General features: G+C 40.5%; 5 protein-coding genes, 1 long non-coding RNA gene and 5 other non-coding genes across 66 annotated transcripts in view; 7 read left to right on the top strand and 4 right to left on the bottom strand.

Annotated features, from left to right (window-relative positions):
* The first annotated feature begins 249,557 nt into the window (after window positions 1-249,557).
* On the top strand, window positions 249,558-249,661 carry LOC129492489 (U6 spliceosomal RNA). Its single transcript, XR_008660916.1, has one exon. It is a non-coding gene; the product is annotated as a U6 spliceosomal RNA (small nuclear RNA).
* A 12,953-nt stretch (window positions 249,662-262,614) lies between these two features.
* LOC129492438 (small nucleolar RNA U13) lies at window positions 262,615-262,718 on the top strand. The gene has a single exon (XR_008660885.1). It is a non-coding gene; the product is annotated as a small nucleolar RNA U13 (small nucleolar RNA).
* Window positions 262,719-346,527: 83,809 nt separating this feature from the next.
* On the bottom strand, window positions 346,528-415,905 carry USP46 (ubiquitin specific peptidase 46). 3 transcript variants are annotated; one of them, XM_055294741.2, is made up of 9 exons: window positions 415,555-415,905; window positions 388,556-388,636; window positions 385,458-385,671; window positions 383,551-383,780; window positions 368,123-368,199; window positions 356,855-356,938; window positions 354,197-354,394; window positions 350,983-351,061; window positions 346,528-350,096 (listed from the first exon to the last, which is right to left on the bottom strand). In XM_055294741.2, the coding sequence occupies exons 1-9, from the start codon at window positions 415,588-415,590 to the stop codon at window positions 349,995-349,997; spliced, it is 1,101 nt and encodes a 366-aa protein (XP_055150716.1). In that variant the 5' UTR covers window positions 415,591-415,905; the 3' UTR covers window positions 346,528-349,994. The 3 variants fall into 3 exon arrangements, with proteins under 3 accessions (XP_055150716.1, XP_055150718.1, XP_055150717.1); XM_055294743.2 differs by having other exon boundaries at window positions 385,458-385,635; window positions 415,555-415,764; XM_055294742.2 differs by lacking the exon at window positions 415,555-415,905 and adding an exon at window positions 412,785-413,101.
* A 53,721-nt stretch (window positions 415,906-469,626) lies between these two features.
* Window positions 469,627-474,383, top strand: LOC129491035 (uncharacterized). Its single transcript, XR_008660441.2, has 4 exons — window positions 469,627-469,771; window positions 470,049-470,188; window positions 470,731-471,485; window positions 474,015-474,383. It is a non-coding gene; the product is annotated as an uncharacterized lncRNA (long non-coding RNA).
* Window positions 470,486-470,607, top strand: LOC129492428 (small nucleolar RNA SNORA26). The gene has a single exon (XR_008660876.1). It is a non-coding gene; the product is annotated as a small nucleolar RNA SNORA26 (small nucleolar RNA).
* A 27,203-nt stretch (window positions 474,384-501,586) lies between the features above and the next one.
* On the bottom strand, window positions 501,587-508,936 carry ERVMER34-1 (endogenous retrovirus group MER34 member 1, envelope). Its single transcript, XM_063611238.1, has 2 exons — window positions 508,798-508,936; window positions 501,587-504,024 (listed from the first exon to the last, which is right to left on the bottom strand). The coding sequence occupies exon 2, from the start codon at window positions 503,588-503,590 to the stop codon at window positions 501,899-501,901; it is 1,692 nt and encodes a 563-aa protein (XP_063467308.1). The 5' UTR covers window positions 503,591-504,024; window positions 508,798-508,936; the 3' UTR covers window positions 501,587-501,898.
* On the top strand, window positions 505,992-506,114 carry LOC129492429 (small nucleolar RNA SNORA26). Its single transcript, XR_008660877.1, has one exon. It is a non-coding gene; the product is annotated as a small nucleolar RNA SNORA26 (small nucleolar RNA).
* Window positions 508,937-614,669: 105,733 nt separating the features above from the next.
* RASL11B (RAS like family 11 member B) lies at window positions 614,670-619,262 on the top strand. The gene is made up of 4 exons (XM_055294739.2): window positions 614,670-615,068; window positions 615,689-615,745; window positions 616,901-616,977; window positions 617,760-619,262. The coding sequence occupies exons 1-4, from the start codon at window positions 614,927-614,929 to the stop codon at window positions 618,228-618,230; spliced, it is 747 nt and encodes a 248-aa protein (XP_055150714.1). The 5' UTR covers window positions 614,670-614,926; the 3' UTR covers window positions 618,231-619,262.
* Window positions 619,263-623,939: 4,677 nt separating this feature from the next.
* SCFD2 (sec1 family domain containing 2) lies at window positions 623,940-1,113,256 on the bottom strand. 5 transcript variants are annotated; one of them, XM_055294679.2, is made up of 9 exons: window positions 1,112,253-1,113,256; window positions 1,092,584-1,092,752; window positions 1,051,990-1,052,117; window positions 1,019,330-1,019,505; window positions 896,770-897,019; window positions 660,570-660,715; window positions 647,536-647,670; window positions 635,998-636,117; window positions 623,940-624,377 (listed from the first exon to the last, which is right to left on the bottom strand). In XM_055294679.2, the coding sequence occupies exons 1-9, from the start codon at window positions 1,113,088-1,113,090 to the stop codon at window positions 624,285-624,287; spliced, it is 2,055 nt and encodes a 684-aa protein (XP_055150654.2). In that variant the 5' UTR covers window positions 1,113,091-1,113,256; the 3' UTR covers window positions 623,940-624,284. The 5 variants fall into 5 exon arrangements, with proteins under 5 accessions (XP_055150654.2, XP_055150655.2, XP_055150657.2 ...); XM_055294680.2 differs by lacking the exon at window positions 647,536-647,670 and having other exon boundaries at window positions 1,112,253-1,113,240; XM_055294682.2 differs by lacking the exons at window positions 623,940-624,377; window positions 635,998-636,117; window positions 647,536-647,670; window positions 660,570-660,715 and adding an exon at window positions 684,194-684,311 and having other exon boundaries at window positions 1,112,253-1,113,242.
* Window positions 1,004,853-1,004,959, bottom strand: LOC129492490 (U6 spliceosomal RNA). Its single transcript, XR_008660917.1, has one exon. It is a non-coding gene; the product is annotated as a U6 spliceosomal RNA (small nuclear RNA).
* Window positions 1,113,257-1,125,402: 12,146 nt separating the features above from the next.
* FIP1L1 (factor interacting with PAPOLA and CPSF1) overlaps window positions 1,125,403-1,153,433 on the top strand; it is a 79,280-nt gene continuing 51,249 nt past the window's right edge. For 5 of the 50 annotated variants that reach the window (XM_063611228.1, XM_063611226.1, XM_063611234.1 and 2 more), the window contains exons 1-9: window positions 1,125,477-1,125,779; window positions 1,127,061-1,127,100; window positions 1,130,784-1,130,841; window positions 1,132,283-1,132,386; window positions 1,138,281-1,138,345; window positions 1,138,989-1,139,096; window positions 1,139,476-1,139,606; window positions 1,139,897-1,139,965; window positions 1,148,223-1,148,326. In XM_063611228.1, coding sequence (XP_063467298.1) covers window positions 1,125,695-1,125,779; window positions 1,127,061-1,127,100; window positions 1,130,784-1,130,841; window positions 1,132,283-1,132,386; window positions 1,138,281-1,138,345; window positions 1,138,989-1,139,096; window positions 1,139,476-1,139,606; window positions 1,139,897-1,139,965; window positions 1,148,223-1,148,326 — 764 coding nt within the window. In that variant the 5' untranslated portion in view covers window positions 1,125,477-1,125,694. Of the gene's footprint in view, window positions 1,125,780-1,126,908; window positions 1,126,954-1,127,060; window positions 1,127,101-1,130,783; window positions 1,130,842-1,132,282; window positions 1,132,387-1,138,280; window positions 1,138,346-1,138,988; window positions 1,139,097-1,139,475; window positions 1,139,607-1,139,896; window positions 1,139,966-1,148,216; window positions 1,148,327-1,153,433 lie in introns of all 50 variants that reach the window. The other 45 variants (XM_063611232.1, XM_063611230.1, XM_055294707.2 and 42 more) reach the window with 24 other exon arrangements.

Genomic DNA, 1,153,433 nt, shown 5'->3' with positions numbered 1-1,153,433 from the left:
AAATCAAGGTTGTAGCTAAAGCAGTTCAAGAGGCCTGTTTTCCTTCCCATAGTATAGCTTGTTGGCCTGAGGGAAGAGGAAGCTGTTGTTTCCATTGGCAGGTTGTAACTCCCAAAGAATGAAGCAGACCAATTGTGTGATAGGGAGACATCCAGGAAAACAAGCACAGGAGAGTGCTCTCTGGCCACATGGGTACTTTCAAAGCTAAAGCAAGCTCTTTAATATCCAGCAAATGTTTGTAGTCTATGAGAGAACAGGTTGAAAGTCTGATTGGTTGCACTTTATCTTATAAGGAAAACTTCCCTGATTATTTGTATATGGCACATACACAACTTTGATAATCAACAGTGTTTTCTAGTACCTCCCATGTGTTAGCACTTATAGTAGTGTAATAGTATAGTTACAATAGTAACAGAATAAGAAATAATAGGAGCTCCCATGTGTTGGACAACTACAACTCTTGTATTATTCTCTCCATTGTACAGATTAGACAGCAAAGCTTAAGGAAGGTTAGTCACTTGGCCAAGGTCATATAGCTTAAGAAGCAAGGTCATCCAAATCTAGAGCTCAACAGTTAATCTTCACATTCTATTATCACTTTGCTATCAACAAGACGTCTAGACAAGCAAAGGGCCTTCAATAACAACTCCTCCCTTTCAGATTCAGCCCAAGACTAAGCTCTCTCTCTTATGTCCATGGCTCTGGGAATTTCTTTAAATTCTGCTTTCTGATGTCCCTAACTCTGTCTTGCCCTTTCACCATTGAGGATCTTCTCTTTAGGTTCTAATCTTGCTTTCTGCTCACTCCCATGGGTTTCATTATTTATATCTTCCCTTGCTATTTGCTTCTTCTCCATGAAAGATAGGGACACCAGTTTCTTCGATTCTCCTAATCTTTCTTTCTTTTCCCCATAATTTGATGGTTTCCCCACAAACATAGAGATACCCTCAAAGGCCAGGCTCCATTGCCTGTAAATCCGGGCAGGCAAAGCTGCAGTCTAGGGAGTGGAGAGACTGGGCATTAAGTTACCAAGCACAAAATCTCTGCCCTCAGTAGGTTTTGAGTCATTATGCAGCCTCTGATCATAAGATTTCATATTTTTTACATCCTGAGAAGGAGATCCAGTAGAGGAAGGAAGGGAAAGATAGTATATATGTTGGAGGAGAGAAAAGAGAAGGTAGAGAAGGAAGATAGGAAGGAGGAAGAAAAAAAGATGAGGAGGAGAGAAACTGAGCCTGGTGCAGTGACCTCACAGGCATGTTAAAATAATTTGGTGGTGTTTGTGAGTAATTAGCAATTTGTTATAGTAGGAGCAAGAGAACAAGTCTGCAGGTGCTGCCTGGTGCTGCAGAGGGAATATTGAAATATCATTTACCGTGAATAGAAGAAAAACAGCATACTAAGATAAATTCTCAGTTTGTAACAAAGCACAGGCCTTTCCAGCTCTCCAGTTTAAATTTCTCTCCAGGGGAACTCCAATCTCCCCCAAAACTTGTAATAAAGATAAAGTGCTTGGAAGATGTATTTGAATTTCCTGTCAATTAAAACATTTGTTAGTTCAAAGTACTGAGAGTTGAGGGTAAAGGGAGCTATATTTTCTTGCTCAGCATTTTTGATGGTGGTAGCGTTAAACTGTATTCTCTTCTCGTTCAGCGGCAGTTTGCTGAACTGAGGGTTTATGGAGTACTACAACATCCCTGACATCGTTGAGACAGGATGGCGATGCTGAAGGAGGAGATATAACCTATACCTGCAGGAGCTCAGCATCCATGGGGAAATTTGGAAAACAAGATCAGATTCCCTCCCCATTAAAAAATAGAAAAAGATACAGCACAGTGCAGTGTTAAATATACTTCTATTTAGAGATGGTACTTATTCCTCCTTTCATTCCAAGTGCGAACTTCATTTCCTTAGGAAGGCCTTCTCTGACCTTCCAGTGTAGATCAAGTCACTTGTTTTTAGATGCCTTGTAGTTTCCTTTTCAGCATTAGCCACAGTTTTTAATTATACGTACTCATATATTGTATTATAGAAACATGCATATAAATGTGTGTGTACATATTTTATATATATATATATATATATAGCAATTGTATATATTTATTTATGTGATTTAAGAAGAAATTCAACTCTCTCCATAATGGCAAGATTGGGCCTGTTCTGCCTACTATTGTATTCCCCAGCATCTCATACAAATTCCAGGTACATAGTAGGTATTCAATAAATATTTTTGAAATGAAAAACCGAAGGAACATGTTGAAAGTCTGAAGAAAGGGAAGAGCATTGTTATTGGGCTGGTGAGCTAGTTTTAAAACCATAAAAACCCTAGAAGAAAACCTGGCAATACCATTCAGGACATACGCATGGGCAAGGACTTCATGTCTAAAACACCAAAAGCAATGGCAACAAAAACCAACATTGATGAATGGGATCTAATTAAACTAAAGAGCTTCTGCACAGGAAAACAAACTACCATCAGAGTGAACAGGCAACCTACAAAATGGGAGAAAATTTTCGCAACCTACTCATCTGACAAAGGGCTAATATCCAGAATCTACAATGAACTCAAACAAATTTACAAGAAAAAAACAAACAACCCCATCAAAAAGTGGGCAAAGGACATGAACAGACACTTCTCAAAAGAAGACATTTATGCAGCCAAAAAACACATGCAAAAATGCTCATCATCACTGGCCATCAGAGAAATGCAAATCAAAACCACAATGAGATACCATCTCACAACAGTTAGAATGGCCATCATTAAAAAGTCAGGAAACAACAGGTGCTGGAGAGGATGTGGAGAAATAGGAACACTTTTACATTGTTGGTGGGACTGTAAACTAGTTCAACCATTGTGGAAGTCAGCGTGGCGATTCCTCAGGGATCTAGAACTAGAAATACCATTTGACCCAGCCATCCCATTACTGGGTATATACCAAAAGGACTATAAATCATGCTGCTATAAAGACACATGCACACCTATGTTTACTGTGGCACTATTCACAATAGCAAAGACTTGGAACCAACCTAAATGTCCAACAATGATAGACTGGATTAAGAAAATATGGCACATATACACCATGGAATACTATGCAGCCATAAAAAATGATGAGTTCATGTCCTTTGTAGGGACATGGATGAAACTGGAAACCATCATTCTCAGTAAACTATCGCAAGGACAAAAACCCAAACACCACATGTTCTCACTCATAGGTGGGAATTGAACAATGAGAACACATGGACACAGGAAGAGGAACATCACACTCTGGGGACTGTTGTGGGGTGGGGGGAGGGGAGAGGGACAGCATTAGGAGATATACCTAATGCTAAATGACGAGTTAATGGGTGCAGCACACCAACATGGCACATGGATACATATGTAACAAACCTGCACATTGTGCACATGTACCCTAAAACTTAAAGTATAATAATAATAAAAAATAAATAAAATTACCAATTCAATCTTAAAAAAAACAAAAACAAAAACAAAAGACAAAGCCGAATTTGACCTAGCTTCCTCTTATAAGGAATTACAGGAGAAATTTCTTTCAGGTCTTAAGAGCAAGAAAAACTGAATTTCCACTGAAAAATAGGTCTATTTTTAGGCTTATGGATTCTGAGTGATATATATCAAGGTATTTTTGTTTGCTTTGGCTGCTAGGAAGCTTAGAGCCAATTTTGTTACCTATTTCCAGCAACTGAATTATATTTTAATGTACTAACCTTGCACCGGATTTCAAATATTTTCCTAACCTTAATTTCCTTTTAGTACTTTTTCTACATTTATTTACATGGTAATAATGTTGTATTATATCCCTTTAAAATGAGATTTGGTGTAAAAATTAATGCTTAAATGAATAATGAGTACTGATGCCGAAATTAATGTATGGCAGACTTTGTATAGTGTTGATGCTTTAAAATGGATGTGGGCATTCTTAACTTACCTTCTGTTGAAGATCCTCTCCAGAAATTATTTAATATAAATACCTGGGGCAAGGTGGATCATATCTGCCTGTTAGAGTTAAGATTCCAGCCAGAAACAGAACCATACATAAGATGACCAAAATCTCTATCACCATACTTTGAATTTTGAGACATTATCATAAAAAATATTTAAACCTCGTAAAAATTTTGGCCAAAATAAATTGATTTTAAGTAACTTCTTTATCCTTCATGCTTTAGTCTCATGTCACCAACTCATCTGCTGCCAATGAATCTGTTACACATCGGTTGATCTAATTGAGAAAGCCATATTGATATTAAATTTGAGTTACGATGGAACAAAAGTTGTTATATTATCTCAAGGGAAAAGTTTTTTAAAAGTTAATGTCCAACTACTCTCTGTCACCCCCCTTTGGGCCCAAAATAAAAAGAATAATTTAAAACCTTATGTTCACCCTAACCAAATAATCACAATGTGCTCTGACTATGTGATTCTATAATTGAGTTACTTTGAAGAAATACAATAAAATATATTATATGGTGTTGTTTTTGTATTTTACCATACTAAGCCATTCCAGATGGTGACTGAACAACACATTTTTGGAGACTCTTTCATTTATTTTCTCCAGCTTAATAGTTACGTAGCAAAGCTTTCAGAACATTTTATATTATTGTCTGCTTTTGGCACTTTACCCAGTAATTGTTTACTAAAACCACGCCTAGTAATTCTATTTTGGTTAAAATATCCAGCAAATATTAATGTGCTCCAAAAGAAGATGTTAACGCTCATTTAAGCTATTGTGGCAAGGAGTGGCAAATTACTAGAGATCTATAATCATGGTCAAATTTACAGTTTGTTTGAAGGTCAATAAGAATTTGGACAGACCTTCTGAATATGAAATACACATCACCGTGGTGATAATTGAAAAATTACTTGTAATTATAAAAGTATTTAAAATTAAAAAATAGATATTCAAGTACAGTGGGTTCATAAGTGTATCCTAGTGCACACATTTGACTCTTGGGGTCTCTGGGACATTAGGCAGGCCATCAGAGTCCTATGTGCATAAAGTCCCTATAGGCATCCTGGGAAAATACTGAAGAAATGGCTTTAGAAATATGCACTCAAACTTATTCTCAAACAAAGAGAACCGGCCTCTGCCCCCACCAATGATGAAGAATCTTGGAGGTTTAAGGAACTCACAAGTGTATAGGAGAGTTACACATGTACTCTTTTCTGAGATTGGTTTTTGGTCTATGGGGAAAGAACTTAATGCAACCATGAAACAGGGACTGACCAGTTCTTTTAGAACATATCTCAAAGTGGAAGGCTGTGAAAACTGAGATTATTAACATTTTGAGAGCAACTATAGATATGTTCACCGGTTTGAGTGTCATGAGCAGGTCAGCCTGTTATTGTAGCCTGATTCCTCACAAACAGGTTACTTATCTCCCCGCTAGTGTTATCTCTCATGATTTCCTGGTTTAAAATTTTCAAGCAAGCCATTGTCTTACCATTCACAGAATGTTTCTTGCCCTACTCTGCCTACAGAATTACTCCCAGAAACTCAGGAATGGGAGAACTTGGAGGTGAGGGTTTGGGATGAGAGCAGTGACAAAGATTGATGATGGTGACAGCAAACATTGAGAGGCAATGGTAGTGTTGCTTTGTTGTCACTATGTGCACAGACCCGGGAGCCAGACTGCTGTGGCTTTGAGTCCTGGCCCTGACACTTATAACTTTGGGCAAATTATTTACCTCTGTTTCCTCATTTATAAAACTGGGGCAATAATACTGCATGACTCCAAGGGTTGTTAATATTTGTAAAGCACCTAGAACAATACCTGGAACATAGTCAGTACTCTGTACTTGCTTGTTAAATAATTGGAGTAGGTAACACATGCTCTTTGGCTATAGAAAGGTGGAAAGCATTAAAGAATATTCTACCAGCTACAGCAACAGTGATTTAAAGACAGAAGAGACAAGAAGGTACAAGAACAAATTAGCAGTGGGAGTCCTCAAGCATGAAGTATTAGGGCTTATATTACAGTGGCAGCTTTAGAAAGGAAGACATTTGCTGGGCCTTGTGAGAAAAACAATAGGCAAAAACATGATGATAGATTGGTTTGGGGGGAGAAGCTGGAAAGAAACTTCTAAATTTATAATCTTGAGGGATTAGAAAGATGATGGTACTGTTGACAACAATGGAGAAATTTGGAAAGAGATGCCTGTTTCTGCAGGAAAGACAGGAAACGTAGGCTGTGTCAATATGGAAGCAACAAATTGGCCATGAGAGCTGGGCTCACTATGGCCTGTGCATTTGACAGATGGGTGGCAGCTGAATCGATCGTGATGCTTCGTGAGGATGTCAGAGGTGTCTGAGATGTCCCATGCCATGGTCTAATGGTTTTGCCACCAATGAACACACCAGCATTTAGTTTGGGTTTGTTATTGGGATTCTTCTTCATCCTACAGGCATGTCATGTGTGAATAATCTTGGAGAACAAAATGATACATTGAGCTCTCATACATATACATCTCCAAAGTTTAAATCAACATGTACTTTCATAAGAAAATAGAACTCAGCTGAAAAACATGATGATTTTATTTTGATTTGTATCAACTAATATCATGAGATAATAACTTTAGCCAACATTTATGTAGTGATTGTCAGGGATTATTATAAGCCCTTTATGCAGGCTAACTCACTTAATCATCACAACAACCTGTGTGGTAGGTTATATTATCATCTTCATATTAAGGTAGAGAAAATTGAGACACTGAGGAGACTAGTGGTCTCAGGTTGGATTCAACAGGCTTCTGAGACAAAGAATTGTGTGCAAATGATTTATTAAGGAAATCCTCCTTAATAAAGGTGCCTTTTAATAAAGGGGTGAAGATGGGACCAGTATAGGAGAGGGGAGCCCAGAAGAGAAAAGAGGAAGAAGCCAAGTAAGGAAGCAATGGTGACAAAGTCTCGCAGAAGGGAGTGTCAGCCTAATCCTGCAGGGGAGCTACGATGTGTAAGTTATACCTCAAAGTCACCCCATTCCAAAGTAGGAGAGCTAAGCTTTCATACTTTCATGCCTGCAAGTCATTAGTTAAGACTTGTCTGCCCCCAGGAAGATGTACCTTTGGCTTTTTGCACCTGTCAGCAAATTGGCTCCAGTTGGTCTAAAGCAATTCTCCAAAGAGGGGCTGCAGATACTGCCTTTTGGATGCAAAAGCACAGTGAAGGTGGAGAATGGCTGGGGGAGACATTGCTCAAGAAGGGTAAGGAGGAGACAGAATCTGGCAGAAGATGACACTGTTGGCCTCACCAAAGCTTCAGGGTCCCAGCAATATCTGTCACATAGTTCTAGGGGATCAATCAAGCAGACTGATTTTTGTTGTTGTTGTTTTAATTTTTCAGTTTGACTCATCTTCATATATGCAGATGGATCTAAGATGTGTAAATCCATGTGTGTACACACCCATAGACATAAGCACATACATGCGATACATATGCACTGAGAAAATGCAGAGCTGATGCAGCCCAGATGTTATCTGTCAGATATCACAAACTGGTGTGAGTCGAATGCAGCCTACAGCCATTCTTGATTTGGCCCTTTCGGAGTTCTTAGAAAGTCGAATTAATAGCTAATATTTTAAATGTTGGGAGATGTCAATCAAAACTCCAGATTCCTGACTTCTCCCCACATTCTTGCCTCACATAATTTGCTGGAAGTGAGTAGTAGATGATGCCTCTTGGAACAGGGCATGTGCTGCCCAGTTTGCCACATTCTTTATGGCCCCTGCTTATCATTCAGACATCATCACTCTTCCTTGTCATCTACTTGGCTTCTGTGAACATTTAAACTCACAACTCTTATTATATGCAATTTCTTGCACATTTCCATTCTCATTTGTTTCTCGAGACCAACAACTCATGCCAGATAGTCATAACTTCTTTCTCGTTTCTATTTCTAGGTTTTGTGCTAGGTTTTGATACACTTTGAGGGAAAGTATATTAGTAGGTTAATTCTGTCAATGTAGACAGCAACCAAACCAGGTGGCTGTTTAAGCTAGAATGACCTGAGTTGGCTTCTACATTGATGAGACTAATGCAGCAATTGCCAAACTATTCCTTTGCTTATTATGCTAGGACTTCTATTGGCACAAAACACAAATGTTAAGCATAGACAACATTTGTAGATGACAGATTCCAGTTGTTTACTACTCAGATAAGGATGCCCTAATCAATCTCTCAGCAACTTCTAATATGTTCATTTTCCACGTCAAAGGCTACGAAATAGATATGAAAATGAAATCCTGAACTGGATGGGAGTTTAAGTAAATTATAATTTTCTGGGATTTTAAGTAAATTATAATATTCTGGTTGAGCAAATAATTATACTGTTTCAGCAAATCATCACTTTCCCTGCATTAAAGCCCTTTTTTTTTGCTTTTAGCATTCCAATGAAACCATGTCTTTACGGGTCAAATATTAAAAGTGAATGCCTGGAAATATCATAAGTTCTAAACACCTTCCATCGCAATCTCATTTTAAATTTTCTGGAGTGTTCTTTTGAACATTTTTTCTAACCAACTCAACATGAAATGATCAGATTTTTTAATGAGCTATTAAAAAATTTATTTTTCTTCAGAATGCTGAAGGCTGACTACTGGTCAAGGAAGAGCAAATGTCTGTTCTCTTTGCTTGCTTTTTTTCTGAGACAGAGTCTAGCTCTGTTCCCCAGGCTGGAGTGTAGTGGCGTAATCTTGGCTCACTGCAACCTCTGTCTCCCGGGTTCAAGAGATTCTCCTGCCTCAGCCTCCCAGGTAACTGGGAGCCAACCACCATGCCCAGCTATTTTTTGTATTTTTAGTAGAGAGGGGGTTTCACTGTGTTGGCCAGGCTGGTCTAGAACTCCTGACCCTGTGACCCTCCCGCCTCAGCATCCCAAAGTGCTGGGATTACAGGCGTGAGCTACCGCACCTGGCCTGCTTGCTTTTTAAGCTTTAGTTAAAGGAGCTGAGATTATATTTTTTAAAATATATGAAAGTAGACTAGGTGTGGCGACTCACACCTATAATCACAACATTTGGGAGGCCAAGGTGGGAGCATCATTTGAGCCCAGGAGTTCAAGACCAGCCTGAGCAACATGAGAAGACCCTGTCTCTACAAAAGGAAATTAGAAATTAGCCAGGCGTGGTGGCAGGCACCTGTAGTCCTAGCTACTTAGGAGTCTGAAGTGGGAGGATCCCTTGAGTCATTTGGTCTGGTCAGAAATCTGAATTGGAACTGCAGTTATCCCTAAATAAATCCTTTGAAACCCAAATGAAAACAAACATCCTCTCCCATAAAGTTATCTTCACTCCTTAAATGCAAAAATTGCTTTTTCGCTGGGCGTGGTGGCATGGCCCAGCTAGTCAAGAGGCTGAGGTGGGAGAATTGCTTGAACCCAGGAGTTTGACGCCAGCCTGGGCAATATAGCAAGCCTCATCTCTAAAACACAAACAAACAAATCCCCCAAGACGCTGTCTCCCTGCAGTTATTCTTCTTGTAATTTATTCACTATTTGTTTAGATTTATTTGAACTCCTGCTTTTTGTTTGTTTTCAGTTTTTGCTGTTAAATGGAAAAACTTAAAATCAGATGCTTGTTATCTGCTACCAGCATAAAATAAACTAAGGAGAAAATCCTAAGACACCCTTTTGGATGTTTGTTTTCTAAAATCAATCAATCTATCTATCTATCTAATCTATCATCTATCATCTATCTATCTTTCCATCCATCTATCTCCCTGTATGTAGACTTGTGTGTGTGTGTGTGTGTGGGGGGGGGGCGGGGTTTGTGGGTGTTTTTTTATTTGTTCAAAAAAGAAGGAAAAGGACATCAGGGACTCTGCAATGCTTTCCTAGTTGAAGCTCTTCCCTTTTGTATTACTTCCAACTACCATTTTTGCTAGGGAACTTGATATTCCTAATTCGTGGTTTCATAGGCCAGTGTAGCATAAATCCAGAGAGACATTCAACTCTAATTTCTATGGGGTTCAGCTAAGACCATGCCCCTTTCTCCTTCCCTTCTCCCAAATGAGGAGGATGTCCACGTTTACCTTTGGAGAAGTCTTTCAGTGTCCTCTGAAGCTGGGAAGGCAGAACTGTGGCTGGAGAGGAGAGATTTGCAGGGAATCAAGGTCTGAGATCAAAGAAGACTTGTTTTTGTCCTGATTCTGCCCTCAGTGGGCATGTCATCTTGGGAAAGTCACTAAACCCCTTTCTCCAAGCCTCTGTTCTTCCCTCTGTGAAATGAGATTGATAACAATGTTTCTGCTTTGCTTGCAGGGTTACTGTAGAGAGAATGAAGGATGTTACATAAGAAAGCCCTTTGTCTGGGCGACAGAGCGAGACTCTGTCTCAAAAAAAAAAGAAAGCCCTTTGTTAAAGGACTTAGTTGCTATGGTTTCCCTTGACCGATAACGATACATTCATAGTTGACTTTTTAGGACATGTATTAAAAGACAGTAGGCTATTTCACTTCGTAGATGATCATTATGCCTTTCTACACTAGATGTCAGTAGAGCTCTATGATTCAACCAGGCCCCACTACCTGGCCAGGAATGATCTGTTCTTGGAAAATTTTCCAAAGCAAACTCATTGTGTTTTTGCTTATTTTGCATTTCTTACCTAATGGCCATGAATTTGTGTGTCCTCGCCCTGCACCCACCCTCATCCACCCAACTAGAATTCCTCTTTCAGCACAATTTTCTGCTGTGTTGGAGCTTCTCTTTCTTCATTTTCTAGGGAAATTTGTACAAAAATCATTCTTTTTCAAGAGTTTGTTTAGACAATGTGAAAGCCAAAACAGAAAGTCCGAAGGCTATAGGGCAAACTCACAAAACAATTTAGAAGAGTTACTGCAGATGGATTTAGTGCTTTTAAAATTAAAGGTCGCTTAAAAAAAAAAAACTGTCTGCATTCATGTTTTTTTCCACCATCCTGTTGTCATTATCATATTTTAGTTTTTCAGCTGTCATTTATAATTAAAAAATAGAGCAGAAATGCCAGAGTGGCACTTTCCTTTACCCAGAAATGCTTAGCAGAAGAACCCTCTGTCTTCAAAATGCTGACTTGTCTCTATAGAGAAGAAAAATAAATATCTGAGAACCATAGCACTTTTTGCTTCTTGGAAATAGCTAAAAAGTTCAAGCTAAAGCATGGCTTTGGACCCATGTCCATCCTTTGGGGGCAGTTACGTTCTTTCCAAAAGTGCAAACTTACTTATGAAGCAGGTCCATGTTTTAACTGGCTTATTCGATCACAGCAGAATTCACTAATTTAATTGCTTCTTTGACTTTCAATGTGAAAATCATTTACCAGCATAAAAATTTTTTAAAGTGCAAAATGTTGTTAGGATTTTTATCTAAGAATGAAAGGAACTCAAAGTGTTCAGTGTCTGAGATTTTCCAAGACGATCTCTGTTTTACATTAAAACATAGGGATTTAAAAGTTAAATTGCTTTGAAGTGAGACTGAACACCTGATTTATTTTCAAATACCACTTTAAAAAAGTCATTGACATCTATTTATAAAAGGCTATTGCCAATTTAAAGAAAGACACAGAGGCAAAATTAATATAGAGTTGATTTGGACCAAGGTTGATGACTCACCGTGGGAAACACTGGGAATTGCTTCAAAGAACAAAGGAGAGACTCAAGTTTTCAAAGAAAAAAGGACAAATCAGGAGAAGGGTTGATTACAAAACTTGTTTTTTAGGAATTCTCATTGGCTTACAGAAATAACATTGACTCCTGATTGGCTATACATTGTTGAACTACAGGGTGTGAATTATGATGTCCAGCATATAACATTGTTAGGTTAATTTATGGCTACTCGGTGGCGACGCTCAGTCTAGAGCCCATATAGCAGGCAGATTACTTAGCTCCAGGGTGACGAGTGAGATGTGACTGCTGTCACATTTCATTGCCCCTCTGGGCCTGATCATTTAAAGGGGCCCACATTCCTTAAATAAAAACTTTCTTTTCTTTCTCACTTTTCAATAGTTTTATGTTCCATTCTGTGCAAATTATTGTTTTTTGAATGAAAATGAGTTAATCATTTTTATTGAGCATCTATTATGAGATAGGTACTGTGCTAGAAGTTGAAGATAAATAATGAGCAAACCTAGCTGTCTTGGAGCCTACAGTCTAGTGGGGAACAAAAATATAATCCACTAACCACAGAAACAAATGAAAAATTGCAAATCTAAACTCCCTCATCTTTGTTCCTGCTTATTTACTTTTAAGTACTTATCATCCTCTGACAGTTATATTTATTTGTTTATTGCCTGTTTCCCATTGTAGAATGCCACCTTCTTAAGAGGAGAGACTTTGTTCTGTTCAACAATGTTTCCTGAGTACCTAGAACAGCATCTGACACAGGTGCTCCGTAAATATTAGTTGAACGAAGGCATTAATAAGAAGTACTCAGTGTTATGAGATCCTAGACTAGAAGAAGTTGATCACATCAGCGAGGTTAAGAAAGGCTTCACTGCAGAAGGGTTGCTTGAGTTGAGAAGTCAGCATTGACCAGGCCAAGAAGGGAGAGAAGACCGTTCAAGGCAATATGGGCAAAGATCTCATGGCAAGGGGGAGCATGAAAAAGATAAGAAACAGAAAGAACGCTTGAGAGGCAGAAGACAAGAGACTGAGCAAAACAGGATTGCAAAGTGAAATAGGAAAGGAAGGGAGGGGCTAGACCTTGCAGATTCTCATAGGCAGAATTAAGAAGTTATCTTTATTCTAAAAACAATGAAAAGTCATTTGAGTTTTTTAAGTGGGGTTGAGGGGTGGAAGGCGATGACTTAATTAGATTTGAAAAGGTTACTCTGACTTCAGTGTGGTGAATGGACTGGAGAGTGGTCCAGAGTGGAGGCTGCAAGCCTGGCTAAAAGGCAGTGGTTGAATTGAGTGATGGGAGTAGTTTGAACTTGAGTGCTGATGGTGAGGATTGGAATAGGTGGATGCAGAAGTCGATGAGTCCATAGCAATTTAAGAGGTAAAACCAATTAGACTAGGTGAAGTGCTGGATAAAGAGTGAGAGAGAAGGAGGTATTAAGGTTGAACTGAAGTTTAGGGCTTGGACAATGTGGGATGGTGGTGCCATTCAATGAAATAGCAAACCCTGGAAGAATACGAGGTTTGGCAGGAAAGATGATGAGCTCAGTCTTAGTTCAGTTTAGATAGGTTTCTTTGGGGCATCCGAAAGGACATATTAAGTTGAAGATGGTCTGAAGCTTGGAAAGCCTGGGCTGGGGCTATAAATACATGATCATTCCACAGATAGTAATTGAAATCATGGGTTAGAGACTAGACTGGGAAGAGGAGAGGACTGTTTGATATAAAGATATCTGGTTTTAAAGAAAAGGATGAAAACGCAGAATGCAGACAGATAAAGCTTTGATGTAAGTGAGTAGGCCTGGGCTATCCATGCCCACAGCTGAAAAGCATTCAATGAGATTTGATGCTAACTTGGTAGAGCATTCAATGAGCCACAGAGAGCAACCTACTAGACCTACCAGACCTTTCTAGTTCAAGCATCCCTGAGAATCAACTTCCTCTTCCTCATGAGACAGAAGAGAAAATCTCATGGTATTTTCACCTTGATAAAGTACTTTTACCAAGCCCATATTTTAAAACATTGTTTCTTTATAGTATGTCTATATATATTAAAAAATAGACCCACTGTTGTATTTAATCATCTATTAATTTTTCAATTAAAAAGATGCATAAAGTGATATTATTTCTTGAGCATTTAAATATAAATCTTAAATAGGCAGTTGACCAGACACTTTAAAATTAACATTTATAATCGTAGCATGCATTAATTGAGGGGTTACTATGAGCCAAGTACAGTTCTAAGGGCTTTACAACAATTACTTCTTTACTCCTGTGTAACCCTGGCAGGTAGTTAATATCATTCCCATTTGACAGATGAAGAAACCAGCACAGCAACGTCAGGTAACTTGACCAAGGTCACACAGATAATAAGTGGTAGAGCCAGGATCTGAACCCAAGAAGTCTCCTTTGGAAGCAATGTTATAGCTACTGTGCCAGGTTTTATTAAAAATTTATCATGTACATGTTTTGTTTTGCATTTTGGATAAAACACAAAACCTTTAGTAAGTCTCTTATGAACCACTTGGTGGTTTGCAGATGCTGGTAAGCATTAAAAATCTGTTTAGGCCTGCAACCTGGTAACTGACTCAAATTCCCCTTGGATTGTCTGGGATGAAAAAGCCCAGAAAGGCCCTGGATCCATTATGTCTTGTGGAATAATATGTGATACCTTGACTGAGTTTTAATATAATGTTTTGGGGCCTGTTATTCATAGTCGAGAGATCATTTTCTTGACTCAAAACAGAGGTGTGTCCAGACATGAGGGCACAGGAAAAACATTTAGTAAAATTCCCCATAAAAAATGAAGGTGTAAGATTTGATGGTTTACGTCATTTGGCCAAACTTTGGAGTAGATGTTACAGCCAATGTTTAAATAATACCTCTAATCCTAATAACCAAAAGGGCAGCGACCCTTTTTCTGATACCACTACTCTCAGGTGTTGATCTGCAGCCCTCCTCTGGGCACGATGGTGACATCATGCACTCTTCGGAGGCACAGGAAACCTGCTGATCCTGCTCCTTTTCTCTGTGATTTTTCCTTTGGTTCCTATTTCCTGCCACACTCCCTCCCCTTCATCACAGCTCTCAAATCCTGCCATGTCTGCTCACCCCTCCAGCCGCAGTATTTGGCAAGGAAACGAAAATGGAAATTAATTTGAATTTTGATTCAGCATAAGGACTTCATTTCTAATTTCTGGTCACTAGTCATCTGATGAATGGTAGGAAGAGAAGATAGAAGAGTTTCTGAACAGTAAGCTAAATTTTGAGAGCAACCAGGATGGCCTAAAGATTCTGTAATTCATTCCTAAATTTGTTCTAGAGCCTTCCCAATTCAGTAAAAATAAAAACTTTTAAAATGATAATAAAGGTTAATATTGATCAAGTGCTTACTGAATGCTAGGAACACCTGAATTTTTAATGAGTATTATGTCTTTTAGTCTTCACAACATCCCTAGGAGGTAGGTAATATGGTCTACCCTCCACCTCCTTTTTCAGATGAGGAAACGAGTGCAGGGACAGGTTCAATAATTTGTCCAAGTTCATGAGGCTAGTTAATGTTGTCAAAAGACAAAATTACAACAAATGTAGTGTAAATATCTCAATTGGCTTTACTTGCAATTCTAGAATCAGGCAACACTTCATTCCACCACATAGAATAAGTGTTCCTTCCAATGAACTGGGCTAATGGGGTTGACATCAGGGCTAAAGAAAATGGAAGTAAAAAACAAAGAGTGTATCAGTTCTTTCAAAGCTACTTTGCTTGCCAGCGGGGAAGAGGAAGACAGAACAATAGAAAAATAACTGATTAGTTAATACCAGGTTACTTTAGGCCACCTAAAATGTGTAAGGATTAAAGCAGAGAGAATATCACTGTCATGCAGACTGAAGATTTTAAACTGGCCTGTTTGAGAAACTGGCTGTTATTTCTCCTCATAGCATTAGACAACAACTTACTTTCTGTTTGATGATGTGGAATTTCATCGTGGGTGACTCCATTTTTATTTTTATTCTTGTCTATTGGGGCCTCTTGCAGGAGTTTAGTCCAAAACAATGGCATTCTATAATTTTTATGTGACAATATCAAAGCCACAATTTGCACACGTGAATTTACACAATTCACACTTCAGAGTCTGGCCTCCTGACCACTATGAGTGTTCACTTACAAACATGTGGACCTGAAAAGACACAATTCACCCTCTTCTCACAAACCCTAGGGAGGAAGGAGTTGGTCAGAACACATGGCGCACCCAATGGGCCTTGTCTTAGTCCACTTGGGCTGCTGTAACAAAGTAGCATAGACTGGGTGGCTTATAAGCAACAGACATTTATTTCTCAGACATTTGGAGACTGGAAGTTCAACATGAGGGTCCCAGCATGGTCTGGTTGGGTGAGGACCCTCTTCCAGGTTGCAGACTGCCAACTCTTTGTTGTATCCTTACCTGGGAAAGAGAGAGCTCCCTGGGGCCTCTTAAATGAGGGCACTAATCCCATTCATGAGGGCTGCACCCTCATGACCTAATCACCTCCTAAAGGCCTTACCTCCTACTACCACGACATTGAGGGTTAGGATTTCAACATAGGAGTCTTGAGGGAACACAAACATTTGGTTCATTGCAGGTCTGAAGTGCACAATGGGAAATAACTAAAAGTGGGAGGCAGGATAGAGGGAACAAAGGAACCAACACTTCTGGGAAGAAATAGTGGGCAGTGCTGACTCTACTGCAGGTGAGGTAGAATGGTCACATTCTGGGATAGTTTGTGTTAAAGGACAAATTAAATTTCACAAAGTTTAACTGAGCAAAGAATGATTCATGGGCAGCTCCCAGAACCAGAATAGGCTCAGAGAGACTCCAGCACTGTCTTTTGGTGGGAGAGGATTTATGGACAGAGAAAGGAAAGTGACTTACAGAAATCAGAAGTGATGGGCAGAAACAGCTGGATTGTTTACAGTTCAGCCTTTGCTTTATTTGAACACAGTTTGAACAGTTGGCTACCTGTGATTGGCCAAAACTCTAGGATTGACACAAGAGTAGGTTACAGTCTGTTTATATATCCAGTTAGGTTACGTATCCAGTCTGTTTACATATCCACTAAAAATATGTAAGGAAGCAGCCCTAGGTTATAAACTTGATTGAACAATTCCCCCCTTTTGGTCAACCTCTCAATTTTGAGGTTGACCAAAACTTTAGGCATCATCTCCATCATAAGTGGACTCGTTTGGTCTCAAATCTCATTGGGAAATAAAACAGTGGGTTTTGTAAAGCAGGAATAAGGAAACAGAACAAGAGAAAAAAAGTGATTACTTCTGGTTACTTTTTTGTAAGGGTTAGAGTAGAGGAAACTTTATTATGATTATCTGTTTTCAGGAGAAAAATAAACAACTTGCCTGTGTTGGGATCTATCTGCTTCCTTAAAGTTTCAGTTTGACTACGTTGCATTTAGCATGAGTGGCTGCATTTTGCTTTGGTCTGTTAGGGCCCAGTACAGGAGCTCAGTCCAGAACAATGGCCTCCCATAATTTTGTTTAACATTTGTACATCATTTCCCTTCTTCTATATATGGGTTAGAAGATCATACGATACCATCTTTGAGGGAGGGAGGGGGAAAAAGAAGTTACCCACTTGACAATAGGAGTAATCTTATCCCCTACTAAGAGAGATCCTGAAGTACCCTACCCACTCTGAACTGTTCTGTGGTGTCTGGAGGTGCTGAAAGCTACACTTATCATTTCCAGATACAAGATACCCAGTTAGATTTGAATTTTGGATAAGCAACAAATAATTTTTAAGTACAAGTGCATCCCAAATATTGCATGGGACATACTTATGCTAAGAATTATTCATTGTTTGTCTGAAATTCAAGTTTAACTGGGTGTCCTGTATTTTTATTTACTAAATCTGGCAAATCTACCCCCACTCACTGTCCTGCTAGAGCCCCAAAGTATGTAATTATGAACTGAGTAACACAGGCCTGTATGGCTGAGTGGGAGGACCCATCTCCTGGATGAAGCAAACGCTGTGGGAAAGGGCTGGAGCCTCCCAAGGCATGGTTAGATGATATCCAGCAGTGGTTAGAACCTGGAGTTGTTCTTTCAAGAGGTGATTAGAGGCAGAGGACAATGAAGTAAGGTCAGAAACCACATTATCCTGTGAAATGTTGCTTTCTTGAACCGGAATAGAGTCCATATTTATGTCGAGTTCTAGCTTTTTTCTCCTATCACACCGTTTTCTCTAGCTTGCCTGTAACACAGTCCTAAGGCCTTATGTTGGTAGAGCGTGTAGAAGAAAGAACAGGGCAGTGAAGGAAAACGGTCCTGCCTTGTACCCAACATGGTGTTTCTGTGAAGGGAGGGGTTTTCTCCCCAGGGGACTAGGTTTAGGGCTCCCAGGCACACAGGTTCAGGTGGTGACTGGAGGCAGTGGGGCAGAGAATGCGATGCACAAGGAATTCACTGGAGCATCTGCTTGGTGAACTCCATGTGAGGGACATAAGATAAACCATTCTCTCTCTTAATTGCCATAAAAGAATACAGCATGTGGCTGTGGCTTAGATTATCTATGCCTTTGAAATCTGTACTGTATAAATCAAAGGGATCTTATCAAGGCCACTTTCATTGTGGTAACATCCAATCCTGGCATTATAAGCTCTCAGAACAGGGTCACGCCAAATCTCTTCTATGAACACACCACCTGCCCTGTTTGGTTCAGTCCATCTCTCTTGACCCTTTGTGCAATGTTCTTCCTGTAGCTGGGGTAGGCTTGGCTTAGTGCTGCATCCTCCTGGCTTTCTCTCATGAATGAGGCAGATTTTTTTTTAAATTTTGTTTTTAATTTTTGTGGGCATGTAATAGGTGTATATACTTATAGGGTATATGAAATATTTTGATACAGGCATATAATATATAATAATCACATCAGGGTACAAAGGGTATCCATCATCTCAAGCATTTATCCCTTGTGTTACAAATAATCCAATTATATTCTTTTAATTATTTTAAAACGTTCCACTAAATTGTTATTGACTACAGTCACACTGTGGTGCTGGAAAAATACTAAGTCTTACTCATTCTTCTAACTATTTTTTGTACCCATTAACCATGCCCACTTCCTCTCTCCCTCCACACTACCCTTTCCAGACTCTAGTAACCATCCTAGTTACTCTAGTAACTCTCTGTCTCCATGAGTTCAACTGTTTTCATTTTTAGCTCCCACAAATGAGTGACAACGTGAGAAGTTTGTCTTTCTGTGCCCTTCGTGGTAATCTGGCTTTGAATAAGGCAGATTGGAATGGGCCTGATATTTGTCTCAAGTGGAATTTTGCTTTGTCTCTGGCATATAATAATAAACTCTTAATAAATCCTTCTCTCTGTCTCTCTCTCTCTCTCTCTCACTCTCTCTCTCTCCCTGTTTCTCTCTCTCTCTCTCTCTCTCTCTGTGTGTGTGTGTGTGTGTGTGTGTGTGTATGTGTGTAAGTAGATGAATGATAGAATCAAGGGTAGAGCTCATGGCATATCTCAAACCAAACCAGAGGACATTTACTTTCAAGATGCTAATAGCCTCCATTAGGCATAAGTAGATCCAAAAATCATGGGAACATTATTATGAACTTTAGTCCACCAGTATTTCTCCCCTGAGTACTGTCATGATGGCAAATACTAACTCCTTGTTTTAAAGGTCAGACATCCTGAATTGCCCTTCACAATCATGAAATAGGACATAAACGTTAGGCATTTGAAAAAATATTCTGTTTTAGAGAAAAACAACCAGATTGTGCACCTTTGCCCTTCGTTGGTGCATTTTCAAGTGGAATATTAAGCTGCCCACTGGACTGCACCCTGAGCACACCCACTTAGATTATAAACATTCAGAAAATTGCAGGCTTTTGCCATCTAATTGGCAGTGCTTTTCCGAATAAAACTACATCAGGCCGCATGCCACGTTCGCTCCAGTTGGCAAGGAATCAAAAGGCAGAAACACTCCCAGCAGTGACCACAGCTCTCTCCATTAGGTGGAGAAATGGGATTTCTTGATGACCTTTTGTTTCCCTAAGCATCTCAGTTGCACTCGGGCTGATTTCATACACCAGGTTATTCATCAGAATGGAAAGATTTCATGCTTTGGTGTGTTCCTGAAGTGTAGCCAGCATCATCTGATGCCAAGAAGACAAATTACCAAGTTGGGATTGTGCACTCAGCAGGAACAAGCCTCACTGAGTGTGGGTCTCCTGTCACTGCCAATAGTTTCTCCAGGTCCTTTGTTCTCGCAAATCCTACAGCTTAGGTTCAGGCATTTTTTTCCCTTCGCGATCGTCACCTAGTAAAAATATATCATGCGTCAACTGACAAGCAGATATGGGGAGACGTTCGTGGTAAACTGTTAAATGAGAAAAGCAGGTTATAAACATTATGCAGTGTATGATGCCAAATTTGCAAAACAACCACATCAATATACACAGAAGAAAAGCTGTCACTGGAGATTATCTCTGTGTGGTGATATTTATTAGGTTTTTCTTTGCTCCTTTTCTCTTATTGGTATTGACTACATATATTTGTTTCTTTATAACAAGTAAAATAAATTAATTAGCAAAAGTGGAAAAATCCACATCCTTAGAGCCAGTTTCAAATCTTACCTTTTCCCAGAATCTTTCAAGATATTCCTAACTGGAAGAAATAATTCCTTTGTCTAAACTTAGAGAGAAAACATGTAGGATGCATGGAATGGCATCTATGCCTCTGTAACAACACTTGCTACTTTCTCCCTTGAACTACAGTGTGTAAGTATTGTCTCTGATAGTAGATTGTAAGTACTTGGAAAACAGGAACTGTGCCAGAGACTTTTTCTACCTCTTACAACATCTAATGTCCAACTCCACACTATGCCTGTTATAGGCAACGATTAAATATATTTTGACTAATGATTACGCATATTTTGGAGCACAATCTGTATTTCTGAAAGGTTCCATCAACATCTATTCTCTCAATATAGTTATATTCATTTTAATTTCATGAGTTTATGAGACTATAGACTTCCCTGAATATAACTATATATTCCATAGCTAGTCCTCAAAACCCTCTAGGAGGACACTATAGATAACCACTACTAGAAGTCATGTTTTTAAGTTAAGTCAGTGGTGTTGAGCTCCAATTATGTGGAATGCCCTCTGTGATATTAAAAAAATATATGTGATCATTGTCCTCAAGGGGCTCTGACAGTAAATGGGATCTGTTTGAGACAGAAGCCATAAATGCCAGGAACTGAATCTGGGTGTCATGCCATAATTACCAAATGGAATTAGAGAGAGGAACTAGAAAAAGGAGGCCCAAACAAGCAGTTGAAAAGATGAGAAGAGAACCCGGTATTACCATCCAAACTGGGAGGACAGAGCTTGAAGATGCAGAGATGGCTACCAGAGCCTTAGGCTGAGCTGGCAAGGAAAGAAATGAACAAAGCCATTAGGAAGAATTTGGTGGCTTAAGACAGATTCATGACAAGAGAACAGAGAAGACAGAAGCCAGAGCAGTGAGCCCAGAGAGAGGAGAAGATGAGGAAATGAACACAATTGTTGACTACTCTTTGATTGATTGATTCATGTACATTTGCCTTGTTGCAGAAAGATTTCAGGAGGCTTCCAGGGATTCAAATATATGGAGGAAAATGTAAATTAGAAGAGGAATAAGAGGAGAAAGAAAAACAAGTGTAGTGTTCTAAAATGAAGCCAAGATTAGGAATTAGATCAAAGAAAATGAACTCAACAGCTGCAAAGGGCTACACAACCCCTTTATCTAGCCCTTACTCTCTTTACTCTATTGTAATCTTGGTTTCTTTCCATTTTAAAATTCAGATTGTGCTCCAAACTGAATCAATTAGTCCACACTTCATGTGTTTCTGCTATTTGAAAGGCATCCTTAGTTATAAGATGGGCAGAATTAGCATTTAGTCTTCAGGTAAACTCATCATCATTCCTTAAAAGGCAAACAAAGCTTATGCCCCTCAAACCCAGGTCACTACTGCCTCCTGTGAAAATAAAGGGTGGCACATTTTGGGGGTAATATGCAGTCCCTCGGTAACCAGAATAGGATGGGAAGTGAAGTTGTTCTATGTCTAAGTAACAATCTGAACTTAGATCAAAGAAAGCAAGCCATGGAGGAGGAAGAGCCACAGCAGCACAACACGGCAATCCTTGCCATGTGGCTCCTGCATGCTGCTCCAACAGACTGCAAAGTCTCTTAAAAGCTCACCTCTGTTCCCTTCCTGATGCCTGGTTTGTGGAAGGTTTGCAAAACAAATATGTATTGAACAGTAGAAAGAAAAGTGTGCCTTTTGGCTCCAATGAGCCTTTAAATAGTTGTGAATGTTGAAATGAATCATGTAACTTCTCTAGGATTCAGTTTTCTTGTCTGTGAAAATAGAGTGTATGTAACAGAAATTGCTAATTGTCAGGCAACATTCATGCTCATCTTGTAATGGATGAGATGAATGTTATTCTAAGGTTCATATGCCTCTCCTCCTAGCTGCTCTCCTGGGATTTTGTGGTCTGACTCATCAGAGAATTCTGCCTTAAACTCAAAAAAAGCCTCAAGTTCACATTGAATCCTACAGTTAGGAAGGGGTGACTGCTCACCAGTACTGAAGGTCAGCTGTGCAACAGCAGATTAACCACATATGAGTAACTAAGAGCTGTCCTGGCACAGGCAACCTAAATTTGTAATCCTTGCTTTAAGCAACTTGCTAACCAGAGCTACTTGGAGAAGAAATAGCTGGTATGGTCAGCTTGTAGTGCTCAGGACATAAAAGGGACTTCATAGCTTTATGAAGAGATGTTCAGGAGTAAATTTAAAAATATTGTCATTAATTATTATATCAATTCTTTAAAAACTGTCCTTTGATATTTTTGTTCTTTGAAAATGTCCTTTGAAAAACATGATGCAGATGAAAACCAGAGCACGAGAGCTACGTGACGAATGCCAAAGCTTCAGTAGCCGAAGCAATCAACTGGAAGACAGGGCATCAGTGATGGAAGACAAAATAAATGAATTGAAGTGAGAAGGGACGTTTAGAGAAAAAAGAATAAAAAGAAATGAACAAAGCCTCCAAGAAATATGGGACTATATGAAAAGACCAAATCTGCATCTGATCGGTGTACCTGAAAGTGACGCGGAGAATGGAACCAAGTTGGAAAACACTCTTCAGGATATTATCCAGGAGAACTTCCCCAATCTAGCAAGGCAGGACAACATTCAGATTCAGGAAATACAGAGAATGCCCCAAAGATACTCCTGGAGAAGAGCAACTCCAAGACACATAATTGTCAGATTCACCAAAGTTGAAATGAAGGAAAAAATGTTACGAGCAGCCAGAGAGAAAGGTCAGGTTACCCACAAAGGGAAGCCCATTAGACAAACAGCAGATCTCTCAGCAGAAACTCTACATGCCAGAAGAGAGTGGCAGCCAATATTCAACATTCTTAAAGGAAAGAATTTTCAACCCAGAATTTCATATCCAGCCAAACTAAGCTTCATAAGTGAAGGAGAAATAAAATACTTTACAGGCAAGCAAATGCTGAGAGATTTTGTCACCACCAGACCTGCCCTAAAAGAGCTCCTGAAGGAAGCACTAAACATGGAAAGGAACAACTGGCACCAGCCACTGCAAAATCATGCCAAATTGTAAAGACCATCTAGGCTAGAATGAAACTGCATCAGCTAACGAGCAAAATAACCAACTAACATCATAGTGACAGGATCAAATTCACACATAAAAATATTAACCTGAAATGTAAATGGACTAAATGCTCCCATTAAAAGATACAGACTGGCAGATTGGAAAAAGAGTCAGGACCCATCAGTGTGCTGTATTCAGGAAACCCATTTCACGTGCAGAGACACATATAGGCTCAAAATAAAAGGATGGAGGAAGATCTACCAAGCAAATGGAAAACAAAAAAAGGCAGGAGTTGCAATCCTAGTCTCTGATAAAACAGACTTCAAATCAACAAAGATCAGAAGAGACAAAAAAGGCCATTACGTAACGGTAAAGGGATCAATTCATCAAGAAGAGCTAACTATCCTAAATATATAAGCACCCAATACAGGAGCACCCAGATTCATAAAGCAAGTCCTGAGTGACCTACAAAGAGACTTAGACTCCCACACAATAATAATGGGAGATTTTAACACCCCACTGTCAACATTAGACAGATCAATGAGACAGAAAGTTCACAAGGATACCCAGAAATATGACTCGGCTCTGCACCAAGTGGACCTAATAGACATCTACAGAACTCTCCACCCCAAATCAACAGAATATACATTTTTTTCAGCACCACACCACATGTATTCCAAAATTGACCACATAGTTGGAAGTAAAGCACTCCTCAGCAAATGCAAAAGAATAGAAATGATAACAAACTGTCTCTCAGACCACAGTGCAATCAAACTAGAACTCAAGATTAAGAAACTCACTCAAAACCACTCAACTATATGGAATCTGAACAACCTGCTCCTGAATGACTACTGGTTACAAAATGAAATGAAGGCAGAAATAAAGATGTTCTTTGAAACCAACAAGAACAAAGACACAACATACCAGAATCTCTGGGACACATTCAAAGCAGTGTGTAGAGGGAAATTTATAGCACTAAATGCCCACAAGAGAAAGCAGGAAAGGTCCAAAATTGACACCCTAACATCACAATTAAAAGATCTAGAAAAGCAAGAGCAAACACATTCCAAAGCTAGCAGAAGGCAAGAAATAACTAAAATCAGAGCAGAACTGAAGGAAATAGAGACACAAAAACCCCTTCAAAAAATTAATGAATCCAGGAGCTGGTTTTTTGAAAAGATCAACAAAATTGATAGACCGCTAGCAAGACTAATAAAGAAGAAAAGAGAGAAGAATCAAATAGATGCAATAAAAAATGATAAAGGAGATATCATCACCAATCCTTCAGAAATACAAACTCCCATCAGAGAATACTACAAACACCTCTACGCAAATAAACTAGAAAATCTAGAAGAAATGGATAAATTCCTCGACATACACACCCTCCCAAGACTAAACCAGGAAGAAGTTGAATCTCCGAATAGACCAATAACAGGCTCTGAAATTGTGGCAATAATCAATAGCTTAGCAACCAAAAAAAGTCCAGGACCAGATGGATTCACAGCTGAATTCTACCAGAGGTACAAGGAGGAACTGGGACCATTCCTTCTGAAACTATTCCAATCAATAGAAAAAGAGGGAATCCTCCCTAACTCATTTTATGAGGCCAGCATCATCCTGATACCAAAGCCTGGCAGAGACACAACAAAAAAAGAGAATTTCAGACCAATATCCTTGATGAACATTGATGCAAAAATCCTCAATAAAATACTGGCAAACCAAATCCAGCAGCACATCAAAAAGCTTATACACCATGATCAAGTGGGCATCCCTGGGATGCAAGGCTGGTTCAACATATGCAAATCAATAAATGTAATCCAGCATATAAACAGAACAAAAGACAAAAACCACATGATTATCTCAATAGATACAGAAAAGGCCTTTGACAAAATTCAACAACCCTTCATGCTAAAAACTCTCAATAAATTAGGTATTGATGGGACGTATCTCAAAATAGTAAGAGCTATCTATGACAAACCCACAGCCAATATCATACTGAATGGGCAAAAACTGGAAGCATTCCCTTTGAAAACTGGCACAAGACAGGGATGCCCTCTTTCACGACTCCTATTCAACATAGTGTTGGAAGTTCTGGCCAGGGCAATTAGGCAGGAGAAGGAAATAAAGGGTATTCAATTAGGAAAAGAGGAAGTCAAATTGTCCCTGTTTACAGATGACATGATTGTATATCTAGAAAACCCCATTGTCTCAGCCCAAAATCTCCTTCAGCTGATAAGCAACTTCAGCAAAGTCTCAGGATACAAAATCAATGTGCAAAAATCACAAGCATTCTTATACAGCAATAACAGACAAACAGAGAGCCAAATCATGAGTGAACTCCCATTCACAATTGCTTCAAAGAGAATAAAATACCTAGGAATCCAACTTACAAGGGACACCAAGGACCTCTTCAAGGAGAACTACAAACCACTGCTCAATGAAATAAAAGAGGATACAAACAAATGGGAGAACATTCCATGCTCATGGGTAGGAAGAATCAGTATCGTGAAAATGGCCATACTGCCCAAGGTAATTTATAGATTCAATGCCATCCTCATCAAGCTACCAATCACTTTTTTCACAAAATTGGAAAAAACTACTTTAAAGTTCATATGGAACCAAAAAAGAGCCCGCATTGCCGAGTCAATCCTAAGCCAAAAGAACAAAACTGGAGGCATCACACTACCTGACTTCAAACTATACTACAAGGCTACAGTAACCAAAACAGCATGGTACTGGTATCAAAACAGAGATATAGATCAACGGAACAGAACAGAGCCCTCAGAAATAACACCGCATATCTACAACCATCTGATCTTTGACAAACCTGACAGAAACAAGCAATGGAGAAAGGATTCCCTATTTAATAAATGGTGCTGGGAAAACTGGCTAGCCATATGCAGAAAGCTGAAACTGGATCCCTTCCTTACAACTTACACAAAAATTAATTCAAGATGGATTAAAGACTTACATGTTAGACCTAAAACCATAAAAACCCTAGAAGAAAACCTAGGCATTACCATTCAGGACATAGGCATGGGCAAGGACTTCATGTCTAAAACACCAAAAGCAATGGCAACAAAAGCCAAAATTGACAAATGGGATCTAATTAAACTAAAGAGCTTCTGCACAGCAAAAGAAACTACCATCAGAGTGAACAGGCAACCTACAAAATGGGAGAAAATTTTCACAACCCACTAATTTGACAAAGGGCTAATATCCAGAATCTACAATGAACTCAAACAAATTTACAAGAGAAAATCAAACAACTCCATCAAAAAGTGGGCAAAGGACATGAACAGATACTTCTCAAAAGAAGACATTTATGCAGCCAAAAAACACATGAAAAAATGCTCATCATCCCTGGCCATCAGAGAAATGCAAATGAAAACCACAATGAGATACCATCTCACACCAGTTAGAATGGCCATCATTAAAAAGTCAGGAAACAACAGGTGCTGGAGAGGATGTGGAGAAATAGGAACACTTTTACACTGTTGGTGGGATTGTAAACAAGTTCAACCATTGTGGAAGTCAGTGTGGCGATTCCTCAGGGATCTAGAACTAGAAATACCATTTGACCCAGCCATCCCATTACTGGGTATATACCCAAAGGACCATAAACCATGCTGCTATAAAGACACATGCACACGTATGTTTATTGCAGCACTATTCACAATAGCAAAGAGTTGGAACCAACCCAAATGTCCAACAACGATAGACTCGATTAAGAAAATGTGGCACATATATACCATAGAATACTATGCAGCCATAAAAAATGAAGAGTTTACGTCCTCTGTAGGGACATGGATGAAACTGGAAATCATCATTCTCAGTAAACTATCGCAAGGACAAAAAGCAAACACCGCATGTTCTCACTCATAGATGGGAATTGAACAATGAGAACACGTGGACACAGGAAGGGGAACATTACACTCCGGGGACTGTTGTGGGGTTCGGGGAGGGGAGAGGGATAGCATTAGGAGATATTCCTAATGCTAAATGAGGAATTAGTGGGTGCAGCACACCCACATGGCACATGTATGCATATGTAACAAACCGACACATTGTGCACATGTACCCTAAAACTTAAAGTATAATAATAATATTAATAAAAGAAAAATATTACAATACAGAGTGTACCCTTAACAGGTGATAAGAAAAAATATTGTTATTTTGAAAAAAAGGGAAGGACTTTATAATAATAACATCGATGAATGTTGATTTCAATAAATAAGATTCTCCACTGTTATAGTGGAATATTTCTTTTGCCCAAGGAATGTAAATGTTTATTCTCCCAGACCCACCTAACAAAAGGATCCACAAAGTATCCTTTCAAAAACATATTGCCCTAATGTTTACAAAATACAATTCAAAGTACAGAAGTTAAAATTGAAATACATACTACCTATCACCATGTCCAAAAATGAATGAGTAACTCAACGTACTTTCCTAACTAACATGAGTAAGCTATTTACATGATTTATGAACAACTACATGCCATGTGAAAGAACTTGACCTTATATGGCTAGCTATTTGGTGTGAAAACCACCACCACCAACAGCATTTTCAGAACCAACCCTCACTGCAGATTATTACATGCCCTGTGTGAATCTCAAATTTCTCCTGCAAAAGCAAGAGAGTTTTCACAGTTCTGAAGGGGGATATCTCTCTAGTTACCTACTCCAATAGATAGCATTAAATACGTACATACCTTCCTTAAGATTAGGGAATGATCAAAAGCAACTTAACTAGAATGAACTCCCTGTTAAGTGGAGGTTCAGCCAGTCATTTAGGAGCCAGGTGAAGGATACTGGGCATCTGTTAAATGAAATCAGGGTCAGGTGTTTGTATACCTACCTCCATTATCAATGCTTATTCAAGATGTTGTGAACTCACAGCAAAATCATTCCATTCTTAGGAGGGTGCAGCTTTGAAAGCATGTAAACACACACCTTGGTCTTTTCCAGTTTTTCTTGTTCACCCTGAGTTAGCACTAGCTTTTGGCTTCTGCTCTGTGTAACATTTGGCTCCCAAGCCAGAGATGAAGTCATGCTACTGGCTTTATAAGCTATTGCAGCTGCACCATGTCCCTAGAGACCCTCGTTCCCTTTCAGAATGAGAACATGTGCCTCTGGAGCTGTGAGCTACGCTAGTCAGTTCTTAAGGTGCTAGAGAATGGCCTTCTTTCCCCGTGGCAGCCTTCATTATTCCCAAAATGTTGGTCTCCAGGCCTCCATGCCAGCAGGGTGCTCCAAAACCACCCCAGGGTTTTTCTTAAGGCCCCACTCTGTGTGGTTGCGGAGGCAAGGTTAGCACTTGTTCCATCTGTGTCCTGTTAATTGCTCTAAAGCTGGGGCCTCATGGGGCTAGGTTCCCAATGAATGAGACATGCACATAAGTGCTCACATAGAAAATGAGTTTGGGATTCCTCCTGGTCCATTCTGTACCCTCAGTTGGAAGGCAAAATAAATCTGTTTTTCTCCTGTCTTTGAAATTAGTCAATTAATTACTATAAAGCAGTGAACAAAGTGGTCCTCTGGAGGAATTCATGTAGAAAAGAAAAAGATGAAAGGACTGGGGTGAGATGAGGACAATGGAAGAGGATGACAAGAGTCATCTTCATAATAGGACAAAATGTTATAAAACTTTGACAGAGAGCTATTTCCTTAAGCAGCTATTAGTATCACACAACTATTAATATGGAATTAAGAATATACAGCTGTAAACATGTAACTTATTATAATATACTAATGTAATTTAAATTAAAACAGAAATGGAACTTTAAACATATTAATAGAATATTGGTTTTAAACATGTTTACTTATACACTTGTTATATTGTTCTATATATTTTAAAAGACTGTACACTTAGAGGAATCCTTAGATGATTTTTAAGTCAGTGTACTTCCTCTCTCCCACTTCTTTTTTTTTTTTTTCTTTTTCTGAGACAGAGACTCACTCTGTCACCCAGGATGGAGTACAATAGTGTGATCTCAGCTCACTGCAACCTCTGCCTCCCCGGTTCAAGTGATTCTCCTGCCTCAGCCTCCCAAGTAGCTGGGATTATAGGTGCCCACCACCACATTCGGCTAATTTTTTGTATTTTTAGTAGAGATGGGGTTTTGGCATCTTGGCCAGGTTGGTCTCAAACTCCTGACCTCAGGTGATCCACCCACCTTGGCCTCCCAAAGAGCTGGTATTACAGGTGTGATCCATCACGCCTGGCCTCTCCCACTTCTTTAGGGTCTAATTTTATGAAGTAAATCTCTTTCAGAGATAACCCTCCTAGGAAAATGAAAGAAGGAGGAAAGAGATCAGGAAGCAGTGGGTCTAAGAGGAACTGAAAGGTAAAGTTAACTCGCCATTGCCTTCCTCTTCTCTCAGGTATGGGGTACAGAGATCGTGGAAGAAGGAGACAAATGTGACTTATTTGAGAGCTTGTATGACTATTCCTTCTCACCCTTTAAATGATTAGTAGGGTATAAAGGAGTGTGCATTTTGGAGTAGGCTTTTTTTTTTTTTTCACTAAAAAAGAGCACAGAGAAGGAAGGATAAGGCTTAATGGATGTGTTACTGAAACACCAGGAGTTTGGTCTAGGTCCTACTGCTGGCTTCACAGAAAGACAATCACTGAGGCAATGAGTATTGTCAAGGAAGAAAGCTTTAATCAGGTTCTGTAGCCAAGGAGATGAAAGATCAATCTCAAATCCATCTCCCTGCCTGACTAAAATTGGGGGTTTAAATAGCAGGGAAGAAATTCAACCATGTGTGGGAAGACAGGAATAAGGGCAGGGTAAGGAAGAGGAGTTGGTCAACAGGAAGCAGATGGTCGGTTAGGCAATCATGACAGGTGAGGGGTCTGATGTCTCATTGTCCAAATGCAGTGATCTAATGAGTTTCAGCTCCTTGATACTTATCTAGGAGTCCTAATGGTTGGTTTTCTAAGAAAGGAACTCAGATAAGAAAAATTAAGCTTTCTTAAGTTTTAAGACTGGGAGGATCAATTTCTATGTTTATTCAAAGGAAGCATAAACATCAGTTCTATGGGACGTGAGTTGGTTTCAGATTTATTATCAAAGGAAGGGCAGACAGGCAGGAAGGTGGTTTGGTTGGACACATTTGGGCTCTGGGTGGAACTGGTCTTAGGATGTTTCCAGAAGAGATTAGCATTTGAGTCAGCAGGTTTGAGTAAAGAAGATCTGCCCTCACCAAGGTAGGTGAGCATCAACCAATCCATTGAGGACCTGATAGAGCTAAAGGCAGAGGAAGGGCACATTCTCTCTGTCTCTCTCCCCTTGAGGGGCCTCTTCCATCTTTTTCTGCCCTCAGACATCAGAACTCCAGGTCTTAGGCCTTTGGCACTGGGACTTACACCAGCAGGCACCCCAGTTCTCAGACCTCCTTATACCATCAGGTCCCCTGGTTCTCACGCCTCTGGACTCAGACTTAATGGTACCTTTAGCTTCCCTGGTTTTCCAGCTTGCAGATTGTGGGACTTCTCGGCCTTTGTAATTGCAGGAGCCAATTTCCATAATAAATTTCCTCTTATATCTATAGTCAGCTGAAGAATGACAAGGTTCATAAACAAAAGGAAAGCTTTATTTCTCATAAAGGATGGCAGCCTACAGGGTGGTCGTTCTGACAGGCTGGGAAGTATATCCTCCAGCTAGAAGCCAAAAACAGGTACTCCGAGGTTGAGAATAAGACAGAGATTAATTCTGAGCAGGCTGACAAAAATATGCATGTTCAATAAGCTACAGGAGGAGTCATGAATATTTGTGAAAGGAGAAATACATGCATGCGTAACTGAGCTTCCTGATCCTTCATGGGTCCCATGTTCAAACAATGGTGGCATTAGCATGATCCCAGGGTGCAGTTTTCAGCTGTCTGATGTCAAAAGGTGAAGCAGAGGACATGAAAACCCTCACTGCACATCCTCCGTAGACTGACTAGAACATCTCAGTGGTTGTTGGTCTCTTACCAGGAAGAAATGCTGGTCAGCTGTGTCCAAACCACAGAAGGGAGGGGAAGTGGCAGGAGGTTGGTTGATATCAGTTATGAAGTCTTTTGAAAGGACCGATTTCCGTTTAGCCTTTGGAGAAAAAGCTAAATGGAAGTGAGGGAGGGAGAGGTATGACGAGATGTGTCTGACCTCCCAAAATGGCCAATAACTCAGTTTTCAGGGTTACTCTGTGGTGCCCTTGTCTAAGATGGGATTCATTCAGTTGGTTGGGGGGCTTAGGATTTCATTTTCATTTTTCTCTATCTATCTATCTATCTATCTATCTATCTATCTATCTATCTATCTATCTATCATCTATCTATCCTACTGGTTCTGTTTCTCTGGAGAACCCTGAGTAATCCAAGGAAGTCTCTGGCACTGACTTCATGGGCTCAATTTGCCACCCCAAAAATGGTCACATCTTTAAGGTGTATTCCATATTCTACCTGTGTTCTTCCAAAGATACTTTGAGATCCTTCAGGAGCTCAGCCTCTTGCAAGAGGGGAACTGGCAACAGATACTATCAGCAGTGTTCATCTGAACTAAAACCAGGAATCACCAAAAGTTTGACTATGAGGATAACTGCAAATCTGCAAAGGCACACACATCCTCTATGACTGGGGGACTGGGAGTTTACTGTCCAATTGACAGGAAGATGCACTAGCAGCAAACATTCTCTTTATAAGAAAAATGCAAAGGCCAGGTGCAGTGGCTCACACTTGTAATCCCAGCACTTTGGGAGGCCAAGGCAGGGGGATCACCTGAGGTCAAGAGTTCGAGACCAGCCTGACCAACATGGGGAAACCTCATCTCTACTAAAAATACAAAATTAGCCAGACATGGTGGCTCATGCTTGTAATCCCAGCTACTCGAGAGGCCGAGGCAGGAGAATTGCTTGAACCCGGGAGGCAGAGGTTGCAGTGAGCCGAGATCGCACTATTGCACGCTGGCCTGGGCAAAAAGAGTGAAACTCCATCTCAAAAATAATTAAATAAATAAGTAAATGAAAAATGCAGCTACTTGGAGGTATTTATTTATGGTCAGGCTGAAGCATATGAAATAATGTGGTAAAAGCCATCTTGCTTCAATACCATTTTACACTGAAATAACGTAACCAATACTTCAAAAGCATTTGACTCCAGGCAAAAACGAAGACATCTACTATGCCTCATTACTGTGGAGTATAAATTGGACAGCCTTCTAGAGGACAAGTTGTCAATACATATCACAAACCTTAAATAACATATCTGTAGCCCTTGCCCCATTCTACAAGAATGGATGCTGTAGAAATAACCAGACATACCCACAAAGATTTATGGCAGTGATGCTCCTTGTAGTGTGATTTGTAATGCAAAAAAAGGCAAAAAATATCTAAATGTTCCAATAACGGAGGATTGCTTAAAAAATTATGATGTACCTATATATTAGAATGTTAGGCAGCCATATGTTAAAGAAATTAATATAATTATTATTTAAATAAAAATTGCTTTAAATTATTAAAAATAATTTTAGAGGAAAAGATGTTATCAGATGAAATAATGTTCTTGATATAGTGTTAAGATTTTAAAAAGTAGGTCACAAACAGTATATAAAGTATGAACCCACTTTGGGGAAAAAATCCAAACTATATATTCACTCATTTATGGAGCATCTAAATAGGGAGGATAAAGAATTAAACAAGATAGAGATAAGAAGTCTAACATGATTACGACAAGTTGGAGGAAATATTTAAAATATTAATAGTGATTATTCCTGTGCCATGATATTGTGAGTATCTTTAGTTTTTCATTGTCTTTCTTATATTTTCCAAAATCAAAGAAAAATGAACATGTACTATTTTAAAGTCAGAAAGCAAAGCTATATGTTGTTTTACATTGCACGTTCAAGAATTCAAAACTTGAGAAAAGCACTAATTTATGGGAAAAGGGTAATAGTGGTTTCTTAAAAAGCTTAATATGTCTTTAAACTCCTGGATTGTTTATCTATTGAGTTATTTAATGTGACAGAGTACTCACCATGTTGCCTAGGCTGGTCTCGACCTCCTGGGCTCAAGCAATCCTCCCACCTCAGCCTTCCAAAGTGCTGGGATTATACCACACCCGGCCTCAATACTTCCTAAACTTTCTTGGTTCAGTGGCACACATGGATTCATCTTCTTTTGGTTCCTCAGTATTTCCAGATACTTTTCCCTCTGCTGGAGTGCTCTTCCAGGAATAGAGAGAGATGGTGTCCGTGGGAGGAGAGAAGTGGAAGCAAAGGGCTGCTCTGTAGTCCTGATAGCCAGGTTGGAAGGACCCCCTCAGACCTAGGTTGGAAGAGAGAACTTGAAGTCCTAAGTACTCCTCTCACTCCCATTTCTGTAGTTCATTCCCTCCACCATTTCTTGGGCCCTGTTTCCTCACCTGTAATCAGGGGCTAATAGTCCCTCTCATCCAATAAACTGGTTGCTCTCTCTAAAATACTTTGGGATCTCTCAGTAAATAGTGATGAAAGAAAGCACCATGGGAAGTGATGATATAGATACCATTTAGCTTGGGCCTCTGGGAACTCTGAGAACAGATACCCATATAGATGAGTGAGTGAGTGAATGAATGAATGAATGAATGAATATGGAGTTATCTAAAGAATGTCAAGAGCAGTCACCACTAGAAGAAGAAAATAATGCTGAAAAATATTTTTAGATTCAAGAAAACATATTCTTCTTGGTAAGTGGCAGAAACGCATTAAAGCTAAAGCTAAAACAAAGTTTTCTGAAAGGGCAGTTACTAATAAAAAGATAAGCTCTGTGGGTTCTATAGTTCTTCTATTTTCCCCCTCGATTTATTCATCTATTCAACAAATATTCTGGAGTGCTTTTTCTGTACCCAGCACTGTGCTGGAGCACTGTTTCAAGAGTACAGGAGGCTGGAGTGGCCAGGTTGAGAAGGACTTAGCCATGCAAAGAACTAGAAAGGGAGCACTCCAGGCCAAGGGAACAGCAAGGGCAAAGGCACTGAGGTGGAGACAGGAAGGAGGCTGGTGTGCACGGAGCGTTGGTGGAAGGTGCGCTGGGCCTAGTCACTTGGGGCCTTGTGAACTAGGGTTCTGGTGGGCTGCTGAGGGACAAAAGAGTCCCTCAATGGGACGGGTCTGATTTATGCTACTCTTGGGAGAATGGAGGAGGTGTAGCGTGAGCAAGAACAGAAGCAGAGAGACCTGAGAGGAGGCTTCTGCCACAGCCTTGGCTAGATGATGGCGGCATGAGGTGAAAGTGAGTTAGCCAGAAGAATTGGGGTAAAAGCAGTGGGAAGGCTTCTGGATAGAGGGAATAATCTGTGCAAATAAGAAGAGTGCACAGACAGAAGGCAATTACAAGGGTTGTAATAAATCCTTGAGAACTCTGATGAGGATTATAATAAAAGATTACAATAAAAAGGACTACAGTAAAAGAATACAATAAAAAGGATTACAATTAAATGGTAAATGTACCAAGGATTACATTGAATGCTGTAGGAGGAAGTGGCTCCTGGCAGACACTCAGTCTTAACTTCCTATCCTTTTGTTCCTTCATGATCCCTATCCTGAGTACACACTTCCAAAGTACATTCCCTAAGTATTTAGTGTTAAAAATAACTAGCCACTGATCCTCTTTAAGATTACATCTCTACTTCATAACACTTTGAATAAGGATATAAAGGAATGTAGATAAATACTGAAGAAGAATTAATGGCATTGCCCACTTCCTTAGAAACTGGAAATAAAAAGTTGGCTGGATCACCCATAAAATCAGCATTTAAAAATTTGATAAAGAAAATAAATGTCAGTTAAATCGCTGTTAGATGAAATTCTACTGAATTTCAAGCTCCTTGAAAGTATTAGAGAAAATTGAATGCCAGGACTACAAAGAGAATTCCACCCAGTTAAGATTGTGCACTGCATGGGTGGCGAGGATGACTCTGAAATTCAGGTGATCAATCTCTTATCTAAAATCCTTGGCCAGGTGTGTTTCAAAATCAGAATTTTTCAGATATTAGAAAGGTAACACGGTGAATATGCTGTATATTATATACCACCTCTGGTCTTGGTGTTGTGTGTGGGGCAGCACTTAGAAATCAAACACATTATTATTTATTTAGAGAAATATAAGACTGTTCACACCAAGTGACACAAATAGAACCCATAAAGCATTTCAGTTCAGTTTAGGGGAAGTTTTCCTACCAGATGAGTTTATGTCCAAAATAGCTTTTCTTGTTCAGATGTTGAAGACGTTCAAGTTGTTTTTAAGCGGTTGGGGATCTAATGCGTTTTCTCTGGAATTTCTGCACCCCTGAGACCATCCCCACTCCTGTACAGGGCCCATAGGTGCTGCGGAGAGACTGGATTATGGTGGGCTCAGACTCAGTATCTTACTCAACCCAGAACCTCTGACCCCTGGACCCTGCTGCTGAACTCAGCCCAAGCACTGGAGTTTTCCTTAACTCATGGTGCCCTGGACTTGCTCCCTGAAATCAAGCCTTGACTCTGACCTGCCCCTAACCCTGTCTACCACTCATGTCTGAACTTCAGTTAGACATGATGCAAGTGTCCTTCCTTGGGACTCCCAACATCCAGGTAAGTCTTCTGTGACAGCTATGTGATTTTTTTCTTGTTTGCACAGAAAACCTCTGAGGTAGGGTAGAAAGTAGCTTACAGCATCAGCTTGCATTTTCTAATCACAGCTCCAGAGCTTCCAAGACATTTTTATATGTACATTTCAGGGTGAGAGAATTTTTTCAGCCTATACTCAGATGTGCAGAAAACAAAACAAAACGTGTAGCTTACTTATTAACTGATGACTTGATGTGAGTTTCCCCACAAGCTGCCTATCCTGCCGGGTGGAAATGGGGGTTAAATAAATTTAGCCCAATTTCAGCAACTCTTCTTATATTCTGGGCAGTTTGTTTAGATAACAGGGCCCCTTGTGGATCTATACCCAGTTTGTCAAATATTTGCCCCAGGGAGCTCTCATCCCTAAGACAGCAATCAGGGTGTGAGGGAAGGTTACTGTGAACTTCAGGCAGTGGAGTGAGAGCTGTGCTTGTGGTGCCCCTTGTCAGCCTTGCTGCTGCCCACCCAGCTGGGCTTCGTAGTAGACACTGGCAGCTGGTATAACCTGGGTTCTGGTGTCTCTGAGCTTGATCATGAACAGTGGTATACTTTGGCTGTGCTGGTCTCATTCCATCTCTCACTGACTCTATAGACCTTTCTGGATCTAGGTGATTCACATTTTGCCTCTGTTGTGAAAGTCACTTCACCCCTACTTATGGTGCCTGAGGGCAAATCCATGGCTCTCAAACCCATGGCTGCTTTCAAAGATGCTTTTATGTGCACACAGGGCCCTATCTATGACACTAGGTGTGGAGGAGATTGCTGGTGGGCAACCAAAACCTGTTCTCCCTTTGTTCTAGAATAGAATTGCTATTGTTGGGCAAATCTGGCTCCCCAGTGATATTGCATTTCCCCACATTCTTTGTGGTTAGGTATGGTCATATGACCAAGTTCTAGCCAATAAAATACGAGAAGAGTTCATGTCTGCCACTTTTGGGCCAGAGTCTCATGATATTGGGTGTACTTCCTCCAGCCTCTCTTTTCCCTTACTACCAAATGGAACCCAGATATAGCAGTCCCATATGGTTGATGACAAAGGCCCTTGGACTTGTAGCACAGCAACTACTAGGAAAAGAATCTGAGTCCCTGAATGAAGAAGAGCTGACCACCAGCCTGGAAAATCACCTCAGATTATTTTAGGAGAGAATTTCTTTGTTCTTCAAACTACTATGGTTACAGCAGTGGTTTTCTAATAGCAGCTACAAGGAACTAATTGTAATCAGGGAAATCCACACCTGCCTTAAGCTAAGTAACTCAGATGCATTGTTTGGGCAGAGGTCCTCCATCCTTGTGTTCTTTTCATCCTATCTGACATATGCCTCTGTCTTAGGGCAGGGAAGGTGAGCTCTGCCCATCCTTATCTTGCCTCTTTCTCTCTCCATAATTTATGTATACATGAATGTGAGAGTTTTGGACTTTTTCTCCCCTATCCTATATCTCCCTCCTTCTCTCAGTAGCAAGCCTGATAGTTATCATAGGAAAAAGGAATAGCTTCTCTATCTTTATGGAAAGAACTCTGTATGAGTTTTTTAGGCTTGTTCTTGACAGCTAAAAGAATTTAGAAAATCCTCCTTCTCTGGATAGAACCTAGGTTTCAGGCTTGCTGTCTGAAAAATCCTATTTTGATTCATGAACATGGAAATGCAAAAGAGAAATGCTCATTAATAGTTTTTGAAGAATTACCTCTCATTACATAGACCAAAAAAAAAAAAAAAGATTTACGCCAAGATGTTTGCAGTGGTTATAACTATATGATAAAATTATGTAATTTTTTTCAGCCTGGTGTAGTGGCTTATGCCTGTAATCCCAGCACTTTGGGAGGCAGAAGTGGGCAGATCACTTGAGGTCAGGAATTCGAGACCAGCCTGGCCAACATGGTGAAACTCTGTCTCTACTGAAAATACAAAAAAAATTAACTGGGCATCATGGCACACGCTTGTAATCCCAGCTACTCAGGAGGCTGAGGCAGGAGAATTGCTGGAACCCAGGAAGTGGAGGTTGTGATGACCCAAGATCATGCCACTGCACTCTGGCCTGGGTGACAGAGTAAGACTCTGTCACAAAAAAATAAATAAATAAATAAATTTTTTTTAAAAATGTGGTTTTTTAAAAATCTTCTTGTTTTGACTTTATTTTCTGACTTTTCTGCAATGAACATGTACCACTTGACTAAATTAAAAAAAATCAATAAAAGTTATTTTTAAAATATGCCTGTAGCGCTATCAGTTGGGAGTTACTGATCTGTAGTAGGTAAGAACTCGAGGCAAATTACGGTCTCTGTGGGAGCTAATTTAAACTTGTCAGAGCAGTTAAATTAATTGTCTTAACTGACATTTAACAGCAAGGGTGGCAGACCTGATATCACACAGCAAGGACTTAGAAAATTAGGGATAATGACATGCAGATTGTATTTCTGCAAAGCATACTCAATTCGAAGTGCATCAAGTAGTGTTCATAAAAAATGCCTCTGTATTTTAGGTTATTCTTTTCCACAAGAGTTGCATGGGTGGAAATACCTAAGATGAAACACAAGCCTATTTTTGTTGGCACTTCTCCTTTGTATATTTTGACAAGGGAAGTATTTCAGGCTTTGCTGAAACTCATTCACATATGGATCATTGTTAATAAATCCTGCAGAACTTTCCCCCTGTAACAAAGAGGGATAAAGAGCTCTCTTCTTTGGTAAGTAATTGTTCTTGAAAAAAAAAAATAATAAGTTATAAGAGTTAGATTTGTAATGTCCAGGAGAAAAGACGAACTTCAGAGTTTCCAGGGAAGTGTGAAACAAACTTCCAGGCTAGAAGGCAGAGAGAGGCTTAGTTGCCATCACAGCTGTTCACTTGGCCTGGCCTGGGACAAAGCTGGGTGAAGGAAGGAAGTGAGAGCAGACCAAGGAAAGGAACCACAGCACGCCTTGAAGAGTCAAGAACAGTGCAGCTGACTGTCCCAAGCAAGAAACTTAAACCCCAGCCTTCAGGAAAAGGAAAAGGTTAGCAGGAAATCCTAGACTCTATTTTTGCTTCAGGTAGGTCTGGAGGGAGCATATATCCCTTGCATATATGAGGCAAACAGAAAGAACCCCCATCTCCAGAGTCTAAAGAAACTAGCCAAGAAGTTTTCATTTTTCACGTGGAAACCTCCACAGCCATGTCAGACACTGAATCAAAATATAACAGAGTGGGTTTGCCAAACACTTCTAGGGCAAAGGTTTCTTTCTGCAGCTCTACCAATCCCAGACTATTACCTGTCTACGGCCTCCTAGGCTGGGCCTTAATCACTTCCAGCTGTGCTGGCTCCTATAGTCCCTTTAGCTCCTCCCCGTCTGGCCTCCCTGCACTCTGCCTCTCATGTAGGGAAAATTAAGTATTGCACTTAAATCCCCCCTTAGGACTTAGGGGTCCCGAGCAGGAGCCTCACCACAGTATCCATCTCCAGCCACAGACGACAGGGCTGGCCTGCCTCATGTAGGGGTGTCTCCTTTCTGCCCTGAAGCTGAGCTCTTCTCCTGGCTCCCCACTAATCGGTTACAGCTATGCACACAAAGTAAAGGAGGTAGAGCACAGCTCCACTGGAGAGAACCTCTCCCCTCAAAATCCCATCCTGGTGCCCACATACCCCAAATTCCTAGCCAGTGGTGTCCTGATGGCACCAGCTGCAGGGATTGGTTCCTTAGGACTAAATTTGTTCCCTAGGGCTAAACCCTCTCCAGGCAGTCATCTTCTGAAATATACATCTTTCTGCCTGGGTGGTATCTGCATTATATCAGTTTAAGCGTTGGTGATTTGCAGGGACTGAAAATCTGTGGCTAGAATTAGAATGGAAAGTGCCTGACACCGGGCAGCCATTACCCTGTCTCTTACATGTCATTAATCGATTATGGGGCAAATTATCCTGATAACAAAGACTGAGGCTTCATTATCTTCAGCACATCATGTCAGGTAGCCACTAAACTCTGAAAAGAATCGGGGAATTCGGTGAAATCTCTTTGCCATCTTTGGGCTAAGCCCCAGGCTGCATCTTGGGTTTAGTGGGCAATGAATCTGGGCCAGCAGGCAGGGATTGCCTATATCGGTGTTTCCTAAACTTCATCTTACATCAGATTCATCTAGGGGGCTTTTTAAAACACAGATTTCGGGACCCCACCCCCAGAGTTTCTGACTCAGTAAGTCTCAGATGAGGGCCTAGAATTTACATTTGTACCTTGTTGCCCAATAATGCTGCTCCAGGCCTGGGAACTACATTTGAGAACCATTGTTTTACATCACAGCAAGGAACTTGAACTTTATTCATCAGGCAATGTAGGATCCTTGGAGGGTTTTAATGTAGGTGGGAGGGGGTCATGGGATCAAGTTTACACTTCTGAAAGCTCAGGTGGCCACAATATGGAGTATTGACTTGCAGGGACTGCAGCTGGGAAAGGACGGCTAACCAGAGGCTATTGGTAGAATCCAGATAATTTTCACTATGAGGTGTTTCATATAACGTTACAGTGTGAGATCCTGGCAACAAAATTGCACTGATTAGCCTCCAGGAGGCTGAGAAAGGTAGAAAGTTGAGAGAGATGATTTAGAAGAAAGATGAAGGCAGGGCATGGAGGCTCACGCCTGTAATCCCAGCAATTTGGGAGGCTGAGGCAGGCAAATCACTTGAGGTCAGGAGTTCAAGAGCAGCCTGGCCAACGTGGTGAAACCCTGTCTCTACTAAAAATACAAAGATCAGCCAAGCGTGGTGGTACACACCTGTAATCCCAGTTACTCAGGAAGCTGAAGCAGGAGAATCGCTTGAACCCGGGAGGCAGAAGTTGCAGTGAGCCAAGATTGTGCCATTGCACTCAAGCCTAGGAGACAGAGCGAGACTCTTTCAAAAAAAAAAAAAAAAAAGAAAAGAAAAAGGAAAAACTCTCTAAAATATAGGAGGCCTGAAAGATAAATGTCGGTCATTTCACAATTTTGCCAAGGGCCAGTCTGGTTCCCAGCGGGCACGAGAGACTGGGACCTTGCAGAGAGGTCAGAAGTCACACTCACCAGGCGGACCTCCTAAATAGGTACTGGCTCTCTCCCTTCCTTCCTCCCTCTCTTTCCTGTGGGGTAATATTATTAGGGTGAATGGTGTGTAGAGAACAGGTCTGATAATTACTAGGAGACAAGCAGTTTCCCAGCTTCATTTTTCAAAGTCTCAAAAACACAGACTTGGAGTGCAGGCTTTCCTGGTTCAGTTCAATAATGTTTGGCTAAGCCTGGTTCTTCTGGCTGAGTGTCTAAGGTATAATTTTGGAAGGGCATTAAAAATAATCTACACTCTACCAATAGTGCTTTTCTAAGGAGGATAGGCCTATACACATGATAAAAGAGAATTCAGAATTTTACTATACATTCCAGATATGTAAGTGAAGCCACTGTAAGGTTTGGACAAATCATCATAATACCCACAAATGGCATCATGGAAGACCCTGCTTTTCAACTTTCAGTGGATCCATGTGACTTCCAACATCCCTTGACTCAGCTACAGGCTACAAAATTGGTTAGACTGGCCTACTCTGAGTCTGCTTTGCTTGTTTTCATCTTTGCTTCTGCCCAGAAAATTCTTCAGCTGTAAGATTCCTGTCTTTTTCCTCTCTAAGTTCTGACCTAACCTTAAGGTCTCTCCCAAATTTACCTTCCTTCATCACTTTTCTTCAAACACACCAACCCATTATCATCCCTCTCCACCCTGAAACCTTATGGCAGTTACAGGCTAAGCTTATCCTTTGGTCCTTGGATATTAGTTCCCTTTTTAGGAGTAAAAGTCTTGTCTTCCCAGACTGATAGTAAATTCTTTGGAGCCTGGAGTAATTGAGTCCCATCTGTCTAAAAATGAGCCATTATATTCACATTATACTTGCATGGGTGACATGGGGAATGTGTTGGCTCAGTTCCTAGATCCTTGGGCAATGAGGCCTGCAGTTGGGCCTCAGGCACAGCTAGAAGCAGGGACATAAACACTGCCAGCTCACGATCTCTTCCTCTCCAGCTCTTGTTTCTGAAACCTGTTCTGTTCTCTTAAACTGTATCCTCAGCAGTGGTGGGAATTTGGCCATTGCCAGCTCTCTGACTCACATTTGACAGTCAAGCCACCAGAGAGGGCATAGCTCCCTTCTCTGTTTACAAGTTCAAAAAAATCAGATTGGCCTGGCTTTGGGACATTCCTAGCCTTGGATCAATTAATGAATGATGGCCAGTGGGGAGGGGGAGAGCCCATTTCACGCCCCATTCTCCTTTCCAAAGAAGCTCAATTTTGTTACCCTCCCTTTGGTGTATGGTTTCAAGGGGACCAGCTCCCACTGTAGCCTTGAGGGTAGGTCTGAAAAGTGCAAGCCGAGGGTCAGCAAACTTTTTCTGGAAAGCACAAAATAGCCAATATTTAGGCTTTGCAGGCCATATCTCTATTGAAACTGCTCAACTCTGCCACTGTAGTCTGAAAGAAGCTATAGACAATATGTAAATAAATGACAGTGTGGTTGTGTTCCAATTATATGCTATTTACTTATGGACACTGAAATTTGAATTTCATATCATTTTCAAATACAGTGAAATATTCTTCTTTTGATTTTTTTTAACCATTTAAAAATGTGAAAACCATTCTGATCTCTGGTTTAAGCTCATCCCCTGCCAATGTCTTGGACTGGACCAGAACATGTGATACAACTTGGGTCAGTAGTGTTACTGGTGGTGAATCCTTATGGCTCTGCAGCAACCTCAATTCTTTCCTCTTCAGAAGAAAGAATTTGACCTAGAAGAGACCAAGGCGAGGTTTAAGGCAGGAGTAAAAGTTTATTGAAAAGTTTTAGGGCAGGAATGAAAGGAAATAAAGTACACTTGGAAGGGGACCAAGTGGGCATCTTGAGAGATCAAGTGCATGGTTTGATCTTTTGACTTGGGGTTTTATACGTTGGCCTGCTCCTAAGGTCTTGTTACTTCCCCCCGATTCTTCCCTTGAGGTGGGCTGTCTGCATGAGCAGTGGCCTGCCAGCACTTGGGAGGGGCCCCATGCACAATGTGTTTACCAAAATTGTGCACACGATCACTTGAGGCATTCACTTACCAGTCGAGTGTTCCCAAAGGAAGGTCATAGACCAGTTAAATGCTACCATTTTGCCTCTTAGTGTGCATGCTCAAGCCCACTTGCCCAACTCCTGAGATCTTATTGGGAAGCTGCTGATAACCAGTTTCAGGTTTTTCTATTGGGAGACTGCCTTTCCGTGGCGCTGGCTGTGGCCAAATACCATTTTAGAGAAACAGTTTAATACCACCTGACTATTACCTGATGGTTGCCTGACATTCCTGGTTGGGTAGAGTTCATCTCCTGCACTGCTCATGTCTGACTAGTTACCTACTGGAACAGCAGGATGTGAAGGGAAGTCTGCTGGGACAGTTTGGGGAAAGATTTTCTCACATGCAAAAGGAAGCATGGGCTGGGCACAGTGGCTCATTACTGTAATCCCAACACTTTGGGAGGCTGAGGTGGGAGGGAGAGATAATTCCTTTCTGCTTCTGGACCCTGCCTAGTCTAGATATGGCTGCTGGAAATCCTGGGCCCATCCTTTCACCAGCAGGGGAGCTGGGCTGAGAGCAAAGCCCTCACACTGATGCTGGGAGAGCTGAGAGACAGGAAGAACCTGGTCTGTCATGAAGTCTGAGCCACTGAATTAACCACCTTGACACAGCCCTCCCTGCAGTCTTCCTGTGTGAGTTTATAAATATCTCTGTTATTTCAACAGTCGAGTTGGAGTTTCCTGTTAATTGGCTGCAGAGTGAGTGAGGAGCAAAACACTCAAAGAATAATCTGGAAGCCCATTTTATATGTCCTCATACCTTTATACACTACATCTTCAATATACCACCTGACTGACTGATCTTCACTCTCTCCCTCAAACCCCATCTCTTCCACATTCTTCTTAGTACAGCACTTGTATTTCTAGTTCCTTCTAAGGACTAAAATATTCCCTGAAATTGCACGAAATGCACATCTGAAGAAACTTCAGGGAGAGGCTCAATGCGACCTTGGGTCTCTCCTCGGCTCACTCACCAAAGTACAGCCGAGAGTGTTTCCTCATGTGACCTGTGGCTTGAATCATCATTCCCTCTGCCCTTCCTGATTCCAGCCTCACACCCATGATGAACTCACCTCTTGAGTTAAACTTCTCTTCCCACAGTTCTGGCCACTCTCCCACCACATTCCTCCCCCCGGACCACCCTCTTGAGCATCTCTCTCACACCCACGTGCTTGAATGTCAAGACAGGGAAGCTGTTGTTACACAGCGTCTGACTGCGAGAAATGGCACAGGCTCACACCCCAAGAAAACACCCTGCTTTGCCCTCAGACACAGATTTGGCTAGCAGGTTACCTCCCTGTTTGCATTTCAGGCAACTATGCAGCCCAGTCGGCTGTCTGCATTTTTCCACCAGTAGCTGCAAACCCCTATTCCTTTCTCTGCTTGCTGCTTTTGTCTCTTTCTTCTCTGTATTTATTTTCTTTGCTTGCACACCTTGTTTTTCTTTCAGGGGACCTGCCATATGGTTCTCCTTTACACAAAGTGTGGAGTGTGCAGAGGCAGCTGGTGGGGTCCCTGAACATGCTGGTCTATGCAGGGGTCCCTTGGAGCTCGAGCTGCCACCCAGCAGTGATAGGCTAAGCCCCAAATGTGGAGAGGAGAGGAGGAGACCAGAAAAAGGCCAAGGCAGGCCACACAGCTCATTAGTTCATTTTGATTAGTTGCTTTTATCCAGTTGTGAGGAATGGTGAACAGTGATAGATGCAGACAGTCCTGAGATTTTTATCCTCTGAATTACTTACAACTTGGCAAGATGAGATAAACCATGGAGAGAGCAGATGGAAGTTGATGTGTGCATGACCGGATTGACTTGTGAGATTTATAGAAGATAGCCCGAAATCCTGATTCTACAGCCTAGAAAGCCTTCTAGGGGGCTTAGAGAGAGACTTTAATAGCTTTCTTTGTCTTTTGCCTCCTTGTTCGTTTGTGCTGTTTTTTTGCTCATCAATCTGGGCTGAGAGCCAGGACAGCTGTTCAACTGGACACAGAACCAGGTTAGACTCTGGGCAAGGTGACAGCTAAATCCAGCTCCAGATCAGCACTCCAAGGAGAGTTTAGAGAAAGGGGTGTTTTAGGTGATTCCTCCACCCAGAGGGTACACCAATTTGTAATTTATTTCACCTGAGGGGTTGCCTTTTCTAATTTGTACAAAGATGTCACATAGACTAGCTGAGGGTCAGACCTTAGTCCCTCTCTGACTCCTAGGAGGGAGTATCCGCTCACACCAGACACAAGTGGGTTTCTCATAAACTAAAGATTTGAGGGGTTTTGGGCAGAAGGTCACTTTGCACAATGTACAATCTCTCTCTCACTCTCTTGTTCTGTTCCTTTGTCCCCATCTCCTTCCCCAGAAGCTTAGTGTCATCCTTGTTGCTTAAATAGGCCATGGAAGTCTTGCTCTCCATCTCCAATGAGTTATCAAAGTATTTATTTCAAATAAATGCAAAGCTCTCCCTGCAGGGATGTCTAGTGAATAATATTAGCTCTACCTCAATATGTTGTTGATGACCAAAACAAGACAGTTTGTCTTTGAGAAGCACTAAATTATTAAACATTATTGGTTGCAGAAGTAGAGCTCATGAGGTCAAGAGCAGAAAGCAAGGAATCAGTTATTCTCCCTTTACTCCCTCTCCTGACTCACCATTCAAACTTCTTCTGTGGAATTATGCTTTCCTCAGGTCTCCCAATGTACCTGCTTATTTTTGTTATAGTCTTACTCCTGTAATTAAACTGTCTAGTCACATGAAATAGTAAAAACTTCAAATTTCCTTTAAAATGAAGGCTCCCCAACCCTACCAGCTTGGGTCTGCATGATGGTTTCACCTGCCCATGATTCCCTTTCCTCCCTGACTCTCTTTGGGTTGAAGCAGAAGAGGCCAGAGAACCAGGGACAGGAGACGTGTGTGTGCCTGGTACCCATGAAATCTGGTGTTGATTCTCTCAGGCCCTGGCAGAAGCTTAAAGCTGAGTTTCTTTGAGCTTAATGAGTGTTCAGAACTCTTCCTTTTTCTTGAAGTCTATTTGTGGGCTCTTTGGAGTTTCTCTTGCTGGACCCCTTTGACCATCACTTCAGCTGGCTGCTTTTTTTTTAGACCAAGTCTCGCTCTGTTGCCCAGGGACTACAGGCACATGCCACGACACATGGCTAATTTTCACCTGGCTAATTTTTGTATTTTTAGTGGAGATGGGTTGCCATGTTAGCCACGCTGGTCTCAAACTCCTGGCCTCATGTGATCCACCTGCCTCAGCATCCCAAAGTGCTGGGATTACAGGCTTGAACCACTGCACCCCACCAGCTGGCTGCTTTTGATCCCACCTCAGCTTTGCTTCATGTGAGACTTCTCCATCCTTTTTGTTGTGGTTTCCCTGCTTTGGGCAGGATCCATTTTAAGATGACTGCAGGTCTGCTGTCTCCTCCAGGCAGCCAAGACTGGTCCAAGGGAATGCCGTCTTTGGCTTCAATAGTAGCCTGGGCACAGTCCTCATCCCTGCTGTTTCTAGCTGCCTCAGCCAACTCTTCCTGGAGAGTCATTTCCCCCACGTGGATCCACTGTGTCTCCCAAACTCTCTTGATGCTATTCAATCAATCTTTGTCCAAATCATACTAACTTCAGCTGTTTTGTTTTTGACTTTTTCTTATGGAAAATTTCAAAATGCAGAAAAATTGAGAGATTATTATACTAAACTATAATAAACCCATGACCCAATCACCCAATTTAACAGTGATTAACTCAAGGCTAATCTTGCTTCATCTTTACACAGATGCACTCCCCATTCCACTTCTCTGCAAATACTGGATTATTCCCAAGCAAGTTTACTTTTCATGTGAAATTCTTCAATAAGTATATCTAAAATTTAAGAACCCTATTTATAAAAAAAAAACACATACACCTAATATACCAAACCAACAATAATTTCCTAAAACCATCAAATAAACAGTCTTCAAATTTCCTTTTCTCATCATTTTTTAGAACAGTTGGCTTATTCAAATCAGGACTTTGAAAGTCCATACATGCAGTTGGTTGACATATTTCTTTTAATCTGTAGATTTCCCTACCCTCTTTTTTCTCCCTTTGAGATCTATTTCTTGAAGGAACAGGGTCATTTGTTCTATAGAATTTTCTACAATCTGGATTGTTACTGACTGCATTCCTGTTTAATCAGTATTCTTATCAACATTTAATATGTTCTCTGTCTTCTATATTTCCTGTAAAATAGTATGGTACACAGAGTTAAAAGATTAATTAGAATCAGTTTCCATTTTTTGTAAGATTAGTTCTTGGAGATGTTGTGGACTTTCTATTGCATCATGTAATGTATGGTTGTCTTTCTTTTCATGAGGTCAAGATTGATCACTGGGTTCAGGTACTATCAGCTTGATCTAGACATTTGCCTTGGACTTAATAATGCTAGCAGTTATTAATGGTTACTTCCTAGATCCATTATTTCATTAGACTATTAGCCTTTTATACCCACTAATAAAAAAAAGTGCATTCTAAATCTAGCATCCTTATGCATTCACTGGCTCAATTTCTCCTATAGAGAGAACTTTTCCTCATTAATTATGGGATATAGTCCATACAGGAAAGGGAGGTTAGGTGTGAGGACTAAGCTCTGATTTTTTAATCCTGCCCCAATTCCCCCCAAGCTGTCTCTTGTGGGGAAAATCTACATTCTACAGAGAATCCCCTTCCCTTTGTAGGTTTTTCTTAATCCGGAAGATAATTAACAGAGTTTGGCATCTTTTAAGTCTGATAAGAAACATTTACACTCTATTCTGTCTGAAGTGTGCTATCTGAGACTTCATCCACATAATAATAACCTTGGCTTCCACAGCTCTTTATCTTGATCTAGACCCTCCCTTCTATTGATTCCAAGTCTTTGGATAAATTCTTTTAACCAACTGCCAATCTGAAAATATTTGAATCCACCTACAACCTGGAAGCCCACTGAGTCAAGTTGTCCTGACTTTTTGGATGAAACCAATGTACATCTTCCGTGTATCAATTGATGTCTTATGTCTTCCTAAAATGTATAAAACCAAGCTGTAGTCTGGGATCTTCTGGGGCTGTGTCACAAGACTTGGTCACTCATAATTGGCTCAGAATAAATCTCTTTTCACAGAGTTTGACTCTTTTCATCAACAGAATGAATATTTCAAATATTATTAAAAGATTAAGAGTATTAATGGCTCCCAGTCAGAGAGGGAAGAATAAATTGGGAAGTGGCAACTCAGTAGGTCAACACCGGCAATTTTGCTGTCCTGGTTATTTTACAGAGGACTAAGCTCTGATTTTTTTTAATCTCACCCTAATTCCTATCTAAGCGGTCTACGGAGTCATGCCCTACAATCCATAAATTCTCATCAGATGAATTTTATTTAACCCTATATATCGTGACTTACTTTCTAATCGGACTCTGGCATAACATCATGTGACAAAGAAGAAAGTCAAGGTATTTTACCCCAAAACATGCTTCTTTGCCATATTTTGAAATGGTCCTGCAAAGCTGTCCTTTGTGGGGGAAAATCTGCATCTGTAAGAATCTCTATTAACATAACTAACTTTTTTTCTTCCAGGCCCCCCAAGTCCTGAAAAGATTAAGTAAGAGTCTAGCACCTTTTAAAGGTCTGAATAGGAAACAAGTGTCATCTGTTGTCTCTAAGGGCAGCCACTATAAGACTTCAAAAGAAACTTGCTCTCTATAATCTTTTATCTTACCTGAACATTTCCTTTCTATTGATCCCAAGTCTTTAGACAAACTCAACCAATTGTCAACCAGAAAATGTTTAAATTTACCTATAGCCTGGAAGCTCCCCCCACCCCCCTACCCCCACTTTGAGTTTTCCCACCTTTCTGAGCTAAACCAATGTATTTCTTAAATGTATTTGATTGATGTCTCATGCCTCCCTAAAATGTATAAAACCAAGCTGCACCCTGACCACCTTGGGCACATGATCTCAGGACCTCCTGAGGGTTGTATCATGGTCCATGCTCTTGGCTCAGAATAAATCTCTTCAAATATTTTACAGAGTTTGACTCTTTTCATTGACATTACTATGCCTTGGTTTTCATATTTGAAAATAGTTTGCTCATTAACCACTTTGAGCTTCATTCAAGTTTTTAAAAAGGGAGTTATGCAAAGTCCTGTGAAAATTAGCATGCCCTCTACTGCTACTAAAGATAGAAGACAGAAATATGGGGTCAGCTTTAAATATGAAAGTAATTCAATCAGCGCCAGTACTCATTTGCCATAAATGTAGACATCAAGCAATGGAAACGGTGCTGTTTCCTCTTAGCTTTAATGTATATTGCAGGTGCACATATCAGAAGATAATGAAATTCTAAGAGCCCCATGAGAGCCTAAAACCACACTGGATTGGCTGCATAACAGAATTCAAAATTGGAGTAAGGGACAGAAGAACTATAAAACTGACAGGATTCATTTTCGGTATGAAGTTTAAAAGAGACATTCTTACAACTCAAAGTTTGCAAGCTCTGCAATTTTTATACATTTTAGAATCAGTGTGTGAAGTTACAGACATCTTCTTTCAATAAGGCACACCAGGAAAGGTGCAATAAAGCTAAAAATGCACAAATGCTTGCCCAGGGGCTCTGGACACTCCAGCTACTCACTCAATACCAGTGCTTTGAGCCACCTATACTTTAAGACATCCCTGAAAACCCTGTTCACCAGTAGAGTGGATTGTCTTACAAGGGAGGGATCTCTTTCTCTCGAAGTATTTCACATATATACCTATCACTTCTCTTTTCCAGTCCTGTGTGCTCCCTTGCTGTCCCTGGGTTCCCCCTGTACAGATATGGACAAAGAACTCAGTACCTCTTTGAGTTACCCCAAAAGAATCCACTCACCCAAAAGCTTTAAATAAGTAAGGCAGCCTTTGCTAAACACTTTGAAAGAGAGACAAAGGAAAGTGTTTAAATTACTATCCTACAGCAAGCAATTTTAAAATTTCTTTATGCTGTGTATGCTCTCTGGAGTCCTGTTTCAATGATACTCTCCACTCTGAATGACCTTTTCTCTCTCTCTCTGCTTCTCTTCCATGAACTGCCTGCCTATGCAAATGCCTGCCTATCCTATCTTTTTACTCTCTCACTCTCAGATTTCCTCAGGAACTTCAATTGTTTCTACCCTTTATTATTAGGCAGATCAACCTAGCTTTCTCTGTTCCTGCCCTCAAATTTGCCTATGAAAAGTCATTGCAAGGATTCAGCAAACTAACAGATTCTCCAGTTAATAGAAGCAATACTCCATAGTTCACACATTTAACAAATATTTCCTGTGTGTCTGCCATTTGTCAATGGTTATCTTAGGAGGTTAGGATATCACAGTCAGTGACCATCTTTTTCTGTTTGAGCATGCTTATGATGTCTCATCTCTACCCCAATTTTCTCATGAAAACATTTCTTCCAAACACACATAGTATTCTCTGAAGGGAATTCTGATGAATAAAGTTGTCTACACCTTGCTATATTTATTGATGTAATGCATATATAATGTTACATATATTCATGTTCCAAATATTATATATGAGTATTTATTAATGTTTTATATGTGAATCATGAAGAAATTAAAAATCTGAACAGACCTATAACTAATACAATTGAATCAGTGATCAAAAACCTCCCAACAGAGAAAAGCTCAGGATCAGACGGCCTCACTAGAGAATTCTACCAAACATTTAAGAATTAACACTAATCCTTCTCAAACTCTCAAAAAATAAAAATTAAAGAGTACAGCCGGGTGCAGAGGCTCATGGCTATAATCCCAGCACTTAGAGAGGCTGAAGCAGGAGGATTGCATGAGTCTAGGAATTCAAGGCTAGCCTAGGCAACATAGAGAGATCCTGTCTCTATGAAGGAAAAAAAAGAAAAGAAAAATTGAACTGGAGAAAACTCTTCCAAATTCATTCTATGAGGTCAGCCTTACCCTGTATTCAAAATCAAAGATACTATAACTAAACTACAGGCCAATATCCTTGATCAATGTAATATGCCACATTAACAGAATGAAGGACAAATACCACGTAAACCATCTCAACCGATAGAGAAAAAGCATTTGACAAAAATCAGCACCCTTTCATGACAAAAACACTCAACACTAGGAATAGAAGGAATTTACCTCAACATAATAAAGCCCATATGTGAAATGCCCACAATAAAATCATACTCAATGGTGAAAACTAAAAGCCTTTTCTGCAAGGTCAGGGATAAGGTAAGAATGCCCAGTCCTACTACTCAACATAGTTCTAGAAGTCTTAGCCAGAGCAATTGGGCAAGAAAAATAAATAAAAGGCATCTAGATATAAAAGGAAGAAGTAAAGCTTTATGATATTGAGTTTATTTCAATGGGGAAAAGCTTTATGACATTGGATTTGTCAGTGATTTATTGGATATGACACCAAAAGCACAGCAATAAAAGCAAAAATAGACTAATAGGTTTACATAAAACTTTACAACTTTGGTGCAGCAAAGGAATAATTTAAACCCTTTTCCCATTCGTCCTGAGAATACTCACTGGTGGTGCTTGCAGCAGCAGCATTTACCCTGAGATAACATTGCCATGAACTATCTTGCTTTTATTATTATTTTCTCATCACTCTAACTACTGACTTTGGAAACAAAAGACATCATTCAATTTATAGCATTTGTAGTTAGTAGTGGTATTTCTATTTATAAAACATAGTAATTCTCGATTGCAAAAAATGTCAAATCCTAGAAAATGTAGCATTCCTACAAATAAAGTTAATATTGTTGTCGAATAGTTATAGGCCAAAGATTCATTTGATGAATCTGATTTTCCTGAAATGTTTCTGATGATTCAGACAATTCTTATGTGAGTTCTGTTTATAAATAACTCTAAAAACAGTTTTTATATTTTATTTTCACATCGAAAATCAGATTTGTATCAGCTTCAAAGAGTGTGTTTATATAAAATTAAATAAGTGCTGGCAGTGAGCTACACTTTCTTTTCTAAACAGAAAAAAGGTTAACAAGTGAAAAGGCAACCTACAGAATGGGAGAAAATATCTGCCAATCATATATCTCATAAGGGTTTAATATCCAGAAAATAACCCCTATAAAGAACTCCTACAACTCAACAACAACAAAACAAATAATCCAACTAGGAAATGAACAAAATACCTGACAGACATTTCTTCAAAGAAGATATACAATTGGCCAAAAAGCCATGAAAAGCTGCTCAGCATCACTAATCATTAGGGAAATGCAAATCAAAATCCCAATTAGATAATCGCCTCACACCCACCAGATGGGCATTATCAAAAATACAGAAAATAATGTGTTAACAAGGATGTGGAGAAATTGGAACCATTGTGTATTATTAGTGGGGATGTAAAATGGTACAACCACTATAGAAAATAGTATGAAGTTTCCTCAAAATTTAAAAATGAAAATACAGTTACTGGGAGCAGGGTGTGTGTGGCCAAGATGATCAAATAGAAGCAGCTAGTATGCGCTGCTCTCACAGAGAGGAATGGAAAGGGTGAGTAAATACAGCACCTTCAACTGAAACATGCAGGTATACCCACTGGGACTAATCAAGGAAACAACTCGACCCACGGAGAATGGAGAAAAACAAGGCAAGACGACAGCCCACTCAGGAGCAACATGAAACCAGAGGAACCTCCCCTGCCCAGGGAAGTGGTACTGAAAAATCTGAGGTGACTAGGGACTGGAGCAGACCCCCAGCATACTGCAGTAGCCCTATGGAAAATTGGCCAGACTATTAGGTGGGTGCCCATTCCCATATCTCCTTGCGGGGCAGGTCCTCCAGGCTTGGGCCTCCAGCCACCCCTTGCTGGGGCTATCAAGCCATTAGAAGCTCTATAACTTCCTAGACAAAGCCCCCAGGCACAACTGAAAACCTCTTTTCCCAAGCCTTTTTAGTGGAACTGCCCTTGCTACCCTTGGACTAATGAAAGAGCAAAGTTCCTAAGTGCCTTATCCACACCTCCAACAAGCTGCAGTCAAAGCAAGGTCCATCTCCTATGGGTCCCACCCACCCCCTACTGCTCATCACCAAACAGACAACCCCCAGCTTGGGCCCATAGCATAGACCCTCCCTCCTGGGCTGATTGCACTGAATGACTGCTAACCTACGTCTCTCAAGCAAAAGACCCTTGGCCACAACCACTACTAATGTCCCTTCTTCTGCTCCAGGTTGGGGAAGGAACATAAACACTGATATCACCTCAGAGCTGCAGTGGGCAGCCCAGGAGTGCCAAGCTGTGAACTACAGCCAGCACTCAAGGGGGAGAAGAGCCAATGCCTTCAGAGTATTGAGAGGGAACATGGCTGCCAACTATGAGGAAACATAGGGGAGCCACACAATTGAGCAAGAATCTAGCAATTGACCAATAAGCCTAAGTGCCATCTACTTGATCACACCCCAAAATTTCAACACTAAAAATACCTTCCTAACATACTCCACTCTGAAATCAAAGACAAAAAGTCAGCTTCAAATACAGACCCTGCACAAAGCCTTGGCTTTGTGAAAACATCCAGAAAAGAAGTCTGTTGATTGCACTCAGTCTACCCTGCAGTTAAAGGAACACCCACATGTATAGATAAGAAAGAATCACCATTGCACTCCAGCCTGGGTGCCAAGAGTGAAACACCATCTCAAAAAAAAAAATACATGTATATATATATATATATATATATATGTATATATATATATATATATATATATATATATATATATATGTATATAAAAGAATCAGTGCAAGAATTCCACTAACTCGAATGGCCAGAATGTCGTGTGTCCTCCAAACAACTGCACCAGATCTCCAACAAGAGTTCTTAACCAAGCTGAGCTGGCTGAAATGATAGAAATAGAATTCACAATATGGATAGACGTGAAGACCATCAAGATTCAGAAAAATGGCAAAACCCTATCCAAGAAAACTAAGAATCATGATAAAATGATACAGGAGCTGGAGGACAAAATATCTGGTATATAAGAGAACCTAATGAGTCTGACAGAGCTGAAAAATGCAGTACAAGAATTTCACAATGCAATCACAAGTATTAACAGCAGAATAGACCAAGCTGAGGAAAGAATCTCAGAACTTGAAGACTGGCTCCCTTAAATAAAAGAGTCAGACAAAAATAAAGAAAAAAGAATAAAAAGGAATGAACAAAACTTCTGAGAAGTATGAGATTATATAAAGGGCCAAATCTATGAATCATTGGCATCCCTGAAAGGGAGGAGGAGAAATCAAGCAACTTGGAAAACATATTTCACGATATCATCCATGAAAACTTCCCCAACCTTGCTAGAGAGGCCAACAGTCAAATTCAGGAAATAGAGAGAACTCCTGCAAGATTCCACACAAGAAGATCATTCCCCAAGACACAATATTTTCAGATTGTCCAAGGTCAAAATGAAAGAAAGAATGTTGAAGTCAGCTAGAGAGAACAGGCAGGTTACCTACAAAGGGATGTCCATTAGGCTAAAAGAGGACCTTCCAGTTGAAACCCTGCAAGCCAGAAGAGACTGGGGGCCTGTATTCAACATTCTTAAAGAAAGAAGTCTGCAGCCAAGAATTTCACATCCAGCCAAGCTAAGCTTCTTAAGTGAAGGAGGAATAAGATCCATTTCAGGTAAGCAGATAACTGAGGGAGTTTTTTACCATCAGACCTGCCTTACAAGAGATCCTTGAAAGGAGCACTAAATGCAGAAAGACAACTACCAGCTAATAAAAAACTCACTTAAATACACAGACCAATGACACTATAAAGCAACCATACAAACAAGCCAGCAAAACAATCAGATAACAAGACAATGACAGAATCAAATCCACACATAGCAAGGCCAGGCGCGGTGGCTCATGCTTGTAATCCCAGCACTTTGGGAGGCCGAGGCGGGCGGATCATGAGGTCAGGAGATCGAGACCACGGTGAAACCCCGTCTCTACTAAAAATACAAAAAAATTAGCCGGGCGTGGTGGCGGGCGCCTGTAGTCCCAGCTACTCGGAGAGGCTGAGGCAGGAGAATGGCGTGAACCCGGGAGGCGGAGCTTGCAGTGAGCCGAGATCACGCCACTGCACTCCAGCCTGGGCGACAGAGCGAGACTCCGTCTCAAAAAAAAAAAAAAAAAAAAAAAAAAAAAATCCACACATAGCAATACTAACCTTGAATGTAAATGGGCTAAATGGTCCCACTTAAAACGCACAGACTGGAAAGCTGGATAAAAAAGCAAGACCCAATGGCATGCTGTCTTTAAGAGACCCATTTTACACATAATGACACCCATAGGCTCAAAATAAAGAGATGGAAGAAAATCTACCAAGCAAATGAAAACAGAAAGAAAAAAAAAAGGCTGGGGTTGCAATCCTAATTTCAGACAAAACAGACTTTAAACCAACAAAGATCAAAAAAGACAAAGAAGGGCATTACATAATGGTAATAATTTCAATTCAACAAGACCTAACTATCCTAAATATATATGCACCAAACACAGGAGCATCCAGATTCATAAAGCAAGTTTTTAGAGACTTACAAAGAGATTAAGACTCCCACACAATTATAATGAGAGATTTCAATAATCCACTGACAGTGTTAGATCATTAAAGCAGAAAATTAACAAAGATATTCAGGATCTGAACTCAACATTGGGCCAAATGGATCTGATAGACCTTTATAGAACTCTTCACCCCAAAACAACACAATATACATTCTTCTTATTGCCACATGACACATACTCTAAAATTGACCAAATAATTGGACGTAAAACAAACCTCAGCAAATGCAAAAGAACCGAAATCATACCAGACACATTTTCAGACCACAGTGCAATAAAAATAGAAGTCAAGACTGAGAAAATAGCTCAAAACCATGAAATTACATGGAGATTAAACAACCTGATCCTGAATGACTTTGGGTAAATAATGAAATTAAGGCAGAAATCAAAAGTTTTTTTAAATGGATGAGAACAAAGACACAACATACCAGAATCTCTGGGACACAGCTAAGACAGCATTAAGAGGGAAATTCACAGCACTAAATGCCCATGTCAAAAAGCAGGAAAAAGCTCTAATTAATAACCTAACATCACAACTGACAGAATTAAAGAAGCAAGAACAAATCAACTCCAAAACTAGCAGAAGACAAGAAATAACCAAAATCAGAATTGAACTGAAGGAAATTGAGACATGAAAAACTATTCAAAAAATCAACGAATCCAGGAGATTATTTTTTGAAAAAAAAATAAGATGCATGGGCTGCTAGCAAGACTAATAAAGAAGAAAAGAGAGAAGATCCAAATAAACACAATTAGAAATCATGAAGGAGATGTTACCACTGAAGGCACAGAGATAAAAATAAACATCAGAAACTGCTATGAAAACCTTTATGCAAACAAACTAGAAAACTAGAAGAGATTGATGAATTCCTGGACACATATACCCTCCCAAGACTGAACCAGGAAGAAATTGATTCCCTGAATAAACCAATAATGAATTCTGAATATGAATCAGTAATAAATAGCCTATCAACTAATAAAAGCACAGGACCTGATAGATTCACAGCCAAATTCTGCCAGATGTACAAAGAAGAGCTAGTACCATTCCTACTGAAACTATTTCAAAAAATTGAGGGAGAGTGACTCCTCCCTAAATCATTCTATGAGGCCAACATTATCCTGATACCAAAACCTGGCAGAGACACAACAAATAAAGAAAACTTCAGGTCAGTTATCCTTGATGAACACTGATGCCAAAATCCTTAACAAAATACTAGCAAACTGAATCCAGCAGCACATCACAAAGCTAATCCACCATGATCCCCAGCATGCAAGGTTGGTTCAATGTATGCAAGTCAATAAATGTAATTCATTACATAAACAGAACTAAGGACCAAAAATGCATAATCATCTCAATAGATGAGGCAGAATAGGCTTTTGATAAAATTCCACACCTCATCATGTTAAAACCTCTCAGTAAACTAGATATTGAAGGAACATAGCTCAAAATAACAAGATCCGTCTATGACAAACCCACAGCCAACATCATATTGAATGAGCAAAAGCTGGAAACATTCCCCTTGAAAGGCACAATAGAGGGAGTGCCCTCTCACACCACTCCTATTCAACATAGTGTTGAAAGTCCTAGCCAGAGCAATAAGATAAGAAAAAGAAAGGGCATCCAGCTAGGAAGAGAGGAAGCCAAAAGCTATCCCTGTTTACAGAAAACATAATTCTATATCTAGAAAACCCCATAATCTCAGGCTAGAATTTCCTTCAGCTGATAGCTTCAGCAATTTCAGGATGCAAAATCAATGTACAAAAATCACTAGCATTCCTATACACCAACAGCAGTCAAGCTGAAAGCCAAATCTGGAATGCAATCCCACTCACAATTGCCACAAAAAGAATAAAATACATAGGAATAAAGCAAACCAGAGAGGTGAAAGATCTCTACAATGAGGATTATAAAACACTGCTCAAGGAAATCAGAAAAGATACAAACAAATGGAAAAACATTTCATGTTCATGTATAGGAAGAATCAATATCATTAAAATTACCATAGTGCCCAAAGCAATGTGCAGATTCAATGCTATTTCTATCAAACTACCAATGACATTCTTCACAGAACTAGAAAAAAATGATTTTAAAATTCATGTGGAACCAAAAAAGAGCCTGAATAACCAAGGCAATCCTAAGCAAAAAGAATAAAGCTGGAGGCATCCATGACCTGACTTCCAACTATACTACAGGGCTACAGTAACCAAAGCAGCATGGTACTGATACAAAAACAGGTACATAGACCAATGAACTGGAAAAGAGAACCCAGGAATAACACTGAACACCTATGACCATCTGATCTTCAACAAAGCTGGCAAAAACAAGCAATGGGGAAAAGAAGCCCTATTCAATAAATGGTACTGGAATAACTGGCTAGCCATATGCTGAAGATTGAAGCTGTACCCGTTTCTTACATCATATACAAAAATTAACTCAAGATGGATTAAAGACTTATATGTAAAATCCAAAACTATAAAAACTCTGGAAGACAACATAGGCAATATCATCCTGGACATAAGAATGGGCAAAAATTTCATGACAGACACAAAAGCAATTGCAACAAAAGCAAAAATTGACAAATGGGATCTAACCCAACTTTAGAGCTTCTGCACAGCAAAAGAAACTATTAGCAGAGTAAACAGACAACCTACAGAATGGAAGAAAATATTTGCAAACCATACATCTGACAAACGTCTAATATCACACATCTATAAGGAATTTAAACAAATTTACAAAAAAACACCATGTTAAATAGTGGACAAGGGACATGAACAGACACTTCTCAAAAGAAGATGTACATGCAGCCAACAAGCATATGAAAAAAAGCTCGATATCATTGATCATTAGAGAAATGCAAGTCAAAACCACAATGAGATACCATCTCACACCAGTCAGAAAGGCTATTACTAAAAAGTCAAAAAATAACAGATACTGGTGAGGTTATGGAGAAAGGAACCACTTACATGCTGTTGGTGGAACTGTAAATTAGTTCAACCATTGTGGAAAGCAGTAAGGCGATTCATCAAAGAGGTAAAAACATAACTACCATTTGACCCAGCAATCCCATTACTGGTTATATACCCAGAGGAAAATAAGTCATTCTACCATAAAGACACATGCATGATAATGTTCATTGCGGTACTTCACAATAACAAAGACCTGGAATCAACCTAAATGCCCATCAGTGACAGACTGGATGAGGCAAATGTGGTACATATATACCACGGAATACTATGCAGCCATAAAAAAAGAGTGAGGTTATGTCTTTTGTGGGAACATGGATGGAGCTGAAGACTGTCGTCCTTAGCAAACTACCTCAGGAACAGAAAACCAAATACCACATGTTCTCACTTATAAGTGGGAGCTAAATTATGAGAACACATGGACACACAGCTGGAAACAATGGACACTGGGGCCTACTTGAGGGCGGAGGGTGGGACAAGGATCCCTCAATAGGATCAGAAAAAAATAACTATTGGGTACGAGGCTTAACACCTGAGTAATGAAATAACCTGTATAACAAACCCCCATGACACAAGTTTACCTATAGAACAAACTTTCACATGTACCCGCAAACCTAAAATAAAAGTTAAAAAATAAAATAAAATAATTATCACATGATCCAGCAATCACACTTCTGAGTAATTATCCAAAACAATTGAAAACAGGGACTCAAAGAGATATTTACACACCCATGTTCATTGTAGCTTTATTCACAATAGCCAAGAGGTAAAATAAACCTAAATGTCCATCACCAGATGATTGGATTAACTAGATATGCATAAAATGGAATATTATTCAGTCTTTAAATAGAGGAAACTCCTATCATATGCCACATCGAGGGGGAAACTTAATGTCATGTTAAGTGAAATAAGTCACAAAAACTGTTGACCTTTGAACAACACGAGTTTGAACTGCATAGGTCTACTTATACTTGAATTTTTTTCCAATAAAATTTACACTAAGTATGCCTGCCTCTCCTGTCTCTCCTTCCACTTCCTCTACCTCTTCTGCCTCTGTCTGAGAAAGGAAGATCAGCCCCTCCCGTTCCTCCTTCTCAGCTTTTTCAATGTGAAGACAACAAAGATAAAGACTTTTATGATGATCCTTTTCTACTTAATAAATTGTGAATATATTTTCTCTTCCTTATGATTTTTTTTTGTTTTTTAAAAATATTTATCTATTCTCTTTCCAACTTTTATTTTACATTCAAGAGGTACATGTGCAAATTTGTTACATGGGTAAATTATACGTCACAGGGGTTTGGTTTCATCACCTAGGTAATTGGCATAATACCCAATGGGCAATTTTCCAGTCCTCACTCTCTTCATACCCTCCGCCCTCAAATAGGGCCCAGTGTCTATTGTTCCCTATTGTGTCCATGTGTACTCAATGTTTAGCTCCCACTTACAAGTGAGAACATGTAGTATTTGGTTTTCTGTTCCTGTGTTACTTCACTTAGGAGTATGGCCTCCAGCTCCATCCACGTAGCTGCAAAGGCCATAATCTCTCTTTTTTTTTTAATAGCTGTGTTGTATTCCATGGTGTATACGTACCATATTTTCTTTATCCAGTCCACCAATGATGGACATCTAGTTTGATTCCAAGTCTTTGCTATCGTGAGCAGTGCTGAGATGAACATAACACACATGTGCATGTGTCTAGAATGATTTACACAGTAACGGGATTGCTAGGTCAAATGGCAGTTCTATTTTAAGTTCTCTGAGAAATCTCCAGACTGCTTTCCACAGTGGCTAAACTAATTAACATTCCCAACAGCAGTGTATAAGTGTTACCTTTTGTCCACAAGCCCTCCAGCATCTGTTAGTTTTTGACTTTTTAGTAATAGCGATTCTGACTGGTGTGAGGTGGTATCTCATTGTGGTTTTGATTTGCATTTCCCTAATAATTAGTGATATTGAGCATTTTTTAAATCTGCTGTTGGTTACGTGTGTGTCTTCTTTTGACAGGTGTCTGTTATTGCCCTTTTCCCATTTAAAAAAAATGTATTTTAATAGTTTTTCGGTTACGGGTTGTTTTTGATTACATGGATAAGTTCTTTAGTGGTGATTTCTGAGATTTTGGTGCACCTGTCATCCAAGCAGTGTACACTGTACCCAATATGTAGTCTTTTATCCTTCACCCTCCTCCCACCCTTCTTCCCAAGTCCGCAAAGTCCATTATATTATATCATCCTTATGCCTTTGCATCCTCATGGCTTGGCTCCCACTAATAAGTGAGAACATATGATGTTTTCCATTCCTGAGTTAACTTAGAATAATGGCCTCCAGCTCCATCCAAGTTGCTGCAAAAGTCATTATTTCATTTCATTTTATGGCTGAGTAGTATTCCATGGTGTATACATACCACAATTCCTTTATCCATTTGTTGCCTGATGGGTATTTAGGTTGGTTCCATATTTTTGCAATTGTGAATTTTGCTGCTATAAATATATGTGCATGTGTCTTTTTCTTATAATGACTTCTTTTCCTTTGGATAGATACGCAGTAGTGGGATTGCTGGATCAAATGGTAGTTCTATTTTTAGCTCTTTAAGGAATCTCCACACCATTTTCCATAGTGGTTTTACTAGTTTACATTCTCACCAGCAGTATAAAAGTGTTACGTATTCACCACATCCACGCCAACATCTATTTTTCTTTATTTTTAAATTATGGTCATTCTTGCAGGAGAAAGGTGGTATCTCACTGTGGTTTTAATTTGCATTTTCCTGATAATTAGTAATGTTGAGCATTTTTTTCATATGTTTGTTGGCCGTTTGTATATCTACTTTTGAGAATTGTCTGTTCATGTCCTTTGCCCACTTTTTGATGGGATTATTTACTTTTTGTCTTGCATATTTGTTTGAGTTCCTTGCAGATTCCAGAGATTAGTTCTTTGTCAGATGTACGGTTTGCAATATTTTCTCCCAGTCTGTGGGTTGTCTGTTTACTCTGCCGATTATTTCTTTTGCTGTGCAGATCTTTTCATTTAATTAGATCCCATTTATTTATTTTTTATTTTGTTGCATTTGCTTTTGGGTTCTTAGTCATGAATTCTTTGCCTAAGCCAATGTCTAGAACAGTTTTTCCGAGGTTATGTTCTAGAATTCTTGTGGTTTCAGGTATTAGAGTTAAGTCTTTGATCCATCTTGACTTGATTTTTGTATAAGGTGAGAGATGAGGATCCAGTTTCATCTACATGTGGCTTTCTAGTTTTCCCAGCACCATTTATTGAATAGGGTGTTCTTTCCCCACTTTACGTTTTTGTACACTTTGTTGAAGATAAGTTGGCTTTATGTATTTGGCTTCACTCCTGGGTTCTCTATTCTTTTCCACTGGTCTATGTTTCTATTTTTATACCAGTACCATGCTCTTTTGGTAACTGTAGCCTTGTAGTATAATTTGAAGTCAGATAATGTTATGCCTCCAGATTTGTTCTTTTTGCTTGATATTGCTTTGGCTATGTGGGCTCTTTTTTGGTTCCATATGAATTGATTTTCTTAATAACGTTTTCTTTTTTTTAGTCTACTTTATTGTAAGAATATTTCATATAAAATACATGTTAATCAACTGTTCATGTTATTGGTAAGGCTTCTGGTCAACAGTAGGCTATTAGTGGTTACATTTTTGGGGGACTAAAAGTTATACACAGACTTTTGTGCAGGGAATTGGCGCCCCTACATTGCTCAAGGGTCAGCTGTATTGTATGATTCCACTTTTATAAGTTATCTAACATAGCTAAACTCTTAGAAACGTGAAGTGGTGGTTGTCAGGGGCTAGGAGGAGATGGGAAAAGGAAAGTTGTTCAATTAATTTAGAATTTCAGTTTTGCAAGATGAAAAATTTGTAAAGCTCTGTTGCACAATAATGTGCATATAATTAACACTACTGTATTGTATACAAAAGTTTAAGATAGTAAACTGTATGTTGTGTTTTTTACCACAATAAAAAAAATACTGGTAGAAAACCCTCCCTCATGAAAAGAAAAAATATATACATACACATATATATACATATTATATATGTAGGTGTGTGTGTGAGTTTCTTTACTGTTCTTTTTTGGGTTTTTTTTCAAGTTTTCTTTGATGAGTATTCATTGTTTTCATAAAAAGTAATTTGGAATTTTCAATTCATGAAAGAAATTCTGTCCCAAAACCCTACTTCTTCCATGAAACTATTCTTGTTTAATATCATCCATCTCTTTTCAATTTTCTGCGGATTTCACATCTTTATTTATACTTTCACATTGGTTTTCAATATTTGTGGATATTCCCTATGTATGTTGCAGGATGGACTCCTTATTAGATTGAAAGCTCTTCAATAGGAAAAAATCAGTCTTCAAATTATTCGATATTTTGTTGCCTACCTATAAACTACCTTTTTGTTGTGTGAATGCTCAGATTAGATTTCAGTGGCACAGCATTTCTCAAATTATGTATCATGTGGCTCTAGTTTCCTGGAGATGCTCCACAAATGAAGAGTTTCCTAAAGAAATAACTTTAGGAACACTTCATGCTTTCTGTGCCTGTTTAGAATTCACAATGCATATAAGCATTTTAAAGGCTCTGAAAAATCCTGCTGTAAATAAACCTGCTTAACTTACTTTAACTCAGAACTTCCCAAACAAATTTGATATAGAGCACTCTTTAAAAATAAAAAAGAAAACCTATTGACATTGGCTGCCTTCTGGAATACTTTGTAGAAAATCAATTATTGACCAGACGTGGTGGCTCACGCCTGTAATCTCAGCGCTTCGGGAGGCTGAGGCTGGCAGATCACCTGAAGTCAGAAATTCAAGACTAGCCTGGCCAACATGGTGAAACCTCCTTTCTACTAAGAATACAAAAATTAGCTGGGCATGATGGCAGGTGCCTGTAATCCCAGCTACTTGGGAGGCTGAGCCAGGAGAATCGCTTGAACCCAGGAGGCAGATCTTGCAGTGAGCCAAGATCACGCCATTGCACCCCAGCCCAGGTGATAGAGTAAGACTCTGTCAAAAAATAAATAAATAAATAAAAATTTTTTTAAAAAAGAAAATCAATTATTATCTCCTAGAATACAGAGGCAGAGCTTATATCTTATTCCTCTTTGTACTTGCCATATCGTAATGTTGTCTGACACATAATAGTGTTAAACAAAGTAAGTGCTTGTGTGTGAATAAAGAAGTACCAGAAAGTGAGCTTCTATGAAGCCCACAGTGATATGTGGTTAGATAGCTGTAGGCTAAGGACAGATTGATCAGGTTTTAAAAATACACTTAGCAATTGTTTAAACTGAGTCCACAAGAAGCTGGTCAATAGAAAAATACATGAAAATGTCCCAATTTCAGGATGAAGGCAAAATTATAGGCCTAGAAGATTAGCTAAGGACAGCACAGCTTACATGCCATGAACCATGTATACACAGAACATTTAGACAACATGCAACATTTAAGGTCACCTGGTCCAATTCCTCTCAAACATTTGCATTGACATATCCCTATTGGCCAAAGATAGTGAACACATACTTTGAGAGAGGTCTATAGGAGAAGTCTATCTGGCCAAATACCAACAGGGGGTTTCATTGAAGTTTTATATTTTATTCCAAAAGAAAAAAATCAGTTATATAATTGTTCCATAATATTCCTGGGTTTATTTTAACATAAAAATAATATTTTACATGCATTAGTTGACTGGCACAGTACTTCTGTTTGAGATGCAAAGCCTATTCCAACTCCTCCATTTAACAGTGGGAAAACTAACATCCACAGAGAGAAAGTGACTTTTTCAGGATCACACAGCAAATCTCTGGCAAATCTCATCAGGCCTCCTGACTGCCAATTCTGTGCTCTTTCACGGCTAGATGCAGCTCTGCCACCTCACACAAGACTCACAAAATGGAAATCGACTCAGTAATTCTACTCCTAGGTACCAATCCTAAAGAAATCATTGCAGACACAAAGAAAAATCCAAAGATGTTGTTTACATTAGCATTAAACTGGAAAGGCTCTAGATTTCTAATAATGGGAACATGGCTAAATAAAATCCATGTGATAGAATATTTTGGAACCATTAAAATGATGCTTATAGGGAGTTATACAGTATTAAATTTAAAAATAAGAAAACAGGCTTTCCTACTCTGTAATATATGTAATAACTATCTACTATTTTTCTATCTCAAATACAACGATCAAAATATTATGAGTGACCATTGTTGAGCAGTGGAGAAATGGATGATTTAAATTTTCTTCTTTATACTTTTCTGTTTTCCACATTCTCAGCAATGAACATACAACTTTTATAATTAGAATTAAGTAGAGTATTATTTTAAATTTATTTGTAATTTAAAAAATATTTATGGGAAGATAAACACAATGCTTGGCTATTTTAGCTATCCGATGCTGAGTTTCTTTCCAGACCCTTCTTTCTCTGCCTGGAAGAGCTACCACAAGTTGCGTGTTGGTTGCGCTGTTTTCACCCAAAGGTTCTGAGCCCACTGGTAAACCCTGGGAAGAAGATAACACAGAATGCCCTCCACAAATGTCTGAGCTGCCAGGATGAACCTTGGACAGAAATTCCCTTGCGTGGCTGGCTTTGTCCTGATACTTCTTTTTTCCACCTTTCTTCCCTGTTCCCTTGTTGTTTTTACTCTAGAAAGAGCCAGCATGCAAGTCGTGCCCAACCTGTGAGCACCTGGGCAGTTCTTGCTCAATGTAGCATTTGTCAGTGAGAAAACATTATCCTTGGAGGCTGCAGACACTTGTGTAATGCCATCAAATGAAGCCGGACTCTTGTTTCCAAAGGGGAGGAACAGAGTATCCCGAAAGGAAAATGTCTTGAAATAAACCAGGATAACACATCATTCTAGCACAGTGGTTCTCAAACTCTTCAGTGTGGGTTAGAATAACATGGAGGGCCTGTGAAAACATCCAGCTGCGTCCCACCCTCAGAGATTCTGATGCTGTATATGGAAAATGTGGCTGGGGAGATGAAAATTTGCCTTTCTGCCAAGTTCCCAAATAATGCTGATGTTGCTGGTCTGGGGGCCACACTTTGAGAGCCACTGCTCAGGCAGAATCGGAGGCCTGTGTAAAACCAGGGAAAGGAGGTTCCCTGTGGCTGTGGGCCTAAGGCTCTTAGCAGAGGAAACATTTGATTCATGAACTTCTTTCCTTTCTTTAGCCTAATCATTCTCTCCTTCTGTGCCTATTTAGGAGTTGTTCGTTCGCTCATCCAGCAACTTAAAGAGCACCTAGAATACACTAGACAATAAAGGCGGAGCAATTACCAGGACAGATAAGGTCTAACTTGGGGGAGCCTCTAACCCAGTGGGAATGGTCAGAATTGATCCAATTCTGATGTGCGTTTCCAGTGTTATTTGAGAATGTTCTACTCTATTACAGTAGATGTGAAACTCATGCAATGTGTTAACTATAGATGACGAGTCAGCAAGCATCTTGTGAGACAGTCAGGATTCATAAGATAAGTACATATAAGTAAGTGGAGCACATCAAGAGAAATCTGATATTCCTGAGGCACCAAATATTTGTGAAACGCTAAATCTACATGAGGCATCTGAGGCATTTAATACAGTGTTAATTTAGCCACCCTTGGTGAGACTCTGGCCCCATGTGTCCTCTGCCCAAGGAACACAAGTAAAACCCAAAGGTGCTCATCATGCTAGTTGGCCAAAGGTACTTCTTCCTGCATCTTCCATACAGCAGGTATATGGTTGGGGTTCCAGGTATCTTCCACTTTGAGGGGCCCTTAGTCAAATCTCAACTCTGGTCTTGTAACCATACCATCCATGTGAAAGGCTCAGGTGGCAGAGAGAGAAACAGAGCATGTGCACTTGGCTTAACCCAGGACTCCGGTGGTATCCACCCTATTTGCACCCATCCTTTGTGTGTTATTCTGTCCCATCCCTTTCCCCTAACTTCTTACTGTATGTTTTAAATTGGTTCAAACATTTTAGTTTTATATGTGAGACCTTCTGTTCCATGACCTCTGGGATAGCTTGTCTTGTAATATACAGCATCGATGTAATTTCCTACAATACCCTAATAATCATGCAAACACATTACAAGCACATCTTACTACATTTTCTCTCGGCTTTTGGCATTCCCTCTACCCTTTACCGCAGCTTAACCCTTAAGCTTGTCTTAGGAAAGAGAATGGACACAAAACAGACCCGGGTAATAACTATCTGGCAGCCTTACTGCAAAAATCAGAATAAGTATGTATGAGTGTCTGGGGAAGGGTCTGGTTTGCAGTGTGTTCCCCACAAAAGTAGCTATTAGTATTATGCTTCTACCCTCTACAAGATAATACTGCCTTCTAAAAAAACAATACAAAATCTTAAAAGCCTTCTTCAATTCTTAAAGGATTTTTTTACAAAGCGGTACTAAATTATGCGGCAAAGTCACATCATCTAATGAGCTTGGTCACAGCTTTATTTCTGTTTCTTTCCCCAGAGCACAGGGTCTCCCTCACTCTCTGTTTTAAGGGACTGCTTCTCTCTCACATTGCTTGGGTATAATTACTCTGCAACTCACAAAACAAAGACCATGTCTGGGGTTCATCCATTGACACTATCACTTTGTCCCCTGCTTGCAACTCCTATCACTTAATGACAAACATCATATATTTCTTCTGTAAAATCAATGCTTTGTAATTCATCAACCCCCAACAAAGCAAGCCCTCTTCTCAATTACTGAGAAATCATGGGAACCCCCTTCCTATTTGAAACATTCTATAGCACTGGCTTCCATGAACTCCACAAAACAGTTGTCTGTATCAAGACAGGAAAAGCTGGGACACATTTAGTAAGGTTTTGTTTAGGATTTTTAAAATGCAGCCTGGAGGGATCTCCCTTCTGCTAGAGCTGAGAAATTAAGCTGCAGAACCCGGCTGAAAGCAGCCATTCAGAGGAGCAGCTGAAAGTTATTTCACCATGAAGCCGGCCTTGGCAGGCCTCCGACACTCCATATGGTTGCAACTCTGGCCTCCAGGAAGCCCCCAGATCATTCTCTCCCCTTGGTTTGCATTGTTTATAATCCCAGCATGTGTGTTTGAAAGGCAATTATATAGAAAAGATGCCTCACTCTGAGTTTTTTTCCCTATTAACTTTTACGTGAATAATCCACTGAGCTGTAATTTAATAGTTCTTCCACGTATGTATTCTCTGTTCATCTAAGTTGTAAGACAATTAAACATGAATTGAAGCAAGAAGGACTCAAGGAAGCAAATGAGGTTGTTACCCTCAAGGGGCTAAGGTGTGAAAAATATGTATACTGTCTTAGTCAGTTTGGGCTGCTATAACAAACTACTATAGACTAGGCAGCTTATTAACAATAGACATGTATTTCTCACGGTTCGAGAGGCTGGCAGACTGAGATTAAGGTGGAGCATGGTTGGGTTGTGGTGAGGGCTCTCTCTTCTGGGTTGCAGACAGCTAACTTGATCCTGTGTCCTCACATGGCAGAAAGAGGGCTAGTGAGCTCTCTGGAGTCTCTTGGATAAGGGCACTAACCCCATTCATGAGGGCTCCACTGCCATGATGCAATTTCCTCTCAAGGCCGCACTTCCTATATCATCACCTTGAGGGTTAGGATTTCAACATATGAATTTGGGGAGGACACCTTCAGTCCATAACATCTATCTCCCTGTGCACTCTAGAGGCCTTAGAAACACCAAGTCCTCCTTCATTCCCCAGCTCTCCACTCTGCTTCCCTAGAAAGCTTCACACAGACTCCTCCTTCGGCCCCAAATCCAAAGCTTTTATGCATAAAGAGGTCAGCTCTGTGACCATATCAGACCTCACAGAAACAAGGCAGTTTCTCTCCTGGCTCAGCCCGTGTGAAAGGCACCCTGCTAGCGAAATGCTGATACCATGAATTTGCTTAGAGTGAGAATCTGCTGTCATTTTTTATCACTTGATGGAAAAGCAGAGAAATTTTATTCCTCCTTCCCTCTTGAGCTCAAGAGTAAGGTTCCTGCTGTCCAACAGAAATATAATACGAGCCATAAATGCTTGCCATTTTCAGACATATGCAATTTAATATATGCTAGTAGCCACATTTTAAAAAAAGAATTAGAATAATAAATTTTATTTAACCCAATATATCCCAGTTCTATCATTTCAACATGTAATCAATATAAAAATTATTAATAAAAAATTAAGTTATCTTTTTATAGTAAATCTTCAAAGCCTACTGTGCATTTTGTATTTATAGCACATCTCAATTTGAACTGGTCCCATTTCAAGGGCTCAATTGCCACATGTGACCAGTGGCTACAATATGGGACTATGCAGGTTTAGAGGCTCAAAAACAAAGTGAGTGGCATAAAGAGAACCTCTGAGTGAGAAATTTCCATGGAAATCACATGCTGTTTCACATTTTTGGGAATTTCCTTCTGTCTGATAAGTGCTGCTGAAGAACACTTCCTCTGGGATGAGGCTTACCTGTATCTGTACCAAGAAAGCTTCCTTCTTTACCTGCTCCCTCTTCTCCAGAGCATTGCTATTCCCACTCTCTGTGCACACAGATCGTCTGGTGCTGATTCAATAGATCTAGAGTCTCCCCTCCTCATTCCTCTCCAATCATGCCCTTCTAATAAGCTCCCTAGTGACTCTGCTCCTGCTGGTCCTTGAACCCCACTTTGAATAGTGAGGTGCTGGATACTGATGCTCTCCAGAGCTGTGCACATTTGATCCAATGGAGGCAGTAGATGTAATGGTGGGAAGAATGTGAACTTGTACTCAGACCACCAGGGCATAAGCTTCAGTCCACCATGTGCTAGCTGTAAGCTGGGCAAGCTACTCAACCTCTCTAGGCCTCAGTCTCCTTTTCTATTAAAATGGGAGGCAATAGTAGGGCTACCACATTGGGTGGTGCTAGCACATAAGAAATGGTCAGCAAAGCTCAGACATTTTAGCTTTACGACATTCAATTCAGCCTAAATTCAGGCATTGAGAAAAGGAAGGAATTACATTTTCTTGATTTAAACAGAACTGTGTCTGGCTTAATCACTTCCTCAAGGAAGCCTTCCCTAACTGTCTAGTTTGAAGTCGATGTACAGCCATGCATTGTTTAATGGTGGGGATGTGTTCTGATAAATGTGTCATTAGGCAATTTTTTCGTTGTGCAAATATCATAGGATGTACTTACCAAACCTGGATGGTATAGCCTACTACACACCTAAGCTAATAGTATTGCTCCTAGGCAATAAACCTGCACAGCATGTGAGTGTACTAAATACTATAGGCAATTGTAACCCAATAAGTATTTGTGCATCTAAACATGTTTAAACATAGAAAAGGTAAAGTAAAAATATGATATAAAAGATAAAATATGATAGAACTGTGTAGGGCACTTACCATGAATGGAGCTTGCAACACTGGAAGTTGCTCTGGGTCAGGCAGTGAGTGAGTGGTGAGTGAATGTGAAGGCTAGGACAGTGCCGCACACTAGTGCAGACCTTATAAACACTGTACACTTAGGCTACACTAAATTTATAAGAAGATTTTTTTCTCTCTTCAATAAGAAATTAACCTTAGCTTACCATAAATTTTTTATTTCATAAATTTTCAACTTTTAAAAACTTTTTGACTGTTTTGTAATAACGCTTAGCATAAAACACAAACACATTGTATAGCTGTCCAAAAGTATTTTCTCTTTATATCCTTATTCTATAAGCTTTTTCCCATTTTTAAATCTTTTTTTAACTTTTAAAACTTTTTTGTTAAAGCTAAAACACATTAGTCTAGGCCTACATAGGGGCAGGATCATCAGTATCACTGTCTTCCCCTTCCGCATCAGGTCCCACTGGAAGGTCTTCAGGGACAGTAACATGCATGGAGCTGTCATCTCCTAGGACAACAATGCCTTCTTCTGAGGGACACCTGCCTAAGGCTGTTCTACAGTTAACTTTAAAAGAAATAAGTAAAAGGAGTATCATCTAAAATAATGATAAAAAGCATAGTCTAGTAAATATATAAGCCAGTAAGATAGCCATTTATCATTATGAAACATTATGTAACTGGTAAAGCGGTAGGCTTTTTTACACCAGCATCACCACGAACACATGAGTAATGTGTTGTGCTGTAATGTTGTGACAGCTATGATAGCACTGGTTGATAAGAATTTTTCAGGCTCGTTATAACCTTATGGGACCACTGTTGTATATGCAGTCCGTCATTCACTGAAACATAGTTACGCGCATGACTGTGGATGCATCCCCTGTTCTCAGATGTGTATATCTCCAGCATAGCCGTTATCACAAATTACCAGTCTTAGTCCATTTGGGCTGCTATAACAGATTACTATAGACTAAGTGACTTATAAACCACATATATTTGCTTCTTATAATTCTGGGGGCTGAGATGTCCAAGATCAAGATGCTGGCAGATGTGGTGTCTGGTGGCGGCCCATTTCCTGGCTCATAGGTGGAGCCTTCTCACTGTGTCCTCACAAGGTGGAAGGAGAGAGGTGGCTCTCTGGGGCCTCTTTTATAAGGTTGCTGATTCCATTCATGAGGGCTCTGCCCTTATGGTCTAATTACCTCTCCAAAGGCCTCACTACGTAATACCATTGTCTTGGGAGTTAGGATTTCAACATACACATTTTAGGGGGACACAACATTCAGACCATAGCAGTACTATAATTATTAACTTATTTCTCTGTCTCCCCCATAGGAATTTCAGTAGTTTGAAGGCAGCAAGGGCAGCATCTCACTCATTGCTTTCTTATGGCTGGAGAGCCAATGATGGCTTGGCTGCGTAACAATCACTTGGGGAATTTGTTAATGATATCGATTCACAGGCTCCACCTCCAGATAGTCTGGTTCAGTGGGTCTCATTTGGACCCAGAAATCCATATTTTTTTAAAAAGCACCTCAGAGATTCCGCTGCATAGTCAGGTTTGGAAACCAGTGGATTTTTCCTCTTTGTATCCGTGGTACCCACCAGTGCCTGGCATGTAGTCAGATCCAAATAAAATGTTTGCTGAATGAACACATCAGCCTTTCCATTGATACAGCAAGTCATAATCTCCAAGGGGCTTGCTTATATATAATCTTATCTGCAGGGGTGGATCAGGTTTTGTGGAACCCAACCCTTAGTCAATCTGAGGAGCCTCCTTAAAAAAGAAATACAAAATTAGAAGTGAACGTTAATATTTATTTAAAATGAAAAAAAATCACAACAAATTACAAACTGAAAAAATGACAAATGCTACATTACAAAAACCACTTACTACCTTTACTAATTAATTGCCTGATATGCCTCTGTAATACTTTTTACCTTTTTTTTTTTTGGAAAGGGAGGAAATACTATTTTATCACTTCTTTATGTGTTAATGATTTTATTATGTTATTGATAACAAAATTTTCAATAGAGAAATAATGACATTTAGTTATTTCTCTAACATAGTTCATCACATGTTGTTTCCCTTAAAATCTGTAGTTTTTTACACACTTACTATTTGTAGTATTTCTACTAGTGTGTGCTCTACAAACACAGAAATCTTAAAAATTATATTTCTTGTAACTGCCCTAAAAATATGTGTGGATAATGTGTATTTGTGTATTCTCCATTATCAAGTATAATCCTAGCAGAATCTTTCTTAACTAGGTGTTGATGAACTGAATTATGCAATCACAACATCATACAGCGGTGATTAGAATTTTCCACAAACCACCTTCTGGCTCTAAACAGTCCAAACCTTGTTTTTCCTCTTTTACCCACATATTTCCAGTGTTGGGGCTGAAGCAGGCCTCAGATCACTGTGTGGCTTCTGTCCCACACCTTTGGGTCACAACACCACATGAGTCAACACAGTGACTACTATGGGGTAGTAGGATGATCCCTGGAAGTCTTTTTTAAACTGGAACAACTAGCAATAACTTTACCGTATCTGAAAATGACTGACAAATCTAATGATTCCATTACACCCAAACTAAATGTATCTCCAACTCAGCTTTCTCTAAGCTGGATTCTCAAAATACCTTTGTCCAGTCCATTAACAACTAACACAAGGGGAAATGCAATAAACAGAAATACAAACTGGAAAGAAGCGCAGTCTTAAACAATAGCTGTTAAAATCCTACTTTTGCAATGTAATTTAAAGATATGACCATGCGAACACATTGCCTGAACTCCTCCCAGGGTCATGTAAGGGACTTATGCACGTAAAGGTCTCAATATCCAAGCTCAGAGAGCTTCACAGTCAATCTACCTCTGCCCATTTGATCCTTCACAATCCTCGCATTAGACAGAGTTCCCCAGTTGTGTGCAACAGAGACAACTCTGGGTCAGCAGGAAGGCATTTACTGGAAACATATCAGTCCCCAGAACAGAAGGAAAAGCTGAAAAACCATTTCTCTGAAAGCAGCTCTTGGATCCAGGAAGCAAAAACATATCAATAGGCTTTTCAGATTTTCCCCCTTAGGATGAGTGGGATTCAAATGTTTTTCAGCCATTGCTTCAATCGTTCAAAAATGTGATTCCAGGGACATAATGAGCATGGCTCATGGGCCCACCCCCTTGTCCAGGGAGGAGATGGGTGGCTTGATTGACATTTCCACCAAGACTGGGTCCAATGGGAAGAGGCCTGATTACCCAACACTGGATCAGGTGCTGCTATCAGAATAAGGGGAACATAGAGCCAGCCTCTCACTCAGATAGAGTGAAGCCCACAGTCTTCTCTGCTATGAGAAGCTCATCAGCCAAAAAGCCTAATCAAAACTGAGTGTGTGCCAGCCGGCAGCATTGCTCCCTCCAGGTGGTTCTCAGTAAGGAGTCTTGTAATAGGAGGTCTAAGTCATAATAACATTTGCTTTCTGCAGCTAGGAGTTGCCTAAGCTCCTTGAAGCACAGCAGAGCTAACAGGGAGAGCCCTGGGATAAAAATCTTGCCAGGAGTTCCCACAGCTGGACCCAGACTAATGCTTTTTCCAAGTGCAGAACAGCAAAATCTGAGTTGTGGCTATCATTGGCAATGGTTCTCAAACAACAGCATGCGCTCGAGTCCCTGGAAGGGCTTCTTATGATGCCGATTGCTGGGCCCCATGACTTCCACAGGTCTGGGGTGGGATTTCAGACTCTGCATGTTTAACATGCTCCCAGAGGATGCTGAAGATGCTGGTCTGAGGACCACATCTTGGAACCTACTGGTTTTAGAGGCTTCTCTTATCTTCTCCACATGATTACTGCAAGGGATTCCACACCCTCTACCTGGCTCAGCTATCAAGGAGAAGCTTTCAAGGTTAAAAGGATAAGGATCCTTTCAAGGAAAAGGATAAGCAGCGTATCAGGTCATCCAACAACTGATCACTGGCTTCAAGACACGGCGTATAAGCTTGTGTACACACCAGGGGTTCTCATTTTGGACCAGATAATTATTTGATGTGAGCAGTGTCCTGTGCACTGTAGAATGTTTAGAAGCATCTCTGGCCTCTACCCTCTAGATGCCAGTAGTATCCTGTCCCTCTACCCATGGCCAGCTGTGACAATCAGAACTGTCTCTAGACATTGCCAAATGTCACTTGGGGAGTGGGGGGAGCAAAATTGCCTCCAGTTGAGAACCACTAAGATATATGAGAACAACTAATATGTATGAGAACATGCTTCTGCAGCATGAGTGGGTTCTAGGGGAGAGCATTCAAGATTTCTCCAGCTGGGCTCTATGCAGTCCCCTAAAGCAAACTGTAAATTGACATAAATCATAATGATACCTTTCCTTTGGCGCACACATTTTTAGGGCTATTTCACTTACTCAAGTTCCTCTGATTCCTGACCTGTGTGATTGGTACAACAAATATTACCATCTTCCCCATTTTAAGAATCTCATGCTCTGCTGACTGAGTGAGCTAGCCAGGTGCTCTGTTGTCTCTCTAAAACTCAGAAAGTCTCAAAGAGGTTTCATATTTGCCCAAGTTTACACAGATAATAAATCTCAGAAAATGACCAGAATACATGCCTTCTAATTTCTAGGCTGAGGAGTTGTCCATCGCATGACGCAATATGCATTCGTTCTATAAACATTTCATAAATAGCACCGGGCAACAGATTTTCATAATTTTTCATGGTCAAAAAGCCAGAAAAGACATGAAAACATTTGTTTGTACAGATGGTGGGCTTTGAAAATCCCAACCAGGGCCAATGAAATCTATGCATTACGGGTTAGTTGTCGTTGTTGTTGTTTTGAGACAGAGTCTCACTCTGTCGTCCAGGCTGGAGCACAGCGGTGAGATCCTGGTTCACTGCAACCTCCGTCTCCCGGGTTCAAGTGATTCTCCTGCCTCAGCCTCCTGAGTAGCTGGGATTACAGGCGCCCACCACCACACCCTGCTAATTGTTGTATTTTTGGTAGAGACGGGGTTTCACCATGTTGGCCAGGCTGGTCTCGAACTCCTGACCTCAGGTGATCTGCCCACCTCGGCCTCCCAAAGTGCTGGGATTACAGGCGTGAGCCACCGTGCCCAGCCTATGGCTTAGTGCTAAAGCTCCTCCTGAGGACAAGTCGATAGCCATGGAGACTTCTTGGTATATAGGATCAGGTAAACCTAAAGTTCCCTCAGAAATGTACCTGATCAAGCCAATGAGATTCTTCTGATGGCTAGTCTAGGCACTGTAGCCATAAGCAGAGCAGGGACTCCTTGTCTCAGATTTCTCCAGGTTACCTCTACCTTTTCTAATATGTCAAATAATATTTTCAGTGGATAACATCCAGGCCTAAGTCACCACCTATGTAACAATCTCTCTCTGTCTCTGTCTCTCTCTCTCTCTCACTCTCACTCTTACCCTGAATTTATTCCAGAGAGGAGTTGAAGCCAAAGCTCATAGTGAAACATCAAGCCACATAGAGAGTTCAATAAATGCTGGAAATTCAGGGTTAAGGCATCTCCACATGTACACAGTATATTGCCACCTCCCATCATATCTACCTGCTTGCACTGCAGTGTGTGACTCTGATTTGTTGGAATGGGTGATTGGGCAAAGACAAACCCCCAGGGGCTACATGTATCTACAGGAAATATTTTTCCTATTACTTTAATTTAGCCTCCCTGCCTTTCTAATTTCCTTGTTTACTGTCCTAAAGAGAAAGCAATATCCACTTGAGTTTGAGCACACAACATGCCAAGAAACTACAGACAAGAACAAACCCAGGAAATTAGATGATAGCCCAGTAAAATGTAAGTATGGGAAACAACCCATAGCCTTTATGTTTTTATGCTAATTTGAAGCATCCCTAGTAAGGGTGTGTGTGTGTGTGTGTGTGACCATTATCAGGGTCTTACTAGTGAGAAGACTAATAAATGCAACACAATTTGTCCGGTTTTCAAAGCTGGTGGTCATTTATGTCTTCTGCCTCTTAGGCTCAAAAAAACCTTTCAATATGAAGTTAACATGGTTGAGGGTTGCTGAGTGAGCCAGCAGGGCTATCCCAGAGAGGGCAACGGACTTCACACCTAGTGAGATCAAAACAGAGCTCTTGGCTGGAAAGAAGCCCCTAAATAAGCCCTAAAGTAAACTAATAATGAAAGCTTGGATTCCACCAATCCCACCCTCTCTCTCAGTGTGAGATTGTCTCAACGTTCCAGCATGCTGTTGGAGGCTCTGGTGATGCCAGGCAGATGGAGTTACAAAAATAATCGCCCAGCCAGAATGCTCACTGCCATGTGGCAATGACTTCATGTCATGACTGCACATGCCCGAGTGATTTTGCCATCCAAACAAGATGAAGTTACTCTAATGGCTCCCACTGGCTCCATATGGCCTCTCGATGTTCTGTTCCCTGCGGTGGGATTTTCTTTGGTCTTATTTCTTGCTGTGAAATGTATTAAGAGGAAGAAAGGGAATAATAATGAAACACAAAACCCTTACTTACCCGAGTTTGTCTGAAGAAAAAGAAATTCTATGGAAAATATATGGAAAAAAAGACCAAATGAAACTGTAGCACCTTTTCAGTCTTTGACCACAGCTTCAATGAAATAAGAACTTCTTGAACTAAAATTTTATGACTCTATTTTGTTCTGGGTATATTGTGTGTTTCTGTTAATACTTTTGAAGATGGTTGTGTCAACATATATAGAGATTTGAGGTAATTAACAATATCAATTTCATAAAAAATATTCAAATAATTGAATAGAAAGCTAAAAGCATGGGTATTGGGTTATCGGTTTATTACTTTCTAGCTGTGGAAGCTTGGGCAAATTACTTAACAGCTCCAATTCATTTTTCTCATCTTTAAACTAGCCATAAAAATGATGGTCTTGTTGAGTTTTATGAAAATTCTATATGTAAAAGGAAAACTAAAGCATGTTATCAAAAGTTGGTGAAAAAAAGTAGGAATGTAGAGTTATAAAGGTAACTATTAGAAACTAAAATTGTTAGTATAAGTATCAAGCTTTAGGAGGGCAGGAGGAAGAGGTATAGTGTGTGAGAACTTAATCTTCATCTTTTTATTGAAAAATTAACAAAATGTCATTTGTAGGTGATAGATTTAAAAATGGGAAGTATATAAATATTAACTAAATTTAGTGCAAACTACCAGAAAAGCAAAGGACAGCGATGTTAAAGGTTGATTCTGGGGAGTGGGGCAGGGATGACTGAGTGTTGTATGCAAGACTATTACTTTTTATCACAGTCTCTTCTGTATTCTTTGATCTGCTTCCATATGCAAATATGTGCTTCTATTTAATAAAAAATAAGATTAATAAGATTTAAAAACATAAAAAGGTTTACATTAAAATAATACTGTGAAAAAATTAACAAATTGTTTCTTTCTTTTTTTACAAGTCTAATATTTTATTAATTGTACAATATAAGAAACCTTTTCAATTATTTTTGATGTGTTATAATTAACCATAGCACATAATTTAAAATATTAATCGAATATGAGGGAAAATACTTCCATCAGATATACATCCACTTATTACCTACCATTTGATGTCTAAGGAGACATATTTCTTCAGATCTATTTTGAAGCATATTTAATATACATTGATTCAGGGAAGTACAAATATAACTATTTCAGTAAACGTAATACACATAGTTATGCAACATTATCTTAAAAAAATTGTCTTTTTCTCTAGGCAAGAGAAACTTTTCCAATTATCCTTTAAATTTATAGTCTTAAAACAGACAAAGTATTATCTAATGTTGTAATAGTACAGGTATATTGTAGGTATATGAGTAGGAGGATGTGATCTGGAACCAGGCTGCATAGCTTCAAAACTTAGCCCCTTATGTGTTTCTGAACAAGCTATTTAGACTTTCTTAGAAACAGTTTTCTTTTCTGTAAAATGAAAATAATATTGACTACCTAATGGAGTTTTCATGAGAATTAAATATATTTAATACCTGAAAGCTCCTAGAACATTGCCTCTCCCTATGCCATTGGCAAGTATCAATAAATGTTAGCTGTTATTATTACTACCCACTATTTTTGGCAAAATGTATTTTTTTATTTTTTTAAATAATACTTAAAGTTCTAGGGTACATGTGCACAACTTGCATGTTTGTTACATATGTATACGTGTGCTGTGTTGGTTTGCTGCACCCATTAACTTGTCATTTACATTAGATATTTCTCCTAATGCTGTCCCTCCCCCATACCCTCACCCCACAACAGGCCCCGGTGTGTGATGTTCCCCACCCTGTGTCCAAGTGTTCTGATTGTTCAATTCCCACCTATGAGTGAGAACATGCGGTGTTTAGTTTTCTGTCATTGTGATAGTTTGCTCAGAATGATGGTTTCCAGCTTCATCCATGTCCCTACAAAGGACATGAACTCATCATTTTTTATGGCTGCGTAGTATTCCATGGTGTATATATGCCACATTTTCTTAATCCAGTCTATCACTGATTGACATTTGGGTTGGTTCCAAGTCTTTGCTATTGTGAATAGTGCCTCAATAAACATATGTGTGCATGTGTCTCTATAGTAGCATGATTTATAATCCTTTGGGTATATTCCCAGTAATGGGATGGCTGGGTCAAATGGTATTTCTAGCTCTAGATCCTTGAGGAAACTCCACACTGTCTTCCACAATGGTTGAACTAGTTTACACTTTCACCAACAGTGTAAAACCATTCCTATTTCTCCACATCCTCTCCAGCACCTGTTGTTTCCTGACTTTTTAATGATGGCCATTCTAACTGTTGTGAGATGGTATCTCATTGTGGTTTTCATTTACATTTCTCTGATGACCAGTAGTCCTAAGCTGAACCAGAGTATATGGGGACTCTAAACCCTCACCCGTCCAACACTCACCCTGTGTGCAGTTTCTGTGGGCACCTGGGGTGAGAAGCCAGCTTAGTATGTGTGCCCCAGGCCTGTACCCTGGGAACAGAGAAGACAAAAAATCTAGAAGATATTTCTCTGTAGTAATTTATGGGCCATTTTGGGATCCACATATCGTAGCTGAATGGGAAATGAGGGAAGGGGCATGCTGCCATTGCTTTGAGGAATTCCATAAGACCCCAGCTCAGGAAGCACCAGTGCCTGGAGGAGGATGGTGGGGGGTGGGGGCAGGATTTACTGTTTGGTGAGCACTGGGAGTCACACCCTAAAGTGGGAAAGTGATGTTCCCATGGCGGATAGAACCACAGTGGCACATTCTGGAGGGCTCACAGGCTACAGTGGGGTACATGGGACACAGCCCTGCATTACCTGAAATATTTGGGACAACTTTAAGGGTGGTGTTGAAGTTCTGAAGGTTTGTAGATAGGGCTCTGAAATAACAAAATTTAAGAAACCATTTTAACATGACCCCATTAGTGTCCACAGGCCTGATGAAAGGTGTATTTCATAAGTACTCCTGACTGAGATAATTATGGAAGCTGAAGCTTGTTCTTCATCCTTCCAATTACAGATGGATTCATATCATCTGGTTGATGGTTTAAGAGTGCACCTGCCTAGAGACATTGCTGGACAATAACTTCCCAAATTCACTAATAGTTCCTGTTTCTATGATTACGTGGCAACTTCTCCTTTTAAAATGTCTCACAGCCTCTCTTTAAAATGTTGTTGGCCAGGCATGGTGGCTCATGCTTGTAATCTTAGCACTTTGGGAAGCTGAGGCAGGTGGATCATGAGGTCAAGAGATCAAGATCATCCTGGCCAACATGGTGAAACCCCATATCTACTAAACATACAAAAATTAGCTGGGCATGGTGTAGTGTGCCTGTAGTCCCAGTTACTCGGGAAGCTGAGGCAGGAAAATCACTTGAACCCAGGAGACGGAGGTTGCAGTGAGCCGAGATCATGCCACTGTACTCCAGCCTGGCAACAGAGCGAGACTCTGTCTCAAAAAAAATAATAAAAATAAAATAAAACAAAATAAAATATTATTGTTCCTGTGTGTTAAGTATAAAATGATTGACAATTGTCTAGTCAATAATTGTAGTAAAACTATATATATATATATCTAACTAATAATTATAGTAAGGCTATACATATCAAGAATCCACAATGCATGCCTACATTTTAAATGTCTTAAAATATGACCTAAACTTTGATTTGCCCTATATATTTATCAAATTACTCATGGAATTCTAACAAAATATTTGTTAAGGCAGAAAAGCTATAGTTATGTCATTTCAGGAGATAACAAATCTGATCCCGTTGATAGAAAATATTATAAAATACATTTTAAATTTCTTAATACCTATTAAAAATAAGGAAGCTATGCTTATTTTATTATCATCATTTGGATATATGACAAATTCCCTCAGTGATACGCAGATCAAGGTTGAAGTATATATATTTCAGAAAAAATCAGATTATGTGGCCTTAAGTAAGTTATTTAACCTGTCTTAGCCCCAGTTACCTAAACTAGGCATTCATTTATTCATTTATTTGTTCATTCAACAGATATTGTTTGGGTTCCTACTGTGTGCTGTGCACTATTTTGAGTATCCTCAGTGAGTACTGAGTACTGAGGATATACTGGGTACTGATGATACAGTCTTTCAAGAAAGACAAGCTCCTTGCTCTCATGGAGTTGACATTTCTAATGGGAAAGAGAGAGAGACAATTAAAATATTGAAATTTCAAAAAATCAAAAATAATACCTGCTATTGAATAATACTAATAGCTCTTTCTGGCATCCAGATCACAGCTAAAATGTCACTCCCTTAGAAGAAGTCCCTGTCCATTCAATCCTTCCCTTTGTATTTAATCTAACTACATTTGACTCAATACAAATAGAAAGATTGAACGACAAGAAAAAGCAAGCCATGAAAATGTTAGGGGAAGAGGATTTGAAATGGAGAGAATGAAAACTACAAAGCTACTTCAATGGAGGAGAGCTTGGTGTGTTCAAGAATGAAAGAAAAATTCTGCCCGACTGGAGCCTGATAAGGAGGGAAGAGGGTGGTGCTGGAGTTGGCTGGCTGGATAGGTAGATAAAGGAGAATTTGAAAGGCTATGATAAAATAAATTAATTAATTTAAAAAATAAAAACATTAGAGGTTTTATTCTGAATGTGGTGGAAAGTTTATCTATTGCTGTGTAACAAAGATTGCTGCAAAAGATTTGATGTGTGTTGCAAAGCCATTTCTTAATCTTATCATCCTTTGCCATTAGAAGAAGCTGAGAATTTTCAGAACCTCCAAGTCCAGGTTCCTTTTGTTTAAAAGTCCTTCTTTAATCTTATCTCTTTCCTCTTGCTTTTTAATGTAAGCAGGAAGAAGAAATCAGGAGTCACCTTCAACACTCTGCTTGCAAATCTATCTTAGCTAGGAAACCTAGCCCATTAGGCACATTTTCTGCTTTCTACATTATCAGCCAGGCACGATGGCTCACACCTGTAGTCATAGTACTTTGGGAGGCCAAGGCGTGAAGGTCACTTGAGCTTAGGAGTTCGAGGTTACAGTGAGCTATGATTCCACCACTGTACTCCAGCCTGGGTGACAGATACATTAGCACAGTTCAGTGTTGCTAAACTTTCTGCCCTTACATGCAAAGATGATCCTCTGTCCTCTAATTTCCCATACCATTTTCTTTTTGGGTCTTCACCAGTACCTCTTTGAAAGCCATTGGGCTTCTGCTAACACTTAGTCAAAACACCTTATGCTTTCACTAACACACTTTCTTAAAAGTTCTTTCTACTTCCACCCACTGCTGGATTCCAAAGCTACTCCCACAGTTTAAGTTTTTGTTATGGTAGCACCAAGTGTTCAGGTACTAACACCTATATTAGTTACCAATTGCCATGTAACAAATTGCCCCAAAACTTAGTGGCATAAAGCAACAAATATTTTTAATTTCTGAGAGTCAGGATCCTGGGAGTAGTTTAGCTGGGTGGTGTTTCCCTGAGTAACTCATCAGGTTTTAATGGAGGTGTTAGCTAGTAGGGTGGTAGTCATCTGAAGGCTTGACTGAAACTAAAGTATCCATTTCCAAGATGTTTCATGTAAATAGCTGGCAAGTCTGTGTTGCTGGTTGGCCATGACTGGTTGTCATGCAGTCCTCTCCATAGGGCTGCTTGAGTGTCATGACATGACAGCTAGCTTCTTTCAGAGTGTGTGACATAGGAAGACCAAGATTAAAGCCACAATGTCTTTAATGTTTGAGCACTGAAATTTTCAAATAATCAGTTCTATGATATCCTAGTGTTTGTACACTTCCAACCCATTTAGGGCAGGATGGGAATACACAAGGGCATGAATACAAGGAGGCAGATATTGGGACCATCTTTTTTTTAAGATTCAGGGGGTTCGTGTGGAGGTGTGTTACATGAATATATTGCATAATGGTGAGGTGTGGGTTTCTAGTGTACCCATCACTCAAATAGTAAACATTGTTCGCAATACATAATTTTCCAACCATCCCCCCACTTCCATTCTGTTCCCTTTTGAAGTCCCCCGTGCCTATTATTTCCATCTTTATGCCCATGTGTACCCATTGTTTAACTCCTGCCTATTAAGTGAGGACATGCAGTATTTGATTTTCTGTTTCCAAGTTATTTCACTTAAGATAATGGGCTCCAACTCCATCCATGTTGCTACAAATGACATGATTTCATTCTTTTTATGGCTGCATAGCATTCCATGGTTTATATATCCCACATTTTCTTTATCCAATAAACGGTTGATAGACACCTTAGGTTGATTTCATCACTTTACTATTATGAATATTGCTGCGATAAACATACAAGTGCAGGTATCTTCTTTAAAAAATGATTTCTTTTCCTTTGGCATATACCCAGTAGTGGGATTTCTGGGTTGAATGATAGTTCTATTCTTAGTCCTTTGAGAAATCTTCGCATTGTTTTCCATAGACATTGTACTAATTTACACTCCCATCAACAGTGTATACACATTTTCTTTTCCTTGCATCCATGCGAACATCTGTTATTTTATTTTACTCTTCAATAATCCATTCTGCTTGATGTAAGATGATATCTCATTGTGATTTTAATTTGTATTTCTCTGATGATTAGTGATGTTGAGCATTGTTCTCATATGTTTGTTGGTCACTTACAGATTTTCTTTTGAGAAATGTTTATGTCCTTAGCCTACCTTTTAATGAAGCTATTTGTTTCTTTCTTGTTGAATTTTTGAGTTCCTTGTAGATTCTGGATATTAGTCTCTTGTCAGAGGCATAATTTATAAATATTTTCTCCCATTCTGCAGGTTGTTTGTTCACTCTGTTGATTATTTATTTTGCTGTGCAGAAGCTTTTTAGTTTAAGTCCCATTTGTCTATTTTTGTTTTTGTTGCATTTGCTTTGGGATATTAGTCACAAATGCTTTCCTGAACCAATGTCCAGAAGAGCTTTTTTCTAGTTTTTTTTTCTAGGACTTCTATAGTTTCAGGTCTTATTTAAATCTCTAATCCTTCTTGAGTTAATTTTTGTATATGTTGAGAAATATGAGTTCAGTTTCTGTATATGGCTAGCCAATTTTCCCAGCACCATGTATTGAAAACCATGGCTGCATGTTTTTGTTGACTTTGTTGAAGACCAGCTGGTTCTAGGTATGTGGCTTTATTATGAGGTTCTCTATTCTGTTCCATTGATCTATGTGTTTGTCTTTGTACCAGTACCATGCTGTTTTAGTTACTATAGCCTTGTAGTATAATTTGAAGTTAGAGAATGTGATGCCTCCAGCTTCATTCTTTTTGCTTAGGATTGCTTTGGCTATTCAGGTTCTTTTCTTGGTTCCATATGAACTTTGGGATTGTTTTTCTAACTCTGCAAAGAATGACATTGGCAATTGGATAGGAATTATATTGAATCTGTAGATTTCTTTGTGCAGTATGATCATTTTAACAGTATCGATTCTTCCAATCCATGAGCATGGAATGTTTTTCCATTCGTTTGTGTCATCCATAATTTCCTTCATCAGTATTTTGTAGTGCTCCTTGTAGAGATCTTTCATCTCCTTAGTTAAATGCATTCCTAGGGGTGGGTGTGTGTGTGTGTGTGTGTGTGTGTGTGTACTGTAAATGGGATTGAAGTTTTTTGTTTTTTGGGGGTTTTTTTTAAGCACAGTTTCACTCTGTGACCCAGGCTAGAGTGCAGTGGTGCAATAATGGCTCACTGTAACCTCAACCTCCCAGGCACAAGTGATCTTCCTACCTCAGCCCCCTGAGTAGCTGGGCCTACAGGCACTCACCACCACACCCAACTAATTTTCTTACTTTTCATAGAGATGGAAGTCTCACTATGTTGCCCAGGCTTGTCTCAAACTCCTGGGTTCAAGCAATCCTCCACCTTCGCCTCCCAAAATGTTGACATTACAGACAAGAGTCACTGTGCCCAGCATAACTGAGTTTTTGATTTGGTTCTCAGCTTGAATGTTACTAGTATATAGAAATGCTACTGATTTTTATACATTGATTTCTTATCTTGAAACTTGACTGAGGTTGTTTATCAAGTCTAGGAGTCTTTTGAAAGAGTCTTTAGGGTTTTCTAGGTATTAAATTGTATCATAAGCAAACAGAGATAATTTGACTTCTTCCTTTCCAATATGGAAGCCTTTTATTTCTTTCTCTTGCCTGATTGTTCTGGCTAGCACTTTCATTACTATGTTGAATAGAAGTGGTGAGAGTAGACGTCCTTGTATCATTCCAACTCGTAGGAGAAATGCTTTCAACTTTTCCTCCTTCAGTGTGGTGTTGGCTATAAGATTGTCATATATGGCTCTTATTATTTTGAGGTATATTCCTTGAATGCCTAGTTTGGTGAGGGTTTTTATCATAAAAGGATGTTCGATTTTATAGAATGCTTTTTCTGCATGTATTGAGATGAGCATATGGTTTTTGTCTTTATTCTATTTATATGGTGAAACACATTTATTGATTTGCATATGTTGAACCATCCTTGCACCCTTAGAATTAACCGCAGTTTATTGTAATGTATTATCTTTTTGATGTGCTGTTGGATTTTGTTTGCTAATATTTTGGTGTGAATTTTTGCATCTATGTTCATCAGGGATATTTGCCTGTATCTTTTTTTTTGGTCATGTCCTTTTTTTGCTTGTGTACTGGCTTATTGTCTAGTCTTCTGCCTTCTATTCTTGCCCCTTCACAATCATTTCTCCCCACAGCAGCAGGTGAACTTTTAAAGACACACGTCACTCGCTTGCTTATAAACCTAATGGCTTTTTGTAGTAGCCAGCCTTTAAGATGGCTCCAAGGAAGGCCTATGTTTAGCCTCCTTAAAGAAAAGAAATGGGCTGGGTGCAGTGGCTCACATAATCACAGCACTTTGCAAGGCTGAGACAGGAGTATGGCTTGAGCTCAGGAGTTCAAGACCAGCCTGGGCAACAAAGTAAGACCCCTGTGCCAACCAAAAAAAAAAAAAACAGAGAGAAAGAAAAAGCCAACTAGGCAAGAATTTTATGTTCTGCCGAACTAAGCTTTAGAAATGAAGGAGAAATAAAGTCTTTGCAAGGCCAGAAAATATTAAGAGAATTTATCATCATGAGACCAGCCCTACAAGAAATGCTCAAAGTTGTTCTAAACATGGAAACAAAAGGACAATACTCACCAACACAAAAGCACACGAGTAGAAAGCTCACAGATCCTATAAAGCAATTATACAGTTGAGACTCCAAGGCAACCAGCTAACAACACTATGACAGAAACAAAATCTCACATATTAATATTAACCTTGACTCTTACATTGATTTGGGTAATATTTTTATCATAACAATATTTAGTGGTCTAATCAATGAACATTAGATTAGATGTTTTCTAATTACTTAGGTCTTCTTTAGTTGATTTCCACAATATTTTGTAGTTTTCATGTTAAAAGTCTCAGATTTGTTTTATTAAGCTTATTTCTAATTATTTTTTAAATTTTTGACATCATTATAAATGGGATTGTTTTCTTAATTTTATTTTTGGACTTTTCATTGTTAGTGCATAGGAATAAAATTTATCTTTGTATGTCAGTCTTATATCCTGCAACCTTGCTGAGCTCATATGTTCTTTTGTGGGTTTATTAGAATTTTCTACATGTAAGATAATGCTGTCTGAGAATAGCTAGAACTTTCAACATTATGTTGAATTAGTGGTGAGAGCAGACATCCTTGCCTTGTTCCTGATCTCAGCAGAACATTATTCTTTTTTTTTACCATCAAGTGTGATGTTAGCTGTCAATTTTTTGTAAATGCCTTATCAGTTTGAGGAAGTCCCCTTCTATTTCTAGTTCGATACATGTGTTTATTATGAAAGGATGTTGGATTTCATCAGATACTTTTTCTTCATCTTTTGAGATGATCATGTGATTATTGTCCTTTATCCTATTAATATGGTATATTACATTAATTTATTTTTCTGATGTTAAAAAAACAAACTTGTGGGGTTTTTGTTTGTTTGTTAAATCCTATGTGGTCAAGTTGTGTAATCCTTGTTTAAATATGTTCTTGAATTCACTTGACTAGAGTTTTCTTGAGGATTGTTGCATGTATGTTTATAGGGAGATTTATCCACAGTTTTTTGTGATTTCTCTGTGTGGCTTTGGTCACAGGATAATATTGGCCTTATAGAATATGTTAGAGAGTATTTCCTTCTCTTCTACTTTTTGGAAGAACTTATGAAGTGTTGGAATTAATCTTTTTAAAATGGCTAGAATTTGATGGGACATCTCATCTGGGCCTGAGGTTTCTTTTTATGTAAGGTTTCAAAATTACTAAGTCAATCTTTTTTTCTTGTTATAAGTCTATGTATTAATACATGTTCTAATTGTTAGTCAGTTTAGGTAGTTTGTATTTTGTAGAAATTTCTCAAGTTTATATAGATAATCTATAGATAATCAGTTATTCACAATATTTCTTTGTAATCCTCTTTATTTCTGTAAGGTCACTATTAACGTTCTCTCTTTCATTCCTGACTTTAATAATTTGAGTCTTCAGCCTTTTGTTCTTGCCAATCTAGCTAAAGTTTTTCAATTTTGTAGACCTTTTCAAAAAGCTAACTTTTGGTTTGTTAGTTTTTTTCTATTGTTTTTGTATTCTCACTGGGAGAAGCTCAGAGACTCCAAACTTTGCCCTTCAAGAGAGACCCAAATATACAACATCACAATGTATATAGCACTAGAGAATTAGCAATCAATCTTTTATGGTTACTCCTCACAGCATGTATATGAGGTGAAATCTAAAGAATCTGTTTTGATCTGCTCAGAGGTCAAAAAAGATTTTTTAGAAGTCAATGGGAGGAATGGGTTTCCATTCCTAACTTCAGTCCATGCACCTTGAATGCTCCCAGTTTGTAACAGTTAAATATTTCCAGTGGGAATCCTTGTTCACTTCAAAGTAATAATTTCTCCAGAAAATGGCTATAAAGCTCCTCCTAATAAAAATGTAGTCCCATCCAACATTTAAGATAAATTTAACATGAGACAAAGTTTTAATTTAAGATGACCAGGTGCATATTTTAACAGTAGGAGCCAATACACAAAATCTGTGGTGCTGAGAAAATAACTGAAACTGTGATTACCCTTGAAAAAATATTAGCATGGTCACACTTTTTTGCATAGCAGGTGTTTTAATTATCTTACCCATTCACAGACTGTCTCTCTGCAGAGTTCATAAGAATTTTTATGACAAAATGCTACCATACTTGCACCTACAGCTTTTGGCTTGCTCTTCTACTCTAATTCCTGAATTGTTAATTAAAACTGAAATTTTGTCAGGAGACTGGAACATTTATTCAGCATTTACTGTATGCATATAGGATATTCGATTAGGCACAATAAGAAAGAAACCTTAAATAAATCAGACACTTCAACAATAAATGTAGTGTTTCGGGGAGATGGTGTACTGGAGGATGGATTCAAGATGTGCTTCTCTCCAACTACAGAAAAAGAAAAAGTTTGTAATCCATGGAAGCATCCTAGAACTGTCAAAAGCATGTTAAATCTATGAATGCTGTGAAACATAAGGACTTATTTTATTTGTTTCTCAGCAACATGAAAAATACAAATTGTTCTTGGAAATAGAATAAAAACGCAAGGAAACTAGTTGTACTTTGCTATGACAACTGACAATGAAACTTCTTTTGAAACACATCGTGAAAATAACTAGCATTACAACTTCTGACGAGGCTGTATCCCCTAGTCTTTATTGGTTCCTTCCCTAATCTCCAAATATTTTCTTCTCCTGTGCCCAGGATTGACCCTAGTGTCAACACACATCCCTGGAAGAACTTATTTACAATGCACATTCTTGCTTCAATGCTGTTAATATGGTATAGATCCCAGATTCTGCATTTTAAACAAGTATCCATATGTTTTCTTTATGCCGGTAGAACCAGGACCACACTTTCAGAAGCTTGGACCCGTTGTGTTTCTGCTCTGTGCAAGGCATAATCTATCCTGGAGAAGCTTAAACTTTAGTCAGAGTCAAAACACAGTAACAAAACCAAACAAACTTTGAAGAAAGAGATAGCAATATTCATTCATTCAACACAATTTATCAAGTGCCTAATATAAATCTAGGAGTTTACGAGAAAAATAATAGGGTCTTTAAACTTTTCTTGTTTCCAGTTTGAGGTTTCAAGATATGGATACCACATTTTAAAGTGAGACCTGAAACCATCAGGCAGGACTTGCAATAGAAGGTTGTGGGAAACTGGAATTTTCCCACAGCTGATTGCCAATCTTCAGCCTTTGAGGCTGAGGAAAGATTTGGAGGTATGAGAAAGAGTGTCTAAGAGAATAGATGGTGGGCTGTGTGTCCCACCCTCTTTTATGGGAATGGAAAGGGAATCTTCCTTTTTTACTGAAAATCAACACAGAGTGACACTAAGGTAGGTTAATATGGGTCCCCTACAGTTGGGAGACCAGATGGACTGGTTTCTGACTAAAGACTGAGGAATCCGCAGGGTGGGAGGGGAATATCTGGTTTGCCAGAGGACTTTTCCCATCATACTGCTCTGCCTTTTCTGCCAAGGGGGGTTCTTTGTCCTGACCGAGTTTCATGACATTTTTCAACGAAGGGCCACAAGGTGATTAATTGTTGAACTCCTCAGCACCCTGGTGAGGCAGTTAGGTATCATTATCCCTAATGTCCAGCTAGACAAACAGAGAAGGTTGGCTGCACTGAACTAGATCGCACAGGGGGCACGTTTAGGAAGAGAAATGGGCTGTAGCCTCCTGAAGCCAGAGTGAGAACTTGGTCTGATCTCCCTAGGAAGATTCCCAGTTGGCCGAAATGTTCAGCATGCCTCCTTGAAGCACAACAATGTGTAGGGCATTTTGCAATTGTCAGTGTCTATGAACTGAGAGCAGCTGTGTGATAAAATATGACTGTGTTCTGGTCAATCAGGCGTAGGAAAACAAGTATACAACTTCTGCATATAGGACCCACATCTCTAGTAATGAGGATGTGAGGTAAGAAAGAGATCTGAGAGAAGCAGGCAAGAGGTCAGAGGTATAGACAAATGGACTGCACTAAGGTTAGTCCCCAGGGAAAAATATTAGCTCCAGTGTAGGAAACTGGTGTACTATTAGCAAATCAAGGCAGAAGCCAGATCATAGGCAAGTTCTGGAATAGTAAGACCAATATAATCAGACTAATACAGTTCAGAATAATTGAATTTAGAAGGCACACAAAGCTAAAGACAGTAAGATTAATTTCAACACTATGTAGTAGTAGTTCTTGACGCTGGCTTTCATGGGGACTGCCAGACTCTGAAAGAGGATGAAATTGTAGTTCAAAGATGCTCAGGAGAATTGCGTGAGCAATGCTGGGGAGTTAGGGATTGAAAGCACAGGTGACACTAAAACACAAAGGGAAAAAGTCACCAAAGCCTTCAAACCACTTCTAATGCATTCTATAAGGTCTTATCACCATAAATGCCACTATTGTAAAAATAAGTAAATAAATAAAAACAAATGGTTTAAACTAGTATTTATTCTTTTTAAAAAGTAGATGGGGCCAGGTGCAGTGGCTCACACCTGTAATCCAAGCACTTTAGGAGGCTGAAGCAGGTGGATCACTTGAGGTCAGGAGTTCAAGACCAGCTTGGCCAATGGGGCAAAACCCCGTCTATACTAAAAATACAAAAATTAGCCAGGCATGGTGGTGCATGCTTGTAATCCCAGCTACTTGGAAGGCTGAGGCAGGAGAATCACTTGAACCTGGGATGCAGAGGCTGCAGTGAGCTGGGCTCATTCTATTGCACTCCAGCCTGGGTAACAGAGTGAGACTTCGTCTCAAAATAAAAACAAAAATAAATTTAAAAAAAGAAAAGTAAATGGAAGTGATTTTCCTGTGTTAAGTTAATATCTGATGGAACACTACCATTGCCTTTTCCCTCATCTCAGGTTTGCTGCCTCATCTGTTTTTCTTTGCGTGAGGCTCAAGTCCTATTACTGGCTCAGAGTGTGTGAAATTTTATCAGGTAAAGTGCAAAATCATTACACCCTCTGAAAGAATCTAAGCATTGGAGAAAATAATCTATGATCCATATTACAGATCAGCAGGTCCCAAATCAACTTTCCTCAGTCTCCCAGGGAAGGGAAACCTTGCTATGAGTCTTGTGTTTTGTAATTGAAAGTAACACATGCTTTCTGTTTCCAATGGTTTTAAATCTTAATGAATATTTTGTGTGTGTGTGTGTGTATACACTTTGTTTTAATCTGATGTTTTTCCCCAACTATATTATCATATGAATCAAGAACACATCTGTTTGAGAAATGGAGTCTTGCTCTGTCACCCAGGATGGAGTGCAGTGGCACGGCCTCGGCTCATTGCAACCTCCGCCTCCCGGGTTCGAGTGATTCTCCTGCCTCAACCTCCCAAGTAGCTGGGATTACAGGAGCCTGCCACCACAGCCAGCTAATTTTGTATTTTTAGTAGAGACAGGGTTTTGCCATGTTGGCCGGGCTGCTCTTGAACTCCTGACCTCAGGTGATCTGCCCGCCTCGGCCTTCCAAAGTGCTAGGATTACAGGCATGAGCCACCGCGCCTGGCCACTTCTCTACTTATATATAGAATTTTAATACTAAAATATGTATGCAGATTTTCCAGAATTAATTATTATGTTAATTTAGAAAACTAAAGCCAAAAATATCAACCTTAAGTAGTCTTTCTTCAATAGTGAATGGATTCAGCCCAAATATGAAATATTACAGTGTCACACAAAACCAGTAACTTTGCAAAAGAGTTTATAATAAAAAAATAGGCTGGACATAGTGGCTCACACCTGTGATCCCAGCACTTTGGAAGGCTGAGGCAGGCAGATCACCTGAGGTTGAGAGTTCAAGACCAGACTGACCAACATGGAGAAAACCCATCTCTACCAAAAATACAAAATTAGCCAGACATGGTGGCACATGCCTATAATCCCAGCTATGTGGGAGGCTGAGGCAGAAGAATCGCTTGAATCTGGTAGGTGGAGGTTGCAGTGAGCCAAGATCGTGCCATTGCACTCCAGCCTGGGCAACAAGAGTGAAACTCCATCTAAAAAAATAAAAATAAATAAATAAATAAAGTTCCTAAGCAACTAAATTAATCCAAATAAAAACAATAAGCCTATTAGAAAGTTTTTGAGAGAAAAATAAGCTTATAAATGTAGTAAATGGAATCAAAATAAACCAAACTGTTTTAGTCTCATGTTTGGAAAACATGTTTAATTGTAAAAGTAAGACAATACATCCTTAAAAGTCACCAGAACCAGATGGTTCTACAGGTGACATTTTTTAAAAAGTTCAAAGAATGTGTAAGTCCTCTGTTACAAAAACTTACTCAGAATATTAAAAAGAAATAAAACATATTAGCTCAGTGTTAAAACTAGCCTAACACTAATTTAAAAACTAGACTCAGTTGGTACAAAGAAAGAAAGTAGCTTGGGAGGCCAAGGCAGGTGGATCACGAAGTCAGGAGATCAAGACCATCCTGGCTAACATGGTGAAATCCTGTCTCTACTAAAAATACAAAAAATTAGCCGGGCGTGGTGGCGGGTGCCTGTAGTCCCAGCTACCCGGGAGGCTGAGGCAGGAGGATGACGTGAACCTAGGAGGTGGAGCTTGCAGTGAGCCCAGATCGTGCCACTGCACTCCAGCCTGGGTGACAAGGCAAGACTCAGTCTCAAAAAAAAGAAAATAGCAAGTTAATCTTACTTTAAATACAGATACAAAAGTTCTAAATAAAATGTCAGCAAATCCCTATCATAAATAAAGTGTTAGCAAATCAAATTCAGTAGTGTTCTGAAGGAATATTACATCATAATTACATAGAATTTAGTCTAAAACTGCGAAAATATGGTTCAAAATGTTAAAAAAAACTACCCATTGTGATAATAAAGGATAAAGACCATATGGTTATCTTAATCACTGCTAAAAGGTATTTACTAAAATTCAGCACTCATTCCTCATTTTAAACTAACACAGACACATACAACAAAGCACAAACTAAGAGCAGCAGCAACCACTGAAAAATGGCAGAAAGTCCCATGATGAAATATGAAATATACAAATCAATGATTTTCCTATGTAGCAGCAGTAACCAGTTAGAAGGAAAATGATCCCAATAATAACAGCAACAACAATACATGTGCAAGATGTACATGTAGGAAACCATTAACTTCACTTAACTTCAATAAAAATTCGATAAGTGAAGTAATATATCATGTTTCTAGAATGGAACGTGCAATATTATAAATATGTCAATACTCTGAATTAATTTACAAATGTAATGCATTTCCACTGAAAATATTAACAGGATTTTTTTAACGGAAGTTATAAGCTAATTCTCAATTTCATAATAGAGTTTTGGAAAACAGTAGTGTGAGAAAACCTAGACTACCAGATATCAAAATACACTATCAGCGCATCAAATTCAAGACAAAATTAAGACACAAATACACAAATAGATTATTGGCCAGACAGAAAGTAAGAAAAACAGATTTGCATATACATGAAAGTGATATACCTAATCAATGACCAGAAATTAGACTCCTCATCATATGGTGTTGCAACAATTGGCTATCTTCTTGGAGAAAAAGGAAAGTAGGTCCTTAGTCTATCCCACTTACAGAAGTAAATTACAGATAATTAAACAATCAAGGTATCAAAGTGTAGCCGCAGTCACCTCAAGGATCAATTGGAGAAAAACCCACATTCAAGATCACGCACATCGTTTGTAGCAGGATGTGGCTTCCTGTGGACTGCTGGGATGAGGTCCTCAGTTCCTTATTAGCTGTCTTTGCCACTTGGTCCTTTCCAAAAGGCAGTTCACAGCATGGCAGCAGGTCTTATCATAGTGAGCAAATGAGAGACAGCCAGAGAGAGCTCCAGCAAGATGTCACATTTTTGTAATCTAATCTCAGAAATGGAATCCCATCATTTTGTAAATATTCTGTTTGTTAGAGGTAAATCCTTAGGTTCATCCCAGATTCAAGGGGAGGTGATTAGACTAAGGTGTGGATACTGGGAGGAAAGGGTCACTAAGTTCTATTTTAGGAGGCAGCCTGCCATAATAAGCAATGGTTACAAATGGGAGATTCATAGAAGAGGGAAATGAAAGCCCAGCAAGCTTAAAACACGGTAGAGGAGCTCAGATTGTCCAGAGAATTCAAATAGAAACAACGTTTCATTTTTCTTCCATTTGACTGGCAGAATGTAAGCTCTGGGGTCATGTTGCCTGAGTTAGTATTCCAGCTTCACCATTTCCTGTGTTACTTTGAGCATTTGCTTAATTTCCCTGGCCTCTATTTCCTCACCTGTAAACAGAAGATAAAAATAGTACCTACCACACAGCAGTGTTTTGATGAATAAGTAAGCTGATATATGCAGAGCACTTAGTGCCTGAGACATAGTAAGTGCTCAATAAATACTTTAAAAATATCATTGTTATCCAAGGCATAGAAAAATCACATATATTGCTGGTTAAGAATATGAATTTGTGAAGTGTTTTTGGCTATGATTTGAGAGACTCTTCTTTATACGAGTTAATAGTATATAGTAAACCCTCACTTAACATCATGGACAGATTCCTGGAAATGGTTACATTATAACACTGATGAGAAAAAAATTGGTTTTGTTATATGTTGTTTCACTTGAAGTTTCCAAGAACCTGTCAATGACACTGAGGACTTACTGTATTCCCTTCCAACCAGCAATTCTACTTGTCTAGAGTTATAGTCACACAGTTGCTTGAAAATATATGTTTAAGAATTTTTGTTTGTAATAAAGAAAAATTTTTTATCAAAACCTTCATCAGTAGAGAAAGGGTAAATATAATCTGATACAATTTCATGCTCTGCAATTCTTTACAGCAGTTAAAACTTTTTTTAATGTAGCAATCAAAGGCCTAAAGTTACAAAATATACAGCAAACAATGAAACCTGTCATCAAAGTGCTTAACATTTGTTGAATGAATAAATGATTACATTAAAAAGTAATTCCATATATAGTGAAATGGAAAGGCTGCTAAGAAATATCATTACTGAAAAAAATGAAGTGCAGAATAGTGTTCAGTGTGGTACTATACATACAAATGACCACAATTAACCCATGTGTAGATAAATGGCTTAAACAAGGATCTGGAAAGATTCATGCCAAACTGATAAGGAATATTAGCTCTGAGGAAAAAACTAAGATCTCAGGTTTTGGTGAAGGGAGCCTGTCTATTCATTTATTGTTTGATATTTTACAAATGTTTATGTATTCTATGTTGTATAATTTTTAAGTAAATACATGCTTATTATTTAAAATGTAGAAAATTATCAAAAAAATTAAAATGTCCATAGACCACTGCACAGAGACTTAGCATTTAGTGATATAGTCTAGTTATCATTTACACATATAACTGTATGTGTGTTTGTAACTATATATGTATGTATGCATATAAGAATCATCTTATAATTTCAAGAAAAGACATAAAAGCTCCATTACCACTTTGCTACAGACTGAATGTGTTCCTCCAAAATTCATATGTGAAACCCTAATCCCCAATGTGATGGTATTTAGAGATGGGAACTTTGCGAGGTGCAATGGTTTGAATGTGTCCCCTCCAAAATTTAGGTAGTGCCAATGTGACAGTATTAAGTGAAAAGTCATTAGGCCATGAGGGCTTCTCCCTTGTAAGTGGGATTAGGTTCCCTTATAAAGGAGCTTGACAGAGGGAGTTGGCCCTCTCTTGCTCTTTTGTCATCGGCCATGTGAGGATGTTGGCATCTTGGTCTTGGACTTAGCCTCAAGAACTATAAGAAATAAATTTTTGTTAATTGTAAATCACCCGATCTGTGGTATCCTGTTATAGTAGCACAAAACAGATTAAGGCAGAAATTGGTGCATAGGATGTTGCTATAACACATACGTAAAACTGTGTTAGCAACTAGAAGCAGGAACAATTTTGAAGTGAACATGAGGAAAAGCTGTCTTGCTGTGAACAGAGCATTAAGGGTGATTCTGGTGAGAGCTCAGAAGAAGAAAGCTCTAAGGAAAGCCTCATTCTTTTTAGAGATTAGTTAAATTATTATAAACACAATGTTGGTAGAAATATGGACAGTAAAGGCCATTCTCATGAGGTCTCAGAAATGAGGAACAAGGTATTGGAAACTGCAAGAAAGCTCATTCTTGTTATAAGGTGGCTAAGAAATTGGCTGAATTTGTCTATGTCCTAGGACTTTATGGAAGGCAAAACTTAGCAATAAACTAGGATATTTGGCAAAAGAAAACGTTAAGCAATCAAGTGTTCAGGATGCTGTGTGGCTTCTCTTAACCACTTATAATGAAATGTGAGAAGAAAGAAACAATTTAAAGATAAAATGTATAATCAAAAGGGAAGCAGAATGTACATTTTTGGAAAATTATCCTGGCCATGTAAAGAATAAAAAATGTGTTTGGGCCAAGGATGTGGCCCAAGTGACCATTTTATAAAGAAGGCAGTATAGCTATAAGGAAGCCACGTGCTATTCATCAAGTCAATGGGAGAATGACCCTTAAGGCATTTTAGAGAGCTTCAAGACTGCTGCTCCCATCACAGGCCCAGGGTGCTAGGTCCTTGAGGGAAGAAAGCCTTAAAGGGAGGGGCCCAGGAAGAACTGGGGCCTCAGGGCTCACTGCCCAGGGCCATCTCAGTCTCTGTTCCCTGAATTCTTGTACAGTGCTCCTCAGCTGCACCACCTGTGGCTCAAGCAGACCTAGATGCTGCTCGGGTCACTTCTCTGGAGTGTGCAAGTGGTGAACCTTGGAAGCATCTGCATGGTGCAAATTCTGCAGCCCCAAAGGGCAAAACAGCTGTGGAGTCATGGCTTCCTCCACTTAGATTTCAAAGGATACCTTGGACAGTTTCGGGGCCTAGGCTGAGACATAGCACCGTGGCAGAGCTGCCACAGAAAGTCCCCACTAGGGTAATGCCTAGTAGAGTTGTAAGCAGGGTTGTCCCTGTACCCCAGACCTGTAGAGATACCAGCATGCAGCAACAACCTAGGAAAGCTGTAGGCATGCAATTTCAATGCATGAGATCTGAAGCATTAGCTGTACTCAGCAAAGCTATGAGGATGGGGTGGGGCTACCCTGGGGACGTGGGGCCCAACCCCTGCCCCAGAGTGTCTAGAAGGTAGGATATGAAGTCTAAGAAGATTATTCTAAGCTTTAAGATTTCATGTTGCCTGCTCTGTTGTGTTTTGGACTTACTTGGGATGTGTTACTCCTTTCTTCTTTTCTATTCTCAATTTTGGAATGGAAACATCTTTCCTATGCCTGTCCCATCATAGTATTTTGGAAACACATAACTTGTTTGATTGCACAGGCTCACAGTTGGAGAGAAATTTGCCTCCAATTTCCAAATTTTCCATCACCATATAAGGATGAATCATACCTTCAGTCTCACCCATATGATGTTTAGATGAAACTTTGAACTAGACTTTACAGTTGATGCCGGAATGAATTAAGAATTTTGGGAGCTATTGGGATGAAATGAATGTATTTTGTATATGAGAAGAACATGAATTTTGGGGGATCAGGGATAGAATGCTATGACTTAAATGAATCTTCTCCAAAATTCAGGTTTTGCCAGTGTGATAGTATTAAGAAGTGGGACTTTAAGAGGTGATTAGGCCATGAGGGCTCCTCTGTTGTGAATGGGATTAGGTTCCCTTATAAAGGAGCTTGATGGAGGGAGTTGGCTCTCTCTTGCTCTTTTGTCTTCTGCCATGTGAGAATGCTGCATCTTGATCTTGGACTTCTCAGCCTCAAAAACTATGAGAAATAAATTTTTATTATTTATAAATCACCCATTCTATGGTATTCTGTTATAGCAGCACAAAACGTGTTAAGACAGGAAAAATTAGAAGTATGGAGCCCTCTTGATGGGATTAGTGACCATATAAGAAAAGGCAGAGAGAGATTGTTTTTTCCCCCTCTCCTCTTCACCATGTGTGGCCACAATAAGAAAGTGACCATCTGCAAACCTGGAAGCGGGGCCCTTACTGGACATCTGATCTGATGGCAACTTGATCTTGGACTTCTTAAGCCTCCAAAACTGTGCAAAATATGTGTTTGTTGTTTAAGCCACTCAGTCTATGGTATTTTTTTATGGAAGGCTGAACAGACAAAGACATACTCTGAACCAATATGTCTTTCACCTTCTCACTGATGTTTCTTTTGCCTATAATCATGTTAATTTCCACAATTATTTAAAAATCCCTCCTTGTACATGATCCTAGCTATTCTCTCCTTCACTCCTTATCTTTGCTGTCACTTGTCATTCTGCTAATTAAATTATTTTAAACAAAACTTGCCACATTTCAGAAGTTACCCCTCTCAACAATATTTTGATAGAAACATGCCCCACTTTTTGTATCTGTCCATGCTTACATGACCCACATATCATCTGTTACACATTTATTTAAAATTTAAGTTTGGAGACTTCCTCATGGAGCCAGAAAGGCTTTCTTTACTTTGCTCCTGCTACATCCTCAATCTTGATGTCCTCTTCATCAAGATTCTTCATGGCTATCTTGTGATAGGGAAGGTGTCTGAATTAGTCCATTTTCACACTGCTATAAAGAACTACCTGAGACTGGGTAATTTATGAAGAAAAGAAGTTTAATTGGCTCACAGTTCTGCAGGTTTAACAGGAAGTATGACTGGGAGGCATCAGGAAACTTACAATCATGGTGGAAGAAGAAGGGGAAGCAAGCACATCTAACCATGGCACAAGCACATCTTACCATGGCAGAGCAGGAAGAAGAGAGAGATAGCACAAAGTGGGAAAGTTCCACACACTTTCCAACAACCAGATTTCATGAGAACTCACTATCTTGAGAAAAGCAAAGGGGAAGTCTGCCCCAATGATTCAATCCTTCTCACCAGGTCCCTGCCCTGACATGTGGGGATTACAATTTGAGATGAGACCTGAGTGGGGACACAAAGACAAACCATATCATTCTGCCCCAGCCCCTCCCAAATCTCATATCCTTCTCACATTTCAAAACACAACATGCCTTCCCAACAGTCCCCCCAAATCTTAACTCATTCCAGAGTTAACCCAAAATCTCAAGTCCAAAATTTCATCTGAGACAAGGCAAGTCTCTTCTTCCTATGAGCCTGTAAAATAAAATTAAAAAAAAAAACAAGTTAGTGACTTCCAAGATACAATGGGGGCACAGGCATTGAGTAAATGCTCCCATTCCAAATGGGAGAAATTAGCCAAAACAAAGAGGATACAGGCCCCATGCAGGTGTGAGAGCCAGCAGGGCAGTCATTAAATCTTAAAGCTCTGAAATAATATCCTTTGGCTCCATGTCTCACATCCAGGCCCCATTCATGTAAGGGGTGGGCTCCAAGGCCTTAGGCTGCTCTGCCCCTATGGCTCTGCAGCTGTTTGTATGGGCTGACACTGATTGCCTGCAGGCACATGGTGCAAGCTCTCAGTGGATCTATCATTCTGGGACTTGGAGGGCAGTGGCCCTCTTCCCACAGCTCCACTAGGCAGTGCTCCAGTGGGGACTCTGTGTGGGGGATCCAATCCCACATTTCCCCTCCACACTGCCCTAGTACAGGTTTCTCATGAGGGCTCTGCCCCTGCAGCAGACTTCTGCCTGGACATCCAGGTATTTCCATACATCCTCTGAAATCTAGGTGGAGATTCCCCAACCTCAACGCTAGCTTTCTGCATACACACACAGAGAGAGAGAGAGAGAGAGAGACCCAACAGCACATGGAAGCCACCAAGTCTTGGGGCTTGCATCCCCTGAGTCAATGAACTAAGTTGTACCTTGGCCCCTTTTAGCTACAGTGGGAGCTGGAGCAGCTGGGATACAGGGTGTCATATCCTGAGGCTTCACAGAGCAGCTGGGCTCTGGGACTGGACCGTGAAGGTAATTTTTTTCCCCAGGCCTCAGGGCTTGTGATGGGAGGAGCTCAGCAGAGGTCTCTGAAATATCCTGGAGACATTTTCCCTATTGTCTTGGCTATTAACATTCAGCTTCTCTTTAGTTATGCAAATTTCTGTAGCCACCTGAATTTCTCCTCGCAAATGGGTTTTTCTTTTCTACCACATGGTCAGGCTGCAAATTTTCCAAACTTATGCTCTGCTTTCCTTTTAAACATGAGTTCTAATTTCAGACCATCTCTTTGTAAATACGTATGACTATGTGAACCCTGAGTACCTGAGACAGGTCTCAGGTAATTTAGAAGGTTTATTTTGCAAAGTTGAGAGCACTCACCCATGACACAGCCTCAGGAAGTCCTGATGACATGTGCCCAAGGTGGTCGGGACACAGCTTGGCTTTATACATTTTATGGAGACATGAGACATCAATCAATATATGTAAAATGTACATTGGTTCAGTCCAGAAAGGCAGAACAACTCAAGTAGGGAGGGTGCTTCCAGGTCACAGGTAGATGAGAGACAAACAATTGTATTCTTTTGTTTCTGATTAGCCTTTCCAAAGGAGGCAATCAGATATGCGTTTATCTCAGTGAGCAGAGGGATGACTTTGAATAGAATGGGAGTCAGGTTTGCCCTAAGTAGTTCCCAGCTTGACTTTTCCCTTTAACTTAGTAATTTTGGGGCCCCAAGATTTACCTTTCTTTCACAACTTATACTGTTAGGAGCAGTCAGGCCACATCTTCAATGCCTTGCTGCCTAGAAATTTCTCTTGCCAGATGTCCTAAATCATCTCTCTCAAGTTCTAAGTTCCACAGATTTCTAGGGTAGGGAAAAAATGCCACCAGTCTCTTTGCTAAAGCAAAGCAAGAGTGACGTTTACTACAGTTCTCAGTAAGTTCCTTATCTCCATATGAGACCACCTCACCCTGGATTTCACTACCCACATGAGTGTTATCATTTTGGTCACAACCATTCAGCAAGTCTCTAGGAAGTTCCAAACTTTCCCACATCTTCCAGCTTCTTCTGACTGCTCCAGACTGTTCCAATCTCTGCCCATTACCCAGTTCTAAAGTCGTTTCCACATTTTCAGGTATCTTATAACAATGTCCCACTTTCCTGGTACCAATTTTTTGTATTAGTCTATTTTCACACTGCTATAAAGAACTACATGAGACTGGGTAATTTATGAAGAATAGAGGTTTAATTGACTCAAAATTCTGCAGGCTTAACAGGAAGCCTGTTAAGAGGCCTCAGGAAACTTACAATCATGGTGGAAGGAGAAAGGAAAGCAAGGTACATCTTCCCATGGTGGAGCAGGAGAGTACAAGTAAAGAGGAAGGTGCCACCCACTTTCAAACCACCAGATTTCATGAGAACTCACTCACTATCACAAGAACTGCAAGGGGGAAGTCTACCCCCATGATTCAATCACCTCCACCATACTCCTCTCCTGACATGTGGGGATTATAATTTGAGATGAGATTTGGATGGGAACACAGAGCCAAACCATATCAGCTCCCATCCTCCCTGAGCTGGATTTTTTTCTTTTCCTTTCTGTTTAGTATGTGACTGATATAGTTTGGATACTTGTCCAAGCCCAAATCTTGTGTTGAAATAGAATCCCCAATGTTGGAGGTGGGGCAGGCCTGGTGGCAGGTGTTTGGAACAGGGGGGTGGAACTGTCATGAATAGCTCTTGGTGATAATTGAGCTCTCTCTGAGTTCTCACAAGATCCAGCCATTTTAAATGTGTGGTGCCTACCCCTGCCCCACTCTCTCTTGCTCACTCCTGCCCCCCTTCACCTTCTACATGAGTAAAAGCTCCCTGAGGCCTCCCCAGAAGCTACATAGATGCCATTACCATGATTCCTGCAGAACATGTTCTGTATGCAGAACAGTGAGCCAATTAAACCTCTTTTCTTTATAATTTCCCAATCTGTGGTATTTCTTTATAACAATGCAAAGAATTGCCTAATACATTGGCTGTTTTATTATACTTATTAGTTCTTTGAGTTTCTAGAGTCTATATATACTTGTATATAATCAATATTCCCTTCATTATTATTATTATTCCAAGATACATGATCATTTTCTTTCCAGACTCACTTTTACTTCCATGGTCACTTTTAAATTTTTGATTGGCACCAAGTGCACAGTTACCATTTCCCTGATTATTCCTGACTTCTGAGAGAGTTCACATTTTCAACATGGTAATCAAGAATTTGCCTAATAAGCTTCTTTGAGCAGACCAAGACTTCCTGCAGGGATCTGAATAGCTGAGGGCCCCCATCACCACTCCTTCTTGCTAGTTGTGTTTGTGCATGTGTATGTGCTTAATTTGCATTATAATATCTCATTCATTCTACTATTTAGTTGGATATCAGCAGTAAACTTCCACAATTGAACCATTGGGTTTGCTCTCCCCTCATAGCCTCTTTCAAATAATGACCATTGAACTTACAATTTCATATTCCTGGATTTACATCCAGATGTACATCTTATTAGCATGCAATGCTGACCTCTGTTCTCCTACTATACATGTTTCTTTTGAAGAATGTACCCAGTCATTCTTCAAAATGGACAATGAAATGTCCTACCCATGGTAGGAAAATGAAATCCTAAGGCCCCCAACAAACTGAATGAACACCATGTTGGCCAAAGGGACCCCAGAGAAACCTTGAAAACTGAGTTCCCAGCCATGATGGGATGGGAGGTCAGACATACCTCATTATATTTTCTCCTTGGGTCTTCCCTAAGGGTTAAAACGAAAGAAACCAGCCCTTTGGAAAGACTTGCTGCATCTCTGATATCAACCAACTGTCTAATCCTACCTCTCCCTTTTGCAGTTTTAACAAAACAACTGACCAGCATTCCTTCCTGATAGGAGGCCAACGACCAGGAGTGGTTCTGGCTGGTTAATGGAGGATGTGCAGTGAGGGTTTTTGTGTCGTCTGCTTCACGCTTTGACATCAGAGGGCTGAAAATGCCTCCCTTGGATCATGCTACAACTGCCTTTTTTTTTTTTAACATGGGTCCCAAGGAGAGGCTTCAGCTCAGTTGTAAATGCACACATTTCTACTTTCATAAATATTCATGATTCGTCATGTAACTAATTGAATAGGTATATTTGCCCACCTGATTCAGCATAAATCTCTGTCTTATTCTTCTAACCCTTGAGGTGTCTGTTTCTGGTTTCTGGCCAGAGGCTACACCACCCAGCCTGTCAGAATGGCCAACCTGTAGGCTCAAACCCTTATTGAGAAATAAAGTTCTTTTTTCCAAATGTATAAACCTCATTCTTCAAGTAACAGTCAAATTATAGTTATTGTGTAGTGCTTAATACAGATCATACTTATTTCCTTCTGTTAAGATTTCAATGTCATTTTGTCATGTTATGCCACTTATTTCCAATTTGTTTTATATAATGATACACATAGCACATGATACTCATTTATAATACACACAAACAGGAGCATATTGAGATTCTGACTCAACACCTCACTTTTGTGGGAGAAGTAGAGGCCTGTAACAATCTATAATTGTTGTAACTCTTAAAAGAAAGGGGTCCCAATCCAGACCCCAAGAAAGAGTTCTTGGATCTTGCGCGAGAAAGAATTCAGGGCAAGTCCACAGTGCAAAGCAAAAGCAAGTTTGTGAAGAAAGTACAGTGGTGAAAGGACAGCTACTTCATAGATAGAGTAGGACGTACCTGAAAGTAAAAGGAAGAACAAATCCACCCTAGGTACAATGCTTGTATATATGGGGAGATGTGCTCTGCTACAAGGGTTTGTGATAAAAAATTAGTTTTCTTAATTACTATATTTTGCAAGAATTGATATTATTATCTTTAAAGCAAAATTAGGAATGCGTTCATTCTCAAGATATTGGGATGTTAGGACACTCCCAAGTCCCGGTCTGTTTAGTAAACATTATTAATCTGTTCCCTTAACCATAAACATCTAGAGGCTAGGAATACCTTTCTTTCTGAGAATGCAGCCCAGGAAGTCTCAGCTCATTTTCTTAGCCCTCACTCAAAATGTAATCACTCTGGTTTGAATGCCTCTGACATATCTCCCCCTCCCTTTACCAGAGGACCCTTAATCCTAAGGGTTGCAGATGGATGAAGATCCATCTTCTGTAACTTCTTCAGGCTGAATAGGTGCGATGATATTCCTGCCTAACTATTAGGGTCTCTTGCATTCAGGGTAGAGAGAAGCTCAGTCAGAGAGTGTTGGTATGGTGGAGGTCATTCATAACTCCAAGTTCCGACAAAAGGTGATATCTGAAAGATTAATAAGTGTCCAATTTAAGAAAGCGTTGAGTGAGTGTGTCTTGCATTCCTACACAAAGAATATAACTGCAATATATTCCACAACAGCAAAGCAAAATAAGTAAGATCATTCCAAGGAAACTAAACCGAAAGGCTTTCCAAGAACTGGGCAGTTGTTGGAACCAAGCATATATAGGGTCAACTGATAGTGCATCAGTGGCAGAGATATGAGTGTCTACAGCTTTCATAGCCTGGGTAATATTATGTGAATAGTTTGGAACATACACACAACATTCAGTTTTGATCAAAGCACAAGTTCCCCTTGGGCCGCTGTTAAAATGTCCACATACCCAACAGTTTGTCTGATTATGGAGAGAGGCTAAAATCTATGCCCATCAGTAAGTAAGTTACTGTCTGCATGATTCCAAGTTATATCCAAAGGTGGAATGCCAATCCATATCTTTATGTTACCCATCCCTTCCATTTTTTCTGAACGGGAGTCGGAGATCACTGATTGGCTCACAGGAATAAACGGAATCAGTCTCTTGTGTTCCGTCGGCCTGTGGGACTTCATAAGAGACAGGTTTAATTTGAGATAAGTGGACTCAGCTGTTTATTCCCAGAAGTTTAACTGCAGTTGGGATGCTAAGGAGAACTTGCTGGGGTCACTTACGTTTTGGGGAAAGCTGATCTGCTGGCATCCTTCCTTCCAAGTTTTTAATAGGATGCAGTGTCCCAGCTGGGTTGTAACCACCACCTTAGTTCTTCCTTAGTGGGGAAGGGAGTCTTTGACTTCCATATTCAAGTAGTGCGTTTTTCACTTGTCCTAAGCTGATCACATAATTCTGTAGCTTGAAATTATCTACGTCTATTAGGAGGTCTGTAGCTAAGAAAGGCCTTCCATACATTATTCGAAAGGGCTGAGCTGCCGATTTCTCTTACAGGCCACTTGAACCTATAATAAGGTAATAAATAAGGTAATAAGGTAATAAAGACAGCCTGGTTTCTGATGTCTCTTGGCATAGTTTAGCAAACGTCCTTTTTAGAGTTTGTTTAGCTCTTTCTACTCTTCCCAAAGACTGTGGCCTCCATGGTGAGTGAAGGCGGTACTGAATTCCTAGGGCTGAAGATATGTTTCGGGTAATTGTCACTGTGAAACATAGGCCATTATCACTCTGTAAGCTCCTAAGCAGCCCAAATCTAGGAATTATTTCCTTTAGTAGGAGTTTAGAAACCTCATTTGCCTTTTCAGGCTGGGTAGGAAAAGCTGTGTTCCAACCCATAAAGGTGTCAACAAATATTAATAAATATTTAAACCCTTTACATGGGGACATCTGAGTATAGTGTTTACCAATCTTCATCAGGGTATGTTCCCCTATGCAGAACAGGCCTTACTAGAGGAGGAGGTAAAGACTGATTATTTAGGTTATTCTGGGCACACAGCTCACAGGCATGAGTTACCCACTTTACTGTTTTAAGTAAGCCTTTTCTTATAAAAAGCTGGGACATTAATTGAAACAGGGAATCTCTTCCCAAATGAGTACAGTCATGCAAACGTTAACTATTTTTCACTGACGAGCACCTGGTATTAACCGTTTGTTGTCATTGATAAGCCAGCCAGAAGGATCTTGCATTAAACCCTGGCCTTTAGCCCATTCTCGTTCCTCTTTAGTATACCTAAGTTCTGTAATTATCCTGGCTTAGGGCATTAGCATGCGGACAAGTCCAACTAGCTCCTTTAAGGCTGCTGCCTTAGCAGCTGCATCTGCAAAAGAATTTCCCTTAGCCACCCTACAGTCTCCTTTTTGATGTCCTCTGCAACGGATTACAACTTCTTCCTTGGGCAGCAAAACAGCACCCAATAGATTTAGAATTTCTAAGTGATGTTTTATAGGAGAACCCTTAGCAGTTAGGAGTCCCTGTTCCTTCCAGATAGTAGCATGAGCATGAAGTACCAGAAAAGCATACTTAGAATCAGTGTAAATGTTAATTCTTAAGTCCTTTCCCAATTGCAGGGCTCTGATAACAGCTATTAATTCTGCCTTTTGAGCTGAGGTAGAAGCTGGTAAGGCCTGAGATTCAGTTACCTGTTATTGACTGACAACAGCATACCCAGCTTTCCTGTTTCCCTGGTGCACAAAGCTACTTCCATCTGTAAACTATTCTACCTCAGGATTATCTAGAGGCTCATCCTTTAAATCTGGATGGCTGGAGTAAACTTGCTCCATAACTTGTATACAAGAATGATCTAGGGTGCAGGTGGGTTCAGGCAAATAGGTAGCTGGATTCAAAGTTTGACACACTTTAAGTCTTATATCAGGAGCATCTAGCAATAAAGCCTGATATTTATTCACAGGAAAGGAGAAGGAGGAATTTCTTGTCTGCCTCATGATTTCCAAAAGGTACCACTGTTTGCAGTTGAGTCAACAAATCCCTTCCCAACCAGGGAATGGGGCATTCAGGAGAAAACCAAACTCCCTGAAGATCAGCTTAGAGGATAGGTAAAATGACATCTATGGGCTTGTCCATTTATCCCCTTGACCATACAGTTTTGGGGTGACAGAAGCCCATTATAATGGGTCAAAACAGAGTAAGCAGTACAGAAGGAAGTTAATGTTCTTACCTGCCATGTCAAGGGTTACCAAGCCTCCTCTGGAGATATGTTGTCCGACAGGAGCTGTGACGGAAGGTCTTGGGCCCTGTTACTCTTGGGCTTGCCTGGCTATTTCGGCCATCATTGGTTTGAGTGCTGATGGCTCCCTTCAGAATGCTGGGCAACTCCTCTTCCAGTGGCCAGTTTTTTTACAGTGTGTACACTGATTTATGCTCAAGGTGCAGTGACTCAGATGTCCAGCTTTGGGCTTCCCACCTTTCAGCTCCCCTTATTCAAGCCAAGAGCCAGGAGGGTAACCCCATGTGGGAAGTGAGCTTAAGGCTGCAGCCAAGAGCTGCACCTTGTGGGAAGTCCTTCTTTCTCTTCCGGCTTCCTCTGCTTTGTCTCTGTCATTAAAAACTAAAAATGCCATATCCAAAAGCTGTCCTATAGGAGTTTGGGGACCCATAGCTGCTTTTTGTAGTTTCCTATGAATATCAGGGGCAGACTAGGTTCTAAAATGTGCTCCCAAAAGAGTCTGTCCTTCCCTTGAGGCAAGATCAGTGTTAGTATATTTCCTGATGGCCTCAACTAAACGCCCTTGAAACAAAGCTGGATTCTCATCTTTGCCCTGAGAAACTTCCTTAACCTTTTAATAGTTAACAGGCTTTTTCATACATTTCTTCATCTCTTCCAGCAAACTAGTGACCCTATGATTTCTCCTCCCCAAGTCCTCACTGCTCCATTAACAGTTCCACTCTGGATCTTGATCTAGATCTCCTGTACCTCCTGCTTAATATATCCTATGGTTTGGGTTGCAAGCCAATACCTCATCTGTGTGGGTCCTAGCTGTCCCCAAAATGCATTGTTTCCCTTCCACTGTACAACACAGAGACAACAAAACATGCAGATCCTGCCAAATTAAACTATAGGTCAGAGTTAATTTTTCAAACTTATCTATGAATTTTCTTGGATCTTCAAATAAATGACCAAACTTCTCTTTACATAGAGCCAAATCAGACATAGAAAAGAGAACATGTACTCTCACAGTGCCTTCTTCCCCATTTGCCACCTCTAAGTGGACAAAGGTTTTGCTTTGGAGGTCGATAGGAGGCTCCACTATGAGTAGTACTCACTGGGCTAAGTTCCTTAGAGAGTGGTGGGTGTAGAGTGGGACTAGGTGGGTAAGAAGGAGGGGACGAATCATTCTCAATACAACTTCCAGGTGGACTAGAGGGAGAAAGGACCAACACATCTGAACCTTCAGAGTTGACAGAAGGAAGTGCTGCTCCACCCGAAACTGCCTGCCAATTCCGGGGCGGGGGGTGGGAGGGGGACAGGGGATGGCTTTGCATTAAAGGATCATCTAATATGTCTAGTTCTTTTTCTTCTTTTCCTCTCATCAGACATGATTCATATTATCCATATAATATTAGTGAGCTGAGACATGAATCTTAAATAAATCACAAGGTCTTTGAAAAAAATGTTGAATAAGGCAAAGGAAATGAAGAGGATTTAGATGGGAATGACCAGAGCAAACAGGTTCTGGCCAATAGTGGCAGTGTGGATTGGACAATTAAAGCTGGTTTGCCCGAATCCAGGAAAGGAAAGAAGTTTTTTCATGCGCAAAATGAGACAAAACAGCAAAGAGAAAAGTCCCCTGATTTCCATCCTAGCGCTTCTCGATCACATATAGTCTGCATAGCAGCAACAAAGCATAGCTACATCTATATAATCTTATTGCTCACAGCTGTTAAATATCGATCTCAATCAGCAATTTTAGAGATGGAGCCTTCAATGATTTTTGTTCCCAATGTTTCACAAGCGAGTGGACAGAAATCAGGAGGCACATAGGAAATGAGTAAGGTAAAATCCCTAAGACTAGTTAAATAAAGTCTCCTGAAAATGACAGTGAAACACAGGCAGCAACCAAGAAATTGATTTATGCAGCAAGGAGGACAAGGCAGATTAATATGAAGAGCATAGCCTGTGGTGCCAAACCCATTTTCAGCCAAGAAGGACTTTACTGAGAGGAGCCTGTAACCCCCTAAATCTTAGAAGGGACTCTAACCCTCCTAAATTGGGCCTCTAATCTGAGGTCAGTCAAGCGTCCTTGCCTTTTTATTACGAGGGGCCTCTAACCCATTCTGTCTTAGGAGAGACTCTACCTCCCCTAAGTTGGGCCTCTAACCCCATCCCATTCTTTACCCAGGTACCCCCGCACTTATCCAAAGTCGTCCAATAAGTGCTGCAGTCTATTTCCTTTGGGTTGGGGGGGTTTCTTCAGTATCGTCTCTTCTGTGGTCTCCAGAAATATGTTACAGAAAAGCGGTCCCAATCCAGACCCCAAGAGAGAGTTCTTAGATGTCATGCAAGAAAGAATTCAGGGAGAGTCCAGTGTGCAAAGCAAAAGCAAGTTTATTAAGAAAGTATGGTGTTGAAAGGACAGCTACTCCATAGACAGAGTAGGACATTCCTGAAAGTAAGAGGAGGAACGCATCCACCCTAGGTAAGATACTTGTATATATGAGGAGATGTGCTCTGCTACAAGGGTTTGTGATAAAAAAGTAATTTTCGTAATTACTATATTTTGCAAGAATTGATGTTATTATCTTCAAAGCAAAATTAGGAATGCCTGTGTTCTCCAGATATTGGGATATTAGGACACTCCCAAGTCTGGGTCTGTTTAGTAAACATTATTAATCTGTTCCCTTAACGGTAAACATCTAGAGGCTAGGAATACCTTTCTTTCTGAGAATGCAGCCCAGGAAGTCTCAGCCTCATTTTCCTAGCCCTCACTCAAAATGGAGTCGCTCTGGTTCGAACACCTCTGACATAACTATTAGCAATACATTTCAGACATAGAAGCTCATAACTGGCTCTAGTATAGATAATATAGCCCTAGGCTTTATAAAATAGCTTGAACTCTATCTCTATGTGCCTCACAGAAATGACTTAATTGACATGATATGGATAACTTGAAACTAATGTAACTTAAAAAAAACTCACAAAATTTATATTGTATTGAAACCACCTTTGCAAAATTATGACTGAGATAGTAAAAAAGATCTAAGTTAATCAACTCCATCTTGCTTGTAATCTCCAAGTTGTCCTTGTTCATTCCTGGGTGTATGCTGAACTAACTTTGGGAGAAACTTAGTTTATAGTTTAAACAAAGACGGTAACAGCCCTTTCTCAAAGCAGACCTCCTTCTTGCCTGGGGACTAGATTGCCTTTGTAGGACTAACACTGGCCACAAGATTAGAATTTATGGTTTAGGAGACAGGCAGTTGGAGGCTACAAGATTGTGACCCTCCCTAAACTGCTCCTAAGATCAGTGCTTAAGATATTTTGCAGACCCTGCACTTGACGGATCAGCTGGCACCACTCAGATTGGCTCATTCGATCTTGTGACCCCACCCAGGAACTGACTCAGTGCCAGAAGACAGCTTAAACTCCCTATGATTTCATCCCTGACCAATCAGCACTCCTGGCTCACAGGCTTGCCCCCATCGACCAAGTTGTCCTTAAAAACTGTGCTCCCTGAATACTCGTGGAGACTGATTTGAGTAATAATAAAACTCCAATCTCCCACACAAAACTGGCTCTGCATGAATTACTCTTTCTCTATTGCAATTCCCCTGTCTTGATAAATCAGCTCTGTCCAGGCAGTGGGCAAGGTGAACCCATTGGGCATTACAGTATTATTAGTACCAAATATAACTTACCTCATGATAAATTAAGATACACTGATGTATCACTGAAGAAATGCTCTGTGCCTTGGTATGCAAAACCATGAATATTATTCTTGACCTACTTCTTTATTAGTTTCACCTGAAAATTGTGAGAACGTCCTCCTTTTTCACTTGTTCTTCTTGTATGCCACTGATTACCCCTGCCTCCATTATCCATTACCCCCTTTTCAATGTTAGTAATATAATGTCCTCCAAGATTTCAGCTGGGCACATGGCTGCTCAGCTGGACTACATTTCCCAGCCTCCCATGCAGCTAGGTGTGGTCATGTGACTGGGTACTGGCCAATTACATGTGAGCAGAAGTTATGTTACCAAATTCTATGCCAAATTTCAAAAAAAGTAATTATTTGCATTTGGTACCACTTTTAGACCCAGGCCACAGGATTGCCTACCATGAGGCCTGTACTTTTCAAGGCCCTATCCTGGATGTGCCCCTCCCTACAGGGTGAGAATTCTGCAGGACCAAAGGGACTTGCTTACCTCCATATTGTTCTTCTAGACCAAGCTTTAAGTCCATGGAACCTTAGAATTCCTTGCCCAAATGTCTCTGAACCTGCTTCCAGAGCCTGCATGAGCTTCTTCTGTGGATCTATCCTCCTGAGTATAAACCATGCCACCAGTTCATTCATTCCTAGGATGAAGGCTCACTGAGGAACAGCTGTATAGCAGGGAGGTGTACAGACAAAAGAGTGTCTATATCTTGTACACAAGGATGCTGGCTGTGCAGGATGGAGCTGGAGTAGGGGAGAAAACGTGGTCAGCCATAGGCTTAGGGTCAGGTGTGAATTCTCCCTACGCTGTCCTGTCCAGCTCAGAATTCCAAGAGGTCCGAGAATCCTAAATTTGCCCCTGGATTTCCAGGCAGTTAAGAAGGTACATCTGTCAAAATAGTAGGTTCATTGGCAGTGTTTTTGTTTGTTTAATAATTTGCATGTGGGCCTATAATTGTATCTCTGTCCTGGTCTCCTGAGTGCAGAAAAAGGCCTGCTTACACCTTTCTTCCTTTTTTCCTTAGGCTGGAATACAGATGCATTGCTGACCAGCAAGGTCTGACCTTGTATGAACAAATACAGTATCTAAAGGGATGGCAGAGCAGCCCAGTCAAAGGAACCAACTTCCTGAATGAGCCTGCATTCTAGAGCCACTCCAGCTCTGGAATGCTCATACCTAACTGTTCCCTGGAGAAATGCCAACTTCTCTCTGGTTTGAAACACTGCCTTTTGGAATTTTTCTTTTTTAATCAGTATGATCTGTATTCTAACCAACACAATGAGTTTCCGTCTCTTCTTCCCACTCTGCACACCACTGGTTCTATTTGAAGACCTTCTTAATAAGATGAATAGATTCCTAGTGAAGCGCACTCTTTCTACTAAATGTAAGATTCACTTTGTCTCATACTGGGCGCTCTGCAGCCAGACTGCTTGTGTTTGTGTCTCAGCTGTCCTTTTACTTTCTATATGTGACCTTGACAACGTTAGTCAACCTCTCTGTGTCTCATGTTTCTCATTTGTAAAATGGAGATTAAAATAGTTTCTTCCTTCTCAGGTTGTTGGGAGATTAGATGAGAATCTTAGTCTGTTCAGGTGTAACACAATAGTATCAACTGGGTGGCTTATAAACAGTAGAAATTTATTTCTTGTAGATCTGGAGGCTGTTAAGTCCAAGATTAAGGCGCCAGGAGATTCAGTATCTGGTAAAGACTGGCTTTCTGGATCACAAACGGCAATCGTCTCACTGCATTTTCACATGGTGGAAGAGCTGAGTAAGCTCTCTGAGGTCTCTTTCCTAAGGGCACTAATCCCATTCATGAGGGCTTTACCACCATGACATAATCACCTCCCAAGGATCCACCTCCAAATGCTATCACATTAGACATTAAGAATTAGCATGAATTTTGGGGGAAACAAACATTCTGTCTATACATGCACAAGACCAAGAACAATATCTGGCAAAAGTAGGTTATCAATAAGTTTCAAATTTTTTATTATTATTTGTTTCAACTGGCTTTCATTTTCTATTAGATTGCACTCAGTAACAAACAGTTCCCAAATCTCAGTGACTTACTATAAAAAAGCTTATCTCCTTGCTCACCTTGCATGGGAGCTACAGCTCTGTTTCAAATATCTCCTTCTTCCCATGATTAGGCTGTTTGAGACACTGGTGTTCTTGTGGAAGAGGTAAAAAATATATAGATATAGCAGAACAACGCAATAGCTTCCAAGAGACCTGCAGAACTTCTGCTCACATTTCATTGGACAAAGCAAGTCACATGGCCAATCTTGATATCCCTAGGGTAGAGAAGCATAACCCACTCACATAGAGGGGCAGTGAAAAGTGGGAAATAATAATGCAGTCTACCACATCCTCAATCTAGTGCCAAAGCTGTGGTGCATAAAACCACATTCTTTGACAGCTGTGATTTTGCTGGCTCAACACCACACCTTCTTAACTTCCAAAGTGACAAATGGAGAGGGAGATGTTTGATCCATCTGTGCCCCTGATTTTCCACGTCCCTGATTTTTCTACTCCTGAGTTAAGTGACCACAACAGCATTTTATATTTTTCCTTTCTTAATCCTTCCTTCTCCTACAACTAGGGAGGCAAGAGAAATGGGTTTGATGGTTTTTAGGCTCCAAGGCCATAGAAAAACTTTGGGGGTAGATTGTGTTACTGCTCTCAACTCTTTACTCTCCCTTTGTACAAAAGAAGTATACGTCCTGCCTGTTGCCATGAACATTCAGTGTCTCTTATGAGAAAAAGAATATACAGCCCAGTCCTATTGACATAGGGCTTGGCCATGTAACTTGCTTTGGCCAATAAAGTGGAAATAGATATAACTTATGCCACATTTAAACAGAAGCCGTTTGCCATAAGAGTAGCACATTGTAAACAGGGGTTCCTTCAGCCTGTGTGCCAAGCAAAGTCACATCCAACAGAAGCAAAGCTTTGTTGCTGCAAACCACAGAGCACTGGGCATCATTTGTTATCATGGCAGAGAGAATCAATGTGTCTTTTGATTTAGCACCACCTGTTATCACACACCCACCTCAATACTTTTTGAAGATGGGAGGTGCAGAGCTCTGTTTCTTGTCCCTCCCTCCCTTAATGGGCATCAGGATTCTTCACAGGGAAAATGTCCCACAGAGCATGGGAGCTTAGTTCTTCTGAGTGGCCAGTTTTGCCTCCTGTGGAAAGAGGCTCTTGTGAGTAACACCAGCAGTAGTGTCTTCTTCTCTTCCCCTCCGGTGTCATACATTCATACTCAATCCTTGATATCAAATTTGATTATCCCTTGATTTCTTGATATACTAATTTTTTTTTCTGTTTCCTGCTTGGATAACTTATCTCATGCTCTCCAGAAATACTTCACGAACTAGAGCAAAGAAAGGCAGGTAAGAGGGTACCATAGTGACAAACAGGCAAGACCCTGCCCTCATAGAGCTTACATTCTCGTAGGAAAGACAGACAAGAAATGGTAAACAAAAACGCAATGTCAGATGGTGAGGAGTGCTATGTAAGAAAAATAAATCAAATAAGGGGAATAAGAATGACAGAGAGTTTTACCTTAGCCTGGATGGGCTGGAGCAACTGCATGTGTTAACACACTTTAGCATGGCACCACTCTGTCCACACACTGTAGACCATGTCTTTGGCTAAACCATAGGATGTCACTAGCAAAAATCCTGAGTGCTGACCATTTTCAGTATCTTTAGCACATACAGTATCAGTCATACCTGAGAATATCCCACTGTGTTCTACTTGCTGCTTTGAGAACCCCAATGCTGTCTTCTTTCTTAATTGTAGACCAATGTGTTGGTGACTCACCTCAGGTTTGCGTATTGCATTGTTTTAAAATATTTCTCTTTGTGCCTCAAATTTAGAAGGGAACTCCAGACAGCAGTGAGGAAACAAGAAATAGGAGAAAATATTTGTTTGCATTTGGCAAAAGAAAAGCCAAAAAAGAGCCTGGGCTGTTGAGCTTTACAACTTTGCTGCCTTCCTCTACCCCTCGAATCTGGGTTCATTTATAACAGGGAAGCAGCTTGACAAGAAGCAAATATGACTTATCTGTAATATTTTATTTATTTGAAAAAAGAAAGACTGGAACCAAATCTGACTAAACTTAAAACTTACTAATTTTGCACGGTAGAAAGATGAATGTTTGTCATGTGGGTCTTTATTCCCTTCTATGTTTAAAATATATGTTTAAAAAAAGGTTCTTAAGGAAAAAGAAGAACAGAAGATTCAAAACATTTGGTCAGAACATTTGGTACCAGCCCTCGAATTACCATGTCAGTCTATGTGTCCCTGAGCAAGTTATTGAAGTTCTCTAAGCCTTGTGATCATAAGGCCTGTCTTTTAGGATGTGGTTAATATTAAATCAGAACATATATGCAGAACACCCAGCATTGGACCTAGATTCATATGTTCTTAATTCATGGCGGCCACTATGGCTACTTCCTGATTTCCCAAAATGTGTCTGCTACAGTTTTAAATGTGTATTCTCTCCAAAATTCCTGTTGAAACCTACTCCCCACTGTGGTGGTGTATTAGTCTGTCCTTATACTGCTAATAAAGACATACCCAAGATTGCAAGATTGGATAATTTATAAAAGAAAGAGGTTTAATGGATTCACTGTTCCAGATGGCTGGGGAGGCCTCACAATCATGGCAGAAGATGAAGGAAGAGTAAAGGAACATCTTATGCGGTGTCAGGAAACAGAGAGCTTGTGTAGGGAAACTCTCCTTTATGAAACCATCAGATCTCATGAGACTTATTCACTATCGTGAGAACAGCACAAGAAAGACCCATCCACATGATTCACTTACCTCCCACTAGGTCCCTCCCATGACACGTGAGAATTATGGTAGTTACAGTTAAAGATGAGATTTGAGTGGAGACACAGTCAAACCATATCAGGTGGTATTAAGAGACAGGGCCTTTGGGGAGTGAATTAAAGCGCATATAAAAGAGGCTTCAGAGACAGTCTTCCCTCTCTTTTCCTTCCATCCCCTCTGCCATGTGAGGACACAGCATCCCTTCCCTCCTAAGGATCCCGACACAAGAGGCCATTTTGGAAGCAGAGAGACAGGGCCCTCACCAGCCAGCACCTTGATCTTGGACTTCTCAGACTCCAGGACAATGAAAAATAAGTTTCTTTTGTTTATAAATTACCCAGTCTGTGGTATTTTGTTATAGCAGCATGAACAGACTAAAGCAGTGTCTATGGACCAATAATACCATAAGAGGTTCCCAGGTATTCTGAGGTCAAGAAAGTTTAGGAAACGCTGTAAGTTACATTTCCTTCTTGAAGATTCAGAGTGACAACAGGATATTAGTAACACAGAGAATTTCGACAGTTAAGAAATCTGTTTTGTTTATCTTTGTTTTTTCATTTACATCAGTGTTTCCCAGGTTTTGAACATGAGACACAGGCCTACGGTACTTTTGCCTAAAAAGAAGAAACGAAGCTACACTTGGGGTTCCTAAACTTTGTGAGAAAGGCTTTTAATTTCTTTTCCTTGAAAAACATGATGCAGAAGTTGGAGGGGCAGCTACAAAGTGACCATATTCTTCTCACTACTGGGACATGTGGCAAGCTGTAGAGAGGGAGGGCTCAAAGCTGCACCTGACATGGGGCCAACCAATAAAGCCCTGAAGTCCACTGCTGGGTACTCATTAACTGGTTGGAAAGCTAACCCTGTTATCCTTTACAATTAGAAAATTATGGGCTGGGCCAGGTGGCTCACGTCTCTAATCCCAGCACTTTGGGAGGCTGAGGAGGGCAGATCACTTGAGGTCAGGATTTCAAGACCAGCCTGGCCAACATAGTGAAACCCCGTATCTACTAAAAATACGAAAATTAGCCAGGCGTAGTGGTGCGCACCTGTAATCCCGGCTATTCAGGAGGCTGAAGTGGGAGAACTGCTTGAACCTGGGAGGCAGAGGTTTTAGTGGGCCGAGATCGTGCCACTGCACTCCAGCCTGGGCGACAAAGCAAGACTCTGTCTCAAAGAAAAAAAAAGAAAAAATAAAAAGAAAAAAAAGAAAATTATGTAAAATTTTGATGATCTCACAAAACAAACAAGCAAATACATTTTCAACGACTAGGTATTGTTAGTTGCTAATAATTACCCAACAGGCAAAAATCTGCTTCACCCTAAAGTACATCGTGCCCTGTTTTGCAGGGAAGAGACTGTTAATAACAGCCCCATCACGAATCCTATTGTCAGATTGTCCCTCAGCATGAAAAGGCCAAATATAGACGAGTTTCATGCTTGAAACTAATGTTTAAGATCTGTTTGAGCACTTAAGCGTTTTACCATGAAGACGATATGTACCCCCTGCGCTAGGCTACATATTCAAGAAGAGCTCAGCCAGAGACGCTGGGAAGAGGCTGAGCAGGGGCTGGAGAAAGTCTGCATTATTACTGGCAGTGTGTCCTGGGGTCCGTCAGCTGGGTGTGACCACGGAAGATGCAGACAGACCTTTAAAATCGATGACAGCATGTCTCCAAAGAGGATGAGAGGCCAAGAAGAAAAGCAGCCAGCCCAGCAACCCAGGCAGGAGCCGAAGTGATGCAGGCGATAATATCTCCTTCCTAGAGAACGCGGCTTCTCTATCATTGTGCTTCTTTTCCATACATTCATGTTTTCTAAACAAGGCAGGATTGACAGTGAGAAGAGGTGGAGGGATCTTACTGAGTGAGCTGAGGGGGCCTTTTCAGGGTCACGAATTTATTAATTCAGCTCTCCAAGGCCAGATTTCCAACTATAAAATAGGGACCGTAATAGTATCTACCTAATGGCGCAGATCAGATGAGTCTTACCACAGTACATGGCCTGTAGGAGGAGCTCTGTTAATGTTGCCTTAATTTAGACAATGATAGTAGTGTTTATCTCCTTGAGCTCATGTCATATGCTGACCATATTTCGCTTCCTTCTCCTAAGAGGGCCTGTGTCCCAGCAGGTGCTTGGCTGAAGCATGCTCATGGTAATTGAATCTAAGGTCTGGTGGTGTTGTGTAAAGAATAACTGATATGCAGAGATCCTGAAGGGAGCTTTGGGAATGGAACATCTGGTTTGGAAGGAAGCCTTATAGGCCAACCCCCTGTAGGCCAGGGTAGGAGAGGAAAACAGGAAGTTTTATTCATCTTACTTTCTTGGTTTTTCAAGTTACAGTCTCCAGCTGTTTACATCAACTTTGCTTTTCCTAAAGAGCACAGAGAGTATAAAGCACTGTAAGTCTCAGCCTTTCCATGAAGTAGCCCTTTGTGGAAAATCGGAGTTATTCTTTGACTTAGCTAGTTCATCTTTTATTTTTCTTTTCTTCACCCAAAGCAAATATCTTTTCCCTGGCTTCTTTTCAGGCCCGAATAAGTTGTAGAGAAGGACGAAAGGAAAGAAGTTTGGGAAGAAGAAGGTGGGGAGGAGCAGGAAGGTGGAAGAAACAAGAGAAAAACCCAGGGGAAGAGGAAAGAAAGGAAAAGAGTTCATACTCCAGAAATTTAAGATACCAACATGTTTCCAGGGTTGGAGGGTCTGCACGTGGATCAGTATGAATTCAGTGGGGCACCACAGATGGGGGTTGTTGTCCTCAGAACTGAAGAAGAACAACAGGAAACGAACCCTCAAAATGAAGACTATGTGTTTCTCGAAAATAAATTATATTCAACTTATTGACAAGTATCACTGCAAACACTTAACATGACATTTTCTAATCTTCCTGTTGCCCTCGTATCTCTTCCCTCTAGGGTAGGGGTGAATGAATAGTCTCTGGTGCTAGACTACAAGGATTCAGACCCCAACAGGGCTACTCACCAGTCAGGTGACCTTGGGCAAACCACTTAACTCTCTGGGCCACAGTTGACTCATTTGTAAATGGGGATGATGATGATGATGGTGATACCTTACCTATAGCCTAGGCTATCCTGAGGATTAAATGAGTTAACATATGTAAAGTGCCTAGGCACAAGGTAAATGCTATATGAATGTTAACTATGATTATTCTGGCCACTCTGTTGAGATACTTGAATCCTACAACACAAAGTGGCATGCACTGTTTTTTCATAGCACTTACTGCATGCTTTCAACACTTCATATATAAGACACCATTTTATGCCCTAGGAGGCAGGTACATTATGAATATGACCCATATTATAGATGAGGAAACTGAGGCACAAAGAGATTAAGTAACATGCTTAATTTCCTGTGTCTCATAAATGACAGAATTGACTTAAACCTAGGTAGTTCAGCTCTAGAGAGAGGTAGGCAAACGAGGGCCTGCTACCTGGCTTTGTAAATAAAGCTTTATTGAACCAAGGCTATTCCCAATCATTTACGTATCATCTGGCTGCTTTTGCATTAAAATGGCAAATTTGAAAATATTTGTTATCTGGTCTTTTTACACTAAACGTTTGTTGACTCCTGATCTACAGTCTAACTACACTTATAACTATTAAGGTAGGGTTGCCAGATTTAGTAAATTAAAATATGAGATGATCAGCTAGATTTGAACTGCAGATAAACAATGAAGAGTTCTTTTTTTTCACTATAAGCGTATCCCATGTAATGTTTGGCAACTCTACATTAAGGTAACCTGCCTCTCTGATCTACCTTTGAATACATGGCCAACATTTTTCAGAAACCAAGTTCCCTTTGTCTCTTCTGAATCATGGTGAGCTAGAGCTGCAAGGGACCTAAGATGGTCAATAACTTGCCCAACATCCACTCAGGAGTTCGTGACAGAGCTGGCCTGGAGTTGTCTCTTTGTATAACAGGTGGCCTTGTTAAAGTTTTTAAGGTGTGGTGGTGGTGGGGAAGTATGGCATTTGTGGAAAAGACCTGGACCAGAAGCATGGCTGAGCCTAGGAAAAATCATGACACAGAAAGTCATCTCTGTTAGGCACAGACAGACAAAACCACATGATCTCACTTATATATGCAGTGTAAAAAAGTTGAACTCACTGAAACAGAGCAGAATGGTGGTTACCAGAGACTGGGGGTGGCAGTGGTTAGGAAGATGTAGATGTTGGTCAAGGGATACAAAATTTGAGTTAGACAAGCAGAATGAGTTCTAGAGATCCATTGCACAACGTGGTGACTACAGTTAATAACAATAAATCATATACTTGAAAATTGCTAAGAAAGTAGATTTTAATTGTTCTCGCCACAAATAAATAAGTGTATAATGTAACACATATGTCAATTAGTTTGATTTAACCATTCCACAATGTATCTGATATGGTTTCGCTATATGACCCTGCCAAATCTCATGTTGAATTGTAATCCCCAATGTTGGAGGTGGGGCCTGGTGAGAGACGTTTAGGTCATGGGGCCAGATCCCTCATGGCTTGGTGCTATCCTCATGATAGTGAGTGAGTTTTCCTGAGATCTCGTTTTTGTAAAGTGTGGCACCTCCCCATCCCCCAACTCTCTCTTGCTTCTCCTCTGCCATGTGAGACCCTGGCTCCCCCTTTGCCTTCTGCTGTGAGTAAAAGCTTCCTGAGGCCTACCCAGAAGCCAAGCACATGCCAAGCACCATGCTTCCTGTACAGCCTGTGGAACAGAGAGCAAATTAAACCTCTTTTCTTTATTAATTACTCGGTCTCAGCTATTTCTTTATAGCAATGCAAGAATGGCCTAACATAGCATCTCTGTTTCAAAACGTGATGTTTTATGCCATAAATATATACAATTTTTGTCAATTTAAAAATATATTTTAAAAGGAGGGAAAAAAGAGAAAGTCATCTCATGACTTCCTGTCCACTGGTCACCTCACCAGCCTCAGTTTTCCCCACAGCAGACTTGATGTACATCTTTACAGCTGACATTGCCTGAAACCGTATTAACTGCTTCCTTTCAGCTTCTATGAAGTATAATAAAACCAGCAGTGCTCTTCCCAGGTGAACTGAGACTTCTCTTCTCCCTCCTGTGACCTGGAAAAAGTCTTGGAAATTGGAAAGAAGCAATTCAGAGTCAGACCAATTTGTTGTCAGGGGTAATGACAGCTAATATGCAATCTGTCTTGGCTGGAAGAGGGAAACACCTCCTGTTGCCCAGGCCTTGCCCTCAGAAGGATGAATCTTGTCCTCTGTGCATTCAGGAGAATGAGGGGATCAGGATCCTATGCCTGATTCCTTGTCTTCCACTTCTAGCTCTGTATAACTTTGAAGCAATTATCAAAATCCATCCACATGCAGATAATCATGCCAGAGTTCAGTAGATATTCTATTCTTGTATTCAGGTGAGGTGGTACTTTAAAGGTTTATTCCCTTCGTGTTCCTCTCTTCAGAGGACAGTCAGAGACACACACCCTGGGCCTGAAAGGCAGGGGCCTACCTTGTATGTTAAATTACCAATGTGCCTCCTGTTTCTTGAGAATACATTGATTCATGCCTCTTAGGAGTTTCAAAATATCAAGACATGCATGCAAAATAAAAGTCAAGATCGATTGGTTTTAAAATACGGGCACAAATTCTTCAATGCTCTTCCCATCAAGAAGTGGGTGAGGGTCTATATTTACTCTTTAATCTGTGTAAGGTTATGTCTGCTTTGACCTATACACTGTGGTGGAAGTAATGCTATATAATTTTTCAAGGGTAAGTTACAGAAGGTCATGCAGCTTTTTAATCTCTAAGATTGTTTACTAGAATACCTACTCTCATAGCCATGCCACACCATGCGAGAAATCCAATGACCCTGAGAGGCCACGAAGGGAGGAAACCCAGCCACATGGAGAGACCACATGTAGATGCTCTGGTCAACAGTCAGCTGAGCTAGCCTTCAACTGAGAGATACAAGGTATTTGTGTGCAGAAGCTTCCATAGGTACCAACACCCAAACTTTCATGTCACTTCAGGCTGTCTGAGTCTTCAGAGCTGAGACCTCAGATGTCATAGAGCAAAACATCCCCTGTTGTGTCTTGCCTAAATTCCCTATCATCGAACCTGTAAATCTAACAAAATGGCTACCTCTTAGGCCACTAAGTTGGAGTGGTTTGTTATGCAGCAATAGATAAACTGAAACAATCATAAACTTAAGAGAGAGAGAGATAGCGTTGTATTATAAGCCTTTGGGGTCTATATTAAAATTTACATTTTAGGATCTTAAAACTGTGAGGAAGAGTAGATAAATAGATATATCAGTGATTAAAACATGAAAATAATTTTTACAACTCAAGATGGCTCATTTAATATTGGCCAATTATCTTCAAAGAGGTTTGCTCAAGTATGGCACCACAACTTGGAACAGTTCATTCGTGAAAAGGTAGCATCATGGGGTTTGCAATACCCAAGGTTTATTTTCCAGGGGGATGTTTACTTTTACTTTTACTTCCCCATAGGCCCCAACTCCCTATTATTCTTTTATTCTTCCCTCCTTGTATATAACCTTTCAGCAAAAGATCAAACTCTGGCCCTATTTCCCCTGACACTGATGGAGAAAAGAAAAAGGGAAAAATTTGGATTTAAGAAGTCCATGGAGACCCTATATAACTGGGAAATGTTCCATTTGCATTTATTTATTTTATATATGGTTTCAAATTCTTTGAGATCCTCGAGGACTTTGGTTTGCCTGACTCTGGGGCAAAAGTAAGTCTGTGTAGTCCAGCATTTAGTTGGCTGCCTCTCTTGATCTATGCTTTGCTCCAGTAGCATAGCAAAGACTTGCTTTGTATTGTAGACAAACAGAAGTAGACGTTTGGAAATTTGGCATCAGGGTGGAGCCCAGAAAGTAGGTAAAAGTTAAAACAGACAAAAAGTTGAAAAGATGAACTATTAATCTTGATAGCAGGCATATAAGCTCACTAAAGAAGAAAGTACTTTATATATGAAACCACTGCATAGCAAGGAAGACCCAATACCTGAAGATTAAATTAAATCAAAGCATAATTGCTTCTAAAAATAGTAATAATGAGAAAGCTATTGGAGTTGTACATTAAATTATAGATATTTGGCATAAACATTGTAACCAGATGAGTTTTCAGTGTCTCTGTAGGCTCTTTCTCCTCTCAAACCATTTTGCCCACTGTCATTATATTAATCTTCCAAAAAGTTTATTTCCATCAAAAAGTGCCAGAAAATATTTTCTCCTACTGTCCTATTTTGGATTTGAGAAATTGAAAGCCAGAAAGGTGATTTAGCCAAGGTACACAACTGCTTCATGAACTGGGGCCCAGATCATCTAATTCCCAACTAAAACTATATGCTTTCTTAAGGCACAGGCATTGAAAGGCAGTAGAGAAGATAGAAGAGAGGTGGCGAGGAAGCAGCAGCCAAGAGACTTGGGTTATCACCCAGGAAAACAGAAAGAAACTCACAAAAACTGTGATGCTGTTCATGGAAAGTGAGTATAGGTGATTAAAACAGAACTGCAATTACTCTTGTAACTTTCTGTTTCAACAATCATAATAAAAGAATTCATGATTGAAATAACCCACATTAAGCATCCTATATGTGCACTTACACCCCATGTACATCAGTTTTTATGACCAAATGGATTTGCTTCTTGCAGAATAATTTATGTCATCTATGTAAGGTTGATTAAAAAATCCTCACAGAGGGTAATATATAGTTTATATATTTTGACTTCACGGCACTCATATTAGAGAAACTAATCTCGCAGAGGTATGTTGATAGGAATAAAAGAAAATAGGCTGGGAGCGGTGGCTCATGCCTGTAATCCCAGCACTTTGGGAGGCCGAGGCAGGTGGATCACGAGGTCAGGAGATCGAGACCATCCTGGCTTAAAGGGTGAAACCCCGTCTCTACTAAAAATACAAAAAATTAGCCAGGTGTGGTGGCAGGTGCCTGTAGTCCCAGCTACTTGGGAGGCTGAGGCAGGAGAATGGCGTGAACCTGGGAGGCGGAGCTTGCAGTGAGCCAAGATTGCACCGCTGCACTCCAGTCTGGGCGACAGAGCAAGACTCCGTCTCACAAAAAAAAAAAAAAAAGAAAGAAAAAGATATATATATAATTTGACTTCACAGCACTCAGAAACACCAGGGCTGAGCATAGGCATGGGGGCTCATGCCTATAATCCCAACAGTTTAGGAGGCTGAGGTGGGCAGATCACCTGAGGTCAGGAGCTCAAGACCAGCCTGGCCAACATGGCAAAACTCTGTCTCTGCTAAAAATACAAAAAGTAGCCAGGCATGGTGATGGGCACCTGTAATCCCAGCTACTCGGGAGGCTGAGGCAAGAGAGTCGCTTGAACCCAAGAGGCAGAGGTTGCAGTGAGCTGAGATTGTGCCACTGTGTTCCAGCATGTGTGACAGAGCAAGACTCTATCTCAAAAAAAGTAACAAATAAATAAAAAACCAATCTCACAGAGGCATGTTGATAGGAATAGAAGAAAGGATTTTAAAGCAATTTTATTGAGCTCAAGATACCTATTTTTAGATTTTTGTCTGAAATGAAGAAAGAAGGTCTATAATTTCAAAACTTTCATCAATTGAAATGGCATCATATTTGTGCTGAAATTACCTTGAGTTTTTGCAATGGTTGTCCTTAAATTGTAACACTCAATACCAAAATCCATGCTTCAGATATGAGCTATTAAAACTAGAATATACAATCAGTATCTTGAAGTGATATCTGTACCCCATGTTCAGTTGCAGCATTACTACAATAACCAAAATATGGAAATAATCTGAGTGTCCATCGATGGGTGAATGAGTAAAGAAAATCTGATACACACACACACACACACACACACACACACACAATGGACTATCATTCAGCCTTAAAAAAGAAGGAAATCTTGCCATTTGCGACAACATGGTTGAATCTAGAGGACGTTATGTGCTAAGTGAAATAAGCCAGGCACAGAAAGACAAATACTATATGACCTCACTTATATCTGGAATCTAAAGAAGTTGAACTCATATAAGCAGAGAGTAGAATGGCAGTTGCCAAGGAATAGGGAGAGGGGTGAAAAATGGGAGATGGTGGCCAGAGAGTGCAAAGGTTCAGTTATGTGGGAAGAATGGGTTTTGGAGCTGTAATGTACAGCATGGTGATTTATAGTTAATAACAATGTATTGTATACTTGAAAATTCCTTTAAAAAGTTGATCTTGAGTCTTCTCCCCCCCACCCCCACACACACAAAATCATAACTTTGGAAAGTGATGGATATGTTAATTAGCTTAGTTGTGGTAATCATTTCACAATTTATATCATCACCTTGTACACTTTAAATATATACAATTTTTGTGTGTCAAGTCTACTTCAATGAAGCTGGAAAAAAAGAGTAAGAAAACATTCCCCACAAAAACCTTCCTCAGTAACCAGATCCCACCCTTCCTGACCTAAGTCCAACGGAATGAGAGCTCAGAATCCAAAATGAAGTTGAATCACAGAAAATGCACAACGTTTTCTTTCTTTTATGCTGGAGTTTGTGAAATGAGAATCATACCCATTAAGTATTTCATATACCAAAAAAGAGACTCTTAATGGTATCCTTAGAACCTTATAGACTCTCCCAAAGACAACTGTTTTATTTTACTTAATCGGTGAACACAACCTCTCTGAAATGTAGCGTCTTCAAAGACAATCAGTTTTAGTAAAATTTCTTCCTTTAATTGATTCTCTTTCTTGTATATTTAATATAAAGAAGAAACATATGTTCCTGGAAAGACCTATTTTACAAGGCGTTAGATTGGGTCCACAGCCAGATGGAACAAGTCAAGACGTAGAATGTGCAGCAGCCAGTGTGACAGGGCTTGCAGCTCAGACAGTCATTGAGCGCCTTCCTCAAGGTCTTATTAAAGCCTACATGAAGCCCCAGTGCCAAGCACTGCAAAAGTGAGAGAAATAACATACTGTTTTTCCATCACCTCTTTCAGTTACAACTGAATTCACCTAGCAAATAATGGAAAAGTAAATGGAATGGGTTTTACCTTCTTTAATAGCTGACATTGCTATATTGATCTTTTCCCATACAATAGTAGCGGCCCCAGCACCAACAATGGATTTTATTCTGGTCAGTGACATTTTCTTGAAGGAATCCCAAGTTTGATAAAATGGAGAAACATTTCTTACAATTGACATAAAGCTTTGTGTCTGTAAGTCATAAAATCTGGAAGAAAACACCTTAGTCCAATGTTGCTGTTTTTCCCCAAGGTAGTTATTAACAAACACACAAGGCTAGCAATAAAATTCAACGATGTTTCTAAAAACAGGAGAAAAATTATTGCTGAGTCTGCTGTAGTAAGTAATTAATATAAGGCAAATCATGACACTATGGGATTAGGAGCAGGAAAAATTCATTAAAATGCTCTTTGTGTACTTAAAGCAGTTTGCATATCCAAGTGAATTACTTGAATGCTGGAGGACATTTACCCTCAGCATCTGTTTTATTATCCACTAGGAACCTGTGCACATACCTTGGCAAACCTCATCCTTGCTCCACCAAGATAAACATGCCAGAAAGGGATTGGGTTTGGCCAAGAATGAAGCATTCACTACACCATCAGGCATTTTCTTCTTTGTCATAAGGGAGCACTCAACTGGTTTTCCAAAGGCACACGTGCAAAACAGAATTATCTCTGCCTAGTTGTGATGGCTCTTCCTCCTTCCTGTGGGGACAGCCCTGCCTCAGTGCACTTTCATAAGGGCAGCGTCTTTCCCCCATCAGACCTGTGTGATTTATAACTCTGGAGAAAAGCTTACACTCCATCTAATTGGGTGGTCAACATTTGGACTCAATTTTGAAATTCATTTTCTGTTACTCTTTGTAAACCTAACAATATAAACAAGTGTAGTTAATTTAGATGTCTCTAGGCAATTTTCATCCATATGTACCTTGCGGCTCAAATTAAAAAGCAATTAAACCAGAAGAGTCTATTTTGCTGTCAGAAAATTGCTGTCTTAACGAGGGTGTGTGTGTGTGTGTGTGCGCTCGTGCCTGTGCGTGTGTGTGTGTGTGTGTTTCCAATAAATAAACATAGTGAGTCATTGGATTGTAAGCTCGTTGAGGGCATAATCTTGTTTAAACAAAATATTTAATTCAGTTATTTTTATTTATCCTTTTAATCAACAAATATTTACTATGTGCCCGGCACTATCAGTCAGTGGATAAATGAATGAAGAAATAAATGAACAAATTAATTAATAAACCATCCACTTCATGGCCTTGTCATATCTCTCCAACATTATATCCTCCTGTTTTTCATGCCCTGAAAAAATACAGCAATTTACAAAAACCCCTTGCAACCCACAGATCTTATACTTGGGAGTGAACAAGCAGTACCATTGCTAGTATTATGGAAAAAAACATTTTTTTAATGTAAAGTATGTGTATCTCCATGGTAATGAATAATTCACCTGAGTACCTTCTGGATTTACATACACTATGGGTATTTTAATAATATCAGTTAACATGAAGCCTTTACTTTGGCTGGAAAAATATTCTAAGTTTTAATATATAGTAGTCCCTCCTTATCCACAGGGGATACATTCCAAGACCGACAGTGGACACCTGAAACTGTGAATGCTAGCAAACCCTATATATACTATGTTTTTTCCTATACATACATACCTATGATAAAGTTTAAGTTATAAATTAGGCACAGTAGGAGATTAACAACAAAAACTAAAAATAGAACAATTATAATAATATACTGTAATAAAAGTTATGTGAATGGGGTCTCTCTCTCAAAATATTTTGTTGAACTGTACCGGTGGGTAGCTGAAATCCTGGAGAGCAAAACTACAGATAAGGGGGACTACTGTATCTTCTTATTTAATCCTCACAACAACGCTATGAGGTAGGTATCACCCCTGCTTCATATCTGAGGAAACGGAGATACAGAGAGGTTGAGTAAGGCTGCACAGCTATTCAGTGAGAGTGCCGAGCTCTTGGCATCTGCAGTCTGACTCTAGTACCTCTGCTCTTAAACTCGACACACTCGCTCCCGTCTCCACAGTGCCACAGCCCAGTCCATTTATAGTAAAGAGGCTGGCAGGCCTCAAAGGACTCTATTTGCTTAGAGCAAATTTTCATCTTCACCCACTTAAACAAGGAAACAGAGGATTGTTTGAGCTACACTGACCAGCAAACAAGAGCTTCAGGGGCCATCATTCGTGTAAGAATTCCATTTCTGCAACATTGTGTGTGCACGTGTATGCACACATAAACCGAGGCAAAAAAGAACCGTTACCAAAATATGAGTGTTTGTTTTCTCAGACTGATGAGATTTCTGATGAACTGACTATTTCCCCTTGCATTTTCCTGTTGTTTGATGTTTATAAGAGCAATAAACAATTGATACAATCAGAATAAATATATTAAATCATTTTTATTGTGAAATAGTGATGGCTCTGGAGTCAGCTTGGGTTTAAAACACTTTGATCTGAGCTTGGGCATGTTTCTTATCCTCCCTACTTTGGGCTTCGTTATCTGCAAATTGAGGTTAATGAAAATACTGCTATCACCAGACCTGGAGAAGATGACAACAAAAGACACACCGTGCCTTCATAGAGTGTGGCAGGTCCAGAGCCACATACATGTGGCTTCCGGAGATGCAAATGAAATTTCCACCTCGAAGACCTGCCATCGGCTCTTATTTCTAACAAGAAAGGCCAGGCCACCACGTGGCCACAGCTCAAACAGTGAGATGTGCTCCAACTCCATTTGGATTGTCAAATACTCTTTTCTGTTTTATATCAGAAGTTCAGAACAGCCCCAGGCAGCAGCATTACAAGTGGCTTCACCCTTGGCATTCCTAGCATGCGAATCAGTGTCTAAACAACACACTGGAATGTTGAGTCTATTCATCTCCTTTGATCTGGCCAAAGAGGAAGCATTTTCACATAAGACAGGTACAGTAGTTCTTTCATGCTGTCTCTATGCATATTCACTTTTGAAAAGAACAGTGATTGACAGTGAAACCCATCCATGAAACAGAGAATGGAAATAGCTGGGAAGACTGGTTTCCCTGCTGCTTGTGGGGTAGAGAACACTGATAGAGGCCATGGCAGCTCAGAAGAGAAGAAAACAGGAGCCAATGGTCTGTGGAACAATAATAATGATGATTACACCTTGTCACCTTCCCTGGCTGTAGAAGACCTTTGCTATAATATATTTGGAGGAATTCCCAGCCATACATGGCCAGATTCAGTAAGAACCAGTATCCCTGGGTTTCCCAGCCAGGGAAAAAGCATGGAACAAGGACTCCTCTACTCAGAGCCACTCAGCTGAGACTTAGGTGACTATAACAGGTCCATTGCCCAATGCGCAGTAAGTCAATACACCGACACCTGGGGCTGCAGCAGAGAAGGTTTTAATCGTAAGGCTGCCAAATGAGGGGATGGGAAGAAACCTCAAATCTGCCTCCCTGGGGAGTTTGGGGATAGGGACTTTAAGGGGTTTGGAGTGGGTCAAGGTGTAGGGATCGTTGACTGGTCTGAGAATGCAGGGTGAAGTCATGGGATGGGGAGATGAAGAAACTGCATTCTCATGCTGATTTAGTTCCTCTGTGGGGGTCTTCAAATTGTGTGACAACGGCTGTTCCACTGGAATTCAGCATCTGAAAAACATCTTAAGCAATGTTTAAAGAAAAAGCCTTGTGATTCCAATGTGTGATCCTATCTATAGGAACAAGGGATGCAAATGGTCAGTGTCTACAGTTATGTGACTTTCTGTTATAAGAAGGTGGGCCAGAGTGTGGCCTGATGAATGCTTAATTATAACTGTACATCTGCCCAGAGCTCAGTATGTAATTCTTGTTAACCCTGTGGGGACAGTTTCACTTCCAGTAAGAAGCAGGCTCCCTGGAGCTCCTATTTTACCAGTAAGGGCAGCACTAGAGGTATCTGGCTTCCAGAAGTGCCACAGAGTCACAATGTAAAGTTCCCGGCGGGGCCGCAGTATTGGCAGGATAGTGGCTGCAGTGGTTTTTCCAGTGTTGGGCAGGGAAGCAGTGGCATTGTCCTTCTCAAGGCATTCTAGCATTGTTTTGTTCATCTCTCCTGGAAGCCTAGCCTCAAGTCTCCCAATATCCTTTACCAAAATCATTTCCTGCTCAGTTAGTGGCAAGTTTCTTATGTATAACTAAGAACCCTAAAAATTACAAATGCCTACTATAAAGGAATATTTTTAGCCTTCCAGGAGCCTGAGAACCACGACTGGGCAAAGTTATTGCTAGCTAGTCCCACACGTGGAGACCGAGCACAGGACTGCTCTGCCCATCTCTTTATCCCCATCCAGGAAACCCATCACGTGAAGGGGCCCTTCTACCACTCCCTGCGCTCTGGGTCTCCAAAGCCCTCATTGTTCTTAACATGATAGGTTTCCCCCCTCCCCCGTATCAGTGGCTTTCAAAGTCTGCTATATGACAATCAACTGGGGAGCTTTTAAAAAACACTAATGCCCAGGTCGTACTCCACACAAATTAAACCAGAGTCACCGGGGTGGACTCCAGGCATCATTAACTTTTAAGCTCCCCAGGTGATCCTGATATGCAGCCAAGTCTCAGAACCAGTGGTCTAACCAGTGGTATTCAAACTGTGCTCCCCAGACCAGCACTTCCAGGGAGCTTGTCAGAAATGCAAATCTTAGGCCCGGCGTGGTGGCTCAAGGTTATAATCCTAGCACTTTGGGAGGCTGAGGTGGGAGGATCACTTGAGCTCAGGAGTTCAAGACCAGCCTGGCCAGCATGGTGAAACCCTATCTCTACTAAAAATTCAAAAATTAGGCTGGCGTGGTGGCATGTGCCTGTAATTCCAGCTACTCAGGAGGCTGAGGTGAAAGAATCGCTTGAACCTGGGAGGCAGATGTTTCAGTGAGCTGAGATCATACCATTGAACTCTAGCTTGGGCAACAAGACGAAACTCTGTCTCAAACAAACAAACAAACCGAAAAAACAGAAATTCATATCTCAGGCCCCACCCCAGACCTACTGAATCAGAAACTCCAGGGAGAGTTCACTACCCCACAAGCAGCAATCTGGGTTTTCATAATTGCCCTCCATGTGACTCTGCTGCATGCTCAAGTCTGAGAACCACTGGACTAAATCACTCCCAGGCTGAAATTTAGGCAGTTATAGAAGGTACTCTTTCTGGCCATTGCTTAAGAACACTTTTATTCTTGCAATTAATATGTCATGATGCAAATTTCTACATAGAGAGAATTTTTCATGTGTTCCAGGGTGGATACAGACTGCAAACCAATTTTATCTGCGCCCCCACCCCCCGACTCAAGATCACAGTGAATCCATTTTTTAGAAAAGTCTAAAATATCTATTTCATGATGTTTGTCCAACCAGACTGTGTGGCTTCATTTTGAAAGGGTGAGCTGAAAAAAAAAGATGGGATGATTAGCACATAGAACCCTTAACCAGAGACTTGAATTATAGCAATAAAACACATAAACACACACTTGACTTGAATTATAGCAATGAAACACATAAACACACACTTGTGCCTGCATGCACATTCCCACACACATGCACATACTCTCTCTCACACACACACAATTCCATGAAGTGAGTATTGCCTCTCCCTAGCAGCACTTGTGGATCGCAGGGACAGGAAGAAATTGGTGGTTGACCAGGAGACACCTAATATGCAATAATGTATTGCTTGGCACAAAAATCATACAGTCCCAGGTGAGGAAGGATTATCCTGTGATCTTTTTTGTGTAAGAGAAGATTAGACAGATCTGTCTTCAAGGCCAGCTTCTGCCACCTACCAGCAGCAAAAGGAGAATAATCATTTCAATCCTGTAGTAACAAGTGCTATCAATAAATGGTTTTATGGTTGCTCACTTTATTATTGCTATTCTCATCATCATGGCAGTGGCCACCTGGAGTTCTTCTAAATACAATCGCCCTCTTGAGACTTGTAAGCACAGAGAAGGATGACCTCATCAAACTGATTTTTCTATCCAGTCCTGATAAAGGGAGGCTTCAAGAAAGCCTGAAAGAGAGGAGAGGTCTGATAAATTTTAAGCACAACTGTCTCCTCTCCAGGCTCCAAAATAAAGTAGAGCATCTGGGCTTCAGGAAATCGTAGAAGAGAGTAATTGCTTTAAGAATGTTATGTCTCTTTTCTTTCTGATATGCTCATTTTTTAAAGTAACATGATGAGTAGCAGCCAACACCCTAGTGGAAGCCTAAAGAGAGACAGGAGGTTGCAAGAGCTTATAAGTAGAGAAAGCAAAATGCAGGGGGCTCAGAAGTGATGGTTAATAATCACAACTAACAACATTCATTAACTAGGCACTTACAATTTGCCAGCCACCCAAAGGACTCCACCTAGCTTTATCCATATATAATCATGAGCCCCATGTTGCAGATGGAAACCGAACACAAGATGGCTAAATAAACAAAGTGAATGTGGAGATTTGAACCTGAGTTTGCCTGGCTGTGGAGTTACCACTCTTAAAGTGCCAAGGAGGGGTGACCCCTATAATTAGAACCGCTAGAGTCCTACTTGCCTCTGCTATAAAGACACCATCATGTCCATTGCCATGTTTGGGGGTGGATATGATGCTGTAGGCGCAGGCTCAACTTCAAATGGAAATACAGAAAAACAATTGCAGTATATTGCAATTAGTGTCACCCTGGGGATGTCTCAGTGGGAGTGACAGCTGAGCTGAGACCTGAAGGAGTTACCACTGTTCAAGAGGGGGCAGAAGGGAATTCCAGGCAGAGGGAACGGCCAGCATGGATGCCTGGAGGCTGCAAGTATGGCCCTTTAGTAAGACTTAAGTGTTCAGTGTGGCTACAATGCAGACCAAGGGTTTTGATGTTACCGTGGCAACTGAGGAGTCATTAAATAATTTTAAATAAGGAAGGGTCTTGATCAGATTTGAGTTTTAGAAAGATTGTTCTGGCTGCAGCCTGGAAAATGTGTTGGGTTTGGTAGTTGCTAATCAGAGGCAGAGAGACCATGAACAAATAAGTATTGAGAACTTACTAGATGCCTATCATTGTTCTAGCATTGCGCTCTGTGGTAAACTAGGCAGCTTGAAGCATGCTCTCCTGGAATCACATTCTAAGGGTGAAAGGAAAACAAGCAAGTTGCCGCAAACACAGAAGCTATGGAAATTGTTCAGGTGAGAGGTGGAGGTCCTCCCTCCTGTGCTTCTCAGGCTATCTAAAGTATAGGGAAGGATTAGATTTCCCTAGCTCATCCCAGACCCATTGGTGATCCTAATGGGCATGATTAGTGCACCCTCACACAACATGGTACCCACCACTCAAATCTGACAACACATGAATTGGACTTTCTTTATTCTGGGAGACACATTCATTGATTCTGTGTGTAGATGTTTGCAATAAAAGTTTCTAGAGCTCTACTCTCAATTACATTTTGTTTGTTTCTTTGTTTTGTTGTTTTGTTTGTTTGTTTTAAGACACAGTCTTGCTCTCTCACCAAGGCTGGAGTGCAGTGGCGCAATCCTGGCTCGCTGCAACCTCTGCATCCCAGGTTCAAGCGATTCTCCTGCCTCAGCCTCCCGAGTAGCTGGGACTACAGGCGTGCACAACCACACCTGACTAATTTTTTTGTATTTTTAGTAGAGATAGAGTTTTGCTATGTTGACCAGGCTGGTCTCAAACTCCTGAGCTCAAGTGATCCGCCCGCCTCAGCCTCCCAAAATGCTAGGCTTGCAGGCATGAGCCAACATGAAGGCACAGCATTGGAGATATTGACAAGATGGGCAGCTGGTGGAATACAAGAGATGTCTGAGCAGGTGAGTATGTGGGCTTGAATTTTAATCCATGAACAGGTGGGAAGTGCAACACACATTGTCATTTCAGTTCTTTCAACTTAAATATGATTCTGATTCACTGTCCTACATCTTAGATCAACTTGCGTACATTGGAAAGTCCATTGGAATTGACTCACAGTGAAAAGCAAATACAGTTGCTAACTGAATTATGTTGGAGCGCCTACTGAGAATGTGACGGGGAAGGGAGGAGGGAGGAGCAGATCTCAAAGTTGCATGGTTTCTGGGGTACACAGCATGATGAACCAACTCTTGCTGGTAAGGCCTCTTTTCCCAAGAGGCCTTGATTCTCCAGGATGAGGTCCTTGGTCTGAAACCCTGAGCAGAAATCCTTGTTCCAGTAGCTGCAGTAGCCCAGGAAGCAGCAGCAGGTCCTGGCTTTCTCGTGTTGGGCAGCCTGCTCCATGGAGGTGGTCTCAGTGGTCTTTCTTCTGCTCTTGCAGCCAAGTTCTTGGGTTCAGGGGTTGGCTTTTGATGGCCTTCTGCCCCGGAAAATGCACCACCCGGAGAAGCTCTGAACAGAGGCACTTCACAGGCCTGACTACCCCCAAAAGACGTTTTTTTTAACACAGATGGCTTCAAAGGGAAAAGGGCACACAGGCTTTCACCTTGAATTGGGTGTGGTTGTGAAGACTGTTCCCCAGAGACTTGGCCCTCCCCACCTCCCACCCCCTTCTATCTTCCCTCCCCTACCTCATCCCTGGAGGCACTCTGAGGGCCAGTCCAGTCCACACCCTACCTCTATGGTAGGAAACCCATCAGAGGGTTGCAAAGTGCCTCACTGTCATCCCAAATGCAGTGCTAAGTGCAGTGCTGGATGCAGTCGCAGACCCCGATGTGCTAAGGAGATTGAAGGAAGATTGTGACTCATCACTAGGCCATACCACCAGCAGTGCATGTTGAATTGATAATTTCGGAAATCAAATGATCTGGGGAAGCACCGTTATAGTATATTGTATTTGTGTGTGTTTAAAAAGACCAATTAACCTGGGCGTGGTGGTGCATGCCTGTGGTCTCAGGTACTCAGGAGGCTGAGTTGGGAGGATGGCTTGAGCCCAGTAGGTGGAGGCTGCAGTGAGCTATGATCACACAACTGCATTCTAGCCTGGGCAACAGGGCAAGACCCTGTCTCTTAAAAAATGTTAAAAATTTAAAAATAAAAAAAGATCAATAAGCTAAACTTGTTTTAAATATCACAATTGCCATTTCTTCATTAAAAAAAAACACCAAGAACCTCAAATAATGAAACCTGCCTGACATTCTCTCATCATCTAGGACACTTGCTTCTCCCTCACCCACCCATCCCTAGGAACTTGTCCATTGATCTCCTGAGTTAAACCGGAAAAAGAAAAAAGAAAAAGAAAGCAATAATTTGACCAGCAGGGGGCAGCAAGAGACAAAGAATAAAACAATCAATTTAGCTTCCCCAGCCCTCAACTTTGTCTGAAATCCTGGATTAGAATGGTTTAAATTGGGAAAAGGATGGTGGAGGAGTGGGGATGGAATCCAAACCACAGAATCCAAATTCATAAAGCTAAGTGGATGCAGAACTTGCTGGAACAAGATTTACAGAGGACAATAGCCAGACAGTCGTCATTTTTTTTTTTCTTGAATTCTATGGAAGAAGGTCGCCCAGCAGATATTTAAAGAGAACCTGGCTCTCTTTGACGATGTCCACGAACTCATTAACATACATGCTATTTGGGAAATATTCTAAAGATAAAGATGAAAGAAAGTGGTTCCCTTTGAATATTCACCCCACCGTGAATTGGAAATGTGGGTCTCACGATGGGCCAAGAGTACCTGGGCAGCTGGGGTGTCTGGCATCCAGCCCTGGGCATCTCGGGACCCACCTGACCAGGTGAGGAGAAGTGGAAGACGCTGGGAAGAAAGATGGGTGGGCCTTGTGGTCCTGGACGGAATCTCTTACTTCCTGGTGAATCCTTAATGTGTATTAAAATGTCAACCCTGATACAAAGAAACGTGGACCCTAAGGAAGAGAGTAAGGGGACACAGGGAAGGAAACTGTGGTCGTGGGAGGCTTCTTCATGGGAAATGTTTATCTGGGGTCCTTGGCTAAAATGGTGGAATTAAAAGTCCTGTAGCCTTCAGGACACGTGAGCTTGTGCCTATTACAGGGACTCTGTATTAGTTTCCTAGGGCTGCCATAACAAAAGTACTACCAACAGGGTGGCATGTGACAACAAAAAATGATTCTCTCAGAGTTCTGGAGGCGAGAAGTCCAAAACCAATGTGTTGGCAGACCACATTCCTCCAAAGCCCCTAAGGAAGAATTCTTCTGTATTAGTCTGTTTTCACACTGATATAAAGAACTACCTGAGGGGGTGGGGCCAGGATGGGTGGGTGACTAGAAACAGCCTTGATCGGAGGTTCCATCAAAAAGAACTATAATAAGCATGTAAGTGCTTCACTGGCAACCAGGGTACCCAGGTTCTCTCATCAGAACTGACTAGGCAGCTGGAGTGATCCACGGAGAGGAAGGAAGAGCAGTGTAGTGTGGCGGCCCACTTAAGAGCCTCCCGGGACGGGGGAGTGCCCACCCCCCAGCCAAGGGAGGCAGTGAGTGAGCTGCTACCTGGCTGGGGAAACAGTGTTTTTTCCCATGGAACTGCCCAACTCATGGATCGGAAGATCCCACTTGGGAACCCACACCGCCAAGACCTAGCATCCCCACCCCGGACCCTCGCAGATTCTCATCAGCCTCTCAGCTGGAATCTGCTTAAGCTTACGGAGCTTCGAGCTCCGGGGGGAGGAGTGACCAGCACCACAGCTGTGGCTACCTGCTGTCTAAGCCCTTTGAGCTCCTTGGAGGAGGGGCAGCCTAACATTCTAAGCTTCCTAGGCCGGGGAAGGACAGCATCTATCTCTATAGCTCCAGGCTGTGCTTTTCTCCTGCTGGAGCCAGGGAGGCTGGACGGCTTGGTCCCAAAATGTATCCCCCACAGCCCAACACACCAGCTGTGGCAGACTGTGGCCAGAGGTTTCTTCAGGCCTGACCCTGACTCATCCTTCCTCACTGGGTGGGGGTTCCCTGCAGGAACCCCAATAACTCCAGCCACAGACTCAGGGACAGAACCCAGATCTCCCTGGGCCTGAGCCCCTAGCGGGAGGGGTGGCTGCAGTCTCTGTGGACCAGCAGACTTAGCCTTTCCTCTTGGTAGTTCTGAAGGATCCAGGCAGCCCAGACGAGTGGGTTTCCCCCCAGCAAAGCACACCACTTCCACCAAGGAGTAGTCAAAGTGCTTCATTAAATGGGTCTTGTTCCCCATGCCACACAACTGGGTGACATTCTACAAAAGGGATGTCAGACACCCTATACAGGAGAGATCCTATTGGCATCAGGTCAGTGCCTTTCAAGATCAGAGGTGCCAGGAGAAGGAGCAGACACGCATCTTTGCTGTTCTCTAGCCTCTTGAGTGACATATCTAGGTGTGGAAGTGAACCAGATGAATAGGGCCTGAAGTGAAACCCCAGCAAACAGCAGCAGCCCTATAGAAGAGGGACCTGACCATGGAAAGAAAAAGAAACAAACAGAAAGCAACAACAGCAGCATCATCATCAACAACAACAACAACAGAAAACCATAAAAACCCCATCCAAGGATCAGCAGCCTCAAAGATCAAAACTAGACAAACTCATGAAGATGCAAAAGAATCAACAAAATAATGCTGAAAACCCAAAAGGCCAGAGTGCCTCTTCTGCTCCAAATGATTGCAACGTCCCTCCAGCAAGGGCATAGAACTGGACAGAGGATGAGATGGACAAATTGACAGAAGTAGGCTTCAGAAGATGGGTAATAACAAACTACGATGAGATAAAGGAGCATGTTCTAACCCAATGCAAAGAAACTAAGAACCTTGATAAAAAGAGGAATTGCTAACTAAAATAACCAGTTAAGAGAGGAATACGAATGACCTGATGGAGCTGAAAAACACAGCACAAGAACTTCATAAAGCATACACAAGTATCAACAGCCGAATCAACTGAGCAGAAGAAAGGATATCAGAGTTGGAACACCACCTTGCTGAAATAAGGCATGCAGACAAGACCAGAGAAAAGAGAATGAAAAGGAATGAAAAAAGCCTCCAAGAAATATAGGACTTTATAAAAAAACCAAATCTACAATTGATTGGAGTACCTGAAAGAGATGGGGAGAACAGAAACAAGCTGGAAAACACACTTCTGTATATTATCCAAGAGAACTTCCTAAACCTAGCAAGAGAGGCCAAAATTCAAATTCAGGAAATACAGAGAACACCACTAAGATACTCCATGAGAAGATCAACCCCAAGGCACATAATCATCAGGTTCTCCAAGGTCGAAATGAAGGAAAAAATGTTAAGGGCAGCAGAGAGAAAGGCCAGGTCACTAGGCTTTCCCTACAAGGGGAAGCCCATCAGACTAACAGAAGACTTCTCAGCAGAAGCTCTACAAGCCAGAGGACAATGGGGGCCAATATTCAACATTCTTAGATAAAAGAATTTTCAACTCAGAATTTCATATCTAGCCAAACTAAGCTTCATAAGTGAAAGATAAAGAAAATCCTCTCCAGACAAGCAAATACTGTGGAATTTTGTTACCACCAGGCCTGCCTTGTAAGAGCTCCTCAAAGAAGCACTAAATCTGGAAAGGAAAAACTGGTACCAGCCACTGCAAAAACACACCAAAATATGAAGACCAATGACACTATGAAGAAACTGCATCAACTAGTGTGCAAAATAACCAGATAGCATCATGATGACAGAATCAAATTCACACACAAAAATACTGACCTTAAATGTAAATGTGCTAAATGTCCCAATTAAAAGACACAGTCTGGCAAATTGGATAAGAGTCAGGACCCATTGGTGTGCTGCATTCAGGAGACCCAACTCATGTGCAAAGACACACATAGGCTCAAAATAAAGGGATGGAGGAAAAAAAGCAGGGATTGCAATCCTAGTCTCTGACAAAACAGACTTTAAAGCAACAAAGATCAAAAAAGACAAAGAAGAGCATTACATAATGGTAAAGGGAACAATTCAACAAGAAGAGCTAACTATTCTAAATATATATGCACCCAATACAGGACCACCCAGATTCATAAAACAAGTTATTAGACTCCCACACAATAATATTGGGAGACTTTAACACCCCACTGTCAATATTAGACATATCAACAAGACAGAATATTAAGAGGGATAGTCAGGACTTGAACTCAGCTCTGGCTCAAGTTGACCTAATAGACATCAACAGAACACTACACCCCAAATCAAAAGAATATACATTCTTTTAAGTGCCACATGGCGCTTATTGTAAAACTGACCACATAGTTGGAAGCAAAACACTCTTCAGCAAATGCAAAAGAACTGAAATCATAACAGTCTCTCAGACTACAGTGCAATTAAATTAGAACTCAGGATTAAGAAACTCACTCAGCCACACAATTACATGGAAATTGAATAACCTGTTCCTGAATGACTCTTGGGTAAATAATGAAAATAAGACAGAAATCAATAAGTTCTTTGAAACCAGTGACAATGAAGAGACAACATACCAGAATCTCTGGGACACAGCTAAAGCAGTGTTAAGAGGGAAATTTATATCACTAAATACCTACATCAGAAAGCTAGAAAGATTTCAAATCAACACACTAACATTACAATTAAAAGAGCTAGAAAAGCAAAAGCCAACTAATCCAAAAGCCAGCAGAAGACAGAAAATAGCTAAGATCAGAGAAGAATTGAAGGAGATAGAGACATAAACCCCCCTCCAAAAAATCAATGAATTCAGGAGTTGATTTTTTTAAAAAAATTAACAAAATACATAGACCGCTAGATAGACGAACGAAGAAGAAAAGAGAGAATAATCAAATAGACACAATAAAAATGATAAAGGGGATATCACCACCAACACCACAGAAATACAAACTACCATCACAGAAGACTATAAACACCTCCATGCAAATAAAGTAGGAAATCTAGAAGAAATTGATAAATTCCTGGACACATACACCCTCCAAAGACTAAACCAGGAAGAAGTCAAATCCCTGACTAGACCAATAACAAGTTCTGAAATTGAGGCAGTAATTAATACCCTACCAACCAAAGAAAGCCCAGGACTAAATGGATTCACAGCTGAATTCTACCAGAAGTACAAAGAGGAGCTGGTACCATTCCTTCTGAAACTATTCCAAACAATTGAAAAGGAGAGACTCCTCCCTAACAAATTCTATGAAGCCAGTATCATCCTGATACCAAAGCCTGGAACTGACACAACTAAAAAAGAAAACTTCGGGCCAATATCCCTGATGAACATTGATGCAAAAATCCTCAATAAAATGCTGGCAAACTGAATCCAGAAGCACCTCAAAAAACTTATCCACCACGAACAAGTGGGCTTCATCCCTTGATGCAAGGTTGGTTCAATGTACACAAATCAATAAACATAATCCATCACATAAACAGAACCAAAGACAAAAACCACATGATTATCTCAATAGATGCAGAATAGGCCTTTGATAAAATTCAACATCACTTCATGTTAAAAACTCTGAGTAGGCCAGGTGCGGTGACTCACACCTGTAATCCCAGCACTTTGGGAGGCCGAGGCAGGTGGATCACAAGGTCAGGAGATCGAGACCATCCTGGCTAACACAGTGAAACTCCATCTCTACTAAAAATACAAAAAATTAGCCGGGCGAGGTGGCAGGCACCTGTAGTCCCAGCTGCTCAGGAGGCTGAGGCAGGAGAATGGCGTGAACTCCGGGGGGCGGAGCCTGCAGTGAGCCAAGATCACACCACTGCACTCCAGCCTGGGCGACAGCGAGACTCTGTCTCAAAAAAAGAAAGAAAAAAACCTCTCAGTAAACTAGATATTGATGGAACTTATCTCAAAATAATAAGAGCCATTTATGACAAACCCAGAGTCAATATCATATTGAATGGGCAAAAGCTGGAAGCATTCCCTTTGAAAACCGGTGCAAGACAAGGATGCCCAATCTCACCTCTCCTATTCAACATAGTATTGGAAGATCTGGCCAGGGAAATCAGGCAAGAGAAAGAAATAAAGGATATTCAAATAGGAAGAGAGGAAGTCAAATTGTCTCTGCTTGCAGATGACATGATTGTATATTTAAAAAAAAAAAAAACCGTAATCTCAGCTCAAAAACTCCTTAAACTGATAAGCAACTTCAGCAAAGTTTCAGGATACAGAATCAGTGCGCAAAAATCACAAGCATTCCTTTACACCAACAATAGACAAGCAGAGAGCCAAATCATGAATGAATTCCCATTCACAATGACTACAAAGAGAATAAAATACCTAGGAATACAGCCAACAAGAGATGTGAAGGACCTTTTCAAGGAGAACTACAAACCACTGCTCCAGGAAATAAGAAGGACACAAACTAATGGAAAAAATTCCATCATCATGATAGGAAGAATCAATATCATGAAAATGGTCATACTGCCCAAAGTAATTTATAGATTCAATGCTATTCCCATCAACTACCACTGATATTCTTCAAAGAATTAGAAAAAACTACTTTAAACTTCATATGGAATCAAAGAAGACCCCATATAACCAAAGACAATCCTAAGCAAAAGAAACAAAACTGGAGGCATCATGCTACCTGACTTGAAACTATACTACAAGGCTACCATAACCAAGACAGCATGGTACTGGTACGAAAACAGACATATAGACCAATGGAACTGAACAGGGACCTCAGAAATAACATCACACGTGTACAACTATCTGACCTTTGACAAACCTGACAAAAACTAGAAATGGGGAAAGGATTTCCTATTCAATAAATGGTGCTGGGAAAACAGGCTAGCAATATGCCTAAAACTAAAACTGGACCCCTTCCTTACACCTTATACAAAAAAGAGGCACTTGTGAGCAAATACGGCAGATATTACTTTTAAACAGAAAACAGAAACTGGAACACTTCCTTCCACCTTATACAAAAATTAACTCAAGATGGATTAAAGACTTAAACATAACACCTGAAACCATAAAAACCCTAGAAGAAAACCCAGGCAACACCATTCAAAACATAGGTATGGGCAAAGACTTCATGACAAAAACACCAAAAGCAATTGCCACAAAAGCCAAAATTGACAAATGGGATCTAATTAAACTAAAGAACTTCTGCACAGCAAAAGAAACTATCATCAGCGTGAACATGGCAACCTACAGAATGGGAGAAAATTTTTGCAGTCTACCCATCTGACAAAGGTATAGTATCCAGAATTTACAGGGAATTTAAACAAATTTACAAGAAAAAAGCAACCAACCCCATCAAAAAGTGGGCAAAAGATATGAACAGAAACTTCTCAAAAGAAGACATTTGTGTTCCCAAAAAACCTATTAAAAAAGCTCAACCTCACTAATCATTAGAGAAATGCAAATCAAAACCACAATGAGATACCATCTCACGCCAGTCAGAATGACGATTATTAAAAAGTCAAGAAACAATAGACGCTGGCAAGGCTGTGGAGAAAGAGGAATGCTTTTACACTGTTGGTGGGAGTGTAAATTAGTTCAACCGTTGTGGAAGACAGTATGGCAATTCCTCAAGGATCTAGAACCAGAAATATCATTTGACCCAGCAATCTCATCACTGGGTATATACCCAGTGGATTATAAATTATTCTACTATAAAGACACATGCATACGTATTTTTATTGCAGCACTGTTTACAATATCAAAGTCATGGAACCAGCTCAAATGTCCATCAGCAATAGATTGGATAAAAAAAATGTGGCACATATACACCATGAAATACTGCACAGCCATAAAAAGGAATGAGATCATGTCCTTTGCAGGGACACGGATGAAGCTGGAAGCCATCATCCTCAGCAAACTAACACAGGAACAGACAACCAAACACCATGTGTTCTCACTCATAAGTTGGAGTTGAACAATGAGAACACATGGACACAGGGAGGGGGACAACACACACCAGGGCCTGTTGGAGGATGGGGAGTGAGTGGAGGGAACTTAGAGGGCAGGTCAGTAGGTGCAGCAAACCACCATGGCACACATATACCTATGTAACAAACCTGCACATGTTCTGCACATGTATTCTGGAACTTCTTAAAAAAAAAAAAAAAGAACTACCTGAGACTGGGTAATTTGTGAAGAAAAGAGGTTTAATTGACTCATAATTCCCCAGGCTGTAAAGGAAGCACGTCTAGGAGGTCTCAGGAAACTTACAACCATGGCAAAAGTGAAGGCGAAGCAAGCATGTCTTACCATGGTGGAGCAAGAGAGAAAGAGAGCAAAGGGGGAAGTGCCACACTTTTATACCATCAGATCTCATGAGAACTCACTCACTATCACAAGAACAGCATGGGGGAAGTCCTCCCCATGACCCAATCACCTCCCACCAGGTCCCTCCCCTGACACGTGGGGGTTACAATTCAACATGAGATTTGGGTGGGACACAGAACCAAAACATATCACCTTCCTTTTCTCTTCCAAGCACCTGGTGGCTCCCAGCAGTCCGTGGCCTTCTTGGGTAGCAGACTCATCACTCCAGTCACTGCTACCCTCTTGGCATGGCTTTTTCCCTGTGTATGCATCTGTGTCTGAATCTCCATCTCCTTTCTCTCATAAAGATATCAGTCCCTGGATTGAGGGCCCACCCTAAACCAGTATGCCCTCATTTTAACTGTTTACATCTGCAAATACCCTGTTTCCAATTCAAGTAACATTCTGAGGTTCCAGATGGATGTGAATTTGGGGGTGAGGGGTCACTATTCAACCCAGGACAGAACAGACCCTGAACAGGAATCATGTTGTGGCAATCAAGCTAGATGATGCTGCACTCAAATCCTGTTACTTGGTCTCCCTAAGCCTTGGCTTTCTCGTCTGTGAAACGGTAGCATCACCCCTACTTGGATTGGGAGATGAATCTGAGATTATATGCTTAATGCAGTTCATGTACAACAGTGGTCCAGTGGAAAAGCCGGCTGAACTGTGGTGGAGGAGGCTCTTTGCCCATTCACAGCCCCAAGGGACCTACCCAGCCCTCACGGGCATTCCACACATCTCCCCAACTCAAGACCAATGACAGAAAGGGGAAGCTTTTGAGCAAGACAGTGATTACTTGAAGGAGGAATGTAGCATTTTTATCTTTGTAGCTCTCTTATTTAGGACTAAAATGGGAGGTAGGTTTCCCTGATGCAGTTCTCAGCTTGACTTTTCCCTTTGGCTTAGTGAGTTTGGGGTCCCGAGATTTGTTTTCCTTTCACACACCTAACCTCACTACTGGTAGGGCCAGTGCTGGCTGTAGCAAGGATTGTTTTGGAAACTGGCATAATCAACAACCACAAATCCTGGGAGGAAGATGGGACATTGAGACAGCTGTGCTGAAGACTTTTTTAATTAAAAGACTTCTTTTAAAGTTTTTTTCACTTGATTTATATATATATATATATATATATATATATATATATATATATATATATATATAAAATTTCAACTTTTATTATAAAGGGTACATGTACAGGTTTTTTACATGGGTATATTGTGTGACACTGAGGTTTGGGTTCCAAATGATCCCATCACCAAGGTAGTGGGTATAGTACCCAATAGGTGGTTTTTCAGCTCACACTCCCCTCCCTCCCCTATCTAGTAGTCCCCAGTGTCTTTTGTTCCCATCTTTATGTCTATCTGTATTCAATGTTTAGCCCCTACTTATAAGTGACAACATGCAGCATTTGATTTTCTATTCTTGAGTTAATTTGCTTAGGATAATGGCCTCTGGCTGCATCCATGTTGCTGCAAAGGACATGATTTCATTCTTTTTTATGGCTACATAGTATTCCATAATGTATATGTACCACATTTTCTTTCTCCAATCCACCACTGATGGGCACTTAGGTTGATTCCATGTCTTTGCTGTTGTAAATAGTGACATAATGAAGACATGAATGCATGTGTTTTTTTGGTAGAATGATTTGTTTTCTTTTGGATATACACCCAATAATGAGATTTCTAGGTCAGATGGTAGTTCTATTTTCATTTCTTTGAAAGATCTCCAAACCATTTTCCACACAGGCTGAGTTAGTTTGGATTCCCCTCAATAGTGTACAACCATTCCCCTTTCTTCTCAACCTTGCCAGCATCTGTTATGTTTTACTTCTAAATAATCATCATTCTGACTGGTGTGAGATGGCTTCTCATTGTGGGTTTGATTTGCATTTATCTGGTGAGCATTTTCTCAATTTTTGTTCATCACTTGCATGGCTTCTTTTGAGAAGTGTCTCTTCATGTCCTTTGCCCATTTTTAAATTGGATTATTTGGTTTTTGCTTGTTGATTTAAGTTCCTTGTAGCTTCTGGATATTAGACCTTTGTCAGACACATAGTTTGCAAATATTTTCTCCCATTCTGTAGGCTGTCTGTTTACTCTGTTAGTAATTTGCTGTGCAGAAGCTCTTTAGTTTAATTAGGTCCTACTTGTTAATATTTGTTTTTGTTGCAATTGCTTTTGAGGACTTAGCAATAAATTATTTTCCAAAGCTGATATCAAGAAGTGCATTTCCTAGTGTTTTTTTCTAATATTTTTATCATTTGAAGTCTTACATTTAAACCTTTAATCCATCTTGAGTTAATTTTTGTAAGATAAGAGATAAGGGTCTAGTTTCATTCTGCATATAGCTACCCAGTTATCCCAGCACCATTCATTGAATAAGGAGTCCTTTTCCCATTGTTTATTTTTGTCAATTTTGTCTAAGATCAGATGGTTGTAGTTGTGCAGTTTTATTTCTGGGTTCTCTATTTTGTTCCATGAGTCTATGTGTTTGTTTTTGTGCCAGTACCATGCTGTTTTGGTTACTGTATCCCTGTAGTATAGTTTGAAGTCAGATAATGTGATGTCTCCAACTTTGTTCTTTTTGCTTAGGATTGCTTTTACTATTCAGGCTAGGGCTCTTTTTTGGTTCCAAATGAATTTTAGAACAGATTTTTTTCCAATTCTGTGAAAAATGATATTGGTATTTTCATAAGAATAGCATTGAATCTGCAATTGCTTTGGGCAGTATTGCCATTTTAACAGTATTGATTCTTCCAATCCATGAGCATGGAATAGTTTTCCATTTATTTGTGTTGTCTCTATTTCTTTCAGCAGTGTTCTGTGGCTCTCCTTGTACAGATCTTTCATCTTCCTGTTAGATGAATTCCCAGATATTTCATTTTTTTGTGGCTATTGTAAATGTCATTGTGTTCTTGATTTGGTTTTCAGCTAGAACATTATTAGTGTATAGAAATGCGACTTATTTTTGTACATTGATTTTGTATCCTGAAACTTTATTGAATTCGTATCAGTTCCAAGAGCCTTTTGGCAGAGTCCTTAGGTTTTTCTATATGTAGAATCTTCTTTTCCAATTTGGATGCCTTTTCTTTTGTTCTTGTGCCTAGTTGCCCTGGCTAGGACTTCCTGGTGCAGGCTTTTTGTAGGAATCTTTGTTTCAGTGACTCTCACTTTCAGGCTGGCTCAGGCATGATACTTAGCATGGTTTCACAGCATACTTTCTGAATGCAGTCTACACTGCGGTAGATAACTGCAAAAGTTATTTCATATTTGCCATTGGCATTCATTCATTTAGCAGCCAAAAGTCTTTATTTTATGTCTATTGGATAAATGTATTATTTCAAAAAGCACATTGGGAGGGCGCTAATAACCTTTTTTTGTTTAATCAAGGAAAGATTTTGTATATGACTAAGATTTTTGTAAGCCTGAATCTTCTTGAGCAAGTCAGTGACAGTTCACTGGTAATATTTGCCTTCCACATCTGGTTGGCAGAACCCAACCAGACACAAATAAACATTTTAAGGAAGTGCCCTTCTTGTCCCACTGACTCAACTAAGCTACAAAAATATCTAACTGTAGCACCCAGATCCTTTTGAAAATGGACCTCCACTGAAATGTACTTTCACCTGCAAGTATACAATGATACATATTGACTTTGTCAGGGATGCTATAGTTTGATCCTTCATTACAATTGGCATCAGACTATATAACTTCATTTATGCAATTATTCATTCATTCAACAAATATCCATGCATCAAGTGGCAGGACTGCCTCTAAAATGTCCCCCAACCATCTCTGCCTCCTGGTACTTATATATTCTCCTACACTTGAGTGTGGGCTGGGCCTACTGACTTGCTTTTGGCAACAAGAGTGCAGCTAAGGTGATGGCATGCCACTTACAAGATTGGTAGGTTATAAAAGACTAACTTCTGTACTGTTTGCATTCTCTCTCTCTCTCTCTCTCTCTGTCTTTCTCTGTCTCTTCTTGCTTGCTTTCTCTGATGCAGTAAGTAGTCACGTTGTGGGCTGCCCTATGGAAAGGCTCATGAGAAAAGAGACAGAATCCTGCTGATCCAGTCAGTGAGCTTGGAAACCTCTCCTACCCCAGTCTAGCCTTGAGTTCACTGCAGCCCAGGCTGATATCTTTTTTTCTTTTAATCCCTTTTCCTGTTTTGTTTTTGTTTTACTATACTTTAAGTTCTGGGATACATGTGCAGAATGTGCAGGTTTGTTACACAGGTATACATGTGCCATGGTGATTTGCTGGTCCCATGAACCTGTCACCTATATTAGGTATTTCTCCTAATGCTATCCCTCCCCTAGCCCCCCACCCCTTGACAGGCTCCAGTGTGTGATGTACCCTTCCCCTGTGTCCATGTGTTCTCATTGTTCAACTCCCACTTATAAGTGAGAACACGCAGTGTTTGGTTTTCTGTTCTTGTGTTAGTTTTCTGAGAATAATGGTTTCCAGCTTAATCCATGTCCCTGCAAAAGACATGAACTCATCCCTTTGTATGGCTGCATAGTATTCCATGGTGTATATGTGCCACATTTTCTTTATCCAGTCTGTCATTGATGGGCATTTGAGTTGGTTCCAAATCTTTGCTATTGTGAACAGTGCTGCAATAAACATGTGTATGCATGTGTCTTTATAGTACAATGATTTATAAACCTTTGGGTATATACCCAGTAATGGGATTGCTGGGTCAAATGGTATTTTTGGTTCTAGATCCTTGAGGAATCGCCACATTGTCTTCCACAGTGGTTGAACCAATTGACACTCCCACCAATAGCGTAAAGGCATTCCTATTTCTCCACATCCTCTCTGGCATCTGTTGTTTCCTGACCTTTTAATGATCGCCATTTTAACTGGCATGAGATGGTATCTCATTGTGGTTTTGATCTGCATTTCTCTAATGACCAGTAATGATGAGCTTTTTTTAGTATGTTTGTTGGCTGCATAAATGTCTTCTTTTGAAAAGTGTCTGTTCATATCCTTTGCCCACTTTTTGATGGAGTTGTTTTCTTTCTTGTAAATTTGTATAAGTTATTTATAGATTCTGGATATTAGCCCTTTGTCAGATGGATAGATTGCATAAATTTTCTCCCATTCTGTAGGTTGCCTGTTCACTCTAATGATTTTTTCTTTTACTGTGCAGAAGCTCTTTAGTTTAGTTAGATCCCATTAGTTAATTTTGGCTTTTGTTGCCATTGCTTTTGGTGTTTTTGTCATGAAGTCTTTCCCCATGCCTATGACCTGAATGGTATTGCCTAGGTTTTCTTCTAAGGTTTTTATGGTTTCAGGTGTTACATTTAAGTCTTTAATCCATCTTGAGTTAATTTTTGTATAAGGTGTAAGGAAGGGGTCCAGTTTCAGTTTTCTGCATATGGCTAGCCAGTTTTCCCAAGACCATTTATTAAATAGGGAATCGTTTCCCCATTGCTTGTTTTTGTCAGGTTTGTCAACAATCAGGTGGTTGTAGATGTGTGGCATTACTTCTGAGGCCTCTGTTCTGTTCCATTAGTCTATATACCTGTTTTGGTACTAGTACCATGCTGTTTTGGTTACTGTAGCTTTGTAGTATAGTTTCAAGTCAGGTAGCATGATGCCTCCAGCTTTGTTCTTTTTGCTTAGGATTGTCTTGGCTATATGGGCTCTTTTTTTGGTTTCATATGAATTTTAAAGTAGCTTTTTCTAATTCTGTGAAGAATGTCAATGATAATTTAATGGAAATAGCAGTGAATCTATAAATTACTTTGGACAGTATGGCCATTTTCACAATATTGATTCTTCCTATCCACGAGCATGGAGTATTTTTCCATTTGTTTGTGTCCTCTCTTATTTCTTTGAGCAGTGGTTTGGAGTTCTCCTTGAAGAGGTACTTCACACCCCTTATAAGTGATATTTCTAGTTATTTTAGTCTCTTTGTAGCAATTGTGAATGGGAGTTCACTCATGATTTGGCTCTCTGTTTGTCTATTTTAGTTGTACAGGGATGCTAGTGATTTTTGCACATTGATTTTGTATCCTGAGATGTTGTGGGAAGTCAGGGACCCCGAACGGAGGGATCAGCTGAAGCCATGGCAGAAGAACATAAATTGTGAATATTTCATGGACATTTATTAGTTCCCCAAATTAATACTTTTATAATTTCTTATGCCTGTCTTTACTGCAATCTCTGAACATAAATTGTGAAGATTTCATGGACACATCACTTCCCCAGTCATTACCCTTGTGATTTCCTATGCCTGTCTTTATTTCAGTCTCTTAATCCCATCATCTTCATAAGCTGAGGAGGATGTATTTTGCCTCAGGACCCTGTGATGATTGAGTTAACTGCACAAATTGTTTGTAGAGCATGTGTGTTTGAACAATATGAAATCTAGGCACCTTGAAAAAAGAACAGGATAACAGCAATGTGTTCAGGGAACAAGAGAGATAACCTTAAACTCTGACTGCTGGTGAGCTGGGTGGAACAGAGCCATATTTCTCTTCTTTCAAAAGCAAATGGGAGAAATATCCCTGAATTCTTTTTCTCAGCAAGGAACATCCCTGGGAAAGAGAATGCGTCCCTGATGGTCGGCCTCTGAAATGGCCGCTTTGAGAAAGTCTGTCTTCTATGGTTGCAGCTGTAGGGATGAAATAAGCTTCAGTCTCCTGGAGTGCTCCCAGACTTAGGATGAGGGAATTCCCGCCTAATAAATTTTGGTCAGAAAGGTTGTCTGCTCTCAAACTCTGTCTCCTGATAAGATGTTATCAGTGACAATGCATGCCCTAAACTTCATTAGCAATTTTAATTTCACCCTGGTCCTGTGGTCCTGTGATCTCGCCCTGCCTCCATTTACCTTGTGATATCTTATTACCTTGTGAAGCATGTGATCTCTGTGACTCACACCCTATTCCTACACTCCCTCCCCTTTTGAAAATGACTAATAAAAACTTGCTGGTTTTATGGCTCAGGGGGCATCACGGAACCTGCCAACATGTGATGTCTCCCCCGCACACCCAGCTTTAAAATTTCTCTCTTTCATACTCTGTCCCTTTATTTCTCAGACCAGCCGACACTTAGGGATAATAGAAAAAAACCTATGTGAAATATCGGGCGTGAATTTCACCCGTTATCTAGCTGAATTTCCCTTGATACTGAGAAATTGCTGAAGTTGCTTATCAGCTTAAGGAGATTTGGGGCTGAGACAATGGGGTTTCCTAATATACAATCATGTCACCTGCAAACAGAGGCAATTTTACATCCTCCTCTCTTCCTATTTGAATACTCTTTATTTCTTTCTCTTGCCTGATTGCCCTGGCCAGAACTTCCAATACTATGTTGAACAGGAGTAGTGAGAAAGGGCATCCTTGTCTTGTGCCAGTTTTCAAACGGAATGCCTCAGGGTAATATATTCATCCTGCTTGTGATAGCTCTTGAGTCAGAAGACCCAGCTAAGATTTCTGATCCATGGAAACAGAGATAATCCATTTTGTTGTTTTATGCCACCAAGTTGTGGGCTAATTTGTAACACAGAGATAGATAACTAATACATCTTTACTGGCACTGAAGTTATATTACATATTATAAATGTAATATGATATTTTTTATTATTATATTTTAAGTTTTAGGGTACAGGTGCACAATGTGCAGGTTTGTTACATATGTATCCATGTGCCATATTGGTGTGCTGCACTCATTAACTCGTTATTTAGCATTAGGTATATATCCTAATGCTGTCCCTCCCCCCTCCTCCCACCCCACAACAGTCCCTAGAGTGTGATGCTCCCCTTCCTGTGTCCATGTGTTCTCACTGTTCAATTCCCACCTATGAGTGAGAACATGCGGTGTTTGGTTTTTTGTCCTTATGATAGTTTACTGAGAATGATGGTTTACAGTTTCATCCATGTCCCTACAAAGGACATGAACTCATCCTTTTCTATGGCTGCATAGTATTCCATGGTGTATATGTGCCACATTTTCTTAATCCAGTCTATCGTTGTTGGACATTTGGGTTGGTTCCAACTCTTTGCTATTGTGAATAGTGCTGCAATAAACATACATGTTCATGTGTCTTTATAGCAGCATGATTTATAGTCCTTTGGGTATATAACCAGTAATGAGATGGTTGGGTCAAATGGTATTTCTAGTTCTAGATCCCTGAGGAATCACCACACTGACTCCCACAATGGTTGAATTAGTTTACACTCCCACCAACAGTGTAAAAGTGTTCCTATTTCTCCACATCCTCTCCAGAACCTGTTGTTTCCTGACTTTTTAATGATGGCCATTCTAACTGTTGTGAGATGGTATCTCATTGTGGTTTTGATTTGCATTTCTCTGATGGCCACTGATGATGAACATTTTTTCATGTGTTTTTTGCCTGCATAAATGTCTTCTTTTGAGAAGTGTCTGTTCATATCTTTCACCCACTTTTTGATGGGGTTGTTTGTTTTTTTCTTGTAAATTTGAGTTCATTGTAGATTGTTGATATTAGCCCTTTGTCAGATGAGTAGGTTGCGAAAATTTTCTCCCATTTGGTAGGTTGCCTGTTCACTCTGATGGTAGTTTCTTTTGCTGTGCAGAAGCTCTTTAGTTTAATTAGATCCCATTTGTCAATTTTGGCTTTTGTTGCCATTGCTTTTGGTGTTTTAGACATGAAGTCCTTGCCCATGCCTATGTCCTGAATGGTATTGCCTAGGTTCTCTTCTAGGGTTTTTACGGTTTTAGGTCTGACATGTAAGTCTTTAATCCATCTTGAATTAATTTTTGTATAAGGTGTAAGGAAGGGATCCAGTTTCAGCTTTCTATATATGGCTAGCCAGTTTTCCCAGCACCATTTATTAAATACAGAATCCTTTCCCCATTGTTTGTTTTTGTCAGGTTTGTCAAAGATCAGATGGTTGTAGATATGCAGCATTATTTCTGAGGGCTCTGTTCTGCTCCATTGATCTGTATCTCTGTTGTGGTACCAGTACCATGCTGTTTTGGTTACTGTAGCCTTGTAGTATAGTTTGAAGTCAGCTAGCGTGATGCCTCCAGCTTCGTTCTTTTGGCTTAGGATTGACTCAGCAATGCAGGCTCTTTTTTGGTTCCATATGAACTTTAAAGTAGTTCTTTCCAAATATGTGAAGAAAGTCATTGGTAGCTTGATGGGGATGGCATTGAATCTATAAATTACCTTTGGCAGTATGGCCATTTTCATGATATTGATTCTTCCAACCCATGAGCACGGAATGCTCTTCCAATTGTTTGTGTCCTCTTTTATTTCATTGAGGAGTGGTTTGTAGTTCTCCTTGAAGAGATCCTTCACATCCCTTGTAAGTTGGATTCTTAGGTATTTTATTCTCTTTGAAGCAATTGTGAATGGTAGTTCACTCATGATTTGGCTCTCTGTTTGTCTGTTATTGGTGTACAAGAATGCTTGTGATTTTTGCACATTGATGTTGTATCCTGAGAATTTGCTGAAGTTGCTTATCAGCTTAAGGAGATTTTGGGCTGAGACAATGGGGTTTTCTAGATATACAATCATGTCATCTGCAAACAGGGACAATTTGACTTCCTCTTTTCCTAATTGAATACACTTTATTTCCTTCTCCTGCCTTATTGCCCTGGACAGAACTTCAAACACTATGTTGAATAGGAGTGGTGAGAGAGGGCATCCCTGTCTTGTGCCAGTTTTCAAAGGGAATGCTTCCAGTTTTTGACCATTCAGTATGATGTTGGCTGTGGGTTTGTCGTAGATAGCTCTTATTATTTTGAGATACGTCCCATCAATATCTAATTTATTGAGAGTTTTTAGCATGAAGTGTTGTTGAATGTTGTCAAAGGCCTTTTCTGCATCTATTGAGATAATCATGTGGTTTTTGTCTTTGGTTCTGTTTATATTCTGGATTACATTTATTGATTTGCATATGTTGAACCAGCCTTGCATCCCAGGGATGAAGACCACTTGATCATGATGGATAAGCTTTTTGATGCGCTGCTGGATTTGGCTTGCCAGTATTTTATTGAGGATTTTTGCATCGATGTTCATCAAGGATGTTGGTCTGAAATTCTCTTTTTTGTTGTGTCTCTGCCAGGCTTTGGTATCAGGATGATGCTGGCCTCATAAAATGTGTTAGGGAGGATTCCCTCTTTTTGTATTGATTGGAATAATTTCAGAAGGAATGGTACCAGTTCCTCTTTGTACCTCTGGTAGAATTCAGCTGTGAATCCATCTGGTCCTGGACTTTTTTTGGTTGGTAAGCTACTGATTATTGCCACACTTTCAGAGCCTGTTATTGGTCTATTCAGAGATTCAACTTCTTCCTGGTTTAGTCTTGGGAGGGTGTATTTGTTAAGGAATTTATCCATTTCCTCTAGATTTTCTAGTTTATTTGCATAGAGGTGTTTGTAGTATTCTCTGATGGTAGTTTGTATTTCTGTGGGATCAGTGGTGATATCCCCTTTATCAGTTTTTATTGTATCTATTTGATTCTTCTCTCTTTTCTTCTTTATTAGTCTTGCTAGCAGTCTACCAATTTTGTTGATCTTTCCAAAAAACCAGCTCCTGGATTCATTAATTTTTTGAAGGTTTTTTTGTGTCTCTACTTCCTTCAATTCTGCTCTGATTTCAGTTATTTCTTGCCTTCTGCTAGCTTTTGAATTTGTTTGCTCTTGCTTTTCTAGTTCTTTTAATTGTGATGTTAGGATGTCAATTTTGGATATTTCCTGCTTTCTCTTGTGGGTATTTAGTACTATAAATTTCCCTCTACACACTGCTTTGAATGTGTCCCAGAGATTCTGGTATATTGTGTTTTTGTTCTCGTTGGTTCTCCTGCTTTCTCTTGTGGGCATTTAGTACTATAAATTTCCCTCTACACACTGCTTTGAATGTGTCCCAGAGATTCTGGTATGTTGTGTCTTTGTTCTCGTTGGTTTCAAAGAACATCTTTATTTCTGCCTTGATTTCATTATGTACCCAGTAGTCATTGAGTAGCAGATTGTTCCGTTTCCATGTAGTTGAGCGGTTTTGAGTAAGTTTCTTAATCCTGAGTTCTAGTTTGATTTCACTGTGGTCTGATAGACAGTTAGTTATAATTTCTGTTCTTTTACATTTGCTGAGGGGAGCTTTACTTCCAACTATGTGGTCAATTTTGGAATAGGTGTGGTGCTGAAAAAAATGTATATTCTGTTGATTTGTGGTGGAGAGTTCTGTAGATGTCTATTAGGTCTACTTGGTGCAGAGCTGAATTCAATTCCTGGGCATCCTTGTTAACTTTCTGTCTCGTTGATCTGTCTGATGTTGACAGTGGGGTGTTAAAGTCTCCCATTATTATTGTGTGGGAGTCTAAGTCTCTTTATAAGTCACTCAGGACTTGCTTCATGAATCTGGGTGCTCCTGTATTGGGTGCATATATATTTAGGATAGTTAGCTCCTCTGGTTGAATTGATCCCTTTACCATTATGTAATGGCTTTCTTTGTCTCTTTTGATCTTTATTGGTTTAAAGTCTGTTTTATCAGAGACTAGGATTGCAACCCCTGCCTTTTTTTGTTTTCCATTTGCTTGGTAGATCTTCCTCCATCCCTTTATTTTGATCCTATGTGTGTCTCTGCATGTGAGATGGGTTTCCTGAATACAGCACACTGATGGATCTTGACTCCTTATCCAATTTGCCAGTCTGTGTCTTTTAACTGGGGCATTTAGCCCATTTACATTTAAAGTTAATATTGTTATATGTTAATTTGGTCCTGTCATTATGATGTTAGCTGGTTATTTTGCTCATTAGTTGATGCAGTTTCTTCCTAGCCTCGATGGTCTTTACAATTTGGCATGCTTTTGAAGTGGCTGGTACCGGTTGTTCCTTTCCATGTTTAATGCTTCCCTCAGGAGGTCTTTTAGGGCAGGCCTGGTGGTGACAAAATCTCTCAGCATTTGCTTGTCTGCAAAGTATTTTATTTTTCCTTCACTTATGAAGCTTACTTTGGCTGGATATGAAATTCTGGGTTGAAAATTCTTTTCTTGAAGAATGTTGAATATTGGCCCCCCACTCTCTTCTGTCTTGTAGAGTTTCTGCCGAGAGATCAGCTGTTAGTCAGATGGGCTTCCCTTTGTGGGTAACCCGACCTTTCTCTCTGGCCACCCTTAACACTTTTTCCATCATTTCAACTTTGGTGAATCTGACAATTATGTGTCTTGTAGTTGCTCTTCTCGTGGAGTATCTTTGTGGCGTTCTGTGTATTTCCTGAATCTGAATGTTGGCCTGCCTTGCTAGATTGGGGAAGTTCTCCTGAATACTATCTTGCAGAGTGTTTTCCACCTTGGTTCCATTCTCCCCATCACTTTCAGTACACCAATCAGATGTAGGTTTGGTCTTTTCACATAGTCCCATATTTCTTGGAGGCTTTGTTCATTTCTTTTTATTCTTTTTTCTCTAAACTTCCCTTCTCACTTCATTTCATTCATTTCATCTTCCATCACTGATACCCTTTCTTCTAGTTGATCACATCAGCTGCTGAGGCTTCTGCATTCTTCACGTAGTTCTCGAAACTTGGCTTCCAGCTCCATCAGCTCCTTTAAGCACTTCTCTACATTGCTTATTTTAGTTAAACATTCATCTAATTTTTTTTCAAAGTTTTTATCTTCTTTGCCATTGGTTTGAATTTCCTCCTGTAGCTCAGAGTAGTTTAATCGTCTGAAGCCTACTTCTTTCAACTCGTCACAGTCATTCTCCGTCCAGCTTTGTTCCGTTGCTGGTGAGGAACTGCATTTCTTTGGAGGAGGAGAGGCGCTCTACTTTTTAGAGTTTCCAGTTTTTCTGCTCTGTTTTCTCCTCATCTTTGTAGTTTTTTCTACTTTTGGTCTTTGATGATCATGATGTACAGATGGGTTTTTGGTGTGGGTGCCCTTTCTGTTTGTTAGTTTGCCTTCTAACAGACCGGACCCTCAGCTGCAGGTCTGTTGAAGCTTGCTAGAGGTCCATTCCAGACGCTGTTTGGCTGGGTGTCAGCAGCAGTGGCTACAGAACAGCGGATTTTCATGAACCGCAAATTCAGCTGTCTGATCGTTCCTCTGGAAGTTTTGTCTCAGAGGAGTACCCGGCCGAGTGAGGTGTCAGTCTATCCCTACTGGGGGATGCCTCCCAGTTAGGCTGTTCAGGGGTCAGGGACCCACTTTAGGAGGCAGTCTGTCCATTCTCAGATCTCCAGCTGCGTGCTGGGAGAACCGCTACTCTCTTCAAAGCTGTCAGACAGGGACATTTAAGTCTGCAGAGGTTACTGCTGACTTTTTGTTGGTCTGTGCCCTGTCCCCAGAGGTGGAGTCTACAGAGGCAGGCAGACCTCCTTGAGCTGTAGGAACTGGAGCCAGTTGGAGCTTCCAGGATGCTTTGTTTACCTAAGCAAACCTGGGCAATGGCGGGCGCCCCTCCCCCAGCCTCGCTGCCACCTTGCAGTTTGATCTCAGACTGCTGTGCTAGCAATCAGCAAGACTCCATGGGCATAGGACCCTCCGAGCCAGGTGTCGGACACAATCTCCTGGTGTGCCGTTTTCTAAGCCCATTGGAAAAGCACAGTATTAGGGTGGGAGTGACTCGATTTTCCAGGTGCCGTCTGTCACCCCTTTCTTTGACTAGGAAAGGGAACTCCCTGACCCCTTGTGCTTCCCGAGTGAGGCAATGCCTCGCCCTGCTTCGGCTCGTGCATGGTGCCTTACACTGATTGTCCTGCACCCACTCTCTGGCACTCCTTAGTGAGATGAACCCGGTACCTCAGATGGAAATGCAGAAATTACCCATCTTCTGCCTTACTCACGCTGGGAGCTGGAGACTGGAGCTGTTCCTATTTGGCCATCTTGGCTCCACCCCCCAATATGACATTAATATATTACATATAATATTATATATGTAATATGATATTAATATATTATATATAATATTATATATTGAGAGCAGAGGCAGAACGTGATGTTGTCTCAAGACACACAAACAATTTCCACAGGAATTGGCAAATGGCCTCATTGCACCTCTGTTCTAAATGTGGTGATAACATAATTAAGGATATGTTTTCACTTTTTAGCTTAAATACATAGGATTTGTAAAACTGACCAAACTTTAAGGAATGACTTTTAATAACATGATATATTTCTGACTGTTTGGAAATGGTTCTCTGTGAACTAGAGAATATGCATACATCTCAGAATAAAATACGTTTGGAGCTCAAAATAGGAATTATTTCACAATATGATATCTCCCTCTGCAAAACTCATTTATATTGACGGAACCACCATTTTAAAAAATCAGAAAAGGAGATAATAAGGTCATTTCATCCATTCCATTTCTGCTTTCTTCATTTTCACCCAGTATTATGTTTTTTCCCCTTTAGTAGCTGCAAAACATGGACTATAAATAAAGTATACAAAAATATGTATGTCAATAAAATAGAAAGTATTTGAAGCAAACTTAAAAGAAAGGGCCTTGTTAAAATTTGGGGCCAAGATGCACCAACTCCTATGAAATCAAAATACATTCATAAATTTTAGGATCTGTTAGAAACTCCCTGCATTTCTAAGGCTGGGCACAGTGGTTTATGCCTGTAATTCCCAGCACTTTAGGAGGGCAAAGCAGATGGATCGCTTGAGCTCAGGAGCTCAAGACAAACCTGAGCAACATGGTGAGATCCCATCTCTCTCTCTCTCTCTGTATGTATATAAATACATATAATATATATCTTATATATAATATAAGATATTTATATAACTTATATGAAATATATATGATATTCATATATCTTATATAAAATATAAGACATATAAATATATTATATATAAGATATATATTATATATATCTTATATTATATATAAGATATATATTATATGTATATATAATATATGTAATATATAATATATATAATATAATATATATTATATATGTTATATAATATAATATATATTATATATATTATATAAATATATATTGTATATATAATATATATTATATAAATATATATTATATATATAATATATATTATATATATTATATAATATATATTATGTAATACATATTATATAATATATATTATGTAATATATATTATATAATATATATTATGTAATATATATTATATAATATATATTACGTAATATATATTATATATCATATATATTATATATTATAAAATATATATTATATATCATATATATTATATATTATAAAATATATATATTATATATTATAAAATATATATATTATAAAATATATATATTATATATTATATAATATATATATTATATATTATAAAATAATATGGCACATATACACCATGGAATACTATGCAGCCATAAAAAATGGTGAGTTCGTGTCCTTTGTAGGGACATGGATGAAACTGGAAAACATCATTCTCAGTAAACTATCGCAAGGACAAAAAACCAAACACCGCATGTTCTCACTCATAGGTGGGAATTGAACAATGAGAACTCATGGACACAGGAAGGGGAACATCACGCTCCGGGGACTGTTGTGGGGTGGGGGGAGGGGGGAGGGACAGCATTAGGAGATACACCTAATGCTAAATGACGAATTAATGGGTGCAGGAAATCAACATGGCACATGGATACATATGTAACAAACCTGCACATTGTGCACATGTACCCTAAAACCCTAAAGTATAATAAAAAAAAAAAAAAAAAAATGGAAAAAAAAAAAAAAATAAAATAAAATACATAAAAAGAAAAAAAAAAAAATAAATAAAATATATATCTTATATATTATATAATGTATTACATATTATATATTATATAATAGATAAAATATATATTATATATTATATACATTATATATTATTATATTATATATAATATTATGTATAATATATAAAATATATATAATATATATATTATATAATTTATATAATATATATATTATATATAATATATAATATAATATATAATATATAAATTATATAATATATTATATATAGTATATTATATAATATATAATATAAATATTATATTATATATTATATAATATAGATAACATAATATATAATATATAATTCAACATATATAATATATAATATATAATATAATATATAATATATAATATAATATATAATATCATATATATAATATGTAATATATAATATATTATATATATTATATAATATATTATATTATATACAATAAAATAATATATAATGTATATAATATATAATATATACTTTATCTATTATATAATATATATAATATGTAATATATTATATAATATATAATTATATAATATATAAAATACATATATATAAAAACTTCATTTCTACTCTATCAATACCTATATTCCCAAATTTAATTCAAGAAAATTAGGTAGATACTGAAATGGAGTGAAGATAGGCTGTTGGATATAAGAGTCTGGAGCTCAGGAGAAGGGTTCAGGCTGGGTAAGATCTCCAAGGGAGGGGTAGAGATAAAGAAGAAAAGAGCCTCAAGGCTACAGACTGATAAGCTCCAGTATTAGGATGGTGACAAGAAAAGGAGCTACTCACAAAGAAAACTAAGGAAGTCTGGCTCAGTCTCATTCAAAGCAGCCTTCACTTGGAGGCGTAGAACGTACCTACTGACTCCTAAAGATTGTGTCCTTGGTTTTTCCTATCCTGTCTGCATGCTCCCACTCTTACTTATCTCATTAGCCCTATGACCATTAAACATTCATCTTCATGAAAATTACTCCAAACTCCATCTCTATTCCTACCTCTGGGACAGCTTTACCTGGCTATCTATACCCAGGTAGTGTCTCAGTGAAACATGTCCCAAATCAAACTAATCATCTTAAATCTCCACAGAGATGCCATCTTCTCCTGAGACTTCCCTTGAGCAATTTTGATGTGATCGTCTCCTAAAAGGCTTCCCTTGAACAATTTATCTATGAAAGCCTTCTACCCTTTCCCCCAAACATTCTCTATCTCCTTGTTTTATTTTTGGTAATAGTATTTCCTAATACTCAACATTATATTATGAATTTTTGTCTTTGTTAATTCTCTCTATTGCTCTAAAATAGATGCCCTATGAGGACAGGGATTTAGATTGTTTGATTCCTTGATGTATCCTCAGCTCCTAAAATGGTCTCTGGCCAAAGTAAGGGCTCAACAAATACTTCCTGATTCCGATTTTTTTAAGCTTCTCATTACCAGATTTTAAAAATTAAACTTACAATTTTGGAGCCCAGGTAACAAAACCAAAAATACACAAATGGGATTGCATCAAACTGAAAAGCTTCTGCATAGTAAACAACCAACATAGTAGAGACAAATTATGGAATGACAGAAAATATCTGCAAATTATACACCTGATAAGGGGTTAATATCCAAAATATTTAGAGAACTCAAACAACTCAACAGCAAGAAGACAAATAACCCAGTTAACATTGTAAAAATGGGCAAAGGAGATGAATAGACATTTCTCAAAAGATGGCATACAAATGGCCAACAGGTATATGAAAAGGTGCTCAACATCACGAATTGGGGAAATGTAAATTAAAACCACAGTGAAATATCAACTCATGCCTGCTGCAATGGCTATTATCAAAAAGACATAAAATAAGTATTGGCAAAGATATGGAGAAAAGGAACTCTCGTGTAATATTGGCAGGAATATAAATTAGTATAGCCATTATGGAAAATAGTATGGAGGGTCCTCAAAATATTAAAAATAGAACTACCATATGATTCAGCAATCCCACTTCTGGATATATAACCAAAGGAAGTGAAATCAGTATGTCTAAGAGACACTCACACTCCCGTGTTCATTGCAGCACTATTTACAACAGTCATAAATGGAATGAACCTAATGTTCATGGATGGATGGATGAATAATTTTTTAAAGTACTATTCAGCCTTCCTTTGGCATTCAGATTTCCTTGTCATTTTTAACAACATGGATAAACCTGGAGGACACTAACTAAGTGAAATAACCCAGGCACAGAAAGACAAATATTGGGTCATCTCACTTATATGTGGAATCTTAAAAAGTCAAACTCATGGCCAGGCTCGGTGGCTCATGCCTGTAATCCCAGCACTTTGGGAGGCCAAGTCCGGCAAATCACGAGGTCAGGAGCTAACACGGCGGAACCCCGTCTCTACTAAAAATACAAAAAATTAGCTAGGCATGGTGGCGGGCGCCTGTAGTCCCAGCTACTCGGGAGGCTGAGGCAGGAGAATAGCTTGAACCCGGGAGGCGGAGCTTGCAGTGAGCCGAGATTGCGCTACTGCACTCCACCTTGAGCGAAACAGAGTGATACTCCGTCTCAATAAAGAAAAAAAATCAAACTCATAGAAACAGAGAGTAGAATAGTGGATGCCAGGGGCTGGGGAATGGCAGGAGGGGAGAAGATGGAGAGATAGTGGTCAAAGGGTACAAAGTTCAGTTAAGATCAATAGGTAGTTCTGGAAATCTAATACACAGCATAGTAACTAAAGTTAATAATGTACTTGAAAATTGCTAAAAGAGTAAATCTTAAATGTAACCACCACGTAGTATGACAAATACGTGAGGTGATAAGATATGTTAATTCGCCAACCATTTCACAATGTATACACATATCAAAACATCACATTGGACACCATAAATACATAGTTTTTTGTCAATTATACCTTATTAAAGCTGGAGAATAATGAATAGATTTATTATTTTGAGATAATTTTAGATTCACTTGCAGTTGTAAAAAAAAATAATAACACAGAGGAACCCAATGTGCCCATTACAGTTTCTCCCAATGATAACATCTTGTACAATATTACAACCATTGTGCTGACATTGATGCAGTCAAGATACAGAACATTTCCATCACCACGAGGATCCCTCATGTCGCCCTTTTATAACCATACCCACTTTCACCTGCCCCCACTCCCTTCTTTACCTCAACAACTAATCTGTTCTCTATTTCTATAATTTTATTACTTCAAGAATGTTATATATATGGAATCGTATAATATGTAATCTTTTGGCATTTGAACTCACTTAAATTCATCTAGGGTGTTTCATGTATCAACAATTTCTTCCTTTTAGCACTGAGTAGTAGTATAGGCGATGAATGCATCACTGTCTGTTTAACCATTCAGCCACTGAAGGACAGGTCCTCTAGGTTTATCCATGTAGTCGCAAATGGCAGGATTTCCTTTTTTAAGACTGAATAACATTTTGTAAAAAATGTATTCATCCATCCATCCATGAACATTAGGTTAATTCCATTTGCGACTATTGTAAATAGCGCTGCAGGGAACATGGGAGTGCAGATATCTCTTGGACATACTGATTTCATGTGTAAGCTGTCTTCCAGTTTGGGCTATTTTAAATAAAGGTGCTATAAATATTTGTGTACAGGTGTCTGTATAAATGTAAGTCTTCATTTCTCTTGGATAAAATGCCCAAAAGTACAATTACTTGATTGAATAGTAATTCTGCATTTAATTCTTTTTGGAAACTCAAATTGTTTTCCAGAGTGGCATACCACTTTACATTCCTACCAGCAATGTATAAATGCTTCATTTTCTCTGCATCCTGTCCAGCATGTTATATTTTCACTATTTTTAAATTTAGTTATTCTGATAAGTGTGTGGTGATAGCTCATTGCCGTTTTAACTTGCATTTCTCTAAAAGCTAATGTTGTTCAGCATCTTTTCATGTGTTTATTTTCCATCTGTGTATCCACTTAGATGAAATATTTATGTCTTTTTCTTATTTTCTAATTAAACTGTTTGGGTTTTTTTTTTTCACTGTTGAATTATCAGAGTTCCTTGTATATTTGAAATACTAGCTTTTTGTTGAATATGTGGTTTGCAAAGGTTTCTAGCTTATCTCCTCTTCTTGACAGGGTCTTCCACAGAGCAAAAGTTTTTATTGATAAAGTCCAATTTATCAATTCTCCTTTTATGAATTATGCTTTTAGTGTTACATCTAAGAACTCTTTGTAGCTCTAGATCCTGGAGGTTTTCTCCTATAATCATTTTTTCTATAATTTTTATAGTTTTACATTTAAGCCCATGATCCATTTTGACATAATTTTTTTATAAGGTGTGAGACTTAGGTCAAAATTCACTTTTTTTGCTTATGGATGTCCAATTGCTCTAGCACCATTTGCTGAGAAAGCTCTTTCCTGCATTGAATTTCTTTTAGACCTTTGTAGATATCAACTGAATATTTTTTTAGGGGGTCTATTTCTGGGTTCTCTATTCCGAGGTTCTCTGACCCACAGCCAATTAGGAACCCAGCCGCACAGCAGGAGGTGAGCAGCAGGCCAACGAGTGAAGCTTCATCTGTATTTACAGTCACTTCCCATCACTTGCATTACCACCTGAGCTCCACCTCCTATCAGATCAGCCAAGGCATTAGATTCTCAAAGGAGCACGAACCCTATTGTGAACTGTGCATGTGAGGGATCTAGGTTGCATGCTCCTTATGAGAATCTAACATCTGATAGTCTGTCATTGTCTCCCATCACCCTCAGATAGGACTGTCTGGCTGCAGGGAAACAAGCTTAGGTCTCCCGCCGATTCATTATGGTGAGTTGTATAATTACTTCATTATCTATTACTATGTAATAATAATAGAAATAAAGTGCACAATAATTGTAATGTGCCTGAATCACCCCAAAAACATCCCTCTACCTCACCCCCATGGTCCATAGAAAAACCGTCTTCCACAAAACCCATCCCTGGTACCAAAAAGGCTGGGGAACCACTGCTCTATTCTGTTCCCACCATCTGTGTGTCTATCCCTCCACAATACCACACAGTCTTGATTACTGTAGCTATATAATAAGTCTTGAAATCACGTATGGCTATTATACCTCCTCCCATTGTGCTCTTGTTTTTAAAAAGTGGTTTTAACTATTCTATTTCTTTTGCCTTTCCACATGAATTTTAGAATAATGTCGTCTATGTCTAGTAAAAATCTTGCTGATATTTTGATAGGAATTGCATTAAATGTGTATATCAATTTGGGGAGAATTGACATCTTTGCTATGTTGAGTCTTATAGTCCATAAACATGCCACAACTCTTGTTTATTTAGATCTTCTTAGATTTCTTTCAGAGTTCTGTAGTTTTCAGCATACAAGCCCTTTATACATTTTGGTATATTTACACCTAAAAGTTCCTCTGCCTTTCTCTTTGATTTTAAATAGTATTACCTTTTTGAATAGTACATTTTGAATATTTTTATGTTCTTTAATATGTTTTGCATATTATCTTAAATTTTGTGACATTGATGAATTCGCCTATTATTTTTGGGAGTTTTTTGGTAAATATCTTGGCATTTCTATGTAGACAGACATACCATTTGCAAATAAGAACAGTTTTATTCCTTCCTTATGGTCTATATGTCTTTTATTTCCTTTCCTTGTTTTATTGCACTGGCTACAACATCCAAAATTAAGTTTAATTAGAGTAGTGAGAGTGGACTTCCTTTATTAAATAAGTTTTGCAACTACATATCAATGAGGAATATTAGTCTGTAGTTTTCATGTATGATATTTTTCTGCTTTGGGTATCAAGATAACACTAGCTTCATAAAATGAACTGGGAAGTAGTCCTTCCTCTTCTATTGTGTGGAGAGATTGTATAGAATTGGTGTTAATTTTCCTTTAAAGTTTGGTGGAATTCTCCAGTGAAACAATCTGGGCCTAGAGATTTCTTTTTTTTTTCGAGACAGAATCTCGCTCTGTTGCAAGGCCAGAGTGCAGTGGCGTGATCTTGGCTCACTGCAACCTCCGCCTCCCAGGTTCAAGAAATTCTCCTGCCTCAGCCTCCCGAGTAGCTGGGACTACAGGTGCGTGCCACCACGCCCAGCTAATTTTTGTATTTTTAGTACAGATGGGGTTTCATCATGTTGGCCAGAATGGTCTCTATCTCTTGACCTCGTGATCCTCCCACCTCAGCCTCCCAAAGTGCTGAGATTACTGGCATGAGCCACTGAGCCCTGCCAGGCCTAGCGATTTCTCTGGGGAAAATTTTAAATTACAAATTCAATTTCCTTAATAGTTATAGAACTGTTCAAATTATCTATTTCATATTGGATGACTTATGGTAGTTGGTGTTTTTTGAGGAATTGGTCCATTTTATCTAAATTTACCAAGTTATATCAACATAATGTCAAATCTGCCACCAACAAACATCAAATTTATGTTTGTAGAGATATTCCGAGTATTCTCTTATTATTCTTTTCATGTCTGTAAGGTCTGTAGTGATATTTTGTTTCATTCCTGATATTAGTAATTTGTATCTTCTTTCTTTCGTTGTCAGTCTTGCTAGTGGTTTGTAAATATGATTGACCTTTGCTAAGACCCAGCAATTTCTTTCATTGGTTTTCTACATTTTTTTCTGTTTTCAATTTCATCAATTTCTGCTATTCTTCTTATTATTTCTTTTCCTCTCCTTGCTTTGGATTTAGTTTTCTCTTCTTTACCTAGGTTCTTGCGATGATAGCTTATGTTATTTATTTAACACTTTTGTTATTTTCTAATGTATGCATTTAGTGCTATAAGTTTCCCCCTCATCACTGCTTAACTGTGTCCTATAAATTCTGTTGTGTTGTGTTTCCATTTTCATTCAGTTCTATGTATTTTATTTCCCTTGAGACTTCTTTTTTGATCCAAAAATTATTTAGAAGTGTGTTGTTTCCAAGTGTTTGGAGTTTTTTTGTTATTTTTTCTAGTGTGATTCTTTTGTGGTCATAGAACACAATCTGTATAACTGCAATTTGTTTTAATTTTTTGAGGTTTGTTTTATGGCCCAGAATATGGTTGATCTTGGTATATATCCCATGAGCACTTTAAAACAAGAGGCATTCTGCTATAGATAGGTGGAATGTTTTATAAATATTCAATAGATGTTGTTAGTTGATGCTGGTGTTGAGTTCTTCAACATCCTTGCTAATTTTATGTCTAGTTGTTATATAAATTGTTGAGAGTGTTGAAGTCACCAACTATAACTGTGGACTTTTCTATTTCTCCTTTCTGTTCACACGTTTTATAACTCTGTTGCATACACATTTAGGCTATGAATTCTGTGTGGATTGGCCTTTTCGTCATTATATAATGTTCTTTTATGTCTCCAATAATTTTCTTTGCTCTGAAGTCCACTTTATATGATGTTAAAATAGCCACTTCTGCTTTCCTTAAATTAGTGTGTACATGATATAACTGTTTCCATCTTTTTGCTTTCCACTGGCCTACATCATTTTATTTAAAGTGAGTTTCTTTTAGCTTCTTGGCATATGTCGATGCTCCTCAACTTATTATGTTCAGATAAACCCATCATAAGTTGAAAATATTCTAGGTCAAAAATATTTTAATACATGTAACCTACTGAACATCATAGCTTATCCTAGCCTACCTTAAACATGCTCAGAACACTTACATTTGCCCACAGTTGGGCAAAATCATCTAACATGAAGTCTATTTATAATAAAGTTCTCAATAGGTCACGTAATCTGTACTGAAAGTGAAAAACAGAATGATTGTATAGGTACTCAAAGTATGTATTCCACTGAATTCCTACTGCTTCACACCATTGTAAAGTAAAAAAAATTATAAGTCGAACCATTATAAGTTGAGACCATCTGTAGCTGAGTCTTATTTAATCCACTCCAGCGATCTCTCGTTTATTTGGTCTATTAGGACCATTTACGTTTAACGTAATTAATGTTTATGCATAAGTGTGCCATTTAACTTTTGTTTTGTTTGATGTCTGTTTTTCTTTCTTTTTTATTTTACTTTAAGTTCTGGGATACATGTGCTAAACATGCAGGTTTGTTACATAGGTATACATGCACCATGGTTGTTTGCTGCACCCATTAACCTGTCATCTAGGTTTTAAGTCCCACGTGTATTAGGTAATTGCGATGTCTATTTTTCTTTTTCTTTTTTTTTTTTTTTTGAGACAGAGTCCCGCTCAGTCGCCCAAGCTGGAGTGCAGTGGTGCAATCTTGGCTCACTGCAGCCTCTGCCTCCTGGGCTCAAGCCATTCTCCTGCCTCAGCCTCCCAAGTAACTGGGATTACAGGCACCCGCCACCATCCCCCGCTAATTTTTGTATTTTTAGTAGAGACAGGGTTTCACCATGTTGCCCAGGCTGATCTTGACCTCAGACAATCTGCCCACCTCGGCCTCCCAAAGTGCTGGTATTACAGGCATGAGCCACTACACCCAGCCTGTGATGTCTATTTTTCATGTCTCTTTCTCTTTCCTGCTTTCGTGTGAGTTACTTGAACATACTTTATAATTCAATTTTGATGTGCCTATAGAATTTTTTACTGTTATCTAAATATTGCTTTTTTAGTGGTTGCTCTACATATTACCTTATATTAATAGGTAATAATAATAGGTAGTAAATATACATAACTTAAGACATTCTACAGGTGTTGTCATTTTACCAGTTCGAATGAAGTAAAGAAACTTAACTTCTCTTTATATTCCTTTATCCTTCCTCATTTATAGTATAATTATTGTAACAATTTCCTCTACATTTAAAACCACAGTAGAGAGTGTTATGCTTTTGCTTTCACCACCAAATATATTTTGGAAAACTCAAGAGAAGAAGAAGAAGAGAAGAAGCTCTATCTCCAGGCTGGAGTGCAGTGGCACGATCTCAAGTGATTCTCCTGCCTCAGCCTCCCGAGTAGCTGGGATTATGTGCCACCATGCCCAGCTAATTTTTGCATTTTTAATAGAGACGGGGTTTTACCATGTTGGCCAGGTTGGTCTCGATCTCTTGACCTCGTGATCCGCAGGCCTCAGCCTTCCAAAGTGCTGAGATTACAGGTGTGAGCCACCACGCCCAGCTAATATTTTTTATTTTTAGTAGACACAGGGTTTCACTGTGTTAGCCAGGATGGTCTCAATCTCCTGACCTCGTGATCCGCAGGCCTCAGCCTCACAAAGTGCTGAGATTACAGGCTGAGCCACCGCCCCCAACTGTCCTTTTGTACTTTCTTTCTTTTTTTTTTTGAAACAGAGTCTTGCTCTGTTGCCCAGGCTATAGTGCAGTGGCGCAATCTCTGCTCACTGCAACCTCCGCCTCTTGGGTTCAAGAGATTCTCCTGCCTCAGCCTCTCAAGTGGCTGGGACTACAGGTGCATGTCACCACGTCGGGCTAACTTTTTGTATTTTTAGTAGAGACAGGGTTTCACCATGTTATCCAGGATGGTATCGATCTCCTGACCTCATGATCCGCAGGACTCGGCCTCCCAAAGTGCTGGGATTACAGGCTGAGCCACTGCACTCAGCCTGTCCTTTTGTATGTACATGGAGACTTCATTACATAGATACGATTGATTACATCATTGGCCTTTGGTTGCCAAGTCAACCTTCAGCCCCTCCTCTCCCTTCCCTGGCGGTTGGGGGATGGGGCTAAAAGTTCCAACCCTCCAATCCCATGACTAGTTTTCCTAGCAGTAGGCCCCACATTTTCTATTTTCTGCGGGCTTTCCAAAAATCACCTTGTTAATATAAATTCAGGTGTGGTTGAAAAGAGCTTGTTATGTATAACAAAAAATACGTCTTTTACCTGCTTGGGAGCTGTTTCAAGAACAAGTGACAAAACGCCAAATACTTTAACAAAAACACTCCTATTGCTTCAGTTACTCAGGACATTACAAATGTTTTAGGAGCTCGGAGCCAGGAACTGTAGATAAAAACCAAAATATATACAGTAGTCCCCCTTATCTGCAGTTTCACTTTCCAAGGTTTCAGTTACCAGTGATCGACTGCAGTCTGAAAATGCTACATATGATAAGATATTTAGAGAGAGAGAGAGAGAGACCACATTCACATGACTTTTATACAGTATATTGTTATAATTGTTTTATTTTATTAGTTATTACAGTTGATCTCTTACTATGCCTAATTTATAACTTAAACTTTATCATACATATTTATTAAATGTTTTCTTTTTTAAATTTTTAAAAATTTGTTTAGTATTTTTTATAGAGAGGAGATCTCTGTATGTTGCCCAGGCTGGTCTCAAACTCCTGGGCTCATGTGATCCTCCTGCGTCGGCCTCCCTAAGTGCTAGGATTACAGGTGTGAGCCACTGCACCCAGCCTGTATGTTTGTATATGAAAAAAACACAGTATATATATATACAGGGTTCAGTACTGTCCACAGTTTTAGGCCTCCACCAGGGGTCTTAGAGAATATCATCCAAAGATAAGGGAGAACTACCGTATGCTTTATTGTATCACAATATCATGCTTACTGTGTTTTTTCTTCCTTCTTGATGATTCAGGGTTTCTTCCCTTATAGTTCCCTTTCTGCTCAGAGAAGGTCAGTTTGCTATCCTTTTAGGGCAGGTATGCTAATGACAAATTATCTTCGTTTTACTTTGAGAATGTTTTGATTTCTGCTTCATTCCTGAGGATATTTTTCCTGGGACTATGAGTCTCGGTCGACAGTTTTTTTTTTTTTTCAGCATTTGGAAAATGTTGTGCCACTTTCTTCTAGCCTCCGTGGCTTCTGATGAGAAATACATCGTCATTTAATTTGTTTTCCCCTCAGGTAAGGTTTTGTTTCCCTCTCACTACTTTCAAGGTATCCTTCTTTGTCTTTAATTTTTAGAAGTTTGATATGATGTGTCTTGGTGTGATTTTTTTTTTTTAACTTACCCTGTTTGGGGTTCACTGAGCTTCTTGCAACTGTTAAATTATATCTTTTGTCAAGTTTAGGAAGTTTTCAGCCATTATTTCTTCAAGTACTTTTTCAGCCCCATCTTTTTCATCTCTCTTCAGAACTCTGATGACGTGAATGTTAGGCCTTTTGTTATAGTTTAACCAGTTTTAATGTAAGAAACGTCATTCTAATAAAATGCAAGGATGGAGTTTACCATTTTTCTTATAGTTACAGCCAGGCACTGCCACCAGCATATATACAAAAAGAAATCTGTGCCCACTGTGAATCTATTTTTCTCACAATCCAGTGACCTTCTATTAGAACTCCCATATCCCTCCCATATTAAAGGGCAGGCGGGGACTTCACAGCATTTAATGGGTTATTTATCTCCTAAAGAAAAATTTACAAAAGAGATATAGCAAAGGCAAAATGAAATTTGGAATCATGGAAATAATTTTTAGAGAAAAAGGTCAAAAAAGTGGTAAAAAGATTAAATATAGTGCATTGTTAAAAGGCTGGCTCTGAACACAATACTCCCTCAAAGAGGCTTGAAGAGAAATCAAATGGTGTTCAAAATTCCTAAAACAGCCTTCACAACAGTGATTTCCACTTGATTAATAGCCAGAAAGCCCTCTTAAGCAAGCAGTTTGAACCTCCCTTATTGAAAACAGTGCTTACAGCTAAACAGTTTATTCATGTTTACAAAGATGACCACGTCCCTCACTTACATAAGCTCTGTTCCCTGCATTTGTGGGTTTGTGCCATTGCTGCTTCTTGATTGACAAGCGCAGAGGCTAGTGGACACTCCTGGACCATACCGTAGAGTGCCCTCCAACCCAAAGTGCTTCTAAAACCCCCTGAACTTCTTCTGTGTTAACAATTTTCACATTTTGCTGATACTCCGGCTTGAACATCTGTCTCCCCAAATTGACCCTGTGTTCTGTGAGGTCTGATGCAAATCCCATCTTTTTTACTGAGCCCCAGTGTCTGGCACATAGGGGACGCTCAATAAATGTTTTGTCTAATAAATTTGTGAATGAACAAGATCTCTCTGTACATATTGAAAAAGATCTATGCACTCCAAACTCTATACATCCATTCATTCAGTCATTTATTTCAAAAGGCTTTTACTGAATGTCTCCTATGTGCCAGGTGAGGTGCCAGACACTGAAAGTATAAAAAAAAAAAGAATGTGATTTATTTTCCAGTGAGGAACTCCCGTGTCAGACCTGTGCTCCCAAATATTGGCTTGAGCTCCTGCATGTGCCCCTAGATCAGGGACTGGAAAACCTGACCACTTCCTTCTTTTGTAAATAAAGTTATGTTCATGCTACAATGACCCGCAATGCTTAAAATACCTAATCTGCCTCTCTTTATAGGAAAATTTTACCAATCCCTGCCCTAAATCACAAATTGCAGAATATCTTGTGGATATACCCTCTGCTTGCCTGGAAATACCTACAATGTCAAACAGACAAGGTCATGGCTCAATCCTTTAGCCAACACTTGCAGTCAATTTTATTGGGGGATATTAAATTAATAGACAAAATATAAGCATTTGCCACCCCCCAAAATCTTCAGATCACGTATCACTCACTGCTAATCAAAGCCCGTAGTTGTATTGCAATGTGTTCTATCTGCATTTAAACTCACAGAATGGAGACAACCAAAGGTGGTCTGCAGTCAGCATTCAGGACAATTGTCTGGGCTCCATCACTTAGCAGTGGGGAATACTTTATGTCCAGGCACGTGCAATATACAGCTCACATTCCATCGACCTTGAAGTCAGAGCATGTTTGGAATGTTTGAGGAACAGCCAGGGGTTCAACATGGCTGGAAGAGAGTGATATGGTTTGGCTGTGTCCCCACCCAAATCTCACCTTGAAATATAACAATTCCCACATGTCAAGGGTGGGGCAAGGTGGAGATCATTGAAACAGGGTGGTTTCCCCATACTATTCTCACAGTAGTGAATAAGTCTCACAAGATCTGATGGTTTTATAAATGGGAGTTCCCCTGCCCATGTTCTCTCTTGCCTCATTCCATGTAAGAGATCCCTTTACTCTTTCTTTGTCTTCTGCCATGATTGTGAGGCCTCCCCAGCCATGTGGAACTGTGAGTCCCTTAAGCCTCTTTTCTTTATAAATTACCCAGTCTTGGGTATGTCTTTATTAGCAGCATGAGAACTGACTAATACAGGGAGTGAGGGGGTGCAGTGGGAGATAAGAAGGGATGAGGGGCAGGCTCCTGTGAAGACTTCGGTTTGCACTCCAAGTGAGATGGAAACCACTGAAGGATTTTGAGCAAAGGAGTGATCTATCTGACTTGTGTTCTGAGATGATCACTCTGGTTGATGTGTGGGGATTAGATAGTAGCGGTGAGAGTGAAAGCAGGGCCACAGGGAGGAGGCCAGTGGAATGATCCAGATGAGACTCAGCACTGAACCTGTCACACAGTGAGTGCTCCTGGGATGGCAACTATAATTATCATGAACTTGACAATATTCACTGCTTACTTTTCACTGCTTGCTCATCAAACTGGTGAGTATCTCTTGTGCAAATAAAAAGATAAATTGGGCTGGGTGCGGTGGCTCACGCCTGTAATCCCACCACTTTGGGAGGCCGAGGCATGTGCATCACCTGAGGTCAGGAGTTAGAGACCAACCTGACCAGCATGGAGGAACCCCATCTCTACTAAAAATACAAAATTATCCAGGCGTGGTGGTGCATGCCTGTCATCTTAGCTACTTGGGAGGCTGAGGCAGGAGAATCTCTTGAACCCGGGAGGCAGAGGTTGCAGTGAGCCAAGATCACACCATTGCACTCCAGCCTGGGCAACAAGAGCGAAGCTCCGTCTCAAAAAAACAAACAAACAAAAAATAACAATAAATAAATAAATAATAAAATGAGTCTAAGTTTCCTTTTGTAGTTTAAAAACTGGCCATGAATGCAATTCCCTAAGAAAGGTTTCATGTTTAAGCAATTATATAAGAGGTTCCTATGGAAAGATCTTTGAAACATGGGCTCCTGTTTGCAGGTAAGAATTCCAGTGTGCTTGTAAAAGCCAGTCTCTGGTTTTGTAGTCACACCTAGGCCTATGAGATGCAAAACTCAGAAGAGAGAAAAGGAAAACCCTCTAGTACCATTATAAGGGTTCACATATCCAGAGCAAAATGGTTTTGCTTCAGAAAAATTCTAATCAAGGCAGCCTTGGAGTTAATTTTTCCCACATGTGCAGCCCACATGGCTACCTCAGCAAATGCCTTTTAATTCTTTTTAAGGAGATGCTGCATCCATTGACTGTCTAGCCCTCCACCCTAAGGAGAAGTCTGTACAGGCTTCATAACAAGGCATCCTCCTCAAACCGCTGGCTTTCTAAATTAGCAGAAGTGCTTCTGCAAAGCAACATGATATTAATGTAGCAGAAGCCACAAAGATGTCAGAAACACTATTCCTTTGCATTCATTCTAAGGCAATAATCAGAATAAATAGTTATATGCAAGAAGATGCTTTTGGCAACATCCTAAAAAATGGTAAAAATGTGAGAAGTGAACTAATTACCTAACAATGTGGGAATAGTTTAGTAACATATGAAATATTAGGCAGAGGAACATTTTAAACATGAAGGCTTCAGAAACATAGAAAATATTTTTGGCATGATGTTACGCAAAAAAGCAGGACACAAAAAAGACATTGCTTTGTGGTCACAAGTATATAAAATGCTTATATGTGGTTAGACATGGGTGGAAAATGAGCAAAAAATGAACATTATTACTTGAAGGTGCTGGAAATAGAATTTTTCACTTCAAAATATTTGTTGGTGTTGTTGCTATTACAACTTTTCCATAAAAATGTTTAAAATAATTAAATAAATCAAAAGCACCAAAGATGCAGACTCCCTAAGGCTGGGCAAAATGATGCATTCTCCCATACACTGCTTACCAAGTGTTTTCTTCCCCCGTTGCTTAAGCACAGATTATAGATCACCTGCTGACATTTGTCTTCTCACTTGAGGCAGAAAGCTGCTGCTCCCTGGTAAGTCTTCAGAACGTGACCCACAGGCATCGAAGCCTCCAAACCAACACAGCCAGAGCTGGAAACACTTGACACCTCCACCTGGAATTTTATAACTCATCTCCTGTCGGTAGAAACGGGGTCTGGATGGACGAAAAAGTTTGAGTTAGATCCCTTTACCTATGGGAACCATACGGTCTATGCTTTTGAGTAATGAGTCATTTAAGCCAGACTAAGCTTGTAAACAAATTCATTTTTCCTGCCCCATGGTAACCCTTTCATTTATTTATTCATTCAGTCCCCAAGCCTGGATGAAACACCTTTCATTTGTCCAGAATTTGCTCTGCATTAAAGAAATAAGATGCATCAGAAATAATCTTAATTAGAAGCTCAAAAGGGAACTGGGAAAGAGAAATACATCTTCAGTTTTGTATAATGAGTTACAGTCTTGCTTTCACCATTTGGGAAATGGAGGAAGGAGTTCCTACTTCACAAAGTTAAGGGAGGATTTAGTGAAACATCACACGTAAAAAGCCTTCAGGAAATCGATAATGACTCAGGAAATGTGTCTTCCTTTCCTGTTGACATTTTATGCTGAGCTGCTGTCATCATTCTAACATGGAGAAATAAGGGAACTCCAGGGATTTTGCCGATGACAGGCAGGGAAGGGTCCTCAAAAGCAGAAATGTTCATGCTCAGCCTAGGAGGATGGGTAGGATTCCCCCAGGGGGAAGAGAGGGGACAAGACCATTCCAGACTGAAGAAACTCGGTGCACATGTATGGACAGGGTGGGACCGTGCTACATGCATGCCCCTCCATGGGTATTGCTCTAGCATGCTTTACTTGCTTGGAGTTCAAGATTAGGTTACATTACTTTCAACATTCTGTGAGAATAAACAGAAACCAATCAAATGAAAACAAGCAAAGACTACTTATTCAAAATTTGCAATTGCAAGACAGTCAGCCACCATGACTCGTATTTGGCAGAACATCAAAGGCAGGCAGAGGAGTGGGAAAATTTTATGGACCCAGCACGCTTCCGCTGCGCAGCTCTGAATGGAAAAACTTTATCATGGACAAAAGGGAAGCTTTCAGGTGTCCCCTGATCAGAGGCTGTTGGCATGGGGAAGCTGCAGTTGAGCTAATTAGAAGCAGGGCATGCTAGGAGGTTGGTTAGGAGTGTATATTTGGGTTTCTCTAGTTGGTCCTAAGTTGGGGTGAGGACAAAAATTAGGGAAGCTGTCAGTTTTAATCAACTCTACTTTGGGGTTACTGTTTGTTTTCCTGGATTATCGCTAGAGATGGTAGTCTGACTTCCTATAAGCCTGACATAGCAGGCTGGCTTCCTGGGGCTGGTTACTGTAGATAATCCATTGGTTTCCTGGGCTGGTTACTATCAGTTGGTTTCCTGGACTGGTTACTATAGATAACCAGTTGGCTTCCTGGGCTGGTTACTGTAGATAATCAGTTGGTTTCTTGGGCTGGTTACTATAGATAATCAGTTGCTTTTCTGGGCTGGTTAGTATAGATAATCGGCTGGTTTTCTGGGTTGGTTACTATGGATAATCAGTTGGCTTCCTGGGCTGGTTACTATAGATAATCATTTGGCTTCCTGTGCAGGTTGCTGCAGATTATGAAGGAGTCCTATTTTTATGTATGGTCTGGCCATTGTCCATTTATATATTCACTCTCTCAAGTTAAATTAAACGTCTTGCATCCTCCATCTCACTTGGAGGGAAAATGTCATTTTTCCTCCCTGGAGCTCACCATAGGGCCCACTTGTGTCTAAAGGGTTAATTTTGAAAGTCTCCAGGGAGCCAAAACATAGGCATAGCCCTCCTGAGTATGGCAGATGCCCCCATCCCCACCTCAGCCCCCAGGCATACTCTGTCAGCCCAGAACATGCTTCATTGCTTTGCCTCTAGTCCTCCCCAACATCCTGGCAGTCAGGTAAGACCTGAAACTTTTCCTCTGGCCTTTCCTGGTGCTGCATTTGGAACCAGTTTGTTTTCTGTCTGAAGGCACATGCTTGGTCTTCCTGCCTGGCTGCCAGAGCCAGAACTCGATTCATTCTTAGCAAATGGACTCGGATTATAATCAGCAGCAACTTTGACCATGATTTTGCAAAATACATATTTTTTTCCACAGATGGGTATTTCTTTTATTTCCCTCTACCAAGAAAAAAATGAAATAACAACTTTTTCCCAACCAATGCACTTCTGTGAAAAGTTTGATTAATAACAGAGTCTGGACCTACTGTTTTCTGATGAGCTGACTTTGTGCAGGGGCAGAGCTTAGAGAACTGAGAGAATCAGGAGTTGATGTGCCCTTTAGATGGTCTCTCTGAAAATCAGATGTCTCAACTGCAATTTTGGCAAATGCTGGGCTGCAGTCAATTCTGGGATGAATTCTCTGACAGGTGCCTAAAATGATAATATTCTGCACTGTTGATAAAGCATAATCCATATGTTTTAGATGCCAGATGTGTGAGCAAGCAAAGTCAACATGTAGTTGAGAAAATGTGGGAGCCTGACTGATATTTGCCCCAGAGAGACTGCTGGGGGATCTGCAAGTAAATGAAGTATTATTTTGGGAGGGTTAGGTCGTAAAGCACGAAAAGAGGTCATTTTGTCCTGAAAAGATAGAAAGAGCATTCAAAAATAATTTTTAATCTGCTTGGGTCTCAATCAGTTTATTTTTAAAAAGTGACTTGACCTTCAATTTGAGAAAATAATTGTCTACTAAATGTCTGCCTGGCTTTAATATTAAAAATAAAAGACAGACATGTTTAAAATAAGCAAAATAGAGGGTAACTATTGTATATTGGCTGCTCCTCAGAACACTATTCTGAAGCAGGGCAGAACTGTTGGCTGATGAAATAGACCCTCTGGCTCAAAGGAGATGTGTCCTCAGCTTACACATGGACCCACTGTCTGCAAAACACTTGTATCAGTCCGTTTTCATGCTGCTGATGAAGACATATTCGAGACTGGGAAGAAAAAGAAGTTTAATGCACTTACAGTTCCACATGGCTGGGGAAACCTCACAATTATGGCAGAAGGCAAGGAGGAGCAAGTCACATCTTACATGGATGGCAGTGGAAAAAGAGAGCTTGTGCAGGGAAACTCCTGTTTTTAAAACCATCAGATATCCTGAGACTTATTCACTATCACAAGAACAGCACAGGAAAAATCTGTCCCCATGATTCGATTACCTTCTACCCAGTCCCTCCCACAACATGTGGGAATTCAAGATGAGATTTGGATGGGGACACAGCCAAACCATATCAGCACTATGCTTTTTTCTATGGTAGATGAGAGAAAGGTGACACTTGTCTAAAACACTGGTTCTCAAGTAGGGCCATTCTGCTTCCCAGGGCACATTGGGCAATGTCTGGAGACATTTTTGGTTGTCACACCTTAAGAAGTGCTTCTGACATCTAATGAGTAGAGGCAGGGACTCTGTAACCCTTCTGTCATGCACAGCACAGCCCCCAACACAAGGCATTATCTGGTCCCAAATGTCAGTTGTGCTAAGGAGGTTGAGAAGCCCTGGTCTCAAGTAAGCTGTCCACTCCATTCTCTGAGGAAGCTAAAATTGCTGGTGAGGACAGCTGACTCTGGAATGTATTGGACAGAAGGCAGAGACAGCCAGAGACTGCAAGTTCTGGCAGGAAGTGGATTATGGGCTGTCGATTGCTACCATCCTCCTCCTCACCATCACATCACCACTCCTGCCTCACCTTCCTGGGATGCCCATGTATCAGGCACCACATTCCTTGCCTGGAAAATCCATGACTCTTGACCTCTGTATGTTGGTCCTTTTGCCTGAATATCCCACTGCCCGTTTCTCTTTGGAAAAATCCTAACTATCTCTTGAGACCCTACTCAAATGCTAGACATCTCCATTGTGACACCTTCTCTGAACCCCTCTTCCCATCCTCCTTGCCCTTCTAGGAAGAGAAGATTCTCCCTCTCATCTGTTTCCCACGATAGCACTTATCACATTTTATTGTGATGATTTGTTTGTATTTTAGAGAAATCTGAGCTCCTGGAAATTAGGCATGGAGTCTTTCCCATCTTTGTCTTCCTAAGACCTGGCATCATGTCTAGCACTTAGTAGGTGAAAGATAATTTTCTGCCAACTTACTTCTTTAAAAAGATCCCCACATACTATGCCTTTCCCACAGGGAGCACAAATTTCATAAACAGAGAGCAAAAACTGTTGTTGTGACTCAAAGAAAATGTGTGTTGTCGGGGTTGCATGTAAATCTCCTAGCACAATGCCTGACACGTGGGTTGATTAAATGAGCATTGTTTCCTTTCAGCTTCCCTTCAAAGTAGCTAGGGTAGCTCAATGAGAAGCATGGCACAGCCTTAGGGCACATGCAGGGATGAAGGTATCCTCACACACTGCTATGATTAAGACTGGCTATTGTCACTGAGCAAAGTATCTTCTGCCCAATTCTTACCACAGCCTGTCACCTCTATCCTTGACCCATACATGTGTGGCAAAGGAGACCAAAGAAATGCACAACCAGATCCATCCTCCCCTTCATCACACACTGGTGCAGCTGGCAAGTGGCTGCCCAGGCAGGGACTGTGTCTCCAGCCTCCTTGAGTCTAACCATGGGTACAGGACTGGTTCTCAGCAGTCCAGTGTGAGCGGATGTGATCTATATGCCACTGGCCCAAAGCTTTGAAAAAGCAGGCATGTCTCCTTCCTGCTCTGTCTCCTCTTCTGCTGGCCAGGTGCAGATAGCAGTGAGGCACTGGGAAATAGGAAAGTCACAGGAAAGGTAGAGTCCCGGTGCCTGAATCCCTGCATTGAGGGAGGCCACTGCCAGAAACTTTGGACCATTACACTAATATGAAAGAAGCTGCTACTATATCTTATATGTTTTAGGGTTAATTTGTTACAGTTATTTAGCCTACCTTAATTGATTCACCATATTTTTATAATTAAAACAAGTAGAGCCGTGTTCAAGGTGACAAATGGCATAATGCTTCTCTCCTCTCCCTCACTAAAATGATGCCAAGAAATAACAGCAAGGACAGCAGGGGCCAATCAGAGTAGGAGAGTGCTCAGCAGCTTCCCAGGAGGGAGGAAGCAGATGAAAGAGCACTGACCACTGAAGCAAGGTGGAGCATGCCACATCCAGACCCATTGCCCTGTGTGGAGAGAGACTGGAGTGTCTTTAGGGTTCTACCTGCTAGAGTCCCAGGGACACTCCAGACTTGGAAACTGCATGTGGTTCAACGGAGAGCAAGAGTGAGGAGTGAGGTATAAAATTGGAGTGTTATTTAATGGTCAGTCTGTGGAACAAAATTTCCCACAGCAACCCCTCCAGTCCAGTGCTCAGAATGGCCAGCAGCCAGGCATTTAGCATCCCCAACCCCGCTAACATAAAGAAGGTTATTCTCTAATGAGACCAAACATGCTGTCTAAGATTAACCAGGATAGTTAGTGTGAGTGTTAATGTCTCCAGTAAACTGCATTCAGATGTTAAGAGGGGCTACCAGCAGAAGGGACAGCTCCCTTCCCACTCATCCTAAAGTGAAGCCCGTTGGCCAATAAGCTCTACTCCCCTAGGCAGAGCTCTGAGCCCTGCTGTTTATTGATTTTGATATGAATATGAATAAGTAAGCAAGGGTCTCCAGAAATTTGAAAACAAACTGTAATGTCGGAGAAAGACTAAGAGAAGCAAACTGTCAAGGAAACAGAAATTTAGAGAACCAAACAGGCCCTTGCTGCCAAAATCCTACAATGATATTGTCAGAAAAATTAGAGAAGATACAGCATGTATGAATAGGATGCTATGAGAAAGAGGCAATCAAAGGACAAGAATGGAATTTTGGAAATTTAAAATGTGGTTACTGAGACAAATCTCCCATGGAGAAGAATTTCAGAAAAATTATGTAGATGCTTCACCCCCAAGTTGGGGAACATAAATTCCCATTCCTTGAGTGTGGACTGTGCATAGTGACTTCCTACCAAAAAGTACAGTGTGGAAAGGGTAAGAGTAGGAAGAGCGTTAACTCTGAAGTGGAGAAACTTAACAAACACAGTCTCAGCCAGGTGATCAAGGTCAACATCAAACATCATAAATCATGTCAATAGAATGTTCTCTTGACATGGCGTGATGCAAATGGCATTTTACCACTGTGATCCTCCTCCCAATAACTCACTGACCCAGTAATATCATGAGAAAAACATTAGATAAATACAAATAGTGGGCCAACCTACAAAATATCTGATCAGTATTCTTCAAAACTGTCAAGGTCATCAAAAGCAAGGAAAGTCTGAGAAACTGCTATAGTCAAGAGGAGCCTGAAGAGACAATGCAATTACATGTAATGTGGTAGCTTCCATAGGGTCCTGGTCAGGAAAAAGAATGGTAGATAAAAGCTAAGGACATCTAAATAAGCTATGAGCTTTGGTTAATAATAATGTATCAATATAGGTTTATCAACTGTGACCACTGTCACTTAGTAATGTAAGATGTTACTAATAGGAGAAATGGGGTACATGGTATATGGGAACTCTTTGTATGGTCTTTTCAATGTTTTGGTAAATCTAAAACTGTTCAAAAAAATAAAGTCTGTTTTAAAAATGTGGTTACAGAATTCAGAAAGTTGATAGACAAACTGAAAGAGAAAGCTGAGAAATTTTTCCAAACAGTGGTAAAAGAAGATGAGGAATAGGGAGATAGCAGTGAAAAGGTAAGCAATAGAAATGATTAATTTAGTTGATTGACCTTTCTACTAACATAGGTTCTAGAAAGCAAAAATAAGGAAAAATTGATGGGAAGAAATTGTCAGAGAAATAGTGCACGAACATTTATGAAATAAGACATGAGTATTCAAAGTGAAAGTCTATCCACTGAAATATATATGGTTATATATATATATATATGTGTATATCTCAGGATAAATGAAAAAAATTAATAACCAGAATGTCCAGTTGCATTGTTTGAAAAGATGCAATTCTGCTATAGGAGAAAAGAAAACAAACGGGATGGGAATGAAACACTTAAGATATCTTAAGTACAGATTATATAGTAAGTGGAATATGTCTGTGTTATACATAGAAGGGATGGAAGAACCAAAAGTTAATTAATATTCACGAGACATTAAATATACATAAGGCACCTGTATACAAAATAGTCATGATATATTGAATATTCACCATGCTCGGTGAATACTCAGAAATTGCTGAATATACATGAGATAAGATGTATTTAGTATTCAGAGGCCTAATCCAACCACCCATTAGCAACACCATTTTGGCTTCACACGTCCTCTGCTCAAGAAACAGTACTGAAACCCACAGCTACCAAGCAGGCTAATTGGCTAGCTATAGCTATGGCCAGACATACCTGCCCTGCATCTCTCCAACAGGGCAAGTCTGTGCCATGGCCCTGGGGCGCTTCCATCTCTGGGCTTCCTGGCCTAAACACTATCCAACTTTGGTCCTGCTAAGCTACCATCAGTGGGGAAGGCTGATGTGGCAGAGAGAGAGAGAGAGAGAGAAAAGAGAGAGACACCTACAGATTTGTGTAGCCAGGACCAGTAGTGTGGTTCTTCTACCCTGCTTGCAACCTTTCTTAAGGATTAACTTACATAATTGGTTTCCCTTAGCTTTTGTCTTTCTGCATTACGTTTTTAATTGATTTAATAAGCTGTGTGATCCCCACATTTTTATTTGGTCTGCGAGTCTGTCTCTTCTGTGAGCCGTGGAGGAAGTACACTGATGTTTTCTCTGCCAGGAAGTATGTTTGAAGGCTACATTGCATCTGAGCAGTTATTGACATGACAATCCCCAGGCACATCATTGTGGAATTTCAAAACATTAGAGATAAAGGAAAAATTGTAATGCTTTCAGAAAGATGAAAGAGTTCGCTTACAAATAAACAAGAATTACCCAAAAGGCTTCTCATTAACTGCAACTGAGGCTAAAAGACAAATAAGAAATGCCTCCAAAGAACTGAAAGAAAATTATTTGCAACCTAAAATTCTATATGTTACCAAAATATTAGTAAAGTGACATAATAAAATTATTGTCAGGTTTGCAAGGATCCTTAAAGTTTACCTCCTCCACATTCATTGTCAGAAGATACTTGAGGATGTGATCTGGCAAAATGAAGGAGTAAACGAAAAATCAGGATGACATGGGACATAGGAAACCGGAAAACGAGGGGCAAGGTTGTTTCCAGAGATATGATACTACGTGTGAGGCTTAAAAAGGCAATAAACACAAAAAGCAGGGGGAGAAAAGGCAATCAGAACAACAGAAAAAAAACAAACCTACATAAGGTAGAAAAATGTAATCAAAGCCAACTATTTGACCCTGTAATGAGCAATCTGTATGTACTCTTAACAATGTAACCGTGATTTACTAACTTTGTACAGATTGAACCCCTAAACAAATCTTCATTATGATGTTAGTGGAAAACTACAAATGGCAAAGTAGGGGATAAAGTGAGAGATAAACCCTGCAGTAAGGAGTAAGGAGACTAATATTTTCATCTTATAAAAAGCGAAGTTGAGAAACAATTCCTGTATTTGATAACTCAAGAAATAATGATGTAAATATTTAAAGTTTCAAAGGTAACCAGCATAGGAAAGAAAAAAGAATATTGTAACTATTTTGGAACGAATGGCAGAAGAACTGCTTCAAGTGAGCTAATCCCTCATCTGTCAGAACAGGAAATTAGTAGATAATTTCTAAAATTCATAAGGAATATAGTCATATACTTACTGACATGGAGGAACCATGAGAAGAATTCAAAACAGATACTATTAAATGAATTACAAATAATCATCTCCTCTTCCCAAGCCGAACTTGGGAAGATTTTTGGCCAAAGACTGATGCATTGTGTTCCAAATCCTTGCATATGATACTTTCTTTTTTTTTCTTTCTTTCTCTCTGTTTTTTTTTTTTTTTTTTTTTTTGAGACAGAGTTTTGCTCTGTCACCCAGGCTGGAGTGCAGTGGTGCTATCACAGCTGACTGCAACCTCAACCTCCCAGGCTTAAGCGATTCTCCCACCCTAGCCTCCTGAGTAGCTGGGACTACAGGCACATGCCACCAGGCCTGGCTAATTTTTGTATTTTTATAGACAGAATCTCACTATGTTGCCCAGGCTGGTCTTGAATTCCTGTGCTCAAGAAATCCACCCACCTAGGCCTCCCAAAGTGCTGAGAATACAGGTGTGAGTCACTGCACCCAGCCCCTTGTATATAATTTTTATAAAACAATGTGCTCATATTGTTTTGATAGATATTTGTATCCTCCTCACTCTAGGCTGGCACTAGGCACCTGGCTCAGCATCTTCCCACTGAGCCAGCCACAAGGACTGGAGCTGAGATATTGTGCAGGCCCTCACATATGCAAGCCTTGCTTAAGTTTAAATGCACAGCACAAAAATAACTTTCTAGCTGTCAGGATTTTACACTTATAACTTCAGTCCCACATTCTGTAAAATATTGGTTTCTACTGAGAGAAGACACCAAAAAATAAAATAGAAAAAATTAATCTTGTTCAAACTCTTCATCATGCATCACAAGTCCTTTCCTCTACTGAATGTCCTCTTCTATCCACACCCAACCCCACCACCTCCACTACCTCAGACACACACACACACACACACACACACGCTCAATCTGTTCACCCTTCCAAGCCTTTTCACAATGTTTTCCCTCTCTGAGGGCCTTCTCATGCCCATGCCCACCAGACACACACACACACACACACACACACTCCTACACACACACACTCACATACACACACACATTTGATCTGTTCACACTTCCAAGGCTTTTCACACTGTTTTCCCTCTCTGAGGGCCCTCTCACACCCATGCTTACCAGACTCACACACACATACTCACTCACACACACACTCACACACACACACACACTCTTGCAAACTCCTAGTCCTCTTACCATCATTCTTATGGCACTTGGCTCATGGTAGAGCCTCGAAAAAATATTTATTGTGTAAATGTGTCAGGCCATGCCCTGGTGTACATGTTTGTTTCCCCACCATGAGTGACCTCCTCAAAGCAGGGCGTGTGTCTTTTCAGCCGAGACTGCATGGCAGAGTGATTTAAGGCTTACTAGCAATGAATGAAAATCTGAAAATACATTTATGAAATTGAAAACTAGTGAATATTAAATGTAATTATGTAAATCAAAAAGATTTTGAGTTCAACAAAAATTACATAAATGCCGATGATTTAACCCACTATTAATTCATTCATTTTCACTGTCATTGTGTCTTAAGTCAAATTCAATACTTCTGAATGGAAAACAATTTTTTTTGCAAAATTACCTTTGCCATGTTTACGCTTTGAAAGAAGTTTGCTTCCTCCATAACTTAAGCAGGGTATATTTTTTTTGGTTTGATGGTATAGGCCCAAGCAAAGCTGGAGTTGCTAAGAACTTGGGTTCTTGACTGAGATTATCTGGGTTCAAATCCTTTTACCATTTAATAATTGGGTGTTTGGGGGTAGATGACTTGCCCTCCCTGTGCCTCCATTTTCTCAGTCTTTTAAACGGAAATAATAGTTATAACACCTGATGTGATTATATTAGGTGAGCAGATTAAATTAACTAGTGTATGTATTAGTCTTCTCAGGATACCATAAAAAATATCATAACAAAAAAAAGACTGGATGGCTTAAACAATAGAAATTTATTTTCTCACAGTTCTGGAGAGTGGAAGTCCAAACTTAAGGTGCCAGTAGAGTGGGTGCCTGGTGGGTATTCTGGCCTAGGTTTGCAGATATCCACCTGCTTGCTTTTCGTGGTGTGTGAGCGCTTTGCTGTCTCTTCTTATAAGGACACTAATCCTGTTGGATCAGAATCTTCCTCCTTATGGCCTCATTTAACCTTAATTACTTCCTCAGAAGCCCCACCTCCAAATATAGCCACACTAGGCACCAGAGCTTCAACATATGAATCCTGAGGAAACACAAACCCTCAGTGTATAATGGATGTAAGGCGGTCGGCAGAATACCTGGTGTACAGGGTCAATACCTGTTAACTGTTTTTGTAAGCTACTTTCTGTCATGTGAATATACATGCTTGGAGCTCTTAGGAACAGAATATGACAACAGAGCCAGTAGGGACTAGAGAAAGCAGAGACCAGGTGTGGCTTCTGCCTGGCCTGAGAAGGGTCAGGAAACCAAGTGGGGGACATGCTGCACCTGTGAGGGCCGGCAGCAAGATGAGGGCCAGTCTCCAGGTGAGGTCTAGGTTCCAGGTGAGGACCCTCCAGGTGAGGGCCAGCCTCTGGGTGAGGGTCAGCCTCCAGGTGAAAGTCAGCCTGCAGGTGAGGGCCAGCCTCCAGGTGAGGGCCAGCCTCTGGGTGAGGGCCAGCCTCCAGGTGAGTGCCAGCCTCCAGGTGAAAGTCAGCCTCCAGGTGAGTGCTGGCCTCCAAGTGAGGGCCAGCCAGTGGGTGAGGGCTAGCCTCCAGGTGAAAGTCAGCCTGCAGGTGAAGGTCAGCCTCCAGGTGAGAGCCAGCCTGCAGGTGAGCCCCAGCCTCCGGATAAGGGTCAGGCTCCAGGTGAGGGCCAGCCTGCAAGTGAGGGCCAGCCTCCAGGTGAGGGCCAGCCTGCAGATGAGGGCCATCCTCCAGGTGAGGGCCAGCTTCTGGGTGGTGGCCAGCCTTTGGGTGGTCTCGGGGAGTCCTCAGGCATGCTCTGGAGGATGATACCCACTGCTGGACCTCTCAGATTCTGTCCTGCAAATATTTACTGTGTGTCTCACCTTGTTGCTGCCTTAAGTTGGACTCATAGACTAGACAAAACCACTGGAAGTTGAAGCAAGGAGGTGATGCAAGGTGGTGATGGTGAGGCGAAAGCAGGAGCCAGGAGCCATGCAAAGCAGATCAGAGCAAAGCAGAGAACCTGAAAAGAGCCAAGAGAGGAAGGAAAAGAACCAGAAGACAGGGAAGGCAGTAGGCACGGACAGGTCAGTGGACAGTGAGGAGAACAGGCTCTCTGTTATCTCAGCAGGCCTTGTGTCTGTCTTGGTGTTTCCCATCAGAGAATGCTCTCAGCAAGCAAAACATCAGGTCAGAGAATGGTCTAGAATTGTGTTTCACAAGGAAGCATGGTGAGATTACAGAACAGTCCTCACTTGCTTCCAGCATACTCAGAGTGTTCCTATAGCATTTCTCCCTTACTTTTCTTGCTCACTGTCTCTCAGGCGGAAGAACTAAAGCTCTACATCTAAACCCGTGGAAAGTGTGCTTCAGTCTCCTGGAGCTAAGACCAGATAGCCATTTAGAAAAGTCAGACTCCTGTCTAGAGATTTTTACAGGAAAGGAAGGAATCAGCATATATTTACATATAGACTATGTTTTAAGCACTCTGCTGTGTGTTTAAAATATTTTATGATATTTAATTCTGACAATAACATTTATAATCCTCTAATTTTCAGATGAGGAAGTTAAGCTCATAGACATTGTTCGTGACCTTAGCAAGACCACACATTAGCATGGAATTTGAAAGCAGGTCTAACTATGAAACATAATAGTTGGAGACTTCCACACACAAAGATGTGCAAATATTAAAAGCCCACTGCCATGGTGGGAATTTTGTGTTTGCAGAATGTTTAGATAGAATTATCTGCATTTTAACAAATACTATTAATAATAATTGACTCCAATTTTAGTGCAGTCTCGATGTTTCTTATATTTGAACTCTGAGATGGAATGAAAACCTCAGCAATTTGCCACAAAGCAAAAGGCAGTTATGATTTAAAGATTATTAATAACGTAGGCTGTGTCTCTGTGACACAGTTAAGGAGTCCCAGCTGATTCAAAATAGATGTCTTCTAATTAAAAACAAATGCTACTCTGACAAACATAATTAGTACAAGTTACACTCAATAGAAGAAAAGATAGTCTGAGATTGTGTAATGGCAAACATCTGGATTTGGGGGAATTGATGACTGGCTGAACTGAGTTGTCCATGTTTGGACAGCTGGATTATATCATATTTAGGGCAGTGTCTTCTCACCAGCCTTGCCCCTGTTTCCTACCAAAGAAAAATAACTTATTTCTCCAAACCAGTCCCAGGACATGCTTCTAATCTCCACTGGTGTACAGATAGTTGGGGCTAGAGGCTGTCACTTCATCAGGCCATTGACCTGCAGCCTGAGGCTCCTGGGGTTATGCAGGAAGCTGAAAGGCTTCCAATCACAATTTCAGCATTTGTGAGACTTGGGTAATAAATATCTCTGTTGGCTTCTGAAAGGGCAAAGCCATGTCATCTTGCTGCTGTTCTACTTCTCTTTGCTCAGAAAATGAAACAAGGTCATCAGATCCACATACATTTTTTATTTTCAACAATTCAAGATTCTTGTTTAAAGGGACATTTCAGAATGTCCTTGTTTTCCCTTAAGCCTTACTTGATCAGTGATTATTTGTTTGGCTTCCTGCAAGATAAAGAAGTAAGAAAGAGATAAAAGGTGTGATCCTTGTTTACATACAAGAATTTTCATGGCAGCATTGTTCATTATAGTGAGAAAATGAAAATAACTAAAATATCCAATAATAAAGGGTTAAGTAGATTGGAGAACATTCATACTTTAGAGCTATTAAAAATTGTGCTTTAGAGAAACATTTAATGGCATAGAAAAACATTCACAAGAAAATTATGGTGACCTAAATGAGCAGGGGGGTCATTCTAGAGAGAAAACAGAAAAGAGGAGAGAAGGGGGAGTCGTGAAAGGTAGGTAGAAGAATTTAGATTTGATCAAGTAGTTCAGTGGGAAGTACTGTCAGTTCCACAGTAAGAAACTAGTGGAATGAAAGGGGGTTTGTATGTATGTATAGGTTAACTGGAAGTAAGAAAGACTGGAAGTATGGACCCCAGGCAGGAGGTTGCTGCAGTAACAGAGGTCTGTGGTGGTAAAGACCTGGGCTATAGCAGTGTGCACAGAGGGATGGTGATGAAGGTGGTAAGATGTTAACACAGTACATAGTTGTATGTAGATGATAGTGGTGGCACTTATGGAGGTGATGATCCAGGGACTGGTGATGGCCACGGTGATGATGATGACAGTGGTGGTAAGTATCGGTGGAAGAAGAAGAGGAATAAATGCTCCTATGTTTGCTTAGAGAAACCAGCCTGTTCTGAGTAGCACCTATCTGCCTCCCTGCTGCATTTTACGTCTCAATGGCTTTGAACTAATGGACAAACTTTAGCCATCTAAGTACCACCCTCACAGTTTTAACGTATTCATGTACTACCCATACTATTGTTTGCTTCTTCAAGTTACCTACTTTTTGAATTCAAGGAATATTATTTTTAAAAGATTTCCATTTATTATTACTAATGAGAAATTTATTTTTGAAAGGGAACACAATTGTTTATTATTGCAAATGGAAAATGATATATCAGCTGGCATACATTGAAAATGTTAGTAAAAATTTAAAACTGTAAAAACAAAACTTTGCTATGAAATTCTTATGTGCTGAAGACTCTGACCCTGAGATCTGCTCTTTCTTTGTTAAAAATGAAGATTGAGAGTCTTAGAGAAGCATTAAAAGCATAATAGTACTAAACCAAAACTTTCCCTTTCATGAAATCTAAAGGACTAGAAGAGAATTAAAAGGGAATGGCTTTTTCAGTATGTAGCAAAATGTCATTTAATGGCACATCTATGTGTCACCTAAAATCACCTAGAATCATGTCCCATGGTCTGGAAACACTGTTCTAGGGAAAGATTGTTTTTCTTCATCTGGAAGCCTGGGGACTCCTTTATCTTAGGAGCGATGAACTCATGAGGGAAGAGACCATGCGTAGAGAGAGGAGGAAAGAGGGAGACTGCGAAACAAAAGGGCAGGCTCTGTTGAAGCAGCAAAGGCCCTGAGAGCCGGAGCCAGGTGGTTGGTAAACATACCCGTTTAGAATTTTTACATCACAAAAAATTAGCAAGAAAGAAAACATAAATAATCACATAAGTATGTTACAGAACTGAAAGAGAAAAAGAACTTCGATACCACAACCTTTGTAAGATGCCCACATAGACAAACGAATTGGCACACGCCGACTCACAGAAGGCCATCTGGGAAGTGGTGGTGTGACTTAGATGTTGTCATTTGTGGAAATGGAAAAGTGCTGTATTTCTTTGCGATCTGGAAAAAAAAAAAAAACTAAAAAAACAAACCAAAATCTTGACATATGTCTCTCAATTTATGTGGCCGATTTCCTATACTTTTAAAAATGTTTTTCCTCTGGGAAGTTAGTAAAAGCACGATCAGGTCTCTTTGTGTCCTCTCCCACTCTCCACAGATGTTTACATAAATATTCTCACTTTTATCCTCACAACAGTTCTAAGACGTGAGTAATGCTACCCCACTCTTACAGAGATATGAGCATCTTAGAGATAAAGTTAACAGCCAGCGAGCACTTATCTGAGATTCATCTGTGACTCCCCATTTCTTTTTTTAAAAATTAGGCCAGGCGCAGTGGCTCACAGCTGTAATCCCAGCACTTTGGGAGGCCAAGGTGGGCGGATCATGAGGTCAGGAGATCGAGACCATCCTGGCTAACACAGTGAAACCCCGTCTCTACTAAAAATAAAAAAAATTAGCCGGGCGCGGTGGCGGGCGCCTGTAGTCCCAGCTACTCCGGAGGCTGAGGCAGGAGAATAGCGTGAACCCGGGAGGTGGAGCTTGCAGTGAGCCAAGATAGCGCCACTGCAGTCCAACCTGGGAGAAAGAGCGAGACTCCGTCTCAAAAAAAAAAAAAAAAATTTTTACTTTAAGTTCCAGGATACATGTGCAGAATGTGCAGGCTTGTTACATAAGTATACATATGGCATGGTGGTTTGCTACACCACCCTTCATCTGGGTTTTAAGTCCCGCATCCATTAGGTATCTGTCCTAATGCTCTCCCTCCCCTTGCCCCCCACTCCCCAGCAGGCCCCGGTGTGTGATATTCCCCTCCCTGTGTCCACGTTCAACTCCCAATTATGAGTGAGAACATGTGGTGTTTGGTTTCTGTTCCATGTTAGTTTGCTGAGAATTACGGCTTCCAGCCTCATTCATGTCCCTGCAAAGGACATGAACTCATTCTTTTTTATGGCTGCATAGTATTCCATGGTGTATATATGCCAGTTTCTTTATCCAGTCTCTCCCTGGTGGACATTTGGATTGGTTCCAAGTCTTTACTATTGTAAATAGTGCTGCAATGTGACACCCCATTTCATGCCTTCCCGATTATCCCTCTTGCTCCTAGGTAAAGTGGCTTGATCTTTGGTGATTAAAAAAAAACTTTTCTTCTTTGTACTCATAAAACTCCTATTCTTTGCTCAGCATTACCATTAAGTGAAAAGAAAAAAGCATCCCTCTTCAATGTGATGGTTATGCTGTACCCAGTTATGAAGCTGCACACAATCTTGGATAAGTGGGAAGAAAGCACATGCTCACCACCAGGTCCAAATAAGATCCAGAAAGCCCACTGAGCCATTGGCTTCTTAGTACTAGTTTCCACACTCCATATACACTTTTCTTTAAAAGAGGTTGTTATTCAGGAACTGGAAAATGTTTTTTGGTTTGATAAATAGATATCAGTGTCCTCAGATCACATTTATCAAGTGCCCACACAAGCCTGTGAAAACTGCAGTATTGTTTAATATGCATGAAAATTAATTAGTGGCTTAAATGTTAATAAATATCTTAGGAGTACCTCAAAAGAATATGCCAAATAAATGTCTGAGATTGATTCAAGAGGAAGTCCTGGGGTTATAATCAGCACAGAGGGATTGAGCCACTTCCTGTGTTGCAGGGTAATTTTCACTATCCCAGGGGCACTATTTAAAATACTCATGAAGCAAATGTAATGTCGTATGATGATTTGCCTTCTGTCCATCCACACAGCTCTACTAGAAGACTTTTCTTCTTACTCCTGAAGGTACCACACAACGTGAGAGTTCAGTCAATGAGCCAATATTTAGGGACTGGCCATGTGCCCAGATCTGTCTTCACAGAGGCTCCAGTTTTCCCAGTTTGGGTGAATGAGTAGATAATCACAGATGATTAGTCAAGGTGGTGTGTGAATGGGGACCAAGAGGACAGATTTCTATTTCCACTTTTGCTAACATGCTGGATCTTGTGAGATATATTACAGTTTTCCTCTATCAAATGAAAAAATTGGTTAAGGTCCCTCCTCTTAGAAAGCAAACTAACATAAAAAGAAAAGAACTTATGATTCTGTTCTCTGGAGCTTGAATGTTGATATAGAAAGATTTGTAAGGTGCATTGTTTATCTGTGTGAACTACCATAATGAAGCTGAAATGATACAGAGGTTTTGTGACTCATCTGATCTACAATAAGCTGGACAAACGTCATTGCCAAGCATTCAGGGCATGGTCATTGCCTGCTCCACTCTCGTGCTTATAGAAGTAGGAGGAAGTAAGTTGCAAGCTCCTGACTGGAATCTGGTTCCTCCAATTCCACCTTAGACTCAGCCTCATGTAGTCATCTTAGGTTTACTTCATGAGCTGATGTGTTGGTCAGTTTACAAATGAGCCTTGGGAATGCAGGTTATTTTATAAATTGATGCTCTCTGCTGAATTTGGAGTTATGAAAACATGTGTTCCTGAATCAGCACATCCTCACCAGACTGCAACGTCCACCTCCACTGTTAAGCTGGACACCAAGATTAAGTTCTACCTAGGTGTCAAATATATGAAGAAGGAAGGGTATTCATTAGAATCAGGTGGGGTCAAAAGACACCTACCCCCCCCCCCACACACACACACAAGTGTTGCCTTAAACAAGATTAAAATATATTTCTCTTTCAGGTAAATAGAGATAGTTCATGTGCAGAAGAGTTAACACAGCAGGCCTAAGGCTGTTTTCCCTAGAAAGGATTGCTTGCAAGGTCAGCCTTGACTGGCTTCTGGGAACATAGCTCTTGTGGTGACCCTAGTCAACAATTAGCTGATATTGGGAAACAACTAGCAGTCTGCCACAACATGCACTGTTTTCTAATAGATGAGGTGATTTTTTAAAAATTGAGATCAGACATTAAACACAGTGCCGAGACTGCTTTCCTTGTGGCAGTCTGGAATTTTGGTACATGGCTAGACAGAGGGTATCTAACATGACCCCAGCTCCTGCCTGGGTTTCCCTGCGCAGAAACATCACACACAAGTTGCTGCATTTTTGTTGATGGTGGAAGAGTGAGCTCCTCGCGGGAGTCAGACAGCATAAGGAATCCTGCACATGGATTTCTCCAGGCCCTGCTTATGTGTTTTCCCTGTGTGATCTAGCCATGTATCCTTACCACATTGCTGTATAAATCTTAGGCATGAGTGCAATGACATGCTGAGTCCTTCTAGCAAAACCTTGAATGTGGGGGTGGCCTTGGGGAGCCTGAAACAGTTTAGGACCAGTATGGCAGCTCCACAATTACAGGCACCCTGGCTCCTGCCACCTTTTGGTCTGCTATCTTCAAATGCATCTGGACCGTATAGTCCAGGATGGCTCTTTATTATACCCTACATTCTCACTAACAGAGACAAGGGAAGTAACAAGATAAGGGAAGCCTTCATTCCACATCACTGTTTAAGTACAGTTCCTAACTGTTACAGAACACAGTTGCATCCTATTGGTCAGGATTTAGTCAGATGGCCACACCCAGCTGCAAGGGAGGCTGGGAAATGTCTTTATTCTGGGCAATCCTGTGTCCAGCCAACATCCTGGAGTTTTCTACTGAGGAAGGAGAAAATGGGTACTGGAGGGCAACTAATAGTCTCTGCCACAGAAGGCAAGAAAATGGTGGGGAATTATTTCTTTAATTGAATCAAGTTAAGTATCTTTATGCCAGTAAGCAAAATTAATTAAACAACTCAAAGTATTACATCAGTTTTAGGCTGAATCTCCTAAATAGTGTAAAACAGGCAGGCTTTTTGCCTATAAAAAGATTTATTCTGGGACCAGTGATGAGCTGCTAAATCATTTGCAAGCTGTTAAATGATTTACATATGGAGGGAATTGAGAGTTCCCGGACATTGGGTTCCTACCACTTTCCTCACTCTCCCTCTCACCTCATTTTCTCAATATTTCTAAAAATAAAGCATTTGAATGGAAATATTTAGGCCAAATGGAAAAATCAAGGCTATGAGACTTGGTTTTCTATACATCTCCTAAAACACCTACTACACAGAACTGTACCAAGTCAACATATTATAATTCTTGTCCTCGAGGAATTTTCAATTTAGTCCATGATAATATTAAATATTGTGATATATTTTTATGTAAATGCAATAGTACCAACCACACACAGATGCATCAGTTATTAATCTGAAGATTCATGGATGGGCTTCATGAAGTTGTATGGACATTCCTGAAATGGTGTACAAAATTAATGTGTAAGCATATTTTTTTAATTTTATTAATATTATACATTAAGTTTTAGGGTAGAAGTGCACAATGTGCAGGTTTGTTACATACGTATACATGTGCCATGTTGGTGTGCTGCACCCATTAACTCGTCATTTAGCGTTAGGTATATCTCCTAATGCTGTCCCTCCCCCCTCCCCCACCCCACAACAGTCCCTGGAGTGTGATGTTCCCCTTCCTGCGTCCATGTGTTCTCATTGTTTAATTGCCACCTATGAGTGAGAACATGCAGTGTTTGGTTTTTTGTCCTTGTGATAGTTTGCTGAGAATGATGGTTTCCCGTTTCATTCATGACCCCACAAAGGACGTGAGCTCATCATTTTTTATGGCTGCATAGTATTCCATGGTGTATATGAGCCGCATTTTCTTAATCCAGTCTATCGTTGTTGAACATTTGGCTAGGTTCCAAGTCTTTGCTATTGTGAATAATGCCGCAATAAATATACGTGTGCATGTGTCTTTATAGCAGCATGATTTATAGTCCTTTGGGTATATACCCAGTAATGGGATGGTTGGGTCAAATGGTATTTCTAGTTCTAGATCCTGGAGGAATCACCACACTGACTTCCACAGTGGTTGAACTAGTTTACAGTCCCACCAACAGTGTAAAAGTGTTCCTATTTCTCCACATCCTCTCCAGCACCTGTTGTTTCCTGACTTTTTAATGATGGCCATTCTAACTGGTGTGAGATGGTATCTCACTGTGGTTTTGATTTGCATTTCTCTGATGGCCAGTGATGATGAACATTTTTGCATGTGTTTTTTGGCTGCATAAATGTCTTCTTTTGAGAAGTGTCTGTTCATATCCTTCACCCACTTTTTGATGGGGTTGTTTGTCTTTTTCTTGTAAATTTGTTTGAGTTCATTGTAGATTCTGGATATTAGCCCTTTGTCAGATGAGTAGATTGCAAAAATGTTCTCCCATTCTGTAGGTTGCCTGTTCACTCTGATGGTAGTTTCTTTTGCTGTGCAGAAGCTCTGGTTTAATTAGATCCCATTTGTCAATTTTGGCTTTTGTTGCCATTGCTTTTGGTATTGTAGAAATGAAGTCCTTGCCCATGCCTATGTCCTGAATGGTATTGCCTAGGTTTTCTTCTAAGGTTTTTATGGTTTTAGGTCTAACATGTAAGTCTTTAATCCACCTTGAATTAATTTTTGTAGAAGGTGTAAGGAAGGGATCCAGTTTCAGCTTTCTACATATGGCTAGCCTGTTTTCCCAGCACTATTTATTAAATACAGAATCCTTTCCCCATTGTTTGTTTTTGTCAGGTTTGTCAAAGATCAGATGGTTGTAGATATGCAGCGTTATTTCTGAGGGCTCTGTTCTGTTCCATTGATCTATAACTCTGTTTTGATACCAGTACCATGCTGTTTTGGTTACTGTAGCCTTGTAGTATAGTTTGAAGTCAGGTAGGGTGATGCCTCCAGCTTCGTTCTTTTCACTTAGGATTGACTTGGCAATGCAGGCTCTTTTTTGGTTCCGTATGAACTTTAAAGTAGTTTTTTCCAATTCTGTGAAGAAAGTCATTGGTAGCTTGATGGGGATGGCATTGAATCTATAAATTACCTTGGGCAGTATGGCCATTTTCATGATATTGATTCTTCCTATCCATGAGCATGGAATGTTCTTCCATTTGTTTGTATCCTCTTTTATTTCATTGAGCAGTGGTTTGCAGTTCTCCTTGAAGAGGTTCTTCATGTCCCTTGTAAGTTGGATTCCTAGGTATTTTATTCTCTTTGAAGCAATTGTGAATGGGAGTTCACTCATGATTTGGCTCTCTGTTTGTCTGTTATTGGTGTATAAGAATGCTTGTGATTTTTGTACATTGATTTTGTATCCTGAGACTTTGCTGAAGTTGCTTATCAGCTTAAGGAGATTTTGGGCTGAGACAATGGGGTTTTCTAGATATACAATCATGTCATCTGCATACAGGGACAATTTGACTTCCTCTTTTCCTAATTGAATACCCTTTATTTCCTTCTCTTGCCTGATTGCTCTGGCCAGAACTTCCAACATTATGTTGAATAGGAGTGGTGAGAGAGGGCATCCCTGTCTTGTGCCAGGTTTCAAAGGGAATGCTTCCAGTTTTTGCCCATTCAGTATGATATTGGCTGTGGGTTTGCCATAGATAGTTCTTATTATTTTGAGATATGTCCCATCAATACCTAATCTATTGAGAGTTTTTAGCATGAAGGTTCTTGAATTTTGTCAAAGGCCTTTTCTGCATCTATTGAGATAATCATGTGGTTTTTGTCTTTGGTTCTGTTTATATGCTGGATTACGTTTATTGATTTGCGTATGTTGAACCAGCCTTGCATCCCAGGGATGAAGCCCACTTGATCATGGTGTATAAGCTTTTTGATGTGCTGCTGGATTCGGTTTGCCAGTATTTTATTGAGGATTTTTGCCTCAATGTTCATCAAGGATATTTGTGTAAAATTCTCATTTTTTGTTGTGTCTCTGCCAGGCTTTGGTATCAGGATGATGCTGGTCTCATAAAATGAGTTAGGGAGGATTCCCTCTTTTTCTATTGATTGGAATAGTTTCAGAAGGAATGGTACCAGCTCCTCCTTGTACCTCTAATAGATTTCAGCTGTGAATCCATCTGGTCCTGGACTTTTTTTAGTTGGTAAGCTATTGATTATTGCCACAATTTCAGAGCCTGTTATTGGTCTATTCAGAGATTCAACTTCTTCTTCCTGGTTTAGTCTTGGGAGGGTGTATGTGTCCAGGAATTTATCCATTTCTTCTAGATTTTCTAGTTTATTTGTGTAGAGGTGTTTGTAGTGTTCCCTGATGGTAGTTTGTATTTCTGTGGGATCGGTGGTGATACCCCGTTTATCATTTTTTATTGCATCTATTTGATTCTTCTCCCTTTTCTTGTTTATTAGTCTTGCTAGTGGTCTATCAATTTTGTTGATCTTTTCAAAAAACCAGCTCCTGGATTCATTAATTTTTTGAAGGGCTTTTTGTGTCTCTGTTTCCTTCAGTTCTGCTCTGATTTTAGTTATTTCTTGCCTTCTGCTAGCTTTTGAATGTGTTTGCTCTTGCTTTTCTAGTTCTTTTAATTGTGATGTTAGGGTTTCAATTTTGGATCTTTCCTGCTTTCTCTTGTGGGCATTTAGTGCTATAAATTTCCCTCTACACACTGCTTTGAATGTGTCCCAGAGATTCTGGTATTTTGTGTCTTTGTTCTCATTGGTTTCAAAGAACATCGTTATTTCTGCCTTCATTTCGTTATGTACCCAGTAGTCATTCAGGAGCAGGTTGTTCAGTTTCCGTGTAGTTGAGTGGTTTTGAGTGAGTTTCTTAATCCTGAGTTCTAGTTTGATTGCACTGTGGTGTGAGAGACAGTTTGCTATAATTTCTGTTCTTTTACATTTGCTGAGGAGTGCTTTACTTCCAACTATGTGGTCAATTTTGGAATAGTTGTGGTTTGGTGCTGAAAAAAATGTATATTCTGTTGATTTGGGGTGGAGATTTCTGTAGATGTCTATTAGGTCCACTTGGTGCAGAGGTGAGTTCAATTCCTGGATATCCTTGTTAACTTTCTGTCTCGTTGATCTGTCTAATGTTGACAGTGGGGTCTTAAAATCTCCCATTATTATTGTGCGGGAGTCTTAGTCTCTTTGTAGGTCACTAAGGACTTGCTTTATAAATCTGGGTGCTCTTGTATTGGGTGCATATATATTTAGGATAGTTAGCTCTTCTTGTTGAATTGATCCCTTTACCATTATGTAATGGCCTTCTTTGTCTCTTTTGATCTTTGTTGGTTTAAAGTCTGTTTTATCAGAGACTGGGATTGCAACCCATGCCTTTTTTTGTTTTCCATTTGCTTGGTAGATCTTCCTCCATCCTTTTATTTTGAGCCTATGTGTGTCTCTGCATGTGAGATGGGTTTCCTGAATACAGCACACTGATGGGTCTTGACTCTTTATCCAATTTGCCAGTCTGTTTCTTTTAATTGGAGCATTTAGCCCATTTACATTTAAAGTTAATATTGTTATGTGTGAATTTGGTCCTGTCATTATGATGTTAGCTGGTTATTTTGCTTCTTAGTTGATGCAGTTTCTTCCTAGCCTTGATGGTCTTTACATTTTGGCATGTTTTTGCAGGGGCTGGTGCCGGTTGTTCCTTTCCATGTTTAGTGCTTCCTTCAGGAGCTCTTTTAGGGCAGGTCTGGTGGTGACAAAATCTCTCAGCATTTGCTTGTCTGTAAAGTATTTTATTTCTCCTTCACTTATGAAGCTTAGTTTGGCTGGATATGAAATTCTGGGTTGAAAATTCTTTTCTTTAATAATGTTGAATGTTGGCCCCCACTCTCTTCTGGCTTGTAGAGTTTCTGCTGAGAGATCCACTGTGAGTCTGATGGACTTCCCTTTGTGGGTAACCTGACCTTTCTCTCTGGCTGCCCTTAACATTTTTTCCTCCATTTCAACTTTGGTGAATCTGACAATTATGTGTCTTGGAGTTGCTCTTCTCCAGGAGTATCTTTGTGGCCTTCTCTGTATTTCCTGAATCTGAATGCTGGCCTGCCTTGCTAGATTGGTGAAGTTCTCCTGGATAATATCCTGCAGAGTGTTTTCCACCTTGGTTCCATTCTCCCTGTCACTTTCAGGTACACCAATCAGATGTAGATTTGGTCTTTTCACATAGTCCCATATTTCTTGGAGGCTTTGTTCATTTCTTTGTATTCTTTTTTCTCTAAACTTCCCTTCTCTCTTCATTTCATTCATTTCGTCTTCCATCACTGATACCCTTTCTTCCGGTTGATTGCATGGGCTCCTGAGGCTTCTGCATTCTTCATGTAGTTCTTGAGCCTTGGCTTTCAACTCCGTCAGCTCCTTTAAGGACTTCTCTGCATTGGTTATTCTAGTTATACATTTGTCTAATTTTTTTTCAAAGTTTCTAACTTCTTTGCCATTGGTTTGAATTTCTTCCTGTAGCTCAGAGTAGTTTGATTGTCTGAAGCCTTCTTCTCTCAATTCATCAAAGTCATTCTCCATCCAACTTTGTTCCGTTACTGGTGAGGAGCTGCATTCCTTTGGAGGAGGAGAGGTGCTCTGCATTTTAGAGTTTCCAGTTTTTCTGCTCTGTTTTTTCCCCATCTTTGTGGTTTTATCTGCTTTTGGTCTTTGATGATGGTGATGTACAGATGGGTTTTTAGTGTGGATGTCTTTTCTGTTTGTTAGTTTTCCTTCTATCAGTCAGGACCCTCAGCTGCAGGTCTGTTGGAGTTTGCTAGAGGTCCACTCCAGACCCTGTTTTCCTAAGTGTCAGCAGCGCTGGCTGCAGAACAGCAGTGGCTGTAGAGCAGCGGATTTTGGGGACCTGCAGATGCTGCTGCCTGATCGTTCTCTGGAAGTTTTGTCTCAGAGGAGTATCCGGCCGTGTGAGGTGTCAGTCTGCCCCTGCTAGGGGGTGCCTCCCAGTTAGGCTGCTCCGGGTTCAGGGACCCACTTTAGGAGGCAGTCTGCCCGTTCTCAGATCTCCAGCTGCATGCTGGGAGAACCACTACTCTCTTCAAAGCTGTCAGACAGGGACATTTAAGTCTGCAGAGGTTACTGCTGACTTGTTGTTTGTCTGTGCCCTGCCCCCAGAAGTGGAGCCTACAGAGGCAGGCAGGCCTCCTTGAGCTGTGGTGGGCTCCACCCAGTTCAAGCTTCCTGGCTGCTTTGTTTACTTAAGCAAGCCTGGGCAATGGCAGGTGCCCCTCCCCCAGCCTCACTGCCACCGTGCAGTTTGATCTCAGACTGCTGTGCTAGCAATCAGTGAGACTCCGTGGGTGTAGGACCCTCTGAGCCAGGTGTGGGATATAATCTCCTGGTGTGCCATTTTTTAAGCCTGTTGGAAAAGCACAGTATTAGGGTGGGAGTGACCTGATTTTCCAGGTGCCATCTGTCACTCCTTTCTTTGACCAGGAAAGGGAACTTCCTGACCCCTTGTGCTTCCCGAGTGAGGCAGTGCCTCGTCCTGCTTCAGCTCACACACAGTGTGCTGCACCCACTCTCTGGCACTCCCTAGTGAGATGAACCCAGTACCTCAAATGGAAATGCAGAAATCACCCGTCTTCTGCCTTGCTCATGCTGGGAGCTGTAGACCAGAGCTGTTCCTATCCAGCCATCTTGGCTCCACCCTCCTTAAAGATCATAAACATTTTTTTCTGTCAATTTTGTCAGTTGTTCAAAGGAGCCTGGGACTCTCCAACAATTATAAATGTTTTGCATTCATAGTTTACCTTCTGATTGTCTAGAGATAATACATATGCTGTGGAAGTCCCAGTGTCCTAGAAACTGGTGGTGAGGGGAAATTTGCCAGCCATCCAGAGCCAGAGGAATAAGCTGGACAAGAAGCAGAGCAAAATAGCAGGCCTTGGAGGGTTAGAATGAACTGGGTCTTAATTATAGAGTCGCTCTACCAAACAACACATTCTCTTAGAACAAGTCATACCTAAATAACAAGTCTGACTTTCATCTAGGATGGCTTGTAGTCACACAAATCAGCAGCCAGTGCCAATCCAGGGACATCCATTTTCCATATAAACCCAATGCATCTTGCATAGGCCTCCTGTAGCAGTCTCATATCCTAAGTGTGACTTCTGCTGTGTCCTGGTGAGGGCTACAATGAACCACAGGGGCAATTAGAGCAAAATTCAGAAGCCCAAGTTCAAACAGGTAGTACACCACATCTACTTAGGTATCTTTCAGTAGCCAAGGTCAATGAGCCCTGATAACGAACAATAAAATCCATGTGTTTGAGAATATGGGTGATGAGATTTCTCACACTTGTTTTGTGTATTTCCTTCACTTGATTGGAAGGTTGCAGGGCACATGTCATGGTGATAGGTCCCATTTTGCTCAGCCATGAGAAAGCAGATTTATTCTCATGAGATTAGCAGTTTGGAGTGATTAAAGTAAGAGCGATTAAAGACTCTAACCATGTGATTTTAGGTATATGCAGAATGCAGTCTGCATCTGACGGCTGCAGCAGACTTTTAAAGCAGCAGGGACAGCCAGATCACACTGTAGAGATTAAGCCTCATAATGCCGGAAGGCAAATTGGCTTTTTTCCAGAGTGCTTTAGGGGGCAACACATCACGATGTGCAGTTTTTATATATCTGGAATGGGGCAGCTCAGACACTCTAGGAAATGTTCACTAGTGCTCTTGAATTATGGAAGTTACATTAGTTAGTAAATAATTTAGGTTACCAAAAAGCTACAGTGACTCAAATGAGATAGTAGTCTCTTGCTAACTGCTCAGTGGTAGATGGGTGGTCCAAACAGCACTCCACCAAATTGTCCAGGGACCCAGGCTCTTTCTCCCTTGTTGCTCCATCATATCAGGGAAGACCACCAGCAGCAGCACCTCATTCCAGCTTCCAGGAAGGGGAAAAGAGAGAATGTAGAGAGCAGGCACTCTCTCTTTAAGGATGTGATACCCAGGCAGCTCATGGTGCTCTGGTCACATTCCATTCCGGAGAACAGCACAAGGTCACACCTAGCTGCAAAACAAGCTTAGATATGGAAGTCATAGCCATGTGCTCTGCTGAAACTGTCCAGGAGTAGGAAGGAGTCCACTCTATTATTAGAATTTTTAAAAGGAGGGTGGATTCTGGGGAAGAAGGATCATGGTTGATATGAAATAGTTAAATATCCAACATGCCAAAACTGCCCATGCCAAAACTGTTAATGCCAGGAAAAGAATCACCAACACACTACTAGTACTTCTTCGATCCTGTTGTATGCATTATCCTAGGAGAAGCCTTCATCGTCAGGGAATCACTGTACCACAGTGTGATTCTCTTTCATAGAATTAGCCCAAGGCAGTAGAGCATCCTAGAAAGAGCAGGGGCTTTTGAGTGAACCAGAAACCTCTCATTCCTGTGTCGCTCACTTAAATCTGTGTAATGTTGAACATATTACTCTACCTCAATAAACTTCAGTTTTCCTAACTGTAAAATAGGCCTATGGAGATTAAATCATTGTTATATATGTTCACAGTGCCTGATACACAGGGAAAAAAAGTGTATGTGTGTGTCTTTATATGACTTTTACCAGGTTATACTGAAAGGAAGGAGACAGAGAAAAGATTAATGATCAAGGTTGCATTGACCTTGAAAACTGAAATGAAAAATAACTTTCCCTTGTAAAAATTCCATTTGTTCTGTGTGCTTAACTAGAGGACACACTCATTTCGGAGAAGGAAAGACAAAATGCTTCCCTTCTATTAATAAGGCAGTGAACAGTAACCCCAGCACTGTGGGAGGCCAAGGTGGGCAAATCACTCGAGCTCAGGAGTTCGAGACCAGCCTGGGCAACATGGCAAACCCCATCTCTACAAAAAATACAAAAATTACCCAGGCATGGTGGTGTGTGCTTGTGGTGCCAGCTGCTCAGGAGGCTGAAGTAGGAGGATCACCTGAGCCTAGGAAGGCCAAGGCTGCAGTGAGCCATGATCACACCACCACACTCTAGCCTGGGCAACAGAATGAGACCGCCGCCTCATAAAGAGCAAAAAACTGGCAGCGGTTGTGCAGTCTAAGATGCTGTCTAATAAGGAATTGAGAGCACCTAAGTTGATGTTACACTGAAAACTTTGGGCAGAGCTTCATCAGGAATATTAAGAGTTTGAAGTGAATGTTTCTTTCTTCTCTATGACAAACTTCAGCTTTTCTGATTCTCCAAACCCTGCTCCTTCCAGGCCCAGTTTATATGCAGATTCCTCCTTGATGCAGACTTCCCCGTTCCCTCACAGGCAGAAGGAATTGCTCCTCTCACTGTAGTCCACAAACTGTCTTCTGCTCCTATCAAGCCCTGCTGCCTTATGTGACTATTGGTAGCTTACCTGTCTGTGTCCTCTAAAAGATTATAAGCAATTTGAGGGCAAAGACCACATTTTATATTCATCACCGTCTCCCCTCCCTTCAACCCCTAGTATAAAACTTCACACATAGCACATGCCAAATAATCAGGCTGCTTAATGAATAAATGAAAGAATTCTTACTTGGCCACTCCAGCTCAATGCTCTAGTGACTGTATATTCTGACTAGAAAGATTGACTCGTTATCTGACAAAGGAACATATTGAGGATAAAGAACAGATAGTTTTAAATCTTAATTGTTCTGGGGAAATCAGAAACATTTGGTTATATTCAAAAGTCATACATCTCTCAGTGAATTAATACAGCTCTAAGTTTTGTTTATCTTAAGCAAGTCACTTAACCTTTATAGCTTTGCATTCTTCCTTAGCCCAATGCGGGTATTAATACTTGACCTGCCTGCTATACAGGGTCACTGTGATGAGGAACAAATGATATCACAACGTGGGTAAAATCTCTTTGGGAAATTCTAAATCACTGTAAGATCTGAGGTCGTAGTTATAGAAGTTGCTTTCCATTTTATGGAACATAAAAGTGAAGCTCCAAATTTTGACCTTCTGGCACCACAACTACATAATCCTTCAAGGCCCAGGCTAGCATTGCTTATTTTGGAGGAGTAACCCCTCATCTCTCATTACTTAAAAGTTTCAAGACTTGGAGGTCACTTAATAAATAATTCCAAGTTAATCCAGCAACTCATAGAATTAGATGATCTGACTCAACCTCTCATTTTACCTCATAGAGATCAAATCTGCTGTGTTTCCTTTTCTATCATGGACAGACTCTCCTTTCTCACTTTCTGCCCCAGAATGTACAATAATCTACCATCTTGAAAGGAAATTCTAGAAAAATAAAGTTTAACTGGAATGACGAATGAGGGCCACCCTCATTGTTAAGATGTCATGTTTCCACAAACGCAGAGCCTACTGTAAATTTGAACTTTAACAGGGTTAACATCAATTTAAGATATGGTCTGGTTTCCTGAAGATACAGTCCACTAACATTACAAAGAGAGTTTGATTAAGGACTGGCTATATGACTTTAGAATTATGCCAAAGAGGAGGAAGTCCTGCAGGAAATAGGCAAAGGCCTGGAAGATCAAAGGTTCTTGTCCCTGAAGTAAGTTTTCATTATTCATATAGTCCTTTTTAAAAAACCAAAGGGTCCAGAGGAAGCACGGTAGATAAGTGACATCTGAGCAAGGGAGACCTCCTCTTGTGTCAAAGCAACACAGAATACAAAAGAGTAATTCAGCAGGAGGATGTAGGATTGCTGCTGGTAGGGGAAGGAGAGCTGGGGGCCCTCCAAAGCTATGAAAGTCTAGGGATGTGATGCATTTGTAGTATTTTCACTTTTTTGGTGCAGGGTTTTTCAGCCTCAGCACTCTTGGCATTTTGAGCTAGGTCGTTCTTTGTTGTGGGGAGCTGCCCTGTGCATTATAAGAACCCCTGGCTTCTGCCTGCTAGATGCGACATCTTCCAAGATGTGAAAATAAAAAATGTTTCCAGACACTGTCAAATGTCCTCTGGCAGCAAAATTTCCCTGCGTTTGAACCGCTGAGCTGAAATATGTATATACTTGGCACTTGTTGGGTATAGTCTCCTACACTTGCCAGTTAGGTATGGAGGATGATCGTTATTCAGATCTTTTGTCTTTGTTGACTTCCCCCCAACTTTTCTATCAGTTGCTGAGAAAGGGGTGTTAAAATCTGTAACTCTATGGAATTGTCTGACTTTTTCTTCCAATTCTGTCAATTTTTGCGTGACAAATTTTTTAACACTTTTTTTTTTTAGATGGAGTCTCACTCTGTTGCCCAGACTAGAGTGCAGTGGTGTGATCTTGGCTCATGACAACCTCCGCCTCCCAGGTTCAAGCGATTCTCGTGCCTTAGCCTCCCAAATAGCTGGGATTACAGGCTCCTGCCACCACACCCAGCTAATTTTTGTATTTTTAGTAGAGATGGGGTTCCACCATGTTGGCCAGGCTGGTCTTGAACTCCTGACCTCAGGTGACCCGCTTGCCTTGGCCTCCCAAAGTGCCCAACGATTTTGTTGAGGTATAATTTACTTTTTAGGGTGCTAAGCAGCCTCTCTTAGATTCTCCCTGTGAGATCAGTAGCATCCTCCAGTTGTGACAACCCAAAATGTCTCCAGACATTGCCAAATGTCCTCTTGGGAGCAAAAGGCCCCTTCCCTAAGAACCATTGTTCCAGAGTCTGTGACTACGGGGAAGTGTGCGGGTCAGTTTGTAGCTTCTCATACCCATGCTTAGTTTAGAGCAAATGTGGCTCAAGAATGTAATAGGTCCCCTTAGTTTTACTCAGACAAATAAGAGTAGGCAAAGCTGGTGCAGAGTGTACAGAATTGGGAGAAGGGCAGCACTGTTCTGGAAGCAACTATAGCAGATGAAGGATGAAATTCTGGGGCAGGGTAGGCTGGGGTTGGGAGAGGAGAGGTCCCACTGGTTATTCTGCAGAGAAGTTCCTGGGCAGGGAAGATTGCTTAGGTGAAGTCAGCTCAGGTAGGAAGGGATTCATCATTACCATAGGCCAAGGCAAGCAAGATTCAACAGGAGTCCCAAGGCTAATAGCTGGGCATTGTGGCATGCACCTATAGTCCCAGCTACTCGGGAGGCTGAGGCAGGAGCATCACTTGAGTCCAGGAGTCCAAGGCTGCAATGAGCCATAATGGCTCCAGGGCACTCCAGCCTGGGTGAAGAGTGAGACACCACCCCAAAAAGGAAGAGCCCTGAGGGTGAGAGAACCAATACCAATGGCAGTAATGAGCAACAGCCAATGAAACCAATTTCTGGCCCAGGAGCTGACACTAGAACTGTGTCTCCTGCCTCCACATATTATGCACTGTTTCCCAGCTCTGCTTTATAATTACATCTTTACTGTACGCTAACAGCTTTCTGTGGTGGTATTCCCAGAGGGATGCTTTGGGCTGCAAAATTGTAGAAAACCTGACTTAGAATGACCTAGACAACAAGAACATTTATTACCTCAGATTACAAAAAGTCCAGAGGTAAAAGTGGCTTCAGGTTTGGCTAATTCAGGGGATAAATGATGTCGCTGGGCGTGCAGGTTCTCCTCTTCTTTCTGCTCTTCTATGGTTGGCAGGTTGGCTTGCCTTTGCCCAATTCCCTTTATGGCTCTAGAATGTCTGCCACAGCTTTCAACATCACACATAGAGACAACAACTGGCAACAGCAGAAGGAATGAGTTCCTGTATATCTCTAGCAAAAGGAGGGACCTCTTGTGATTGACCTCCCTGGCCTGGAGCTAGAGCTCAGCGACCCTGAGCTTGGGTTCTGCAGATCTCCAAACAAAAATGGGTCCTTCAGCAAGGAAGAAATGGAGAACTACTACAGCGTAGGCATCCAAGGGTACAACTGAATTTAATTTAAACAGTACAGTTGTATGGGGAGGCACTATTTTTTTTTCCTTTTTTTTTCTTTTTTTTAAATTATTATACTTTAAGTTCTGGGATAGATGTGCAGAATGTGCAGGTTTGTTACATAGGTATGCACATGCCATGGGGGTTTTCTGCACCCATCAACCTGTCATCTACATTAGGTATTTCTCCTAATGCTATCCCTCCCCTAGCCCCCCACCCGCCAACAGGCGTGTATGATGTTTCCCTTCCTGTGTCCATGTGTTTTCATTGTTCAACTCCCACTTATGAGTGAGAATATGTGGTATTTGGTTTTCTCTTCCTGTGTTAGTTTGCTGAGAATTATGGTTTCCAGCTTCATTCATGTCATTGCAAAGGACATGAACTCATCCTGTTTTATGGCTGCATATTCCATGGGTATATGTGCCACATTTTCTTTATCCAGTCTATCATTGATGGGCATTTGGGTTGGTTCCAAGTCTTTGCTACTGTGAACAGCGCTGCAATAAACACACGTGTGCATGTGTCTTTATAGTAGAATGATTTATAATCCTTTGAATATATACCCAGTAGTGAGACTGCTGCGTCAAATGATATTTCTGGTTCTAGATCCTTGAGGAATCACCACACTGTCTTCCACAATGGTTGAACTAATTTATGCTCATGGGGCTGTGCTATTATTAACTTCATTTTATAGATAAGAAATGTTGGCTAAGTTAAATGTCTCATCCATGGTCAAGGTCAGCAGGGAAGTGGTAAGATGAAGATTCAGATAAGTGGTCTGACTTCAGACCCCATGTCTCTTAAGAGTCATTCTATGCTATAATAATTTACTCTCAACTGCACCACCACATTATGTGTTCTGGACTGGGCTGCTGCTAGCACCCTGTCCTATTAGTTTGGAAGTAAACCACACTTCAAGGTCCTATCTGAAGAAGCTTTCACAAGTTTTTAAAAAATATAAACACAAAAACTACTAGGAGACTTTTTCCTTTCTTCTTCCTTTCTTCTCTCTCTCCCTGCATGTCTCCTGACTTACCCTCTCTTGTACTCTTTTTAAGCACCTAAGTCAACAAAACAGATCCTTAAGAGGATATCGCTTCTCTTGTCTTAACACCCCACACAGAAATCTGTGGAAATAACTCCTAGGCCACCCAAGAAACTGATAGCATTTCTCCAAGATGCAAAGAGTTTGATCATGATGTGTTAAAAAGGAGTTTCATTGAGCAAAAAAGAAAACCCAATAAACATATATTCTGCAACAAACCACAGTAATGTAAAATCCTGCTGTCCTTGATTTTATTATTTATTTAAAAAGAGTTTTAGTTTCTGCATATGTTTAAAAAGGAAGCAGACCAATTCACCAAAGCCGATTCAACAGAAGCTAATTCATTGAGTTTACTTGCTTCTGTTAAGTACTTACAGAATGTGCAATGCCATTTCGTAATATAAGGCAGCTTTTGGGCAAATTAAGTGTTCGAGCCTTGTCTTTTCTGTCTGAACTTAGTGACAATGATGCCTACTTCTGTGGGCAAAGCTCATGTTCAATGCTGAAGGAGATTATGCAGATGGTATATGTACACATACTATAGGGCCAGACTATACTGCATACATTGCATATGTAGTATAGTCTACTGTCTACAGTGGCCCATTGCATACTACATATGCCATGTATGTAGTGCTGTCTGGCCCATGTAGAAACTCAGTTTACTTTAGTTCTTGTCATTCTCCAGCTTGGTAATAAGTTACCCATCAGGGATTCTCTTCTCTTGAGTTTCACCTCTACCGCTGCCCCTGATTTATGGTTCATATGTCTGGGAATACCAGATTTCAGTTCTGCCATACTTCTTCCTGAGTGTCTGTGATCATGCTACTCTGTGTGTGTGGACCCCCTTCCCACCACCCACTCCTGAGTCCCCTTCTCTTAAATAACTCTTGCTTATCCTCCATGTCTTGGCTTAAATCACTTCTTAAGAAAGACTTCTCTGACTCTACACCAAGTCAGGTCCTCCTGTTGAATGCCCTCTTGATACCTTGTGTTTCTCCTTCACAGCACTTACTGCATTTGCGATCAAAGTATTGGCATGCTTTTTGTCTGCCTGACATTGGGACCTAAAGCCACACAAGGGAAAGGACTATGTCTGTCTTGTTTGCAGCTGTATCGGCAGCATATACAACTGAATGACTGAGCCCCAGGGAGTGCCATGCCAACTTTGTCATTTCTGTAAGACGTGAGCTTCAGTTTGAAATACATGAGCATTCCTGTAAAACTGCCTTGGGCCAGGCACAAGGGCACCATGCTTAGAGTGCCCTGCTCTGGCCAACATCTGGTTGCATCCCTGCCCACTAGGCAAGGAATCTGTGTGTCAAAAGGATGTGCCCCCAGGAGTCTGTGCTCTCAGAAGGGACTAAGCTACAGTATGCATGCAGCCCTATACCTGGGGAAAAATCAAGGAGTAGCTGTTTGCAGTGCGGTGACAGGAGCTTGGACAGAAAGGCTGGGGGTGTGGAGTAAGACTGGGGCTGGAGGAAAAGTGAGATAGACTTCAGTTTATGCCTGGGAATTGATCTTCCTGTGCTGCATGTTCAGGCTCAACCCTCCGAGGAGTCCAGGAATTACAATTCACACCTGGCCTTCCAGACCTTAACACAAGTATATCTGGAAAGGTCGGAGGATATGATCTTTTATTCAATAGTTCGTTAAGTTGATTTATAACTTTTAAATGTTTAGACTGAAAGTATACAAACCTCCATTTGTACCTTGCCCTAGTCCGCAAATGTTGAGGAGTGCCTGTCTAGCAGGAGATGGGAGGTTTCTGGGCCCCATTCCTATGTCCCCACTGATCTGGATGCTCCTCCATTGGCCCCATGCTTAATTGGGCAGTGGTTGGCAATGTCCCCCAAGGTCTCCCTCTGTTTACAGTTGCTTCTGAGGTAAAGAGTCCCCTCTCAGAACCAGGATGTGGTGGCAAGCTTCTATCTTTCCTAAACCAGATTTTCATTAGTAGCTAAAGTCCTCATCATAGCAGTGGGATAGCAAAGTGGGAGGAGGTAGGAGGCCACTTCAGTGAACACCAGGAGACAGGAACCACTGCTCAGAATCCTCAGCTGCAAGAGAGCTCAGGGGTCTAAGAGAGCCCTTCTGTCTTGCCTTGAGAGAGACAGAAAAAGGCAAGACCTTATTTTTATAAGTTAAGACCAATCAGACAGGAAAAATTTTATGAGACCATCCTCAGTGGTAAACAGAGGTGGTCAGGGCTCACTACTGAGTGGAAATCTAGGGGAAAAAATCGGACTTCCATGAAATGTATTGGATGTTAAACCCACTGAGAAAATGCTATGCTTGTAGTTAGGTCAAACATGGAATTAGCAAAACAGACACCAAGATGATTTGCCTCTCAGCATTCTCAAAGCTTCTTAAATATTTTCTCCTAAAAGTAGGCTTATTCTGATGTGCTCAGAATGCCGAGGGACAAATCAACTAATTCCTCATCACATGGCCACTTCTTTATCATATTTTGGTAGTGGAAGTGTTAAGAGCTTTGTTTTCTCTGGCACTCGGGTTTCTATAAATTACTAGAAATAGCCTGTGGCAGCCAGCCTTTCACTTACTGGGGAGGTAATTGGCTTGTTAGTAAATTATCCAGAATGCTGAGACAACAGCCCGGCCAGATGAAGAACTTTTGTCTTTGTAGACTGAAACCTCTCTTCCATTTCTTCTGCCTTTGTCAAGATTAGCTATAGGGAGACACAGAAAGAGAGAGAGACACACACACACGCACACACAGACAGAGAGAGAGAGATGAAACCTCTACAGCCATATTAGAGATGGGTTTTGGAGATAAATGCCCTTCTTGGGGGATAAACAACTTTATAAGCCTTCTTCCTGTTGGCAAAAATTTCAGGGCTTAGATATTTGTTTTGTACCGTCATCATAAGCTGTGCCATCAATGTGTCTTTATTTTTCTGAGCTTTAGATATAAAACACTAAAATTTATCCAAGTGTTGAATTGCAGTTACATTATTTTTTTCTTCAGAAATCCAAGGACTTTATTTTCCTCTCCAAATAATGTGATTTTTAAGTTCTTTTGCTAATAAAAGATTTTCATCACTCTATTTCATGTTATACATGCTGAAGCCCTTGAGGGGAAGTACACTGATGTCTGCAACTTCCTTTGAAATACATCAAAAAATAAGATGGCTGAGAAGTGAGGAGCGCCTCTGCCATGCCACCCCATCTGGGAAGAAGTGAGGAGCGCCTTTGCCCGGCCGCGCCCTCTGGGAAGTGGGGAGCACCTCTGCCCGGCCACCCCATCTGGGATGTGAGGAGCGCATCTGCCCGGCCGCCCCATCTGGGTAGAAGTGAGGGGCACCTCTGCCCCGCCGCCCCATCTGGGAAGAAATGAGCGTCTCTGCCCGGCCGCTCCGTCTGGGAGTTGAGGAGCGTCTCTGCCTGGCCACCCTGTCTGGGAAGTGGGAAGCGCCTCTGCCTGGCCGCCCCATCTGGGAAGAAGTGAGGCATGCCTCTGCCCTGCCGCCCTGCCTGGGAAGTGAGGAGTGCCTCTGCCCAGCTGCCACCCCATCTAGGAAGTGAGGAGCACCTCTGCCTGGCCGCCCCATCTGGGATGTGGGGAATGCCCCTGCCCGGCCACCCTGCCTGGGAAGTCTACCACGGAGGCCAGATGCAATGTGGGGGCTGGACGTGGTGGCTCATGCCTGTGGTCCCAGCACTCTGGGAGGCCGAGGCGGGTTGATCACTTGAGGCTAGGAGTTCGACATCAGCCTTGCCAACATGGCGGAACATATGAAAAATACAACAGACAAACCAACCAACCAACCCAGTGACAACAAAACAGGTCTACCCTGGAGTCATACTCTAATTTTTTCTATTTTCCTCCCTTTCTGATCCTTTATCCCACTTTCTTTTTCTTCCTCTTCCTTCTCCTTCTTCTTTGTCAAATAGAGGATTGAGTTATTATCATTGATCCATACAGAGTCCTTCTCTCATTTATTTTCTTTAATTCCCACCCCCCATTTCTATTCCCCATCTTCCCATGTGCAACCTTCCTAATATGTTTGATATGCATCTTTTTGTTTGTATGTATTTTTAGAAAATGTTTATTGTTTTGTGTGCAAAAAAAATTAATAAAAAAATAAATAAAGAAGATGGATTGGTGAATGCATAGGGGACTGGTTAGCTGGAGAGAACAGTGATAAATCTGGAATAAGAAAATGCTAATTCTAGAATCTGGGTGTGGGATATGTGAGGGAATCACTGTAAAATTCTTTCATGTTTTTTATATTTTTTATTATTTTCTTAATAAAATGTTAAGTAAAATTTGAAAAGACTTTTACAAACTCTCTTATTGTGAATAGGCCAACTATTCCCTCAGTCAAAGCATTTGAAATGTTATTAACCTCAAGCTCCATTACACAAATAACAAGAAACAAACCAAAAATATTTGAATATTTTTGTCTGGTTTAAGATAATTAAAAATGACATTGTGATTTGTCTTTTAATAAAGAAACATTTAAAATTTTTATAAGGTCAAAATGTGTAGTGATTTCACACCCTTGAATGATATTCTCAAAGTTATAGTATTGTATAATATCTTAAAAGCAAGAGTTGCTGTAGCAGTAAGGGTTCATCTTATATATTTTCTTGTATTAGTAACCTGTATAGATTTCCAAAATAATGTAAATCCAGAGAAGTGATAGTCTACATTTCTTCATAAGTTTCCTTTTCCAATATCTAGCCTGCTTTTAACATTTTAATATTTTAAAGCTCACATGCAAATTAAGATTTATAATCATGTATCACTTTCTTTGTTAAACTTAATTATTACATGTCCATGAAAGATGAAGATTTTATAGACAAACTATCATATATTTTTTATTTCATTAGCATGATCTTATCACATCTCTCAACCTAAAAATCATGATAATCTCTATTCAACTGGAACATATAAAAGGGAAATTATTTTCAATTCCCCACACACTTTCAAAGTAAAACCTAGGCATAGAAAAACTAAAAGAGATACTATGCTCTGCAAAATGAATTTCTATTTTGTTAAATAAATAATTACTCAATAATTATTTTTCTTAAGATAGCCTTAAACTAATTGAATGGTCTATTAAAAGTTTGATTAGTGGGGGAAAAAAGCAGACACCTACAAAATAAAGGAATATATTTTCTTTGGCTCAAAGTTATTAAAAAGAATTGATGTATTTTTTAAATAGCCAAGGTCATTTCCTTCTCCATTTTTAAAAAATGTCTTTTGCTCACTGAAAGATTCAGACTTGACAATTTTGTCTAGTGAAGAGAAAATTATACCTACTGAAAAACCTGATTCAATTAATTTGCCAAGAAGAATTAGTCAGCTAAAACAATACCTCCTGCTCACAGAATCTATATCTTTAAGTGAATAGCTTTATAATACTGAGGAGTTTGAGAACGAGTTTATATGAGAATGGAAGCAGATCCAACACATGCACATATGAAAATCACACGTGTATCTTGAGGGCGCCACATGCATCCTGAGAAAGGGAGTATATGGCACCTGCAGGTTAGCACTAATAACATTCATACACTGTACAGACACTAATTACATACAAATCAATAAAAGTGATATAACAGGAAAAGAGACTTGTTTAATACTTGTTCCATCTTTATAGCATGAAAGCAGTTCAATCAACTGGGTTTTTTTTTCTTTTTTGCAGTAATTCCTTATCAATGATTTAGTGTTTCTATGAGGGGCATAAAAATGGCTTGCATTTGTACTCATCATTCTATTGGCTCTAACAGGTACTCTGCCTGAAGTTCAGTTTCCTTGGCTTTGACATTCACTACAAATGCTGATCTTTGCTGCTTTTCACATTGCCTCGTGCTCTCTGAGGAAGTTTTACCTGAATATGGGTGGAGTTAAGAGCACAAAGTGAGCTTTGTGCTTATGAGACCACCAGGAACACAGCTAATCTTCCACACATGATTAAAACCACGTCTTCCAACGGAAGGGGCACTTGGAGAGGGAGCAACCTGTGAGTGTTATGCTGCCCAAGATGAGGTTAGGGCTGTTTCTCTTCCTCCAAGTAAAAGACTAAGGGCTGTTAACCTTGTGGGTTTGTCCTCTGGGAAACACTTCACAGGCACTGTGCATGTGGCCTTTCAGGGCCAGGTGAGGTTGAAACCGCCCAGTAACTTCTGTAAAGCCTCGAGAAAGCACATGACAGTTATCCTTAAGCCAGTAGAATCTTCCCCACAACATGTAGTGTCACTTCTCCAATACAGTGGGTCAGGGTGCAGGATTTGGCTGCAGCTAGCAGTTATGGCTTATGTCAACACTGGCTGGAATGATGTTCCAGCTGGTGGGAGAAATTCAGTATGTGAGAAATTTCAAGGAGTTCAGCTGATATGGCAGAGTAGTTGCTGCAACCATCCCCTTCTGGTGCAGGGCTTGCCACCATAGTATAGCCCTCTACAAGAAAACAGCTTTTTAGAGTTGAAAACGTTCTCAAATCATCTTACTTTGCACCTCTTCCTCTGATAGTGGAAGCCAGTGTCATGGCTGCCAGCAGCTACCTGGAGCTGCATATGCGGTGGATGGTCGAACAGTAGGACATCGTGCCACATCTTCTGTCAACCTGGCAGAAACACCGTCTTCCCACATCCACAGCGTCTCATGGAGTAAAATCAATTTCAGGTAGCAGCAATCATCAACGGTGTGGAAGGCCCTCTCCGTGTGCCATGTTCCTTATAATCTGTCCATGCAGTAATCTCATTGTCTCAAGTGAGAGGCTGTCAGCCGGAAACGTGATCTTCAGCACAGGTTCTAGACACCGCTGTTCTCAGGCCCACTGTGTTGAAAGATCACTAAGTAATGATTAAGCATTCACAAAATAGAAGAGCTGAAAAGGGAACATCTATAAGCTTCAGCTGCAAATAGCTCTTGAACAGGAAAAGAACTAAAAAAGTTCTGGAAAATCACTTGAACCCAGGAGGCAGACATTGCAGTGAGCCGATATCATGCCATTGCACTCCAGCCTGGGCGACAGCAGCAAAACCCCGTCAAAAAAAAAAACAAAGTTCCGCCTTCTAAGTTCTAATCTGATTAGAGCCTTTCCTCCAGCCTGTGTCTTCCAATGGTAATCTGTAAAATCCAGTAAGAATTTGCCACGAGAAATACTTCGAAATACCAAGCAAGATGGATATGTCCAGGTGTCAGCTAAATACCTGGTACATAGGCTCCAAGTTGGCACATATGCACCAGAAAAGACTGTGTTTATATACGCTTTATATTTCTCCAATTGTCAAATGCTTTACCTTTTTCAGTTTTTAAAAACTGTTTATGTCTTCTTTGGTCCTTAGCATGGTCATTTATTTATTTTTTTAATTTTACTTTTTTATTATACTTTAAGTTTTAGGGTACATGTGCACAACGTGCAGGTTTGTTATATGTATACATGTGCCATGTTGGTGTGCTGCACCCAATAACTCATCATTTAACATTAGGTATATCTCCTAATGCTGTCCCTCCCACCTCCTCCACCCCACAACAGGCCCCAGTGTGTGATGTTCCCCTTCCTGTGTCCATGTGTTCTCATTGTTCAATTCCCACCTGTAAGTGAGAACATGGGGTGGTTGGTTTTTTGTCCTTGCGATAGTTTACTGAGAATGATGGTTTCCAGCTTCATCCATGTCCCTACAAAGGACATGAACTCATCATTTTTTATGGCTCCATAGTATTCCATGGTGTATATGTGCCATATTTTCTTAATCTAGTCAATCGTTGTTGGACATTTGGCTTGGTTCCAAGTCTTTGCTATTATGAATAGTGCCACAATAAACATACCTGTGCATATGTCTTTATAGCAGCATGATTTATTTTCCTTTGGGTATATACCCAGTAATGGGATGGCTGGGTCAAATGGTATTTCTAGTTCTAGATCCCTGAGGAATCGCCACACTGACTTCCACAATGGTTGAATGAGTTTACAGTCCCACCAACAGTGTAAAAGTGTTCCTATTTCTCCACATCCTCTCCAGCACCTGTTGTTTCCTGACTTTTTAATGATGGCCATTCTAACTCGTGTGAGATGGTATCTCACTGTGGTTTTGATTTGCATTTCTCTGATGGCCAGTGATGATGAGCATTTTTTCATGTGTCTTTTGGCTGCATAAATGTCTTCTTTTGAGAAGTGTCTGTTCATATCTTTCACCCACTTTTTGATGGGGTGGTTTGTTTTTCTCTTGTAAATTGGTTTGAGTTCATTGTAGATTCTGGATATTAGCCCTTTGTCAGATGAGTAGATTGCAAAAATGTTGCATTTTTGACGGTTCTGAAGGTTGCCTGTTCACTCTGATGGTAGTTTCTTTTGCTGTGCAGAAGCTCTTTAGTTTAATTAGATCCCATTTGTCAATTTTGGCTTTTGTTGCCATTGTTTTTGGTAATTAGGACATAAAGTCCTTGCGCATGCTTATGTCCTGAATGGTATTGCCTAGGTTCTCTTCTAGGGTTTTTATGATTTTAGGTCTAACATGTAAGTCTTTAATCCATCTTGAATTAATTTTTGTATAAGGTGTAAGGAAGGGATCCAGTTTCAGCTTTCTACATATGGCTAGCCAGTTTTCCCAGCACCATTTATTAAATAGAGAATCCTTTCCCCATTTCTTGTTTTTGTCAGGTTTGTCAAAGATCAGATAGTTGTAGATATGTGGCATTATATCTGAGGGCTCTGTTTTGTTCCATTGATCTATATCTCTGTTTTGGTACCAGTACCATGCTGTTTTGGTGACTGTAGCCTTGTAGTATAGTTTGAAGTCAGGTAGCATGATGCCTCCAGCTTTGTTCTTTTTGCTTAGGATTGACGTGGCAATGCAGGCTCTTTTTGGGTTCTATATGAACTTTAAACTAGTTTTTTCCAATTCTGTGAGGAAAGTCATTAGTAGCTTGATGGGGATGGCATTGAATCTATAAATTATCTTGGGCAGTATGGTCATTTTCACAATATTGATTCTTCCAACTCATGAGCATGGAATGTTCTTCCATTTTTTGTGTCCTCTTTTATTTCGTTAAGCAGTGGTTTGTAGTTCTCCTTGAAGAGGTCCTTCGCATCCCTTGTAAGTTGGATTCCTAGGTATTTTATTGTCTTTGAAGCAATTGTGAATGGGATTTCACTCATGATTTGGCTCTCTGTTTGTTATTGGTGTATAAGAAAGCTTGTGATTTTTGTACATTGATTTGGTATCCTGAGACTTTGCTGAAGTTGCTTATCAGCTTAAAGAGATTTTGGGCTGAGACAATGGAGTTTTCTAGATATACAATCATGTCATCTGCAAACAGGGACAATTTGACTTCCTCTTTTCCTAATTGAATACCCTTTATTTCTTTCTCCTGCCTGATTGTCCTGGCCAGAACTTCCAACACTATGTTGAATAGGAGTTGTGATAGAGGGCATCCGTGTCTTGTGCCAGGTTTCAAAGGGAATGCTTCCAGTTTTTGCCCATTCAGTATGATATTGGCTGTGGTTTTGTCATAGATAGCTCTTATTATTTTGAGATACGTCCCATCCATACCTAATTTATTGAGAGTTTTTAGCATGAAGGGCTGTTGAATTTTGTCGAAGGCCTCTTCTGCATCTATTGAGATAATCATGTGGTTTTTGTCTTTGGTTCTGTTTATATGCTGGATTACATTTATTGATTTGCATATGTTGAATCAGCCTTGCATCCCAGGGATGAAGGCCACTTGATCATGGTGGATAAGCTTTTTGATGTGTTGTTGGATTCGGTTTTGCCAGTATTTTATTGAGGATTTTTGCATCGATGTTCATCAAGGATATTTGTGTAAAATTCTCTTTTTTTGTTGTGTTTCTGCCAGGCTTTGGTATGAGGATAATGCTGGCCTCATAAAATGAGTTAGGGAGGATTCCTTCTTTTTCTATTGATTCGAATAGTTTCAGAAAGAATGGTATCAGCTCCTCCTTGTATCTCTGGTAGAATTCAGCTGTGAATCCGTCTGGTCCTTGAATTTTCTTGGTTGATAAGCTATTGATTATTGCCTCAATTTCAGAGCCTGTTATTGGTCTATTAAGAGATTCAACTTCTTCCTGGTTTAGCCTTGGGAGGGTGTATGTGTTGAGGAATTTATCTATTTCTTCTAGATTTTGTAGTTTATTTGCATAGAGGTGTTTATAGTATTCTCTGATGGTAGTTTATATTTCTGGGGGATCAGTGGTGATATCCCCTTTATCAGTTTTTGTTGCATCTATTTGATTCTTCTGTCTTTCCTTCTTTTCTGTCTTGAGAGCAGTCTATCAATTTTGTTGATCTTTTCAAAAACCCAGCTCCTGGATTCATTGATTTTTTGAAGGTTTTTTTGTGTCTCTGTGTCCTTCAGTTCTCTAGTTCTTTTAATTGTGATGTTAGGGTGTCAATTTTAGGTCTTTCCCGCTTTCTCTTGTGAGCATTTAGTCTTATAAATTTCCCTCTACACACTGCTTTGAATGTGTCCCAGAGATTCTGGTATGTCGTGTCTTTGTTCTCATTGGTTTCAAAGAACATCTTTATTGGTGCCTTCATTTCATTATGTACCCAGTAGTCATCCAGGAGCAGGTTGTTCAGTTTCCATGTATTTGAGCAGTTTTGAGTGAGTTTCTTAATCCTGAGTTCTAGTTTGATTGCACTGTGGTCTGAGAGACAGTTTGTTATAATTTCTGTTCTTTTACATTTGCTGAGGAGTGCTTTACTTCCAACTATGTGGTCGATTTTGGAATAGGTGTGGTGTCGTGCTGAGAAGAATGTATGTTCTGTTGATTTGGGGTGGAGAGTTCTGTAGATGTCTATTAGGTCCGCTTGGTGCAGAGCCGAGTTCAATTCCTGGATATCCTTGTTAACTTTCTGTCTCGCTGATCTGTCTAATTTTGACAGTGGAGTGTTAGAGTCTCCCATTATTATTGTGTGGGTGTCTAAGTCTCTTTGTAGGTTTCTAAGGACTTGCTTTATGAATCTGGGTATTCCTGTATTGGGTGCATATATATTTAAGATAGTTAACTCTTCTGGTTGCATTGATCCCTTTACCATTATGTAGTGGCCTTCTTTGTCTCTTTTGATCTTTGTTGGTTTAAAGTCTGTTTTATCAGAGACTAGGATTGCAACCCCTGCCTTTTTTTGTTTTCCATTTTCTTGGTAGATCTTCCTCTATCCCTTTATTTTGAGCCTATGTGTGTCTCTGCACATGAGATGGGTTTGCTGAATACAGCACACTGATGGGTCTTGACTCTTTTTCCAATTTGCCAGTCTGTGTCTTTTAATTGGAACATTTAGCCCCTTTACATTTCAGGTTCATACTGTTATGTGTGAATTTGATCCTGTCATTATGAGGTTGGCTGGTTATTTTGTTTGTTCATTAATGGAGATTCTGCCTAGCCTCAATGGTCTTTACTATTTGGCATGTTTTTGCAGTGGCTGGTACCAGTTGTTCCTTTCCATGTTTTGTGCTTCCTTCAGGAGCTCTTGTAGGGCAGACCTGCTGATGACAAAATCTCTCAGTATTTGCTTGTCTGTAAAGGATTTTATTTCTCCTTCACTTATGAAGCTTAGTGTGGCTGGATATGAAATTCTGGGTTGAAAATTCTTTTCTTGAAGAATGTTGAATATTAGCCCCTACTCTCTTCTGGCTTGTAGAGTTTCTGCTGAGAGATCCACTGTTATTCTGATGAGCTTCCCTTTGTGGGTAACCCGACGTTTCTCTCTGGCTGCTCTTAACATTTTTTCCTTCATTTCAACTTCGGTTAATCTGACAATTATATGTCTTAGAGTTGCTCTTCTTGAGGAGTATCTTTGGGTTGTTCTCTGTATTTACTGAATTTGAATGTTGGCCTGCCTTGCTAGGTTGGGGAAGTTCTCCTGGATAATATCCTGCCGAGTGTTTTCCAACTTGGTTCCATTCTCCCCATTACTTTTAGATACACCAATCCGATGTAGATTTGGTCTTTTCACCTAGTCCCATATTTACTGGACGCTTTGTTTGTATCTTTTTATTCTTTTTTCTCTAAACTTCTCTTCTGGCTTCATTTCATTCATTTGATCTTCCGTCACTGATATCGTTTCTTCCAGTTGATCGAATCGGCTACTGAGGCCTGTGCATTCATCATGTAGTTCTCGTGCCATGGTTTTCAGCTCCATCAGGTCCTTTAAGGACTTCTCTGCACTGGTTATTTTAGTTAGCCATTCATCTAATCTTTTTTCAAGATTTTTAACTTCTTTGCCATGGGTTCAAACTTCCTCCTTTAGCTTGGAGAAGTTTGATCATCTGAAGCCTTCTTCTCTCAACTCATCAAAGTCATTCTCCTCCCAGCTTTGTTCCATTGCTGGTGAGGAGCTGCATTCCTTTGGAGGAGGAGAGGCACTCAATTTTTAGAATTTTCAGTTTTCCTGTTCTGTTTTTTCCCCGTCTTTGTGGTTTTATCTACCTTTGGTCTTTGATGATGGTGATGTACAGATGGGTTTTTGGTGTGGATGTCCTTTCTGTTTTTTAATTTTCCTTTTAACAGTCAGGACCCTCAGCTGCAGGTGTGTTGGAGTATGCTGGAGGTCCACTCTAGACCCTGTTTGGCTGGGTATCAGCAGCAGAGGCTGCAGAACAACAAATATTGCCAAACAGCAAATGTTACTGTCTGATCGTTCCTCTGGAGGTTTTGTCTCAGAAACCTCCACTGGCCATGTGAGGTGTCAGTCTGCCCCTACTGGGGGGTGCTTCCCAAATAGGCTACTCGGGGTTCAGGGACCTACTTGAGGAAGCAGTCTGTCCATTTTCAGATCTCAAACTCCATGCTGGGAGAACCACTACTCTCTTCAAAGCTGTCAGACAGGGACATTTAAGCCTGCAGAGGTTTCTGCTACCTTTTGTTCGGCTATGCCCAGCCCCAAGCAGTAGAGTCTACAGAGGCAGGCATGCCTCCTTGAGCTGTGGTGTGCTCCACCCAGTTCGAGCTTCCTGGCCACTTTGTTTACCTACTCAAGCCTCAGCAATGGTGGGTGCCCCTCCCCCAGCCTCACTGCCACCTTGCAGTTCGATCTCAGACTGCTATGCTAGCAATGAGCGAGGCTCCATGGGCATGGGAGCCTCCCAGCCAAGCGTGGGATATAACCTCTTGGTGTGCCATTTGCTAAGACCATTGGAAAAGTGCAGTATTAGGGTGGGCAATGACCCAATTTTCCAGGTGCCGTCTGTCACGGCTTTGTTTGGCTATGAAAGGGAATTCCCTGATCCCTTGTGCTTCCCAGGTGAGGTGATGCCTCGCCCTGCTTCAGCTCATGCTTGGTGCACTGCACCCACTGTCCTGCACCCACTCTCTGACAAGCCCCAGTGAGATGAACCCAGTACCTTAGTTGGAAATGCAGAAATCACCCATCTTCTGCATCACTTACACTGGAAGCTGTAGACTGGAGCTGTTCCTATTTGGCCATCTTGGAACTGCCCTTACCTTATTATGTTAACACACTGAAAAAGAAAAAAAAATAAGATTGTTTCAGGAGATGCAAAATTTTTTTTTATAATTCAACATGCATTCATTGGTAAATTGATAAAGAGCATCTACAGAAAACTCATCTAACATCATATTTAATAGTGAAAGGCTAAATGATTTCCCTTAGAGACTGGGAACAAGGTAAGGTTGCCTCCTTTCACCATTTCTATTTAATATTATAGTGGACACCCTAGCCAGTGTAATAAGATAAGAAAAATACATTAAAATGGTAAACTAAAGATGGCCAAATAGGAACAGCTCTGGTCTGCAGCTCCCAGCATGATCGAGCAGAAGATGGGTGATTTATGCATTTCCAACTGAGGTACCTGGTTCATCTCATTGGGATTCGTTGGACAGTGGGTGCAGTCCATGGAAGGCAAGCCAAAGCAGGGCTGGGTGTCGCTTCACCTAGGAAGTGCAAGGGGATGGGGGATTTCCCTTTCCTAGCCAAGGGAAGCTATGACAGATGGTACCTGGAAAAATGGGACACTCCCATCCAAATACTTTGCTTTTCCAATGGTCTTAGCAAATGGCACACCAAGAGATTATATCCCGTGCCTGGTTCCATGAGTTCCACACCCATGGAGCCTTGCTCACTGCTTGGGCAGCAGTCTGAGATTGACCTGCAAGGCAGCAGCCTGGCAGGGAGAGGGGCGTCCACCATTGATGAGGCTTGAGTAGGTGAGCAAAACAGCCAGGGAAGCTCGAAGTGGGGGGAGCTCACCTCAGCTCATCAAGGCCGGCTGCCTCTGTAGATTCAATCTCTGGGGGCTGGGCATAGCTGAACAAAAGGCAGCATAAATTTCTTCAGACTTAAACATCCCTGTCTGACAGCTCTGAAGAGAGCAGTGGTTCTCCCAGCATGGCATTTGAGCTCAGAGAACAGATTGCCTCCTCAAGTGGGCCCCTGACCCCCATGTAGCCTAACTGGGAGATATCTCCCAGTAGGGGCCCACTGACACCTCACACTCACGGGTTCCCCTCTGGGATGAAACTTCCAGAGAAAGGATCAGGAAGCAATATTTGCTGTTCTACAATAATTGCTGTCCTGCAGCCTCTGCTGGTGATACCAAGGCTGTGGAACTCCAGCAAACTCCAACAGACCTGCAGTTGAGGGACCTGAGTGTTAGAAGGAAAACTAAAAAACAGAAAGGAATAGCAACAAGATCAACAAAAAGGACATCCACATCCACACCAAAACCCCATCTGTAGGTCACCAACATCAAAGACCAAAGGTAGATAAATCCACAAAGATGGTGAGAAACCAGAGCAGAAAAGCTAAAAATCAGAGCACATCTTCTCTTCCAAAGGGTCGCAGCTCCTCACCAGCAATGGAACAAAGCTGGATGGAGAATGACTTTGATGAGCTGACAGAAGTAGGCTTCAGAAGGTCAGTAATAACAAATTTCTCCGAGCTAAAGGAGGATGTTCAAATCTATCGCAAGGAAGCTAAAAACCTGGATAAAGGTTAGAAGAATGGCTAACTAGAATAAACAGTGTAGAGAAGACCTTAAATGACCTAATGGAGCTGAAAACCATGGCATGAGAACTATGTGATGCATGCACAAGGTTCAATAGCAGATTCAATCAAGTGGAAGGAAGGGTATCAGTGATTGAAGATCAAATTAATGAAATAAAGCAAGAAAACAAGGTTAGAGAAAAAGGAGTAAAAAGAATTGAAAAAAGCCTCCAAGAAATATGGGACTATGTTAAAAGACCAAATCTACATTTGATTGGTGTACCTGAAAGTAATGGGGAGAATGGAACCAAGTTGGAAAACACTCTGCAAGATATTATCCAGGAGAACTTCCCCAACCTAGCAAGGGAGGCCAACATTCAAATTCAGTAAATACAGAGAACACCATAAAGATACTCTTCGAGAAGAGCAACCCCAAGACACATAATTATCAGATTCACCAAAGTTGAAATGAAGGAAGAAATTTTAAGGGCAGCCACAGAGAAAGGTTGGGTCACCAACAAAGGAAAGCCCATCAGACTAACAGCAGATCTCTCGGCAGAAACTCTACAAGCCAGAAGAGAGTGGGGGCCAACATTCAACATTCCTCAAGAAAAGAATTTTCAACCCAGAATTTCATACCCAGCCAAACTAAGCTTTGTAAGTGAAGGAGAAATAAAGTCCTTTACAGAGAAGCAAATACTGAGAGGTTTTGTCACCAGCAGGATTGCCTTACAAGAGCTCCTGAAGGAAGCACTAAACATGGAAAGGAACAACTGGCACCAGCCACTGCAAAAACATGCCAAAATGTAAAGACCATCAAGGCTAGGAAGAAACTGCATCAACTAACAGGCAAAAAAAAACACCTAACACCATAATGACAGGATCAAATTCTTGCGTAACAATATTAGCATTAAATGTAAATGGGCTAAGTGCCCCAGTTAAGAGACACAGACTTGGAAATTGGATAAAGGGCCAAGTCCCATCAGTGTACTGTATTCAGGAGAGCTATCTCACATGCAAAAACGCACATAGGCTCAAAATAAAAGGATGGAGGAAGATCTACCATGCAAATGGAAAGCAAAAAAAGGCAGGGGTTGCAATCCTGGTCTCTGATAAAACAGACTTTAAACCAACAAAGATCAAAAGAGACAAAGAAGGACATTACATAATGGTAAAGGGATCAATGCAACCAAAAGAGCTATCTTAAATATATATGCACCCAACACAGGAACACCCAGATTCATAAAGCAGTCCTTAGAAACCTACAAAGAGACTTAGACACCCACACAATAATAATGGGAGACTCTAACACTCCACTGTCAAAATTAGACAGATCAGCGAGACAGAAAGTTAACAAGGATATCCAGGAATTGAACTCAGCTCTGCACCAAGTGGACCTAATAGACATCTACAGAACTCTCCACCCCAAATCAACAGAACATACATTCTTCTCAGCACCACACCACACCTATTCCAAAATCGACCACATAGTTGGAAGTAAAGCACTCCTCAGCAAATGTAAAAGAACAGAAATTATAACAAACTGTCTCTCAGACCACAGTGCAATCAAACTAGAACTCAGGATTAAGAAACTCACTCAAAACTGCTCAAATACATGGAAACTGAACAACCTGCTCCTGAATGACTACTGGGTACATAATGAAATGAAGGCACCGATAAAGATGTTCTTTGAAACCAATGAGAACAAAGACACGACATACCAGAATCTCTGGGACACATTCAAAGCAGTGTGTAGAGGGAAATTTATAAGACTAAATGCTCACAAGAGAAAGCAGGAAAGACCTAAAATTGACACCCTAACATCACAATTAAAAGAACTAGAGAAGCAAGAACAAACACATTCAAAAGCTAGCAGAAGGCAAGAAATAACTAAGATCAGAGCAGAACTGAAGGAGATAGAGACATAAAAAACCCTTCAAAAAATCAATGAATCCAGGAGCTGCTTTTTTTTTAAAAGATCAACAAAATTGATAGAACACTAGCAAGATTAATAAAGAAGAAAACAGAGAAGAATCAAATAGATGCAATAAAAAGTGATAAAGGGGATATCACCACCAATCCCACAGAAATACAAACTACCATTAGAGAATCTTATAAACACCTCTACGCAAATGAACTAGAAAATCTAGAAGAAATGGATAAATTCATGGACACATACACCCTCCCAAGACTAAACCATAAAGAAGTTGAATCTCTTTATAGACCAATAACAGGCTCTGAAATTGAGGCAATAATCAATAGCTTATCAACCAAGAAAATTCAAGGACCAGACGGATTCACAGCTGAATTCTACCAGAGATACAAGGAGGAGCTGATACCATTCTTTCTGAAACTATTCGAATCAATAGAAAAAGAAGGAATCCTCCCTAACTCATTTTATGAGGCCAGCATTATCCTCATACCAAAGCCTGGCAGAAACACAACAAAAAAAGAGAATTTTAGACCAATGTCCCTGATGAACATCGATGCAAAAATCCTCAATAAAATACTGGCAATCTGAATCCAGCAACACATCAAAAAGCTTATCCACCATGATCAAGTGGCCTTCATCCCTGGGATGCAAGGCTGGTTCAACATACACCAATCAATAAACATAATCCAGCATATAAACAGAACCAAAGACAAAAACCACATGATTCTCTCAATAGATGCACAAAAGGCCTTTGACAAAATTCAACAGCCCTTCATGCTAAAAACTCTCAATAAATTAGGTATCGATGGAACATATCTCAAAATAATAAGAGCTATCTATGACAAACTCACAGCCAATATCATACTGAATGGGCAAAAACTGGAAGCATTCCCTTTGAAATCTGGCACAAGACAGGGATGCCCTCTCTCACCACTCCTATTCAACATAGTGTTGGAAGTTCTGGCCAGGGCAATCAGGCAGGAGAAAGAAATAAAGGGTATTCAATTAGGAAAAGAGGAAGTTAAATTGTCCCTGTTTGCAGATGACATGATTGCATATGTAGAAAACCCCATTGTCTCAGCCCAAAATCTCCTTAAGTTGATAAGCAAATTCAGCAAAGTCTCAGGATACAAAATCAATGTGCAAAAACCACAAGAATTCTTATACACCAATAACAGACAAACAGAGAGCCAAATCATGAATGAACTCCCATTCACAATTGCTTCAAAGTGAATAAAATACCTAGGAATCCAACTTACAAGAGATGTGAAGGACCTCTTCAAGGGGAACTACAAACCACTGCTTAACAAAATAAAAGAAGATACAAACAAATGGAAGAACATTCCATGCTAATGGATAGGAAGAATCAATATCATGAAAATGACCATACTGCCCAAGGTAATTTATAGATTCAATGCCATCCCCATCAAGCTACCAATGACTTTCTTCACAGAATTGGAAAAAACTACTTTAAAGTTCATTTGGAATCAAAAAAGAGCCTGCATTGCCAAGTCAATCCTAAGCGAAAAGAACAAAGCTGGCAGCATCATGCTACCTGACTTCAAACTATACTGCAAGACTACAGTGAACAAAACAGCATGGTACTGGTACCAAACAGAGATATAGACCAATGGAACAGAAAGGAGCCCTCAGAAATAACACCACACGTTTACAGCCATCTGATCTTTGACAAACCTGACAAAAACAAGAAATGGGGAAAGGATTCTCTATTTAATAAATGGTGCTGGGAAAACTGGCTAACCATATGTAGAAAGCTGAAACTGGATCCCTTCCTTACACCTTATACAAAAATTAATTCAAGATGGATTAAAGACTTACATTTTAGACCTGTAACCATAAAAACCCTAGAAGAGAACTTAGGCGATACCATTCAGGACATAGGCATGGGCAAGGACTTCATGTCTAAAACACCAAAAGCAATGGCAACAAAAGCCAAAATTGACAAATGGGATCTAATTAAACTAAAGAGCTTCTGCACAGCAAAAGAAACTACTATCAGAGTGAACAGGCAGCCTACAGAATGGGAGAACATTTTTGCAATCTACTCATCTGACAAAGGGCTAATATCCAGAATCTACAAAGAACTCAAACAAATTTACAAGAAAAAAACAAACAACCCCATCAACCAGTGGGTGAAGGATATGAACAGACACTTCTCAAAAGAAGACATTTATGCAGCCAAAAAAACATATGAAAAAATGCTCATCATCACTGGCCATCAGAGAAATGCAAATCAAAACCACAGTGAGATACCACCTCACACCAGTTAGAATGGCCATCATTAAAAAGTCAGGAAACAACAGGTGCTGGAAAGGATGTGGAGAAATAGGAACACTTTTACACTGTTGGTGGGACTGTAAACTAGTTGAACCATTGTGGAAGACAGTGTGGTGATTCCTCAGGGATCTAGAACTAGAAATACCATTTGACCCAGCCATCCCATTACTGGATATATACCCAAAGGAAAATAAATCATGCTGCTATAAAGACACATGCACACGTATGTTTATTGTGGCGCTATTCATAATAGCAAAGACTTGGAACCAAGCCAAATGTCCAACAACGATAGACTGGATTAAGAAAATGTGGCACATATACACCATGGAATACTATGCTGCCATAAGAAAGGATGAGTTCGTGTCCTTTGTAGGGACATGGATGAAGCTGGAAACCATCATTCTCAGCAAACTATCACAAGGACAAAAAACCAGACACGGCGTGTTCTCACTCATAGGCGGGAATTGAACAATGAGAACACATGGACACAGGAAGGGGAACATCACACACCAGGGCCTGTTGTGGGGTGAGGGGAGGGGGGAGGGATAGCATTAGGAGATATACCTAATGTAAATGACGAGTCATTGGGTGCAACACACCAACATGGCACATATATACATATGTAACAAACCTACACATTGTGCACATGTATCCTAGAACTTAAAGTATAATAAAAATATATATATTTTTTAAAAAACCCATCAAACGTTAGAGAGTTTTTTTTCTAAATGCTGCAGAATTAAAGTCATGTATTAATGCATTTTACTGATGTATCCCAAGGACCTACAACTATACCAGACATATATTAGGTGCTCAAAAATATTTATTGAACAGATTAAAGTAATAAATCATTTCTCAAAAAAAAAAACATAATAAGGTAAGTTACATCGATTGATTTTAGAATGTTGAACCAACCTTACATTTCTGGGATAACCCTCTTCCCTTTGGTAGTAATATATTTTTAATGTATAGCTGGATTTGCACCATTAATATTTTACTGGAGGTTTTTGTGCCTATGTTGCTATGTTTGTGAGTGATATTGAAATGTTCCATTGATGTCTTTTTCTATTCTTTCACTAATATCATACTCTCTTGACTACTGTAGCTTTACGTTAAGTCTTCAAATCAGGTATTTTGAGTCCTCCAACATTTTTCTTCTTTTTAAAAATTATTTTAGCTATTCTAATTACTTTATGTTTCACATAAATACTCCTCTTCCTTTTCTTCCTTCTTCTTTTTATTCTTCTATTCTATTTCCCTAATTTTGCATGCAAGTTATGTTGGTCCCATAAGAAGAGTAGAGATCATGTAAAACTGGCATTATTTCCTCCTTATGTATTTGCTAGAACTCACAAGTAAAGACACTTAGGTTTGAAGTTCTCCTTGCTGGAAGGTTTTTTACTAAAAATTCTGTTTCTTTGATAGGGATAAAAATACTCAAGTTTTCCATTTCTTTTTCTATAAACTTTAGCAACTTGTGTATATCAAATAATTGGTCTATTTAATCTAAAGTGTTAAATGTATCAGCATAGTTCCCTTGTTGTATTTTTAATGTCTGTGGCATCTATTGAGATATCTCCTTTTTTTGTTTCTGATACCTGTAATTCTTGTGATTTTTTTTTCCTCTCTCTCTTTCTCAACTCATTCGGGATATTACTGGTCTTTTCAAGAACAAGCTTTTGGTTTTGATTATTTTTTCCATTATTTTTCTGTTTTAAATTTCATTGATTTCTGCTCTTTATTGCTTCCTTCTTTCTACATACTTTGGGTTTGATTCTTTCTAGTTTCTTGAGGTACAATATTATATTTTGATTTCAGACCTTCTTTTCTAATATGAGCATTTAATGTTCCATATGTTCCTATAAGCACTGCTTTGGTTGCATCCCACAAATTTTGGTATGTTCAAAATGTCTTAAAATTTTCCTGGATAATTTTTATTTATCTATTTTCACGTTTCTCAACTCCTCTGGTATCTCCATTCTGCTATTGAATAATTCCAGGGAACTTTTTTTCCAGTTCTTGCAGTTTGAGGTCAAAAATCCTCATTTGGTTATTTCTTTTAGTTTTTACTTATTTGCTGAAAACTTGTGTCTTTCCCCTCATTTCAAGAGTATGTGCCCTTACTTCATGGAACATAGGTATAATAATTGCTTTAAAGTCTTTGTCTGATAATTCCAACATCTGGATCATCTGGGGTTGCAATCTGTTGATTCTTATTTTCTTGTGAGAATTACTGAGATTTTTCTGGTTCTTTGTTGAGTAATTTCAGATTATATCCTAGACATTTTAAATTTTGTTTTGAGTCTCTGACTCTAGTTTAAATGCTCTGGAAAATGTCTATTTTTATTTTTGTAATCAATCTGATTAGGTTTGGAGTCCAAGTTCTCACCCGCCTTTTGCATGTTTCTGTTTCAATGTCAGTTTTTATTTTTCAAAACGTTTGCTCTGTTATTGGGTCTGCTCCATGGGAGCACCACCCAGTCTAGGACATAGGAGGCATTCTACACTGTAGTTCAGTTCTCTGAGCCTTTGCTGTGCTGCTTCCGATCAGTTTTTTGCATGTGCAACTCAGTGGTGAGTTTAAGATTTGATACACAGATTCAAGGGATTTCTTCGTCAATTCCCTTCTTTCTGTGATATTTCCCCCACACTTTCCAGAGCCCAGAGCCCCTTTTCCCAGTACTATAACTTAAAAACTGGGTTTTTATCCTCCCTGCACTGTTTACACACATCAAGGACTGAGTCCACCTTAAGGGCAGGGCAACAACACCACAGGGTCCACTAATCCGAGAAAAAGGCTTTCAGAGAGTTAGGTGCCTTTATGGCCTCCACCGCTACTACAGAAGTACAGCTTCATGACTGGGGCTTGCCTCAAAGCAAGACTCAGAGAATGAAAAGAGAGAAAATGAAGAGAGGAGATATTTCTACTGAACAATTTGTCCTGTAAGAAACCCACTTCCTGCTTTCTTTCCTCTGTCCAAAAAGTAAGCGTTTTTCTTGGAGCTTTTTCTATCCACAGCTGCTGCAGACTTCCAGCATTCAGGCTGCTCTTGAGTATGAACCAGAAGATATGGCAGAGTTTGTTTAAAGGTGGGGGAGCAGGAGGGGTAGGGGGTGGGCATGGTGGCTCATGCCTGAAATCCCAGCACTTTGGGATGTTGAGGTGGGAGGATTGCTTGAAATTGGAAAACAGCTTCCGTAACAAAGTGAGACCCTCATCTCTACTTTTTTAAAATAAAAATTAAAATTAAAATAATGGGAAACGCTCCTGTATCAGTCATGATCGTCAAGATTTTATTTCTCTCCTCAATATGCCTACTATTACTCTTCAAAGTTCTCAGATAGTTGCTTTATATATTCTGTCTAGTTTTTAGTTGTAATCAAAGAGATGGGCAGACTGTGCTTAATCTATCACAGGCACTCAGAATTAATTTTGTCTACTTTCATTTTATTCACCAACTTTAGAATCTAAATCTTAATTTAAGATTTTTCCTCTCTTTGTTTTCTGAATCTCTTGCCATAGCAACTTTGATCAAAGTGTCTTCAGATTTTGGAAGTTGCCCTTGCTCATATGAAAGCACTTAAAGCTGTAAAGGGACTCACAAATTATAGGAACATTGTGTCATGTTACCTGTGTTTGATTTGGTGTGAGAAGCTCTTGGGTCAGGTCCAGTTCTGCCCTTATCAGCTAGAAGATCTTGAGTAAGTTATCAAACCCCTCTGAACTGCAGTTTCCCCATCTTTTTTTTGAGACGGAGTCTCGCTCTGTCGCCCAGGCTGGAATGCAGTGGCGCAATCTCGGCTCACTGAAAGCTCCGCCTCCCGGGTTCACGCCATTCTCCTGCCTCAGCCTCTCCGAGTAGATGAGACTACAGGCGCCTGCCACCACGCCCGGCTAATTTTTTGTATTTTTAGTAGAGACGGGGTTTCACCGTGGTCTCGATCTCCTGACCTCGTGATCCGCCCGCCTCGGCCTCCCAAAGTGCTGGGATTACAAGCGTGAGCCACCGCGCCCGGCTCCCCATCTTTAAAATAAAGATCATCGTACAAAACTCACAAGTTTGTTGTAAGAATTAAATCAGACATTGGGGTGCTAAGTCTGCCTATACGAGGTACTCAATAAATGGTAACTATTTTTATCATTATGAACAGTTTGTATTGTTGATGTTTATTTAACCAATTTTGGTCAAAGGATACTTTGCTTTATAGCCTTGTTTCAGTGTTATGGTAACAGTAATCATTAGACCTCGATCAAGATAATTGCAAACTATGGATGAGATCAGTCAGAAGTATCTCAGTAATGAAGATCCATAGGGGATCTGTTTGCTTGCACAGTAGCACGCTTTGTCCTTCATTTCACCTTCTTTGGTTTCAGTTACCTGTGGTCAACCACAGTCTGAAAATATTACATACAGTAAGACATTTTGAGAGAGAGACTATAGTCACATATTATAGTATATTATTATAATTATTCTATTTTATTATTAGTTATTGTTGTTAATCTCTTAGTATGCCCATTATAAATTAAACATCATCATAGGTATATATGTACAGGAAAAAAACATGGTATACATAGGGTTCTGCACTATCTACAGTTTCAGGCATTCAATGGGGATCTTGGAATGTATTCCCCATGGATAAGTGAATACTATTTTTACTCTTGGTAAAAATAGTATATTTTTCAAAGAGGTGCAATTACAGAAGATGGCAGTGCCCCAGTGACCAGAAAAAACCAGCACCTTCTGGAGAAACATTTAGCAGGGATCTGACAATACAGAAAAGAAGAATCGAAGTGGTTGTAGAAACACAAAGAAGAGTATAAGAGTACAGTGATATATTCTGTCTTTGGTAGAAAACTTTTCCTCCAGTACCTTTTTTTTGTTAACTGTTGTAGCTTCAACTCATGTATTTCTTTGTTTCCTGAAATATCCAATTCTCTTCTATTCATCAATCCTCATTATAAATTCAAAACCATGTCACTGCCTGGAATTTCTTTGTTGAAATGGAGGTCACATTTTTAATAATCCAGCTTCCTTGGGGGCCTCTGATTATCTTTTTCCATATGCTAATTAATGATCATAACTGGTTTTTTTTTTTTTCCTTTCTGGTTTTCTATCACCTTTGTCACATCTGACAGGTTATAACTTGCTTCAAGATTTGCTTCTTGATTTTTTTCTTCTTGCTAGCTCTCTTGTTTATGAGCTTATAATGCTTGCCTGGGACTTTTTAATTGCATTCTATTTGAATACAAATGGCTTCTGAACTTTTTATTCTTCACATTTCTGGAATGATAATAAGCAATAGAGTCAAATTTAACTGAGGAAGAAGAATATCGGAAGTTCGCTAGAGCAGAACACAGAATAATACAGCAATTCATTAGTTTTCAACACCCACACTGGAAAGCTCACTATGATCATTCTTTTCCATTCTGTTGCCATCTCTCCTGCATTCACAATGTCTGCTGCTATTTCAAAAGTGCCAAAATACAGTGATGATTTCTTCCACAGGGCAATGTAGGATGGAAAATGAGCTGGCCATTATTAAAGGGAAAGTATCAGTTATACTGAATATGAAATTCCACATCAACCAATAACCGTGTCTATTAAGTGCCTACTGTAGACCTAAAAATGAATGAAAATGACATATGTCAAAAGCTCTTTCTTTCTCTATTCCACCTCCTTTAATACTCCCTGGTGGTCTTTAGTGCTCTGCCTCTATACCCTCCTGTTCCCCTCATTCTAATCAGCAATTTTTATCCCAAATATTCTTTCTTGAGAAACATAAACCTTAAAAACTTCACAGGTTTGACTTGACAGCCCCTCAGATCATGTGGGTGCAAAAAATACTGACAGTCTGCTATAGACTGAATGTTTGTGCGCCCTTAAAATTCATAGGTTCATAGGTTGAATCTTAACCCCCAAGATGATGGTATTAGGAGGTGAAGCCTTTGAAAGGTAATTAGATCATAAAAGCGGAGCCCTCATGAGTGGGATTAGTGCCCTTATAAAGAGGTGCCAGAGAGCTCCATTGCCCCTTCTCCTACGTGAAGACACGACAAGAAGACAAGCATCTTTGAACTAGGAAGTGGCTCCTCACCAAATACTGAATCTGCTGGCACCTTTATCTAGACCTTGCAGCCTCCAGAACTTTAAAAATATATGTGTGTAACTTAAACCACCCAGTCTATGGTATTTTTGTTATAGCAGCCCAAATGGACTGAGACACAGTCCAAAGGAGTGGGTAACAGGAGCACCCACTATTATAAATGTGGTAATGCCACTTGGGTTTGGGAGGGTTCCTGCTGAAATGGCTCAGGAGTAGAGATGAATTGTGAAGGGAGGTAGAGTGGAGCTCTTCTGTTTTGGCTGAGGACTCTGGAAATCTGCCATTAAGAACTGCTTATGTAATTAATTTTATTTTTTAAAAAGGAATCTGGTTATGGTGATGGACAGGGAGAATGGACATCTGAGAAGGGGCCTACGTTAGCAAAATAATCCAAGCTGTGGTCTGGATTTATGGCTTCCTTTTGTACTTCTAAGACTTTAAAACTCTTCTAGTCGGCTAAGGAAAAATCTATCTTAAAATTATAATGTTGTGTCAAACATGAATTCCTAATAAAGTTAATAAAAATAAATGTCTACATAACTAGCTGACAAAAGCTTAACTAAGAATTTTTCTTCTCATCATGATGGAGTAATTAGTTCTGGACCAGCCCTTCTATTGAAAACAACTATAAAACTGAAAAAGATATATGAAATGATTATTTTCCTGAGTATAGAAAGCACAGAACTATGATCCATCAGTGAAGTGAAGCAAAGATGAGACCCACAACCAGTGCTGATCTTTCTGGACTGTGTCACAGAGAGGGAGACCCTTCATGGTGACTGGCCACCTTGGTAAGCTGAGAGACAGAGATTAGAACTCAGATACCAAGTTCACTAGGATTGGTGGGGCCACCTCCACTACAGAGTGCTGTCTCCTCCATTGTCACAGGCTTTCTGGAGTGGCTCCCATGTAAGGACTGAGCAGGGCAAGGTGTGAAGGCTGTACCTGACTCTACTCCTTACTCCAGAGTACCCTGCTGGGTTGGCCCACATTCACTGGGCCTTCATTGAGGTTTATTTTCTGCCTTTGCCCAGTCTTCTTTCCTCTCCCTTCATAGCTGTTGATCCCTAGAAAACATCTTTCACCCCTAAACTCTACCTCAGTCTTTGCTTATAGAGAATCCAACTTGCTGTACTGGTTCTCTGTACTGAATTCTATCAAACGTTGAAAGAGAAAATAATAACCATTTTATACACACCCAGAAAACAGAGGAGGAAAGAATACTCCTAACTCATATTATACAGACAGAATAACCTAATACCAACATCTGACAAAGACATTACAAGAAAACTAAAGATCAATATCCTTTATAAACATAGATATAAAAAAGGCTTAACAAAATAATTAGTAAAACAAATCCAACAATTTATAAAAAGGAAACTATTGTACGTCATGACAAATGTGGTTTCTACTAGGAATGCAAGATAGAATTATCTGAAAATCAATCAGTGTAATTTACTACATTAACAAAATAAAAGAGGAAAGTAATATGATTATCTCAATGGATGCAGAAAAGGCATTTAACAAATTTCAACATTCCTTTATGATTAGAAACTCTCAACAAAATGGGAATAGAAAGAAATATTCTCAATTTGATAAAGGGCACCTATGAAAACTCTACAGATAATGTGATATTTAATGGTGAAAAAATGAATACTTTCTTCCTTAAGTCAGGAATGAGGCAAGGATACCTAATACCACTACCTCTATTCAACATCATACTGGATGTTCTAGCCAGTGGTATAGGCAACAAAAATAAATAAAAGGCAAAGTGTCCAGAAAGACAAAACTATAATTGTCTTTATTCATATACAACATGTTTGAATGTGTAGAAAATCCTATAAATGTATAAAAATGCTAAAATAACTAAGTGAATTTAGCAAGTCTGTAGGATGTAAGTTCAATAACTTTAAATCAAATTTATCTATTTATACTAGCAAGAAAAAAGTGGAAGATAAATATTAAAACAATACTTTTTATAGTAACATATAAGAAAACAAAAATACATGAGGATGGATGTAATAAAAAACACATTATCTCTATATTGAAAACCGAGAGAAATTAGAGAAGACTGAAATAACTAGTAAGTTTTCCTATGTTCATGGATTAGAAGATTTGACACTCTTAAGATCTTATTTCTCTCCAAGTTGATCCATAGATTGAAAACAATCTCAATCAGAATCCCAGAAGGTTTTTTGTAGTAATTGATGAGATGATTCTAAAATGTATATAGAAATACTAAAAACATAGAACAGCCAGAGCACTGTTGAAAAAGTAGATCAAAGTTTGAGGACTTACTCTACTTGATTTTATGGCTTACTCTAAAGCTACAGAAACCAAGACAATAGGGCACTGGTGAAAGGCCAAACACATAGATCAATATGGATTAATGGAACAGTATAGAGAGTCCAGAAATAGATATATATGGCCAATGGATTTTCATTAAGTTGTCAAGGAAATTCAGTGAGGAAATGATAGTAGGTGGTTTTGAAACAATCGGATATCATATCTAGAAAAGAAATCTCAACTTTTAACTCATACTATGCAGAAAAATTAACTTAAAATGCATCATGGACTTATACTTGAAAGCTAAAACTCTTAAACCTTTTAAAAAAAACTAAGGATGTTTTCACAACCTTGGAATGAAAAAAATAGCATAGACAAAACACCAAAACTACAAACCATTAAAAAAATTGATAAATTAGACTTGCATCAAAATTTAAATTTCCTTCTATTTGAAAGACATCATTAAGAAAAAGCAAGTTACACACTGGGAGAAAATCGCAATAAATGTGTAACATCTGACAAAGAAATTATTTAAAGAACCCCAAGAATTCAGTATTTTAAAAGGCAGACAATGCAGTTTTTTAAAAGGACAAAATACTTAAACAGACACTTCACAAGGGAATGGGAAAATGGTCAGGAAACAAGTTAAAAGCTACATGACATTATTAATGATAAGGGAAATGCAAATTAAAACCACGAGATACCACTTCATGTGCACTAGGATGGCTATAATCAAACACACAATGACAAGTATTGGTGAGAATGTGGAGAAATTGGAACCTTAATACATTGATGATGGGAATGTAAAAGATGTAGCCACTATGAAAAATAGTTTAACAGTCCTTCAAATGTTAAACATATAGTTATTATATGACCCAGAAATTCTACTACTGGATATATACCCAAAAGAATTGAAAATACATGCCCACACGAAAACTTGTACACTAATGTTATTTTAAATAGCCAAAAAGTGGAAACAATTCAAATCATCAATTCATCAATTGGTGAATCGATAAATAAAATGTGGTATAGCCATGCAATGGAAGGTAATGTAGCCATAAAAAAAAATTATCCTCTGATACATGCTGCAACATGGATGAACCTTGAAGATATTATAATTTGTATGATTTCGTTATTCTAGCAATTCATACACTAAAAGCCCTGACTTCATCACCATGCAATATATCCATGTAACAAAATTACACTTCTACCCCATAAATTTATACAAATAAAAAATTCTTAGAGGAAATATTGTGTTAAGTGAAAGAAGCTAGTCACAAAAGGTCACATATTGTAAGATACCGTTTCTGTGAAAAGTCCAGAATAGACAAATCCATATAGACAGAAAGTTGGTTATTGATTTCCAGGGACTAGGGAGAGAGGGAAATGGAAATCCATGCTAATAAGTAAGGGACTTATTTTGGGGGTGATTAAGATTTTCTGGAATTAGAGAGTAGTGATTGTTTCACAACATTGTGAATATACTAAAAACCATTAAATTGCATACTTTAAATGAACTATTTGGTATTTTAATTATATCTCAAAAAAGCTGGGTTTTTGATAGTGCAAAAATAAAATAATTGGTACAAATTTCTAAGTCATTATCAGATTTTACATTATCTCCTTCCTAAAAGCCATTGCTGACTTGACCTAATTTTTGGTACAGAAAAATATTGTCATTGTATGCACAGAAGTTATGATTCATCTCAATTCTGTTTCAGAGATACTAACAGCTCTCTCCTTCCACCCCCACACAAGGGAGACAGGGCACTGTATTACTTATATAAACTCTGCCACAGCAAGAGGCTAATTTATTTCTGAGCTTTGACAAATCAAATCTGGAGTCTGGTCTGCTTAATGCAGAGGGCTTACAATGTTCCTCTGTTCTAACACTGTGTTTTCACTTTGGTAATGTTGGCATTTGCTCATGGAATTCAATCACCAATTCAGCTACCAGACAGATTTTAAAGGATGTTTTGTTCCAGTACTGACCATTAAAATAGCAAGATGGGTTTGTTTTTCACATCTTTCCATCACTTTAGCCTAGAAAAAAAACTTCCTATGAAAAGTGAATTTGTATTTTACAGTTTCTATGGAGATTGTACAAATAATAGGAAGCCTAACATCAACTATGCTTGAGAAGCAGTATGCGAATGTACCTTTTGGTAAAACATGGTGCATTTCCATCTGTAATGTGACCTGCAAGACAAGGAGACATTCTATGGAGCAAAGATTAGACTGATTATTAGAAGATCTAGATCTAGTCCTGAATTTGTGGCCGCCTAACTTGTAGGAGCTACTTAGTGGCTCTGGGCCCCAATTCCACCATCTATTACTTATAGGGACTAAATCAGTGGCTTCCAGTTTATTTGTTTTTTAACTGGCATATTAGTCAGGTGGATTGTCCAGAGAAACAGAACCAACAGAGTATGTGTGTGAGGCTGGGGGGTTGGGAGCAATAGCAAGGGTGAGAGAGAGAGAAAGATTTATTAGACTTGTTATAAGACATCAGCTCATGTGATTATGGAGGTAGATAAGTCCCAAGATCTGCAGTCAGCAAGCTGCCCCTCCAGGAGAGCCAATGGTATAGTTCCAGTCCCAAGGCCAGTGGACTTGAGACCCAAGAAGAGCCAATGTCTCAGTTTGAGTCAAGAGGCAGGAAAAGACCAATGCCCCAGCTCAAGGCAGTCAGGCAGGAGGCGTTTTCCTCTTAGTGAAAGGAGAAATCAGCCTTTTTGTTCTATTTAAATCTTCAATGAATTGGATGAGGCCCATCCACATTAGGGAGGACAATCTACTTTACCCAGTCTACCTGTTCAAATGTTCATTTCATCGAAAGCACCCTCACAGACAAAATCAAAGTAATGCTTGACCAAATGTCTGGGTACCCTGTGACCCAGTCACGTTGACACATAAAATTACCCATTACAACTTGGGAACCCTTACTTTAAATGGCATCTTGCTCAGAAGTCACGTCAGTGAAACAAATGCAAGAGACACTACACTTATTAAAGATTTAATGTAGGGTCACCCCTGCACCTCCTCCTTATCCCTGTAGTGATCCCAAAGATAGATGCAGAGAAAGGGGCAGGCCAGCCACATGCCCAAGTGCCAGTCTCTAAGAGAGCACTGGAAGCCTAAAACATCTTAGGTAAGGTACTCAGTTGAACAGAAGCTGCTGGTTTTGCATCAGTAGCCATCTTACTGTCTTCCACAGTGATTTTTTTAGTGATTTGTTTTGAGCATAAGGCCACTCTGAATAAAGACTATATTCTCTAGGCACCTTTGTGACTGAGTGTGGGCGGGTGCTGGCCAAAGGGATGAGAATAAAGTAATGTATGCAACTCTAGGTCCTGCCTGCCCCTAAAGGAAAGAGCACACCTACTCCTTCCTCTTTCCCTATTGCCACTGGCTGGAATACAAACATGATGGTGAGTCACCTTGGGCCATATGGATGACATCACCACCACACAACAAGAGAGAAGGAGCCTGGGTCCCCAGTGATCTTGCAGTACAAAGCTGCTATACCAGCACAGACCTTTATGTGAGAGAGAAATACATTATTTCATTTATGCCATTGTTATTTTGTCTCTGTTATATGGAGTTGAATTTATATCCTAACCAAAAATATGGATCTATCAGAATTTTTCTGAGGGAATAATATGTGTGTTTAGAAGGAATATTTTGGTAAGCTACTTAGAGTATAGAAGTGAGGTTCTTAATAAAGAGTATGATTTATAAAGCCATTTTATATCTGTGAGCTAACCACATTGGGTCATTCCTAAACTATTTGGTTCAAAAGAGGGAAGTCTAATAATGACCATCAGTCATCCATCCTCCCACATACAGAACAGAGTTCGGTGTCTTCTCCAAATAAAATTAAACAAATGTTTTAAAAATATCATTATGAAAAGGTGCTAAAGTATTATGCTCAAAGTGACTATGTGTCCTCATTTAATCCTATCTTGAGGGTCAGCCATATGGATTTTGTTAGAGCCCCTATTAAAAACCACTGGAGGAGATGGTTCCTGTGTTCTCTTTCAACAACATCATTCTCTGGTATATTCTCCCTAAATAATAGTGTTCAAGGCCCACAGCATTGCTTAAATATAAGAAGCAATTATGTCATCTCATTTAAGCAACATAGACACACATTTTCTTGAAAGAGTTTTCTATACTCATTGTCTCATCAGATATTTTTCTTAACCCAGTCCAATCAGGCTTGCATTTTGCTCTTTTTATGTATCTTCTCTTACAAACTCACCAGTGACTTCTATCATGGAAAACTGAAAAAATTGAAAAAGGTTATTACATCTTACAGTATTTCTCAATAGAATTTGACATAATCATTCTGTCCTCTTTGAAACACTTTCTTAATTTGACTTCTATATCCTCCCAGTTTCACTCCTATCTTCTTAGTTGATTAATCTTAATTGTCTTTACTGATTTATCTTTATTGTCCCAAATTCTAAGAGTTGGCATGGCTTTTCAAGCCTTTGACCTCAGATGTCATCTCTATTTTCAATACCTAAGAGATTGCTCAGTCTATATACTAATGACTTTCAAAATGTAACCCCAGTACCAATCTCTCCCTTGAGCTCCAGATTCACATATCCAACTTACATATCCCTCTGATATCTCCACTTTGATATCTAACAGGAATTCTAAGGATAATATATCTAAAACTAAATCTTACCAATTTATTTCAAATTTAAATATTGAGCATAGTTTACCTACAGTAAAATGCATAGATTTTTAAGTGTAAATTTTGATGAATTTTGATAAAAGCATATACCTGTCCATTGATATCAACATATAGGACATTTCTATGACTCCAGAAAATTTCCACATGTCCTTTTTCAGCTAACCTCCTTCCCCTCACCCCTGCAGAACTAATCACTGTTCTGACTACTCTTACTAAGGATTGGTTTTACTTATTCTGACAATTACTGAGAAACAGGTGTTAAAATCTTCAACCATAGTTTGTGTGTTTTTTTATTCATTTCGGCTTGGTTTCATGTAGTTTGAAATTCTGTTATGAAGCACCTACATGTTTAGTATTTATATGCCTTCTGATGCAGATCCTTTCATCATTATCTATATATTGGTCCTCAGCTGGGTTAGAGTTGCTGAGGACTAGAGTCTAGTAGTGTAGCCTACTTGAAGTGCAAAGTGCATATGTTTTCAATCCTACTCCACTTATCAATATTTTAGACAGGGAATATACTATTTCTCCAATTTGGTGATGTTTTCCTATATTTCAAAACAAGCCTAAATTAAATGCATCCCTTTTCACATTAGCGGAATATATTACAATAACTCTCCTGGAGTTATAATAGTTTATTATCCTCTTTTGCCTGCTCTGTGAAAATATGCTATACTTTTGTTGGGAACATGCAGAAAAGGCCTACAGAAATCCAGCCACATGGATCTAATGTTTTGTCAACTTCAATAGAGTCTGTTTACTGTCTTAGTCACAGTAATTATGGAACAACAGCTTTTAACAATTCCAGTGGAGGAGGTGTCTTGTTTTGGCCTTTTAGTTTCTGCCTGTTTCTTCACTGATAAGAAAGACAAATTAGGTTTACAATTAAGCTAGAACTCTACTTCATTTGGAAAGGTCACATATCCCAGCCAAACCAACAGCCTGATGTTTAATTACAGAGCTAAGAAGCCAAAGGGCTTGCCACTCTTGTTTGCAACTCTGAAATTTACAGCTAACATTGATGCAATGCCACAGTGAGTATAACTGTAGAAATATTTGTGTGACATTAACACTATGCACCCTCATATTCTCCATTAGGGTAGAGAGTCCAAGTGTGTTTAAAATGCAAATACACAGGACATTTAGTTGTTTTGGTAGATCAATGATTCAAGCGCCGAAATTAAATTTTCTTGACAGAAGTGGCTTCATTAATGATCTGATTGATCCCAGCTTTTTCCCCTTCTTCCATCCTTTGTCACTTCTCCACTCCCAACAATAAGCCAAGCATCATCAAAATCCTAAAATTTTAACTTATCTTTCTAAAAGGAGTCAACTTATACAAACAAGCAAAGGCCATCCTTTTAAAAATTTTATAGAGTTGCTTGTGAACATCTGCCATTGTTCAAATGTTTGTCCCCTCCAAAACTCATGTTGAAATGTGGTTGCATTGTGGTAGTTGGAACTTCGTGAGGAGACTGGGCCATGAGAGCTCCCCTCATGGTGGGATTAATGCTGCTGTAAAAGACCAGGTTTGGCCCCTTTTGCCTTCTTTCCTTTCTGCTTTCTGCCACGTGAGGACACAGCAAGAATGCCCTCATCAGATGCTGGTACCTTGACCTTGGACTTCCCAGACTCCAGAGTTGTGAGAAAATACATCCCTGTTCATTACAAATTATCCAGTGTGTGGTATTCCATGATAGAAGCACAAAACAGACTAAAACAACATCCTATACACAAAAACTCTAGTGTCTGCTCGTTAAGCTAGAAAATCTTGAATATTTATTGCAAATAAACAAAGGACAAAGGATGGGAAGAGGAAAAGAAGGAGAAAGAAGGAAATGGAAGAGACTGAGGAGAAATAGGCAGGGAAGGAAGAAGAGGACAAAAAAGGACTAGACAGCCTCTGATAAGCCAAATGGAGTAGTGAACGTAGCCTGTTAATATTTCCTGTTTCTTCCCCTCTTCACCAAGTTAATTCCTTGCCATCTCTTAGCTCTGAGTGTAATTATTACTGCCACAGGGAAACCTTCCCTGACCTTTCTGCCCAGGTCAAATTTTTCATTACAGATTCCCTTGACACTATATACCTCTCTTTCTTTGCATTTCACCTAGTGGTGATTTCAATTTTGTACTATTTGATTGATGCTTCCCTCCCCAAATAAATTGTAAGTTCTTCCAAGGCAGCAACTATTTCTGGTTTTTCTCACCATTGTACATCCTGTTCTTAGCACAACATGTTCCACAGAGGAGAAAGTCAATTAATATTTACCAAATGAATCTACTAAATAATCAATAAAAGCACATGTGGGAATTGGAGCAAAGAAAAATACTTTTGCTCCTCTCCTGAGAAATACTGTCCCTAGCTTAGTGGTCCTAAAGTATTTTGGTTGTAACACCCTTTACACTCTTAAAACTATTGAAGATCACATGAATGTTTATAGCAGCTTTTATTTACAATTGCAAAAAAATTGAAAGCATCCAAGATATCCTTCAATAGGTAGAAGGATAAGTAAATTGTGATATATTCATACAATAAAATATTATTCAATGATAAAAAGAAATGAGTTATTGAGCCATGAAAAGATAGAGGAAACTTAAATGCATATTTCTATGTAAAAGAAGCCAATCCCAAAAGCCTACTTACTGTATGATTCCAACTATGTAACATCTGGAAAAGACAAAACTATACAGACTGGAAAAAGATCAATGGTTGCCAGGGGTTTAGGGGAAGAGAGGAATACATAGGAAGAAAACAGGGAATTTTTAGGGCAGTGAAACTATTTTATACAATACGATAATGTTGGATACGTGTCATCATATGTTTGTAAAAATCCATAAAATGTACAACACAAAAGCAAACTCTAATGTAAATTATGTGCTTTGTCTGATAATGTATCAGTGCTGTTTCATTGATTGTAATGAATGTGTCATACTGATATAAGATGATGATTGCAGGGAAGGCTGGGATGAGGGTGATGAGGAATATATAGGAAGTCTCTGTACCTTCTACTCAATTTTTCTGGAAATCAAAAACTGATCTTAAAAATAATTTATATCAGGAGACTGAGGCAGGAGAATTGCTTGAACCTGGGAGGCGGAGGTTGCAGTGAGCCGAGATCATGTCACTGCACTCCAGCCAGGCAACAGAGTAAGACTCTGTCACAAAAAATAATAATAATAATAATTTATATCAATTTTTTAAAAGCCTATTGAAGATCTACAAAGAGCTTTTGTTTATATGAGTTAGATCTATTGATGTTTACCAAATTACAAACTAAAATGAGAAATTTTTAAAATATTTATTTTTAATTCATTTAACAAATCAATGAACCCACTACATGTTAACATTAAAATGTGTTTTATTACATATAGCTATATTGGAGGCATTCACTTGCGCCAAGATGGAATTAACAAAGATCAGATTTACCATCCCACCTGAGCTTTTTCTTTAAGTTTTTTTTTAAGTTTTTTTTTAAGTTTTTTTAAGTTTTTTAAGCTTTTTTTTTTTAAGTTTAGGTAAACCAAGGTTCACAGGGCAAAGTACTGTAGAGCAGTGGTCCCAACATTTCTGGCACTGGAAACCAGTTTTGTGGAGGACTATTTTCCCATGAACAGGGGGTTGGGGTGGGGGATGGGTTTTGGATGTGCAGTTCACAATAGGGTGCATGCTCCTATGGAGAATCTAATGCTGCCGCTGATCTGACAGGAGGCAGAGCTCAGGTGGTAATGTTTGCTCACACACCCCTCCCTCACCTCCTGCTGTGTGGCCCAGTTCCTAAGAGGCCATGGATGGGTACCAGTCTGGGTCCCAGGGGTTGGGGAGCCCTGCAGAGGACAGAGTAGCATGGGAGGTTAACTTCAGAGATCTTCCAGAGGCATCTTCAAGTATTCAGATGAATACTGAGCAACCCATGTGTGTGTGACCATCCAAGGCTAGGGGAAGAACAACTTGAAAGCGTTGGAGGGGAACAGTGCCCGCTGCTCACATAAGACCCGGATTACTGTCTCATTTCAACAACCAGAGCAGAAAACTGTGTAACTTATGGGGCCCTGGATTGGGCACTAAGAAGGGCCTTGCCTCAGTAGTGGGGTAAATTAATGGTAGATAAAATGCTGCTCTGATCCAGCTAAACAAACCTTAAATGTAAGACCCCAAAGAATCAAACTGTCGCTAAGTAACTTCACTGCATTCCAAAACAAAGATCAAGAATATAGGAATACAGAAATATGTGACTCCCTACAGGGCAAAATTCACACTATGTGGCATATAATAGAGAATTACCTGGAATAAGACAAAGTGGGAAAATATAATCCACAATGAGAAAAAACAATTAATTTACATTAACCTAGAAATGACAGAATGATAGAATTTGTACAAAAGGACACTAAATATTTTCCAAATGTAAAAACTACAAACCCACAGATCCAATAAGATCAATGAACATCAAACATAAGAAGCATGAAGAAAACTACACCAAGACATAATAATCAAATTGCTAAAAGCCACTGATAAAGAGAAAACATTTTTTTAAAACACCCAGGAAAAAAGACACATTATTCATAGAAAAACAAGATAAAGATGTCTCATCAGAGACAATGCAACCTAGAAGATACTGGAGCAACATCTTGAAAGTACAGGAAGACTAAATCTAGAATTCTTTGCCCAAGAAAAACATCTTTTAATAAAGAAGGCAAAACAAAACTTTTTCAAACATACAAAAGCTGAAAGAATTTATCACTAGCAGACTTGCACTATGAGAAATTTTAAGAAATTATCCTTTAAGCAGAAGGAGAATAATACCAGATGGATACTTGGATCCTCACCAAGTAAATAAATGGTACCAGAAATTCTAACTAGACAGGTAATTTTCTTATTATTTAAATCTCTTTAAAGTTAAAGAGATAATTGAAATTTAAAGAAAAATTAATATTGATATATTGTGGGATTTATGTAAATTGTAGAAGTAAATTGTATGATAATAGCAGAGAAGCCTGGAGGATCAAAATGGAAGTGTCCTGCTGCAAAGTTCTTATACTGTACATCAAGTAGTATTGAAGGTAGACTATATTGTTAAAGATGAAACTCAAAAGCAACCACTTAAATAATGCAACAAAGAATTATAGTTAATGAGAAAGAAAAGGAGATAAAATGAAATCATAACAAATCCTCATTCATCTAAAAACTGTCAAAAAAGTAGAAAAAAGGAAACAAAAATGGAAAAAATTAAAAGCAAATCACAAGTTGATAGATTTAAAAGAAACCATGTCAATGATCACGTTCTGTATAAATGAACACCTCTATCAGAAGGCAGAGGTTTTCAGATTAGAAAAAAAACAAATAAACAAGATCCAACCCTATGCTGTCTAAAAGAAATCTGCTTTAATTATAAAGACACAATAGAAACAGTCTAATTGTTATAGAACACTCCAGCCAACAGTAGAATGCTGATACTTTTCAGGTATACATGAAACATTTGCCAAGATTAATTATATTCTGGGCCATAGCATAAATCTATCTAAGTTTTAAATGACTTACATCATATAAATATGTTCTCCAACAGCAAAAAAAAAAGTTAGATTAGAAATTAATAAAAGTATCTAGAAAATTCCTAAAGATTTGGATACTAAATAACATGCTTCAAAATAATCCATGGGTCAAAGAAGAAATCAAAAGGGAAATAAGAAAACATTTTGAACCAAATGAAAATGAATATACATATATCAAAATTTGGGGGTTACCACCAAAACATTCTTTAGAGGGAAACTTGTGCACTGAGAAGAAACAAACAATTAAATAATCTTAACTTTCACCTTAGGGGAAAAAAGAGCAAACTAAACAAAGCAGCAAACGAAAGAAAATATAGACAGTTCTTAATTCACAATGGTTCAATTTAACAACTTTGTGATTTTACAATGGTGCAAAAGTAATATGCATTTAGCAGAAAGCATACTTGGAGTACTCATACAGCCATTCTATTTTTCACTTTCAGTAGAATTTTCAATAAATTACATGAGATATTCAACACTTTATTATAAAATAGGCTGTGTGTTAGAAGATTTTGCCCAGCTGTAGGCTAATGTAAGTGTTCTGAGCATGTTTAGGGTAGGCTAGGCTAAGCCAGGATTTTAGTAGGTTGGGTGTACTCAATGCATTTTCAACTTACGATATTTTCAATTTATGATGGGCTTATCAGAATGTAATCCCATTGTAAGTCAAGGAACATCTGTAATAAAGATCAGAACAAAAGTCAGCAAACTGGAAAATGATGCCAGTTCAAATGGGTGGAAAAGGAAACTCCAAAAGTTTATTCCTCCATAAAAGCCACAAATAAATGGGCAAAACTGTCAGAATTAGTTTTGTCAGAACTCTGAATACTAAGACAAAATTTACAGTAAACAGATGAACACCTAATCAAAAAAAAACAAACAAACAAACAAAAAAAAAACCTGCCTCTACGGAAGAGAGCTTTGTGGTGCTTTAATTAACTTCAGCCCCATCTTCTACTCTCTAGCTCTGCAGGCTCCCCAGCAATGTGGGGAGAAAACAATAGCCCCCATTACCAAGATAGGATCTTAGTATGAAGGGAGCAGAACAAGCCTCATTCTTAAAGAATTGTAGTTGTTTTGACCTATGTCTCCCTGAATAAGTGGCTCAAAGGGCTTGTCTTTATTTCACTTAACCTGAAATTCTCCCAGAGCTAAGTCTACTCAGGAGGCATTAGTAGAAAATATTCCAAGGCAAATGTATGAGCTGCTGCCACCTGGGGCAAAAGATAAGAGTTTGGACAAACCACTGATTACTCTGGCAGGAAAAGCCAGGGAATAAGATGCCTTGGGAAATAAGGGCTTTGAAAAGGTAGCATATATTTCTGGGAATTTAGAAGGCAACACTCATGCCCAGGAATGACGCAGTATCAAAAAAGACCTGAGAACCTAATCTCTCATCTATGACTGACCTGCAGATCCTGTTCACGCCAGAAGTGAATGAAGGCAAAGGCAGAGCTGTAAACTGCCTGGCTGAGGAAGGTGTCTTCCAAAACATACACATAGCCCATCTGCAAATGCTAGATTTTTTTGGTGTTACTTAAGGCATTTAAGGAAATGTCTGTCAAATTTAGTTTAGTTGTCTACCTGATAACTAAACTAACAAAATGGAGATTTCAGTGGCTAGATGTAACAAAGAATACAGACTTTACAAAATTTATTCAAAAAGTCACTAAACAAACAAGTGACAACAACTACACAAGCAACAATGAAAGAGAAAGAGAAAAGAAAGAAGAGAAAGGAAAGAAAGAAAGAAAGAAAGAAAGAAAGAAAGAAAGAAAGAAAGAAAGAAAGAGAGAGAGAAGGAGAAAGAAAGAGAAAAAAGAAAAGAAAAGAAAGGAAAAGAGAAAAGAAAAGAAAAGAAAAAAGAAAAAAGAAGGAAGGAAGTGAAGGAAGAGAAAGAAAGTAAAGAAAGAAAGAGGAAGGAAGGGGCCAGGTGCGGTGGCTCACGCCTGTAATCCCAGCACTTTGGGAGGCCGAGGTGGGTGGTTCACGAGGTCAGGAGATCGAGACCATCCTGGCTAACATAGTGAAACCCCGTCTCTACTAAAAACACAAAAAATTAGCCAGGCGTGGTGGCAGGGGCCTGTAGTCCCAGCTACTTGGGAGGCTGAGGCAGGAGAATGGCATGAACCCAAGAGGTGGAGCTGGCAGTGAGCTGAGATCTCACCACTGCACTCTAGCCTGGGTGACAGAGTGAGACTCCATATCAAAAAAAAAAAAGGAAGAGGAAGGAAGGAAGGACGGGAGAGAGGGAGGGAAGGAAGGAAGGGAGGGGAGGGAGGGAATGAGGGAGGAAGGCAGGAAGTCAGGGAGGGGAGGAGGGGAGGGGGGAAGGAGGGAGGGAGGAAGGGAGTAAGGGAAGAACCAAAGAGGGGAGAATAAGAACTCAAATGGTAACACTACAGAGAACTGCCAAACCAGAGTGACAAACAATAAGAGAAAAAGAAAGGAAAATAAAATATTTAAAACAACCAGAAAACAACAATATGACAGAAACAAAACCTAATATATCAATATTAACCTTGTGTATAAATATATTATTAAGTTCTCCACTTAAAAGATATAAACTGGCTAAGTGGATTTAAAAAAAAACTTGATCCAATGTTGCCTAAAAGAAACACACTTTACCTATAAAAACCCAATATAAACTTAAAGAGATGGGAAAAAGATAAGCCACATAAACAAAAATCAAAAGCAAGAAGGAATATCTATATTTATATCAGATAAAACAGACTTTAAACCAAAAAGAGTTTTGAAAGGCAAAGAAAGTCATTATCTATTGAAGAAAGGATAATCCAGCAAAAGAAAATAATTCTAAATACATATGCACCCAACACTGGAGCACCCAGATTCCTAAAGCAAATGTTACCAGATCTAAAGAGACAGACTCCAATACAATAGTAGTAGGAGACTTCAACTCAGCATTAGACAGGTCATCTAGACAGAAAATCAGCAAAGAAACACTGGATTTAAACTGGACTTTAGACCAAATGGACCTAACAGCTATTTACAGAGCATTTTATCCAACACTGCAGAATACACATTCTTCTTATCAACACATGGAACATTCTCCAAGATAGGCCATATGTTGGGCCACAAAACAAATCTCAACAAATTTTAAAAATTGAAATTATATCAAGTATCTTCTCAGGCTACAATGGAATAAAATAGAAGTCAATACCAAGAGGAACTTTGGAAACTACTAAATACATGGATAAGAAACAATGAGTTCCTGTACAATCACTGGGTCAGTGAAGAAATTAAGATAAAAATCAAAAATTCTTGAAACAAATGAAAATGGAAACACAACATACTAAAACCCATGAGATACAGCAAAAGCAGTACTAAAAAAGTTTATAGCAATAAGCCTACATCAAAAAACTAGATTTAAAATAAATGATCTAACAATGCACCTCGAGGAACTAGAAAAGTAAGAACAAGCCAAACCTCAAACTGCAGAAGAAACAAAGAAATAATAAAGATCAGAAGAGAATGAAATAAAATAGAGACTAAAAAAAATACAGTGGATCAATGAAGCAAAAAAAAAAATGGTTCTTCAAAAAGATAAACAAAATTTATAAACCTTCTGTCTAGACTAACCGAAAAAAAGAAGACCCAAATACCCAAAATCAGAAATGAAAAAGGAGGCATTACAACTCATACCACAGAAATACAAAATATCATCAGAGACTTTTATGAACAACGATACACTAACAAATTGGAAAGCCTAGAGGAAATGAATAAATGCCTGGTAACCTACAACCTACAGAGACTGAATCAGGAAGAAATAAAAAACCTGAACAGAACAATAACAAGTTGCAAGATTGAATCAGTAATAAAAACTCTTCCAACAAAGGGAAAGCCCAGGACTGGATGGATTCACCACCAAAGTCTTCCAAACGTATAACGAAGAACTAATAAAGAATTAATCCTTCTCAAACTATTCCAAAAAACTGAAGAGGCAGGAATTCTCCAACTCATTCTACAGGGCCAGAATTACCCAGATACCAAACCAGACAAGGACAGGACAAATAAAGAAACTTACAGACCAATATCCCTGATAAATGTAGACTCAAAACTCCTCAACAGAATACCAGCAAACTGAATTCAACAGCACATCAAAAAGATAATACACCATCATCAAGTGGGATTTATACCAGGGACACAAGTATCATTCAAATACACGAATCAACAAACATGATACACCACAACAACAGAATGAAGGGCAAAACCATATTATCTCAACAGATGCAGAAAAAGCATTTTATACAATTCAACATCCTTTCATAATAAAAGAAAAAAAAACTCTCAACGAACTAAGCATAGAAGAAACATGCCGCAAAATAATAAAGACCATATATGACAAACCCATAGCTAACATCATACTGAATGGGGAAAAGTTGAAATCCTTTCTTCTAAGAACTAGAATAAGACAAGGATGCCCATTTTCAGGACTCCTATTCAACATAGTACTGGAAATCCTAGCCAGAGCGATCAGGCAAGAGAAAGAAATAAAAGGCTCCCAAATTGGAAAATAGGGAGTCAAATTGCCCCTTTGCAGATGACATGATCTTATATTTAGAAAAAAAAGCCAAAGACTCCACCAAATATCTCTCAGAACTCACAAACAAATTCAGTAAAGTTGTAGAATACAAAATCTACATACAAAAGTCAGTAGTGTTTCTATACAACAATAATGATCTAGCTAAGTAACAAATCAAGCAGGCAATCCCATTTACAATAGCCACAAAAAAAAAAATAAAATAAGAATAAATTTAACCCAGGAGGTAAAAGATCTCTACAGGAAAAACTACAAAACCCTGATGAAAGAAATTAAAGATGATACAAACAAATGGAAAGACATCCCATACTTATGGATCAGAAAAATTAATATTGAAATGATCATACTGCCCAAAACAATATACAGATTCAATGCAATCATTATCAAAATACCAATGTTATTGTCACAGACAAAATAAAAACAGGCCAGGCGCAGTAGCTGATGCCTGTAATCCCAGCACTTTGGGAAGTCGAGGAAGGTACCAGCCTGGCCAACATGGCGAAACTCTGTCTCTACTAAAAATACAAAAAAATTAGCTGGGCATGTTGGCAGGCACCTGTAATCCCAGCTACTTGGGAGGCTGAGGCAGGAGAATCACTTGAATCTGGGAGGCAGAGGTTGCAGTGAGCCAAGATTGTGCCACTCCACTCCAGCCTGGGCAACAACAGTGAAACTCCATCTCATAGAACCAAAGAGCCAGAATAGCCAATGCAATCCTGAGCAAAAAGAATAAAGCTGAAGGCATCAGACTACCTGATTTCAAAATATATTATGAGGCTATAGTAATCAAAACAGCATAATATTGGTATAAAAACAGACATATTGACCAATGGAGCAAAATAGGGAACCCAGAAATAAACCCAATTATTAACAGCCACCTGATTTTTGACAAAGGTGGGGAAAAAACATCCTGTTCAATAAATGGTGTTGGGAAAACTAGATATTCACATGGAGAAGAATGAAACTGGATCCCTATTTCTCACCACATACAAAAATCAACTCAAGATAGATTTAAATGTAAAATAGGAAACTAGAAAACTACCAGGAGAAAACGGGGAAAAGGACATTGGTCTAGGCAAATATTTTATGGCTAAGCTCTCAAAAGCATGGAAAACTAAAACAAAAATAGAGAAATGAGATTGATACAGTTTGGCTGTGTCCCCACCCAATTCTCATCTTGAATTCCCATATTTTGTGGGAGGAACCAGGTGGGAGGTAACTGGATCATGGGGGCAGGTATTTCCCCTGGTATTCTTGTGATGGTGGGTGGGTCTCACAAGATCTGATGGTATTATAAGGAAGAGTTCCCCTGCACAAGCTTTTTCTTCTTTGCCTGCTGCCATCCATGTACGATGTGACTTGTTCCTCCTTGCCTTTTGCCATGATTGTGAGGCTTCTCCAGCCATGTGAAACTGTAAGTCCATATTAAACCTCTTTCTTTTGTAAATTGCCCAGTCTTGGGTATGTCTTTATCAGCAGTGTGAAAACGGGCTAATATAGAGAAAATATTAAGCTAAAAAGCTTCTGCACAGCAAAGCAAACAATCAACAGAGGGAAGAGAAAATCTGTTGAGTGGGAGAAAATATTTGCAAACTATCCATTCAACAAGGGACTAATATCCAGAATATACAAGGAACCCAAACAATTCAACAACAGAAAAAATCACATTAAAAAGTGGACAAAAGACACAAATAGACAACTCTCAAAAGAAGACATACAAATGGCAAACAGTATGTTTAAAAATGTTCAACATCACTAGTCATCAGAGAAATACATATCAAAACCACAATGAGTGCTTCCTTCAGCATCACATATACTAAAATTGGAATGATACAGAGATTAGCATGGCCCCTGCACAAGGATGACATGCAAATTCATGAAGCACTCTATATTTTCCAGAAAACAACCACAATGAGATATCACATTACTCCAGTTAAAATGGCCATTGTTCTAAAACTTATAGAAGGGAGGCTGATGAGGATTTGGAGAAAAGGGAACTCATACAATTTGGTGGGAATGCAAATTAGTACAACCACAATGTAAAACAGTATGGAGATTTCTCAAAAAACTAAAAATAAAACTACTACTTGATTCAGCAATCTCACTACTTGGTATCTACCCAAAGGAAAAGAAAACAGTGTATGAAAAGGATACCCCCACTTGCATGTTTATCACAGCACTATTCACAATAGCAAAGATATGGAATCAACCTAAGTGTCCATCAACTGATGAATGAATGAAGAAAGTGAGATATATGTATGTATACAATGCAGTGCTATTTGGCCATTAAAAAAGTGAAATTATGTCATTATCAGCAATATGGATGGAACTGGAGGTCATGTTAAGTGAAATAACCCATGCACCAACAGGCAAATATCACATGTTCTCACTAATATGTGGGAGCTAAAAACTTAATCTTATAAAGGTAGTAGAGCAGAATGATAGACACTGGAATCTGGGAAGGTTGGGTGCATGGGAAGGGGAATGAAGTTAAGAGGTAGTAACATATAGTTAGATAAATGGTGTAAGCTCTGTTGTTCAACAGCAGAGTTAACAACAATGTATTGTATATTTCAGAGTAGCTAGAAGAGAGAACTTGAAATCCCAACACCTAGAAATAATAAATACTTAAAGTGATGGACACCTCAAATGCCTTGACTTGATCATTACATATTCTATGCATATAACAAAACATAATATGTGCTCCATAAATATGTAAAATATTATGTATCAATTTTAAAAATCCCAATTTAAAATGGGCAAAATATTTGAACAGACACTTCAACAAAAGATACACAGAGAGCAAATAAACCCATGAAAATATGCTCAACACGATTAGTTGCGGGGACAAGTATCACTCCATTTTAGATGCTAATCCACCATGTGACTCCTGACTAACCCCAAGTCCAGGAATACGTCCAAAATGTCTAGTTGATATATTACTCCTTACATAGAAACACCCAGTTACTGGAGTCTCACCTTTCCTCCAAAACAACTCTTGATGTTGTTGCATGCATCATAGGCTGTGAGGCCCACAGCATTCTTTCAATTCACCATTATTTCCAGAGCACATGGACTTTCTCCCTAATATAGAAGTGCTGGGTCTGGAGGGTTGTGGTGTGGAGATCTACCTGTCTTGCAGCCACGCAAGACCAGGCTTCTGCCTGTAAGTTCCCTAATAAATCATGCTTTACCAACAAACTGGATTTGTCTGCATTGTTCTTTGGCTCCTGCATTTGGGGGCCGCTTTGCATATGTGGCCCTTTTATAGAACATTAGTAATTCAATTAAATATTAATAAGATGTCAATACAATCTCAAGGAACAGGTTCAGAGAAGGGCAAGATCAATGTGCACCAAGGAGGCCTGGAGGTATACTGTTTTATGTGTGTGCTCAGTAAACAGACTGAATGAAAAGAAGAAAAAACAGATGTCAATACACGCCCCTTGGAATGGCCAAGTGTTTGTGACGATGTGGAGGAACTTGAACCTTCATACACTGCTGGTTGGAATGTAAAATGGTACTACTTTGGAAGCCTGTTTGCAGTTTCTTAAAATGTCAAACATATGCCTAGCATATGGCCCAGGCATTTCTCTCCTAGGTATTTACCCAGAGAAAGGAAAGAATATACCCATACAAAGTCTTATACACCAACGTTCATAGCCACAATGTTCATAGCCACTTTAATTATAATAGCCAAAACCAGAAAACAATCCAAATGTCCATCATCAGGTGAATGGATAAATAAATTATACTGTAACCATACAATAGAAGAGTACCCAGCAATAAAAATTAATGAGCTTTTGATACAGGCAAAACCATGGGTGAATCTCAAAATAATTATGCTGTGAGGAAAGCCAGACAAAAAGGATACATAGACTGTGATTCCATTCATATAAAATCCTAGAAAATGAAAACTAAAACAGACTGACAGAAGATCGTGATTTCCTAGAAATCAAGGAGTCAGGAAGGGGAGAGATGTAGGGATGAAAAGGAGCACAAGGACACTTTTGGGGGTGGTGGCTATGTTCATTATCTTGATTGAGGTGATGGTTTTGTAGATGTATTCACATGTCAAAATTTATTAAATTGTATATCTTAAGTATATGTCATTTACTACATTTTAATTATACCTTATTAAAGCCATTTAAAGAAGTATCTATATTTTCCAAAACAACTTAATGAGAAAAGTGTCATTGCTTGATATTTTTGCACATCTGGTTTATGTCTTACTTAATACAAGGCAGCTGGATTCTCATATCTGCTTGCTGCATTCAAAATGTTGCATTATGTTGTTTTAGTTTAAGTATATAAAGAAAATCCATCTTCACACAAGTATGTAGAGGGAAAGGGACAGATGTTTTAATAGCTTTTTGAGATAATTGTGGATATTCTTCTTTGATACCACATCAGAGATTGACAAGTGGTAGTGTCCTAAAGTTTAGTTGCAGTATGGAATCTAAAACCAAATTAACAAACTTTTCATACTCTCTTATGTTAAAATCCATTGGTCCATTGTATAACTGGAATGGATCTTTTTCCGTTTATAGTATTATAATAGTGTGGTCATTTGGCAAATATTGGTTTGCTGAGTTATATAGATCTTCCAAATGTTGGTACATAATGTTGTACATGTATACAAGTTTACATATGTACACACACACAATATGCATGTAAATAATATACCACTGATATTATCAAAAAAAGTCAGCAAGTATTGGAAAGCTATCAAACTTACTTTATTCATCAAATATTGGAAAGCTATCAAACACAAGTTTACCAAAATTCTGATTGTCACTTGAAAATTCAAATTTTATAATTGGCAACAAATACTGGCAGCTATTTTTCTTGAAATGACAGCTTCACTTTATTCATTTTCTAGAAAAGTCTGCCAAATATTCAAATCTAAAAAAAAACACAATTGCTACATCAGTGCTATGGCCTGAATGTTTGCGTCGCTCCAAAATTCATATGTTGACACCCAATCACCAATGTGATAATATTAGCAGGTGGGGCCTTTGGGAGGCGATTAGATCATGAGGGAAAAGCCTTCATGAATAGAATTAGTGCCCTTATAAAAGAGGCCCAGAGAGCTGCCTTGTACCCTTTCACCGTGTAAGGAAGCAGCAAGAAGCCACCGTTCTAGGAACCAGCAAATGGGCCCTCCCCAGACATTGAAAGTGCCGGCCCTTTGATCTGGACTTCCCTGCCTTCAGAACCGTAAGAAATAGATTTCCATTGTTTATAAACAGCCCAGTTTATGGTATCTTCTTATAGCAGTCTGAACAGACTAAGATAGTCACTCTAAAAACAAAAAAATGGTTTTCCCTAAAGAAAGTGACTAGTTCGGCTTGCAGTTCAGTCTCACGAGAGCTTTCCTTCAAAACAATCGTTATACTTTGGTATACAGCAAATGTGTTTTATGCATACTTACCATTTCGTAACACCAAATATTAAAGTTATTGATTCAAGGTTTGAGATTTAATATAGTTAATTTTTACGTCAAGAACATTCTGAACTGAAACCAGTAAGTTTTTTATATGAGTGAATGGTGAACTAGGCATTGGGCACAATGCCTCATAGTTCAGTGTGATGCCAGTGCTTTCATTTCTGCTATGTCATCAGCAGTTTACCCACTGTCATATGTGAACTATCAGGTCAAATGTCAACACAATGGAAAAGGGTCTCTGGCACCTCTTGGTGCATGGGCCATACTTCAGGGACCATGGTCCTAGCCTGAAAGCACAACACTTCGTGTTTGCCCAAAGTTATCCTGAGAAGTTATCTAATCCTAAGAGATCTGAATGTGCCCTTAATGAGACCAGCCACACTTAAGAGTCCTATCTCATTCATCTAATGAGTACTTTTTTAATTAATAAATATCAGAGTTTAATTCACAAAAGTATAGGTGTAAGTTTTACAGATTTTCAACAGGATTGTGCTTCAAAAGATAAAATTGACCACATTAAATGTTAGATGATTTTTCTGTTCTTGTCCTCAAAGGAGCAGGTGCCAAATGGAATTAGACATGAAAAAAATTATGACAATTTGGGACATTTTTAAAGGAAGGCTGTGTGAAAGTTTTCCATCATATATGGTTTGAGACCAAAATATTCTAATATGGTAAAAATTAATATAATAACTTTCATACACACAGTAAGATACCCAAAGTAACTTTTTCATGACTGTGCGACTCATGTGTACTGTATATTGCTGTATACTGAAGGACACAAAGCCCCAACTCAGGTCTGGCAGTGCCTGTAAGAGCAAGGCTACAGACACCATCAGAGCTCTCTGATGAGCCGGTGTTCACATAGTAGCCATTAATGTCCTTTTCCTTTTTTTTTAATATATATTTTTATTATACTTTAAGTTCTAGGGTACACGTGCACAATGTGCAGGTTTGTTACATATGTATACATGTGCCATGGTGGAGTGCTGCACCCATTAACTCTTCATTTTCATTAGGTATATCTCCTAATGCTATCCCTCCTCCCTCCCCCCACTCCACAACAGGCCGCCGTGTGTGATGTTCCCCACCATGTGTCCAAGTGTTCTCATTGTTCTATTCCCACCTATGAGTGAGAACATGTGGTGTTTGGTTTTTTGTCCTTAAGATAGTTTGCTGAGAATGATGGTCTCCAGTTTCATTCATGTCCTTACAAAGGACATGAACTCATCATTTTTTATGGCTGCATAGTATTCCATGGTGTATATGTGCCACATTTTCTTAATCAAGTCTATCATTGTTGGACATTTGGGTTGGTTCCAAGTCTTTGCTATTGTGAATAGTGCTGCTATAAACATACGTGTGCATGTGTCTTTATAGCAGCATGATTTATAGTCCTTTGGGTATATACCCAGTAATGGGATGGCTGGGTCAAATGGTATTTCTAGTTCTAGATCCCTGAGGAATTACCACACTGACTTCCACAATGGTTGAACTAGTTTACGGTCCCACCAACAGTGTAAAAGTGTTCCTATTTCTCCACATCCTCTCCAGCACCTGTTGTTTCCTGACTTTTTAATGATTGCCATTCTAACTGGTGTGAGATGGTATCTCATTGTGGTTTTGATTTGCATTTCTCTGATGGCCAGTGATGATGAGCATTTTTTCATGTGTTTTTTGGCTGCATAAATGTCTTCTTTTGAGAAGTGTCTGTTCATATCCTTCACCCACTTTTTTGTGGGGTTGTTTGTCTTTTTCTTGTAAATTTGTTTGAGTTCATTGTAGATTCTGGATATTAGCCCTTTGTCAGATGAGCAGGTTGCAAAAATGTTCTCCCATTCTGTAGGTTGCCTGTTCACTCTGATGGTAGTTTCTTTTGCTGTGCAGAAGCTCTTTAGTTTAATTAGATCCCATTTGTCAATTTTGGCTTTTGTTGCCATTGCTTTTGGTGTTTTAGTCATGAAGTTCTTGCCCATGCCTATGTCCTGAATGGAATTGCCTAGGTTTTCTTCTAGGGTTTTTATGGTTTTAGGTCTAACATTTAAGTCTTTAATCCATCTTGAATTAATTTTTATATGTTTCCTGTCTTTTTAATGATCGCCATTCTAACTGGTGATCTCATGAGTATTTACTGAGTGGTTTCTGTAGGTCAGGTCCAATTCTAGGTGCTGGACATTAGGGGGTATGATAGTTAATTTTATATGTCAACTTGGCTAGAACACAAGGTGCCCAAATTTGGCTGAACATTATTTCTGTATGTATCTCTGAATGTTTTCAGATGAGATTAGCATTTGAATCTGTGAAGTGGTAAAGCAGAGTGTCCTCGCCATTGTGAGTGAGAATCATTTAATCTGTCGAGGGTTTGAATAGAATCAAAAGGTGGTAGAAGGGAGAATTCTCTTTCTCTCTGCCTGGCTTCTTGAGATAGGATGTCAGGTTTCTTCTGTCCTTGGGCTGAGACTTGGAGTAGAACTTACACCATCAGAATGCCTGTTTTTCAGGACTTTGGACTTCTACTAGAACATCCACTAGCAGTTCTTCTGGTCCTCAGGTATTTAGACTTAAGACTGTAGCTACATCACTGGCTTTCCTGGGTCTTCAGCTTGGAGATCACAGATCACGGGACTTCTCAGCCTCCATGATCACATAAGCCAGCTCCTTATAATAAATCATATATATATATATATATAGATATATAGATATATAGATATAATTGTTTCTGTTTCTCTGGACAACCCTGCCTAATATGGGGCTAAAAAAAGAAGCATGGAAATCAATGCAGAGGCTATTCCATAACCCCAAGCACCAGACCAGAACAGGAGCAGTAGAAGAGATGAGAAGTCATCACATATGCTGCTGATGTGTATGAGAGACAAGTGGCATTGAACTCCAAGGTCTGGGCCTGAGCAACTGTAAAAATCAGATTGCCACTTACTGAGATGGGGAATCCTGTCAAAGGACAAGGTTTGGAGGATCAGGGAGATCAGGAGCTATGGTTTTGGATATCTCGTGTGAGACATTTTTGGGCACAGAAGTCTCCCTTGCTCTTCCCCTCCCTATTCACCTTGCAATTGTAGAGTGCTTTATGTGCTGTGGCACCAGGGCCAGTTTCACAATCACACAATCTATGCAGCTGGAGAGGGCTCCTCTCTCAAGGGGATCCCATGCTTAGTTTAATGCTCTACTGTTACTGTCTTAAAATTCTTGATAATTTTATCTTCAAACTTGTGTTTTGTCAGTGAAATCCAATGGGACAATGGAGCACGCATGTGAGCAGCCAAGGTGCAGCAGGAAGCAACACACACACTCATTGACACAGTGGCAGCTCTTGTTCTGAGTAACTGGCCATGCAGCCTGGAGCACATGTGTATGTCTCAGTCTAGAGTGTCAGACCCCAAAGTAGCTGGCAGGACCTGGCAACACTGGCAGCTGGAACAAAGGCAGCAGAAGCAGCAGCAGCAATGGCAGCGGTGGACACAGCCAAGGGAGAAAGAAGGGGTTCACGTGGGAGCAGCAATGAGATCTTTGGTGGGAGGCCTGCTTGCCCATCCTCCTCCAGAGCCCATCCCTGCAACATGGGACAGATATTAAGTTTCTGGACTAAGTACCAGGATCAAATTGCTGGCTCTCAAGCAATGACCTTTGTCAGTAAATTATAACAAAATAGAAGCATACACATGGACATTGCAATAATATATCAGGGAGTTGCAGTAATTCTTCACAGAATCTCCAGTTTTGAACACTGGCATAATGTTGCAAAGCAAATATACACAACTTTAGAAACCAAAATTAAATTTAAACATTATCACATTTGATAGAAAAGAGCACTATTTTCATCCAAAGCTTTGGATGAACCAATTATTAATGAAGAAGACAATTTTAAAATATTTTTTCCTGTATTGAAGATACATCATAGAGTGCATAAATGGAGGTTTTAAATTCTGTATCTTAAACTGCCTCCACGAGAATTTGGAGCAGGAACTGTCAGATGAAATATTAAAATGTTACTGTATACATTTCCAATTAAAATTTAATTCAAACTTAGGTGAAACTGATATGTATGAAGAGTTAAATCTCTTTAGAAAAATTGTTCTGAAACTATCATCAGTTCTAGATGTACTAAGGTTGATATTTTGAAATGACTTATTAAAAGGCATCCTAGTATTGTCACAAATCATAAAATAATCTTAACAGCTCTAGAAACAGTGTGTCAACAGAAAGATACTTTGCAAAATTAAAAATGTTCAGAAATTATTTACAATCTTGCATTTGCCAAGAGTAATTGACATCATTTTCAATTATATCAATTGAAAATGAAGTTATTAAATGTATACATTTTGATGAACTAATAAATTTGCAGGAAGGTGACCCAGAAAAATCTTGTGATCAAGAAAGATTTTATATCAATTACTATTATGTGTTGCATCACATAAAAATGACACCTTTTATGCAATTTGCAAGTTTATATTGTTATTCGTGTATTATTCCTATTCTTTTTATAGGTAATAAAATATTACATTTTATAGGTAATAAAATATTTTTAACGGAGAAAGCTTTTTCCTTTAGTAACTTTCACAGGACTTTTTTCCCCCACTTTTTTTTAAAAAGCCTCACCTGACACTGTGGCAAAGAAGTCTGACAAACTTTTGCTGGTCTCAGTGTACTCTAACCAGCAACCCACATCAGATTCTCCACATTGTCCACAAACCAACAGTGCTATGACTTGATCAGGACATTCCCATCAGATGCCTGCCTAAATTAACAATGAGCGATGCACATTCACAGGTGCATCCTGGCTTCTTTTATTGTCAATGACAGGCACATTTGGAAGCTATTTTCTAAGGGCATTGATTTGAGTATGGAGACTAAAAATAACAAACCAATTATTACACATAATTTATTTAACTATGAAGCATATTATTCTCAGAGTATGGAAATCTTTTCCATATGAAAGTAATTTTACTCAAGATCAGTATTAAATGTCATTCACTGGGGTCAAATTATATGGAAGAAACTTATTCATAAAACTTACAGGTTCCAGTTGGAACCTATATAAGAGTCAGACTTGTCTGGGCACATCTGCAAATAGGTGAGGTGGGTTTGCTGACCATTGACTATAGAACTGAAGACTTCAAGGGAGTACTCATCCTGGGGGAAGAGGATGCCAGGTAAAACAACAAAACACCTGTAGTACCTGGGAGGTAGGTGCGGGGGAGGGCGGTTCAGTTTAGCGCATGATGATTGTAACTCTGATCCTTTTCTGTGTAGCCCCATTTCTGGGTCCAAAGGTTAAAAAGAACAAAGTAAAAGCTGTAATAGCTATTCAACTAAACTGTACAATTGGAGCACAAGCAGCACTACTATAAGACACCTCTAACAGAGTGCGGCACAAAGGAAATCCAGACAACCACATAGTGAGAGACTGTGGAGGGGTATGTGTGTCTATACACTTTACCCATCTTCAATCCATTCTACAACCAGCAGCTAAAGGAGTCTTTAAAAAATGTTCAAACACACTTTGGCTAGACCCTCTTAGATTGCTCTAAGAAGAACATGGTTTCTCTGTGATAAGGTCTTGGGGGTGGATACCAAGCTTAAGCCAAAAACGCGTCCCTAAATTGCTATGAAGAAAACAAAAAGGAATTTTTTTTCTCCTAAAAAAGATGGAGGATAAAAGTGAAGACATGAAGGCTCTATCCCAAATCATCAGTAGAGTCCAGGACACAAAGAATATTTGGTATAAAGACACCATGACAGAATGGATGAAGCTGGGGTCCAGGATACAGAGGAGGCCAGAAGAACCTGCGTCCACTGGAATTTGGAGGAAGTGCTTGGGAGATGCTGGACTTTCACATACCATAAAAAGGGGCTGTTCAAACAAATCTCCTCTATATCTCAAGGAACAGGGAGTTGCTGGCTGACAGCTGAGCTAGAGTTGATGGGTGGAATGAATAAGATAATGGATGAATGAGTGAATAAATGAACAAACGAATGAATGAATGAATGAATGAATGGGTGGGTGGAAGGCATCCGGTACTGTGAAGCTAGACTGGAGGATTTTAGCATGGTGCATTCTTCAGTACTTATAGGATAGATTAGGGGAATGATGTTTGAGTGTCAGAGACTCTAAAGTCTGTCTATTTGACTAAAAATGTCTTTTGATAATATTTCTAGCCACTTTAGCGTGAGATTTCTAGTTATTATGGGCCTAAAATCTTAAGGTCATCCTTTCCTCCTCTACTTCCAAGCTGTCAGTAGATCCTAATGATTCTGCTTCAAAACCTAGCTGGAATCCAACCACTGCTTACCCATCCACTGCTACCATCCCAGTCCAAGCCATCATCTCTTACCTGGATTACGGCACTAGCTTCTTGGCTGGGTTTCCACTCTTTCCCCACTTTGAATTATTCTTGACCTTATTATAAGGTCAAGTGGCTTTTCTGCTAAAACCCTCAATGACCTCTCATTTCACTCACAAAGTCCAGTTCTTATGATGGCCTACAAAGACTGACATGGTTGCCTACCCCACCACTGCCTGCTGTCTCACCTCATCCCACTGCTATTGTCTTGCCACTGTTTCCTGCTTCTGTCATACCAGCTCCTTGCTTCTGCATATACCTCAGGACATTTGCACTAGGAAGCCCTCTGCCTGGAACACTCTTCCCCCAAATACCTTCATGGCTTGCTTCCTCACTTTCTTCAAGACTCTACCCAAATATCGCTTTCTCAGTGACATCTTTCCTGACCACCCCGGACAACTGCAAAGCTGCCCACCATCTGGGGCACTTCCTAGTTCCATTCTCTGCCTTATTTTTCTCCATAATATATGTCACCATATGACAAAAGATATATTCCACTTAATGGTTTTATTTATTGTCTGTCTCTGCCTGGTAGAATGAAAGCTCTATGGGACCAGGGACTTTTGTCTCTTTTTTCTGAAGTGTGTCTCTGGCTCCAGCAAGGGTGCCTTACCCTATAGTAGGTGCTCAGTAAACAAATAAATGCATTGGTCATTCTAACTCTGATTTGAAGTCCTTGCTCTTTGCAAACCTCCATTTATTATTGTAATGTTTGGAGCAAGTGTCTTAACCCCAGTCCTATTCAGGCAGTTGACAGGGCATGAGAAGTAAATTGTGCCCGGAAGTGCACAGTCCACCCTCAGAAGCCCCAGAGGCATTGCTAGGGCAACAAAGATTATGTTTTAGCCAGTTTACTGGTTCCTCAACTGTTTTCTCTCATCATTCATAAATTTGCTGCAGAGATTGGCAGAGAACAAATTGGCTCAGGCTGCACGGCAGTTAGAGTTACAGGGGGCCTTTGGTAAGTTCCCCTAAGAAGTCCAATGACCTTGTCTGAGAACCAGCAGGACTCTGGCAGAATCCCCAGAATTCTGGGATGCCTCAGCACAGGAAGCACTAATTCTCCTTTGCTGGGCCTGCTGATTAGCCATTCCCCACAGAAAAGCCCTTCTTTGTGAACAATCACCACCATAACGCCAATACTGGTCCAATACCCCTGCATTGCTTGTGATATTTATGTTCACTACCTATCTGTTGGTTTTGAGATTAAAACAATAGTGTATCTTGGATTGTGCTGTGCCTCTATCCATACAACCTAATAATTAAGTTGCATTTTCATAATGCTTTCTGTAAGGACAGTCTTTGTTGGGAGACATTCTACAGTGCAGAAGCTAACCTTGCCTGCCCAGTCTGGATGCTAATGTTAGATTAAAAAAAAACCCAAAGCCCAGAAAATCTTCTTTCCTCTAACTCACCAAAACAACAGATAGATTAGAGGAAGTCTTACTGCCTTGACAGGGCAGATTTCATCACCTATTTTAGGCTGAATTTTATCCCCTACCCAAATTCATATGTTGACGTCCTAACCTCCAATACATGAGAATATGATATTATTTGGAAATAGGGCCTTTAAAGAGGTAATTACATTAAATGAAAACAATAGAGTGGGACCCTATGCTGGGAAAATCAAATATCCACATGCAGAAGAATGAACCTGAATCCATATCTCTCACTATATACAAAAATTAACTCAAGATGGATTAAAGACTTAAATATAAGACCTGAAACTATAAAAATCCTAGAAGAAACAGCTAGGAAAAGCTCTTCTGAACATTGGCCTTGGCAAAGAATTTATGACTAAGAATTTATGACAAAGCAAATGCAACAAAAACAAAAATAGACAAATGGGACAAAATGAAACTAAAAAGCTTCTGTACCACGAAAGAAATAATCAACAGAGTAAACAGACAACTTACAGAATGGGTGAAAATATTTGCAAACTGTGCAACTGACAAAGGACTAATAGCCAGAATCTACAAGGAACTCAAACAGCTCAGCAAGGAAAAACAAATAATCCCATTAAAAAGTGAGCAAAGGGAAGGGTAGTGGGAGGGAGGGGGAGAGGTGGGATAGTTAATGGATAAGAAAAAAAAAAATAGAAGAATGAATAAGGCCAGGCACAGTGGCTTGTGCCTATAATCCTAGCCCTTTGGGAAGCTGAGGCAGGAGGATCACTTGAGCCTAGCCTGGGCAAGGCTTGTGAACAGCCTGGGCAACAAAGTGAGACCTCATCTTTACAAAAAATACAAAAACTAACTGGGTGTGGTGGCTCATGCCTGTGGTCCCAGCTACTCAGGAGGCTGAGGTGGAAGGATCACCAGAACCCATGAAAGTCAAAGCTGCAGTCAGCTGTGATCTAGCCCACTGCACTCCAGCCTGGGCAACAGAGTGAGACCCTGTCTCAAAACGAACAAACAAAAAAGAATGAATAAGACCTAGTACTTGATAACACAACAGGATGACTATAATCAATAATAATTTAATTGTACATTTAAAATAATTAAAAGAGCATAATTGGATTGTCTGTAACACAAAGGATAAGTGTTTGAGGGGATGGATGCCACATTCTCTATGATGTGATTATTACATATTACATGCCTGTATCAAAACATCTCATGTACCCCATAAATATATACCCTTATGTACCCACAGAACTCGAAATTTTTTTAAAAAAAATTTAATGGGCAAAGGACATGAACGTTTTCCAAAAGAAGATATACCAACAGTTAACAAACATATGAAAAAATGTTTAACATCACTAATCATCAGGCAAATGCAAATTAACACCACAGTGAGATATCATCTTATACCAGTCAGAATGGCTATTATTAAAAAGTCAAAATCGGTAAATGTTGGCAAGGACGCAGAGAAAAGGTAATGCTTATACACTGTTGGTGGGAATGTAAATTAGTACAACCTCTGTGGAAAACAGTATGGAGATTTATCAAAGAACTAAAACTAGAACTACTATTTGATCCAGCAATCCCACTACTAGGTATCTAACCTAAGGAGAAGAAATAATTATATAAAAAAGATACCTGATCCTTTTGTAGTTCATGAGCATGATGATTGGGTGTTCACGTACATGTGTGAGATGTGTCACCCTTCAATCTTGTGGCGATGTTGGAATATTACCTGTCTGACATGAGGAAAATTTAAAAATTTTTATAAGTTTAAAAAGATATCTGCACTCATATGTTTACGATAGCACCATTTATCATAGCAAAGATATGGAATCAACCTAAGTGTCTATTAATGGATGACTGGATAAAGAAAATGTGGTGTGTATATATATATATATATATATATATATATATATATATATATATATATATATATTTATACGAATACGACTCAGCCATAAAAAGAATGAAATCATGTCTTTTACAGCAACATGGATGGAACTGGAGGTCACTATCTTAAGTGAAAAAACTTAGAAACAGAGAGTCAAATACTACATGTCGTCATGTATAAGCAGGAGCTAAACAATGGGTCCACATGGACCTACAGAGTGGAATAACAGACACTGGAGACTCCAAAAGTGGGAAAGTGGGAGAGAGGTGAGGAATGAGAAGTTACCTAATGGATACAATGTACACTATTCAGGTGATGGTTACACTAAAAGCCCAGGCTTCACCACTCCACAGTGTATCCATGTAACAAAATTGCACTTGTACCCCCTAAATCTGTTTTTTAAATAGGAAGGGGGGCAAACCCAATATGACTGGCATCCTTAGAAGAAGAAGAGTCCTGCACGCACGGAGAGAAGACCATGTGAAGAGGCAGCAAGAGGCGAGCCATCTGTAAATCAAGGGTAGCCATCTACAGAATCCAGGATAGAAGCCTCAGAGGAGCCCAACCCTGCTGGCACCTTGATCTACAACAAGCTTGTCCAATCCGCGGCCCACTGGCTGCATGTGGCCCAGGATGGCTTTGAATGTGGCCAAACACAAATTGCCAAACTTTCTTAAAACATTAGCACATTTTTTTGAGATTTTTTTTTTTTAGCTTGTCAGCTATCGTTAGTGTATTTTATGTGTGGCCCAAGATAATTCTTCTTCTTCCGATGTGGCCCAGGAAAGTCAAAAGATTGGAAACCTCTGAATTCAAGACCTTCCTGCAACCAAAACTGTGAGAAAATAAATGCCTGTTGTTTAAGCCACCGAGGCTGTGGTATTTTGTGATGGCAGCCCTAGCAACCTAATACACCACCTTATTTCTCACGTTCTATTTCTGTTCCTGTGTGCTCTATCACAAGTGAAATGCTGGAAATTCTGAAGATATGAATGCTTCCAATATAAACACATTTCTTAAGTACCTGCTGCAAAGTTTGTGTAAATGCCTTTAGAAATTATGGCCCACAAGATTATTCCCATGGCAATGGAGAGATGGTTTTTAAAATAAACTTCTATGGTAATATAGATGACTTAGGAGCAACCGTGAAGTTGATTTGTGGTAGGCTAACAGCCAGGATCTTACACTTAGCTTTATTAGTGCACCAGAGTTGGCTGAAAACAAGAATGCTGAAGTTTTGCCATTCAAGCTCATTGAAATGTACAAACCAGACAGAAAATATGTTACTTTTCAGTAAAGGATATTTCTTTCTAGTGGCTAAAATACTCCTACTCCTTTGTAAGACATTGTCTTCTAACGAGCAAAATACTGAAGAAGATATATTATCAAATTGGCCAGGGACACTGGCTCATGCAGGTAATCCCAGCACTTTGGGAGGGCGAGGCGGGTGGATCACTTGGGGCTAGAAATTAGAGACCAGCCTAGGCAACATGGTGAAACCCCATCTCTACAAAAAATCAGAAAGTTAGCCGGACATGGTGGCATGTGCCTGTGGTCTCAGCTACTCTGGAGGCTGAGGTGGAAGGATCGCTTAAGCCCAGGAGGTTGAGGCTTCAATAAGCCATGATCACACCACTGCACCCCAGCCTGGGCAACAGAGCAAGACCCTGTCTCAAAAAAAAAAGTGATGGGAGTGTAGCATTAAAGCAAAGGAGGGTAGTGGACAGTTGTAGAGGTGTTCATCCAGGTCACTATCCCTGTCTCAGCAGAGCCACCCTCCAGGCACAGAAAGCTGGTGCTCTCCAGAGCAGCATCTCTCATCCAGACAGTGCCAGGTTGGCACTACCAACTTTGAATGCTCCAAGGTGACCCTGCTTTTTCTGTTTAACTACTGTTTATCCAAAAAGGACACAGTTTGACTTGTGTCAATTTGATTTGGAAAAGGAAGGATTTGATTTCCTCTTTCTAATGACAAATTGCATTCAGGTTGACATTTTAGCTGTTCACAAATTCTTCAAGTCCTCATTTACAGGCAGTTTCTTGCTTTACTCTGGGAGACATCAATCATACCCACTGTATGTGGATTTTACTAAGCACTGAGAGCGGCCTTTCCTCCAAGTTTTGGAAAGCGCATTGCTGTGATCTCATGAATGGACAATTACACCTGGTTTCCAGCAGGAAAAAAAATATCTATTCTAGGCACTAGCGTTCTTTATTTATCTCCCTCAGCAATTCCCTGGCTGCCCCTTGCTGCTCTTTAACTGTGTCCTGCCCACATATGTGTGTGCTCAGTTTCTGTGGCAAGTTGTACTTACCACATCCAAACATCCCTCTTGAATACCAGGCCACAGTTTACAACTTCTATTTCACATAGGAGTAACAAAATATCCAAGTAATTCTAGTGAAAGTTTGTTTGGTTGCAAGAAATACACAAACTAGTTTGAATGAAAGTAGGATTTTTGGGGGGCAGGGGGGAGGGTTGCAGGGGGACAGGGTCTTGTTCAGTTGCCCAGGCTGGAGTGAAGTGGCGCCATCATGGCACACGGCAACTTCTGGGCTCAAGCCATCCTCCCGCCTCAGCCTCCTGAGCATCTGGGACTACAGGTACATGGCACCACACAGCTAATTTTTTTTGAAGTTTTTTTGTAGGCTGGGCACGGTGGCTCATGCCTGTAATCCCAGCAATTTGGGAGGCTGAGGCGGGCAGATCACAAGGTCAGGAGATTGAGAATATCCTGGCCAACATCGTGAAACCTCGTCTGTACTAAAATGCAAAAAATTAGCTGGGCGTGGTGGCATGTGCCTGTAGTGCCAGCTACTCGGGAGGCTGAGGCAGGGGGAGTCACTCGAACCCAGGAGGCAGAGGTTGCAGTGAGCGGAGATTGCGCCACTGCACTCCAGCCTGACGACAGAGCGAGACTTCATCTCAAAATAAAAAGGTTTTTTGTAGAGCCAAGGCTTTGCTATGTTGTGTAAGCAGGTCTCAAACTCCTAGCTTCAAGAGATCCTCCCACCTTGGCCTCCCAAAGTGTTGTGATTACAGGTGTGAGCCACTGCATCCAGCCAGGACTTCTTATAAGAATACACAACTTATGGAAATTGAAGGCACTAAACCCAAACCTCACCCAGGCAAAGCAGCTTCCCTCAAGTTTGGCTCTAGCATGCAGGGTGAGAAGAGGGGGAGTTTGTAAGAAAGACTGGGGCTTTCCCAGAAATGCCACTCACAAGATCATGTATAAAACAATCTTCACAGTTGCTTGGAGGCCTAAGGGGAAAAGAAAATTGTTGAAATGTATCTTTATGTGTGATGTGGTTCGGCTGTGTCCCTACCCAAATCTCATCTTGAATTGTAGCTCCCATAATTCCCACATGTCGTGAGAGGGATCCAGTGGGAGGGAATTGAATCATGGGGGCGGGTCTTTCCCGTGCTGTTCTTGTGATAGTGAATAAGTCTCAGGAGATCTGTTGGTTTTCTAAAGGGTAGTTCCCTTGCACATGCTTTCCTGCCCGCCTCCATGTAAGATGTGACTTTGCTCCTCATTTGCCTTCTGCCATGATCATGAGGCCTCCCCAGCCACGTGGAACTGTGAGTCAATTAAACCTCTTTCCTTTATAAATTACCCAGTCTTTGATATGTCTTTATTTGCAGCATGAGAACAGACTAATACAATGTGACTTTTTTTTTTAATTATAAAAGGCATTCTGTACTGCCTCTGGGTGACACAGTGATTTTAAGTACATAGGCCCTTTCTGTTCACCTTTCCTGCTCTTTCTCCAACAATTGTTGGAAGATGGGTTAATAAGAGTGTCTTGCAGAGCTCTCCCAGGCAACCTTTCTATCCGTGTCACTGCCTCATCCAATCTTTCATCTCCTCTCCTCTTTTTGCTGCTCTTCCATTCTTATCCTTTGCTTGCTTGGTCAGTTGCCTTTCTCAACTTTATTTCTGCACCTTCTCTCTTAAGTTTAACTTGATCCACAGCTTCATGCCTTTATTAAGCCACAAACATTTTTTTTTCTTTTTTGAGGCTGGAGTGTGCAATCTCAGCTCACTGCAACCTCTGCCTCCCGGGTTCAAGCAATTCTCCTACCTCAGCCTCCTGAGTAGCTGGGATTACAGGCGCGCACCACCACTCCCGACTAATTTTTGTTTTTTTTAGTAGAGATGGGGTTTCACCATGTTGGTCAGGCTGGTCTTGAACTCCTGACCTAGTGATCCACCCACCTCAGCCTCCCAAAGTTCTGGGATTACAGATGTAAGCCACCATGCCTGGCCGCCACACACTTATTCTATATGATCTTTCAATGCAAATCTTGTCTCTGTAACCATTGGGTTAGATTCCCAAGAGGGAAAATCTGACTGGTCACTTTCCATCCAGTAGGTTTATAGGTATGGGCCACGTGTCCACCAAGATCTAATCAGAGCATCTGAAGGAGGAAGGGGGTCACATGCTAGCTCCTTAGGTTAGGGCACACAATGCTAGGATGGAGTGTTGTAAGAGGCAACAAACAGACTGCTATGTCCTCCACTCCCAAGTCTCCCAGCTCTCCCTGGTAAAACCAGCCCAAGATGCCAGAGCTTCTGATGCTTAACCTAATGCTGTATCCACTAGAATATTTACAATGAATATGCTAAAAATGAAGTTTCTCCATCCAGAAATAGACCCACATATGTGCAGTCAATTGATTTACAACAAAAGTAATACTGAAGTGAGAAAGTATAGCCTTTTCATAAATAGTGCTGGAGCAATTGGATCTCCTTATGGGAGGAAAAGTAAACCTTGCCCCCTACCTCATATCACACTCAAAAGTTAATTTGAGATGCAGTATAGATAGGAATGTAAAAAGTAAAATAAGGCTTATAAAAGATATATAGGAGAATATATTCTTGACCTATGGGTAGGCAAAGATTTCTTCAACAGTACACAAAAAACCCTATAATAGCAAAATAAAAAGTTTTTAATAAATTGAGGGTCAATAAAATTTTTAATAAATTGAGTCTCAATAAAATTAACTTCTGTTCTTCACTATAAAGATGGTAAACAAAAAAGCCACAGAATGAGAGAAAATTTGGTAATACATAGTACAAAAAAGGATTCATTTCAAGAATATATTTAAGACAGTGTTTAATAGATCAACAGGGTGATTAGGGTGACTGTAGTTTACAATAATCTATTGAATATTTCAAAATAGCTGAAAGAGAATAATTCAAATATTCCTAGCATAAAAAATGACAAATATTTAAGATGATGGCTATCCCAATTACACTGATTTGATCTTTACAAATTATACAGATGTATTAAATTATCGCAGGCACTCTGAAAATATGTACATCTATTATGTCTCAATGACAAACAAATGAATAATTTTTAAACAAAATTAAATTTTTAAAAAAGAAGACATAAAGAACTTCTACAAATCAATAAGAAAAAGACAACAAAAATAAAAATGGGCAAAGTTTAGGGACTTCACGTTAAAAAGTATCCAATTGTCCTATAAGCATATGAAAAGTTGGTCAACATCATCTTTGACCAGGGAAATGCAAGTTCAAACCACAGTGAGATACCACCACACATCCACCAGAATGGGTAAAATTAAAAAGACTGAGCTACAAAGTATTGGTCAGGATAGAGAGCAACTGTAGCTCTTATATGTACATTATTGCTGAGAGTTCAGCCATTTTAGGAAACAGTTTGACAATAACCACTAAAATTAAACATATCTTATGATCCAGCAATTCCACTTCTGGGCATACACTACAGAGAAATTAGTGCTTCTGCCAATTAAAAGACATATGCCAAAGTTTTTTGGTTTTCTGTTTTTTTGGGGGGTGGGGGGTGGGGTGTTTCTGTTTTTGTTTTTGAGACACAGTCTCACTCCATCACCCAGGCTGGAGTGCAGTAGTGCAATCTCGGCTCACTGCAACCTTTGTCTTCAGGATTCAAGTGATTCTCCTGCAGTGGTTCTCCTGCCTCAGCCTCCCAAGTAGCTGGGATTACAAGTGTGCACCATCACACCTGGCTAATTTTTGTATTTTTAATACAGATGAGGTTCAGTCAGGCTGGTCTCGAACTCCTGACCTCAAGTGATCCACCCCCCGCCTTGGTCTTCCAAAGTCCTGGGATTACAGGCATGAGCCACTGCACCTGGCCAACATATATATTCTTAACAGTTTTATTTATAAGTCAATACTGAAAACAATCTGGATACCCATGAACTGGAAACTGGATAAATTCTGACATACTCTGATAATGGAATGCTATCTACAAATTTTTAAAGTCTACTGATAGAAGCAACAACACGAATGAATCTCATAGACATGTGCAGTGAAAGAAGCTACACACAAAAGAGAAATACTGTGTGATTCTATTGATAGGAAGTCCACAAAGAGACAAAACTAAAGGATTATGCTAAAAATCAGAATAGTGGTTAATTCCGGCAAAGGCCAGGGATGGACAGGGAAGGAGCACGAGGGAGCATTCTCAGGTGCTACAGACTTTTTTATCTTGATCTAGATGGTAGCTACATGAGTACATACATACATGAAAATGTATTGAGCTATATACTTATGATATATTTTGTGTACTTCAATGTGAACTTCAATTTTCTACCTAAATAGAAAACTAAGTAAATAAATAAGTAGATTCTGAGTAAGAGACTAAATGGGCAGAAGCAATGATCCTTCTCATTTTTTGTCTTTTATAGACTATATTTAAAGTCATATGAAATAAAGGAGTAGAAATTAGTAGTACTGGCACAGTAATTAATAATCTCTAAAATAGCCATGGCAGGTTGGGTGCAGTGGCTCAGGCCTGTAATCCCAGCACTTTGAGAGGCCAAGGCAGGAAGATCACTTGAGCCCAGGAGTTCAAAACCAGCCTGAGCAACATAGCAAGACCTGCCTCTACCTACATGTTTTTAATTTAAAAAATATATATAATAAAACAAAATAAAATATCCATGACATCTGATTATTAGGATTTTTACAAATAATTTTTTAATAAATCTGTATATTTTCTCATATGGAAATGAAAAATACCATTCCATTTTAAATGCTCTGGGGGTCTTGATTTTCCTCACAGTCTGCAGTTTGATTTCACAATCAAACACACAGCGCCATCTCTGCCCTTAAACTATGCTTGAAATCTCTGTTAGATTTGGAAAAGTGATGCAGGGAAACAGTTTTTAACTTCTCAAATCTGAAAAAGACCAAATGGATTTCTGTAAAGAAAGAATCAAATGTTATTAATGCTTTTTAGCCATGTTCCCTCTCTGGTGGGAAATGCAACCTTGACACAAGTACTTTCCACACTTGGCCTCCTGTTTGTTAGGAAAACAGGAAACAAGAAGTTGACCTTGGGAGGATGAATCTTGAGCAGAACTCTGCTCCAGGCAAAAGAGGTAGCAGGAGCAGCCACCAGCATGGGACTGAAGTGGGAGGAAAGGTGTTGTACACCTTGAGATAAAGTCTAGGAAACTTGAGCTTTTGTCTGGAAGCAATGTGCAGAAAAGCAGAAACGCACTTGAGCAGGAGGCACTGGAGTTTGAATGACAGCTTGTCTTCATCCTTAGTGCCCTCCTGCTGACCTCCTGGAAAATTAGATTTGCACCCAAGGGAGAAAGTGTGCATGCATTCCCTCAGCCATAATTTACTTTTTTAAAAAAGATGGTATTAGGCAAGAAAATAATTAGACTTTGAAAAGAAAAAAAAAATATGGTATGATGGAATAGAAAGAACTATCCAAAAGTTTCTTTGAAGACCTTGTTCTTCCATAAGTGGGTTACGTGGCTTTGTGTGACCCGCTCCCCATCCAAGTTTTCTGGGTCACAGATTCCTCATTTGTGAAATGAAGGGATTGAGTCTGATGATTTCTATCAGCCCTCCCTGCCCTAACACTAAGTTGTGTTTCATATTCTCTATTTAAAGAACATGGAAAGGATGTGATAAAGTTTTAAAAAGAGTTTCGCCAAATATCCTTTAAAAAGGAAAGTTAGTGCTTAGAGGGATCTGCTTCCACCAATGTGACATTTTACCCCTCTGAGCACCTCCTCTGAGCTGATTTCATTTTGATACTTTTTTTCTCTCTGTATACAACTCTTCCAAATGCCAGTTCCTCTATTAGCATCAGCCTCAATTCAGAATACCAACCACCCTCCTGTACCATCTCAGGAGCTCCAAATAGAATGTTACTAAAAGAACAATTGTTTTTTGTCTATTCACAGACACAGAGAAATGGATGAAGGCAATCATCAAAGCCTCAGCTCCCTTCCTTGAGCCCTGGAACATGCACCAGCTTCACTCGGAGCAAAGCTCTGGCTCAGCAGCCTGACTAGGATGTCTCCATTGAGAACCATTTATACAGGCTCACTGGCCTGAGCAAAATTGAGGGTTCACTGTTCAATGTCAACAGAAACCAAAAACAAACAAAAATAGAGCCCTCTAGAAAACAAGTTAAAATGACCATAGCTTCATTCCTATAATACAGGGTATAATTGTTATTAAGTGCTTTTCATGTGCCCAGTGCTACTACAGGTATGAGTCACTGAGCCCGGCCAGGACTCCTTATAAAAATACATAACCTATGGGAAATTGAAGGATTTGAAATTGGCAAGACCCACTCACCTGGGAATCTTGTCAAAATGCAGATTCTGATTCAGAGGGTCTAGGGCACGTCACAACCTCCTGCAGCTCTGACAAGCTCATGGTGCTGCTGGGGCTGCCAATCCACAGTCCACACTGAGTAGGAAGGGTATAGAGCCTTTCAGATTCATTCTGGATTCTGCATCTATCTCATAACTAATGGATCTAGTCTCTGGCATTCTATTAACCAAGACATCCTCTGATCAACAATCCTGCATCTGTAATATTTTGGTCATTGACTTAAGACTGCATTTTCAGGTGCTAGTAGTATTCTAAAAACAGTGACTAGAGTTTGGAGGCTGTAAGTTTGGTTTCATGTCCTACCTTCACCACCCATTTCCAGTGTATGACCTTGGGCAGTATAGTTAATAATCTGTGCCTCAGTTTCTTAGCTTCTTCATCTCTGCAGTCTCTAGAATTCAACAGAGCCATCACCTTGAGACAAGGCTTCAGTTTCCTCATCTGCACAATAGACCTGTCTCAAGGAGATGTTAAGAAAATTAAATCAGATAATGTGCCAGCACATAATTGATATTGGTTCAGTGTTAGCTAAGACAATTTATATTATTTTTTGTTTCACTACCCCAGGTGTTTTAGTGCACTCTATTTTTCTTTGGTAGAAAGTATGTGTAGAGCCTGTAATCCCAGCACTTTAGGAGGCTGAGGCAGGAGGATTGCTTGAGCCCAGGCTGGAGTTCCAGACAAGCCTGGGCAACAAAATCAGGCCCTATCTCTAAAAAAAAATAAAATAAAATATCCAGGCATGGTGGCATGCACCTGTAGTCTCAGCTACTCAGAAGGCTGAGGCAGGAGGACCCCTTGAGCTCAGGAGTTTGAGGTCACAGTGAACTATGATTGCACCACTGTACTCCAGACTGGGTGACAGAGAGAGACCTTAAAAAAAAAGGAAAGAAGGAAAGAAGAAAGAAAAAGAAAGAAGAAACAAGAAAGAAGAAGAAAGAAAGAAAGAAAGAAAGAAAGAAAGAAAGAAAGAAAGAAAGAAAGAAAGAATAGAAAGAAAGAAAGAAAGAAAGAAAGAAAGAAAGAAAGAAAGAAAGAAAGAAAGAAAGAAAGTTCCAAGATGGCCAAATAGGAACAGCTCCAGTCTGCAACTCCCAGCATGATCTATGCAGAAGATGGGTGATTTCTGCATTTCCAGCTGAGGTACCCAGTTCATCTCATTGGGACTGGTTGGACAGTGGGTGCAGCCCATGAAGGATGAGCCAAAACAGGGCAGGGCATCACCTCACTTGGGAAGCAAAAGGGGTTGGGGGATTTCCCTTTCCTAGCCAAGGAAAGCCGTGACAGACTACCTGGAAAAATGGGACACTCCCGCCCAAATACTGTGTGTTTCCCAAGGTCTTAGCAACCAGCAGACAAGATGATTCTCTCCCGTGCCTGGCTCGGTAGCTCCCAAGCCCATGGAACCTTGCTCACTGCTAGTGCAGCAGTCTGAGATTGATCTGTGAGATGGCAGCCTGGCTGGGGGAGGGGCATCCGCCATTACTGAGGCTTGAGTAGGTAAACAAAGGGGCTGGGAAGCTCAAACTAGGCAGTGCCAGCCGCAGCTCAACAAGGCCTACTGCCTGTAGACTCCACCTCTGTGGGCAGGGCATAGCTGAACAAAAGGCAGCAGAAAATTGTGCAGACTTAAACATCCCTGTCTGACAGCTCTGAAGACAGCAGTGGTTCTCCCAGCATGGCATCTGAGCTCCGAGAACGGACAGACTGCCTCATCAAGTGGGTCTCTGACCATCACATAGCCTAACCGGGAGACACCTCGCAGTAGGGGCCGACAGACACCTCATATAGGTGGCTGCCCCTCTGGGACGAAGCTTCTAGAGGAAGGATCAGGCAGCAATATTTGCTGTTCTACAATATTTGCTGTTCTGCAGCCTCCGCTGGTGATGCCCAGGCAAACATCATCTGGAGTGGAACTCCAGCAAACTCCAACAGACCTGCAGCTGAGGGACCTGACTGTTAGAAGGAAAACTAATAAGCAGAAAGGAATAGCATCAACATCAACAAAAAGGTCATCTACACCAAAACCCCATCTGCAGGTCACCAACATCAAAGGCCAAAGGCAGATAAAACCACAAAGATGGGGAGAAACCAGAGCAGAAAAGCTGAAAATTCTAAAAATCAGAGCTCCTCTTCTCCTCCAAAGGATCATAGCTCCTCACCAGCAATGGAACAAACCTGGATGGAAAATGACTTTCACAAGTTGACAGAGGTAGACTTCAGAAGGTCAGTAATAACAAACTTCTTCAAGCTAAAGGAGGATGTTTGAACCCATCACAAGGGAGCTAAAAGCCTTGAAAAAGGTTAGAAGAATGGCTAACAAGAATAAACAGTGTAGAGAAGACCTTAAATGACCTGATGGAGCTGAAAACCATGGCACAAGACTTTGTGATGCATGCACAAGCTTCAATAGCTGATTCAATCAAGTGGAAGAAAGTGTATCAGTGATTGAAGATCAAATTAATGAAATAAAGTGAGAAAACAAGGTTAGAGGGGGTGGAGCCAAGATGGTCAAATAGGAACAGCTCCGGTCTACAGCTCCCAGCGTGAGTGACACAGAAGACGGGTGATTTCTGCATTTCCATCTGAGGTACCAGGTTCATCTTACTAGGGAGTGCCAGACAGTGGGCGCAGGACAGTGGTTGCAGCACACCACGCATGAGCTGAAGCAGGGCGAGGCATTGCCTCACTCACAAAGCACAAGGGGTCAGGGAGTTCCCTTTCCTAGTAAAAGAAAGGGGTGACAGATGGCACCTGGAAAATTGGGTTACTCCCACCCTAATACTGTGCTTTTCTGATGGGCATAAAAAATGGCACACCAGGAGATTATATCCCGCATCTGGCTTGGAGGGTCCTACACCCACAGAGTCTCACTGATTGCTAGCACAGCAGTCTGAGATTAAACTGCAAGGTGGCAGCAAGGCTGGGGAAGGGGAGCCCACCATTGCCAAGGATTGATTAGGTAAACAAAGCAGCAAGGAAGCTCAAACTGGGTGGAGCCCACCGCAGCTCAAGGAGGCCTGTCTACCTCTCTAGGCTCCACCTCTGGGGGCAGGGCACAGACCAACAAAAAGACAGCAGTAACCTCTGTAGACTTAAATGTCCCTGTCTGACAGCTTTGAAGAGAGTAGTGGTTCTCCCACCATGCAGCTGGAGATCTGAGAACAGGCAGACTGCCTCCTCAAGTGGGTCCCTGACCCCCGAGCAGCCTAATGGGGAGGCACCCCCCAGTAGGGGCAGACTGACACATCACACTGCCAGGTACTCCTCTGAGACAAAACTTCCAGAGGAACCATCAGGCAGCAGCATTCGCAGTTCATGAAAATCCGCTGTTCTGCAGCCACTGCTGCTGACACCCAGGAAAACAGAGTCTGGAGTGCACCTCTAGCAAATTACAGCAGACCTGCAGCTGAGGGTCCTGTCTGTTAGAAGGAAAACAAACAAACAGAAAGGACATCCACACCAAGAACCCATCTGTACATCACCATCATCAAAGACCAAACATAGATAAAACCACAAAGATGGGGAAAAGACAGAACAGAAAAACTGGAAACTCTAAAAAGCAGAGCGCCTCTCCTCCTCCAAAGGAACACAGTTCCTCACCAGCAACGGAACAAAGCTGGATGGAGAATGACTTTGACGAGTTGAGAGAAGAAGGCTTCAGACGATCAAACTACTCCAAGCTACAGGAGGAAATTCAAGCCAAAGGCAAAGAAGTTAAAAACTTTGAAAAAGAATTAGATGAATGTATAACCAGAATAACCAATATAGAGAAGTGCTTAAAGGAGCTGATGGAGCTGAAAGCCGAGGTTTGAGAACTACATGAAGAATGCAGAAGCCTCAGGAGCCAATGTGATCAACTGGAAGAAAGGGTATCAGCAATGGAAGATGAAATGAATGAAATGAAGCAAGAAGGGAAGTCTAGAGAAAAAAGAATAAAAAGAAATGAACGAAGACTCAAAGAAATATGGGACTATGTGAAAAGACCAAATCTATGTCGGAATGGTGTACCTGAAAGTGATGGGGAGAATGGAACCAAGTTGGAAAACACTCTGCAGTATATAATCCAGGAGAACTTCCCCAATCCAGCAAGGCAGGCCAACATTCAGATTCAGGAAATACAGAGAATGCCACAAAGATACTCCTCGAGAAGAGCAACTTCAAGACACATAATTTTCAGATTCACCAAAGTTGAAATGAAGGAAAAAATGTTAAGGGCAGCCAGAGAGAAAGGTCGGGTTACTCACAAAGGGAAGCCCATCAGACTAACAGGGGATCACTTGGCAGAAACTGTACAAGCCAGAAGACAGTGGGGGCCAATATTCAGCATTCTTCAAGAAAAGAATTTTCAACCCAGAATTTTGTATCCAGCCAAACTAAGCTTCATAAGTGAAGGAGAAATAAAATTCTTTACAGACAAGCAAATGCTGAGAGATTTTGTCACCACCAGGCCTGCCTTAAAAGAGCTTCTGAAGGAAGCACTAAACATGGAAAGGAACAACCGGTACCATCCCCTGCAAAAACATGCCAAATTGTAAAAACCATCGAGGCTAGGAAGAAACTGCATCAACTAATGAGCAAAATAACAAGCTAACATCATAATGACAGGATTGAATTCCCACATGACAATGTTAACTTCAAATGTAAATGGACTAAATGCTCCAATTAAAAGACACAGACTGGTAAATTGGATAAAGAGTCAAGACCCATCGGTGTGCTGTATTCAGGAAACCTATCTCACGTGCAGAGACACATATAGGCTCAAAATAAAAGGATGGAGGAAGATCTACCAAGCAAATGGAAAACAAAAAAAGGCAGGGGTTACAATCCTAGTCTCTGATAAAACAGACTTTAAACCAACAAAGATCAAACGAGACAAAGAAGGCCATTACATAATGGTAAAGGGATCAATTCAACCAGAAGAGCTAACTATCCTAAATATATACACACCCAATACAGGAGCACCCAGATTCATAAAGCAAGTCCTTAGTGACCTACAAAGAGACTTAGACTCCCACACAATAATAATGGGAGACTTTAACACCCCACTGTCAACATTAGACAGATCAACGAGACAGAAAGTTAACAAGGATATCCAGGACCTGAGCTCAGCCCTGCAACAAGCAGACATAATAGACATCTACAGAACTCTCCACCCCAAATCAACAGAATATACATTCTTCTCAGCACCACATCACACTTATTCTAAAATTGACCACATAATTGGAAGTAAAGCACTCCTCAGCAAATGGAAAAGAACAGAAATCACAACAGTCTTTCAGACTACAGTGCAATCAAATTGGAACTCAGGATTAAGAAATTCACTCAAAACGCACACCTACATGGAAACTTAACAATCTGTTCCTGAATGACTACTGGGTAAATAACAAAATGAAGGCAGAAATAAACATGTTCTTTGAAAGCAATGAGAACAAAGACACAGCGTACCAGAATCTCTGGGACACATTTAAAGCAGTGTGTAGAGGAAAATTTATAGCACTAAATGACCACAAGAGAAAGCAGGGAAGATCTAAAATCCACACCCTAACATCACAATTAAAAGAACTAGAGAAACAAGAGCACAAACAAATTCAAAAGCTAGCAGAAGGCATGAAATAACTAAGATCAGAGCAGAACTGAAAGAGATAGAGACACAAAAAACCCTTCAAAAAAATCAGTCAATCCAGGAGCTGGTTTTTTGAAGAGATCAACAAAATTGATAGACTGCTAGTAAGACTGATAAAGAAGAAAAGAGAGAAAAATCAAATAGACACAATAAAAAATGATAAAGGGGATATCACTACCGATCCCACAGAAATACAAACTACCATCAGAGAATACTATAAATACCTCTACGCAAATAAACTAGAAAATCTAGAAGAAATGGATAAATGGATAAATTCCTTGACACATACCAGGACTAAACCAGGAAGCTGAATCTCTGAATAGACCAATAACAGGCTCTGAAATTGAGGCAATAATTAATAGCTTACCAACCAAAAAAAAGTCCAGGACCAGATGGATTCACAGCAGAATTCTATCAGAGGTACAAAGAGGAGCTGGTACCATTCTTTCTGAAACTATTCCGATCAATAGAAAAAGAGAGAATCCTCCCTAACTCATTTTATGAGGCCAACATCATCCTGATACCAAAGCCTGACAGAGACACAACAATAAAAGAGAATTTTAGACCAATATCCCTAATGAACATCAATGCGAAAATCCTCAATAAAATACTGGCAAACTGAATCCAGCAGCACATCAAAAAGCTTATTCACCACAATCAAGTCAGCTTCATCCCTGGAATGCAAGACTCATTCAACATATGCAAATCAATAAACGTAATCCGTCATATAAACAGAACTGATGACAAAAACCACATGATTATCTCAATAGATGCAGAAGAGGCCTTTGACAAAATTCAACAGCCCTTCATGCTAAAAACTAGGTATTGATGGGACATATCTCAAAATAATAAGAGCTATTTATGGCAAACCCACAGCCAATGTTATACTGAATGGGCAGAAACAGGAAGCATTCCCTTTGAAAACTGGCACAAGACAAGGATGCCCTCTCTCACCACTCCTATTGAACATAGTGTTTGGAAGTTCTGGCCAGGGTGATCAGGCAAGACAAAGAAATAAAAGGTATTCAATTAGGAAAAGAGGAAGTCAAATTGTCCCTGTTTGCAGATGACATGACTGTATATTTAGAAAACCCCATCGTCTCAGCCCAAAATCTCCTTAAGCTGATAAGCAACTTCAGCAAAGTCTCAGGATACAAAATCAATGTGTAAAAATCACATATACACCAATAACAGACAAACAGAGAGCCAAATCATGAGTGAACTCCCATTCACAATTGCTTCAAAGAGAGTAAAATACCTAGGAATCCAAATTACAAGGGATGTGACAGATCTCTTCAATGAGAACTACAAATCACTGCTCAACGAAATGAAAGAGGCCGGGCGCGGTGGCTCACGCTTGTAATCCCAGCACTTTGGGAGGCCGAGGCGGGCGGATCACGAGGTCAGGAGATCGAGACCACGGTGAAACCCCGTCTCTACTAAAAATACAAAAAATTAGCCGGGCGCGGTGGCGGGCGCCTGTAGTCCCAGCTACTCGGAGAGGCTGAGGCAGGAGAATGGCGTGAACCCGGGAGGCGGAGCTTGCAGTGAGCCGAGATTGCGCCACTGCACTCCAGCCTGGGCGACAGAGCGAGACTCCGTCTCAAAAAAAAAAAAAAAAAAAAAAAAAGAAAGAGGACACAAACAAATGGAAGAATATTCCATACTCATGGATAGGAAGAATCAACAACATGAAAATGGCCATACTGTCCAAAGTAATTTATAGATTCAATGCCATCCTCATCAAGCTACCAATGACTTTCTTCACAGAATTGGAAAAAACTACTTTAAAGTTCATATGGAACCAAAAAAGAGCCTGCATTGCCAAGACAATCCTAAGCAAAAAGAACAAAGCTGGAAGCATCACGCTACCTGACTTCAAACTATACTACAAGGCTATAGTAACCAAAACAGCATGGTACTAGTACCAAAACAGATATATAGACCAATGGAACAGAACAGAGGCCTCAGAAATAACACCACACATCTACAACCATCTGATCTTTGACAAACCTGACAAAAACAAGAAATTGGGAAAGGATTCCCTGTTTAATAAATGGTGCTGGGGAAACTGGCTAGCCATATGTAGAAAGCTGAAACTGGATCCCTTCCTTACACCTTATACAAAAATTAATTCAAGATAGATTAAAGACATAAATGTTAGACCTAAAACCATAAAAACCCTAAAAGAAAACCTAGGCAATACCATTCAGGAAATAGGCATGGGCAAGGACTTCATGGTTAAAACACCAAAAGCAATGACAACAAAAGCCAAAATTAACAAATGGGATCTAATTAAACTAAAGTGCTTCTGCACAGCAAAAGAAACTATCATCAGCATGAACAGGCAGCCTACAGAATGGGAAAAAAATTTTGCAATCTACCCATCTGACAAAGGGCTAATATCCAGAATCTACAAAGAACTCAAACAAATTTCCAAGAAAAAATCAAATGACTCCATCAAAAAGTGAGCAAAGGATATGAACAGACACTTCTCAAAAGAAGACATCTATGCAGCCAACAGACACATGAAAAAATGCTCATCATCACTGGCTATCAGAGAAATGCAAATCAAAACCACAATGAGATACCATCTCATGCCAGTTAGAATGGCAATCATTAAAAAGTCAGGAAAGGACAGATGCTGGAGAGGATGTGGAGACATAGGAACGCTTTTACACTTTTGGTGGGAGTGTAAACTAGTTCAACCATTGTGGAAGACAGTGTGGCAATTCCTCAAGGATCTAGAACTAGAATTACCATTTGACCCAGCAATCCCATTACTGGGTATATACCCAAAGGATTATAAATGATGCTACTATGAAGACACATGCACACATATGTTTATTGAGGCACTATTCACAATAGTAAAGACTTGGAACCAATCCAAATGTCCAAGAATGATAGACTGGATTAAGAAAATGTGGCACATATACACCATGGAATACTATGCAGCCATAAAAAGGATGAGTTCATGGTTTTTGCAGGGACGTGGATGAAGCTGGAAGCTATCATTCTGAGCAAACTATCACAAGGACAGAAAACCAAACACCACATATTCTCACTCATAGGTGGGAAATGAACAATGAGATCACTTGGACACAGGGCAGGGAACATCACACACAAGGCCCTGTTGAGGAGTGAGGGGCTAGGGGAGGGATAGCATTAGAAGAAATACCTAATGTAAATGATGAGTTGATGGGGGCAGCAAACCAACATGGTACATGTATACCCATATATCAAACCTGCACATTATGTACATGTACCCTAGAACTTAAAGTATAATGAAAGAAGAAAGAAAGAAAGAAGAAAGAAAGAAAGAAAGAAAGAAAGAAAGAAAGAAAGAAAGAAAGAAAGAAAGAAAGAAAGAAAGAGAGAGGGGAAGGAAGGAAGGAAGGAAGGAAGGAAGGAAGGAAGGAAGGAAGGAAGGAAGGAAGGAAGGAAGGAAGGAAATAAAATAGATACACATTCATTACTCAGATTAGTAAACCTTGGCTCCTAATACGACAACATTCCCTGAGTTTACCTAATGTCTACACCTAGTTAAAATAGGAACCTGCTGAAAAAGATCATTAAGGAATCAGTGGTGGGAGCTGGGGTTAGAAAGAGTGTGATCGGCTGAATTGTGTCCTCCCTACCCCCGCCAAAATTTATATGTTAAAACCCTAACTCCCAAGACCTCAGAATGTAACCATATTTGGAGATGAGGTCTTTAAAAAGGTGATTCTGTTAAAATGATCTTTAGTGTAGGGCCCTAATCCAACAGGACTGGTGTCCTTGTAAGAGAAAAAGATACCATAGGTGTGTGTGTACAGAGGCCATGTGAGGACAAAGCAGCAAGAATGTGGCCATGCACAAGCTGAGGAAAGAGGCCTCAGAAGAAGCCAACCCTGCTGATACCTCGATCTTAGACTTCCAGCCTCCAGAAGTGTGAGAAAATAAATTGCCATTGTTTAAGCCACTCATTCTGTAGTATTTTTTGTGGCAGCCCTAGCAGTGAAATACAGGAGAAAAAAGAAACCCTGAAGCAAGAGGAGCTTGTTTCATGCATAAACTTTACTCCACAAATATGCTGACATTTTCCAGGAGAGCTTCCGTTGCACATCATTTTTATTATGTTCAATAAAATTATTTAATGCACAGCTAAAAGTGCCATTTTCATACATTCATATGAATAACTTTTTATAAATCAAGGATGGAGGAAGCCCTTGTTGGGCTGCTGTATTAATTTTAATTCATTCTCTGGTCTTCTTTCCTGTAGCTGAAAGGCAGACTTCTACATGAAGCTTGGGGCAACCACACATGGGATCAGCCCCTTAACTGCCAGGCCTGAGGAAATGGGCAGTTTGATAAGGGTGGTAGGCAGAAAAACAGCCCCCACCCCCACCCACCACCAGAGATGTCCACATCCTACTTCTTGGAACCTGTGAATATGGTCCACAGGACCTTGCAGATGTGACTGAATTAAGGATCTTGAGACAGGGAGATTGTCCTGGATTCTCCAGGGAGGCCCAATGTAATCACAAGAGTCCTTGTAAGAGTAAAACAGGGGAATCAGAGTGAGTAGTAGGAAATGTGATGACAGAAGCAAGAAGTAGGAATAATGCGAAGAAGGTGCTATGAGCCACAGAATGCTGGCAGTTTCCACAGGCTGAGAAAGGCAAGGAAACAGATTCTTTCCTGAAGCCTCCGGAAGGGACAGAGCCCCACTGACACCCGGATTTTAGACTTCTGACCTGTGTTGCTTTAAGTCATTAAATTTGTGGCAATTTGTTACAGCAGCCATAAGAAATTAGCACAGTGAATATTCTGGTTTCCAGGCAGCAGGCGGTGATGGGCTTCTCAATTTAATGCAGATTTAGGGTTTGATGCATTGTTTTTGTTTTTGCATTTGTTTTTGAAACAAGATCTCACTCTGTCACCCTGGTGGTGGATAATACAATAATGCAATACCATATGTTGTACTATTATTCTTTACATTGTACAGAAATGCTTCATATACTCTAGTATAAAAAGTATGTTTTATAATAACATTTTAAAAATAAAAAAAATTGTTAAGAATTTTAAGACAAAGAAATCTGTGAATTGGCTCAAGTCTAAGGTCCATGAAAGAACCAAGAACAAAACTCAGTCTTCTGATGCATGTAGATTACGACTGTTATGGACAATTCTTCCCTAAATATGCCTAGATCAACATTAACCCACCAAATGAGGATTCCTAAGCTTTGCAGAATACTCAGTGCACATAACCTTAATTCTGAAGATCCAAGGGCTTTGTATAATGCACCTGAAAATCACTCTTGTTTTTTACGGTTAATGTGTCTTAAAAATGATAATACATATAAAGTGCTAAAAGTGGTTCCTAGTACAAAATAAAGATTCAATAATTGTTAATTGTTATTATTGACCTAGAGCTAAAGAATCATTTCAGAAAGTTTAAATTTCAGGGTGTTTTATGGAGTTGATGTTTTATACCTTTTAACACTTTTATGCTGAGAACTGGATGTGGACTATGGTCTTTCTGAAATAGGAAATTAATAAAAAGAGAAATGTAAATTCACAGCTATTGGAAGATTTGGCTGTGGTTATGATGCATTCAAATGGTAGAATCTGGGAATCATTAGGTTTCAAATGTTCAACTGTCAGAGGCTCTGGTGTATTTAACCTTCCACCTGCCTCCCGTCTCTTTTTGTGCTTGAATATTCAGGGATTCTATTGCCTTCAAGTTCCATCCCAAACTGAGATGTCTCTTGGGATCTTTTCACATTAGGGGTCTTTATCCTCTCACTCAACTACCTGAGCCAGGGGTCTGCACATTCTTGTTGATATTAACTTGAACAAGACAGAACTGGACAGGCAAATCTGTTCCCCAACCAGGGCCTCCAACACCCACCTCCTTACTTCTTAAACTCCATCCTTATTTGGTTTCTCAGATGCCAAGAGAGCAAGCTGACTTGGGGTGAGAACAAAGACCTTGAAGTACAACAAATCTGGGTCCAAGTCCTGAGTCTGCCATAGGCTAACAACATGACCTTTGCTGAGTTACTTACTCTCTAAACTTCTATTTCCGTATCCATACAAAGAGCCTAATATCAATTTCATAACAATTCATGACAATTTCATTGTCATGAGCATCAAATCACACAATGCATGAGAAAGTATTTAGCACAGTAGCAGGCATATAGTAAACGCTCAATAAAATGTTAACTATTTTTGTACTCTCTTAGTTTCTATCCAGACCCTGCAAAACCTCTGTTAGTTTCACTGCCTGGTTCCTCCTTCTCTACCTGCACCCTTAATGTTAGAATTCCTTTTCTCCCCCACTTTGCACACCTGCCCAAGGGGACCTCACCCAATCTCAGGACTTTCACTGACACCCACCTACTATGCACAAAACTCTGGGTGACAGCACCCAGAGCTCTCTGTCCAACCCTGATCTTTTATCCAAGCTCTAGATTTGCATTTCTAATTATTTATTTATTGTGTCACCTTAGATACCCTATAGTCACCCAAACAGAACCCACCGTCATCCTCCTCCAACCCATTTCATTTCCTGTCTTCTCAAGCACACTTAATGGGGTCTCCCAAGGTAGAAATCATGAAGACATTCACAACTCCTCATGTCCACTCACCAAGCCCTGGAATTAAAAAATGTCTCCTGGCTCCAATGCTGTCCCCATCCCTCTGCCCTGCCACTGCCTTGGTTCTGGTCTTCCTTATCACAAACTAGGAAAAGGAAATAGCCTTCTATTTGTTGTCTGTCAGCCCTCACATACCAAGTCTCCCATAACCATTCGTCCTCTAGTCCCCTACCCAATTCATCATCTTCAGTACATGCCAAGGACTACAAAGATACTCTGAATGTCGGGAAAAGTGAACATCTTAGCATACATTTCACAGTGAAATATTGGGGGCATAAACATTAAGTTCAAGAAAAAATAAAAAAAACACCCAGTGATATTATTATTATTTAACATGGTTCTGTTTTTTAGTTTTTACCATATTATTTAACTCCTACCCTGATAGAACTAGTTGCTCTGTCTTCTGGGGCCCCATTATGTCTTCATTACACATTTGCTTTAGCCTTTAACATGTATGGTAATTCATCTGCCTTTCTCTATTTAGCCTACATCATTTGCATCTTTTTACACCCAGAATCTGGTATCATGCCTACACAGAGTCAAAGCTTGCTAACCGGTAGAAAACAGTCTAATAATTGACTTTTCATGCTTCCTATTAGAAACTAAGAAAATTGACACTTTTCTTGAAATCACAAAATGGTAGCATAGGTTTTGTTTTGTTTTGTTTTGAGACGAAGTTTTGCTCTTGTTGCCCAGGCTGGAGTGCAAAGGCACGATCTGGGCTCTCTGCAACCTCTGCCTCTTGGGTGCAAGCAATTTTCCTGCATCAGCCACCCGAGTAGCTGGGATTACAGGCATGTGCCACCACGCTCGACTAATTTTGTATTTTTAGTAGAGACGGGGTTTCTCCATGTTGGTCAGGCTGGTCTCGAACTCCTGACCTCAGGTGATCCACCCGCCTCAGCCTCCCAAAGTGCGGGAATTACAGGTGTGAGCCATCACACCCAACCAGTGTTTTTGTTGTTGTTGTTGTTTGTATCAAAGTATTTTCCCTTCTTGAGAATTCAGGGTTTTTTATTTTGTCTTTATTTTGATCTTTTTTCCCTTCTAACATTAAGTCTAGGCCCTAGGAATAGAAGGGAGATTCCACCTATAACTTTGAGTTTCAAACTAGACTTTTTATTAAAGTAAGTAAGAAGAAAGTCTTTGAAGGAACCAGAGCTTGGACGATGGACCATGGAGTTTATCACAGAAGGAGAAGAAGGGAGGGAAGCTTGTGCCTCACTAGAAGGGAAAAGCCTTTCCAGTGCTAGGAGGGAATCTGTTTTTCTCCTCTGCACACTCTAAAATTCAGCACTATCAGTGATCATGGAACAATGAAGCTTATGATATCAGGCTTCATCCTAACTAAGTTCGTAAAAGAGCAGTGCAGAAAGCACAATGTCACTTGTGTTATAACTGATTCACTCATTTAACAAGGAAATGTGGCACGAGATTAAGAATGCCAGCTCTGGAGTCAACAGCAAGTGTGACTGGGGCCACATGACTCAGTCAGATTTTTTATTTAGTCCTTTAGCACAAACCTAAGATTTTCCCTCCAATCTATAGAGTCTCAATCCTCTATTCTCTTTGTACATATAAGATCCTTAGATTAGCACATAGAACATAAGAAGAGATCTAGAAATATCAGCCATGCAAGCTGAGAGCCGAATAACATATGAACGCCCATTCATGACTGCCACAAAAAGAATAAAATACCTAGGAATACAGCTAACAAGGGAAGTGAAGGACCTCTTCAAGGAGAACTACAAACCACTGCTCAGAGAAATCAGAGATGACACAAATAAATAGAAAAACATTCCATGTTCATGGATCGGAAGAATCAATATGGTGAAAATGACCATACTGCCCAAAGTAATTTATAGATTCAATGCTATTCCCATAAAATTGCCACTGACATTCTTCACAGAATTAGAGAAAACTATTTTAAAATTTATATGGAACCAAAATAGAGCCTGAATAGCCAAGGCAATCCTAAGCAAAAAGAACAAAGCTGGAGGCATCATGCTACCCAACTTCATACTATACTATAGGGCTACAGTAACCAAAACAGCATGGTACTGGTACAAAAACAGACACATACACCAACGGAACAGAATAGAGAACCCAGAAATAAGATGACACACCTACAACCATCTGATCTTCAACACATCTGACAAAAACAAGCAATGTGAAAAGGATTCCCTATTTAATAAATGGTGCTTGAAGAACTGGCTAGCCATATGCAGAAAATTGAAACTGGACCCCTTCCTTACACTATATACAAAAATCAACTCAAGATGGATTAAAGATTTAAATGTAAAACCCAAAACTATAAAACCCTGCAAGAAAACCTAGGCAACACTATTTAGGACATAGGCACGGGCAAAGATTTCATGACAAAGACACCAAAAGCAACTGCAACAAAACAAAAATCGACAAATGGAATCTAATTAAACTAAAGAGCTTCTGCACAGCAAAAGAAACTATCAACAGAGTGAACAGGCAACCTGCAGAATGGGAAAACAATGTTGCAATCGATGCATCTGACAAAGGTCTAATATCCAGCATCTATAAGGGACTTAAACAAATTTACAAGAAAAAAACAAACAACCCCATTAAAACATAGGCAAAGGACATGAACAGACACTTCTCAAAAGAAGACATAGATACATGCAGGCAACAAACATGAAAAAAAGCTCAACATCACTGATCATTAGAGAAATGCAAATCAAAATTGCAGTGATACACCATCTCACACCACTGAGAATGGCTATTATTAAAAAGTCAAAAAATAATAGATGCTGGTGAGGTTGTGGAGAAAAAGAAACACTTATGTGCTGTTGATGGCAGTGTAAATTAATTCAATCATTGTGGAAGAGAGTGTGGTGATTCCTCAAATACCTAAAAACAGAACTGCCATTCAGCCTAGCAATCCCATTACTGGATATATACCCAAAGGAATATAAATCATTCTATTACAAAGACACATGCACACATATGTTCAATGTAGCACTATTCACAACAGCAAAGACATGGAATCAACCTAAATGCCCATCAATGATAGACTAGATAAAGAAAATGTGGTACATATACACCATGGAATACTATGCAGCCATAAAAAGGAATGAGATCATGTCCTTTGCAAGAACATGGATGGAGCTGGAGGCCATTATCCTCAACAAACTCATGCAGTAACAGAAAACCAAATACCGCATGTTTTCACTTGTAAGTGGGAGCTAAAGGATGAGAATACATGGACACATGAGGGGAACAACACACATTGGGGCCTGTTGGAGGGTGGGAGTGACAGGAGGGAGAGGATCAGGAAGAATAGCTAATGGATACTGGGCTTAATACTTAGGTGATGGTATGATCTGTGCAGCAAATCACCATGGCACACGTTTACCTATGTAACAAACCTGCACAGCCTGCACATGTATCCCTGAACTTAAAATATAAGTTGGAATATATATATATATATATATATATATATATATATGTGTGTGTGTGTATATGTGTATATATATGTGTATATATGTGTATATACACACATATATAAATTATAAAGTATATACACATATATAAATTATATATGTGTATATATGTCTATATATACACATATATACAAATTATATATTTTTATATAATTATATATAATAAATTATATATGTAAATTATATATATACAAATTTTATGTGTGTGTGTGTGTGTGTGTATATGTATATATCAGCCATGGTTATCATCTGGGCCAGGCGATGAGCTGAAGTTGTGGACACCTGATCCCTGTCCCCAGTGTGCTTCCTGAAGGCTGAACTAGAGTTCTGCTGCTCTTAGGCGATGTGTTACTTCTCTTTGGGCAATCTGTGGAAGCCCAGATCATTAGTTGCTGCTTGCTTGGTAGCCATCTTGGCAAATAAGATTAAAAACCAGGATATCTGTCTGCTCACTGAGTCCTCCTAATGTGCCAGTCTCAGGCTGTCTTACTCTGAAGTATCCTCCACTTCTCAAAATCACAGATGAATGCTTCTGGGAAAAGTGGCATCTTGTCTATTTTCACAGAAACTGCCATGTGTGCATCAAATCCATTTCCCCTTCTGCCTGGGCACACACCTAACCTTGTCTCCCAGCTTCATTTGCAGTTAGGCCACGTGACATGCATTAGCCAATGCCATTGGCATGGAAGTGATGTGCACCCTTCCTGGTCTTGCTGATAAAGTCCCCCCACAGACAACCCCCCGTGCTCTATAGGGACTTTGGAAGCCACATGTTGAAGACATGAGAGCCACAGGCAAAAGACATCTGGGTCCTCACATATTACTTGGGTGAGGCATCCACTCATCAGCAATGCCCATTGTGAACTTTATGTGAGGGAAAACAAACTTCTATCACATTTGAGCAGTTACACATTCTTGAGTCTGTTTGTTACAAGTTCTAGGATTACCTTAACAAATACATCTGTCTCAATCATCATGAGCCTATCATTCCCATAGCAGTGCCTGGTACACAATAAGAATTCATGTCTGTGGAAACTCTAGATTTTACTAGAAATCAGAGCCTGGTGTTTACACAGACTAAGAGTAATCATTGACATGCAGGAGACAGACTCTGGAACTCTGCAGAAGAGTTTAGTTGTCTACATTTCTGAAACATCAGGATGCCACCAGGAGAGGAAATATAAGATATTTTTTCCCAATTTCAGTTCTCCTCAGATTTCATCAGTCTGATCATCCAGACTCAGAATTATCTGAAGTTATTTCATTCAGAAATGATAGAAACCAGGGCATTTAAGTATGCAGAGAGCAATTACATTCTGAGAAGAAATCTCTGAATAGCACAATCACTGGCAGCTATTTAAAGAGAATAGAAGATTGAGACTGCATAGGTGGGAAAAAGATCTTAGGTTTGACCTAAAGGGCTGAATAAAAATCCTAAAGGACCCTTATGGCCCCAGAGCTGGTGCTTTCCGGGGGTGTGAGGCCCGAACAGTTGGAGAACAGGCAGTAGTGACTAGAAAAGGAGAGTATTTGGACAGATGCCTGAGGTTACACTCCCAATTCCTTCCACCTCACCCCACTTCTCATTCCTCAAAACATTATCCTCAAGGGAGGAGTCACGGTATATTGAATTTACCACTGAGGCCATTAAGAGAGGTGTGTGTTGTTATACATCACCAGAAAACATTTCCTTATTTCTCAAGGTCTTTTTTGATTAAAGAAGCAGAATCATACCAGCTCTTCCCAAACTCATCTTTCACTCTCCGTTAAAGAGAAAAGCAAGACTATCAAGTAAGGCAAGCAGCAACCTACAAAATGCAATCTTGGACCACATGAGCAGCAAGAAGATGAGCGATAGACAAGAGAATGGCATTGCAGGTGGGAGTTGGGGGTAGTACATATGTGGGACAGAAAAAGCCTTGAAATCCATGACCCTCATTGACCCCTCACAAGGGGTTATACTCAAAGCACTTCACCAAGCTTCTGCTCCATAAGCATAAACGGCCATGCCCTGCACCATGTGACCCCACCCCAGGCTATAACTAATTGAACCACAGGTGGGCACCCAACCCAAAGGCAGCCAATTTAGAATTGCCCAATAGCCTGTGAGATAGCCTGGTAAGAAATCTCTGTCATGCACAAATAATAATGATAAAGGCATCAAGTTATCTTTCTCTGAAATAGAAAATGAAGATGAAATAAAGATATGATACAAAATGAAAATATGGGGAAATTCTCAGGAATACGAAGAAGAGATAGAGGGAGAGAATCCATCTTCGTTAGCAAGAAAGAAAGAAAAAAAAACAGAAAAGGCAGGCAAGATTCGAAAGAATAATGAAAGGTCAAGAGAAAGCAGAAATTATTAAATTAGAGTAAGAAGTTGTGAGGAGGCAGAAGTCTAAATATACGTTAAGTAGAGCACGAGGGAGATGTTTAGAGCAGGTTCAAGATAAAGGCAAAAAGGAGAAGGGCCCCATAATGCTAGACCTCTTGAAGATCAACAAATTCCAACTTCTGGTATAAGCAGGGAGACAGGAGAGAGGGCCAGCAGCAAGATCATCGGTGTCCAGGACATTTAACTGGACACTGAGTGACCTTCTGCATGGGATGATTTATTCTGGGCTCTCTGATGCTCTGCTGTCCTGTGGGTGTCACTCTTCTTTGGCTGTTATGTGGCTTTCCCTCGATTCCCAGGAGGCCTGGCAACAAGCTTGAGATTCCTGTTTTCCTTAGTCCCACAAATATGCTAGCAAACTGTCCCCTACTTTTACTCGAAGTAACACAGGTTGAGTGTACTCCTTGCTACCAAGCAGTGGGGTGTGTTATTTGTACAGTGTGGATGTATGTGTTTGTCCGGTGTGTTGTATGCTGGGAGGATGAGGTGAGAAGCCAAATGCAGAGAACAGAATCACCTTGATAAGTTTGGGAGAACAGGGAGAACAGGGAGGTGATAAGGTAGGGAAGTCTGGGAATGGGAGTAACAGGAGTGAGCAAACTCATTTGGCCTTCTTCACATATGTCTGGCACCTGGTCTATGGCTTCCTGTGTCCATCAGTTTCCCTATCTCTTAAATATGCTGCATATCAAGAGAAAAGAGTACATGTCTCTTCTATGGACATTCCTAATCTATTGTTATATTTATTCAGAAAGTCATCTTATCTTCCTCTAAAGAATGTGTTGTAGGCCTGGAGTGGTGGCTCATCCTTGTAATCCCAGTACTGTTCAAGGCTGAGGCAGGAGGTTTACTTGAGCCCAGGAGTTCAAGATCAGCCTAGGCAACATAGTGGGACCTCGTTTCTACAAAAGAATACAAAAATTAGCCATGTGTGGTGGTGCATGCCTGTACTCTCAGCTACTCAGGAGGCTGAGGCAGATGATCACTTGAGCCTAAAAGGTTGAGACTACTGTGAGCTATGATCGCACCACTGCACTCCAGCCTGGGCAACTCTAGAGGAACCCCGTCTTAATACAACAACAACAACAACAAATGCTTTATAGAGTGTACTGGTCAGGACTCTTGGTCAAACGGGGAAAAAACTCAATTTGGACTAGCCTAAGCTAACACTCTCCTCTCTTTCTCTCCTGTCTGTCTGTCTGTCTCTCCCTCTCTCTCTCTCTCTGTCTTTGAGGCAGGGTCTCCGGGTTGGAGTGCAATGGTGCAATCACAGCTCACTACAACCTCCAAGTCCTAGACTCAAGCGACCCTCCCACCTCAGCCTTCCCCAAGAGCAGCTTGGACCACAGGCCTGTTCCAACACACCCGGCCCCTCCTCCTGAGTCTGCTCCTCCTGGCTTGTGGGGCACCTTCTCACAGGCCTGCTGTCTCCTTGAGGCTGAATCCTGAGAGCACAGATCCTGTGTCCACATCCTCGCAGCTTCACCTGCCCAGATGACAGACACTCAGAGTAATTGCTATGACCAGAAGGGGACGGTCAGCTCCTATTTGAATCAAATGTTGAACTTTTGGCAAGAGATGTGGGGCAGACCGAGTAAGCCCACTAAAGGAGTTGCTGGGGTCCCCCACACTCACACTTTGCATCTGCTGCCGGAGCCGTTATTGCCCTCACTGTCTCGGATTTGGCCAGCACTTAGTGGCTGCACGGGGACACTTCCCCTGTAGACCTGCTGCTCCCCTTTAGCCCAGTAGGAGGCAGCATTGCCCCTCCTTGCCCTACGCCTCGCCGGGCAGATTCCAGGCATCCCGCTCAGCAGGAAGAGGGTCCATTAAAAAGATTTTATCTTCGGAAAACCTTATCACCTCTCAAATGTCAAGACTTTCAGAAATTAACCTAAAGTTTTCTCCTTTTCAGCCCTCAAATTTTAAAACAGAATCATAAAATCCTAGAGCCAGGAGGAGCGTCTGGAGTCCTGTCTCATCCAGCCCTCTGTTTTAAAGATGAATAGATCGACCAAGGCAGAGACTCAATTACATATTCTAACATTTGGTACCAGATTGCGAAGTCATTGGAACCAAGCATAAAAAGCTATCAAGGAGAGATAAAAGATCTGAAGGAAAGGTTGCTTATCAATTTCTGGAAAGCTGGACTAAACTTTTAATGGGAAAACAATTTATAAAATAACACCCAAGCAACCTTTAAGAATAAACACTTGTAAATGATTTGGACAAGCATTGTGCAATAGAAATACAATGTGAGTCACAAATGCAGGTCATAGGTGGAATTTTAAAGTGGCTACTAGAAATTTTTAAAAAGGTAAAGAAAAAAGGTGAAATTTAAAAAACAGGTTAAGTAATATTTCAATAATATTTAACCTACATATCAAATATATTATTATTTCACCATGCAGTCAGTAAAGACACCTGTGAATAAGATCTTTTGCATTCTTTTCCTGTACTAAATCTTTGAGATCTGGTGAGTATTGTACAGTTATAGCACATCTCAATTTGGACAAGCCATGTCTCAAGTGCTTCGTAGCCACATGCAGCCAGTGGCTACTGTGTTGGATGGTGCAGAATTGAAAAACAGCTTCGTACAGAACCATGTAGAGCCCTCAGGACAAGCTGCACAGACATTTGAGCTCACCCAGGGCATTCTGGGGAAATGTCTTATACGAACAGAATATAAGGGGCTGATATATTTTACCAAAAAGAGCTTCCTGTTTGAAAAAAATATATACTTTTCACTCCATCTCCTCTCCTCAGATAAGCTGCAGAAGGATGCATGATCATTGCATCATTATTATTCTTAAACAATGAACTAAAGTGGACCAGTCAAGTTAATGCCAAAGGGAGTTTGATGGAAGAGGCTGTCCTGTTCTCGCCTAGAGTGACCTCAGAGTCCGTGGCCCAGGAGGATTTTATAAGATATTAGCATGCCTGCGGAGAACAAATGAATAGTTTTTTCCTTAGTGCTAAAAACACCAGAGGCAATTTTCACATACCCACCCTTCGTTTTTACAGGACGTGGTGGGGGAGTCAGGCTGCAATCACAGTGTGTTAACTGAGGATAAAATAGAGAGCATCAGCTAGATTGCTCTTTCTTGAAAACAACAGCCAAAAAAGAAAAACAGCACTCAGGATTTTGAGTCGCTTTGCATGCTCAGGAAAGGATGGCAGTTTCAAGCACAACATCAAGAGGAAGGACGAAGTTGAGCCCAACTGGGCACCAGCAAGGAGTGGGTGCACCCATCCTTGCCTCCCCGCTCCTTCCTCCACAGTAAAAATGAGGGCTCCCGTCATTTTGGGGTAGTGGGTGTTTCACAGTCTGTTCTCCTCAGCAGCTTTGAAATTCTGCGTTCTGAGTTCTGGTATTGTAGCCTGGCATAGAGTTGCAGGGACAAGGTCTGTTCACACCCTAATCTCCTACCCCAGCCTGCTGTCTTCCTGGCTGCCCCGCAATCTGAAGTCGAGGGTTTCTCAGTAAACACTGAGCAGAGCTGCAGGCAGACCTTGACCTTGCCTCATACGTTCAAGTGAAATAAGCAACCACTCTAAAAAAGAAACCAAGTTTTGCCTTTGCTGATGGATTCCTCCTTCTTTTTTTTTTTTTTTTTATTATTATACTTTAGGTTTTAGGGTACATGTGCACAATGTGCAGGTTTGTTACATATGTATCCATGTGCCACGTTGTTTTGCTGCACCCATTAACTCGTCACTTAGCATTAGGTATATCTCCTAATGCTGTCCCTCCCCCCTCCCCCCACCCCACAACAGTCCCCGGTGTGTGATGTTCCCCTTCCTGTGTCCATGAGTTCTCATTGTTCAATTCCCACCTATGAGTGAGAACATGCGGTGTTTGGCTTTTTGTCCGTGCGATAGTTTACTGAGAATGATGTTTTCCAGTTTCATCCATGTCCCTACAAAGGACATGAACTCATCATTTTTTATGGCTGCATAGTATTCCATGGTGTATATGTACCACATTTTCTTAATCCAATCTATCATTGTCGGACATTTGGGTTGGTTCCAAGACTTTGCTATTGTGAATAGTGCCGCAATAAACATACGTGTGCATGTGTCATTAAAAAGTCAGGAAACAACAGGTGCTGGAGAGGATGTGGAGAAATAGGAACACTTTTACACTGTTGGTGGGACTGTAAACTAGTTCAACCATTGTGGAAGTCAGTGTGGCAATTCCTCAGGGATCTAGAACTAGAAATACCATTTGACCCAGCCATCCCATTACTGGGTATATACCCAAAGGACTATAAATCATGCTGCTATAAAGGATTCCTCCTTCTATGGAAGTACCTGTGATAAGGATACTGTCATTCTGAACCACTGAGTCCTTTGTTCCAAAAATAGTGATTGACAGTCATTGATCACTTACTGCCGGGTCCCTATAGTAACTCATTTAAAGCTCTGCATAATAATAGTCCTTCCATAGCTGGTTGTGGTGACTCACGCCTGTAATCCCAGCACTTTGGGAGGCTGAGGTGGGCGGATCACTTGAGGTCAAGAGTTCAAGACCAGCCTGGCCAACATGATGAAACCCTGTCTCTACTAAAAATACAAAAATTAGCTGGGCTTTGTGGCAGGTGCCTGTAATCCCAGCTACTCGGGAGGCTGAGGCACAAGAATTGCTTGAACCTGGGAGGCAGAAGTTGCAGTGAGCTGAGATCACACCACTGCACTCCAGCTTGGGCAACAAGAGCAAAACTCCATCTTAAAAAATAATAATAATAATAAATAAAAATAAAATAAAATAAAATAAAAATAAATTAACCAGTTATGGTGGCTCACACCTGTAGTCCCAGCTACTCAGGAGACTGAGGCAGGAGAGTTGCTTGAACCCAAGAGGCAGAGGTTGCAGTGAACTGAGATTGTGCCATTGCAATCCAGCCTGGGCAACATAGAGAGATTCTGTCTAATAATAATAATAACAGTAATAGTCCCTCCCAACTATCCTAAGTGCTTTGTATACTGTATTAAAGTCCTAGGTTCACCATAACAAAGTACCACAGACTGGGTGGCTTCAACAACAGAAATTGTATTTTTCTGCAGTTCTGGAGGCCAGGCATCCAAGATCTAGGTGTCAGCAGTTTTGGTTTCTTCTGAAGCTATGGAGGAGACTCTGTTCCACACCCCTCTCCCAGCTTCTAGGGGTTTGCTGGAAATCTTTGGTACTCCTTGGCTTGTAGATGCAACACCCTAGTCTCTGCCTTTGCTTTCACATGGCATTTTCCCTTTGTATGTCTGTATTCAAATCTCTCCTTTTCAAAAGGGCACTGGTCATGCTGGATTAGGGCACACACTAATGACTTTATTTTAAGTTGATTACTTCCGTGAAGACCCTGTTTTCAAATAAGGTCAGCTTCTGAGGTCTTGGAGGTTAGGACTCCAGTATGTTTTGAGGGGGACACAATTCAACCCATAGCACACATATTAACTCATTTGTCTTTCCAACAGCCCTTCAAGGCAGCTTCCTGGATAATTTATCCCATTTGCAGAAGAGGGCACCTGGGACACAGAGAAAGTAAATGACTGGCCGAGGTCACTGTCTTAGTCGGTTTTCACGCAGCTGATAAAGACATACCTGAGACTGGGTAATTTATAAAGAAAAAGAGGTTTAACGGACTCACAGTTCCATGTGGCTAGGGAGGCCTCACAATCATGGCAGAAGGCGAAAGTCACTTCTTACATGGCAGCAGCAAGACAGAAAACTTGTGCAGGGAAACTCTCCTTTATGAAACCATCAGATCTTGTGAGACTTATTCACTATCACGAGAACAGCACAGGAAAGACCTGCCCCCATGATTCAATTACCTCCCACCGGGTCCCTCCCAAGACACGTGGGAATTGTGTGAACTACGATTCAAGATGAGATTTGGGTGAGGACACAGCCAAACCATAGCAGTCACCGAGCTGGCAGCTGGTGGAGTCCCACCAACTGTCTAGTTTGAGTGAGTCTGCTGTGCAACCCCATATGTATTGTTATTACTGTCTCAGACTTACACCTGAGGAAACCAAAATATACAGGTCACAAAACCCACCAGTATTACACAGTGAGTCATTGGTAGAGTTGGAGTTTGAACCCACTGCTATTCGGCTTCAGCACCTGAGCTGGTAAACACTAAACTATGTGACTTCTCTTACATAAAAATGTCTTCCCAGAATTCAGGAAAGGCTAACTTGCCACTCCACACTTTCCAAGGACTGCACAATTTTTTGGTGGTGTTGGTTATGCATCACAGTCACTGTTGGAAGGGGCTGGTGTCGGTCATTGGCGTGGGGCAGCAGGGTGAGTATCAGGAAAGAGCAAAAGGACCCAGGGGGTCTGCAAGTCCTTGCCCCCCACCTCTAGCACTGCCCTTAACCACCTTGGGCTCTGTCAGGGAACCAGGAAGAGGATGGGCAAATAGGAGGGCAATTCTGGCCTGCTTTGGGTGAAATGAAAAGGGGGCAGGAAATGAAAGGATTCAGGCTGTTAAGAGAAGCGACTGAACAGATCCTCCCTATCCTTTCTTCCTTACTGGCAGGAAGCGGGTCTTACTGTCGCGTGATCGAAGGGGGGAGCCCAGCCCCTGAGCATTCAGGCCAGTCTTGGTGTGAGTCATAGGGTGATGATTTCTCTCGCTGAAAAATTTAAATGTAGACACACAAAAGCTGGGAGTGGAGAGCTGTGTCTCATGAATGTCACAACTGGGGTCCACACCTACCCTCCTCAGGATTAGCTATTCAATTCCTCCTGGAATTTTGGGAGAAATCCATTGAATCCCACCCCCCACTCCCTGTTACTGGTTGTTAGTGGTGGTTAAGAGAGCTTGAGTTGTTTTCTCTATTCACTTAGTTTGAGTCCTATACACTCATAAAAGTTATATCATTACCTTTCATTTCATTGAGTCTAAACTATCTTTTCCCCATTTGCCCAATTTAATGAATTTCCTCCATTTAGTTCTCACTAATTACACACCATACTCAGTATCTAAAATAAATCCATTTGTTTTACACCCGTAGTGTAAAAGCTCCCTGAGGGTAGGGATTTCATCTTCTGTTTACTTCTATATCCTGAGCACCTAGCAATACTGATAATGAAGGAATGGCTATGTGTAAATTTTTTCTCCCATTTTATATACATGGTAACTTGCCATACATACTGTTCTGCATATGTGTTTGTCTACTTATCAATATATCATGGAGATTGTCAACATTTAGTGGGTCAACAGGCAGGGGACGGGATGTTTATTAAAATTACCTGCTTAGAGTTCCAAGCAGAATAAAAGCAATTCTCCATCCATGCATGCACAGGCTAATCCCAGGAAGCAGCCGTCACCCAGCATGAATTAAATTCGCTGTGCAAGGCATGCCTGGTATGCAATAGAGCTCTCTCACTTTTTTGTTGTTTTTAAACTACATGACCAACACCACAGCCACTGTTTCTTAGTACACACCATTCAAGATACAGCTAATTTTGAAGTATCTACTTCACTCCATAGAATCCTTTTATCTTGCAATCACACTAAACATGGGTGCCTTATACCTGACAGGTATTCAAGTGTGGGGAAAGGGTGTGAATGAAAAGATATACTAAACTGCAAAGTATATTAACTTTTTTTCCAAGTTAAGGTAGAAAAAGGGAGGAAACCAATACATTTAATTTCTTTAAGTGAAAAACTTTGGAATAACCACAGGATTTAACCCAATAAGCTACGGCAAAATCATTTTGGTGACTTGTGCCTGGTGCCTGCCCATCCATCTGCTTCATGACTTAGCACCAAGTTTTTTATCTGAATTTGGGCGTGTACCACTTCTGTAAGACACAGCAAATTTAAGTGTGTCATCCCCAGATTGCAATGTCAAAGTTCTCATTTATGGCCTGTCGACAAAAACATTGTAGGGTGAAAAGAGGAGCATAGGCAGAATGATTGGAGTTTCAAAATTGGAACAATGTGAGATAAATGGGTGATCAGGGGTCAAAAGGGCTATTTATGAGGCTTACTCTTCTCCTAGACTTTAATTCTCCAGAACACTTATATCACCCCGTGGAAGTATCTTGCCTGTGAGTGTTTGTTTATTCTCTATCTCCTCCCACCAGAAAGTATGTTCCATGAGAGCAGAGACTTCATCTTTGTTCACTACTATATGCCTAGTTGCTGGCATATGGTACATGCTTAGTATGTATTTGTTGAATAAATGAATACACAAGAGAAGGATGAAGGTGACTTTTGGCTTCATCCCATTCCTATTGCTTAGGGGTCATTCATCTTAAGAACACTTCTAGAAATTACCAAAAAAAGTTTTTTTCCATACAAACAAGTGAGAGTGGAGCAGGTTCACTGTGCACTGATTACCAGTTTATCTGAGTACAGTGAGAGAGAACACCGACAGGCAAGTTACATGAAGCAGGTTTATCACTTACAGGTAGGCAGCAATGGACAACAGAAGATAAGGCTTCATCCTGAGCTGGTCTCCCAAGGCTCACAAAGCTGCTTGGGGAACATAGAGTCTCCAAGGCACATGCCCCTCTTGCACTGCATCTGAGGGAACTGGAAAAGCAGCCTACCCTGGGCTTTATGCCCAGGGGCAATGAGATTCTGGGCCAAAGCATTGAAAGACACCCTATTTCTAGGGTGGGCTGGAACAGAGCCCAGGCTGTTCTGGCCAGTCCCCTACTATCTCACAACATTGCATTCCCAGCACATTCTACAGTTATTCTTAAGAATTACAAGAAAGAAAGTAGGGAGAACTGGGTAAGTCCAAGGCCACCTGGAGAACGGTCCTGTAGGAGTCATTGAGAAAGGAGTGGCCATGTGGGATTCAGTGGAAATTTTTCTCTTAAAATGTAGCTACAGCCCAGGGTCCATGGAGCTTGACTTCAATCTCACCAGTATTCTTTAGTTTTTCACTAACACTCTTTCCAAAGTCCTGCCCACCACCCCATGCCAAAGCCACATCCACACTTTTAGGCTTCCACTGACTCTTCCAGATACCTACCTCTGGATTAGTTACCAATTACTGGGTGAAATATTACTTCGGAGTTAATGTCTTAAAACAAATACAGTATAATGGGAAATAGATATTTGGTCTTTATCCCCAGTTAGTGACCAACAGTTCTGAAACCCTTGGAATCCCCAGAGTGATAGGAGTGTTTCTGGTATGTTAATGGAGATGACTGGTGGCTGGGGGGCCCTAGATAGCTTCAGGATGGAGGCTGGTCACCCAAAAGACCAAGGCGTGATTAGAGGGTTAGAACTTTTAGCCCACCTCAAACAGCTAATGATTTAATTAATCATACCTTCATAAACATCCCCCAACAACAGGGTTCAGGAAGCTTCCAGGTACTGGGAGGGTGGCATGCTAGAAAAAGGAATGGAAGCTCCGTGTACCCCTCCCTGTCCCTATACCTTGCCCTATGCATCTCTTTCGTTTGGCTATTAGAATAAACCAGTAAAAGTGGTAATGTGTGCTCCTGAGTTCTGTGAGCCATTCTAGCAAATTATCAAACCTGAGGCGGTAGCAGATATGTGGCTGGTTGGTCAAAAGCACAGGAGGCCTGGGACTGAAGACCAGCATCTGAAATAGGAGGGACTGAATCCTTCACCTGGAGGGCCTGCACAGATAGAGTCAGAATTGGTTGGAACTGAACACTCAGCTGGTGTCCAGAGAATCAGAAAATAGGATGTTGGTGTGGAAAACTCCCATACCTTTTGGGTCAGAAGTGTTGTGAGGAGACACAGCTCAACAATAAACATTTATTATCTCATCATTTCTGTGAGAAAGGAATTTGGGAGCAGCTTATCTGGTTGGTTCTGGATTGGAGTCTTGCCAAGAGGTTGTAATCAAGATGTTGTCCTGGGCTGCAGTCATCTGAAGGTTTGACTGGGCCTGGAAGATTTACATCCAAAGTGACTCACTCATATGACTGTCCGGTGGTTACAGGTGTAGACAAGAGGCCTCGTTTCACCAGTTGGGCCTCTCCAGGGCGCTGCTCAGTCCATGACAGCTGGCTTCCTTCCCAGCAAGTGCCCAAGAGAGCAAAGTAAAAGCTGTAATGTGTTTTATTCCTGGCCTCCTAAGTCACAGCCTGTCACTTTAACAGTGTCCTATTGGTTACTCAAGTCAGCCCAACTGATTATAGAAGGGAATTACACAAGAACATGAAGACCAGGAGGTGAGGCTCTTCAAGGGCCATCTTGGAGGCTGCCAACCCACAGGGCTCACATACACTTTTTCAAATAAATGAACAAAATATTTAATCAACTCCAAGTCCTCTGTACTCAGTCCATTTGGATCTAACACAAGAGTTTAGGCTTCTGACGACATACAACTTTTTACTGGCTTTAGCATTTTCACTCTGGAAGACCTGTGACAAGTGATCTACTTTCATTGTGCCTCAAGTCTTAAAACAAGAGCTGTAAAATCACCATGAAATTAAATAATTTTAGTGCCACGGAGAATGTTCATTAATGAGACCTTCCCACAGGATTGGCCCCACGCAAAATTATGAAGCTAAGGTAGCTTGCTTTTTCTAACCCATCTCCACAAATCTCCCCAATTTCCCCCACCCCTGCTCCCCGACCCTACACATACAACATTCAGTTTAATGGACAGAGGCGCGTATTTTGTAGGATTTGCTTCCACATGCCATGAAAAAGTACCAGTTGGAGATAATAATTGTGTATACTTGCATGTTCCAGTAAACGCAATAAGGCCAATTTTTCCTGTAGCTTTAAGACATGTCACTGAATCTCAGTCGAACACCTGATGAAAATGGCTTACAAACGGAAGTTGAGATATGTGAAAATCCTGAACACTGGAGACGTTTGTTGGGGAGAGATCATCAAGGAGTGAGATCTCACTGAGGGGCAGCGGATGCCTACAGCTCATCTCAGGCTCACCTGGAGGGTACATGAATTGAGCCGAAGGATGGATAGAGTTCGCTTGTTTGCTCATTTAACACATATTTTCCAAGCACCTACTTTGTGCCAGGTACTGTTCTAGGTGTTAATCTATGCTCACTTTGGGTTTTTGCTCAAATATCATCATTTCAAGAAAGCCTAGCCTGACTGCCATATTTTAAATTGCAATTTTAATTGCAGTCTTCCCAATCCCTTATTCTGCTCTACATTTTCTTGTTTCATAACATGTGTTATGTTTTACTACATACCATGAGTTACTTCTCTATTGCCTTTTGTTGTCTTTCTTCCCCCACCCAACTCCATGCCAGAATTTCAGCTACACAATGGCAGGAATCTCAATCTATTTTATTCATTGATACAGTGCCTGACTCATAGTAGGAATTGAATTGAACGCCCAGCTGGTGTCCAGAGAATCAGAAAATAGGTTATTGGTGTGGAAAACCTCCATACCTTTGGGGTCAGAAGTGTTGTGAGGAGATACAATACAGCTCAACAGTAAACATTTATTATCTCATCATTTCTGTGAGAAAAGAATGTGGGAGCGGCTTTTCTGGTTGGTTGGTTGGTTGGTATTGAATAATTGGTGAATGAACTGCTGAGTACTGGCAGCATAAGAATGAGTAAAATATATCAAATTCTCTGTCTTCTATAAATTCATTCATTCATTTATTCTCTCTCTCTCTCTCTCTTTCCATGCATATAGTTGCCATTCACTGGGTTAAGTCCAGCTATGATGCTATCACATTGTTCTGACCTGCAAATATCATTTTCTACAAATGCCCCAGGCAATCTGTGGCTTCTTTCCAGAGCAGCCTAAATGCCCTTGCTACAAAACCTAGATCCCTAGTGCACTGCATATTCTAATTTCCCATTTGTTTTTATGAAAATAAAGTTTGCCTTTGAAATGTAAATGCTCCAGGGCCCCAGTCAGGCTTCCTGAACTCTGCACAGCAGTACCTCTGGGTTTAGGGAAGAAAACAGATTTATTTTTACTTTCATATTGGTCTAACAAGGTTACAAAGCTATTACACACTTTTTTCAATAAAGTTAAGATTACCACCACCCCCCTTTCCAAACTATGAAAAAGACAAAACTCATTACTCTCCAAAAGCCACATAAAAGCAAAAACATTCCACTGACAGTTTAATGAAAAACAGGACATGCCAAACAGGAAGCACACAGAGAATGACAACTGGGATTAAGCAAGGGGGCTGGAGAGGACAGATTAAAGATTCTCAGTGAGCACAGTCTACAACAGGAATGTTTAAGGGAGGGTTTCATTAAAGTGCACGAAAATGGTAACTGACTTCGGTAATATCGACTGCCTTTCAACACAGATAATGACATTAGTGTATGAGATACAGAATAGACATCAGGAACTATTTTTCCAGATAGAAGACAAAACGAGAACAAAAAGCCTTATATGTCAAGACCCACTGGGTACAAAAACAGTGAAATGAAAACAGAATGTGAATAGAAAGGGAACTTTGCTGAAACCAGCAATTAAGAGCTGTCTCAGGAATTTAAAGGAGTGTTTTGGTGGGAGGCATGGAGCGGGAAGGGACACAAAAAAATCTTTGTGGCTTTGTTTCTTTTGCTGAGGGATGAAAGGCCAATAGTGGTTGGTCTTGTGAAGGAGGGAAAGAATTGTCAAACCTGCATTTCAAGGGCTGAGCTGTTTAACAAGGTAGCCACTAGCCACATATGTGATTGAAAATTAAACAGAAATAAATTTTTTTATACTTTAAGTTGTAGGGTACATGTGCACAACATTCAGGTTTGTTACATATGTATACATGTGCCGTGTTGGTGTGTTGCACCCATTAACTCGTCATTTTCATTAGGTATATCTCCTAATGCTATCCCCCTCTCCTCCTCCAACCCCACGACAGGCCGCCGTGTGTGATGTTCCCCACCCTGTGTCCAAGTGTTCTTATTGTTCAAATCCCACCTATGAATGAGAACATGCAGTGTTTGGTTTTTTGTCCTTGCAATAGTTTGCTCAGAATGATGGTTTCCAGCTTCATCCATGTCCCTACAAAGGACATGAACTCATCCTTTTTTATGGCTGCATAGTATTCCATGGTGTATATGTGCCACATTTTCTTAATCCAGTTTATCATTTATGGATATTTGGGGTTCCAAGTCTTTGCTATTGTGAATAGTGCTGCAGTAAACATACGTGTGCATGTGTCTTCATAGCAGCATGATTTATAATCCTTTGAAATGAAATAAAGTGTAAAATTCAGTTTCTCAATCACACCAGTCACATTTCAAGTGCTCAGTAGACACACGTGACACATTGGACAGCACAGGGCCAGAACATTTGTTTCATCATCACAGAAAGTCCTCTAGGACAGCACTGCCATGGAGCATGGCAGGTAGGAAAGCAAGTCTTGGTCAGTATCGACTCCAGCTTTACCTGTGGTTCTCTTACCCTCTAAAGAGCTACAGACTCCTAATGTTAGCATCTGCAAGGACCGTGCAACTGAAGTCAAAATTCTCATCACCCTTGAGGCTTCCCCCTCCACACACGCAAATAAGGTTCGGAATGATTAGAATAAGGCATTTATTAAACATATCTTCATAAAGGTGCCAGAGATACTAAAGTGAATAAAACACAGACTAAAACCTCCAGGTACTTGCACCCTTCAGCCAGTAGGGTAGACATGAAAGAGACTAATGACATCAAGATGGTCAATACGAGAATAGAGATGCCTATGAGGCACTGTAGCATACTGGATTTTCAAAAAAAAAAAATGGCCATGGCAATATTTCCAGTTTCACATGTCTTTCCAGATGCTTCCCTCTCCATCAAGAGTGGGAATCCATTTCTTCTCCTTTTCCACCTAGGGAGCCTCATGGCTGCTCAGAACTATACAGTAGAATGGAAGTGATGCTATGTGACTTCTGAGGCTAGGTCATATAAAAGACACACATTCCTCCTGGCTTGCTGTCTCTCTCTCTCTCTGCCACGTGAAGTGCACAGCTTTGTAACCCTCAGCCACCCTGTAAAAAGTCTAGCTACTTTGAAGTTGTAATGCTAAAAAGACCATGTGAGAAAACAACAGAAATACAGAGAGAGATGCCCAAGGAGCCCCAGCTGTTCCATAGTCTGGAGATTTGGCCTTTCCCAGCATCAGTCAAGTGAGTGAATGTCCTCTCAAATGATTCTAATTCAGCCTTTAAGTCTTCCAGATGAGGTCCTGTTAACACTCAGGGATGGCTGGAGTGTAGGCAGATGTAGTAGAGGTAGGAGTTTTCATTTATTCATTCTCTTATTCATTTATCCAATAAACATATATATTGAACCCCATTGTGCCAGGCACCTGGCTTGTGCATCAGTTAAGATTGCTTTTGACTGAAAACAGCTGCACTCCCAAAAAAGTGGTTTAAATGCTAAGGACAAGTTGCCTATTTAATGAGAGAATCAGAGGGGAGCAGTCCCTGGAATATGTTGCTGTTTCCAGCTAGCCTCTTGCTATCTTTCACCAACCTCAGAATGTTGGCTTTTTATCTGAATGCCTCATGGTCACAAGGTGGCTATAATAGCTCCACGCATCACACCCTCTCAAGCTTCTCATGCCACATCCAAAGGTAGGAAGAAGAAGAACACCAGAGTTTCCTCCTGTGTGCTCTCAACTTTTATCAGAGAGAAAAACATTTATCTGAAGTTCCCACCAGCCAAGTTCCCCTTATATCAAATCAACCAGGAGCAAATCACACAGCCATCCTAGCAGAGGGTAGATGAAACAGGGAGGGTGCTGGGAAAGTGAGTATCTGGCCTTTTCAGCTTCTATAGTGGAAAACAGATGAAGGAAAGGGGAATTGGAAAAATTAGGGAGAAGACAATCAGCAGGGCCTGCCGCAGCGAGGCTCAGCAAAGCAGTTGGGACATAATCCTGCCTTCAGAATGCCAAGGTAGGAAACATCCAATTATGCAATGCACAACCATGGAAAAGTATGGAAAGGCTGCAAGCAGCACACTTGAGATGTGGCCAGTAGCTAATGGGAGGCAGAGGAGAGGAAAGGAAGGGAGAAGGGAGCAATAGTTATTCCCTGGTGGTGATACCTTTGCAACAGGCACCCCCTACACACACACACACACACGCACACACACACACACACACACACACATCACACAATTACCATTTAATTCAATAAGAATAATAGGATGTATTAGAAAACTCGGCTGCCATGTGGAGAGAGGTTGGATGGGACCAGGTCAGAGGCAGAAGAAAGACTAGATTTTTCTTTCTTTTTTTTTTTTGTTTTTGAGACAGAGTCTCACTCTGTCACCAGGCTGGAGTGCAGAGGCACGATCTCAGCTCACTGCCACCTCTGCCTCCCAGGTTCAAGAGATTCTCCTGCCTCAGCCTCCCGAGTAGCTGGGACTACAGGCATGCACCACTACACCCAGATAATTTTTGTATTTTTAGGAGAGACAGGTTTTCACCATGTTGGCCAGGATGGTCTCGATCTCTTGACCTCGTTATCTACCCGCCTCAGCCTCCCTAAGTGCTGGGATTACAGGCATGAACCAGCGCGCCCAGCCTAGACTAGACTTTTCAAAAAAAATCTACCTTAGTTTCAAAACAGAAATGGGAAATGGGAAGCGGAGTTTGAAGAGCCTACTTTGTTATTATGTACGTCTTAGTCCATTGGGGTTGCTGTAACAAAGTATCATTAAGTGGGTGGCTTATAGGCAACAGACATTTATTTCTCACAGTTCTGGAGACTGGGAAGTCCAAGATCAAGGCATCAGCAGATTTGGTGCTTAGTGAGGCCCTGTTTCTGTGTTCTCACGTGGTGGAAGGAGTGAATGGTCTCTGTCTGGGTCTTTTATGAGGGTGCTAATCCCACCCAAGAGGATTCTTCTGCCCTTGTGATCTAATCAATGCCCAAAGACCTTGCTTCCTCATACCATCACCTTGGCAGTTAGGATTTCAATGTACGAATTTGGGGAGACACATTCAATCTAAAACAATATAATCTACAGAAACATTAAAAATACCCTCCCTGGAATTCCTTTAAATTCAAATGCTTTATTTAATCAAAGAAATAGAATAGAAGAGGAGAGGCAGAAATCAATTTCTTTAGATTAAAAAAGCTTTGCAATGCATTAAGAGGGAACAAAGGAATTTAATAACACAAAGATACATGACAGTGGCAGACAATCCCCCAACCCTGACTCTCACACAAAAGGTACACTTTTTCCCCATTCAGGAGGGGAAATGCTACTAATTTTTCACTGAACTATTTTCTCTTCTCCAGTCCAGGCTGGACTTGATAAATAGAAAGTATTCAAACAAGAAATGGCTGTGAGATATTGTAAAATAATAATTAAACCACATACAAAATTGCTCTAGCTGAAAAGGTCTCTAAGCATTTTTCTGTGGATAAGAAATGCCCATGTTTACCTGGGGGCTTCTATGTGTTCATAGGATATGGAGAGCGTGATTAAACTGGAAGGAAGGCAAAACATAAAAGTAAACTGGATTATTCTACAAAGAAAAGTTACCTTTTTGTTGAAAAATGAATCTACTACTAGGTCTTGCTTTTGTCCCAAATAAGTGTTCAACCAGGAGATTTGAAGCTTCCACAGGATAAAAAAGGAAAATACAAACATGCTATGCGTATGGATTTTGAAAGGGGTTTGTGTATAGGTCATTAGTTGAGGAAGGGGAAGGGAGGTGGAAGATTATATCTGAGATGCTTAAATCGCTCTTCAGGCTTCTCTTCATCACTGAGTTGCCCCAGCCAGGTGTAACCCTGGATAAACTGAGGAGACCTCCAGGTACAGTGACAATGGGGCCTGAAAAAGACAGGCAAATAAGTGTCCACTCAATTGCCTAAGTTGCTTGGCACTGTGCAGAGGCCTGATGGAGCCATACTCTACTCTTCCTGAGAACTCCATGCCCCTGGAACCAGTTGCCCAGTCCCAGCAGGGGCATGGTGCATGTGAGAGTGACATGTTTGGTCACAAAATAGAGAGAAGAGTGACAATGAAACTGCTTCCTCCTAGTCTCCCACAACCCAACTCCCCCCACCCCTCTCTAATATAAGTATTGATGGTTAATTTTATGTATCAACTTGGCTAGGCCATGGTACCCAGATATTTGGTCAAACATTATTCTAGATGTATCTGTAAAGGTACTTTTTAGATGATATTAACATTTGAATCAACAGACTTTGAGCAAAGCAGTGTATCAGTCCATTTTCACGCTGCTATTAGGTTAGCATAAAAAATAGTTACCTTTAATTATCAATTTTAATGGCAAAAAAACGCAATTACTTTTGCACCAACCTTATATAAAGATACTACCAGAGACTGGATAATATAAATTACCCAGGAATTCATATTATATTAAAGGAAAGAGGTTTAATTGACTCACAGTTCCACATGGCTGGGGCGGCCTCAGGAAACTTACAATAATGGCAGAAGGCGAAGGGGAAGCAAGCACCTTCTTTACAAGGTGACAGGAGAGAGAGTGAGCAAAGGGGGAAAAGCCCTTATAAAATTATCAGATCACATGAGACCTCAGCCACTATCATGAGAACTACATGGGGGACACCGCCTCCATGATCCAATCATCTCCCTCCCTCAACATGCGGGGATTACAATTTGAAATAAGATTTGAGTGGGGCCGCAGAGCCAAACCGTATCAAGCAGATTATGCTTCGTAGTGTGGGTGTGGGTGAGCCTCATCCAATCAGTGGAGGCATTAACAGAACAAAGTCTGACTCCCCAAGAACAAGCAGGAATTCTGCCAGCACATGGCCTCTGGACTGTGACTCCTCCCCAGGTCTCCAGCTTGCCCGCCCACTCCGCAGATTCTCAACTTGCCAATCTTCACTATTGCTTGAGACAATGCCTTAATCTCTCTCCTCTCTCTCTTTACACACACACACATTCCATTGGTTCTGTTTCCCTGGAGAACCCTGACTAATACACACACACACACACACACACACGCACCCACACACACTCCTCCAAGGCATCAAATTCTTACTATTTAATTCAACAAGACAAACTTGCGGTTTCTTAGGTGTATCATCCACGGGTTTAACTGTGAACTATCCTAATAGTCATGGCTCATCATTCATGACAAAGAATCCCTATTTCACAGTTTGCCTGTGATGATTAAACCACCCCCTCCATCCCCCACCCCAGGAGGAAGCACTCCTTCCCGTAGTGCCTGGGAGTGTTGGCTTTTGACAGCTGTCAGCTGAGTCTCTCACCAGAAATTGTCCTTGGCTGAAGAGAATGATCTCAGCCAAGGTTATACACCCTCCCTGAGGCAATCCCACGCAAGTCTGGAATGATGTGTGGTAAAGGGGTGGGGTTACGGTTTACCCACTTTGCCTCAATTTGGGATAAATCTGAAAGGTCCTCCAGCTCCAGAGCTCCCCTTGGAATCAGCTGTGGCCTTTGTTACACTGCACCTTGGTTCAGCTTCTCTCTCTGCCCAAACTTGCTTCACTTACCACTGCCCTCAGCCACCACACTTGGCGATATTGAGACCACTCCCCAGTATACCTCCTGCATGCAAATCTCTGCCTCAGAGTTCACTTCCAGAATCCCTGTGTTGTGGGCCCAGCCCACCCCCAAGCAGCCTTCTCACCATTAGTGGAATCCCGTATGTGAGGATTTGCAAAGATCTCAGACGCTGCCAATGGCTTGCTGTGTCAATTGCATACCCCTATATGGATAAAACCAAGGAGGTTGTTGTGGGCAGCACTGTCCTTAGACTTGTGCCTAATAGAGGGCCCTGTATCTTGGAATGCCTTTATCAAAATTTTCTTTTTTTTTTTTTTAGATGGAGTCTCACTCTTGTCACCCAGGCTGGAGTGTAGTGGCGCGATCTTGGCTCACTGCAACCTCTGCCTCCTGGGTTCAAGCAATTCTCCTGTCTCAGCCTCCCGAGTAGCTGGGATTATAGATGCCCACCACCACACGCAGCTAATTTTTGTACTTTTAGTAGAGACGGGGTTTTGCCATGTTGGCCAGCGGTCTTGAACTCCTGACCTCAGGTGATCCTCCCACCTCAGCCTCCCAAAGTGCTGGGATTACAGGCATGAGCCACCATGCCCAGCTGCCTTCATCAAAATTTTCTAAGTCTCCCTCTGATGCCTGAGGGCAGTCAGGGCCAGCAGTGCCATCCAGGTGGGCCAGCTCCTTCCTTGAGGGGGCTGCACCTCTATCTTCCAAGTGTATTCTAGCTACTAGGCCACATGATTAGGCTAATGGCAATTTTTACAGGATGCCTAACAAGCATGATCTTATTTGTATTCTGTTCTGAATAAAAAGTGAAATATAGATTTTTTAGTATTAGGTTGATGCAAAAGTAATCGCAGTTTTGCCATTACTTTGAATGGACTATTAGACTTAGACGTGGTCTCTGGGCACTCCCACTTTTCCCCTGCCACCACTTTGACCAGGCTGTATTCTTTTTCTTGGCTCTCAGCTTAGAAGTAACCACCTTTGTGAAGCCTTCCATACTCCACCCTAGCCCATTAATTCTCCTGCAACATGTCATACCGCATGTGCTTGCCTGTGTACCTGCCTGTTGCCTTGAGGGCAGGATCTATGACTTACTCATTAATAAATGCCTAGCACCCAGCAGATGCTAAGCACATGGTAGAGAGTTGTTGAATGAATCTGGTCCAACCCTTCGTAACACCTGAATATCTTTTTATCATTGCTTTACTTGATGGAAACAAAGCACAAGACAGTTAGTTATAGGTTTGGGAATCCTGGATATCAAAAAATGCTTTCATTACAATGGGCTCCCATCGGCTTTCTTGTGAATTCCACCCATCAGCCCTATCTCTGCCTTCCTGAGCTACTCAGAACAAGCCTGGATCCCTACTCCATGAATTACTCCTTGAGTATTTGGGGTCACATCCTCCCTTCCCAGACGAGGCAAATTATTTTCTCTTGAAGTCCCTAAGTTAAACATCTGGATACTTATCAACACATGAGAAGTATGTATTTCCCTAATGAATAGTGTCTATAGGAAACCAAATAGATTTCAGACCCAAAAAGGGTAACACATTTCTCAAGACCAAGAACTGTACATCTCTTTATATGCACTGCCCAGCACCCAATAGATGTTCAGATTAAACTACCTTTCACTCTTCTTTTTCTTTTATTGTATAAATGAAAAAATAAGCATGGCTCCACTAAGTCTTCCATAACATCACTCTTCCTTGACCCGCTCCCAGCCCTGTGGAAGTAATTCAATGATCCTTCATGTACTTGTACAGCATGTTGTAAACCAATTTGAAAGTATTGGCCAGGCATGATGGCTCACGCCTGTAATCCCAGTGCTTTGGGAGGTTGAGATGGGAGCATTGCTTGAAGCCTGGGCAACAAAAAAATAAAAAAAATAGCCGGCCATAATCATGCATGGCTGCAATCCCAGGTACTTGGGAGGCTGAGCGAGGAAGCCCAGTACCTGAAGGCTGCAGTGAGCCATCATCGCACCACTGCACTCCAGCCTGGGTGACAGAGATACAGAGACAGAAAGAAAGAAAAGAAAGAAAGAAAAAAGAAAGAGAGAAAGAGGAAAGAAGGAAGGAAGGAAGGAAGGAAGGAAGGAAGGAAGGAAGGAAGGAAGGAAAGAAGGAAGGAAGGAAAGAAGGAAAGAAGGAAGGAAGGGAGGAAGGGAGGAAAGAAGGAAGGAAGGGAGGAAGGGAAGGGAAGGAAAGAAAGAGAGAAAGAAGGAGAAAGAAAGAAGAAAAGAAAGAAAGAAAGAAGAAAGAAAGAAAAGAAAGAAAGAAAGAGGGAGAGAAAGAACAAACTGACCAATGTGTGTTATTGTGAAGTGCTTATGTACATGTATGTTTCCCCAGTAGACTGAGAACACCTTAAGGAGGGAAAGGTTTTATTTGTTATTGTATCACCAACACTTAGCACAATGACTGGTACATCATTGGTACTAAATATATGCTCTGCGTGTGTACAGTAGAGTATTTGAACTAAAAATACCTTATTTGTGTACAAAATTCTTTGTTCTATCAATTTTTAATAAAGAGGTAAAGTTCTGCTTTGCTGGGCCATTTTGCAGCAAGACAAGATGTGCTATTGTACATATTGTACTGTTTAGATATTTGAGAAACATCAGACAGGAGTCTTCTTGGGCTTTCAGAGGAAAATATATGTGCTTTATGCTTCCACATAGTCAATGTATAGTGCACAGGGTGTGCCCTGAGTTGAGTTGAATCACATCATTGCTTCAGTGAGAGCACTCTGAAGTTCCAAAACACGACTCCTAGAGAATGCAAATCACCCTTGCTCCTTCATGGGAACTTCTGTGGCAAAACAGACATCTAAGCAATACTCCCCCTGGAGCAGGAAAGCTTTAGAAGTCAACCCTTACAATGAAATATTTTTTCTTTTTAAAATTAGTCTCCATCATCTCTTTAATCTTCTTTAGGGATCTAATGGATTGTTGGGTTAGAAGTCAAAACCCATGATAGAATTTACCCAAGAGGTATGTTCATCAGCTGTAATGGAAACAGAAATGTGTATGCTAATAGTAACAGACACATCAGAGCAACATCAGTTAAAATATAAGCAGAGCTTACTGGAATTTTGTTGAGGCACCCCTAAGGCCAGACACTAAATCTACAGAAGCGGAGTCCTGATGAAGATTCCATGGCAACCATCACTAGGGGAGATGGGCATAGTAAGAGCGAAGACTAACTGCCCCGTTCCCTTTTAGAATTGTCCATTGAAAGAGCAAGCCAAATGTATGTTCCCCTTAGCAAGTGAGTTTACATTTTGTTTACATTTTGTCAGCCTGTTTGCTGGCACCATTTTACGTCTCTATTGTATCTTTATTTTTTCATATTTTTTTTGAGATGGAGTTTGGCTCTTTTTGCCCAGGCAAAAAGTGCAATGGTGCAATCTCGACTCACTGCAATCTCTGCCTCCCAAGTTGAAGCAATTCTCCGGCCTCAGCCTCCTGAGTACCTGGGATTACAGGCACATACAACCACACCCAGCTAATTTTTTGTATTTTTAGTACAGACAGGGTTTTACCATGTTGACCAGGCTGGTCTCGAACCCCTGACCTCAGGTCATCTGCCCACCTCGACCTCCCAAAGTGCTGGGATTACAGGTGTGAGCCACCACGTCCAGCCTATTGTATCTTTTTAAGCCCTCATAAATTAGTTTGGGAACAAAATGAGGAATAATGGAAAAGGAGAGCATAGGGCTGTTGACTGGTGGGCTTCTCTGGCATGATATCAAGCTAGAGATCACTAATTTTTTGCATGATAGGGCTTGATACCATTAATTCTTTTCTCCTGGACTGATAGGTTTTGCCAGAGAGAAATACTCCAATTTCGGCCTGGGATAGAGATGGCTGTAAAGCCTCTTTTCTGTTTTCATGTTTTTTCAGAGCCTAGTGGAGAAAGGAATTAGGAAAGAGGGCATTCACTATTTAGTTGGTGTCCTCCTGTGATTTTGCCTTTGGTTGTTCCTTTACTATACACTGATGGTGGGAGTGGGGTAGTAGACTGAGGTAAGTGTATGATTTCAACCTGCCAGAATTAACTGTAAATCTTCCCAATAATGTCAGAGAGGTGTAGGTGCCTATAAGTGATTTCATGAGTGAGAATATCCAGTGGCCATATGACATAGAGAAATACTCAACTGAACTTTCTCTATTGGAAGCAAGGCTGTTCTTCAGTTTCTTGGACCATATTAACCTAGTGTTTTTTTAGGGCACTTAAAGAAGTCATCACTGAAAGGTCCAGAAAGGGCCACACGCTTTGTCTGCCATTGAGGCTCTAATCCACCTTCACTCCGTAGGGACTCCACATCTTTGAAACCACTGTTAGAGAGGTGTGGGTACATGTCAGGACAGTATGAGTTCACTTCCTCAAAAGGGCTCCTCCAGATTTCATTACATGCTAGGGTCCCGCTGGTAGGTGCCTTGTCTCCTTCTCTGTGACTGTCATCTCTACAGTCCTCCCAGAGTCCCTCCCAGTGACAGCCCTCCAGGTTCAAACCCAAAAAGATTGGAGAAGGTGGAGGATTTGGGGAGGCTGCCTATTTTATGTGAGGCCCTCTCTTTTCCACATACCAAGGATACAACAGGGAAGAAAACAGGAAAACTCCTTGTTTTCATGGAGCTTACATTCTCATGGGAATGAAATATAAAGGTAGCAAGACCAATTTTAAGAAAAACCTACCCACTCATTCTAACTGTAAGCGAAAGATGACAAGTGGTGCATTTAGGCTTCTCAATCTTAGGAAACACAAGGTCTTTATAAACTCAAAAGTGGCCACCCAGAAGCAGAGTGGCAGGTTGGTGAGTGGACAATGAGTCAGCAAGGATCCCTAACCCCCAGTGAGGTCTGGACTAGACGTCACTGGCCCATCCATGGAGGAGCTGGTGATCTCACATTCTCATTTCTAAGGTCTGCATTTTCTCTGTTGGACATAGAAACACATGGATGTGCTGAGCACAGTGCCCAGGGAAAAATGCTGATATTACAACTGCTGGAGTTAACACCTCTTCTTTCTACCCTTTCTTGCTCAAGGCTGTGAAGATAAATGTAACGTAACAACCATTGGAACCCCCAAAACTCTTTAAGCCTGGAGAAAGATGTGACTGTGATCTGAGTCACATATGGTTACAACATCTGTTCTCAGATTATAGATTACCAGACCAGATGATAGAAAACTCATGACTATCCTCTGTTTAAAGAAAAGTGAAATAGAGAGTGACACCTCACACGGCCGGGTACTCCTCCAAGACAAAACTTCCAGAGGAACAATGAGGCAGCAGCATTTGCGGTACACGAAAATCCACTGTTCTGCAGCCACCGCTGCTGACACCCAGGCAAACAGGGTCTAGAGTGGACCTCTAGCAAACTCCAACAGACCTGCAGCTATGGGTCCTGTCTGTTAGAAGGAAAACTGACAAACAGAAAGGACATCCACACCAAAAACCCATCTGTACATCACCATCATCAAAGACCAAAAGTAGATAAAACCACAAAAATGGGGAAAAAAACAGAGCAGAAAAACTGGAAACTCTAAAAAGCAGAGCGCCTCTCCTCCTCAAAAGGAACGCACTTCCTCACTAGCAACAGAACAAAGCTGGACGGAGAATGACTTTGATGAGTTGAGAGAAGAAGGCTTCAGATGATCAAATTACTCCAAGCTAGAGGAGGAAATTCAAGCCAAAGGCAAAGAAGTTAAAAACTTTGGAAAAGAATTAGACAAATGTATAACTAGAATAACCAATACAGAGAAGTCCTTAAAGGACCTGATGGAGCTGAAAGCCAAGGATCAAGAACTACGTGAAGAATGCAGAAGCCTCAGGAGCCCATGCAATCAACTGGAGCGATGGAAGATGAAATGAATGAAATGAAGCGAAAACGGAAGTCTAGAGAAAAAAGAATAAAACAAAATGAACAAAGCCTCCAAGAAATTTGGGACTATGTGAAAAGACCAAATCTACGCATGATTGCTGTACCTGAAAGTGATGGGGAAAATGGAACCAAGTTGGAAAACACTCTGCAGGATATTATCCAGGAGAACTTCCCCAATCTAGCAAGGCAGGCCAACATTCAGATTCAGGAAATACAGAGAATGCCACAAAGATACTCCTCGAGAAGAGCTACTCCAAGACACGTAATTGTCAGATTCACCAAAGTTGAAGGAAAAAATGTTAAGAGCAACCAGAGAGAAAGGTAGGGTTACCCATAAAGGGAAGCCCATCAGACTAACAGCTGATCTCTCGGCAGAAACTCTACAAGCCAGAAGAGAGTGGGGGCCAATATTCAACATTCTTAAAGAAAAGAATATTCAACCCAGAATTTCATATCCAGCCAAACTAAGCTTCATAAGTGAAGGAGAAATAAAATCCTTTATAGACAAGCAAATGCTGAGGATTTTGTCACCACCAGGCCTGCCCTAAAAGAGCTCCTGAAGGAAGCACTAAACATGGAAAGGAACAACTGGTACCAGCCACTGCAAAATCATGCCAAATTGTAAAGACCATCGAGGCTAGGAAGAAACTGCATCAACTAACGAGCAAAATAACCAGCTAACATCATAATGACAGGATCAAATTCACACATAACAATATTAACTTTAAATGTAAATGGGCTAAATGCTCCAATAAAAAGACACAGACTGGCAAATTGGATAAAGAGTCAAGACCCATCAGTGTGCTGTATTCAGGAAACCCATCCCACGTGCAGAGACACACATAGGCTCAAAATAAAAGGATGGAGGAAGATCTATCAAGCAAATGGAAAACAAAAAAAGTCAGGGGTTGCAATCCTAGTCTCTGATAAAACAGACTTTAAACCAACAAAGATCAAAAGAGACAAAGAAGGCCATTACATAATGGTAAAGGGATCAATTCAACAAGAAGAGCTAACTATCCTAAATATATATGCACCCAATACAGGAGCACCCAGATTCATAAAGTAAGTCCTGAGTGACCTACAAAGAGACATAGACTCCCACACAATAATAATGGGAGACTTTAACACCCTACTGTCAACATTAGACACATCAACGAGACAGAAAGTTAACAAGGATACCCAGGAATTGAACTCAGCTCTGCACCAAGCGGACCTAATAGACATCTACAGAACTCTCCCCTCCAAATCAACAGAATATACATTTTTTTCAGCACCACACCACACCTATTCCAAAATTGACCACATAGTTGGAAGTAAAGCTCTCCTTAGCAAATGTAAAAGAACAGAAATTATAACAAACAGTCGCTCGGACTGCAGTGCAATCAAACTAGAACTCAGGATTAAGAAACTCACTCAAAACCGCTCAACTACATGGAAACTGAACAACCTGCTCCTGAATGACTACTGGGTACATAACAAAATGAAGGCAGAAATAAAGATGTTCTTTGAAACCAATGAGAACAAAGACACAACATACCAGAATCCCTGGGACACATTCAAAGCAGTATGTAGAGGGAAATTTATAGCACTAAATGCCCACAAGAGAAAGTAGGAAAGATCCAAAATTCACACCCTAACATCACAATTAAAAGAACTAGAAAAGCAAGAGCAAACATATTCAAAAGCTAGCAGAAGGCAAGAAATAACTAAAATCAGAGCAGAACTGAAGGAAATAGAGACACAAGAAACCCTTCAAAAAATTAATGAATCCAGGAGCTGGTTTTTTGAAAAGATCAACAAAATTGATAGACCACTAGCAAGACTAATAAAGAAGAAAAGAGAGAAGAATCAAATAGATGCAATAACAAATCACAAAGGGGATATCACCACCAATTCCACAGAAATACAAACTACCATCAGAGAATACTATAAACACCTCTACGCAAATTAACTAGAAAATCTAGAAGAAATGGATAAATTCCTCGACACATACACTCTCCCAAGACTAAACCAGGAAGAAGTTGAATCTCTGAATAGACCAATAACAGGCTCTGAAGTTGAGGTAATAATTAATAGCTTACCAACCAAAAAAAAAGTCCAGGACCAGATGCATTCATAGCCGAATTCTACCAGAGGTACAAAGAGGAGATTGTACTAATCCTTCTGAAACTATTCCAATCAATAGAAAAAGAGGGAATCCTCCCTATCTCATTTTATGAGGCCAGCATCATCCTGATACCAAAGCCTGGCAAAGACACAACAAAAAAAGAGAATTTTAGACCAATATCCTTGATGAACACTGATGCAAAAATCCTCAATAAAATACTGGCAAACCGAATCCAGCAGCACATCAAAAAGCTTATACACCATGATCAAGTGGCCTTCATCCCTGGGATGCAAGGCTGCTTCAACATACAAAAATCAATAAATGTAATCCAGCATATAAACAGAACCAAAGACAAAAACCACATGATTCTCTCAATAGATACAGAAAAGGCCTTTGACAAAATTCAACAGCCCTTCATGCCAAAAACTCTCGATAAATTAGGTATTGATGGGACGTATTTCAAAATAATAAGAGCTATCTATGACAAACCCACAGCCAATATCATACTGAATGGGCAAAAACTGGAAGCATTCCCTTTGAAAACTGGCACAAGACAGGGATGCCCTCTCTCACCACTCCTATTCAACATAGTGCTGGAAGTTCTGGCCAGGGCAATCAGGCAGGAGAAGGAAATAAAGGGTATTCAATTAGGAAAAGAGGAAGTCAAATTGTCCCTGTTTGCAGATGACATGATTGTATATCTAGAAAACCCCATTGTCTCAGCCCAAAATCTCCTTAAGCTGACAAGCAACTTCAGCAAAATCTCAGGATACAAAATCAATGTACAAAAATCACAAGCATTCTTATACACCAATAACAGACAAACAGAGAGCCAAATCATGAGTGAACTCCCATTCACAATTGCTTCAAAGAGAATAAAATACCTAGGAATCCAACTTACAAGGGACGTGAAGGATCTCTTCAAGGAGAACTACAAACCACTGCTCAATGAAATAAAAGAGGATACAAACAAATGGAAGAACATTCCATGCTCATGGATTGGAAGAATCAATATCTTGAAAATAGCCATACTGCCAAAGGTAATTTATAGATTCAATGCCATCCCCATCAAGCTACCAATCACTTTCTTCACAGAATTGGAAAAAACTACTTTAAAGTTCATATGGAACCAAAAAAGAGCCCGCATTGCTGAGTCAATCCTAAGCCAAAAGAACAAAGCTGGAGGCATCCCACTACCTGACTTCAAACTATACTACAAGGCTACAGTAACCAAAACAGCATGGTACTGGTACCAAAACAGAGATATAGATCAACAGAACAGAACAGAGCCCTCAGAAATAATGCCGCATATCTACAACTATCTGATCTTTGACAAACCTGACAAAAACAAGAAATGGGGAAAGGATTCCCTATTTAATAAATGGTGCTGGGAAAACTGGCTAGCCATATGTAAAGAGCTGAAACTGGATCCCTTCCTTACACCTTATACAAAAATTAATTCAAGATGGATTAAAGACTTACATGTTAGACCTAAAACCATTAAAACCCTAGAAGAAAACCTAGGCATTACCATTTAGGACATAGGCATGGGCAAGGACTTCATGTCTAAAACACCAAAAGCAATGGCAACAAAAGCCAAAATTGACAAATGGGATCTCATTAAACTAAAGAGCTTCTGCACAGCAAAAGAAACTACCATCAGAGTGAACAGGCAACCTACAAAATGGGAGAAAATTTTCACAACCTACTCATCTGACAAAGGGCTAATATCCAGAATCTACAATGAACTCAAACAAATTTACAAGAAAAAAACAAACAACCCCATCAAAAAGTGGGCGAAGGACATGAACAGACACTTCTCAAAAGAAGACATTTATGCAGCCAAAAGATACATGAAAAAATGCTCCTCATCACTGGCCATCAGAGAAATGCAAATCAAAACCACAGTGAGATACCATCTCACACCAGTTAGAATGGCCAGCATTAAAAAATCAGGAAACAACAGGTGCTGGAGAGGATGTGGAGAAATAGGAACACTTTTACACTGTTGGCGGGACTGTAAACTAGTTCAACCATTGTGGAAGTCCATGTGGCGATTCCTTGGGGATCTAGAACTAGAAATACCATTTGACCCAGCCATCCCATTACTGGGTACATACCCAAAGGACTATAAATCATGCTGCTATAAAGACACAAGCACACATATGTTTATTGCAGCACTATTCACAATAGCAAAGACTTGGAACCAACCCAAATGTCCAACAACAATAGACTGGATTAAGAAGATGTGGCACATGTACATCATGGAATACTATGCAGCCATAAAAAATGATGAGTTCATGTCCTTTGTAGGGACATGGATGAAACTGGAAATCATCATTCTCAGTAAACTATCGCAAGGACAAAAAACCAAACACCACATGTTCTCACTCATAGGTGGGAATTGAACAATGAGAACACATGGACACAGGAAGGGGAACATCACACTCCGGGGACTGTTGTGGGGTGGGGGGAGGGGGGAGGGATAGCATTAGGAGATACGCCTAATGCTAAATGACGAGTTAATGGGTGCAGCGCACCAACATGGCACGTGGATACATACGTAACAAACCTGCACATTGTGCCCATGTACCCTAAAACCTAAAGTACAATAAAAAAAAGTGAAATAGTTAAATGTAAGCTTTCTAAATAGAAAAACTGCCTATAAGCAATTAAATTGCTGTAACTATGCAGCAACCTTGTCTGAATAATGGTGTAATCCTGCTAAAATCCCCTCTGTCTCTGCCAATATAAATAAATGAAACCTTAACTTTCCTATTCGTGAACGCTTACTCCATTCCTTTGGAGTTGGTGTTTCTGGGTGGTCCATCCTCACACTTTGCACTTGAATAAACTCTCTTTAAATTTGATGCTGACCATTTTGATTATTTTAAGTTGACAAGGCTGACAGCATATCCATATTTCCAGAAACATCTTTCTTATCTGAAACTTTATTTCCCCAGGGCACTTGGATTCACACTGTAGATAAAATTTATCAAGCAACTCTGAGTAAAACTGTTGGGAAAATTGAGGTCTCCCCTTAATATTTAGGGGATTAAAGACTTCTGTTGTCTTAACGTAGTGCACAGGTTTAGGCAGGAATGGCAATGGGCATTTGTTGATTTGGTGTCATCCAGTATCCATAACAGGTCCTGTTTTCATTTTCTTTTGGAAATCCACGCTCGCCTATTCTTAGGTCATGTGGTTCAGATGCACACCAGCCCTCCCGCTGCTCCCAAGATGTCACCCTATGAAGCACAGGGATGAAGAAGCATGTGACTTCAGCCAAGTGGCTCATTCAAACTGCTCACCACAGTGATTAGTCTGAGGTAGCAACATGGGTTCTAAGCAGAGCTAATGAAATGCAAGGAGACCTTTTGTGGAAATGCCAGAAGAGAAGCAGGTGCTCCTTGATGAACTTGAACCTCAGACATTGGAAGACCTAGGACTACAGCCATCTTTTAACCAGCTGGGCACTTGAGCTAAAATTGAGGAAAGACAGAGAGAGAGAGAAAAGGAAACATAAATGATATCAAAGAAAAGAGGGAAGACAGATTGGATCCTGGTGCCATTATTTGAGCCCTGAATCAGATTGTACTTGAAACTGGATATAGAGCTCAAGTTTTCATCCAGATGAATCAATAATCTCCCATTTTTACTTAAACTAGCTTGCATTACGTTTACTGTCATAAAGAAGAAGCCTAGTTGATAAGCTAATGTGGATATCCTCACAGAGTAAGTGGCGAAGGGACGCCTCACTGATGTGACTTGAAGGGAAACAGGTCCAGGACCAGCAGACTTGATTAAAGAGATGTGCAAACAACAGATCTCCTTGGTCCTCCTCCCAGAACTTAGGACTGCTGAGAGCTTGGGAAGAGGATGTCACTCTTTGTCTCAGGTAACACAGTGTCTATTTGTTTATAAATCTGGGGAGGACAAGTGATTTGAGTGATTGCAATTAGGAAATAACGAACTGCCTAATAAAGTAGATTTCCTAGATCTCTCAGACCCCAGAAAGGAATGTGATTCTCATAAAGTTCTACCATCTGGATTCACCAAAAAAATTCTGCAGCAAGAAAAAGAACCCAGTTCCTGCATGCTAAACACAGAAACTCTTCTCAATCTGAAATATAAAGTAAACCACCGTAATGCTGCAGAGATTCAGTGGGCTCCTGCCATATTTCCGCTCTTTAAATTTCATACTATGACAAACCCCTTCCTGTTGTTTAGAGGTTGCTGCCATGATTTTGATAGCTGAGATTCCTGACCCGCAGTTTTTCCTGCCTCCCAAAATCAAGGTGCCCTTGTTTTCATGGGGCAGGTTTCATTTTGTGGTTTTCTTCAATTCCAAGTTTGAGCCCGGTGTCTAAAATAGATATGCTGCCCTTTGCTGCTGATCACGGTGACTTTCTAAAGGGTTTAGCCAAGAGAGTAATCCCTGTTCATATGAAGTACCCCTGCTGCGAAAGCTTAACTTAAACCACATTCCACAAATCACACACCCCCCCAGGAAAAACCTCCATCATAAAGAGATGATTGCACTTTTTGTTTTTCAAATAGAGCTCAAGGCCCTGTAAACTGTATCAGGGATTCTCCATAGGATGATGAGATTTGGGAATAGGATTAATACCAGAGCATGTATCCCCAAAGTTTCAAAGAATTATTATTTTTTAAATCCTGTTTTTCATTTTGTTAGAAAGTGAAGTTAAAGGGACAGCAAATTATTTGTTGGCTTGTTTGTTAGTTAAAACAGTATGGAGCAAGAATTTCATCTTTAGTCAGCTTATTTTAAAAAAGGATTCTCTACCCAACTAACGTACTCTTGAATTCTAGAATGTGGTCGCTATTTGGTCTGGGCAAAAATGTAAAATAAAATAAAATAAAACAGTTATATATTGTCATCTGTTCGATCAGGTATGCTCACAAATAACTCCACTCTCAGTGGCATCACAGAAGACAATTGTATTTCTTGCTCATGTAAAGCTCAACTGGCTGTTGGGCAGGCAGCCTAGGGAGCTGCCTTCTAGCTGAGTCTTGGGGTTACTACACGGAACTTCTGCATCTGGCCTGCAGAAGAGGGAAGAAGGTAGAGCAAGGAGGAGTATGTGGGAGGATTTAGGGGCAGGCTGGAAAGAAGTAAGAATCGCTTACACCCTTCTGACCAGAGCTCAGTGAGGAGTCCCTATTAACTGCAAGGGAGGCTGGGAAATGCAATCTTCTTCTGTTCCCAGGAAGACAAGGACATGGGTTTTGTCAGCCTTCCGCTGTTCTCTGTCACCTCTGCTATGCCCATCACTCTAAGTCAGCATGCTGGCTTCTCTTTCTTCTGGGTCTTCTCTGTAATCCTCATCAAAATTACAATATTTGCATAATACTTTGTAGTTTTTAAAGCTTTTGCATGACCATTATTTCAATTAATCCTCACAACCACCTGAGAGATAGCAATCATTAATCCCCACTTTAAAGATGAGCAAAGTGAAGCAGGAGTAAACGAACAGCAGAGCTCAGTCTTGAACCCAAGTCTTACTGCTCTACTCTTCCAGGGAGGCAGTGTAGTGAGGTGGCCAAGGGAACTGGCTCTTGTCGCAGACTGCCTGGGATGAAATCCCAGCCCTGCCACTGGTTGACCACAAAACCTAGGGCATGTTGTTAAGAAGACACATCCCTGGGGACCCAGGCTGAGGTGGCCTTTGAACTGGGGACTGACATGCACTTTAACTATTTCATTTCAACAACATGAAAAATCTCTAAGTATACCAACTCCACACCAGGTTTCTGTGGACTGTATAATTTACAAAGACATTTTCTCATTTGATCCTTGCCCCACATTCACCCCATGAGGGAGGCATGGAAGATGTTATTCCCCATCTCTAAGGCTAAAGAAACTGAGTTCTCAATTAAATGATCTTTCCAAGGTTATATGGCTATTAAATAGTAGGGTCCACACCAGAATGTGCTAGCATATGAAGTGTTACTGCCTTTCTTAGTATGGAGTCTCCCAGAAGCATACCTGAGACAAGGACTGGAGGTCAAGTAGTTAACTTTAGAGGCAATCCCAGGAAGTGAAGAAATGAGAGAAGAAAGGAAAGGAAGGCAGTGAAGTGTGCATTATTGAGCAGGTGACTCCTGTGGGCAACTGAGGCTTATCCTGCAGGGGAACTCTGGGAGATGGTGTAAGACGCGCCCCTTGAGGGTATTTATCCTCTAGCCCCATCTCTGCTCTCATTGGCTGAGACCTCTTCCCAGAGCATTCCCTCCCTGGCCCATTCACGCTCCCTCTAGCCAGGCTGAGAGCAACCCTTTGTGTGAAAAATCCCCAGGACTTGCAGTAGGTGATTCTGACATGTTCCTGAATGGTGAGGGTGACAGGGATGTGTTTGGGCACCAACGCCTCTGCCAGCTTCCTATGTCTGAACAGAGGCCCCCACCATGCCCCTTCCTCCACCTCTACCCTATTCCTACTTCTTCCTCTACAGTGAGGCTCTTGGTAGAAATTGTGACTTTCTCAAGGGCTGCAAAGGGTCCTGAGTGGGAAGGAATTCTAAATGCTACATATCTAATAATGGTGTGTAGATTAAATATTGAATCCAGGCCATTTCCTCAGTTAAATCAGCTTAACCTATTGGAGACTATTTCCCCGCCTGTAAAATAGGGATAATACAGATTGTAATGGATCGGTAGCAGGATTTTTTTAAAAACTGAAGTGTAAGCCCCATGACAGCAGGGACCATGCAGGTCTCAATCATAATCATCAATGTATTCTCAGCACTTAACACAGTGCTTGAGACATATAAATGAGTGAATGGGTGAGCAAAAGAGAGGAAGGAAGGGAAGGAAGGAGAGAGGACAAGCTAAGGAACTAATGAAAATATTAAACTGCCTAGCACAGTACCTAGCCCATTGAGGATCTCACGAAGTGTTGATTCTTATCCTGCCTTCTGGTTTCTTGGCCTCCTGATATACAATATCATAACAGCTGAATCAGGGAGAAGATGGAAACTTTAAGCACCACTAAATATTGTTTTATTTCTCATGGAAACCATGAGGTACAGAGCTAGAAGAGCATTTCCCCAAAAAATGGGCCCCAAGTCTCTACCCCCTGCAGCCTCTCAAGCATCACACGTCCCTGCCCTCTCTCCTTGCCCAGCCTCCATCCTGCTGTTCCTTCTCTGACTGGTAGCTTACCTGCCCAGGACTGTCAAGTGCAAAGTTCAGGGGAAGCCAAAAGCTCTACTTTTCTTGCTGCTTTTGCACCTTTCTCCTTAGCATCCTGCCTGCCATGCACCACCTCTACCTGTCTCCTTCTCTCCCAACCTCCACCATACCCCAGCTGTGTGCCCAGAGGAGAACACAGACTCTTCTACCCATCTTGGGTTTCAGTGAATGTTACTGTGAATGCCTAAAACCTAAATATAATGAACCTTAAAGCCAGAAATATCCGCTTTTTTTTTTCCACAAAACACGTTCTGCATATTGATAGCCACAAAGCAATGCTGAGACACCACAGGGCAAATTCACTCATTCCACCATTATTAAGCAACCATTATGTACCAGGCACTATGCTTGGCTCTGGGGATATAGTGGTGAATAAGCGGTGAACAAAGGAGCCTGTCTCTCTTCCTCTGGAACTTTAAGTCTAGTAGGCGTGGGAGAGAGTAAATAACTAATCACCAAATAAATATATAATGACAAAGTCATATGCAACGTGAAGGAAATGTACAAAATCTTATGGGAGCCTGTAATAGGGACATGCCACCTCATCTGTGACATTTCACTAGGTGTCCTTGTAGTCTGTTTAGGGCCATAATAAATACCATAGACCAAGCAGCTTATAAACAACAAAAATCTATTTCTTACAGTTCCAGAGACTGAGAAGTCCAAGATCAAGACACCAGCAGATGCATGTATGGGGAGGGCCTGCTTTCTGGTTCGCAGATGGCACTTTCTCCTTACATGGCAGAAGAGGCAAGCTAGCTCCTCGGGCCTTGTGTACACCAGCACTAACCCCATTCATGAGGGTTCCACTCTCATGACTCAATAGCCTCCCAAGGACCCCACTTCCTAATAACATTACATTGGCAATTTGGAATCAACATATGAATTTTCAGGGAACACAAACTTTCAGACCATAGCACTAAGAAAGTGGCATTTGGTGTGTAGATGCTAGGGGAGAAGATGTGAGATGTAAAAGGGAACTGCCTGGTAAAAACCCTTGAGAGAAAAAGGAACCACACAGATGCAAAGACCCTAAAGCCCATTGTGGCTAACACACAGTAAATAGTCCAGGAGGGGTGGGACTCTGGATGAAGCCTGAGAATTTCAATGATTTTCCTAAGTCACACGGCCAGTTCACTGGGACCAGACTAGATCTCGAGGTAGATTACACAGAGCATTGTAGTGTAAGTCATTCATTACGGTGTGCCACGCATTGTTTTAGGCACTGATATAGAGGAAAGAAGAAAACAAGGCCTCATCTCTCAAGGAGTTTGGTTTTTGTCCAAGGAGCCCTGGGGCCCCACTGAAAGAGAAAACACAATCAGACTTGTATTGTCACAAGACTGTGCTGCACTGCAGTGCAGCGAATGGGATGGGGGGACCATTTCAGAGACTGCTGCAGTTGTCAGAGAAAGAACAAATGGTGGCTTGGATCCGAGAGAGACAGAGAGGATAGAAACAAGTGGATGAACTCAAGAGATATTTAGAAGGTAATGTTTATAGAACTTGGTGATTAATCGGATGTCAGGTTGAGAATGATGAAGACATTACAGGTGCTAGGATTTGAATGTGTCACCTCCAGAATCCAAGCGTTGCCAACGTGACAGTATTAAAAGGAGGGGACTTTAAGATCTGATTAGGCCACAAGGATTCCTCCCTCGTGAATGGGATTAAGACTCTTATAAATCTGCATGCTCTCCCTTCCACTGTGTGAGGAAATCGTGTTCCTCCCCACTGGAGAATGCAGCAACAAGGTACCATCTTGAAAGCAGAGCGCAGCCTTCACCAGACACCAAACTTGCTGGCACCTTGATCTTGGAATTCCCAGCCTCCAGAACTATGAGGAAATTAATTCCTGTTCTTTATAAGTTACCCAGCCTGTGGGATTTTGTTACATCAGCAGGAAAAGACTAAGACAGCAAGTAACTCCTTGATTTCTGAAGAATGTGGAATGCCTTCTGAGTCATCTAAGAATGATTAGTTTATATGCATTGCAGTTTAAATATTTGGACTCCTTAAAAGCATAGACATTGATGTATGACACGGTAGCTAACTAGAACTTGCCCTTTTCCCAAATGCATTTAGTTTAGGGTAAACAAAAGATGTATGGGGGAGGTGGGTGTTTGTTCTGGAGAAGTAGAATGTCTAGATTTGCCTCTGATTTCTTTAGCTTTGATTTTTCTTAAATGTTCAGCATATCCTTTATATCATGAGGGTTATATTGGCTTCCCAGGGCTGCCATGACAAAATAGCACAAACCTGGCAGCTTGAAACAACAGAAATGTATTCTCTCCCAGCTCTGGAAGCCAGAAGTCCAAAATCAAGGTGTTGGCAGGGTTGGCTCCTTCTGCGGGCTCTGCGGGAGAAGCTGCTCCATGCCACTCTCCTGGCTTCTGGTGGCTGCCAGACCCTCTTGTCATTCCTTGGCTTGTAGACATAACACTCCAATCTCTTCCTGGTTTCACTGGCTTTCCCTCTGTGTCTCTGTGTCTGTTTCTCCTTTTCTGTCTCTTAGAAAGAAACCAGTTGTTGGATTTAGGATTCAGCCTAAATACAGAATGATCTCATCTTGAGATCTTTAACTTAGTCGTACCTGCTAAGACCCTATTTCTAAATAAGTGCACCTTCCCACGTATCAGAGGTTAGGACTTGGATATATTGTTTTGGGGGATTCAATTCAACCCACTACAAGGGTATAACCACCTATATATTAGAAAATATAATTGCAGACTTCGGGAGAGAGATTTCCGGGTTTTAAAGATGTGCACAGAAATATATTTGTTTCCTCTTTGTTGCCGAATGTTAATTACTACAGTCTTTTTTTTTCTTCTTCTTCTTCTTGATGCCCTAGAGCAGAGCTGTGGTTTCAGTAGTTACATTCCGAAGTTTATGTATAAACAGAGGAAACAAAAGATTTGTTCCATTGTGCACGGCCTTGGAGATATTTACAAATTCTTTCAAGCTGGGACTAATTGTTTAGTTTAAAGGCTGATAATTTATTTGCCGAAGAGTCAGAAAATAGCCAGAGATTAAAGAACGGCTGTGGATGAATTAATTTCATCCTCATCACATGAATAAGAGCTGGAAATGTACCAGGAGTAAAAGTGAATAAATGAATTGAAAATCCTGGGCATGTACATTAAACTTAAATTGATCATTTTCAATCTATTCTCCATTGCAAAGAATAGTAACGGAAGCTTAAAATATTAAGCATTTACTCTGTGCTTGCCAGCCACTTTTCAAAGCACTTTATATTTATTATCTCCTTCGGCCCTCACAACAACCCTGTGCCAATTATCACCTCCGTATTACAGAAGACAATACTGAGGCACCAAGAGGTTAACTAACTTGTCCAAGGTCACAAACCCACTAAGAAATGGACAGGCCAGGATATAAACTCAGGCAGACCATCAGAGCACCTACTTTTAATCGGTAAGCTATTTTTAAAGCCATCTTTCTTCAAAAGCTAGATATAACATATATAAAATGTAGAGTTTTTTCTGCTAAAGGAAAAATATGGGTAAAATTCTGCCAGTCACTGCCAAGTGCCTACACTTCTATTCAGCCTTGATCTTCCTGCCTTCCCAAAATGATTTGATTGTTTACAATATGTCTTTCTCCAAAAAACAAGAGGAGAAAATATAGGAGAGTAGAATGACGGTTACCTGAGGCTGGGAAGAGTTGGCAGGGAACAGGTAGGTATGGTTAATGGGTATTAAAAAATAGAATAAGATCTAGTATTTGATAGCACAACAGGGTGACTATAGTCAATCATAATTTAATTGTACATTTAAAAACAATTTAAAAAGTGTAATTGGATTGTTTGTAACACAAAGGATAAATGCTTGAGGTGATGAATGCCTCATTTACCCTGATGCAATTATTATGCATCATATGCCTATATCAAAATATCTCATAACTCATAAGTATATACACCTACTTACTATGTGCCCACAAACTTTTTTTATTGAAAAAAGAAAAAAAATATGTTTCTCAGGGTAAGCAGTCTCTACTTGCATATCTAGCCAATGTATAAAAGACTCTGGGCATTAGGACAAGGTCGCATAAAGGATACTCTCCAAGATTAACAGTAAGAATATTCAAACTGTGGATTTTGTAAAAGAAAGGGAAGGGAAAGGAAGGGAAGGGGAGGGGAAGTGAGGGGAGGGGAGGGGAGGGGAGGGGAGGGAAAGGAGAGGAGGGAAAGAAGGGGAGGGGAGGGGAGGAGAGGGGATTTTAAGGAAAAGAAAGGGATGGAGAAGAAACCTGTAAATTAAAAGAGGCTTAAAAAATTAGCCAGACATGATGGCATGCACCTGTAATCCTAGGCTGCTTGGGAGGCTGAGGTGGGAGGATCACCTGAGCCTGGGAGGTCGAGGCTGTAGTGAGCTGTGATTGTGCTACTGCACTTCAGCCTGGGCAAGAGAGTGAGACCCTGTCTCAAAAAATAATAATAACAATTTTTAAATGGTTAAGACTAAACAAACCATAGTGCTCAACAATGTACACTGGATAATAAAACTATTTTTCAAAACACAAGACAATTATAGCTATAAAAGTCAGGAGAGTGCTTACTTCTGATTAGAACAGGGCAGGTGGAGGGGCTACTAGGGTGTTTGCCAGCATTTTGTTTCTTGTCTTGGGTGGTAGTCACAAAAGTGCTGAACTCACAACATTCAATTAAATCATTCATTAGTTTTGTGTGGTGTTGTGTGTGTCTTATTTTACCTCTACCATATTTTTGCGTTTTTAATAATAACTTAATTTCAAAGTAATTTAATACAAATTAGGTAATTTGTGTTACTTATAAATACAGAGGTAAACACCAGAAGTGGCCAAAACCAGCAAGCGTGGTTATTTCTGGGGTATTGCAGAGATTACGGCTGATGAGCTCCTATTTTGCATTGTAAATCTTTTGGCGCTAGTTGGGTTTTTAAATTATATGTGTGTACTATGTTGATAAAAAAAGACTTTTAAAATAAATTCTCCCAGACCGGGGAAGACTAAGAAGACATGACAAATAAATGCAGGGTAGTAACCTGGATTGGATCTTCAGACAGAAAGAGAACATAAGTGGAAAACAAGTCAAATCTGAATAAAGTCTGAAGTTGTTTTAGTCCGTTCTCACGCTACCGATAAAGACGTAACCGAAACTGGGTAATTATGAAACAGAGAGGTTTAATTGACTCACAGTCCCACATGGCTGGGGAGGCTGCCACAATCATGGCAGAAGGCAAGGAGGAGCAAGTCACATCCTACATGGTGGCAGGGAAGAGAGACAATGAGAGAACCAAGCGAAAAGGGAAACGCCTTACAAAATCATCAGGTCTCATGAGACTTATTCACTCCCATGAGAACAGTATGGGGGAAACTGCCCCCATGATTCCATTATCTCCCACCGGATCCTCTCACAACACATGGGAATGATGGGAGCTACAATTCAGGACAAGATTTGGGTGGGGACACTGCCAAACCATATCAGAAGGTTAGTTAAAAATAATGTGCCAATGTTGGCTTCCTAGTTTTGACAAATGTACCAAGGTAATGTAAGATATTAAAATTAGGGGAAACTGTGTGAAGAAAATCAGGAACTCTCTGTAATATCCTTACAACTTCTCTGCAAATCTAAGTTATTCTAAAATTCAAAATCTATGTTTGCCCTTCTGCTATGTGAGGACACATAAAAGGGGCCATCTATGAGGAATCAGCCCTCGCCAGACATGGAATCTGCTGGCACCTTGACCTTGGACTTCTCAACCTCCAGAATTACATCTTTGTAAACATCTTCACCCCATGATACCCCCACACTGCTTCATCTCATAAAGCAACAGTAACACAAGGCTCTTCTGGGAAACAGACTTATGGTGATGATTTCGAATGGAATTTGAGAAGACCTATTAGGAATAATTGCTTATGATTTCCCCAAGAATTCTAAATGGAATTATTTAACCAGATTATCTAGCTTTATAAACATGAATATACTTACTTTTTATAACTAAGGTGCCAAAAATATTTCAAATAAAAACATAAAAAACATTTTTAAGTTATTTTTATGAGCTGCCTTTTAGATTGTCTTATTGCAAGAATTTTAGACACACACACATGCACACACACACACACACAACAACCAACTAAATCTGTCACATGGGAGAGGGATGAGTCATACTTCTGAATACGTCAAGTACCAGAATGGCTTATTCTGACTTTGGGGTAATCCAAAAGCTGTAGGGGGGTAAAAGAAAAAATTTTAACAAAATTCACCTTTGCAATTACTTCCATTTCAAGGTAATGGCAATTTCTTACTCTGTCTCTGTTCCACAGCTGAACTCCTGGAACATACAGGCCTATCAGCTGGAAGCAGAACAGAGTGAGGAAGAGGTTTTAAAGGAGAGAGTTTGACCTGCTCAAGGAACTGGACAAAGCCCTGTGCGGCCAGAGCTCAGTGCAAGGAAGAAGCATGGCGGGATAGAAGGAGGGGCTGGCGTGTGTAGGACCTTAGTGTGGAACAGCTGACTCCATGAGATGCCACTGGAGGATGATACGCCCGGTGGGAGCACAGTCTGACCCACTAGGTTCAAAGGTCCTTCTGCTCCTGATGTGATAACCTGAGAGGGACCCTACCAAACATGCATCACCTGGATTTACTCATGAGGAAATCTCAGACAAACCCAAATGGGGGAGTGTGGTATAAATTACCAGCCTGTACTCTTCAAAAGCCCTAATGTCACAAAAGACAAAGAAAGCCTGAGATTACAGAAGGCTGAAGACACATGACAACCAAGTATCTGTCCAGGATTGGATTCTGGAAGAAAATAACATTTTAGGTAGGACATTTTGGGGACACTTGGTAAAATTTGAATTTGGACTCTATAGTAGAGAATAGTATTGAATCAATGTCCAATTTCCTGATCATTGTAACTGTGGTTATGGAAGAAAATGTCCTTGTTAGAGGTTACAGACTGAAGTAATCAGGAGCAAAGGGTTATGATGTCTCCACCATACTCATAAATGAATCAGCAACAATAATGTAATAACAGTAATTGTAATAATCAAAACATGCATATATAAAGAGAGATAAGAAGACAAATTATTAAAATTGGTAAATCTAGATGAAGGATAGATAGTTGCTTGTTGTCTATTCTTGCAACTTTTCTGTAGGTTTACAATTTTTCAAAATAAAAAGACAAAAGAAAGCCCTCAGGTTGCTGTGCCATGAATGGATTGAGGAAGCAAGACAGTATGGTGGCGTGGACTAGGGGGTTGGCAATGGACATGAAGCGATACCTCTGTGGTTGATGTATATGTTGGAGGTGAAGGAATGAACCTGGAGGAATGAAGGAAAGGAGGTGTTTTATTTATACTTGCCATCATCACAAATCTACCTGGTCAGTTTTTTTTTTAACTGGTCTATCAATATAATACCTTTCAAGGTATGACAATAATCATTAAAATCACTATAAGCATAAATGTAATAAGTATCATCATTCATGTGACTGTCAGAAACTCCACACAAATAACTTATTTCCATTGAAATATAATTTACTATAAATGCTCATGGGTGAGCTGGATCCATGCCAGAGTCTGGGATTTGGTAGATGTTATGGTCATCATCTATGTTCCAGGAGTTCAGCTATGGAACAGAGATAGATTAAGAAATTGCCATTATCTTAGTTGAAAAATTTGATCAGGTCATAGTTTTTCATTAGGTAGATGAGAAACTATGTTATTGTTGCTGGTGCTGGTGGTGCTGGGGGTGCTGGGGGTGGTGCCGGTGCTGCTGGTGGTGGTGAAAGCATTCTGCGGCTCTGACACAGTCAGGCTGGAGAACCCCTGCTCTAGGCATAGTCTGGGTTTGGCATTCAGATTCTACTCCTGCTGCACTTTGCCTCTCTCAGTGTTTCAGCACAAACCCACCCTCAGGCTAGAGTGGGTTTATTAATCATTGACGCAGGGATTGTCTGACAGATGAACAAGATCATTCAAGAGACTTTCAAGTCAAAGCAAGCAGGTGATATAATCCCTTCATTAAGGATTTTGAAATGGTAGCTTCTTAAGTTCTCTTCCCAAGTCCTAGCCTTCAACTTTCAGATTTCCATGTTTTATCACAAGAATAGCAGAATAAATTTTATGGCATTTACAATTTATGTCATATGACTTTGGCAATAATTTCAAGAAAACCCCAAATCAAGGAAAAACATTTCAGCAAGAAGACAAGTTTCACAATTAGACCAGTTGGAAATTCTAAAACCTGTTGAAAGAGCAACAGTGGAAAAACACACGTTATCAATTTTCAAGCCTCTCTTGGGCCTGGAATACTCAAGAGGAAAGAATTTCAAATACCAGATGAGGACAGACATCAAGCCTATTAAACTGTCTTCCAGTAATCTTAAAATTATATATCAAATTGCTATACTTAGATGATGGTTCCAGGGCCTGTGTTCATTAAACAAATATGAAACTAAAAAAATCTCTTTTGGCATTCATAAAACCAGGTAGTTCTAGGGTTCAGTGTTAGCTCTTGGTCCAAAAGATTTAATGAGTTACTCTAATTTCCCCAAGTACTTTCTCAGGACGAATTCAACACTTGCACATGGATACAGCTAAGCCTTCCGAGCCTACTGGTGTAAGTCCTTCCTGCCCTATAGGGAAAATGTTTAAGTTTAAAAATGCGATTTACATATGTGCAAAGATATTCACTCCAAGGTTTTTGTTGCTGTTGTTGTTGTTGTTTGTGGGTTTTGTTTTCATTTTTGTTTTGAGACAAGGTCTCATTCTGTCACTCAGTTGCCCAGGCTGGAGTGCAGTGGCACAATCATGGCTAACTGCAGCCTCAACCTCCCTGGGCTCAAGCGATCCTCCCACCCCAGCCTCTGGAGTAGCAGAGCATGCACCATCACACCTGGCTAATTTTTATATTTTTTGTAGAGATGGGGTTTCGCCATGTTGCCCAGACTGGCCTTGAACTCTTGAGCTCAAGTGATCTACCCACCTTGGCCTCCCAAAGTGCTGGAATTATACATATGAGCCACCGTGCTTGGCCTTGCAAGATTCTATGTATATATAAAAGTAGCTATGATACATCTATATTATGGAATTATATGCAGTAATTTTTTCTGAGATGGAGTCTCACTCTGTCTCCCAGGCTGGGCTGCAGTGGCATGATCCCGGCTCACTGCAACCTCTACCTCCCAGGTTCCAGCGATTCTCCCGCCTCAGCCTCCCGAGTAGCTGGATTACAGGCACACGCCACCACGCCTATCTAATTTTTTGTATTTTTAGTAGAGATGGGGTTTCACTCTGTTGGCCAGGCTGGTCTTGAACTCCTGACCTCAAGTGATCTGCCCACCTCGGCCTCCCAAAGTGCTGGGATTACAGGCGTGAGCCACTGTGCCTGGCCCAGTAATTTATTTTAAATGAAGTCAGTCTAGTATAGAAAAATCTTTAAGACTATTAAGTTGAAAGAAAGACCAAGTTGCAGAATAAAACTTAATAATCTTTAAAAACTAAAACTAAAAACATATATTTATATATATCTATGTGCAAATATACATGTGTTAATGCAAAAACAGGTCTGTAAGGGCCTACCACAAATTTTTATTAGTAGTTATCTTTGGGGGAAAAAATGGAATTGGAATAAAGGGGAACTTTCGGTTTTCACTCTATTTAACTGGATATTTTTGGTGAATTTTTAAATATGATCATGATTTATGTGTCAAAATTACTGCATACAATTTCATAATATGGATGTATCATTATTTATTTAAAGAACATTTAGATCTTTTTGACATTATATGCAACTTTGCAGTGACTATCTTCACACATATGTAAACAGCATTTTTAAACTTAACACTTTTCTACATAGAGCAGAAAGGACTTACACTAGTAGGCTCAGAGGCTTAGCTATCCACATGCACGTGTTGAATTAGTCAAGTAACTTTATTTTAAAAAGTGCATATGGAAGTCAAACTACAAAAATAAGAAGAAAAAAAGCCTTGTGAAGATTCTTTTTTATTATGTTTTCCTAACTGCGGACAATAAGCATTTAGTACTTTCATCTTTTAAATAATGCAAACATATTTTAATAAAACCAAACATGTGATCTGACTGGAACTAGGGAAACCCAAGAGTGTTTCTGTATAAGAAGTTTCCTAAATGGCTCAGGTAAGAGGTTGCCAAATTGCTATGATTTGGAGCCACTGGTGTTGCCAAGGCCATCTTCAGTAGATGAATAGGGGCAGAGAAGGCTGCCCTCATCTTGGGCCCCACTGACTTGGAGCTCTGGAGAGGTTCTAATAGCTGTGAATCTGGACCTATGTGAGCACCGACTGCCCCTCTCTGAGTGGGTCCCTGGCATACATGTGAGGAAGGCTTGTGTCGGGCAAGACCCTCTGTCCTTCAAGAAGTGCAGAAACAGCACTTGTGAATAAATGCTGACTTCAATGGACACTGGCAGCATGATTGGCTCCCAGGGGCAAAATTTGTCACAAAGCTAGGTATAGAAAAAGTTTGCTCGAAGAACAAGAAGCATGACTTGATGATATCAGCTCTTTCTGCCCTGTCTTTCATTGGCTGACCAAAGCAGCATCCATCTATGTGCAAGAGCCCAATCTGCAGAGTTTGTTGCCCTAAAAGAAAAGAAGATATTAGAGCTAATTTTGGAACCAGGCCACAGGAAAGACTGTATATTATTCAAAGGGTGATCATACCTTCAAAGAATAAAGGAATTAAGCTAAATGATGTTAGCATAGTCTCATTTTGTTTCTTAAATTATTCCAAATAACTTATACTTATTCCTATTTTAAACATGTGCTTCAGTGGAAGATTTGAGTGGTTCTTCCATGTTCAGCTAGCTCAGGCTTAATAATGAGTTAATAATAATAAAATAACAGCTAACACTTTCTGACCACTTACATTCCAGCACTGAATGCATTGAATGCACTGAACATAGTGACAGGCATCATGTTATGTGTTTGACACACTTTATCTCATTTAATCCTCACAACAACACTTAGACATAGGTACTGTTATTTATCTCCCATTTTACAGATGAGGAAACTGAGTTTCATACAGTTGGTAAGTGGCTGAGCCAACATTCAAATTTGTGTTATTTTTACTTCAAAGACTGTGCTCTTAACTGCTGTGTTATTGGGGAAAGCTCTATTCTTTCAGATGAACAAAAGCTTGCTTCTAAACCACCTCATCATTTGTACCTGAAATTTGCACCAGGTGGCCTGGATGGTCACCAGAACAAAGGGTTCCAAAAGGACTCTCAGAAAGCTCTTTTAAATCCTGGCCTCAGTGTTCTCATCCCTAGATGGGAATGATAATCAGAGAGAGAACATATCTCACAAGGTTGTTGTGAGAACCCAATGATCATGTAAAGTACTCAGCTTATTACTCATTGCAGATTAATTGCTTAATAAATGTGTGAGACAAATAACTAACATTGGCAAAAGAGCACCAGTAAACCTATCAGCTGGATTAGCTTGCTGCTGCATATATGCTAAACATATTAGCTAGAAAACACCTAGCAGAAAGCAGTGTCTAAGTCATGGGACACTTCCCATTCTGTAAGTTTTGATAAGGCAGAAGAAAAAAATCTGGATCACAGCCCCAGGGATCTCAGTGTGTGCTGGGGGCACAGGGAGCACAGAATGTCCAAATAGAGCAGCTTTTTTGCTACCACGTCTTCCTAAAGGGAAGGGGATGCCAAAAACAGTAGGTAGACTTCCTCCTCACAGCTTCTTCAGTCCTGGAGCTGAAGTCCACCTGCTTCACGATTTTACTTGGGGCTGACTCGAACCCACCCCCTTTATGCCATGGGATGGAGGGGAAAGAAGGAAGGGAGGTGGGAATGCAAGGTCCCAGGCAGAACAAGCAGCCACTTTACCCTTTTTTCCATCCTCCTACCAGCAACAGTGCTAACTTAATGAAATTTAGTTAAAATGAGTTCAACACCGCTCTAAAGGGGAAAATAAGCCAAGAAAGGGCAGCGGGAAAGGCTGAAAAACTTTTGGGGTGAGGAAATAAAGGAGGCCTTACTTTTTCAACACCAGATTAGTGGTTTTCAAACTATGTTCTACGGACCCCTGCTTCAGGGGTTCCACAGATGTTTTCATTAGAGTTTCACTTTTAAAATATAACTTGGCTTAATAACCAACAGATATACTCAACTGTGTTATAAATAAAATTTGAACTCCTTGGAGACTCTAACCGAGGTAATCTCAGAGGTTAACTTATTTTAATGAGAAATCATAAAAATAAAAGTTTCCCCACTATTTTGGTTTTATTGAAAAGACCTTGGAGATTGCAAGGCAGTTGTTTAAAAAACAAAATGAAACACAATATGCAACCATGTATCAGTGCAAACTTGAATTTTCATAATTCCATGTGAGTGAAATAAAAGTTCAGATGTAAATTGGGTGCTAAGACCAATAAAAGAATACTGTTGGCATTGACAATCCTTGATTTCAAAATTTCATGTTCCTCAGATAGTTGCATTGTTCTTATTCTAAAAAGAATTTATAAAAGGAATGTATACTAATAAAATGCCACATAAAACACCATATATACACAAGTGGTCAACAGATATATGAAAAGATGCTTAACATTACTAAGCATCAGACAAATGCAAGTCAAAATCACAATGAAATATCACTTCATGCCTGTCAGAGTGGTTATTTCCAAAAAGTCGAAAGATGAGTGTTGGCAAGGATGTGGAGAAAAGTGAACCTGCTACGATTTGAATATGTCCCCGAAAAAGCACGTGTTAGTAACTTAACCCCCAATGCATCAGTGTTGGGAGGTGAGGCCTAATGGAAGGTGTTTAGGTCACGAGGGCTCCACCCTCATGAATGGATTAATGCAAATAATAAAGTGCTTGAGGCCGTGATTTTGACCTCTTGTTCCCTCTTGCTTGCACCCTCTTCCCCTTCCATCTTCCACTGTGGGATGGCACAGCACTAAAGTCCAGGCCCAGAGGGGGCCCCTTGATCTTGGACCTCCCATACTTCAGAACTATAAGAAGTGAATGTTCTTTACAGATTACCCAGTCTCAGCTATTTTGTTATAAGCAGCACAAAATGGACTAAAACGGAACCCTTATATATTGTTGGGGGGAAGGCACATTGGTACAGCCATTATACAGCAAAAAGTGTGGAGGTTCCTCAAAAAATTAAAAACAGAAATACCATGTGGTCCAGCAGTCCCACTATTGGGTATATACCCAAAGGATATAAATTCGGTAACTTCCAAGACATATCTGCATTACCATTTCATTGCAGCATTATTTACCGTAGCCAAGATGCAAAACATCCTAAGTGCCCACTGACAGATGAATGGATAAAAACATGTCATATATATATATATATATATATATATATATATATGCCATGAAATATTATTCAGCCTTCAAAAAGGAGGAAATCCTGTCATTTGCAAGAACACGAATGAACCTGGAGGACATTATGCTAAGTGAAGTAAGCAAGACATACAAAGGCAAATACTGCATGATATCACTTATATATGGAATCCAAAAAACTGGAACTCATAAAAACAGAGTAGAATGGTGGTTAGTAGGGCTAGAGAAGGGGAAAATGAGGAGGTATTAGTCAAAGGTTACAAATTTCAGTTTAAGATGAGTAAATTCTGATAATCTAATATATAGCATGGTGACATAGTTAATAATAATGGATTACATACATGAAATTTGCTAGGAGGGATCTTAAATGTTCTCATCACACATACACAAAAGAGTATTTGCGGGCCAGGCGCGGTGGCTCACGCTTGTAATCCCAGCACTTTGGGAGGCCGAGGCGGGCAGATCACGAGGTCAGGAGATTGAGACCACAGTGAAACCCCGTCTCTACTACAAACACAAAAAAATTAGCCGGGCGTGGTGGCGGGCGCCTGTAGTCTCAGCTACTCGGAGAGGCTGAGGCTGGAGAATGGCGTGAACCCGGGAGGCGGAGCTTGCAGTGAGCCGAGATTGCGCCACTGCACTCCAGCCTGGGCGACAGAGAGAGACTCCGTCTCAAAAAAAAAAAGAGTATTTGCTAATTAACTTGACTGTAGTCGTCTCACAATGTACACATAGGCCAAACCAGCCTGTTGTACACTTTAAATATATACAATACTTATTTGCCAATTGTACCTCAATAAAGCTGAGGGAAAAAAATGCCATATACACACAGTTAGGTTCTACATTAGATTTTATTTTTCAAAAATGTTGTGCTACTGAAACAAAGCTTGAAAACAGCCCTAGATCATTTGGGTGATGAACTGGAGAGGGTGAAATTCTACATATAAGACCCTCTGGTTTCTGCTCTACCTCCTTATTGCTAAGACCAGCTCTTTCTCTTTCCTTGCCCTAAACCCTGCAGCTCAGGCCTCCACATGCTTCTTTGAGCAGGCACCAGGGAGAGATGGAAATTTCAAGAGCTACAATTGAGCTTGCATTCCCTTCCTCCTGCAAGCACCCACCACACAGAACAGTGACTCTGCCTCTACTCTGGGCAACCATCACCAGTCCCTCCTTTCTTGCTTTAGGTAAAACCAACTTGGAAACTGATGCAAGCAAGTCTTGATAAGATCTCAGGGCTTCTGTTTCCTTATCTTGACTTTGGAAAGTTTGAACTGTTTTCCAGGAGCTCTCTTTCCGCTCTAGCATTCTTTGATTTAACGCATTGATCAGTAAAATCTTCTAATGACATGCCACAAGAGAAAACATCAACAGGAAAGGGGCAAGACAAACAGAAATTTTGAGTCTGGCCCCATCCTTTTGGGATAATTCCAGAAAAGTAAGGGGTAGATGGAAAAGTGAAAACATAGAAGGCATGTAAAACAGCTGTGAGAGGTAGAAGTTGTCACTTTTGCATATATATATTCATAGAACTATATTCTATAATCTACATTAGTTATAAAGTGCTATTGTTTCGTTATAATTTTCCAAATAAATGTAGTTACTTCCTTATACTGCAGCTTCAGTCTCATTATTTTTTTATATTATTTAGCCACTGTAAAAGTTAAGGCCATTTCAACAATTAAACCTCTGCATCACAAAAATGTTTTTGCATTTATGCTAATGATTATGTTACTTCAAGTTAGAGGAATGACAAAATACATGGAAAATCCCTTAGAGTTGGTTGTCAGTCTAAACCACATCAACACCTAATACATTTGTCCTTTATGGGTTTAGAGATCCTGAATAGCTGAAGGCTTGTTCATTTGGTAGCTTTCCAGTACCATCTGAAAATTCTAGCAGTCTGAAACAAGATTGGCTATAATTAACTGTTGAAGCTGAGTCGTGGGTTCACAGAGGTTGTGTTCTATTCTACTTTTGTACATGTTTAAAATTCCCCATGATAAAGTTTTAAAAATAAACTATATCTACTTTCCCAGAAATCTATTTTAAAATACATTCTACCAGGCAGCTTTCTTTAAATGTTAGTGTGACAGAAGTCACTCACTCACCAGCCATGCCTAAGAATGCATGAAATCTCTGTTCCCTTCAGCTCTACTTTGCCACTTTTCTTTATTGAATATTCTCCCTGCACTTCCATCATTCACTTATTCACAACGCTTGTTCTCAGAATGTCACTATAGCATTTTATTTTTTTGAGACAGGGTCTTGCTCTGTCACCCAGGCTGGAGTGCAGTGGCACAATCATGGATCACTGCAGCCTCTACCTCCCCAGGCTCAGGTGATCCTCCCACCTCAGCCTTCCAAATAGCTGGAACTTCAGTTGCATGCCAGGAAGCCTGGCTAATTTTTCTAATTTTTGTAGAGATGGAGGTTTCACCATGTTGCCCAGGCTGGTCTCAAACTCCTGGGCTTAAGCGATCTGCCTGCCTTGGCCTCCCAAAGTCCTGGGATTACAGGTGTGAGCCACCATGCCCAGCCGACTTTCTGTCCAATACTTCATTCCTCCATATATGTAAATGGAGAAGAGAAAAAAATCCTGTACCTAATGTAATTAAAGTTCTACTATGTAGTTTACAGTCTGGGGTCAGCAGACATAATTACAAATAAATGCCTCTAGCGAAAATAAAGCAGGAAAGCTTCAAAATGCAAAACTATTTCCCAAAAATTCTAAAACAGTAAATGAGTTCCTATCCCATATCACTTTTTCTAACACCATAAATGAGTCCCTTTCCCGTATCATTTTTGAGAGGTCTCACAGTTTTTGCCTACAAAAATCAAAACTTAAAACAATTGTAACCAAAACTTGAATAGCAGAAACAAAATAGGATATTTGTTCTCAGGTAGGGGAGGACTATAAGGATTAAAATTCTGCTTTGCCACTTTAGTTGGCTTGCCATGAGGCTCTTTTCCTGTACCTCCCAAAATCAGAAAGTGGCTTTCAGATCTTTTATTTAAACCCTTGCATCGATTTCTCAAATATTCCATTTTCTTTCCTTTCTTACTCTTCTTTGTTCTTCTGTGAAAAGAAAATTTCAGGACCTTCCCTATTTATTATGCCAAGGGCAAAAGTTAAGCCCTGGAAACTGAGTCACAGTCGTTTTTCTTCTCTGGTGAATGACCGTTGCTTCTTGAACTTTGTGTTGAGATGTTAGACATTAACGAGACTCCCTAATCTTTACTCAAACCTAGGCGAAATGAGTTGGAGACCCTCATGATTTTCACCTCTTTACAATTGGATGTTAAGCAATCCTTTGGAGTGTAATCAACCATAGCCAATCAAATCCTATATCTCTGTGTTAGCCTTTTTATGGAGAATGTTCTGATTCTGTTCTACACCTGTTTTTGCCTGTATAAATAATCTTCACTTATCCCCACACCGTAAGCACTAATAATCATTCTCTGGTATCCAGGTGTGCCTGGACAGCTACCCTCAATCTTTGCACTTAAACTCTTTCAATTGGATCCTGACTCTTTTAAATTATTTTAGGTTGACCCTTCCTTTCCTGCTTTGTAACATTAAAAAGCTAAATAGGAATAAGAATCACCTCTCCTCTCTTCTTCTGTCTTAGATTTCTCCACGTTAGCCCCACACCCCTTGTCACACATTTGTTTTAACTCGACAACCCTTTCTAGGCACAAGCTTCAGAGAGGGACAGGACACTGTCTTCATGGAGCCTGTCTTCTCTCTTTTCATGATCTCTTGTTCCATTGCCCCATCTTGCAGAAAGGTAAGGGCTTGTTTGACTTCAGCCTTGGTTTGGATTCAAGATCACTGTTGTCACATTTGGGATTTAAAAAAAAAAAAAACACACACACACACATAGACAAGTAATGCAAACAAAGTAAGAGCAAGACTTGTGCAGCAGTTCTTTTGAGGACAATCAGGAGGTGTTTGGGGGGCCCTTCTCACTAGAGGGCACTGGACCCTGTCCCTGCATCTTCAATGGTCTCTACTGCCACCTGCCCTGTCCACACCAGGATGTCCCCACCCCAGCCCTATGACTCTGGAAAGCTCTTCAGCACACATAACAGGATCCAGACAGAACTTGGACCTTCTCTGTTGGAGCAAATTGGAATTCCTGAAATTGATTGAACCCTCCATACAGAGGGAACTCAGTCCCCATCTCCTCTGTTTAAGGCCCTGCCTCAACTAGGGGTTCTGACCCCTCAGGAAAGCAAGGGCTCAAGACACAGACACACCTGAGCGTGAGGGACTGTAAGGGGAGGTGTGGAGGTGCCAGGAACTACGAACAATGAGCAAAGCATGTCAGTCGTACCAGGGCATGCCCACCATCATACTACATGCTTTCCAGAATTTCTATTCATTACAAAACTGCTTTGACCTTGTTTTACAGGTTAGGAAAAACTGAAGTCCAGATTTCTCCAGTTACTTGTAAGAAGCCTCCTTTGGTGTCTGGGCCAACACCACCAACCCCGTGGGCAGGATGAATTGCTGCAGATCAATGAGGCGCCAGCACACCAGTAGCCATCCTGTTGGTATGACTCTCCTTTCCTCCTTGCCCTCATGAGAACAGCAGACCTCAAGAAATGACTTCTCAGTCTAGCCCTCTCCAGCCAGACCACTAGGAACACAACTGTGGTTGAACAAATGCTCAGTGCATTGAAAGACCACACACTGGGGGACTGTGGGGCATCTCAGTAAGCAGCTGTCAGAAAGAACTTTGAGGATGGAGGCCTTGCTTAGGTCATTCGTGGGAGTGTTCCATGGATAGGGGTGTGCTTTGGATCGGGTGCTGTCAGGAAGTGGGGGAGATTATCTGATTGAGATCATAGTAAATCTCATGTAGCACAGATGAGAGCAAAGCTAAAATGGGAACAGGTGAAGGGCAGCAGGCACTCGGATGAAGACAGAGTTTGTGATTTCGTGGTTTACATAGTGGCCTTGTGTTTGTCTATGCTAGGATGAAATTATGAAGTGGTCTTGTTTTTTGTCTCACTTCATCACAGTCACGGCATGACCTTCTCTGAGGGTGGTGTTTTGTGTGATTCACGTGGAACAAGAAACACCACAGCCCAGCGATGAGCTCCAGGATGCCTCCTGACAACATCAGAGGGCGGCTGTCTCAGGCTAGCCCCTGGCTGTCAGGGGATGCTTGTTTTTCTCACATCTTTAGCGTCGTCTTTCATGCCTAGGAAATGTTAGGAAATGTTGTGGGGAATAAATAAAACAGTAGAGCCTAGTATCCCAGAACTACTTATGATTTAAGTAGCTAATATTATATACTTTCCATTGTTTCGTCAATTGGTCTCTCTCCTTTGGGGACTTGTGTGGAAAATGACCCCTTCACCAACTACCACTCATCAGCACCCTACCCCAATACTATGTCCAACATCTGACTTAGGCAAACCAGGAAGCAAAGGCCAGGACTGAACTAGGATCTCATGCCTCCTGATCCTTTGCTTTCCCATATGCTAGGGGGATTGCATCGGCTGGTGACCAACCCACACTGGAACCTGAACTCCATTGAATTGAATCTAAAATTCCATGGGAGAGCGAGGTCAGGGAAACAACAGAAAGAGCAGAGAATGTGTAGGTTTCCTGTCAGCGAAGGACAAAGTGGGGTTTATCTAAGTCCCAGCTAACCTTGCAAAGCACACACACACAGGTGTTGGGCAGGTGTTGCGGCAAGACCCAAGGCTAGAAGCTAAGCAGAATTAGAAGTCTTAACCTTATTCCCCTCCTCTTACCCCCGAAACTCACAGCCCCTTAATTCTTCTACATTATGTACACATTTCCATCTGAGGGGAGGTTGTATGGTGAATTCATTCTTCATAAACCTTCACAGACTCCTCAGATGACATAATCAGTTAAAAGACCAAGTCAATCAATAGCCATACAGGAAGAGGGTTTTCTCTCCATTCTACAGCCTTCACCCTTCTGCTGAAGTCTCATACATCTGTGAAAGGAAAAGAACATCTCGGGACCCCAAACTCACTATACCAAAGGGAAAAGTTAAGCTTGGAAGCTGGGTCACAGAACACTGTCTTTCCTTTTGTTCCTAAACAGATAGCTACAAGAGGCCACGTCTCCCCAGGTGGCCTCCCAGAGTATGGGACAAGAGGAGTGTACAAATCATCCCCACTGCCCACCGTTAGATAAATGCATATTTGACTTCTTCCCCTATTCTGTTTATCTCTTGTAAAGTGCAGTTTTACTGAGCAGGGGACATACATAATCGACTGTTCCTCTACCCATTCCTTTCCACGTGCAACATGTGGATTTAGTGAGTGTGAATCAAAGCCTCCTAAGAATGTGACCATACTCTCCCTCTTTTTTTTTCTTTCCTCCTTTCTCCTCTTGCCTACTTTTCCCCTTTAAATACTGAAGCCCTCAAAATCCTCTTTGGAAAAAGTAGGGGCCATAGATCATACTGTGGCTTGTGTCTCTTTTCCCTGGTGTGTCTTCAACCTTGGCAAAATAACCTGTACATTGATTGAGACTTGGCTCAGTCCTTTGGTTCTGTGTCAAAGCTGGCACATATGACATACCTAGCCTAGCAATTCATATTTAATATTTGTTCTCTGGGCTTTGGGGTAGCAGAGATAGAACAATATACCGAAGCAATTTCTCTTCAAAGAGTTTTCAAACAATTTATTTCACAGGAGAGGTGGAGAAGGCCAATCTTCTTCACACAAGTTTTATAACCCATTAAAACAGTATCTTTCTAATCCCCTCAGAGTGGAAAACAGGTAATTCTCAACCTGGAGACAAGCTCTAAAGTACAGAGCTATCACCTGCTGCAGGAGGTGTGAAGGCTCATTCTTAAAGTTTTCTCGCATTTATTTTCCATTTTCTTAGCACAGAATGTTCTTTCCAGCAAGGTCCATTAAGAGAGACTGAAATATGAACACGGCTGCATTGGATTCCAGAGGAGGACTTGATCAAATACATAGAAATGGTGGCTTCAATGATCAAATTATTTTGCTTCTAGTCAAGTCAGATACAAGTCTGAGTTTTCTTTTCAAAGCTCCCTTATGCTGAGAGGAAGTAAGAACAGAATCAGACTGCAATCTACAACACAAGTGCCTGAACTCCTTTTCCATGAAGAGCTTCTGTAGAATTCCACACTGCCTTAAGCACAACCTCACTCTTTCTCTCACTCTTGGGAAAGAAAAGAGTGAAAGATGCATCCGTGTAATTGACAACCTGAGTACGATCCCCCCAAGGTTGTTAATACATAGTTTATTATAATCATGTGGGAAGTAAGCACACAATTAGAAGTCTTTTCTATACAATCTAATGTCATTTCTGACTCTGGTTTCTCATAACCAAAATGAAGTTATTTTTCCTTTGTAAGCTCCTGATGTCTTTTGTTCAAATCACTTTAAAACATAAAGGAACCTTAAAAAGCAAACAAAGGCTGATGCACAAATAAATTGCTTATGCCCTATCTTATTTTGGTAAGTCTAGATAGGCTCTAATTATTTGGTCATAATGTAAACGGATTGTTTAGAAATAACAGATATTTGATTCATAAAGCCCACTGTTGAGGCTTTCATGATACTGACTCTTTTAGCATGAGAAGAGGCAAAACGTGAAGTTCATTGCTGCAACATAATCAATTTATACTTTGTTTTTCAAAATGTGTTGTCCCTGAGCTAGAAGGCAGGCTGGGAAGAGTGTGGGGCTCCCAGGAAAAAAGATGGGGTGGCTTCAGCCAACAGTGCCATCTGCATGGTGAGGCTGGGGCTGAACACCAAAGTGTGCTGAATTGCAAGGAGTTTCCCCCACACGTGTTATTTGCACAACTTAAATTTTAAATTTCTTTCTCACCCAGACTTGTCTTCTGAGACAAAAAACGAGTCCGTAAGAGGGACCCAATCTGTGTCACCTTTTTATCCCCCAGCTCCTATCACAATGCCTAGAATGCAATAGGTGCCAAATAAATGCCTAATTAAAAATCTCTCCACCTGGGGTATCTTCAGAAGAAGTCTACATGGGCTATCTTTAGTACTAACCCCACAACCAAAATTTTCCCTCAGTAAAAGAAAAATGACTGATACAGTTTGGCTCTGTGTCTCCACCCAAATCTCATGTTGAATTGTAATCCCCAGTGTTGGAGGTGGGGCCTGGTGGGAGGTGATTGGATCATAGGGGGTTTAGGACAATCCCCCTAGTACTGCCTCATGACTGAGTTCTCATGAGATCCGGTTGTTTAAAAGTGTGTAACCCCAGATGAGCAAGGTGGCTCTTGCCTGTAATCCCAGCACTTTGGGAGGCTGAGGCATCTGAAGTCAGGAGTTCCAGACCAGCTTGGCCAATGTGAGGAAACTTTCTATCTACTGAAAATACAAAAATTACCCGGGTATAGTGGCACAGCCTGTAGTCCCAGCTACTTGGGAGGCTGAGGCAGAAGAGTCGCTTGAACTCGGGAGGCAGAGGTTGCAGTGAGCTGAGATCACATCACTGCACTCCAGCCTGGGTGACAGTGAGACTCCATCTTAAAAAAAAAAGAAAAGTGTGTAACCCCTTGCCCTTGGCTCTCTTTCTCTTGCTCCTGCCATGTAAGATGGGCTTGCTTTCCCTTTGCCTTCTGCTGTGATTGTAAGTTTCCTGAGGCCTCTCCCAAAACAGAAGCCTGTACAAGCCCATAGAACCATGAGCCAATTAAACCTCTTTTCTTCATAAATGACCCAGGCTCAGGTGTGTCTTTATAGCTCTGCCAGAATGGACAAATACAACGACTTAGTAAATATTTTTATCTTCATGTAAATATAAGGGAATAGAAATGGAAGGCTTCATTTTTTTAGTAAAGGTATTTTAAGTATCAATAAAAAGAGAGGAAAGGAAATTTGAAGAAATGGGAAAACACACTCTCTAGAATTTGTGTCTCCTTGGTAGTGACAGGCCTATCCTATAAATCCCAGGACAAAGTGAGGCCGAGGAAAGAAAACCACAGTCCCAAGAAGGTCTTCTCTTCCCTTGGCCTTCATGGCAGACAGAAGTGACCTTCCCAACAGTCTCTGTTCCAGCTCAGTCAGGTTCAACTGCACTGCCCCGAGAAGATGGACAGCAGCTGGGAGACTCAACACTTACTGGCACATTCCCTGCTCTTGGTCTATGAGGTTTTATTCCCATAATAGGGCCCAAGTATGTATTTAGATGACAATCTTCTGTCCACCCACAGATGCCCTGGGTGATTGACGGGGAAAAGCAGCCCTACCCGTGGTTACTGTAGGCTTCACTGAGGCCACATGGCATGGACCTGTGCCTGCCCTCCTTCTGGGGCAGGGAGTGCTGTGAACCCCCCTGAGTATCTCTGAAGCTGGGGGTCCCCCATGGCTCAGAAACAGGCCCAGAAGTCAGGACACCAGGGACCAACCACACTCCTACTCCTTCCTAGAAACCAGATGCTGGAAGCTGCCTCCTTATTTGGGGAATGGATCTTTCATTTCATAACTGGTTAAAAGGATTTTATATGCAAAGTCCCCAAAAAGAAATTCACTGCGATGCCTAGTTAACTATCCCTAAATTCTTTTCACTGATATTCTCAATTTGCTATTCTCCAGATACCATTTCCTGAATTAAATTCTGTTGATCTTTTTCACTCAAAAAAAGTGATGAGTTATCTCCAGAACATTGATTTTTATCAACCTTGAGAGTAACACTGCCTTTATATATTATAATGATCAGAATGTTCTGTACATTTCCACTGCTTCAAAATTGTTTGTAATAATTACTTGGACATAAGACCTGCCACTGACTCACACTTTATAAAAAGGATTTTAAGTCCATGTGTGTAGCATTACCCAGATATAATTCTCTAGAAAGAGAATTCCCATTTTATTCATTTATTTATTTTTTGCAAACAATTTTAGAGGCAGGGTGTTAAACTGATTAAAATTTCACAAGATTGACATTATTGCTTAAAGTGCTTGAACTGGTTACATTTAAAAAAATTAAGGTACAGATTATTTTAAATAAAAACTACAATATTTGTAGCAACAAAATAATAGGAATGCCACACAAATACAGTAACTATTTTGGTTATACAGAAATGGAAGCCAAAAATAAATTAATGTAATACTGGAAAACAGAAATTTAATTAGGCAGAAAAGTAGGAAATAATTTTCCCTGACCCATGCCATTTACATGAGTTCATTACAATAGTGCTGATAAATGCCTTGACCATATAATAGCAAACAAGGGCAAAACATTTAGTGCACAATATTTTAATACACATGAATATACAAAGTTGATCAAAATGCAATGTTGAAAGATAAAATCCGCCTGTAATAAAGCTACACTCCAATATCTAAAATAAACCCTAAGCTCCAGTTAGAACATAGATCATTATTAGGCATGCCCATGAAATTAAGGGTATCCATGAAAATAAATGCATAGGGACCATTTCTGACATTTTTTCCCTATTTTACCTTAAATCCAAAATATACCAGGCCATAAAACCAAATATGATTGACTTCCTATTCAAACTAATGCCCTGCTTGTGTTGTGCCTCACTCTCTTTAGACCAGTCCATTTCCTATGACCACAGAAGGGAAAATGCATCAACACAATAGGACCAGATGCCAGCATTTTACCAACATTTACTTTTAAACACATGATTTTTTTAGCATGCTATGCCATAACCTAGAGGCAAAACTAGTAAGTAACCAATAAAGCAAATGTTCCTTCTGTATTTTTTTAAAGTGTGAAACATTGTAACTTATTTTGTAACACCCAGCAGTTAAAAGAAATACAGCAGGCCTACTCACTCCTGCAGATGACACAAGAAATCCTTGGCCGTTGCAGGGAGTACTGCGGAGCCTTTGGGCTATCGCTGACCTCACAATGGTCTCACATCTCCCACACCACTTCCTGCTTTACACTATGAATGAAGGATGTAAACTAAAAGTGTTTGCATGTTACTGTCTTTACATAAACAGACGTGATTGGGAGAAACCTGCAGCTGCCTAGTGTTTGCTTCATTTATTGAGGAGGAAGAGGGAAAAAATTAGCAGATAGCTCTAAATTTTAAAAAGCTGATGGAGTGTTGCTGGAGAAGTGTGTTTTGGTCTTTTTCCAATCTTCTTTTCGTGCACCATACAACTGTTTTAATGTCTTTGCAATATTTTCTTATACTTACCCTTTTTCGTTCCAAAAATCTATCCATGAATGCTGAATTTTAACTGACTCTTACTATTCAAAGGAATTACTTCGATTAAATCACTGGGAAAAACATTTTGCACAACCAAATAGAAAAGAAATATCCTGAACTTATGACTTAGCATTTAAACATTACTTCTACAGGCTTCCAACTGAAATATTTTTTCTAATAAATTAGCTTCAAGAGGTGTTTCAAAGATAATTTTAATAACTTTTCGTATGAATCAGTTCCAAATATATTAGAGACCAACCATCATGTTCTTAAAACTTTGTAACTTGCAGTCAAATATATGGATTCTATATAGTACAAACATTCCCCTACATCAATCACCTTCAGTTGGAAAGTGCCTCTCCTTAAAAAGAGATCAAAACTCACCTTCCAGGTAGTGATTACTGTGTAAGTTTCATAGAGGAAAAAAAAATATTTATAAATGTGAAATTGCCTCTAAACAAGGCAAGGTACATTTCCACCACTTGTATAAAACAGTAACATGAAGATCACCCTGTTTTGTTTTCTCCAGTGAAAAGTAAAACATTTCACTTCAAGCATAAACAAACGAAATGTTGGCATGCTTACTTAAGTTCTGAGCAATAAACAGTTCAAGATATTTCAAAGATAAGAAATCCAGTTTTCATCTAGATAAAGTGCTATCCTCTTCATTGTTGCAAAATGGCCACTAACATTTTCCATTTCAATTTTAGTTCACATTATGCCCAAAGTTTGCATGTTCATTAGCAGATGCATTAGGTAACAAAAATATGTTCACAGTTTATTATAGTTTATGGAAGTTAAGTGACTTCCAAAGGAAGCCAAGATCTATGACTCAAAAACCAGCTCAACGGCAAAACACCAAATGACCCTTTTAAAGGTACCAATATTCAAATGCTCTAATAAATACATATATAACAAAAGTGAAAAAAGTAACTATAGTGAGATGAGGTTCTTCCAAAAAAATTCGGTCTTGTCAAGCATTCTAGGTGTCTTAGCCAAAGAAACAGCGCCATTTTGTTCATTCCGCCCTCCTGCCCACGGACACTTCCTTTGAGCCACCTCCATACCCAGCTAACTCTGGTATTCCCTCTAGGGAAGGTTCTGTATCAGCCCTGGGACTTGCCAGTGCCTCAGTAAACAGATGGACTATGTTAAAAAGTTAAGTTGTACAATGTGCTGATGGCTGGAAAGATGCAGTACCTTTGTTATTCCTGATAAGGAACAATGCCGTGCTGACTGGCTAAGGGGAGGTTTGCCAGCCCTGCAGCCATTGACTGTGACACATCAGCAGGATTGGAAAGATACCTTGAAAAGCTTAGCAGTGCCGGATACAGGATAAATACAACTCACAGGGCCTTACATAAGTGTCGCTGAAAATAAACAACATAGAGTTATTTTCCTGAAACTTGGTTTTGGTAGAAAGGTACGAAAATAACTTTTCATTGTCCACAAAAACTTCTTCCTCTTGACTTTGCCTGCCCTGAGCCTTCTTAGCCCCTGGAATTCTAAATGGCTAGGTCAGCACAGCCCAGGGCCAATGCCAGCCAACACCAGCCACCATGGACAGCTTCTCTTCACCCTGTTTCATGTCAAGGATGAGTATCGAGGTTACTCACTTTTCAACATTTTCACTTGCACAAACTTAAAGCTATAGTTGCACCCCTAAAAGGTGAATATCTACCCAATTCTTCTGTCTTTGTATCAGAAGAGAGGCAGAGAAGCTGAAAATGGGTAGCAATGCTTCCAGGGACAAGTTAAAGGAATGCATTGTAAGAAGACCCTGGAAGCCATAGAAGTTTAGCAAACACCTAAAATAGACCGTAGACATTCATAGGAAATGTCATTCTAATACAGCCAGACATAATGAATGGCATAGCTTTCACCCAGTCCTAAAATTAGCAACTGTTATTCATATAAATCAGACTACCATCTGATTGCAGTTAACTCTATGTCAGACTGAAATAAAACCAAGAGTAGTGCTGCATGTAAAAACACAAAAGGAGAGAGTCTAACACAGCCAGACCATCGAGACTCGGAGTGATACCATTAGTGGGCCACTGGGGAAGAAGAAAGACTGCAGAGAAACCAGGTAATAGTGCTTTGAACATTTTCCCCCACTTGAATTAGTCCCACAGTTCTTTAAGTTACTCTCTTGACTGATAGAATAAAATATATCCAGATTCTGAATTTTTTGATATATCTGACGTCAGGCCATAGAATTCTTCAATAGCTTGAGCATCTATTTTCTGCAATAAAGGAGAAAGAAAACAACACAATTACTTAACATGATTCCTGGGGAAAGGAAATAAAAACTAATGGAATATATATTAAAATGCAAGGAACACAATTTGTTATGAAATCATGATTAGGAACTTTCAATAGCAAATAGAGAATTCCACAGACTTGGCTAAAGGACATCATCACATAAATTGTACATCTCTGGGAAAGAAGGCAATGCCTTCATGCATTAGCAACCCTGTGTGGGCACTCTTCGAAGAACAAGCCAAGACATCTCCCAAATGGTAAACTGATGGGTCCTGGAAATAGCCTTAAGTCTTTTCGGCCACCAGAGTTCATCTCTTTCAGTGTTATTCCACTAAAACTGCTACCCTAGTGGGTTAAAATAGATCATGTCTTTGAGTGTAGAATTCATTCCAGCTAGTATTCTTTTATAACAAAATCAATACATAGAATGTATTGGTGTAATATAAAGATTTCCAGATCCAACAGACTGAATAAAATATTTTAAACAATAATCAATACAAGAAAAATTTGTTATAATAATTTTAATAGAACTTTGAAGTCTATTGTTTGCCCTGTGTCAGAGGGGGCTTTAGTCATGATAGGAAACAAGACTTACACTGAAGTATGATTTACGGTGGCACAGATAGAGAGATCCCATGTCTATGGCTGAACCGTGGAGAACACAGCGTCAGTGAGTCCATGATCACACCCCTTCTCCCTTTCCATGGAGCACTGGGATTAGTAGAATTTGGTTTTGAATACAAATTTAAGTTGTTTTCAAATTATATTATGGGGAAACAGGCCCATTTTAGAAAATGTCTATACATATACATTCTCCGAAATACTACTGATGCTCTATGACTACTGGAGAATAATCTGCGAACCAACCTCTACAATGTCATCATCAAACAAAAGCCAGAAGCCGTGACTTTTCACAATAGTGATATAATGCCCACGATTAGGACCACTGGAAAAGAAGAAATAAAAGACAGTTAGCAAGTTAACATTTATCTCTTTATAAAACTCTACTTAGCTCTTTATAAGCAGTGATTCTCAGAGAAAAAAACTATGTCATCAGCATAAAGAACTTGGCATATAGCTCATGTCTATGTTCACAACACCATGCTGGACACAGGGTAATACAAAAGTGTGCAGAAGAGATGTCTCCTAAGGACTCATAATCCAGCAGCAAAAACAGACACTCAAATTCAGCAAATATTAACAAAACATTACTCTCTACGTATTCTGTGCCAGGCCCTATTCTAGCTGTCAGGGGAAGAAGCAGTGAACAAAACAAAGACCTCACTTACTTGGGACTTGGGGTAGGGGCTAGATTGGCAACACACAAACTAAACTTATAAATGTATGTCAAGCGGCGAGAAGTGTCATGGAGAAGGATGAAGCAGGGTAATGGGATACGAGTGATGGGAGGAAGTAATATTTGATGGAAAGTGAAGGGAGGCCACTTTGATAATGTGAGCAGAAGGAAATTTCCCTGCAAGGAAATGGCAGGGGTAGGGGTAGGGGTGGGGGTCAGGGCGTGGGGAGAAGCCATGTGACTCTGGGATGGAAGTTTCAGAAATAGGTAATAGCAAGTGCAAAGGCCTGGGGTGGGCGAGTAGCACTTGGTGTGTTCAGGAACAGCAGAGAGGCCAAAGGAGGCCAGAGCAGCAGAGTGAGCGAGGAGGGGAAGACCAGAGGGGGCTGAGGGGCAAGCGTAGTAGGAGGAGTCACAGTTAAGATTTTAGGCTTTGCTTCGAGCAAGCCAGGAAGAAATGGGGAATTTTAAGGAGCTGTATGATATATGCTTTAGAAAGACATTAATAAAGCAATACGCATAGTAACAAGTGACAAAAAGCCATATACCATGCTATATGGAAAAAAGCAGAAAGGACAACTAAGCAGCTGTTACTATGTAGTTAGGTTAGATTTGCACAAGTGAGGAGATTTTAATCCTAAACCTAAAACTGTTTTTTAATGCACTGTTAAAGTTGAAAAAGCCAAACTTCCCCCTTTGTTTACCCTCTTTCAACACAAGATGATGCCAATGATCTGTTCCTGCCCTTTCTCCAGCCTCCTCCAGCTACTGTCTCCCTTTCCCTCTGAGCTCCAGCCCATCGGGCTCCTCTCACACGCTGCCCCCTTCATATTATGGGCCTTTGCATTGCTGTAAACTCTGCCAGAGATAATCCTCCCCCAACTGCATTCTATTTAGCCCTCTGCTCAAATGTCACCTCCCCAGATAAATCTCTGCTGACCACCTCACCTGAAGATGTATCTCCCATCACTCACTCATCTCCCTGTTTATTCCTGACAGCACTGATCAAAATCATAAATTATCTTGCAGTGGTTTGTTTTTGGGGGTAGCAGGGTGGTGTGTTTATTTGTTCATTATCAGTCTTTCCAGATAGATTATAAGCTTTGTGAGGGCGGGGTCCCTGTGCTGTGTGTCTTTTCGTTACTCTATTTTCAGATCCTGGCATGGAATCCAGAATATATGAGCTTAAAAAAAACTTGCAGCAGAAATCAATGCATGAGGCTATGCACCTGCTGCAACTGTGGGCCAGGAGGTCCTGGCATGGAAGAAAAGGCAGGCCCAGCTCCCTAACCTCAAAGCTTTCCAGTGCTACCTGGAAGCCACCCAATCCGCATGCATAGGCCAGCCCTGCTCCACATAGGAGAAGAATGCTACTTCTGTGGGGAGTTTGAAGAATCCTAGTTAGTGGCATGCATGACTTGGCACCAACTGAGCTCTGCTACCAGGGCTCTTCTGACCTTGTGCTCACATTACAGAAACTGACCTTAGAGAACCCAACCTCCCACTGGACGTCCAGTTCCCTCACCTGGGTCTCTGCCAGTCCTCTCAAGGATTTGAATTGGGCACCCACAGAGACCCACACTGAAAGTCCTGTGTACCCTGTGCAAGGGGCCCTCCTGTCCACACCACCCCTGCCACCCACTTTAGCCACAATGCCCACCAGGTCCCAGGCTCTGCCTGCCCTAAGATCTTCCCCAACCCTGCACTAATGTCAGGCCTCATCCAGTACTCAGGGCTAGGTTCCAGATCACTGGAACCCTGTGTTCTTCAAAAGAATAACAGCTGTTCTTTAGGGAGAACACCACAAAACTGGCATATAACTAGCCAATAAATATCATTGTACTGAGAATACAAGAAAATATCCAGTGACTTAAAGTTAATACACACAGGATAAAATATGGGGTGCTTCAGATGTGAAGTTACAGTTTCTGATGCCATCTACCCTAGTACACAATTAGAAATATATCAACCTATTCCTCTGCATGGCAATGGTAGTCTCCTGGTAACGGTGTATTCACCATAGTCCGATCTTAGCAGATGGAGGAGAAAGACTCTTGCTCTATGACATGCCCCAATCTAAAACCTATGAGGTCAGGGGGAAAGCTGTGCCTGCTCCCAAGACAGAACATAAACCTGTCCTAACTGAGCAAAGAATAACAAACAGGTGAATTTTCAAGATACTTTTCTTCCCTTATACCAAATTATGGAATAAAAAATATCTGCTCAAAGGAATTTCGGCAAAACGCTTTGCCTCTCCATATCTAGAGGCCTTCTCTCTCTTTTTTCTGATTATATACTTATTACAGAATGTTGGGGAAAGACCAAAAATAACAAAGAATATTTTTTAAGAATATATTTTTAATCACTCAAAGTGCCAAAAAATTATTAAATTTGATCCATTGCTTCTAGTCTTTATTTACACATCTTAAAATACTTTTGAGATCATACTGTAAATGCAACTTGGCTTTTTAAAAATTAAAATCATAGCATAGACATTTATTTCTCCATGTTATTTCAAATTCTTCATAACCATCGTTTTCATGCAATGGAGATTTATTAAGTTATTTCTCTCATGATAGAACATTTAGATGATCATTATTGGAATGCTCTTTATGTGTCTGCAGGCATGTTTATATATTTTTTGTGATGATCAGTAAGAGTTTGGCAGAGATCCCAAAAGTACTGAGTGCCACGGGCCCGGAAAAGTGCAGCCGGGTATACTTCAGCGAAGGGGCAACCCTTACAACACTTACCCTGTATACCTGCTTCCGGTCTTGCCCTTACCTGCCACAGTGAACGACCACGGCAACCAGGTCATACATGCGGTCCAGGTTCACTGCATCACTGGAGGTGTTGAAGAGCCGGAGTTCCAGAGGGAAGACCACACGGTAAGACAGCTTGGTGTATCTGTGCAGCTGCTCCATGTACTTAAACCGCTTTAGGTGCAAGGCCAAGATCATGGGCAGCTTTTTTACCCTCATCCTAAGAAACCATGAAATAGAAAATCAGTTGTACCCAACACCTATTGGGGGAAGAGAATACACTGTCATCTGCACAAACAGAACAGAAGGAGTTTCTATCCAACTTCAAACCAGCAAACAACCAAACAGTTTGCAAGGATAAAAGTATGCTGGCTTATATAGAGCTGACTTACCCTATATCTCTGGCTCCCAGCAGGAGAAATGTACAACGGTGTGTGTCTATTTGTTGAAAGATGTTCCAGAATTTTTGTACAAATAAAAATAGGCTGTGCAATTGTTCTCCATCACTGCTCTGTGCCTTCCAGAGAGAAATGATATTTGGACAATCTATCCCCTGAGATGATGGTGAGGAGGGATGAGAGCTTTTGAGAACAGGAAGCTGGGAAGAGGACAAGGTAGACAGTACTGACTGCTGGACTTACAGGTTCTGAGGACTGGCAGGAGGATGGATGCTTCTGACACACACTCTTGGGCATCGGGACACCAAGCGTGCCAGGCTTACTCTCATTCCGACCCTTGTGACCTCGGGCAAGTTACTTCCCTTCTCTAGCTCTCAGTTTCCTCATTTACAAAATGCAGGGGTTGGCTTAGGGCTACATTTCACAAACTGGGCTCAGGAGAGCACTGGAGATGTTAACAGATGTGGTGTTTCTGTGGCTAAGTAAGTTTGGATGATGCTACTTTCTGCTTTGAAGATCCTATGTGTACATTACCAGACTGAAGATTTTGAGAAATCCTGCAGTAAAGGAATTGTTCTGTTGTTTGATGTTGGACCTCCCAAACTTATATAAATATAGAAAGGTTTGTTTATTAGGTGAGCATTAACATTCCTCAGTAAAAAGTCACAAAGGTAACAGTTTATGCAGAGTGCACTGCTAGAATAGAGGGTCTTCCAGTTACCTTCCAGCCCCTCATTCCATGAATGCACTGAGTTAAGTGCAAATGCCATTTAGTTTGTGTACATTTTTAATGCATAGTATGTGAAAAGGACAAATTTTAGAAGAATAGTTTTAAGGAATCTATTAAGGAAAAGCCCTGTTCATACAAATAAGCAAGTAAAACAACAGTAGAGAAATAAGAGAAATAAGAAGTATGGGGAACCCCATATTTTATGGGAACACATGACATTGTAATATATAAACCCCCCAGGGCTGAACAAAAATGTCTTAATGCCACAAAGGAAGACCCAAGGCCAGCCTTAGGCAGACTGAGGTTATAAGGATGGGGGACAGACATGAGTGACCTTCTTTACTAACAAAAGATATCTGCCTACCTCCTTGAGGCCTGCCTGCTACAGTGACTAACCATCTGTAAGTTTTGCAGCAAAGAAAAGTGTACATGTTTGGAGTGAACGCCTGGGAAGGCTGGGCAGAGAAATGATCTCAACCTCAGGTCTAGACCCCTGAGGGTTTCAGACAGCAGTATTGAGCATCTGCCAGCTGCCTTGAATACTCCAGAACCACTGACAAGATAGATTTAACTCACAGGAAGCCTTCGCAGGATGACTGAAATGGCAACTTTCCTGGCTTGTAGGAGCAGATTAATGGGGGACAACTGGTTATTCCAGATTTTCCAAGAACTGTAACTGTCCGGTGTACGGAAAAGGTGGTGCAATAACTTTCTAACTTTCTTATCACCTGTTCTTTTTCTTTTTTCTTTTTTTGATATGGAGTCTCGCTCTGTCACCCAGGCTGGAGTGCAGTAGTACAATCTCAGCTCACTGTAACCTCTGCCTCCTGGGCTCAAGTGATTCTCCTGCCTCAGCCTCCCGAGTAGGTGGAATTATAGACACCTGCCACCACGCCCAGCTAATTTTTGTATTTTTAGTAGAGACGGGGTTTCACCATGTTGGCCAGGCTGGTCTCAAACCCCTGACCTCAAATGATCGGCCTGTCTCGGCCTCCCAAAATGCTGCGATTATAGGTGTGAGCCACTGTGCCCAGCCTCTAATCACCTATTCTTATAATTGATGTGTTAATAATTTCCTCATGAGTCCTTATGAAATGATATATATTTTTTAAACCTCTGTCTCTAAATAAGAGGTCCTAATGTTTAAGCAATACAAACAAAAATAATATTGGGTGTCTACTATGTGTTATATACTCTGCTAAGTACTTTATATAATTTACCTTTAATCTCAAGAGAATAGTGATTATATTTAATCACTACTTGTTTATCTAGCATAGTATCTGGCACATGGCAGGGCTCAATAAATATTTGCTGAATGACTGAATGAATAAACAAGTAAGTAAACAATCGGACAGACAACTCTCCAAGTTGTTCTCTCCAAGGTCAGCGTTCTTATCCCAGTTTCACTGGTGAGGAGGGTAACTGACTTCCCCAAGGCTCCATGGCTACAAGCCCAGGAAGCTGAGATTGATTCAAAGCCAACCCTGCTGGGCCGCACAGTCGGGATCCTTCTCACCACACAAAGATAACCCTGAGCTAAATCTTTACCTACCTTTTCTGGGCTTCTTGTTTGCTGCAGCATGTTTCACAATAATATTTTTGTTCACTACACAGTGTTTCTGTGTTGCTGAAGTCTCTGTAGAGGAAAATATTTCCATCTTTAAAAAATGTCCAAATCTACTTGGTATACCATGTTTTAAATCCCTCAATTAACCTGTAGGGTAATTTTTAAGTAAAAATGGAAGAAGAAGTAATCAGAAAAAAATCCTACTTAAGACTAGGATGGTGGAGAAACTACAGGATGAAAAACAAAAATAAGAAGACTGGGTACCATTATGGTGGGAGACATGTGCTTTTCATCGAATCATGAATTTACTATGAGAGATTCAAATATAGTTTTATTTAATGGGACACAGGCAGATACAAATTAGGGTTTCCAACTGGATTCAGAAAAAAAATTCATGATTTAATGGAGAATACCTATAAGCCAGAAATTAAAATCATAATAGAAAAATACTGTTGAGTAAAAGTTCACCATAAACACTAAAACTTAGATCCAGAAAGTAAATCACATAACATGCAAGGTGACATTATTGTGTAGTTAATGAAAAACTGTATTTCTCTGGTAGTCCATATTTTCAAAGAGCATGAAAGTAAAGATAATGAAATTTAAACCATATACAAAACTGCCCTCTCAGTGAACTAAAGAAAGCTTGAATTAATCAGATGACCACCTCCTACAACCCCTGCTCCCCACTGCTCCCCCGCAGGAGGATAAGAACTTTTGCCTGCCTCCTTTGGAGAACAAAAGCCATTGTGTTTGTCATATGTGTATCTGCCTTATCATGAGGTTCTACTCTGCTACTTACAGTTTTTATTTTTTAAATGTCATGGTTTTTCATTCTTTTCCAGCCACCGAGATTCTACTTAACATTTCTGTGGTACTGCTTCAAAGGCTGAAAAGAACATCTGGACTAATACCCTACAGTTTTGAAAAATTCTGGGGCATTTCCTTGTTCATAGTGTCCTAGTACCATAATGACCAGATTTTATTAAACAGAAAATGTTATTTAAAATGTGTTAAATGCATTTTATGAGGCCAGCATCGTCCTGATACCAAAGCCTGGCAGAGACATAACCAAAAAAGAGAATTTCAGACCAATATCCTTGATGAACATTGATGCAAAAATCCTCAATAAAATACTGGCAAACTGAATCCAGCAGCACATCAAAAAGCTTATACACCATGATCAAGTGGGCTTCATCCCTGGGATGCAAGGCTGGTTCAACATACGAAAATCAATAAATGTAATCCAGCATATAAACAGAACCAAAGACAAAAACCACATGATTATCTCAATATATGCAGAAAAGGCCTTAGACAAAATTCAACAACGCTTCATGCTAAAAACTTTCAATAAATTAGATATTGATGGGACGTATCTCAAAATAATAAGAGCTATCTATGACAAACCCACAGCCAATATCATACTGAATGGGCAAAAACTGAAAGCATTCCCTTTGAAAACTGGCACAAGACAGGGATGCCCTCTCTCACCACTCCTATTCAACATAGTGCTGGAAGTTCTAGCCAGGGCAATCAGGCAGCAGAAGGAAATAAAGGGTATTCAATTAGGAAAAGAGGAAGTCAAATTGTCCCTGTTTGCAGATGACATGTTTGTATATCTAGAAAACCCCATTGTCTCAGCCCAAAATCTCCTTAAGCTGATTAGCAACTTCAGCAAAGTCTCAGGATACAAAATCAATGTGCAAAAATCACAAGCATTCTTGTACACCAATAACAGACAAACAGAGAGCCAAATCATGAGTGAACTCCCATTCACAATTGCTTCAAAGAGAATAAAATACCTAGGAATCCAACTTACAAGGGACCTGAAGGACCTCTTCAAGGAGAACTACAAACCACTGCTCAATGAAATAAAAGAGGATACAAACAAATGGAAGCACATTCCATGCTCATGGGTTGGAAGAATCAATACCGTGAAAATGGCCATACTGCCCAAGGTAATTTATAGATTCGATGCCATCCCCATCAAGCTACCAATCACTTTCTTCACAGAATTGGAAAAAACTACTTTAAAGTTCATACGGAAGCAAAAAAGAGCCCGCATAGCCAAGTCAATCCTAAGCCAAAAGAAAAAAGCTGGAGGCATCACGCTGCCTGACTTCAAACTATACTACAAGGCTACAGTAACCAAAACAGCATGGTACTGGTACCACAACAGAGACATAGATCAATGGAACAGAACAGAGCCCTCAGAAATAATGCCACATATCTACAACTATCTGATCTTTGACAAACCTGACAAAAACAAGAAATGGGGAAAGGATTCCCTATTTAATAAATGGTGCTGGGAAAACTGGCTAGCCATATGTAGAAAGCTGAAACTGGATCCCTTCCTTACACCTTATATAAAAATTAATTCAAGGTGGATTAAAGACTTACATGTTAGACCTAAAACCATAAAAACCCTAGAAGAAAACCTAGGCAATTCCATTCAGGACATAGGCATGGACAAGGACTTCATGTATAAAACACCAAAAGCAATGGCAACAAAAGCCAAAATTGACAAATGGGATCTCATTAAACTAAAGAGCTTCTGCACAGCAAAAGAAACTACCATCAGAGTGAACAGGCAACCTACAAAATGGGAGAAATTTTTCACAACCTACTCATCTGACAAAGGGCTAATATCCAGAATCTACAATGAACTCAAACAAATTTACAAGAAAAAAACAAACGACCCCATCAAAAAGTGGGCAAAGGACATGAACAGACACTTCTCAAAAGAAGACATTTATGCAGCCAAAAAACACATGAAGAAATGCTCATCATCACTGGCCATCAGAGAAATGCAAATCAAAACCACAGTGAGATACCATCTCACACCAGTTAGAATGGCCATCATTAAAAAGTCAGGAAACAACAGGTGCTGGAGAGGATGTGGAGAAATAGGAACACTTTTACACTGTTGGTGGGACTGTAAACTAGTTCAACCATTGTGGAAGTCAGTGTGGCGATTCCTCAGGGATCTAGAACTAGAAATATCATTTGACCCAGCCATCCCATTACTGGGTATATACCCAAAGGACTATAAATCATGCTGCTATAAAGACACATGCACACGTATGTTTATTGCGGCACTATTCACAATAGCAAAGACTTGGAACCAACCCAAATGTCCAACAACGATAGACTGGATTAAGAAAATGTGGCACATATACACCATGGAATACTATGCAGCCATAGAAAATGATGAGTTCATGTCCTTTGTAGGGACATGGATGAAACTGGAAACCATCATTCTCAGTAAACTATCGCAAGGACAAAAAACCAAACACCGCATGTTCTCACTCATAGGTGGGAATTGAACAATGAGAACTCATGGACACAGGAAGGGGAACATCACACTCTGGGGACTGTTGTGGGGTAGGGGAAGCGGGGAGGGACAGCATTAGGAGATATACCTAATGCTAAATGATGAGTTAATGGGTGCAGCACACCAACATGGCACATGGATACATATGTAACAAACCTGCACATTGTGCACATGTACCCTAAAACTTAAAGTATAATAATAAAAAATAAAAAAATAAAAATAAAATGTGTTAAATGATTCTACCACTTACACAGAACATATCAAAAGAAAACACGGATTCTTTCATTCATTAAGTCCCCAAATGTTTCCTGCCATTCCTCTGGGCTAGGTTCTGGGGATCCACAGAGAATAACTGCCCTCATATGGCTCACACTTTAACAGAGATGCGTGCAAATGAACCACTGACAACATGAAACGATCAGTGCAGCTTCAACAGAAAGTGCAAAATTACATGATTCCCCTGCTGAAACCCTCCAGCAGTTTCCAGTGCACTTATCCACCCTGCCTCCTTCTCTCTGCTCCAGCCACACTGGCCCTGGGATATCCTCTTCTCACCTTAGGGTGTTTGCAGGTGCTATTTTCTCAGCACTGAGAGCTTCCTCCCAGAGGCTTCCATGGCTGGCTAACCCAGTTGTTCAGCCTAAACATCCCCTCTTTGGAGAAAACTTCTCTGGCCACTTTGTCCACACCTATCCAGCCCTTATCACATTGCCGTCTTATTTCTTCCCAGCATCTGAAACCATTCTTCTGTTCATTTGATTACTTGCCTCCCCTCTATGTGCGCAGTGCACTTATCATTCCTATATCCCCAGCACGACACACAATGGAACGCATTAATATTTGTTGGTTGAATGCATGAACCAACCAAGACAGAAGCAGGTGCAAAGTCCAGGAGAAAGCACAGAGAAAGAGGGAAAGTGTGCCAGGTGAACAAGTGAATAAGAGTCAATGACTCCAGAGACAGAACACTGCAGTGCAGAGGCCTGGAGGTAGGGAAAAGCAGCGGGGGCATATTAGTCTGTTCTCATGCTGCTAATAAGGACATACCTGAGACTGAGTAATTTATAAAGAAAAAGAGGTTTAATGAATTCACAGTTTCACATAGCTGGGGAGGCTTCACAATCATGGCAGAAGGCAAAGGATGAGCAAAGTCATGTCTTACAAGAGACAGCAGGTGCAGGGAAACTCCCATTTATAAAACCATCAGATCTTGTGAGACTCTTTCACTACCACGAGAACAGTACGGGAAAAACTGCTCCCATGATTCAATTATCTCCGCCTGGCCCCACCTTTAACACGTGGGAATTATTACAATTCAATGAGATTTGGGTGCAGACACAGCCAAACCATATCAGGCAGCAAGTCACATAGCCCGGAATATGCTACCAAGAAGCCAGCATGAATCCTAACCAACAGTCTCAACAAAGAAAAGACATAATCATGTAGTGCTTTTTAGAAATTCCACTTTTGACAGCATGGTGGAGGGGGGATAGGAGAGGGTTGAAAGGCAAGAAAGCCATTAGAATGCAAATGTACTAAACTTTCAGATTTCAAGTACATGGTGCATAAAACAAACTCATACTTAGCTGAATGAATGCTTCAATTGAGTAAGTGCTGTGGAATCTTGTTTTGGCTGCATGGGATTGATTGCAGTGGAATGGGGGAGCCAGAGGCAGGGAGGTGAGTATGGGTGTGATGGAGCTTCATATCCTCCCAATGTCTACTGCAGAGAAACTGTACTACCAAGCTAAAGGGTTACAATAGCCAAAGAAAGGCCAGCCACAAATAAGGAATCATTCATTCCTACTCATTCTTATTTTCCCCCAAAAGTTATTTGATTTGTAGACTCAGGCAGGTGGAAATATAGCAGAAGTTAATACCTAATGTAAAGACTCATTTTACAAAGAAGCTCACTGACAGAGTAATGCTCTTAGGGCATCCATGAGTTGAGAATTAGAAAATGAAGGTAAGTTAGGAGAAGGCGAGGACCCCAGCAGTAAATACTGAGGCAGAGCAGCTGTCAGTTAATGTTCTATACCTGTTGGAACAAAAGTGGGCAACAATGGTATAGGAAACTCTTCAATGAGAAAGACAAGAGGGGCACTTGCTCTTTCCAACACTTGGGATAAATTACCAAAGCACAGAGCAGAGGTTGGGAGAAAAACACAAAATTCTTTGTATTGCTTTAAAAAGAGGCAGAGCAGCAATAAAACATTACTTAAAAATACACTTTGGGGCTTGATACAGTTTGGATCTGTGTCCCCGCCCAAATCTCATATTCAATTGTAGTCCCCGATGTTGGAGGTAGGACCTGGTGGAAGGTAACTGGATCATGGGGGCAGAATTCTCATGAATGGTTTAGCACCATCCTCCCGGTGCTGTCTTCGCCATACATCGTGGAGACTTCTTGCAAGATCTGGCCATTTAAAAGTGTTCAGCCCCTCCTCCAACCCCTGGCTTCTGTTCCAGTTATGTGATGTGCCTGCTCCCCCTTCACCTTCTGCCATAATTGCAAGTTTCCTGAGGCTTCCCCAGAAGCCAAGCAGATGCCAGCACCAAGCTTTCTGTACAGCTTGCAGAACAATGAGCCAATTAAACCTCTTTTCTTTATAAATTACCCAATCTCAGGTATTTATTTACAGCAATGTGGGAATGGACTAATACAGGGCTGGTCCAAAAGTAGTGAGTTATCTCAATTGATGGTTCACAGTCAGTTATAGATCAAATTCCTTGTTCTACTTTTTCCCTCGTTCTCAGGAAGGAAGGAAGGAAGGAGAGAAGGAAGGAGAGAAAGAAGAAAACGCACTTTGGGAACAAATCTAATAAGAAATGCACACTTTTACAAAAAAGGCACTAAAGCCTTATGCAAATATTTTAAAACTTCAAAAAATGGAGAAAGACTGTGTTTGGATGGGAAGGCTATCATTTTTTTGTAAACACAGCTATTGTGTCCAAGTTAATGTCTATCTTTGATACATTTTCAATTAAAATCTTTTTCACTCACCACAATAATTCAAAATTGATATTAAAAATCCTCAAGCAATGCTTCCCGATAATTTCCATGTCATGATCCACACAGAAATACTACATAAGAAACACACTAGGATATGCTGACGAGGCTGCTCCTATGGCTGGCCATGGACTCTGGCACGGCCAGGCCCTCCCAGCCTCCCAGGAGCCAAGGAGATGAACACATCTAATCCATTTTCCCTGGCTCACCAGTTGGGAAGCTTTGTTCTAGAATCTAGTGCAGTGGCTCTCCTCCTGCCCTCCTGGCTGCTCATTAGAATCATCTGGGAGCTTTAAAAACAATCCCAATGCCCAATCCTGCACCCCTCCACCCCCCACTCTCCCTCCATTCAGTTACATCAGAATCTCTCCAGGTGGAACCCAGGCATTACTGTTCTTAAATCTTCCCGGGTGATTTCAAGGTGCTGCCAGGGCAGAGAGGCATTGCTCCAATGCTTCCCAATAACCTGCGGATCTTGTCGGCACTGGGAGAATGGGAATTTAAAATGAGAGGAAGACAGGAAACAGAAGGCGGTGGTTTTAGAGCACTGAGCATTTGGAGGAGTAGGGGAGATTCTGGGAAGGAGTCATGGAGAGGGTCTAAGGCACTCAAGTGGAAGACAAAAATAACCAAAAAGGCCATGCAAGGATAATTAAGATAAACTTCACATAGTTTAAGTTTTTGCCTGAGGTCACCCCTGAACTTCTCACAAGGAAAAAACATCTTTCTTTCTCAGTATTCTCCTATGACACAAATGGCTTACTCTGCCTAAGACACAGTAATGAGGTTTGAAATATTAGAATTATAACTCAGCTACCATACAAACTTAACAGCTTCTCCAGACCTGTATCCTGAATTTAAACACTATTTATATCATTTCTCTGGAATAAAAGTTCAGTCACCAACTAAAAACCTTCTGGAAGAAGGTGGCAGAGATCTTACATTCAAACCCCACCATTTTAGCTTAATTTTTTATTTTTTAAAGTTATCAAAATGAAAGAAACATATCAGAAGAGATATGCAGACATAACATTAGAGAAGAAAATTCATAATTCTAGTTTAAAAAACAAATCCTCAAAAATGCAATCCACATTAAACCATGAAAGGGGCCAAGCAAGAGCCCACCCTTCCCTTATCTTTTGTCTGAGAGACAGAGAAAGCTAACGACTCCACTGGCATTATTTGCTCCCTGCATCTTCCTCCCGCACGTCCTTCTCCCATCATGGAACTCTGAGTGGTGAGTGGCAACACCTGGCAGCCTTCTCTTTCTGCTGCGGAGGTGACACCTCACACGCATGTTAGGGCAGGTATAGCCGAGTTGGTCAAGGTCTAGATTAGGTGTGATGTAAAATAGGGGATGGGGAGGCACTTCAGAGATATCAGCCTGCACAGTGCAATAAGACAGAGTGGAATATGTTTAAAAGGCATTCAGAGGCTACTTCATACTCACCCACCCTAGCCTGAACATTTCCAAGTGCCTCTAGCCTGCCTTCACCAAGTATGGATGACAAATATACACAATTTCTCCAGGAAAAAAAAAATTATGGAAACCTAAACCTCAATTCTATTTCTTATAACAAGGTTTCCCAAAGGTGGAAATTATCACCAATCACTTAACACTTTACCTGGCTGATCTCAAATCTACAGCCACTGCCACCTGCCCTTTTGAACAGTTCAAGTAATTCCTGGAAAAGAGGGAAAGCAGCCAACCTCCCTAACTCCAAATTCTCACCAAGGACAGGAATGGGCATATAATGGCTTTCTCCCATTCCCTCATCAGCAACTAATGGTGGTACACCCTTAACGTTTTCCACAAACCCAAAGAATGGACTTAGAGTCACAAAGAACAGTGGAAACAAGACTTTTAATGGTGGTCTTGCAATATTGGATGTCTGGTTAGGCAGGCACACCAGGGGCAGGTACAGCAGGTAATTTCAGTAGGTAATTTACCTCCTAGCATGCAAGTCCCTCCCCCAGTTCCTCACTGGTTGAATACTATGGGGTTACAATCTTCCCGGACATTGCTTAAGTTTCATTATTCCCTCCTAAGGTCATACACCAGTCCCCTTTCTTGCTTACGTTTCAATTTCCCAATAACAAAACTTTCTTCCCTTTTATGTGCTGACCCCTCCTCTACATCCTGTTCATTTATCGTGACTTTCTAGGTGCATGAGCCATGCAGTTTGTCACATCTGCAGGCTGGCTGACAGTACTTAGATTTATTATACCTTGAAAACAAACCATTTAAAATGTTTTCTCACAGAGGGAAAAACGGTTTCATGGGCCAGGCCTAGGGCCTCCACTGCACCATGCAGCCTCAGGACATGGCATCCTACGTCCCAGCCACTCCAGCTCCAGCTATGGCTAAAAGGCACCAAGGTACAGCTTGGGATGTTGCTTCAGACGGTGCAAGCCCCAAGCCTTGGCAGCTTCCATGTGGTGTTGGGCCTGCAGGTGTGCAGAAAGCAAAAATTGAAGTTTGGGAGCCTCCGCCTAGATTTCAGAGAATGTATGGAAATGTCTGGCTTTCCAGACAGAAGTCTGCTGCAGGGGCAGAGCCCTCATGGAGAGCCTCTACTAGGGCAGTGTGGAGGGGAAATATGGGGTTGAAACTCCCACACAGAGTCCCCACTGGGGCACTGCCTAGTGGAGCTGTGAGGAGAGGGCCACTGCCCTTCAGACCCCAGAATGGTAGATCCACCAACAGCCCACCCTGTGCACCTGGAAAAGCTACAGGCCTCAATGCGAGCCTGTGAAAGCAGCTACAAGGGCTGTACCCTCCAGAGCCACAGGGGTGAAGCTGCTTGAGGCCTTGGGAGCCCACCCCTTGTGTCAGTGTGCCCCAGATGTGAGACATGGAGTCAAAGGAGATTATTTTGGAGCTTTAAGATTTAATGACTGCCCTGCTGGGTCTCAGACCTGAATGGGGCCTGTAGCCCCTTTGTTTTGGTCAATTTCTCCCGTTTGGAATGAGAGCACTTACTCAATGCCTGTACCTCCCATTGTATCTTGGAAGTAGCGAACTTGTTTTTTATTTTACAAGCTCAGAGGCAGAAAGAACTTGCTTTGTCTCTGATGAGACTTTGGCCTTGGACTTTTGAGTTAATGCTGGAATGAGTTAAGACTTTGGGGGACTGCTGGGAAGACATGATTGGTTTTGAAATGTGAGAAGGACATGAGATTTGGGAGGGAACAGAGGAGGAATGATATGGTTTGGCTCTGTGTCCCCACCCAAATCTCATGTTGAATTGTAATCTCCAACGTTGGGGGAGGTATCTGGTAGGAGGTGACTGGATCATGAGGGCAGATTTCCCCCTTGCTGTTCTCAAGATAGTGAGTTCTCATGAGATCTGGGGGCTTAAAAGTGTGTAGCGCTTCCCCTTTCGCTCTCTCTCTCCTGTGGCTACTTCCCCTTCACTTCCACCATGATTGTAAGTCTCCTGAGACCTCCCTAACCATGCCTCCTGTACAGCCTGCAGAACTGTGAGTCAATCAAACCTTTTTTCTCCATAAATTACCCAGTCTCAGGTATGTCTTTATAGCAGTCTGAGAATGGACTAATACAGAAACTCATGCCGTAAACAGAAGCATTCATAAGGAAAAAGAGGCCACCATGGCCTATAAAACTCTTCGCAAACAAAGAAATTACAAACTTGTCCTAGACTCCTGGACACAAGCAGAAATGCCAGACCAATAAGAAGCACTCAGGTAACTATCAGTGCCAGGGTGGGGTACTCTCAGAGCCCTGGGAAATGGAACACAATCAGCCCCCAGCTCACACAATACATTACACCCAGATGAACCAAGAAGCTCTTCCAAGCTGTTGTTGGTGCCTTTGCCCTGAAAGATGGCCTTCTAACTGCAACAACCATAGCCAAATCCTTTTAATCTATTCTTCTAAAAGGTTCCAAGTAACCTAAGCTCCTGAAATAAAAGTTCTGTCATCTGGCCCTTACTCATAAAAATGATGATACTCTAACAATATCTGACACCCTGCTGGAACACCCCAAGCCTTGGGGAGGCCCATGCTGACCACTTGGTCTACACGGGCACCTCCACTACCAGCCACTCTCTAGACTTGTTTTATTTCCTTCAAAGCACTGATCATTGTCTGTGCATTCCCACTAGAATGTAAGTGCTGTGAAAGCACAGCCCGCGTCAGGTTCACTTCTCTATCCCCAGTGTCTACAACACAACCAGGCAAATTATAAGCACTCATGGCCTCTTGTTGAAAGGAAGAAAGGCAGAAGGGAGTGAGGGCTCAAAGGGAATTATGTCTTTACAGCAACTCTGAGCACATTTTCAATGCACAAGTCAATAAAAATGTCTACAGTAATCCTGGGCAAGTATTATTGTTACACTCAGGGCTCCTTATCTTCTCTCCACCCTCTTGAGAAAGAGTTTCTTTCCATGCATGATCTCCACAGAATGCTTAAAAGATGGAGGAACAAGCAACTCCCTCATTAGTTCTCAGCCCAAAGTGCATATTTAAAATAATAAAATAGATTATCTTAGAAAAAGAGTAATGGTAGGCATCTATAGCCCTTATTAACTTAATTGTATGGGAGAGCGAGACTGTGGGGGTGTGGTGTGTGTGTGTGTGTGTGTGTGTGTGTGTGTAAGAAAGAGAAACACTGATTGATGAAGGCCAAAGCCTACATCTGCATTAAAGATTAACACTTTATTTTTAAATTTAACGACCAATGACTTCCATTTTATGCTCTTTTTTCTCAGTAGGACTCTTCTCCAGACCACATAATCTCTCTTGGGAAAGGAGAGATAGAAAATAATAGGATCATATTGGTTTAAGAGAGGGAAGATTATGTCCTGAAGAAATACGGGATTTTCTCTCCCACTTAGTTACAAGCCTGATCAAAAGCTCAAACTGCCTCAGAGTTCATAAGGTTACCTTAGACAGTGGGTAATGGATGTATTCTGCTCCACATCAACAGAAAGGTCAAGAAAATCTTCATCTTTGCTACTAACCTGAAACAAAAAAAGGAAAAAATATATTAGGCATGAAATATGTAGTAGATAAAACTTTGAACATGTATAGGTAATCACTGACTGCAATAAAAACCATTAACTGCAGTTAAAGTCCTGCATGGACATGTATACTCATTGGCACCCAGTTACCTCAAAAACAACCCAATCTAGAGAAAATCCCAAATTTTCAATTTAACCTCATCCCTATCCCAGCTTTGACTTACAGCTTTTAATAGTTAAAAACCAGATTTTTCTCCGTTCATTTTTCCCATCGTTTCAAAGTAGGGAGTATTAAATATCCATATAGCCCAGATTGCAGAGTGATAAAAATGGAAATGGAAAAAGGACAAGAGACTTATAAAATCTACCCCCCAGATGACCATCCTTGTTGAGTCATTTCCACTTTTTGCCAGTCCCTTTCTCCCTTGCCCCATCATTCAAACTGTGTGGTGGGCCAGGGAGCCTGACAGGCAATGGGCCGGAGAATCGCACTGACCACACACAAAGCTGTCCTTTGGCCAGGAAGTGGTCATCACATGCAGAGCCCTGTGCTGTCCATGACAATGACCAGACCTGGGGCTGGCCTGCAGCCTGGGCTCACACAGGCCCGCCATACCGTGGGCAGCTCTCAGCTGAGCCGGTTCAGTGGCCCAAGCTGTGTCTCAGGCTTCAACAGCTCACTCCACACTAATTCTAGATCTCATATATCTCAAGGCTAACTGAATAAGTGCTTACTTCCCACTAATTCACCGACAACCCTGGGGTTTTACTGTCTTGTTCCCGGAGTAGCAGGAACAGGTGGCAACAACCTTCAGGTGCTCAGTCATTTAGCAGCAAAATGAAAACAACATTCCTTTTAAAGTGTGACAACTACCCTATGACCCAAAATTCCAGAAGTTATCTGAAGAAATATTCAGAGATGTGGATACACTCTTTTATACTTTTAGAAGTACACAAGGGGGCCAGGCGTGGTGGCTCACACCTGTAATCACGGCACTTTGGGAGACTGAGGCAGGTGGATCACTTGAGGTCAGGAGTTCAAGACCAGCCTGGCCAACATGGCGAAACCCCGTCTCTACTAAAAATACAAAAAATTAGCCAGGCGTGGTAGCACATGCCTGTAAAAATCCCAGCTACTTGCGAGGCTGAGGCAGGAGAATTGCTTGAAGCTGTGAGGCAGAGGTTGCAGTGAGCTGAGATTGTGCCACTGACTCCAGCTTGGGTGACACAGTGAGACCCTGTCTCAAAAAAAAAAAAAAAAGTACACACAGGAATGGATACTGAGACACAAGAATGGTTATTGCCCAGATCCGTATCCTGTCTCTGCCATTTATAAAGTTGATGGCTTCAGACCAGTTACTCAGCCTCTGTTTCCTCATCTGTAAAGTGGGGACAGCAAGAGTGTCTATCTCATAAGGCTGCTGTAAGGAGGAAATAAGATAATACATGTGAAGTGCTTTAAAGAGTAAGGAATCAATAAATTAGGAAGGGATAAAACATTTTAAGTGGCTTAAAATGGTCAAAAAGTTGGGAATGGCTTTCTACATTCTGGTTATCATACTAATTGAAAAAGTAGGTTATACAACTACATATAAGTTAATCCCAATTTTGTATAAAAAAGGCATCTTTATACTTACACACACGCATCCCCTCCCTTGGCATTCTCTACCATCCTGTTTTAATTTTTTAATGACATTTATTCCTACCATGGTAGAATGTATTAGTAGCCCCAAATCCTCACCATTGCCTCTACTGGCTTCTTTGTCATATGGCTTCACAGATACTCTCATCAAGAGGTGATTATGTTTTGCCACCCTTGAGTCTGAGTGTGACCATGTGACTTGCCTAGGCCAGTGGGATGCTAGAAGGCAGGTTACCACCAGCAGAGGCCAGAACAAGCATTTGTGAAACTGCTGTCTTGTATCACCGTAAGAAGGATAACCCCAGGCTGGCCTGCTGTTCCCAGGAAGAGGAGAAATCCATGGAGGAAAGCTGTCCTAACTAACGCATTCCAGCCAAGCCCAATCTAGAGTAAAACCCCTAGTGATCTTACAGACACGTGAGTGGGCTAGCTGAACTACAAACACACAAGTTTAGCTGAGTCCAGCCTAGACTAGTCAACCATAAGCCAACCCACCATTGCATGAGTTATAATAACAAATGATAATTTAAGGCTCAGAGTTTTGGGGTGGTTTGTGACAAAGCAATAGGTAACTGATACAACCACTTATCCTTTTATATGCTTTATTTTTATATGTTTACTGTCTGTCTCCCCCTCACTAAAATGAAAGTTCAAAAGACTGGCTTCCATAGTAACTAAGATCCCAGTACACCAATACGCCTCCAGAAAACTAGAAACTATAAACTCACATAACCAAAAACTAAAAGCAGCTACCTGAAGGCACTGGAGAGTGAACACAAGCAAGCACATGGGGAGTCCACACTTGGAGGAGGAGAGCTGTACACAACGAGTTCATGGTTTCATGGCCTTTAGCTTGGGGTGCTGAGGGGGAAATGCAGTCTTTCTGGTCTGCAAGCCAGAAGACTAAATCTGGGAAACCATGCCCACTGGAAAGAAAGGAAAGAGGGTATCTCCAACTCTGCTCACATGTGGCTGACCCCTGATCCACCCATGCATGGAATACACACAAAGCAACTTGGCTATTAACAAAATGGCTGCCACCCAAGATTCAAGCTGTCACCCAAGAAACATAGTGAATAGTTTGTTTGGGTCCAACCAAGATAAGTGACTGTTAAAACTAAAAAAACTCAATATGCATTAAAGAAAACTAACAGAATCCGGCCGGGTGTGGTGACTCACACCTGTAATCCCAGCACTTTGGGAGGTGGAGGCAGGTGAATCACATGGTCAGGAGTATGAGGCCAGCCTGGCCAAGATGGTGAAACCCCATCTCTACTAAAAATACAAAAATTAGCTGGGTGCAGTGGTGGGCACCTGTAATCCCAGCTACTTGGGAGGCTGAGGCAGGGGAATCACTTGAACACGGGAGGCGGAGGTTGCAGTGAGCCGAGATCTCACCACTGCACTCTAGCCTGGGCGACAGAGCAAGACTCCATCTCAAAAAAAAAAACGAAAACTAACAGAATCCAGAGTCTCTGCCACTTAACATTCTCAATGTTCTGAATAAGATCTAAAGTTACACTATGTGACAAATGTCTTACCTAAGACATTGCTAAAAGAAAATAAACTGAGACCAATCCTGGGATGACCCAGATGTTGGAATTAGCAGACAAGGATTTTAAAGAGGCCATTATAATTATCATCAGTAAAATAAAATATACTCACAATGCACCAAAATAACGTGAAACCCCAGTAAAGAAATAGAAACAATAAAAAAGAATCCAATAGAAATTCCAGAACTGAAAAACACAATACATTGAATGAATTTAATAGCAAAGTGGAGGTGACAGAGGAAAAAACAAGTGAATATGAAGACAGATCAATGGAAATTATCCAATGAGGACAAAAGAAAAAAGACTGAAGTAAAAATTAACAGATACTCAGGAATCTTTTAGCTAATACTGTACATATAATCAGAGTCCTAGAAGGGGAGAAAAGGGAGAATAGGGCAGTAGAACTATTTGAGAAAATAAAGGCCGAATATTTCCCAAATTTGGTGAAAGACATCCATTAATAGATTCAAGATACTCAACCAACACCAAGCAGGATAAATACAAAGAAGGTCAGCCAAGGTGCCTCACAGCCAAACTGTTGAAAACCAAAAATAAAAAGCAAATCTGAAACATCTACCAAAAAAAAGACAATAGGATGATCCAATTGGCAGCTAACGTCTCATCAGAAACTATGGAGGCCAGAAGACAGTGAAGCATCTTTCATGTGCTGAAAGAAAAAAATGATTAGCCTGGAATTCCTATATGCCACAAACAGATCATTCAAGAATGAAGGCAAAATGAGGAGAATTCATTGAGGTAAGAGACCTGCATCACAAGAAAGGTGAAAGGAAATTCTTCAAGCCAAAGAGAAATGACACCAGTTTGAAATCCAGATCCTTAAGAATAAAATGCATCAATAATGATAAATATTTGTGCAAATACAAAATACTTTTTTCCTCTTAATTTTTGTATAATATTCACACCTCTTTAAAGGAAGAGGCATAACACTGTCCTGTGGGATTTATATTCTACATAAATGTAATATATATAACAACTACAGCATAAAGAACAAGGTAGAGTGGGAGCAGAGGGAATATACACCTATATATTTATACGCTTTCTATATTTTATGTGAAATAGTGTCATTATTATATGTAAGGATACTGTGAAAAGTGAAGAATGTCTATTGTAATCTCTAGCAAAACCACTAAAAATACACACAGGCATGCGAAAATGTACTCAGAAAAGATCAAGAGGAAAATTAAAATGGAATTATAAAAATATATTCAAAAAGACTAAAATATGTTCAAAAAATAATTCAAAAAGAAAATATAGAAGAGGAACAGAAGAACAAAAAACAGAGGAAATAAATAGAAAGCAAATGAAATGGCAGCCCCAAACCCAACTATATCAATAATTACCATAAACATTAACGGACTAATAATTACAAATAAAAGACAAAAATTGAAGGAAGGATTTGTTTCCTTAAGGCAAGACCAATTTCTATGCCATCTGCAAGAGCTAAACTTTATATATAAAGACACAGGTTGAAAGTAAATGGTTGGAAAAACGACATACTATGCAAAGAGTTAGCATAAGTTTGTAGAGGGCTAATATCAGATAAAATAGATTTTAAGATAAAGTTATTAAGAGAAATAAAAGAGGACATTTCCTAATGATAAGAATGTCAACTTATCAGAAAAACACAACAGTCAAATATGGAAAGCCCCCATAACAGAGCCTCAAAAACACATGAAGCTGGAACACTATTTCACCAACAAAAGGGAATAAACTCCTAATACATGCTACAACACCAATGAATCTCAAAAACGTTACATAAGTGAAGGAAGTCATACATAAAAGACCACATATTGTATGATTCCATTTACATGAAACATCCAGAAAAGGCAAATCTCTAAAGACAAAAAGTAGATTAGTAGTGACCTCAAATGAAACAGGAATTAACTGCCAGTTATGAGGGATCTTACTGGCGTGATGAAAATTTTCTAAAACTAGGTTACAGTACTGGTTACACAACTCAGCAAATTACTTAAAGAAAAAAAAATCACTAACTGGATAGGTTTATGGCACGTAAATTATACCTCACCAAAGTTGTTTTTAAAAAGTCAAAAAATTCATAAAACAAAAATTGACAGAATTAAAAGGAGAAACAGGACAATCCCACAAAAATATTTTAATGCTCCTTTCTCAGCAACTGGTAGAAAAGCTAGTAGGGGGAAAGTCAACGAAGACATAAAGGATCTGAATAACTTTATTAACCAACATATCTAACTAACAATTATAGAATGCCACACCCAACAACTGCCAAATATTCTTTTCAACTCAGTAGTTCTCAACAGGGGAAATCTGGCTTCTAGGAGACATCTGACAATGTCTGGAAACATTTTTCAATGTTGTATCTTGGGAGATGCTACTGACATCTAGCAGGTAGAAGCCAGAGATGCTGCTTAACATCCTATAATGCACAGGGCTGTCCCCAACAACAAAGAATTATCTGATCCAAAATGTCAATAGTTCTGACACTAACAGATCCTGTTTTCTTTCTTTCTTTCTTTTTTCTTTGAGATGGAGTCTCACTTTGTCACCCAGGATGGAGTGCAGTGGCGCAATCTCAGCTCACTGCAACCTCTGCCTCCTGAGTTCAAGTGATTCTCGTGCCTCAGCCTCCCAAGTAGCTAGAATTACAGGCATGCGCCACCACACCCGTCTAATTTTTGTATTTTTAGTAGAGACAGGGTTTCACCATGTTGGCTAGGCTGGTCTCAAACTCCCAACCTCAGGTGATCCGCCCACCTCAGCCTCCCAAAGTGCTAGGATTATAGGCATGAGCCACCGTGCCTGGCTGAGAGATCCTGTTTTCACGGGCAGATGGTACATTTACCAGGACAGACCATGTGGAAGGACATAAGACATATCTCAATAAATTTAAAACTGAAATCATACAGAATATATTCCCTAACCACAACAAAATTAGAAATCAATACTATTAGGATATATATGAAAATCCCAAATATTTGGAAATTAAACAGCATACTTCTAATTAGTGTATGGATCAAATAAAAAAGATCGCAGGAAGAATTAGAAAATATTTTGAACTAATGCCAAAGAAAACATACCATCAAAATTTGTAGCATGCAGCTAAACCAGTGCTTAAAGGGAAATTTATAGCTTTATATCTGTATGTTATTAAACAAAAGAAAAGGGACCATTTTTCTACTTTAACTGCTATATCCTTAGTACCTAAAATAATTTCCAGCATTTAATAGGAAATAAATATTTACTAAATAAATAATAACTGAACAGAAGACTGAACAAATGGAAAGATATCTAAATGACAACAGTGGCATCTGAGTGGCAGAGTTATGATTTTTTTATTCATTTCTGTTTCTAATTTTTAAAAATAATCCACAGTATGTTCCTTAATTAGCAGAACTTTTTTCTTAACCTAAATGGCCCTTCTCTTCTCTGAAATAAGAAGATTATAGCCAACTGAAACCATAAATAAATTAGATAGCTAGGATCTCATTCTACTTAAGCTCTTATACGAAGAAGGTAATAAAAACAAAAACATTTTGTCCTGTTGGATGCAAATCTTTTTCTGAACTTAATGGTTTTGGAGAGAAGGAGAAATGAAACAAATGTAATTCATTAACTGAAAAAAGTCACTGTACTTCTCTCAATTCCAAATGCAAACTGCTACTAGAATTAGAGTATGTGAAAGCACTGCTCAGAGGAATCACCCCTGCAGGGGCTACCAAAACATGGCACTAAACCTTTCCGTTTGGATTTTTCTCTCTCCTTGCCCTAGACTGACATAGTCAAAAGCAATTAATGATCAAATAATGTGGTTTTTTTGGGGTGGGGCGTGGAGGAAGGGTGTTGGTTTGGGGGTTCTGTGGGGTTTTTTTGTTGTTGTTGGGTTTTTTTGCTTCTCTCTCTTCTAAGAAAGCTGCCAGAAAAGAAAACCATTTTCTTCCCACACACAAGGATCTCATTCTGGTCTAACTGAAAATACAGCTTGTCTCCAAGGAAACATCTATCACTAAGAGACTCCAATACTCTTAGCAAGTACAAGCTATATCTTATTCTCCTTTCTTCTCCCTCAATTTTGAGCGTGGAGGTCTCTCAAAAACTCTTAGTTTAAAAGCATAAAGAGACCTCACTTAATATTCTTTTTAAAGTAATTACAAGTCAATTGGTAAAACAGATTACATATAGGGTATACATATAAATCATGAGCTTTGCTAAATTCTTAAGTAATTAAAATCATATTCAGGCCGGGCACAGTAGTGGCTCACACCTATAATCCCAGTGCTTTGGAGGGCTGAGGTGGGTGAATCACTTAAGGCCAGGAGTTCAAGACCAGCCTGGGCAACACAGTGAGGCCCAGACTCTACAAAAACGCCTGTAATCCCAGCACTTTGGAAGGCTCAGGTGGGCAGATCATCTGAGGTTGGGAGTTTAAGACCAGCCTGGCCAACATGGTGAAACCCCGTCTCTACTAAAAAATACAAAAATTAACCAGGCATGGTGGCAGGCGCCTATAATTCCGGCTATTCAGGAGGCTGAAGCAGCAGAAGCGCTTGAACTCGGGAAGCGGAGGTTGCAGTAAGCCAAGATCACGCCACTACACTCCAGCCTAGGTGACAGAGTTGAGACTCCATCTCAAAAAAAAATCTTATTGAATTGGTGGTGTGCACCACTGTATTCCAGCCTGGGCAACAGAGAGAGACCCTAACTCTAAATAAAGAAATAAATAAAGTCAGCTTCTAAATCCCCATATTCCTTTCTTGGGCTTAGTAGAAAAGGTGATGAGTTGGCAGTTCTGCGATTGAACAATCGTGAGCCGAAAATGTGCTGGCTTTAAAAGGTACCCAATGGTGGGCTTTGGAAAAGTGCAACTACAACCAATTTGAATGAATCTCTGGGACTCAGAATCTCCACTGAGTATCACACCTCCCTCCACTACCCAGCCCTACTCCTATCTGCAAAAGCCTCAGAAGCTCTACTGAATCAATTTGAACCTCTGCAAACAAAGCAATGAGGAGCTGTAAAATTGGTACTTAATAAAGCAGTTCTTAAAACAACCTTTTGGCTCCAGTAACAGATACAAACGTGTTAAAGCCACTGAGAAGCATGGAAAAACCAGAGATTTGTAGAGAAAAAGCTCAGCTTAAATGGAAAGAGGGAAAATTAAAATAAACAGTGGCAAAATTAAGCTCCAACTGGGCTAACAAATCTTACGAACCAGACAAAAGAATAACCACAGGAGCATGCACGGCTACAGTGGAAAATCCCCAAGCCCCAAATCTGAAGTGCCTTTATCAAGGTTATCCGGAAAAGTCAGCAATGAATTACCCCTTAAAACAGTCTCTCCAAGTCTATTGCAGAATGAAACTGTTTGTCTCCATAAATCCCTCAGTTGACATTTGCACTGCAATCATAAACAACATTTACAAAGGGTGAGACCCAGGAAAAAAAAAAAAAAAGAAAAAGAAAATCATTGTTTTCTGAAAGCATGAAGGCTGGCAAAAAGGTTTTCCAGGATTGAAGGAACTAGCAGCTGAGGCAGCGACAATGGCAAGGTGCTCCCAGGGGCTAATTTGCTGCTCAGGATCTAGTGCCATTTAATCCTACAGTGAGACTTCACAAACATGGGTCTTGGCAATTCTGACTGAAGCACCATCTAAAGGCTGTCTGCCCTAGGCAAAGGATGTTACTCAAAAGAGGCTCCCTGTTTCTCATCCAGGTGAAGGAAATCTTTCCCATTTGGTCTTCTTGCACACTAAGTCCTCAAAACTTTATAGTAACAGAAAAAGACTGCAGGCTCTGTGTTTTCTTAGAAAGTACAGGGCTTTCTAACAATTAAAGCTTTCTAAAAATGGAATGCAATGCCTTGGGAGATTGATTCCCTGCCTCTGGACGGGGTCCATCAGATGCTGTTGACCAATGGCTAGGATATCATAGAAGGGACTCAGCACTGGCAGAAAAAAAAAAGATTAAATGACTGCTAGGATCCCATCCAGTTGAAGGATCTAAGAAAATGGAGGTGATTATCCAAGTAACTCCAGAGAAAAAACACTCTTGCCTGAAATCATGTCATCATTTCAGGGGGAAGAAAAGTAGGTTTTTCAGATTGCCCCATTTTCCAGAAAGACATACCTGCACACTCATCTACTTCTACAAAGCAAGTATAAACAGTTGGAATCCCATTATAACAAATACTACAGTATCATCCAAAATTTTCAAAGGCATTTTTGGGCACAGGCTTGATAACCCTCCAGGAAATAACAAGCTAGGTAGAAGCTTTTGCAATATAAATACTTGACAATGCAATATTTGCATTTACTGGGGTCAGCTGACCTTTTCACAGAAAAACAACAACAACAACAACAACTACAGATGTGTCTGAGCCCATCTTCTGAGTCTTCCTGAAAATCCACATAGAGTAAAGATGGATTTAGCAACAGTGTTACTCTAGAGTCTGGTGCAGGTTTTCTGGCTACAAATGTAAGAACTGAAGCCCCCTTGTTCTGGTTTCCATATCATAAACTCATGAAGTACTCTGTTCTTCTTCTTCACGGCATCTTGCAATTATAATTACTTAACTAATTATTCATTTTGTCATTAAAGTCTGTCTCCACGCTGGAAGTTCCAGAAAGGCAGGGCTCTCACTGTACCCTCGGTGCTTCAGGCTTTTACATAGCAAATGTGGAAAAAAACCCCACATATTTACTGAATAAAAGAATACTGTACAAAGCCACTAGATTAGCAAAAGTGAAGACATGAGAATAGCAGGGACAGATGATGTAGATAAATTAAAGCACTCACTCATATACTGAGTGTGTAAAGTGGTATAACCATTTTGGGAATTTGACACCTTCTAATCATGTTAATGAAAAGCATACCATATGACCTAACAAATTTACTTGATGTGCATATCCTAGAGAAACTGGGTTTGGGTGCACTAGAGTATACGTATTAAAATGTTCATAGCTGCATTGTTTATATTGCCCCAAACTGGCAACAGCCAACTATCCATCAACAGTAAAATGAATTAGTAAACTGTGGCATATTCATGCAATAGAATACCATACAGCAATAAAAATGAATAAACTAAAGCATCATGCAACAACACAAATGAATCTCACAAGGGATACTGAGCAAAAGGCAAAACACAAAGGACACATATTTATGATATGTATCACAATATCAAAAACAAGCCAAACTGAACTATATATTTCAGATATGCAAAAATAGGTCATCAGTTCTATCAAACATTCAAAGAACAGATAGATAAAAACTTATAGCTCTTCCAAAGAAAAGAGAGAACTAATTTTACAAGAATGTTGATAGCAAAACCAGACAAGTACAGTACAGAAAGGAAAAGTTCAAGCCAATCTCACCAATAAACATAGTGGCAAAAAATCCTAAAAATCTTAGATCTCACAATCCAACAATGTATATAAAAGATAAAGCCCCAATTCAGTTTATTACAAAAATACAAAGTGGGTCAACATTAGAAACTCTATTAATGTGACTGCGTGCTGTGGCTAACGTATGTAATCCCAGCACCTTGTGAGGCTGAGGTGGGCAGATCACCTGAGGTCAGGTGTTCAAGACCAGACTGACCAACATGGTAAAACCTCATCTCTACTAAAAGTACAAAAATTAGCCGGGCGTGGTGGTGTGCACCTGTAATCCCGGCTACTCCAGAGGCTGAGACAGGAGAATTGCTTGAACCTGGGACGCAGAGGTTGCAGTGAGCCAAGATCGTGCCACTACACTCCAGCCTGGGTAACAGAGCAAGACTCTGTCTCACACACATGAAAAAAAAAAAAACCTCTACTAATGTAACTAACTTACCACCACTTTAGAAACAATTTGGCACTACCTAGGAAATCTGAAGATGCACATGCCCTATGGCCAAAAATTCTGCTCCCAAAAGGATACCCCCGAGAGAATTTTGCCCATGTGGGCCAGAAGATAGTTTGTAGCAGCATTGTCTACAAGCCAAAAACTAGACACACCATAGAAGAATAGAAAAACAAACTGCAGTATATTCCTACAATGGTATACTACAAAATGATAACAATGAATGAACCACGCTACAAAGAAATGGCCAATTCTCAAAAATATTAATATAACCTTTAATGATAATAGCATGTTTAGAAGAATACACGTATGTGATTTCATCTATATAAAAGCCATAAACATGCAGAACTAAGTAAATGTCTAGAAATACACATGCATATGTATGTACAACTACAAAGAAAAGATAGTATTAACACACAAAATGGAAGACAGCGATTACCTCCCGGGCAAAGGATGAGATTGAGAGGAAAATTAAATTGCAGAGAAGTACACAGAGGGTTTCAAAGTTATTGTTAATGTTCCATTTTTTTATAGGTGTTGGGCATATGGATTCTTTAAACTATTCTTTAAAATGTATATGTGGCCTATATATAAACATATGTTAAACAGACACATATACTTCTTTATAAAAATGATATATTTCCTAATTTAAAAAATAATTTCAAGACTTACCAGTCTAGACCAGGCTTTACTATGAATCATTCCTCAATTCTACCTCATGAAATAAATCAAAATCTTTTCCCATAGCATATAGTTTTCTTCTTCAAGAAACATGAAAAACATTTTCATTTATTTATTCACTCAACTATTTATTGAGTAATTATTATATGTCAAATACTCCTTGGGCACCAGAGAGAGAAGCAAGACCGACACTATCCCTGTCCTCATCAATCTTACAGTTTAGTAAGGAAGACAGATGCTGCATACGAAATACATATAGATAAATATATGAATACAACAAAGTGCTATCACAGAAAAGTAGATTATTGTAAGATTATACAAGGTGACTTCATTATTTGGAAGTTCAGAGAAGGCCTCTCTCGGGTTTTAACACAAGCTGAAACCTGAAGAGGATTTAGTCAAGCAATAGGGGTAGGTGGTGTGCATTCCAGACAGAAAGTGGCATGTGCAAAGGACCTGAAGCAGGAAGGGATTTGAAAGGCTTGAGAGGCTACACTAAAGCTAGAGTAAGAAACAGAATGGCAAAGATGACCCTGCAGAGACAGACAGAGCCAGCTTACATAAGAATTTGTAGGCAGTGGTATTTTCAGTGAGACTGCAGGCCACTACTATACTTTAGGTAGGAGAGTAACATGGAGGAAGGCCAGAGGAAAAAACAGAGAATCCAGTAGGAGTTACTACAGTAGTTTAGTTGAGACTGCCAGCCAAGAGTTGATGGGTGCCTGAGCCAGGATGGGAGTAGCAGGGAGGAAGAAAAGTATCTTAAGGGAGATAGAGCAGACAGAAGTGGCAACAGAATAGATATAAGAGGTGAGGTAAGGATGGTGCAAAGGAGTACACCCTTATTAAATGAAAAAGACTGAAAATCTGTCAATTGTCATATTTACAATACAGCCCTAATTTTGATGTTTAAAAGTATACAAAGTTATTCTGAAAATAAACTGAATATCAAAAGGAATAAAAAACTATAATGGATTAAAACACATGAAATATGTTAAAATTCATGAGTTCATCACAAAATGGTAACACAAAAGACAGAGAGGGCAATAAAGTATATTAAAGGCTCTAACTGTTGGAAAAGTGGAAAAAAAATGAAATAAGTCAAGGATGCATGTTGTAATTTCTAGAGTAACCTCTAAATGAATTTGGAAATGTAATACATTAGATGCCAAAAAAATGAAAAATATTTCATTGATCCAAAAGAAGAGAGAAAAATGAATATAAAATAGATGAATTAAATAAAAACAAAGAGTAGGGGCCAGGTGTGGTGGTTCATGCCTGTAATCCCAGCACTTTGGGAGGCCAAAGCAGGCAGATTACTTGAGGTCAGGAGTTCGAAACCAGCCTGGCCAACAAGGTGAAATCCCATCTCTACTAAAGATACAAGAGTTAGCCAGGCGTGGCGGCGGGCGCCTGTAATCCCAAGTCCTGCTTAGGCAGGAGAATAACTTGAACCCGGGAGGCAGAGGTTGGAGTGAGCTGAGATCAAGCCACTGTACTCCAGCCTGGGCAGCAGAGTGAGACTCTCTCAAAAAAAAAATAAAAAAATAAAATAAAAATAAAAACAAAGAATAGGGTGGTAGAAACTTTCTGCCATTTTACCGTACACGTTAAAGTACACCACAAGAATGTTTCCAGAATGTGAAAAATGCTGTAGGACAAACACTCTGATTTCTTCAAAAAATAAATTGCGAGGAAAAAAGGGTGGGTTGGGGGGTGGTTTGGTGGGGAGGATCAGGATTGGCCAAAGTGTTAACAATCACTGATCCTGAATAATACACACATGGGAAACACCATACTACTGCCTCTACTTTTGTATTCATTTGAATTTTGCTGGAATATAAAGTAGAAAGGAACAGAGGGAAAAGGGGACGGAGAGAAGAAGAGAGAGCAATACAGAGACAGTGGCAGGGAGGGAAGATCTCTGGATACTTATTGGCATATTTATGTGCAGAAGATGTTTTGACAGGATATATTTTTAAATGTTCAAGCAGTTATCTCTGGGCTAATGTGATCACAATTTTTAGAACGTTACAAATTCATCATCTCTGGGTGGGAAGATTACCGGTAACTTTTAGTCTCTTTTTGTTTAGCTATGTTTTCTCATTGCTTTTACAATGGGTAAAACAGAATGCTTGACTCAAAAATTGTTTAAAAGGATGGAAGAAAGACTGCCAAAACCTAAAAACTTCTCCTTTACATAGATGTTAATGTGTAAATCTACATTTCTTAAACATTTCTGCATCGCAGCTCGCAATGGACTGAATGTGTGTCCTCCCAAAATTCATACGTTGAAACCCTCATGTCTTGAAATCCTCATCTCTAATAGGATGGTATTTGGAGATGGGCCTCTGGGAGGCAAACAGGTCATGAGGGTGGAGCCCTCATGATAAGATTTGTACCCTTATAAAAGGAGACCCAAGAGAGCTTGCTTTCTCTATCTCCACCAAGTGAGGACACAGCCAGAAGGCAGCTATCTGCAAGGCAAAAAGAAGGTCCTCACCAAGAACCTGACCCTGCTAGCACCTTCATCTGGGACTTCCAGCCTCCGGAACTGTGAGAAATGAATTTCTGTTGTTTAAGCAACCCATGATGGATTGCGTTGTGGCAGACCAGACTAAGACACAAGCTCTTTGCAGAATCTGACAAAAGCTACTAACTCTCTTTCCAGAAAAATGCACAATCTTATAGAATTTTCCACACAGTATCAGGAAACTTTGAGATCCCTAATGAAGCCATAGACTTTCTATGCTGTCAGTAGTAGTTATAATAAAAAAAAAACCTGACATTTATTGCCTACTTGCCATATGCCAAGCATGGCCCTAGGTGTCAACTCATTTAATCCTCCCACCAACCCTCCAAGATGGGCATTCTCATCATCCCTATTTTATAGATGAGGAAAGTGAGGACAGAGAAGATTAATAATTTGCACAGGGTCCACTAGCTAATAAGCAGAAAAGCCAGCATACAAACTTGGGCAGCCTGGCTCCAGAGCTCAGCTCTTAAACAGCAAAATATGAGGCCACCCACAGAATTGAAGTTAAACATGCCAAGCAAATATGACACCCTGAATCATGCTCTGGAGAACATGTCTTCAAATTCAATTAACATTATGTACCTACCATGTGTCAGACCCATCCAAACACATAAGCTCATCCAACCCTCAAAACAGTGCTATAAGTAACTCGCCCCAAATACCCAGTTAACTGCTGTGAAAACAGGAGTCTAACCTGTCTTCTGACTTCAAGTTCAACATACCACAGCTGATTGCCTCTAAACTGGGGTGATGGTCCTGTTCTACATCACACAAGATCTCCCCATGACCAAAATCTTTGCAAGGTAACTGGTTGACATCCAATTCAATAGGTTAAATCTGTAGACCCCAAAATTTGCCCATGCTGTAAAGCAATTCAGCATTTGAGGAGATTTTCCTTTATTATTCAGCTTTGGCCTGCTGAAACATCCTGGATGGATATGTGCCTCCAAAAGTTTGTACTTGAGTTTCATACGCATAAATAGGATTATTTACATATACTGCAAATAATTGCTAAATGCTATAATACCACATTGCAATCACATGCAACACAGCCTACATAAACATGAACATGCGAGTTACATGAGAGCTCCCCTAGTACTTACAGTTTCACAGTTCAAGCATCGAGTTTCATTGGTAAGCGTTCCCTGAAAAATCTCATGGACCCAGGTGAGTTCTGGTTTATTATTTTCTGCAGGTTCGTTCATGTTGCCATTTTTTAATTTTCCATTTTGTTTTTCCTGTTTCTTCTCCTCCTGCAGGATGTCCGCAATAGTGTTTAGCAAATAATTTAAAAATTCATGAGCATCCTGCTGCATGTAGTTATCAAAGAGATCTGGAAAGGAGAAGGTGGTTATTTCAGTCTCTGGTTCTTGAAAAGCAAATGGACGTAATTAGTGTTACATGCCATACTTAATTTTTTTTTTTTTTTTTGAGACGGAGTCTCGCTGTGTCACCAGGCTAGAGTGTAGTGGCATGATCTCGGTTCACTGCAACCTCTGCCTCCTGGGTTCAAGCAATTCTCCTGCCTCAGCCTCCTGAGTAGTTGGGACTACAGGTGCGTGCCACTGCGCCCAGCTAATTTTTGTATTTTTAGTAGAGACCAGGTTCACCATGTTGGCCAGGATGGTCTTGATCTCTCGACCTTGTGATCTGCCCGCCTTGGCCCCTCAAAGTGTGGGGATTACAGGCATGAGCCACCGCACCTGGCCCATACTTCAACTTTTATACTGAAAAGATGGACAGGTATGGAATATAAATACACTCATCTCTACCAGGCAGCTTCAATGAGTAAGTTTCCAAAGAATTTTTTTAATTCATTTCCATTTTCTGCCACGCACCAAGAACAAAATTTCCCACATCTCCCTAAAGTCATCACATTTATATAAAACTACCAAAAGTTATATTTGATAAGTTCCCTGATAAAATATCAACTTTTAATATGATGTAACTACCAATGATCAATTAATTATTCATTGGGTAATTTATTCAGAGCAACTGGGGTGTCTTCCCAAAGAACATATTAAACCCTGGACCAGCCTGGAAGCAGCTTAGATGAAACACAGAAGGGAGATGAGGGATATGTGTGAGCATCATCTATCTGATAGTGTTCTGAAACCAAATACAAATGATTCCAGAAGCCTAGTGCTGCTCCCTGCCATAAGGACAAACAATCAAGAGATGAATGCAGCTGTGAACCTTCATTATTAATCACGTTCACAACTCGACAGAGTGCTGCTTCCTTCTCCACTCAAATTAGTTTTATTCTGGTATGTATAAACTGTAACTACAAAATATAGCAATCAAATTAAAAGAGACTTTATAAAACAAATGCCTGATTAACCATGCATGCCTGATGAAGGAAGGCTGAATCTAAGATAAATAGTAATTGCCATAAACAAATATCTTTATAGTCATAAAAATTGCCAGTACAAAACTTCTGGAATACATACCTAGTTTCTACTACCAATCCCCCAGAAGAAGAAGATAGAAAAACCAGAAATATCAGGACTTTTAAAAACCATATAAAGCAATCAATTTGATATCCTTCAATTACCTTAGGCAAATGAAAATCAGAGGTATTATGTTTAAAACAGCAGAGGCTCTGATTAGATAATAGGCACTTATTTTAATCACCTATGACAAGTGTATAAGCCAGTACTATTTTATTCAATTATTGCATCAACCAATTTAGGCCAATGAGTATCCCACTACAAAGGCTGCCTTGGACACTATTCTCTCTTACAATGATCCTGCCCAGAATGGAGCAAATAAAATGGTCATTCTAAATTGGAATAATCAATGTGCATTTTTAAGCATGTTTCTAACCCAGTTTTGTTTTATGTTTACTGGGCAGAGAAGAAATGTTGTTTCTTAAAAAATGACACCGAGTAGTTAACCATGCTTATGTTCCCTTTTCAAAAAAATCCTAGCTCTCCCTTTTGAGGAGATATAGAACCATCAATTCTCCTTATTTCAGAGGCTTAAATACATTATACCGCACACTACTCACCATTCTCTTTTCTCAGCCTTGAAATGAACTTCTTTGGTGGGATGACGCCAACCTTCTTCTTCTGCGTGGCAATGCTGTGGAAAAGGTCCGCCAGGCATGTCAGCAAGTTTTCCTTCTTCTTTTGCTGGGCCTTGTATGCCAACACATTCTCCCGGAATGGACGGCAGAAGTACAATGCCTGAAGCACGGAGTTACAGTAGCATGTGTTTCCAAACTGCCAAGGGACAAGAGAGATGGTTCAAGTCATCGTCTGGGGATAAGCCACCTCTGGAATAAGTGGTAAGGGTGAGAAGGTCCCCGCTCCGTGAACTGGCCCGGATGTCCCTGTATTGGAGTCCAGCTCACCATATTAGAAGACTAGTTAACTACCCTAAACACCAGTGACCATCTGATCCACAGAGAAATGAAGAAAAATGCACATCATTCCGGTGCCTCTCTAGCCCATCAAAGTCTCTAAAATGATAATAAGCACTCTGCCTCAATAAAGAGTCTAATGAGACCTGCTGGTGCTTAAAAAAAAGAGAAAGAGAAGGGAAAAAAATCTACATACTGCGGAGACCAGGAAAGCAGCTGGCTAAATAAAAGATGCACATTGCAACACATCAAAACTCCCACGACAGGGAAAATAAAAATCTGACTCAAAAAGAAATCCAGTAATTAGGAACCACTTGCTCGGCTGAAACAGCCTAAACTGAACGGGGGCTGGTTTTCATTTTTCAATATTCCAGTACTCCTGCCCACTGGCTCAGACCACATTTCCTCACTTAACCCCAAGCAACGCAGGCAAAAATATGCTGCCTCATGTCACTCTCCCAGCTTCCCACCCTCTGGACTTCTAAATGGCCCTTGATCTTGCTTCTGCCAAGGCAGCAATTGTGCCAATACAATACTACCCAAGATCCTAGCCTGCAATCACATTAGGGCCCACCAGTAACATTTTATACCTCTCACAAAGCATGGATACTGAGATTATTATTAAAGAGGGAAAACATCTCACTGATTTTCTACTGACTATAAGACCACCTCTGTAGAAGAACACAGCTGAGACTATCACTTTAGAAATTTTTGTGCACAATAAAATTTAAAGAAAAAAATTCTAAGGAAATAACTAACAAGATTAATAACACAGATTATGAAATGCTATGTAAGATTAAAATAGAACATGAACACCTTCTCAAAACTGGTTGTTGGCTTGTGTGTCGTTTACCCAAGAGCGAGACAGATGCTCTGCCATACTTAACATGACATTTCTACGTATGCTAAGATAGAAGGCTTCCTATTTTTATATTTTAATCTACTTTGACACAATTATGTAACAGGAGACAAACCTCTTTGTACAGAGAAGCTGGAACTTTCATAAATTACCATTCACAGGGAACATAAATGAAGCTATTAATAAACACAGATCCCACAATCCTTACACAAACTAGGAAATGGCCTTAATTCTTTCTTTTTTCTCTCTCTCTCCACTATCTGCATTTGTATTTTTCTTAGCCAGGGCAGAATCCCCATGCCTTGAATAATTCACCTCACAGGGCTAAGCAGAGGCCTGTGCAAAACGGCAAAACGTTTGTTTTAAAATTATAAATCAGTATTTCACCAACACAATGCCCTATATTCCAGGACTTAGCTTTCCTCCTTCCATTCTTTTCTCTCCTACTCAGTATCTCACCTTTCCCCAGACACCCTTCAGTAACGCTTGGCCCCAATTCAGTGGACAACTCCTGGGAAGGGAAAGGAACTAACATTTACCGAGTGTCCACAGTATGTCTCAGCTTCATGTCAAGGTTTTAAACAGGCGCTCTCATTTACCCTTCATTATCACCCAAAGGGTAGAAGCCATTATGACCCCCACTTTACAGACAGGGAAATGGAGGCTCAGACAGCGCAAATAACTTGCCCAAGATCACACAAGCTAGGGAGTAGCACAGGCAGAATTCAAACCGAGGTCTGTGTTACATTAAAGCCAATGTTCTTCCTATTATATCATGGGCAGCATTTACTTGCAGAGAATTATTTCCAGCTTTCCCAGTGAAAATTACTACTTACCACACCTGGGCATTGACAGACTACGTTCAGCATAATTATTCAGAAAACGAATTGTTTTTGAGTTAATATTTGATGTCACTTAACACCTACATCCCAGAGAAAAAAGGATCAAGTGAGGAAGAAAGCTCACGAGGATGGAGGGCACACCGTCTCTACCGTGTTACTACTCCGTTATCATTAACCTACCAAGGAAGCAGAGCTGCTGGGTCCAGCCTTCTACAAAGGAGGTTACTGCTGAGTGCAAAAAAAAAATAAGGCCAGGAATTCTGAGATAAAATGGTCCCAGTTTTCCCTACCAGCCTGTCCTGCTTCAGGTACATCACCAATTTACACTGTTAAAGAAACACACTGGCAATGTGCTGGTAACATTTTTAAAACACTGGTTGTACTGATGCATACTTAAACAAAGACTGGCTGAACAACTCATCCAGATGACACAGGGAGAACATATAAAAGCAGATTTGGGGCCTGGTGCAGTGGTTCACGCCTGTAATCCCCACACTTTGGGAGGCCGAAGCGGGTGGATCATCTGAGGTCTGGAGCTCTGGCCAACATGGCAAAACTCCGTCTCTACTAAAAAATTGGCTGGGCATGGTGGCGCATGCCTGTAATCCCAGCTACTCGGGAGGCTGAGGTAGGAGATCGCTTGAGCACAGGAGGTGGAGGTTGCAGTGAGCTAAGATTGTGCCATTGCACTCCAACCTGAGCGACAGAGCAAGATTCTGTCTCAAAAAAAAAAAAAAAAAATCAGATTTGGCTACAAAGACTAATGAAATTATTATGAAAGTTATGTGTGCAAAGCAAATTCCTTAAAGCATAGGGCGGAAAATGTAAATTTGACCCAAAATGCAATAATTAAATGTTTTTTGCTGGGACAACTCATACTTTCAAAAATAGGTTAGGTTGCTTTCTCCCCAACATTGGCATTCTACTAACTAAGGAGCATGACCAATCATTTAAAAATTGGTAGTGATAAAAATGCACTTAAAGTGGAGTTGCTTCATATACCCTAAAACATTTGATGAAAATAATACATTTTACATACTTACATTGACCAATCCGAAATAGTGTTCATTGATTGGAAACTGCTCTGGACCAATGTCTTTTTCCAGAGCAGAGGCATTGGTGCCCTAAAAGAGAGAAATAGCAAAAGTTCTGTTGCATGTAAAATAGACAAAAAGTAAAACCATACTTAAAAGAGTCTACGATTGAGACAAGCATCTCCCCTGGTCAACACGGTATTTGGTGATGTTTGTGCTGACGGAAAATGTGTCAGAAGTAAAGCAGAAGAGTAGTTAATAATGTCAGCCTTATTCTTCTCCTCATTCAACTTATTCATCCCCTCAAACCTACTCTACTTGACTTCAATTTTCTATTTAGAAAAGAAAGTTTGAGACAGGCAAACGAACAATCGCCAAGAACTTCTGAATAAAACACGGGCATTTCAAACAGCTACAGCAGCTTTTGTAATATTTGATGGCATACAGAATCATATTACCACTATCAAAGTCAATGTCTTCATTTTAATAAAGATTTACTGAGCACCCACTAAGCCAGACACACTGTTCTCTAGGTCTGGGCATGGATAACAGAACAGTGAGCTAAACACACAATGCCTGCTCTCATGGATTTCACATTTTAGCAGATGAAGACAGACTGAAAGGAAAGTGTTTTGGAGAGTTTATTTAAAAATAATAGTGCAGGGTCTGGGTGCAGTGTCTCATGCCTGTAATCCCAGCACTTTGGGAGGCCGAGGCGAGCGGATCACTTGAGGTCAGGAGTTTGAAACCAGCCTAGCCAACATGGTAAAATCCCATCTCTACCAAAAATACAAAAATTAGCCAGGTGTGGTGGCAGGCATCTGTAATCCCAGCTACTCCGGAGGCTGAGACATGGGAACTGCTTGAACCCGGGGGCTGGAGGTTGCAGTGAGCCAAGATTGTGCCGCTGCACTCCAGCCTGGGTACAGAATGAGACTCCATTGGAAAGGGAAGGCAAGAGAAGGGGAAGGGGAAGGGGAAGAAGGGGAAAGAGCGGTAAGTGAGGTAAGTACTATTACTATCCCCATTGCAGGTACAAGGAACTTAAGACTCAGAAGCATTTAAGAATCCACCCAAGGTCCATTGTAAGTGGTAGAGCTAGGATTTGAACCCAAGAGGCAGACTTGAGAGTCCACACATAAGCAAATGCTGTACAGAGCAATTCTACTATTAAACCTTTTGTTGAGCCCCACTAAGGGTCAGTTACTGGCAAATGATTATTATCACTCCCTAAAACCTGAATGAGTCTTCTAGGATTAGGAAAAGTGACCCATGTTCAGTCCAATAAGGTAAGTAGTTTGGGAAGCAGGTAAAATAAGGCTCCATTTGTACCACGGACTCTATCATCATTCTAGAGAAGGCTCTGTCTACCTTCACAGGCCATCATGGAAGACCAACACCTCACAGAAACTCAAGACTTGAGAGACAGGTATTTTTAAATGAATAAGAAAAAAGTTTTGGCCGGACATGGTGGCTCACACCTGTAATTCCAGCACTTTGGGAGGCCGAGGTGGGCAGATCCCTTGAGCCTCAGTGGTTCGAGACCAGCCTGGGCAACATGGTGAAATCTTGTCTCTACAAAAAATGTAAAACTTAGCAAGAGTGGTAGCACAAACCTGTAGTGCCAGCTACTCAAGAGGCTGAGGTGGAAGGAGCCTGGGGAGGTAGAGGCTGTGCAGTGAGCTGTGATGGCACCACTGCACTCCAGCCTGGGCAACAGAGTGATACCCTGTCTCAAGAAAGAAAAGAAAGGAAAAGAAAAGAAAAGAGAAAAGAAAGACAGAGAGAGAGAGAGAGAGAGAGAAAGAAAGAAAGAAAGAAAGAAAGAAAGAAAGAAAGAAAGAAAGAAAGAAAGAAAGAAAGAAAAAGAAAGGTAAGTTACATTTTTAAAAATTGATTTGCTGCTACTACTTATTTTGGACTCACAACTGGCATCTCCTCTCACAGAAAGAAATGACCAAAACGTAACTGAGAACTAGTCGAAATGGCCACTTGTCCCTAAGCAAACATTAAATGCAAAACGACCCTCCTCAGTCCACAGAACTACGGTAGAAATGGCACACAGCCTCCCCTCATCATAACATCCTTCAAATTCCACTTGTCTCCTAGGTCCTTAATACTGTTCCACCAAACTAGTAACTCCCTTTACCTGTCATCTGAGACGTAAGAGTTCAAGGATCATTTGCATCTAGGATAGTTTCCATGTCTTTTCATTAGTACGGGGGAGTCTGGGAGTGCTCACTGCCTTCACAATAATGTGACACTATATACAAGGCTGAATTTTTGAAATAACACATCAAATTATGGTAGGACTTTTTGGTATAGACAAAAATCACTAAAATTTTTCAATAAAGTTATATCTCAAGCATAAATCAATGTAAATAATGCATATTAAATATAACCCCATAGCCATTTTTCAAGCAAAATTAGGATACATTGCTTAGAGCCCAGGAGGAATGTCAGATATAAAAGTACAGCACACGGAGAGAGATACCATTAAATCTTTCTTTACGATGTAGGAACATATTCAAGTTATGGAAATTCTTAAGTTTGGTTTTTTTGGGAGGCAGGAACCTGGAGGTGATGACTCATACTAAGGATGGCAACCCAGGGGTCAGTGTTCAAGAGACATATGCTGAAGACAGAGGCCTGGCCCACTCAGGCAGGAGGCTGAGTGTACCACAGCACAGCACAGCACAGCACAGCGAAAAATCAAAGTGAGCGCTCTGTGCTTTCAGTGAAATCTGGCTCTACTCTAAGGCCAACACTTCCTCACCACCCCTCAGGCTGAGCTTGCTTGGATCGGGAAGGGTCATGAGGAGAAGCTGGCTGGGCCCTGATCCTTGGCACTGCTTCTAGACCATGACACCCTCATCCTCGTGTAAAAACATTTCCCTGTCTTTTTTTTTTTTTTTTTTTGAGACGCAGTCTCACTGTGTCCCCAGGCTGAAGTGCACTGGCTTGATCTTGGCTCACGGCAACCTCCACCCACTGGGTTCAAACAATTCTCCTGGTCCGGGCGCGGTGGCTCACGCCTGTAATCCCAGCACTTTGGGATGCTGAGGTGGGCAGATTGCCTGAGGTCAGGAGTTTGGTCAGGAGTTTGAGATCAGCCTGGCCAACATGATGAAACCCTGTCTCTACTAAAAATACAAAAATTGACTGGTCGTGGTGGCAGGCGCCTGTAATCCCAGCTACTCAGGAGGCTGAGGCAGGAGAATCACTTGAACCCAGGAGGCGGAGGTTGCAGTGAGCTGAGTTCACGCCATTGCACTCCAGCCTGGGCGACAAGAGCGAGACTTCGTCTCAAAAAAAAAAAAAAAAAAAAATTCTCCTTCCTCAGCCACCTGAGTAGCTGGGATTACAGGCATTCGCCACCATGCCCAGCTAATTTTTGTATTTTTACTAGAGATGGGGTTTCACCATGTTGGCCAGGCTGGTCTCAAACTCCTGACCTCAAGTGATCCACCTGCCTTGGCCTCCCAAAGTGCTGGGATTACAGGCGTGAGCGACCACGCCCAGCCAAAACATCTCCCTTTCTGAGGTCTATGCCTCCCACCACTGTGAAGCTCCTTCCTTGACCCTTGTCTTGGCTGACCTGACTCATGGAAGACCTACAATTATACTACAACTCTTGGTATCATCCCAGGTGATTTCAACACCCATGTGGATGGATGAGCCATCCCACGCATGCTCTCGCAGCAACTTGATGTCCTATTTTTCAATTGTCTTTTATTTCACTCCACTTTTTAAAATTCCATTCCACTTCAGCTACCCCTCCCATAGACACCCTGGATCTGGCCATCACCCTGAAATCCTCAAATGCAGCTGCCCACAGTCTACCCAAACTCAGCTGTCAGCTGGCTGCTTCTACTTCTTTTTTTTTTTTTTTTTTGCCTCCTTATACCCTCTAGGCAATGTTACCACTGGCTTCTTTTAAGCCCACCATCACAGCCACACCTACATCTCTCCAGAACCTATAGTCCTCTACTTTCTCATTCAGCTTTCAGTCTATGGATAACGGACCCAGCTGCTCTTCTAAATAGCCCTCACCCTGCCCTTTGGCCATACCATCTGGCAAGAAAGCCAAGCCAGTGTAAACCAAACATTTTCCTCTCTGAACATACACCCAGACAAATGTGCAATGCTAGAGGGAAAAAAAGTCAAACAACCAAGCTGACTAGATTCACTGGAATGCCCCCATTTCAAGTGGCTCACAACAGGTCCCACATTCCAGGGTTTCTCCAGTGCATTCGCTCTCCACTCCACAGTGCTCACTTTCAACGGTCCCCAAGCTCCTCAAAACCTCGCCATCCCCTTGACCCTTCTCACTGGCCTTCCACTCAACAGAAAAAAAAACATTAACTATTAGACAGGGACTCCCCCAACTTCCTACATGCCTCTTTCTTGCTAATGACAGAGAGGTCTCTCCTATCCAAGGGCAATCTCTCCTCCTCTATCAGATCCTTCCCATCAGCATTTAAACATGCTTCAGCATCTCCCATATCAAAAATACACACACCCACACTGCCCCAAACATCACCTCCAGTTACCAGCTCCTCCCCACTTCCCCCTCAGAGCTAAACTTTCTTAAACAACTGTTTATTCTGAAACATTTATGGATGAATCAGATGATTTCTGAGATGGGTTTCAACCAATCTGGTGGTGAGGTGGGGAGAAGTGAGGGTGGGGGATAAAGCTGTGTTGTTGAAGTTGAGTGATGGGTGTATAGGGGCTCACTGTGCTGTTTATTTTTCACGTAGATGTATATAAGCAGAATAGTAGTCCCCCTAACCTCCATAACTAGAGAATACATGACCTGACATGGCAAAAGGAAATTCAGGCTGTAGATGGAATTAATTTGGTAACCCAGTGACCTTACAATAGAGAGATTGCCCTGGATTCTCCAGGTAGGCCCAATGGGATCAATCACAAGAGTCCTTCCAAGTGAGAGACAGAAGCAGAAGAAATCAGAGTGAGGCAATGTGTGAGGTCTCAGCTCACCCTCGCTGGCTTTGAAGATGCAGGAAGAGGCCAGAGGCAAGCAAGGCAGGCAGTCTTTGGAAACCAGGAAAGGCAAGGAAATGGGTCTCCTTACAGCCTCCCAGAAGAGCACAGCCTGGTACCACCTTGATTTTAGCCCGGTGAGACCCATTTCAGACTTCTGACCTCCAGAACTGTAAGATCATAAATGTATATTGTTTAAGACACTAAGTTGGCCAGGCGCTCACTCCTGTAATCCTAGCACTTCGGGAAGCCAAGGCAGGCGGATCACAAGGTCAGGAGTTCAAGACCAGCCTGGCCAATACAGTGAAACCCCATCTCTAGTAAAAATACAAAAATTAGCCAGGCATGATAGCAGGCACCTGTAGTCCCAGCTACTCGGGAGGCTGAGGCAGGAGAATCGCTTGAACCCGGGAAGCGGAGGTTGCAGTGAGCCAAGATGGTGCCACTGCACTCTAGCCTGGGTGACAGAGTGAGAATCTGTCTCAAAAAAAAAAAAAAAAAGACACTAAGTTAATGGTAATTTGTTACAGCAATAATAGTAAATTAATACAAAATGTCTCAGGTGTTCCATAATAAAATCTTTTTTTTTTTTCTTTTTTATGAGACAGGGTCTCACTCTATTGCCCAGACTGCAGTGCACTGGTGTGATCTTGGCTCACTGCAGCCTTGACCTCCCAGGCTCAAGCGATCCTCCCACCTCAGCCTTCCAAGTAGCTGGGACTACAGGTGCATACCCCGACACCCAGATAATATTTGTACTTTTTGTAGGGACAGGGTTTTCCATGTTGCTCAGGCTGGTCTCAAACTCCTGGGCTCAAGCGACCTGCCCACCTTGGCCTCCTAAAGTGCTGGGATAACAGGTATGAGCCACTGCACCCAGCTGCCTAATAAAATCTTAAGACTTGTCTCTACTTCCTTATCTCCAAATCACTCCTCGAAAAGCCCCTTCTGGGCTCTACCCTCACTTCATCAACTGTTGAGCTTCAAATCTGGCAAACTCCATGGCACTTTTACATGGCTGGCTTTTTCCAAGGGCTGTCTGGGGCCCTCCACCCTCTCCCAGGCCCAGGCAGGAACCACTCACATGGCTTCAATCAGCTGCTACATGCCAACCATTTCCAACTCTTTCTCGGCAGCCTGGACACCTCATTTCTGAGCTCCAGGCTGAATGAATACTGGCAAATCCACTTACTTGTCTTACAGGATCTCAAAATCAATTTAACTAAAACTAGATTTTTCACTTATCTGGTGTTTCCCTGCGCAGAAAAGAACAATACCCTCCTCTTCTTGGCTCATGCCAGAAACCTACGGGTCACACCGACATCGTCCTCTGCACTCTCCGCCCATCCATCACTGTCCTATTGCCTCACCCTCATTAAATCTCTCAATCCCGTGTGCTTCTCTCTTACTCTACTGCCACCAGCTAGGCCAGACTACCAGATCTCTCATCGGAATTACAACCACATCCTGAATGGCCTCTACCGCCCATTTTACCTACCTCTAACGCCACTGTCAACGCTGCAAAAATTGCATATGAAGCTGCTTAAAATCCTCCAGTGACCTTCACTGCTGTTTCCAACCTCATCTCTTGCCCCTCATCCCCTGTTCCAATGGCCCTCCTGCTGTTCTCTGGTACCTCAAATGCCCCCTGCTTACCATCTGAGTGCTCCTCCTTCCCTGCTTCTTCAGACGCCTGTGTCCCAGCATCCTGCAAGGCCAGTTTAAAGGTCAGCTCCCAGGAGAATTCTACACTGGCACCCCTAGGTTAAGTCAGCCTCTGTGACAGAGAGAATACTGCCCCTCCCAAAGGTGTCCAGGCCCTAATCCCTAGAACCCATGACGACGTTACCTTATGTGGCAAAAGGGACTTTGCAGATATGATTAAATAATTAAGAACCTTGAGATGGGGAGATTATCTTGGATTATCCCAGGAGACACAGTGTAATTACAAGTGACTTCAAGAGAGGGAGGAAGGAGGGTCAGAATCAGTGATGGGACATGACAACAGATATAGAGGTCAGACGGAGAGACTGAAGATGCCATGCTGCTGGCCTTGAAGACAGAAGAAGGAGTCATGAGCCAACAGATGCAGGCAGCCTCTACAAACTAGAAAAGGCAAGGAAATAGATTCTCCCCTAGAGCCTCTGGAAGGTGTACAGCCCTGCTGCCCCTGGATTTTAAGGCTTGTGACCTCCAGAACTCTAAGAAAATATATTTTTGTCTTTTTAAGCTACTAAGTTTGTGGCAATTTTTACAGCAGCAATAGGAAAGTAATATATCCCTCCCCAAGCTCCACTCCCCACACTAATAGCATCCTGTATGTCTCCCTTATATGTTCCAGTTATTATTTATATAATTAGTAACATCTGTCCAATGCCCTAAATTATATATATAATATATATAATTTTATATATTTTTTTTGTAAAAAAAATATATATATTGCTCATGGGAGCAAAGAATGTGTCTGACCTGCCCAATACTGCGTTCTCAGTGGCTAGCACGTAGTAGCCCCACAATACCTGCTGCATGGACTGATGGCTGGATGAATGCATGCATGGACAGGGACGGGTAGGGCTGTCTGGGTAGCTTCCACGTGCATGATAATTTGGAAACATATGTTCATGCTCTCCCTATGTACTGTTCAGTGAGGCATAAGCAGTACCCTTCACCACTTCCCCATTCTCCCTTCCCTTTTATAGACACATACTCTAAGAATTGGTTTCCACGGATACAGAATGTCACTGATATTGACATTTGGAACCAAACTCTTACTTCACATGCTAGCATTTTTCATTGGTAACATGAATCTTTGTGCATCCTTAACAGACTTAGGGCTTAAATATGTTAAATATAAATGTTTGCATAATAAAAGAATACAGACATGATGGCGAATGTTTCATGAGATGATGATGATAATTGCTTACAGATAAATAAAGCAGTAGCATCAAAGTTTTAAATGACCATATCCTTCAACCCTGCAATTTGACTCTTTTTATTCTACTACATTTTCACAGAAGTGGAAAAAGAGATAGAGGCTGTAAAAAGACCCAAATAAAATAAGTGTGGCTTAAACAAGATGAAAATTTATTTTTCTCTCATGTAAGTATGCAAGAGGATGCAGCGTGGGCCTGATACAGCCGCTCTGCGGTGTTGAGGACTCAGGGTCCTTTTATCTTGTTGCGCTCTCATCCTCAAGAGCCAGTTTCCATCTTTGGAACCAATATGGCTACTCTAGCTCCTACCACCAAATGACCTCTGCCAGGGAGAAGCAGAAAAAAAAAAATGGGAAAGGACTGATCCTCCTCTTTCAAGGATGCTCCTGGAAGCTGCACACATTACTTTTGCTCACAATCCTGCTAGCTAGAATCTAATCTAGTCATATGGCCACACCTAGCTGCAAGGGAGCTTGGCAAAGGTGGTCTTTACCTGGGCAGCCATGACCAGGTAAAATGTCTCTAGAAATGAAAAGTGAATTTTTTTTTTTCAGACAGGTTCTCACTCTGTCGCCCAGGTTGGAGTGCAGTGGTGCTAACAGGGTTCACTGCAGCCTCAACCTTTCAGGCTCAAGTGATCCTCCCACCTCAGCCCCACGAGTAGCTGGTACTACAGGCATGTGCTACCATGCCTGGGTTTTTTTTTTTTTCTTTGGTAGAGTCAGGGTCTTGCCATGTTGTCCAGGCTGGTCTCAAAATTCCTTGGCTCAAACAATCCTTTCCCCTTGACCTCCTAAAGTGCTGGGATTACTAGTGTGAGCCATTGTGCCTGGCTGAAAAATGAATACTGAGGGGAAAATCAGTAGTCATATCCCTGCAGCAAGGTTTGTAACAGGAAAAAAAAAAAAAAAAGGAAGTGACTTGAATTGGGTAAATAATTATAGTAATCCATATGATAGAATACCACGTAGCTAATTTAAAAAGTAAAGTTACCCTACGGGTACTGCTATGAAAATGTGCCTAAGATACAATAAGTAAAAACATGTTACAGAGTAACCACGTGTGATCGCTTCTCGGCCTTTTGGCTAAGATCAAGTGCAGAGTAACAACGTGTTGTATAGGACAATACTGTAAATGTGGTTCATTCCATCAACAGACACTGAGCCCTGCGATGTGTCTGGCTCTATTCTACATCTGAGGGACACAAGGTAAACAAGACCAGGCCACTGTATTCAACATCTACATTTAATGGAAATTCCTGAAAGAAGACTTGAGAGATTATAACAGTGGTCTCCAGCATCAGGGAGTAGGCCTAGAAGAAGAGGAGGTCAAGAAGGGGCTTTTCTTATTATCTTCTTAACTCTTCGAATTTTTACTATGAGCATATATTATTTTTTATTAAAATTTTAGGCCAGGCTCATGGCTGTAATCCCAGCAGTTTGGGAGGCCAAGGTGAGTGGATCACCTAAGGTCGGGAGTTCGAGACCAGCCTGACCAACATGGAGAAACTCCATCTCTACTAAAAAAAAAAAAAATACAAAATTATCCAGGCATGGTGGCGCATGCCTGTAGTCCCAGCTACTCAGGAGGCTGAGGCAGGAGAATTGCCTGAAGCTGGGAGACAGAGGTTGCAATGAGCCAAGATCGTGCCATTGCACTCCAGCCTGAGCAATAAGAGCAAAACTCCATCTCAAAAAAAAAAAAAAAAAAAAATTTAACAAATTTTTTAAAATGTAATAAAAGTTTAGTAAACAAATGTCCTGCAGACCAGTTGCCTAAGGCCCTCAGCAAATACCTCAGAGCTGTATTTGGCCTTTTTTTTTTTTTTTTACCACTATGAAATGCCTTTGATTTCAGTCATTTTACCTCTCTGTGGCCTTAGCTTCCTGGCTGAGAGGTTGGGCTGCTGATTTCCAGCCTGACTTTTCCTCAGGGCAGCAGAGAGAATGAAGCAAAACTGGGAATGTTATCAGCACTGTATAAATTGTAAAGTATGTTACAAACCCAAGAGACTGCAATTCTATTGCTAGCACCCTGCACAAGACACAAAAGGCAATGAGGGGCACTGAAAAATAATTGTTATATGACCAGATGGTGAACAAAGTACCTATCTAGGGGGGTAAATCACAGGGTCTGGAAGCATAAGAAACATAGGGTTCTTATTTCCATCAGTAAAAAATGTAGTAACCTTTGAAAAACAGTGCAGCCAACTTTATTAAAAATAGCATCTGAGCTGGGACAAGTTCCAACAAGACTATAATGTTAGCTCCTCAAAGCACCTCTGAAAGCAATGCTATGACTGCCAAAGGGTGCTACCAAAACACAAACAACAACAACAACAAAATCCCAGGAAGGATGAGTCATAAATGCATAAGAAGGATAAAGAAAGAAATGTTTTGAAGCAATTTACAAGGAAAACAAGTTAGAATTTCTTCCTTGGTCAGGGGGTAAAGGATGAAGATGGCCTTGCCTAGAAAGAGGAAATAATCAGAACGATGGCATTAAAAGGTCTGGAAAAACCAATGAGAACACTGTCAAAATATGGAAGAGACTAAAACAAAAACACAGAGACCAGGAAGCATCCTTGGAGAAGAGCCAGACCATGCCACAGATTAAAAAACGAGGGCCCAGAGAAGTAAACTTACTTGCCCAAGATCTTTCTTTTTTTTTTTTTATTATTATACTTTAAGTTTTAGGGTACATGTGCACAATGTGCAGGTTTGTTACATATGTATACATGTGCCATGTTGGTGTGCTGCACCCATTAACTCGTCATTTAGCATTAGGTATATCTCCTAATGCTGTCCCTCCCCCCTCCCCCCACCCCACAACAGTCCTCCGAGTGTGATGTTTCCCTTCTTGTGTCCATGTGTTCTCATTGTTCAATTCCCACCTATGAGTGAGAACATGCGGTGTTTGGTTTTTTGTTCTTGCGATAGTTTACTGAGAATGATGATTTCCAGTTTCATCCATGTCCCTAAAAAGGACATGAACTCATTATTTTTTATGGCTGCATAGTATTCCATGGTATATATGTGCCACATTTTCTTAATCCAGTCTATCGTTGTTGGACATTTGGGTTGGTTCCAAGCCTTTGCTATTGTGAATAGTGCCGCAATAAACATACATGTGCATGTCTCTTTATAGCAGCATGATTTATAGTCCTTTGAGTATATACCCAGTAATGGGATGGCTGGGTCAAATGGTATTTCTCTTTCTAAGGCAGCTCATTTATCTGCATCCTAGGACATGCAGCCTTTCTTTCAAGTTTGTACAAGGAAGGGACACAAGAAAGGCCAAAGATAACATGTAATGATTTCTAAGTACATAGAGAATAAGTCATTAATTATAGACCATAAATTAAAGTAGATGACAGGAGAGGTGAACATTGCTGCTAAAACCACATTTGTAGATCTATGGTTCAAAAGGCTACTCTCCTTATCAACTATACTTTCAAAGTACAAAGCACATAAAGGACCTATTTTCAAAAGGACTAGTGTTCCCAGAATTCTGATGACAAAGATCATTCCTATAGTCTTAGGAAGAAAGTGAAGCAAAAATGAAGTGACTCAGCCCAAGATCTCAGGATGAGTCAGAAGACACCTGACAGAATTCAAGGGTGATTACAGAGGAATTATGGCTGCCGATGCCTCTGATGTAATTAATAATAATAGAGAACTCATACATAGCATAGACTGTGTACAATCACTGTTCTAGGGATTTTACTTGTATTTCATTCATTTTAATCTTCATAATAACTCTATGAGGCAGATGCTGCTACTGGCCTTATTTTAAAGATAAGAAAACTGAGAGGGCAGGGAACTATTCAAGTTCACACAGCTACTAAGTACTGGAATTGGGTTTGAACTTGAACAATCTGGCTCCAGTGTGTGTGCCCCCAACTACTACATAATATTGACTCTCAGGGAGGCAGTCTCCTTGGAACCACAGAACTGAAAGAACTGAAGAAACCGAAGAGGTCACAAAGTTGTTGGGAGAACCCCCTTCCTTCTGAAGCACCCCTTAAAATTTTCTAGAATGAGAACACACAAGTCCTTTTCCGTGGAATCTCTACAGAGTACTGGCAACTCGTTTAGAGAAAACATAAAATTGAGGTTGGGAGTCAGAGGAGACATGAGATGTAGTTAAGAGGAAAGCAGATTTTTTTTTTTCAAAAATCATTTCAAGGACTGTGGACCTTTTATCTAGCCAAATAACAAAAACAAATAATGTCAACTTTTAAAACGCTAAAAGAGAAAACCGTACCAAAAAGCAAATTTGAGTTCTAGAGAGTAAACCATTCTACACCTAATAATGAAATAATGTGCAATCTTTACTAAATACTTGGATAGATACTGACAATAATATAACAAAAACAATGGAAAAGGGAGAGAGAGAAAGTGCATATGCAGAACAAAATGTGTTAATATATTAATATAGTTTATCTCTTGGTAACATAGCTTATCTCTTGGATTACTGCAGGGAGAGGGGTGGGGGAGGAGAGAACTGGCAATGAATTAAATAGAGGAAAGAAATTATTTATTTTAATCCAAAGAAAGCTGCAGAATATCTGTTATGCCTTTAAAAGATACGAACCCACAGACCAGCCTGGAGCACCCTCCATCTCCTCCTCTGGCTGCCTCTCCTCATCATTTGGTTTCAATGTCACTTCTTCAAAGCTACCTTCCCTGACCCTTCCCACTCATAGAATCCTGTCTGTTCCTCCACAGCCCTTAGCACAATCTGTAACATCATAATTGTAATTATTTAACAACTGTCTTCCCACTAGACCACAGGTCTGCAAATTACAGCCCATGGGCAGAATATGACCCACCAATTGTTGTCATAAATAAAGTTTCACTGCAACACAGCCATGATCATTCATTTACTTATGGCAACTACTTTCACAATATTAAGAGCAGAATTGCATAGCTGTGATAGACACACTACAGCCCACAAAGCCTAAAACACTTACTGTCCAGATATTTACAGAAAAGCTTACCAACCCCTGTACTAGGCCATAAACTTTATAAGGGCAGCAATTAGGTCTGATTCATTTGCCAGCACCTAGTAGAATGTCTGGTTGTATAGAAGGCACTTGATAAATTTGCTTACTGAATAAACTTGGGAAGCAGGGGGAAAGTCAGCAGTAGGTGCCACTCATTCAGAGAACTTCACATCTACATATTCGTTTAACCTTGCCTGCCAACCAAGGCAGATTACTCTTAATATCCCCATTCTACACATGAAAAAAATGTAGGGAACCTGCCCAAGCTCACTCAGCCAATAAGAGCAGATCTGGGATTCAAACATACGTAAATTCGGTTCCGGAGTCTGAGCTCTGGACCACAAGCCAGGAGAGAAGATATTTTCATTCACATTCTCAGTAATTCTTTAGCTACAGATGTAAGGCTTGGGCAGACAGCCAGAACTGTCTCTGAGTATGTCCACTTTGGCTGCTGGCTGTCACACATTACCTAACCACCGGGCACTTACCCAGAGTGGCTACGAATGCCTGACCTGTTTAGTTAGCAACATGTCACCACGGAGCCCCTGTCCCACTGAGCAATACTGAATGTGACTCTCTCTGCCAAATAAATCACTGATGGATACTCATTATGCCCATGTCATAGCTGAAGGAAATGAGGTTAACTAACTTGCCAAGGTCAAGTGTTAGCATGAGGCAGAGGTAAGTGGTGAACCTATGATCTTAACACCATTATTCTACAACCCTGGCTCCTGTTTCAACAGCCCATTCCTCTCCAGGCTTCAACAGGGAAAGCAATCATGAACAAGAAGGCAGTCAAGGGGCATTTTCATCCCACAGCATGACAACATGTCACTTCTATGTCTTATGTCAGGAGTCCCCAACCCCCAGGTACAGTTCTGTGACCTGTTAGGAACCAGGCGGCACAGCAGGTGAGCAGGCATTACCACCTGAGCTCTACCTCCGGTCAGATCAGCAATAGTATTAGATTCTCATAGGAGAGTGAACTCTATTGTGAACTGCGCATCAGAGGGATCTAGGTTGCATACTCCTTCTAAGAGTGTAATGCCGATAATCTGAGGTGGAACGTTCATCCCAAAACCATCCCCAGCTCTGCCCAGGTTTGTGGAAAAATTATCTTCTACAAAACCTGTCCCTGGTGCCAAAAAGTTTGGGGACCGCTATCTTACATGATATTGAATTAAAAAAAAAAAACCTGAAAAAAACTTGGCCGGGCGCAGTGGCTCACGCCTGTAATCCCAGCACTTTGGGAGGCCGAGGCAGGCGGATCATGAGGTCAGGAGTTTGAGACCAGCCTAACCAACATGGTGACACCCCGTCTCTACCAAAAATACAAAAAATTAGCCGGGCATGGTGGCACGCACCTGTAAGCCAAGCTACTAAGGAGGCTGAGGCAGGAGAATCGCTTGAACCCAGGAGGCGGAGGTTGCAGTGAACTGACATCGTGCCATTGCACTCCAGCCTGGGGGACAGAGAGGGACTCCATCTCAAAAAAACAACAACAAAAATTAGCCGGACATGGTGGCATGCGCCTATAATCCCATGTACTCGGGAGGCTGAGGCAGGAGAATAGCTTGAACCCGGGAGGCAGAAGTTGCAGTGAGCTGAGATTGCGCCACTGCACTCCAGCCTGTGAGGTGAAGACAGACTCCATCTCAAAAAAACAAACAAACAAACAAACAAAAAAAAACAAAACGAAAACCTCAACATGACTTCATTTAATAATTGTACACAGAAGCCAAAACATCTCCACTGAAGAAAGCTGACCTGGGATTGACTACATGACCATCCCAAGTCATTCTAGCAAGGAGCATTAAAGAACATCTAGAAAGAAGCTATGGCTGGCAAAACAATTCTCCATGTATTTAGAGATAACAAAATGAAGTCCTCATGCAAAACTAAAACTTCAAGTCAAAAGCAGAACAAAGAATCTTGAGACCATGCCTGTTTTCTAGCTGCAGGTGGAAGACAAGGAAATAGCCACTCATGTCACTGAACTCAGTGAGCTAGAAGCAAGAACCTCATTTTCAATCCAATCTTTCTACAAAGCCACCAAGATGCTGCCTGAATTATCATGTCCCCTAAGCTCCTACTTTACCCACAAATACACCTCCCATCTGTTCCCAGAAAGGCAGCAGAGGAGGCTGGGGTCCTTGCAAAATCCTAAGTCAAAGAGGCCTTGATATGGTTTGGCTCTGTGTCCCCACCCAAATCTCATCTAGAATTGCAATTCCCACAATTCTGGGGGCCTGGTGGGAGGTGAATGGATCACTGGGGTGGTCTTTCCCCTTGCTGTTCTCATGATAGTGAGTTCTCACAAGATCAGGTTGTTTGAAAGTGTGTGGCACTTTCCCTTTCTCTCTCTTGCTCTCTCCTGCTCCACCATGGTAAGATGTGCCTGCTTTCCCTACACCGTCTGCCATGATTTTAAGTCTCCTGAAGCCTCCCAGTCATGCTTCCTGTTAAGCCTTTGGAACTGTTAGTCAATTAAACCTCTTTTTTTCATAAATTACACAGTCTCAGGTAGTTCTTTATAGCAGTGTGAGAATGGACTGATATAGGCCTGCTCTGCAAATTTTATTAATAGGGTGATTTCATCCTCCCATCTTCTCATCCAAGCTCAAGGTCTTCATCAGTGAAAATCGCAACACCTGCATTCCCACCTCACAGCATGGGGAGCACTGCAGGGGTCAACGTGCCTCAATGCACTTGTGCAGCAACCCTGCCCTCGGGAACCAGTCCCTCCTGGGTCAGTATTGCACCATCAGAGATATTTTCCACTAATGTAACAAAAACATCCTGAAATGTGCTGATTATGAAATGTAAAATATAAAATTCTGGGCTCTCTCCTCCCACCCTCAAATAGGGTAGCAATGGGAGAAAAAATATGAGTAAGCTGTTCTTTACGGCAATGTTATTTACTCAAAACTCTCTGTGGTGAGCTACATCCAGAAACTGAAAACATGCAGATAAAATGAGTGGATAGAGTAATTTTCTATCTGTCAAGTTTAGTAACAAAAAATTAAGGCTTGCATTTTATTTCTCTTTGGGTTTTTTTATTCCATTTTGCTAGTTATTCCTTTTTATTGTATTTTACAAATATATTGGTCTGAGACAGATTGAAAATAACAATAAAACTGGTCCTTCCCTACAGACACTGAAAATAATTACCAACAGCAAGGTATTTAAATAAAATTGAGTTTATTTTCCTAAATATATGAATAGCTGCTGAAGCTCACTTCTAATAAGAGAAATGCAAACTACAAATATACTAAGACGCCATCTTTCTCCTGACTGGCAAAGATCAAAAGGTTTCTGGGTAGCACACTGCTTTGGCAAGGCTGCAGGCAGCCAGAGTCACACATATTGCTGATGGAGGGCAATTTGGCAAAATCCATCCCAGTTACAAATGCAAATCCATTTTTAGGAAGTCGGTCCACAGATATACTCCCACATATGGACAAAGTTGTTCCTTACCGCCTTGTTTGTAAAAACCGAAGACTAGAAAACTACCTACAACATGTCCTGCTAGTCAGTGAGGGCCTGGTTCAGTGAATTCAATACACTCAAGCAACTGAATACTCTGCAGCCATAAAAAAAGAATGAGGCGGCTCTTCCCACAGCCCCTCCTACAAGATACAAACAGCAAGGGGCAGATCGGGACAGATCAGGGTATACTCTATGCCTCCTTGTGTTTTTAAAAACTAAGAGAAAAATATAAAAACAGTTGTTTGTACATGCGTATAACTCTAAATGGAAGCATAAGAAACTATAACTATTGATAGATAACAGAGATAAGAATTGGACACTGGGTCTATTTTCAACATACAACCTTGTGCACATTTTGAAATTTCTGCCACATAATACCTAGTACATAGTACCTATTCAGACACTTTACTTAAAATTTTAAAAAAGAAACTGCGCTTAGCTACTTCATGTATTTCTCAGGAAGGCTGTGTGCGCCAAATGACACAAAAGAGTGTGGTATAAGCTCACTCAAAGACAACATATCTTTTACTACAGGACGTGCTCTCATTCTCAGGAAAAGGAAAAACATTTGTGTCTTCACTAGTGACAACAAAAGCCTGGCCACACACCACCAGCATGTGTCTTCCAATGGCATTTTGGTGAGAAATCATAGCTTCTTCCTCCCTTTCTCCTGCAGCCCTTCCCTAGTTCTCCTTGACTGAAAACCACAGCTGGTTCATAACACACATGCTCGTCTTCTCGCCACTGCTCACCAGCAGGAGTGGTTCTTATTTTATAGACCCAGAGAAGCCTCAGTGACCTGCCCAACACCGCTAAAGCTGGAAAGCAATCACAGCCTGGGATTTCTGAGTCCTAGCTCAGGGCTGTCTACTACAGTGTTCGGTGGACTCTTTCACTAATGGAAACAAGAAGGGCACTGGAAGAAAGTGGTAATGCAATGCCCAGGCAACAGGCTAAGCACTAGCCATCAATCTCTCCGGTTAAGCCCCACAATGACCCAGGAAGGTAAGTTCTCTCATCACCCACAGGCTATGGATAAGACGCATGTCTTTGCAAGGGTAGAGAACATCAAGCTCTCATACCCAATCAACAGTGGTGTAGAAAGTCCAACCAGATCTCAGCCATGTGCCACTTGCCTCCCAAGGAAGCTCACCGACCAGACCATCATCTACAAATCAGTTCAACAAATGGTGCTCCTCCAAGAGCCGATTATTTGAGCCACTACAAAAAACCTCTTATCTGAGCCAATGTCACCCAAACTATGGGCCCTGAATCCTGGAGGGAGGGGAGTTACTCTTAGGTGGCACCAGTATGAACAGTTTTAACTGTAGCAATAATGTTTTTGAAAAGGATTAGAAAAGCATAAAATTAGCTCATCAAACAAATCATTTTGATGAATAAACTCTACCTCTATGTGTTGACATAATCTCAAATATACTTGTTGAGTAAAGAGACAGTTGCAAAAGGCTACACGGTTTTATCCACACACAAACATTGCAATCCATTGCTTATGAATTCATAAATACGAAGTAAAGTATAAGACATGTTTGGTAAACACCATACACCATACCAACTTCAGGAAAGTGGTTTGCTCTGGGAGGAAGAGAAAGGGAAGAGATTGGGGTGAGTTAGTGTCTGTTTTTAAGGTAAAAGAGTCTAAAAAGAGTTAGTGCTATTTTTAAGGTAATGTGTCTAAAAATAAAAGTAAACAAATATGGCTACATTTTAATATCTGTTAAATGTGAAGGATAGGTAAACATATATAACATTTTTTTCATGCTTTTTTGTATGTTAATGTTTTGTGATTTAATTATTATTTTTAAATTTTCTTTTAAAAGCTTCACAGGTGATACAATATAAAGCCAGTGCTGAAAATCTCTGTTCTGAGAATATAAACTAATAAAAAACCTGGCTATTTAATATCAAGAAAAAGTTAAGTTGGTCGGGCGCAGTGGCTCACGCCTGTAATCCCAGCACTTTGGGAGGCCGAGGCGTGTGGATCACGAGGTCAAGAGATCAAGACCATCCCAGCCAACATGGTGAAACCCTGTCTCCACTAAAAATACAAAAATTAGCTGGGCAAGGGGGCATGTGCCTGTAGTACCCTACTCAGGGGGCTGAGGCAGGAGAATCACTTGAACCTGGAAGCAGAGGTTGCAGTGAGCTGAGATCGTGCCACTGTACTCCAGCCTGGCAACAGAGTGAGACTCCATCTCAAAAAAAAAAAAAAAAAGGGAAAAAAGAACAGAAAAAGTTAAGTTACTAGCTTAAATAATTTTACATTCATTTTTTACAAACTTTCACATGGCAGGTAATTTCTTAAGCAATATTTTTTAAGAGGCGGAGGTTATTACCCAAGGGAAGCAATATTTCTCCAAGCATGGTCCTCAGCTCACCTATAACAGAATGTGGAGGGAGTAGAAGGAGGAGGGAACACTAATTTAAAAGGCAGATTCCAGAGCCCCAAGAAGACCTACTTAATCAAACTCTCTGGGTGTTGAACCCCAGAGTCTAAATTTTTAATAAGAGAATGCACATGTGGGCACCATTCTTTGGTACACCAAAGAACCTAAAACCATACATTCTTTGTTTAATGAGGTAATACTCGTCATACTCTGAAAATTGAAATGTAGAGAATACTTTCTAAATATTTGAGACAGTAATTCCACCAGTATATATTCAAGCAGATCCAGATAAAAATTTTCCTGCACTGTGTACCTAACCTGAAGGACAGAGAAATGTATTTTAGGAAGACGACCATCATTTCACAATGCCTTTCTAAAAGAACTTGAAAAAGCAACTGGGTAAACAGGAAAACTCCGCAAGTCCAGCTTTGCTGCTGTTCTCACCAGAACAGGCCCCAGACACTATTTTCACTATAAGCCAATTTCAATTAAACAAAGCAAATGTGGCTTGAACAAGGCCTGCCTGGCACAGACAGGTCTCCCAAATTTACTCTCAAAACTCAAGATATCTTCTCAATGCTACTCTATTGTCTTTTTGTTACTAGTTTTCACCCCTCCACAGTGATTATCTTGTCATCATTTTTTTCACCTGCATCTTCCAAAACATCCCTACCTTTCATGACTTTTGCTTTGGTCTCCTTGATTTTCCTCTTCATTGTCCCTTCTTCTTTTTTTTTTTTTTGAGACGGAGTCTTTCTCTGTCCCCCAGGCTGGAGTGCAGTGGCGCGATCTTGGCTCACCGCAACCTCCACCTCCTGGGTTCACACCATCTTCTTTGTCCCTGTTTTCAAACAAAACCAAAACTACAATCCTGACTTTCAAGCCCTGGAAAACTGTTCTCAGGCCCCTGAGTTGAAAACAAACCAGCATAACAAACACATGAAAAGATGTTCAACCTCCCCTAGCAAACAGGAAAAGTGCAAATTTTAAACCACAAAGGCACAATTTCACACCCATCAGATTGGCAAAACATCAAGTCTAGCAATATCAAATATCTGCAAACATGTGAAGCAACTGGAACCCCCAAACGCTGCTTGGTTGGAATTCAAATTGGTATAACTTCTTTGGAGAGCAATCAGGCAACTTACTAAAGAAGACAATCAAATTCCTTTGACCCAGCAATTCCCTTCCAGGTTTACACCACAGAGAAACTGTCAACTGTCAACTGTGTATACTATACACAGGGAGATGAGTTCGCAACCGTTCATTGCACTAAAACAGCACACTCACAAATTTGTAAACCTGCTTACAACATTAAAATGAACATGTCATAGCATATTTATATAATGGAATGTTATACAGCAGTTAAAATAAACTAGGATTATGTGTCTCTCAATGAATAGCAAAATCACAATTTAAACAATAAAAGCAAACTGAGAAGAATGTTTAGTATTATAAAGCATGTTTAAAACATGAAAAAATACACTATATCTAGTTTATGAATGCATACAAACCTAGTAAAAATATAAAAATATACAATAAACACCAAATGTAGAATGGTGGTCACTCTGTGGGGAGAGGCAATGAGATCAGGAAGGACTCATAGGTGGTTTTAAATGTATATATAGTATTTTATTTCTTCACTGGTTGGGGAGTACACAAGTATTCACTCTATTACTCCACATTTCTGTATGTCTAAAATTCACTATCACTCAGAAAAAAAGCCAAAGTCTGAGCTAATTTAAAAAGTATCTGAGGGTTCTGAAAGTGGCATTGGAACTTGAGGAAGAAAAGGAAGGTTGGCCCCATGAGGGTAAAGTGAAGCTTTGGGGACCACAAAGTCCCATCACCGTGATCTTAAAACTATCCATTGCAAAGAATCATTCTCAGAATTGGGGTAAACTTCCATGTACAGCACTTACAACATCCCTCAAACTTCAAGCCATAGTCCCAGAAGAGAAATATTCCAAAAACCCTTTACTGTTAGGGTTATTCGCTAATACAGAGTTCGTCTCAAGAATGTTTTCGTGGATGGGCACAGTGGCTCACACCTATAATCCTAGCACTTTGAGAGGCTGAGGCGGGCGGATCACCTGAGGTCAGCAGTTTGAGACCAGCCTGGACAACATGGTGAAACCCTATCTCTACTAAAAATGCAACATTAGCCAGGCATGGTAGCAGGCACCTGTAATCCCAGCTGCTCAGGAGGCTGAGGCAGGAGAATCACTTGAATCCAGGAGGCAGAGGCTGCAGTGAAGCCATCGCACTCCAGCCTGGGCAACAAGAACAAAACTCTATCTCAAAAAAAAAAAAAAAGATTTTGCTGATTGATTTTTGGGTGGCCTTTTCTCTTAAAGACCACCAAGGCCTTTCAAACCCTCAGATCAGCATTTGGTTCCACCACAACTGAAGGTTTGTTATAAGAAGCTGCATTAAAATAATTAGACCAGAAAAGTTAACTAGACTAAAAGACACCATCTTTTACATCTCTTCCAGTTAGTTAGCTTTGGGTGGCTTCATGGGTAGGCTAGAGATAGAGATAGGTGGTTACCAAATACCTTTCTGATGATACTAAAGAATTTAATACCATCATGGAAGCCCAATCTATTCACACTAACTAGAAAGACCAGGAGGGGGAGAAAAAGACATCTGAGCTAGAGAAATTTCTCTTAATTGCTAAGAGAATCAAAATTGAAAATGCCCTTCAATTATAACCCAAACATACCAAAATTCCACTTAGTGAAGAATAAATAAACAGGTTTTATGGTATGAGTGAACTGAAGCACATAGTTGCTATACAGAAAAGGTATCATAATCTTTCATTCTTTTTTTTTTTTTTTTTTTTTGAGACGGAGTCTCGCTCTGTCGCCCAGGCTGGAGTGCAGTGGCGCAATCTCGGCTCACTGCAAGCTCCGCCTCCCGGGTTCACGCCATTCTCCTGCCTCAGCCTCTCCGAGTAGCTGGGACTACAGGCGCCCGCCACCACGCCCGGCTAATTTTTTTGTATTTTTAGTAGAGACGGGGTTTCACCGTGGTCTCGATCTCCTGACCTCGTGATCCGCCCGCCTCGGCCTCCCAAAGTGCTGGGATTACAAGCGTGAGCCACCGCGCCCGGCCCTTTCATTCTAACTAAATACCAGCATTCAATTTTGTTTTCTCTGAGGAGTCCAAGAAAAACAGAAAAATCCGCAGAACTAATTGTCAGGTCCCGACCTAACATAAACCTCTACATATGAGACCAGTGGGGCCAGAAAAACAGAATTTCTTTTCTTTAAACATTAATCCACCTCACCTCAGATTGTATTTTCTAACCCCAGCAACTATCAGAGTAGACCCTCACATGACTTTACACCTAGCTGATACATTAACTAAACTTACAGTTGCCAACTATCTTTGAGAATGGAAAGCATGAATAACAGTTACAGAGGAAAAGGCAAGATATCTGTTCCCCCAAATCACAAGATTGACATATTTTTTAATAATTAAAAAATTGTTTCCAACCATTCTCAAAATACTTGCCTTAGGTAAGTAGTTGACTTATCAAGATAAAACTATAAAAATTCTCTAGTTTTGTTTCAAAATGTTGATGTTTACTTTCCCTTTATTTCAAGATAACTTCATTTATTTATATGTATATGTTTTTATTTACATGATTTTATTTGTTTGTTTTTGGTAGAGATGGGGTCTCACTATGTTGCCTAGGCTGATCTTGAACTCTTGGGCTCAAAGAATCCTCTTGCCTTGGCCTCCCAAAGTACTGGTATTACCAGTGAGCCACCATGTCCAGCCTACTTCATGTATTTAAAGGAACTAAAATCTGGCACTCAAACTGATGTCAAAAATTATCCTGAGGCTGTTCTACAGATGCTAAAATGCTAATATGTCATAAGTTCAATACAGTTTTAAACAAGGTAGTTAGGTAATGAAGTGGTTGCTAACCAATTAGGAGGTGCAGATTTTCATAAAGGCTTTATCTAAGAAATTCTACTACGAAGCTTTTTATGACCAAAAACAGAAAATCAGTTTTACAAGATGAGAAAACTAAGGTCCCCGGAAATACAACAATTTGCCCAAAAGCACCATTAGATTCATGCTTAACTGGAGAGACACCCAATGGTGCAGATTTCAATTCTAACTCACATTGACTATAATCATGTCCTCATATAAAATAAAAGCCAGAAGTAGAACATGTATCCAACTTTGGTCAAACGAGAATATATTTTTAAAATGTACTGTTGTGTTAATTGGTCTTTCCACTGTACAGCTGCTGGGAGTTTGTTCAACTTCTATCTGTGCTGATATAACACTGTATTGAAATTGTTTCATCTTTACCAATGTTACACCCCCAAGATAAGGAACAGCTGAGCCCCTTGGGGACAGGGACTCACCTCATTCATTTATTAAGCACTTGAGTATAGTCTGTGCCAACACCAATATAGCAGGTCCTCAACAGACGGCCATTTATCGGAACAAAACTCGTAATCATTTGATACACAGCATTTTCTCACAGGTACATCTTACAGCATTATTAACAAATGAAGTAAGATTAGATGATCTGGACCAATTTGCATTGGTATGTCACATTTGGTTTCTTCTAACTAATGCTTCCTTTTTAGAAAATTTCTCAAGCTCTTCAAACAGAAAACTTAAAAAAACCCAAAAACAAAAACTTTCCATTTGCAGGGCCATAAAAATATATAGGAAGTTAAATCCATTGGTCTGGACAAAAATCAGAGGATTATCAACAGAAGACATTTCCTCATGCTTGGTAGCAGCTAGTGCATTATGAAAATTACAACATACCAGCCAAACAAGCTTTACTATCTCTGAACCAGACACTGCTGTGTGGCCAAGCTGCCTTGCCCTGAGCAAGTTCATCAAGAATTACCATGGCAGGAATTCACACGGAAGAAAAATTAAAACAAATAGAAACTAGTACTAAACTTCCAGTGGACAATAAAACTTCAGCAAGTGGGTGGGTAAGTGGAGGAATGAAGATATTTTCCAAGTTTCCTATATCTAAAACTGGCACAAGAAGTATGGGGAAAAGAGGGGATGTTTAGTTCTCAATCACACGAAGTATCTGCTACAAATTTGGTTTCTGCTCTGCTGGGTCCTTTCTTATCTGGTGGAGGAAACAAATCCGCTTTCAATGATAGATCTTCGTTTTTTCCTGTCACCCAGAAAAATGGTACCTTCTAACATCCTTTCTGAACACATATCAGCCTGTTCAAAATATGTTAAATGATCTGCTTAAAAAAAAAAAATGCAATCACCACTTGCTCTTACTACAGCTACTCAAACCAGCTGGAACCAAACAAAGTTAGGAGCCCGAAGGGTCAGTAAGAGGCCCACAGAGGAGCTAAGCAGTGAGGAGGGACCTGTAAGACACCTACCTGGAAACAATTCATTATTGAGCAAAGAATCTAAAGAGAGGTCCAGTGAATATTTAGGTCTGATCCAGTGAAAAGACAGCAGTTTCCTCATACCCAGCCTTCTCCTCTGGGAAGGAAGACTGGGAGGGGCAGCGGGGGCGGTGGGTGGGGGATTGACCTGAGCAGGGGGCGGGGTTAAGGATTCCCACTTCAGCCTTCCTATACATGGGAGGTGTTTATATTAGTGGTTGCTTCCACCAGGTCTGAAATGGCATGATCTCCACTGTCCCTCAAACACCTGGTAGGTGACATAACAATGAGAAAGATGATGTTGACAATGACACTCACTGAGTTCTAGCCATGTACCAGGCCCTGTGCCCGAGTAATACAACAATATTAACATCTCCTTTTGGTAGATAAGTAAAGTCTAAGACTGGGCAACTTGTTTAAGGACACAAAGCCAACATGTGTTAGAACCAGGACCTGCCAGGCATGGTGGCTCACAGCAGTAATTTGGCACTTCGGGAGGCTGAGTTGGGAGGACCACTTGAGCCCAGGAATTAGGGACCAGCCTGGGCAACATAGGGAGACCCAGTCTTTATGGAAAATTTAAAAATTAGCCAGGCATGGTGGCATGTGCCTGTAGTCCCAGCTACTCAGAAGGCAGAGGTGGGAGAATCGCTTGAGCCTGGGAAGTGGAGGCTGCAGTGAGCCACCATGTTCATGCCACCACACTCCAGCCTAGGTGACAGTGTGAGACCTTGTCAAAAAAAAAAAAAAAAAAAGAACCAGGACCTGAACCCAGGAAGTCTGACATTAGAACCCAAACTCTGTCACTCTCTCTAGACACGGCGTCTAAATAGAACATCAGACTCCTTACTTAATGAATTACTGGTTCCTCACTTCTGATGGTCCTAAATTTGGTACCTTTTTAGGTCTCCGCCTGAGATGTCAACTCTCAGGGCAGTATTGGCCTGCTCCTCTCAGGTCCTCCCCACACCCTGTCTCCCTGACTGAGTTTCACTGAAACACGTTATGACATTCAGCCCAGGTGTGCCAGAAAGCCCCAGCAGCACTGAGGGCGGGTGGGGGGGCGCGTGGGGGGAGGTTGGGGGCTGGCTTCCCCTAGGGGCATGCTAGCTCTCAAGTTTCCAGCCTGCTTCTACACAGAGAGGTGTAACCACACACAAGCAGGACAAGAACACCACCAAGGGCTGGGACGGAGCCTCACTACCCTGTGGTATCCTTAGGCCTGCGGCCACACCAGCAGACACGGAAGAAAGAGTATTCAAGCTGCTCCCGATTCACAGTTCCCTCAGGAGCTGGTCGTAGGAGAGAGAAACTGAGAGGGCATCACCTCTTCACAAGCAGGCCCTCCACAGGAATAAGAGGAAACCTGTCTCCTCGCAGAGAAAGGGAAAAAGAGAAAACAGAAAGGCTCCAGGATCCACTCCCGTATGGAACTCGCCCGGCACCAACCAGTACCTGTGCAGCTATCACTCTGGGAGGCCCCAGCATTTGCTCTGCTGGCCGTGACAGTGGCACGTCCCACTGTGCTGAAAGCTGAAGCGGGTCTCAATTCCACCCCTGAGCTAACACAAGGCTCCTTAATGCTCCTCTGCCATGTGTTGATCTTGCAACAGAATGTGGGACAGAAGATTTAAAAAGCTATGTGATGGGGGAAGGGCAGCCAGATCACCTTACACCAGGGCTTCTCCATCAAGCTTCCCTGGATTCCCTTTAGGGGCCAGTATTACTAGCTTCAAGGGAGGTTTTCCTCAAACTGGCACTGTAAGAGCACGTGTTGCCTCCGGGGACCCGCTTGGGAGGGGGCTGGAGGGGGGGCGGGGTGCAGTCTAAAGAGTGTAGGCAAAACACACATCATCTCACCCTGCAAGGGACAGCAATGCCTTACTCCAATCTGAGCTCCCCAAAGGCTCTGACAAGTGGAGGTGCCAGCAGGGTCCAGCCTGGGGACCCAAGGGCTGGAGGTTCTTCCTACAGAAAAAGGGAAAGCAATGGGGGAAACCCAAATTAAAGTGACCACCGCGTCCTGGGATCTGACTGCATCAGAACCCAGTGATGTCCCTGGCTGTATCCATGCCCGCCGGCCTCCCCTAGGTCTACAGCGGATCAGGCAGGATAACCCTGCAGACCTCCTCCAAGCCCACAGCCGGCCCCGCCCTTAGGGCCTGCAAATATTACCGCCACAGAGCCTTGTCCCTTTTTCACAGATGAGGAAACTGAGGCATGCGGAGCAAATTACGGTGCTTTTTCAAACCAGGTTGAAGTTCACTTCTCCAGCCACAATTTTGCACTTTTTTACAGCTTTATTACATTTCCGATTTCTCCAGATACACAATTGCTGTTGCAAAGTGAATTTTAAACACCTCGGAAGGACTGAACTCAAAATGAGATGAGGGTGCCCCCCACCTCCAGCTTATCCCCCACCCCCTCCCCGGGGACGTTCAAGTTCGGTCGCTTCCCTTCCCTCAAGCCGCTTCCACCGCAACCCGAGGGCGGGGGGCGCAGCAGCGCGGCCCCGGGATCGCCGGGCGGGCTCCGAGGTCCCGGGGCTGAGGCGGGCACGGGGGGCTCGGGGACCCTCCCCGGCCGCTGAGGGGGCTGCGGCGGCCCGCCCAGCTCGGGGGCCGGGAACTTCTGGCGGCGCGGACCCCGCCGCCCCCGCCGCCCCCGCCGCCCCAGCCACCGGGAGTGTGTGCAGCTCGGGCTTCCCTTTCTTTGCCTCGCCGCGAGTCGGGCGCGACCCCGAGGCGGCTCGGCCACTCACCATATTACAGATGGAGGCGATGTTTCGGACAGTCATTAGTCTAAAGGTTGCAGCTATCCCTCACCGCCATCTTTACAAGGGGAAACCGGGACTGCCCATGGTGGCGCGCTGGCGGGGAGGCCGGGCGGCAGCGCGGCGGCCTGGGGTCCGGCTTTCAGTTTGGCTGGGAGAGGGAGGCCGGGAGGAGGAGGCGGTGGCGCGGGGAGGGCGGGGAGGGCGGGGAGGGCGGGGAGGGAGCGCGGAGGGGCGGGGAGTGGCGGAGCGAGGGAGCCTGGGCCGCGGCCGGCGGCGCGGGGAGGAGGGGCGGCCCGGGCGCGCCGCGTGAGTCCGAGCCGGCCGCTCAGAGCGCTCGGAGCTGGGTTCCCGGGCCCCGCCGCGCCGCCTCCCTCCCCGCCCGCCCGGGCCTGGCCTCCTGCTTTTCCATTTGATTCCCTGCCTCTCTCTATTCGGACTGGAATGCCGGGCCAGGCTCCGGGGCGCGCCGCTGCGGCAGCCTCACCTCGCAGGTACCCCCGGCCGACCCCGATGCGGAAGCGGCGGCCCTCGTCGGCCCTCCTTGCCGTCGCGGAGCCAGGGAGCCGGGGACGGCACAGGGCGCGAGGTGGGGAAGCGGGCGGCCCGGGCGGGGGCGAACCCGGGGCCGCCTTTCGTCCTCGCATTTTCCTCGTCGCCTTCCTCCCACCGCGCCTTGGCAGCCCCCAATGTTTATTTTTTGGCGAGGGGTAGGGGTGGCAACGTCCAACTTTTAGTTTCTCCCGAGGGTTCCAACCAGATGGCACCGGCGGGGACCTAAGAAGTAAAATGGGGCGAGGACACTGGAGCGGTCAGAGAGCCCTCGCCAGCTGCGGGCCGGGCGCCCGAGAAAGGGCGCCGAGAAGTCAGAGGAATCCGGGTCTGGGCGGAGGCCAGCTGCGGCGCGCTCGGGCAGCTTGTGACTTTAGCGGGTCCAAAGGAGACGTTCCGGTTCCGCGCAAGCACTAGGGACTGTCCAAAGAGCGGAAAGAACGAAAACGACACTTTTCCATATCTTCAAGGCAGGCATACCCCTCCCGGTGGCACCCAGCCTCTAGTTGTTGAGATGGGCGCTGTATGGGATCGTGCACATTTCCCGCATTAAAGGTCGTGGCTGCGGGCTCAGAGCGCGAGTATATGCCCCACTTAGCGGATAGGTCCACGCGAATTGAAGGGGCCCGTTTCTGTATGTGTGGGAAAGTTACACATACAAGGTTGCAATTCGATGCTTTCAAAGGAGAAGTTGTACAAGCGAGATGCGTGATAAATTCTTAGATCAATATATTTAAGGACAAATTGAATCAGAAGAAAAATTAGTTGAAGATAGCTTTTATCTAACCAAGAGTAAAGATCTGAGAGCCGTTGATTGCTAATATCGCTAGAATCTGGGGAGGAAACAGTAAGACAGACTTGTTGACTGAAGGTTTTGGGAGTCATGTCACTGTATTTTCCAGTGGACATGAGAAATAATATTCCTGCTTAAGTCTTTCAACCTAAATATTATTTTCAAATACATCCTGATGATAATTTCTTCCATTGTAAGTCGTGACTGATTTTCTTCTCTCTCTCTCTCTCTTTGTTTTTTTAAGAGACAGGGTCTCGCTGTGTTGCCCAGCCTGATCTCAAACTCCTGGGCTCCAGCGATCATCCCACCTTGACCTCCCAAAGCGCTGGGACAACAGGCATGAACCACTGCACCCAATGTTTACATTCCTGATCCCCTTTAATCGCCACCATAACGATCAGCTGGTAGATGCTATTATCTCCTTTTTTGCAGATCAGTCACTAAGGCTTAGAGGATCAAGTATCCTGCCCAGATGCCTTACCGAAATGTTACAGTTGGTGTGGTAACCTGGGCTGAGCACTCTGGGAGAGGAAGAGAAGAGAAGACAGGAAACAACTGAGCTATGACCAATCCCAGCACGGAGGCCCAGAAAACTTTAAGATTTGAGGATTAATGTCTCAAGGTCAGGAGCAACCTGAAGGCTAAAACTCAGATCTCAGGACTCAATTTCACAGAAGTTCCACTATAAAGGCATTAATCTAAAGCTTTAAATGATATGAAAATTTTGTAATAAGAGTTCAGTATTTCTGCCAACATGGGCACATGGATTGCAAAGTTCACAGGATTGAAAATACCATCGACATAATGGAAATTGAACAGCATCTGATTACTGAGTGCTATATCAGCAAGTTAAAAGGATCTTTTGCATACCTTTTAATGGTACATATCTTAAAACTGAAGTGTTCAATATAGACATCCAGATTGAAACTCAGGCAGTGAATTATATACACAACAAATCAATTGAACATGGCAGAGTTTGTCAGACTCATGAAAGATTAAATACATTTTACATTTCCACAAGTGTGGTATTCACAGGTCTAAATTGGAAAATTCTTGGGTTGAAGAAGAATAATCATAATCTTAGCTTCACTCATTGAGGAAACATTATTCAGAGATAATAAGAGGTAAAACCTTAAAAATATTGACAAGCTAATGAGAGAACTTTGAGGTAAGCTGATATGCAGGTATAGTTGGGACTGGGAAAAACAAGAAAATGGAAGGATGGGTTAGAGGGTGGCAGTAAACGGCTGATATAGTTTGGATATCTGTCCCCACCCAAATCTCATGTTAAATTGGAATCCCCATTTCTGGAGGCAGGGCCTGGTGGAAGGTGTTTGGAACATGGGGGAAGATCCCTCATGACTTGATGCTGTTTTAACAATAATGAGTGAGTTCTCCCGAGATCTAGTCATTTAAAAGTGTGTGGCACCTCCCCACGACCCCTCCAACTCTCTCTTGCTCCTACTCTGCCATATGAATGTGTGTTCCCCCTTTGCCTTCTGCCGTGATTAGAAGCTTCATTAGGCCTCCTCAGAAGCAGATGTTGGTGCCATACTTCCTATATAGCCTGTAGTACCATGAACCTCTTTGCGTTATAAATTACCTGGTCTTGGGGATTTCTTTATAGCAATGCAAGAATGACCTAATACAGAAAACTGGTACCGAGAAGTGAGTCATTGCTGTAGAGATACCTGAAAATGTGGAAGCAGCTTTGGAACTCAGTAACAGGCAGAGGTTGGAAGAGTTTGTAGGGCTCAGAAGAAGACAGAAAGATAAGGGAAAGTTTGGAATTTCTTAGGGACTGGTTAAATGGTTGTGACCAAAATACTGATAGCTAGGCCATGAACAGAATGCACCCAAGCACTTTGCTAAGGCTAAACATGCGTGACCTTTGCTCTAGTTCCCAGTAAGTTCCTTGTTTCCATTCAAGACCTCAGAAGCCTGGACTTCAAACCAAAATGCTGATAGTGATGTGGACAGTGAAGTCCAGGCTGCCGAGGCCTCAGATGGAAATTAGGAACTTACTGGGAACTGGAGCAAAGGTCATGCAATGTTACGTCTTAGCAAAGAGCTTGGCTGCATTCTGTTCATGCCCTAGGAATCTGTGGAAGTTTGAACTTGAGAGTGATGATTTAGGGTATCTGGCAGAAGAAATGTCTAAGTAGCAAAGTGATCAAGAAGTGGCGTGGCTGCTTCTAGCAACCTATATTCAGATGTGGGAGCAAAGACAAAAGGTAGAACTTATATTTAAAAGGGAAGCAGAGCAAAAAAAGTTTGGAAAATTTGCAGCCTGGCATGTGGCAGAGAAAGAAAAAAGCTTTTTCAGGAGAGGAATTCAAGCAGACTGTGGAACAATTACTTGCTAGAGATGTTTGCAGGATTAAATGGGAGCCAACTGCTACTATCCAAGACAATAGGGAAAAAGCCTTGAAGGCATTTCAAAGAACTTGAGAGTAGCTTCTCCCATCACAGGCCCAGAGGCTTAGGAGGAGAGAATAGATTCATGGACTGGGCCCAGGGCCCTGGTACCTTGCACAGCCCTGGGACACTGCTCACCACATCCTAGCTGCTCCTGTTCCCACTCTTGCCATGGCTCAAAGGGGCCTACATACAGCTTGGACTGCCACTTTGGAGAATGCAAACAGTAAACCTTGGTAGCTTTCACGTGGTGTTAAGCCTGCAGGCACACAAAGTGCAAGAATCATGGATTCTTGGCAGCCTCTGCCTAGATTTCAGAGGATATATGGAAAAGTCTGTTTGTCCAGGCAGAAGCCTGTTGCAGGGGTAGAGCCCTCTCAAAGAACCTCTACTAGGGCAGTGTAGAGGGGAAATGTGGGGTTGGAGGCTCCAACAGGGTCACCACTGGGGCACTGCCTAATGGAACTATAGGAAGTGGGCCACTGCCCTCCAGACCTAAGGATGATAGATCTACCAGCAGCTTGTATTCTGCACCTGGAAAAGCCACAGCCACTCAACTGCAGCCCATGAGGGCAGCCTTGGAGTCTTTACCCTGCAAAGCCATAGGGGCAGGACTGCTCAAGGCCTTGGGAGCCCACCCCTTGTACCAGTGTGGCCTGGATATGGGACATGGTGTCAAAGAATATTATTTTGGAACTATAAGATTTAGTGACTTCCCTACCAGGTTTTGGACCTGTGTGGAGCCTGTAGACTCTTTCTTTTGGCCGATTTCCCCCTTTTTGGGATGGAAACATTTACCCAATGCCTATACCCCCATTGTATCTTGGAAGTAAATAATTTGTTTTTGATTTTACAGGCTTATAGGTGAAAGTGACTTCCCTTGTCTCCAATGAGGCTTTGGACTTTAGACTTTTGAGTTAGTGCTAGAATGAGTTAAGATTTTGGGGGCCTATTGGAAAGGCATGATTGTAGTTTGCAATGTGAGAAGGACATGAGATTTGGAGGGGCCAGAGGTGGAATGGTATAGTTCGGATATTTGACCCAGCCCAAATCTCATGTTGAATTGTAATCCCCAATGCTGGAGGTGGGGCCTTGTATGATGTGTTTGGAACATGCAAGCAGATTCCTCATGGCTTGGTGCTGTTTTCATGATAGTGAGTGAGTTTTCCTGAGATGTGGTCATTTAAAAGTGTATGGCACCTTCCCCCACTCTCTATCTCTCTTGCTCCTGCTCTGCTATATAAGACACCTGTTCCCCGTTTGCCTTACACCATGATTGAAAGCTTTGTGAGGCCTCCTCAGAAGCCAAGCAGATGCCAGTGCCATGCTGCCTATATAGCCTGCAGAACCATGAGCCAAGTGAACCTCTTTTCTTTATAAATTACTTAGTCTCAAATATTTCTTTACAGCAATTTAAGAATGGCCTAATACAATAGCCTAAACTAATTTGAGGGAGGTGATGTGTCTCTTGCTACACAAAGTATGGTTCATGGACTAACAGCATTGGCATCACCAGGAGGTTGTCAGAAGTGCAGACTTTCAGTTCCTATCCCAGACCTAATAAATCAGACTCTCCAAAAAGTTTGGGGAGCACTGCTCCAGCTAATGACTTGTGGTAGAATTCTGTTTTTGCCTCACCAGCATCCATTCTCCTTTCAGTAACAACTCCTAGCTTCTACTTTGGGGAACTTTCCATCTCCCACACTCAGACCTAGGGTTCAGGTGTGGCTAACCTAGCCCCATGCAGCCAGTGGAAGGCACATGATCCAGGCCTGGCCAATGACAGTGCCTTATGACCCAGCCAGAGTGTCTGGTTCAGCAAAGAGGATGTAATATGAGCTGAGCCAATGAGACTTAGCCCTGGTACTTTTGGGAAAGAAATGCTCCCCTTCCTGAGTTTGCTGAGCTGATAAGATACTCATCTATAGCAGCCATCTTTCCACTACCTGAGAATGAAGCCAACATAGGAAAATGGAGCTGAGAAATGAAAGAGATCCTAACAAATTCATTTGTCCACTCACTACCAGATCTAAATCCTGGGCTTTTTAGTAACTCAAGCCAGTATAGTCTTCATTTTCTTTGGCCAGTTCAAACTGGATGTCTACTAGTTACAACTGAAAGAATCCTAATACATCAGTCTCTTCTGGTCCCTGAAATTCATTAGGCTCATTCTGAATCTTTGATATTTCCTTTTCCTCTCTTCTTTGTCTGTGTTTAATCCATTTTGCATTGCTATAAAGGAATACCTGAGACTCGGTAATTTATAAAGAAAAGAGATTTATTTGGCTTACAGTTCTGCAGGCTACACAAGCATGGCACCAGCATCTGCTCAGCTTCTGGTGAGGCCACAAGAAGCTTTCACTCATGGCAGAAGGCGGAGGGAGAGCAGCTGTGTCATATGGCGAGAGACAGAGCAAGAGAGAGGGGAGGGAGAATTCGCTTTTTTTGGCAATCAGATCTCGTGGTAACTAATAAAGCAAAAATTAATTCATTACCGTGGCAAAGACACCAAGCCATTCCAAAAAGATTCATCCCCATGACCCAAACACCTCCCACCAGGTCCCACCTCCAGTGTTGGAGATCACATGGGAGATAAATACCCAAACTATATCACTGCTCTCTAAACCAGTTTAGAGAGTTCAAACTTTGCCTCCTCCAGTTTGTCTCTTCCTGAGACCTTCCCGGATAGCTTCCAACACATACTGCTCTCCCCAGCCCATCAATGAATTCCTGCATCCAGGTGACTAATGGTTCCATAGTTACCCTTCAGCTGTGACCAGTTTTGTGTCCACCTCTGTCTTCCTCCCTCTTTTTGCTTAGATGACAGCCACTCAACCTCTAGATGTCCCCTGCTACAGGTGGGATGCCCTTGTTATATATTCTTATAGCACCACCTGTCTTCCCTTCGTGGCACTTATATTTGTAAATATATTAATGCCATAGAGTACTGCATGAAGGCAGTCGAGTGGGTGGTTCAAACGTAGACCCTGGTGTCAGCCTGCCTGGACTAGCTATATGACCTTGGACAAGTTTCTTAACCCCTCTATACCTCAATTTCCTTATTTATAAGGTGAAGATACTAAGAGTACCCCCTCAGAGCGTGATTTTGTTAATCTATGTAAAGTACTAAGAACATGCCTGGCACATAATAGGCACTGTATAAGTGATATCTATTATTATTGTACGTGGGATTATTTGATGTCTGTATCCCATCCCCCATCAGACATGAAAAAATAGGTCTGCTTTTGATCACCATTTTACACTTAAAGAAAAGGGCCAGGCTGGGCGTGGTGGCTCACACTTGTAATTCCAGCCCTTTGGGAGGCTGAGGCAGGTAGATTGTTTGAGCCTAGGAGTTTGAGACCAGCCTCGGCAGCATGGCAAAACCTCATTTCTACAAAAAAATAACTAGCTGGGTGTGGTGGTGTGTGCCTGTGGTCCTAGCTACTCAGGAGACCAAGATGTGAGAATCACTTGAGCCCGGGAGGTCAAGGCTACACTGAGCCATAATTGTGCCACTACACTCCAACTTAGGTGACAAAGTGAGACCCTGTCTCAAAAAAAAAGAGGGCAGCCAGGCATGGTGGCTCATTCCTGTAACCCTAGCACTTTAGGAGGCTGAAGCAGGAGGATTGTTTGAGGCCAAGTGTTCAAGACCAGCCTGGTCAACATAGCAAGACCCTATCTCTACAGAAAATTTTTAAAAATTTGCTAGAAATGGTGGTATGTGCCTATAGTCCTAACTACTTGGCAGGCTGAGGTTGAAGGATTGCTTGAACCCAGGAATTTGAGGCTGCAGTGAGCCATGATCATGCCACTGCATTCCAGTCTTGGGCAACAGACCAAGACTGCCTCTAATAACTAAGTAAATAACTAAATAAAAAGGAAAGTACAGTCCGGGCATGGTGGTTCATGTCTTTAATCCCAGCGCTTTGGGAGGCCCAGGCAGGCAGATCACCTAAGGCCAGGAGTTTGAGACCAGACTAGGCAGTATGGTGAAACCCCATCTCTACAAAACAAAAAGCAAAGAACAACAAAAGTTAGCTGGGCATGGTGGTGCTTGCCTGTAGTCCCAGGTACTCTAGAGGCTAAGGTGGGAGGATTGTCTGAGCGCAGGAGGTGGAGGTTGCAAAGACCCTGTGTCAGAAGAAGGAAGGAAGGAAGGGAGGGAGGGAGGGAAAGAAGAAAGAAAGAAAAAGAAAGAGAGAGAAAAAGAAAAGAAGAAAGAAAGAGAAAGAAAGAGGAAAAAGGGAAGGAAGGAAGGAGGGAGGGAGGGAAAGAAAGAAAGAGAAAGGGAGAGAGAAAGAAAAAGGAAGAAAGAAAAAGAAAGAAACAAAGAAAAGAAAGAGAAAGAGGAAGAAAGAGAAAGAAAGAAAAAAGAGAAAGAAAGAAAAAAAGAAAAAAGAAAGAAAGAGAAAAAAAGGAAAGAAAGAAAGAAAGAAAAAGAAAAAGGAGGGAGTGAAGGAAGGAAGGAGAGGGGAAAGGGGAAGGGGAGGGGAAAGAGAGGTCCATAGGAGTAGCCAATAAATTGAATACTGAATATTTGGACAATTGCCTCTCTCTAAGTGGTCTAGAAGCTTCTAGAGGGAAGGAATCTTGTGCATTAAAAAAAAAAAAAAAATCTTATCCCGTCTTAAGTACTGTGCCTGGCACATTAATTCCTTTCCTCCTTTCCCCTCACTGCCAAATGAGCTATTGCCACTCACTTGATATGCGAACACTAGCTGTCTGGTATGGAAAAATATTTTTCTGGCTGTAGACGTGAGTTTGATTACCAAATTGATTTCTGTGAATTATATTTCAATTCTGTGCAGAACTTTTTGACAGCGCTTTTCTTCAATCACCATGTATCCAATAAATATTTATTAAAGACATATTCTGTGCCAGACACTGTGTGAGGCACTTGCCATCCTGGGATAAAAGAAGGTGGAACCGGCGCTTACATAACTCAATTTCTAATGCAGCATACATTGGCATTGTTAATGTCTTTGCTACCTTTTGTGTGCTATTAGTATAAGGATAAGATAACTTTGGCATGAGTATCAAATTAGAATTCCTACAATGGAAACTACATCTAAAACCATGGGTGTATTTATGGGTGGTTAAGATTCCTTAAGTTAGCCAGGCAGGGTGGCACACGCCTATAGTCCCATGTACTTGGGAGGCTGTGACGAGAGGATCAATTGAGCCCAGAAGTTCGAGTTCAGCCTAGCTGACATAGTGAGACACCATCTCTATTAAAATAATAATAATAATAAAAGTTGTTTAAGCCTTTGAACTGCCAAGTAAAAGGCCATTGAAGGATTTTTAAGCTAAGTTGGGACATGATTAGATCTTTATGTGATAGTACCTTTTGATTAACTGAAAGAATGGATTACTCTAGTTGGCTACACTCTGGGGAAAGAGGGTTAAAAGACAGCAACATTTTTCTTGGTGAGGCCAGTTAGAAATCTGTGGTGAGAAAGTCCCAGAGTTGTTGATAGTCTGAATTTAGGGGAGTAGCCGTGGAAGAAGAGAGGTAGACATACTGAAGACCTTTTCTGGAGGTAGTCAGCTGAATTTGTGATTGACTGGGATGAAGGACAAGGGCTAGTCCCAGATTTCTGAGATTTCTGACTAGAATGAAGAGAAATGTCATTTTGGGTTTTTTGTTTTATTTTGTTTAACAATTGGGAATGCTGAAGGAGAAGGTTCAGGTGAGGTAATGAGGGAGAAATGAGTTTGGTTCAGAAATATTGACTTTTAGATAACGGTGATACACCTGAATCATTATATCAAGTAAGCCCTTCACTATACACATGTAGGGCTCAGAAGAAAAGTCTGCACTGTAGAAATAAATCTAAGAGTGATTAATATATAGAAGATAATGGAAGACATGCAATTATGGATTAAAATGCCCAGAGAGTGTCAAGTGAGATACAGACAAGCATGTAGGCATGAAGAGCTCCACCATGCAGAGAGCAGGTGAATAAAGAGTTGCCAATGAAAATCAAAAGAGAAATTCCAAAGTGGCAGAAGAAAAGCCAAATTGGCCTGGCACAGTGGTTCATACCTATAATCCCAGCATCTTGGGAGGCTGAGGCAGGAGAATCGCTTGAGGCCAGGAGTTCAATACCACCAGCCTGGGCAACATAGTGAGATACCCACCTCTATAAAAAAAAAAAAATTAATTAGCCAGGCATGGTGGCACACACCTATAGTCCTAGCTACTCGGGAGACTAAGGCTGAAGGATTGCTTGAGCCCATGAGTTAGAGGCTGCAATGAGCTATGAACATACCACTGCACTCCAGCCTGGATGACTGGATGACCAGAGTGAGACTCCATTTCTAAAAAAAGACGTTTTTAAAAAATCCCCACTGCAAAGAAGAGAAAGCTGAAGCTGAGAACTTAAGTAACTTTCCAGAGTCCGGTGAGCATTGTCTCAGGAGAGCCTATTACTAAAGAGTTCTTTGAATTCTATCAAGGGCAGTCTGGATGGAATGGTTGGGAGATAATACATATGGGAATGGGTTGATCAGTGAAAAGCACATGAAAAGACACACTCTAAAGATGTTTGGCTGTGAAGGAAATGAGAGATAGGTGGTAGACAATTGGAGACCTCAAAAATGCCTTCAGTTGGTGATTCTCTGCCTGGTCTGCAAAGACCTCTTCTGATCTAGCTCTTTCCTGCCTCTTCCAACTTTTAAGCCAAAGACAGCACTCGCTTCATAATTCCAGGCCTATAGGCTCACAAATCCTCCCGTCATCTTCCTTTTGTTTCAAGTTGACTCGTTCCTCAAAACTCAGTTCAAACTTCACTTCCATAGGAAGTATTCTCAGCCTCATCTTCCTCAGTAAGTTTTCATCAAAAGTCACTTTTTGAAATTCTTTAAAAACCTAAACTGCCCAGCACAGTGCTAGGCACCTGCACGGGTGGTTCTCAGATACTCAGCAGGTAATGAATGATTTTTCCTGAAACACTTGGCTCACTTGATCAGAACCAGCATACTCACCACCCTGCTTTCCTGATGGTTCTCTCTCTTCTCCACATTCTGGTCTGAATTATGTGGAGCTGAGAGCCCTTGAGTGTATGGGAGGATGGAATTTAGAAAGTAAGTGCATGGTAAGGAAATTGAAGCCAAGAAGATTCCATAGAAATGAGACTTAGAGAGGTTTAGCCATAAAGAGAGATCTCAGACAGCAGCTTTAGGAGAGAATAAATAGGTTTGTTGATTTGTTCCTTTTATCAAAATAGTTCATGTGAAAAACCTTGAGTATGTTTGTCATCAAAAGGTGAGGGGCTCATGAACGGGGGGCTTGATGGGGGAAGTTATTAGAAGGAGTGGGGCTGGGGCAGATCAAGAGCCCGGAAGCTTTCGAAAGGGGGAAGTCCTTCCATTAGGTTGAAGAAATTAGTCTGAGATGCCCTCCATCTTCTCCGTAGACAGAAATATCTTCTCCTTCATTACCCTCAAGGAGTTCCACTGCCTTGTTTACTGCTTAGTCCCCCAGAATGGCAGGCACATAGTAGGGCTCAATAAATATTTGCTGAATGAAGTTATGATCGAAAGAGGATAACTCTGGAAGAATACTAAGCATAGACCCTAGGATAAGGTAAGTAATATAGAGTTCCACAGTGGACAGGCCTATGCAAACCTACCCCAAAGTCTGAGGCAGCTGAGAGGGCGAAGAAAGAGGCTGAGAAATCTGGTTTCTTAGAAAGAAACATTTAATAGGTACTTATGAACAGTAGCCTTATATGTGTCTCAGGTGGCATGAGGCAAAATGGTGGATTCCCCACCATTACCCCCATGACCCAGGGCTTAAATACTACAGGGAAAGGAGTGGCTCAGAAGGGATTTGTAGGACAATTGAAGTATTATAACATCAAGGTTATTTGACCTAAGGGCAGGACCGAGGGTCAATATGTGCTCTTACACAGGGAACAACAGATAAATTGGAAATCTCAGAGGCCTTCCCAGAACTGGGGTTAATCAGAAGCTAACATGGTGAATTAGCACCCAAGATAGAGTTGCTTTGGGCTTCACATGTAGCCTGGTCTTATTTGGAACAGAATTTCTTTGGGAACGTTTACATTCCTTCCATGTCCACAAACACTGTTTACGATAAAAGCAAAGCTGTTTCTTCTACCCAGATTATACTTCAGTGTCCTCCCAGCCCCTCACTATGGGTCACCTCCACAGCTTTAACAATCCCACCACCAGCTGGTGGGAGGGCCAGGATTCCGAAGCGGCAGGCTGAACGAGACTTCTCTCAGAGGGGCAGCACCCTATAATTCTCTTTGGTCCTGTCCTCCTAGGAAGCTGTAAGCCATGTGGCCCATTGAAAACAAGGTAAGACCATTCTAAATGCCCTTGCTGTACAGTTTTGTCCCCAGTCAGGAGTGAGGGTTTCACTCTTCCACTTCTTCTCAGAAAATTAGGTAGACAGCCAGATTAGGGTTTACACTGGCAGGGCCACAGGCATAGCATCCTCCTAGTGGCGGCTGTGGTACCCTATACTCATAAAGCACTAAGCAAATTCTGAACATTGCTTACCGTCACCAGTGGCCAGAAAGAGGTAGGCTGTAAGGAACTGACCAGCGCAAAATTCTTTACTCAATTGTTAAGCCTTTCAAGATCTACATGAACTAGGTAAATGGATTCAAAAGTCTCAAGGGTGCTGATGGATTCAAATGATCACAAATGTCTTGTGCTTTTTTTTAAATGGAATTCTGGTTCAACAGAAACCTTTGAAAAATGTGACACGGTAGATGCTTCCATTTTCAGCATTGTGTTCATTGCCATTTGGACTTTTTAAATAAAAAGGGAAACAAGGATAGCTTAATTATCTTTGAGGGTCACAGTGATTATGACCATTTGACAGAAATCACTGATAAAATAATGAGTTTCAATTTACAAATAGAGTAGATTCCTATAGGTTATTACAACTTTTTAAAGAGCTATTGTTTTTATATCTAAGCACAAAGCATCACAATTTCTGTATGTTTTTAATATTTTTAATTAAATCATAACATTCATACAGAAAAGTACATAAGTCTTAAGTAAATTGTCACAAAGGAAATACACTTGTGTAATTACCAGGCAGGGTGAAAGAACAAAACATTATCAGCATCACTAAACCCCCACCCTTCTCTGATTCTTCCAATCACTAGCCCCTCTTCCCCATGGGTAACCCCTATTCTGACTCCTAACACCATAGCTTACTTTTGCTTGGGTTTTTTGTTTGTGTATGTTTATATAACTAAAACCATGTAGTGTGAAGCGGGTGTAGTGTGGGCTCCTTTAATCTCAGCTACTTGGGAGGCTAGGGGAGGAGGATACACTTGAGCGCATGTTTGAGTCAGGCCTGGGCAGCAAACGAAATCATATATATATATATATATATATATATATATATATACACATATATTACAGGCATATATCATATATATATATATAATATATATACATATAATATGTATAATATATACATATATATATAATATATACATATATTACAGGCATGAGCCACTGCGCCCAGCATGCTGGGTGCAGTGGCTCATGCCTGTAATCCCAGCACTTTGGGAGGCTGAGGTGGGCAGATCACTTGAGGTCAGGAGTTCAAGACTAGCCTGGCCAACATGGTGAAACCCCATCTCTACTAAAAATATAAAAATTAGCCAGGCATGGTAGCAGGCACCTGTAATCCCAGCTACTCAGGAGGCTGAGGCAGGAGAACCTGGGAGGCGGAAGTTACAGTGAGCTGAGATCGCACCACTGCACTCCAGCCTGGGTGACAGAGCAAGACTCCGTCTTAGAAGTAATAATAATAGAGGCCGGGCGCAGTGGCTCATGCCTGTAACCCCAGCACTTCAGGAGGCTGAGGCAGGTGAATCACAAGGTCAGGAGTTTGAGACCAGCCTGGCCAACATGGTGAAACCCCGTCTCTACCAAAAATATAAAAAAATTAGCTGGGCGTAGTGGCGGACGCCTATAATCCCAGCTACTTGGAAGGCTGAAGCAGGAGAATCGCTTGAACATGGGAGGCAGAGGTTGCAGTGAGCCAAGATCTCACCACTGCACTCCAGCCCTGGTGACAGAGTGAGACTCTGTCTCAAATAATAATAATAATAAATAGATAAATAGTAAAATAATGCAGCGTATACTCTTGTGTCTGGATTCTTTTGCTTAATGTTATATTTATGAGATTCAGCCATGTTGCTCAGAAAAGCTGTAGTCATTAGTTTTCATTGCTGTACAGTATTCTATTATGTGAAGATGCCACAGTTTATTTACAAATTCAACATTGATGGATTTGGGCTTGTTTCTAGTTTGAGGCTATTACCAAAAATGCTACTATGAACATTCTTCTGTGTATCCTTTGGTGTGCACATGCACACATATCTGATTGGTAGATACCTAGGTAAAATTGCTGGGTCATAAGATGTGCATATGTTCAACTTTATAATGCCAAGCAGGTTTAAGGTATCATATTAACATTCCCACTAGCAGAGTGTCAGAGTTCTGATTGTTTCACATGGTCCTCAGACTTAGTATTGTCAGGCTTTTTTTTTTTTTTTTTTTTTTTTTTTAAGACAGAGTCTCACTCTGTACCCCAGGCTGGAGTGCAATGGCATGGTCTCGTCTCACTGCAACCTCCACCTCCCAGGTTCAAGTGATTCTCCTGCCTCAGACTCCCAAGTAGCTGGGATTACAGGTGCGCACCACCATGCCTGGCTAATTTTTTTTGTATTTTTAGTAGAGACAGGGTTTTGCCATGTTGGCCAGGCTGGTCTCAAACTCCCGACCTCAGGTGATCCACCCACCTCTGCCTCCCAAAATGTTGGGATTACAGGCATGAGCCACCACACCTGGCTGGCTTTTTAACTTTAGCCATTTTGGTGAGTATACAGCTGTATTTCATTGTGGTATTAATTTAAAATACTGTCTTTTAATAAACAACCAATTGGGTTTCCTTTTATAGCAGAAAAGAGGGAACCATTTATAACTTGGTAATGCTCATAAAAATATTTTTGGCAATGAGTCCACATCATCCTATTTCCTTTTAGGATGGTGTTGATGATGAGTCCATGTCCCAACTAATACAAAAATAACAACATAGGATGTGACAGGGCCGTCCAAACCATCTGTTAAGCAGAAGGACTCATTTAGTCTCTTTGAAACAAAGAATGATAGAAAAATGAATAGCAGCCGGGTACAGTGGCTCATGTCTGTAATCCCAGCACTTTGGGAGTCCGAGGCAGGAGGATTGCTTGAGGCCAGGAGTTTGAGACCAGCCCTGGCAACATAGCCAGGCTAAAGTTTGCTAAAGTTAAAAAGCCTGACAATATTAAGTATGAGGAGAATATGAAACATTCCTTAAACTCTCATCTCTATAAAAAATTTTTAAAATCAGCTGCCACTTAGGAGGCTGAGGTGGGAGGATCACTTAAGCCCAGGAGATCAAGGCCACACTGCAGCCTGGGCAACAGAGCAAGACCTTGTCTCAAAAAAAAAAAAAAAAAAAGAAAGAAAGAAAGAAAAAAGAAAAATGAATAGTCAAAAACTATAAGCAATAACAGAAAACCACCTTTTAAAAAATTAAATGTAAAATGTAGAATAATTATATAGTTCAGTTTGGCTCATCTAATACAACCAAATGAAAGCCAAGAGATTAAATGATTAAGACCCATACCAGTTACAGACAGAGCCAGAACTGGTAGTCCATACAGCCATGGCTTTTTATACCCTAACCAGAATTTTATTCAACATACTTAAGTCTAAAATTTCTCTTTAAACTCAATTTAATTGGCCAAAGTTCAGATTAATTCTGTAAATGCACTTAGCTAAGCGTGAAAAAGATCAGTATGTTCATATGCTGTAATTATATAGCCATGCTTTCTCTCCTTGACTAATTAGGAAACAACTCAACACTGAAATCCAGTCCCAACAGAACATGTTATCTGGCTATCACTCTGCAGAAAGACAAAAGCAGTCTATCTAAATTCCCACTACTTTCTTTGCCAGCAACTCAAGGCTTAGAGTTTTATAAAGCAATCCATGTATATACTTAGCTTTCTTTTCCTCTGTGAACTCGAGGGGGCTAGCTCCATAATGCCATAGCTTTCTTGTAGGAAGATGTCACCGCTGGCCAACTGTCAGTAGGGCATGGACTTTAAGTCAAGACTCTGCACCAATCAAATACATTCATCCAGAACTGCTAGGTAACAAAAGAAAGCTAATTTGTCCCTATAAAGTTTATGGTTTGAGTCTCTGCTAACAGCATCAGCAAACCAGCTACAGACTCTTTCACTCACCTGGATCTGGGAAATAGACATTCTTTTCTATTTCACTGTGGCATTCAGGTACTATACCCCCTAAATCAAAGGCCCCACAATGGTAGCTCACAGACATATTTGGTTTCACTATCACTGGTTTAAATTTGAATTAGAGCCAACACTTGAAATCTAGCGAGTTTACACAAAAATTCAGATTATCATCTTCTCTTGAACCATGAAAAGCTTTAGCCATTCAGGGTCAAGATTCCTGTTAAGGGCCAGGTGTAGCTGAAAGAGAGTGGCCTCCCTGAGTGGAGACAGGTCTCGGTAGTTCACCACAGTCTCTTGTCCAGGCCTCTTCACTGCTTTATTCTCCGTTTCCTGGCCTCCATAGGCATTTGAGTTTATAACCCCTTCCCTAATCAAATGGCCTCAAGGTCAGGTTTCTGCCTGGAGAAAACAATGGTTGCACATTGCCAGCAATTATTTAAAGTCTCAAAACAGGCTGCATATGATTGTGATACCTGCAGGGCCCTGGTGGATTGCCCAACCCTGCCCTTATTCATTCCCTTTCTATGGATTGGATATTGGTATCACACAGAGCTCCACTGGCATACAACCCAGCCAGAGAGATCTGGAACTTCCATCGTGCCCCATGAACCCAACTTCCATTCCTTCTTCCCAAGTACTGCACACGGGCAGAAAAGTGCTGAGGGATGTAATTCAGTTTTCTGTAATCTACAAGAAATCCAATTGACAAGGAGATCTGTGCGTCTGACTCTCCTTTTAAGCCTCTGTATGTTCCCCCTGTGAATCAGTGAATTCAACAATGCTATTTAAAATTCAATAAAGACAAATGAAATTATAAAAATGGATAATCACTTTTATGGAAAATCAACTAAACAAATGTTTTGCTCAGAATGTCAAGTACTAGGGGACTTGAATAAAATATTGAAAGTGCATTCCCTAGGGGAGATGAACAATTCAAAAATAGAGCATATGGCAACAGTGCTAATTGATATTTCAAATACAAATGGCACTCCATGTCCTAATGGAAGAGGAGCTGTGTTACCTGATGAGATGACACAAATCGTGCAGTGGGAGTCTCAAGGGCCCGGTGGACAGCAGCTGTGCAGGATCTGAGGCTATGGATATGAGCAACACTGTGTCCCTGGCAATCCACAAGGGAAATTAGTTCACATATAGAGCTATATTTTACAGGATTTACTGTGGTAAAAGCTTCTTAAGTTCCAGTAACAATAGATAGGCCAGGCACAGTGGCTCACACCTGTAATCCCAGCACTTTGGGAGGCTGAGGCGGGTGTATCACCTGAGGTCAGGAGTTCAAGACCAGCCTGGCCAACATAGTGCAACCCCGTCTCTACTAAAAACACAAAAATTAGCTGGGCATGGTGGCAGGCACCTATAATCCCAGCTATTCAGGAGGCTGAGGCATGAGAATCGCTTGCACCCAGGAGGTGGAGGTTGCAGTGATCCAAGATCGTGCACTGCACTCCAGCCTGGGTGATAGAGAAAGATTCTATCTCAATAAAACACACAAAAAACAGATAGCCAGAACCCAGATTATCTCAACAAAAATGGAGCACCACAAGGAGTTCAGCACTGCATAGCACTACTCCTGTCTGTTGGGCTCTTGTTGAAGGATCTAATTTATCTACCCTCCCTTCTCTTGAATCACCAGTAGTTGATCGTGTGGTATCATTTTGGAGTCTCTGCTAACAGCATCAGCAAACCATCTACAGACTCTTTCACTCACCTTGATCTGGGAAATAGACTAGACGTTCTTTTCTATTTCACTGTGGCATTCAGGTACTATACCCCCTAAATCAAAGGCCCCACAATGGTGGCTCACAGACATATTTGGTTTCGCTATCACTGGTTTAAATTTGAATTAGAGCCAACACTTGAAATCTAGCGAGTTTACACAAAAATTCAGATTATCACTGAATTATCACCTGCTAGGGTGTGCATCCACTCAGTCATTTATTCCCAAGCTCTTTTTTGTGGGTTTTTTTTTTTCAACCGGTCTTATGGAGCTGACATTCCCAGGCTCTAATGAGGTTGCCCCATAAGGATATCCATTCCACAGCCATTTTAGAAATCTCTAGAGAAGTGTGTTAGAAGTGAAGATTATTTTTCTTTTTTTTTTTTTTTTTTTTTGAGACAGAGTGTCTCCCAAGCTGGAGTGCAGTGGTGTGATCTCGGCCTCACTGCAACCTCTGCCTCCTGGGTTCAAGCAATTCTCCTGCCTCAGCCTCCCAAGTAGTTGGGACTACAGGTGCGTGCCACCATGCTTGGTTAATTTTTTGTATTTTTAGTAGAGAAGGAGTTTCACCATGTTGGCCAGGCTGGTTTTGAACTCCTGACCTCAAGTGATCTGCTCACCTTGGCTTCCCAAATTGCTGGGATTGCAGACGTGAGCCACGGTGCCTGGCCCAGAAATGCAGATTTTAGGGCTCTACTCCAAAAGACTCTCACCTAGTAGGTCCAGGTGAAGACCAGGAATTTACATATGAACCAGTACCTCCAGAGGATTCTGACTTACATGGTCTGTGGCGATACTTTGGAAACATTATCTCAGAAGGCTGATGGCAAAATTTCATAATCCCATCTCCAGCATCAATTTTTAAAACATGCATTTAATACACGTCAAATATATGTCTTGAATTCATAATAATACAAAACCTGTCCCATCATTATTGAAGGTTGTTTTCCTATGAAATTTGACAAATAAAGGAAAAGAAAAATAATGTGTCCTGGCTTTGCTATATCAACTGTTTTTCAGAGTAACCAAATAGTGTATGAGGAAAAAATCCATCTTTATAGAAGCCTGGCTAATAAATACAGAAGGAATGATTTAAAAATTTTTAAATCACTATTTTACAATTACTCACATAAAAAAGTTGTGTAAGGAATGAACATAAATGGATGTCAAGACCATTTAGTGAAAGGGTGATGGCTAACTTCATTTTATTTATTTATTTTTTTTCAGATGGAGTTTCACTCATCGGCCAGGCTGGAGTGCAATGGTGTGATTTCAGCTCACTGTAACCTCCGCCTCCTGGGTTCAAGCAATTCTCCTGCCTCAGCCTCCTGAGTAGCTGGGATTACAGGCGCCTGCCACCATGCCCAGCTAATTTTTGTATTTTTAGTAGAGTCAGGGTTTCGTCATGTTGGCCAGGCTGGTCTGAAACTCCTGACCTCAGGTGATCCAACCACCTCATCCTTCCAAAGTGCTGGGATTACAGGCGTGAGCCACAGTGCCTGGCCTGAGTGATGGCTAACTTTATACTGAAGGGATCAGATTTACACCACCTGAGCCCACTGATGAAGCCCAGAAAAATGGGGCAAATATGACAACATGTACCTTGTGATATGATGCACCAGGAAGTATGAAGTTTTCTTGTGCAAAAAAGTCAACATGAATTTCATCAAGCCACTTTATAGGAAATATGGGAGAAAAAGAAATAAGTTAAATAACACTAAAATGATGTAATAAGACAAATCCAGAATGTGGGTCATATGTAAAATTTGGACAGTTAATCCAGTTTCTACAACAAATCACTGGTCAGATGAGGTAAGAGGGTTGTTACAAACTAAAAGAGACTTATGGACATAACTAAATGCTATGTGTAGGTCTTATCTGAATCCTGATCAAAAGAAACTGACTGTAAAAAGGCAGCTCTGAGATGCTCAGAGGAATCAAGTATTTTTGCAAACACTTGAGCAAAAGTAAGGGTAGATGGACAGATGAAATTAGACTGACAAAATATTGCTAACTGCTGAAGCTTGATGCTGTGTATATGGTTTATTATACTGTTTACTTTTGAGTATGCTTGACATTTTCCACAATAAAAAGTTTTTAAAATATGCTTTAGCTCTAGGCACCTGCCTCTTCCAAGTCAGGCTAATGAAGTCAAGAAGACTTAGCAAGAAGTTGAAGTTCTTATTACTCAGGAATTAAACATTTCTTTCAGGCAATAACTCCCCTATAAATGTCCTTCTAGAAAGTCAAAACTCAGTTTTCATATCCTGAAATCTATTATTTTTCTCAAAACCCAAAAAAGCCAGGCATGGTGGCTCGCGCCTGTAATTCCGGCACTTTGGGAGGCTGAGGCGGGCCGATCACTTGAGGTCAGGAGTTCGAGACCAGCCAGGCCAATATGGTGAAACTCTGTCTCTACTAAAAATACAAAAATTAGCCAGGTGTGGTGCCGTGCACCTGAAATCCCAACTACTCGGGAGGCTTAGGCAGAAAATTACTTAAGCCTTGGAGGCGGAGGTTGCAGTGAGCCGAGATCACGCAATTGCACTCCAGCCTGGGCGACAGAGCAAGACTCTGTCTCAAGAAGAAAAGAAAAGAAAAGAAAGAGAAGAGAAGAGAAGAGAAGAGAAGAGAAGAGAAGAGAAGAGAAGAGAAGAGAAGAGAAGAGAAAAGAAGGAAGGAAGGAAGGAAGGAAGGAGGAAAGAAAGAAAGAAAGAAAGAAAGAAAGAAAGAAAGAAAGAAAGAAAGAAAGAAAGAAAGAAAGAAAGAAAAGAAAAAGAAAAAATTCTTGAGTCAAAGCCTAAAAAAGCACTGGTGGTTTTTCCCTGTACTCCATTACCCTCTTCTCTAAAAGCTTAATGAGATGCAGGGAGTAACTGGAACTCCATTTATAGTGTTGGCTACTCGAGAACCATTGAAAGACCCTAAAAAGCATCACACAGCTATTAAGTGAAAGCAAACTCTTTTCATTAAATAAGAAAAAAACAGCTGTCCAGACTCAGGAGTTTTTGGTGTTGTAAAATGCATTATTTAAATAATGATAAAATGTTGAAACAACAATGGTTGTACTTCGCTGTCACATATTTCTAGAATAAAAGGATAGTTACCTTAGAATGCTGCATCTATAACTTACTTTGTTCTTGTTCACCTTGAAGAAAATGGATTCAGATTCAGAATTTAAATTTCCCGAATGAAAGCTACTCTAATTAATTAATCTGAGTGCATTTGTAAATTTTGAAGTCACTACTGTAAAAGTGTGTGTAGTAATTTAATTCTTAGAGACCATTTGGTTTTCATTGCCTTTAATGTTAAATTAGCTACTTCACTTACTCCCGGGTAGTTAACATTCACAACACAATTCTCTTGTCCAACATCCTTTCAAATGTCTGTTTCCACTCCAGAAGACATCGGCCAGTATACTTAGGCCTTTTTTAGTAGTTCTGTAAGTAATATTTCTAACTTTATTTTTTAAAAAGTCTTCATCAAGGCTGGGTGCAGGTCTCATGCCTGTAACCCCAGCACTTTGGGGAGGCCAAGGTAGGAGGATTGCTTGAGTCAAGGAGTTCAAGACTAGCCTGGGCAACATAGTGAGACCTTGTCTCCACAAAATATAAACAAAATTAGCTGGGCATGGTGGCACATGCCTATAGTCCTAGCTACTCAGGAGGCTGAGATGGGAGAATCATTTGAGCCTGGGAGGTCAAGGCTATAGTAAGCTGTGATGGTGTGCTGCACTCCAGCCTGGGCAACAGAGTGAGACCTGTCTCAAAAAAAAAAAAAATTCTTAGTCAATAACCTTTTTCTGGCTTTCCTGTGAAATGCCAAGTGCCATTAAAACAAAAATTTTGGATACCTGCAGTGTTGCTCATATTGTGTTCTGGGAATACCTACATCAGAATCAAGAGGTGTGTTAATAATGGGCCAGGCAGTGGTGGCTCACATCTGTAATCCCAACAGTTTGGTAGGCCAAGGTGGGAGGATTGCTTGAGCCCACAAGTTTGAGACTAGCCTGGACAACATAGGGAGACCCTGTTACTATAAAAAGTAAACAAAATTAGCTGGATATGGTGGCATGGACTTGTAGTCCCAGCTACTTGGGAGGCTGAGGGAGGATTGCTTGAGCCCAGAAGGTCACAGCTGCAGTGAGCCATGATCATGCCACTGCATTCCAGCCTGGGCAACAGAGTGAGACCCTATCTTTAAAAAAAAAAAAAGTAGACTTTTGGGTCCCCCTCTTGAGCCTATGAAATCAGACTTGTGATGGGGCCTGGAATTCTTTACCTTCAGCAAGTGTGTCAGGTGACTCTTTCACACACTAAAGTTTGACAACCAAGTTTCCAAGATCATGGGGTTCATGGGGTTTCTCTTGCATTTACAAGAAAAACAGAGGAGAGAGAAACAAGTTTAACGGTACCATGAATAAAGCAATCAGCCGAATCTGGCATGTGGAAAACTCTGCAGGAAAACTGACCTGCTTTCTTCAAAAAGTCCAAGGCATATCCATCAACTCATGAAGAGATAAACAAAATATGGGTCCATATAATGCAATATTATTCAGCCATGAAATAGAATGAAGTACTGATATCTCCTACAACATAGATAGACCTTGAAAACATTATGCTAAGTGAAAAAAGACAGATACAAAAGGCTACATCTTGTGTGGACTTCATTTACATGAAATATCCAAAATGGGGCAAATCCATTCATAGAAATTAGGGCTGCTGAGGGGAAGAGAGATGGGGAAAAGTTAAACATAAAAACGTTCTGGAATTAGATTATGGTGAGTGATCACATAACTATGAATATACTAAAAGCCACTGACTTGTGCGTTTAAAAGGGTGACTTTTATGACACCTGAATTATATGTCACAAACTGTTATTAAAAAGTTAAAGGCATAAAAAAGGGTCATTTTTTCTAGACTAAAAAAGGCTTAAAAAATACAAAGGAGGCATAAGAATTAAATAAAATGAATAGATTTTGTTTGAATCTTAATTCAAGTAAACTTTAAAATGACAGTTTTAGACAATGGGGGAATTTGAATGTGGACTTGGAGTTACTTTTAAATTTCTTGGCAATCATCTGGCATTGTTGTCAGGTATGATTGTCTTTTTGTATTAGGGTTCTCTAGAGGGATAGGACTAATAGAATAGATGTATATATGACAGGGAGTTTATTAAGGAGTATTGACTCACACGATCACAAGGTGAAGTCCCCCAGTAGGCTGTTGGCAAGCTGAGGAGCAACGAATCCAGTCCCAGTCCCAAAACCTGAAAAGTAGTGCAGCCTTCAGTCTGTGGCCGAAGGCTCAAGAGCCCCTGGCAAACCACTGGTGTAGGTCCAAGAGTCCAAAAGCTGAAGAACTTGGAGTCTGATGTTCAAGGACAGGAAGCATCCAGCATGGGCGGATGATGGAGGCGGGAAGACTTAGCCAGTCTAGTCCTTCCATGTCCCTCTGCCTCCTTTTATCCTAGCCGTGCTGGCAGCTGATTAGATGCTGACCACCCAGATTGAGGGTGGGTCTGCTTCTCCCAGTCTGCTGACTCAAATGTTAATCTCCTTTGGCAACACCCTCACAGGCACACCCAGGATCAATACTTTTAATCCTTCAATTCAATATTAAGCATCACACTTTTCTTTTGAGATGAATACTAAAATATTTAGGAGTGAAATAATGTAATATCTGGGATTTGCTTTAAAAATACTTTGACAAAAAGTGGTGATAGATGGGACAAATATGCAAAGTAAATGTTTTTGGCTGATGATTGTTGGCTGGAAGATAAATATATAGGGGCTTATTGAACTTTTTTTGTGTATGTTTGAAAATCTTCATAATAAAAAGTTTAGAATAGCCCAGAAGTTCAAGACCAGCTTGGGCAACATGGTGAAACCCTGTTTCTACAAAAATTAATATAATTAGCCAGGTATGGTGGTATGCACCTGTAGTCCCAGCTACTCAGGAGGCTAAGGCGGAACAATCACTGGAGCCCTCTTGTGATCAAGGCTGCTTTGAGCTGAGTGCACCACTGCACTCCAGCCTGCGTGAGAGAGTGATACCCTGTCTAAAAATAAAAAAGTTAAAACTAAAGGAACTCAGGATTTTTTGATTGTCTTATTTTGCTGTGATTCAAAAAATTTCACTTGTACTACTGAACACCAAAGGTGTTAGGGTAAGATTGAAGGGCAAATTTTAGAAGCTAGTTCTTACTTTTTAGCTCTTCTGCAGGGAAGGGCCAGAGGGATGAATTTTGAATGCTTCCATTAACTGGGAGAAATTAATGGACAGAATAGAAAGGCATTGGGTTTAAAGTTTCTTGGTCATTTTTTTTTAAAGAAAGACCACTTAAATTGAAATTCTAAGCCACTTGAAATTCTAAGAGCATGTAATTATTGTTTACTAAGTATTCTGTTGATACCCATTCTAAGTAATGAATTAATTTTGCATCAAAATAAACTTGTGTTGGATTCGACATTTTATTTTGGAGGGCTTCCTATGGTGATATATTGCTTCTAGAACCTAGTTTTGCTCTTATAATCTTGTCAAAGATATTTAACTGCCTTAAAAATATACTACTGTTTATATACATACACACATAAACATAGGCACTGAGAAAAGAAAAATGGTTTAGAGTAAGTAATCCCATTACTGAGTATATACCCAAAGGAATATAAATCATTCTGTTGTAAAGACACATGCACATGTATGTTCATTGCAGTACTATTCACAATAGCAAAGACATGGAATCAACCCAAATGCCCATCAATGATAGACTGGATAAAGAAAATGTATTACATATACACCGTGGGATACTATGCAGCCATAAAAAGGAACAAGATTGTGTCCTTTGCAGGGACATGGATCCTCAGCAAACTAACACAGGAACAGAAAAACAAACACTGCATGTTCTCACCTATAAGTGGGGGGTGAACAATGAGAACACATGGACACAGGGAGGGGAACAACACACACTGGGGCTTCTCTGTGGGGGTGGGGTGGTGGAGAGCATTAGGATAAATAGCTAATGTATGCAGGGCTTAATACCTAGGTGATGGGTTGATAGGTGCAGCAAACCATCATGGCACACGTTTACTCATGTAACAAGCCAACATATCCTGCACATGTATCCCAGAACTTAAAATAAAATAAAATTTTTTAAAAAAAGAAAAAATACTTCAGGACAGTTTGAGCTATGTGAAGTATGCAAAATTTATAGTGCCCAGAGAGACATGAGTATGGAACTTCGGTCATATCCCCTGACCCAGTGCCTATGCCTTGGGGATCATTGTTTAAAGTCATTTTGTTCCTAGCTAGCTGCCTCACCCATTATTTTTATGTTCCTGGAATTTGTGACATAAAGAACTATTTGTAGCCAATCAATAGGTTATGTTATTTTAATGTAAATTCTTGATAAACAAGTTACAAACTGCTTCTTTTTTCCTTTAAAAACTCACTTGTAACTGCCACTAATCAGAGTGTACATTCAGGGCAACTTGAATTTATTTGAGCTCAGAGCTTGAGGAGGCCATCCTCAAGCTCTGAGCTCAAATAAATTCTCTACTTAATTATAGTTTCTGAATCTCATTATGTAAGGTTGACATTTTGGCGATTCAGCTGGGACCTAAAGCAGACCTCCAGTGATCCTCAGTGTTTTGCCTACAGCCCTGGTATCAGCACAAATGACTTTGTTCATCTAACTTTGCCAGAGTCACTAGGGTTCTCTGGTAAGGCCCTTGGTGGGTTTAAATCCTCTGTGACGGTTAAGGACTCAGAACTGATTCAAGCTACACACATTTCTACCCAATGGGGTTGGAATTGAAGCTCTACTTTAAGGTAGGTGGTACATGTGTTATTCTCTAGAGATTCTGCTGATTGCAGATTTGTGACTTTCATATTTCTCTGAGGTTAAGGGTTTGTTTCTAATTACTCCTTAGAGTTCTTCAACTTTTCTGTATTTGAAATTTTGGTCAGGGAGAAAACAGTTTCCTTCTGAAAAAAGAAAGTGAAACCTCTGTGGCTGAAGCAAAAGAACTATAATTTGAAAAACTGGCCAGATTCTGAAGCTCGGTTCAGTTGACAAATCTAAATTTTTTCCTTGAATGACCAAAATTTCTCCCAGTAGGTCTTTCAGAAGGAAAGTCTAAATTATAGACATTAGGACTATGATAACCAAGTTCTGTTAGTCCATTCTTGTGTTGCTATAAAGAAACATCTGGAGCTGGGTAATTTATAAAGGAAAGAGGTTTATTTTGGTGCATGGTTCCGCAGGTTGTACAGGAAGTGTGGTACCAGCATTTGCTTATGGTGAGGGCCTCAGGAACCTTACTTTCATGGCGAAAGGTAAGGAGGAGTAGGCACATCACATGGCAAGGTGGCAGGGGGAGGTGCCATATTTTTTTAAACAACCAGCATTCATGGGAACCACCAGAGCAAGAACTCACCCTTTACCATGGGAATGGTATCAAGCCATTCAAGAGGGATCTGCCCTGATAACCCAAACACCTCTCACCAGGCCCCACCTCCAACATTGGGGATTACATTTCAACATGAGATTTGGAGGGGCAAACATCCAAACTATACCGTGAGACTTTCTCTTTAAGAAGAAATCTACCACTAGAAACACCAGCTGAATTCATGTTTAATAATTACGTTGCCTCTTCATGCAAGTATTTAGGAAAATATGGGTCTCACATAACTTGAGATGATGACCCTGAGTTACAATGGTCAAAATGGGGTGCCTTGGAAATACCTAGTTTATCTGCATGCTCAATTAGAAAAACCCAGCTCTAAAATAAAACAAAATAACTGAGAGAGCTATTTTCAATGGAAAGTAGAAACTTTTTTAGAAGCTTCTAAAAAAGTTTCTAGTAAAGGCATTTATTTGCAAGCGGAGAACAAAGGATTGTTTAAAACAATTTCTAAATTGAAAAAGACTGCTGAAATTTCTCCCCCTTTTTCAACTCTTCCTTCCCTTTTGTCAGAACATCCTTGTCTGGACTTTACCTCCCCTTCCTCCTCCCCCTCTTTGTCCTGCTGTTCTGGTTCCATTTTGGGAACACCCTCTGTCCAGTACAGAAGAACCTGCCTTGGTTTATCAACCATGGTAAAAATAGAACTTAAAGGGATAACTAAAGAATTCCCAGATCCTTTTCAGAACTCTGTTGGATTTGCTAGAGGTTTTGAATTAAACATTTGAGCTTATGATCCAGGAATTTCTGATTTATATCAACAGGTTCACATTTTAGTGTCAGAAAATAAAGCCAAAGATTGGATAGCAAAGGCAAACTGGAGAAATCTTTTAAAGGACTTCCATAATTTTTTTGAAGCCGATTGCAAATGGGCTCACAATACTGTCAAAGCTTTAGTAGACTCTATCCCCTTAGTTTTCCAACAAGTGGTTGATTGGAACAAAATACAACATGCTGAAAAAATCCTGTTGATCACATAATGTCATACTATGGGAAATTTGAAAGAATGTTTAAACAATATTCAGGCCTATCAGAAGAAAGTTATGCTAACCATCAAAATGATACTCTCCTTAACTCAAACTTTATACACGAATCAGATAAAGAAATGGCAACTATAATAAAGAAACAATGCCCTGGTTAGGCTACCTCTTAAACTCATAATCTAGTTAATTTTGCCAATCCAATGTTCTATACTGTAACCAAAGAAGAAAAGGAAAGGGAAGTTAAATCAAGAGGAAAAGTAAATAAGTCATGAGTTTACAACTAAAACAATTGTCCAGGCCTGGTGTGGGGGCTCATGCTTGCAATCCCAGCACTTTGGGAGGCCAAGGTAGATGGATCACTTGAGTCCAGAGGTTCAAGATCAGCCTGTGTGACATGGCAAAATCCCATAAATAAACAATTGTCCAATCAATTTATAACCCCTACACAACCTAATAAGTTCCCAAACTGACCCAAATCAACCACTTTTCAATTACTAAAAAAAGCCTGAACATTTCAGAAAGGATTGTATAATACTTGCATCTCCTTTCAAGAAGAGGGATATGTATTTAGAATTAGAATATAAAATAGAATTATTATGTTCCAAAAAGTGTTCCAAACCTGATCATTTTAAATCATAAATTGCAATTCATATTGTCACAGAGGAAACTAAATTCATAAATAATTAAAAATTACAAGAGCTGTTACAAGTAGTATCTGATCTCACAGGGCCAGGTGGCTCATTCCTATAATCTCAGCTCTTTAGGAGCTCAAGGCAGGCAGATCACTTGGCCAGGAGTTCGAGACCAGTCTGGCCAACATGGCAAAACCCCATCTTTACTAAAAATGCAAAAATTAGCCGGGCGTGGTGATGCATGCCTGTAATCCCGGCTACTTGGACGATTGAGGCACGAGAATCACTTGAACCCGGGAAGTTGAGGTTGCATGAGCTGAGATCACGCCACTGCACTCCAGTCTGGGTGACAAAGTGAGACCCTGTCTCAAAAAAAAAAAAAAAAGCAATATCTGATCTCTTTGGCTTTGGGGAACCAAGGATTACTTTGTGCTGTGAGAGAGAACTTGACTTTAGTGTATGCAGTGTCTGACAAGCCACTGCAAAAGCTGCAGTTTGGGGAGTGGCTGACAATGGTCTCAGTGAATGCTTGTTAATGCAGAGTGCTACTTATTTCTTTGTGCACTTAGGTAAAAAGGTGGGTTTGAACATTTGGAGGTTGTGGGGACACTTGCCACCAAGAGATAAGACTCCTGACAGGGAAGAGCTGATCACAGAAGGGGCTGATTGGCATCATTTCACCCGCCAGCGACAAAGGAATGTCTTCATGGTGAAAGGCACTGTGGAAGCATTGCATGGCCCAGACCAGGGGATTTCCTTTTATTAGGGGACCTGGAATTGTAAAAGTGGGATCCTTGACTTTTGTTTGTTTGTTTGTTTTTGAGACAGAGTCTCACTCTGTCGCCCAGGCTGGGGTGCAGTGGCACGATCTTGGCTCACTGCAACCTCTGTCTCCCGAGTTCAAGTGATTCTCCTGCCTCAGCCGCCTAAGTAGCTTGGACTACAGCCGCATACCACCACACCTAGTTTTTTTTTATATTTTTAGTACAGACAGGCTTCATAGTGTTAGCCAGGAAGGTCTCCATCTCCTGACCTTGTGATCTGCCTACCTCGGCCTCCCAAAGTGTTGGGATTACAGGTGTGAGCCACCGCGCCTGGCCAGGGATCCTCGATTTTTAAAGAGCTAGATGTGCTGCCTTCCAGCTGTGCCTGCTTTTCATATATTTAAATATTAGGCCCTGGTAACTGCAAAGGCTTTCTTTGTTTGCCTTATTCATTAAAGGGCTCCACCTTGAAGTCAGTAATCTAATCAAGAAACAAATTAAGTGGAAAAGAACACCTATCTAACCAGATTGGTATCCAAAATACAATGTTCTTAGCTGGCTGTACTGAAACTCTTTGTAAAATAAATCTACATCTATGAAGGAAACCTCCAGTTGTTAAGTACATCTCCCTCACTGTACCTAAACCACTAGAAACTTTTGGGAAAACATTAGTTTAAAGTTTACCTGACAAATCTTGCCTTTATTTAAGATACTTAACATAGGCCTTTACCTATGCCCTTTTTTGTGTCAGCAAATAGTGGTGTTTACATCTAACTTCTGTGTCTTTAAATAAAAATTCTCACATAAGAGTCATATCTTTAAAAGTACAAATTTAGGGTGGCCTAGCTAATATTGTGTAGAGCTTGATTGTCTATAGAGGGTAGAAAAACTATTTGATAATTGGCCTAAAAAGGACGTTATGGAGCTGTAAAATATACTCCTGTGTGTATGTCTATATGTTTATAAGTATCGTGTATGTGATAGTTCTTTACAAAGATATATGAAAAAGCTCTAATAATTGGCTCTTAAAAAGTAAACACTTAAATATTTAATCAGAAAAATAGAAAAAAACTCAAATGCCTTTAGTTTACATGACTTGGGTAAACGCTTAGTAAATAAGACTAGTTTATTTTATTTATTTATTTTTTGAGACGGAGTCTCGCTCTGTCTCCCAGGCTGGAGTGCAGTGGCGCAATCTCGGCTCACTGCAAGCTCCGCCTCCCGGGTTCACGCCATTCTCCTGCCTCAGCATCTCCGAGTAGCTGGGACTACAGGCGCCCGCCACCACTCCCGGCTAATTTTTTTGTATTTTTAGTAGAGACGGGGTTTCACCGTGGTCTCGATCTCCTGACCTCGTGATCCGCCCGCCTCAGCCTCCCAAAGTGCTGGGATTACAAGCGTGAGCCACCGCGCCCGGCCAAGACTAGTTTAATATTGTTGGTTTAATGAAAACAGCTGTGTCTTCTAATCAACAAAATACGCATGTATTTAACTTCAGGGTTCCTGCTTAGATGGCAACTACCTAACATTCACAGGCTGTAAAAATGATTAACTAATAAATAACTTGAGATAATAGCTAGTTTTGTTTAATGAACTATTCAAGCATAATTGTCACAGATGAATAAATTAGGCCGGGTGTGGTGGCTCACAGCTATAATTCCAGCACTTTGGGAGGCCAAGGCAGGTGGATCACCTGAGGTCAGGAGTTTGAGACCAGCCTGGGCAACATGGTGAAACCTCATCTCTACTGAAAATACAAAATTAGCCAGGCATGGTGGCACATGCCTGTAATTACAGCTACTTGGGAGGCTCAGGCAGGAGAATCACTTGAACCCGGGAGGTGGAGGTTGCAGTGAGCTGAGATCGTGCCACTGTACTCCAGCCTGGGCAATAGAGTGAGACTCCGTCTCTCTCAAAAAAAAAGAATGAATAAATTACATGAATGTAAATGGGATGCAAGTTTATAAATGAACTCCATAGTTCCAAAACTCTTTTCAGAAACTTGATCTTAAAGTCATGTTGTATTAAATTAAGTAATAGATAATCAAAATGTCTGAGTCATTTATATGATATAGAATAGCTATATCTAAATCTGTTAATTAGAAAATTGAGGAAACATCTTTCTAAAAATTATGAAATGGTTTAAATTTACAAATACAGGCATAAACAAACTATACACCAAAAATAAAATTCTAAGCCCCCGCCAACCAACTGGACCCCTTTGTGGCTAAGGGCATTCTAAAGTAAACCTGATTGAATAGGAGAATACTTAAGGGAAAAAATAGGGGTCCAGGTGTGGTGGCTCATGCCTGTAATCCCAGCACTTTGGGAGGCTGAGGCGGGCAGATCACCCGGGGTCAGGAGTTTGAGGCTAGTCTGGCCAACATGAAACCTCATCTCTACTAAAAATACAAAAATTAGCTGGGTGTGGTGGTGGGTACCTGTAATTCCAACTACTCGGGAGGCTGAGGCACTATAATCGCTTGAACCCAGAAGGCAGAGGTTGCAGTAAGCCAAGATCACACCACTGCACTGCAGCCTGGGCGACAGAGTGAGATTCAGTCTCAAAAACAACCAAACGAAAAACAAAAAAGGGGGAGAAATGTTAAGGAGAAAGAGAGAGAGAGAAAAAAAAGAAAAGGAAAAAAAAGAAAAGAGAAAAGAAAAGGCAATTTGGAATTCAGGCACAGCTGACCAGTATTAACATAAAAACAGAGACTTTGAGACTGACAGAACAGACTTTTTGTGGCAGCAAGACATCAGCATGACAGATAGCAGGCCCTGAAAGGAATTGAAGTATTTTACCCCAAAATATATTTCTTTTTTCTTTTCTTTTCTCTCTCTTTTTTTTTTTTTTTTTTTGTTTGAGACAGGGTCTCACTCTGTCACCCAGGTTGGAGTGCAGTGGCGCAATCCTGGCTTACTACAACCTCCACCTTCCAGGCTCAAGCAATCTTCCCACCCCAGCCTCTCTAGTAGCTGGGGCCAAAAGACATGCTCCACCATACCTGGATAATTTTTTTCTTTTTTTGTAGAGATGGGTTTTGCCATGTTGCCCAGGCTGGTCTTGAACTCCTGAGCTCAGGTGATCCACCTGCCTGAACCTCCCAAAGTAATGGGAGTACAGGCATGAGCCACCATACACGACCTCCCAAAATATATTTCTTTGACATATTTTGAAATGGCACTGCAAAGCTATCTCTTGTACAAAAAATATACCTTCTGTCGAGAACCACTTTCCCTTTCCAGGTCTTCTTTCTGATCCAGGAGTGAATTAACAGAGTTTGGCACCTTAAAGAAACACAATCTATTTATTTTGAAGCCTGCTACCTGGAGACTTCATCTGCATTATAAGATCCTTGGTCTGCACAACCCCTTACCTTAGCCCAGATACTCTCTTCTACTGATTTCAGGTCTTTCATTAAGATCTTTTAACCAACTGCCAGTCAGAAAACCTTTGAATCCAACTATGACCTGGAAACCTCTTCTTTGAGTTGCATGAGGGGGAACTTTATGTGTTCAAAATGACAATAGGAAAAAAAAGTAAATTTTTGTCCTAAGGTAAGTTGCCAATATAGAAAAGAAATACAGGACAAAACTGACTCCTTAAGCAAATTTTAGAAAAATCTGTGGAAAATTCATCTTGTGAAAGGAATTTGGTTTGTGATCGAGTTGGCTAAAATTAGAAGGGAATTATATTTAAATTATTTTTCTAAAAATTGAGCCATAGGCGCACTCATGGGCATAGAGACTGCCGTGCCCGTACCCACCAGTGCCCTGTCCCCACGCCAACATTGCCACCAGTGCAAAACTGTGCAGGAGACCAGCAGACCCATCCCCACCCCCAGCAGCAGCTGCCAGCTGCACAGAGGGTGCATAGAGTTTCATGCCTACCAGCATCCCACCCTTGTGCTAACACCAGCCCTGGAGCAAACACATGCACAGACACTGGGGGGACCCCTGGCTGGCCACACTATCCTGCCACCATCACCACTGTGAATACCCACACAGAAGTTGGCACCCCTGAACCTGCCAGCACCTCACTGCAGCCAATGAGTGTGCACCCTGCCATGCTACCCATGCTGCTGGCACACACAAACAAGGATGGATCCCATTGCCACCTCCCTACAAAGTTCTGTGGCTGGCACCACCCATCAGACTCTTGTGAACACTGCTTCAGGAACAACTTGGCCCTTCCAGCATGGCAGGTTCTTAACTTCCAGGGACCACAGAACAAAGCCAGGTGTCTGAAATCAACACCCCAGAGTTAGAACACACAGTCCAGGAGTTCTGAGCTGAGCCTTGGCTCCCTAAAATCCTCCAGAAACAAATCCAGTCAATTGAACCCACCTTATACCACAATTAAATCTCCCAGAACATAAAATGGAATAAAAGAAAAAAAAACTTATCTAAAAGTCAGCAACTACAAAGATTGAAGGAATATTAGCCCACAAAGATGAGAAAGAACCAGTGCAAAAACTCTGGCAACTCAAAAAGCCATAGTGTCTTGTTACCTCCAAAGGATTGGACTAGTTCCTAAACAGGCTGAGATGGCCAAAATTACAGAAATAGAATTCAGATTCTGGACAGAAATGAAGATTATTGATATACAGGAGAAAGTTGAAATCTAATCAAAGGAATCTAAGGATTACAATAAAATGATACAGGAACTGATAGACAAAATGGCCATTAGAACAAAGAACCAAATTTATCTGGTAGAGCTGTAAAACATTCTATGAGAATTTCACAATGCAATCCCAAGTATTAACAGCAGAAGTGACCAAGCTGAGGAAAGAATCTCAGAGTTTGAAGACCTCTTTGAAGACCTCTGAAATAACTCTACCAGAGAAAAAGAGAGGAAAAACAATAAACAAGAAGGAACAACCTCTGAGTAATATAGAATTATGTAAAGAGACCCGATATATAACTCATTGATGTGCCTGAGAAACAGGGAGGGAAACCAAGCAACTTTGAAAACATATTTCAGGGCCAAGTGTGGTGGCTCACGCCTGTAATTCCAGCACCTGTGGGAGGCTTGAGGTGGGTGGATCACTTGAGGTTAGGAGTTTGAGACCAGCCTGGCCAACATGGTGAAACCTTGTCTCTATTAAAAATACAAAAATTAGCTGGGCATGGTGGTGCATGCCTGTAATCCCAGCTACTCAGGAGGCTGAGGCAGGGGAATTACTTGAACCCAGGAGACAGAGGTTGCAGTGAGCCAAGATCATGCCACTGCACTCCAGTCTGGGCAACAGAGTGAAACTCTGTCTCAAAAAAAAAAAAAAAAATTTTCAGGATATCGTCCATGAAAATGTCCCCAACCTCACTAGAGGCCAATATTCAAATTCAGGAAATACAGAGAACCCCTGCAAAACACTACATAAAAAGACCATCCCCAACACACATAGCCATCAGATTCTCTAAGGTTGAAATGAAAGAAAAAAAGGCAGCTGGAGAGAAGGAGCAGGTTGCCTACAAAGAGAACCCCATAAGACTAACAGCACACCTGTTAGCAGAAACCCTATAAGCCCGAAGAGATTGGGGGTCTATATTCAGCATTCCCAAAGAAAAGAATTTTCAACCAAGAATCTCATATGTGGCCAAACTAAGCTTTATAAGTGAAGGATAAATAAGATCCTTTTCAGACAAGCAAATGCTAAGGGAATTTTTTATCATCAGACTTGCCTTACAAGACGTTTTGAAGGGTGTGCTAAATATGGAAAGGAAAGATTGTTACAAGCTGCTAAAAACCACATTTAAATACATAAACCAGTGACACTATAAAGCAATCACACAAACAACTCTGCATAATAACCAGCTAACAACATGATAACAGGACCAAATCCACACACATTAATACTAACCTTAAATGTAAACTGGCTAAATACCCCAATTAAAAGGCACAGCGTGGCAAGCTGGATAAAGAAGCAAAACCCAATTGTATGCTGTCTTCAAGAGACCCATCTCACATGCAATGACATCAATGACATCCCTTCAAAGTAAAGGCATGGAGAAAAACTCTACCAAGCAAATGAAAAACAGAAAAAAAATGAGAGGTTGCTATTCTAATTTCAGACAAAATAGACTTTGAACTAACAAAGATTAAAAAAAAGACAAAGAATGCATTACATAATGGTAAAGGGCTCAATTCCACAAGAAGATCTAACTGTCTTAAATATATACGCACTCAGCACAGGATTGCCCAGACACATAAAGCAAGTTGTCAGAGACAAATGAAGAGATTTAGATAACCACACAATAATAGTGGAAGACATTAATACCCAACTGACAGTATTAGATGGATCGTTGAGGCAGAAAACTAACAAATATATTCAGGACCTTAACACTTGACAAAATGGACCAAATAGACATCTACAGAACTCTCCACCTGAAAACAACAAAATATACATTCTTCTAATCTGTACATGGCACATACTATAAAATCAACCACACAATTGGGCATGAAACAACCTTCAGCAACTACAAAAATACCAAAGTCATACCAACCACACACTCAGACGACAGTTCAATAAAAATAGAAATCAGTTCTAAGAAAATCATTCAAAACCATGCAATTAAACAAAAATTATACAACTTGCTCCTGAATGACTTTTGGGGAAATAATGAAATTAGAGCTGAAATCAAGAAATTCTTAGAAACTAGTAAGAACAAAGATACAATGTACCAGAATCTCTGGGACACATCCAACACAGTGTTAAGAGGAACGTTTGTATAACTAAATGTCCACTTCCAAAAGTTAGATCTCAAATTAACAACCTGACATAAAGTCTACAGAAGCGAGAGAAACAAGAGCATACTAACCCCAAAGCTAGGAGAAAACAAGGAATAACCAAAATCAGAGCTGAACTGAAGGAAATTTAGATGCAAAAAAAAAAATACAAAAAGATGAATGAATCCAGGAGCTTATCTGAAAGAATTAATAAGATTGATAGTTTGGTAGCTAGACTAATTAATAAAAGAGAGAAGATCCAAATAAATACAATCAGAATTGACAAACGGGATGTTATCACTGAACCCACAGAAATTACAAAAATACCCTCAGAGACTATTACAAACACCTGTATGCACACAAACTAGAAAACCTAGAAGAAATGGATAAATTCCTGGAAACATAAAATTTCCCAAGGTTAAACTAGAAAGAGATTGAATCTTTGAACAGACCAATAATGAGTTCCAAAAGTCAATTTAGTATTAAAATGCTAACAACCAGAAAAAGGCCAGGACCAGGAGGATTCACAGCCTAATTCCTCCAGATGTACAAAGAGCTGGTACTATTTCCACTGAAACTATTCCAAAAAACTGAGGAGGAGAGACTCATTTCTAACTCACTCTATAACGTCAGCATCATCTGATACCAAAACCTGGCAGAGACACAACATAAAAAGGAAACTTCAGGCCAATATCCTTGATGAAATTTGATGCCAAAATACTCAACAAAATGCTAGCAAACTGAATCCAGCTGCACTTCGAAAAGCTAATCCACCACAATCAAGTAGGCTTTATCCATAGGATACAAGCTTGGTTCAACATACATAAATCAATAAATGTTATTCACCACATATACAGAACTAAAAACAAAACCATGGCTGGGTGCAGTGGCTTATGCCTGTAATCCTAGCACTTTGAGAGGCCAAGGTGGGACGACAACTTGAGCCCAGGAATTTGAGACCAGTCTGGGCAACATGGTGAAACTCCATCTCTACAAAAAATACAAAAGTTAGCAGGGCATGGTGGCATGCACCTGGAGCTGGAGAGAAGGAGCTCACCTACCAAGAGAACCCCATAAGGCTAACAGCACATCTGTTAGCAGAAACCCCACAAGCCTATTATCATTTCCCCAGAAGTCATTCCCCAGTGATCCCCTAGAATCATTTCCTCAGTTACTCAGCAGGCTGAGAGGGGAGGATTGTCTGACTGGGCGGTTGAGGCTGCAGTGAGCTGTGATCACATCACTGTGCTCCAGCCTGGACAACAGAGTGAGACCCTATCTCAAAAAACAGAAAAACAGGCCGAGTGCGGTGGCTCACACCTGTAATCCCAACACTTTGGGAGGCCGAGGCAGGCAGATCACAAGGTCAGGAGTTTGAGGCCAGCCTGGCCAACATAGTGAAACCCCGTCTCTAATAAAAATACAAAAAACCTAGCAAAAGTTGCAGTGAGCCGAGATCATGCCACTGCACTCCAGCCCAGTTCAAGACTCTGTCTCAAAAAACAAAACAAAACAAAACAAACAAACAAAAAAACAGAAAAACAAACAAAATCCATGGTCATCTCAAGAGATACAGAAAAGGCTTTTGACAAAATTCAACATCTCTTCATGTTAAAAAATCGTTGCTGGGTGGGGTGGCTCACGCCTGTAATCCCAGCACTTTGGGAGGACGAGGCGGGCAGATCACGAGGTCAGGAGTTCAAGACAAGCCTGACCAATATAGTGAAACCCCGTCTCTATTAAAAATATAAAAATTAGCTGGGCATGGTGGCGTGTGCCTGTAATCCCAGCTACTTGGGATGCTGAGGCAAGAGAATCGCTTGAACCTGGGAGCAGAGGTTGCAGCGAAATGAGATCGTGCCACTGCACTCCAGCCTAGGAGACAGAGCGAGACTCTGTCTCAAAAAAAAAAAGAAAGAAAAAAAACCTCAACAAACTAGGCACTGAAGGAACATACTTCAAAATAATAACAGTCCTCTATGAAAAACCCGCAATCAACATCATACTGGCAAAATATGGAAGCATTCCCCTTGAAAACTGGCACAAGAAAAGGATGCCCTCTCTCACTACTCCTATTCAACACAGTACTGGAAGTCCTAGCCAGAGCAATCACACAAGAGAAAGAAATAAAAGGCAGCCAAATAGGAAGAGAGAAAGTGAAAATATCTGTTTGCAGACAATATGATTCTATACTTAGAAAACCCGATAGTCTCTGCCCAAAAGCTCCTTGATCTGATACACAACTTTACAAAAATCTCAGGATACAAAATCAATATACAGAAATTATTAGCATTCACATACACAAACTGGGAGCCAAATAATGAATGCAGTCCCACTCACAATCACCACATAAAAAAATAAAATATCTAGGAATGGCTGGGCATGGTGGCTCACACCTGTAATCTCAGCACTTGGAGGCCACGGTAGGAGGATCACCTGAAATCAGGAGATCGAGACCAGCCTGGGCAACTTGGTGAAACTCCATCTCTACTAAAAACACAAAAATTAGCCAGGCATGGTAGTGCATACCTATAATCCCAGCTCCTTGGGAGGCTGAAGCAGGATAATCACTTGAGCCCAGGAGGCAGAGGTTGTAGTGAGCTGAGATAGCACCACTGCACTCAGCCTGGGTGACAGAGTGAGATTCTGTCTCAAAAAACAAACAAAACAAAACAAACAAACAAACAAAAACACCTAGGAATACATCTAACCAAGGAGGTGAAAGACCTCTACAACAAGAATTATGAAACACTGCTCAAAGAAATCCTAGATGTCATAAACAAATGGAAAAACATTTCATGCTCATGGATAGGAATAATCAATATTGTCAAAATGGTTATACTGCTCAGAGCTATTTATAGACTCAATGCTATTCCTATCAAACTACCAATGACACTGTTCACAGAATTAGAAAAAAGAAAAATTTTAAACTTCTTATGGAACCAAAAAGAGCTCAAAGAGCCAAGGCCATACTAAGCAAAAACAAAACAAAACAAAACAAAAAGTGGTATTCATCACATTACCCAACTTCAAACTATACTACGAGGGTAGAGAGCCCAGGAATAATGCCACACACCTACAATAATCTGATCTTTGACAAAATCAACAAAAGCAAGCAATGAAGAAAGGACTTTCTATTCAATAAGTGGTGCTGAGGTAACTGGCTAGCCATATGGAAAAGACTGAAACTGGACCCCTTCCTTACACCATATACAAAAATTAACTCAGGATGAATTAAAGACTTTAATCTAGAACCCATAACTATAAAAACCCTGGAAGATAACCTAGGAAATACCATTCTGAACCTAGGACCTGGCAAAGATTTCATGATGAAGACATCAAAAGCAATTGCAACAAAAACAAAAATTGATAAATGAAACCTAATGAAACTAAAGAGCTTCTGCACAGAAAAAGAACCTATAAAGAAAGGGTAAACAGACAACCTATACAATGGGAGAAAATATTTGCAAACTATCCATCCAACATAGGTGTTATATCCAGAATCTATAAAGAACTTAAATTTACAAGCAAAAACAACCCCATTAAAAAGTGGTCAAATGTCATTAACAGACGCTTTTCAAAAGACATTCATGCTGCCAACAATAATATAAAAAATGGTTCAACTTCATTAATCATTAGAGAAATGCAAATCAAAACCACAGTAAGATACCATCTCACACCAGTTATACTGGCTATTAATAAAAAGTCAAAAAAAAAAAGATGCTGGTGAGGTTGTAGAGAGGAATGCTTACGCACTGCTGGCGGGAATGTAAACTTGTTCATTCACTGTTGAAAGCAGTTTGGCAATTTCTCAAAGAACTTAAAACAGAACTACCATTTGACCCAGCAATTCCATTACTGGGTATGTGGCAATTTCTCAAAGAACTTAAAACAGAACTACCATTTGACCCAGCAATTCCATTACTGGGTATATACCCAAAGGAATTATAAACATTCTACCGTAAAGACACATGCATGTGCATGTTCAACTCGGCAGCATACACAATAGCGAAGACATGGAATCAACCTAAATGCCCATCAATGGTACACTGAATAAAAAAATGTGATACAACACATACACACACACACGGAATACTACGCATCCATAAAAAAGAATGTCCTCTGTAGCAACATGGATGGAGCTAGAGGCCATTATCCTAACCAAACTAATGCAGGAACAGAAAACCAAATATCACATGTTCTCAAGTGTAAGTGGGAGCTAAACACTGAGTACATATGGATGCAAGGAAGGGAACAAAAGACACTGGGGCCTACTTGATGGTGGAGGGTGGGAGGGGGTGAAGATTGAAAAACTACCTATAGGTTACTATGCTTATTACCTAGGTGGCAAAATAATGTGTACACCAAACCCCTGTGACATGCAATTTACCTATATAACAAACCTGCACATGTACCCCCAAACCTAAAATAGAAAATTTTTAAAAAGAAAACAGGAAAAAAAATTTATTTTGCTGAGCCCTGACAAAAAATAAGTAAAAGTCAGAAGGGTCATAAGTGTCTAATTAGTCAACAAAACTAGCATCTCTATCTTCAGATCACAAAAAGATGATACACTCAACATTGATTTTACTTTTCCAGAGAGCGTAAGTTCAGCTCCACTACAAGGAATCTTTTTTCACTGTGGTGTATCTTCAATTATTTAAAAAGGTTAGCTTCCCATTCCAGTAGACATAGCTGAAAAAAAAATATTAGTCTTCCCATAACTTCTTCGATCCTATGGGACCCTCTGATATATAAAAGGATAATTTCCCTCTTCTATAGAACAATATATCTACAAGTATATACATGTTCTTGCACACAGATCATGTTCATCAACACCTTAAATGTTTAGTGTCATGGAATAATTTGGCATCAAAATTTGTGTATGTTAATTTACTAAGAAAAATATTTGTAAATAAAATGGAAATTCAGCATCCTAAATAGAGTATTCTAAATGTAATTTATATTTTGTTCTGTAGCTTTAGGTTATCACCATTATTGAAATAAATTTTTGTATTGTGCTGTCATTAAAAAATAATAAAATAAAAATTGAGCAAACTGATTCAAGACCAGAGTCTAGGACCCTATGTAAAACAACACAGTTTTCTTAGAGCATTGATCTGGTCTTTAATAGATAATTGTTAAGAGGTTATAAAATGTTTATAGAAATCTCATCTTGTGTGGCCACAGCTGTTAGATTGGATGAATTTGTTTATAGGCTTTATTAAAATTAGCTTTATTGTTATTAATATACTAATATGAAAGTAAAATTTGATTTTCTCCTTCGAACAAGAATTTCACATAGTATTAATAAGACATTGTAACATTTATTTACCTTTTGAGTAAACTGCATAAAAAAGTGGAGGAAGACTTTGCCTCATACTGTCTTTTTTTTTCTTTTCTTGACTGGAAACGGTCTCCTCTCTATCAGAGTAAAAGTTTTTGCTTTTTGAAATATGTTAATTATCATTTTGGGTAAATGAATGATTATTTTTTACAGTGACCTGTGATTCTATTTTGATCATATGTTTTAAACTTTTCTTATTTTAATATCGAGTGTTTCAAACCTTTAATATTTGACATACTTCCCAAAATTAAATCTTGAATTCTAAAATCAAGTCTTTTTGACCTGAACTAACTTGCACATAACAAACAGGAACCCCTGAAAATCCTCAAGAGACATGTTAGGCTTATTTAGTATGTTAAACTCATAGGAGGCAATGTTAAATAAGACATGGTGTTTAACTTTTTCGAGTTATATTTGCATAAATGTGTTATTAATATGTGTTCCAAAATTATATGAGGTTCCTAAAATTCTGATATGTCTTGATATATGTTATATCTTATGTATGTATGTGTGTATGTTTTTGAGACGGAATCTTGCCCTGTCACCCAGGCTGGAGTGCAATGGCACGATGTCAGCTCACTGCAACCTCCGCCTTCTGGGTTCAAGCAATTCTCCTGCCTCAGCTTCCCGAGTAGCTGGGATTACAGGTGTGCGCCACTATGCCCGGCTAATGTTTTGTATCTTTAGTAGAGATTGGGTTTCACCATGTTGGCCAGGCTGATCTTGAACTCTTGACCTCAGGTGATCAGCCCGCCTCGGCTTCCCAATGTGCTGGCATTACAGGTGTGAGCCACTGTGCTTGGCCTATCAGTCATATTTATAATTATTATGTTAAATTGTTGTATGCCACAGAAACAATAGAATTGCATTTTCAATTGCATCTTTAACCATGGCTACTCTAAGTCTTTTTTCATTCACAATCATTGCTTTACTTTTATTCTACTAAAAAAGTGGTTTATAATAGATTATAGTCTATATTTTCTTCTTCAAGTGAATTCACTTCTTTTTTTTGCTTCTTCAAGTAAATTCAGGGAAAAGAGCCCTGACAAGTACCCTTGAGAACAGGCTTCTGATAACTTTAGAGATCATACCATTAGACCAAGTCAAAATTTCCAGAACTCTAATAAAAAGCTTATGTGTTCATGAAATTGCTAACAAAACATCAAGCAGAATAAGAATTATTACATGGTGCTGACTTGATAGAGGACTAAAAGTATGTGTTCATGAAAATTTTTAACAAAACATCAAGCAAAATAAGAATTATTACACAGGACTGAATTGATAGAGGACTAAAGTTACTTTTATGACATTTTTTGTTTGAAACATTCCTGGTTCGTTTTATATTTTGTTTTCTAGAGTCAAGAAAATATTTTTCTTTCCAGTTATTTACAGCTCACAGAAATTGACTAAAGTATACTTTTGTAAGCAAAATTGAAACAATTACCTTTCTGCCTACCTGATTTTTCCAAACTTTGGAAACTATTGGTGACTATTCCTATTTTATGGAAATATAATTATTTGAATAGGTTCAATAAAAATATGTTTTCTTTTGTAACAGGACATGTTAGATGAACTGGTAATTTTACTAAGGCTTGACAGGAATGGCATGTTTTACATATAACCAGACTGCTTTGAGGAATTCAAACTGATTTTATATAGCTGCGAAAAAGCTGTTGGAAAGACTGGCCAGGTACCTTGTCTACACTGTTTCTGACCTTGTGGTAAATGAATAATATCACTTTCTGAAGATCCAGGAACCTCAAGATATTTTTGAGACCTTGAGAAGAGAGGAATTCACCCAATTCATACAGGTACTACACGCACAGTCTGATGGTAAATCCCTGGCTTGGTATCCTAACTTCAAGAAGCTTTTAAAAGTTTAATCTTAAGTGGATGGGCATGGTGGCTCACACTTGTAATCCCAGCACTTCGGGAGGCCCAGGCGGGCAGATCACCTGAGGTCAGGAGTTTGAGACCAGCCTGACCAACGTGGAGAAACCCCCTCTCTACTAAAAATACAAAATTAGCCAGGTGTGGTGGTGCACGCCTGTAATCCCAGCTACTTGGGAGGCTGAGGCAGGAGAATCGCTTGAACCCAGAAGGCAGAGGTTGAGCTGAGCTGAGACTGCGCCATCACACTCCAGCCTGGGCAACAAGAGTGAAACTCTGCCTCAAAAAACAAAACAAAACAAAACAAAACTTAAATTCCTTATTGAAACGTTCCAGCAGGCCGGGTGTGGTAGCTCACGCCTGTAATCCCAGCACTTTGGGAGGCTGAGGCGGGTGGATCACAAGGTCAGGAGATTGAGACCATCCTGGCTAACACAGTGAAACCCCGTCTCTACTAAAAATACAAAAAAATTAGCCAGGCATGGCGGCGGGTGCCTGCAGTCCCAGCTACTCGGGAGGCTGAGGCAGGAGGATGGTGTGAACCCGGGAGGCGGAGCTTGCAGTGAGCCGAGATCGCCCCAGTGCACTCCAGCCTGGGCGACAGAGCAAGACTCTGTCTCAAAAAAAAAAAAAAAAAAAAAAAGTTCCAGGAAAGCCAACTTAAAATATGGCCATTCACTATTCTTGTTGAGTTTTATGCAAATAATCAGGCCAAGTATACTAAAACTTATTTTGCAAGTAAATTGGTCCTATTAAAATTTACCTTTAGGAGAAATGGGGAGCTGAAGAGGGAAAAAATATGTTTCAGAAGAAAACTATAGCACACCTTTTCTTGTATGCCAGTCCTGAACACTGTTTTTAACATTTTATTATTTCTCTACAATTTGAACTAAATCCTAAATTATGTCCTGGCTATAACAATTTTCTAAAGAAGGACCAGGTTTTAATTTTCTTCATAATATTTGTAGTTGACTCCTTTATAGAATAGGGTTTTCTTTTTTTCATTTTGGCATTCAAATTCTCTTTTTTATTATAATCTTTATGTGTATTATATTTCTACTATGTATCCCTTGTTTTACTTCTGAGAAAACTAAACTCATGGTAATCTGAATACTACAGATGATTCAACAAGTGACAGCAGCTATATAAATCAATGACTTGACTGAGGTCTCATTTTTGCCACCCTGTGATGCCATCCCAATTAGCCTTTGGGGACTCTTAAAATTCCTCACCGAGATGTATCCTGTTTCTCCCACCCCCCATGTGGACCAGGACCATCTGGGAATGAGTCTTCCTAATGACATGGGACTCAACTCCTGAACATAACTGAAGCCAAAACTGTTTGAGTTCACCTTTGATGCTTTCTTTGAAAGGTCTTGATGAAAAGGGGGGAAATGAGAAAAAAAAATAGGTCAGAACAGTCTGAGCCATGTGAGGTATGCAAAAATCTATTTGGCCCAGAGGGACATGAGTATGGAACTTCATCACGTCCTACCCCTGCTCCCCACATCCATTCCCAGGGACAATTGTTTAAAGTAATTTTTTTCCTGTCTAGCCCCTTCCCCCATTATCTTTTTGTTTGTTTGTTTGTTTGTTTGAGACAGAGTCTCACTCTGTCACCCAGCCTGGAGTGCCCTGGCGTGATCTCGGCTCACTGCAATCTCCACCTCCCAGGTTCAAGCGATTCTCCCGCCTCAGCCTCCTAAGTAACTGGGATTACAGGTGAGCGCCAACACACCCGGCTAATTTTTTTGTATTTTTAATAGAGATGGGGTTTCACCATGTTGGCCAGGCTGGTCTCGAATGCCTGACCTCATGATCCACCCACCTCAGCCTCCCAAAGTGCTGGAATTACAGGCTTGAGCCACCGCACCCGGCCTAATTTTTGTATTTTTAGTAGAGATGGGGTTTTACCATGTTGGCCAGGCTGGTCTCGAACTCCTAACCTCAGGCGATCTGCCCGTCTCAGCCTCCCAAAATTCTGGGATTACAGGTATAAGCCACCACTCCCAGCCCCCATTATTTTCATGTTCCTGGAATTTGTGACACAAAGAACAATGTATAGTCAATCAGTAGCTTGTGCTACCTTAATGTAAATTATTGGTTTACATTACAATTTAGGAACTGCTCTTCTTTTTTCCTTTAAAAATTCACTTTCAGAACAAGGATCACTGAACTACCAAAATCAAAAATAATAATAAACCCACTGTGGCCATAATCCCAGCACTTTGGGAGGCTGAGGCAGGATTACTTGAGGCCAGAAGTTTGAGACCAGACTGGCCAGCATAAGAAGACCCCATCTCCACAAAAACATTTTGAAAAGTAGCTGGGCATGGTGGCACTTGCCTGTAATCCTGGCCATTCAGGAGGCTAAGGTAGGAGGATCACTTGAGCCCAGGAGTTCAAGGTTACAGTGAGCCATGACTATGCCACTGCACTCCAGCCTGGGAAAGACCCTGTCTTTAAAAAAGCTAAAAATTAAAAATAAACCCACTTGTAACGGCTGCTAATCAGAGTGTATATTCAGGACAACTTGAATCTTTGCTCCTTGGTGGCCACTCTCAAACTTTGAGCTCAAATAAACTCTGTACTTAAAAATATTTTCTGAATCTTGTTATTTAAAGTTGACCACACACACACACACACACACGTATGTCTATGACTAAATGCTGAATCTTTGGCCAGGAAACTAACCCAAATTACCACATCTTTGTGATGGGAACATGCCATCTGTTTTTAGCCATTGATTTTACTATTACAGCAGAGTGTAGCCTATCTGCTTCATGATCAGTTAAAAGTCCAATTTTTTCCCCAAGTGTCACCTGCATGACAGATAACTCTCTTGCCAAATGATAATTGGGACTTGAAAAACATTTTGTTTTAATTGAGTTCAAGCAAGTAAATCATCTTGGCTAGGCATCAAAAATCTTGGACACCCAAAAGCTAGAGAGATTAAAAACATTCTTTTTCTTTTTTTTTCTTTTTTTAACACACCTATTTTCCAAGTAAAAAACTATGCTCTTTAGATTACTGGTATTGAGGAGGTGGTTACAGTACCCTCTTTATAAAGACCCATGGAAGAAATTTCTTTCAGGAATATTTGTGTTTCCCTTGAGTGTCAATTTTGTTTTTCTATTTTTTGATGTTTTACATTGACTGCCAGGCAGCTCAGAGCAAAAATTTTGGCCTTCCTCCAGCAAGTATTCCCCATGGGTTTATTTTGTGTACTAGCCCTGGACTTTAATCATATTTTCCCTGCACTCCAACTTTCTCACTATTCTTTGAAAATCTCATTGTAATGTATTTGTGTAAATTACACTCAAATCCTTTTTGGACTAAACTGGGCTGTAAATAATGAATAAATGACCAGGTGCGGTGGCTCACACCTGTAATCTCCGCACTTTGCGGAGCAGGTGGGGCAGACGGATCAATTGAGGTCAGGAGTTCGAGACAAGCCTGACCAATATGGTGAAACCCCATCTCTATTAAAAATACAAAAATTAGCTGGGTGTGGGGGTTCCTCCCTGTAATCCCAGCTACTTGGGAGGCTGAGGCAGGAGATCGCATAAACCCAGGAGGCAGAGTTTGCAGTGAGCCGAGATGGCGCCACTGCCCTCCTGTCTCTGCGACAGAGTAAGACTCTTTCTCAAACAAAAACAAAAACAAATACAAAAAACAATGAATAAATAATAAATCACAAATAATCATCAATAAATACAAAAACAGCAGAAATTAAAAAGCACAAATAAATTGCAAATACAAGTTGTTTTCAAGTTCTTGGTTAACTCCATTTCACTCTTAACATGTACTACTTCCCTCTCCCTTTATACAGGGATATCTGAAGCTCTCTTCTGATATTTATCAATGATAAATATGCTGGGTTTTTACCACGCAAATGAAGTTAAAGAAGAGAGGGTAGAACTGAGGGGGTTTTAGTTTTGTTATTAGGGCTTTCCAACATTGGGGGGAAAAAAGTGACTTAAATGTAGGTCTGAGGAAGACATTGGGATTAATGTGTTTGTGTGCAAGACTAAAAAAGAGGAAGAGCATGTGATGCATATTTATCCCAAAGATGGTGGAGAAAGGTGGCATTAAACTGTTCCCAGATGACTTCTCAGCAGCTTTATTGTCCAGAGAGCTTCGTGGCTGCTCAGAGTGTACAAATGGCCATATTTATTTTGAGTTTGTGGACGTCAGGAAACCTTTCTGCCCATTGACCCATCATCTCTGAATCTCTAAAACCAATCTTATGTTATATAGTGGAGGTTCCTGGGGCTCAGAAGCAAGCTTCCCTACCCTCAACTCCCCATATTTGGCTGAGACCTTCTGTCCAGTTCTAGAAACTGGATCTTTCTCCTAGTGACCTATCAGGTCACTTATAGTCCTACCTGCTTTCACCAAGCTCGCCCCACAGCAGAGGTCAGGTTGTTGAATCTCAGTTTGGTGGCTTGGGCCTCTCTTTCTGCTACTGTTCTTAGACAGCATGGACCCAGGAATTCGATAGCTGGCAACCCATTCCCACCTCTGCCTGTTTTTCAGTACTCAGTGGGTACCTCTTCTTGGGCAAGTTATTCAATATCTCTGGGTCTCAGTTTCCTATCTGTAAAATGAAGATCGTCTAGTACATATATCTCAGTGTTAGTATAAGGAATCAAAAGAGACAATGCAAAAAAAAAAAAGGCTTAGAACAGTACCAGGCACAAACAGTAGGTGTACAGTAAACTGGACCATTGCTGATGATTAAGGAAGAAGCCCTTGTGTAAGCATGGAGTCTCCTCCTTAGCTGTGCTGTGCTAAGGATGGTATTAAAGGATAGCCAACAATTCCCCTTTCTAGAGCATCTGAGCAGCCAAGGTAGATTTACCCTAAAACTGTTGAAGTAAAGTTTAGGTGTCAATTTCTTTATTTGCATGGGCCTCACCTAGGGCCCAAGAGGGGCTCTAACCATGTGTCCATGGGGTTGCATATTTTTGTAAAATTCATTAAAGTATAATGTTTTTGCATTGTTTCTTTTAAGAAGGACCACCCAAATTGTATAAGCTTCACACCTCACGAAGTCTGGCTCCATCCCAGTATCCAAGTCATATACTTCTGGAGCCACCAATATATGAGGTGGGTGCTGCCAGTAGTAGATTGATAAATAGATACAGAATTAGAAATATGATCATACATGTAAAAAAGGATGATTTAAAACACTGAATTTCGGGCCGGGCGCAGTGGCTCATGACTGTAATCCCAGCACTTTGGGAGGCTGAGGCGGGTGGATCACAAAGTCAAGACATTGAGACCATCTTGGCCAACTTGGTGAAACCCCATCTCTACTAAAAATACAAAAATTAGCCAGGCATGGTGGTGGGTGCCTGTAATCCCAGCTACTCAGGAGGCTGAGGCAGGAGAATTGCTGGAACCCGGGAGGCGGAGGTTGCGGTGAGCCGAGATCGTGCCACTGCACTCCAGCTCTAGTGACAGAGCAAGACCACATCTCAAAATAAATAAATAAATAAATAAAATAAAACACTGAGTTTGTTACTTTTTTAGATAAGCTACCATGTTTTAAAATAAAGAATATAAGTTTCCTATCTTTAGAATTGAATTAGAACTTGTACAATATCCTTAATAATAATAATTTGATCTAACCCCCCAAAATGCTTCCTTCACCTTGCTGCTTAATCAAATTTCACAACATCCTGTTATTTTTGCAGATTAGTTACTATGCAGAATATAAACCATGTCTTGGCTCCAGGCTATGTTGTCTCCTCTATTCATTCTGGTGGCTTTTTGGGCCTTACCCTACCACCAGAGCTCTATACCCTATAACTGACTTCCACAGCTGAGCACACTAAGATCTGCAGAAATTGCATCCCATAGCTCAGCAAAACACATTTTGCCATGAATTTAAAATAACCTCTCGGCCGGGCGCGGTGGCTCACGCCTGTAATCCCAGCACTTTGGGAGGCCGAGGCGGGCGGATCACGAGGTCAGGAGATCGAGACCATCCTGGCTAACACAGTGAAACCCTGTCTCTACTAAAAAAAATACAAAAAAAAATTAGCCAGGTGAGGTGGCGGGCGCCTGTAGTCCCAGCTACTCGGGAGGCTGAGGCAGGAGAATGGCGTGAACCCCAGGGGGCGGAGCCTGCAGTGAGCCGAGATCACGCCACTGCACTCCAGCCTGGGTGAAAGAGCAAGACTCCTTCTCAAAAATAAATAAATAAATTAAAAACAAAACCTCTCAGGTAATTGTCACTTTTTTTCAGTAAAGAAAAAATTAACAAAATTTAGAAAAGAAATACAATAGCCAACAAATGAAAACATTCGTTCTTAATAGAGTATTTGATAGAACAAATCCTTGATGCTAAGGGCCAAACAAGATGTCATCTGGGTCACCCAACATATCCATATACTTCTGCAGATGCTTCTAGTGATTCCAGGTGACCCTCTCTGTACACCTAAGGCCCCTTTTCAGGCTTCAGCCCTAGCTAGGAGTCAGGCAGGGGATGGAGAAGAGGTGATTGTCGTGGTGCTAGGACCATGTCTGCTGTGGGGGTGGGAGGGTAGACACAGGAGAGAGCAGTGGAGGCATCACAAGAGATCATTGTTCTGCTTTCAGGTTGGTTGTTGCCTATGCCATGGCTACTGCCCGCTCTTGCGTTTTAGACGAGGGAGTGTCTCTAACTGTGGAAGGTGGGGGCTCTGCTTTTTTGTAAAACACTATATTTATTCTGATATCATGTTCTTGAAGTTACTTACAAAAGGCTAATATAGTCTTTATTTTGTTTTTTGTAATGAAAATTATTATATCAATAATACATGCTCTTTGTAAAGAATTTGAATGATACCTCAAAAATATTTTTAGAAAGTAAGACACATGAAATCCCATCACCTTGAGAGAACTACCACTGACATTGTAGTAACCATATTTTCACACACACACACACACACACACACACAAACTATACTTGTACATGTATATACATAGAATACTATATATATATACATATTATACTATAAATATATACATAGTATACATATGTGTGTATTTATATTATATAGCTACATACATATAGTTATTTAAGATTGCAAGATAAAAGTGGTTTTATCATAGATATTTTTTCTTTCCATCTCACCCCTCTCCCCCATATCCTTCATCCCCTACCCTCTAGATTACCATATTAACAGCAGGTTGTGAGTGTAGATGGGTCTAGGGATAAGCAGGAGTTAAGGAAAAAAGAACAGGTGACAGGCAGCCCAGACAAAGAGAACAGCATATGCAAAGGCAAGGAAGCAAGAGCTTACTAGAGCTGTGGCTCTTGAAACTTTAATGTGCATACAGATCACCTGGGGATCTTGTTGAAATACAGATTCTGAATCAGCAGATCTGGGATGAGGCCTGAGATTATGCATTCCTACAAGTTTCCAGGGAATGCCCATGCTGATGGACCATGCTTTGAGAAGCAAGGGTGTAAACTATTGTGCAGTTCAATGTAGTATCTACCAGCCACATGTGACTTTTTTTTTTTTTTTTTTTTTTTTTTGAGACGGAGTCTTGCTCTTTCGCCCAGGCTGGAGTGCAGTGGCGCAATCTCGGCTCACTGCAAGCTCCGCGTCCCGGGTTCACGCCATTCTCCTGCCTCAGCCTCTCCGAGTAGCTGGGACTACAGGCGCCCGCCACCACGCCCGGCTAATTTTTTGTATTTTTTAGTAGAGACGGGGTTTCACCGTGGTCTCAATCTCCTGACCTTGTGATCCGCCCGCCTCGGCCTCCCAAAGTGCTGGGATTACAAGCGTGAGCCAACGTGCCCGGCCCACATGTGACTTTTATTTTTATCTATTTACTTATCTTAGATGTCTTGCTCTGTCACCCAGACTGGAGTGCCATCATAGGTCACTGCAGCCTTGAATCCTGAGCTCAAGTGATCCTCTTGCCTCAGCTGCCTGAGTAGTTGGGACTACAGGCCTGTTCTGCCATGCTTGGCTAATTTTTTTTTTCTTTAGAAATGGGGTCTTGCTATTTTGCGGCAGCTGGAGTGCAGTGGCTACTCACAGGCACTGTCAGAGCACACAGCATCCTCAAACTTCTGGCCTCAAGGGATCCTCCCACCTCGGACTTCTGCCCGAGCTGGGATTATAGGCATACCACCACCAGCCCAGCATGACTATTTAAATTTAAATTAGTTAAAAGTAAATAAAGTTTAAGATCCAGGTCTTGTGTTGTGCTAGTCACATTTCAAGTACTCAATAGCCACATGTGGCTACCACACTGGACAGCAGAGATATAGAACACTTCCATCACTGCAGAAAGTTGTATGGGACAGTGCTGGACAGCATTCAGGGAACTGCCGTTAGTTCAGCATGGTTGGATCATAATAGGTATGTGGGAAGTGGGAGGAGGAGGTAGATAGGTAGGGGTTGGTTTTGTTCCTGGTGGCAGTAAAGAGCCATTTAACAATTTCCAATGGAGATGACAGCAGTGTGGAAGAATTCATAGGGAAGGGAACACTGGAGGCAGGGAAGCTGCATGAAGGTGGAGGCTACTGCAGTGGATGATGCTGAAAGTAAATGATGGAGCCAGAACTAAAGTACAAGCAAGGGCTGGAAAGAAGAGGCAGACTCATGGATGGTCAACAGGAAGAACTGCCCGCATGGAAGAAGATGAGGAAGTAGGAGGCTGAGAAATGGAGGAGGAGGCTGAGAAAGGAAAGCATTTGCGTTAAGTTCTGGACAGCTGGGCTAAGGAATTGTTATTCTTCAAGACAGAGGACACAAAAAGGAAGTGGAGGGGTGGAAGAAGAGAATAAACTCTGGGCCAAAAGAGTGATTTTGTGGTGTCTCTGGGAAATCCAGCTGAGAATATCTGGAGGGCTGGTGAGTATTCTTCTAGGTCCCTTTATTCAACTTCTGACAGATTAAATTTGGACAGACTGAACTCCCTCAAATTGGACAGACTGGCCAGGCGTGGTGGCTCACACCTGTAATGCCAATGCTTTGGGAGGCTGAGGTGGGAGGATCACTTAAGCCTAGGAGTTGGAGCCTGCCCCATGAGCTATGATCGTGCCACTGCACTCTAGCCTGAGTGAAGAGTAAGACCCTGTCAAAGGGAAAAGAAAGGGAGAGGGAGAGAGATGAGAGAGAGAAAGAGCAAGAAAGAGAGAGAAAAAAAAGAAAAGGAAGGAAGGGAGGGAGGGAAAGAAAGAAAAGAAAAGAAAAGGAAGGAAGGAAGGAAGGAAGGAAGGAAGGAAGGAAGAAAGAAAGAAAGAAAGAAAGAAAGAAAGAAAGAAAGAAAGAAAGAAAGAAAGAAAGAAAGATTAGACATATTAATTTCTCTCAAAAAATTAGGCCTAATGATAAAACCAATTGAAACAATTCTCTTTAAACTGCATTATAAGCATTTTTAGTACCAAATATATATTTTGTTGAACCTAACTCAAAAGCAATTACAAATCAGTTTATTTTGTTCTATCGTCTCTGTATTTAATAGACATTTCTCCTCTAAGCCCAGTGAACAGTTTTACTATTTCAAATGAACTGAGTGTGTAATGTTCATTGAATTGAGGTATTTGGCCAGAAATGTGAAGCCTTCAGATTAAGGTGAATTTCTCTTAAATCAAACACAAATATAATTCTTTCATAATTCCTTCCCATTTTTATCCCCTGATTGGGGGAGGGGGGAAGACATTCTGCACAACTACTCCCAGCCCCTGCTAGGTTGCTGCTGAATTCCTGCATTAGTCTCTTTACTAAGGAGATTTACTTCTCTTTTCTTATATTTTCCCATGTAGCCTGACCACATTCGTTGCCATAGTTAAAGGAAAGGTACTATCTCTCAGCTATCCAAAGGGACTATAAAAATAACAGATTCCAACTAGAGATATGTTTGGAAGACTCTTGAGAAAGGTGAAGGGACAATAAACTGGTATTCACTCTCCGATTTCAACAAGATTCTATAAATATCTGCAAGATGATGACTAGGTGTTAGGGTTTATTGATAAAGTTTATTCAACTTCCTCTTCCCACCAAAACCACCTTAATCACACCTGAAACCACACCCTACATCAGATCCTATCATTCCCCTGTTAAAAAAAAAGAAACGCACAAAAAACAAACAAACAAAACACTTGAACAGCTTTCCATCATTCTTAGCACAAAGTATAAACTCTTCCACAAATACAAAAATTAACCAGGCATGGTGGTGCGTGCCTGTAATCCCAGGTACCCAGGAGGCCGAGACGAGAATAGTTTGAACTTGGGAGGTGGAGGCTGCAGTGAGCCAAGATCGTGCCACCACACTCCAGTCTGGGCAACATAGCGAGACTCCATCTCAAAAACAAAACAAAACAAAAAAACTCTTCCAGGGTTTCCTGCATGGTCTGGCCCCAAGCCATTCTCATCTCAGGTCACTCTGCTCCTTAAGTTCCATTTCTGGGAGTCCTTAAACAGGTAAAGCCCTTTCCTGTTTTACCTTGGGGCTCTGGACGAGCTGTTCTTTCTGCTTACAAAGCCGCACCCCACCAGAGCTGTCTGTCTTGATCAGTTAACCAAATATAGGCTATTTTTTGGTTTCCCTTCCTGCTCCACCCCCAACACCTGGGGAAAGGCTAGGTAGCCTGTTGTTTGAGGGGCTCTGCCTTCAGGCTGCTTGAGTTCAAATCCTGGATCTACCACTGGCTAGCTGCTCTGTGACTTTGGGCAAGTTACATAACATAATTATTTCCCCACCTATAATTTGGAGATGATAAAATATATTTTGAGGATTAGATTTGTTAGCAGATGGTTAGTACGTGAAACAGTAATAGAAGTTCTCCTTTTAGCATATACTCCAATTTTATTCTACTTGTTTGCCAAGTTTGAGCCTGTTACCTTGAGATTGCTATGGTTGCCTTCTCAACCTCCCCAACTCCTACCCTCCAACTGATTATGGTCTACTTATTGGACTCTGTAAATGAATAAAGAGGGAGCATGAGAAAAGGAGGTAGTCCTTCTAGCTTTAGGAGAGGCCATGGGAGTGAGCTTGTTGAACAAGGCATGGTCGTGGCTTCTCTTTAAGCTTACAGTTTAGGCGGACACAGATGATGAACACATACCGGATCAGTGTGGCTTTAGGAAAGGGAATCTCAGGGCCTTAGGCCAGCCCTGGAGTAACCTCGATGGCCTCTCCACAAGAGAATCCGAGAAAGGGTCTAGGGCCCAAGAGCACCAAAATCACCAACGCCGGGGATTGGTAGGGAGCCTGAAGAATCTAATTCTGAGAAGGATGCTCCGCGCGCAGACAGGGCTTATGCCCTTGCTACTGCAAGAGCCACACTTAGGCCGGCCCCGGACACCGACAGCCAATGGTCGGGCCCGTCCCGCCCCATCCGGGATTGGCTGTGCGAGCCGCCCCGCTCAGGGTCTTCCCGGGATTGGCTGAGCTCCCCAACCTCTCCGGGGATAGGCTGCGCCCCCCGCCCTCGCCCAGAGTCTTCCCGGGATTGGCTGCGGGCCCCGCGACCCTCCTGCTTCCCTCCCCTCCCCGCCCCGCCCCGCCCCGCCTCTCTGGTTTGTGCGCCCGGCGCAGGTCGCAGGCCTCTTTGTCAGCTGGAGTTGCGTGGTGAGTGCGTCTCCAGGCTTCGGCTTTCGGTCTCCGGCGGGGCCTGATCAGGGGCTGGGCTTGCCTGGTGTCCCCACGAGCTTTGCCCGCCTCGAGCTCCTCTGCTCCCGGCGGCCAGAACGGAGGGGTAGAGCAGCCCTCGGCGGCCCAGGGGGCGGGCGGCCGGCCGTGCCCGTCCCGGGGCTGCGCGAGGCACAGGCGCCGCGCCCAGCGGAACAGCCGGAGGCTCCTGGCACAGGTTTGGGCACCGTAACAATTTTGCGCTTTGCTTCCCCAGGGCTGACGCGCCACTACTTTGTAGCAGGTTTCGGGCGGGCCACGCGTGCGGCGACTGGAACCCAACCCTAGCCGACCTTGAGCTCCAGTAGTTCGTCTCTTACGTCTGCGGAAGTGCAGCTGCCTCAGTTCCTAGCGCAGGTAGGTTCCTAGCCTTGAGCGGGGCGGGGGGGGCGGGGGGAGAATGACTCAGCCTGGAGCACGTGGCCAGTGGGACCGGAGGGTTCCCCGGCGTCTGTTTGTCGCCAAAGTCCGAATCCGGCTCCCCTTAACTGGAAGGAAACATCCATGCAGGGGGCTCACCAAACAAAACAGCTGTTTCTAGTGGTGGTTTCAGACTTAGAGAAGCAGAGATCCACGAGGTATTGAGAGCAACGCGGGAAATAGTAGTGAACCCTGTAAAAATCAAAGAAAAAAAATCCCAAAGCACCCTTTCCTGTGCCCTTTTAAGGTTGACCCAGTGCTTTAAGAGGCTAACACAGAAGGGTAAAGTAAGTCTCCATAAAACCCAGAGAAGAGACTGGAAAACTCCTCTTTGGATCCTGTCTGGAGTCACACCTGAACCAGAAAAAATTTCGTTACAACTTGAGCGCCTTTGTGATTTTCTTTACAGTTTATAGAACAAGCGATACATTTCAGTTTTCTTTGGTTAAAACGTCATTTTAAAACTTTTCTTTCTATAGGCTGACAACTACAGGTACAAGCCATTGAAGCTGGAATGTCCTGTTGCTGGTATTTCAATTGACTTAAGCCAACTATCCCTTTAGTTACAATAGGAAAGTGCCTCTAATAAGGCCAAATATGCGTACTAACTTAAAGCAACCACGTGTCCGTGCATTGCCACATGAGCTAGAGCAGTGACAAAACTGGTGGCAACAGGGCAGTGTAGCAGGTGCTTCATGTTCCCCTTTTCAACCTTTTCATTCAATTGTCACAACTCAGAGGTGGATTCTGTTAGGGACAAGCTGCCCCAGGACCACGCCGCCCCCGCCAACTCAATGCAGCTGACCCTTACCCTGAATACTCTGCAGCTGCATTCCTGAACCGTTATCTAGGCGCCATAGCAAGGTCACCAGACTTGCTACACCGAAGCCCTCCAGGTGGCATGGGGGAGGTCATGAGAAATGTGGATAAACCTAAGTTACACCCCCTTGTAAGTTCCTGTTTTCACAAGATAATATATTGTAAGCCAGTCATGAGATTATATGTGGTAAAGTTAATTGACTAACAACCCCAGGGTCTCTCTCCCCCATATAAACCCCTCATTTTGTAAGCTCAGGGCTGCCACCTCTGACTGGTGGAGAAGCCCAGCAGGTTAATAAACTTACTTGGCTTAACCTTGGGTCTCTCGTCTTTTCTCTCGGCTAACCTTACAGATTCTATTCTCCCATTTCACAGGTAAAGAAATGGATTAGGGATAACTCAAGTTTCATCACATGTGAGTATCTCTGAATGAGAGGCTTCACGTGTATAACTTTTCAGCAATGTGACTTCTGGAAAGTCACTTGTCTCGAGATTTGGTGTCCTGGTGTAACAGTTAAGAATTTATTTTAAACAAACTAGGAAAGGACCACAGTAGAGCTGTGAAGAATATAAACTCTTCATATTATTTCATTGCATTGAGCCTAAGAAGGTTCACAAAATTTGGCACAAAAGATACTCCTTTTGGAGTCATTCTTAATTTATAGCATTGTTTTTACCTTTTTATGTAAACTTTTATGTTCCATATTGTAAAGTCTAGCCTCATAAACTTAGGCAATTGCTCGTAAGTTTGGATAATGTTGAATTGTAATCCTGATGTTAGAGGAGGGGCCTGATGGGAGGTGATTGGATCAAAAGGGTGGATTTCCCTCTTGCTGTTCCTTGTGATAGTGAGTTCTCATGAGATCTGGTTGTTTAGATGTGTAGTGTGGCTGGGGCAGTCGCTCATGCCTGTAATCCCAGCACTTGGGAAGGCCAAGGCAGGGGGATCACTTGAGGTCAGAAGTTAAGACTATCTTGGGCAACATAGTAAGACCTCGTCTCTACAAAAAATGAGGCTGAAGGATTGCTTGAGCCCAAGAGGTTGAGACTGCAGTGAGCCATGATCTTGTCACTGTGCTCCAGCCTGAAAAGAAAAATTAATAAAGGTTATGCAGTTGTGCACGTGTTATCTCAAGGCAGAGGCAGAAGAATGGCAGAGTTTAGATTAAAAGTGTGGCACCTCCCCTTCCTCCTTCTCTGGCCATGTGCTTCCTGTTACATACCCCATGATTGTAAGTTTCCTGAAGCCTCAGCAGCCATGCTCCCTGTGCAGCATGCTGAACCATGAGACAAACCTTTTCTTTATAAATTACCCAGTCTCGGTTCTTTATAGCAATGTGAGAACAGACTAGTACAAAAAATACATTCAACTAATGCGTTAGCTGGCTATAATTGCTAAGGGGGTAAGGAAAGGGAGATGACTTAACATGGCTGGCAAGGGAGGCCTCACTCAACATGGAAGAGCTGAGGGAGATGCCATGGCCTTATATATGGTTGAGGGAAGAGCATTCTAGGCAAAGGGAAAACTAGTGCAAAGGCCCTGAGGATAGTTGTGTTTAAAGGTTTGGAGAAGCAGTGAAGCTGTAGAGAAGTGTCCTTAAGGAGGGGAGGACTTAATGTCTGTATGTAGTAGTGGAAAGTTGGTTATTTTCAAACTATTGTAAAATGGTAACGTGCTCTGGCCTTCAGGAATGCTCCCTATTGCCTTATACTTTACTGCTCTTAACCTAACTTTTCTCTGACCACTATCAGCCCTTCTATGTGCTCTTGATTTTCTTCAGCACCCTGTAATGGCTCTGTAGCATCAGAACTACATTGCGCATGACATGCGAACTTACCTAACTGCCTCTGCTTCTCTCCATTCTGTAAAGTCCACCTTAGTTCCCACCATATTACAGAGGGTCTAGTTAGGTGCTTGACCTTTTGTAGGTAAGTGGCTTACGATCTCCTTCTAAGGGCAGCATAATGTTGAGCCTAGGTTCAAATCTCTGTGTGATCTTAAACCACTTAGTGTTAGGTTCTATTAACAAGTAATTAAAATGAGTTATATGTGGTACATCAGACTACTTGGTAAGTAGTAAGTACTCAGCAAATGATATATTAGTTGGTAGTACTATTTAATCATTTTTATAACACCGTGTAGTCATAATGTTAGAACAAAATGACAATACCGATATTTAGTATTGTGCGTGTTTTGGCAGCACATCTACTAAAATTGGAACTGATACTTAGTATTTACATAATACTGGAATAGCTCTAATATTCTTTTAATGGAGCATTTAACTATGGGCCAAGTACTATTCTAGGTATCGTGAGAATCAGTGAGCAAGTATACAAAAATCAGTGGATATGGTTGGTTTTGATCACATAACTCATTGGCCACATTTCAGATATTCAATAGTTGCATGTGGCTAGGGGCAGCACAGACATAGAACATCAATATACAGAAAACAACCCCAGAGCCTTAAAAGGCCCTAGCAAGTTCTGTCAGAACAATGGTCCAGTGAAAGTGGGCCAAAAGAATGGCAAGGTTTTCTAGGTACTGTCAAGATGAAAGGTGTAAAAACTGTAACAGTGTTAAAAGTCTGAAGGCTCTAGCAAATAGTTGTCATGAATAACCACTGGTTTCACAAAGCACTCCACGGAGTCCTGGTGGTGGTCCTTTGTCCCTTGAGTTACTTGGGCAGAGGCCCTGTAACACGTCCATGGCTGCCAACACATCCACGGCTCAACAGCCTCATGTGGCTAGGGGCAGCACAGATAGGAAACATTTCCATTACTGCAGGGTTTTATTAGCAGTACTGTTGTAGACATTGCATGAATCAACCAACTTTTCAGAAGAGAAAACCTGTCAGAACCTGGAAAGATAGTGTAGTCTGAATGACCGCCTCCAGAGATAATCAGGCCTAATCTCTGGAACCTGTAAATGTTATCTTATTTGCAGATATTAATATAATTAGATTAAGGATCTCAGGATGGGGAGATTACCTTGGATAATCCTAGTGGGCCCTAAATGCGATCACAAGTTCCCTCATGAGAGGGAGCCTGAGGGAGATCCACACACAGCAGATTGGAAGATGCTGGCCTTGAAGATCGGAGTGAGGCAGCCCCCAGGAGCTGGGAGATGCCAAGGAACACATTCCCCGTCAGAGCCTCCTGAGGAGCATCATTTGATTTGGCTCAGTGAAACTGATTTCTGACTTCTGGCCTTCAGAACTGAGAATAAATTGCTGTTTTAAGCCACCAAGTTGTAATTTGTTACAGCAGCCTCTAAGATCACAAATATAGCTGGGGCAAGAACCCCACCACCTCAGCCTGCCTCCATTGTTTTTATTAGTGCCATGTGGGTGGTTGGGAGTAGATCCTACATACATTCATTAGTCATTTTTTATTTTATTTTTTTGAGAGAGTCTCACTCTGTCACCCAGGCTGGAGTGCAGTGGCGCGATCTCGGCTCACCGCAAGCTCCGCCTCCTGGGTTCACACCATTCTCCAGCCTCAGCCTCTGGAGTAGCTGGGACTACAGGCGCCCACCACCATGCCCGGCTAATTTTTTGTATTTTTAGTAGAGACGGGCTAAAATATGTGGGGTCAGCAGATACCTCCTGATAAAGCATTGTGAAAAGTAAGGAATCAATTTATGGTTTATTGGAAAGTCACGCACACTTGTATTTATACGCACAAGACACCACATTTTAAAAATTCAATAACTGAAGCAAATTAAGACAATAGGAAAAGCATTCTAATTATAATTTTGGCCCTGCGGGCTATACAGCTTCAGCCAGCAGTGTCCTGGAGGTAATACAAACTGCTAAAGTGAGATAATGTTTTCATAAACCTCCATTTCGGTTTGTGTTTTAAGAAATGTAAACTTGAATCTCTGGGCAAGAGAAGATTCTCAAAATTTGGCACAAAGGGAGCATCTGTCAGCCTATTAGGTGTTTGTTTTTGGTGTATGTAACATGAGATGTAAAAGAGGACTTAAAAGGACATAATAGTACTAGTGTCCTTTAAAATATATATATATATATCTCGGCTAGGCACAGCCTGTAATCCCAGCTCTTTGGGAGGCTGAGGCATGGAGACTGCTTGAGGCCAGGAGTTCGAGACCAGCATGAGCAACAAAGCAAGACCCCATCTCTACAAAAAGCCAAAAACTTAGCTGGGCACAGTCATCTAATCTACTTGGGAGACTGAGGAGGGAGGATCGCTTGAGCCCACAAGTTCAAGGCTGCAGTGAGACATGACTCAACTGCACTCCAGCCTGGGCAACAGAGCAAGACCCTGACTCCAGAAAAGTAGTATGACTAACGAAACCAGTCTTCCCAGGGTCAGCTACCACAAGGCTCTGACTTAAGTCCTTGCCACTAGGTTGCAATAATACTAATTCTGAATTACGGGATACTACACTTAAACAGCACTATACTAGAGACTGAGAAGGAAATTGGGGCAAAGAACCTAAGTTTTTTAATGAGAAGTTCATATTGAACTCAAATTTATTATGTGATGGAATAACACATGGTTCTAGCTCCCTAAACTAACATGTTAATTGACAAAAATACTATCTGAAATCCTTTACATTTTCTAGGTGTATCAAAACTTCTTCTGTGTGAAACCATTTTTCACCTATTCTGTGTAAGAATATCTGATCTATATCAACCGACATGAATTACTAATGCTTTTTTATTAAAGTGTTACAGCAAAACCACCATTTGACTGGACCATGATGTACTTGAAGCTATTCGTGGGCTCACGAATATTCAAGTAATTCAAGCTTTCCTTTAATGAATGCTGTAGAGCTGAAGCATAGCATATGAAGGTCAAAACTCAGTCACTTGAAAAGATTGTATATATTGTTTACTTGTTAATACCCTTTGAAACTTTCCAATCTATAGAATCTCATTCTCATGATGAAGGTTAGGATCAAACTGAACCCTATTTGCCCTTTATTCTAAATCCTAGAGATGAACAGTTTATATATAAAAATACATTTAAAAGTGAAATTTAGATTATATAAAGAACAAAGTATTGTGAGATTCTGAACATAATCAGGTCCTCACTTTTTGATGGGTGGGAAGAGTGAAAGAGAACAGTGTGTGTGTATATATATATCGTGTGTGTGTATATATATATATATATATTTTTTTTTTTTTTTTGAGACGGAGTCTTGCTCTGTCTCCCAGGCTGGAGTGCAGTGGCATGATCTCGATTCACTGCAAGCCCCGCCTCCCAGGTTCATGCCATTCTCCTGCCTCAGCCTCCCGAGTAGCTGGGACTACAGGCCCCCGCCACCACGCCTGGCTAATTTTTTGTATTTTTAGTAGTGACAGGGTTTCACCATATTAGCCAGGATGGTCTCGATCTCCTGACCTCGTGATCCGCCTGCCTCGGCCTCCCAGAGTGCTGGGATTACAGGTGTGAGCCACCATGCCCGGCGAGAACAGTATATTTTTATTTAATGCTTAAACTGCCCACAATTCTTCATTGTTTTTTCTTTCTTAATTGAACCCCTGTTTCCAACATCTGAGCTCCATCTCCCACTCCCAAAAGAAGTTTCATTGTTACAAGTTAAATATTTCTGCCCAAGTATGGCCAGTCTCAGACTACTTTTGATATATGTCCATACAGAATAACAATTGCCAGCTCCCTGTTGAAGGTTTAACTGCTTAACCTGCAGGTAACCTGATGAGCTCACTTTGAAGAAATAAGGTAGAAATTGTCCTACAGTTAGTTCCTTACTGTGAGATAACAGTTTGTTCCTCCTAATAAACTTCTGGTTCCATCCTCTTTTTTTTTTTTTTTGTCATATCCAGCTCTACAAGTTTCACGCTGTTTAAATCATGTACCTAACAAAAGCCTGTGAAAAATGTTTGAAGATGCTCAGCGTGTTTCAGTCTGAAATTTCTCCAAGACCAATGAACAACACAGGATCGTGCCCTGAATACACACCCAAGCTGCAGGCTCCTGCTTAGCCCTGTTTTGGTTTGGCTTCTATGAGATCTTCAGCCACAATAGCAGGAGATAAAAATCTTCCTAGAAGCTTTCATCAGCTGCAAGTTTTCTTATAGAATGAAACTTTTCTGCTATTTTTCTCATAGTTAATCGGCTATTTGAGAAAACCGAATTTCTGGCTCTCAGCATTTAATTGGATTCTGTGGGTGACTGGATGACCGCTTTGCACATCACCATGGGTATCATCCCTACCTTCTTTAAACCTTTTGTGCCAGTCAAAAATTCTTGCTCTTGATACGTCATCACCAGAAACTACTTTTTTTTTGTTTCTCTTTTGCGACAGGATCTTCCTCTGTCACCCAGGCTGGATGGAGTATAGTGGAACAATCATAGCTCACTGCAGCCTTGGTACCCTGGACTCAAGCGATCCTCCCACCTCAGCCTCCTGAGTAGGTGGGACCACAGGTGTGTACCACCAGACCTGGTTAATTTTGTTATTGTTGTTTTTTATAGAGATGGGGGGTCTCCCTATGTTGCCCAGGCCTGTCTTGAACTCACGGGCTCAAGTGATCCTCCCGCCTCAGCCTCCCAAAGTTCTGGGATTACAGGTGTGAGCCACTGGACCCAGCCAGAAACTACTTTTAACAGTTCTAATTGCCACTTGTCTTGGCTGTATATTCGGAAAGAGCCAGATTGGAATTATGGTTTTTTGATTGCTATTGATAGGGAGGTTCAAATGCAATATACCAAAATAGTCTATTTCAGGTGTCTCACTGACATATTTAACTTTAAACAAAATTTAATATGAATTCTTTGCTCTAACAGTCACCAATTTTAAGGTCAACAAAAGAATAATTCTATTCACATCTAAGAAAGTTAGTTGGCAACCTTAAAAGTTCTGTTGTAGCCAGCTGAAACATAACCTATTCCAGCAATTTCACAAACTACACAAAGAAAAATTGGTAAATATTTCAACAGATGAGTACAAATAATCTTTGGAGAAGCTGATAAAAATTTCAGTGTTATATCATCTTAGCCTTCTATTTTCCCACCTACAAAATGGTAGAAAATAAATCAGCATTTTCTTGTCCAATTAATAGGAAAATGATATATGAAATACTTTAATTATATGTAGTCGGCACTGTCCCACCCCGAAAGAACCTAAGATTTAAAAATACATCCTAATAACATGTATATTGCCACTTGGCTGTATATTCAGAATGAGCTAGTTTGGAATTATGGGTTGTTGTTTTTTTTTTTATTGCTGTTGATTGGTAGGGATGCTCAAATGCAAGGTACCAAAATAGTTATTTCCAAATATATAACGAGAATAGATGCTGTTGTCTCCAGTCTGTATAATACAGTATGTGTGGTTGGGTTCCTAGGAATTCTAACACATAAGTATTGCTTCCCAAATTCATCCTGCAAATACTACCTAGTGGAGTCAATTTAAAATAAGCACACATACACTGAAAAATGCCATCTTATAAGTTTTGAACACATATTTCATACATCTCTCAAATCAACTTTTGAAAAGGTTTTCACAAATTACAGTTGCACAATGTGGATGCTGGAATTAAAACAGGTTTTCTATTTCCAGAACTTTTCCATCATCCCAAACAAATTTTATACCCATTAAATAGCAGCTCCTCATTCTCTTTTCCCCTAGCCCTTGAGAACTTCTATCCTGCTCTCTGTTTCTATGAATTTGACTATTCTCAGTACCTCATATAATTGGAATCATACAGTATTTATCCTTGTGTCTGGCTTATTTCACTTAACATGTTTTCCAGGTTCATCCACGTTATAGCAGGTATCAGAATTTCATTCCTTTTTAAGGTTGAACAATATTTCATTGTGTGTGTGGGTGTATACCACGTTTTGCTTACCCAATCATCTGTTGATCAACATTTGGGTTGTTTCCTCTGTTTGGCTATTGTGAATATTGTTATGAACATCGGTGTACAAGTATCTGGGTCCTTGTTCTTTCAGTTCTTTTGGGTATACACTGACAAGTGAAATAGCTGGATCATATGGTAATTCTATGTTTAATTTTTTGAGGAAGTACCATACTATTTTCTAGAGAGGCTGCACCATTTCACATTCCACCAGCAAAGCACAAAGGGTTCCAATTTCTCCATATCCTCACAAACACTTGTTATTTTTCTATGAACGGTCGTAATTGTATGTGAAGACTCAGGTATCTACAGTATTTTGTATTCTCTTCCCAATTGCACGATTTTTTCAGTGCTTTGCTTTCAGGGAAAACAGACTCAGGCTGGTCTTTCTGATGGCATTAAGTACAGGCTACTTTAAGATAATTTTGTGGTGTTTGCTAAATTCAAGAATTCAATACAGGCCAGGCATGGTAGCTCACACCTGTAATCCCAGCACTTTGGTAGGCCGAATCCGGCAGATCACCTGAGGTCAGGAGTTCGAGACCAGCCTGGCCAACATGGTGAAACCCCGTCTCTACAAAATATACAAAAATTAGCCGGTCGTGGTGGCTGGCGCCTGTAATCCCAGCTACTTGGGAGGCTGAGGTGGGAGGATCGCTTGAACTCGGGAGGTAGAGGTTGCAGTGAGCCGAGATCGCGCCACTGCACTTCAGCCTGGGCGACAGAGCGACACCGTCTAAAAAAAAAAAAAAAAAATTCAATACATATTGTCATGTGCCTTTACTGGGGGAATCTCCTTTACCTTTTGGGGAGGCTGATAGGGCTGCTTAAAGTATTTGTGTTAGAAAGGCACTGGAAGATGTAAACTGGACCTTATCCTATTTAAACCCTCTTTAAATTAGCTAGAAACGGGCTGGGAACAACAGGAACCCACCATTTAACTAAGGCGGTTAATCCCCCAAGTATGGTAACATACTGTACTGCACCCCCTAAAAGTGTGTTACCAACAGGACCACAAACAAGTTTGCCCACTGTTTTTAATGCAAATGTCCCTTTCAAGATCGCAAACCCTTCAATACACAGGGCCTAATCCAGACGCGCTTTACTACTACGGGTTACTCCCGCCAACTGGCAGGAGAGCCGCCCCCGGCCCCGCGGAAAAGGCAGGTGCGCGTGAGGGAAAGCATAAGAGCCCGGGCCGCGCCCACCTCGGCCACAGACACTGCGGGTCCCGGATTCCAGGCGAAGCGGCCCAGAGCCTGCGGCTGCTCAGACCTCCTCACCGCGCCCACCTCCCAGCCACCTCCTGGCTCCAGGTCTGGAGCAGGAGGAGGACTACCGGGGTCCCTGGCACACAAGGAGGAGAAATACCTTCAGGGGCGGGACCAAGTAGCCCAGCGCTGGACGAAGACCCGCACCCTCGCGGGAGTTCTGAGAGCCCTGGCAGGCCGCGACAACACTGGGGGACGTGTCTGCCAATCATCGGATGGGGGCGGTCCTGGGGGGGGCATGCAATTGGCTAAGCACGGAGAAGCTCGCGTTCCATTGGCCATTTTTCCGGTTCCAAGCCCACCCCTAGGCCTGAATCCCCGTCCAGTTCTGCCCGTCCGCTTATCGGCCGAAAGGCTGGGGAGGAAGAGAGGAAACCTCTGGCTTAGTTTTGGTTCCTTCTGCTGGCGCTCAGGCTGCCGGAAGAGTCCCAGACCTTCACCCGTGGTCCCTTGGGCCCGTTTCACGCCCAGATTCTGACATGTCCTGTCGTATTCTGTACCTCGCCTTCTACCCTGTGTCCCAGGCTGATCCATCCTAGGCAGGGAGAAGGCAGCGTCGCAGGGACAATGCCAAAATCAAGATATTTCTCTTAGCGCTTTCTAATATTAATACCTTATGTCTAGGTCTGTATAGTATACAATAAGCATATATATTTTTTATAAATCTAAAACCACTCCCCCTCATTAAATCATCAAACTAGTCTCAATGAAGTAGGTACTGTTATTCCTTATTTTTCAAGCAAAGAAACATGAGCAGGAGGATTTAGTGATCGGCTCACGTCCTGCCGTGTTTACTTCCTAAGTATCAGCTGCACCCTGTCCTCATTCCTATTACCTTGCTTTAATTCAGACCTTCATAATTGCTGGCCTGGATTAGTTCCACAAATAGCTCCCAACTCCTTTCCCGGTCATCTTCCAAAGCCAAAGATTAATCTTCCTAATGCAAATCTGATCGTGTCTCTCAAACCCTTCTCAAGCCTCTCAAATGTCAACTCCTTCTGTGGCGCCTCATTGCCTGTAGGTTCTGGCAGAGACTGCTTTTTATTGAAATATAACATGCCCACAGATGAGTACACAAAAATGCCCAGTCGGCTGAAATTTCACAAACTAATCACAGTCCTGCCACCAACAACTAATTTAAGAAACAGAACACGGCGGGGCATGGTGGTTCACGCCTGTAATCCCAGCACTTTGGGAGGCCGAGGTGGGCAGATCGCTTGAGGTCAGGAGTTTGAGACCAGCCTGGCCAACATGGTGAAACCCAGTCTGTACTAAAAATACAAAAATTAGCTGGGTGTGGTGGCACGCGTCTGTAATCCTAGCTACTCGGGAGGCTGAGGCAGGGGAATCGCTTGAACTCGGGAGGTGGAGGTTGCAGTGAGCGAGGTTGCAGTGAGTGAGCGCCACTGCACTCCAGCCTGGGTGACAGAGCTAGACTACATCAAAAAAAAAAAAAGAAAAGAAATAGAAAGAGAGAGAGAGAGAGAGAAAGGGAAGGAAGGAAGGGAGGGAGGGAGGGAGGGAGGAAAAGAAAGGAAAGAAAGGAAGGGAAAGAAAGGAAAGAAAGAAAGAAAGAAACAGTATACCAGAAGTATTTCCTTCCAGTAGCTAACCACTCCGTTTCACCCAAAGGTAACCACTAGCCTGACTTCTAACAGCATAGAGTAGTATCCTTGTGTTTGTACATTATATACATGTGATTTTTTGTGTCTGGTTTCTTTAACTCACTATTATGGTCGTGAGGTTCATCCATATTTTGAGTATAGTCACAGTTTGCTCATGAGAATGCTGCAGTGCATTCCATTTTGTGAATATACCACAATTTATGTATTCAACCAATTGTTGATAGGCACTGGAGTAGTCTACATTTTGGAACTATTAAAAATATTGCTGCTATGAACATTGTAATAAATGTCTTTTAATGAACATCATAAAAGATGATTGCATTTCTGTTTGGTGTATACCTACAAATGGAATTATTGGATCATAGGTTATATACCATGTTCAAATTTAGTAGATATTAAATATTTTAGACGTTTTTCAAAGTGTTTGAGCCAATTTACACTTATTAGCAACTTATGAGTATTCCAATTGTTCCACATTGTCATCAACACTTGGTATTTTCCATCTTTTTTCATTTTAGCCATTTTGGTGGGTGATAATTGTGTTTCAGGTGATTTTAATTTGCAGCTCCCTGATGATTAATAAAGTTGAGCACCTTTTCATCTCTTTATGGCTATTAAGAAATAACTTCATGAAGTGTCTGTTAAAATTTGTACCCATTTTTAGTGTCTTTTAAGTTTGTATTTTCCTAACATTTGATTATGAAAAATTTCAAACATTTAGCAAAGTTTAAAGAGTTTTACAATAGCATCTGTAAACCTACCACAGAGACTATTCTACCATTAACATTATATAACACTCGCTTTAGGATATTTCTACCTTTCCCTGTATCTATCTTAACGTTGTTGCATTTCAAAGTAAATTGCAAACAGCAATACATATTTGGCCATTTAAATATTAATATTTCAGCATGTATATCATTAACTAGAATTTAATACTTCAGGTTTCTTTTGATGTAAAATTTACACGAAATGAAATGCACAAGTCTTTAGTGTATATATTTGCTGAGTTTTGACAAATGCATTCATTTGTATAACCCAAACTTCTATCAAGTATAGAACATACTATCACCCGGGAACGTCCTTCATGCTCCCTGCCATTTCCACTTTCCCAAGGACAACCAATGTTCTAATTTTTTTCCCCACCGTAGATTATTTCCCCACCTGTTTTTCTCCCCACCGTAAATTTTTTCCCCACCTGTTTCAGAAGATCATATAACTGGAATCACACAGTATGTTCTTCTGTATAAGGCTTCTTGCACTCAGCATGCTGTATTTGAGATTTATTCATATTGTTGCATGTGTCAATAACTTATTCCTCTTTATTTCTGAGTAATATTCCATTAGGTGAATATATCACAGCATGTTTATCCATTGAAAGAAGATTTTAAAAAATGACTTTATTGAAGTATGATTGGCATGCTAAAAAGCTATACATATTCAATGTACACAACATCATAAGTTTGGAGATAAAGTGTACACCCTTAAAACTATCAGCACAATCTATGCCATGAACCTAATCCATCACCTCCAAAAGTTTTCTCCTAACCTCGTTATTATTGTTATTGATAATAACCCTTAACATGGGGGGAGGGAAAGAGAGGGAGAAAAGTTGGAAAAACTGTTGGGTACGATGCTCAGTACCTGGCTGAAGGGATCATTTGTACCCCAAACCTCAGCATCATGCAATATACCCAGGTAACAAGCCTGTACATGTACCCCTGAATCTAAAATAAAATTTGAAAAACATAAAATAAATTTAAAATAACACAATGTGAGACATATCCTCTTAGCAATTTTTTAAGTATACAGTATTATGTTTTTGTTTTTAGAATTCTGAATATTCATCCTTTGTCAAGTATATACGTCGCAAATATTTTCCCCCATTTGGTTACTTTTCATTCTTTTAATGGTATCTTTTGAAGAAAACTTTAATTTTGAAATATCCAATTCATTAGTTTTAACAGTTAGTGTTTTTTGGTTTTATTTAAGAAATCTCTGCCTACTCCAGGTTATAAAGTTTCCTCCTATTTATTTATTTATTTATTTTGAGACGGAGTCTCTCTCTGTCACCAGGCTGGAGTGCAGTGGCGCAATCTCGGCTCACTACTATCTCTGTCTCCTAGGTTCAAGCAATTCCCCTGCCTCAGCCTCCCGAGTAGCTAGGACTACAGGTGCGCACCACTATGCCTAATTTTTTTTTTTTTTTTTTGAGACGGAGTCTCGCTGTGTTGCCCAGGCTGGAATGCAGTGGCGCAATCTCGGCTCACTGCAAGCTCTGCCTCCCGGGTTTACGCCAATCTCTTGCCTCAGCCTCTCCTAGTAGCTGGGGCGCCCGCCACCACGCCCGGCTAATTTTTTGTATTTTTTAGTAGAGACGGGGTTTCACCGTGGTCTTGATCTCCTGACCTCGTGATCCTCCTGCCTCGGCCTCCCAACTAATTTTTGTATGTTAGTAGAAACATGGTTTCACCATGTTAGCCAGGATGGTCTCCATCTTCTGACCTGTGATCCACCCGCCCCAGCCTCCCAAAGTGCTGGGATTACAGGCATGAACCACCATGCCTGGCCCCCAAAAAGCTTTAATGTTTTAGTTTGCTCATTTAGATCTGCAATCCATTTGGAATTGATTGTTGTGAATAGGGACATAGAGGTAGGTCCAGATGCCTGTTGTTTCTATGTGGATAGCTAATTGATCCAGCATGTTTATTCAAAAAATCCATTTTCCCACTTGCGATTGTCATAAGTCAAGTGACCACGTATGTGTGGCCCTGTCTTCTCACTCTGTTCTGTTCTATCAGTTGGTTTTTCTACCTTTACAACAATGCCAAACTGACTTCATTACTTAGCTTTATAGTAAGCCTTAATAGTGTATCAGTGAACCGAATTTTCAATGTAATTAAATTTAAATTTAAGTAGCCAAGTGGCTATTGGCTACTGTATTGGACAGCACAGATGTAGAACATTTCTATCCTGGCAGAAAGTTCTGTTGGATAACACTGTTCTAGAAAGCATCTAGAAACCAATACCAGATGCTTCATTTCATAGCTGCATGCTGGGCTGCTCTTCAAAAATATATATGTAAAACCATTTTTCAAAAACTCAGAGCACAGCCTCCTATAGTTAGGACACAAATTCTTTTAACCTTGCACTTTTTGCAATACAAATATTATGTCAGGTGCAGGAGAGCTTAGTGAGTTGGGAAACATTTTCTTTGATCAGACACCAAAAACTAGTAGCCCCAAATCATAGGAAAAGATTCCTGCTGAACTACCATTACTTGTAGTTCATTACCTGCTCTCATCCAAGTCACACTTAATTCTCTTACTGCTCCAGGAAAGCCCTGGGCTGTCACTAGCTGTGTTTGAGAGAGCTTGCCTTCAGACTTGCAATCAGGGGTCTGAGTCAGATCTGGCTCCTGTAAGGGAATCCTCAAGCCATATGGTCTTAGTCTATCAGTGACACTGTAGACTTGTGACTGTAAAATGATGCATTGTACTTGTTTTATCCTTGAGATGTTACTTGAAAAATTGTGTGTATTTATTTCTCCCTATAATATTTGTATTTGATAACGGTTTCTTTTCCAATGTTTTGTGTTTTACACTACTGTGATGGCTATTTTATCATCAATTTCCAGACTGCAGTCTAGCCCAGGGCTTTATTTTTATTTTTAGAGACTGGATCTCGCTGCGCTCCACCCAGGCTGGAGTGCAGTGGTGCAATCATAACTCACTCCAACCTCAGCCTTCTGTAGCCTAGGGCTTTAGTCACGATCTAAATCTCCATTGGGCAACAAAATGTTTGTGGAGCACTTACTCTGTGAGGGGCACTATGCAAGGCCCTGGGGAGATAGATGACAAATAACAGATCACTGTTACCATTGAGCATCTACTATAGTCCAAGCTCTTGTATATGCTATTTTTCATGATCGTAACAACTGCAAAGGTAAATGTTTCTGCTTCATTTTCAAGATGATAAAGCTAAGGTTGTGGAGTGGGGGGAGTCCAACTCCTGTAGATAGTAAGTGCTGGAGCTGAGATTTAAGCTATGAATTCACCCTTACAGAAATGGGCCCTTTGAGAAGACCCTGAATATGAATGTGGTGGCTGGATCTCTAGCTGCTTTTTTGGGCCACAGGGATGAGAATCACATCCTAGACGTTATGGTCTGAATTGTACCTCCCTCAGATTCATAGGTTGAAGTCCTAACTCCCAGTGCCTCAGAATGTGATCTTATTTGGAATGTGACCTTTCAGATGTAAATAGTTAAGATGAGGTCATACCTGAATAGGGCATGACCAACTTGACTGGTGTCCTTATAAAAATGGGAAATGTGGACACAGAGAGATAAACGCAGGAAGAATGTGATATGAACATGAAAATGAAGACAGAGGTACTTCCACAAGCCAAGGAATGCCAAAGGTTCATAGCAAACCCCCGGAAGCTAGAGGGGAGTCAGGGAACAGATTGGTGCTCACAGCCCTAGGAGGAACCAATCCTACCAATAGCTGATCTCAGAATTCTAGCCCCTAGGACTGTGAGAAGATACATTTCTGTTGTTGAAGACACCAGTTTGTAGTACATTGTATACCAGCCTTAGAAAACTAACACACTAAGGGCCGGGCATGGTGGCTCACACCTGTAATCCCAGCACTTTGGGAGGCTGAGGCGGGTGGATCACCTGATGTCAGGAGTTCGAGACCAGCCTGACCAACATGGTGAAACTCCATCTCTACTAAAAATACAAAAAATTAGCTGGGTGTGGTGGCACATGTCTGTAATCCCAGCTACTCAGGAGGCTGAGGCAGAAGAACAGCTTGAACCTGGAAGGCGGAGGTTGCAGTGAGCCGAGATCATGCCATTGCACTCCAGCCTCGACAACAAGAGCAAAACTCTGCCTCAAAAAATAAAATAAATAAAAAGAAGAAAACTAACACACTAGAGATGCTGAGAAACTCACACACTAGGATGGCTGAAAAACTCTCACACTTGGGATGGCTGAGAAATATACACACTAGGGATGAAGTGGAAGGAACTTGAGACCCTGAGGATGCTGTGAAGCACAGTCTCCACATCAGCACTGGTCTGAACAAAAATCAATATTTTCTTATTTAAATGACTACTATTAGGGCCTCTGTTATTTGCATTCAAACCTAAATGACACTTAGGATAAAGTCCAAACACCTAATTATGACATACTAGGCCCATCAAGAGTTGGCCCTTGCAGTCTTTTCTACCCCCTTTCTGACCCCACATATTCTTGAGTCATACAGGACTACTCCTAAAGCTCTCTCCCCACTGCTTTCCTCTGTGCATACTTCTTCCTGTCCTATGAGTGATATCTTTCTCATCTTTTTCCCTCTGCCTGTGTATTATTTATTTATTTTGTTAAGCCTTCTTAGCTTGGCCACATCTTAACATAGGTTTTATATCCTCCAGAATTCCTTCCCTGACCTCATCAGGCTAGATCTCTTATCTCACGGTACCAGTGCTTCCTGCTATCTTAATGTTTACCAATTACATTGTAGATTGTACATTTCTTTTACAGCTCAGTGCCTGTTTCGTCATAAATACTCATTAAATCTTTGCTCAATGGTTGAAAGATCACTACTGTTTTTCCTTGGTCTTCTATGGAAAGGTATTCTCTGAATTTCTAAAAAATTAGATCTTATAGATATTTTTAATGAGCAGCTCAAAAACAAACCAAAGACAGCAATAAAATGAAGCATCTGGTACTGGCTTCTAGATGTCTTCTAGAACACTGCTGTCAATAGACTTTCTGTGAGGAGGGAAATGTTCTATATTTGTACTGTTTAATATAGTAGCTCCTAGCCCTATGGCTAATTACAATAAAATAAAGTTAAATTAAAAATTTAGTTCTTTGATATGAAAGGCTGACTAACGGCCTCCAAATATGTCCACATCCTAATCCTAGGAACCTGTGATTATTACTTCATATGGCAGAAGGGACATTGCAGATGTAATTAAACTAAGGATCTTGAGATGGGGAAATTATCCTGGGTTATTTGGGTGGGCCTTAAATGTAATTGCAGGTGTCGTTACATGAAGGACACAGGAGGAGATTTTACTACAGGCCAAAAGAAGGCAATGTGACAACTGAAGCAAGAGGCCATCCTGCAGGCTTTGAAGACAGAGCTGGAGTAAGGGGCCTCCAGTCAAGGAATGAATGCTTCTGCAAGACTAGGTTGAAAACAAAACAAAAGGAATGCATAAAATGCAACTCTAGAATCTGGAAAAGGTAAAAAAAAAAAAAAAAAAATGAGATTGTCCCCTAGAGCCTCCAGAGGGAGTGTGACCCTGCTGTCACCTTGATGATGGCCTAGCAAAACTGATTTTAAACTTCTGGCCTCCGGAACTGTAAAACAATAAATGTATGTTGCTTTAAGCCACCAGGTTTGTGGTAGTTTGTTATAGCAGCCATAAGAAATTAATACATTCAGCAGAAATGGCCACATTTCCAAAACACATTCTAGATGGTGCAGCTCTAGAGTTTTCTGCTTGCCACAGACACGTATGTGGGAGATCTCTTGGATGCTACATCTTTCAGACTTTAGACATTCTGAATATTAATTTGCTACATTCGTACATGAATTTATGGTATAATTGCTTTGCATATGGAAACCAAGCCTAGAAAGCTCACCTGTCTTCTGCTAAAGCAGAACACTAGGGCTACAGTAAATCAAGGCCTTTCTTCAACACTGTGATCCCTTACTTTTTACTACTCAAGACCACTTATAAATGGCCTTATTTTTCTCACGAACGTTGATACCAAAGAGAGGTGTTCCAGTTCAATTCACCTTTGGAACACCAGAAACATCATCAAGTCAGATACAAATCATATATCTTTGATATATGTCTGATTTAATAAAAAAGTGACTTTGATGTCTCAGTTTTGCTTGGTCTCTACATGTACAGTCCAGGCAGGAGCATATCTAAGATGTGGAGGTGAAAGAGACTACCTCTAATCTCTGCTTCAAAAGGTTCCACACACAATAACCCTCACAGCAGTACAGCAGTGCATTGCAGAGTTCAGCTTTGTGCCTCTACCTGTCTGCACACATGTGAAAGTTTTATAATGGGTAAGAATTGTTAGCAAAATGTAAGTCCTGCTTTCCTTGGAGAAGGTAAGAGGAAAAAATAACCACTAAACAAATTCCATTAAAGCAATTACTACAATGCCTTGTATTATAATCCTTAGCACTCTAGTTAATGTTAACTAGTTGGGAAAGGACGTTCATAGCCTACCCACTTCCATTAAATTGTTTTTTCTTGTCATAAAATATACATAACACAAAATTTATCTTTTTAACCATTTTCAAGTGTACATTTCCATGGCATTAAATAGACTCACAATGTTGTCCAACCACCATCACTTCCATTTTCAGAACTTTTTCATTATCCCAAACTGGAACTCTGTGCCTGTTAAATAATAACTCCCCATTTCCTGCTCCCCCCAGCCCTGGGAATCACTATTTCTACTTTCTGTCTCTATAAATTTGACTATTCTAGGTAACTTATATAAGTGGAACCATATAGCATTTGTCCTTTTATGTCTGGTTCATTTCACTCAGCATGATGTTTTCAAGGTTCATCCATGTTGTAACATGTGTCAAAATTTTCTTACTTTTTAAGGCTGAATTATATCCCATTGTATGTACTGACCACATTTTGTTTATCCATTCATCTGTTGATGGACATTTGGGTTGTTTCCTCCTTTTGGCTATTGTGAATAATGTTTCTCTGAACACTGGTGTACATGCTGGTGTATTTTATTAGTGGGCTACACAAACCTATTAACCAGAGTTTGCATAATATGAGAAATAGGTTTAAAGTCTCCCCTAAATAAGTGGTTATACAATTTGGTCATACATTAGAATTACTGAGGGTCTTAAAAATTTCCCAGTATCTATGTTGCACCCCTGAAAAATTATGTGACATTACCTGGGAATGGGACCCAGGCATCAGTGTCTTTTGTAAATCTTACCTCGTGATTCCATGTGCAGCCAAGTTTGAGAACTAGTGCCCTAAACAATTGCCTCATAAATATTGATTCATCTAAGGCTCTTTTCCTTTCCCGACAATCTCTAAACCACACTCAGTTTTCCCATACTTACAAATCCAATTTAGCTGAATTAAATTCATTGTCATGTTTTCAAGCTCTTTCCACCAAAGCAGTTACTCATATAATTTAAGCTTAAGGGGGAAAATCTCAGTTCTGTCTAAAATTATTAAGGAAATGTTTGCTCTATCAGCAATAGGATGCATATAGTCAAATATGTTTTAAAAATTTAATCTACTAATGAAACTCTAAACACGTTTTAATTGCAGGACTGAGAATTAACTTTTTATTTATTTATTTTTTATTTTTTTGAGATGGAGTCTCGCTCTGTTGCCCAGGCTGGAGTGCAGTGGTGTGATCTCGGCTCACTGCAACCTCCGCCTCCAGGGTTCAAGCAATTCTCCCTGCCTCAGGCTTTCGAGTAGCTGGGATTACAGGTGCCCGCCACTACATCTGGCTAATTTTTGTATATTTATAGAGATGGGGTTTTGCCATGTTGGCCAGGCTGGTCTTGAACTCCTGACCTCAGGTGATCCACCCACTTCGGCCTCCCAAAGTGCTGGGATTACAGGCATGAGCCACCATGCCTGGCCACAAAATTAACTCTTACTAATACAATTACTAAATACTGCCTTGGGAATGTCATGCTAATGTAATTTTATAGGAAAGAAAAGCATCATTATTTGCAGGTGACACAATTGAAATGCTTAGAAAATTCAAAATAATCAGCTTTTAAAAAGTTCTGAAGGTATACAAATAAGTTAATGGCAAGAAAAAGAGATAATCTTTATATAGGGTCCTCGGATAGTCAGTCATGCCAGCTGAAAAATAAGAGATCCAATGTATAACAGCCACAAAAATTAAAAGACTTAAAACAAAAGATGCAGTACACATTTATTTGTTTAATTATAAACGATATTGGACAATGCTTCAGAAAGTGGCTTGTAGAACAGGCTGCTTAGGGGATAATCCTGGCTTCCAGCACTTCGTAGCTGTGGGAACTTGGGGAGTTATTCAACCTCTCTGTGCCTGAGTTCATCTATCTATAAAGTGGGGAAACAATAGTACCTACTGCATAGTATTAGAAGGATTAGATGAGTTTAAAATCTATAGTGCTTAGAATAGTCCCTGCTACAATAGCATCATTTCAGTGTTAGCTTTTAGGTTTATTATGAGAAGTCTTTTAAGAAAGGAATTGACTACATAGAGGGCTATAGCATATTGTTGAATAGAGTGAGTTTGTAGGTGTGAAAGGAGACAGAAAATAAATACACAGTGGATGACTGGGTGCGAAAGAAACAAGTCTGAAGCTTGAGACTAAATATTTTACATATTTGTCCTCCCTATGTAATATGAAATTGCATGAATGTGTATAATATTTTTACATCAATACAACTCCAGTTAAATACAGAGAATGCTAAATATAGTATAAAGGGAATTTATAAAAATTCACATGGCAAAATAAATGGATTTAAATATAAAAGAATATTTGAACAAGAAGGGCTGTTATCAGCTTTTACAGCCTATTAGGCAGCACTTACAAAACAGTAGTGGCATAGTAAATACTACTTCAAGAACTAAGAATCTAGAAACAACTCCAAGTTTAAAGAAAGCAAGAGGAAACATGGCTGTATAAAGTTTTTCAAAACTCAAGGGGATGTACATATATATCCTATGTATACACAATATGTATGTATATACACATACACAATTAGTTTTCTATATACTATACTATATATATATGTGTGTGTATATATTTATACACATATATACATATATACACATATATACATATATACACATATACATATATACACATATATACATATATACACATATACATACATATACATACATATATACACACACATATATGACTGTGCCAAACTAATTTTTAAATTTTTAAAAATTTTTACTTTTTATATAGACAGAGTCTTGCTACCTTGCCCAGGCTGGTCTTGAACTCTTGGCCTTAAGTGATCCTCCCACTTTGGCCTCTCAAAGTGCTAGGATTACAGGCATGAGCCACCGTGGTTGGCCAATATAGTTGAATAATTGCATAGAAACTTGAAAAATACTCCAAAGGCCTTGAACATTAAAAAAAAATAGGGAACCATTAGAAAACAATTTTTAAAACAAACTATGAAAGAAAAATTAATTTCTGCTTCGAAGACCTCGGTAGAAACAGACTGGAATATTAGACTGGAATATATATTACAATTTTAAGTATCTGTAAAATGGAACACAAAAGCATAATAACAGAATAGGAAGATTTAAAAATCAAGTATGACCAAAAAATTGATCCATCTCCACTTCCATCCTGGACATGGCGTGTCTTGCTTTAACTTCCGAAATAGCTCCTACTCGAATAGGTTTCTCTGCTTTTACCCTTGCCTTCCTAAAAACTCGCGCTCCACATGGAAAGCCGAGTAATCCTTTTTAAAGAACTTAGTAAGACAGGGTCAACTCTCACACTTAATACTCTCCATTGCCTTCCCAGTGCACTAAAATAAAACCCAAATCCCTACTCATGGTTCATAAGGTTTCACATGATCACTCACCTTATGCCAGCCTACTTCAGCCATTGATATGTCCTGTGCTGGGTCCCACCTGAGTCTTTGTACCAGCTGTTTCTTCTTTTCTTTTCTTTTCTTTCTCTCTCTCTCTCTCTCTCTCCCCCCCTCCGTCCCTCCCTCCCTCCCTCTCTCTCTCTCTCTCTTTCTTTCGAGATGGTCTCACTCTTGTTGCCCAGGCTGGAGTGCAATGGCACAATCTCGGCTCACCGCAACCCCTGCCTCCCAGGTTCAAGCCATTCTTCTGCCTTAGCCTCCTGAGTAGCTGGGATTACAGGCATGCACCACCACGCCTGGCTAATTTTTTGTATTTTTAGTAGATACGGATTTCTCCATGTTGGTCAGGCTGGTCTCGAACTCCTGACTTCAGGTGATCCGCCCGCCTCGGCCTCCCAAAGTGCTAGGATTACAGGCGTGAGCTACCGCACCCGGCCACTTTTTTTTTTCCCCAAGATGGAGTTTTGTTCTTTCCCCCAGGCTGGAGTGAAATGGCGATCTCAGCTCATTGCAAACTCCGCCCCAAGGGCTGAAGCGATTCTCCTGCCTCAGCCTCCCGAGTAGCTGGGATTATAGGTGCCCACCACCATGCCTGGCTAATTTTTTTGTATTTTTAGTAGAGACAGGGTTTCGCCATGTTGGCCAGGCTGGTCTCAAACTCCTGACCTCAGGTCAACCACCCGCCTTGGCCTCCCAAAGTGCTGGGATTACAGGCGTGAGCCACCATGCCCAACCTCTACCAGCAGTTTCTTTTGTCTGGAATGCTCTTCACAATCCCCCATCTTTACAAGACAGGATTCTTCACATGCTTTAGATTCCAGCCTACATAGTTCTTTCTCTGAGAAGCTTTATCTGATGCCTCAGTTTAAAGTAATAAAAACAAAACAAAACAAAGACTAGAGGCTGGGTGTGGTGGCTCACACCTGTCATCCTGGCACTTTGGAAGGCCAAGGCGGGTGTATCACTCAAACCCACAAGTTGAAGACTAGACTGGGCAACATGGTGAAACCCTGTCTCTACCCACAAAAATACAAAAATTAGCTGGGCATGGTGGTGCACATCTGTAGTCCCAGCTACTTGGGAGGCTGAGGTGGGAGGATTGCTTGATCCTAGGAGGCAGACATCAGAGTGAGCCATGGTTGCCACTGCACTCCAGACTAGGTGACAGAGTGAGACCCTGCCTAAAAACAACAACAAACCTAAAACAAAACCAAAATATATTTCTATATGCCAGGCACTTTCTAACCCTTAACATACAAAACTCAAAATATTCTCACAAGAACCCAATGAGAGAGATTCTATTATCATTCCCATCTTATAGCAAGAAAACTGAATCCCAGCAAAGTTGTGTAAAAATCTCAATATACAGCAAGAAAGTAGCTTATAAGTGCCTTTATTTAATTGCTGTGCTCTGCTGCCTGTACAGGTAGCCTTCCAGCTACTCTCAACCATATCACTGTTTTTATTTTCACTATGGCACTTTTCAAAGTGTGATTTTTTAAATTTGTGAATTGTTCGTTTCTATTGATAGAATGTCTGTCTTGTTCACTGCTATATGTCCAACACCTAGAACAATGACTAGCACATTGGAAATATTTAATACTCAATTTATACATATATATATATGTATAGTGTTTTTTTTTTTTTTTTAGATAGAGTTACACTCTTGTTGCCCAGGCTGGAGTGCAATGGTGCAATCTTGGCTCACTGCAACCTCCTCCCGGGTTGAAGCGATTCTCTCACCTCAGCTTCCCGAGTAGTTGGGATTACAGGTGCCCACCACCATGCCCAACTAATTTTTATATTTTTAGTAGAGACAGGGTTTCATCATGTTGGCCATGGTGGTCTTGAACTCCTGACCTCAGGTGATCCACCTACCTCGGCCTCCCAAAGTGCTGGGATTACAGGCGTGAGCCACCGTGCCTGGCCAATTAATATTTTTTGAACGAATGGATGAATAAGGGAAAATTAAGAAATCATTCAACTTGATAAAAATAAAGATTATGAAAGGACCAATTTTATTCCCACTCAAAAGTTCCTACATTCTTTTAATGCTATGCTGTCTGATGGTTATAGTACCTGCTATCCCTCATTTATTCTAGAGAGGAAAGATAAAATACCAGGTAACGCACCATGCCATTAAGAGGCTACAGTATTTCTTCAGATTGGGAAGCCTCCCAAAGGTAATATTTAAACTGAGACCTTAGTGACAATAACTCCAGCCATGTGAAGATGGACATAGGGGAAGTATTCCAGGCAGAGGAACAGCTATAACAAAAGTCTCAAGATAAGAACAAACATGGGAAATCAAAGTATCTGATCATATATGGGTTTATGGGCTGTGTAAAGAGTTTGGATTCTATTCTTCAATGATAAGCCCTTGAAGACTTTTCATATAGGAAGTTATGTGATACTGGTTATGTTTTCTTCTTTTCTTTTCTTTCTTTCTCTTTCTTTCTTTCTTTCTTTCTCTCTCTTTCTTTCTTTCTCTCTCTCTTTCTCTCTTTCTTTCTCTCTCTCTTTCTCTCTTTCTTTTTTGACTGGGTCTCACTCTGTTGCCCAGGCTGGAGTACAGCAGCGTGATCTTGTTTCACTGCAACCTTTGCCTCCGGGTTCAAGCAATTCTCCTGACTCAGCCTCCTGAGTAGCTGGGACTACGGGCGACCGCCACACCCGGCTAATTTTTCTATTTTTTTTTTTTTTTTTTTGAGATAGTGTCTCACTCTGTCACCCAGGCTGGAGTGCAGTGGCACGATCTCGGCTCACTGCAACCTCTGCCTCCGGGTTCAAGCGATTCTCCTGCCTCAGCCTCCTGAGTAGCTGGGACTACAGGTGTGTGCCACCATGCCCAGCTAATTTTTTGTATTTTTAGTAAAGACAGGTTTCACTGTGTTAGCCAAGATTGTCTTGATCTCGTGACCTTGTGATCCACCCCCCTTGGCCTCCCAAATTGCTGGGATTACAGGCATGAGCCACATGCCTGGCCCTAATTTTTGTATTTTTTTGTAGAGTCGGGGTTTCTTCATGTTGGCCAGGCTGGTCTTAAACTCCTGACCTCAAGTGATCTGCCCACCTTGGCCTCCCAAAATGTTGGGATTACAGGCATGAGCCACTGCGCCTGGCCAAGTGATACTGGTTATGTTTTCTAAAGTCCCCATTTGCCTACAGCACAAAGAATAGATTTTTAGGGGGATAAGATTAAACACAGTAGGTTTCTGAAGTGGCTAGAAGAAGTGGTGGTTTAAAGTGGGGTAATGCTGATAGATTATTCTGACTGTGTTGTGGAAATTGAGTTGAAGGAGCTTGCTGGTTGATTGGATGCGTTGGACAAAAGGGAAAGAAAGGAATAGTGAAAGACCACCTGAGTTTTGGCATGAGCAACTGGGTGGATAGTGTCATTATTCATTGAGATAAGGAAAACTGAAGAATAAATCTGGGGAAGGGAGCTGAAAGTGCAATTTGTCCATGCTAAGGTTGAGATGCCTCTTCAGCATCCAAGGGGAGATAACAGGTAAGTACAAAGAGACATGAGTTTGGAGTTGAGTAGAGAACTCCAGGTTTGAGATACAGATTTGGGAATCATTGCTGGAGACTCAAGAGAGCCAATTGTGCAGTTCCTGTGTAAGGGCTGGTAGGCTTGAGAAAGAGCTGAAGGCAAGGGGGAAAGGTCAAATTCACAGGCAACCAAGCAGGAAGAATTCTCTTCCTCAGGGGAGGGTCAGCCCTCTTATTCTCTTTAGGCCTTCAGCTGATTGGATAAGGCCCACTCACATTAGGGAGATAAACCTGCTTTACTTGGTATTCCCATTTAAGTGTTAATTTCATCCCAAAACACTTTAACACAAACACTCAGAATACTGTTTAATCAAATATCTGGGTGCTCTGTAGCCCAGTCAAGTTGACACAAAAATTAAGCATCACACTGTGATTCAGGGAAGGTGTTTGGAAAGACGGAGTGGCCAACCATTAAGATTGGCACTGCACGATGTGTTAAGAAATTTATAGACCATTTATTTGGCAAAATGGTTTTTTGAATATCTTTGTAGAAATTATTAGGAAGACAGAAGGTGTGAAAGGGCAGAGTATTTCCTTAAGATACATTTCCAGTGAAATTACTCAGCCAATGAAAATGAAATTTTAAATATCCTATTATACATGGTACATTTGCTTCAAACTTTCTGAAGGATAGTTTAATACAGAAAAAAAAACTCATTAAAAAAGGCAACTAAGTTTAACATACATAAACTATATATGTATATATTTATACATCTGTTTAATTTGAGGATGTAAAATACTATTACTTTTTAAAGCTTTTTACTCTGAATTATATATTCAAAAAAAAATAGTGCAGAGAGATTCCATGTAGCCTTCACCCAAATTCCCCCAAGTGGAAGTCACTATAGCACAAAACAAAACTAGAAAATTGACACTGAGCTGTGAGTGCCAATATGACATCGTTCTATGTCATTTTGTCATGTGTAAATTCATGGAACCATCACAATTCAGATACAGAATTACGTCCTCACAAAGATCTCACTCAAAAAGTATTATGTCCTAAGGCATTCATTTGGAAAACAGAAAAAAAAAAAAAAATCATCCACATTTCCTCCCAAACAATTATTTTTATTGCATATATTCCCTCACAGTTGTAATTACTGTATAGCATAATATTTTCTTAACAGTGAAAGCACATTTTCTTCACCTTTGACTTTGTACACCTCTAGGTTTTGAAAACAAATCGACCCATGCTGCAGGATTATTGCAAGGTTGTTGCCATCCCCTGAAATATTCCTTGTGGTAGTACTGATTGCTGGTTAAGATGGCTACATTTAAATACTCATCTTCTGATGCTTTCTGTGGAGAAATTAAAAAATATATATCTTGTATAAAGTCATAGATAACAATCAAAAGAATAAAAAGTATTTGTTCTTCAGTAGTCCATCTGTGTAACTATCATTAGAATTGTATGAGGAGCCTAGCCCAATTACTTTTCATGACTTAAGTGAATTTAGCATTGTCTTGTTTGCTTGTACTTTGTATGTAGATTCTCTAGATGCCAATGATGATGGGTTAACTTTTAAAGAAGGGAATATATATACACATATGTGTATATACCTATATATAAATTGAGAAGATGATTTAACTTTTGAAAACAATGTCTCCACTGAACACTGCAAAGCTAAAGACAAAAAAGCAAATGCTGTATTCTAATTGGTTACTTTGTTTCTCATAAAGGGACAGGTTAGCAATTATGTAACTATGTTATGTAACTAGTTTACACATATAGTAGAGTTTAACAAATAAGCAAATAAATCTTAGATAATAGGAGACAGGTTTCTCAGCAACAGAAAAGTTACAAATAAGCAAGGGGTAAGGTGAGGCTAGAATGAATCCTGTGGTGCTGAATGACAGTTGGAGATACCAGTATAAACTCGTTTATTTCAATAAACTATAGGTATAGATGTATAGGTATCTGTGTACACAAACATTTCCTAGCTGTGTCCACTGAGGGGGCCTACACAGTGATAACCTAGTAGCAGTAGCAATGAGCACATCTTGTGCCCAGATCTTGGTTTCTAAAACCATTTTTCAGTACAGGGAACAATGGTTTCTTGGGGAAAAAAATCACTGATTCTAGGGCTGGGCAGGAAAAATAAAAGATGAGCTTGCAGCATATCGGAGCACTGGAGAGTAAGGAAGTGCTGAAAAAAAAAATAAGGCCAAACAAACAAAAAACACATAGGGAGAGGAATGTCAAAAGGAAACAGGAACCAATTTTCCAAGAGCTCTCAAAGGCCAAAGCTGCAACACTTTGAGCAACAGTATGATAGTACTGGATTACAACCCAAAGAACAATGTCTATATCCATGAGTCCACACTGATAAAAAATATTGGATAACAATTTTCCTTAAGTAAGCTTCTAATTAATAAATGTATCAGGAAATAGGAAGGTAAAACATCTGGTGAGCCTTTGAGCTGGCTAATAAATGTTTTTGCCAACCAACCTATTTTGTGTTCCTTCTGATGCATAACAATGGAAAGAGGATTTTTTTCCCCTATGAGTTTTGAAAATCAGAAATACCTTTGTGTCCATCACTAGTAACGTTGAAACTATTTTATATAACTTTTCATGCCCTACAAACTTTACTTTAATCCAATATTGTGCAGCTTAACACACCTCAAAATCAGTCATGCTATTTGATGAAACTTTATCCTTTTAATAAGACATTTTCTAACATTCCAATGACTGCCTCTTTATTTCATATTTCCTCTTCACTTCGTATTCGTACTTGACATTGTGAAATAAGGACCAGGCCAGGTGTGGTGGCTCACACCTCTAATCCCAGCAGTTTGGGAGGCCAAGGTGGGTGGATCACCTGAGGTTGGGAGTTCGAGACCAGCCTGACCAACATGGAGAAACCCCATCTCTACTAAAAATACAAAAAATTAGGTGGGCATGGTGGTATATGCCTGTAATCCCTGCTACTCAGGAGGCTGAGGCAGGAGGATCTCTTGAACCCAGCAGGCAGAGGTTGCGGTGAGCTGAGATTGCGCCACTGCACTCCAGCCTGGGCAACATGAGTGAAACTCTGTCAAAAAAAAAAGGAAAGAAAGAAAGAAGGAATGAGAAAAAGAAAGAGAAAGAGAGAGAAAGAAAGAAAGAAGAAAGAAAGGAAAGGAAGGAAGGAAGAAAGGAAGAAAGAAAGAAAGAAAGAAAGAAAGAAAGAAAGAAAGAAAGAAAGAAAGAAAGAAAAGAAAAGAAAAGAAAAGAAAAGAAAAGAAAAGAAAAGAAAAGAAAGAAAAGAAAGAAAGAACCAAGTACCACAAATACCCAATACTGAAAGTTGCATTATCTTTTAATGGTTTCTCTAGTTTCAATGCATATTGCATAACAAACACAGGAAGTCCTATATCTTTCAGCTCAAGGAGACTTTCTCTTGTGTCCTATATTGCTGAAAGTTTTTCTTACCTTCTTTTGTGTGTGTGTGTGTGTGTGTGTCTGTGTGTGTGTGCTGTTTTTTTTGGGAGGGGGGGTTTGAGACAGAGTTTTGCTTTTGTTGCCTAGGCTGGAATGCAATGGCATGATCTCGGCTCACCGCAATCTCCGCCTATTGGGTTCCAGTGATTCTCTTGCCTAAGCCCCCCAAGTAGCTGGGATTACAGGCATGCACCACCAGGCCTGGCTAATGTTTTTTTTGTTGTTGTTGTTGTTGTTTTGTTTTTTTAGTAGAGGCAGGGTTTCTCCACGTTGGTCAGGCTGGTCTCGAACTCCTGACCTCAGGTGATCTGCCTGCCTTGGCCTCCCAAAGTGCTGGGATTACAGGCATAAGCCACTGCACCCAGCCTACCTTCTTTCAATATCAACATTACTATGAACAATAAACCCATCTATAAGGGTTCTATTGTTCCAGAGTATGAGTTTTCTTTTCTTTATCTTTTTGAGACAGGAGCTCACCCCATCACCCAGGCTGGAGTGCAGTAGCACAATCTTGGCTCACAGCAGCCTCGACCTCCCAGCCTCACGTGATCCTCCCACCTCAGCCTCCTGGGTAGCTGGGACTATAGGCACGTGCCACCACACCTGGCTAATTTTTTTTAGAGACAGGGTTTTGCCATGTTGCCCAGGCTGATTTCCAACTCCTGGGCTCAAGCGATCCACCTGCCTCAGCCTTGCAAAGTGCTGGAATTACAGGCACGAGCCACCACACCCAGTCTGTGCTTTTTTTTTTTTTTGCCACAGAATCTCGCTCTGTTGCCAGGCTGGAATACAGTAGTGCGATCTCGGCTCACTGCAACCTCCGCTTCCTGGGTTCAAGTGATCCTCCTGCCTCAGCCTCCTGAGTGGCTGGGACTACAGGTGCCTGCCACCATGCCCAGCTAATTTTTGTATTTTTGGTAGAGATGGGGTTTCACCATGTTGGCCAGGATGGTCTTGATCTCTTGACCTTGTGATCTGCCCGCCTTTGCCTCCCAAAGTGCTGGGATTACAGGCGTGAGCCACCATGCCTGGCCATCCGTGTTTTCTTAATGTAACTTGAAATTACTATTCTGTTAATAAATTATCAATCTGCCATGTTCATAAATTTGTTTATATGCAACCTTAAAAAGGAGGTGAGAATCTCAGTGTCCATTCCTCTTACATGTAATCGCTTTCAATTGTGAATGGCTTTTCCTGTTTTATTTGCAAATACATACACATATACATATCATTTCTTCTTTTTTAAAATAAAAAGTAACATACTATGCTGGGTGCAGTGGCTCACGCCTGTAATCCCAGCACTTTGGGAGGCTGAGGTGGGTGGATCATGAGGTCAGGAGATTGAGACCATCCTGGCTAACATGGTGAAACCCCGTCTCTACTAAAAATACAAAAAATTAGCCAGGCGTGGTGGTGGGCACCCGTAGTCCCAGCTACTCGGGAGGCTGAGGCAGGAGAATGGCATGAACCCAGGGGGCACAGGTTTCAGTGAGCCAAGATCGAGCCACTGCACTCCAGCCTGGGTGAAAGGGCCAGACTCTGCCTCAAAAAAAAAAAAAAAAAGGAACATACTAGGTACCCTGTTCTGCATCTTGCTATTTTTCAGTAATAGTATAATCTTTAGCAAGCTATCTGCCCTTTGAGTTGATTAATCTGTAAAATATGAACACCGAGAGGATTAACTAGAAAGACGCATGTAAGGAACTCACCCGAGGACTGGGCAGAGTGAAGCATTTGATATAATAGATGCCACCTCAACACTCCCTACATCCTACTTCCACCTGCGGCCCATGTCATAAGATGGCTAAAATGCGTATCAGACTAACATTCCATTAGACCACTAAAATGCCCATGGGAAGTCAGGAAAGCTCAGATCATACCAGCCTAAATTATTTGTGGCTTTCTCCCTAAAGTAAGTTTTCAGTCAATTCTGATGACTACCAAATATTTATTCCTTGAGACAAATTTAAGGACATAGTCTTGTGTATGTGTACATTGGATTCTTCTACCTTCAACCAAAATCAAGGGAACAAAATTCCCTTATCTATTCAAACACACTCTTTGGTCTATCCAGAAGCCTACAAAGTGCTGTTGGGAGAAACTTTCCTGCACCAACTTAGTTCCAGTGTTTGGGGGGCTTGCAAATTAACAGATCAATAGAAAAAACATTTATTATATATGCATGCAAGAACACTATAAAGAGTAGCTCTCTGAACGGCAAGGGGTAAGGGTTTACAGATCAGCTTAATGGTGTGTGTCTTAAGGCTTCAGAGTGAAACTATGAAAAGTTCTGATAAGGCTTATTTACAATACCTTGGGAGGTCCTAGTGCTAAGTGCCCTTATAAGAGGAACACTCAGGGGAAGGTTTTGGCAGCTGAATTGTCAATAAGGCCTGCTTTACTCATCAAAGTTTAGCTAAGGCTTTTTGTCTGCAGCTGCTGCTTGTTCAGATATTCTCAAAGTAGACTTGTGTCATATTGATGGGTTGTTAGTCCCTTCATTGCCCTATTTGAAACTTGACATGAAGTTTCACTGACAAGCTGCTGTGCTGATTGCTGTGGAGATAAGGCTGGGTTCAGAGGTTGGGAGTTAAGGGATCTGCGAGATTTGCGAAAGACACGAATGTAGATTAAAACAAAGATGAATAAGCAGAAAAGAACAATTAAAAGCACATAGCCCCATGATCTGAACCAGTCTCCCACTTTTGCAAATATGCCTTCCCAATCCAGTAATGGTAAATTCTTCAGGTTCTCGGATGCTTCGCGGAGACGCTGTATATTAGACATTATTTCTTCCGAATGATTTATATAGAGGCAACACTGTTTGCCAACAGTTCCACAAGCTGTTTGTCGTTGGGTGGTCGGTATATCCAAGACATGATCCTTTCGGGATGCAGAGGCTAAACTGCTAACTTTTGATTGGTGTGCTTCCAAGGTCTGCTTAGTGGCACTGAATTCCTGTTCCATTGCTTTGGAAATGTTTAGAATTGCCTTTTCTAAATCATAAGTTCCCAAACTTGGAAAAAGGGCCCTTATTGTTGAATTGTGCTTGGGGTTGCAATACAGAGGTGGATTGTCTGTGTCTCGCTGGGTGCATCTATGTGGTGTTACTTTATGAATGAAGGATCTCAGGTTTGTAATTTGGCTAGCATTTAAGGTGAGGTATCTGGTGAGGGAAGGTACAAGATACCCAAGTCCACATCGCCCAGACCATTTAGGTGGAAACCCTTTGTACACCCCATTGCCGCATAAAAAAAAGAGGCCAGAGTTGTTCACAGACAAGGTGAGATTGGAACCTGTGAGCCACCAGGTGGGGGTCTGGTGTCCATCATAACCTTTGTCATTAGTTATGTTGACATCTGCACATCTCCATTTCCCATGTGCCTCTGTCAGGCCATAAGAGCAAAATAGGTTGCGAAACAGCTGGTACAGAAGGCCTTTGGTTTGGTTTTGGCAGCTATAGAGACAGGTGTCATTACCTGACCAGGTCAATCCAGAATTTCGATCTACCCATTTGTAGTCTTGTGTATTGGGCAGATCAATGAAGGGAACAGCTGAGCTGTTCCAGGTCCGGTTTGTGCAACCTGAAAGCCAGGAACATTGTCTAGTGCCTAGGCAAACACTTGTATCATCATAATCATTCCTGGATTCATTTGTAACATCTATAGAGGGCATGAAGGTGCCATCTGTAGAATCAAACCATAGTATTTGATTACAGTATTGTTCAGGTATATTACCTAGGAAGGGTCCAGTTCCATTTTTATTTTCTATGCAAAGAGAAAAATTTCCCTCCAATAACCTTACTTGAGCAAAGGATAGACCTTGAGCTTCCATGGAGGCTTCCCAGTGCCGAGTCACTTTATCATAGGAGGAAGTAGAGTGATTCTGTACTTCTGCTTGTGGATACCACACCCTTTCATACACCCATTGTCCAGAATAGGTCCACCAGGTGCTTGCACTGGCAGGAACAAAAACTAGTTCTGGTTGTTCTGCATTATCTAGATGTTCACATAACCAGCAATTAGACTGATTAGTCAAGATAGATAGTGTCCGGAAAACCGGAGCAAGCAGGTGTTGAGGTTGTACTAGAATTGTCAAAAAAGCAGTAAGCGTTAGTTGAAGCAGGGCATAGTTTGAAAGGGAGCCCATAGTGGAGGAACAGAGGGAGAACAGGCTAGGTTAAGACAAGCAAACTCCAGACAATGGAGATTCAATGAAAGGGGAGGGTTTTGTTTAAATTTCTAAGTCAGAGAATTTTCCAGGTCGAGGAGGGAAGATGTTTCAGCTAGTGGGAGATGGAGACGAAGTTCTTGGTCTGAGATATTGAGTAAAGCTGTCTACTTCATCTGCTCATGGAGCCTGTGAGTAGGTGCTGAAATTCCTCAATCTGAGGTAACCCATAGGCATGGCCGTCCAGTTGTCATGTGATGGTCTTGACCCAGCTTGCTGTGGCTTGTACGAATTCAGGAATTTTATTCTGATGACTGTGTAGCTGGTTAGCAGTACTTCATAAGGTCTCTTCTTTTTCCAGGGAGGTTACAATACATCTTTTCTTCTAAAAACTTTGAGATATACTTGATCACCTGGTTGAAAAGACGGCAGGTCTGTTAGTAAAAGCCACACATTTTTACCTGTTGAAAATATGCTCCAAGTATACTCATTATTGTATATAATTAGTCACAGTTTTGAATTGTTCACTGAAGTCCCCATAATGCGCATTCAATCTGTGAAAGTTTTAGAGATGCCAGTAGGCACAGAGTAGCCAAAAACTATTTCAAAAGCAGTCAGTCCTCCTATTTGGAGTATTCCAGACCTTTTTTGTTTGTTTCTTATTTTTGGTAGAGATGGGGGTGGGGGGGTCTCACTTTCTTGCCCAGGCTGGTCTTGAACCCTTGGCCTCAACTGATCATCCTGTCTCAGCCTCCCAAAGTGTTGGGATTACAGCCATGAGCCACCATACCGGTCAGTATTCCAGATCTTTATAAGGACCAAGGGTAATGCTTCTGGCCGTCTGAGTCCAGTTTATTGACAGATTTTTTCCTAGAGTTCATTTTATGTTTAGATTTTTGTGTTTCACTTGCCTTGAGGATTGAGGATAGTAGGGGGTACACAGTTTTAATGAATATCCAAGAGTTTTGCAAGCAACTGATTAAATTCTGCTGTAAAGTGAGTTCCTTTATCTGATTCAATTCATAAAGGAATGCGAAAACAAGAAATAATCTCAGTTGTTAGTTTCTTTTCCACTGTTATGGCCTTAGCACATCTAGTTGGATAGCACAGTCCATCCATTAAACATGCAGTAAGAACAGTCTAAGACTGGAGACAAATCTATAAAGTCCATTTAGAGTACCATAAAAGGCAGTGTGGGTCTTGGAAGACTCTTTGCAGTATGCTTACCATCTCTGGAGTCTTGGTGAGATTTACAAGTACTGCACTGGGAAACAATTTGATCAGAAATGCTATGGATGCCAAGAGCCAACTGTCTTTTTGCTCTTTTTGGCTCTTTTGATCATCCTATTCACACATATGTAAATACCTTAAAATTTTCTGTATACTAATTATGTTCTGACGTTTGGAAAACCTTTCCAGCTGAGGGCCGGGCACGGTGGGACACACCTGTAATCCCAGCACTTTGGGAGGCTGAGACAGATGGATCACTTGAGGCCAGGGGTTCAAGAACAGCCTGGCCAACATGGCGAAACCCCACCTCTACTAAAAATACAAAAATTAGCTGGGCATGGTGGTGTGCGCCTGTGGTCCCAGCTACTCGGCAGACTGAGGGAGGAGAATCGTTTGAACCCAGGAGGCAGAGATTCCAGTGACCCAAGATCATGCCACTGCATGAATAATTTCATGGGGGGGGCGGCATCCTGCAGTCACCCTGCAGGGCAGGGTGAACAGTTTAGGACTGGCTAGTTTGAATAATTTCAATGGATTTCAAACTGCAGAGGTTGTCCCCTAGTTGCATAGCACTTGGCCCTGGGATGATTAAGGCAGACAAATAATTGCTTACATGTGTGTAAGGGCCAGATAGAGGAGGTATGGCTCTGGATTGATTAGTTTGTATATCAAAGACATGCTCCTGGTTGGCCCCTTGTTATCTCTGAGAATTGGCTAGCCCCCAAGAAAGGTAGTCTCTCCTCAGCTGGAAAGGTTTTTTGTTTGTTTGTTTTTGGTTTTGTTTTTTAGACAGAGTCTCACTCTGTCACCCAGGCCAAGGCGGGTGGATCACCTGAGGTTGGGAGTGTGAGACCAGCCTGACCAACATGGAGAAACCCCGTCTCTACTAAAAATATAAAATTAGCCAGGCGTGGCGGCATATGCCTGTAATCCCAGCTAGTCGGGAGGCTGAGGCAGGAGAATCGCATGAACCTGGGAGGTGGAGGTTGCGGTGAGCCGAGATTGTGCCATTGCACTCCAGCCTGGGCAACAAGAGGGAAACTCCATCTCAAAAAAGAAACTGAGATTCATGAGCTGTGGACCAGGCAGCAGTGCAGGGAGTAGTAGCAAACCCTGTAAAAAAAAAAAAATCTTAAATCACCTTTTCTTGTGCCCCTTTTAAGGTTGACACAGTGCATTAAGCAGAAAGGTTAAGTAAGTCTCCATAAAACCCAGAGAAGAGAATGTAAAGCTACTCTTTGGAGGAGCTGGACTCCTGTCTGGAGTCACAGCTGAACAGATTCCTTACAGTTTAAGCACATTTGTGATATTTTTACATATCATATATGATGCATTCAAACTTAACCTTAGCTTTGACACTGCATTAAAACCAAGTGTTGGTATTTGACACTGTAGGCAGTAATGGCCCAGCAGAATAGTATAAAGACTGCTTGCACCTGAGAACATCTGAAGACTGGCTGACTCTGGTCATAATGCCTCCCAGAACCAGATTTCAATGGGTACGGACATTTGAACTGTTACCTACTTAGGCCATGGAATGTCTCAAGTTACTCAAACTCACCCGCAAAGGCCTTGCGTCACTTGCATTCATCCTGATCTCAAAGGCAGGTGTGCACACTTAGCAGCTGGCTGTTGCTACCAGTGGATTCCCAGTTGTGCTGCCTTTGCCTAACCTCTACGTACTCTCCCAGGCACAACCACAGAAACCTTCACTGAGATATTGAAATTAGCATTAACCACCCCACACACCTGTTTTTATTTACTCAGTTTTGACAAGCCTTTCCGTGTATATTGCTGTGAAAACAATGAGATAGCTGTGGGTATTCTAGGACAACTTTCTTCCTCTCAGGTAAGTTCCATAGCATATTTTTTTTCTTTTTTTTTTTTCCCTTGGAGACAGGGTCTCACTCTGTTGCCCAAGCTGGAATGCAGTGGTGCAAGCATGGCTCATTGCAGCATCGAACGCCTGGGCTCAAGAGATCCTCCCACCTCAGTCTCCCCTGTAGCTGGGACTACAGGCATGCACCACCATACCTGGCTTCTTTTTTTTTTTTTTTTTTTAGTTATTTTTAATAGAGACAAGGTCTGGCCATGTTGCCCAGGGTGGTCTCAAACTTCTAAGCTCAAGCGATCCTCTCATCTTGGCATCCCAAAGTGCTAGTATTACAGGTATGAGCCACCATGCCCAGCCTCATAGCCTATTTTTCATGTCAGTTGGATCCCGTGGCATCAGGCATGCTCTTATGCCTATGTAGTGACCTCAGCTGCCACCCTAATTGACAAAGCCATTAACCTTACAATCGGTTCTCTTATTTACCTTTGTTTCCCATTCTGTGTCAACTCTTATGATTCCATAAAAGAGTGCCTTTCTACTTGACAGACCAACCCCTCCTCATCTTGCCACTCTGTAATGCTCTAAACCTGTACCTCTCCCTGATGGAGAACCCCACTCCACATCACATGATTGCCTTACAGTCACAGAGCTGGCTTCTAAACCACAAGAAGACCTCTTAAGACACTCCCTTGAGCCATCCACACTTACTCTGGGCTGGGTGTGGTGGCTCACACCTGTAATGCCAGCACTTTGGGAGGCCGAGGTGGGTGGATCACCTGAGGTCAGGAGTTTGAGATCAGCCTGGCCAACATGGTGAAACCCCATCTCTACTAAAAAAATACAAAAATTAGCCAGCATGGTGGCTTGTGCATGTCTTCCCAGCTACTCGGGGGATCACTTGAACCCAGGAGGTGGAGGTTGCAGTGAGCCGAGATGGCAGCCTGGGCGACAGAGCGAGGCTCTGTCTTAAACAAACAAACAAAAACAGACTTACTCTGTTCTGTGACAACTCTTATAAACAAAATTCTCAGAAAGATAATAACCGGCTATGACATAGTGAGCTTGTACACTGGCAAAAGAGAAAACGTACACTACTTACACTGATTAGATAGACCCTGGGACTCTGCCATGTCCTTGGCAGTTTGGAAGCCCCATAGATGATGATGATTATTATTTGAGACGGAATTCTTCTTCTTATTATTATTAATTGAGATGGAATCTCACTCTGTTGCCCGGGCTGGAGTGCAGTGGCGCGATCTCCGCTCACTGCAACCTCTGCTTCCCGGGTTCAAGCAATTCTCCTGCCTCAGCCTCCCGGGTAGCTGGAATTACAGGCATGCACCACCACGCCTGGCTAATTTTTGAATTTTTAGTAGAGATGGGGTTTCACCATTTTGGCCAGGTAGGTCTCGAACTCCTGACCTCAGGCGATCCGCCCGCCTGGGCCTCCCAAAGTGTTGGGATCACCGGCGTGAGCCACTGCGCCCTACCCCCCCATAGATTCTCGACCTCAGCAGATACTCCCATCACTAATGGGCATATAATTGTTATCCTATTACAGTCTATTTATTTTCCTACATAAATTGTTATTGTTCATTGTGCAACACTTAGGAAACTGATAGAGTATCTTTATAGAATTGTAGGGCTGAGAAAGCTGCTAAATGGGCAGACAAAAATGGACCCCCTGTCTCTTCTCCACCCAGCTTGCGACCCTACTCTTATCTCTGACTCACATTCATTGTCGGGCAAATGCCCCACAACCTAAAACAGACGTGGTTACCAAAGGTGGCCAAGCAATTATGCGATGGAGTAGACATGGGACCAAATGGACTTCTTTAGCCACTGTGCTCACAAAGGGGAGGCATAGGAGAGGCTCAGGAAAAAATAAAGCATTATACTCACAAGTCCTAAAGACAGGAACCATGCCAACCATACAGGGCCACATGGGAAAGACACCAGGATGGTCAATAGGCAGAAGACCATCGTGAGGGAAAGGTTCAGAGCACAGCCTCTATTGCCTTCCTGTTAAGCAAGCCGGACTCAGACACCAGGAACCCTCCGGTCCTACTGGCCACGTGCTCGGGGCTGGGTAATTTCCTCCCGCTCAAGGCTAGGAACATACCTGCGCTTAGAACTGAAGCTGCCGCACCTCCGCAGACGTAGAAGACGAACTCCTGGAGCCCAAGGTCGGCCGGGTTGGGTTCCTGTCGCCGCACTCGTGGCCCGCCCGAAACCCGCTACAAAGTAGCGGTGTGTCTGCCCTAGGGAGGCAAAGAGCAAACTTGTTGCCGCGCCGGAACCTCCCCCGGGATTCTCCCAGCGGCTCCGCAGGACGCAGCGCCTGTGCCTCGCGCGGCCCTGGGACGGGCACGGCCGTCCGCCCCCTGGGCCACCGAGGGCTGCTCTACCCCTCCGTTCTGGCCGCGGGGAGCAGAGGAGCTCGGGGCGGGCAAAGCTCGAGGGGACACGGGGCGAGCCCAGACCCTGCCTGGGAGCCCTCCGCGCCGGAGACCAAAGGGCAGAAAATCACTCACAGTGCAACTCCGAGGGACAAACTGGCCGACGATCGCCGCCAGGCCAGAAGACCAAGAAGAAGGCGCGCGGCGGGAACTGACGTGACAGGGGACACACGAGGGCGGGAAAGATCCTGGGTTGAGGCGGGGCGGGGCGGGGCGGGGAAGATCCTGGGTTGGGGCGGGGCGGGGAAGATCCTGGGTTGGGGCGGGGCGGGGCACCGCAGGACGGACAGCCGGATTCAGGCACCAGGAACCCACCGGTCCCGCTGGCCAGGTGCTCCGAGCTGGGTAATTTCCTCCCGCTCAAGACTGGGAACATACCTGCGCTTTCGGCGCAGGGAAGACTCTGGCCGAGGGCGGGGCTGGGAGGAGGGCCGCGGGGCAGGCAGCCAATCCCAGGAAACTTCGGGACGAGGGCAGGACGGGGGCTGGACGGGCCCGGTCACTGGCCACCTGTGTCCTCTGCCTGCCTAGGTCTGGCTTCCTAGGTCTGGCGGGTGAGACACAAGGCGAGCCTGCATTAAGCATCCTTCGAACCTTAGGTACCCTCGGCAGGCAGGAGAATCGGCTTCTTCAGGCAGCCTGCTGGGCCTTGGCACTCGTCGATCTGGTTCTCTCAGCCCCTCGGTTTCTCCCCTGCGGAGCCTTCGCGATTACCCTCTCCTCCCCTTGGCGCCTAGGCTCTCAGTCACGCGACAGCCTAGAGCCCTGAGCTGCTATTTATGCCGCGTTTTTATTCACTTAAGTATTCAGCACGGCTTCATCAGGTGTGTACTCTGTGCCAGGCAATCTTCTAATCCTTAAATGGACGAAACAAAGGCCTCCCTTGGACTGATATTTTTAATGGAGAATAAAAACTCATAATGAAATATAAAAATATTAAGGTTGTAAGAGCTAAGGGAAAAAACATGTGTTACAACTTGAAAATACAAAAATAGCAAATCATCTTTCTTTGTGGATGAATGAAACCCTTCTGATTCTAAGAAACAAAGAAACAAAACTCATCATGACTGGTGTTCTATAGTCTTTGGAAAATACGTTTTACTGTAGAAATGACTAAATACGATGAAAGACTCTTTACCAGAAGCAGTCACTGGTTGGTGCCTGTATGCCTGAGGAGCACCCTATTTTGGTCCATGTTTGATAAAGCAGAAGAGACCTAAATAGACAAGGGGCGGCCGGGTGCGGTGGCTCACGCCTGTAATCCCAGCACTTTGGGAGGCCGAGGCGGGCAGATCATCTGAGATCGGGAGTTCGAGACCAGCCTGACCAACATGGAGAAACCCTGTCTATACTAAAAATACAAAATTAGCCGGGCATGGTGGCGCATGCCTGTAATGCCAGCTACTCGGGAGGCTGAGGCAGGAAAATCGATTGAGGCAGAGGTTGCAGTGAACCGAGACTGCGCTATTGCACTCCAGCCTGGGCAACAAGAGTGAAGCTCCGTCTCAAAAAAAAAAAATAAATAAATAAAAATAAAAATAAAAAAAACCGACAAGGGCCATCGCTCTGGGGCGTGGGACATGTGGTCCGCAGTTGGGATACTAACTGTTATATGGGTGGGGGAGTGGTCCTCAAACCCTGGAGCTTCTCAGTCCCTGCCTCTTTCAACCTCTAAATGGGCCCACTGCTTTTCCCTTCCCACTGTTCTGCTGGCTGGAGCAACCCCAACACCAGCAGCGCGGCCCCCATCCCTCTGGTCTGGGCTCTGCCAGCCCCACGGATCTAAGCTCTCCCCAGGCCATTATTTTTTGTCTCCTCCTTCTTCATTGAGGTCCTCTCTGCCTTTTGCCCTTTTGCCTGGCTCAAGACATGGGTTTAACCACTGTTTATACTACCCCTTGCTAATGTTGACTCACTACCCCATATCTTTTTCTTTTTTTCTTTTTCCAAGTAGCACTCTTTGAGATGTCTTTTACTGATGTTTCTTTACACGTTGTTTTTACATGCATTACGGTGTGATGAACATACCCATCCACTGAAATAACATTATTCTCAACTATGCAAAAGCAAGCAATACTCTTGGAAGAATCCTTCCTGCATATGTCTTTAGACACTTTTACATTCATAACACTGTGGTCACCACCCCATTTCTTGTTTAAGTAACTTGACTTTTTCTCCTTCTCCCTTTCTCTACCAATTAAATTCACATTTTATTTTACCCCAAGCTACTTTTACCTAGTAGAGTGTTTATGTTTTTCACTGTAAGATTGAGTAAGGCCAGAGATGAGGAGAATAGTGATTGTGAAATAAAATGAAAGATATACTCAATTCTTGGGAGCAATAGCCTTGTTGTTGGGATATGTTTATTCATTTATAAAACTAAGGAGAACCTACCATATGTCAAGCACTGTAGTAGACCTGAGAGAAAATAGTGAATAAAACCCCAAATCAAGGACCTTGCCCTTGTGGAACTTTTAGTATAGTAGATAGAACAGACATTGATACACGAATCATGTAAAAATGTAAAATTACCACTTAAGAGCTGGAGTGGTGGTGTCAGGGGCCTAGCTGTGAGTTTGAGGGAAGGATGATTAAGCACAAAATTGAAGATCATTTTATAAAGCAAAAGAGTGGAGCTTGGGGTATAGGTAGAGGAAAGAGGATGTACAGTGTGTGTGCTCTAGGAAGGAGCTCAGTGTATCCATGAACATGTAGAAAGGCTGCCATGGCTTTCTACACAAAAAGCCAAGGAGTGAGGTGGGGTGGAGAGAGATATAGGATAAGGCATGATATAATCTGGGCTACAGAGGGGATGTGACTGGAGATGCTGGTGACTGCCAGACCATGCTGGATCTTGTAGACCATGTTTAAAATGTCCATAAATGATGCTCATTAACAATGTGTTGTATAAATGCATGTCAATAATAAATTGATGTTTGCAAGACAAGCATGTGTTCAGGCCAGCATGTTCACAGCTAATAATAGCTAACCATTATTGCACACTTATTTCATTCTTTGCACTCCTTTAACTGATCTATATAGATTATCTCATTTAATTTTTCCAGCTACTGCCCCCAATAGGCTGATTAAATTCCTCATTTTAGGCAGAGCGTGGTGGCTTACACTGGTAATTTCAGTGTTTGGGAGACCGATGTAGGAGGATCATTTGAGGCCAGGAGTTCAAGACCAGCCTGAAAAAAATTAGCCTGTTGCGGTGGCCTGTGCCTGTAGTCTCAGCTACTCGGGATGCTGAGGTGAGAGGCAGTGAGCTATGATAGTACCACTGCATACCTCGGTGACAGAGCAAGATCCCATCTCTAAGTTTTTTTTTGTTTTTTGAGGCGGAGCCTTGCTCTGTTACCCAGGCTGGAGAGCAGTGCTGTGATCTCGGCTCACTACAACCTCCTCCTCCCAGGTTTAAGCGATTCTCCGGCCTCAGCCTCCTGAGTAGCTGAGATTACAGGTGCGTGTCACCATACCTGGCTAATTTTTGTATTTTTAGTAGAGACAAGGTTTCACCATGTCGGTCAGGCTGGTCTCAAACTCCTGACCTCATGATCCACCCACCTCAGCCTCCCAAAGTGCTGGGATTACAGGGGTGAGTCACCATGCCTGACCTCTAACAATTTTTTTAAAAATCTTCATTTTGCCCTAGAGGATCCACATATTGCTATTTTTTTTTTTTTTTTTTTTGAGAGCTAGTCTATTCCCAGTCCAATAGTGTAGATGCTTAGTGAACATGTTAGGAGTTCTGAGCACATCTAATCAGTGTAGTAGCTCCTCACTCAAATGCCACTCCAACAGTTGCACATGTGTGCACAAACACACACTTAGAAAATTGAAATTACAGCTGCAATGGCAAGATGGTAGACACAGAATTCCATGGCAGCATGGAATTCTCAATTTCCGTAACTTTGAAGGTGCTTTTCTTTAAAAATTTGTGGGGCTTAATTTGGAATGCTTTAAAATACAGAATTATATTAAGGCAGTCATATTGGAAGATGCATGTTGACCTGCTGAACCTAAATAATACAGCTTCCTCTACTGTAGAATTTGATGATATGGATTTTAAATAGTTCTTTTTCTTTAAAAAAAAAAGGTCCTTAAAATTATTACATATTATCCATTATGCTTAGCATCCAATGTATTCTATGAAATCACTATATAAATTAAACTAATAATTTATACAGTATGGTCAGTCTAATTAGCATAAGGCACTCGTTGAAAGTAGAGCTGAAATAAATGATTGAACTCTATTAAAGAAAATTGAGTGAAGAGACAGACCAGCTTCTTCTGTAGCATGATTTTAATGAGACTGCTGAGTTGAGTTCTGTTCTGTATCAAAAAGGGAACACAAATCTCTTGAGGTTCTATTTCTGGCTCTACCAAAGGCTTTGCTGTTATACCTAGAGCAAGATGGAACCTGTTACTTTTTTTTCCATCTGTAAAATGCAGGCAGTGTTTTTAGCTTTTTTCACAGGAGTAGCAGGATTAATGAGCACCACAAATGGCTTTCCCTATTTTGTAACTGCAAATGCATTCTTATTGCCATATTTTCATGAGAAATGAACATCTGCTGGTTTTTTCCAATAAGGCTAAAACTTTCAAATGTGGAATATGTAGTTTGTCAGCTCCACTTTAAAATTCCAGTTCCAAGTTTAAACAAAAGGAGAATAAGATAAATATTTCAAGTACTAATCAAAACGGTAAGAAGGAAGTGAAAGAGTTCTTATAAATGGAGATCTTTTTTTTTGGAAATATACTATTTATTTTCGGTAAGATTAGTAAGAGTATCTGAAATACGTTATTAAAGATTATGTTGAACGAGGCTGGTTTGCTGGAAAAGATAATTTCAAAAGTAAATTGGTATGTCCATGGGAATTAATATGGCAAGCCTGTTGAGAAGTTTGTAGTTTGTTAGTTTTTATTTTATTTTATTTAGAGACAGAGCCTTGCTGTGTTTCCCAGGCTGGAGTGCAGTGGCTATTCGCAGGCATGATCATAGCACACTACAGCCCTGGACTCCTGGGCTTGGATGGTGGGCATGTCTTGCCAGATAGCAGTAACCCGAGCAGACCCTGAGAATTACCCTATGTTTCTTGGTGAATGTTTGTTCAGTGGTCTGAGGTATGGACCCCAGGAATGGCTAAATCAGATGTTTACACCATACCTGTAAGAACACCGGGACCCTGACTCGTTCCTTGGAACACAAGTCGTACAAGGAAGCAAAGGCCTTTGTTTTGAGTGGAGTAGAGGCTACTAAGTAGAGGCTGCCAAACAAAAATACCTTTATAACTTACGTGTTATTCACAAATAGCAGTGGTTTTCCTGTCCAGCATGCCACTCCTGGATGCCCGGTATGTAAGCCCCCGGAATAAAACTCCATGTCTTGCCTGCTGTCTCTGGATCTTTTTTATCAGCCTCTCCGTGACTGTACCCTCCCAGCTTGCCAGCCTGGGGGGTCCAAAACGACGGGGCTCAAGCAATCCTCCTGTTTCAGCCTAGCTGGGACTACCGTCATATGCCACTGTATAGGGTAATACACTTTAGAATGACTCTTGATAACTCTGAGATCTTTCTATCAGTCCCTGTACTGGGCTGGGCATGGTGGCTCAGGCCTGTAATCCCAGCACTTCGGGAGGCCAAGGTGAGTAGATCTCTTGAGCTCAGGAGTTTGAGACCAGATAGCAGTAACTCAAGCAGACCCTGAGAATTACCCTATGTTCCTTGGTGAATGTTTGTTCAGTGTTCTGAGCTACGAACCTGAGGAATGGCAAAATCAGATGTTTACAGCATACCTATAAGAACACCTAGACCCTGGTTCGTTACTTGCAGTGCAAGTTATACAAGGAAGCGAGGGTAACATGGCGAAACCCCATCTCTACAAAAAATACACAAAGTTAGCCTCGTGTGGTGGTACACACCTGGAGTCCCAGCTACTCAGGAGGCTGAGGTGGCAGGATTGCTTTTTGAGCCTGGGAAGCAGAAGTTGCAGTGAGCTGAGATCATACCATTGCGCTCCAGCCTGGGCAACTGAATGAGACCCTGTCTCCAAAAAAAAACAACAAAAAAAACAAAAACAAACAAACAAACAAACAAACAAAAACCTAGCATTGATGCTGAGGGTCTGGGATTGATGATGTACATGAATGAGAAGCATTCTTAAACTTTGTGATTACACAGATTTCCAGCTAGTCAACGATACTTTTATCCATCCTAGGTGACTGTTACTGGCCTGTACTACTGTGGGAGAGCTCAGTCCTTATTTCAGCAGTTGGGTGAGACACGCATTGTGATTGTGCTTGTTTTTGAAAGACAGAGTCCGGGTCAGAATCACAGGGAAGGAAATCAACTACTTCAAAATATTGAACTGGTTAGTGGGAAGCGCTTAACTTCTCACTCAGAAATTCCAAGTGGAGAAATTTGCAGTAGAATAATGTGCCTGGTTTGCCTCGGCTCCTTCTCTCACTCTTCCCCAGGGAAGGAGGAGCATTTTCTCTGATTGGTGAGTTTCAAGAAGTAACTGAACAGGGAATGGCAGCCTCTTCCTGCCTCCAGGTCTCTGAGATTGCTGACCTGCAAGAGCTAGTGTAAATTAAAAAAAAACTTTTTTGTACATTTTTTATGCATATGTTTGGAAGTCTTTTTTTTTTTTTTTTTTTCCTTAAGATGAAGTCTTTCCCTGTCACCCAGGCTAGAGTGTAGTGGCACAATCGTGACTCACTGCAGCCTCGACCTCCTGGGCTCAGGAGATCCTTCCCACTTAGTCTTCCGAGTAGCTGAGACTACAGGTGTGCACCACCATGCTTGGCTACTTTTTGAATTTTTTTGTGGAGATGGGGTCTTGCTATATTCCCCAGGCATCGAACTCCTGGACTCAAGCCATCCTCCCACCTGTGCCTCCCAAAGTGCTGGGATTACGGATGTGAGCCACTGCACCTGGGTAGTGTGACTTCTGTTTTCTGCAACTGAGCCCATTCGACATACTTGGTGCTTCTGGCCAAGCTGTTGTTAATGTTCATTATGTGGACTCCAGGATGGATTTTACATAAAGAATGAAGACAACATCTATTCATAAAATTCCCCCAAATCAACTATCACCTCATTTCAGTAACTTACAGGAGAAATTGCCCTCTTCATATAGGCTGATATTCAGATGAAATTGGACGTACTAAATACTCTGGTTTTTTGCTTTTGCTCACATTCTTCTATACCCTTGACGGCAGTGGCTGTGGACATGCAGAGTGAATGGAAAAAGTGTAATGTTTTTACATTGGACCTTTCCTACTATTATAGCACAGTAGCTAACACATATTTGAAACTCAACAAATATTTGTTGACTGAATGAATTATTACATTCAGGGATAAACTGAAAATGTTTTATTTATTTATTTATTTATTTATTTACTTATTTTTGAGACAGAGTTTTAATCTTGTTGCCCAGGCTGGAGTGCAATGGTGAGATCTTGGCTCACTGCAATCTCTGCTTCCTGGGTTCGAGCGATTCTGCTGCCTCAGCCTCCTGAGTAGCTGGGACAACAGGCATATGCCACCATGGTTGGCTAATTTTTGTATTTTTAGTAGAGACGGGGTTCCACCATGTTGGCCAGGCTGGTCTCGAACTCCTGACCTCAGGTGACCTACCCTCGGCCTCCCAAAGTGTTGGGATTACAGGCATGAGCCTCTGAACTCACCCAAAAGTGTTTAAAAATCACTGTAAAGTATTTTATAATGCCCTTAATCAGATTCTAGTAGCATCGTGGGTTACTTACTGATCCAGCCTGGGAGTCTTACCAAGCTAATTTTGGGACAGATCTATCATGGATGCCATGGGTGTGCAGTACTGAGAAAGCTTTTAAGCATTTATCACATGAAAGAGGGCACTACCACATTAGCCTGGATCTCATGTACACACATAGATACAGGTTCTCAACCAACATTTCCAGGTGCAAATAGTTAAAAACGTTAGAGTCCGTCCTGGACAGGCAGCAAAGAAAATGATATCAGCTTTCTGCTCTCTGGGGTCTGAAGCTCTAGCCTGTGTCCTATAATGGCTGTCATCTTGTCATTCACTTCACCTTTAGCCCGTGTTTAATAAGCCCCTTTCTACTAAATATGCTGCCTGACTTCTTGGACCTTCTTATGTCACATATTCCAACTGCTCATCCTTGCTCTAGTTGACCTGTTTCCCAATTGTTCTCCCTCTTTCTTCCCAGACTCCTGAAGACTCTCGCTTTTAGCTACATGGGTGAAGGATGATCTGCACATCCATTCATGCTCTTAATCAGACAACAGGTACTTGGGAGCACCAACTGTGTACTGGGCAGTGGGCTGTGTGCTAGGCATACAAAGATGATCAAAACATGGTCCTAACTCTCAGAGAGCTCACAGATGATGATCGTACAGTAAGTGATAAGGTCAAAGTAGCACTAGGCCCTGTGGGGGACAGAGATGAGGCATCAAACCAGGCTGGGAAGGTTTCCAGGAGCAAAGCTGCCTTCCTCCGGTTGTCCCAAAGAGCATCTATTTATAAAGGTGAAATTGAGAATCCTGAATAAGTCCTAGAACCAGACTTTGTGATGGGGCCTTATTGGCACTCTTTTAAAATTAGTCTCGGGGAACAGGGTTAAGTGGGGAAAAATACATTAACTAAAATTTGTTTATAATGCATAGGAAAAAATTGTGTGTGTGTGCTGTTGGTATTTTTACTGTCATTTTGGAGGAGGTTTATGGTTTCCTAACAAGCTCTGATTATTAAAAAGCATGTACTTGTATAGACAAGTTAAGGGAAAATCCTGATTGACATTAATCTCACACATGTTGCTGGGAAGAATTTTTTTTCCTGGTTGTCTTTGAAGTAAAGATCAGAGGTGATTCTTTGTTACCAAAAAATACTTTGATGTTTTCCTGCACTACTGCTCACAGCCAGGATGTAAACACTAACATCCACAATCATTTTATGATTAGAAATTTGTTCAGGAAAACATAATTTGTTATTGCTCAGTTGTGACTTTAAAATGTTCCTGGGTGTCTTGAAGGGAAAGATAGTTCTAGAACAGAAGCATTGACATCCATTAATGAAGTCTATTTAGAAACTTGTTTAGCTGAAAATGAATGCATCAAAGTGGCAACAAAAGAACTTGCTTTAGTACAGTTGGAGTGGGAGGGAATCAGGATGCGTCCGACTGCCGAGCTTGTGGGACTGAGCCTGAGGTTTTGGAGCTGGACAGGCTCAGCTTTGAATCCTGGCTCTGTCATTTATTAGCTATATGTCCTAAAGCAACTTACATTATCTCGGGTTCTTCATAAAGAAAATGAGCATAATAATATTGTTAGAATTCAGTTCCAGTACGTATTTAAGGTGCCTAATGTGAGTAGATGCTCAAAAGGGTAGCTATGTTGATCTTGAACAAAGTCATTTCACAGAATTTTTACTCTGAAGTGTCAAATTATGTGGCATGAGTTTTAAATGTACTAAATGGCCCAAAGGTCTCACCTTGCGCAGCTCCTCCTGGTATGATATTGGCTTCTGGTTTTCCTGATTGATATAGAAGGCTGAAGTTGCCAGAATGTGACTCATTGAAGTGCACGGGTGAGACCTGGCAGACACCCTTTGGACCAGTCCCACGTGTTGACATATATACCTGTGGTTTTCCATACAGTATATTGACAGATGCACAGATGATTTCTGGTTATTGCTGGCTGTTTCTCACAAATGCTATCCTCTCCTTAATTTATAACCTAATAGATACAGAAAGAGGTGAAAGTAGTGCCTATACTTTAATCAGCTGAATGGTCCTCCAAGCTATGAGAAAATCCTACTGTGCCACTAAACTTCAAGAGAAAATAATAGGGAATTGATGCAGAGAGAAACCCCTTTCTGGCCCACCAGCACAACCAAATCCATCCACCCAACCATTCATCCACTAGCATGTGCTCAGCAGTGGGGGACACAATGTGAAGCAGACACCTGTCCTCACAGAGTTGACAAGCTGGGGATCACAGGGCCAACTGATTTGTTAGACAGAATGCCTTCATATCAGGTGAGGAAAAGAACATTTCATCCCAATGCAAATCAAAACCACAGTGAGATACCATCTCACACCAGTTAGAATGGCCATCATTAAAAAATCAGGAAACAACAGGTGCTGGAGAGGATGTGGAGAAATAGGAACACTTTTACACTGTTGGTGGGACTGTAAACTAGTTCAACCATTGTGGAAGTCAGTGTGGCGATTCCTCGGGGATCTAGAACTAGAAATACCATTTGACCCAGCCATCCCATTACTGGGTATATACCCAAAGGACTATAAATCATGCTGCTATAAAGACACATGCACACGTATGTTTATTGCGGCACTATTCACAATAGCAAAGAGTTGGAACCAACCCAAATGTCCAACAACGATAGACTGGATTAAGAAAATGTGGCACATATACACCATGGAATACTATGCAGCCATAAAAAATGATGAGTTCGTGTCCTTTGTAGGGACATGGATGAAACTGGAAAACATCATTCTCAGTAAACTATCGCAAGGACAAAAAACCAAACACCGCATGTTCTCACTCATAGGTGGGAATTGAACAATGAGAACTCATGGACACAGGAAGGGGAACATCACACTCCGGGGACTGTTGTGGGGTGGGGGGAGGGGGGAGGGACAGCATTAGGAGATACACCTAATGCTAAATGACGAGTTAATGGGTGCAGGAAATCAACATGGCACATGGATACATATGTAACAAAACTGCACATTGTGCACATGTACCCTAAAACCCTAAAGTATAATAAAAAAAAAAGAAAAAAAAAAAAAAAAGAACATTTCATCCCAAATATGCACTCATTATAGAAAACCTAAAAAAAAAAAAACACAAATAAATGAAGAAAATGATAATCTCCTTTAACTTACTTCCTAGAGCTAATCATCATTAGCATTTTGGTGCAGTTCCTCCTTACATCTTTTTTTTTTTTTTAGTTGGAGTCTCACTCTGTCACCCAGGCTGGAGTACAGTGGCATGATCTTGGCTCACTGCAACCTCGACCTCCTAGGTTCAAGCAATTCTCCTGCCTCAGCCTCCCAAGTAGCTGGGACTACAGGTGCCTGCCACCACACCCTGCTAATTTTTTTCTTTTTTTTTTTTTTTTTTTTTTGGTATTTTTAGTAGAGACGGGGTTTTACCGTGTTAACCAGGATGGTCTTGATCTCCTGACCTCGTGATCTGCCTGCCTTAGCCTCCCAAAGTGCTGGGATTACAGGCATGAGCCACTGTGCCTGGCCTCCTCCTTAAGGTCTTTGTGTTTGTGTATGTGTGTCTAACATGCAATCCATATTTTCTGTCTTGCTTTATTATTCACTTAATATTATATCATGAGCAGTTTCCCATGCTGTTAAATATCTTTAAAAATATGATTTTTAGTGGTTGCTTGATGTTCCATTTCATGGATCTACAAAATTAATTTTTACCATTTAGACTGTTTTTCTCCTTATTGTTTGCTACTGTAGTTAACAGTAAAATAATATCTTTAAACCAAAAATTGTGCCCAAATCTCCAGTTTTTCTTTAGGGTATATTTCTAGAGGTGTAAATTTTTGGATCACTGGATATGAAATTTTTGCTGCTTTTGCCAAATTACTTTCCAGAATGGGAAATATTTGGTTCTAGAACATCTGGATAATTTAAGCAGTGGTTTGGTTTAGTGCTTGCTGTCATGTAAATCAATCACAATGGCATACTTAGCTGAATGATGGTGTTTTTTTTTACAAGTGAGTATTTGGACAGAAGCTTTTTAAATTACAGGTTACAGAGGGTGGCTTTGAGGACCCATGCTGAAAACAATGGTCATTTTTTAGTGTTTTTCCTTTTCTTTTTTCCCTTTCTTTCTCCTCGCCTTTCTCATTCCCTCTTCCCCTTTTATTCACAGCAATTCAAACTTCTCCATCTCCACCCATGCTCTTCTACTTGTGCTGGTAACCCACATTCACAGTCTGGTATGTCTCCTTCCATAATTTTCCTCTTATACATGTAATTTTTTTTTTTTTTGAGGTGGAGTCTTGCTCTGTCACCCAGGCTGGAGTGCAGTGGCACAATCTTGGCTCACTGCAACTTCAACCTCTTGGGTTCAAGCAATTCTCCTGCCTCAGCCTCCTGAGTAGCAGGGACTACAGGTGCCCGCCACCACATTCAGCTAATTTTTGTATTTTTAGTAGAGATGGGGTTTTGCCCTGTTTGCCAGGCTGATCTCGAACTCCTGACCTCAGGTAATCTGCCCGCTTTGGCCTCCCAAAGTGCTGGGATTACAGGCATGAGCCACCACACCTGGCCGTTGTACATGTAATTTATGCACATATATATGCACACACATGCACACATAATGTCACTATCTTACAGAAATGACGTTTCATTATACTTTTCCATGTTTGAAAAAAAAAAAGGGTGAAAGGAAAGCAGTGTCTGGTGGTGAGTTCAGCGGTGATTTTCTGGTGGCCATTGCTGGAGGCACAGCTTAGAGCCAACTGCTCCAGCCATTTCAATAACAGATGCTTAAAAATTATTTTGTATTTCAGGTTGGGTGGTTCATGTTTCCTGCACTGCAACCTGATATATATATATATACACTTCATTTAATATGTCTTTGACATTATAATTCCTGGTGTTCCATTCCTTTCTAATTACCTTAGTCTGTTCCAGCTGCTATAATAATATACCACAGACTGAGTGGCTTACAAACAACAGAAATTTATTTCTCACAGTTCTGGAGGCCGAAAGTGCAAGATCAAGACTCTGGCCGATTCAGTGTTTCGTGAGGGCTGCTTCCTCACAGATGACAGCCTCCTTCTCTAACTTAACATAGCAGAAGGGATGAGGGACATCTCTAGGGCCTCTTTCACAAGGGCACTAATCCCATTCACAAGGGCTCCACTCTTTCGACTTAATCATCTCACAAAGGCCAGATCTTCTAATGCTGTCATCTTAGGGGTGAGAATTTCAACATATAAATTTTGAGAGAACATAAACATTCTGCCTGACCATAACACAAATTAAAACAGAATAATTTCTCTTTTTTAAACCTGAATCCTGACCTTATTCAATCACCCTTTTCCAATTCCCACCACTGATATATGTCATTGCTCTTTAAAATTTTTGCCAGCCTGATGGGCTTAAAATAATATCTCAGTATTGTTTAATTTTGTTCTTCTCTGATAACTAGTGAGTTTAAGCATATTTTCTTTAAAAATTGCCATTCATGTTTCTTTTTCTGTAAATGCGTATTGATATCCTTGGCCATTTTTCTTTTCAATTCTTACTTTTTTCTGATCCATCTTTAATAGCTCCCAATGTGTTTTAAATTATATGTCTTTGTCTATCATCAGTGTGGAAGTTCCCAGCTCATAGCCCCCAAATATGTTGCTTTTGAATGAACTTTGTTTGCTGGACATGATTTTGCCAGTTGATGTAGAGAAACCCTTGATACAGAACCCCTTCTATGTACTATTTTGACCACAGGTGCTGGCAAGATAAAGACCACATTCACAGATTCTCCTGCAGCTGGGAATCTTTTATTGTTATTATTATTATTTGAGACAAGGTCACCCAGGCTGTAGTGCAATGGTGCAATCATAGCTCACTGCAGCCTTGAGTTCCTGGCTTAAGCAATCCTCTCTCCTCAGCCTCCTAAGTAGCAAAAACTACAGGCATGCGCCATCACTCCCGGCTAATTTCAAAAATATTCTTAACAAAATAAATAAAATAAAATCCTGTCTCACTATGTTTGCTCAGGCTGCAGCAAGAAATGTGGCATGAGTTAGGTTGCACCAAAGGGATGCATTCTTGCAAGACCTGGAAGATGGAAGGGAGGCAGAAGCCATCTTCTTCTGCTATTTCTTCTGTAAAGCAAGTTTAGAGAATTACGAATATTTGTAAGCAGACTCTGCATTCCAGTGTCTGATCATCACTTCCTGACTTTGAGAACTGAAGAAGCAGCAGTGATAGTAGCAATAGCTTTCTGGCATCTCATTGTAATTTTGTTGATGTGTCCTTGAAATGGGTCCACAGTGGCAGACACCTGACTTCTGGTTCTTGTTCTGTGACCTTCTGGTACTTTTGTAAACTCCTAATTTCCTGTATTAAACTCTTCTTAAAATATCTAGGGTTGTTCATGTTTCCTGTACTATATTCTCACTGACGCACTTTGTTTTGTTTAATGTATCTTTTACTCTGTAAAGTTCAAAATTTTTATACAGTCAAATATTTCTATTATTTTTACTGCATGGTTTATGAGATTCCTGAGTTGGTTAAGAAATATCTGTGACCCCAGATTATACCATACATGGAGTCCAGATTATCTTTTACATTTTTATAATTTAACTTTTTATTTTTACATTTTTATTTACCCTGGATTTTAGTTTTAATATTATGTAAGATAAAGCTGAATATTACTTCTTTAGGTGGTGTTGTGGACTGAATTGTGTCTCCGCAAAATTCCTACATTGAACACCTAATTCCCAATGTGACTGTATTTGGGGGTAGGGCCTTTAAAGAGGCAATTAAGGTAAAATGAGGTCATTAGGTGGGGTCCTAATCCAATATGACTGGGGTCCTTATAAGAAGAGGAAGAGAAACCAGGGATGTGCGTGCACACATTAAAAAGGCCATGGAAAACTGGGCGCAGGGGCTCACGCCTGTAATCCCAGCACTTTGCGAGACTGAGGCCAGTGGATCCCTGGAGGTCAGGAGTTCGACACCAGCCTGACTAACATGGTGAAACCCCCTCTCTAGTAAAAATACAAAAATTAGCCAGGGGTGGTGGCATACGACTGTAATCCCAGCTACTTGGGAGGCTGAGGCAGGAGAATTGCTTGAACCTGGGAGGCGGAGGTTGCAGTGAGCCAAGATCATGCCACTGCACTCCAGCCTGGGTGACAAAAGCAAAAAACTCTGTTAAAAAAAAAAAAGAAAAAGAAAAAAGGGAAAGGCCATGGAAGATACAGTGAGAAAGTATCCCATCCACAAGCCATGGAGAATGGCCTCAGGGAAAACCAAACCTGGCAGTGCCTGATCTCAGGGCTTCTGGCTTCCAAAACTATGAGAAAATCAATTCCTGTTGTGTAAGCCACCCAGTTTGTGGTATTTTGTTAAGGCAGCCATAACAAACTAATACAAGTGCACAGACAATTGAATTAGCATTATTTATAACTTAATCATTTCTCTTGTTGAATTGAAATACCACTTGATCATGTAAAAATGTATATATGTACAAGGCTCACTGTAGCCTTGGCCGCTGGGGCTCAAGCAATCCTCCCACCTCAGCCTCCTGAGTAGCAGGGACTACTTGGGGATGCACCACCATGCTCAGCTATTTTTTTTTCTTTTTTGTAGAGATGTGATCTTGCTATGTTGATTGGGCTGGTCTTGAACTCCTGGCCTTAAGCAATCCTCCTGCCCTCCAACCTCCCAAAGTGCTAGGATTACAGGTGTGAGCCACCTCACCTAGCTGAGGTTTTTTTGTTCTTGTTGTTTAATTTTTGTGGGTACATAGCAGGTGTATGTATTCATGGGGTTCATGAGATAGTTTGATGCAGGTGTGCAATAGGTAATAATTGCTTTATGGTAAGTGGGGTATCCATCCCTCCATCATTTGTCCTTTGTGTTACAAACAATACAGTTATACTCTTTTAGTAATTTTCAAATGTATAATTAAATTATTATTGACTATAGTTACCCTGTTGTGCTATCAAATACTAGGTCTTAGTCATTCTTTCTAACTAGTTTTTATACTCATGAACCATCCCCATTTCTCCCTCTGCTATTCTCCCGTCCTGCCCACTACTCTTCCCAGACTCTGGAAACCATCTTTCTACTCTCTGTCTCCACGAGTTTGTTTTAATTTTTAGCTCCCACAAATAAGTGAGAACATGTGAAGTTTGTCTTTCTGTGCCCGACTTATTTCACTTAACATAACGACCTCCAATTCAATCCATGTTTTGCAAATGACAGGATCTCATTTTTTTCATGGCTGAATAGTATTCTATTGTGTATATGTACCATATTTTGTTTATCCATTCATTTGTTGGTGGACACCTGCATTAATTCCAAATCTTGGCTATTGTAAACAGTGCTGCAACAAACATGGGAGTGTAGATATCCCTTTGATATCCTGGTTTCCTTTCTTTGGGGTTTATACCCAGCAGTCGGATTGCTGCATCATATGGTAGCTATATTTTTAGTTTCTTGAAGAACCTCTAAACTGTTTTGCATAATGGCCATACTAATTTATATTGCCACAAACAGTGTATGAGAGTTTACTTTTCTCCAAATCATTGCTAGCATTTGTTATTGCCTGTCTTTTAGCTAAAAGCCATTTTAAGTGGGGTGAGATGGTATCTCATTGTGATGTTGAGCACCTTTTAATATGCCAGTTTGCCATCTGTATGTCTTCTTTGGAGAAGTGCCTATTTAGATCTTTTGCCCTTTTTAAATCAGATTATTAGATTTTTTCCTGTAGAGTTGTTTGAGCTCCTTATATATGCTGATTATTAATCCCTTGTCAGATGGGTAGTTTGCAAATATTTTCTCCCATTCTGTGGATTCTCTCTTCACTTTGTTGATTTTTTCCTAGCTGTGCAGAAGCTTTTTAACTTGATGTGATCCCATTTTTGTTTTGGTTGTCTGTACTTATGGAATATTACTCAAACATTTTTTACCCAGACCAATGTCCTGGAGAGTTTCCCCAATGTTTTCATTTAATACTTGATAGTTTGAGGTGTTATATTTAAGTCTTTAATCAATTTTGATTTGGTTTTCATACATGATGAGAGATATGGCTATAGTTTTACTCCTTTCCATGTGGATATCCTGTTTCCCCAGCACCATTATTGAAGAGACTGTCTTTTCCCAAACGTATGTTCTTGGCATCTTTGTCAAACATGAGTTCACTATAGGGATATAAATTTGTTTCGGGGCTCTCTATTCTGTTCCACTGGTCTACATGTCTGCTTTTGGCCATACCATGCTGTTTTGGGTACTATATCTCTGTAGTGCAATTTGAAGTCAGGTAATGTGATTTCTCCAATTGTTCTTTTTGTTTAAGGTAGCTTTGGCTATTCTTGGTTTTTTGTGGTTCCAAGTAAATTTTAAGATTTCTATTTCTGTGAAGAATGTCATTGGTATTTTGATAGAGATTGCATTAAATCTGCAGATTCCTTTGGGTAGTATAGACATTTTAACAATACTGATTATTCCATCCATGAAAATGAAATATCTTTTCATTTTTGTGTGTGTCCTCTTCAGTTTCTTTCATCAGTGCTTTGTAGCTTTCATTGTAGAGATCTTGCGCTTCTTCGGTTAACACCTAAGTGTTTGATTTTATTTGTGGGTATTGTAAATGGGTTACTTTTTAATTTTTTTTTCGGATTGTTCACTGTTGGCATATAGAAATGATATTGATTTTTGCATGTTGATTTTGTATCCTGCAACTTTGCTCAATTTGTTTATCAATTCTAATAGTTTTTTGGTGGAGTCTGTAGGTTTTTCTAAATATAAGATTATATCAGCTGCAAATAAGGATAATTTGACTTCTTCCTTTCCATTTTGGATGCCTTTCAGTTTTTTTCTCTTTGTTTTAGTTTTTTTTATTATTATACTTTAAGTTCTAGGGTACACGTGCACAATGTGAAGGTTTGTTACATATGTATACATGTGCCATGTTGATGTGCTGCACCCATTAACTCGTCATTTAGCATTAGGTATATCTCCAAATGCTATCCCTCCCCCCTCCCCCCACCCCACGACAGGCCCCAGTGTATGATGTTCCCCACCCTGTGTCCAAGTGTTCTCATTGTTTAATTCCCACCTATGAGTGAGAACATGCAGTGTTTGGTTTTTTGTCCTTGCGATAGTTTACTGAAAATGATGGTTTCCAGCTTCATCCATGTCTCTACAGAGGACATGAACTCATCATATTTTATGGCTGCATAGTATTCCATGGTGTATATGTGCCACATTTTCTTAATCCAGTCTATCATTGATGGACATTTGGGTGGGTTCCAAGTCTTTGCTATTGTGAATAGCGCTGCAATAAACATACGTGTGCATGTGTCTTTATAGCAGCATGATTTCTAATCCTTTGGGTATATACCCAGTAATGGGATGGCTGGGTCAAATGGTATTTCTAGTTCTAGATCCCTGAGGAATCGCCACACTGACTTCCACAATGGTTGAACTAGTTTACAGTCCCACCAACAGTGTAAAAGTGTTCCGATTTCTCCACATCCTGTCCAGCACCTGTTGTTTCCTGACTTTTTAATGATCGCCATTCTAACTGGTGTGAGATGGTATCTCATTGTGATTTTGGTTTGCATTTCTCTGATGGCCAGTGATGATGAGCATTTTTTCATGTGTCTGTTGGCTGCATAAATGTCTTCTTTTGAGAAGTGTCTCTTCATATCCTTCGCCCACTTTTTGATGGGGTTGTTTGATTTTTTTTTCTTGTAAATTTGTTTAAGTTCTTTGTAGATTCTGGATATTAGCCCTTTGTCAGATGGGTAGATTGTAAAATTTTTTTCCCATTCTATAGGTGGCCTGTTCACTCTGATGGTAGTTTCTTTTGCTGTGCAGAAACTCTTTAGTTTAATGAGATCCCATTTGTCAATTTTGGCTTTTGTTGCCATTGCTTTTGGTGTTTTAGTCATGAAGTCCTTGCCCATGCCTATGTCCTGAATGGTATTGCCTAAGTTTTCTTCTAGGGTTTTTATGGTTTTAGGTCTAACATGTAAGTCTTTAATCCATCTTGAATTAATTTTCGTATAATGCATAAGAAAGGGATCCAGTTTCAGCTTTCTACATATGGCTAGCCAGTTTTCCCAGCACCATTTATTAAATAGGGAATCCTTTCCCCATTTCTTGTTTTTGTCAGGTTTGTCAAAGTTCAGATGGTCGTCAATGTGTGGTATTATTTGTGAGGGCTCTGTTCTGTTCCATTGGTCTATATCTCGTTTTTGGTACCAGTACCATGCTGTTTTGGTTACTGTAGCCTTGTAGTGTAGTTTGAAGTCAGGTAGCGTGATGCCTCCAGCTTTGTTCTTTTGGCTTAGGATTGTCTTGGCAATGCAGGCTCTTTTTTGGTTCCGTATGAACTTTAAAGTAGTTTTTCCCAATTCTGTGAAGAAAGTCATTGGTAGCTTGATGGGGATGGCATTTAATCTATAAATTATCTTGGGCAGTATGGCCATTTTCACAATATCAGTTATTCCTATCCATGATCATGGAATGTTCTTCCCTTTGTGTCCTCTTTTATTTTGTTGAGCAGTGGTTTGTAGTTCTCCTTGAAGAGGTCCTTCACATCCCCTGTAATTTGGATTCCTAGGTATTTTACTCTCTTTGAAGCAATTGTGAATGGGAGTTCACTCCTGACTTGGCTCTCTGTTTGTCTGTTATTGGTGTATAGGAATGCTTGTGATTTTTGCACATTGATTTTGTATCCTAAGACTCTGCTGAAGTTGCTTATCAGCTTAAGGAGATTTTGGGCTGAGACGATGGGGTTTTCTAAATATACAATCATGTCATTTGCAAACAGGGACAATTTGACTTCCTCTTTTCCTAATTGAATACCCTTTATTTCTTTCTCCTGCCTGATTGCCCTGGGCAGAACTTCCAACACTATATTGAATAGGAGTGGTGAGAGAGGGCATCCCTGTCTTGTGCCAGTTTTCAAAGGAAATGGTTCCAGTTTTTGGCCATTCAGTATGATACTGGCTGTGGGTTTGTCATAAATAGCTCTTATTATTTTGAGATATGTCCCATCAATACCTAGTTTATTGAGAGTTTTTAGCATGAAGCCCTGTTGAATTTTGTCAAAGGCCTTTTCTGCATCTATTGAGATAATCATGTGGTTTTTGTCTTTGGTTCTGTTTATATGATGGATTATGTATGTTGAACCAGCCTTGCATCCCAGGGATGAAGCCAACTTGATCGTGGTGGATAAGCTTTTTGATGTGCTGCTGGATTCAGTTTGCCAGAATTTTATTGAGGTTTTTTGCATCGTAGTTCATCAGGGATATTGGTCTAAAATTCTCTTTTTTTTGGTTGTGTCTCTGCCAGGCTTTGGTATCAGGATGATGCTGGCCTCATAAAATGAGTTAGGGAGGATTCCCTCTTTTTCTACTGATTAGAATAGTTTCAGAAAGAATGGTACCAGCTCCTCTTTGTACCTCTGGTAGAATTCAGCTGTGAATCCATTTGGTCCTGGACTTTTTTTGGTTGGTAGGCTATTAATTATTGCCTCAATTTCAGAGCCTGTTATTGGTCTATTCAGAGATTCAACTTCTTCCTGGTTTAGTCTTGGGAGGGTGTATGTGTCCAAGAATTTATCCATTTCTTCTAGGTTTTTTAGTTTATTTGTGTAGAAGTGTTTGTAGTATTCTCTGATGGTAGTTTGTATTTCTGTGGGATCGGTGGTGATATCCCCTTTATCATTTTTTATTGCATCTATTTGATTCTTCTCGCTTTTCTTCTTTATTAGTCTTGCTAGCGGTCTATCAATTTTGTTGATATTTTCAAAAAACCAGCTCCTGGATTCATTGATTTTTTTGAAGGGTTTTTTTGTGTCTCTATCTCCTTCAATTCTGCTCTGATCTTAGTTATTTATTGCCTGCTGCTAGCTTTTGAATGTGTTTGCTCTTGCTTCTCTAGTTCTTTTAATTCTGATGTTAGGGTGTCAATTTTAGATCTTTCCTGCTTTCTCTTGTGGGCATTTAGTGCTATAAATTTCCCTCTGCACACTGTTTTAAATGTGTCCCCGAGATTCTGGTATTTTGTGTCTTTGTTCTCATTGGTTTCAAAGAACATCTTTATTTCTGCTTTCATTTTGTTATGTACCCAGTAGTCATTCAGGAGCAGGTTGTTCAGTTTCCATGTGGTTGAGCGGTTTTGAGTGAGTTTCTTAATCCTGAGTTCTAGTTTGATTGCACTGTGGTTTGAGAGACAGTTTGTTATAATTTCTGTTCTTTTACATTTGCTGAGGAGTACTTTACTTTCAATGATGTTGTCAATTTTGGAATAAGTGTGATGTGGTGCTGAGAAGAATGTATATTCTGTTGATTTGGGGTAGAGAGTTCTGCAGATTTCTATTGGGTCTGCTTGCTGCAGAGCTGAGTTCAATTCCTAGATATCCTTCTTAACTTTCTGTCTCGTTGACCTGTCTAATGTTGACAGTGGGGTGTTAAAGTCTCCCATTATTATCGTGTGGGAGTCTAAGTCTCTTTGTAGGTCTCTAAGGACTTGCTTTATGAATCTAGGTGCTCCTATATTGGGTGCATATATATTTAGGATAATTAGCTTTTCTTGTTGAATTGATCCCTTTACTATTATGTAATGGCCTTCTTTGTCTCTTTTGATCTTTGTTGGTTTAAAGTCTGTTTTATCAGAGACTAGGATTGCAACCCCTGCTTTTTCCTTGTTTTCTATTTGCTTGGTAGATCTTCCTCCATCCCCTTATCTTGAGCCTATGTGTGTCTCTGCATGTGAGATGGGTCTCCTGAATAGAGCACACTGATGAGTCTTGACTCTTTATCCAATTTGCCAGTCTGTGTCTTTTAATTGGAGCATTTAGCCCATTTACATTTCAGGTTAATATTGTTATGAGTGAATTTGATCCTGTTATTATGATGTTAGCTGGTTGTTCTGCTTGTTAGTTAATGCGGTTTCTTCTTAGCACTGATGGTCTTTACAATTTGGCATGTTTTTGCAGTGGCTGGTACCGGTTGTTCCTTTCCATGTTTAGTGCTTCCCTCAGGAGCTCTTGTAGGGCAGGCCTGGTGGTAACAAAATCTCTCAGCATTTGCTTGTCTGTAAAGGATTTTATTTCTCCTTCACTTATGAAGCTTAGTTTGGCTGGATTTGAGATTCTGGGTTGAAAATTCTTTTCTTTAAGGATGTTGAATATTGACCCCCACTCTCTTTTGGCTTGTAGAGTTTCTGCCAAGAGATCCACTGTTAGTCTGGTGGACTTCCCTTTGTGGGTAACCCGACCTTTCTCTCTGGCTGCCCTTAACATTTTTTCCTTCATTTCAACTTTGGTTTATCTGTCAATTATGTGTCTTGGAGTTGCTTTTCTCAAAGTGTATCTGTGTGGCATTCTTTGCATTTCCTGAATTTGAATGTGGGCCTGCCTTGCTAGATTGGGGAAATTCTCCTGGATAATATCCTGAGGAGTGTTTTCCAACTTGGCTCCGTTCTCCCCATCACTTTCAGGTACACCAATCAGACGTAGATTAGGTCTTTTCACATAGTCCCACATTTCTTGGAGGTTTTGTTCATTTCTTTTAATCTTTTTTCTCTAAACTTCTCTTCTCGTTTCGTTTCATTCATTTGACCTTCAATCACTGATACCCTTTCTCCCACTTGATCGAATCAGCTACTGAAGCTTGTGCGTGCATCACATAGTTCTCGTGCCATGGTTTTCAGCCCCTTCAGGTCATTTACGGTCTTCTCTATGCAGTTTATTCTAGTTAGCAATTCATCTAATCTTTTTTCAAGGTTTTTAGCTTATTTGCAATGGGTTCAAACATCCTCCTTTAGCTCGGAGAAGTTTATTATTACCGATCGTCTGAAGCCTTCTTCTCTCAACTCGTCAAATTCATTCTCCGTCCAGCTTTTTTCTGTTGCTGGCGAGGAGCTCCGTTCCTTTGGAGGAGAAGAGGCGCTCTGATTTTTAGAATTTTCAGCTTTTCTGCTCTGGTTTCTCCCAATCTCTGTGGTTTTACCTACGTTTGGTCTTTGATGATGGTGACATACAGATGGAGTTTTGGTGTGGATGTCCTTTCTGTTTGTTAGTTTTCCTTCTAACAGTCAGGACCCTCAGCTGCAGGTCTGTTGGAGTTTGCTGGAGGTCCACTCCAGACCCTGTTTGCCTGGGTATCACCAGCAGAGGCTGCAGAACAGCAAATATTGCAGAACAGCAAATGTTGCTGCCTGATCCTTCTTCTGGAAGCTTCATCTCAGAGGGGCACCCAGCCGTGTGAGGTGTCAGTTGGCCCCTACTGGGAGGTGTCTCCCAGTTAGGCTACTCGGGGGTCAGGGACACTCTTGAGGAAGTAGTCTGTCCATTCTCAGATCTCGAATTCCATGCTGGGAGAACCACTTCTCTCTTCAAAGCTGTCAGACAGGGACGTTTCAGTCTGCAGAAGTTTCTGCTGCCTTTTTTTCAGCTATGCCCTGCCCCCAGAGGTGGAGTCTACAGAGGCAGGCAGGCCTCCTTGAGCTGTGGTGGGTTCCACCCAGTTTGAGCTTCCTGGCTGCTTTGTTTACCTACTCAAACCACAGCAATGGTGGACGCCCCTCCCCCAGCCTCACTGCCACCTTGCATTTTGATCTCAGACTGCTGTGCTAGCAGCAAGTGAGGCTCTGTGGGCATGGGACCCTCCAAGCCAGGCATGGGATATAATCTCCTGGTGTGCTGTTTGCTAAGACCATTGGAAAAATGCAGTATTAGGGTGGGAGTGTCCTGATTTTCCAGGTACCATCTGTCACGGCTTCCCTTGGCTAGGAAAGGGAATTCCCCAACCCTTGGGCTTCCCGGGTGAGGTGATGCCCCACCCTGTTTCAGCTCACACTCCGTGGGCTGCACCCACTGTCCGACAAACCCCAGTGAGATGAACCCACTACCTCAGTTGGAAATGCAGAAATCACCTGTCTTCTGCGTCGCTCACGCTGGGAGCTGTAGACTGGAGGTGTTCCTATTTGTCCGTCTTGGAACCTCCCTTAATGTCAGTTTTTTTCTCTTGTCTGATTGTTCTAGCTAGAAATTTCAGTATTATGTTGAATAACGGTGGTAAAAGTGGGCATCCTTGTTGCGTTCCAGATCTTAGAAGAAAGACTTTCAGACTTTCCCCATTCAGCATGATACTAGCTGTGAGTCTGTCATGTATGGCTTTTATTATGTTGAAATATGTTTCTTCTATGCCCACCAGCTGAGATTTTTTAAATGTCTTTAATATTTATTGGTTCTGATGGATTTTTGTTTGTTTATTTATTTTTTGCCAACATCTAAACTACCTTCCTGTTTGAAGAATTTTCTGTTGTATTAGTCTTGGCCAAAGGCAGCACCTGTCTTCCAATGTAATAGCTGAAATGATCAAACATATGCATTCCTCTACTTACTAACATCTAGGATCTGGGAAAATGCTATGTGTTCAGCAAAGGAGGGCCTCTTGCCTAGTATTTTAAACCTAGAGCAAATTAGCAAAGAATCAAGGAAGTATAGAGTTTTGTTTTGTTTTTCTATATGTGGCAAAGGTACAAGAAATAGCATCAAGTGTCTAGGGACTGCAATGTCTAGTGATATCATGGTATCCTCTCCAGTTATAGCATCATTTTTTTCTTTTGAGTTTTAAAAAATTCATTGCTGCATTCAATGAGCTAAATCTTTTATAGGTGACCCTTGAATAACATGAGTTTGAACTACCTGGGTACAGTTTTATCAACCAAACTTGTATTGAAAATACATTATTTGGCTGGGCACAGTGGCTCACACCTGTAATCCCAGCACTTTGGGAGGCCAAGATAGGTGGATCACTTGAGGTCAGGAGTTCGAAAGCAGCCTGGCCAACATGGTGAAACCTGTCTCTACTAAAAATGCAAAAATTAGCTGGGCGTGGTGGCAGGCGCCTGTAATCCCAGCTACTCAGGAGGCTCAGGTAGGAGAATTGCTTGAACCCAGGAGACAGAGGTTGCAGTGAGCTGAGATTGTGCCACTGCACTCCAGCCTGCACAGAGCGAGACTCGGTCTCAAAAACAAAAACAAACAAAAAAGAAAATACATGATTTGTGGGATGTGTAACCTGTGTATATGGAGAACCTTTTCTTATATGTGAGTTCAGCAGAGCCCACTGCTGGACCTGAGTATGCAAGAATTTGAGTATATGCAAGAGGTCCTGGAACCAATCCCCACGCATTGGGGTAACTGTATTTTGGCTATTTGCATATATATGCATAGGTGAGATTGGCTGGTAACTCTTTTCTTGCCCTGTGGCTTTTTTCAGTTTTTGTAACTGAAATTTCAGTTTTTGTAATTGATTTTGTAAAGTAAGCCAAAATCATTTTTCTGTTGCTTGAGCAAAGGAACCCTGGCTGACAAAGTGTTCTCTTCAGATCTTGTTTTTCATGTAATTTGGTAATTCATAATTTTCTATTTGTTTCAAGAATCAAGATTCTGTTTTTTTTTTAATCTGTAATCTTGACCAGAGGTCACTTGTTTGATTGTGCGTGTGTGTGTGTGTGTGTTGCCAATACACTAAGTTCCTACCTTTGTTTTCATTTTTCGGAATTAATTTGTTATAAAAATTTATTCTCGACTTGTTCCTGAAGAGAAGATAGATATTCATAGGTGGTTAGCATCATCTCTAGTGACTTCGAGCTGTCCCATAATTACTCTCTGGGCAAAGATCCTCATCTCAGTGCAGAGGAAGTACCCATGCCCTAGGAGAGTGCCTCTGCGCAGCATCTTCATTAATTCCGAGAGGACTGTGGTGATCTCCTCTGGGAGAAGACCGGAGGTTTCTGTATGGACAAATGTCCCTAATTACCATATGACTCAAGAGAGATTGTCACAGACAGAATTTCACAAAATGGGACTGTTCCCACCCATTCCCTGTTTCCTTCTCCTGCCCTTGTCTTGCCTTTGTCTGGCCACCTTCTCCCCATCCCCAACTCCAAGTCTTGTCTTGGCTTGCTGATTTTTGGGAATTTGGGATCCAAAGTAGAGAGAATGATGCCCAGGCCAAGACCTAGCTACTTAGGAGACTGAAGCAGGAGGATCCCTTGAGCCCAGGAGTTCAAGTCCAGCCTGGGCAACATGGTAGGACCCATCTCAGAAACAGAGAAAGAGAGAGAAACAGAGCGAGAGAAAGGGAGAGAGAGAGAGAGAAGAAAGAGAGAACGAGAGATAGGGTATGAATGACAGAGTAAAAAAGAAGGTAGGAAACAGAAAAGAGAAAATAAGGCCTCCGAGAAAGGGAGGAGCATCAGGACTTAGACTAGGACCACCAAGTTCTAAGGCAGTGTTAGAATGCAAGCAATAGGAGCCCTGCTGAGATGATGGGGAATTATTGCTGTGGGATATTAATTGGATTTCTTTACTGTTCTTCCAAAATACAATCAATGACTATAATTACCTTTTAATGACCTGATTTCTTGACTTTTTTCTTTAAATGTGCTTAATGTTTAATTCAGCAATATGAGCCCCAGGTTCACTTTTAAGGAGCTGAGTGTAGATTGGCTTCTCCTTGGTTGGCACTTTTCATCTTTCACTTGTGCTGGACTTTACAGTGAGGCTCAAGAACTCCATATACTATGCACTGAGTATCGTTGAAAAAATCTTCTTGTTGTTACGTTATTGAAATAGGGTCTTGCTTTGTTCCCCAGGCTGGAGTGCAATGGTAAGATCACAGGTCACTGCAGCCTCAACTTCCTGTGCTCAAGCAATCCTCCCACCTTGCTCTCCCAAAGTGCTAGGATTGCAGGCATGAGCCACCACGCCAGGCTGTTCAGTAATTCTTGAAATATATTTTATCAGTGGTCATGGAGATTTTCAGAACTTGTATTTCATTGTGTCATTGTTTCCTAACTACCCCCAATATCCTTTTCCCCTTTCTTCCTTACTAATAAAATTCCCAATGTTTAGGTTGTATCAGTGATGCAGAATAAGGATTACATTTTCTAGCTTCCCTTACAGCTAGGTGTAGCCACGTGAGTACGTTTCAGCAATGGGATCTACGTGGAAGTTGTATGTGGTCCTTCAAGGAAATGTCTTTCAAAGGAGTATCCACCCTTCTTCAGGTCTTCCCATCTTTCTGTTGATTGAAATGTAGGCACAGTGGTTGGAGCTGAGCAGCAAACTTGGACCACAGAGTAAGGAGTCTAATTTTGAGGATGGTGGAAGAACAAAACAGAAGAATTCTGAATCCTTAATAATTGTGGAGTCACCCTGTCAGCTGGGCCTGTTTTCCTATGGCCTTGTTACATGTATAAGAAAAGAAATTTTTGTCTTTTAAACCACTGTTTCTTGGGTCTTCTGTTATATGCAGCCAAATCTAGCTCTAGATTATATATATCAGGTATGCAACCATATATTGTTTGATATGACAAAAAAACACATTTCATTTCTGTTTGTTTGTTATGTATATTGTCTAGTCCTTGGAAACCCCAAAGAATGTGGCATCATAGTTACAGACTGAATAACTGGAGAACTATTTAAGAGTATAAATGCAGCCTGACCAACATGGAGAAACCCCGTCTCTACTAAAAATACAAAAAATTAGCCGGGCATGGTAGTGCATGCCTGTAATCCCAGCTACTCAGGAGGCTGAGGCAGGAGAATTGCTTGAACCTGGGAGGCAGAGGTTGCGATAAGCCGAGATTGCCCCGTTGCACTCCAGCCTGGGCAACAAGAGCGAAGCTCCGTCTCAAAAAAAAAAAAAAAAGAGTGTAAGTGGCAAAGTATGCAAGATGATTATTGTTAACACTGATGGGGGCCTAACCAGCAGCAGGAGGGTCCATTCTTCTTATAGAAACTTGATATTTTTCAGATATTCACCCACCCCCTGTCAACACAGTGCAGGGAAAGCTGACTGTGTTAGTCTGTACTTGCATTGCTATAAAGAAATATCTGAGACTGGATAATTTATAAGAAAAGAGGTAGAGGTTAACCTGCAGAGGCTGTACAGGTAGCATAGCACTGACATCTGCTTCTGGGGGAGACTTCAGGATGCTTTTACTTATGGCAGAGGGTGAAGTGGGAGCAGGCACAACACATGGCTAGAGCAGGTCAAGAGAGAGTGAGGGCGGAGGTACCACACATTTTTTTTTGTTTTTTTTGAGGTGGAGTTTCACTCTTGTTGCCCAAACTGGAGTGCAGTGGCGCGATCTCGGCTCACTGCAACCTCTGCCTCCTGGGTTCAAGTGATTCTCCTGCCACAACATCCCGAGTAGCTGGGATTACTGGCACGTGCTACCATGCCCAGCTAACTTTTTGCATTTTTAGTAGACACGGGGTTTCACCATGTTAGCCAGGCTGGTCTCAAACTCCTGACCTCAGGTGATCCGCCCACCTTGGCCTCCCAAAGTGCTGGAATTACAGGTTTGAGCCACCGCGCCTGGCCGCCACACACTTTAAAAGACCAGATCTCGTGAGACTCACTATTGTGAAGACAGCACCAAGCCATGAGGGATCTGCCCCCATGACCCAAACACCTCCCACCAGGCCCCCCACCTCTAGCATTGGGGATTAAAATTCAACATGAGATCTTGGCAGGGACAAGTGTCCAAACTATGTTACTCACCTCATCCCAGCTCTTGGGATGATCTAAGTGTTATCTCACATTTCTGGCAAGAATTTGGTACATGAATGGCTACATGACCCAAGGTGGGCTACTTAGACTCAAGAGGCAGTTTGCTGGACCTTCTAGGAAAGTCACTTCTCATTTCCTTGGAAAGTTTCTGAAAGAGACCCTTTCTCCCTTTGCTTGGCTATTGCTGTTCAGATCCAAGGCCCAACACTGCTGTAACCATCAGCACATGCTTGAAGATGATGCTGACACAGAGGACAGCAAAGCCAGTCAAGTCACAAGCACATGGAGTCATAGGCACTGGATTTAATACTTTTGAAGCAGGTTCTACTTCAGGACTTTCAGTGAGGTAAATCAATCAATTTCCAGGTAAGTGATATTGAATTGGATTCTCTACTACTTGCAGTTAAAAATATTCTAAGTTGATATGACCATATGGTGGAAACAAGCCCTCAACTTGGAGCTGAATACTTGGATTCTGCTCCCAGCCCCACCACCAAGTGGCATGTGCCCATAAGCAAGTCACTCCACCTGTCTGGGCCTTGCCTTCCTTATCAGAAAAGGTGAAGCTTTGGGGCTAGATCAGTGGTTCTCAATCATGAGTAGTTCTATTCCCATAAGATATTTGGAAAAAATGGGACATTTTTCATTTTGACAATAATTGTGGAGACACTACTGACATTTAGTGGACAGGAGAGAGCAATGCAGAATTTCTTCAATGCTTGGAATGATCACATATGATGAGAATTTCTCACGCCTGACATGCCTCTTGAAACACTGCATTAGATGTTCCTTTTATCTCTTTCTTCTCTTATGAATCTGGGGGGGTCATTTATTAATCTCTCTTGATTTGCTCTCTTGCTTTTCTCAATCTGTTGGCCTCTATTTGGCTGTCTAAATAGAAGCTATAGAACAGGGTTTCCTAGTTGTGGTCTCTAGGATAATATGCAACAGAATTACCCTGAAGAATTGCTAAGAATTCAGATTCCTGGGCCCAATCTGAAACCTACTGAATCAGCATCAAGACCCCCAGGTTGGGGCACGGTGGGATGTGCCTACAGTCCAAGCTACTTGGAAGGCTGAGTGAGGAGAATCTCTTGAGCCCAGGAGTTCAAGTCCAACCTGGGTAATATAATGAGACCTTGTCCCTAAAAACAACCAAAAACCAAAACAATGTCCCTAGGTTACCTTTATGCAAGCTATAATTCACTTTACATTTTGTCTACCTAGGCCACAATGCCAACACTGTAAGTTTTTTTTTTTTAAATAAAAGTCACTTACAACATTTAAAAAAATAAAGTATCATTCATCTTGGTAGTATTTGAGTTCCTTACATAAATTATTTTACTTAGCCTCAGAGCAACTTCATTTAAATAAGCTACAATCCCCATTTTACAGAAAAGAAGAACTAAAGAACTAAAGTTCGTGTCTTCATTTCATAGGTCAAGGAAAGAACTGCTCCATCTTTACAAGCTAGCAAATGTTAAGGGCTGGGACTTGAGCCCAGATTTGCTTCAGCCCAAAGCCTGACTCACGCCATTACACTCTGCCAGCCCATGCTGTTCCTTGTCTTTGATAGTGTCTGGCAAAGACACACACCGGAGAAATGTCCCAGCTGCTATTTGCAGCCACACTGTTTGCACAAATGATGTACCTTAAAAATATATGTGACGTATGTTATTCAATATACTGTTTATGAATAAAATTCAGTTAATAAAACAACATGTACAGTATGATGCCATTTATTAACTATATTCCAAAATGTTAACAGTAGGAGGGATTATAGAATATGTATTTTTAGTATACTGACATAACTCAAGCATGGCAGAGATGGCTGGCTGAAACTCATGTTTCCCTCTTCCTTAGTTTAGAGTTATCTCTTGGACACAGATGTCCAATCAGGGACTACACTTCCCAGCCTCCTTTGCATTCAGATCAGAACATATGGCTAATTCTCACCAATGCAATGTGAGAAAAAGTGATGTATTACTTCCGGGATGGGGCTTTTTTATGCTCCCCTCCACGCTCTGTTAGCTGGGTGCAGAGGACTCCAAGGAAACAGAAACTATTAGACCCTCAACTTGAAAGGAGTCTAGGTTCCTAAATGAAAATGTGGAGGAACAGCCACTGTCTGAACTCAACTGTTCAATTACAGAACTGAACTGTTCAGTTTAGTTACCCACCTGAACTGTTACATGAGCAAGAAATAAACTGTTGTGCTATGTCATGGAAATTTGGGGGTTATTTGTCATAGCAGCTAATGTTACCCTACCTAATATGAGTAATACATACTGACAATTACACTTTTAATTTTCTTCTTTTTATACATGTGTGATTTTAAAAATAATGATAAATAACATTTTTGGGATTCAAAGTTGTAGTTACAGCAAGGAGTTTCCTTACTAGTTTTTAACTCTCAAAACTCGCATCATTTAACGAAAACTAGAGGGATCTATGAAGGAAGGAATAAAAGGCTGGCAGATTGACTAGCTGCCTCTCAACGTTTCTTTTTACATGAAAGCTGACCATGCATAGAAAGCCATCTAAATATCCTTCAGTTATTACTGCACCAGAGGGACAAATCAGTGTCAAAAATTTAGGAACTTGTTACCCAAAATTTTGGTTTTCCTTGAGTTGAATGGCATTCTTCACATACGTATGAACATGGGGCATATGAACATGGGGCGACAGATTGCAAAGTACTCTTAAGGGCATAAAGAAGAATGAATAAAATATTTTCCTGTCCTTCGTCATGGTACCTTGCATGGATGAAGCTTAATGTAATACCTAATTGGCTACAAAAGAATCACAGGCCTGTAATCCCAGCACTTTGGGAGGCCCAGGCAGGCAGATCACGAGGTCAGGAGATCAAGACCATCCTGGCTAACATGGTGAAACCCTGTCTGTACTAAAAATACAAAAAATTACCCGGGCGTGGTGGCAGGCGCCTGTAGTCCCAGCTACTTGGGAGGCTGAGGCAGGAGAATGGCGTGAGCTGGGGAGGCGGAGCTTGCAGTGAGCCGAGATCACGTCACTGCACTCCAGCCTGGGCGAGAGAGCGAGACTCCATCTCAAAAAAAAAAAAAAAAGAATCACAGGGTTTTAGAAAAGCTGAATGGTGCCTTGGGTTTAATTTCCAGGGAGTTATGCTGCAGCATCTTATCCAACAACTCATAATGAATTGCAGTAACATAATCCAAAGGCATTGAACATGAAGCTGACTTCACTGTGAGCTGCATGAGAACCCTGAAGAGTATAGGACAGCCACATTGTGGATGGGTTTTAATAGGTTTAAGGTTTCATCAAAAATGAAAAAGAAGATGAAATAAAAACCTGTAATTACTTCAACAGAAGAAACCAGAATAGTTTAATTACTTGGAATGAGAATTAAAGCACAAAATAAATATTTGGTGAGAGTTTAGCTATAAATACAGGGGACTATTTATTTTCATGGGCAAGATCAAGGTAAAATTTTCATTTTTATTTCTCATGGTTCAGTGATTACTGTGTTGTTTGCTTTTAGTGTCTGTATGACGACAGAGATAGATCTTTGTGGACAGAGGTTTTATTTCAAATGGATCATTCCCGCTTCCTGGCTATGTCCACACAAAACCAAAATATCTAGATAAGTGCTATCAAGCTGTAAAAATGGCAAATGATGCCAAGGTTTCTGGTGTTTCTAAATATCTGAGTGTTTATACAAATGTTTCCAAATATGTAGCTGTAGGCATTGGCAGTTTAGTTGACAAAACTCAGATAAGTACTGGACTTCCTATTTTTAGCATACTTATTTTTAGCACAAGATTCTACCTATGCTTAGTAATGGATGATACAGTAACTGCTTCAAATTCTTGACCCCAGGAAAGGCCCACATATTCAAGGAGGTCTGGGAAAAGCCGCTTATCCCTTCAGCCTTCTATGGGCCACCATTTCCCTGTCACATGAAATCTAGTAAGTCCTGCAAACAGTCCTGAGTTATTACTGTCCTAGAGAGGCAAAGGCATGCCAAAGATGTGGAGAACCTGTTGTGGTGACCTAATGGGCACCTTAGTCCTGAGCACCCAGTAAGCACACGAGAAAATCTGCCAATAAAGAGAATGTTCACAGACTGCCTTTACCACATCTGTCCACTTACCAGCATCTGAAGCTACATCTTCATATGGATGCATTTCCTGGTTCCTATCTAAAACCAATCCTTCCACTTTGCACTAGACCCCTTTCCCTCTTGCCTACCCAAGACATTGTTCCTACAGTTCTTCTTTCTCCTCCATTGGAAAGTTTTCTTCTTCAGGATCCTTCCCATCTGCAGACACACGTGCTATTGTTTCTCCTGTTCATCAACATGCACAGGCACGCAGGCATGGGCACACACTGCACTTTCCTTTGATGAATACTTCCCTGGCTAGCTACTGGCATACTTGTTTGAGAGCAAAATGCTTTCCAGACATGTCTGTACTCACTGTCTCTAAGCTTTGTCCCCTCACTTTCTCTTAAACCCGCTCTTATCCAGTTTTTAGTTCTACCCATTCCATCAAATCTGCCCTCTTTGGCTGAGGCTGCTGGATCCACCTATCAGTTCTCAACCCTCCTTTTAACTTGATCCCTTAGTAGCATTTGATATTTTGGGTCACTCCCTTCTTTTTTTTTATTATACTTTAAGTTTTAGGGTACATGTGCACTACATGCAGGTTAGTTACATATGTAAACATGTGCCATGTTGGTGTGCTGCACCCAGTAACTCCTCGTTTAGCATTAGGTATATCTCCAAATGCTATCCCTCCCCCCTCCCCCCACCCCACAACAGGCCCCGGTGTGTGATGTTCCCCTTCCTGTGTCCATGTGTTCTCTTTGTTCAATTCCCACCTATGAGTGAGAACGTGCAGTGTTTGGTTTTTTGTCCAAAGGGTTAATATCCAGAATCTACAATGAACTCCAGCAAATTTACAAGAAAAAAAAACCCCATCAAAAAGTGGGCAAAGGATGTGAACAGACACTTCTCAAAAGAAGACATTTATGCAGCCAAAAGACACATGAAAAAATGCTCATCATCACTGGCCATCAGAGAAATGCAAACCAAAACCACAATGAGATACCATCTCACACCAGTTACAATGGCCATCATTAAAAAGTCAGGAAACAACAGGTGCTGGACAGGATGTGGAGAAATAGGAACACTTTTACACTGTTGGTGGGAATGTAAACTAGTTCAACCATTGTGGAAGTCAGTGTGGCGATTCCTCAGGGATCTAGAACTAGAAATATCATTTGACCCAGCCATCCCATTACTGGGTATATACCCAAGGGATTATAAATCATGCTGCTATAAAGACACATGCACACGTATGTTTATTGCAGCACTATTCACAATAGCAAAGACTTGGAACCAACCCAAATGTCCAACAATGATAGACTGGATTAAGAAAACGTGGCACATATACACCATGGAATACTATGCAGCCATAAAAATGATGAATTCATGTCATTTGTAGGGACATGGATGAAGCTGGAAACCATCATTCTCAGCAAACTATCGCAAGGACAAAAAACCCTTCTTGATCTTCTTTCTGTTTCACTTGGTTTCCAGGACACCAGACCCTTCTAGTTTTCTGCCTACATTAGTGCTTGTTTCTTCTCAGTCTCCTTTGCTGTTTCTTCCTTCCCCTCCAACCTTATTTTATATTTTGTTTTTATAGAACAAACTGTAAAACAAACTTTGTCACCCAGGCTGGAGTACAGTAGTGCAGTCATAGCTCACTGCAGCTTTGAACTCCTAGGTTCAAGCAATCCTCCCGCCTCAGCCTCCCTAGTAACTGGGACTACAGGAGCACACCAACTTCCAGCTAAGTTTTTAATTTTTTTTGTAGAGAGGGAGTCTCATTTTGTTACCCAGACTGGCTCAAACTCCTGGCTTCAAGTGATCCTCCTACTTCGGGCTCCCAAAGTACTGAGATTCCAGGTGTGAACCACTGTACCTGGCCCACACAACCTAGTTGGAATATCTGGGAGCATAAACATCAGAACTTTTCTTCGCTTGATCTAAATACATTTTATTGGAGACTTTATTTAGTCTTATAGTATATTCTGAATGTTTCTATCCCCCTCAAATTTAAATGTTAAAAATGTGATCATCGGCCGGGCACAGTGGCTCACACCTGTAATTCCAGCACTTTGGGAGGCTGAGGCGGGTGGATCACAAGGTCAGAAGTTCGAGACCAGCCTGACCAACATGGTGAAACCCCATCTCTACTAAAAATACAAAAATTAGCTGGGCGTGGTGGTGTGTGCCTGTAATCCCAGCTACTCAGGAGGCTGAGGTTGGAGAATCGCTTGAACCCCAGAGGCGGAGGTTACAGTGAGCCGAGAGTGCACCACTGCACTCCAGCCTAGGTGACAGAGTGAGACTCCATCTCAAAAAAAAAAAATAGTAATAATCAATTCAATGGTATTATGTGGGGCATCATGAGACCAAAGCTCTCACTAATGGGATCAGTGCCCTTTAAAGAGCGGCCCCGGAATGCTGCCTGGCCTCTTCTGCCATGTGAGGACACAGCAAGAAGACATCTGTCCATGAAGAAAGTGGGTTCTCACCAGACCCTGAATCTGCTGGCACCTTGATCTTGGACTTCCCAGCTTCCAGAACTGTGAGAAATAAATTTCTCTTGTTTAGTCATGTTATCAGGTATTTTGTAACAGCAACCTGAATGAAGTAGGGTATGTAGCTTTAAAAACACCATGCTGATGACAATGACTCCTGAATTTATTTCATAATTCCAGGCCTTTCTCCCACACTCCAGAAGTACATCTATTAATATCTCCACTTGGATGTCTAATAGACAAGCTCAACTCCTGATCTCCCATCTCAGTTAAAGGCAACTGTGTCCCCAAGGTGGTCACATCAAAAGCCATGGAGTGAATCCTGGACTCCTGTTCTTCTCACAGCCCACATCCAATTCTGGCTCCGTAGAAATCCTATTGATGCTACCTTCAAAACATATCCAGTGTCCAACTACTTTTGGCCACCTTCACTACTTCCACCCCTTCTGGTGTCACCATAACCGTGTGTGTGTGTGTCTGTGTGTGTGTTTTGAGATGAGCTCTTGCTCTGTCACCCAGGCTATGCTCCAGCACAGCTCACTGCAACCTTGAACTCCTGGTCTCGAGTGATCCTCCCCCCTTGGCCTCCCAAAGCACTAGGATCACAGGCATGAACCACCATGCCCAGCTCAATTACTTGATTTTGATGCTCATACTCTATTGTTTGTCTCCTCTCTCCCCACACTGGAATGTGAGTTCCATGAGGGCCAGAGTCTTCATCTGTTTTGTTCACTGATGTACCACAGGTGGAGAGAACGGAGCTTGGCATACAGAGGACACTCAATAAGTATGTGTCAAATGCATTAAATCAATAAGTAGAAAAATCAGGTTGTAAGATTTTCCTGGTAATGATGATGATGATGATCGTGATGATGCTGATGATAGCTATCTTTTATTGAGCACCTACAATGTGCCGTTGACAGGCTATGCACTTTATCTCATTTCATCTTCAAAACAGCCACCTAGTATAGATACCTTTATTTACCCTATTTTTCAGATGGAGTCTGAGGCACAGAAAATTTCTGTAATGAGGCTGGTCCAAGTGCAGTGGTGTTTACAACTAGTAGATCACAACCAGTTACATATCTCTTTGTTCCTTCTCCATTCCCACTGCTTCACTTGACTAGCCTTTAAAACCTTTAAAAAACATTAAAAAAAAGAGAAAACTTTTGTAATTTGTCCCAGGTCACCATCGCTGGAGGAGGCAGAGCCAAGATTAAACCCAGAGCTGCGTGCTCAACTTCCCCACTATTCTTATGCATTTCTGGAGTGAGTATTAATTAGTGCAGCTTTTCTGAGGGTAATTTGACCTCAGCTTTAAAAAGGATATGTTCATACCTTTTATTGCAGAGAACTACTGACAGATATGCACAAAATTCTATGCACACCAATGTTATAACAAACAACCAACCAAACAAAAAATCAGGAAGAACCCAAGTTATTCGTAGCAGGTACATTCATACAATGGAAAACTACGTAGCCAATGATACAACACTTTAAAAGAATGTAATGACATGGAAAAACCTTCACACCATGTGGTAAGCAGAAACAAAAGAATAACAAGAAACCAGGAATAAAACTGTGTACATGTCATGATCTCCTAATTAAAAAAATTCATGCATAAAAAATAACTGGAAGGAGGACATCAAAATGTTAATAATGGTTCTCCTGATACCGTGACTATGGGTGCCTTCTATATTCTCCTGAATAAATTTATGTGTAGCTTTTTACAGAAAAATAATAATAATAATAATTATTATTATTATTATTTTAAAGATGGAGTCTGGCTCTGTTGCCCAGGCTGGAGTGCAGTGGTATGATCACAGCTCATGGCAGCCTCCAAACTCCTGGGCTCAAGCAATCCTCCCACCTCGGTCTCCTGGGTAGCTGGGACTGCAGGTGTGTGCCACCACACCTGGCTATTTTAAAATTTTTTGTAGAGATAGGGTCTCACTTTGTTGCCTAGGCCAGTCTCAAACTTCTGGCTTCAAGCAATCCTCCTGCCTTGGCCTCCCAAAGTGCTGGGATTATAGGCATGAGCTACCATGCCAAGCCACAAAAAGTTATTTATTATTTATTTATTTATTTATTTTTTTGAGATGGATTCTCGCTCTGTTGCCCAGGCTGGAGTGCAGTGGCACGATCTCTGCTCACTGCGAGCTCCACCTCCCAGGTTCACACCATTCTCCTGCCTCAGCCTCCCGAGTAGCTGGGACTACAGGCACCTGCCACCGTGCCTGGCTAATTTTTTGTATTTTTAGTAGAGACAGGGTTTCACCATGTGAGCCAGGATGGTCTTGATCTCCTGACCTCATGATCCGCCTGCCTCAGCCTCCCCAAAGTGCTGGAATTACAGGCATGAGAAAAAGTTATTTTTAAAAGGAGTCTCTGCTTCAACATTAAAATGTGCTTTTCCATTTATAAAATATGTTAATAAAATTTATTACAAAATTACACATATCTGAGTAGCTGAAATAAAAGATTAGATATCCATGAAATATCAAAGGGCTCCTAAGAAGTTAGAATGCAACAACTATATTTCATAGATCCAATTTTTTCCAATATATATCCATATATCAATTTTTCCATATATCAAATTTTTGTATTTCATATCCTCATCTGGATAAAACATATTGAACCATTTCATTTAAGCACACTAGGTTTTCAATGTTTTAGTAAGGTTTAGCTTCTCTTTCCCTTTCTTTTGGAGGTATATTCCTTAAAATGATGTTAAGTTCTCTTTGGAGCACTTGGTTCTCTTAACCGGGAGAGAAGTATCTCATTCCATAGCACAGTGCCTCGATAAGTTGTTTCAAGGACATTGCAAATAAAATGTATCTACACTGTTTCATCACATTAAGAAGTTACTGTATTAAACACATTCCTAGGCAATACTTACATATAATCTCTCTTAACTCCATTCCTGGAGAATTATCTTCTTTACTTGGAAAACATCACTTTTTTTTTCCCTGATTACAAGTCATTCTGAGAGATGTCAGAAACCTATATGGTGCAAGTGAGTACTGTGGGTTTTCTTAACATCAAAAATAAGATCAATGCCTGAATGATTAGTTAACTTACTAAACAAAGAAAGAAAAGGACACCTTTGAATGTGCTCATAGAACAACTTGAAAGATTCAAAAATGTTAATGTTTCCAGGTTTATAGTCATGCGACTGAAGTGACTTTTGATATATATAATTCCTGAAGCCCACATAGAATCTTAACATTCTTGTGGGTTTAAAGGTGAAATGTTTCAAAGGATTGGGAATGAATGTATTAACAGAGAGACTATGAAGAGAATGAAAGAGCTGACAGAAGGTGCCACACTGGTGGGGAACACACACACACCAGTGTGCACACACGTGCACAGCCACACACATATGCACACATGCGCACACACACACACACACACACCTGTTCATATAGCTCCTACAGCAAACTGGGCTCAGTTTTGAGAACTTGAATATGAGCCAAATGCCTGCTCAAGGGAATGAGTCCAGCCTAGGTCAACATAGCCCAAGAGACGGGGCCAGCTATCGAAGAAAGAACGTAGGAGCCATCAACATCGAAACCAGAAAAAATGACTGGAGACCTGAATTCCAAACCTGGAACGTAGAATATAAAGGAATGGAGAAGCACATTGTTTTCAGAGAATCCCAGAGCTGCAACACAGGGAATAAGAGGAGAAGAATCATTAACATGTATGAAATCCAGAAATCCTGTGGACCAGTAATGATCAGCGCAATGCCTGGCCAGGGCTGGAAGCCCCGAGGGCCACTGCCTGTGGCTAGTTTTCCCAGCATACCCTAACCTCTTTCAGTGCTGCTGGGACCTCTGCCCTTCTCCTCTCAGGCCCACCTTCCTGCAACCCTTCAGCAGGGAAGAAGTGTCTTCCTGGGAGATCCCTCTCCTAGGGTCACGACCTTCAGGGAGCAGTCAGGCCAGAGCATCAGGTTTTCGGAGGCCATAGGGAAGGGAAGGCCACCAGTTCCCTCTCAGAGGCCCCTGCATGGAGCCCATGGTGTCTGGCATTTTCACCTTCCTATTTGGGTATTATGATATCCACTTTTATTCGTGAGGAAATTGAACTTATTCTGGGTCATTCAGTTCAAAATTAGCAATATTAGGTTTTAGAATTTCTTCTACTGTTCTCCAAAACTCAGATTCTGTTTTTTTTTTTTTTTCTAGACTGAGTCTCACTCTGTCGCCAGGCTGGAGTGCAGTGGCACGATCTTGGCTCACTGCAACCTCCACCTCCAGGGTTCAAGCCATTCTCCTGCCTCAGCTTTCCAAATAGCTGGGACTACAGGTGCGTGACACCATGCCCAGCTAATTTTTGTATTTTTAGTAAAGACCAGGTTTCACCATGTTGGCCAGGATAGTCTTGATCTCTTGATCTCGTGATCTGCTCGCCTTGGCCTCCCAAAGTGCTGAGATTACAGGCGTGAGCCACTGCGCCTGAACCAAAACTCAGATTCTTTTACTTATGACATCATCAAAAGCACATCAGAGTTCTACTCCTAATAACAAATGTTTAATTTTTAATGAAATGCGGGTGTTAGACCTTTACTAAGTGCTGGCAGGAATTTCTAACAGAAGCAGATTTTAGAAACCCTGGTTCTTCCGTGTCCTCCCTCTCTGTCTTGCTCTGTCCGTTCATTCATTATTTATTTATTCATTTTTGAGACAGGGTCTCACTCTGTCACCCAGGCTGGAGTGCAGTGGCGTGATCACAGCTCACTGTAGCCTCAACCTCCAAGGCTCAGGTGATCCTCCTGCCGCAGCCTCCTGAGCACCTGGGACCACAAGGGTGCACCACACCCAGCTAGTTACTTTATTTTTTGTAGAGACTGGGTTTCACCATGCTGCCCAGGCTAGTCTTGAACTCCTGGATTCAAGCAATCTACGTGTCTCAAGCAATCTGCCTTCTGAAGTGCTGGGATTATAGGCATAAGCCACTGTGCCCCGCCCATTTGTTCTTTCTCTCTCTCTAGTCTTCTTTTATTTCTCCCAATCTTCAGGGAGAGCTTTAGCTCCTAGGCCTTCCGCCAGCCATCCATAGCTCTGGTATGGACAAACGCAGTTTTCACCATCATATATCAAATATGTCCTCGAAGCCAACCCTTTCCTCGACCCGCACATCCAGCCTAGTGCCTTAATCTCACCCTTTGTGGAATTCCGTGCCAGGCCTTATGTTCTAGTGCACACCTTAAAGGGGATCTGCATATCCAAAAAGCTGTGCTGCTCAGGAAGCAAGGAGGCCAGCCCCTCCGGCTGTCCCCACCATCCTCGCTGTGCTCTTTTCTGGATCTTACTTGCAGTGGGGCAGGAATTCCAGGCTTTTCATTTTTCTTACCTCTATGAGGAGAAAAAAAGAAGAATGTTCAGATGGGTGGATGGGGGACATGGATTCCTCCACCTGAGGACTCCCAGAAAAGCAACTGAAAATGGAACACGTGTTTTAATTTTTTCAGATTCAAGCCGCATGTTTTCCAACAGAACACAAATGTGACATGACGCTTCTCCACGGAAGCAACAAGTGTCGGGTTAAACAGGGAGAACAAAGGTGGCAACAGAGGCCGGTGTCGAGGAAGTGTGAAGGGAAGGAAGGGCTCTTGGCTCACACCACGGGTGGCAGGGGAAGGTGTGGGCTTGCCCTTTGTCCTCCTCTGGACTCTTATATGAGGCTGCCTTTTGCTTCCAAATCTGCCAGAACCTGAGATGAATGCCCAAGCCATAAAATAAATGGGCTGAGGTTCAAGAAAGCCCACCTAGCCATTCTTACCAATGGTGACTGGAGTTACATTCATAAACAAATTAGGAGGATCGGTCACACTGATGGACCAAAAGGTCATACTTATACAGCAGTAATGTCTGTGTGGATATGAAGCACATATGCTGTTCTTATTGGTATTAAAGTGGCTGTGGATCAGACATCAGACCTGGCTCAGGGGTTGCCTCCTCAGGAAGCCTTCATTGACTGCTCCTGGCAAGGCCTCCAGGATAGATGGGACTTTGCTCCTGCGGCAATCCCTCCAGATACCCAGCAGCACATTTACCTGGGATATTCACTCTGTTCATCCATCTCTCTTCTCACTAGCCTGTGACCTCCTTGAGGATGAGAACTGTGTCTTTCTTGGCTCTCCAATACCAGCACTCAGTCTAGGGCCTGGCACACAGACCCTCAAGACCTGTGTCTTGAGGCACCTTAAGCCTTTAGGTAGTTGGAGACAGGATAATTAGCAGTTTACGTTCAGGGACCATGGACCTAGACCTCCTAGGGCTGAATCCTGCTATCAGCTCATAATAACTGTGGGCTCTTAGGCCTCAATTTCCTCAGCTGTAAACTGGAACTCTGATTGGTACCCACCTCTTTAGACTGTTGAGTGCTGAATGAGATAATTATTTTAAAAGTTTAGCCCAGGGCCTGCCTAGTGGCAGTTCTGTAGTGATTCATTAACAATAGCTAATCTTACTATATCGTTAGGCAAGAGAGCTTTTCTGAGCAAGAGCAAATGGAGTCTGGTTCTGTCCCTTTCTTTGCTTTGAATCCAGGTTTCAGAGAGTGATTCATCCTAAATCCTGCTTCGCCCTATATGGCATGTAAACCCTTCCAGATTCCTGGAAACTACATCCTGGTTGTTTATCTCAGCAAGCTTAGCCATCAACCGAAGGCTCGTGACCACTATCTCGAAAAGCAGGTCAGTTTAACTTTGGTATTTCTGAGGAAGCTGATGACATCAGTCCATTTCTGGCTATTTGATGATTTCCTTCTGGTTGCTGTATGTCTTAGTCCACTTTCTGTTGCAATAACAGAATACAATAGACTGGGTAATTTATAATAAACAGAAATTTATTTCTCACATAGTTCCAGAGGCTAGGAAGTCCAAAATCAAGGTGCTGGGATCTGGTGAGGGCATTTGTGCTACATCAGCTCATGGCAGAAGGTGGAAGGGCGAGTGAGTACACAAGATAGGGAAAATTGGACCAAATGCATCCTTTTATCAGGAGCCCTGTCCCACGACAACTAACCGGCTCTGGTGATAATGGCATTAATCCATACATGAGGACAGAGCCCTCATGACCTAATCACCTTTTAAAGGTCCCACCTTTTAACACCATCACAATGACAACTAAATTTAAAATGGGTTTTGAAGGCCACATTCAAACCACAGCACTGGGTTACAGGATGAACACTAGAAAGATGGAGCCATGTTTAGTTCCTTGGTCCTTCCAGATATTTAAATAGCTCACAGATTGGGTATTTCTCAAAATTAACATCCTCCTTAAAAATGAATACTCACTCTCACCCTCTGCCAAGTCCTTTTATTATTATAACCTCGTTAATTGTCGTAACACTTCTATGAGAAGAGCCAGATAGCCTCCCTTTTACAAATCATATTTTAAAGTCCCAGAGAAGTTAAGTGAATTGTCAGGGTCACGCAGAAAACAGCAATGTGTGTGTTGGGGGAACAATATAGAACTCAGGACTCTTGACAATGAGACCAGTTGACCCAGTGTGGATACGTGTCCTCCCTAAATCTCATGTTGAAATTTGATCCCCAGTGTTGGAGATGGGGCCTGCTGGGAGGTGTTTGGGCCTTGGGAGTGGATCCCTCATGACAGGCTGCAGAGACTTGCCACTCTCCCATCAAGAGGACAGTCTATTTCTCCACCTCCTTGAATCTGTGTAGGTCCTGTGACAGCTGCACTCACAGAATATGGCAGAAGTGACTCTCCACCTGTTCCTGGTGTGACCCTTCACTGGGCCATACTTGGTCATAACACTTTGGCCTGGCAGCTTCTGTTTCTACCTTTAGAAGCCAGTTGTCAAGTAAGAAGTGCAGGTACACTGAAGCCACCATGCTGCATGAAGCCCAGGTGAAGTGGGGGAGGCCTGGGGGGCAAAGCACTACATGAAAAGAGAAAGTCCAGAAGGCATTGAGGCACCAGCCATATGAGGGAGCCATTTTAAGTGTCCCGCCTGGATGAGCCTTTGGATGACTGCAGCCCCGGATGCCATCTGATTGTGATCTTGAGACTCTAAACGAGAATGTCCTGGCTGATCCCAGCCAAAGCACAACTTTGTGAGCGGTAATAATACATTTTGGTTTAAATCCATTTGGTTTTGAGGTGGTTTGTTATGCAGCAATACATAATGTGAACACTGGCACAGAATAGGCAGTTGGTAAATACTTATCAAAGGAATAATTAATAGATTTTGTTCTTTTCATTCTTAGATTGCTGGAAGCTAAAAGGCCCACAGTAATTCTTAGTCACACCCAGGATCAGAATGTCTTCCAGGGTGGAAGTCTGTCCCTGTATCACAACATCCTTACCAGAGGGCTGTGATTTAATCCTTGCAAGACTAAAGCAAGAAGAAGACAACTTCTGCAAGGGTAGGGCTGGGAACTGAGGGTGCAGCATGGGAGATAAGACCAGGGCAGTTGGCAGGTTGTCCCTGGCCTCTTTGCTTATTGTGGCACATGCCATCTTTATTTTTTTAGTTTTTTTTTTTTTTTTTTTTGAGACGTAGTTTTGCTCTTGTTGCCCAAGAGCTGGGGTGCAATGGTACGATCTCGGCTCACTGCAACCTCCACCTCCAGGTTCAACTGATTCTCCTGCCTCAGCCTCCCTAGTAGCTGGGATTACAGGCATGTGCCACCACGCCCAGCTAATTTTGTATTTTTAGTAGAGACAGGGTTTCTCCATCTTGGTCAGGCTGGTCTTTAACTCCAGACCTCAGGTGATCCACCTGCCCCGGCCTCCCAAAGTGCTGGGATTACAGGCGTGAGCCACCATGCCCGGCCAACATGCCATCTTTAAATCATCATACACATAGCTGAGTGAGACAGGCAGAAGGCAAGGAAGTCCATGAAATGCAAAAGATAGAGAGGTGAGCAGTGGCTGTGACTGTCTCTGGGCAGTGGAGTTACAACCAATTTAAAATACATCCTTCTTTTTGTTAATTTGTATTTTCTAAACAACCTTCAAAATATGTCTTACTGTTTTACTAAAAATAATAAATAATTTTTTTTTGAGATGGAGTCTCGCTCTGTTGCCCAGGCTGGTGTGCAGTGGTGTGATCTCGGCTCACTGCAACCTCCCCCTTTGGGGTTCAAGCAATTCTCCTGCCTCAGCCTCCCAGGTAGCTGGGATTACAGATGTGTGCCACCATACCCAGCTAATTTTTGTATTTTTAGTAGAGACAAGGTTTCACCATGTTGCCCAGGCTGGTCTCAAACTCCTGACCTCAAGTGATTGGCCTGCCTTGGCCTTCCAAAGTGCTGGGGTTACAGGTGTGAGCCACGCACCTGGCCAATAAACTTTTATTTAACAATTTCACTTGTGCTGTGAACTTTGCAGAAGGCCAAAACAACCAAACCAAGATTGTAACAAGACAAAACAACCAAATAGAAACCCAGCCTCCAAAATTACGTTCTCTTCCTCCAAAAGATTGAAGCAAGAACTACCATATGATTCGGCAATCTCACTACTGGGTATATATCCATAGAAAATGAAATCTGTATGTCTAAGAGATCTTTATACTCCCATGTTCACTGCAGCATTCTTCAAAATAGCCAAGATATAAAATCAACCTGATGTCCATGGATGGATGAATAAATAAAATGTGATGTATATATACACACACTATTCAGCCTTAAAAAAGAAGGAGGCTAGGCATGGTGGCTCACACCTGTAATCCCAGCATTTTGACAGGCGGAGGTGGGAGGATCACTTGAGGCCAGGAGTTCAAGACCAGCCTGGGCAACAGAGTGAGACACTGTTTCTTGAAAAAAAAAATTTTTTTTTAAGTTAGCCAGGTGTGGTGGTATGCATCTGTAGTCCTAGCTACTTGGCAGGCTGAAGCAGGAAGATCACTTGAGCGCAGAAGCTCAAGGTTACAGTGAGCCATGATCATGCCACTGCATTCCAGCCTGGGCCTCAGAGCAAGACAAGAAGGAAGGAAAGAAGGAAGGAAGGAGGGAGGGAGGGAGGGAAGGAACGAAGGAAGGAAGGAAGGAAGGAAGGAAGGAAGGAAGGAAGGAAAAAGAAGAAGGAAGGAAGGGAAAAGAAAGAAAGTGAAAAAGAAAGAAAGAAAGAAAAAAGGAAGGAGGAAGAAAAAAAGAAAGAAAGAAAGAAAAGAAAGAAAGAAGAAGAAAGAAAGAAGAAGAAAGAAAGAAAGAAAGAAAGAAAGAAAGAAAGAAAGAAGAAAGAAAGAGAGAAAGAAAGAAGAAAGAAAGAAAGAAAGAGAGAAAGAAAGAAAGAAAGAAAGAAGAAAGAAAGAAAGAAAGAAAGAAAGAAAGAAGAAAGAAAGAAAGAAAGAAAAGAAAGAAAGATTCAGCTGGACGTGGTGGCATGCACCTATAGTCCCAGCTACTCTTGGAGAAGCTGAAGCAGGAGAAGGAAGGAAGGAAGGGAGAGAGAAAGAAAGAGAGAGAAAGAAAAGAAAGAAAGGTAAAAAAGAAAGAAAGGAAAGAAAGAAAAAGAAAGAAAAGAGAGAAAGAAAGAAAGAAAGAAGAAGAAAGAAAGAAAGAAAGAAAGAAAGAAAGAAAGAAAGAAAGAAAGAAAGGAAGGAAAAAAGGAAGAAAGAAAAGGAGAGGAGAGGAGAGGAGAGAAAGAGAAAAACAGATTCAGCTGGGCATGGTGGTGTGCACCTATAGTCCCAGCTATTCTAGCAGAGGCTGAAGCAGGACAATGCCTTGAGTTTATAAGTTCAAGTCCAGCCTGGGCAACATAGTGAAAGCCCATCTCTGAAACAAAACGAAACAGAAAAAAAGAAAGGAAGAAATTTTGTCATTTTTGACAATATAGGTGAACCTAGAGGACATTATGCTAAGTGAAATAAGCCAGGTACAGAAAGATACATAGTGCCCGATCTCACATGTGGGCTCTAAAGAAAGTCTGAAACTCACAGAAGCAGAGAGTAAAATGATGGTTAAACAGGAGGAATAAGTTCTAGTGATCTATTCTACAACGTGATGACTATAGTTAATAATAATGAATTATATATTTCAAAATTGCTGGAAGAGTAGATTTTAAATGTTCTCACTGCAAAGAAATGATAAGTATTTGAGGTGACAGATATGTTGATATGCTTGACTTAATCACGCTGCAATATGTATGTACATATATCATAACATCACATTGTATCCCATAAATGTATAAAATTATTTGTTAATTAAAAATAAAAATTAAAATTAAGTAAATATCATGAAAAATTACATTGTCACCAGCTAATCATTTTTTTTCAGTCTTCAAGGCCATTATTTCAGGAAATAAAGAAATATGCCATCCTAAAGTAGCTTATAAAGGGCAAATGAGAGCCAGCCTTGGGTAGGGTGTGGCAAGGGGGTGGCAACTGTCTGGAAGCCAGGTGCAGAGGACTCTCTCATCTTTATTTTTCCATGGAATATTTAGTTTCCTCAGCTTGGTCCCTTAGTGTCCCATCTGGCAGCATCTCGGACTCATCAAACACTCTGATTTATAATTATCCAGTATTAAGTTGCTCTTTGGCAACAATTTTTGGTGATTCTGCTCATTGGTGTGTGATTAATTACACCCTATTAAGAGACCAATATATATATATATATATATATATATATATATATTCTGTGGGAGTGTAACCTTGTCTAATTTGTGGGGAGCAGTTTTCAGCGCAGCCAGCTCAGGAACCATTTAATACTGAATCACCAGCGAAGAATCATTGCTTCTAAAACTAGAAAAATTAGTTCGGGAGGGGAACAACTCCACCTCCCCAGTTAGGTTCTCCCGGGGGTCTCCTGAGGGTAGGTTCACAACTATCTAATGTCATTTGATTCAACTGACACTTATTGACTCCTGCTTTATGTCAGGAGCTGTTTGGGCCACTGGCTCCACATAACGCATGGCATTCACTCATTCACTCATTCATTCATTCACTCATTCACTCATTCACTCATTCACTCATTCATTCATTTAGCAAGAATTTAGTGAGCATCTATTATGTCCCAAGCATATTCTAGATCTAGATTCTTTTCTTACATCACACCAGGGTAGGAATTTCTGTTTTGTGCATTGATATAACACAGGAATCTAGACCTAGAACAATGCTTGGCACATAATAGATGCCCACTAAATTCTTACACACACACACACACAGACACACACACACACACACACTCCTCCTGATGCTCTTTACCCTCTTCTAGTGGAAAGGAAGAATAACAATAAACCTTATACATAAGCGAATAATCTAGTATATTAGCAGGTGGCAAGTGCTGCAGAAAATAAGAAAGACAGGAGGAGATACAGACAGAGGAGTGACAGAGGGATGAGGGAAGTGAGGAGGCCAGAGCATGCAGGGCCTCTCAGGGTGTTGTAAAACCTTGAGTGCGGCTGAGCTCAGTGGCTCATGCCTGTAATCCCAGTACTTTGGGAGGCCAAGGCGGGCGGGCCACAAGGTCGGGAGATCGAGACCATCCCGGCTAACACGGTGAAACCCCGTCTCTACTAAAAATACCAAAAATTAGCCGGGCGTGGTAGCAGGCGCTTGTAGTCCCAGCTACTCAGGAGGCTGAGGCAGGAGAATGGCGTGAACCCGGGAGGTGGAGCTTGCAGTGAGCCGAGATCGCGCCACTGCACTCCAGCCCGGGTGACAGAGCGAGACTCCATCTCAAAAAAAAAAAAAAAAAAAAAACAAAAAACCTTGGGTGCAACAGTGCATGTAGAATTCATCGTAAAAGCACCATTACTGAGCACCTATTGCATGTCTAATACTGTACATAGTTACTTCTTCACCTACACCATCTCAGCTATTCCTCACAAGGGCCACGTAAGGAAAATTTCCTCCCCTTAACTTCACGGACAGGAAACTGTATTATTTAACACGCTTGTATGACTAGTGAGTGTTTGAGTTGGGACCCAGAGCCAGTCTCTCTGCCCCAAAGCCCACACTCTTTCTACCCCATCACATAACCTTGCAAGAAGTGCAATAAAAATGCAATGACCTGGGCAATACTGAGAATAACATGAATACACCCTCAGCTTCCAATCATCGTAACAAAAGCAAACACTTTTCAAGAGCTTTGTACATTATACATATCAACTCATCTCATCTTCTCCACAATCCTATGAGGGCTCATCAGGATGTTCCCCATTTTGTAGATGAAGAATCTGAGAGGTCAAGTGACCCGTGTGTCATGCAACTAGTAAACGGTGGATCTAAGCTCTGAGCCAAAGGGGCTGGCTCTGTGTTCATAACCACTGCACTCTGTTGATTCATTCATTTATTCAGCGTTATTTGTTGAACACTGTGGCAGGAAGGGTAACTGCCCCCTCAAAATGTTCATATTTTAATCCTGGAACCTGTGAATATGCTATTTTACATGACAAAAAGGACTTTGCAGGTGCGATTATTTTAAGAACCTTGAAATGGATATCTGGGAGTATCCCAGCGGGCCCAGTCTTTACAAGCAAGTCCTTAAAAGTGAGAAACCTTCCTGACTGTGGTCAGAGGGAGTTGTAACTGTAGAAGAAGGGTCAGAGCAATGCACTGTGAGAAGGACTTGACCCCCCTGCCCTGATCAGTTGCTGACTTTGAAGATGGAGGATGGACATGAGCTAAGAGGCAAGAAAATGGATTCTCCCCTAGAACCTCCAAAGGAAACCAGTCCTGCTGACACTCTGATATTAGCCCAGTGAGATCATGTGGGACTTCTGCCTTACAGAACTGTAAGATGATACATTTGTGTTGTTTTAAGCCATTTAGATTATGGTAATTTGGTAGCACAGCCATAGAAAATAAACATGACCACCTACTATGTGCCAGCACTGTTGTAGTCACAGAGGATATGAGAGTGAAGAAAATACAGCAGAGCAACTCATGGTGCCTATGATAGCAAAACACTGGGAAAAACTGTGGAGAGAAGCAGCATGAAGGCACTGTGGCCTAGGAAATGCCTTCCTTTCCCTCCATACCCTAAGGTTGAAGGCAGCAATCCTGTGCTACTGGAGAGGAGAAGGCTGCACCTTCTGTCCAGGGCTTTACTCAATTAAGTACAGTCTGCCTTCTGTGTCCTTGAATTCAGCATCTGGAGATTCAATCAATTGCAGATACAAAATCTCTAGGGAAAGAAATAGAAAATAACAATAAAACAATACGAATAATACAAAAAAATAGTGTAACAGCTATTTACATAGTGTTTACATTGTATTAAGTATTAGAAGTAATTTAGAGATGATTTAAAGTATACAGGAAGATGTGCATGTGTTATTTGCAAATACTATACCATTTTATATAAGGAACTTGAGCATCTGCAGATTTTGATATACTTGAGGGTCCTGGAACCAATCCCCTTCAGATACTGAGGGATTATTATATTTGCTTTTCAGGCTTTAAGCAGTCTTGAATTTGAATCTGAGCTCCTCACTTCTTGGCTTAAGCGTGTCTATGAATCTTCTGAGACCATCTCCTCATCTGCAAAATGGGGGTATTGATACACACTTGACAACTACATATGTATGCTGTATTATGTATCTGTTCTCATACTACTATAAAAAGAGACCGGGTAAATTATAAAGAAAAGAGGTTTAATTGGCTCACAGTTCTGCAGGTTGTACAGGCAGCATGATGCTGGTATCTACTTGGCTTCTGAGGAAGCCTCAGGAAACTTACAAACATGGCAGAAGGCAAAGGGGAAGCAGGCATGTCTTACATGGCCAGAGCAGGAGGAAGAGAGACAGAGGGCAGAGGTGCTGCATGCTTTTAAATAACCAAATCTTAACATAACTCACTCACTATCATGAGAACAGCACCAGGAGATGGTGCTAAACCATTCCTGAAGGACCACCCCATGATCCAATCACATTCCACAAGGCCCCACCTCCAACACTGGGAATTACATTTGGACATGAGGTTTGGTGGAGACACAGATCCAAACCATATCATATGTGTATAGAGTTTTATGAAAAAAATCTGTGTCTATAGCTATAATTTAAATGACACTTGTGGGGCTGCTGTATCAACCTGCTATACCTGGTTTTAGATTTCATGCTACAGTAAAGAGTTAAAAAAATCATCTTATTTAAGGACCACACAACAAATCAGAGTAATATACATGTCAATCTCTTGCCTTTGGGGGTAAAATTATGGGACATTTCCATTTTCTACTTTTTATATTTTGTTAATTAAAATAAAAAATCTTTAATATTTTTGTAAGCAGGAAAAAATAAAGACAAAATGAAAATGATAGTAAAGACCCGAATTACATACCTGTCAGGCTTCCTGGGAGCATTAAATAAGCTCTTGGTGCTTGAGAAAGAGCATCAAGGGAGGACGTGGGAAGAGATGCAGCACTTGAGCCATAAAGTTCAATGTTAATCAATATTGTGGTCATGAACCTGAGATCCTGTAGGATTCTGAAGCAGAGTCTGTTCAGGGTTGGATACTTTCTGGACTAGTATATTTAATTTTATTCTAACTATTTGGAAGATGGCAAATTCTTTGTAGATAGAATCAGAGTTTTATTTCTCTTGAATCCCTGACAGCTCCTAGGGTAATGCCTAACTACATCATAGTTGCTGAATAAATACTTTTTAACAAATTGATGAATTTATGTTTCATGTACATTACATATAGTAACTTATTGTTGAGTGAACTAGAATACTCCATATGGGAAGTGGACTAGAATGTACTATATTGTACCCTGGTGTTAAAGAACAAGTGCCACTTGGGGCTCATAAAGAACTATTTGGAAAAATTCATTACATCTAAAGATAAACTTGGTGGGAACACTGCAAATAACTTATGAAGCCATCAATACCTTGATTCCAAACCAGAAATAGCAGACAGTTTGAGAAAAGAAAATTATAGATCAATTCTATTCATGAATATAGACATGAAAATTTTTAACAAAATATTGGTTAACTTAATCCAGCAATTTATAAAAAAGTATAATAAAACAGTTGTTTGAGAATACTGGTTTAATATTCAAAAATCAAATCATGAGTTACATTGTACTAACAGTCTAAAGAAGAAAAACCACATGATCATATCAATTGATGTAAAAAAAGCACTTGACAAAATTCAACATCCACTCATAAAAACATTCAGAAAACTAGGAATAGAAACCAATCCAAATTTTGATATCTAATTTTACTAGTTTTAATTATAAACACTCAGCAAACTAGAAAGAGAAGGAAACTTCCTCACTCTGATAAAGGATATCTACAAAAATCTATAATTGGCATCATACTTAATGTACTTAAGGGTGAAAGACACAATGCTTTCCCTTCAGGATTGGAAACAAGATAAGGTTTTCCATTCTCAATGTTCTTGTTCATCATCATATTGAAAGGTTCTACCCAGTGCAACAAGGTAAGAAAAAAATAGGCATACAGATTGGAAAGGAAAAAAAAAAAACTGTTTGCAGATGACTTGACTGTTTACATAGAATGTTCAAGGAATCTGTGGATTGCTGGCAAGATGGCCAAATAGGAACAGATCCAGTCTGCAGCTCCCAGTGAGATGAATGCAGAAAGCAGGTGATTTCTGCATTTCCAACTGAGGTACACTGTTCATCTCAATGGGACTGGTTAGGCAGTGGGTGCACCCCACAGAGGGCAAGCAGAAGTAGGGTGGGGTGTCACCTCACCTGGGAAGTGCAAGGAGTGGGGAAGTCTCCCTTTCCCAGCCAAGGGAGGCCATGAGGGACTGTGCTATCCGGCCCAGATACTATGCTTCTCCCACATTCTTTGCAATCCACAGACCAGGAGATTCCCTTGTGTGCCTATACCACCAGGGCCCTGGGTTTCAAGCACAAAACTGGGCAGTTGTTTGGGCATCGAGCTAGCTGCAGGAGGTTATTTTTTTTCTTATTTTTATTTTTTTTAACCCCAGTGGTGCCTGGAACCCCAGCAAAACAGAACTGTTCACTCCCCTAGAAAGGGGGCTGAAGCTAGGGAACCAAGTGATCTCACTCAACAGGTCCCACTCCCACAGAGCCCAGCAAGCTAAAAACCACGGGCTTGAAATTCTCACTGCCAGCACAGCAGTCTGAAGTCAACCAGGGACGATCAAGGTTGGTCGGGGGAGGGACCTCTGCTGTTACTGAGGCTTGAATAGGTGGTTTTCCCTTGACCGTGCTCATAAGGCCTGGAAGTTCAGACTGGGCAGAATTCAACACAGCGTGGCAAAGTGGCTGTGGCCAGACTGCTGTTCTAGATCTCTCTTCACTGGGCAGGGCATCTCTGAAAGAAAGGCAGCAGCCCCAGTCAGGGGGCTTATAGATAAAACTTACAGATAAAACTCCCATCTCACTGGGACAGAGCACCTGGGGGAAGGAGAAGCTGTGGGCATAGCTTCAGTGGACTTAAACACACCTGCCTGCCAGCTCTGAAGAGAGCAGTAAATCCCGACAAGGAGGGTCTCCCAGCACAATGCTCAAGCTCTGCTGAGGGATAGACTGCCTCCTCAGGTGGGTCCTTGACTTCCATTCCTCCTGACTGGGAGAGACCTCCCAATAGGAGTTGACAGACACCTCATACAGGAGAGCTCTAGCTGGCATCAGGCCAGTGCCCCTGCGGGATGAAGCTTCCAGAGGAAGAAGCAGGCAGCAATCTTTGCTGTTCTGCAGCCTCCAGTGGTGATACACAGGCAAAAAGAGTCTGGAGTGGACCTCTAGCAAACTGCGGCAGACCTACAGAAGAGGTGCCTGACTGCTAAAAGAAAAACTAACAAACAGAAAGCAATAACATAAACATCAACAAAAGGAACCCCCACAGAGAAACTCCATCCAAAGGTCATCAATCTCAAAGATCAAAGGTAGATAAATCCACAAAGATGAGGAAAAACCAGCAAAAAAAAGACTGAAAATTCCAAAAACCAGAATGCCTCTTCTCCTCCAAATGATCACAACCCCTCCCCAGTAAGGGCACAAAACTGGAGAGAGAATGAGTTTGACAAGTTGACAGAAGTAGGCTTCAGAAGGTGGGTAATAACAAACTCCTCTGAGCTAAAGGAGCATGTTCTAACCAAAGCAAGGAAACTAAGAACCTTGACAAAAGGTTAGACGAACTGCTAACTAGAATAACCAGTTTAGAGAAGAACATAAATGACCTGATGGAGATGAAAAACACAGCACAAGAACTTTGTGAAACATACACAAGTATCAACAGCTGAATCGATCAAGTGAAAGAAAGGATATCAGAGATCATAGATCAACTTACGAAAATGAGGCGTGAAGACAAGATTAGAGAAAACAGACTGAAAAGGAATGAACAAAGCCTCCAAGAAACATGGGACTATGTGAAAAGACCACACTATGATCGATTGGGGTCCCTGAAAGCGATGGGGAGAATGGAACCAAGTTGGAAAACACACTTCAGGATATTATCCAGGAGAACTTCCCCAACCTAGCAAGACAAGCCAACATTAAAATGCAGGATATACAGAGAAAACCACTAAGTTACTGCTCTAGAAGAGCAACCCCAAGACACATAATTGTCAGATTCTCCAAGGTTGAAATGCAGGAAAAAATGTTAAGGGCAGCCAGAGAGAAATGTCAGGTTACCTATAAAGGGAAGCCCATCACACTAATGGCGAATATCTGCAGAAACCCTACAAGCCAGAAGAGAGTGGGGGCCAATATTCAACATTCTTAAAGAAAAGAATGTTCAGCCCAGAACTTCATATCCAGCCAAACTAAGTTTCATAAGTGAAGGAGAAATAAAACCCTTTACAGACAAGCAAATGCTGAGGGATTTTGACACCACCAGGCCTGCCTTACAAGAGTTCCTGAAGGAAACAGTAAAAATGGAAAAGAAAAACTGGTACTAGCTACTGCAAAAACACACCAAAATATAAAGACCAATGACATTATGAAGAAACTACATCAACTAATGTGCAAAATAACCAGTTAGCATCATGATGACAGGATCAAATTCACACATAGCAATATTAACCTTAAATGTAAATGGGCTAAATGCTCCAATTAAAAGACACAGACTGGCAAATTGGATGAAGAGTTAAGACCCATCAGTGTGCTGTGTTCAGGAGACGCATTTCACGTGCAAAGACACACATAAGCTCAAAATAAAGGGGTGGAGCAACATTTACCAAGCAAATGGAAAGAAAAAAAAAAGCGGGGGTTGCAATCCTAGTCTCTAATAAAACAGACTTTAAGCCAACAAAGATCCAAAAAGACAAAAAAGGGCATTACATAATGGTAAATGGATCAATGCAACAAGAAGAGTTAACTATCCTAAATATATATGCACCCAATACAGGAGCACCCAGATTCATAAAGCAAGTCCTTAGAAACCTACAAAGAGACTTAGATGCCCACACAATAATAGTGGGAGACTTTGACACCCCACTGTCAATATTAGACAGATCAATGAGACAGAAAATTAACAAGGATATTCAGGACTTGAACTCAGCACTGAACCAAGTGGACCTAATACATATCTACAGAACTCTCCACCCTAAATCAACAGAATATACGTTCTTTTCAGCATCACATAGCACTTATTCTAAAAATTGACCATATAATTGGAAGTAAAACACTCCTCAGCAAATGCAAAAGAATGGAAATAATAACAAACAGCCTCTCCAACCACAGTGCAATCAAATTAAAACTCAGGATTAAGAAACTCACTCAAAACAACTACATGGAAACTGAACAACCTGCTCCTGAATGACTGCGGGGTAAATTACGAAATGAAGGCAGAAATAAAGATGTTCTTTGAAACCAATGAAAACAAAGACACAACATACCAGAATCTCTGGGACACAGCTAAGGCAGTGTTTAGAAGAAAAATTTATAGCATTAAATGCCCACATCAGAAAGTGGGAAAGATCTAAAATTGACACCTTAACATCACAATTAAAAAAACTAGGGAGCAAGAGCAAAAAAATTCAAAACCTAGCAGAAGACAAGAAATAACTAAGATCAGAGCAGAACTGAAAGAGATAGAGACATGAAAAACCTTTCAAAAAATCAATAAATCCAGGAGCTGGTTTTTTGAAAAGATAAACGAAACAGATAGACAGCTAGCCAGACTAATAAAGAAGAAAAGAGAGAGGAATCAAATAGACTCAATAAAAAATGATAAAGAGGATAGCACCACTGATCCCACAGAAATACAAACTACCATCAGAGAATACTATAAACACCTTTACGCAAATAAACTAGAAAATCTAGAAGAAATGGATAAATTCCTGGGCACATACACCCTTCCAAGACTAAACCAGGAAAAAGTTGAAACCCTGAATAGACCAATAACAACTTTGGAAATTGAGACAGTAATTAATAGCCTACCAACCAAAAAAAAAGCCCAGGACCAGACAGATTCACAGCTGAATTCTACCAGGGGTACAGAGAGGAGCTGCGACTATTCCTTCTGAAACTATTACCAACAATAAAAAAAGAGGGATTCGACCTACCTCATTTTATGAGGCCAGCATCATCCTGATTCCCAAACCTGGCAGAGACACAACAAAAAAAGAAAATTTCAGGCCAATATCACTGATGAACATTGATGTGAAAATCCTCAATAAAATACTAGTAAACTGAATCCAGCAGCACATCAAAAAGCTTATCCACCATGGTCAAGTCAGCTTTATCCCCGGGATGCAAGGCTGGTTCAACATACACAAATGAATAAACATAATCAATCACATAAACCGAACTAATGACAAAAATGATTATCTCAATGGATGCAGAAAAGGCCTTTGATAAAATTCAACACTCCTTCATGCTGAAAAGACTCAATAAACTAGGTATTGATGGAACATATGTCAAAATAATAAGAGCTGTTTATGACAAACCCGTAGCCAATATCATACTGAATGGGCAAAATCTGGAAGCATTCCCTTTGAAAACCAGCACAAGACAAGGATGCCCTCTCTCACCATTCCTATTCAACATAGTATTGGAAGTTCTGGCCTGAGCAATCAGGCAAGAGAAAGAAATAAAGAGTATTCAAATAGGAAGAGAGGAAGTCCAATTGCCTCTCTTTGCAGACAACATGATTATATATTTAGAAAACCCATTCTCTCAGCCCCAAAATTCTTTAAGCTGATAAACAACTTCAGCAAAGTATCAGGATACAAAATCAATGTGCAAAAATCACAAGCATTCTTATACACCAATAACAGACAAGCAGAGAGCCAAATTATGAGAGAACTCCCATTCATAATTGCTACAAAGAAAATAAAATACCTAAGAACACAACTTACAAGGGATGTGAAGGACCTCTTCAAGGAGAACTACAAACCACTGCTCAAGGAAATAAGAGAGGAAACAAACAAATGGAAAAACATTCCATGCTCATGGATAGGAAAAATCAATATGATGAAAAGGGCCATAATGCCTAAAGTAATTTATTGATTCAATGTTATTCCCATCAAGCTACTATTGACTTTCTTCACAGAATAAGAAAAAACTACTTTAAATTTCATATGGAACCAAAAAAGAGCCCATATAGCCAAGTCAATCCTAAGCCAAAAGAACAAAGCTGGAGGCATCACGCTACCTGACTTCTAACTATACTACAAGGCTACAGTAACCAAAACAGCATGGTACTGTTACCAAAACAGAGATATAGACCAATGGAAGAGAACAGGGGCCTCAGAAATAACACCACACATCTACAACCATCTGATCTTCTACAAACCTGACAAAAACAAGCAATGGGGAAAGGATTCCCTATTTAATAAATGGTACTGGGAAAATTGACTAGCCATATGCAGAAAACTGAAACTGGACCCCTTCCTTACACCTTATACAAAAATTAACTCAAGATGAATTAAACACTTAAATGTAAAACCTAAAACTATAAAAACCCTAAAAGAAAACCGAGGCAATACCATTGAGGACATAGGCATGAGCAAAGACTTCATGACTAAAACACCAAAAGCAATTGCAACAAAAGCCAAAATTGACAAATAGGATCTAATTAAACTAAAGAGCTTCTGCACAGCAAAAGCAACCATCAGAGTGAACAGGCAATGTACAGAATGGGAGAAAATTTGTGCAATCTACCCATCTGACAAAGGGCTAATATCCAGAATCTACAAAGAACTTACACAAATTTACAAGAAAAAAACAAACAATCGCATCAAAAAGTGGGCAAAGGATATGAACAGACACTTCTCAAAAGAAGACATTTATGTGGCCAACAAACATATTTAAAAAAGCTTGTCATTATCAATTGTCATTAGAGAAATGCAAATCAAAACCACAATGAGATACCATCTCATGTCAGTTACAATGGCAATCATTAAAAAGTCTGGAAACAATAGATGCTGGTGAGGATGTGGAGAAATAGGAAGACTTTTACATTGTTGGTAGGAGTGCATATTAGTTCATTCATTGTGGAAGACAGTGTGGTGATTCCTCAAGGATATAGAACCAGAAATACCATTTGACCCAGCAATCCCATTACTAGGTATATACCCAAAGGGCTATAAATCACTCTACTATAAAGACACATGGACACACATGTTTACTGCAGCACTATTTACAATAGCAAAGACTTGGAACCAACCCAAATGTCTATCAATGATAGACTGGATAAAGAAAATGTGGCATATATACACCATGATACTATGCAGCCATAAAAAAGGATGAGTTCATGTCTTTTGCAGGGAGGTGGATGAAGCTGGAAACCATCATCCTCAGCAAACTAACACAGGAACAGAAAACCAAACACTGCATGTTCTTACTCATAAGTGGGAGCTGAACACTGAGAACACATGGACATAGGGAGGGGAACATCACACACTGGGGCCTATCTGGGGGTGGGGGTAAAGGGGAGGGCAACCATTAGGACAAATACCTAATGCATGCGGAGCTTAAAACCTAGATGATGGGTTGACAGGTGCAGCAAACCACCATGGCACAAGTATACCTATGTAACAAACCTGCACATTAAGTACATGTATCCCAGAACTTAAAGTAAAATTAAAAAAAAAAAGAAAGTTCAAAGATTCTGATAACAACAACAACAAAATCCAAGAACTAATAAGTGAGTTTGGCAAGTTTGCAGGATGCAAAATAAACACACAAAAGTCAACTCTATTTCTTTATATTAGCAATGAACAATTGGAAATCAAAACTTTAAAAAAAACACCATTGACAATAGTTACTCCCAAAATAAAACACTTAGGTATAAATCTAACATCATAAGACATGTATGATGATCACTACAAAACACAGATGAAAAATAAATCAAAGAAGACCTAAATAAATGGAGAGACATACCATGCTCATGGATTGGAAGACTCAACATAGTAAAGATGTCAATTGTCTCCAACTGACGTACAGATTTAATGTCATTTCAATCAAAATTGTAACAGAATTATTAAAAAAATAGAGACAAGTTGATGCTAAATTTTATATGGGGAGGCAAAAAAGTAAGATAACCCAAACAATTCTGACAAAGAAGAAAAAGTTTAGAGAAATCATACTATCCAATTTCAATGCTTACTCCAAAGCTATAGTCATCAAAGCAGTGAAGCAATTGTGAGTACTGGCAAAGAGAGACACACAGCTCAACAGAAAAGAAATGAGAGTTTAGAATTAGACCCACACAAATATATCTAACTGATTTTTCACAAAGGCAATTCAAAGGAGAAAGAACAGCCTTTCAACAAATGCAGTTTGGACAAGTGAACATCTATATGAAGAAAAAGAAAGAAAGAAAAGAAAGAGAGAGAGAAAGAGAGAGAGAAAGGAAAGAAAGGAGAGAGAAAGAAAAAAGAAAGAAAAAGAAAATAACTTTAACCTAACCCTCACAGCTTACATAAAAGTTAAAAAGAATCATAAATCTAAATGTAAAACTTAAAACTATAAAGTTAGCCTTCAGTGGAATAGATCTAAAAAGTTAGATCCCTTCATTCCATTACACTTTAAAGAAAAGAAATTAAATTAGCTGGGCGTGGTGGCATGCACCTGTAATCCCAGCTACTTGGGAGGCTGAGGCTGGAGAATTGCTTGAACCCGGGAGGCAGAGCCGAGATCGCGCCACTGCACTCCAGCATGCACAACAGAGTGAGACTCCATCTCAAAAAAAAAAAAAAAAAATTTAGCAAAAAGGCAATCTCCCCTTTAATTTAGAGGAACAATCAGGAGTAAAAAGGAAAGAAAACATACCGGGAAAAAAAAAATTGGTGAATCACATGGAGAAATGTGGCCTGGGAGATCTACCTGGGAACACGAATGCCCAGAAATAGCAGTGTCTTGACAGCCTTTCAACTCATTTATTCATTCACCAAATATTTACTGAGCCCCTTCTATATCTGAGATGCTAAGTACACAACAGTAAACAAAAAAGAACCCATCTTGTTCCACACCCATGGAGATTACACTGAAGCAAGGGAAATAGGCTTTAGACAAATACTAATAAGTACATAATAACAACCTGTGAAAAGTGCTATGAGAGAAACAACAGCGTAAAAAAGAAACTAGGTGAGGTGATGGATGTGTTAGTTTGCTTGACTGTAGTCATCATTTCACTTTGTGTATGTATATAAAAGTATCATGTATACCTTAAATACGCACAATACAAACTTTTTAAAAAGGGAACGGGAAAGGGGAGAAAAGAGGAAATAATAGATTATCATCCTAGGAAAGACCAAAAGGGAGGCCTGCTTTAAGTTGGGATGGGGATCAAGGAAGGTGTTCCTGAGGACGGGGCCAGAGCAGATGAGCAGGAACACGCCAGAGCAACACTGATAGGGAGAGGGCTCCAGGCAGGGGTGGGCTTCACATCAGACCTCAGCTGGAAAAGCGCTGAGGGAATATGAGAAATGGAAATACGATAGACGAATTGCCTGTGTGGATGGGGAGGGGTGGCATGAGATGGGGCCAAAGAAGACACCCAAAGGCTTTTATGCAAGGGAGTGACATGATTCAATGCAAGCTGTCAAAAATTTGCATTGCCAATGTATGAAAAGTGGCCTCGTGAGAAAGTAAGGTAAGTGGTTGGAAAGCCTTGACAGAGGTCTATGGTGGCCTTATTGGTGACATGTCAGTGAAGATGAGAAAAGTGAACAGATTTGAGAGGTGTTTTGAAAGTATTAGTTTGAGGATGGGGCACAGTGGCTCACACCTGTAATACCAGCACTTTCGGAGGCTGAGGTGGGCAGATCACGTGAGACCAAGAGTTCGAGACAAGCCTGGCCAACATGATGAAACCTCGTCTCTACTAAATATGTAAAAAAAAAATTAGCTGGATGTGGTGGCAGGCACCTGTAATCCCAGCTACCCAGCTACTTGGGAGGCTGAGGCAGGAGCATCACTTGAACCAGGGAGGCAGAGGTTGCAGTGAGCCGAGATCGTACCATTGCACTACAGCCTGGGTAACAGAGTGAGTTTCTGTCTCAAAAAAAGGAAAAATTAAGTGTTAGTTTGAACACTGTAAAATTGTCCATATTTGGCTTTTTTTTTTTTTTTTTTGAGATGGAGTCTCTCTCTGTCACCCAGGCTGGAGTGTAGTGGCGCTATCTTGGCTCACTGCAACCTCCACCTCCCGGGTTCAAGCAATTCTCCTGCCTCAACCTCCCTAATAGCTGGAATTACAGGCACGTGTCACCACACCCAGCTAATTCTTGTATTTTTAGTAGAGACAGGGTTTTGCCATGTTGGCCAGGCTGGTCTCAAACTCCTGACCCACCTCAGCCTCCCAAAATGCTGGGATTACAGGTATGAGCCACCATGCCCAGCTGGCTTTTTTTTTTTTTTTTTTTTTTCTACAAAGATGGGAATTTCATATGATTTGGTCTAACAGATTTGGCAGGACTGGTGAAGGAGTTGGAGGGAGGTGTTAGGAATAAGAATGACCCCCATGTTTCTGGCCTTAGCAGCAGAGTATATGGAAGTTTATTGAGATGGGAAGACTGGGGGAGGGACAGGTGCTGAGGTGTGGGGGTTGTTAGAAGAAGCTCAGTTGACAGATGTGAGGTTCGTGATATCTGTGTGATGTCCAAGTAGAGATGTCCATGAGGCAGTTGTTACAGGATTTGGGAGCTCAGCGGAGAGTTCTAGCTAAGACACACATTTAGGAATTTTAGCATATTAGATGATACTGAAATATGTGGGAATGGATACACGCATCTAGAGGAAAGTTTAAAATGAGGAGAGAAGAGGGCTCAGCAGCTCCAATATCTGGAGACTGGGTATAGGAGAAGGAGCAGCAAGAAACTGGAGAATGAGTCTGAGTTGTAGGAGGAAAACCAGGAGAGTGCAGCCTATGAAGGCCAAAGAAGAGCAGGAGTCAACAAAAAAGAGAGAACGGTAGACTGTGTTGGATGCTCCTGAGGGGTCTAGCAAGAGGAGACATTGATTATTTGTTGTTTAAACTCCAGGTTAAGGCCAGGCATGGTGGCTCACACCTGTAATCCCAGCACTTTGAGAGGTTGAGGCAAGTGGATCACTTGAGCTCAGGAGTTTGAGACCTGCCTGGGCAACATGGTGAAACCCCATCACTACAAAAAATACAAAAATTAGCTGGGTGTGGTTGCACACAGCTCTAGACCCAGCTACTCGGGAGGCTGAAGCGGGAGGAACTGCTTGAGTGCAGGAGGTGGAGGTTGCAGTGAGCCGAGATTGCGCCACTGGATTCTAGCCTGGGCAACAGAGCAAGACTATGTCTCAAAATAAATAAATAAATAAATAAATTCCAAAGTGAGAAAATATACCTGCTACTCTATAAAACACAGATTTGGTAACATCACAGAAAAGAAACCCTACAATTGCTGTGAATGGATATAACAATATAAACACATACATTGTGTTTGCGCTGTGCCAGGCACTGCTCTGAGTATTTCTTATATATCCACTCATTTAATCCTCCCCACTCCCAGTTTACAAACAGGACAAAGGTAAATAACTTGTTCCATGTCAAAGGGCTAAATGTAATGGAGCTGGAATTAAATCCAGGTATTCTAGCTCTGGGGTTAGTGCTATTAACTGTTATACTCTCATGAATGATTGACAGATTCCTTAACGAATTTGAAAGCTGTCATTTGAAATACAGAATGTCACTGCTGATGCATTCAGATAGCTGCCAAAGGTGAAACAGTTTTCAGTTTAGAATTTTAGTGGATTTGCTATAAGCACATGTTTGTGTGTGTGTCCACGTGTTTTAACTTCTCTAATCCTGGGCAGACCTATTGCCATATGTGGTAGATTGTTTCAGAGCTGCTTACAACAGTCTCTCCCATCCAGCATGCCCTTAGCCTCTCCTCCATCAAGAGGAAGGGCCTATTCCTTTCCCCTTAAATCTGGGCTGCCCTTTGTGACTTGCATCAGCTGATTAAAACAGGGTGGAAATGATGTTCTTGGACTGTCAAGGCCTGGCCTCAAGAAGCTTTTAGTTAGTTTTTTTGTTTGTTTTTCGTTTTTTGTTTGAGATAGAGTCTTGCTCTGTTGCCCAGGCTGGAGTGCAGTGGCGTGATCTTGGCTTACTATAACAACCTCCTCCCAGGTTCAAGTGATTCTTGTGCCTCAGTCTCCCGAGTAGCTGGGATCGCAGGTGCCTGCCATCATGCCCAGCTAATTTTTGTATTTTTAGTAGAGATGGGGTTTCACCATATTGTCCAGGCTGGTCTCGAACTCCTGACCTCAAGTGATCTGCCCACCTTGGCCTCCCAAAGTGCTGGGATTATAAGCATGAGCCACCACGCCCGGCCAAGAAGCTTTTAGTTTCTGTTTTCACTTAGGAAAAGCTGCCATCGTGTAAAGAACTCAAGGCTCTTCTACTGGAGGGAAAAACATCTGAAAAGGAAGGCCCTGGAGGATGAGACAAAATGAATCCAGAGAGGTCAAGAGAAGAAAAACCGAGGTGTCTCAGTTGAAAGCCAGCACTGCAGCCCGAGATAGATGAGTGAGGCTGTCTTGGATCTCCGGCCCAATGAAATGCCAGCTGGACACAGCTGTGTGAGTGAACCAGCAAACACCACGTAAAACAGTCTTTATGCTCAGCCTGGCACAACTTCCTGACCCACACAATCGTGAACAATAAGAAATGGTTGTTGTTTAAGCCACTAAGTTTTAGGGTGGTTTGTCTTGCACAATGTGTAACAGATAAATTCAATCTCAATACTCTCTCTGTGTTCCTGAGAAGAAGAGTGTTAAAGTCAAGGAAGGGCCTTTTACTTTGATTCACAAGTCTACAAGACCTTCAACGCCTGGGTTAGATCCTCTTTCCTCTGTCTCCACTTGGCTTCATGTACACAATAAAGAAGATTTTGGTGTCCTCAGACACCAAAATGTCAGTGGATTTCTTTGGGTCATGTAGTTATAGGTAACTTCCTGTATTTTTCAATTTTTCTAGAATTAGCAAAAATTATTTTAATAATGAAAGATATACCAAAACTCTTTTTCATAACCATGGCAGCATGGCAACCACTGTATGTGGGTTGCACAGCAGCCACTCCCAGACTTTGTGTTTCTTCCCAAACAGCCTGAAAGAACCAGGTGCTCATCTTCCCAGTCTCCTTTGGTGCTAGAGGCAGCCATGCAATCAAATACCAACAAGATGCCGATAGATACGAAGGTAAGTCTGCTGAGAGGCTTCTGACCAAGAGTTTTCCTTCTTGGGAAGGAAGGAGACCTCTCTCTTGTTTTGCTCCTTCTGCGCCCTGCCTTTGGTTGTGGACACATAAGACTGTGATGTTTGGAGCTCTGTAGCCATTTTGCAACCATAAGGCAATGGGTTTACAGTTTAAAAAACTAAAGAAAACAATCTACTCAAAAATAAAAAGGAAGAAAGAAACAGAGATTGAAAAGCACTTGGCTTCTTGATATCATCATTGGTTGCTGAACCAACCCTGAGACTTCCTGTCTGTTAACTAATTGACGAATATTCATATAGTTTAAATCAGCATTCAATTTTTTTTTTTTTTTTTTTTTTTTACTCACAGCTGAAAGCATCCTAGCTAATACAGCATCTCTCTGGGTATTGAACATTCTCTTACTGGTACAATTGTACCTTCAGTATACATGGGGGATTGGTTTTAGGACCACTGCATATACCAAAATCTGCATATACTCAAGTCCTTCAGTCAGCGCTGTGGAACCCATGCATGCCGGAAGGCAGCCCTCCATATACACAGCTTTCATGTCTTGCCAGTACTGTATTTTTGGTCCATGTTTGGTTGAAAAAAAAACCTATGTATATGTGGAAGTACATAGTTCAAATCTGTGTTGTTCAGGGGTCAACTGCACTTAGTTTTCCCATGCAGCTAAATTCAATTCTTCCCGCTGTAAATTAATCGTTTTCCCTCTTTTTTTGTCACAGTGGAGACAAGACTTGCTGCTTATCAATCTTTGCAGTGGAGGGAATTCTGTGGCAGGCAGCTATCAGACTTGAACTGCAATACCGGCTCTTCCTGACTTTCCAGCTTGTGGGCCTGCCTCCTGTAATCATGTGAACCATTTCCTTAAAATCAGTCACCCCCTGTGACTTATTTATATATATATGTATATGATCTGTTTCTCTGGGGAACCCTGACTAATACAATGATCTAAACCAATTTTCTGTTTTGATTTTAGCTATGTATTATGGCAATTTGTTATCTATCCAAAAATCGACAAAATAGAATTAAAAACTCCCATGCACCTAGCACTCAGCTTCAACAACGGTTAATTTGCAACTTTTCTTTCTCATGCTATACTCCCACCCACTTAACTATGTCCCATATTATTTCCAGGCCAACCCCAGACATTGTATCATTTCACTCATATACCTTTCAGTATGCATCCCTAGAAACTAATGACTTTTAAAAATATAACCACAATACCATTTGCACACTTAAAAATAATTCCTTAATATCATCAAATATTCCATCATGTTTAAATTTCCACCAATGATCTATCTCTTAAAAACTGGGGCTGAGCGTGGTGGCTCACACTTGTAATCCCAGCACTTTGGGAAGCCAACGTGGGTGGATCATTTGAGCCCAGGAGTTCAAGACCAGCCTGTGCAACATGGTGAAGCCCCATCTCTACTAAAAATACAAAACATTTAGCTGGGAGAGTAGTGGTGTGCACCAGCTATTTGGGAGGCTGAGGTGGGAGGATCACCTGAGCCCAGGAGGTCGAAGCTGCAGTGAGCTGAGATTTTGCCACTGCACTCCAGCCTAGGCAACCAGAGTAAGACCCTTTCTCAAAAAAAAAAAAAAAAAGTTATACTATGTATCATTTTTTAAAGTTAATACAGAAGTAGGACATACTCATTGAAGAAGTTTTGGAAAACTTGAGAAAGCACATAGAATAAAAATGAAAATCACCTGCAGTCCCCACCAGCCTATAAGGTGCCATTGTATGATTAGAAAGAGATGGACCTTTCCTGCAGGCACAACCTGTGCCAAGATGCCAGCCGCCGCTTATTGTCTCAAGTGGTACCCTCGCATCCTGCACAAACTGGGCCATTGTACACTCACGGCCCTGAGTATTCCACCAGTGTTTACATTTTGAAGTAGAGCCTTCCAGATTGTTTATGGATATAGGCATAATTTTTGTATAATCAGTTCCATGCTATACATTCTGTTTTGTAAGCAGCTTTTTTTTTCACTTAGTAACAGACCAGAAACATTTTCCCATGGCACAAAATTTGCTTCCCAAGCATGACTCTCTGTGGCTACACAGGGTGCCGTGTGTGACTATACTATAATTGGTGTAGCCAGTGAGCAGTTGTTTAAACCTATTGCCCTTGCAGTGCGATGCCTATCTTAAAACACAGGCAAGAACATTATGTTCTTTTTGGTAGGAACATTAAAGCATTCAGGGGAATTTCTGCACATGGATTGCATGATTATGAGGTTTTAAATTGGTTCCACCCATTGGTTTGGGAAGACAGAGAAAGTATGCTTCCACTTAGTGCAACTCACATCTTGCAGGGTGGAGAGAGCTGTCTCTTGATGCATTTAGATTCTTAGCTTTTCCATAGTAAACAAGAAGTTTCAGCGAGGGGCAGTGAGTCACAAAAATGCAATATATTTATTTGTATGGTTATTCCCAAAGTGAAGCAACCAGGAGACCTAGGGTTTGGGGAGCCAACCTCAGCTGATGTGTGAGGCTGGCAGAAGGCCACAGGCATGAGGGTTCTCTTGGACTGGCATTGCTGGGTGTCAGGGCATGAACACACCTCTCCCTGGATGCAAAAACCTGCTAATTGCCTTGTAAGAAACATCATCACAGACTCAAGGAGTTGACTAATGGATTCTCGGGAAAATTGCCAGCTCATAATATCTGTGTCTTGAGAATTGGGATAAACATTGAGGTCAATTGCAAAGCCCTATTTGCCCAAACCCACAGCCCACAGTCAGTCCCAAGCCAGAGCCCTAGTGTTTTCTATGCCAGCTTTTATCATTTTTTCTGAATTCACAAAACTAAATGACTCAGTTTAATGAAGGCATTCGGACTAGGGGAGGTTACAGGGCAGATGCAAAGCAGGAATTCCTAACCCCAGAGGCCACTCCTAAGGGTCACGGTATTTGGTAAGTGTGTTGAAATACCTCAGATGGGAAGGCCACATACACGAAATCATCAGAAGGATGATTTCACATTAATCCATAAATTAAACTTTAGGAGGAGAGAAGGAGTCCAGATCACTGGGCCTTGGTGGAGGGCTTTTCTCAGGTAACAGGAAACACAGAACATCAAGTTCTCCTCAGAGATGACTCACATATTAAACATGACCTGGTAGGTACCCTTGAATCTGAAACCACGATGAGCTGTCTATCATCACTTCCAAGGAGCCGCATTTTCTAGAATTTCACCCAGTTCTTGTATCAGAGATACTATTGGATGGTATGAGTTTTCTAGGACTGCTGTAACAAAATGCCACAAACTGGGTGGCATAAAACAACAGAAGTTCCTTCTCTCATAGTTCTATACGTTGGAAATCTAAAATCAAGATGGTGGGCAGGGCCATACTCCCTCCAAAGCCTCTAGGGGAGGATGCCTCCTTGCCTCTTCCAGTTCATGGAGGCTTCATCCGGGTGTTCCCTGGCTTCTGGCTGCATAGCCCTAATCTCTGCCTCCTTCTTCATATGGGCTGTCTTCCCTCTGTGTATGTCTGTGTCCAAATTTCCCTCTTATTATAAGGAAACCAGTCATACTGGGTTAGGGTCTGCTCTAATGACCGCATTTCAACTTGATTGCATTTGCAAATACCTTATTTCCAAATAAGGTCATATGCATAAGGACCAGGAGTTAGGATTTCAACATGCCTTTTTAGAAGACACAATGTGACCCGTGATAGCTGGAAGGTCAAAGGTCCAGAATTATAGATACAGCTGCATCACCAACTGCTGTGTGATCCTAAGCAAACTGCTTTTTATCCCTGGGCCCAGGTATCCTCATGTGTCCCCAAAATTACCCTCATGACTCGCAGATTTAATTTTTTTCAGATCAATCAAAGAGAATAGATTCACTGTAGAAAGGGTCTACCAGGCGGGAGCAGCATCACAATGCTGGCAGGCAATGCCAGGACTGGCGTGGAGGGGTCTGCGTGATGGCCCGGGTGTGCCGAGTGGAGAATGAAGGGCACCAGGATGCCCCCAGCAGTCTCTGGCAAGGCCTTTTGTGGTGCTGGCAGCCAGGCCATACACTAAAGAGCAACCAGCCAAATTGCCATGCTCCTTCCCACTGGTCCCGTAGGCAGCCAACCCTTGGGACAGCAGTCATGATACTCAGTTCTAAGGCCCCAACAAGCACAGCCAACAGCCTTTAGCTTCCAGAGCTCATCATGAAACTGGCACGAGCAGGTGAGACCCAGTTGGCTTGAACAACTAGAGTAATCAATCCAGACTAAATATCCTCCCCTTGGCCCAGCTTAAATATTTAGACAGCCACAATGCCTGTGTGCAGAGGCCGTGAGTGGGTGAGAAGGTTTTAGCTCTGGTGAGGCTGAAGGGACTTGACATGTTATTGAATCAAGGGCTGTAGAAGGTGAAGCTGGGGCCGCCACACATTCCAGGAATGCGGATGTAGCACTCTCAGTGTGTATCTGAGGCTGACAGGGTTTGACAGTCTCCATCTGGGAACAATAACCGCGAGCAGCAGGCCAGGCCATGCTGAGGGCTGCTCTGCCTCCCTCCTGGCTCTGCCCCTCGTCTCTGTCCCTGAGCTGTGCACTCTGAGATGGATAGTGGAGGGGAAGTCCATGTCCCATGGTCCCCTGCAGCACTGCGCTGCATGCAGGAGCCCTGGAGAAGCCAGGGGTGGGGGCCAGCCTCACCGAATGCTTGCAATTCCAGGAGCAGTGGGCTGAGGACAGAATCCATTTCCCCCCCTCTGGGAGACCTGAGTGGAATGCCACAGGGGAAGGCAATTTGGGATGCTGACTGGTCACCCAGCCAGCTGCAAAGTCTCCTAGCATCGGGTGGACAAGTCAGGGGGTGGCAATGTGTTTACGTCACATTTAATACCTTGGGCTATCTTTGTGTGAATGGGGGAAGGGAGGAGGCTTTCATCTGTGAAGTTCAAAGCACTGTTCCCAAACTACCTCGGCTAATCCTTACTCTGATCTGAATTTTGTTGTGTAGTTAAACTGATTACAAGACTTTGGTGGATAGGACTAGGCTGGGCCTCTGGGACAGGCTTCCCCATGCTTGGTTCCCACGTGGCCAGGCAGTGAGGTGGGGGGAGCGGGTTTATGGTGCAGACAGTGCTGGAGCAGGAAGGAAGACCTCAATACCACATCACACAGCCCAGCAGTGTCCTGCTTTATACGGGTGACACTGAGTGCAGGGAATGTGATGAGACATACTTTCTTGAGCTCCAGAATGACAATCTCTGACTACCTTCTGGACATGTCCACAGGTCTTTCAAACACAGCCTGTCCAGAACTAAGCTCAGTGTCTTTCCCTATCCGGGTTTCTCCCTGCAGTACTGCCCTTAGCCTGGGCTTCTGGGACCCTGCCCTGGGGGACATTGAGGCTCCCATTCTGTTCTCTTCTGGCTGTGCCCCTTTCCACAGGAACATCCCATCACAGCCCACACCAACCCCTCAATTATGTTTATGCTCCAGGACCCCAGAATTCCCTGCCCAAACAGCTCCAGCTTCTTCTAGGGCCTATGCAGGCCTCTGACACTGGTTTGTCCTCTGGAGGGTGCCATCTGCTGCAGGGGCAGTTCTTAGTGTGGATGGGGCATTGGCGGAGCTTGGCTGTGCAGACTGGAGTGCCACTTGTTGGGCTCCTCATGGTGCAGGAAGACGGGTAGGCTTTGGGTCACTGGCCTCCATGGAAAGTGTGATCCCAGGTCCTGGCCTGTCCCCCTGTATTATCCAGCTCTGTGACATATCATCATCATGTTTAAACCCCTCCTGCCATCTTGATCAGATCATCCTGATTAGCCAGTTACTAACTTCTCTTGACGCCACCTCCACAAGAGCTCTTGGGCACACTCCCTTCTCTCCACCCACGCTGCCTCGGCCTCTCCTCCGTTCTCCTGGGTAAAGCAAAATAACAGCCTCCTCCCTGGTCTCCCTGCCTCTACGCCTGCCCCTCCCCAATTCATTCTCTGCACTGTGGCCAGATGATCTTTTGTCCTCTAATCTTGTGACTTCATTGTTATTCACAATCGGAATAACTTCTACTTGACCTCTCCCAACTTGGAGGTCAAAGATCTACCAGTGAGGTACTGGGGAGCCTCACACCCCACCCCTCAGCACCCTACACCATGCATGTGAATTGTCTATGACCCCCACTGGACTGTGAGCACCATGAGGGCAGTGTCGTTGCTTGTGTTGGTTCTTGGGGTCACAATGTCCCATGTAATGCCTTGGGTAGGTTAGATGTTGTGATGGTTATTGCAGACATCAACTTGACTGAATTAAGGAATATCTACAAAGTTGATAAAGCATAATTTTGGGTGTGTCCTTGGGGATGTTTCCAGAGGAGATTAACATAACAGTCTGAGCGGGCTGAGTGGGGAAGATTTGCCCTCAGTGAGATGGGCACCATCCAATTGTCTGGGGACCCTGAAAGAACAAAAACAGAGACAGGGCGAATGTGTGTATCCATCTGCTGGAGCTGGGATGCACCCTTCTTCTCCTGTCCTTGGACAAAAACTCCAGGCTCTCCAGCCTTTGGACTCCAGGACTTACATCAGTGAACTCCTGAGTTCTCATTCCTTTAGCCTCAAACTGAGAATTACACCATCTACTTCCCCGGTTTGAGGCCTTTGAACTTGAGCTGAGCCATAAGCTCAGTTTCCCAGCATCCAGTATCCAGGGTCTTCGGCTTATAGATGGCCTTTTATGGAGCTTCTCAGCCTCCGTAATTATGTGAGCCAATTCCCCTAATAAATTCCCTCTTAGCCGAGCGCAGTGACTCATGCCTGTAATCCCAACACTTTGGGATGCCAAGGCAGGAAGATCACTTGAGGCCAGGAGTTTGAGACCAGCCAGGGCAACAAAGGGAACTCCATCTCTAGAAAAAATTTAAAAATTAGTTGGGTGTGGTGGTGCATGCCTGTAGCCATAGCCACTCGGGAGGCTGAGGTGGGAGGATTGCTTGAGCCCAGGAGTTCGAGGCTGCAGTGAGCTATGATTGTGCCACTGCACTCCAGCCTGGGCAGCAGAGTGAGACCAGTCTCTAAATAAATAAAAATGGACTGGATGCAGTGGCTCACACCTGTAAGCCCAACATTTTGAGAGGCCAAGGTGGGCAGATTGCTTGAACCCAGTAGTTCAAGACCCACCTGGGCAACATAGGGAGATCCTATCTCTAAGACAGATAATAAATAAATAAATAAATATTTTAAAAGCTCATCTCAGATATCTATATATTTATACTATTGGTTCTGTCTTCCTGGAGAAACCTGACTAATATAGATGTTTGACAAATATTTGTTGAATGCATAAAGGATCCAGACAGACAGTACCATTGCAAGAACTAGAATCTGCCAGGTGCGGTGGCTCACACCTGTAATCCCAACACTTTGGGGGGCTGAGGCGGGCGATCACGAGTTCTGCAGATCAAGACCATCCTGGCCAACATGGTGAAACCCCATCTCTACTAAAAATGCAAAAATTAGCTAGGTGTGATGGTGCGTGCCTATAATCCCAGCTACTCGGGAGGCTGAGACAGGAGAATTGCTTGAACTCGGGAGGCTGACATTGCAGTGAGCAGACATCATGCCACTGCACTACAGCCTGGCAATGGAGCAAGACTCCATCTAAAAAAAATAAAAATAAAAATAAAAAAATAAAAAAACGAACTAGACCCTAGGTCTGCTAGTCAGTGTCAGACTTATGAGTGCATCAGCCAGGTAACTTCACAGGCCACAAATCTTTTTTTCTTCCAAATTTATTTACCTTATTAACAGCAATAATAATGATAATTTATGTATGCAATATAAGTTATTATTGATAACTGAGTGACTAGGTGGGATTTCCAAGATACCTTAGACTGTTAATATTCTAAATTTGTGAAACTTCTCCTTATCTGAAAATGGAAGAATTCAAATGAGGGCTAACTTTTTGCAGACCTGTTATTAAAGGGCTGGAAACTTGAAAGTGTTGAAAATCTATGGTTTCTTTTTTTATTGATACATAATAATTGTACATATTTATGGGATACATGTAATATTTTGATACATGCATACAATGTGTAACAATCAGGTCAGGTAATTAGGATATCCGTCATCTCAAACTTTTTTTTGTCGTTGTTATACTTTAAGTTCTAGGGTACATGTGCACAATGTGCAGGTTTGTCACATATGTATACATGTGCCATGTTGGTGTGCTGCACCCATTAACTCATCATTTACATTAGGTATTTCTCCTAATGCTGTCCCTCCCCCCTCCGCCCACCCCACAACAGGCCCCAGAGTGTGATATTCCCCACCCTGTGTCCAAGTGTTCTCATTGTTCAATTCCCACCTATGAGTGAGAACACTGTCATCTCAGGCTTTTATCCTTTCTTTGTGTTGGAAACATTTCACATCTCCTAGCTATTTTGAAATATGCAATAAATCATTGTTAACTATAGTCACCCTACTGTGCTACCCAACACTGGAACTTATTCCTTCTGTCTAACTGTATGTTTGTACCTATTAACCATGCTTGCTTCATTCCCCTCTTCACCCTTCACAACCTCTGGTAATGATCATTCTGCTCATGAGATCCACACTTTTAGCGTTCACATATGAGTGAGGACATGTGACATTTCTCTTTCTGTACCTGAACCACCAGTCTTTGAAGGGAGTTTAAACATTGCTGTGAAGCTAAAGCATCCTTGGAAATATGCTAACATGGAACCAACTCTATTTACTAGAATTTCTCTCTAGGAGAACATAGTATAATACTTCTGGAAAAAATGTTCTGACGTTTTCTGGGGAGTATTTGAGTAACAAGAGGTAGTAAATATGGTGCCTTACAAAGTGCTTCCTTTTTTGCTAGGCAGGTATGCAAGTTGGGGGCCACAGCAGAGTTGTTGGGGACAATAAAATGGAAGCTGAGCTGCTACAAATAGTCCCCATTCTTCCTATTTCCCTCAAATCACTGTCAGTATCTCCTTACGTAGCACGGTCTCCTCTGTAGCTAGGTGTGCTTGTGCGTCTGAGCTCTCACCACTCAGATGTAAGCAGAGTTTGTGTATAGGACTTCTGGGAAGGCTCTATAAAACATACAGGATGTGAATACTTTTTTTGGCCCTTCCTTGGTTCCTCCTTCATGCTGCCTGGAATGTGAATGTAATGGCTGGAGCTACTAGCAGCTATATTGGATCACGAGGCAACCTTCAAGAAGGAAAGCAATGAACTAGGTTGGTGGATCAGAAAGCTAAAAGGAACCTCAGTCCCTTTTGAGTTTATAGAGCTACTACAGAAACCCTCTAGATTTCTTTTATGTAGGAGAGGAATAAGCCTCTTCCTGAAGGTACCACACTCAGGTTTCTGATGCTAGCAACTAAATACAATTTCTAATTGAGTCAGGGGCCAAATGATTAGCTTGCCCTGGGGTCCTACATGCCTCAGTTAAGTTCATTCTGATCCTGGCCCCTAGCCAAGGACTCCCCTTCCTCTCCCTTTCTCCTTTTTCTCTTCCCACGTTGGCAAAGTCCCAGGCACCTGATGTCTCCCATGAGCAACCCATGAACAATTCCCTTCCAACTTGGCAAGATCCACATCTTGCCAAAACAGTGATCAGTAGGGGGATTCAAACATAAGCAAGACTCTACAAATGTTGTAACAAGAAAAACTCTTTCTCAGAAGTTTGGGCCTTTTCATTGGTTATGGAATCTGTTTCCTGGAATAAAGCCGATGCAATGTGGTAGTATTCTTGAAATTGTAGACACAGACAACACTAGTCTAGGATGTTCAGAGCACGTTGTACAGCTCTTCCAGGGATCCAGGATGCAAGGGAGAACCATGGGGAAGGGAAACTACATTGTTCTTCCAGTGGGAAAAGGCAGAGAGTAGGAGGTGCAATGGCAGACCTTTCCCATGGCAGTCGTCCCCCTTCTGATGGTTCCATTCCATTTCCCATACATATGACTTCCTGAATGTGCACTGGTGGGGTTGTGCCCCATCGTGGAGGCTGGAATGGAGGGCTATTCACTGACTTCCACGGGAAGCGAGAGTGCCTCAAAAGGCAGGGCTTTGAGAGGTGAGCTGACTTGCCTGAGATCACAAAGCTTGTTGGCACAGAGTCCATTCAATAATAATAATTAATAATAATAATAGTAACTAAGAGTGATATTATTACCATAACATAAAATATAATAACTTCTTTTGTGACAGATATCCTTCTTTGTACTTTACACATTTCAACTCCTTTAATCTTCAGAACAACCTTATGCGGCATTCGAATCTGCATTTTATAGATGAGGGGATGAAGAACAAGTAAATTAAACATCACCCAAAATTACCCCGCTGACTCATGGCAGAACTTAGATGGGGAGGGCCCTCAGTCCAGTGTTTTTGCTACCATAGCACAGGTGCTTAGGAAAGGTTTCCAGATCAGAGTAATTTTTAAAATTTTAACTTTTATTCTTTTTTAAAAAAAATTTTATTTCCATAGGTTTTTGGGAAACAGGTGGTATTTGGCCACATGAGTAAGTTGCACATGCATGTTTATAGCAGTACAATTCGTGATTGCAAAAATATGGAACCAGCCCAAATGCCCATCAATCAATGAGTGAATAAAGAAATTGTGAGATGATAGATAGATGATAGATAGATAGATAGATAGATAGATAGATAGATAGATAGATGATAGATAGACAGACAGATAGATATGATGGAATACTATACAGAGTCATTTTCACAAGGGCACTTCTCTTTAGTGTCTTCTTGGGATAGTGCATCTCCATCTGCACATGACCAGGCTTCAGTGACAGGCTGGAGTCACACCTAGGGTTGGGGAACAGGATCCCAGAAGCAGAGAAAGCTCACTTTCTTCCTCTCTGCTCTGTCTTTGTCTTCCTCACAGGCAAGGAGGGCCTTGATGGGCAACTTAGCAAATGACATTCCCTGGGGGTGGTCTGAGTAGATGACCATTGAGTATTTAAACCTGGGGACAGGAGAACTTTTAAACAACAGGTGCACTGATAAAAAACTGGTGTCTTATTTTTATAAACAGAATTCTGTTTGAAATGCACAAGAAGGATGTATGTGAAGCTTGTCTGTTAGCACGTCTGTAGTGACTCATTTACAAAACCTATGATCAACTATCACCCTCTACTTGATCTTTCTTGAAAATGTAGGGTTTTGATACAGGCATTCTTTAAATATCTCTATGTTTATGATTCTGAAATATAATCTGATGCTCCAAGGGCGGGGCTTCTGGGAATTATGACACACCCCGTGACCTCATCATAGGTGAGTGCTCTGGGGACACAAAAGTGGACCTCACGTAGGTCATTTTGAAGACACCCCTGTTGCTGGCGGGGTGCCTCAAGCCCAGCCATGCTTCACTGCACAAATATTTTCGGATCTCTTTTCTCTCTTTTTAAAAAATCTCTACTCACTCCCTATACGATCTCATATTTTTGAGTGACATCTTTTCACTTATGACTCCACATTTTTATTAAAGTATCTACTTGACATTTTCTCTTGGATGTCCAATGGACATCTCAAACTCAACATGTCTAAAACTACTTCTAATCAATCCCTTGAAGATGGCTCAGTTCCAGCTTTCCCATCTCAGTAGATGAAAACTGTCTTCTTAGAAGTCAGGTCCAAAACCTTGGAACCATTCTCGACTTTTCTCTTTCTCTCAAACCCGACATTCAGACTCTCAAAAAAACTCTTCTTGGCTCACCTATCAAAATATTTCCAGAATTTGACAACCTTCACCACCACTACCTTGGTCCAAGTGCTAACTTCTCTCACTTGGATTACTGCAATAACCTCATAATTGGCCTCCCACTTCCACTCTTGGCCTCTTTGGTCTACTGTCAACATGGGAGCCAGAATAAACCCGCTAGATAAAAGTGCAATCATGTCAACCCTCTACTCAGAATCTTCCAGTGGCTTCTTAACTCTCAGAAGGAATGTATAGTCCAGGCTCTCATCTACAAGTGCCATATGCTTTTCTTGCCGTCTTCTTCATTACATTGCACACTGCATCTTCTTTGCCTGTCTCTCATTCCTCCACTCCAGCCTCCTTGCTTTTTCTCTAGCATGCCAAGACCACTGCCACGTCAGAGCCTTTGCACCTATCATTCTCGCCTATGGACAACCCCCACCCCTCAACACACAACCTCTCCCCATTGGCCACACAATGGGTGTTCTCACTTCCTTTAGGCATTTCTTGAAGCCACCTTCTCAGTGAGGTCCCCTGCCCATCTGATGTAAAATGTTACCTCCTACTGGTATGTTGTAACCCCTCCTCCTGAGGTAGACATGGCAGTTGCTCCATCCAGAATCTTTTGCTCCCAGTGCACCCACCCTGAGCTGCTGTGAAGATCAGCTGCCAAAGCCTCCCGGATGTCCTGCTTCCCTGGAGAATTTCACTCAACTAACAGGTACTGCCTTGATGGGAAATCACATTCCCTTCTCCACCTACGCTAGCGCAGCCTGCAGCCAGTGATGGAAAGATATGGGAACACAAAAGGCCGCTTCCTTCGCCTTAAGGGGAAGGGGGAGAATTCTGCAGTGTTATGTTATTCCAGAGTCCCTGTGGATCAGACCTAAGACCACATCTTGTTTGGCTTTTTTTCCATTCACTCCTTGATTCCTTCCTTCACTCTCTTTCATCTGAGAGCTCTCCCTCAAAACTAAATCAGGGCTGGGTATGGTGATTCATGCCTGTAACCCCAGCACTTTGGGAGGCTGAGACAGGCAGATCACCTGAGGTCAGGAGTTTGAAATCAGCCTGGCTAACATGGTGAAACCCCGTCTCTATTAAAAATACAAAAAAAAGATTAGCCAGGCATGGTGGCAGGTGCCTGTAGTCCCAGCTACTTGGGAGGCTGAGGCAGGAGAATCACTTGAACCCAGAGGCGAGGGTTGCAGTGAGCTGAGATTGTGCCATAGCACTCCAGCCTGGGCAACAAGAGTGAAACTCTGTCTCAAAAAACAAAAACAGAACAAAACAAACAAACAAACACCCTAAAAACTAAATCAGCTACACTGAATCCCTGCCTCAGGCTCTGTTTCTAGGGTACTCGAACTAAGACATTTTTGTTATTCTTTTCTTCTTAGTGATCACCTAACAAACTATATATTTAACTTTATCCATCTCCATCACTAAAATGTCACTCTGTGAGGACAGTCACTTTGCTTTGTTCACTGAGTCATCCTCAGTACCTAGCACAGTACCTGGTACATAGTAGATGCTCAATAAATATATGTGGAAAGAAGGAATGAGTCCTTATATCCCTGTGAATCCTGGAACTTACAAAAATCCTGCTCTTGTTAATCAGGCGAGGGGCCTGGACTCTTAATTCTGTTGCCCACACACTCTTCCCACTTTCTCATGCATTTTCTCTGGCCTATTAAGGTGACTTTGGATTCCAGTGGTCTACTCTGCCCTATCTTGGGTGACTTCCCGGTAACCTATATCACTTGCTTGTTTGTCCAAAGGCACCTGTCAGCTCCTCTTTGGACTACTTTCCTCATTCAATCTGCCCATCCACTCCCAGTAAAATAACAAGGTAAGCAAGAGGAATCTATTCATCGGCATCCAGGTGTGGTATGAAAACTAGGTAGATGATGAAAGGTAAGAGGTAGAAGAGAGCCAGGGGCTGTTCCTCACAGTTGGAGTGTGAGATCAGAATGTGTGATAGAGATGGGAATGACCACAGGCAAGGGGAGAAGCTCCCTTTTTTTGGGGGGCTGGATTGGGTATAACCCTGCTAAAGCAAGCTGAGAGCCACTGCCTGACTCATGTTAAAAGTGAATTTTGGCATAATTACAAGAGGATATCTTAGCACTGTGCTCCAGCCAAGCTGTGCTGCTATTACCTAGGAGTGATTTAAGGTCTAGAGACATGAAATCAGGCAATCCAGGTGGGGCTCAGATCTTGGAGGTTCTGCGCTCTTGACTAGTTAGTGACCTCGGTGCCTTCCTGGGCTGTTTCTGGTGAGTAGTATTCATTGGTTTCAATAATAGCAAATGCTTCCTGCTGCTCTTTATGTGATAGGCCTGTTCTGAGTGCTTGCTAAGTACTAACTTATTGATCCTTCTGACAACCCTGTGAGCCACATACCTGTATGTCTTATTATTATACAGACTTGTCAAAGAGGAGGCAATGGAAGTACAGAGAACTCAAGCAACTTCTCCAAGACTGCAGTCAGTGGTGGAACTGGGATTTGAACCCAGTTTTCTCACTCCACTGCTTGTGCTTAACTGAAGCAAAAGGAAATGCACTGAAGGATATTGGGTGCTTGCAGAATTAATGGGAAGCCAGTGTCAGGCCTCTGAGCCCAAGCTAAGCCATCATATCCCCTGTGACCTGCATGTACACATCCAGATGGCCAGTTCCTGCCTTAACTGATGACATTCCACCACAAAAGAAATGAAAATGGCCTGTTCCTGCCTTAACTGATGGCATTATCTTGTGAAATTCCTTCTCCTGGCTCATCCTGGCTCAAAAGCTCCCCTACTGAGCACCTTGTGACCCCCACTCCTGCCTGCCAGAGAACAACCCCCCTTTTTCCTTTACCTACCCAAATCCTATAAAACGGCCCCATCCCTATCTCCCTTCACTGACTCTCTTTTCCGACTCAGCCCACCTGCACCCAGGTGAAATAAACAGCTTTATTGCTCACACAAAGCGTGTTTGGTGGCCTCTTCACACGGATGCGAGTGAAAGCCAGGAGGACCAGCTCCAAAATAGGCAGGTGTGAAGGTATTCTAGAGAACTAGGAGGCAAGAGCAATAAGGAAAAGTCTTTAGCAGAAAGAGTCTCATCAGGATGAACAGGCCCCAGCCATTCTTACTCTGCTGAAATTCTAACAGGAAAGGGTGGGCTTGGTCTAGCTCAGGTCATGGGCCTCCTCTTTGGATCAAATGAAGAAAATAACTCCTTTAATGGGTATGAAAAATAGTTAGAATGAATGAATAAGGCCTAGTATTTGATAGCACAACAGGGTGACTATAGACAATGATAATTTAATTTTACATTTAAAAATAACTAAGAGAGGCTGGGCATAGTGGCTCAAGCCTATAATCCTAGCACTTTGGGAGGCCGAGGTGGGCAGATCACCTGAGGTCAGGAGTTCGAGACCAGCCTGGCCAACACAGTGAAACCCTGTCTCTACTCAAAATATAAAAATTAGCTGGCTGTGGTGGCACATGCCTGTAATCCCAGCTACCCAGGAGGCTGAGGCAGCAGAATCGCTGGAACCCAGGAGGCAGAGGCTGGAGTGAGCCAAGATCACGCCACTGCACTCTAGCCTGGGTGACAAAGTGGGACTCCATCTCAATAAAATGAAATGAAATGAAATAAAATAATTAACTAAAATAATATAATTAGATTGATTGTAACTCAAAGGATAAATCCTTGAGCGGATGGATACCCCATTCTCCATGATTATTTCACATTGCATGCCTGTATCAAAGCATCTCATGTACCCCATAAATATATACACCTACTGCATACCCACAAAAATTAAAAATAAAAATTATATATATGAAAAGAAAATAACACCGTATTTTTTTAATCTGTTGCTACATAACAAATTACTCTAAAACTCAGCAACCTAAGAAAACAACAAACACTTATTATCTCACACAGTTTGTGTGTGGGAATGCAGGAGTGGCTTGGCCGGGGAATTTTGGATTGGGGGCTGTCATGAGGTGGTAGTCAAACTGTCAGCGGGCGGCTGCAGCCATCTGAGAGCTGGACTGGGGGCAGAAGTTCTGCTTCGTAGGTGTCCCCCTCACATGGCTGGCAAGCTGGCGCTGGCTGTTGGCAGGAGGCCTCAGCTCCTCAGCGCTTGGGCCTCTCTGTGGGACTTCTTGAGTTCCCCATAACACAGCAGCTAGTTCCCAGGTGAGTGATCCAAAAGAGCAAGGTGGATGCAACCTTGTCTTTCATGACACACACCACTCTTTCTACAATCTCTTTTTCATTACACAGATCAGCCCCATTCATTGTGGGTTGGGACTGTCAAGAGCGTGAATAGCAGAAAGTGAAGTTCAGTGGCCATCTTAGAAACCAGTTACTACTTTCCTCAGAAAGAATCCAGAGCATGGTTAGGAATGGGGAGCAGATGTTACAAAAGCAAAACAAAATCACACACAGACACACATGCGTGCACGCGCATGCACACATACACACACACACAGAGATATCTTCTAGTTTCCTGCAAGTGAAATGGGAAAATAATAGTATCTACTTTACATGGTTGTCCAGAGAATTGGTGGATTAGCTGGCTACACGGCACATTGTCAGCAATAAACAGATGTTAGTTATTATCGTTGTGGTTGTTCGTTAGATCATCAACTTGTTAGTCACCTTCTGGTTTAATAAAACTCTTCCAGTCAAGTTTCAATGGTGCTTTTGCCCTAACTGGCATTTGCTTTATTCACTTCTCACTGATTTCTGATCACACACCTCTCAGCATCCACTGCAACTGTGGTTTCCAGGTCATTCCATTCTTTGCACCACCTTTGCTCCTCTTTTCCTGAAATGTATAAGCTCCTCCATGCTGCCTTTTCTTTTCTCTATTTGAATATTTATCTCTACACAATTTCTCATCTTATCCTTCATTCTTTCTTCCTGTGACCAAATGGCTTAAATTCTCACCTGGAAATTCTATCTGCGCCCCAGTGTTAACAGGTCTTGAAAAGGAAAAACTCTAAAATTCTTCCCTGCCATTTTAAGCAGATACAGAATGTGGGCTTACCCATGCAAAGAGTAATAATTTTTACTACAATCTCTAACATTAAAGCATCATTTTATAGTTTATAAAATGTGATAGTTATCAAGTAGTATTAAGTACCAGTAACTCCTGGTAATGGAGTTAAATCTATTTACATTCTAAGATCTTTTGCTGAAGTTGAATGCAGTTGAGCTCTCAGGAGTGCCATCCCAGGGGCTGGGTGATCTAATCCTTTCAGAGCTTGTGGTGAGTGTAAGTGCCACTTCCACTATATCTAAAATCCCACAAGCCTACTCTAAGAATCAATTGTTTGCAAGATGGACAGTACACAACGATTCATTCACTCAATTATTTGTAACCAACATTGTAAATGAAGCTACCAGGGACCTCTTACTGTGCTATATGCTGGGGATAAAACAATGAATAAAGCTGACTCCATCCCTGTCCTCATGGAGCTGAGTTTGCAGGGCTAGGGCAAGGTGACAAAGACATTCAACTAATAATGGCACGAATATTTTGTTTTGTGGTTTAGTTCTGGTTGTTGCAGAGGGAAAAGCAGCAGATGCTGGGAGAGTATTCTACAGAATCTCCAACTCACTTACTCTGTCTCCCTTGCCCCAACTTGCCCATGCCCTGGCTGTTTCTCAGGCTCCATGATGGTGCAATTCCTGCTCGGCTCAGCCAGGGGGAGGCACTGACTGGAGGCAGTCTGACTGGAGACTGGAGGACAGGGCTGAGGGAGAAAAGCCAAGATGCTTCTGTTCCCTTTCCCTTCTTGCCTTGGATAGTGTCCTCCCCATTGCTCCTCAGCAGCCCCAGCTGCCGGTGAGGTGGCTCTCCTTTGGCTGTGGTTTCTTTCTGAGACTCCTGCCTCGGCTCTGATTGCACCATCTCCTCGCTTTGTCCCTTAAGCCGTGGGGTGGACGCAGCTTCCTTCTGTTGCCTATTTCAGGTGGTCTCATCATCCCATTTCGCTGGTTGGCTCTTCCCTCACCAGCGTGACAAATTCCCTGGAATCAATTCCCTGTTTTAAATACAGAGTGGTTTCTGTTTTCCTAGTGGGACTAGAAGGATATAATTGCTCTCTGTATTTTTTAACCCCAACGACTGCATTTGCTGCAATGTCTGTTCCTGTCGTGGAGCTGGGCTGTGGCTTTCTCACAGACGGTGCCTGTCTTTGGTCATGGCAAAAGAATGTGGCCCAGGGCTGCAGGCAGTAATGGCTAATAGCACTGAGCAGAAAGAACTCAGGTGGGATTGGAGCAGCACTAGCTTTATTAATTTTTCTACCTTTGAGATGAGAAACCTATCCTAAAACCTCAAGTCTCCTGATTCTCAGCCCATTTCCTTATGGAACCCACCTATTACCTCCAGAGTCCCACCCATTGCCCAAGCCCCTGGGATCATTCCACACTTACCCCCAGTTTCATCTGGCTTCATGGCCACCCAAGCAGAAATTATTTGTCTGCCCACCCCGTAACTTCCACCCCGAAAGTACTGAGGTTTCTGAAGTGCCCTGCAGCAGGGGAGTGGGGCTGGGGGCAGAGGTGAGGGGACAAAAGATGAGCTGTTATTTAAGCAGAACAGAGGTCTCAAGTCCAGGGGATCAGCTAGCAGCATGATCAGAAAGCAAGTTGGGACTGGAGATCAAAGGGCGTGAAGCAGGGGCAGGAGGGGAGAGACATTTCTGGAGCTGTGTCCTCCAGCTGTGGATCTCGTCTCTCTCCAAGCCCAAACCCTCCCAGGCAACTGCCCATTGTGCCAAGCAGTGGCAGCAGGTTTCAATCTAGTAATATCTTTTCTTGGTCTGGAATTGCTTCTGGAGCCCAAGGGAGGATAAGGACCAGTCAGAATTTTCTACCGGATACAAATGTTTCTCTCATTTACCTCTTTGTGCAGAAAGCCTGACCTCCTCAGAAATGTCAGCCAGAAAAATCCACACTCCTCATAATCCTACAATTTCCCACTAATCAGATGTCTAGACAAGAATGGTCTCTGCCCCCTTTCCTGTTTGCAAATCTGCCTCGACAAGTTGTATCCTTCTGACAATACCGTTAAAATGTTCTTTATTTGCTCCGTGGGCCTTCTGAGACTTGGTTGCTGGAAATGCTATCAGTTCCTGGACCAATGCAATTCTCTGGAAATCGCGCTTTGATATTCCTTTGCTTAAATTTCATTCTCATGAGAGGAGCTCTGTTAACAAGGCAATTAGTACAGCTTTGAATATAAGTAGAGTACTGTGGTGTTTGCAGCCAGATGGCCCATGAGCCAAACTTGATTCAGGGTTACCGTGACTTTGGAGAGAAAGCTATTCTCACTGTAGCTGGCACGCATTTAGAGAACACAACGTGCTTCTTTAATTTGGTAAGAAAACTGTGGTGACCGGTTTCCATTTCTATCCATCCATTAGAGATCAGGAGAAGCTATCACTTGATTTCTCCTCTTTGGTATGCTACCCGTATCTAACAAGGATTGCAAAATCACATAACGGACGCTTAAACCTAATTTATATAGAGGACATTGTTTAAAACTTAGCAATAAGATAATGAGGATCAAAGGCTGTCAGAAAATGAAATTCCCAGCTTCTTCATCAAGTAGCGGGGGAACAGGGCACTGGGTTAACTGATGGACCACCCTCACCTTCCCGCAAAATCCCACCCAAACCACTTCTTACTTGGCATCACTGGGGACCACACTGGCAATCACTGAGCCAGGGATGGTGCCACCCTCAGGGTCAAGGGTGGCTGCAAGTACTCCCTTCCACATTGAGAAAAAACAGTGACTCCATTCTTTAAAAGCAGTACATGCATATGGTATTGGATTTTGGAACCTCTCTACTTCGATTCAGATGCCAGAAGTATAAGCTCTGCACCTCAGTTTTCTCATCTATAGAATGGTCATCCTAATAGTTCCTACCTCTTAGGTGTGTTGAGGATTAAATGAGTCTATAAATGTGAAGTTATAAATGTGAAGCAATACCGGGTATGTAATATGTGCTAAACCAGTGTTAGCTACAATAAAGATATTTTTTAAGTTTTAAAATTCAAACATTATAAATGGGTATCCAGTGAAAAGTAAATGTTCTTTTTACCTCTGATCTACAGGCTCCTCATTTTCCTCCCCAGAAACAACCACTGTCACCAGTTTATTATGTATCACTCTAGAGATATTCAAAGTATATTTATTTATAGATATAGATACTGAAATAGATAAACAAATGGAGAAGGATAGATACAGATAACTCCCAATTTAAAACAACAACAGTAAATATTATACCCTGGCCTGCATTTTAAAAAATTGACATTGAAAAAAAGTGCTGTAAATAAAACATATTTACAATAAAAAGATTGTTCCTTATCAATCCCTACAGATTCAGCCAATCTTCTCACCAGCTGTACAACACCCCCTTCATCTGGCTGTGCACGTGGAGCGATTCATTTAGCCAGATCCCTGCTGATGGGCAATTAGGGGGTTTTTCACTCCCTTTCCTTTGATCACTCCGGCCCCTCCCCCTTCCTTTCCTTCATTCCAGCTAAGTGGGAGATGCCTTCACGAGTCTCTTCATAAGGACATTGATACAGATCCTCGTGTCTTCTAAAACAATCAGGGCCAAAATTATTTACAGAAGTGACCAGGCAGCTTCTAGCAGAGGGTTCCATTTCCAGCCTACTGCCCGTACTATCCATAAGAGAGGAATTCAGAGCACCTGGGTCTTGCCAGACTTACAAAAGTTTATCAAGTTTTAAAATGTCTTTAAAATATCTTCAGGTTATTTTTCAGAAGCCATGTCACAAAGATATAGAATTGATGTGTATATAATTGTAAATTACATACAGATTATAATCTGCAGGTGTATTTGCATACCAACCTTGTTTTGCCAGTCTTTGGGAACTCAAAGAACAAGTCATTATACTTGTACAGCCATTTATCTCACTTTTTGATTTTTTTTTTAAGTTGCTTTAAAAGAGCACTTAATTTTAGCACCACAATAATGATGGCTCTGGAAAATAGTCTCCCTCCACACCCAACAGGCTTTGAAATACAGGAATTTCAGGTATAAATAACAATTGGCATGTTACAGTATTGTCCAAAGATTCAATAACAAGTCATGAAAAAAAAAGTTATGTCTCGATTTCTTTCTAGAACAGGAAACATCTTTTTTTTTTTTTTTTTCTGAAAGCTAAGCCCTGAAGCAAAATTTTGAATGTTGGTAAATTTGTCTGAAATAATTAAAAGGTCATCTGGGAGGTAGCTCTGCAACAATTAAAGGTCAAGGTTTTCGGCCAGATGGGTCTGCATCTGAACCCCAGCTGGCTGGGCTGCTCCACCATTTTTTATGTGGAACCTGGACTATGGGACCCCCAGAAACCTCAGTGCCCTCATTTTTGAAATGGGACTAAGGTCTACCATGAAGATCATCAAGTGAGGACTGAAAAGCACTGTGAATGGGCCTGGCCCCTAACAACACCCTGTGTTCATCACTCAAAGTGCCTGACGTTACTCTGTTTCTAAGCCCTTGGAAGCACGTGGATGAGAGAAAAGAGACTGGCTGCCTTGCTTGTTTCCTTTTTAATTCTGTCTTAGTAGAATGGGAGTGAGGGAGCCAGGCCCCGACCTCACAAAGGGCCAGTGTCTGTAGGCTCGGTAATGTCTGGGAGGCCCATTAGTCTGAAATGGGGCCCCGCCAAGTTTTCATATGGTTTTCATATCACCAGGCTTGTTTTGACTTCTGCGAGCTTTCTTGCCACAATCCCTCTAGAGGCAAGGAAGTGCAGGTGATATGAAGCAAGGCTGCCTGCGCAGAGGAAACCAAGGGAACAAAGACAGAGAAACACCTCCAGGGCCTTGCGGAATCCCTGAGAACTGTCTTCCCCAGTGACTGTCTCTTCACTCCCCTTCCAAGGCTCCCAGCCTCTGGCATGCGTCGGCCTCCGAAGGACTCCGTCTGGTCTGCTCTTTCTTCCCAGAGGAGGATGGGCGGGAGAATTGGCAAACGAACAAAAGCCATTAGCAGCGTCTGGTCTGGCGGAGGCACAGCATTTGGGGCAGTCCTGGGCTCCACCGGGCCGACGTGGGCTGGGCCCTCCATCAGCTGCCTTTTGACAATTGCACCCCAGGTCCCTTCCAGCTTGGGCAACTGGTTGTCCAGAAATAAATTGGGTTAAATCAGGCTCTTCCTAGGTGCTATGTAAATGGAGTGGGCTCTTGATGTCGCTTGTGGGTCCTTTGTGGCAACAATGATAATGATAATAATAACTAATTCACAAATATTTATTGAGCTCCAACTATATGTCTGGCATTGTACAAGTCCTGAACAAAACAAATAAAAACAGCCAAGGCTTGCTGTATTGACACTGTTGCAAAGAACTTTTCAGGTATTATTTTAATTAATCTGCTCATTATCCTTGTGAAATGGGTATTGCAATTACTCTTCTTCTTCAGATGAGGAAACTGAGTCTCAGAAAGATTAAGCAACTTGCCCCAAATAACATCACTAGAAAGAGGGCCACAGGTAAGGTGGTGGGCAGGAAAATGAAGCCAGGACCCTGACAACATTGTGCAGCTATTGTGACTGTCTACCAGGGGCAGCCTGAGAGTGCTCCTCTAAGACTTCGGTTCCAAGCTGCTGCATCTAACCTTAACTGATGTTCTGTAAAGACCTTTCCAGCTGGGAAATCCTGACTCTGTAAACACAATGTCCTGCTTGCCTTGAGAGGGACCTTTTGCCCTCTAACCTTTATAGCTTTCACTTCCACCTCAAACCGGGGGTTTTCTCCAGGCTAAACAAAGGGGAGGGGTTCTCAGCCCCAGAGCAGGAGAGCCAGGCTTCCCTGCTCCTGCGACCACTAACTACTAAGTCGTCCTCTTGTTTTGAGACTAAGCTGCCATTTCCACCACACCTCCTCCTTCCGTCTCTCCTCCCCCAAGGCCCTGTCTTGCTTCTCTGTCTGCTGCTGAGTTCCTCTTGAACAGGGCTCCAGCTTGGAATTTGCTAATAGGGACAGGAGGGAAGGAGAGAAGTTTGGAAACTCCGGGGGGTCCTATTGCCTGCTACGTGGAGAAAAGCTTCCAATGAGTGGCTCAAACCGGTCAGTTTTGTGGGAGATGGGAGGATAACACTTTTGTGTTTTCAGGCCTCAGGTCTGTTATCTAAATTCAAGGAAGTGGGGGAGCATAATCTCTTTGACCCTCATTTTCTACTCCAGACACTGCACCTTTATCATAATCCGGATGTGACTAAAGCTGCATCTCCTGCTTAATCTCAGTTTCAAACATCCCTCATGTCCCGCATCTACTCCCCCAGCTGGCTTCCTCCAGTTGCTCAACAGAAACCATTCTTTGGCCCCAGTGGGTAGAAGGTCCCATTAAGTTTACTGCCCTCGCCTCCTTCCTTTCCTCATTTCTCTAGCTGAGTGTCCACTATCCATGTCTAGAGTCACTTTCTTGCAAAGACCCTCAGCCTCTTTACTTCTCTCTTTTCACTGTGTTATCCTGGCAGAACACAATCTAGTCAAATCCTATTCTGTGCCTGCACGCAGGCCAGATGACAAGACCTGAGAAAAATACTCAGCCATGCTGGCTAGTCTCATTTTATGTCCCTGACCACCAATCTCAAGTTGGTTTTGAGTTTGCCCAATAATCCTACCATGTATCCCTAGTTTATTTACCTCCTTCTACCCCACCCTGTGACTGTTTCACACTTTTTCCTCCTTCCTCAACTCCACAACACCTCCTTCCCCATCTCCATCTCAGCTGCTGGCCTTGCTTTCCGCTTCACTGAGAGGATGAAACAGTCAGGGGAGAACTTCCACACTCTCTCCCCATTGGCATCCACCCTCCTTCCGGCTTCAGCGTCCACATTCTGACTTCCTCCTGAAAGGGGCAGTGCCAGCTGCATCAGAGCTAAAGGTTTTCCTGAAACTGTCAACAAACTTCCACTTCTTCTATTTCGTTGGCCAGGACTGTGTTATAATCTTCCTCACTATGATGGAGATTGGGAAATGAGAATTTACCTTTCTTTGCTTCTGTAACAGATCTGTAAAGGCCCAGGAGTTGGGATTGGCTGTTGGATTAGGCAGGTAATCCTGTCTGCCACAAATAGTCTTATTCCCCAAGACTCATTCATGGCAGCAAGGTGGTTTCCTGTATGTAGTACATTCCTTCTCCTGAAGGTTCCCTCCCTCATCAAAGTGTGGGGCCCTCACAGGCACTGTTGTCCTAAGTGAAGGAATGTTTTTCAGCTAAGCTAAGAAGGAGATAGCTATTCCAAGCCTTTTGACTTCCTAACTCTAACTCTTAACCTTAATCAACACTTTATTAAATTGATCAGACTCAATTCGCAACCAAAACATGAGTGTGTGGCTTATGTTTATATTCCTTTCTTCGAGATGTGTAGGTAGTTTCTTTTCACTCCCTCAACTACTCATTTATGATGGGAATTGAGATTGGTTTCTAAAAAAACAGAGGCAATGAAACTATACGTTAAGAAATGATAAAAGAACAAAGGCTTAGCTAAAGGCTTAGCAATGAAGGTGTGAACGAGTCATACCAGAATATTCAAGATGAGGAATATGGATCCAGTTAAGCATCACTCTTAGGTCTGAGATTCCTGGGAATTGTAATGAATAGTGCATGATTGTCTTGCAGAATGAAAGGATGGTTTTATGAAGCATCGGCTTGCTTCATAAAATAAGTAAGTTTTGGTCAGGTGCAGTGGCTTAGGCCTGTAATACCAGCATTTTGGGAGGCCAAGGCAGGAGGATCGCTTGAGCCCAGGATTTTGAGACCAGCCTGGGCAACATAGTGAGACCTTGTGCCTACTAAAATTAAAAAAAAATTACTGGGTGTGGTGGCATGTGCCTGTAGCCTCAGCTGCTTGGGAGGCTGAAGTGGGAGGATTGCTTAAGCCTGGGAGGTTGAGTGAGCCGTGATTGCACCACAGCACTCCAGCCTGGGTGACAAAGCAATACTCTGTTTCAAAAATTAAAAAGTTAAGCTTTGGCATCTGTGTCTTGGTCAGCTCCTTCATGTCATCAATGCCCGTTGGGAAGGGTCATGGCGATGCATGTATCTGCTGCTGTTGTGTAGAAATCAGTCAGTTGCAGAGGCTCCTCACTGGGGATGAGCTTGGAGATGACCAAAGGAAGCCCTACGAGCTATTTTGAACAATGGTTCATGCTTCCCAGGCATGAGGTGTTGGGAGAGGCAAACACCAAACACACCAGGGACACTGCATTTGTCACATATACCACTGTGGAACTATTTCTTTTTATCAAGCTAGAAGATGATTTTCAAAAGCTCCTTCATAAGAATTCCTCTTACATCTCATTGGCCACTTCTGTGGTGAGGGATGCTGGAAAAGGAAGTATCTAACAATGGGAAATGGGATAGCTATGGTGGGCTTAGACCAATCATGATACATTCTTTAGGGCTGAGCACATTTCTGACCAGAACAAAATAGAATGAGAAAACCAACAAGAATTGGTTCAGAAGAAAGGATGGTTGGGGAAGGGGCTGGCTCCTGGAGGCCACCTACAGTGTCTGCCACACAGGCTGTTTAGCGTTGTGGAGGGAATGCAGGCTTTGGAGCTAAAAAGACCTGGGTTCAAATCCTAGTGCTACTGTTTTCCAGCCAGGCAACTGTGGCTAAACTCTCTAGTCTCTCTAGGACTCATTTTTCTTAACTCTAAAATGTAAGTGATATGAATGAATAATCTATGTATTGCCTGGCACATAGTAGGGGCTCAGTAAACTGTAGCCATTACTATCACTACTACTAATCTGTCAAGTCCTTTCTTGAAAGTTTTCACATCCTCACCACAGTCACCGAGGTGGGAAATATATGGTAATTCCCATCTTGGCAAGAGGCTCGAACCTCAGAAAAGTTAGAACTAACCTAAGATCACATGGGAAGCTGGTGGCAGAGCTGGAACTCAGATGTGGAGGTGCAGATTTCCACCTTCCCCACCTTCTGCTTCCCGATGAAGTTTTGATCCCCCAGTGCATGTGGGCCAACCACTGGGGATGAAAACCCTTTTTAGAAATGCCTTCTGAATTCCATTTTTCTGTATCCCAGAGGGACACACTAAATGTGAGCAAGAGAAGCAGAAAGCTTCCAGAGGGCATCAGGACAGCATAGCTTGGTCTGTGCTGGTCTGTGCAGGGCCCTTTCTACTTCAAAATGTGAGCCAGGGCCCCATGCAAATCAATTAAGATCCCAGAAGAGATTGTTTATTTACACATGGAGGGGAGCGTAAATTGGAGGTCTGCTCTTTTACCTGCCTGGCATTCATTTCTCATTAATAACCATCCTGTTCCCATTCCTAATCCAAGTGGTTCAGTGTGGCCAGCTTCAACTTCTCTGCTCCAGGGCTGGTCATGTGGTCTAGGCTTGGCCAATCAGCAATTTCTATCCTCTTGGCCAGGACACTTGGTTCTGAAGTGGACCTGTGACCCAAGCCAGCCAACTCAGGCTCAACTCTGGAACTTTTGCCAGGAGACAGGTCTTTTCTTTCAGCTGGGAGCTGCTAGCTGTGAGGTTGATATAAGCTTGGAGCTTCCAAGGACAACTGCCTGGCCAGAGACTGCTTAAGAATAAAGACAAGCAAGAGATGAGAAGCAGGCCTGAGACCTATGGACCTGTGGAGATTGCTGGAGACTATAAAATCCAGCCATGCCTAAACCTACCGAATCCACCTTTAGATTTTCCCATTAAAAAAGCCTATACATTTTATTTTGATCCTTAAGACAGCTTAAATTGGGTTTCTGCTATTTTTTTTCCAAGGAGTATCCTGACTAATTTGCAAAGATTCTTTTCCCATCCTCCCTATAAATCCATTAATCTACACGATAAAATGAAAACCATTCCAGCCAGCGTTGTTACTCTTCTGCTACTTAGCTGAGACGGGTCCTTCTCTCTTAGCTAAAGGCATCACGAATTAGTCTTTAGCATCAAAGGATGACACCTTGTCTGACACTATCTGCAACAATAACCCAAAGATTGAGAGATTTAAGTTTGAGTGGGAGACAGTTATGAGAAGGGGGTGATTGCTGACTCTGCTTTTCTACAGAAATTTCATATTTTTAAGCAATTAGACATCTGCTATAACATTATGGCCAGCTTAATACCAGATAAGCCACCAACGTGACATTAGTACTGACTTCCTCAAAGCATTCTCGTACTCACCAAGTGCCAGGCTTGTGACTATTAACGCATATTCAGTAAATCATGCAGCCAATGAGAAGGAAAAGTCAAAGTTTTGCAGAAATTAGGACAAGACAGTCCATAAATTTTTACTGACTTCACCTTTCTCACTCAAGTAAGTGTTTAATGAGATAGAGAGAAAGGTGTGATCGCAGATTGGAAATTATTCCCCACTATTAACTTCCCAGAGGGAATAAAGAAAGCCATTTATCCATCTATTCCATAGCACAGGCTTGAGAATTCTATTTCCAGCCATTTCAAATGTCCAGCCTATCTCCTAAAGGGGTGACCTTTCATCACCAAAGGAAGGCAACTCACCCAGGGGCTTTGTAGAGGATACTTTATAAATCTAGTATCTGTCTATAAATGCGCTTTCATTTTCACCTCTCTTTCTATGGGAAAAGCTGCCTTCAGCTCTCCTTGAACCTATTCTAAACGCGAGGACTAGAATGGGTGGGCACGAAGAGCTGGCCCAGGCCCTAGTGTCTGGCAGGATTTGTTTAGGGGCCTTGTGCACACATCTCTTGCTCTTCTTTCTGTGCTCTTTCAACTTCCAACTTTGATTGGTTGGCTGCTTCCTATTCTTGGACTCACCCCTGAACCTACATTCATCTGCATCTACAACAGTGCCTGGGGCACGTAGTAGGCATGCAGTCTGGGCCATCCTGGTGCATAGCTCCAAAAACACTGATCGTATTTACTCTACATGGCACTCCGGCAATGCCCTTTATATACAAAACAGTGTATGCGGGGCCCCCTGTGATTGGGTAACTCAGTGACTGCACTCAACATATTCCGTTGATAAATAGATAGATGAACGAATGAATGAATGAATGAGACCCTGGCTGGACATGCTTTGACTTCTTTCCTTGGGCGTTGAAGTTTATCCTTTTCACTAAGTTCTAGCTTGCCTTTTCCTAACATGCATCTGACATACAGTTGGCACTTTGTAAATATTAACTAGATGACATCAGCCTCAAAATTAATTATGTTCCCATGTCTACCTGCTTTCCACTTAGGTGATTTGACTGGTTATTCTAGCTTCTGGACAAGTTCTGCTCAAGCGGCCAATTATTTTTTATTTTCTTTTTCTTTTTTTTTGAAACCGGGTCTTGCTCTGTCACCCAGCCTGGAGAGCTGTGGTGTGTTCTCAGCTCACTGCAACCTCTGCCTTCTGAACTCAAGCAATCTCCCTACCTCAGCCTCCGGAGTAGCTGGGAACACAGGTGCATGCCACCACGCCTGGCTAATTTTTTTTATTTTTGGTAGAGACAGGGCTTTACTATGTCGCCCAGGCTGGTTGGTCTCAAACTCCTGAATTCAAGTGATCTGCCCCCCTCAGCCTCCCAAAGTGCTGCGATTAAAGGTATGAGTCACGTTGTCCAGCCTCAAGCAGCCAATTTTTTATCTCATGGCTCTCGCCATCCTCCTCCAGGTTCGTGGCTCCCTAGGGTTGGCCTTCACCTCCTGACCCCATCTCTCCTTCACTCCTCTTCATTCCACATGCGACTTCTGCCCCTGGAATGTGAAGGCACTGGGGGAATGGTTATAGCTTGATTTTCACAGAAAAACAAAGGTAAGAAATGGACCATAGTTCAATGATTAACTTAAATTGTGGCCTATTTTTGACAGTAGCCATAGTCACAATGTTTCAAATGCTTTCATTTTGGCAGGTTCTGGAGTGCACCTCTCCTGCCAATAGGCTCTAGCAGGGGTAGCTGGCTACTGTGAGAGTGGGGAACCTTGGGGTCCCCCACTCAGTTTGGGTACTAGCAAGTATCAAGACTAAAGCCTAAATGTCCTGCTTTCCGGCTTCCAAGTCCTTCCACAATCTGATAACATCTTACTCATTCAATCTGAGTTCCCATTCCGTCCTAACACAATTTCGTTGATCAGTGCAGCCTCTTCCGCTTCCTCCACAAGGCCACTTCCATCCCCCTCAAATGCACCCTCTTATCCAAATCTCATCCATCCTTCCAATTTCTGCCCAATTTCCAGCTCCTCCAAGAAGCTTCCTACAGCCACTCCAGCACTTATTCATCTTCCACTTTCTCCTTAGATACTATTTGACATTATTTTTATAGATTATAGTATATCGTTCCCTCTTTCCTGTGTGGATCTTGCCTTTCTAAGCAGACTATAAATTCCTTGAATGCAGGGATCACGCTAAAGTCTTTCAGTGACCTTCACATTGAACTCACATGCACATGATGATTTAAACAAATAAACTTGACTGACCTGCATCAGAATTAAACACTTAGTATTTTTAGGGTATCTTTCCTGGGAAAATTTCATTATTTTAACATTTGAAACAAGATCAGCTTTTCAGCTTTTCAGCTTTTCAGCATCATGTTAACGAGGACAATTGAAGGCACGCATGTTTGCTGAGGAAGTAGAATGAACTTTCTGTCCAAGACGGAAGTAGAATCCTTTCTTTGAGACCCCTGCTGGAGCCTGTTACGTATACATAGTTGTCACACTGGCAGGGCATACAAAATAATCAAAGGTTCTGTTGATCATTATAAACTCAAGTGGAGCTGTGGCATTTGTCAACAGCCACTAGTGTTCAGCAAATGTGCTCCTTGTCATTGAATGCTGGCCCGGTGTTGGAGCATTATTCCTTTTCTGAATGGGGCTAGCATTATGTAATAGGACAGAAGGTAGAAAAAGCAAAACATCAAGAAATAAACAAATGCCACTTTTCCTTTCTTAAGCACCTTGCAGAGCCTTTGCTTATGACTGGAGTTAAATTCTACTCCACAGATTCAATTTTGAGGGGCTTCTTTTTCAGGCCTTGGAACTTCTGGGTAAAATGAAGAGGTGTTTGATCGAATGCTTAAGTTAAATTCAGTAAGCGATGCTCTTTCCACCTTTTCCATGGGGAAGAGGTTGAAAATCTTGGTAAGGTGTTGCTTTTCTGGGGAGCCAGTCCTAAAGTTTCTGTGCTCTGACTCTACATTGGCAGAGGTAACATCATGGTCAAATCACTGTTCTGTAGCTCTGATCCATGCAGCTCTAGGGGGAAATACATGAGAAGTCATTTTTAGCAACTGCAGCCCCTATCACAATACACACACACATACACACACACGCAAGCACACACGCACACACATGCTTCAGACTCTGGTCTTCTGCTCTCTCTTCATCTTAGCATTTCACATATTCCATTCCAAATACAAACCTCCTCCACCTGTGAGTCACAGAAAAGATAAAAAGGGGAGATAAAGGCTGAGAATAAAAGGGACTTTGCCCTGGGTAACTAGACAGTAGCGCCTATTGAGAAATGGGCAGCAGATTTAGAGTCGTGGGTCTCTGGTGCCAGACTGTCTGGGTTCAAATGTTGCCTTTCCCACTTTCTAACGGTGTCATCTTGAGCAAACTGCCTAACTTTCCTGGGTGTGAATTCTATGTCTGTAAACAGCTGCCAACAGTACTGGCCTTGTCTCATGGGTGTGTCGTGACAATTAAAAGAGCCAATACATATGGAGCACTCAGAACAGTGCCTGGGACATGGTATGTGCTTAATTCATATTAGGGAAAGGGGTGTAAGTCCCTTAAGTAACAGTGCCTGGGACATGGTACATGCTTAATTCATTGTAGGGAAAGAGGTGTAAGTCCCTAAGGTCCAGGAGAAGATCCACATGAGACAGCAAACAGCAGAAAACCATATCTGTGGCCAGGCGCGGTGGCTCATGCCTGTAACCCCAGCACTTTGGGAGGCTGAGGTGGGCAGATCATGAGGTCAGGAGATTGAGACCATCCTGGCTAACACGGTGAAATCCCGTCTCTACTAAAAATACAAAAGATTAGCCAGGCGTGGTGGCGGGCGCCTGTAGTCCCAGCTACTCAGGAGGCTGAGGCAGAAGAATTGCTTGAACCCGGGAGACAGAGGTTGCAGTGAGCCGAGATCGCACCACTGCACTCCAGCCTGGGCGATAGGGTGAGACTCCATCTAAAAAAAAAAAAAAAGAAAAAACAAAAAAGAAAGAAAACCGTATCTGCCAGTTCTTGCATAGAGCCTGCTCTAGCTCATTAATTTTATTCAGCAACTATTTACTGAGTGCTTAATAGATACCAGCCACATGCTAGGTGCAGAGAATAAAGAAGTAGAAAAAAATCGCACAGTCCTTGCCCTTGTACAGTCAAACACATGTGTCCATTCACAGCCACTCTTGGTATGAGATGCTGTGCCACTAGACACTTGGTGTGCAGCACAGTGCCTGGCCCACAGGAAGGCTCCAGAATTATTCACCATTATAGGCTCCTGATGGACATCCCTGATTCACTTCCCACTTGGATTCCAGAATCAGCCATTCACCAAAATTCCAGATAAACTCACTTTCTTGGCTCTCTGAGATGCCTCCCCACCCTGCTTCTCTGCCTCTCCTTCCCCATAGAGAATGCTGCTGCCCAAACCACACCCTCCACACTCCTGTTTTCTCTTTTCAGCTGGTCGTTTGGTTCTTGCCAAAGCATTTTCAGTGGACGTCGCCTGCCTGTCCTGCTCTCCCTCTGACTTCCCCACCACCAGCCTGCCATTCCCAGTCTTGCCCCTCACCCTGTTCTGGGCCAGTGACCTAAATTCTACTTCCTTGAGACCTTAGTTGGCCACAGCAGCATCCTCTCACCCTCTCCATCCTCTCCTCTTCACAGTCACCTCACCCTTCAAGCCCTTCCCTTTCATCTTTCCACTGGTGCCAGTGGAAAAGTGAGCCAAAATTAAGGCTATGTCTGGAGCATCCTGAGAGCCTGCCTCATCTCCAAAGCCAGCCTCTGCTTCCGTGATCTCATCCCCACCACTCCCTGCCCCACTCCAGCCCCGGCTCCCCCATCCACTTCCACAATTCCAGCTTCCTCAGGCTCTTCCCACTGCCTCCTTTCTCATTGCATACAAAATGCGCAGATTCATTCATTCATTCATTCATTCATTCATTCATTTACAAATACCCATTAAGTGCTAGCATGTGCTGTGTGTTAAGCACTCTTCTAGGTTCTGGGAATAGAGCAGTTGCATAGAGCAGTTCTTGCTCTATGCAAGAACTGGCAGATACGGTTTTCTTTCTTTTTTTTTTTTTTCTTTTTTTTTTTTTTTTTAGATGGAGTCTCACCCTATCGCCCAGGCTGGAGTGCAGTGGTGCGATCTCGGCTCACTGCAACCTCTGTCTCCCGGGTTCAAGCAATTCTTCTGCCTCAGCCTCCTGAGTAGCTGGGACTACAGGCGCCCGCCACCACGCCTGGCTAATCTTTTGTATTTTTAGTAGAGACGGGATTTCACCGTGTTAGCCAGGATGGTCTCAATCTCCTGACCTCATGATCTGCCCACCTCAGCCTCCCAAAGTGCAGTGAACAAAACAAAATTTCTGCCCTTACAGAGCTTACACTCTAGTGTGGAGAGTTGGACAATAAAACAGCCCACCAAATAATGCAGCATGTCAAATGGCGAAGAATACAAGCTTGAACCAAGCCTCCAGGCAGCGCTGGGCCTGCACGTGAACTGGAGAGAAAGGGTGGGGGAAGACAGAGAGAGGTCGGTCATTATTTCAAAGGGCTCTCCTTATGGGTCAAACTATTTCATAGTGGTGGGGGAAGAGCTGCTAAGGGTCGTATTGCTTCGCTGGTTTGCTGAGAAACTTCTGGAGCCTGCTGCTGAACAGGACTACAGTCTGGATATTGTTCTCTATAAGGTTGTGGGGCTTGGCATGTGCTGAAACTGCAAGGAGCCTGCTGTCTTCTGCCCTAAAATCACAGTAGGTCTGAGGTTGATAACACAGTGTGCCAGCTTGACCAAGAGGAATCATTCCATCTCTTGCCTGGGAATAGAGAGCAGAGGAATGCCTTGGCTCTCGGCTGTACTGTGTATTTTGGCAAATGAATATAAGAAAGGCTTTAGCGTGGTCTTTCTACCTATCTCCTCATCTAAGTCCAGGTAATGAGGAATTTGGGAGAAGATTTGACAAGGTTATGAATGTGCTACCTCCCAACCACTAATTAAAGGACAATCCAGGCTGGAAAAAGAGCTCTTTGTTTCACTTTCATCATGAACATATCAAAGTATTAAACTTTTATGAATTACCAGGCTATTTTATATGACAAATTTTGTTGGGTATTCAACATATTGTATGGCACAAAAACCTGTTGTAATTTACTTGTTATTGAGCTGAATATATTTCCCAGTTAGCATGGGGGTACACATACTTTGCAAAACAATATTTTATTGTTGTTGTTTTTTGCTTTTAGAGTTAGTTAAAATCATCTCAAATGACACGAGAGCTTTTCTATCTTGCAACACTTGGGAGCAGATAGCTTTACATTCCAGCTGAATTAATAATAATTAATTATGGGCTTCACACAACATTCCCAGCAGAGATGCCCCAGCATACCAGCCTTCATACTCCTGATGCTTGGAATGTGCAGTTCCTCTATCGGTTACAATCTGCTGTGCACAACTTCTATTTTGGGCCTAGGTTGTTTCTTTATATAGAAACCAGTACCCTTGTCAAATCAAGTGAGTGCATGAGTCATTTGTGCATTTCCTAAAAACCATCACGTCAAATTTTCCTCATCTGTTATCCATTTTCTTTTTTAATTAGAAGGAAAAAGCATTAACAATGCATATATCTTGGTGAAAATCCTAAGTGTTCACAGACTACTGTTACAGTAAAACTGTTTCTTGGCCGGGCACGGTAGCTCAAGCCTGTAATCCCAGCACTTTGGGAGGCTGAGGAGGGGGGATCACCTGATGTCAGGAGTTCAAGACCAGCCTGGCCAACATGGTGAAACCCTGTCTCTACTAAAAAATACAAAAATTAGCCGGGCGTGATGGCACGTGCCTATAGTCCCAGCTACTCGGGAGGCTGAGTCAGGAGAATTGCTTGAACTCAGGAGGCGGAGGTTGCAGTGAGCCAAGATCACACCATTGCACTCCAGCCTGGGTGACACAGCAAGACTTCATCTCAAAAAAAAAAAATTTCCTTGGTGGTGACTGAATTTCATATTTGTTTAAGAAATGATCAGTCTCCATTTGCATTTTCATCAACTATGTAACTTAAATACCTCTGCTAACTTGGGGCTCAACTTCGATCGTTCATACTGTGACCTGTGATATTTTAGACACTATTGAATGGCTGGAGACGGTGTCACTAGTTAGAGTTTAGAAAGTATTTGATGGTTACCCTGATTTTTGAGTCCGATAAAGCAATAAGAACCAGTGTGGCCCCAGACAAGACTTAAATTCTCACTTTCCAGGTGACTTGAGGTATGGGGGGACATGAAGCTTGTTCTTTCCCCATATCATGGATGGATATTTTTGAAAAGCTTTGATTTCCTTTAAATCTTAGTACATTACGCTAAGGAGCTGATGCTCCGGGGAGAGGATACTGCCTTCTATGCGAAGACAAACGAGGATGCCTAAAATGTCCTTAGGTAGCCCCTTCTGCACTCTAGGGGCAGTTAGAGGCAAATACGAGGTATGTCTAATCTACTTAAGAATTTGAACCCAAAGAGGTCTGTTAAACAATTGGCCCATTCGTCTGAATCTTTCTGAACTTTTCCTGCTTGTGCATATCTTCTGATGACAAAATCTTGTCAAGTATCCCAAGAGTACTCGCTCCTGTGAGGCCGAGGCCAATGCTTATTTCTTTTGCTCTTTTATCTTCTGAACGAACAACGAGTTAGAAGGAGAAGAGCTAGAGGGATATTCTTGTAAGATTCTTCCTGCTGGAGAAGAGAATGATCCCAAAGAACATCGCCACTGTCTATCTGCAATATTATTAGACCTTACATTTAACTGAGGGACCTTCTACCAATGGCTTTATTAATAATGTAGTAATGTCCATTTCTAGTGTCATTCAATGTTCCAAAGACTTTGTGAAAATGGGCACTGAGACTTTTCCTACCTCCAATTAAAACAGTGGAAATTTACCAGTTGTTTCATGGACGGTTTAATATTTGAATTTATTCTGACCTGTTGTCATGAGATTTCTTATCAAATAGGTGTTCTATGTTCCCAGAAAAATGACCGAGGCTATTAAGATTCAAATCATTGAGGGGAGAAGAAAATCTCAGATTTTAACTTAAATGAAAAAGAACTAATTTAACCTTTTATTTTATCTTTCTTTAATATATTACATTGAAATAGAGAAAGAGGGTGGAAGAAGCCTTCCAGAATAAGGAAGATAAAATCTGACTGAGTAGCAGGGGAATATAATACTAGAACACTAGTTCTTCTTTCCTCCCTGGTGTGGAAAGGGGGACATGTGGGCCATTTTGCTGCCATGGAAACCAACCAAGGTATGTGGGAGGGGGAGGGAAGGCCCCTTTGAGGCCCATCCTCTCCTTCTTGGAACTTAAAGATCTTACTTTTCTCAGAGTTAAAGTGTTCTAGTCAGGAGGTGATCTTTCTAATGGCAAGAGGTGTGTGTGTGTGTGTGTGTGTGTGTGTGTATTTTATTTGAGTTCCAATTTGCCTTCTTTCCTACTTCGCCTTTTAAATCTAGTGATTCTGGTTGTCTTTAGTCTAGAATCACCCAGAAGGAAAGTTGACAGTTAAAAACAAAACAATCGTTGAGCACATATTGGGTATCAGCACAGCCTTCTGTTGTGGGGATGCATGGACGGCAAGATATCTAACACATCGCATAGAGTCACTAGATACAAACTCTCTGTTATGCTAAGTTATATCTGTCCTGTTCCTATTTCCATACTCAGAGATCTCTTAGAAAATAAGCAGCTCAAAATGAATTTCCTCTCCTCTTTAATTCAGAGGATGTTTCTGAGCCACAGTTCTCTTTAATTTTTAAAACTGAGTATTAAAAACTGTCATCCTCAACACACATGCAGAAGCTGCTCCTCCCGGGTTTGCTATTTCTTTACAATACTATGTCACAGGTGTCCACCTTTCCCTTCTCCATTCCCAGTCCTTTCTAAGCTGCAGTGGAAGGCGAAGGAGCAATGAACCAGGTATTTGGAAAGCTGGTGAGCATGCCAGTCTGTTTTTCTGGAAGGATGTTATAGGAGAGAAGAGATCAGCTTGGTAGAAATGTGCTGCTGTGTGGATGGTAGGAAGTTCCTGTCACAGGAAGCATCCTAGACTAGGTTGGACAATCTCAGAGGAGGAGTTGGATTAGATGCCCAGTAATCTCATTTTTTAAAAAAAAAGCATTTTATTTTTTAGGGCAGTTTAAATTTCACAGCAAAACTGAGCAAAAGGTGCAAAGATTAGCCCTCTCCCCACCAATCTCTCCATTATCAACATCCCACACCAGAATGGTGCATTTGTTACAGTCCATGGATCTACATTTACGTGTCACGATCACTCAAAGGCCACTCTACATGACTCCACATGAGGGTTCACTCTTGCTGTACATTCTATGGGGTTGGATAAATGTATGACGAGTATTCACTATTGTTGTATCATACAGAGTATTTTCACTGTCCTAAAAATCCTCTGTGCCCTGCCTGTTCACCCCTCCCTCCCCAGATTTCCCGGCAACCACTGATCCTTTTACCACAGTCTTACCTTTTCCAGAATGTCATATACTTGGAATTAGACAGTATGTAGCCTTTTCACATTGGCTTTTCTCACTTAGTGATACACACTCAAAGTTCCTCCCTGTCTTTTCATAGCTTGATAGCTCATTTCTTTTTAGTGCTAAATAATATTCCATTGTCTGGATGTACTAATATCCTTATGTTAGTTTCTAGAGATTGCAGGATAGCACTGCTAGGGTATCCACAGAGATGAAATAAAAAGGATGTAACAGCCTGATATCTGTGATTTCTACTGAGAATGAATGGCTGAGTTTCAGAGTTCTGAATGAGGAACATTGCTGATGCTAGGGAGTCAACCTCAGCGTGGCCTGTGTGGAGCCCATGACTCTGTGCAAACAGGATGTGGGAGGGTTTGTGCAGTCCAAGTGACAGAGATGCAGCACAAACCAGCTGAATCTAAACAGGGACTGTACTGACTCCTGTAACTTGGGGTAAGTCTGCATTTTCAGGCATGGCTGAATGTAGGGTGGGAAAAAGTGCTATCAGGGTCCTGGCTGTCTCTACCTCTCAATTGTCTTTTCTTCTGGGTTGGCTTCATTCTCAGCTGACTCTCCACCAGGTAGCCAAAGATGGAGCTCCAGGCTCACTTTCTACCAGCCGGGTGACACCAGCACAAATGAAGAAGCTCTTTCCTAGCAAAACTCTCAGGGATGGATTTAATTGGCCCAGCCATGAAAGAGTCCCTGCGGTGGATGCCCCTTCTTCCGCAGAATTAGGGATTGGGATCATCATACCACCACCACCTGGGCAATATGAAAGTGGTGCAGGGGAGGTTTCTAAAGGAAAATTGGGAGTGCTCTTATTAAAAGAATGGAAAATGATTCTGAGCAAGGGAGGTCAACAGACGTTCTTTGTAGCCAGACTACAGGAAAACAGTCCAAAAGAGTGGAGATGGGTGTTGATATGGTTTGGATATCTCACTCAAATCTCATGTTGAGTTGTATTCCCCAGTATTGAAGGTGGGAGTATTGTGGGAGGTGTTTGGATCAATAGGGCAGATCCATTATGAATGCTTTGAGCCATCGCCTTGGTGATAAGTGATCTCTTGCTCTGAGTTCACATGAGATCTGTTTGTTTAAAACTGTCCGGCACCTCCCCTCCCTCTCTCTCTCTCTCTGTGACTCCTGCTTTTGCCATGTGATGTGCCTGCTCCCCACTCACCTTCTGCCACGATTGTAAGCTTCCTGAGATCTCCCTGGAAGCCAAGCAGATGCCAGCACTGTTTCCTGTAAAGCCTGTGGAACCATGAGCCAAGTAAACCTTTTTCTTTTCTTTTTTTTTTTTAACCTTTTTCTTTATAAATTACCCAGTCTCAGGTATTTCTTTAGAGTAATGCAAGAACAGCCTAACATAGGTGTCAATACATACTACATAAGAGCAACGAAAACAGTGGTCTTGAATATGGTCTCAAAGCAATCAATTCAAAAAGAACCTCATTATACCCTTTTATAATTGAAGTTAAATGTCTACTGGGACATGATCTCTCCTTTTCTGGGCCTTTGTGTTGTTTGGGCTGCTAGAAAAGAGTGGAAGAAACGGTGAATTCACACTGAGTTCCTGTCTATCTGTTTCCAGTGTGTCTTCACGTACTGCCAGGACTAGAAAGGTAAACATGGCATTTCCTAGACTCCGTTGCAGCTAGAGTAATAGATACAAATGAATTTCATTAATTAGATGTGCTCAGAGATTTGAAAGGCAGAAGCAAGGAGGAAAGATTCCTTCTGCTGCTTGATTGCTTTCTGTTGCCATGCACAATTGAGATATTGGGCTTCTCTGCAGCAACTTTCCAATGTCTGGTCTCTAGCTTTGTGAGTTTTGAGAGAGAACAACAGAGGCAGCTGCTGTGTTCCCCTGATTATGGAAGAGGCAGCAGCTTCCTGCGTGGGCCAGTTCTGCAGTGCTGCTCTGGGAGCCATTTCTGGCGGTCCAGACTAGAGCCCGCTACTCTAGCCCTTCCAATGACACTGAAAGCAGGTAACTTCCTGTATTAAATCGCCTTCTGCTCAAAACCACTAAAGAGTGTTTACTGGATCTAAACAAGCAGAGTTGACAAAAGTCTCAAGAAAAAATAAAGTCTGGTTCTTGCTCAAGGCCTGGATGTTCAGAGAGGGCTGATTTGGGAGCAACTCCTGGCGATGTGGGCAGAGGAGCAGCTCACTTGGCTTGCATGGGGTCATGTTCCCATGGAAGAAGGGAGCACCAAGGCAACTTCTGGAGCTTTTCTTATCAATATGAGGGCTCCTCCATAGAAATCACCAGGGCTTTTCTCTCTGTTCACCCATCAGGAACTATCCTCTGTTCCTTTAATTCATTTTCTTAATGTGAGGCCTTTGCTATATATATTCACTTATGCTTTCATTTATAATCCACAACTCTTTACTGAGCACCTACTGGCAAGTGCTATTCTCTTTGCGAACTAACCCATCTTGCCCCCTCCTAACTCCCTGCTCCATACTCCCACGTACATGCACACACACACATGCACACTGTACACAACACACAAACTTCTCAACTCCTTCACCACCCCCTCCGTGACTGCCACAACCCAGGTTTTTAGTCCTAGTTTGTGCTTCTGTAATTCCTGAATTTTCCCTATCAAAGCGTTTTCTCACACTGTATTGAAATTGCTCATTCACTTCAGTCTTTCATACTAAATGTAGCTGCAGGGATGGCAAAGGTTGCATTTCTTATTTGCCACTGTGGACTCAATACCTAGCATAATGCCTGATATACACATAGCCCAGACATCCAATAAATATTTATTGAATTTATATTTTGGCATTCTAAGGGCTTCCAGGAACTGAATTGTCTGGGCTAAACTTCTTAAGATCAAAGGAAGTGCTAGAAACTCCAGATGCTGAGGTAAAATTGAACCTTGGCAAAATACTTCTTTCTTTTCTTCCCAAACCCCTCATGTTTCAATTCCCCATCCTCATCTCTTTTAGCTTGACAAAAAAAAAAAAAAAAAAAAAAAGGCTCTGTCCCTTACAGGATATGTAACTTTGGAGTAGTTTTTTAACCCGAGACTTTGCTTTCTCACTTGTAAAACGGAAGCGTAGTGAATTAAAGATGGCCACACATTCTTTGACACCATTCCCACTTAAAGATAGGATCGATGTTCCTGCCCCTTGATCTTTAATCTGGGTGGGCTCTGTGACACTTGACCAATAGAACAGAGCAGAAGTGATGCTGTGCCAATTTCCAAGTGCAGGTCTTAACAGACTAGCAGCTTCTACTTGGTTTCTTAGAATGCTCACTCAAAGGGGAGCCCGTCACCATGCTGTGAGAGAGCCTGAGCTAGTCCCAGCTGTTCTGCCCATTCCAGCTGACACACAGACATATGAACGAAGATACCATCTCGGATGTCCAGCCTAGTTGAGCCTTCAGATGATAGCAGCCCCAGCTGCCATCTGACTGCAACAACATGAGAGACCCTAGGTAAGCACTCCTCAGCTAAGCCTAGTGAACACACGGCACTTCGAGCCACTAAAGTTTGGGGTGGTTTACTAAGCAGCAATAGATAGCGGCAACTAGAAGTAATGGTAATACTTACCTCATAGGACTGTTATGAAGGTAAAATGAGATTTTTAAATGCAAAACCCCTGTGTACAACCTAGAATGAAACAAGCACTCATTATGTATCATCACGTCTCCTGCCTTTCCTCCTTCCTCTTTTTAACTCTGTGAATGTCCCAGAAGAAGAGGTAGGTGGAGTGGAGATGGGCTATATGCTAGGTATTTGGAATTTGAATAGCTCTCTTTTCTTTTTTACATCTTTCTCTTCCTTCTTTCTTTTCTGTGTTCTTTAAAGCATAGCCAGATCATTTAGATCTAAAATAAGAACACCAAATCAAGCCTTTGCGTTGCAGACAGCAAAATCACAGGTTTTGTATGGGCTTATGGTAATGAAAATCAAGCCTAAGAAACTAAATGATCCAAAGCAAAATTCCCCTTGACAGCTTTTTTCGTGTGTGTGTGTGTGTGTGTGTGTTAAACTAATACTTTAGCCTACATCATTATTTTACCATGTAAGCATGATAGAATTGCAGGCTTTTTGGAGGGGGAGGATTTTAAAAGTACATGGTTACCTGTAATTACGGTCTTGCAAAGTTTGATTTTATAGAAGTGACATTCAAGTCTGATTTAAACCATGCAGAAAGACATGGTGCATATTGGAAATGCTCTTTTTCTCTCTGACTCAAATGGCTGTTTATTTTGTTCTAGTGATCTCCCCAGAAGTCAGCCTTTTATTATGTTTATTGTAAGGCTGTGTGTCTTTCTAATTATGTGGCCCATCCTAGAAAACTTGCTACCTTCAGATTACCTTTCTATTTCTCCTTGCATTCCTGCAAACACCTAAACCTCTGTAGACAAGGGGTTCATCTCAGAGTCTGAACTGGCTGAGGATCATAAAATTCTGTCAAATACCTGGTCAATTAAGTTCAGGTTGGAAGAGGGGGTCAAATTAGATGCCTGACATGTGCGGATAAGGGCACTCGTTTATTTCACATTTTAGCCTTTAATGTGGGTGGGTACACAAAGCCACAGAGTTTGTTGTCATACCTCAACATAAAAGCCTCTGGAACAAGGTTGAAAGGGTAGCAGGGAGAGGGCCTTGGATGGGGGATGGGGTGGTTAACCTGCGACTCTGGTGACATCTTGCCATCAGCTGCAGCTACAGAATGTTGCTTGCAGGGGGAATTTGGCCTGCCGTTGAAGATGTGTTTCTCAGATGAGACTGTAAGGGGCCGGAGCTCGGGATTTTAGGAGTGCAGGGCCCACCTCTTCCTTGGCATCAAGCCACTTAACTAAACCCTTGCGGTGTCTTATGACCAGGGACGAAGTGCGGGGCCCCTTCAGACGTTGCAGCTGGCGCAACTGTTTTCTTTCCATTTCACAGCTCTTGGAGGAGGTGTGACTGACTGAGGCGCTGGAAAGCTTGTTCTATAATTACTTCTTGATCCGCTTCTAGGCGTGCTGTGCATGCGTCCGACCATGTGTGTTCGCGTTAGCTTGCGCCGTCGACAAGAGCCAGAGAACGTGGGTCTAGGATAAAACGTGGATGATATTTTTGCTTCGAATGTCACATTTTAACGGGGGTCTAAAGGTCTTAGGCTGGAGTCTTTGTGGATGATTGCAACTGTAGCCGAAACGATGAGCTGGGATGTACTCAAGCCAGTGCAATCGCTCCAAATTAGGACGTGCGGCACTAAGCCGGGCAGCAAACGCCGCTCCCGGCCCGCCCCGAGCAGGCGCCCTAGGTGGGGGCTGCAGCGAGTGCGCGCGCCGGCTGTGGAGCCGGCGGAGGCAGCGGCCCGGAATGGCTCTGTGGAGGTTGCGCTCTCTTCCCGGCCCCGCAGCCACAGGATCTGCCCCGTGCTCGCGCGGCGGGACCTACCAGGCTCCAGCCCTGGGCTGCGCCGCCTCGGACCACCCGCTGCTCCCCTCCGCCCGCTGCCTCTTCTCCCCGCGCCTCACGGGGCTCGCCACTGACTCCAGGCGCCTCCGGGGGCGTCGCGCGCTCGGAGCGGCGCCGGGGGCGGGGCCTCGTGCAGGGCGCCCCGGGATTGGCTGCGGGGAGAGGGGGCGGGGCCTGCCGCGGAGAAAACAGCCTGCGCGCCGCCCGAGTGCAGTCTCGGTCCGGAGCCTGAGCCCTGCGAGCGTCGGCGCCCGGCCCCACCCCGCCCGTACCTGCACTTATTTATTGTTGTTATTATTATTTCTTACCGCGGAGCTCCGCAGTCGGGTCCTCCCGCCCGCTCCCGCGCAGCGCTAGCCTTCTCCGGTCCCTCAGTCCCTTCCCGCGCGGCGCGCCGCAGCCGAGGCGATGCGCCTCATTCAGAACATGTGCACCATCGCCGAGTACCCCGCGCCGGGCAACGCCGCCGCCTCCGACTGCTGCGTGGGCGCCGCCGGCCGCCGCCTGGTCAAGATCGCCGTGGTGGGCGCCAGCGGCGTGGGCAAGACCGGTGAGTCCTCGCGCTTAGCCCTGGATCTGGTCGTGGACGACCCCTGACGGGAGTTGAGGCTGAACAAGGCGTAGGGAGCGGTGAGAGCTGCAGCCCGACCGCTCTCCGTCCGCTGCAGGGAGCCGCTGCACCTTGGGAGTGGGCTTAGCCGTTGTCTACGCCACCCGCCTGCTTCCACAGATCCCTGTTTCCACAGAAACAGGGATCAAGAATGGCCAGGCAGCTTTCTGGGGACCACCGGCACCGCCACCATCAGAACTTTGGGGTGTTTGAGCCTCTGGCAATGCCTGGCATAGAAAGGAGAGTTAGATCTCCCCTCTGGGAGGTCTTGAAGGTTAGGAAGACATGGGTCTACTGGAAAGCTTAGGTGTGGCTCAGCCGGGCTCAGAGGAGGGGGTGGGCCCAGTGAGCCTTCCAGCTGCCCAGAGCCATAATTCACGATGCCTTCTAGCCCCCTCCTTTTTGTCTGGAAGAAGAGTCAAGGAGCTACAGGGTAGGAATTTCACTTGGTGGCCATCTATGGCTTTCTTTGGGAGAGCTGTTTTCCAGGCAGGGGCTGGGGTGGAGAACAATCTAACTTCCAAGGTTAACACTTTGACTTTCTTTTTTCTGACCTGCAGCACTGGTGGTCCGGTTCCTCACCAAACGATTCATCGGTGACTATGAAAGAAATGCAGGTGAGACAATGCATTTGAGAAAAATTCTGTCCCATTGCAGGAGGACTGCGGTTCCCATTTTCCAGCGCTTCCCAGGCAGGTTCTTTCAGTGACAGTCCGAGCCTGAGGATCCTGCCACTTAAAACTTTCCCCAGTCCCCAGCCCTCCATGGCGCCCCCCTCCCATAACTACCATCTGGCCTCATTCCATTCCAAGCCCATTCATCATTTTATCAAGTGCCTGAAAGTATTCTCCTTGGTATGTTTTAACTATAGTGACCCCAGTTGGAAGCACCCTTTGTAGCCAAGAACCTCTCCCTTCAAAACACTCCTGCAAAAGTCGTAAAAAAAAAAAAAAAAGGGATGGCCAGCTCCTTCCCCCACCCCTCTCCTTCGCTGCTGGCTGCCTTTCAGAGGTGACCTTTTAAAGCAAAGGCCAAAGGAGAGCAGTTGTAAACCTAAAGTTCCTCCTTCTTAACAAAGACAAACAACTGGATGGTAGAATTTTAGGAGGAGAATTCCCGAATAAATGAGAGGACACATTTTTCAATCCTTATGATTAAGAATAGCCACTGGGGAGGCTTAAGAGCTTTCTACCTATGCGCTATTAGCAAATTGCTTAACTCTGTAGACCCTATGAGTACCTACAGGGGATTATGTGAAACGAGCTGTATAAGCTATCCCAAGATAAGACATAGCAGCCTTCTGCTTTGATGTAGAGTTGATTATCATTATGTCACATTTTTATTCCAACTGATGACATTGGCTGTGTGTTTACTAACAGTATTTGTCTAGCAAGCCATTATATCTAACGGCCAAAATACAAAGTTACAGTTAAAGAATGAATCAAGTACTCAAGAAAACAGAAACCTCACATAGGCTGAGCAAGATAATTTGCATCAAGGGAGTACTCCAAAAATGGAAACTTTGTTTAAAATTAGATAAATAAGTTTTCAAAAACTTGCAAACTTTGCCCTGGTTTTAATAAATCTAACATAGGGTTAAAATTGCTGTTGTTTTTTAAAAAAAATCTGAAGTAAGCCCACTAAATAGAAATAAACTATAGCTGTTTTGTGTGCATTTGTGCATTGTGCATTTTTTTTCTAGCTTAAAACTCACAATGTTTTAAAAGTTGTACAAGAGGGAAGAACATAATCTTTTTTATTTGCCTTCATAGGTAATCTCTATACTAGACAAGTTCAGATAGAAGGTGAAACCCTGGCTATTCAGGTTCAAGACACTCCAGGTATTCAGGTGAGAAGCTCTGAGACTCTGGGTGAAAGGGGAGCCTACTTGGCTGTGGAATCATTCACTTTTTCTCAAAGTTCCTCATGCTGCAGGATCAGAGAAATTTGGGGAGTCACATCTAGACTTTTACATGTCTGATAATTCAATTGTATCTGGCTGTTGGTCAATCTTAGCATGGTTTAGTTTGGGAGATTTGGCTAGGGGGCAGAAATCTTCCTTCAGAAGGATTCAACACAGCCGGAAAGCCCAAACCAAATGCAGTTGGAATTGGTGTTTTCCTTGCTATGGTTTAAAAGTCCAGTTTTAATATGTGTGTCTTTGGCATGAAAAACCAAGCTTCTGGGTATAGTCTGCAAATACTTGGAATCTCTTTTGTACTGGAAAGTCGCTCTATAGACAAAAGCGCCATGCTAGGGTTTTTTCCCCCCCGCCTCCTGAACTGGGCAGTTATCCAGGTTTAAATGCTTCCAGCTCCTATCTTTACTTCCCCAGACTTACTGTCTAGCCAGTTAATTTCCCATTTTGTGCAACTACAAAGTCTCTCTGCACGGAGTTCTCTGCAGGTCAATTTTCCACTTGAGTGTGGTGAGCTGCACTGTTATTTATTCCAACTCTGTGCAGCTGGATCAACATATTGTCAAGAAAGCTGAAGTGTGTGGGATATAACTTGTTTATGGCCCGCAACCTGGCATTACTATGAAGGGCTCTTTTGAATTTGAAATCTACCCAAGCCCAGGCTCTTTGTACCACTGGCCAGCATTCACCTTGCCATCACCCCTCTCTTTCAGGTCCATGAGAACAGCCTGAGCTGCAGTGAACAGCTGAATAGGTGCATTCGCTGGGCAGATGCTGTGGTGATCGTTTTCTCCATCACTGACTACAAGAGCTATGAACTCATCAGCCAGCTCCACCAGCACGTGCAGCAGCTACACCTGGGCACCCGGCTGCCTGTGGTGGTCGTGGCCAACAAAGCTGACCTGTTGCACATCAAACAGGTTGACCCTCAGCTTGGACTGCAGCTGGCCAGCATGCTAGGCTGCTCATTCTATGAAGTGTCTGTCAGTGAAAATTATAATGATGTCTACAGCACCTTCCACGTCCTCTGTAAAGAGGTCAGTCACAAACAGCAGCCTAGCAGCACACCCGAGAAGCGAAGAACCTCCCTCATTCCCAGGCCCAAGTCACCCAACATGCAGGACCTGAAAAGGAGGTTTAAGCAAGCTCTCTCTGCCAAAGTGAGGACTGTCACCTCCGTCTGAAGCAGGAGGAGCACTCAAGGGGGTTTGGTCTTCCCAGGAAGAGGGCCTGAGGTTCTCCCAGTGCAGGAACGTTGAATATTGGCAATGATTCCTGGTTCCAGAAGGGCTGGAGCAGAAGGGCCAAGAGGGCCTATGGAACTGCTACAGAAAAGGAAGTGTTGTTCTGAGCGGGGGGACAGGATTGATGAGGCTTGAAAGAGCCCACTGAGCCACTCTCTGAATATGTGAAATGTACTCTGTGTCTTTTCCTTTAGAGTGGGGAGGGGGTATAATCGTTTTGGTTTCTGCATTCAACTACCTTGTAAATGGTGGTCCGTTGCAGTTTCACCAAATGTATTCATGTGATTTACAGTGGGAATGAAAGAACAGATTAAGCATTGATAGGCTTTCTTTTTTCCCCCTTTTTTCTTTTTTCTCTTTTCTTCTTTCTTTTCCTCTTTTTCCCCAAGGGGAAGAATTGCTTTTCTCTTATCAGTATGATTTGTAACTCTGGAACACTATTCTTACAGAATGCCTTTCTAACCTGAAGGATACCCAGATTTCTTTCATGTACAAGATGGAAAATCCCCTACCCCTCAAAAACAGGTTGAGTTTATGGGCCAGAATATTCTGTATACCAGATGTTGGTAAGCTTGCACGGTTTGCGGGAAGGTTCTGGTTCCCCCTCACAAGATGAGCATGCTCAGTTGGGTGTGTGTGTGGAGGAGCTGTGAACTTCACACTCTTCAACCCCAGACTTTGACTGTATAGTTTTTTGTTTTTGTTTTTAACTGTTCCATCAAGAAAAAAATGTGCCAGTTGATTTTGGTGTGACTTGTGTAAATGGTTCATGGCAATGACGTTGGGTTGCTTCCTAGGCCTGGCTGAGTTGTGCCTAAGGGTGGCTGAAATACTAAAACACTATCTTACAGCAAGTGAACAGGGGCTACATGCCAAATCCCCTCCACAGATGCACTTTAAAAAGCCACTCATGCTTTGGCTTAAACTGTAATTAATTTATTTTATGTACAATAAATCTCATTTGAAAAAGAGCAGATGTCTAACTTCGTCTCTATTGAAACGTTAACTTTCTGCCGTTTAGACAAAGTATGACCTAGTATCCTGTGATTATTGGGCACATTGAATCTGGCATTGTGCCTTTCAGGGGTTATCTCTCAAGGATCACAGCAATCCAAGGAGGTGCATTCTAGTATTATCCCCATAATACAGATGAGGAAACAGGCTTATAGAACAAGATCAGTAACTTGTCAAAGGCCACAGCCTGTAGCATTGTAAATTGTAATTTGCTGCTTTATATTCAAGAGTAGCTTATCTCCTATTCACTAACTTCGTGGTCTTCCAGGTATACCTAAGACAGATGTCTGGCTCCACATAGCATAGCCTCGAGGGTATTCTTTCTTGAACGCTAAGATGACTGCTTCTTTACACATGCTTTGTGTGGCAGACCTCTTCTTTGGGTGTGCTGCTTTCAGAAGATTCACTTTATTCTCACTGTAGAAGCTTGCAGTCATTGATCTGGGGCTGTGAAATCAGGAGCCAGTCCCATGGACCTTTGCCACACGTGTCTCGCTAAAGCTGCCAGCTCTCTCACCTATGCCACTTGGGCCTAGAAGGTCTTTCCTGCAAGCTAAGTGAGCCACCATCTATCTATAGGGGCAAATAATCACAGCTGACATTTCTTTGAGTCGTGCTTTCACATACTTGATCTCATTTAAGGCCCAGGAGAACCCAGGAGAATACTGTGGGGTATTGACACCATTTTACAGATGAGGAAGACAGGCTCTAAGTTTTGAGTGATGTCTTCAAATTCACACAAAGGAGCTGAACCAATGCCACCTGACTATATTTACTGTTCTTAGTCTTTTAGAGCATTTCATAGCTAAGACACTCCGGCATGCGTGGGGCGATGGGGCCACAGTGAATAGCAGTTGAGGGGCTACTGTGGGGTGGTGCCAGGATTTCCAATCAGTGTTCCCACAGGGTACAGATCCTGACAGCTGACAGGGTTTCCAGGGATGCCTCAAACCTTCGTAATATGCAAGGTAACTTTCTATGCTTTCAGCCTAACCTCATCTCTGAGAAGGGTGTGTGTGTTGGGGGTGGGCAGGGAAACCGTGCTAACATGGGACTGAAAACATCTCAGTTCAAGGGCAGTGACAAGCATCTCCAACTGGATTCTATTAACTTCTATTTCTAGTCAGCCTATGTGGTTGTGTTAACAATGTCCAGTGAGTGAGAGGTTGATCTTTATATATTTACTGAAGATCCCTTCCCCACGTTCGGAATTAAATAAGAGTTTTCCTGCAGGTGGCTTTATGCTCCCGAAGCACTGAGTAGTGCTGCATTTCAGTGATCACTGCCGCGCCACCGCCCCCTTTTCTTCCCACCAGCTTCCAGGCTGCAGGGCTCTGGCAGCCCTTGTCTGCTCCCTTGCTGAGCTGGGAGCTCCACCTTCCCCCTTCCTGGCCCCCCAGCTAGCGATTGCCCCTTACTTCCTCACCCCTGCACTGGACCCAGTGTCTCCTACTGCACCTTAGACAGGCTGGAAGGGAGCTCAGAGCTCTGGTGCACCCAGAGGGATGAAGTGGCTTATGCAAGTCCACTCTAGGAGAGAGAGGGTGGGGAGAGAGAGACAGAGAGAGACACACACAGAGGGAAAGAGACAGAGTCGCAGCTGGAAACCACCCAAGTCCCCATTCTGTCCACTCTCTCAGGCGGACTTGTCTATTTATAGTTCTGGAACACATTTTTCTCTCTTCTAATAAATCTAGCTTTATGTTTTATTACTTTTGCTCATCTCTTTCCTTGTTGATTAACTTCACTTAATCCCTGTTTTTGTTTTGTTTTAAAATTTATGATCTACCACCACCTGGCCCTGAGAAACGACCCTCTCCACCTAGGTAGGGGAATACCTCCTTTGCCACCTTGGAAAGGGAAGGCAGGGATGTGTATGTGTCTGGGGTACAGGGGAGCAGAGAAAGGGAAGGAGTTAGAATTTACTGAACATTTATAACATGGCAGATTCTACGTTATCCCCGTTCATCTTTTGAAGAATCCTATAAGGAAGGGTAGTAATATCGCTTCTATTTTAAAGATAAAGAAACTGAGGCACAGAGAGATGAAATTTACCTGCTTAGGACCACATCAGTTATAACAATTATTGTCTCTATTTATGGAAAATCTGTGTGCCAGACCCCATAGGACGGTTTTTGAAATAACTGATGTTTGCTGTGATATCTCTACAATCCATCGTTAGTCTCCTCTTCAGAAAAGCAAAAGGGAGGCTGAGAACAATTGGCTGGCCCAGGCCCTAAGGGGCGGACCCAAGACTCCATCCCAGGTCCGTCTGATGCCACTGCCTAAGCCCTGGGCTGATGGTTCAGCAGAGGCCCACCTCGGAGCCCTCCTCTTCCCTCCCCTGGCCAGGTCTCCTGTCCTGCTGTTCTCGCCTCCCCTTTGCTGCTGTGGGCTCCTGGATTCTGCCAGGCTCCAGGCCCCCCTGGCTGCCAACCACATCTGCTGTTGCCATCAGCCAGCTGCCCACTGGCCTCCAGCCCTGCTCAGTCATAAAGACGTCCAGGCTGGGAGGGGGAGGGGCGTGCAGTCCGGCTGTCTCAGAACCAAATCCACTTGTGTCACGATGTCTGGCTTTTGAGTTTCCTCCCTTGCCTCAAATCAAAAACATTCGCAACACTCTGCAGCCTGCCTGGCGCTGCGTGGTGTGCAGAGAGGGCTCAACCCTCAAAGTCTTCCTGGCTGCTCCCAGCTCCAGCACTCGCCAGGCGCCGCAGATCTGGGTTTGCCTGCCCAGCCAGCTCCTAACCCCAGGTTTAGGAGCCATGGGTGTATTTATGGTGAGCCCCTCGCTTTGGTGGAAAATGAGGTTTTGACATTCATCTTACACTCCAAGAGGGAGAAAACAAAACAAATGTGTTTTCTGGGCAAATGAACAAGCTTGTAGGCACATCCCTCAAAAATGAGCCCCTGATAATCTCTGGTGCTACCTCTGCACCCCCCCGGGGAAATGGGCACTGTCCAGCTGTCTCTGTGGATAACTCATGACCGGTCCCTTGGGGAGTGGCCCAGGATGAATTAGAGAACTTGTCTGGTTATAATAACCAGGAAAACTGGTGTTGCACAGATTCCCTTTCAAGTCTAAAGAGAGATGGTTCCAGAAAGTTCTTACTATCCTCATTACTCTCCTGAATTTGCAATGGGAACGGGATTAGGGTTATTACTGACTGTGGCAAGATCCCAGCCACCACCCTCCAAGCTTCCCTCTCAAATAGTTTGCAAACCCTCCATCATCTGGTTTTGTCTTTTTAAATTCCTTTTAAGACGGAGATGGAGTCTCTTGATGTTTCTTGGGCTGGACAGCAGACATTGCAGACATTTGTAATACTGGATTCTTTGTTGTTGAGATTCTGTTTCTGGTAACCAGGGTAAAATAAATAATAGTGGTCTTGGGGGGAGTTTGATGGAATTCTTTGTTATTGGGATCCCATTGTAATGGAGGGGTGGCATAAACAGAGCCATCTGCATAGGCCCCGGCCCGCTAGGGACAACTCTTGGCTGATGTAGCCTGGAGTGCTTCCAACCACTTGGCTGTGCCTGTGCCCGCTACGTCTGCCCTGAGGTAGACTCCAGAAGAGGGTTTACAAAGGCAGAAGTCAACTGCTACAAAGTATTTACACTTCTATCAATTATGTTTATAAGGAGTGTGGCCAGTGAGGTCGCTGGCAGAAGGTTTGGATTTGTAAGTGCTTGTTTAAGTGATAAACACTCAGACCCAGGCCCCAGACAGGGGAAACCAGTCTTACCACTCAGCTCAGCCTTTTAAGTCACCATCAGGTGGCCGACAGTTGCTGGATCCCTTTAGAATGGATACATTTGGAGGGGTTGAATTGGCAATCAGTAAGTCCATCTCAGATTCTGCCTGACTTCGTGGCTAGCATTAGTGATGAAGAAAGTTCTATCAGAGACATACGGCCTTGCGTGAGCAATCATCGGACATTTATTACCAATAAATTCTCATGTGCTCTGTATGAGCTCGCCATGTGCCATGTTCCAAATGCATTACACATATTAACTCTTTTAATTCTCCCCCAACCTAATGCGGCAGGTCCTACTGCTATACAACACGTGGGTTGCAAGTGGTTCGTTTTTGCCCTGGAGTTCTTACAAAATTTCACTAGGTGGGTCTAGCTTTTTCTGCTATGGTCAGATGGAAAACTTAAACTTACAGAAAAGAAAGCTTTACATTTCAATCAAAACTCATACCCACAAAGTCCATAGGGGTTGCTGTTACAATTTAGACTCCTTGGGACCAGATACCTTGTATTGGAGTCTTTCTTTGGAGGGGAGAAAACCTTTTATATGCAGATAACCCTCCAATCAACCACCTTCCCACTACAGTTCCAAGTAGCCTGGCAGACCTGCCCAGTGGGCCAGCTAGAACAATGCAGTCCTTTGTTATGGAAGGATGATTTACAACACATGCAGGCTACCAGCATTGCCCCAGACACTACCCCTCCCTTCCTTGCCTTTTCAGAAATGTTTCAGAGCAAGAGAGAAACAAAGCCTCAGATCCTGGTTGCAATGTTCCCTCCTCAGTTATATAATCCTAAGGAACATCGAATTTTCCCCACACTCATAATTCTAAAGCATGTCTAAATTCTCGAGCAACTTCAAATTAAAAGAGTTGTAATCTACCAACACTTGCCAACAGGCTTTTATTTAGAATTAATGAACTTGTAGGTGGAATCAGGAAGATCACAAACAGAGGGTTAAGGCTAAATGGAAACGATCACTAATTGGACTTGCCAAAAGACAGACTGTCCCCTTCAGGAAAATAAAAAAAACTTTTTTTTTCTAAGAATCACAGCAATCCAAGCAAAGTACCTCACTGAGTAGGTATCAATACCCTTCAGGCAGAATTCCATCATACTCGCAATTAGTGACAGGGACGCTGGTTGTGGAGGAGTATTTGGAGTGGTGGCAGAAAACTGCATCGGCATTTCCAGCTTGAGTAGGTCTTATCTTCTCAGCAGATGCTCAGAAGCCAAGGTCTGGATGCAGTCGGTCAGTTGCAAATAACAGCTCAGGAATGTTAAGTGGCTTCAGGAGTCGTGTGGACAGCACGATTACCTAACAACAGGAGAGGGCAAACAAACCGCAGGGAATTAGGGGGCCAATCTCAGGGTATTGGATGATGAGAAATAGAATGCAACAAATGTCTTTGGGGGAGGGCATGAAGTGAAGTTCCAGGAAGGAAAAGTGGAAGGCAGCCAGTTGAATGGCACCTGGCGCTAGTGCCCTGCCTGGAAGGAGGGGGGCACAGTCTGGGAGAGATGGCCAGTGGGACGGCTGGGCTGTGTCTACTGAACCTTTAGCCACTCAGGATGGCTGAGACTGGCACTAGGTACATTTGAGAGGCAGAGCCCAGCCACTACCTTGCTGCTAAATTGAACTGGATCATATTCTCGCTTTGTAATGCAGTAATTTGACATCAATATCAAGGTTTCTCCCCATTTCAGGGAGCCTTTAGTCCTCCAGGGAGCATGAGAAGGCACATGCAGGAGGTAGATGATGTTAGCAATGATGGTGATTGTTAGTTTCCTAGTACCATAAACTGGGTGGCTTAAACAATGGAAACTTACTGTCTCATAGTTCTGGAGCCTGGAAGTCCAAGATCAAGGTGTTGCCAGGGTTGGCACCTTCTAAGGGCTGCGAGGGAATCTGTTCCATGCCTTTCTCCTAGCTACCCTGCGCCTTCACATTGTCTCTCCCGATGCATGACTGTTGCTGTGTCCAAATGTCCCCTTCTTATATACACACCGTCACACTGGCTTAGAGCCCACACGAAAGACCCTATTTTAACTTGATCATCTGCAAAGACCCTATTTCCAAGTAAGGTCATATTCACAGGTGCCAGTGGGGAGGTTAGGACTGCAAGACATTTTAAAGGGGACACATTTCAACTCATAAGGATGATGGTGATGATAATGATAATACTTGTTAATTTTTATGATGTGCCAGGTTCTGAGGATTATCTCATTGAATATCCATTTGATCCTGATATCGAGCTTATGAAATAGGCACGTTTATTATTCCTGCTTTGTAGATGAAGAAAATAAAGTACAGAAAGGCTCAGCAACTTGTACAAGGACACACATACAGTCAGCGGCTGAGACAGGATCCCAGCGCAGATAGGCTGGCCCCAGTGCCCCCGTGCCTCCCTTCCCTGTCATCAAGGGCTCTGGGCCCTTTTCTCCCTTACTACACACGCACCTTTGGGCTCCTCTGGCTTCTTTCACGGTGACCCTTTCTGCTTCCCTCAGTCTGAATTTTATTCCAGGATAGATTTAACTCTGCAACAGTGGGAGAGCCTATTCCCTGGGTCTGGGCCGGGGGCATGATGTGCTTTGTAAGGGCCTGGTTAGATTTTGCACAAGCAGTATTGTATGCACCCTAGAAGAAGAGGGGACTATGGGAAAGCTGTCCTGGAGCCCGAATTCCGCAGCCCACAATCCCTTGGAAGCGGATTCCAAGGCCCACAGCATGACTACCTGGCTGCGCTCCTTTGGAGTGGTGCAAGTGGGCCCGCACACTTTACTATCCTCCTTGCCCACTCCCAAAATGGTCCCAGGTATACTTAAGTTAGTGAATTAACCAACCGCATGTCCACGAGCTCACTGGTGGAAAACAAAAAGTCTATACTCTAATGAAGAGAAAAAGTAGAAGAGGAAGAGAGAAGGAAGCATTTCTTGTTGTTAAAGAAAGAATTTTTCAACAACCTTATGAGAAAGTTTTCTGTTTAAAAAACTTAGTTTTTGGAAGCATCTATGTTACTTCTCCTTGAAAGAGGATTATCTTTATATATATATATATATATATAGTTAATGTCAGCCAAGTCATATTTTTGGCAGAAACAAATTCTCTGAAATCTGTGTTTCACGATTTTCCTTGAAAACCATGCAAGGAGCCTTTGAGGACAGCGGGTGAAGATTGGCCTTCTCTATCACCTGCATGCATGGTTTAGAAACTGTTTGAATGTGTGTCTCCTGAGAGGGTCTCTACTTATATCAGGTCTTCCTCACCAAACCTAGTAGGTAATTGAGCCTGGCGGCTTCCAGGCGAGTGCCATCAGCAGACCCTGAGGAGATCCCATCTCCACACGGACTGGCCAGATGCCCTCCAGAAAGTCACAACTTACAGCCTCGCTCACCTCATCTCTCTCAGAAGGAAAATAACAGTGCCAAGCTTGAGGGAGTATGGCAAGGATTACGTAAGATCGTGTATGTGGAGCACAGGAAGTGCTCAGCAACTGTGAGCTGCTGTATTATTGTGGTTTTGTGATTTGGTCCTAGATCTCCTTTTGAATCTTATGATAGCTAAGAAGTTTCTAGAAAAACACACAGATGTTCATACAAGATTATGTGTTATAGTTTTAGGGATGGTTCATAAACTCCTAGGAATTCACAGACCACAATTAAGAAGCCCTTTTTCGAGCTAGGTGCGGTGGCTCATGCCTGTAATCCCAGCACTTTGGGAGGCCGATTTGGGTGGATCACCTGAGGTCAGGAGTTCAAGACGAGCCTGGGCAACATGGTGAAATCCCATCTCTACTAAAAATACAAAAATCAGCTGCGCATGGCGGTGCACGCCTGCAGTCCCAGCTACTTGGGAGGCTGAGGCAGGAGAATAGCTTGAACCCTGGAGGTGGAAGTTGCAGCAAGCCAAGATTGTGCCACTGCTCTCCAGCCTGGATAACAGAGTGAAACTCTGTCTCTGTCTCAAAAAAAAAAAAAAAAAAAAAAAAAAAGGAGGCCCTTCTTCAGAAATCTTTTTAAATGTACACATAAAGACAAACACTGTGCTCTTTGGAAGTAGGTGCTTCGAAGGTGGCAGAGGCCAGCAGTCATTCATGCAAAGGGCCCTCTCCTCCTGCTGTGACGTGGTGGTCTCCAGCACACTGCTAGCCCTTGGGGTCTTTAATTCTAAAGCAAAGATGGTGGATTCCTCTCTGGCTGGGGTGAGGGTGGGCCTGAGGGCTAGGGTACATCTCCATCCCCATGGCTGCTAAGTCTTCTCAGCAGGTTTGAGGAACTTGGAGTGAAACGGCTAAAAGTGTTGACTTCCAGAGCAGCAATAACTGAGCCCAAAGAATCTGTCACTCTCGGGTAGTGTGCTGGGCTTCCAGCCATGGCTGACAGAGACCGTGGACTTGGCTACTGCCACTGAGCTGGAACAGTAAGGCCAGTCCTCACATCTGAACAAGCAGGTATTTGACAATAATCAGCCTACAGCTTCATGAGGGCTCAGCCAGAGGCTGTCTGGGGCCTGCTCTGTGGAGGGGTGAAAAGAAACAGATGGAAAACAGGGGCTTCTCAAGCAGTAGGTTAGGGGGCCTTTGTGGAGGGGAGACTGCAGGACTGAGGCCAGGAGGCTTTGGGATAGTACAGTGGTTAAGAGCACAGGTTTAGGAGGGTCCAGTCTGCGTTGGACCCTGGCTGGGCCACTTGCCAGATGAATGACCCTGGAGAAGTTGCTTAACCACACTGAGCCTCAATTTCTTCATCTGTAAAGTGGGAATGATACCCACCCCACATGATTATGCGAGGATCAATGTGAACATCTTCGTAAAATATCTGACACAATGACAGGCTCCAGAGGGGCTTAGAATGGCAGCTGCCATGACTGCCTTTGTCACCGTCACTGTCCTCATTATGTGCATCCCTGGCTGCATCCTTCCACCCAGCTCACAGCAGTTATGGGGCAGATGCAGGGAAGGTGGAGTTGCCAGAGCCAGTGACCCCAAGTGTAAATCCGATCGCATTACTCCCAGGCTTAAAATCCCTGCAGCTTCATCACTGCCCTCTGGTAAGCCCAGCCCTCCCGGAGCGCATCACAGGACATCAGAACCTGAATGCTGCCAGCACTCCACATCCAGCCCTTGCCTCCACACCCCCAAGTCAGTCCCACATTCCGGCCTCCCTAACTCCTCGTAATTTCACACCTGGCACTTTGGGGATGCTTCTTTGTCTGGGAGAGGAGCTCCCCACTCTGCCCAAAGACCCCTCCTCCATTGCCCTTCAACAATCAGCTCAGGCATCACTCCCTCCAGAAAGCCTTCCCAGACCACCCCTCCCCCAAGCCTGAGTGTGTCCCCCTGGCTATTGGTATCTCACGGTATTCCCTGTCAACTTAACTGAGTCTTTTCATTGTTTCTTAGCACAGTGCCTGATACATAGCAGGTCTTTGATTGAGTCAGTTAGTGCCTGATTGAATGAACAAAAACCATACAGCAGTGAAGGAGGCAGGGAGTGTAGCCACGGTCAGTGGGAAGTCTTCACTCAGGGCAGCTCTAGCAGGAGATGCTCAGACAGCTCCAGGTAAATGTGTTTCCTCTCCATTCGATGAAAGACCTACTTGTCTCTAATTCCTATTTTGAAGAGCAGGCAGGATCATACTGCTGACATTTCACATAGAGCATGAAATATAATAGTTGGTGGTCTTTAAGTATGTTTGCATCTTAGGCATCTTTTGGTATTGGCTACTTTTTTGAATTTTTGGAATTTTTAAAGCACATTTTACTAGAACATTTCTACATTATTTGGCTAAGATCACCCTACAATTCTAAACAGTGGGCCCTAAACAGGAACAAAGATGTTCAAAAATGAAAAAGAAAATAGAAAAGTTTGAAATTGGCTGATCAGATATGACATTTAATTTTTTTCAAACATGATCATCAAACATGTGCTAGTGGACAAATTAAGCACTAGAGAATTCCTTTCAGAGAACTGGTCTTTTCTCAGGCAACCAAGGGCACTGAAGAAAATTCCCACGGGTGATGCTCAATCCTTGCCCATCATATGGCTACTTTTCTCTGCATTTTCTAAAATGCTTCTTTTGATTCTCAGTATTAGAAATCAGAGGTACATAGAACCTAAACCTGGTCTTCCCTGCTTCCTCTCCCTCTCCCCTTTTGAGGGTCCCTGCCATCTCTTCTTCTCCTCCTTCTCCTTCCCCTCCCTCTCTTTCCTCCTGTTCCTTTTTGGGGGTTGTTTTTGTTCTTTCTTCTCAACACAGGCCTGAGTGTCATTCAGGGCCGAAGAGTCAGCTGACTTTACCCCGACCCATCAACTCTTAGCCACCCCACTTTCACCTGCTAATAGCCAAGAGGGCTGGTGGCAGTGGTCAGCCTCCTTCTCAAGCCAGAGGCATCCAGGACACTCAAGAGCACCCCGCAGTGCTCAGAGCTTGGCCCAGCCACCATACCTGCCCTGCACCATCTACCCACCAGAACACCTTCCACAAAAACAGCCAGTGGGGAGAGAATCTTTGCTGATTAAAAATAAATTTCACACTCAAATATGAGAAATGGGGTTTTTAATGAAAACAAAAAATTGTTTTCGAAGAGACTGAATGACACTGCAAGCTGCAGGGCAGTTATGACTTAGGTGTCAGCACGTGTTGCCAACTGCAGGCAGTTCTAGCAAGGAGTGTTTGAAGATGCAGCTCATTCACCAACAACAAGCCTCTGTGTCAAAGCAGATACTTGACATCAAAAAAATATACCGACTGACTGTGAGATGGGGTGCAGGACATCAGCCAGGGAACCAAATCCCTCCGGCAGCCTTTGGCCCACACTTGCTCTCTACTCCAGCTGGAAGGGGGATGTTCGGTCTTTGTTCTCAGGCCTGCCCTGAACTCCACATGGGCAGCCCAGCCCTCAGGAGTGACCCAGCCCTCTGGGCTTTCCGTTGCTCCAGACCATGGCTGTAATTTGTAGGTGCCAGCATCTTCCTGTTCTATTTCTGCTGAACACAGAGGAAGCAGGGAAGTCCAGGATTTACATTCCATAGCTCCCTGATTTCTAACACCCAGTATCAAAAGGACCAAGCGGTACATTTTTTCTCCCCTTTTCTTTTACATTTGGGAGATTCTTCCCCAAAGTGACCCACATATGCACAGGCACCAACATGCATATTCATTCATTTGATAGGCAGCTTTTGGAGCATACATTGTATTCACGCTGTATAGGCACACGCACACATACACACTCACACACCTGTGATAAACCCAGAAGGTTTGTATCATTAAGCCAGTGGCATGGTGGATTAGCCTTACTGAAAAACCCGGAAACATCTGACCTGACTACCACTGCCTCAGAGCCACTGTGCTGTGCTTATAAGGCTCTCAGAAGACCTGAAGTGTGATGCAGATCTTTTCGCTGTTGTTTCCCTGGGGCTTCCCATCAATTTTAGAATAACCTGGAGGCAAGTTTTGGAGCCAGGATTAGGGATCCTTGAACCTCTTAAGTTGTGTGCAAAACTTTTTTTTTTTTTTTAATTATTGTGTCTTCACTAAATATTCAACTCTGGGTTGGGCATGGTGGCTCACTCCTGTAATCCCAGCACTTTGGGAGGGCAAGGCGGGCGGATCACTCGAGGTAGGAGTTCAAGACCACCCTGGCCAACACTGTAAAACCCCGTCTCTACTAAAAATACAAAAAATTAACCAGGAGTAGTGGTGGGCGCCTGTAATCCCAGCTACTCGGGAGACTGAGGAAGGAGAATCACTTGAACGCGGGAGGTGGAGGTTGCTATGAGCTGAGATCATGCCACTGCACTCCAGCCTGGGCGACAGAGCGAGACTGTCTCAAAAAAAAAAAAGGAAAAAGAACTATGGAACTCTATAAATGCAGAACTACAGGAAAGTGTGGGTGCAGCAAGCACGTGCCTTGCTATGAAAAGCAGTGGATGGGGGTCAACTTTCCCACTGGCCTTCCTCTTTTTCCTGAGCTGGCCATTCCCTGTATTTCCTCAGAGCTTCCCTCTCTGTTATTTTCTTCTTACAATCACAGGCTTCTGCTAGCCTCTCGCTACCATCCAGCTGCAAAGTTCAGCCAGCCAGAGCTATCTGGCCATGGAGTCCCACAGTAGGCATCAAGTGAGTGAGGAGAGAGGCTGATGTCGGGCACATGCGGATCAGAGCAGGGGAAACCTGGAATCTCCCACTTGGTGTTTGTGGCAGTTTGGGATGGAGGAGGTTGCCCTCTTGATCCCTTTTCTGTGGACAGGAAAGAGGACCTTCTCCAATGCACCCATTTTCTCTCATCAGCACATCTCCCAACAGCCACAGGCAGGAGAGTGGAGAAAACGTCCCTTTTAGAGCAGAGCAGTCTTCAGAGGCTAGCAGGTGGGCATGTGGTTTCTGGTTTCCTGTGTTTCATGCTATTCTTGCCACTTTTTGTGAAAGATAGTTCATTTCTGGAGGTGCTGTGAATGGATTCTATTCATTTCCTTTGAACAGCTGATCCCCAAATGCTTTTTAAATCTCAGATCCAAAGCCTTCTCCATGGGAGTCTGTGCTATCTAAAGGAAGCTATTCCTCCTGGTTTTTCTACACTAGCACCCATCTATGTCTGCTGTCCACTTGTCATGAGCTGGTGCTTCCATGTTTATTGTCAGTCACTACCCAGTAGAATGGAAGTTTCATGAAAGTAGGAATGTGTCTAGCTTGGTCACTGTTCTGTCCTTAGCATAAAAGACAATGCCTGGCACAGAGCAGATCATGTTTTTGCTTTTTAGACAGTCAATAAATGCCTGCTGAATCATTAGTTAATCCAGCTTAATAGGAATGATTGCAAGTTCCTGTATGTGGATCCAAAGAGCACCCACACAGCAGTAGAATAGGGAAGATTTGAAATAATAGCAATAGATACAAAAGACAAAGTGGTTTTAATTGTCTATAATGTCAGTGTCAGTCAATAGGTTGGTGTGGTTTGTGTGGTCTTTTCCAGAAAAGCTGCTTTTCTGTTATGCTGGAATGGCACAAGTAGAGTCTCTAATATTCAGTATTGGACATTCAATTAACATTCATGAATATCCACTAAGTGGCAGACTCTGTTTGTGGTGCTGAGAATATAATAGTTGAAAAATGCAAAGTCCTGAGGCTGGAGGGGCATACGCAAGGAGAAGAGTGGTAGGAAAAGAAGCCCCAGATGTAGGCAGGGGTGAGATCATGTGGGCTTTGTAGGCCATGGTAGAGAGGAGGAGGAGGTGACCCTAATTTTCTCTGAGCTGATCAGTCCACACCAAGGTTTGGCTTTTGGTTCCAATCAAGTGCAAGAGAGGGAGACAAACTGGGGTTGAGGAGAGCTGTGACATCGTCAGGGGATTCAGGTCCATTTCACAGGGTAAGAGTGGGGTGGCTACAGGAACTGATGATATTCAGTTTGGAGAAGAGAAGACCTGGGGGAGGACATGGGAGCTATCTTCCTATGTCTGCAGAATTGTCGTGCGGAAGAGGGATGAATCTCATTTTCTTTTAAATTCTATGTGGCTCAAGAGCTAGAACCAGCACTGATGAGTGACAGTGCCAAAGAGGCAGATTTGGGCTTCATCTAGAGGAGATATCAGAACCAAGAATGAAGCCCTCCATGACGGTTAATTGAGTGTCAACTTGATTAGATTGAAGGATGCAAAGTATTGTTCCTGGGTATGTCTGTGAAGGTGTTGCCAAAGGAGATTAACATTTGAATTAGTGGACTGGGAAAGGCAGACCCACCCTCAATCTGGGTGGGCATAATCTAATCAGCTGCCAGGACAGCCAGAATAAACGCAGGCAGAAGAACGTGGAAAGACTAGACTGGCTTAGCCTCCCAGCCTGCATCTTTCTCATATGCTGGATGCTTCCTGTCCTCGAACATTGGACTGCAAGTTCTTCAGCTTTTGGACTCAGACTGGCTTCCTTGCTCCTTAGCTTGCAGACGGCCTATTGTGAGACCTCACCTTGTGACTGTGTGGGTCAATAGTCCTTAATAAACTCCCCTTTATATCTACATTTATCCTATTAGTTTTGTCCCTCTAGAGAACCCTGACTAATATACCCTCCAAACCTCAAATAGGCTGCAGTGGAAGGGGACAAATCCTTATCCTGGGAGATGGTCAAGTAAAGGCTGGATAGTAAAGCCAGAATGGAAGCACTAGCTATGTCTATTATTGCTGTTTACATCAATGATCAAGTGAGGGTTACTCCCGTGCTTGCCCAAAGGTCTTAGACAGTCTATTGGGTATAGATTCCGTAGAACCTATCCCCTTCAATTGGGTCACATGTGTTCTCGAACAGAAGTCTGAGTCTGAGCAGACAAGGGAACTAGCACGCACGCCACTTCGTGTATTGCTAGGGCAGCAAGGCATGATTTCCGCTGCACTCTAAAAAGCAGGAAGCTGGTCCTGTCTCAGATCAGCAGAGTTTGCTGTAGGGCCAGGGCAGCTGTGTGTCTGTCAAGGTCTAAGAAAGGGAGACCCGCCACAGCAGGTGTCACTCTGCAAACATCCAGGTAATTCACCTCCTTTCAAAAATGTGGGGATGAAGGACTTCATGATAAAGAATGCCTTTTCTGTTTCCCCTGCTGCCTGAGGAATCTTCCTAGGGCCTGCTAACTCTTCAGGGGAGCTTTTTGCACAAAGGGCAAGTAGCAGTCAAGGCTGATCCTTAAGCTCAAAATCCTTTGAGAAGCTCTCTCTGCAGATGACTGAGCACAGGGTCAGATTGCAGCAAAGTCACTGTAGATTCTGGGGCTCTGTTGTCAAACTCAGGTCACAGGACTTTGAAAACGTCTGCATTTTATTCTTTTAGAGTAGGGATTAACATGTCTGTCAGGCTATTACAATGCATCACTGTTCTGAAGAGCTAAGAATTTGGTGCACCATGTTAGGGGCAACAAGAAGTGTGGTTTCTGATGAAAAAAAAAAAGAGGTCTTGCTCGAAAAGGCAATCATTCATTACACAGAACCTTATCACTGCTGGCAGGGAGGGTGTTAAATGAAGCAGAATTTACAAATTTATCAGAAATCTCACCAGCTATGACCATAACAGGTGATAGTAACAGAAGAATGGTCATAGTCAAAAACTGGCCACTCCCCTGCTCAAGAGTCTGCTGTGGCTCTCTAGGTACCCAGGTCCCATTCCTCAGTTGGGTGTCTGGAGACCAGCAGGGACAAGACCTTCTTGGCTTAACCTGGTAGCTCAGCCACTCCGACAACACAGACTGCTCCTACCAGGCCAGTTCTCTTCGAATCAATAAACCCCTCAAACTACAAGGGTTACTGAGCCACTGCCATGTGCTCAGGCCTGGAAAGCCCCAGCCTTTGTCCTCAAGGAATTTGTATTTGATTGAGGAGACTGGGCCAGCAAATATGAAGTAGTCAGGGAGAAGTCCAGAGCTGCATTGCCCAGTATAGATGGTGGATGTGGGTAGAGATGTGGAAAGAGCCTGGAGCAACAGGTAGGATGTCACAGACGGGAAGGATGCAGCTCCTGGAGCTGGCTGTGTAGATATGTACAGTAGTGGGTGGAGGTAGGAGGTGGCACAAAGCTGTAACCCCAGAGCACTGGGAAGATAACACCCCCAGAGTCAAGTGTCAACCTGGGAGGATGAGAGTGGAAGGGAAGACATCGCAGGCTCTCCGACCTCTGGCATGACAATTCTGAGCCATGTAACACCAGCTCCTCAGGGGCCCCCAGAGGACTGCGCCCAGAGCATACCCAGCTTGGCAGTGTGTCATTTTGTGGCTTTTCTTCTTCACTGTCTTTTTTTTTTCTAAGTTCTTCACTTCTGCTTCTTGGGATCATCTGCCAAGTAAACTACCTGCTCTCTCATCCCCGGCTCAGGGGCTGTTTCGGGGAACACACTAAGGCTAGGGTTTTACATCTTACCGATTTAACAGGCTGTGCATCCCCAGTCACAGGAGAACTTCCAGAGGCAGGGGTTCTCCTATTCTCTCTCCTTGGGCTCCTGCTGCGTCATGCTGTGAGCCTCAAACCCTCCAGCACAGCAGTGTGGTGACTGCTCAAAAACGGCTGAGAGTAACTGCAGCCATCATTGACTGAGCGTCCTGAGCCAGGCATAGTGCTAAGAAGAATATTCTCAAGCCTCTTCCGATTTAAGATTCACAGCCACCCTGGCGCATTTCCTAAATGAGGAAACTGAGGGCTTTTCCCTCCCAGATCACCTGATTAGTCAAAGGCAGAGGCAGGACTGGAACTTGGGCCCATAAAATAGAAAGGTCTATGTTCTTCACCACTGGGCCACAGAGCCAGTTTTCTTGTTTAGGGGATGGGATGCGGCCTGGCAGGAGGTAGAGAAGAAAGCTACAACACTAGTCATTGTCTGGATAGTGACCCCACCCACACCCCTCTGGCCCCGCCCTCTAATTGCCACAGTTGGGAGGTGGTTCCTGGAGTTATCCCTCCGTATCTGGAGCCTAGAAAGCAGTGAAAACTCCTGAGTGATTCAACACTGATTGGACTCCAGAGAATATAGGCCCCTAAGGAATCAAGAATAGGGATAACAGTACCGTAGCCCCAGAAGCCCAGAGCTAGAAAAGAAGAGCTCTCCTTCCTCCCTTCACCCCACTGGACTCCACCCTGCCCCAGATTATTTTGCAAAGAACAGAGTTTCCATTTAGGGCTCATTTGCTTGGTGTCATAGCATTTAACCTGTCATGATAGACTATATCAAAATGACCCAGTCCTCCACCACTGGGAACAAAGGAACTCCAGGGCATGTAGGGCTGGTTCTGGCTGCAGGAAGACATTGTGACATAGGCAGCAGCAGGAGGGAGGGAACAAAGCCAAGAGGGTGATGGGCAGGCAGGCTAGGAGAGGGGCACTGGGACCCGGAGGTGGAGGGCCCTCACCCATCCTTCACACCCCTACCTCTGAGCTCTTGTTCAAATCATGGAGGACTCAGTACCTGGGTTCCTGGCTTCAACGATGCCACAAGATCTTTGACCATTTTCACTTCAGAGACTGTGACCCCACCTACCACAAAGAGGATCAGGAGGGGGTAGTCACTAGGATGAGGCCGGCTCACCTGCAAAACAAAACACCAGCAGTATTAGGTGGATGGCAGTGATGCAGGCACAATGCAGCTGGGTACCATCTTCATTGTCCCTCTGTAGAAACCTCAGGACTACTACTGATAGTGGCAGGAGGCAGACAAATCCTAGGCAGACAGGGGTGGGTCCCTGGTGAAACCTGATGACAGTTTAAAGCCTAGCTACAAGTCCCAGGTAAATCCATGGACCGGATTGAGAACCTGCCTTCCCATTTGGTGTGTTTTCCTCTGATTGATCCCTACCCTTCACCTATTTTACATATACCTACCCTTCCCTAATTGTTTTTTTACACTGTCATGTCCATCTTTGAGCAGTGACTTTGCTTTAGCCTTTTTTTGCATACTTGCAAACCAATCAGCATGCACTCCCCATTCTGAGCCCATAAAAGCCCCGGACTCAGCCACACACAGAGAAAAACCACCTGACTTCAGTTGGGGGACCACCCTTGCATCCCCTCTCTGCTGAGAGCTGTTCTGCTGCTCAATAAAATTCTTCTCCATCCTGCTCACTTTTCAATTGTCAGTGTGACCTCTTTCTTCTTCGGCATGGGACAAGAACTCGGGAATCGCTGAATGCGGGTACGAGCTATAACATGGGTGAGCTGGGGCATGCCTGCCTAGCCACAGGCTAAGCCAGTGCGCAAGCCAGGTATGGCCCAGTGGGCCGAGTAGGTGAGGCATCTCCTGTGGCAGGCCCAGGGGCTAGCAAGGCCTGGGAGTGGGGCATTGCTGGCTGTGGAGGTCCCTGGTTGGCAAAGTGGGTGAGAAAAATCCTACGTCACTACCTCCATTATGCAGGTGTGATAAACAGCCCATAGAGAGATGATGACTTCTTAGCTACCAGATGTCCCAGTGGTCTGTGAACTCATTGACAAGGAAAATGTATAACACAGCACCTTATTATGTCTCTTTCAATAAAGATTTCATTGAAAGAAAAGTTAAAGGAGCAGGAGCTATTAAAAACAAGAGAAGGCTGAGGGACAACTTCTTTCTTCCTTGTTAATCTTCAGGTCTCAGCATAAATGTGCCCCCTTCTTTGTTGCATGGCTCTGTTTATTTCCTTCAAAGCATCTACCACAGCCTGTGGTTACTCTATTTGTTTGTTTATTTATTTGTTTACTTATTGGTCATCTTCTCTACTGGAACATAAACTCCATGAGGCAAGAGCCTCATCCTCCTGGTTTATGCTATTCCCAGCTTACCTAGTACAATTTCTTCTACATAATAGGCACTAAATAAATGTTAGTGGAATTAATAAATAGTTAAAGCTTTAGGTAGGTGGACACAGAGGGTGTACAAAGATGAAAGAGAACAGGGCCCACCCTCAAGGTGCTTACAGTACAGTACAGACTTACAGCCCTTAACTTCTTCAAGCTAGCCTGAGCTGAGGGTCCATGCTGCATGGAACCTACACTAGATGCTGTGGAGAATTCCTCCTGATTCCTTATGATTTCATCAATGAGGCAAAAATATTCTTATATACTAAAATGAGAATAACTCAAAGTAACTACTCAGGAAATGCAAAATGACCAATAACTAGACTCAGTGATGGAGACACTGAGGGGAAAAGAAGGGATTCCTGAAGACAGTATGTTTTGAGCTGAATCTGGAAGCCACAGTTGGTTTGATGAGTAGTGGGCAGGAGAAATAGTGTGAGTCAAGTTCCAGAGAAAATCAGTCACCAGAAGGGTGGAGTGGGACAGGGAGGCCCAGCCAGAATGGAGCATGCATGGAGTCCTTGCAGGAAAAAGTCTGCCAGCTGCCTGCGTGGCCACCAAAGCTAGAAGGTGGGCAACAGGCTTCACCTCCAGCAAGGAGAGGGGGAATGAAGGTAGTAAGTGTTCTTGCCCAACACAACGCATCTGTAGGTCACAGGTAGTCCCGAGGAGTGCCTGGGGGAGGAGCAGGGCAAGAGGAAGCCCTTTCTCTTACCACCCCGCCAACTCCTTTCTCTGAACTCTCTGGCTCCCTTGCCTGATTATACCCACGTCTCAACATCTTATTCTAAAAGCACTTTAAAGGGTGATGCATTAAGTGTTCCAAGTTACGTAAGTTATTCCTTGGCTTCTGAAGAGGAAATTCAGCATGCAAAGGCAGGCAGGCAGGAGGAAAGGAAGGACAGAGAGAAGAGAGAGGACTGGGGGACTATCTAATGACCTCAAAATAGGTGGTGGTGAATACTGGAAAAAGTTTCAAAACACTCTTATCTTTAGAAAAAGACTCAAGTCAGCTGGGCACGGTGGCTCACGCCTGTAATCCTAGCACTTTGGGAGGCCAAGGCAGGTGGATCACAAGGTCAGGAGATTGAGACCATCCCAGCTAACACAGTGAAACCCCGTCTCTACTAAAAATACAAAAAATTAGCCAGGTGTGGTGGCGGGTGCCTGTAGTCCCAGCTACTCTGGAGGCTGAGGCAGGAGAATGGCATGAACCCGGGTGGCGGAGCTTGCAGTGAGCCGAGATCGCGCCACTGCACCCTAGCCTGAGGGACAGAGCAAGGCTCTGTCTCAAAAAAAAAGAAAAGAAAAAGACTCAAGTCCACATCCTGCTCTGCACCTGTTTCCCCCTGACCAATTTGTCAACTGCTTTCTTCCAATCTGCATACCAGACACCATAGCAACGCTGCTTTTGTCCTACTGTACCCTGGAATTGCTCTCACGGGAGTCCGCAATGGCTATCATATTGTAGGAATCAATGGACACTCCTTTGTCATCATCTAACCTGACATTTCTATGGCATCTGTCACAGCTGATGACACCCTTCTTAGGTACCATGAGAGCACTTTCTCTAGGTAATTCCTTCTACCCTTCTAATTATTTCTTCTCAGATTTCTTAATAGGTTCCCTTTCTTGGTCTGCCCATTTAAATGTTGTTACTTATGGCTCCATCCTTGGCTCCTTGCCCTTTGCACTCAATGCAACATCCCTGAAGGACTTCATCTTCTCATGTGCCTTCAATATCTTTTATGTACCTCTCAAACCTATGCCTTTTGCTCAGTCATCTCTATTGAGCTCCTGTGGACATCACCACCCAGCTCCTGCGGACGACACCTCCCAGGATTTCTGAACTCAACAGGTTTCAAATGTGATCCATGATCTTTTCCCCAAAACTCTCCCTTCTCTTGAATTTCTAACAGCATCACCACCTTCACAGTCACCTGAGCCAGGCACATGAGAGACATATTAGACTTTGCTGTTTCTTTCATCTCCCAGATGAAGTTCTATTCATTCTACCTACTTAAGGTTATCAACATCTCCTTGATTACTTCCACATTAGATCACTGCTATAGCCTTCTGGTTTGTCTCCCCATCTGCAGTTTGGCCATACCCCATCCATTCTCCTCATTTCTGCCAAGTATGTTTTCTAAAATACAAATATTTATTATTGAATATAGCAAACATTGTACTATTTTTGTGTTATCTTATTTAATTCTCAAAATATCCTTAGAAAGCAAACACAATTATTAGTGTATTTTGCAAATGCAGAGATTGAGGTTCATGCACAGTCATGGATCCAGGAGCAAAACGCCAGAGGTCGCACTCTGAAAACACCTCTCAGCTCCATCACACGCTCAGATTATCTGCATAGAGTCTCATAGCTCTTAGGATAAAGTTCGAACTCCGTAGTTCAGCATATAAGGCTTTTACAACGTGCCTCTGGTTTATGACTCTATTTTCATCTCCTCCACACACATTATTTGCTGGAGCCATTCACAGTGGCTTGTGCCATACCTGAACACTGGTATTTGTTTTTTGGAACACCTGTTAAACATATGATAATTTACTGAGTGTATGCATATCACCAGCGTGCTGCTCCATTAATTTTAAAGTAAACAAACCAGTGTAACCAGTACCCAGACCAAGAAACAGAAAACCACCACCCCGAAGAGACCCTCTCATAACCCACTCCTGTCACTACCTCCACACAGGTAATCACCATCTTGAACTCTAACACTCTACCTTATACTTACTCAACCATACACCTTGGGGATTTTCCATATCAGTAAGAAAGGCCTGTAACCTATAGACACGGTGTGGACCACACCAGTGGGTTTTGGCCTGTTTGTGCTTAGTACTTAGCACCTGGTAACCTTTCCGTAAATGTTGCATGAATGAAATAGTTATATGAAGGAATGAATCATATCCACAGGTTAACAGGAAAGGCCCTTCTTTTCTTAGAAACTCTCCCTTTGCTTTATGCATAGTTCTTCTGGCTGAGTAAGTAACCCAGACCTTCCTTCCAGCCCTACAAACAATTGTTTCTCAGTTAATCCTGGGACAGAAATAAATTGGCTCCAGAACTTGAACGTGGTGCAATATGTTCCCAAAGACATATGCTTTCTATAAGAGAGTCTGGAATCCAAAGTACATTGGGAGAATCTTGGAAGGATGTATTGACAGATGAAAAGGGAAAAAAAGAAACAAACTGCAACAACAAAGAACAATACCCTGGGGCTAAGGAGTGGGGGAATGTTGGTTTTGGTGCAAATAAATGGGTCCAATTAATGCATGCTGGTGTTTGCTATTTTGGTTTCTGTTTAGATTCATGTTTTGATACCAGACTTTTCTTGTGGAGCCATTCAAGTCAACAGACTGTTGGGAAGTGGAGTCTTTTCAGTCTTTTCCATCAGAATAACACATTCCTTATAATCAGCCATACATGACTGAGTCCTGTTTGCATGTTAGTTCATGGTATAAGGCACTTTGAAGATGAAAGACTGAAGCATAACTACTGCAATTGCAAATGCACAGATTAATAAAGCAAGTCCGAGTCACTGTTCTTTCTTTCATTTTCTAAATCTTTGCTGGCTGTGATTTTAAGACATCAGTTCTGGTGAGAGAAGACAGTTTCCTTCCACCATTCCATCCCAGCCTTTGCAGCAGAGGCTGCAGAGACTCCTTTTGAGGTGTGCACCCCTGAGAGAGCTCTTTGATGTGTTATCAAAGAGCTGGGGTTGTCTATCATTGGGATTGTCAAAAGAAGGATTTCTGCTGCTGCTTCCAGTTTCTAGGCGCCCTCTAAGAGTCTGGGATCCTGATTCCTCCTCCATGTCGTGCTCCTCCACTCACTTTCTCTTTATTTGTGACTCATTTGTCCCTACAACAGGCAAGGGGCAGGTCATTCTCCAACTATGGGCAGGGCCTTGTAGAAGGAAGACAGTTCAATAGGAGCTTTGGCCTTAAGGGGTACTAAGCCTAGGAAGCACCCAGGTTGACACTGAAGTTGGCCCTTGGTAATGGCTTTTCTCCCACCGAGAATTAGTAACAGCACTGCCACTCCCTCTGAACAGTTCACGTCTCATGTTTCATTCACTTATTCATCCATTCAACAAATATTTATTGACCAACTACTGTGGGGCCAGACACCATTCTAAGCATCAGAGATTCATTCATCAGTGAACCAAAGAGAAAAGAACCCCTGCTGTCACAGAGCTTATATTTTAGTGGAGGGAGAGTGACAGTCAATAAAATCAGTAAGTCAGTGGGTAAGTAAGGAAGGTGGTGAGTGCTATGGAGGAAAATCAGGTCGGGGAGGGTAAGTGACAAGCATCACTTTATGCAAGCCTTAGAATCTATGAAGCAGGCAGAAGCCCCATTTCACACAGAGACACAGAGGCTTAACGAGGTGAAATAACTTGTCCAAAGCAGCTGAACTATAAGCTGTAGGGCTGAGGTTGAAATCAAAGTCCATCTCGCTGCAGAGCTGTAACCGTTCTACCTTTCATTCCACATACCACCTTTTCTCAACAAATTCTTCAAATGAAAAGCATTTTTATTAGCATTCATCTCTTAAAACTCTGTATTTTTAGTTCTTTAGAAACATCAGCCAATCACCAGAGCCTTGTGGGACTTACTTTTACTTACACTTAATCCCATTGCAAAAGGTTTCCATGCTGCTAGAGCCCGTCGGCTGTTCAGCTTGACCTCTCTGCCTCATTTGCTGCAGTTGATGACTTCCTTTTTCCTGAAACTTCCCCCTGCCCTCCACTTTCTAAGCCCTCTTAGCTTCTCTCCCTCCTTGGAGGGCTCCTCTTGCTCAACTTGCTCCATGACAAGCTGTGTTCCTGACTGCTGTGGCCTCTGGTCCCTGATCTTCTCCCAAACATCCTCCCTTGGTGGCCCTGTCCCTGGCCATAGTTCAATGCCTCACACATGCCAATGTCCCCAGACTGCTACCACTGGCCCAGGCTCTGCTGAGCTGTAAGGCTGTCTCTCAGGCTCCTAAATTCAACAAGTCTAAAGTGCAAGTTTTCTTCTTTTCCAGTTCTGCTTCCCAACAGAAACAATGTTAACACTGTCCATCCAGTCACTCCAAACTAAGCGAATGGCCCTAGACAGCCTCCACTCATTTATGGCTGCATCCTGTCGATCCCCGTCCTGTGGAATCCACGAGGCTTCATCCCTGCCCCCTCGTCCCCTTGACCCTACTTGACCTTAGACTTTCATCTTCTCACCTTCCCTCCCCAAGCCAGTCAGCTCTTGTCTCTGTCTTGTGCACTGCTGCCAGGGTGAACTTCATAAAATGTAAACTGGTTATATATTCCTAGCAAACATCCAATGGCACTTCAGTGTTTCTGGTCAAATGTCAAAACTCCAGCCCTCTGGGATCCAGTTTCTGCTTATCTCTGTCTTCATATTCTTCTACTCCCTGCAGGTCACCCTTAGCTCCAGCCATTTGGAACTGCCTGTACTCACCTCAATGTAAGATGGCATTTCATTACTTTGGAGTTCCTAACTCCTGCTGGTCTGGCAAAATCCAACTCCCCTGGGAAGCTTTCTCTGACTCCCTGACTGAGCTACTGCTCTATGCCCTCACATCCTGTCCACCACACCACTTATCTCTCCTCTCCGCAATCCTCAATTTTCTTATCCGTCTCCTTAACAAACTGTAAGCTACATGATATAGCTGTGCTTTGGCAGGTAGGGAACCTGGTTTGTCTCTATATCTTCTTTACCCGCAGCAATGACTAGCATACAAAAGAGCCTCTCAATCATTGCACACTGTCAGATGGAATACACAGACTGCCAAAATCAAGTTTGTGTTTTTGCTTTACAGTTCATACCAAAATCTATCTCACTTGAACTTATGGATCATGTTTAGCTAATGTTATGCAAATATTGAACCCTATTTCATAGCATAGAGTATGATTAAGAAAAAGAAAAATATAAACAATGGTTTCAAATAGTGTTGCAAAGAGGAATTCCAGGACTTGTACTCATTTAATCAACAAACGTGAACACTGAGATATTTTCCTCTTGTCAGAAATGCCCTTAAGTCCAATGGACCTAATCCAATAGCTCAACCCTCTGAATCTTGCTTTTTCTTCTCTCCTCTCCTCTCTCTTTCTTTTCCTTCCTTTCCTTTTCTTCCTTTCTCTTTCTTTCTTTCCTTTTCTTTCTTTCTTTTCTTCCTTCCTTCTCTCTCCTTCCTTCCTTCCTTCCTTCCTTCCTTCCTTCCTTCCTTCCTTCCTTCCTTCCTTCCTTCCTTCCTTCTCTCTCTCTCTTTCTTTCTTTCTTTCATCTTGCTATGTTGCCCAAGCTACTTTCAAACTCCCGGGCTCAAGCGCTCCTACTGCCTCAGCCTCCACAGCAGCTGGAATTACAGGAGCACTGCTGCACCCTGTCTTGTTTTTCTTATATGAACAATGTGGAACGGGACTAGATGACCTCCAAGGCATGTTCAGCTCTCACCATGCAAGGACCTGACATCAGTCTTTACTGACAGCCCATCATTTTTGCTCTGCATTCCAAAGCATCCTTTACCCCTGCTGTATATTCCTCTGCAGGTATCTGTCCAATCCACAAGCCAACAATCTCCCCTGCCCACGTGGTCATAGGAAAGGCTCCTAGCATCCATGCACTTACAATGTGACCCTATCCTTCAGCCACAGTTGATTGGTCCTGGAATGGCCCCCTGACCCAGGGTGGGCCAACTAGAGGCCCTTCCCTGGGAATTCAGGCTTGACCTAAGATAGATAAGGTTCAGTCAAAGCTCTGGCATAGCTACTCAACCATTTATTTATACTATTTATTGAGCATCTACAAAATGCAGGGCACTGTTCTCATGCAGGGCAGAATGGGTCTCACAGAACTGCCTGGTTTCCTGATGGCTTTCCAGTTCTTAGTCTCAATCCTTACTGAGGCCTCTCTCATTGCTGCCCTTGGGTTCCCCAGGACATCCCAAGGGCCTTGTAATAAATTTTCCTTTCTTTAAGTTATTGCAATTTGTTGGCATCTTACTTCCAATGGAACGACTTTTAACTCTTACCCCCTCACCACCAGCAGCTTTTCAAAGCCTACCTGAGCAGTTGCTCTAGTTTTCCCTGTGGTCCTCTTTTTGTTGCCACTTAAGGCAATGGGGGATTCATACCCACTCAAATAAGAGACCCAGAGGTAAGCACTGGGCTTTCTGTGAGTCTTTTTCATAGTTTTAAAATTTTTTTCCAATTAAGCATGGCCACATAAGAAATGAAAGAACAAAAAAAGAACTTCTTAAAAAGCACGCATAAAAGGAGGTAAAAGGGCCTCATGCAGTTTCATTAGATAAAACCCACCCTTCTCATGTCAATTTTAGCAGAGAAAACATCTTGACAAATCATGTCCTTTAGTCAAAACAAGCTGAGGTCCAAACATATGGAGTAGATAGAAAATAAATTATTTTCAGGAGACTGAGATCCAAACCACAAATTCCAGAAATGCACTTTAAAAGTGCTGCCTATTAGACATGATAGTTTTAAATTAAATTAATGTTGTAGGGAGAGGGGTAAGGTATGTTTTGATTTATTTATTAGATCATTATCAAGCTTTCCTCTAAGGAGCTCAAGGTATTCCATGCACAAGGATTTTAGAGAAAAGCCTGTTTGAAGAATGTCAGGTTCTGCCAAAGCTGTTTCTCCCTAGTTTGCTAGAGCCACTCGCTAGTGGGCTTCGTATACTGCCCTTTGAAGCTGACAGTTCTGTGTGGCTAAGCGCAAGTCTATCCTCTGGTCGAGAAGTACATCAAGTTACTTCAAACACTTTCTCAGAACTGCTGGAAAAATGACCTAGTGGGTATACCTGCTCTTCTCCCCAGCTCATCTGGCTTACTTTATGGGACTTGATGGAGCAAACTTGGGAGAGGAAAGTTCCCTAGCTCAGTTTCTTATCCGGAAGTATTTTTTAAAATGTTATATTGTTAAAAAACATTATGGAAGAATAGCAAACAGGCCTTTCACTAACAAAGCCTTTCTGGGCTCACTTATTTTGAAAGCAGCATAGGAGCATGAGTGATTTTTCCATCCTCTAGATTGGAGGGAAAACTCCTAGGATTAGCCAAACACTGCCTTGCCCAGGTAGACAGCCAAACATATTTAGGTGGGGTATAGACTGTATTTTCCAAAAGTGCCCATGACAATATTTTCTGCTCCTCATGCTCTTGATCCATTTTCTTTTTTTTTTAAATTATTATTACACCTTAAGTTTTAGGATACATGTGCACAACGTGCAGGTTTGTTACATATGTATACGTGAGCCATGTTGGTGTGCTGCACCCATTAACTCGTCATTTAGCATTAGGTATATCTCCTAATGCTGTCCCTCCCCTCTCCCCCCACCCCATGACAGGCCCTGGTGTGTGATGTTCCCCTTCCTGTGTCCATGTGTTCTCATTGTTCAATTCCCACCTATGAGTGAGAACATGTGGTGTTTAGTTTTTTGTCCTTGTGATAGTTTGCTGAGAATGATGGTAAAACATAAACTCCAAAATAAACATGATCAACAACAACAACAACAACAAGTGACACTCTTGTTTCATCAAACAGTGACAGAAAATGCAGGTGGATATTCCTTACACAACACGACTATGTTCTATAATATATTCCATATTCTCCTCAGGAAGGATTGTAAAGTCCATTAGTGTATTAAAGGCACTGTGACGTTGGACTACAAAGAAACAATAAAATTTGTTGTTTAAGCCAGTGTTTCTGGAACATATTTGATCAAAGATCCCTTTGGCTAAGAAACAGTTATTTCTATGGAACATCTTTGGATAAAGAGCAGAGTTAGGGCCTCCTGTCACCTACACTGCAACTCCCCAAGTGCAGGTGGGGTGCAGCCTTCATTCGTACCCTTGGCCAGACCCCCCTGTACAGGGTCTGACTGCACCACAGACACAGCAGCCTGTCTGGGAGAGGGCACATTGGCAATTGGGCCATCCTCAGACCTTACTAACCAGGCTCTGAAAGTCCACACTTGTTATTTTAGTCTCTCTTCAGGGTAAAGCCACGCCTGTGAATGAAGGAAAAGAATGCTCAAGTGGAAAAGGTTGGAAACTGTGTCTAGTCTGGAAGTTTCTGTACCAACTAGCCACCATGAAGGGCTACTCAGGATAGGGAGACACTGACCAATTCTGGGCCTACTTATACCAACTCAGAAGTCCCTAAACACTTTGAAGAAGCTGACTACACTGCTTTATTAAAAAATATAGAAGGAAAATGCACCAATCAGGCACGGCAACAGAAGTTGCTGAAAATTGGGAACGGCAGGAAGGAGACCTGCAGGTCCGCTCCAGCAGGTTTACTGCTTGGTTTAGAGTCTGATTGCCTGGCGTCTGTCCTCTGGGTTTTGGAGTGGAACAGTTTTCCTGGAATATGCATTTATTGAACTCTGAAAGGCCAGATCTCTTAGGTAGATTAATTCATGATTTCAAAGATGCTTTGATGCTGGCAAAACATTCTGTTACTTCCAAGAGTTATTACAAGTGAAATCCTGGCATGGACTGAGAGGTCAGCCTGTAATCTTGTTGAAATCTTTTTAGATTTAGAAACTCTACAGTAGGTTAAAAATAGATCACATTTGTGTACTTTTTCCTCCTTTCATCCCTACTTCAAGGGTTGTTCAGTTATTTTGACCCACCCCAGATATCAGCCAGATAAATTCTGGCACTTGTCACCTAGGAGTCTGACAGTCCAAAAGTCATTTCCAAGTGGGTTTTGAGGTGTGCTAGCCATAGGACTGAGCAGAGCCGCTCATCATCCTACATAATCAGTTCTAGAATTAAGAGCAAAGGGCTATCACTAAGACCGGTGTGTGCTATGTGGATTCATTTTAAGTGAAAACACAGGCTGCAAGGAGGAGAGTTTTCAATAGTGCTGTCCCAGAGAGCTTGTGTCCTCCACCTTAGACCGCATGTGCTGACCAGAAAAGACCACAGTGCTCAGGTCAGAAGAAGCTGTATGAGGCCGACAGATCAGGCTGCTTATAATCAAAAGATAAAGATTGCCCTTGATTTTAGAAGAGCCAAAATACCAAATGTTATCTGTATGGTGCTTGCTAGGGTTAACAGGGTGCCAGCATTTTCATGCCCAGCAAAGAGAACATTTCTACACTCAGGATTACCTCTCTATGGTTACTTTACCTTCATGAACATGCTAAATCCAGTTTTAAGGAGATCAGTGAGGCCTGAAGACATGTGTTCAATATCAATGGAATCTGGCCTCTCGGGATGAAATATTTCCTCCACAACTTGCTTCAATAATGGCTTATAAGATGCCTGGAAAGACAAAATACTGTGAGTAAAGGGATTGTTTGGTTTGTCTGGAGAGAGCACAGCTTTATCTGCAATGAAGAAAGCAAAGCAAGTTTATTTTGATACTGAGCAATGGCTATGATGTGTGTGTGTGTGTGTGTGTGTGTATGTCAGAGAAAAGACAATATAACAACATGGGGCTTTTAAATATACTTTCACCCCAATGCTTTAGCATGCTTTTCTGCTTCTCATGCTCCCTTCTACAAGCAAATATGTCTTACTAGAGCTACAATCATACTATGACTAATTTTTCTATTTAAAGTGACAATTTTATGTATACTGAGAAACAAAGTACTGTCGTTTGATACAGACATGAAGACATGAAGATGGTCTCCAGTTTTTCCTGAACATTCTTCGCATTATGCTTTCCTCTGCTAGGAACTCCAATGTTACTTACAACGTGCTGTCAATAACCAAGCTTAAAGCAATCCCTCTTCCTTCTACAGAGCTCAACTCCCAAGTATGACTTGGCCAGGAAAAGAAGCTAAGACGACATAAACGAATCTGACAAAGGTCAGAGAGCAGACTACACGGTATCATAAGAATTTCAGGAGAATTAGGGAGATGTTAGTTTGCAACAACTTCTACAGTCTGATAAATGCTGCTAAATGCCTTCCTTTTCTGTAACCTGAATAACCCATCCATGTTTCGGTTATATTGGGAGCCAGCTGCCTTATTAACCCTGCAGTTTCTGAGCTGTTTTTCACCACCTCTTTCCTTAGTTCTGGCTACCAAGTTCTTCCCGTTTTCATTTCCCACTTGGTGGACCACCTTCCTCCCAATCCTCCAGTCAGATATGGCACGAAGTCTGGGGCATGAAGGGCAAAGGAGGAAGGAATATCTTCCCTCAATGTACTCTGTGATCTATTATAGCTTCAGTAAAGCCAGTTTCTAACAGGGCACAGTTGAGGCATATCCTGTATTAAACTCTTTCTCTCTTTGACTGGCCAAATATGTGACTTGTCTGTAGCAACTGTCAAGGATATTTAGTGTACTGACCTCATTCCTGGCTTCATCTTGCTTTTCTTCCAGTCATTTTTTTTTACTCAAATTTTCCCTTTCCAATTTTCTTATTTAAAATAGCTTAGAAATAAAGCAAGGTATAAACCATCAAAATCATAAATAACCATTCAGCAGGAATATATCTGGCATCTTTCCCAGGGATAAGATGCAGGGAAAACTAGCATCTTCTCACTTGGGGATACCAACCTTTTCGTGTTTATTAGTCAAACAGACCATTGTTAGTCCAGAGATCTCATGGTTACATGATCATGAAGGGCAAGGCAATGAACAGAAACACCGGTCAGACAGGAATATTTTGAAAACTATGGATCCAGCTTGCTCATAAAGAAATTGCAATTAAAGCTATGCCAAGATGGATTTTTTTTTTTAATCAGACTATTGAAACTCCAAAAGTTTGAAAATACACTCTTTTGATGAGGCCATGGGGTAACAGGCTCTCTTATACATTGCTAGTGGGAGGGTTAATTGTTACAATCAATGCAGAGAGCAATTCGGTAATACCTATCAATATCACAGATGCATTCGACACAGCAATCACACTCCTAGTCATTTATTCTTTGCATATGCTTATGTATGCAAATGAGATCCAAAAAGGCTGTTTATTGTTTGTAGTACCAAGATTAGAAACCACCCAAGTGCCATCAGTAGGGAGCTGTTTAATAAATGGGGTGCATCCACAGGGAGGAATGCCGTGAAAGAGAATAAGAAAGCTCTGTGCTTGTGTGGCAGAAACAAGGTACAGGATAGTGTGTGAATGAAAAAAGCAAGGTGAGGAATACTGTGTATGATGGGTTAGCATTCGTGTAAAAAGTGGCAGGGGGAATACGGAAGTTTAAATTGCTGAAATATGCAAAAATAAGCTCTGGTGTGAAACATAGTAACTATCAGCAGCAATGATTATGGGGTGGCAGACCAAGCAAGGGAGAAAGGTGAGAGGAAGACTTTTCATTGTATTGTTTATTTATTTATTTGTTTATTTATTTATTTATTTACAGCACAGTTTAAAGCACCACTACAAACAGCAAGAATTATCTCAACTGTTAAAAATTAATAAATTATTTATGCATGAAAAAGAGATTGGGGTAAAGCACACCGAAATGTTATTTAGGGTTATTTCTAGGTTCAGGAAGTAGGAGACATTTATTTTATTTTTCCAGATTTTCCAAAATTAAGAGGTCTACTTCCAGAATCGTAAGATAATTTAATAAATATTATTTTAAACGTAAAAAAAGGGCCATGGAGTGGCCTCTGAATCCTGCAAATACTCTTCCCTGAGTAAACTGTTTTGAATGCTCTTCTATCACCTTAGCCTTTCTGGACATTGACTCACTTAAACTTCAATCTCTTTAAAGCTCCTCCACAAGAAGTCCTTTGGCCAATAATCTGATACCTTATCAGCACTATCATCAAATAATAATTGACCTCTTCCTTGGTAATAGACTTCAATCTTCAGCCATGAACATTACCAGCTGGCTAAAAGACTACATTCTCCAGCCTTCCTTGCAGCTGAGTATAGCCATGTAATTAAGGTCTGGGCAATGAGATGTAAATAGAGTAATGTGAGAATTTCAGAAGTCTCCTTTTTAAAATGGAAGGATATGCTTTTCTCCTTTCCTCTGCTCTGCTGGCTGGAATGTAGAAGTGAAGCCTGGAGCTCCAGCAGCCACCTTGGAAGACAGGGCATTCCTTAGAAATGGTGAAGCAGAGAGGTGGAGAAACTTTGGTAAGTGATGACTTATAGAGCCACTATCACCATAACATGGACAGGCCAAATTAGTACCTACTTTATATGTCACTATAAAACCTTGTATGTTTAAGCCACTGTTTTTCAGATCTCTGTTACTTGTAACTGAATGAAATTCTGATAGAAAGCATGAAGGGAATATAAAGATATAAAAGGACATTTCCTCCTTCCAGAAGCTTACAGTTATTTATTCGTCTATTAAAACTCATTAGCAGAATCACAGAGAAATACACATAGGCTGTCATATTTAAGAGAGAAGAAAATATACCCCGATATGGTTTGGCTGTGTCCCTACCCAAATCTCGTCTTGAATTATGGCTCCCATAATCCCCACATGTAGCGGGAGGGACCTGGTGGGAGGTGGTTTAGTCATGGGGGCGGTTACACTCATGCTGTTCTCATGACAGTGGGAAAGTTCTTATGAGATCCGATGGTTTTACAAGCAGCTTCCCCCCTTTTACTCAGCACTTCTCCTTGATGCTGCTGTGAAGAAGAGCATGTTTGCTTCTCCTTCTGCCATAATTGTAAGTTTCCTGAGGCTTCCCCAACCCTGTGGAACTGTGAGTCAATTAAACCTCTTTTCTTTATAAATTACTCAGTCTCGGGAATGTCTTTATTAGTAGCATGAGAACGGACTAATGCAACCCCTTAACCCATAAAAAAAAAAAAAAGATTGTCATTCTCCATAAGATGTACTGTACAAAAAGGAAGAGTAGTAATTCTGAAAAAGAGATCATACACAGCACAAAGGTGGCTCTGTAATTAAGCGAAAACACTATACTCTGTACCTCCTCTGTGCAAGGCACAGTGTACCTGGGGTGATAGGATTTGTTCTCAAGGGTCCTGTGACCCCAATGTAGACTGAGAGACAGGGGAAAGCAGGAGTTATGGAGGGACTGGGGAAAGTAGGGACACTAGGATCACTCTCTCTCTTTCCCTTGCTCCACTTTCGACTAAATTTTGGGGAATGAAACATCCAGGAGAAAATGCTTGCTGAGCTGGGTTCTCCTTGGGGGTAGTGAGCAGAGATTTTAGAAGTGCTGTTTTCTTAACCTCTTCACTCTTGAGACTTTGTGATTGTTCTGTGCTACACTGGGAATGTTAGAAATCTTTTTTTTTTTTTTTTTTTTTTTTAAGGTATGTAGGTGAACATTTATTTAGCAAGAGAAAAGAAACTATGATTTAAAATACAGAAAAGTAACAGCAAACACATCACATAATCCAGGAAAAGAACATAAATGCTTTTATTAATTGCCTGACCTACCTCTTTGATATTCATTTCTTACATTTTTTTGGTTGCATTCTCTCTGATTATCTTTTCATATAACAACAATTTTGAAATAACATTTTCTATGAAAATGTGATAGTTATCAAGCTATTGTCTCTCAATTCCAAACCGTCTCTTCTAGACTCAGTTCTGTGATGCTGGGCTGAGACTCTGAAAACCACTTCTGTGCTTTGCCAGCTAGGTCCGTTAGACTCTGCCGATAGGGGGCACTAGAGGGAGACCGGAAGGCAGGAAGAACAGGCAGGAACTTGCTTCTTCTGTTTATTTGCAATTCCTGCCACCATCACCCTGACGATGGCCTCTCACCACTTGAAGCTGCCCCTCCTCTAGACTTTTAAGTCATAGGATTTAATAAATTACCTTTCTTTTTTTTCAAGCTCAAAGTGGCATTTTATTTAGTAAACTATCAGTATGCATAATGCTATAATAGTAACAGAAGCTGATTAAGTCTACAAACAAAACACGACAAATCTTGAACACTGACAAAAACAGGTACAGATATTAACAGAAAAGATGAGATAATGAACATTATAAAAATTTATTCTAAAATACCTTTATTCCACTAAAACAGTGTAGTAGAGGATGAGAGGGACACTCTGGTTTAATATTTTATCTAAAAGCATTAAGATTTTTTAAAAAGACATAAAATGGGAAAAAAGGAGAGGGGCAAGAATCAGGGGCTAGAAAGGCAGAAAAAAAAATTACCTTTCTTGTTTAAGCTTTTTAGAACTTTTTTCTTTATCTATTTTTAATTGTAACCAAAAGCATACTAAATGATGTAAATATTAATTCATAGAGAAGTTGATAGGTTTTCCTACTTGAATGGGAATATGGGGAAAAAAAAACCCTCTAAATTTTCTACTGAAAGAACTAAGTAAAGAACAACTGGATTACATTGTGTATTCAGAGAGCACAATTTGGTAAAGACTTTCTCAGGCACGAAACTACTTGTGCCTTCTTAATAAAAAAAATTTCCAGTTAAGTTTCTAACGAGGAGAACCTTTGGTTTCTGTCTCTTAGCCTCTTAGTTTGGACCATTTTGTGCCCTAAATCATGTCACTGAAATCTGGTTAGAATGAACTGCTTGGCAATGACTTCTTAGATGGGAACCCTCTGACTTTCATGAAATTTTCTACTCAGCCAGGAATGACTCACTTCTCAGCAAAGGACCCTGTAGAAGGTGGTGATAGTGGAGACAGATGTGGTTTCTCTGGTGCCCTACTCAAAGATTCTCTCGCATGCTAGGAAGGGCCAGAGGAGAGATTAGCCATATAATTTGTCTCCATATTAAGCGGGTAAACCATAGTACTTTAGTTTTCCTAATCAAACACTCTCTGCCAGTTCACCTTTTTGGAAGATTGGGAGAGGAATTAAAAACTCAGAAAAATTTGTTGTTTCCTTTTCTTGCTGATCATTTATTTATTGCTTATATCACATCCGGTGTGGGTTGTCAATAGGAGATCTGTGCCCTGCCCAATCATTCAGAGACCCAGGTTCCTGCTACACCAGGGGTCCCCAACTCCAGGCCATGGACCACTACTGGTTTGTGGCCTGTTAGGAACCGGGCCACACAGTAGGAGGTGAGCAGTGGGTGAATGAGTGAAGCTTCATTAGTATTTACAGTTGCTTCCCATCACTTGCATTACCGCCTGAGTTCCGCCTCCTGTCAGATCAGTGATGGCATTAGATTCTCCTAGGATCACAAACCCTATTGTGAACTGTGCATGTGAGGGTTCTAGGTTGCGTGCTCCTTATGCAAATCTAATGTCTGATGGCCTGTCACTGTCTCTGTCTCCCATCACCCATAGACAGGACTGTCTAGTTTCAGGAAAACAAGCTCACCTCTCCCACTGATTCTGTATTATGGTGAGTTATATAATTATTTCATTATATATCACAATGTAATAATAGAAATAAAGTGCATAATAAATGCAATGGGCTTGAATCATCCTGAAACCACACCCCCCCACCCTGCACCACCTGGTGCCTTTCACGAAACAGGTCCTTGGTGACAAAAAGGTTGGGCACCACTGTGCTACACCATTCCCTAGAGCATTAGAATCCTACACTGAAGACTTTACCTCTCATCAGCAGATGATGAATGAGAGAGAGAGTATCAAGGATTTCCAGAGACTTTATGGGTCCAGCCCTAAAGTGATATGTATCACTTCCACCACAGTTCATTGGCCATAACTAGTCACAGTTCTACAAAGGAACCTGGAAAAAGTAGTCTAACTGTTTGCTCCAGAAGAAAAGGCAATGGAGTTTTGGGAATACACAGGATGGTCTCTGCCATAGACACACTGTTAAGTTTTGATTGGAACATTAATGTAAATATTTCCTTAACAACTGGCAAGCTGCAGGTTGTAGGTAAAAGATTATCAAACCCTTTTCCCTTCTGCATAAGAATTTAACCTTTGGTTAACTTTTTATCTCTGTTTCCCTGGAAACCTGATAAAGGAAGAATGTCAAACTATGCAGCCAGGCAAGATTGCTTATGACAAAAATGACCCCTGGTTGGTAAACTGCATTAAACTGGAAGAACTATAAAAATTTGATAGAAAGCCAGAGCTTTGGGCTTCTCTGAGTATAATGATTCTTGAATAATAATTGGACATGTCCCTTGGAGGAGTGCTGGAAGCTATGTCTGTGGAGTTCTTACAGAGAAATTAGCTCCTTACGGGATATGAGGTTTTTAAGCCAGGGGACTTGTGTATTCATCCCATGCGAATCTAGCTCTCTCACTCCTGAGCTGTCACCTTGAAACCAGTCCAAGTAACTCCTCAGTAGCTGCGTGGACTGCTTCAAGCTTCATGGATGGTCATAGGGACTACTCCAAGGAAGAAAAATGCCTGATGCTCCCTTGATGGGGAGCTACGTTCCTGTCTCAGGCACACTTGTGTCAAGTGGGAGCCATGACCACAGAGCTGACTTATTTGTTAGATACAAACATAAAGTGCCTTGGGCCCACATTACTTTTGAGGGCCCATGAAAATGCATTTTTTTTAAAATCAGAAGAAAAAATACTTTAAGGTGAAAGTGATGTTTTGATATGTAATATTTATGTATTTATTTTTACACCAATGCAATTGTACCATATGCTTTTTACTATTTTTTATTTTTACGAAAAAAGGGGCCCATGAAGGTCATATCGTGGCCCTGTATGAGAGCCTCATGAGGCTGGCCTGATAGCTTGGTAGAGCTTAAAGAGACCCCTTGATGGCTGATACACATGGAATAGTTGAAGTTTCAAAAAATGAATCTTTAAAAAAATACCACATTTAAGTAAAATATGATAACTAAAATACTTGTGTCAATGTCTCTGGTTACTCTGTTGGGGTGAACACACTGTGTGGCGGATCTGGAAGATTCTTTTGTTGACTTGAATGTTAGCTCTTCAGGAAAAGCAGTGAGTATAGCAGCAGTTCCTGACATAACATATAATAAGTCAGATACAATCTTGAGAAACTAGTGTAAAAACCGGGCTTACTGGGAGGATATTCATTTTGTTTCAACCCAAGACAGCACAGAAAAACATCTGTTCAAAATTGCCCATGGCTTCGACTAATCCATGGCTCCTTTATTTTTATTTTTTGCTACACGATGACTGTTTTTTCTCCTTTCATCTTCTTAAAGGAAACAATTTATTTGTAGATTTTAAAATGGTTCATTTGTCTGTCTGTTCATCCGTCCATCCATCCATCCATCCACCCATGCTTCAATCCAGAAGCAGATTAGTTTTTAAAAATTTGAGTATAGCCCCTTCAATTCAATATGAGGAAGGTGAAGCCCAAACATATTAACATGTTTGCTTGAGTTCACACAGCCAATTAGAAGCAGACTCAGGACAGAGCCAAGTTTCCTGGCCTTCAGTTTAGTCCTACCCCATGCTGATTCCTTCAGAAAGGATGCTAGCAGCTCTGTTAGAAAGAATCAAGAGGAGGAATAGAACTTAGCACTTGGAAAAGAACAACTGAAGGCCAGGGCTGGGGACTGTTGACAAGAGGCGAGGCATACAGCCTGTTCAGAGAGCCATATTTCATTGGGCACAAGATGAATCAAGCCTCCTCAGGCACTGCTGGTTCGAAATGCTCTTGTTCAACATGCCAGAGGCACAAAGTACAGTATGCGTCTGTGGAAGGTTTTCTGCAGCTCGGCCCTGCTCTTCAAGATGCATGCCAAGGCAAGCCATGCGAGAGCCATACAGTATTTTGTCTGAAAGCCCCATATAAGCTCCCTGCCCTGAGACATCTGCCTAATATCCTCCTGGTGTCGCAGCTGAGGAATGGCATCACATCAGACACTGTGGCATTTAATGGGGAGATTAAGGCTCTCATTAAACTGAGCATTTGCAGTAAGAAACGGAAGGGTAAGAAGACTTTCTGTGGCCGGGCGCAGTAGCTCATGCCTGTAATCCCAGCACTTTGGGAGGCCAAGGCGGGCAGATCACCTGAAGTCAGGAGTTCAAGACCAGCCTGGCCAACATGGTGAAACCCTGTCTCTACTAAAAATACAAAAACAATGTAGCTGGGCATGATGGCGTGCACCTGTAGTCCCAGCTACTTGGGAGGCTGAGGCATGAGAATCGCTTGAACCTGGGAGGCAGAGGTTGCAGTGAGCCGAGATTGCGCCACTACACTACAGCTTCTGCGACAGAGTGAGACTCTGTCTCAAAAACAAAACAAAACAAAACAAAAAAACCACTTTCTGCACAGGCACAGTTGGGGGCTTAGGTTTCTAGTCAACAGAAGCGACCAACAAACACATCCTTTTAAAACAAATGGGTGTCAGCAATAAACCTTCTGCTGCACAGCAGCTAACAGGACACTCAGCTTTTGAAAGACACCCTTTCTGTGTAGCCCATGTCCTAACAATGGAAAAGATAAAATGTTGCAAAAGAAGACAAAGGAAGGCCTCTTTTGTTCTTTACTGTTACAATGGCTGTGATAGCAAATGCTTACATAGTGCTGTCTAGGTGTCAGATATTATTCTAAGAAGTTTTTTGTTTTTTGTTTTTGAGAAGGGGTATCAGGCTAGAGTACAGTAGCAAAATAATAGCTCACTACAGCCTAGAACTCCTGGGTTTAAGTGATCCTTTTGTCTTAGCCTCCCTAGTAGCTGGGATTACAGATGCCTGCCACCACACCCACCTAATTTTTTTAAATTTAAGAATTTTTTTTAGAGATGGAGTCTTGCTGTGTTTCCCAGGCTGGTCTTGAACTCCTAGCCTTAAGTTATTCTTTCACCTCAGCCTCCCCAGTAGCTGGGATTACAGGTGTGAACCACTGCACTCAGCATGTTCTAAGAGTTTTATATGTATTAATTCACCAAATCATTAGAGCATTTTTACAAGAGAGCAACTATTATTAGCTCCTTCTTACAGAGTAGGAACCAGGCACAGAGATGTGAAGTTGCCTGCCCAAGGTCACATAGTTAGAGGGGACAGCTGGGCTATGAACCCCGATGCTATGGCTTGAAAATCTGTCCTGTTATCCTCTGTGCTAAGTTCCCTCTCACTAAGAATTAAAAATGTAAGAGATGCCATTCTAGATAACATGCACAATCTAGGATCCATCTAGCCATCCATCTACCCACCCACTAGGTGGCAAGCACTGAGCTGGCCCATGCAGACACCATGGTGATCAAAGACAGGTGCTGTCTCCAGCCTTGGTGACATGTTCTTTAAGTCAAGAGCTTCTGTGGTTGCCTCTCGATCCCCATTGCCCCCACTCTCCAGGCTGTGAAAATGTCCTGGCTGTCCTGGAGGGCCAGGCCTGTGGTGATGTTCTGGGATTTATTTCTGGAGGTCTAGTCCGATCCCACTCCTCTGACCCCTATAGAGATTTTATATGCTCGATGTAACGCAGCTGGGACACCTTCTCCTTAAAGTGACTAGATGGTGTCTGCTTTCTGCATCTGAACTGTGATTGACACCTTTTCCTAACGGGTTAATGGGTAAAGATTAAAATAAGAGGTGCCTCTAGTTCTAGCAAGGGAAACAGGAGTGGCTCTGAGACAGTGCACGCGCATCACAGCAGGATGCAGGGCCACTGCGGGGGAAGGTGGGGCCAGTGGGGGCCCAAGGCCTAGATCCTAATATGCAGCATAGGTCAGACGTGGAACAGGAATCCAGCGCCAGGCCAGCTAGTGCTCTCCCACATGGCCGAGGAGCCCAGGATATCTCAATCAGATTCTGTCTGGAGACAGCATGGAGCTGGGTAGAAAGCATAGATTTCTTCTGGAGCCACAGGGCTGAGGACCAAATTGGGAGATGAGATGAACAGAAGATTGTTTAGCCAAGGACTATTTTTCAAAACCAGACACACAGCTGGACTCTGAGTCTAGTCTGGACACTTGTACTTTCCTATGTATGCATATTTTGTGTCCCAATAAATCCCCTGATCTGTAATAAAGATATATGTATTGTACTTAAGATGCACCTAACAAATATTTATTAAGCATCCACTATGTGACAGATGCCACTCTAGGTACTGGGGATATGGCAGTGAACAAAACACATAAAAATCCCTGTTGTCACAAGGCTTACATCTGTAATTTAAAAATATTTTAAATTTGAAAAACATTGAAAAACTCAGAGGTAAAAATCACCCATAATCCCATTAAAAAGTGTCACGTGTATAGAATATGTAAAAATAAAGCAAGATTTCTCCTTATCCATCCAATCCTACCCATCCACCATAAGGTAACCATCATACATTTTTCCTAAATTTTAAAGACATTAAATATACATACCTATGAAATATTTATTTTATTCTATTTTTACAAAAATAGAATGATGCTTTACAGAATGACCTACACGTCCCCCCACTGCCACCCAATTGATCATGGACCTCTGTTTCAGTTGAGCTCCCCAAGAAGTGGACCCTGGGCCAAGGATTCAAACACACACCCTGCTCAGCATATCTAGGTCGATTCCATTCATTGTAATGCTTGCACAGCATTTCACCACGTGTCTGTATCATTATTTATTTAATCCCCCCAACGTACACACATTACCCTACCTCCACCCCACTTCCCACTCACTGACACTTAGGATTGTTGGGAGTGTGCTGATGTTATTGACTATTGTAAGGGGGGACATATGCAACAAAGGGAAACTCCATTTTCCAAAGGCCATGGCCTCAAGACAGGGTTCTGAGGGCTGGAGAAATGACAGTGTTGGCAGCAGGGAGATAAGGTCTAAGGAACTTATCATTGTCCTTTTCACGTGCAAGATATATAGCTAATACATGTTTACGTGAAGTTGGCCAAATCAGTCACCCGGATGACATAAAATGGAAAAGACCTCATTCATTCAGTGGTTTATTTTCTCTTTGCCAACTACACCAGCCACTTGCTTCTTGACATTTTTGGTCTCAATGTCATCATTTATCACTAGTTCTAGCATGTCTTTTGGAACTAGTCCACATTATAGTATTTAAGATTGCTGATTTTTTAAAATGACAAAACTACGTATGATTATCTGAGTGATTTTATCTGTATTTTGTCGCCATGGCATTCTCAGATCTTTGAGTAAAGGATGAAAATCTTTATGTTTCTAAGAACAGTGACAGTTTCTAAGGTCTTCAGTATCTTGGTAGGATTTCAGATGATCATCAGCACCATCAATCAACACTTCTAGAATCTTTATGAGAACCATATTATAGTCAGGGAGGAGGTTTTGGGCTGGCAGCAAAGATCTGGCATCTGCCCCTGGCCATCTGCATGCCTATGGCACATCACTTGGCCTTCCTGGATCTTGGAATAATAATGCCTCCCTGGCATAACTTGTGGTAATCAAAGGAAAAATCCAATGTAGAAGTGCTCTTCAGGTATCAGCTCTCAAAGAAATACAGGATACTGGAGGAAGAATCTGGATTGTGCTAGGCTGCAGTGGATAACATTAGCTCAAGTCTCCCTTAAAGAGTCAGCACCCTGAAGCTGAACTCCTCCCCACTAACAGCACATTCAGCTCTCCAAAAAGCCTCAACAAATAGAGTTTATTTTACTAAAGGTTTTATGGAGAAATAAATAAGATTCCCCACAGTTAAACTTAGTCATCTTTTCCATCAGAAACATTTGTTCTTCCCTGAGAGCTCATCTTTGGCCACCAGGAACCTTAGTTCTGTGTCTTACCTTGTCCATCAAAGACTCCCCAGCCTCAATGGCTCTAACCTTTCTTTATTCCTTCAGCTTCCCTTTGGGTCTTTCTATGTACTTTCCCCCTCTGAGTTTTTACACAGCAATTACACCTTAATCTTGATACCATCTTCTTACTCAATGGTCAAAAAACATTCTTCTTAGGTCCTCCTGCCCTCCTTTGAAAGCAGTGGAGGAATTTTAAATAACACATATTTTCATCACAAACTTTTTCCCTTGTTCTAACATTATTAGGTGCTTTTCATTATTCTACTCATTCAAAATGTTTACAGACTGGTTAGATCCAGAAACTTGGGAATCCTCTAAGGCCAGCCCCTCATTTGGTACCTGTAGTCATTGGCTCCCAGAAGAGAGAAGGGACTTGCAGAAGGCTATAGAATCAGCCTGCAACAGACTCACAGTTAGAAAGCCGTGGCTGACTCCCAACTCAGTGCCCATCCCACCGTATCAAGCCTGGGGCATAAATGAATTGAGAGGCTTTCAGATTCTGTGGGACCCAAAACTCTGAACTAAAAGAGAACTTGGAGATCATCTAGAACAAACCTTTGATTTTAGGGAGGTTAAAAGGGAACCTTTTCTTGTAGTTATAGACTCTGAATCCTGGAAGTACAACAGATTAGAAGGTTACTTTAAAACGTATATACTTGCCTGGTGGGTATGATTTCCAGGAACATATACAGACTTAAACTGTTTCAGGAGACTCCGAGCTCCAGCAATATCCCGAAGTGAAGTAAACAGTTCATCCACAGCAATTTTGGATTTGTGAAATGTCAGGTTAATTGAAGAGTCCCAGTCTGAAAAAATCCAGAGATATTTTCTTGAGTGAGTAAATCTTTAAGTTTTCATCATGACAGCTTGAGCTCGATGTAATGTAGTTGGGAGATTTTATTGTTTTTCTTTATTATTATTATTATTATTGCTGTTTTTTACCCTGTTTTCCCCTGGCTGTTTACCAACTGGGCTGTTTCAATCGTCCATGAGCAACGAAGCAAATTAAGTATAAATGCCTTTGACAGAAGTGGAACTCAAAACTGCCTGGGATTGCAGCCACTGGCTTCCATCCCTAGACTGCAGATATTTCACAGAAAGCAAGCTCCTAGGGCCCATAATCCTCGGAACACAACTTTGGGAAAATACGAGGAGACACAAAGGAAAATACGAGAGACTGTTATGATCAAACTCGCTTGCTTGAATCCCACCAATAGTTTCCAGAAAGCAGGACAGCAAGAATGAGAAAGATCACAGTGTTGTTCCAGGGACAGAACTCACTGCAATGGGCATCTGTCTAATGCGCTAACAAAGCACGTGGCACATTTCAGAGGGTGGCCATTCAAAGCTGATCAAACATGGGGGACTTAACAAGAAGACAGTTTTCTGCAACCTTCTGTTTCTTTTTCAAACTCAGAAGAACGTATCTCTGCTTTGTTAGAAGCTCATTCAGAAGAGACATGATCATGGAAAGTTAAAAAAATAGGAAAAGATTAAAAATATGTCTTCTTACCTCTTTCAAATACATCGGCTACATTAACTCATTAATCGTCACATCATCCGTATGAGGCAGGAACTACTGTCTTCTCCATTTTAAGAATAAGGGGACTGAGGTGCAGGTTAAGTAACACCCCTGAAAGCAGTTGTGTCAAGGATTGCCAAGGCCCTGCCCATACCCGTTCGGTCACCCTGGGTGTCCCCTGTGGGAGTGGTAAAGTTTCTGTGTATTCTGACTGCTTCCTACCTCAGTACCTGCATGTCAGGCAGTCAGTCTGTCTGTCTCTCTCTGCCTCTGCCTCTTCTTGTCTAAGGGCTTTCTCTGATGTAGAAGCATGTTCGGCTTGTGTATGGGGCAGGCTGGGAGTGCTGGGGCGTCAACACTCATGGAAATAGTCCCATTCTCTCTTCCCATGGAGGAGTAATTCTGAGTTGTGGTCTGCACAGCCTTTCCAAGGGGCCCCAGAAGGATGAAGCCCCCATTGCCCACAACATCAACTCACCCATTAATACCCCTATTAGTGGCTTTCCTTCCTCCCCCATCTCACTTCCCTACCTCCTGACTGTGCTTTGGGATATCTTTCCAAATTCAGTATTCGCACCCACATCCTTGTCTCCAGACAGTAGTGATTTGAAGACAGGTCTGGCTTTATTTTTTTAGTAACGGCTTTGTTGAGATATAATTCATATACTATATGGTTACCCATTTAAAGTATACAATTCAAAGCTTTTAGTATATTCTGAGTTTAACAACCATCATCACCACCACAATTTTAGAACACTGTGTCACCCCAACAAGAAATCCCATACCTGTTAGCAGTCACCCCCGATTTCTGCCCCCTCCAGCCCCTGGCAATCCCTAATGTGCTTGTCTCTATGGATTTACCTATTCTGGACATTTCATACAAACAGAATGACAGAATATGTAGTCTTTTGTGACTGGCTTCTTTCACTTACCATAATATTTTCAGGATTCATCCAAGTTGTAGCATTAGTACTTCATTTCTTATTGCCTACTAATATTTCATTGTATATAGAATATTCATGTATATGGAATGTGGAAATAGCATATTTTATATATCAACTCATCGGTTAATGGACATTTGGGTTGTTTTTGCCTTTTGGTTATCATGAGTAATGCTGCTAGTTTTACATGTACATGTTTTTGTGTGGACATACATTTTCATTTCTCTTGGGTATATACCTAGGAGTAGAACAGCTGGTCATATGGTAACTTTATGTTTAACCTTTTGAGGAAGTGCTAGGCTGTTTTCCAAACTGATTGCACTATTTTACATTCCCACCAGCAGTGTAAGAGGATTTCAATTTCTCTACATCCTAACCAATGCTTATTATTAGCTATCTTCTTAATTATAGCTATCCTAGTAGATGTAAAGTGAGGATACACGTGTTGAAGAGAAATAGTTTTTAGGGAGTAGAGGTAGATTCAAACAAGCTTAAACTAAAATGGAATGAATCTAACATACACAGAAGCATCCAAAAGAATCCAGCTGCATCAGACACAGCGAGGTGGCATGTGAGAAGCTGAGCCTGTACTCTCAGTCACTGTGTGACATTGTATGTAATAACTCTTAAAGGATGGGCAAAAGCCTCTGATTAATCTTCATCTCCTGGTTTCCAGAAATGTCCAAACCATTGCCATTAAAAAAAAATCAGGCGGGACGTGGTGGCTCACACCTGTAATCCCAGCACTTTGGAAGGCTGGGGCGGGTGGATCACTTGAGGTCAGGAGTTCGAGACCAGCCTGGCCAACGTGGTGAAACCCTGTCTCTACAAAAAATACAAAAATTAGCTGGACATGGTGGCAGGCCACCTATAATCTCACCTACTTCGGAGGCTGAGGAATGAGAATTGCTTGAGCCCAGGAAGTGGAGGTTGCAGTGAGCTGAGATCGTGCCACAGCACTCCAGCCTGGGTGACACAGTGAGACTGCATCTCAAATAAATAAATAAATAAATAAATACACAAACAAATAAATGAAAGTGTGGTCAAGCTCAGTGAGAAGACGCCTCCTCACGTCAGTGGACCCTACACACATGGGATTCATAGACTGCAGGGGATTGGGGGGTAGGGGAAGAATGAAGGGATTCAGGAAGTTCATGGGAACTTCCTGGAATTCTATGCCAAGCTTTGAGGAAAGAAGAAAATGTGTAGTTTTATGGGGAGCATGTCTATAATTCCCTCTTGATGTTAAAAGAGTTCATAACCAAGGCAAGTTTAGAGCCACAGGTACAGAGCATTGATTGATATCACAGCGTGCTTGCTGTTGGCATCACACTTCAGTTGAAACACACTAACTTGTGCTTTAGGCAATCACCAGCCAGAAGAAACCCTGGGAGGTCATGGCTTCTCACTCAACATGTGGCTTCTTTCCTTTGACCCCTAGGCTCAGACATTTAAGATGTGAGAAACTGAATTAATTATATCTAGGAGTTGCGTACCATGTACTACTTTTTCAAATTTAAAAAGGCAAAAAAACAGGGAGAAAAAAACACTACTAGTTCTAATATCACGCAAAGTCTTTCAGTTTCTCTAAAAGTCAATCCAGCTAAATAGACTAATTTTTTTGTTTAAAGTAATTCATTTTCTATAGAACAGAAAGAGTCATCCATTTTCCATATGGTCTATTGCAATTTTTTGGAATATGAGAAGTATGATAATCATTCATTAGGCTGGGTGGAATAGAATCATCTACTAGATTATATAGTATTTACTTAAAATCCTAGATCACACATGAAAATTGTGGATTATACATTGACATTAATTAATCATAGGCTGTGTAATTGCAGAGATTTGGGTCTACTGTGGAGCAGGTTGTCTGATATAAGTGTTTACAGGTTACTACTGGTAAACTGAACTCAAATGAACCCAACAGAAAAATAAGACTATTAAAGAAACTGCTGGAAGGAAAATGCAAAGTCCTAAATTCACAAATATAGTCAACCTTGCTGAAAAATAGTCAATTATGTCTATTTTTCAAGCCAACTGTACATGGGCAATTTCTGTCCAAATCATTAACCCTCTCCAATTTGTCTGTCATCCTCAAAGTTCTATGATACATATGTTTTAGGGATACTGGGCCAAAGGTGACTCATTTTTATCAGTCTTTAAGCATTTTTCATAATCACATCAATCCTCACCAAAAGAAGGATTTACATTTATTTTCCCAAACCCTATAATGAAAGTTACACACACACACACCCTTTAGAAATACGGATCAGTCATGATAAATGACTTATGCAAGATCACATCACTATTCCCAGCAGAGCCAGGGTTCAAATATCCCTGATTGCAGACCTGAACTTCTCCATGTATGCTGCCTCCCACAATTTCAAATCTCATCTGTGAATGCAGCTCATTCCAAATATATGCTGAATTGATAGATAAGATGGAATATGGGTACAAAAGCTGTTAAATGGGATGAATTATTTTCTGTGATAATAGTAATATATAAGCACAAGTTGCTCACACTATGCTAGAAACTATTCTAAGAAGTTTATACATATTAGCTCATTTAATCTCCACAGACACCCAATGTGCTAGGTACTATTATCATTCTCATTTTGCAGATGGAGAAACTGAGCCACAGAGAAGTTAAGTAACACAAACTCACTCAATCAGTACATGGTAAAGCTAAGATTCAAACCCTTACAGTCTAACTCCAAAGTTGGTCCTGTTAAACACTACATTCTGCTGTCTTTCATATCTGCTAAGGCCACATGTGTGTATATATATATGTATGCTACATGTGCTATTTTATTTATATATGTGCTATTTCATATCTGCTAAGGCCATATATTTATATGAGATCAACAAAACACTTAATTCACATTTAAACCAAAGAGATGCTAAAATGGAGGGAGTTGCAAGTATTTTTCTTTTTGGGAAGACCTGGGCCTGTCTCTAGGTTAGATGCTAACAGTGTGGTTTGTAGCTAGACCTTAGATCCTTCTTTTTTGGCCATATGAGGTGTGAGGTATCTCGGGCCTGGTTGCACAGCCTCCTTTGAATCTCTGCTCTGTAAGGTGCTGTATTCAGTTACTTCTAATAAGCCCCTGACAGGCTGTTCCATTAAGCCAGCTTATGAGATAACGGCCTTTTGTAAGGAAACTTTAAGTGTCCAATTCCAGTCAATTCCCATTTAATCCACTTAGTTAAACAGATAATAAACCAGAAGCTGATTGTAACCTTTAGTCAAGCACGGTCTGTGTACTTCAGTTGCCCACTTCTTGATAGGGGAAGCCCTCAATCCCCTAGGGTGCCCTATGTTCTTCCATAACCGGGGGATGACTCATGCCTCTGTAATTTCTTTCTCTAGAGGGCTTGAGGACCTCCTGGGCAGGGGTCTAGTTACCCCTCAGATCAACAAAATAGGGCTCCTGTGTCAGCACCTACACTTCCTCTATTCCCCCCTCACCCTTCTCCACTTACTGAAGCCCCTTTCCTTCAGCAGAGTGAGGGGAATGGTTTCCATGGCTATGCACACCGCAGGGACCTACAGTGTGGGTCCATTTCCAGCCCCAACATAATTAAAATGGAGAGAAAACAGAACAGCTTAATGATCCTTCTGGGATGGCTGAAATGAAGCCCTGCTCCTTACTCCAGTCTACCTAGTTCTCTTCTGTTTGGTTCTCTCAGCAAACAGTCTTGAAACTTGCTGGTGCTTGGGGCACCTTTTCATAAGAACCTGGTTTCCATAAGTTTGGTTTCATTACTTAGGTATTTAGGAAAATAAAACATCTTTCATCAGAAGAGTACTTCAGTCTGGATTAGAGCTGAAGTAGCCCTTACCTGTGGCCTTCACACACACACACACACAACACACACACACACACACGCACGCACGCTGTACACATATGCATTTACGCAGGTCAAGCAAAAATCATGCACACGTGTGGCTTGATAAGCTGGGAGTAGGACGGCATAGCTAGAGTAGGATTTGAAATGTCTCCCTATTTACTGATACCATTATCTGCACAGTTCCAAAGGCCCCTCAGGCCCCTCACATCTGTTTGGGAAAAGCCAGGGTCAAAAAATATACTTTAAACCTGGTCAAGAGGCTATTTTCTCATCTGGTCTAAGACTGGTCTCATTTTTCTACTGGCCTGAGTTTGAGAACCTCAGGCCCACTTTCTAGTTTGCACTCCTGCCTGCCTCTCAGCAAGCCCCAGTGCAGCAGGGGCCACCTCCATGGGCTCCTGGGGCAGTTAGAGAAAGGGTTGGCTTGGGGGTGTGACACAGCCAGAGAGGGCAGAGCACTGGGGGTCACGACCTCCCCCATCCATCCAGCAGTCTGACAACGCCTTTTCTCTCTTTTCAAATGATTGTTTTTAAAATGGAGTCTTTTCTCTTGGCTTTCAATAAATGTTTGGCAAATGAAAACAAAACTAAACGAAGTAAAAATCAAATAAACCTTAGCAAGTGGCATCATATCTGAAATTTTCTAGTGACGCTGACTGTATAAAACCCCTCTTGAGTAGGACAGTCCCGGGAAGGGCATGAGGCAAATAAACAACAATAGAAGCCCTCTTTCCAAATATGTTTGGACTGATGTGTGATTGGAAAAGTCATTAAAAGAGGGGGATCATGGAAAATCAATCTCTCTCTTACAAACATTTCTAAATTACTCTATCCACACCTCCATATGTATAAATACATATTCATATATGTAATCTTTAAATTAAAATATAAATGTGTTTTCATTCACTAATCCTTTGATGACAGACCAAGGTAATTTTTTTTTTTTTTTTTTAGTATTGTCTGCTGATTAGAGTTCTTTTTAAAAAAACATTATTTACCATGTAGGATTTCCGACATACCATATGCAATCCCATTTAAAGTGGAACCAGAAGTTAAAGACACCTGCAGCACAATCTGAGGACAGAATTCTTCTAGATTTTAAATTGTTTTCTTCAATCTTTTACATTTGCCTTGTTCACACCTAATTCAAAGGCATTTTTATTAATGACCCATTTTTACTGAGTCTTTCAAAAACATCCAATTTGGTTTTCACTGAGACAATTTTCTTTTTGAGTTCATACTTCATCAGTATGTGAGAACATTTAATTAAACCTTGCAACTTAATAACAAGTACAACTGGCACACACAGGTTTGAGAACAAACACAGTTGACTTTCGGAAACACACAACTCAGCTGGGAAGAGCAGGTGTGCACAGGACATGGAAATAGCCTTAGAACTGTGATTGGTCAGGGTTTTGGCGTTAGTCCTATTTTATAAAAGGATTGTGAAGTGTGAGTGATTCTGGTGACTGGGTCAGGTGGAGGCTGGTTTAGAATATATAAATTATATCTATTACATATACACATATTTATTAGATGCATTACATATATTTTACATAAAACAATATATAAGCACATTATTTCTGAGGTTCTATATTTATACTACCCAGGCAGTTGTATCTGTCATCAATTTCATGTTTAATAACCTAATGTGACTTTAAATTCTAACATAAAAAAATTATAGGTGAGGTGCAGTGGCTCATGCCTGTAATCCCAGAACTTTGGGAGACCGAGGTGGGAGGATCACTTGAGGCTAGGAGTTTGAGACCAGCCTGGGCAATATAGCAAGACTCTGTCTCTACAAAAAATTTTAAAAAAATAGCCAGTGTGATGGTGTATGCCTGTAGTCTCAGCTGCTTGGGAGGCTGAGGTGGGAGGATCACTTCAGCCCAGGAGTTCAAGGCTACAGTGAGCTATGATCACCACTGTCCTCTAGCCTGGGTGACAGAGTGAGATTCTGTCTCAAGAAAATTATAATCTAGGTTGTCGGACATCAGGTTTTATAGGGACAATTTCCCCTTTCATATTAGAGTTCTTGAGCTATGTACCATACAGCAGGGCACCTCAGCAGGTGTGGAGGTAATGATATAAAGATGCCTGGATTAGTGAGGAAGGCAGACTAACAAAATTAGAGCTATAACTATCTAGGTGAGGTCACAAAAGGCCAAAGACAAATAGGCATGCACAAAGCGGGGACTCTTTCTTGAAGTCCTCCCAGAAGTCTCCCTTCTGGCTCCCAGCCTATGCTGATCCCATGACCCTTGGTGCACTGAATCCTGCTTGGTGTCTTGGAGTCTCTTAGCCTATAGTTATTGCTCCTATTGTTTTGCAGTCTGCAGCCTATAGTTATTGCTCAAATGACAAAGGAAGACAGGTGAGAGGAGGCGTGAGGCCATGCTCCAGTGGGAGCAGAGACTCTGGACTCTCCTTGCATGCCTAGCACAGGGCTTAGCTCACAGAAGACAATCACTACATAGCTTTTAAATAAGTGAATGGGGAAAATAGAGAGGTTATAGAAAAAAATAGTTAAATCAGACCAAAAAATGACATAAAGCAGCAGCACTGATTTTCTTGAGCGGCTGATAAACTGTTTCTGCATGAAATTTCAAACAAAGAGCTCCCAGATGGTTTTGAGCAATTGCAGCCTACATGAGTAAGTGGATAAACTTCCAAAAAGGCTACTTGAGAAGAGCAACCTCAATTGGCTGATAAATTCTGCTTGTCTATTTAACAAGCAAAACTAAACTATGCATGGTTTAGGTATACACACATATATGACAAAAACTCTGAAGTTTGTGTTTATCATTCTCCTTCTCTGTTTTAAAGAGAAGGATGGGTGAGGAAGGCAGATTCATCTGGAGGTAGGTAAGCAAAGTGCCAGGATAGGGTGGTGGATTCATGGGTGTTTATTATATAAGTATGTTTTATACCACATAGATCATGTAATTTTTATATGTAACAGCTATTATCTTAAAAATATAACAAAACAAAAACCAGTTGCACTACTTTCTAAAACCTCCAGCAAATTCAGCTTTTTAAAACAGCTGATTAGAGGAAAAAATGTCAGCTGAAATCTACTATTATTAGGCAGGTTTGGGATGTGTGATGGACATGGAAAGACTTGTACATTCAGGAGAGAATGCGACATGGTTGCAGGTGGCTACCCAGCTAGAATTCTGAGGCTTTTTGTGAGAAATCACGTGGTAGGAAGCCTGAAGGAATGAAAACCACCAGGAATATGCTTCAGAACTTGCACAGTCTTAAAGGCAAGTTTGCCTAACAGGGTGCAAAGTTGCCAGAGAGGCCCAGAAAGCAGGAATCCTGTTAGGGATGCAGGCACTGGGACAAGCAGCCCTTTGGTCCTGAACGTCTGTACTGCTCCAGGAAGCATTGCTACAAAAAGAATAAAATACCTAGTAATCCAACTTACAAGGGATGTGCTGGACCTCTTCAGGGAGAACTGCAAACCACTGCTTAAGGAAATAAGAGAGGACACAAACAAATGGAAAAACATTCCATGGTCATGGATAGAATCAATATTGTAAAAATGGTCATATATTCCAAAATAATTTATAGATTCACTGCTATTTCCATTAAACTACCATTGACATTCTTCACAGAATTAGAAGAAACTACTTTAAAATTCATATGGAAACAAAAAAGAGCCTGTATAGCCAAGACAATCCTAAGCAAAAAGAACAATGCTGGAGGGATTGCACTACCTGACTTCAAACTATACTACAAGGCTACAGTAACCAAAACAGCATGGTACTGGTACAAAAACAGACACATAGACCAATGGAACAGAATAGAGATCTCAGAAATAAGACCACACATCTACAATCATCTGATCCAAATTTGACAAACCTGTCAAAAACAAGCAATGGGGAAAGGATTCCCTATTTAGTAAATGGTGCTGGGAAAACTGGCTAGCCACACGCAGAAAATTGAAACTGGACCCCTTCCTTATGCCTTATACGAAAATTAACTCAAGATGGATTAAATACTTAAATGTAAAACCTAAAACTAGGAGAAACACTAGGAGAAAATCTAGACAATACCATTCAGGACATAGGCACGGGTAAAGATTTCATGACAAAAACATCAAAAGCAATTGCAACGAAAGCAAAAATTGACAAATGGGAACCATCAAGGAGGTAGAAAAATAGACAATCCTAGATCATCACGAAAACAATGAAATAACCCCAACAGTTTCTAAAAATGTTCTCTAAGCTGCCTATGTGAAAAATCTCTCTAAAATGGCTCTCTTCTCACTGCCATAACTGTAAAATAACAGTTTATCTTAAGGTTTTATGTGTTAAATAAGGGAAGTGTGGAGGACTATAAAAAATATCATGATACTGCATCACAGTAATTAATACAATTTCATATGTTGGTTATTAGGTTGTCTATTAAATCAATCTAAATACACTGTAGACAAAGAGATTCTGAAGTTCAGCATTCAGAGTAACTGAAATATACAATGTTTGAGGTTATTTCTTTAAAAAGGAAGGCGTCAGATTTTTGATCAGTTACCTAATGTTCTATTATCGGCTGTCACCATGGGAAAATCAGATCTCTCACAGTGTTTTGACTTTGGGCCCTTTTTCCAGCAATTAAATCTACTGTAAGTGGGGGAAATGCCCGTATACAGCCACTTACACCAGGCTCAGGTTCACAAATCTTCCCATTCCCAAGGAAGGCAGCACACAGGCTCCTGCTAGGAATCACAGCCAAGTTCTCAAACAGGCATATCTCACTAGGAGTGCTTCCTAAAAGGTGGATTGTTTTTATTCCATTGAATCAATTCTATTGAATTACAAACTTGCCATTTTCACTATAATAAGTTCCCTTTCAAAGTGTGTTGACATTTCTGGTGGTTCTGAATAGCTCAAAATGGTTTGCTGGACTCTCAGAGCTGACTTGAGAGACTACCTGGATCTGGTTGTTTTCAAAAGCTGTGGGGCGGTAGAGCCCGGGGAGCTATGCTGCCCCTGATAGAAGAACACTATGACATTATTACCACTGCCTTCGTCTTCTGAACTAGGAGAAAACAAGGTACTCAAAAGAGTTACCACAACATGCCCAGGAGTTAAGCACAGCTGGCAGTTTTCCTGTTAATATTTGCTTACTTCTTGTTTTGTTTTTTTTTTTCCCCCTCCGGGGTGGGGAGTGCAGGGTGCTGCAAAAGATGAAGCAGCAACAAAGTTAACAAAACACAGGACAGATGAAAACTTACGATGAGGAAATTTTGATTTGCTTACTTTATTTTTCTTTGAATTGGGAAAAGACTGCCATAATTTGATTTTAGCAGGAAATAGTATTCCCCCAGTGTATAGTTTCAGAATGAATGGGCCAGTCCAGCATCTCAGAGAGAGTGACATGGAAGCCCAGATGCATCTTCTGTGGATGGTCCTTTTGAGACCTGCTGGAGGCTGATCCCTCCTGCCCTCCAAGAAGCATATCTGATGTGCCACTTCCTGCAACAAGTCCTGTACCTTCTTACCCTCCACGCTGCCTCCCCCTGTATTTCATCATGAAGATGTGTGGCTATATGTGTGGGAGGGGGATTCTACCTGATGCAGCTGCAGCAGAGGCCCCAGGGCTCCCCTAAGAAGACCACCTGGAAGGCTTCCTGGAGGTGCAGGCCAAGAAGGAAGCTGTGAAGGATGACATCAGGTACACCATTTCTGCTCTTTTCTGAATCTTAGCCCAAGACCAGTCTGGTTGCTGGTTTAAAAAATAGTACCAAAGGCCCACCTCACATGGTGATTTGCTTAAAGAGATAACGTTATACTTTATTTTAGAAATGCCAATAAAATTGGAATAGAGTGTGGGAGTCATATGGTGACACTTCTGGCTGTGATGTGCCCCTGGAAAATGCTTTTCTTATTGGGTTACAAAGAATACTTCATTCAGAGTTTAGTTTGTCTGCTAATTACACAAACCTCTGTCACAGCTAATTGTCCATTTGTAGAAAAGGATGGAATCAGAAGACCAAGTCATGGCATACTTAAAAGCCTTTCAAGTTACTGTCTGCCTTCCCCACCTCTTGTTCTCACTGTCATTTGGAAGAGTTCTTTAGAAATCCTTTTTTTCCACTATGCTTCTTGAGGTCCAGCCTCACTGACCATGTTATAAGATTCTGTAAGTATCGGGGGAATAGTAGTGTCTTTTTTTTTTTTTTCATATTTTTGGGGAAGGCAAGGTGGTTAATAATATGGGATTATTTTCTGATCTATTTGAGAAAAAGGCAAGAATAAAAGGGAAGCTTAGTGGCCTAAAGTTCCTTTCATCCCTTTGTTTCTTAGAAGAAGAGAAGGGCAATTTGAGTTTCTTTTTCTTCCAGTAGCAGACAGATCAAATGAGGCCCCCACTTTCTCCCCTCCCCCAACACACACACAAATCACTCTCTGCCCCAATCTAAGGTTCCACTGCACCTGTTGTTGTAAATCTCCATTGAACCGAGCCAGCATCACTATGCCTGAAATTTAAGCTCCCACTAAATGAGGCCCCTTATCTATCATTTTTCTCTATTTTCTTTTGGAGGCAGCATGAATTAGTGTGTAGGTTAGGCATGCTTGATTCAGAGTTGAGACACAGTCCACAGAGGGTTGCCAGTGGGCCGTGGTGAGGAGAAGGGTAGAAATATTCCCCTTCTTCTCATCCCTTTCTGAGGCAAGGCTGAGCCTTGAAGGTGGATTCCAGAAACAAATGCAGAAAAATCAGGGAAGCTTACAGAAAGATGTCTCCCTCTTGAAACTCACTTAGGCTCAAAGCATATTCAAGTAGCATTGCAAGCAGGGTTAGGATCTGGAAGAAGTAGGACAGAAAGCAGCAGCTCTCTCTGTTTCCCTGACCCTGAGGACATGGCTAGACTTCCTGCTGGGGTACAGAGGCTGCTGTCTGCAGCCTTCTAGGTGCTCCTTACCCGGCCCGACCCCAGTCCAGATTTAGGCCCCCATGGTGATGCTCACTCATTTCCTTCAGCCTCTGGCAGAGATAACTAAGATGAATCACATTGTCTACAGGGAGATTTAAACTCTTAACAAAACTGAATTATCACAAAGATTTAGGGCTTCTAGACTTTCACTTGTTTCTGTGCAGGGACAATTTCAAGCCCACAGCTGTTTTCATAGTTACTATGTCCACCATGTTCATGTAGGATGGGTTTGAGTGAGTGGGGCTTGGGCTCAGAGTGCAGCTCTTTCCTTCTGCAGGATGGGGACGGGGAGAGTTAAAGAACTGGTGAACTACAGCCGGCTCCGTGATCTGAAGGCAGAATATGCACTGAACAGCTGAGAAGGTCTTAGCTTCTCATTTCCCAGAAAGAGCAAGGGATTTGAGGGTTAGTTTAGAAATAAAAACTCTAAAGTAGTTAGAATTTCTTTTGGGCCCTGCTCTGACTTGAATGTGTCCCCCAAAAGTTCATGTGTTAGAAACTTAATCTCCAATGCAACAATATTGGGAGGTGGGGCCTCATGGGTCATGAGGGAGGAGCCCTCGGAGTGGATTAATTATCATGGGAATAGGTTGTCATAAAGCAAGTCTGGAGCTAAGTGCCTCTGTCTTGTGTGCTTGCTTTCTCCTGCCATGGGATGGTCTTGCCAGATGTGGTGACATGCCTTTGGAATTTCCAGTCTCCAGAACCATAAGTGGAATTTCCAGTCTTCAGAACCATACACTTCCATTGTTTATAATTTACCTAGTCTGTGATATTCTGCTATAGCAACACAAAGTGGACTAAGACCGAAAAAAATGAAAGAAAAAATGATCAACCTAGATGGGCCAAGTTGGTAACACTTAAGTTCTCTTTTCCCACACTAGCATACAACCACCTTCATTACTGCATCAAGTGCTTGCCTCTCTCCCAGTGGGAAAAAAAATGTGCGAATTGTTCAGGACCAGCCTTAATGAACAGCCATGTGTTGCCCCCCAAGTTGCCACAATGGTTTCACTGTGAGCTCATAAAATGAGACAGGTCTCAGGCCTGCAACCAGTTTGGCATCTCATGTAGGGTCAAGCATCCAGGAGGTGGTCAGTAAATGTAACATGTGGCTAGATTCAAAACACATAATTACTCTGAAAAAAAAATTTTATGGAAATTGTTGGCTGTGGCTTCAGGGCTCTACATTTCCAGAGGCAGGCTGTGGCTGTCTGGTTTGTTTGTTGTGAAAAGCCTTGGGGCCCAATTTAGGCAGGAAGCCTCTAGGAATTGCAGCTCCTAGAAATGCACCTCCAGGGGCTTCTGCAAAGCTTCACATAGTCATAGTCAGCATGTACTGAGCTCTTACCGGGTTTTCAGCACATCACCTGTATTATCTGATCGCACTTTGCAAAATTTATGTTAAAAAAGGTTGGAGAAATGCATGAGGATGTAAGTTCCAAGGATGTTCATGGCAATATTATTTATAACAGTGAAAAACTGGAATTAAATATCCATTAATAGGATACAAATCAATGTGTTTGATTTATTTATTGATAAAAAAAAGATGACCACGCTAGATTAAGTGACAAGAGTTGGTTGCTGAAGAGTATGAATGGACATTATTGTCCCATAGAACTTTCTGCAATGATGAAAATAGTCTATACCTGTGTGTTCCTATACAGTAGCCACTAGCTACTTATGGCCACTGAGCACTTGAAATGTGGCCAGTGTGACAGGGGATCTCAATTTTAAATTGTATTTAACTTTACTAAATCTAAATAGCCACATGTGGCTAGTGGTTACTGTATTTCATTGCACAGCAGTAGAATGTAAGCCCAGTGGGAACAAAGATCTTTAATTACAATGAATTAGAACTTCCCAAAACAGTGCTTGTGCTTGGCATATGGAAGGAGCTCAATAAATAGTTGCTGAATGAAACAATTGCCTGTTAAGTGTTGTTGTGTCAGGAATTACAGGAGATTTCTATTTTCCACTTAATATGCTTCCGTTTTGATTTTTAAATAAGCATATAATTTAAGTGTTTAATTAACAACAACAATAAAATTCTGTGTGGAGGCTGAAGCAATTCCACCTTGAAAGCTAATCTACCATGTTGGCTCCTGATCAACACCTGTTCCAGGAAGACCTCTAAGATTTCCAGTTTATCGATTGTTCCTTGTGTAAGAGCACATACTCACTGTAAATCCTGCCCTTAGGTCAAACATCCTTGATGTTGTAATACTTTGATTGTTCTACATATACCTTCTGAACCAGCCCTCCCCTATGGTATGTAAACCCTGGGTCTGGGAGTTAATGGCATGGGGATCCACCATTGTGTCTCACCGCTGCCTGATACACAGACATGGCTTCTGTTAAACATTTATTTATTTATTTATTTATTTATTTATTTTTGAGACGGAGTCTCGCTCTGTCGCCCAGGCTGGAGTGCAGTGGTGCAATCTTGGCTCACTGCAAGCTCCGCCTCCCGGGTTCACGCCATTCTCCTGCCTCAGCCTCTCCGAGTAGCTGGGACTACAGGCGCCTGCCACCACGCCCGGCTAATTTTTTGTATTTTTTAGTAGAGACGGGGTTTCACCGTAGTCTCGATCTCCTGACCTCGTGATCCGCCCGCCTTGGCCTCCCAAAGTGCTGGGATTACAAGCGTGAGCCACCGCGCCCAGCCCTCTGTTAAACATTTAAAGTCCCTATTAAATGTTTCTTTCTAAGGAATTGGATATGTCAGCCTCTTTCTTTGACATCTCAGCTTCCTCAGGCTTTGGGGTAGGTTTGCATAGACCTGCCCAATGCAAAACAAATTCCACTTCTGAGAAGCAACACATATCTATCTCATCCTTTCCTTTTTCTTTTCTTTTTTTTTTTTGAAACAGAGTTTAGCTCTTGTTGCCCAGGCTGGAGTGCAATGGCACGATCTCGGCTCACCACAACCTCCGCCTCCCAGATTCAAGCGATTGCCCTGCCTCAGCCTCCCGAGTAGCTGGGGTAATTACAGGCATGCACCACCACCCCCAGCTAATTTTGTATTTTTAGTAGAGACAGGGTTTCTCCATGCTGTTCAGGCTGGTCTCAAACTCCTGACCTCAGATGATCCGCCTGCCTCATCCTCCCAAAGTGCTGGGATTACAGGTGTGAGCCACCGCACCCAGACTTCCTTTCCTTTTTCGTGGCTGTCTAAACGACTGCTCACTTTGGCTGGTGGGGAGGAAGGCCGACTCTTGGGTAGTGATGTAATTTATTGCTGGGTACCTGGATTAACTTTCCCTAAATAAACATTACTGGGTGCCACAGCTCTACCCACTTAAACTCATCCTCCTGTCCTTGATGCCTGGAAAAAACCATAGCCTCCATTTCATTTTTCATCCGTCAATGCAGTCTTCAGGATTTCCATATGTCTGAACAAGGTTAACAGCAGAGGAAAAAAAACCTGATATATTGTCTTTGCCATTGAAATATGGGGTCAGGTACATATATTTTTGTAATTTACAAGGTCAACCACAGTACTGATTTATAGCCTTTCTAAGTCAATGAGTGTCTTAGTAATAAGATTCTAAAATACCTCTTCACTTCTCCTGAGCACCCATCAAGTCTGTCTGCCAACTCAGTTTTCAGTTCTCTCCTCAAGCCTTGGTGAACACCAGTTAGACTCCCAACGTCAGGCTGGCCCCTCTAGCTCTGACTTATCTGCTCTTCTCCTTCAAAGCCTGACTCTAGAAGCCAACTCCAGAGCACTCTCCTCTCCACTCCTCTGCCTCCTTCAGCTCATAGACCTTGTATCTGCTAGATCCGTGTTTCCCAAACTTCAGTCATTCATTTATCACCTTCACTTCTGCAACTTCTTTGTACTATCTACTCCATTATTTACTCAGTCTTCTCCTGTAAGTTGACTTTAAATCAACTCATGTATTCATTAGCTGTAAGCTGATCTTCCTTTCTTTCAATAAATATTTATTGAGTGCTGACTACCGCTAGGCACTGAAGGTATAGTGTCCGTGTTCATGGAGTCTACACTTCAGTGGTGAGAAATAGACATATACACGTAAATAAATCATGTGATATTAGAGGTAAGTGCTTAGAAGAAAAATGGACGTAGGGGATATTTTACATGTGGCCAAAAAGGGCGTCTTGGAGGAGTTTGCATTTTAGCAGAGACTTTTTGAAGTGAGTAGGCAAACACTACAGAAACCTGGGGAAAAACTTTCTGGGCAGAAGGACAGCAAGTGCAAAGGCCCTGAGGCAGGAATGTGCTTAAGTTCCAGAAGATCAAGGGGGCCAAGTGGCTGGCTGAGGGGTAGGGAACGCAGAACAGGTGAGAGAGGCAGAGAGGGCCAGATCACATGGGGGCAAGTACAGAATCACAGATGAAGGAGCAAGAGAGACAAGAGCATGCACATGGATGAAGGCTGGAAAGGAAGGCACATTCACAAGCCTGAACTCCTTTTTAGGCTGATCAGTGGACTTACGCAGGGGGACCAGGAGAGAAGCAGACCATCTGCAAGGGGCTCCTGTAGAAAGCATACAAGCTCTGCACTTCACATGCCCATTTTCAATGTCTCCTCCATCCCTTCCCGACAGCAAGAACATGATGCAATTCAGTGGGACAGAAAGCCACATTATGAAACACAATAATCATCCAAATTGCTATAGGAGGAAGCTATAGCATGGCTTCATTGCCACCAGCCTCTGTTGTGAGAGGCTCTATATTGTAATGCCAGAGTTACCAACTGAAGGTGTGAAGAGGAGGGAGGAGAGTGCCAATCTCAGAAGCTCGACATCGGCCCCTCTGCCGGATTTGATTGAAAGTGAGCTGGCAAGTGAAGGAAAAAATGAAAATCCTTGGCCAGGGAGGTTACTTACTGGTTCATTCTGGATCCTGAAAATTCAAGGTTGGTCAAAGTAGCTTTAAGAAAAGGAAATTTTCTTATTATTCCAATAAAGGAATCAAGAATTAGGCCGACGTTTAAATTTCACAAAGGTAGTGCTCATACGTTGATTCACTCAACAAATATTGACTAAGTGCCTGCCATGTGACACTGTCCTAAACATGGGTTGGAACAGCAAACAAAACATAAAAACTTCTGCCTGCATCACACTTCCTCTGCATTTCTCCACTGTGCCTAAAAATGATGAAAATAGTTAACATTTACTGAGCACTTACTATGTTCCAAGTACTGTTCTAAGTGCTTTATATGTATCAATTCATTTACTCCTCAGAGCTGTTCTTTGAAGTAGGTACTAGCATTATCCCCATTTCACAGGTAAGAAAAATAAGGCAGAGCGGTTGAGTAACTTGCCTAAGGCCACGCAGCCAGTCGATGGCAGAACCATTATTTGAACCCAGGCAGTCTGAGCCCAGAGCCCAGACTCCTAAATGTTATGTTTTTACTATTGCAGGAAATCAATAAACACTGAAATGACTATGATAAAAAGGATAGTACAAACACAGTAAAATAGTCCAAATTTAAATAAATGGCTAGGAGAAAGATCAGTTTAAATTATGACAAACCTATGAGTTACTTAGAAACTGCACTTTTATTACCTGTAAATACATACTGATACTAGGGCTAATCTGTAATATACTAACAAGCAGAGGTCTCTACTGCTTGTTGTGATGAACACTTAGATTCCAACTCAAGTGCCCTATAGCTAATAACTAACATTTAATGTCCTTAAAATAATTTTTTATTCTCTTAAGCAGGCTAAGCAGTTGCCATTGTAATTTTATTGATTTTACTCTTTTGTTCAACAATCTTCACTCTCAATCTAGATCAAAGTAATCTAAATGAATAAGGTTTCATTGTGTTTCAAAGTCAACTCATCTTAAATATTGCTGGACTCATCATCGGTGTTCAACAATATTCCAGTTCTCCTCTTCCGTGTGTGGTAGGATTTTACTCTTCTCTGAATGAAGTAGGGATTGGGCAGTAAAACATGAGTGGCAGGGACATGTGCCACTTCTGAGCTGAAGCCTTTAGAAGCCAGTGTCTAATTTACCACTCCCCCTTTTACCTGCCTCAGTGATCATGGAAGCCAGGGGACTTCTGGATGTCTGGCAGAACCCTCACAGATCTGAGGTGGACCCACAGCACAGTGAAGAAACCAGCCATCGTTTTAAACTACCGGGATTCTGGGGTTGTTTGTTATTAGTACAACCTAACAGATACAAATGCCAACCCTCCACATTCTAGGTGAAAAAGAAAATGAATAAAGAATCTACATAGCTAATTGGAAAATAGAAACAAACATTAATTGGCCATTATGATATTTTAGATATTTACATGTTATCACACCTAATCTTCTTGGTATTGGCAATACTGAGAAGTAGGTATTATTTCCATTTTATTTCTATGGAAACTGATGTTCAGAATTGCTAGTAAGTGACAGAGATGAGTTTCCAGTCCAGGCTTGTCTGAATCTTGTGATTATGCTATGTTGTCTATAAAAAGCATATGCAACTAGATTACTCTAAGGGCCAAACATAGGAACACTAGGAGGGAAAGGCATTCAGTCACTGAGTCATTCTCCAAAAGGGACAGGATGCTTACTATGTGTCAGGCATTGTGCTAGGAATCTCAGAGTGAACAAGACAGTTCTGTTGATGAGCTGACAATCTAGTGTGGGCAACAGACAAGTAAAGTGGCAATTTCATTATGGTGTGATATGAGGTAAGGATGGGTTTGGACTTAAGAGTACACTCAAAGGAATGGAAGAAAGAAAAAATGAAAAAAAAAAAGCAGAGAAAGGAAAGCTAGGAAATAAATGAGGAATAATGGCCAAATAAAGAAGCACCATCAACGTCAGCATCTCTTCCTGTCCAGATTTGCACACATTTGGTAAGAATATGCCGTATGTTTCACCCTGGCACACGTAACTCTGGTGGCATGCTGCCACTGGCTGGTGACATCAAAGTCACCTGTGAAAACCAAGAGAAGAAGCTCTGCTCTGCTGTTAACAGCAGTCCCTAGCCCAGCTGGCTTAGGAATTCAAACCCAAGCAGGGAGCCTACATTCCCTCTAGGGCAGCTGGCACCCCCAACTCAGGAGGACAGAAGGGCAATTTGCTTGCTAGTCTTCCCTGCTGGGCTGTGACTCTTGGTCACATTTATCAGAACTTTACTATGCCTGACCTGCGAGCTACTCAATAAATGTTGATTAGTTGCCTGATAGAATGAACAGCCGTTGGGGTGGCAAGGTGCCTAAGGAACCTCAGGTGCTGTAAAGCATCAAGAGGCCTGAGCCCCTTTAAAACCCAGCCAAGGACCCCAGAATGGCTGGGGCTTGTTCCGACTACACTCAGCCTGTATTAATAGATCTGCATTCTCAGTTTCACAGGGAGATCCCTCCCACGTGGAAATTAAGAAATAAATGACTCTCCTGAGTGGAGATGTCAGAGTAGGGGCTGCTAGGTCACAATGTAGGACCATGTGATCTAGAGAGACAAGTAAGTCCCACATTTGAAATTGAAGGCACAGTCCGTATCTGGGCATTTTGTCAATCTAACTATAGAAGGGTTAATGCATAAGGTAGATCAGAAGATGACCGGGGAGGACTTTTGTAATCTAAGGATTCCAATTGCAGCTAGAAAGAGGAATGTAGCTGAAATGACAGGAAACATGAACCACTACTCGTAAGTTCAGATTTCAGAAGGGCACCCCTGTGTCCCTATTAAAGTGATTTTTCTGAGGGCTCAGCCAGGGAACAATCTGTTTTGTGGTAATGGGCAAAGGGACTTCTTGTTGTAGGACTAAGCACGTACAGGAGAAGACACAAACTGATAGAAAGTGCGGAAGGGACGAGCATTTTAAGGTGGAAAGAGTAGATGCCACCCTGTGGGAGTAGGAATGAGCATGTTCTTTAGGGGAGGACTGGTTAAGACCCTTGGGCATGCTCTTTCCACTGTTAGAAATGCCCTTCTGTTGTAGGGACATGGATGAAACTGGAAACCATCATTCTCAGTAAACTATCGCAAGGACAAAAAACCAAACACCGCATGTTCTCACTCATAGGTGGGAATTGAACAATGAGAACTCATGGACACAGGAAGGGAAACATCACACTCCGGGGACTGTTGTGGGGGGGGGGGGGGAGGGACAGCTTTAGGAGATACACCTAATGCTAAATGACGAGTTAATGGATGCAGCAAAACAACATGGCACATGGATACATATGTAACAAACCTGCACATTGTGCACATGTACCCTAAAACCTAAAGTATAATAATAAAAAAAAAAAAGAAATGCCCTTCTGATCCTGTGCCTGGTAAACTCTCCTTCTCTCTGATATACCAGCTCAGATGTCCCCTTTCCCATGACACCTCCCTTGATTCCCCCTGGTCCTAGATAGCAGTTTTACAGCTTAGGTTCTGAGACCCTCTATCCAAGCCATAAAAAAACATGCTAAAGCCTGGCATTTTTTTTTTCCTGCAGAAGAGAAGGTAGCCTCACACCCCTTTTCAACACAGTTCCAGAAAGATCTTTTCAGCTGACAAAATTAATTAAGCACATATTAACTGAATACCTACTATGCAGCAGGAAGTTTCTAGGGGATGTAATGGTGAACAAGACAACATACATACCTGTTTCATGGCTCTTACATTCTAGCTGAGGAGACCGATAATGAACAAATAGATATTGTAAGTAAATGTTAGAACATAATAAGTGCTAAAAATATAAACAAAGCAGTGCATGGCAGAGACAGAGAGGGTGAATAGCTTTTCTGACTTTTATTTCTGCTTCTTTTGATGGGTCTTTCTATGTAACAGAGGCTGGAAAACTAAACACTCAACTTCTTGGACTACTTGCCCAGAAGCTGAGATGCTCCCTTGGTAGTCTTAAAAAGATCCCATACAATGTTGAATTATCACCCCACTGTGTTAAACGTAACTGTCTTCATCATTGGACAGGGAGTATTGGGAAGCCAGACACTCACTCTGGTTCACTTATCTGGCACATAGAAGGCACATACCAAATGCTTACTGAATGAATGGCTCCATCTGAAACAGATTGCCTAGCTTAAAGAGAGGGCCTGCCCTGATAGGGATGAGGGAAATTTACAAAGTTAGGATGTCGGCACAAGTTACCCACTGTACAGTGCATGCTAAGAGGCCGTGTGAATATACTACAGGTTGAGTACCCTTTATCCAAAATGCTTAGGGCCAGAAGTGCTTCAGATTTAAGATGTTTCGATTTGGGTTTTGGAATGTTTGCATGATACTTACTGGGTGAACATCCTTCATCTGAAACTCTGAAATCTGAAATGCTCCAGTGAGCAATCACGCCAGAGCTCAAAATGTTTCAGATTTTGGAGCATATCGAATTTCGGTTTGGGATGTTCAACCTGTGTATACTAATTAAAGAGAAGCTACTGCTGATTCTTTCGCAGGGCCAAGAGTTTGATGAAAATGGTATATGAGAGGAAAGATTTTTCTAGTGTCTATGTGTGGTAGGACTGGAGTATACAGAAAGTGGAGGAAGAGAACTAAAATCTTGACTCTAGATGGTAGAAAGTTGGTTGCCAAAGAAAAGGGAAAAGAGCGGGCAGAAGCTACAGAATATTTGGCAAAAGATTAGCTTTTTAGTTTTTAGCCAAGGGACAAGGGGGAGAGTGGGTTGTGGGACATAACGGAGAAGTTGGAAAGCGTGTGCTAATTTGAAAGAAGTTAAGAGTTCTGATTCCACCGCCAGTGTCATGCTAGAGGAACTGGGAGCTGATCTGGACAGATGTGACTATCTTAGCTAGAAGTGCTGATTTAGGAGAGGTAGAATCATGTGGCTGTTAGGAGCAAGGGCCAGGGGGCCAGGGAGACTGTTATGAGTCCTGTTCTGCCATTCACTAGTTGTGGGGGCCTGAGCAAGTTACCTGACTTCTCTGGCATTCATAAATTCAATATGGGTGATAAAAGTACCTCCTTCATAGGGTTGTTGGGGAAATAAATGAGTTACTGTATGGAAAGCCCTTGAAACAGTGCTGACACTGAGAGAAAGGCAACTTTGTTAAAGTTACCTTTAGGTAGCACTCTCAATGAATGACATCTCAGGAGAAGTACAGAAGGGAGAGGGACTAAGGTCCAGGGAGAAAGTATTTCACTCTACTTAATATAACTCAAAACAAGTGGGCTAGTAGTGGCTTGGCCTTGGAAACACTCTGAGCATTTTGGTATGAGAATATTCCTCATCAAAATGGGATTTGCCTATATAGGAAAGCTTATAGATAGCTAAGGATATGACCTATATAAATCTGCCATGGAAAGTAAAAGCAAAAAAAAAAAAAAAGTCATTAAGCACAAAGGAATTTGGTACTATCTGAATTTGACTTTACCTTGATACTACTAAATAAAATCTTCTAAAATGGTAAAAAATAATTTAAACAAAACAAAGGTATGGGAGTAGCCCAGTGATTCAAGGTGGTATGCCTGACACAAGAAGGCCAGCTGCAGCCCCCAGCTTCTCTGGCACTAGTGTCAAGAGTATGCCTTACGGAATGTGCTGAATTCCAAACATCCCATATTAAAGAAACTGAAACTCATGCCTTAAACAAAACAAAACAAAACAAAAACCCTGTTAAAGATAGGCATTAAGCTTATGCTAGGTATATGTTTTAGTTTGTTCTGTGCTGCTATAACAGAATATTTCGGACTGGGTAATTAATAGAGAACATAAATTTACTTCCTCACAGTAAATTAATGGATGTTGGAAAATCAATGTCAAAGTGCCAGGTGAGGGCCTTCTTGCTGCATCTTCACAGGGCAGAACCAGCTGTAGCTTCTCTTTAATTGATACATAGTATTAATCTGGCCTTCAAGCACTCACTATGCAGTGAGTAACTTGTGCCCATATCCTAACTTTGTGAATTTCCCTTATCCCTAACACGAAGGGCAAGAGAAAACCAACCCCCTCCATAGAGCCCCTTTATAAGGGCACTTAATCCTCATTCATAGGGAGGAGCTTTGTTGGTCTAATCACATCTTAAAGACCCCACCCCTTAATACTACCCTACTGGCAACCCTTGAATTTTGGAGGGGACACATTCAAACCAAACCCTAGCATACTAGGCTGATATGAAGAGAGACCCTGAGCTCACCATGCAATGGCTCTGTATGACCCATCCTGGCTTCCTTGTTCTTCTGCCAACCCTTCAATGTGCCTAAAATAGAATCATGTGGGAGGGCTGAATTCAGACACATGGTATACCTTTATTTTTAGCCCATTGAAAACATTTGTTTATCAAACAACCACATGAAATGAAAGCCTAACTACAAGAGCTCCAGGATGTCAAAATGTTAAAAGTGCAAACAATTATTTAGCAGATAAAGCCTTAGAAACTGACAAGGATAATGAGCACTAGAAATATTCTTAATGGGCCTTATTGAATGATAGATAACACTTGTAATTTTAAACACATTCTGTCTCTTTTAGTTGTATCTGGATTAATATAATTATATCATATGAACTCTCAATATTTATTTTATGTCATTGTGGACTAAGACTGAGAAATCCCCTGTTTCTTTATTCATACAAATTATGTATTACTGCTTATCTCATTTGTCAAAAGATTTCCATACCGCAACAATGTTATTGAGTTCTATACCAAAAGGTCTGTGGTTGTGGGAGAAGACATTGAAATTATATTGCTGTTATAACAACCATGCCTTAGAAATGTTAAGTTCCTTCTTATGCCCAGATATCTGGGACTTAAGAGAAGAACCATGACAAGTAGGGTTAAGCACTAAAGGAAGAGACCATAAGACAGAAAAAGATAATAGTTAACTATAGTATTCAGTTCTTTACAGCCCATGCCAGAGAACTACGCAACACTGTAAAGAGATAGATGTCATGACTCTTTTATTTAAAAGATTGAATTACCTATGTCTGCTGTTCTAATGACAAATTTATTATCTAAATTTTGCTCTCAAGGACAAAACTGCCTGGTCTCTCTTTTCACATGTTTAACATCATAGATACTCTATTTCAACTTCTGAATTTAGTTTTAAATATATTTCACTAAAGTGCCTAGGGACTGTTGCCTAATGCTTGATCAGAGACATCCCTCTGAGGAGAGCTATAGGTAGGTGAAGTCACCTCCAGGTTAACTGGTGGAAGGAGAAGGTGGCCTCCTTCTGAAGTCCCCTCCCTGGAGTCATTCAATGTCTTTGAGCTACTCAGAGATAATCAAACCTTCCGTGTCCACCTAGCTGCAGATATTTCTTGATCAACTCCTGTATCAATAAGTAATGACTGAATTAATAATATGGAGTAATATGCAGTCACTAAAAAAGGTCTACAGAGTTATCTGAAAATAACTAAGACATATTAAGTGGAAGAAGCAAGCTGTGGAACAATATGCAGAATATTGTCATAATGCTTTAAAAAGCTCTATAGACTTCTAAGCATTTCTTTGCAGATAAATTTGTATGTGAATACTTACAAAAGAATGTAGAAGACTGCATCAAAACTGATGAAAGGGGTTACATACGGAAAGGGGTGAAATTAGAAAAGGAGATCTCAAGAGGGACTTGTGTTTTTATCTCTATTGTTTAAATTTCATTCGAGATCACATTCGTATGCTATAAGCATTATGAATCTTATTCAATTATACATTTAAATAATTTTTCTTTAGAGAACTAAAGGCACAGCCCAGAAAATCTGGTTGGAATGCCTTGTTTTTATATCCCCAGCCCACACTTAAGATTTTCTCTCCCAAAATCCTCTTCCCCTCAACACATATATTTTAACTTAGTTTGGTAAAATAGTTCCATATCCTTGTCATGGCAATGAGTATGAGGATGTTAACACTGACCTTTTTACAGATGTTTCTTTTTACTTTAATACTTACTGCTCATCCATGGGAAAATGAGTTGTACTTCTGCTAATGTCAAGGGCAAGACTCAAATTCAAAAAACATCACCGCTACCAATAAACAAAACCAAAGGGAAAGGATTCCTTATCAACAGACAGTTACAGCTCCCACTAGGACACTGCCTTCTCAGAGGCTTCAGTTATCAGATATTCCCGGACATACATTCCAAGCCATGAAAAATAACGTAAGTTTCAAATGGGATGATTATTTTACTGACTTTAAATTTAATTCTCTTTTTCTTTCTCTAACCTTTCAGTTATAGAAAGACTCATGAGAATTTTAACATTCTTTTCTCTTTTTTCAAGAAGGAATAATGAGTTTGGGATTTATACGTCGAACATTTTGGGGGGTTATATTCTTTTCTTTTCCCCAAATTAACTGATTTTAAAAAGCAAATGCTGCATCCTTTTAAACTAATCTTCTAACCTTTTTAGTTTTAGGAGAAAATAAAACCACATGCATTTGGAATAAGTAACTACCATGGAAAAATGAAATAGGTTATTTGCAAAAAATTGAGACAATATGACTCTTGCTTCAAAAGCATAGAAAATTATCACAGGTGGCTAATGAATCTCTTGGCATGGTACCAGGGATCTGCATTTTTAATACCACAGTTAGTTCTGATGGTTTGCCAGCTATGTTTTCCTTGTTGGTATAAAATGCATTTTCTAAAGCTGTGATTATCAGCCGTGAACATCACAGGTTGATCTCAGAATGCCAAAAAGATCCTCAAGATCTCATAGGGAAAGATTCTAAAATTTTCCATTTAAAAAATAAATATATTCCATTGAGTACTTTCAGAAGGATAGGAAATGGCATGTTTCAAAATTACCAAAGTATTCTTACTCTAAAAAGGTTAGGAACATTTGCCCTTTACTTCTAAAAAAACACAAGTTTGATGAAAATACCTAAAATTCAGAGTTCCTTCTTAAGCAAAGAGAAAGGAGTATCAGAGTTCTCAAGAATTTTTCTATAATTAGGAATAAAACTTACCATCATAACAACTAAGATTAGGGTCATAAACAATCACTGTGTTTTTATCTCCTTAACCAAAAATATTAATTATGTTTCTGTAGTTTACCATAATAAAGCCACTTATTTTAATTTCTAGAAAATCTTAAGAGTTAAAAGAAATAGGCTCTCATCTTTTAAAAATCCTCAGTTACCAGGATTGGAACCTCCTAGAACAAAGGATTAGCATTATTACTATTCAGGACTCAGGGATTGTTTTTCTTTGAGTCTTAGGTACTTAGGGTTGGAAAGCTGGGAGGATCGGGAAAGCAGACATCAGAAGAAAAGGGTAATAATCTTTGGAATGAAATTGGTTGGGCATGTCAACCTCAGCAGGCTCGAAGGCACTGTCCTATTCTATTTTTGCATCTCTGTCCTGCTGACAGTTTCCAGCCCATGCAGGCTGCTCACTGTGCCCTGGTGTATGTGAGCGCTTTCATTCAGGCCATCTCAGGGACTCAGCTGTCAGAGCTGAGTTGGCTCCTGCACTGTTCTTACAGGCTTTCTTCTCCCTAATTACATATATTTGATCACTCAGCTAGAAAAAAGTCTTGGCAAACTGCACTACAATAATCATTTCTCCCTTCAGCTCACCATCAAGAAAAATATCGGCCATAATGAACTCAAGATTCACTGAAGGATGGCCATTCGGAAAGAGCTTTCCATTCACGGGGAAACTGACAGACAGAAGCCAGAAGTCATTTCATTATTTAGAGCGAGCTCCGGCCTTCATAAGCTTATGGCAGGTGAAACTCAGGTTCCATCAGGCATAAGTATTGTAAAAATACCAATTCTCTACAGATTAATCTAGCAATTCAGTACAATTTCAATGAAAATCACAAAGTGAAGTGTGTATGTATAATTTTACAAATTGATTCTAAGACACCTATGCGAGAGCATATGGTTAAGAATAACCATGAAAAATGTGAAGAAGAACAGACTCATTATACATATATAGTAATTAAGACAGGGTGGTATTGGCACAGGGATAGACACATTTAGGTGAATGAAACAAAGCGGAGGGCCCACGAACAGTTCCACGCACATATGGAAACTCGATATACTACCAAGATGGCACTGAGATTCAGTAGGGGCAAGGATGAACTACTTAGCAAATGGTGTTTGCAAAAAACCAACATAAAATTTCATCCCTAGATTACAAATTTCATGGAAAAAAATACAGGTATATTAAATACCTAAATGTGAAAAGGCCAAAACTTTAAAATTAAAAAAAAAAAAATTGAAAGATACCATGAACAGAGTGAAAAGCTAAGCCTTAAGCTAGTATAAGCTATTTGCAACATAAAACCAACAAAGGATTACATAAGCAAACAAAGAAATCAATAAGAAACTCAATTGGAAAAATACAAACAACCAAGTGGAAAAATAGACAAAAAAAAAAAAGCAGGCAAATCCTAGAAGAAATCATGTGAATCACAAAAAATCATGTACAAAAAATTCTTTACACAGGATCAGGGAAGAGAGAATGACACAAATTTAAAGGTGTGATACTACCCAAATCCACACGGGATACAGCAGAGGCCGGAACCCTGAGGTGGGAGAGTGTAGTGTTGTAAATAAAATAGAGGGATTAAACGAGATAAAGGCTATGACATGCCTGGAACACAGCAAGTGCTCTGTTAATGCGCTTTCTCTTCCCTCTTTCGTCCCCCTGGCACATGGCTCTTAATCAGCAGAGCCACAGCTTTCCCAGCACTCTGACAAACGTCCATGAGCCCCCAAAGACTGGGAAGTGATGATGATGCAGCCGCGGCACCATAAAAGAAACAAGTGATTTCAGTCAAAGGGCCTGGACTCACGAGCCGACAACTTTGGACAGATTCTTGAACTCTCAGCCTCAGTTTCCGCTTCTGTAAAGGGAGATAACTACAGTGACCTTAAGGTTATCTTGAAGATGCCAATGAGCCAGTTAAAATGCAATTTAATCTGTACAGAACTAAACAAATGTAAGTCAGTGCTAATATTCTGTTCCTAGTGGGGACATGCCAAGTCTCTTTACTGCAACCAGTGGTTCACATATGGAAATACTGCGCTAATTTCCAACTCCTACTTCTACGTATGGCTTGTTAACTCTGGAGGATGCAGCCATCAGCATAAGCAACCAACAGAAGAACACGCTGGATCCTCTCCTTTTCCTGACAGTGTGTAGTCTTCATGGGGGTGGACAGGCTAGATTTAAAACAATGGGCGGATTGATTATTTTTCTGCATCTATTTCCAGGGTTGTAATGTATATTCTCTTTCTCCCACATCCCGCCTTCTATTTTCTTCTCCCTACACAGGCTCTTTTAATACAAATTAATTAAAAGCAGGCATCTTAAGAGGTGGCTTAAGAAGACTCCTGCATCATCATAGGGAGTTAAAATTCTGAGCAAAAAGCCTTCTGGAGGAGAAGCATAGGACAGGCAGCCCCAAGAGTGGACCGGATAGATGTTGCCAAGCCACCAACTCTCTGAGGGACCTGAGGCAAAGCCAGGTGACCTCACCGGTGCTCCATGTTCTCACCACAAGTTCTGTAGGACACTCAAATACTCTCAGGACACCAGTTTACCACACACATGCACACACATGTTTTACATTTCATTCAAAGGGTAAAACATAGACTCCCTCTGTTCTATAAACCTACAAACATGTCTGAGCATTTTTGACATAAATCTTTCACATAAATGTTTTACATGAATACTTCGACTTATAAGTCCATATTTTGACAGTGGCATCTTTTCCAATGTGTACATTATGGAAGTGTGGTTGGGGTGCAGAGCCTAGGAGCTCAGGGACTGCACAGGCCTGTTCTTCATGGATGCATTGCATTCATCTCCCACAGCCATTTGTAGCTTCAGCTGTTTCTGAAAGCAGCCACTTTCCCTTTTGATGTCTGAGGTTCATTATTTTCATTTTTGACTTAACCAACAGGTGTTCTCTCTTGAACTCTTTCCTACACGAGCTGTCTTCCCTCAGGGTTCCCACGGACAGGAGAGTTTTTCCTACAGTGTTACTGAGAGGCACAGAGAAATCAGTTCCTCCTTGGTCCACTGGCTCTGCTCTCAGCACTGCAGTCTCTTGTGACCATGCCGAAGTCTCAACATTTCCCCCTTCTGAGAACATGCAGGGACAGAAGGGTGAACCACAAGGGCCAGACCTAATGCTCCAGGAAAACAATGAAAGAACAATTTTCCATCCTTTTATTTAGGGCTTAAGTAAGCCAGGCCAGTAACACCAAATTGTGAGAGTGCACAAGATGTTTTTGAACCTTGGTGCAGAACCCAGAAAGAAGTGCAGCCTCTGGGGACAGGGTCTTGGACTAGCCATGTGAAGCCTGGCTTTATGTCAGGCCTCTCAAATGTGCTGTACAAAGCTACCTGCAGGTCTACTCTAGGCAGAAGGGGTGGACTGATGGCACCAACAAACACATCTGTACACACAACAGTGCAGCAGACACTTGTGGACGGGGTATGAGACAAGATGAAGATGCCCTCAATTAAATCTGAAGGCAAAAGAAGACTGCCCAGAGAGTGGCACTAGCATGGCAACAAAATATTTCAAAATATTAATGGGTTTTACATACATGCATAAAATCACATTTTTCTGACCTTATAACCCATTTCAGTCATTTAGGTATTAGTTTTTAATGCTTGTGGATACTTGAAAAATTGAAAGAGGCAAAGTTAGACTTCTTGCCCCCAAGACTGGAAATATGTCCCTTGGTTGGGAGTTGGGTGGTGTTGAATGCAGTTGGGGTGGAAGGAGAGGAGAACTAATGGGAAAACAAAGAATAAGCAAATGTTCTACATTCCTGAGAAAAGGGGCCCTGCTCCCTAGCCATCTCTGCAGCAAAGCCCTGGGGGAGAGAGAGAGAATGCTCAGACATGTTTGTAGGTTTACAAAACAAAGGGAATCTATGTTTTACCCTTTGAATGAAATACAAGAAAGCAAAATACCTAGAGCAGAAATGGCTGTGTGATACGTCAGACAAGGTCATAGAGTTTTCCATGGCCCTGCACTGCCCATGGCTCATGTGGCATGACTGTAGGTGAAACCCAGAATGGACTCTCAAGGTGCCCTGGGCTCCCTTCCTCAATGGCTGAAGAAGGCTTCTCTTGACCTAATGGAGTTCAAAGAGACTTGGGGATATAGTGAACTGGACCCCAAAAGCCTTTCAAACAGGAGCTAGGGGGCACCCCCCAGGACCTTGTGGACTGACAGTGGAGGATCAATGAGACAAAATGTGTCATGGAGATGCCTTCAGGACAGACAGCACTGGGGAACAGATACCAGCTCCTTATAGTCTTGGCCTCCAGATTAGACATGACCCTGGAAAAAGGCGATGGGGGACCTGGAATTACCAGACAGCAATTCCATTCTCCCACTTAGTGGAATGGGAGCACAACATGTAAATTAAAGGAATTAGAGAAAAACGTTTAAAGTTGCATTTGTTATACACCCGAACATTTATCCTGAGACTGATGCCCACTACACTGGTAAAATCAACCCATAATAGATGTGTTTAGTTTGGGACTAACACACTCTAAGAGGTGGCTTTGATTGATTCATTCATTCATTCACTAATTCTCTCCCTCCCTTCCTTCCTCCCTGACTCACCAGAGCCAGCCATTCTGCTGAGTATTAGCAATGTTTTTCTTTAAAAAACTCCAAACACCTATTTTCTACCCTCAAGATTTAATAGTTTGGCTAAGACACGGAGAAGCATAGAGAGGCAGAAACAGAAACACTGACAACTAAATCTAATGCAACATGGTAAGGTCTATAACCAACATGCATACTACATTGTCTAAGAGCACAGAAGAAGGCTTGTTAACCTGAGACTAGGAAATCTTTGAAAACTGACAACTCCAATCTAGCCAACCAGTACCGTTAGAAAGACTAACTTACGATTGGAAAGCTGTAATTGACTCAATTATATTGAAAACTGGGGGGGGGGGTGTGTTGTGGCAGAAGCATCATCTGCATACTGACTATCTGTAGGATCCACCTCATTTTCCAGCCCCCTAGCAGTTAGGGAGAGTCATCTGATTAGTTCTTGCCAAGAGTCTGTAAGAAGTGATACTCCAAAAGCTTACATGAGACCCTCCGGCTCAGCTCTTCTTTCGCCACCATAGTGTCTGTGGAGACCTCAAGATGGTGCAGCTTTGAGCTGTCTGAGCCTCCATCAGCCTGGATCTTTGAGAAAATATGTGAAACACAAACCTCACTGAGCCATACTGAACATGTAAAATCAGCAAGAAATAACGTCTTAATTGAATTAAGTCCTTGAACTTTTTTGGTTAATTTGTTACTGCAGCAAAACTTAATGGCGATGGAGGATTAAAAAAGGGAGCTGGATTACAAAAATGTATTTCAACACTGTGCAGAGGAGAAGGCGCTCTACCCCCAGGTGATCAGTGTCTTAAGAACAAACTCCTGAAAGAGATGATGGAGTGGCAGGCCACAGAGTGATTATCTGTACACGGAGACAGTACCTAGAGATGAGCTCAGATGCCAGGTTGGTAAGAGAAGCCTGGACTAGAGGCAGAAGACAGGAGGAAAGCAGGAAAGCCACACTTCTACTTTCTCTCTGTTCATCTGCCTGAGTAGTAGCCCAAAGCCACTCCCTACTGTATCCCCTCTCACCTCCCCATCCCCTCTCACAGCCCCAACCCCCCTCACACCCCCATCCCCTCTCACACCTCTGCCCCAAATGGTCCCACGGGAGGCCCAGACAGTAACACACCACCATCAGGCGTCTTTCTGGGGGACAATCTAAAGGCAGCTGCCCTCCTCTCTGCAGGCCCCTGCAGTCTGCTCCAAGGGAATGAATAGCTTCAGACTTGGCACCTTAGAAAGGCTGACAGCTCCTGAGAGAGAAAGCAAGTAAGTTCAGCAAGGCCAGTTTAATTTTACTCCAGAAAAAAGTTTATCTTCTGTTCCACAAAGAGTAAACATAAGCTTTAAAATGTTTCCATTATTACTGCAATAGTTAATTTTAAAATTTTAATTTCTTTTGAAATAGGCAGTAATCACATATGGGCAACATCTAGGTGACGCCAGCAGCATGGAGCTGCTGCACGGATTGCTGAAGGCCCCTTTCTTTCCTGATACATAACTCATGATTTAGCGTGGAACAGAAAGGTTTACAGCATTACAATCTGTTAGAGATAAGGGGACACATGATGGAAACAGGTCCATTAGAAAAATGATGATTCTTTCATTCCCTAAATGTCACTTAACTTCTCCCCCACCTTTTCCCAGATAAAAATAGAAATCTTCATGTGACTGAACCATTCCCTGGGAAAGTCATCAAACAGAAGGGAACCAGTGATAAAATGAATGCTAACATCTTGAAATCTAGTAAAAGTATCTTTTTAGTAGCCACAGATAGCAAAAAAGTGTTTATAACTTTAAAATGTCCCATAGGCCTAGCAACTTTCTCTGTTGGGTAGGGTGAATATAAAGGCTTGATGGAAAAGTAACAACAAATGAATAACAGTAACAACAACTACAACACCTAGATGGCTCCATTATCTGAGTATTTACAGAGTGCCTGGTAGTACTCGGTGCATTGCCTTCCTCAGTCCTCACAGTGAGCCCTTGGGGGAGTTACTATCATTGCCTCCACATGGCAAATGAAACACTCTAAAAGCAGCCATTTAACTACAGTAGTTTCCAACTATAGAGTAAAGAATGTGTATCTAGGTTAGTTTGCTTTATAACTTATAGACCTGGTGTCAGTTTATGCCAATGACTGTGACTTGGACTAACATGGGATAGCCAGGCTCAAGTAGACGAAAAAGGGAAGGAACCTCTACTATGTCTACAAGATAGACAGGTTCACAGACAGCGCTGGGCACCAACCCTGCCAGCTATGAATATTCCCGATCTAGGAATAAAGAAACAAGCTCAGGGAGGTTAGATCGCTCTCTAAAGTCATGCAGCCCCTAAAGGTGGTGTCAAGGGGAGTCAAAGCATTTTTTTAGCAACTCCCTGTGAATTCAGTTTCCTTATTCAGGAGACAGGGATTGTGAGGAATGAATGAGAAGATGAACCTGAAACTGCTTTGTCAAGTGTCAAGGGCTGCACAAGTGTGAAGAGGATGGTGGTAAAATCCCAGGAGAATTAATCATCAAGAAGATAATTATCAATGGACTTACATTAGAGTTTATCCAGAAAAACTACTTCATCCAAGCCAACAACAATGCCAGGACAGCATTGAAATGAAAAGGCTGGGCAGGAATATTTGATAAATAATAAGATTAGCAGTGTACAATAAAGGACAGATGGGCACTTGTTGATTCTTGTTTGGTCAAACACCACTTTATAGTGGAGTGGCTGAGACCATGGACTCCTGAGCCAGGCTGCCTGGGTTCAACTCCTGGTTCTGCCACCTACTAGCTATGTAACTGTGGGCGAGCTGCCTTACCTTTCTGTGCCTCTGCTCCCTCATGGCAGATGGAGACATTGCAAGTACCCATGGCTGGGGTTGCTGTGACATTCATAGGCAGCACTGGGAGCAGTGCCTGGCATAGAGGGCTGCATCTAGGCAGGAGCTGCTCCCACATCCATTTTCCATTCTTGACAGTTAACCTGCTTTTTGTCACCACAACCTCCTCTTCAGTGGCAGGTTGTCCCCAAGTCTTTGGTCTCTCACCTGCCTGTGGAGGACCGGGCTTGATGGATGGGAAGCAGGCCCCATACTGGGCCAGTCTGAGTGCCTGTATTCTTCTGTCAAGTATGTCTTTAGCCTCATCTTCCCATCTTCCTCAAATCTGTGGAAGGTGAGGAAGATGATAGAAGATTACAGGCACTCAGTTCCAAAGATGGAATGCCTCTGGAAGGTGAGGAAGTCGGGCGGGTGGCTACAATCCAGCTCCCTTGGGAATTCACAGTTGTAATCTTAACTTGAAAATATTCAGTTGGGCCATATGAAATTGCTGTTTTGGTAGGTCGAAAACGGCTGAAAAGCAGGAATTTCATATTCCACCACCTGACCCACATGGGCAAACAGATCAAAAGCTCAGAAAAGCAGCAAGAGAAAGGAACAAGCAGTCTAGCAAAAATTATAAAGGGTGAGTCCAGAGAAAAGGAAATAAAATAACCATGGCTTACACAGCTGCATCAGAATCAAAGAAATGCATAAATTAAGTCCAGGATCTAATCATGTCCTTTAGCACAAACATTAGCTCAAGGAGCTGGCGGGTTTGCAGATGTACACATCTGACTAAAAAGTGGGAAAAGGAGGGATTCTTCCAGGCCATAAAAGAGACATGGAAGAGGCTCTGTCCTCCCTCAAGAAGTGGCTCCTATCTGCACGAGTACATACTCCTCTTTCATCTGTTGCTTTTCCTCCCTGTCCTTTTCATCCACAAAAGAGAACCTCCACCCACCCCTCCTGCTCCTGACGTCAAGCCGTCTCCCACACAGTACCCCATTCTTGAGACTTTCCTCACTCCATCTGGCGGCTACTTTCCTCCCACCTTCGAGCTTCACCTTTGTCCTCTCTCCCACAAGGGCAGCCCTGTTTAGGAGGAAATAGAGAGCAGACAGGGGCTCAGCTGTCCACAGTGGGCAGCTGGGGTTCCAGGATGCTCCCTTTATACTTGCATTGGACAGGAGAGCTTAGGGCAGTGGGTTTTCAGAACTGTTTTCTGTTCAGTGCTAAGAGCAAGAGGTCACCCCAGCATCTTTCTCTTCCAGCACACCTTTGGTCTTCTTGCTACTAATTTTGCCGAGTCCCATTTCCCAGAAGAAAGAGAAAGACTATAATATAAGAAACAGATCGCACAGCCTCCATGTGAAACAATGATTATTATTGCTAACATTTATTAAATGAGTACTAATGTGGTAGAACCTATGGTAAGCCCTTCATGTCTTCTATAACATTTAACTTCTCACAATGGCTCTATAAAATAGGTGCTGTGCCCAGCCTCAGTTTTCACATGTGGGAGCTGAAGCACGGAGGGGTTAAGTGATTTGTTTCAGGGAACACCACTGGTAAGTGACAGATCTAGAAGTCCAACCAAGCAGTTGAACACCAGAGCCTCTGCTCTTAGCCTTACTCTAAATACCCCTGAAAATTGGCTTTGTGTTTCCATAACCTGATAGGACATTCATAAAAAGACCCCAGCAGCAGATTCTACCTCAGCAATGTGGAACAGAAAAAATAATGTATTTATACACAGAAAAATAAAAGAAAATAGCTTTTCCATGATGACTATGGGACAAAGGCAGTGGTCAGTAATAATGATTTGGGGCTGAGAAAAATATCCCTTGCATGCCCAAGTTAGCATGCTCTAACTGAAGGAAAGGCAGCTACTTGGCTGTGGGAATACTTCCTACGGACAGAAGATAATCCCTTACATTAACCTGGTGTCCCACAGTAGGCTGTGATACCTATTGCTGTGGTCAGCAACACCATGGAGGCTTCACTGTGGGACTTCAGATTTGTTGGTGAAGAGAAAGCTATAGGGGTCCCACTCTCCATCCCAGCTGGAGGTCTCTGAGATGCAACACGAGGAGCCTTGGAATGAATTTCTCCACAGCCAGAGCTCTAAATCTGGAAGAAGCCCAAGACTACTGCTGGAGCTCACAGAATGGTCATCCCTGGAGCAGCAGCCGCCTCCCCTACATCCTACCTGCCTCCCCATCATACTCAGAAGGCAAACCTCCTTCCCCTTGGAGTCTGGAAGGGGATCTGTGGCTGAGAAACCAGAGGAAAGCAGGGTGGCTTCATGACAGAGGTCAAGGGGACTACGTTACATAGGGCTCTTGATGGCAAGTGACAGAAATCCAGCTTAAGTTATCTTAAGGAAAAGAGGAAAATGTATTCGCTCAAGTAACCAGGCTGAGGGAAAGGCAGGTGGCCACCAGGGTCCTGGGACAGTGCAACGAGGACTTGGAACCCACCAGGCCCTTTCTGTCTCTTGCCTCTTCTCTCTAAGGCTCAGTTTAATTCTCCTGCAGATTGGTGGCTTCCTTGCAGTATAAAAACATGGCTGCCAGCTGCTCTCATGAGCACCTCTTCCCAGCTTCATGGTTAAGAAGGAATGCTCTTCCCTCTGAAAACTGGCACAAGACAGGGATGCCCTCTCTCACCGCTACTATTCAACATAGTGCTGGAAGTTCTGGCCAGAGCAATCAGGCAGGAGAAGGAAATAAAGGGTATTCAATTAGGAAAAGAGGAAGTCAAATTGTCCCTGTTTGCAGATGACATGATTGTATATCTAGAAAACCCCACTGTCTCGGCCCAAAATCTCCTTAAGCTGATTAGCAACTTCAGCAAAGTCTCAGGATACAAAATTAATGTACAAAAATCACAAGCATTCTTGTACACCAATAACAGACAAACAGAGAGCCAAATCATGAGTGAACTCCCATTCACAATTGCTTCAAAGAGAATAAAATACCTAGGAATCCAACTTACAAGGGACGTGAAGGACCTCTTCAAGGAGAACTACAAACCACTGCTCAATGAAATAAAAGAGGATACAAACAAATGGAAGAACATTCCATGCTCATGGGTTGGAAGAATCAATATCGTGAAAATGGCCATACTGCCCAAGGTAATTTATAGATTCAATGCCATCCCCATCAAGCTACCAATGACTTTCTTCACAGAATTGGAAAAAACTACTTTAAAGTTCATATGGAACCAAAAAAGAGCCCGCATCGCCAAGTCAATCCTAAGCCAAAAGAACAAAGCTGGAGGCATCACGCTACCTGACTTTAAACTATACTACAAGGCTACAGTAACCAAAACAGCATGGTACTGGTACCACAACAGAGACATAGATCAATGGAACAGAACAGAGCCCTCAGAAATGATGCCGCATAGCTACAACTATCTGATCTTTGACAAACCTGACAAAAACAAGAAATGGGGAAAGGATTCCCTATTTAATAAATGGTGCTGGGAAAACTGGCTAGCCATATGTAGAAAGCTGCAACTGGATCCCTTCCTTACACCTTATACAAAAATTAATTCAAGATGGATTAAAGACTTATATGTTAGACCTAAAACCATTAAAATCCTACAAGAAAACCTAGGCAATACCATTCAGGACATAGGCGTGGGCAAGGACTTCATGTCTAAAACACCAAAAGCAATGGCAACAAAAGCCAAAATTGACAAATGGGATCTCATTAAACTAAAGAGCTTCTGCACAGCAAAAGAAACTATCATCAGAGTGAACAGGCAACCTACACAATGGGAGAAAATTTTTGCAACCTACTCATCTGACAAAGGGCTAATATCCAGAATCTACAATGAACTCAAACAAATTTACAAGAAAAAAACAAACAACCCCATCAAAAAGTGGGCAGAGGACATGAACAGACACTTCTCAAAAGAAGACATTTATGCAGCCAAAAAACACATGAAGAAATGCTCCTCATCACTGGCCATCAGAGAAATGCAAATCAAAACCACAGTGAGATACCATCTCACACCAGTTAGAATGGCCATCATTAAAAAATCAGGAAACAACAGGTGCTGGAGAGGATGTGGAGAAATAGGAACACTTTTACACTGTTGGTGGGACTGTAAACTAGTTCAACCATTGTGGAAGTCAGTGTGGCGATTCCTCAGGGATCTAGAACTAGAAATACCATTTGACCCAGCCATCCCATTACTGGGTATATACCCAAAGGACTATAAATCATGCTGCTATAAAGACACATGCACACGTATGTTTATTGCGGCACTATTCACAATAGCAAAGAGTTGGAACCAACCCAAATGTCCAACAACGATAGACTGGATTAAGAAAATGTGGCACATATACACCATGGAATACTATGCAGCCATAAAAAATGATGAGTTCGTGTCCTTTGTAGGGACATGGATGAAACTGGAAAACATCATTCTCAGTAAACTATCGCAAGGACAAAAAACCAAACACCGCATGTTCTCACTCATAGGTGGGAATTGAACAATGAGAACTCATGGACACAGGAAGGGGAACATCACGCTCCGGGGACTGTTGTGGGGTGGGGGGAGGGGGGAGGGACAGCATTAGGAGATACACCTAATGCTAAATGACGAATTAATGGGTGCAGGAAATCAACATGGCACATGGATACATATGTAACAAACCTGCACATTGTGCACATGTACCCTAAAACCCTAAAGTATAATAAAAAAAAAAAAAAAAAAAAAGAAGGAATGCTCTTCCTTCCATTCCAGTTGGTAAAGTCCTAGACAAGAAAGCCAAATGGCCCAGTCCTGTGGGCAAAAAGGTGAAGCGCTATAAAAGACAGTCCCCATTAACATCAAGTGGGGGAAAAGGAAGAGTAGCTGCCCATGAAGGATTCTCAGAAGGAGGGCTGGGTCCCCAGCAGGCAACAGCACAGATGTCCACCAGGTAAAGATCTTCCAGTCCTGGGCCCCCAAACCTCTGCAGTATGGTGGGAGCTGCCCTGGGTGAGCAGCAGGGGAAGAGAAAACAGGGATGAGACAGCAGGGCTGGAGTTGCTGAAATCCTGGCAAAATTCGATTTGTGGTCAGAATGAAACATACCTTCCTAACTCAGGTCTTCAATGCTTTGGGGAACTCATGTGGCTTGGGAGACTGAAGGCACACAAGAGAGGAAGGCAAGTGGATCAGAGACACCCCACAATTCCAGAAACCACCCTGGGCTTCAAATGCAAATGTTGCTGCCATGCAGAAGGAGTGGGGTTGTAAACATAAGGGTTGGAAAAAAAAAAAAACAAACGCAGTCTGGTTGCAGGATTTCCACCTGAGCCCTGCAGAGCTGTTCTGCCAGACAGTCTACAAAGCACGCACCTGGGTCTGCAAGTGCTGGGTGTGTGCTTCTATTTAATAAATAACCCTGGCACACTGTATAAACATCAGATGAACATGAAAGCTGCAACATCTGGAGAACTGTCACCATCTGCCACTCTGAGGGGAGCATTTAAACAATCAGCAGGATAGGAGCAGTATGTGGCCTGAGTTAAAAAAAAAAAAAAAATGTTGGCAGCTGCTGCCAGCTATCAGTTGCTGAGAATAGAAGTGGTTCTTCCTGACGTGGCAGTTTATGGACTTTCACAAATCCTGGGTGACCCCTCACAAAGGCGGAGGCCAACATACCAACCGGCTCCAATGGCCGTCACTCATCAAGTGCGTTTACAAGGCTTTGTTCCTGTCTCTTCTGTGGCCTCACAATGGCAGACGCACACCAGGTCCCACAACCAGAGAAAAAGAGAGGGAGGTTACTCGTGGAGATGTCAGAAAAAGCACTCCCCTTGTGCCTGACTTCTTTGATTAAACCCTTGTTTGATTTTGTCCAGAGAGGCAAGACTTCAACATGTAGCTCTAAGTGCTGGGCCAGGCACCCCAGGTTTAGATGAAAAACTAACGCTGATAGAGGTATGTGTTTACATCAGACCGAGGTTATACTTACATTTTTCATTTGTTAATATAAATCTAAGTCAACCACCTCAAGCGGGACTCAGCAAGGGCTGCTCTTTATTAATGGGCTGGCCGTTGCTGTTTTTAAGAGAGTGCCATTAACCCTAACATACGGGCTCCTTGTGTAATCGAACAGTAAATGTGATTATGATCCCAACTGCCATCTCCAGGCACTCCTCGGAACACACGTTCTTTGTACAGGAGAAATAAAGTCAGACACAAAGGAAAAAAGGTTCATTTTCTCTTACTGTATCAAAATTGTTCCTTTAGATTAAGCAGGGTTATTCTTATTCCCCAAGGTGAGAAGCAAAAAACAAAGACACTTTAAGTCCAATTAGAAAATACACTCATGCGTAAACATTTGATCCCAGTCTTTATTACAAGGTTATGAACTTGTGCTTACATATTAAAATCTGACTGAGCTGTGAGGCCCTTTTGTTAATACTATAAGGCAGGCTCCACGTGTTTGTTTATTTCTGGGAAGGAAAGAATTAACTGGGCTCTTATCCCAGCTCTGTCTCAAATCAGGTACTTTCCTCACTTATTAATGGAGGAGGGGAGAGTGCTGGACAAGATGTTTTCTGAAGTTCCTTTCAGCAGTAACATTCCATAACATGGTGACATTTTTTATGTGCTTAAGGAGTTGTCGTGATTGACCTTTCATTACGGTTTCACCCCCACCCTCAACAAGTGACGTTCGTCAGATCCAACATCCCTGTGTCTACAGATCTCACAGCCACCATAGGCACAAGGACAAAGGAACAGCTCTCGGAGGAGCGGCTCTAACTTGGGAGTAGTTGAGTCCCACATCAGCCACCCATGGCCAGAAATACGGCTATGGCTAGAGTAGAGGATAGGTGTCTCTGTACAGCTCTCCTGTTCCCCAGAGATGCCTTGCCATTCCACCTCAAATGGCTCTTATACTTTTTGGAAAGCTCTACAGGTAAATACAGTTCAAGCATGGAGGTAATTTACCATAAATAAGAACAATAAGCTGATAATCACTGTTAATCACATTTAAACATTAACCTGAACTCATTATGTATTAGGCATTATGCAAACTGCTTTATGTGTATTATCATGTGTAATCCTCCCAATAACTCTTGACAATTGGTATTATTACACCTACCCCACTGATGAAGAAACTAAGGCTTAGAGAGGAAAAGTAATTTGCAATGTCTCATGGTTCAGAGGTGGTCACGTTGGCATTTGAATCCAGACAGTCTGACTCTTGAGTCTATATGTTTAACCACCATGCTATGATGCCTTTTACAAGACAGGCAGGCAGGCAAAGCTCTGGACAGGATTTAAAGAGGCTTTGGTTCTAGGCTCAATCTGTAATGGCTGAGTGACGTCCAACAGGTCACTTCGCAAGTATTGGCTGCAGTTTCTTTCTGCCGGATAATAGGAGGTTGGGCTGGGTCAGTGCTCTTCAAAGCGGGGTATATGGGCTGCTCTACCCAGAATCACCTGGGGTGCTTATCTGGGCTCCATTGCAGATGAATAAAATCAGAATCCTTGGGGATAAGGTCCAGGAATCTATCTGTTGAACAAGAACCCCAGGTGATTCTTCAGCATATTAAAGTCTGAGAACCCTACATGATTCCTAAATCTCATCTGGGCTGTATTATTAAATCGCCCATGGTTTCCTTTTGTTAGAGACTCTTCAAGAATGCAAGCCATTCTCTTTCAATGGGGCCCAAAGTCAACCCCCAAATACCCAGAACATCCTCTTTAGATCAACTTTATGTGACACAAGCTCTTGCTTTCTGTACGACACGGGCACATTCCTCCTCCTCTAAGATGCTTACGCCGCGCCAAATGAATTCCGCTCATTTACGAGGAATGCAAAAACAAGATGACATGGCCTTAGCTAAAATAATTTTCTTAAAGTTGTTTTGCAAATAGATGTGAATAAACATATGGAACTAGTTACGGAGGAAAGGGTCACTGGATTACAGAACACAGACAGTACATGAGGGAGGGAGGCAGGGAGGAAGAGAGAGACTCCAAATTGAAACACACACACACACACACACACACACACACACACACACACTTGAATCACCTATACAGAAGAAAACAGGTAAAATTAGGCTGTAAGTGAACAATGTGAGAGAAAATAGGCTTCATTTTTACTGAGAATAAGTAAGTTTTGTCACCTTGTCCATGGTCTTAATTTTTTCTCTGAATTTATGTTCCTATTTCCCCCTAAAAATGTCCCTCTAACCCCATTATCTTCATTCTTTCCCCTAACTTACCTTTTGGCCTATTTATGTTTGTCCCTTCCTGCTGAAAGTGAGGTTAGAGTGACAAAATAACCTACACCCAGTACCTTATAATTTCATGATTTTACTGCCCAACAGGTAAGGATGCAAAGCCTCCTCACCTGAGGCCTCAACTCTGGCTACCAAGATGGCCAACTACTGGCATTAGTCATGCGGCCACCAGGCCCATGGCCTGCCTGCTGATGTTTCCGCAGAGAGGCACATCTTCTTCTTCTTCTTCTTTTTTTTTTTTTTTTTTTTGAGACAGAGTTTCGCTCTTGTTGCCCAGGCTGGAGTGCAATGGGCGTGTGTGATCTTGGCTCACCACAACCTCCGCCTCCCGGGTTCAAGTGATTCTCCTGCCTCAGCCTCCCGAGTAGCTGGGATTACAGGCATGCAGCACCATGCCCAGCTAATTTTGTATTTTTTAGTAGAGATGGGGTTTCTCCATGTTGGTCAGGCTGGTCTCGAACTCCTGACCTCAGGTGATCCGCCTGCCTCAGCCTCCCAAAGTGTTGGGATTACAGGCGTGAGCCACCGTACCCGGCGAAAGCACATCTTCTTTTCCATGCACCTCATTTCTTTCTCTGACACACATGCACAACACACACACACGCACAGCACACATGTGCTAACAGTAGCAAAAGTCACTCACAACAACAAAAATTTATTATACAGCAACTATGCAAAGTACAGTTCCAGTTGCTATGAGGAAAACAAAGATGCAAAGATGTGTAAGATGTGGTCTCCCCTTTAAGGACCTTAGCGCCTAATTTTAGAGACTAGGAATGCTCCAGGAAGTGAGTATGGTAGGAATTCATGGTCATTGTGAGTAGTCTGGCTACAAAATGTCCTCCTGGGGGAAGTGGGACCTGAGCGGGACCTTGCAGGAGAGGCTGAGGAGAGTTGGCAGATCTTTCTGGGCACAGAAAATGACTGCAGTCTCCACTCCCACTTCTTTTGATTCTGGCACATTGATTTTCCTTACCCTTTACCCTCAGCTCCCGTGATTCAGAACTTTACCTTGCTCACCAAAGCAGTCTGTCCATCTGGCCACGGTGAGGGCTCAGCATGGCCCAGAATCCAGATCAGTCTGAGACATGATCTTGAGACTTTTGCTGGAACCATGGGAAAGGGAAGTTCTCCTTCTTGGGGGGCCGCTTGCTCAGAGGATGTAATCCTGGAGCTACTGGTGGCCACTTTGCTACTACCCAGAGAGGGATGAACTAAGAATAAAGCCAACACCGAGAGAGGCAGAGCCAAGATAGAGGCAGACTCCTGAGGACAAAGATTGAGGGAACCAGACCTATCCCTGGCCTTTTATTTCATATGAGCTGTTTATTTTAATCCACTTTTTAAAAGCTAGCTTGAGTTGATTAGCTGTCATTTGTAAGTTGGAAGGAGAAATGTCAGGGTGTTCATGGAATAGTGGGAAAACCAGCCTCCCTGGTTGATGTTGAGCAGCTGAAAAGGTGAGGTGTGGCCAGACTTGGCAGAGGGTGGGAGGGGAGGCATGAATGCAAAGCAATGGAATAAGAACTTCATATCGTATTAGCAAGAGGTGCTACTGACGACTTATGGGTGGGAAAACACTGATGACAGAGGTAACGTTTTAGTAAGAGTTCACGCACAAGACAGGAGGGAGGGCAAGATGAGCTCTTAGGTTACTTTCAGCCTGCAGATTCGGTGTAGGTGGTAATAGCTGGTGACAGTCATGGCTTAGAAGTGGTGAGACTGGAATCTGGGATAAGCAGAAGGCAGTTATAGACAGGCTGAAGGCAATACTACAGTGGTGATGATAGGAAGGCAGAAGGGAGGCTTGCAATGACATTGTGAAAGAACTGACCCCACGTTGGTGACTGCTTGTGACAGGCAAAGGGAAGAGAAGATGTTGAGTCCCTGCACCTCTGAATTGAGAGGACAGTGGTTCCACCGATGGAAATCACCGGTGGAGGGGGGATGATTCTCACCTAAGACTTTTGAAAGAATGTGACTGGAGCTTAAAGGTGGCCATGGTAATCCTTTAATCTCCCTGCGTATGGGTTGGACAAGACAAGCTTTGAGGTCCCAGCCAATTCTATGGCTCTCTGATTCCAGGACACAGGTCAAGGTTGCAAATGCAGATTTGGCACTGAAGGGAGCTCTCTGTTCTAAGCAGCTTCAGTGGGTACCTCACAGAAGCTCCAACTCAAAGCAGGAATCTCCTTTCCAGAAAGTCTGTTCGTTGGGCCTTCAACCTGAACACATTTTACTTCTGGTACCTTACAAACTCTCGAGGCCATCAACTTTGCTGCCAGATAGCTTTAACAAAAAATGACACCCTTTATTGAGTTGAAATAGTCTTCCCTATAAATGCGGTCTGTAGGTTGTAGTATTTTCTCCTGAAGGTAGCACATTTAAGAAGCAGCATAGCTGGGCTGGGAGTGGGGTGGCAGAGGTCATTCTCCTTGGCCACGTTCTCAAAATATGATTGTCTTCCTATTTTTTTCTTTTTGAAGTAATATGTTAAAATGAGCATTGTGTTAATGCTATGATGAAAATAGTTTGGCGGGGGGGCAGCATGACTGAAACAGGCTAAGAAAGTAGACAAAAGTTGTAACTTCTTGCCTCCCTGTCCGTCTGCTTTAATCAGCAGTAAGAAACCTGCCTTACCCCCAGACTGGCTCTCCCAGATGATGGAATCTGACTTTCATTGAAATGAAGTCGAATCCCTTTTTCCCAAGACAGCTTATCCAATATTTTACTATCATGGTCATTGTGAATCTTTCTTTTCCAAATTAAGTGATTATCTCTGTTGATGACACAGCTGAAGTTTTTAGCTTGGATGAGATCCCAAAAGGAGAAGGAATAGAAAGAAGGGCCAAGGCCTCACAAATCCACACAAAAGTGACTTACTTGTATATAAGCTCATTGATTTCCTTATTTCTCCTCCCCCAGGGCAACACACACAAACCTGGCTTTGTTTCAATCAAGAATGACTAAACAAACACAAGTTTCACCAAGTTGAAGTCTCCAGAAGTACTCCATTCCTATGAAGGCATTTTAATTATCCTCTATTGAAAAAAAACTGTATCTTCCCAAGTTTGCAACTTATTTTCAGAATGCCCTGATCAATTATTAGCGAGATTACTATGGGGACAATTTAGGGTTAAAAAAACAAAATCTTTCTCTCTGTTGTTATTGTTTCTGTTGTTTTCTCCTGATACAACGTAAGGTTGGAAGAGAAGTGAGAATCCTGGGGTCACTCACCCTACTGCTTTAAAAATGTCCACATATACTTCATTCTTTCGCATTAAGAATTTGCTGTAAGGTCCTTGGACTGTCTTCTCTTTCCCATTTCCGGGAGTCGCGTTCTAAAAGGCAATCTGTCTTTCTGAGAGTACCCATGTCTGTAAAGAAAATATTTTTAACTTGATGTTTTGTTTTTTAATCTAACCACCCTGCCCCGTTCCTTATCTTAAATCGAACTACTTCAAATATGAGTATGTAAGGTACAGTTACATATTCAACTGTCTGCAAAAGTCTCTCCATCAAATGAACTCAAATTCCCCTTTTCTAGCCATGATTATCTATTTATTTTTCCTCAGGAATGGGGAAAAACAGCTCCTCTGAGACAGGAGTCTCTTCTGTAAATTTGATGAGCAACGGCCTACATCTCTCTCTCAGCCTCAGTTTCACACTCCAAAAGATACACTATTGGTAAAAACAGAGGTGAGGGGAGGATAAAATGTTGCCTTTTGGTTTCGTAAGTTGGACAAGAAGCAATGGCTGTGCAACATTAAAAGTTCCATATTGTGTTGTTATCTGAATAGTTAATCAAATACCTGAAAATCAAGAGATGCCTAAGAAAAATTAGACATGAGAATGAAGGAGTAGTCATACATTTATCCTTGCCAAATTACATTTTTCTCTTGTCATTAATTGGGAAAAAGAATAATATAAAGATTGTATTCAATTATTTCCATTGAAAAGCTCAATGATAGATTAATTAAGACCAACACATCTTTCCCTGAAGCAGGCCACTTAGCAATGTTCTGGGCACCAATTTTAGAAATGGAAAGCCTCCAAGCGGCTGTGTTCCAAGATTTTAAAGCTAATTAGTACAGAGAAATTATTTTTATCTATGCATCATGTAAAGATACAAAAACTAGGTCAGGAATATTTCTGCCTATTGTTAGTTGCTTAAGTTCTGGACTGGTTGAATGCACAGGAGCTTGGCAGAAGGGTAAAGATGCATATATCACAGGTTGAATCCAATCCAGTGTTAAGTCATCAGTAGTAACTGCTAATTGCTTTAGCTAACAGGTCCAACTTTTCCAAAATAGGAAAAGGACATTTTACTATACCAAAAAGGGGTTCACATATTCCCAAAACCAATGTCTTTTCCAACGGCCCTGTCAGCACTGAAGTAATCTCCATCCATGTTTCCAGGCACATTCTAGGAGTTGCAGGCTAAGTGTCTTGAATTTTGATTTCACTGAATTAATGGTTCAAGGTAAACAAAGTGGGTTTGCAATGTCAAGACAATATAGTCAACTACTACAATCCACCTCAGATTGCCAAAGTAATATCGACATTGAGAAATGTGAGGGACACACACACACACACATACACATAGACTCAGAAGCAATCCTTGAATCTTTTGGTCTCAAACACCCATCAAGTGTAGTTTGTTGTCCAGCCCTCACTTGAGTACTCCTAAGGGTGAGCTAGCATAAAATAGGATGCTCTAAGATAAGCATCTGAGATAAAATAACACCATGTTAATTTAGTCAGTAATTTAGACAATGGTATCAGTTGAGATCCCATCTTGCAATGGAAAAAGCCTCGCAGAAATGACATTAATAACATGATTCCTAATCTGAAAGGCACAATGTATGGTGGTGACTAAGTGAATAAAACAAAAGACACATACACACACACACACACACACACATACACACACAGTGCTGTTGCCATCTATTTCATAATGATCATTCACTCAGAAAGCATTTATTGAACACCTTCTACAGGCCATAACCATCATGATAGGTGGAGGCCAGGCTGGAAAATATCAGATTTCATGTTATTTCTGCATTCTGTTGCACATATTTCCTTTTCTAGGAGCCATATTGAAAACACCCCAATAAATTAAGTAGACTATAAAAGCCCCCTCCAAAAAATGATGGGCCTAAGAGTGACATCTTTCATGGCATATTATTGGATTTCTTTGATTCCTCACTTCATGCCACAGACACTATTTACTGGCTTCCGGCCTCAGCCCAGAGCCCTCAGTTCCTCTGGCACCCCTAACCAATGCCCATTTCCCCCAGCAGCTGAGCACATGCTTCTTTTATTCTGCCCCTGCCATGCTAGTGTTCATTCTACCTACAGAGTGGTGTCCCATAACTTCCTTACTCTTCTCATGTTGATTGGTCAGAATCTGTGCATGCCCAATTTCCACAGCACTGTGCAGTATTCAAAATGATGCCAATATTGCTGACATTTCAGTTCCCAGAGGGTGTGGAGCAGAGCACCCACGGAGGCTGTGCGGTGCCCACTTCTGATCTTGCATGCCTCCTCTAGCACCTCCTGCTGTAGCCAGCAAGCCTGGCTGGGTCTGGCCTTTAGGAAAACAGCTCAGTACCATACATGTGACCAAAACCTGCCAAGACTTGGTTTCATTTGGTTTGACAGTTGTTATAGAAGGAGCCTAGGAGCTCACAATTCATTCTTTCATAGTCATAATAGGAAGATCATGGTTATGGTCCTTTTTCTATTATTTATTACTCAAAAATCTTCACTCTAGTGTCTGCAAATAATACTCTATGCTAATAATGCTACCAGTTATTGTAATTCAAACAACATGGGTAAACATGCCAAATACAGACTTCATGGGTGCTAAAAATGTGCTGAACTTGGATCTGATTGATAAGGACTTTCTTGGGACAAGAATTAAAAATGGCATGATCCTATGAAAACGACATCCGATTTATAGGATCAACCCTTGACAGCCCAGTCTCGACATGTTGAAGTGCCCTGATTTATGGAGACACACCAGGCCACCTGGTGATGGGCCCATGCCTCATGCCCTGCACCATTCTTTTTGTTCATAATTGCCAGGATTTTGTTGTGCTTTAAGGAAACATACCAAGGATGCATGTTTAGTAATTTTCCATATCTGGAATTTGAAATACTCTCAACTGATTATACGTGTGTTTTTTATGACATTCTCCTGTGCATGTGCAAAGTAGATCAATGTAAGCACAGGTCACTTGATGACCTGAGTCCTTTCCCAGGCAGTGCCCATGGTCATCTGCTCATCTACTGCTGTGGTCAATCTTGTGATTCCTCAGATTCTTTAAATCCCTTTCCTCCTTCCCACATTACCTCCCAAATCACCTTTTTAATCTCTGTTTTCGGGCTCATAACAATCTCTCCCCAAATCTCAACCATCCCTTACTCAACCAAGGGAGCTCTTACTCAACCAAGCAGCTCTTTATCTGGTTCTTCCCATCTTCTGCATCTAGTTTTTAAAAATATACTTCATTTATTTGGTAGGACAGTTTAGATTTATAAAAAAAGTGACAATAGCACAAAGATTTCTTATATAATTTATTGCTATCTGAAGCCAGTTTCTCTTATTACCCACATCTTACATAAGTCTGGTACCTTTTTTTACTATTAGTGAACCAATGCTGATACATTATCATAACTAAAGTATAAACTTTATACAGACTTTCTTTGTTTTTAAAAAAATTGTGTAAAGCTCATGTATATAACATAAAATTTACCATTGTAGCCATTTTAAGTGTACAGTTCAGTGGCATTAACAACATTCACATTATGCAGCCAACACCACCATCCATCTCTGGAACTCCTTTTATTTTGCAAAGCTGAATTCTTGACCCGTTAAACTGTAACCACACTCTCCCTTCCCTCCAGGCCCTGGCAAACACCATCCATTTTACTTTCTGTCTCTATGAATTTGACTATTGGAGATGCTTCATATAAGTAGAATCATACAATATTTGTCCTTTTATTTTTGGCTTACTTCAGTTAGCATAATGTCTTCTAGGTTCATCCATATTGTCCATCATCTGCATCTTTAAACAACCTCAAGGGCATGTTGCTGCACATTCTTGATCTTTCTACCATGGTCTCACTCTTACTTCTGGTTCTCCACCCTGCAGTTGGCCATCTTCCACATGGAACCCCAGCTTGCCTCTAGTTCTGGGACCTTGCCCTAAATCCCGTTTTGCCTCTGGGACCCGAGAACCCCTCCTAGATCTTACATCTTCAAATCACTTACTACATGGCAGTCCTTGTTGTCCCTAAGTAACACTATACATGTTATTTTGCTTAATTTTCACAACATCCCCATGAAGTAGGTACTATTATTAATCCCATTTTACAGATGAGGAAACTCAAGCATAACTTGCCAAAGGAATACAGTAAACAAATGGCAGTCTGAGAATTGGAATCTAGGCAGTCCCAAATGTCCTGTAATGTCTCTCAGTTCCTGCCAGTCCTGGTGTTCCTTCCATGGGAGAAGTGGTCCAGTTCTCTGCACTCCTGATAAGACCAGGAATGCACACATTTCCTCATGAGACTACAGCTGGTGCTGATTCCTTTTGGAATCTCTCCCCATTGCCCTGTTTGCTGGTTTGGGTCTGGTGGTACCAGTGTTTCCTGAGCCATGCCTGAGCTTGTGAGACCCTTTGTCTACCCTCTGGGCTCCGGAGCCTGTGTCTCATGCCCTGCTCTGCACAATTCTGTCCCTTCCTTTTTCCCCTCCCTATGTCATTCCCATCAGTGTTGACTTGTTTCCCAGTTCCAATATAACTTCAGCCAGAGTCCCCTCAGTTATTAATTTTTTTGTTAAATTTAATTCTACAACTACAGGGAAGATGGCTCTGGCATCCCACTAACATTTTATTTTATCATCTGGAAGGCTGGCAATACATAATAATTCAATTCAAAAGCCACAGTAGTCCTTTGGCCTGTATTAATAGAGGCCATTTCATAGCTGGGAAATGCTACCACCCTCGCAGGGGAAACACAGCCATCAATGTTTCCTCATTCCATTTCTAAAGTCATCTCTGCTCTCATTTAGACCGGGGCTACCGTGTGCTAGGCACTGTGCTAGGGCTAAGAATATAGGTTGCTGTTGCTCAACTATGCAGACAGCATCGTTGTTTGACATTTTAAATGCTGGGCACAAATGGTATTCTTACTAAAAGGCACAAAGTCAGGGGCTGCATCAGGGAGGAGATAAGGTACTTAAAATGCCACCTTGAGTTCAAATGGGAGCAAGTCAGAACGTGCAGGCATACTTGGTTCTGTTTAATGGCTGGGCTTTGTTAGTATCTAGTCTTCCAATCTGTGGCCATGGGGCAAATCGGTGATTGGGTGTACGGGTGTGTGTGTGCGTGCATGTATGTGTGTTCAGCATTTATGTAGCCGTCATTGGCTGACATGGAAGACAGATACTATTATGAATTCTTTACTGCAAGAAGGGAAGATTACACAGAGGTTGTCAAGAACCTAGCCACAGGGAAGTGGGTGTGACAAAAATCTCTGATTTATACTTCTACCACCGCAAGACAGAATTGGACAGGTATAAGGGGGATGCTGTTGGTGTGGGGATTGGCATCCAACTGTGTGTGTGTCTGGGTGCTTGTGTGTGTGCATGTTTGTATATGTGTGTGTTGTGCTCAAGGGATCTCATGTGGGGGAAGCCAAATGTTACCTGGGGATGGGGCCATAAAACACATTCAAATATATGACAAAGATTCTCTGCTTGGCCAAATGCTAGTTAGGCTTCTGAATCCTCTGCTAGGCCCATATGTTCACTTCCTTGTAAAATCCAGTTTTTGCAAAGAATTCTGCTACATCAGTTTAGCAAGAACCGCTATCCTCAATATCTGACCATCCTTGATATCTGATTCGGTTTCTCACCCTCCACCATTCCCCAGGTGATGTCCAATCACCCTGGTCTGTCTTTGGCAAGAATCCTGTTAGGTGGGTTTAGCCAGACTCTCCCTTGCCCCTGATGTCTCCCCTTAATAATTTTCCATCCACTGACTCCCAACACTCCTCCTTAGCTATAAATTCCCACTTGCTTATGATGTGTTTGGAGTTGAGCTCAACCTTTTTCCTGACTGCAAGACCCTGTTGTGGTGGTCTCTATAGCTATCTTTATGGTTCTGAATAAAGTCTTCCTTACCGTGCTTTAGTAAGTATCATTGAATAATTTTTAATAACATGTTTTTAAATCATACATAAATATAAATCATTGCTCTTGGCCCAAATATCCATTGGTAAGAAAATGGTTTAGGAAATTAGGCTTCATGACAGAAGGGAATATACTTATGGAACTCATAAGGGCTCTTCTCAAACATTCCATCTCTTGTTCTTCCAGGCGCACAGTAGATGAACAGTTCATTCCCCCTGAAGTTGGCTTGGCCATGTGATTTGTGTTGGCTGGTGGAAAGGAAGCTGGGGTGATGGGTGTTACTTCCAGGCAGGACTCTTAAGAGGCTGTTTATAATTTGCTATTTCTCCTTCCTCTGCCTCAGTGATTGTGGAAGTGTGTGTCCTGATGAGGTCTGACCCCCTGGGCCTGAGGAGGAGTGACTATGATAAGCAGAGCCTTCTGCAAACCTGAGGTAGTGATGCAGAGGGAGTGAGATATTAATTTGAGTTTTGTTTAGCCCCTGAGATTTGGGGATTATGTTAACTGGAGCAAAACCTAGCCTCTACTGCCTAAGATGACCTGCAAGGACCATTATGGAAAACATTAATAGTGTGAGCCTGAACTGGAAGAAAACATGCAGAAACAAAAATCACTGTTAGTTTTTTGAAAATGGGCAGTTTTCTTCAATATAGTTGCATTTTTTTCACTTATAAAAATGTTTAAAGAGGGTAAAAATCTCAAGGAGTAAATAAGAAAACAATTGGGGGGTGGAGCCAAGATGGCCGAATAGGAACAGCTCCAGTCTAGAGCTCCCAGCGTGAGCGATGCAGAAGACGGGTGATTTCTGCATTTCCATCTAAGGTACCGGGCTCATCTCACTGGGGAGTGTCGGAAAGTGGGTGCAGGACAGTGGGTGCAGTGTACCCAGCGTGAGCTGAAGCAGGGCAAGGCATTGCCTCACCCAGGAAGTGCAAGGGGTCAGGGAATTCCCTTTCCTAGTCAAAGAAAGGGGTGACAGACAGCACCTGGAAAATCAGGTCACTCCCACCCTAATACTGTGCTTTTCCAACGGTCTTAGCAAATGGCACACCAGGAGATTATATCCCACGCCTGGCTCGGAGGGTCTTAGGCCCACGGAGCCTCGCTCATTGCTAACACAGCAGTCTGAGATCAAACTGCAAGGCAGCAGGAAGGCTGGAGTGGGGGGGCGCCCACCATTGCTGAGGTTTGAGTATGTAAACAAAGCTGCCTGGAAGCTGGAAATGGGTGAAACCCACCACAGCTCAAGGAGGCCTGCCTGCCTCTGTAGACTCCACCTCTGGGGGCAAGGAGTAGCCAAACAAAAGACAGCAGAATCCTCTGCAGACTTAAATGTCCCCGTCCGACAGCCTTGAAGAGAGGAATGGTTCACCCAGCACGCAGCTGGAGATCTGAGAACGGACAGACTGCCTCCCCAAGTGGGTCCCAGACCCCCGAGTAGCCTAACTGGGAGGCACCCCCCAGCAGGGGCAGACTGACACCTCACACAGCCGGGTACTCCTCTGAGACTAAACTTCCAGAGAAATGATCAGGCAGCAACATTTGCTCCTCACCAATATCTGCTGTTCTGCAGCTTCTGCTGCTGATACCCAGGCAAACAGGGTCTGGAATGGACCTCCAGAAAACTCCAACAGACCTGCAGCTGAGGGTCCTGACTGTTAGAAGGAAAACTAACAAACAGAAAGGACATCCACACCAAAAACCCATCTGTACATCACCATCATCAAAGACCAAAGGTAGACAAAACCACAAAGAAGGGGAAAAAACAGAGCAGAAAAACTGGAAACCCTAAAAATCAGAGCGCCTCTCCTCCTCCAAAGGAATGCAGCTCCTCACCAGCAATGGAACAAAGCTGGACAGAGAATGACTTTGACAAGTTGAGGAAGAAGGCTTCAGACGATCAAACTACTCTGAGCTAAAGGAGGAAGTTCAAACCCATGGCAAAGAAGTTAAAAACCTTGAAAAAAATTTAGAAGAATGGCTAATTAGAATAACCAATGCAGAGAAGTCCTTAAAGGACCTGATGGAGCTGAATACCAAGGCACGAGAACTACGTGACAAATGCACAAGACTCAGTAGTTGATTCAATCAACTGGAAGAAAGGGTATCAGTGATGGAAGATCAAATGAATGAAATGAAGTGAGAAGAGAAGATTAGAGAAAAAAGAATTAAAAGAAACGAACAAAGCCTCCAACAAATAGGGGACTATGTGAAAATACCAAATCTATATCTGACTGGTGTACCTGAAAGTGATGGGAAGAATGGAACCAAGTTGGAAAACACTCTGCAGGATATTACCCAGGAGAACTTCCCCAATCTAGCAAGGCAGGCCAACATTGAAATTCAGGAAATACAGAGAACGCCACAAACATACTCCTCGAAAAGAGCAACTCCAAGACACATAATTGTCAGATTCACCAAAGTTGAAATGGAGGAAAAAATGTTAAGGGTAGCCAGAGAGAAAGGTAGGGTTACCCAGAAAGGGAAGCCCATCAGACTCATAGCAGATCTCTCGGCAGAAACTCTACAAGCCAGAAGAGAGTGGGGGCCAATATTCAACATTCTTAAAGAAAAGAATTTTCAACCCAGAATTTCATATCCAGCCAAACTAAGCTTCATAAGTGAAGGAGAAATAAAATCCTTTACAGACAAGCAAAGGCTGAGAGATGTTGTCACCATCAGGCCTGCCCTAAAAGAACTCCTGAAGGAAGCACTAAACACGGAAAGGAACAACCGGTACCAGCCACTGCAAAAACATGCCAAAGCGTAAAGACCATCGAGGCCGTGAAGAAACTGCATCAACTAACGAGCAAAATTAACCAGGTAACATCATAATGACAGGATCAAATTCACACATAACAATATTAACCTTAAATGTAAATGGGCTAAATGCTCCAATTAAAAGACACAGACTGGTAAATTGGATAAAGACTCAATGCCCATCAGTGCGCTGTATTCAGGAAACCCATCTCACGTGCAGAGACATACATAGGCTCAAAATAATGGGATGGAGGAAGATCTACCAAGAAAATGGAAAACAAAAAAAAGCAGGGGTTGCAATCCTAGTCTTGGGTAAAACAGATTTTAAACCAACAAAGATCAAATGAGACAAAGAAGGCCATTACATAATGGTAAAGAGATCAATTCAACAAGAAGAGCTAACTATCCTAAATATATATGCACCCAATACAGGAGCACTCAGATTCAAAAAGCAAGTCCTTAGAGACCTACAAAGAGACTTAGACTCCCACACAATAATAATGGGAGACTTTAACACCCCACTGTCAACATTAGACAGATCAACGAGACAGAAAGTTAACAAGGATATCCAGGAATTGAACTCTGCTCTGCATCAAGCAGACCTAATAGACATCTACAGAACTCTACACCCAAAATCAACAGAATATACATTCTTCTTAGCACCACACTGCACTTACTCCAAAATTGACCACACAGTTGGAAGTAAAGCCCTCCTCAGCAAATGTAAACGAACAGAAATTATAACAAACTGTCTCTCAGACCACAGTGCAATCAAACTAGAACTCAGGATGAAGAAACTCACTCAAAACCACTCAACTACATGGAAACTGAACAACCTGCTCCTGAATGACTACTTGGTACATAACAAAATGAAGGCAGAAACAAAGATATTCTTTGAAACCAGCGAGAACAAAGACACAACATACCAGAATCTCTGGGACACGTTCAAAGCAGCGTGTAGAGGGAAATTTACAGCACTAAATGCCCACAAGAGGAAGCAGGAAAGATCTAAAGTTGACACCCTAACATCACAATTAAAAGAACTAGAAAAGCAAGAGCAAACACATTCAAAAGCTACCAGAAGGCAAGAAATAACTAAGATCAGAGCAGAACTGAAGGAAATAGAGACACAAAAAACTCTTCAAAAAAATCAATGAATCCAGGAGCTGGTTTTTTGAAAAGATCAACAAAATTGATAGACCGCTTGCAAAACTAATAAAGAAGAAAAGAGAGAAGAATAAAATAGATGAAATAAAAAATGATAAAGGGGATATCACCAACGATCCCACAGAAGTATAGACTACCATCAGAGAATACTATAAACACCCCTACACAAATAAACTAGAAAATCTACAAGAAATGGATAAATTCCTCGACACAGACACCCTCCCAAGACTAAACCAGGAAGAAGTTGAATCTCTGAATAGACAAATAACAGGCTCTGAAATTGAGTCAACAATTAATAGCTTACCAACCAAAAAAAGTCCAGGACCAGATGGATTCACAGCTGAATTCTACCAGAGGTACAAGGAGGAGCTGGTACCATTCCTTCTGAAACTATTCTAATCAATAGAAAAAGAGGGAATCCTCCCTCACTCATTTTATGAGGCCAGCATCATCCTGATACCAAAGCCTGGCAGAGACCCAACAAAAAAAGAGAATTTTAGACCAATATCCCTGATGAACATCGATGCAAAAATCCTCAATAAAATACAAGCAAACTGAATCCAGCAGCACATCAAAAAGCTGATCCACCATGATCAAGTGGGCTTCATCCCTGGGATGCAAGGCTGGTTCATCATATGCAAATCAATAAACGTAATCCAGCATATAAACAGAACCAAAGACAAAAACCACATGATTATCTCAATAGATGCAGAAAAGGCCTTCGACAAAATTCAACAACCCTTCATGCTAAAAACTCTCAATAAATTAGGTAATGATGGGACATATCTCAAAATTATAAGAGCTATCTATGACAAACCCACAGCCAATATCATACTGAATGGGCAAAAACTGGAAGCATTCCCTTTGAAACCTGGCACAAGACAGGGATGCCCTCTCTCACCACTCCTATTCAACACAGTGTTGGAAGTTCTGGCCAGGGCAATCAAGCAGGAGAAGGAAATAAAGGGTATTCAATTAGGAAAAGAGGAAGTCAAATTGTCCCTGTTTGCAGATGACATGATTGTATATCTAGAGAACCCCATCATCTCAGCCCAAAATCTCCTTAAGCTGACAGGTCAGCAAAGTCTCAGGATACAAAATCAATGTGCAAAAATCACAAGCGTTCTTACACACCAATAACAGACAGAGAGCCAAATCATGAGTGAACTCCCATTCACAATTGCTTCAAAGAGAATAAAATACCTAGGAATCCAACTTACAAGGGACCTGAAGGACCTCTTCAAGGAGAACTACAAACCACTGCTCAATGAAATAAAAGAGGATACAAACAAATGGAAGAACATTCCATGCTCATGGGTAGGAAGAATCAATATCGTGAAAATGGCCTTACCACCCAAGGTAATTTATAGATTCATTGCCATCCCCATCAAGCTACCAATGACTTTCTTCACAGAATTGGAAAAAAACTACTTTAAAGTTCACATGGAACCAAAAAAGACCCCGCATTGCCAAGTTAATCCTAAGCCAAAAGAACAAAGCTGGAGGCATCATGCTACCTGGCTTCAAACTATACTACAAGGCTACAGTAACCAAAACAGCATGGTACTGGTACCAAACCAGAGATAGAGACCAATGGAACAGAACAGAGCCCTCACAAATAATACCACACATTGACGACCACCTGAACTTTGACAAACCTGACAAAAACAAGCAATGGGAAAAGGATTCCCTATTTAATAAATGGTGCTGGGAAAACTGGCTAGCCATATGTAGAGAGCTGAAACTGGATCCCTTCCTTACACCTTATACAAAAATTAATTCAAGACGGATTAAAGACTTACATGTTAGACCTAAAACCATTAAAACCCTAGAAGAAAACCTAGGCAATACCATTCAGGACATAGGCATGAGGAAGGACTTCATGTCTAAAACACCAAAAGCAATGGCAACAAAAGCCAAAATGGACAAATGGGATCTAATTAAACTAAAGAGCTTCTGCACAGCAAAAGAAACTACCATCAGAGTGAACAGGCAACCTACAAAATGGGAGAAAATTTTTGCAACCTACTCATCTGACCAAGGGCTAATATACAGAATCTACAATGAACTCAAACAAATTTACAAGAAAAAAAAAAGAAACAACCCCATCAAAAAGTGGGCAAAGGATATGAACAGACACTTCTCAAAAGAAGACATTTATGTAGCCAAAAGACACATGAAAAAATGCTCATCATCACTGGCCATTAGAGAAATGCAAATCAAAACCCCAATGTGATACCGTTTCACACCAGTCAGAATGGCGATCATTAAAAAGTCAGGAAACAACAGGTGCTGGAGAGGATGTGGAGAAATAGGAACACTTTTACACTGTTGGTGGGAATGTAAACTAGTTCAACCATTGCGGAAGTCGGTGTGGCGATTCCCCAGGGATCTAGAACTAGAAATACCATTTGACCCAGCCATCCCATTACTGGGTATATACCCAAAGGATTATAAATCATGCTGCTATAAAGACACATGCACACGAATGTTTATTGTGGCACTATTCACAATAGCAAAGACTTGGAACCAAGCCAAATGTCCATCAATGATAGACTGGATTAAGAAAATGTGGCACATATACACCATGGAATACTATGCAGCCATAAAAAATGATGAGTTCATGTCCTTTGTAGGGACATGGATGAAGCTGGAAACCATCATTCTCAGCAAACTATCGCAAGGACAAAAAACCCAACACCGCATGTTCTCACTCATAGGTGGGAATTGAACAATGAGAACACATGGACACAGGAAGGGGAACATCACACACGGGGGTCTGTTGTGGGGTGGGGGGAGGGGGGAGGGACAGCATTAGGAGATATACCTAATGTTAAATGACGAGTTAATGGGTGCAGCACACCAACATGGCACATGTATACATATGTAACAAACCTGCACCTTGTGGACATGCACCCTAAAAGTTAAAGTATAAAAAAAAAATTGGTTGTTTCTAAGATTCTATTCATGTACGGATTTGAACGCTTTGTAAAAAGAAAGCAATAGGAGTAAATTTTAGCTACTGCTGCTGAAGGCTGCTATTGTATTCAAATGAAGTTATGTCTACCTGGCAGGTGAAATGTTACTTAGATAAAGGGAATTGTTAGCGGAGCCATTTCCCTTGTCTTCCAGAGTGAAGCAGAAAATTATTTCCTCTTTTAAAGTCATGGGAAATTGTGGCTCTCCTCCTATCAAGCTTTCTCTTTAATCACAAGTATCATCTCCAAAATCAGAAATCTACCTCACAGGGATTCACCTCCTCCCGAAATAGTAAAAATTCTGGTGGAGAGGAAGGGGAGCGGTAGCCCAAACTAGAAATACTAGGCTGGATGAACTATAGCCACAGGTGGGCTTGTTTAAGTCAGAATGCCAGCAGACCCTGACACTGAAGGAGCGGATGTTCCCAGTGACCCAAACACCTATGACATGGGACAATCTGCCACTTCACTGAGGCATCGATTTGAATGCTCCACTGTGGATAACAGGTGTGGTAGCCCCATTCAAAGGTGAGTGAGCCCTCACCTGCACACCTCATCACAGCTTTTTTATTCACTCATATTGAGAAGGATGACAGAGTTGAGATTTTGGCATTGGCTCTGAGGACAGGCAGCCTTGATAGGAGTCCTGGCTCCACCATTTACTAGCTGGATAATGTTAGGCAAGTTATTTTACCTCTGTCTACTTCAGTTTTCTCATCTGAAAAATGAGGACAATAATAGCACTTACTTTGTAAGGTTGTTGGAGGATTTAAAGAGTCATACATCTAAAGCTGTCAGCATGGAGCCTCACACACAGTGAGCTCTGTGTCGGGCCAGCTCATATTCCTGTTATTATTGTTACCCACATCACTCTAACTTCCGTGAGGTTGCAAATTCTACTGTAAACAATTACTCCCACGGGAGATTTGACTCCTTGTACTGTCACTGGAGGTGGAGAGAGTATTAAGAAGTTGTACATAACTGATGATTTTTATAAGAAATTCAATAATTTTTGTTTAATATAAAATCATTAAGGTTCTGAAGAGGTCACTTATACTTGACTGCACTTTATGGGAGAAATTATGTGTTACAGCACCATTTCTAAATCTTAACAATTGCTAAGAGCTTAGGACATCCTTTCTAAGAATATTAAGGGTCTACCTCATTCCACTCTAAGGTCGAGGGGGTCAGGGCTGGCAGTCATACTCCTTTCCTGTAGGCGAGAACTTCATGGGAAGAGTGACAAAACAGTATTATCAGAGACTGGCTACAGTAGCTCCTTGGGATCCTCTGAGCTCAAGGGGCCAGACTATAGGCCAGAAGAAAGACACAGGCATCTGGCAAGGAACTAAAAAAGAGAGTATTACGTTTCCTTCTAGATTATTCTATTCAGTTAAAAATGGAAGTATCTGAGGCAGACAGTATTCAGTAACAAAGACTGAATGGCTGGCTAGATTCTCTCGTGCTCTAGTTATCGGGAATATGAACATATAATAAAGAGGAAAATTGTTACAGAGGAGCTAGCAGTTCCTACAGCCTTGCTCATTATTCAGGTATATGAGTAAGGAACACAGAGGCCAGGGCTCTTCTTTCAATGAATTCTTACAGCCTAAGAAGGATGAAGAGACTTCATCTATGCCATAGACTTCGTCTACGGCAGATGAGAAAGAGCCCATCCACGTTTTTGACATGCGTTTGGTTAGAAGCCTGGAGTCAAGTATGAGATTGAAAGGGTAAGATTCAGGGTGATTTTACTACTTGTTTATTTTCTGTTTGTGCCCAACAGCTCCACAGAACAGAGATTTAAACAAAATAGACTGTTTTGTTCACTGCTGTATCTCCAGTCCTTGGAGCAGTCGCTGGCATGTAGAAAGTGCTTGATAATTACTTGTGGAGAGGGTGATGCATGGAATGAAAGGAGAATTGTGGAGAGGGCAGCAGGGTAAGCAAACAGTCATCATAAGTGAGGAAGATACAGAATCTGGAGCTTGGAGGCCAGCAGGCCCAACAGAGAAGCTGTGAACACTGAAAGTCACCCCCGGAGCAAGGGAGGGTGCTCACAGGCCTCAACAGAATTCTGCAGGATGCTGGCCCTGCTCTCCCAGTGTTTGATGCTGGTCTCTGATGACCCCCTAGGCATTTTCAACAAGCATTCTAATTAGCATCTGCTAGTAAGGCCTGAATTATGTATATCTGAGCCCAACCTCCTCATCTATAAAATTGAAGTAATATATCTCTCAGGGTTGTTGTGACTATTACATTTCAGTAATACATGTGAAGTATGCAACATTTGGCAATGATTAGGACTCAGCAAATAGTAGTTATTATTGTTATTATAAAATAATACAGATGGTTTACTTCCTTAAGGTTTGTTTTTAGATTGATTGCCTAATTGTTGGATGTTCACTGTGATTAGTTGTTTTGGAAAAATAAAGAGGCATGTTTTGCTTTAAAAAAATGAAAAAAAAAAAAAGAAAGGAACAGTAGATAAACTTACTTGTGACATTGATCTTAGGTAAAATGTATGCTTTACAGAGCAAGCCCCAGAATATAGAATCAAGATGTTGACAACTCTGGCCCCCTAAGAGTGAAGTAATACTAAAAATGTGGCATATTTGATAAGTATCACACATAAGGTAAAGTAGAGAAAAAAATTAAATCCCTAAGAAAAATGTGTTTAGCCAGTGTAACCTGTTGGACTGGGTTTGTCATTGTTGTTTTGTAGAGATGCGGTCTTGCTCTCTTGTCCAGGGGTCTTGAACTCCTGGCTTCAAGTGACCCTCTCTCTTCAGCCTCCCAAGGTGTTGGGATTACAAGCAGGAGCCAACACACCAGGCATTTTTTTTTTTTTTTTGAGAGTAGTTAATAGCAAGATAAAATAGAAAATACATAATTGGACCCAAAACAGGCCAAGAAAATGATCCTGCCGTACTCTAACTGCCTGTTCCTGGGAGGCTTTTCCCAAGGGACTCCCAAGACTCCTAAGAGACCTCTACAGATGAATGTGAATAATACACCAGCGGTGTAGGCTTTCTAGGGGCTGATGCAATGACACAAGCCATACTCTTTTCTGTCTCTTCTATCTGAGGGTGCTCTGAGCTTGTCTTTACAAAAAGATGCATATACAAATATTTTTTCTTCTGTGTCATTAAAAGTTCACACTTACATGCCCTGTGATGAGTATTTCAAATATATATTAATAAAATGAAGTGCTTTTTCACAACTATTAGGAGACTCCATTTTTATGTACCATATTTCACTGAAAAGGTGTCTTGGGTGATTGAAATCATTAATTCAGAAATAACAAGGTCAGTCTTGCTAAACAGAAGACTGCAATAACACAAAATCAACATAGGATTCTGACATTTATCCTGGCACTGAACTACATTGGGCTGTGTTATTAGGAACACAGTTTGAGTTAATTGGGATTAACTCAGTAAATCCCAATTATTTACACTCATGAAAGGATGAAACACACTTAATAGAACAAAATCACTAATCTGAAATCATGTTTATTTTCCCTTTGGAAAGCAGTTAGAGACACATATTCAGAGACATAAAATAATCCGAGTTGATTCCCCACCCCTCCTATTTCCCCTCTGCACACCTACCCAGGCCAGAAACCTAGCAGTTAATCAAGTGCCTCTTTATTGTCCTTACCCATGAGATCTCTTGTTCCCCAATATCTGTCACCACTGTTTCTTCTCTGTTCCCCTCATTTAGGTTCTCGTCACCTCTGGATTACCTCTTGTCTTGTTCTGCTCAGAGCCATTGCACTGCACAGGTCCAAGGGGGCACTGTGTCATTTACACCGACTACAAAGTGAATGGTGCCCCTTGGGGTTGGCAATATAATGGCCTTGCCACCTGCCTTCCTTCATTTGCCCTCTTAGTCATCTTTTAATGCAAACATGGTAATGGTGTTCCATTTCTTAAAATCTTAAAAAGTAATGGAAATGATAATGTTGAAGATGATAATAATAACGGCAGTTACATGCCACGTGCCACGCACAATGCTAACCAAGCATTTTACATTTGTTAATTTCTTTAGTTCTCACAGCAATTCTATGAGGCAGGCACTATGATTATTCCTGGTTTACAGATGATGAAAGGAGGTTCAGTGTTGAGTAATTTGCCCAAGGTCATACAATTTCTATGGCTCCTTTTCACTTGGAGGTGGAATAACCGTAGTTCAGAGCATGACTCAAACAGCGGCTTACCTGGGCTGAAACCTCATCAGCTGTTGAACATTATATGAGTTAGATCATGTAAAGTGGTTTTAGTGAGGCCCCCAAGTTAGTTCATGTTGTTATTATTAGTATTTCAGGATACAGCTCAAATTTTTTTGGAGAGAATACGAGACATACAAAGTCCTTCACGACTTGGTGCCTGCATCTCTTTCCAGCTTTGTCACTGGCCACAGACACTTTTGTATTTCAGTGGTTTCCCCAAAGGACACTGCTGATGCACTTCTGGTTTCTCTGCATACCTGAATCCTCTTCCTGGGACACTGTTTTCTTCTTTGACAGGTAAATATTATTTACTTATGACACTTTGTCTGATCCCTCCATGGTGACAGAAGCGCTTTGTTACCCCAAAGCACACACAGCCTTCTTCTATTACTTCACCAGGTTTCTGACATGATATTTTTGCATATAGGTCTTCCTGCTGGACTGGGAGTTCTTAGAGAGCTGGGCCCAGCATTTGCTTATTACATAGCCTGTACTGGTGTAGTGCCTGGCATCTGGAAGACACTCAGGGTTGGCTCAGTTTATAAATAAACTGAATTTTAAAAATTCACCTTCATTTTCTGTGGTCCACTGATTTAAGAGCATCTAATTATTTATTATCTGCTATAGGCAATGGAACAACTCTAGTTTGGATGTCTGACAATCTGAAATTAAAAACTTGACAACAGTGTTCTGCTGATAAGAATAGTATAAACCTTGAAAATGCACTTATAATAAAGGATGGTTAGAATGCCAATGAACATACAAACTCACATGGAGCTGGTACATTCAGATAGAAACTAGTGAGAGAACAGTAAATTTGCTTTCTAAGAAAGATGAAGTCTCCTGCCCTGCTTTCATTTTAGGCTTTAAGCATTCTCACAGGGTATACACGTCCCTCTATCCCAGAAAACATTGCTGGTTAACATGTATATCTCAGTTTCAAAGCATTTTATAGTTCTACACTATACTTGGAAAATATTTTCCAATGGGCCTGTGGCTAACCTCTCATATTATGTCAGGGTCAGTGCTGAGTAGAGGGTTATTAGAAGATAAATTCAAGAGAACTGCTATTTTTTCTAAGAAAACAGGAAGGTCATTGCTAGAAAGGACCAAGGTCCTTATTTTAGAGGAGAAAATCAAGGCCCAGAAGGTTAAGTGACTTCCTGAAATCACAGAGCCTTCAGGCAGGGGCAACACCACACAGGAAGGCCCTGAGTCAACAAGAATTTGGAAGGGGTACAGGGTGAGCCAGGAGAGATGGTCAGGGCTTAGAGAGCCACTACCAGGGGTTTAGATTATATTCCAAGATGAATGGGCAGCAGTTGAAGGATGTCACGCAGGGAAATGCTAGGATCTGGTCTGTGTTATCAAACATAAATACCCTACTACTGTTGGGAGGAGAAAGACCAGCTGGAGGTTCTTACAGTGTGCAGACATGTGATGATGGGGGCCCAGGTGAGAATGTGACAGTGGAACTGGAAAGAAGGAAATGGATTTGGGATGTATCTGAGAATTAGAACCAAGAGGACTTACGGACAGTAAGGAAGAGGAATGGATCAAGGATGACTCTTGTGTTTCTGGTGTGGGTGGATAATGGTACTGTTTATGAGCTGGAAAGATGTAAGAACAAGGAACCAAGGTTCTGACTTTGGACATGTGGTTATGGGAGGCTAGAAGTGTAAGCCATACAATGGAGGCTGCACTGCATGGTGTCTGTCACAGCATAAGCATAATGGTGGTGGTTATTTTCACTCTAACTCTCTCCATCACCCAAGTAGAGTTACTATGGCCAAGGGGAAACAGATCAGAATTGTGATGTAGTTTGTACAAGGGCTAGTTTGACTGCATAATGAATGGTAGACACATTTATTGGCAAATTGATGCAGATGTCTTGAATGTTGGGTATAAATAGGCAGTCATTGAAATGACACTGATTTTGATGACTCTTCTACATAAGTAGTCAGAGATCTGCTTTGAATTACAGCTATTACTGATGACCTAAATCTCATGCAGAATTTGTTACCAAAATTTTCTACTCCAAAGTAAGCAGTTTTGACTTATAATAAACTGCTTATCAGTATAAATGCTAGCATTCCTATTGATAGCTTATTGTTTGGATGTTATTTATCCAATCTCTAAAAATTGATTCATTTATAAGATAGTTCAAATTGTCTTCCACTGTCAGTGGAAACTGAATATCACCTTAAGAGAATATGCCTGATACTGTTTTGAAGCATGTTGATTTTCGGCCAGCTATGTGCTCAGACACTCCTCTACTGCTCTCTAGTGTCTACAATTACTTAGCAGACCTTTAAGTTTGCACATGTAGCAATCCACTGGGGAAGAAATAAAAACCTTTATTTTATCTATACTTCATCCCAATTTATTTTGGGAGATGTACATGCCATAAGTAGTCAAAATAATGATCCACCTGGAGCAGTAAATATTTTCAGAAAATCCATTCTCAAGGATTTCCAGTGGGCATTATTTACAATCATGATTCTCTAACCTCTCAGAGCGGTTATTTTTATTGAGTTCCAATGTGAACTACTTGGTCCCTTGGTTTGTTGTGCTGGCTTTTGACAGTGTTATGGTTCAACCTATACAAGGTATTGTTTCAGGGTCTTCACAACAGACCTGAATGCTTGCCAGATAACATAATCTACAAAGTGCACAAATAAAGGAACAGAAGGGCACGATAACTCTTTGCCTAGCCACATGAGAGTACCAGATCTGATAAAACCAAATTCAATGTTCAATGTATATATTTGTCATTTCCAACACCCATAGAATCAGATTTTAAGGACGGATACAACTAAAAATCACAGTACAGCAGAGAATTGCAGTGATATTTATGACTCTTCTGTTAAGTGTTTCCAAGAGAAGGAAAGCCACATTTTAAAGCAGTCAAAATAATTTAAAAGCTGTAATTGCGTGTGTATATATGTATGCACAAATGTTCAAAGGAGATGTATTTACCTTAGTTTAGTGGGGATTTATCTCAAATACCAAGATCTAAATTAAGCTGCTTGTTGTAGTGGGTCTTACAATATACTTAAATAAATAAATAAATAAATAAATAAATAAACTGCTTGAACGGCCTACATTTTCTAGACAAGTGCTATTTTTATTTATCTACAGAATAAAGTGGTCTGTTCCCAGTTCCAGGAGCTGAGAGCTCAGTTTCCAGGGCCTCTTCAGTAATTTGCCTATTCTAACTTATAGAACCTAACAATTCCCGTGTCTTAAGACTTTGAAACCCATCTAGATAATGAAAATGCTGCCCTCTGCTGGAAAAAATCAAGAGGAACTAGAGTGACAAACCCTCTCCTTTCTCGTGTTGGTTTCATTACGTGGAATATGGAAAAGAAACATTTATATTTGTTTTAGGAGTTAACCTAGTATCCTTGCCTACACCCTTATTAAGGTAGATGCTCCATCTCTCTCTTCTATCCTGGGGAATTTAGGCTGTTTTGCTGAACATTTCTTTTGCAAACAGAAAGCCTCCCCCCAATATTGACTCCACATCGTTTCTGACTGAGTACACAGGGTTATTAGTTTACCACTTCTCTGCAAAGCAGTTGGAGTACCTGTGTACATGAAGGAGAATGTAAGAGAATGGTGGATTGTTCAAAAAGCATCTCAAGCCTACTCATTGCCCCTGCCAGGTTCCCAAACAGGAAGCCACTAGGGTGGTAAATATAACCCCAGTGGGTGAGTTACTCCAAGGGCAGCTTTGGTAAAACTCTGGAGGCTATATTGGATATATTCATAGTGAAACAAAAGGGTTGAAGTTGAAGAACATTTACAGTATTAAAATCACTGACATAACAAGGTGAAGAATTTGAGTGTTGTCTTTAATAGGAACTTTTTCTGCTGCTCTATAAAATAATGACCTCAACACTGTGCCACAAAGCCACCATTGTCAAGGGTGCTCTATAAACACTGCTATGAGGATCCAACCCACTTTTAATTCTTTATCAGGGAAACAAAAGAGTCACAAGGTGACTGACAGTGGAATCAAATGCTTTCCAATAGGACTAGACTCATAAAAGAGCTTACAAAGGTTTAAGTTTCTCTGAAGCCAGGGCCCCTTTGGTGTATATGTGACCTAAGAGTGACCATTATATCATAGAATGAATGGGAAACTGCCTGTCCACCATGAATCCGAAACAAGTCTAAGTAGTTCTTCTTGTTGAATCATCAATGACAAATCCTTAGGTCAGCAGAGGCCTGAAGTCATCTGTCATCCAAATATAAGGGGAGAGAGGCACATAAAGCCATGTGCAATGTTTAACCTCAGGTCCCAAGTATTTAATTTTAAGTCCTCTTTTCCTCATGGGCTGTCTTCAACTTTCCAAAACAACTTTAATGAAATGCAGCTGGATTCTGTACCTTTTCCAATAATGCAGGAGATGGGGAAAATGATTTTGCTTACTTGCCTACACTTTTTATACACTGAAGTGTGAATGAACTATCAAAACCTACTGAAACTTATTAAGCTGAATTCTGTCACCAGTAACACATTTTATAGCTTTTAAAAGAAAAGCTATGGGGAATTTTGAGTAGGACATGGGTATTTAAAAACACAGTTCACTCATTTAATTGGGAGCTGTACAGCTAAGCTTCAGACAATTTAAGTTTTAAAATTTCTCTTGGGGTTTTAAGGGTATTGATCGTAAAATACTTATTTAATACTGTTTGACTGTGTGACTGCTGCTTCACAGTATGGGTCTTCCTTGCCCTGCTCCCTCCCAGGTATGAAGAGTGGGACATGGTATTCAGCATGTGTTAGTGAAAACACAGAAACAGCCAGCATTCTTCTGAATACCGTTTTAGGACCTTTCTGCTGCAGTGAAGTCATTTTGGTTATTTCCAGTAAATATTTATTTCATTTGGCACCACGCTTAGCTCCTTATTTTATTAATTAGCATTATGTTTCATTCTAATGCTAAAATAGAAGCCTTTCAAGTTATTGAGGATCCCAAATGCATTTATAATAAAATGCTAATATCATCTTTGTAACTTTGGGGATTTCGGTGTTGATAAATTTGAGGGTGTTTTGGAGAGGTTTCTAGTACCATGTAGCCGCATATTATAAAACCATGGCAGTTTTATTCTATTAAGAAATCACACCCCCAGAGGTATCTGAAAAACTTCCTTTGGAAGATTGCAAAAGGCCAGATGCAATTTTTTTGCTTAAAAAATTAGTCCAGGAATATAAATATCAAATGTTTATGATTTTAGAAGGTCCAAATATCTGTCTGGAATTCTGGGTCAAAGTTAGCAGGTTATGGTCAAGTTTTTTGAAAGTTCCTCCAAATATGCAACAGATGACACTTTGCAATTCCAGCTGTGTTCACCTATTCTTAGAACAAAGCCCTGCATGTACTAGGAAATTTCCAATCAGATGAGAAAAACACCAAAGAGAATGGGTAGACTGGTGAGGTGCGAGTATATGGACATTTTTTTTTAAGTGCTGAACAAATCACCAAGAAATAATTTCTTCGAAGACACTGAGAGGACAGAATTAGCATACAATTCCTCTACATATTCTGTTTTTGCACCTGTCCCCCTGTGACATCGCAGTCAAGTAGATCTCATGTTAACAGGCTCCCTGGCTTTGGTAGGTGCCTGGGGCTGGAGGCTGGCTTCTACCTCTTCCCTCCAGAGCTGAACCTCTTCGCACCGTGAGAATTACCTCCCCACCTTTCTTCCCTCTGTCCCTTCCCTGAGCAATTTAGAGGGAAAAAAAGTGTAAAGTTTTTTTTTAAATAGTCATTGAGTATATGTAAGATTTTAAAACTTCTTGTATCCTCCACTTTGGGTATTAAGGGAAAGCTCAATGATAAGAATCTAATTCTGCAACGTTTGTGGCTAATAATGACGGTGCAAGTTCAAAATTACTCTGAGCTTGTGATAGAAGTCAATAAGTACTCTCTCAGCAACTGTTGTGGGCTGGGTGTCACAGGGGATGAAGAGAGAAGAAAGACACTACCTTCATCTCAAGCTTAGGATCTTCATGAAATTCTTTTTCGTTGGGTTTTTTTTTTTTTTAGACGGAGTCTCGCTCTGTTGCCCAGGCTGGAGTGCAGTGGCACGATCTTGGCTCACTGCAAGCTCCTCCTCCCGGGTTCACGCCATTCTCCTGCCTCAGCCTCCCGAGTAGCTGGGACTACAGGCGCCCACCACCACACCCAGCTAAATTTTTTTGTATTTTTAGTGGAGATGAGGTTTCACCTTGTTAGCCAGGATGGTCTCGATCTCCTGACCTCGTGATCCACCCGCCTCGGCCTTGCAAAGCGCTGGGGTTAAGGTGTGAGCCATTGCGCCCGGCATGGGATTCTTAAAGTACCTAATTTAAGTTCGTAAATTTCTAGACTACAAGAAAGAATTCAGTAGTTGTGATAAATGAGGTTAAGATTCTAAGCCATATGATATTAACAATATTTGAACATTTTTATCTATAAAATGGGAGTTTCATGTGGCTCGGCCCTGGTGAAAATTTAGAGCTTGATACATAATGTTCTATAATTTTTAGTTGCAAAGTAGTTTGAAAGGATTTTTTTTTTTTTTTAGACGGAGTCTCGCTCTGTCACCCAGGCCAGACTGCAGTGGCGCTATCTGGGCTCACTGCAAGCTCTGCCTCCCGCGTTCACGCCATTCTCCTGCCTCAGCCTCTCCGTAGCTGGGACTACAGGTGCCCGCCACCGCGCCCGGCTAATTTTTTGTGTTTTTAGTAGAGACGGGGTTTCACCGTGGTCACGATCTCCTGACCTCGTGATCCGCCCGCCTCGGCCTCCCAAAGTGCTGGGATTACAGGCTTGAGCCACCGCGCCCGGCCTGAAAGGATTTTTAAAATAAATGACCTATGTATCACTCCCTTTCCTCTTTTGTTGTAGTTATTTAATATTATTTGTTTTTCTAAAATATAAATGAGCAAACTTTCATTTTCAAATGGCCATTCCTTTTTTCACAAACTTTCCGCCTCAAAACGATGCTTTTCTAGATCTTGCTCTCCTTTTCGTCTCCTTTTCCTTGATGTCTCCAGAGTACAGATTCCTCTGGAGTGTCTCTTTAAACAGAGTTCATGGAAAGGTGAGCCATTTCACCAAAGAAAGGGGAGAGCAGAGGACTGGCAATGTGCCATTATCATCAGAGCCTCTTGTAAATCAGAATATGTGATAAGTTCTTCACTGAACTAACTCCAAGCAGTAGTATCTCTGTTCAGACTCATTTATCTCGATTTTTTTCATTTACTTGACTTATTTTTGTGCTTTTTACATTGTTAACTGAGATGGCAATGGTACACACAACTATTCTGCTATCCACAAAAATAAAACAACACATAAAACGCCGCAATGCAATTCCCTCTCATCAAACTGATCAATTCTAATAGCTAGGGTGTCACTTCCCCTATGTGGAGGAACTGCAAGTGAGACAGCACAAGCAATGGGTGTCTCAGAAGATCCCACCAAAGTGCATATGAAGAGAAAGTGCCAGGTTGAAACGTCTGCCAAGATCAGAGAGTGTGACGCCAGCTCATTACAGTGTCAGACAAGTAAGGACTTTCCAGTGCTTCCCTAAACTCTAACCTTGCAGGGGTCAGAAACCTACAATTCATCAGCTGTGGGAGGAGAAGGAGAAACCTTATGTGAAGGAGAGAGAAGGAGCCAGACACACCTCCCATCATCAACTGCAGCACGCAGAAGCCAGGAGAGAGAAAATGCGTTAACTGTAAATCACACTCCGAGTTTTGACTATGACATGGAGTTGGACTTACAAATTAGCAAATTAAGACTGTTTGTATTTCTTAAGGATGAACAGAGAAGTTATGGCCTCACCCAAATATTCATCCTGGGGTAGGGGAAGAACTGGATCCCACTGAATAATTTAAAGAAACAGTGAAAAACAAAGTAATGTTGCTTTAGGACCTGATCTTATGAACCACATTTGCCCAGTGTCCTGGTTACACAGCTTAGAGGCCTCTGTGTCCTTGAGCTCCAGGAAGGCTTTAAGTTTGAGTGATGAAGTCTGAGGGAGAATGACCGCTGCTGATTCTTGGGTTTCTGAATGTCAAAAAATCAGGCTTCAACCTTCAAGACTCTTCTTTTTATAGTCTGAATCCCCCTTAATTCGTTACCTCAACCATCAGGTACAGATGAAGACATCTTCCGAGGGACACCAAACCTCCATTTTAATAGTACTTCATGAGGCTGCAGTTGAATTTATTTCATTTCTGTACTTGTTTTCACTGAGGTACACTGACTCAGAGGCAATACAGGAATACATTTCCATTTTACTGTAGGATACAACCACTCTAGCAAGCTTTTCCATTATTTTCCTTTCCTGCTCTAATTTAATCTTGCTGTCTCCCCCACCTTTTTGATGAATACAATGATATTAATACTTCTTTTCTTACTGTAAAGATATGTGTGACTATTTGCTGTTGCATGAAAATGATAATTGCTACAATGTGTTGACTATCTACCTGTTTCAAATACTTTATATATTTTATCCCTAATAGTTATAATAATCCTGGGGGAAAAAAGTGGCAGTATCTCCATTTTGTAGAAAGAGAAACCTAACAAAGAGCATCAGAGTTGCTCCAGTTTATGAAGTTATAACATCAGGGAGTCCAGACTCCCACCTGGGCGTGTTTAATCCCTGGTTCATTTGTTTCTGTAGGATGAACAGAGGGGCAATCATTGTACAAATGGAACAAGAAACTTGGATGATGCCCCTAGTTATGTGACTAATTTGTGGATTATTTTATTAGTCCTTTAGCCATGTTTGGTGAAATAAAAACCATGCTATGCCCATCAATTTCTCCTAAAGGGATGTTATAAGACCAACATGCCACTATGGATAAAGCATCCTAAGGAAAGATGATGGAAATAGTCTTATTAACAGAATAACTTCAGTTTTGTCTCTATTCATACTATGATTTCCTTTAATATTATAGTGTTTCAGTATTTGAAAAGTGATAGCTTAGGAGTTCAACTTATGATAAAGACACTCTGTAATTTTCCCTAGTGTGCCCATTTCAAATACAATGCAAAGAAAGAATAGAATGCCTGTGGAATGCTTATGGTAGTGACTTCAAAGGAGTTCAGAAATTTCTATCAGACAAAACCTTTGCTCCCTTGTTTACATAAAATCGACATCATCTAATAATGTATGTTTCCCACTTTGGCATTGGATTCTATTCACCTTGATTCCTGTTTTCATTTCTTTCATTCTACTTTCTTCCCAATCTGCCCAATGCATTTTGTTTTCTCAAAATTCTGCCTTTTCTGTTGTTGGTTGCCAATGAGTTTTCTCCCTCTGTTCCCTTCTTTCCTTTTACCTACTGATGCCCCCTCCCACCATCTCTGCTTACATGTTTCTAGTGCTGCTGTTCGCCTCCCTTTATTTTTCCTTCTTTGACTCTCTTCCTCTGTCTACACGCTGCACATTCTGGCATCATCTCTCTCCTTCCCTCCCTCCCAGCCTTCATTCCTCCTTCAACTTTTCCTCATTACCGCTGCATATATAAATAGGCTCGAGGCAATCTATCATTTACGCACATGCTCTCAGATAATCTCCTGCTGCATCTCACAGACAGTAGTTAACTGCAGCAGCAAATGTAACATGCTCATTTATTATCTTTTTAGAAGGAGTGCTGAAGCAGGGGTCAAAAATGAAAGAGACATCTCACATGATTCAGTGGCTTCTGAAGAATGAGCTGGTGATAAGAAGAAAGCTGTTTTCTTACATTTAAGATCGACTGAAAACATGTTTCTAATGAGACAAAGCTGCTGGAAAATATATAAGGCTCCGAATGATATTAATCTCTATCTTCCCAATGTGTTCTCATTAGTCTCACTCCACTATTACAATAAATAATGCTATTGCTGGAAATTTACAATGTGCCAGCCTTTCAGTGTTACTTTTTAAGTATTTAAAGTGAATTATCTAATTCAGGGATCTTCCTATGGCTGTACCATTTTTGTACTACATTAAGGAGACCAGCCAATGGGGAGAGCTGAGGCTGCTTGCAAAGCCATAGGTGGAGGCTAGCATTATTCCCATTTTTCAGATGAAGAAAATGAGGTGCAGATGGTTTAAGCAACTTGCCCAAGTGGAAGAATCGTGTAAAGTACAAAGTTAAAACTGGGTATTTTGAGACTTGAAATGACAAATGTATAATATACTGTCCAGTATAGTATTCTCTTACTAAAGCATACACAAATTGAAGGCAGGTACTGTGTCTATCTTGTTCATCCTGGTAGCTACTAGTTTTAGAATAAGGGAAAAAAAATAAGGGTAAAAGTCATGAAACATTTAAAGGATTGGTCTTTCCAACAAAAGAGAAATGCAGTGATGATAAAGAAACTGTCCACTGTTGTAACTCTTAACGCATCAGTTTTATCTTCACTTCCGTCAGACCCTGGGCTGAGGTGGTGGTGGGGAATGTGGGAAATTCTGGACTGACCCACCTGGACGTGGAACACACCTGGCTGTAGGTGGACAATGCGAGGCAGGCCCTTCAGTGTGCAAAATCAGATCCTGTGATGAGGAGTAGAGAGTAGGACAGGGAGTGGGAAGGAAGTCCACTAAGAGGTACTAGAGGGTATTCTGTGGGCAGAAAGGGGGCTGAGTAGATCTGGCCTGCAGGGAAGCTTGTTTTCAGGTTAATATGGTGAGACATGGGAAATAGATGGTTGGTGTCCCGTATGCTTGGGGAGAGGTAATAACAATACTGACATGCACTAAATATTACACCCTGTCTGAAGCACTTTGTGTTACCTCATTTCATCCTCACCAAAATCTCTGGGATTGGTATTATTATTCCTCCTATCTAAAGAAAATTGAAGTAAGTTGTCAAAGTTTTAATGACAGTAAAAAGGTACACTGTAGAGTCACTCCCAGATATGTTGATTTCAAAGTCCACATTTTTGCCCTTCCACCTTAGGAGGAGGGATTGGGGTTCAGGGAAGAACCCCTACCACCAACTGGGCTAGGGGGAGGATGGAAGGTTCCCAAACCTGGAGGATCAGGGAAATTACACAGGTTTTGAGGATGGGCTTGGCCTTGGAGGACAAGACTGGCACCCAGAGACAAAGTTCAGTGAAGGCTCAGGGAGAGGAGTTGGATTAAGGGCCTGGTTACTAATGCACCACATCTGAGCAGAACATCCTCAAGATGACTTGACATTGCTCCACCCAACTCCCAAATGAGGGAAGTGGTTTGAATTCTCTCTGGCTAAGAAGAGTACTGGTTCTGAAACTGGGGGTGTAGCTGTAGCTGTGGAAATGGGAGGCCTGTGTAGTAAGGAAGCCATTCTGCCATTACATTTTGAGTTCAGATTGTTTTATCTGCCAGTATCTGTCCCAAAGCAATCTTGAATCCTTTTGGAATGAAGTAGGGTATAAATTTTAAAAATGTACATGTCTATATAGTGGATACATTTCCCCAAGCAGCCTTAAAATGTGTGTGTATATTTTTCTTAAGTATGCTTTTTAATTTAATCGAATATTTTATTTATGTGCGGCAACTAAATCACCAAAGCGCTTTCAGTGGCTCACTAGGATGCATACCTAGAAGCAGCTCCACGTTTTAGTCTCAAGTGTGTTTGCAGGTTCCATATAATTGTTTATGTATATTGCTTCTCTCTTCAAAATGACTGCTTCAAGAAAACTGAAGAAACAAAGACAGTGGCAAGGGGCTGGCATACAGGGTGAAATAAAAATGCCACTCCACTCATACCAGGCACAAGTTGGCAATATTGCTGGATTTCCACCCCAAGTTTCCAAACTCCAATAATAAAAATGGTCATAAAATTAATTGGAATCATTGTAACTCTCTAGCACAGGTACTTTTCTTTTGACACGAAAATTATTTATAGACTGTTCTGTACTTAGTAATAAATAGCCTCAGAAAAAGGCTCTGAAGACAGAGGGAAGTGTGGGAGATATTGGGGTTGTCAAAACGATGATTGGGGGCGGGAACTGCAGGTCTTGGCAGTGCCACGGCAAGGGGAACAAGGTGCAGACTGCATTGCTTGGACCCCAGCCCTCCTCCCAGCTCTGAGGCTGGTCCCGCTCTAGACAGCTGGGCTTGGAGCTGCTCCTGTTCAGGGGTAACTCCCCAAAGGCCAGGAGTGGGGCTGTTCCTGGGGCATCTTCAGGCCAGCAGTTGCTCTGAATGGTTGGCGGAGAAATGAAAAGACACCTGGAGGGCTGTGGATCACAGCTGGGTGTTCCTGAGGGAGCTGAAGCATTCTGGGCAAGTCCTGGATGAACTCTGACCAAACCTAGAGGATCCCCTGTTTTTCTTAACGCTGCCTTGCTACTTCAGTTTTCTTCAAAACTCTAACATTTCACTAGCCTCTTATACTGCCTCAGACCACCCTGAAATTATGAGAGGGGAAGTGGAAAGAGCAGGGGACTTGGTGCCAAAGAACTGGATTCTACTTCTAGCTCTGCTGATCTTGACCTTGAGCAAGTCAATTAAACATTGCCGAAGTCAGCGCCGTCAGTGCCCTCACCTGTCAAATAGAGGGTGGATGGAAAGCCCCACTGGTCAGTGAGGGATCTGGAGATCATCTGGCCCATTTGACACAGGGACCTTGTTTTAGAGATGAGTAAACCAAGGTATCAAACAGCCTCGTGCTCCCCTGGACTCTCAGGTGGTGTGGGGATTACGCTTGAACTCCAGGGCTCTCGCCCTTCCTCTGATCCACTCGACAGATATACCACACTGTTGGCGATTAAAGTCCTGTCTGTTGTGAGACTCCATGGAGCAATTTAGATTGACACTGATATAGTTTCTGTCCTCACTGTTTGCAATGCAAAAACATTCCCTCATTAACAACATGAAAAAATGAGAGTATCTACATCGGCATAATATCATACAATATATTTATCATCATTACCGTCACCATCATCATAAAAAAAAGCCTCGCGAACACCTACTCTGTTAATGATACCAACCGACATCTGTTGCCGGAGAGGAAATTAATTTACTTACAAATAATGGCTATGTAGGAAAGAAAACAAACTGATACCACAGAGCAGCAGGGATCAGTTTCGTGGAAGACAATTTTTCCATGAACCAGGGGGGTGGGGTGGGGAGGGGATGGTTTCAGGATAATTCAAGTGCATTACATTTACTGTGTACTTTATTTCTATTATTATTACATTTTAATATATAAGGAAATAACTATATAACTTACCATAATGTAGAATCAGTGGGAGCCCTGAGCTTCTTTTGCTGCAACTAGATGGTCCCATCTGGGAGTGATGGGAGACAATGAAAGAACATCAGGCATTAGATTCTCACAAGAAGCGCGGAACATAGATCCCTCGCATAGGCAGTTCACAATAGGATTCGCACTCCTAAGGTTATCTAATGCTGCTGCTGATCTGACAGGAGGTGGAGCTCAGGCGGTAATGCTCCCTTGCCCACTGCTCACCTCCTGCTGTGCAGCCTGGTTCCTAACAGGCCGTGGACCAGTGTCGGTCTGTGGCCCAGGAATTGGGGACCCTTGCCCTAGAGCAACTGTTGTGTTTACTTATGTCTTCTCTTCTAGATTCAGTTCCTTAAGAGCAAGAACTGAGTCATTTCCGTTTGACCAGCATGTAGCATCATGCCTGGTCTGGGTAAGAGAAATAAAGATTATGGATAATCCAAAAGCTTTCAATCTCTTTTCATGTCTTTCAGAATAAACCTTTGTTGAAGATTGCTGTGGAAGTAATGCCTGCTTTGAGGAACTAAAACCTTTCTTGACACTATCACAAGGAAAGGGGCAAAGAAAGAGTGGCAGAAGGAAAAGGAGAGGGGGATATAACTATAAGTGGATCATCGTGGTATTCCACGTGCATTCCACTGCTGTGTTATATCCCACATATGAGGTCTGAGGGTGCCCTATTACCTCCTGGTCTAAAATCCAGTAAAGAACAAGAGTCCCATATTAGCTTGTGGATCCTCAGTGGTGGCAAAGAGGAAGACTGGTCCCACTGATGGCAGTAAAATGGGGCTCTCGGTCAATGCCAGATCTATCCAGAGTGTCACTCTTTGCCTACTCAACATTAAACAAATGATTGAAATCTTGGCACTGCCTTTTGAGTCACTTTCTTCCTCAATCTCTATTTCAAAGAGAATAAAGCCTAAACAAAATGTCACCTCGATTATGGAAGTTTTTTCCTAAAACATTTACACCCCCTGAGTCAGTCAGGGACCAGACTTACTTGAAATCCTACATGCTGAAAGAGACAGGGGGATGCACAAGGTCATGCCTTTCCGAGTCTCTCTAGCCATAAGGACCCCACTGCCTCCCAGAGCTTGAGCAAGGAGGTCTTGGCGACTGTATGTGCAGACGCTAACAGAGCAATGACGAAAATCCTCCAGCTGGAGTGGAGTCGCCTGACCGTCACTGGAGCCTCCAGCCCTGTTTCCTGTGCAGGGCACATTGGAAACACATTGGTGTTATTTTCCCTTTTTAAATGCTGTTTTATGTTTCAGCTTTCAAGTTGTCCCAGTTACTGCGTCATGGCATCATCACATACCAACTCAATGTGTTTCATGTTCATTTGGAGAGAACATTCCCTCCCTTCCCCTTCTGAGAAATAAAAAGGAAGATGCTGGTGTTGTGGATAAGCAGCTATAGGAGTATATGGAGCTTGGGGTGAGAAGAGGGAGAACAAAATGAAATTCTAACTAATCTGGCCCATCTCATCTCAGAAAACCAGAACTCTATGAATGAGTTATGATTCTCCTGACCCTTACAGCAATGCAGATTGTGGCTCTTGCCAAGAACAAATTAGGCTGTCTGCATCTGTTACTTTTCCCAACCGAGAAAATCTCCTTGTGTGAGGAAGGAGCAAGGTCAGCAGCCAGGACAAAGGATCAACCCAAGAGAAGGAAAAGATAAGGCTGCATTCCAGTGCTTCTATTGGAAACACCACTCATTGGAAGCAAAATCAAGTCTTCTTTCAAAACTCAGAATGAGCACTTGGTTGCATGTGTGCATCTAAAATACTCAGAATGAAAAACAAAATAGAATACTCAGAATAGCAGTGCCATCAGGCACATTCCAAATGTTTAACCCTTATCTTGCTTCAGGGGCATGCATGACTCCAGGCCAGCTATTGACTAGGTTTGGCTCAGGTAACCTTGACCTTATTCCCCAAGACTGAGGGTACCTCTCCATGTCACAGCCCTGGAAATCTTTAGGACTGAACTCCTCTGCGCCCACTTCAGAACTTTTCCCTTAGGCGCCTGCTATGTCCAATGAGCTGTTATTGTTGGCTCCATGTGTAGCTTTTGGAGGGAGCTTGAGGTTTCCCTCGTCCCACTCAAGCCCCAAAAGAAAGGCCCTCTGCACTTGGATCAAGGGATCGAAGAGCTCTCGGGAAAACACAGGAGGGCCCTGGTGTTAGGGGCAACTGGAACTTTCCGTGGCAGGAATAAAAAGGCGAAAAAGCCTATTGTAGTGTGTCCTCTCATCCTTCCCAGGAGAAGGTGCAGAAAGACAAGCCTCCTACTTGTGGGGGGCCCACTTTGGAGTAGAACCAGGGGATGGGAGCTCTGGAGTGGATAAGGCCATTAGGTGTGGTCTAGTGCTCAGAGAAAGGCTTTCTAAGATTGCTTTTTCATTTTATTGCTGGCCTGGGGGAATTGGTAAAGCATCAAAAAGGCCAACCTCAGGGTTTAGGCCTGGAGAAAACAGGTCCCTTCACCTCAGAGAAAATAGACTTTAGGCAAAAACAGACCCAGAGGCTTCTATATGGTGTAACCCCCTCACCAATCTAGACAGTCAGATAAGGAATTAGGGCCAAACCCCAGCTATTTGATGAGGAGTCTGTCTTTGCCCAGAGGGTCTTCTATGCTTATATCCCTGGCAGCCCTTGGACTCTGGGATTTGGCATGGTGGTAAAAATATCTTCTCAAGAGGCACACAATTAAAAGTTAAGACAGTCTAGCTTGGTCTGACTACTAATCAAGAGTAATAACATTATTTTCCTTATATTCTTCCTTATTAGATGATCTAATTCTTTCAAATACCTGGTAGAATATTGGTATAAATGCAAGGAACTTTTGAGTGGATGAAACCCAACCCCTTCATTTTACAGATGGTTAAGTTAGGATCCAGAGAGATTATTTCTCTAGGCTAGGCCACCCTGCTAGTTAGTGGTGAAACTGAGACTAGTGCACAAGGAAAGCTGCAGTCATTGGCAAAGCCTGGGATAATGAAAAAAACATGTAACACTGAAGGGGTAAAATCTTAGCAATCATCCATCAGATACTCAGTAGAGTCCTACTATGTGCCAGGCACTGCAAGGCTGAAGTGTGAGGTCAGACAGACATAGCCACCGACCTCGCAGGAGATACAAAATACTGTAAGTACCAAACAACAAGAAATGGAAGCAAGGCTAGTTTTACTTCAAAGAAGAATGAGTGCTTTGCATCACAAGAAACTTGTAGGTACCTCGGCCAACTGCATATTCAGCCATCAGAGTACCTCAATGATAAGAGATTAAATCCTTCCTGTTCATATATATGAATATATTATTTCCACATTCATGAAAATGAAAGGGAAAGTTAATTTCAAAAGAACTATCTCAACTGTGTTAGTGCCAGCCCCTTTAGCCCCAGCTGGAGAAACAACTATAGGTGTGGAGCCACACTTCTTCGTAGTCAGGAGGAACTCCTTCCTGGTAAGATCACCCAAAAAGAAGACTGATGCTCAACCACAGCTGACATGAACGACAGAGTCACAAATGGACTGTGCATTTACTCCTGACTCTGCAAAAATGAAAAACAAGAGTGATGCTTCAAAATACTAAAGGAAATACTTTTGAGTAATAATCAATAATAATATTAACAATAATGACATGGTATGCCATTAAAATACTGTTTAGACTAAAACGTATTTTGGGGTGTTATGATCCATTCCAAAGTCCCTGAGCTATAGGGTTGGAGAACAAAGTTCCATGAAAATAAACCCTCATCTGGGGCAAAACCCACCTTATCCTTTTCTGTAAATCCAGTCAAATGTATGTTTCCTACTATTTCCCTCTGAAATTTAATTTCAGGGCATTTTGAATTAGCAATAAGGGTTAATACATGGAGTTGACTTTTAAAGAATTGGATGATTATTACTTTCAAGAGCATAAGATGAGCCTTCAAGAGTGTTGGCAAGTAAAATCCCTGGGGACCTGCTTTAACAGATTGACAAGGACTACGTATAATTAGCACCCTGATTGCCTATACCCTAAAACCTTGTTTACACCAATCAATTGCTTTGACTCCCTAATTTCACAGGACAAAAGAGACTTCAGTCCAATACCAGTGTGAATGACCATGAATCTACTCAAAAGTAGTAGACTGTGAATGAATTCATTTGTATTCCATTTAATAACTCTAATCAGATTGCAATTCTGTTCCTCTTGCCCAGAGGTAGTGTGTTACTAAAATGGTTGGGGGCAGGAAGGAGGTGACACAAATCAGAGGGAACTGTGGGAGGTATCAACATGAGAGGGGCATTTATTTTTCTTTGTTTTGGTTTTTGCCTTGATGAAAAATTTGTAAAAACAAATTGGACTACGATATTTCACATTCAACTCAGCTGACTGTGTGTCTGACAGGACCTGGTATGTGTGGAAGGCAGGGACATCAAGGTAAAATGTGCGAAGGGTCATGTTTCCCCTGCCAACCCCTATTAAATACTGTTTGACATTCTCATCCATTTGACTATCAGCTTTACGCTTCGTGCCTGCTTCTTCTATAGTGTTGTTTTGGGTAAACCACGACTTCTTTGAAATCACCAAAAGGAAGACCACCTGTTGCATTATGATCATCATGGTTCAAGGTCAGGTCACTGTGAGAGTCTAAAGTGGTGTCAGAGATGAGTTCCTTGTTGTCCTCTCTGATCCTCCTGGGCTGTTCTGCACAGTGGGAAGGATGGCAGTCGCTGAGCTGCTGGGACACTAGGCAGCTTCCTCTGGTCGGCATTTCTCCTGTGGTCTATTTATTTACCTGTGTGTTCCACACAAGCCAGGGAGCTCCTCAGGAACTGTATCTTCCTAATCTTTGCACTCCTGTCCAGCAAGCCCCCAACACAGTGCCTGGGGTATAGCAGATGCTCACTAAATGGTGGGACTGGATGATGGGATGTTGTGGGAGGCAGGGACTGCAAACTCAAGTGCTTTCACAGGGTACTGCCTTTGCTCCCTTTGGTATCCAGTCTGAGGAGAGCACAGGTTGAGAAAGGCCAGAAAAGCCTCTTACCTGGAACGCCCATTAGGTGGCCAGGTGATGGCAGACACCTGAATTCTGTTGGAGGCCCCAAACAGTTTTTGTTCCCTATATCTAAAAATCAAAAGATTTCATATACAAATAGAGACTTCCAGCTTCTCTAGAAAAACTAGATACGACAAAATTCGGCCCACATTCCAACTCAGCAACAAGTGGCTGGAGCTGCTCCCTTTAGAGGGGACACAGTCTCCAACCATCCACCATTCATGTTTATACTATCTGTGTGGCTCCATGAGTCATCTGACTTTGCACCTATTCTACTGGAGGAAAGGTTAGAAATCCACCCAGATTGTGTACAGAGGAGCCAGGGGATCCATAAGCCGAGTCCTGAGTTCCAAAGTTCCCAGGCCATAGCAACCAAGCATCACGTTACCCAGAGTCTTGGCCTATCTTCCAGGCCAGCCTGCTGCCCCTGGTCCCCGCTGTGGGTATCCTTTGAACAGGTTTGGTAGATTTGTACCAGCAGAGAGAAGCGAGAGTCCCTCATGGGAAGGGCACTTGTTGTTGAGAACCGGTTACACTAACATAGCAACTACTTAACATGTGCTTGTTGATTGACAGGAGGCGGAGCTCAGGCGATGAAAAAGGGTCTTTGCCTACCACTCACCTCCTGCTACACGGCCTGGTTCCTAAGAGGCCACAGACCTATACCAGCCCATGGCCCGGGGGTTTGGGGACCCCTGCTCTAGAAGGATCTAGCATTCTTCTAGCATTGAAGTCATTAATCAAGAACAATGAATTAGATTAGAGTAAACACTATGATACTGGCTGCTTTCTTTGTAAAACTACACTAGCAATTTTGATACTTCTCAAATATAACTTTGCAATATAGTAATCAAAGCTAACTGCAGTTATGTAGCACAGTGTAGCTACCTCCTTAGAACTAAATTTGCTGAAGGGCTGTTTAGTGCTCATGTCGTCTTTGGGGAGGGAGCATACAGTGGCTCCAGAGAACTGAAGATGTCTCCCGCAAAGGGAGGTTCTACAGTGAGAATTTACATTTGTAAATTGTTGTCCTTTCCACCAGGACAGTCAAGAGAGCACACAGCAGCATGGGAATTAACCCTAATTACACTGAAGAATTTACATTGGAGGTACAGTACTTTTCTTTCAGCGTTACTGATTTGCCTTTTACCGAATTGTTTTTCCAGTATTTTGTTTCTCTTTGTTTATTTGGCTTGATTAGGTGGTTTACTTGATTTGCAATTTAAAAAATATAAAAACTTGGCTTTTTATTACGTGTAAAAGGAATTTCCAACTATGTTGCACGGCGACCATGCTTAGCTTTATTAATAAACTAAAACAAACTAGTTTTCCACATGAAAGGTAGATAGTAAGATTATTATTTTAGTAGTTTAATCTTTTAACAGTGAAATAGGTGTATAGGACAATACAAAAGGTTGAAGTGTGATTAAAACTTGAACACTCAACATTGATGTTAAATTCCTATGTATATGTTTGGGAATATGTATATGTAGGTATATTCAAGGAGAGAAGAAAGCTTACATTTATTGCACACCAAGCATTGTGCTAGATACTTCACCTACAATGTCTCACTTAATCCTCAGAGTAAATTTCTAAGAGATGCATTATTATGCCATTTTACAGATGAGGACACTGAGGGTTTGAGAGTTTACATAATTGGCCCAAATTAATCTAAGTAGTAAGCTGGAAAGCTAAGACTTGAATCCAAGGTGTCTACCTACAAAGCCAACATTTTTTCCACTATTTGCTATTAAGTGATCTTGTGGTTTACTGAATAATAAATAATTATTCAATAATTATTGGATGTCCTGTAATAATCTGACAGCTTGGTCATGGTTGTCAAGGAGAAGGGAAGAGGAAGGTCAGAATGATACGGTTCAAAAAAGGAAGCATCAGAGCAGAGAGAGGCACCAAGAGAGGCCCCTGGTGAGAAATACACGAATAAGGGCATGATGGGGACAGGGCTTAAAGGTGGCATAATAAATAATCATGACTATCTCCCTTTCTCGTTATAAAGGATTTTAGTGGTAAGTGGCTGGATTTCCAAGCCAAACAGGGAGCAAGAGGTGAGGATATGTCAGAGAAGGCAGATTTGCTTGATAGATTTAGAAGGCCTGGAGAGGATACCACCACCAGACGGCACCAACATTGCTTGTCTGATATACAGCACTGGGTGGGGTGTCTTTCTTCCTCCTATTGACAACAGCAGCCTTGCTTAATATCACTGGGGAAGGGTAAGTTTTCTTCCTATTAACAACAACCACTGCTAGGATTACTATCCCCACCACTACCAATCTTGCATTTATTCAGCATTGGTTTCAACTCAACTAACATTTCTTGAGCCCCTCCTATGAGCCTTGATATAGTTTTAGGCAATGGGTATAAGGGTATGGGCAAATAAAAGACAATCCCTGCCTTCTGGAACTTAAAGATCTGTAAACAAATATACAAACAAATGGGTCTCTACTACATTTAAGCTCTACAAAGTCAGAGACCTGTTGTACCAGTCTGTTCTCACACTGCTATAAAGGAATATCTGAGCCTGGACAATTTATAAGAGGTTTAATTGGCTCATGGTTCCACAGGCTGTACAGGAAGCATTGTGGAATCTGCTTCTAGAGAGACCTCAGGGAGCTTTTACTCACGGCGGAAGGCAAAACAGGAGCAGACGTCTTACATGGTGGAAGCAGGAGGAGGAGAGAGAGGTGGGAAGTGCTACACACTTTTAAATAACCAGATCTCGTGACAATTCACTCGCTCACTATCAGGAGAATAGCACTGAGGGGATGGTGCTAACCCATTCACGAGAACTCTGCCCCCATGATCCAGTCCCCTCCTGTTGGGCACCACCACCAACACGGGATTACAATTCAACATGAGATTTGGGTGGGAACACAGATCCAAACCAGATCACCCATCTCTCTCTTTTCCCTCTCTTCCTTCCTTTTGTCCTTCGTTTCTTTCTTTCATTCATGCCAAATGGCAGGCACTGTTATTGGTCCTGGGAGTAGAGTGATAAACAAAAGACAGGGATCTCTGTCCTCATCAGGCTTATGTTTTAAAGCTGTGCTGTTCAATACAGTAGTCAGTAGCCACATGTAGCTATTTACATGTACATATGAAGTAATAAAATTACACATTTGGTTCCTCTGTTGCACTAGCCACATTTCAAGTGCTCAATAGCCATCTATGGGTAGCAGCTATCATACTGGGTAATGCAGATATAGGACATTTCCATAGAAATGTCCTATAGATGTCCATATAGACATCCATAGATGTCCGTATAGGACATCTCATAGAATGTTCTACTAGATGTCATTGTCTTCAAGTTTTATTTGCAGTTAGATTTTTAGAATCTACCACTGTGTCTGGCACATAGAAAGCAGTATTAAACTGTCATTAAGTGTTACAGTAGAGTGATAAGGACAACAATAGTTATGTTCCTGTACAGAAATTGCACAGCAGAAGAAGAACTTAATGGGATGGGGTCAAGGAATATCTCCCAGAGGAGACAGAAACAGGTGATAGGATTTGAACTATGATAAAAAGTTATGATGTACATTTGGTCAACGAAGGCAGCTTGCTACAACTCTAAGGAGGACAGTAGAAAAGGATTCCTTTCAAAGTTAAATCACAACCTTCATGATAGCACTGGTCAGATGCTTCTTGGATGGGTAGGCTGAAACCTGGGGGAAGACGAAAAGGGCACAATAACAGTTTTCAAGCCCCTGAGGAATTCTCATTAGGAGGATGTAAACAAAAAGCATGCCCTCTTTATTTTAGGAAATAAACAGTTTGCAATAAATGTCTGAAATAGTCCTGGTTCTTAAGTATTACTATGCTCTTCAAAATGAATGCTCTGTGAGGCCTTCCTTTTAATCAGCAAATATGCTAGTCAAAGCCTTCTATAAAAAGAAGCAGTACTTAGGTGTCCATTTCTTAGCCACAAAAAGAAACCGAATAAGAACATGCACACGATATGTGGTCAGTGATGGAGACCTCTGGGGCCTGATTCAGAATAGCTATAGTCTAGAGCTGCCCAATCTAGTGGTTATCTCAGCTACAGGAAAACCAGAAGATTGGAGAGCATGGAAAGGAACATAAATGTGGACCACATGGAGGCCATGGTAGGTCAACTTCAATTACCCATGACTGCTTACCAGAGAAATAGAAAGGCAATTATCTTGCATAAAGGTGATCTGGTGGCTGGCCAGACACCCACTGCCATTGTAATCAGAATAAGTCCCATAGCATTCAGACAGCCCTTACACATGCCTGGCATTTACTACATTTAATTCCTACAATGACCCTACGAGATAGGTACTATTATGATTCCTCTTGACAGAGGAAGGAACTAAGGCACGTAGATGTTAAGTAGCTTGCCCAAGGTCACACAGCTAAGTAGTAAGTGGTAGAGCTAGAATTTGAAAGCATTGATTATATGCCAAGTGTGGTGGGGACAGATGGGCCTAAGGAGGTTAGGTGGTGAGAAGGTTCAACACTTGCATATACTGTCACAGGCATTCTAGAAACTTCCTGCGGTGAATCTCCACCCTGACACCCTGAAGACAGATGGTGCACCACCAAAAGTAAGGAAGACAGTCAGGGAAACTGCTTATGGTTGGGGGTATTTTTAGGGGTAAAGCATCCATTCCCCCAGCACCCATGAAATCTCACTGCTCTCAGGACAGACAGGAATTTCTATTCTTTTTTTGAAACAGAGTCTCGCTCTGTTGCTCAGGCTGAAGTGCCACCAGTGGCGTGATCTTGGCTCATACTTCCACCTCTGCCTCCTGGGTTTAGTAATTCTCCTGCCTCATCTTCCCCAGTAGCTGTGACTACAGGCATGTGCCACCACACCCGGATAATTTTTGTATTTTTAGTAGAGATGGGGTTTCACTATGTTGGCCAGGCTGGTCTCGAACTCCTGACCTCAAGTGATCCACTCGTCTTTGGCCCCCTCAAAGTGTTGGGATTACAGGTGTGAGCCACTGTGCCTGGCCAGGATTTCTACTCTTAACTTTGGTCATGACTCCACTCCCCAAGTCCACGAGACCAAGGTCATAGATGTTGGAGAGAGCTACAAATTCTGTACATTTCCATAAAGTTGCAAGGACAGTAAACAGCAGTAACCCACCACTGCTGATCTCTGTTGATAGGGAAGCCCCTGGCTTGCCTCCCGGAGGTCAGGCATTTGACCCTGCTCAGCAAAGAACAAGAGCCCCAAGTTTTGGCCAATTCTGCCCCCTCAACCACTTCCACTTTTTCATAAGGAGAAGTTTGTGAGGTTTCCCTCTCCTCATACATTAAACTAAAGAGACAGCTGTAAGCACTATAAGATCTTCATGTTCCTTCATCGATAAGTAAGGCTGATTATTCCATTAAAACAGACTCCTGTTTTGGGAAAGATGATTCATTTTCTTAAATTTGCGTCTATTTCCTGAAGTCCTTTGGCCCCTTAAAGAAGGGTCAAGCTATAATAAGATGGAACAATAAAATGTTCAATCAGAGAGACACAAAGAGTATTACATTTAAAAAAAGGATTATATGCTCTTACCCTGACTGAAGCATGCTTCATAGTTGTGCTTTAGAATAACATCTAGATTCTACTGAAACCTTCTACCTTGAGTGTGCATTCACAAAAGTAAAGCCGTCATTCACCAACAGGGCTTTCTGCCACATACTTCATTGTACTAACTGGAGAACTTGCCCTTTAATAAGCCCTACTGAGTGTTATGCACTCCACTCCACACTTCAGGAGAAAAGAGGAAGGAGGGGGACCCAGCACTTTGTGTGTTCCTGGCAGAACTTCTCCCTCCCACACTCCTACCTCTCCTTCAACTCTCACTGCCTCATGACTGCAATCTGCTTTGGGAACCATCAGGACCATCACCAGCATGTCCTGCATCCCTTTGTACATCTGTCACTAGAGGGTCCCAGTCATTCCTCATCACTCCTGTTCCCAAGATGGGCTCTGCAAATTCCTGCTCTCCCTCCATTTCCCTTTGCCCAGCCCCCAATCACTGTGCCTTCTGGACTCATGTCCATCACCAGCAAAAGCCTCTATGTTCTCAACTTCTTTGAAACTTCCCTTCACCTTGCTCCACCTAAAATTGGCTCTCCCCTCTCCCATAGCTCTCTGAAGCAGCGGTTGTTTTCTCTCCTACAAACTTCACACCATTGGGCCTGGAGATGAAGTAGATATTTGCCTTTCATCAAAAATAGGGGCAATATTGCCAACAGCAGCTATCTGCAGGAATACCAGAGATTTTACTTGTTTGGCTTTAGAAGCAAACTGCTTTAAGGGATTAACTCCAGTCCAAGAATAAGGATGCCTCTCCTGTCCTTGCTGAGTTACCGAAGTTATTAATAGCTTACTTAGTTAACTGAAGCAGGTTGTTTTCTTCAAATTCACAGGTTTTTATTGAGTATAACCTGCTCTGTTTTAGGTGTTGAGGCAAGCTTAAAATATAGACTGTCCTCCCTAAACCTAATCTAGCTGGGGAAACAGAAGTTCATGTGGGAAATGACTAAAGGAATGCAAGTGGTTCCCAAAGACCAATGTAAAAACCATTTTCATGCAGGGATCCCAGACTCAAGGCCTCTGCAAGTCAGGAAGGAGCATGGATTCAGGAACAGGCTGGGTAGAGGCCCTCACAAGTGAAGGGCATGGACCCCACCTGAACAGGGCAGCTCCTGCTTGCTCTCTGGCCAACTGTTGCTGTGGCCTATGGGTCCCAACAGTCAGATCTTCCATTTTTTCAAGAGGCATCAGAAATGCAGGTTTTAAAATGAAATATGGGCTGGGCACAGTGGCTCACGCCTATAATCCTAGCACTTTGGGAGGCCGAAGTGGGAGGATTGCCTGAGGCCAGGAGTTTGAGACCAACCTGGGCAACGTAATGAGACCCTGTCTCTACAAAAAAAAATTAAAAATCAGCTGGGCACGGTGGTACGTGCCTGCAGTCCCAGCCACTCAGAAGGCTGAGGGGGAAGGATTGCTTGAGCCCAGGAGTTTAAGGCTACAGTGAGCCATGATTGTGCCACTGCACTGTAGCCTTGGCAACCGAGTAAGACCTTGTCTTGAAAAGAAAAGAAGGAAGGAAGGAAGGAAGGAAGGAAGGAAGGAAGGAAGGAAGGAAGGAAGGAAGGAAGGAAAGAATTTTTAATGATAATTGTTAATTTGAAAATTTAAAAGCACTGTGAAAGGTAGCTTAGTACAGAGTTAAGAGCATGGATTCTGGAGCTAGACTGTCTAGGTTCAAATCCTAGCTCAAGCACTTATTATAGGTATGTTCTGGGGCAATCTACCTCATTTCTCTATGTGTCAGCATCTGTACCTGTAAAATGGAGGTAGTAATAGTATCCAACTCGAAGTGTGGCTTAACAGCACCTGGAAGTACTCTATAAAAGTTTGATAACTGCTAATTGTCTGCCAAAAGTCAGGCTGCCAATTGGCAACCTCTACTCACTAGCCACCCTCCCTACATAGCCATGAAACATCATTTATAAGCATGAAGAGCATTGGTCTTAGTGCATTTAGGTCAGTATATGAGAGAGCATTTTTAGGTGCTTATGAGTGTGGCAGACTGTAAGAGCTAGGAGATCTCAAGAAGAGCTTCATGCTGAACAGAGAGGCTTCCTTAAGAAGATGAACATGAGCTGGGCTCTAATGAATGATGTTCCTGGCTGGAGAGCAAAAAGGAGAGGGTTACAGGAAGGTGGGTACATCAGTCAAAGTCTCCGCAGGAAACAGATAACTCACTCAAACTAGGTAATATGAGGAGAGTTGAATAAAAGGACTACATACAAACATGTGGGCAAGGTTAAAGGAAACTAATGAGTGGAGGGCTAGTAGTCCAGGGCCATACGTAGGCCCAAGGAGCCCATGCAGGAAGCACTAGAATACAGAGAAAACAGCTCCATGGAGAGGGTGGCCTCATTCTCCTCCTAAAACCTACAGCTGATGCCTCTGCATTAGCCAATCCCAGCCAGCAACCACAGGGCAAGAGAGCCTACTGGTGCAGTCCATGTAGAATGACACCCTCCCTTCCCCTCTCCCTCCCCACCCTGGCACAGAGCATCATGGAGAAGCATGGAGAAGGCAGAATAATGAGCACAATGAGAAAGATGAAGCAAAAGGAGAAGAAACTAAAATGTGCTTGAGAGAAAGAAAACTATTCTAAGACTTAGTTTTTAAACTTATCATATTCATTTGCTCTCCCTAATGTCCAATAAATAACAACAACACAACACTTTACAATGTTGGAAGGACACTGTAGCTATGTAAACTTGCTCAGTGAGGTGGGGAAGAGAAAGGGTAAAAAGTCAGCCAGGGTCAGGGAACGGAGAGGTGCACATATAAAACACTCTTCAAAATAATGAAAGGTTTCTAGAGGAAAAAAAGCACACGTCTACAAAACTGTTGAACTTGAATGCTTAGCCAGGTTTTCAGAGAAAAGGTATAGAATCCAGCTGCTATTATTTTAATGGGCATGAACTGAAACTTAATAGAATGTGACTGGCCTCAAAGTTCAATAGAAGTACTTTCCAGTTGCCTATAATCTCACTAGCATGCAGAACAATCTGCTTGATTCAGTCAAAACTTAAATGAGTTTCTTCTATGTACTTTTCTCTTTTGATGGTGCAGAAGAGATGTGTGATCCCAATAGAACAATCTAAACCCTGATGTGGAGATCTGGGTCTTAACAACCCCTCTAAAAGCACTGTGGGGACTCTAATGGCTTTCCTTTGGATGGTCAGCCACACCTCCCAACTACCTTTGACGAACTTGCCGTCTTCCATAGATGACTGTAAATTCCTACTACTTGCAAACTATTAGTCCTCTCACTATCAGCCCCTTTATTATTTTCGTCCAGTATTGATTGGCTCTAGAAGCAATAAATTTCACAGTGTTGGTAGCACTTCCTCTGTCATGGATTAACTTCCTTCCAGGGACCTTAGTAATCTTAGAGTCCTGTCTTCCCAGAAGCATTTTCCAAAGTCCTCACAGGCACTAAATGAACAAAGGATTACATGGTCCAATGAGTTTGGTAAATACTGGTTGAGATCCACCAAGTTAAATAAGTTTTCCTTAAGAACGACCTTTTGAGATCTTTTAATATCAAATGTAAAGGGAGAATCTACTGGAAGAACACATGGTATGCACAGATTTTCAAACTTCCTTGGCTAAAGAATACCTTTTTTTAGCAAGCACCTTGTAGGACAGATGTGCTGCTGAACATATTTTGGAATCTGGATTACGAAAGAAGAAACTGGAGTAGAACGAAGTGACATGTCTTCCTCAAGCCTTCACAAATGATTATAGGTTTCCCTTGGTTCTCGTAATTCTGAGACTTAGTGCTGACCTTATATATAACCTCCATTTATAGACACACATAGTCTCAACCTCCATTTCTACAGACTGAAGAATCCTAACCTTCTTGTTTTTTCCTATTATGGCATCTGAGCTCTCCCGCTGTCACCCCCTGCTTCCCTTTATCATTTTAATTGCATTTCTCAGAACCCTGTCCAATTTGAAGCTATCTTTCTGGAGGAACAAGTTTGGAAGCAGCACACACATTCCAGGTGGGAACATGGATGGCCCTGTAAACACCTTCAGTCTGGTTTCCTGCAGCTTTCCCAAAACCCCTTGCATTTCACTGGCCTGCTGGCCTACCGGAGCTCTGTGCTCACTATACTTTCTCCGGCTGCACTGAGAGCTTGGAGCACATCACCTTCTACGTCAAGGGCTTGTTTCATTTCCTCTCTGAGATTAGATTAGAGACCATCTTATTCTACCTCATATCCTCCACAGCATCCAGCCTCCCACATGATAACTGAGTCCTCAAAAGTCTTGCATTTGTTTCGCTGAGTTGATATTTTAGAAGTCTCTTCCCGAGTTATTATCTTGCTCTGGCCTCAAAGAAAACATATTCAACACATTTCTATAGCTTTACAAGATCTTGTTTATTCCTGACAGCTTCACAATTACTCTATATTTACAGCTACCTTCTTCGAATTACTTAAAACTATTTTCTATGAACTGTTTCTTAGGGCTTTGTACTGCTTCTTCAAGATATGACAAAAATTTATATTCAAAACATGACTTTTACACAATAGTAAATAGGTTGGCAATGACAAGAACAGTCTAGCAAACAGGTTTGTGCTTTTAGAGGCAGACACGCTAAGTTCTGCTGAATGTCAAGGCTGACTTGGGAATCCAGCTGCTTCTTACACTACAGCAATGAGGACAGAACATTCTTGGCAGAAATCCCTGCCCTTGTGGGCAAGTTGCCTTTAAACTAGACCTCCCAGTACCTGGCACAGTTATGGGCTCACAGTAGATACTCAATAAACTATTCTGAAACAAATAAATCACTGAATAAAGAAATGAACAAGTGAACAAAGAAACATTTTGGAAGAGAAACATCTTAGGTATGGTATTGGTCACCTCTCTCAAGTGAAAGTTTTCATTCCTTTTGCTTCTTTTCCCATTTTGGGGCCGGGGTGGGGGGTGGGGGTGGGGTGCGGTCCAGCCTCTCCAACATATGTCTTTACACTCTCAGGACGTTCCTCAGATCCCAACTACAGCAGCAGGTAGTCTAATCAGTCATGTCCTTAGAATGGTGACAATTTAAAATTTCTGCACCTCTTTTGTTCCAGAAAATTCATGCCTTAAAAGACCAATGGCAAACTCTTCAAGATGCCTTGAGGAAATAAAGGTGACATTTGTTTCTATAGTGTACCTTGAAAAAGCATCCAGTTCAAACACTGTTCCAAAGCACTAGCTATGTCTGATTACATATTTTACATTTGGACTTTATTTTCCCCCTAAAAAAGGCAGACATCAGAATATTATGTTTGCCAACTCATGAAACAATTGTTACTATTCTGTATTCTTTCTACGAGGATATTATTATGTGGCTGTGCTCATAATAAAACCTTCATCCTAACTCTCTGTGCACCTTATGAATTTCACTGCATCTTTGCTTTTTTTTTCCCAAAGAAGTCATTCAGGTTCCTTTAATAATACCAGTAAATAGCTCCAGCCTTCCACAGCTGCAGAGGCTTACTGTCCTGAGAGATTTTCAGTGTTACAATTCATGCTTCCAATCAAAACAGTGACAGAGTTGACATGATTTAGTGAGAAGAAAGACTTGATTAGGAACCAGGACACTACTGAGCAAATATTAAACAACTACAGGCAATTTTTAATATGCAGTGTTCTCTCCATTCACAACAAAAACAAGCCAGAAACAATTTCCTGTGCTGCAGCTAAGTGAAATGGAAGTTTGTTTTTAAGGTTCCTTGTAGTGTGTTGTGTACATTTCAGCAAAGCCGATTTCACCTATGAGAGGCACTGGCTCCTTAAATAACTCCATCCTTCTCATTTCAAATAGAAACCAGCTGCACTTCTAAACTGTAACAAGAACACCTATCCAGGAGGTCAAAGCTGGAAGACACCTCACTGTGAAACGCTTCAAGCTTCTTTATCTGGGTTACAAGTTTGGTGTGCAGTGAATTGTCAGTGACAACCTGTGGCCTGGAATTTAATTCCTTGATGCCTTCATAACATTATTATTTCTTCCTCTCTAGAGGATAAACAAGCACATAATATACTATGAATTGGAGGCTGAAACCGACATTGATTGTGGGGAGAGGATCTGGGAACACAAATCTGGGGATTTTTCATTGAGAATAAGTAATTTTGAAAAACCAGGTTTTAGGCTTTTTTTTTTTTTTTAATAACTTAACTCCTTCTATGGGATAATTTGAGAGGACTCCATCCCCCTACTCTCTGACCCACAAATTTCCAAAAACAACAGCAAGAAAGATCCTGGCAGAAGTCAAAGAGTCAATGGATCCTAAATAGTTTTCAGGTTCAAGTATGCACCATCAACAATGAGAAAAGCCCAGCCGTGTTATAACGACTCACCCCTTGACAAGAGATTCCAAACCATGAAATCGAACAACTGCATATTTAGCCCTATGAATTGCATGGCTTACAAGTCACAGAGGGGTAAATTTGAAATAGGGAAAGGCTGGGATATCTTATTAGCATAAAATATCTCTCTCTCTTTCTCTCTCTCTCTCTCACACACACACACACACACACACACACACACACACATACACACACACAGCAAAGGCAGGGAAGTGGATGCAGAGGCTGCACTGTGATCCTGGTCAAATAGGTTGGTCCTCTGTGAAGTGCCCATAATTCCAGAAGAACCCAGGGCTGGCTATTTGGTCTGAGGGGCCACTCTCATGGCCTGTTTGAAATAGTTCTCCTAACAGCAAGATTCAAAAAAGAATATTCTTTTCTTTCTCTCTTTATTTTTCTTTCATTCCTTTGTTCATGTAGGATAAAATTTTTACCTTTCTCTACCCCATTTCATTTTCTTAGCATTTCAGGAGAGATGAACCAGTGCTTTTCTGGTACTGCTCATCAGCATGTTCTGGCCAGTCGGCAAAAAAGGCATCTGCATTTATGGAGTTAATTGACATCTTACTAATTTTGCTCAGATTCTTTCTTTTACCTCCCTCTCCCTCTCCCCTCCTTTCTGTTATTTTTTTTTTTAAGAGAGGGAAAGCTAATGAAAACCATGTTTATGTGCTCAAAGGCACAGAGGAAATTCATTACTCTGAGGAATAGCACACTCCACAGTGAAATGAAAGTAATCTTATTTATGACAGGAAGGGGCCCTAGCTAGACTGAACTCCACCACACTTCCACTGTTACATAGAAAAGGAGCTGCAGAGCTCCTGCACCCACTCCAAATGGCGGCCTCGCTGACAACAAACACATTTGCACTCTGTGTTTGAAAACTGTTAGAAGCTCCGGAAAAACAGCCATCGAATAGAGTCAAGGAAAGAAAATCTGCTTAGAATAGGCCATTCTTCCTTAACACCTACAGTACTTTCCCAGGACTCCTTGTGACTAAATGTTACAAAGACATCTCATCAAATCATTAGGTGACGACATTTATCAAGTACTGGTAAATACAGCTATGTTAGTTTCATAGCCTTAATTCCCTTATTAGAAGAGTTTTTCACTGTACATTCATGGGCCCTTTCCTGTGTAAATAAATAATGGAAGAACTTAAATAATTCCTTTCATTATAAATGTCAACTTGTACCCTTGCAGACGATTCTCCCTTTCCTTCTTGAAGATTCCATCAACTGTGAGAATATTTCCCTTTTTATTACTTGGGTTTTTGCCATGTAGCTTTTTTTCCTCATTCGTTCAATTAGTCAATGAAAATCATTTAGCTGTTACGTTCTAGAGGTTGGCGGGGAGATAGTCTCTACAATTTCTGTCAAAACTACTCATGAGTACTCTTCAAAATCTTAATATTAAGTGAAATGTTGGCAGTAATAAGATAGTTTTATAATATTTATTATATGGCTTCTGAGAATAACTTTTGCTGGAAGGTCCTCTGAGATCATTAGGCCCATCTCCTCATTTATAGATGAGAAATCAGGCTCAAGGGCAGACCCCAGACTGTATATCTCCTTATTAAAAAATACTTTTTTAAATTCCAAGAAGCTTCACATGTTTACCACTGAAGGAAAGGTATTATTGCTTGGATTCTGTGCAGGGGAGGGATTTTATAGTCCTCCCATCTTATGAAAAGGCTTCAGTATAATATAAAGCCTGAGGTGCTAAGCATCTGTTGGGTCCTGGAGAAAAACAGACATACACCCTTTGCCGTGTGTAGGAGATGCAGGGAGGTAAATGGGTGGACCTGTTTACATTACGGTATGGTAGGCGCTATGATGTGGAAGTGCAGAGTGCTATGAGACAGAGGAGGCTTCCTCCAGGGTGAAAGGAGTTGGTATGGAGATGGAGTGGCAGTGATTGTTCCAGGCAGAAGAAACAACTTGTATAAAAGCCTGGAAAAGAAAGTTCCAGAGTTTTTGTAAAAACAGTGTCAGTTACGCACTGAAGGGGAGGTTAGAAAGGGATTATAGTCAGAGCCTCTGATTTTCACTGGCCACACCTAAAATCCAAGTGTTCCTTAGTTGCCTTGTCCAAGTTGACATTTTTAAGTGTGGTATGTAACATTTGTTTGTGCAGTTATTCTTCCCTGTCATCCAAGACACTAAGTTTTCCTTTGCAATACACAAAGGTGATCCACTCACCTTGAGAAGGCCCTGAATTCAGCTTATTCAGCATTTATCAAGAACCTCATGGGCACGACCCTCTCCACGTGCTGCCTCAGCCCTCTGTGTTTATAGTCCTTGATATAGCACAGACCACATGACATTAGGGCTCCTTGGGCTCCCCCCTGAGCTCCAGGAAGGACTGTCTTAGCCACCTCCAGAACTCCCGCACAATGCCAAGCATATAGCAGGAGATAAATGCTTCTTGAATAAATACATGAGTTTGGTGGGATGTACCTCAATTCTTAAAACATACTTAAATGCACCTTTTGAAAAAAACAGTGTCCTACACAGCTTACTTTGGTACAGATGGTAAGGGGACAACCAAAAAATTGTTAGAGAATCTCTATTTTGTGAAAAACGCATTAACTCAGCATTCCCTGTTATAAGGGTACGTAGAAATATTTTTGAATTTATAATATCCACTAGAACATTTTACTGGTGTAGTACTTAGTAGCAGTTGTTTTGAATAAAAACTAGACATTACAAGGTAATGATTTAGCAAAACAAACCAAAAGTCAGTGAGTCAGGAGGAGAAAAGGCACTGTGTTAAAATGACCAGCTGTATTACAGGGTCTGCTATTTGCTACACCAGTTTCTCATTAAGCAAAGTTCACGATATTTAAGGTAATTTTAACAGAGTAAATACAAAAAAACAGTAATAAAGACTAACCATATACTTGGATGGTCAGGACACAGGCCAGGATTATAGATTTTATTCTTCTGATCCACACGGTTGGTCCTAAAACACCTGTCATTCATCTAGCGTTACTGGGGACCTGCTATGTGCCAGGCACTGTGCCGTGCGTTGAGAATACAAAGGTAAGACAGCAGCTCTGCCCTGAAGAATTTTTAGTAAGGAGTACAGGAAAATAAGCAAAAAAACAAAACGAACTTTTGGAAGAAGCAGCAGGAGAATCAGGGCAAGCTTCCCAGGAGAAGCAAAATCTCTCAAACGCACGTTGTCAGTCATCAGGCGGTTTAGATAAGACTTTGAAAACTTATCAGCACACGTCTTCCATCACTATTAGAAAAATAACTTGAGTGTACCCAACCCCAGCTTATCTTCCAAGTTGGTAACACATCTCTATGTTCCTGGAAGCTCTGACCACATGGCATGGTCAAATAATATATTTATTAAAATATATTCTACCTTTAAAACTGATTAAGTTTGGGGAGGAGAGAAATAGCAAATTGATAAACGGTCTTCTGTAGTAACATGTTTGGGCCACAAAGAGGCGCTCTGGATTCAAGAATGAGTGGGCTTCTCTTATTGTACAGTCTCTTCTCCGTGAGGGCCTTTCAAAGAACAAAATGCATTTATCTAACATCAGGAAGGCCAGCAGCTCTTGTAGGAAGGCAGATGTTTGTCCCGTACAAAGTACAGATGTTTTTGACTGAAGTTCCAAAATAAATCTTATTTGTGGAAGAAGAATTAAATGAAGGCAGAAACTGCTTCTTAACAGAGTGGCTTCTATAGAACATCTAAAATAACCATTTTCCTACCTGGTCACCTGGGGTGGAGGAATAAATAAAACAAACGAGCACATAAAATTAAAATATTAACCAACAACAACAAATGATAAAAACCCTCACAAAATAAAACGTAGCTCTCAGAATAATGAGAACATTTTTGAAAGGACACACCGCTGGAAGCAGCTCTGATAATATTCCCCTTGGTGTTGGTTTTGGAGATCCTATCCAAGGAGGAATCTTCCTTAACCTTCATGCTGAACTAGCCAGTAATCTCATGTTTGGAATATTACAATCAGTAGCCATGGAAATAAAACTGATGTCACAAATTTTGCTTTTTGGTTAACACTCCTGGATTGTACAGGAGCAGAAAGCAAGAAAATCACATCTGACCTGTGCTATTTCGTTTTTAGTAGATTAAGAAAAATTGGACCAACAGTATACTGTTATAACATGAACCTTTAAAAAATCTTCAAAATCTTTATGCAGATTTTCAAAACTCCAATGCTTCAAGATTCTTATTTAGCTCAAACTCCTGAGCTCTTTAGTCATGAGTATTCGAAATATTCTTTGTACTAGACAAAATAAATGACTCGTGCTAGAGATGAGTAAGAGGTTCTAATTAGAAGACAGGTGAAAGAAAACTTATACTTCTCACCGTTTAGAACATTTAGTTTTAACTGAGCTTGTAGGGATTTTTTAAAAAACTGCTTAGAGATCTTGAAAAAATATGAATCTTTCAAGATTTCCCAAGTATTTCAGGACATTTAAAAATGATCAAGATCTGGCCGGGTGCAGTGGCTCATACCTGTAATCCCAGCACTTTGGGAGGCCAAGGCAAGAGGATCACAAGGTTAGGGGTTCGAGACCATCCTGGCTAACACAGTGAAACCCCGTTTCTACTAAAAATACAAAAAATTAGCCGGGCGTGGTGGTACACACCTATAATCGCAGCTACTTGGGAGGCTGAGGCAGGAGAATGGCTTGAACCCAGGAGGCAGAGGTTGCAGTGAGCCGAGATTGCAACACTGCACTCCAGCCTGGGAGACAGAGTGAGACTTCGTCTCAAAAAAAAAAGAAAAAAAAAAAATGAAGATTTATCCTTCTTCCTGCTCTTACCCTCATTCCCTCCCCTAAAAAGGGAAAGAAGAGCTTGAACCTGGGAGGCGGAGGTTGCAGTGAGATGAGACCACACCACTGCACTCCAGCCTGGTCAACAGAGCGAGACTCCGTCTCACACACACACACACACACACACACACAAAGAAGCAAAAGTTCTTGCCATAGTAATCATATTTGGGTGGGCACCGGTGGCTAATTATAACACAATAGGCTATTTTCTGCTTCCTAAAAATAAGGAGGACAATTATCCAGGGGTGGAGGTAGTTATGCAATGGTACCACATATTTCTTCACCCACTAGAAATAAACATGTAAAACATTCAAATCACATATGAAAAACAAGGAGAGAGAAGATGAATAAAAACAAGTTAAATGAAAACATACTGTGTGAAATAGTGAGGTAACTCACCCAAAGTTCTGATGCTGTTGCTATCTGTTTTATATCTGTAGTAAAGATGACAGATGAAATAGTAGGTGCAATATGGGTTTTATAAACCTAAGGAAAACATCTTAAAGTATTTGACCCAACGATGTTTTATCTTTTAAGTTTCAATTTCCATCTAGATTCCATGAGAATATGGACTTTAAAATATCCCACATTAGTAAGATTAAGTTCTTTTAAAATTAATATTTGGGAAAAATAATGACCAATTTGTTGTAGTATAAAGACCACTGGGTTGGGTCTGCCCAAAATCCTCTGTGACACACTTCTCATGCAGAGCCTAAATCCCCATGAAGGCAAACTAGGTCCTGCCTGCGCTGAGCTCTGCCACCTCTTCTTCTCCCACTTGCTCATTCCACCCTCCTGGGTATTCTTCCTTGAAGAAACCCAGCAAGCCACCACTTCATGGCCTTTGCATTTGCTATTCTCTCTACCTGGTAGGTCATTCCCCAAAGAATCCAAATGGCTCACAGCCCAGTTCTCTGTAGGTCTGTACAAATGGCTCCTTAAAGTAGGGCTTCTCTTGACCATCCTATATAGAACAGCACACCGCTAAACCACTCTATCCATCCTGCTCTCTTTCCTTACTATATTTTTCTCCAGAGCTATCATCAGCATGTGACATACTATGTGTTTGTTTGTTGTCTTCCCATACCAGAAGGTAAGCTCCATGATGGCTTACATTAGAGCTTTGGTGGTTTTATTTACTGTTTCAACCCCAGGGCCCATGATAGGGCCTGAAACTCATATTTATTTAATCATTTAATTGATTTCTGTGACATTGTTGAGCAGTTAAGAAAAAGTTGATGAAAATTTGATATTGTTACAGAATAAACCAAGCATTATAAACCATAACTATCATAAATCTATTATTCATAGATTACTAAAATGGAAAAGGAATTAATAGAACATGTACACCCAGAAAAAGATAGATCTAAATCTTACAGCAAATCCAATATTGCTCCAAATAACATGATATCTGAAATAAGGCAAAAATGCAAAGTTCCTGACAAGCATTGCTCCTGACGGCAATAATCCAATGTCTCACACTTCAGAGGCCAATTTCCTTCTGGTGATTTCTCTCCAATTCATCCTGAGTGGACAGAATCACTCAAGTCAGAGTGATTTATATTTAGTCAATCAATTCTATGTCAGCAGGAAAATGCCACTGGGCCCATGAAGTGCAATTTTCACGCTTGGAGTTTCCTTTATTGCTAGACCAGACATTGCTGAGAAAGAGACCCAGCATATCAACCCTGAAGACCAAACACAACCCTCCCAAAGGATGCTTAGGACATCTAAATATAACAAAACTTATGCCAGCCTGACCTTGCTCATTAAGAACGAGACAGTGCATGTGTTCACGCAGGATGCATCTTCGATGGTGTGTATGCTCTTGTTCACCTTTAGACTAAGCATAGCCATAATAAGGTTTGTTGTGATAGCCTCTCACAGTGTATACTCAAGATGGCCACTTAGGAAGCAAAGCAGCCCGTAAAGCTGTAGAGGCCCTAACATGTCCAATTTCTACTTGATAAGTAAAGAATAATAGTGTTGGAATGATTTTGGTCAGATGGGTCCTCTCATAGCCAGATAATAGGAATGAACTGCAGCAAATTTCCCAGGGTGCAATGTGTTCCATAGATATTAGGAGCCTTAAAAAGGATTATAACCTTTGACCTAGTAATTCCATTTCTAAGACTTTCTCCTAAGGAAGTAATCAAAGATAAGGACAAAGATTTATGCACAAGGATGTTCAAAAGCTGAAAACAGCTGAAATGTACAAAAATAGGAAAATGCTTAACTAAAAAATAGTAAATCTTATAATACAACATTAAAAACAAATTTTTTAAATGAATAATTTGAGAAGTACCTTTCATATAAACGTTAACTTGTATTTAAAGCCCTGTTTATGTAGGTGTAGACAGATAGATAAATAGATAGATAGATAGATAGATAACATACATATATGCTTATGAATTGAAAGAAATTTATCAAAATATTTACAGTGATTATCTCTAGATGGTGAGAATAAATTCTATTTAAAATGTTTATCTTCATAGTTTTCTACCATAAATAGGTATTACTTAATTTAATATAACACCATTGGCCTGATTATAAAAGGACACTTACTACTTCAACATCAGGAAAAGAAATAAGGAGTAAAAGTTCCTCTTGGATTCAAAGGGGTTGGACAACGCTGACACTTGTAAATGTGTGATTGTATCAATGTTGTTGAAATTCTTTCCTTCTATGAGACATATCACTTAAAAAAATCACCTCCAAACAGACTTACAAACAAACAATATATAAAGTTATGCAGCTGAGCTTCTCAGCTTCCCACCTTCATTTTCCCAGTGGGTTCTCTGGTGGTAACTTATTGATTTAGGTAGGTAGGTCTTAGGTGATTACTCTGCTTTAGATCCCAAGCAATGCTAATTATTATCATAAAGGACAAGCTACTCAGAGGTTTAAAGTTCAGGCACAGAGACCTTGTCTACATTTCTGTTATCTGGCTCACCAAATTACAAGCGTCTGGTGAGTCAATATGAAAGATTCCAAACACAAAGGTCAACGCTGGGCTACTGATCTTCCTGACCCTAACTCAGAGCCAAGAATTGCAATGCAGTTTTCTCCTCCCACACTAAAACCATTAGCAACCAGCTTGTCTTGGCTGATTCTTTTCTTTTACAACTATTTTCGAATAGGTAATAACTCTTCCGGTGCCCACATACTAAATTAGCATGTCATTTCATGACTTTTCTTCTCTGTAAAGCCTTTAATGTGTCTGTAACAGTACTGTACTTGCTAATGTTAATTCACATTAATTAGATGATGCTCTTTCAAATCAAACTATGATCCCTCTGAAAATTCACATGATCTGGAGTGGATGTGGAAAGCCAGTTTATACACATCTTGTGAGTTAATCGGTTACTGTTTCAGAACAACTCTGCAACAGACAACTATCCAGAACCTTGTCCAGTTGTTTTTTAGAAATAATTTTCAGAGAGCCTCAGAAGGACAGAGATAGGGAAAGGTTAAGAAACTGTCAGTCCTATCATCTGTCTTTCTACATCCCCATCCAGTCACTCACTAAATTCTAATCATTCCAATAGCTCTGGTGTTGGTATACCCTCATCGACTCCCATGACCCTATGCCTGAAACAAGGTATCCTGTGAGATGCTTTCAGATCTCAGAGACTAGATGGCTGTTCAGCACAGTCCTTTCCTTCCTGGGTACACAGTAGCCACTTTTCTCAGCATCCCCTGCAAATAGGAAGGACCATGTGACTGACTGAGGGTACAAATGAAATACACCACCGCCACACATGGCAGATAAAGACTTCCCATATATAGTCCTAGGAACCATGGATTAAACAGGATGGAGCTAGGGTGCCTAGGCTGTGTTTAAATGAGAGCAAATCATGACTACCTGTTCCTGCCCTTTGATGAAAATTTGGTGTGAAGGGTCTTAATGCTAGGGTGGGTGGTTCTGGCTTCTGTTCAAGCCAAATTTTTGCCCCACATTCCTCCTTCCAGAATTGCTCCTGTGGCCACCTCATCATGTAACCCTAAACTGCAAGCCGTCATTGAAGTGGTAGATTTTTAAAAAAGTGTTACATTCTTTTAGAAATGAGTTCTACCTTGACTAAGCATGTACATCTTTTAGATGACAATATACTAATAATGTGAAATTTTCACGTAAAGCAGAAACCCATTTTAGAATGATAAGCACAAACTTATTGGGCCTTTTAATTCATGACAGAGTTGCCAAATGTCTGAGGTCAAATCTAAATGACCTGAATACTTTTACATGTCCTGTGAGTTTCAACAACACAAAATTGCAATTGTTTTTAAAAATTTATCTTTAAAAGGACAGCCTGAAACCCAAAACAATAAACTTCCTATTTCTAACATTTTATAGAAGGAAAAACATTTTAAAGTACTTCATTTTTAATAATAGCAACTTTCAACGTAATTTATTCCTGTAGGTTTAGTTTAAAACTAACAGAGATTACTAATTTTTTCTAAACTTGCAAATCATTTCCTCAACGGAAACATACTGTATGTTATGAACTTTAAAAGATACAGTGGCTACTCTCCTTTGAAGAGTTTACTGTCTAGTGGGAGAGAGGCAAATACAAATAAATAATGGCAATGCAATGCGGTATGCATTAAGTTCTCCAGGGGCACAGTGGCAAGTCAAGGGTGAGGGTGTTGGGAAAAGCTCCTTAGAGAAGGTGACATTTGAGATCTATCAGGATTTGAAGATGTGGGAGAGAAGAAAGGAAGAGAGATGGTAGAAAAAAGCATTTCTGAACTTTTTGACTAGAATTTTTTTCCTCCAGTAAATTTATTTTAGATACTTCAGCAAAATCTTGTTTTGTTCACAGTGCCGACAGAAGAATATGTAGTTGTTCTTCTGTAGCATCCCTAACCTTGGCCCTGGAAACTGTAAGACAGAACCCAGGTGACACTCTGTGATGACTGGTGCCAAGCCAGCAGATGGAAACCATCACTGAGCCAGTTCTACCCCAATGACTGGATGCCAGCATCCTGGTGTGAAAAATGAGGAGGGGTCACAGGTCCATGTATCATAGAGCATGATGGTAAATGCCAATGAGGATGTTGTCAGGTGATTTGTGTTGTTGTCAGAAACACTTCCACTATAATTTCTTGTTCTTCAAGGCTTTGGGAATAGGGAAAATACTATCCCTGGCAAGTTGGGAAAGGAGGCTGGACTGCAAAAGGATGTCAAATGTTAACTATTGAGAGACGCATGTAAAAAGGAACAAACATGGAAAAATGTTATTTTCTCTTACTAGGGGACTTAATTTACTTTTAAATTGATAGTGACAAAGAATAAGAACACAGTATCTTTCTATTCCCCTCCACCTATAAGTCAGCCCTGAAAATACGCCTGAGCCCACATCTAGGGCCTCTAAGGTCATGGAAGGCTCACATTAAATCAGGCAGCAGTCTAAAAATAACCTGTGTTCCGATTATTCCTTTTTACTTGCTCGGTTTTCTGAGAAATCTGTATATCTGTATTTATAGTGTCATAAAGAGCTGCTTATCCTTTTCCATCTAGCAAATTGGAGGTCAGAAAATGAAGGGAAAATGCCTAATTGGGAGAACAGTCTAAGAGAGAAAGTTTAGGCCTTAGAGTTGGGAGAAGTGGTTTTGGATCCCTGCTCTGCGTGGCCTTGGCAAGTTTTAAACTTTCTCCTGATCTCTAAAGAGGGGATTAATTCCTGCCAGACTACCTCACAGAGTAATTTAGAGATCAAAATAGAAATGAGATAATACTTAAGAGGCTGGTTGGTTGGCTAGAAGAAAATGCAACAAGAGTTAAGTTTTTTTCTTAATGTTAAGTAACAATAACAAAATAATAATTATAACTGTAGGGGTGTGGAGATTTTGACATTTTTATGCATTGCTTTATCCCCAGTGCTTGGCACAGTGCCTGGCATATAGTTGGAGTGTGAGAATTATTTATTGTATAAATGAATGAATGGGGCCAAGGTAAATCTATAAAGCAGTGCTTCTACAGGCATTTTGAAAACTATCCAAAAGGCTAAAAGAGCCACATTAAACCTCTTTAGTGCATCACAGGCAATTGATTTAATTTATGGTGATCATGAGTGGTTGTTATCTTCTTGAGACCTTTGTGCATAGAGAGTTTAGTAAATACTTAGACTCATGGGTACATGGGTCTAAATGTAAAACTAGACTCCAGGGAGGAAAAGTCCTTTCCTGTGATATTACATTTAATTTTGGAGCTACATCTCATTCCTTCATTCTGATTTGAATTTGCTCCCCCAAAGATGAATACTGCTAAGATGAGGAGCTGACATCTGCAATGGGTTGTGACTCCAATTCAATGAATTCTCTACTCCAAAACTGCACTTTGGAAAACTTGGTTATCAGTTTCCAAAGGTACACTTCGGAAAAAGGAATCATGAACCCATGTGAACCTGGCCCTAAAAATATTGGTATGGCTGTAGGAGGTACCAAGAATTCAGGAGGCTTAGCCACTACTCACAGAGTGGAGTCTGGGTGGGCAGATTGCTGTGATATTAGACCCCTTCCTCTCCTCACAATCCCAAATTCTAACTAATCTTAGTTCTCACTTTTCTTTGGCTGCTAGGAAGCTGTGTCAAATCTAGATCAATCTCATCTATATAGGACCTATGAATTTTATTTCATGAATTAAAGTCCATGATTTTCTTTATCATACCTTTAGCTTCATTTTTTCTATTCTCTTTTGCCCTGGTATTATCACTATTTTTGTAGTCTGTTTCTCTGCAAACTGCTTTGGACCTCTTTTGGAATGAGGCATAGTATTAATAAATGCAACTGCAAGTGCTAGTCTCAGAGGTTTCTAGAGTGAAACCTGAAGATGGACAGTAGCTCTGCTCAGTATGAGCTCTGTCACCACTGGATGACATACTCTTACTACGTGCAGTTAATCATCTGAGGGAACACTTCATCTCGACATTGAGAATGTGGGAGATTGGGGGTGGTGGTGGAGGGAAGCCCCACTGATGACAAGCCAGAGTTCTAGAGACACTGTAGTTCAAATGAATCTGAGGCTGGCTTGGAACATAAACTCCACAGTCAGCAGCAGCCATATTCTTGGGCATCTAGAAACAACCAACCAATGGAAACCTGCTGGTTTCAAGATGTCTGCTTTCCTTAAATTCTTGTGGCTGCGCTTCTAAAACCCTGACACCAAGTCCTAGCCATCATAAGGAAACCTGAAGACTTGAAGATTCACTTACCTCCCTAATAAGAAGGATTCTAGGCTAACATTTGGCCCCAGAAAAATCTTCCAAAGAGGTAGTGGCTGGCTCAATCTTTTCTTATTTAACTCAGACTGGCTAACAAATACTGAAGACCAAAGGCTTTTCATCCAGCTTGTCCCAGGTAATAGGTTGAGAGATAAGATTTAAAGCCCTGTTTTTAAGATGGCATAATCAACTTGGAGGAAGATATTGAAGAAATGGTTGTAGAGATGAAAAGAAGGTTGAGGGGAAGTGACATAAAGTAGGCAAGCTATAAATAGTTGATGAATGAATAGTTGCAAGAATAAATGGTAGGCTAAGACACTATTGGTTCTTTCTAGACATTTGGTTTCACTTGTTTTGAAGACTGGCCATCCAGTGCCAAATTGAGACCACTACTTTCTGCCAAAATTCTAAAAAATAAAAATAAAATATTCCCTTTTTTTTCAGCAATCATTAGGGATAGTACTTTTATTGAATGGTGTTTATGTCTCAGGCCTTTTTTTTTTTTTTTTTTTTTTTTTTTTTTTGCCTTCAGCCACTCCAAGTAAGGTTTTCAGTTAACCCATGGGATGACGTTACTCTGATGGGGTTCCAGAATCCCTTTAACTCTGGTCCTGTCACCACCTCAATCATCACACGTTGGCGCAGATTATCCCAGGGCTCAAGCATTTTGAAGAAAGCAGTCCTTGGTAACCTGAAGACACTGACACAGCTTCTAAACCCCTCTTGATTCCCCCTAGAATACTGGCTTAGGCTCTGTGAGTATCCACTGCATTTGTCCCACTGGTTACACTCTACCTTATCTATTCACAGATAAACAGGGCACATGTGATTAATCCAACCTGTGAGCATTTCCACAGCCCCTCTGTGCTGCTCTGCTGAAAGCTTCCATTACTATAGTTAGGAATAAAAGGAATGGAATGAACAGAAGAAGGGGGTAAGAAATAGAGGGGAAGGTGGCTTAGCCCTTCTGGGTGGCCACGTCTGAAACAGAAATCTATACTTGGTCATATAATACCACATTCAGTTTTTCAAACTCTCAAATCACACTTATACAAATAAAAATATCTTTATTTCCAAGTTATCATGAATGAAGCACAGACGGGGATATACTTCTTACAACGAAATTAGAAAATCAACATTAAAATAAACATCCCTGTTAATCCATGAGAACATCTTTTAGTTTAATTGATGCCAAACAACATAGATACTTCCAAACCGAAAAACACATCAAAGAAAACATATATTCTCCATGCTGCTGATGCAGAATGCCTAGTAAGTACAATTTAGAGATCACACAGTAGGCAGATAGTTATTTCCCAATCTCTATCAGTTTATCAAAGCACAATTTTTCACTGGCAAAGTAGGACTCTTATGCTAACTTTTCACTCTTATGCCATCTCAGCATGTTCTGTTGTGATCTACCCACTATCCAAGGGCAGAATATTTCCATCATAAATGCTAAAAATTTGAGTGAAAAAAAGAGATTTTGAAAAAGCTATTCAATTGATGCAGGAAAAACTACCACACTGTGAGCTCCTGGAGGACGAGGCCCCTGTGGCCTGCTGCTGTGCACCACAGCACACACACAACATTTATTTAACTGGAGTCACCTCATGGATCTTATGGACTGGATTTTTAAATAAAAGTTTGTCAAAATGTAACCTCTGTTAAATACATGTATAAAACTAACATACTTGATTTCCGCAGGGATAATTTCATATGTTAAAGGTTTCAAGACATCTTTTTACTTAGACTGAATTATGTTCTTATCATGTACTTTCATGAACATGGATATGTAAATGACTACAGGTTTTCATTGTTTTTTCTTTCTCCTTCTCAGGAAAAATTTCATACAATTTTCCAGAAAAGTAAGCTATCACCACCAGTAAAACAACAACAACAACAAAATAAGACAGAAAAAAACTAAAATTCTTTTTGTTAAACTGTCATTACACAGTTTCTTCCACACTGTTTAAGTTGCCCCTCAGTTCCACTCAGAGATTCTAGGAAACTCGCTGCTTTCAGGAGTAGAATATTCCCATTGTAAAAGACGTTTCAAGAATATCCAGTCCAAGTCCTGCATTTAGAAAGGAAAACTCGCCCAGAGCCCACTGCTAGTTAGAGGCATAACTTAAGTTCCACCAGGGCAGGAATTATCACTGTGTTTCCGATGCCTAGCACAATGCCTGGTACACGGTTGACATTCTATAGTTGGCTAAAGAGATGGCGTAACATGAGCTAAGAATGCTGCCTCCAATTTCCTGGTCCAGTCCTGCTACAGCAACATAGCCACAAGGCCAGTTTTTAAATGATGCACTAAATGGGAAACAAGGATATCAGAGCCATGTTTGAAGATTAGCATTTTCAGGGCTGAATTAATCTTGCCAGCTAGGGACATGTGGATACAGTTACAGTGAGAACCCTGCAAATCCATACTGGCTTATCATCATGTAGCGTTTTAGGCAATGACTCTAGGAGCCAGACCCTTTTGGGTGTCTGAAATACTCCATAACTTCTAGACAACTAGAGTAGTAGTACTGCTATTACTTGAAGGTCACTCTAATAGAGTACAGTGCAGGGCAAGCAGAAAAAACATAAAATGCAAACTTCTAAATTCAAACCATCATTTTTTTCTTAAAAGGAAAAGGCAAGAAATGGAGAATGACAAATTCCAAAGTTGACAATGGTTACTAAACTCTTTCAGTTTTGTCCCTGCTAGTGAAAGTGTAAAAGTTATAAATTAACTTCTTTGGCCAAATGATATGTGTACAAATTACTGTTTTGAAACAGCAACGAATTGCCTGTCACCCTAGTGACCTGATAGAGTTAATATACACCAAGGTAACAATCTCCTTAAGTTCCTAATTGACCACATTGTCAGTGAGCAGACCTGTCTTTAGTTGAGCTAGCCTCATCCAGAACCATGGGCCTGTTTCCCTGAAGGGTTCTAAACTCCGGAGTTGCAAACACATCCTCTCAGCTTACCCTGTTCCTCCCATCCTTCCAGGCCTTGTTTGTCCACCTCCTTCATAAGGTCTGCTCAGTTACCCAGCCCCACACACTTCTTTTTTTTTTCTTTTTTTGCCACAGTCTGAGGTACTTTCAGGAAAGAACTGGTCCAGCTCTGAAGTGTCCTGCACAGTGATGTAGGTAAAGTGGGCTGACCTGCCCAGTGTTGGTTTTCCAAAGTGCTTGGATAGGGTGATTAGAGAAATCTCTCCCAGCCCCAAGAGTCTATAACTCCACCTACTCTTTGCATTTGTTACTTTGGCAATTCTATAAGTTCTTCACCTGGAAGTCTAGGAGTGATCTACAGAAGAGTATGAACAATTAATATAAATATATTTAATAAAAAGTAGGCTGGTAGTGGTGGCTCATGCCTGTAATTCCAGCATGTTGGGAGGCCAAGGCAGGTGGATCACTTGGGACCAGGAGTTCAAGACCAGCCTGGCCAACATGGCAAAACCCTGCCTTTACAAAAAATACAAAAATTTGCCAGGTGTGGTGGCACCCACCTGTAGTCCCAGCTACTCGGGAGGCTGAGGTGGGAGGACCGCTTGAGCCCAGGAGGCTGAGGCTGCAGTGAGCTGCATTCAAACCACTGCATTCCAGCCTGAGTGACAGAGTGAGACCCCATCTCTAAATAAATACATAAACAAAAACAATAAAGAAAGAAAGTAAAGTAAGTACATTTCTGTATTAATTAAGATTTTATTTTATTTTTTCTTTATGGGATAGACTATGGTAGCAATTTTAAAGTTTTAAGAAAAATATATGTGGGCAGGCACGGTGGCTCATGCCTCTAATCCCAGCACTTCGGGAGGCTGAGGCGGGCTGATCACTTGAGGTCAAGAGTTTGAGACCAGCCTGGACAATATGGTTAAACCTTGTCTCTACTAAAAATACAAAAATTAGCTGGGCGTGGTGGCGGGCTTCTGTAGTCCCAGTTACTTAGGAGGCTGAGGCATGAGAATCACTTGAACCTGGGAGGCAGAGGTTGCAGTGAGCAGAGATTGCGCCATTGTACTCCAGTCTGGGTGACAGAGAGAGACCCTGTCTCAAAATAAATAAATAAATAAATAAGAAAAAATATATGAAAGAAATACTTAAAGTTTCATTCTTTAAATTATTTTTGTTGTCAAATTAGACAAAAGACTGCCAATATTTTAGTTTATTGATAACAAATATAAATATACCTTGGAAAAACTAGGTAAAATTATTTGTAGGCTAATTCATTGTGAATCATACCACAGTACTCCTTCTCTGTCCCATGGATATATGTTCTCTGTTCAACACAATCAAGGAGGAACTATGTCTTATTTTTTCTGTGATTTCCTCATATTATGGCTCAATGCTACTTATTCAACAGAGATGGAAGAAAATGGAGAGAGGGAAGGATAGAGGGAGAGAGTAAGAAGAAAAAAAGAAGAGGAAGAAAGCTCTTCCCCGGGGTTTTAAGTTTTCCCTGGTCAAGTATTTTATGAGTTAAGTATAAAGGGGGAGTGACTATCAGGCTCTTTTCAAGCTTGCCAAACTAACTTTTTTTCTGAATTCTACCAGAAAGTTGAATCAGTTACTTGATGAAATGTTCTCAGGACTTTTGAAGGTTAGGTAGGACCAGTGCATAGTAAACTGGCACGCTGGAGATGACAGACAAGTAGGCAAGCAGGTTATTTTCTGAACCATTTCATTGATAAACGCATGTTACACATATTTTATAGCTTCCTTTGAAATCTTGCTGGTTGAAACCAAAAAGATGGCAGTTTCTAGTACTCCATTCCAATACAAGAAGGCAAGCTTTTAGTAACAAAAATAATTCTATTCTTTTGGGCTTAAACAAATATCGAGCTGTAAAATTTTTCTTGTGATGTGTGGTATGTATGTATATTTAAGAGGAAATTATTCTGTAATTTCACACTTCCCCTTTTAGGAAGAATCTGGGAAAGTTTATGCCAATCTTCATCTTTGGAAAAATCTTACCAAAAAAAATTTAAACCAAGGTGTGCAAAAATTGCTTTTCCTTAACTTTGTTCTTCTACACTGTCCAACCCTGGTGAGTTCCACTTCCCACTAAACTGCTCCAAGAGGCAAGAGGGGAATGAGGCAAGGCCTTCTGGTAAACAGGTGGTCAGAGGCCCAGAAAGCAGGATAGAAGCTCTAATATTTTCTTTCTTTTCTTTCTTTAGATCATATTGTACATGCACTCCAACTTGAAGACCTGTGCCTTAAACAATTCGAGTTTTTATAACTTGAATTTAACTAAAAGATGTGTTCATTTTGACTTCATTAAGCTATAAACAAGAACATGGTCTAAAGGGGTTTGTTTGATAACTTCATTTCTTGGGTAAATTTAGAAGCAATATGGTAGATCTTTAAAATTCTTAACTCTGGAACAGAATACAGTGTTTAGAAACATATCCACACATATGTGATTAACTGATTTTGATAAATGTGCAAAGGCAGTTCAATGGGGAAAAATAATCTTTTCAGTAAATGGTACTGAAACTACCATCTGTAATCCAAAAAATGAACCTCAACTAACACTTTGTACCTTATATGACTATTAATTCTAAATAGATCATAGATCTGAATTTAAAGGAAAAATTATAAAACTTCTAGAAGAAATCATACAAGAGACTCCCTGCGGTTTTAGGTTAGGCAAAGATTTCTTAGACATGACACTAAAATCATAATCCCTTTTAAACTGGTAAATTGCATATAATAAAAATTTAAAACTTCTGATCTATTAAAGACACAGTTGAGGGAACAAAATGAAAAACACAGTCTAGGAGAAAATATTTGCAAAATAATATCTGTTAAAGGAATTATATCTAGAAAACATAAAGAACTCTCAAAATTCAATATAGAAAACAACCCAATGAAAAAATGGGAAAGTATTTGAACTGATACTTTACCTAAGAAGATATATGAATGGCAAATAAGCACATGAAAAGATACTCAGTATCATTAGTCATTAGGGAAATGAAAATAAAAACCACAATGAGTGGTAGCTACAAACCTACTGGAATGGTTCAAAAAATAGAAACAGGAGGAGCCAAGATGGCCGAATAGGAACAGCTCCGGTCTACAGCTCCCAGCCTGAGTGACGCAGAAGAGGGGTGATTTCTGCATATCCAAATGAGGTACCGGGTTCATCTCACTGGGGAGTGCCAGACAGTAGGGGCAGGACAGTGGGTGCAGCGCATCGTGCGCGAGCCGAAGCAGGGCAAGGCATCGCCTCACCCAGGAAGTGCAAGGGGTCAGAGAATTCCCTTTCCTAGTCAAAGAAAGGGGTGACAGACGGCACCTGGAAAATCAGGTCACTCCCACCCTAATACTGCGCTTTTCCAACGGGCTTAAAAAATGGCACACCAGGAGCTTATATCCCGCACATGGCTCAGAGGGTCCCATGCTCACGGAGTCTCACTCGTTGCTAGCACAGCAGTCCAAGATCAAACTGCAAGGCAGCAGCAAGTCTGGGGGAGGGGCACCCGCCATTGCCCAGTTAGTTGTTTGATTAGGTAAACAAAGCGGCCCAGAAGCTCGAACTGGGTGGAGCCCACCACAGCTCAAGGAGGCCTGCCTGCCTCTCTAGGCTCCACCTCTGGGGGCAGGGCACAGACAAACAAAAAGACAGCAGTAACCTCTGCAGACTTAAATGTCCCTCTCTGACAGCTTTGAAGAAAGTAATGGTTCTCCCAGCACGCCACTTGAGATCTGAGAATGGGCAGACTGCCTCCTCAAGTGGGTCCCTGACCCCAAGTAGCCTAACTGGGAGGCACCCCCAAGCAGGGGCGGACTGACACCTCACACGGCCGGGTACTCCTCTGAGACAAAACTTCCAGAAGAAAAATCAGGCAGCAGCATTTGCGGTTCACCAAAATCTGCTGTTCTGCAGCCACCGCTGCTGATATCCAGGCAAACGAGGTCTAGAGTGGGCCTCTAGCAAACTCCAACAGACCTGCAGCTGAGGGTCCTGTCTGATAGAAGAAAACTAACAAACAGAAAGGACATCCACACCAAAAACCCATCTGTACCTCACCATCATCAAAGACCAAAGGTAAATAAAACCACAAAGATGGGGAAAAAAACAGAGCAGAAAAACTGGAAACTCAAAAAATCAGAGCGCCTCTCCTCCTCCAAAGGAACGCAGCTCCTCACCAGCAATGGAACAAAGCTGGATGGAGAATGACCTTGACGAGTTGAAAGAAGAAGGCTTCAGATGATCAAACTACTCCAAGCTACAGGAGGAAATTCAAACCAATGGCAAAGAAGAGAAACGCTTTGAAAAAAAATTAGACAAATAGATAACTAGAATAACCAATGCAGAGAAGTCCTTAAAGGACCTGATGGAGCTGAAAGCCAAGGCACGAGAGCTACGTGAAGAATGCAGAAGCCTCAGTAGCCAACGTGATCAACTGTAAGAAAGGGTATCAGCGATGGAAGACGAAATGAATGAAATGAAGCAAGACGAGAAGTTTAGAGAAAAAAGAATAAAAAGAAATGAACAAAGCCTCCAAGAAATATGGGACTATGTCAAAAGACCAAATCTATGTCTGATTGGTGTACCTGAAAATGACAGGGAGAATGGAACCAAGTTGGAAAACACTCTGCAGGATATTATCCAGGAGAACTTCCCCAATCTAGCAAGGCAGGCCAACATTCACATTCAGGAAATAGAGAGAACGCCAAAAAGATACTGCTCGAGAAGAGCAACTCCAAGACACATAATTGTTAGATTCACCAAAGTTGAAATGAAGGAAAAAATGTTAAGGGCAGCCAGAGAGAAAGGTCGGGTTACCCACAAAGGGAAGCCCACAAGACTAACAGCGGATCTCTGGGCAGAAACTCTACAAGCCAGAAGAGAGTGGGGGCCAATATTGAACATTCTTCAAGAAAAGAATTTTCAACCCAGAATTTCATATCCAGCCAAACTAAACTTCAAAAGTGAAGGAGAAATAAAATCCTTTACAGACAAGCAAATGCTGAGAGATTTTGTCACCACCAGGCCTGCCCTAAAAGAGCTCCTGAAGGAAGCACTAAACATGGAAAGGAACAACCGGTACCAGCCACTGCAAAAACATGCCAAATTGTAAAGACCATTGAGGCTAGGAAGAAACTGCATCAACTAATGAGCAAAATAACCCGCTAACATCATAATGACAGGAACAAATTCACACATAACAATATTAACCTTAAATGTAAATGGGCTAAATGCTCCAATTAAAAGACACAGACTGGAAAATTGGATAAAGAGTCAAGACTCATCAGTGTGCTGTATTCAGGAAACCCATCTCACGTGCAGGGACACACATAGGCTCAAAATAAAGGGATGGAGGAAGATCTACCAAGAAAATGGAAAACAAAAAAAGGCAGGGGTTGCAATCCAAGTCTCGGATAAAACAGACTTTAAACCAACAAAGATCAAAAGAGACAAAGAAGGCCATTACATAATGGTAAAGGGATCTATTCAACAAGAAGAGCTAACTATCCTAAATATATACGCACCCATTACAGGAGCACGCAGATTCATAAAGCAAGTCCTTAGTGACCTGCAAAGAGACTTACACTCCCATACAATAATAATGGGAGACTTTAACACCTCACTGTCAACATTAGATAGATCAATGAGACAGAAAGCTAACAAGGATATCCAGGAATTGAACTCAGCTCTGCACCAAGTGGACCTAATAGACATCTACAGAACTCTCCACCCCAAATCAACAGAATATACATTCTTTTCAGCACCACACCACACCTACTCCAAAATTGACCACATAGTTGAAAGTAAAGCACTCCTCAGCAAATGTAAAAGAACAGAAATTATAACAAACTGTCTCTCAGACCACAGTGCAATCAAACTAGCACTCAGGATTAAGAAACTCACTCAAAACCGCTCAACTACATGGAAACTGAACAACCTGCTCCTGAATGACTACTGGGTAAATAATGAAATGAAGGCAGAAATAAAGATGTTCTTTGAAACCAATGAGAACAAAGACACAACATACCAGAATCTCTGGCACACATTCCAAGCAGTGTGTGGAGGGAAATTTATAGCACTAAATGCCCACAAGAGAAAGTAGGAAAGATCCAAAATTGACACCCTAACATCACAATTAAAAGAACTAGAAAAGCAAGAGCAAACACATTCAAAAGCTAGCAGAAGGCAAGAAATAACTAAGATCAGAGCAGAACTGAAGGAAATAGAGACACAAAAAACCCTTCAAAAAATTAGTGAATCCATGAGCTGGTTTTTTGAAAAGATCAACAAAATTGATAGCCTGCTAGCAAGCGTAATAAAGGAGAAAAGAGAGAAGAATCAAAAAGACGCAATAAAAAATGATAAAGGGGATATCATCACCGCTCCCACAGAAATACAAACTACCATCAGAGAATACTATAAACATCTCTATGCAAATAAACTAGAAAATCTAGAAGAAATGGATAAATTCCTCGACAAATACACCCTCCCAAGACTAAACCAGGAAGAAGTTGAATCTCTGAATAGACCAATAACAGGCTCTGAAATTGAGGCAATAATCAATAGCTTACCAACCAAAAAGAGTCCAGGACCAGATGGATTCACAGCCAAAGTCTACCAGACGTACAAAGAGGAGCTGGTACCATTCCTTCTGAAACTATTCCAATCAATAGAAAAAGAGGGAATCCTCCCTACCTCATTTTATGAGGCCAGCATCATCCTGATACCAAAGCCTGGCTGAGACACAACCAAAAAAGAGAATTTTAGACCAATATCCTTGATGAACATCGATGCAAAAATCCTCAATAAAATACTGGCAAACCAAATCCAGCAGCATATCAAAAAGCTTATCCAGCTTGAACAAATGGGCTTCATCCCTGGGATGCAAGGCTGCTTCAACATATGCAAATCAACAAATGTAATCCAGCATATAAATAGAACCAAAGACAAAAACCACATGATTATCTCAATAGATGCAGAAAAGGCCTTTGACAAAATTCAACAACCCTTCATGCTAAAAACTCTCAATAAATTAGGTATTGATGGGATGTATCTCAAAATAATAAGAGCTATCTATGACAAACCCACAGCCAATATCGTACTGAATGGGCAAAAACTGGAAGCACTCCCTTTGAAAACTGGCACAAGACAGGGATGCCCTCTCTCACCACTCCTATTCAACACAGTGTTGGAAGTTCTGGCCCCAGGAATCAGGCAGGAGAAGGAAATAAAGTGTATTCAATTAGGAAAAGAGGAAGTCAAATTGTCCCCATTTGCAGATGACATGATTGTATATCTAGAAAACCCCATTGTCTCAGCCCAAAATCTCCTTAAGCTGATAAGCAACTTCAGCAAACTCTCAGGATACAAAATCAATGTACAAAAATCACAAGCATTCTTATACACCAATAACAGACAAACAGCCAAATCATGAGTGAACTCCCATTCACAATTGCTTCAAAGAGAATAAAATATCTAGGAATCCAACTTATAAGGCATGTGAAGGACCTCTTCAAGGAGAACTGCAAACCACTGCTCAATGAAATAAAAGAGGATACAAACAAATGGAAGAACATTCCATGCTCATGGGTAGGAAGAGTCAATATCGTGAAAATGGCCATACTGCCCAAGGTAATTTATAGATTCAATGCCATCCCCATCAAGCTACCAATGACTTTCTTCACAGAACTGGAAAAAACTACTTAAAAGTTCATATGGAACCAAAAAAGAGCCCGCATCGCCAACTAAATCTTAAGCCAAAAGAACAAAGCTGGAGGCATCACGCTACCTGACTTCAAACTATACTACAAGCCTACAGTAACCAAAACAGCATGGTACTGGTACCACAACAGAGACATAGATCAACAGAACAGAACAGAGCCCTCAGAAATAATGCTGCATATCTACAACGATCTGATCTTTGACAAACCTGACACAAACAAGAAATGGGGAAAGGATTCCCTATTTAATAAATGGTGCTGGGAAAACTGCCTAGCCATATGTAGAAAGCTGAAACTGGATCCCTTCCTTACACCTTATACAAAAATGAATTCAAGATGGATTAAAGACTTACATGTTAGACCTAAAACCATAGAAACCTTAGAAGAAAACCTAGGCAATACCATTCACGACATAGGCATGGGCAAGGACTTCATGTCTAAAACACCAAAAGCAATGGCAACAAAAGCCAAAATTGACAAATGGGATCTCATTAAACTAAAGAGCTTCTGCACAGCAAAAGAAACTACCATCAGAGTGAACAGGCAACCTACACAATGGGAGAAAATTTTCGCAACCTACTCATCTGACAAAGGGCTAACATCCAGAATCTACAATGAACTCAAACAAATTTACAAAAAACAAACAACCCCATCAAAAAGTGGGTGAAGGATATGAACAGATAATTCTCAAAAGAAGACATTTATGCAGCCAAAAAACACATGAGAAAATGCTCATCATCACTGGCCATCAGAGAAATGCAAATCAAAACCACAATGAGATACCATCTCACACCAGTTAGAATGGCCATCATTAAAAAGTCAGGAAACAACAGGTGCTGGAGAGGATGTGGAGAAATAGGAACACTTTTACACTGTTGGTGGGACTGTAAACTAGTTCAACCATTGTGGAAGTCAGTGTGGCGATTCCTCAGGGATCTAGAACAAGAAATACCATTTGGCCCAGCCATCCCATTACTGGGTATATACCCAAAGGATTAGAAATCACGCTCCTATAAAGACACATGCACACGTATGTTTATTGCGGTACTATTCACAATAGCAAAGACTTGGAACCAACCCAAATGTCCAACAACGATAGACTGGATTAAGAAAATGTGGCACATATACACCATGGAATACTATGCGGTCATAAGAAATGATGAGTTCATGTCCTTTGTAGGGACATGGATGAAACTGGAAACCATCATTCTCAGCAATCTATCGCAAGGACAAAAAACCAAACACCACATGTTTTCACTCATAGGTGGGAATTGAACAACGAGAACACATGGACACAGGAAGGGGAACATCACACATGGGGGTCTTTTGTGGGGTGGGGGGAGGGGGGAGGGATAGCGTTAGGAGATATACCTAATGCCACATGACATGCTGGTGCCACCAACATGGCACATGTATACATATGTAACAAACCTGCACATTGTGCACATGTACCCTAAAACTTAAAGTATAATAATAATAAAATTAAAAAAAAAAAAGAAACAGAAACAAAAAAGGAAATCTTGACAATACTAAGTGCTAGTAAGGATATGTAGAAGTGGAACTTTCTTATATTGCAGTTGAGAATGAAAAATGGTACAGACACTTTGGAAAAAAATCTAGCCTTTTTTTTTTTTTTTTTTTGAGACAGAGTCTCGTTCTGTCACCCAGGCTGGAGTGCAGTGGCGCAATCTCGGCTCACACAACCTCCACCTCCTGGGTTCCAGCGATTCTCCTGCATCAGCCTCCTGGGTACCTGGGACTACAGACGCATGCCACCATGCCCCGCTAATTTTGCATTTTTAGTAGAGACGGAGTTTCACCATGTTAGTCAGGCTGGTCTCAAACTCCTGACCTCAGGTGATCCGCCTGCTTCAGCCTCCCAAAGTGCTGAGATCACAGGTGTGAGCCACCACACTGGCCAATCTAGCAGTGTTTTATGAATATAAACACATACTTACCTATATGACCCTGTAATTCCAATCTTGAACACTCACCCAAGTGAAATTAAAGTTGATTGACACATAAAAGCCAATACATGCATATTTGTAATGGCTTTATTGATAATTTCAAAAACTGGAAATAATTCAAATATTCACCTGGCTAATGAATAAATATATTGGTACTTTCACACAGCAGAAGTCTTCTCTTCTATGAGAATAATTAAACTCTTGACACACATAACAAATGCATTATGCAAAGTGAAAGCAGCTATGTTTAAAAGGCTACATCCAGGAGAGTTCTGGCTGGCATCTGGCAGGTGCCCCTGTGGGATGAAGCTTTCAGAGGAAAATCAGCAATCGTTGCTGTTCTGCAGCCTCCACTGGTGATAGATACCCAGGCAAACAGGGTCAGGAATGGACCTCCAGCAAACTCCAGCAGACTGGCAGCAGAGGGGCCTGACTGTCAGAAGGAAAACTAACAAGCAGAAAGGAAGAGCACATCCACTCAAAGACCCCATCTGAAGGTTACCGACATCAAATACCAAAGGTAGAGAAATCCACAAAGATGGGGAGAAACCAGCGCAAAAAGGATGAAAATTCCATAAACCAGAAGGCCTCTTCTCCCCTAAAGGATCACAACTCCTTGCCAGCAAGGGAAGAAAACTTGACATACAGTAAGTTTGACAAACTTACAGAAATAGGCTTCAGAAGGTGGGTAGTAACAAACTCCTCTGAGCTAAAGGAGCATGTTCTAACCCAATGTAAGGAAGCTAAGAACCATGACAAAGACAAAAGGTTAGATGAACTGCCCACTAGAATAACCAGTTTAGAGAAGAACATAAATGACCTGATGGAGATGAAAAACAGCACGATAACTTGGTGAACCATACACAAGTTTCAATAGCCAAATCGATCATACGAAAGAAAGGATATCAATGATTGAAGATCAACTTAATAAAATAAACAGCGAAGACAAGATTAGAGAAAAAAAGCCTCTAAGAACTATGGGACTAGGTGAAAACACCAAATCTATGTTTAATTGGTGTACCTGAAAGTGACGAGGAGAATGGAACCAAGGTGGAAAACACACTCTTCAGGGTATTATCCAGGAGAACTTCCCCAACCTAGCAAGACAGGCCAACATTCAAATTCAGGAAATACAGAGAACACCACAAAGATACTCCTAGAGAAGAGCAACTCTAAGACACAATATCGTCAGATTCACCAAGGTTGAAATGAAGGAAAAAATGTTAAGGGAAGACAGAGAGAAAGGTCGGGTTACCCACAAAGGGAAGCCCATCAGAGTAACAGTCGATCTCTTGGCAGAAACTCTACAAGCCAGAAGAGAGTGGGGGCCAATATTTAACATTCTTAAAGAAAAGAATTTTCAACCCAGAATTTCATATCCAGCCAAATTAAGCTTCGTAAGTGAAGGAGAAATAAAATCTTTTACAGATAAGCAAAAGCTGACAGATTCTATCACCACCAGGCATGCCTTACAAGAGCTCCTGAAGGAAGCACTAAACATGGAAAGGAACAATTGGTACCAGCCACTGCAAAAACATACCAAATTGTAAAGACCATCGACACTATGAAGAAACTGCATCAAGTAATGGACAAAATAACCAGCTAGCATCATACTGACAGGATCAAATTCACACATAACAATATTAACCTTAAATATAAATAGGCTAAATGCCCACAATTAAAAGACATTGACTAGCAAATTGGATAAAGAGTCAAGACCAATCAGTGTGCTGTATTCAGGAGACCCATCTCACCTGCAAAGACACACAGAGGCTCAAAATAAAGGGATGGAGGAATATTTACCAAGCAAATGTAAAGCAAAAACAAACAAACAAACAAAAAAACAAAAAAATAACAGGGGTTGCAATCCTAATCTCTGATAAAACAGACTGAGTTTAAACCAACAAAGATCAAAAGAGACAAAGAAGGGTATTACATAATGGTAAAGGGACCAATGCAGCAAGAAGAGTGAACTATCCTTAATATATATGCACCCAACACACAAGCACCCAGATTCATAAAGCAAGTTCTTAGACCTGCAAAGAGACTTAGACTCCCACACAATAATGGTAGGAGACTTTAACACCCCCCTGTCAATATTAGACAGATCAACGAGACAGAAAATTAACAAGGATATTCAGGACTTGAACTCAGCTCTGGACCAAGCAGACCTAACAGACATCTACAGAACTCTCCACCCCAAATCAACAGAATATACACTCTTCTCAGCACCTCATTGCACATATTCTAAAATTGACCACATAATTGAAAGTGAAACACTCCTCAGGAAATGCAAAAGAATGGAAATCAGAACAGTCTCTCAGACCACAGTGCAATCAAATTAGTAATCAGAATTAAGAAACTCACTCAAAACTGCCTAACTACATGGAAACTGAACAACCTGCTTCTGAATGACTACTGAGTAAATAATGAAATGAAGGCAGAAACAAAGATGTTCTTTGAAACCACTGAGAAAGAAGACACAACATACCAGAATCTCTGGGACACATTTAAAGCAGTGTGTAGAGGGAAAGGTATAGCACCAAATGCCCACAAGAGAAAGCAGGAAAGATCTAAAATTGACATCCTAACATCAAAATTAAAAGAACTAGAAAAGCAAGAGCGAACAAATTCAAAAGCTAGCAGAAGACAAGAAATAACTAAGATCAGAGCAGAACTGAAGGAGATAGAGACAGGAAAAACCCTTCAAAAAAATCAATGAATCCAGGAGCTAGCTTTTTGAAAAGAACAACAAAATAGATAGAGCACTAGCCAGAATAATAAAGACGAAAAGAGAGAAGAATCAAATAGATGCAATAAAAAAGATATAGGGGATATCACCACTGATCCCACAGAAATACAAACTACCATCAGAAAATACTATAAACACCTCTATGCAAATAAACTAGAAAATCTAGAAGAAATGGATAAATTCCTGGACACAATACGCTCCCAAGTCTAAACCAGGAAGAAATCGAATCCCTGAATAAACTATAACAAGTTCTGAAATTGAGGCAATAATAGCCTACCAACCAAAAAAAGTCCAGGACCAGACAGATTCACAGCCGAATCCTACCAGAGGTACAAAGAGGAGCTGGTACCATTCTTTCTGAAACTATTCCAAGCAATAGAAACAGAGGGAATCCTCCCTAACTCATTTTATGAGGCCAGAATCATCCTGATACCAAAACCTGGCAGAGACACAACAAAAAAAGAAAATTTCAGGCCAATATCCCTGATGAACATTGATGCAAAAATCCTCAATAAAATACTGGCAAACTGAATCCAGCAGCACATCAAAAAGCTTATCTACCATGATCAAGTTGGCATCATCCCTCAGATGCAAGACTGATTCAACATATGCAAATCAATAAATGTAATCCATCACATAAACAGAACCATAACCAATCACACAAACGATCACCATATGATTATCTCAATAGATGCAGAAAAGGCCTTCAACAAAATTCAACACCCCTTCATGCCAAAAACTCTCAATAAACTAGGTATTGATGGAACGTATCTCAAAATAATAAGAGCTATTTATGACAAACCCACAGCCAATATCATACTGAATGGGCAAAAACGGGAAGCATTCCCTTTGAAAACCAGCACAAAACGAGGATGCCCACTCTAACCACTCCTATTCAACATAGTGTTGGAAATTCTGGCCAGGGCAATCAGGCAAGAGAATGAAATAAAGAGTATTCAAATAGGAAGAGAGGAAATCAAATTGTCTCTGTTTTCAGATGACATGATTGTACATTTAGAAAACCCCATCATCTCAGTCGAAGATCTCCTTAAGTTGATAAGCAACTTCAGCAATGTCTCAGGATACAAAATCAATGTGCAAAGATCACAAGCATTCCCATACACCAATAAGAGACAAACAGAGAGCCAAATTATGAGTGAACTCCCATTCTCAATTGCTACAAAGAAAATAAAATACCTAGGAATCCAACTTACAAGGGATGTGAAGGAACTCTTCAAGGAGAACTACAAACCACTGCTCAACGAAATAAAAGAGGACACAAACAAATGTAAGAACATTCCATGCTCATGGACAGGAAGAATCAATATTGTGAAAATGGCCATACTGCCCAAAGTAATTTATACATTCAGTGCTATCCCCATCAAGCCTCCACTGACTTTCTTCACAGAATTGGAAAAAACTATTTTAAACTTCATATGGAACCAAAAAAGAGGCCACAAAGCCAAGACAATTCTGGGCAAGAAGAACAAACCTGGAGGCATCATGCTACCTGACTTCAAACTAGACTGCAAAGCCACAGTAACCAAAACAGCATGGTACTGGTACCAAAACAGAGATATAGACCAATGGAACAGAACAGAGCCTCAGAAATAACACCAAACATCTACAACCATCTGATCTTTGACAAACCTGACACAAAAAAGCAATGGCAAAAAGATTCCCTATTTAATAAATGGTGTTGGGAAAAACTGGCTGGCCATATGCAGAAAACTAAAACTGGATCCTTTCCTTATACCTTATACAAAAATTATCTCAAGATAGATCAAAGACCTAAACATAAGACCTAGGACCGAAAAATCCTAGGAGAAAACCTGGGCAATACCACTCAGGACATAGGCATGGGCAAAGACTTCATGTCTAAAACACCAAAAGCAATGGCAACAAAAGCCAAAATTGACAAATGGGATCTAATTAAACTAAAGAGCTTCTGCACAGCAAAAGAAACTATCATCAGAGTGAACAGGCAACCTACACAATGGGAGAAAATTTCTGCAATCTATCCATCAGACAAAGGGCTAATATCCAGAATCTACAATGAACTCAAACAAATTTACAAGAAAAAAACAAACAACCCCATCAAAAAGTAGGCAAAGGACATGAACAGACACTTCTCAAAAGAAGACATTTATGCAGCCAACAGACATATGAAAAAATGCTTATCATCACTGGTCATTAGAGAAATGCAAATCAAAACCACAATGAGATACCATCTCACTCCAGCTAAAATGGAGATCATTAAAAAGTCAGGAAACAACAGATGCTGGAGAGGATGTGGAGAAATAGGAACACTTTTACACTGTTGGTGGGAGTGTAAGTTAGTTCAACCATTGTGGAAGACAGTGTGGCGATTCCTCAAGGATCTAGAACTAGAAATACCATTGACCCAGCAATCCCATTACTAGGTATATACCCAAAGGACTATAAATCATTGTACTACAAAGGCACATGCACACGTATGGTTTTTGTTTTTATTTTATTTTATTTATTTATTATTATACTTTAAGTTCTAGGGTACATGTACACAACGTGCAGGTTTGTTACATAGGTATACATGTGCCATGTTGGTTTGCTGCACCCATCAACTCGTTATTTACATTAGGTATTTCTTGTAATGCTATCCCTCCCCCAGCCCCCAACCCCCCGACCAGCCCTGGTGTGTGATGGTCCCTGCCCTGTGTCCATGTGTTCTTATTATTCAATTCCCACTTACGCATGAGAACATGCAGCGTTTGGTTTTCTGTCCTTGTGATAGTTTGCTTAGAATGATGGTTTCCAGCTTCGTCCATGTCCATGCAAAGGACATGAATGTACATGTATGTTTATTGTGGCACTGTTCACAATAGCAAAGACTTGGAACCAACCCAAATGTCCATCAATAGTAGACTGGATAAAGAAAATGTGGCATATATACACCATGGAATACTATGCATCCATAAAAAAGGATAAATTCATGTCCTTTGCAGGGACATGGATGAAGCTGGAAACCATCATTCTCAGCAAACTATCACAAGAACAGAAAACCAAACACCGCATGTTCTCACTCAAAAGTGGGAGTTGAACAATGAGAACATATGGACATAGGGAGGGGAACATCACACACCGGGGCCTGTCAGGGGATGTGGGGCTAGGGAAGGGATAACATTAGGAGAAATACCTAAGGTAGGTGACTGGTTGATGGGTGCAGCAAACCACCATGGTACATGTATACCTATGTAACAAAACTGCACATTCTGCACATGTATCCCAAAACTTAAAGTATAATAATAATTAAAAAATCTACATCTACATGATTCCATTTTTATGATATTCTGGAAAAGGTGAGATTATAAGAACAGAAAACAACTCAGTGATTGCCAAGGGCTGGTTGCGGGGGAAAGGGTTGATTACAAAGGAGCAGTAAGAGGAAACTTTTGGGGTGATGGGCAGTTCTGTATCTGAATTGTGGCAGTTACATGACTGCATTCATTTGTCAAAACTCATAGCAGTTCACTTTAAAAAGTGAATATCCCTGTATTTAAGTTTAAAAACTCAATAAAAATTAACACCTTATGTAAATGTCTATCAACTGAGGACTGTTCAAATAAATTACAGGCCACTTCCCAAAGGAATATAGTATTCCTGTCAAAAATGAATAAAGTAGATTTATATGTAATAGCAGGAAAAGCAAGTTGTAGAAGTTTAGGCATATGGTGATTCCATTTTAAGGACTATATACACAAGCACGTTAGGAATTATATAGGAAAAGTTATGGAGAAATATTCTCCAAATAGTAAGAGAAGTTGCATAAGAGACTTTCATTTTCTGTGATTTGCATATTAAAATAATGTATGGAGTTTTTAAACAGATTTTTTTCATAATACAAAATTTTAAAGCTATAAAATCTTATGTCTCAAGCTGAAGACATGCATGTATTTTCCCAATAAAGCACAGAATTTAAGTGATTTCATGACAGTTCTTAACGAGTTTCAGCAATAATTTGAAATGGAAACTTGATTCTGAGTACATTATAGAAGCATTTGTGTTGCCCATCAGTAACTGTCCGCCAAGCTAGAATATTTTATGTAACCAATGAAAACGGCCAACCAATATGACACACATCCCGTAAGCACAGGTGCATGTAAAAGCGAAGCTTTTACAGCCCCCCAACCTTAACTCTTTTTGGACACTATGTTGTCTCAGATCTGAAGTTGTCTTTTCACAGAAAAATGTCTAGTCTCTTTAAAACCACATATATCTGTTATATTTATGAGACCTGAGAACTCATCCTGGCAAAGCAAAGCCAAGGAAAAAAATCTATTGATAACATGACAACAATCCAAAAATGAACATAATGTCACAGTTCAACCAAACCCTGGGGAATGCAGATCTGGAACATGACACTTCATTGCAAGCCAGAATGTGAAAATTTTTATTAAGTCTGCATTCAGTGAAAAGAAAATAGTGGTGCTCTGGATCTTTCTAAGAGGGCTGGCCAACGTTAGGCTGTAAGTGTAATACTTTTTGAAAAACAATTGGTAACACAAATTGACTCTTGAAATACCACATGCTCCCAGAATTTTCCTTAATAAGAACAGCATGTTAGAAAGATAATTCTGAAAAGAAAAACGAATACAAGTCTAGAAGAAGTCATATTTTCTGATTTACTGAGCTCTTTACTGGCATTTACTGGAATCCAATAGAACTCCAGCCTCCTGGAGTTGGCAAATCCTTTCATGAGTCTGAAGAGGGTTCCATGAAGCAGGAAGTCTGCCAAAATGAAATCACCTTTCCTTGGCCCACCCTCAACTGTAAAGACAACTGGATTGTCTTGGATACAACTCTTCAGATTGATAATTTGGCTCCTGTATATTTCCTTACAGATGTTCAAATGTTCACAGAAGAGTTTGTTTTAAACAGTTTTCATTGTAAAGCAGTTTGGTTTTAATTAAAACAGTCTTGCATGGAGAGTTTTATGAACAAATCATGCCTTATATCTGAAGCCTCTGAGCGTTTGTCCATTATGAATTTTACTCTAAGTACAAAATGATAGGGAGAAAGAACATGGAAAATAAAATGCCAGGTTGTTAACAGAAAAAAGAAGACATTTAAAGTTTTTTTTTTTTTAAGACAGGGTGTTGCTCTGCATTCATAATGGAATACAGTGGTGTGATCACATCTCACTGAAGCCTCAATCTCCTGGGCTCAAGCAATCCTCCCACCTTCGCCTCCCGAGTAGCTGAGACTATAGGTGTGTACCACAATGCCCAGCTAATTTTTTTTTTTTCTTTTAGAGATGAGGGATCTCACTTTGCTGCCCAGGCTAGTCTCGAACTTTTGGCTCAAGTGATCCTCCTGCCTCAGTCCCTCAAAGTGTTAGAATTATAGGTGTGAGTCACCATGCCTAGCCTAAAGTATTTTAATACTGACAAAAATATTTCCTTAAACAGGATTTGAATTCTGAGCTTTCCTTCTACCAGCACTATATATTCCCTTTCCAGGTAGCAGTTTGGCTACTCTAGTCTAGTGCCTTCAGAATTCTGAAAAGCTCTTCTGGGCTTTCACTTTCCATTTCATCAAAGAGAAAAAGAGATTCAGTCTTCCTTTATGGGAACCCCATTTGGGATCAGAGTTTGGCTCTTAGGCCACGGTCTAAAACATATACATACCATATGTGTTCAATAAATGTTCATTTTTTTATTTCTCATCCTTCGTTCTCTACTCTCTCATTTCCAATCCAGTTTGCATGTCCAATTATCAGGTCTATCAGAATAAGCCTTAAAATACCAATTTCATTAGGTGACTTGCTTGCTCAAAAGCTTCCAGTGACTCCCAACTGCCCATAGAATGTAGCCTGAACTTCTCTTCCTGGTATTCAAGGCCCTCCATAATCTGACTACAATATACTTTAAAATTCTCTAACACACTTTAAAGACAAATTTCTATTGGGCCAATCTTCTCACCAATTCCTGCCTTTCAGTGCCAGGCCCTAACCAAATCTGTCACTGGGCCTGAGTTTAGGCATATCTTTTGCAAGAGGACTGGCTGCTCCACTCCTGCCCCGATAGATCACAATAGCCTTAGTATAGCTACCAGGTCATAGGTGCCTCCTGTACATCATGCACTTTTCATACATTATCTATTTTCATCATCATAACAACTTGTAAAGAGGACATTCTGATTCCATTTTACAAATAAGGAAGTTGGAGCTCAGTGACATTGTGACGTAAGACCATGTTGCTGTTATGGAGTGGTGAAAACAGGATTCTCTCCTAAGACGGTTGCTAGAGCCATTGCTCTGCCCCTGCCTCTATGCTGATTTCATTCATCTCTTCTGCTCTGAACCTTGTCCAGTTTTATCTTTGGAATCACTTATTTGACACTTACACTCCTTCTGTCTTGAACTGGTAATTACATGATCCACTTGTGCTTATCTTCCCAACATGGCTGTTAGAGGGCAGTGGCTTCATGCTATTAACAAATCACCTCCATCAGCATTGAGCACAGTACTATGGCACAGCACAAATGCAGTGGGTGAGTATGTTCTGAAATCCTACTTATAAACTTCTTTTTGAGTTGAATTCTCCCTCAGACCTCCTGTTTTTGTTTAGAGCACTGTTGCTCTTTGCTGAGTTAATGTTATCAAATGAAGCAATATACCGTTATCTGGGCCCATGTAACTACCGCAGCATGTAACTCGATATGAAAGAGGGAGGTGAGCTTGACTTACATGTCAGTTTTCTAAAATTAACAAAGTATTTATGAATGAATGAACTTACATGAGTCATCTGAAGAGGGATCTTTATTTATAAATAATCCACATTGGAATTTGATTTTTTTTCTCTACCCGTACCTCAATTTCATAAGATGGGGTTCATTTAAATCAAAATTTAATTTCCTACAATGCAATAAAAATGAAATAATGTGAGATTCCGTATGTTTCATCATGGAAGCTTGCTAGTGTGTAAAATGGAAAGTACCTAGCCATGTTTAATGTAGATACTTTGCTTTGCTCTATTTGTCTAAAAATATCTGAGGAATGCCCTGAATTATGCAACTATAAATATCTCTGTTCTTTGGGTTTCCTATCTTTTCTGCAAACTCCAGCCACATTAAGTTCTTCCAGTGCATGCTTCTTATTCATTGCCTTTTAGTAGTGGGTTCATTATAGAACTTCCAGCATTGTCGATAAGAACTGTACTTTTTTGATGGTTCATGCCTTACTGAAAAATTTGTGAAAGACCTTTACCAAGAGTGAAAATGATAACTAATTTTGAAAACAGAGGTTAAAAGATTTTAAACTTGTTGATAGAAAATCTTTCATGAATGGGATAAAACCTCTGTTGAACTTAAATAATCGCCTAGGTTTTAGAAGTTTATTCATTTCCCTTATTTGGTGAAAGGAAAAGAAAAAGAAAACCACAGGGACTATTCAGTCTATAAATCTGATACTAGACATATGCTATGCATATTTTCATAAAGACTTTTCTTATGTGATCCTTAAGCAGCATATCCGTGCCATATGGGTAGACTGGAATATAAAACACATCTCTCAGAAGAAGCTATTATCGGGTCAATAATATGCTAATTAAAAGAGTTTATGCAACCATCTGTGGGATCCCCAATGGTAGAGGTTTGTTTCTAGAACTGATAGTGCTGCAGCATCTTATGGTGCCTCCTACAGTGTTATGGATGCTTGAGACAGTTTCACTGATGGTGATGGGAAGAGAGGTGTTGGTAAACCTGGTGAATTCATAAGGTATGTTTTACACTTAATAGAGATTTACAATCGCTGCACATAACTTGGTAGATTTAAAGGGTTTCTGTGGAGCCAAGTTCCTCTAACTACCATTCTATTCAAAATAAATCAACATTACATTTACCTATTTACCATACTTGCACACAGTAAAACAGGATTTAAATCAGGAGATGAGATGTCCAATGACAGTAACTAAGTGATTAACTGTGCACTCCAGTTACCAGCTTTTGGGAAGGGTAAAAATTTAGTTTTGTAAAAGTACTGGGTAAGGATGAGAGAAAGAGAGAATGAGCCACATTGTTTCTTCAAAATGCCTTTGAAAATGGAAGTGTTCACCTCGTACATGTGGTTTAAGGATGGTTTGATGTAGCCCTTAGGAAATTCACACATTACTGCTTCAAAAACCATGCTTCACTATTTCAGTGGTAATATAATTACCTGCTGTTGGTGTTAAAATACTTGAGTTTTAATCTTTTCAGGCATTCCATAGCACAGCTCTGTTTCCCAGAGTGTATCCACTTCTTCCATCATTTGCTACCCTCAAGAGTTTCCTTATTTTTATATTCATCCTCTTTTCAGTAGTGATAGCATGGAGCATAAATGTTCCACTTTGTTAAGACAAGCTGAGGGACAAATAAGCTATGTCAAAAGAATAAAACATATCTCAAATATACCTAAGAGCCAAGACCTGGTCTCATGGGTCTAACAAAGGGGCACATACACTTCTCTCAGCAGAGCTGGAAAATGCTTCTGCTGACTTCTGGGCCCTTTAGTAATCAACAACTCTGATGTGGTTTACAAAGCTGGTCTCGTTGGAGACTGCAACAGGGTTTTCTCTCATTCTCTACACACCACGGTGGTGGATTTGCTATCTATTCCTCAATCCAAATCTGGAAATGCATAAAATCATTTCACTGTTTTCAACCATCTGCTATTATAGACATTTATTTCTATATAAGTAGTATAAAGCTTCTTCTAAAAAATGTGTATGTGTGTGTGTGTATATATATATATCATCAAAAGATCCAAGAACACTGGGCCTTCATTCCCACATGGATGCAATCAGCTAAGGCTGAGCAAAGGTGTCCCTTCCTTGTGGTATAATTTAGCATGGTTCAACACACCATGTTCTTTGCCTTTCTCAATCCAGTACAGAAAAAGGAAATATGCACTGGACTTCCTGGAAATTGGAACTTTAAGGCTGGATCTAAATATTACAATACACAAATAAATAAAATATACATTTTCTTGTGACACATCTGGAAAATGTATATGGAGGATCTGGTATAAGATAAAATATTCTCAAAAACAAAATCTCTACATATCAGTTTCCTCCTTTTCTTCCCCAACCTATTTTTTTGTTTTCTTTTCAGCGAATTCAGCCATTTTATCCTAATGTCCCCCACTTACACACGTTACATTTCCAAGTGAAGTAACAAAACGGAGCCTCAGAATCCCCCCCGAGCTGACCACCTTTCTTGGAGCAGCCTCCTGTAGTTTCTCCTTGGGGCTATGGATTGTCATCTAAATGCTATCCCTGGTTTGTCTTGAGGCAAGGTTGGGCTGAATCTTCACAGCCGGAGGTATTAGGACTTACTCTACTTACTCTGTTTTTTGGAAAAGGGAAACCAGAAAGCACATGAAACTTTATAAGTTAGAAAAATAACAGGGCCACAGACACTACTTCTAAAAATAAATACCAACTCGCCATTTCTGACCATGGCGGTGGGTTCAGCTACCAATAAAATCTGATCATATTATATATTAATTGAGTGGCTTTCTATTAAGAGAAGCAGGGGTGAGAGGGGAAGGAGGTTAGGAAAACATCTCAATAAAGCTCAGCTTCACAATGCTGAAGGCAATAGCAAATCAGATGGAACCAGGAAAGGCACCGTGGGGAATCTGATGAAACCCACATCAGTGACAAGTGAAAGAAAAGAGATGGCTTTGAGCCAAAAGGAGGAAGAAAACAGATGGCAGCAAAATTATAGCATCTGATTAGGCTGGAGATCTTAGCTGTCAACTAACAAATATAAATAAATTAGGAAGACTTGACATATAAAAAACAGTGTTGAGAAAAGAAACCAGCCATGCTTAATTTTAAATAATTCGTGACCATGTTGCTGTGAAATCCATGCATTTGTCAACAAAGATTAGCTAAATTGAAGAAATATAAAGTGAAAAAATAATAATTATCTGGAACAAAATTTCTAGATAATTATAACAAAACACGAGGGTCAAAGCAGTGGAAGGTGTTAAAGTGTGCTAAAAATCCTATCTTGTTGAATAAAAAAAGCAACTTGCAAAACAGTATTACTTTTAATATCGTTCCACTTTTTATGTACTACAAGAAAAGGCTTTGTGAGGATACACACCAGATTTTTCAAGTGGTAACTGGAAATAGAGGGAGAATATTTGGGTACTTCTGTATTATTTAAATTTTTTAAAAAATGAACTTTTAAAAAATATTCTTTTAAAAAAACACTTACAAACCTTTAAAAAATAATATATTTCCCAAAGTATATTTTCAAAATATGAAATCTCTCTTATTTTTTGACATTGATATACTGATTATTTGCTTCTTGTGTTTCAATAGTAAAACATGTCACAGTTAATGTTAGACGCTGTGGTAGCCCCGGAGTTCAGTATTCAAACTCTTTTTAGAAAGAACTTGCCTTTGAGCTGCAAGGAGTGCAATTAGTAGACAGCTGCCAGCTGTCACCACATTGGCATCCTCCTTAGCTTTTGAGACAGGGCCACAGTCCTCCTGGTCAGTACCAGCCAATAACTGAAGATGGTGAGGGCACTAGGACCTGGCCATTTCCTCCTAATGAAGTCTTCTCTAACAGTCAATCTTTAATCCCCAATTCCCCCTGGGGTTGGTACACTTGCCAGACCTGCATCAGAGTCTGAGGCTCTACCTCCCCAACCCTGCTTCCCCCACTGTCCTTTCACAGTTGTCAGATTTACATCACAGCCCAAGGCTTTCCCTGCTCAAACTGCAATCCTGCTCCCTCCCCCTTTTATTTTTCAAAGGCTTTATCCCCTCCTCCCACCTCCCATAAAGCTCTTGCACTTCGAACTCTGTCTCAGCACCTGGTTTCTGGAGAACCAAATCAACAGACACCTTTTGGGGTTCCACATACTTTATAGGAACTTCCTTCCTTCCTTCCTTCCTTCCTTCCTTCCTTCCTTTCCTTCCTTCCTTCCTCCCTCCCTTCCTTCCTCCCTCCCTTCCTTCCTCCCTCCCTTCCTCCCTTCCTCCCTCCCTTCCTCCCTTCCTCCCTTCCTCCCTTCCTCCCTCCCTCCCTCCCTTCCTCCCTCCCTTCCTCCCTTCCTCCCTCCCTTCCTCCCTTCCTCCCTTCCTTCCTTCCTCCCTTCCTCCCTCCCTTCCTTCCTTCCTTCCTCCCTTCCTTCCTCCCTTCCTTCCTTCCTCCCTTACTCCCTTCCTTCCTTCCTCCCTTCCTCCCTCCCTCCCTTCCTCCCTCCCTTCCTCCCTTCCTCCCTCCCTTCCTCCCTCCCTTCCTCCCTTCCTCCCTCCCTTCCTCCCTTCCTCCCTTCCTTCCTTCCTCCCTTCCTCCCTCCCTCCCTTCCTTCCTTCCTCCCTTCCTCCCTTCCTTCCTCCCTTCCTTCCTTACTCCCTTACTCCCTCCCTTCCTTCCTCCCTTCCTCCCTCCCTCCCTTCCTTCCTTCCTCCCTCCCTCCCTCCCTTCCTCCCTTCCTTCCACCCTCCCTCCCTTCCTCCCTCCTTCCCTCCCTCCTTTCTTTTTTCCTTTTTCCTCCTTCAAAGGGGAATTACTCTCTCCACCCCAACCCTGTATTTCCTTGCTAAGCCTTTAAAAAAAAATCACATAGCTCTGTCCTAAGATTATTGGCAGTGTAGGAAGCAGACACATAATCTGTCTCCATCTTTACATAGTGAGTCAATTAGGAGGCAAGAGTATTTCTGGTTTTTTTTTTCCTTTTTGTCGGCATATAAAGTGTATCCACTTACCTCCCCACCCCAATTCCCACCTCCACCCCCAACCCCCCCCCACAAAAAACTTGCTTTGAGTCTGGGGTGAGCCGTGGTAACTCACAGTCACCTAGTAGCTACTAAAAATATTCTAAAAATAAGCAATGCTACTGCAATAGAAAATTCAACTAACAAATCTGCCATCTGCTTTATTTTTATTATTTATTTATTTATTTATTTATTTGAGACTAGGTCTCGCGCTGTCACCCAGGAGAATAGCAATGTTGCCCTGATGACAAAGTGTGATCCCCAATACATGACAGCAAAGAGGTGAGTTTCACAAATATTCAGGTTACCTGGAAGAGAATTCACATACATTTATAGGATTTTACTGTTTCCTTTGTACGAGGTTTTACTAATATTGTTGCTTTTGATTGCATACACTCTACTGGAATTCATTTATTATTTGTTTTATAGTGTGGATTTTTAGTTATTAGTATTCAACAAAATATAGTACTGGTATTTGCTTTTCTAACCCCATAAGTATGGTATGGGCACTTAATCTGTAAATGCAATTTGTGTTTTATTGCCTGCTGAGTTCTAGTATTCTACGGCCAATGTATTTCTTTTTGGATATGTAATTTAGCTTTAAAAGCATAATTCTAAAGGTTTGAATACCACTATATATCCAGAACTTATGATTTCCTATACTATACAAATAAATTTAGAAATAAAAAGCTTTTCTTATTCTCTGTATAATAAAATGTAAATTTTTAATTTCTCCCAAAATTTCCTTATAAAATTAGATTGCATCTTACATATCTGAGTATATCTTATATTCTGCCAAATAAGGGATTTTGTGTGTGTGCTTAGCATATAATTCTTGGCATAGATAGATAGATAGAGTGGGTGTTCAAAAATGCTTATTTGATGACTGAATGAATTAATCTACCAATTATTTACATATTTTGGAAAATAGAAAATAGTCTGTGGCTATCTCAACTTAAGATCCTGTCAACTAAGAAAAATTTTAATATGCCATAAATGTTCTGCATACGCTAATTATCTCATAGTTATAATCCAACTTCTTAAAATATAAATGTTTACTAACTATTTGTGAAATGAAAAAAAAAATCTATAGCTTTGTAGAGCTGGAAAGAGATCAGTTAGCTAACCATCCCATCTTAAAAATGGGGAAACTAAAGACCAGAGGTCACTTAACTATCCAGAGGCTACACACAGCTATGAAGGTGCAGAAGTGGGCCCAGAATGTGACTCTCTAATATTTTCAGCTTAGTTTTCATTTCTCTTCTACCATGAGGTTGAAATATCCATACTAAAAAATCTTTTCAAAACAAATATTCAGTACCTATGAGGATAGAGTCAGCAGTGGCATAAATTAAAGTGAATATTTTAAATTTTATTTATTTTTTTTAGAGATGTATCATTCTGTCACTCAGGCTAGAGTGCAGTGGTGTGAACACGGCTCACTGCAGCCTTGATCTTCAAGCAATCCTCTCCTTTCAGGCCCCCAGGTAGCTGGGACTACAGGTGTGTGCCACCATACTCAGCTAATTTCTGTACTTTTTTGTAGAGACAGGTTCTCATTATGTTGCCCAGGCTAGTCTCAAACTCCTGAGCACAAGCAATCTATCTGCCTTGGCCTCCCAAAGTGTTGGAATTACAGGTGTGAGCCACTGTGCCTGACCTATACCATTTTTTAAGGAGCACAGATTTTTTTTTGGTGATATCCAGAAAATCATAAAATAAGATATGCTCTGGAAAATGTTTCAAAAGTAAGTAGAAAGTTCTGGTTCAATGGTACCTGACACTCCCACTTCAACAAAGCTATGTGTTTTTGTTGTTTTTTTCTTTGAGACAGAGCCTTGCTCTGTCGCCCAGGCTGGAGTGCAATGGCACGATCTCGGCTCACTGCAACTTCTACCTCCCAGGTTCAAGCAATTCTCCTGCCTCAGCCTCCCAAGTAGCTGGGATTACAGGCACGCGCCACCACATCCAGCTAATTTTCTTTTGTATTTTTAGTAGAGACGGGGTTTTGCCATATTGGCCAGCCTAGTCTCGAACTCCTGACCTCAGGTGATCCACCTGCATCGGTCTCCCAAAGTGCTGGGATTACAGGAGTGAGCCACTGTGCCTGACCAAAGCTATGTGTTTCTGTGACGTGTGTAGCAATTATTTTCCCAAGTTTTGACTTCTTTTCATATTTCAGTAACAAATATTTACTGAATGCCTACTATATTTCAAAAATTGTTCTACAACTTGAAGATCATAGATTTAAAAAACACAAATTTCCTGCTCTCCTGCCATTCTCAAAAGTGTGAAATCACAATTCTCACCGAGCACAGTGGCTGATAACCTATAATCCCAGCACTTTGAGAGGCTGAGGCAGGAGGACTGCTTGAAGCCAGGAGTTCAAAACCAGCTTGGGCAACATAGTGAGACCCAGACTCTACAAAAAATTAAAAAATTAGGCAGGCATAGTGGCATGTGCCATAGTCCCCAGCTACTTGAGAGGCTGAGGTGGGAGGATCACTTGAGTGCATGAGGTTGAGGTGGCAGTGAGCCATGATCACACCACTGCACTCCAGCCTGGGCAACAGAGTGAGACCCTGTTTCTAAAACAAAAAACAAACAAACAAAAAGCCCCATAATTATCTTCCAAGTATTTTCTTTGCAGGTTGTGTCCTCTTGACCCCTTAATTATCTGTTCCTCACGATATCTTCCTCTCACCTGTACCACGCACACTAATGCACACACATATACTTCTATCAGGTGACTGACATGCATGTTACACCGTCTTACGATTTTGAAATTCAGAATGACTTTACTCTTTTCCAATTTTTGGCTCTGTGGTTCCACTTAGGTTGTTTCTATCCAAAGAAAGCCATTCATGAATGGCATATTTATTTCTTCCCCCAAACTCCAAGGTGTGCTTTGCTAGTTTGTTTTCCTTAGAGAAATGAGGTTTAAACTGTCTCAGAAATGGGCATCTCCAGTAGGTAACCTTCTGGACTTCAACTGATAATATTTTGCAGGCATGTCTAATTCTTCTGAAAATGTGACAGCTCTTCCACCTGACAGGCCTTCTGCCCTGACTGGTCACATGTGAGGGAATGTGTGTACTGTCTGGTGACTGCTAAATGTGGCCCAGGCATTCATTTACCCAGTGCACAAGACCCAGCAGCATCTCCAGCAAGGTAGCTTGAAAAATCTTTTAATTAAATATTCTAGGCTACACGCGGTTGCTCATACTTGTAATCCCAGCACTTTAGGAGGCCGAAGTGCGAGGGTCACCTCAGGTCAGGAGGTCGAGACCAGCCTGGGCAACATGGCGAAATCCTGTCTCTACTAAAAATACAAAAATTAGCTCGGTGTCGTGGTGTGCACCTGTAGTCCCAGCTGCTTGGGAGGCTGAGGCATTAGAACCCCTTGAACCTGGAGACAGAGAATGTAGTGAACCGAGATCATGCCACTACACTCCAGCCTGGGTGACAGAACAAGACTCTGTCTCAAAATGAATAAATAAGTACATACATACATACATACACACATACATACTCTAAAACTTAGTGAGTCACTTTAACCTTTGCAGTATTGTCTTGACCTAAAAAAATGAAGGTACTAGGTGTAGTGGCTCATGCCTATAATCCCAGCATTTTGGGAGGCTGAGGCAGGAAGATCCCTTGAACCCAGGAGTTTGAGATCAGCCTAGGAAACATAGGGAGACCCTGTCTCTACAGAAAATAAAAATAAAAAATTAGCCATGGGTGGTGGTGCATTATCTGTGGTCCCAGCTACTAAGTAGGTTGAAGTGGACAGATCGCTCGAGCCTGAAAGGTCAGGGCTGCAGGGAGCTGTGTACCTCAAATGTTTTATTTCGATGGCCCTCCAGGCCCTGGGTCATCTGGCTCCTGCCTCTCTTCTCTTTGGGCTTTAGCCATGCTGCCTGCATTCCTCCAACTCCCAGTGCCCCTTCTTGCTTCCACTAAAGCTGCTCACATCCTCTGTCTCCCCATTTCCTGTCGTCTGTCAGGTGGAAGGTTAGGGAGGCCTTCCCTGGACTCCCACACACCACTACACTCCAGCCTGGGTGACAGCGCGAGACCTAGTCTCAAATAAATAAATAAATAAATAATAAAAATAAAGCATCACAACATTAATCTTAGGAATGTTTTCCAGCTTGTGGAGTAAATCAGATGAACAGTGTGTGAGAACTGGAAAACATGTCCCAAAGAATAAGCACAACAGAATGGCGTACCTTCTTTCAACCCAGTTCAGTTTAACACAAGAGACTTCACGCGGTTAATTCCATGTGGGAAGGACATTTTCTTGCTGGAAACAAATTTTAATCTTTGTGAGTCTGGAATTCACTAGGAAGAACACAAGATATGATACCAAGAATGTCTGCCCAGCCTTGCCATTAGAAGTCTTGTGACATGGAACTCTGTCTGGCACACTCATAACCTTAATGCAAGGGGATGGTGAAGAGGAAAGTTTAGTGACCGGAGTGTAGATTATTGGTACTTATAGTAACAATCAGAGTAACAACAAACAGTGGTATAGTGCACACCGTGTGCTGTTCACCGTGCTGTGCACTCTTCATAACCTGTATTAACTTATTTAATCCTCACAACAGACCTGAGGGTCTGTCTACAGAGGTTAAATCACTTGTGCAAGCTTACATAGCAGAAGTAGGATTCAAACCCAGGCAGTCTGGGTTTCTGGTGCTCTAAACCACAATGTTTCACTGCCATTAGCTATCGTCTCCTCCTTGTTTTGTTCCCAAATGACAGAATAATGTTGAAGAGTGAGCAGAGAGGCAGCAGGGCATAGTAAATGGAAGGCATGCATCAGCTGGAATCATGAATCTTGCCTGGTTCAGCCTCCTGTGCCAAGCTGCCTAATCTGAGTCTGAGTTTATCTCTTTAAAAAATTTCTGATAATGATAATGACTACCTTATGTCAGAAAATTAGATAAAATGCACAGACAAAATGTTCTCTCTCAGTGGAGGGGTTATAGGTCATTTTGTTGATGTTTTTGTTTTATTTGAGGTCATTTTAATTTTCTTCTTTTGGCTTTTCAGTATTTTAAAAAATTCTTTGATTGGCACGTATTCATTCATATATTCAGCATTCAGCAAATGTTTATTTACCCCTGTTACAGGCTATAGAGGTTAAACAGGAAAAAATAAAACACAATAGAAAATATTTTGATATGTGTACATGAGTCCACAAACAGTCTAACGTCAAAAGCAAAGGTAGTCATATAATGGAGGTAAGGAATTTCTTTCTCTAAAATTCCATGTTTAATGTTGTTGCTATGGCCACTTTTGACATCAGCAAATAAAAAGTCTTAAAAACACCTTTAAGTACTTAAGAGAAGCAAGATCTTACCAGGATACCTTATTCCCCCAATAATGGTGGACAAATGAGGTGTTGATTAGACATTTTCAAAATGGCACAAAAAGCAGTCATGAGCACTGCTTTCTAACAGCTCCAGATTAAGTGGCGGCAAACCTCACCAGCAACAGTCTGGCTAAATAGCTGTCGTGATTAAACGAATCAAGATAGGTTGTAGAGGAGGCCATGAGGAATATTTCAAGATGACAAAGCTCAGAATTGGATTAGATTATTCTAGTTCAATAAAACAGATAACATCTCTATGTCTGGAACTGAAAATTACAGCCATCCCCTTGAAGACTGAGAGTTTTGCACACAGTGGTGGGAGGCTATGAAGAAAGAACAAAAACCAGGAAAAAGCCAGGCAGATAATGCACCTGATTGCCGACACCATCTCTGGCCTCACTCCAACCCATTCTCCACATGGAGGTCAGTGTTTTATAAAACACAGATATGATCAAGTTACTCATAGGTTGAAAACCCTTTCATGGCTTCTCACTGCTTTGTTACCTCAAATATTTTATTTCGATGGCCCTCCAGGCCCTGGGTCATCTGGCTCCTGCCTCTCTTCTCTTTGGGCTTCAGCCATGCTGCCTGCATTCCTCCAACTCCCAGTGCCGCTTCTTGCTTCCTCTAAAGCTGCTCACATCTTCTGTCTCCCCATTTCCTGTCGTCTGCCAGGTGGAAGCTTAGGGAGGCCTTCCCCGGACACATCTTGATTAAGTCAGATCTCCTGACAGGCGCTCTCTCGAAACATCAGGTTATTTTCCTTCATAGCCTTTATTACAATTTCATAATTAACATTGTGTGATTGTTTTATTTCTGTCCATCTCCTGGCTAAACTGCAAGCTCCATGATGGCAGAGACCACATCTAATTTGTTCCTCACTGTATTCCTAGTGCCTGGCACAGTGTAGGCATTTATGAAGATGTACTGAACACAATAATGAATAAATATAATTTACAAAAAGCAACAAAGGTTTGAGAACATCTTCTATCACTATGGCAGACTGGTTAGACTCTGACCCCTTAAATTTTCTTCTTCCTGGTACTCTGGGAGACACCGGTCAGCTTCCCTTTCAGTCAGGTTCTGGGGGCATGCAACTGTGCCCTGGCCTGTATGCAGAAGTGACATAAGCCCCTTCCAGGACCAGCAACAGAGCATCTCCAATCTTCTATACCACTCTTTTCCCCAGGAGTATGGTCAGAAGTTAAAGATCCCAAGGTGTGGAACCACCTAGGGGAAGCAACCAAAGCCCCTGAGTTACCTGTTGGTTAAGTGGGCCGCTTGAACCATGCTATGCTTGGCTTGAGTGAGAAAATAAAATTTTATTAGGTAAAGCCACTTTATAATTTGAAATTTTTATTACAGTGGCAAGAGTTAATTACGTTGGTTAATACAACTGCTTATTTCACTAACTTGTTTCTCCATCTGGATATAAAGTGGTGCTAACTGCACTAGCAATGCTGTCACTCATCGGAAGTTAAAGTCCGGAAGTTTGCCACCAATAAATGAAGGCTCTGATTAAAGAAGAAAGTAAGGATTTTAAAATTAGTTCTACTGAGTATTTCTCCTCATCTTTTAGTCAAAGAGAAGGAATTTCTAAAAGTCAAATATGTAATAAAGAAAGAAGATACAGAAAAGATCTGAACATATTAAAAAAGGAGATTGAGGCCATTAAAGAATAATGACTGGTCCCTCAATTAGATCTAATTTTTCTAAAGAGCCCAAACCTACAGGTCAGATATTCAGCACCAGACCTCCTTTCTTGTAAGAAAAGCACAATAGGGAATCTAATTATTTTTCAAATGCAAAAATATGACATTATTCCCCTTCTTAAAACCTTTCGGAAGCGTTCCATTGCTTTTACTAATAAAATCTAAGTTCCTTCATGCTGCAGGCCCACACGTGATTAGGTCACTACCCACAGCTCAACTCTGCCTCTCTCTCCCCTTACTCTCTTCACTCCCGATACACTAACTTTCTTTTAGTGTCTGGAACTTTGAGGGTTTCCTCCACCTTATGGCCTCTGCACATGCTGTTCTCCCTACCTAATTCCTGCTCATCTTTCAGTTCTCAGCTTAACAAGTAAATTAAAAACAAAATCTTTCCCAGTCCTCTAAATTAGTGCAGAATCTTGATTGCTCGTTACGAACTTCTTGTCACATGTCCCAGTGACTGGCATCTAGTACATTCTCAACAATCATTCATTCATTCATTGATGAGTCAAAAGGCCAATGGAGATTAAAGAATAACAAGAAAATAAAGACTGTGCATTATCAACTGGAATACTCTTGAACTGATGTTCCCTTGAGATGTTCGCGATCTTAAATTTTCCAGCTAGTGACAGACTTTGATCCTTTAGGTAGGACAGTGGGGCAGTCTTCAACTTAAAGCCCAAATGGTAACTGAGACTTACACAATGAGCATTTTGTAAAGATGGCTAAAATGAAAGTGGAGAAGTCTGTTCTTGGTTCACTTTCAGGTGATTTTAGGTCAACAATTGAAACAAAATTAGTTACAAGTGACCCTAAAGGTATCTCCATACAATGCAATACTACACAACAAACAAAACCACTGCGACATGCAACAACATGATGGATCTGACAGACAAAATGTGGAATCAAAGAAGCCAGACACAAAAGAGCACACACGGTATGATTCCAGTTACATGAAGCTCAGAACTGGCAAAACAGGCCAGGCGCCATGGCTCATGCCTGTAATCCCAGCACGCTGGGAGGCCGAGGTGGGTGGATCACTTGCGGTCAGGAGTTCGAGACTAGCCTGTTCACCAACATGGTGAAACCCCGTCTCCACTAAAAATACAAAAATTAGCCAAGTGTGGTGGCACATGCTTGTAATCCCAGCTACTTGGGAGGTTGAGGCGGGAGGATCGTTTGAACCCAGGAGGCGGAGGTTGCAGTGAGCCAAGATCATGCCACTGCACTCCAGCCTGAGCAACAGAGAGACACCGTCTCAAAAAAAGAAAAAAAAAAAAACGGGCAAAACAAATATATAGTAATAGAGGTCAGAATGCTGGTTACCTCCAGGGGGACTGATGGGAGGAGGTACAAGAAAGCTGCTTCGGTGCTGGGAATATTGTATATGCACTGGGTCCGGGCACATGAAAATTTCATTAGGCTGTAAACTTATGATTTGTCCACCTTAGTAGATAAGTGATATCTTAATGAAAAAGAAAACAGAGAGTCCACTGGTCAACACCCTGCAATGATTCTATCACAGCCTATAGGATAAGGTCTAAATTCTCAGCAAGGCATACAAAGCTCTTTGTAATCTACTCCCCAATCAGATGCCCTCATCTCAACTCCCGACACTCAGCACTTGCACTCTGTGCTGCAGTCATACGGCTCTCCCTGAAGTTCTCTAGAAATGCCATCCCATTGCTCACGTTCACGCCTCTGCATCCGCTTTTCCTCTGCCTAGAGAGGACTCGGCCTGCTGTCCACCCAACACCCTCCTGTTCCTCAGGGAATGGCTCCACTTCTCTGGGGCTGGGTCAGGAGCATCTTCCCCTTGTTTCCCTATTTTCTTTTTTAAAAAATTTAAATTAATACATAATAGATGTATATATTTTCAGGGTCCATGTGATAATGCATTCTGATAATTTTTAAAGATCAAATCAGTACAATTGGAATATTTACCACCTTAAATATTTGTCTAATTCTTTCAAAGAATTAGAATTATTCTTTGTCGCTATTTTGAAATACACAATAGAGTATAATAAACTATAGTCACCCTCTGGTCTCTGAAACACTAAGTCTTATTTCTTCTATCAAGCTGTATATTGGTATCCATTTATCAATGTCTCTTCATCCTCCCCTCCTCACTACCTTTTCCAGCCTCTGGTAACCACCCATCTATTCTCTGCCTTCATGAGATATGTAGACATAAGCTCCCATGTATAAGTAAGAACATGTGCTATTTGTCTTTCTGCGCTTGGCTTATTTCGCTTAGTAACCTGCAGTTCCATCCATGCAAATGATAGGATTTCATTCTCTTTTATGACAGAATAATATTCCCCTGTGTATTTTTCGTATGTCTTATAATTTATGACCAGAATTAGCATTCTGCATTTTAGTTGACTTTTTACATGTCCGCTTCACCCCCTAGACTTAAGGCTTCTAGAGGGCAGAATTTTGTATTAATCAGCTCTATACCCTTAGGTCCTGTCATGGTGCCTATCACACAGAAGGTACCTGATAAATATTTGCTAAGTTTCAATTGAAAAATATGCAGTAAGACATATGACAGGTAGCAAAGATCAAGAGGACATTTTAACTAATGTTTCATTTAAAGAAACTAAATCCTTTTAGAATATAAGAAGCCAGAGATAGATGAAGTAAAGAAAGAAAATGATTAGCTTAGACAAAAAAAAAAAAGAGATTTTTTTATTTGTTTTTTGTTTGTTTGTGTTTTTTTTTTTTTTGAGACAGAGTCTCACTCTGTCACCCAGGCTGGAGTACAGTGGCACAATCATAGCTGCTCAGCAGCCTTGACCTCCCGGGCTTAAGCGATCCTTCTACCTCAGTCTACCCAGTAGCTGGGACTTCAGGCATGCATCACTACGGCTGGCTAATTTTTGTATTTTTTGTAGAGACAAGATCTCCGTATGTTGCCTGGACCGGTTTCAAACTCCCGGGTTCAAGCAATCTGTCCACTTCGGCCTCCCAAAGTGCTGGGATTACAGGTATGAGCCATTTGCCCCTGGCCTGAAGTCCAACTTTTTTTTTTTAATGATTATTATACTTTAAGTTTTAGGGTACATGTGCACAATGTGCAGGTTTGTTACATATGTATACATGTGCCACGTTGGTGTGCTGCACCCATTAACGCGTCATTTAGCATTAAGTATATCTCCTAATGCTGTCCTTCCCCCCTCCCCCCACCCCACAACAGTCCCCAGAGTGTGATGTTCCCCTTCCTGTGTCCATGTGTTCTCATTGTTCAATTCCCACCTATGAGTGAGAATATGCGGTGTTTGGTTTTTTTGTCCTTGCGAAAGTTTGCTGAGAATGATGGTTTCCAGTTTCATCCATGTCCCTACAAAGGACGTGAACTCATCATTTTTATGGCTGCATAGTATTCCATGGTGTATATGTGCCACATTTTCTTAATGCAGTCTATCGTTGTTGGACATTTGGGTTGGTTCATGTCTTTGCTATTGTGAATAGTGCCGCAGTAAACATACGTGTGCATGTGTCTTTATAGCAGCATGATTTCTAATCCTTTGGGTATATACCCAGTAATGGGATGGGTGGGTCAAATGGTATTTCTGGTTCTAGATCCCTGAGGAATAGCCACACTGACTTCCACAATGGTTGAACTAGTTTACAGTCCCACCAACAGTGTAAAAGTGTTCCTATTTCTCCACATCCTCTCCAGCACCTGTTGTTTCCTGACTTTTTAATGATTGCCATTCTAACTGCTGTGAGATGGTATCTCATTGTGGTTTTGATTTGCATTTCTCTGATGGCCAGTGATGATGAGCATTTTTTCATGTATTTTTTGGCTGCATAAATGTCTTCTTTTGAGAAGTGTCTGTTCATATCCTTCACCCACTTTTTGATGGGGTTGTTTTTTTCTTGTAAATTTGTTTGAGTTCATTGTAGATTCTGGATGTTAGCCCTTTGTCAGATGAGTAGGTTGGGAAAATTTTCTCCCATTGTGTAGGTTGCCTGTTCACCCTGATGGTAGTTTCTTTTGCTGTGCAGTAGCTCTTTAGTTTGATTAGATCCCATTTGTCCATTTTGGCTTTTGTTGCCATTGCTTTTGGTGTTTTAGACATGAAGTCCTTGCCCATGCCTATGTCGTGAATGGTATTGCCTAGGTTTTCTTTTAGGGTTTTTATGATTTTAGGTCTAACATGTAAGTCTTTAATCCATCTTGAATTAATTTTTCTATAAGGTGTAAGGAAGGGATCCAGTTTCAGCTTTCTACATATGGCTAGCTAGTTTTCCCAGCACCATTTATTAAATAGGGAATCCTTTCCCCATTACTTGTTTTTGTCAGGTTTGTCAAAGATCAGATGGTTGTACATATGCATCATTATTTCTGAGGGCTCTGTTCTGTTCCATTGATCTATATCTCTGTTTTGGTACCAATACCATGCTGTTTTGGTTACTGTAGCCTTGTAGTATAGTCTGAAGTCACGTAACGTGATGCCTCCAGCTTTGTTCTTTTGGCTTAAGATTGACTTGGCGATGTGGGCTCTTTTTTCGTTCCATATGAACTTGAAAGTAGTTTTTTCCAATTCTGTGAAGAAAGTCATTGGTAGCTTGATGGGGATGGCATTGAATCTGTAAATTACCTTGGGCAGTATGGCCATTTTCACAATATTGATTCTTCCTACCCGTGAGAATAGAATGTTCTTCCATTTGTTTGTATCCTCTTTTATTTCATTGAGCAGTGGCTTGTAGTTCTCCATGAAGAGGTCTTTCACATCCCTTGTAAGTTGGATTCCTAGGTATTTTATTCTCTTTGAAGCAATTGTGAATGGGAGTTCACTCATGATTTGGCTCTGTTTGTCTGTTATTGGTGTATAAGAATGTTTGTGATTTTTGTACATTGATTTTGTATCCTGAGACTTTGCTGAAGTTGCTTATCAGCTTAAGGAGATTTTGGGCTGAGACAATGGGGTTTTCTAGATATACAATCATATCATCTGCAAACAGGGACAATCTGACTTCCTCTTTTCCTAATTGAATACCCTTTATTTCCTTCTCCTGCCTAATTGCCCTGGCCAGAACTTCCAACACTATGTTGAATAGGAGTGGTGAGAGAAGGCATCCCTGTCTTGTGCCAGTTTTCAAAGGGAATGCTTCCAGTTTTTGCCCATTCAGTATGATATTGGCTGTGGGTTTGTCATAGATAGCTCTTATTATTTTGAGATACATCCCATCAAAACCTAATTTATTAAGAGTTTTAAGCATGAAGGGTTCTTGAATTTTGTCAAAGGCCTTTTCTGCATCTATTGAGATAATCATGTGGTTTTGGTCTTTGGTTCTGTTTATATGCTGGATTACATTTATTGATTTGCTTATGTTGAACCAGCCTTGCATCCCAGGGATGAAGCCCACTTCATCATGGTGGATAAGCTTTTTGATGTGCTGCTGGATTCGGTTTGCCAGTATTTTATTGAGGATTTTTGCATCAGTGTTCATCAAGGATATTGGTTTAAAATTCTCTTTTTTGGTTGTGTCTCTGCCAGGCTTTGGTATCAGGATGATGCTGGCTTCATAAAATGAGGTACGGAGGATTCCTTCTTTTTCTATTGATTGGAATAGTTTCAGAAGGAATGGTACCAGTTCCTCCTTGTACCTCTGCTGGAATTCGGCTGTGAATCCATCTGGTCCTGGACTTTTTTTGTTTGGTAAGCTATTGATTATTGCTACAATTTCAGAACCTGTTATTGGTCTATTCAGAGATTCAACTTCTTCCTGGTTTAGTCTTGGGAGGGTGTATTTGTCGAGGAATTTATCCATTTCTTCTAGATTTTCTGGTTAATTTGCATAGAGGTGTTTGTAGTATTCTCTGATGGTAGTTTGTATTTCTGTGGGATCGGTGGTGATATCCCCTTTATCATTTTTTAATGCATCTTTTTGATTCTTCTCTCTTTTCTTCTTTATTAGTCCTGCTAGCAGTCTATCAATTTTGTTGATCTTTTCAAAAAACCAGCTCCTGGATTCATTGATTTTTTGAAGGGTTTTTTGTGTCTCTATTTCCTTCAGTTCTGCTCTGATCTTAGTTATTTCTTGCCTTTGGCTAGCTTTGGAATGTGTTTGCTCTTGCTTTTCTAGTTCTTTTAATTGTGATGTTAGGGTGTCAATTTTGGATCTTTCCTGCTTTCTCTTGTAGGCATTTAGTGCTATAAATTTCCCTCTACACACTGCTTTGAAAGTGTCCCAGAGATTCTGGTATGTTGTGTCTTTGTTCTCATTGGTTTCAAAGAACATCTTTATTTCTGCCTTCATTTCGTTATGTACCCAGTAGTCATTCAGGAGCAGGTTGTTCAGTTTCCATGTAGTTGAGCGGTTTTGAGTGAGTTTCTTAATCCTGAGTTCTAGTTTGACTGCACTGTGGTCGGAGAGACAGTTATAATTTCTGTTCTCCCACATTTGCTGAGGAGAGCTTTACTTCCAACTATGTGGTCAATTTTGGAATAGGTGTGGTGTGGTGCTGAAAAATATATATATTCTGTTGATTTGGGGTGGACAGTTCTATAGATGTCTATTAGGTCCACTTGGTGCAGAGCTGAGTTCAATTCCTGGGTATTCCTGTTAACTTTCTGTCTTGCTGATCTGTCTAATGTTGACAGTGGCTTGTTAAAGTCTCCCATTATTATTGTATGGGAGTCTAAGTCTCTTTGTAGATCACTACGGACTTGCTTTATGCATCTGGGTGTTCCTGTATTGGGTGCATATATATTTAGGATAGTTAGCTCTTCTTGTTGAATTGATCCCTTTACCATTATGTAATGGCCTTCTTTGTCTCTTTTGATCTTTGTTGGTTTAAAGTCTATTTTATCAGAGACTAGTATTGCAACCCCTGCCTTTTTTTGTTTTCCATTTGCTTGGTAGATCTTCCTGCATCCCTTCATTTTGATCCTATGTGTGTCTCTGCACGTGGGATGGGTTTCCTGAATACAGCACACTGATGGGTCTTGACTCTTTATCCAATTTGCCAGTCTGTGTCTTTTAATTGGAGCATTGAGCCCATTTACATTTAAAGTTAATATTGTTATGTGTGAATTTGGTCCTGTCATTATGATGTTAGCTGGTTATTTTGCTCGTTAGTTGAAGCAGTTTCTTCCTGGCCTTGATGGTCTTTACATTTTGGCATGTTTTTGCAGTGGCTGGTACTGCTTGTTCCTTTCCATGTTTCCTGCTTCCTTCAGGAGCTCTTTTAGGGCAGGCCTGGTAGTGACAAAATCTCTCAGCATTTGCTTGTCTGTAAAGGATTTTATTTCTCCTTCACTTATGAAGCTTAGTTTGGCTGGATATGAAATCCTGGGTTGAAAATTCTTTTCTTTAAGAATGTTGAATATTGGCCCCCACTCTCTTCTGGCTTGTAGAGTTTGTGCCGAGAGATCCACTGTTAGTCTGATGGGCTTCCCGTTGTGGGTAACCCGACCTTTGTCTCTGGTCGCCCTTAACATTTTTTCTTTCATTTCAACTTTGGTGAATCTGACAATTATGTGTCTTGGAGTTGCTCTCCTCAAGGAGTATCTTTGTGGCATTCTCTGTATTTCCTGAATTTCAATGTTGGCCTGCCTTGCTAGATTGGGGAAGTTCTCCTGGATAATATCCTGCAGAGTGTTTTCCAACTTGGTTCCATTCTCCCTGTCACTTTCAGGTACACCAATCAGACGTAGATTTGGTCTTTTCACATAGTCCCATATTTATTGGAGGCTTTGTTCATTTCTTTCTATTCTTTTTTCTCTAAACTTCCCTTCTCGCTTCATTTCATTCATTTCATCTTCCATCACTGATACCCTTTCTTCCAGTTGATTGCATCGGCTCCTGAAGCTTCTGCATTCTTCACCTAGTTCTCAAGCCTTGAATTTTAGCTCCATCAGCTCCTTTAAGGACTTCTCTGCATTAGTTATTCTAGTTATCCATTTGTCTAATCTTTTTTAAAGTTTTTAACTTCTTTGCCATTGGTTTGAATTTCCTCCTGTAGCTCGGAGTAGTTCGATCATCTGAAGCCTTCTTCTCTCAACTCGTCAAAGTCATTCTCCCTCCAGCTTTGTTCCGTTGCTGGTGAGGAGCTGCCTTCCATTGAAGGAGGAGAGGTGCTCTGCTTTTTAGAGTTTCCAGTTTTTCTGCTCTGTTTTTTCCCCATCTTTGTGGTTTTATTTACTTTTGGCCTTTGATGATGGTGACGTACAAATGGGTTTTTGGTGTGGATGTCCTTTCTGTTTGTTAGTTTTCCTTCTAACAGACAGGACCCTGAGCTGCAGGTCTGTTGGAGTTTGCTACAGGTCCACTCCAGACCCTGTTTGCCTGGGTATCAGCATCGGTGGGTGCAGAACAGCGGTGGCTGTAGAACAGTGGATATTGTTGACCCGCAAATGCTGCTGCCTGATTGTTCCTCTGGAAGTTTTGTCTCAGAGGAGTACCAGGCCGTGTGAGGTGTCAGTCTGCCCCTACTTGGGGGTGCCTCCCAGTTAGGCTGCTTGGGGTCAGGGACCCACTTGAGGAGGCAGTCTGCCCGTTCTCAGATCTCAAGCTGCGTGCTGGGAGAACCACTACTCTCTTCAAAGCTGTCAGACAGGGACATTTAAGTCTGCAGACGTTACTGCTGTCTTTTTGTTTGTCTGTGCCCTGCCCCCAGAGGTGGAGCCTACAGAGGCAGGCAGGCCTCCTGAAGCTGTAGTGGGCTCCACCCAGTTTGAGCTTCCTGGCTGCTTTGTTTACCTAATCAAGCCTGGGCAATGGCAGGCGCCCCTCCCCCAGCCTCACTGCAGCCTTGCAGTTTGATCTCAGACTGCTGTGCAGCAATCAGCGAGACTCTGTGGGCATAGGACCCTCTGAGCCAGGTTTGGGATATAAGCTCCTGGTGTGTTGTTTTTTAAGCCCATTGGAAAAGCACAGTATTAGGGTGAGAGTGACCCGATTTTCCAGGTGCCATCTGTCACCCCTTTCTTTGACTAGGAAAGGGAACTCCCTGACCCCTTGTGCTTCCCAAGTGAGGCAATGCCTCACCCTGCTTTGGCTCATGCACGGTGCACTGCGCCCACTGTCCTGCACCCACTGTCTGGCACTCCCTAGTGAGATGAACCCGGTACCTCAGATGGAAATGCAGAAATCACCCATCTTCTGAGTCGCTCACAGTGGGAGCTGTAGAGCGGAGCTGTTCCTATTCGGCCATCTTGGCTCCGCCCCCCTGAAGTCCAACTTTTAAAAGTTAACAGATCAAGGGGAGAGAAGCAGCAATAACAATAATGACGGAGTCTGTGTTTGTGGGTTGTAAGGCATGAGCTAGACCAGGATATTCACCATAATATCAGTAATCACACCTAATTGTGGTACCTAACATTTATTGGGTGCTTCTTATCTACTATGCAATTTGCATTCATTATTAGATTTACTCTTTATGGCAGCCCTTTGAAGGTCTGTCATTATTCCCCATTGTATGTATCAGAAAACTGATGTTCCAAAAGGGTAACTTGCTAGGGTCACACAGACAGGATGTGGCTCAGCTCAGATTTTAATCCAGGCCCCTGAGATTCCAGTGGGACTGTGATCAGTGACACTCTCCAAAGAGCACCTTGGAAGCCCACATAATGGTGGATGACAGGCAGAAAAGTGGCATGGCCTCTCTCCCCTGTGTTCACTTTTAGCATTTAAATGTTCACAGCTGGAGAGCTACCCTTGGGAAATGATACCGGGAGTCCTGAGGGTTTGGAAAGTTGCCTAAAAACAGGCCCATTACAAAACCACATATGAAGCTGTGTGGTGATTTCCTGTGAGGTATTCATCCCAGCACCTACTAGGATAAAAAAGAACCACCCTGGAGGAACCCACAGGTTTACAGATCTGAGGGAACAGCTACCAATGTCCACATGCCAAAAATAAAAATAAAAAGGAGAGGGAAAAAAGAATGAAACAGGACTCACCAGAGTCTTATGAGGGACACATGGCTCCCTCTGCAACCCACAACAAACATTAGAGTAAACGCCCTGGCACACCAAATGCCATCTGGTTTATTTTGGGCAATCTTGGGCACAGTATATTTAGTGTGGCTTCCTAGGGTCTGGGTACTGGAGTGTGTGCCCACTTGCTTAGCCTCTCTCCTGACTCCACCATCAGAAGAGCCGCCCGCCTCTTAGAGATCTTCATGTGGTTCTCTCCTAGCCCCAGCACTTAACTGCAAAGGAAGGAAAATAAAGTGCCCCAAAATGAACATGTGTATCCCGGGCACTTTCACCAAATTATGCTGCCAGATTTTTTCTATGTTATTCCTCAAGATACCTTCCAAAACCAACATTTCCAGGGTGTCCTGTGACTTTGTAATGTAGCTTTTTTTTTTTTTGGGTCATAGGGGAAGGCAAACAGACACATTTTTTACATTGACAGGCCTGGAAAAATAACAATGATTGCCTGTAATATACAATGGGGCCTTGTATTTTTACAGCTAAGCTGCATTAAAATACAGCCAGTGGACCTAGACTAAATCAATTTAATGACCTCAGGTGAGGACCCGGGGGAATGTCCATTCTCATAGTAAATCCCTACCATTCAGCCTCAGCCTCAGCCACAGTTTAGGACTGGGCTTCATCAAGTCTCAAAAACGGTAATGTGAAATGTATATGTTTTGCCTCTCAAAGAAAGGACCACTCCTGGAAGTAAGAAAAGAGTAGATTTTATAGGGAGAGGCTAATTATGCTTTATCCACAATAAATTCATTTATATGTCTAACTTTTTTTTTCTAAGTATTGTTCAATCAGATTGCAAAATCATACACGAAAATTAGCTTGGACAAAACTAGTAGAGTACAGTGAACTGTCATGACTTCATTCTAGAGATAGATTTTCCAGAATATATTGTATGTTTCTTTCTAATTGTTCAGTTTCTCTAGTAAAGCACCACTTTCAGCCACCAATAACTTATGTTTCGACATCCCCCACTCTTCAGTTTTAGATCCTTGTATAAATTGGAACACAGTGATGAAAGAGGAAGAGGGATAGGGGCACTGAGTGGGGAGACCAAAGGATGATGAAGGAAGAGTAATAATGAGGACATGGAAGGAGATACTGGGAAAAGGAGGAAAGTCTGACAAAGACAAAAATATCACAGGCTGGGCACCGTGGCTCATGCCTGTAATCCCAGCACTTTAGGAAGCCGAGGTGGCGGATCACTTGAGGTCAGGAGTTGGAGACTAGCCTGGCCAACATGGTGAAACTCCGTCTCTACTAAAAAAATACAAAAATTAGCCAGGCGTGGTAGCGCAGGTCTGTAATCCCAGCTACTCTGGAGGCTGAGGCAGGAGAATCACTTGAACCTGGGAGGTGGAGATTGCAGTGAGCTGAGATCGTGCCACTGCATGCAGCCTGGGTATATACCCAAAGGAATATAAATCATTGTACTATAAAGGCACATGCACACATATGTTTATTGCAGGACTCTTTATACTAGCAAAGATATGGAACCAACCCAAATGCCCATCAATGATAGACTGGATTAAAAAAATGTGGTACATATACACCATGGAATACTATGCAGCCATAAAAAGGAATGAGATCATGTCCTTTGCAGGGACATGGATAAAGCTGGAAGCCATCATCCTCAGCAAACTATCACAGGCACAGAAAATTAAACACTGCATGTTCTCACTCATAAGTGGGAGTTGAACACTGAGAACACATGGACACAGAGAGGAGAACAACACACACCATGGCCTGTTGAGGGGTGGGGCGTGAGGGAAGGGAACTTAGAGGACGGGTCAATAGATGCAGCAAACCACCATGGCACACATATACCTATGTAACAACCCTGTACGTTCTGCACATGTATCCCACTTTTTTTAGATGAAATAAAGGAAAAAAAAGAAAGACCATTATCAGGAACAGGGTGCTTGCTTATAAAAGAAAGAAGTAGGCATGTGCCATTCAAGATAGGGAGGGAGAATAATTAGAGGCCTCTCATTACTTTTCCAAATGTGGTAGAGCATAAAAATAAAGCCATGCATACCTTGTGCTGTGTTAGCAGCCAAAATGTAATGTTACCAACACCAGCATCTGGCAGGGAAAGGGCAATGCAGAGATCAGCAGGAACTTGATGCCAGCTTACAAGTGGAGATTGCTTAGAGCGTAGAAAAGTACTGAGCACTCTCAATAAAAGCCATCTCGGAAAGTCAAGCAGAAGGGAATCTCCCCTTCATCCTCAGCAAATTCCATTGTAAATAAGGCTATCAGATAAAATCTGACCATTCAATAGACAGCTGCATTTATTACTAACTTAGCTAATTATAAATCTAATTATAAATATGATTAATTTTAACATTCTATCTTAAATAATGTTAAGGCAGAGGTGATTATGTGCTATTATAGAGATTATTATAAATGTTTTGCTAAATATAACATTAATTCAAATATTTTCTTTTTTTATGCCTATGAGTTGGGGAATTAATGTTATATCCCCAACTCATATAGGCATAAAAAAAGATTTGAATTAATGTTATAGTTAGTAAAACAAAAATAAGATATGTTTTTAATATATCAGACAGTCAGACAGCTACATAGTTAACTGTATATTTAGCTTCAAATACATATAATGTCTCGGGGAAAGTAGCCATTTTAAGTATATGCAGAATTTTAGGACCAAAGTCCATATACAGCGGGCTGGCTGCACATTGGTATCACCTGGAAAGCTTTAAAAATTGCTATTTTCTAGGCCAATCCCTGTCCACTGACACCAGAATCTCTGAAGGTGGGACCAGGCACTGATAGTTTTAAAGACTGATAGGAAATTCCAATTTTTAGTCAAAGTGTTAAAAAGGAAAGCAAAATTGCCCCTAACAATCTGCCCCTTAACTGAATCTTTTGGTTTCTATCTCTGGGTTTGGGTCTTTTATCAATTGCTTAAGACACAATGGTTGAGAACTCTCAGATAAGTGTGGAAGACTGAATACACAAGTTTATATCTGCGTATCTCCAGAACCCCTGGAAAACTGACAGTAAAGCAGTAAAAATAGGTACCACAAAGAAAATACGACAGGAGATATACTTGATGCAAGATAAAACGAGCCTTTTGGAAGATGGAAAGCACACAGACAAGTGGCAAGTAACTTGGAGCTGAGAAAACCATCAAGTAGCATGCCACTCAGTGCCACAGCATCGCAGAATTGCTCAGGAATTGGGGTACCAGGAGCTGATGGTGAGGGTGTACAGTACAGCCAAGTGAGAGAAATGATTGTAAGTTTCTACTAGAAGCAGTTTAGAATATCAAATTTCTTCCCCTGATGAACTCCAGCCAGGTGACTGATCTCTCCCTTGCCTCAAAGGAAATAGGAAATTCATCCTGGATAAAATAAAACAGAGACCTCAAAACTAAGGACACCAGAAACAGCAAAGGCCTGTGCTGGTTAAATCCTCCCACAACTGTGAAAGAGAGGTGTCATCAGCCCCATTTTACAGATGAAGATCTGTAGTGAAGGGTAAAGCCAGCATTTACAACTACCATGGGCCTGGCATGATAACAACTTGCCTCATTCAATCTTCAAAGCAACCATAAGAAGTAGATACTTTTAGCTCCATGTTAGAAATGAAGAAATCATCGTTCAGAGATGTTACGTATCCAAGGCCCTGTATATGCCAAATAGCCCAGCCGGAACATGGGTCTTGGCTGTGTCTGACTTCAGAGCCTGAGTATTTAAACACGAATGTAAAAGCATAAAGCAGAGCCTGGTTTAGTGATACAGTATTTATTTTGCAAATGTCTTTTGGTAAAATCTCCTTTCTCTTTTTTTTTTTTCCTGACTGTGGCTAGGAAGAGGTAATCTGCATTCCTCTTCTTCCGTATAGCCAACTTTCAAATACTTTAATTAATGCAATTTATCTCAATTCAAGCCTCCTTGATATGTCAGGAGGTTGACTGAGATGGACTTCAATAATTCTCAGAACAAAAACATAAGTGTACTATATTTTTGTTAAAAGCATTAACCAAGTACTTTTCTACAAATAGCAATATAATATACATTACATTATTTCTCCTTCCAATTTTGTAGTCTGAAATTTTATGCAGTAAGAAATCTCTAGTGCTACAGTAACTAGATACATAAAGCAAGTTCTTCCTTCCTTTTCAATGATACTCCTCTCACTCTAAGTGGGAAGAATAGAATCTCACACTGAAAAGATTCTTGGGCTCATTGGTCCAACTTTCTCATGTGCTTACTACTGGGAACACTTGGTTCCAGAAAAATGATTCTCTCAAATGAGCAAATAATTTTCCATAATACTTAGGCCAAGACAGTATGTCTTGCTCATGGAGTGTAGAATGAATAAAGAACAGTCAAGGTTTAAAAAGAAAAGAAAAAAGTTGTAGCATTAGGTCAGAGTGCTAAGGAACTAGAGGACCCATTAATTCTACTTTCTCTATGAAAAAAGTACTGTTCTTCGTGTTACTCTGATCATGAAGGTAACTGGGCTGGGGTAGGTTGGGAGGTGGAGATTTGGCCCAAGCCTCTGATCCATGAACGACCTCAAAATGTGGATATGTGGCATCATCTCCAAGTGAGGTTTACATGTAAGTTGAAACAGAAATGTCCTCAAGAGGTTGAAAGATGCTTATTATACACATGAAACTTAGATCTCTGTACTGCAAAGTTTCTCAAAGTGTGGTCTGGCTGTCCAAGAGATTAATGCTATTTTCATGAGACTACTAATACATTATTTGCCTTTTTCATTCTCATTTTCTCATAAGTACATAATGGCTACCTTTGGTGTGATATCTCAACATACTGAATGCAAAAGGAGATAAGATAATCTACCTATCTTCTATTTAATGAGACATTAAGGAAATCTGGAAAAATAAAGAACAATGCCACTCATGCTATCTATATGTACTTTTGTTGTTTTTGAAAGTATAATTAAAATATATAAAGATATGTGACTTTGTTAACATGTAATGAGTTTATTATTTTCAGGTTTAATTTCTAATAGATAAACAGCAATAGATAAAATCCATATAAACAAAAGCTTTGGGGAGCTTATTACATTTATAAAAGTATAAAGAGGTCTAGATGATCAGAAAGTCTAGGAACTGCTGCTTTACTGGGTTGCAACACCTACAGTGAATTATAAATTTAGAATTCATCCTGTAATTTTCTTCTGAATTGCAAAAATACAGTGCATTATATTTTTGTTAAAAGTATTAACCAAGTAATTTTCTATAAATAGCAATATAAAATACATATAAATAATAGAAATATAACTCTTTTTTTTTTTTTTTTTTTTTTTTTTTTTTTTTTTTTTTTTTGAGACAGAGTCTCGCTCTGTCGCCCGGGCTGGAGTGCAGTGGCGCAATCTCGGCTCACTGCAAGCTCCGCCTCCCGGGTTCACGCCATTCTCCTGCCTCAGCCTCCGAGTAGCTGGGACTACAGGCGCCCGCCACCGCGCCCGGCTAATTTTTTTTTTTGTATTTTTTAGTAGAGACGGGGTTTCACCGTGGTCTCGATCTCCTGACCTCGTGATCCGCCCGCCTCGGCCTCCCAAAGTGCTGGGATTACAAGCGTGAGCCACCGCGCCCGGCCTAGAAATATAACTCTTTAAAATATGCCATAATTTTTATAAACCTGCTTTGACATGTCTTTAATTAAAATATGCTAAGAGCTTAAAAAACATCAGGTCTTTCTTGAGTTCTGAACATCCATTAGTGAAGAAAATGCAAGATTGAACTTATATCTTGGCATGGCAAATACTAATGCTCAGATTCATGGAGCTCTTACTCTGTGCTAGATGCATTTCTAAGTGTTTTCCACTGGCTCTCCTCACGGAGTCCTCACAACAGTGCTCGAGGATGGTATCGAAGCCCAGAGAAGTTCAATAACTTGTCCAAGGTCAGACTGCTGGTAAAAAGCTAGGATTTGGACCCAGGTAGCCTGTCTCTAGAGCTCCTGCTCTAAATCATATGGACCATCATGATTCATCCAGGCCATTCCTGTCTTAGGAATCTTCCTCTCTTACTTGCCAGAAGGCACTTTAGTACAAATGAGGAGAGGAGGACTACAAATCAGAATGGCTTTTAAGAGTATGGCAGGCCCTTAATGTAGATGGAGGTCCATGGTTCTGCCTTCTGTTGCATTTACGTTGTGAGTTCCTTTAGGGCAGAGTTCTGCTTACTCTGTGTTATGTATTCATTTGGGAAACATCACCCTATGTGTGAAGCGCTTCAGGGCTGGGAGATCAGATGGTAGTTTTAAAGGATTTTTTCCCTGGGGAGTTGTGTCACAAGAAATTCTCATAACGGCAATATGTCCCCCTATTTCCATTATGCAAATCTGATTGCCTTAATCAGTCCTCCTTCAGCACCTGAAAAAGAAATGTAATACTAGGACACAAACTGGTGCAAGAGAAACAATAAGTGATTTTTCCCAAGTCCACGATTAGACAGAGGGTGAGAGAGCTAGCTGGCCTAATGTTTTCACATCCAGATGTGATGGCAGCCTTCAGTCTAGGGAGGTAACAAGATGCTATTAGGTGACTTAAAATACATATAATTATTATTGTAATTATATAATATGTAACATAATAATAGTAACAATAGGTCGGGTGTGGTGGCTCACGCCTGTAATCCCAGCAATTTGGGAGCCTGAGGTGGGCAGATCACTTGAGGTCAGGAGTTCGAGACCAGGCTGGCCAACAGGGCAAAACCCCGTCTCTACTAAAAATACAAAAATTAGCCAGGCAAGGTGGTAGGCACCTGTAATCCCTGCTACTTGGGAGGCTGAAGCAGGAGAATCACTTGAACCCGGGAGGTTCAGGTTGAAATGAGCTGAGATCACGCCACTGCACTCCAGCCTGGGCAACAGAGACTCTGTCTCAAAGAAAAAAATATGTACAATAATAATAATAATACTAATAATAATAGTCTCTCATTAAAGAGTTTTGTTTGCTTTCATTAGACCCATACTTCCTTGTAGACAACAGTTGATTTAGAAATTTTCCTCTTCATTTCTGTTCAAATGCAAATTCTAGTTATCAAAGAACCAAACAAAGAATGACAGGCATTTTTGTTTAAGTATCATGACTTACATACCTACTAGCAGAAACGTTATTTCTTGTCAGCTGGGGAGCCTGGGAGTGGGGAGAACAGTGCTCTGATGGAAAACCCAAATCAGGTGTTCTTCCCACCTGTGTAAATTTTTAATAATTTACTCAGCTCTTACAACTTTTATCCCATCGTGATATAAATGTAACACCAGGATAAAATTATGGCTGAATAGTGATACACAGAAAGAGTATTTTCATTTCAAATGAGAGGAGATGCAAATCACATCTGTGATTAGATATTTAAAAAACTGGTTTTTTGAGCACCATCCAGGGACTTAGTCTCTTGAGTAACAAAGCTGGCTTCATTACATGGAACCCATATAATTTAATAGGTGCACAGTGATACAAAAACACTATTACAAATGTGAAATGACCTGGCCCTACCAAAATAAAAACCATTAATCTAGTAATTTCTTGAGTTCTTTTCACATTCAGATGACAAAATAGAAGCTTCAATTATAAATATAGGTTTATATTTAAAATACCTAAGACAAGGTTTTGCATACAAAAATAGGAGCTTAGCCTATGTTTGTTAGTACATGGCAAAGATTAATTTAGAAATTTCATCTTCTTCACAATTGGAAACAGTATTTGGAATAATGCCTTTGTCAGACTTTATTCAAAATTTATTTACAAATAGTGATCTTAGGACTTTCATCTTTCAACATGTGAAACTGGGTAATCAATCTTTATATTAGAAGTTTTAATTTTAAAAACCCATAATAATTATTCTGTATACAACTTATGCCCCAATGTAACAATTCTCCAAAGCTAATAAAAGAAGCATAGTTCTTTAAAGGAAAGATATCATAAATACATTTAAAATAATAATTCCCATTTTAAAAGGAGATAAAAAGAGGAGGAAAGAGAAATACCTGATTTCACTTTCATAAATTCATTTAATGATCCTAATGAACAAATAAATGCTATCATCTCCTTTAAGAGATAACGAAGGTGAAGCTCAGATGCTGCTGCTGCTTGCCAGTCTCAAGTCAGATAAACAGGGAAGTTAGGATTCAAACCCAAATCTGTCTGACTCTAGGACAATAGTGCTTACCTCTACTATATGAGAAGAGTGAAAAAACTACTATATAACTTGAATAAGCTTCACTGTTATTTGATGAAGGTCCCCAGAATTTATTCAAGCTCTCTCCATGCTAAATGACCTTAATCACTAAAAGTAGATTCACTTGATTAAAGTATACCTCTAGAACCACTTCAGATGAACATGACCAGTTCTTGGAAGAGGGTACCACTGGCAGAGTCTATGCTTATCAGAATTTTTTTTCTAGCTAAGCTCAAGGCATCAACTGTCTAGCCTGGATTTACTATCATCTGTAGCTAATTCTGAGGCAAACTGCAGTCTCCACCTTCCCTCCCTCTCTCCTTCCCTTCGTTCTTTCTTTCCTTCCTTTCATATAAAATAGCAGTATTATCTCAAATTTACCTTGATTTTTTTTTTGGTAATGGCTCCCAACACATCCATTTTCTAAAAATGTTTTCTTTTTAATTTATCTTTTATTTCAACTTTTATTTTAGATTCAAGGTGTACATGTGCAGGTTTGTTACATGGGTATGTTGCATGATGCTGAGGTTTGGGGTACAAGTGATCCCCTCACCCAGGTAGTAAGCATAGCGCCCAGCAGGTAGTCTTTTAACCCTTGCTTTCCTTCCACCCTCCCCCTCTAGCAGTCCCCAGCATCTATTGTTCCCATCTGTATGTCCACCAACACACACCATTTTGATTAAATACTTGAATGCAATAGACTGCCATTTAAAGAAATGTCTAACAATATCCTGTAATGCAAATGACCTTTAGGCAATTGGAAACGGAAGGGGGAGATTTATTACTTGGGTAACTGTCCTGAAGACACGATAGAGCCCATTACGCCTCATTTTCAAAACTACAGGCAGCATTACTTACTTTCAATACCAATCTCTTGGAAACTCTGAGGACAATCCAAGTAACTGTCCTAGATCACTGAAGGTGTTTAAAAGAGGAGAAGAAACAGTAAGACACAATGGTTGAGGGGAAAGACTCTTATTGAATAAGCTCACTTTCAGAGGTACCCTAAGGCAATTAAGTGTGACATTATTTGTCTTAATCACAGTCTTAAAATATTTCCTTATGAGGTCTGAATTCCAGCTCCACCAATTTATAACACTTTGGACAAGTTTCTTAACTTACTTGAGCTTCAGCTTCCTCATCTGAAGAAACAGGCATAAAAAAGGCAGTGACTTCATAGGGTTCCATGAGATAATACATGTAAAGTACTTAGCTCAGTGCCTGGCATGTAGAAAGTACTCAGTCAATTACGATTTATAATTAATCACGTTCTTAATATTTTCTCTTGGGACATCTATAGTTTTTCACTAGAATGTGTGCTTTATTTTTGAAAGCATGCTGCTTTTTAGAAAAGAGCCAAAGTTTTTCCAGTAGTTACAGAAGGCAAAAAAAATTTAATCAGAAAAATATAGAAAGTAGACAGGAAGGAACTCCAATCATGACAGCAGATACCCTGAGAGTGGCAGGAAAACTTTCAGCAGATCATCTCAGTAGAATAATAACTGCACAAATGACAGGTATATAACTAGCAGTGGTCATAGATCACTTATAGCAGTTAGCACAATAAATTCGATATGGCTTATGAGTTAAGAATATTTATACCATATATAAATTACTTCAAGGATACAGACCAGGGAAGTAGCCTGGGGGAAAGGATAACACAGACAAACTTTAGTCTAAATATGAAAGGAAATCTGGAAAGAAAATGAATACTTCTACTGTAAGAACACTTACAGTACAAATAATAAGTCAGATGTCAGATTAGGAGAAAGCAAGGAAAATCTCTGAGATCCTGCTGAGAAACTAGCGCAGCAAACCGTCAGTAACACTTTCGTTCACCTAAAAGAATTCGTTATTTTTCTTAAACTGTAGTCATAGTTAAAGACATTAATTGTTATTCTGTTTTAATATTAATAATATCACACTTCAAAGTATGTCATAGTATCTTTTAGGTCAATACTATTCAAGAGCATTACTATTCTATTCCAAAAGTTTTATCTTATAAAAAAAATTTATAGTTTTTTTTCTCATTTAGTTTCTGTTACCATATCTTATCAAAATAAGAGTTTGGCTTTTTTAACTTAAAAAATTAAATACACATAGTGCTTCCTGATGCCATTCCACTACCATACTATGTATTTGTCATTTTTCAACAGTTTTAACACATGCACAGTACAATTCCCTGTTTTGGAGAAATAAGTAAGACTGCTGACTGAGGTTTAAAAAAGAATATGATGAACTGAGCCCTTAAATAAAAATACCACATGCTTTTCATCCATTTTCTCACTACTGTATTCACTGAACAGCTCTTATAAGAATAAAACTTTAAAGAATATGAACTTGTGGCAAGACCAGAAAGAATATTCTGGAACTATGCTTTGAAGTAAAATGATTCCCTTAACATCAGGAGACTTAAAACTACAATTTCACCGTGAAAATAATCACAGATGAATGTTCTGACCAGGACTAATTGTCTTTGAAGTTCTCTAAATTCAAGTATTAAAAACAGTGCTTGACAAAACTCTTTACCTTATCAAAAAGTTACAAAGAAAACGACTTGTGGGCAAGGCTCAATCTACTTTGACTTGCATATAAAATCAAACCTGTAACATTAAGTGAAATTAAAAACTGTACAGGAATCATGTTACTAAGGCAATGTAAATTTGAGAGCCTGACCTTTGGTCCTTATTTCATAGTTACCAAGGTGACAAAATAACTGCTGGGTTACAGTAGCCAGTTAGCAATCAAAATCAGAACAGTCAATGTATGTGCTCTTTCCTTGTGATTGTTTTATGGTATGTGTTCAAATTCTGTACCAAAAAGTACAGCTGTAAAAACAGATTTTATGGTGAAACAAAACATACAAAAAATAAATATTGTAGGTTCAGCAGAACATTCGCTTGCACCTGTATGGGCCCTATGAGGTGTTTGGGAGTTGTAATATTGAAAACTGAAGGCTTTTCTTAGTGATCTGGGACCCCACCCAACCAACAATATTAGAGTTTTAGCACATTCTGTTCCGTCTGCCTAGAAAACCTTTCACTTTCCCTGCCTATTTCACGCCAACTCATCCTTCAGATGTCAGCTGAAGTGTTATTTCCCTGGGGATGTCTTTCCTGACTCCCTAGATTCAAACCCTCTGCATAATATGTGGAGATATGTTATTTCCTCTCCTCTGTAGCACTTGTCACAGCTGCAACTTTACATTTTTATATGTAGCAGTTATTTAATCCGTGCTCTCCCATTAGAATGCAGGCCTCATGAGGAAAAGGGGCTGATGATGCTCATTGCTGCCATTAAAGCCCTAGAACTTAGCACAGAGCTGGGCATGCACTTATGATTGTTTATGGAGAGATGAAAGGAAGAGGAAAAGTAATTATAGTTAATTGGTTAGCCAGTTACTACTGGTTGGTTAGGTAATGATAACTAGCATTCTACTTCAGGCCAAACACAGTAGAATGCTTCCTCCTCCACTAATCTTACTTGGTTTCCTTCTATCTTTTATCTTCTTTCTCCCTGTAGCCTCCTGCTATAGGGACCACGGAGTAAAATGTACAGGATTGGGATGGAGATCTCAACCCTGTGTATCATGGCCTTGTAGCTCCTGTACTTATTTCAAACATGCTTTACTCATCCTGGGCCTCACACCTTTCTTTTGGGGAACGTGGTTAGTACTCAAACATACATTTCAATCAAGGCTCTCTGGGGTCAAGATCATACCAAAAGAGTGGCTGTGATGTCACTGTCGCAGCCTTTCAGAATGGGCATGTGCATTTAATATGGTTTGGCTCTGTGTCCCCACCCAAATCTCACCTTGAAGTGTAATAATCCCCATGTGTCAAGGGTGGGACTAGGTGGAGATAACTGAATCATGGGGTGGTTTCCCCCATGTTGTTCTTGTGGATAGTGAGTAATTTCTCATGATATCTGATGGTTTTATAAGGGATTTTCCCCTTCTCTTGGTTTCATTCTTCTCTCACCTGCTATCATGTGAAGAAGGACATGTTTGCTTCCCCTTCCACCATGATTGTAAGTTTCCTGAGACCTCCTCAGCCATGCTGAACTGTGAGCCAATTAAACCTCTTTTCTTTCTTGGGTATGTCTTTATTAGCAGCATGAGAACGGACTGAGAACAGACTGAAAACAGCATGAGAACAGTGTTGAACACAACAAAGGCTCTGAGAACAGAGGTCATAGACAGCAAATACAGGAATCTAGCAGGTGAATAGTCTGCCTGGTCTATGACTAGGAGAGAGCTGAAGGCTGACAGAGTTTGGGGTTCAAGAGGCCAGGAGGAGCCAGCCAGAAAAGAAATCTATAATACCAGATACAACAGAGTTCAGAGTCCTTAGCAAGTCCTTGCTTCTTTCCAGACTACAGACAGAATCATCTTGCTCATAAGCACTGCCCTTATGACTTATTAAAACTCAAATGTTAACATAACATGTTAACTGACATCACCTGTGATCATGAGACAATAAAAGATGGCCAACTAGTGAAAATGTGAAGGGTCTTTCAAAATTTCCCTAGATATTTTTAGAGATTTAGGTTTACAGAAATATTAAGAAGAAAGCACAGAGTTCCTCTATACCATTGCCCTGACCCACTCCATAGTTTCTAAAGAGTTAACTGTCAGAAATAAAATGCTCCAAAATCTGTTCCTCTTGTTTCAAATTAATTGGCAATTTTTCTATTTTAGATAAGCATTAGCACCAGTTAACTTATTAAAATGACTTAATGTTTAGTTTATTTTGAGAGAAAATTTAGTATTGATGAAGGAAAGAGAGTGAGAGAATAAGACAGAAAGGAAAATTCAGACCTAGTCTTTGTACTCAAAGGTAACTACAAAAATGTGTTGGTGCATACCTTTCAATACTTTTTCCTGTGTATATATTTTTAATTTTTAATATTCTACATAGTAACCAAATATTCTGCATATTATTTTGGTTAGATGATAATTACCTATATAATAGAATATCCTGGCCATATTTGTACTTTATTAAGTATTCTTCATCCTTATTTTTAAAGGCAGCATAATATTCCATTTTATGAATAACCATACTTTATTTAACCAATGTCTCCCAGCTTTGGACATTCAATATTTATTTGTAAAATTTCAAGCATCTATCTTCCCCAATTCATTCTTTTACATATATTTAAAGAACAGTATTTTGTAGGGGTGGAAAACCCTGCAGTGAAACATCAGATAATTTATTTTAATCTTTATACAAGACACTTGTGTTGGCAAGGCAGGAGAGAAGAAAAGCTCTTCCTATGACCTTTGTTTAACTTTAGACGGATGTGCACAGTCCGAGGCCAGCAAAGTGATAAATGGGTTTTGGCAGCTCATTCTCCCTACCTTAAGTAATATTACAGTGTGTCATTGGAGTGGGTCATTTAGAACAGGAAGCCAGGGACACTCTGTGGTATTCTCCCAGGGTAAATTCACAGATACCTCATAGAAGGCTTTGGCAGGATTCTCAGTATGCACAGAGAGGCACAGAAAGTGGCTTTATTTTTAAGGCTCAGATTCAGCTGAAGGATCCGCTAGGGAATCCAGAGAAGGGAATGCCTGGGCTTGGGTTAAAATAGCTGGTTTATTCTTGCCTTCACAGTGCACAAAAGCTTTACTGATTTGCCCAGCAGTCATCTGCTAATCTCACACCTTGGGATAAGTAAGTAACACACACACATCCTCATTACGAGTGAGTCCACGACTCTGAAGGGAAGGATATTCAGGAGACTGTAATTCTAATTCACATTAATTTACTACATTTTCATATCTGATTGGAATTCAGTGTAGATATTGCAGTTCAGCCCACCACGGGCTGCATACAGACTTCATCAGCAAAAGCAGCAAAATTTCAAATTTCCTGTGAAATTTCCTAAATGCTATGCTTCAAAATCACAGTAGTCAGTCATGGGGTATACAATCTTACTTTCGAGGTGGCTCTTTGATTTTTAGATGATAGAACTCTGTGGTGGAAAAAAGAAAGAATGCTACTTTTGTTTATCAATTTTCTTATAACTTGTCTCCAAAATGGAAAAATGTGCCAGTTTGTTTTTTTCCCCAGTAATAAAAGTAATGCAACATGGTACTATAAAAATCTATGCAATATAGAAAAGAAGCTCTAGACAGTAAAAGTCACCTTTAATCCCATCATGCCAAAATAGCTGCTACTATTCAGTTGGATAACTGGTGTGTATTGTTAGAGATTGTTTTCTCCCTGACACTTAAGTATTTTAAAAACCATATTAGACATTCTTGCTTTGTAACCTTCCTTCCACTTTAATAATATACATATACATCTTTCTATATCAATCGATGTTTTTATAGCTTCATAATTAACTATTTTTAATATTTTTTAAAGTCCTGACATATTTTTTATGTTGACAATTGAATTAGTAAGACCATTTTGAGGGAAGGGGTCGTGTGTTTCAATGTTGACATCTGGCTTTCTTCCAAAGAGAGAAACTTCTTAGTAGTCATTAATTAAAATAAAGAAACTGACCATTTATAGCTACAAATTTCTGCATCAGCAAAGAAAACTATGCACAATAAAAACAAAAATAAGACCATTAAAATGTCTAAAAACAGCTTGCTTTCTTAGAGTTGGTTTTATCCGTTGTTGACTTTTGAAATGAATTAAATTAGGATTTTTGACATTTTATGTGTTGTTCAACATGAGCTACTTAAAACTAGGTAAAAATTAAAAGATCAGATGATTTGTACAAAGCAAAAGCATTAAAGCAGAAATTCAATTAAACTAAAAAAGATGTTCACTAGGCTTTATTAAATTGAAATTAAATTATGAAAAGCAAAAGTTAATTTTTAATTCTCAAAAAGAATCTTAATTAGTATCCAGAATGATGAAGGAAAAGGCTAGATAAATTTTAAATTGTTTAGGAATCATTTAAGTAACAGATCATAAGTAGATGCATAAGAAATAAGTCATTGACTTATGATGTGTAAAGTGATTGATTTAAGACAGCAAATTAAAATGATAAACATTATCAACTGGTGTTTATGCTGTGTACATAATAGCACCAAATCTGCACTTACTGGTTTGCTGATTATGTCCTACTTTTCTGTTCACAGCACAGGTAGAAGATGATCTAGAAAGATGCTTTAGTCTATAGGTTTACAGAATAAAACGCCTGATTCCACTTTGAAACAGTGTTTTCTTAGGTTTACACATTAAAATACATCTCTTTGAGATTCTGATGAAAGCCATAGATTCCTTTTCTCTCTACAAAAATATATATCCATATTTTATAGACATAGAACACGCTCCCATTAGGCACTCTTCTTTCTTGCTTACTAATGAAACTCTGAGAATAAAGACTATGTTTCCTAGTTGCTCTGTTAGCTAGATGTGCCATGTGACTAAGTTTTGGCCAATGAGATATAAGCATAAGTGTCATATTCAACTTCTAAAGAGTGTCCTTGAAGGTCAGTAGCATGGCCTTCTTTCACTCCCTCCTCCACTTCATCTTTATTGTTGGCTCGAATGTAGATATGACAAGTTGGAGCTTGAGCTGTCATGCTGAACTATGAGAAGGAAGCCATAGGCTTAGTGAAGCAAAACAGCAAGAGAGGAGGGGCTTCAGTCCTTGATGATTATGGAATTATCCTACCCATCCTGAATGAATTTTCTCTGGAGTCTGTATATTTGAGAGGGAGATGAACTTATATTTTATTAAGCCACAGTTCCTTGTAGGTGTTCTGTCACTCACAGCTGAGCCTAATATTAGGTGATACAGGTATAAACACATACAAGGTTACATATAATTTTTTTGGAGGGAGGTGGTCCATGGACCCCAAATTAAGAATATCACTTTAGAAATATGTATAAAAGGATAACCACTTAATGTTTGTACTCTGTAATTAACAAATTTTTCTTCACATCCATTATCTGTCTTAATCTTCACAATCATCAGAGAAATAAATATCATTTTTAATCCCATCTGTTTATTAAGAAACAAACAAAAAATCCTGAGGCTCAAGGCATGTATCTTGCCAAAAGTTAACAATGCAGTAAAAATAATAAGCAATGTGAATGATTCTAAATCCCATGCTCTTATCACTATTCCAATGACTGTAGTACATGTACAGGTATCCTCCAGTTTTGTAAAAAAATAAAAATAAAAAAATCATTCTTAAAAAACATGTAAGAAAGGCAAATGTATGCAACTTAAATGTAAGAATTATATTCTAAAAGGGGGATTCTATTTCCATATAACTAGAAACATTTTAGATATTATAAAATCTTTATTTTACTAAAATTGCTACTACTTTTTGATACCAGATAGTAATATAATTTGCACATAACTATTTAAAATACAGAAGGCAAAAACAGTCCTTGTTTAATGTGCAATGCTTCACTACCACCACCACCCTTTCTTCTGGTGACAGATTCTATTATACCTTCAGTGGTGTATACCCCACGTGCTTCCATAACAACTTTACAACTAGAGCTGGTGGGACAAAATTGCTTCTCTGGTGGATGATATGAGTCCAGAATCTCAGATACTTAAAGAAAATCTCATGTGCAACAGATCATCACCTACACCTAAGAAGAGGCCCAGATGAGAGACAAAGATGGAGAGAGAAAGGGTACTGTTAGCAATCCAGGCTCTGGTGTTAGCGATAGAGGAGCTAGAAATAAATTATTCAGCAAATAGTGAGGATAAAAGAGTCCTCAGCAGAATTTCCCTTTTAACAAAAAGCAGCCCCAAATCATTTCTTTTCTAACAAAGAACAGCCGGAAATATCGAGCTGCAGACATAGATAAGCAACCTGGAAGCTTGCACAGGTGAAGGTTGGCAGCTGTGCCAATAGAAAAGGGCTACCTGGGGTTCAAGTATGTTCAACCTGGAGGCTCCATCTTCCCTTTTCTCTGTCACCCCGTGTACAGTGAAGAAACAGGCAACATGGCACCAACCAGGCAAAGAACCCAGAGAATAATAAAATATTAGGGTGGGGAAAGCCAGGTTTTCACACCCTATGCAAACAGCACACCTAGTCCTAACTAGTTTTTTGTGCCCTATGCAAATGACACACCTGGTCCAACCAATCTTTCGCACCCTACGTAAATCAGACACCGCCTCCTCAACCTCATCTGTAAAACTCTGTATTTCACCATGGGAGTGGCAACTGATTTCCCTGGGACCCTTCTCTGTAGCAAGAGAGCTCTTCTCTTTCTTTCACCTAGTAAACTCCCACTCCTAAACTCACTCCTTGTGTGTCCTCATCCTAGTTTTCTGTGGCCATGAGACAATGAATCTCAGGTATTTACCCCAGACAGTGATGCCGCTTCATTAGTCCCTGAGATGTCCAGGGCTACCCTCACTTTTATATCCTTTGATTAGACTCAGTCTTCTTCTAATTAAACCACCATTCGTGGGTTCTGCATCTACGGATTCAAACAACTGCAGCACAAAAATATTCCAAAAAATAGTGTCTGTACTGAACATGTATACACTTTTTTTCCTTGCTATTCCCCAAATCATATAGTATAACTGTTTATATAGCATTTTCATTATATTAGGTATTATAAGTAACCTAGAGATGATTTAAAGAATACAGGAGGATGTGCATGGGTTATATGCTAATACTATGCCATTTTACACAAGGAACTTGAGCATCCACAAATTTTGGTATCCATAGAAGGTCCTGGAACCAATTCCTGAGGGATGATTGTATGTGTTATTTTTCCCTCTGGAAATGCACAAGGCTTTGAAACTTTTTCACTTTCTATTGCTTGGATAAAGCTAATTTTACAAGCCCAATACAGTTGATCTGGTCCCTATAATTTACCTGAACCATGTTTAGCCCCCAGCAGTAAATACCACCTGAATGTGGCTAGCATACCAAGCATTCCAAGCCCTGCTGACCCTCTCAACACTGCATTTGGACTATCCTCTGAAAATGAGATCGAGATGCTGAAAAGAAAAGGTGGAAGACTTTAGTTTCCCTGCCCAAAGATCTGTAGACATGAGTGGGCATAATGACATACAGACATACTTCAGAGATACTGTGGGTTTGGTTCCAGACCACTGCAATAAAGTGAATATTGCAATAAAGTAAGTTGCATGAATTTTTTTGATATAAAAGTTATATTCATAGTATGTTTTAGTGTATTACATATGCAATAGAATTATGTCTAAAAACAATGTACATATCTTAATTAAAAATATTTATCACTAAAAATGCTAATGATTATCTGAGCTTTCAGTGAGTTGTAATTTTTTTGTTGGGAGAGACTTGCCTTGATGTTGATGGCTGCTGACTGATCAGGGTAGTGGGTGCTGAAAGTTGGGATAGTTGTGGCAATTTCTTAAAGTCTGCCTTATTAACTGACTTCCTTTCATAGCAGATTTGTCTGTGGCATGTAAGCACCACCGTAGAACTTCTTTCAGAATTGGAGCCAGTCCTCTGAAACACTGCTGCCACTTTATTAACTAAGTCTATGTGGTATTCTCAATCCTTTGTTGTCATTTCAACAATGTTCACAGCATCTTTGACAGAAGTAGATTCCATCTCAAGAAACAACTTTCTTAGCTTATCCATAAGAAGCAGCTCCTTATTTGTTCAAGTTTTATGGAATTGTAACAATTCAGTCACATCTTCAGGCTTTGCTTCTAATTCTAGTTCTCTTGCTGTTTCTACCACATCTGCAGTTACTTCCTCTGCTGAAGTCTTGAACCCTTCAAAGTCATTGATGAGGCTTGGAATGAACGGCTTCCAAACTGCTGTTAATGATATTTTCACCTCCTCCCACGAATCACAAATGTTCTTAATGGCATCTAGAATAGTGAATCCTTTCCAGAAGGTTTGCAATGTACTTTGCCCAGATCCATCAGAGGAATCACTACCTCTGGGAGCTATAGCCTTAAAAAAAATGTATTTCTTAAATAATATGACTTAAAAATCAAAATTACTCCTCAATTCATGAGCGACAGAATGGATGCTGTGTTGGCAGGCATAAGAACAACATTCATCTCCTTGTACATCTCTGTCAGAGCTCTTGGGTTACTAGGTGCATTGTTAATAAGCAGAAAAAAGGAACTTTTTTTTTCTGAGCAGTGAGTCTCAACAGCAGACTTAAAATATTCAGTAAGCCACGCTGTAAACAGATGTGCTGCCATCCAGGCTTTGTTGTTCCACTGATAGAACACAGGCAGAAAAGATTTAGCATAATTCTTAAGGGCCCTAAAATTTTCAGAATGGTAAATGAGCATTTGCTTCAACTGAAAGTCACAAGCTGCATTAGCCCCTAGAAAGAGAGCCATACTGTCCTTAAAAGCTTTGAGGCCAGGCATTGATTTCTCTCTACCTATGAAAAGTCCTAGATGGCATCTTCTTCCAATAGAAAGCTGTATCATCTACACTGAACATCTGTTGTTTAGTATAGCCACCTTCATCAATGATCTTATCTAGATCTTCCGGATAACTTGCTGCAGCTTCTACAACAGTATTTTCTGTTTCACCTTGCACTTTTATGTTAGAGAGACAGCTGCTTTCCTTAAACCTCATGAAACAATCTCTGCTAACTTCCAACCTGTCTTCTGCAGCTTCCTCACCTCTCTCAGCCTTGATAGAATTGAAAATATTTAGGGCTTGCTCTGGCTTAAGCTTTGGTCTGAGGGAATGTTGTGGCTAATGTGATTTTCTATCCAGACCACTCAAACTTTCTCCATATTAGCAATAGGGCTGTTTCAGTTATTTATTGTTTGTGTGTTCACTGGAGGAGCACTTTCTTTTTTTTTTTTTTTTTTTTTTTTTTTTTTTTTTTTTTGCATACAAAAACAATAAACATTTTCTAAAAATACATACAGACAAAAAGATGCGTATCAAACATATTAGGAAGGTTGCACATGGGAAGTCGGGGAATAGAAATGGGGGTGGGAGTTAAAATAAATGAGAGAGGGACTTTATATGGATCAGTGATAATAACTCAATCCTCTATTTGACAAAGGAGAGGGAGAAGGAAGAGGAAGAAAAAGAAAGTGGGATAAAGGATCAGAAAGGGAGGAAAATAGAAAAAATTAGAGTATGACTCCAGGATAGACCTGTTTTGTTGTCACTGAGTTGGTTGGTTGGTTTGTCTGTTGTATTCTTCATGTTTCGCCAAGTTGGCCAGACTGGTCTCGAACTCCTAGCCCGAAGTGATCAACCCGCCTCGCCCCCCAGAGTGCCGGGACCACAGGCGTGAGCCACCACGTCCAGCCCTCACATTGCTTCTGGCCTCCGTGGTAGACCTCCCAGACGGAGCGGCCAGGCAGAGGAGCTCCTCACTTCTACCCAGACACGGGGCGGCCGGGCAGAGGGGCTCCTCACTTCCCAGATGGGGTGGCCAGGCAGAGACGCTCCTCACTTCTTCCCAGACGATAGGTGGCCGGGCAGAGGCGCTCCTCACTTCCCAGACGATGGGTGGTCGGGCAGAGGCGCTCCCCACTTCCCAGACAATAGGTGGCCGGGCAGAGGCACTCCCCACCTCCCAGACGATGGGTGGCCGGGCAGAGGCACTCCTCACTTCCCAGATGGGGCAGCCGGGCAGAGGCGCTCCTCACTTTCCAGACGATGGGTGGCCGGGCAGAGGCGCTCCTCACCTCCCAGACGATGGGTGGCCGGGCAGAGGCGCTCCTCACCTCCCAGACGATGGGTGGCCGGGCAGAGGCGCTCCTCACCTCCCAGACGGGGCGGCCGGGCAGAGGCGCTCCTCACTTCTTCCCGGACGGGGCGGCCAGGCAGAGGCGCTTGGAGGAGCACTTTCAACTTCCTTCAAGAACCTTTCTTTTGCATTCACAACTTGGCTAACTATTTGGTGCAAGAGGCCTAGCTTTCAGCCTATCTCAGTTTTTGACATGTGTTCTTCACTAAGCTTAATCATCACTTCTATCTTTTGACTTAAAGTAAGGGACATGTCATCTTTTCACTTGAACACTTAGAGGCCACTGTAAGGCTGTTAATCAGGTTAGTTTCAATATTATTGTGTCCCATGGAAGAGGAAAGTCCAAGGAGAGGGAGAGAGATACAGGAACAGCCAATTGGTGGAGGAGTCAGAACACACACATTTATTGATTAAATTTGCTGTCTTACATGGGGGTAGTTCATGGTGCCCCCAAACAATTATAATAGTAACAAAAAAGATCACTGATCACAGATCACAATGACAGATATAAAAATAATGACTAAGTTTGAAATATTGTGAGAGTTACCAAAACGTGACACAGACATGAAGTGAGCATATGCCGTCGGAAAAATGGTGCCGATAGACTTGCTAGACACAGGGTTGCCAGAAATCTTTAATTTGTAAAAACAAAACCATACAAAAAAATGCAATATGTGCACAGTGCAATAAAGTGAAGCTCAATAAAAGAAAGTGTACCTGTATATGTGTAGGGATTATTTGCCCCCAAAAAGTAGTTTTATAGCAAAAGGTACAATTTCTTAATGACATTTAATGAAATTTGAGCCTAAAAAGGATTGTTCTCCTCAGTCCTAATTTTCATATATTACAAGAAAACATTTCTATCACAGTTACAACTTTTCACTTGGACATCTGGGCTGGTTATTCCATCCCCTTTTGGTCTTTTCTAAAGAAACCTTTTATATACAAAAACATTCAGTTATTTTCTTTTGCCTAAAAAAAATCCAATTTTATAAAGTAGGTGTTCTCTACAGCATCAAGGTTGATGAAAACCATACCCTTGAACAGGAAGTTCAAAAGACAGAATGGCAGGCAAGAGCGGACCCATCTGCTATGGAAACATGTTACCATCCTGCGAGGCCCAGAACCCCTGACAAGAGCACACCATTATTTATGAAAAGCCTCTGCTCCCTGGCTCTTGTCAGACTCATTCCCAAGCCACTCCGGGGCTGAGCAAACTCGCTGATATCTAGTTGGCCTTGTGTCCTCGTAACTGTCAGGAGCAGAGGTGTTGGTGAAATATTAAGAGGAAAATGAGGTGGACGGACCAATCAGTGGCAAAAGAAGTAATTTTAAAAGCTGCGAGGAAAACAGGACCTGCCAGGTCTGAGCACTGAAATATAATTCTCCATCAAATTTAATGAACCTTTAAATGGTGATGAGCAGGAGCTCCCCAGCAGCCTTTCTCTACACTGGCTCAGAGTAGGCTGCCAGCCACACTTGCATTTATCCAACATGGGCTGCTTCCCCTTCCCTCTTCTTTGAGAACAAATTATTTCTTCATTCAACAGCAGAGTAGAACTTGGAGAAAATATGCTGGTAATTGCCCTAATTTAAACGTGCCAGAGGTCATTTTATATATTGCTCACTCAAAGTATGCCAAGTAAAGGTCTAGGAATACAGTTCAGTTATAAGATGTATATCTCGTATATCCTTTAAGCACCCAATGGTATCATCATAGAACTTGCATTGTATTTTCTTCCTATAAGGAAGAACACTCCTTGTTCTCTGGAGAAAATCTAGCTTTGGGGGATACACATGTAGGTTATCAGCCTAAGTGTGATCACATTTAATTTTAAGATCTCACAGTGTGACAAGAAAAATAACAACAGAAAAATAGAAGTTCTCCATTTGATCAGTGCATTCAAAACTTTATTAATAGAATTCCTTTAAGTGCTTGTGTTTTATGGGTCATATTTCAGTTTTAAGATCTAATTTTTACTTCTCATTTTTGCATATACACAAGTTTTCTGGAAAAATCATGGGAAATTCCAGTAATATTTATACCCTAGTTTGACAAATGCTCAATCGTCTTTACTGTATTAAAAGCTTATTCTATCTTTCCTGGACTCATGAACATTTATTTTTTGAGACAGAGTCTCACTCTGTTGTCCAGGCTGGAGTGCAGAGGCACGATCTTGGCTCACTGCAACCTCCACCCCCTGGGTTCAAACAATTCTCCTGTCTCAGCCTCCCAAGTAGCTGGGATTAAAGGTGTGTGCCACCGCGCCCAGATAATTTTTGTATTTTTAGTAGAGATGGGGTTTCACCATGTCAGCCAGGCTGGTCTTGAACTCCCGCCCTCAGGTGACCCACCCGTCTTGGCCCCTCAAAGTGCTAGGGTTACAGGCGTGAGCCACAGAAATAATAATATTATTATTATCTCTAATAATAATAAATGAACATTTATTAGGTCATCTTGTCCAACCCTCCTATATCAAGAATGAGTCACAGAACAATTCAGTAACTTGCAGTAGATCACATAAGCTGTTGCTATTAGTTTACTGAATTTTATGTCTAAAATACATAGCACTTTTCTTGGTGATAAACTGTCAAGTTTTTCTCTTTAGGCCAAAATTCTACGTGAGAGCTTGGTGTAGTATGATTAATGTGAAGCTCCAGCATATTTTGGAGCACTGTAAAATCAAGACCACTGCAACCATCATAAGACTTTGTTGATTTTTCGAAATCCTCTGGCATGGTCAACAGGAACTAGTTATTGGTTAAATTACAGGAGCAATTTTTTAGCACCATCATTTGCCTTATACTACAACAGATCAATTGCCTTATTAATCTTACTTTATAGACAAGGAACTGAGGCTCAGGGAAGTGAAGTACTTGCCTGGGATCAGAAAGTAGCAGACAATGGGATAAAATTTAAAAACCCAGTCCATATCTCCCAAGCTCACATTCTTTCTACTCTACCAAATTGACTTTAATCTCCATTTGTTGGAGCAAATATTCAAATTACTAAAGCATTCATAGGCAAGAAATCCATTTTAGTTCTAAAAATGTTAAGAGCACAGTCATAATTAATTAATAAACAATTTGTGGCAAAGTTCAATTTTAAAGATTTCACTTTGACAAAGACACAATCCATAATTTAAAAAGTGTGCAATGTGTGTGCCTTTCTAAACAATAGGGGCTGAATTAGAAGTCTTACCTTCTATAACAAATCAAGAGGCATTTCCTCGGGCACTGACTCTATGTGCTGGTAATGTTCTAAGTGGTTCAAATATATAATTTCACTTATAATGCTAATAAGGCAGGTGCTGTTGCTAGCCACACATTCCAGGTAAGAACCCTAAGGTATAGAGAGGTTAAATAACTTGCCCAGTCACACAGCTAGTAAACCACAGAATTAGAAATGAACCCATGTGATCTGATTCCAATATCCACGGTCTTATCCACAATGCTGTATTTACTAATATGATAAAAAAAATCTATTAAATGGTTATGTCTTGTTCTTTTACTTGCACTTACTCAGCGTATTAGTCAGGGTTCCCAGAGGAACAAAACCAATAGTCTATACAAAATGTTCATTTTACCCCTAAACACAGAGTGATCCTGGTAATCACAAATGGTGATATTTTGTAAAAATCTAAACCAAAAGGTTTAGATTACCTCCGGTTTGTACAAGAACCAAGAGGAGATCTATTATAGGAAGTGGCTCATATAACTATAGGGGTTGACAGGTCCCATGATCTTCCCTCTACAAACTGGAGAACCAGGAAAGCCGGTGCTGTCTTCGGTTTGAGTCTGAAGGCCTGAGAATTGAGGTTGGAAGGGGAGGGGAGACAATGGTGAGCAGGGCTAATGGTGTAAGTACCAATCTGAGTCTGAAAGCCCAAGAACCAGGAGCACTGATGTCTGGGGGGCAGAAGATGGATGTCCCAGCTCAAGCAGACAGCTATTCTGTTCTATTCAGGCCCTTGAAAGACAGTGCCCACTCCCATTGGTGAGGGTGATTACACAGTCTACCAATTCAAATGCTAATTCCTTCTGCAAACAACTTCACAGACAAACGCAGAAAAAATGCTTTACCAGCTCTCTGGGCATCCCTTAGCCCAGTCAAGTTGACACATAGCATTAATCATCACATGGAGTTAAGATGAAACAGAATGAGGTGTAAATCAAAGAAGAATATAGCATTCTCTTGGATCCACATTTTTTTTTCATAGAATATTCTGCAATTACTCTACGTGTGCTATTACTGGCTACAATGTGTAGGCAGAGGGAACTAGGTAGATATAGCACTGAGTTTATTGACTTCTTGTGGCTGTCCAAACTAAAAAGTAACAGTGCTCAAAGCACCCAATAATTACCATTATATGGTTCCTGGCACAGTGATCAGACTCTTGATAAATACTTACATTCCCCTTACATTGTGCTTTATAACCTGAATATACTAACCAATTGCAAGTCCTCAACCAAAAGCATGAGAAAGTCACTCTCTCCATTATAAATCATCATTGAGCTAAGACCACAGGGGATGTTTGATGACTATATGGCATATACAGATACATATCTGTGTGATATAGAAAACATATATAAGATTTATGTGCATAAATATACATTTTAATATATACATGAAGAAATTCCTTTCTTCACTATGGGAATAGTTACGTATTCCTGTTGTGTAACACATATAGACAGATGGTAAGGATTCATATATTTGTTTAAAGGTAATTCCAGTGAAGCATTGCCTTTGTAAAAGGATAGCAACATACAGAACCAAGTGTTCTAACAACCAAACACTACCCTCTGCCTCTACTCCCCTTAACAATTGCTTCTTAGTCTCAGAATGATGAGTTCTCATCTCACGTTTAGATTTTTACAAAATATCACCATTTGTAATTACCAGGATCGCTCTGTGTTTAGGGGTAAAATGAACATTTTGTAAGTTATAGTTTAATAATATGTTTCCAATCTCCACTCAGGAATCTAAGACTTTCTGGCTTAAAAGGCATTAGAAGAGATAACTTGGGCAAAACTTTAACTTTGTTGTTTTATACGATATTTTGGTATAATTAGAATGGGTCATAGCAATAAAAAACTATTAAATTATGTCCTGTAATATAAACATTGAAGACTTTATGCTAAAAGTTTGAAGTGAAACTAACATATATAGAAATAGGACTTTTAAAATGCCTGATTATTTACAGGTTCCACTTACTCCTTAAAATGACCCAGGGTGACAGAAGGGTTTGATAAGCAGGGAGAACACCTTGATAGACCTTTCTCTCTCTCTGGCCCAAAGAGAAGTAAAGAAAGGCAATTATTCTTATACTCATAACACAGCAAACAGGGAGGGGTTGTGGGAAATCTTCATTTAACCCCCAAGAACTATTTTTCATGCAATTAGGAGATATGTCAACAACCAGGTTTCAAAACCTCAAAATAAACATAGCACTGGGGGTGCACTGGAAATGATGTTTTAATATAAATAGCTGTTTAGGGAATAGTAAAATTAATTATACATGGCTAACCACTGTAGAAAGACATCTAAAGCAAACACACATGATACAAAACTGCCATATTTCATCAAATCTAAGACATCATTAATTGTGAAATATATCTCAAAGATGTTAAAATTGGAAAAAAATTGTACATCTTAAAGTAGGTGAAATACATTAAGTATATAATAATTCTGACTTCAAGAACTATCCAGTACATTATTTCAATTACTTGTTGCAAACTACTATCCACCTCCTAATGCCCCGTAAATGCAACACATGATTAAATCTATACTTAAGCACACATGAAGCAGAATTTCAGGCAATTATCTTAGTGTGTGTGTTTGTAACATCTAGGCAATTGTTGTATAATCTATCCTTTATATCCTGGGAGAAACATTTGCTGTCATAAACAACTCATCTTCTTTTTCAAAATTTTTTTATTTCAACTTTTATTTTAGATACAAGGGGTACGTGTACAAGTTTGTTGCATGGGAATATTGCGTGATGCTAAGGTTTGGAGTATGGATCCCATCACCCAGACAGTGAGTATAATACCCAATAGGGAGTTTTTCAACCCACCTCCTTCCACTTTCTACTAGTCCACAATGTCCATTATTCCCATATTTATGTCCATGTGTGCTCAATATTTAGCTCCCACTTATAAGTGAGAACATGTGGTATTTGGTTTTCTGTTCCTAGGAACTACTCATATTCTTAAGTACTTTTACCTTTTAATAATAACTTAGGGGGGAAATCAGAACTCTGGATAATTATTACATTGCTTTATCAGGATGACTTTTAGTTTGTTCATTGATTTTTATAGGTTCTCTGTGTTGATTCTTAAAAATTGACACATAATTCACATATCATAAAATGTATTACTTTAAAGTGTGCAACTCAGTGGATTATATTATATTGACAAGATTGTACAAGTGTCATGACTATCTAATTCCAGAACACTGAAATCACCCCTTAAAGAAACCCAGGCCCATTAGTTGTCATTCCCCATGTCCCTCCCTTCTCTACTGCCCACTCCAACCCTTCCCACTCTACTATCAGCCCTAGGCAATATTAACCTTCTTTCTAATCTGTATAGATTTGACTATTCTGGACATTTCATATAAATGGAATCATACAATAAGTGGCCTTTTATGTGTGGCTTCTTTAATGTAGCATAATGTTTTTAAGGTTCATCCATGTTGTAGCATGTGTCAGTACTTTATCTATTTTCATAACCGAATATTGTATGGATATAACACATTTTGTTAAACCGTTCGTCAGTTGCTGAACATCTGGGTTGTTTCTATTGAGTTACTATGAATAATATTGCTATGAACATTCATATACAAGGTTTTGTGTATAAAAACAGAATCTTATTTCTCTTAGGTATGGGAGTGGAATTGCTGGGTCATATGGCAACTCTTATGTTCAACTTTCTGAGGAACTGCCAAACCATTTTCCAGTCTGGCTCCACTATTTTATATTCCTATCAGCAATGTATGAAGGTTCCAATTTTCCCAAATCCTCATCAGTATTTGTTGTCCTTTTTAGATGATGATGATTATTATAGCCATGCTAATGGTTATAAAGTGGTATCTAATTGGATTTGATTTGCATTTCCCTAGTGGCTAATGAATCTGAGCATCTTTTCATGTGCCTACTGGTTATCTTCTATGGAAAATGGCTAGTTAATTTTATGTGTCAACTACACTAGGCTAAGGGATGCCCAGAGAGTTAGTAAAACATTATTTTTATGTTTGTCTGTGAGGGTGTTTGCAGAAAAGATTCACATTTGAATTGGTAGCCTGAGGAAAGAAGATTTACCCTCACACATAGGGGTGACCAACATTTAATCCACTGAGGTCGCAAACAGAAGAAAAGGCAGAAGAGGACCAAATTTGCAGGTCTCAGAGAGCAGAGAGCAAATTTGAGATATCCATCTTCTCTGACCCACAGACATCAGTGCTCCTGATTCTCAGGCCTTCAGACTCAAACTAGAACTTACACTGTTGACTTTCCTGGTTCTAGAGCCTTCAGGTTTTAACTAGAATTATACCACTAGCTTTCGTGGGCCTCTGGTTTAAGACAACAGATTATGGTATTTCTCAGCCTCTATAATCACATAAGCCAATCCATTATAACAAATATCTGTCTCTCTCTCTCTCTTTCTTAATATATATCCTATTGGTTTTATTTATCTGGAGAACCCTGACTAATATAGATTTTGGTACTGGGAGTGGGGTACTACTATAACAAATACCTAAAAATGTGGGAACAGCCTTGAAACTGGGTGATGGGTGAAGGCTGGAAAAGTTTTGAGGTGCATGCTAGAAAAAAGGTATATTGCTTTGAACAATATTTCAAAAGCAGCTCTGGTGAGGTCACAGAAAGAAAGAAGAACTGTAGAGAAAGCCTCAATCTTCTTCATAATAATTATAAACAGAATCTTGGTAGAAACATGGATGGTAAGGGCCATTCTGATGAGGTCTCATATGGAAATGAGAAACATCTTATTAAAAATTGGAGGACAAACATTTAAAGGAAAACTAATACCAGTCATACCCAAACTGTTTTTTTTAAAAAAGAAGGAGGGGATACCTCCAACCTTATTCTGTGAGGCCACTATTACCCTGATACCAAAACCAGACAAATACATGAAAAAAGGAAAACTACAGGTATCTCTGATGAATACTGATGCAAAAATCTTCAACAAGATACTAGCAAACGAAATTCAACAATATATTAAAAAGATCATTCATCATTATTGGGGGAACCCACCCCCAATATTTCAACATAGGTTCTTTCTATTTTCCATAAGTGTCAGCCAGCTGAGAAATAAAGAGAGACAGTACAAAGAGAGGAATTTTACAGCTGGGCCACCGGGGGTGACATCACATATCAGTAGGACTGTGATGCCCGCCTGAGTCTCAGACCAGCAAGTTTTTATTAAGGGTTTCAAAACGGGAGGGGGTGTAAGAACAGAGAGTAGGTACAAAGATCACATGCTTCAAAGAGCAAAAAGCAGAACCACTAATAAGGATCTAACAAAGATCACATGCTTCTCAGGGAACAGGACAAAGGGCAAAAGCAGAACCACTGATAAGGATCCAACAAAGATCACAGGGCAAAGGGCAAAAGCAGAACCACTGATAAGGGTCTATGTTCAGAGGTGCACGTATTGTCTTGACAAACATCTTAAACAACAGAAAACAGGATTCAAGAGCAGAGAACAGGTCTGACAACAAATTTACCAGGGTAGAGTTTTTCCCCACCCTAGTAAGCCTGAGGGTTCTGCGGGAGACCAGGGCATATCTCAGTCCTTATCTCAACTGCACAAGACAAACATTCCCAGAGTGGTCGTTTATAGATCTCCCCCGAGGAATGCATTCCTTTCCCAGGGCATAAATATTAATATTCCTTGCTACGAAAAGAATTTAGCGATATCTTTCCTACTTGCATGTCTGTTTATAGGCTCTCTGCAAGAAGAAAAATATGGCTCCTTTTGCCCGACCCCACAGGCAATCAGATCTTATGGTTGTCTTCCCTCGTTCCATAAAAATCGCTGTTATTCTGTTCTTTTTCAAGGTGCACTGATTTCATACTGTTCACACATGTTTTACAATCAATCTGTACACTTAATACAATTATCACAGTAGTCCTGAGGTGAGGTACATCCTCAGCTTACGAAGATAACAGGATTAAGAGATTAAAGACAGGCATAAGAAATTATAAAAGTATTATTTGGGAACTGATAAATGTCCATATTAATATGAAATCTTCACAATTTATATTCCTCTGCTGTGGCTCCAGCTGGTCCCTCCGTTCCAGGTCCCTGACTTCCCACAACACATCATGATCAAATGGGATTTATCCCAGGGATGCAAGGATGGTTCAGCTTGTGCAACTCAATCCATGTGATGTGTCATATCAACAGAATGAAGAAAAAAAATATGATCGTTTCAAATAACGCTGAAAAAGCATTTGATAAAGTTCAACGTTCCTTCATGATAAGATACCTCAAAAAACCGTATAGAAGGAACATACCTTGACATAATAAAAGCCATATATGACAGACCTACAGCTGGTATCATGCTGAATAGTGAAAAACTGAAAGCCTTTCCTCTAAGATCTGGAACACAACAAGGATATCCACTTTCACCACTGTTATTCAACATAGTATTGGAAGTCCTTGCTAGAGCAACCACACTAGAGAAAGAAGTAAAGAGCATCCAAACTGGAAAGAAAGAAGTCAAATTATCCTTGTTTACAGATGATATAATCTTTTTTTTTTTTTTTTTTTTTCTGAGGCAGAGTCTTGCTCTGTCACCCGGGCTGGAGTGCAGTAGCGAAATCTCGGTTCACCGCAAACTCCGCCTCCCGGGTTCACGCCATTCTCCTGCCTCAGCCTCTCCGAGTAGCTGCGACTACAGGCGCCCGCCACCACGCCCAGCTAATTTTTTTTTTTGTATTTTTAGTAGAGACGGGGTTTCACCGTGGTCTCGATCTCCTGACCTCATGATCCACCCGCCTCGGCCTCCCAAAGTGCTGGGATTACAAGCGTGAGCCACTGCACCCGGCCAGATGATATAATCTTATATTTGGAAAAACCCAAAGACTCCACAAAAACTATTAGGACTGATAAACAAATTCAGTAAAGTTTCAGGATACAATATACAAATACACAAATATACAAACCAATATACAAATATCAGTAGTATTTCTATATATCAACAGTGAACAATCTGAAAGAGAAATAAAAAAGTAATCCCATTTACAAAGGCCACAAGTAAATTTAAATAATTGGGAATTAAGTTAACCAAAGAAGTGAAAAATGTCTACAATGAAAACTACAAAACACCGATGAAGGAAACTAAAGAAGAAACATAAAAATGGAAAGATATTTCCTGTTCATGGACAAGAAGAATCAATATTGTTAGCATGTCCATACTACCAAAAGCAATCTACAGATTCAATGCAATCTCTATCAAAATACCAATCACATTCTTCACAGAAATATAAAAAACAATTCTAAAACTTATATGAAACCACAAAAGACCAAGAATAGCCAAAGCTATCCTGTGCAAAAATAACAAAACTGGAAGAATCACATTATCTGACTTCAAATTATATTGCAGAGCTATAGTAACCAAAACAGCATGGTGCTGGCATAAAAACAGACACATAGACGAATGAAACATAATAGAGAATCCAGAAACAAATCCATACACCTACAGTGAACTCATTTTTGACAAAGGTGCCAAAAATACACATTGGAGAAAAGGCAATCACTTCAATAAATGGTACTGAGAAAACTGGATATCCATATGCAGAAGAATGAAACTTGATCCCTCCCATCTCTCGTCATATGCAAAAATCAAATCAAAATGGATTAAAGACATAAATATAAGACCTACAACTATGAAACCACTACAAGAAAATACCATGGCAACTCTCCAGGAAATTGATTTGGGCAAAAATTTCTGGAGTAAAATATCCCACAAGCACAGGCAACCAAAGCAAAAATGGACAAATAGAATTAGTTTAAAAGCCTATGCACAGCAAAGGAAACAATCAACAGACAACCTACAGAATGGGAGAAAATATTTGTAAACTACCCATCTGACAAGGGATTAATAATCAGAATATATGAGGAGCTCGAACAACTCTATAGAAAAAAAAATTTAATAATCTGATTTAAAAAGTGGGCAAAACATCTGAATAGACATTTCTCAAAAGAAGACATACAAATGGCAAACAGGCACATGAAAAGGTGCTCAATATCATTGATAATCAGAGAAATGCAAATCAAAACTACAATGAGATATCACCTCACCTCAGTTAAAATGACTTTTATCCAAAAGACAGGAAATAACAAATGCTGACAAAGATGTGGAGAAAAAAAACCCTCATACACTGTTGGTGGGAATGTAAATTAGCACAACCACTATGGAGAACAGCTTGGAAGTTCCTCAAAAGACTAAAAACAGAGCTACCATGTGATCCAGCAATCTCACTGCTGGGTGTACACCCAAAAGAAAGAAAATCAGTATGTGGAAGAGATATCTGCACTCACATGTTTGTTGTAGCACTGTTCACAGTATCCAAGATTTGGAAGCAACCTAAATGTCCATCAACAGATAATTGGATAAGGCAAATGTGGCACAGATATACAATGGAGAACTATTCAGCCATAAAAAAGAATGAGATTCTGTCATTTGCAACAACATGGATGGAATTGGAGGTCATTATGTCAAGTGAAATAAGTTAGACAGAAACGCAAACTTTGTAGGTTCTCACTTATTTGTGGGTGCTAACAATCAAAACAATTGAACTCATGGAGATAGAAAGTAGATGGATACTTATCAGAGGCTGGGAAGGGCAATAGGGGGTTGTGGGGTGGTGGCGATGGGTAATATGTACAAAAAAAAAGATAGCTGGAAAGAAGGAATAAGACCTGGTGCTCGGTACCACAACCAGATGACTATAGTCAACAATAATTTAGATAGCGGGAAAAGTATGACTGGATTGTTTGTAACACAAAGAATGAATGCTTGAGGAGAGGAATATCCCATTTCCCATGATGTGATTATTGCTTATTGCACGTATAGAAGTATCTCATGTACCCCATAAACATATACACTAACTGTTACCCACAAAAATAAAATTCTTTTTAAAATTGAAGGAAAAGCTATCTTTGCTCTAAAGAGGCAAAGAACCTGGCTGAATTGTGTTCATGTTTTAGCAAAACACTAAAACACAGAAGATGGAACTTCTACAAAACATAGAAGGTAGAACTTGTGAGCAAATAAATTGAACATTTAACTAAAGCTATTTCTTTTTTTTTTTTGAGATGAAGTCTCACTCTGTCACCTAGGCTGGAGTGTAGTGGCACAATCTCAGCTCACTGCAACCTCACCTCCTGGGTTCAAGTGATTCTCCTGCCTCAGCCTCCCAAGTAGCTGAGATTACAGGCATCCACCACCACACCCAACTAATTTTGTATTTTTAGTAGAGACAGGGTTTCTCCATGTTGGTCAGGCTGATCGCGAACTCCTGACCTCAGGTGACCTGCCTGTCTTGGCTTCGCAAAGTGCTGGGATTACAGGCGTGAGCCACTGTGCCTGGCCAAAGCTATTTCTTCTTTTTTTTTTTTTTTTTTGAGACGGAGTCTCACTCTGTCGTCCAGGCTGGAGTACAATGGCATGATCTCGGCTCACTGCAACCTCCGCCTCCCAGGTTTCAAGCGATTTTCTTGCCTCAGCCTCCCGAGTAGCTGGGATTACAGGCACCCACCACCATGCCCAGCTAATTTTTGTATCTTTAGTAGAGATGGGGTTTCACCATCTTGGCCAGGCTGGTCTCGAACTCCTGACCTCATGATCCACCCACTTCAGTCTCCCAACGTGCTGGGATTACAGGCATGAGCCACCATGCCCAGCCCCAAAGCTATTTCTAAGAGAAGTGTTGAAAGTGAGGCTTGGCTCCTTCTGACTGCTTATAGTAAAATAACAGAACAGAGAAATGACTTAAATATGAAATTGTTAGGTAAAAAACGAAGCAGAACGTAAAGATTTAGAAAATTCTTAGCCTATTCATATTGCAAAACAAGATAACAGTAAAGCTATGACCAAGCAACCATTTGCTAATTAAATTTGTATGGATCAGCCATCTCAACAGAAGCCAGGTATGATCCTCTAAGACAATGGAAGAATGATCCCAAAGATGATTCCAGAGATCATCAGGGCTGCCTGCCTTGGTTTCAAAAGCGAAGACCATCATTGCACAATCAGCCAGATCTCCTCCACCCAAAATAGTGAGAGCAGGACTGCCAAAAGGCTTGGAGCCTCAGCCCTGCCTGACAGAGCCGTGGGAGCAGAACCTCTAACCCAGCAGTTCTTGAAGGCAGGAGTCCCACTGTAGTGGGCCTGGAAGGGGCATCAAGCCAAAAAAGATTCTTCTCAAGCCTTAAGATCTCATGGAGTTTGGCTTGCAGTCTGGACTTACATGGGATTTGTTACTCTTTTCTTCTGTGCTATTTCTCCCTTTTGGAATGGATATGTCTATTCTATCCCTGTCCCACCACTGTATTTTGGAAGCATATGGTTTATTTGGTTTCACAGTGTCACAGCTGGGGAGCAATTTGCCTCAAGATGAATCGTATCTTGAGTCTCATCCATATCTGATTTAGATGATATTTAGGTGAGACTGTGGGTTTTAAATTTTAGGTTGATGCTGGAATGAATCAAGATTTTGAGGACTGTTGGGATGCAATGTCTTTGCTTGTGAGAAAAACATAAATTTTGGGAGGCAAGGGGTGGCAGGCTATGGATTGAATATGTATCCCCCAAAATTCATATGTTGAGATACTAATCTCCAATGTGCTGGCATTAGGAAGTGGGCACTTCGGTAGGCGATAAGGCCATGAGGGCAGAGTCCTTATGAATGGAACTAGTGCTGTTATAAAAGAGACTCTGGATAGCACCCCTACTTCTTCTATCATGTGAGAACTTAGCAAGACACTGTCTGTGAACCTGGAAGAACGCCCTCACCAGACATCAAATCTGCTGGCACTTTGATCTAGGAATTCCCAGTCGCCAGAACTGTGAGAAATAAATTTGTTACTACAAGCCACCTAGCCTATGGTAGTTTGTAATAGCAGTTCCAACAGACTAAGGCAAATGTCTATTAAATTCTTTGTTCATTTTTTAAATGGTTTATCTTTTTATTGTTCAGTTGTAAGAGTTCCTAATCTATTCTGAATACTAGACTGTTACCTGATATATGGTTTACAAATATTTTTCCACCTCTTTTAATTGCCTTTTCGCTTTATTGCTAGTGTCTTTTGAAGCAAAAAAGTTTCTAATTTTGATGAAGTCCAATTGTGCTGAACTGTTTTGAACCACAAAATTTCTTTATGAAAATTTTCATTATGGTACAGGTAACTAAAATTAAAATGCAGGGCTTTTTACAATTATTCATCTGACAAATAACTGAATATGGAATCAGCTTACAATTTCTCCGCTGGTACAAAAGTCAAATTTCTTTAATTTGTAAAAGAGACAAATAACTATAAAGTAGGCAAATTAAATATTTAATAGTCAAAAGATACCAAATTAATTTTGTCATGAGGCATTCATAACAAAAGATTTTTTTCTATACAGGTTATGAAAAAACTGCTTGAAAAGGGATCACAATAAATATAATCAATTTCTTGCCAATGGATAGAGGTTAAGGCCATCTCTAGATGTCCTGTTTGTAGAATTTCTATATTCTTAAATTAGTTTTGGAATCGACATCTGGACTAAATGCTAATATTATTAATTCACAGAACATGTTTGCTTGCCATCATTTCTTAAGATGTGAAGTTATACAAACATATTTCCCCTGCAGCATTTCAAAACATACTCAACCATTAATCTGTGCCAAAATGTATGATATATTTGCTTCTTCTGCAGAGAGCTACAAAAGACAGAACTTTGCTTTGGTAATAATAAAATGTGTTGACTTCCAAGCACTGTATAGTTTTGCAATGGAAAACAAGCTGGAGAAGCTTTTGAAGGTTTGTCAGAAACTATGATGTCTGGGTGGCAAGTGGGATTTCACTATCCCGAGGGACACTGCAAAACTCTCTTCCCAACCATCTGTTGCCTGTTGCTTTGTATCTGCAGTTCTGCTGGACTCTAGTCAAAAAGAGGATGACGAGTGAAAACTATTTTGGCAACAGAACAAAAAATAAGAAACCCAAAACAAACCTCTCACAAACAGTTGGGCTATTAGATTCAAATCATACGTGACCACATTTTTAGAAATGCACATATTCAACTCACTGAAAATGCCAAAAGAGATAGAATGGAAAAGGAAAGGTAACCAGGAGGGGACACCTCTTCTGGAAGAAACTTGTCTATTAATACTTGTTCATATGACAGAAAAGTTCATTGAGGGCAGTGATTGTATTCTTAGAATGTTAGTGCTGGCTAAATGAATATGTGAAGAGAAAGTACAAGAAAGGATCATAAGATCCAGATAGAAAGAAATGAGCTTGAAAATATCCACAGTATGTGACTTGGGATAAGGAAAGAACACTGAGCATGGCAGTGGTATTCTCAAGTGGGATCTTTAGTAACCATTCATTCACTTATTCAACAAATATTTGTGAAACTACAATGGGTACCATCTTAGACACTAGGGATGCAGCTAAACAAAACAGACCAGATCCCTGCCCTCATGGAGCTTACACTGAAAAGCTAATAATTATGGAGCACTGAAGTGTGCCAAGCACTGTGTTCAGAGCTTCATATATATTCTCTCCTTTGATCTGCACACCAACCCTATGGGATAAGCACTATCACCATTCCTATTTTACAGAGGAGACAACTGAAGTTTACATAAAGGGACTTGTTTACGTCCAAGAATTGATAACAAACACAGGTCTGCCTAACCACTGAAACTCCAATCTTCACCACTGCACAACTCCCCTCACAGATTCATCACATGACTCTAAGATCATACTTCTATATTAATAACTGCTATGCCATGTTGTTTATTTTTGGATGGCAATTATGCAAATGGGTGTTATACCATTTCATACTATATTATACTATTATAGTCATTCACAGATTAGAGAAAAGTCTTTCATATTGGTAAAGTTTAAATCTATGGGCTGAAGAAAGGAAATTTTTTGTCTCTGAAGATTGCTGAAAGAGGAGACAGTGAGGAGATACAAAGTTAAAAGAGATGCACATAGCAGAAAGGAATAATGCTATGAGTTTTTCTAAGATGGAAGAGAGCTGTCTCCCACTAGAGATAAAGAATTAACTCTCAGCACCCAGGCAAAAGAGGAAAATAGGTTAAAAAAAAAAAGAACTCTAGCAACTCTGTGCTAGGATGGTGTGTAAGTCTTAAAGTAATTATTAATGAAATTCAGAATATTAAAAAACTAAGAAAATCATTTGAGTATATATTGTCTCTGATGATTCTCCAGTAATTCATAATCTAGAAAATAACATATAAAATATTAACATTACCCTCCAGGGAGATCTACATAAATCTTATTGCTAAATAAGTTAATTATGACTTATTATTCCATAAAATGTCAATTTAGCTCAACTTTCAACTGTTCAAATTCAGAACACCTAAAGTCTCTCCAGAGTCCTGTAGATACAACTTTCATAGAAACTGCTTAGGTGACCTGTGATATAACACAGGCAGACATGAAGATTTCTGGGAGGAGAGATGCACTCTGAAAAATAGGACTATGGAGTCTGGTCCTTTTACATTCATTTTAGCAATGCTACATCTTCACTATTAGGCACTCTAGATCATGCTCACTTCCCACTTACAATAATTTATAGCTTTTCCTTTAAAAATAATTTTATTAATTGATATTCTGCTGGAATATCAAAACTCTTAAAAGATTCAATTACTAAACATTTAAAGAAATATAAATCTTCCAGAGTCAATATCAGTATCACTGTGAGTTTTTAGGCAGATGTGACAGAAAAGAAGACGTCAAAATTACAACAGGATGCAAAATAATCTCATTAAGTCAAAGCTATATTAGAAGTTGTCATATGACATATTGTGCAAATTACAGTGCATATTTGTGCTTCATTTCATTCAATAAATATTTACAGGATACAATAGGTCAAGCCTTGTGCTAGAAGCATATACACAGGACAAAATGACACAGTCTGAGCTTTTGATGGATTTACATTATAATTTGCCTGATAAAACATGTCATATGACACATAACAGGTCATATTTTTTAACATCTTGTAAGAAAAAAATTTTAGGTCAAGGAAATAACCTCAAAATTGCTAGCTGAAACGTAAAATGGTACAGCCACTCTGAAAAACAGTTGGGCAATTTCTTTAAAAAATAAACATACACTTACCATACAAACCAGCAATTACACTCTCATGCATTTAACTCAGAGAAGTAAAAATTTACAACTCCACAAAAACTTGTACATGAATACTCATAGTAGCTTTATTTTTAAAGCCCCCAAACTGGAAACAACCTACATGTCCAATAATAGACAAATGGTTAAACAAACTGTGCTACATATATACCAGGGAATACTACTCAACAATATAAAGGAACTGATTGATATATGATATAAAAAGAACTATGGATATATGAAACAACCTTGACAGATCTCAGGGGGATTTAAGGGGAAAAAAGCTAACCTCAAAAGGCCACTTAATGTATGATTCCACTTATATAACAATCTTGAAATGACAAAATTATTAAGACAGAAAACAGATTAATGATTTCCATGAGGTAGGTAGGGATGATAAAAATAAAAATACAGTATGTGAGATGGTAATGTGTTATCAAAAAAATAAAGCAGACTAAAAAAACAAAATAGAGGGCCCAAATGGGGAAGGAGATTATTGCTACTTTACATAGGTTGGTGAGAAAGGCTGCTCTGAAGGAGGTACAAGAGTGAGCCACGTGGATATTCGAAGCAGAGAGGACAGAAGAGTAGTGTCCATGGCTGGAGTGTGCACAGTGCATTTCAGAGGGCTCAGTGTGGCTGAACAAGGGAGGACAGAGGAGCGGGAGATACTGTTAAAACATTGGGAAAAAGAGGAGAGTTGCTCATAAGTGGTCTTGTAGGCAACTGTATGGATTTTGACTTTTCTTGCTGACTGACCTAGGGAAGCTGCTGAAAAGTTTGGAGCACAGGGTTTATACCAGTGCCCAAAACAGTGACTGCAAATGGTAGGTGTTCAGCAAACAGTTGTTCAAGGGATGGCATGTTTTGACTTATATTTTTAAAAAAGGATCACCGTGGCTGCTCAAAGAAGAATGAAATGTGTGAAGGCAAGAGTCTGAAGAAACAGTATTGACGTGAGAGTAAATCAGTACAATTTCCATTAAGAGCAATTTGGCAATAATTTGGCAATATCTGTCAAAAATATCAATACATATAACTTTTGATCCAGGAATTCTTCTTCTAGGAATACATCCTACAGATATACTCACACATGTGTGAAATAATGTATCTGGAAGGCTTCTGTGTAATAGCAATAGATTTTAAACAACTTCAATGGCCACTGTGAGATAAGTTAGAGAAACTATAGAATACCCATACAACAGAATACCATGCAACCATAAAATTTAATAGAAAGCTTTTTACATGCTGATATAAAACAGTCTTCAAGATACATATTAAATGAAAAACCAAGGCAGATTCCAATGCTATGATTTGTATTTTAAAAGGTAATAGAAAAAAATATGTATTTGTGTGTGTGTAGATATGTATATCTTTGCAGGAGCACTCAAGAAATGGTAGCATCAGTCATCTCCAGGAAGAACAGCAGGGTGAAGGGGCTAGGGATGGGTGGGGGCCAGGATGGAGGGAAAACATTTCACTGTATGTAATTGTTAAACTTTTGGATTCTGAACTATGTAACTAAACAATGAATAACATTGAAATTTTCTTCAATATTTTTAAAATAGATTATTTATATACCTTAGTTAGGAAGGAGGGTAAGAAACATGAGACTTAAAGTTACAAAGATGTAGGTTTAAGAACACTTCCAGCATTAATAGGGGTATAACATTAGAAAAGTCACATAACCTTTTGAGCCTCAGTTTCCTAACTGGTGAATGGAATTGTTGTACAGTAGCCTAACTCTTAACCAAAGTTCATCTTTCCACTGTGCATCACATTCCATCCTTTCTCCTGTACTCAATTATGTGGCTTGTATTGGTTTGCTATGGATGCCATAACAAATATCACAGACAGGTGCCCTAAACAACAGAAATTTATTTCCTTGCAATTCTGGAGTCTAGAAGTCCAAGATCAAGGTATCAACAGGATTGTTTTTCTAAGTCTCTGTCTCCTTGGCTTGTAGGTGGCCATGTGTCTCCCCATGATCTTTCCTCTGTGTATATCTGTGCCCTTATTTCATAAGGATGGTAAGAGATACCAATTTCATTGGATTATGGCCCACCTAATGACCTCATGTAGCCATCATTAACCTCTTTAAGGACCCTATCTCCAAATACAGTTCCATTTTGAGGTACTGAGGGTGAGGACTTCAACATATGACATCAGGAGGATCACAATTCAGCCCATAACAAAGTATTGGGAACTCTGCTCTTTTTCCCAATGTCATCAGTTTCTTTAATCTCTGTTGGACCATTTTCATTAGCATACAAATGTGCTTTTATTTTTTTTATCTTAAAAAAAAATCTCTGACTCCACTTCTCCCTTCAGCAACCACCGTATTTTCTGGGTCTCCTTTACAGCATAAGTCTTCCAAAGAGTTGTCCATATTCACTGTCTCAAATTCCTCTTTTATTCTCTTACACTCACCCCAACAAAGCTTTTGCCCCCTCACTCCACTGAAGCTGCTATTGCATTTGTCACCAATAAACTCTATGTCACAAAATACAGTGGTCAAAACTCGGTCCTCATCTTAACTGGTCCTGTTAACATTATTGATGTACTTTTACTTGGCTTTAAAGACACATATTCTATTAGTTTTCCTCCTAATTCAGTGGTTGCTCCTTCTCAATTTCCATTTCTGGTTTCTTTCTTCTTCCCCTCTATTGAACGTTAGTTCTTGATCTTGTTTCTTTCTCTAACTATACTCAATCCCCTCAGTGATATCATTGTCTCATGGCTTTGAATAATGTCTACATTCCAATAGCTCTTGCATTTTTGCCTTGGATGTTCAATAGATGTGTTAAATTCAGCATGCCCCAAAGTGAACTTATGTTCTTCCCTTAAAAACCGGCTCACACATAGCCTCCCCTATTCCAGCTGACTTTAACTCCAATCCCTCTAGCTGCTCAAGAAAAGTAATCTTTGACATCATTCTTTTCCTTATATCTCACATCTAATCCTCCAGAGAATGCCTAGGGCATAATCTGATATATATATATATATTCTGGTCTCTTTTTACCCCCTTCACCACTACCATCCTGGTTCAAGCTTTCGTCACCTCTCACTTAGATTACTCTAAAAGCCTCCTAACAGGAGTCCATGCTCCCAGTCTTACTCCACTCTTCAGTATCTTTTTGACATGATACACACTGTGATCTTTTAAAAATGTATGACAGATAATTTCACTCCTCTGCTGAACACACTCCAATGGCTCTACATTTCATTCAGGGTTAAAACCTAAGTGCTTAAAATACCCTAGGACTCTTCATGACCTACTACTACATTTTTCTCTCTTGCTAATTTTGTTCTTTTATTATTATTATTATTATTATTATACTTTAAGTTCTAGGGTACATGTGCACAACATGGAGGTTTGTTACATATGCATACATGTGCCATGTTGGTATGCTGCACCCATTAACTCGTCATTTACATTAGGTATATCTCCTAATTTTATCCCTTCCCCGCTCCCCCACCCCACAACAGGCCCCAGTGTGTGATGTTCCCCTTCCTGTGCCCAAGTGTTCTCATTGTTCAATTCCCACCTATGAGTGAGAACATGCGGTGTTTGGTTTTTTGTCCTTGCAGTAGTTTGCTGAGAATGATGGTTTCCAGCTTCATCCATGTCCCTACAAAGGACAAGAACTCATCATTTTTTATGGCTGCATAGTATTCCATGGTGTATATGTGCCACATTTTATTAATCCAGTCTATCATAGATGGACATTTGGGTTAGTTCCAATTCACTACTTGTAAATAGTGCCTCAAAAAACATACGTGTGCATGTGTCTTTATAGCAGCATGATTTCTAATCCTTTGGGTATACACCCAGTAATGGGATTGCTGGGTCAAATGGTATTTCTAGTTCTAGATCCTTGAGGAATCGCCACGCTGTCTTCCACAATGGTTGAACTAGTTTACTGTCCCACCAACAGTGTAAAAGTGTTCCTATTTCTCCACATCCTCTCTAGCACCTGTTGTTTCCTGACTTTTTAATGATTGCCATTCTAACTAGTGTGAGATGGTATCTCATTGTGGTTTTGATTTGCATTTCTCTAATGACCAGTGATGATGAGCATTTTTTCATATGTCTGTTGGCTGCATAAATGTCTTCTTTTGAGAAGTGTCTGTTCATGTCCTTTGCCCACTTTTTGATGGGGCTGTTTGGTTTTTTCTTGTAAATTTGTTTGAGTTCTTTGTAGATTCTGGATATTAGCCCTTTGTCAGATGAGTAGATTGCAAAAATTTTCTCCCATTCTGTAGGTTGCATGTTCATTCTGATGATAGCTTCTTTTGCTGTGCAGAAACTCTTTAGTTTAATTAGATCCCATTTGTCAATTTTGGCTTTTGTTGCCATTGCTTTTGGTGTTTTAGTCATGAAGTCCTTGCCCATGCCTATGCCCTGAATGGTACTGCCTAGGTTTTCTTCTAGGGTTTTAATGGTTTTAGGTCTAACATGTAAGTCTTTAATCCATCTTGAATTAATTTTTGTATAAGGTGTAAGGAAGGGATCCAGTTTCAGCTTTCTACATATGGCTAGCCAGTTTTCCCAGCACCATTTATTAAATAGTGAATCCTTTCCCCATTTCTTGTTTTTGTCAGGTTTGTCAAAGATCAGATGGTTGTAGATGTATGGTATTATTTCTGAGGGATCTGTTCTATTCCATTGGTCTATATCTCTGTTTTGGTACCAGTACCATGCTGTCTTGGTTACTGTAGCCTTGTAGTATAGTTTGAAGTCAGGTAGCATGATGCCTCCAGCTTTGTTCTTTTGGCTTAGGATTTTCTTGGCGATGCAGGCTCTTTTTTGGTTCCATATGAACTTTAAAGTAGTTTTTTCCAATTCTGTGAAGAAAGTGATTGGTAGCTTGATGGAGATGGCATTGAATCTATAAATTACCTTGGGCAGTATGAATATTTTCACGATATTGATTCTTGCTAACCATGAGCATGGAATGTTCTTCCATTTGTTTGTGTCCTCTTTTATTTCATTGAGCAGTGGTTTGTAGTTCTCCTTGAAGAGGTCCTTCACATCCCTTGTAAATTGGATTCCTAGGTATTTTATTCTCTTTGAAGCAATTGTGAATAGGAGTTCACTCATGATTTGGTTCTCTGTCTGACTGTTATTGGTGTATAAGAATGCTTGTGATTTTTGCACATTGATTTTGTATCCTGAGACTTTGCTGAAGTTGCTTAACAGCTGAAGGAGGTTTTGGGCTGAGACGAAGGGGTTTTCTAGATATACAATCATGTCATCTGCAAACATGGACAATTTGACTTCCTCTATTCCTAGTTGAATACCCTTTATTTCTTTCTCCTGCCTGACTGCCCTGCCCAGAACTTCCAATACTATGTTGAATAGGAGTGGTGAGAGAGGGCATGCCTGTCTTGTGCCAATTTTCAAAGGAAATGCTTCTAGTTTTTGCCCATTCAGTATGATATTGGCTGTGGGTTTGTCATAAATAGCTCTTATAATTTTGAGATACATCCCATTAATAACTAATTTATTGAGAGTTTTTAGCATGAAGGGCTGTTGAATTTTGTCAAAGGCCTTTTCTGCATCTATTGAGATAATCTTGTGGTTTTTGTCTTTGGTTCTGCTTATATGCCGGTTTACGTTTACTGATTTGCCTATGTTGAACCAGCCTTGCATCCCAGGGATGAAGCCCACTTGATCATGGTGGATAAGCTTTTTGATGTGCTGCTGGATTTGGTTTGCCAGTATTTTATTGAGGATTTTTGCATCAATGTTCATCAGGGATATTGGTCTAAAATTCTCTTTTTTTGTTGTGTCTCTGCCAGGCTTTGGTATCAGAATGATGCTGGCCTCATAAAATGAGTTAGGGAGGATTCTCTCTTTTTCTTTTGATTGGAATGGTTTCAGAAGGAATGGTACCAGCTCCTCCTTGTATCTCTGGTAGAATTCGGCTGTGAATCTGTCTGGTCCTGGACTTTTTTTGGTTGGTAGGCTATTAATTATTGCCTCAATTTCAGAGCCTGTTATTGGTCTATTCAGGGATTCAACTTCTTTCTGGTTTAGTCTTGGGAGGGTGTATGTGTCCAGGAATTTATCCATTTCTTCTAGACTTTGTAGTTTATTTGCATAGAGTTGTTTATAGTATTCTCTGATGGTAATTTGTATTTCTGTGGGATTGGTGGTGATATCCCATTTTGTTCTTTAAACATTCCAGACTCACTCCTGCTTTAGAGACTGCTCTAACTGTTCCCTCTCTCTGGAAAGCTCTTCCCCTAGATAGCCACTTGGTTATCTCCTCAGTACTTTAAGATCAATGAGCCTCTTCCCTGACATCTCTATTTAATACTTCCTACATGCACGTGTGTGTGCACACACATACACACACACTCTCTCTGACTCCCTTAATGACTATATGATTACTTACACACACACACGCATGCACACAATCTGACTCCCTTAACCACTATATGATTACTTTTTCTTAGTCTCATCAGCTCCCTTAAACTACTGTAATATTACTTGTTTCCATAGAACTATTCTTCTAACATACTCTATCATTCATCTAGCTTTGTATGTACCTATCTATCAACCATGTTTACTGTTTATTGGCTGTTTCCTCCAGCTAAACTGTAAGCTCTGTAAGGGAAATGAATCATTGTCTGCTTTGTTCACTGGTATATCTCAAACACCCAGAACAGTGTCTGGCACTCAGTAAGTATTCAAAAACTATTTGTTAAGTGAATGAATACAAGCACTAGTACTATTGCTTCTATTACTTCTACCACCACCATTCATATTAGAAATATACAAACAGTAAACAATGACAAGTCTTCACCAGTTTTCCAAATCACTAAGGATGTCTATAAGACTACTTCTACAATCTCCTTTTGTCACATGAGGTCACAAAATTTCACCAAGCAGACAGTTGAAAGAGAAAAGAGTAAGTTATCATTACATTCCTTTTAACTTGTGCCCACCAAACCCACAATTATTAGCCCATTTTCTCATTAAATATCCTCTAATGGGTAGTAATCTTTTGAGGGCATCTTAGTCTACTTTGTTTTGCTATGAAGGAATATCTGAGGCTGGGTAATTTATCAAGAAAAGAGGTTTATTTTGCTCATGGTTCTGCAGATTGTACAAGATGCATGGTGCCAGCATCTGCTTGGCTTCTGGTGAGGGCCTCATGCTGCTTCCATTCATGATGGAAGGTGAAGGGGAGCCAGCATGTGCAGAGATCACATTGTGAGAGAGGAAGCAAGAAAGTCTGAGGAGAGGTGTCAGCCTGTTTTTAACAAGCAGTTCTAGAAGGAACCATTAGAGCAAGTACTTACTCCCCCTACCCACTTAGGGAGGGCATTAGTCTTATTCATGAGGTATCTGTCCCCATGCCTCAAACAAACACCTCCCATTAGGGACTACCTCCAACACTGGGGATCAAATTTCAACATGAGGTTTGGGGGGGTCAAACATCCAAACCATAGCAGAGAGTTTTTGTCCTTAATTTATTTTAAATTATTTATGGGTAAGAGGTATGTGAAAGTTCATAAAATACTGGAAAAGACACTGAATTGAACCTCATTCTAGTTCAGTGGACACAGAAAATATGAAGGAAAAACTAATTTTGAAGTCTCATAAATACCAATAAATAATGGTATAAGCAAACTAAAAGGAAATCAGAACGGACATCAGGAAACTGATGAAGAAAACAATAATAATAATAGTAATCTGTTGCTTGTCATGTTAGTAATCTTAGCCTTCACTTCTGCTAATTGTTACTCATGTGGTAGTTAAGAGCTCAGGAATTAAATTGCCAATATTTGCTACCTGGTTGAACTTGGGCAAGTTATTTAACTTGCCTCAGTTCCCTCATCTGTTCAATGTAGGATAATAATAGCAACTACTTACCAGGGCTTCTAAGAAGAATAAAAACCTTGTTTATAATAGTGTCTGGCACCTAGTGATGGTCCTGAAGTCATTAATCAGAAGTACCATCACAGTTATGAAATACTAAATAGATTATACAAACAAAAAATAAATGTGTACACATGCATGTGTGCATATGTGAATGAACGGATAGAAATGGTTTCATAATGTGATTATTTAATTAGCCATAAGAACCACTTCTTATCCATGCTAGATAGCAAAATTACATTACCTTTATTAAATTAGGTGTTGAAAGGTCATTAGGACTATATTACAAATTCTTATTATTAAAAAGTTGCTTTTATAACTATTCCAACAAAGCATACTGTGAGAATAAAATCTGGATGAGGAAAGAATGAACAGACACATAAGGCTCCCTATGGAATCAGCCCAAACCCAGTAAGTGTTCAAGATTATAGAAACTGAATTTCTGGCTTTACTTCAGCATTATTCTGGGTCCCGAAAATTTGCTTTCTTTTTAAGTATTTTTCAGTATCTCTTTTTTAGTGAATGTAAGATGTAACCAACGTTACAAGTAAATTGTAAAAAATGGTTTGCAAGTTTTCATTAAAATCTCATGACTATGCAAATACTCAGAACTTTTGCATAATTAATCACCACGACCCCCAAACGATGTTTTCGAATGAATCATGCAAACCCACAGTTGAGAGATTAAGTATAAAAAAGACAGATATCCACCTCTGGCACAACTTCATATGTGTCGATGGAGACAGAAAAATGTCAAACACAAAGATTACATGAAGCACTGCAGCTCCCATGGACAGGGAAGAAACTACCAATACTTTCTGTATGGTAAAATACTTAACACACTTCAGCTTTCATGCATTATAAAGAGGATTGACTTGTAGAAACTCAGGACCAGTGGCTTTATGTATCTGCAACAGGGACTCCTATGCTGTACATGAACCTAGTCAAAGAGCTGCACTTCCAAATGCTGACATACTGCTAAGGAGATTGGGGCTTCTCTCTAGTCCTGTTCTTCTCTTTGACTCTTTGACTCTCTTTGATTCAAAGAGCAACTCAGAGTTTTCAGAATGATATTCTAATTTGATAGTAGTTGATCTTTTAAATTCTAGATAGTGAAGGGTTCCAGTAGATTCTAGTTAACGGTACATGTGTGAAGTTTAAAATGTATCTGCTGATAGAGAGGAAATTACTCATGGAAGAAATATCTTTGATGCATAACACACAGTCTGGCTGTACTGAGATAGCTGTTTCAAATGGAAAAGAATGCAGTTGGTAGTGCTTTTAATCAGAACTTTAAAAACCACTGGGTGAAGTTAAAAGATATAATGGTAGAGAAAAACCTCATTTGCAACAACAATGGAAAAAAGAGATAATACTTGGAAATAAACTCCAAATGTTTCAAACCTATAGGAGCAACACTTTAATAAAACACTCTTGCAAAACACAAATGTAGACTTCAACAAATGGAAAGACGTTCCTGGTTCTTGATTAGGATGTCTCAACATCATCAAAAGATGTTTGTACTCACTAATTTATAAATTTTGTGACATCCCAATAAAAAAAAAAATAAGCTTTTTCTCCCCTGAGAAATAAACAAATGAACTTTACTACACATGAATTTTCACATGAAACAATAGTCAAACGAGAATATCAAGAAAAACAATGAAAAGAAAGAGTTGTGAGGAGATAACAGCCACATCAGATATTAAAACCTACCACAAAATCTGTGTAAGTAAAATGGTGTGGTCCTGGAACATGAATACACATGCAAATCAATGAAGCAGAACAGCAAGTCCAGCAAAAGACCTGACCACAGGTGGAAATTATTCTAGTACATTATACAGGTGCAACTCAAAATGCTGGGTCAGTGAAGAACATTTTAATAAATGCTGTTGGGACAATTGGAAAGCCATGTCCAAAAGATAAATTTTGATCCATTCCTCATGTCATCCAAAAGCACAAACTTCAAATAGATCAGATTTTTAATAAGTATACAATTAATTTTTGATGGATAAATTCCTCTATAATTCCTCTATAATCTGAGGGTAGAAAAGGCCTTCTATGACTAAAAATCCAGATGCAATTTTTAAAATTTGACGTATTTGACTAAAAAAATTGAATGGCAAAAACACCACAAGCAAAATGACAGGACAAATAGAAGAAAACATTTGCAAATAATATAAAGAATTAATATTCATAATTTATAAAGAACTTTTAGAAGTTGATGAAAGGAGACCAAAAGTACTCTAGAAAATGGGCAAAAGACATGAATAGAAAATACACACAAAAGATATAAAACTACATTAAAATATGAAAATATGTTCAAGTTTACATAAAAGGAAAATTTATATTAAAATTATATCAAAAACAATTTCTCATCCATCAGTTTGGCAAAAAAACAAAAGCTTGTTGGTGAGGCTGAAGAAAAACAGGTCCATTTTTATACATGATTTTCAGGAAGGCAAAAGGGTGTAAATCTTACGTAGGGGAATTTCACAATGTCTAACAAAAATATAGGAACCAACTTGAAGGAGCTTTTACTTGACAAATGTAAAACAATAGGGTACCCAAATTAATTCATTACTACTCATTGAATTAAGAATCCATGAGTCTATACTGATAATAAATAAATAAATACATACATAGGCAGACAGCTGGGGAGAAGGAAAGGCTCTTTCTTCTGGTTGAATGTCTACTGATGAGTGCAGGGAGTAATGGAATTGAAAATCACCCTTTACAACCATCACTGTAAGATTGTTTGAGAGAAGAATCAATGGGAAAAAGTTTGATGAGGAGCAGGATGTTTGTATGGTCTCAAAGAAAATGACCACACATTGCTTATTTCTTGCAATGGAGAACATAATAACTATACTATAAGTCAATGTTTTGACTGGGTGATCAAAATGAACATAACTGAAGGGAGATGATTAGCAAAGGGCTCTGGATATAACACCCCAAGAAGGCTACAACCTCACTTACATAGTATTATGGGTGAGTAGGGGTTGGGAGTATGAACTTAATCTAAACAAATAAATGGATGGAGAATTATGGGAGCCAAGTTTTTCACTGTTGGTGTGGAAGTGTGCAGATAAACAAGGACATAAGGCTATAATCCATCCATTCACACAGAATGCTCCACCTGATAATGGATTAGAGCTGGAGACATTAGTATAAACAAACGTTTAGCTTAATCTGGATATAGAATGTTTCATAAAAATATTTATAGATATCTATATTTTCATGGTTTTTATATATATTATATATATAAATATATATATAATTTTCTTGCTCTGTCAACTAAGAGGATGTAGAAGGACAATGACATTCCAGTAGCAATGAGCATATCTAGTACCAGATCTTGATTTTCAGTATCCTCCTCCAGTGAAAGGAAGCAGGGTTCCCTGAAGAAATAGCTGATTCTAGGACGAAGGCAGGAAATATACAAGCTGAGTCTGGGTCTTGAAGTTCCAGAAGGTTAAGAAATAAAAAAAAAAAAAAAAAAAAAAAAGGCATGGGGTAGGGGATGGGAGAAAAGAAAAAGAAAAAATCCCGTAAGGGTTGACAACACAGATGCCACTGAAAGAGCTCCCAATGGCCAAAGCTGGAACAATATGAGCTAAAAAAAAAAAAAAAAAAAAAAAAAAAATGACATATTGGATTATAACTCAAAATACAAAATAAATGTGTATCAGTCCATACTGATATAAATAAATAATTGATTAAGTAAATAAATGGAGAAGAGAAAAATATCTTGTGCAGAAGAATTCCTAATACTTATGCTGAGGTTTTACAGATGTTATGTATGTATATTGCCTTCAAGGAGGTGGAGCATAACTCCTTATTTATTAAGTGTGGGTTACTTCCCGAAGAATTGAGTATGGAAGTGGAAGTGGGAGGGGAAGAGTAATTGTACAGTAGAGAAACCTGAAAAATGCTTCTTTAGCCAGGTGATAAAGGTCAACATTATGTCGATGGTATATACTCTTGATATGATGTAATGAAAATGACACTTTACCTCTGCAGTCTTCCTCCCCAACATTTATACCACCAATCTAATAATGAGAAAAACATCAGACTCATCCCAGCTAAGAGCATACAGAATGCTAAATAGTGTTCCTCAATACTGTCACGGTCACCAAAAATAAAGAAAGTCTAAGAAACTGCCATAGCCAAGAGAAGCCAAAGGTGACGTGATGAGTAAATGTCATATGGCACCCTAGATGGAATCCTAGAACAGAATAAGGATATTCGGTAGAAACTAAGGAAATCTTTAAAAAGTCCACACTTTAGTTAATAATACTGTATTATTACTTGTAAATGTACCATACTAACATTTAAGATGTAAATAATAACAAAAACTGGATACAGGTTATGTGGAAACTCTGTATTAGCTTTGAATTATTCTGTACATCTAAAACCATTCTAAAAAAACAAAGTTTATTTAAACTAAAAACAAAATCCAAAATCCATGTCAGCTGAACAGCTTGTGCCAATCATTACTGCAGAATATCATCACAAAACACAGATGACCTGATCATTACTGCAGAATATCATCACAAAACACAGATGACCTGATGTTTCCTCACAGTTCAATTCTCCACAGCTCATGGGGTCATACAGCACAGCCTAAATAAGAGATTTGGTAGTAAAAAAAGAATTAGAGTGGCTGGCAAGATGGCCGAAGAGGAACAGCTCTGGTCTGCAGGTCCTAGCAAGATTGACACAAAAGGAAGGTGATTTCTGCATTTCCAACTGAGGTACCTGCCTCATGTCATTGGGACTGGTCAGACAGTGGGTGCAGCTCACAAAGGGCGAGCTGAAGTGGGGTGGGGCGTCACCTCACCCCAGAAGTGCAAGCGGGCGGGGAACTCCCTCCCCTAGCCAAGGGAAGCCATGAGGGACTGTGCCATGAAGAATGGTGCACTCCGGCCCAGATACTATGCTTTTCCCAGATTCTTCACAACCTGCAGACCAGGAGATTCACTCCCGTGCCTACACCACCAGTGCCCTGGGTTTCAAGCACAAAACTGGGCAGCCATTTGGGCAGACACCGAGCTAGCTTCAGGCGTTTTTTTTCATACCCCAGTGGCACCTGGAATGCCAGTGAGACAGAGCCGTTTACTCCCCTGGAAAGTGGGTTGAAGCCAGGGAGCCAAGTGGTCTAGCTCAGCGGATCCCAGCCACATGGAGCCCAGCAAGCTAAGATCCACTGGCTTGAAATTCTCACCGACAGCACAGCAGTCTGAAGTCCACCTGGGACACTCGACCTTGGTGGGGGCAGGGGTGTTCATCATTTCTGACACTTGAAGAGGTGGTTTTCCCCTAACAGTGTAAACAAAGCCACCAGGAAGTTCAAACAAGATGGAGGCCACTGCAGCTCCGCAAAGCCACTGTAGTCAGATTGCCTCTCTAGATTCCTCCTCTCTGGGCAGGGCATGTCTGAAAGTAAGGCAGCAGCCCCAGTCAGGGGCTTATAGATAAAACTCCCATCTCCCTGGGACAGTACACCTGGGGGAAGGAGCGGCTGTGGGTGCAGCTTCAGCAGACTTAAATGTCCTTGCCTGCAGGCTTTGAAGAGAGCAGCAGATATCCCAGCACAGCGCTCGCACTCTGCTAAGGGGCAGACTGCCTCCTCAATTGGGTCTCTGACCCCCCTACCCCCCGCCTCCTGACTGGGAGACACCTCCCAGCATGGATCAACAGAAACCTCATACAGGAGAGCTCTGGCTGGCATCTGATGGGTGCCCCTCTGGGAGGAAGCTTCCAGAGGAAGGAACAGGCAGCAATCTTTGCTGTTCTGCAGTCTCCGCTAGTGATAACCAGTCAAACAGGGTCTGGAGTGGACCTCTAGCAAACACCAGCAGACCTGCAGCAGAGGGTCCTGACTGTTAGAAGGAAAACAAACAAACAGAAAAGAATAGCATCAAATCAACAAAAAGGACGTCCACACAAAAACCTGATCTGAAGGTCACCAACATCAAAGACCAAAGGTAGATAAATCCATGAAGATGAGGAAAAACCAGCACAAAAAGGCTGAAAATTCCAAAAACCAGGACACCTCTTCTCCTTCAAAGGGGCACAACTGCTTGCCAGCAAGGGAACAAAAATGAATGGAGAATTAGTTTGACGAATTGCCAGAAGTGGGCTTCAGAAGGTGGGTAATAAGAAACTCCTCTGAGCTAAAGGAGCATGTTGTAACCCAATGCAAGGAAGTTAACAACCTTGAAATAAGGTTAGAGAAATTGCTAACTAAAATAACCAGTTTAGAGAAGAACATAAATGACCTGATGGAACTGAAAAACACAGAGAACTTCGTGAAGCATACACAAGTATCAATAGCCGAATCAATCAAGAGGAAGAAAGGATATCAGAGATTGAAGATCAACTTAGTGAAATAAACAGTGAAGACAAGATTAGAGAAAAGAGAATGAAAACAAATAAAGCCTCCAAGGAATATGGGACTATGTGAAAAGACCAAACCTACATTTGATTGGTGTACCTGAAAGTGATGGAGAGAATGAAACCAAGTTGGAAAACACTCTTCAGGATATTATCCAGGAGAACTTCCCCAACCTAGCAAGACAGGCCAACATTCAAATTCAGAAAATACAGAGGACACCACAAAGATACCCCTCAAGAAGAGCAACCCCAAGATATATAATCATCAGATTCACCAAAATTGAAATGAAGGAAAAAATGTTATGGGCAGCCAGAGAGAAAGGTCGGGTTACCCACAAAAGGAAGCCCATCAGACTAACAGCAGATATCTCGGCAGAAACCCTAAAAGCCAGAATAGAGTGAGGGCCAATATTCAACATTCTTAAAGAAAAGAATTTTCAACCCAGAATTTCATATTCAGCCAAACTAAGCTTCATAAGCACAGGAGAAATAAAATCCTTTACAAACAAGCAAATGCTGAGAGATTTTGTCACCACCACGCCTGCCTTACAAGAGGTCGGAAGGAAGCATAAACACGGAAAGGGAAAACCAGTACTATCCACTGCAAAAACATACCAAATTGTAAACGCCATTGACACTATGAAGAAACTGCATCCAGTAATGGGCAAAATAACCAGCTAGCATCATAATGACAGGATTAAATTCACACATAACAATATTAACCTTAAACATAAATGGGCCAAATGCCCCAATTAAAAGACACAGACTGGCAAATTGGATAGAGTCAAGACCCATCGGTGTGCTGTATTCAGGAGATCCATCTCATGTGCAAAGACACTCATAGGCTCAAAATAAAGAGATGGAGGAATATTTAACAAACAAATGGAAAGCAAAAAAAAAAGCAGGAGTTGCAATCCTAGTCCCCAATTAAACAGACTTTAAACCAACAAAGATAGAAAAAGAAAAGAAGGGCGTTACATAATGGTAAAGGGATCAATGCAACAAGAAGAGCTAACTATCCTAAATATATATACACCCAATACAGAAGCACCCAGATTCATAAAACAAGTTCTTACAGACCTACAAAGAGACTTAGATGCCCACACAATCATAGTGGAAGACTTTAACACCCCACTATCAATATTAGACAGATGAATGAGACATAAAATTAACAAGAATATTCAGGACTTGAACTCAGTTCTGGATCAAGCAGACCTAACTGACATCTACAGAATTCTCCACCCCAAATCAACAGAATGTACATTCTTCACAGCACCACATCGCACTTATTCTAAAATTGGCCACACAATTGGAAGTAAAATACTCCTCAGCAAATGCAAAAGAACGGAAATCATAACAAACAGTCTTTCAGACCACAGTGCAATCAAACTAGAACTCGGGATTAAGAAACTCACTCAAAACCACACAACTACATGGAAGCTGAACAACCTGCTCCTGAATGACTACTGGGTAAATAATGAAATTAAAGCAGAAATAAATAAGTTCTTTGAAACCAATGAGAACAAAGGCACAATGTACCAGAATCAACGGGACACAACTAAAGGAGTGTTTAGTGTGAAATTTATAGCACTATATGCCCACAGGAGAAAGTAGGAAAGATGTAAAATTGACATCCTAACATCACCATTAAAAGAACTAGAGAAGCAACAGCAAACAAATTCAAAAGCTAACAGAAGACAAGAAATAACTACAGCAGAAGTGAAGGAGATGAATCCAGGAGGTGCTTTTTTTAAAAGATTAACAAAATAGATAGGTGACTAGCCAGAGTCATAAAGAAGAAAAGAGAAGAATCAAATAGACACAATAAAAATGATAAAGGGAATATCACCATTGATCCCACAGAAATACAAACTACCATCAGAGAATACTATAAACACCTCTACACAAATAAACTACAAAATCTAGAAGAAATGGATCAACTCCTGGACTCATACACCCTCCCAAGACTAAACCAGGAAGAAGTTTAATCCCTGAATAGACCAATAACAAGTTCTGAAATTGAGGCAGTAATTAATAGCCTACCAACCAGAAAAATTCCAGGACCAGATGGATTCAGAGCTGAATTCTACCAGAGGTACAAAGAGGAGTTGGCACCATTCCTTCTGAAACTATTCCAAACAATGGAAAAGAGGGAATCCCCTCTAACTCATTTGATGAGGCCAGCATCATCCTGATACCAAAACCTGGCAGAGACACAACAAAAAAAGAAACTTTCAGGTCAATATCCCTGATGAACATTGATGAGAAAATCCTCAATAAAATACTGGTAAAGCAAATCCAGCAGCACATTGAAAAGCTTATCTACCATGATCAAGTCAGTTTCATACCTGGGATGCAAGGCTGGTTCAACATATGCAAATCAATAAATGTAATCCATCACATAAACAGAACCAGTGACAAAAACCACATGATTATCTCAATAGATACAGAAAAGGCCTTCGATAAAATTCAACACCCCTTCATGCTAAAAACTCTCCATAAACTAGGTATTGATAAAAAGTATCTCAAAATAATAAGAGCTATTTATGGCAAACCCACAGCCAATATCAATACTGAATGGGCAAAAACTGGAAGCATTCCCTTTGAAAACCAGCACAAGACAAGGATGCCTTCTCTCACCATTCCTATTCAACATAGTATTGGAAGTTCTGGCCACGGCAATCAGGCAAGAGAAATAAATAAAGGGTATCCAAATAGGAAGAGAAGAAGTCAAATTGTCTCTGCTTGCAGATGACATGATTGCATATTTAGAAAACCCCATCATCTCTCAGCCCAAAATCTCCTTAAGCTGATAAGCAACTTCAGCAAAGTCTCAGGATACAAAATCAATGTGCAAAAATCACAAGCATTCCTATACACCAATAATAGACAAACAGAGAGCCAAATCATGAGTGAACTCTGATTCACAATTGCTACAAAGAGAATAAAATACCTAGGAATACAACTCACAAAGGATGTGAAGGACCTTTTCAAGGAGAACTCCAAACCACTGCTCAAGGAAATAAGAGAGGACACAAACAAATGGAAAAACATTCCATGCTTATGAATAGGAAGAATCAATATCATGAAAATGGCCACACTGTCCAAAGTAATTTATAGCTTCAATGCTATAAATCAAGCTACCATTGACTTTCTTCACAGAATTAGAAAAAATTACTTTAAATTTCATATGGAACCAAAAAACAGCCTGTATAGCCAAGACAATCCTAAGCAAAAAAAAAAAAAACAAATCTGGAGGTATCACACTACCTGACTTCAAACTATACTACAAGGCTACAGTAACCAAAACAGCATGGTACTGGTACCAAAACAGATATACAGACCAACGGAACAGAACAGAACAGAGGCCTCAGAAATAACGTCACACACCTACAAGCATCTGATCTTTGAACTTTGACTTTAATACCTCATCAATATAAACTAAACTGGGATTTATTGTGCAGCTGGTATGGCTCTAAGGTGAGCAGAGAACAGTAAGTCATGACATCTGCCATCAAAGGGTCTATCTGCCAGATGCATTTGCACCAAGTAGAAGCCCTAAAAATTTGCATCCTTTCTCCATTACAGGACATAAAATAATGCTTCTCAAAACATTTGACTGAAGTATTGTGACATGGTAGTTAAGAGCACAGGTTTTAGAAGCAGGTTCAGGTTTGAATCACTGGTTTGCCATTCAATAGCTGAGCTCTATTATTTCTCCAAGCCCTACTTTCCTCACTGAGAAAATGGGGATAATAATAATAGATTCCTCAAGGGATCTTGGAGGATTATCCCATCAATCTTGAAACCCTGTTTCTTCAGTCTACCCACTTCTCTCAACTGTTTCTGCCTAAATCAAGCCTCCATCTTCTCCAGCCTACATTAGGACAATGGCTTCCTCATTGGCTTTTCCTTATGCATTCCCCATCCTTATTCCCACCCTCATCTATTCTCCACACTAGCCATCGGATCCCAGATAAAATGTAAGTCTTATCACAATTCCCTCTTGAAATCTCTTACTGGCTTCTCTAGCTCTTAGGATGAATACTAAATCCTTAAATTGGCATACAAGGCCTTGAGTTACGCTGTTTACTCTACCACGTTAGTCACATTTTGTGCTTCCATCTACTCCCCACCCCAATCCATTTGCCTTTTGCTTCAGAATTCAACTCAAACATTGCCTCCTAAGGAACCCTTTCCTGACCTCGAGACCAGACTGGCAGATCTTAGTGCCACTCCTCAAATATTTCTGGTTTTCTTCTTCCAGGCACACGGTAGGACTGCACTTTTCCTAGCCCCTGTAAGTTAGGAGGGACCATAACCTTTACTTTGGCCAATGAAATATGAGCAGAAGCTACTGTGTTACTTCTTTTCCTGTCCTGAAAATGGCCATGTGCTTGTTAGTGGTGGCTCTGTTTGCCTGTGTCCTGGAGTAAGGGGGACAAAAATACTGATGGAGAACAGAACTCTCAGCCTACTTCTCACGGACATGTAACATAAGCAAGAAATAAGTTTTCATTGTTTTAAGCCACTGAAATGTCAAGGTTGTTATTTCAAAATAATCTGTCTTATCCTGACTGGTAGACTAATTTAGAAACCCCACTAGAATGTCCTCCTAACAGTCTCCTCTATGACAATTTTCACAACTGCAATCACATAGGTGTATGTGAGTCATTTGTTTCATGACCTCCTCCTACTAGAATGTAGCCTCCACCAGGGCAGGTTTGTCTTGTTCACTTCTGGAACCTTAGCACCCAGCACAGTACCTGACATAATTCTCAATAAAAATTGGACAAATGAACACATTTATTATTGGATAATGTGTATAAAGTGGCTGGAATAAAACAAAGATATAGAAAGTGGTCAATAACAATGAGGCATTATTTCTTCTCACTGTTGTAAGAAGACATTATTTCTTCTCACTGTTGTGAGAAGGCATTATTTTTTCTCAGCGTTTTAGTATAATTATTACATAATCATAGTTAATTAAAGGCAGCTTAGTGTAATGGTTAGGAGCCAGACTCTGAAACCAGATTCCCTGAGGATTTGAATCCTGGCTCCAACACTTACTAGCTGTGTGACCTTGGTCAAATTACTTAAACTTTCATTCCTTTAATTTCTTCATTTGTAAAGTATGGGACAATAATTGTACATATCTCATGGGACTGTCATGAGGATTAAATGAATTAACTTGCACCTAAAACTATGCTTGGCACATAGTAAGGACTATGTTAGTTTTTGTTAAATACACACAAATATGCACACATACCACACATCGTATTAACATAAAAGGGGCTTTAGCAGCTTCTGTTGAACTATATATCTCCAAAACAGATGCACATGGAGGTTCCTGGTAAGTTGAAGTTACCGTACTCATCTTTTCTCCCCCACTGAATGCAAGTAGAAAACCTGGGCAGAGCACATGACCCCAGAATGCAAAAAATCATACTTTGAAGTCTCAGTAAACTGGTGGTGAGTATATCACTCTTCTTGTTTTCCTCCCAGCCTGTATTCAATCCAACCCAAAAGCCAGAAATTTGATTTGAATAATTGTGGATTTCTCATCAGAACCTCTTGGAGGCCAGAAGGAAGTAGAATATTTTTTAAAGGCTGAAAGAAAAGAAATACATTCAATGAAAACATTTTTCAGAATTGAAGGTGATGTAGCTATTTTCAGTTGAAAGAAAATTAAGAGAATTGCTACAGGAAGTTCTTCAGATAGAAGGGAAATCATATCAGAAGGAAAAGTGGAACATCAGAAATAAAGGAAGAAAAACAGAAATAGTTTTGAAAATTGAAATTGAAAATTATCACATTATCTAACGGAGTTTTTAATGAATATAAATGTAGTATATGAGACAACCACAATATAAAGAGATTTAGAGATATATGAGTAATGTTTCCATGTTCCACTTGAAGTAGTAAAATATTGATTGTAAACAGACCATGTTAAGTATGTGTATTCTAATCCCTAGAGCAACCTCTAACAACCCTATACAAACAGAAATAGGCAAACACGATATTTTTTAAATGGAGTATTAAAAAATGTTTAAATAATCCCAAAGAACACAGGAAAGGGAAAACAGAAGAATGAAAATTAGAAGGAATAATCAGAAAACAAATTATAAAATGGTAGACCTAAATCCAAACATTTCAATAGTTACAATAAATGTAAGTGGTCTACACACACAAAAGACAGAGATTATAGACCAAATTTTTTTAAATGAAAGCAAATCATATACATAGACAAACTGGAGCACAAGAAGGAGAAAACAGTACAGTTAGGAGATTTAGAAACACTAATTCAAGAAAAAACTGAAAGAACATGATAAGATTAACCCAAAGAAGAAAAGACTGGGTCAGGGTATCTTTAAATTTTTAAAAATATACAGTGAGAACCTGTTCTTTACTTAGTGCCAGGTCCATCCTAGAAGCTTCCACACATATGGAAGTGGTACAAAATTTGCTTTCATCTTGAGTCCTAAAAGGCAGAATTAATGAATGTCAGTGAGAGGTAGACAGATCAATTGCTGTAAGAATCCAAAGAGAGAGAGGGGAGACCTGTCATCTCATTGGAGGTATCTTCCCTAAAGCTGAATAAAGGCTGAAATTTGGGTGTTACTGTGGAAGAAACTTGAGAAAAGGAAAGGTAGTCACATTCATATTTTAATCTTTTACTTTATTACTGACAATTGGATATGGGCTGACATGGTATTTCTACTTTAGGCTTCAAATTTATAATTTTTTCCTGACATATCTATTTACAGTACGGCAATAAAGAAGACCATAAAACTCTCAATAGATTTAGAAAGACACTGACCTTCAAAAAGGTCTAACAATGTGATGCCTGCTCCAGAATAAAAATAAAACGCTGCAGAAATTTTTCCTTTCTTATCGTATAGAAGACATATGCTGTTTTAATTTGCCTAGCACTCATCCTCCATTTTTCTGATATCACTATTTCTTTTGGGTACCTACATCTCTTTTACTCTGCCCATGAGAATTGGATGGGCTGATTTCCCCTCTGACTCAAGGATAAAGATGTGACCTTGACCTGGCCAATCAGAACACAGGATTCGTTCAGAGATTGGGAACATCACTAACCATAGCTATTCAGAGTTAATACTAGGACACTTTTTTGAGCAACCAGAATAGAAATTCCTTTTGTTTTCATTTGTATATGAACATGGAGGATGTACGTTAGTCAGGATAGAAAGGATTATGTTAAAATAAAATGTTAAAACCTCAGTGACTTAGTAAAACAAAAATTCTCCCTCACATTAAATGTCCATAATAGACAAGCAAGGAAGCTCTGCTCGTTGATGTCACTCATGCATCTAAGCTGATGAAGGCCCACCCCATCTTGACACATGCTTCAATGTTTGCCATGGTAGGAAGAGGGGGACATAATAAATAATGTACTGGCTGTTAAAAGCTTTCTGCCCAGAAGTGCCACATGCCTCTTATGTCCACACTTTATTGGTAAAAGTAAATCACATTGCCAAACCTAACTTCAGGGGACAGAGAAGTAGAATCCTACCCGAAAGGAAGAAAGCTGGAAATATTTACTGAACAGCTAACAATTACATGAGACATAACAGGATATACTACACAGAAGAGCACTTGCAGACGTAAAGGAAGATGGAGTCCTGATAACACTGTTCCAGCTTCTGAATCCAATTATACCTGAAGCTGGATGGCCTTGGATAGTTGGGTTTTGTGAACCAATAAATATGATTAATTCAGCTGGATTTTCTTTCATATCTGACAACTAAAAGAACCCTGAGTCACATACTTCTCAACAAATAACAGAGCTAGCACAGTAATTTGGGGTTTTGAGGGAGATGGTAGAAGGCAGATGGATGTTAACATATCCTTTGGATGCCAACAGGTCTTTAAGCAACCACAGAGCCTCTAAGTACCATTACCTTGTCACAGATATCCTGGAATTCTGTATGCAATGAAAGTTGAAGAAGCTGACGAAGAAAGAAAACCAAAGATGCAAGATTTCTAACTAGACCTAGACAAAACTTCTGCATCTTATCTAACAGATCCTGAGAAATAGACTCAGAAGAGGAGTGTTTCTCATTTTCTACAGGAGGAGAGTAGCACTCTGTGTACGGGAACTGAAACCATGGAAACTTGAGGGAATTCCAGACCACGCTGACTCCTATCAAGCTGCTGTGCCCCACCCCAGGAGAGCTGAACACAGGAGTAGCACAAGAGGGGCCACATTTTAACCTACCACTTCCTGTGATCTGCCTCACCTGGCCCAGAGCAGCTTGGAGTAAGAGAATTTTCACTCTTGCAAGACTTAGCCAAGAATATCTGTTAGACAGAGAAGAGGTGCATTCTTGTTCCCATATACAGCAGCTCGGCGTTGGCAAACCTGGGCTCAAATCCTAACTCTGCTACCTCTCTACTGAGTGGTAGAGAAAGTTTCTTAACCTCTGAGCCTTAGGTTCCTTATCTGTACAGGTGATCAACACTATCTACCTCAAAGGTAAGAGGTGATTTAAAAAAACAAAAACAAAAACACATACAGTGTTCCATACAAAGCCAAGCACCTACTATGTCTTCCTCTCGCCACCTCCTTCCCATCCCACCACCCACTGTCCTTCTTCTTTATCTGGAGGTGTAGAAGGGAAGGCTGCTGGTTCGTGGGCAGACCAGGAGTTTTGTGCACACTAGAGAAGGAACTCATCGTGCTGTAAAGCATAGTAAAGTTCTAGAGCAAGTCCCCAACCTTGGTCTATATTTTGGAAAAACCTTTCAAACATGTCTTGATATACCAAAACACCACATGCAATTTTATATAAATAGAGTCACAGCAAAGGGCTTCTTTAAAAAGCAAGAAAACAGTAATCAGCTAGATTCATTTTTCCATCCAATCAGATTGATGGAGATTGTTAATAAATAAAACATAAACACAAGGTGATCTTTTCATGGAAAAATCTTATTTTTTTAAAGAAAATTTCCAGAAAGAGCACTGGACTTCCATTTCAGTTAAGCTGCACTCAATTCACCCAAAACAACCCCACGTTGATTGAGCATCAGTATTGCATGCCAGGTACTATGCAATGTGAGATGGACACAAACACGAGTAAGAAGTAATGTTGCCACTAAACCACAGGCTCTTTGAGGGCAGGGGATTTTTTCTTATTTGCCATCGTTTTCCCAGAACCCATTCCTGCCTGGCACATAGTAGGTGCTCAGTAAATAAGGGACGACTGATGAAATGACCAGCTCAAGCAGTTCGTGGTCTCCTGGTAGTTAAAATTAAGTGACATAAGTCATATTGGTGACTGCGTTTCTCCATCTTTGAGTAGTTATTGATTAAATAAAGAGGTTGTGGTGGTCAATAAAATTTGAAATGAGATACAATCACAAAGAGAGATAAATCGAATATTTCTATCAGAAAAAAAGTATTTTGAAAATCCTTTGAAAACATGACATCTCATAATTGCAATAAGTAGAATTTTCTTCCAAGTTCAGTTTACAGCAAGGTACAATAACAGTAAAGCAGTAATAAAGGTAGCATATTAGTGGCTGAGTGCTACTAAGGGTGGGCTGAGCAGTGATCCCATCCACCACCCAGAGGGTGGGACACAAATGACTCCTGATTTACAAAGGACAAAACTGAGAAGTAAGAACTTGCCAAGGTCACAGGCATAATTAGCAGGGATACATTCGATTCTGACTCTAGAAGACTTCCCTCCCCGCTTCTGCCTTTTAACTGCCATGCTATATCTATTCCCTCTTATAATCTACAAGGCATCTATGTAAAAATAAAATAAAATAAAAGGCTTTTGTTTCAGTGGTATCCATACCACATGGGGGAACAAAAGCCACTTTGGGAAACAACTCTGATAGAATTCACTGTTACTTGGTAGAGACTTGAAATGCATTTTTAAATAACCGGAAAGAAGAGGCCCAACATCAACATTTGTAATCTTGCTACTAAAATCAAGTTTCTGGCTGGGCACGGTGGCTCATGCCTGTAATCCCAGCACTTTGGGAAGCCGAGGTGGGTAAATCACTTGAAGTCGGGAGTTCGAGACCAGCCTGGCCAACATAGTGAAACCCTGTCTCTACTAAAAATACAAAAATTAGCTAGGCATGATGGTGCATGCCTGTAATCCCAGCTACTCAGGAGGCTGAGGCAGGAGAATCACCTGAACCTGGGAGGCAGAGGTTGCAGTGAGTGGAGATTGCACCATTGCACTCCAGCTTGGGCAACACAGTGAGACTCCATCTCAAAAAAAAAAAAAAAAAAAAAAAAAAAGCCAGGTATGGTGGTGGGTGCCTATGGTCCCAGCTACTCGGGAGGCTGAGACACAAGAATCGTTTGAACCCAGGAGGCAGAGGCTGCAGTGAGCTGAGATTGCACCACTGCACTCCATCCTGGGCAACAGAACGAGACTGTTTCAAAAAATAAATAAATAAAAATAAAATAAAGTTTCCGCCCAAAGTAAGTAAGGGAGTGGATTAAAGGAAGAGATGGTAATAAAGCCAGCTTCAAACTCCTGTGGTTTCGTGGTTAAGAAAAAAATAAAGTCTCCATAAGGTTAGCATATACTGTTAGCCCTGTGAGGACTGCCAGTGCTTGGTATAGGCATGTGTTACCCCTGAAGTATGCTTTCATTTCAGAACTTTCCAAACCCCTGAAGAGTGCTGTAATCCCCTGTAGAAAACAGATAAATTGAGGTATTCCAATAACACAGATGAAACCCAGAACCCTGGGGCCAATCAGCAGTGACATCACACCACATTCCAACGCTGGCCTCTCACTACAAGGAGTTCACACAGAAACCAGAGCTTTGTTTTCCTTCAGTTATCAGGGGTGAGAGAGTGTTGGATTTTTATAGAAAAGTAATTACTGCAGGAAGATAATTACCTTCCCTCAAACAGGCCTCCTCTGCCTGTCATAACCAGGAAAGCAAGGGGCCCCTTCTATGCATACCTGAAGGGTTCTTGTTTCACCAAATCCAACTCAACCATGCACTAACGGGTGAAAATGTATCCAATATTTTTACAGTCTAGTGACAAATGGGCTGTGCAATTCTCAAAGTAATAAATGCATTTGACGAAAACTATACCTTAAATATATGCAGTTTTATTTGTCAGTTATACTTCAATAAAGCTGGGGGAAAAGAGACACAAAACTAAATTAAAAAAAATTTCTTAGTGGCACATTTCTATAATTTAAGACAGATATCACTTCTGCTATCATTACTACCACCAGAGTGGCAGCTGTCATTTACTGGAGGTTATGTTTAAGGCGTTGTTCTAACGATGCTATGATCTTACTACTAGGATACTCATTTTGCAGATGAGAAAATTAAGGCTCGGCAATGAGATATAACTTGCTCAGGGCCACATGATGAACAAATAGTAGAACGAAGATTCGAACCCTGTCAATCTGTGAAGCCCTAGTCCTAAATGACTGTGATAGAAGCATTAATAACTTGTATTTTTCCTTGTAGGACAGGACCTAAATGTTATTAACAGTATAAGCATTCATTGTTAACACCAAATGTCTCTGGGGCACAAAGACACAGAGGTCCCTGTTTCACAGCCCACACTGGGAGAAATGGTATCAGGTTAGAGAGACTGTCAGGCGTCACACCCAACTGAACCCAAGAAGACATATTCCTTGGATGAGGAGAAGAAAATTTATTGAAATTTTATAAGGTCATCAAAGTTTAATGTCCCCCAGAAGGGTGTTGGTATAATGTGGCCAAGCTATCCCATCACAAAATAAAAATAAAATCCTGTATTTTATGGAAATGAAAAAAAAATTGCTAGCTGTCATCCAAACTCTTTGTGTATTTAAAGAGTGTCATTAATATTCCCAAACTGCCCTGTAAGGTCTCTCCTTCCAGCCAAACAAATGACCCCGAGTCCCCACACACTCAGGAGTTCTATTCGTAGATTCACTCAATAGATGCTTGCCAAGTGGCTACTACGTGCCGTATCCGGTACTTGATACATTTCTGGGCCTCTAAGGACACTTATAACTGTGTGGATCTTGAGTTCCTGTTTACAAAAAATTGACACAATGATAAGTGAACTATTTCCAATTTGATCAGAACTGTTGCTCATTATAATCTTTTATTCCACCAACAGGGTGGTGGAGGGAAAACATGGCAGTGAAGGTAAAGCAGAGGCTATAAACTCCACTGCACCTAAGGGCCCACACGTCGTACAAGAGAATGAAGAAAGGGATTCTGGAGTGGGCTGGGAGCACAGGCCCCTTCTAAGGGGCAACCATCATTCAACTCCAACCAATTCCTACCATTCCTTGCATTTTTCAAAAAGAAACACACAAACAAAATCCAGCTATTCATGTGAAGTCTCTATTGTTCAAGTTTGGGCTCCACATAAAAGTTATCACAAACACTGAGTAGGCCAAACAAAACAGGGCTTGCTGGTTATGAGTCTGCCATCCAGTTTCTTTTCTGAGGCGTAGAAGGATAGAGGCTGATTGAATTGGGAGAATGCTGTTATGGAAAGTTCTTTCAGGTCCCTTCCACGTCCACAAAAGAAGAAACTTTGTGAATTACTGGCAGAGCAGACTGAGTGCGGTGCTTACATAACAGACCTGGTGGCAATCAGAATAGTGTCCTGCAAAGGCAAGGCACAGACAGAAGCGGCAACCCATGTGATCTTGACTCCCTTTGTGGAAGAAAGTGGGATTCCAGGCAACCCTGCCTGCATATTGTTTCATATTACATAAACATAACTAATTGGTTATGAGTGGTACAATGATTATAGCTGCATTACCAGTGTGATTTTTTAAAAGCAGACATTAATCAAGAATGCTAATATAAGCAGCTACCAAGGTCACTTTTATTTTTCTTGGTTTTTTTTCCCCCAAAGTGAGTTCTTGCTTTTAATTTCAGCTGCCATCATCACATCACATTATCCATTTGAACCCAATTCTGACCTGATGGAATCACCTAAGGAATAAACTTCCCAAGACTCACTCACTTTGGTGCCAAGTAAAAAACATTCTGAACCCTAGTCTGGGCACGGTGGCTCATACCTGTAATCCCAGCACTTCGGGAGGCTGAGGCGGGTGGATCACCTGAGGTCAGCAGTTTGAGACCAGCCTGGCCAACGAGGCGAAACCCCATCTCCATTAAAAATACAAAAATTAGCTGGGCATGGTGGTGGGCACATATAATCCCAGTTACTCAAGAGGCTGGGAAAGGAGAATTCCTTGAACTCAGGAGGCAAAGGTTGCAGTGAGCTGAGATCGTGCCACTGCACTTCAGCTGGGTGACAGAGCGAGACTCCGTCTAAAAAAAAAAAAAAAAAATCCTTGACTCTGACCTCTGAACCCTGACATGCTGACAAGCCCCAGCTCACTCACCATGAAAGGGAAGGAAGAGCCTCAGCATAAACCCCGTCCTGCCAAGAACTTCAGCCACTAAATGGCACAGCTGTGTCACAATAAACAAAGAGAAATAAGCAGAATAAATAGGTGGGGAGGGAATGTTGGAGCCTCTCGGTCCAGTATTGGTAGGCAATACACGCAGACATAAAGAACTTGGACTTTGACTCCACATGGGCCTACATTTGAATTATAATTTTTTTCGCCTAATAGTTTTGTGATGTCATGTAAGTCAGTTCACCTCTCTAAGCCCAGTCTTCCTCATCTGTAAACTGGGTAGTAACACCTACTTCACAGGATTGCTATGAGGTATAATGAGGGAAAGTCCACAAGGCATTTTATAGGCACTCAGTAAATGGCAGCTGTACTTATTCTAAATGTTTTCATTTCTAATATTATTATGGTAAACTTATTTTTATATTATTTTTCATGTTTTTAATTTTTAATTTTGTATTATTTTATATTTTTAACATAATAAACTTACGGCTTATTCATACAAAAAAATTAGGGCTTATTTCTGAACTGTGAGATTATTTGGAATATACGTACAATTCCTGTCCAATACTCCCTTACTGCTCCTATTAAATGGCTATTGAAGGACTACTTTGCTGACTCACTCTCTCCAGACAAATTTTCATTACAGATTCACATTTTCAATGAAGAATAGCATGCTGGATATTTACAGTTTTCATTTTCATTTCTTCTATTGCAAGGTATGTTTCTGTCCCCCCATTTCCACCCTAGCCTGATAGCTAGACATGAATCATTTTCTGCAGAAACAGAAAGCAAGATTTGCAAATACTTGAACATTAAGTTTAAACAACATTAGTCTAAGCAAAGGGCAAAAAGATTAGGCTGTATACATATAGATCTTTCTCACTCCCGGGCGAGGTTTTTAAATGTTTCCGGTTTGGCCAAGGAAATGGGAAGAGAGAGGGAATGCATGGATAGGTGACTGTGAGACCATGGAAATCCACAGTGGGGACTGTCCAGTGCCAGAGACAGCTGAGGGAGCAGCCAAATCAGTGCCCTAAAGGTTACCTTGCTGCTAACATGAGATGGGGGTGGGGGAGAGGCACTGACAAACATTGCTAGCAAGTTGCCAGTTGTGTGTCTATAAGAGGTGATGCTCGTTGATGCCCAAAATGCTACTAAAACCCAAAACCTCAACTGATCCCCTCCAAGAACACAACTCTCACCCCATTCATTGACCTAGGACCTTAACTGCTCCAGAAGAAAGGGCAAGGTCTTGGGTAGCTCAAGTGAAATGATGTCTCAAAGGAAAGCCATTCCTCATGCTTGATAAAGGGAGCTCCAGACAGAACACACTGCTCCAGTTCCACACAGATCTTCAGACAGGCCTCCTCAGCTTTCTGATTCAGTAGGTCTAGGGTAGGACCTGTAAGCTGTATTTTTAACAACCATCTCAGGTGATTCTGGCTTGCAGAATGGTGCTTAGAAACCACTCCATCTAGAGGAGAATTGAAATGGATTTTCATAGGTACCTCTGTGGTAACAGCAGTCCCATACAGGGAAGCAAGAGTCCAAAGGCTTTGTGTGCTCTAGTGATGAGTCTATAGAAACAGAATATTTGGGGGGCAGGGCTTTGTCCTATTACACGGTCCAATATATTGCTTTCCTGCTTTAGACTATGAGACCAGTGAGCTAGGTCATCCCACAGGGTGGTTTAGTGCTGTGCTGGTCACTTTTGGTATAAAATAAATATTAATTCCTATTAGTGTTGTTTGGCATGCTAGGAACACAGGACCAAGTATTTGAGAAACAGACACCAAATCTTCCTCTTATACAGGCAAATTAATAGTGTCTGATAACCAAACTTCACATGGTTGGGCCAGAGAAAGCTGGGGGTCAAACTATAAAATTTTCTTCTGAGAAAAGAAGCATAAGAAAGTAAGTTCATCTTAACTATGCATAAGTTAAGTGTCCTTCTCTTGTGAATTTATTATTAAATAAAATCAGTTCCAAATATGTAGGTGTGAAAGAAAAATAGGAGACTCAATTCTAGATGAACAAAGTAGTTTGAGGGAAGAATAACTAGACTTGCTGTCAAGAAGATGACATATTCTTATGATATTTGGCTTATCAGGATTAGAGAAGAAAGTCCATGATAGTATAAGCAAAGTTTTATAAAGAAAGAAGATTTTTCTAGAAAATATTGGTCATTATCAAATACTTCCCTCATTAGCTAACATCCTAGAACCAGGTCTAGACCCCAAAGGATCAGCTATAAATCTAGCCTCCATTGAGTTTAAACCAAATCAGAAGAGAAAAGTGAACAGCATCATAAAAATGTCAAAACTCTTTGTTCACTCCTTCATTCAGCACCACCATTTTCAGATGGGAGCTAGAAATGCAAAGGTGGAGAACATAGTCACTGCTCTCAAGGAACTTAATTAATAGAAGAGAGAACAAACAACAATAATAACTACATTCTGCAATCCCATGAGATAGGTACTATTATATCCCCATTTTAGACATAGAGTAACAGAGGTAAAGAGAGATTAAGTGATTTGCCCAAGATCACCCAGGGAGAAGGAACACATGTGGATAAATTTCAATCCTGTGTGGCAATACAAATATAAGTCCCTAGGATCCTCACAAATCAGTACTGAGGCACAGGGGTCATTTTGAGCTGGGATGATTAGGGAAGGAATAAGAAAGGCAGTGACATATGAGTTCCATCTTAAAGAATGAGTGGGAGTTTTATAGATAAGAATGGGGAGCAGGGAATGTATTTTAGGCATAGGAAATGGTATTAAAATGTAGTACAGTTGGGGAAAATAACTTACGACAGAGATGGTCTAAAATTACTTAAATCCTGAGGAGAGAATATAGAAGGGATCTTCTTCTTCTAGCATATTATAACATGTCAGATGAGATCATTTCGGTTATAATATTATGAGTAACATTTTATTTATCTTGATCTAAAGCCTTTTTCATTCTTATTCTCTTTTACTAGCATTTTGAAATTTTTCCATTTATCACAGTCAACAAAAATTTATCAGATATTCTCCTGTATGTAGGAAAAAAAGCAGCAAGTGCTCAGACAAGCCAGTCCACTTCCTGCTGTTGAGTAGCTAACCTCAGAAGATGGGACACACACTCATGTTTCTGTCAATGGGCACACACGCCTGATGGCAGGGCCCAGGTTATATATACACAGGGAAACAGATAGCTGGGGCTAGGAGCAAACACACTCCTGCCACTTCATATTAAACATTATATATTCTTAGTTTCTCTGTTATGATAAAAGACTACCCAATAGGCTGCTGTAACTTAGAACTGCCAATTTCATGTCTGACTGGCAGGGTTTAGGGCCTGATCACTAAAGAGAGGGGGCAGATATGGTGTAAATAGAAGTTGTTTTAGAAAATGTTTCAGGAGTGATGGTTCCATCCAGGTTGGGAAGAGTATGGGAGAGCATCCAGAAAGGACTACAGAAGCTGGCTGAGGACAGATTTGTCAAGGAACATTTGCAAAGAGGCTGCAGCTGGATACTACCAACAGGCACTTCTCCCATGAAGGACAAAGGGAAGCGGACCATGCTGAGGGAGTTCAAGGGAAAACCAGAGAGTTGAAGTTGAGCTAAAACTAATATGAAGTTTAGCTAAAACTAACGGATATCTGTGGCATTAATGAGAGACGCTTTCCCCTTAAAAGTAAGCTCCATGGCAACACACACCTTGCCTACTCTACTATTGACCCTTTGCCAGTACCACCTTAGATGCACAGTTGTTCTTCCATAATAATCGGTTGAAAGGAGAGGAGAGAAAGAAGATGAAAGAACAGACACTTTTGCCACTTTAAAATGGCAGATTGTGTTAAGTTACATCACATTGTTTTTTGTTTGTTTGTTTGTTTTGAGACAGAGTCTTGCTCTGTCACCCAGGCTGGAAGTGCAGTGGCGTGATCTCGGCTCACTGCAAACTCCGCCTCCCGGGTTCAAGTAATTCTCCTGCCTCAGCTTCCTGAGTGGCTGGGATTACAGGCATGTGCCACCACGCCCAGCTAATTTTTGGATTTTTAGTAGAGACGGGGTTTTGCCATGTTGGCCTCCAACTCCTGGCTTCAAGTGATCTGCCCACCTCGGCCTTCCAAAGCGCTGGGATTACGAGTGTGAGCCACCGCGCCCATCCTCACACTGGTTTTAAATGATGGTGTACACATGGAATTTACCTTCCTTCTTAAAACTAGTACCTTGCAGGTCCCTCACATGTGGGACAAATAATTTGCCCACTTAACTACAGAGTACAAGTTGTGCGGGTGAGCCACACCTGCAGGGAAAGCAGGATTCCCGAAAATCACCGTCTCAGCAGAGAGCACTCCTCTTTCTCCCTGAGTTCCTCCCAAAATGTTACTTGGCCTGTTTCATTCCTATTGTAATCAGGTTGGAAACAAAACCTTCAGAGAACCAGAGGATTTAAAGATGGGTTTAAAAAAAGACATTTTGCATTCCATGTGTTGGCTGAATGGAGTGCTCAGTACCTGATCAGGAAAACAGGATTGGGGACAAAAGGAAAGAAGAGAAAAGCAATAAAGAAGAAAAAAATCTGAAGAAGTCGAGAAAGAAAACAGCTAATTTAACCCAAAACTTCAGAATTTAAAAATCTGGTCATGTAAAAATATTAAAACACAAAGCAACAGTTCCACTAACAGCTGATGTGATTTGTTTTCATTTCATGAAATATTTTCTTCACTATATTTCAAACAATGGGATTTAAAAACTCTCATCCAAAACTCATGGTTTCCTTTGATATTCCATTTCCTTCTTCAACCAAACTTCCTATTCTCCAAAGCTAAGTTCATCTGGTAAACTTGCAACATATTTGCCCTGTTGCACAGCATCAGAGGAAACGCAATCAGCTTCTTTCTTATTCCTTTATTCATGCAATAAATATTTATTAAGAGTCATCTGTGTGCCCTCCCCCACCCCCCCAGCACAACTGGTGCTTGAGATACAACATTGAGCAAAACTCACAGGGTTTATGATCCTGGAGGGAAGGCAGACACTAATGAAAGTAACACACAAATATGTAATAAACTTTGTTCACTTTATGACACACAATGGGGTTGGGAGGCATTGAGCTGGTCTGGAGGGTCAGAGAAGGCTGATCTCAGCAGTTGTCTGAGCTGAGCTCGGAAACGGTTAGCTGGGCTGAGCTGGGGAATCAGTTGGAGAGAGCTGCTCTTGCAGGCACTTAGTATCTCAGGCAGTATAATATATTTAAAGAACTGCAAGGCCTGTGTCTGGGACAGAGGGAATGAAAGACAAAAACGGCCTCCAGACTAGGAAACTGGCCACGGAAAAATGACCTTCTGCTGCTCTGAAAAGTCCAGTGTGGAGGGGTGTGTCACTTTGGTCCAGACAGAGAGGACATGGTGGGTATAGCACACTATTTGGTAACCATTTCTAGCTCCTCTCTACCCTAGAGAGTAATAATCCAGTTTTTTTTTTTTTTTTAGCCCAATCGTGCATTTTTGCTATTCTGTTATTTTAAGCAAAATACTGATTTTTTTCACCCTCAAATTGCAGAACAAGGGCCATGTCCTAAAAAAAAAAAAAAAAAGCCAATAAAAAATCCAATATATGCATGTTCCCAGAATTGTTTTCATTTGTTGAATCTGACATTAAAATAAATGTAGACATAAATTGGCTCAAGAAAAAACTGTAAAGATAATACTAAGGAAGTAATTAAGAATTTGATATTTTGATTTTTACGTGCACATACTCCATCAAAAAATTCCAACAAACATATCCTGATGGCTTTTGTTCTGTTCTAAATTCTGTATATAGCTGACCTGATGTATAACAGCTTCAACACTTCCATTCTAATATGTGGAAGGGCTGCTGCTCTGAAATGCTATAATCACCTCAAAGTCAAAAGCCATTCAATGTTCACTTCTAAAATAAAAGGCATGTACTCATCTCAAATGATGTCATTTTGTCTGGGCTTCTGCGTTTCCAAGGAGAACAACTTGAAATAATCAAGAATATAATGTGCAGACTCCCAAGGTGACCAGTTATAAGGTATAGTATGTGCACGTTTTCTGATTTCTCTTGGAGAGCTGTGAGGTTAGGAGGGGAGGAGGGGTGAAGAGGAATGGTAAGCAAGAGATTAAAGTTTAAAAAAATAATAAAGACACATTTACAGAATAAATTGGTGCCTTGAAATATGTTTCTGGGAACAAAATTTAAAGCATCCTACATTTTTAAAATATATTAAAATATGTGCCTCACTTCTTAGCCATGAAAGAGATGACCAAAATACTATGAACTATAACTACAGTGTTATTGTTTACATGGTGCACTGTTTCTATGATTTCACAGAAGGGCTGTGCATTCCCAGTTAGCATGTATCCAATCACATTTTAACTATGAAGAAAACTTTCTTGGCCAAAGATTGAATTCTTTGCAAGGTGGTGATTTGTATGGAAAAGAACCCCCAAATTGTACATCACTATGTGAGAAGAACAGTACAGATTTAACTGTTTTTCTTAACTACCACAACACAAATAAGGAAATAAAGAGTTTAGTCATTTTACAGTATAATTTGGCTTTAAAAAAGCTTCAAAAATTAAAACTCTAAAGCATTTTGCATGTTGGGAAATGTAAATTGCTAATGAACACTGCACCACATCAGTTTCCTCTGCCAGTTGGCTTTCTGTCAGGTTGGCAACAACTCAAGAGCCAGACAGGAAAGTTCAGGCGTATATCTTGGAAGAAAAAAAAAAAATGAAAAGAAAAAAATAGAGAAAGGGGCTTCATTTTGTAAACACTTCCGTGAAAATTAACACTCCATTTGGGACCAATTCAGTCCAGGTGCTAAGGGCAGAATAAACAAGCAACACATGAAGGCCTAAAAAGTCAGGCTTCTATGGGAATTATACTATTGGTTACATTTAAAGCTAAATTTTAAAATACAAATCAATATCAGCATGGTTGCACACATACATTCTCCTTCTGGCTTTAAAAATGTTAATCTTCCATTCTCACATCGTAAAATGATGTAAGTCAAAGCCTAGAGCCTGTTGCATCTCTTTTAATATTTTTTCTGCTGCAATTTTAGGCTGAAATGGTTGTACCTAAATGTTTTTCCTCTCATTCAAGATCCTAATGAACCTCATTTTGAAATTAGAGGATCCTTTTTACATTCTGATTAAGGATAAATTTACTTTTATGCAATAATGTCTCCTAGAATGTGGGATATAAATTCAGCACCAACATTGTCAACAACCTCCTTTCCAATGTTAGTTTTCATATTTTTATGTTGACAGTATATCCATGCCTTCTTTATTCTAGGCACTGGTGGCCTTAATACACCAACTGCAAAACAAAATCCCACCTGATACCTTCACCTGGAAAGCGTATGTGGGATCAGGCTTTCTATTTACCAATAGACTTTGCACTAAATACATATCAAAATACTAACAGTAGTTTTCTCTGGGTAGTGGGTTTATAAATTATTTTAAATTTTATTCTGTGTTTATTAAAGAGCAAAAGATCACACTGAAAATCCTGACTTCACCACTATACGATATATCTGTGTAACAAAATTAGACTTGTGTCCCATAAATTTATAAAAATTTTTAAAAATAACTAAAACATCTTTCAAGTATTCTAAAATAAAAAAGTATGACTTCTGTAATAAGGAGAAATCCAATTATTAATAATCCATCATAAAGGAAATTATAAACATAAAGAGAGAAGTTTTTAAGACACTGTTTTTAAGTTTTTAAGACACTAGAGGAAATTCCATACAATTATTGTTAGGCATACAAAAAATCTTGAAGCAATTGTTCAGATGTCAGTGACATTTTCATCTCTTTATAAGTAAAATATCAAACTCACTGTGAGAGAAGACAAGATACCTCTATTTTTAAAATAAAGAGACATAAACCTGGTTCTTTAATGAATGCTCTTATGGTAGACATATCTAGTTTTTGTATATTGGTATCCCTTCCTTTGTGGAATCACTGCAACTGTCAATCTAAGTGGCAGTTGTGGGACTGCCAATTGCAGTGCTACCCCACTGACCATTTCTTCAAATCCCTTCCCCCATCTCCCCTCTCCCTCTACACACACACAGTTATGGCCACATGACTTTGGTTTGGCCAAAGGGTATCCCATCACCCTGGCGAGTGACTGAAGGTCAGTCAGCTTCCTTTCCTGGGACTGATCTACAACCTCTGGAAGAAAAAACCCTCTTTTTTCATGGGTTGCTATTCTAGAATGACATAAACCAAAAGTGGTTGGGGGTGATGAGGGGTTATACAGAGGCAATTGTGATAGGAAAGGATGAGGTCAATAACTAAAAGGAAGAAAATGCAGAGAATACTAACTAAAAATGCAGAGAATATAACTAAAAGGAAGAAGATGCAGAGAACACTGATCATGCTGTTGGGCGCCTGCCCCAACTCTCCTAAATATAGCTCTATCTCTGGCCAATGTCTCTATCTACATGCAAATATAAAAGGCAAACACCAACCAGAAAAACATATTAGCAAAATATACGACTAAGAATTAATAACTGTAATAATCCAAGTGCTCTGATTTTAAATCATTAAGCATAAAATGAATGATTCAGCAGAAAAAAAGAAAAAAGGCAGTACCAACAAAATGAAATTTATATGTGGGCTCTACTTTGTTCTTTATGATTCCAAACTTTCTACAATGAGAATTTATTACTGTAATAATAGATAAAAAAGCTTAAAGGCATTAAAATATAAAATTAAATTTAAGAATGTTGCCTGGGATCAGTATGCAGGACGAATGGGTGGGCATGCAAGGAGTCAGAGATGTCAGACAGAAGGCCATGGGCCAATGGGTGTCCGAGATAAAGAGGCATCTTTGGAGAGATCTGAACAGCATATCAAAGGAAACAGAAATGGGCTGCAGGGAGGTGCTGCCTACCGTGGGGTTGAAGGTGAGTCAATGACTCCATTGCTTTCCTCCTGAGATGATGGTGTGACCCTGCAAAAGACAGACAGTACCGAGGAAGAGCTGATTTGGAAGTGGATGAGGGAGTATATTGATTCAGATAAAAATAAAAAGCATATGAAGCTAGAACCATAGAATGGCAGAGAAAGAAGAGATCTTAGATTTGTCTAAAACACGATTCTCATTTTATGATGAGTATACTGAGTCTGCAGCAAGCTAAGTGACTTGCAGGTTACACAACTGTGGGCATACTTAGGAGTAAAAATTCGGCCTCCTCCCCCGCTGTGCTCTTTTCAACCACATCACATCATCTCTCCAATTTGATCCACAGCTTTGTGTTCAAGAAAACTACTGTGTTCCATGCATTCCATCTCTTCTCTTTCATGATTGAGAAATATGTATTGTATCTAATGTAGAGTTAACAAGAATCAGTAATAGCTAATCTCTTAAACAATTCATTGTATAATTACAAACACAATTATTACTGCCAGCATTGTCATAAAAATTGGTGATATGGACAGTATGTGTCGTGCATTTGTACACATATAAATATTAGTACAAGAAGATTCATTCCAGTGTCTCAGATAAGAATAATCATTTTTGTGATGTGGCATGGAAAAATTAAGTACTGGAGAAAGTAATTTGTAGTGATCCTTTAATATGTTAGTAAAATTACTTAACTAGTTAGCTACCTCAATAGGAAGCTCTAAGTATCTTTCTACATAGCTTGTGATATATTTTAAATATGTATTAAACATCTTAAACTTCACTGATACAGTGTTTAGTAATATGTGCTATGGGTAACTATTTTAATATGTTGGATAGTAAAACTAAATGTAACGGTTCCAACATTTCTCCTGGGAGTGATTTTGGCAGACATATGTTATTCGTCAGAGTTTCCAGCAGAAATCTTAGAAATCAAGAGAAAAAATAGACCCTATTATACCAAACAATGTTGCAAACCACAATAGAAAACAAGTATTTAAAGCTGTTTTTTGTTTTCTTTTGTTTTGTTTTGTTTTGGCAGCCCTGAAATAACAAATCTGAAACACTAGAAACGAAGGTGTATTCTGTAATGGAAAAGTCTAATACTGGCATGGCACAATAAATGAGAATATTTAAATTAGAAACAAGAGATTAGGCAAAATCCTTTCTGAAATGAGTGTTCCCCCTACACCCTGAAGTTTTCCTTTAGCTGAGTAGGTGGATTTGACAGTCACTGTTTTGTACACTTTCACTTACTGTAATGAGCTAAAATTTTATTCAAGTGTGGCTGACATGAAAGCTGGTGATGGATGTGTAGAATCATTCTTCCAGTTACCACAGCAACATCCTTGTCATCACCAAGCCAGGAGGTATGCTCAAGGTTTAAGGGACAATTTTTCAAGGAAAAGATTTTCAAAATCCTGAAAACTGTCTTTCAATTGGAATAGTGTCCTGAGGAGCAGAAATATGCAGCTACACATATCCCGAAATTTGATGAATTACTGAGGAAAAACTGTGGGATGAGAGAAGAATGCAGAGGTGATAATACGGGAAGCTTAAGAGGAAAAATTCTTATTAACTCCTTGTCTTTTACAATTCTCTGTTTGAGGCCGGGTGCGGTGGTTCACACCTGTAATTCCAGCACTTTGGGAGGTGGAGGCGGGTGGATCACAAGGTCAGGAGATCGAGACCATCCTGGCTAACACAGTGAAACCCCATCTCTACTAAAAATACAAGAAATTAGCCGGCATAGTGGCGGGCGCCTGTAATCCCAGCTACTCGGGAGGCTGAGGCAGGAGAATGGCATGAACCCGGGAGGCGGAGCTTGCAGTGAGCCCAGATCGTGCCACTGCACTCCAGCCTGGGCGACAGTGCGAGACTCCGTCTCAAAAAAAAAAAAAAATTCTCTGTTTGGAAGTACTTCTTATGTTATAATGAAGACTCACTTTCTACAAGGCTGGAGAAAATTACTTGACTAAGTATGAAAAATGCTTTGTTTGAAAGACGTAACTTCTCAAACATAATAAACAAAACGTCCACGCCTTGTGCTAATGGAGATGAAAGCTTTTATAATTAAGTGGTAGCCATGAAGAACAATGATAATTTTATATGGTCTACATTAGACCCGGACTTTTCCAAAGAAGAGAGATAACATAAACAAATCATTGCAAATAGATTTTTACTACTGGTTGTAGAATGTGGCCTTGTTTTACTATGGATAAGAATATATACATGGTTTCCTTTGGAAACTAGAGCTGAAGGCATTACCATGAGCTGCCTTCCACAACCCAAGGAAAAACAAATCCTCAACTCCTTCCTCATTCACAGTTGATAAGACTCTGCTCTGTTAGATTTCTAGTGGGGAATGTAAGAGAACCCCAATTGAGAGCTCACTAGACTATGCCTACCTTCCCAGTGTCTTTAAGAACACTGCTTTCCATTTGTCTGTCAATGAACATTTAGGTTGTTTCCATAGCTTGACTATTATGAGTAGTGCTTCAGGGAATACCAGTATGCTAATATCTCTTTGAAACAATGGACTATTTATTCAACCTTAAAAAAGAAGAAAATTCTGTAATATGTGACAACATGGATGAACCTTGAGGACATTACACTAAGTGAAACAAGCCAGTCACAGATGGGCACATACTGTGTGATTCCATTTATATGAGGTATAGGCAAATTCATAGAATCAAAGAGTGAAATGATGGTTACCCAGGGCTGGGGTGAGGGGAACTGGGGAGTTGCTTGCTAATCAATGGGCATAAAGTTTCAGTTATGTAAAGTGAAAGAGTAGAACTTATCCTACTTATTCTGCTGTGCAACGTGGTGCCTATGGTTAACAATACTGTATTGTACACTTCAAAACTTGTTAAGAGGGTAGATCTCATGTTAAGTGTTCTTATCACAATAAAATAAAATTTAAAAAAATAACAGTGCTTTTTAAACCAGACCTGTCTTTCCTCATTTGTTATACATGGTTGAACTTAAACAAGGTAATGAATAGGTGAGAAAAATAGAGAAGAAAAAATTTAGAGAAGAACTAAAATCAAAATTTTTAAAAAGTTGATGATAATTTTAAAAAGCATGGTTCACTATAAGGATAATTTATACATTTTATGCAAATAAATGTGAAGCTTTTGATTATTCCAATTCGAGTAACAGGAATCTCTATACCATTATTTTATGTCAAAGTTTTGGGAATTAAATAGCAAGGAAGCACAGATATAGATGTAGCTAGAAAAAATACCATCCTGACAGAACATGAGGAGAGCCTCACACTTTTCCATAAAACTTACTGTTCACATTCTAGTTTCTTAAAGTCCTAGAACTCATTTAGTGCAATTCCTACCAATGCAGAAGGCCCAGTGGCAGTTCCTCATGCTGGGAAGCTCTTCTCATGGAGTAAATCAGACTTTCTAGCTGGTTTTAGTTTCCAGAGATGTCTGCCTTGTATTTAACCCAAAACTACCTCTCAGCCTTTTCTGTTCAATAGGCAGAGTTCTATGAGAAGCCTACTTCCACTTAAATGGTAACTTTATAGAATCTATTTGAAAGAAAAACCTATTCTACATCACTAGTAAGCTTACGCCAGATTAAAATGTAAACAAATGTAATTTTTTTGTTTTAGTTAAAAGTAATCAAATAAGGAGATCATTGGATACTTTCCTTTGCTTTCCGATAAAAGTACAGGGCATCATTTTATCCATCTGGAGATCTTTTAGATTTCTAATAATTTCTAGAGTTAGAGATTCAAAAGCATTCCTCTGTAGTCAATGCCTAAGGCCGGGGCTCTAGAATAAAGACTGGAAATTGTTAAGTCCACAAGCTGAATTCTGTCCACCAATAAGATGTCTTTGACTCATGTAATGTTTTGGAAAATAAACCAATTTCTTAAACTTTGGTGATTTCAAATTTTTAAAAATCCAGATTCCTGGTTTCTTGAGAGATTGGCAATATCAGACTCATGCTTCCCCAGCAAAAATAAGAGGATCTCAGGCCAGGCGCCGTGGCTCACGCCTATAATCCTAGCACTTTGGGAGGCTGAGGCGGGTGGATCACAAGGTCAAGAGATCGAGACCATCCTGGCCAACATGGTGAAACCCCATCTCTACTAAAAATACGAAAAATTAGCTGGGCGTGGTGGTGCGTGCCTGTAGTCTCAGCTACTCAGGAGGCTGAGGCAGGAGAATCGCTGGAACCCGAGAGGCAGAGGTTGCAGTGAGCCGAGATCATACCACTGCACTCCAGCCTGGCAACAGAGCGAGACTTCATCTCAAAAAAAAAAAAAGAGGATCTCCAGTTTGACACAGTCTCCACCACTCCCTATTGCCCCTTTTAGTAAGACTATACATCCCTGCCATTTATCATTGCATTTTCACTGTTGTTTCCCCAAAACCTAACCTACTTTACTTATTTATATTTCTTGCTAGCCTCTGTAAATACCTGAGTTTGAGAGTCCTGTGCTAACCCATGGTTTCAACCATTTTTAAAGCATGAAGACACAATATAATTATGGTTTTGATATCTGTTAATTGAAAAATGGGAAAAAATTATGTAACTTCAGCACTATATTTAAACAAATTTATCTTTGATAAATCACAACTGTATCTACAAATATTTGTATATTTATATGTGAGAGTAATATTTAGTTCATGGATGATACATAAAGCACACATGAAGCAGTGAACCTTTGCACTAAGTCTTATGTTTTCCCAGGGATCCATAAGCCAAAGGTTGGGAATCACTGGTCCAGTAAAAGGAATTCTGGACTGGGAATTGGGAGACACAAACCTTAGTCCCATCCCTTCATTGAACAGGCTATGATTGGTCATTTGAGGGAAGTCAAATAACCTTTTGTGGCCTCAATTAACCTTGATGTCCTCATGAGCAAAGCAAATAGACTAGATAATTGTTGAGAAATTTCCATCAATAAAACACAATAATATTATGCCTTATGACTCCTTTTACCTACCATAAAAACCCAGACATCTACAAAACTCCCAAAAAGTATACTTTGATGGATTAAAGAATTGCCGTGGAAAACCTGAAAACACAATGAAAACTAACTCTACCATTTCCAGATTTAGACACAATACCATATTTTCTGTCCCAAACCATGTTTGAAAAACTAGTAGTACATCTGCAAATACATTCTCCCAAAGAGAAGTTCTTATTACAGATACATTTCACTTGAATTCAGATATCTGGGCTACATTTATGAGACATGCAAGTTTATGGAAATGAGCACACAACTACTAAGAGTCAGAGTCAAAATCAGAACCCAGATCCACTTGACTCCAAATCCTGTGCTCAGAGCCTCTACATCCTATTACCACTGTCCCAGGGTTTCAATGCTTAGAGAGCTTAGACTAATGCTAGGTACATAAATGTGGTCAATAAATATTGATAATCTGAGAATGTTTGTAAGTCCAGCACACAATAGATCATTATTTCAGTATATAACGTAAAAAATTTTAATATTATAACTGTAATATTAAAACACTGGGCATCACTCCAACTCATAGTATCTTGCCGTAGAATTTCCTCTGTTAGAGAAGTCTGTAATTGTAGCAAATACAAGTTTCCTACCTAATGTACATTTTCACCTTCTATCTTCTAACAGAATCCTTACTTTGTTTATGACAAATATACACCCAGTTAAAATATACACTCATCAGATTCTCTTGCAGTCAGAAGTTGCCATGAAACCCAGATCTAGCCAAGGATGCAAGTCTTCTGAGTGGGGCTTTCAAGAAAGCTATTGTTTTCCTAATAAAAAAGGACAGATTTGGCTAGTATATGCCTTTTACCTTCATCCTTCCTTACTTGTTGCCCAAAGCATGGACACTTCTCCCTGGAAGGGAAGTGCCCAGGGCATGACCATGATGATAAAAACCACACCTAGGACAGTGAAGAAGGAAGGCAGAAAGAGCATGAATTCTGCCTGGACTTCTTGCTTAGAAAAATAAACCCCAATTGTTATGCTAATATGGTAAATTTTTCATTGTATACAACTGGGTATCCTAATGCATATAAAGATGTAGTAATTGATACTCCCAAATTATCAACGGTAAAATAAGAGTTTGATAAATGTAAATTACAGTTCTTAGGATATTATCATGCCTCTGTCATGAACCACTGCATTTTTAGATACTTTGAGTTATTCATTCTCTAGCTTTACACTAAGCCTAAACAGATCTAGCCCTTGCTGACCTGGACTTTAAACATACTATAGAAATACAGGGAAAATCAATGAGTAATAATGTGAGTAAATCAATGAGTAATAACAAAACATGTTTAGCAAAACAAATTTTTCCAAAGTAGTTTTTTGTGTCAAAAAGTAATAATAAAGTCTTGTTTTCCTTTGTTTCCTGATTCAGAGCCTTCTGACCAATATACCCTAAAGCACTGGTTTGCTCCTAATAGGTCAGAGGTGTGCCAAGCTGCTGCTTCACCTCAGTCCACAGGTCAACTGGGTAGGACCTAGACTGGCCAGAGTCCCCAGGGCTGGTTGCCTTTGATCATAAGAGTCTCGTCCACTTACCTCAATCTACTATGCAAACATTCTCATTGTCTATGCACATGATGAGAAAAGGGTGGGGAAGCACTACCCTATATGACAGCTAGATGCTATCAAAATCATAATGGTGGTGGGAGAAAAATAGCCTATTTATAATACTAGATGGACCAAACATTAGTTTAAACACACAACATCATTTTATTCTCAGCAAAATCAAGAATGGTCAATAGGGCAGTTATGTTTATATCAAGGTTCAAGGATGGATGATTTGCCCACTAACACTCACTGCTGAAAAACAGCAGAGCCCAGACTTTCAAATCAAGAATTTCTACATCCACACACTATGCTTTTTTTGACATACCTCTCTATATGATGACATTCCAAGTTTACACAGATCTTTAAAAATAGTGTTTTGATTTCTTTCTCTGAAGAAAATTCAAATGGTTTTCTTTGTTTTCTCTTGTGACTGCCATGCAAACACTAATGTATGTTGAAACTGATACTCTCTTAGAACTTAGCAGGACTGAGAAAGCATAACACTAATCAACATACTTGGCTGTACCAATTTTCTTTTTACAGCTCCCTACCCTTGAAAAGCAGAGAGCCAACCCTTGTTATTTTGTGTGAGTAGAAAAGTGAATTTTTGCCCACCACGCTAGAAATCTCCTCAAAAGTATCTATTAAAAAGTGAACAGAATAAAAGTAAAAGAGTATGCTGCCATTGAGTATGCTTAAATTGTTGTTTTGTTTTGCTTCGTTTTGTCAGAGATTTGTATTGCCTTTCCATACAAGGGAAGAATATAGAGAAATTAAAGAAACTGTCAAAAGTAAACTACATACTTAACGATAAAAGAAAATAAAAATTTTAATCCACAGGGCAATCACTGTCAAGAGATATTATTGAAATAAACAAAATTTAAGTTTCCTAGCCTTGTTTTAGAAAGCTGGGCAACCAATAGATTTCAATGGCTAGAAGTGATACTTTACTTTCTTTATAACAATGCAGAAACAAAGAGGATACATTCATAAAAGTAGGGAGGTATGGTAAGATCTATAAGTAGCTAATATAGACAGATAAAAAAGCATAGGCAATATCTAACGTATTAACCAGAATATTAATTCTCTGTTCAGAAAACAAGAACATAATGGGGTGGTTGAGCATGCATGGCATAAAACGATATATGTAAGCAAACATGAGTTACAGAATATAATACATGAAATGGTTACCAGAGGTGAGGTTGTGGCAGGTTTAGAATATCATGTTTAAAGACATGCGCTGCAGATCCAGAATACCTGGGCTCAATTCCAGGCTCTACTGTTTATCAGTTGGGTGATGTTAGCACACTTAAATTTTTAGTATACAAAAATGGTTACTTTCTTGATCGTATCAACAGTTAAGATGGTAATGCAGGGTAGCCAATCATATACCCAAAAGATGCAATCCTGAACTCCCTAATCCTTAATGTTGAAATCCTAAAAGATCAGAACCCCTAAAGCTAATATCCTAAACATTGCAATCCTAAAAGTATAATTCTGGAAAAAAAATTTTTTAATCTTTAAAGATATTTACATTTTTAAAAGATGACTTATTTGATAAACAACATGACAGAACACTCCATAAGCCACTTTACACAATAAAACAGCCAATAAAACAGCATAAACACTCAGGTATACTAATGACAGTCACAGGGGTATAACAGTTAAGATGAGAGGAACTATATTTATAGAGAAATAGGGTCAAAAAGGGAAATGTATACATATATCCCTCTAATTGGTAATCGTGTGCACCCAGCTTTATGTAACTGCAATCATCTGAATTACTATGATGAACAACCTATATCTTTTGACAAGATTGATCAAAAACCAAGATGGCTGAGATAGGAAAAAAACAAAACAAAACATACGACGAGTCACCACCCACAAGAGCCAAGATTTTGAGAAATTTTGTCTTTCCCAAGTGCAGATGTATGAAAAGGACACCTCTTCATTTATTGAGGAAGTTTCAATGTTTTTATATACATGTACAATGCTTACACACAAAGTCAATGTTGTGATAATGTAGTTTTGTGGAGTCAAATTTGAAAAAAAAAAACATTAAATCAGTTAGAACTCTTTGAAAGTCTCTACACATTTTATACCTCCAATTTATACTGGATGTTGGTAACATGGCTCAGGCTGAAGAAGCCTCAGGATTCTGGGGATCAATGATGTAAGTTCTGGAGTCTGAAGTCCAGCAAGCCTGGAGTTCTGATGTCTAAGGCAGCAAAAGAAGTCTGTCCCAGCTCTCAGAGACAGACCAATTTGCTTTCTGTATTATTATAGTTCTATCCCGGCCCCAGCTGTTTGGATGGTGCCCACCAACACTGAGGGTTGATCTTCCCCACCAAACCCACTCAGGCTCACACACTCATTTCCTCTGGAGACACCTTCGCAGACACACCCAAAATAATATCTTACCAGATTTCTAGGTATTCTTTAATACAGTCAAGTTGACAAGTAAAATTAAGTCCACAAGTCCACCCCTTGTCAACTTGACAACCATGCACATCTTCTTAAACCATACTTCATTTCCAAATAAAGACAATAACAAGAAAATGGTTCCACCAAACATGATTCAACTACCCCGTGTTTGTGATTTTCAGGATTTTAGATGTTAGGAACTTAGGCTTTAGGGATTTTGTCTTTCAGATATCAACACTTGGAACTGGTGTTCAGAAATGTGTCTTTTAGGATTATCCAAACCTGTAAAACTAAAGCACTATATAAAAAGTAGAATTGTTATTCAATTGTTAATCGATTCCTTATTTTCAATAATTCTTTTTAACCAAATTTTCATCAACCACAAAATGTGCATGAGGCATACAATAAATTTTGCCACTCAGTAATAAGAAAGCCAAAACTATACATCAGAATAACATGAGTGCAAACCTTACGCCAACTTTCCAACAGCAAACTGTAGGCAAGTTCGCTGTAAAAGCCAGGCTAACCTAGTTCCAGCACAAACAAAGCACATCTGGAAGGCAATTCAGTTCTTCCAATATGTACTGGGATATCCTTTCCTATTCTACAAGACCGAGTCAGAGTCACCACTGCCCCAATACTATGCTTTTTATCCTGAGATGTAAATCAATAATCATTTCAGCAGCTAACTGAAAACATAAATGCTTCTTTTTGGTACATTTTTGATTTCTCAACATACTTAGTAAGAGGTAAGTCTATACTGGCCAAATAAGTCTATCTTCAGAAATAAAGTCCTATTGGTCTTCACAAAGGCTGAAAAAATGTCTGTTCCAGTGGTAAGTTTGAATATGTCAAATTTAAGTAACATCTTTACCCTGTTTAAAGTGTATATCCAAAGTTAATCTAAGCTGCAATGTGTATTTAGTATTATAAGGTGTCTCTAAAACTTAAAAATATGCTAAAATTTCCAAGAATTCTTAATTTTTAATCTTTAATTTCTGAGTTTACAAATTTTCCTAATATTAGTATGAATGCACAGAAGTATTTTAAAAGCAAGAACATGCAATATCCTAAGCAACCATAAACAGAGAAACTAATTAAAAAATGAAGTGCTGGGCCAATGAACACCTTGAGTGAATATCAAATGAATATTCTTACAGCATGATTTCAGTTCCAAAAGTACCATAGCAACATATAAATGTTTAAAAAAGCTATCCAAATAACCTTGGTTAAAACATGTCATCTCGTTATCTGTTTCCAAAATTATGCTTCTTAGGAATAACTTTTAATTAAATTCTCCTAGCATTCAAACTTACTTTGAATCCCAGCACTCTTCCAAGCACTGTATAAATCATATTAAGACTTTCTAAGTTGATATTTATTGATGGCCAAACACACACAATCACATATAGTGTTATACTTAATGAAATGGCTTTAAGTTTTTCTTAAATGGATTTTAAGTTGGCAAATAGGTTTTATACTAAGCAAGAAAATGTTTCATTTCTGTGGAAACTTCATTCAATTTCCATCTTGACAGGGTTTCATTTTCTGTAACCAACCATAAGAAAGGTCAACAGTGGGCACAAAGTAAAGTTCACACGCATGACAGACTAAGGTTTACAGCTGCACATCCTGCTCCTGAGAAGTCTGGACACTCCTCCCAGAGAGGCCCAACAGAGGACAAGAGGAAAAGATGGAGGTTATATAAGCTGTCTCAGCTGCAACTTCCTGAATGAAGAAGTCTTCATACACCTACACACACACATACACACACACACACACACACACCAGCCAATGAATGGAAATGTGGTACATTTTTAAAGTACTCACATTTCACATAGAACTTTTAATAACTTCTTACTTTCAGATAGACACAGGCTCAATCCATACTCATGGAAATTAGCTTTACACAAAATATAAATAATAATATTGAATTTGATACAAAATAACATGAATGCCTTCATGAGTTACATTGCAGTTATTATTGGAAGTGAAGGTAGTTAGATTTTATGATGTTTAATCATATTTCCCTAAAATTAGCAGAACCTACTTTACTGGGATGTTTAGGTATTATTCTGGATAATACCAATTAATTCAAATTCAAAATAAAATAAGAAAAGTCAAAATATAAGGCTGGGCATGGTGGTTGATAGTTGTAATCTCAGCACTTTGGGAGGCCAAGGAGAGAGGATCGCTTGAGCCCAGGAGTTTGAGACCAGCCTGAGCAACATAGTGAGACCCCATCTCTATTTAATTAAAAAAAAATACACTTACACACACATATGTAATATCTGTGTGTATATATGTATGTGTATATATAAGTATATATGTTATATATACACACGTGTGTGTGTGCATGTGTATATATACATATACATGTATATACACGGACTCATATATGATATATATTATGTATATGCACATATAGATATACATACTGGACATATATATACAGGTGTGTATATATATATACACACACAGGTATATATACATTGGAAATTGGAATATATATATATTTTATATATAGATATATATAAAACACTACTGAAAATGGCAATTTCCAATCCTATAATATTGTGTAACATCTCAAAGAAACAGTTTTTAAAGTTTGAAATGACCATCTCACAGAGAATATATCAATAGAAACTCTTTGAATAGGATGTACTACATTTTATTTTTCCTTACAGATAATACGCTCTGTATTTTGCTATTTTAACAAGGTCTAGACTCTAAGGAATATTAATTAGACAAGCAATTAGAAGGGAGGCCATGTCACTACCACGCCATTGCAGAAAAATACTGCAGTGGAAACCTCTAATCCCATAGGCCAGGGGTCCCCAACCCCGGGCTGCAGACAGGTACCCGTCCGTGGCCTGTTAGGAACCGGGCACAGCAGGAGGTGTGCAGTGGGCAAGCAAGCATTACTGCCTGAGCTCCACCTTCTGTCAGATCAGCGGCAGCATTCAATTCTTATAGGAGTGTGAACCCTACTGTGAACTGCACATATGAGGGATCTAGGTTGCATGCGCCTTATGAGACTCCAACTAATGCCCGATGATGTGAGGTGGAACGGTTTCATCGTGAAACCATGCACCTCCATCCCTGTCCCCTGATGGCAGCCCTTGGTGCCAAAAATGTTGGGGACTGTTGCTATAGGCTGGCTAGCATTCATCAGACCTCATGAAATTCCAAACAACTCCAGTGAAGATGGTTACCTCCTCTTCCCAAAACAGTATTTATTTTGAAACCTGTTTCGTGTATCAGTGATGTTTGTGTCCCATATCTTTGTTAGACACTCACCCGTAATTTTCTGCAGCAAAGGTGACAATTCAGATTCCTCACAGAAGACCTGAGCCAATGCTTTCTTGACTTTTTCTTCTGCTTCACACAGGTCTTTGTCTACTGTGAGCTCTCCAGTGACAGAATAAATATATACGAGAAGGATCAGCAGTTCCTCAGGGCTGTAGTCCTCATTGGTTCTCTGGGTTACAGGCTTAATCATGGGCAACAGCTGATTTAACACAGTGGACATTGCTGACTCCCCAATGCTCTAAAATAAAAAATGATATGAAAATATGTCAATCTTGTACAAAGACATAATTTATGGATTACATTAGTCTAATGATAGCTTTCAAACAAGTCTGTGTATGATATTTACTGACTGCATCACTTTTTATTTATGTGTTTCTTGTCCTGGAGAGAACACTACAAGAAGTTTGGAATTAGAGTTTTTGTTTTGAAAGTCCTAATTTATAAAATGGCTAGTCAAGTTGTAGGTTCCATTATATCATCTTAATATTGCTTAAACAAATAGAAGTCCATTAATTTTAAAGAAAAAAAAGCAAGTACTTCAGATACTTGAAATTTTAAAGAAAAATAGTATATTTGTAAGATAATATTATTTAACAAAAAAACAAACATGGCAGCATCTATATATCCAAATGAATGCTGACACTACTTCAGAGGAATCACCTCAGATTTTCCAGCATATTCTTTATAATAGTCTCTATATCAGCAAATATTAGCCAGAGTACTTTTTAAAACAACAAAAAGTCACTTTCTGCTAAATCTGATGAATAAAATACAGAATCACACAGGGTAATGTCACTTAGGGTTCAAAATTTCTTTGAGTGAGTCAGTAGATAACTCGCATTAAATTAAAAAAAAATTGCCTTTATATCTTCCACAACTTCTCGAGTGATATTTAGCAGAGGATTTCAAAATACTTTGAATGTGATAATAGCACTGTATTACTGGAGTAACTGTATAAGTTCCCAGAAACTGTATATATTTCTAACATAAATTCTGAGATTTTGGTGGATACAGAAATCCTCATCTTAAATAATATGGTTTAACACCTCTTAAAATATAAAATAATCCTATAGAAAAACTCTACACTTTGTATTTATATTCAATACAAATTGAATATTATATTCAAATCAGAGGCCAAATTAATACAACTTGCAACTTACATTATTCATTCAGAAGCATTCATTGAGCATCTACTATGTTCTAGGCACTAGGTCTAGGAATACAGCAGTGCACAAAACGAATTCCATGCTTTCATAGAGTTTACATTCTAGTTAGAGAAAACAATTAAAAAGCAAAAGAAGTAAAACATAAACAGCAGCCCGCCCTTATCCATGGTTTTGCTTTCCATGGTTTCACTTACCTGTGGTCCAAAAATATTACATACAGTAAGATATTTTGAGAGAAAGATAGAGAGAGACCCCATTCCTATAACTTTTAGTATAGTATATTATTATAACTGTTCTAATTTTTAGAACAGTATATACAGGATTCAGGACTATGCATAATTTCAGGAATCTACTGGCAGTCTTGGGTCTTAGAACATATCCTGTGCAGATAAGCAGGGACTAGTGTAGTATATTAGAGTAGTAAGTGCTATAAAGAAAAATAAAGCAGGAAAGGAAACAACATCTTAAGATGTGGGTCTGTGTGTATGAATATGCACACACAGTTCGGGGCTGCAGTGAGCTATGATTGTGCCAGTGTACTCTAGCCTGCACAACAGAGCAAGACCCTGTCTCTAAAAAAAATTTTTTTAATGCTCAAAGAAGAAAAGCTTTATTGTGGATACAGTTTACATAGGAAAAGTCATGTTAAAAGGAAATATTAGAATAAAGAAATACCAATAGAAACTCTTCCTCTTTTTGAAGAGAAAGTTAACAGCAAACAGCTCAGTGTTGTTCTGTGCTGAAATGATTACCAAAATGAGCTTTTCTAGTCAAGCCATTTCCACACCTGGAAACATGTGGATAGATCATCTCAAGGTTAAGGTTCACAATTATATTTTATACACAAAAAACAGCTGTTACCATTTATTTCCACCAAAAATCTTGGATGTTCACAATGTACCATAGAAAAATAAAATGTTCAGTCCTTGGAATGGACGAGGTAAAAATGGAAAAGAACACTACAGAGATTTTACTGTCACATGGTGACAAGACACAATTTACCAAGTGTAAACACACACGTGCTTCCAAAGGACCAGGGGGCCAAAAGTTTTGAAGACACCCTAGTGCTGCCCTGTAGCTTCAGGAGTCTCTCTAGAGCAGGGGTGTCCAATCTTTTGGCTTCCCTAGGCCACATTGGAAGAAGAACTGTCTTGAGCCACACATAAAATATACTACCACTAATGACAGCTGATGAGTTTTTTTAAAATTGCAAAACAATCTCATAATGTTTTAAGAAAGTTTATGAATTCCTGTTGGGCTGCTGCATTCAAAGCCATCCTGGGCCACATGCAGCCCATGGATCGTGGGTTGGGCAAACTTGCTCTAGAGGAACCTCAAGTGTTTCTTTGCTTAATAAGCTGCCAAAAGGCTGGGCGCGGTGGCTCACGCCTGTAATCCCAGCACTTTGGGAGGCCGAGGCGGGTGGATCACGAGGTCAGGAGATCGAGACCATCCTGGCTAACACAGTGAAACCCCGTCTCTACTAAAAATACAAAAAATTAGCCGGGCGAGATGGCGGGCGCCTGTAGTCCCAGGTACTCGGGAGGCTGAGGCAGGAGAATGGCGTGAACCCCGGGGGGCGGAGCCTGCAGTGAGCCGAGATTGCGCCACTGCACTCCAGCCTGGGCGACAGCGAGACTCTGCCTCAAAAAAAAAAAAAAAAAAAAAAAAAAAAAAAAAAAAAAAATAAGCTGCCAAAAGTAATTTAAAAGAAAAGAGTCCTGTGGTTGGCCTGTTAAAGGAAGGTCATGAAGGCTGCAGCTTTCATTTTTGCTGTTTGCTCTGCCACTAACTCCTTGGATGACAATAAACAGATTCTTTCACTGCTTTATGTCCCATTTCTAGAAACCAGCTGTATACATAAAGCATCTATCCTACAGGAGCCCTCTGGGTCTCCCCCCAGAGCAAAATGATTTTTTAAAATACAGTTATAAAAAGTTTATGTAGTTTTAAATTAGAATAGAATAATCATCATGATCATTTGTAAAGATTCATTCACTAACATCTGGCCTTCAGAGCTTCATTTTCAAGTCATTGGTCTATGATATGTGCAAGAGAATAAAATCCCTCATTAGTGATACCCTATCAGTATTCTGTTGTACATACCAATTTCTAAACTTGCATTCTAAGTCTGTTTAATGCATCCCAAGAAGCCTATAACTGATCTGAATACAAAGTCAGGAATATTGACCAGTCTTAAAGAGCCATCAGAGACGGCTCTTTAAACAGAATAAAGAGATTCTGTTTCAAAAAAGCTAGATTCCAACCCTGATTGTTCCTCCAACTCCTTAACTTCTCAGGATCTCTTCCTTCTAAAATGACATGATCTGATCAGAGGATGGCTGGGCAATAAGTCATGCCATGCCCAGGTCTTCATTTTCACTTTCTTCCCTTTTTCCTTTTTTAAAAACTTTACCATTGTTGTGAGGGCAGCGATTCATACGCTTACTGCTGGCCACTTAGCAAAACATAAATGCTCAAAAAAGGCCAGGTGTGGTGGCTCATGCCTATAATTCCAGTACTTTGGGAGGCCAATAGGGGAGGATCACTTGAGGCCAGGAGTTTGAGAACAGCGTGGGCAACATAGTGAGACTCCTGTCTCTACATAAAACAAAAAACTAGCTGAGCATGGTGGCATGTGCCTGTAGTCTCAACTACTCAAGAGGCTGAGGCAGAAGGATCGCTTGAACCCATAAGTTTGGGGCTGCAGTGAGCTCTGATTGTGCCAGTGCACTATAGCATGCACAACAGAGCAAGACCCTGTCTCTAAAAAAAATTGTTTTTAATGCTCAAAGAAGAAAAGCTTTATTGTGGATACAGATGGACAAATCCAGAAATAATTGTAGACATGCATGTAACATGGGCTGGCATGGATACATATATTTCCTACTCTGTCCACTGGGAAGTAGTGCTCACTCAGCAGCAATGATCACAGCCAGTGGCCAGATCTTAGTTTCTAATATCATTCTCCAATAAAAGGAAACAGAATCCTCAGAGAAGTGATTCTAGGGATGGGGAAAGGAAAATTCAAGATGAGTCTGCAAGGTCTTTTTTAAAAGTAAGAAAGTGCTAACAAACCAAAATGATAAGCACGAGTCAAAAGGACACACAAGCCAAATGTAAGACTTCCCAGTGACCAAAGCTGGAACAACGTGAACCCCAAAATAAATAAAGTAGTATTTGATTTTGACCCAAAGTATACAATAAATATATGTCAGTCCATATTGATATAAATGAGTGGTTGGATTAATAAGTATAAATGTAGAGGAAGAGACAAATCTTCCTTAAGGAATTCCAAGTAACCTAAGTAGATACTTTTACCTTCAGGAGGTAGAGCTTAATTCTCCCCATCCCTTGAATATGGGCTGCACGTAATGACTTGCTTCTAAAAAGTAGAGTATTTTTGGAAGGGAGAATGAAGGCGTATCTTTACCTTAGCATAACCAGTGATAAAACATATTGATATCATGTCCCTAAGATGATGCCATCTTCTCTAATGTGATTTGATGAGAATGGTGCTTCACCTTTCCAGTATTCTTCCCCAGAACCCGTAACCCTAGTCTAACCATGACAAAAGCATGAGACAAATCCCAACTGAGCAACATTCTACAAAATGCCTGGCCAGTACTCCTCCAAACTATGAAGATCATGAACAATCAGGAAAGACCCAAAATCTGTCACATGCCAGTTGAAACTGAAAAAAAAAAACCTAACTACTAAATGTAATTGTAGTATCCTGGATGGGCTCTTGGAATAGTAAAAGGACTTCAGGGGAAAATTAATGAAATCTGAATGAAGTCTGGAGTTTATAGTTAATGTACCCATGTTAGTTTATTACATTTGATAAATGCACCACAGTAATATAAGACTCTAACAATAAGGTAAAGAATATATAGAAACTATACTATCTTGGGAACTTTTCTGTAAATCTAAAGCTATTCTAAAATAAAATGCTTAGGGAAGGTAAAGGAGGGAGAAGGAAGGGGAAAAGAAGAAAGTCAGGGGAAGGGAGGGCAAGGATGAGAAATAAAGACTTCGTGTTCAGGAAGAACTCCTCACAACCAGAGCCATCAGCCAAGATAAGGGACTGACCCAGGAGGCAGTAAAGTCTCCATCAATGGCAAAGAGAGGCAGGGTGGTCATCTGCCCAAGATGAAGCAAAGAGAACCCTGTGCCACTTTGGCTTGGAAGATAAACTAGACTAGACCCTCCTAGTGCTATCCATAAAAGCATGGCTCCAAACTGAAGGTTTACACATTTTCTGCTCTTCTCTATTCTTAGAATGGAACCTCAACAATAAGGAAGAAAAAAAATCCGTGACTCCATAGATCGAAAATGTTTTAAAGGCAGAAGATAGAATCTCAAGAGGATTAATAATAAGAATGTGGGAATAAGATAATATGCTTGGGTTTCAATCCAGGCTGTACCAATTACTAGCTGTATGACCTTGGGCAAATTATTTACCTTCTCCAAGTCTCAATTTCCTAATCTGTAAAATGGAAACAATACCACAAATGCCTGAATATTAGACAATCATATATCACAGCCATCCATGTGCATAACACTGGGACAATTGCTTAAACTACTTTGTGGTTTCAAATGACGTAATCCCCACAATAGGGTAGTCTTTGTAAAGAATCAAATATAAGGTGATGCCCTATTTTCTGAGGGCCAATTTGGGGAAAGTACCTGATTTAGGAATATATAATCATAGCTTTTTCTTTATCAGGTTGTTCTGAAGATGTAACATCAGAAGTGAATTACACAACCAGTAAATATAAAATATTACTACCACGACTCCCACCTACCACCCCACAGGCTCCTTTCTTAGAACTGATTAAGATGGTTGGAAAGAGAATTAGACCTTCTAAGAAGAGGAAGTTAGTAGTCTCAAAGGAGGGAGGGGCAGCCTACAAATACTGGGTTTGAAATCACATCTTGGAACTTAACTGCAACAGTCAGTGAAAGGTCAAAGGCAATATAAACATTATTAAACACTGCCATTTAAAAAGGACACGCACAGCAAACCAAATCCGAGACTAAAAGAAAAAAAAAGGTTTCCTTACAAAGTACTGAGATTAAGTTTCTCATTTGTTTTGATATAAATGGGCTTACTAGCAAGAGGTAGAAGACTGAAGCTGTGTCTAGAGTGACAAAACTTTTTGTTTATCTGAAGTCTGGGGCTCCTGTTATTCTTGAATGAGTCCTCAGTCACTATGCGCAAAAGGCCCTCTGTAAAATATGTGTTTTCTTTAGAAAAGCTGACCTTTTTGGTTCAATTAAAATGCCACTGCAAAGTCAGAGTTTGTCTCTGTACTGGCTACCTTGGCAGGCATGAGGAGCAAACAGGCTTTATTCCACATGGCTGCAGAGCAGGCCAGGCTGGCTGTACACCTGCCCTTCTATGGTGCACAGCCTGAAAACACTCAGTAAAACTCCAAATCATGCTAAGCTTCTGCTGGAGAACCCATCTCTGCAACTCATCGTGTTAGTCCATTTGTGTTGCTACGAAGGAATACCTGAGGCTTGGTACTTCACGAGGAAAAGAGATTTATTTGGCTCACAGTTCTGCAGGTTGTACAAACATGGGGTTAGCATCTCTTGGCTTCTGGTAAGGCCCCAGGAATCTTCAATCACAAAGGAAGGCAAAGGGGATGCTCAGTACATCGTATCATAAGAGAGACCAAGAGAGAAGTGGGCAGGTACTACACTCTTTTAAACAACCAGATCTTGTATGAACTCAAAGCAAGAACTCACTTGTTACAAGCTATTTACTTCCAAGATACAATGGTGGTATAGAAATTGGGTAGACGTTCCCATTCCAAAAAGGAGGAATCATGAAGAGGGCACCAAGCTATTAATGAGGGATCTACCCCCATAACCCAAACATCTCCCACCAGGCCCCACCTCCAACACTGGGGATCACATTTCGGTCTTTTTGTATTATTATTTTTGACAAACCAGACTTTAATAAAATTTCTGTTCATCAGATGTAATTAATAAGGCAGTAAAAGGTAAATCCAGTCTCCAATATAAACAAAACACTTCAAAAAATCAGTACAAAGTATACCAAAGCTTGAGACTTCATGAAAGAGGATATCCAAATACCATTAGGCACATATACATATACTCAGCATCATTAATCAACAGGAAAATGCAAGCTACATTCACAGTAAATCCATATCATACTAACTGGAATGGCTAAGTGAAAAAAAAATTAAAAAAAGAACCTTCCAATATCAAATGTAGGCAAGGATGTGGAGCCACTAAACCTCTCATACACTGCTACAAGGAGTGAATACTGACATAAACACTATTAAAACCTGTTTTGTGACATCCACTAAAGCTGAACACAAAAATTTCTGATGAAGCAAAAACTTCATTCTTAGGTATAGCGGTTTCAATATGAGATTTGGAGGGGGAAAATATCCAAATATCATTCCATCCATGGCCTCCTCAAATCTCATGTCCTTCTCACAATAAAAAATACAGTCATCCCCTCCCAATAGTCCAAGGTCTTGACTCATTCCAGAATCAGCTCAAAAGTCCAAAGTCTCATCATAGACTCAAAGTAAGTTCCTTTCACTTACAAGCCTGAAAAATCAAAACAAGCTATTTAATTCCAAGATAAAACGGTGGTATAGAAATTGGGTAGATGTTCCCATTCCAAAAAGGAGGAATCAGCCAAAAGAAAGAGGCAACAGACCTCACACAAGTCTAAAACCCAGCAGGGCAGACATTAAACCTTAATGCTCCAAAAAAAAATCTTTTGACTCTATGTCTCACATTCTGGGCACACTAGTGTGAGAAGCAGGCTCCCAAGGCCTTGGACAGCCCTGCCCCTGTGGCTTTGAAGGGTGCAACCATGAAGGTTGCTCTAATGGGTCAGAGGTAAGTGTTTGCAGCTTTTCCAAGCTCAGGATGCAAGCTGTCAATGGCTCTACCATTCTGCGGTCTGGAGGATGGTGGCCTCCTTCCCACAAAGCTCATCTCGAGAGTGTCCCAGTGTGGAATCTGTGTGGGGGCACCAACCTCACATTTCCCCTCCACACTGCCTTAGTAGAGTCTCTCTGCAGAGGCTCCACCTCTTCAACAGGCTTCTGCCTGGGCATCCAGGCTTTCCAATACATCTTCTGAAACCTAGGGGGAAGCTACCAAGCCTGCTTCACTCATGCACTCTGCATGCCTACAGTCTTAAAACCATGTGAAACCTGCCAAGGCTTATGGATTGTGCTCTCCAGAGCAGCAACTAGAGTAGTATCTGGGGCCCTTTGAGCCACAGCTGGAGCTGGAGTGGCCAGGATCCTGGGAGCAGTGTCCTGAGGCTGCATAGGACAGTGGGGCCTCAGATCTGGCCCCTGAAACTATTCTTTCCTCCTACACCTCTGGCCCTATAATAGGAGGGGCTGCAAAGGAGATTTCTGATGCTTTCAAGGCCATTTTCTCATTGTTTTGGATATTAGCACTTGGATCCCTTTTAGTCATGTAAAATCTCTCTAGTAAGTTGTTGCTCCACAGTCTGCTTGTATTCCTCTCCTGAAAATGCTCTTTCCATCTCTACTACATGGCCAGATTGTGACTTTTCCAAATTTTTATGCTTTGCTTCCCTTTTAAATATAAATTCCAATTTTAAGTAATTTTTTTTGCTCCTATATCTGGTCATAGGTTGTTAGAAGCAGCCATACCACATCATGAATGTTTTGCTGCTTAGAAATTTCTTCTGCCAGAAACTCTAAGTCATCTTGCATAACATGAGTGACCATCACTCCAATTCTCAATAACTTTCTCATTTCCAACTGAGACCTCATCAGCCTGGGCCATCACTGTCCATATTTCTATCAGCATTTTGGTCACAACTATTGAACCACTCTCTAATAAGCTCCAAACTTTCCCTCATCTTCCTTTTTTCTTCTGAGCTCTCCAAACTCTTCCACCCTCTGCCCATTCCCAAGTTCCAAATCCACTTCCACAGTCTCAAGTATTTTTATAGCAATACCCCATTCCTCATACCAATTTTCTGTGTTAGTTTGTTTGCATTGCTATAAAGGAATACCTGAGGCTGGGTAATTTATAAAGAAAAGAGGTTAATTTCTCTCACAGTTCTGCAGGCTGTACAAGCATGGCACAAGCATCTGCTCAGCTTCTGGTAAGGTCTCAGGAAGCTTTACAATCATGGCAGAAGGCAAAGAGTGAGCTGGCATATCACATGGTGAAAGAGAAAGGAGGTCAGGGGAGCAGGTAGCATACTCTTTTAAACAACCAGATCTGAGCAAGAACTCACTCCTGTGAGGAGGGCACCTAGCAATCAAGAGGGATCTGCCCTCATAATCCAAACGTCTCCCACCAGGCCCCACCTCCAACACTGAGAATCACATTTCAACATGAGATTTGGAGGGGACAAATATCCAAACTATATCATCCTCCAAGCTTCAACCAAGCCATGGTGCGTGCAGGCTCATAGGATGTTGCCAGTGGGAGCCTGACAGAGTGCTCAAAGGAGCCCACATCCTAGTCCCGGGAATCTGTGACTGTGATACTCTATATGGCAAAAGAGACTTTGCAGATGTGATGAAGGTTGCAGATCTTCAGATGGGAAGATTGCCTACATTATCTGGGTGGGGCCAATCTAATCATATGAGTGCTTAAAAATAGAGGACTTTTCCTGGCTGTGCTGAGAGAGAGATGCGATGATGAAGAATCAGAGAGATTCAACATTTATGGCTTTGAAGATGGAAGGAGGCCATGAGCCATGGAATGCAGGGGGCCTGTGGAAGCTGGAAAGAGCAAGGAAACAAATTCTGTCCTAGAGCCTCCAGAAAGAGAGACAACCCTGATGACATCTTGATGTTAATCAGTAAGACCTTCTGAACAGTAAGAGAACAAATCCGTGTTGTGTTAAGCCACTAAATTTGTGGTGATTTGCTACAGCAGCAATAGAAAATTAACACAAGTGGTTGATGTGAGGTAGGGCCTGAGAAGTTCTGCATCAGGGCACACAACTCAGGCAGAGAATCTGGTATATGAGGGTAGGATGCTGTGGTTTGAATGTTTGTCCCCTCCAAAACTCAAGCTGAAATTTAATTAGTATTGTAACAGTATTAAGAAGTGGGACATTTAAGAGATAATTAGGCCATAAGGGCTCTACCCTCATGGGTGGGATCGGTGCAGTTATAAAGCAGCAAATTCAGCCCTCTCTTGCTCTCTCGACCTTTCCACCTTTCTGTAAGTGATAATGCAGCAAAAAGGCCGCACTAAACGCCAGCACTTTGATATTGGACTTCCCTGCCTCCAGAACCATAAGCCAATAAATTTCTAGTTGTTATAAATTACCCGGTCTCAGGTATTGTTGTAGCAGCACAAAACAGACTAAGACGTAGGGCTCAATACGTACTTGCTGAATGATTAAATGAACAAGCAATAACATGCATGAACAGGCAATTCAGCTGTATCCATTCCATCTGTACCACTAGGGATCCAGTGCATGTCTTCAGGGATGTGAAGAGAGGAAGGGCACAGAGACACACTGAATTTAAAGCTTGCTACTTAATAATTTTACCAAGAACTAGTCAGTTCAAAATCATGTAATCTCATAAGCCAATATTTATCAGATCCAGAATAATTATATAGGAGGACAGCAGTTTTCTAAGTTTGGTCCACAGGCTCCTGAGATCCCAGAGATTCTGTCAAGAGGTCTATGAGATCAAGATTATTTTTGTAATAATAGTAATACATTCTTTACCTTTTTCACTGCATTGACATTTGCACTAATAGTGCAAAAGTATGGTGGGTAAATTTGCTGGTAACAACACAGATAAAGGCAGTGGCTCCAAACTAATAGTCACTGAATTCTTTACCACTAGGCCATATATACTCACAGCTGAATTTTGTAAAAGCCAGTTTCACTTAAGAGCTCTTGATATGGCCAGGTACAGTGGCTCACACCTGTAATCCCTGCACTTTGGGAGGCCCGGGTGGGCGGATCACGAGGTCAGGTGTTCCAGACCAGCCTGGCCAAGAGACCAGCCTGGTCAATATGGTGAAATCCCATCCCTACTAAAAATACAAAAATTAGCCAGGTACGGTGGCGGGCGCCTGTAATCCCAGCTACTTAGGAGGCTGAGGCAGGAGAATTGCTTGAACCCAGGAGGCAGAGGTCGCAGTGAGCCGAAGATCATACCATTGCACTCCAGCCTGGGTGACAGAGTGAGACTCAACACAAAAAAAAAAAAAAAAAAAAAAAGAGCTCCTGACCTGGCGCCATGGCTCACACCTGTAATCCCAGCACTTTGGGAGGCCAAGGTGGGCGGATCATGAGGTCAGGAGATCGAGACCATCCTGGCTAACACCATGAAACCCCGTCTCTACTAAAAACACAAAAAAATTAGCCTGTCGTGGTGGCAGGCGCCTGTAGTCCCAGCTATTCGGGAGCCTGAGGCAGGAGAATGGCATGAATCCAGGAGGCGGAGCTTGCAGTGAGCCAAGATTGCGCCACTGCACTCCAGCTTGGGCAACAGAGTGAGACTCCGTCTCAAAACAAACAAAGAGCTCATGACAAAGTGGTCAAAATTATTAATCTTATTGACTTTCAATCCTAAATGTCTCTTTAATATTGTGCATGACAAAATGGGAGTATGTATGAAGCACTTCTGCTGTATACTAACGACAATGGTTATCCCTAGAAAAAGCACTTGTGCAATTGTCTTGAGTTGTGTACTGAAGTAATCTCTTCTTTCATGCAACAGCATTGTTACTTGAAAGAATGACATAGAAGTTACAATTCTTAAGACTTGGCTATTTGGCACATATTTTCTCCAAAATGAGCAAAGTGAGCCTGTTCCTTCAAGGAAAACAACCAACATACTTACTGTCAATGTCAAAATTCTGGCAAAAATTGGAATTCTGGAAAACTTATATATGCCACTGCCAGATGATCTATTCTTAAAAACTTTTCTGATGAGATCAGTGGTGACATTAAATGTGATTTTTTGAATTACATAATAAAATGTGTTGACATTTGGAACATCTGCATAATTTGGTGAATCAAAATGCTTTCCAAATGACCAATGCATGATGTAAGAAAATCAGACATAGGCTAAAGATCCATCCAAAATACAAGGTAGACCAGTGAATTTTAACGTAAAAGGGTACAAAAAGCTCATTGATAGGGTTTCCAATGCCACATTACAACTTACCTTCAAGAAATCACTACTTGTAGAGTTTTGAAATAGCATCAAACAAGTATATCCACAAGCATCTAAAAAAGCCATCACAATATTCCTCCCTTTTGCAACTATATGTCTGCATGAGGCTTGATTTTGTTCATATTTTTCAACCAAAACAATATATAGCAGCCTATTGAATGAGGAAGCAAACATAAAAATCCAGCTGTTTTCTATTCAGCAAAACATTAAAAATATTTTCAAAACTATAAACAAATGTCATCCTCATTTTTTTTGTTTTGGAAATATGGTTACTCTTCATAAAATATGTTATTTATACTATGAATCAATGGATTTATTTTTTTAAGAATACTTTTCAATTTTCTCAGTATTAATTTCTAACAGTGTAAATATCAATAGTTACCAATTTAAAGATATCAAATCCTAAAAAGAAAGCTCATTATTTTATACTCTCTTTTCCTCTCTCCACAGCTGAAATACAGATAAAGTGGTTGTAATCCAGCTTCATCTACGTTGTTAGAGAGGAAGGCTGAGAAACAAGATAGAAAGAAGATTAGTTCCCTGGATCAGAGCTTCTCAAAACTTAATGTGCATGTAAATTATCTGCGCTCAGTTAAATTCATTAGGTCTGGGATGGAGCCTAAAGATTCTGCACTTCTAAAAAACTTCCAGGTTGATGTCAATGCTTCTGATCTTGTAGCTCCTTCGAGTCCCATGGTAAGGTACATGAATGGCCTCAGAACCTTAGCCCAGGTTAAAACCTCCAGTGGAGGGATTATGTATTTCCAGCACAAATAATGCAGACCACATTTTGAACGGCATGTGGACTGGACCATCCAACTATTTCTAGACTGCAGTGTCAAAGTGAAATAAGCTATCCTGTTCGAGTCCCTATATCACTTCTTTTGGTATAGCACTTTAATCTGCATAATAATATAACAGGTAAATACATATCTCCAGCCAAATTTCTCTCCTTTGCTCCAAACCCAGCCAAAACTGCCTGTTGGACTTCTCCACTTGTATATCTCACCTGTAAATTTGATTCAATGTGTCTAAAACTGGAATCACTATTTCTACCCCCAAATTTGCTCTTCATCCTCTACATCCTATACTATTGTGTGGTACCATCACTCTTCCAGTTGACCAAGTCAGAAGCTTGGACTCTACCAGAATTCTCCCTTGCCCCTGCCACATCAAATCAGCCAAGTCCTGATGATTTTTATATATCCATCCCTTCTTATCCATTCCTTCCCCTACCACTTAAGTTGTAATTACCATCATCTCTAGCCACAGTATATCTCATTCTAAAACAAAAAACTGATCCACTTAAAATTATTTAATGTTAAAAGTCCTCCAGACAAAGCCCTTAACATTACATACGCATTCCTTTAATCTTCTTGGCCCCAATTAACTGCTTAGGCTCAACAGTCAGGACTTCTTTTCTCACAGATTACAATTAAACTTTACTGAACTACTTGCAATTGCCTCTGGGCTTTTGTGCATGCAAATCTCCCTGCCTAGACTGTTTTCTCTCTTCACTTTGTCTCAGGATACAACCTAAGCTTTATCTTCTTTGACCTTCCCTAAATGGGTTAAATGTGCCTATTTTGCAATCCCAAAGAAGCCTCTCTTTCTGTCTGCCATGGCTCTTATCACCCTAAATTTAATTATCTATTCATATCTAGCTTTCTTCTAAGACTGAAAAATCCTCAATAGCAAGAACCACATCTTATTCCTAATCCCATCTTCAGGACCTAGCTCCGCCCTTCGAATACAGCGGGTATTGAAATCATACTTGTCTCTACAATGAAATAGCTGACATTAGAAAAAGAGAATAAACATTTATAAATATATAATTGTAGATTATCTCATTTAATCCTCCTAATTACCCTGCAATATGGCCATTATTATTACAGGGGAGGAAACTGAGTTTGAAAAAGATTACTTGTCAAAGATATCAGCTGGTTAATGTTTGAGCTGGAATCCAACCCAATGCCATCTTTCTTCAAAATATACATCGAGTCTACTACACATTTTCGTCTCCAGTGCTTCCCAGTCAGAGGAAAGCTAGAGTTTGCAGGGAAGGGGAATCCAAATCCTTGGGACAAGGATGATTATAACAAGGATTCTGACGAGGACAAATAGTTAAGGGACCCAGCTTATAAGACAATAGATAAATTACATGAGAGTAGAGGCAGTAGCAGGGAAACTTTAGATATCAGAGGTAATCTACTGACTTGTGGCTCCTTAGAGTTCTCTGGTAAGGTACACAACTAGCCCAAAGTCTCAGTCAAAGTTAAAACCTCCAGGGGAGGGAAACCAGATTTCCCCCACCCCCTTGGCACATAAATACTATGTGCCACAAACATTAAGGCAGATATTCCCATCCAGGGTGTCACCATGCCATGACCACCCCCTTCACTAGCCCTAGTGACAGCTGGCTGGGGCCTAGGACAGCCAGTGCCCCTGAGCCAGTGACCATAATTTCTGTGAACCCAGTATATGCTGTGCAAATGCAGTATTTTGTATGTATACCTACTTTCATTCGCGTCGATGTGAAGAGACCACCAAACAGGCTTTGTGTGAGCAATAAAGCTTTTAATCACCTGGGTGCAGGTGGGCTGAGTCCGAAAAGAGAGTCAGCAAAGGGTGGTGGATTATCATTAGTTCTTATAGGTTTTGGGATAGGCGGTGGAGTTAGGAGCAATGTTTTCGGAGGCAGGGGGTGGATCTCTCAAAGTACATTCTCAAGGGTAGGGAGAATTACAAAGAACCTTCTTAAGGGTGGGGGAGATTACAAAGTACCTTCTTAAGGGTGGGGGAGATTACAAAGTACATTGATCAGTTAGGGTGGGGCAGGACCAAATCACAATGGTGGAATGTCATCAGTTAAGGCTATTTTTACTTCTTTTGTGGATCTTCAGTTACTTCGGGCCATCTGGATGCATGCGTGCAAGTCACAGGGGATGCCATGGCTTGGCTTGGGCTCAGGGGTCTGACACCTACCACTATATGAAAAAGGATGGGATGCACTTAAGAGATATGCACAAAAAATGCACGAAAAAGAATCAAATTCCAAAGTCATCTAACAGGGTAGAAATGGTCTTCATGAGCAGCTTATTTAAAGATGATAGACTGGAACTATGGCATGGGCTTCAGATGCAAAGAAGGGAGAGGGTGCTAGATCAATGTCATGGAAATTGTCAAGATAGATTTAGTTTCTTTAGCAATGGAAACAGAAGAGTGGGAAGACAAAGCAGAGAAGGGGCCAGATCATTTAGGGTGGTGTAGCTGGCCCATTGTTAGAACTTCTGCATTTCTTCTGACATGGAAGTCACAGAGGTTTTGAGCAGAGAACTGGTATGATCTTGTTTTAAAGGGTTTCTCATTTGGGCTATGGTGAAGAGAACAAACTAGAGGGACAAGGGTATAGGCAGGGAGACAGGAAGCAATTTCAATAAACCAAATGAGAAACAATGGGGCTTGGGTCAAGGAAGGAGCATTGAATGTAATGTGAGCTGGTGGAATTTGCAAAGATTTTGAAGTTAAAGGCAGTGGTTCGTTGATGACTTATACTTATGGAGTATAAGCAGAAGAGTCTAGAATTATTCCAAGATTTTCAGAGGATGTTCAGACTTTTAACTTTTGAAGTTAAAGGCAGTGGTTTGTTGATGACTTATGAAGTATAAGCAAAAGAGTCTAGAATTATTCCAAGATTTTTAGAGGATGTTCAGAAAAGGAGGGGGTGTTTCAAAGGAGAAAACACAGAGGACAGAATTGTTGTAAAATGTAAGAACGGGACAGATAGAAATATTTCAGAAAGTAGGATGTCTAAGCCCAGGGCAATAAAAGAGAATAGAATTAATTGAAGGATTCTGGAGTAAGGAGCAAAACAATGGCAAGGGTGAGAGGCAGGAAAGGTAGAAAAATGCACCAAGAAAACTTAATAGGATAAGCAGATGAAAATAAACACAGAAAGGTTAATCTCAAGGTATCAATGTGTTTCCCAAAATGTATTCCTATAAGGGGCACTAGCTAACATTCTGTGTCTGTGGAGCATACAATTCTAATAGTGAGAAATAGTGAAGTCCTCGAGGAAGTGAAAACATTCTACAAGCTTTCTCTTCTATTAAAAATGCCACTGGAGGAAAAAATGTGGTATATTCACACAATGGAATATTACATAACAATGAGAATGAATGCTCTGTAATTTATAAAATGATAGTACAGAAGAAACTCACAAACATAATGTTTAATGGAAGAAGCCAGAAAAAATATGTAATTATATCCATGTAAAATACAAAAGCCAAAGGACATGTATCTAGATTTTCAGAAGTCCCTACTCCTTAGAGGGAGGGAGTAACCGGGAGAGAGCAAAAGAGGGGCTTCCAGGGTTGCTGGTAATCTTTCATGTTGAGCTGGGTGCTGATTACACAGCTGTCTTCAGTTAGTAAAAATTCATTGAGCTGTACTTTTCTATATTATATTTACTTCAATAAAAAGTTTTTAAAATGACATTAAACTGGCCATATTTCCTGTGTCCTGGGAAGAACAGAGCTATCTACTTAGAGTTCTTATTACAGATTAGCATTTATCCAAAGTAACAGCAGGAAAACATAAGAAGCTTACAGGATTCATCAAATAATCTAATTCAGCTACAAGTACCTTTGGCTAGGAAGATAGGGAAAGGCCTTGATTTCAGAGGATGGAAAGAACAACTTTCAATGGATGCTCAGTTTAAAACACGCATATGTTTTAAGGGAGATATAAACTTTTTTGTAACGTTTTTGCCCATCTCTCGGGAAATGATGTTATGCTGTGCTTCAAACAGAACTGCCAAGTTTAAGAGGCTGTTTTCTGTAAACAGGACAGCTGAGCCGTAAGTTGCATGAAACAAGGGACAAGTGACTTCTTCAGAGAGCAGAACAGAACACCACAGGGAATTGAGAACTACGCATCCAACAAAACCACCAGTCATTCATCTTTATCTGGCCACGTTTAATAATTTAAGAACTCTTATTGTCATGTTATCATCAATCAATTACAATGATTGAGCAGCCTCTAAAATCCCAGGGTTTTTAAAATGCTACTATCCGTGACCTAAATTTCCTGCTGGCCCCAATTTCTGTTGGCCCCAGGTTAGGCCTGTTTATCTATCATCAAGGGAGCCAATAAAAATAATAAAAACAGGTCAATACTGGGCTTTCCAAAGCCTTTATAAAAATATGCACACTTCTCCAATCAGTGCCAACTCAACATGTCCACTCTTTGCTTGAGCTCTTGGTAAATTCTGCCCCTAATTACAAATATTTCACAGAATGTATACATTACCTAAAAACCTGTTTTTTTTTTTCTTTTTTCCTTGCTTGCTTTTTTTTTTAGTCTGGCTAAGCAACAATTTTGCAACTCTGATCAGGCAACATAAATGATGTTATTTTGCTGTATTCAGCAAAGGAGCTACATCTTGGCAAATTAGGGGATATATGAAAAGATGAGAATCTAAATTTTAGCTATCTGAATGGAGAATGTGATACTGCTGCACTCCCAAGCCTGTGCTAGAATCTGAGCTAGAATCTGACTTCCAGGATCCACAGAACAAAGCAAAAGTCTAAACTGAATGTTTACGGAGGAGGAAGAAAATGGCCAGTAAAAAAGGCCAGTTTAAAAGCTGTCTGTAGAAATGAGGGCAAGGCCAGTTTAAAAGCTGTCTGTAGAAATGAGGGGGCCGGGCGCGGTGGCTCACGCTTGTAATCCCAGCACTTTGGGAGGCCGAGGCGGGCGGATCATGAGGTCAGGAGATCGAGACCACGGTGAAACCCCGTCTCTACTAAAAATACAAAAAAAAAAATTAGCCGGGCGTGGTGGCGGGCGCCTGTAGTCTCAGCTACTCGGAGAGGCTGAGGCAGGAGAATGGCGTGAACCCGGGAGGCGGAGCTTGCAGTGAGCCGAGATTGCGCCACTGCACTCCAGCCTGGGCGACAGAGCGAGACTCCGTCTCAAAAAAAAAAAAAAAAAAAAAAAAAAAAAAAAGAAATGAGGGCAGTTATCTTAAGTGCTACTTCAACCCATTTCCTGTCACTTGTTTGGGAAGGAGAAGGGCATTTCAATGGCTGAGGCCTCCAGCTACCTTATGAGAGTGACCAGCAACAGGGAAATTCTATTGGGTAACAAAGCACCATTCCTCACATTCATGACCTCCCTGAGGAAACCTGCAGGCTCAGTGGAGCCGGGACAAGGCCCCGGAGTCCTCTCCTACAAGAATCCCAGCCAAAAGCTCTGCAAGTTAGACCAGCATATTTAAAAGGAATTCTGGAATGTTCTCTGCTCCAATGGAGAAGTCTGGACAAACTCCAGAAAAGGCTTGAGTGCTGGAATCAGGGCCCAAAGTCAAAATCAGGAAGGTAGCAAATTGCCTTTAGGGGTTTCTATTTTCCTTTCTCTTACTTTGGTCCTCCCACGTCCCCATCCAGAACTCACTGGCTTCTTCCTAGCATCAGCAAATGAACCACTGCTCCTCTAAGAAATGAATGACTGGATGGCTGCATTTAAAAAGAGAAGAGGCCAGGCGCAGGGGCTCAAGCCTATAATCCTAGCACTTAAGGAGGCCGAGGCGGGCGGATCACTTGAGGTCAAGAGTTTGAGACCAGTGATTGAGCCAACATGGCAAACCCCATCCATAGGAAAAATATAAAACAATTAGCTGGGCATGATGGCAGACACCTGTAATCGCAGCTACTCAGGATGAGGCAGGAGAATTGCTTGAATCCAGGAGGTGGAGGGTGTAGGGAGCCAAGATCACACTACTGCACTCCAGCCTGGGTAACAGAGAAAGACTCTGTCTTGGTGGGGGTCACAGGGGAGGGGAGAGGAAAAGAGAGAAGGGGGAGGGGAGAGGAAAAGAGAGAACCAAAGAGGAAGTGAGATGACTCTTCAATGGTTAAATTTCTGGCTTGATGGTAGTTTGGCAGAATTTGGCATTGGAAGCCTTTGTGGATCTCTTGAAATAACATTCTACAGAAATTAACTGAAGGATACTTCATCTTCTCCTCCTCTTTTAAAAATGTACTAGTATACATTCAGAAGGAACATCTCATTTTCTTAAAGGAATAATATGAAAGGCTGTAACTGAAGACTGCTATACTTCTTAACTGTAGCAAGGCATTTAGCATCTCTAGGTCTCAAGTTCTTGGTAAAAAGCAAGATAATACCACACACCTCACCAGGCTTTCATGGAAGAGAAATGAGATGAACACTCTATAAAGTACTGTATATTTGTTTTACTACTACATTTATTACTATTTTATTACCTTCCCCAAAAGGATGCTTCTATTTATTTAGAGAGAGGCCTGGTGTGCGACGTGTATTTGTGTTCCTCTAAAGATTCACCTGCCCACTGCCCCCAACTGCTGAGTCTTGGCCACTTGTTCCGTGGAGCCCCTGAGCGACTGCTGCACTGCCTCACCCCTACACAGCCAACTCCTTCAGACTTCCCTCAGGACAACCTTGACACGGTTTCATCACACCCACATGGTGTGAGCCACAGTAGCTCCACGTGCCTAGGTCCAGCCAACTAGTCCCACGGAGGCTCTGACTTCCACTGTAGCCACCTAGAAGACCCAGAGAATACCATCTAGAAGTAAGAGCAGTATTGGCAGAATGTGGTGACTCATGCCTGTAATCCCAGCCCTGTGGGAGGCCAAGGCAGGCAGACAAGTGGAGGTCAAGAGTTCAAAACCAGACTGGCCAACATGGCAAAACCCCATTTCCACTAAAAGTACAAAAATTAGCCGGGTGTTGTGGCATGCCTGTAGTTCCAGCCACTCAGGAGACTAAGGCAGGAGAATCACTTGAACCTGGAGGTGGAGGTTGCAGTGAGCCGAGATCCCGCCATTGCAGACTGGGTGACAAAGCAAGACTCCGGAGTCTCAAAAAAAAAAAAAAAAAAAAAGAAGAAGAAGGGCAGTGTAGTCATTCCTTAGGAGAAACTTTAAGACCAATGAGAAAGAAGAAGACTAGAAAGAACTAACAGATAAATTCCTCACCAGCTTCTCCCTTACAAACGATTCTAAGTAGCAACAATGCTATAACAAGTCTCTTCAGAGTTGACCCCATGACTGAAAAAGTTGTATTTTGTGGAGCACTGGTTGGCTTGGCGTGCAGCCCCTGGAATGTGCTTTTCTTCCATCCCTAACTCACTCTCCTTGTTCCCTTACTCTTGCTGCTCCTGGATTCCACCTACCTTTCCTTCCAAGCGTTACCATGAAAATTTTGCCTCAACTCTGTTTCCTAGGAAAACAGGATGAAGATACTTAGAGGATTGCACAAAGGTGAATTAGGCAAATAGAAGCTTCCTGATGCCACCACTGAACTGTTTGAGTTTGAGTGGGTTTGTGTACGTGTGCATGTACTGTCTCTTCAACTGTATACTTGCATAAATTTTGGAATAGAAAATCCTTGAAGAAAGGGAAAGAAAATCCTTGCCTATCTTTATATAATTAATGAAAAACAAACATTAACCATCCTGATTTTTTAAAAAAGAATCTTATTGTTTTATAGATCATGGAGCTGTAATCTCAGAGAGCCATGGCGTGCAATGGAATCTCCACTCCTTGCACTGACTTGCACGGCCCTACATGACCAGCTTTGCCTTCCTCTCCTTTTATCCAGTACCACTCCTGCTCCCACCCTAACTCTTCCCTTGTTTGCTCCAGCCACACTGGCCTCCATTCACCCAATTACCCTTCTCTGGTTTATATTTCTCTATAGACCTTTTCACCATCTTACTTACTATAGGTTTTACTTATTTATTTTGTTTATTGTCCGTCTGATTTCACTAAAACATTCAGGGAGACCAGGATTGTTGAATGTTTGGGTGTTCTGCTCACTGCTGTAGCCCAGTGTCTAAAACATACTTGATATATAGCAGGAAATCAAAATTTATTGAATGAATGGATGACTGAATAAATGAAGTCTCTAAATACTGACCCCTACAAGATACGATTTTCTCCATCTCTTCTCAGATGTAGTTTTTTAAATTGTCGCAGTAAAATATAAGTAACATAGAATTTGCCATCTTTATTATTTTAAGTGTACTTTCTGTCTGCATAAATTTGACTATTCTAGGTACCACATATAAGTGGTAACATACAATATTCATCCTTTAGTGTCTGGCCTATGTTATTTAGCATGTCTTAAAAATTCATCCATGTTGTAGCATGTGTCAGAGTTTCACTCCTGTTTAAGGCTGAATAATATTCAACTGTATGTATATACCGCGTTTTGTTTATTGATTCATTTGTCAATGAATATTTAAATTGTCTCTACTTTTCAGATATTGTGAATAATGCTGCTATAAACATTGATGTATCTGATATCTTTATAAAGAGGTAAAGATGTATCTGTATATCTTTTTGACATAAAGAAAAAAACAGGAGGAGACCTCAGAGGTCGTGACATTTAATCTTTGTCAATACACAATCTTTCTTTGCTTTTGTGGCAAAAAGAAAAAAATCTGTGAAACAAACCGGCTGCTTGCTAGGTAGAAATCATTCACTTTGCATTGGAAATGGCTGGTATACCTTCACTTCATGTATTTGAAATGGACCTGCCTTATAAGGAGGTACATAGAGAGATTGGAGGGCTGAAAGACATAAAAAAGGAGATAAATTTTGAAGTTACAAGAAAAAAAGTGAGACAAACATAAACCAATTCTCTAGATTAAAAATGGTAAAGTTAGTGAAAATGAGGAAGAACGATTATGGTAACCTGAAGTAAAATAAAGTATTTTCCCTATTCCTGCTGCAAGTGGTAATATACGAACACAGAAAGCAAAGTGGTACCCATCAACAACTAAGGCAGCCAGCAATCAAGCAATCAACACTTGGATTAAAGATAACACAAGGACCAGAGATCATTCTGAGGATCGAAGATGGTGTAATATCAAAAATGGCCACCAAAAAAAAAAAGGACTCCACATACTGAATTCTTTATAATCCAGGTCCACACGAGATAAAGCATTTGGTAGCATTTGGGAATAAGAGGATAGGGCTGTGAATAGGAGGGATAGAGGAGGCGTGATTTCATTAAACTAAGTCAGGGGCCTTTACCTCCTATGAGAAGATGAGTATGTGATACTATTAATCATCTCTTCTTCAGATAAACCTTTCTAACCTGCTCCATCTAACAACAGCCCCTTTGCCTAGACTTCTTCATCCGCTTTCTTTACTGGACAATTCCTACTTACTCTTTAATACCCAATTCATATGTCCCTTCCTTTGTGAAGTCTTCCCAGACTGGTCAGATCCTCAGCATCACAGACATAGATGCTCCCTCCTGCGTATACCCAGAATACTCTGTAGCCTTTTCTACTCTAGGACTTAGCCCACCACCTTACAATGATTTCCAGACATTTATTTTCTCATTGGGCTAATGTGTCCAAATGAGTTCCAGACATTTATTTTCTCATTAGGCTAATGTGTCCAAAGCACATGACTCATTTATTTGAAGGTTATAATCTTGTGGTAACTGACCCAACAGAATTTGAAGAATGATGCAAGGGACAAATCTAACTTATGGAGAATACTGAATATTGAGCAGGAACACTGATAATAACCAAAGTACAAATAATGGATCCAAAATTCCAACCCTAAAACATAGTTACATTTTAAGATATCTAGCTCCTAGGCTTTTTCTGATGCTACTTATATATAATTCAACAAGTGAATCAAAACACTTGATTTAGGTTTTAATTTTGTTTAAAAATGATCTAAAAATACATGAGAACCTAGGATAAAGACAATGACAAATGCTAAATTTTACAGTGATTATACTGTTCACCAAAACCAAGAAGAAAGAGGAACAGTTCTTTCTTCATATAAGACTAATCTCTGTACTTCCAATGTTTCTGCCCATGAAAGCACTTCATTATTCAAAATTTTCAAGGTTAATTATGCTATATATTTTATTTTCTGAAAAACACAGATTATTAGGGAGCCATATGCAAAATGAATAATTAAAGGTAGACTTCAGTGTCTTGGAGTAATATGAGGCTTGATATTATGATGGACCCTCTTGCTACAATAATATATATACCACACACAATACAATAATATATACGTGACAGTAAATGTACTTTTTAACTCACTGTTGACTTGTAAGGAAAATCCGCATAGGTCAAATAAGTAAAAAACAGTGAGCTGAAATCAGACTTTAGATAACAAGCCAACAAAAAGCTGGCATTGCCTTGGGGAAACTAATGGATTCCTTGCAGGAATCCAGAAATTTGGACTTGGGTTGCCTCACAGGTAGGAGAACTGAACCTGCAATTCATCTGTTCATTCAGGACCCCAAAGTGAGCTAAAGCAGTGGCAGATTGGTAGTGTCCCTAGTGACCCCTTAGCTTCAAAAGAGAAGCCAAGCCAAATGCTCTTTGAAGGAAATCACCCCTGATTTAGGCCTGCAGAAGTACCAAAGATTATTCTTCCAGATATGAGCTCACAACCCAAACCTACAAAACACAAAAAAGCAAGTCATGAATGAGTCAACAGACATATCATAGAGCAGATTCAAATGCCATTGACTTCAATAGTGGAATTATTAATGAATATAAACTATATATAAAATGTTCCACAAAATAAAAGATGAAAGCAAAATAATTAACTTGGAAATAGGACACTATCAAAAGTAACCTGAACATTTTTTATTATAGATTGATATATTATAGTTGTACATATTTATTGGGTACAAAGTGATGTTACGATATATGTATAGAATGTGAAATTATTAAATCAAGTTAGTTAACATATTCACGATCTCAAATACTTACAATTTTTTTGTGGTGAGAACATTTGAAATTTACTCTCAGCAATTTTGAAATATATAGTATGTTAGTATTACTATAGTCACCATACTGTGCAATAGATCTCAAAAAACATATTCTTCCTGTCTAACTGAAACTTTGTATCTTTTGACCAGTATCTCTTCATTCTCTCCATGCCTCAGTCTCTGATAACTACCATTCTACTCTCTACTTTTATGAGTTCAGTTATTTTAGATTCCACATATAAGTGAGATGATGTGGCATTTGTTTCTGTGCTTGGCTTATTTCACTTGACGTAATGTACACCAGGTTCATCCATGTTGTCGCAAATGAAGGATTCCCTTCTTTTTTTAAGAATGCATAGGCCGGGCGCGGTGGCTCACGCCTGTAATCCCAGCACTTTGGGAGGCTGAGGTGGGCAGATCACCTGAGGTCAGGGGTTCGAGACCAGCCTGGCCAACATGGCGAAACCCCAACTCTACTAAAAATACAAAAATTAGCCGGGCGCCTGTAATCCCAGCTACTCGGGAGGCTGAGGCAAGAGAATCTCTTGAACCTGGGAGGCAGAGTTTGCAGTGAGCCGAGATGGCACCACTGTATTCCAGCCTGGGTGACAAAGAAAGACTATAACTCAAAAAATAAAAAAAATAAAAAATAAAAAAAGAATGAATAGTATTTCATATATACCATGTTTTCTTTATCTGTCCATCTATTGATGAACATGCAGGCTGATTCCATAACTTGGCTACTGTGAATAGCCCTGCAATGAACATGAGAGTGCAGATATCTCTTCAACATGGCAATTTCATTTCCTTTGGATATATACCCAAAGTGGTACTGCTGGATAATATGGTAATTCAAAATATTTTAAGGAGCCTTTGTGTAGTTTTCTGTAACGGCTGTATGAATTTACATTCCCATCAACAATGTGTACGGTTTCCCTTTTCTCCACATCCTCGCCCACATATCTTTTTTTGTTGTTTTAATAATAGCCATTCTAATACAATCATATCTCATCGTGGTTTTAACTTGTATTTTCCTAATGATTAGTGATTTGGAGCATGTTTTTCATTTTCTTTGTTCGTCATTTGTGTATCTTCTTTTGAGAAATATCTGTTCAGGTCCCATTCCCATTCGTTAATTGGATTGTTTCTTACCATTGAGATGTTTCAGTTCCTTAAATATTCTGGATATTATAGATGTATCCAGTGCATGGCTTGCAAATATTTTCTCCCAATCTCTCTAGGTTGCTTCTTCACTCTGTTAATTGTTTCCTTTACTATGTAGAAGCTTTTTTAATTTGATGTAATCCTATTTATCTATTTTGTTGCTGGAGTTTTTGGGGTCAAATACAGAAACTCATTGCCCAGACAAATGTAGTGTGGTTTTTCTTGCTGTTTTCTTGTAGTCGTTTTATGGTTTCAGGTCTAACATTTAGTGTCTGACTCATTTTCAGTTGATTTTTGTATATGGTGTGAGATATACAAAAGTGTTCAGTTTCATTCTTTTGCATGAGATACACAGTTTTCCCAACACCTTTAATTGAAGACACCATCCTTTTTCCCACTGTGTGGATTGGGCATCTTTGGCAAAAATCAATTTTCTGAAAATGCATGGGTTCATTTCTAGATTCTCTATTTTGTTTCAACCATCAAGGTATCTATTTTTAGGCCAGTGTCTGCTATTGTCATTACTGTAGATTTGTAAAATAGTTTGAAAGCAAGTACTGCAGCGCCTCCAGCTTTGTTCTTTTTTACTCAAGATTGCCTTGGCTATTTGAGTTTTTATGTTGTTTCATATCAATTTTAGAATTGTTTTTGCTATTTCTGTGAAAAATGCCATTGGAAATTTGATAGAAATTGTATTGAATCTGTAGATTGCCTTGGGTCATATGAACATTTTAACAATATTAATTCTTCCAATACGTGAGCGTGAAATATTTTTCCATTTATTTGAGTCTTCTTCAATTAGTTTCATCAATGTTTTATTCTTTTCAGTGTATAGAACTTTCACATTCTTGGATAAAATTATTCCTAGGTATTTTTTATAGCTCTTGTAAATGGGATTGTCTTCTTGATTTCCTTTTCTGATAGTTAGCTGTTGGTGTATAGAAATGCTACTCATTTTTCTATGTTGATTTTGTAACCTGCAACTTTACTGAATTCATGTATTAGTTCTAACAGCTTTTAGTGAAATCTTCAGGGTTTTCTATACGTGAGATCATGTCATCAACAATCAGTGATAATTTCACTTTATTTCCTATTTTGATGCCTTCTATTTCTTTCTCTTCTCTAATTGATCTGGTAAGGACTTCCAGTACTATCTTAAATAGAAGTGGTGAATGTGTATATCCTTGTCTTGTTCCTGACCTTAGAAGAAAAGCTTTCAACTTTTCACCATTGAGTATAATGTTAGCTGTGAGCTTGCCTTTCTTGTGTTGAGGTACCCTTCTACTAGACCTAATTTGTTGAGAGTTCTTATTGTAAAAGGATGTTGGCTTTGTGAAATGTTTTTTCTGCATTTAATAAGATGATCATATGGTTTTTAACCTTCATTCTGTTAATGTGCTATTTCACATTTTTTTATTTGCATATGTTGAACCATGTTTGCATCCCAGGGATAAATCCAACTTGTTCATTGTGAATTATCCTTTTGGTATGTTGTTGAATTCAGTTTGCTACTACTGCATTTTGTTAAGAATGATTGTGTCTCTGTTCAACAGAGATACTAACCTATTATTCTCTTTCCTGGTAATTTCCTTCTCTGGCTTTAGTACCAAGATATGAGTTTGGAAGTATTCCCTTCTCTACAATTTCTTCAAAGAGTATGGGAAGGATTGGCATTAGTTCTTTTTTAAATGTTTGGTAGAATTCAGCAATAAAGCCATCAGGTCCTGGGCTTTTCTTTGATGGGAGACATTTTATTACTGATTCAATTTTCTTACCTGTTATTAACTGTTCAGATTTTTTATTTCTTCATGATAGTAGGTTGTATGTGTCTAGGAATGTATCAGTTTCTTCTAGGTTATCCCATTTGTTGCTGTATAATTGTTCATGGTAATCTCTTATGATTCTTTGTATTTCTGTGGTATCACCTGCAATGCCTTCTCGTTCATTTCTGATTTTATTTTAATCTTCTCTCTCATTTTCTTAGTCTAGCTAGGGGTTTGTCAATTTCAGCTATCATTTCAAAAAATCTGCTCTTAATGTCATTGATTTTATTATTTATTTATTTTTATTTTATTTTATTTATTTTATGTATTTATTTATTTATTTATTATTTCTTTATTTATTGAGACAGAGTCTCACTCTGTCACCAGGCTGGAGTGCAGTGGTGTGATCTTCGGCTCACTGCAACCTCCATCTCCTGGGTTCAACTGATTCTCCTGCTGCAGCCTCCCATGTAGCTGGGACTACAGGCACGCACCATCACACCCAGCTAATTTTTGTATTTTTAGTAGACAGGGTTTCACCTTGTTGGCCAGGATGGTCTCAGTCTCCTGACCTTGTGATCTGCCTGTCTTGGCCTCCCAAAGTGCTGGGATTACAGGTGTGAGCCACCACACCTGGCCCTGTCATTGATTTTATTGCTTGTTTAGTCTCTATTCCATTGATTTATGCTGTAATCTTTGTTAATTCCTTTCTTCTGCTAACTTTTGGCTTAGTTTGTTCTTTTCTAGTTCCTTGAGATGAAACATTAGGTTGTTTATTTCAGATCTTTCTTGTTTGTTTGATATAGGTGTTTATTGCTATAAACTTCCCTCTTAGAGCTAATTTTACCATATCCATTAAGTTTTGGTATATTGTTTGTCTACTTTCATTTTTCTCAGGAAATTTTTTCATTTTTGTTTTGATTTCTTCTTTGACCCACTGGTTGGTCAGAAGCATGTTGTTTAACTTCCACATATTTGTAAATTTCCCAAGATTTTTCCTGTTACTGATTTCTAGTTTTATATCATCATAATCAGAAAGATACTTGATATAATTTCAGTCCTGTAAGTTTATTCAGACTTGTTTTGTGGCCCAATATATGATCTACCCTGAAGAATATTTCATGTGCAGTTGAAAAGAATGTGCATTCTGTTGCTGCTGCAGGTAATGTCCTATATAAGTTTGTTAGGTCTATTTGGTCTAAAGTGTAGTTCAAGACCAATGTTTCCTTCTTAATTTCCTCTCTGGATAATCTGTCCCTTGTTGAAAGTCAGGTACTGAGGTCTCCCACTATCACTGAACTGCAGTTTATTATATCTCTCCCTTCATATCCTTTAATATTTAATATTTACTTTATATTTAGGTGCTTCAATGTTAGGTACAATATATTTATAACAGTTATATTCTCTTGTTGAATCTACCTTTTTATCACTATATAATGTCTCTTTACAGTTTTTGACTTAAAAGTCTATTTTGTCTAATGTAAGTGCAGATGCCCCTTAACTTATAACAAGGTTATATCCTGATAAATCCATCATTAAGTTGAAAATATTATAAACAATGTAAATCAAAAGTGCATTTTTGACTTAAAATATTTTCAACTTACCATGGATTTATCAGGATGTGCCCAATGATAAGTCAAGAAGTGTACTGAATATGCATTGCTTTTGCACCCTGATAAAGGCAAAAACTCATAAGTCAATCAAACGTCAGGAACCATTTGTATAACTACCTCTACTTTTTTTTGATTTCCATTTGTGTGGGATATCTTTTTCCATTCCTTCACTATCAGTCTATGTGTGCCCTTAAAAGTGAGGTAAGTCTCTTGTAGGCAGCATATAGTTGGGTCTTGTTTCTTAATCCATTCAACTATTCTGTTTCTTTTTATTGGAAAATCTAATCAATTTACATTCAAAGTAATTATTAATAGGTAAGGACTTAATACTGCCTCTTTATAATTTGTTATCTGGTGGTTTTGTAGATACTTTATTTCTTTCTTCTCCTGTTCCTGTCTTCCTTTGTGGTTTATAGTTTCCTCTAGTGGTATGTTTTGAATTCTATTTCAGTTTTGTACTTCTTTTATACATTTTTGCTTTGTGGTTACCATGAGGCTTATGTAAAATATAACAAGCTATTTCAAGCTGATAACTGCTTAACTTTGATCACATACAACTCTACACTTTACTCCCCATGCTCATACCGTATAGACATACACACATCATACAGCAGATTCAGATCTTACTGTCTTCAATAGTAGAATTATCAACTGAAGTATATAAGTTATATAAAAAATGTTTAAAGAAATGAAAGATGAAAGCAAAATAATTAAGGTATGAATAAGGAATTATCAAAAACTACGTGATATTTTTAAAAAAGAAGAGTTTGTAAAAGTGAAAAACATATTTGAAATTAAAAACTCAAATACGGACTTCAAATACTCAAGAGGAAAATAGTAAAATGAGGATAAATCTGAAGATATCAACAAAACCATAGCAAAGAAATAAAAGACAAAAATATGAAAATAATATTGAATGCAAAGGTCTAAAATATGTTTAATTAGAGTTCCTAAATTAAAAAAAAATGAAGAGGAGACATAACACTAAATGAAATGATATATGAGAATTTTCTAAAACTGAAGAAAAACATAAAGCCACAGACACATGAAATACAATGTATACCAAGCAGGGAAAATGTAAAGATATCCAGAATTAGATATTATCACATTATAATGAAATTGTAAAAAATAGATACACATACACATCTGAAAAGCAGTCAAAGAAAAATGGATCACATACAAAGAAACTGACATTACAGTGGCTGCAGATGTATGAACAGCAACAATAGAAGCTGAAAATAGTAAAATAATATCACCAAAATGTTGGTCATCTTTGTGCATTTAGCTCCTATTATAGTGCCAAGTACACCCCAAAATGCTCCAAAAATGCTGGTCTAATCAATCAACCACTTCAATAAAATGATTAAATTGGGCACAGGGAAGAATGGAATGAGACTTACATTAATGAAATCTGAAATCGGCTTATTTCCTCATTTGTTAGAGTCCTGGAGCAGGGGAGGGTGCAACAGTAAATTCAAGACAAAGTGGGAAACATCTGCTAATATGAAACAGTAAGTCTTCATACCCACACCTCACCCCTGGTCTTCAGTCGAAAGAAATGACATTTATTCAGTATAGTTAGCATGGGATGTTTCTGTTTATAAGAAAGATTTGTGTCTTCCATATAAATGTTTTGCCTATGCAGTACAGCACAGATGACTGTTTTGCATGTTTGTGACAGACCACAGCTCCATATTGACTATAGAAAGTCTTACTCAGCTCTAATTTCAGTTTACTCTGGGGTTTCAGATTCTGCTGACTACAGACAAAATTTTTCTCCCCCAACAATGGCTGCATACTTTAACCATCCCCATAGAATTCCACAGGAGTCTCAATTGAAATACAGAATTAATAAGGTACCCTAACAAATAGAAAAACTTCAAATCACTTTTAGAGTTAATAATTTCTCTACTTAATTAAAAAGCAAATATTAGTACAGAAATAAGTTTTATTTCTTAAAAGAAAGCCATGTAATGTGATATCTTTTAGCTTGGTTTAAATTTTTGAATTTCCTGTTTTCAGGGACTAGGAAATTGGATGTTCAAATTCACTTGAGACAAATTGTAATGTTTTCCAAATAATTAAAATATAACAAAAAATCCTACTAAATTTAAAATTTTATTTGTACATGGAACAAGGCTAAAAATTATTTTAATCTGCAAGTAATTCAATGAGTTCATATAACTACTTCTGAAATTTTTTCATTTCTTTAGCATTCATTATAGACTGAAATTAGTTCCTAATTGAAAATTGAAACTCCTAATTGAAATATTACCATGAATCAGATTTATATCTGTTATTAGTTTATTTATGCTTTATCTTTTTTCAGGAAAGATTTAAAGCACAAAGATCAATGACTAATTTAGGACACTTTGGCATCTTTAAAATTGTCTCCATGAATATTTTATTGGACCTCATGACTATAAGCCATGACACTTTTGAAAATGGAAAAGCACACTAGCAGATAAGACAACTGCCACTTTCAGTGACCCTGGATATACCACTTAGGCTCTCTCCTCATCTATAAAATTGGGACACTGAACAAGAGGATTCCAAAGGTCCCTGGTTCTAGCTTTACAATCCCATAACACATAAGGAATCTTTATATCTTCCTGGTCCCTGACTTCCTTAATTATTCATTAAGGCTCTAAACCCAAGACTGTGAATTTACAACCATTGTGATGGTTCTTCTCCCATCCCATTCTTCACACCTTTCTACTTGCCACATAGTTGCCCATTTTCTCTTATTTTCTATCTATTCAAATGATATGTTTTACTTTATTTTACAGAACAGTCTCATTCAATTGATAAAGTGCTCTCAATGTTGAAGATAATAATGGAATGTACCATGATAAAAATGTGTCATTGAATACTTAGATTTCAATTAAATAACAGTCAAACTAGATACATTATAGTCTACCTACAAACAACTTCTTTCAAAAGTCTGCAAATTAAAGTATAAGTAAAACATATTTTGCCAAGTCTAAAAACACTGGATAGATTTTTAAGTTAGTAATACAGAAAATACTCAAAGGAAATTTATTTTTGTGAACTGGTAGAATATAATACATAGTTGAAACACATAACTGAAACACTCCTTAAGCCTCTTAGAGCTCTTTGGGCGTGAACTGATGAGATACCTTGGGGAGGAAATGAAACTGTTACCTTGGCCAGACAACTTAGCCAACACAGAAACACTCTCACTCTCACCACACCCTAAATTGCCTCTGCTTTCCACCATGAGCTTAGAGAAGGGACCTGAATAGAGAGAAAGGAATAACTACCATGCTGAGCAAGTAGTAGCTGAGAGAAAAAGCCTTCTAGACCACTGTTCTGACTGCACTGTGAGAAAACTGACAGTTGGGTGGGTCAGACAGAAACAGGTTTTGGACGGGTGCAGTGGCTCACACCTGTAATCCCAGCACTTGGGAGGCCAAGGCAGGTGAATCACCTGAGTTCAGGAGTTCTAGACCAGCCTGACCCACATGGTGAAATCCCGTCTCTACTAAAAATACAAAAATCAGCTGGGCATGGTGGTGGTTGCCTGTAATCCCAGCTATTCGGGAGGCTGAGGCAGGAGAATCACTTGAACCCGGGAGGCAAAGATTGCAGTCAGCTGAGATCGTGCCACTGCACTCCAGCCTGGGAAACAGAGTGAGAATCAACCTCAAAAAAAAAAAAAAAAAAAAAAGAAAGAAAGAGAAACAGGTTTTAAACAGGTAGACATCATGAAATCAAATGTACTTCTTCCTTCTTCCTTATCTGTTTCCTGTTCCCTTTTTGTTAGCTTTTCCTTCTTCCTCTTCCTTTTCTTCACCCATTCATTTTTACATTTGTTTAACAAATGTGTGTTCAGGCACTGAGTGCCAGATAGAAGAGATACATTGGTGAATAAATAACATAGGTCATCCCCTTATAAAGCTTACAGTCTAGTGGGGGATAGAACCATATAAGCAGACAATGATAAAACAGAGAGTTCGTTGAAGAAAGTAAATGGCATCCCTGGTGTTACAGTAATACATGCTTGGGGCACCCAATCCACAATTGAGATATCAGGTAAAGAAAGCTTCCTGGAGGAAGTAAAGACCACGCAGAATCTGGAGGAGAGAGGGCCAAGGACTGGGCTAGGAGAAGGGAGAGGGTATTAAGGTTTATTTATTTGTTTGTTTGTTTGTTTTGTAATTCAAAGCAAATTGAGCAAAAAAGTAAAAAAAAATAAAAAAACAATAAGAAATGAAAACTAACATTTAACAGGATTAAAATAAGAACATGCTTAAACTTTGGAACCCTTATGAAATCTTCCATCTTTCTTACATTTTTGCTACTAGGATGATGGAAACTACTTAACAGTTATAAAGAAACACCTTTCAGAACAAACTTGTACTAGCTTCCACTTCTTCATTCAAAAGTGGCCTGAACATAAACAGGCTGCATGTTCTTGGCTTCGTATCTGCGTAACAATGACACACAGAACAGTTAATCTGAGCAAGCACATAACAACAGTTAATCCAAGCAAGGATGATGATGTAGCCAGTTTCATCAGCATTACCTAATATAACAAATGCTTTTCAGAGACTACAAAATTAACTAGAAACATAACCTACTCCTAGAAAAATATCCCATTTAAAAATGTAATTTATGTCACTGACTTTCAGTACTATAACTAGTGGTAAAGGCCATTGTATTAGAGATCGTTTCTTGTGTCCAAATATTCAATTTTCCTTGCATCATTTAGTAACATAACCACCCGTTTAGCTTGGCACATGGTTACCTAGGGAAAAAGACTACATTTCCCACCAGTCCTTGCAACTAGATGTGGTCATGGAAGTGAGATCTAGCCAATGGGAGGGTGGGAGACGTAGTGAAATTACAATTTCTGGGTCATCACCTTAAAGGGAACATACTGTACCCATCTGTTCCTTTCTGTTTCTATCTTTGATCTCTGGAATCAGGAAATAATTGCAAGAGCTAAAACAGCTATTTGGGACCACAAAATGGAAATAGTATAGACAGCAGAACAACAGTAACTGGAACCCTAATACCAAGAAATTGCATTGCCAGCTCTAGACCACTGATGGAGATTTTTACATGAGAAAGAATAAAATTTCTATCTTGCTTATATCTACTGTATTTTAGGGTCTATTTATTAGAAAAGCATAAGATATATCCTAGCTAATTTAACTAATATCTACCCTGTTTGTCCAAAGGCCTTTTGAGATGGCTGGTGAACCACTCTTAAGCAAGCTGTTGGCAATAGGGAACTCAACTCTTCAATCCCTCACTTACTGTTTACTTCATGTCAAATATCAATAGTGCTATGCAAAAAGAACTGCTCTTGTTTGTTATCATGAGGCTTTGTGGAAGCTTGGGAACTTCTTACTTGTTCTAATATACCCTGGCTGCCCATGAAACAATCTACCAGCTACAAGAGATTAACTTTCCTAGTGAGCAAGCATTCTCTTTGTAGATGGATTTGTTGTGATGAATTTGATGCATCTCTTTGCTAGAGGGAAAAAGCATTTAGAAAAAAACAAATAAAATATAAAAATACTCTCTCTAAATAGAAGCCAGTGAACATTACCAATAGCTCATTGACTCTCATACATTATAGACTGATAAGAGAGAAAAATATTCTCCACTTAATTCAGGCTACAGGGGTTGACACAGTGGAACATGCAATCCAAAGAGAAATATAGAGAGTAACAAAATTCTTTTGAAATATAATCCTTTATGATATTAAATTTATGATAAGTAAACTGTATAGCAACCATAATCACAAAACACCTTATCTCACGCCCTTGGGTTGTAGTAAACCATGGTAATTTTAATAGAAAATAATACTTGGCACCAGGAAACCAAGAATGGCATCCTTGAAAATGCTGCTCTGAATAGAAAACTAACGTTTTAGGTATATTACAGAAGTAAGTAACTCTTAGCTGCTGTGAATTATAATAATAATTATAACATATTTATTTCATTTCAAGTGGCACTCCATTATGCAAATACTTTCACAAATTAAAATACGTTTTTGAGATTTAAAAAATTCAGTTGACCTTGTAGAGAAAGGGGAGAAAAGCCTCCCAGCAAGATCCAGGGATTGTGCTAGACTCTGTGGATACCAGGAAGATATCATTATCCTCAATCTCAAAGAGTTCAAAGTCTAATGGGGGAAGGGAGGACAGAGGGACAGGCCCTGAAACCCAACCATAATGCAGTATGAATTTTCCCTAACAGGTGCTATGTACGAGCACAGAGGAGAAATTGATCCTATCTAGAGAGAAGACCAGAAATCTTTACAGAGTGGGTAACATGGAAGACAGGTCCGAAAAATGAGGCTTTTTACATGGCATCTTCAAGAATGAAGGGTCAGTACTCGGAAGCCAGGGTAGAGGTTCTCAACCTGAGTGATACTGTCCCTCTAGATGCTATCCCTCTAGGGGGCATCTGCAAATGGGGGTGGGGTACATCTCATTGACACTACAACTGGGAACACTATAGACATTTACTATGGAAGGTGGAAAGTAGGGCCAGGACACTAAATATCCCTCAGTTATCAAGACAGCACTGCACAACAAAGAATTGTGCAGTCTAAAATGTCAATTGCATCTCTACAGGAGGATAAGGTGGTTGAAGTTATGTGATGGGATAAAACACTACAATGGTAAAAGCCTCTTCAAAATGGCATTTATAATTTCTCCTCCCCTCTTTCCCAATAAGCAGCCTTTACTTCCAGGGCAGTACCATATTGACTGTACATTCTACATCTAAGGGAGCAGAATTCAAATAATAGATATCATAGATTTGTATATTTATTATGACAATTTTCTAGCAGAAACCATGCGGTATCTTGAGGAAGGGGAGTTTTTTCTTATTGCTATAAAGGTGCCATATGAACTAGAAGTAGTCCTGTGTGTTTTCTAACTCCTAAACTATACAAGGAAAACTGGTTCTAGTGAGGGAGGAAGTGCTGGTTCTGATGGATATGGATAGAAAGAAGAGAAGAATGGGGGAGATGGTTGGTCTCACGACTCATTGTGTCCCACTCCAGTTTATAGTAAGTGCTAAATATCATGAGGAGCTGCAACTAGCCTTTAGTCCACCCACATTGATCTGCATGGACATGCTCTCTCCCAAGCCTTGGGGACTGGCTTCTGTTCTCAAGGTTAAATGGAGAAGAGCTTAGCAGTCATCATCTATTGGACCTAGTCCTGGTCCCAGGTTCCAGACTGCTATATAGTGCTGCTCTTAAAATTCTATTGTAGGCTCCAAGCTTCCTGCTTCCTAGTCTCTCATGTTGACTGTTGTTCCCTGGCAGGGTCCTATCCCCAACCAAAAGAAACCTTCAAGTCCCCAAAACAGCAAAGGTATCAAATGTAATTTTTTAAAACTCTTTTTATTATCTAAATTGAGCTGGAATTACTCTAATATATTAAGCTACTATTTTAGTTACCAAGAGTAATAAAAGCCATACCCACACACATATATATCACTGTTTGAAGATATTTAAATTTAACTGTGATTGCGATCTTTAAGGCTCTCAGACTCTCTTAAACCTCTTTCTAAGGTTAATTAGTAACCAATGAACAATTTTCAAAATAAAAGCATAATATATAAAAGTTAATAAAACTGGCTCCAAGTTAATTAAATTTATTTTCCTTCAGAAATATCCTGCCCTCCTTGAGATGCAACATGGACAACTTTGTGAAAACAGTGAAATGTACAATTCAGCAACTACTAACACAAAAAAATCAAAGGGATATTCTGCTTTGTAAGTAAAAATCTACAAGGTAGGCCTTATTCTACAGTCAGCACTTTTCTAACTTTTGTTCAAGTTGTGATCATGAAAACAGTGTTTAACATTGACTTAGCTCTTGACTGCGTGCCAGGTAGTGTCTCACACACTACACATGTATGAACTCACTCGATCTTTATGACAGTCCTATAAGATGGTGCTATTATTATCCCAGTTTTAGAGTCTGAGTCTTTCCCACCCTTCAAGATCTGGTTTAAATTTCACTTCCTCACAAATTATTCCTTAATTATTTCCAACTCATATTATTTTCTACCTCCCCTTTTCCCACTATATTATGTGTATCTCTTACAGGACTTATCACAGTTCCCCCTAAAGCTCTTTATGAATGCTTCTCTTTCTTGTCACTACATCACAAGTTTCTGGGGAGGCAGACTCTGTCTTACTCATTTTTGTATTCCTACAATGCCTAGCAGAGATTCTTGCACGAAGGACATGTCCAGAAAATGTTTGTTGAACTTACTTATACTAGCATTAATATGGGAAAAAAGGAAGAAAGGAATTTAGCAGCAGCTCTGAAAACAAAGAAAGAGTCATGAATAAAAAGCAACAAGCAGTTATTCTGTTTCTGCAGATGACAGAACAAAAGAGATCCCAGAGATCATGAGATAAAACATTTAAATATTAGGTAAACATTAAACCATAATTATACTGAAAGAAAATACAGGTGAATGGGTACAAAATCTTTAGAGGTAGAAGGCCTAAACAGGACACCAAGAGCAAAATCAAGCAAGAGAAGAATTAAATAAATGTTCAAGGGAGCCAGCTCTGAGTTAGGCTACATGGCTTTGATTCCCAATTTGCTGTTTGTAGAGTCAGTTTATTCAACCATAAAATGGGGATGATGACAATATCTGACTTACACGGTTGTACAGTGGAATGAAGGAGCTAAAGACTCTCAGGCTCTCAACACAATGCATGACATAATGTCTTCCATAAACATTTCAAAACAAACCAATGAAGGAAAAGATAGAGTTGACTGTAAAAAGAAAAAAGCATTTATGCTATAAAAGTATCAGTCAAGTCAATCAGTATCAAATGACAAACAGAAAAAAAGATTACTATCATAAATATATGAAAAGCTTGTACAAATTAATAAGAAGATTAAAACTCCAATAGAAAAGAAAGGAAAGCCGAGCTCAGCATTTCACAAAACATTAATATATACAAATGAGATAACAAACATGAGAAAAACACACCTTATTTAAGAAATTAGAAAGTGTTCATTAAATTTTTCTTCTTATTAAATCAGCAATATTGACAATGCTGTGAAGCAATGGACAGCATAGAGAGTCTTGTGGAAAGCTTAAATTGGCATATTTCTGAGGGCACTTTGCCAATAACCATCAAAAGCCTTAAAATGTGCACACCTTCCTAAAAATGTGTAATTGTTATACATCCATAAAAATCTAAAAAAAGAAAAAAGTACATATTTTATGACCTAGGAAATTGAGGCATTCCTATACCAAGGAAATAATCATTGATATGCACAAAGATGTAAACTGTAGCCTTGTTTATAAGAGTGAAAAACCAGACATAACCTAGTGATCTAACAGTGAGACTAGTTAGTAAACTAAACACCTTTACAAAACTGTGACTGCCGTGGTCTCGTGGGAGATACTTAATGCCATAAATGAAACAAAAATGATATAACAGCTTATTATATGGTCCCATTTTCATTAAAACAACAACAATAACGAAATGTGTGTAGGATTGGGTGTGCGTATATACACACATAAGAAAGATCTGAAAGGAAAGATACCAAAATGCTAACATTGATTATTTCTAGGTAATAAAATTATAGATGACTTTGGAAAATCATAACATTTTCTAAATTGTTTATGATAAACCTATCTTCATAATTGGGAAAATAAAAATTATCTTTCCAAAGGGAAAAATTAAACATCAAGAGATATTCTTGCCCATTGTTCAGGTACCCCTGTCACTAGAATATATCTTTAATTGTGGCTGCACTGTGCTCCTTAGAAAAGTCACACAGTAATGAGCTTTGGCCTGCAGGTTCTATTGGTACAGAAGCAGCTCAAGCAGTTTAGCAGAAAAGTTCAATCAAATACAAAAAACAACTCAAGGGAACATCATATGCTTAATGGTTAAATGGCAATTAAAAAAAGACAAATAACTAAGCTGTACTGGATAAGCTAAAACCTTAATCTCATGCTTACTCAGCAGCAAAAAGAAAAAGCAAAACAAACATTAATTATGGAAGATTTAGTGATCTGTATGGTTATAGTTGTAGAAACACTGCCAATCTGTATTTACCCACGCTGTAACTCATTGCTTTCTGCAAATTTAAAGAAACCTTTTGTCTGACAGTTCAAATGCTTGGTTACAGCTAAGGGAACAATAGTTAAACCACTTTGAAAATAGGCTAGAGGACAAAGTCCTCACACTTCAAAACTGGTGTGTGTGTGTGTGTGTGTGTGTGTGTGTTTAGTGGCTTTCCAACTTCATAATAAATCTACGAAAGGGCCAACTTCATAAGGGAGCCAGTCTGAATACAAATCTATTTAGCCTCATCCTCCCCACATGGCAAGGAAGGAGCAGGCACATCACTATGTAACTAGGTTGCACATTCATTCATTCTTACGACTGTTACCAAAGATTCCCAAAGTAAACAGTAGGGAAAGCCATGGTATTACAGTATTGAAAGCAATCCATTAACTCATGCCTTTTCAAAACCAATGAGAGAATAGACCTAGTTGAAAACTCTTAATTCCATCTAGTAAGATAAATCTTGAACACAAAATGCTAGAAGAAAGGGCGGGGAGGTCTAAGTACGTAACTGTTTAAATTGTCTATCCAGTCTATCCCAAATGTAGTGCTCACTTGTTTTTTCCTGCCCAGCATCCATTGCCCCTTCTCTGAATAATAGCACCCAGTTTTTATTTAGGGGACTACCTCTCCCATTTTGGTTCATATGATCACCTCTATTTCCTAACTTCAGGAATTGACAGGTAACTCAGGAATGGTCATGCAATGTATTCATTCCCCTAGACAGAATAAATATTCATCAAGCACATAGCCCAAGCTAGTCCCACTGGTGACAAGAATCATCAGCCTTAAAACTTTTCTCTAAGCTCCTGGGAAAGAAGTACATTCCTTTTGCCCAAGTTTCATGCTGAAAGAATGTAAGCTATTGCTGTTGGGCACAGCTTTGCCATCACTTGGAAAGGGTATATCTAAAAATGAAACAGTAAAAAAGTGAGTAGGATTAAAAAACAAAGAAAAACAGATTCCCGATAAACTATTTTTAAAAGCTGGATCCAAACATGCCTGAAGCTATTCATCACCATTTGATTTAGATTCTGTCACATGAGACTAAAAGGAGACAATAACTATAGGGGAAAGGAAAGTTAGATGGGTGTTTCTTCCCTCCCCAGTTGATCTACCTGTCTTGGTCAGCATGGGTTACTATAACAAAATACCATGGACTGGGTAGCTTAAACAAGACATTTCTTAGCTTGCAAACTTTGCTTCCTTCTTGCTGTATCCTTGCATGGCGGTGCCTGAGAGAGCAGTAAGGGGAGAATTCTCTAATTTCTTCTTATAAGGGTACTAATCCCATTATGAGGACCCCACCCTCATGACCTCATCTAAACTTAATTACCTCTGAAAGCCCCCGCCTCCAAATACTACCACATTGGAGCTTAGGGCTTCAACATAGGAATTTGGAAGAGACACAAACATTCAGTGCGTAGCACTACTTAAATTGCTTTTAGACACACACAAAATAGACTGGAGGAGGTTACTCTATGCTACCTCCAAGCAGATCTGTGTGACTGTCATTGTATTAGAATACATCACCAGAATATTGGCTACATCCTTAAGTGTATATCACTGCTTACTCCAAAGCCCAACCCACTGCCTAGAACACAACATCGCTCAATAAATTTTTGCTAAAAAATGAATACGTGAATTAACTAATCTTTTGGGACTTATTTTCAATACAAACTAAACAATAACATGAATGCTATAATAAAGATAACGGTAACATGATATGAAAATACACAGAAAGGTCTAACTGTATATTGGAAATCAGATAATCTGGAGTCACATTCCAATATTCAACTGATATCAATCCCTCCCGAAACAGTCAATCTATCTCCTCATCTTCTCCTTAGCCTTATCTTCAACAGGAACAAAATACTTTAATAATGAAAAATAATCCCCAATCGCTGGCATCTTCTACTTGACTAGCTGAGAAACAGCTCTGAAACTGTAGCATAGACAGATGTGCACATGTGTGTTTTGTGTATGTGTCCTTATCATGGTCTACAAGGCCTTACAGTCTCTGTTTGACCTCGGCTGTTCTCCTTGCCTGCTTTGCTCCAGCCACATGGGCATCCTTGCTCTTTGAAAACACCCGGCACTTCTCACCTCGGGACCTTTGTTTTTTGCTATAACCTCTGCCCACAGATGATACAAGTGGCTATCTCTTTTCAGGTGTTTGTCCAAATGTCACCTTCTCAGTGAGGCCTTCTTGACCCTCCTTTTTACAGTTGCAAACTACTCCACCTCTAATACTTCCTATTCCATGGCATTTATCCATGGCATTATACCTTCTAATATATGATTCACTTATTTATTTTCTTCTTCGTCTGTCTGTCTTCCCATACTAAAAGATGAACTCCATGAAGGCAGAGATTTCAGTCTGTTTTTTGTTCTCTGTTGAATCCTCAATGCCACGGAAATAATAGATGCTAAATAAATGAACAAAGAAATGTAACACAAGAGAACTACAACAAAATCATTAAGTGCTCTGATTCAAATTAAATATGAAGATTTTCCGGCCGGGCGCGGTGGCTCACGCTTGTAATCCCAGCACTTTGGGAGGCCGAGGCGGGCGGATCACGAGGTCAGGAGATCGAGACCACGGTGAAACCCCGTCTCTACTAAAAATACAAAAAAAAAATTAGCCGGGCGTGGTGGCGGGCGCCTGTAGTCCCAGCTACTCGGAGAGGCTGAGGCAGGAGAATGGCGTGAACCCGGGAGGTGGAGCTTGCAGTGAGCCGAGATTGCGCCACTGCACTCCAGCCTGGGCGACAGAGCGAGACTCCGTCTCAAAAAAAAAATAAATAAATAAAAAATAAAAATAAAAATATGAAGATTTTCCAATCAAACTATAGGTTATGTCTGTGAACTCCTTCAGAACTTAAAACCAGAGAATTGCTATAAATATATTTAAAACCATAATTACTATAAAACATTCCCTTATATTACAGAAGTTAAGACATAAAAATTATTTAAGAAATGAAATATGTTATCACAAAAAACTACATCTCTACTAAAAATACAAAAAATTAAGGCCGGGCGTGGTGGCTCACGCTTGTAATCCCAGCACTTTGGGAGGCCGAGGCGGGCGGATCACGAGGTCAGGAGATCGAGACCACGGTGAAACCCTGTCTCTACTAAAAATACAAAAAAAAAAAATTAGCCGGGCGTGGTGGCGGGCGCCTGTAGTCTCAGCTACTCGGAGAGGCTGAGGCAGGAGAATGGCGTGAACCCGGGAGGCGGAGCTTGCAGTGAGCCGAGATTGCGCCACTGCACTCCAGCCTGGGAGACAGAGCGAGACTCCATCTCAAAAAAAAAAAATACAAAAAATTAGCTGGGCCTGATGGCAGGTGGCTGTAATCCCAGCTACTTGGGAGGCAGCTGAGATCATGCCACTGTACTCCAGCCTGGGCAACACAGCGAGACTCTATCTCAAAAAAATAATAAATAAATAAACAAACAAACATAACATTTGAGTGATATTCATTAGCAAAAAAATCAAGCATGCAAATATTCATAAATTATGGTTATATGAGTTTTGTTTTTTGTTTTTCTGAGATAGAGTCTCACTCTGTCACCCAGGCTGGAGTGCAGTGGCACGATCTCCACTCACTGCAACCTCTGCCACCAGGGTTCCAGCGATTCTCCTGCCTCAGCCTCCCGAGTAGCGGGGACTACAGGTGCGTGCCACAGTGCCCAGCTAATTTTTGTATTTTTAGTAGAGAGGGGGTTTCACCATCTTGGGCAGGCTGGTCTTAAACTCCTGACCTTGTGATCCACCTGCCTCAGCCTCCCAAAGTGCTGGGATTATAGGCGTGAGCCACCGCGCCTGGCTGGTTATATGTTCTCTTATAGAAATTAAATAAGGAACTGTCATAGAAAACAATAGGAACACACTTTGTGACTCCAAAATGGTTTGTCTATTGGAAAAACAGAAAGCACCAATCAGAAAGGGGCTTCCTGGATGCAAAAAGTCCTACTTCTGCTGCTTGTAACAGTCCCTGTCCCTGGACCACTCTTTTCCTGATTTCCTTTCCAGTAGAGACCACCCTAGATAAATGGAAAGATACGTTTAGCCCTGGCTGCCCCCACGTGCCTAAACAGGGGAACAGTAATATTAACATTTAATGTCAGGAATCCCCAGCTCTAGACTCTGGGAGTCAAATGTTTTGTTTAGCAAAAAGAGTGTCTTGAAAATTAACAAATTTCCCATTACAAATTCAAACTGCTGACTTCTCTTAAAAATCTGCAACTTTAAGCAACAGCGAGGTTGAACTGCTTAATAAAAACAGGAACTAAAGAGTAGTTGCCCCTTGACATTAGGCACCTGTTTTCAGGTTCACCACTGTCCCCATGACTCCCTATTGTCTTACATCTTGTTTCTACCGCCTGCCTGGCCAGGGAAGGGTTGAAAGTCCCGCTGTATATAGTACAGTACCTTTCCTTATCGTTTGTAAGCATGAACCCTGAACTCCCTGCATTCTGTTGTTTGATTCATTAAACTCTTAGCCCCTTCTGCCACAGATTTAAATCCTACTGTAGAGTAACATGAAATCAAGGTCAGAATCGAATTTTCCAGGGGAAACTGAGTGAGAGGTATATAGGAACTCTCTGTACTATCTATGCAACTTTTCTGTAAACACAAACTACTGTATTCTACATAAAATGTTTATTTAAGAAAATCAGATGGGAAAGCATGAACTATTCAATAAATGGCAACAATCCAAAACAAAACCCCACGAACTGCCATTCTTCACCCACTCAATGTATGACTGCGTGCAAGTCACTCATCCTCTCTTATCTACAAAATGGGGATGGTAATTCCTCCTCTGCCTTACTCACGGTTTTGCTGTGATGATTAAATGGGATAACAGATGTAAAAGGTCATGGAAGAGCTGTCACTATATAGTAAATGCTAATCTTACTACAGTAAGTGTACTAATAGGATATTAGTAATATATAATAAATGTGCTAATAGGATAGCACACTTAAAAATATTACAAAACAACAGCATCTTATAAGAATCTTCAAGGATGTTACACCAAGAAGGTTTGATTATCTGTACATGGTTAATAGCACAAAAGATATTATGAAGCCTAAGATTACATACTCAGGAAATATAAAAATATACATATTAAAAACAACCTCCGGCCGGGCGCAGTGGCTCACGCTTGTAATCCCAGCACTTTGGGAGGCCGAGGCGGGCGGATCACGAGGTCAGGAGATCGAGACCACGGTGAAACCCCGTCTCTACTAAAAATACAAAAAATTAGCCGGGCGTGGTGGCGGGCGCCTGTAGTCCCAGCTACTCGGAGAGGCTGAGGCAGGAGAATGGCGTGAACCCGGGAGGCGGAGCTTGCAGTGAGCCGAGATTGCGCCACTGCACTCCAGCCTGGGCGACAGAGCAAGACTCCGTCTCAAAAAAAAAAAAAAAAAAAAAAAAAAAAAAAAAAAAAAACAACCTCCTGGCCGGGTGCGGTGGCTCACGCTTGTAATCCCAGCACTTTGGGAGGCCGAGGCGGGCGGATCACGAGGTCAGGAGATCGAGACCACGGTGAAACCCCGTCTCTACTAAAAATACAAAAAAATTAGCCAGGCGTGGTGGCGGGCGCCTGTAGTCCCAGCTACTCGGAGAGGCTGAGGCAGGAGAATGGCGTGAACCCGGGAGGCGGAGCTTGCAGCGAGCCGAGATCGCGCCACTGCACTCCAGCCTGGGCGACAGAGCGAGACTCCGTCTCGAAAAAAATAAAAATAAAAAAAAAATAAAAATTAAAATAAAATAAAAACAACCTCCTTATTGTAAACGAGTTGTAAGCATAAATTACATCTAACTTGTCAGACTGCTAAACTGAGAAATGATTAAATTTCCTGAAAACTAAGGATAACTTTAAGGTCAGCCAAATAAAGTATTCAGGAATAATATATATGACCAAAACAAGTCTATCTAGAATGACAATGTTAAGAAGTGAACAAAATTCATCTGTAAAGGAAACTAAGACAAACGTTGATATTAAAATGTATGTAATGAGCTAAGATTACCACTACCTCCAAGGAGAATATAACAGGATTTCTTAAGTGGTTAGCCAGCTTTAAGATTCCAGACAGTCAAGGTTGCTGTGATTATCTGTTTCAAAGAAACAGGCCTACAGAATACAAGTATATTCTGGTAACAGTAACCAAAAGACAAAAAATAATTTAAGAAGTCCTTGAGGCATCGTGTCACTACATCCATCACTTAAATCTATGGACTTCAGTAATTTGCTATTGAAAATTAATCAAAATGGTCCACAGGTCATTGGTCAGGTTTATTCAGTCATCAAAAAACCTGGCCTAATTAACCAAACAGATTATGAAAAATGTCTTTTCTGGAAACCTTCACCTTACCAACAAAGGGAACTTCTGAGACTAAACAAAGCCAAGAGCAGTTACTTATATGCCAAATTAAGACCTCTGTTTAAGGGGGAAAAGAAAAGTACAATGGGCTACATGAAGAAATATTTTTTCTTGTGTTTTTCAAAATATAGAACTTTGAGTACTTTTTGTTTCTATCACCGTTGTTTTTAAAATACTTTATTCTTATCAAAGTAAAATATAAGCATGGCTCATAAGATTCTATTCAAATAGTACAGAATGATTTACAATGAAAAGCAGCAGCCTCCTACCTCACCCCTTCCCAAGTCTGTGCCTACTTCTCAGAGAAAATCACTTTGGGTTGATTTTTGGTTTGGGTTACTCTGGCGATCAGCATCAAGTCATAAAATAGAGTGTTACAATTACACCACTTCTTTTAAAAATCACTTTTTTAACACTTTCTATTGGCTTCCTACTATGACAGATTAGAATTTAGCTTGCTTGCATCCCCACCCTACACATACAACCAACATATACACAGACAACATACATTTATATAACAACTTTGGTTTCTCTATTGATTGCCTTCTTCATTTAAAATACCACAGTTACACTTTTGTCTCTTCTTCCATCAACTATAGAGCATCCTTTTTGTCTCGTGTGTAAACATACTAACGAATGCAGTTTTCTTTTCTTTTTCGCTCCTCCTATCACTACTACTACCACTACGTTATCTTATACCTCTGAGATTCTCTTTCTTTTGGTCAATGCTTATTCCAATTATGTAAGGAAAAAAATTCACTATTATCTATTAAAACCTTTTTGGAACCTATAATCATGTAAGTTATTGCTAGCAGTACATTTGTGCCTCACTTCTGAAGACTGTTATTCACTATGAAAATCCATTCTAGTAACACATATATTCTTTTCTTCGTATTACAGATGAACATAGATCAAATTTCTTAAAGAACTAAGTTTTACTCAGCCAAGGAAGTACCAGTAGTTTCAATTTATTGTTGAAACTAGAGGCTTTCCACAGTAGAAATCCATCATTAGAAAATAACACAGATTTAGGATAACTTAATGATTTGAAGGAAATCATAGACTAGCTGAGATTAACACAAACCATCTTTTATCTTAATCCTTCTCTACGAGTATCAGCCTCCTAAACCAAAGATTTCTTTTCATCACTACCTGATGACCTCTGGCACAAATCACCCTATATCCATCCCTTCTGTCTCCAGCCCAGTACACACGAGCGAGACTCTGTCTCAAGAAATAAAAAAAAAAAAAAGATTTTATTTTCTTGTTTAGAGCCACACATTTGAGCATCATGGCTGTAGGTACAGATATAGCTGCTGATAAAAAGTCAATGGATCTGAACTGGACAGATTGGACATTAACAGGATTATAGGTTTCAGATGTCATGTAAAAACCCCAAGTGGCTTTAAAAACAGAAAAATCAGTATGTATCATGTAGTGGTAAAGCAGGCTAAGAGAATGGGCTCTACAGTCAGAATGGCTGGTTACAAGGACCAGCTCTGCCACTGCCAGTGGTGTGACCTGAGCATGTCACTCAAGCCTCTGTATCCCAGCTTCCTCATTTTAAAAATCGAGTGCTGTAAGGATTAAAAATAATGGTATATGTGAAGAACTTAGCATTGGCACGGCATATAAGAACTTAACAAGCGAGATCCACTAAAATGAGTAGTAGTAGTAATAGTATGTTATTGGTCAGAGAGACAACTTCACTGATTTTTTTATGTTGGACCTAATCACATCTTTCACTTCTGCACATTTGGTGAAGTCAAATAAATGACTTTCCTTTTCAGAAACCTGCCTTTACCTCTAATTGTAGTCAAGGCAAATAGTCCTGATAGGCAAATAGCCCCCAGGTGACCGTTCTGGTCTGGGCTCATTGAGATATGAACCCCACATTGCTACAGATCCTGGTTTCACATTGTGTCCTTCAAATGCTTTCACCATGCCACTTCTCATAGTCAGCCCCAGTTTTTAAGATGCATCTAAAATAAGCTTACATTTGGAACCAGCTAAGAATGCTAAAAACAGATGTGCTACTTTCCAGACAGAATGAAGAAATCGTACGAACAACTGATTCAGTACTACCTGGATTGTGACTAAAACCTATCAAATTATAGCTCCTGATAACAAGCCTGAAGAAAAAAGTTAATTTAGTGATAGTGCCCTGTTAGACACATTTAGGGCAAATAAAAGTACATTACTGTGGCAATTTCCGAGATATTAAAAATGAGATAAAACCAAATGAGAGAAAAACAGAAATCTAGCTCAAGACTTAACATCACCATATGTGAAATATCAAATAAATAGCTACTCTAATCTCAAATGGTAATCTTTCCTTTCAGCCTTTCTCATTTTATTGGACCAAATATTTCAAGCCTCATCTGTGTTCTATTACAATCCTAAAGACAACATGATATCTAGGATAGTGTTTATATAGAAAAATCATTTTAGATCAGGAGGTGACAGAAACTGATGTCCAGATTCCATTACCCTAAGACTTCATGTAATTACGTTGTCTTTTTAAAAATCCTTAAATGATCATTTTCTCCTTTGGCACAGAGTCTTTTGACTCCACTTTTGATGCCAACATAGTCTCATCATGAAAATAAATTGAAAGTAGGTGGTCTGGTTAGTCTTCACAATGCTACATTTTAATCAGGCAAAGCAGTGAAAAACATGATTGTCGAAATGCTGGCGTGTCTTCAAACAACAGTGCATGTTGTCCATTTTACTCTCAATGAAAAAGCTCTTCAAGAGATTTCGATAAAGGTTTCCTTCCTACTTGCAGTCCACATTTGTAATGTTTATATAAGTGGAGGATATAAATCTTTCTCCAATGAACCCCATGGTTTTTAAAGCAGACTTCTTGTTATAAACTGCCTGTTTCCGTTTTGCCTGCCTAAGCAAGCCAGGCAAAGACCATTCGCGAGAGACTGGAACTAATTTAATGTGCTCCAGGTTTAAGCCCCTAGCCTCTGCGCCTTTGCAGGGAGATTTTACACAGTGGATTACTGCTGACTTTAACAATGATTCATATGATAAGTGGCTTTTGATTTGTTTTTTAATGTCAGAAAATATGCATTGGCAAAAGAAATGTCATTGAAATCATTCTGTTAAAGCAATATCCATAAAAAGGGGTGGGGGAAGGAGAATTCAACTTTTCATCAAAAAAAAAAAAAAAGTCTAAATCATGCCAATGTCTTGTTCACATAAATTTATAGTTTTACTCAATGCAAAAGAATACAAAGCTGTTTAGAGACAATTGGATTTAAGACTGGATAAACTGCAAGATATGATTGGTTGAATCGATATACTTTACCACAAAATTGGTTCTTATTATTAAAATACCAAAGCCACACGGAAGATAGACAAAAGCATCATTCTTTATCCAGCCTCAAAGACACCCTGTGTGCTTTTTTCAAAGATTCACAATTCCTTGAAACCAACACTAATTAAAACAGAAACACATTCACAAAACCCGGAGTAAGATCCATCATCCCAAAGCATGTCGGGGGAGGAAAATTTCCTGTTTAACTCAAAGGAACAGAGCAGCAACAACATTAATTCAAAAGAAAACAAACTGAGAAACAAAAGTATGTATTATACTATTATTCTAGAGTTCTGCATTTAAGAGGCCTGAACTGTTCATCAAAACATACTTTTAAAATGCCAAATGTAATAAGATATGCTTGTCCTCAGTCATCTGTTAGTTTCTTCTGGTTTTTCTTGAAGTTCCTTTGAAAGGATTATCCAAAGTCTTACAGTAGGTGGCAGTATTGTAACATCATGCTCACACTTAAAAGGCCTCCAGGTCAGCCCAAAAGAGGAAAAAGGGCCATTATTCTTCATAAAGACTTAACTATGTTGGCATAATTACCCAAATTATTTCAGATTCTTCCCCCGAAGCCCAACCTGCTTTCTTACCACCTACCTATAATATTAAGATGTCTTAAACAATAGAAAAAGCAAATGCTTTTTATTGAAAAAGTCTGTCCAACAATCTGATACATGCTGATTGCTGTTTAGCAGTGAAAGAACTATTTATTGAATGTCATATTTCAAAAGCATGAAGACTTCTCCAATTGCAAATATACATATGTTCTTTATTGTAAATATGACATTAGAAGAATGCAAAAAAAAAAAGAAATGAATATTTCATCTTGCTCTAAAATGAAATGCAGAGCTGGTTTATAAACACAAGTCAATGTAACCTATGCTAATGAGATGTTAATTTCAAAAATATGGGGTAAAAAAATATTTACAAGTATAAGAATGTCTTCATATTTTCCAGGAATAAACCTTTTCTTTGCATCTGTCTAGCATGGCTCTTGGCTGGCCTGCTAGGAAATATGGAAACTGAAACTATTTGTACTGAATGCTCGGCTTCCAATGACTTACAAAATTCTGGGAGTTTGCAGAGAGGAAAATGCAAAGTCCTCACCATGTCCCAAGATAAAACACATAGATATATAATGGCAATTTTTTTCCATGCATAATGGTGATCCATATGGATTTCTCTTAATTCTGTAAATACAAGTGATTGCAACTTTTATTTAATATTGAAAGCCTTAAGGTCACTAAACAAAACAATAATTACTGTATTTGACTTTAAAAGAATCAAACCTCCTATCATCTTAGGCAAGTACTGTTGTTTATCTTCAATTTCAACCCAAATTGAGTTGCTTGTTTGCTGCCTGCTGGCTCTAAGGGGATGGGCTGTTACAAATTCAAACAGGATTTTTTTAAATCTAATAATTTCAACAAAAAATTATATTAAAAGTATTATTTTATAGACACATAATCTAATATTTTTCATTGTAAAAAAAGAGATCCTAAGAATACTAAAACCTATGAAATATCATAAGAAGCCAGCAATTATTGTAATCAGGTTTAAATGCTATAAATTTTCAGTTTCAGTACTTCAAGTTATAGTTTATTCTAGTCTTATTATTATATATTGTACTCTCTCTACTTGTCCATTTTTGTTTAAGTTGTTTTGGAGTTAGGATGTTTTGGTTTTATGCTGTGTGAGTAAATGTGTGTGCGTGTGTGTATACATGTGTTCATTTAAAGACCCTATAAGAACCCTCATATGTATACTTCTTGGAGAATATGGACTGCTCCTAGGCCTTATCACCCAGGTTTTCTCAATTGTTGTGATACATTCCTTTTCAAGACTTAACAGAAAAGCTGTGCCTATAATTACCATCAAATTTCCCTCAAATTGAGCTAAACAGTGTATATCTGAGTTGCCAGATGGGACATAATTCTTCATAATTACTGTCCAAAAGAGCTTGTGACAGTTACAACAAAGTAATTCGCTAATGGAAGAGCACCAGGTATGCATTTTCCTGAAACATCTGTTTGAAATGCTGGGTCATTTGAGGAGTAAGTAAAATGCTCCCATCTTCTAATTAGTTTCTCACCAACCAAAATATCACTGCCAAACTTAACTAGTTTGAGGGGCCAAGGTTCTTCTGTAGCAAAGCCAGTATAACCACCACTCAGTCCCTCTAAAGGCAAGCACTTGTTTCATCTCTGAGTGATGGCATTTATGATGGAAAAGAAGGCAGCATTTCCTTCCAATAATAACATTTTTCCTTATTATTTAATTTCTCCATCATCTGTAGTCAGAAAGCATCCTGACATGCTACATAAAATGCTTGCTTACTTTCTTGCTTCTCTCCCTTCTTTATCTATCTGATCCAATGAGTGGGGAGATGATTATAAACAACAGAGTATGAACTTTGGGTTGTGTGGTATAAGAAGAAATACATTTGGTTTTTGTTTCTGGTTCCTGGCAAAGAGCGCCAAAAACCTTTAGAATTTCCTGAGTGATAAGAGTATCATTGTTTATTCATAACTAGCTCCTTTTGATTCATAACTAGCTGAGTTTATGTTAATAAGGTAACTTAGGGTAGAATCCCTAGATAGCCTCAGGATGGGGCTGGTCATCAGAAAGATCAAGTAATTAGAGGGTTGAAGGGGGTGGGACTTCAGATTGAGCTCTACAAAAACTCCTTAGCAACAAGACTTGATGAACTTCCCAGCTGGAGAACACATCAACAACATGCTGGAAAGGTGGCTGACCAGAAAGGGCATGGAAGCTACCTGTCCCCATACAAAATAAGTAGCACTGGGTAGCTTAAACAAGAGAAATCTATTTTCTCAGTTTTAGAAGCTGGAAGTTTGACATCAGGGTGTCAGTATGACCAGGTTCTGGTAAGGGCTCTCTTCCTGGCTTGCAGATGGCTTTTTTCACGTGTATTCACATGGCAGAGAGAAGGAGGGAGGCGGGAAGAAGAGCGAGAGAGAGTGAGAGTGAGAGCAAGAGAGGGAGAGAGAGAGAGAGAGAAAATGCAAGTTCTCTTGTGTCTCTTTTAATAAAGGCATTAATCCTATCAGAAGGTCCCACCCTCATGACCTCATGTAAATCTAATTATGTCCCAAAGGCCTCATCTCTAATTACTATCACAATCACATTGGAGGTTAGGACTTCAACATACGGGTTTTGGCAGAACACAATTCAGTCCATAGCACTGAGGTCATTGGCCAAAATCAGATATACAGCTTGCACTCATGTAATAATCCTTCTTCCTAGGAGTGAGTGATTATTCTGCACCTGATCCTTTAAACCAGGATATAAGAAACAGAGTCATTGCAATAGAAGTTTGTCTTAAACAACAGCCTCTCCTATCCTTTTTCCCGTCCCTCTACCTCCAAACTCACCACCACCACCACCACCAAAACCCACTGTAGAATACAAGTAGCATTATGAAAGTGAACCTCCAAAAACTTTGAACTATTAAAGTAGATTTCAAATGAAAAAAATTACCATAGTATCCTGATACAATCAGATTTGAAAGGAAAATATAAGCACTGTCTCTATGACTAATTACAGAGTTTTTCCTCTACTTAAGGTAAAAGCAATAATCTGTTTCTGGAAAGAAGACTGGGCTTCCTGTTTGAAAAGTCAGAAGATAGGACAAGCACTTGTCTAGTAACTGAAAAAAGTTTTCCTCTATGAGGTAGAGTATCTGGTTTAGAAAAAAATATGTTCGAATTAAATCCTATTTATTGTTGAAGGATAAATGTAGATTAAAGTATATTCTGTCTTAATGGCATGAATTTAACCTTCATTGTGACCTGTGTCACTTCTAGAAGACTCAGCCTTATGACACATATACACTGAACTGAATCCATGCATTCAATGGATTCAGTTCAGTCATTCATCTCTGTGCACATTAAATTTTTCACTAATTCATCAGAAATATATAAATCCATTCTAAAAATCAAAAGTTTAAAAGTTCAGCAAAGTTCAAGTATTTCATGGAAAATAAGGTTGATATAATCTATAATAAAAATATGAATTTTATTTTATTTTTTTAATTTTATTTTTTAAATTTTATTATTATTATTATTTTACTTAAGTTTTAGGATACATGTGCACAATGTGCAGGTTTGTTACACATGTATACATGTGCCACGTTGGTGTGCTGCACCCATTAACTCATCATTTAACATTAGGTATATCTCCTAATGCTATCCCTCCCCCCTTCCCCCACCCCACAACAGTCCCCAGTGTCTGATGTTCCCCTTCCTGTGTCCATGTGTTCTCATTGTTCAATTCCCACCTATGAGTGAGAACATGCGGTGTTTGGTTTTTTGTCCTTGCAATAGTTTGCTGAGAATGATGTTTTCCAGTTTCATCCATGTCCCTACAAAGGACATGAACTCATCATTTTTTATGGCTGCATAGTATTCCATGCTGTATATGTGCCACATTTTCTTAATCCAGTCAATCATTGCTGGACATTTGGGTTGGTTCCAAGTCTTTGCTATTGTGAACAGCACTGCAATAAACATACATGTGCATGTGTCTTTACAGCAGCATGATTTGTAATACTTTGGGTATATACCCAGTAATGGGATGGCTGGATCAAATGGTATTTCTACTTCCAGATCTCTGAGGAATCGCCACACTGACTTCCACAATGGTTGAACTAGTTTACAGTCCCACCAACAGTGTAAAAGTGTTCCTATTTCTCCACATCCTCTCCAGCACCTGCTGTTTCCTGACTTTTTAATGATCGCCATTCTAACTGGTGTGAGATGGTATCTCATTGTGGTTTTGATTTGCATTTCTCTGATGGCCAGTGATGATGAGCATTTTTTCATGTGTTTTTTGGCTGCATAAATGTCTTCTTTTGAGAAGTGTCTGTTCATATCCTTCGCCCACTTTTTGATGGGGCTGTTTTTTTCTTGTAAATTTGTTGGAGTTCATTGTAGATTCTGGATATTAGCCCTTTGTCAGATGAGTAGGTTGCAAAAATTTTCTCCCATTCTGTAGATTGCCTGTTCACTCTGATGGTGGTTTCTTTTGCTGTGCAGAAGCTCTTTAGTTTAATTAGATCCCATTTGTCAATTTTGGCTTTTGTTGCCTTTGCTTTCGGTGTTTTAGACATGAAGTCCTTGCCCATGCCTATGTCCTGAATGGTATTGCCTAGGTTTTCTTCTACGGTTTTTATGGTTTTAGGTCTAACATGTAAGTCTTTAATCCATCTTGAATTAATTTTTGTATAAGGTGTAAGGAAGGGATCCAGTTTCAGCTCTCTACAAATGGCCAGCCAGTTTTCCCAGCACCATTTATTAAATAGGGAATCCTTTCCCCATTTCTTGTTTTTGTCAGGTTTGTCAAAGATCAGATAGTTGTAGACATGCGGCATTATTTCTGAGGGCTCCGTTTTGTTCCATTGATCTCTATCTCTGTTTTGGTACCAGTACCATGCTGCTTTGGTCACTGTAGCCTTGTAGCATAGTTTGAAGTCAGGTAGCATGATGCCTCCAGCTTTGTTCTTTTGGCTTAGGATTGACTTGGCAATGCAGGCTCTTTTTTGGTTCCATATGAACTTTAAAGTAGTTTTTTCCAATTCTGTGAAGAAAGTCATTGGTAGCTTGATAGGGATGGCATTGAATCTATAAATTACCTTGGGCAGTATGGCCATTTTCACGATATTGATTCTTCCTACCCATGAGCATGGAATGTTCTTCCATTTGTTTGTGTCCTCTTTTATTTCATTGAGCAGTGGTTTGTCGTTCTCCTTGAAGAGGTCCTTCATATCCCTTGTAAGTTGGATTCCTAGATATTTTATTCTCTTTGAAGCAATTGTGAATGGGAGTTCACTCATGATTTGGCTCTCCATTTGTCTGTTATTGGTGTACAAGAATGCTTGTGATTTTTGCACATTGATTTTGTATCCTGAGACTTTGCTGAAGTTGCTTATCAGCTTAAGGAGATTTTGGGCTGAGACGATGGGGTTTTCTAAATATACAATCATGTCATCTGCAAACAGGGACAATTTGACTTCCTCTTTTCCTTATTGAATACCCTTTATTTCCTTCTCTTGCCTGATTGCCCTGGCCAGAACTTCCAACACTATGCTGAATAGGAGTGGTGAGAGAGGGCATCCCTGTCTTGTGCCAGTTTTCAAAGGGAATGCTTCCAGTTTTTGCCCATTCAGTATGATATTGGCTGTGGGTTTGTCATAGATAGCTCTTATTATTTTGAGATACATCCCATCAATACCTAATTTATTGAGAGTTTTTAGCATGAAGGGTTGTTGAATTTTGTTGAAGGCCTTTTCTGCATCTATTGAGATAATCATGTGGTTTTTGTCTTTGGTTCTATTTATATGCTGACAAACATGAATTTTAAAAAGAGAAAGCATAATCAGATTTTTTTTAGCTTGTATTTGATTCTAGTTAGATCATGAGGCATAACCAAAGATCTGTAAGTTGGATTTTTGATTTTCAATCAAAGAAAGAAAGATCAAATGGAACGTAGACGAATAAATACACTCCCTCCAAAAACCCTACTAAATTACTTAAAAAGAAAAACAAAAAAAAAGTTTTTTTTTTAATATATAAATAAACCCACAAATGCAAAAAAAAAAAAAAAACTTGAAGGAGATAGCAACAGCATTTTAGGAGCTTGAAAGCCAATGAATAACGGTTAAAGGACTTATGAAAGTCAAGTCAAAAAAGCCAAATCCCAACTGGTGGAAGAGGTGAGAAACAAACCTACTTATACTACAGAATCCTTGAAAGGCTCAGGAAATGGCAGCAAGAGGTTATTCTAAAATTGGGAGGGAATTGGGTAAATTAATAATACATGAGATAAAGTTCTTCAAGAAATAGTTGGATCCCTAAATGTCCCCACCAACACTCCATCCAGATCACTCAGCAGGAGGTTTAGTATCTGGAGAGAGTAAAATCGCATTTTGGTGTAGGAATTAACTGGCAAAACTTGAGAATTATTAACTGAATGTACACCAAAAGCTGGTTGCTGACACTGCGCACCCTTTCTTCTATGTGTCTCCGAGAAGATGCATCCAGACCTTTTCTATTCCATGCAGGAAATTGGAAAAGTACTCTTTGTGGGAATATGTCTATTTCAAGAAGAAAGATCTAATACTGATTCTGACGGCTCTCCAACAAACCTCATTCTATAGTAAACCCCAAAGCCACAAACCCACCATAAACTTAGCCTGTTCCACTGGCTTTTTAGATCTCCACTCTTAATCCTTACAACCTGGGACTATCCAGTATCTGCAGAAAGTTTCTAACATGGAATATGGAAGATAAAACAACTTTTTTTAAAAAAGCAATTTGGAAAATCCATGCAGGGAAAAGGAAACGTCCAAAAAAAATTACATCCTTGAAAAACTAAGAGAAAATATTGTATCCATAAAAAAGAACACTATTTAGAAAAATAATATTTAGAATACAGACATGTACACATATAAACACACAAAGATTGAAATTAAAAATATGAGCAAAAATAAAAATTCAATAAAAAGCTTTGAAGATAAAGTTGAGACTATCACCCAGAGGAAGAAGAAAAAAAAGAAGACAAAAGAAATAACAAACAAGAGGAAAAAGGTTAAAAAACTTTTTGAATCTTCTCAAAAATAGAATAGGGATTTCAGAAAGGGAAAACAGAGAAAATGGAAAAAGGGAATTTTAAAAAATCAAGAAAATTTTCCAGAGTTGAGGCTGTGTGATTCCACACTGAAAGAGTACCCAGCATACTAGATGAAAATAGACCCACAGCATGGCTCACAATTATGAAATTTCAGAATATTGGTAACAAGATAAGATCCTATAAGCTTCCATAGTAAGGAAAAACATGTATTACATATATTACAAAGGATTAGGAATCAGAACGGGTTCAGAAATCTCAAAAGCAATGCTGGAAGCAAGAAAACAGTGAAGAAATGCCTTCAAAATTCCAAAAGAAAATTATTTCTAAATTGGAATGGTATATTCAGCCATATTACTAATAGGAAGATAACATATAGGCATTTTCAACTTTTCAAGGTATCAAAGGATATATCCCTATGTCCTTTTTGTCTGGAAATTACTAGACAATGTCCTCTAAAAAACAGGAGGGAAAAAAGTCATAAGCGAGGAAGATATGGCATGAAGAAAACAGGGGATCCAACACAGGGTAGAAGAAAAGAGAATCTGCAGAATGACAGTGAAAAGAACTCTGGATCACAACTGTGCACTACACATATAAGATAAGCAGTCCAGACTGCAGCAGTGTCCAATTCAGGAGACAAGCACATTGAAAGCTATCATTGCCACTGTCCCATTTACCTCTGTACCACCTTTTTTTTTACCTGGATGTGCTCCATCAAATCAAGGAAGTAAACCAGGAAGGATAAAAATAAAGAGATCCGAGAAAAACTGACTCTATCCCAGGAAAACAGCAAATGAAATTTGAAGAATGACAGCAAAGAATGATGATGCCTACAGTGAGAACTGGAATTCCTAAGATAAAAAGAGAATAGAACAGAGGTTAAAGCAAACAAACAGTAAAAACAACAACGAACCACAGAACTGCCTGAAACTCTTACACCAACATAATTCATCTTTTGAAAAAGTCAAGAACCAAAGATGAAAAAGGCTCTTAAAAGATGGGCAAAAAGTTAGTAATAGTACAAAATAAGCTTAATAAATTAAACAAAAACACAATTATCAACTCAAAGGAAAAAGTAAATATAATCATAGAACTTTACAACTGTCAGATGTGAACAATTCTTTTTTTTTTTTTTTTTTTTTTTTTTTTTGAGACAGAGTCTCGCTCTGTCGCCCAGGCTGGAGTGCAGTGGCGCAATCTCGGCTCACTGCAAGCTCCGCCTCCCGGGTTCACGGCATTCTCCTGCCTCAGCCTCTCCGAGTAGCTGGGACTACAGGCGCCCGCCACCACGCCCGGCTAATTTTTTTTGTATTTTTAGTAGAGATGGGGTTTCACCGTGGTCTCGATCTCCTGACCTCGTGATCCGCCCGCCTCGGCCTCCCAAAGTGCTGGGATTACAAGCGTGAGCCACCGCGCCCGGCCAGATGTGAACAATTCTTCCTGTGCATTATCAGCACTAATTATTATTACACTAGTCCCCCAAAATGCAGCAAAAAGTTTAGTTAACTTGGTATTGTAGCTGTGAGTAATTTTATAGAGTACAAATTTCACTGTTAGCTCTTTAGTCCACAAATCACTACACAAGTAACAGATGTGCATCTTGATCAATGACTAATAATGTCACTTCTTTCAAAGTCTGTAGGCAACTAGTTACTGCATATCTCTTACTCTGGTCACACACAGACAGCAAAGTGTGTAGTGCTGTTGCCTCCTTGTCTCCCAATAATAAGCCCATATGACATTTAATTTAAAAAATAAATAACTAAAAGTAGAAATTAGCAAACAGAAGATGAAGATGTTCCAGAGGAAGTGATGCAAGCAAAAAATCTTCACATTAAAGGAACTCTCAGAGGTATGCATGACTTTGAATGCACAAAGCTTAAAATGCTGTAAGTTAACCCAAATTTAGAAAGAACTATGACTGTTTACCAAAGTATAGAAAACACGTTTGCTCCATATTGTAAGTTATACAAGAAGAAGGTGAGAAATCTTCAAACTACTCAAGTTTTTTTTTAATCGTAAAAACTCCACTGTAATTCTCAATGTTGCCACTGCTTTAAATTACAATATACTACATAAATACTAATTACCCTATACATGTATCACTGACAGTAAATGAGTTTGTAATATTCTGACTAAAATAATTTAATGGTCATGGAACAATTATTATTTTTCATTGATTATTAAATCACTTTGCATGGGCTCAATTCTGAACAGTCATTTTTACCATCCCACACTACTGTGCAAAGTGAGGACTATATTTGATTTTTAAAGCTACATGCATGAATTTGCTTGCTAAAAATTAAATTAACAGTACCTGGTTGTCTTAGTCCATTTTCTGTTGCTATAAGAGAATACAAAGACTAAGTAACTTATAAAGACATGAAGTTTAATTAGGTCACAATTCTGGAGCCTGAGAAGTCCAAGAGCATGGTGCCAGCATCTGGTGAGGGCCCCCTTGCTGCATCATAACATGGTGGAAGGTATGGCATGGCGAGAGGGCATGAGGGCCTGTGCAAAAGAGAGGCACCAGGGCCAGACTCACTTTATAACAACCTACTCTCTAGATAACTAACCTGCTCCCATGATAATACATTAATCCATTCACGAAGGTTTTGCCCTTATGACCCAATTACCTCTTATTAAGCCCCACCTCCCAACAATGATGCATTGAGGATTAAGTTTCCAACCTATGAACCTTTGGGGGACACATTCAAACCACAGCACTGACAAAACCTAGGAATATAATACATTTTTGCTAAAAAAAAAAAAAAAAAAAAAAGGATGACGGCAAGAGGGGAGAATTTTTTTTAAAATAGTGCTCACATTTTTCAAACTGCTCTACTGACAAAACCAACAATCCTTAGTGTCTGGAAAAGGTCAAACTTGAAAAGATCATAAACCAACAAAACATGGCTGAGTAGTGTAAAAAGTCAATATTAGAAACTGTTAAGTAGTTATATCAGGAAAAAATCACTATATATATATACATATATATATACACACACACACACACACACATACACACACACACACATATATATTATATATATATTTTTTATATATATATAATATTCCAAATGAAAAGCCTAATATGGTGTGGGTCTGTATCACCACCCAAATCTCATGTCAAAATGTAATCCCCAGTGTTGGAGGTGGGGCCTGGTGGGAGGTGATTGAATCATGGGGGCGGATTTCCCCTTTGGTACTGTGAGTGAGTTGTCATGAGATTTCGTTGTTTAAAAGTTTGTAGCACCTCCCCCTTCTCTCTTCTTCTTTCTCTGGCCATGTGAAAACATGTCTGCTTCCCCTCTGCCTTCCACCATGATTGTAAGTTTCTTGAGGCTTCCCCAGCCATGCTTCCTGTATAGCCAGTGGAACCACCAGCCAATTAAACCTCTTTTCTTTAAAGATTACTCAGTCTCAGGTATTTCTCTTTTTTTTCTTTCTTTTCTTTCTTTTTCTTTTTTTTCATACAAAGTCTAGCTCTATCACTAGGCTGGAGTACAGTGGCAAGATTTCAGCTCACTGCAACTTTCACCTCCCAGGCTCAAGCCATCCTCCCACCTCAGCCTCCTGAGTAGCCGGGACTACAGGTGTGCACCAACATGCCCAGCAATTTTTTTCTTTTTTTTCTTTTTTTTTTTGAGACAGAGTATCGCTCTGTCACCCAGGCTGGAGTGCAGTGGTGCAATCTCGGCTCACTGCAAGCTCCGCCTCCCGGGTTCCCGCCATTCTCCTGCCTCAGCCTCTCCGAGTAGCTGGGACTACAGGCGCCTGCCACCACGCCCGGCTAATTTTTTTTGTATTTTTTTAGTAGAGACGGGGTTTCACTGTGGTCTCGATCTTCTGACCTCGCGATCCGCCCGCCTCGGCCTCCCAAAGTGCTGGGATTACAAGCGTGAGCCACCGCGCCCGGCCTCTTTTTTTTCTTTTTATATATATAGAGAGACAGGGTTCGCCATATTTCCCAGTCTGGTCTCCAATTCACGAGCTCATGCAATCCACTTTGGCCTCCCAAAGTCCTGGGCCAGACACGAGCCACCATACCTTTCCAGGTACTTCTTTATAGCAGTGCAAGAACAGACTAATACACTGACATTGAAAACAATAAGCAAGTTTATTGAGCGAGGTAACAACTGAGTAATGCAGATACATCAACAATGATCTACACATATTTACTAAATAATCCTGTACATGTCACAAACACTTTCCTGCATGTTATCTCTTAATACTCAGAACAATCTGTGACAATGTTATTATAGTTTCTCCTATTTTGTAGAAAAAGAACTCATAGTTCAGCAAAGCTAGGTCCTATCCAAGGTCCCCATAGCTGGGTTTGTGGCAAAGCTGGTGGCCATACCCAATCTCCTGACTCCTAGTCGTGTGTGTTCTATGCTGCACCACGGCAGCTAAGGCTAAGGCAGTGCCCTTACCTCCCAATTAAAGCCATATACACCTCTCATAATTCCAAAGCAATGGAAGCATATACATTTTCGGAATTATGCAAAGAAGGAACTAGAAAAATCTTATAAGTTAAATATCTTGTCAAAAGTACGTCTCACATTAAATGATAAATTGATAAATTAAGTGAGCAATGTTACTGTGATTTTTAGCAAAAATAAAAATACTCCACTGAAAGAGACTAATCTCAAGAAGCTTGGCCCTTTGAAAGTTTGCCCGCCTGCCTTTAGGCAACTAAGGGACTTTTGGCCACAGGAATGTACCCAATATTTGCATTCCTAACAAACCCTAATTTGAATTCCCTGCTCCTGTGCACAGACTTAGGGTGGAGGATTAAGACGAACCCTCTCAGTTTGCCTGAGTTTGAAGGAGTTACCAGGACTTGGGACATTCAGTGCTAAAACCAGCAAAGTTCCAGGCAAACTGAAATGAGTTGGTCATCCTATGGAGGTTGCATGATAGTAAGGGATATATGGTCAACACTGTGCTGCCTTCCTGCTCTCACTCTCCAAGGTTGTAAGTCTATACAGATATTAACATAATATCAACAATCCAAAACCTTAGTGCTTAATGCATCCTACCATGCCCTTGATAAAGCTAAATACAATGATACTCTAGAGGAGGGGGTGGCAGCCTGGAAAGCTTCTCCTTTGAGTAACAGACTTTTGGTTAATATTTGTGCTCAATGTATCCTTAGGGAACTGGACGCTGAGGTTGGAAAAATGTGATGACTCTCTTCAAAGACCAAGTGGAAGCTCAGCAGTAATATCAGTTCCTCTTTGAATATAAGAACGTCCGTTTGGGTATTCCTTCCTATAGTGCTAATAGTGGGTCAGAAATTATTTACAATGAACATAATTTCATTATACAGTATACCTTCTGCTTCATTCTTTCATGGATACATGCCCTCACTGTGTATTCAACTAAAAAGCCACTCAGGGAACATCAACTACTGCTAGACACTGTGTTAAGAGCAGAAAAATGATGACATGGTCTCTGTCCTCAAGAAACTATAGTATAAAGAAGTGACATACCAGTGTTCTTACAGTCCTTAGATTGTTTTGCTAGTAACTTTAAGGTCTTTCTCCATTAAAAAAAAAAATACAAAATTGGAAACAGTAGATAATGCATTTTGAGTGTGATTTAGGCAAAAAAGACGATGGAGAACTCCAATCAGCAAACCCTTTCTCAAAGAAAAGGCCTAGCACTACACCACAATTTTGGTGAATAAATAGATATTTTACACATTGTAAGTTAAAAAAAAGTTGATGTATGTATGAACCTTTCTATGATTCTCTCTTTTGAACTGCCTTTTGAATTAACCAATCATCTTCTGGCCCTTATCACCACGGATACGAAGACTTCAACTATAGTTTTAATTTCAGAAAGTGGGTTCACTCATTCTCAATGAATCTTTTTGATATTTTCATGATACCTTGAGTCAAAGAACCCTCCCATAATAGATATCTGTACTGGATAGACTCTACTTGACTCTAATGCTTAAGATTCTGGGCTCTGAACTGTGGGCAGCTAGGAGAATAGATGAGTAGGGGTGGGAAAAGGAGCAGGCTGAAGTGTTGATACGAAGAGGCTCAGAGGGGCTTAACACAAGAGTGTGGCTGGAAAGATTTGTGTAGGCCAATAGTTCTCAAACTGTGGTCAGGAAAGACCTGAGGGACCTTTCCAGGGGTTCCACGAGGTCAAAATTATTTTCATAATAATACTAAGTAATTATTTGCCTTTTTCACTCTCATTCTCTCAGGAGCATAGAGTGAAGCTTTCCAGAAGCTATGTGATGTGTGATATGACAACAGATTGAACGCAGAAGCAGAGACGAGAATCCAGCTGTCTTCTATTAAACCAGACATTAAAGAGATTTGCAGAATGTAAAACAATACCACTCATCTCACTAAATATTTCTGTTCTGAAAAACGTATTATTTATGTTAACATATATATTTATTTCTATTTTTATTAATAACATGCATTATTATTCTTTTTAATAAATTAATAAGCATGGTGTTATGACAGATACTGATTTTTGTCCATGGTTCCTGGCTCATAACTCCCACAGCCTTTGTTACCGTCTTTTGTTATAATGTGGAATGTGTTAGACCTCAGGGGCAGGCTTCTGACCTCCTGCCCTCCTTTCACCCGCCCCGAGGCAGCTCTAATCTTCCCCTGCCTTTCTGTTGTGGGTCTTAAGACCCTCCCAGAGATGGTCCACCCCATACCCTGAGGGAAGGAATGCTGACGTCAAGAAGCCTCCATAAAAACCCAAGAAGGGCCAGGCATTGTGGCTCACTCCTGTAATCCCAGCACTTTGGGAGGCTAAGTTGGGCAGATTACGAGGTCAGGAGATCAAGACCATCCCGATGAACGTGGTGAAACCCCGTCTCTACTAAAATACAAAAAATTAGCCAGGCATGGTGGCACGCACCGGTAGTCCCAGCTACTCTGGAGCCTGAGGCAGGGGAATCGTTTGAACCCGGGAGGAGGAGGTTGCAATGAGCGGAGATTGCACCACTGCCCTCCAGCCTGATGACAGAGCAAGACTCCATCTAAAAAAAAAAAACCCAAGAGAACTGTGTTCAGAGAGGTTCCACATAATCTAGCTGAACCCTTGGAGGTTCCTGGAGGATGCACACCCAGGGTAGGCATGGAAGCTCCATGCCCCTTCCCCCATACCTTGCGTTACACACCTTTTCATCTGTATCCTTTGTAGTATCTTCTATAATAAATTGGTAAACGTGAGTGTTTTCTTGAGTTCTGTGAGCCGCTTCAGCAAATTAATCAAATTCAATGGGGAGTCATGGGAACCCCAACTTGAAGCTGGTCAGTTAGAAGTTCTGCAGGCCAAGACTTGAGACTGATGTGTTTGGGATGGGGGTCAGTCTTGGGGACTGAGCCCTCAACCTGTGGGATCTGATGCTATATCTCCGGGTAGATAGTGTTGGCACCAAATTGGAGGATGCTCAGCTGGTGTCCGCTGCTTTGTGTGTGGGGAAAAATCCCCACACATTTGGTCACAAATGTCTTCTTCTGTGTTGACGATTGTTGTAGTGCGAAAGTAGAGGAAAAGCATGGTTTGGGAGTTTTCCCCCATACAGTCAGTAGTTTTAATATTTTCCATTTTATTTCTAAGATGGTTGATACCAATAAATATAATTCATTCAAATGAAAGCTCTTTGAGCCCACAATAACATTCAAGAATGTAAAGGGGTCTTACACCAAAAAGTTCGAGAACCACTGGCTTAGACCATACACTGGAAAACCAAAACTACCAGCTAAAGAGTTTGAATTTTAGGCTTAACAAGACTAATTTCTGCCTAGCATTTTGCTACTTCTCCTTCACTTCTTCCCTTCTTCAGTTACCTTATAATATTGGATGGATAGTATATCCCCCAACCCAAATTTCCTCCAGCTGAATGTTAAATCACTCAGGCATGGCACTCTCTATTCCTTCTGCTGGGGAAAAATAAATCAGAACTTCATAGAATTCACTGTTGGGAAAGCATTCTCCACCCCTCAAAATCAAACGCTCCTTTCCTACCCCAAACTTGGGAAAGTTAACCATACATTATAGCTTATAAAGGACCAGGACTTCCAAAAGTCAAAATAACACCAAAAGTGGAAAGTAACGTTTAGCTTAGTGTAAGCTTCAGAGCACACAAAGTGACATAACCACAATGAAATCAATTACCTAGTCAGCAGGTGTTTGTCCATGTCACTTCCCAAACCAATAACATAGTCCAAGAAAGGCTGGAAAGAGTATCCAAATTAAAAGAAAGCAAAAAAAAAAAATTTGCCCATGAACAAAGAACCCACACAATATAGTATAAAGGAAATGGTAAGAGAGACAGAGGAAGAAAGTGAGCACGTGTATGTGTGTGTGTGTGTGTGCATGTGGTGTCTGTGTGTGTTGATGTGGAAGGGATAAAGAACTGTAAACAAATGACTAATATTAAGGCACAAGGAAAACTGTTCATATTATGAATAAAATTTAAGCATAGTTGTTTTTATATAATTGTTATATGGGATCATTTTTTCTCTGGAGTTGATGGTAGTTTTAAAAAGGAAACCAAATGAATTATTCAAATTCTGCTTCACAAGTGAACCTTAACTCATCACAATGATTACACGTTTTTTTTTTTTTAACCAGCACACGTTATTTCTTCTATCTTGTTAACAAATATAGTTGATTTTTAAAAATTCTACACATGAGAGAAAAGCCAGCAAACTAGGTGCAAGTAGACAGGTGGCCAAGGAAAATATTCAGCCTGTATGTACCAGTAAGGCTGTTCTAGATGTTAAAATACGGAAACACTTCTGTAATAATGATAAATGAAGTGTGTGTAAATGCATCTGGTACACATAAACACTTTCTAGCAATGATAATTATGCTAAAATTATTTAGTAGGCGTAATGTGAAAAGCACTAACTTTTTGCAAAGTTTAACGTCTAAAGACAGTCCAGTTGCATATAAGACTTTAAATACGATTGTCTCCAGTATAAGCAAAAAGAGATGATGAGTAAAGATAGAAATCAAAATCACAATCTCTTTATGTTTTATATTGCTGCAGGTGTATAGAAAAAAGAAATTCCTCTTGGAGATGCATAGTGCCAAAACAAGAACTCCAAAACCTTCTTTGGAATAGAGTAGAAAAAAATGCGTCTGACTTGATTCATTTCTCATCAGGGACCTGACTTTTGATACAAAAAGGGGTCTGAAATTAAAACCAGAGTGACTATGATCTTGAAAGTCTACCTGCTTTCAGTCATGCTCTGTAAAAAGCCTCTTTTGTAAAAACTCTTAAGAGTTCATACAAAAAAACTTCATGCAAGTTCAAGCTAAAAGTAAATTCAGGAATTAAGATGTGCAGGCAAATACAGGATATAAAAGTATCAGTGGAATTCTGCTTCAAAGAGTTCTTCAAATTTTCTCATTCGTTCAACTAATAATGCCATATGGTTCTTTTACTTATTTATTTCTTTATACTTTAAGTTCTAGGGTACATGTGCAAAACGTGCAGGTTTGTTACATATGTATACATCTGCCATGTTGGTGTGCTGCATCCACTAACTAGTCATTTATATTAGGTATATCTCCTAATTCTACCTCTCCTTCCTCCCTCCACCCCACAACAGGCACCGGTGTATGATGTTCCCCTTCCCGTGTCCATGTGTTCTCATTGTTCAATTCCCATCTATGAGTGAGAACATGCGGTGTTTGGTTTTTTGTCCTTGCGATAGTTTGTTGAGAATGATCGTTTCCAGCTTCTTCCACGTCCCTACAAAGGACATGAACTCATCCTTTTTTATGGCTGCATAGTATTCCATGGTGTATATGTGCCACATTTTCTTAATCCAGTCTATCATCGTTGGACATTTGGATTGATTCCAAGTCTTTGCTATTGTAAATAGTACCACAATAAACATATCTGTGCATGTGTCTTTATAGCAGCATGACTTATACTCCTTTGGGTATATACCCAGTAATCGGATGGCTGGGTCAAATGGTATTTCTAGTTCCAGATCCCTGAGGAATTGCCACACTGCCTTCCGCAATGGTTGAACTAGTTTACAATACCACCAACAGTGTAAAAGTGTTCCTATTTCTCCACATCCTCCCCAGCACCTGTTGTTTCCTGACTTTTTGATGATTGCCATTCTAACTGGTGTGAGATGGTATCTCATTGCAGTTTTGATTAGCATTTCTCTGATGGCCAACGATGATGAGCATTTTTTCATGTGTTTTTTGGCTACATAAAGTCTTCTTTTGAGAAGTGTCTGTTCATATCCTTTGCCCACTTTTTGATGGCGTTCTTTTTTTCTTGTAAATTTGTTTGAGTTCATTGTAGATTCTGGATATTAGCCCATTGTCAGATGAGTAGGTTGTGAAAACTTTCTCCCATTCTGTAGGTTGCCTGTTCACTCTGATGGTGGTTTCTTTTGCTGTGCAGAAGCTCTTTAGTTTAATTAGATCCCATTTGTCAATTTTGGCTTTTGTTGCCATTGCTTTTGGTGTTTTAGACATGAAGTAATTACCCATGCCTATGTCCTGAATGATATTGCCTAAGTTTTCTTCTAGGGTTTTTATGGTTTTAGGTCTAACATGTAAGTCTTTAATCCATCTTGAATTAATTTTTGTATAAGATGTAAGGAAGGGATCCAGTTTCAGCTTTCTACATATGGCCAGCCAGTTTTCTCAGCACCATTTATTAAATAGGGAATCCTTTCCCCATTGCTTGTTTTTGTCAGGTTTGTCAAAGATCAGATAGTTGTAGATATGCGGCATTATTTCTGAGGGCTCTGTTCTGTTCCATTGGTCTGTATCTCTGTTTTGGTACCAGTACCATGCTGTTTTGGTTACTGTAGCCTTGTAGTATAGTTTGAAGTCAGGTAGCATGATGCCCCCAGCTTTGTTCTTTTGGCTTAGGATTGACTTGACAATGCGGGCTCTTTTTTGGTTCCATATGAACTTTGAAGTAGTTTTTTCCAATTGTGTGAAGAAAGTCATTGGTAGCTTGATGGGGATGGCATTGAATCTATAAATTACCTTGGGCAGTATGGCCATGTTCACGATACTGATTCTTCCTACCCATGAGCATGGAATGTTCTTCCATCTGTTTGTATCCTCTTTTATTTCATTGAGCAGTGGTTTGTAGTTCTCCTTGAAGAGGTCCTTCACATCCCTTGTAAGTTGGATTCCTAGGTATTTTATTCTCTTTGAAGCAATTGTGAATGGGAGTTCACTCATGATTTGGCTCTCTGTTTGTCTCTTATTGGTGTACAAGAATGCTTGTGATTTTTGCACACAGATTTTGTATCCTGAGACTTTGCTGAAGTTGCTTATCAGCTGAAGGAGATTTCGGGCTGAGACGATGGGGTTTTTTAGATATACAATCATGTCATCTACAAACAGGGACAATTTGACTTCCTCTTTTCCTAATTGAATGCCCTTTATTTCCTTCTCCTGCCTCAATGCCCTGGCCAGAACTTCAAACACTATGTTGAATAGGAGTGGTGAGAGAGGGCATCCCTGTCTTGTGCCAGTTTTCAAAGGAAATGCTTCCAGTTTTTGTCCATTCAGTATGATATTGGCTGTGTGTTTGTCATACATAGCTCTTATTATTTTGAGATACTTCCCATCAATACCTAATTTATTGAGAGTTTTTAGCATGAAGGGCTGTTAAATTTTGTCAAAGGCCTTTTCTGCATCTATTGAGATAATCGTGTGGTTTGTGTCTTTGGTTCTGTTTCTATGCTGGATTACGTTTATTGATTTGCTTATGTTGAACCAGCCTTGCATGCCCGGGATGAAGCCAACTTGATCATGGTGGATAAGCTTTCGGTTGTGCTGCTGGATTCGGTTCGCCAGTATGTTATTGAGGATTTTTGCAGCAAGGTTCATCAGGGATATTAATCTAAAATTCTCTTTTTCTGTTGTGTCCCTGACAGGCTTTGGTATCAGGATGATGCTGGCCTCATGAAATGAGTTAGGGAGGATTCCCTCTTTTTCTGTTGATTGGAATAGTTTCAGAAGGAATGGTACCAGCTCCTCTCTGTACCTCTGGTAGAATTCGGCTGTGAATCCGTCTGGTCCTGGACTTTTTTTGGTTGGTAGGCTATTAATTATTGCCTCAATTTCAGAGCCTGTTATTGGTCTATTCAGGTATTCAACTTCTTCCTGGTTTAGTCTTGGGAGCATGTATGTGTCCAGGAACTTATCTTTCTTCTAGATTTTCTAGTTTATTTGTGTAGAGGTGTTTATAGTATTCTCTGATAGTAGTTTGTATTTCTGCAGGACCGGTGGTGATATCCCCTTTATCATTTTTTATTGCATCTATTTGATTCTTCTCTCTTTTCTTCTTTATTAGTCTTGCTAGCGGTCTATCAATTTTGTTGATCTTTTCAAAAAACCAGCTCCTGGATTCATTGATTTTTTGAAGGGTTTTTTGTGCCTCTATCTACTTCAGTTCTGCTCTGATCTTAGTTATTTCTTGCCTTCTGCTAGCTTTTGAATGTGTTTGCTCTTGCTTCTCTAGTTCTTTTAATTGTGATGTTAGGGTATCAATTTTACATCTTTCCTGCTTTCTCTTGTGGGCATTTAGTGCTATAAATTTCCCTCTACACACTGCTTTAAATGTGTCCCAGAGATTCTGGTATGTTGTGTCTTTGTTCTTGTTGGTTTCAAAGAACATCTTTATTTCTGCCTTCATTTCGTTATGTACCCAGTAGTCATTCAGGAACAGGTTGGTCAGTTTCCATGTAGTTGAGTGGTTTTGAGTGAGTTTCTTAATCCTGAGTTCTAGTTTGATTGCACTGCGGTCTGAGAGAGAGTTTGTTAAAATTTCTGTTATTTTACATTTGCTTAGGAGTGCTTTACTGCCAACTATGTGGTCAATTTTGGAATAAGTGCAATGTGGTGCTGAGAAGAATGTATATTCTGTTGATTTGGGGTGAAGAGTTCTGTAGATGTCTATTAGGTCCGCTTGGTGCACAGCTGAGTTCAATTCCTGGATATCCTTGTTAACTTTCTGTCTCGTTGATCTGTCTAATGTTGACAGTGGGGTGTTAAAGTCTCCCATTATTATTGTGTGGGAGTCTAAGTCTCTTTGTAGGTCTCTAAGGACTTGCTTTATGAATCTGGGTGCTCCTTTATTGGGTGCATATATGTTTAGGATAGTTAGCTCTTCTTGTTGAATTGATCCCTTTACCATTATGTAATGGTCTTCTTTGTCTCTTTTGATCTTTGTTGAAGTCTGTTTTATCAGAGACTAGGATTGCAACCCTTGCCTTTTTTTGTTTTCCATTTGCTTGGTAGATCTTCCTCCATCCCTTTATTTTGAGCCTATATGTGTCTCTGCACGTGAGATTAGTCTCCTGAATACAGCGCACTGATGGGTCTTGACTGTTTATCCAATTTGCCAGTCTGTGTCTTCTCATTGGAGCATTTAGCCCATTTACATTTAAGGTTAATATTGTTATGTGTGAATTTGATCCTGTCATTATGATGTTAGCTGGTTATTTTGCTCGTTAGTTGATGCAGTTTCTTCGTAGCATCAATGGTCTTCACAATTTGGCGTGTTTTTGCATTGGCTGGTACTGGTTGTTCCTTTCCATGTTTAGTGCTTCCTTCAGGAGCTCTTTTAGGGCAGGCCTGGTGGTGACAAAATCTCTCAGCATTTGCTTGTCTGTAAAGGATTTTATTTCTCCTTCACTTTTGAACCTTAGTTTGGCTGGATATGAAATTCTGGGTTGAAAATCATTTTCTTTAAAAATGTTGAATATTGGCCCCCACTCTCTTCTGGCTTGTAGAGTTTGTGCTGAGAGATCTGCTGTTAGTCTGATGGGCTTCCCTTTGTGGGTAACCCGACCTTTCTCTCTGGCTGCCCTTAACATTTTTTCCTTCATTTCAACTTTGGTGAATCTGACAATTATGTGTCTTGGAGTTGCTCTTCTTGAGGAGTATCTTTGTGGCGTTCTCTGTATTTCCTGAATTTGAATGTTGGCCTGCCTTGCTAGGTTGGGGAAGTTCTCCTGGATAATATCCTGAAGGGTGTTTTCCAGCTTGGTTCCATTCTCCCCGTTACTTTCAGTTACACCAATCAGATGTAGATTTGATCTTTTCATGTGTCCCATATTTCTTGGAGGCTTTGTTCGTTTCTTTTTACTGTTTTTTCTCTAAACTTCTCTTCTCGCTTCATTTCATTCATTTGATCTCCTGTCACTGATACCCTTTCTTCCAGTTGATCGAATCAGCTACTGAAGCTTGTGTATTCATCACGTGGTTCTCGTGTCATGGTTTTCAGCTCCATCAGGTCACTTAAGGACTTCTCTACACTTGTTATTCTAGTTAGCCATTCGTCTAATCTTTTTTCAAGGTTTTTAGCTTGTTAGTGATAGGTTTGCACTTCCTCCTTTAGCTTGGAGAATTTTGATCATCTGAAGCCTTTTTCTCTCAACTTGTCAAAGACATTCTCCGTCCAGCTTTGTTCCTTTGCTGGCGAGGAGCTGCGTTCCTTTGGAGGGGGAGAGGTGCTCTGATTTTTAGATATTTCAGCTTTTCTGCTCTGTTTTTTCCCCATCTTTGTGGTTTTATCTACCTTTGGTCTTTGATGATGATGATGTACGGATGGGGTTTTGGTGTGGCTGTCCTTTCTGTTTGTTAGTTTTGCTTCTAACAGTCAGGAACCACCGCTGCAGGTCTGTTTGAGTTTGCTGGATGTCCACTTCACACACTGTTTGCCTGGGTATCAGCAGTGGAGGCTGCAGAACAGTGAATATTGCTGAACAGTAAACGTTGTTGCCTGATCATTCCTCTGGAAGCTTCATCTCAGAGGGGTACCCGGCCATGTGAGGTGTCAGTCTGCCCCTACTGGAGGGTGCCTCCCAGTTAGGCTACTCAGGAGTCAGGGACCCACTTGAGGAGGCAGTCTGTCTGTTCTCAGATCTCAAACTCCATGCTGGAAGAAGTACTATTCACTTCAAAGCTGTCAGACAGGGACATTAAGTCTGCAGAGGTTTCTGCTGCCTTTTGTTCAGCTATGCCCTGCCCCCAGAGGTGGAGTCTACAGAGGCAGGAAGGCCTCCTTGAGCTGAGGTGGGCTCCACCCAGTTCAAGCTTCCAGGCCACTTTGTTTACTTACTCAAGTGTCAACAATGGCGGGCGCCCCTCCCCCAGCCTTGCTGCTGCCTTGTAGTTCGATTTCAGACTGCTGTGCTAGCAATGACCGAGGCTCCATGAGTGTGGGACCCTCTGAGCCAGGCATGGGATATAATCTCCTGATGTGCCGTTTGCTAAGACCATTGGAAAAAACGCAGTATTAGGGTGGGAGTGACCCAATTTTCCAGGTACCGTCCATCACTGCTTCCCTTGTCTAGGAAAGGGAATTCCCTGACCCCTTGCACTTCCCGGGTGAGGTGATGCCTTGCCCTACTTCGGCTCATGCTCGGCGGGCTGCACCCACTGTCCGACAAGCCCCAGTGAGATGAACCCGGTACCTCAGCTGGAAATGCAGAAATCACCTGTCTTCTGCGTCGCTCACACTGGGAGCTGCAGACTGGAGCTGTTCCTATTCAGCCATCTTGGAACCGCCGCCACCATATGGTTCTTTTAATGCTTAACATTATTTTAAAACACACTAAGATCAAAAAATATAAATGACAATAATAATAATGGTTACTACTACCACCACCATGACTGCCAAGGTCTACGAGGCCTAAGAATCTGCCCAGTCATCCCCTCCACTTCCAAACACTCACACTCCAGCAGTGGCCTCCAACCTGCTAGGGTGTAAGCATTGGGTAGTGGAGGTATTTTTGCCCTTCCTGCTACCTCTACCTAAAACACTCTCTCCCCAGTCGGCCTCATGGCTCACTCCCTCTCTTCATTCAAGTCTCCACTCAAATATCACTTCTTCAGAAATGCCCAACCCTCACCATACTGTATCTGATAGCTTTCTCAATTCTTGCTGCTTTTTAGCCTATGACCCAGCTTCATTTTTCATCATAGCACTGATCAAAAGCTATATTCAAATTGTTGAAGAGCCAACACAGCAAGGACACCAACCAAAGGAACACATGCTACAGAAAACCTGATCAGCTTATAAGCTCATTATCATATATACCTATTACTTGTGACATGCTGTATACATTTGTTGGTTTCTTTACTGTCTGTTTTCTTAACTAGAATGTAAGTTTTGTGAAAGCAGGCACTCTATAATATTAACTGCTCTATTCCTACCACATGGAACGTTTGATTATTAGTCATATAATAGGTACCCAATGATTATTTGTTGAAATAAGTAACTAAGTAATTTCTGTGTGTCTATGTGTCAATATATTTAACAATTTATCAGAAATGCAAAGAATATTCTCATATAAAGTGCAGTCAGGTATTCAGTTACTCAAAGACCATATAAATGTACACATACACATAGACACACAGCACACAAGAGTTTTATAGCATTAGATACAATAAAGCAGTTAATAATAACATCTTAATATCTGTAACAATATCCTTGAAGATTCAGAAGTCACATGAAAGGCTTCACACATATCACAAGAGTCCCAAAGACTCCATCCATTTATCACTGATTCTGCTGGTAATGGTTTGGGGAAGAAGAATTCCTCTAAGAAAATAAATATACTTTACTGAAACAAAAATGTGAAGCCCTAATTCAAATTACATGCAGGGATATTTGAAATGCTATCTTCTCTTTCCTTCCAATAAAGCTAAACAAAATTTGCTATGCAGGAAGTGGGAGAAATTAATCTCACCCCCATCATGATGTTTATTTTAATCACAGAAGAAAATAGGTATTAACAAAATACTGGCAGATAAGAAGGTAATAAGCAGCAGAGTAGCAGGAGTATCAGGAGCAACTGTAATGGTCAAATCTATATTTTAAGTACCCACAATTGGCCAGGCACTGTGCTAGTGCAGTATATACATTATCACTAACGCCCAGAACCACTCAACAGCCACCTCACCCACACAAATGAGGAAAATAGGGTTCAGGAAGGCCAAACAACTCTTCCTGGAGATTTGAAAGTAAGATAATGTTGATCATTACAGAATCTCCTCAAAGAAACGAATAATAATGATTTCTCATTTGACTGATAAGGAAACCAAGGAGCAAAAGATCTAAAGACTGAAAATTAAATCCTTTCACTCCCATTCACAAGCATCCTTGTCTATTGAGGCTAAATTAGTTCATGTGTTTTGAATTTCACCAAGATCTTGTCTTGTAATAAAAACTGTAATATTAAATTAAAACCCCACTAAGTTCAAATTTATAAATTTAAATCTTGCTAATAACTATTTATCCTTGACAATATTACAACAGTTTGGAATGATGCCTCCCCATCTGTAACTTCCTCTCCAATAGTGATTTGTGACATGAATTCCCATCTAATGGATATTGTCCAGATTTGGGATACAATTTTTAGAATATGATTGCTTACTTTTTAACTGATAATCTATAAAAATTTCAAATTAAGGCTACTGTAGTAGAAAAGAAAAATCAGGTTAAAATTAAAATGTCATTGACAGGAGACAAATTACAAATTGGAAGAAGGCAGAACAAGATTAATATTGCTAGAAGATGGAGATTAGAAAATGAGAAATAGGGAGATCCAGCAGCTCTACTACAGCTGGTGACATTTCCAGTCCTTGAACACCATCAAGCACCATGGGAGGCTATAAGAAGAGGCAACAGAGGAACTACAACAACAAAATAACTACGTTAGCAACACATACGACTGACTCTGTTAACTGTGTCCCTTGGTTCCTAGTGCACCTGACATTACTTTGAATGAGTCAAATTTCAGTACCAGACAGGTTCCTGGCCACATTGTTTTTCCATTAGGCTTATTACTAAAACAGCTTTTCACAACATCGGCTAACACTTTGAAAATCTGTTCCTATATTACCATCTCATCTGGATTATGTCTTTCCTTTTCACCCGCCCACCCTCACCTTTGTTTTTTTAACACATGAAAACAGTACAAATTTTAATCATGTTCTAAAACAGTGAGAGAAGCAGCAATGACTCAATGAGTTAAGAAGAGAATAAAAATCTCGGTTTTGAAACACGGAATCCTGGTGTGTCACCATCATAGTATTTAACCTGGAGAAAACCACTGTACATGTATGTGCTCTGACATTCTTCCTGAAGCTTGAAGCTTTGATAGAAGTAATTATTTTTACATGACTGCAAAAGCTTAACTGTCATTTTTATCCATGGGACAGTGGATATCTGTGTATGATAAATTTCAAAAACATTAAGTGATAAATATTTGCTAATATCCTGAACTTACTTTTTATTTGAAATTTTTATTGGTTTATCATGATAAGTATTTTAATGACAGTTCTAGGGAAAAAAAGACTTGGGACTTCAACACCAATTAAATTCATTACAAGTGGAAGAACTACTCCAAATAGCATTTTTTTTTCACTATAATATTGACTCCAAATGACTTGCCCAGAATAAGTCAGTTCTAATTCTGGTTACCATATTTAATCATGATTGCAGAGATATGTCAAAACATCAAAGGGATATCACTGCAAGTAATATGCCAGAAGAAAGAACTGGTACCACAAAGTTTAAAGCCCTAATTTGTATTGTGTCCTATCTGGTTACTGTTATCTTTGAAAAGTAATATAACTTCAGCTTTATGCATTTAATTTGGTACCCAGATATTTGCAGGCATAGGCAGTAGCAGATTCTACAGAAACATATTTCTGTAGTTCCTCCAAGGAAGTTTTGTTTTCCTTTCCCCCAAAAGAGCACAGACTGGTCACCAGATGTGGAACCCATGTGGCACACAAGCACAAGAGCCCTGGGACAGTAAGAATGGAGCCAATAAACTCAACAGGCAGGAGCACCCATTCTGAGATGATGGACAAATGTTCAGTTCTATTGGCTTTCTGAAAAAAATATATAAATCACTTTATTTTTAAACTAAAAATACGGCTTGGCCTGTCATTTTCTCCAATTCTTCTCTTTTTTTAGTTTGAAAGGAAATTTGCCCATATGTAATTTATTATTTAGTCTGAATTCTGTCCTTTTCGCATATAATTCATGTTGAGGTTTAAAGAAAGAAAACTAAATCAGGAACAGATAGTAAGATTGCTTTAACTAGTGAAAAGTTAAATTTTGTTTGCTGTAACCCTGAAGGAACTGTTACAGTTCATCAGTCACTAGGACCTGTATATTCTGTTTCTTGAATTCTGGAATGTAATTCTTCCCCTCCAGGTGTCAGCTCTTTTTCCACAAACATATGCCTTACAGTCACACCCTGCCACGTGAGATCATGCAACATGCTATGCACTATCAGAACTCTGTGCCTTTGCATATACAGTTCCCATTGTCTTGCATGTCTTTCCCGTCCTTCCCTAACCGGCAATTCCCTTTCATCCTTCAAAACATAGTCTCACGGAACATTTTCTCATGGAAATCTTGTTTGGCTTACCTAGACTAAATTGTGACTTTTTAATGCCTTTTAAAATGAGCCACTGCAAATAAGTCCACCAATGTGTTTCTTTTCTAATGTAAAATAACTAAAGATAATACTGATGGCAATTGACATTTATAGAGAGCTCTATTTATGCCAGACACAATGTTAACTACTTTATGAAAATCTCACGGAAGGTTATAAACTTAATATATAAAAAGCTCTTACAAATTACAAAAACAATACTTCTGCATTATAGATACTACAGAAACACAAAGAAAATAAGAATCTCACAATCCACCTGAGAGAGGATAAAGATGGTCATAAATTCTTTGCTTCTCCTCCCCTTGGGAGGTGCAGTCTAATTCTTTTCCCTTCATTCTGGGCTAGTCAATTAAGTTCCTTCATTCTGGCTAGTCAGTTACTTTCTGGAACTTTCAAGGCTAGGTGATAAATTAAGTCTTACATTTGGCTGGGTGCAGTGGTTCACGCCTGTAATCCCATCACTTTGGGAGGCCGAGGGGGGTGGATCACGAGGGCAGGAGCTCGAGACCCACCTAACCAGCATGGTGAAACCCCATCTCTACTAAAAATACAAAAATTAGCCAGGCGTGGTGGCATGTGCCTGTAATCCCAGCTACTCAGGAGGCTAAGGTAGGGGAATCGCTTGAACCTGGGAGGCAGAGGTTGCAGTGAGCTGAGATCGCCCCACTCTGTTGCCTGGGCAACAGAGCAAGATTCAGTCTCAAAAAAAAAAAAAAAAAGTCTTACATTTTCTGCCAGTTCCCGCAGAACAATTTCTCTGGGTACCTTAACCTCCGTGTAAGAAGTCTGACTACCCTGAGACTGCCATGATGGACAGGCCATGCATAGGCACTGCAGCTGAGTCCGTCCTTCTACCTAGTCCCTACAAAGCCCAGATATGTGACTGAAGCCATCTTGGATCCTCCCTCTACAAGCTGAATAGCCCCAAATAACCTTAGTAGATGCCATGTAGAGCCAAAGAATTTCTCAGCTCAGCTCTGCCTGAATTCCTGCCCCCACAAACTGTGAGCTCTAATAAAATGCTGGCTTTAAGCTACTAAGTTTTGGGGTAATTTGCTATGCAGCAATAGATAACTGAAAAACCTACTACTTAGAAAACTATGATAATAATTGCAATGTATTTTCCAGTATTTCTTCTACTTTATATATCTAATCTCCCTCTACTTTCTTCACTTTTTTTTATTATTTAACAGAGTTAGTTTCATTGTATATATGTAGTTTTGTTTTTCATGTGAATAAACTCTCTTCTATTAACATTACATGAATAACATTTCCACACCTCATTAAAAATATTCTTCAATAACTTAACTTTTAACAACTATAACATGCATTCCATCAATCTCACTGTAAAACATCTAGGTTGTTCCTAATTTGTCATTATTATAAATGAAAACCATAACAAAAATATTGCAACATAAATCATATCACCATATTTGATTATATTCTTAATTATCTTAATTAATCTGAAATCAAATTACCATAAAAAATATAAACCTTTTCAAGGTTTATTGCCGAAGTGCTTTGACAAAATTCACTCTTCCAATACTAATGTTTCTGAATGAACATGTTACTGAGCTCTACCCAACACTAATTATTATTTGATAATCTTTGATAATTTTAAGTGATAAATTACATCTCAGCATTGTTTGGAGTTTTTTATTACTAGGAAAAGTGAACATTTTTTTCATATGCTTATTAGCCACTATTATTTCTTCATCTGTAAAATGGCTGGCCACATTTTAAAAATCATTTTTTCTGTTGAATGATGTTTTCCTTATCCATATGAACAAATTCTTCACATGTAATATATATCAATCTTTGCCTTATGGCAAGTACTTTTCCTGTTTTGTTTGCTTTTATCAAGGTGAGTTGTTAACACACTATATGGAATTTTTAGAGCTAATAATAATGGCTAAAAGTTGTTGTGTTTTCTATATTATTGCCAAAGGGCGACTACCTGACATAAATTTTTGTATTCTAAAGACTTAATGAATTTGCTATTATGATTATCCCCTCTAGTTTACAAATGAGGAAACTGTGCCTTACTGAGGTAGATAATTTCTACCAAGATCACTCAGTAAGTATCAGCAGAATTTAGTTCTAGAACCCTCTAATCTTAAGGTCCTTTCTCTAAACCACTAAGCCATACTATTATCAAATCTGGTGGCTTTCCCCCTTTGTGATTAATGTCATGGCTTTTAGGTTTTTCCTTATTTCAAAATAAACCCAATGTTTTCCAATATTTTCTGGTAGTTTACTTTTTATTTGGGGTATTTTTAATTTTTTTTTAATTTAACAGTATAGAAATTTGATCTTGCTGTATTGCCCGGGTTGGTCTCAAACTCCAAGCCTCAGGAGATCATCCTGCCTTGGCCTCCCGAAGTGCTGGGATTACAGATATGAGCCACTGCACCCAGGCTGGTTTTGGTTTTCTAATTTACCTTTTAATATAGCAATAATCACTCCCTCATCAATTGTTATTGGCCACATATTAAATATTACTTCTTTTCCCACTGGTTTGTGATACTGCCTTTATCAAATAAAAAAGTCACTAAAATACTCTTGCATCTGTTCCTAAACTATCTTGCAGCAATATAACATTATTGGTAATTATTTTTATGGGGGGGAGGGGACTAATTGCTGAATTAAAATGTAAGAACCAAAACCCAAAAAGACTACTAGAAAATACTGATAAACATTACTGATGTATAATTGATATATAGATACATAATATTGATAAGTATTATCATATGGGCTGACACAAGTCTTTTTCCCAACATTATTGTTTTTCAGGCTTTTTTGGCTGTTTTCAAGAATAACTTAATCAAATTATTTAAAAAATTATTCACTGACATTCTGATGAGCAATGAAGTTCATAAAATAAATTGAGAGGAAATTTTTAATGAACACGTACTATCTGCCAGGTGGAAAAATAACAATAAACAAAACATGGGATCCCTGCCTTCAGAGAGCTAAGGAGACAGATAAGTTAGGCAATATTTAAATTAATTGAATTATTTAATTTAGGGTGATCAGTGCAAGAGGATGGGCAGCACCAAAAAAAGGCAGCTTACTTGGACTTGAAGGATGAGGTAACACATATAGGTAGAGAAATGACCCAGCAAAGGAAAAGATCACTGCGGCTGCCTCCTTAACCAGAAACCAACCAACCCTCAAAAGCCTGTCCATCACTAACTAAATTATTTTTAACACTCTTGTTAGTTATCAGGGGATTACATTTTTTCTGTGGGTTATTTACCCCTGATCTAAAAAGGGTATCCCTAATGAGGTGCATTTCAGCAAACTCCTTGCTGTTGAGGATGTCCTGGACCTTCTCATCCTTTCCTGTCACGCTGTCTTCCTGCGAAAGAAGATGGAGCATGTGGCTGACAGATGCAAAGACGGCCAGTATGTGTGACCTCTGTAAGTGTCTCCTCTGGCCTCTTATCTGAGCATCACCTGACCTTCTTCAGTGATGAAAATCCTTCCTATCACCACTCTACAATTTTCTATAAAAGGACACCAATTATAATTTCAGCCATAGAAAGGTAACAAAATTAAATATAATGTGAGAAAAGGACATTGTATATGAGAGATGTGAAAATAAATTTTAAAGAGGAAAAAATGGCCATTTCCTTGATTATTTTTCCTGTCACAGCAAACAGTGAAATTCTCCTGTGTAGGCAATCTTTACAAAGAAATCTAGATCTTAAATAAACCCATATAAGCCATCTATAGAAGGGTGTGCCACAGAGGGGATTCTTGTAAAGATGACACTAAAGTTCTACGAAAAATGAGAATCTTGGTATAAACAGGGCTAAGATTTTGAAGTAAATGCAAACAACAATACAAAGTCTTTGCATGAATTTAAAAACTATATTTGTTGTTTGGATCGAGCCTCACTACAGCAGAATATCTTCACCTTTGGGGCAGAGCACTGGGGAATATAAACCCTTTATTCCTATATGAATCATCCACCAGTAATAATATATGGCTGGAAAATGGCAAATAAGATGAACTACATGTATGGAGGGGAGTGCTCCAAAGGAAATTCCAGGGTATATTATTTATTCATAAAACAAAAATAAAGAATTATTTCTGCAAAAATATAAAAAATTATGAATCTGACTTTATTTGTAATTTCTGATAAATGTATGTACAGATGATTTCCTTTTCATACTAGAAGTGCAGCTTGACAATTACATTCTTTAATTTATATTTTCAAATAAGCTCTTCAATGTGTGTGGTACAGTTATTGAAAGCACAGACTTTGGAGTCAGGCAGAGCCAGGATAGAATCCAGGCTCCACCACTTATTAACTATGTAACCTAGGCAAATACTTAAATTCTCGAAGCTTCTGTTCCTTCCTCTGTAAAACAGGAACAAGGATAGTTCCTAGAACTGTAAGGTTTGAATAAGACAATGCATGTGAAGCATTTAAGCCTAGTTCTTGTCACTGGGCAAGAGCTCAATGGCGGTAGACAGGGTGGTAGTGGGGATCAACTATCTCATAATTTCAGTACAAACCTCTTGTAAAGACTTCAGAATGATTTTACAAAGAACAGGCTAAAAATGGGAGTGGTGTGGTGAAACAAAAGTGATAAGGGTTTTTGGCAAGATTCATACATTTTTGACAAGATTAGACCAAGTTATAGACATGAGCAGCTACATCCTTCTTCTACAACTCTTGGCAAAAACCCTTATGTACAAGTTGTCACTTAAACTTGTTGTCTTCTGTTGCTTCAACAATAACATTACCTCTTTTATGCATTTGATGAAGATAAAATAGATACAAATGTTAAGATATTTTCTATATCTCAGATATTGAAATAAGATATGCTTTGACAAAATTCAACAACCCTTCATGCTAAGAACTCTCAATAAATTAGGTATTGATGGGACGTTTCTCAAAAGAATAAGAGCTATCTATGACAAACCCACAGCCAATATCATACTGAATGGACAAAAACTGGAAGCATTCCCTTTGAAAACTGGCACAAGACAGAGATGCCCTCTCTCACCACTCCTATTCAACATAGTGTTTGAAGTTCCGGCCAGGGCAGTCAGGCAGAAGGAAATAAAGGGCATTCAATTAGGAAAAGAGGAAGTCAAATTGTCCCTGTTTGCAGATGACATGATTGTATATCTAGAAAACCCCATCGTCTCAGCCCAAAATCTCCTTCAGCTGATAGGCAACTTCAGCAAAGTCTCAGGATACAAAATCAATGTGCAAAAATCACAAGCATTCTTATACACCAATAACAGAGGGAGAGCCAAATTATGAGTGAACTCCCATTCACAATTGCTTCAAAGATAATAAAATACCTAGGAATCCAACTTACAAGGGATGTGAAGGACCTCTTCAAGGAGAACTACAAACCACTGCTCAATGAAATAAAAGAGGATACAAACAGATGGAAGAACATTCCATGCTCATGGGTAGGAAGAATCAGTATCGTGAACATGGCCATACTGCCCAAGGTAATTTATAGATTCAATGCCATCCCCATCAAGCTACCAATGACTTTCTTCACAGAATTGGAAAAAACTACTTCAAAGTTCATATGGAACCAAAAAAGAGCCCGCATCACCAAGTCAATCCTAAGCCAAAAGAACAAAGCTGGAGGCATCATGCTACCTGGCTTCAAACTATACTACAAGGCTACAGTAACCAAAACAGCATGGTACTGGTACCACAACAGAGATGGAGACCAATGGAACAGAACAGAGCCCTCAGAAATAATGCCGCATATCTACAACTATCTGATCTTTGACAAACCTGACAAAAACAAGCAATGGGGAAAGGATTCCCTATTTAATAAATGGTGCTGGGAAAACTGGCTGGCCATATGTAGAAAGCTGAAACTGGATTCCTTCCTTACATCTTATACAAAAATTAATTCAAGATGGATTAAAGACTTACATGTTAGACCTAAAACCATAAAAACCCTAGAAGAAAACCTAGGCAATACCATTCAGGACATAGGCATGGGCAAGGACTTCATGTCTAAAACACTAAAAGCAATGGCAACAAAAGCCAAAATTGACAAATGGGATCTAATTAAACTAAAGAGCTTCTGCACAGCAAAAGAAACCACCATCGGAGTGAACAGGCAACCTACAGAATGGGACAAAATTTTTGCAACCTACTCAACTGACAAAGGGCTAATATCCATAATCTACAATGAACTCAAACAAATTTACAAGAAAAAAAGAAACAACCCCATCAAAAAGTGGGCAAAGGATATGAACAGACACTTCTCAAAAGAAGACATTTATGCAGCCAAAAAACACATGAAAAAATGCTCATCATCACTGGCCATCAGAGAAATGCAAATCAAAACCACAATGAAATACCATCTCACACCAGTTAGAATGGCCATCATTAAAAAGTCAGGAAACAACAGGTGCTGGACAGGATGTGGAGAAATAGGAACAGTTTTACACTGTTGGTGGGACTGTAAACTAGTTCAATCATTGTGGAAGTCAGTGTGGCAACTCCTCAGCGATCCAGAACTAGAAATACCATTTGACCCAGCCATCCCATTACTGGGTATATACCCAAAGTATTACAAATCATGCTGCTGTAAAGACACATGCACATGTATGTTTATTGTGGCACTATTCACAATAGCAAAGACTTGGAACCAACCCAAATGTCCAACAATGATAGACTGGATTAAGAAAATGTGGCACATATACACCATGGAATACTATGCAGCCATAAAAAAGGATGAGTTCATGTCCTTTTTAGGGACATGGATGAAGCTGGAAACCATCATTCTCAGCAAACTATCGCAAGGACAAAAAACCAAACACCGCATGTTCTCACTCATAGGTGGGAATTGAACAATGAGAACACATGGACACAGGAAGGGGAACATCACACACTGGGGACTGTTGTGGGGTGGGGGGAGGAGGGAGGGACAGCATTAAGAGATATACCTAATGCTAAATGACGAGTTAATGGCTGCAGCACACTAACATGGCACATGTATACATATGTAACAAACCTGCACGTTGTGCACATGTACCCTAAAACTTAAAGTAAAATAATAATAAAATTTTTTTAAAAAGATATGCAATATCTGAATCAGGTATTGAAATCAGATATTCAATACCTCAGATCTCTGAGGTATAATTTTGAAATAAAATTAGATGAAAATGCCTCACTAACTATAAAGAACTATACATACATCAAACCAATATGTACACCGTATTGTATGCTTCTTATAGGTCATGCATATTCCAAGTGAAGAGAAAGCACAAATAAATGAGTTATAAAATGTCAATCTAACAGTATGGGTATAGTTGTGCCAGAGTGAGATGGATGCAAATAACCCATGCTACAACTGATACGTATTATTATAGGTATATGTATAAGGGACTATGGCATACTAAGAAAGGAACCATTCATGTGTTAAGTAGGATATATATCCCTTATAAATTGAAAACTAGTTAAAAAAAAAAACCCTTCTTAACACTGAACAAAGTGTTTCAGACCTAACAGATGCTCAAAATCTGTGCTGACTATAATCCTTATTATTTAACTTGTTTGTCCCTATTCACTAGATAATGCAAGCCACACAACAGCACAGATCTTGTTTTTCTTGTTCATGGATTCAGCCTTGCTGTCAAAGCATGGCATCTGGTGTCTAATAGGTGGCTCAATAAATATTGATTGAATGAATGGATTTTATGTTCTGGTTACATAAGAAATCATCTCCATTTGGAGGTCATTTCATAAGCTCTCCTACAAAAGCAAAATGTCTTCGCTTCAAACTTTAGTCTATATTTTCTTTTTTTTTACTGTATTATTTTATAATGCTAATCAGAAACACACTCAATTATTCCTATACCCAATCAATATATGAATTATTCTTAAGGAGAATTTAAATCAGGTGGGTGCCATTAAAAACTATCCTAGTCAATAGAGAAGAGTGCTGATGGTGTATGCCTTGGTTGATAAATTCATCATATTTAAATAGGCAGCTTTCCTCTAAAATGTTATGTTTATGAGATTACTGCTAATACACTTTTTTCTTTTCTTTTTCTCACTAAGGCTATAATCTCTTAAAAAATGTAGTACCAAGAAGAAAACAAATCCATCAAATAAAAGTTACCTAAAAAATTTAAACAAAAAATGTTATATATATATTAAAGTTTCATGTAATTATCTTCCTTCTAGTCTCAAAACACCTTGATGTACTCTACATGTACAGATTGTATGTCTTTGTACTTTATAATATTTTTTCTATCAAAACCAAAGTTAAAGAATACAAAACAAAATATAGTGGGTATCATATATTCAATAAGACAGAAGAGAAATTCTATATTTTTCAATAAAAATTAGTAACAAGAAATGCCAAACCCCAATTCTTCCAATTTAATTCCCTACTTTTTTCTATTTAAAAATTATGAATCCAGAATGTTGCAAGGAAAACAAACTTTAAATACTTATTAATATATAAAACAAAACAGCAACCAAAACAAAACAGTTCACTTACAAAAAGAAAAAAGGCTACACCATCCCTATGTGGACAAACTACTCAAAGGAATCTTCTGTATTCTCTAGTAAAACTACAACAAAGATTTTTTTTAATCACATGGGTGGATAACAATAGAAAGCTCCATGTGGAAGGGTGATAATCTATCAATTTTTAACACATATTTTTCCCCTGGAATAAGCTTTTTGGCAATTTTGTTTTGCTTATTTACAAAATCAGGAGATAAAAAACCAAGACTAGTATTCTTGCATTTTATGTTAGGAAAGACACCTGTTAAAAACATACGGTACAACCACTATGTAATTGCCCAGCTGTGGATTTCTTTTTCTGCACAGGACATGAAATATCATAAATTACTCTAGAAGAAATAGTTCCAGAATGTTTGTAAAATTACACTGCAACACAACACTGCAAGTCATAAGCTAGTACTGCTCCCACTGGACAGCCTTGAGCAAAGAAAGAAAGTGCGGAGGAGAGCCACATATTCCTCCTAAAGTATGTCTGTCTTTGGGAGATTCGGATCATTTGACATTCATCACTTCAAGCATCAACACATTCTGGAGGAAAAAACCAGACAAACTTAATCAGGTTCTGCTCAGCAATCTTCTACTTCTTCCGCCTGTCCACTTCTGCTTTGAGTCCTTTAACTTAAAAGTAAAGAATGAGAAGAACAGAGGGCGATAGCAAGGCATAGACCTTCCAGAGATCATGGAGAAATCCATGCACTAGCCCAACACTCCTGTCTAGTCTCAGGCACCCACTAATGTTAAGCTAACCTTTAGCACTCTTGGAATCCTTAAGTCAGAAATACTCTAGGTATTCTGCCAGCCTAGGCATAGGCTTCTTTCAGAAAATTACACTTTAGGCACATCAGACCTAAATGCCCTGTGAATAGACATAAGCAAGACTTGGTTTCTCCAAGGCTAATGCTAAAAAGAAAACAAAAATCAATTAGACAGTGTTAAGTCCTTTTATTCTGAGGAACCCACGTGTTTAACAAAGAAAAAAAAAATCCTAGCACCACTGGGGTGGTTGTCATGGTACAAACAGCTAGAGGGAGTGGCTCAGGATGGAAGATTCAGTTAGTGTAGGGAAGCACAAACCACTGTTATTTCTCTTTTGGTCAGGCAAGAATAACCAGAATGCTTGTATCCTCCTTGTTTTTCACAAAATGAGACCCACCCATATGCGCCTTCAGTCACTGGCATAAGGTGTGTATTTGAAACTTTTTTAGTAAAGCCATGAAATGGTAAGAACCAAAACTGTTAGCCTTAAACTTACTTTGCCTGATTACTAACTCTGGTTTCCAGCTGGAATAACATATGATATCACTGCTTCTAAGGCAAGACCAGTTAAAAGGCACTGGTTTACATAGCCTATATATTCGACTCTCATTTTCTGGTCAGATGCTTGGCACAGATTCACCTAACTCCAAATCTGGCCATATGCCTACCCTGGGCAAAGGAACAAAAGTTCATGGCGTTATTTTCTTTTTTCTATTTGTCTCTCTTTCATTATTCAAAATACAATACTTTAATGTGATGGGGAGAAGAGCTACATTAAAATAACTATTCTGCAAGAAGAAATGAAATTGAGATGATATATCCTTATGGAGAAATGTGTAGGTCTCATGAGGGTCCAATTAAAAGCTTACTGAGGAGTAAAACTCAAGATAAAAATCTAACGTGAATGCCAAATTTATAGACACATCAAAGAAAAACAAATTAATGGAAACACTGCATTTCAGTAATCCAAGTACTCATAAAAAAAGTTATCAATTAAATGCAGAATCTAGGACTTACTTTTCTCACAGAGGCAATACTAGAAAAGCAGGACTCAGATACTCATACCAGCCTATAAAATCCTACTTGGTCCTGTATCCCTGAAAATGGCACAAGTAGTAGTAGTGTACTGATAAATCCACATTACAAAAGAAATTGTATGCACATCAAAAAAAAATATTTGTTTCAGCTTGACAACGTTACTGTCTAGCAGACAGCATGTGCTCAATACATTGTTATTACACACACTGAAACAGAATACTTTGGAAAAGGCTTTTCAGCTTTTCCCCTCCACTATTTGGAAGTGACACCTCTCTTGGCAAAGAACTTGAGGGAGGAGCTTCCCTGGAGAGGAGAGAAAGTGATGGAGAGAAAATTTATATTTCTTGGAACTAATAAAGTTTATTAATTCTCTCTATAAATAATACAGTATCCCCCAGGTATTCTGAATGATTTTAAAAATGGGGGCGGGAGGACAGAGGTTTTGTCAATTAAATAAAAGTGTCTAACCTTATGAATGTCTGAGGAGCCAACATGTTAGGCGGCTCAGATCTCTTTAATTCCTAATGTTCTTTAGGTCTAACATATAAGTCTTTAATCCATCTTGAATTGATTTTTGTATAAGGTGTAAGGAAGGGATCCAGTTGCAGCTTTCTACATATGGCTAGCCAGTTTTCCCAGCACCATTTATTAAATAGGGAATCCTTTCCCCATTTCTTGTTTTTGTCAGGTTTGTCAAAGATCAGATAGTTGTAGCTATGCGGCATCATTTCTGAGGGCTCTGTTCTGTTCCATTGATCTATGTCTCTGTTGTGGTACCAGTACCATGCTGTTTTGGTTACTGTAGCCTTGTAGTATAGTTTAAAGTCAGGTAGCGTGATGCCTCCAGCTTTGTTCTTTTGGCTTAGGATTGACTTGGCGATGCGGGCTCTTTTTTGGTTCCATATGAACTTTAAAGTAGTTTTTTCCAATTCTGTGAAGAAAGTCATTGGTAGCTTGATGGGGATGGCATTGAATCTATAAATTACCTTGGGCAGTATGGCCATTTTCACGATATTGATTCTTCCTACCCATGAGCATGGAATGTTCTTCCATTTGTTTGTAGCCTCTTTTATTTCATTGAGCAGTGGTTTGTAGTTCTCCTTGAAGAGGTCCTTCACATCCCTTGTAAGTTGGATTCCTAGGTATTTTATTCTCTTTGAAGCAATTGTGAATGGGAGTTCACTCATGATTTGGCTCTCTGTTTGTCTGTCATTGGTGTACAAGAATGCTTGTGATTTTTGTACATTAATTTTGTATCCTGAGACTTTGCTGAAGTTGCTAATCAGCTTAAGGAGATTTTGGGCTGAGACAATGGGGTTTTCTAGATATACAATCATAACCTAGGCAATACCATTCAGGACATAGGCGTGGGCAAGGACTTCATGTCTAAAACACCAAAAGCAATGGCAACAAAAGCCAAAATCGACAAATGGGATCTCATTAAACTAAAGAGCTTCTGCACAGCAAAAGAAACTATCATCAGAGCGAACAGGCAACCTACAGAATGGGAGAAAATTTTTGCAACCTACTCATCTGACAAAGGGCTAATATCCAGAATCTACAATGAACTCAAACAAATTTACAAGAAAAAAACAAACAACCCCATCAAAAAGTGGGCAGAGGACATGAACACACACTTCTCAAAAGAAGACATTTATGCAGCCAAAAAACACATGAAGAAATGCTCACCATCACTGGCCATCAGAGAAATGCAAATCAAAACCACAGTGAGATACCATCTCACACCAGTTAGAATGGCCATCATTAAAAAATCAGGAAACAACAGGTGCTGGAGAGGATGTGGAGAAATAGGAACACTTTTACACTGTTGGTGGGACTGTAAACTAGTTCAACCATTGTGGAAGTCAGTGTGGTGATTCCTCAGGGATCTAGAACTAGAAATACCATTTGACCCAGCCATCCCATTACTGGGTATATACCCAAAGGACTATAAATCATGCTGCTATAAAGACACATGCACACGTATGTTTATTGCGGCACTATTCACAATAGCAAAGAGTTGGAACCAACCCAAATGTCCAACAACGATAGACTGGATTAAGAAAATGTGGCACATATACACCATGGAATACTATGCAGCCATAAAAAATGATGAGTTCGTGTCCTTTGTAGGGACATGGATGAAACTGGAAAACATCATTCTCAGTAAACTATCGCAAGGACAAAAAACCAAACACCGCATGTTCTCACTCATAGGTGGGAATTGAACAACGAGAACTCATGGACACAGGAAGGGGAACATCACACTCCAGGGACTGTTGTGGGGTGGGGGGAGGGGGGAGGGACAGCATTAGGAGATACACCTAATGCTAAATGACGAGTTAATGGGTGCAGGAAATCAACATGGCACATGGATACATATGTAACAAACCTGCACATTGTGCACATGTACCCTAAAACCCTAAAGTATAATAATAAAAAAAAAAATTCCTAATGTTCTTTATCTGGGACTTTTTTGATACATTTCTTTGGAAAATTTAAAAATTCTAAAAATTTAGGGTTGCACTAAAATAAGTGAAATCTTCATACACTACTTCCAAACACCCAGAATCTGGTGATGTTTAAGAGCACAAGCATCAAGATAATTCATTATTTTGATCACTTCCTTAGCAGGTCATGAAATGATCAGAATTACAAGGCTCACAGCACGAACTCCTGTGATGAATATTGCAGCAAAAGGTGACCATATTAATTGAAATGTAGTTCAGCTACTATCACAGAGACCCAAAATTACAGTGCCTTAAGCAAGATAGGAATGTATGTCTTACTCACACAAAGTGAAAATAGGTGGTCCTGGGCTGGTATGGTGTTTCCACCATCGTGAGAGAACTGACCATGGTCTTTCCATCTTTTGCTCAAACGTCCCCAACACACAGCTTCCTCTATGATCCAAGATGGCCACTCCTGCTTCTGCCATTCTGGCTGCATTTCAGCAAGCAGGAAGAAAGGGGACAAGGGAAGACATGTGCCTGCCCTTTAAATGCACAGCCTAAACCTGGCCCACATCACATCTACATAGGTCTCATTTGCCAGAACCTGGTCTCATCTAGTTGGAAGGGTAACTGGGAAGCACAGTCATTACTTGGGGTGGCCATGTGCTATGTAAAAAGGTGAGAACAGGTGGTAAGAACATAAAGAAGCCTCTCTGTCCTAACAGCCACAACGAGATATCTCTCCGGACTCTGGTAAACCATGTAAACATTTATCAATTTATGGCAGGTACCAATCTGTGGCAAGTAAATTCCATGTTTATAACAAACTTCTCCAGTTCCCATGAATGGGAAGTTATGACTGCTACTGCAAATGTGAAAATGAAGATTCTACATTTGAGGACATACTCATGAATAAAGTACACAAGGTCCCTACTCTCACTTATCTTATATTCTAGCAGAGAGAGAGAAAATAAACAAAATAATGTCAATAAAAGAGGAGTAAATATAGAACAAAAGTGGCTCCAAGCTACTCAGGGAAGTCCTCCTTGAGGAGCCCACAATTGAGTTTTGATCTGAGCCAGCTATGTGAAGAGAAAGTAGCAATTGTAAATGATCTGAGATTCCCCACTTGTCAAGATCAACGTTACCTCAGCTTTAGTTTTCTTTATGTAAGCCTGATATGTGTGGAAGAGGAAATGAAAGTATGAGCATGCGTGTGTGTGCATACGTGTGTGTGTGCATACATACGTGCGTATAAGGACAAAAAGGGAAATCTATAACACTAACACTAGAGTTAATACTGAATAACCAAGAATAATGTAGAACACTCTAAAGCCTGGGGCAATCTATGGAATGAGGAGGATAAAAAAGCAAATGGTTAGAGAAGTTGAGAGGCACAGTAGAAACTTTGTATTCTGTGATGGTTAATACTGAGTGTCAACTTGCATTGAAGGATAAAAAGTATGGATTCTGGGTGTGTCAGTGAGGGTATTGGCAAAAGAGATTAACATTTGAGTCAGTGGGTTGGGGAAGGCAGATCCACCCTTAATCTGGTGGGCACAATCTAATCAGCTGCCAGCGAACATAAAGCAGGCAGAAAAACATTAAAAAGAGAGACGGGCTTAGCATCTCAGCCTACATCTTTCTCCCATGCTGGAAGCTTCTTGCCCTCGAACATCAAACTCCAAGTTCTTCAGTTTTGGGACTCAGACTGGCTCTCCTTGCTCCTCCACTTACAAAGTCTCCGTTACTGTGAGACCTTGTGATTGTGTAAGTTAATACTAAAGTGGAGTTTATTAAGCATATGTAAGTGTGTGTGTATATATATATGATATATTTATTAGGATATATCTATCACATATATATAAGCATATATATATATATATATATATATATCTCCCATTAGTTCTGTCCCTCTAAGAGAACCTTGACTAATACATATTCAAAAGCTATTTTTCTTAGCTGTTTTAAATGGTGCTTCTTGTTATATAAAGTTAACTAACTTTGAGTATATTGTTCTAAATAATTGCAGTTCAAAATGAATAATCAGCAGTTATGAATAAAATATCTGGCATGTTTTTTTTAATCAAAATGAGTTCTATGCAAAACAGGTTTAAAAATAAGCAAATACAGTAATTAAATATTTATATATTTATATTGCTTTAAAAATAATAATTACAGGGTTATTTTAACTAGGATAATCTTTCATGATTTCTAACTACTTAAAGTCACTGTTTTAATAAGACAGAGTTTTGCTCTTGTTGCCCAGGCTGGAGTGCAATGGCTGGATCTCGGCTCACCACAACCTCCGCCTCCTGGGTTCAAGCGATTCTCCTGCCTCAGCCTCATGAGTAGCTGGGATTACAGGCATGTGCCACCACACCCAGCTAATTTTGTATTTTTTAGTAGAGACGGGTTTCTCCATGTTGGTCAGGCTGGTCCTGAACTCCCGACCTCAGGTGATCCCAGCCTCCCAAAGTGCTGGGATTACAGGCATGAGGCATCATGCCCGGCCTTTGTTTAACACTTAAAATATTATGCTGCTTACATTTCACTATATAGACCCAAGCTAAATTAAGACATTCTTGAGCTATCAGTAATCCACTCATAAAAATCTTCCTAGCCTAAGATCTCATAAAGTCAGCCTAAAAGGTCATTCCCAAAGCATCCCTCAGTCCTAGACTAGATTGGGAGAAAGTTCAGTGTTGCTGAAATAATCATGATATATTCTCAGCATATTCAAGCAGTCACAAAGATATCTGATAAAAGATCACCCTCCTTAACTTATGAAAGGTGCTACAATGGGTTGACTACAACAAGTGAACAATTTTTTGTCATACTCAGGGCCAGTGAAGGCAAACTGCCACCATGTTTTTGCTCCAATGGTTTTGCCAACACAGCAGAACCAGAAAGATATGAAGTCAGGCCCAGGTCTGAGGGAATTTTCATCTACCTCTTACCTTCAAAAATCCCATTTCATTGATCTAAGACTATGATTGATCGTAACACGCACCATTATTTTATGTGCTCCCAAGCTAGAAAAAAATAGTTTCAACTAAAATATGCTACCAATTTCAGGATGTACCCAAATTTCAGAAATGTGAAAAAATGGACATATCAGAATCAATGAAAAATGGTAGGTAGTATTCTTCTAGCCAAATCTGCCCCTTTTGTTTACAGAATGGAAAGTGACCTTCACTATTTTCAACTTAATCCTCAAAAAAGGAAGGTTGCCTGTATTATATCACCATTTCATTGATTCGAACCTCTTTTTGCACACAACTATTAAATATAAATGATGAAATGGGCAACTAATACTTTCCCATTTGACATTTGTCCAAAAATATTTAAAACATTTCATTGAAAACAACTTCTGATTACTGTTTGGATCTCAAAATAGCTACAGAAAACAAAACAAAACAAAAACCTCTTCCCAGCTCTGGTTCTGAACAAGTTAAGAAATAAAGCACAGCTTGAAAAAGACATGCAGTCAGGCATCTGGAAGTGGCTGCCTATGCCACAGGGCAGTGGTCGATGGCTTCTGCTATCCAGTGCCTTGAGTTCGATTTCTTAGAAACAGTTTGAGATGAAGAAAAGAATATTGGATGGAGCTCTCCAAGAGATGGTCAACTAGACACAGCCAGGAGGAACATCTCCCACCAAGGAACCAGGACATCAGGAAGACTGGCAGACTTCTAGCAGATCTTCAGAGGGAAGGCATTGAGAGCAGACAGATGGAAGACACAGATACTAGACTGAAGGGGAAGGAAGCTGGGAATGCTGTACAGTGCTACCGGCACCAGGACTTATTTCTAGCCCCCAACAACTCCTGCAGAAGAGATGAGTTGAATAGGCAAGGAGCAACCTGCTCTCACCATAGGCTTCTGGAATCCTGGCAGGAGGAGATCCCTCAACTGCCAAAGACCAATGAGTTGGCAGAGAGAGATGCTCAGAGAAGTACTAGGGGCAGAATTCCAGCCACTGCAAAGCCCAGAGGGTTTGGTGCGGTGGCAACTATAGTGGAGCACGGACAGAGATACCCATCACTAGGCTCAACTTCCTGCCATAGGAGACTTTAGCCCCCAAGGGAACCGTCAGATCTGAACTCTGCAAGGCAGTCTTCCCCATGAGACAGGGCCAGTCCAACCCAAGGACCCCTCAGTGTGCTGGCCTCTCCCAGCCTGGCTGTGCCTGTTTGCAGTCCAGTCTCCAGGTACCTCCTGGGGGCCCACATCATAGCTCCTGTGCTGGTGGACCATACCTGACCAGCAGAGTGCTCCAATAGAGCAGCCCTGTGGATATACACCAGCCCGATTGTATCCTCCCACCACTGCAGCCTCCCATGTACCACTTTGCTGGCACACACCCAGCACATCGCTTTGCCAGCATGTGTGTGCAAAGGCAAACCTTGTCTTCCCTCCCATGCCAGCATGTATGTGTGTGTGCACCCTGTCACGCCACTGCTGCCAGTGAGAGTTCACTGCCTCCCCCTCCTCCTGCTGCACCACCATTGTTGTCTGAGCATTAGTGAGTACTAAGCTTACCAGCCCCAATTCTGCCAGCACCCCACCCCTGTGCCAACACTGTGGTGGCTTTGAAAAGAGGTATGGGAAACAGTGGACATGCCTCTACTCTGAGTGGCACCACCACCTGCATGGACATGTACAGGGGACATACACAGTCCTATGCCCACCAGTACCCCACACCCATGATAACACCTCACTAGTGCAAAAGGGCACAATTGCTGCACAGGGGCTCCCAGCCCCCACAAGCTGTGCTGCCATCGCTTCAGCTGTGAATGCCGAAACACAGGCTGGCACCCCAGCACCCACTAGCATCCTGCCACAGCTGACAAGCATGCAGCCTGCTGCACTGCTGCTGCTAGTGCTGCTAGTATGTGCAAACAAAAATGAATCCTGCTGCCACCAGACTGAAGTGCTTTGGCTGGCACCACCCATCAGAGTGTTGTGACCAGCAGTACGGGAGCACCTCAGTCCCCTGAGTGCAGCAGGTTCCTAACCTTGAGGAGCCAGAGAACAAAGCCAGTGCCAATACCAGTTACCTGAAGTTAGAGCACACAGGCTTGGACTCCTGAGCGGAGTCCTGGCTCCCTAAAAATCTTCCAGAAAGGAAGCCAGTTGACTGAACTCACATTATACCAAAAATAAACCCCCAAGGTCACCAAATAGGATAAAAGAGGAAAAAAACATCCAAAGGACAGCAACTTCAAAGATTGAAGGAAGATTAGCCCACAAAGATGAGAAAGAACCAGTGCAAGAACTCTGACAACTCAAAAAGCCAGTGTCTTCTTTCCTCCAAATGACTGCACTAGCTGAAGAGCAAAGGTTCTTAACCAGGGTGAGATGGCTGAAATAACAGAAATATAATTGAGAATATGAATAGAAATAAAGATCAGCAAGATTCAGGAGAATGCTGAAACTCATCTAAGGAAGCTAAGAATCACAATAAAATGATACAGGAGCTGACAGACAAAATAGCCAGTATAAAAAAGAATGTAGTCAATCTAAAAGAGCTGAAAAGCCCACTACAAGAATTTCATAATGTGATATCACAAGCACTAACAACAGACTATAACAAGTTGAGGAAAGAATCTCAAAGCTTGAAGACAGGCTTTCTGAAATAAGCCAGTCAGACAAGAATAAACAAAAAAGAATGAAAAAACATAACTAAAACCTCTGAGAAATATGGAACTACGTAAAGAGACCAAATCTATGACTCATTGGTGTCATAGAGATGGGGATAATGGAAGCAACTTGAAAAACATATTTTAGGATATCCTTCATGAGAACTTCCCCAACTTGCTAGAGAGGCCAACATTCAAATTCAGAAACTGCAGAGAACCCCAGGAAAATACTTTACAAGAAGATCATCCCCAAGACACATAATTATCAGATTCTCCAAGTCAAAATCAAAGACAAAATGTTAAGGCAGCTAGACAGAAAGTATAGGTCACCTATACAGGGAAGCCCATCAGACTAACAGCAGACCCCTCAGCAGAAACCTTAAAAGCTAGAAGAGATTGGAGGCCTATATTCAACATTCTTAAAGAAAAGAAATTCCAACCAAGAGTTTCATATCTGGCCAAACTAAGCTTTATAAGCAAAGAAGAAATAAGATCCTTTTCAGACATGCAAATGCTGAGAGAATTAATAATTACCAGACCTGCCATACAAGAACATCTGAAAAAAACACTAAATATGAAAAGGAAAGACTGTCACCAGCCACTACAAAAACACACTTAAGTACACAGACTAGTGATGCTGTAAAGCAACTATACAAACAAGTTGGCATAATGATCACTTGTCAACATGAAGAGAGGATTAAATCCATACATATCAATTTTAACCTTGCAAGTAAATGAGCTAAATGTCTCCATTAAAAGGCACAAAGTGGCAATCTGGAAAGAAAAAGAAAAAAAAAGAACCAATGGTATGCTGTCTTCAAGAAACCCATCTCACATGCAATGACACCCATAGGCACAAAATAAAGGGACGGAGAAAAATCTACCAAGCAAATGGAAAGCAGAAAAAAGCAAAGGTTTCATTCCTAATTTCAGACATAACAGACTTCATTTGTTTGTTTGTTTTTGGTATTTTCTGTTTTTTTCATTTTTAAATTTATTTACAACTTTACTCAATGAAGAGACATAACAGACTTTAAACCAACAAAGATCAAAAAAGACAAAGAAGGACATAATTGAAAATACATAATAGAAAAGGGTTCAACTCAACAAGAAAATCTACCTATCCTAAACGTATACGCACCTAACACAGGAGCACCCAGATTCATAAAACAAGATCTTAAAGACCTTCAAAGAGACTTAGACTCCCACATAATAATTGTGGGAGACTTCGACACTCCACTGACAGTATTAGACAGATCACTGAGTCAGGAAATTAACAAAGATATTCAGGACCTGAACTCAACACTGGACCAAATGGACCCGATTGACATATACAGAACTCTCTACCCCAAAACAACAGGATATACACTCTACTCATCACCACATGGCACAAACTCTAAAACTGACTACACAATCAAATATAAAACAATCCAATCCTCAGTAAATGCCAAAGAACTAAAATCATACCGACCACTCTCTCAGACCACAGTATAATAAAAGTAGAATTCAAGACCAAGAAAATCACTGGAAACCATACAATTACATGGAAATTAAACAACGTGCTCCTGAAAGAGTTTGGGGTAATTCATGAAATTAAGGCAGAAATCAAGAAGTTCTTTGAAACTAATGAGAATAAAGATACAACATACCAGAATCTCTGGGACACTGCTGAGGCAGTGTTAAGAGGAAATGTATAGCACTAAATGTCCACATCAAAAAGTTTGATGTCCACATCAAATTAACAACCTAACATCACAACTAAAAGAACTAGAGAAGCAAGAGAAAACCAACTCCAAAGTTAGCAGAAGACAAGAAATAATCTTGTCAGAGCTGAACTGAAGGAGATTGAGATGTGAAAAACCATTCAAAAGATCAACTAACCCAAGCCTTGGGGTTTTTTTGAAAAAAAAAAAAATAATAAGATAGATAGACCAATAGCCAGACTAACAAAGAAAAAAAGAGAGAAGATTCAAATACACACAATTGGAAAGAACAAAGGGGATATTACCACTCACCCCACAGAAATTCAAAAAACAATTAGAGAATACTGTGAACACCTCCATGTACACAAACTAGAAAATGTAAAAGAAATGGAAAAACTCCTGGACACATACACCCTCCCAAGACTCAACCAGGAAGAAATTGAATCCCTGAATAGACCAATTAGAAGCTCTGAAATCCAATCAGTAACAAATAGCCTACCAACCAAAAAAAAAGCCCAGGATCAGATGAATTCACAGCTGAATTTTACTAGATGTACAAGAAGAGCTGGTACAATTGCTACTGAAAATATTCAAAAAATTGAAAAGGAGGGACTCTTCTCCATCTCAGTCCATGAGGCCCAAATTATCCTGATAGAAAAACCTGGTGGAGACATCAAAAAAAAGGGAAAACTTCAGGCCAATATCCTTGGTGAACACTGATGCAAAAATCCTCAACAAAATACTAGCAAACTGAATCCAGAATTACTTCAAAAAGCTAATCCACAATGATCAAGTAAACTTTATCCATGGAGTGCAAGATTGGTTTAACATGTGTAAATCAATAAACGTGATTCATCATGCAAACAGAACCAAAGGAAAAAAACCACATGATCATCTCAATAGATGTAGAATAGGCCTTCAATAAAATTCAACATCCCTTCATGTTAAAAACACTCAACAAACTAGGTATTGAAGGAATATACCTCACACAAACTAGGTATTGCAGGAATATACCTCACACAAACTAGGTATTGCAGGAGTATACCTCACACAAACTAGGTATTGAAGGAACATACCTCAAAATAGTAAGGACCATCTATGCCAAATCACAGCTAACATCATACTAAATGGGCAAAAGCTGGAAGCATTCCCTTTGAAAATTGCCAGAAGACAAAGGTGCCCTCTCTCACAACTCCTATTCAACATAGTATTGGAAGTCCTGGTCAGAGAAATTAGGCAAGAGAAATAAATAAAAGACATCCAAATAGGAAGACAGGAAGTCAAACTATCCCTGTTTGCAGATAACATAATCCTATATCTAGAAAACTCTATAGTCTTGGCCCCCAAAGCTCCTCAAGCTGATAACTTCAGCAAAGTCTCAGAATTCAAAATCAGTGTACAAAAATCACTATCATTCCTATACACCAACAATAGCCAAGCAGAGAGCCAAATCAGAAATGTAATCCCATTTACGACTGCCACAAAAAGTATAAAACACCTAGGAATATAGCAATCAGGGAGGGGAAAGATCTCTACAATGAGAATTACAAAACACTGCTCAAAAAAATCAGAGATGGCACTACAAAATAAAAAAACATTTCATGCTCATGGATAGGAAGAATCAGCATTGTTAAAATGGGTATACTGCCCAAAGCAATGTACAGATTCAGTGCTATTTCTATCAAAATAACAATGACATTCTTTCCAAAACTAGAAAACACTATTTTAAAATTCATATGGAACAACAACAAAAAACCAGAATAGCCAAGGGAATCCTAAGCAAAAAGAACAGAGCTGGACACATCACACTACCCAACTTTAAATTATACCATAAGGCTACAGTAACCAAAACAGCACGGTACTAGTGCAAAAACAGACACATAGACCAATGGAACAGAATAGAGAGCCCAGAAATAAGCCTGCACACCTGTGACCATCTAATCTTTGACAAAGCTGACAAAAACAAGCAATGGGGAAAGAACTCCCTATTCAATAAATGGTGCTGGAATAACTGGCTAGCAGAAGATTGAAAGTGGACCCTTTCCTTATACCATACATAAAAATCAACTCAAGATGGATTAAGGACTTAATTGAATGTAAAACCCAAAACTATAAAAACCCTGGAAGATAACCTAGGCAACATCATTCTGGACGGAGGAACTGGCAAAGACTTCATGATGAAGTTGCCAAAAGCAAGTTTAACAAAAGAAAAAAATTATAAATGGGATCTAACTAAACAAAAGAGCTCTGCACAGTAAAAGAAGCTATCAACAGAGCAAACATACAGCCTACAGAATGGAAAAAATTTTTGCAAACTATGCATCTGACAAAGGTCTAATGTCCAACATCTATAAGGAACTTAAAAAATTTACAAAAAAAAAAAAAAAAACAACTCCAAACAACACCATTAAAAATTAAGTGGGCAAAGGGTGAATACTAAGAATGAGAAGTTAAAAAAAAGTTGAGCAAAGGACATGAACAGATACTTTTCAAAAGAAGACATACATGTGGCCAAAAAGCATATAAAAAACCAGCTCAAAATCAGTGATCATTAGAGAAATGCAAATCAAAACCACAGTGAGATAATCTCACAACAGCCAAAATGGCTATTACTAAAATGTCAAAAAATAGGTGCTGGTGAGTTTGTGCAGAAAATGGAACACTTGTACACTGTAGGTGGGAATGTAAATTAGTTCACGCAGTATGGAGATTCCTCAAAGAGCTAAAAACAGAACTATGATTAGACCTAGGAATCCCATTACTAGGTATGTACCCAAAAAAATATAAATTGTTCTATCATAAAAACACATGCACATGTATGTTCACTGCAGTATTATTCACAATAGCAAAGACATGGAATCAATCTAAATGCCCATCAATGAAAGACTGGATAAAGAAAATGTGATACATATACACCATGGAATACTATGCAGCCATAAAAAATAACAAGATCATGTCCTTTGCAGGAACATGGATGGAGCTGGAGGTCATTATCCTTGGCAAACTAACATAGAAACAGAAAACCAAATACCACATGTTCTCACTTATAAGTTGGAGCTAAATGATGAGAACACATGGACAAACAGAGGGGAACAACACACAATGGGGCCTACCTGAGGGTGGAGGGTGGGAGAAGGGAAAGGATCAGAAAAAATAACTATTGGGTACCAGGCTGAATGACTGATATGGTTTGGCTCTGTGTCCTCATCCAAATCTCACCTTGAATTATAATCCCCATAATCCTCACGTGTCAAAAGCAGGACCAGGTGGAGGTAACTGGATCATGGGGGTGGTTTCCCCCATGCTGTTCTCACGATAATGGGTGAATCTCACAAGATCTGATGGTTTTATAAGTGCCTGGCGGTGTTTCCCCTGCCTGCACTCACTCCATCCTGCCACCCTGTGAAGAAGGTGCCTGCTTCTCCTTTGCCTTCCGCCATGATTGTAAGTTGCCTGAGCCTCCCTAGCAATGTGGAACTGAGTCAATTAAACCTCCTTTTTCCTTTATAAATCATCCAGTCTCAGGTATTTCTTCATAGCAGTGTGAGAAGGGACTAATACAGTGACAATATAATCTGTACAACGAACTCCCATGACACAAGTTTCTCTATGTAACAAACCTACGCATGCATCCCTGAACCTAAAATAAAAGTTTAACACACACACACACACACACACACACACACACACACACGAAGCCAAATATCACCTTTAATACAGATAGAGAGGCCAAACCAGGTGGTAGAATGTGAGGTCTATTAGCCAAGTGAGCTTGCTAATATGGGGCTCTAGAAGGCAGCCTTTTCTTCTTGGTCAAGGGCAAGCTCTGAGCAGGCTAGGCCTCCCATGAAGGGGCAGGACAGAGTGCCTGTTCCCTATAGTCAGTTCAATGTGAGGAAGAAGAGTGGAGAAAGAAACAGCAGCTGTCACACAATAAAGGCAGATCCTAACCCTGGAAGGCTGAGCCCCACAGCGCTCTGCATAGTCAGGGTGCCTGCTAAGCGGAGAAGAGGCGGAGTTGAGCCTCTTCTTATTCTATCATTCCAAATTTACCAATCAGATAAAACATCCCTCTCACTAAAAGAGGGTCAGAGAAAGGCCAAGACCATAGGAAAACTCTTCTTGATGGAAATCAGGAGTGGGAGAATGTTGTTATACTCTAATAAAAAAAATTCCATGTTGTGTTTTTGTGGGGTTTTTTGATACAATATTGCAAAAAAAAAAAATGCTCCACAATTTTTCTTCCCAGGAAAAACCTTATCAGAATCTCTTCCTAATCTGTAAAGAGCACCCAACTCTGCCTTTGGAGATTATATCTTTTTGCCTTTCTTTACTCTTCATTCAAATGATATCATAGATTTTTTTTTTTTAGATTTAAAAATCTCTTTGTCTGGAAATCATTAGTCCAATACAATCTTTTCTGCATTATGCATGTTCTCTTTTTTAAAAAAATACTCATATTTTAAAAAATAGCAAAAAAGATACAAAACAGGATCAATAAGGAAAAAAAGTCCCTCCCTACATGTTATGAGATAGGGTTGGCGGCAAGAGAAACTTAATAAGATTTAGGAAGTAGAAGGAAGGCTGAGCAGATGATGCTCATCATTGATCAAGGGCCATAAAGGAAAGGCTCAAAGGTGCTAGTGGTTTCCAAGTCATCCTCACTTGTTCTCGCTCCATATCCAGCCCATCTTCCTGACTGCCAACCTTGAGAGCATCAAGTCTTGTCAATGGCGTTTTTTAGAATTTTTTATTTCAACAGGTTTTGGGGAAACAAATGGTATTTGGTTACATTAATAAGTTCTTTACCAGTAATTTCTGAGATTTTGGTGTACCCATCACCCAAGCATGTAACTGTAAGCAATATGTAATCTTTTATCCACCCCCCACACACATTCCCTCAAGTCCCCAAAGCCCGCTGTATCATTCTTATGTCTTTGTGTCTTCATAGCCTAGTTCCCACTTTCGAGTGAGAACATAAGATATTTGGTTTTCCATTCCTGAGTTACTTCACTTAGCATCATCATCTCCAATTCCATCAAGGTTGCTGCAAATGCCATTATTTTGTTTCTTTTTATGGCTAAGTCGCATTCCATGGTGTGTGTGTGTATATATATATATATATATATACATATATATACACATATATATATACATATATACATATATATACATATATATACATATATACATATATATACATATATATACATATATATACATATATATACATATATACATATATATACATATATATACATATATATATATATGTATATATATACATACATACACACACACATATCACATTTTCTTTATCCACCCATTGATTGATGGGCATTTGGGCTGGTTCCATACTTTCACAATTGCAAATTGTGCTGCTATAAACACGCATGTGTGTGCAAGTTTGTTTTTTCTATAATGACTTCTTTTCCTCTGGGTAGATACCTAGTAGTGGGATTGCTGGGTCAAATGGTAGATCTACTTTTAGTTCCTTAGGGAATCTCCACACTGTTTTTTACACTGGTTGTACTAATTTACATTCTCAACAACAGTATAAAAGTGTTCCTTTTTCACCACATCCATACCAATATCTATTTATTTTTATTTTTTTATTATGGCCATTCTTGCAGGAGTAAGATGGTATCACACTGTGGTTTTGATAGGCATTTCCCTGATAATTAGCGATGTTGAGCATTTTTCCATATGCTTGTCAGCCATTTCTGTATCTTCTTTTGAGAATTGTCTGTTCATGTCCTTAGCCCGCTTTTTGGTGGGACTGTTTGTTTTCTTCTGCTGATTTGTTTGAATTCTGTGTAGATTCTGGATATTAGTTCTTGGTCAGATGTATAGATTGTAAAGATTTTCTCCCACTCTGTGGGTTGTCTATTAACCCTGCTGATTATTTCTTTTGCTGTGCAGAAGCTTTTTAGTTTAATTATGTCACATCTATTTATCTTTGTTTTTGTTGCATTTGCTTTTGGACTCTTGGTCATGAAGTCTTCGCCTAAGCCAATGTCTAGAAGGCTTTTCCGATGTTATCTTCTAGAATCTCTATGGTTTCAGGTCATAGATGTAAGTCTTTGATCCATCTTGAGTTGATTTTTGTATAAGGTGAGAAATGAGGATCCAGTTTCATTCTTTTACCTGTGGCTTTCCAATTATCACAGCACCATTTGTTGAATAGGGTGTCTTTTCCCCACTTTGTGTTTTTGTTTGCATTTTCAAAGATCAGTTGGCTGTTAAGTATTTGGCTTTATTTCTGGGTTCTCTATTCTGTCCCACTGGTCTATGTACCTATTTTTATACCAGAATCATGCTGTTTGGTGGCTATGGACTTATAGTATAGTTTGAATTCGGGTAATGTGATGCCTCCAGATTTGCTTTTTGCTTAGTCTTGCTTTGGCTATGCGGGCTCTTTTTTGGTTTCATATGAATTTTAGAATTGTTTTTCTAGTTCTGTGAAGAATGATAGTGGTATTTTGACAGAAATTGCACCGAATTTGTGAATTGCTTTTGGCAGTATGGTCATTTTCACAATATTGATTCTACTCATCCATGGGCATGGGATGTCTTTCCATTTGTTTGTATCATCTATTATTTCTTTCTGTAGTGTTTTGTAGTTTACCTTGCAGAGGTCTTTCACCTCCTTGGTTAGGTATATAACCAGGTATTTTTTTTTTTTTTTTTTTTTTTGCAGTTATTGTTAAGGGGTTGAGTTCTTGATTTGATTCTCAGCTTGGTTGTTGCTTGTATATAGCAGAGTATATAGTGGTTTATAGATTTGTGTGCATTAATTTCATATCCTGAAACTTTGCTGAATTCATTTACCAGTTTTAGGAGCTTTTTGGATGAATCTTTAGGGTTTTTTAAGTATACGATCATATCATCAGCAAACAACAAGAGTCCAACTTCCTCTTTACAGATTTGGATGCCTTTTATTTCCTTTTCTTGGCTGAGTGCTCTGGCTAGGACTCCCAGTACTACGTTGAACCGAAGTGATGAGAATGGGCATCCTTGTCTTGTTCCAGTTCTCAGGGGGGATGCTTCCAACTTTTCCCCATTCAGTATAATGTTAGCAGTGGGTTTGTCATGGACAACCTTTATTACCTTAAGGTATGTCCCTTCTATGCTGATTTTGCTGAGGGTTTAATCACTAAGGGATACTGGATTTTGTCCATTGCTTTTTCTGCATCTACTGAGATGATCATGTGATTTTTGTTTTTAATTCTGTTTATGTGGTGTATCACATTTATTGACCTGTGAATGTTAAACTATCCTTCCATCCCTGGTATGACACCCAACTGATCACGGTGGATGATCTTTTTGACATGCTGGTGGACTCAGTCCACTCGTATTTTGTTGAGGATTTTTGCATCTATGTTCATCAGGGATATTGGTCTGTAATTTTCTTTTTTGGTTATATCTTTTCCTGGTTTTGATATCAGGGTAATACTGGCTTTATAGAACGCTTCAGGGGGGATTCCCTCTTTCCCTATTGTGTGGAATAGTGTCAATAGGATTGATACCAATTCTTTGAATGTCTGATAAAATTCAGCTGTGAATCCATCTGGTCCTGGACTTTTTTTGTTGGCAATTTTTTTATTGCCATTTCAATCTCGCTGCTTTTTGTTGGTCTGTTCAGAGTTTCTATTTCTTCCTGGTTTAATCTAGAAGGGTTGTGTATTTCCAGGAATTTATCCATCTCCTCTATGTTTTCTAGTTTATGCATGTAAAGGTGTTCATAGTAGCCTTGAATGATCACTTGTATTTCTGTGGTATCAGTAGTAATATATCCCGTTTCATTTCTAATTGAGCTTATTTGGATCGTCTTTCTTCTTTTCTTGGTTAATGTCGCTAATATTCTATCAATTTTGTTTATCTTTCCAAAGAACCAGCTTTTTGTTTCATTTATCTTTTGTATTTTTGTTTGTTTGCTTGTTTCAATTTCATTTAGTTCTGCTCTGATCTGTGTTATGTCTTTTCTTCTGCTGGGTTTGGGTTTGGTGTGTTCTTGTTTCTGTAGTTTCTTGAGATGTGACCTTAGTTTATCTATTCGTGCTCTTTCAGACTTTTTGATGTAGGCATTTAATGCTATGAACTTTCCTATTAGCACCTTTTGCTGTATCCCAGAGGTTTTGATAGGTTGTGTCACTATTATTGTTCAGACTTTTAATTTGCCTCTTGATTTCATTGTTGACCCAAAGATTATTCAGGAGCAGGTTATTTAATTTCCATGTACTTGCATGGTTTTCTGGGTTCCTTTTGGAGTTGATTTCCAATTTTATGTGTGGTCTGAGAGAGTATTTACTATAATTTACATTTTCTTACATTTACTGAGACTTGTTTTGTGGCCTATCATATAGTCTATCTTGGAGAACATTCCATGTGCTGATGAATAGAATGCATATTCTGCAGTTGTTGGATAGAATGTTCTGTAAATATCTGTGAAGTCCATTTTTTATAGGAACAATTTAAGTCCATTGTTTCTTTGTTGACTTTCTGTCTTGATGACCTGTCTAGTGCTGTCAGTGGAGTATTAAAGTCCCCCACTATTGCTGTGTTGCCATCTATCTGATTTCTTAGGTCTAGCAGTAATTGTTTTATAAATTTGGGAACTCCAGTGTTAGATGCATATATATTTAGGATTGTGATATTTTCCTTTTGTACTAGTCCTTTTATCATTATATAAGGTCCCTCTTTGTCTTTTTTAACTGCTGTTGCTTTAAGGTTTGTTTTGTCTGATATAAGAATAGCTACTCCTGCTCACTTTTGGTGTCCATTTGCATGGAATATCTTTGTCCACCCCTTTACCTTAAGTGTATCTGAGTCCTTGTATGTTAGGTGAGTCTCCTGAAGACAGAAGAAACTTGGTTGGTGAATTATTATCCATTCTGCTATTCTCTATCTTTTAAGTGGAGCATTTAGGCCATTTTCATTCAATGTTAGTATTAAAATGTCAGGTACTATTCTATTCATCATGCTATTTGTTGCTTGGATGTCTTTTTTTTTTTTCCATCGTGTTATTGTTATATAGGTTCTTTGACATTTATGCTTTAAGGAGGTTCTATTTTGGTGTATCGCAAAAATTTGTTTCAAGATTTAGAACTCCTTTCAGCAGTCTTGTAGTGCTGGCTTGCTAGTGGTGAATTCTCTCAGCATTTGTTTGTCTGGAAAAGACTGTATCTTTCCTTCATTTATGTAGCTTAGTTTTGCTGGATACAAAATTCTTGGCTGATAATTGTTTTGTTTATGGAGGCTAAAAATAGGACCCCAATCCCTTCTAGCTCGTAGGATTTCTGCTGAGAAACTGCTGTTACTCTGATAGGTTTTCCTTTATACATTACCTGATGCTTTTACTTCACAGCTCTTAAGATTCTTTCCTTTGTCTTGACTTTAGATAACCTGATGACTATGTGCCTAGGCAATTATCTTTTTGTGATGAATTTCCCAAGTGTTCTTTGAGCTTCTGGTGTTTGGATGTCTAGATCTGTAGCAAGGCTGGGGAAGTTTTCCTCAATTATTCCCTCAAATATGTTTTCCAAACTTTTAGATTTCTCTTCTTCCTTAGGAAAAGCAATTATCTTAGGTTTGGATGCTTAACATAGTCCCAAGCTTCCTGGAGGCTTTGTTCATTTTTTAAAATTATTTTTTCTTTGTCTTAGATGGATTGCGTTAATTCGAAAGCCTTGTCCTTGAGCTCTGAAGTTCTTTCTTCTGCTTGCTCAATTTTATTGCTGAGACTTTCCAGTGCATTTTTCATTTCTCTAAGTGTGTCTTTGATTTCCAGAAGTTGTGACTTTTTTTATTTATGCTGTCTATTTCACTGAACATTTTTCCTTTCATATCCTGTATCATGTTTTTGATTTCTTTAAGTTGGACTTCACCTTTCTCTGGCATCGCCTTGATTAGCTTAATAATTGACCTTCTGAATTCTTTTTCTGGAAATTCTGAGATTTCATCTTGGTTTCGATTGCTGGTAAGCTAATGTGATCTTTTGGGGCTGTTAAAGAACCTTGTTTTGTCATATTACCAGAATTGTTTTTCTAGTTCCTTCACATTTGGGTAAACTATGTCAGAGGGAAGATCTGCGACTCGGGGCTGCTGTTCAGATTATTTCGTCTCATGGGGTGCTCCCTTGATGAAGTGTTCTCCCTCCTCCCCTAGGGATGGGGCTTCCTGAGAGCTGCACTACAGTGATCATTTTTGCTTTTTTGGGTCTAGCCAACCAGCGGAGCTACGGGGTTTCAGGCTGGTACTGGGGAGTGTCTGCAAAGAGTCCTATGATGTGATCCATCTTCAGGTCTTTCAGCCATGGATACCAGCACCTGCTCCAGTGGAGGCAGCAGGGGAGTGAAGTGGACTCTGTGAGGGTCCTTGGTTGTATTTTTGTTTAGCACACTGTTTTTTTTGTCGTTTGGACTCCAGCCAGGGGGTGGCGCTTTCAAGAGTGCATCAGCTGCCATACTATAGGACGATGCAAACTTGCCCTGTGGTTGCCTGGTTAAGTATTCAGGTTTTTCAGGCAGTAGACAGGACCATAGAGCCCCCAAGAGATTATATCCTTTGTCTTTGGCAACCAGGGCTGGTAGAGAAAGACCACCAGGTGGGAGCAGGAATAGGTGTGTCTGAGCTCAGACTCTCCTTGGGTAAGGCTTGCTGCAGCTACTGTGGGAGATAGTGGTATGGTTCCCAAGCCAATGGAGTTATGTTCCCAGGGGCATTATAGCTGCCTCTGCTGAATCACACAGATCACCAGGGAGAAGGGGTAAAGTCGGCAGTCACAGGTTTCACCCCGCTCCCATGTAGACTACAGTCCTAAAGGCTGGTCTCATGCCCACTGTGCCTCAGCAATAGGACCAAGTTTATTTCCAGGCAGCCAGTGACCAGGGCTGAGAACTTCCCCAGACCACCAGCCTCTCCACTGAGAAAGCAAGCAGACTCAGTTTTTCAGCATCTCAGGGAGCCTGCAGTGGTGATCCAGTTCCTCCAAATGGTCTGTGCATTCTCTCAGCTTTCCTGGCATGTGTGAATCTCCACACACTGCTCTGTCTGAGTGGGAGCTACAAGCTAGTCCTGCCTCCTATCTGCCATCTTAATCCAAATCTCCATAGATGCTTTTGCAAGTGACAATACCCCATGCTGCCGAATGACTCTTGAATAGCAAGGCCCACAGAGAAGCAGAGTGGTGGAAACTCCTTCTCAGAAAAACTCAATCCTAATTATAAATGGCTAAAAAGAAGGCATTATAAAACAGAACCTCCCAGGGTGTTGGTGAAGTCAGGAACGGCACTAAAATGAGCCATCATATTTCCAAGCCAAGCCATATGGCGTGAGAGCTAATAGAGGCACTGGAGGACTTAGAAAGTAAAATCCGCCAATTAATTATAAAATTAGCAGACATACTATTACTTAGCTTCGGTAAACTTGATTTGCTATAGAAAGATATTAGCTAACATTCAATATATTTTAAAAAACCAATCCTACCTATTAAAAACTACTTTGGCAGCCAATAAAATAGATGCCAATTTTTTTTTTCAATAAACTGTATTTTATTTCTAGTAAGGTTGAATTTTTTTCATAAGTTCAGAAGGTTTTTGCATTTATTCTTATGTGAAATACCCATTTATGTCTTTTGTTATTTCATTAATTGTGTGGCAATGCATATAAAGCTCATCAATGATGCCTATTTTTTATTGCAAAGAGGTAAAACTTAAAACTAAAGCTATATTTTACCTCAATTTTCTTGAGTGACATTGTAACTCATTTACATTTTATTAAAAAACCATTTTCCAAGCTGGATTGCTTTAAAGTATAAATTCTACCTGAAGAAATAACTGGAGATGGATATATTACATACATATCTATAAAGTATAAGTTTAGGAAGTAGGAAGTTTAAACATAACTGCTTCCTTAATACATAGTTTGCTATCATTTTATAACCACAATAAGTTATAGTCAATAAAAGGTTTTTTTCCTTGTATTACTCTTCAGTGATTTTATAGAGGGGAAATCAGATGTTGGGCAGCGTTCAAGAATACATATTACTTTTCAGTGTTCTCACTCTATGATACCTTGATTTTATCCCACAAAATCTTTTCTGGGGTTTCAAAGTTTTCTGAATCCAATGAGGATTATGTTTTTTATTATTATTATTACCACTCACACCAATACACCATGCCATTTTTTAAGACAAGTAGAAAAAGCATAAGGCTTAAAAAATCATAATGGGTTTGCTAATGCACAATTTTTCTTTAATTTTTACTTTTATTCTAGATTTTAAAAATGTGAAATGCTTCACGAATTTGCATGTTGTCTTTGTGCAGGGGCCATGCTAACCTTTTCTGTATCATTCCAATTTTAGTATATGTGCTGCCAAAGACAGCACCTAATGCACAATTTAGAGGGTCATTTATTTGCTGTGTAATTTTGACAAAAAGGTCAATTGTTGCATTCTCTTTGAAGTTCAAGCACTAGTTATTGTTATAACTATAACAATTACATTGTTATAGTTTTATAATAAGTGGTATAAACACAGCTATAAAATAATTGTTTTCTTTTTCCATTTATTTATTTATTTATTTATTTATTTTGAGACAGGGTCACCCAGGCTGGAATGCAGTGACGCAATTACAGCTCACTGCAGCTTTGACCTTCTGGGCTCAAGTGATCCTCCTGCCTCAGCCTCCTGAGTAGCTGGGACCACAAGCATGCATCCAGTTAATTTTTTTTTTTTTCATTTTTAGTACAGACAAGGTCTCACTATGTTGCCCGGACTGGTCTTGAACTTCTGGCCTCAAGTGATCCTCCTGCTTCAGGATTGCAGGTGTGAGCCACCAGGCCTGGCCAATAAATTTTTAATGGGGAAAAAATGCTTTTTTCTTGTGATGACTAGCATAAAAACATCAGCTATCCATTGCAGAAAAAGTAGGCTTTAAATCAAGGTTTAAAGAAAAATACTGTCAAACATTATCAAACAGTAAATATAAAAAGATAGTAACATTTTTCTAAGTGACAAACTCATTTTTCCTTAATAAATTTTAATTTAGGAAACCAAAATCCAGGTGAGAATATATTAAAGGCATTACTCACATAAAATAAGACAGCATTTGTAATATTTTTGACCCAGCTGAAAGAATAAATAATAATGACTATTTATTGAGGATGTACTGTACTTAGTTATGTATTAATACACATATAGTCTCACTCAATCCTGACAATAACACTATGAGGTAGATAATTTATTCTTAACTATGTATTAATTATGTGTATTAATACATAACACATAAATATGTGTATTAATACACATGCAATCTCACTCAATCCTGACAATAACACTATGAGGTAGATACTTTATTTCTCTTTAGATGAGGAAACTAAGCCAGACTCTCTTGCTATACTACAAGAAACGAATTCGTCATACTTTACACCCTTTCACCAAATTCAGTGAATTTGTACTTTAATTAAAAGGCAAAGCTACTTTGTGAAAACACTCACTAATTGAATCATAAACATATCTATGATCAGTTTAAACTTGTTCTTTTCTACACTTTAAATTTGAAGCAAAATCAGAATTATTTTATAACTAGCACACATGCATTCAATGCCTAAAACACTGACAGTGATATAGGACCTTGGAGATAAGAGAGAGAAAAAAGGAGTCATGAAGATGCTTTATCTCCTTCGGCTTTTCTTTTTTTTTTTTTTTTTTTTTTTTTGAGACGGAGTCTCGCTCTGTCGCCCAGGCTGGAGTGCAGTGGCGCAATCTCGGCTCACTGCAAGCTCCGCCTCCTGGGTTCACGCCATTCTACTGCCTCAGCCTCTCCGAGTAGCTGGGACTACAGGCGCCCGCCACCACGCCCGGCTAATTTTTTGTATTTTTAGTAGAGACGGGGTTTCACCATGGTCTCGATCTCCTGACCTCGTGATCCACCCGCCTCAGCCTCCCAAAGTGCTGGGATTACAAGCGTGAGCCACCGCGCCCAGCCTCCTTCGGCTTTTCAAATTGCACTCACTGCTAACAGATATTAGATTTTCCCCAAGAATACTCAAAAAGGTTTCTCTTTTGAGCATATAATATTATCTTTAGAAATTAAATGTATAAATCTATTGTTTCTAGGAGTGTTAAGTCCAACACAAATCTTTTTTTTTTTTCTTTTTTTTATTATTATACTTTAGGTTTTAGGGTACATGTGCACAATGTGCAGGTTTGTTACATATGTATCCATGTGCCATGTTGTTTTGCTGCACCCATTAACTCGTCATTTAGCATTAGGTGTATCTCCTAATGCTGTCCCTCCCCCCTCCCCCTACCCCACAACAGTCCCCGGAGTGTGATGTTCCCCTTCCTGTGTCCATGAGTTCTCATTGTTCAATTCCCACCTATGAGTGAGAACATGCGGTGTTTGGTTTTTTGTCCTTGCGATAGTTTACTGAGAATGATGTTTTCCAGTTTCATCCATGTCCCTACAAAGGACATGAACTCATCATTTTTTATGGCTGCATAGTATTCCATGGTGTATATGTGCCACATTTTCTTAATCCAGTCTATCGTTGTTGGACATTTGGGTTGGTTCCAACTCTTTGCTATTGTGAATAGTGCCGCAATAAACATACGTGTGCATGTGTCTTTATAGCAGCATGATTTATAGTCCTTTGGGTATATACCCAGTAATGGGATGGCTGGGTCAAATGGTATCTTACAAATAGTCCTCAGGTCTCTTGCTGACTAGTCGTGAGATCACCAAAACCATTGTAAGTAGAAGAAATGCAGTAACCTATTTTTAATTGTAGATTTCTAAGACCGATTTCTTTTTTTTAGCTAAGGTTGTCTATAACATCACTTAGGCCATAAAGTAAACATTGAGGTTTCAGTGATGGAGGCCTGGTAGAAAGTGGTGGAAATGAGTCTCTCAAGAAATAAACAATTCTCAATATTAGCTGAAATTTCTTGGTGGCTCTCAAGCACTTGGGGAAAAACGAAAGGTTGTCCTCATGCTCAAAATAAACACAAATGCCCTACTTTCAAACCAAAGCCTGTAAAAGGGGCAGCTGCCCATATATTATGACTTGTTAAACTAATGGATGAGTATATACTATGTAAAGTAAACATCTCCATAAACAAAGAGCATTCCGATGATCAGTTTATACATTCGCCTATGCTAAAACCCTAACTTGTAAGGACCCAGAAGTGACTGAGAACACAATACTGGTCAGGGTGATATGCAATTACGATAAAAGTAGGATTTTAGTATTTTAAATGTTTACTTCTTTTCCCCAATCTTATTTATTTAAGAGATTGGGCAGAGGCAAAGGGGTCTCTCTATGTTGCCAGGCTGGAGCGCAGTGGCTATTCACAGGCCACTGCAGCCTCAAACTCCTGACTTGGAGTAATCCTCATACTTCAGCCTTGTGAGTAGCTGAAACTACAGATGTGTACCACCATGCCTGGGGTTCCTCAGTCTTTCAATTCTTTCTTTAATTGTTGAAAGAACCACACCAATTACCATGATCACATCTAATAGTCTAAGAGTCTACTATGGAACAAAAGATTCCAAAAATTAATTACAAATAAAAAATCGCTTAGAATTAATATGTCAAGTTTCTTCAGAAAACTTTAGTAAGCTTATCTAGAAAGATTATCATCCTCAGGAGAAAATCTCTGTATAGTCTTGTTTTGAACCAATTTTATGAGATTTTGGAGTAGGGCTCACTTTAGAGGACATGTGATGTAGACAGCAGCAGGGTGAAGAGATTGTCCATACGGTAGGGCAGGGGGAATGAAGGAGTGCACAGTAGTGGCTTAGGGCAGGTTATCAGAGCCCATGAGTATGAAGAGGGTGTCCACAGGGGAGACAATGGCAGCCCAGAGCATGGTGTCAGAGCCAGAACCAGATGAGGAGGGCATTTGTGCATGGGAGAGTCTCACAGGGGTTGTTGGAACCCAGGGGGATGGAAAGGGCATCCAGGTGGAAGGCAGTGGAAGTGAGGATCCAGGGCAGGGGATCAGAACCTGAGCAAGGTAAGGATGGTGTCCATATGACTACCAGGACCCAAGTGGAGTGAAGAGGACATCTCGAAGGGATGGGGAGACTGGAGGAGAGGGGAGAATGCAGCAGCAGCCCTGCATGGATTGTCAGAACCAAAGCAGGTGACAAAAGGTATCCAGGTGGAGGCTGAGTGACAACAACATCCCAGGATGCAGTGTAGGATGCTGAGCAGGGTGGTGAGGGCAGCTAAAGAAGGCAGTAGCAACAGTAGTGACTCGGCATAAAGTGTCAGAGCCTGCAGAATGAGGAGGGTATCTGTGCCATAACAGCCACAGCATGGGCTTAGTGTGGGCTGCTGGAGCCCGAGAGGCATGAGAGGAGGGCCTCTATGAAGAAGGCAGAGGCAGGGGCAGCACAGGGTGAGATGTCAGAGCTCAATTGAGGTAGAAGAGCATCCCTATGAGGAGGTTTCCACAAGGGTGCCTCTGTATAAAGTGAGAGAGAACATCCGTGTGGGCTTGGCCATGGCCTGGAGCAGGAAGGGAGAGCCCAGGTGAGGTGAGGAGGCATCGTGGGGACTGGTAAAGTAATTAAATATGTCGAGGATAGTGGGAGACAAGTTCCTGACTGTCAGAGAAGGGAGGTACAATTATGGAAAGGGGGAAAACTAGAATGAACCCTGTACTATTAGACTAGAGCCCTGATATTAGACCAAGTACAGTGGCTCATGCCTGTAATCCCAACGTTTTGGTAGGCCAAGGTGGGAGGATCACTTGAGTCCAGGAGTTTGAGACCAGCCTGGGCAATACAGAAAGATCCCATTTCTACAGAAAATAAAAAATAAAAATGAGCCAGGAGTGCTGGTGCATTCCTGTAGTTCCAGCTACTCAGGAGGCTGAGGTGGGAGGATCACTTGAGCCTGGGATGTCGAGGCTACACTGAGTGGTGATCATGCCACTGCACTCAATCTGGGTGACACAGTGAGACCCTGTCTCAAAAAAATTTTAAAAAGAAATATGAAAGTAATATCAGCTCATAGTTTTTAATGAAGACAGAGATAAAGACAGTGATAGAGATAGAAATATGTTTTAAAATGGTATAACTGGTAAATTCACAATCATTGTGAGTAACTTAAAATCACCTCTGACAGAAGATAAATCAAAGTGATAAAGAATTGACGAAACTATAGTTTTGAAACACTTATTATTACTTATATTATTATAATTATAAATATCAACAATGAAGCAATAGGTCCAGGTTATTTTTTGGAAGCATTTTACTTTTAAGCAACTGATAATTCCTTTTTTAAATAAATAGAGAATAGAAAAAGTAAAACTCACCCTAACTGACTTTACTAAACTATTATAATATAATCTTTTTTGGAAAACCAGACCATGGGCAGAACAATAAAGAAAAAATATAGTCCAGGTGCAGTGGCTCATGCCTGTAATCCCAACACTGGGAGGCCAAGGTGGGCAGATCACTTGAGGTCAGCAGTTCGAGACCAGCATGGCCAACATGGCAAAACCCTATCTCTACAAAAAAATACAAAAATTAGCTGGGGGTGGTGGCGCACACCTGTAATTCCAGCTATTGGGGAGGCTGACATGGGAAAATCACTTGAACTCAGGAGGTGGAGGTTGCAGTGAACTGAGATCACGCCACTACACTCCAACCTGGGTGACAGAGCAAGACCTGTCTCAAAAAAAGAAAGAAAAAAATCCTAATTTAACCTATGAGCATAAATGCAAATTTCTATGGAAAATATTAATAAACTAAATCCAGGAATTTGTATGTGTGTGTGTGTGTGTGTGCATATGTTTACATGTGTGTGAGTGTATGTGTGTGTGGGAACAAGTTGAATTTGTCCCAGGAATGCAGTGAAGATTATTTAGCATTAAAAAAGTTATAAACTCAATTCACCACATTAACAGATTATGGGAGAAAAACTATATAGTCATTTAAAAAAATAATAATCTGCATTAAACAAAATGCAACACTAATGCATCACTAAAAAAAAAAAAAAAAAAACGGCAAACTAGGATTAGGAAGAAACTTCCTTAGTCTGATTAAAAACAAAACAAAACCGCAGCAAACATAATACTTAACGGTAACATTTGGGAACATTTTCCTTAAAGTCAGGAATAAAATGAAGATGGCTGTTAGCATGACTCTTACTGAAAAAGGACCTAGCATGCCTGGTCAATGCACTATGAAAGACACTTGGTATTAAGTGTGGAAACAAAGAAACAAAACTGACTTTATTCACAGATAATATCCTTGCCCACACAGAAAGCCCAGGACAATCAATAAATAACAACCAGAAATAAGAAAACAAATATCATTACAAAATGCAAGTTGTTGGATCCATGATCACTATTCATGAGTCAAGATATTCCTACATGCCAACAATAAACAACTGGAAAACTGAATTTTAAAAATTGAATTCATAATGGCATTAAAATCCTTAAAATACCCATGAATAAAAGCATAAAACTGAACATATGGATTTAAAAACACTGATAGATAAACTGACAACTAGAACAAACTAAAAACTGGGGATAAAAAAACACTTTTATTTGGGATCTTAGTATATTAAATATTAACGGGAAAAAGATGAGTGTATTTTGGCTCCAAATAACGGAAAACCAACCACCATAAACAACAAAAATTATCATCTCAAAAAACAAGATATTTTGAGGTAAGGCTCATAGACATCATTAAGGATTCAGAAAGTTTTTTTTTTCTTTTTGCCTAGATAGGAAAAACACCTAATGAAGAAATAAGCTCCATTTATTGCCTCTTGATATATGTTTGTGACACTTTAGACATTCTGGGATAATAAAGGCAGCTCACTGACATCCTGAAGATGACACAGCTTTGAGCCTTACCTGCTTCAATATTTTTGGCAATATTTGGCAAACTGAACAATATATAACAGGAGACATATTCCAGGGTATTCACTGCATTAATTCTTCCTAATCTTACATGCACACACACAAACAACACACACACATGCACACACAAACACGCCACAAATGCAACAGCCTAACTAAACATCAGTATAGATTGCATAAATAAATTGTATACTTATGATGTGGTTTAAAGGAATGAGCTAGATCTACATACATAACTTTATTTATTTATTTATTTATTTATTTATTTATTTATTTATTTATTTTTGATATGGAGTCTCCCTCTGTCACCCAGGCTGAAGTGCAGTGGCACAATCTCAGCTCACTGCAACCTCTGCCCCCCAGGTTCAAGAAATTCTCCTGCCTCAGCCTCCCGATTAGCTGGGACTACAGAGGACCACCACCATACCCAGCTAATTTTTGTATTTTCAGTAGAGACAAGATTTTGCCAGCAGTGGAGCAAAGATGGCTGAATAGGAACAGCTCCAGTCTACAGCTCCCAGCGTGAGTGACGCAGAAGACGGGTGATTTCTGCATTTCCATCTGAGGTGCCGAGTTCATCTCACTAGGGAGTGCCAGACAGTTGGTGCAGGACAGCGGGTGCAGCGCACCATGCGCAAAACGAAGCAGAGTGAGACATTGCCTCACTCGTGAAGCACAACGGGTCAGGGAGTTCCCTTTCCAAGTCAAAGAAAGGGGTGAGAGATGGCACCTGGAAAATCGGGTCACTCCCACCCTAATACTGCACTTTTCCAACGGGCTTAAAAAACAGCACACCAGGAGATTATATCCCGCACCTGGCTCGGAGGGTCCTACACCCATGGAGTCTCACTGATTGCTAGCATAGCAGTCTGAGATCAAACTGCAAGGCAGCAGCGAGGCTGGGGGAGGGGCGCCTGCCATTGCCCAGGCTTGCTTAGGTAAACAAAGCAGCCCAGAAGCTCAAACTGGGTGGAGCCCACCACAGCCCAAGGAGGCTTGCCTGCCTCTGTAGGCTCCACCTCTGGGGACAGGGCACAGACAGACAAAAAGACAGCAGTAACCTCTGCAGACTTAAATGTTCCTGTCTGACAGCTTTGAAGAGAGTAGTGGTTCTCCCAGCATGCACATAGAGATCTGAGAACAGGCAGACTGCCTCCTCAAGTGGGTCCCTGACCCCCAAGCAGCCTAACTGGGAGGCACAACCCAGTAGGGGCAGACTGACACCTCACATGGCCAGGTACTCCTCTGAGACAAAACTTCCAGAGGAATGATCAGGCAGCAGCACTTGCAGTTCAAGAAAATCCGCCGTTCTGCAGCCACCGCTGCTGATACCCAGGCAAACAGGGTCTGGAGTGGACCTCCAGCAAACTCCAACAGACCTGCAGCTGAGGGTCCTGTCTGTTAGAAGGAAAACTAACAAACAGAAAGGACATCCACACCAAAAACCCATCTGTACGTCACCATCATCAAAGACCAAAAGTAGATAAAACCATAAAGATGGGGAAAAAACGGAGCAGAAAAACTGGAAACTCTAAAAATCAGAGCGCCTCTCCTCCTCCAAAGGAACGCAGCTCCTCACCAGCAATGGAACAAAGCTGGACGGAGAATGACTACGATGAGCTGAGAGAAGAAGGCCTCAGATGATCAAACTACTCCGAGCTACAGGAGGAAATTCAAACCAATGACAAAGAAGTTAGAAACTTTGAAAAAGAATTAGATGAAAGCATAACTACAATAACCAATGAAAAGAAGTGGTTAAAGGAGCTGATGGAGCTGAAAGCCAAGGCTTGAGAACTACGTGAAGAATGCAGAAGCCTCAGGAGCCGATGCGATCAACTGGAAGAACGGGTATCACTGATGGAAGATGAAATGACTGAAGTGAAGCGAGAAGGGAAGTTTAGAGAAAAAAGAATAAAAAGAAATGAACAAAGCCTCCAAGAAATGTGGGAGTATGTGAAAAGACCAAATCTATGTCTGATTTGTGTACCTGAAAGTGATGGGGAGAATGGAACCAAGTTGGAAAACACTCTGCAGGATATTATCCAGGAGAACTTCCCCAATCTAGCAAGGCAGGCAACATTCAGATTCAGGAAATACAGAGAACGCCACAAAGATACTCCTCGAGAAGAGCAACTCCAAGACACATAATTGTCAGATTCACCAAAGTTGAAATGAAGGAAAAAATGTTAAGGGCAGCCAGAGAGAAAGGTTGGGTTACACATAAAGGGAAGCCCATCAGACTAACAGTGGATCTCTCAGCAGAAACTCTACAAGCCAGAAGAGAGTGGGGGCCAATATTCGACATTCTTAAAGAAAAGAATTTTCAATCCAGAATTTCATATCCAGCCAAACTCGGCTTCATAAGTGAAGGAGAAATAAAATACTTTACAGACAAGCAAATGCTGAGAGATTTGGTCACCAACAGGCCTGCCCTAAAAGAGCTCCTGAAGGAAGCACTAAACATGGAAAGGAACAACCAGTACCAGCCACTGCAAAAACATGCCAAATAGCAAAGACCATCCAGGCTAGGAAGAAACTGCTTCAACTAACAAGCAAAATAACCAGCTAACAACATAATGACAGGATCAAATTCACACATAACAATATTAACTTTAAATGTAAATGGGCTAAATGCTCCAATTAAAAGACACAGACTGGCAAATTGGATAAAGAGTCAAGACCCATCAGTGTGCTGTATTCAGGAAACCCATCACACGTGCAGAGACACACATAGGCTCAAAATAAAGGGATGGAGGAAGATCTACCAAGCAAATGGAAAACAAAAAAAGGCAGGAGTTGCAATCCTAGTCTCTGATAAAACAGACTTTAAACCAAAAAAGATCAAAAGAGACAAAGAAGGCCATTACATAATGGTAAAGGGATCAATTCAACAAGAAGAGCTAACTATCCTAAATATATATACACCCAATACAGGAGCACCCAGATTCATAAAGCAAGTCCTTAGAGACATACAAAGAGACTTAGACTCCCACACAATAATAATGGGAGACTTTAACACCCCACTGTCAACATTAGACAGAACAACGAGACAGAAAGTTAACAAGGATACCCAGGGATTTAACGCAGCTCTGCACCAAGCAGACCTAATAGACATCTACAGAACTCTCCACCCCAAATCAACAGAATATACATTATTTTCAGCACCACACCACACCTATTCCAAAATTGACCACATAGTTGGCAGTAAAGCACTCCTCAGCAAATGTAAAAGAACAGAAATTATAACAAACTGTCTCTCAGACCACAGTGCAATCAAACTAGAACTCAGGATTAAGAAACTCACTCAAAAGTGCTCAACTACATGGAAACTGAACAACCTGCTCCTGAATGACTACTGGTTGCATTACGAAATGAAGGCAGAAATAAAGATGTTCTTTGAAATCAACGACAACAAAGACACAACATACCAGAATCTATTGGACACATTCAAAGCAGTGTGTAGAGGGAAATTTATAGCACTAAATGCCCACAACAGAAAGCAAGAAAGATCCAAAATTGACACCCTAACATCACAATTAAAAGAAATAGAAAAGTAAGAGCAAACACATTCAAAAGCTAGCAGAAGGCAAGAAATAACTAAAATCAGAGCAGAACTAAAGGAAATAGAGACACAAAAAACCCTTCAAAAAATTAATGAATCCAGGAGCTGGTTTTTTGAAAGGATCAACAAAATTGATAGACTGCTAGCAAGACTAATAAAGAAGAAAAGAGAGAAGAATCAAATAGATGCAATAAAAAATGATAAAGGGGATATCATCACCGATCCCACAGAAATACAAACTACCATCAGAGAATACTACAAACACCTCTACGCAAATAAACTAGAAAATCTAGAAGAAATGGATGAATTCTTCGACAAATACACCCTCCCAAGACTAAACCAGGAAGAAGTTGAATCTCTGAATACACCAATAACGGGCTCTGAAATTGTGGCAATAATCAATAGCTTACCTACGAAAAAGAGTCCAGGACCAGATGGATTCACAGCCGAATTCTACCAGAGGTACAAGGAGGAAATGGTACCATTCCTTCTGAAACTATTCCAATCAATAGAAAAAGAGGGAATCCTCCCTAACTCATTTCATGAGGCCAGCATCATCCTGATACCAAAGCCTGGCAGAGAAACAACAAAAAAAGAGAATTTTAGACCAATATCCTTGATGAACATTGATGCAAAAATCCTCAGTAAAATACTGGCAAACTGAATCCAGCAGCACATCAAAAAGTTTCTCCACCATGATCAAGTGGGCTTCATCCCTGGGATGCAAGGCTGGTTCAACATACACAAATCAATAAATGTAATCCAGCATATAAACAGAACCAAAGACAAAAACCACATGATTATCTCAATAGATGCAGAAAAGGCCTTTGACAAAATTCAACAACCCTTCATGCTAAAAACTCTCAATAAATTAGGGATTGATGGGATGTATCTCAAAATAATAAGAGCTATCTATGACAAACCCACAGCCAATATCATACTGAATGGGCAAAAACTGGAAGCATTCCCTTTGAAAACTGGCACAAGACAGGGATGCCCTCTCTCACCACTCCTATTCAACATAGTGTTGGAAGTTCTGGCCAGGGCAATCAGGCAGGAGAAGGAAATAAAGGGTATTCAATAAGGAAAAGAGGAAGTCAAATTGTCCCTGTTTGCAGATGACATGATTGTATATCTAGAAAACCCCATTGTCTCAGCCCAAAATCTTCTTAAGCTGATAAGCAACTTCAGCAAAGTCTCAGGATACAAAATCGATGTAATAAAATCACAAGCATTCTTATACACCAATAACAGACAAACAGTCAAATCATGAGTGAACTCCCATTCATAATTGCTTCAAAGAGAATAAAATACCTAGGAATCCAAATTGCAAGGGATGTGAAGGACCTCTTCAAGGAGAACTACAAACCACTGCTCAATGAAATAAAAGAGGATACAAGCAGATGGAAGAACATTCCATGCTCATGGGTTGGAAGAATCAATATCATGAAAATGGCCATACTGCCCAAGGTAATTTATGGATTCAATGCCATCCCCATCAAGCTACCAATGATTTTCTTCACAGAATTGGAAAAAACTACTTTAAAGTTCATATGGAACCAAAAAGGAGCCCGCATCACCAAGTCAATCCTAATCCAAAAGAACAAAGCTGGAGGCATCATGCTACCTGACTTCAAACTATACTACAAGGCTACAGTAATCGAAACAGCATGGTACTGGTACCAAAACAGAGATACCGATCAATGGAACAGAACAGAGCCCTCAGAAATAATGCCACATATCTACAATTATCTGATCTTTGACAAACCTTACAAACACAAGCAATGGGGAAAGGATTCCCTATTTAATAAATGGTGCTGGGAAAACTGGCTAGCCATATGTAGAAAGCTGAAACTAGATCCCTTCCTTACACCTTATACAAAAACTAATTCAAGGTGGATTAAAGACTTACATGTTAGACCTAAAACCATAAAAACCTTAGAAGAAAACCTAGGCAATACCATTCAGGATATAGGCATGGGCAAGGACTTCATGTCTAAAACATCAAAAGCAATGGCAACAAAAGCCAAAATAGACAAATGAGATCCAATTAGACTAAAGAGCTTTTGCACAGCAAAAGAAACTACCATCAGAGTGAACAGGCAACCTACACAATGAGAGAAAATTTTCACAACCTATTCATCTGACAAAGGCTAATATCCAGAATCTACAAAGAACTCAAACAAATTTACAAGAAAAAAACAACCAACCCCATCAGAAAGTGGGCGAAGGACATGAACAGACACTTCTCAAAAGAAGACATTTATGCAGCCAAAAAACACATGAAAAAATGCTCATCATCATTGGCCATCAGAGAAACGCAAATCAAAGCCACAATGAGATACCATCTCACACCAGTTAGAATGGCCATCATTAAAAAGTCAGGAAACAACAGGTGCTGGAGAGGATGTGGAGAAACAGGAACACTTTTACACTGTTGGTGGGACTGTAAACTAGTTCAACCATTGTGGAAGTCAGTGTGGCGAGTCCTCAGTGATCCAGAACTAGAAATACCATTTGACCCAGCCATCCCAATACTGGGTATATACCCAAAGTATTACAAATCATGCTGCTGTAAAGACACACGCACATGTATGTTTATTGCGGCACTACTCACAATCGCAAAGACTTGGAACCAACCCAAATGTCCAACAATGATAGAATGGATTAAGAAAATGTGGCACATATACACCATGGAATACTATGCAGCCATAAAAAAGGATGAGTTCATGTCCTTTGTAGGGAAATGGATGAAGCTGGAAACCATCATTCTCAGCAAACTATCGCAAGGACAAAAAACCAAACACCGCATGTTCTCACTCATAGATGGGAATTGAACAATGAGAACACATGGACAGAGGAAGGGGAACATCACATACCGGGGCCTGTTGTGGGGTTGGGGGGAGGGGAGAGGGATAGCATTAGGAGATATACTTAATGTTAAATGACGAGTTAATGGGTGGAGCACACCAACATGGCACATGTATACATATGTAACTAACCTGCACGTTGTGCACATGTACCCTAAAACTTAAAGTATAATAAAAAAAAATAGAACCTTGAGAGAAAAAAGCAAGCTATTTAGGGATATTTATAGTATAATATCACTTATGTAAATTTATAACCCATAGCATAGATGCTCTATATTATTTATGAAAAAGTAAACATTTAATAAAAATATAAAAACAGTGAACTGAGCTTGTAATTATCTCTAGGGAAAGAAAAGGGAAAATCAGATTAGAGATGGTTATATAGTATCAAAAATGCTTCAACTTTTCTCTAGTTTTATTTCTTTAATGAAAAAGGATCCATGATAAATATGAAAATAATGATAAATCATTGAGTCTATGTGGAAAGTTTACAGATACTTGTCATTTTATGTACATTTATGCTTCACAATCCTCTATCCTTTTTTAAAGGACTGTATAATTTTTTTTTTTTTTTTTTTTTTTTTTTTTGAGACGGAGTCTCGCTCTGTCGCCCAGGCTGGAGTGCAGTGGCGCAATCCCGGCTCACTGCAAGCTCCGCCTCCCGGGTGCACGCCATTCTCCTGCCTCAGCCTCTCCAAGTAGCTGGGACTACAGGCGCCCGCCACCACGCCCGGCTAATTTTTTGTATTTTTAGTAGAGACAGGGTTTCACCGTGGTCTCGATCTCCTGACCTCGTGATCCGCCCACCTCGGCCTCCCAAAGTGCTGGGATTACAAGCGTGAGCCACCGTGCCCGGCCTAATTTTTAAAAATATTTTATAATTTTAAAAAACACATACTATGTATTTTTTTAAAAGTTTCCCATGAAAATATTTCATCACTCATGAAAAGTTCCTGTCCCACATAGAAATATCTGTATAGACATTGCAAATGGAGATCACTTTCTTCATTTTTTACTAAACGCCATTTTAAGACACATGCTATACGTTGCTTAAGGACTAGAAACTAGGTAACGTCAGAAGAAATGTAAATAGTGGTAATATGTTACAGAAAAGCAAGGATCAAATAAAGATGCCATGAAGAGCAAGAAAGGTCCAAATGGCATAAAATTGAAAGAGGTGTCCAGAGGTTAGTCCAATGCTCAAAAAACATCCTTGGTATTGAATGAGAAGCCAAAGATGTTACTGTCAAAAAAATTTTTTAAAACAGGTGTGAAAAAAGTTTCTACTTGAATTTTAACTAGGGGGCACTTAGAGAATACGAAGCAGGGCACATGTCAACAATATGATTTATCACTAAGGCTATAATAAATGTCAAGGTTTTTCTCTGGAAGTCAAAACATTAATTATTAAGATCCCACGAGGTTCCCATAGCAACATACCTGAAGAAGGAGCCTTTCAAAAGCCAGAAAGTTGTCCCACTTGGCAGTCTGTGGGTGTTTCAACGTTTGAGCTGTGGCCAGCCCAAGCTGGAGGAGGCCACAGTGATTCGTTAGAGCTTTGAGGTTGTTCTTGAAGAGCTGAATATAGGACACGAGCTGTCCTGGTGTGACTCTCCCTGGAAAAACATAAGAATTTATCAGTGTACCCCCTTCTGGGAATAGTACAAATAATGAGAAGGTTTCCATTAATAATACCACTGTGTTGTATTTGGGCAGAACTTCAGAGCTGACTGCAAGCTTTCCTAAACTATTGTGATTCTTACAACTATATAGTGACAAGAGCAAAATTGGTACTATTATTAATACTTGCATTTTGCAAGTAAGGAAACAGGGATGCTAATTAAGGGATCTGGCCAAGGTCATGTTGCCAGTAGAATTCATTTTATCATTATGTAATACTCTGTAAATAAGTTTTCAAATAAAGTCACACAAATAAATATTTGTTGAGCTCAACTTGGAGTACCTCTTTATGACACATGACATAGCAATCTAAGAGGGAAAAAGGTAAGATTTCTAATTGTGTATGTACATAAAAGATGAGAAATAGGTTATTTCTCATCTAAAACTTTACCATTGATATCAGTGAGTTCATGACAATATTCATGAGATAAAAGCAGTTACCTGGAACAAAAATGTATCAAGAATTACAGTGGCAAAACCACTGGAAGAGGAGGTATCAGCAGAAAGCGTTGGTGTGGGTAACAGCACATTTGGTACAATGGTCACCGACATTTAGAACAAGAGAGCCTACCTCATAAAAGGATAGAGACTGTACAAACACATGTACATCTACAAACACACAAACTCTTGAGGATTCACTCCTTCAGAGCCCCTAACTCCAAGTTTTGCCAATAGCTGTCTTTCCACTGAGTCTCCTCCCACTCTCCAGTCTGTGAAATTTCATTCCTGCCATTCCTCCATGCTATGCACAAAGCTCCTGGACATCAGATTCTCCTCACCAGGCAAAAAGGCAATGGGGCCAAACATAGATGTAAGCCAAGTAATTCATTCCTGTATGTTTCACCCATGCCATGTTTGTGGGTTGTTATACTGAAATCCAAGTTTAGTTGCTTGTTATATCTAGGTTTTTAAATATTTGGCAATAAAACCACCTGCATTTATTTAGCAATTTACACAGTGCTTACACAAACACACCCTTTACTGATTCTCATGGCAACTCCTTGAGGTAGCAAACGAGGCTTGTGCTGCATCTATTAGCCCTGCCTGACATGCAAAGAAAGTAATGTCTTACCCAGTGCTAAATGGCAGATATCACTTAATAAATGGTTTTTGCTAAAAGTAAAGACCTTGTCACATGAAACTCAAAAGCCTACAACATATCTTTCTATCTTTTCACTAATTTTTTTGAAGAGATTAAGAATGTTTAAGTTCTTCATTACCAGTTTATCAGGGCAAGCATTTAAAGAAAAAGAACAGTGGGAATAAGTAGGAGGGTGAGTCTCATGAGTTTCTTTGGTCCCTTGGTAAAGCATGGGTTTGTTCCTGATTCTCAAAGCAGCAAGCTAACAATTTGCTTGCTCAAGTACTCATAGAAAAAAACCTCATTAATACTTTGTTTCTTTATCAGGTTTATTAAGGTATTTTCTACACACAGTAAAATTCAGCCTTTTCTAGTGTACAGTTCTATGAATTTTGACAAATGGATATGGTTGGATAACCACTGTCACAGTCAAAATACAGAACATTCCCATCATTCCAAACAGCTCCCCTTCTTGGTAGTCCATTCACTTTCCCCAATTCCAGCCCTGTTGGTTTACAAACCCTTATCTGTGTTTATCTGATTTCCATCTCACAGTTTTGTCTTTCTAGAGTGTCATATAAATGGAATCACACAGTATGTAGCCATTTGAGTCTGGCTTCTTTCACTGAACCATAATGTATTTGAGATTCATCCACGTTGCTGCTTGTATTAGTGGTTTGCTCTTTTTTCTTGCTGAGGGATATTTCATTGTGTGGGTGTATCATCGTTTATTTAGCCATTTATTTATCTATTCACTAGTTAATGAGTATTTGGGTTGCTTTCAATTTTTCAGAAATTATGAATAAAGCCTTCACAAACATCTGTGTATAGGTCTTTCTGTGTGTACGTGTGTGTATATATACGTTTCATTTTCCTTTAGGCAAATTTCTAGGAGCAGGTTTCTAGGTCAGATGTTAAGTATATGCTTACTTTTAATTTTTTTTTAATTTTTAAGCTTTATTTTGTCACTCTTATCAAACATATCAGAAAGCATATCAACAGTGCATCTTATGTTAAGTTTACAACAAAATTGAACAATGTAGTTGTGTTTGATGAAAAAGTTTTATAGCAAAAAAGCATACAATACAGTCCATTGAAATGCAGGGTTCGTGCTTTTTAGGTACGTTAAAAAGTGGAAAATAAAAGACCTCTGCTACTCAGCAACATAAAACAAGTTTAAAAGACTTGAGTGGAAATCAGACACTTAGGGTTTTGTGAAAAAAACTTCTTGGTACTGACCCACATATACATTTATAGTTCCATTTAGTTATTTTTTTTTAATTTTTATTTTAGGTTCAGAGGTACATGTACTGGTTCGTTATATAGGTAAACTCATGTCATGGGGATTTGGGGAACATAATGTTTGGTCACCCAGGTACTATACCTAGTACCCAATAGTTATTTTTTCTGATCCTCTCCTTCCTCCTACCCTCCACCCTCAAGTAAGCTCCAATATCAGCTGTTCCCCTCTTAGTGTCCATGTGTTCCCATCATTTAGCTCCCACTTATAAGTGAGAACATGCAGTATTTAGTTTAAGCACATGTTTAATTTTATAAGAAATTGGCAAACTGATTTCCAAAGTGGGCTGTACCACCAGCAACATATGAGAGTTTTAGTTGCCTTACAACTTCATCAACACTTGGTTTTGTCAGCTATTTTTATTTTAGCCATTCTAACAGATGTGTAGCAGTATCTCATTGTGGTTTAAAATTTCATTTTCCTAATCACTAATGATGTTAACCACCTTTTCATGTGTGTCTTTTGCCATCCTATATCTGTTTTGGTGACGTGTCTGGTCAAATCTTTTGCTCATTTTTCAATTAGGTTGTTTGTTTTCTTATTACTGAGTTGTGAGTGTCATTCACTTTTATTGATTCAACATATATTTCTGTAACAGGCACTATTCCTGTTTCTAGGAATAAACCTGTGAACAAATCCAGACAAAAATCCCTATGCTTGTAGCCAACAAATAAAACAACTCCTTGATGATCTCCTAATTAATTCAGCCTCTTACGTGTCATTCTATCTAAAGGGATGGGGACCTTTTGTGCAAATCATTAACATTTTTCAGAAATGATATTCTCTGACACCTATTATATTAAATATGTAAGAACAAATTTTCACACAAAATGGTTTCAAAACTTAAGATTGCCATGAGCTCCACTTATTTATATAAACACTGTACTGCAGGTGATGGCAGTGTGGCTCCTAAACACATAGAACTTAGTCTATCAAGACAAACATTCATTTAATGATCATACAAATAATTACTTAAACATGATAGTGATAAGTACTGCCAAAGAAAAATACAAAGTATCTTGAAGATGTGAAAGGCTCTACATGATACGAAAACTGCCTACCTCTCCAACCCCATCTCCTCAACTGAAAGAAGAGGAATTAAATAGATTCAAAATATATACAATTCATTTCTTCTATAACTATCTTTTAGAGAGACTCCAGGAAATGGGAATCACCAGAGGAAGCCATCAGAGGATATGCTCAGATTTCTATTGTAACAACCGTATGTTCATTTTAAAGATAAAAGTGTCTTTGATTTAAAAACACAGCCCAGGCTCGGCGCGGTGGCTCACGCCTGTAATCCCAGCACTTTGAGAGGCCGAAGCGGGCAGATCACGAGGTCAGGAGATAGACACCATCCTGGCTAACATGGTGAAATCCCGTCCCTACTAAAAATACAAAAAAATTAGTCGGGCTTGGTGGCGGGCGCCTGTAGTCCCAGCTATTCCGGTGGCTGAGGCAGGAGAATGGCGTGAACCCAGGAGGCGGAGCTTGCAGTGAGCCGAGATCTGGCCACTGCACTCTAGCCCAGGGACAGAACTGGACTCCATCTCAAAAAAAAAAAAAAAAAAAAAAAAAACAATCCTCACCAGGCGCAGTGACTCACGCCTGTAATCCCAGCACTTTTGGAGGCCGAGGTGAGTGGATCACCTGAGGTCCAGAGTTGGAGACCAGCCTGACCAACATGGCGAAACCCTGTTTCTACTAAAAATTCAAAAATTAGCCGGGCATGGTGGTGGGCGCCTGTAGTCCCAGCTACTCAGGAGGCTGAGGCAGGAGAATCACTTGAACCCAGAAGGTGGAGGTTGCAGTGAGCCGAGATTGCACCACTGCATTCCAGCCTGGGCAACACAGTAAGACTCCATCTCAAAAAAAAAAGTCAAAATTTTTAGCCAATTAGCATTTCCTAGCTGAGACCCAGACTCAGCTACCATATTTATGTAACGTCACCTTCTCATATAAGGCATATGATCTAAAGGAACAAATGGGTATATCTCCTAACAAAATATCAACACCACACTACCTTGTGTTCCTTGCGGATTCAGTAGTTATTCACCTTTTCTACTCTGTTCTATTCCCCTTTGTATGTCCTTTTTTACACACTCATGCCACTAATCCTTCGCTATGTATAAATCATGAAAGCAGATTTTTTTTTCCTAAAAATCCCTAAGAGGCTAACTGGAATTTAAGTAAAAAAGTAATTCACACAGATGCTCTAAAAGAAAAAGGCCAGTGACATTTTTAAAATTTTTAAATTTAACCATAACCTTACCGAACACAAATGGAAATCAACTAATTGACTATCAAAAATGCTGCAGTAAGACTAACCACTGAAGTAAAATTTTTAGTTTATATAAACTAAACCAGCAAGCAACTAGACAAGTGTTGAAAAAGTAATGGACAGAACATTTATTCATACTTCACCTTACAAAAACAAGCAAACAAACAAAACCCTTGACAGACAGATTTACATGGTTATTTAAGAATGTCAACCCACCAGGCTTTACAGCACATTTTAAAAGCCATAAAACAAAGGTTATTTCATATTAAGACTGCATAAATACATAGCAACTTTTTAAAATGTGATTTTCAGTTAGGCTTTATTTTTCTTTCTTCTTTTTTTTTTTCCTTGTAGAGACAAGGTCTTGTTATGTTGCCCAGGTTGGTATCAAACTCCTGGCCTCAAGCAATCCTCCCACCTCCCAAAGTACTGGGATTACAGGTGTGAGCCACCATACCTGGCCCTTATTTCACTTTTAAGAAAGAGAAACAGGCTTCTGGTTTCAATTTAGCTAAGAGAAAAACACAAAACTTCATCAAACATCAATTCTATACATTTTCAAAACTGTTATTAAAATATAAATTTATCTCTTGGGTAAAAGGTTACAGATTTAGAAAACAAAAGGATTTAATATTATGTCAATATTGTTTGTGATTCTTATGATATTGAATTCAACTAAATTCCAATGCATTATGCAGCTGTATTAGTCCATTCTCACAGTTATATAAAGAAATACCCGAGACTGGGCAATTTATAAAGGAAAGAGGTTTAATGGCCTCACAGTTCTGCATGACTGAGGAGGGCTCAGGAAACTTACAATCATGGCAGAAGGGGAAGCAAACATGTCCATCTTCACAAGGTGGGAGTAGAGAGAAAAGTGAGTAGTAAAGAGGCAACAGCCCCTTATAAAACCATCGTATCTTGTGAGAACTCACTATCACCAGTACAGCATCGGGGAAACTGCCCCCATGATACAATTACCTCCACCTGGTCTCTCTCTGGGGATTATGGGGATTACAATTCAACATGAGATTTGGGTGGGGACACAAAGCCTAACCACATCAGAAATTATTCTTCCAATTACTGCATATACTTGACAAATTATAGCTTTCTCAATCTGTTTTCTGGCTGGTAAAATATACTTAAAATATTTACACATGTATAATTCTTTATTGGCACTTTTAAAGACTATTCTATCATAATCGTTCTGTCAGATTTGATTTAATGGCAAAACTGTTATGATGGGAAAGAGCAACCATCATAAGAAATTTTGTCTAGAGGCCAGGCATGGTGGCTCACGCCTGTAATCCCAGCACTTTGGGAGGCTCAGGCATGCAGATCACTTGAGGCCAGGAGTTTGAGACAAGCCTGGCCAACATGGCGAAACCCCATCTCTACTGAAAGTACAAAAATTAGCCAGGCATAGTACCATATGCCTGTAATCCTAGCTACTAAGGAGGCTGAGGCATGAGAATTGCCTGTGCCCAGGAGACAGAGGTTGCAGTGAGCTGAGATTGCCCCATTGCACTCCAGCCTGGGCAACAGAGGGAAACTCTGTCTGGAAAAAAAAAGAAAGAAAGAAATTTTGTCTAGAATGGCATATTTAACAAACAAAAAATTGTAAAACCCTTGATATAAGAAACAGTCATATTGTCATTGAATGTTTTTTATTCATTCAATTCTGCAAAGATGAATGAAAATCCAGTGTGTAGAATTTGAATAAACAGACATATATGTTTTAAGACTTGCATTCTTAGAAATCTAATGTCAGCATTTCATTTTTCTCCTTTTCAATCATTTTCTAATATAATAAAGGCAATTTATATTAGAATATTTAAATATAATATATTCTGCTAAAACTCTGGTTTATTAGTTCATATACAACTGGCAAACAGGAATTATGTCAATATTATTCAAAAGTCACATCTGTTCATTTGAGATTTTTTCCCCATTATTTTAACATTTTGTGCTACCACAGAAAGCAGCTAAACACAAAGTAAATGAGCACAACTGAACACATCAAGCTACGAGAAGAATTGAGTACCCTACGAAGCGCCCATTCATCCTTGCTTTTCCTCTTGGCTCTGCTGGCCGTGCGCCCTGTTTTGGAAGTGCTTCCTGTTTGATTCGACCTGATCTCCGTTGCATTTTGCTCTTGACTTCCTAACTAAACAAACTCAACTCCTCTTATACCTTCCAATGAGCTACTGTAAACTCTTTTGCTCACATAAAATTCTATGTATGCTGTAACATTGATTTATAGAAATTTAGCATGTCTTTTTAACTGTGCTAATATTTTTATCAAGAATTTTAATGTTTTTGTAAGTGCTCCAATTACAAGGTTGCATAGATTTTTGAATGGGCTCCTGCTGATACCATAAGCCCTGATTCCTAGTATGTGATGCAAAACCCAAGTTTTTCAGAAATGCATATGTATCATAGCAGAAAAAATACCCATAACTGATATATAGACGGGGGTGAACTTTACTAAGATTAAACTGTTGATTAGTAGACAGCACCATGAAAGAAATCCTCAAATGTTAATTCAACAGTTGACACAAGAGAAACAGAATCTTGAGTATGCCAGATGGCCTATGAGTTTCGTAAATAATGTGCAAAAGACTCAAGAGGCTACCCTGAGCACATGTGTTTATATTGGCTCCTCAGGAGATGCATCAGAATGATAAAAAGTAATAAAAAGGGGTAGAAATGCACTCAAGAAGATCACCGAAATAGTCTATAAGCAGACAAAAGACTTCAACACCTTTTCCCCTCACCTGTTGGTTATCTCTGGAACTTACATTATATATTTTAGCTTTCCTTTTTGTTCTGCAACTAAGCAATATCTTATAGCTGTCCATGTTCTTAGTAGAGGATATTAAGTCCCTTGCCCTTCTCTTTATTTCTTCTTTCCCTCTTTTGTCTTTTAAAGTCATCAGTATTCATATTTTTACCTGGTCAAGATTGATAGCATTTCTATTTTATTCCATAATCATAGCAGATTATGGTTTTACTAAAGTATTTTGTGCTTTTTCTGTAGTTTGATTCTAAAAGTTCAAAATCAATAAATAGTGTTTACAACATCATAAACTGTGTAACAATTCTATTCTCTTGTAATGTGAAGATTCACAGTGATTGTGTCTAATTTAGAGCTTTTTCAAACTTTTATTTTAGGTTCAGGGGTAGAGGTGCAGGTTTGTTATGAGGTTAATTCTTTCTACTTGCTTCTCGGTAAGCCTATTTAATTTGAATACAGTTTTCTTCTGTCTTTTGGGAAAGTTTCATATTCTTTCATACTAATTGCTCTCTGTCTTTTGAAACTACTAATAGTTCATGGGCCTTCTAGATTGCTTCCGTATGTTTGTCTTTTCTCTGATCTTCTACACTTCTTTCTATATTCTCTTCTCTCTCCTTTGTTCCTACATTTTAGGAGATTTTCTTGATTTATCTTTAAACTATTGACTGAAGTTTTTGGCTAAATATTTTATTTTCACAATGATATCTTTACTATCCGAGGGCCCTTTTTAAAACAGCTTTATTGAGATATAACTTACATACTATAAAATTCCCCCCTTAAAGTATACAGTTCAGTGGTTTTTGGTATATTCACAGAGTTGTACAACCATCAGTGTGGTATAATTTCAAAACATTTTTATTAGCCTAAAAAGCAACCCCATACCCAAATAAAAAAGATTTTATGTATCTATACATAATAGAATTTCAGCTGAACAAAATTTCCAGCTAAAAGACATAACTGTACTTAGCTATACCAGGAAATAAAAAAAACAACAGAAATGATAATATTCAAGTAAATTCAGCAATAATTGAACTCTTTTTTTAATATAGTAAAACTATCATCATGTGTGGTTTTTTAAATTTAATGAAGTATAAATTTCTAGACGGTGAAAGAGCGATGGATGAGTACTAATTTATGGAGGAAAGCAAACAATAAAAATCAACTCCCACCTCGATAAGAGGCTTTGCTTGGAATATGTGAAAAGGCTCTGAGCACAGAAGGAGTTACCTGCCCATGAGCGACTCCAGCCTCAGAATCCTCAGGGATAATAGAGGCGGATAGTGAGGAGTATAACCTACATAAAGCACATGAATCTTAAGCATACAGTTCAAATAATTTTTACGTATGTATATATCCATTACTCACCAACCACAGCAAGGTATAAAATATGTCAAGCACTTTAGAAGTCTCCCTTGTATACTTACCCAGTTGATAGTCTCCTCCTAAAGGGAAACACAACAGATCATTTTTTGTCTATGTATTTTTTCTTGTCTGGCTTCTTTTGTTCCCAAATCTCATTTCTTGTTGTTTCTTGTTTTACTGCTCTATATGACCATAACAGTTTCCTTATCAATTCTACTGTTAAAACATTTAGGTTTTATCGTCTGGGGCCATCATAAATACTGATGGTATGAACATTCTACGACATGCCTTTCAGTGGACACAATCATTTGTTTCTATTGGATATATACACAGGTTTGGAACTATTGGATGGGTGAATACTAGTTTTACTTGATATTGTCAGTTTTCCATGGTTGTACCAATATCCTCACATGTTTTACATGTTTTTTGTTTTCTGTTTTTAAGGCAGAGTCTCAGTGTGTAATCCAGGCTGGGGTGCAATGGTGCAATCTCAGCTCACTGCAACCTCTGCCTCCCAGGTTCAAGTGATTCTCATGGCTCAGCCTCCCGAGAAGCTGGGATTACAGGAGCCCACGACCACACCTGGTTAATTTTTGTATTTTTTTTTCTTTTAGTAGAGACAGGGTTTCACCATGTTGGCCAGTTACATTTGCTTTACCATAACTTAACGTAATTTTAAAATATGCATGTAGGCCAGGCGCAGTGGCTCACGCCTGTAATCCCAGCACTTTGGGAGGCCAAGGCAGGCAGACCACGAGGTCAGGAGATCGAGACCATCCTGGCTAACACGGTGAAACCCCGTCTCTACTAAAAATACAAAAAAATTAGCCGGGCGTGGTGGCGGGCGCCTGTAGTCCCAGCTACTTGGGAGGCTGAGGCAGGAGAATGGCGTGAACCCGGGAGGTGGAGCTTGCAGTGAGCCGAGATCGCGCCACTGCACTCCAGCCTGGGCGACAGAGCAAGACTCCATCTCAAAAAAAAAAAAATGCATGTAATGAAGCATTACTTGCATAATGTAATGTATGATTGATAAGTTTCTTTCATGGTATTTTACGCTGCGTAGCCAAAAGTCTAATGAGTAAAAAAAAAAATCACAACAGAAACCACATTGCCACATTACCATACTATTAATATGCACCTTCATTTTTCTTATTGCTTATTTGTTTATCTACTTCCTTTCTTACCTTATTATACAGAAAAAAGTTGGAAAGGCAAGAAAACAATTTAAGAAGGCCGGGCGCGGTGGCTCACGCTTGTAATCCCAGCACTTTGGGAGGCCGAGGCGGGCGGATCACGAGGTCAGGAGATCGAGACCACGGTGAAACCCCGTCTCTACTAAAAATACAAAAAATTAGCCGGGTGTGGTGGCGGGCGCCTGTAGTCCCAGCTACTCGGGAGGCTGAGGCAGGAGAATGGCGTGAACCCAGGAGGCGGGAGCTTGCAGTGAGCCGAGATCGCGCCACTGCACTCCAGCCTGGGCGACAGAGCGAGACTCCGTCTCAAAAAAAAAAAAAAAAAAAAAAAAAAAGAAAACAATTTAAGAAAACAGGTTACTTTGAAGAACAGGATGGTGGGGTCAGGGAAGACAGGAAGTGTACATTCATTTTTTATTTTATATGTTGTCATTTGAATTTTCCATAAGCTTGTGCTAGTATAACTTTTGAAATATTGTCTAGGTTCTGACATAAAATAATATGTCTCATGTAGAATGGACAGATGTGTATTTTTCTCTGGGAAATTTGACTTTATTACTATTGCTATTTGTACAATGCGTTCAACAGATAAAAAGAAGAGAGATAATAACTGCCTACTTCTTACCTCAATGGAGTTTAAACGAGAAAGAAATATGGTTAACATGCATATTTAAGTCAGCCACAAGAAAAAAATATCCTGCTCATAAAGACTATTAGATACTGAAACAATTTATTAAAGGGGGAAGAGGGATGAAATTATAAATCTTCTCCCACAGGGATTTGGAGGACCATACATACAGCCAACCGTATAGTGAAAGTTGGATAAAGCCCAGCTGGGAATTGATGTCCATTTTTATAGCACCATAAATACTGAGGGTTTTCTGGGACATCCTTTAAGTAGTATAGGTTTCTTGTTACACAATTTTTTTAGCTCTACAGCATTACAAAGGTAGAATAAGAAACTAATGTGAAAAGAGCACTTCAATTACATGAATCAATTCAAATGGGTTTAAAATTCAGAAATCTGCTGAAAGATCTATTTCAAGGCTACCATGGAGTAAAGTATAACTGCTGCAGGATCCGGAGTCACGAACAGAAAACAAACAGCTCTCTCCGAAGTTATACAAAACAGTGAAACATAAAACCATCAGAAACATTTATGGTTTAGCTTTCTTTGGAAATGCAGCCTTCTTGAGGCTAACTTAAACACTGCCTCAACATTTATAAACTCAGCAGATAGCATGGCAGATAATAGGTAGATTACCTCTGTTGTCCAGGGGCAAATTAACAGGCTGCCAGGGAAACCATTTTCTTGGTGGATCCACTCTGACTTAGAAAGGAATTTCTGCTCTTAAGGGCGCCTCTAAATAAATTTCCACCTACAGTCATGGGCCTTCTCCCCATATCATTCTCTCGGGGTTTAAAAACTGCTAGCCATATTACCACGTTGAGGATCCCTTATATTGAGAAAATTTAAGAAGACTGATAAGAAAGATGGCTGACTAGAGTTGCCTCATGTTCATCTCCCCAACAAAAAAGAACCAAAACAATAAAAAACAACTAAATTTCAAGCAGAATGACTAAAGGAGAGCACTGAAGTACAGTACAGCAAGGTAGTGGTGGTAACCATGTGGGGCACAAAAACACAGAGGATGGCACATAAAGAAACACCTTCCCATTCCCCTAGTCAGGATCTGCTCAGAACCAGAATGGACTTCTCTTTGAGGGGAAAGGGTAAGCTGGAGGCCTCCAGCAGCCCCCGTCACCACTGCAGATATCTGCAATCTTTGCTACCAGAGAACATTGCAGTCCTCACAGGTCATGAGCCAGTTAGGGAGCTGCCTGGAGCTCACATGGCTGTACTACTTCAGAAAAGGAAGCCACGTTCTGTCCCACCACCCACCACCTCCCCACAACCCCGTGGCCCAAGCTGCTTTGCACAGCACCATCTTGAAACTAGAGCCTCTGCTAGAGTGTATCCTTCTCTGGGGGAAGAGTAGCCTCTGCATCCCATCATCCCTGAGGCTCTGCCATCATTGCACCACATTCATGTACACAGAAGCAGACCATCCCCTAGCCAAACCACTGAAGCTTGCACCCCGCTGAGGTAAAGCTCCCTAAGGGGCACTCCATCTCCTGGATCCCGGCTGCTGCTGTGTGGTGCCCCATTCTCAGGCTACTAAGAGCTTAGCCCAGGGGAATACTTGCACTCCTGGCACCTGAGCCAATCTGGTGCCTTGAACCCCAGAAATCTGAGCTTCAGCCTAGTGGAGCAGCCATGCACCCTGGTGCCTAAGCTGATGCAGCACCCAGCTCCTCAGGGACACAAAGCCCTAGCTCAGAAGAGTAGGTATATGTTCTAACCCCCAAGGACCTGAATCCAGACTTCAGAGAAACCACAGGGCCCCCCAGCATCCCAGCCTCTGGGACCTAGAACCTGGTCCCAGTAGAGCTGCATCATCTCCCAGTACCTCACTCCCCAAGGACCTGGAGCTCCTGCACAGCAGAGCAGCTATATACCCTATGCTTCCTAGTTGATAAAGGAAACCAAGGCCCTGGCCCAGCAGAGCAGCTATGCCCACAGGCACCTGAAATAATGTGGTACCCTGTTCCAAGGGAAACAGAGCTTTGGCTGAGCTGTGGCACCCCGCTCTGGGCCAGTCACGGCAGCCTGCCTCCCTGGATGTGGAATAGCCCTTTGGAGTCTGAGCTGTTGAGGTACCCTGCCTCTCTGGGAAGTTGAGTCATTGTTGCCCTGCTCCCTGCACCCTGAAACACAGCTACAGTTGTGTACCCCCATTCCTGGGCCCTTGGTGGTACTGCACCTGGCCTCACAGAGCCGATGTCACTACCATGTCCCATCATCCCAGAGTCCAGAGTCACAACTATGTGGCATCCTCTCTCCTAGTGCCTGGGAAGTTACTGTGCCCTGTTGGCTCTGGAATCCAAATTTCAGCTGTGCTCTGCTCCCCAGGGCCTGACCTTCTAGAACACCTCTTCTCCCCTGGTGCCATGCCAGCTCTGTGCTCTGACCCCTAGGAGCACAGTCACAGACATAAACCTGTCCCCGGGTCTAAGCTACTGGGGAGTGCCTCAGACTCACAGTCCCCAACTTTGTGGGAGAGTTTCATCTACCTGTGCTTCAGTTAGTGAACCTGTGCCCACATCACAGGTGTCACAGTAGTTCAGCAAAACACTGAGTTCTAAACCCCAGCTCTATAGCCACTCCAATGACCTGTGCCCTAGAACACAGGGCCACTATCACCGCCTGTGGACCATGTCAGCCCTGGCACCAAGAAGGATATGCTCAGCTAAGTCTCCCAACTGTGGGGAAAAAGAGAACAGAAAAACCCTACCCTTACCACTGGGAACCCTAACCTACAGTGCCACCACTGCTGCCAAAAAGTCCTGCAGCCTAGGCCACTGAGACACCTATAATCATCACTGACATTGATCACAATTGAAGAAGCTACACAGAGAGTCTGTACCCACCCAGAACCAGAGTCAATGCACCATGAACAAGTAACACCCTAAAATTCACCTGCAGGGGAAAGTCTTTCCCTACAAAAGCCACTCTATAAATTGGGAAGAGACAACCATTCTACCAGATACACAGACATCACCATAGGGACACAAAAACATTTAAAAAGCAAGTAAACATGACAGCACCAAAGGAACACAATTGTTCTCCAATAATTGACTCCAAAAAAATGGAAATTTATGAATTGCCTAAAAAGAAATTCAAAATAATAATCTTAAAGAGACTTAGCAAGATAAAAGAGAATACAAATAGACAATTGAATTAAACCAGAAAATAATTCATGATCTGAATTAGAAATTCAACAAAGAGATAAAAATCATAACAAAGGAACAAACAGAAATTTTGGAGCTGCAGAATTCAATGAATTAAAAAATATAATTGGGCTGGGCAAGGTAGGTCATGCCTGTAATCCCATCACTTTGGGAGGCCAAGGCAGAGGATTGCTTGAGCCCAGGAGTTCAAGGCCAGCCTGGGCAACACAGCAAGACCCTGTCTCTAAAATAATAATAATGAACTATAAAAATGTTAAAGAAATAATTGAGAGTTTCAACAGCAGACCAGATCAAGCAGAAGAAAGAATCTGTGAACTTGAAGACAGTTCTTTTGAAATAAATCAGTCAGAGGAAACAAAAGAAAAAATATTGAAAAAGAGTTTAGAATGCCTTTGGGACTTAGAGAGTAGCATTAACCATATAGATATTCTCATTATGGTAATTCCAGAAGGATAAGGAATGGAGAAAAGCATAGAAGCTTATTTGATGAAATAATTACTGAAAACTTCTCAAGTCTTAGGAAAGATATGGACATCTACATCCATGAAACTATAAAGTCCCCAAAAAGGTTCAATCTAAAAAGGACCTAAACAAGGCACACTACAAAAACAAAAACAATTGTAAAAGCAGCAAAAGAAAAGAATCGAGTGACGTACAAGGGAATCCCCATCAGATTACCAGTGAATTTCTAAGCAGAAACCTTGCAGGCAAGGAGATAATGGGATGATATATTCAAAGTGCTGAAAGGAAAAAAATGAAAAACAAAACAAAACCGTTAGCAAAGAATACTATACCCAGCAAAGCTTTCCTTCAGGAATGAAGGAGAAATAATATTCTGCCCAGATAAGCAAAAGCTGAGGGAATTCATCATTACTAAACCAGCCTCACAAGAAATGCTTAGGAAAGTTATTCAGCTGGAAATGAAAGGATAATTACTCTCATAAAAACATATCAAAGTATAAAACTCACTGGTAGAGGTAAATAATTCAGATTCAGAATACACCATTACTATAATGGTGGTGTGTAAATATTTCACATTTCTACTATCAAAGTTAAAAGTCAAAATATTCAAAAATAAAAGTAGTTACACCAACTTGTTAAGAAATACACAATATTAAAAGATGCAAATTCTGACATCAAAAATATAAACTGTGGGGGGTAGGGAGTAAAAGTCTGGACTACTTTTATGTGACCAAAGTTAAACTGTTATCAAGTTAAAACTAATGGTCTGACTGGGTGTGGTGGCTCATGGCTGTAATCCCAGCACTTTGGGAGGCCGAGGCAGGTGGATCCCCTGAGGTCAGAAGTTTGAGACCAGCCTGACCAACATGGTAAAACCCCATATCTACTAAAAATACAAAAACTTAGCCGGGCATGGTAGCAGGCACCTCTAATCCCAGCTACTCGGGAGGCTGAGGCAGGAGAATAGCTTGAACCTGGGAGACAGAGGCTGCAGTCAGCCGAAATGGCACCATTGCACTCCAGCCTGGGCAACAAAAGCGAAACTCAGTCTCAACAACAAACAAACATGGAGCCAAGACGGCTGAATAGGAACAGCTCTGGTCTACAGCTCCCAGAGTGAGCAACGCAGAAGATGGGTGATTTCTGCATTTCCATCTGAGGTGCCGGGTTCATCTCAATAGGCAGTGCCAGACAGTGGGTGCAGGACAGTGGGTGCAGCACACCGTGTGCGAGCTGAAGCAGGGGGAGGCATCGTCTCACTCGGGAAGCACAAGGGGTCAGGGAGTTCCCTTTCCTAGTCAAAGAAAGGGGTGACAGACGGCACCTGGAAAATCGGGTCACTCCCACCCTAATACTGCAGTTTTCCAACGGGCTTAACAAACGGCACACCAGGAGATTATATCTGGCACCTGGCTTGGAGGGTCCTAAAACCATGGAGCCTCACTCATTGCTAGCACAGCAGTCTGAGATCAAACTGCAAGGCGGCAGCGAGGCTGGTACAGGGGCGACCACCATTGCTCAGGCTTGAGTAGGTAAACAAAGCGGCCCGGAAGCTATAACTAGGTGGAGCCCAACACAGCTCAAGGAGGCCTGCATGCCTCTGTAGACTCCACCTCTGGGGGCAGGGCGCAGAAAAGCAAAAAGACAGCAGTAACCTCTGCAGACTTAAATGTCCTTGTCTGACAGCTTTGAAGAGAGTAGTGGTTCTCCCAGCACGCAGCTGGAGATCTGAGAACAGGCAGACTGCCTCCTCAAGTGGGTCCCTCACCCCTGAGCAGCCTAACTGGGAGGCATTCCCCAGTAGGGGCAGACTGACACCTCACACGTCCGGGTACTCCTCTGAGACAAAACTTCCAGAGGAACAATCAGGCAGTAGCATTTGCAGTTCACCAAGATCCACTGATCTATAGCCACCGCTGTTGTGCAGCCACTGCTGCTGATACCCAGGCAAACAGCGTCTGGAGTGGACCTCTAGCAAACTCCAACAGACCTGCAGCTGAGGGTCCTGTCTGTTAGAAGGAAAACTAACAAACAGAAAGGACATCTACACCAAAAACCCTTCTGTACGTCAAACACCAAAAGTAGATAAAACCACAAAGATGGGGAAAAAATAGACCAGAAAAACTGGAAAGTCTAAAAAGCAGAGAGCCTCTCCTACTCCAAAGGAACGCAGATCCTCACCAGCAACGAAACAAACTTGGACAGAGAATGACTTTCACGAGTTGAGAGAAGAAAGCTTCAGACGATCAAACTACTCGGAGCTACAGGAGGAAATTCAAAACAATGGCAAAGAAGTTAAAAACTGTGAAAAAACATTAGACGAATGGATAACTAGAATAACCAACGCAGAGAAGACCTTAAAGGAGCTGATGGAGCTGAAAGCCAAGGCTCGAGAACTAAGTGAAGAATGCAGAGGCCTCAGGAGCAGACGCAATCAACTGGAAGAAAGGGTATCAGTGATGGAAGATGAAATGAATGAAGTGAGAAGGGAAGTTTAGAGAAAAAAGAATAAAAAGAAACGAACAAAGCCTCCAAGAAATATGGGAATATGTGAAAACACCAAATCTACATCTGATTGGTGTACCTGAAAATGACGGGGAGAATGGAACCAAGTTGGAAAACACTCTGCAGGATATTATCCAGGAGAACTTCCCCAATCTAGCAAGGCAGGCCAACATTCACATTCAGGATACCGAGAACGCCACAAAGATACTCCTCGAGAAGAGCAACTCCAAGACACGTAATTGTCAGATTCACCAAAGTTGAAATGAGGGAAAAAAGGTTCAAGGCAGCCAGAGAGAAAGGTCAGGTTACCCATAAAGGGAAGCCCATCAGACTAACAGTGGATCTCTCAGCAGAAACTCTACAAGCCAGAAGAGAGTGGGGGACAATATTCAACATTCTTAAAAGAATTTTCAACCCAGAATTTCATATCCACCCAAACTAAGCTTCATAAGTGAAGGAGAAATAAAATACTTTACAAACAAGCAAATGCTGAGAGATTTTGTCACCACCAGGCCTGCCCTACAAGAGCTTCTGAAGGAAGCACTGAACATGGAAAGGAACAACCGGTAACAGCCACTGCAAAAACATACCAAATTGAAAAGACCATCAAGGCAAGGAAGAAACCACATCAACTAAGGAGCAAAATAACTAGCTAAAGTCATAAAGACAGGATCAAATTCACACATAACAACACTAACCTTAAATGTAAATGGGCTAAATGCTCCAATTGCAAGGCACAGACTGGTAAATTGGATGAAGACTCAAGACCCATTAGTGTGCTGTATTCAGGAAACCCATATCACGTGCAGAGACACAAATAGGCTCAAAATAAGGGATGGAGGAAAATCTACCAAGCAAATGGAAAACAAAAAAAGGCAGGGGTTGCAATCCTTGTCTTGGATAAAACAGACTTTAAGCCAACAAAGATAAAAAGAGACAAAGAAGGCCATTACATAATGGTAAAGGGATCAATTCAACAAGAAGAACTAACTATCCTAACTATATATGCACCCAATACAGGAGCACCCAGATTCATAAAGCCAGTCCTTAGTGACCTAAAAAGAGACTTAGACTCCCACACAATAATAATGGGAGACTTTAACACCTCACTGTCAACATTAGACACATCAACGAGACGGTAAGTTAACAAGGATACCCAGGAATTGAACTCAGCTCTGCACCAAGCAGACCTAATAGACATCTACAGAACTCTCCACCCCAAATCAACAGAATATACATTATTTTCAGCACCACACCACACCTATTCCAAAATTGACCACATAGTTGGAAGTAAAGCTCTCCTCAGCAAATGTAAAAAAACAGAAATTATAACAAACTGTCTCTCAGACCACAGTGCAATCAAACTAGAACTCAGGATTAAGAAACTCACTTAAAACCACTCAACTTCATGGAAACTGAACAACCTGCTCCTGAATGACTACTGGGTACATAACGAAATGAAGGCAGAAATAAAGATGTTCTTTGAAACCAACAAGAACAAAGACACAACATACCAGAATCTCTGGGACACATTCAAAGAAGTGTGTAGAGGGAAATTTATAGCACTAAATGCCCACAAGAGAAAGCAAAAAAGATCCAAAATTGACAAGCTAACATCATAATTAAAAGAACTAGAAAAGCAAGAGCAAACACATTCAACAGCTAGCAGAAGGCAAGAAATAACTAAAATCAGAGCAGAACTGAAGGAAATAGAGACACAAAAAACCCTTCAAAAATTAATGAATCCAGGAGCTGGTTTTTTGAAAAGATCAACAAAATTGATAGACCACTAGCAAGACTAATAAAGAAGAAAAGAGAGAAGAATCAAATACATGCAATAAAAAATGATAAAGGGGATATCACCACCGATCCCACAGAAATACAAACTACCATCAGAGAATACTACAAACACCTCTACACAAATAAACTAGAAAATCTAGAAGAAATGGATAAATTCCTCGACACATACACTCTCCCAAGACTAAACAAGGAAGAAGTTGAATCTCTCAACAGACCAACAACAGGCTCTGAAATTGAGGCAATAATTAATAACTTACCAACCAAAAAAAGGCCAGGACCAGATGGATTCTCAGCCGAATTCTACCAGAGGTACAAGGAGGAGCTGCTACCCTTCCTTCTGAAACTATTCCAATCAATAGAAAAAGAAGGAATCCTCCCTAACTCATTTCATGAGGCCAGCATCATCCTGATACCAAAGCCTGGCAGAGACATAACCAAAAAAGAGAATTTTAGACCGATATCCTTGATGAACATTGATGCAAAAATCCTCAATAAAATACTGGGAAACTGAATCCAGCAGCACATCAAAAAGCTTATCCACCATGATCAGTGGGCTTCATCTGTGTGATGCAAGGCTGGTTCAACATACGTTGAACGTAATCCAGCATATAAACAGAACCAAAGACAAAAACAGATCAATAAACGTAATCCAGCATATAAACAGAACCAAAGACAAAAACTATATGATTATCTCAATAGATGTGGAAAAGGCCTTTGACAAAATTCAACAACCTTCATGATAAAAACTCTCAATAAATTAGGTATTGATGGGATGTATCTCAAAATAATAAGAGCTATCTATGACAAACCCACAGCCAATATCATACCGAATGGGCAAGAATTGGAAGCATTCCCTTTGAAAACTGGCACAAGACAGGGATGCCCTCTCTCACCACTCCTATTCAACATAGCGTTCGAAGTTCTGGCCAGGGCAATCAGGCAGGAGAAGGAAATAAAGGGTATTCAATTAGAAAAAGAGGAAGTCAAATTGTCCCTGTTTGCAGATGACATGATTGTATATCTAGAAAACCCCATTGTCTCAGCCCAAAATCTCCTTCAGCTGATAGGCAACTTCAGCAAAGTCTCAGGATACAAAATCAATGTGCAAAAATCACAAGCATTCTTATACACCAATAACAGACAAACAGAGAGCCAAATCCTGAGTGAACTCCCATTCACAATTGCTTCAAAGAGAATAAAATACCTAGGAATCCAACTTACACGGGACATGAAGGACCTCTTCAAGGAGAACTACAAACCACTGCTCAATGAAATAAAAGAGGGCAAAAACAAATGGAAGAACATTCCATGCTCATGGAGAGCAAGAATCAGTATCATGCAAATGGCCATACTGCCCAAGGTAATTTATAGATTCAATGCCATTCCCATCAAGCTACCAATGACTTTCTTCACAGAATTGGAAAAATCTACTTTAAAGTTCATATGGAACTAAAAAAGAGCCCGCATCACCAAGTCAATCCTAAGCCAAAAGAACAAAGGTGGAGGCATCACGCTACCTGACTTCAAACTATACTACAAGGCTACAGTAATCGAAACAGCATGATACTGGTACCAAAACAGAGATACAGACCAATGGAACAGAACAGAGCCCTCAGAAATAATGCCGCATATCTACAACTATCTGATCTTTGACAAACCTGACAAAAACAAGCAATGGGGAAAGGATTCCCTATTCAATAAATGGTGCTGGGAAAACTGGCTAGCCATATGTAGAAAGCTGAAACTGGATCCCTTCCTTACACCTTATACAAAAATTAATTCAAGATGGATTAAGGACTTACATGTTAGATCTAAAACCATAAAAACCCTAGAAGAAAACCTAGGCAACACCATTCAGGACATAGGCATGACCAAGGACTTCATGTCTAAAACACTAAAAGCAATGGCAACAAAAGCCAAAATTGACAAATGGGATCGAATTAAACTAAAGAGCTTTTGCACAGCAGAAGAAACCACCATCAGAGTGAACAGGCAACCTACAAAATGGGAGAAAATTTCTGCAACCGACTCATCTGACAAAGGGCTAATATCCAGAATCTATGATGAACTCAAACAAATTTACAAGAAAAAAACAAACAACCCCATCAAAAAGTGGGCAAAGGATATGAACAGACACTTCTCAAAAGAAGACATTTATGCAGCCAAAAAACACATGAAAAAATGCTCATCATCACTGGCCGTCAGAGAAATGCAAATCAAAACCACAATCAGATACCATCTCACACTAGTTAGAATGGCCATCATTAAAAAGTCAGGAAACAACAGGTGCTGGACAGGACGTGGAGGAATAGGAACACTTTTACACTGTTGGTGGGACTGTAAACTAGTTCAACCATTGTGGAAGTCAATGTGGCAATTCCTCAGGGATCTAGAACTAGAAATACCATTTGACTCAGCCATTCCATTACTGGGTATATACCCAAAGGATTAGAAATCATGCTGCTATAAAGACACATGCACACGTATGTTTACTGCAGCACTATTCACAATAGCAAAGACTTGGAACCAACCCAAATGTCCAACAATGATAGACTGGATTAAGAAAATGCGGCACAGATACACCATGGAATACTATGCAGCCATAAGAAATGAGGAGTTCATGCCCTTTATAAGGACATGGATGAAGCTGGAAACGATCATTCTCAGCAAACTATCGCAAGGACAAAAAACCAAACACTGCATGTTCTCACTCATAGGTGGTAATTGAACAATGAGAACACATGGACACAGAAAGGGGAACATCACACTCCTGGGCATGTTGTGGGGTGGGGGCTGGGGTAGGGATAGCATTAGGAGATATACCTAATGCTAAATGACAAGTTAATGGGTGCAGCACACCAACATGGCACATGTATACTTATGTAACAAACCTGCACATTGTGCACATGTACCCTAAAACTTAAAGTATAATAATAATAATAAAAAAAGAAAATTCTTTTCTTTAATATGTTAAATATTGGCCCCTACTCTCTTCTGGCTTGTAGGGATTCTGCCAAGAAATCCACTGTTAGTCTGATGGGTTTCCCTTTGTGGGTAACCCAAGCTTTCTCTCTGGCTGCCCTTAACATTTTTTCCTTCATTTCAACCTTGGTGAATCTGACATTTATGTGTCTTGGGGTTGCTCTTCTCAAGGAGTATCTTTGTGGTGTTCTCTGTATTTCCAGAATTTGAATGTTGGCCTGTCTTGCTAGGTTGGGGAAATTCTCCTGGATAATATCCTGAAGAGTGTTTTGCAACCTGGTTCCATTCTCCCCAGCACTTTCAGGTACACCAATCAAACGTAGGTTTGGTCTTTTCATATAGTGCCATATTTCTTGGAGGCTTTGTTTGTTTCTTTTCATTCTCTTTTCTCTAATATTGTCTTCTTGCTTTATTTCATTAAGTTGATCTTCAATCTCTGATATCCTTTCTTCTGCTTGATCGATTCAGCTATTGATACTTGTGTATGCTCCATGAAGTTCTCGTGCTATGTTTTATAGCTCCTTGAGGTCATTTATGTTCTTCTCTGAACTGGTTATTCTACTTAGCTATTCATCTAACCTTTTGTCAAGGTTCTTAGCTGTCTTGCATTGAGTTAGAACATGCTCCTTTAGTTTGGAGGAGTTCGTTATTACCCACCTTCTGAAGCCTACTTCTGTCAATTTGTCAAACTCATTCTCCATCCAGTTTTGTTCCCTTGCTAGCGAGGATTTGTGATCCTTTGGAAGAGAAGAGATGTTCTCATTTTTGGAATTTCAGGCTTTTTGCGCTGGTTTCTCCCCATCTTCATGAATTTATCTACCTTTGGTGTTTGAAGTTGGTGACCTTCGGCTGGCGTCTCTGAGTGGACATCCTTTTTGTTGATGTTGATACTACTCCTTTCTGTTTGTTAGTTTTCCTTCTAACAGTCAGGACCCTCTGCTGCAGGTCTGCTTAAAGTCCATCCATGTTGTGGCAAATTGATATCCTTTTCAAAGGCTGAATAATACTTAATTATATATTACCCTATTATATATATGTATTTTTTAAATTTTTTTATTTTTTCAAAAAATCATTGCCAAGGCCAATGTCAGAGAGCCTTTTCCCTATGTTCTCTTCTGAGAGTGTTATGGTTTCACATCTTACATTTAGGTCTTTTATCCATTTTGAGTTTATTTTTGTGTATAGTGTAACATAAGGGTCCAATTTCATTCTTTGTATATGGACATCCAATTTTCCCAGCAGCATTTATTGAGACTATTCTTTCCCATTTTATCATCTTGATGCCCTTGTCAAATATTCATGTATAGGATCTAATACATAATAAGCACACATACTAATTATCTTTTAAATACAAAATACCAGCTGTTTTGTATGAAGTCAGACATTAGACATGTGCAAAGATATAAAATAATGCCACTCTTTTCACTACCTTATTTTGTTTTAGAAAATACAGTTTAGTTATTTTTTGTAAAAATGTCACTTTTGTTAACATATAATGGGTTTATTATCTCAATATGAATTAATAAATATTTTAAAATACTTCTTGCTTTCTTTTCTAGTGTGTTGTTTTGTATCTATCCAGCTATCCATTCACCTATTCCACATGTATCAATAGATGTAATCCACATAAACAAAAATTATTGAGGAACACTTTGGGTTTTTAAGACTGTAAACGGGTTCTAAGACCAAGTTTGAGAACTTATGTTCTAAATCAGTGTCACTCTTGGATTCCACAGGAGAGTGATAGAAAAGCAACCCATTAAATAAATATGTAACAAATACCAACTGACACTATTAATTCAAGAATTTATTTATTAATTCCATAAACATTTCTTGGGTATACAGTAAGTTCAAGTTCTTGTGTTAGGTGCAAAGAATACTAAGAAGCATAGTTAAGATTTCTCAGCCCCAACTACTCTGAGTCTGGTGGTAATTGCTGTAATATAATAATAGTACAAAAAAGAGATGAGAGCTATGATAGAGAAAATGTTGGGAGAGAACTGGAAAGCCCAGGATACTGAACCATAGGAAATGGGCTTTTATGTTTTTTACTTATTTTGGAGTGGAGCGTAGAAGCAGAATAAGGCTCTAACATTGGTAGCAGTCATTAAGTAGCATGTATGTGCAAGGCACAACAGGAGATACAAAGATATCTACATCCTTCTAGGAAACTAGAAGTAACAGAAGGCATAAAACAATTATCAGAAAGAGGGAGAGATCAGAAGAGCAGAGTGACATGAAGACAAAGGGAAAACAACCCAACAAAGAAGATGTGATCAGATGCTAGAGAGACATCAAAAGGAACAATAAGTATCAGAAAGGAAATTTGTAAATAGAAATAATTATTAATTATTAATTCAATGAAAACTATTTCTGCCTCTTTCTATTGAAAATAGAAATACTCATTGTCTCTCTGTTACCCACCCATACTCATCAGGCAATCCATTCATTCAAACTACAAGCACTAAGCCACTCACTGTGTACCAAGCCAATGGCCAATGAAGGACATGACATGTACACTATCTAGCAAGGTTTTTGATCCACACACACTTAACTGTATCACATCATTGTAAGTGCTAAAAAGGCATCCATAAAAAGAGCTGTGTGTCCTTAGAAGCCAGAGCAATTAATTCAGCCTGTTGAGGGAATGAAAAGCAGGAAATCAGATGTGGTTCCACAGAGAAAGTGACATCTGTATTTAGTCATGAAGAATCAGATGGGTTTTGACAGGAAAGATGTGCATTTTTGTGTGCAGATGAGTGTATTGGAAGATGAGTGGTTATATTAGTCAAGGTCTTGGCAGGAAAAAGATGGCACACCAACTGCATCCTGGCAGGAAGAAGCCAGGCAAACAATATCCTAACTATACTTTCCTCTCACTCTCTAAATCTCCTGCCTATGCCTCTCATAGGCCAAACTCAAATGAGAGGCAAAGCCTGGAAGAGGCAGTCCATGAAGGTCAGTCTCCAGAGGCACAGATATAGAGGGGTGGAGAGTGATCTGGAGGAACAACCAAATGAAAGTATTTCAGACAGACAACAAAGACCTGGATCTGCAAAAGTTCATGTAGGGAAATAGGTAATACAGAGGGAAAACAATGAGAATAGGTAGGTGAAGCATGAGGCTAGAAGGCAGAACCATCTTTATAAACAGCATGCTTAGACATTTGGATACTACCCTGAGGGACCCACCAAAGGGTTATAAGCAGGGGCATGTCATAATCATATCTGAGCTTGTAGCTCTGTAGACGCTACCTCCCCCAATCCCTAGTTGTTTGACTCCTCTCTCTAAAAAGAGGCCTGATAATAGAAGTCAGAGAGATCCAGCTTTGCATCCTGGCTTACTTGCTATGGAACCCATCAATGAGGACCCAGTCAGAAGACATTAAACACACCAGTGACATGAACAGAGAAAACTTAACATACAGAATTGTTAAATGGGTAATTGAAAGGATAAAAAGAGAACTCCAAGGTACCAGGGAGGTAGCTACCACCACCAGTGTGGAGTAAACAGAAGCGGGAGATTGAAATTACTAAAACTTACAAACATAGGGACTGAAAGCAAACCTCTGACAATGGAGCACTACTTGGCTGGGGTGGTACCTCCGAGGAGAGGGTGACCTGAAGCTAGTTCTCCAAGTGTTAGAAGAACTGCATACTGGATTCAGCTGCTACCACAGGAAAAACTTGCCACTGCTGTGGTGAAGGAGTATGCCGTTGGCAAGATACTCACAAGCAGAAGGAAAGTCCACAGAAAGCAGAAAGGAAGGAGAAGGCTGCTTCTTCTCCTCTAGCCTTGCGGTTTCCCTCTAGTTCCCCTTATTAGCATAGCCTGCATGGATCCAGCTGGGCAAGCTGAAGTGTGGTCTGAAAGTCCCAGTCCCAACATCACAAAGTGGGAGTTTAGATTTGAGAGACAAGAACTTAACAATTGGCACAGTAATCCTGGAAGAGAAACCTCACCTTTGTGGTCTCGGTTTTCCTTGCCTGTGAAATAGGACTTTTAAAAAATTACCAAATTTATACTATTGGGAGCATTAAATGAAACAAACTATGCAAAACTTCTGTTATAGTACCTGAAACAAAGTAGCTATTCAATAAAAGTTAATTCCCTTCCCCATTCTCCAAATTGTGGTATCAACTAATATATGAAAACAAAGATTTGTGTGAGTCAATAATCAGTATATGTCTCTTATGAGGCAGCCAGATGTTCTCATCCTTTATAAATGACCATATATCACATGGTATGTTAGTCTTACTAGGTTTTAACTTATCCTTTTTGCAAAGTTGGGCAATCTCCCCATCCCCCCATCCATTTCCCACTCTTTCTCCTCCCATCCCTCTCTCTCTCTCTTTCTCTCTCTTCCACACACATAACAAAGAGATTTGCATGCACACATGCTCCTCTTAATCTCAGAGAAAATCTTTCCCGTGAAGGCAAAAATATAAATGTGATCAAAAACACAGCTATTATTCAGCCAGAACTGGATGAACTCAAGTATCAAAAACAGGAAGTAGAACACTCTCAATGCTGTTTTTAAAAAACATGTATCCAACAAAATTTTAAAGTATTTTGATGTATTGCTGTTTTTCAAAGCCAATACTGCTAAATGTTGAAATTCAGAAATGAAAGTAACTGTGGCATTGGTGGAAAACAAAAATCACAAATCTTATCTGGGGCTTTATTAAGAGAAGCACAAGCCGGGTGCAATGGCTCACACCTGTAATCCCAGCACTTTGGAAGTCCGAGGCGGGCAGATCACAAGGTCATGATGAGTTTGAGACCAGTCTGGCCAACATGGTGAAACCCTGTCTCTACTAGATAAAAATACAAAAATTAGCCGGGCATGGTGGCACGGGCCTGTAATCCCAGCTACTCGGAAAGCTGAGGCAGAAGAATCGTTTGAACCCAGGAGGCGGAGGTTGCAGTGAGCCGAGATCACACCACTGCACTCCAGCCTGGGCAACAGAGCAAGACTTCGTCTCACAAACCTGACAAAAACAAGAAATGGGGAAAGGATTCCCTATTTAATAAATAGTGCTGGGAAAACTGGCTAGCCATATGTAGAAAGCTGAAACTGGATCCCTTCCTTACACCTTATACAAAAATTAATTCAAGATGGATTAAAGACTTAAATGTTAGACCTAAAACCATTAAAATCCTACAAGAAAACCTAGGCAATACCATTCAGGACATAGGCGTGGGCAAGGACTTCATGTCTAAAACACCAAAAGCAATGGCAACAACAGCCAAAATTGACAAATGAGATCTAAGTAAACTAAAGAGCTTCTGCACAGCAAAAGAAACTACCATCAGAGTGAACAGGCAACCTACAGAATGGGAGAAAATTTTTGCAACCTACTCATCTGACAAAGGGCTAATATCCAGAATCTACAATGAACTCAAACAAATTTACAAGAAAAAAACAAACAACCCCATCAAAAAGTGGGCGAAGGACATGAACAGACACTTCTCAAAAGAAGACATTTATGCAGCCAAAAAACACATGAAAAAATGCTCATCATCACTGGCCATCAGAGAAATGCAAATCAAAACCACAATGAGATACCATCTCACACCAGTTAGAATGGCCATCATTAAAAAGTCAGGAGACAACAGGTGCTGGACAGGATGTGGAGAAATAGGAACACTTTTACACTGTTGGTGGGACTATAAACTAGTTCAACCATTGTGGAAGTCAGTGTGGCGATGCCTCAGGGATCTAGAACTAGAAATACCATTTGACCCAGCCATCCCATTACTGGGTATATACCCAAAGGACTATAAATCATGCTGCTATAAAGACATATGCACACGTATGTTTATTGCGGCACTATTCACAATAGCAAAGAGTTGGAACCAACCCAAATGTCCAACAACGATAGACTGGATTAAGAAAATGTGGCACAGATACACCATGGAATACTATGCAGCCATAAAAAATGATGAGTTCATGTCCTTTGTAGGGACATGGATGAAACTGGAAAACATCATTCTCAGCAAACTATCACAAGGACAAAAAACCAAACACTGCATGTTCTCACTCATAGGTGGGAATTGAACAATGAGAACTCATGGATACAGGAAGCGGAACATCACACTCCAGGGACTGTTGTGGGGTGGGGGGAGGGGGGAGGGACAGCATTAGGAGATATACTTAATGCTAAATGACGAGTTAATGGGTGTAGCAAAACAACATGGCACATGGATACATATGTAACAAACCTGCACATTGTGCACATGTACCCTAAAACCTAAAGTATAACAATAAAAAAATAAAAAATAAAAAATAAAAATTTTACCTAAAAAAAAAAAAAAAAAAAAAAGACTTCGTCTCAAAAAAAAAAAAAAAGAGAGAAGCACTGTACAGTGTTCAAAATAGGGGAAAAACAAGACAACATCTTTGTTCAGTTCTGGAATTCACATTTCAGGAGGGATGTTAACAAACTAGAGCTCTGCCAGTAACTTAAAACTAGAAGTAAAAGGTGGGAAAGGCTTGTCTTTTCCCAAATGGTTGAAAGAACTCATCATATTTAATTTGAAAAAGAAAGAATGGTGGTGAGTTTATACGGCTGACACTAAGACGTCCCAGAACTAGGAGAGCAAATTAAGAAGTATCACCTTGTAATGGATCAGATTATCATCTAGAAATGTAACTTCAGAGATTTTTTCCATAAAAGTGTGACCACAGAGGATTAGGAATCCCAAATACAGTCAAGGGGATGTTGGCAGTGCAGGGAGGAGGAGTCAGGAGGAATGAACAGAGTCAGGAAAGAGGGAATGCAGTGGAATTATAGCCAGGCTGAACATGGAAAAACTATTTAGAATTCTGCTTAAAAAAAGACAGGGTTATCAGGAGGGAGATATTTAGCATAAAGCCTAGAAAAAGATGAATGAAGTAGAAAGAATGAATTAGTACATTTCCGAGAAAGAAAAGGGAAATAATCTAACTTGATCTGTTTGCTTTGCTTTCACTCTCATCAAATAACCTTCTTATAATTTAGTTTCCCGTGTATAGATTTTCCCATAGGCAGAGACTGTAACTATAGCTTACTCATTCCAGTTTGCTTGACAGTCATAACTTCACTCTGCTCAGAGCTTTTATTCTCCTTCAAAAGTCCAGAAAATAGCTATTTCCCCCATTTTATGGACAAAGAAATTGAAGTTTGGCTAATAAGTGGCAGAACTGTGATTCACTCTCAGATATAATTGACTTTATACTCCATCACAATTGGAAGAGGCTAAAGTCACAGAAAACACAGAGAGACATATAAGAAAGTGGCAAAGTCTAGTAGTGAATGCTGCAAAGAGGTCGAGAAGGATGGTGACTGGCAAAAATGTCCTTATATTTAGTGGTCTGGGAGGCTTTCCAGTAAAAAAGTGTCATGAGCCAGACTGCACTACATTAGTAAGAAAATAATAAAGAAACAGAGGCATCAAGCATAGAACACTCTTTCAAGAACTCTGGCTACAAAGAAAAGACAGTATCATAAAGATATCTGTTTCACTTCGGCTCTAATATAATAGAATAGTTCTGCCACCCATTAAACACTGGGGAATACGTCCACTTTGTAGAGAACTATAGGACAGATACGTGAAGTTCCTCAACCACAATCATATTCCAGTGAAAGATTCTCCGTAAAATGTACCAGAGTTTGAGATGGGCATCATCTACTCATTTCTTCTGTGAGTGGCCATTTTAGACTTAAACAAATTGATTTCTTATGGTCTATTTGTTTTGTTACTTTCAGAATACATTTTTCATTATGAAAGCCAGTGGGAAAAATACAACTGCATTTCAGTGCTTTCAAAGTCACTTTTCTGGAACATATCTATTTAGTTAACTGACTAATAACAAGCTCTCAGAAAGATGACATGTTTATATGTGCAATGATAAAATGAATTTTTCTCTGTCTTTTAGCAATTAAACATTTTTCCTTTAAGTAGATGATGTTTATTTCTCTTGGTGCTCATAACATTTTAACATGAATTTACCTTGTACTGAGAAATTTTATATTTAAGATCTGAGGTTTCAATCATGGGATCCCTCCCCATAAATTTAAATACAAGGGAATCCTGAGTCTATAATTAAAATCTGTTTAACATCTCAAAAATACTAGAAGCCTTTATCACAGTCAGAAAAATTTATACTTCAGTAGAAACTATAGCAAGGATGGGAGAATTGTGCATAGTTTAAAATATATTTTATAGTTTTAAACGCTATATGATAAGCTATATGATAGACAGTTTTCAAAAATCAATGTTTTATTATGTTTACAAGTTCCAGTTCTCTTCCTTACTGTTCATAGTTATGAATCTGTTTATACATGAAAATGAGACACAAGAAATTCTGGCTAGTTATATGAAGCAAAAATGAGCAGCCATACTGTGTTATCTGTTACTAAAGAGTAGCTGGCACATGGATGGAGTATGCTTTGAATCAATATTTTTGGTCCTTCTTACAACAGAAGTTTGCTAACAATCCTCTGAATCCTCTGTTTTTTTCCTTCTTTCTTCTTCCCACTCTCACCCCAGCCCCTATCTAGAGTTCTGGGATAAAGCAAACAATTCTATCTTAAAAAATTTTTTTTTTGATTGACAGAAAACTCAAACATTTAAATGTGAATTGCTTATGGGATTACCTGTCCTTTTTAAAAATTTGTGGCTCTGTTTATTTTTCAAAGATACAGCCCTTTAGAAAAGTAGTTTGTTGCTCTTTTAAGAGTCCTGAATTGAGTAATAAAAATTGATTTATGCTCTGTGATAGTATCATAATGTTGTATCACTGAAACACAATATAAATTAAGCTTAACATCAAGACCTTTGTGCATTCCTACTTTCCTTGATTCACAATTTTTTTTTTAAAACAGCGTCTCGCTCTGTTGCCAGGCTGGAGTGCAGTGGCGCAATCTCAGCTCACTGCAACCTCTGCCTTCTGGGTTCAAGCGATTCTCCTGCCTCAGCCTCCTGAGTAGGTGGGACTACAGGAGCGCGCCACCACACCCAGCTAATTTTTGTATTTTTAGGAGAGACAGGGTTTCACCATATTGGCCAGGATGGTCTCAATCTCTTGACCTCGCGATCCGCCTGCCTCGGCCTCCCAAAGTGCTAGGATTACAGGCGTGAGCCACTGCATCCGGCCGATTCACAATATTAATTAGTTCTTGTTTCAACATACTTAAGAATAAGATGCTCAATGAGGTAAATACACTTGTTACTAATGTGTACCTAGGGCTATGGAAAGGAAAGGAGAGAAGGGGATGGGAGATGGAGGGACAGAAGGAAGGAAAAAAGGAGGAAGAAAGGAAAGAGAATTAATAGTCAAATGCCAGGATGTCTCAGTGCAGCAAATTTGAGACCCACTCTAAGGGTGAGGGACCAGGCTAGGGCATGCCTGTCTGCTAAATTGTTTTTAGTATGATAGTTCATTTATTAATTCAAAACTAGTAAAAGAGCTCTCACCCTTCAAAACCACTTCTGGCATTGGCTATATAAATTAGGATGATTTTATAAATAAAGTGCATATTATGTGGCATCAAAATTCTTGGATTTGAATTCCAGTCCTACCACTTATCAGATATACAGCCTTGGGCAACTTATTTTTCTCTGTTTCAGTTTCCTTATCTGAAAAATGGGATACTAATAGTATCTGTCTCATAGAATTACTCTAAGAATGAAATAAGATAACACATATAAAGAGTCCAAAGACCTAGCATACTGTAAGTTCTCAATAATGGTTAGTTATTTCACTTTTCTTATCATCATTATGTTCCTTGAAGCCCTCAAATATAGTCACCTAATACACTAAAAGTCGTATTTTTTTCATGTTATAACGCTGTAACATTTTTCCTCCTAGATTCATCCATATTCTGCTACTTTCAAATTTTGTTCTATTTCAACTTAGTTTGATTTTTGCCCCCATGTGTAATCAAGAACTTGGGCTATGAATCTCAGCAAAGAAAAATTTTCCCATCCAGTAAAATGTACTAATATTTACTGAATACCTAAGAACAGATTATAAGAGAGAAACCGTATTTTTAAAAGAGGAAAATAAAATTTTGCAAGCTTCCAGAAACAAATTCTACCTATTAACCAGATTCAATATCCATATTTAAATATTTCTGTATCAATAAAATTATTTAATATTTTTTAAAACAAAAAAATTAAAAGCCAAATTTTTTTTTTTTAAATCAACACATTAGTTCTGTGGTTCTCTGACTTTTTCATCAAAAGAAAAGCCATTTAAAACTTAAATTCCATTGCAATCATATTCATCTAATACCAAAGACAAAGCTGGATGTGAAAAAAAACGAGAAATAGAAAAACTAGGTATGTGATTCCTGGTGAAGAAGAAATAACACTGATGTGACTTGACAATTAGGACTCTAAGGGTGAGGGACTAGGCTAGACCATGTCTGACTGCTCAATTGTTTTCTCAGTACCATTTCATTCACTAATTCAAAAGAAATAAGAGCACTTTTACCCACCATAAGTGGGGGAATAGGGGAAGAATGGGGGAAAAAAGGGAGTAGGGGTAGAATAGAATTAAGGAGAGGTAGTCCAGACCAATTTTGATAGTTCTAAAATAGATCAATAAGAAACTAAAATAATTATTCTTTGTAAGCAAAAACTCTCCTAGAGAGTTCCCAAAGCTGAGTCTAAGAAAAGTGGTCATTGCCGAGCCCAAGGGCAGTGTGCACATACTCCTTCCCTATTCTTCCAACAGTATACAAAAGTCGTTACTACTTTGACCTAGATTCCATGTTGGCTAGGTTGGCCCACAATTCAGAACAGGTTTAAATAAGCTTCCTCAGAGGCTGCCTGTGTCCTAGGTTTAGGCTTACCCATACTCATCTTGATTGGCAGGTTTTCTCTGCTTGCCGCTTCCACTAGATGTCTCCGAACTTCCATCACTGCCTCTTTGTGCTTAGTGTTCAGCAAAGCTTCCCACAGGGCTTTGGCTGTGGTGTCACTGCAGGAAAACCACAAAAAGAGCTTTAGAATAAATTTCTACTGGATACTGGAAAGGGTTGAAAGCAAAATACTTTTTAAAATATATTTTTGAGCATTAATGTAGTCTTTCCTACTGATAGACTCTAAGTATTAGGATTAAATAATGTCTAATTCACATAATTGGCAGAAAATATTGAGAAATTAAGGAAACAATAAAATCAAGTGAAAAAAGGGAAGAAAAGCTGTACTGTGTGATGAGAAGTGTGGGAAAACCATGTGATAAATTTTTTTAAAGATTTTGCACTTAAATCTTTCAGAATGCAACTCAACATCAATAGAGTAACAAAAATGTTATATAAGCCAAAATTAAATGCATGACTCAAAATGATTTATCAGTGATTATAAGCACTATATCAATTCGAGATTAAATACTTGTCCAAGAAACAAAGCAATCAGCAATGAGCATTTCATTCAAAAATTACTCAATAGACTTCCTAATTAGTAGGCTTCCTACTAAATGAAAATGAGGAATTATGCTAAGTAACCATGGCCTGAAGTATCCCACTTTGGGCCTTAGGTTGGAAGGATGGTACTTACTAAAATCTTTACAATTAACCGTTGATAACAGCACGAAGCACTGCATTATATGCAAGGTCTCATCTGGGCTCACTTCCCCAATAGCCCTCTGTCTCACCCAACATGCTATGTCCAAATTATAAATGAGGGCAGTGTTCTTTCCGGAAGATCTCTGCCATGTAGCCAAGTATACACATTTGTAGTAACGTTTTAAAAACTGAATACAAAGAGACAAGGATGACTTCTGTCCCTTTCTAAAGACTTTTTCCTCCAATTAAAGCTCTACTCACTCTCCTACTATCCACTTAGTAATAGTTCAAAAATAAATACATTTTTTAATTTAGTTTTAAAGTTACATCTACTAAGATTTTAATTTAGTTTTAAAGTTATACCTAAGACATATCTTCCAAATTTGAATTTGATATTGAATAATAGAATGATATATTTTTACACTGGGTTTAATGCCTGACACATTATAATCTTTCATTGAATAGTTTTTATTATCATCTATTTTTCCATAATGAACTAATATTACTGCTCAACATACTCCACTTGTTTTAATCTGATCAAATCTGTCATCATTATAACTCTGCATCTAATATTCTTAAGTTAATTTAAGTAAGCAGGTAAACTACATGCCAAGCCCTATATTTGGTTGGGATATAGATTTTTAAAAAGCTTTGAATGGCATAGTTTAGAAGACAAGGCAGATACAAAAGCAAATAAATTACTAAAAAAGTGTGGTAATAAAAGCCATGGTCAATGCTTGCATAGGTTTTTATGCAAGCGTAATCCTAGCTGGGAGGATAGGGACTGAAGGAATGACTTTCTACTGGAAATGATAAGCAAGTACAAAGATACATAAGCTCTAAAAGTAGCCTGGGAAGAAGTTAAAACTCAATCTGGGAAGAAAATGGCAAAAAAAAAAAAAAAAGGCTTCAAGAAAGATATAAAATCTTGGTTACAAAACAAGAGAAAAGGACATTTCAGAATGCAAAAAATCCTAGGAACATGACCCTGAGGAGCACTGTTCTGTTGCATGCCAAGGTGCACGGGGAGGGGCAGTGGAAGGAGAGCATAAAAGAAGGTGCAGCCACACTCTGGGGGTTCTGCATTCCTTGCCAAGTCATGTCAACTTTGATATGTAGGTGACAGGAAGCCAAGGAGCATGTGATTGATTTCACACTTTGAGAAGAGCAGCATAGCTCAGCAGCTATGAATACAGTCTTTATCATAATTCAAAAGCAGGTCTGTTTGCTATGAAGCTTTCAGAAAGTTACTTAATTTCTCTAAAGCTCTGCAGGCAATTGAAGAACCATGGAAGAATTCTGAGCATGGGAGTTACAATCCCAGTTTCCCAAACTTATGCTTCATAATTGTTCTCTAGTCTCAAAAATACCTCTCCACAAAACACAGGGATTTATCAAGTAAGTCTCAACGCAACCCAGAACTTTCAGAGTAGAATGTCACTACCCTCCTCTTTTCCATGAGAATATGTATCTGGCTAATTCATCTCTAAGATCACAGTAAGTTAGGTAATGTTGTGGTTGCCCCATCAGATTGGTGTAGCGGTTTATGGACTCCGCAGTCAGATAAATCTGCGTTCGAACTCCAACCATGCTCCTCCTCACCCACTCCAAATACATGGCCTCCTAGACCATTCTTCTCCCGTATTCCAAGCACAGGAACACTCTTCCTACAAATATCTCTCTCCCTCCAGGTATCTGCTAAAATATCACCTTATCAGAGAGGTCTCCCCTTACTGCCCTGCTTAAAAAAGTGGCAATGCCTATCACAGCACCTTATGCTAGCACTCTCTTGTCTACTTACCGGGCTTTACTGTTCTACATAATTCTAGTTACCAGCTGACTTATTATGTTTCCACGTTCATTTGTTGTTTGTCTCTCTCATAAAAGGTGGGGTCTCTTCTATGAAGGCAGGGACTTTCTTTTACTCATTGCTAATTCTTCACTACCTAGAACACTGCAGATCTCTGGTGGGTACACTCAGTAAATACTGAATAAATGATACTTGTTAATTGTGTAACTGTGCACATAATGCTCTCTTTTTGGTATCTGTGGAGTTGGAAGTTATAATAGTGAATTCACAGGGTTGTTGTAGGATTAAATAATATAATTCATTTAAAGCACTTTCCTGATTCACAATAAATGTAAGTTGTGTGGTGGTGGTGGTTGTAGCTGTCACTAGTATTACTGTTGTTATAAGTGGTATTGTCTTATATTCATGGTCTTTAATTCACTATGTTCAAGAGTCACTTAATTACACTGAGTATGCTTATTCATACAATCTTGATTAGTACAGATGTACTAAAGTCACTTGAAGCTTGTACTATCTGGCTCTTGTCTATTAAAATATTTTAAAAGAAATACATAGTTTCCATGACTCTAACAGTGATACATACTCAGGTCATGTTTTCTTAAAAATTGTTTTGCTGATATAAACAATTCTGGGCCGGGTGCGGTGGCTCACACCTGTAATTCCAGCATTTTGGGAGGCCAAAGCAGACAGATCACAAGGTCAGGAGTTTGAAACCAGCCTGACCAACATGGAGAAACTGCGCCCCTAATAAAATTCGGAAATTAACCGGGAGTGGTGGTGTGTGCCTATAATCCCAGCTACTCAGGAGTTTGACGCAGGAGAATTGTTTGAACCCGGGAGGTGGAGGTTACAGTGAGCCACAATCATACCACTGCACTCCAGCTTAGGTAACAGAATGAGACTCCGTCTCAAAAAAAAAAAAAAAATTCTGAATGTCTAGATATGTGTGAGAGTTCCTAATGCCTGCTTCCTGTCCTAAACAGTTTTCTAAACACATCATACGAACTTCACATTACACATGGTCATTTTAAGTTTATCAAGGGAACATTTACAAGTTAATTAAGGTTCTCTGAATAATTGGCACTGAAGTAGGTCAAAGTCATACTTACTGGTATTTCTTTTGTCTCCTGCACCCACTTCTTCACTAAGTCACTCTATTACTGCAATGTGATAATTCACACACGTACACCTATATCGGCATCTGAGTTGAGCATGGGAGTTAAGTCACTGCCTTTCTCTAATATGCTCATAAAAGTTGATCCAATAGGCAGTATTTCATACAACTGAATTTTCAGATGAAATCAACTCCTGATACTAAACTTTAGGTCAAGAAAAGTTAATTGAAATCCATACTATAATTGCAATAATGGATTATATGTAAATCTTTATCATCTCCAACTGTGCAAAACTTTCTGTTTTCCTACTGGGGAAATAGGCAATACAGAGAGGACTATATACAATGGCCAATGTGGTAGACTGTTACTAGGCAAGACTGCAGAGTGGCAGGAGCATAGATTCTGGACCAAACAACACAAGGTACCATTTTGCCACTTACTAGCTCTATGTCCCTAGGAGGACTTCTCTCTGTACATGTTCTCTCCTCTCTTAAATGGGGATGGTAATAGTACATATTCAGTAAGCTGTTATAAGAATCAAATGGGCTAATACATCTAAAGCACCTAGAACAAATCCTGACACATAAGTGCTACAGCACTAGTAGTAGCAGCAGCAGTAGTAATAAAAGAAAAATCAAAGGGCAGAATTTTCTTGTAAGATATAGAAAGAAGCCTTTTGTAGAACTGCAGTAGTCTTCCCCCACTACTTGTGTACATATAAGTACAATCACTGTCAGTGACTTCATTTTCTAATATGAAAAGGTCAACAATAGATAATGTAGAATTCATACACACTGAAAACTCCAACTCAAGCAATCTTCCTATATATGACAGGTTGATGTAAATAATTTTTATTTTTCAGGAATAAAATTAAGAACTATACTATAGCTTACTTCAAAACAGACAGCCATAGAAAGTTAGTGTTTTTCTTACAAAGACTTTTAAGCAATAACTTTTGTTTCAGCTTATCTCTTCAATTTAATTATTGTAAAATTATGTAGGACCTTTTAAAACTACAGTTATTACTTGTACAAGGAGTTCAGATTCTATATTCTATTTCCAGACTGACTTATTAAATGGTTGTACAACTCTTGGGTCAGAAGCAAATATTAGAGGTAATATTAATCATCTTTATACCTTCAGCAGGACTCTACCTAACCCAATACAGACAGACGAAAAATCTATTTTTAGTTTTTAAAAGCACCTAAAGAAAAATTTATAATATTCCTGAGAAAAACACTACAGCTTCAAACAAATCAAAACTGTGATTAGACTCTATTTATACCTAAACCCTTTGTGCTCTACTATAAATCTCGTTCATCTAGCTTAATCTTTTATCTTAAGTTCAGGAACAGCTGGTCAACATCTTTTTGATAATCAGGCCCACCCTAAAAGAGTTGTTTTTTTTCTTCCTGATGGTCAAATTAAGGAAAATTTTTGAAAAGTGAATAAAATATAATGTTAAATATAGTTTCAAATACCATCACTCCATTCTATTTCAAAAGCATTCCAGAATTTACAAAACTTCTTACATCTCATTTGATCCTCTCCTGAGCTAAACTATTATCTGAAGCTCCTTAAATCCAATTTAAAGAGCCTCAGAGAGGCAACTGACTGATTTAAGTACCCTCAATCTGTAAAAGGCAAAATCACAACTGAGGCAAATGGCTTCTAAACCCAGTAATCTTAATACTATACCACGCCATGCTTATATTATGCAAATCATCAAAGAGAATCAATTATGCAGAATGTCAATTGTTTTTCACTTTTCATGTTGGTTTTCTTTTCAAATCCGTAATATCCTTTAAGTTCACACATGGGTCCCACAAAGGACAGGATGGAATGGAGTGAAGAGTAAAGTAGATCCAGATTAATTCCTGAGGCAGGTAAAGCTCTAAGAACTCTGCACACTTTTGTTTTAAGCAACAACATACTATTCCCCTTGTGGGTCACCATTAGCCATTGACAGTCACTTGGCTACACAATGCTAATTTTCCACTTTTATTCAGCCTTTTTCCTTAAATGTTTCCCTCCAAGAAGACTTTGATGAATTTTTAATCATTCTACATATATATCATTCATATAACTGAAAAAGCAAAAAACTATTCTAAATTGCCTTACAGGTATTATTTCCAGTCTAGCTCTAACTCTATGTACAACATGTCCTTGGGAAGGAAAGAAGGGGAAATATCCTCTACTTTTTTTTTTAGAAGGAGTCTCGCTCTGTCACCCAGACTCGAATGCAGTGGCATGATCTCAGCTCACTGCAGCCTCCACCTTCTAGGTTCCAGTGATTCTCCTGCCTCAGCCTCCCAGATAGCTGGGATTACAGGCACGTGACATCTCACCTGGTTAATTTTTGTGTTTTTAGTAGAGACAGGGTTTCATGTCGGCCAGGCTGGTCTCGAACTCCTGACCTCAGGTGACCCACCCGACTTGGCCTCCCAAAGTGCTGGGATTACAGGCATGAGCCACCAGGCCCACCCGTCTCTACTTATTTTTAACACTGATAGAATTGAGACAAAAATACAATGACTTACCTAACATCTCATTATATTACAAAAATTAAAAAGGAGGGTTAGAGCTCAGGTCCACCATTGGAAGTGCCAATGGGCCGCTTCTGTAACCTGGTTAGTCTTTTTGGTGCTTTATATCCCCTTACAGGTATTACTAATGTTATCATTTTCACTTACTGAAAACTATGTTATAGGCAGCATGACTATATTATCTCATTTAATAACAACAACCTTTCAGGATAAGTATCATTGACCCCATTTCGTAAGTGAAAAAACTGATTCTAAACGAGATAAAATAGTTTACCCAAATTACATGCACAATAAATTAGGGTTTGAACTCAGGTTCCTGTGAACTCCAAAATCCATCTGTTTACCATAATTCTACACTGTTCTGTAAAATAAAAGGCTTGAACTAAATGCCAATTTTTGAGATTCCTTGGGTCCCCAACAAGCTATATTTATAAGGTTTCCAGGCAGGGTGTGGTGGCTCACGCCTGTAATTCTAGCACTTTGGGAGGCCAAGGCAGGCGGATCACCTGAAGTCAGGAGTTGGAGACCAGCCTGGTCAACATGGTGAAACCCCATCTCTACTGAAAATACAAAAATTAGCTGGGCATGGTGGTGCACGCCTGCAATACCAGCTACTTGGGAGGCTGAGGTAGGAAAATCACTTAAACCTCGGAGGTGGAAGTTGCAGTGAGCTGAGATTGCACCACTGCACTCCAGCCTGGGAGACAAGAGTAAAACTCTTTGTCTCAAAAAATCAATAAAAAATAAAAATAAGGTTTCCATTATGCCATGGTCCTCAAACTTCACATGCACGAATTTGATTAACTTTCCAAAGGTCAGCAAAAGATGAGTGAATATCCCATGTTGATGTTTCTTTTATTAAACCTCTTTTTCTTTTTCACAAGTCCAGTGACATCAATAAAAAGAATTAACAACAAAAAAATTACCAACAGCTTGTGATTCCAATTAAACAATTTCTTTCCTTTTTTCTGTTTTTAATATCATGGTTTCAAAAGACATAAACTGAACTCATTGTAGCTACTAAAATACAATTTGTTAAAATAGGTTCCTTGAAATATACAACATGAAAGTAGAATATTTATTCTATGAAATATAAGTAGTTTCTATATTGTCAGTAACTATTTAAAATGCCAATACATACTAATTGTCATTTTTTGATAAATTATTCTGAATTCTTAAAAACCAAACTGTTTTTACAAATTGTCATGTTTGAAGAAGACCAATGACATACACATAATAATAACCCGCTACAAATAGCTCTTTAAGCTCTCTCAAAAAACTTCTGTACATGAAAATATGGTCATTTCAGTTCATTCCTGGCTCTTTATTCACCAGAATTACTCAACTCTGAATGAAATCTTAGAAGCTGCCTTGGGTTGGCATGTATGAAATGTCAAATGCAGTCTGCTAGAGACTAACAGGAAATATTCATCACCAAATAAAATAGAAAAAAGACAGCAAAATTTTTAAAAGGTGGTTGAATGTTGAATCATGGTGATACTTCAATCAAGTAGAAGGCATGCAATTAAGAGATGAGGGTGAAATGTGAATGCGCACCATTATCTTGTGACTAAACTTAGTTTCTTCATGGCATGCACGGGAAGTTAAGCTTAATCACAGGATATGCAATAATAGTCACAGTATTCCAACAGAAATACAATGACAACAAAAAACCCAAACAATTTCAACTAATTTTAAACAGAGGGCAACTTGAGTCATAGTTTTTCACAGCAGGGAATGATGGCTTCCATGAGGGGTGAGCTTAATGAGCTCTGAAGGTAGGTTTTCTAATTAAATTATTCACAGAGGCTTCAATAGTCATCTTTCCTCTTGACTACCTTTTAAAACAATTACCTCATCTTCAACAAATGTACCAATTAATCTTCATCTCAAAAGAAGCAAAAGCAGCTAAGTGCAAGATATGTGACAGAGTCCTTTGGCACTGGAAAGCAGCCCTTTGTTCATTCTTTCTTTCAAAATATAAGCACTTTCTGTGAGCTGGGCATGGATGCTGGAAACATGGCTGTGAGCATCCTCCCACACCCTGCCCGCATGGAGCTAGCCATCTAGCAGGGAAGGTGAAACTGAGCACACTCCAGCAGGGTGATAAAAACAGACTGAGAACTTTGGGAAAGTGCAACACCTAACCTCTGACACCTAAACGCTTGTCAGAGGCGTTTGAACCAGAGCAACTCCATCTTGAATAAGGACTGGGTAAAATAAGGCTAAGACCTGCTGGGCTGCATTCCCACTCTAAGTCACAGGATGAGATAGGAGGTCAGCACAAGGTACAGATCATGAAGACCTTACTGCAAGCTGTTTTAGCTTGCAGTAAAGAAGCCAACCAAAACCCACCAAAACCAAGATGGCGATGAAAGTGACCTCTGGTTGTCCTCACTGCTCATTATACGCTAATTATAATGCATTAGCATGCTAAAAGACACTCCCACCAGCATGATGATAGCTTACAAATGGCATGGCAACATCAGAAAGTTACCCTATATGGTCTACAAAGGAGAGGCACAAATAATCCACCCTTAAAAAACGGACTAGGTAAAAACATAGTAACTGTTTAACCATCATATAAAATAGAGAGTATTTGAGCTTCATCTCAGTATAAACATTTTTTATTCCTACTTTCTATCAGCCCATTAATGATTAACACCGTAATCAACACAAACATATTAATAATTTCCTCTTAGAAAACAGTAAAGCATAAGAAAGACTTTTTCATATAGATTTCTAATGCACAAATGGATTAACTCAGTATGAGGATTTTAAATCAATAACACAATTAGATTACTTAAAAACCAAACACATCCCTTCTCTGCCACATTTTTCTGACTCTAAAGGATATACTTTGAGTTCCTATACGTTAGTCCATCATCTAGTACACAGACCAGCACTTGCTCCACTGGGGAACTCTAGGCTGGATTGATTACATCTGTGTGTTTTGGCTCAAATTCAAGCCATGGAAAGTTAAGGATTAATTCATGTGTCAAGGAACTCTAGGACAAAGAGTTAGTGACAGTCTTATAGAGGTTCTTAGAAGCAAACGTATCTGACTGCTTCACCCTTCTGTCACTCACCTCCATGAAGAAGGTTCATTTCAATCAGCATCATCTTATATGCAATGATTACACAGTGACTCCAGTATCTATCACTTTGGTAGATGACACCGTTGTGTCTATATGCACATTTGTATGAAGCTTCAAAGCCTTGGAAAAACTTGATGTGTTGAAAATTATTATAGCTTATTTTCTCTTCACTGGTAAAAACAAATTGATTAAAAACCAGCTTGAGTTTTGGTTCAGCTGAAATAGGAATTTGCATTGCTCCTATTATTAACTATCTTAACTCCCATAGATTTTGTTAAGATGTTTTGTACTATCTCCTTTGATACTCTAGAACTACAGAACAGTGTTGAGGTGTTACAACTCTGAGGAGAGAAGAATATACAGTAGTTCTTTTTTTTGTTAGTTTTTTTGAGACAGGGTCTCCCTGTGTAGCCCAGGTTGGAGTATAGTAGCACAATCACAGCTCACTACAGCCTAGACTTCCTGGTCCAAGTGATCCTCCCACCTGAGTAGCCAGGACTACAGGTGCATGCCACCATGCCCAGCTAATTTTTTTTTTTTTTTTTTTACTTTTTGCAGAGATGAATTTTCACTATGTTGCCCAGGCTGGTCTCTAACTGGGCTCAAGCCATCCTCCTACCTCAGCCTCCCGAAATACTGGGATAACAGACATGAGCCAATGTGCCTGGCCTTTCTTTTTTCATTATAGTCAACCTGTAAAAAACATTCTATTTAAAGCATTTTCAATATAGTAAGATAAATAATTCTGTGTGTGTGTGTCTGAATGTTTGTGTATTGTGTGACAAAAGTAGAGAGCTCTATGTTGTTGCTTAATTTCTGTGTTCCATGATATCCAAAAACCTGGGAAACCACTTCGAAAGGCTCCAGGCCTAAGGAACAGAGTAATGAGGAATCCTCAGGCTTCCTTCTAAATTTTTGCAGCCACAATTACCCTATTAATAAAGGAGACAGGAATTCCTAGTAAAAACCCCAAATAAAGGGATAACAAGCACACAGGTCTTGAATATTTCCCACAAGGAATAGCAAAGTTAGGAAGGCATTGAACAACTTGCACTCACATTCAACCTTGTGGACTAGAAGCACACCATCCCCTAATAAATGTCTTCGATACTATTTAAAAATGTACCCAGGGGCCAGGCACAATGGCTCACACCTATAATCCTAGCACTTTGGGAGGCCAAAGCGGGAGGATCGCTTGAGGCCAGAAGTTCAAGACCAGCCTGGGCAACCTAGCAAGACCCCATCTCTACAAAAAAATTTAAAAATTAGCTGGGCGTGGTAGCACACACATGTAGTCCTAGCTACTTAAAAGGCTGAGACAAGAGGATCGCTTGAGCCCAGGAATTTCAGGCTACAATGAGCTATGATCACACCAGTTCACTTCAGCCTGGGTGACAGAATGAGACCCTGTCTCTTAAAAAAAAAAAAAAAAAAAGTATCCAGGATACACAGGGACAGAAACGACTGTCAAAAAGGAAGAAGTTCTTATACTCACGGACCCCTTGAAACAGGAGGCATAACATGCCAGGCAGGGCCACATGGGGAAGCACGAGGGTTGGTCAGGAGGCAGAGGGAACAAGGGAAAAACATAGGCGCATGCCCTTATTGTGGATTTTGTGGGAAGGAATGGCCAAGGCAGGGTAAGCAGGCTGAGGGGGCTTAGGATTTGCTGGTTTAAATCATTTCTGTGGGCTCTGGTTGTCTGGTACCTGGCGCTGGGGTGATGAGGGCAGAGGAATATTGGCTGGGAGCATAAGAGCCCAGCAGAGGGAAGAGGGGTGAGCTCCGATTGATAGGTTTGCATATGAGAGGCTCATTCCCTGACTAGTTGTTTGCTATTTCTAGACTCCAGGTGCCAGAGCGTCAAAGAAACAGAAAACAAGAAAATACTGTTAATACAAATATTGATACTAATTAACTATGTCTTAGTCAAATAAGGCCTAGGAAAGTTGATAAAATAAAATTGTGACACATGGGAAAGGTTCTTGAGGCTTGCCTCACCAAGAGAAGATACATATGATCCCCAACCAACAATCAGGCCGTCTATCTCCAAACCTAACCCACCTTGCAATACTCCTTTTCTCACCATAAAAACTCTAACTTCCCTCTTACTTTTGTTTCTGATATTCACTCTCCTTAAGAACGTAATATAACCTAGAAAATTACTACAGATGTGTGTGAGTGTGTGTGTGCACACGCTTACATATTTGTGACAGTAAAAACAAAAAAAAAAGGGAAGACTCACTGCCTTTCTAGGGGACACAGAGGACAATAATTCTAATAACACTTTCCAAGAAGCTCTCTCATTCTTGAAGGTAAAATGCACTTGAGAGCCATGACCCACCAAAACAGAAATGATTAACAAAAATAATGATTGCATCATTCAATCAAATCACAAAGAATTAGCCAAGAAAAAAAAAAAAGAAGAAAGATGAAGGAGTAAAAAATAGAAGAAAAGACACAGGACTGAGCTTCAAATACAATCTAGAGCAGCAATAAACAAAGAAGGTTCTAGATACAACATTTTATCAATTGCAAACGATCTGAATAAGTAAATGAACTAAAAGGCATCGCTGGAATGTATTTTATGAGATTTACTGATAGCAGCTTTCTACAAAAAATAAAAATAAAAATAAGTAGGTAAATCTGAAATCCCTAAGGGAAGTCACTATACAAGACTTTTGACTTATTTTTATCTCGTCTGAGTCTTACAACCGTATATGGTAGGCATTATTATAACCAAATTTTCAGATAAGGGGGCTAAGGTTCAGAAAGCATAAGCAACATTAACCCTTCAGTTCAAACAATATTTAACAGGTAACTTTTTGTTTAAGCCACTTTGTCCAGTTTTTTTTAGGATACTAAAGGGACATGACTACTAACTCTCCCCCAAAATCAAACCTGAAGGAACTAAAAAAGAAAAAACCAAGACATGGAAAAGTATATGAAAAAATGGCAAACCATGACAAAGCAGCTGAGTTTATGCAAAATATGCTAGAATGATTCAGTCTTAAACTATCTATAATTACAACTTGCCACATTAACAGATGAAAAGAAAACATACTATCTTTTAAATAGATTCAGGAAAAACATTTCACAGATTTCAACACCAATTCATTATTTAAAATTTTATTTATTTATTTATTTATTTTTGAGACAGGGTCTCGCTCTGTCACCCAGGCCAGAGTGCAGTGGCGTGATCTCAATTCACTGCAGCCTCCACCTCCTAGGCTCAAGCAATCCTCCCACCTCAGCCTTCTGAATACCTGGGACAACAGGCGCATGCCCCCATACCTAGCTAATTTTTGTATTTTTTGTAGTGACAGTGTTTCACCATGTGGCCTAGCCTGGTCTCAAACTCCTGGGCTCAAGTGATCCACCTGCCTCAGCCTCCCAAAATGCTGGGATCACAGGCATGAGCCACTGTGCCCAGCCCATGATTAAAACATTTTTTAAAATCTTAGTAAATTAGGATGAGAGCTTCCTTAACCTGACCAAAAAAAAAAATCTACAAAAAGTCTACTGTGAACATCATTATAAATGGGGGAACATTAGAGATATTCCTCTTAAAATCAGAAATAAGGCAAGGATAGTCACCATCACTGCTTCTATTTAAAACCATGTACAAGACAAAAAGAAAAAAAATCTTCTCATTCCTAGAAGATATGCAGTCTTGCTATCAGTTTTGTCAAGTACCAAGATCAAAAGAATGAAAACACAAGCCAACCTAGACTATCATTAAATGAATAATCTAAACCACAGTGTCCTAAAGATATGGTTAGCAAGTTGATTTTCATAGGTCCACAGATGAACATCTTTAGTTGTCATTAATCTGTATTTATTTTAATGTAAATCACAGAAAATTTAACAAATTAAACCCATGACTATTCAAGTATACAGACATTATTTTAGAATGAGGCTATAAGTAGGTACTGATCACTTAAGTTTAAAAACAACCAAGCAAAACCTGTCTTTATAATAAAGTCCAAATAAGAAAAAAAAACAAAAACAGAAAACTTCATAATTTAATCCAAAAGCCATTAGTTGGTGCCTAGAAGGGAGTTGTCTGGATACAGCAGCAGAGTTCATGTAATGAGCAGGCTGGAAACATGTTGGCACAGAGTGTCAGAGCCTGAGAGGGGTGAGGGGGGTATCGTCTTGGGGAGGGCTGGTAGCCGAATACAGGGTGCTGGGATCCAAGCAGGAAGAGGAAGATGTCTGCACAAAGGGCCCAAGAGGGTGGGTGGGAGGATCAGATTGCAACCAGATTGAGGGGACATCCACATGGGATGGAGGGTGGCAGCAGTCTGACCCAGGGTGGCAGAGCCAAAATGGAATGAGAAGGGTGTCTGTGGAGGGGTGGGCAGCTGCAGCCTGGCTCAGGATGTCAAAGGCCAAGCAGAGTGAGAAGGATACCCACACCAAGAGTATGAGGCACTGTGGCAGTGGCAGCCCAGAGCAGGTGAGCAGACTGAGAAGGGTGAAAAGGAGTCCAGTGCAGAAGCAGGCCAAACCGAAATATCAGAGCCTAAATGGTATGGAGTCTCCATGCAGAGCATGGGGCAGGATGCGTTTATGTTGGAGACCAGGAGTGATGGAGGCAGCATCCACATAGAGGAAGAGGAAAAGGCAGCAATGTTGACACTATATTGGTTACATACAGGAGACTGAGCAAAGTAAGTAAATCTACTGAGGGATAAGCAGGTCAGGTTACTCACTGTTCAAGAAGTAGTTACAAATATGCAAAGGGAAAAAACTTAAAATCAATCCTTGTGATGCTGGCTTAGAATTGGAAGTATTGCTGGGAACTCATAGTTCTCAATATACAGAGATTAGCATAGAAATAAAGTTCGGCTGGGTACAGTGGCCTCACTTTGGGAGGCCAAGGCAGGTGGATCACGAGGTCAGGAGATCGAGACCATCCTGGCTAACACGGTGAAACCCTGTCTCTACTAAAAATACAAAAAAAAAGAAATAGCCGGGCATGGTGGCAAGCGCCTGTAGTCCTAGCTACTCAGGAGGCTGAGGCAGAAGAATTGCTTGAACCCAGGAGGCAGAGGTTACAGTGAGCTGAGATAGTGCCACTGCAACCCAGCCTGGGTGACAGAGCGAGACTCTGTCTCAAAAGAAAAAAAAAAAGAATTATCAATGTAAATACATGTGCACGTGTATGTGTGTGTGTGTGTGTGTGTCTGTGTGTGTGTGTGTGTGTGTGTGTATAAATTCCTTAGCTGTGTCCACTGTGAGGCCCTGGGAACAATGACACCCCAAAAGCAGCAAGTACACTGAGAGCCCAGATCTTGGTTTCTAAATACAATTCTCCACCAAAAAGAATCAGTGCTCTTAGAGAAATGACTGATTCCAGGACTAGCTACGATAGGTACAAGATGAATTTGAAATATACCAGAAAGTATTAAAATGCTCAAAGAATGATGGTCATGTATCAAAAAGACACAGAAGTCAGGGGATCTCATTGACCAAATATGGGACAATATTAACATTAAAGCAAATAATAAAAAATGAATTATAACCCATTGAATAAAATATGAATCTAATAGTTTATGCTAATACACACATAAAAAATACATACATACATACATACATACATACATACATACATACATGTGGAGAACAGAGCTTTATCTTACCATAAAATATCAATTAAGAAATGTAAAGAAAATGATAGAATTAGAAAAATCACTATTTTCAGCCATCACAGAAATAATTCAGCCAAGAAATATTACTAGATGCTAAAGCGGTGGATTAAAATTTGGTGAGGAAGAGACTATTTACATAATCTCAAAATGCCTTCTTTATTCAAGTGATCAAAGCTAACATCACCATAAGTGGATGAATTTAAATTATGTTCCACCTGATGGGATGCAATAAACAGGCAGGACACAGTGGCTCACACCTGCAATCCCAGCACTTTGGGAGGCCGAGGCAGGTGGATCACTTGAGGCCAGGAGTTCAAGACCAGCCTAGCCAACATAGCAAAACCCCATCTCTACTAAAAATACAAAAATTAGTCAGGCATGGTGGCAGATGCCTGTAATCCCAGTTACTCAATGGCTGAGGCACAAGAATTGCTCAAACCTGGGAAGCAGAGGTTGCAGTGAGCCGAGATCATGCCACTGCATACCAGCCTGGTGACAGAATGAGACTCCGTCTCAAAAAAAAAAAAACCACCACCACCGCCCCAGCATCACTTCTGTGATATTCCTGCCAGAAATACATAAACTGAATCTAATTGTGAGGAAACATTAGACAAACATAAACTGAAGAACATTCTCCAAAATTACTGGTCTGTATTCTTCAAAACTTTCAAGATCATGAATGTTATGGGAAGACTGAAGATTAAGAGGGAATGACAAGTGAATGCAGCTTTTACAAACGACATTATTGAGACAAATGGTGGAACTTGTCTAATCTACAATATATATCTACACTCTAATGAGGGTAGTAATGTATCTGTTAATTTTTTATTATGACTATGTTGGAAAATATCCCTTTGAGAGAAATAAATACTAAAATATTTGGGAGTGATGGGCATCATGTTGGCAAATTACTCTCAAATGTTTCGGGCGAGGGGAAAGTTTCTTACACTATTTCTGAAACTTTTTTGTATGTTTAGAATTATTAATAAATTTTTTATAAAGGAATCAATCAATTCAAAAAAAATACCAAGCAGCTAAAATATAAAAGTTGAGTATGTGAATGAGGTGGTCTCCAATTAAATTTGGAAATATTACTCTAAGTAAATGTAAAGAGGAAATGCAGCCATACCAAGCATCTAAATGCTCACAACCCTTCTCCTAGGGTAAAAATTATGCTGGGTATTGTTAAAACAATTTAAATTAAAAATGCTCTGAGTAATCTCTTCATATAAAACATAAGCTCTGAGGACCTGAGGTTTCTTCCTTAGGGAACCTAGTATATTTAAAGCACAGGAATCCCTGAAACAAAGAAAATTCTAAGTAAGAGTAAAGCCAAATTCTAGATTGTATAAAACCCTTAGAGACTCTTACATTGTACTCCTCATAGAAATAGATTAATATAGTCATGGACTAGTGTTGGATAATACAGGTCTTGGCTATATTCTAAAACACACTTTTCTCCTTTTACAATTAATATGGTTCATAAAACAATTACCAAAATTGAGCTCTAATATTGGAAAAGTCATCCCACAGAAAACAAAAACAGAAACAAAAGGTAAAGATAATCCTGATAGAAAAAGAAAGTGATATTATTCTGTTTATCGAATGATGGCTTTCTATAAATAAAGTACAAATATAGAGACTGCTTTTAAAGTAAAAGAAAAAAGATGAATTCTGTAATCAGAAGCTGAGCTCAAAATCAATTTTGCTAGCTCTATGAACTTCAACAAGGTAAACTAACTTCTATAAACCCCAGTTTTCTCATTTCTTTTTTCCTTTTTTTTCTTTCTTCCTTTATTTTATTATTTATTTATTTATTTGAGTTGGAGTTTTGCTCTGTTGCCCAGACTGGAATTCACTGGTGCAATCATGGCTCACTGTAGCCTCGAACTCCTGGGCTCAAACAATCCTCCCACCTTAACCTTCTGAGTAGCTAGACTACCAGCACTACATCCAGTTAACTTTTTTCTTTTTTAGAGATGGAGTCTTGTTATGTTGCCCAGGCTGGTCTTGAACTGCTGGCCTCAAGTGATCCTCCGCTGTCTTGGCCTCCCAAAGTTCTGGAATTACAGGCATGAGCCACTGCACCCAGCCAGTTTTCTCATTTCTAAAAGCAAAAATAAATCAGGGCTCTGGTTTCTCCATACAATAAGCACATGAAAATGTGCTCAGTATCCTTGAAGCCTGTGTATTTGGAGGAAAAAAAAAAAGAGTGAGAAAATGTGCTCAGTATCATTAGCCATGAGGGAAATGCAAATTCAAACCACAATGAGATACCACTTCACACTCAAAAGAAGGACTAAAATTTAAATGATGGGTGTATTAGTCTTCTCCAGTTGCCATAAAAAATTACCACAAACAGGGTGGCTTAAACAATAGAAATGTATTTTCTCACAGTTCTGGAGACTAGAAGTCCAAGATCAAAGTTTTGGCAGGTCTGGGCCGGGCGCGGTGGCTCACGCCTGTAATCCCAGCACTTTGGGAGGCCAAGGCGGGCAGATCACGAGGTCAAGAGGTCAAGACCACGGTGAAACCCCATCTCTACTAAAAATACAAAAAAAAATTAGCTGGGCACGGTGGCGGGCGCCTAGAGTCCCAGCTACTCGGAAGGCTGAGGCAGGAGAATGGCGTCAACCCGGGAGGCAGAGCTTGCAGTGAGCTGATATCACACCACTGCACTCCAGCCTGGGTGACAGAGTGAGACTCCATCTCAAAAAAAAAAAAAAAAAAAAAAAGTTTTAGCAGGTCTGGTTTCTCCCAAGACCCCTTTCTTTGGCTTGCAGATGGCCCACTTCTTGGGTGTTCACATGGTCATCCTCTGTGCATGCAAGTGTCTGGTGTCTCTGTGTGTGATCAAAGTTAATCTTCTTGTAAAGACACCAGTCAGAATTGGATTAGGGCCTACCATAAGAGCCTTATTTTACCTCTTAATTACCTCTTTAATTACCTCTTTAATGGGCTTGTCTCAAAATACAGTCACACTCTGAGGTACAGGGCATTAAATCTTCAACATATGAAGTTGGGAGGAGGACATTCAGTCCATAACAATGGAAATTATCAAATGTTGGCAAGAATGAGGATCAACCGGAACTCATATGTATTGCTGGTGGAAGTAAAATGACATGTATCAACCAATTTCTACTTAAATGAAAGTACAACCCATAAATTATATAGAAAGGAAAGAGAAGTCATAGTATAGCTCCCCCAAAACACTTGTTTAAGAATGTTCACACCAGTAAAAAACTGGACACAGCCCAGGTTTCCATCAACAAGAAAATGGTAAGGTAAATTGAGGTAGATTCATGCAACAAAATACTACTACATAGCATTACAGATAAAAGCAATGTGGAAAAATTTCAAAACCTTTATGCCTAGTGAAAGAATCCTGACACAAGAGTATACACTATATGATTCAATTTGTGCATTTCTCAATTTTATAAACATTATAAATTTTGCTTCAGTAAAAAAAAATGCATAAACAGACTATTTAATAATCTGCCTTTCAGATTATCCAGATAGGTCCAATGTAATTACAACAGTCCTTATAGGAGGGATACAAGACGATACAGAATTGGAGGAAAAGGCAGTGTGAAAACAGAAGGTCAGATTGAAATGATGTGGCTATAAGCAAAAGAATGCCAAGTCAGCCCCAAGAATCTAGAAAAGGCAAAATAATAGATTCTACCCTGGAGTCCAGAATGAACCAGCCTTGCTGATACTTTGATTTTAGGGCTGTATGACTGATTTCAGACTTCTGACCTCCAGAACACTAAAATAATAAATTTGTATTGTTTTAAGCCACTAAAAGTTTATGGTAATTTGGCATAGCAGCAATGAGAAACTCATATGCCCATCACTGGCATCCCAGAAGAAGACAAGAAAGAGAAGGATTCTAAACAAGTACTGGAAGAAATAATAGCTGAAAACTTCTCACATTTGCAAGTAATAAACCTACAGATGCAATACACTAAATAAACCCCAAACAGAATAAACCCAAGGAAATATACACCAACACACATTACAGTTCAGCTTCTGAAAACTAAAGGCCAAGGAAAAATTCTGAAAGCACTAAGACAGAAACGATACCTTAACTATAAGAGAAAAACAATTTAAATGACAGCAGGTTTCTCATAAAAAAGATGGAGGCCAGAAAAAAGTAGTATATTTTTCAAGTGCTGAAAGAGAAAAACTGACAACCCAGACTCCTATACCCAGTGAAAATATCAAAATATTCTCAGATGAATGAAAACTAAAAGATTTTGTTGCCAGCAGATCTACTCTAGAAGAATGGCTAAAGGAATTTCTCTAAACAGAAAAAAAAGAAATCTTTAAATATGAGGAAAAAAGAACACAGTGAGAAAAATATAGGTAAATACAATGAACTTTTCTTCTTCACTTCAGGTTTCTAAACTGTTTGATGATGGAAACAAAACTTATACTCTAATGTGATTCTAAATGTAAGTAGCAGAAATATTAAGATGACTAAATTACATGTATGGGAGGGTAAAGGGAAGTTATGGGAGCTAATGTTTCTATATTTCACTCAAACAGTTAAAATTACATCAGTAGATTGAGATGTTATTAAATATATATGTATACATATTATATGTAAATGAATATTACATATAATATACACATAATATATATTACATAATATATGTATACAACATATTATATATAAGTTGTTATAAGTAATATCTAGTGTTAACTACTGAAAAAACAATATAAAAAGATACATTTAAAAACACTGTTAGGGCTCGGAATGGTGGCTCACGCCTGTAATCCCAGCATTTTGGGAGGCCGAGGCAGGCAGATCACCTGAGGCCAGGAGTTCAAGAGCAGCCTGGCCAACATGGTGAAACCTGTCTCTACTAAAAAACATAAAAATTAGCCAGGCATGGTGGTGCACACCTGTAGTCCCAGCTACTCGGGAGGCTGAGGCAGGAGAATCGCTCAAACCTGGGAGGCAGAGGTTGCAGTGGGCCAAGATTGCCCCACTGCACTCCAACCTAGGCAACAAAGTGAGACTCCATCTCAAAAAAGGAAAAAAAAAAAGTGCTATTACATAAATCAAATGGAATTCTAAAAAGAAGTTCAAGTAACTCACAGAAAGGCCAGATAAAAGAAACAGATAAATGAAAAACAGAGGCTATAAACACAAAACAAAAACTAAAATAGCTGGCTGGTGTCCAAATATATCAAAAGTTTTGTTAAATGATCTAAATATAACAAGTAAAAACAAATTGGCAGAATCAGTTCCAAGATGGCCAAATAGGAACAGCTCCAGTCTACAGTTCCCAGTGAGAGCAATGCAGAAGACGGGTGATTTCTGCATTTCCAACTGAGGTACTGGATTCATCTCACTGGGGATTGTCGGACAGTGGGGGCAGGACAGTGGGTGCAGCCCACTGAGCGACAGCCGAAGCAGGGCGAGGCATCACCTCACCCGGGAACCACAGGGGGTCAGGGAATTCCCTTTCCTAACCAAGGGAAGCTGTGACAGACAGCGCCTGGAAAATCGGGTCACTCCCACCCTAATACTGTGCTTTTCCAGTGGCCTTAGCAAACGGCACACCAGGAGATAATATCCCGCGACTGCCTTGGAGGGTCCCATGCCCACAGAGCTGCACTCATTGCTAGCACAGCAGTCTGAGATCCAACAACAAGGTGTCAGTGAGGCTGGGAGAGGGGCGCCTGCCATTGCTGATGACTGAGTAGGTAAACACAGAGGCCCGAACTGGGTGCAGTCCACCACAACTCAAGGAGGCCTTCCTGCCTCTGTAGACTCCACCTCTGGGGACAGGGAATAGCTGAACAAAAGGCAGCAAAAACTTCTGCAGCCTTAAATGTCACTGGCTGACAGCTGACAGCTTTGAAGAGACAAGTGGTTCTCCCAGCACGGAGTTTGAGATCTGAGAACGGACAGAATGCCTCCACAAGTATGTCCCTGACCCCAAGTAGCCTAACTGTGAGGCAATTCCCAGTAGGAGGCGACTGACACCTCACACAGCAGGGTGCCTTTCTGAGACGAAGCTTCCAGAGGAACAATCAGGCAGCAACATTTCCCAATCTGCAATATTTGCTGTTCTGTAGCCTCCGCTGCTGATACCCAGGCAAATAGGGTCTGGAGTGGACCTCCAGCAAACTCCAACAGACCTGCAGCTGAGGGTCCTTACTGTTAGAAGGAAAACTAACAAACAGAAAGGACATCCACACCAAAACCCATCTGTACATCACCAGCATCAAAGACCAAAGGTAGATAAAACCACAAAGATGGGGAGAAAACAGAGCAGAAAAGCTGACAATTCTAAAAATCAGAGCACCTCTTCTATTCCAAAGGAACACAGCTCCTCACCAGCAACAGAACAAAGCTAGACAGAAAATGACTTTGACGAGTTGAGAGAAGAAGGCTTTAGATGACCAAACTTCTCCGAGCTAAAGGAGGATGTTCAAAACCATCACAAAGAAGCTAAAAACCTTGAAAAAACAATAGATGAATGGCTAACTAGAATAACTAGTGTAGAGAAGTACTTAAATGACCTGATGAAGCTGAAAACCATGGCACAAGAACTACGTGACACATGCAGAAGCCTCAGTAGCTGTTGTGATCAACTGGAAGAAAGGGAATCAGTGATGGAAGATGAAATGAATGAAATGAAGCGAGAAGGGAAGTTTAGAGAAAAAAGAATAAAAAGAAACGAATAAAGACTCCAAGAAATATGGGACTATGTAAAAACACCAAACCTAAGTCTGATTGGTGTACCCGAAAGTGACAGGGAGAATGGAAACAAGCTGGAAAACACTCTCAAGATATTATCCAGGAGAACTTCCCCAATCTAGCAAGGCAGGCCAACATTCAGATTCAGGAAATACAGAGAATGCCACAAAGATACTCCTCGAGAAGAGCAACTCTATGACACATACTTGTCAGATTCACCAAAGTCGAAATGAAGGAAAAAATGTTAAGAGCAGCCAGAGAGAAAGCTCGGGTTACCGACAAAGGGAAGCCCGTCAGACTCACAGTTGATCTCTCAGCAGAAACTCTACAAGCCAGAAGAGAGTGGGGGCCAATATTCAACATCCTTTAAGAAAAGAATTTTCAACCCAGAATTTCATATCCAGCCAAACTAACCTTCATAAGTGAAGGAGAAATAAAACACTTTACAGACAAGCAAATGCTGAGAGATTTTGTCACCAACAGGCCAGCCCTAAAAGAGCTCCTGAAGGAAGCACTAAACATGGAAAGGAACAACTGGTACCAGCCACTGCAAAAACATGCCAAATTGTAAAGACCATCGAGGCTAGGAAGAAACTGCATCAACTAATGAGCAAAACAACCAGCTAACATTATAATGACGGGATCAAATTCATACCTAACAATATTAACTTTAAATGTAAATGGGCTAAATGCTCCAATTGAAAGACACAGACTGGCAAACTGGATAAGGAGTCAAGACCCATCAGTGTGCTGTATTCAGGAAACCCATCTCACGTGGAGAGACACACATAGACTCAAAATAAAGGGATGGAGGAAGATCTACCAAGCAAATGGAAAACAAAAAAAGGCAGGGGTTGCAATCCTAGTCTCTGATAAAATAGACTTTAAACCAACAAAGATAAAAAGAGACAAAAAAGGCCATTACATAATGATAAGGGGATCAATTCAACAAGAAGAGCTAACTATCCTAAATATATATGCACCCAATACAGGAGCATCCAGATTCATAAAGCGAGTCCTTAGAGACCTACAAAGAGAATTAGACTCCCAAACAATAATACTGGGAGATTTTAACACCCCACTGTAAACATTAGACAGATCAACGAGACAGAAAGTTAACAAGGATACTGAGGAATTGAACTCAGCTCTGCACCAAGTGGACCTAATAGACATCTACAGAACTCTCCACACCAAATCAACAGAATATACATTTTTTTCAGCACCACACCACACCTATTCCAAAATTGACCACATAGTTGGAAGTAAAGCTCTCCTCAGCAGATGTAAAAGAACAGAAATTATAACAAACTGTCTCTCAGACCACAGTGCAACCAAACTAGAACTCAGGATGAAGAAACTCACTCAAAACCGCTCAACTACATGGAAATTGAACAACCTGCTCCTGAATGACTACTGGGTACATAACAAAATGAAGGCAGAAATAAAGATGTTCTTTGAAACCAACGAAAAGAAAGACACAATGTACCAGAATCTCTGCAACACATTCAAAGCAGAATGTAGATGGAAATTTATAGCACTAAATGCCCACAAGAGAAAGCAGGAAAGATCCAAAATTGACACCCTAACATCACAATTAAAAGAACTAGAAAAGCAAGAATAAACACATTCAAAAGCTAGCAGAAGGCAAGAAATAACTAAAATCAGAGCAGAACTGAAGGAAATAGAGACACAAAAAACCCTTCAAAAAATTAATGAATCCAGGAGCTGGTTTTTTGAAAAGATCAACAAAATTGATAGACTGCTGGCAAGACTAATAAAGAAAAAAAGAGAGAAGAATCAAATAGACGCAATAAAAAATGATAAAGGGGATATCACCACCGATCCCACAGAAATACAATCTACCATCAGAGAATACTATAAACACCTCTACGCCAATAAACTGGAAAATCTAGAAGAAATGGATAAATTCCTCGACAAATACACCCTCCCAAGACTAAACCAGGAAGAATTTGAATCTCTGAATACACCAATAACAGGCTCTGAAATTGTAGCAATAATCAATAGCTTACCAACCAAAAAGAGTCCAGGACATGATGGATTCACTGCCGAATTCTACCAGAGGTACAAGGAGGAACTGGTACCATTCCTTCTGAAACTATTCCAATCAACAGAAAAAGAGGGAATCCTCCCTCACTCATTTTATGAGGCCAGCATCATCCTGATACCAAAGCCTGGCAGAGACACAACCAAAATAGAGAATTTCAGACCAATATCCTTCATGAACATTGATGCAAAAATCCTCAATAAAATACTGGCAGACCAAATCCAGCAGCACATCAAAAAGCTTATCTACCATGATCAAGTGGGCTTTATTCCTGGGATGCAAGGTTGGTTCAACATACGAAAATCAATAAATGTAATCCAGCATATAAACAGAACCAAAGACAAAAACCACATGATTCTCTAAATAGATGCAGAAAAGCCCTTTGACAAAATTCAACAACCCTTCATGCTAAAAACTCTCAATAAATTAGGTATTGATGGGATGTATCTCAAAATAATAAGAGCTATCTATGACAAACCCACAGCCAATATCATACTGAATGGGCAAGAATTGGAAGTATTCCCTTTGAAAACTGGCACAAGACAGGGATGCCCTCTCTCACCACTCCTATTCAACACAGTGTTGGAAGTTCTGGCCAGGGCAATTAGGCAGGAGAAGGAAATAAAGGGTATTCAATTAGGAAAAGAGGAAGTCAAATTGTCCCTGTTTGCAGATGACATGATTGTATATCTAGAAAACCCCATTGTCTCAGCCCAAAATCTCCTTCAGCTGATAAGCAACTTCAGCAAAGTCTCAGGATACAAAATCAATGTACAAAAATCACAAGCATTCTTGTACACCAATAACAGACAAACAGAGAGCCAAATCATGAGTGAACTCCCACTCACAATTGCTTCAAAGAGAATAAAATATCTAGGAATCCAACTTACAGGGGACGTGAAGGACCTCTTCAAGAAGAACTAAAAACCACTGCTCAATGAAATAAAAGAGGATACAAACAAATGGAAGAACATTCCACGCTCATGGGTTGGAAGAATCAATATCGTGAAAATGGCCATACTGCCCAAGGTAATTTATAGATTCAATGCCATCCCCATCAAACTACCAATTACTTTCTTCAAAGAATTGGAAACAACTACTTTAAAGTTCATATGGAACCAAAAAAGAGCCCGCATCGTCAAGTCAATCCTAAGCCAAAAGAACAAAGCTGGAGGCATCATGCTACCTGACTTCAAACTATACTACAAGGCTACAGTAACCAAAACAGCATGGTACTGGTACCAAAACAGAGACATAGATCAATGGAACAGAATAGAGCCCTCAGAAATAATGCCACATATCTACAATGACCTGATCTTTGACAAACCTTACAAAAACAAGCAATGGGAAAGGATTCCCTATTTAATAAATGGTGCTGGGAAAACTGGCTAGCCATATGTAGAAAGCTGAAACTAGATCCCTTGCTTACACCTTATACAAAAACTAATTCAAGATGGATTAAAGAGAGAAGAGAGGGAGGGGAGCAAGGGTTGAAAAACTAATTATTGGGTACTATGCTCGGTACCTGGGTGATGGGATAAATCATACCATAAACCTTAGCATCATGCAATATACCCAGGTAACAAACCTACACTTGTACACCTTGAATCTAAAATAAAAGTTGAAAACAGCATATATTATAATAAATCAAAATAACCCAAACTAGTAATAAACTCTACCAAAAGCTAAACATCCAGAAAAAAAGAAAATTGGACTTAAAATATGATTTTTTACAAGCCAGAGTATCCACAATTTCTGAATTTATTGGTTTAACTGTACATGCTGTATGATTAAATAATTTAAATTTAAAGCTGTGGAAGTTTAAATTATTTTGAGCCTTGAAACAAATGTGGCTACCTAGCCTGAGTTGTGTAGCATGCAGCTACAACTTCTGCTTTCTCCTATAAATAAATAGGAAAGACCAAATGGCACCAGAGATAAGACCCCTCAAGACTATTACTTCTCTATATGGAATGTTACAGCAATCATCCTTGGCATGCAGCAATCAAACCACTATAACATGTGTACTGACCTTGGACAGAAAATGTTGTAACACTGCTAAATGTCCCTGTCTCTGCCTATATAAGTGAAACGTTAACTTCTCCCCTTTGGAGCATGAATTCTATTCCTTTGGAGTCTGTATTTCCCTGGTGGTACTTTCAAAGCTTGTGCTCAAATAAACTCTATCTGAATCTTATTATTTAAAGTTGACAACACATTCAACTACTGATGTGTCAAAGACTTGGTGTGGCCTTGGAATTTAAAAAAATAATGTTTTTTCAAAAAAATGAAAGAATTGATTCAATTACATAGGAAAAATTTGGCTTAGGACAAATTACTTAAGTCTCCTTCTCTAAACTTCTATAGAAACAAAACAACAATATTCTCCAACTTGCAGAGTTGTTTTTAAACTTAAGTATATAATAATGCATTTTAAAATACCTAGCACAATGCTTGACAAAATTCAGGTACTTAATATTAACTTGCTTCTTTCTCACTGACCTAGACAATGAAATGCATTTGGGGAAAAGTACATACAAAGAAATAAATAAGGAGTCTGTTCCAAGATGGCCGAATAGGAACAGCTCCAGTCTACAGCTCCCAGCATGATCAACACAGAAGATGGGTGATTTCTGCATTTCCAACTGAGGTATGTGGTTCATCTCACCGAAACTGGTTGGACAGTGGGTGCAACCCATGGAGAGCAAGCCAAAGCAGGGCGAGGCATCCCCTCACCCAGAAAGTGCAACAGGTCAGGAGACTTCCCTTTCCTAGCCAAGGGAAGCCATGACACACCATACCTGGAAAAAATGGGACACTGCAGCCCAAATACTACATACACTTTTCCCATGGTCTTAGCAACCAGCAGACCAGGAGATTCTCTCCTATGACCGGCTCAGTGGTCCCACGCCCACAGAGCCTTGTTCACTGCTAGCGCAATAGTCTGAGATCAACCTGCGAGGCAGCAGCCTGGTGGAGGTGAGAGGTGACAGCGTGCTGGCAGCCCTCGCTCGCTCTCGGTGCCTCCTCGGCCTCAGCGCCCACTCTGGCAGCGCTTGAGGAGCCCTTCAGCCCGCTGCTGCACTGTGGGAGCCCCTCTCTGGGCTGGCCAATGCTGGAGCCGGCTCCCTCTGCTTGTGGGGAGGTGTGGAGGGAGAGGCGTGGGTGGGAACCGGGGCTGCGCATGGCACTTGTGGGCCAGTGTGAGTTCTGGGTGGGCGTGGGCTCCGCAGGACCCGCACTCAGAGCAGCCCACCGGCACCAGCGCCGCCAGCCACGGGCAGTGAGGGTCTTAGCAACCAGGCCAACGGTTGCAGAGGGGGTGCTGGGTCCCCAGCACTGCTGGCCCACCCGCGCCGCACTCCAATTCTTGCTGGGCTTCAGCCACCTCCCCACAGAGCAGGGCTCAGGACCTGCAGCCCGTCATGCCCGAGTCCCCCTGCAGTGGCTCCCACACAGCCTGAGCCTCCCCAACGGGCGCCGCTCCCTGCACCACAGCACACAGTCCCATCAACCGCCCAAGGGCTGAGGAGCGCAGGTGCGCGGTGTGGGACTGGTGGGCAGCTCCACCCGTGGCCCTGGCGCAGGATCAGCTAGGCAAAGCCAGCTGGGCTCCTGAGTCAGGTGGGGACTTGGAGAACTTTTATGTCTAGCTGGAGGATTGTATATGCACCAATCAGCACTCTGTGTCTAGCTCGGGGTCTGTGGATGCACCAATCAGTGCTCTGTGTCTAGCTAATCTGGTGGGGACTTGGAGAACTTTTAGGTCTAGCTAGAGGATTGTAAATACACCAATCTGCACTCTGTGTCTAGCTCGGAGATTGTAAATGCACCAATCAGCACCCTGTCAAAACGGACCAATCAGCTCTCTGTAAGATGGACCAATCAGCAGGATGTGGGTGGGGCCAGATAAGGGAATAAAAGCAGGCTGCCTGAGCCAGCAGTGGCAACCCACTCGAGTCCCCTTCCACACTGTGGAAGCTTTGTTCTTTCACTCTTTGCAATAAATCTTGCTGCTGCTCACTCTGTGGGTGTGCACTGCCTTTATGAGCTGTAACATTCACCGCGAAGGTCTGCAGCTTCACTCCTGAGGCCAGCGAGACCACAAACCCACCAGAAGGAATGAACAACTCCAGACAGGAGGAACAAACAACTCCAGACGCACCGCCTTAAGAGCTGTAACACTCACCGCAAAGGTCTGCAACTTCATGCCTGAAGCCAACGAGACCATGAGCCTGCCAGAAGGAAGAAACTCCGAACACGTCCAAACACCAGAAGGAACAAACTCCGGACACACCACCTATAAGAACTTGACACTCACCGCGAGGGTCCATGGCTTCATTCTTGAAGTCAGCAAGACCAAGAACCCACCAATTCTGGACACAGTGGGAGGGGCATCCACCATTGCTGAGGCTTGAGTAGGTAAAAGAGGCGGCTGAGAAGCTCGAACTGGGTGGAACTCATCTCAGCTCAGCAAGGCCTAGTGCCTCTATAGACTCCACCTCTGTGGGCAGAGCATAGCTGAAAAAAAGGCAGCAGAAACTTCTGCAGACTTAAATGTCCCTGTCTGACAGCTCTGAAGAGGGCACTGGTTCTCCCAGCACACTGTCTGAGCTCTGAGAATGGACAGACTGCCTCCTCCAGTGGGTCTCTGAACCCCATGTAGCCAAACTGGGAGACACCTCCCAGCAGGGGCCGACAGACACCTCATATAAGTGGGTGCCCCTCTGGGAAGAAGCTTCCAGAGGAAGGATCAGGCAGCAATATTTGCTGTTCTGCAATGCTTGCTGTTCTGCAGGCTCTGCTGGTGATACCAAGGCAAACAGGGGTTGGAGTGGAACCTCCAGCAAACTCCAACAGACCTGCAGCTGAGGGACCTGACTGTTAGAAGGAAAACTAACAAACAGAAAGGAATAGCATCAACATCAACAAAAAGGACATCCACATCAAAACCCCATCTGTAGGTCACCAACATCAAAGACCAAAGGTAGATAAAACCACAAAGATGGGGAGAAACCAGAGCAGAAAAGCTGAAAATTCTAAAAACCAAGCACCTCTTCTGCTACAAAGGATTGCAGCTCCTAGCCAGCAATGGAACAAAGCTGGACAGAGAAGAGTTGGCAAAAGCAAGCTTCAAAAGTTCAATAATAACAAACTTCTCCAAGATAAGGAGCAGGTTGTAACCCATTACAAGGAAGCTAAAAACTTTGAAAAAAGGTTAGATGAGCAGCTAACTAGAATAAACAGTGTAGAGAACACCTTAAATGACCTGATGAAGCTGAAAACCAAGGCATGAGATATTCGTGACAGATGCACAAGCTTCAGTAGCCAATTCAATCAACTGGAAGAAAAGGCATCAGTGATTGAAGATCAAATTAAAGAAATAAACCAAGAAGACGAGATTAGAAAAAAAATAGTAAAAAGAAATGAACAAAGCCTCCAAGAAATATGGGACTATGTGAAAAGACCAAAACTATGTTTGATTGCTGTACTTGAAAGTGATGGGAGAATGGAACCAAGCTGGAAAACTCTGCAGGATATTATCCAGGAGAACTTCCCCAATCTAGCAAGGAAGGCCAACATTCAAATTCAGAAAGTACACAGGACACCACAAACATATTCCTCGAGAAGGGCAACTCCAAGACACATGACTGTCAGATTCACCAAGGTTGAAATGAAGGAAAAAACGTTAAAGGGCAGCCACAGAGAAAGGTCACGTTACCCACAAAGGGAAGCCCATCAGACTAACAGTGGATCTCTTAGCAGAAATCCTACAAGCGAGAAGAGATTGGGAACCAATATTCAACATTCTTAAAGAATTTTCAACCCAGAATTTCATATCCAGCCAAACTAAGCTTCATAAGTGAACGAGAAATAAAATACTTTACAGACAAGGAAATGCTGAGAGATTTTGTCACCACCAGGCCAGCCTTACAAGAGCTCCTGAAGGAAGCACTAAACATGGAAAGGAACAACTGGTACCAGCCACCGCAAAAACATGCCAAATGGTAAAGACCATTGATGCTATGAAGAAACTGCTTCAATCAATGGGCAAAATAACCAACTAACAACACAATGACAGGATCAAATTCACACATAACAATATTAACCTTAAATGTAAATTGACTAAATGCTCCAATTAAAAGACACAGACTGGCAAATTGGATAAAGAGTCGAGACCTGGCTGGGCGCAGTGGCTCACGCTTGCAATCCCAAGACTTTTGGAGGCCAAGGCGGGTGGATCACAAGGTCAGGAGATCGAGACCATGGTGAAACCCCGTCTCTACTAAAAATACAAAAAATTAGCCAGGCATAGTGGCAGGCACCTGTAGTCCCAGCTACTCGGAGAGGCTGAGGCAGGAGAATGGCGTGAACCCGGGAGGCAGAGCTAGCAGTGAGCCAAGATCACGCCACTGCACTCCAGCCAGGGCAAAAGAGTGAGACACTGTCTCAAAAAAAAAAAAAAAAAAAAAAAGAGTCAAGACCCATCAGTGTGCTGTATTCAGGAGACACATCACACGTGCAAAGACACACATAGGCTCAAAATAAAGGGATGGAGGAAGATCCACCAAGCAAATGCAAAGCAAAAAAAAAAAAAACAGGGGTTGCATTCCTAGTCTCTGATAAAACAGACTTTAAACCAACAAAGATCAAAAGAGATAATGAAGGCCATTACATAATGGTAAAGGGATCAATTCAACAAGAAGAGCTAACCATCCTAAATATATATGCACCCAATACAGGAGCACCCAGATTCATAAAGCAAGTCCTTAGAGACCTACAAAGAGACTTAGACTCCCACACGATACTAATGGGTGACTTTAGAACCCCACTGCCAATATTAGATAAACGAGACAGAAGGTTAACAAGGATATCCAGGACTTGAACTCAGCTCTGCACCAAGCTGACCTAAGACATCGACAGAATTCTCTAACCGAAATTAATGGAATATACATTCTTCTCAGCACCACACAGCACTTATTCTAAAATTGACCACATAATTGGAAGTAAAACACTACTTAGCAAATGTAAAAGAACAGAAATCACAACAAACTGTCTCTCAGACCGCAATGCAATCAAATTAGAACTCAAGATTAAGAAACTCACTCAAAACTGCACTACTACACGGAAACTGAACAAGCTTCTCCTGAATGACTACTGGGTACATAAGGAAATGAAGGCAGAAATAAATATGTTCTTTGAAACCAATGAGAACAAAGACACAACATACCAGAATCTCTGGGACACATTTAAACCAGTGTGTAGAGGGAAATTTATAGCACTAAATGCCCACAGGAGAAACAGGGAAGATCTAAAATTGACACCCTAACATCACGATTAAAAGAACTAGAGAAGCAAGCGCAAACACATTCAAAAGCTAGCAGAAGGCAAGAAAGAACTAATATCAGAGCAGAACTGAAGGAGACACAGACACAGAAAAAACCTTCAAAAAATCAATGAATCCAGGAGCTATTTTTTGAAAAGATCAACAAAATTGATAGACCACTAGAAAGACTAATAAAGAAGAAAAGAGAGAAGAATCAAATAGACGCAACAAAAAATGATAAAGGGGATATCACCACTGATCTGACAGAAATAGAAACTACCATCAGAGAATACTATAAACACCTCTATGCAAATAAACTAGAAAATCTAGAAGAAATGGATAAATTCCAGGAAACATACACCCTCCCAAGACTAAACTAGGAAGAAGTTGAATCTCTGAATAGACCAATAACAGGCTCTGAAATTGAGGCAATAATTAATAGCCTACCAATCAAAAAAAAAAAGTCCAGGACCAGAAGGATTCACATCTGAATTCTACCAGAGGTACAAAGAGGAGCTGGTATCATTCCTTCTGAAACTATTCCAATTGATAGAAAAAGAGGGAATCCTCCCTAACTCATTTTATGAGGCCAGCATCATCCTGATACCAAAGCCTGGCAGAGACACAACAAAAAAAGAGAATTTTAGACCGGTATCTCTGATGAACATTGATGCAAAAATCCTCAATAAAATACTGGCAAACAGAATCCAGCAGCACATCAAAAAGCTTATCCACCATGATCAAATGGGCTTCATCCCTGGGATGCAAGGCTGGTTCAACATATGCAAATCAATAAACATAATCCATCACATAAACAGAACCGATGACAAAAACCACATGATTATCTCAATAGATGCAGAAAACACCTTCAACAAAATTCAACTGCCCTTCATGCCAAAAACTGTCAATAAACTAGGTATTGATGGAATGTATCTCAAAATAATAAGAGCTATTTATGACAAACCCACAGCCAATATCATAACGAATGGGCAAAAACTGGAAGCACTGCCTTTGAAAACTGGCACAAGACAAGAATGCCCTCTCTCACCACTCCTATTCAACATAGTGTTGGAAGTTCTGGCCAGGGCAATCAGGCAGGAGAAAGAAATAAAGCGTATTCAGTTAGGAAGAGAGGAAGTCAAATTGTCCCGGTTTGCAGATGACTTGATTGTGTATTTAGAAAACCCCATCATCTCAGCCCAAAATCTCCTTAAGCTGATAAGCAACTTCAGCAAAGTCTCAGGATACAAAGTCAATGTGCAAAAATCGCAAGCATTTCTATGCACCAATAACAGACAAACAGAGAGCCAAATCATGAGTGAACCCCCATTCACAACTGCTACAAAGAGAATAAAATACCTAGGAATCCAACTTACAAGGGATGCGAAGGACCTCTTCAAGGAGAACTTCAAACCACTGCTCAACGAAACAAAAGAGGACACAAACAAATGGAAGAACATTCCATGCTCATGGAGAGCAAGAATCAGTATCATGCAAATGGCCATACTGCCCAAGGTAATTTATAGATTCAATGCCATCCCCATCAAGCTACCAATGACTTTCTTCACAGAACTGGAAAAAACGACTTTAAAGTTCATATGGAACCAGAAAAAGAGCCCGCATTGCCAAGACAATCCTAAGCAAACAGAACGAAGCTGGAGACATCACACTACCTGACTTCAAACTATATTACAAAGCTACAGTAACCAAAACAGCATGGTACTGGTACCAAAACAGATATATAGACCAATGGAACAGAACAGAGGCCTCAAAGTAACACCACACATCTACAATCATCTGACCTTTGACAAACCTGACAAAAACAAGAAATGGGGAAAGGATTCCCTATTTAATAAATGGTGCTGGGATAAGTGGCTAGCCATATGTAGAAAGCTGAAACTGGATCCCTTCCTTACACCTTATACAAAAATTAATTCAAGATGGATTAAAGACTTAAATGTTAAGCCTAAAACCATAAAAACCATAAAAACGGGAAGAAAACCTACGCAATACCATTCAGGACATAGGCATAGGCAAAGACTTCATGACTAAAATACCAAAAGCAATGGGAACAAAAGCCAAAATAGACAAATGGAATCTAATTAAACTAAAGAGCTTCTGCACAGCAAAAGAAACTACCATCAGAGTGAACAGGCAACCTACAGAATGGGAGAACATTTTTGCAATCTACCCATCTGACAAAGGGTTAATATCCAGAATCTACAAGGAACTTAAACAAATTTACAATAAAAAAAAAAAACCCCATCAAAAAGTGGGCAAAGGATATGAACAGACACTTCTCAAAAGAAGACATTTATGCAGCCAACAGACACATGAAAAAATGCTCATTATCACTTGTCAAGAGAAATGCAAATCAAAGCCACAATGAGATACCAACTCACACCAGTTAGAATGGCCATCATTAAAAAATCATCAAACAATAGCTGCAGGAGAGGATGTGGAGAAATAAGAACACTTTTACACTGTTGGTGGGAGTGTAAATTAGTTCAACCATTGTGGAAGTCAGTGTGGCTATTCCTCAGGGATCTAGAACTAGAAATACCATTTGACCCAGCAATCCCATTACTGGGTATATACCCAAAGGATTAGAAATCATGCTGCTATAAAGACACACGCACGTGTATGTTTATTGCGGCACTATTCACAATAGCAAAGACTTGGAACCAATCTAAATGTCCATCAATGATAGACTGGATTAAGAAAATGTGGCACATATACACCATGGAATACTATGCATCCATAAAAAAGGGTGAGTTCATGTCCTTTTCAGGGACATGGATGAAGCTGGAAACCATCATTCTCAGCAAACTATCACAAGGACAGAAAACCATACACCACATGTTCTCACTCATAGGTGGGAATTGAACAATGAGAAGAACACTTGGACACAGGGCAGGGAACATCACACACCAGGGCCTGTGAGAGGATGGGGGGCTCAGGGAGGGACACAATTAGGAGAAATACCTAATGTAAATGACGAGTTGATGGGTGCAGCAAACCAACATGGCACATGTATACCTATGTAACAAACCTGCCCGTTGTGCACGTGTACCCTAGAACTCTAAGTATAATAAAAAAAGTTTAAAAAATAAAAGAAATAAGATTTATATTTATACATGTTCATATGTATAGAATATAAAAACCAATCAACAATAGTAGACAACGACTTAAGTACAAAAATGAAGTAGATAAGGATTTTCATGGATTTATGTCATCGTTTTTATACTTGGCCAAAATTTTTTCTTTCCTTTTTTTTTTTTTTTTTTTTTGTGAGGGAGTTTCACTCTTGTTGCCCAGGCTGGAGTGCAGTGGCGCAATCTCTGCTCACTATAACCTCTGCCTCCTGGGTTCAAGCGATTCTTCTGCCTCAGCCTCCCAAGTAGCTGAGATTACAGGTGTACACCACCACGCCTAGCTAATTTTGTATTTTTAGTAGAGGCAGGGTTTTATCATGTTGGTCAGGCTGGTCTCGAACTCCTGACCTCAAGTGATCCACCTGTCTCAGCCTCCCAAAGCGCTGGGATTACAGGCATGAGCCACCACCACCCCCAGCCTTGGCCTCAAATCTAACGTTACAACTTATTCAATCATTTATTGATTGCTGTACTCAGTTCACTAGTACATCTTAAAAGTGTCAGGGTACATCTCCTACTCTCAAAGAATTTACAGTCTAGTGGAGGAAGGAGACATGTAAACAATTATAGTATAGTGTTCTGGCATTTTAATAGAAGTTGTAAAATGAAGAGTAGTTCAGTGAGGATGGAGGACAATATAGGGGAGAGAAGCTTTGTAGAGGTTCCAAAGTAAGAGACAACAACTTTCTTTCCTAGAAGTGAGAACCCTACCTTAAGCTAGCTTAAGAAGGAAGTCATGTTTTTATTTAAGCCCAATGTCTATTTATTTTTAATAACAGATAACTTTCACGATTGAAAATTCAAAATACTCAAACTGGTATTTGTAGTAAGACATCTCCCTCCTGCCTCCATCCTCATTCATTTGACTAACTTCTCATTGTGTCTCCAGTCACCCAGCACTCCACTACAGAGGCAGCTAATGCTATCAGTGTAACAGGTAGCTAATGTCATCAGTGTCTTAAACATTCTCCAGATATATTTAATGTGTCATAAGCAAATGTGAATATAGTTCCCCCCTTTTTTGCAAATGTTTTTACTAAACCAATGACAGTGTTCGAAATATTCCAGAGTCTGGAGATCCCCATGCTCTCTTCCAGCTTCACCCTCTCTGTCTTAGGTAGCCTCACTTCACTCACCGATCCTGCCCTGGCAGCATCCATCACCATGTGTTCATTCAACAAATATCTCTTGAATGCCAGGAGTGCCTGGCAATGGGGACACAGCAGCGAATAAATCAGATAAATATCCCTGCTCTCGTGGAACTCCCTAGTGGAGAGTTCGCTCCATAGCTCTCTAGCAAAGGAAGAGACCAAAATACAACATAAATATTAATATATTAGAAAGTGGTAAGTGCTATGGAGGAAAAAAAAATAAATAGGGAAGGGGACATGAAGTGCTAAGATGGACAGGAAAGGCCTCACTAAGAAGGAAAAAGGGAAATGGGGCCAAGTGTATATCTGCAGGAATAATGATCTGGGTCGAGGGAACTTTAAGAGCCAAAGCCCTGAGGCAGGACCCAGCACGTCCAATTGGAAGAACAGCAACGAAGCTTATGTGGCTGCAAAGAAGAAAAGAAGAGACACAGTCAGAGGGGACCAGGAAGCCAGATGGCACATAATATTGTAGGCCATTGTGAGGTCTTGGCTTTCACCAGGAGGCATACAGAGAGCAATGGGAGCGGCAGATACTGAACCCAACAGAACCAGCAGCACTGCGGGTGCAGGGTTAGCGCACAGCCAGGAGCGCCAAGCGCAGATGTAGTAAATGCAAGTAGGGCATCAGGTGAAGGTTGTTTAAGGACCTAAAAATGGTTAGAGATAGTGGAGCCGGGCGGGGCACAGAATAAAAGAGGAGGAAAACATAAAAGCAGAAAAGATTCTGCCTACTTCTTGTTGAAATATTCCACATAATCCAGAGAACAACAGACAAGGACTGGAAGGCCATGTTAAAATGCATTTTAAGTTCTCAATTTCTCATTTGCATTGGCAGTAACTTCAATTGCTATAATTATAAACCGCCTTTTATAAAAATTATCTTAGCAAATAAATTTTGACTATCAAAGCTTATTGCTTTTTAAAGACTTTTCCATTGCAGGCACATTTGTTGCCAAGCACTCACTTGTTTTGCCTTTTAGTACTAACATTTTTATCCTTACTCTCATTTCATTGAGAAGTTTCTGGTACGTTTGGTCGAACATAGTAGTTATTATTGTTTTGATAGACATACAAATTATGCTAGGAAAGCTGTGATTTATTTCAATTCTTCTTTTGCAGATAAATTAATCAACATAATTCCCTCGGTCTTCCAAGCAATTGAAAAAAACTACCATTTTTCTCCCAGTTATTGCTTTAGACCTCTATTTGTTTATAATTTTCTCACCACCTATCGCTTTATCTTTTACAACCTGACTTCCGGTTTCACTATTTCACCCAACTTGCTATCTCTAAAGCTTTCTTCTTTATTTATATCCCTCTAGACTCATCTTGGACACTTATGACCATACCCTTTTTTTTTTTTTTGAGACAGGGTCTCACTCTATCACCCAGGCTGGAGTGCCATGGCCCAATCTCAACTCACTGCAACCTCCACCTCCCAGATTCAAGTGATTCTTCTGCCTTAGCCTCCTGAGTAGCTGGTATTACAGGCATGCGCCACCATGCCTGGCTAATTTTTGTACTTTTTTTTTTTTTTTAAGTAGAGATGGGGTTTCACCATGTTAACCAGGCTGGTCTCCAACTCCTGACCTCAAGTGATCTACCAACCTGGGCCTCCCAAAATGCTGGGATTACAGGTGTGATTTTTGAATGGCACTCAAAGCTCATAATCTATGGTAACACTCACTCATAGTCTAATGAGAAGAAAAAGACAACTAATGAAGGCAAAGACCATGGAGACGAAATATGTATACATGAACATAGCCTAAGTGAGAGGCAGAGCTGAGTCACTGCAGGGGCTCGGTTAGGAACGATTTTTATTTTAAACCCAAGAAAATCCTTAGGAGTCATTTAGGCCAATGCCCTCATTTTATGAGATGAAATAATGAGGTGTAAAAAATGTGTCATGAAGACTTTGTCTGCAAGTGATAGAAAACAGCAACTAAATTTGGCTTAAACAATAGGAAATATATTCTCCCGTACAACATAACGTCCAAACATCATGCATCAAGGAGCTTATAGCTGCTTCTCTCTGCAGTTCTCTTGGCAAGGCCACCTTCCACGTGTTAGCATTAACTTCCAGATGTGAGTAAGATAGCTGCAGCAGTTATCAGACTCAATATGTCTGACATACTGGTCACATCTGGAAGAATATTTCTATTGAGTCTCTTGTCAGTAGCAAAGAAACCTGACCAAGAAGCCCTAAGACTTTCTCTCTTGTCACCTGCCCATTTCTAAAGCATCACTGCCAAGGAAAATGAGATTCCAAGATTGGCTTAGCCTTGGTCTAAGCTTGTAGTAGAATCAGTGCTGGAGAGTCAAGGTTAAATAAAGTGACTATAACCAAAACATTACTTATAGGACTGAGATACTTTTATACCTATGTTTGTTCTACTACACTTTTAAAAATTTGCTGCTTTACCTGCTGTCCAATGATGGACTCTTCTTTCTTTTTGCAAACTCCTCTGGGGAGCTTACTTTTTTTTTTTTTTTTGTAATTACCTTAGGTTTCTGTGGAAGTGGCATAGGGTAATGGTAAACACTAGTTTTAGAGCCAGGCTGTCTGGGTTCAAATATAGGCCTCCACCACGTCTAACTGTATGCGCTACCTTAGGCATGTTATTTAACTTCCTTCCTCTTCTATAAAGGAGGACGCAATAGAATCCACCTCGTAGAGATATTGTGAGAAGTACATAAGTTAATACATATTAAGTGCTCAGAATGATGCCTGTTATACAAAAAGTCCTCTGTAAGTGTGTGCTATTATTAAGGGGCATCTACTATTTTTGCATGTCCAGCATCTGTTCCCCCATCTTCTGATAAGTGTTTCCATTTTCCTTTGAAGAACCACCCCTCTGCCATGCCATATGATATTAGCATAATTCTAGTCAGTATAAAGAGCTCCCAACCCACACTGGCCAAAACGTGGCATAAAGGCCAAGAAAAGTCAATCTTACCATTTCCCCGAGAATCTGAATCTTAAGCAGAAGGACTCAAAGAAAACAGTTAAAATTCAGTCTCTCCAATGTCAATGCCTTAATGAGCCTCTGCTTCCTACATTCCTAGAACTATTTTGTCCTTTCAAAAATCTGATTAATAATCCTTCCTTTCATTCTTTTAGCTACCCAATACCCTTTAATAACCCTTTATTGCTTAAATTAGCCAAAATTGATTTCCATTGTTTGTATAATCACTATGTAAAACATAGGACTCCCAAATTAACTCAAAGAGTAACTTTATTTTTGTCTCTCATCTCTTTAAATCTATTCAAGAGCCTAGCTCTTCTCTGGACCCTTCACATAGATAGCATAGAAGTTAAGACAGTGGCTCGAAAGTCAAACCCTTTTTTCTTTTTTCCTGAGATGGAGTCTCATTCTGTTGCCCAGGCTGGAGTGCTATGGCATGATCTCGGCTCACTGCAACCTCCACCTCCCAGGTTCAAGATATTCTCGTGCCTCAGCCTCCTGAGTAGCTGGGATTACAGGCACCCGCCACCATGCCCAGCTAATTTTTGTATTTTTAGTAGAGACAGGGTTTCACCACGTTGGCCATGTTGGTCTCAAACTCCTGACCTCAGGTGATCCACCAGCCTCAGCCTCCCAAAGTGCTGGGATTACAGGCATGAGCCATTGTACCTGGCCTAAAGTCAAACATTCTAGACTCATTTCTAGCTCTACCTCCCACTAACTCTGTTACTTAATGTCTCTTTGCCTCAGTTTCCTTACCTATAAAATAGGGGAATAACAACATCTACCTCATTAGGATACTGTAAAACTTAATTTCCCAAATGTAAAATACTTGGAAGTGTACCTAGCTCATCATAACTCCCAAAAAATGTGAACAGAGTAGATGACAGAAGTGGTCCAATGAGGTCATCTCTCATTGACGTCAGGCCCTGACCATTTTTTGTTTCTATACTTTGGTTCACATCAACCCCCTCCTCTTTTCTAAGTCATTCAAGACATAATTAAAGCAGTGCCACTGCCTCAAGGTCTACATTGATCTACAAAGACTACAGTAACCTGATACTTTACTTGTAGAAATTATACTCCATAGCAGATACATTAATCTTAACTTCATATCATTTCTATTGTTTTCAAATTATGCTCGGGTATAAATCATAACTCCCCAACAAAAAGAGTGTTCGATGAATAATATAGTATTTTATGTCATTCTTGTTAGTTAACCTAGAGTAAGGCTCACAGTTAAGTCCTTAATAATTAACTTCTGAATGGCTCTCTGAACAGCTAAATGTGTTTCCAATCACATCACTTCTGGGTTTGTAGAGCTGCAAGCCTTTAGGCCTATGCTTTTATTGTATGTGTAAACATACAAAATAGACAAAAGTATAGAACTTCCCATTTTCTTCCCACATTGACCCACAAACATTGGCTATCCAATAAGTATTCTTAACTATCTACAAAAAGGCTAAAAACTTCAGGAGCTACATATACTAATTATATTAATAAATATGGGAGGAAATTCCAAATGCATCTGCTACAGTGAAGATTTAACACTATAATACTGAAAGATCCTGTTTTATTTAAAAATATAAAACATGAAAATAAGAAACAGATACACTTACATACTTTTTCCCCTTCTAATACTTTCATTTTTTCAAATAAGAGTAATTCCCAAGAGAATTATTAATAAAGGACAAAGTTGAGAAAGTGACTACCATATATTTTTATTGTCATTTCTGGAGAAATTTTCATTTTTTAAACTCTGCATAACTTAACGTACATAATCTTCTCTGATTCCTCTAAGCATGTGAAAAAAATATACTTAGAAATAAAAACTTCTGTTGATATCCACAGGCATATCATCTAATATAAAAAGATGGGATGGTTTCATTGCTGTTTGAGTTGCTTTTTAGTGATGTGAAAAAGTCAGCTGGAAAAAAGAAACTGAGGAAGACTAGACTCAATTCCCTGTGAAACTATCTGTGAAATGGAGATACATAAACTGACTCACTTAACCAATCCTGGGAACAAGCTTATATTACATGTAAATGACACTTCTATAAAATTCCATACTTTCTGGATTATTGTTATGTTTAGTGGATATGGTTATTTCAAAATTAAGAAAAAAATGCTTTTTGCTAAATGCTACCCACTGTGAAATTTTCAACCAGACCAACTCTTCATTGCTTTTTTCCTATGGGAATACTCAATTTAGGAGAAAAAGAAACGGGAAGATAGAGAAAGATAAGAGGACAAAAACTACGTATCTTACTTGGATTGTGAAAGACAGCCTGGTGCAACCACATTATAATTTTCTTCCTCAGTTTGGAGTGCAGTGAGCTCTATCATGTTAACCATCACATCGTTTGTGTGGCCTGGGAGCTGCGGAAGTGCTGAAATGATCTTCTCTACTAAGTTGTCTCCATGATGTCCAACTGCTCCTGTTTAAGCAGACAAGAAAATGTAAATTCATAAAATGGGAGGAAAAAGCAAGCTGGATGTTTTATCACACGCCTTCTATCAAAAATAACGTACATTTTTAGTTTCTGTTCAACAAAACTCGCATTTTGCCCTTCATATAGCTAATCACATTCACAATCACCTAGTCAACATGTACCTCACAGGTTGTAATTAATACTCCATGAGGGCAGAACTCATGTCTGCTATGGCTAGTACTGTATCCCTAGCACCTAGTGTGTCCGGAATTGGTGAGTTCTTGGTCTTGCTGACTTCAAGAATGAAGCCACGGACCCTCGCGGTGAGTGTTACAGTTCTTAAAGATGGTGTGTCTGCAGTTTGTTCCTTCTGATGTTCGGACATGTTCAGTTTCTTCCTTCTGGTGGGTTGATGGTCTCACTGGCTTCCGCAGTGAAGCTGCAGACCTTAGCGGTGAGTGTTACAGCTCTTAAGGCGGCGCATCTGGAGTTGTTGGTTCCTCCCGACCGGAGTTGTTCATCCCTCCCAGTGGGTTCGTGGTCTCACTGGCCTCAGGAGTGAAGCTGCAGACCTTCACGGTGAGTGTTACAGCTCATAAAGGCGTGCACGGACCCAAAGAGTTAGCAGCAGCAATATTTATTGCAGAAGAGAAAGAACAAAACTTCCACCATGTGGAAGGGGACCCAAACGGGTTGCGGGGGCTGGCTCAGCAGCCTGCTTTTATTCCCTTATCTGACCCCACCCCCATCCTGCTGAGTGGTCCATTTTACGGAGAGCTGATTGGTCCATTTTACAAAGAGCTGATTGGTCCATTTTCTTTCTTTTTTTTTTTTTTTTTTTTTTTGAGACGGAGTCTCGCTCTGTCACCCAGGCTGGAGTGCAGTGGCGCGATCTCGGCTCACTGAAAGCTCCGCCTCCCGGGTTCACGCCATTCTCCTGCCTCAGCCTCTCCGAGTAGCTGGGACTACAGAAGCCCGCCACCACGCCCGGCTAATTTTTTGTATTTTTAGTAGAGACGGGGTTTCACCATGGTCTCGATCTCCTGACCTCGTGATCCGCCCGCCTCGGCCTCCCAAAGTGCTGGGATTACAAGCGTGAGCCACCGCGCCCGGCCGGTCCATTTTCACAGGGTGCTGATTGGTGCGTTTACAAACCTTGAGCTAGACAAAGAGTGCTGATTGGTGCATTTACAATCCTTTAGCTAGACACGAAGTTTTCCAAGTCCCCACTAGATTAGCTAGACACAGAGCACTGATTGGTGTGTTTACAAACCTTGAGCTAGACACAGGGTGCTGATTGGTGCATTTACAATCCTTTAGCTAGACACAACTTTCTTCAAGTCCCCACTAGATTAGCTAGACACAGAGCACTGATGGATGCATTTACTAACTTTGAGCTAGACACAGGGTGCTGATTGGTGCATTTACAAACTTTGAGCTAGACACAAAGTGCTGATTGGTGCATTTACAATCCTCTAGCTCCAAGTCCCCACCCAAGTCAAGAGCCCAGCTGGCTTCGCCTAGTGGATCCTGCACCAGGGCCGCGGGTGGAGCTGCCCACCAGTCCTGCACCGCATGCCCGCACTCCTTGGCCCTTGGGCCACCGATGGGACCAGGCACGCGGAGCAGGGGACAGTGCCCACTGGGGACGCTTGGGTCCCATGGGAGCCCACGGGGGGAAGGGGCAGTGCTCAGCCATGGCGGGCTGCAGGTCCCAAGCCCTGCCCCGCGGAGAGGTGGCTGAGGCCTGGCGAGAATTCAGTCATGGTGCGGGTGGGCTGGGAGTGCTGGGGGACCCAGCGCACCCTCTGCAGCTGCTGGCCCGGGTGCTAAGCCCCTCACTGCCTGGACCAGCCGGCCGCTCCGAGTGAGGGGCGCGTGAAGCCCACACCCACCTGGAACTCGCACTGGCCTGCAAGCGCCGGGCAGGCCCAGTTCCTGCCCACGCCTTTCCCTCCACACCTCCTGGCAAGCCAAGTGAGCTGGCTCTGGCCTCAACCAGCCCAGAGAGGGGCTCCCACAGTGCAGCGGTGGGCTAAAGGGCTCCTCAAGTGTGGCCAGAGCAGACACTGAGGCCGAGGAGGCACTGAGAGCAAGCGAGAGCTGCTAACACTTTGTCACCTCTCACTAGCACAGTGCCTACATATAGTAGGCATCAATAAGCATTTGCTGAATGAATGAATAAATAAATAAATAATCTGCATCTAGTCAGTCAGGTAAATAGTGTCGTAAGATGATACTATCCTGAAATTTTAAAGCTGAATTTTTTTATATTCTATTCTTTTTTTTTTTTTTTTTTTTTAAAGGCAGAGTCTCACTCTGTTGCCCAAGCTGGAGTGCAATCATAGCTCACTGCAGCCTTGAACTCTGAGCTCAAGCAACTCTCCCACCTTAGTTTCCCAGAGAGTTGAAACTATTCCTAGGATTTGAGATCCTAAATTAAGCCAATTGCTTCCAGGATTTGAGATCCTAAATTAAGCCAATTGCTTCAAGGGCTGAACTTTTCAAGTTACCAGGACCAGAAAATACCAATTCTGTATGATCCTGTGGATTATATGTGTGTCAGTGTCATTATCATAAGGCATGTAACATCTTCACTTGTCTTTAAGTCTTATATGGAATAAAATGAGAAGCAAGAATTGAGAAGTCTTCATAAGAGCTCAATCCATATATTCCGTTAGTTCTGTCCCTCTGGAGAATCCTGACTAATATGCTTATGAAATGAACAGAGATCATTCATACCATTTTTAACACTGCCTTGAGTAACCAGAATTGTAGTGATCTTGCAGGATCAGGCAGGGGGAACCTTTCACTTACTCTACTTCATTTTTTTCTCTAGCTGTTCTAGAAGATAGACATGTTAACTTATTTTACCCTCTCAATTACCGTCTGAGGTCCTTATTTTACAGATCAGGAAACTGAGAGGCAGAAGTTAGGCAACTTGCCCAAGGACTTTTGACTAGGAAAGGGCAGAGCTAAGACTACTACAACTAAGCTCTCGTAATCTCTTTAGTAACAGTAGCTACCACATATTGAGGATCTACCTCAATCCCCATACTCTTTACATAAATGATCCTATATAACATAAATTTGATCATATCACATCACAGCTCGAAACTCTCCAACTGATTCCCATTATACTTTGGCTATTATTCTAAATCCTTATTTTAACCTACAAAGCATTCCCTCTACCTACCCCTCCAACTGATCTCCTATCGGCGTTCCCTCTTGCTCACAACACTTTAGCCAAATTGGCCTCCTACTGGTCCTCAAGCATGACACACATGCTCCCACCTTAGGCCAATTGCACTTGCCATTCCCTGGGTCTTATATGTTCTATCATTACGTAGCCACATGGCATGCTTCCTCCCTTCTTTCAGCCTCTGCTCAAATGTCACATCCTCGCAAAACTTACTGTCTTAAAACCAAATGTATTAATCTCAACTATTTCTTTTTTTTTTTTTTTTTTTGAGACGGAGTCTCACTCTCTCACCCAGGCTGGAGTGCAGTGGCGCAATCTCGGCTCACTGCAAGCTCCGCCTCCCGGGTTCACGCCATTCTCCTGCCTCAGCCTCTCCGAGTAGCTGGGACTACAGGTGCCCGCCACCACGCCCGGCTAATTTTTTTGTATTTTTAGTAGAGACGGGGTTTCACCGTGGTCTCGATCTCCTGACGTCGTGATCCGCCCACCTCGGCCTCCCAAAGTGCTGGGATTACAAGCATGAGCCACCGCGCCCGGCCAATCTCAACTATTTCTATGCATCCAGGAATTCAGAGTGGCTTAACTGGGTCTGACTCAGAGACTCTCATAAAATTGCAGTCAATATGTCAGCTGGGGCTGCAGTCATCTGAATGCTTGACTGGGCAGGAGGATCCATTTCTCAGATAGCTCACTCCCAAAGCTATTGACAGGAGGCCTCAGTTCCTCATTGGCTGTTGGAAGGAATCCGATTTCCTCACTACATGGGCCTCCCATAGGGCTGCTTGAGTCTCTTCATGACATGGTAGCTAACTTCCCTCAGAGCCAGTGATCCAAAAGAACAAAGCAAGGAAAAAGACGCAATGCCTTTTGGGACCTGGTCTTGAAAATTACACTCCTGCATTTCTGCCATATGCTATTTTAGGGAGAAGGGGATAAGTGAGTCACTAAACCTAGCCCACACTCAAGGGGAGGGGAATTTAAACTGTATTTCTTGAAGGAAGAGGTATCAAAGAATTTGTAGACACACATATAGAGAGAGAGACAAGGTCTTGCTCTGTTGCCCAGGCAGGAGTGCAGTGGCTCAATCATGGCTCACTGCAGCCTAGATTTCCCAGACTCAGGTGATCCTCCCACCTCAGCCTCCTGAAGAGCTGGCACTACAGCATGCAACACCATGCCCAGCTAATTTTTTGTATTTTTTGTAGAGATGGGGTTTCACCATATTGCCAAGGCTGGTCTCAAACTTCTGGGCTCAAGTGATCCACCATTTTGGCCTCCCAAAGTGCTGGAGTTACAGGTGTGAGCCACCACACCCAGCTTGTAGACATTTTTTTGTTTTGTTTTGTTTTGTTTTTTCTGAGACGGAGTTTCACTCTGTCACCCAGCCTGGAGTGCAGTGGTGTGATCTCGGCTCACTGCAAGCTCCGCCTCCTGGGTTCACGCCATTCTCCTGCCTCAGCCTCCAGAGTAGCTGGGACTACAGGCGCCCGCCACCACACCCAGCTAATTTTTTGTATTTTTTAGTAGAGACGGGGTTGTAGACATATTTTTAAACCACCACACCTACCTTCATTAATTTTAATAGTCCATATTATTATACTGATATTAGTAATTTGTTTACTGTCTTCATTCCCAAACAAAATTTAAACTTCCTAACTGGAAGGATTTGGATATTTTTAGCACTATTTTGCCTATTCCTTGAGTAATAGATAATATGTATTTTTAAATGAAGGAATTATTTCAGGCCAGGCTCAGTGGCTTATGCCTGTAATCTCAGCACTTTGGGAGGCTGAGGTGGCAGGGTCACTTGAGGTCAGGAGTTCGAGACCAGTCTGGCCAACATGGTAAAGCCCCATCTCTACTAAAAAATATATATATATGTAAATTAGCCAGGTGTAGTGGTATGTGCCTGTAATCCCAGCCACTCAGGAGGCTGAGGCACAAGAATCGTTTGAACCCAAGAGGCGGAGGTTGCAGTGAGCTGAGATTGAGCCACTGCACACCAGCCTGGGCAACATGCAAGACTCTGCCTCAACAACAACAACAAAAAAGGAATTATTTCATATTCTTCCCACAGGTTAGAATACAAAAATAGGTGGATATTTTTCCCTCTTTACAAATGAGAAAACCTCAACAGCTCAATGATGGTCAAATAGCACAAAAAAGTCACTAAGCCAGGATGTGATGTTATCCTGGCATGGATCTAACACCAAAAATCTAGTCAGCCCTTTATATGGCTTCCCAACTGTGTCTCATACCTATTTATTTTAAATAGTATCTTCTGAACCCTGAAATAAAGATATAAGTTAGTTAGTTTGCATGTTTTGGAAAAGCAGATCGGGGAGAAAAAAGATCAGACACTTTTCTGAGCACTAAAGCAGCACTGGAGTCCAAATATGTTTAGTCTCTGAAGCTGCTAACTTCTGGACACACCATATAATGATCATCTCTACTGTACAGGACAACAGTTCTCAAACTTTTCCCACACCCACACATAAGAGTAGTCACTGGAGCAAACTGCCAAGGTTCAAATCCTAGCTCTGCCACTTAATACATGTGTAATCTGAGGCAAGTTATTTAACTCCTCTGTGCTTCAGTTTCATCCGTAAAATGGGGATAATTATAATACTTATCTCAAAAATTATTGTGAAAACTAAAGGAATTTACATATGCCGAGTGCTGAGATAAACAGTTCATTTTCAAATGTTAGCCATTACTAGTGGACTCAAATTTCAATACTTTGACAAGTAATATACAATCACACCTTAAAGCAAATATAAATACTTCAGTGTATTATAATCCCAGGATTAAGAACCATCCACTGGAATGAGAGTTAATCTTTAATCAAAAGGATTTTAATTTAAAAGTTTGCATGAAGCCGCCTGTAATCCGAAAACTTTGGAAGGCTGAGGTGGGCAGATCACTTAAGGTCAAGAGATCAAGACCAGCCTGGCCAACATGGTGAAACTCTATCTCTACTAAAAAACCAAACAGAACAAAACAATACAAAAATTAGCTGGGCGTGGTGGTGGCTTTCCTGCCTGTAATTCCAGCTACTTGGGAGGCTGAGGCACAAGAATCATTTGAACCTGGGAGGCGAAGGTTGCAGTGACCCGAGATGGCGCCATTGCACTCCAGCCTGGGCAACACAGTGAGACGCTGTCTCAGAAAAAAAAAAAAAAGTTTACATGAAGCTAAAATTCAGAATTGAACTAAGAAAGTAAATTTAATTCCCAGCATTACCACCATCTCCTACCTTTTAATTTTGAACTTGAAAAATATTAGCAAAACACTCTAGCCAATCTCAAGAGCCAGAACAAGAAAGGAAACCAAACTCAAATATTTTAGGAATTCATGAATCAAGTCTCTTTTTTAATTGTCCCTGGAAACAAATCAGAAGCCAGAATAGCCCACAGAATGCTGACTTAAATCCTCTATGCAAACATGCCTGACCCATAGGTGTCCAAACCCTGGGTAGTCTGGACATGGTCAAAGTAAGCCAGAATGAAAGAGATGGGCATCAGTGGCCATTTACTTCTCAAACAATTACAACTTTTTATATTTAAGCCCTGAGCGCTTATCAACTGGATAACCAGGAGAGAAAGGAACTTGCCTATCTTGTTTACCACTGTTTCCCTATTACCTGGAACAGTGCTTAGCACAAAATAGGCACTCAATAAATATTTGTTAAAAAAAAAAAGTACATTTAGACAAAGAAATACTACTTTCAGCAAAGATGATAACCAAAAGATGAGAAAGAAACTTGTCTACATTGTAAACATGATGTTAACAATGTCAAGTACTTATGAATTATTTGAGGTTATTTTTGATACTGCCAATTTCACATCTAAGAAGAAATACAAATATATAAATTTTCTAATAGTAAATTATCAAGGCTAGCATCCAAAATATTTAGCATCTAATAACATAAATTAATATATAAATTAACATCTAAATCAAAGACTGAAAAATGTATTTCCTTTTGGTCTGTATATTAAAATGGCTGTCAACTCTCTTAAATTGAAATTCAAATCATTTAAGTCATTCTAATAATTTTCAAGTCACCTCTCAGGCCTGTAATCCCAGCACTTTGGGATGCCAAGTCAGGAGGATTGCTTGAAGCCAGGTATTTGAGACCAGCCTGGGAACAAAGTGAAATCCCTGTCTTTACAAAAAATAAAAAGTAAAACCCTTCTGATTTTTAGAAGTTGTTGGTATAATCTTTTGTTTGCTCCAGCTGTCAATGGCTAAACAATGCCTCAATCTAAGCCACAATTTGATGTAAGAAACCTCACCAAACTCTTGTAACAACTACTCCATTAAGCTAATAGTCATGAGCTTCCCAGCTCCCTAAGCTTGCTGCGTCCAGAAGGGCAAATCCATAAAAAATGTGAGCATCATGACCATGTATTCTCCAGAATGCCAGGGCCAGGAGCACCCTTGCCAAAAATAATGCCACTAACATCATCTACCCTACTACCTCATTCAATGTGGGGCCACTCTGAAGCAGTGGGCAAGTGCTGCATTTTCTCATTCACTATTACCATGGAGCCACCGTGACCTCCACTACCTCAGTTCCCTCAGTGCCCCTAGGGGGCCAGCTGCATCCACACTAGCATGCTCCTAGGCCCTATCTATTGTCTCCACTGGACAACAGTATTTGGTGACTTGTGGTCTTAATAAGTAGAGGGATTATTTTTACTCACTAATACAGAAGTACTTCAACATTTAAACAAAAGGTTTGACAATACAGCTATGAACCCACTGAAAATCAATCCTGTATATTACTAATATGGGATGTAACACTATGTGGAAACATCTTTGAATCAAATAAGATTTTAAGCTGATCATCTGGAAGATAATCGGGATGATTATCTAAAAGGTATCTATTAAAAAGACATCAATTTATCAGTTATTAGGATCACAGTAACAAACTAGTCCTGATTAAAATCTATCTTCCAAAGTCTACCCTCCACCATCTAGCAGTAATTTTAATCCTTCTAAAAGTGAGCAGGGGATAATTTTTAAATGGGATGTAGATCATGGACACTTCTTGAGTATCCTGTGCTCAAAGCTGATTGGTTTCAGAGAGGACCACAAATCAAAACTTGGTTCCATAAACCAGTAGATAGGCAAATACACTGGGCCCTGGCCATTCTGGCTTTATCACCCTACCAGGCCATTGCTGCTGTTACCTACCACCACTAAGCAGGTGACCTCACCCTAAGCAGGTGACCTCACCCTACTCAGGAGATCTCACCCCACTTGGGATCCAACACCCAGGGCCCAGCCAAGGTCTTCCTCCCTGCCAGACACCTACCTCACTGAGCCCTACCTAAATGTTTTTGAACTGAATTATTCAAGAAGGTAAGAAGAAGCAGAGTCTTTATAATTTTTAATGTATTTGAGAAATACCTCAAGTAACTTTTGGGGGTCCAATCTAATTGCTTTATCATCGTATCTTGTGTTAGAATGCCCGTAGCATCTCATTGAGACTAATATTTTCATGGTTCCTCTCAGGCTCTTGACAGAGTGGCTGAATTTTTCTTACTCTTTTTACATGTTGCCTTGAATCTACCCAGAGAAATCTTCTATCTGTTCCCTTTGAGCAATGCCCCATTAAATATTGTTTCACTGATCTCATGTACCTAAATGCCCCCTCCCACACAAACCTGCTACTGAGTACCTTCGCTAACTTAACCATTCACCCTGGAAGACCACCTACTAGCAGAAGGATTCTTAACAAATGTAAAGAAAGTAAGGACTTTACACTAACAATACAAAACTAACTCTCTCTCTTTGACAATTCAAAAAACAAAAGATGCTGAACTTTGACATTTATAGAATTAAATGTCAAATGTGGCACAATACCATCACATCTGGCTAACTAACTCTTTTTTTTTTTTTTTTTTTTTTTTGAGACGGAGTCTTGCTCTGTCCCCCAGGCTGGAGTGCAGTGGCGCGATCTCGGCTCACTGCAAGCTCCGCCTCCCGGGGTTCACGCCATTCTCCTGCCTCAGCCTCCTGAGTAGCTGGGACTACAGGCGCCCGCCAACACGCCCTGCTAATTTTTTTTTTTGTATTTTTAGTAGAGACGGGGTTTCACCGTGTTAGCCAGGATGGTCTCGATCTCCTGACCTCGTGATCCGCCCGCCTCGGCCTCCCAAAGTGCTGGGATTACAGGCTTGAGCCACCGCGCCCGGCTGACTAACTCTTATGCTTTCTTTAGTAAGGGACAACTTTTGAGCCTCAATATCTTAATTCTTAAAATGATAAAGAACACTTAACTCACTTAATTTGTTGAGATCAAATAAGGTAATGTAAAAGTGGGATTTTTATTTTTATGCATTTATTCGAGACAAGGTCTCGCTCTGTCACCCAGACTGGAGTGCAATGGTGCGATCACAGCTTACTGCAGCTTCAAACTCCCAGGTTCAAGCAATCTGCACACCTCAGCCTCACGAGTAACTGAGACCACAGGCATGAGCCACTATACCTGGCTAATTTTTGTATTTTTTGTAGAGACAGGGTCTTGCTCTGTTGCCCAGGCTGTTCTTGAACTCCTAGGCTTCAGTGATTCACGAGCCTCAGCCTGGAATTACAGGCATGAGCCACCCAGTGTTGGGATTACAGGCATGAGCCACCACACCCAGTAAGAAGTGGTTTTTATCTATAAAATATTCATATAAATATGACTAGCTAATATCATTATTTTCTTTCTTAAGTTTTGCTGTGAGCCCAAGCTGCCAAATCTTAGACTATTCAGAAAAGTGTGCATCATTTTTTCTGCATTTGTGTATTACTAATGATATGATTCAAGAATCTCAGAAACATTTTCAATTAGAAAAAATAAGTGTGTTAACCTCAATTAATGTCTGGTATCTACAACCTTTAATCCACTCATTTATCCATTCACTCAATAAATGTATATTGAATGCCTACAGTTTTGAAGGTACTCTTGCTGGTTAATAAACAGTAAACAAAACAGAGTCCCTCCCTTCCAGAACTTCCATTCAAGTGGGAGGAGACAGGTAATAAATGATCAATTAATAGTGTCAGGGAAGAGTAAAGGCTATGACAAATAAAGCCAGGTCAGGGGTAAGAGAGTGTCAAAGAAGGTCACCGAGGAAGGCCTCTCTGAGGAGCAGGAATGATGTGAGGGAGAAAGCCATGTGGATACTCCGAAGAAGAACATCCCAAGCAGAGCTGCAGAGGAAATGCAAAGGTCCTGAGGCTGGAACATGCTTAGCATGTCTGACAATGGCAAGGTAGCCAATGTTGTAAGAGGGGAGATCATGTATGGCCTTGAAAACAACAGTAAGGAATTTGACAGGAGGTATGATCAGAGGCCACTGGAATACTGAGCAAGTAAATGATATGTCATAGTTATGCTTTGAGGGATTATATAAGAAGCTGGCCTAAGTGGTTGCTTGTCTGTATAGGTTTCATACTTCCTTAATTGTTTTTTAACTATTTGCATGCTTTACCGTGTCAAATGCTGCTTTGAAGTTCAGTAGAATTAATGTGGTAATAAAACAAAGGAAGTTTCTGGGAAGTATTGGAAAATGAAACTCTAATTGGAGTCAAGAGAAAATTGGAGCAGATCTTTGTGGAGACAACAAGTATAGACAACTCTTTCAAGTTTGCTATAAAATAAAGCAAAAAAAAAATGGAATTGAAGTTGGAAGAGCATGAGAGGTCAAGACAGAAGATGTTCCCTGGGGGAAAATACAGGGAAAAGGAAAAAATGATGATCTAAGAAAGGGAGAGGGTATTTGAAAAACAGTAAATCTATGAGAGAAGTGAAAAGAGAGGATTTAGTCTACATAGGTGAAAAAGTTGGCATTAGGTACTGGCAGGGACAGTATATTTCTTTTCAATATGAAAGAAGGAAAAAGACATGGGTACAGATGTAGAAAGGGCGCTAGATTTGATGATGGGAAAAATATAGATTTTTTTAGTGGCTTATATTTTCTCAGTGATATTAGAAGTGAGAAAGGTGAGTATGGGGAAGGAGATCTGGACACTTGATAAAGGAGAACCTATAAAATGATTGCTGGTGGAGCCAAGATGGCCGAACAGGAACAGCTCCTGTCTACAGCTCCCAGCATGAGTGACGCATAAGACGGGTGATTTCTGCATTTCCATCTGAGGTACCAGGTTCATCTCACTAGGGAGAGCCAAACAGTGGGTGCAGGACAGACGGCGCAGCGCATCTTGTGAGAGCCGAAGCAGGGTGAGGCATTGCCTCACTCGGGAAGCACAAGGGGTCAGGGAGTTCCCTTTCCTCGTCAAAGAAAGGGGTGACAGACGGCACGTGGAAAATCGGGTCACTCCCACCCTAATACTGCACTTTTCCAATGGGCTTGGAAAACGGCACACCAGGCGATTGTGTCCTGCACCTGGCTCGGAGGGTCCTACACCCACGGAGTCTCACTGATTGCTAGCACAGCAGTCCGAGATCAAACTGCAAGGCGGCAGCCAGGCTGGGGGAGCGGTGCCCACCATTGCCCAGACTTGCTTAGGTAAACAAAGCAGCCCGGAAGCTCGAACTGGGTGGAGCCCACCACAGCTCAAGGAGACCTGCATGCCTCTGTAGGCTCCACCTCTGGGGGCAGGGCACAGACAAACAAAAAGTCAGCAGTAACCTCTGCAGACTTAAATGTCCATGTCTGACAGCTTTGAAGAGAGTAGTCGTTCTCCCAGCATGCAGCTGGAGATCTGAGAATGGGCAGACTGCCTCCTAAAGTGGGTCCCTGACCCCCGAGCAGGCTAACTGGGAGGCACCCCCTAGTAGGGACAGACTGACACCTCACTCGGCTGGGTACTCCTCTGAGACAAAACTTCCAGAGGAACGATCAGACAGCTGAATTTGCGGTTCACAAAAATCCACTGTTCTGCAGCCACCGCGGCTGACACCCAGCCAAACAGGGTCTGGAGTGGACCTCTAGCAAGCTACAACAGACCTGCAGCTGAGGGTCCTGTCTGGTAGAAGGAAAACTAACAAACAGAAAGGACACCCACACAAAAAACCCATCTATACATCACCATCATCAAAGACTAAAAGTAGAAAAAACTACAAAGATGGGGAGAAAACAGAGCAGAAAAACTGGAAACTCTAAAAAGCAGAGCACCTCTCCTCCTCCAAAGGAAGGCAGCTCCTCACCAGCAACGGAACAAAGCTGCACGGAGAATGACTTTGACGAGTTGAGAGAAGAAGGCTTCAGACAATCAAACTACTCCGAGCTACAGGAGGAAATTCAAACCAATGACAAAGAAGTTAAAAACTTTGAAAAAAAATTAGATGAATGTATAACTAAAATAACCAATGGAGAGAAGTGCTTGAAGGAGCTGACGGAGCTGAAAGCCAAGTTTCGAGAACTACGTGAAGAATGCAGAAGCCTCAGTAGCCATTGCGATCAACTGGAAGAAAGGGAATCAGTGATGGAAGATGAAATGAATGAAATGAAGCAAGAAGGGAAGTTTAGGGAAAAAAGAATAAAAAGAAACAAACAAAGCCTCCAAGAAATATGGGACTATGTGAAAAGACCAAATCTACATCTGATTGGTGTACCTGAAAGTGACGGGGAGAATGGAACGAAGCTGGAAAATACTTTGCAGGATATTATCCAGGAGAACTTCCCCAATCTAGCAAGGCAGGCCAACATTCAGATTCAGGAAATACAGAGAACGCCACAAAGATACTCCTCGAGAAGAGCAACTCCAAGACACATAATTGTCAGATTCACCAAAGTTGAAATGAAGGAAAAAATGTTAAGGGCAGCCAGAGAGAAAGGTCGGGTTACCCACAAAGGGAAGCCCATCAGACTAACAGCCGACCTCTCTACAAGCCAGAAGCTCTACAAGCCAGAAACTCTACAAGCCAGAAGAGAGTGGGGACCAATATTCAACATTCTTAAAGAAAAGAATTTTCAACCCAGAATTTCATATCTAGCCAAACTAAGCTTCATCAGTGAAGGAGAAATAAAATCCTTTATAGACAAGCAAATGTTGAGAGATTTTATCACCACCAGGCCTGCCCTAAAAGAGCTCCTGAAGGAAGAACTAAACATGGAAAGGAACAACCAGTACCAGCTACTGCAAAAACATGCCAAATTGTAAAGACCATCGAGGCTAGGAAGAAAGTGCATCAACTAACGAGCAAAATAACCAGCTAATATCATAATGACAGGATCAAATTCACACATAATAATATTAACTTTAAATGTAAATGGGCTAAATGCTCCAATTAAAAGACACAGACTGGCAAATTGGATAAGGAGTCAAGATCAATCAGTGTGCTGTATTCAGGAAATCCATCTCACGTGCAGAGACACACATAGACTCAAAATAAAGGGATGGAGGAAGATCTGCCAAGCAAATGGAAAACGAAAAAAGGCAGGAGTTGCAATCCTAGTCTCTGATAAAATAGGCTTTAAACCAACAAAGATCAAAGGAGACAAAGAGACCATTACATAATGGTAAAGGGATCAATTCAACAAGAAGAGCTAACTATCCTAAATATATATGCACCCAATACAAGAGCATCCAGATTCATAAAGCAAGTCCTGAGTGACCTACAAAGAGACATAGACTCCCACATAATAATAATGGGAGATTTTAACACCCCACTGTCAACATTAGACAGATCAATGAGACAGAAAGTTAACAAGGATACCCAGGAATTGAACTCAGCTCTGCACCAAGCAGACCTAATAGACATCTACAAGACTCTCCACCCCAACTCAACAGAATATACATTTTCTTCAGAACCACACCACACCTATTCCAAAATTGACCACATAGTTGGAAGTAAAGCACTCCTCAGCAAATGCAAAAGAACAGAAATTATAACAAACTGTCTCTCAGACCACAGTGAAATCAATCTAGAACTCAGGATTAAGAAACTCACTCAAAACCGCTCAACTACATGGAAACTGAACAACCTGCTACTGAATGACTACTGGGTACATAATGAAATCAAGGCAGAAATAAAGATGTTCTTTGAAACCAACGAGAACAAAGACACAACATACCAGAATCTCTGCAACACATTCAAAGCAGTGTGTAGAGGGAAATTTATAGCACTAAATGCCCACAAGAGAAAGCAGGAAAGATCCAAAATTGACACCTGAACATCACAATTAAAAGAACTAGAAAAGCAAGAGCAAACACATTCAAAAGCTAGCAGACGGCAAGAAATAACTAAGATCAGAGCAGAACTGAAGTAGATAGAGACACAAAAAACCCTTCAAAAAATCAATGAATCCAGGAGCTGGTTTTTTGAAAAGATCAACAAAATTGATAGACCGCTAGCAAGACTAATAAAGAAGAAAAGAGAGAAGCATCAAGTTGACACAATAAAAAATGATAAAGGGGATATCACCACCGATCCCACAGAAATACAATCTACCATCAGAGAATACTACAAACACCTCTACGCAAATAAACTAGAAAATCTAGAAGAAATGGATAAATTCCTCGACAAATACACCCTCCCAAGACTAAACCAGGAAGAAGTTGAATCTCTGAATAGACCAATAACAGGCTCTGAAATTGTGGCAATAATCAATAGCTTACCAACTAAAAAGAGTCCAGGACCTGATGGATTCACAGCCGAATTCTACCAGAGGTACAAGGAGGAACTGCTACCATTCCTTCTGAAACTATTCCAATCAATAGAAAAAGAGGGAATCCTCCCTAACACATTTTATGAGGCCAGCGTCATACTGATAACAAAGCCTGGCAGAGACACAACAAAAAAAGAGAATTTCAGACCAATATCCTTGATGAACATTGATGCAAAAATCCTCAATAAAATACTGGTAAACCGAGTCCAGCAGCACATCAAAAAGCTTATCCACCATGATCAAGTGGGCTTCATCCCTGGGATGCAAGGCTGGTTCAACATAAGCAAATCAATAAACGTAATCCAGCATATAAACAGAACCAAAGACAAGAACCACATGATTATCTCAATAGATGCAGAAAAGGCCTTTGACAAAATTCAACAACCCTTCATGATAAAAACTCTCAATAAATTAGGCATTGATTGGACGTATCTCAAAATAATAAGAGCTATCTATGACAGACCCACAGCCAATACCATACTGAATGGGCAGAAACTGGAAGCATTCCCTTTGAAAACTGGCACAAGACAGGGATACCCTCTCTCACCACTCCTATTCAACATAGTGCTGGAAGTTCTGGCCAGGACAATTAGGCAGGAGAAGGAAATAAACGGTATTCAATTAGGAAAAGAGGAAGTCAAATTGTCCCTGTTTGCAGATGACATGATTTTATATCTAGAAAACCCCACTGTCTCAGCCCAAAACCTCCTTAAGCTGATAAGCAACTTCAGCAAAGTCTCAGAATACAAAATCAATGTGCAAAAATCACAAGCACTCTTGTACACCAATAACAGACAAACAGAGAGCCAAATCATGAGTGAACTCCCATTCACAATTGCTTCAAAGAGAATACCTAGGAATCCAACTTACAAGGGACGGGAAGGACCTCTTCAAGGAGAACTACAAACCACTGCTCAATGAAATAAAAGAGGATACAAACAAATGGAAGAACATTCCATGCTCATGGGTTGGAAGAATCAATATCGTGAAAATGGCCATACTACCCAAGGTAATCTATAGATTCAGTGCCATCCCCATCAAGCTACCAATGACTTTCTTCACAGAATTGGAAAAAACTACTTTAAAGTTCATATGGAACCAAAAAAGAGCCCACATCGCCAAGTCAATCCTAAGCCAAAAGAACAAAGCTGGAGGCATCACACTACCTGACTTCAAACTATACTACAAGGCTACAGTAACCAAAACAGCACGGTACTGGTACCAAAACAGAGACATAGATCAATGGAACAGAACAGAGCTCTCAGAAATAATGCTGCATATCTACAACGATCTGATCTTTGACAAACCTGACAAAGACAAGCAATGGGAAAAGGATTCCCTATTTAATAAATGGTGCTGGGAAAACTGGCTAACCATATGACAAAGCTGAAACTGGATCCCTTCCTTACACCTTATACAAAAATTAATTCAAGATGGATTAAAGACTTACATGTTAGACCTAAAACCATAAAAACCTAGAAGAAAACCTAGGCAATACCATTCAGGACATAGGCATGGGCAAGGACTTCATGTCTAAAACACCAAAAGCAATGGCAACAAAAGCCAAAATTGACAAATGGGATCAAATTAAACTAAAGAGCTTCTGCACAGCAAAAGAAACTACCATCAGAGTGGACAGGCAACCTGCAAAATGGGAGAAAATTTTCACAACCTACTCATCTGACAAAGGGCTAATATCCAGAATCTACAATGAACTCAAACAAATTTACAAGAAAAAAACAACCCCATCAAAAAGTGGGCAAAAGATATGAACAGACACTTCTCAAAAGAAGACATTTATGCAGCGAAAACACATGAAAAAATGCTCATCATCACTGGCCATCAGAGAAATGCAAATCAAAACCACAGTGAGACACCACCTCACACCAGTTAGAATGGCAATCATTAAAAAGTCAGGAAACAACAGGTGCTGGAGAGGATGTGGAGAAATAGGAACACTTTTACACTGTTGGTGGGACTGTAAACTAGTTCAACCATTGTGGAAGTCAGTGTGGCGATTCCTCAGGGATCTAGAACTAGAAATACCATTTGACCCAGCCATCCCATTACTGGGTATATGCTCAAAGGACTATAAATCATGCTGCTATAAAGACACATGCACATGTATATTTGTTTATTGCGGCACTATTCACAATAGCAAAGACTTGGAACCAACCCAAATGTCCAACAACGATAGACTGGATTAAGAAAATGTGGCACATATACACCATGGAATACTATGCAGCCATAAAAAATGATGAGTTCATGTCCTTTGTAGGGACATGGAGGAAACTGGAAACCATCATTCTCAGTAAACTATCACAAGGACAAAAAAACAAACACCGCATGTTCTCACTCATAGGTGGGAACTGAACACTGAGAACACATGGACACAGGAAGGGGAACATCACACTCCGGTGACTGTTGTGGGGTTGGGGGAGGGAGGGAGGGACAGCATTAGAGGATATACCTAATGCTAAATGATGAGTTAATGGGTGCAGCACACCAACATGGCACGTGTATACATATGTAACAAACCTGCACATTGTGCACATGTACCATAAAACTTTAAGTATAATAATAATTAAAAAATAAATAAAATAAAATAAAATAAAATAAAATAAAATGATTGCTGCCAAATGGCAACTGTGTCTTTCTATGTGTCTTTATTTTGTAAAGCATTCTTTTTTCTTTTTTTTTCTTTTTTGAGACAGAATCTGACTCTGTCACCCAGGTTGGAGTACAGTGATGTGACGGTGGTTCACTGCAACCTATGCCTTCTGGGCTCAAGTTATCCTCCACTTCAGCCTCCTGAGTGGCTGGGACTATAGGTCACCACGCCTGGCTAGTTTTTTCATTTTTTATTTAATTTTTAAATTTTTTGTAGAAATTGAGTTTTGCTGTGTTGCCCAGGTTGATCTTAAAACTCCTGAGCTCAAGCAGTCTGCCCGCCTCAGCCTCCCAAAGTGCTAGGATTACAGGCATGAGCCACTGTGCCGGGTTCTAAATCATACTTGACTGTGTTATATTGATACTTGACTACACTATATTGCAAACTTTTATAGGGCAGAAGTTATGCTCACCTTATTTATTCTGTATGTTTAAAAATGTATTAGCTACTGAAGATGTAAAGAGCTGTTACTATGATGCTGGACAGTGGGACATTAAGTTTTGCCTAACTGAAGTCTTAGAGGAGAGTACAAAATTATGTGAACTTCGGCCGGGCGCGGTGGCTCAAGCCTGTAATCCCAGCACTTTGGGAGGCCGAGGCGGGCGGATCACGAGGTCAGGAGATCGAGACCATCCTGGCTAACACGGTGAAACCCCGTCTCTACTAAAAATACAAAAAATTAGCTGGGCGTGGTGGCGGGCGCCTGTAATCCCAGCTACTCAGGAGGCTGAGGCAGGAGAATGGCGTGAACCCGAGAGGTGGAGCTTGCAGTGAGCCGAGATCGTGCCAGTGCACTCCAGCCTGGGGGACAGAGAAAGACTCCATCTCAAAAAAAAAAAAAAAAAAAAATTATGTGAACTTCCCAGTTGATTATGAAACAACTTTGTTACATTTTTGGCATAAAGAGATAGAAGTAACAGTGATATATAGCATCCACAAAAAAACTCAACAAGCATCTACTTATCGGGTTTTATCTTTTAATCCCCTATGGACTCTGTGATGCTACAGTTATTACTTATATATTTAAATCACAGACTGGACACCTGGTTTTTCCAGTCACATAATTAAGTTTGCATCTCAGTATTACCATTTAGTCTACTTTCCATTTTTTATCTGAAAATTAATCTTATTAAGATTAAAAACTCAAATATACCTATTTTGTTTTTTATAACTTAATTCAACTTTGTTTCTGACCTATTAAAGGGAATGCCTACCAATGTCAGTTTTCCGATTATTCTCCCTGGACTTCGAAGTGGCTAGGCTATATTACTAACAGTATTATACAACCTAATTAGAGAACAATAAAGCTGACCTTTGAAAATAACATATCAAACATCAGAAAGTGTCTTTTCTTCATCTGCTTTAAGGATTACATTTGTTTCTTTTGTGTAAATAATACATTATTACAATTTGAGATTATTTACTTAATCTTTAATACAAAAGAGCTAAAAATAAATCAATAAACGTTTGAAAATATTTTCTACAATTCTATTTCATCTCATTTACTAGTAACATTTAAGTTCAGCCTCACTTTTGAACACTCATTTCCTAAACCTCAATTGTCTGTGATAATTTTATGTTTTCTTATACAGTAGTTTTCGTTCAGCTGGGTCATCTATTAATACTTCTCCAACAAACCAGAATCTTCTTATGAAGGACTGTTGTGAATACTGGCATTCTTAAATTTCTAAAAATAAAATTTCCCAGGTGCACAGTTTTCCTCAGCATAATCTTGGGCTAAAGCTGTTGTTTAACAAGGCAATGGGCATTTATGACATTTCTACCCATTACAGCATTTAACAAATGTTACTGTAATTGCTAATTCACCTGTCTGTATTCCACTTTAGACAATAAACTGTGAGATTAGAGACCGTGTCCATCTAGTTCATCTTTGTATCCTCAATCTGCTATATAATAAAAGGTCAATAAAATATATGCTGAATCAATGAAAGTCTCAGCAATGTGGGGAATGGTAATGAAGAACTCCAGAGCAACGCACTTACCTGTGAGATCCAGGGTTCTGTCCACAAAAACCACTGATGCCCTGCCTGCAGCAGTCCTCTTCCTGTTCTTTGCAGGGGCATAATTGGCCAGATCCGCAGCGATGACCCGACTTAAGGAACCTACAGCAAAACATTCCTCCCGTACTCCTAAATGTTCACACAGAGAACTGAGGCCTGACACTAGGCATCTGATCTGCAGCAGCAGCTCTGGGGTTAGGGCAGTGGCGTCCACATCACCCAGGCTTCCCAGCTTCCTCTTGTCTGGTCGGGCGCTATTAAGGAGGTGCACATCCTGGGGTAGCAGTGGGAAAAGGGATGCAAAGGCTGGAGTCAAGGCAAAGTGGGGAGCAACAGGGGCAAGCAACAACGGGGCATGGAACACTTCGGCCGTGTAGTTCATGTTGCCCATCCATTCACACAGCTTCTCCTCCAGCTGCTCGAACACCGGCTGCTGCCCCTCCATCTCGGCCGCTGCCGCCGCTGGGACATGATTAGCTGTGAGGTGGACAGCGTGGCTCACGGTTGTGACCACCACACAGTACTGGAAGTGACTGCGGCAGATGATGTCCCGTAGGATCTCCACGGTCCGGCCTTTCAGCAGGCAGCTCAGCACAAACACCGCCTTGGGCTGCTTGGCTCCACCACCAACTGCGTCGGGCTCGAACTCTCGCAGGTGACAGTCAGGACCCCCCACCGCCTCCAGGAGACGGGTGGATCCGCAGCCCCAGTGCAGGCTCTCGGCGCAGGCGGCGTCCAGGTAAACCACAGCCCGTTTCACTTTGGCCAGCACCTGCTCCCATCCTTGCTGGGTAAAGGACAGTACGCCTGAGGCGCTCATGGTTGGGGATTCGCAGACTTGGGGAACTACGGTGCAGGAACTTCTTTCAGAACTCACCGCTTCCGGAAATTGGGCTCCGGGAGACTTTGACAGTCAACACAGTACACGTGGTCCGGCCTCTGACACGCTCCCTGATGGCGCTCGGTGATGACGTTGAGCTGAGCGGTGATTGGCTAGGGAGGCGGCCGGGAGTGAGGAAGGATGGCGTGGCCTGGAAAGAAGTGGGTGGGGCTCTGCGGCTCTGGGCTTCCTCAAAAGCTCGTGGAGATCAGAAGGTGTTTCCTGTGATGGAGTTGAACTGAGTTCTTTCCGTCACCGCCCTGTCTGCGCAGATAATCTTTTCACGTTCCTTGAAAAGTCTCCAAAATAAAAACCTAATCTGAAATTTGATATCTTCCTTAGATATGAACACGTCTCCAAAAGTACAGCCACCTTCCCAATCTAAACTCAGAGCAACTAGAAAAAGATAATAAAAACAACCAACTGTGTGCAATATTTTGAGTTTATAAATTGCTGTCACATACGTTATTGCCCACAAGCCTCAGAACAAACCCTGTTGTTCTCATTTTCACTTTCTCCATCTTTCCTCCCTCATCTCATCATCACTACATCTTGATAGGCTTAAAAACTCTCAGAATTCAGCCCTTCCTCTCCATTTTTGCTGTCACAAAAACCCAACATCATCGCTCACCCAGACAATGATCTCTCAACATTTTCTGGGTTTTGATGTCTTTCCCCTCCAATTCTATTTTCTTCCTAATAAAGAAAGTTGGTCCTACAACTTTCCTGCTTAAAAGCTTCTCCTAGCCCGGTTGCCTATAGGATATATCCACACTCTTTAAAAAGCATCAACATCCTTCATGATTTCTCAATTTCTCTCCAGCTATTCTCAACCTGGAGAAAAATTGTACCGATACAATGAAGTCAATAGGCTGAACCCAAAATGTTTTATGGCTTCTGTTTGTTCCACCAATATATTTACATTACTAAGTATAATCTCTGTGCTAAGCTTCAAAGATGCAATGGTTAATAAAATTCATTACCTAATCCACAAAGAATTTACCTGGTAAACTTACCAAAAATAATCATTCCAACAGTACTGCCTGTAAGAGACTTTTTCTAACTCACCACCACTATCACCCTATCACCTCTCTTTTCCCCCACCTATCAAACCACTCAACTGATACATTTGCTAAGTACTTGCCATATCATGGGGTAAGTATTAACACTATTTTCTTTAAACTATCTGTTTTGCTAAATTATGCACTAGATGCTTGGTATCCCCAACACTTATAACAGGTGCTCAATAAATGTTCGTTGAATGAATGTTCAATTAATATCCATGGCCAGGCGCCGTGGCTCATGCCTGTAATCCCAACACTTTGGGAGGCCGAGGTGGGCAAATCACCTGAGGTCAGGGGCTCAGGACAAGCTTGGCCAACATGGTGAAGCTACGTTTCTACTAAAAGTACAAAAATTAGCTGGGCGTGGTGGCAGGTACCTGTAATCCCAGCTACTCGGGAGGCTGAGGCAGGAGAATCACTTGAACCCGGGAGGCAGAGGTTGCAGTGAGCCAAGATCACGCCACTGCACTCCAGCCTGGGCGACAGAGAGAGACTCTGTCTCAAAAAAAAAAAAAAAAAATCCACATAATAATATATCCAGCCAATTTTTAATAAATATGTACAGTATTCCAAACACTGTCTGGGTTTTAAGGATATAAAGAAAACTAAGCCACAGCCCTGATTTCAAAATAATTATGATGAAATAAAGGGACCCACACACGTAAAACAAGTGCAATAAAATGTTACAGAAGCAAATATTTTTTAAAAATTTTGTATAGGAGTTAAGAAGGAGGAAAAATAAATTCTGACTAAGAGAAAAAGGAAGTAGTCAGAAAAAGCTTCATATAGGGCATAAGTTTTGACTTGCCTTCAAAGAAACCCAGGTGTTCACCAGGTGGACAGGATGGGGAGGAGGATTCTTAGCAGTCCAGGCACACAGTGTAGCATAAACAAAGTCGTAGAGGCATAAAACAGTACAACGTGTTCTCTGGAACTACAAAGGGTTTCCTATAGCTGGAGTGCATTGTATGAAAAAAGGCACGCCGGGCGCGGTGGCTCACGCCTGTAATCCCAGCACTTTGGGAGGCCGAGGCGGGCGGATCACGAGGTCAGGAGATCGAGACCATCCTGGCTAACACGGTGAAACCCCGTCTCTGCTAAAAATACAAAAAATTAGCCGGGCGAGGTGGCGGGCGCCTGTAGTCCCAGCTACTCGGAGAGGCTGAGGCAGGAGAATGGCGTGAACCCCGGGGGGCGGAGCCTGCAGTGAGCCGAGATCACGCCACTGCACTCCAGCCCAGCCTGGGTGAAAGAGCGAGACTCCGTCTCAAAAAAAAAAAAAAAAAAAAAAAAAGGCACAAGAAGAAATAAGAGCAAGGAATTAGAAAAGAAAGAAATGGACTAGATCAGCAAGAGCCTTATTTTCCATTCTAAATAGTAGCAGCCAGTGGGGAACTATTAATGTATTTTGGGGTATGGAAATAATTTGTTCACATCTGGATTTTAGAAAAAAAATGATTCTAGTCAAAACATGGAAAATAATTTGAAATGGAGCAATTTAGCGCAGAGGGAGCAGTTAAGAAAATAATAGTATCAGCAGCAAATCTGGGTGAGAGAGTTGAAAAGCGTAACAAGCAGATAGACAGAGTGGGGAGTGTGAATAGACATTAAGAATATAGTGCCAAAGGGCTTGCTTATCAGTTTGACAGAGAGGGTGACACACAAGGAGTATTTCAGGTTAGCACCCAGCTTTCTGTCTGGATGACTGGTAAATGCCAGTCATGGAGATTTGAAAAACCATTAAGAGAAGCAGATTGCAGAATAAATACAGAGTTTAATGGGGACATATTTTTGTTTGTTTCCTTATGGCAAGATAAGTGTAACATAAAAGTCACCATCTTAACCATTGTAAAATGTACATTTGGTGGCATTAAGTACATTCACATTGTTGTATAACCAATCTCTGAACTTTTTGTCTCACAAAACTGAAACCCTGTACCCATTAAACAACTCCCCATTCCCCCTCTCCACAGTCCTTGGCGACTTCCACTCTACTTTCTGTTTCTATGAGTTGACTACTCTAGTTGTTGGCAATGTAGTAGTTGACTACTCTAGATACCTCATGTAAGTGGAACAATACAGTATTTGTTTTGTTGTGATTGACTTATTTCACTTAGCATAAAGTCCTCCAAGTTAATCTATATTGTAACATGCATCAGAATTTTCTTTCTTTTTGAGGCTGAATAACATTCCATTGTATGCTATACCATTTTGTTTATCTATTCATCTGCCTATGGACATTTGGTCTGCTTCCACCTTTTAGCTATTGTGAATAATGCCACCTTGAATATGCAGCAGAAGAGTCATAAACCTGGTAGAACCCAGTAGGTAAAAGGGCCAATGATAGACCCAACTTCACATGTTGATCCAGCAAAAAAGAAGATCTTCCTACATGTTTGTATCGTTGTCAGCATGAAAATTATTTTAAGAAGCTTAAGTTTAATAAGTTGTTGGATGACAGCCCTTGCTCTTCCATTTAAACCCAGGTCAGTGCCCAGTTACACCTGCATTAATCCTGATCTCAAGCTCACTTTTTGTTTCTACCCCTTGCATCTCATGCTGAATCATACATTCATTAGTTAAGTTTGAGTGAATTAATACTTCATCTTCTCTGAAAGGGCAAGGCACTCATGAAGTCAGGGTTGAATATTGTGCCAGCAACTGCTAGCGGTTGCCTCAATATTTATTTGTCTCTTCTTCTGTAGTAATAGGTTTATTCTGAACTCATAGACACATAGCTAAAGAGTACTTTTCCCTCTGTGTTGTGTGTTTCCAAAAGTGTGATTATGCTATTTATGCTGCTTTGTAACCTGCCTTTTTACTTCATAGTGCCTGGTGAACACCTTTATTTCCTTATGAATAAACAGTATCAAAGGATGGTTTTCAAGTTAAAAAAAATAAATAAATAAATAAATAAATAATAAAAAAAATTTTTAAAAAGACTACTTTTCCAAGCCTCTTGCAGCTAGCTATGGACAAATGATGAGGCACGGCTGAATAAGATAGTTGGAAGTGACACATACGAATTTCAAATCATTCCCTAAAGGTGTATGGTTTTCTTTCCCTACAAATCCTGCTTTCAGTTCTTTTGTACATGCACCCAGAGTGGAATTGCTGGATCATATGATAATTCTATTTTTAACTTCTTGATGGACCTCTGTTTTTGTTTTGTTTTTTACAGAGGCTGCAACATTTTACATTCCTACTAATAATGCACAGGGGTTTGGATTTCTCCACATCCTTGCCAACACTTGATATTTCCTGGGTTTTTTGATAATGACCATCCTAATAGGTGTGGGGACATGTGGTTTTCAATATACTTGTGGGACATCGAGGCAGAAACGTCTAGCATGCTGTTGGACGTATGATTCCGGAATTCAGAAGAGAAATATGGTAATTGGGATTATTGGTAATTGGGTATGCTTCAGAGTGCCTTAAGAGAACACAAAAAAGAAAGAAGACAATGATGGTGATGGAGAGAACTCTGAGCAACCTTTCTTGATGGGCAGAAGAAGTCAAGCCAGTGAATGGAGTAATGAGAGGTGCAAGTTTTAAGAATACAGCGGCCAACAGTGGCAAGTGTCAGAAAAGGGAAAAGAGATGGAATATGAGAAGAATCTACAGGATTTGTCCTGTGCAGGAAGAAAGTACAGTCATGACAAGGGAGTGCTGGGGGTGCAGTGCAGAATGAGTCAATGGATTGGGGAAAATGCAGCTTCTAGAAATTATCTACACAGTTCCTAGAAAAGAAAGTGGTAGGGGAATGAGGAGGTAAAAACGTTGGAAGAATATGAAGTTAGGGTCAAAGAAAGTAACTTGGCCTCTACAATTCAGGGAGGGAACACTTCTTTTTTTTTTTCAGAGACAGAGTCTGAAAAATTCATTACCTAATCCACAAAGAATTTACCTGGTAAACTTACCGAAAATAATCATTCCAACAGTACTGCCTGTAAGAGACTTTTTCTAACTCACCACCACTATCACCCTATCGCCTCTCTCTTCCCCCACCTATCAAACCACTCAACTGATACATTTGCTAAGTACTTGCCATATCATGGGGTAAGACTTCTCACAGGCTGGGGTGCAGTGGCACAATCATAGCTCACTGCAGACTCAAACTCCTGACTTCAAGCAATCCTCAGCCTTAGCCTCTTGAGTAGCTAGGACTACAGGTGCACACGACTACACATGGCTAATTTTTTTTTTTTTTTTTGAGATGGAGTCTTGCTCTGTCCCCCAAGCTGGAATGCAGTGGTGCGATCTCAGCGCTCACTGCAAGCTCTGCCTCCAGGGTTCACACTATTCTCCTTCCTCAGCCTCCTGAGTAGCTGGGACTACAGGCGCCCGCCACCACGTCTGGCTAATTTTTTGTATTTTTAGTAGAGACGGGGTTTCACTGTGTTAGCCAGGATGGTCTCGATCTCCTGACATCGTGATCTGCCCGCCTCAGCCCCCCAAAGTGCTGGGATTACAGGCGTGAGCCATTGCACCTGGCTGGCTAATTTTTTTCTTTTTTTTTTTTTTTTTTTTTTTTACAGAGACAGGGTCTTGCTGTGTTGCCCAAGCTGGCTTGAACTCCTGGGCTCAAACCATATTCTGACCTTGGCTTCCCAAAGCACTGGGATTACAGGTGCGAGCCACTGTGCCCAGCCAAGGAGGGAAAAATTCTAGGATACAATAATATCCAGGGTATAACCCTGATTGTGCCCTATGGAAGTAGAGTGAATGAAGACCGTTAGACTCCAGAAGGTCAGAAAACATGAGTCAAGCAACATATGCAAGTCACACATCATGATGGAGGAAAGGAAAACTGTGGACTTCAACCGCAGGTATCACTTGTAGTTGAAGGAAAATGAAAAAGGAGAAGAGGTGGTAAATACAAATGGTATGAGGTGGAAAAGACGAAGGTTTTCACAGCAAAGTGGGAAACATAATGGCCTGGTAGTGGCCCACAAGAACCGGGGGAATGACTACACTATCTCAAGCATTCACAGTACAACAGGGAGAAGGATAATGGCAGATATTCAGTATAGAAAGATAAGGAGAAGTCCTGTCTTTGAAGGGAAGTTAGATTTTAGTTTAGTGAACAAGTAGAGACATCCTTCTGCTAAAATACTGAAACTGTTGGGCATGCACATAAAATGGAACAAAGGTAGGGACTGAGAGCTAAATGCAGAGTTGGGAATCAGGTCTGGAAGAACTTAGAGGGAATAAGCACAGAGACTGCCTTAGTTTGGGCTGTCATAACAAAAATACCATAGACTGGGTGACCTAAGCAAAGAAAGTTTATTTATCACTGTTCTGGAGACTGGGAAGTACAAAATCAAGGTGCTCACATAATTCATTTCTAGTGGCAGCCCTCTCTCTGGCTCACCAATGGCTGACCACCTTTGTGCTATATTCTCAGTTGGTGAAAAGCAGGCAGAGAGGAAGCAAGCTCTCCTGTCTCTTCTTATGAAAATCCAAACCCCTCTCCATTAGAGAGGACCTAATTACCTCACAAAATCCCCATATCCAAACACCATCACATTGAGGATTAAGGTTTTGGCATATGAACTTTGGAGAAACACAAAAACTTAGACTATAGCAGTGATATGAGGGAAAACACTAAAAGACTTGACAAACGATGACTAAGAATGAGGTGATACAGATAACCCCTAAAAGTTGTGCAATACAGAGCCTGTATAGCCACATGCAACTTGAGGGACTGTCAGACCATGAAGAAGCTTTTAGGCCATGTGGTAGGAAGTTTAGATTTTATTTCATATTTAAGAGAAGGCCACGGAAGGTTTTGTGTTCCTAGAATTTCAGTGTGGCAGTGCAGATGGAAAGAAGTAGATAGATTTGAGACACGTTTTAATGAGAAGCGCTAACAGATCTTGCTAATGGATTTGCATAGTTGTGAGAAGGGCAGATGGGGAAGAGAGAAAAGTCAAGGATAATTCTTTGATCTATGGCTAAAACAATTAGTTAAATGGTGGTTACTGATACTAATATGAAGAAGACTTTGGGAGTACGGGAGTGCGACAAGACAGATATGGGAGAGACATTTACAAGTTGTGTTTTGAACATAAGTTTGAAAGGCCTATTAAATATCCAAGAGAGGCATCAGGTGAAGCATTTGAGTCAGACTGAGTATCTTGAGCCCAAAGAGAAGTCTTCAAAGAGAAGACTGCACAGAGAAATAGGGGTGTCAGTGGCTCTCAATGACATGACATTAAAAGTCACGGAGGCCAGGCGTGGGGCTCAGATCCATAATCTCAGCATTTTGGGAGGCTGAGGTGGACAGAACACTTGAGGTCAGGAATTCAAGACCAGCCTGGTCAACATGATGAAACCTCATCTCTACTAAAGATACAAAAATTGGCTGGGCGTGGTGACATGCACCTGTAATCCCAGGCTGGGAGGCTGAGGCAGGAGAATTGTTTGAACCTGAGAGGGGGAGGTTGCAGTGAGCCAAGATCGTGCCACTGCACTCCAGCCTGGGTGACAGAGTGAGTCTCCGTCTCAATAAATAAATAAATAAATACATACATACATACATATATACATACATACATACATACATACATACATACATAAAAGTCATGAAGCTGGAGGAAATGACTTGGGAGACAGGGTGGACAGAAAACATAGGAGAGCCCAGGCAAAAGTCATTTCTTGCTTTCAGATGTTATGGTGGAGTAAAATGAATTCCTATTAAAATGACCTACTTAAGACCATCGCGTTTATTTTATTAAAATGTGATTTGTATTTCTCTGCTCAAAATAGTCAGCTATTGTTTCTCTTCTGTCCAAAATCCAACATATCTCTCTTCACCCCATTTCTAGGTCATCCACAGGCATGATCAGTTCTTAGCTTAAGAATTTTCCATGTACTTGATGTTGTTAAGAGAGGACCTGGCAAATACAGAAATAAAACGATTTTGTTCTCACCCTTAAAAAGAGTATGTGAAGTTTACTGACAGCACAGACATGAATAGGAAATAATACAATTTTCCAGAAACAACTAGCAATAGAAAATTTATTTTTTCTTTTTTGATGAGCTAAACTTAGGACTAGGTAAAGTTTATTATTAAAAGAAGTCAGGATGTAGAGGAAGATGGCTAATTGGGGTTTAATTTATCGTGGAAGTACATAAAGAGGAAGGAAAGCTCTACACATGTACAATTACTTTGCTTGTTCAAAGAAGAAAAGGCCTAAACAACACATTACCTGCTTGCCAATAACTTGTCAAATGCTTTGACTTTTTTTTTTTTTTTTTTTGAGACAGAGTCTTGCTCTGTCGCCCAGGCTGGAGTGCAGTGACGTGATCTTGGCTCACTGCAACCTCCTCCTCCTGGGTTCAAGCGATTCTTCTGCCTCAGCCTCCTGAGTAGTTGGAATCACAGGTGCGTGTCCCCATGCCCAGCTAATTTTTGTGTTTTTAGTAGAAACAGTGTTTCACTATGTTGACCAGGCTGGTCTTGAACTCCTGACCTCAGGTGATCCACCTGCCTCGGCCTCCCAAAGTGCTGGGATTACAGGCGTGAGCCTGATGCTTTGACATTTGAAACCTCAATTTAGCTTTGTTATTCTTCCCCAATATTGGTACACATGTTATTTTAATGTATCAATTTACTGCTGAGGAAACTTAAGAACATTGAGAATTTAAGAACATTGAAATTTATGTGACAGCAAAGAGCACAGTTGGGCATAAACATCATAGGCATGCCAAACACATTTATGTGTACTTGCTATGTATACTGGACAGTGAGCAAGGCATTTTTATTTGATCTCCAATTCTTGTCATCATTTAATTCATCATCATCTACTAAACACTCTCAGTACTTCTCAGAGATAAGTACATTAAAACTTATCTTTTAACTTTTTTTGCCAGAAACCAACAGACCACAAAACAACAATAAAATGGAAAACAAATAGAATATATGGAGCATTGTAGTTTGATAAGGTCATAATATAAGAAACGGAAGGAGGAATATATAATATCTTCAAACTACCTACCTTTGATGTCTCCCCTGGTGAGTAGGGAGAGAAAGACACCTTTAACTAAGAAAGCATATTCAGGCAAGAAATTCAGCTTAGAAGCAAGGAGGAAGAGGTCTTTTCAGAGTAGTTATTAGTGATTTATGTGTTTCTCTGCTTGTGGAAATCTTCATTTTCAAAGCTTAGCTCAAATGCTACCTCCACCACAAAAGCTATTCTAATATTATTCATCATTTCTTCCGTTATGTTTAAGCAATGCCTTGAAAGGCAGCTGAAAAGAGAAAAAGATCCCTTAACAAAAGGCAATTGGTTTTCTCATGAAACCAATTAAATAAATAGAACGATCAATAGACAGGACTGTGAGTGATTGCCTTACGATACTCACAAACAGTCTGTAAGACTTCATTCTATTACTTTCAACAGTGACCAAGAAGATTTACTCAGCATTAAGCACTATACTAGGAATCGAAGTGATGGCTATGGGATGCCCTGTTAGGAGGTGGACTTGGTCTAGTGAAGAGCCTGAGGCAAACAGAAATATAGTCAAATAATTACTATACAGGGTGACAGGCACATGGCATAGAAGCAGCATGGTGTCTAGAAGGAGTGAGTTGCTCTGTCCCGCTCACCCCCCAAATACCTCTGACCTCATCTGCATTCTCTCTCACTCACTGTACTTTAGCTACATTTTGAGTTTCTTGAACATGCCAAGTATGCTTCTGCCTCAGGGCCTCTGCACTTCTTATTCCTCTGTTTGATAGTCTGTCACCCCGAAATCCACGGGGCTTACCTCCTGTCTCCATTCAAGTCTCTTATATCACTTCATTAGAGTAGCTTTCCCTGACCACTCCATATAAAATTGCACCCCATCACTTCATTTTATATTGCTTACTCTTTTCATAATTCTTATCATCATGACATATCATACATTCATATGTTTATTATCTGACTGTCTTATTAGAATCAAAACTCCACAAAAGAAAGAACTTTGTTTTATTCACTGTTGAATCTACATAGCTGGAAGAGTTCCTGGCAAAACAAATGGGAAGAGATAAAATGGGATTCAGGAAAGATTTCACAAAGGTGATTATACCCCCAGAGAGTTTAGAAGGATGCAAGAGATTATCATAAAAAGATTAGGGAGCTGGGAATAACAGGTAGAAGTGTATTCAAAGGTAGGAAAGATTAAAACCACATGGTTTGTTTAAATAATGTGAGATATTGGTTGAGCGTAAACCCTTCCTTTGTGCTTCTATTACAACACATTCGCCTTTTCTCTTGTAGGAGAGTTGTTTACTGCCCCTCGTCTTTCTCAATAACTTGAGAGCTCTTTAAGGGCTGGGACTGTTTCACTCATGTCTTCATTTTCCAAGTTCTTAAACAGAGCAGATATTCTGTAATTGCTAAATAAATAAATGATAAAACATTTATTCATCAAGGAGCAAGAAAACTCATTTATTTGTTCAATTAAAATGGATTTCTCTCTGTTGACAAGTGAATGCCTGTTTGTAAACTTTATAAATGAAAGAGACTTTAGAGATCATCTAACTTGGCCTTTCCATTTTATAGATAAGAAAACTGAAGCATAGAAAGGTTGATTCCTCACTACACAACCTGGTAGGTATAATGAAGAACTGAGGCCAGGCCTGGTGGCTCATACATGTAATCCCAGCACTTTGGGAGGCCTAGGTGGAAGGACTGCTAGAGGCCACGAGTTCCAGACCAGCCTAGGCAACATGGTGAGACACTGTCTCTACAAAAAATAAAAAATGAGCCAGGTGTGGTGGCACCTGCTTGTCTGTAGTCCCAGGTACTCAGGAGGCTGAAGTGGGAGGACTGTTTGAGTCTGGGAGGTACAGGCTGCAGTGAACAGTGACCCTGCCACTGCATTTCAGCCAGGGTTACAGAGTAAGACTGTTTTTTAAACAAAACAAAACAAAACAAAACAAAAAAACAGGCGGGGCATGGTGGCTCATGCCTGTAAGCCCAGCACTTTGGGAGACCAAGGTGGGCAGATCAACTGAGGTCAGGAGTTCAAAACCAGCCTGGCCAAAATGGTGAAACCCCCTCTCTACTATAAATACAAAAATTGGTTGGGCATGGTGGCACGTGCCTGTAATCCCAGCTACTTGGGAGGCTGAGGCAGAAGAATCGCTTGAGCCCAGGAGGTGGAGGTTGCAGTGAGCAGAGATCGCACCACTGTACTCCAGCCTGAGCAACAGAGCGAGACTCTGCCTCAAATAAACAAACAAACAAACAAACAAACAAAAAACCTAGAGCTCCAGTTTGAACCATGGTATGTCATCTTTTCACTGGAAGGTGTGCTTTCAGAAGTGGCCTGAACATTTGGTTTGCCTATTAAAATAAAAACTGTACATACTTCATGATCTATCTTCAAGAAACAGACAAATCTGCAAGGAGTCGCGTGGATCTTCATTGTCGTTTTTTGTTGTAGTTAAAAGTGTAAAGTCGAAAGCAATCTGGGTGTACATTAATGGAGAAAAACAGCCATATTCACTCTGTGATAGCTATACTATGCAATTTTATGAAGCACTTAAAATGGATATAGTTTGATTCATACTAAAATGAAAAACAGCTCCAAGACACAGATGCTAAAAAAAAGAAAAAAAAAGGAAGTCGCAGGATGATACTATACAATACTGTACTATTTAAGACTTGTCAATCTCAGGTTCTCCCACCAAAACAGCACAACACACGAAGTAAGCGTATGGGAAATTTCAGAATGATGAACTCCAAACAGGATATGCATCTCTGTAACAAGGGCTACCTCTGGAGAGAAGGGTAGCGGAATGAGGCGGTCTTTGACCTTGACGGTAATGTATGGTTTTTAACAAGGAGGGTGCATTCTTCATCTATTAGTTTTGCTTTTGTTGGCTGTGAAAATTAATTTTTCGAGAAATAGTACTGATTGTGATTTCTTCTCTATTCAGTGAGGAAAGGGAGTGACAGGTTATGATTCTGTACCAAGGCTGATTAAAGAATAAAAGAAGGCCTTTCGGAAGATTAAAAAACAAATAAAAAGTTGAGAAGATAGCACGAAGAGTAGAAGGGAACAATGGTGTACTCGCCAGCAATGGCAATAGGGGTTATTAAAAAGAAGGGTGGGGGCGGGGAACTCTGGCCGACTCAGGACACCACGGTAGGAAGCCACGCAAAATAGCAAAGCGGGATCCTAGAGGGGCGGGGCCCACCTCAGCGCGCAGGCGCAACCAGGCCCAGGTGGCCGCCGCCGCGGAAGCGAAGCCACCTATACGCGCCGCGCCGCTCGGGTCTCCTGCGCATGCGCAGACGGACCTGCGCTGGAGGCTTCATCTTTGCCGCCGCCGCCGCCGCCTTCCTGGAATTTGAGTCTCGGGCTTTCTTCGTTCGCTCGCCGGCGGGTTCGCGCCCTTCTCGCGCCTCGGGGCTGCGAGGCTGGGGAAGGGGTTGGAGGGGGCTGTTTGTCGCCGCGTTTAAGTTGCGCTCGGGGCGGCCATGTCGGCCGGCGAGGTCGAGCGCCTAGTGTCGGAGCTGAGCGGCGGGACCGGAGGGGATGAGGAGGAAGAGTGGCTCTATGGCGGTACGAAACTTCCTGTCCCTGTCTCTCGGGTTCTCTCAGGCTTCCCCTCTTGGCCCTCAAACGGCCGGCGTCCCTGGCCTCTCGCGCCGCCGCTTCGGGCCTCTGGTTGGGAGTCCTGTCCGGCCTGACTTAGGCCGAGCGCGGCGTGCGCGTGCCCTCAGCCCCCGCGGCGGTCTCCCGCTTGGCCCACGCCCACCATGCGCACTCACCCTGTGGAGGCTGGGCCGGGCCCCCGGCTTCACTGTGCTTTCCCCGGGGCGTCTCGGTCGCCTCTCTGCTGCGCTGTTTACCCTTGTTTTTTCTGTCGATTCTGAGGTAGTGTGTTTTTGTGTCTGTTTTTGCCCTGTGGCCTTAGGGTGCCCTTCCTGTCCCTTCTTTCAGAAACAGTCATTCTGTAATAATAGCTAAATAAAGTTAATGCTGTACAACTAACGTCTTGTTTCTTGATGGTCAGTTTGTATGGAATGCACCTGCAAGGGTACCTCCTTGTCTGAAAGTCGTGCTTTAAAAATAATTAATTAAGAGAGAGAGAGAAAGATGGCCCATAAAGAAAACTCTGAATGTCTCCTGTATTAAGGTGAAGTTATTCTTTTTTAAGAGACTGCCGTTTAACCTACATCATGGAGGTATCTCATGACCCTTCGGCTTATAGTTTTCAGTGTCATCTCATGTATTTCTTTTTCTCAAAATAAATTTAATGCATCGTGTACTTCTCTCTAGGAGGGTACTTGTTTGACATATGGTTTTTAACTTTAAGTCACAATCCCTTCTTGCTTGTTACACCAGATTCGAAAGTTATGTTTGTTCCTTGCCTAAAACATACATTCTTGATTGTCTTTAGAATAGAATAGTAAAAGTGCACTTTGGGCACCATGCAGGTCCTTGATGATGTAACTTTGATAAGCTTGTAAAAAAAAAAAAAATCGTTGTCTTTGGTGGCAAGATTTAGCATTAGTTACTACTCTTTGAAATGTGAATGTGTAGGATTTCTTTTACAAAGATCTGGAAATCTTCAATACCTCTTAAATTTAAGCTAATTTTTATAGCAGTAAAGTCTGATTTTTTTTTCCATAAAATACGTATCTTGTTAAGTAATTATAAGGTGATCTAACTTTGGATGTGCTTATAGGCCCATGGGACGTGCATGTGCACAGTGATTTGGCAAAGGACCTAGGTTAGTGCTTGTGATGATCACTTCAGATTTTCATAATACTAGTTTCTTTAAGAGTGGTTTCTTTATTTTGTTTGCTTATTTATTTATTTGTTTATTTTACTTGGTAGATGAAAATGAAGTTGAAAGGCCAGAAGAAGAAAATGCCAGGTTAGTGAAATTTTCTGTTGATGCCTATTACACAGGTTGTGTGATACAATGGTTCTGTCAGTTGTCAAAATTATTTTCTTACAATCATTGGCTTCATTACAACACTGACTTACAACATTTTGGAGGACATTGAATCCTTTAAGGATTATTCCAGTTTCAGGACCTAATCTTATGCCAATTCTATTTGTTGGTAGTTTAAAGGACAAAGTTTTTGAACTTAGGATTGGACTGATTTTACACTGTTAAGTAACTTGTTACTCTTAAGTGAATTCAGTAGTGAAGTATACAGTATAATCATTAAGCTACTGATAAAAATATTTTAACTTAATTGAAAATGTTTTTAAGTAAATCAGGAACACTCCAAACTACTACTGCTTTTCCAGTTTATTAACATTTTTGATAGTATAATGGCACTTTGGTTGTAATTTCAATGCTATGTATTGTTTACATTCAAAATGTAATTAGCCGATTTGTTATAAGGTTGATTTCTTTGTTAGACTGTAAGAAAGATGTAAGTATTCATTTATAGAACATATACAGGGAGTCAGAATTTTACCCCGGATTTCAAGAAACAACCCATGCAAAGAAGTACGTGGAGATGTCGGCATTACCCTGACCACATGCATTAGTGTCTGTAATGGAGGGAGAGGTAGTTAGAAGATTTTAAAGAATATTTGGATTTAAAAAGTGGAAGATATACCACTTCATACCGAGTAAGCTGCAATCAAAAAGATAAAACAGGTGTTGATGAGGATATGGAAAAATAAAACCCTCATACACTTCTGGTGGGATTGTAAAATGGTGCAGCTGCTTTGAAGAACAGCGTGGCCATTTTCTCAAATGGTGAAACACGGAGTTACCATATGAGTCCTCCACCTTAGAGGAATGAAAACATATTCACACAAAAACTTGTACGTGAATATTCATAGCAGCATTATTCTTAATAGAAAAATGGAAAAAAATAAACCTCGCAGCTGCATCAACTGATGAATGGATAGATTAAATGTATTATATCCATACAGGGGAATATTATTTGGCAGGGACAATAAAATGAAGTAGATGTTACAACACGGATGGACCTTACAAACGTGGAAGCGAAAGAAGCCAGTCGGTAGAGACAGATTAGTGGTTACTAAGAGTTGGGTGAGTGATTGCTGATGTATACAAAGTTCCTTTTGGGAGCGATGCATACATTCTGGAATTAGTTGTGATGGTTGGACTATGTGAACATATTAAAACTCAGTTGTCCTGTTTGAATGGATAGATTGTGTAATATGTGAATTGCATCTCAAAGCTGTTAAAACAAAAAAAGGATAGAGGGGAAAAAGTGAGAAATGGAAGTAAAAATAGCTTAGGAGGAGCTGAAACTACAGTTCAACTTCCTTACCCAAAAAATCCCCTATAGTCTTTTCACTCATTGGTATATTATCTGAAATGTTATTTCATTTTAAAATGTATGTATTCAACTCAGTTCCTAATTCTGATCTCAACCACAAAGTTGAGATTAGTTTTAATTTATGTTATGAAAGTGATTGAATATTTCTTTGTACCCATTCCTTCAGTTGGTCAAGAAATTAATTACAGGGTATAGTTTTATAATCAAATATACTTTTCTATATGATAATCTTTATCCCATTAATTTTTACTTTTATTGGTTACAATTTTAAAAGCTTACTTTCTAATCAAACATTCTTTAATTTTAATTCTGCAATACACAACTTGCTGAAGTTTATTGGAGGGAACCTGCTACCTTCCCTGAGTGTCACTGTCAACATAGCTTTATATTCCTTTCTACAACTTCATTTGGGGAGCCGTTGAGTTGATTTCATCCTATAGGGGGAAAAACAGCTTCCTTTACAGTGTTATTTTTCTAGAAAAAGCTTAAAATTTTATCATGTTTCTAACATTTTAATGGTGATAGAAAATTAAAACTTCCAAAAGAGTAGGCCTATTGAAGAAAGGTACTCTGCCAAACCTACTGCTATCTGGCTTGGTACATCATTGCATTGCTCTACCTAAGTTCCTGCTATTAGAATTTGCCTGTTTCCTACTGACTGGCTCATTGCTGAAGCCTCTGTTTTTCTTAAACATTGCATTGCAGTCTCCAATTGTGTTATATCTATCCAAGTTTTGACTAAAGAAAGGATACTGTTTTGTGACATAGAAAGCAAATGGGACTTGTTTCTGGCTACCTAGAAGCTTATTTCAGCAGGAGGTAAACGTACTGAACAATTACAGCTGCATATTTGTTTTCTTGAAGCAGGCAGTAGAACAATGAAAATATAACAGTTATGTTTTGACTTTTTATCTTTCATTTTGCTTTATTTGGTGATTGTGCTATAAAATGCCACTGTAAAGATCAAATTGATTTACATAGAAACTACCTGACAGAAAGTGAAGTTTAGAAGAGATTAGCAGAAATCTAATGAAAAGGGCTCTGAACTGTGTCAGCATCTGGACATTTTTGTTAAGAATGCTACTAAATAATTTAGAAAGTTGGGTCAAATCAGCTACTTGCTTTGTACTTCAATTTTCTTATCTGTAAAATGAGGTGATGGTTAATTCCCACTGTTGAAATTTTAATTACTAAAAAATGTAAGAAACCAATTACACTATGGTACTAGAAGTGTTATTTGCTGGTAAATGACCATATGCTTGAGTTTCATGGGAATGTGAATGTTTTATTGTTACATGTCAGTTTTGTTATGAAAGGACAAGTTCAAGTATTAACTGGTCTTAAAAAAGTAATCAGTTTTATCATTCATTAGAATTAGCTCCTTATTAATATCAAATTGGAGAATAGTTTTGAATGAAGATACATTTTTTAATCTTAAAATTTTATTTTTTATTCAACAAAGGACGTATCTTCAATAAGATTGATAACACAGAGAACCAAGAAGAAGCATGTATGTTAACTGAATACTGAAAGAGATAATGTGATTATACCACAAATCTGAGTTCTTGAGCACCAAGGAAAAAAGGAAGCTGTATTTTGTAGATCTGGGTAGTTACAGTAGTAGTACCTGGTACACAGTGGATGTTCAGTAAAGATTTAGGATAATTAAAATTGATTAAGTTTGTCATATATTTTTAAAATGTGTAAAAAGCTTGAATTATAGCCCACCATCAAATAATCATTAATAAACTGTGAAGGCATTTGCATTCTTTTTTTTTTTTTTTTGAGACAGCGTCTCACACTGTCGTCCAGGCTAGAGTGCAGTGGTATGATCACTGCAGCCTCACTGCAACCTCTGCCTCCTGGGTTCAAGCAATTGTCTGCTTCAGCCTCCCGAGTAGCTGGGATTACAGGCACCCGCCACCATGCTTGCCTGGCTAATTTTTTTTTTTGTATTTTTAGTAGAGATGGGGTTTTACCATCTTGGCCAGGCCGGTCTTGAATTCCTGACCTCGTGATCCACCCGCCTCAGCCTCCCAAAGTGCTGGGATTACAGGCGTGAGCCACCGCGCCCAGCCTGGCATTTGCATTCTACTTACAATGTTGAGTACTTGGCTTATGCAAGTTACTAGAAATAACGGAGTAAGACAGTCAGATTTTATCATTACTGTCTCCAGTGGAGACAATAATTTTAGGAGCTTTATTAAAGCTTAGAAATACTAATATAATCTATCTGTACTTCCGAAAAGTAATGCCTGACATGTATACTTATTTTTGTTGTTTGTAGTGCTAATCCTCCATCTGGAATTGAAGATGAAACTGCTGAAAATGGTGTACCAAAACCGGTAACATAAGGCTTTGAAATCCAGTTACTTTCCTGATACAAATCTTTATCAATAGCTTCACAGTTTACATAGAAAGCAAGCTGGCATTTTACATTACCTTCAGTATCGGGTGTTATCTGGCCCTTTCTTACATCTCCTACTTCATCTGGTACCATCAAAAACATATATAGGAATTAAAATGAGGAAAAGAAATAGTAGAAAGACTTCAGAGGAAAATAGTATGTGCAAAGGCTTGATGTTTATTGCTTTCAAGGAATTGAATGGTTATAAATCTACTGAATATAGTGAGCCTGGTTTTCAGAGCAAGTTTTGAGTCCCACAACCTTTCACTGTTACGATTTTTTAGCGTTGCTTTTTAATGTATGTGACAATCCCTGACTGCATGCCTGCATGTCATTGATACTTTGTGAGGTGAACATATCATTGGTCCTATGAATATTTGTACATTTTAATCCTATAAAAATAAGGAAGTTATTGTTCTGCAGGTTTGAAGTTGTATACAAAAAACTGTTTTGCCTATGTGGTCTACTTATTTACTATGATGTGATTAAGCACAAAATAGCCTTTAGGAGCCAAAGTAAAATCTTCACAAATGTAGAATTTGCATGTAGGGCCTCTTCTAAGTATACAAGAATACCAAGAATAATTGAGCTTCTATTTAACTATTTGGTACTTCTTATGCTTTGGGGTTTTTTTTTTTAATTCTTTAATTGATTTGGTACTTTGTATTTGTGACACTGTGAATCTTAAAATTGTTTTCCTCTTAGATTCTTTTTTGCCAAGACTTCTCAAATACTTATTTTTTATAATTTTATCTTGTAGATATCTTAGTAAGTTGCTTTAGATCCTTTTTGCAAGAGGGGCAGATATGATAGTTAAAAAAAAAATGGGGTGTTTTTACCAAAATGAGATGATGCCAAAAAAGATTTCATTTCTTTATTCATAGTCTTGTCCTTTTTATCATGTAGAACATCAAAATTATGAGGTGAAATAGTTGGCAGCATTATAAGCTTGTAACTTTTAAATTGTATCTCAAAAAAATACAGAGTGGGGCTGGGCATGGTGGCTCACGCCTGTAATTCCAGCACTTTGGGAGGCCAAGGTGGGTGGATCACCGGAGGTCAGGAGTTCGAGGCCAGCCTGGCCAAAATGGTGAAACCCTGTCTCTGCTAAAAATACAAAAATTAGTTGGGCATGGTGGCGGGCACCTGTAATCCTAGCTACTCTAGAGGCTGAGGCTGGAGAATTGCTTGAACCTGGGAGGCGGAGGTTGCAGTGAGCTGAGATCGTGCCACTGTGCTCAAGCCGGGGTGACAAAGTGAGACTCTGTCTCAAGAAAGAAGAAAGAAAAAAAACAGTGTGGTTACTTTTTTTAGTTATTAATATTAGATGTTGCAATGGATTATTGAGTGTATTTTATAATTTGTTTATGTTCATGTAGAAAGTGACTGAGACCGAAGATGACAGTGATAGTGACAGCGATGATGATGAAGATGATGTTCATGTCACTATAGGAGACATTAAAACGGGAGCACCACAGTATGGGTAAGTTATTTTTTAGTAAGTAACAATTGTGTAAATGCTATATAGTAAGGAGAGTGTTCATATATCAAACTCTCAGTGGTTGAGTCCATTGTTTTTACATTTTTCTATTTTAACATGAAAGAACTCTTGTTAAAGTTTCATCATGAAGATGCTTCTTTCCTAAAATAAAGTTAATTGATTGGGCAAAGGTACATGGAAGCAGCAGTTTTTGATGCTGAATTTAAAGTGTTTTTATAAAAGAATTGAGTGCTAGGCCAGGCATTGAGGTTCATGCCTGTAATCCCAGGACTTTGCGAGACCGAGGTGGGTGAATCACCTGAGGTCAGGAGTTCAAGACCAGCCTGACCAGCATGGTGAAACCTTATCTCTACTAAAAATACAAAAATTAGCCAGGCATGATGGTGGGCACCTGTAATCCCAGCTACTCCAGAGGCTAAGGCAGGAGAATCACTTGAACCTGGGAGGCGGAGGTTGCAGTGAGCCCAGATCGAGCCACTGTACTCCAGCCTGGGTAACAGAGTGAGACTCTATCTCAAGAAAAAGAAAAAAAAAAAGTACTATAAATTCTTTGATTAGAATTAGAAATCCTTAAATTGTAATTTGTATCTGTACTTATTATTATTTCACTTTATTACTTATCCAGACCTGAGTTTAGGTTTTTAATTTTTTTGTCTAATAAAACCAATATCAGAAGTATTTCTTTTTGTTCTTAATAGTGTTTTCAGGTTTTTAATTCTCCTTTAGGCCTTTTAGGCCAATGTTTGTGTCAAATTTTGTATTCTATAAACTGGACCAAGTAAATGGACTGCCATTGACTCATTGAGCGCATAAAGAATCTTACAGAAAGATTGGAAGGGAAATATATTGAAGTACGAATTGTGATTTAGTTACGATAGGGGAATAAGAGTCAATGTGTTTTGTTTTTCAAATTGGCTGTATGATGTGGTTATTATAGCTTATGCGTTGGAAACAGAATACATTAATTTATAGTTCATTAAGCAACCTCATCTGGAATCAACCAGTATATACAAAAATATTGTTAAATATTTTATTAGTAGAGTCATTTGTTTTCAGAAGTCATTTCAGGAAGCTTAAAGCCAATTCAGTTATTGTCATAGTCAATCTTGTATTATAATAATGACTACCCATGTAATTTTAAAATCCTAGCACCTTTTTAGGAAACAGAGTAAAGAGGCTGATTTTTCATGTTAGGGGTGGATATTGTAAATGTGCTCCTCATTCTCATTTGGGAAAGTAAATAATTAATGAGAAAGTTGGGCTTATACTGTAGTACTAGTAGGCCTTTACTATCTGCATGATGCAAAAGGAACACATATAAAATTGTAATAATTGCTTGTTCATTAAATATGTAAAATTATTTGTATTTGTAAGTTATAGAACAATTTGAAGCAAATGACAATTTTTTGGATTACGAATGGGACCTTTTTTTGGTAGAAATTGCCCTCAAATATTGAGTATACGTGGACTTCCATAGTACCTTACTAAACTTTATTTCTTACAGCAATTTTCAGTTTTATGCATTGTAATTATGTTTATACATATTTATTACCTTTAGACACTTTAGATTTCTATAGAGTAGAAACCATGGTATTCAAAACTCTTCAAAAAAACAAGAAACTGTGATTTATGAATTTTTCTCTTCCTCACATTGCCTTAAATATAGTAAGTGTGCAGTAAATGGTTATTGACTAAATAAACTGAATGTTACTTAGTTACAGTTGTCTCTGAAGGTTTTTTCCCCTTAGACATTTGATTATATGAAAATTTTCAAATACTCACAAAAGTTGAAGGAATTGACATGTGAATGCTCATTTACCCATCACCTAGATTATACAGTCTGCATTTTGCTTTGTTTGCTTGAACTCAGATCCCTCTATCTATGCGTTTACCCATTTATCAGTTGATTTATTTTTTATTCGTTTTATGCGTTTCGAAAGTAAAGTACAGGCGTTTGTGAAGAGTGTAAAGTTGTTTAACCTCTATATTTCAAGGTATATCCCTTGAAAACAAAGTCAGTGAGAAAAGGAAATTTGATAAACATTTACTTATGCACAGCGTTTTCAGAAGCAAATTTAAAGAACAAACTGTGTCCAAGGAATAGTACTGAACTGATTTATTGTAAATTGTTAGGAAATACAAAATAGCATTTTTTTTTTTTTTTTTTAGGTAACATACGTTTGTTACAAGTTCATTTTATATGTAAGTAAGGTATGAAGAAAAGCAACTCTTAAAGTAGGAATAATTTATCTTGGAAAGTAGTTTGTTACCTATCTCTGAGGTTGATCCATTTATGTACTCAATAAATAATTTTTAAAGACATAATTTATCTGGCACTGTGTTAAGTAGCAAAGATAATGTGCCTTTATCAAACCATCTGTGATCATTCCATTATTATTATTATTTTTTTACATTTACCATGCTACAAAAGAACTCTTGGTAAAATCACCATGAAATTTCCTGGAGTTAACGAATTAGATAAAGTTACATGAAAGCAGCAATTTTTTATCTGTGAATGTATTAATTGATGAGAATACAAGAAGTTATTATTTTCCAGAGGTAGTGAGGATGACAGACACGTGAGTAAATATTTTCAGTGCAACATAAGTGCTAGAATAGAAACATGTACTAAGTGATTCAAAAGGTTCGAGAGGAGAATTGCTAAAAGCCTACAGATGTTGAAGAGAAGATCCCAGAGGTAACATTTGAACTTGTTTGAATAATTTTTGAGATGGGAGACAGTGGTTTTTAGGCGGAGGACACTGCTTAACAATAAATGTATTAGAGCATGCTTGGAGGAAGTACATGGCTGGAGGATAACGTAGATGAAAAGAGATGGTTGAAATCACTTATGGAAGGAGTTAGGATGCTTTTGCTATGTCTTTGTAGACCTTGCAAGCTTGTCCAACGTACCTTATTTTGTTGTTGTTGTTGTTGTTCTGTTTTGCTTTGTTTTAGGCTTTTAGCTGCCCAAAGCCATGCTTTTTAGTTTCTGTCTCCAGTGATAAGTGGAAAAGAGGGGTGATGAAGGGGCTTTACTGGCCTAACTAGAAACAGAAACTAAGGACTCATGACTGTATTCTCTCCCTTAGACACCCCTGATTAGGTTTTTAGACAGGTCATATCATTTGAAAACATAACTCTAGCATCAGTAGTTGAGTGGGTTAGATGGAGAGACATTGACTAATAGGTGTGAAGTAGTTGTCCAGGTGAGATGATAATCTAGACTAAGGCAGCAGTAGTAGAGAGATGAATGGGAAAATAGTACATTTGAATATCAGAGAAACAAATATAGTCAGGCACCTGTAGTCCCATGGACTTAGGAGGCTGAGGTAGGCCTGGGCAATATAGTAAGATCCTGTCTCAAAGAATAAATAGAAACAAATAACATGGGTAACTGGTTGGTTGTGGATGGAGGAGGAGATAAAGGGCTCAGTGACTTAAAGATTTCTAGAGTAGTTAATTGGGTACAGGTGGGCGCTACTGCTCCCACCGCCAACAAAATAGATTCATTTGACATGTTTATTTTGAAGTTCCTATAGAAAATCCAAGTGTAGGATCTAGCATTTAGAGTGGTCTGAGACTTCATGGGGATCTATTGGACATTATATCAAATTTGCCTCTGCAATTTTTCATACCACTAAGCTTCTCTACACAGAATGAATACAAAGGCTTGTGGATTAAAAAAGAAAAATGATGTTTTAAAAGGCAGAATGGGGAATAGAAAGTAGCTGGGTGGAAAGCAAAGAAGCTTATTTATTGAACACTTGTGGCTAAGCCTTTTATAAAAATACTATTTTATTCTATACGGTCCTGTAAGAGAACAGTTGAGAGAAAATCCTTGATTTTTCTACATTTGTAGAAAAATCATGTACATCATATGTAGATACCGCTAAGTCACTTTTTCTGAATTTGGATTGTTAAAATGTAAACATCATGAAGGCAGGAACCATATTTGTCCAGCTCCTCATACTTTTTCCTCAGCGTAGAACCATACTTGACATGGTTTGGTGCTCAGTAAGCATTACATGAATTAATCAGTCTATAAAATGATTATTTCAATGCTTGACAGTAATATTTGGTCCACTTTGTAGTGTTTGCATTTCTAGCTGTGGAGCTATAGTTATTTGATACAATTACTTAAACATTTTATTGAATTTACATTTTTCTTTTTTAAGTAGAAAAGAAAAATGACAGTGTAAATGTAACTAAACCTAAGTCTTAAATATAGTACATTAGAGACAAAAGATGGAAGTAATTATTATTAGACCCAAAGCAGTGAATCTGAAGTCCAGATGGCTGAACTTCTGAGAGAAAAGAACAAAATATATAACATGAATATAATGTGAGAAATATATCATTGAAAACATCTATGACTTGAGGTCTTTCTGATTCCGTTTTTTTTTTTTTTGAGTTAGAGTCTCGCTCTTTTGCCCAGGCTGGAGTGCAGTGGCGCTATCTCGGCTCACTGCAAGCTCCGCCTCCTGGGTTCACGCCATTCTCATGCCTCAGCCTCCTGAGTAGCTGTGATTACAGGCACCCACCACCACGCCTGGCTAATTTTTTCTATTTTTTAGTAGAGATGGGGTTTCATGGTGTTAGCCAGGATGGTCTGGATCTCCTGACCTCGTGATCCACCCGCCTCGGCCTCCCAAAGTGCTGGGATTACAGGCGTGAGCTGCCGTGCCTGGCCATCTCACTGATATCTTCTTGTTCAGTGGGAGTTGGTCCTTCTTTGCCCATTCCCGTTTTCTTCTAACTTCCCTAGTAACAGAAAAGTCTATTGTAATTAGTATATTTGATACTACTACTCATATATAAGAATCCATTATATAAAAAAGTAAAGAACTGTCTGTAACCCCATATTACAGAAAATGTATACAAGGCTCATTTATACAAGTATAAATGCAATGAATTATTCAAATAATTGTATACAAGTCTTAGGTGTCTTGGCCAAGATTACACAACTAACAATTGACAAAACATTTGAATGTGGGTTGGTCCAACTTCAGATATTTTTTTCTTTATCACTGTGTATTATATTACATCTAAAAAGAGGTGCAGCTTAATATTTTTTTCAAATATTTACATTCATGTAACTACAACCAGATCAAGATATGAAACGTAATTGGCATCCTAGAAGTTTCTCTCATTTTTCTTCTTGGTCATTAACCACCCACCACTGGCAAACACTGTTCTACTTTCATTCTAGACTTATTTTTGAGTTTCATGTCAGTAAATTTCTCTTATGGACTAAGTACTCCATGAATAGTTGAAAAAGGGTTTATTAACAATATCAAATGCAGGAAGAACTGAAAGGCCACTAGATTTGACAACAAGTTGGAGGAATTTTACTTACGCTTAAGATTGCTGTATATTTAATAACTGGGAGGCAAGGAAATGAAGACAAGGGGTGTAAACTATTTTTCCCTTCTTAGCCTTATTTCTTGTGAAGTTTGTTACAGTAGAATGTTGAGTTAGTGGCAAAACGGTTTTTGAAATGGAAACAAGTCAGGCTTTTTTTTTTTTTTTTTTAATGTTCTTGCCTTTTATTGAGTAAGTGACTTTAACAATCAGTTTAAAATGTTTTTTAAAATGTGTGTTAGCTGGGCACGGTGGCTCACTCTTGTAATCTCAGCATTTTGGGAAGCCAAGGTGGGAGGATTGTTTGAGCTCAGGAGTTCGAGACCAGCCTGGATGACATGGTATGAGATCTCATCTATACGAAATTTAAAAAATAAAAATAGAAATAAAATATGTGTCACACTATCCATTTACTGTGTGATTGTATAATTTGTACAAATGGAATATATTACTCTTTTATTTAAGCTTTTCAGTATAATTTCTGTTTTGTTTTTTTGTTTGTTTGTTTTTAGGAGTTATGGTACAGCACCTGTAAATCTTAACATCAAGACGGGAGGAAGAGTTTATGGAACTACAGGTAAAATTTGTATTTTCTGTTGCATCAATAGGGAAATAAGGCACATATCTTAAATAGGTCTTAATAGCTTTTTTTTAGTGGGGGCCAGAGTCTGGCTCTGTCACCCAGGCTGGAGTACAGTGGCGCTATCTTAGTTCACTGCAACCTCCACCTCCTGGGCAACCATCCTCCCACTTCATCTTCTCAAGTAGCTGGGACTGTGGCCGTGCACCACCATGCTTGGACAGTTTTCGTATTTTTATGTAGAGACCAGGTCTCACCATGTTGTTCAGGCTGGTCTTGAACTTTCGAGCTTAAGTGATCTACCTGCCTTGGCCTCCCAGAGTGTTGGGATTCCAAGTGTGAGCCACTGCGCCTGGCCAAGGTGACAATAGCTCTTTTTAAAGAGTAATTTTTGACCATACATCACAGATACTGGTAAAGTTTTTCTGGAAAGAGTCCAGTAGCATGTATTTTAGGCTCTGCTTTGTTTGGAACCCTTGCCAGGTTTTTTTGCCAGGAATAGTAAAAAGATGTTTGTTTTCTGTTTGTGTGTGTATGTGTGCCAGGAATAGTAAAAAGGTGTTTATATTTTCTGTTTGTCTATGGTATCTCCCAGCTTCTTGCAAGTGTAGCTCCTTCATTTTGTAATTTTATAAAACAGGAACAAAAGTCAAAGGAGTAGACCTTGATGCCCCTGGAAGTATTAATGGAGTTCCACTCTTAGAGGTAGATTTGGATTCTTTTGAAGATAAACCATGGCGTAAACCTGGTAAGATTATTGTAGATTATATTAATTTCAATATTTTTAGTGTGAAGTCATCAGAAAATTTTTTTGAACATCAATTTAGAATTTTATTTTTTCATTATAATTTTAATTGTCTTAAGCAAATGATGAGTAATAATGACTTGGATTATTAAATCTTACTGGTGTCCTTGTATTACTTAAAATGTAGACTTATTGTTTATTATAATGGCATTTGTAAAGGGAATAATTTGATCAAAAATGTTATAGTCTTTTTGCCACCATAAATGATAGAGTGATAACTGATAGAACTCTAAATTTATATTTTTATAGTTTAGTATATTTTTGATGCTGCATAAAAATAGAGCTGAAATATTTGTACACTAAAGGCGTGTTTTATCTTTAGGTGCTGATCTTTCTGATTATTTTAATTATGGATTTAATGAAGACACCTGGAAAGCTTACTGTGAAAAACAAAAGAGGATACGAATGGGACTTGAAGTTATACCAGTAACCTCTACTACAAATAAAATTACGGTAATTAATAAATACTCCGGAATACCCTTGGCTTGTCTACCGTCCCGCTTTTACTCCCCAAATAAATCGCTTCCCTGTAGAAGTGGTTAAATGCTATATGATAGTTTAAAAATTCCATTTTGTTTACCATGTTTGTTTTTCCCTTCCCTCCCTTTTAGAGTTTTGTATTTAATGATTATCTGATGTTCTTACTTTCAAATCACAGACTAGCCACAGCTAGTTTGTCTTTATATGGCCTATTAATTAAATATTATGTGGTATCTTAATGGGGAATATGTTATTTAACTTAGGCCGAAGACTGTACTATGGAAGTTACACCAGGTGCAGAGATCCAAGATGGCAGATTCAATCTTTTTAAGGTGAATTTTAGTAAATTATCCTTGGTTGCTCTCATTTTTTGTTCTTGAGTCTGCTCCCATACCACTACTCAAGGGACAAGATTAAAGTGGAAATAGCTACCTTTTTTCCAAACCTTCAGCTTCCTGGTGACTTACAAATTTGCTGATTGTTGTTTTATCTCCACTTTTGCAAGCATGTGAATTTATAGCCTATTATACTAACAAATGCCGAGTAAAACTATTCTTTGCTATATGTTATGATTTCATTTTGAGTCGTAATACATGTTTGTAGGATAGAAAAGTTAGTGGCAACAGATTACGCTCTCATTGTAGATAATACTCTAATCTTTATCAACAGAATTGGAGACTTTTTTGTTTTCTTTAAAAAAATGGTAAGGAAGGTGGCATACTGTTTATGACACTGATAACACTGTATCATTGGTGTAATGCCCTGATAGCTCAAGATATCTTCAAAAATCTTAGGCATTCTCCGAGAGGCTTTAAGAACTCAACATAATGAGATAAAGCCATTGATTTTAAAAACTGGTCCTTTAAAGGAGTAGGTTTATGTGAGCGACTTTGAGGTTGATACTACAACTTGTATAACAAGTCTGATTTCTGGCTTCTCCATTACATGGTATGATCACAGACCCAGTCCAAAGAATAATACTATATTGTCATAGTTCTTTTATGGAAAACTGATTGTGTACTCTTTTTTCTTTACCTTAATAGTTGACTCTTGTATTGAATGACACTGGGATGAAGATTGGGAGTGGCTTTTAGATTGGGTTGTATACTCAGGGAACTTTAGTGGACTGGAAAGAGACCACTGCTCCCCTTTTGGGTTTGCAGCCCTGTCCACCAGAATACTGCCTTATGCAGTGTGTGTGCTATGTCTGCAGATACAACCACTCTACTGTACACAGTTCTATATAGATAATTTTATTTTAATTTACATCCTACTTTGCGTAAGTATTTGGTTCTTCTTTTGCAAATATTTTGAAAGTGTGTGATGATGTCTGTTGTGTTTTAAAGGGTCATCAGTTTCTTTTGGGTTATATTGTCTATATAGGCATTGAATATATTAAACTTGACTGCAATGGGTAGAAAAGTTGTCTTAATGAACTAGTTCATTAGCAGCAGTGCATTTTGTTTTCTTTTAATAGAAATGAGAACTGCCATCATAAACTGTTAGCTTCTGTATACTTTATTTTTTGTAATAGACTTAAAAAGAGAATAAAAAGAAACTCCTAGGGGTCAGTCTCATTGAAAGTAGCCATTATGAATGTGTATTTTATATACATACTGTGTACTGAAAAATTTATTTTGAAGTTTCTTTTGGTTATGTGAGGGGAGGTCATAGAGTGTTCCATTCTGATTGGATTCTGAATGAAAGATTTTAATTCGATGGGTACAGTCTTCATGGTTTTCTTGCCTTGATAGTGTGTTTAAATACTAATATGTTTGGTAGAAATACTGATTTGGGAATAGGGTGTATATTAAGAATATGTGTGGCAAACATTTTTTCTTTATGTATATTGTGGTCTGTAGAAAATGGTGGAAATAGGGCCATCATGAGCAGGACATTGATTTTAAACTAGCCTGCAAACATTTGTGTAGCCAATAGGAAGCTGTTTGAAAGTTCCTGAGCAGTAGAATGAAGTGCAGATCTGGTATTTAGAAAAGGAACTGGCAGCAGGATGGGCTGTAGAATGAAAGGGGTATGAAACAGATAGGGAGCTGTTGCCATACTATAGGAATAAAATGAACTAGGGCCTGAACTCACTTATGAGGATGAATGGGCAAAGGAATGGATTTAAGAATTAAAATTTATTTTCATATCTGCTGCAAATAGAATCTTTTCATCCTTAAGTGTGAGACAACCCATCAGCCTCTTTAAGATAACTGTATTTACTTTCCATTAAACAATATGCAAACCCAGTAACAAGTAGAATAGTACACATGAACCCTTAGGTGCTTATCATACAGCTTCAACACTTAACAGTGTTTTGACATTCTTGAGGTAACAGCCTTTTATGTACTTCAATATGAATGAAGTTTTTTTTAAAAGCAAAATAAAAGAAAAAATTTAATAGGTATAAAAATAAAGCCACTCAATTGGGTACAAAAACAATTGTGTAATTATTTAATTAGAGTCAGTGGCAAGAGAGAAGTGACTAGTGGGAATAGATAACATGTATGTATGAGAAAACATTGACTACAGCGTTTTCTTAAAATATTTTTTATTCATTTGTGCACATATGCATAGATCTTCCCCCCTGCCACTCTACCCCCCCGACTGTGAATGTATGATCTTTGTCACCAGTTTTCTGAAATTTTACAGTTATGTGTCTTGGTCTGTTTTCATCCTTTGTACCAAGCATTCAGTTGCACCTTCTCGATTTGGAAGCACGTATCCTTCACTTACGAAACACTTTCTTCTTTTACTTTTTTCTCTGCTTTCTTTTCTATTCTAGATAAATATTGAATATCTTCGAATGGTCTTCTAATTTTTTTATTGTTTTTCTCTTTTTCATCTTTTCCATTATCTGGGAGAATTTTTTATTCTTATAATGTTTGTACTTAGTTTTCATTTCTGTTGTTAATTTCCAAGAACATTTTTCTTTATTATTTAGTTGTAGCATCCTATTATTCATGTCTACAGTAATGCAGTATCTTTTTCCCTCCTCTCTTAAAGGATATTAACGATAGGCTGTTTTGTTTCTGTTAGATTTTTCTTTTCCTGCATAGTCTGTTTTCAACTCGATTAAGTTAGTTATTTTTATCTTCTGACTTAGACTTTTCTGAAATGTTTGTTGATTGTTGGCCATTCACTCGTGTAACGGTGGGCTGCTAAAATTGATAGGAAGCTCTGTGCATCTGAATAGAACTTGCTTCACTGCAGGTTTCACTGGAGGGCTGTTTTTTCACATTCTCTGATGTCAGTATTTTTAGGTGTTTTTCTTTTTGTGGTAATCAAATTTTTTCAGATAAGATACTCCGGTATTCTATCTAGAGGGTATATACTTGGCTGATGCAAATGTTCTGGTAGCTGGAGCTTTTAATTTCTGAATTTTTGAGGGTCCTGACATGATAATCGTTGTCTTTGTTTTCTCATTGCTGACTTAGGATTCAGTTTTCTTTGGTCTGCTCAGTCAGTCAATATTTTTTAATCTAATTTCAGAGTTCTAAATTTTGTTGCTTTCTTAATTTTTTTCTTATGGGTTGAACAAAATTGTGATAATTTATTTATGGTTGTCTATTTTTCCTTTTTTTGACTTTAACATGTAATGTTTTCATAAGTTCTTAAATTTTTTTATAAATATAATTTAAAATAGCTACATAGTTTGTTATTTGGATACACCTTAGTTTACTTCACAAGGGTTTTTTTTTAAGATATTGTTTGTAAAGTTAAACTTTTATAAATGAAGCTATGATAGGCAGCCAAAGGAAATTTCAAAAATATTTTTCAGACTTTTAGTACAGTGGTAGCATAATTTGGGTGAGTGTTTAGCTTCTCAAGGTTGTAGACTTCAGTTTTGTTTGGATTTGTCAGATCTGACATAAATTTGTTTTTAGAAAATTAGTCATAATATCTTATGGTCATTTCTTAAGACATTAGGTCATGTTAAATAATCTCATTATGTTACTGGTTAGACAAATTTTGAGTCTGTAATCTTGAGTGTAACATCTGAAGACAAATGGATAATCAAGTTGACTAGAAAGGTTGCTAGAATAGTGAGGATTTTCAGAATTGTTTAATAGAATGAGGATATTATGAAGAAATTAAGGAAAAAAAAGCTGGGAAACACGGGCAATTTTTGTGTGTTTAAAAATCTGTGCCATTTTCCTAATATCTTCTCTGACCTCACCTCTCTCTTTCTCTTTTAATGTCTCTCTCACGTCTCTTTCCCCCATCCTTCCCGGTTTCTCCTCCTTGGTTTTTAATTGAGCATTGACTGTGCCAGGAAGTATCTTAGGCTTTGGGGGGATGGGGAGGTCACCATAATAGACATGGAGCCTGTAGTCTAGACGTTTATTGTGCTTAATGGGAAAATTTAGGTATTAATTAAATAATCATGCTAAAGATGATATAGTTATAAACTACATGTTCTGTGGAGTTTGAAGAAGTGACATTTAAGTTGATTCCCAAAGTCGGTCAAGTAACAAATATTTATTGAGTACATATTGCATGCCAGGTACTGTTTTAGGATGAGACATAATAATAAGGTGATGGAATTTGTGTGTGTGTGTGTGTGTGTGTGTGTGTGTGTGTATCTATGTTAATTTTTTGATTTCTTATTTATATATCTCAGCATCACAGGGTTGAAAAGCACCTCAACAAATCCTATTAGAATAATGAGCACTCATCTTGTGGATATAGATATCACCCTAAGTAGGCCTTCATTGGCATAACTGTGTTTTATGATTTTTTTTTTTTATTTTCTTGAGACAGAATTTCACTCTTGTTGCCCATGCTGGAGTGCAATGGTGCGATCTTGGCTCACTGCAACCTCTACCTCCCGGGTTCAAGTGATTCTCCTGCCTCAGCCTCCCGAGTAGCTGGGATTACAGGTGTATACCACCACATCTGTATATTTTTTGTATTTTTAGTAGAGACAAGGTTTTGCCATGTTGGCGAGGCTGGTCTCCAACTCCTGACCTCAGGTGATCCACCCGCCTCGGCCTCCTAAAGTGTTGGGATTACAGGCATGAGCCACTGCACCTGGCCATAACTGTATTTTAGATGTTAACTTTAGGTAGGCTTTTTAAAGGAATTATCTATACAAAATAATCATGGATATAACAGAACTTCAAAGGAAATAAAACATTGGCTTCTTATAATTACAATTACATGGTGAGAAAAAGATTCAAAAACAAATGTTTCTATGTTGAGATAAAATGAACTACAATTAGAATCTTTTTTTTCTTTTCCCCCAAGATGGAGTCTTGCTCTGTCACCCAGGCTAGATAGAGTGCAGTGGCGCGATCTTGGCTCACTGCAGCCTCCACCTCCCGGGTTCAAGCAATTCTCCTGCCTCAGCCTCCTGAGTAGCTGAGATTACAGGCGCCTGCCACCACACCTGGCTAATTTTTTTAGTTTTAGTAGAGACGGGGTTTCACCATGTTGTCCAGGCTGGTCTCGAACTCCTGACCTCGTGATCCACCCACCTCGGCCTCCCGAAGTGCTGGGATTACAGGCGTGAGCCGCCACACCCAGCCTACAAGTAGAATCTTATGCTTTCTTTTAAAACCTCAAATGGATATTGCTCAGAAAATTAAAAAATCATGCTTTCATAAACGTTAAAGCCTGTCATAAAATTAGTGGCAGTTAATAGCTTCTTTCTTAGTCTCTCTATATAAATAATCAGTGAACCATTTATTTTCTCCCGGTTGTGCAAAGCCAAATGATCAATGCAGTTGATTTCAGATTGAGCATTTTTTAAACAAAATTATTGAAGTACACACAGACTTAATACTTTTGGAGAATTATGGAATATGAAAGGAAAATTTTGAACTCTGCAGTTTTTACCACTAGAGAGTTCTAAGACATTAGAAGTTATTTTTCTTTTTAACCGATCAAAGAATGTTTACGTGCAGAAAAAGATGAGATACTTTTGTTATGGAAGCAAGTGATTGTGCTTCAGACTGGAATCCTTTTGAATTCATGTTATTTTCCCTGTAAAGAGAAACCAGGAAGAAGAAGAAAATCCTATGACACTAATACATCATCCCAGGTGCTTTCAAAGGATTCCTTTTTGTATGGGAACTTACAAGCAGTCACACTGTTGCCATAATGAGATTCTTTTGGGTGGTTGAGTAACTTTCCTTCATTCCTCTTCTTCTGGTAGACTCAGTAAAATTAGCTAGAGAGATCAGTGATCACCAGAGAGTGAGCTGTGTGGCTAGAGCTTGAATCCAAGTGGTCCAGAAACACCGTTTTTATTCTTATCCCCTCTCGGGAATGGTACTCATGAATGGAGTGGCATGCATCTTCTCTGAAGGCAGGGTGTCTGTGCCGTTTTCTTCTCATGGCTAAATTAGGTAGTCTCTGTCTATTGTTAAAAAGGCTCATAATAAAAATAAAGTAAAAAGGAATTGTTGAAATCTCATTTCTCTGCCACACATAAGTGAAGTGATAGCTCTCAGTGTAAACCAAACAATCTGTAAATAGTCTGGAATATCTGTGTGACTCTCTTTACAAATGACAAACCTCAGCGTACTGCCAGCTGTGCTTTCCAGGAAGGTTACTGATCGCAGATTGGAATTTGGCATATATTGTAAAGGTAAAGTTGACATATTGGGTGTTCATATGTATTAGACAATTTCTGTGGTTCTTTTTTGCCTTGAGCAGCTCAGTAGATGATGGTGCCATTTATTTATATGGGGAAGACTTGTAGAGGATCAGATTAGGGGAAATTAGTAGTTTTGTTTTGGCCATGGTAACTTTGAGATGTCTGTTAGACGTGAAAGAAGTTACATAGAAATTACTGGTGGTCAGGGGAGCAATTGGGACAATAGTGTCAACTCTGAATATTCCTTGATATCCCCAGGCAGAACAATGCATTTCTTTTTGTGTTATTATAACGTCTTTTATCCCTTAGATATTTTTTCATAATATTTATTATATTTCTCTGATTGTTGGTGTGTTTGTTTTTTCCTAAGGTCCAGGATCCTGTTGTCTTTCTATCAACTTCTGGTACATAATAGATATTGAATAAATAATGTTTACATTCTCTCACCAGATCCTGTCAGTTTTACCTGTCAGGTATCTGTCAAGTCCATTTCTTTCTGTTCCCATTGCCTTAGTGCTGATTCTCATCATCTCATTAGAATCAGGGCATTTAAAATTTTTTTTTAAGTGGTAGAACTCATTTTCAAATAAGCTAAATGTAAGATCCTCATTATATGAGGTTATCAATTAGGGATTGGGTTGGACACTATTAATAAGAGATCTATCTGACTATAATGGCTTAAGTGTAAAAGTTTCTTTTTCTCACATAATGATTAGTTGGGAGGTAGATGATTTTGGAATTGAATTGGTGGTTCAAATATATCAAAATGTCTTGAGATTCTCTTGGCCTTTGCCTCATGGGAAAGGAGAGTGATGCTGAATTTAAATGGAGCAGGGAATTTAAATAGAATTTAAGTAGAACATAAAATATGGTGTGATACTATTTAAGTGTAAGGAAACTTGAATTTAGTTTGTTTAAATTGAATAGTTTGATGATAATTTTAAGATAAAAAGGTGAGTATAAAAGCAGAAGAGCATAAAGAAGTCATTTCAGCAGACTAGAGGAATGTGACTGGGCCACAATCAAAGGATCTAATAAGAGCAGAAAGGATAGGCAAATCTTGGAGAAATTATGGAGTAAGTAGATAACTGGTTTTAAAATTAATATTAAGAGGGAGAAGGCCGGGCGTGGTGGCTCACACCTGTAATTCCAGCACTTTGGGAGGCTGAGGTGGGCAGATCACTTGAGGATGGAAGTTTGAGACCAGCCTGGCCAACATGGTGAAATCCTGTCTTTACTAAAAATACAAAACTTAGCCAGGCATGGTGGTGCACACCTGTAATCCCAGCTACTCGGGGGGGCTGTGAGGCAAGAGAATCACTTTAACCCGGGAGATGGAGGCTTCAGTGAGCTGTGATTACACCACTGTACTCCAGCCTGGGCGACAGAGTGAGAAGAGGTATTAAGACAGATGGTTGATTTCAAGCTTTTAAGCCTACTGAACTGTCAGGATGATGGTACTTTTAATGGTGATGGGAAAATGGGAGAAATTGTATGGATGTACAGTAGCAGATTATTCACATTTGTGTTACAGGAAATCACAGTCTGAATAGAAAATGGTCAGAATGGCTAAAATGGTCACCTATTGTTTTCTTAGAATAAGGGTGGTGAACACAGAACGGGAAAATTCTTCAAGGCCTTTCTTGAATTCAAAACATGAAGTCATAACCAAGTATCTGGGACCTATTTGTAGTGATCTGTGGGAATTTATGAAAGTGCCAAAGAATTACAGTTTATTCAGCTTCTGTTATTAATATGAACTTTTTGATAGTTGGAACATTTTGATCCCATACTCTCTTTGGTGCCTTTCATCTAATACTGTTCTAAAATAGGCTAATTTTAATAAATATTCAGCAAAGAAACATTCTTAGTGTTTAACTTCAAATTAAATGTTGTAAACTTATTTTAACATCTAAAGTCCATTATGTTTGATTGTTCTGTTAAATTCTACAAGCTAATAACCTTTTTTTTTTAAGGTACAGCAGGGAAGAACTGGAAACTCAGAGAAAGAAACAGCCCTTCCATCTACAAAAGCTGAGTTTACTTCTCCTCCTTCTTTGTTCAAGACTGGGCTCCCCCCGAGCAGGTTAGTTACATAGTTGTAACTCAATTATTGTACGACATTGGTATCTTTACATTGTATTTGTGCTATATTAAGTATAAAAGCTCTGAATGTTTTACCAAAAAACTGGAACATTTTACTTTGTTTTAGTACAAAATGAATTCTTCACAAGAAACTTCTTGATGTTTTTCCATCTAAAAAGCCTAGGTAAGCAAGAAGTGAAGTGTGGTATATAGTTTTGTGTATGAATAAAGAGACAGTCTTACATTCAGGAGAGGTGAATAAAGAGACAGTCTTACATTCAAGAGAGGTGGTAACAATAGTATTTGCTGTTTCCTGTGCTCCCTATTCTTACATAAAGAATTATTGGACTTCTTAGTCTAGATCTATTGGCCTGAAGGTCTTTTGCTAATTTTAGTGAAAGAGGCTATGGAAATTTCAGCTTGGAAAATCTTTAAAATTGGAACCATTTTTTGTTGTTGTTTAATTTTATATGATAATATCTCATATGTTCCAGAAGGTATCAGATGTAAGAGGCAAATATGCTAGAAAATGTCTTTTTTACTTAAATGTGACAAGTGGTTACCCTATTATGCCATTACCAGGAAACTGGTAAAGGATAGTAGGCTAAGACTAGTGGAGTTTGAGGTTAGTAGTTTAATCTTGGACTAGATAAGATGACTAAAGTCTGGGCCTGAAACAAATTAATAACCCAACTATTACTAGTTCTCGGCCAGATCACTTACTTTTTGTGTTACTTGTTTAAATTTATTTTATATAGTTTTCTGTTTTTGTTATTCTGCAGTTTTGTATTGTTATAAGGGACATTTTAGAATAATCTAATGCAGGAGGAGACTTTATAGTGGCATCTAGTCTAGCTCTAAGATAAAGATTCTTGAAGCCTTCAGCCAAAATTAAATGTCATAAAGTGATCCAGGATTTTTGTGAATTGTCATAGACATAATGAAATGTGATTAAGCTAAATATAATCTCAGAATGTTTGGTTTTAAAGAATTTATGATAGCTAAGCTTTTAATATGTAGTAATATATAATATTTTAATATGTAGTATTCTTTTGGCTTATACATTTTTTAAGAGGTTAGCTTTCATTCGTTGAGTTTATGGTATTCTGTAATATAGAGTGATGGTAACAGCTTGGACTCTGGAGTCAGATTTCTGGAGTTCAGATGCTGGCTCTGCAACTTACTAGCTGTGCTGTCATTGGGCGGATTCTCTAATCTTCTTATGCCTTGATTTCTTAATCTCTAAAATGTAGTAATAGTACTTCCTTCACAGTGTAGTTATGTATATTCAGTGGATTCATTTATGTAAAGTGTTTTAGAACAGTGCTGGTACCTAGAAAATACTCTAGATGTTTGCTATTTTACTTAAACTATTTAAAAATCAGTAGTTTTTCTGTACTTTGCCTTTTGGTTTTTTATTGTTGATTGGCTTTTCAAAATTTGGGCCAGATTATGTAGGGCTGTGTGCCATTATAAAGGCTTTGGCTTTTCCTATAAATTAAATAAATGGGGACTCACTGGCGGATTTTTGAGCAGAGCAATGAAATAATCTGATTTAGGTTTTTAAAGTTTCAATTTAGTCGCTTTACTAAAAACAGACTACAGAGTTACTTAGGGTGGGTGAAAACAGGGAGGCCAGTTAGGAGGTTGCAGCAATTATCTAGGCAAGAGATAATGGTAACTTGGACCAAGATAATGGTGTGGAGATGCTGAGAAGTAGTCAGATACCAGTTAAATTTCAGAAGGTAAGCCAATAGCCCATCTTGATGGATTGGATGTAGATTGTAGAGGAAAAAGCAGTTAAGGATGAATCCAAGGTTTTTGTTCTGATCAACTGAACCAGAATGATGGTTTTGTCATTTACAGAGATGGAAAAGACCATAAGGAGGAGTGGTTATTGGAGGAAGAAGACCAAAAGTTCAGTATAGAACATAATAAAAATGAGATGCCTATTGGACATGCAAGTGGGAAATTTGAGTAGGAAGTTGGTTATATAGATCTGGAGTAGAAGGGAAGAGTATGGGCTGGAGATAATGAATTTAGGATAATCAGTGTTTAATATTACTTAAATGAAACTACGAAATGGAATTAGACCATAAAAGAGGTAAGTATTGATAGAGAAGTGGGAAGAGACAACCTTGGGGCACTCCCTTGTATGTCAGGAAAATAAGGATTAGCTAGTAAGAGGAGACCATTAATAAGGAGGAATGATGAATGAAGTAGGGAAAAAAAACCCACCGTATGTCTTGAAAACGATGTGTTTCAAGAAGGAGAAATGTCAGCTATCAAATATTAAATCCAATTGACTGGTCAAGAAAATGAAGACTAAGAATGACCACTGGATTTTATTGATGGTCATTGGTGATCCTGACCAGGATCATTTTCATTTGTATAAAATGGAGATAAAAGATTTTGGAATGTATTAAAGAAAGAGTGGGAGGAAAAGAATTAGAGAAAATATGGGCACTTTTTGGAAGACTATTTTCTTTCTGTGGGGGCAAGAGAAATGGGACAGTATCTGGAGGGAAATGTGGGGTCAGGAGAAGTTTTTTTTCAAAACAAAGAAAAAAACAGCATTTTCGCTGGGCGCTGTAGCTCATGCCTGTAATCTGAGCACTTTGGGAGGCCGAGATGGGCACATCTGTTGAGGTCAGGAGTTTGAGACCAGCCTTGCCAACATGGCGAAACCCCATCTCTACTAAAAATACAAAAATTAGCTGGGCATTGTGATGCACACCTGTAGTTCAAGCTACTCAGGAGGCTGAGGCGGGAGAGTCACTTGAACCCAGGAGGTAGAGGTTGCAGTGAGCCAAGATTGCGCCACTGCACTCCAGCCTTGGCGACAGAGTGAGACACTGTCTAAAAAATAATAATAATTACAGCATTTTGTATATTTATGGGAATGAGTTACTAGAGGAGAAATTGATGATGTGAGACAGGGAAGTTGTAGAGCAATGTCGTTTAATAAAGCCAAAGGGATGAGATGTAATATGAAGTGGAGGAGTTGCCCTTAAGTAGAAGCATGGACCGTTCATTCATAAGAACAGTAACGAAGGCGGGATACAGGGCACCAGTGCAGATGGGTAGGTGGATAATGGAATGGGAATAATTGAAAATTCTCTTCTGATTGCTTTCATTTTTCCCAGCAAAATAATATGCAGACTTATCTGGTGAGAGTGAGGCTGTTGGAAATAAGAGGCCATTGGAAGGTAGCATTGAGTGTTTGAGAAGAAAAGAGGTGGCTGGGCACGGTGGCTCAAGCCTGTAATCCCAGCACTTTGGGAGGCCAAGGTGGGCGGATCACGAGGTCAGGAGATCGAGACCATCCTGGCTAACACGATGGAACCCCGTCTCTACTAAAAATACAAAAAAATTAACCGGGCATAGTGGCGGGCGCCTGTAGTCCCAGCTACTCGGGAGGGTGAGGCAGGAGAATGGCGTGAACCCAGGAGGCGGAGCTTGCAGTGAGCGGAGATGACGCCACTGCACTCCAGCCTGGGCGACAGAACAAGACTCCATCTCAAAAAAAAAAAAAAAAAAAAAAAAAAACATGAGAAGAAAAGAGGTCTGAAATACTTTTTTGGAGCTCTGTGAATAAACTAGGTGAAAGGAGTAGCTGGGCAGCTGGAGTGAAGTGTGGGGGTCAAGAGAAGCCTTTTTTTCAAGATAAGAGGAATCACAGTATTTTTATATGCTGATGAGAATGAGTTAAAGTAAAAAATTGATGACACAGGGAGAGAAACTGTACAGTACTACTTCCTTATCTAGGTTTCGCTTTCCTTGGTTTCAATTACCTGTAGTATGTTACAATAAGATATTTTGAGAGAGACCACGTTCATATAACTTTTATTATAGTAGATTGTTTTTAGATTGGTGCAAAAGTAATTGCGGTTTTGGACTATGAAATTTAAATCATAATTAGGCTCAAACACATCTTTATTAATCAAAATAGGAACCGTTACAATCACATTTTTTGCCAATGAGAAATAAGTTTCTTTATTCCTGTAGTGTAAAAATCCGTGCTTGGGATTTGACAAACTCTTGGAAAGCATTTTGTGTATCCTGCTGATTGTGGAAGTGTTTTCCCTGCAAAAAGTTACTAAGATGCTTGAAGAAGTAGTAGTTGGTTGGCAGGAGGTCAGATGAATATGGCGGATGAGGCAAAACTTTGTTGTCCAATTCATTCAACTTTTGAAGCATTAGTTGTGCAACATGCGGTCGGGCATTGTTGTGGAGGAGTAGTGGGCTCTTTCTGTTGACCAATGCCGGCTGCAGGCATTGCAGTTTTTGGTGCATCTCATCGATTTGCTGAGCATACTTCTTAGACGAAGTGGTTGTACTGGTATTCAGAAAGCCGTAGTGGATTAGACTGGCAGCAGACCACCAAACAGTGACCATGATCTTTTTCTGGTGCAAGTTTGGCATTGGAAAGTGCTTTGGAGCTGCTTCTCTGTCCAGCCACTGAGCTGGTCATCTCCAGTCATCGTATAAAATCCATTTTTCATTGCACATCACAATCCGATAGAGGCAATGGTTCATTGTTGCATAGAGTAAGAGAAGACAACACTTCATGAGGATGATTTTTTTGATTTTCAGTCAGCTTATGAGGCACCCACTTACTGAGCTTTTTCACCTTTCTGCTTTGCTTGAAATGCCGAATGACTGTAGAATGGTCATTGAGTTCTTCGACAGCTTCTCGTGTAGTTGTAAGAGGATCAGCTTCGATGATTGCTCTCACTTGGTCGTTGTCAACTTCCAATGGCCAGCCAAGATTCTCGTTTCCTTTGTAAAACTTCTGGAACTACCACTGCACTGTATGTTCATTAGCAATTCCTGGGCCAAATATGTTGTTGATGTTGCAAGTTGTCTCCGCTGCTTTATGACCCATCTTGAACTTGAATAAGAAAATTGCTCGAATTTGCTTTTTGTCTAACATCATTTCCATAGTCTAAAATAAACATAAAATAGCAAGTAATAAGTCATTAGCAGAAAAAATAAATAAAACAAGAAATGCCCATTAAAATGATGTGTAACATAACCACTTATTTAAGAATGTATTGCAGTATCAAACTGCAGATCCCAACAGTGCAAAAACCACAATTACGTTT

Source organism: Symphalangus syndactylus, chromosome 10, assembly GCF_028878055.3.
Source record: "Symphalangus syndactylus isolate Jambi chromosome 10, NHGRI_mSymSyn1-v2.1_pri, whole genome shotgun sequence".
Taxonomy (NCBI): domain Eukaryota; kingdom Metazoa; phylum Chordata; class Mammalia; order Primates; family Hylobatidae; genus Symphalangus; species Symphalangus syndactylus.
The sequence above is the reverse complement of the archived record's forward strand: the minus strand, read 5'-3'. Positions and strand labels throughout refer to the sequence as shown.

Bases quoted from the DNA above. Each gene is read 5' to 3' on its own strand.
- USP46 (XM_055294741.2), bottom strand. From the start codon at position 415,590: ATGACTGTCCGAAACATCGCCTCCATCTGTAATATG. The intron at 388,637-415,554 runs GTGAGTGGCCGA...TCTCTCTTTTAG, and splicing joins TCGCCTCCATCTGTAATATG to GGCACCAATGCCTCTGCTCT. The intron at 385,672-388,555 runs GTAAGTATGTAA...GTCCCTTGGCAG, and splicing joins ACTATTTCGGATTGGTCAAT to TTTGGAAACACATGCTACTG.
- RASL11B (XM_055294739.2), top strand. From the start codon at position 614,927: ATGCGCCTCATTCAGAACATGTGCACCATCGCCGAGTACCCCGCGCCG. The intron at 615,069-615,688 runs GTGAGTCCTCGC...TCTGACCTGCAG, and splicing joins CAGCGGCGTGGGCAAGACCG to CACTGGTGGTCCGGTTCCTC. The intron at 616,978-617,759 runs GTGAGAAGCTCT...CCTCTCTTTCAG, and splicing joins AAGACACTCCAGGTATTCAG to GTCCATGAGAACAGCCTGAG.
- ERVMER34-1 (XM_063611238.1), bottom strand. From the start codon at position 503,590: ATGGGCTCCCTTTCAAACTATGCCCTGCTTCAACTAACGCTTACTGCT.
- SCFD2 (XM_055294679.2), bottom strand. From the start codon at position 1,113,090: ATGAGCGCCTCAGGCGTACTGTCCTTTACCCAGCAAGGATGGGAGCAG. The intron at 1,092,753-1,112,252 runs GTAAGTGCGTTG...CTGCTTAAACAG, and splicing joins CAGAACCCTGGATCTCACAG to GAGCAGTTGGACATCATGGA. The intron at 897,020-1,019,329 runs GTATGTTGCTAT...TTTTTATTTTAG, and splicing joins TTGAAAGGCTCCTTCTTCAG to AGCATTGGGGAGTCAGCAAT.